Below are 1,107,349 nucleotides of genomic sequence, written 5' to 3' on the forward strand. Positions count from 1 at the left end.
TGTGTCTTGTGTGTACACTCCTTGAGATTTATTTGGCTTTTTGCTGTTAAGTTCAGCCCTTTGAAAATTCATCTCAGTCCAATTTCTTACCGTGTTGCTCCTCTTTGCAGACAGGCTGAGACAGACGCACATTTTTCCTCTTGCTTTCCCCAGCTTATAAGCCACGTGGAGTGACGGGAGATGTCTTGAAGGGAGAGGAATAAATTTGGGCATGTCAGAAGTGTTGCCTGGACTTTGTGCCGCGAGATGAAGGGGTGTCTGGATGAAATAAAGACAGGCAGAAAAAATGTCATTAGGGCGAAGGCAAGAAATCACAGAATACAGGAGTCCTGGGCTTGGAGAGATACAAGTGAAGCTGGCAAAGGGCCTTGTGTCTGCTGAGACGGCTCTTCAAAGTATGGCCCAGGGATCCGAGCGGGCCTTGAAGATTTTCCACGGGTTTCACAGCAAGCAAGGAAACAAGTATTTATTGAGGGTGTCCCAAATGCTGGATGTCTGGCATGTGAAATCTCAGCGACCCTCACCACAACCATAGGAAGTAGCTGTTGTTATCCACACCCTATAGGTGCAGAGACCAAGGTTCAGAAGGGTTGAGTAACAGCTAGAAAGCAGAAGAGACTGAATTTGAACTCGGCCATGTCTGACTCCCAAGCATGAGGGCTGTATGCTCTACCATGCGATCTCCTTCAGTATCAATATTTGTAATATGACAAAAGTAGACGAAAATATTTAGGACGATGCTTTTGTCTTGACGCTGATCAGCTCCAACTGTTTGCCAGAGGCATTTACTTTTAAAATGTTAAATGCTTTCTATTTCTGGCATGAATAGTTGTTTGCTTTTGAGATTGTAAATAAAGGGTTACTTTATGGTGTCATACCAAAGCAGAACCAGTTTCTTATTTACTCCCCTGAGAGATCTTATTTACTCCCCTGAGAGATCTATTTTATTCTGCCTTTTTTTTTTTTTTTTTGTGAGGAAGACGGGCCCTGAGCTAACATCTGCCAATCCTCCTCTTTTTGCTGAGGAAGACTGGCCCTGGGCTAACATCCATGCCCATCTTCCTCCACTTTAGGGGATGCCGCCACAGCATGGCTTGCCAAGCGGTGCGTCGGTATGCGCCCGGGATCCGAACCGGCGAACCCCAGGCCGCCGCAGAGGAGCACGTGCACTTAATTGCTTGCGCCACTGGGCCGGCCCCCTCTGCTTTGGTTTTTTGCACTGGTCAGCAGAAGAGGGGTTGTCCTTGCTTCACTGAAGTGGATAATGGCTAGAACTTTTCAAGAGGCTCTGCTCACCTTCCCTTCATTAAGGGTCTGGGGGGCATGGATAGCAGTTTCAAGACTTGGTTGTTTTATAAACAAATTTTTATAATTTATTTTGGAGTACTTTCAAACTTACAGGAATGTTGTAAGAAGGGTACAGAGAACCCCCATTTCAGCTCTGCCTGATTCCCCATTTGTTAACTCACTACCCCATTTGCTCCATCACCTTCTCTCTCTCTCTCTCTCTCTCTGTCTACCCATTATCGTTATTCTTCTTCTGAACTATTTGAGAACAAGTTGCAGACGTGAGGGCTCATACTCCTAAATACTTCAATACTTCCCCAAATCAAGGACACTCTTCTACGTAATAACCACAAATCCCCCAAATCAGGAAATGGAATTGCTGCCATGAGACCATCCAGTGCACAGACCTCACTCAGAATCTGCCAACTGTCCCAACAGTGTTTCTTTTTCTTTTCTGGTTCAAGACCAATCCAAGATCACGTATTGCTTTTGGTTGTCATGCTCCTTGATTTCCTTTCAGTACAGAACAGTTCCTCAGTCTTTCCCTATCTTTCCTGACCTTGACAGTTTATAAAGAGTGACGGATCTTTTATGATGGATATCTCATTGCATTTGTTTCTTCATGCCTCGACTCAGGCCGTGCATTTTGATAGAAAAACCACAGAAATGAGGCTGGACTCTTCTCAGCGCATCTCATCAGGGGGCTCACGCTGTCGACCCTTTAGACCGCTGTGATGGATCCTCCATCATCTCTCTGGTCCAGGTGGTGTCTGCCAGACTTCTCTGCTGTAAACTCACCGTTTTCCCCCTTGTGGTCGACAAGTATTTTGTGGGGAGATATTTCAAGATTCAGCCAATATTTTGTTCCTCATCAAACCTCTACCCAGCCTTAGTGTCTATTGATGCCTTTATCAACAACCTCTAGGATGGTTGCCAAACGGTGAGAATTGATTTCCATCATTGCTTCTACATTTGTTTGTTGACATTTATGGTAAAGAAGAGCTACCTCTTCTGATTTACTTATCTATGTCTGTCTCTCTACCTACCTACCTACCTACCTATCTAGTTACCCCAGTAGAGACAATGGATTGTGATCCATTAATATCATTATTTGTTTTGGAGCTCAATTTACCCAGATTTGGCTAGTGAGCCCATTCAAGCTGGCTCCTGTGTCCTTTGGACAGGTCTACATCATTCTTTGACACAAAGAATGTCACAGAATTTTCTGACACAGCAAGAAGTTCCTGCCTTGTCTGGTACTTTCCCTGTCCCAGCTATGGATCAGACATTTCTTCACAGAGCTGTGGTTCCTTTTAGCAGAGGACGATATTTAGAACCCACACACTGGGTGCTCTTTCCTCCTGGGCTCTGATCGTTTTCTAAGTCTTCTTGGCAGATACAGCTAGGAATTATACGTTTGTGTATATGTGCACGTACCCACCCACAAACACACACACCCATCTATCTATCTGTCTGTCTGTCTCTCTGTCTATTATCTATCTATCTATCTATCTATCTATCTATCTATCTATCTATCTATCATCTATTTGTCTAACCACAAGATTACATCAACACTTCCAACTACAGTCTATCACCTCAGGGCTCTTTCTATGTTTCTCTGTTCCATATTTGTAAATCCTTTCTCCAACAGTCAAAAACTTGGCTCCAATTAGCCTCAATATGTTTACTTCTTCTCTTACTCTCCCCTGTGTACCCGATCTCCTGACAATGCCTGCAGCCTCTGAGTTTCCGGCCCTGCCGCCACCGTCTCAGCCCACGGCAACTTCCTGGGCTGGGGGCCATGCACCACCTCCTTGGCCCTGCTGCCTCTCAGCCCCTGGCCACACTGCCCCCTCTGAGGGAAGAAAAGAAATAGAAAGAGGGAGATGAGGAGGAAGAGGAATTTGAGGACTGGATCATTTTCCTCAGGGTCTTTCTGTCTTGCTTCCCTCTGTAGTTAACCCAACCTGGGGCTGCCTTCTTTGGGAACCAGCCTCGCTAGAGGCTATGCTAAAGAGAGTACCTATTTTTATACCAAAGGATTCCCATCCCCTCCACTCTTCCAGGTGATTGGATGAGGGCAAGTCAAAGTATTGTTTGGCTGACAACTGGTGAGATCCTTTCTATCCAGGACTTCAGCTGAAGGTGGCAGACACTCTAGGCAACAGAACTGGGGCTTGTGAATGACATGGAGAGTGTGGCCTGAGGCAGCCACTTTAGCCGCTGCACACAGGTGCGTGGGCCAGCAGAGGAGGCCAGTCTGGCGACAGAACTAAGGCACAGAGCAGAGGAAGTGTCCAGTTTTTCTGGGGCCTGAAACTTATACAACTTTAGTAACACATTCTTTGAGAAACATTTAAGAAACATTCTTTAAGAAAAGGAATATGGATATGAGTATATAAACTTGTGGCCTTTAGATGACCCTCACTCTTTCCAAAACTGTTTTATTTAAATTAGCCCAAGTGGCTTTCTGCCTTTTGCACCAAGAAGCCAGCGCTCTGAGTATTAAGGTACTGACACTGAGCGAACACTAGCAATTTTTTCTTCTTTCAATTTTGAAGGCAAACTCAGCTCAACGTTTTTGTCCCTGAAAAATATTCCTCTTAACTAGACCACTGAATTGCCAGATAAGGTTTGGGATTTTGCAGCAGTAAATAAAGAAGAATCACAAGTTATGGTTTTGGCATTGCTATCCAGATTTCTCGTCTGGTTCACGAAGATGCCTTCTAAATCAAGTGTGCAAGTGTCCTTCAGGATTGCTGTTGATTCAAGATTACTGGGGATGCTTTACATCCAGTTCCAAATAACTTCAAAGTTCAAATCAGAAAACGTTTGCAGACTCACTAGCAGAAGATACTTTTGGAAGTGAAAATTAACCCCTTTTGCAGGAGGCAGTGGACCCCAGGTAATCAGAAGTAAACCACTAATTAGGGAAACTACTCAGGGGTAGCCGACCTGCCAACAGGGGGCAGTGTAACAGAGGGGTCCCTCCTGCCCACTTTCCTCTTCCTCCATCCCCCAAGGACAATCCAAGAGTTCTAAGTGATTTGGAGGACCTTGTAGGAAGGATATTGCAGAGTTAACATTGCTGATGTCAAAACGAAGAAAAACCACTGTGAGCTAGAGCGGGAGGGAAATTTTTCATCATCTAGTCAATTCCTTGTTCAAGTTCTAGCTTGCACTCATGAACTAAGCAATTTAGTTAACTTTCATGAACACTGGTTACATGAACATCAAGTAACATGGGCGCGAATTTAGCACCTAAAGCTGTTTGCAAATGGCAAAGTAAACAGTAACCACAGGTAGCAGTTGTGTATTATGTGCCAGGGTCTGTTCTGAGCACTTTACTTACATTATTTTGTTTAATACTTACAATGATCATATAACTAACCATATGATATACAGCAACTATTTTTATTCCCATTTTACAGATGAGGAAAATAAGGCACAGAGAGGTTAGATCATTTGCCCAAGGTCATTTTACTGGTGCAAGAGACTGGTTCAAGGGAGACTGAAGTGACTTGCTCAAGGTCATGACATTGGTCTGAAGCCATATTTAGTTTCAGAGGGGAAATCAGCAACAGGTTCTTTTCCAACTAACTGGGGAAAGCTGAGACTTGGAGACGCTTGGAGACTCATGAAGTGTGGGTTGAACAAGCTGGGGCCCCAGTAAGAGAAAGACAAGCTTCTCACCCCTCCTGGGAGTGAGTGGAGTACCGGGATGTGGAGAAGGGCTGAAGGGCTCTAAGATTCTGGTACTTTCTCCTCTGGTGAGGAGAGGAGCAGCCCTTTCCACTGTGGGGCTCAGAAGGTCAGCATTAGCAGCATTGCCCACGCAGGTAGCCTGTTACCTCGGCTGCCCCAGAGGGGTGGCCACCAGGGATTTTCACTGTGGGGCCCAAGTCACCCAGCCCTCTTTGAAAGTCTAGAGCTAAGCCAAATGTACTCTTACGTTTCAAACAGCAATGACTGTGACCTTCAAATTACTACATTATAATTAAATGGCATTGGCCAGCTTTTTATTTAAGACCAATAGACTTTGACTAATTTTGGGGACAATTTCGTAACCCACCAGAAAAGAGTCTTATTATAAAGAGATAGTGCTTGGTGGGGGTGCTCAGGACCCCAAAAGGATATTTGCTTGGGGACTCTCCCACCTCAGTTGCATGGCTGTTGAGTGGCGGAGCCAGGACTAAATACTTCTTTGGACGTGAGAGCTTGGGCTGTGGAATCGTTCTGACACGGGTCCATCCTGGCGCTACCCTTTACTCACTGAGAGAATCTGAGCAACCCCTCAGCATCTCTACCCCTCCCTTTCCTCCCGGGCCCTGATGAGGATTAAATGAGATAACACATGTAGAGGCTGAGCACAGACCTGGCATCGTGCTGAAGGCGAACAATTATTGAAACCGAGGAAGAAGAGGTTAAAAAATCTTCATTGGGCTAGAAGAAGTTAGCAAAATCTTTAAGCTTTGCTAATTGCAGCTGTGCATATTCAACATAATCAACTGTTGTTTAAAACTAATCAGGTCTTTCTGTCCCTCCTTAGTATATGAGTGAGCTGTCTTTCCCAGGAAATCAAGGTCCAGACATCAAGATTCAGCCTCACAAGGCCAAACGCAGGCTGAAGATGAAAACTAACCAGGAAAGTCCAGACAGTCAAGGGAAAGACATTCAGTCTTCAGGGCCAAATGTGAGCTGGTGGGAAGGTGCCAGCCAGCACGTCCACATGCTCCCCCTCCCTTACCTAAAACCCCAACACATGCTCTCCCTCACAACCTTTAAAACCCCTTGCCTCCCATCTTCGGGGAGACAGGACAAATTTGAGAGCTCTCGTCTCCCGGCTGACGTCATCCGAAATAAAAACTCTTTCCTTGCCATAAGCCTGGCGTTCTAGTTTTATTTGGCCCCTCTTGTGTGGTGGGTAAAGAACCTGGGTATGTATCTGGTAACAGTTCTAATGCTCTTCCTATGGCTCAAGAATAATACTGCCTATCTCATTCTTTTGAAGTAGGCTTTTTTTGTCTTCCACTTTTTTGAAGGATAACTGACATACAATAAACTGCATATTCTTAAAGTGTCCAATTTGATGAGTTTTGACATATGTGTACAAAACCCATGAAACTGTCACCACAGTCAAGATAATGAACATACCCCTCACCGCCCCCTCAAATTTCCTTGTGTCCTTTTATAATCCATCCCTTTCTCTCCCTTCTTGTCCCCCAGCAAACACTGATCTGCTTTCTGTCACTATAGATTGGCTTGTATTCTCTAGAATTTTTATAAATCGAATCCTACCATATGCACTTGTTCTTTGTCTGGCTTCTTTTACTCAGCATAATTATTTTGAGATTCATCCATCCTATCTATTATTGACTTGTTTTTTTTTGGATGTCCTGTTCTCCTGCACGTGGTGGACAAAGTATTTCCAAGGAGAGACACAGGCCGGTGGAGCGCTTCTTCAGGGTCTTGGCTGGGGTTTCCGGGCACAGACTTACAGCTGCCTGGAGTTTCTAACATGTGCATTTTGAGCACTCAGAGACACTTCCTCTGTTCCAATGGCATGCAAATGCAGATGGTCCAAAAGCTGCAGGATGTAAAGTGTTCAAACCAGGCAGCCTTTTCACATTACATGGGCCCAGACTCTATCCCCAGGGATTCGTAGGTCTGAGGTGTGGCATGGCTGAAAACCACTGTTCTGAAGTAATGCCACTAATTTCCGAGAGTTACCTGGGCAGTGAATGCTAAAGCAAAAGGAAGGGACTTCAGGCAGCACCCGGTGATGCGCATTTCACAGGAAAAACGGGATGCTCTGTGGTGTCTGAAATGCATTGTAAGACAGCCACGGGCCATCGTGAATGTGGTACCTACGGGTTTAATGACCACACGTGAAAATAAGTCAGCTTCCTGGGTTTATTTCAGCATTCTAAACATATGTGACCTGAGAGCCACCATGTGTTGTGTGGACCAGGAAATAAACAAGGGTGGTGCCCTCACCTGCCTGTATACGCAATTCCAGAAAACCACACTCAAGAGGGCACGGAAATCAATATCAGAAATGAGACGCTCAAGTTACCGCAAAGAGCTATTTTTGCTTTTTCCAAATTGCTCTGTTTCTCTAAGCAGCTATTTTCATGGCAAATCCGGCCTCTTCCCTGGCTATGTATAGGGACGACTCAGCAATTTAAAAACAAGTGGGAAGAGAAGAAAAATCTGCAAATAGGCTCACACCCCAAGGATAAATCTGGGGCAATTCGAAAGGTGGTACGAGTTGGTTATTTTCCCAAATATCCGGCATCTTCAAATTCCACCCTTGGGTTGGAAACCGACAAGAAATTAATACACATGCACGTTGGGGGTCACTTTCTAGTAAGTGCTCAGTGTTTAAAAATAGGGATTTAAAGAGAAAAGTCTTCACGGCGGCTAGTGGTGGCCGTTCCCTGTGCTGTCCTTTGCTCCACTATCCAGGGACCATGTTTAGATGGCAGGAGAGGGGAAGCTTGCGTCTATTTTTAAAGTTCTCTGGTTTTCTGACTGTTGCCAGGGAGAAGGTGGACAAAAGAGGAGCACAGCAAAGGGAAGGTCACCTCAAATATTGGTTCCGTGAGTCACTCAACAATTATTTACCGGTTCTACTGCCCAAGACTATATTGGATCTGCCCACTTGGCTCCATCTCCTGTGCTGCCATATTTGTCTAGCAGCCATTATTTTTCACCTCGGCTAAGTGGACTTCCTGTTTTCACTCATGTCTCCTCCAGGAGTCCGTTCTCCTCCCTGCCAGGGAGAAGCTTTTTCTTTTCATTTGTGTGTGTGTGTGTGTGTGTGTGTGTGTGTGTGTAAGGAAGACTGGCTCTGAGCTAACATCTGTGCCCATCTGCCTCCATCCTGCATATGGGCCGCCGCCACAGCATGGCTCAATGAGCAGTGTGTATGTCCTCGCCTGGGATCTGAACCCCGCGAACCCTGGGCTGCCTGAGCGGAGCACGGGAACTTAACCACTATGCCACCAGGCCGGCCTCTAGAGAGAAGCTTTTTAAAAATTGAAATCAGACCCAATCACACTCTTGATTAATAGAAATGCGTAATAAAAAGTCTGGAGGCATAGCTATCAAACTGTTACTAGTGGGTTCCCTGGGGAAGGGGGAAGAGAGACCTGAATGTTTTTACTATGTGGTTTGAATTTTATACAGTGAGCTGTATTTCTTTCATCATTTTAAGAGGATCTCAAATGTTTCATTTGGTCCCTACCCTCTAGGAGCTCTTAATCTTGCTTTAGACTCCGAAACACTGAACATTCTAGGAATTGTGCTTGTTCGTTATGGCCTCAAGGGGCAGAAGCTATGGTCACGGAGTGCAAGTAATTGGGAAAAGGCACATAAGAGAGAGCGTGCTAATAAGCAGAGCTGCCCGGGGGTTGGCTGTTCGGCCAGCATAGGCAGTGATGGCCAGTCAGATGTCCCGGCTGAGGCTGGGTGCCCTCCGCTGGAAGTGGTGTCAGAGACTTAAGTGTCACATGTCCTCAGGGTCCCTGCAGTTCTGTGACTCCATGTGACGCCCCAGAAGGCACGTTGTTCAGCCTGACTGCTAAGGGGACATTCTCCAGGGGGCCTGGTCACTGTCTGCTTTCTTTCATTTCTACCTTAATTTCTATCTGACAAATACATTCCGGGAAGCCTTGACTTAATCTCTTAGTTTCATGTGCCAAGAAGGTGTGGACGACGATCCTTCTGCGAGAAAAAAAGAACACACAACAGGCACATGCGGCCAAATTGGGTACTAACAGTAGAAAGGAAAAGGGCTCCTGGAAGGGTGGCCAAGGAGAAGCGAGCGGCCCAAGGCTTCCCAGCTAATGTACGCCTCCAACCCTAGAGGCCGCTTCGCTTGCAACTCCACTCCAGGGGGTGCCCGGGGAGCCGCCCGGAGACTGGCTGTCTGGTGGTCCGGCTCGTTCTCTCTCAGGCTCAGCGCCATTTCTTGATGTAGCTTGTTGTCTGACTTCTGGAACAGAAGTCATACCGCTGCCCAAAGGGAAGACATAGCCTTCGAGATGTCATTACTCTTATTGTGGAATAAATGGAGATGTTAGTCTGATTGGACAAGCACTTTACGGAGCCTATCTTGTTCCCTGTAGTTTCTCAGACGTTTACAAATTGTTTGAACCATGTTTTTATTTTTTCCACCACCTCAAGGCCATACTATTTTTCTTTTTAATATACAGACTGTGCCTTGCACAGAGTAAGTGCTCAATAAATATCTGTTGAATTGATTTTCCTGTTTGGAGATATGGCAGAAAGACCCTCTTGCTCTACGCGCATAGTTCTTTTGTGTGGCTATCGTGGAATTCCTTTCTCAGGGATACTGGTCACATCGTCTCACCCAGGGGACGTCTCAGGGTCTGAGCCGAGTATTGCCTGGATCGACATAACCAATGCAACCCAAGGCTGAGTACAGATTGTGATGGGGAAGCCCAGAGATGGTAAAAGGAGAATAATTCCAGTCCGTGGGGACAGGAGACGAATATGAGCCACAGGTGGAGTCTGAGAGCTTATGAGATAAGGAACAGATGAAAGGACGGAGAACAAAATGGGATGATGTGACGGGTTCAAGAGCCAGAAAATGAACAAGGGCGGCCAAGCCAGACATCCTGGGCTCGTGTTCTGGTTCTGTGAGGCACATCACTTCGGACAGCTCATTACATTCCACCCACCGGGCCACACACATCACCGTCGGTGCAATGAAGCAGCACCCAGTCACTGCGAGGATTTAATGAGGGAGCTAATATATGTGGAAACACTGTAAACTGTGAAATGCGATGCAAAGGGAAGGTGAATTAGCAAGACTTGAAAACATCTAGTGTCTTTGAAGAATTCTTTACAAGCATTGTCATTCTTTCCGCAGTTGTTTTCACAGGACCCCAGTGTCTCCAAACCTGGAGGGGTCTTGGAGTTCATTTGACCCATTCCTGTCATGTTCTAGACTAGGAGATGGGCTCAGAGATTCAGTCACACGCGGCTAATTAAGAAACAAATCAAATGCCATCAAACTGATCAAAGGGTGTTTGAACTGGACTTTTCTAATTTACGTTTTTACTTTGCTCTTTACTCCCCTCGCTTCCATTTTACTTTCATCCCAGATGTCATTTTAAGGACAGCTCCTGCTGCTCACTCAGAAAAGTGGGGCCTAACTATTGAGTGCGGGGCAGAGAAGCTTGCTCAGTGGCCCCCAGGCCCTGCTGTCTTCCTAATAGTAGTAATTACGGTAGCTCGGACCCCTTGAATCTCTGCTGCTACGGCCAGGCTGCTTGGTAAGGATGACCTTCTGCAGGGCCAGGATCTGACTTGTCAAGGCAAGAGAGATAAAGATGAAAAGCCTCTGCTCCCTCGGGTCCTGCAGCATCATTGTACTCTTTCTTGCCCAAGTTAAATTTCCTTCGATTCTCTCTGGTTTCTTGCGTAGAGACTGCCTCCCACCACCCCTCCGTTTTATCTGATGTCTTTGACAGAGCTCTGCACCATCTCAAAGGCAAATCCACCCAAGCGTCCCTATTTGGGCCCTGGTCTAGCTAACTGAACAGTACCTGCAAACACGAGGATTGATATATAGCCATACGCATGTATATCATAGAGAGGTTACATGGCAGAATGATTAAAGAACCAATCAAAGAATGAATAAAACACGTCCTGTGTTGGCTTTTTAAAAAAAAAGACTAATGATGAGAAACCCAAAGAAAGATGGGTGTGTTCTGTGTCAGGTCATTTCTTCTTGAGGGAGCAGAAGGAGGAAGGAAGGGCTGAGAGTCTAGCTGAGGCATTGTGCTCATCAAGGGAGCCAGAAGCATTTTTTGCCACCTCATTTAGCAGACTTCCAAATGCAGCCCCCTCTTCAGCTGCTGGGACACATTTCATTCTGCTCGTCCCCGCAGCCCCACAACCCACCAGCCCCGCAGTTGTTCCCCTGCAGCTGTGCACTGTGACCCGCCTGAGCCGGGCTCCCCGCCTGCCCCTAAGTCCTGGCTATGGAATGAGTGGCCGCTTCACCTCCCCAGATGTCTCACCCTGCACTTCCTGACTCGGAAACCAGCCTCCGGCTCTGCGGTGATGTCTCTTGATCCTAGCAAGCCTCTTCCTGGCTCCCCACATCAACGTCCTCCCTACAAAGGCTGATTATGACAGTGAGATGCAAGATACATTTTCCAAACCACCAAAGGCATAAATATCTGAATGCATACATTTGTCAAAAACTGGCATACAATACTCCTAATGACTGAATTAGAGCTGGCTTGGGAAACAAGAATAAGCCATCAGCAAACCCACTAATTTGTGGCAGCCAGACACTATGACGAGAGCGCTGGTTTCGCAGGGCAGCGAGTTCTCACACACTTCTGGCTGTGTTGCTGCTAAAATAAGTCTCAGTTTCCTTATTTGCAAAATGGGCTTAAATAATCAAAATAATGCCCATCCTATTTACTTTATAAGATTCTTGTGAAAATCAAAGAGCATAAAGCTTTACGAAACCTATAAAAAAACCCTATACTTGCATACAAGATTATTAGTTCCATAACTAGCAAAGTGCCTTGCTGAAAATAAGCTCTCACTAGACTTTAGAATTGTAGTTTGATTGTGAAAGAAAATGTTATCATTTCGTGACATTTCCTACCTGACATTCTTATTCATTTGCCTGCTTATTGCCTGTCTCTCCCATAGGACTATGAGCTCCACGAGAGCAGGAAATCTGACATCTTACTCAGAGCTGGAGTCCTGGTGCCTTGGGTGGTCCTGGCACATAGATAATGCTCATTAAATTTTGAGTAGATGAATGGCAGCTTTCTGACTCAGAAGGAAGCAAGGTAGCGAATAGTTAAGATGGGCTTCATTCCGGTGATTCATGCTTCTTTAACTAGAACTTGCTCCTAGTGTAGAAATAAAGTGTATTTTAGAAAGTGACCAGGTCATCTTTGAGATGGAAATATGGACGGCAACTCAAGCATGAAGAACAAGCAAGGGAGCTGTGAATATCCAGTAGAGAGAGGAGATTCATTCTAAATGGCTGACACCATTTGTGCTGCCCCAGAAATTGGAACCAGAGCCTGCAGAGAGATAGAGTTTGTTTCAGTTAAGATATTTAAAAATTGGCTGGCTCGGGAGGCGGTGAGTTTCTTCTCGGGGGAGGTATTCAAGAAGAGGCTGAGTGACTTTGTGGCACTAAGGTGGAAGAGTTACTATGATACTGGGTGAGATATAAGATGGCTTCCGTGGTCCCATCTAATCCTGCCTGCAGGGCTCTGGAGACAAAGTCCGAAACAAATAAATAATATAAAGTAATAGGGAAAAGGGAAAGAAAGGGAAGAGGGGAGGGAAAGAAGGGGAAGAAAGCTCTGCCATTTTGCTTCCTTAAGAATCCTTTCCATCCCCAGTCCCAGGTCCCCCTTGGGGAACCTCAGATGCCTCCCACACCCACCTCAGAGCAACCTGTGGCTCACATGCTGCTTCTCCAGCCAGACCTCCGCCTCTCACTGGCACACAAGGCCTGGGTCTAGCGTTCAACTCCAGTCACCCCAATCCTCAGTGACCTCTCCCACCAGACCTTCCTAGGTGCAGCTCTCCGCCTGTTCTCCTTTAGTATAAGCGAGACGGCTGTTTATTGCATGGTGAGCTGGATAATACGGGCTTTTCATGCATGACCTCAACATGCTCATGTCAAGTGGGATTTGGTAGCCCTCTGTTGTGGATTGCATGTTTGTGTCCCCCCAAAATTCATATGTTGAAGCCCTAACCCCCAGTGTGGCTGTATTTGGAGATGGGGCCTCTAGGAAGTGATGAAGGTTAAATGAAGTTATAGGGTGGAGACCTGATCTGATAGGATTAGTGTCCTTATAAAAGACATCAGAGCTTGTCCTCTCTCTCTTTTTCTCTGTCTCTGTCTCTGCCATGTGAGGACACAGCAAGAAGGTAGCCATCTGCAAGCCAGGAAGAGGGCCCCACCAGAAACTGAATCGGCCAGCACCTTAATCTTGCACTTCCCACCTTCCAGAACTGTGAGAAAATAAATTTCTGTTGTGTAAGCCACCCAGTCTATGATATTTTGTTATAGCAGACCAAACAGATTAATACACCCTCTGAGAGGTAAAGTAACTTCAGGAAGGAGGCATGATTTGAACCTTGGTTCTGCCACTTACTAGCTGAGGGGCCTTGGGCTTGTTATCTTTTCTCTCTGAGCCTCATTGTAGTCATTGGTCAGATGTGGATCACAAGACCTATCGCGGAGGGCTATTGTGAGGATGAGTGAGAAGTCTCACGCAGGGTATCAGGGACACAGTAACACTTTAACTTAGACAATGTTAGATTTAAAGGAGGATACCTTCATCCTGAGACAAGAACATCTCTTGGTGTGATCACTCGGAAGAAAAAAACAACCACCATAACATAAACCACCTGCCCCTCATCAAGGCTGCCTCCTCTAGACACTGAACTTGAAGTTCCCACTTGTTTTAGTTGCCTTTTGGGTTGGTAGAAGAGTGTTCATCGTCTCCCAACACCAGTCCCTCCAGGTCTCCAGCATTCACACCCAAGAACTCCTCCATGTGCTCTTCTCCATGGAATTTCGGGATCACAGCTAAGTGAATCAATCAATCTGCTGGAACATTTAAGTTCCCCTGGCCTCCCGAGACCTGCAGACATAGGTAACAATTCCACGTGCAAAATTTCTAAGTAATGATCACGGCACTGGGGCCATAATTCATTCCCTGAGGCCACCGCCTGAAGGACGGCTGGAGGTACCCCACTGAGGAGCCAACCTCCCCACTCATCCCACGAGGGTTGGCAGCTTGTTAGATCAAATCAGAGGCAGGGAGAGATTTATAGCTTATCTCAAAACACCCGGAACAGCAATGTCAATTCCAGACAAACAGCAGGAGAGGGTGCTTGGTGCCGAATTACAGGCCTCGCTTCTGAGGAGCAGCTGCCCTGAGTGTTTGCCCTGAACACCTCTCAGCGTGCTGTCTCTTCAGAGTGTGCACATCTGGCCTCACAACTAAGAGCAAGAACTATACATTTTTCTTGCTGTTGAAGTATGGCTCCCCGGGGACCCAGCAGGTCTGGCCAACACAGACACTTCCAACGTCCTGACCTCAAACAAGCCCATATTCTCCAGGATAACAGAGGGAAAGCTTCCAAGTCTGCAAGCTGCTGTCAGCTAAGAATTCAGACATCCTTGCTTCGTGCTGAGAGGAGGCTCTTAAACAGATCCCTGCCTGGGCTGGGCTTAGTGGAGAAGGAAGTAGCAAATGTGATTAACATGTAACTATAAAACATTGCAGCCATAAAAAAAGAAGGGAAAGAAGTTACGTGTAAGTAATGGCCCCGTGAATTGCCCCATTGAGCCACTTCCAAAAAACGCCATCTCACTAAACAGCAGTCATCTTGCTTGCCAAGTGGAAACCACCTTAAGGCATCTCAAAGTTAGTGACATTCTCCCAGCAGCCACACTAACTGATTGCACAGAGCTTCTGACCACAGTCAACTTGCTAGAATCTCAGACATCCTTGCATTTGACTTTAAAAAATATGATGCATCCTGCAGGAAGAATGATGGGGGTTGGTTCTCAACTGCATTGTTTTGGTCAGATGTGATAGGTTACAACTCATTTGTTTCAAAGGTAAAGAAATAATGCTGTGAAGAAAAAAGAAAGATAACCTATTTGAGATTTCTCCATAATGAACATCATCATCTCACTTGTATTTTGAAGTGATTTCCTGAGTGAGAGAGAAAGGAGTTGTTGAAGGAAAAACAAAGACCATACAGTGATCAATTAAATGAGAGAGAATCTGCTTGCTTTGTGAGGGAACTCACACAAGGGAAGAAGTTCACCAAGTGGCTGGAGGATGACACATAGTCTGGGGATTTTGTGTTCTAGAAAAGGGAGTTTTTCTCCACAAAGCAGAGAAGACCTGGAGCCCAGGAACTTTGGACAAAGAAGGGCAGATACCACCCTGTCTTTACAGGAGTAACAAACAAGCGGCCCAAATTCTCCCCTTTCAAGATTGCTGAGCATGTGCAGAAACAGACACATGATGGTGAGGGTGGGCACGGAACAATTTTTTTGGAATTCAGTTGGACAAATCCACACATGTCCACAGCTAGGTCTTCTTGGAGTAAGAGTGTATCTTACATTCCCGGGCTTTTGCTGGTGACAGTTATTGAAGTGAAAGCAGCAAGCATGTCCGAATCGCAGGCACCACAATGCCTCTCTCCCAGAGTGCAACCTTCGATAGTCTCCGATCCTCAGTTTCCCCTGCTGTGAAATAGGCGTGGGGTTGCCTGGAGGCTTACCTGGGGCAGCGAACAGGCTTTGAAAACAGTAACACACCTCTAAATGTTAGTGAATATTGCTACCACAACGTATGAAGAAGCAGAGGTTTTGGAGTCGGGGGGCATTTCCTGGGAGAAGGAAGGGGTAAAGAGGCTAGGAAGGCAGGTCATGCTCCAGACGCCTGGAATTGCTGTATAGGAGTTAAAATTGCAACAGAGGAAAACCCTGTGAAAACACACACAAGACGTGCTTGGGACAGAACGGGCTGAGGACACTCAGGAAGCGCCCACGAAAGGCTTCAAGGAACAAAGAAGAAAAAAATGACAAGTATACACGTCAGGCTCCGGAGATCTGTGATGAGAGAAGAAATGAAAGAATGAACAGTGAGAATTAAAGTTCTGAAGACAGGAAAGGAGGAGGAAAGAGTTCCAGCTCTCCCGCAAGTCCGTCCTTCATCACGCCACGGGAGGAGGGGCGGGGGTGGGCTCGAGCTTTGAAGGACAAACCAGGGCAAGTCAAAACCAAATCGCTAATGAGATAATGAGAGGTTAATGAGAGCAATTTCCAGATCTGTCAGAGAACGTGGGCATGGCTAAAACTGGAATACGATTTGGGGTCCCCTCTAAGATGCTGCTGACAGAAGGGGAAATGGGGGATTTCAGAATCAGAAACCTTGCCCAGGGATGCAGAAGCCCTGGAGGGGAAGGACCACTTCCGGAACAGGGGCGTTTATTAAAGAACTTCCTCCTAGCAATCGTTGCCTCACTGTCTAGAGAGGAACAGAACTGGAGAAAGAGCAAACACCCCCAGGCCTGCAGTGGCAGACGTGACCCCATGCTCACCTCCAAGGTCAGCATCCCTGCCTCCTCCCCTTGCAGCCTGGAAATCCGGGTCCCTGTCTACATCATGTTATTTGCAAGAATTTTAATTTAATACCAGGCTGGTGTTTGAGCGGTGTTACTATAAGTGGTGAGAGCTGATGGAGTGATTCGAGGCCTAAGCTTGTTCCCTGCAGTAGAGTCTCATTGTTGGAAAGGAAACGACGACATGTGGAAAATAATGGTCGTGACAGGCCCTGGCCTTCTAAGCAAGTCAGACCAGCCTTCTGATCCTGGTTTCACTACCTGCTAACCATGTCTCCTTGGAAAGGGACTTAACTACTCAGTTTACTCGAGGAGTCTCAGTTCTCTCAAAAGTAAAATGGAATGACATTCCCTCCCTCAGAGGATGATAATGAAGATCCCCCAGGATAACAGGTGCAGCCCCCGCCCCCGGGGTTATATCTCAATACTGCATTCAAGGAAGCGCCTCGTGTAAGGAAACCAAGGTGCGTGGATGGGCCAATAGAATCTTAGCCTGCAGCTGCCCAGACGGCTCCTAACATTGTCATTTAGACATCGACGTAAGCTCAGAAAAATTGCCTTATTCCCCTTTGTCTCTTTCCTTTCTTTTCAAGCCCAGGGGTGCCTTTTAAAAAACAGGAAAGGCCAAACTCTTTAACAGAAATACCAGGTGCCAGGCCAATGCCATGGTGGGTGGGTGGGGTCTTAGCCCCTGGGATCCACCCTCAGCCTTGTCGTTGACCCCGTCTGTTCCTGACTGAGCCTTGTGTTTGCTCCTCTGGGGCCTGGCGGCTTTGTTCCTAGTTTTAGCAGCTCTGTCTGGCCTGGACGTAATGATCGCCCGGCTCTTCTGGTTTGGGCCTTCCCCTTCTGAACCCTTCTCCAGCATCCTGCTTTTGCAGTCCCAGCAGCCTTGGGTCTCAGTCTGTCTTCTGAATGTGCAAAGACCTCCATCTCACCTCGGCCTTGTAGAGTGCACTAATTTACACTGAGGGGTGAAAGAGGCTTAACTCAGGAATACATTTGCAGCCCAGGAGGACAGAAGGTGTGAGCGATGGAGGATCACGGTGGGGTGCAGTGGTGGATGTGCAGTCATCAAGTTTGCAGCTAGCACACACCTTCAGGAGCAGTGTGATTGCCCCTTGCCCAAGGAGGACCCCCTCTACACCCCACAGACACTTTCACCCCAGGCTGTCAGGAGAGAGAAGGAAGCACAGGATGTGGGACTCAAATGAGTCCCCAGTCCTTGGAGGCCTTCAGCTTTTAGCTGAGATCAACGGCAGAGTCCCTGTGGGCTGAGGCTCTGCCGGCCACTGGACCTGGCTGAGCCCCACACTTCCACCCCTGTCACCCCAGGATTCAGACTCCTTACCGGACAAATGTGACCAAGCCTTGCCAACAGCGAGCTCAGTGTTTTATTCCCCTGCTCTGGCATATAGTATTTGAGCTGCAAGATTCCATTAGCTCTCCCCTGGCCCTGGGGCTTTAAATTTTCCATTGAATTCATTTCAACCAACATTTATTAGCTGTGTGCAAAGCTCTTGGCTCAGCATAGGAAAAAAAAGGGTGAATTGGCCCTGGGGAGCTCGTGGTGCAACAGGAACAGACCTGCAAGCCCAGGCTTCCAGTGCAGGGCAGGACACGGGGCTGGTGAATGAGCAGCCCACTGGAGGGCAGGGGGCAGGAGAATCCATTCCGCGGGGTCAGGGGCCCGGGCAGTGGGTGTGCTGCTGGTTAGGAAAAACTACAGAGAGGAAGGGCCTTCTTAGGAAGGGTCATCGGACAGAGGGGCGGAGGAGCTGGTGTGGGCACAGCCTGCAGCAGGCGGTGGAGAGAAGCTGGAGAGGAAGTTGGGGCCACACCACAATGGCATTTGCTAAAGCTTGAACCTGAAGGCCAGAGGTGTAAGGGACATCAGGGGTCTGTGATCTCCCAAACTGTATGGAAATATCTGAGTGTACATGATTTTTTAAGAGGAGACTGTATATTTCATTGGAGTCTCAATGAGATCCATTACTGTTGATATAGACCATGGGGGACCCATCAGAACAGTTTTTTTGCATTAAAAAAATTATTTATTATAGAGATCTTCCAAACATACCAAAAGTAGGGGGAATAATATAATGGACTCAATGTCCCACCTTCAACAATGACCAAGTCATGGCCAGTCTTGTTTCAGCCGTACCTCTACCTCATCCCACCCTCCTGGATTAATTTGATGCTAATCCCAGACACCATATTGTTTTGATTGTAAATATTCGGTATGTATCTCTAAAAGATAAGGACTCTTTTTAAAAAAAAAACCACAACCACAATACCCTTAAGCCAACTAAAATGTTTAACAATATTTCCTTAACATTATCAAATAGCCAGTCAGATGTTCACATTCCCCTAACTGTTTTTCAACAGTTTGTTTATTTGATTCAGGATCAATACAAAGCTTGTAAAGTGCTTTTTAAAGCCTCTTTTAATTCATAGGCTCCCCTCTCATCTTTCTATTTTTTTTCTTTGCAATTTTTTGTTGAAGAAACCTGGTCATTTGTCCTCTGGAGTTTTCCACCGTCTGGATTTTGTGGGCTACCTGCCCACAGTGTCATTTCTCATGTGCCTCTGTCTGTGTTGCTTGTAAATTGGGAGTTAGAGCTAGAGATGTCATCAGATTCAGATTTGATCCTTTTCCTTTTTCCGAGACTGCTTCGGGAGGTTCATAATGCCTGGTCACCTCCTTTCCTGCTATCAGTGCGATTTTAAGCTGGGTGTTTTGGAAATGTCTCTCTGTGGAGTGGAGCCTGGGCAGAGGTAGAAAGACCTGGAGGCAGGAAGGCCAGTTAGGAAGCTCCTACAGTGGTCGAAGAAGCTGCTGCCTTCCAGCCTCACAGATGATCCTTGTAAACAAGGAGGGCCTGTGTGTTTGCATTTGCCAAAGGCACGCTGGAGCAGCAGGCGTCCCTCTGAAGCTACAGGCTTGTTTTTGTGACCCGGAGAAACTTGAGAGCCACCTGAGGGCCACGAAGCAACTAAATACAGCAGAATAAATGAGCCACTTTTATGGATAGGTGTGCTTTTTCTGTGTTCGCCTGAAGCTTCGCTAGGAGAATTAGATTTCCAATGCGTTGCCTGTCCCTAAAACATAAAATCCCCAGGGGTTAGGAGGTAGGATGGAAATGACTAGAGCACAAGGAGGACTCCGCCCTCTGTGGCTCAGGGTGTGTGTTTAAAGGAGAAAAAAAGCAGCTGTTTTTTAATGGCAAGTCTTAAACAGTGAAAAAGCCCCAGATTGCAATATCTCATCCTCCCAAAAAAGTACAGGGAACTTAATGTTTGGAAATGGTTTTAAATTTCTCTGGGGGCCAAGAATATTCCCGTTGTCTCTATGCCCATCAGTTAGTCTCTGACTCTCCTTGAAATGCAGGAGAGAGAGGAGCATATCATCCCTCCTTTTGGAATGGGTACATGTAAAAGTATCCAGTAATGTAATTTTTGAATGTGTAACTAGGCTTATTTTCTTATCGTCTTGAGTCATAAAATTCGACATTAATTTTAGAAAACAATTTGATTCCAAGATGTAATAAAATCATATTAGATGCTGTGAAACATTTTAAAGTGTGTTTTTAAAGGAAAATAATACACTTTGGATAACTATTAAGGAGCTCAGCTATTCAAAATAAATTATAAAATGCAAATAAAAGTGTACTTGGGTTATATTTTGAATTTTGGCACAATCTCTTAGAGATCTGCTGTAGCAACATGAACGGCAGCTGAACTGAGCAGATCCCCCGGGGCCCATCAACCACCATGACACCCACTCCCCAAATCCTGCAGCTTGATCTAATGCAAACTAACGCTGACAGCTCCTCAGTGTCCATTTCCGAGTGTTTTGAGGAGGCTGATTTTAAGAATAACTAGGTTGACGTGGCATGGTGAGAGCAGAGAAACAGGCGAGGCCCAGCCCCGATGTGCACATCCAGGAGCCTTTTAGACAGCAGTTGGGGAGGAGAAGGGAAGGACTCAGAAGCCCGATAAACCAAGGTTTTAGAACTTGACTACCACGTCCTGGCTGGGTGAGCTTGAACACATCACTTAACCTCTCCTTTGGTTCCTTTATCAATACATGGGTATAAAAATCCCTTGTTTCTAATATCTAATAAGTGGGGATTAGAAATAATGAGTGGCTGAGCCAGCTCTGATGGCCTAGTGGTTAAAGTTTGGTGCTGTCACCACTTTGGTGGCCCCAGGTTCATTTCCTGGTCACAGAACCACCACCTGTCTGTTAGTTGCCATGCTGTGGCGGTGGCTCACATAGAAGAACTAGAAGGACTTACAACCAGGATATACAACTGGACACCAGGGATCTGGAGAGGAAAAAAAAAAAAGAAAGAGGGAGATTGGCAACAGATGTTAGCTCAGGGCGAATCACTCCCTGAAGAAAAAAAAAAGCTAAAAAAAAAAGAGAAATAATGAGTAGGAAAATTGGCTGTGTGCCAGGAACAAAGTAGTTGCTTAAGAAATGGTAGATCTTATTATTACCAGGACACACAAGAAAGTAAATCAATAATAGAGGAATAAATTAGCTATCACTTATTGTAATCTTGTTTTGTTATTCAGTAAAGGTAATATCAAGGAATTTCCCTGATTTACAAATATTGAAAGTCTGTGGTAAGTAACCAGCTTCCAAGATGGTGCCCAGTGATTCTCCTGGTCTTCATGACCAGAAGGAATGTGTAGTCCCTTCCACATTGTAACAGGATTGGCTTGTGCAGCCAATAGAATATGGCAGAAATAACGGTAAATTACATGAGGTTAGGTCATAAAATAGATTGTATCCACATGCAAAAGAATGGGGTTGGATCCCTATCTCACACCATATGCAATAATTAACTCAAAATGGATCAAAGATCTGAATGTAAGATTTAAAACTATAAAACTCTTAGAAGAAAACAGGGAAAATATTTATGACCTTGGATTAGGAAATGGTTTCTTAGATATGACACCAAAAGCACAAAGAAGAGAAGGAAAAAACACGTAAAATGGACATGACCAAAATTAAAAAATTTTTGCTTTAAGACAAAAGTCTCGATTAAAAAAGTGAAAAGAAAACCCATAGAATTGGAGAAACTTTTTGCAAATTATATCTGATAAGGGTCTTGTATCTAGACTATATAAAGAACTCTGACAACTTAAGAGTATAAAGACAAATAACCCAACTAAAAAATGGACAAGGATCTGAATAGACATTTCTCCAAATAAGACATACACAAGGACAATAAACACATGAAAAGATGCTCAACATCAATGGCCATCAGGGGAATGCAAATCAAAACCACAATATAACAAGATGCCACTTCTCACCCACTAGGATGGCTGTAATAGAAAAGATAGAGAATAACAAGTGTTGGCATGGATGTGAAGAAATTGGAACCTTCATACGTTGCTGGTGGGAATGTACAATGGTGTAGCCACTTTGAAAAACAATCTGACAGTTTTTCAAAATATTAAACATTGTGTTACCATACGAACAAGCAATTCCACTCCTAGGTATTTACTCAAGAGAAATAAAAACATATGTCCACACAAAAATTTGTACATGAATGTTTATAGCAGCATTATTCCCAAAAGCTGAAAAGTGGAAACAACCCAAATGCCTATCAATTGATAAAGGTAAACAAAACGTGGTATATCCACACAATGGAATATTATTCAGCAATAAAATGTAATGAAGTACTGCTATATGCTCCCACAAGGATGATCTTTGAAAATATTATGCTAAGTGAAAGAAGCCAATCACAAAAGATTATATGATTGCACTTATATGATATGCCCAGAATAGGAAAATCCATAAAGACAGAAAGAAGATTACTGTTGTCTAGAGCTGAGAGGCTTACGGAGAAATGAGGAGTGACTAGTAATGGCTATGGGGTTTCTTTTTGGGATGATGAAAATGTTCTAAAAATTGATTGTGGTGATGGTTGCACAACTCTGTAACTATATTAAAAATATTCACACAGCATACACCCAAATACTTACCAGCCATCACAAAAAGTAGAATATTACCAGTAACTTAGATACTCTTGTATGCCCTCCCTGTGGAATTCTTCTACCTTCTCCTAAAGGTAATTCTGAATTTTATGTTAATCATTCCCTTACTTTTCTTTCCATCTATTGTTTTCTAAAGTTTCTGGTTGTTTGTTTATTTGCCCACAGTGGCCGGCATGTTTGCAGTCAGGAATAGTATGTGAATTACATCTCAATTAAGTGTTATTAAAAACACAAAAACAAAAACAAAAAAACATTGCAAAGCATAGCAGATCTCTATCGCCTGGTCTGAACTATATAAAATGTTAAACGTTAAATTCTAGTTTGTCAATAGTACTACATATGATTTTTTTAAATGCCAAATAAAAGACAATGAGGAATCTAAAAAAATTTTTAAAGACATTGTGGCTTTTACCTTGCTCTCTCTCGGATTACTTGCTCTGGGGGAAGTAGCTGCCATGTGGAAAGGAGAAGCCCCCATGGTGAGGAACAGAGGCTTCCAGCCAACAGCCAGCAAGGAGCTAAAGCCTTCTGCTAACAGCCATGTGAGTGAGCCTGGAAGCAGATCGTCCAGCCCCAGGCCAGCCTTCCGATGACTGCAGCCTGGCTGACAACGGGACTACAGACTCATGAGAGATCCTGAGCTAGAACCACCAACTAAACCACTTCTGAATTCCTGACTCACAGAAATGGTGAGATAATAAATGTTTGTTGTTTTAAGTCACTAAGTTTTGGAGTAATTTGTAACACAGTAACAGATAATTAATACATGTGGGTTGAGTGGGGCTTTGCATAATATGCCCCAGTGCCTCATGGGAGTAAATTAGGTCAATTGGGACAGCCAGGCACCTCCTAGAGATCCGGGTCCCTAAGGTAACACCGCTATGCACTTTCCTAAGGGGTTGAAAGTATAGAGAGCCTGAGATGAACATCTTCCTGAGCAGTGACCCCAAGTTAAGGGGAGGCTGGCATGGGCTCTGAAGGGAGGGAGTGTGTCACCTAGAAAAGTCACTAATGCTTAGTTTAGTTTTGGGAGGCTCTGGGCCCCAGGTGTGGCCATTCATCTAGGGATAAAGAAAATGGGGGCAATCTCCAGAGAGGGAGGTCCCTTCTCTGATAGCCAGGGTGGCAGAAGACAAAGCTTTTTCTGGGAAAGCAGCAACCTCACTTGATAAGAAGAGGAACACATACTTCTTCTGATGACTGCAATACCAGAGCCTCGAGATGAACTGTGACATTGGGAGGCTTGAAGAAGGCACAAGAGACACAAAAGCACATCACTGGAACCTCGGAGATGGTGGTTCCAGTGGGCATCCATTAATAAAAGAGGGAAATCTCTGGAACATTGACATTCATCATCACCTTTTATCCTCAATACTATCCCCATTTTACAGATGAGAATATAATAACATCAATGTAAATAAGTTGGGATATATCTAATAAGTGACAGGGCGGGTCTTCCAACTCCAAGTCTTGGGTCGTTACCACCACGTAATACTGGAGGTGATAGACTCTTGTAGTAAAGGTCCTTTAACTAGTAACAAGAAGTGGGGAGACTCTGGAGGAAAATGCTAGGTTTAGATACAGCTGATGTCAGATGCTGTGCCCAGCCTATTATTTCTCTTACTTGACCCAATAACTTGAATGTGTGTGTGTGTATAAAATATATCATACATTAAAAAGTGTGTGTATGAAATCCACACAAATCAGAACAAAATGAACACTCAAGCGCTTACCAGCCAGCTTAAAAAACAGAATATTCCCAGGAATTTAGGTACTCTTGTGTGCCCTCCTCAGTGGGATTGCTCTCCCTCCTCCCAAAGCAAATTCTGAATTTTATGTTAATCAGTCCCTTACTTTTCTTTCCATCTGTTGTTTTCCAAGGTTTCTGGTTGTTTGTCTGTTTGCCTATACTGGCCAGCGTGTTTGCAGTGGGGAGGATTCTAGACCAGACTAACCAATTTCTCATGCTTCTGGGTGAAAAATCCAGACAAGGATGATACCCGTCACCCTCCTTCCATCACCACTCTAAAGTAACAGGGACTCTGGGTGCCATGGCTGCATCTTACAACAAATGCCATTAGTCATGGACCATTAGAGATCAAAGGGCCTTTAAATATCATCTAGGCCAAATAGATGGCAGGATGCTGCCATTCCTGAGCTCATGCAGACATCACTAATCAATCATGGCATTCTTTCACACTGACCTGTCTTGATCCCAGGCCAAAAAGCTTCCTTGTTGTTAAATTATAGCCATTCCTCGTGGTCTAACTAAAGCCTTTCTCTTCCAGAAATCCGTACGGAACAATTCAACTCTCACTTATTTCTCCACTTATTACTCTGAACTTACTTTTCTGGATTTGGTTGGCATGGCTTCCAGGAGGTAGCTTGTAAGCCACTTGAGGGCAGAGGTCTCAGCCTGGTCTTATATCTCTCAGAGTGCCTAGCCCAACCTTGGGTATATAGTTGGCACTTCATTTGGACCCACTAATTGACTGATCTGCTGAGATCATGTTCAGCCAAACCTTGAGGGGGTCTCTGGTGATTTGAGAGCCAGAGATCAACTGCTTCAGGACCATGCAGTTGGAGAAGCTGCCAATTCACTCACAGCATCCATAGTTCTTGTCCTAAAACCATTACTATGACCTACTTGGCTCTTTGCTCCCCGAGTGTTCCTGATTTTCCCAGACTGTGACCTTATGGGCCATCTCCTTGCTTCTGGCCTGCCCTTGCCTCCTCAGCCCTGGCGTGGCGACCATGACTGGGATGTGTGCCCCTAACCTCCCTCTGGCCAGGGCTTCCCATCTGCCCTTGGCAACTGCCTCACTCTGCCCACCTCTAACTCTCCTGGGTCGGGCCCCCACTGAGATTGCCTGGTAAACTGGACTTCAGGGCACTTTTCTCTTCATTGTCCATTTATTTGTTCTAGGGAGTGAATTTAGCTTAATTTCCAGAAAGTTGTCCTTCAAAACTTCACTATTTGCCATGATTTTTAGGCATCTGAGAAGCAAATCTGAAGACCTCTTCTTTCTTACAGTGTCCCTTTGTTCTCTGAGGGCTCATTGGTCACCAAAATTCTTTTCCACACTTTCAGACACAGGTTTTTAACAATTTTGAATGTTTTAGGCTAGAGACACAACTCTAGATGGGCCACACACTGGTCTAACTCAGACAGCTTTCATTGGACATAAAGTCCCAGAAAGCCTGTTGACATGTGCAGAACAGCAGTGCTCACCTGGGCACATGCATCTGGACAGGAAGACAAGTCACTTGATGGAAGAGAGATCTGAACTGAATTCTGGCTCAGAACAAAGGAGGAGCAGGCCAGGCCACCCCGCTGGAACTTCTGCCATGCCCGCCCAAGACGCTTCTGCCTCGAAGGCTGTTGGAAGCTGCATGGAGTCAAGTCAATGGTTAATATCATCTAAGACCAAAAATTAAAAAAAAAAAATTGCTACTTTCAAGTTGGGTGGGAAGGAACTCAGATGAAATGAGGCCGAGTGAAGAGCGCAGGGCATGAACTGCCCACAGCAACCGAGACCAGCGGGACCAAATCCAAAGCAGGCTTGGCTTTGCCTCCACATTTCAAAAGCCTGAGTCAGGCCCTGATCTGTTAGCCGCCTGTTGACTTCCTGAAGCCTAATTACAGCCCAGGGACCAACACATCCCTCTGGGTAATGCATGGAGGCCCTGATGACCCCTCTTTCCACACACGGCGTGAAACAGGAGATGGATGCACACAGGAAAGGGTTGTTCAGCCCCAAACACACCAGCTGACTCAGAGCCAGCCTGCCGGCTGCCGCATTTCCAACCTCACCTTAACCCACCCTCAGCGTGTCCACCAACTCAGTGCCCTCATCATCCCCATGTGAAAAGGGACGGTTGTCTCGCTTGGTGCCCAGAGTGCCAGCATGTTTACTTCTCTTTGTAGAGAGTATTTCCGGGACAGGCCCCTTCTCCTCACAAAGTATCTAGGACAAAGCTTCCCTTCAGATGGAGGAAGGATTGTGGGTCCTGCTCTCGTTCCATCTTCCTCCCCCAGAATAAACAGTGGCCTTCAGATTTATGAATTCCTTCCTTATTCTTATTTATCTTAGAATTTCCTTTTAATTGACCTGATATCTCATGACGTATCAATAAAAGCACCATGAAAAGTGTCCCATGTGGTGGCTGACCCTGTGGCCTAGTGGTTAAGTTTGGTACACTCTGCTTCGGTGGCCTGGGTTCAGTTTCCAGGTGTGTACCTACACCACTTGGCGGGGGCCATGCTGTGGTGGCAACTCACATGCAAAATAGATGAGGATTGGCAATAGATGTTAGCTCAGGGCGAATCTTCCTCAGGAAAAAAAAAGCATCCTGTGTGCACATAACTCACAGTTAACTTGCGGTGAAGTCGAGGCCTCGCCCTGAATGTCCCCAGTTTGATGGCTACGTGGTGAGAGTTGGAGGGTGAGGACTGGAGATGGAGGAGTCAGAGTTGAGAGGGACGGTGATGGGTGGAGTGTGGGGAGGTGGACGTGGGCATTGGCAATAGGGAAGAGAGGAAGGAGATGAAAGAAAAGAGGAGAAAGAAGGGTGAGAAGGAGGAGGTGGGAGATGGAAATAAATGAGATGGCGATGGACAGGGAGTGGAACTGAATGGAAGGAAAGAAGGGAAGTACCTCCTACATGACCAATTCTTTACTATGTAGTAGAACCTATTACTACGCTAGGTCCTTTAGATGCTATCTCACGTAATCCTTACAACAAACTGATGAAGTAATTATCATTATCCATATTTTTTTGCTGAGGGAACTGAGTTTTCAAAAGGTTAAACAGCTTGTACAAGATTACTCAGCTGTGAGGTGGCAGAGACTAGATTCAAGCTCAGGTTTCTGACTTCGATTCCAGGGCTCTTTCCTTGGTACTATTCGGCTTCCCCTAAGGGAGATAGAGGAGGAAGAGGACACAGGGAGTAGAAGGGAGATGGAGTTGATCAACTGTTCTCTGGTTGCACGCAACAGAAACTCATTTTAGCTAGCTTAGATGGGAAAGGGTTTTATTGGAGGGGTACCAGGTGGCTTCCAGAACCTAGTGGAATGTAGGAGAACAGGGCTTAGAAAAGGACAAGAACGAGAGTGTTGTAGCATCTGGAAAGGAGACGCTAATTAATAGCTTCCTTGGGGCTCTGCCCCTGGAATAAATTTGCTCCAACGATTTGCCTCTTGCTCTGTGCAATTGTCAAAATTCCAGGAGAGAGCCTGATTGGTTGTCCTGGGACCACATGTCACCCCTAAGCCAGGGGAGAGAAGAGCTCCAGGACGGCACACAATGAGGAGAGACATCTAACTCTCCAAATGCCATTACAAATGAAGGAGAAATGGATGTTGAGCACCCAAAAAAGAAGTGACTACTGTGCCACAACTTTCTAGGCATTGGGGACTAAGAATCTGACCACCCCAAACTGGATTAGGGTTGGGCAGGGGCCTGCGGGTTGAGTTTTACTCATGCCATTGGGTTGGCCAACATCCTTCCCACCCTCTCTTTTTGTCTAGCAGAGATGGACTGGGCCCCCACATCCTCCAAACCTGGCTTCTGGGAGGGAGCGTTTCCTCTTCTTTCAGGAATTAGTCCTGATCCAAAAACATAAGATGCAGCTGTAAGGTTGAAGACCAATCAGCAGCTTACAGTCGACTGTGCAGACACACTGTCTTATAAAGATCGCTCAGAATGCTCCTTAGAGTCAAACGACTTGAGTTGGAAGTCTAGCACCATTTGCCAGCTATGAGACTCGGAGAAAACACCCACCTATTCTCTGAGCCTCCATCTGCTCTGCTGTGAAATGGAGGGATAATAACGTGTACTCTGCCTCTGTCTCCATATTGTTCTATCAAATGAAATCAAATTGTTAAAAGTTTGTAAGCTGTGAGCTACATACAGACACAAGGAGGCATTCTAGAATTTTCATTGCTATCAAATGAGGCCAGGCTGCTCGGGATAAGTGGACGGAGGCAGGAAAAGTAGCTGCAAACCACAGTAACAGAGTGGAGGTCTGAGGAGTGGAGGATGGGAGACTGGAGGAGGCAGTGGTCTGCACTTTCAGACTGTTCTCAACTTCAAGCATTGTGAATAGATGAGGCTCCACTACATTCCGTCACACCTCAAGGCCAAATGGCCTAAGGGTGGAGTTATAAATTCCATCAGTAATTTTAAAAGCTCTTATTTAAGCTCCATCTCCTTTACTGAGAACCCAATGGCTAAACCCTTCCTGGCAGTTAAGCTCCTCGAGGCTGAGCATTAACAAAGCTGGGTTGCCTCCAAGCTTTCTTTCTGTGCCTTTCACAGGTTGGCATCGCACAACGATGGAACCTGATGAAACGTTCCCTCTTCCATCTCCCGCCTGTACCTCGTTGGCCGTCCTTCCAGCAGCTGTGCTCCAAGATGGGCATTTCAACCCTCGCTCCCTAATAGCTCCATCTCCCCTACTCCAGGAGGACATGAATTCCTCTCCTGGCTCACATGTCCCACTTCAAGCCATCTGCGCACACTACAGGGCCATTGCCACCTGACATCTTGCTGTTCAAAACCATCCAAATTCTCCAGAATCTCACTATTTGTACTATTTTTGCTCCCTGGGCAGGAAACAGAAAGACCAGCCCTCTCATCTCTTTATTCTAAATGTTTCCTACAGGTTCTGTGGACTAGTCTGTCACAATATAGTCTTGGTCTTACATCAGTCCTTTTACTAGTTTCTCATTGTCTTCCTCATCCTTGTCCCTTAGTGACTATTCTAGACCTTCTCTTCTTAAAACCCTATTCCCGCTCATATCTTTATTGCTGATTTACCTCCTAGAGGCTTCTTGAGGTTATGGCCTCTGTCTTATTTTCTGCTGTATGCCTAGCCCAGTGCAGTGCCTGCCCCATCAAAGGTACTCAGTCAATGCTTGTGAAAGGAATGCATAGCTGCACGTGTAAGCCCTGTATGCTGCTGGAACACGTAGTATCTCCGGTCAAAACTAAGCTTTACTAAAGCGGGATTCTAGAGAGGGTTCTGTTAACCTGGTCTTCTCGCTTTGGGAATTGGAATGTCATTTGCTACAGTCACTTGGGGGACCCTCCAGTACAGATTTATAATTATAATGATATCCAGTAAGGTTTTTACTCTAAGACTTCTAAAGACAACAAAAGAATTGTTTGAGACTGTCTGAACCTACACTATGGAATGAGAATTATAGACAGTTTACTGTAAAGTAAACTTAAGCATAATTATATATTATGAACTCAGATACACAGCGGGATGCTGATATTAATTTCCAATCACTCCTCACTCAGGATTGGGGAAAATCCTCAGCCAAGTGTGGTTAGGAAGTGTCTCTGTTCTCACCTGGTTTGGATTTATTGTCTGTGTGCCCCTGGTCCTCTCACTGAAGCTTCCAGGCTGTTCCTGCCCCACACCAGTCGGTCCTGGGAAACTCCGTTCCCTGTATCGGGATTCCTCATGTCAGGATTTGTGTAATTGTGGAGACTCCTTATGTGCTCTTTGCAATCTTACACAATTCAGATTTTAAAGTAAAAAGGTGAAAGTGGAAAGATTTGGATAAAGGTTTACAGGATATCAGCGTTAGAAGAGACATTAAATATTATTGAGTCTGAGGATAGCATGGTTTTCTATCTCAGGTGCCATGCTGATCAATGCTGTGTCCAGGCTTTGCTGGAAAGAATGTAGTGACCATTCAGTGATTTGGCCACAGTTAAAGGATGAGGAGTGGCGTGGCCTATGCCACATATTAGCCTCTTTGCAGAAACACAGCAATGTCATGTGGGTGAAGGGACGGCAGGATTCAAGTGGAAAATAGCACTGATATTTTAGGAAAGTGGAGACCTGGTGGCAGAAATAGTGTTATTTTACTCAATATCAATTGATATTCAAAATCACTTTCAACCTAACAAGGCCAGTAGCAAAGTGAAAAATGGCATGAATGCCTAGTCACGACTTGGCTGGTATGGGGCAAAACGGGCCTAAATCCAAAAGTTGGCTAAACAACCAGGGCAAAGTGGCTGATCTCCATCTCATGAGTGTTGGCGGGAGGGAGCACAGGGAGGTGTGGGAGGGAAGACGGGGAGGTCGTAGACAACAAGACCCCTGCTCCCTTGGACCAGGTACAGCCAACTTTATGGGCTACACACATTACGAGAATCTTGGCTCTGAATTGATTTCTGCAAATTCTCTCTCAGCTTCAGCAGAAAGGAGGGTGCCATTCCAATGAGGGCAAATCAAAATGGATCCTGGGATGCAAAACGCTGGAGACATTTAAAAAATTGTAATTTCAAGAAAAGGACATAAGACTGTGATGAGACATGAATAAACACATAGATATATACCATAGAGAGTTACACAGTAAATTATTGCTTGCTAAGAAAAATAAACCAATGGGATTAAAAGAGATAATACAATTTGAAAATTACGTGGCCCTCTGAATTTTGATACTAGAAGTAAAACACAAAATTCTGAATTAAAAAATTCTAAACCTAGAGCCAGCCCTGATGGCCTAGTGGTTAAAGTTCGGTGCACTCTGCTTTGGCAGCCTGGGCTTGGTTCTCCGGCGCAGAATCACACTGCTAGTCTGTCAGTTGCCATGCTGTGGCAGCAGCTCACATAGAAGAACCAGAAGAATTTACAACTATATTCAACTATGTACTGAGGCTTTCGAGGGGAAAAAGGAAGAAAAAAAAAGGGGAAGATTGGCAACAGATGTTAGCTTAGGGTGAATCTTCCCCTGCAAAAAAACAAAAAAAAATTAAAAAAAAAATTCTAAACCTAAAATGAAAATGTCCAACTATAGGGACTAAGCAAATGAAGGTTTATGTACTTAATGGCCTATTGTGCACTTATTAAATATTATGATTATTATGAATGAAGGGTTTAGAACAATGTGGGGAAATGCTTGTTATGAGTTGTTTACAGTTTTGTAAACACAGGGTGATCAAAACTAGAAAAAAAACTGCTTCTTGGGAAAAAGCCCTCAATTCTTTTCTGAAGTAAAGGGTTAATGTTATGTGTTATGTGTAGTTATACCATTGTAGTTCTCTCAGTGTTTTCATCTATCTGTCAAGCAACAAAATATTATCAGTGTTTGTGCTCGAGAGCTGTAATCATGGGTGAATTTTTTCTTTTGTTAACTTTATTACATCATTCCTTCTTGTTTATTGTAGCAATACTAGAAAAGAAATAAACAAAGGTAAAATAAAATAAAACATTCATGATTCTGCCCTGCATAGATAACATTTTGTTGTTTTCTTTCCAGATATTGTAATATGCAGGTAGACACGTAAGTACATTTATTTTATAAAATTGGGACCACACTTTGCATCGGGTGAATATTTGTAACCAGGGACCTGGCACTGGCGGGTGCCATCCTGGCCTGGGGAAGCTCACTCTCTCCTCTGTGTGGAAGGTCACAGGCAATCAGATCACAGAGTAGTTTGTAACCCAACCAACTCTGCGTGTCGCATCTATAAGAAGATGTTAAACACAAGAGCAGAATAATATGCAACCTTCTCAGTTTCTGCAGAGGAAGCCCTTCCCCTGGTAATCTGATGAGCTCTTTGCTTTTGTCTTAGAAAAAACAGTGAAGGACAGGACGGCTCATGGAGTCTCTTGCCCTTGCCAAATGGTGTGTGGACGGGAAAATGTCGAGTAGTCCTGCTGGAAGCACTTGGCCAAGAACAGCTGCCTGGGGGAGAAGAGGGGGGGTGCCCGCCGGGGCTCCCCCACCCTCCTGGTTCCCAGACATCATGCCACCCTCTCCACACCCGAGCTGTGTGCCCACCCAGGGGAGGGAGGCCCCAAAGCCTCTGATCTGCTGTCACAGAGACAGGAAAGACACAGAGGAGAGATTGATGGGGAACTGCCTCTTCTCTTCTGTTCCCAGCCAGATGCAGGGAGAGGTGTGAGAGGGGAGATACGCAGCCCCTGGGGGCTGAGCCACTCAGGGGTCCTGTATTAGTTTCCTGGGGCTGCCTGACAAAGTACCACAAACTGGGTGGTTTGAAATAACAGAAATTTATTTTCTCACAGCGCTGGAGCCTCAAGGTCCAAAATCAAGGTGTCAGTAGGGCCATGCTCGCTTCCTCGCCTCTTCCAGGTTCTGGTAGCCCCACGTGTTCCTTGGCTTGTGGCAGCACAACCCAGATGTTCCCTACATCTTCACATGGCCATCTTCCTTCTGTGTCTGAGTCTTCTCATGGCCTTCTCCTGTGTGTGTGTGTGGGTGTGTGTGTGGGTGGATGCGGGCGTGAATTCCCTCTTATTATGAGGACATCAGTCATATTGGATTAGGGTCCGCCCTAACAACCTCATCTTAACTTGATTACATCGGCAAAGACCCTATATCCCAATAAGGTCACATTCACAGATACCGGGGGTTAGAACTTCAATATATCTTTTTGGAGGCCAACTGAATTAATCTTCTTTCATGACACAGAAAATCTTTTTGGGGTTTCCATGGTGACTATAGCTTTGGAAAAGTCATTTAACTTCTCTGGGCCTCGGTTTCTTCATCTATTAAATGAGCTAAAGCAGTGATTTTCAAGGTGTTGGCCTTGACATCCTGCTGGGAACTAAGTGTCATTCTGATGACTATGAACTGACCCAAGAATGCACATCTTTCCTGTGGTTCCTGCAGGTGACTCACCCACACGGTCCATGGACTTTCCTCCTTACCTACAATTAAAAGCCACTTGCCAGTAACCCACAAAAATTTGGTATTCATGAACTAAAATTAACGTTTGCAGGGTTTTACTAAGGACTCAAACTTGTTATTCCACACTGTACTTCGTTAGCACTGTCCTAGTGACCCCGGGGTACAGCAGAGGGAACCCTGCCTGGTCTTTTTGAGCCATCCGCTCACCTTTGGGATCACTGTCAGACAATGCTCTGCTGCTATTCATACGGTTTTAATGGCCGATTTTTTTGGAAAGTGGGTGACCAAGTCCTTCTTCCTGGTCTGTCTAGTCTGGAAGCTCCACTGAAACCTGTCCATTATGGGTGATCCTGCTGCCAAATGGTCTGCGGACAGGAAAATGTCGAGTGGTCCTGCTGGAAGCACTTGGCTGAGAAGAGCTCCCTCTGGGAGAAGGGGAGGGGTGCCCGCCAGGTCTGTGAAATACCTGTGGCAGAGCTTTCAGCATCACAGCAACATGCAGCCGCCACAGTACGACAACCGAATGACTGGTGGCGTGGTTCCCTGACCAGGAAACGAACCAGGGCCGCAGCGGTGAGAGCACCGAATCTTAACCACTAGACCACCAGGGTTGGCTACACTGTGCTTTGTACATAGGCAGGATTTCTCCAGTTTTTGGAGGTATATTTTTAGTTAGTTCTTCAGCAGTTGTTTTGAGTTGTTGTGGTTTTCTATTGCTGTTATTTGTACTTTTCACTTATAAATTACTATTGATTTTGTGCCCTCGTTATCCATTTTAGTCTGATGAGAAGTTTTTGGCTTGTCCCAGAGTGGGTATTTTGGGCCTATAAAATTGTCCACTGTGAAGACGGTATATGTAAATGAATCGCAGGTCAGGAAGTACTCACTCATATATCCCTATTACTGAAGGAGATATACACATAATCCCTTACGGTTTCCTTGTGTGGTAGAATGGCCAGCCATCCCAGTTTGCCCAGGACTGAGGGTTTTGCCAGGATGCGAAACTTTCAGTGCTAAAACTAAGAAAATCTGGGCAACCTGGCACGACTGGTCACACTACTATGTAGGGACACTTCATTGGTGGCTTGCTGCCTGTGGATTTGTGCTATTCTAATAGCTTTCATTTTACAATCAGGGTTAGTACAATAAAATTAGTAAGGTTATTTTTTATTTATTTATTTTTGTGAGGAAGATCAGCACTGAGCTAACATCTGATGCCAATCCTCCTCTTTTTGCTAAGGAAGATTGGCCTTGAGCTAACATCCGTGCCCATCTTCCTCTACTTTATATAGGACACCGCCACAGCATGGCTCTACAAGCAGTGCGTTGGTGTGTGCCTGGGATCGACCCAGTGAACCTCAGGCCGCCGCAGCGGAGCGCGCGCACTTAACCGCTTGTGCCACCGGGCTGGCCCCCAATAAGGTTATTTTTGAGACACAGGGCATTCATTTATAAGATAAAATCAAGTGTATAATGTCAGGTTCCTCTCTTAACATAAACAGGAAGTGAGTCATATATGTTGCATGTTCTATAAGTTCAGTGCAACAAATTCATTTGTTTCCTCTGCAATTCTCACCTCCATCCCTCTACTTACCAGACTCAGGGGAGACATGGAATAGCTGAGACGTTCATGCTCTTTGGCCACGCTCAAGTGGGTATAGTCAGAAAAGCTTAGGAATCTCTGGATAAAGGACTCATAAGAATGTTTCTCCCCTCCAACCCTGCTGCAGCCTCTGGTTGCAAATCCCTCTTGACTTAGCTGAGATCCTACACAAATGCAGAGTGAGAAGCACAGCCTTATGAAGCCTCCCCGGAGGTCCTTACGGAGAATTACCTAAAGGGTAGGTAATTCTCCCCACCTTAGGGAGATTTTGATATTGATATAGCCTCCTTTGGATCGTGTTCAATATGGATTCTCTTATTTGGCTCCACTGTTTTACAGGAAGTGGGGAGGGGAGGGAAGGAGAGCTGCTATTTATTTACGTGTTCATCTTCAGCATGTCAGGACTCGAATTAGGGGCTTTTTGCTTTTGACTTAATTTAGTCCTCACAACAACTCCGTGAAGTGTGAGTGACCCCACTTTGTAGATCGGGAAGCTGCCTTGGCCTAACTTACCTCAAACCCTGGTCTCCCCACCATGCCCTGCAGCCTCTGACATTCCAAAGAACACAGCACCTGACTCACCTGAACAGAGGTCACTTTCACATTGCAAAAGGGGAAGAAGCCTTAAGAAGCCCAAACAAACAAACAAGAGGTTGGCAATTTAAAAATAAAACCAATTTGTACTCAGCTTGGAATGGAAGCTCCTGATGGGTCCGTCCTTCGAATTCATTGCTCCCAATTTACCCCAAATCCTGAGAACCCCTCCCCTACTCTTCAGGTTGCATTTAGGGCTCTGTGGGCTCAGGGGGCATTGTGGCCACCATAAGAGGTGGCTGACCCATCAATGGGAGGCAGCTTTCCACCCGCATGTCATTTCCTTTTCCCAACTTGGAATGTCTTTTCTAACACAAACATTTTTATTCCTTATATTTCCAGAGGAGTTGTCCTTGAAAGTGGGTAGGTGACCGTGTTGCGACCTGATATTTGCTCAGCCATAAGGGTTTTCTGTCCCCTGGCAGGGAGACTCAGCATTCCAGACAGGGTGAGTGGTGGACTGCTATTTATTTAACTGCTAATCCCACTTATGTGAAATTAATTTGCTCTACTATTATAACTCACCTTGCTTCCTGCTCTGATGGGCTCCTATAATTTACACCTGACTGCTCCATTATGCTCCTGCTTCCTGGCTAAGGGTTGGGAGCTGGGTCTCGGGGTGACTCACATTAGGAGGTTGTTTATACAGAGGAGAGGTTTTCTCATTATAGACTGAAAAGAGTTACTATAAAAGCAGTGGTGGTTTTTAAATGTTTTCCTCTAATAACCAGTTCCCCTTTACACCATCCCTTTCCAAGGAAGTTTGTTTACTATTATTAAACTTCTTCCCAACTCTGAATATGGGCTGCTCGAGTTTACCCAAGGTGCAGAGGAGTCTCTGGCTTCTCAAGTCGAAACCCAGCCCCTGGGTTCCCATCTGCCTCGATCCTTGATGACGTGTAGGTCAGCTGCACGGTCCCAAAGCAAGTGCTCATGGCAGAGGCTTCCAGGCTGCTTCGGAATTAAAGCCTCTTGGGGCCATTAGTTACAAGGTTTTACAAACATCTCTAACAAAAAGCAGGGGCTGCCTACTAAAGCTTCCCAAATCCAGGTCCCATGCCAGGGTGTCTCACCTTTCTTTTGGCGGGGGTTAACAAGGAGCCATTGGCATCGAGGATGCTGGTGGCAGGGCTCTTCTACAGAGGCCAGAAGGAGCCACACTGGCCTCCTGCTGACACGCCCACATTGAGCTCCTGGCCTGGGCAGACAGTTGGGGGGTGATAGTCTGAAGATCTGGTTCTAGCCTCCTGCAGACATTGTCCCAATTCCTAACTCACTTCTATCTCTGAACAGCTCGTTTGGGTACATTGGGAGAGAGCCAAGGGAGGGAATGAAGGCAGTCCAAAAGCTTGCTGTGGATGGTCTCTGCCAAAACAGTGAATGTGGTCACTTAAACAAGTTAAGGGGCTTCACACCCTCTGACATGTGTAAAATCCCCAGTGTCTTCTCAGACAAAGCCAACACTGGCCGTAGAATGAAGCCCGCCTTCTGCCAGGCATTCGGGTTCTCAGTAGCTTGAGCCTTTTATTCCGTCTTGTTTCCCATCATTGCTTTTCACAAAACCCCCTCCCATCCAACTGTGTGCTCCTGGGCTGTCTGTCCGTTCCCACCTCCCTGCCTTTGCCACATGGCACCCGGGAGGAACGAGAAGGCCCTCCTCATCCTTTTCACTTCTTGAGTCTCTTCACCTGGGTCTAGGAATTGAGCGTGATCTGACTCTAGCTCAAGTCTCCTCTTCTGAAGAAATACTTCCTGGCTCCACCTGCTCACAGGCAGCTCATCTCTCCATCAAATTCTGCTAGTGTGCTTTGTACAGATTCCTATGGCACTGGAGATCTTAATAATCCTTATATCATGTTCTTTGTCTCCCCCACTAGACTGTAGATGCTCTGAGACTAGGGACCATTGCTTCACATTTCCAGATAGTCCGACACATAAGTAGGTCAACAATCAGCAGAACTTAATGATGACACAACTAGGTGTTTACTAGTTGGATCCAGAGTGGAGCTTCTTGCTTAGAACATGACTTTTGGTGTCAGAAAGACCTCAGTTCAAATATTGACTGTGTCGACTCCCAGCTCTGTGACCTTAGGCAAGCTATTTAATCTCACTGGGCTTGTTTCCTCATCTGTGAAAATAGACACTCAGTGTAGTTGGCTCCTGGATTTGTTGTGGATTCAAGTGAAATAACGCATGTGACATGCATGGTGGGTGCAGTGCCTGGCACAGAATCAGGGCTCAATAAACAACAGCTGTCATTATTATCTGCTTCTTTTTTGGGCTGGTGCCCAGGTACCTCTGTTACAGCAAGACTCAACAAATAGCAAATTAATGGAGATGTTGGTTTTAGGGGAGGCATCCTAGAGAGAATGTTGAAGTGAGTTTTGGAGATCCAACAAGGAGAGAAATCAGAGGTTAACCCAATCCTATGTCTCCCAACTTTTCAAAAGCCTGCAGACAGACTAGCTTTTAGCTGATTCTCCAGATATTGCAGAGCTTTTCCCAGAGGCAGGTGAAGAGTGACTGTGCATGACTCTAACAACCTGTACTTGTCACCTCACCTTGAACGCAACAAACAGCCCCCAAGGAAGGTAGCTCCAATTACAGTCATGGAGTTGGAAGAGCTCTTTCAAGGCAGATTGATTTATTGGACCAACAGCCCACACACAGATTCTGCCTTTGGCAGACTGCCCTGCCTGCTTCCTTCTCTCTTGCCCTGATATATTGATCTGTGGGTGTGAGTTGGTGTAGTTTATTGTAGAGGTGTGTGTATGTGCTGTGTCTCAAGATGGAAGCTCCTAGCTTGGGAGCCCTCTCTCTGAGGGATCTCCAAACCTGAAACTGAGGGGAATCTTGCTCCGTTTCTTTTTATGGTGGCTTTAATTTCATTCCTCTGCTTCAAGTGGGCCCAGAATGTTCCAGAGTGCCTCTCACCTGTTGGAACCCTCTGTTTCTAAGTGCAGTAACATGTCAGTCTGTAAGGAAGGAAGAAAACTAGTCTTTGTTGTGTGCCTTGTGCCAGGCACAATATCACTATCCCTGTTAGTCAAAAGAAACTGAGACTCAGAAGAGTTAAAGAACTTTCCCAAGATCAAATGGCAGTAGAGCCAGGATCTAAACCCAGATGTGTCTGACTAATGAACCCAGTGATGGCTAACTCCAGGCTTAGCCTTGCTGGGACACAGATGGCTAGCCCAGGAGAGACGTCCAGATCACAGGGTCATTTTTAAATGGAAATACTTTGAAATATAGGGGCACAATTTCAATCCATATCATCAAATATATTTTGTACCCACCATGTGCATGGCTGTTTGGCCTCCCTTGTATCATCTATTGCTGTGTAACAAATTACCACAAACTTAGTGTCTTAAAACAAGACATATTTATTATCTCATAGTTTCCATAGGCCAGGAGTCCAGGCAAGTTTAGCTGAATCCTTTGCTTAAGGTCTTGAAAGGCTGCCATCAAGGTGTTGGCCAGGGCTGCATTCTGGTCTGGAGGCTCGACTGGGGAAGGATCTATTTCCACGCTCACATGGCTGTTGGCAGCATTCAGTTCCTTGAGGTTGTAGGACTAAGACCTTCAGTTTTTTGCTGCCTGTTGGCTGGAGGCTTCTCTCAGATCCTAGAGGCTGCAGAAGTTATTTGCCATGTGGGTATTCCCCATGCGGCCACCTGCTTCCTCACAGCCAGCCAGGCAGAGAGAGATTCCTGCAAGATATCATTTTTGTGACATAATCACATACATCCATCACCTTTGTCATATTCTATTGGTTAGAAGCAAGTCACAGGTCCTGTCCACAGTCAAGGGGTGGGGATCACAGCCAGGCATGAACAACAGGAAGCAGAGATCACGGGTGAGGGGGCCCTTGACGGTCTCTCCACTACATCCTGCTCATCCTTTCCGCTGTCTTCTCCTTTCTTCCCCTCCTCTTTCATTTCCCCATCCTCGTCTGTCTCAGACATAGGGCTTTGTCAGGAAATAAGAGCCATACAGTAATGAGGTTAACAAGTACAGTGGTCCTCCCTTATGCATACAGCATGCACTCCAAGACTCCAAGTGGAGGCTTGAAACTGGGGATGGTACTAAACCTTACAGTAGTCCCTTATTAGCCTCAGTTTCGCTTTCCTCCTTATCTGTGGTTTCGGTTCCCCATGGTCAACTAAGGGAGGACTATTGTAACATCACTTTGTGCCAGGCACCAACCTACTTTTATTTCTAACTTTCTATTGAAGTATAATAAGAAACATTCTAAGTGTAGAGCTCGGTGAATTTTTCGGAGACTGAACATACCCATGTAACCATCACACAGCTCAAACAGAAGGATATTACCAGCACCCCAAAGCCCTTCCCAGGCTCTCTTCAAGTCCCTAACACTCTCAAAGGTGAGTCTCTAACAGCATAGATTACTTTTGCCTGTTTTTGTACCTTTTATAAATGAAATCCTACAGCCTATATTATTTTTTGGCTGGCTTCCCTGACTCAGCATAGTATGGTGGCATCTGGCTCTCGATGGTTCATTCTCATTGCTGAGTAGCATGCCATTGTGTGAATTTGCCACAATTTACTTATCCATTCTACTGTTGACAGGCATCTGGGTCGTTTCCAGTTTGGAGATATTTTATTAGTGCTGCTATGAGCAGTCTAGTATGTGTCTTTTGGTGAACACCCGTAAGCACTTCTGTTGGATACACACCTGGAGTGGAATGCTGGGTCACAGGGTATGCATATTTTGGTGGGCTAGCATCATAGCCCCTTTATGAGCGGCAGCATTTGAGCCAGACCCACACTTCCTCCAGAGGTCCTGAAAGATCAAACTGGCACAGAAGAGAGAGCATAGGTCTGGCTCCAATGCTTTTTCACTATTGACAACCCTCTTTATTACTTTTTCTTAAGAGACCTTTTGTTTTGAAAGATTTCTGCGTAACAAGCTACCAAACAAATGTCGTTTGCTCAATATAATTTAATTCATCTTCCAATTCTCCTATGAGTTGCAGACACATCTAACCAGCTGCAGAGCTGCTGATCCAAGAACCTGCATAACAGAAGTGGCGTAATTTCAGACAAAACCAGAGGAAGTCCGGGTTTGGGTTCACCTCTGTAGCACCCTCACGAGAACCCAGGATTTCTGTTGGGCTGTTGAAACACTGAAAATACGCCACCCCTCCCCTTTGTGATGTTAGGGGAACTTTAGGAGATGAAAAGCCCAACCCCTCCACTCAAGGAAGCTAAGACCCAGACTGTGTCTGAAATCCTTTGATTTATGAGCAATAAATATATATTAATGCATAAGTAATTCACAAATCATTTGGACTAGGCCTAGATCATCATTTTAAACAAAATTTCAAAGCCCCATCCATTTACTTTGAGCTTGTTCTTAAATTAAGATAGGTTATATGAAGGTAGCAACGAACATTTTCCAAACTGCCAAGTGGCCAGAAAGACTTCAGGCCATTGCTAACACTTGGGCGGACTGGGTTCTTCCCCAACTGTCTCTCTCTTTCCGTTCTTCTCCATCGCTGTCTTTCTCTCTCTCTCTCTCTCTCTCTCTCTCTGGTGTCTCGCTCTGTATGTATGATATACATTTATATATATCATACATACATCTCTAACATATATATAAATATATACATACCTATATATTAGAGACAGAAAGATATCTCTTTATAGCTCTATCTATAAAATTGGGATGTTTTTTATTAGCATTTTTCCATGAGATTAAAAAAAGTAATTTCAAAAACTTTTTAAAAAATTGCTGTTTGATACTCCATCACATGCAGTTACCATGGTTAATTTAACTAATTCTCTATTTTGGGATATTTAAGCTGTTTCCAATATTTTGCCATTGCAAATAACACTGCGTGAATATGCTTGTACCTCAATCCTTGGGGACACCTCTGATATTCTCCTGAGGCTCAGTGACAAGATGTTGACTAAGCCCCCCAAATGGGTTGGCTTTTGGAAGTTGGCTTTTCAGTCTCATTATCAAATACAGATTTATGCTGCTGCCGACAGCGTATGGGAATGTCTTTTCTGCTCATGCTGGTAATTTTCTATTACAAATAATTTTTCTCAGTTTTATAGGTAAAACATGATAGTTTGGTTTTATTGCATTTAATTGATTCCTAGTGAGGTTAAATATTTTTTAAGATTTGCTGTCCATTTGCATTTCTCCTTATTTTGTGTTTTGTGCTCCTTTTTATTTCCCACTTCCCCACAGAAAGCCATGCTGTGCTCGGGCCACTCTTTCCCTGCTGCGTCTCTGCCTTTACCACAGAAGTCATATCAGTGTCCACAGAACTCAGCCTTGTCAAATGCTTTGCAAACAGAACATGTGTCAGAAAAATGCACACTGACAAGGCCCGCAGGTGGCTTGGCCAGCCACATCTGTCATTCCTCCGACTGGGACACCCGGATTCCACCCGGAGCTGTAAAACTCACACCTCACCCAGACTCGACACCATCACCCAGGGGCCGTCAGAACAGGAGGGGCTGGCTACATTACCTAACGACTTAACCAGGTGAGTGTCACGTGCCTCAGAGGAAGTGCTCCCTACTGCCTTGGGGAAACGGGCAAGCACAAATCAGGTGACAATACGGCGCTGACTTATTATCCTTGTGAGAGTTTTATGTTCTGAAGTCGGCAAGGGACCCATTGCCCGATCCACGGCCAATTTGCACGGTGGTCGCCTTGGGGATGCTCAGTCCGCCTCGCTCAGCCGGAGGGCAGGCTGGGGGCTTGTAGGAACCAAGGCACCCCACAGGGCGGAGGCCTGATCCATCATGCATCGTGGTCTGGATCAAATGCTATCTTCCAGAGACATGAGACTGAGAGAGGAAGTCACCAAACAGTGGGAAATTCTTCCTCTCCGTGTGAAACTGCTCTTTCGCCTCTTCTGGCCTCCTCTGAGTTCCGCCTCCTTTAGAGGGAATGTTTGTCTGGACGGCAGCTGTGTCCTGGGAGACATGATAGAGTCATTCAAGTCAAATAGGAGTCGTTGTGGAAAAGAGTAGCTTTCCCACCTTTGCTGGTGCTAATTAGCAATCAAGGCCAAGGCTGAACTCAATGTCCCATAATAAATGATGGTATATCCTTACAAGAGAATATTAGGCAGCTATTAAAAATAACGTTTTCAAAGAATTTTTATGACACTAAAAAATGCTCATGATGTGAAGTAAAATGAAAGAAAGAAAGGTGTAAAACCCACATATAAAATATAGAAAATGATCCCAATTATGTGAAAGACTAGCTAGAAATATTGTAAAATGGTAATCGTGATTATCTCTGCAGGTAAGACTATGTTTCAGGTTTATGTTCTTACTTATTATATTTTAAAAATTTCCTACATTAAGCATTTGTGACTTTTGTTTACCAAAAAAACAATCTCTGATATTTTGAAAGACCAGATGTGATCTGCCCCAGCCCCCTGGGGATTTCACAAGTTCCTATTTGTTACTCAATTCTGCTTTCTCTATGCCAGTGTGAGGAACGGGTGTGCTGCGATGGGAACAAGGCAACTGCCTTCCCAGAGGATGAAGACACGGCTTACTAAAGATGCTAGCCAGCACTCGCCCTCAATCCCACATCTTCCTATCCTCCTGTCTTCCTTCCTCCAGCCCTTCCTCCTCCCTTCCTTCCCTTCTTTCCCTTTCTCTCTCTCTCTTCCTTCCTTCCTTTCCTTTCCCTTTCTTTCTCTCTCTCTTTCTCCCCTTCTGCTTCTTTCCTTCCTCCCTCCTTTCTGCTCTCTCTCTTTCTTTCAAACATTTTTTTCCCCTTGAGCCCTAGGAAGTCCTTTGAGAAAAGAAAATCTTAGAACCCAGACCAAAATCAAATTTTCAACAAGCTCAAAAAGCTAGTTGTACCAACGACGACGGCGGGGTGGGAGGTGGGGGGGTGGGGGGGGGTGAGGGGCTGGTTTGTCAGCTCTTCTTTTGGAAAAAGCTTGGTGGATCCAGCGATTGCCCTGCCCTGGTTGCACTGCTTCCAGCGGGCGGGTTTCAACTCTGGGTGCCAGGTTGAAAAAAGAATATTGAAAAGACTGCCTTCTGCAGAATACAAAATGACAATAACATTGTCACCAACAATATTAGCAGCAAGACCACTACCACGTACTGAATGCTTATCATGTGCCAGATACTGGACCAAAACATGACCTGTTGTCTTATTTGATCTTTAAAACAACTCTTCTACAGATGAGAAATCTGAGTTTAGCGAGGTTAAGTAATGAGGTGGGTATATCTTAATCTCTATAAATTTCCCTGGGGAAAGGAGTGAGGAGATGCCCCAGAGCACCTTCCTCCTCCTCTGCCAGTGGGGCCCTCTGGACCACAGCCTTGGCTGCTGGGATTGGAGAGGCTGGCTGAGAGAGTTGCATTACTATGGGGATATTTGTATGAATCTTTCTGACCAAGAGTGACAACCCACCTCACTTTAGAATAACATAGGTTTATGTGGGAAGATTTTAGTGATGTGACAGGTATGGCTTGCTCATGGGAAGTAAGAGATTGAATGCTCTAGAATCAGGATGTGGGCTCTCAGGTGGCCCTCAGCTGCATCCACTCTGCACTCACCCTTGACTGCGGTTTGCCTGACTCTGGTGGTTCTGATGGCTTGAGATGCCAAGCATTGTTCAGACCCGTGGGGCCGGTGGATGACTTTATGGGTCATGGGGAATTGGGTCCTTTCTTATAGTTGGCCAGGACTGTGACAGCAGTAGCCTGGGCCTCACCAGGGCAGCGCCCCCATCAGTGGGTGGGGGGCCCAGCAGGGAGAAGGGGGGATGCTTGTTGGTCGAATGGACTCTTTGGAGGTGGTGTTGTGAGGACACTGAGAATCCTGGACAAGTTTATCCCACATATTATTATACAGTCATACGTGATTACATAATTATGACATATTACCTGTGCTACTAATATATGGAAAAAATGCAAACTATTTATATAAAATATTGTTTTGAATAAAACAAAATCAGTTCATTCCTGAAGTCATGGGCACAAGGTTAACTATTACCGCATGCATCATGTACGTTTCTTCTAAAATAGCGGCTGGAGCTTGAGGACATCTGCCTCCAGCCACAGCCTGGGAAGCTGACCCAATGGGAACTTAAAATTGCAAAGGTGAATTCTTCTTCCTGGGTCAGAGGTGGTTCAGGGTCACATGCTCTTGAGGTCCCTGAAGACCATGTGGGCTGCATTGCGTCCAGCGGCTCCCATGACACCTCCTCCTGGAAGGGAATCTCCCGTGAACCAAAGCTGTACTCAAACCCCCACCCCGGGAGTGGGCAGGGCCAGGGCCCACAGAGGAGCCAGCGACAAAGCAGAGCAGGGATTCTTGAAGGGTGGTGCTAGGGCCCTGGGCGTCGGAACTACCTGGGACGACTATGAAGACAGATACTGGGCTCCCCTCCAGGCCTCCTGCATCAGAGCGCCAAGGAGGGGGCCGGGCGCACGGTCCGAGCAGGTGCCCCCCCTCAGTCTGAGAGCCAGGGTGCTGGCTGGCGAGACTCAGCACGTGAAGCTAAAACACGAGACTAAGGGAGAGGGGCAAGATGTGGAAGTCCAGACCCTTTCTGGGAGGCTGGGGCCCACAGAGCTCAGAGAAAGTGTCAATACGACATGGCAGCCTGGGCGAGGTCAACGAGGCCTGGAATAGGCACAGGGAAGCATTTTAATATTGAGAAACTCAACTTGATAGATCCTCAGTGGTCTAAAATACAGAGGGGGAATTTAGGGACAGGGGTCTCTCACAACACAAAACTGGAATTTGGAGAGATGCCTCTGGGACGTATCCTCAAACCTCAACGGGGAGGTGTGAGCGGCCCCGAGGGCTGTGGCCGGCCTGACAGAGGCCACGACTGTTTGTTTACCCGTGCACATGGGGTGGCCTGTTCTCATGGGAGCTCCACGCTCCTCTCCCTCTCTCCCTGCCTCCCCCATCGTTTATCCTCTTCCCCTGTCTGCCAGCCTCTGATGTCCAGCCAGCTCTCACAGCGCACACCGTGTACTGGGACCGAAGGTCACTCACCAGGATGGGCCCCACTTCCGCAGAGATACAGGCCCCGGAGAGGGCAGCGGTAGCTGGAGTGCAGGGGCACGGGGCGGGCAAAGTAGAGCTGGTCCAGGACCATGGCGCAGTGGAAGATGTTCTGCGGGAGGCAGGGCCACAGTCGTCAATGTAGGAGCGCTCGGGTCTTAACTGCTTTTGCGGGTTTCTCCCCCTCCCCTGTTCTCTGAGGAAGGTTCTTCTCCTTCCAGGATGTTTTCTTGGGTTCTTATGGTGCAGAAAGGGGAGGGGAAGAGAGAATAGGTGCATGTGCTGGGGCTGGGGGTGAAGTTTTCTAGAGGCATTTTTTCAGGCAGAAAGAAGGGTAGGGAGCATCTTCAGAGTGTGAGGAAATGGAATGGAAAGCAAAGGGAGATTTGAAAGGTTTTGCTGTGGACTATGAATCTCCTTCACTCTGTTTGAAAAATAGAGGAATGTGACTTATTTTGCCTGCTGGCACATGTTTCTTTGGCCAAGACATCCATCTGAGCCTGGGCCCTAGGAGTCCAAGCTCCAGCAGAATCCTAGTAAACGGCAGACAAGGGGCACTGGGACCCGAGCTCGGCTCTGCTCCACTGGCCTGGGTCAGACCAGCCGAGGAGGGAGGCGTGTGGGATGGGGGGAGGTCAGAGTGACAAGAAGACCAGCATCTGCTGGCAGTGACCACAGGGATGTCCTTCCTGCTGCCCCTTCAACATGTCCCAAACTGAGCTCATCTTCCTCCTTCAAGTCTGCTCCTCTCCCGTCTTCCCTGCCTCAGTGGATGACACCACCTCCCTCTCCTCGGCCTCCAGGCAGGATCCTTCACATCACCTCCACCCCGACCTCTGCACGCACACTGCTTCCAAGACTTCTCAATTCTGCCCGCCCCACGCCTTCCACATCCCTCCACCCCTTTCCCTGCGCGCTGCCTGGCCTCCTTCACTCTACATCTGGACCAGCACTGTCCAATAAAATGTAACGGGAGCCACACGTGTAATTTTAGATTTTCCAGTCACCACATTAAAAATTAAAAAGGAATTGGTGAAATTATTGTCCATGATATATTTTATTTAACCCAAGAGATCCAAAATATGATCATTTCAACATGTGATCAATATAAAATTAAGGAGACATTTTACTTTTTTTTCGTACTAAGCCTTTGCAGTCTGGTGTGCGTTTCACATCTGCAGTACATCACATGTCGGCCTAGCCACAGGCAAGTGATCAATAGCCACATGAGGCTAGTGGCTGCCATGTTGGGCCTGGCCTCCTAACCCATCCCCCTGCCCCCAGGCTCAGTGAGTGTGTGATATTGAAGGGAAGTCCGAGGACGTGCTGCCGTAAGGAGGGGAGCACCCTCTGAAGGAAGCCAGATGGGAGAGGCTGACCCGGACGTCCAGGCAGAAGGGCCACAGTCCTGGTGACCTTCTCAGCAGCCCGTGTGTGTCTCCTCACTCCTCCCCCACTCCCTAGAGCTGACCATTTTCTGTCCCCTCTCCGCCGTGGTCTCGGCCACTGTCCTCCCTCCCCGATGAAGGCTGGGTGTGGAGGGCACGGCCAGGGAGTGGGGGTGCAGGCAGAAGAATGGGAAGAGGGACCCCCAGGCGTGTACTCACCCCGCCAGGAAGCCCAAAGATTCTCTCCAGGTCAGGCGGAGTGAGGATGTCTCTGCCCACCACGGAGCTCTTGAAGCCGGGGGCGTAGGCCTCGAGGCAATCGAACACTGGGTGCCGAACAGCAGGAAAGGAGACGGTGTTGGGAGGAAGGAGAAGAGGCGTTATGATGGTGCAACTTGGCAAATTTACTAAAATTCATTAAATGTACACTTAAAATGGATTTATTTTATCATATGCAAATTATATCTCAATAAGCAAAAAACAAAAACAGTCCACAGGCAAATAAATAATTCAGTACAAAGGCCTATGGGCCTCAGGCTAGTCCAGCCTCCAACTCTTTCCCATTTCCTTACCCCAACCCTAAACACCAAGTTGCTTATCTCCCCTTGAATATGTAAAGCTTTCTTCACCTTGTTGCTTTGCTCAAGTTGTTTCTTTTGATGGAATGCCCTTTATTCCTGGCCAACTCCTATTCATTCCTTTAAAACCCAGTTCAAATATCCCTTCCTTTGGAAAGCTCTCCCTGTCTCTGGCTCACTGCTTTCTCCTTTGGCTCACACGGTATGTTGTACTGTGAGATTGGCTTCTTTATTAGTCTCCCCCACTGGACTGCGAGCACCTTGAGGGCAGGAACTGTGTCTTTTTGTCTTTCTTAGCCCAGTGCCTGCCAGGATTCAGGTGTTGACTTGGGTTCCCTCGTGTTGACTTCTCTCCCTTTGGGACAGAACTTGCAGGTGTTAATTCTGAACGAGGCAGTCGGGAAGGGAGGGGTCCATTCAGGCTGCACGGCCACTCTGGAGACAGGAGGGTCTGGCCCTCTTTACCTCTGTCTGCATAGGCGTTCCGCTCCTGCTCGTCCCAGACCTTGCCTCCAGCCAGGGTGTAGGGAGTGTACTGAGTGAAGAGGGAGACGACATGGCAGCCGGGGGGAGCCAGGGTGGGGTCCAGCGAGGAAGGGATGCAGAGCTCAATCACAGGCCTGCCACACAGGGAGGAGAGAGGGTCAGGTCTGAAGAGCAGCAGCTGCCCGAGGGAAGGGCCTGGGAGCCGCTCCGAGATGCGGACACCTCAAAAGGAAGGCCTGGGATGAGAGGACGCCAAGGCCGGGCAGATTATCTCTGCAAGGCCACGGTGGCTGTTTGCCTGCATGGGCTCAGTGATCACTAGGACGGTCCAGGCCACCCCTGGGGAGCTCCCCCAGCCCCTCTGAATGCGTGGCCTGTCCCTGCCTTCCCCCACCACACAGGCTGCCCTCTAACCAGGGGCTCAAATGTCTCCAGGGTCCAGACAACACGAATGAGCGAAGGGGCCAGGCCTGAGAGCAGGAGCTCAGGGGCCAGATTTCAACCCCGCTCACCCGGCCTGATTCCCTTTTCCTGGGCAGGCCGAGCACAACAGAGCTGCTGGGGCTGCCTGACACCCAACAGAACTGCAAACTGTTTCCTGCCCCTCCCTCCCACCTTTGCCTGCAACACCTGTTCTACTCGGAGCACATTTTTCCTCCGATCTCCAAATACGCCCATCCTTCGAGGCCAAGTGGAATGCCCCTTCTCCCTGCATCCCCCACTTGCAGTTTCCCCTGAACTTAGACGTCCACTAAGCATTTCAAACGTCACTTGTCCAACCTGAATGCCAGGTGTCCCCTAAACCCTGTTCCTCCTACACACCATCTTCCCTGTTCAATAAAGGGAAGCACCACCTTCCAGTGGCTCCTCCTTTTTGCTCACACCCCACTTCCCATCCAAGTATCTCGCCACTTCTCCTCGCTTCTGCTGCCCCACCCGGGTCCAAGCCACTGTCCTCCCTCCCTTGGATTCTGCAAGAGTAACCAATTACCACAGGTGCCCTTTTTCTCCACACAGTGGCCAGAGTGGCCCTTCTAAAATATAAGTCAGGCTCTCCACAAACTTTCCTGGAGTAAGGGCCAGGAGCCATCGACAAGGCCCGGCAGGATGTAGCAGCTGCGGCTCAGACGCCACTTCCTACCCTTCGCTCCCATGTTCTCTTTCTCCAGCCCCTCTGGCCTCATCCCTGTGCCTCCAACACAGCAGCACACTCCTACCCCAGGGCCTTTGCACCTGACTTTCCCTCTGTCTGGATGTTCTTCCTCAGATACCCACAAGACCTATATTCTTGCTTCCTTTGGGTCTCTGCTCAAACGTCACATTATCAGAGAGGCCTTTCCTGACCTCCTTATAGACTGGCAAACCCTCCCCTCCCCTGACCTATTCTTCTGCATGCCCTCAGTGCACATTTGTTGACTGTCTTATCTCCCAACATAGAAGGGCAGTGACCTGAGGGTAGAGGCCGTGCTGACTTTGCTTGCTGCTCTGTGCCCAGGTCCCTGAGCTAAGCCTGACCCAGACTTGGGCCCCAAAATATTTATGAAAGGATAAGCGGACTTTGCCCTCTACCCTTCTCTCAGGGCACACAGCCTCTTCACCTCACGCTATAAACATTTGTGTGCCTGTCCTATGACAAGCTTTTGTCTGTTTCATGCCCTGCCGACTCCCAATTCTCTCATCTTGTACCTAAGACAGAGCCAGGCACAGAATAGTTTTTCAACATGTCTTGGTGGACAGTTGATAGTATGGAAAGATGCTTGTTCCTGTAACGTCCCTGCCTGTTCCCAGAAGGATGGAGATACAGCTGCAGTGGCAGGTGGGAAATGCTTTTAGGAGTTTTGCATGAAGGCGGCTTATCAGAGATAAGAATAAGAATACGGAATGAGGTGACGGTGTGCCCTCTGATGGGCTGTGGGAGCTGAGAAACTCCTGTTCTCTCCCAGGAAGCATTTTCTCCAGTTCTTCCCAAATCCCAGTGTGTTCTCCCTGCGGTCCTCTGCCCCTTCTGCTAACCTGTGACATGTGGCCCAATGTATCCTGCTCTTCATCCCTTCCCTGCCCTGGCCCACAGAGTCCTTGCTGGGGTGCACTTTCTATCCTTAGAACTTCGGGACAGATTTAGGCAGATCCTAAGTCACTGTGAATGTTTGACCTCAGGAGGCAGAGGCAGTCCCATGTCTGGACAGTCACCCCCACCCCCCGGCCATGTGTAAGAATATCCCAGGGACACCAAGCCCAGGGTCCACTCACCTGCGGGAAGGCAGGCCACCCATGGCATCTTCAAAGGCCTGATGGAGGAGGAGGGTGTTTTCACAGTTCAGGTGGATGGAGCACTGGTGATGGGGCAGCAGCTGGCCGCTGGGAGCGTTGGGGGCTGCCAGGAAGTCAGGCAGCCTGTCGACAGCCACTGAGGGACCAAAGAGGAGGGTCAGGGTCCAAAGGCCTGTGTCCTCAGCCCCCCAGGATCCTCTTTCTCTACCCATTGCCCTGCTCACCCAAATGGTGGACTGGGAATAAAAACTATGAGAAAGTGTTCTACCTTCAAGTCGGGGGGAGGCTGGAGGTCAGGGAATAGATATGATGACGTAGGCCAGGTTTTCCCAGATTTGGAGATTTCTCACTCGGATAATGTCAAAAGAGCTCTGCAGTCCGGGGTGTCTCTTACCATTGATCTTGGTAACAGGGGACTGGGTGTCTAGCTGGGAGATTCTTTCCACGAACTCCTCAGGAAGCCACTCCTGCAAGAAGGTTCCATGAAAGGCCTGGGGATGGCCCAGGGGAGCTGCCTTCTTCCTTTGCTCAGACTGGTCCCTCAACCTCTACCACCAGAAATCCTCTCCATCCTTCAGAGCTCAGCCAAACCACCTCCTCTATGAAGCCCTCCCGGACCCCCGCCTGCTCAGCACTAACCACTTCTTCTTCTGCCCTCTGCCAGCTGTCCTGACTATAAACGGCCCACATCAACTCCTGCTTCGGATATGGCCAGTGGGCTGCAGGCCTTGTTTCTCTCTGGTCTGTAAGCTCTTGGAAGTCTTGATGATCTCAGAATTGCCTTAACAAGATGCTTTTGAATTGATGTTTGTTGAATTTTATTAGCAGAATCACTCAGAAAAAGTGGTGCTTGTCCCCAAGAATAATCCCAAGAGTGGTTGGGAGATCCATGCTCACAAACATATTATCATATCTTCTGCGGACAAGGTAGGTGTGGACAATCGCAACAACTGCCCCAAATCCTCATCCCTCCCTGTATGCACGCCCCCTTGTAACGCCCTCCCACTGTGACTCTGGGCTTGACCATAAGACAAGGCCAATGTAAGGAAATAGGATGCAAACAGAAGCCTGAAAAGCCCTTGCATGATTGAGTTTGCTCACTTCTGCCCTCTGCCAGACCCTGAGAACATGCCTGGACTATGGTGCTAGAAGACGAAAGACACATGGAACAAAGCTGAGTCACCCTGGTCATTCTGGCAGAAACCGTCCTGGACTAGCCACAGACAGTGATCCCCGGGCGTGTGAGCGAGGCCAGCCAAGATCAGCAGGGCCCACTGTTGACCCACAGCTGATGGAAGATGCACGAGTGAGCCCAGATCAGCTGAACTCAGCCAAGATCAACTGAATTCTCCAGCTCTGTGTGCTTCTTGGTATATGCCCAGGGGCTGTGTGATTGGTTGTTACGCAGCATTAACATGGCTACAGATCATTGACACAGACAGTGGAATTAGAGTTGGTCAAAGGGAGAAGTCAGGATAGGAGGAAAGTTGTAGAAATAACTCTGGGTGGAAAGTCAGACTGGGTTCTAGCTCCAGCTCTGCCAATTGCCAGCTTCATGGCCCAGGTTTCCTCACCTCTCTGGACCTTTCTCCTCACCTGTGAGGCCTCTTCCCTGTTGCTACCTGCCCGTTGGGTAAGGGAGAGAAAAACTGGCTTCCTCAAACGTGGAGAGACCTGGTGCTTGCATCTCCCACCCTGACGCAGTCCTGGCTCCCTCGATCCCCCCATGTCCAACCCGTCTAGGCAGACATCTCACCTCACCCCAAAGGCCTCACCTGGGGCGTCAGCTTCAGGAAGGTGATCTGCGGTGACGCGTTGGACAGCACCACTCTGCTCCTCACCTCGGAGCCATCTTGTAGCACGACTCCTTGCACACGCCCTCCACTGCTCACCTGCACCTTGGCCACTGTCTAGAGCCACCGGAATGAGCCCCAGAAACCCCCAGGAAGGGAAATGCAGGCTGGACCTCGGAGGATTTCCAGTGTCTGTGCTGCTCCTAGGCACTCGCAGCTTCCTCATCCCGAATCCACCCTGCCCAGCTCTGCAGCTCCTCGGTGAAGCCTTAGCCTACCCTCTCCAATGCGAAGACCCGGCCCAAATGTGGGTTAGGGGCTGTGAATTCAAAGGGCGCGGGCAGAGAACTGGGACTTGGTTGATAGCTGCTTATCCACTAACAGGCTGCATAACCCAAGCCCCTTGATTTGGAGCCCCCTCTTGTCCATCAGTAAAACGAGGGACCTTCCGAATCTGAGATTTTGTTCATCCTGGGATCCTTGCCAATAATCAGGGTAAGGGGTAGAGGGGCCGTTCACCTTTTCAGTGAAGATACTTGCTCCATGCGCAGTGGCTGAGCTTGCGATGGCATCAGAGAGGGCGCCCATGCCACCCTGGACGTAGCCCCAGGCTCCCTGCATCCCCTCCAGGCCCCCCATCACGTGATGTAGTAGCACGTATCTGAGGACAGACCATCAGAATCGCGGCTGGAGGTTGGCTTTCATCTCCCCAGAGTTCTAGGCCGAAATACTCCTTTCCATCTTGTACCTTCAGCCTCTCCCTGCCCCCATCCAGCCCTGTTTCACTAGCCTTCCAAGGAGCTCTAGGCTGTCGTAAGAGCCCTTTGCTGCCCCCAGTCCACATTCTCTCCCTGTGCAAATGTTGTCTGTGTGCAGACCTTAGTACCAACGATGTAGCCAGCTCTGTCCTGAGCTCCAGCCCATATGTCTCACTACCCACAGCTATCTCCATCTGGATGGGTTTTGGGCAGTCACCTTAAACCCATCCCCTTTTCCCCACTCCCCAACCTGTTTCTCCTCAATCTTCCCCATCCCAGTGATGGCACCTTCAGTTTCCAACAGAAACCTGGGTGTCAGTCTTGACTCCTACTAGTCCCTCACCACCTACATTCAATCAAGCGCTGTCAACTCTGCCCCCTAAAGAGCTTTCCAACGGCCCCGCTCCCTGCTGCCTCTCCCCTGGCCCAGGCCACTCTTCTCTTCCTTAAACGGCTGCAGTAACGCCCTCCTAATTGGACTACCTTCTCCCACTCTTTCTTCCTTGCAGACCTTTCTCCACACAGAACCTGGAGCCCGATCTCAAAACCCGGCTATGCTCCTGTCACTTCTCTCCTTTCAAACCTTCACTGGCTCTCATTGCTCTTAGGGTGATGGCCAGTCTCTGAAAATGGCCTCCAGGGCTCCTGCCTGCTCATCAGCCTCATCCCTCACCAAGATCCCCCTCGCATCCCACACTCCTACCAAACTGGCCCTCTTTCAGTTCCTTGAATGGACCACATGGTCCATTCTCAGCTCCCAGCATTTGCACATACTGTTCCAGCAGCCTAGAACCCCCTTCCTCCCTCATCTTTTGTTTTGCTAATTTCTCCTGCCCTTAGAGTCTCAGATTAAACATCTCTTCCTTGTGGAGGGCTTCTCTGACCCTGGACCCGCTTGCTTCTCTGCTGTATTTCCCCTATCATCACACTCCCAGGCTCCACTATCATTACTTGCTCTGTGTCTGCCTCTCCCATTAGGATTTCAGCTCTGTTCACTGCTGTATCCCCAGCGCCCAGCCCAGGCGGGTGCTCCATCAATACTTATTGAAAGAATTAATGAAGAAACAAATTACTTAAAGGCACATTTCACAAACTGGGCAGTAGCTAAGCCTCCCAGAGACCCATAGGGAAAAGGATGCGAGGACCCAGCTGGAAGATTCAAATCGGCTGGTTGATCACAGAGCTTGGCCAAGGTGTGGCAATTGCTGCCAAGCCCCCTTTTCCATGGCCCTGGGGAAGTGGGGGCTGGCTTAATGTGTGTTGAAAAATCACTTTCAAGGGGTGCTCTTATCCCTTGAGAGAAAAGCCACATCGACAGCCTCTAGGTGCATCTCCTGGTGCACTGGAAATGGCCCAACACTTGGCAGCATCCTCTATCCCAACACACACACATGCACACACACCCCTCCATTCCTGCTCCTACAGGGGCTCATTAAGTCATATCACAACTGCAGACTCCACTGTGTCTGCCTGCCCCCTCTCAGATCAGGCTGTCAGCACACCCCCCCTCACAAAGGGAAAAGCAGCTTCCCACCCATACAAAGGTGTGTGTGAGCGAGTCCTGGAACCTAGGGAAAGACTAGTGGGAGGGGGAGGGGCAATGAGGCTTCCTGGGAGGGAAAGAGATAGAAAGAGAAGTGAGCAAGTGAGAGAAGAGGAGAAAGAAAGTGGGAAGAAGACATTCATGTTGAGGTACCAGCGGGAGGTGGCAGAGAGGCTTTTCTTACTGAAGAGTAGAGAGTAGTGACCAAGAAGGAAGATTTGGGAGAGTCAGGCATCTTGGGCTGGAAATCAGCTCTGCCACTTACTAGCTATGTGACTTTGGGCAAGATGCTTCCCTTCTCTGAACCACAGCTCTCAGATGTTGCTTTGAGGGTTAAATGAACGTGTATGAAGTTCCTGGCTTCACGTTTGGCTCCTGGGGGAGCTCAGTGAATGACAATTGTTGGTATGACTCTCGTCGGGGAATTCGCCCCACTCCTGCTGCCCCACCTCGCCTCCCACACTCACCCACTCCCCGGAGTGTGGGGACTTGCCATGGCGCCAATCACAGCATCTGTTGCCAGAGTGGCTTTTAGAGGCTCCGACTCAAACCACTGATCCAGCACCTGGACAGAAAAACTCGGGAGGAGAGGCCCCTCATTGAGAGGTCCGGCCGGAGGCTGGGGAGGCCCTCACCTTGGTGATTGGAGCTGTGAGGACCTGGTAGTACTGGGGCAGCTGGGCCCCCAGGATGCGGCCTAAGAGAGAAGATCCACACAACATAAATTGAGATGGGGAAGAAGGAAAAACTCCCATCTGTAACACCCCTGCACCTGTTTATCTGTAAAATGGCAGTAATATTTCATATCCTCCAGGGATACTGTGAGGATTAAACGAGATATGTAAAGCATTTGCATGTCCATAGGCACTTAACACATTTTAACTGTTAGCATTATTTTGGAAAAATTTTAACTTGTATCTTATTCTCTTACTTTGAACTCCATAAGGCCTGTACCCTGGGACGTGGCCGGCTTGGCTAAGCCATTCCTCTGATGCTGATTCAGATACTATCTCTGAGAGTAACTAGGCAGGAAGGCCTTGAGGGCAGGGACCATGATCTCTAGCCACTGTAGCCCCAGTGCCTAGTGTAGTGTCTGGCACACAGTGGTTACTCAATAAATGTTCACCGCATGAATGTTTATTGCATGCTTATTGCACGAAGCTCTTTGGACTGGTAATCTGAGAGGCAACGTCTACTTTTGGCATTTGTGACAGAGTCTAGCGGCTCTGATCCTTCCCCCCTCCCTGTATCCACACACTTTACCATGTAACTCTGCAGTGCCCACCCCCCCAGGTGGGTTGACCTGCCCTCTCCTTGATTCTGGACTCATCCACGTGATTGCTCGGCCATCAGAATGTCTGCAGATATGATGCAATCAGAGACCTGAAGGCCTGCGCATCTGGGCTTGCCCTCTGTGCTTCTGCCATTGATGAAGAAGGCCTTGCTTAGACGCTGCTGCTTCCAAGACCAGGATGAGAGGCACCTGGAGCAGAGCTGCCCCAGCTGATCTGCCCCAGTCACAAACACGTGTGAGACCAGACCAGCTCAGCTGAGCCCCTCTGGGATCAGCTGAACCATGCAGATGAAATAAATGTTTATTTTTATGCACCACTGGAGTTTTGTAGTTGTTTATTATGCAGCAATTTTGTGACCATAGCCAACTGATTCAGTATTTTTCTAGAATATAGCAGCTAAACTGGACTTTATACCCTAGAGGAGTGGTAGAAAATAATAGCATGCTTGGTGAAACTTCCCTTCTCAAAACCCATGGCAGACATCACTAATTGACCACAGAATGTTTTCTTGTTGAGCCCAAATCTAGCATCCTTCTTGTATGGGGGCATCTCTTCAGACTCTCTTGGCCCGTGCCTCTTATTCTAGCTATGGCCACGGTGACGAGCCCAGGCAGGCTTCCGTCAGCTTCACACAGTGCAACCTGACGGCATCTCACCTCAGACCTTAAGATGTCCCTCTTCATTTCTTCCCTGGGGCTTCTCTGCACCCTGACAGGACACTCACAGGAACCCACGTGGCACCCATGGATGCACAGCCCAGAAGTTAATGCCTTTGACCAATGGGGGACAGAACCCGATGGATAAATGTTCCCCCTTTCTTCTCTTGGGATTGGTCCTCATGTGCATTTCACAAGGCTTCTCAGAGGGTCCATGCAGGAGCCAGCACCTGTCACCCACGGTGGTGGCCAGCACAGTAACACCCTGGTACTGACTTGCCCTCCTTCCAGTTTTGCTGCTACTTTCTCTGGGATTACCCTTCTCAATGAACTGCTTGCACAGAAGCCTTTGTCTCAGGGCACGCCAGGCTAAGATCTTCTCACTAAAGTCCTCCAGGCAGCCCCTATGAATTGGAGGTTCAGGCTTATGTCTGATCATCAAGGAAATGGGCTCAACTACGTGGAGGCCCTCCCACACCCTGATGCCTGCACTTTGGACTCACCTGCCTGCAACAGGGGTTTGAGGGTGGAGAGCGACCTGAGCCTTTGTAGCAGGGAGCCCCGCAGGAGGGCCTCCATGTCCACGGGGGCTGCGTCCAGCAGAGGATCAATGGCTAATGCCAAGCGATTCATGAACGCCTCATATTTGGGAAAGGCCTGGAACAGAGCTCCGAGTCAAGGCCTCATTGCCTAGAATTCCCTGTGCTCTGCCCTCCATGCCGCCCTCGTGTGGCCTGCTGCATCTCAGCCCACCCTTGATGGCTCCTCAGGCCTCGTGCCCAGACGTGGCTCAGTGAGGCTGTGCTGAGTCACTCCCAGTTCAAGGTCTGTGTACAGATGTCAACATGAGGGGAGGTCAGAGAGCCTGGGCGGTAGGAGAGCCACCGGGCGGTGGCAGGGACAAGTGGTTAATGCTGGCTAAGACAAGTCGTCAGCCACAGAAAGCTGGCAAGTGTCTTAGGATGCGCTCTCTCGGATAAACCAAAAATTGCCTATAAGTTTCTTCCCTCTGTCCTGTCTTTCCATATATTACGGTAAAAGTAAGATCTCTTTCCCTGTATTCCAGCTCGCTGATTGTTCTTCCCAGGTCTGCAAATCTCCCACATCCTCTCGTCTTAAGCAGGAACAGAGAAGCCTGCAGCCCTTCACCCCACAAGCTCCCACAACAGAATCCATTTCGACAGCCGGGTTAGGACACTCCTCCTTCACTGGAGGGCGACAGGAGCAGGATGGATGCCTGAGCCACTGGAGGCTCTAGCTTGAATCTCAGCCCAGAGCTTTGAATTTCTGGTTCATCTAGACTCATGGAGATAGCCATGGAATTTTAATAACAGTTACATAAAGAAAAGTTCCATGTTGAAGTACATTGGAGAGGTCTTGATAAAAATGAAGTTGAGCAGCTTTCTCTGGAGCAGGCCATTAATATGACAACGTGCAAAGACAAAACCAGAACTCGGGCTCCTTACTTTCCACAGTGGGATGTGGCCTCTGCCTCCTGCTCCTGTGGCCACTAGCATGCAAGGTCACAGCCACTGTCCTGTAGGCCCAGGGACCCGGCCTTGTCCTGAATCCTCTCCAGTGCACCTGAGACTATTAGGATTTGGAGAGGAGGGTGTAGGCAGTGGTCTCCAACCTGCTGCACAAAAGACTCATTTGAGAAACACTTTTAAAAATAAAGCAAAGGGCTGACCCCACGGTTTAGCCGTTAAGTGCGCGCGTTCCGCTACTGGCGGCCCGGGTTCGGATCCCCGGTGCGCACCGACGCACTGCTTGTCCGGCCATGCTGAGGCTGCATCCCAGATACAGCAACTAGAAGGATGTGCAACTATGACATACAACTATCTACTGGGGCTTTGGGGAGAAAAAGGGGAAAAAAAAAAAGGAGGAGGATCGGCAATAGATGTTAGCTCAGGGCTGATGTTCCTCACAAAAAAAATAAAATAAAATAAAGCAAAGCTCCCAGGTGATGCTGATCATTAGCCAGGTTTGGAAACCACTGGTTGAGGGGATATGCTGTGCGTCCGTGGCTCTCTTGGTTTTACCCAACACTAGATTAACACAACCACAAGCAACACACACTGATCATATTAACGTAGGTTCTTCCTATCAAAACGTCTCCGCCAAGACAGGAGTTAACGCTACGTCTTCAGCTTGTATCTAGGCTTGGCACAAAAAGCGTCCATTCAAAGAATCTGTTCACATCTGCAAAACCAATCACACCAGGCCCACCACATTCAATGACCCATCTAGAGGAAACTACCCAACTATTTCCTTACAATGCAATCCCAAGAAAAAAATGTGCCTTCTCCATCAGGTGTGTGTACTTCCTTTCACCAGATCTGCATGCCATTATGGACACATTCCTGCCTTGGGCTGCCAGAGGATTGATGCCAAATCGAATGAATGTTTATTACAACTCTCTTGTCCTCAATTCCTGATCCAGTTCATTCTATCCTTAATTATCTCTGATCCTTCCTTCATCCTTGTTTTTGGCCTTCATGTGCTTTAATACTGATAACCACCTAGAGTTCTGTCTGAAAGCAGTAGAGATAGAAAGCATATACAGTGTAAGTACATACCGGTAGACTCCCCTTTGAAATTCAGCAGGCATTGGTCACCTGAACAATGGCCTCAAACTGAACACTCACAGGTTTGAGGGTCTCCCGTGTCCCCTGGTCTTAATCACTGTCTTCCATTCCCTTCTCTTCCCAGCGCCCAAGATCAAAGACTAGCACAGACTGGAGCCCTCTAGGGCAGGTGTGGTGGCCTGTCCAAGCCCCTGTGGCCTTGGACAACGTGCTCCAGGACAACTCCAACCACGCCCATTTCCTCTCAGGAGCTGCTCCCCGGCTGGCGAGGGAGAAAGAGACCAGTTGCCGATCACTTTTCCTACCTGGGCATCCTTCCGTGAGAACTGGGCAATTTGCTTCTGGTTTTCTGCCATGTCTGTGCCCAGCAGAAGAGACCTGGGTGCCTTGCTCCCTGCACCCTCTTCCAGCATCGGGGTGAATGAGTGGGGGTTTCGAAGATGAAGCCTCAGCCCGTGTTTCTGCAGAACACAGATAGCACAGGTAACATTTGAAGGCATCTGCCCTTGACCAGTCTCCGAGTGTGCTTGTGACCATTTAGGCACCTGCATGCTGGTTCCCAAGGCATGTGGTCCTGGTTCCTATTTTTTTAATAGAAGTGTATAAAACATCCTCTTGCTCAGGCACCCTATGGCAGACCATACCATACCACACCATGCCATGTCACACCATACCGTACCATACCACACCACACCACACGACACCACACCACACTACCCTCTGCCAGGGACTGTGACAGGGTTTACAATGGTTACCTCACAACAACTGTATAAGTACGTCATCCTTATCATACAATTGCAACAACAGAGGCTCAGAGAAGTGCAATAACTTGTCCAAGGTCACCTTGGGAGGTGGATCCAGGTTTCAAAACCACATCTCTGGCTCTTGGCACTTGTCTACAACTGCCCACACTTCAGAAATAAATAATTAAAATTTAGAAAGACACAATAAAGCAACGGTTATGTGAAAATCTATACTTACAAGGTAGATAAATTATTCACATCAAAAAATTTTATTTACTTTGCAGACTCATTTACTCCAGGGTCACTTTAAATGGAAGTTCCCTCGATGCATTTAAAATATGATTTGATTTACAAATATTTGACTAGCATGCAGAACTTTCCAAGAGCACATCTACTTCTTCAAAAGAGAGACAGATAAAACAGAAGGGGCCTGTGCTACCCCCACAAATAAAACGCACTGTTCCCGCTGGAGACTTCTTTCTTCTTAAACCACTTTATTGAGGTATGATTGACATATAAAAAGCTGTATGTATTTAATGTATGCAACTTGATGAATTTGGCCTCTAGAGACTTCTTCTCCCAGATACTCGGCCAGCTCCCTCACCTCTCTGAGGTCTCTGTTCACAGGTCACCGGAACAGCAAGGTCTCCCCGCCCCCAGCATCCCTGCCCCTCACCCTGTTCTATTTCTCTCTGAAGCACTTATCGCCACCTGGCTAATGACATAGTTTTCCCCCATCTCTCCCAGGTAGACTGTAAGCTCTGTGAGGTCAGGGGCATTGTCTCTTGCTCAGTGCTGTATCCCCAGCATCTAGACACAGTGCAGTCAATATGTATTCTGTTGACTGAATAAATGAATGCGACATGGCAGACAATCCTAGAGGACAGAAACGAGATCTGTGAGTAGAAGATTTAGGAAAGAAGATTTAAACCTTTCCAATAATTACAGCTGAATTTTCCCCAAACCAGAGACATTCCAGATGGCAGGAACATCACAGGTTGAGCATTCTGTGGAGGCCAGTCCAAACATTGGTAGGGGCTGGGGCTGGAAGACTTGCAGGGCCCTTTCTAACATGAAGATGGAAATTTCTTTGATTCCAAGCTAGGGGAACTTCCAGCCTGGTTCCTCTTGACATAGCGAACTCTTTATCACCCAGGGGGTACCCTTAGTTCCTCTTTTTCTCTCACCCTTGGCATCCCATCCATTGCCAAGTCTCACCAGCTCATCTCCAGAGGTTGTCCACATCTCTCCATCTCCACTGCTCCTCAGCCCAAGCCACTATCTTGTGAACCATGGCAGCAGTCACCTCCCTGAGGCCATGTCTGCTTCTACCACAATCCACACCATCCAGCAGGTGGACTGACCTTTTGTAAAGTCATAAATCCCATCACCCCCCTTCCTGATTAAACAGCTCTACTGGCTTCCCACTGCACTTGGGATAAATGCAGTCCCTTCAGCACAGTCTGCGAGACCCTGCCTCAGTCTGGTATGGACTGAAGAGCAGTGACCCATTCCCAGGGCATGGCTAGATTTCATCCAGTCCTGGCTGGTGATGGGCTCTTTCTTCTCTCTGTCTCTCTCTCTGTCTCTCTCTGTGTCTCTGTCTCTGAGGGGCTCAAGAATAATTTCTATGGTGGGTTTCTATAGTTATCTAGTTCAGAGAACTCCTCTACATGAACCAGTTCGAGCAGTCAAAGAGCTGTGAACAATGGCTGAACGTCTTATTAATTCCTAACTTTCAACTTAGAGCAAAGTTGGTGCTAAAGTGCACGCAGCTTCTTGCACAGACGGCACAAAGGACCCTTTTCTCTGAGTGATGGGTGACAGAGGCACCAAGCGGGTAGAAGCTAAGTGAGCTCCAGGAACGTGATGACTGAGTTTATGAAAGAGTCAGTGAGGGGTGAAAAGAATCTGAAGGGTGGGGGCAGAGTTGAGCAAGCCCGTGGACGGAGGTTAAGCTGACTAAGAGAAGTCAACAAGCACAGACTGAGAGCTCTCAGGATCCCCTGAAAACAGCCCAGACGCCAGAAGAAGTGAAAGTCCCCGGGGTCCGACTTCCTGCTCAAGCCGCCAAGAAGGGAAACAGGATCTAAAGTTTAATGAGGGCTCATGTCCTAAGGCAGCTTTGCAAACTCAGAGGCCCAAGGGTTCAGGCAGGTTCCCTGCGAGGGCCAGACAAGACGCCAGGAAGTGACGGGGCAGGGTGCAGCTGGGGACCCGGTCCCATGTAAGGCACCGGCCAGAGCTGCACATAGGAACACGGGCCTGATGTTGACAAGGCTCGTTCTTCAAAAGAGGTCCGATTTTATGTGAAACTTCCCGATTTTAAGACATGGGGTGGGTTAGACAAGCCCATCTGGGGAAATGCACCAAGAAGACTGTGTTGGGTAGACAAACCCTTGGGTGGAAGAGAGACCTTAGGTGCAGGGAATCACTGTGGGCACGTGGTAGGAGCCTTCATCCCAGGGCAGGGAGATGGAAACCACCCCCACTGTTGGGCCATGGGGGACTCTACCTTCAGCTCCAGGTCGGTGTAAATCTGCGGCCTCAGCAGGCTGAGGAGGTAGGACGCTCGGGAGAACTTAAACCCTGAAACAGAATCAGATGACAACAGTCACCAGTGGTCACCAGCAGTCACCCCCTCTCGCCCCCCCACCTCTCAAGGCTCACCTGGGATGATCTCCTCGGTGACAGCTGCGCCCCCGATCACGTGGCGTCTCTCGAAGACTGCCGTGTTCACCCCCAGTCTCTGCAGGTACGCCGCCTGGGGGCGCACACAGGGCCCTCCCTGTATCCCTGGGGGCCGATCTGCCATCTCAGGGTCCTCACTACAGGGCCAGCATGCGGCCCCTAGGCTCAGGTTGTTCCCGCCTCTGGGAATGCCATCCCCTTGCTTCCCCTGTAGATTCCCACTTTCCCAGATGTCTTCTAAGATCCCACATGACTGCTCTTGCCCCTCCACTTCCCAGCCGAAGGCGGCCTTCCCTCCCGCAGGGCCTGGGTGCCTCTGTGAACTCATACTGCACTTGCCCAGCCCTGCCCAGGGTGCCTATCTCCTCCAGGCGAGGGCGGCCTCACCTCCCTCACAGCCCCGAGAGCAGCACAGGGAGCTTGCCTGTGAGTGCTGAGCCAGACGCCCAGGGTCTACTCCCCTCTCCCCCTGGTGGGGCAGCCTCAGTACCTGATCCATCTGGCCTCAGTTTCCTTGTGTGCAAAAATGGGGCTGATGATGATAATACCCACTTTGCCTGCTTCACAGGTGCTGTGAGGGTTCACTGAGCTGGTCCCTAAAAGGGGCTTACACTGTCCCTGGCACACAGGACGTGCTCAATGAATGAAGCTATGATTACAGCACGGCTTTATTTGGGAGAACAAATGATGGAGGAGTTTTATTAAATTTTCTCTAGCATTTAGTGGGAAATCAATAAACATTTGTTGAATGGAACTAGTCCAGTCCTGAGTCTATGCTGGTCCCACAAGCACCACCAAGGTGACCATAGGGATGGTGTAATTCAGAAGTCAGACTTTTTAGAAAGTTCACTTGGCAACTGCTGTGTGCCAGATACTGCAGTGGACCATCTCATTCCATCCTCCCACCATGCCGGAGGGAGGCACTATGATTCCCCCCACTTCACAGATGAGGAAACTGGGGCTCAGTGAGGCGAACAGCTTGTCTCATGCTCATGCAGCTGATGAGTAGAGATGTGGGGAACTGAACCCAGATGGTCTGACCCAGGATCTATACTCCAGACACATCCTAATGAGAAAAGAAAAAGAGCAGCCCCCAACATTCAGAAAATGGCCTGGCCCTCAAGGGTAAGCCGTGTTATTCTCCTGTGAGAATGACAACCTCGGACAAGGGGAGTCTGAGACCATGATAAAATGAGACAGAGCGAGCCCACTTCACAGTTTTGTCTAAGCACAGACAAAAACAAGGTCTCTGCCCACCCACAAAGTACCAAACATCCTCTCTCTCTTGGCCAAGGTGAGCGACTGCTGCTTCTTTACCAATTACGGCTCTCCTCACACCAGTCCCCCTCCCTGCAGGTAAGATTTATCGAGATGCCCAGTCACAGGGTTGTCCCGCTTCCTGACTGCATCCAATCTAGACTTCCCTAGACTCTCCCCCAAATCCTCCAACCAAAGCCCGATCCCTAGAATAGGCGCCTCCTGACACCCTTGTACCGACACCCCATGGTCCGCACGCTGTGCTCTCCCTGCTGCAGCAAGGCGCCACCCCACTCCACCAACCGCAGGGCTGGGCCTGAGTCTCTGAAGGGCACCGACACTATCCTCCCTTGGGCTGGAAACCTCCAGTAATAAGAGCCACCGTTTGTGTCAGGCTTTGTGTGGCAGGCCCTCGAAGCACATCATCTACTCCCTTCGCAGCAACTTGGTGAGGGTGGGCGTCTTTATTCTCATTTACTGTGGCTCAGAGAGCCTAAGCGACGCGCCTTAACCTTCACAGATGGAAAGCGGAAGAGCTGGGAGGTGAACCCGTGTTTATATTAATATAAAATGGAGGTTTTAAATTACTGGTCAGTTGAGATACATAATGTCCCCTGTAAAATGTTCAAGTAAAACTGATATGTCGGGGAAAGTATGAAGATTTAACACAAGTCTCATAGCGCCCCCACATTGCTAAGTCCCTCTATACTGAGGTTCTAGAGCTGCCACTGCTTCAGGAAGATGTTCTGTGTTTGTCTTGTGACCTGAACAGCCTCTAGCACACGCTGTGGCCTCCTAGGGGTACATGGGCTCAGGTGTGAGAAGCACAGCCTTTGGGTAACCCTGGCTCGGCTCAGCCTGGGACAGAAGCCAGCTGTGTTGGGGGGGGCCCTGCCTCCTCTTCTTCTTCACCGTCTCTAGGGTACACTTGGACTGTGTAGCTGCTGGGTGGCCCAGGTTGGTATGGGGCCTAGACCCAGCTGGGGAGCACAGGGCTCTGTACACAAGGACTGCTCATAATCCAGAGTCAGGGCCCCCCAGCCCCAGTTACCTAATCCCCAGGCTCCAACATGTCTCCCAGCATATGCCAGACATATGCTTTCCCACCTTTCCGTCATCTGGCTTCTTAAAGCTCCTGGACTCTCCCAAGGTCATGGGGGAAATCCACGTGTGTTAAGGGGAGGAGAGGAAAGGGAGTCCCTGCTATCCTCCCTAACTACCGCAGATGTCCATCAACCCAGCCACCGGCTGGCACCAGGGAGAGGGACTAGCCTCCTTCCTTCTCTCCCGTGGCCCTCATCCTGCCCGCTTCCTCACACGCCTGCTGAGAGCCACGCGCCCAGGGCCGGTGAAGCAGGCAGAGGGGGAGGTACTCACAGCCACCAGCCCATTGTGTCCTGCAATGAGACGGGGAGAGGGGAGGAAACCAACACTGGTCAGTGGGCAGACACATTCCTTGACGAGTGTGGTCTTGGAGAGCAGCAGAAACTTGGGGGACTCTCCCACCTGTCCCTGGCTGTTGGAACAGCATCTAGCTCGATGCCATATGGGGAGTCAGAAAACCTGTGTTCTTGCCCTGGCTTGAAAACAGTCCTGTCACCCTGGCTTGGCCAGCGGCCCCACGCTGGAGAGAGGGGCAGGGAGAAATCCATGGTCATCAGACGAAAGCCATCGCACGAAGCCTTGCATCGCTGGGCTTCCCTCGCTGGGGATGAGCCGGTGACTGTCGAGCGCGCGTCACAGTTTCCTTGGCAGAGAAGAGAAGGGAAGTGTGGCTGGTACACTGAGGCTGGATGTCCTCGTCTAGTATGAAATCATTGGCCGTCAGGTGAGTGCTGGTCACGTGGACGGTTGCTGTCAGGCATGGCCTGTTTTGCCCAAGTGTGGTTCACAATGGGCAAAAGCCTTTGCCCCAGAAAGCTTTACTCACATGGGTTTGTCTTTGTTAATCCCCAGTGCTCCCGAAATAAAATAGGAATGGTCCAAAAATAAAGTCAACACATACAGGTTCCGTGCGAGCTGCAGTAACCAGGCGTGCTTCAGGAGTGCCCGCTGACTGGGCAAATTCATCTGTCTTATGTATAAAGTTCCTCCCAAAAGTCCCAGCGTTAGGAGCCCTGAACTTGGCTTGGGATCCCATGTCCCACTGGGAGTGAGTGGCCCTCCAGCTTTGAGAAGTTTCAGGATCACCCGAGAACTCCTGCAAACGTTGATTCTCAGACCCCTCCTGTGTCTACTCAGCAGGCTGGGGGCGGGGACCTGGAACGGATTTCTCACCAGCTCCCAGGTCACTCTGAGGCAGGGCTCAGACCCACAAGCCGAGCTCACAGGCCCTTGGCTTGAGCCGGCTTCCTTTTTCTTTACTCAGGAGAAGGAGCAGCTGCTGCTGGAGAATCTTTTGTTCGGCAGAGAACAGGCCCCGGTCGTTTTCGGGGGAGGTGGGGCAGGCCTCGTCTGGAACACTTGGCTCATGCTTCTCCTTGGTGATAGAAGGTCACTCTGAGTCTCCAAAGATGTCAGCAGATGACTATATTCTCTGGGTACCGACCTGAACCCAGTGTTGACTCAAATAAAACGCTCACCGTTAATTTGACAAACATCCATAAAGAGGAGGAAGCAATGACCCACATGAAGGATTTCTTCATGGCTGAGCTGACTTTATTTTAAATTCTCCACACAGAGACTCCCAGAATTTTAGAGGTCACTGAGCTAACTTCTCTTCCATTAAAGGAGTCTCTAAAATGGAGTTTTTCAAACCTCTTTGACCATGATCCACGGGGAGAAATGCCTTTTACACCGTTTTCTGGCCCACACCCCACATATAAATGTATTTCACAGAAGCAAAAGCTTCATGAACTAATATTAACTCTTAACATGTGATAAGCATGTGATGTATTTGATTATGTTTCATTTTTTAAAATGCTGGTTGACATATTATTTTTACATATTTTTGAAATTTTTCATAAGAGAGTTTAAAAATATGCTGATTGGACTCATACATGGATTGCAGCCTGCAGTTTGAAAAGCCCTGCTCTCAAATCCATACAACAGATGAAAGGCTGGCCGTCCTGGGCTCCCCCTGGCTTCCACTGTTTACCAGGGCGCGGCCCTTGGAGAGTCATTTCAGCCGCCCTGAGCCTCAAGCTTCTTCGAGTGTAAACCAGAGAGGACGCTGGACCTAGCAGTGTCGCAGGGAGAACCACCAACATATATGGAAAGCACCTGAGCCCTAGCAGACCTGCAATAAATAGCTATTTGTCTTTTAATTAGTGCTGATCATAAATCTTGGAAAACTAATAAAGTCTTCCAGGCAACTGGGTCCAGTTCAGTCATCACACGTAAGCCCACAAACGCACAAACAGACTCAAATGACAAAGCCTGAGGATCCAACAGCTCAGGACCCCCCTTCCTCCACCATCCCCCCCATCCCCAGTCTTGAGCCCTCCTGTGGCTTCTGGTGACCTCCCCTTTCCCCTTGGAGGGGTCATAAGCTGCAGGCTCCTCTAATCCCCGGCCCTGACTCCGGGGATCCTTAGGCAGCAGGCACGCGGGGCTCTTGAGAGAAGCTGCTCTGCACTCAGGTTCTGGGACGTGTGGGCTGCAGCTGCCTGCATCTGATCCACTCAAAGTGTCAGTTAGATGTGCTGACTTCTGAGAGTCATCTTCAGTCCTCGGAACCCTCATCACCAGATACAGGGCCCAGGAACTGCCTTTTAATAAGCTCCTGGGTCATGCTTTGGCATATTCAGTCCAATGACTAAAGCAGAGTCACCTTCAAGGTGGCTCCCAGGATGCAGAGATGAGACCCAGGGTCCACCCTCCTTGCCAGGAGACAGCAGGGTGGGCTGTCACCAGGAGCAGAAAGAGGCATGCGGCTTCTCTGAGGCCCAGAGGCCTGGGGCACTTCCATCTACTGAGCCCAGCCAGTGGGGCTGGAGCTGGCTTCCTCCAGCCTGGGAAGCTTGTGAGCTGGTTGTCGGACACAGACATTGTTAAAAATGAAATGATATCAACTTAGAATAAATAATATTAAAACTAAAAGTCATAAATACTCAAAACTTGTCACTGCCTAATTATTTTACTACATTTTACTATTACCTATGCTCTTGTGGCTGTAGTCCCCCATGGATCCGTACGGCAGCCACACTATGTAAGGATGCTCTGCTGCGTCTCGCTCCCAAATTCACATTCAGCAACGTCATGCTGGCAACTTGAAACAGGCCACAGTGAGAGTATTCACGCCATGGAATTCAGCAAACAGCACACATCAGAGCTTGATTTATTACTTTGTTGACTATTCGACTTAAGAAAGTGATGGAGAAAATGCTAATAATGCGGATTAAACCTAACAGCGTGTTGTGTCTGTTGCTGTTACACTGCGAATAGCACATAAGTTGAGAAAATATTCTTCCAGTATTGGAAAAATATTATCTGATCAAGCAGTCATTCCCGTCATTGAAGAAGGAGTGAAGTTTGGACATAAATCTTCGTTGTTTCACTTTTGTTCTGCTCTTCAAAGTAAACGAAAATATCCAACAACATTCCTTTTGGATCTATCCTCATCTGTCAATTGCGACCATAGCTTGGCTACTGAGTTTGGCAAAAACCACAGAAATTCGATGAGAATCCATTGGCTACCTGGAATTTAGAGTATTGTTATTTTATTTGTAAAACTGTGTGCTATACTTCTTTTATTTCAGTATTTAGAATAAACTTACGTATGTGTATGTATATGCACACATTTTTCCCTGGAGAGGTGGCTGTTAACCATGACTGCTCCTAGTTCACACAAAAATGAAGAAATGCCAGAACAGGGATGCGGCTTTCGAGCTGGATGGTGAGCATCTTCTTTCAGTCCTGTCACTGTCTCTCTGACAATGGACCGGTTGGACACAATGTCAACAGTTGAAATTCAGGCCCTCTGGGAGTGTAAATGGAAGGCAACCTGGTCCTGGCCTGCAGCCTCACATAATCACCCGGCAGATGGAGACTCGGCAGGCCGGGGGTCAGCGGCGTGTTCAGGACCACTGTGGCAGATTCCCTCCACGTGCCAGATTGCAAGGCAATGGGGCGCTGTCACCCTCGGCCGACGTGCAGTAGGATCTCTGTGACTTATTTCTCTTTTTTCCCAAATGCCCCTTACGATTTGTGATTCCCATTTCCTTTGGGGATGGGTGACCTTAGTGATGAGGGGATGGTAACCAGAACTCAGGGCACTTGGTGTTTGGATCTCACTGGTCTGTCATTCCAGGGTTCTTTCTTTCCAACTCTTATGTACCCTATGCTTTCCAAGGGTATGGTGGCAACTAGCTAATTTCACAGGAGATACATGGAAACCCCTGAGCTCACCTAGTCCTCCCTATCATTCTAGATGAGAAGACCTAAGCCCAGAGAGGGCAAGAATCTGCTCCAGACCACACAGCAAGTCGATGGCAGAGCCAGTCCCAGAACCCCAGTGCCTGCTTGCAGACTGGTGGGCTTTCCACCACAGCCTCTGCTCTCGCCCCCACTCCTGGCCAGCCTGTACTCAGGGTAGAAAGAAGGGAGGGGCTTTCGAAGGAGCCCTGCAGGCCTCTGAGCGGGGCTGCCCTCCCGCCCCTCAGTTCTGGCTCAGCCTGCTTTACCTGCTCCTATCACCACCGCGTCGTACTCAGGCTTCAGGCGTCCCCTCGCTTCCCAGTGAGCTCGTCTCCACGCTGGGCGGAGAGAGGCGCCCACGGCCCTGCCGAGACCTCCGCCGCTTACAGCCATTTCTGCCCAGTGCTAGGCCAGGAATTTGCTTACAATCAGCTTTTTGTGCTCCCCAGGCAGGGGGAGGAGCAGGAAGAAAGCAGGAAGAGAGGAGGAGCTGCGGTCCAGCGGCTGCACTTGGCTTTGGGCCACGAGTGAGTGATCAGAAGACACTGTGAGTGCACGTGGCCCCGAGTCTACACGGGGTGGAGTCTACACGGGGCGGAGTCTCTGGAGGTCACCTATTAACGGAGCAGAAGCTGTGCTGCCTCCGGAGAGTATTCCCAGAGCTGATAATTGTCTAGGGCTCCCACATGCCAGGCGCTGGGCTGACCACAGCCATGCAGCCTCTCACATAAGCCCCAGAAGCCCCATTTTACAGACGAGGGCACTGAGGCTCAGAGAAGGGGTGAGCGTGCGCAGTGTGTGTTGGTTCTGGTGGAGCCAGACAGGGTTCCAAAGGCCCCCTCCTCCCTGTGCTATCCTGCCTCTCGTTAAGGAATTAAATGTCCAGGATGTGCTGGGATGGGAATCCTGAGAGAGACACTCAGGTCAGACTGCCTCAACTCCCTGTCCTCCCTGCCCATAGCGTGGTGACTGCGCTACACCCACAGGACCAGGGAGCGCGCCGGCCGAAGGTCTCCAGACCAACCCCTAGCATCGCATGCCCGCAGCCTCAGCAAAACTGCAGGATGGCCACATCTGTCACCGGGGCCCCAGAGAGCCTGCATTCTCTCCCCATCGCTTCAACACCATGTGCTCAACAGGCTGCTGAGAAGCTCCAAGGGCTTCTCTCTAATTACTGGGGTCCGCCTTTTTCTTTGGAAGCCTGGGCATTTCTCTTCTGTCGTTTGGCACCTTTCCCATTTTCCCAAGCTCCCATCTGTAAATATCTTCAGCTAGAGTGCTTTCTTGCTGTCCTCTGGCCTGTCTTGATCAGGAGCCCTTTGTTCTCCGCCCATTAGCCTGCAGGCCATCCCCCGGTAGGAAAAGAGCACCCTAGGAGCCAAGTGTCTGTCCTGCTCTGTCATCTGTCAGTGTTCTAGAAACCCGCTTTCAGACACGCATCTCAGGGTCGGAAGAATATGTGAAGGTGCTTCTGAGTAAAGGGCTTCCTGAGGACACTGCTGCTCTCCAATCCGACACCCTCCACATGCCACAGAGGGTTCCTACCACGTGTGACTGTCTGCTAGAACTGACTCAGGATGTTCACCCAGTGCTGTCGCGATATTGAAAAACTAAGGGGACTGGTTAAACTAGACCTGTCACATCACACAGCTGTTAAAAATTAAGGGAAAATATTAGGTGACAAAGTGGGGATGTGGGATCCTAGACAGCAGTGGGCCTCTAGGCTTCATTTTCCCCTTTGAGCTCTTCTCTATTTTCCACAATCAATGTTTTAAATTTCCGTCTGTGAAGCCACATTGAGAAGGAACGCCGTCCTGATCATCTCAGGTGACTCTGTCTCTCACTGCCACCTTCTGAGGACTTTAGCCCGAGGTGTGGTCCTAGGTCCTTCAGTACCTCTATCCCCGCTAAGCTGTTCCCTTAACAGGAAAGAACAGTTTCCTTCGCATGAATTTCAGCTCAGGACACAGAAGGCCTGGCCGCCGGCTGCACGTCTGTGCATGAGGCCCGTGCTGCTCTGCTGCGCTGGGCACTGACTTCTGCCGCAGCACTTCTCTCCACCCCAGAAGTGGCCTCTGGACGCTGCCCACTCCCAGTCTCTGATGGTCCGTTGTCCTTGTGTCCATTCTAGGGTGGGGACTTCTAGGTTAGAGGAGAGGGGCTGTGGCCCCCGGGCAGTAGTTCTCAATCCAGGGCACCCCAGCATCGCCTGGGAAGCTTTTAAAAACCTCAAAGTCTGGGATCCACTGGACCGAGTGACACGAATCTCTGGGGCAGGGCCTAGGCAGGAGCCGAGAACAGAGCAGGGCACAAAGGGCCAGGACTTCACAGGGCTTATCGGCACCAAGAAAGGCCCAGGAGCCCAGACTTGCTGGGCGTGAATAACAATAAACGTAACCAGCATTTATTGAGCACCTGCGCATGTCTGGGGCCCTCACAACCATCCTGAGAGGTGGTGCTGTCACTCTAAACGTGGGGAGACAGGTGAGAGTGTAGGAAACCTGCCCAGAGCTGCAGAGCTGGAATCACGCCCAGCCAGTGGAGCCCCTTTCATCTGGGAGGCAAATGGCTTCCCGAGGGAGGGAGTTCTTTCTCCACTCCGAGAACAGCAGAAAGGAGGGTGTCTCTAGACACCCGCGGGCACTGGGGACTTCCTCCCTGTCTCCTGGGGATAAACGAAGAGGCAGTGTGAAACAGCGGCTGCCCTAGCTCCAACCTCACAGCCACTGCTGTTATAAGGAGACCAATGGAACCCCCTGGCCTCCCTCCTCCTCCAGAGGGAAGGAGTGGGGGTTTGTTCACAACCCCGTGGAGGCCGGTCTAGGTGGAATTTCTTTAAGAAACCCTGGGGCTGCCCTGGAACTCTGTGCCACCCTCGGGTGGCCTCCAGGAACAGGAGGAGGCTCTTGCTGTGAGGATGTTTGCAAGCGGGGTTGGGCCTGGAGAACCAGGACGCACAGGCAGACTGCACTGGGGCAGTCCGGGCTGGCCTAGAGCAGGGGGACGCGCGAGGCCTCCCACAGGCGCCGGGCCAGCTCGCCGGCCTGCTGCACCAGCACGTCTGTGGGGATGACCGACAGGTGGAGGGCTAGCAGCTCGTAACACTTGACAGCCTCAGCCGGGTGGCCCTTGCTGTAGTATCGCAGGAGCTTCCTGGGAGAGGAAAGGGAGGACAGGATTCAGGAGCGAGGCCCTGGCACTGCTCCCAAAGCCGGGGGCCTCTCCCGGCACCGTGCAGGGACTCAGTCACCACACTAGGACCCAGCATCCGGGCCAGCGAGGCCTTCTCTGCCTCTCGCTAACCTCACCTTACGAGGCTCAGCCCCAGGCTGCTATGGTCTATCCCTTTGGGTTCTCCAACCTGCATGGCGTCTATTGATGGCAATGTCCTAGCTAAGGGATGCCACAGAGCCAGCAGGCAAGTTCTTCTGGAGACCCAGGGCAGAGGTTGGCAAATGCCGCTGAGTGTGCCAACCGAAGATGGGCAGAAACTCACATGTGCCCCTACTCTCTTCCTCTCACTGAACACTGAGCCAGACTGTGAGGAGCTTCTAATGAGGTTTCTTGCTTCTTGGGAGGCAATCCTGAAGGAGGAGCTGCTCCCCCATGAGGGAACAGGCACTTATCACTCAGCATCTGTGCACCCGCTGTTCCCGGCAGCATCCCGAGTGGGCCTCACCTGTAGTAGTCTCCCCCCAGCATGCCGACGGGGGCCGAGTCATCGGACAGGACAGGCACCTCCATTATCTGCAGCTTGTACCCCTGAGGAAGAAGGAAAAGGGTCTGAATGGGGAGGTGGTGGAAAGAACGTGGGCTGAGTCAGACACAATAGCTGTCGCCCAGCTCAGCCCTGCTTGGTATGTGCTGGGTCCCTGGGAAAACACATGGGCCTCTTTTTACTGTTTTCTCATCTGCGAAGTGGGAACAACAATAAGCTCCTGATGAACATCAGAAACAACGTATATAAAGCTCTAAGCACCGTGCCTGGTATGTGGCAGCTCTCATTGCCATCCATGAGTGGACCTGGGTATTGAGCGATGGGCATGTGCTCGGGAGGGTGACCAGAAAGGTGTCACAAAGAGCAAGGTGTCACCAAAAGGCCCACGTCTCTCCTTGAAAGCAGTGGGCACTCTGGGGAGGATAAGGAGGGAAGGGGAATCAAGATCCACTGGGCACCCACTGTGTGCCAGGCACAGTCATGTGCCCTCCAAATGCTCGTGTGGGACCCATGGGCCCACCCTGCAGGTAAGGAGGTGGACTCGGCAGTGTCAAGTGGCCGCCTACGACCCCACAGGTGCAGCCAGCCTTGACACCTGCACACCAGTCTCCCTCCCAACAGCTCTCCTTCAGCCTGTTACCCCGTGGGACCATCATGCACACAAAGCCGTCTCTCTCCCTAGAAGCTAAGGGAAGGTCATCCACACAGCCTGGGAACTTCTGAGGAGGGCACAGAGCAAAGACGGGAGCCTGCAGGTCAGGAGAGCTGAGCCTGGGTTCTGGCTTCATTGCTTATGACGTCGGTGGCCCTGGCCACGGTGTTGGATCTGTAGGGCACCAGTGTCTCCATCTGTAAAACGGGGCCAATGACACCTGCCCCAGCCACGGTGCGGGGCTGCACGACGTGAGGCTGTGAGAGACCCCAACAACCACACTGCACTATGGAAAGGGGCGGGCCATCGCTCTCAGGGTGAGGGGAAGGAGGGCTTGTGCCGAGAGCAGAGAGAGGGCAGGGCGTGAACAGGGAGGGGACAGAACAGCGACCAAAGGAATGTGAGGGGTGGAAGGAGTGGCCCTTAGAGACCTGGGACAATGATTAGAGGTGACAAGTGTGGAGAAAACAAAGAGAGAAACAGGAAAGGGAAGAGGAGAGACAGAGCGAGAGAGGGGCGGGGGAAGATGTAGACAAGGCCCCATGACCTGTGCTTACACCATAGTGACTGTAGGTTTGGGGAACAGGGCCAGGAGGCAAGAGACCCTAGCCACACTGTCAGCATCACCTTGGGCAGGACAGGTAATTGCTGTGAGCCTCGGTTTATCCACCTCTACAACGGGACCACAGTGTGCCACACTTCCTAAGTGGAGCTGATGATGGTGAAGCGCCACTGAGGAAGCACGGATCCGAGCAGCCTTTCTCACGTGGGGCAAGCATCCATCTGCTCACATGTTACCTAGACGCTGCTCTGAACGATGGCATGAGCTTTTCAGACAGCTGGGTGGAGGGGTCACAGAGCCTGCGTGCATATGGGACCTCTGAGTTCTGGTCCTGACCAGCTGTGCTTACCTGTCAGCTCCACCAGGGACGAGAAGAGATGAAGAGACAGACAGACTGAACACAATCCAGAGGAGAGGAGTCCAAGAGGCACAGGGAAGGAAAACATTTCAGGACTGTCCTGCCGGGGGCCTGGCCACCCACCATCTCGTTCTCGAACCACAGGAAGTAGGAGCAGTAGAAGTCGCCCTCCTGGAACAACAGCGTGGTGTAGCCCTTCTGCAGGTATCTGCGCGCCAGCCGGATCAGAGACCAGACCTGGGGAAGGAGGAGGAGCACTCAGCACCGGCTGACGGCCACAGCCTGCGGGTGGACCCCCTCCCCACCGCAGGGGCAGAGCGCAGGCTCTCGCCTCGGAGGGACGGACAGCTGCCGGAGTATGAGCTCCTTGAAGGCCAAGGGCCCCTCCTGCGCATCTTCCTCCTTAGTGCCCGCATGGCATCGGCTCAGTGCAGCAGCTCGGGATGGACTAGCCTCCACAGCTGCTGTGATGATCAAATATATGTGAAGATGCTCTATATAACTTCATCACGCACACAAGCCGTAAATTAGTAAACTCAGCATTCAGGCCAGAAAACAGTCAGTGACACTGTTAATTCACACGCTAGGAGAAGAAGGTGTGGCCACCTGGAAACCCTCCTGCAGTCCAGGGCCGGCCACTCAATGGCCCCTCCAGGGCTGGGAATCCGGCATGGGTTCCAGCCTGGGACAGTGCAGGGAGGGTGTGTGAACGAGTGGCGCACCTGATCCAGGGGGTCCTCTGCTCCAGGGCTGAAGTCCAAACTAGGGCTCACCAGGGAGTCTGAGGGAAACACAGTGACTGAGGGACAATGCCTTAGGACCCCTCTGGGACAATCTCTGGCCTAATTCTAGGACTCCCTGATGCTGCCTGTGAACTGCCCGGGGGAAGGCAGCAGGGAAGCTGGGCTCCCCCATCTCCCTGGGAAAAGGTCTGATGAGCGCTCTCGCCAAAAAGCTCAGTGGAAAGCATACACGATTCACTCCAAACCTGACCACAACGCAATGTCTAATTAAATCCACAAACACATACGCGGATTTGCCATCTTCTTCAGGAAAGCAATTTGAAAACATGTATCAATAACCTTAAATACATTCCTCCCATTTGACTTAGTAACTCCATTTCTGGGAATCCTTATTGAGAAAATAATCAGGATGAGGACAAAGATGGATGCACAAAAGTGTGCACTGCAGAATTATTTATAACAGTGAAAGCCTGGAAACAATCTAAATGCTCAACACTGGGGAAACGGCTAAGTAAATTACGTTACCTTCACATGATGGACTACTGTGGAGTTGTTAAAAATCATGTTTATAAAGAATTAATGACATGAGGAAATGCATCAGATATAAAGCAAACTGAAATGTGGTGAACACAACTGCACACACAGAATGATCTCAACTACAACACACTGCACAGAACAACAATGAAGGAAATGTACTAAGAAACCCAACCATCTCCAGGAAGAGGATGAAGATGAAGATGCTGATGCTGATGATGGTACCAGTAAACACTCAACAAATTCTATCCAAATTTTGTGCCACATACGGAGCTAAATGTTTTACATGCATCATCTCATGCATTTGTAATCTTTGTGATAATTCTATGATGTCAATAGTATTACTATCCTCTTTTCAGATAAGGAAAGGGAAACTGAGACTAAGTAACACCCCAGGTCACAGAGCTGGTGAGGGGCAGAGCTGGGACTCCAACACAGGCCTCCTGTCACCCATCTTATATTCACTATTATGATATACTTTATTTGGACACACACAATATATACATATGTCGTGTACTATAGTATATTATACCATGGTACATAGTATTAATATCTATATAGTAGATAAATGTATATATACATATACTAGTTTGCCATGAAGAAGTCAGTTAAGGAGAATAAACGAACCCTCAGGGAATATTTCCTTAGTAGAAACCACCTAGTTTTAAATTCTTCTGATACTCAGATTGATTAACTTGTGTTTCTTCTTTCTGTTTTAGTTAATTCAACAAATACTTACTGGGCATTTATTTATGCCAGGCCTGGTGTCAGTTTCCGGCCATTCCCTCCTCTGACCTTGCTGCCCAGACTGCTCATCCAGGCATGTCAGAACACACCCAGGAAGAACCCCCCGACACTGACTGAGGACCACAAGGCCCGGGTGCTGACTGGACCCCTAGGGTGACGAAGATAAGCCACTATTCCTAGGAGCCTGCAGAGCTGGGCGTGGACGCTGACAGAAGAAGTCAGGAGAGGTTAAAGTAGGCGTGCTCAGAGCCTCATGCGAGCCCCACCCCAAGGGCAGGGGGCTAGCTGTTGCCTGGCAGGGGTCAGGCCAGCACGTCTTGTCTGATGGGCGGTGGAGAGAGCCCGGCCTGGGCAGCAGTTACCTTGGTTCTGATGAAGGCGGCCAGGGGCCCCTTGCCCAGCTCCGATGAAGTCCTCTCACTGCTGCTGAGGGAAGGGGCCACCATCTGCCCGGTCGTGCGGTCCACGTAGATGAAATGCACCAAGCCTGGGAAGTCCTCTAGGTACGTGAAGGTTGGAGTTAAGGTGCTCGGACAGCCAGGAACCCGGGAGGGCGCTACTCTGTCCTGGACCTGGGCTTCCAGCAAGGCTAAGCTGTGGAGTCGGGAGGCCAGGCCGGCCACCCCTGCCCTCCCCACAGGTTTCCATCCCAGCAAACCCTCTAGTATCCCCTCTTCCCCAATCATTCTTTACCTCCACACCCCTAACCCTGAGAAGTTCTAAGATGCGAGTACAATGGATCCTTGACACTAGTACATTTAACACGGGAAGTTCTGGACCCAACAGGAACATGGTATGTTCATATTTTATCATTTTCATGAGGGATGACTTTAAATTATACACACGGTGAGGCTGGTGTGAGAGCAGAGCTACAGAGCTAATGAGGCAGCCTAGCTGACCACCCGGCCCACACAGCTCACCGTGATTTTGTTCAGCTCTACACTTCATCTCGAGAGGTTGGATGGTTCCCATTCAGCAGAGAGGGGAACAGACACCCATGGAAGGGCGGTGGCTGGTGGTTAACCAGGCCCTCTGTCATCCCTTTCACCTGTGTCTGAAGACAGCAGTCTCAGGAGACTGGAGGCCTGACCCTTTACAGATTTTAATATCAGAAAAACTGCTTTATAGAAAGTTCCAGGGAAAAATCAGTATTTGGTAAAACTTATGTTCCATAATAAAAGGACCACATAAGTCTTGGACATGGTTTTTTAAACAGGGATAAATAAAGTTACTGCAGGCCTTCTCAGATCCTTCACAGTCCACTGTGAAGTATAACCTCTGAGGAAGAGGACACAGCCTCTCAAACCTACCTGACCCAGGACACCCCCTCATGGAACACTTGTTATCACGGCTGGACAGCACCGACCTGAACCATCTTCAAGGCCTTAATGAAGTAACTGTGGGACAGCAGGGGTTTCTGAAATTTCAGCCTCGGAGCGTTCCTAAGAGAAGGCACCCTGGACACTATCTCCTATTATTTTTCTTCAGAGAAAAGCAGTTGAGGTGGTGGAACGCACATTCTCCTTCCCCAAAGCCCGCAGTCCTTCAGAGTGAGCAGGTGGAGGAGACAGGCAGACACGAGGGGCTTTTCTGGGCCGGCTCGGGGCGAGGGCACCAGGATATGACACCATGGTGACGTTCCTCCTGCTCTTCACCAACAGAAAGTCCTTCCAGTCCATTAGCTTTTCTCTGCAGGGGAGGCAGGGGAGGCAGGGTGCGGTGAGGCGAGCCCCCTGCGCCCGCTCTGCCTACCAAGGGGCCACAGCTGCACTTACTGCATCAGCGTCTGGACCTGGTCCTGCAGGTGCTGGGGCAGCTGGGGGCCTCCCCGGCCTGGAGCCGTGCTCAGGAAGCTAAGACGGTAGATGGTGCAGAGCTGCCGCTTCACCTTCCCGCACGCCTGCAGCAGCCTGGGCGCCAGGGATGAGAACGTCACAGTGGGAAGGGCCCGGGGAGAATGAGTCGTCCCCTGTGGTCACCCTGCTCCTGACTGATAGCAGACACAGCTGATGAAGCACACTCTCGCCCTCAGTAAGCCGCGGGGCAGCGTCCTAGTTTCCCCCCAACATGATGCTCCATGCACACGGCTGCATGGTTTATTTTGCTGATAAATGAGGGGCAGTGACTTGCTCAGGGTCGCACCCAGTCAGTGGTGAAGCTAGGCCGGACACAGACCTTCTACCCCCCGTGTTGGGTCCCCACAGCTCTGCTCAACCTCTAGCCTCTCTGCTTCCCAGTGCCCCTCTGGCAGCCGCAGGCTGGACCCTGCTCTCCTAGGACCCCCTCTGCCCTCATAAGCACCTTCCTGAGCATTCTCCCCCTCTTGGCCTGGAGGAAACAGCCTCTCTGTCCAAATGACTTCCCCCATCCCCAGAGCCCACCACTCACTCCCAGGACGATGCGGGTTCACTCCTGGAGAAGGCCTTGGTCTTGAACTCCAGCCAGGTGCTCTGTAGGAGGACAGGTGACAGGTCACGATGATAGGTGATGATATTCCCACAGTGAGGTCCAGGGGAGACCCTTCCGAGTCGGGCTCTGAAAGGTCACCACACCTCCTGACAGCTTCAGTATTTAGGCTCAGCACACATCTGCCCTCGCACAGCCACAGGTAGGTCTCTGGCAGGTGCCCCCAGCTCTCTGCACCCCGCTACACGACGTTCTGTTTACAGTACGCATTTATTTGAAAAGTAGCTTCTGTGTGTCATGTCCTGGGGTCACTGTCCAGCTGGCAGACAGGTAAACTAATGCTGTCAGAGTGACAGGGCAGGCTTCCAGGGCGGGGTGGACACGGGGCAGCGGGTGCTGAGGAGGAGCCCTGGGCCTCTCCTGACAGGGGAATCTGCATTCTAACATGGTGCATGTGGCCACGCCCGGAGGCACTGTCAGACACCAAGGAGCCTTCTGACTCCTGGAGCGGAGCACCGGGGTCTGTTCGGGTGCGGGCTTCAGTTGCTTGCTCTGCCTCCTCTAATCCTTCTGCTCATTTTTAGACCAACACACACTCCAGCCACCATGAACCACAGTTTCTCAAGCAGACTCAAGTGCTGCCAGCTGCGTGAGCAGTCCCAGCGGCTTACCCAGGTGATCCGCCCCTCCCAAACTTCCCGCTAGGCTCCCGACCAGACTGTGCCATTTTTTACTTCTTATGCATTGTCCCCCGTCTCCTGGCCTCATCGCCTGACCTGGGCTCTAAGCCCCCGGAGGTGGGAGTGGTCTCTGTGTCCTGCTCTTGTGTGACCTGCCTCACTGTGACGGGCGCCATGGGCAGACCGCTGGCCATCACTGAGTCATCGAGTCAGGCTTTGGCTCCAACGCTCACCAGCCCAGAAATCCTGGCCAAGTCACCATCTATCTAAGCCCAGTTTTCTCATCTAAAAAATGGGAATTATAATTCGTGTTCTACCAAACTCACATAAAAATGTTCTGAAAATGTCAAGTGCCGCTGTAAGTTTTTGTTCTCATTTGCTGACGGGGAAATGAGGATCACAAACCTGTGGCCCTCCCCGGGGTGTGGACAGAACAGGCCCAGCCTCTTCTTCCCGAGGCAGGTGTATCCGGGGTCCGGGTCTCACCTGAATCTCTTGCCCCCCACGATTCTTGACAAACTTGTCCATCCTCTGGCGCAGGTCCCCCATAAGGGGGTGGGACCGTAGGGTGCTCCCGACCTCCTGCCCCTCCTTCAGCCTCTTCTCCAGCAGGGAAAACCCGTCCAGCAGCTGGTACAGGGCCAGGGCCAGGGGCGTGCTGGGGCTCTGAGGGAAGAAACGCAGGGCAGGGCGCATGTACATCTGTGGGGAGGGCGTCCAGGCCGGAGGATCGCCGGGGTAGGTGGGGGCGCTCTACCTTGGTCAGGAGCACCATGTTGATGCCTGGCCACAGGGGCAGGCAGTACATGGTGTGGGGCACCATGGGGCAGTAGCTCTCTTTCACACTGGCATCCAGGAAAATCCTTCTGGGGCTGGAAGGTCCCGGGGAGCCAGGGAGCAGCGTCTGGAGGGTGTCCTCAGCCATCTGTGGAGGAGGATGAGCTGTCGGTGGAGGAGGCGGGGGAGCATCTGGATCCACCCGCGGCTGCCCATGCGCTGTCCTCCCTGTGCACCAGTTGGGGTAAACACCTGCAGCTCCAAGAAAGCCCAGTTCTTCCATCCCCGCACTCGGTGGAAACCGCCCTGGCAGCTCCAGGACTGCTGCCCGCTGTCTCGCACTCAGCTTCTCCCGGGCCCTTCTGCCTGGAGTCAGGACTGGACGCCAAGCAGGGACGGTAGGGGGTAAAGAAGGGACGGAGGAGGCAGGACAAACGTGGGGGGAATGAGGGAAGAGGCTCCCTCCCCACGCCTTCACTGGACGAAGGTGTTTAGATAACATTCTGTCATTTCACCACCCCCAGGACAGCCTGCCAGCCATTCCAATGGGGAAACTGAGGCATAAAATGACAAAATGAGCAAGACTCCAGCCGTATGGAGGGCTCTGAGTAAGCAAGCCTTTAGTAGGCAAAAGTAGAGAATTAAGGAAATCATTCGAGATGCCACAGAAACTTCTCTATAAGGATGTCACTGCAGTCTTACGATAACAGCAAAAAACCAGACACAATGGACTAGTTGTTCTGGGGACCTCCTCAATAAATAATAACATGGATGTGAGGGACTCTCGAACAGTCCTTAAATACCATACTGTTGAAGAGTGCCCAGTACATGGGAAAACAATTAAAGAAAAACATATAATGAATCACCTTAGGATTCAAAGTTGGTAAAATAAAAAAAAAATATGTGTAGTGTCTGTGTGTGTACATATATATAAAATCACAGGAAAGACCAGAAGGAAACACACAAGTCTAATAGTAGTTAACATCTGGAGTGGGAGTGAGTGATTTTTATTCCTTTTCTATACTTTACTTTTGTATTTCCCAATTTTTCTACAATGAACATACTTACTTTCTCATTTAAAAAAACATTAAAAATTAAGTTGGATTTTCACTCCCAAGAACAGTGAGGAGGGTGAGGACTTCTCAGGAGCTGAGATCCCCCTTCACCCACCAACCCCACTGCTGGCCCCTGCCTCTGAGCTGAGCTCTGCCCCCTGCACTGACCAGCCCCGAGGCGGCAGGAGGAAGGCCAGGGCTGGTGCAGTCACCCTGGAGGAAAAACCCTGAGTCCCCAGTGCTCACTGCAGCATCTCAGATCAGCTGGTGCCCCCACGGGACCCCTCCCCCAGGAGAAACTCACCTGGACCTGGGGAGTATCAGTGGGTGGGGTGCCCCCATCCAGCCAGACGGTGCTACCTGCAGGCCACAGGTAATAACATAACATGAATAACGGGAAAATGTAAACAGTGGCCAACAGCATGGCAGAGGGGACGCTCGTGCAGATGTGGCCCCGCCCCATCAGTAGCTCCCAGCCCCTGGCAGGGAGGGGCAGGGGCATGGTGGTGGGGGCTGCAGCAGCACTGCCCTTCCCATCCTATCCCAAGCCGGCAAGCGCAGGGTCAACTCTAGGGTACCCAGGCTAAAGCAGCCTGGGCCCGGGGAAGGGAAGCTCTCCCCAGAGCCAGTGGCTGGGAGCAGGCTCCTGAGGGTGTGCCTGGCAATGGTGGGGGGGCGTGTTCCTCAGCCCCCTTAATCCCCTCCTTGTTTCTGCCCTCTCCATTCCTTCAGGCCCCCTCTCTGGCTATAACAGGGCCTCTTCACTAGGAGGCGGCACACACGCTCTACCATTTCCCCCGTCACGGAGTCAATCAGCAAACTTTCACTGAGCACCTACTCTGTGCTGGGAATTGAGCTAGACTTCCTTTCCTAGGACAGCTCACAAAAACCTACTGAACCACTCCATATTTGACAAATATGATGTTTGTAACAATAGTGTTCTCTCTTATAGTTCACTGCAAATAACTATCATTTATAATCATGTTTCCCTGGGGAAGCCTGTTCCTGCGTTTCAAACACCTGATTTACAAATGGATGACTGCAACTTAAGCTATTTGTAAGCTGTGAGTTCCATGCACTGTGGGATGGCATTACTCACAGCTCTGAGGCATAAAAAACTAACCACTGGGAGAAAGGGGCCAGGAGAAGGATCATGATGAATGAGGGAAGGGAGCAGTAAGAAGAAAAAGGAGCTTCCCAGAGCGGTGCTTCTCTACGTGTGCTGGGCTCACGGAGAGCTCAGCAAACCCGAGGACAGCTATGGACCACGGCCCCAGAGAAACAGGCAAGCGCACGTGAGCTGGGGCATGATCTCAGGGGGCCCAGGCTCCTTGCAGCCCATCTGAGGACCTAAAGTTAAAACATCTAACCCAGTGGTTTTCAGCAACTACTCGTGCAGTGGCTGCAGGAGACCTTTTAAAAATCCTGATGTCCAGGCCACACCCCAGACCAATTAAGTCAGAATCTCCAGCACAGGCCCAGCTTCAGTTTTTAAAGACCACCCCCATCCCCTGTCGAGCCAGCCCTCATGGTTAAAGTTCCATGCACTCCGCTTCAGCGGCCTGGGTTTGGTTCCCCAGCATGGAACCATACCACTTGTCTGTCAGTAGCCATGCTGTGGCGGCAGCTCACATAGAAGAACTAGAAGGACTTCCAACTAGAATATACAACTACGTACTGGGGCTTTGAGGAGGGGGAAAAAAAAAAAAAAGTGGAAGATTGGCAACAGATGTTAGCTCAGTGTGACTCCTTCCCAGCAAAAAAAAAAAAAAAAAGACCCCCAGTGAGCCCACTGTGCAGCCAGGGCTGAGAACCACTGCCCTAACCTAAATCTGTGCAGAGCAGTGGTTCCCATTCTGATGCTCACTGGCTTCACTGGGGAAATTTCTACAAGTATTCACACCTGGGCCCCAGCCCTTGGCCTATGTATAGCTTAATTGGTCTGGCTGAAGCCACCCAGATGATTCTAACACGCAGCCAGGGTCGAGACCACTGGTTTAAGGACGCCACACAGTAAATCCCTTTCAAAACTCAGTCCCTGAGAAGTTTCCCCTCCGGAAACCCTGGCCCTCTTTCTTCTATCAGTGACGTGACCACACCATCCTTTGTTTTCCCCAAGAACTTCAGGAATAAGTGTGATGCTCATTCATAGTGACTACAATAGTCTGGATTTTGGCTTATCTATTTCTCTAAGCAATGCTGTCTTTTTTGTTTTGTTAATAACATTTTGAATATTTCTAGTTTCTTTTTACTGTTTACCCACATACTTTGGAAAAACAGATAAGGTATAAACTACAGAGACTGAATATTTATATTCTGAATCATTGTACTGATCTCAAATGATTACTAATTTTAATTACTCGATTACTTAGGTATAAAAAAAGAGAAGGCAGAGAACACACATAGGAGAGAGGAATTTTTAAATGAAATCAACTTGTCATAAAAAGTTTTAGGAATCATTTGAGTGGCCTTAACGGTCCTTGAATTCAAGCCGGAGCTTGCAGGGTAGACATGGGGGAGCTGCAGACAGCATCCCGTGCTCTAGGAATCTGGGTGTCTGTGCCTGGACACTTACAAGATGTGGAGGTCCACGGAGCCCTAAGACAGAGAGTCCCGGGGCTGCCAACTGGCATCTGCCTCCTCCCCCTCCTGCTCCTCTCCTCCCAGGTCTCACCTGAACTCTGCTCCCCAGGGGAAGGAGCCGGTGTGAAGTACTCCTCAGGGAGGGAGCTGTCTGTCTCCTGGGAGGGAGAGAGGGCACCTTAGGCTGAGGGCTCCGAGAGGCTTGCCCAGCAGGCTCATTTTGGCCCCCACTCTCCCGGGAGAGGCAGACCCTCCCCGCTCCCCTCCACGTGGTGCACAGCACATACAGTCCCTGCAGAACTCCTCCTGGTCCGGCCTGCAGAGCGAGGGCTCCAGGCCTGCTGCACGGGAATGTTCTGGCTGCTCCGGCCCCTCCATGGGGAAGGCTGCGATAGGCACAGGAGAAGCTGGTTAGAGCATGTCTGACCGGCTCTTCCCCACTGGTCCTCCAACCCCCAGCACTTCACAGCACAGCCCTCAGAGCAGAGGGCCACGCAGGGCCCTGTACCCCACTGCACCTTGCTGTGCCCCCCTCCACTGCGCAGCCCTGGGTATGTGTCCCCACTTTCCAGAGATATTTCAATTCTGGCTGGTCTAGTCTTTTTCCAGAACCACCAAAATTTCAGAAAATTCCAACTGGCATCCAAACCAGGACTACCACCACCACCACTGATGAGGATGAGGATCACAACGGTAATGGTGGCGGCTGGCACACAGGGAGCATTCACTACACACCAGGCAGGGCTGGGCTGGGCTCTAGGTGAACTGTCTCCTTCATTCCTCACAACCACCCTGAGAGGAAGATGCCATCACTGTTCCACTGCATAGACGAGGGAACTGAGGCTCAGACGGGGCAAGTACTTGCCCAGCTCACATAGCTAAGTGGTAAAGTTGGGACTGACTCCAAAAATCTGCACTTTTAACCCACTGAACAACATGCATTCTAGAATTCCCCTTACATCCTGAAAGCAGCAGGAAAAAAGTCATGCCCAACCACACTGTGACTTGGAAACCACGGCCTCCCATGCAGCCTGCCCCGCACCCTCCAGACCGGTTTTCTGAGCCGTCTCCCTGATGGCCGCCCGCTGCCCAGAGAGCTGCCCGGGACCTGAGTGTCATCGTCCTCCGCTGTGCTCTCGCTGGGGTAGAGGTCCTGAACCAGGAGAATGAGGGCGAGGAGGTCGGCTGGGCGCAGGGAGCTGGCGCCATGGCTACAGAGCAGAACAGACAGCCGGTCAGCACGTGCCCGGTGTCCCCAGCGCCCCGCAGGTGGCAGTGGATGGGGGCAGGTGGGTGAAGGGAGACTGCAGCACGGTCCCTGCCCTCAAGGAGTTTATGGATGTGTCAACTGACTTCATCCCTTTTGGAGAAAGGCAAGGTATAAATAAAATTAACTCATCAATTTTTAAAATAAAACTTGGTTGTGTTAAAATAAAACAATTACCAATGGGAAACCAGCAGGGACGAGTGTCAGCGTATCAGGAAGTCCTAAATTCAGTCTCTGAGACAGTGTTCCAGGAAGAATAATTCAGAGAAGGGAGTGAGCCGAGAGGGGCTGAAGAACTGAAGAATCGGAGAAGGCCTCTTGGCAGAGATGGGTCTTGAAGGTTTTCTTGGCCAGGGAGGAGGTGCTTCTCAGAGGGAGGGGGTGAGAAGGGGTGAGGGAGAGCCGGGGCCTTGGCTCACCTGGAGTAGAAGGCCAGCAGCTTGGAGTGCACGAGTAGGAGGGCGTGCAGGGCCTCCTCGCCGGCCCGCTCGCGGCTGCAGTTCACGGCCTGGATGACGTCCTGCTCCAGCGCCTCGATGCACAGCTCACAGAGCTGGGGGTGAATCAGCCGCTCCACGGCCTGGCCACAGGCGGGCAGAGAGAGGAAGCCACGTCACCCACCACCATCTCCTGCTCCAGGCCCTGGCCGGTGGATACATTCACTCAGTCCACACTGAGCACGTACTACGTGCCAGACACTCGGGAACAGGGAGACTCAGACCCGTACAGTCCCTGCCTTCCTGGGCCTAACAGTCTGGTCACTAGACTCTAGTGGATGAGACAGATAATATGCAAGGAAGCAGACTAAATAAGTGCCGACTGTAGTAAGTGCTAAGTAGGAAATACATAATACTGAACTAGAGAAAAATAGCAGAGACCTACTTGGGTAGGGTGCTCAAAGAAAATGTCCCTGAGGAGGTGACCTTTAAACTGATATCTAAGGAACAAGAAAGCCTGCCAGAGAAAGAGGGAGGGGAGAAGTCTGCAAACCGCGGAAAGAGCATATGCAAAGGCCCTGAGGCGGGGAGAGAGTTTGGAGCAATGCTGTCCAAGTGAATATAAGGCAAGCCCTATGTGTAATTTAAAATTTCCTACTAACTACATTAAAAAAGAAACAAGTGAAATTAATTTTAATAGTTTACCCAACCTATCTAAAATATTGGCCTTTCCACATGCAATATAAAAGCACTGCTAATGGGATGTCTGACATTCATTTTTGTACTAAGTCATCAAAATCCAGTATATATTTTACAAGCACAGCATAACTCAATTTGGACTAACTACAATTCAAATGTTCAACAGCAACATGTAGCTAATGACTACCATACTGCACAGAACTAAACGCCGGGTCCTCCTGAAATGGAGAGAAGTCCCAGGTGGCCAGTGCATAGTGAGTGAGGACAAGAGAGGCATGAGATGAGGCTGGGCAAGACAGGCAGCAGCAGATCATACAGGGCCCAGCAGGCTAGAGAAGGAGTTTGGATTTTATCTTAACTGCATTAGATCACCTCCTACAAGAAGCCTTTCCTGATGCCTCGGAAAGAGCTGACCACACCGTCCTGTGTGCCTCCGTGGATTTTGATGGGAAACCTAATATGGCAGCATCCAGGATACTTTACTGTATTTTTTAGTACATATGTACGGCTGATTTGCCTCAAGGGCAGAGACTTTGTCTTTACTCATCTCTGTATTCCCAGGGCCTGGCGAACCTCTCAGCATATAGTAGGTACTACAGGCTTATTAGAAGAGTGAGGAGGAGTGTGAAAATGAATTTCTTCAGATCTATTTTCCAGTTCACTAATTCTCTTTCAAGCTATGTCTCATCTACTACTCAACCCATCCCTCGAGGTTTTCATTTTAACGATTATGTTTTCATTCCTAAAATATCTATATGGGTTCTTTTCTAGCTTTCATGTCTTTAAATATTTCATAGTTATTCTATATTCTACACCCAATAATTGCCATATATCAAGCTCCTTGGGAATCTAAATCTGTTGGTGATCGATTCCCCCGACTCTCACTCACGGTAGCTTATTTTCTTGTGTATCTGACCTTTATTTGTGACCTCCTAACTGTTTGCTCTTAATCTGCACTAGCATAACCTGTATCATCAGGGAACTTGTTAGAAATGTGAATTCTAGAGCCACCCGCCCCAACAAAATGAGAAACTGAGGGTGAAGCCCAGCAACTTGTGTTTAACAAGCTTTCCAGATGATTCTGACGCACACTGGAGTGTGAGAATCACTGATCCAGAGAGAATCTGTGTTCGTCTATACAGGGAGCCAAAGAGCACCACTGCCAACAGCCAGCTGAAGTCCTCGGGCTGTGCTTCACGCGGAGGCTAGGAGTTCAGGCTCAGCCCCCATCTCGCTGCCAGCCCACGGCGCGGTCTTCTGGCCGTGGTGTTGGTATCATGATTTGCACTCAGCCAGTCCTGCCTTCAAGGCTGCTTATTTTTCCCTGCTTTACACTCTAGTTTCAGCTCAATATAATTTCCAGGGGGGCAGGGCAGAGTTGAGGGGGCTATCTTCAGAGATTTCCATAATTTCTGGCCAGAAAGAGCAACTCCCTAAATGCATGACTTTCAGGGTCTGCCTCTGCCCTCACTCATCAGGGTCAAAACACAGGCTTAAAGCTGCACGACCCCTCTGATCCGACACCTCCACGGTCCGAGGACCCCCGCACCCAGTAGTCACCTCCACAGCGAAGCACTGCTCCTGCTCCCGTAGGCGGCCGTAGGTCCCCAGCAGGCTCTGGAAGTGCTCCCACACCTGGATGCGCTGCTCCAGTTCTGGGGGCCGCAGCCTGGGGGCAGAGCCAGAGAGAGTGCGAGACATCATGAAAAAGCCAGTTGTCCCCAACTTCAACCAAAGGAGCACAGTCCCAGGTCACTGTCAGAGCCAGGTGAGCCCAGGGGACGTGACCAAACAAGTGGGGGAGCCCACAAGCACAGCAGGGCCGAGCTCAGGCAGCCATGGAGTGGAGCGGGACGGGCACAGAGCCAGGATTCAGGCCCCCGAGCAAACCGCTCCTCTCTCAGTGTCTCTCACACAGAGACGAAGCCAGCGAGAGTCACCCAGGAAGGCGCCTGAGTCTCCTATACTCTCCCTTCTCCCACAGGCTACTGAAAACAGAAAACCTTGGGGATTTTAATCAGGGCCATATGAAGGGTTGTACCATCTCGAATGCTGACGAGACCTGAATTGGTAAACGTGGTCTGTGCAACAGGCACTCACTGCCTGCAGCATTTGTCGCTGACCCTGTGGCCCGCCTGGGCCCAGAGGACTCATGAAATGACGTGTGCTCTTTGATGAGTGCCTTCATAGGGGTACTGCTCACATCTCTACAACTCAAATGAGCCACAGTTTCAAACTCTGTAACTTCCCAATCCATATTTAAGAATCACCAGTGATCCCACCATGAACCTCTCTTCTGGGTCCACATTTCAGCCAGGCTCCTTTTCTGGGGTCCTCCCCACATCACTGTATACTCTGAACCACCATTCTCCTTTGCTGGGGTCTTTACTGGGGGCCCAGAGATGATGGGTTTAGGGTCTGACTCCCCACAAAATGTTCACAAAATTGTATGTGTGTGCACGGGATGCTTTCTTTTGCAGAAGAGTCTAAAGCTTTGAGAAGCCGGAGAGGACCAGCTCAGACCAGGTTTGTGACGACCAATGTTGGGGAGTAGAAAGGGCACTGGGCTGGGAGTCCTGAGCTCTGATTTCTAGGCTGGGTGCTGCCACCAACCAGCTGGATGGCCCTGGGCACGTTAAGTTGTTTGCCCTCGTTCCCTCATCTGTAAAACGAAAGCGTTGGATCAGATGATCTCCAAGCTTCCTTTGAGCTCTGCTTCTCAGACCCTGGGAGCCAGGCAGGGGCAGAGTGTGGACAGGTAGCTTCACAGAGGCTGTGCACACACTGCCTAGCCTCATGATGGTGCTTAGCAAAGGACACAGAGGGGACCAGCCACGAGGACTCACTCCTTTCGGATGAGCTGGCCGTCCACGGTAACCAGCCCGAAGTGCACCTCGAACAGGTACTTGAGCACGCACAGCTTCCGCCGCAGGTCCCCCTCGCCCTCTGTGTGGTCTCCATTGACGGCAACGAACAGGCACTCTCCGAACTGTAGGCACAGTGGGCTGATGTCAGCCAGCCCCGAGGAACTCCCCTCACCTGCCTGGATCCCTGGGGACAGTGAGGGGAGGCTTGGGTCCCCGGGGGTTTTGTTAAGATGCAGTTTCTGCCTTCTAAAGGAGTCTAAAGCTCCAGATAAGGGAGAGGCAAGTGGACGCCCATGGAGCTGAGGGAAGAAGAACTCGGGCCCCAGGCTGCACACTCACCAGGTGAAGGACATACAGGTAGTTGCCGTTCTCCGTCGAGAAGCAGGTGTATGTGTCTGAGAGCTTCTCCAGCATCGTCATGGAGGAGATGATGACCGGGGCTAGGAGGGTGCTGAGCTGGTCCTCCAGGGCGGGAAGCTGAAGGAGGGGAAGAAAACAACACTCTTTAGAGTGCTAGATACCGGGACAAAGGCATGGACACGATCCAGGCCTTGCCATCAAGGGTCTCTATAGTTTTAGACCCACCTGGGAGGGTATCACTGTCCTGACAGGGAAGGGGGCAAAAAGAGACGGCCTCCAACACCTTGGGTGGTTTTAGGAAGGCTGGGAAGAGTCAGCCAGCTGACTGTGCTGTTCAGGCTCTGAATCTAGAAGGAAACGTTAAGGAATGAGGCCGCATCTCCACAGCACAACGTCTGGGGCATTTAATGGAGAACCGGCCAACTCGAAGGAAGTCTGCGACATGAACCAAAGTCCACGCTCTTTGTTGCAGTAAGTCTACTTTGGGGAACATATCCTAAGGAAGATAATCAGAGACAGGGGCCAGGATACACGCACAAACTTGTTCCCTATCGCATAATTTATAGTGGCAAAACAACTGGAAAATATGCAAGTGCCCAGGGTAACAGTTAAATAAATAACAGTACATCTAAATGATGGAACAATATACAGTCACTTAAAATACTGGAGTCTTGCAACGACATGGAAAATTCCTCTGATACAATGTTATGTTAAAAAATTGGTTGTAAATGCTCTGTATTTTAAAATGCATAGAAAAAACAAAGTAATGAAAAAATATTAAAAAAACCAACATTGTTAAATTTATTATTTCTTGATAGAGGGATTATGAGTGATTTTCCCCCTACTTTTTGTATGTTTCTGTAATTTCTCTATTTCCTTAACAAGCATGCATTTACTTTTATAAGCTCTTCCCCCATCCATTCTCTCTGCCCTCCAAAATAAGGAACAAAACAAATGAAACCAAAAAGAAACCAGACAGATTTGTTGCAAATCTGTGAATAAATATGGGATAAAGCCAGGGGACAGCCACAACTCAAATTCTCATATTGGAAGGAAAAGGAAGGAGGCAAACAGCTGACCTTCCCCAGGCTGATGTCAGGAACCTTGACAGAAAAAGGGAGAAAGCAGATCCTGACTCTGAGCTGGTGAAATCTGCAAGGAGCTGAGAAAGACCTTGCCTTGAAAAGAAAAACGGGCAACCGGCCAGTGGCAATGTGCAGCATTTAAAATATGAGTGGGACACAGCATCGTGGAGCATATTTTCTCCCAACATTCAGGAACCAAGGTCTGTGTCCAATTGCTGCAGAGTCTGTCAGTTGAGCTTGAACAATGGTTCCGTCTCATCATTCAGGTCCCAGCTCAGATGGCTCCTTCCCTGACCACCCTCAGGCCACCCCGTCCCAGTCACTCCCCATCCCATAACCTGCTGAACTTCTTCAGACCAGTTATCACTCCCTGAACCCACTGTATTTGCCATCGGGTTCATTGTATGTCATCCCTCTTCAGCCTCTAGGTTCCCCGAGAGCAGGGTCTTGTTGCTAGGTTCACTGCTTTACCCCCAGAGGCCAGCAAACAGTAGGTTATCAATTAACATGTGTTGAATGAATACTCCTCCACATAGGCAAACACTTGTTGAATTATTTGCATACCGCAATTTTCTTGAACTGTCATGAATAAATTATATTAAACATCATTAACAAGCAGTTAAGTGCGCATGCTCTGCTGCAGCGGCCCGGGGTTCGCTGGTTTGGATCCCGGGCGCGCACCAACGCACCACTTGTCAAGCCATGCTGTGGTGGCCTCCCATATAAAGCAGAGGAAGATGGGCACAGATGTTAGCCCAGGGCCAGTCTTCCTCTGTAAAAAAAAAGAGGAGGATTGGCAGATGTTAGCTCAGGGCCGATCTTCCTCACCAAAAAAAAAAAAAAAATCTAGATTGTGTACAGCAACTCACTTTAAAAGTAGTAAGTGTACAGCAATTCACTTTAAAAGCAGTAACTTTTTCCATACATAGAGCAAGATTTTTTGGGGGGGAGATGAAAATATTTGGTGTAGGCAGAGTGCAAAGGGACATTCTCATATAGTACTTGGAGGAATTACAAAGTGGTACAATACCTTTGAATGGCATTTGACTAGATGTTTCTATTTTTAGGAATTTATCCTAAAGAAATAATGTGATGTGGGATAAAATTCAAGCACAAATGTTCCCTACGGCAATAGTTATAGCAAACTAGAAGCAATATACATGTCTAGTATTGGAGAAATGGTTAAACAAATGATGATACATTTATTCATATACTGGAATATAATGTTTCCATTAAGATTTATGCTTTTGAGAATATTTAACAAAATGGAATAATGCTTTTGATATAATTGCAAATGAACAAAAACAGGAAATCAAACTGTGAATGTGGTATGATCCCAACTATATATAAAAGATGAAGACCCAAAGAAAATATATTCAACAGCTAATAGCTCTGGGTAATAGAATTATGGGTCACTTAAAAACTACTTTTCTGTATTTCCAAATTTCCTACAATTAATTCACATTATTTATTGGATCAGGAAAAACATAAGAGTTGTATACTTAGGGAATAAAACTTTAAAGACTTTTTTTCTTTACACTAGTCATTTAGAAACTGAAAAATCAGGAGTTTGTTAGTTTATTCCTTTACCGGGTTTTTAACCAAGAGGAAGAGACACACCATCAAATAGCTGGTTGAAATAATAGCTTAAGAACTGAAATACTTAAAAATTCTTAACTTAAAAATTACATGTATTGACTGCTCAAAAATAAAAGAACCTAACAGATAGGTCTGGTTTTCAGTTGAAGCAAAACCACTTAAATGTCCACAATCTCTGATATCTTGTTTTATTCCTAAAGAATGTAACAAGAGTATCAGTGATGTAGAGATGGATTAACTTGCCAAAGGGGAGCTGGTTCAGCTGATGCTTGAGCCGTTAGAGCAGGAGGGACACTGAGGGGCAGCAGTATACACTGCTGCAGAAATACAGGAGCTCTCTCTACTGTGTCTCCAATAAAGATTTTTTTAAACCCAAAATTAATCTGGAAAAATTTTCAAAATAAATTACTCCTTTAAAATGTAGAGAGGAAACAGTATAAGTGAAAATGACAACTATCTCTGCGTTGTAACATTAGAGTGTTAAACTGGATGTCCATATGCAAAAAACAAAATTAACTTTAATCCATACCTCACACCATACACAAAAATTCAAAATGGATCACTAGACCTAATATAAAACCTAAAACTATAAAACTTGCAGAAGAAAATACAGGAAAACTCTTGGGTTGGACAAAGACTTCTTAGATATGACACCAAAAGCATGATACATAAAAGCAAAAAAATGGATAAAGTGGAGTTATCAAAACTAAAAACTTCTGCTCTTTAAAAGACACTGTTAAGTGGATGCAAAGATATGACACAGACTGGAAGAAAATATCTGCAAAATGTATATCTACTAAAGGACTGATATCAAAAACATGTAACAAACTCTCAAAACTCAGTAAGAATAATAAGAAAAAAATCAACCCAATAAAAAATAGGCAAAGGATTTGAACAGACACTTCATTAGATATAAGGATGGCAAATAAGCACATGAAAAGATGCTCAAAATCATTAATCATTAAGGAAATGAAATTAAAACACAATGGGATTCTAGTAGACACCTATAAGAATGGCTACAATTAAAAAGAGTGACCGTAGCAAGTGTTAGCGAGGATACGGAGGAACCAGAATTCTCATACGCTACTAGTGGAATATAAAATGACACAACCTCTTTGGAAAAGTTTGGCTGTTTCTTAAAAAGTTTGACACACACCTACATGATCCAGCCTTTCTATCCTAGGTATTTCCCCAGGAAAAGTGAAAGCCAATGTCCAGACAAAGACCTCCACATGAATGTTCACAGATGCTTTATTTGTAAGAGTAAAAACTGGAAACAACCCAGCTGTTGCTGCCATCAACAGGTAAACGGATGAACAAACGGTGGCGTATTAATACAACAGACCGTGGCTCAGCAGTGAAAAGGAATGAACTATTGCTCCACGCTACCACATGGATGAATCTCAAAATCGTCACACTGAGTGAGAGAAGCCAGACCAAAACCAAACCCAAACAAACCTGAATATATATTGTATGATTTCATTTATATAAGAGTCTATAAATTCAAACTCAACTATTGTGATGGAAAGCAGATCAGTGGTTGCCCGTGTGAGGGGAGGTGAAGGAGGGATCATAAACTTTTGGGATGGTGGATATGTTCATTTTATTGACTGTGATGGAATCGCAGGTATATATGCATATTAAAGCCTATCAAATTGTACACTTTGAGTATGTTCATTTTATAGCATGTCAATTATACCTCAATATAGCTGTTAAAAAAATTAATGAGTTAAGCTTATGCTAAATTTTTTAGGTAAAGAAACTAATGACACTAAGTTTCTCTGACGTGTGATTAAAATTCTACCTCCTCCCACCCTCATTTAGCCCAGTGAGCCCTGGGGGAGGGGGTCATTGTACTCAAGAGCATCAGGAGGCCGACTTCTGAGGATGCATGGCCGGGTGTGAGGGACGCTGGACCACACACACCACCCTGTTGATTCCTCGGGCTGGGCCAGGAGGGGGTGAACAGGTTCTCCTGCCTCCGGGCCTGCTGGTAGTTCTGTGCTATTCCTTCCCCTCCATCCCTCCTACCCTGCACTCACCTCTTCTCCCTCATTCTCTGACTGCCCAAACTTCAGCCGCAGACTCTCCTCAAACTCTTTGTCCGTCCAGTAGAAGAGGACCTCTGCACCCTCCGTGGCCACCAAGACGCACTTCATCTGCAGGGAGAAGGAAGGTCAAGGTCACCTCCCAGCCCCCACATCCAAAAGCTCAATCTGAGTGACACAGAGGATCATAATCCCAGCAAACATCCACCGAGACCTCACTGTGGGCCACGTGCCACCACAAAGCCTACCTGGTGCTATTTCATCACAACCTCACAACAACTTGGTAAAGCAGGAATCTCCAGTTACTCCCATTTCACAGGAGAGGACACGGGCACAGCGAGAAGTGTCAGAGTTGGAATCCAAACCCAGGCCTGGCTAATGCCAAGCTGGGGCTCTTTCCTCTGTGTTATCCGGCCTCTCTCACCATAGCATCAGACTCACCACAGGGCCTAAAAGAACCAAACTAAGGAAGGGCCCAGCTCTTAATCTGGACACGGAGTAAACTGCACAAGGGAGCCATGCTCACGGCAGACAGTCAGTGCCTGGTGCGCAAGGGAGGCCGGCTAGTGCACCTCCCTCTGGGCAGTCCAGAGATGCGTTTTTCCTCAAGTCAAAAGCAGCTCCAGAAGATGAGCCTCAAAGCCCACGAGGAATGGAGTCAGCATTACAGGAATTTCATTCACAAGTTCGTCCTGCTCTGGGTGGAAACATAGGCTGCCTGACCTTGTCCACGATTCTTTCTCATACCTGCTTAGCTGCTGTGCTCCTCAGACACATCCACCAGGGGCTGGCCCTTCTGAACATCCTGCCCCACCACCCACGCACATACACTCTGTGCCACCCATTTTGATGCTTGATTATGTGAAATGTGTTTTATTACTCACCAACTGGTAGATTCTTAATCCAGAGCTTCCCACACTACGCCCTGGCCCCTGGGGTGTAGCGGGACAGTGATCCTCTCAATGCTTGGGGCAGCCTGACCAAGTCTGGTGAGGCCAGAGCTCTCACGCCAGCTGCTTACAGCTGAGAGAACCCTTGGCAGGGGCTTCAGATTCTCTCGTGTACCTCAGTATGCCACACAGACACGATCACGTTGTGCGTGTGCTAAGACATGACAGTGATTAGGAAGCTCTGCCCTAACTCTTCCATGAGCAGATGTCTGGTCTCCTCAATAGGATCACAGCATCTGGAGGTCCTGGACTCATGACACTCTTCAGGATCCCCGATGAGACCAGCTTAGTGGTACTTACTGAATTCCTCTCAAATCTCCCGTTGGTTTATCAACTCTAACTCAGAGCACCTGGCCTCAAAGTGTTTCCAGTGCAGTGAAAAACAAAGCATGTAGCCTATTCCCACGGAATTGCTAAACACTAAGGGAGAGACTGCGACAGCAACGGATGTGAAGAAAAGGCTGCTGGATGAGGGCAGGTGGGCCTGGAAGAGGCTGCTCTGGGGCTCCCAGGTGAGTATGACAAAGTTGGGGGCTTGAGGGGCCAGCCTGATGGGAAGGGAGTGTGTGGGCTGGGGAACAGTGGACTATGGAATGGAGGCTGTGATCGACAGCAGGGAGCCCCTGTAGGCTGGGAAGGGTGTGGGAAGTGACGTGCTGGTCACAGATGGGTGAGATGAAGGTTATGGAGGCCAGTCGTCCTGGTGTGGGGTAATGAGGATCCACTCTTTGGTGGAGGCCAGGAGAGGAAGGGGCCTATTCAAGGAAGGTAGCTTAGAGACTTAGCAGGCCTCGATGACTGCCTGGATGCAAGGGAGGAAGGAGAGAACAGGCAAGGTGACATCAGGATGCAGAGCTGAGGCAGGGGGCTGGGGATCAGAGAGCACTGCAGAGCCCCGGAGAGCTCAGTCCACTGCCTGCCTCACTCTGTCCACCTCCCAGAGACACAGAGTGGGTCAGGCAGGATCATCTACCTTGGCAAGGAGCACAGCAGAGCTTCTGGACAGCCAGAGGTTCCGAAAGGGCTGTGGTAGACAGACTCAGTGACCAGCTCATGAGAGCAGCATAGCATCTCCAGTCCTGCAAACGCTTAAAACAGAGAGGTCATGAGGGCAAGCAGAGGCTCTCATTCCAACTGCTGTCCATTCCTCCGAGTGGAGAAGCTGGTGAACAACTGAGTGGTCAAAGTGGTCTCTGGCCCTTAGGCAGTCTGCTCAGAACATACTCCCCATGGCCAGGTGTCCCCGTGCCTGGTATCCCACCACCCCCACCCTCCCACATTTGAGAACACGAACCTGGCCAGCACAGTCGTTTGGACATAGCAGGCGCCCACAAACATGAATTCCCACCTACTCTGTTTCCCTCCAAGCCCTCTCATTTCACTCTAGGTCACTCAGAGTCATGGTGTGGTCAGCAAACCTGCCCCGAGCAACCCCAGGGAGCTTGCTATGAGGGACTGCCGACAGACAGCACAGCACAGCACACCCAGGCCGACAGGGAAGCAGTGGCAGGAGGAGAGAGGAGGTATCCTGGAACCACACAACGAAAGTAAACCAACACAAAAGATGTCGGAGACCTGGTTCTAGTTTTGGCTTCGACAAGTCACTTTAACCTCTCTGAGCCTCAGACTCAGGCAGTGAAACGAATCAACCCCTGCTCCACCTCCCTACAGGGTTATGGAGAGAGTCAAGGAGCAACCAGGCGGGACAGCCTTTAGCAAACTCTGCTTTCTTACACACAGGTGGGGGGGTCGTTATTATTTCCCAGCTTCCCTTCAGTCAAATAACAGGATGAACTAAACCTGTTCCAGAATCATTCACATTTTGATGATAAAAGGCAGGAACAATAAAAAGCTTTAGCTTAATTAGGAAACCAAACATCGTAAGCAAATAAGGCAAGAAAGCGCTGTTAAGGACTCAGCATCTTTTGCAACGTATCTGAGACTTGGTACATCACCGGCCTTAAAGCCATATTCCCAGAGAAATGGCAATGCTTTTTAATGTACATTAGGTTCTACGTTTTTTATTCCAAAAGGCTGTTGGAAAGAGAACCTCACCGGTGTCATTTTGTGATTTCCGTCTTCTCCCTATCCTGCTCTAAAGAGGGAACACAGGACTCACTGGAAGTCCAGATTGCGCTGGGCCAACCTGGGGAAACTCGCAGCGCCCATTTTCACCATCTGGACCCGGGCCCTCACCTCCCTCCCCAGCAAACTGCCCCTACTGCCGCCGTTCCTGCGTCCCCGCAGCTCCGTCTTGGGGCCGCTCCCTGGAAGCCTCGGCCTTGCCCCCGCTGGGCTGGAGGACCCGGGGGGTGAGAATCCGCAGGCTCGAGTTAGCAGTTCGCCGCCGCGGGGCTCCCTTCCTGTTTGCTCCGCACTCTACAGTTTACACAGCAGTTTCACCGCCAAATCCCCCGGAACCTCACAGCTACCCTGGGAAGAAGGCCCGGCTTGTGGCACCGGCCCCACGTCGTAGCTGCAGAAACTTTGGCTCCGAGAGGTGAAGCGACCGGCCCAAGGCCGGTGTGAGGCTGGGGCTGGGGCCCGCTCCCCTACTTCCAGGAGGGCCGCGCGGGGTCCCGGAAGAAGCCCACGGAGGGGCAGTCGAGGGTAGCTCTTCGACCGTCCGGGAGGCCCACGTACCGATCACAGCCAACCAGCACCCAGCAAGCGTGCCAAGGGCCCGCGGGCGCGCTTCCGGGTGGGGTCACACGACCGCCCCCGTGACCGCCCCGCCCCGCCCGGGGAGAGGCTGGAAGTCCGGGGCCCGCTCTGCAGGGTGGAGCCCCGCCTGCCTGGCCCCGCCCCCGCCCGCGGTGCCGCCCGCTCCCGCTCGGCAGCCGGGCCTAGGGAGCTCTGACTCTAGCCGTTCCGTGGTGAGGGTCCTCCTGTCGTCCAGGAGGGCGCCGAGACCCAAAGGTTGGGGGCCTCCCCTGTGGCCGTCGGGGGCACCTGCTGCGTCCCGCACTGTCCTCGGCTCTTCCACCAGCCTTAGGTCGAGCGATTCCCCAATGAGGCATAGGAACGGCGGCGTTTTGGCCCCATTTTCCAGAAGAGGAAACTGAGGCCCAGAGAGAGGAAGTAACTTGCTGAGGGGCCGAGTTAGGATCAGAACCCAGGTCTCCTGGCTCCCGGCTGGGCTCTTTCCCACCCGCTGGCTATACTTAATGAACTGCAGTTCCGGAGCGAGAGCTGCCCTTCTGTGACTGTTTTCCTTGGCCTCCTGTGGAGGAGACAGCCTGCAGAAGGGCCCAGTTTACCCCAGAGCGCCAACTCTGGAATTTCTCTGTAAGGGCTCTCAATTCATTTTGGGGTTGGGGGTGCACATTAGAGGCTTTATTTTGAACCTTCGTTTTCAAGTTTTTCTGAAATTGCGTGTGTATTTGGAGTGGCTGATGAATATCATGCAAGGGACTAAACCCCACCCAAGTCCCTCCTCAGTGCCTGAGTGCTGTCTGGGAGCTTTGAGCGCAGCCCAGCAGTGGATGAGTTGTGGAACTGGCTGGGGTACAGCATATTGAACAGCCCCTGGGGAAAGGCAGGGGCCAAGAATTAATGCCTCCACCTCCTGCAGACAAAGCATCACTCCCCTCCCTTCCCCCTTCATTCACTGCGCATCCCTTCCAGCCTACCTTAGGGCCCAAGCCTTCCTACTCCCCATCTACAGCACATCAGGCATGGCTCTCTCCAGCCCACAGCTGAGACCAGTCTAGCTGTGTGCTCCTTATCCTGCTATTTTCACTCACTGTGTTTCTCTCTTGTGTCAAACTCTTCATGAGCATGAATTTCAGTGGTTGAAGAAATTCCATCAAAAGGAGATGCTGCTATTTACTTATTCACTCTCACTGCTGGTAGTTTCCATTTCCCACCAGCAATGTATGAGGATCCCAATTTCTCCACATCTTTGCAAACACTTGTTATTGTCTGTTTTAATTTAGCCGTCCTAGTGGGTGTGAAGTGATATCTCATTGTGATTTTGATTTATATTTCTCTGATGGCTAATGATGTTCAGCATCTTGTCATGTGCTTTTTGGCCATTTGTGTATCTTCTTTGGAGAAATGTCTATTCAAATCCTTTGCCCATTTTAAAATTGTTTGTCATTTTACTATTGAGTTGTAAGTATTCTTTATGTATGCTGGATACAAGCCTCTTATTAGATATATGATTTGCAAAAATTTTCTCCCATTATGTGGTTTTTCCTTTCACTTTTTTAATGATATCACTTGTAGCATAAAAGCTTTCAATTTTGATGTAATCATTTATCTATTTGTAATATGTCCAGATTTTTGTGTCAACATAGGTTTTTATTTCACTTAGGTAAATCCCTAGCAGCGGAATAGCTGGGCTGTATGGTAAGTGTATGTTTAAGTTTATGTTAAACTGCTGAACTGATTTCTAAAGTGCATGCACGATTTTACATTCACCCTAGCAATACTGAGAGTTTTAGTGGCTCTGTAGCCTCCTTAGCACTTGACATTGTCTTTTTCTAACTTTAGCCATTCCATTAGGTATGTAGTAGTATCTCATTGTGGCTTTAATTTCCATTTTCCTAATGACTAATGATGTTGAACTTCTTTTCATGTGCTTATATGCCATCTGTATATCTTCCCTGGTAAAGTGTTCAAATTGTTTGCCCATTTTTAAATTGGATTGTTTTTCTTATTATTATTTATATGCTTTCTTTATATATTTGGATAAAAATCCTTTATCAGCTATCTGTTTTGCATTATTATTTTTTTTTCCAGTCTGTGGCTTTGTCTTTTCATTTTCTTTACAGTGACTTTCGAAGAACAGAAATCTTTGTGGTTGTTATGTACTATCTAAGGAGTCTTTGCCTAAGCCAGGGTCACAAAGATTTTCTCCTGTGTTCTCTTCCAAAAGTTTTATAGTTTTAGGTTTTGCATTTAGGTCTGTGATCCATTTCGAGTTGATTTTTGTAGATGGTGTGAGGGAAGGGTTCAGATTTATATTTTTGCATTTAGATATCCAGTTTTCTAGCACTATTTGTTGAAAAATATCCTTTCTCCATTGAATTACTTTGACATATTTATCTCAAATCAATTGACCATATATGTATGGATCTATTTCTGGACTCTCTATTCTGTTCAATAAATTTAGAAAGATTCAGGTCACACTAAGGATTTTATCGATTTTCTCAAAGAAACAACTTTTGGTTTCATCAGTTTTCATTGGTTTTCTGTTTTTTTTTTTTTTTTTTAATTTATTTTATTTCCCCCAAAGCCCCAGTAGATAGTTGTATCACGTTACCCTTTGCACATCCTTCTAGTTGCTGTACGTGGGACGCGGCCTCAGCATGGCCGGAGAAGCAGTGCGTTGGTGCGTGCCGGGGATCCGAACCCTGGCCGCCAGCATCGGAGCGCGCGCACTTAACTGCTAAGCCACAGGGCCCGCCCCTGGTTTTCTGGTTTTTATTTCACCAATTTCTGTACAGATATTTACTATTTCCTTTCTTATTTTCACTTTGGATTTAATTTGCTCTTCTTTTTTTTATAGTTTCTTAAGGTGGAAACTGACCCATTGATTTGAGACCTTTTGTCTTTTCTAATGAAGGAGTTTACTGCTATAAATTTCCCCCAAGGTACTGCTTCATCAACACCCACAACTTTTGATGTGTTGTATTTTCATTTTCAATTAGTTCAAAATGCTTTCTAATTTTTCTTTTGATTTTTTTTTTGACACTCGCATTATTTAGAAGTGTGTTATTAATTTCCAAATATTTGGAGGTTTTCCAGGTATTTTTCTGTGCTTGGTTTCTATTTCAATTCCATTTGGTCAAAGGATATGCTTGGTGTGACTTAAATCCTTTTAAATTTATTGATGGCCTAGGATATGGTCTATCTTGGTGGATGTTCCATGGATACTTGAAAAGAATATATATTCTTCTTTTGCTGGGTTGAGTGAACTATAAAATGTCAATTAGGTCAAGCTGGTTGATAGCAATATTCAAGTCTTCTATATCCTTAATGATTTTCTGTGTACTTGTTCTATCAAATATTGAGAGAATGATACTGAACTCTGTAACTATAATTGTGGATTTATCTATTTCTCCTTGCAGTTCTATCAGCTTTTGCTTCATATATTTTATAGCTCTGGTATTTGATGCATAAGCATTTATGATTGTTATGTCCTCTTGAGGAATTAACCCCTGTATTATTATGAAATTACTTTTTAGTCTTTGGCAATATTCATTGCACTAAATCTACTTTGTCTGAAAAGAGTGTAGCCACTACAGCTTTCTTTTGATTAGTGTTAACATGGTATTGAAGGAGTTCAGGATATGATACTTTAAAATATGCCACTTTGGTATATTAATTATTTTGAACTAAAGGCACTTGAAAATCAGTGGATGCAAGAAGGGCACTCTGATCTTCCCTTTTCTTTCTGAAAGCAGGAGATGAAACTTCCATGTGAAAGATACCCTCCCTATACCTGGAGAAAAGAAACATTCTTATTACCGGAGACGGTGAGTCCAGATGGAGAGAAATATGTACAAATAGGCTTTGTTAAAATAACTCTTATCTTTCTTTGGTTTCCTCATGTAGTTTAGTTACTTTTCCACAATTGCTACTCATTGTTAAACCTAATATGTAAGCACTTAGGCCTAGCCATTTCTTTGGGTCTTCATTTTTCTTGTTGGGGGCTCCTATGTACATGTAAAAAATTACTAAATAAAATTTGTATGCTTTTCTCCTGTTAGTCTGTTTTATGTCAGTCCCAGCTGGAAACCCTAAGAGGGTAGAAGAGAAATTTTACCTCCCCTACATATGTAATTTTCCACCCTTTTACTTTTAACCTACTTGTGTCTTCATATTTAAAGTGCATTTTTTTCATAGGCAGCATATGGTTGGATCTGATTTTTTATCCAGACTGACAATCTCTGCCAGACTGAATTGTCAGATTCTGTGGTAAGACACCTTACATAGAATACAATTATTAATATGGTTTGGTTTAATTCTATTAGTCTGTTATCTTGCTATTTGTTTTCTATTTGTCCTATCTTTTCTTTGTTCCTTTTTCCCTCTTTTTATGCCTTTTAAAAAATTTCTTGAGTATTTTTATGATTCTGTTTATCTCTTTTATTGGCTTCTACATCAGCACTGGGGTGAGGAGAATGAGATTCTCACTTTGAGTGAAAAATTTAAAGGAATGTCAAAAAAACTTGGTAATCAAGATAAATATTATTTTAATTAGTATTTTTAAAAGTCAAAAATAATGCAGAAGTAATGCTATGATGAACAAATATCAAAATTTTAAATATAAACATAATCACTATTTCTGATTTTTCACTTTGCTTCAGGCTCCAATGTAGCATGGCATAACACTATTACTGACTGTGTGTCACATTTTCCTGCTTCTTTGTGTGTCTATTAATTTTGTATTTTATACTGGACATTGTTAGTGATGCATTGAAAAGACTCTGGGTTCTGTTATCTTCCACTGAAGAGTATTGAGTTTTGTTCTAGGAGGCAGTTGAATTAATGGCAGTTCACTTTGATCCTGTGGAGGCTTGATTTTAGGCTTTATTAGAATGATGTATTTCAGTTTTTCCTTTAAGAAAGTGTGATCCTTACTCCTAAGGTATGGCCTCTCTGGGCTTTCAATGGAAAGTCTGAGGTGTTTACAAAGCCCCTTGAACTTGGTAGGACTTGAGCTCAAATTCTCCCCAGCACTGGGCAATTTATATCTCTCCTGCTCTCTCAGTCTTCTGGCTATTTCTTTCTGCTGGGGTTTTTGGAGTCTCACTCTGTACATACACGGTTCAGAAGTCAACCAAATATTTGAGGGCACTTGATACCAGCCTTTTAGGCTTCTCCCACTATTTTTCCTTTTCCCAGCCCCTTCAATTTTCAGCTGCCCTGGCAGTCCTGAAAACCAGTCTCTTACTCTGCAGTCCAATACACAGCTTCTTTCTGCTTGACCTCAATTCCCATTTTGTTGTGAACCGGAGGAATTCCTTCAGGGAAAAGCCAGATAAATGTGGATCTTACTCATTATGATTCCTGTCATTCAAGGGTCATGTCTCCTGCAGTTTCTGTCTGCCTTTCGCTGTTCTCCATTGCCTTCAAAGAGGGTCTTTTTGTTTGTTTGTTTGTTGGTATTTTGTCCAGAGTTTATAATTGCTGTTGCCAAAAGGGTCAGTCTAATAAAACTTTAACATTACCAGAAGTCGGAAGTTCTTCCTGCACATTTTGATATATAGTATTTTCCATTTAGTTTGAAATATTTTCTACTTTTCATTGTGATTTCTGATTTTTTTTAATTTTTAGTTTTTTTTTTTTTTTTGGTGAGGAAGTTTGTCCCTGAGCTAACATCTGTGCCAGTCTGCCTCTATTTTGTACGTGGGACACTGCCACAGCATGGCTTGATGAGCGGTGTGTAGGTCTGCACCCAGGATCCAAACCCACAAACCCTGAGCCACCAAAGTGGAGTGTACAAACTTAACCACTATGCCACTGGGCTGGCCCCTGATTTTTTTGACTCATGAATTATTTAGAAGTCTGTTTCTTAACTTCCAAACATAGGGAGATATTCTAGTTATCTTTTTTTTTTTTAATTTTCACCTGTATTCCAGTGTTGTCAGAGAATACATTGTATGCTATCATTCTTTGCAGTTTTTTGAAAGTTTCTTTATGTCACAGCATATAGTCGTTTTGTGAATGTCTCCATGTGCCCTTGAAAAAAGGCTATGTAGTTATTTGTTGGCTGTGGTATTCTATATATATATATATATCATTTAGGTGCAATTTGTTAATTGTATTGTCTAAATCTTTTCTATTTCTGATTTTGTCTGCTTTTTTTCTCATTTCCTGAGAGAAGTATGTTAAAAATCTCCTATTATAATTGTGAATTCGTCTTTTATTTCTGTGAGGTTTCACTTTATGTATAGGGTATATCATTAGGTGGTTGCAAATCTAGAATTTTTACTGTTATACCAAAATTTTCTTCTTTATGAAATGTTCCTCTCTGTTAACAATGCTTTTTGTCTCATATCAACATAGCTACATTACCTTTCCGTGCGTGGCGTGTCTTTTTCTTAATCTTTTTACTTTCTTATATTTTAGATGTTTCTTTTGAAACAGCATTGAGGTGAACTTTTTTTTTTTTTTTGTGAGGAAGATCAGCCCTGAGCTAACATCCATGCTAATCCTCCTCTTTTTGCTGAGGAAGACCGGCTCTGGGCTAACATCTATTGCCAATCCTCCTCCTTTTTTTCCCCAAAGCCCCAGTAGATAGTTGTATGTCATAGTTGCACATCCTTCTAGTTGCTGTATGTGGGACGCAGCCTCAGCATGGCCGGAGAAGAGGTGCGTCAGTGCAGCCCGGGATCCGAACCCGGGCCGCCAGTAGCAGAGTGCGCGCACTTAACTGCTGCTAAGCCACGGGGCCGGCCCAGGTGCACTTTCTTTTTAACCTCATCTGACAATCTTTGTTTTTTAATTGGAGCATTTATTCTATTTACATTTGATAACATTACAAGTAAATTTGTGTTCAAATCTATCATATGACTATTTGCTTTCTATTTGTCCTATCTGTTCTTTGTTATCTTTCTCTTCTTTCTTGCTTTCTTTTAGATCAACTTTTTTAAAATTATGATTCCACTCCCTCCCCTGTTCACTTAGAAGTAATACACTCTTTTAATATTCTTTTAGTGGTTATGCAGGAGATGAAAATATGCATCCTTGACTTATCAATGTTTAATATAAATTGGTACTTTTACTTCTTCCTTGAAAATGGAAGGATGTTAGAATACTTTCCATTTGCCTGCTTTCAATATGTATGCTATTCTTGTAATGCATTTTTAATTCTATATATATTTTAAGTTTCATGAGAAATTATTATTATTGTTTTATATTTATTTGGATTTTCCCCATATTTACCCTGTGTTGTTCTTCATTCTTTTCTGCATCTCCCTTAGCATTATTTTGATTATTCATTCTTTTGCTCCCCTCCATGTTTCCTTTCATTGCTCCTCCAATTTCCTCACTCACCCCTCCACCGCCTCCCCCCACCCAGAAATCGTTGAATTTCAGGACATTAGGTACACACATGATAAAATTCTACTGTTACATTTCAGATGCTGCTGTGTAATCCCATGTACGTGACTTAAAGTTCAATTTAACTAATTTCTCAAAAGTGAGGTCAATCTTTTTCTTTTAAAACCTAATAACAAGGTGATGTACCTTCGGGCATGCTTCATCTACATTAAATTTGCACTAAATCACTGCTTTGAAGAAATTGGGATGAGAGGAATCAAGTAATTAACTCAAAGAAAAATCATGACATTATCTCTAGAAAAAAAGAAGCCATCTTCAGAATATGTTGTCTGTGTTGAATTTTTCGTGCACACATCCTGAAAGGGACATTGCATTTATGTAGAAATAGCAACAAAAATTCAAGCTAACTTTAAAATCTCTCGAAAAATATATCTAATATATAAGTTGATTATATATATATACACATATATATACACATATATATATACACACATATATACACATATATATATACACACATATATATACACACATATATATATATACACATATATATATATATGAGGAGGAAAAAGAAAAACACCAGCAGCTGGAACAGGGATCATCTGACATATGGTTGGACAACATGGAGTTTCAGGTGACCCTAGAGTTCACTTAATCCAAAGTCTTCATTTTACAGATGAGTTCAGTGAGGTCCAGAGAGGCTGAGTGACTTGTCTAACATCACACAGTTAGTTAGTGGAGAGCCAGGACTAGAATCAAGGTCTTTGCACAGAGCAGCCTCCTTCAATTGCCTGCAGGTCTCGTTTCCTGCTGTCCTCAGGTGGACTCACTCCGTCAGACAGCATTGTTGTGATCTCTGGGTATGGGTACCCATTTCCTCTATAGCTGAGGCCTCTATGATTCTCCAGTGATCCGTTAACCCACTTTGGTATTTGAGGTCTTAGATTACATTTTTGATGTGTCTAGTAGAGGGCGCAGCATCCAGTACTAGGTGCATCTAGTCTGGATGGCAGTGGAACAACACAGAGACTGTTTTCTGCTAAAATCAGCCAAATATTGGGAAAGGCAAGACTTACAGAATGGGGGAGATGGAGAAGAAGCTCCTTTAGGTCATTATGAAGTATGTGGAAAAAATCCCTTGAATTTAGATATTATCACATACAGTCTGTTTGTAATACTCACTTGATGGCAAATCAACTGGAGGGACCCAATATCATTGACTCATTCTCTGGTCTCCTAGCTGTCCATCAAAGTTTTGTGCTACTTTTTCATGAATGTCTTAGTCTGTTCGGGCTGCTATAACAAAAATACCACAGACTGGGTGGCTTATAAACAACAGAAATTTATTCCTCACAGTTCTGGAGGCTGGGAAGTCTAAGACCAAGGCTCTGGCAGATTCCGTGTCTGATGAGAGCCTGCTTCCTGGTTCATAGGAATCTTTTAGATGTGTCCTCACATGCTGGAAGGGGCAAAGGAGCCCTCTGGGGTCTCTCCTTTTTTTTTTTTTATTGATGTCATAATAGTTTATAACATTGTGAAATTTTTGTTGTACATTATCGTTTGTCAGTCACCATATAAATATATCCCTACACCCCTTGTGCCCACCCCCCAACTCTCTTCCCCCTGTCTGAGGTGTCTTTTATAATCCCGTTTGTGAGGGCTCCACTGTCATGACCTAATCACCTCCCAAAGGCCCCACCTCCAAGTACCATCACATTAGAGATTAGGTTTCAACATATGAATTTTAGGGCAACACAGACATTCAATCGATAGCAATGACTTCATGGAACAGACACTGCTTGCCTTACCCCATTACCACCAACTGAACTTTACATGATCTACTAATAAGAAATAAACTTCGACTGTGTTAAGCCATTGAGATTCTGGGGTTTACCTGTTATTGCAGCTAACAGTTACTTTAACATAGTCAATGACGTCTAACTTCAATAATAAAATTTAATTTCTACAGAGTACTTGAAGCAAAGCTTGTGAGGAAGGGGAGAGGGAGAGGGCAGCAACCGTGAAATCAAAGATCTCCAGCATGTGTTAGTTCATCAGGCAATCAGTCTTAAGGTCAAGGTGTAGTGTGGACAGCAGTGGCCTCTCTCTCCCCACAGAATACCCTGAGAACAGAAAGTTAGAGTATTCACATTTTATTACTTACAAAACATTACCTCAAAATATAAACTACCTCATGGACCCAAACTCTCTGCAATCACCAGGCAAATAGAAACCTTAATATAATCTGTTTTCTGGAAGAAAATATTAACACGTGTTAAAATCGCCTGCGCAGAGAAGAAATTTTCCCTGGGAGGTGTTCCTGCACTCATTTTGCCAACTTCCAGATGAGTAAAACTACGGTTTCTTTTTGCTTCTTCCGAAAATATAGTTTATTAGATAACATTTACAACTTGAAAAAGAATCCTAGAATATTTTCATGAACAATAATTCGAAGAGAAATGTTCATGATGTGCGCTGTAAAGAAAGGCCCCTTTTCTCTGCTGGGTGCATGGGACAGGGGGATTTGTTCAGGAGCCAGTCATCTGGAAGCAGGTCAGGGCTCCCAGGGCTCCCAGGGGCTGCTCTGGTGTTTGGAAGGAAGTGGGTGCCAAAGCAGTTAATTTGCTGTATTTTGGCCTTCTTGTTTTAGAGTGATATTTGCAAATACTATCCATTGGGTGATAGTTAATGGATTTATTATTTAGTCTAGGAAGGCGAAGAGAAACTTCGTGGCGGGAGGAGGAGGAGTGCTCTTAGAGGCAGTACAGGTGTGGTTGCTGACTCCACCTGCCACTTACCTCCAGGACTTAGAAATATCAAGAATCATCACCTATGTTGGGTGGTGGGAGTGGCCCTTGAAATTGTTCTGCAGAAAAACACAGAGGGAGAGGAGCAGATCAGGAAGGCCACTGGTGGGCCAAGGTGAGCCTGGATTCAAAATTCTACAGCCAAGGCTGGTCATGGCCCTACTCACTACTCATCAGAGCTGCTAGTCGGCTTCCTCAAATCCAAGATCAACTGTCCTGGGTGAAGGCACTTTTAGGGTTCTCTGTAGACACACACAGGATGCTAAGAAAGCCAGCTGTGGGCAACACAGAGGTAAGAAAGAGTTGGCCACAGCAAGTCCAATGAGAGAGAGCACAGTGCAATGACAGCAGGCTTTGGAATCCAACAGATCTGGGTTCAAGTCCCAGTTATGCTACACTGCTTATCTGCATCGCCTTGGGACAAATTACTTCTCTGGTCCTCCCCAGAGTCACCACCTAGGACGGGGGTAGGAAGGCAGTTACAGGAGCCTTTGCATCCCTTTTAGTGGAACTCAGAGGGATTCCAATGCTCCAGTTATTTGCGCTGTTTCTCTTTGAGTCCCCCTTACTATTTATTTGCAATTCTGGTACATCCTAAAAAAAGATTGCGAATGATTCTATAATCAAATCTTAATTCTCTCTCTGTACAGCAGATTTCCCTGGGCTCCCGGTTGGGGATAGAGTGGCTGGCAGAGGTGAGGCTATGGAACTGGAGAGAAAGTTAGTGGAAAAGAGCAATTGGCAGTGTCCAGGCTGGGGCAGGGGTGCTGAGGTTGGACAGAGGGGGCAGTGGAGGAAGCCATGCTACATAAATGTTTATGCGCCTTCATCTTTTGCCTTCTCCAAGCCATATCTCTATTATTTTGGTTGCTCTATTGATATTTCAAATTTTTAAAGTCCTTCCCTGTCCCAGTGTTTTTACTGTCAGAGGGATCTACCTGGTTCACCTTTGCTTCTGCAGAGATTAAACATTGCCCTTTTGTTTTCAGAAAGAAAGCCGCTCTCAGTGGGTTTCCAAGGTGAATTCTGCAGCTGCATCCGTCCCAAACACAGGGACCTTGAGTGCCTCTGGCGGGGCACACCTGCAGATGCTGGGCCTGGCCTGGACCATTTGGCAGCTCAGCAGTGTACAGTCCTGCTGGATCCTCCTGGCTGCCCCACCCGGGGAGGCCCCAAAGGCTCCCTGGTGCTGAGAGCCAGTGGCAGCCTCTCAGGCAGAATCCGTCAACAACCTTTGCCCTGTCAAATGTTCAGGGCTTGGCCCCATCTGCCCGGGGACTGCCCAACTGCTCAGGAGGGGCTGGGGCTACAGAGGGCCAGTGGGCCTTTGGAAACTGTGGTTCTGGGAGTCCAGGCCTTAGTCTCACTGTGGCCCAGTTCTGGTATTTTCAAGCTTTTCTCCAGCTGGAGATAATGCTAATATCCCACAATTGCAGCTTTTTCGGGGCACTACAAGAATTGAGACTTTCTCTTCAAATAACAACGAGAATTTGTTCTGAGCCTTTGCGATAAGAAAGGAGAAAGATCATTCCTAGAGGCATGAGGAGCAGAAAATCATCTGAACAAGAGGCACAGACTTCTCATTACACATTATTATGCTTTCAAATGAGCATTTCTGCAAGCCTATTCTCTAGTATAAAATATAGTGACTCTTAAACCTTAGATTATCTCAGCCATGTCTTGTTTTAGGAGGAAGAATCCGATCTGGGGAAGCTGGTGGGTGAGCTCTTTTGTCCCAGGGCCTAGCCTGCAAGCTGCTCCCTTGATGTGCATCATGATGCTGAGTTTTGCCAAAGGCTGTCTTTTGGGGGGAATGTGAGAGGGGAATCGCTTATAAGGAGTGATCCCTACTGATTTAGTAATTACCCCCCACCCCAAAATGAAAAAGCCAGGACAGATGCCCTGTACTAAAATCCCTGCGGAATGTGATGGTATAGTGAGTTTCTCAGTATCCTTTGAACGATGCAAATACTTCTTCCATGAGACAATTGCAAAGTGAGAATTGCAGGACTCCAAAGATAAATTTTAGTGATTCCCTCCTCCCGTTTTATTAACTAAAAACAATAAAACAAAACTTAGACCGCTTAGGAGCAGCATTTAATACACAGAGAAAGACAAAAGAAGCAGGAACTGACTATATCCTGCAAGTTTAGAGGCTTAGTGAGGAATCAACACTTATTTACAGAAAGTATGTTTGAATGGAGCTCTGGAGGACCTGTGGAGAGGTGAAGGGAGTGAGTGTGTGATTGGGCAGCCACTGAGCTTGGTGGTTAAATGAACAGACTCTGGATTATTCCGAGCTCAGCAACCCATTCCGCTGGGTGACCCTGGGCAAGCTACAGACCCTGAGGGGGCTACTGTGTCTGTAAAGCAAATGAGCCCAGGGCTGGGTCCACAGGGACCTCTGGTTACTCTTGTTATTGTGAGGTGGCCCTGTGGCTGTACCTGCACCAGTATATAGAAGAGATTTTGATATCTTCATAAATTTGGAAAAATGTGGGGAAACAATCTCTTTGTCTCTCATTTCTCTTTTCCTTTCTCTTCCTCACTTTCCTCTGCTGCTTCTTTCTCTCCTTTCTACCCCGAGTCTTGGCACTTCTCTCCTCCCCTCTCAGAGCTGAAGCTTCAGCAAGAGGTGCCTGCTTCTAGAGAAGAGGAGGCCTCTCTGGGTCGCCTTGCAGCGGCAGTGTCAGGGTCTCCTCCCCTCTCAGCTGCTTCCAGGTTGAGCCACCCAGTGACCGGGTCCAGCCTGGTTCTCATTCTCACCCTTTCTTGCTCGAGTAGCATACACCTCCTGTGCTGTTCCTCCTATACCTAATAACAAGCATGTCAAAACTGAGTCCACTCTCTTCCTTACACATACAGTGAGCCTGTTGGCTTCTCTCTCCCAAATTCCCGGTTCTCCAAGCTGAGAATCCTTTACCTTCTGTCTCTCACCTTACTGTCCACTTTGCAGACTTGGCCCTAATCCTTGACTCCTTGGGTATCTTAGGCATCTCCTTGGCCTCTGGCCTCAGCAACCCTACCCCTCTCCTCCATTTCTATCCTTTCAAAGCAGCAGAAATTGTATCACTCTCTTAATTGGAATCCTATGACATTGTCAAATATCTCCTCCTTTAAAAAAAAGCGTCATTCATGTCATTTATCCTGTGAAAAAGAATCACATCCACAGAAAGAAAGTAGTGTTCAGTTGCAGCCTGTTTGCAAAGCCCCACACATACTCCTTGAATCACAGAGAATGTCCTCATCATGAACTTTAAATCACTCCACGTCCCACCTGCCCAACTTGAGAGCTTCCCACCTACCATTCCATAGTTTTCCTGTCAGACCTGTCTCCAGATTCCCCGTTCCTCAAAATGGCTGACTGAAAGCTTTGTTCCGTGCTCAGATAAGCTGGTCTGGGCCAGGATGGACCTGGTCCTCTTTAATGCCCAGATTAGATATCTGCCTGGTAAATGCACTGAGAGGCACACAGCTACTTGGGAGGAGGCAGAAAGGCTGGATTCAGTTGCGTCTTAACGGTGATGACCTTTGGTTTACACCTCTTTTTTTTCCTAATGGTTTTGGTCAACCAAACAAGTAAGGGCTTACCCTTCTCAAATTCGAGGAAGGTCTAATTATTTGCTTTGTTCAGTTGGTGAGTGCGTGTGTGTCTGTGTTTGGCGGTTTGACGTGCTTTCTCTTTGTACTAAAACTCTCTCCCTCACAGCCACATGACGGATGATGATGGCTTTTTGTGGTGCCTAATACATTGCTCTCCACTCAATGAATATTGTTACCTGACTCCCATTCCAACCCCAGGGGTATCTGGATTTACAGAGGAATAGAACCTTCTTACAAAATCTGGAGTATGATTGCAATTTTACTTTTGAAGCACCCGCTTCCCAGAGGAATAGCCATTGATTGATGCCACTGTCAGAAACCCAGATGCACACACTCATACATCAGCCTGGAAATTACAGAAACAGCTCGCCCAGCAGGCCGGTGCTGACTCACCCACTTGCGCCCCTATGGGAAGAGAGGTGATGGGAAACCCAGGGCAATAGCAGGGAGCAGACAAAGAAGTGGAGTTAGAAGAAGATTGAGCTCTCGTACGTCCCCCGCGTTTTTTCCTCGCTCATATTCCACTGGGGACAGCAGCCACAGGCTAAGATCTGTAGTTACATTGCTGTGACCAGGATCATGGGGAGTTGTTTCCTTTGTCCTGGGAGTGCACTGTCAGCTTGTCTTCATGGTGCATGTATAAGGATATACACAGCTCTACACACATATCTTCATCCTTACAGGTACAGATCATGTCTACATTTTCCTTTGGGGTGGATGTGACCTACCTAGGCTAACGTTTGACATTTATCTCTTTGGAGAGCAAATCTATGTCGATTCCAGCAGGATGGGGGCAGCAGAGGCTGCTTTGTTGCTAAGAAGATGTCTGAAAAATAAGGTTACAATTAGGGTAGAAGAGTGGACAGCAGTCCAGCAGGCACGCTGGCACCTTGTGAGTGTGAGGGTGGCTTATCGGTAGCGGCAGGCCAAAGCATTGACATTCTTGACCACATAAAAGCCCATGGTGACTGGAGGGATGACCAATGTCCGGCCGGCCCGCAGGGGGCGGGGCTTCAATTCTGGAAGGGTCCCATCATCCACCATCACTAAGGGCTGGCCGTTCAGCTGCACTGACCTGCAGTGAGGAAAAATAGCATGCAACTTGTTATTGCGTTACAAGGGAGCCATCGCAACTAAGCTGGGGCGGCCCCAGATGGCCTGATCTGTGCCCAGCTATCACTTATTGACGCTTGCTGTGCCCAGGCTCTCACCAGGTGCCTTCCTTTAATAACGCATTCAAACATCTCAGCACACTCAGAGGAAGAAACCGTCATTATCCCCATTCTACCTAGAGTGGTTACATGACTCACCCAAGGTCATACAACTTATAGGTCTGGGAGCCAGGATTTGAACACAGGTAGTCTAGGTCAACAGACCCATCATATAGACAAGTGGAAAGTCTCTGTGATGCAGAAGCTTTTCAGCTTTTTCAGACCCTTTTCAGGGTCTCATGTCCACTTTTTAAAAAAATCATAATAGCACTTTAGATTGACTTTCTACCTAAAGAGTTTTTACCTGTGGAATGATGCATAGGCTTAAGATATTTTAGAAATCTCCTATTGAACTCGTATCTTTCATTAATTTATCTGACAGATTAAAGAACTGACATCATGTGACTTGTTGAGGGCTGTTCTGAAGGAGGACAGAGATGTATCTAACGACTTTACTTTTTCTAACCTAAGAATGAATTTCCGTATCTAATAATTAATGGATGTTTCCATTTTAGCAACACAATGAAGTAGGTGATAAAATAAGGCATCTGTGATCACAATTCACCTATCTTGCTTGCTTTTATTCTTCCTGTGTACCAGCCGTCTCCAACCCTGAGAAGGGGCCACATATGGAGCACCCTCAGAGGAAAAGGGAAACAGCTCATTGCTCATCCTTGGCCTGTGGTACAGAATCCAGACAACTTCCCAGCTGCTCCAGACTAGGGAGGGATCGTACAGCCATGTACCCAGCTTGAAGCTCAGCTTTATGGGTCAGCAGAAAAGGCCAGAACCAGGCCACCAGCTGGAAACAAAACTGTGAGTCACCGTCAGAAAATCAACAGTGCGTAGTGATCACTGTTTCTGAGCCTTGCCCAACCTCCATGTGATAACACTGTAGTGATATTATCTGAGCTGTAAAGAGAATAAAATGTTAGAAATTGATATAGAGGTCTTTGTTTGGTGTTCCTTTTGTGCTGTGAATGATAGGTTTAGAGAGAGATAATCAGACCCATGCCCAATAGAGCAGTGAATTCCCAGAGAGAAGTGTGTTGTAAATTGCTCCCAACGGAGAGCTTGGCAGAGAAGCAGCTCCAGGCCTGGGCCCACATGGATAGGTTTGGGCCCAGTCCAGATCTGACAAGCCAGAGGGGCAGCCCCCCTTCTCTTGTTGGTATGACTGAAGAATGAATGAACTGAGCGAGCAGGGGACTCCTGTATGGAGAGCCAAGCCTACTTCTGGAGGGTGTAAGGTGGGAGAATTGAGATCTGAAGATCAGTGTTGACCTCATCAAATATGCAAGGAGCTTTTGCTTTAAATTCAAGTAATCTTCTCCGGTGAAGACAGCCTACTCGTTGGAGTGGGAGGCAGGGTGAGGAGAGGGGGTTCAGTTCCAAAAAAAAACGCCCAGACAGGTCTTCATAATGTATGTTCATTATTTTGTTTCAGGTGGTATGAATATCCAACAACCATATATGCACTGTCAAATACAAGTTCAATAATACAATTAATATTTCCAAGGCATATTCACTTCTCTACTTGAAAACCTTCAATGAGTCCTCTTATATACAGAATTAGGTGCAAGCCGCACCCCGCCCTCCCCCCCAGGAATTAGGTAATGCTCTTTTAGATTCAGATGACCCCAGGGTATGGATATCTTTGGGTTCTGGGAAGTGCAAAACAAAGTTTTTGCTTTGCTTTTAATTTCCATACTAATAACAAATAGTTATTCTGGAACAGGCCCCATTCTGATTTCATTATTGGTTGGTTAAAAAGCTAACTTGGAAACAGGGAGCATGGTCAAGATTCCGGACTGATCTCTAATTTCAGGAGCCCGGCCACTAACTTGCTAGGTGGCTCTGGCCAATCTCTTAACCTCACTGCCTGCAGTTTTTGCGTCTGTAAGAATGCTATATAGGCTCTAGTGTGAATGAAATGAAATAAAAAATATGAAAGTGCTCTGAAAGCATAATGAGCCATATAAGTGGGAGATGGTGTTTTTTTGTTGTTATTCTTTCCATTGTTGTTATGGGTAGATAAACTTTTGGTCTTTGTACTTGACTGCTCTGTGGCACTAAGTTTCACGGCTCCCTTCTTAAAGCCCTCTCTTCCCTTGGCTCCCATGGTGTCTCTCTCTCTCCCTCTCTCTGTCTCAGTTTTCCTCCTTTATTTCAGCATGTTGTTTCCGTTTCAGGGGGACTGTTCCCTTCTACCTGCCTCTCAGATGCTGAGGTCCTGGTGCTTTGTCCTCAGACCTCTTCTCTTCCCACACTGCGTGCTCCCCCTGGGTGCTGTTACCCACACCCAGGACTTTGATTGCTATCCACCTTTCCATGCTTCCCAAACCTGTCTGTCTGTCCCAGATCATTCTTCTGCCTTATGTATCTCCACTTGGCTGTCCCACAGGAACTTCAAAGTCACTATATCCAGAATCAAAATCGTCTACTCAAACTCTGTCCTTCTCTCTGCCTTTTTATCCACTATTTATCCGATTACCTAAGCCAGAAAGCTGGGAGTCATCTGAGACTTCTCTCCCAGTTCCCATGTCTAGGGTCACAAGTCCAATCAATTCTACCTTTTAATATTTTTGAAATCTGCTCCTTTCTCTCCATTCACTGCTATTATTTTATTTCAGACCACCCTCCTCCACCCTACTTTCCATATTGCTGACCGAGCGTCTGTTGCTGTCACTGCTTCAAACTCTCCAACACTCCTCATCCCTTCCTGTATAATACAGACGATGAAGCCTAGCTCAACTACCTCTCTAGTCTCAGATCCTGCCAGTACCCTTACTCCAGTGCTAACTAACTGTGCATCACAGACCTCTGGGGGTGGGGGTGGGATGAATCAGCAGTTATTGTAAGGATTTCATCAATAGATGCATGAACAAAGATTGTTTTACAATGAAAAACTAGCAAGTCTTGCACATAGATGAGGTAAATATTTCTCAAATGAAAATGTAAGTAGATACTGTTGGGATTAAAATACACAAGTTCATTTAAAAGTATAGTAAATATTTTTCAAATGTAAATGCCAGTAGACACTGTTGGGATTAATAAGACATAACCTGATTTAAAACTGTTATAAAATTCCTAATAGATTTTTTGGGAGGATGAGGGCATCATGTGTTTTTTTTTAAGCAAGAGATTTTAAAAGGACAATTAGTATAATGTGGGAGGGCCATGACATTTGTTGACATTACAAAGGAACCCTTGTACTTGAAGAGGCCAGCACCCTTGCCCCAGTGTGACCAAATTAAATGACCTGCAGTTCAGCTTCTGGGTCGCTGCATACGATGCTCACTCCACCTAGAACACAGCCAGCCCTCCTCCTCTGTCAGACTAACTGCCTCGGGTCCTTGCGGAACCTGCTCAGGTGTGGCCCCCTCTGGGGAACCTTCTCTGACCCCTGGGTTAGGGGGAGCCCCACCTCTGTGCTCTCTTGTACCCAAAACGTACCTATAACCACCTCACTGAACTGTAGTGATTTACCTGCTCTGTCCCTCACTGGACTGTGAGCTTGATGCAAAAAGGATTGTGTCTTTTGTCCCTAAATCCAGTGCCTAAGAGATATTTGGCACAGAGTGGGGATGAAATATTTTCTGAACAAGCAAATAGACTTTTGAGGCTCTTTTGCATTATTTCTGGTCTTCCTGAGTTGAGTTTCTCCAGCTCTAAAGAGGATCCCTGGAGACTCACCGAGTGTCTTTACAGATTTCATTAACGTACCAATTACTCTTGCTCCCAGTGGCTCTGGAGATGTTAGATAAGACCTGAATTATCGCTGCTTCTCAGTCACTCACTAGATACCTTATCCCAACCTGACAGGAGGCCATTGATCATTGCCAGTGTTTTTCATCCTTAAAAAAGATCTATATGACCATCTCTTAGCTAAGCCAACATGAGTTACTTCTGTGAGAACCTGAGTCCTCATACGTCCTTATCTACAAAGTCCCTTCATTATAAAGATGGACTGTGTGCTTTACCATCTCCATTCTATTTTTCCTGCTTACATTTTTCTTTTAATATTTATCCTGTTACCCAGTGACATCATATTACGCTAACTATTACAATAATCTTTCATTTTTATGCATTGAACAATTTATAAGTTTGCAAACATAGTCATGTTAATGATAAAAAATCACTGATTATTGAACACTGTCTATGCACAAGGCACCATGCTATTATTTATCTTGACTGTTACATTTAGTCCTTACAGCTACCAACTGAGGCAGGTGTTAGCATCCCAATATTACAGATGAGGAAATCAAAGGTCAGAGGAGTCTAAAACTCACCCAAGCTGCACAGTAAGTGGTAGAGCTGAGATTTACACTGCTGCCCTTCACCATAGTCCTATCTGGCCTTCCTTGTGATTGCTAAAGAGCCCTGTGAGGTACACAGCGCAAGTATTATTACTATTATTGTAACTTTACTATTGAGATGAGGTCAGAGAGGTTAAGTGGTGTGCACAAGGTCATATAGCTAATAGGTGGCTAAGCTAGGTCTCAAATTCAGGCCTCCTGACACCTCTTTCTACAATTTCATATTGTTCTCCAATTCCAGATGGCAATCACCAGGATTGTGTTTCTTTCTTTGAAAACCTTTCTTATCATATTTTTATCATATTCTGGGACCTCCTTACTGGCCCATGACTTTTCAAACCAAACGCTAAATGATCCAGCCTATGTTGAACTATTTCTTTTAATTCCCTAGCTGCTGAGGGCATTTAAATTATCCAAATATTAAGACAACTGCATTTTATCGCCATCTGTTTTTACAAAGTCTGAGTTACTCTGCAATTCCTAAACTTGTTTTCTTTATTTTGCATGCTATTTGAAATGGATTCAATGTCTCAATTTGGAGTCAAACCCTCTGCTCCCCAGGTCTCAGTGGGAGCCCCTTGGCCGGGTCACTCTCCTTCTCCCCCAAGCACCTGTTTACAATCTCTGGTCTTAGTGTCTTATCATACTTCTTCCTAGCCATGGATATTGAAGCAAGCTTTCAAGTGTTCTGAGGTCTCCGGGAAGCAAGTCTAGCGAGCATGCCCTTTGCCAGTCTTGAAGATAATTTGCTGGACTCTGGTGTGGTCCTGGGTGGACTTTTGTGGAGGCAGAGGCAGGGGAAGCCTAGGTATTATTGAGAGCAGCCTTGGGAGCTGGTTTCTGGTTCCGGCTGGCATATTTGGGGCTTTGAGTGGAAGGTGAAGGGACTTAGAGATACTAGTTCCACCGCAGCCACTTTGAGAAAGTGATTTGCCTTCTCTGAGCTTGGGTTTCTCTCTCTGTAAGATAGACTAGATGAACCCTAAGATTCCTTCTGCCTTTGACATTTTTCAGGAAGGTTGCCCACAGCTTAACAGCTAGCCTGAGGCAGAGTTTAGTGCCAAATTCAGAGTGATCCTGCACAAATAGAAGTTTGATCATGACATTCACCTGTCTAAATGTTCAGTAGCTCCCTGCTGATCTTAGAACATTCTCCAAAGTCCTTACAAGACCCCATAAGCAAGGCCTTTTACCTACTTCTCCAGCCCCTTAGAGGCTCACTCTAGCTCCTGCCCATTCCAGCTCCCCACCACCCACCACCTCCTTTCATTCTGTGCTGCAATTTCTCCAGTCACGATCTCTTTCATCTCAGGGTTTTTGTACATGTTGTTCCTCTGCCTGGAACCTTCTCCATACTCCCTCCCCTCTTCCAGCTTCCTTTTCCCAGCTAACTCCCACCTGTCCTTCAGGTGGCCCTCCAAAGTACTCCAATATTATCCAGGACTTCTTGGGCCTCTGTACCCATCACAGGTATTGAGATTGCTGACTGCCTGTCAGTCTGTCCACTGGACAGAAAGACCACGTGTCTGCCCTGTTCATCCTGCATTCTCCTGTCCACCAACTCAGACAGTAGGTGCTCAATAAAAGGAGTGGATATAAATATGTGGGTAGATCTAGAAGGAAAAGACACTGGACTGGAAGGCCAGAGACCTGAGTTTTAATCCAGACTCTGAGCAGGACATGTGCAGGCAGGCCTAGATACGTCACCATTTGGCTCTGGTCTTGGTTTCTGGATTGTTAAATGATCAGAGAGAGGGAGGGAGGGAAAGAAGGAGTGGGGGTCAAGGGAGAGGGAAGGAGAAGGGAGAGGAAGGGGAGTGTATAAGGATCTGAGTGTGCGCGGGAAGGGGCAGTAGGAGGCTCAATCACACGCACACCTCCCAGTTCCGACTCTGCTTCCAGTGTGCTTCCCCAGGTGCCACTGGGGGTCAGTCTTGTTCTACACAACGGTGCCGGAGAGCCCGGCTTAGTCGTGGCTCCCAGGAAGCCGAGCGCGCGCGTCTGCCGCCCAGACCGCACTCCAGTCCCGGGAAGGCTGGGAGATGTGCCTTGCACTTGGCCTCCCCGAGGAACAAACCACAGGATCAATCAAATCCCAAAAAAAACTTCGTTGCGGTCCACTTGGCAGGGGGCCCACCTGAATGTGGCTAATATTAAGGAAATGTGCGAAGCCGGGCTGCGATTCCTGCCGGAGGCTCGAGCTCCCCACCAGTGTGCAGGGAGGGGGGTCCGCGCGACTCGGCGTCTGGCTCTCCCGGCCCCGGTCCCCGGCGCCCCCTCCCTCCCCGCTGGCCGCGCACCTGTGTGCGCTTTATGGGCCCCCGAGGCCCCTCGCTGAGTTAGGAAGCTGGTATGTGCAGCTGCCCTGCCCTTCTCCAGGTCAGGGGCAGGTTAGAGCCAGGAGGGAGCCCGGCCGCGTTTGAGGACAGAAGAACCTTGCCCCTCTCCCCAGCTCTGGGAGAGGCTGTGCATCTGGGGTAGCTTAGAGAGGAAGTTCCTTTGAAATGGCCATGAGTGATCGCCACCCCCGCTGAGGAGGGCTGTTCAGGAGTGGCCACCGCAGGCCAGTGTTGCCTGGTCCTACATGCCCGACTGGAGCAAAGGCTGTAGGATGCTCACGACCCTCTCAGAGTCGCTCCTACCTCAGACGGGTCATGGGAGAATTACTTCTTCTCAAATGTGTCCTGAAGCTTTTCTCCTATGTGCTTTTTTTCTGCCTGGAATCTGGTACAAGCTGTCAAAAAGCCTAACTCTTCTCTCCAGGCCCCATGGAATGTGGCCTCCTCCACTGGGGCCTTATCTGAGAGCCCCAGCTGGAAGAGAGGCACATTCTCAGCAGCTAATTTTCAATAACACAGTGGTTCAGTGCCTTCTTGCCTATGTTAGTAGTTCAAATTAATGCTTGTTGAGTTCCACTCAGTCAACCTCTCTAGGAGTTCTCATGTGCCTAGTTGGACACTCCAATTCCTTCCTCTATTGTTGTTAAAGAGAGGAGATTAAGAGAAAGAAAAAATGGAGATGAAACTTCCTGTTCTCCTTACTCCTCCAAAAGCCCACATCTTATATGAAGTTCCTGGCCACTGAGACACTTGGAGGCCCACAAGTTCATTTGCCCTTTGTCCTCCTCTGTGAAGGCACATTGAAACAATGAGGAGTTTCGATCTAGCTTCGGTATCACTGAACAGAGAAAACACTAGGCCTCCTTTATGCAAGCAGAGCTGGGGGATTTTATAGGCAAGTTGTTAGGGATATTGGCTTTTCCTGTTTGCAGTTAGGTTTGGGTCATGATTTGATCTGTGTTCTATCCAAGTCTGTATAATAATGGTCCAAGCTATAATGGGATCCCACCATGTGCTTCTAATAGTTTAGACTAACTTGGCACACTGGGCAGACAAGGTGAGAGCCCAGCTAAGGAACCTGGATTTATACTGATATTCTTAACTCCCAGCAGATGAGAGAATCATCTTGGGGCAGTGTGGGAAGAACATTTGATTGTGCAACCGTCTCAAAGCTCCATGTCACAGGCATATCACACTTAAACCACAGGACACAATAGGAACCAGCTATAACAACCATGAAGACTTTAATATGTGGTTGTCTGTTCCCTTCCCATTGTCAGAATCAGTGCCATGATCACTGGCATTCACAGATGGTGTGTGAGGGGCATTACTCATATTCCTACTGTTCTTTATAATTGTTATATAATTGTTATATAGTGGTTATAGTCCTACTGTTCTGTTATAATTCAGTTATAACAGACATAGTCCTTACTGGCTAAGATAGAAAACATGGAAACATGCAAATGTGTAGTCAGACACATGATAATTAACACATTACACTAAGAGACAGACAGAAGGAAAATAAAACTTCTCAGCCTGGATTTTGAGGCCTCCTGCATTCTGGCCCTAATATATTTTTGTGGCCCTTCCTCTCACCCCATAAAGCATCCTATATGCCGGTCATGTGAGATAATGTGCCACGTCCCCAAACAAAATGGCCTCGAAATTTTGTACTTCTACACCTTTAGTAAGCTCATCCTATTGCCTGGAATCGCCTTCCCTCCAGCATTTCCTAGACATATGGCTCATCCTTCCAGCTCCTGCTCAATGGCCCTCAGCTCTGAGGATTTCCCCGATTCCCAGGTCAGAATTCTTCTCTCCCTTCCCTACACTCCCACTCTCCTGTATTTACCCTCTTGTGGTCTGTGTTGTCTTAGAGTTAAAGAATCCTCTGTGGGGAGGGACCAGGTTTCCCCAGCCCTGGTTGTGTGGAGCTGGAAGAGACAGTGCCAGGTCAGAAGCATCCCCTTTATAGGCATCTACCGGTGAGATGGATAGAGTCAGGTAAGAGGGCAGGTGTGGGTGTGTGTGTGCACACATGAACAGACAGGTTTTCCATATGTGAGAGTATGAGATAGAGTCCATAAACCACGCCCAAAATTAGTTCCATTACTATAAGATCATGGCTCCCTGGATACCTATTCAAATATGGTAAATCAAAGGGACAAATATCTCAGTTTTATCGGATTTTGACGGTGTTTCCTATAGTATCAGGTGCACTGGTGTACCCTCAAAAGGGAAAAATAAGATGACCCAGGTGGCACAGGCTCTATTCCAGGGTCCACAGATGTCAAAGTACAAAGAGTGTGGTGATCCTGAGTCATTCTTGCGAAGGTGAGCAGGGAAGAGGTTGTCTGCCAAGTGGTTGCTGGTGTGTGGTAGTCGGTCCACAGTTTGTGCTCCAGCCCCTTGTCTGGAATGAACCATATCCCGTGGTGGGCTCCCCATGCTTGGCAGCCAAAGAAATACTGATTCACGGCCCAGGCCCTGCTATAGGGATGAGCTGGATTAGGGCTTTTCAGTTCCCTGGGGCTTATGTTTGTCCATCACCCAAACCACAGCCCTTGAAGGGTGTGGAGAAAGGAGAAGACAAGGGCTGTTTCTTCTCAGTCCACCAGAACTGCCTACATATTCTGCTTCCCTGCCGCTCAGTTTAGAATCAACTGCTCGGAAACATGTTAGCTTTACCCTAAAGTGCTCATTTACCAGTGTTTCATCTGGGTCATCTGGAATAGAATGGACCAGATCTCTGCCTGCAACGAGGGTCCCCAAGTGAGTGGACGTGGGAGGGGAGACCATAGCCTTTATGGACAGCTATGCAGAGAGATTCCAGCTGCTGGGAGTGAGCTGGAAGAAAATGTATTCTGGAGCAGAGAACAAATGAAAAACTCAGAAAATAACAGTGAAAACACTAGATTTCTAAACATCTTGGTTTAAGATGTCAAGTCACTGTAAAATATAAAAGCATTTTATAATCCTCTAATCTGCACAGTGATCTGTACATTACTAATATGGGAGTTAAAACAAAACAAACAATAAAACCTTTGGGAGGCGTACACATCCTCCCCTTAGTCATAGAGAACTCCCAGGGGCTCATGGCATGTTCACACCTTTGGCAAAATGGCTTAGTGCCTGAATGAAGAATATAACCTGGGTGAAATCAAAGTTGCAAATCAACTGGGATCTTGTTCCAGCGTTTTCTAGACGGACAATGGTTCTCAACCATGGCCACATATTTAAATCACTTGGGGAGCTTTAAAAAATACTGGTGCCTGGGTCCCAGCCCAGAAATTTTGGTTTAATTGGTCTGGGGTGCAGCTTGGGCAACAGGGTTTTTAAAGCTCCCCGGATGATTCCAAGTCTAGCCACGGTTGAGCACCAGGGCTGAAGAAAGAGTGGGGATGTGTTTGCAGCTGGGGGTGGAGGGGAATCAAAGAGGTTTCTAACCACTACGTTCTGAATTTATGTTGAATAAAAAGAGCTTTTCTTACTCTTTTGGAGTACCATGTCAGGAGGCCACATTTTTTAACCTAAAAGAAAGATGTGAACTTTTCAAAGGCATGTTTTTTTGTCATATAGTCTGAAGTGAGCATTTCTGCTATTTCAACAGAACTGCTTCATTTAATGTTTTTCGCTGTCGTGTGTATTCTGGTGAGATGAAAATGCTCCTCAATACGTACCAGGGAAGTGTGTGTGTAGCACTTCACATGATGAATTAAGAACTGAATCAGATGAAGCATTTGCACGGATAATGAACTCTGCATTTTTTAACACTGAGAAGAAAAATTCTGTGCTTTTCTTGAAGGGCAAGTTCTATATAGTCATTTAGATTTCTCTTGGGTCCTGGGCTGTGTGACAGAGAGCTCCCTACAGACAGAGTGGTTCAAGCTCTCTTCAGGCAAGAGGAACTAAATATATCATTCAGTACCTTCACTATATTTTCCAGATAAGTATATAATTATTTACTTAGTTAACACTATATACATTGGTTATAGTTACTGCCTCTTTATGAGCCACAAAGCACCCTCAAATGAGCACAAGGGTTAAAAGAATCCAAATTCCTCTAAGTTTCAGTGAGTAAGCTCACATTAAGTACAGATTTGTAAGGCTCACTTCTCTCTATATTTACTTCTCTTTATTTTTTCTACACACTGACTCAGAGCCTTAAGTATAAGTATTTTTATAAATAAATATACTCATATATATTTATATTTCTACTTTTACAGTGTCTATTTCAGACTTTCTGAACTGGAACAGTGACTTGAACCTTGCTGGTTAGAGTAAGTACCACCTTCCTGCTCACTCATGGCCAGCTCATAATTCTTCCCAATCCCACCCAATCCTACCCAATCCCAGGCACCTTTCTTGCCACTCAGTGCTCCTGGCCTCTGTGGCTTATCTTTCCTCCTGAGGGGCTCTGAGTGGCCTTTCAAAAAGGCTGCAGATGATGTGGTTACATCTGTACCAGCAGGGCCTTTTCCTCCAGGTAAAAGAGGTCGAGGTCTCCATCCTAATGCATGCTTTTTAAAAAAGAACCTTCTTTTTTTCTGACATCTTAAACCACCACCTGAAGCCTTGCATGGGTTAACAGGTTTCCTCACACACTCTCAGCCTGAACAGCACTACTGATGTTCTTTATCTCTTATAGTACATCAAAACAAATTCCAAATGCATTAAAGAAATGAGTATAAAAAAATGAATCCGAAAAAGAAACTAGAAGAAAATAAAGACACATATTTATCTGATTTGAGGAACATAAATACATACACATATAAGTGGAATGGAAGAAACCACAAAGCAGGGGCCAGCGTGGTGGTGCAAGTGGTTAAGTGCTCACGCTCCGCTTCGGCGGCCCCGGGGTTCCCAGGTTTGGATCCCGGGTGTGCACTGACGCATTGCTTGTCAAGCCATGCTGTAGTGGCGTCCCATATAAAGTCAAGTAAGATGGGCACAGATGTTAGCCCAGGGCCACTCTTCCTCAGCAAAAAAGAGGAGGATTGGCATCAGATGTTAGCTCAGGGCTAGTCCTCCTCACAAAAAAAAAACCAAAAAAAAACGAAACCACAAAGCAAAAGATAAATAGATTTAACTATACAAAAAGGGAACACTTCCATATGTCAAGATAATACTCTAAAAATGAAATAGTTGGAAAAATAGCAAATAAAATACTGGAGAAAATATTTCAACACATATGATAGCAAAGGGGAAATTGCCTTATATTAGAAAAAACTTATAAACTATTAATAAAACACATAATAGTCCAATAGAAAAATAAGCAAAGGACATAGAAAATTCATAAAAGCAATACAATAAAAATAGATGTGAAAAATTTTTCACCTCACTAATACTCAAAGAATACAAATTAAAATAATAATACAGTTCTTCATTATGAAGTTGACAAAGACTTAAAAATATTGCTGCTCTGTGTTTTCCCCAAAGCTCCTTTTGCCAGATCTGTCCATGTCCCAAAATAAATGTGATCATTAGAGAGTTATCATTAGAGAGAAATTGTGGTGGGTCAAGTGGTGGCCAGTTCAGCCCTCAGGACTTTTCACACAAGGCAAGCTCTGAATCTGGACATGAAGTATCATAATGTGGTCTGTTCCAACAGGGACATTAAGATATTTTTAAGTCTTAGTACCTGGGAGTTACTTAAGTATTCTGTCTTGGGTGGAATTGATTCCCTAGAGGGCAATTTTTATTGATTTGTGATCACATGAGGCATTGGGCAGATTCTCTCCTTTGAGCATGGGAGTGCTCTTCTCCTTTGACCTATCCAGAAGGGGGACTATTATTGTCTTGGGTGTGAATGGTCAGTCTTTCTCCCAGAAAGGTGAGAAACCAGGGAGCATGACATGGAAGGGACCTGCAGCTGGAGATTTTTTGGAGGAAAAAATAGCCCGATAATCCCACCACTTCCTCTTGTAGCACAATCTCTTTGTGTGGCATTTTAGTGGCTTGAACAAGCTACTTTGCTGGTGACCATATAGACAACAGGCTCCAAAAGTGAAGTGGGAGGGAAAAAATGGAAGAGAATAATGAAATTTTAGAGTTTCACAGGAAGCAGTAGTCTTTTACTTCAACCTCCCACTGAGTGAGGAATCTTAGAGCACCTCAGCTTACTCTGATTAATAGGCTACCTCCTGAGAAAGCCTATTCTGTCCTGGTCAGACCAGGCAAATTTTAAATTGCACTCCCTGGTTTTCTGTCATTTTAGAGGATTCTGGGCCAAATCTGTTTTCTTTCACTCATCAGTCCTTTGAATATCTGAAGAAAATCCTTGTGACTTACCCTATTTTTCTTCTCTGAATTAAATCTCCCAGTTTCCTTCAGCCATCCTTGAAGAACAGGTATTCCAGACACAGAATACCTGTTCTCTTGTACACATTGCCATTCTCCTTTCCTATAGTGTACAGGGCACCCACCTTTTGTCTGGTTCTTAGAATTAGAACTATCTCTTATTATATAAAGAGTTGAGACTTGAGTGGTGAGTCTTATGATTGGTTCGCTCACTCAGATGAGAAATAGGAAACTTCCTGTGGACCTGGATGCCTGGACAATGCCTGATTAGTGACCCCAAGGGTGCTTCCTGTGCAGTACCTGATATACCTGAACACTGAGTTCACATGGAAATACCCTTTCAGAGATTTCAAATATGTCCAGCCCTTATGGCAATTCTAAGAGATGAGAATTACCCCATGTTCTGTACCAATCAAAAAAGTTTGCTGGCATCTCCCTAATCCTGAAACTCCAGGCCAAGATGCCCAACTGGTAGATTGAATGGTGCACTGACTTCTTCTATATCCTCTTCCTGGTTCCTCCAGACAGGAGCAATCACAGGTTCCCCTGCTCCCAGAGCTTTCCATCCTCTTCTGAGCTAATATGGCTTCGAGCTGCAGCAAGGAATTAGCAGACACAGAACACAGAATCTGGCCCCAGAGGCTTATAAAAGAAAGAAGGAGACATCAAAGGCTGAAATCACTTCCTAGCATAGCCTTTCATTCTTTCCTGCAGAGTCCGCACTGAAACCACACCCTTCCTGTGAGACCCCCATCCCAGAACCGAGGGCTCTTGCTCTCATTAGTAGTTACTGAACAGAGTGATGGATGTGGCACTGAACACGTACATGACAGTCCCTGCCCAGCAGCTCATAGTCCAAGATGGCATAGCACGGGGTCAGAGCCACTGAGGTCTAGAATGGGAGAGGTGTTAAATTAGCAGTAGTTTATAGGAGAGGAACTAACTTAGAGAAGTAAGTGAAGGGCCCAAAGTTCCGCAGTGAAGTAGTAGCAGGATTAGGGCTGGAATCCAGTTCTTTTGACTTCCAGTCCAAAACTTTCTCTAATACAATATGTGTCAAATCACACGTATGTGTCTGTATTTATACTTATATATGTATGTATATCCCTAGGTGTGTGAAATTTACATTTGTAGAAGGCTTCATTTCACCCATATGCTCTAATCTGCTTCTTACAATACCCCACCTGACAGGTAAGGGAGCTGAGGTTTGTCACACAGACAAATGGCAGCAACTGGATTCATATCCAGGCCTTCTGATTCCGGTACCCTCTTCTTCCAATTGCATGACATTGTTATTTGCTCTCAGCGGGCGTCACCAAATCCCTCTTCAGGACCCCTGTGGAATGAAATTCTTTTTCCTGTCTCTCTCCAACATTCTCAACAAAGCCATAACACAACTCCTCACCAATACGGTGACGACGTGAGGTACAAAACAGCATAACTGGAACATATAACATATTGGTGGCCAGTGAGAGTCACTTCAGTCACTCTTAAGGACAGCTTAGGCAGGACAGGGGCCAAGGTGTGGCCAGGGGAGTAATCCTGGAGGCAGGGACATAGAGTTGGATAAATAGGGGTGAGGCTTTTGCCCTTGGTTGGTGGGGAAACAGCTTATAAAATGGTGCCACCCTCTGACACCATCTCCTCATCTTTCATGGTTTTGCATTTATGCAATTCTTATCATGTCTTTTTACCATAATCTTAACAAACGTCTTATCAACACATTATCTTAAAAATCTGAGGAGACTCCGCTTTTGAAGAACGTTCTTAGAAAGAGCAACCAGCTTCTTCCCCAACCGGCTTGAATTTTGAGCTGAGGAAAAGGAAGGCAGTGGGCCTTTACTGAGCGTTAGTTATATGTCAGGAACTTGACACAGATTACCTCATTTATTCCTCTCCATAAGAGAAGTTTTACAGATGAGGAAACTGAGGCTCATAGAGATTATGTAATTTGCCTAAGGACACAGAGCCAACAGTGGCAGAGCAGGGACTGATCTCTCAACCTGTTAGACTAAGGCATTTGGCCAGTTCCTTCCACGCAATACATGTGGTCTTCCTGACACTGGGCAGGCTCAGCTCCTAATCTCTTTGGCTCCAGAGAACCCTAAGCTGTCACAGTCACTGCTGAGGAGTTAGACCCTCTGCCAGAAATGATTTTGCAGGTCATTATTGAGTGGCAGTGGAAGACTTAAACATACTCTTTGTCCTCAGAAAATCAGACCCAGGATCGGAATTTTAGAGCTGGACGGGACCTTACCAAATATATAGCAACTCCTAAATTTTGCAGATGAGGAAAGTGAGGCCTAGGGATTAGAATTAAAGGATTTTCCTGGGTCATATGATTATTTAGTGAGCCAGAACCTAGTCTCTTGCCTAGGATGAAGACCATGAATTCAGCACACCAGTTATGAACTACTGGGCAGTGAAGAGAGAGGGGATAAAATACTCAAGAGAGTCCTGCTGATATAGGTAGGACTGAGAGGAAAGAAAAGTAGAGCAGAAAAAAGAGCCAGGATGTGAACCAAGACTGAAAATACAGATCTAAGGTGGGAAGGAGATGTAATAAGTGACTTCCCAGATTGCGTTTTGTTCCCATTGCACATACAGTTGGAAGCCAAATGCAAGCCACCAAGGTTGCAGTGAAGCAGTGAACAATTATAGTGCAAATAGTTGTGGGCAGCTGTGGGAGTGTAAGCCACCTGCTCCAAGTTTACAGCTTTGTTAAACTTGGTAAACATTAAAAATGGAATGGGAACACTCCCAGTCTGTACAGCATCCCATACCCTTCCTGGGAGGCCTTGCTCAGGAGCCGAGGTGGACTTGCCCTTGACTAGGCCCTTCTCACTGTGGCCTAGAGCTGCTTTCTGCTGGTAGAGGTCAGTGTTTTCAGCAGTAGAGACTGAGGGAGGTAGGGAGTATCACAGAATCATATATTTATAGAGTTTGAAGGGATCACAGAGCCCCCAGAATATAATTTCTTTCCTAATGTTCAGATAAGGAAACAGATCTAGAAAGGTGCTGTGCCCAAAGTTATAAAGCTAGGGGCAGAAGTGACTCTTGATCTCTGAACTTTTGACTCTTTATCCAGTGCTCCTTCCTCTAAGTCCCACTATGTTTGTAGATGATGGCAGAGAGTTATAGCATTACAGAATGTTACAGCTGGAAGGGACATGGTTCTCAACTACCAGTGTTTTCAGTTGTTACATGACTAGGGGGGAGCTACTGGCATTCAGTGAGCAGGGACCAAGGGTGCTAAATAGCTTGAAATGTGATCATCCTGCATAATGAACTGTCTTGCCCAGATAGTGAGAGTGCCCTGGTTGAGAAATGTTTTGTCCACCATTTGACTTTACAGTTGAGGAATCTAAGCCTAGAGACAGGGAGCAGTCCCCTGACTCCATCCCACTGAGCCCCTGAGTGAATGAGCAGCAACCTTGGTGCCTTCAGTAAATGGGCTCCCTCTCCTTCCAGCTCCTGCTGCATTTGCTCCTAAGCTATTTCCAGGCAGGCACTTACTTGGACTTCAGGCCCTCCTGTCCATAGGGCTGCAGCAGATACTGGTGCACCAGCTTGTCCCTGAGAGTCCCGGCCAGTTTGATTTTCTTTCTTGATCGGTGCAGGTTGATGATAAAAAGTGTAATGGACCCTCGAACATAGTTGTGGCTGAGATCCAGAGCGAGAGAAAAGGGAAAGACGGAAACAAAGTGGTCAGTTAGATGCTTCTAAATAATTTATAGACTACATGAAACAGGATTACCTCAGAAAAGGGCATTTATTTTATGGTTCTTGGCCACTCTAGACCTTCAGTGACAGGAAGGCCTTGTTCTTGTGGTTTCCTGCAAAGATACCCACTTCCCACCACACTCCTTTTGTTTGTGTGTGAATGTATTGCAATGATTTTAGAAAACAAAATATTTTTTTCTGAGTATGGAAGGAAAACATACTGATTGCAAAAAAAAAAAAAAAGGAAAAATATAGAGAAACACAAAGAAGAAAAATAAAAATCTTTATAATCCTAGTATCTACAGATATGATAATATTTTGGTAAACATCCTTCCAGTATTTTTTAGTTTATTAATTTGACAAATATTTATTGAGTATTTTGACACATGTGTGTATATTACTCAGTTTTTACGTAATTGGGATCACACTATTCACATAGTTTTTTCAGTTCATGAACATCTTAGGCATGTTCCCATGTTATTATATATTCTTCTTGTAGAAAAATGCTAAAATCTTCAATCAGAAATGTAACAATTTATTTAACTAAGCCCCTACTTTTGGGGACTTATGTTGTTTTCAATTATTTTGCCATTATAAATTATGTGATGGACTTCATTGTACATAAACTTTTTGCACATCGTGATTATTTCTGATGGATAAAGTCCTGGAAGTTGGAAACATTAGGTCAAGGGGACACACGTTGTATGATTCATCACCAAATCTAGTTCATTCCCAGTGCTGCTCCTCCCTGTGGAAAGATTTTATGTCCCGGGCTCTGTGGAACCCTGGAGTGATCACGTGACTGGCTTTGGCCAATGAGATGTGGGTGGGCATGTTAAAAATCTCTGGGCAGAAGCTTTAAGAGGCAGCTCATGTTTTGTCACGTCTCTTTTCCCTCAGCCAGAAGACAGACAACATTCTCGACAGAGGCTGCTCTATTGATCTGCATCCTGGAATGAAGATGATGTTAAGCACAGCTCCTGCTGAGCCATAACAGACAAGTAGTATGAATGAGAAATAAATTTTCTTATTGAAAGCCATGGAGATTTGGAGGTTCTTTGTTATCACAGCCTATCTTGACTGATACACACATTTTGATAATATTGACATTAACTCTCTAGAATGCTTGTACTAGTCTCACCGACTAGGAACTGAGGAACTCAAGGTGGGTTTGGAAGCATTTAACTGTTTTTCCAAATTGTTTTCTTCCCTTTTTGTTATGTTAAGGAGATGCAACCACCAACCACCCTGAACCAAGCCTCACCACAAGAGTTATGCCCATGACCTTTGCCTTATTTTTGATGCTAAGATCTCTCCAGGAGGAGCTTAGGCCTTATCACTGCAATCTGCAGTGTATGTGAAAGCATGTTTTCTAACTGAGCCTGCCCAACTGAATACCTGCCTCTCCCTTTTGAATATTCATTCCCCATCCGAAATAAAAGGTCCTTGCTTTCCTTTGTTCAGGGACGCCATGACTTTGGAAATGATTCCTCATGGTCTTCTGTTTGCTGCAAATATACTTTGTGAGACAACTTCCACTGGTGTAGAGTTTTATTTAACTTGCCAGGAGGCAAACCCACTTGGTTCGGTAACACTAATTTGCTCTGATCAAAATATCTTTCTCAACCAGAGAGGGGATAATGGGATTTCAATGTTGTATTAATTTGTATTTTGGAAAAATTCATACTGAGGTGCATTTTTTCATTTGCTTATTTGCTATTTCATTTCTTTTTTTGTAAACTGGCTGCTCATGTCTTTGCCCATTTTTCTATTGATTTATAAAAACTATTTATTTATTAAAGATAGTGATCCTTTGTCTGCATGTATGTTGCAAAATTTCCCCCAGTTTTCTTTGACCAATTCAGTTAGTTTACATTGTATTCTGATGTATAAAAGTCAAAAACTTTTATGTGGTCAAATTTATCAATCTTTTTGATTTCTGCTTTGGCTGTTTTACCTACTACAAGCTTATAAAAACTATTTTTGGAATATTACTAAAACTATTTTTGGAATCCTTTTAAACCAGCACAGAATGTTCAGAAGCCTGGAAGAACTATATGCCTACATGCAAGAGCCTTTCAGCATGTATCAACAAAACTATAATGATTTCCTTCTCTCACATAGGAAAAATGACTTTGTTTCTAAGGGGTCCCTTAGGGCCCCACCTGGATGGGTTAACGAGAGGAAACAGAAAAACTGACCCAGTCCTGCCTTCAAAGGAGGAGTTCAGAGAAACTCCAAGTCAACTTTGCCCAGAGGAAAACATCATTCCTTGCAGAAATAGCACCCCTCAGCCTCTGGGTCACTCATCTCTGCTTCTAAAGGCGCTAATTAAGAGTTGAGTGACCAAGGGCAGGTCAATATGATAACTTGAGTTGTTTGTTTGTTTGTTTTTTAAATAATACCATTTCCAGGGCTCATCCCTTGGAGATTTTGATTCAGTCCATTTGGAATTGGGCCCTGGCAATCTGTATTTTTAAAAACATCTTTCTGAGATATTTTGGCAGATGAATTGGGTTTGGGAACCACTTGCCTAGAGCAATCCATTAAGGTTATGAGAAGACTTCCTAAAGTATATCTGCTGGTTGTGTGTCAGATGATTTTTCTTGCATCTGTAGAGGGCACATTATTGTGTTCAAGGCTCTTTGGATGCCTGCATTTATTTATTTATTTTGTTGTGAGGAAGATTAGCCCTGAGCTAACATCCGATGCCAATTCTCCTCTTTTTGCTGAGGAAGATTGGCCTTGGGCTAACATCTGTGCCCATCTTCCTCTACTTTATTTATTTATTTATTTTTGTGAGGAAGATCCGCCCTGAGCTAACATCTGCCAATCCTCCTCTTTTTGCTGAGGAAGACTGGCCCTGGGCTAACATCCATGCCCATCTTCCTCCACTTTATATGGGACGCCGCCACAGCATGGCTTGACAAGCGGTGCGTCGGTGCACGCCTGGGATCCGAACCAGCGAACCACCCCAGTGGAGCATGCGCACTTAACCGCTTGCGCCACGGGGCCAGCCCCCATCTCCCTCTACTTTATATGGGACGCCACCACAGCATGATTTGACAAGCAGTGTGTTGGTCTGCGCCTCGGATCCAAACCAGTGATGGTGCTCAGGGCAAGCTGCCCCAGGAAGCACCACTCTGGTATGCGGATTATTTCGAGCTGAAGACAATAAGGACTCAGAGAGCTCAGGAAAAATATTTGAGTTTCCCCTCCCAAACTGCCTAAAGAATTTAAAACCAAAAAAAAATCTGTTTTAGGAAGGGGTTATTATCATGACTGCTATAAAAGATAATTTAGGATAGAGGTTACAATAGAAAAGGCACCAACAAGCCCATCTTATCGGGAGTCCTGTCTCTCTGGCCACATTCTTTGGATGGCCCTGCGAGGAGTTGCCAGACAATCATTTACATTTATAAGGGAAATCTCCATTTGTAAAGGTATCTCCCTCTCTGTTTGGAGAAGAGAGGGGGGGTGAGCTCATTTCTAGTAACTTATCAATGTGGAAGATGAGGCCTTGGGGCTGTATAATAAACCTTACTCTTGTTTACTGTGCTTTAGTGGTAATCTCCTGTAATTGACTCCCCCACCCCCAAAATCCTCCTTTGTCATTGGCTGAAAATGATATTTAAGACGAGAATTTCTGCTATTGTGTTGAGAAACGCAGTGTCCCTGCTTTCTCCCATGTATACATGTTATTAAACTTGGTATTATTTTCTCCTGCTAACCTGTCTTGTTGATTATTTGGCCAGCCAGAAGAACCTTAAGGGAAAGGGCAGAGGGAGATTCTCCCTCTTCCCCCGATACCAGCAAACCCCGGGACGCCAAAGCAGAGCACGTGATCTTAACTGCTACCCACCAGGCCGGCCCCTGGATGCCTGCATTTATATTCTGATAAATTACTAAATGACTCTTTTATCTGGTCCCTCCTCCTCTGGTCCTTCTTCTCTATCCCCTGAAGCATGTGAACTAGCTTTTGGAGCCAAATAAGTTAGCTCAGAAGAGAATGCCAATTTATTTGAGCAGACTTGTATCACCAGAGCTCTGAAAAAGGATGCTGCTAGCCTGTGTCAGTGTTTACTATCATTAAAGAACACTGACTATACTTCATTGGTGGGCTTTAAGCTTAGCTTAGCTGTGTGCAAAATTGAGGAAGACACCATTATATACAGGTACTCTGGGCTCAGAGTGTGAGCAAAAGTGGGCATGGATAGATACCAATTTTACCAGGCTGCGGTAAACCCTGTGGCTAACTACCATCAAACAGCCTTCACAAAGGCCAGCAGTGGAGGAGGAGAGAGCTGTGTGCTTGCATTTATGAGTTTCTCCTCTGCAGAGCTGGGGCAGAATGAGCCCTCAGAGACTGCAGAGGAGAAAGATGGGATGTGGGGATGTGGTGGGTTGGAGGGAGACCTGAAATCACAGCATTGCTTCAGGGAAAGCTGTCTTTTCAAGCTGCTTGGCAATGGTCTGATTTCCATTTACATAGTTCCCCTTGGGGGAGACAAACCAGTACTGAAACCCAGCCCAGAGACCAGCATGCAGAGGCTCTCACAGAACTCCTGGTGCCTCCTCAGGTAGGAACTGGCATTGAAGACCGCCTCAGCCATCCCTTTCCCTGACTTGCTGATGGGCAAGGACGTTAAACAGAGGCCTTTTGGCTATGAAGACACATTCTTGGCTGGAGCGTAGCACCAACCTGAAAGTACTGTGTTGAGAATCCAGATTCCTGAAGAATGTATTTTCTCTGCCCACAGAAAAATAATCTTGGAGGAGTATCTGAAAATGGGGTCTGAAGGCGTGGCCTGCAAGCAATTGCTGACCTTCTGATGTCATCAAGTCCAGGTGGCCTTTGGTTTTTTTAGTGAACATCTGGTAGAACATCTATCTTGCTCCATGTCTCACTCATGGTGAGACTTTTTCACCAGCAGAGAGTCCATGAATCTGGAGTTCATCTTTCTGGCTGTTCTTTTGCTGCCTGACGTCTTTCTTCTCTTGTGTTGCCATGGGAGGAGGATGAAGTGAGTCAGGGAAGAGAGGCTGGAATTGAAATATCCTGGATGTAAGAGGTGGAGGATGTCACATGGGGACGTGCATTTTGACTTCCAGATAAAAAACAGTCACTGTTCTAGAAATGTCTCCAGTAAAGCTGAGAGACTAGGAAAGGGAAGGGAGGACGATGCTTTGGAATCCATAGTCATTCCCAGTGAAAGTCAATGTGCTTGAAAACTGGGTTGGTCCATTGTCTCCAAATATAATTCAAAGTTTTGGGTTCGGTAAAACTCAGGCCATGTTTTGCCAAACATTTTTTCTCCTAATTTCAAAGCCCATGTGTATTTTAAGGGAAATTTAATCCACATGTTTCTGATTCATTTACACTTAACTCATCAAAATATTGTTTTGTAAGAACGATTTGATGTCCAAGAAGCCTCAGGAACCTTTTTTATGAGTCTTTAAAAAAAACTTCTTCTGAAAAACAGGAAGTCGTGTTTTGCCAATAATAAACGAACTTGAACCCCAAAAGGCTCAGCTTTGCTTCAGTATCCACCAGATTCCAGTTGGTTTTGAACTCGGCTAAGGACCTCAGCTCCTCCCCAGAAACATATATTGTCTTAGCAGAATGGTTTATAAAAAGAAGATTTCCCAGTCAAAACTTATTTGTTCTCTGAACAGGAAGACTTAGGGTGAGAACTGCCATGCTGCCAGTGTCTTAATTTGTTAATTCTAGAACAGAAAGCAGAGAAGCACCTGCTGGTTTTGGTATGAGTATCTAACATTTTTTCCTAAATCAATTATAAAAGACAACACCTACTGGGTCAGAAATGACCCACAATGCAAGAGACTGCCACAGGAGGCAGTAAGGTATTCCAGTAGAGGTTGCATGACTGTCGGGGAGATGGTGAAAGGAATTTCTGTGTTGTATAGGACACTGGGCCAAAAGATCTCTAAGGGTTCTTTCAAATGTAAAATTCTTTGCATTATTAATGTAGTTATTTGTATACAGGGTGATACCATAGAACTTTCAGAATTCAATATGATAATATAATTGCAAATCTCTGGCAAGATGCTTGTCACATAGCAAGTGTTCAGTATACACTGGAGTGCAAAGTTGTTTTAATAGACACTTTCTTTGGGTTGTTCTACTGGTAAGTTTATACTTTCTCACCCCATCCCTGTTTCGACCAAGGATATATGTTTTCAGAGTATTGGTCAGAATAGTGTGAAGCCAACATGCCCACTCTGGGACATTTCTGTGACCTTGGCTTCATTGGCCACAAATAAACTAAGTGAACAGTAGTGCTTCCTCACGACTGTTGTGGAGGATGAGAGGGCACAGACTGGGCACATGGCTTCCCCAAAAGAAGGAGCAGAGACACTTCTCCTATCCTTGTGCCTACCTATCTGGGGCACCTGACACCCACTGACAGGGTGGAGCCAGCTCAGTGCATCCATTTTGGGCTTTCTTTCCTAATAAGAACAAAAAGACCTTCACTCCAATTATTATCGTTAAAGTCATATGTGGAATGAATTAGTAAAGTCTTCTCTTTCCTTTTTTTAATGGGGAGAAGGAAGGATGATACTGATAGAAGCACAGTGGCACCATTTCCCCAGAAAGGTTCTGGAGCAACTTCCAAAAGAAAGGAGAGGAGAGCTGGTGATGTACAGAGAATGTTGAATCCAGATTATTTTAGTAACTTGTTTAAGGTCTCATGCTAGTGAATGGCAGAATTCTTAACCACTCCGCCACACCCCCTCCTTCTGGCTGATGTGGTGATATCAAAGGGGAAGAGGGCTAGAACTGTAAATCATCAGTGACGTCTTGATATCCTATCTCTGCATTCATTTATTTATTCACTCATCAAACATTCACTGAAACCTTCTTCATGCCAGTCACTATATTAGACACCAAGAATACAAAAACAAATGAGACACTGGCCTCGAGTTCATGGTATACTCAAAATATTAGTGACAATTTCCCACAAGAATGTCAAAGAATGTCAGGATGAACACTGGGATGAGACTATATGAGCCCACTGTGAGGACACCCAAATCCCACTAAGCCCATGCCTATTATTTTTTTCCTGGGTCCTCAGACTGATAGTACAAGGGCCACAAACTGATGTCCTTCCCAACAGAGACAAAAGGTGCCAAGAGTAATTTTTCTCTCTTGAAGCTGGGGATCTACCTTTTGGGTGGTTACCTCAAGGACAGGGCAGAGACAAGGAATACAATGTTTCCTTGTGTTGTGATCAGATAGCTCCAGCCAAGGCCATAAAGCAGTCACTCTCTGTCAGGTATTGGATTGAGCTTCCTGTTGAGCAAAAGGGACGTTGAAAGCTTCTGGCTTCTGCCCAAACCAGCCTCCTCTCATCCACAATAGGCACTTGTATCTAAAGACAAGACAACAGGGCCCTTGCCTCCCTATGCTCAGAGTGATTCTTTGAAAAATCTTATCATGATAAATTAGTTGTCTTGGCTCCTCTCTCATCAAGGAAGGGGAATGAGCGTCTGTTGTAACCTGACCACCAGAGCTCTTTGTGCTCCACAGCCCGGTGATCAGCCCCTGATAGGCGGCTGGAATGAAGGCCTGGCTGGAGGTGCTTGCTTCCTTCTCCCCCACCTCATCCCGCCAGGGTTTCTCTGCATTTAAAGAAAGAGTTTTCTCTTCCAGAGCTGCCTACTCTGCTCCTTAAATAGGAAGTGATGTAAGAAACCATATTTGGTCCGATGCATTTTGCTTTACGCTCAGTTTTAAGTATTTACTTTATGATCCTCATGTTTTAAAATATTTTATCTGCCAAACTTTATTTATTTACTGATAATTATTTTTCCTGTTTGTTTAATGATAATTCTAATGACAACCAGTACTTCAGATCAAAAAGAGAAGAATAACCATACATTACCCTGCTGATTATTCTAAGACCAGCCCCCTAAAAAAGTAAGCCTAGATTGTATTTAACCTCTTAAACTCTAAAACAGCTGAAAGATTTTTGGAATACTGAAGATGGCTCTAAAGCTGGCATGACTACTTTTGGGCACTCTCAGCTTGGGACACACTGGTCTATGGCCAGGTTTCTAGTGGTACAGCTCTCTGGCATGCGTGTTAGAAATGTAGACTTACTTCCTCAAGCTCTGCTGGCGGATCATAGGAACAGACTTTATATCTCTAGCCTTGGTTCAGGCGTAGGCACACAAAAAAGTGTGGTGGGCATTATGTCAACTGGCACAGAGAAAATGCTCAATAAAAATTTGTTGAATGAAGAAGTAAATGAACAAATGGCATGTATTTTGATGAACATTTTATGGATAAATCCTCTAAGTGTGAGAAAGAGGGTTTACCTGGAGAACAAGCTATTTATCAGAGATCATTTGAAACCTGCCTAGAGCAGGTATAGTGATTCCAGAAGCAGTTATCAATAAGTCTTGAACGGGTCCCAAATGGTATGGAATTCTAAGAGGGGCTGGAAGCCTGCAGCCCCTCGGGGATGGTTTTCTGTGCCATCTCTGTGAAGACTTACTTGTGGTGGTTTGTGCAGTGAGCATAAATCCTTAGTTTGTCCCGGATCACTCGGCCTGGCCGTGGCTTCCGCTGGAGCCCAGCAACATGCACCGCCAAGACTTTGGGGCCTATCAGGCGCTTGTAAAGGAGAGAGAGCCAGTAGTCCTGAGGAAAACAGAGAGGCAAAATCAGAGAAAGACGCACGTTCAGGTGCAGTGCTCTGAGTAAACACACAAACACATAGGCCAGAAACCACTTCTTACCAGGAGCACAGTGAATCACGACCAACTAGACCCTAACCCTGTAACCACGGTCACCCCAATGAAGCGCTCACCCTGGGTTGACAGTGAAGTGGGCATTGTCTAAAGATGCCTTTTCAATTGGCCAAATGGGAAAATGTAAGTAGGGTGGACCCAGAGCAGTATACAAACAAATGAAGCAAAGTTTTTCACATATGAAATAACAACCAGTTGGGGCCTTAAATTTCCAACTTTCTTTTCCTATGACTTTACTTTCATACTGGTTTATGGTTTCTGTTTAATCGTAGAATGGAAGATTTCCAATCTTGAGGACTGTCATCAATATGAGAATCCAAAATGTCATTCTCTAAATGTTGTCACTAAAGACCATTAGTGCGGTGGGAGGGAGATGAAACTCCTCTGGGCAGGAGAGCAGAGTTCTGGATTCCAGAGTCAGAAATGCAAAAGGAAGAATATTTGCAAACCATGGTACTAATTCTTGGTCATCCTCTAATTCTGAAATAAAAAGAATAATTCTAGGGCCGGCCCCGTGGCTTGGTGGTTAAGTGCGCGCACTCCGATGCTGGTGGCCCGGGTTCGGATCCCGGGTGTGCACCGAGGCACCACTTCTCCGTCCATCCTGAGGCCGAGTCCCACGTACAGCAACTAAAAGGATGTGCAGCTATGACATACAACTATCTACTGGGGCTTTGGGGAGAAAAAAATAAATAAAATCTTTAAAAAAAAAAAAAAAGAATAATTCTAAACTAAAAAGAATGTGATGCTTTTAACCATTCCAAGGTCCATGTGTAACTGATTAATAAATATTCCATCTGTAACCCCCATATGTATTTGAATTTACAAAAGCCTATTCACCACCACCTTAGTTTGTATTGTATTTGCTATTATCATATTTTGTTTTTGCATTTGATACAAATATAAAATTTGCATTTGTATTGTGTAAGCTTTTATCACCTATTATGGGTAATGACTGCGGTGTTTATAACTCACCATGTAAAATAGGGCTTCTTAACTTGTTTAGGGGCTTCCCCAACTCTTCCCCTCCCCAGTTCTGGAATTCAGTGAACATACTCTTCAGTGCATGCTACTAAAGGTCTTAAAGACATCAACTATGTCTTCTCAGCCTTCCAGGCAGAAGCCTCTTAATGATCTTTTTTTTTTTTCTTGTGTGGCCATCTATAACATCAGCTGCTTTAAAATGTCTGCTGAATTGCATAAATCCAAACAAAGTCTCAAAGCCCCTTTGCCACTAGCATAGCTCCAAATCTGTCCTGCACGGGGTGGGTGGGTGGGGCGGGGCTCTAGGCCTTGCCTGAGCATTTACCTCAACTAACTTTAAGTGGCCTTAGTGTCACTGTTAAATATGGTCTCCTGATATTTAAAATGGCAAATATTTCATTATTGTCAATCACATAGATGAAAACATCTCATTGGTTTTATTTGCTCTTATTTGATTACAATGTCTGTTTTCTTGATTACTACTTCATGAAGTGATTATCATGTCACCCATATTTCCAATGTCACATCCACCTTTTTCTTACTGATTTGTAACATATCTTTTAGTGTTAGTAATAAGAATCCTTTGGAATGTATATGGAATAAGTATTCTGTCCAAGTTTGTAGTTTGCCTTTTATCACTTTTTACGATTTTTTTGGTTAAATATGGTCTCCTGATGTTTAAAAGTTTTTTTAATTTTTAAAATTGTTACAAGAAAATAAATCAATCTTTTTCTTTTGGTTTCTTCCTTTTCTTTTATTCTTAGAAAGTTCTTCCTTGCACAAGGATCAGATAAATCTTCACTTATATTTCTTCTAGTTCTTTTTATATTATCATTTTAAAATTTAATCATTTAATTCATTGAAAAATATTTTGGTATATGATACTGTTATTTTCTAAATAATTTACTAGTTGCTATAGTGAACAACCTATCCCCAAGCCCATCATTATCACATACTAAGTTGTATATACATATATGTATGTAAATATATATTTATATAACATATGTATAATATATATTATAATTAATATATAATATATGTATAATATATATTATAAATAATATATATTATAATTAATATATAATATATAAATAACATATATTATATAATTATATTTATATGTAATATATATTCTATATTTATAATATATGTGTATATATGTATGTAAATATATAAATATATAATTATAATATACATTATATGTTATGTAATATATAATATAATATATACACATATATTTATATGTATTATATATAATATATAACATTATATATTTATAATTTATATATGTATAATTATAATACATAATATTATATATTGTATATACTTATATAATTATAATTATACAATTTTATAATTTTATAATTATAATAAATGGAAATGCAAAATTATTCCATGCTCATGGGTTGGAAGAATCAACATAAGTAAATGTCCATACTACCTAAAGCAATCTACAGATTCAACCCAATGCCAATTAGAATCCCAACGACATTCTTCACAGAAATTGAACAAAGAATCCTAAAATTTATGTGGAACAACAAAAGACCCCGAATAGCCAAAGCAATCCTGAGAAAAAAGAACAAAGCTGGAGACATCATAATCCCTGACTTCAAAATATACTACAAAGCTATAGTAATCAAAACAGCATGGTACCGGCACAAAAACACACACACAGATCAATGGAACAGAACTGAAAGTCCAAAAATAAAACCACACATCTATGGACAGTTAATCTTTGACAAAGGAGCCAAGAACATACAGTGGAGAAAAGAAAGTCTCTTCAATAAGCGGTGTTGGGAAAACTGGACAGCCACATGCAAAAGAATGAAAGTAGACCATTATCTTACACCATACACAAAAATTAACTCAAAATGGATTAAAGACTTGAATATAAGACCTGAAACCATAAAACTCCTGGAAGAAAATACAGGCAGTACATTATGTGACATTGACCTTAGCAGCATCTTTTCAAATAACATGTCTGACTGGGCAAGGGAAACAAAAGAAAAAGGTAACAAATGGGACTACATCAGACTAAAAAGCTTCTGCAAAGCAAAGGAAACCATGAACAAAATTAAAAGACAACCTGGGCCGGCCCCGTGGCTTAGCAGTTAAGTGCGCATGCTCCGCTACTGGCGTCCCAGGGTTCAGATCCCGGGCGCGCACCGACGCACCGCTTCTCTGGCCATGCTGAGGCCACGTCCCACATACAGCAACTAGAAGGATGTGCAACTATGACATACAACTATATCCTGGGGCTTTGGGGAAAAAAAAAAGGGGAAAAAAGGAGGAGGGTTGGCGATAGATGTTAGCTCGGAGCCGGTCTTCCTCAGCAAAAAGAGGAGGATTAGCATGGATGTTAGCTCAGGGCTGATCTTCCTCACAAAAAAAAATAAATAAATAAAAATAAATAAATAAATAAAAGACAACCCACCAACTGGGACAAAATATTTGCAAATCACCTATCTGATAAGGGGTTGATCTCCAAAATATATAAAGAACTCATTCAACTCAATGACAAAAAAACAAACAACTTAATCAAAAAATGGCAGAGGATATGAACAGACATTTTTCCAAAGAAGATATACAGATGACCAACAGGCACATGAAAAGATGTTCAACATCACTAATTATTAGGGAAATGCAAATCAAAATAACAATGAGATAGCACCTTACACCTGTCAGAATGGCTATAATTACCAAGACAAAAAACAACAAATGTTGGAGAGGATGTGGAGAAAAGCGAACCCTTATGCACTGCTGGTGAGAATGCAAACTGGTGCAGCCACTATGGAAAACAGTATGGAGATTTCTCAAAAAATTAAAAATAGAAATACCATACTATCCAGCTATCCTACTACTGGGCATTTATCCAAAGAACTTGAAATCAATGATCCAAAGAGATCTATGCACCCCTATGTTCATTGCAGCATTATTCACAATAGCCAAGACATGGAAGCAACCCAAGTGCCCATAAATTGATGAATGGATAAAGAAGATGTGGTATATATATATAATGGAATACTACTCAGCCATAAATAAAGACAAAATAGTCCCATTTGCAACAACATGGATGGACCTTGAGGGTATGATGTTAAGTGAAATAAACCAGACAGAGAAGGACAAATACTGCATGATTTCACTTATATGTGGAGTATAACAAATACATGGATAAAGAGAACAGATTTGTGGTTACTAGAGGGAAAGGGGGGTGGAGGGTGGGTGAAAGGGGTAAAGAGACACTTATGTGTGGTGATAGACAATAATTAGACTACTTGGGATGATCACAATGAAGTCTACTCAGAAAACAGTAAACAATAATGTACACCCGAATTTTCACAATGTTATAAACCATTACTATCTCAGTAAAGTTACTGGGGGAAAAAAAATCCATTTAAATGTGGTGAGGGAAAAAAATTATAAAATTTTATAATAAATATATAAATACTTAAAATTATAAAACACATAATTATAATATATAATATATTATATACAATGCACAGGTAAATATATATGATTTTTTATGATATGTATATCATGACATACTGATAAGAAATGTTATATATAATTCTGTGTGGATTTTCTGTTCTTTTCCACTGAACTCTCCATTTCTTTTATCAGTTTCACTTCATTTTAATTACTATAAGTTATATTTTAATATCTAGAGGTTTAAGTCCATTTTGTTATAATTTTCTTTCTTTGTTCAAACTTTCCTTAATTAGTCACCTCCATTTATTTTTCCAAATAAACTTTGAAATCATTTTTTGTCATGTTTGTTATTGCAGAGAAGTTTGAGGCTAACATGAATTTTACTCTGTTTGGTTAGCCTGTTTATTTTCTCTTTCGTGTTCTGGCAGGATGCTTCTGGAGTCACGTTTTATCCTTGATATTTGAGCTTTTACCAAAAATGTGTCAATGTGGGCTTCTGCATTAATTTGCCAGTATTTGGGGAATACTTTTGATCAGAAAGACTAAAGGCTGTCTTCAACCTGTGAGAATTTTCTTTAAATATAGCTTTGAATTCTTATTTCTTTCTGTTTGTCAATCTCTGTTTCAGGAATCTGCTTGTTAGATCTCCATCCTGAGTTCTGAGCATCTATCATCTCCTTTCTCATTGTTTTTTAATCCTTTTTTCCCTCTGCAAAATGATGTCTCAAGTTTGTCCTCCACGTTGCATATCCGTTTTCTCTAGGATTATTTCTGTCATTTACTAAGTCTAACGAGTATTTCAACTGTTATTACAATTTTAGTTCCCTTGTAATCTTTTCTGGTCTCATTTAATTTACCTGATTGTTTGGCACTTATTAAAAATTTTTTCCCATTTTATGTGTATTATGTATATGTTTTCCATATACAGGAGAATGTATGTAACTTACATGACAGTTCTGAAGTATAGGAGAAACAATCATCCACCTTAAAGCTACCATAATACTCACGCTGTCACATCTAGTTAATGTAATTCTTCCCTTTCCCATTTTTGTGTTTTTCATTCCCTTGTTTCATATTTTAGTTTTATCCATATATTTGTTTCTAAGCAATATATTACTTAATTTGTCAGCTTTATAAAAGTGATATCATGCTGTATATAATTTTCTGTGACCGTCTTTATTCACTTAATATTACGCTTCTAAAATTCATCCAGGTTGTTACATGTACTTATAGTTCATTCGTTTTCAATATTGTATGATACTTCATTGTGTGAACACACTACAATTTATTTATCCATTCTTCTGCTGATGGATATTTGGGTTGTGTCCAGATTTTTGCTATTATGAACAATGTGGCTTTGAACATTCTTGTTCCTATTTCCCAAGACACAGGTGAAGAAATCTAGAGAAGCAATACTCCAACTGTGATTGGAAGCCAGCAGCAGCCTCATCACATGGGTGCTCCTTAGAAATGCAAATTCGTGGACTTTATCCAAGACCTATTGATTCCGAATCTCCAGGAGTGGGGCTCTCAAATTGTGTGGCTTTCCAGGTGATTCTGATGGTCGTTAAAATTAGAGAAGCACTGTTCTAGAGTATAAACCTAAGAGTGGAATTGCTGTCATACACAGGTATACAAATATTCAACTTTACAAGATAATATCAAATTGTTTTCCAAAGTGATTCAAATTATTCCAACATACACTTCCTCCAGAAGTGTCTGTATGACTTCCCTTTGATCCACATCCTTGCCAACACCTGTTATTTTCAGACATTTTAATTTTTGTCAATCTAATGGGCATAAAATGTCTAGTTCTTTTTGTGTGTTAAGAAGTCCTTCCTCATGTCTAGCTCATAAAGATAATTTATATTTTCTTTTAAAACTTTTAACTTTTTTTTTCATAGTTAAATCTTTGATCAATCTAGAATTGATCTGGGGGTATGGTGTGAGGTAGATATCTAATTTCTTATTTTTCCATATGAATAGTCAATTATACCAGCACCATTTATTAAATAGTCTCTCCTTTCTTTAGTGATCTGCAATGCCTTTGGTGTCATATGTCAAACTTCCATGTACTCATGCATTCGTTTCTGGACTGTCTATTCTGTCCTGCACCAATACTACACTGTTTTAATTACCATTGTTTTCATATGTCTTGAAATCTAGTGGAGCAAGTCCTCCTATCTTATTCTTCAAGAATGGCTTTGCTAATATGGGGCCTTTGCTCAATCATAGACATTTTAGAATCACATTATCAAGTATCTAAACAAAATCTGCTAGAATTTTGGAATTTCACTGAATTTATGGCTCAAATGAGGAGATTTTACATTTTTATGATATCAAGTCTTATTATCCATAAATAGGAAAGGAACTGAAAAATAAAATCCTTCCAGTGAGGGAATCTTTCTTCCTTCCCTCCCTCCCTCTCTTCCTTCCTTTCTTTGAAAGTGAAACTTAGCAATCATGTAATTTTTTTCTATTAAGAAATTATCCTAGATCTCTTATAATGAAAACAAATCTTGAAAGGAGAAGAAAATATGGAAACCTTTTCAGTTCAGAAACTAAAATCAGAAAACATTTTATTTGAGACAATTTTCTATTAACCATTTAGTAGTAAGCATAGCAATAAGGAGAATCCAGTGTTAAGACCCAAACTTGCTCTGTCAGCAGATTCACTGATTTTCCATTTCTACAGAAAGCACTTTCAAAGTGCTTCTACATTCCTTTTCTTCCCTGTCTATCCTTTTGGTATTCTGTGGAAACTATTTGTGATGAATCTCTTCACTTCCATTTCCAAAAGTGTACATTGATGGACAAAAACCTTCATTTCCCCACCCGTCACCCCACGCCATCCCCTGGAATTTAAGGATACTGTTCTCAGGTAAAGCGTGTGATCTAGGCAACAGCAATGTGCTTCTCATATGCTGTAGGCAAATGTCTGCTTTTTGGTTTTTTTTTTAAATATCTGTTCACATTTAGCTCATATATTTTGTTTAAGCACACACACATTTGTAATAAAATTGTGTGTATATAGGTGTATAAGCAACAGGTTGATAAACATAAAATTTAGGATAATCTTTACCTTGGGCAGTGCAGGAGGAATCAAGGGAATGGACTAATGAGAGGACTTATAGGTTGATGGGAGTTATTGGTAATGTTTTAGTTTTGGGGTTGGGTGGTGGATTCACAGGTGCTGATTGTATTATTTTGCTTTAAACGTAACATGTAGGCATAGATAATCTTTTGAATGTGTCAAATAATATATTAAAAAGATAATAAAGAAAAATTATGTATGGATTTGTTTATCAGAGCTTCCTTTCTGAAGATTACATCATTTATCCACCCATAGGCTGGCATCTCTTTGTATTGTTTTACCCAAAGAGAGATGAGTGTATGGTGATTTGCTCTTAGTTTGTCATCTCTTCCTTCAGAGGAATGGAGGATTTTTGTTGGTAAGTCAGTTGTTAAAAGCCTAGGAGAATGTGAAATTTTCACCTTAGCTTCATGCACCATTTCCAGACTCCTCTCTCACCCTTGTTCTTCTTTTTTTAAAGTCCGTCTTCCCTCTCTCACTGTCCTTATCTCTCCTTCATGTAAACCAGCTCTCAGCAGAATCAAATTATATTTCCTTCCTTCCTCTCTCCCTCCCTCTCTCCTCTTTCTTTTATTTTACTATGAATATGTGCCATTTATATAATCACAAATAAAATTAAACAAATGAAATGATTCTTGAATACCTCTTACAGAAATGCCATGAAGGGGCAGAAAAAATTATCTTTATGCATAGAATAGATAGGAAAAAAAAAGAATGCACATAATATGTCTAACAAACAACAACAAAAAGACATTGTGTGAAAGACGGAATATAAAGAGAAGTTTTCAGACAATAAGAGTCATCAAGAAGGAAGGCAAATATAATGGCTTTTTATGTCAATAATAAAAAACTCCAAAGCAAGGAATGTATTGCAATTTTCAAGGGACAAAGAGAGACACAGACAGACATCCTTTAAGTGTATCAGACATGAGAAGAGGTTGAAGAAAAATAGTGTCCATTATTAGTTGGAGAGGGAAAACCAATAACAGATGACACTGAAAAGACAGAGGTTTTAAATCTTTTCCTTTTCTTTTGTATTTGTCAAAAAGTCAATTGTTGTCTGAAAGCTAGACAATGCAGTATATAGAGTAAGTTGAACCTAAATAAATGGGGAAAGAGAAAGAAACTGACAGAGGGTTGCAGAGTTTACTGGATTAATCACTGAACCATGTGTTCCTCGAGGTCTAAGACTACTTACCCATGCCTATAGCCCACATATCTAGTAGAGTGCCTGGCCTATAGGATGTGCTAGAATTCAGTTATGGAATGTGTACTGTGTTTAAGGCTCCATGCTAAGCATTAGGGATATAGTGATGAATAAGACAAATACAGACAAATACATTCTTGCCAGAATGAAGTTTATAACCTAGCAAGAAAGATAGTCCTGAAGCCAATGAGTTAAGCAATTAATTAATTTCAATGGTGCTAATGGTAATGGAGGAATCTATGAGACCATAAAACAGAACATGTGACCCAGTCTGGTGGGGAGGTGGTCAGGGAAGGAAGGAGTCTCTCATGGAGAGACATTAAGATTTGAGGAAAAGAGGGGAGGCAATAGAAAGTGTTTGGGGCAAGAGAAAGAGCTTATGCAAAGGAGTTTGGAAAGGAGTTTGGAATATTTGAGAATCTGAAAGCAGACCAATTCAGCTTGGAGCTCAGCAAGTAAATACAAGATGAGGATGGTAGGGCCAGTTCACATAGACCTCAGGATTTTAGAATTCATTTTAAAATAAATGAGAAGCCATTGCAGAATTTTAAAAGAGAAAGTGACATTATTCAATTTACATTTAGCAAGTTGACTTTCACAGCTGTGTAGAAAATGGATTGGATAAAATCATTTAGGAGGTCAGTTTAGAAGAAAAATGATGATAGTTTGATTAAGATGAGGAAGTTAAATTGGAGAGAAAAAGAGAGATTTGGGAGATACTATTTAGGAGATAAAATTGATTGGATGTGGTGATTGATTGGATATAGAGAATGAGCATGAAACAGGATTCATAGCTTTTAAGTGTTCAAATCCTTAATTCCAGAGGACGTGATGGCTTCTGGAAGCATAGCAACAAAAGCAGTATATTCCTTCTGTCTTCAACCCCACCTCCTCCTAACCCAACCCCAGCCCATAAAAGCTTAGTGAGATCAAGTTCTACCAGGGACAAATAAAGAACATACCTAAAAGAAAACAGAATCAAACAGATTAATAGTAATAACCAAAAAATGTGCATTCGTTAAATCTTTCCTAAAGTGTCCCTGAAATTTAGTTCTGAAGTTTCTTTTTTTCATTTTTAGTGCATATAAATCCAATGCATATTTTTGAAATGTTTTGTCTTTATCCACTTACTTTCCTCACTGTTTCTCAAGTTTATTATTTCCACTAATCTAGAGCTGGGCAAGGGGACTCTTGCTTTAGAGAGCCAAGCTCTGGCCCTTGTTCAGCTGCACCCTTCTCCAAGGGCAAGAAGTCCACAGAGCCAAAGGCTCATGCCTCTTTCCAGGCCATGTTCTGAGTCCCCATGACCCTAGAATTATCTGCTCAAATATTCTCTAGCTTGTTGCCAGGACGTGCATGGACCTCAACCTGGAGTCTGGCTTCCTGAGAGTAGACTGTAGTTCTGGAGTATATACCACTAGGCTGGAAAGGGGGCAGGAGGCAGCTACTTATGGAGGTGTGATCAGGGCTTGGGCTTGCAGACTGCGTTGTCTACACCGCATGACCATGAGACCTTGCTTATATACTACAGAACTAGAGGTGGGAAGGGGGTGCTGGCCTGTGGCCCTAGGTTCTGACCACCCAGGTAAGAGCTATGAATACATTATTTCATTCTACAAGCATTTTCTGAGCACATATTAGTGGCATGCAAGGTATTCTCTTCAGCCTGGGTGATACAAAGATGAACAAGACATCTTCCTGTCCTCAAGGATCTTAGGGGCCAAGATACATGTAAACGATTCTCTATAAAATGAGGCTGACTAAAGTAAACACCACATGAGCAGGAAACACTTGTAGTACTTTGGGAATTCAGATGAGGAAACAATTATTTATGACTGGGGGATTCACGGAAGGCTTCACAGAGAAACAAAAGCAGAGGAGTAATTTGCTTAGAGTTGAAAAATACGTATTAAAATCCTGGAAAGTTATTTATTATCTCCAAACTTCCATTTCCTCACAGGGGTTTAATGAGATAACATATCTGGAAACATTATCATAGTGCTGATATATTAAAAGTATCTAATAAATGTTGCTTATTCTTCTCTTTATTCCTTGAAAGATTTTTTTTAGCCTCATGAAAATAGTTATACTCTAGTATGTACACAGTTATGTTCCAAGTTACCCTGAAAATATAAACATACCCGGTGTGTGTGTGTGCATGCATGTGTGCATGTGTTGGGAAGGTTAAGGATGGTTGGAAGGAAGCTCCTTGAGATCAGGGCTTACCTTTGCATCCCCAGTGCCTGTGAACATAGATATTGGTATTCAATAAATGTTTGATTGAATGAACAATCAACTGAAGATTCACCTCCTGAAGCTGATGGGAGGGCTTCCAGGGCTGAATGGGAGCGACATGATAGCTTTGCAAGGTTCAAAGGTCATGGTTTTCCTGAGCACCGATAGGCCTTGCTGCAGGCGCCTAAACTTGTGTAATCTCAATATTTTCTGCTTCTGGGAAGTATACATGCACTGAAATGTGACAGCAAAATGACACACATTTTTCCTTCATGGAGCCTCTTATCTGACTTCCAAAGTCACAAAAACCTAGTAAAGTTTAGTGGGCACAAATGCTACACCAGTAGCCACTCTTCATCTAGATATCTGACCTCAGAGAGCCACGAAGAAATGAAGTGGAACATCCCTGTTGGTTTTGCGCCAGATGTGGCGGTATGCCAGAGCTCACACTAAGGGGAAGAACCCTGCTGCTCCGACTTCCTCCACAGAAAGGGAGCTGCAGAGCAGATCCAGGAAGTTTCCATGTGACTACAGCATCTTTGGAAATACTCAAAGCTACAATTTTCCCTGCTGCCCTCTCTAGAGGGAACGACATCCCCTCCAATTCATTTTTTGATCACCTTACTTAAAACTGTCAAGTGCTTGCTTGCAGGCTAGAGACTGAGACCAGTGGTTTTAACATGAATTGGCCCCTTACCACCTTGCCTTTCTCTACCTGGCTTTTTATGCTCAAGGACATCGATTGTTTTTCCCCCTCCGAACCCGCGAACCCTGGGCTGCCAAAGTGGAGCAGGAAAACTCAACCACTACGCCACTGGGCCAGCCCCACACATGCTTTTTAAACTCTTAACTGAAATGTTAGCTCTAAGGTCACTTTCCCAGGGAAGCCTTCCTGGACCACCCTAATCCCCTGCCCAGGCTAAGTTACATTTCTGTGTTCTATGTTCTCAAGGAACCATTTCTTTCTCTTAGGGCACTTGATTCAGTTTGTATTTATGCATTTATTGGTAGGATTTTCTGACTCATATGTCTGTTCCCTTCTATACTACGAATTCCATGATGATGGGACTGTGTTTTCTCACAGCTGTATCCCCAGAGCCTAACACAGCATCTAGAACATAAGGGTGCTTGATGAACAGTTGGAACTGGAAGAGATACCCATTTTCCCCTTGGTCTGGCCCCCCGCCCCTTGCTTCTCTTACCCAGTCTTATCTACAGTTGTCCAATCTGTAATCTAACCAGTAGGTAATCTACTTTGAAACAAATTACAGAGTTTTTCTGTACTCAGCCCCATCAATCCCAGACCTGAGCAAGGGTGAGAGGAAGCATTGGCCCAGGTGGGGCTCCATAGAGCAGCCAGTGGCAGCAGTGAGGAATTTCTAGCCCAATACAATGGGAAAGATCCCCAAACCAGAGAATTGAGTGGAATTGAGACCCAGGAAGACTCCAACCTAGAAATGCAGCCCAGAAGGTCATCATTCAAGGGCTCTGGGTATGAAATCAGAATTCCAGCCATGCTGCAAGTGAAAGTAATCACAAGCTTGCACAAAGAATTATAAAGACCTGCCTTCATCTGCTGACTGGGAAAAGGTAGATGATGTTATCTGGGTTCAAAATACCAGGGGAAGAACTGATAAGTTTGCTATAAAAAATGCCAAATTATATGCTTTTAATGAGATTTATTTTTGGAAAAAATGCATTTGAACTATTCTTGTTTCAACAACTTGGCTAGCCAGATCACAAAGGTCTAGCATGCCAATGAAACATTTCCTAGTTTTTAGTATCAAGAACGAATTGTCAAATGGTGCAGCCACTGTGGAAAACAGTTTGGCGGATCCTCAAAAAGCTAAACATAGAATTACCATATGACCCAGCAATTCCACTCCTAGGTATATGCCCCAAAGAATTGAAAATAGGGACTCAAATAGATACTTGTATGTGAATGTTCATTACAGCATTATTTGCAGTAGCCAAAAGGTGGAAACAATCCAAGTGTCCATTAACGGATGAATGGATAAACAAAATGTAGTGTATCCATACAATGGAATATTATTTAGCCATAAAAAGAATGAAGTTCTGATACATGGAATATTATTCAGCCATAAAAAGAATGAAGTTCTGATACACGCTACAACATGGATGAATCTTGAAAACACTGTGCTAGGAAACAAGCCAGATACAAAAGGACAAATGTTGTATGATTCCACTTAAATGAAATATCTAGAATAGGTAAATTCATAGAGACAGAAAGTAGAATAGAGGTTACCAGAGGCTGAGGGGAGGCAAGAATGCAGAGTTATTGCTTAATGGTATAGAGTTTCTATCCGAGTGATGAAAAATTTTGGGAATAGTGGAGATGGTTGCACAACGTTATGAATGTATTTAACGCCACTGAATCATATATTTAAAAATGGTTAAATTAGCAAATTTTGTGTTATATCTATTTTTCCACAATAAAAAAGAAAAAAAAAGAATGAATTCCCAGAAATAACCTTTCTTGAGAATAACTTGGTAATGTGCATCAAAAGCCTCAAATTTCTGCATACCCTTTGACCCAACAATTAAACTTCTCATAATTTATTCCAGAGAAATAATTATAGATATGTGCAAAGATTTATCTGTAAGATGGTGGTAGTGGCCACTGTTGGTTTTGTGCCCTGATATCTATTTGTCCTCCTTCTGATTATAGCATCTGGATTTTCTTTTGGGAAATGATTCAGCCATGATTGTATACTGTTTATCAAGGTTCTCTGATCTCTCTTGAGGAGAGTGAGTGACCATCTTAGGCCAGTTGGGCTTTCTCTCCAGGGAATCTGGAAACTGAATAGTATAGCCAAGTACACTGAGAGTGGCTGGAGCGGATTCATTCTGTGGAGTGGCACCTTGTGGAGACTGACCGTTTACTGGTGCTGCCACCTGGATTCCATGGTGCCCTGGATCCTATCCTTCCAAGCTGGGTGCTTTAGCTTTTCAACTACCTCATTTCTTCTCTGCTGAAGTTCCCTAGATTCCTTCCCTCCTTCCTTTTCTTAAAAAAGAATCTTAATTGGTTCAATGGTCATCACAGCATTATTTTTAATGGGGAAAAAACCCCCGAAAACAAAGAAACGTTCAATAAATAAACTACTAGATAAACTAATTATTGTGGAACCAACAATGGATATTTTGCAGTCTAAATTATATTTTAGAAGAATATTTAATGATGTCAAAATATGTTCATTATAATAAGTAGAAAAAGAGCAGGCTCTAAAACAGGGTGATCCTATTTTTGAGTGGAAATGAGTGTCTCTCTGTGCAGTTAAACTCAAAGATTCCAAACCTAATGAAAACAATGGTTATCTCTGAGTAGCACTACTCTCTTTCCAGCTCCTTGAAGGCCCATTCTCCTATTCCTCTGGGCTCTAGAAATGCTGTTCCCTTTGTTTGAAGTACCTCTCACAACCCATGCCCTGCCTGGCTAACTCTTTCTCATTCTTTGGGTTTCTGCTTAAGAGAAACTTCCTCTAGGAAGCCTCCTGAAGCCCCAAGTCTGGGTTAGGGTTTCTCTTGTTTCGATCCTGTGGACACTGCGGTTCCCCGTCCTAGCGGTTTTCACACTGTATGTGAATTGCCTATTTACTTGTATGTATTCTCCACTAGACCCCTCCGTGAGATCAGGGTTCATGTTTGTTCATAACAACGTCAATGAGCATATCTTGAGTGCTTAATATGTGCTCCACATGTATTATCTCATTGAGTTCACCAATCAATCCTAGCTATGAGGAAGCACTATTATTTTTCCTTTTTACAGGTGAGGTTACTGAGCCTTAGAGATAGAAAGCAATGTACCTAAAGTGATGGAGTGGTAGCTCCAGGACCTAGCACAGTGTCTAGGTATATAGTAGGTGCTTAATAAATATTTGTCAAATTAATGAATGAATGTACTAAAATTATGTCAATAAATCTCACTGTTGCAGTTCTCTGAATCTATAGTTAAAAAGTGTTGCTAGAATTAAAAGTGGCAGCATGATCAAATGGGTGAGATGTCAGTATGCCACCAAAAGGGAAAAACATCTTATCTCACTGATTAGTGAATTCACTGTGAAGCTCCTTTAAAAATTCAGAGCCACTGCTGCCTGGAGATAAAAATCAGCCCCATCCTCTCTCCTCCTCTGAGTGCTTCTGAGAGACTTGGTAAAATGAAGGCCACACTTCATTGGCTGAATTAGGTACAGGGAAAGGCAAGAGGTAAACGCATTTCCTCGTCTGAAATGCCCCCAAGATGCCCTGTACCACTCTTTGCTGCACTCTGAAGACCTGAGCAGAGCCCGAGCCCCAAGTGTGAAGGTCATTGTCCAGATTTCACACTGTGAGAAAGGGCCTGGAATATGAAGAACTAACCGGGGACAGATATGATCATCAATTAAGCACTGCAGTGAAGAGAAAAGGAGCAGGCTGCCAAAATCTCAATTTTAAGTTGGGATTCAGCAAACAAAAGCAGGTGATAAGAAATTTCCTGCTCTTCACTAGGATTGTTAAATTTCCTAAATTCACTGGGGTGTCCCTAATTTTCTAAGAGATTCTGTAAAATTATAAGATATACATCTTATTTATATTTATATTTATCTCTTATGTACCTTATATAATATTTATAATATCTTATATATTTTATATATATATATATATATATATATATATTTCTTTTAATCTATATACGTCTCTGCCTTTGGTTCCTGTTAATACTTGGTCTTTGACCACAGTTCCTGACACAGAGCTCCTAAAACTTTTGTAATTTCTTGAGTGATAAGAGAGTTTTTGATCTAATGAGGTGACTCTTGGTGGGCTCCTTAATGGTGGCTGGTCACCAGAAAGAGGAAGCCATGATAAGCTTGGTACTTCCAGCCCCACTCTCCATTTTCTGGAGAGGGGAAAGGGGCTGGAAATTGAGTTTATAATTGATCATGTCTAACTTATGAAGTCTCCATAAAAATCCAAAAGTATGGGGTTCACAGAGTTCTGGGTTGGTCAATATATCCGTGTGCTGGGAGAGTGACACACCCCAACTCCAGAGGGACAGAAGCTCCTATGCTCAGGACTCTTCTGGACCTTGCCCCATGTATCCCTTCATCTGGCTGTTCATCTCTATCTTTTATCATATCCCTTACTATATAATAAATCGGTAAACCTAATTAAGTGTTTCCCTGAGTTCTGTGAGCTTTTCTAGCAAATTATTGAATCGGAGGAGAGAGTCATTGGAATCCTGATTTATAGTTGGTTGTTAGTCAGCAGTACCGGGGGCAACATGGGACTTGAGATTGGCATCTGAGTGGGGGCAGTCTTGCGGGACTGAGCCCTTAACTTGTGGGATCTGGTGCTAACTCCAGGTAGACAGTGTCAGAACTGAATTGAATTGTAGGACACCCATGTGGTGTCAGAGAATTGGTCAGTGTGGGAAAAAACCCACCACACACCTGGTGTTAAAAGTGTTGTGAGTGTAGTAGTAGTGTGAGAGTAAAAGAAAAAACTGAGCTTTTCCTAGACATTTCCAGTTCCAGGCACAGTGACTTTTTATCCAGAATGCAGGGGAATATATTAGAGAAGGAATAATCCCTTCTCTTGGATCCCAGGAACCTGAGAGAAAGTATACCATTTTCCTAATCCTGAAACCTAGAGCAGGGTCTTTCATCCCTGGCACTATTGGTAGCTTGGGCCAAGAATTCTCTGTTGTGGTAGGCTGTCCTGTGCATTGTAGGATTTTAGCAGCATCCCTACTCTGTACCTACTAGATGCCAGTAGCACACATTTCCCCTAGTTGTGACCACCAAAAATGTCTCCAAATTTCCGCTGGAGGTCAAAATCCACCCCTCCTATTTTAGAGATCCACTGACCCAGAGTGTGGCAAGTGGAAAACACTGGTGCGCTCCCCTCCCACACATCATAGTGTACACGTGGACATACTCATGCTTCTTGTTTATTTACAAGAAGAGGTGGAAGTAAATTGTATCCCATTAACCAAACATTTTCTGTTTGATGGTGATATGTAAGAATGTCTAATGTTTTGTTAATGATCATTTAAGAACTTTTCCTTTCATTTACCTCAGTCAACTAACGTTTCCAAGCATGGAAAACTTGTATTACAATCTTTGCCTTTGCAATGGAGCTGGTTCCCTGGACCACTTTGGATTTCTGGACACTTGTGTATGCTCCTAGCAGAGGCAGAAAAGCCTGCACTTTGGAGTCAGGCACCCTGGACTGGAATTCCACTTAAATCTAGTTGGTCTGTACTCACTGCAAGCCACTCAACTGCTCTTAGCTGCAAATTCCTCAATGATAGAAACCTTCCTTGCTTGATCATGGTGAACATTAAATGAGATGAGTCCTGGAAAATGCCTGGCCCAGTCCTGGAGGTGGACCAGTTCCTGGTCATGAATGTTTCCTTCCTTTGGAGTTTGATTATTACCCAGGAAGTAGGAGTAGGGGAAAGCTTCCCTTCCAGTGTCTAGTGCCTCAGAATAGTCCTGCAGCTCTTCTCAAAACAGTGATGGCAGATGGCAAAGTCATGCTGGGATAATCAGGGAAGGTTCTTGAACGTGACGTGCATCTTTCTCCTGGAGTTGGCTGGAAGCGACTCGGGAGGCAGTTAGTGAAGACTGGGCTTGAGTGGGTAGGGCTTTGTCAGGAAGAGTGTCCTTACAGGGTGAGAGGGCTGCTGGTACAGAGGTTTTGTTTCACTCAGCAGACCTCTTTGACGTCATTTTGCAAGCTATAACATGGGTGACAGTAACTGAAGTCAGACTTGGGTTCTAGTACAACTTCAGCACTTCCTGGATGAGACTACCACCTTGGGCAAGTTACTTTCCCTTCAAGCCTCAGGATCATCATCTATAAGATAGGATAATACTTGTGTCTACCTCAAGAGGTTGTTGTGAAGCTTAACAAGATAATATATGTAAAGGAATCAGTGCAGTGCATTGTGGGTAGTAGACGCTGAGAAATACTAGCTGATACTACTCTTAATAATCATCTTCTGTAAATGCCTGTGCTTATATGTATAATATCTCAATATATTCTAGAAAGGATGAATGATGGGGTAAACAAGGCTCAAGGTAGATAAGACAGAACTCAAACAACTAATCAATTGAAAGAGAACAAGCAGAGGATAAAGTACATATGGGAGAAAAATGCAGGAACAAGATAGAAAGAAAAAGTAGGCAAAAAAGACAAAGGTTAAAAGTGAATAGTGGCACTTTTGCGTACAAGCTGGGGGCCAGCTACCTGTGTGTACCAAAGTCTTAGACAATCAGGCCAGGGACAGGGACAAAGAGGGTCTTGCTTCACTGGAAATGAATGGATAGATATAGAAAGGACTTTTTGTCTAGATATCATCATCATCATCATTGTCATCAGGCAATATTTGCTGAGCACCTGTGATGCATTGGACAAACAGAAATAACTAAGACACAGTTTCACACCCTGAAGAACTCATAGTTTAGTTGGCCAAAAGCCAGTGTGGTCTCTAAGTAGAGTTCTGGAGCTAACTCTGAGGTCGCACTTTTCCTTCCTTAACTGACTCATCCTTTGGATGTTGGTAGGCAGAAGAGTGCAAGCCCTTGTATGTTTGAGCAGGTACTTTCTCTCCCCAAACTTGCCCTCTTTTACCACCACAGCTTTTCTGTACTCAAAGTATTTGTACAAGTTGGGAAAGTTAAGTGCACATGAGGTGCTTAGAGAAGAGGCTTTATAAGAATGCACTGCCTTCTGGGTAGGCTACAGAAGCTGAGCCAGTAGAGAGATTTCCGGAAGGGCATTTGGAGAGAAAGTGGTTCGCCCCTTTGTCCAGGGTGGCATAATGCTAGCACCTTTCTGACTACAAAGAGTAGAATCAAGTCTGTAAAGCCAGCCAGAGACTTAACCACAGTTTTAATAGGCCAACAGCAGGGTCAACCAACCCTAGAGGAGACATTTTGTTGACAGCCACTTTGATGACCTCAGGGGATTCGGAACACAAGAGTGAAGGTGGTCTCCACCCAGACAGCTCCAGGAAAGCCTGTGGAACATTGCATTGTCCCCAAGCTATTTTGCAGCTGCTTCAATTAAAAAATTAAACAATATCTGAGTAGCAGCAACATCTTTGAGAGCCAAATTGGATTCCTCCTTGGAAAACAAGCTATAGACCACATCTTTATTGTGCAGACACTCATTAACAAATATGTAAAAAAATACCAGTCTGAGAAAGATGTTTTCCTGCTTTGGAGACTTTTTAAAAAGCATTTAATTCAATCTGGCACACACGGCTGAACCTGAAATGGCTGCAGTGTGTAACTGGTGGGAAAGCATGACCATAGCAGTCTATCAATCCACCCTCTGCAGGACAAATGCACCTAGAACTCAACTGGGGTTAGGAGAAGGGGCTAGCTCCCTTGACTTTTTCTGAACACTGGAGAAGGGTTTTCTATGCTTGAGGTACTTCTAAGTTCAGGATCTTTCCTGAGGAAAAGAAATGCTGCCTTCAGGTAACTAGGTTAGTCTCTCCATCTCTCCCCTTGGTCCTGAGCAGAAGTTAAATTGCTAGGCAGGACAAAACTTATAGACCCTAGGACCATCTACAGAAAGATTTAAAAACCAATTTTCAGGAAACAGTCCAAAATAACCTCACATTTTACTTTTTCAAGTGTAGAATATGCTGTCTGTGCTTTTATGGGGTCCATCAAGTTTGTTTGGATCCCAGACCCTGCTCTACAAGGCCCATACGCAAGTGGATCCAGACCTTCCAGTAACGTGGGCTTTAAGGTGCAAGGTAAGATCCACCCTTTAAGAAGAAACTGCATATCTAATGACTTTTAGGATATTTTCAGTGATATCAGACTTTACGTGATTTTAAAAGAATAGCTAACTTTGCAGTCACCAAAGTGTATTTACTGTACCCGAAAGCCAGGGCATATGTGTAGAAATATGAATAAGATGAAGAATCAAGCTGGGGAGGGCAGAGAATCTTTGTTCCTCTCCATATCCTACACTGGAAGCGGACAGGTACTTTGCTGTTTGCGAACAGCAAAGAAGTATATGAGGTGTGTGAGGCAGTTCCAGGATGTGAAAAAACAGTTCTTGTGGAATAAAGCCCACCTCCATCAGGGAATCTTGTGAGGAGGAGACAGAGGCAGTAGAGAGAGAAGGCAGAAGACCTGCATCTAGCCTGTGCCTTAAGTAGAGTTCTCATTATGGTGGCCATCTTTGTTGATACCAAGTGAAGAGGAGGATTAATAATTAACTGGCAAACCCATGTTGCCAAACTAGATCATTCCAACAGAAAATACACTAGAAACAAAATTAAGCAAAGCGGTTATTCATAGAGCAGGACTTTTCTGGATTATGGCTCAGTATTTCCTATATGAATGCTGCCCTATGACCAGGGACAACAAGCAGTCCTCTTGGTTGGGCACAGCACAGAACCATTGGAAAAAGTTTTTATTTTCAGCCATTACCTCATCCTTACTATTCAGGGAATGATTGAAGGTTAGTGACAGGAACACAGAGTGGGTACTTTGCCAATATATATTCTTATTTTTAATAAGTGCAAATAGGAGGCTACAGGACCAACTCAGTAACTACCTTTGATATTTTCATACACAACTCCCACATATTGCAAATCAATCATTACAAACCTGAATAACTTCATTTATGGGATTTTATAGACTTTGCATAAAGAAATACTAGTTGACGGATAAGCTATAAAGAATAGCAATCTTGGCACAGAAACCCAGTATGAAATGGAATATGAATTCTTTGAAATGTGCAAAATTTTCAAAGTTCAAAGAAAAGTCCAATTCCAGAAAATTGCCAGCTGGAAAACAGCTTATTAAACCCTGAATGAAGACATTATTATAAATCTCATTACATAATTTGATAATTCTGACATTTGCAAAAGCACACTGACATAAGTCTTGAATTGCACAAAGTCAAATTCTCCACACAAAATAAGCTGGATGGAAAAATTTTATCCTAATTTTGCACTGATTGCCATTCCTTAATTTTAAGTGACAGCAGTTGTTTTAAAAGTATAAGTGGAACATTGAAAATGCATTTAAAATTTTCCCTTAGGATTAAGAATTAAAGTCTATGTCGTATAGGTTCACTACCTGGTCTCTCACTTCCACCTCAGTGAAGTTTTCTTGTCAACTAGAATGAAAAAATTGGCAGAGCTCCCTCCTATCTTCTCTACCCCCTTAGCCAAAGATATAAACAAAATTTTCAGATGTTTTTAACAGAAACTGGACCAGAAAGTCCAACAGGTTAGGGGCCTTTTATAATATAACAAGAGATTTCTTTTGGCAGAGCCAAGGTTCTGTTCCACCTGCTTTCTCCCAACTACCCAATCCTATAATGCTTTCTCAGTCCCAGAGTTGGCTTCATGGGCATGCAACCTGTGCAACTGCATAGGACCCCACGCTCAGAAGGGCCCTGTGCCCAAAAGAGCCCTGCACTTGGCTTAACGCTCTACTGATGATGTCTTGAAATTCTTAATAATTTTGTCTTTGAACTTGTGTTTTTTAAGTAAAGTCTAATGAGACAATGGACCATGCACATGAGCAGGGGAGATATGCACAATATGCGTGTCTGTAGTTCTTTGCTGTCCAATTAACATATAGCGTTTGCGATGCACCGTGAGCACAGAATTCTGGTGGATCCATGATGCATGGGAGTTCAATGAGACTCAAAGTGAGTGCAAGGTGAGTGTGGAGGTGGGGAATGGAGGGAGTGATAGCCTCCAGAGGCCACACTTTCTGTTCACACCAAAACTTGTTTCCAACACAGGAAGAAGGCAATAGCATTCTAAGAAACATAAAAGAACCCTATTGTACTCATTCTTACTCATATTACTTTCTTGTATTAGCCAATCACTTTTGCTGAAAATGATAACAGAAGGAAAGGGAAAGTCAGGGAAACCTACAGTTCCTGTTCCTTCATTCCTTCCTTACGTATCAATAATCCCAAGGTAGAGAGTATTGGTAGAATGTGCTCCTATCAAGAAGTGAAATAAAAATAGCTGAGTTTTGCACAGTGTCTCTGTTGTTCTTGTAAGAACAAAATACATATGCATGTACAAGCTATAAAACACAAATTGTATAATTTTGGTAATTTGCATATAATTTAAATGCTCTTATATTAGCATTTATGTCTCACTTGCACAATATAAAGATGAATGGCAAAATTCATGCCAATTATTTAAAATTTAATTTTTCTTTACTTAGAACAACATTAAATAGCAAATAAAAAATACCATAAGTCAAGAGAGAGACTGGCAGAAAGGAAAAAATCTTTATATTTTAGTACTTTTAATGGCACTTTTTTGAAGTTGAGCCCCCATATTTTCATTTTGCATGGGGTCCTGCAAGTTATGTAGGTGTCATGATCAGTCCTCACTTTTCTTAACAACTCTACAGAATCGCAATATCCCCTTATTCTTGTTGATATGTCATGGGCATGTACTATAAAATAGGGTGGAAGTCCAAAAAACACAAGAGAGACTGATGGACTACGTGCTGGGAAGACAGGCCTAAGGGAGAGCCAAAGTGGCTTTTTTTTTTTTTTATTGAGGTCATAATAGTTTATAACATTGTGAAATTCCAGTTGTACATTATCATTTGTCAGTTACCATATAAATGCGCCCCTTCACCCCTTGTGCCCACCTCCCAATCCCCATCCCCCTGGTAATCAGCAAACTGTTCTCTCTGTCCACGTGTTAATTTATCTTCCACATATGAGTGAAATCATATGGTGTTTGTCTTTCTCTGGCTGGCTTATTTCACTTAACATAATACCCTCAAGGTCCATCCATGTTGTTGCAAATGGGACAATTTTGTCTTTTTTTTATGGTTGAGTATATTCCATTGTATATATATACCACATCTTCTTTATCCAATCATCAGTCGAGGGACACTTGAGTTGCTTCCACTTCTTGGCTATAGTGAATAATGCTGAAATGAACATGGGGGTGCATAATTCTTTTTCGATTGTTGATTTCAAGTTCTTTGGATAAATACCCAGTAGTAGGATAGGCTGGGTCATACGTTATTCCTATTTTTAATTTTTTGAGGACTCTCCATACTATTTTCCATAGAAGCTGTACCAGTTTGCCTTCCCACCAGTAGTGTATGAGGGCAAAGTGGCTTTTTGACTAAAAAAGGAAAAGCCCTAGAAGGAGAAGAAAAGATGGCACCTGCTAATTAAGGGAAATAGAAGGATCTTCCTCTGGTGAAAATTGAGTTTGGTGGGTGAGACCCACAAGTCTCAGAGAAAGCAAAGCAGGCCTGTGGGCTGTTGTAGTGACCGACACCTACCTCTGTGGCCTCTGGAGCTCAGAAGGGCAGGAAGTGAAACATGGGGGTGGGGTGTGGTGGGGTGGGAAGCATGTGAACCCAGAAGGGCGAGACTGGTAGAAAGATTCTCCAATATTTTACCTCCATAAAAGAATGCGGGAATTTGGCAGCATGAGGGAAGTAGTGTTTGGCAGCATTTAACACCAACTATGAATAACGTTTCAACTTAAAATTTTTGATATAACTCTCCAGTGAGAGTCCCTGTCCTGTAGGGTAGACGCTCCCATGAATGCAAGGCAAAATTACACAACAAGTTGTCTAAGAATGTACTGTCTAAGATGTAATTTTCCAACATTACACACCTCTTGGTCACCCCACAGAACAGGGATATGATGATTGTCATTATATCTCAGGCAAAAAGTGCACAGCCTCAGGGTTTCTGCTATTTTTAGCTTTCTATTACACTTAGGTGGAGAAAACAGTTGTGTGTGCTACTTAAGGACCTGGGCGTGGGGGGAAGGTGTAGGAAAAGCCTTGGTGCAGTAAAGGAAATCTCAGCCCTGTGAGTACAGTCATTAGAAATAAGGTCTAGATAGAATCTTTGTCTTTTACTGTGGATTGTTGTTCACATGGGTGATAGGGAAAATTATTAACAATTCTTATAAGGAAAACTACAGCTTTAGTGTGACTGTGAAATAGAAGTGTGTATAAGTCAGTGACAGAAACGTCATTTCTCTCATAGCATAACAACAATCACGTTATTAGATGTAGCAGATCAGCTCTGATGTTTTATTTTTGATTACAACACTAACTCCAATATTAAATTAAACTCTATAGTATAAAGTTTAGCACTAGTCATAGAGAACCAGTCTCATTCCAAAATCACATTTCTTTCATTCAAATTTCAGTGCCTGTACTCATGTAGCATGGCTATCTGCTCATGACCAAAAATCAATACGGAGAACACTGTTTTTAAAGGACCTGGAGGCTAAAATAGAGAGGGTGATCATCATTAACTTTATAGATGACACTAATGGGAAGTAGAGCGGGTTAGGAATTCTAAATAGGAATAAATGCAGGGTAGAGGCCTGGAGAGAAAATCGTAACTATAAAAGCAAACGATGTTGAAGGACTGCCTTTGTGTGGTCAGGACTAGATTAGGATCAGAGCTCATTGGGGTTGGGGGAGATGAAGCTGGTATAAATTTCTGGGGCCTAGCACTCTGGACAAGGGCCCAGGGTCCAACTGTGCTAATATCAATTCAAACTCCTTGCAAAGATTTTCAGGCAGTCCACTCTTGCTTGGGGAGGGGTGGAAATGTTTTTCAGGAGAGCTCAAGCCCATTCCGGCATTTGTACAGTGTGATTTAGGATAATACCATCCAGGGGGCTGCATAAAAGGAGTTAGAATGTACAAAGTGATCCCTTGGTTTCCTTCTTACCCTTACTCCTTACTGCCCAATCCACCCACATGTCTTTTCATTTCTACCTCCTAATATATCTCTCATCTGTCCCCTTTTGCCCTCTTCATTGCTGTTATCCTTGTCTGAGCCATCACCGTCTCTCACATGTTCTGCAAGAGCCTCCTATCTAGGCTCTCTGCCGCCACTCTTGACTCTTTATGACCCGTTCTCCACTAAAGTCATAGTCCTAAAACGTAAAGCAGATCACATAAGTTCCTTGTTAAATCCCTTCTCTGGCTGCTCATTGCTCTTAGACTAAAATCCAAGCTCCTCATGGTGATCTTCATGCTCTGCTCCTGAAGATCAGATCTTCATGATCTGGCTCCTGCTTAGCTCTCCAGCCTCATTCCACACCACTCTTCTCCTACCCCACTACACCTAGCTTTCTTCTCTGTTCTCTGAATCCTCCAGACCTTCTCCCTTCTAAGGCCCCTGCACAAAATCTTCCCCTAGCTCTTCTTGAGGCCACCTCATTCTCATCCTTCAGGTCTCTGCTTAAGTGTCCATCCTCAGAGCCCCATCTCTACCACTTTATCTAAAATAGCCCCTTCACCAGATTTCTCCAAACCCTTATTGCATTTCTCACAATCTGTGGTAATTATCTTATTTATCTGGTTACCACTCTGAGCTTCTTGAAAGCAAGAGGCCATGTCTATTTCCTTCACAGCTATATTCCCAGACACTAGCACAGTGTGAGCAGAAGGCTGGCACTCAATAAGTACATAATGAATAACTGAACTCATCTCCTACCATGAGGCCACTGCAGTGCCCAGCATATTTTAAAACTGGACCTCTGAATCCTATGGTCATTCCTGGGGATGGTATCTGTAGCCAAAGAGCTGATGAATGTACCTGGACAGTAAAATTAACCATATCTTCGAGCTCCCAAGTTGCTTTTCTGAGGCCCTTCAGGGGTGGGACAGGTGGGTATGATGCATGCTCATGTGATCTCTGAACCTCTGAACTTTCTATTACAGCAGTGGTAACTTTGGCAAAAACATTTTTTTCTTTTGTATGTTTTCCACCTACATTTTGTATGCCTTAGGAATTCCTCTAAATAGTATCACCTACATTTTCATTAAGGTGGCTTTAACATCTGCCTTCTAGATCACAAATGATGACGAGAGAGACAACAATTAAAGGGTTCCTCATCCCTGACAGCTTCACAGCAGGGCTCCCTCTGTTCAGCCCAGAGTCACTCATCACTCTCCCGTGTTTGTCTTTCCCCAGCCAGCTTTTAGTTCATTTGACTGGCTTTGGTTCAACACACTTAAGTTTTGAAAGCTGAGCTTTATGAGATATAATTCTAGAAGCTTACATTCTCTGAGTCATGTCTTTTTATCAAAAAAGCATATGATCCGAGTTTTAGAGGGCATTTCCAAAAGCAGAGCTGGAATTTTAAAAAAAAAAAGAATCAGAGAGCAAGAGGATGGATGGTACTTTGATCAACACTCATTCCCCAGGCCACATGGTGATTTCATCAGAGGACCTAAGTGTGTGCAGATCAAACAGTGAGAGCCAGTGGAGGACAGACACCCAATTAGTTATAATAACCTTTGACTGGTAAGTGAAAGGAGAGGACTATGGAAATGTGGACACCCAGAAGGAATTTTGGGACCAAACGACTCTGAGTTTCCCACCTGATGCGTCAGCCAGAAGTGCAGTCCCTCTGAGCAATGTGCTGTGCATTTATTTAGAACTCCGGGAGCCAAGTGATTGGGAAGCAACAGCCCCAAATGAGATTTACAGTTACTCTGAATGGGAAAGGCCATATATTTTTAAGAGAAAAAGCCATATAAATCTGACAGTTCCACCCCACTAGGAGCAAATCCCAATGATCTCTAGCAAAACCACTTTATTTTCCTGAGAGACACCTGCATGGTGGGAAGATATTGTGAAAAATCAGTGGTAGTAACCACAAACCACTTATGGTACACTCTGGGCTCAGTCATGATGTCTTTGGGTCCATTCAGGGCAAGGGAGGTCACTTTCCATTTGCAAATACACACACACACCCCAAACCTCTACTCAACCAACACATATACAACAACAACCTCATACACACGATCTCATACACACAACAACGCCACACACACACACATGCAAGTACATTTTGTTTTTCTCCCTAAAATGCATTAAACTTTTCTGTCTGTTTTAAAACTTCTTAGTTATTGGTCTTAATAGCACCATTATCCAGGTAGCACTTTTGTTTTTGTTATGTTGAAAGAGACTAACAGGGATAAAAACAATGTTTTCTAAAAAAATTTTCTAGTTAAACCTGCAAATATATTGGTTGATAGTGATATCTGTCAATATTTAAAATGCACATACCCTTTGACTCAGTAATTTTATTTCTAAGTACTTTTACTACAGACTTACAACAATATACAAAGACATCCTTAACCACCCATCTTCTCCACTTTTGTACCCAAGCAGCTGAATGTAGCTAGAGAAAAGCACACAATCAGGCAGGCAGGTTTCACTTTAAATATGATCCCATACCTCAAATGTGCTCTCAACGCTACCAGTAATCCTATGATGTTTCTCTAGTTTCTTGATCAAGCTCGGTTTTCTATTCTCTGAAACGACTATTTTGTACATTCTCTTTCTGCTCAAATCCTCTTCTCCATTCACTTCCCTTCCTCTCAGCCAATGACCTGTCTTATGCTTCAAGCAATACAACAAACCATAATTTGGGAGGTCCTTTTTTTCCCATCACCCAATCTATGCATGGTTGCCTCTGTACCCTACTCTTGCTTCCTGTACAAGTCAAAAGTGCTGTTTCTCCTAAAGAAAGTTGTTCTCTGTCTATCATCTCTCATCCTGTTTCTCTCCTGCATTTTCTTGTGATTAATCTGCATACTCCATACTCCACTTGATGTCTCCCAAGCATCTCAAACTTAACATATTCAAAGAGGACCCTTGATTCAACCTTCTCCCATAAATTTATTCTTCTCCTAGTCTTCCTCACGCAGTGAAGGGCTCCACTACTCATTAGTTGTCCAGGTCTCTCTTCTTCAGTCCCCACATCCATTCCTGTTATTCACATCAGTTCTACTTTTTAAATATATCTTGAATCTGTCTATCTCTATAGTCCCAAGCCTGGTCCAAACCATCCATCATCATCTTGCCTGTACTACTGAAATATTGTCCTAGCCTCATGCTTATCCCATTACACTCTATTCTCCACAGAGTAGTTACATAGTCTTTTATATATCTATATCTATATCTAATCTGATCTCATTACTCCTCTGAATAAAATTCTCCAGCAGCTTCCCATAACACTGCAGATAAAACTCAAACTTCTTACCACGGCTTACAAGATATTTTATGATTGGTCTCTGCCTACCTCTCCAATGTTACTTCATGCTACCCTCTCTCATCCACCACCTTTTAGCCACATTGGCCTCTTTTTAGTTCCTTGAAAATGCCAAGTTCTTCCCATCTAGGGCTCTGCAAGTGCTGTTCCCTATGCCTGGAATGCTCTACCATCTTTGGGTCCCAATTTAAATGTCAACTTCTCAAAAAGTCCTTCCCTGGCTCTGCTATCCAGGTCAGTGTTCCCAGTTAACTTTACATTAGCACATTTCATTTCCCTCATAGCACTTATAATTTCTAATTATATATTTACTTCCTCACTTATTCTATATATTTCTGCTGCTAGATTGTAAGCTCCACAAGGCAGGGAATATTATTCAGATATGTATACCTAGCCCTTCCCATAGTATGCCACATATAGAAAGAGATCAATAAATATTGATGAACATTTGAGTAAATGAATGAATCCAAGAATGTTAGTTATAGCATTGTTGTAACAGCAAAAAATGTAAACAGCTTGAATGTCTATTAATAAGTGAAAGGTTATATAAATGATGGCATATCCTTAGACTATTAAGAGGTGGAACTATTTGCACAGAGATAGAAAGCCGTCCAAGATATATTAAGCAAAAAAGGTAAACTGCAGAACATGGTTTTAAAAAAGGTTTATGCCACACATCAATATACTATTGCATATGCATGGAAAGTTTCTGAAACTAACATAAGAAACTGTTAACAGCCGATACTTCTGTTTAGAGGGAATCCTTTATGTCCTCCCCTATAGCTTGAATTTCTTACCATAATTTTGTCTTACTTTTATAATTAAAAAACCTTCTTAAAATTAAAATGCAAATATATATTAATTAACAAAAACTTAGCTATGTATTGTGTTCCTTCTCCAAGGGCTACTAGGCCCTACTTGCTAGAAGTTACAGGGTAAAGAACACATGTGTAAGTAACCATTTTCATTAATTAATGGAGACCTGCTCTACCTTGTTCCAAAAAATTAACTCTAGGTGACTACAAATAACCGTGTTTAATGTGACAGTCAGAAAATGTGGATTTATAAACAGATCAGGGAGGACCTTGTATGCAGAGCAAGTAGTCTACATTTAACTGAATGGGAACTAGGGGGTCATAGAAGACTTTGAGCTTTAAAAAGTTTAATCTGGGCTGCTAGCAAGATTGATCTACTGGAATAAATTTAACATCTTCATAACATTTTATGATTTAAAAAGTACGAATCAAGTAACATTCCCATTGCTCCTCTGCTAACAGTAATAAGACGGAGTTACCTTTAGTTTTAAAGTACTTAGATGATTAGAATCATTCCTGACGCCTCCGGCACAGACCTCCTTGATCCTCACCAATTGCCAGGGCTTTGTCTGATTTGAAAAATCTGCAGACCACATTGGTGCCCATTGGCTCCTTTTGGTTTCTTTCTGGCTGCTTCATTTGTATTTATAGACAGACGTATTGGAGGGGTGTATGTACATGGGGATGGGGTATGGTCAAGTATGTGGTCTCTCCTGCTCAAAGGTACTAAGCCTGGCTAGACTTACTTCAGTTCATTTGCATGTTCCATCTCTCACTTGGAGGCCTTTAAAACCTCTAGTGGTTCTCAAACTTTAGCATGCATAAAGAATCACCTGGAGGGCTTGTGAAAACCCAGATTCCTGGGTCCCACCCCCAGAGATTCTGATTTAGTTAGATTGGGGTGGGCCAGAGAATTTGCATTTCTAACAAGTTCCCAGGTGATGCTTGATGGTCTGGGGACTTTGAGAATCACTGCTTTAATGGAGTAACCCTCCTTTCTCCATGCAAAGGGATCCTGAGGCAAGCATCACGAGGTCATACAGGAGAGCGCCCACCTCTTTTTTTAGTGCTCAGTCTAAAGCCTTAATTTCATTGCCTGACAAGCTCCCAGCAATTTCTGCTTTAGAGAGGCAGCACGTAGCTGTTTGGAATAACTCTACTCTGCCTCTGCATGGCTCCATGGTTCCAGCTTGTACCCTGCCCACAACCGCCTCCCCCACCCCATGCTGTGTGTACACAGCATTTCACACATAACCTCTAGCAGGACTTTGGAGTGTCAGCTGTGGAACAGGATACACCTCTGCATTCTCATTCCCCCCAAGCATTGTGCCCCTGTTTGCCCTCCCAGGAAAGTGACCTCCTGGAGAAGAGTAGGGATTAAGCAGAGGGACTGTTTAGTGAGCACGTTACTATAGGAAGGGTCTCGGCCGTGTGGAGAAGGGCCTGATGTATTACTCATTCCTTCTTTCTATTGTTTCCCCCCACCACACGCATTTTCTTCTTTCCTTTCTTCTCCCAACATTAACTGAATATATACTATGTGCCAGACACTGTACTGGGCACCTTAGCAACAACAAATGTGGAAAACTTGTCCCCACCCTCAAACAATTTACACTCCAGTGGAGGAGGCAGACATCTAAGTGATTACCATAGAAGATCAAAAGCAGTAAGTGCTCACATGCAAATCCAGGGAAGTACAGGAAGCACAGAAGTAGGAACAATTACTTCTGACTGGAGAAATTAGAGGAGACTTCAAAAAGTGGGTGCCATTTCAGTTGGCCACAGGAGAAGAATGGAAAGAGCAGGGAGCCTGTGCTTTGGGGAACAGCAAATATCAGAATCTCCCCTTAGTACAGTGCCCTTCTGTGCTATGGGAGTTGGGGAGGGAAGATGGGGAAACGGTACATTTCCAAGCTTTTACTCAGTGCCATCAAGAGCGTCAGATCTTTCCAACTATAGCTCTGCCCTCCAGGGGTGTTTGTCAGATTCCTAAGTTTGCAGCTGCTGTTGTGATCTATTTTACTCTGGGGCTAAAAAGCTTAGTGCACATGCAGGCTAAAAATGGGGGGCAGCCCAGGACTAATAGAGTTTAAAATCCCAAAGAAGGTCTTTTTAGGGAAAGACGTCCAGTTTTTCAAATGTAGGACCACAAGCTCAGTCTCACACATCTCATCTTCACACATGTACCTACACTTCAGACACATGGCTTTACTAGACATGTGGCCTTTCTTTACTTGTTCCCTGTGACCTAGGAAATGGAGCAGTTATTTTTCTGGATATCTAACTAAAAATGCAACACAGAAAGCCTTCTAGTGACTTTGAACTTCTACTGTCTAACTCCTAATTGTGTTAATGCCTAGCGAGTTTCTTTACCTCTCTGTGCCTCAATTTTCTGCATCCATAAATGGGGATTATACTACCCAAACTCATAGGGTTGTTGTGAGAATTAAATGAATTAATACATGCAAGCACACAATAACTATTAGTTTTTTGGGGGTTTTTTTCCTATTGACATTTAAGCCAAGCAAATATATTTTTAGGTGAATTGGCCCTAGAAGGCCCTTGCATTTCCACTTTTTTTTTCATATCTTTAATTCAGAACTCTTTATCTGGATTTTATAAGGGCCCTTCCTAAGACATGCCATGTGCAATGCTGGCCCTTTCAACATGGAAGGCCTCTAATTAAGTTCTATGGCTGAGCAGTTCTTCAGATATTGGAGAGCGTGGGGGAAGAAAAGTCTCCTCCTTCCTATATGTTGGGAGTCTCTAGTATATTTTTAATACTTCCCCCAAATTGTTTATGAGGTACAAAGTCAGAAAAAATAGAGAGGGTACATCAGATGCTAAGGGATAATTTACAACACAAATGACCAGCACAGAAGTCTTTCTTTCTTTCTTTCTTTTTTTTTTTTTTGAGGAAGATTAGCCCTGAGCTAACATCTGTTGCCAATCCTCCTCTTTTTGCTGAGGAAGATTGGCCCTGGGCTAACATCTGTGTCCATCTTCCTCTACTTGATATGGGATGCTGCCACAGCATGGCTTGATAAGCAGTGTGTCGGTCTGCGCCCAGGATCTGAACCCATGAACCCTGGGCCGCCAAAGTGGAGTGCACAAACTTAACTGCTACGCCACAGGGCCAGCCCAGCACAGAAGTCTTGAACCACCTCTTCCCCTAAAGGGAGTGTGGAATGGTAAGTTCACTGACTCTTGAATTAGCGTAGGTCTGGATCCTGCCTCTGCTTTGTGATCTTGAACATGCACCTTAACCACTCTTTGCCTCACTTTACTTATCTGGAAAAATGGAGATGATAAAAGTACCTACCTCAAGAGGTTGTTGAGAGGACTAAATAATATATTTTGGGTAAAGCATTATTAGTATAGTGCTTGGCACATACAAGCATTCAATAATATTAGGTCTTATAGCATAAGGCAAAGAAGATCAGACTGGAAGTTGAAGTAATAGACTTTTGGTCCAGGCATGCCACTGATAATCTATGATATTAGACAACCTCTCGTGGCCTCACTTCCCTTTTTTATAGAATAAAGGATCAGGAGAAGATCTCAAAAGATTCTTCCCAAGTCTAGTCAACTGATTTTACCCCATCATCTTCCCTTTTGGGGGGTGGAACCATAGCCCTCTCTCTCTCTGGGATTTAGAGAATAGACTGCAAACCCTGGAAAAGCTTCCCTTTGTTTGTCTATTTGGACCTTTATTGCATCTGGCCTTACTGACTCTGAGGGACGAGGACTGACTTGGTTCTTTCTCTTTCTTGGGTCTAAGTCCATTTCCATTTCTGCAGATGCTCTGGACTTACTCTGATCCCTTGGTATCTTGATATTCACTGAGGACCTAGGACTAGATACGCCCCTTCTTGGAGCCTCAATATTCTCAGTTGCAGAAACCGGATGATCCCTAAGGTTCCTTCTAATTCCAACATTCTCTGAGTCTGTAGATCTCAATTGGTACCCTTTTCCAGTTGATGTTTGGCTATAACTGCTACAAAGCTGAATGCATTCAAGGGCAGTGTGGGCAATAAAGATTTTAGCCTATGAGCTAGACTGTAAATGAAGCGGCTGTGATGTCAAGAAGCATCACCATAATTTGAGGGGCAAACAGCGTAGAGTGGAATTTTATAGAAGAAGGTAGGTTTCAGGAGGAATTTATGGGAGTCACAATGGGACATTCTGAAGATATAATAAAGCCTTAATACAAAATTTCCTGGCTTTCTTTTGAGTCACTGGAACACAGTGTTTATATTTCATAATGTTAATCACATGCAATTCGTCTAAATCTGGGATCTAATGGATGCAAAAATTGGTCCAAATGTCAATTTTAAACATATGTTTTTTATATTCAATAGACCTGTATGGTTCCAAACACTAGTTAACTCTTTGATGAAATTAGGGTCTGATTTTTCAGAGGTGGTTCTAATTGGTATTCAAGATTGGGGAGAAATCCTTAAATCACTCCAGCAATGGGGCCAGCAGAGGAATTGGAAAGGTATTTCCTGAAGCAAAGCACAAAGGCCTGGAATAGCTCAGTGAATATTGCTCACTCTGAGGAATGGAGGGAGTTAGGAAGCTGTCCGGCAGACTTTGGTAGGATCTGGAAAGTTCAAAATTGGACAGAACAATGAAAGCCAATGTGAGAACCTTTTCATGGGGACTTTAAATGCAGATGGAGAACATACTCATTTTGTTGGTCATTAATAGTCATTCTCCATTTCAAAATGACCATTTTCATTTTTTTCTAATGATGTGAAACAGTTTTGCTCGGTCCTCAGAGAGCAATTAACCAGACTTTTTGTTAGTGTCCAACAACTGTGCTGTTGTTTTGTCTGAAGAAAAGGAGGCTGGGAGATGACTTAGCTTTTCAGGACAAGAAGAAATTCATAGTTTAAAAAGTAACAGAAATAAGGGTTAGACATAAGGCTTTAAATGCCAGGACATCACAATTAGAAGAACTGACAAAAACCATGAAACTGAGGGATCGGTGGCATCTGCTCTGAAGATCTGACAGCTACCACCTGTTTTGTGCTACCAAGAGATTGAAGACAATTTGATTCTTAAAGCTGGACATCAACTTGGTCACTTGTGCTTCAAATAACACAGCTATGACTCACAACCATTTGGATATTTAGATTGGAATTGCCTTCTGAGCCAGTAAAAGTCATGGATTTTTTTTCGCCCCAAGTGAAATTTCTCAGTTAAATTATCCACACTGTTCATTAGTCTTGGCTCCAAATAACATTTAGCTATTTCTTAAAATCCAACTCACCACTAACAGCTAAAGATTAGCCATGCATAAGATACCAAAGAATGTGCCATAAACTCAGGTAGCAGTTCCTAAAGAGATGTTTCACAGCCATTTTGAGAAAAGGCAATATCAGAAAAAGAACTACAGAGCCTTCTTCAGTCCCTGAAGGAACTCTTTTTGATAAGAACTCCTTCCATTTGGGTATATAAGTTCTGGAATGTTTGACAAAAAGTTAGCATGTTCTCTCTTAAGCTTGCTTCATATATAAAGTTGTTCCCTCCCCCACCCCATTAGATGTTAGGAGTACAAGTGTAGTGGTTTATTGAAATGGCTCAACTTGGTGGAGTACCTACAGAAAACAACTTTACACTTTTTTCTTTTTTTTTTTAACCATTGCCTTTCAAACCCACTTTCCTGTCCCTGAATGTCATCTCAAAGATGATTTCTTAGTTTTTGGATATTGATGGACTATTTCATTTTTAGGTATTAACAAGTCCAGCCCAATATTATACCTAAACCTTAGTTTTTCATTCAATTTGATTCATATCTTGGCCAGTTTAGGCTTGACATAAATCAGAAAGCTGTAGTGAAGGAAGAGGATACATATTTTTGTTTGTTTGCTTATTTGTTTGTTTTTTATTTAATTCTCTTCCCCATCAATTCCTGAAGGAGTAGGGGGAAAGAAGAAAGATAAAATGAGGGCAAAAACGTCTTGTTGACTGGTGTTATTATAACTGGCTTTGGTGCACCCTCTGAGGGAGATGCCAAAATCATGGACCTTTCTCTTGTGGGACATTTTTGTGGGTCCTTCCAATGCTTTCTTGCTGGGAACTTCCATGTTATACTGTTTTCTTATGCAGGCAATAGATTTTATGGCTGACCACTTAAAACTCCTCTAAGCTTCTACCCTGGTGATATATCTCTCACAGCCTCTTTCTGTTGGGGTGTGATTCTATTAAGACAACTGAAGCTTGATTACCTTTTGTGGTGTCCACTCTAGTCCAAGGGAAATAGGTACACTTGCTCTGCCCTCAATAGATATGTAACTTGATAACGCAGTAGCTCTCTCACCTCATTCAATCATTAAGGACAGCTCCAGCCAGCCTCTTCATTAGACCTTTCCAGCTGAGGATCAGGCATTGGACTCTGTGCCTGCCAAGCTTCAGGGGACACATGTCAAGTCCTTCCAGCAACTCTCCTTATATTCCTCCTGTAGCACTTCAGGGGCCGAGGAGCCCTCTTATTCAGCTTGGGGTAGACAGGAAGAACCTTCTTCTTGTCCCTACTGCCAGGCTGATACAACTTTCTTCAGACACAAACACAGTCGTCTCTTTCATCAAACTTCCAGCCCCCTTTTATATGTAGGAAATGGGCAATGGATCTCATCTGGTTTGGCTTAGAACTGGCTTAGAAGTTCTGAAAGGATGGGCTAGCTCTAACCTCTCTTTACGATGTGTGGCACTTTATACCCATTGACCTCAGCTTTGGGGCCTCAGCTGAAATAGACAAAGAAAAGTCCCATTTGTTACAAAAGTAGAGGCTCAATGAGAACTGAAACCAAGGCAGAGCTGAAAGGATATTCTCAATTTATCATTAGAAAAATCATTTCATACATAACTATTTCTTTATTGCTTTATTTTGGGTTGGTGGAGAACCCAAACAAAACTGCTACAGAAGCAGGTATGGTGGAAATCATTGAGGTGATACTGGAAAGAGAGAGTGCTTCTGATGTAAACAGCAAATATTGATGTCCTTCCTACCAAACTATTAAGGCAGAGTTAAGTGGAGATGGATCTGGTTATCAGAGAGGGGGAAGAACAGGGAAGGTCAGGGTTGGTGATGAAACATCAGGAAGTGAGGTCAATAACATAAGAGGCCAGAGTCAGGTTTGCTAAGCCAAGGACAAGAAAACCAGAGATCAGAGTCAGGAAGGGCAAGAGAAGCATTATTATTCTGAATCAATAGATTAGTGCTGGTGAATTAGCTCATTATTAGGGAGGAGAACATCTAAGGCTTTAAGTTCCTGAAAACATATTCACTCTCTCATGCATGCATACTCAAATGCCACAAGTGCTCTGTGGATCCTTACTCAGTACTAGGTACTGTGGGAGGCACTGGGATTGCAGCAATGAACACAATAGGGTTTACCCAGAGATGAGAAAGAAATAAACCACATTCAAGGAACTAAAAGAAATTCAATTTGGCTAGAGCACAGGGTGCAAGAAGAAGGGTGGCAGGAGATGGGGCTGGAGATGTAGGCAGAGACCAAATCACGTGGGTCCCTGAATTTTAATGCATCTGAACTTTATTCCAGAGGCAATGAATTAAAGGGTTTTAAGCAGGCAGAAAATCACCTTGGCTGCAGTATAGAAAATAGATTGAAGAGAGGCATGGCAGAAGGGCAGAGACAAATTAAGGAGACTTGGGGAGTGAGGTGAAGGGATAAGTTAAGGTTTCTAGCTCAGGCAATTGGGTGGATGGTGGTGCCATTCATTTCAATAAAGAACAGGAGGAGATTCAAACTTATGGCAAGGGAGGGGAGGGGTAGGAGAATTGAGATGTTGAGTCTACATTTAGACATGCTGGTGAAGCACCCAATCAGATATGTCCAGTAGGAAGCTGAAGGTCAAGAGAGAGAAATGGGCTAGACATGTATTTATGAATGACTGATGAACAGATGATAACTGGAGTATGTGAGTGGATGAGCTTACACAAGATATATGTAGAATAAGAAAATAAGTAAGCCTAGGAAAGAACCCTGAAGGATATTGATATTTATAGGATGGGTAGAGGAAGAAGAGCTTGCAAAATGGAAATGAAAAATGTAGCCAGAGAAGTCGGTGGGAACCCAGGAAAGAATGGTGTCTCAAAGTCAAGCATTATTGGCCTCCTCTTCCATTGGGCTTTCTTCATCTTCTTGTGGTCCTGACAGTCAGGAACCTTCCTGATACTCAGTTTACTTAATATTACCAATAGATTTTGGAATGTATTTATTACTACTTTACATTAGTTTTTTGGGGCAGCTGGAAATGAACAAGGCAGATTATTTATTCTCTAGGTCTCTGTGATGTCCTCCAGTATTATCTCATTAAGAAGGCTCAAGTCAATGGTTCTGAACCTTGACTGTACACCGGAATCATCTGGGGAGCTTTAAAAAATACTGATAAATGGGTCCTATCCCCTAAAACTCTGATTTAATTGGTCTAGAATGTTGCCTGGGAATTGGAATTTTTAAAAGCTCTCTAGGTGATCCTAAATGTGTAGCCAACATGGAGAACAATTGACCTTAATTAAGATGGTTTCTGACCTTGCATCTGTGTTTCCTAATAAAGGACATACGTTCATCTCTAGAGAACTGCCTGGTTTAAATTAATGGAAGAAGTGAAAAGTTTGAACAAGCTCTTGAGGAATGCAAGTGAATGGAGTGAGCATGCCCATTTGTGGGGATAATGAAGACACTGGTGTGGCCACAGCACATGGTTTCTTATGTATTGCCAAGTACTTGGACATATCTTGTTTAAATTGTCCATAGTTGGCCAGCGACACGGGCTGGCTCTCTAGTAGCAGCACCATTCTCCAGAATTGCTGACTCATTATATGGGGAAAGCAATAGGTGACTGCTTAACATTAAGCTCAGGAAAGTGATGAAGAGGCTGAAATTTGGTTTTGGCCCTCTCTTGTTAAACCATTTTATCAACAAATCAGCTCCACAATACTCAACAGCCTGGTAAGCAAGGCATGATACTTACCCTTCCTTAAAAGCCATGTTAAGAAACCTGTTTGTGTGATCCTACTCTTAACATTTTACTCATACTTTTAGAAGAGTGTGGGTGGCATTGTACTACAGCAACTTTTCCACCTACCTCTTTCTTGTCACCTCTGTATCTCCTTCTTTCTTTGTCCCTGGCTCTCTCTGCCTCCATATTTCCCTTCTTCACTCTTTCCCTCCTCTTCCTTCTGTCTCCCACACATCTGCCTCTTTCAGTTTCTTGGCACTTTGCCTTAAGCTCTTTGCCTCTTTTTTTTTCTTTTAACCTCCATATTCATTCCTGTGTTTACCCACTGTTAAGCACACCCTTCTTAGCTCTGTCTTCCACAATTCTCCCTGGACCCTGACAGTATTCCTATATCTTTAGGAGAAGGCATTATGGGAGAAAAGCCCTTGAGTGGAGAAGTATGAAACTGGATTTCAGGTTCTGCCCTGACAGTTGTATTACCTGAAATAAGACAATTAAACACTGATAAGCCTCAGTTTCCTCACCTGAAAATAAAGTTGGTATGGATCAGTAGTTCTCAACCTTGACTGCATAGGGTAGAATTATCTGGAAAGCTTTTTCAAAAATTCCAATGTCAGGGTCCCATTCCTGATCAGTGAAAGCAGAATATGTGCTGATGGAACCAATGCCAGGTCCACTTTCTCTGCCTAAAGAAGCTCTCTCTAGGATAGGAAGGAGATTGCTCTCAGAATCTCCCAAGTTCCATCCCCCTACCTTCATTTGCCTATATGAAGTCTGGCTCTGCGTTGGAGAAACTTTCCGATTTCATAGTTCCAAGATTCTAGGTTTTTAAGGCTGAGTGAAAACAAATGGGAATGAGCAAATAGCACTAGGATGCAGTTAAAAAGGAATCTGAGAGGATTGGCTGGAAGGCACATTTAATTTAACCACATCGATAATGACTTGCATGAGGTAAACAGCACAGTAAGGAGTATAGACCTGTGCATGGAAAATCTCGATGAGAAGGCAAAGCACTAATCTAAGTGCCAAGCAGAAATGTTCACATGAATAAAAAGGTTAAAATGTTGAATTAAAAGCCAAGAATTTCAGTTTTATAAAACTATGGATACAGAGGCTCTGGAAGAACTGTTAGGGATTGTCTAATTCAGCAGATTTCAAAGGATGGTCTGCAAACCCCAGGGGATCCCTGAGACCGTTTCAGGGAGTCTGTGAAGTCAAAACTATTTTCAAAATATTAAGACCTTATTTGCTTCATTTACTATGTTGGCATTTGGATTGATGGTGGAAAAGCCATGGAGGGTGGAACTCCTGGAACCTTGGCACAGGTCAAGGCAGTGGCACCAAACTGTACCAGCAGTCATATTCTTCACTACCACATACTTGCAGCAAACAACAACAACAAAATCAGTTTCATTTAAGGACGTTCTTGACAAAGCAGTACAAAAATTCATTTCTTAAATCTTGACCTTGAATGCACATCTGCTTAATATTCCACGTGGTGAAACAGGCATACAGCAATTCTACTGCATGCGAAGGTACAACGATTATCTCATGGAGAAGCGCTTATGTGATTGAGTTGTGAGCTAAACTAACCGCTTTTGTCATGGAACATAATTTTTGCTTGAATGAATGATTAACAGACAAACTACGATTATTCAGACTTGGATATTTTGGCAGACTTTTTCTCCAAAATGAATGAAATGAGTGTGTCACTTCAAGGAAAATGACTGACAGCATTTGTTTCCACTAATAAAAATTTGAACTTTCAAGTGAAAATTAGAACTTGGGAAAACTTGGATCTACCTCTGTGAGCCTGACAGCTTCCCAATAATGAATGACTTTTCTGATGAGATTGGTAGTCATATCAACGAAGTGATTTTTTTTGATATTATATAATGAAATTATATAACATTTGGAAGATCTATATAGCTCAGTGAACCAATATTTTGCAGATGACCAATGAGTGATGTTACAAAATCATGCATAAGTGAAAGATCCATTCAAACTACAAGACAAACCAACGGATTTTAATGTAACAGAGTATGAAGAGTTCATTGGTAGACTTTCAGTTTCCACATTGCAATTAACCCTTGAAAAATCACTACTAATTGAGTTTTGGTGAAGTATCAAACAGGAATATCTAAATTACCTCGAAAGTCTATTAAATACCCCTCTCTTTTCCAACTACATGTCTGTGTAAGTACAGATTTTCTTCATATAGTTCAACCAAAACAACACATTGCAACAAATTGAATGCAGAAGCAGATGAAAATTCAGCTATCTTCTGTTAAACCAGCCATGAAAGAGATTTGCAAAAATGTAAAATACCACTCTTCTCACTAATTACTTTTTTGTTTTGAAAAATATAGTTATTTTTCATAAGATGTGTTATTTATGTTAACACATAATGGGATTTATTGTTATTTTTGAATGAATTAACACATAAATATTTAAAAAATTCTTTCAGTTTTAATTTCTATGAGGTAAATATTGATAGACATAACCCACATATCTTTGGGTTCTTCAATAATTTTTAAGAGTATACAGGGGATCTGAGACCAAAAACTTTGAGAACTGCTGGTCTAACATGACAGCTATTTGAGAATAGGGAATGTGTCTGCTTCTCTTCACACCACACACTCAGCCTTATGGGCCTAGTACAGTATTATGTATGAGCTTTATGATAAAGTGGGAAAAAAAAAAGACAAGCCAATCAGGCAATTCATTCATTCTTTGATTTGACAAATGTGTACTGTTCTAGGCAATACAAATAGAGTAGTGAAGAAAACAGATGAAAATCCCTTTCCTGTGGAACTTCCATTTTGGAGGTTCTGGGTTCTAGTCCTAATCCTGTCCCTACTCACTGTGTAACTTGGGTAAATAATTTGATCTTTCTAGGGTTTAAAAGAGTGATGTCTAAGGGCCCTGTGAATTCTATGATTCTATAACTTACTTTGACTGGGCTTCCTGAGGTGACCGTACTGATTCACCTGAAATGCTGCCCCTCATTGTCACCTAGCTAACCTCTCATTTATTAGGTCTCATTTTAAATGCCACTTCTTCAAAAATATTTTCCTGACACTCAGGTTGCCACTCCTTATAACTAGCTGCACTCTACTCTCCCCTTTTTAGGACCCTCATCAGATTGGTTTTTGCTTGTTCAATATCTGTCTTACCTACTGACCGTGAGCTCCCTGAGGGCAGGAACTATGTCTGCCTTTTCACCATACACATGGAACAGAGTAGGTGCTCAATAGATATTCACAGAGATGCCACTGTACTTAAAATTTTACCTTTCTCTCAAATACTTCCTAAGCACCTTAGTTGCTTTTTAAAAAAATTCTTGGCATTTATCTCCATGTAACATACTATACATCTTACTTAGTTATCATGTTTATTATCTGTGATGGAGGTCTACAATAATGAAAATTCCATGAGGCTACAATAGTCTCTTTTGTTCCTTGTGTTTCTCCAGTAACAAAAGAGAACATGGAACATAGGAAGAAGTCAATAATTTTTGTTGAATAAATGAATAAGTTTACTGAATAAGTCATCAATGGTAGAGCACATACATTAGACCATTTTTTTAGCAGTGGGGATGGATTTGGATTTATTCATACATATGTTTTCTCCTAGTTTCTCTTGTGCCTAAAAATATACATTTGCGTAAATTTTGAACAAGCTCATGAGTGAAGTCTGTGTTCCGTAAATGGTGCGACACAAACTGGCCCATGTGGTAAAGGGCTTGTGACCTTGACCATCGCTGGACCATGAAGATGTAGTGGGCCAAAAGCAATTATGGTTGGCTTGACCATTTTCTAAAATCATTTACAAGTGTGTCTTAAACACATTTTTGAGGAAATCAAGAGCATATGAAGAAAGCAAAAGAATCATTTTTTAAAAATAGACTATATGAATAGAGAACAGAGTCCAAAGGATCTTGGAGCAATAAACCAAAGATATAAAACATAAACTCCTTCAAAAGCACATAAATAACTTAAATAGATAATGTTTGCTCTCTGAAAATATAGTTTGTAAAATGAAGAGACAGACAGCAAGAAAATTAAGTAAACAAAAGCAACTAAACCATAGCACATGAAGACTTATAACCCAGTTAGCAAACAGCAAGTTTGAAATGCACAGCCATTTCAGTTGCATCCACCATAATGTAACTGGATTCTAGATATAAAAAGGAAATATCAGGATAATTAAATTTAAGGTTGTATAGACTTAAGGACTATAATACAAACTGTATCAAATTATAAAAGAGAAGTAAGAACAATGTGAAGAAGAGGAATACCCTGAAATACGGGTATCACAGTATGATTAATGTGCTTATTTTTCTTGACCCTTCCAAGATGTATCTAGATGCTAAAGTACTTGATTGAAGAATTAAGGGTGCTCCCGTAGAGCCCCCAACCTCACCTTCTTTTGCCCAGTTGCAGAAGATGACCTCAAATTCTATTTTACTACGAGGTTTTAGGCCATCTTACACAAGTATCTGAAACTTCCATTCCAGCAACCTCAAAATCTTTATTACCCTTATAGTATCCTGGTTTAGAGTGGAGATCCTGGAATCTAGGTACTTGGAATTTAATCTTGTATATATCATTTACTTGCTTTGAGATCTCAGACAAGTTGTTTAAAACTCTGAGACTCATTTTTTCATCTGTAAAATGAGGAAAATAATAGTGCTTACCTTACAGAATTTTTGATAAGATTAAACATTTCTGAACTACTTAGGATAGCTCCTGATACTTCGCAAAAGTTAAAATAATAATACTGTTATTATTATTATTATCCCTCCATTCCAGAGGATGAAGTGTCCAACTTGTTAAGGATCCCCCTTTCCTCTGCCCTCCTTCAGAAGTCGACTCCTTTAATTATCTGCATATTATATCTTGACTTATTTCCATTAAGTCTATTCCTTCACTACTTCAAAATTCCATTTTAAAAACCTATTTCCTCATTCCTGCTACAGGACTGTGGCTCTCCCTCGAAGCACGGACAAACTTGTTGAAAAAATATCTGCCTCTTCTGCTTTCTTTTAAAATCACTACCCACTAGTTTCTATCTAATCAATCTGATACAAGTGTTCTTTCTCATCACCTATGAGCTTCTCATTACAACTGTGAGGGCTGTACTCAGTCATTCTTCTCCACCTCTGCATTTTTCACTGGTGATTTAACACTCGCCAACAACCTCCTCCTTCTTGAACTCTGTTCTTTGCTTTTTGTGACCCTCTACAGTTTGAGTTCTCTTCCTACCTCAGACTGAGCCTTCTTTTCTATCTCTTAGATGTGGGCATTTCTCAAGCTGTCCTTAGCTTGCTTCTACCAGATCTCTTCCTCAGCAATATCATCTACTCCCACAGTCAGCTTTGCATCTGATTCCCAAAGCAACATCCCTGGCTGGATATCTGCCAAAATCTACACACTAGTGCTTCCAACTGAGTAGTGGATATTTGCACCTGCATTTCTTGCAGCACTTAAAAACTCAACTTGTCCAAGTTAAAAATTTTCCTTCCAAAGGAAATTTTCTTATTTGACTTCTTTATCCCTGTTGGTGATTGTTATGGACTGAATGTCTGTGTCCCTCTCAAATTAATATGTTGAAGTCCTAATCCCCAATGTGATGGTATTTGGGGACGAGGCCCTTGGGAGGTAATTAGGTTTAGATGAGACCATGAGGGTGGGGCCCCATGATGGGACTAGTGTCCTTACAAGAAGAGGAAGAGAGTCTAGAGCTCTCTTTTCCCCATGTGAAGACACAGTGAGAAGGTGGCCATCTACAAGCCAGGAAGAGGGCTCTCACCAGGAACTGAATCTGCTGGCACCTTGATATTGGACTTCCAGCCTCCAGAACTGTGAGAAATAAATTTCTGTTGTTTATGCCACCCAGTATGTGGCATTTTGTTATAGCAGCCTGAGCTGACCAAGACAGTGATTCTTCCTGTCATAATCTTTTTTCTTTTTTTTTTTTGGTGAGGATGATCGGCCCCGAGCTAACATCCGTTGCCAATCTTCCTCTTTTTGCTGAGGAAGATTAGCCCTGAGCTAACATCAGTGCCCATCTTTCTCCAGTTTGTATATGGGATGCCACCACAGCATGGCTTGATGAGTAGTGTGTAGGTCCGCGCCCAGGATCTGAACCCGTGAACCACGGGACGCCAAAATGGAGTGTACAAACTTAACCACTATGCCACCGGGCCAGCCCCTGTCATGGTCTTTTAAAACCTTCCTGCTCTCTCAGCTTACATCCCCACTCAGCTGAAAAATACTGTAGATTTGAGTTCTGTAGATCTGCAATGTCTCTCATGCCCATCTTTTCTAGTTATGCCACTTACTAGCTGTATGACCTTGGGCAAGTTACTTAACCTCTATGTATAATGGGGATAATAATAATACCTATTAATAGGGTTTTTATGACACTTAATATAAAACACTTAGAATGCTGCCTGGCACATGATAGGTACCATGTAGTGTTAAATAAATAAATGGAATAAAGTTGGATGTAAGGGTCTGCATTTAAGAGGAGAAATTCTGCCAGGAGATGAAGATTTGTGAGTTATGGTCCTAGAGGGAATGATTGAAGTCATGCGAATGACCAAAGGAAGTATGTACTGTCTAAAAAACAGAAAGACTCTTGCTTGGTGGGCTTTTTCTCATATTTCAACTTGTCAAAATTCTTCAATTACCACATTTCATCAATTCTCCGAGGACTTTTTTCACATTTTTAACATCTCTGGAAAAGGGATGCCTCTTATACAATCATTGACACATCAATAGTTTAATTATCAGAGTTCTTTTTTTTCTCAGTGGCACATAAAATAATGGTGTGTCTTTCAATAGTCAGCATCTTAGATTTGATGAGATATGAGAAGTGTGATCTCTCTTCTTTGAACCTCCAAGACACCCTAGATAAGCTTTCCCTATAAAATTTATTTTAGTTTGCCTATATTAGAGATGTCCATCAACTACCAGACTGCAAGGTCCCCAAGGGTCAAGAAAGCCCCTGATTCTCCTTTTTGTTTCTCTAAGGACACACTAAACGGTTCTGTCTGCAGAAGGATATCAATAAAAACTGCTTGAATTAAATTGGATTCCAAAGCAGGATATCAATTATTTTTAGAATTTTTGATATTTTGCAATTAGCCTCATCACTGTTCCCATCCCTTAGTTAATTTGACATGCATAAACACACACTTGTTTTCAGATTACTAACATTACGCCTGATTCAAAGCATCTGTCAGGTGAATTCCATAGGTAGTTGATTATATGAACTATTTCACAAAAGCATATTTCAGGCATTTCTGGGACTATTTAAAAGACAGGATCAGAAATCTTACTACAAAGCCATACTGAGAGCAAAGAAGAATGTTCACATACATACTAATTATTAACTACGAATTGCAGTAGATGCTTATTCTTTTGGAGTGATCTCAATTTGCATTGTCTGCTCTTTCTACCTATTCATGAAGCTTTATTCTTTTCCCTGTTGACATGTGAAACTCTGGGTGGCCCTCACCTGTGTGTTCAGTCTCCCAGGATCCCCAGGGGTCATGCTCAGACATGCATCCTTATTGAAGTAAAGGGCTTACCTCTCCCCTAAGCCCACCCTTTGCACAGAGCATACCTCAAGCATTGGCAATGGCCAGATAAATGCTCTTGGTTGGCCCCAGCTGATCTTTCTCCCATTCGTCTCTCCTGCCACTTCTAGCCCTGCCATCCCATTGCTCAAACCTTGATTTCGCCTCTTACCTTCTGAATCCTTAGATCAATTAAGTCATTAGCCTTCCTACTTTTCCATGGCCATAGGTTGCTGAAGCCTCTCCACTGTCACAATAGGAAAGAGGAACTTAATTGTCCTCACCAATGATTACTAACTATTTTGTTTCTCTCTTTTCTCTCGACTGCTCTTCCTGTGCTGGTTGAGGAGTTGCTTTTCATCCCCATTCGGACTCCTTTTGTCCAGATGGACAGCAACCTGTGTCTCTGTCTTGTCGGTCTTGTAGCCCTTGTTTCTTTTTATAGTACAATCTGGCATCATGATCTTGTTCATCAGTGTTCTCTCCTCCTCAGAACTCACCAAGGATTCAGGGTACTTTGAGTATTCTTAGTGTTAAGTAAATTGGGATAGAGGCATGTAATGATCACTATGGGAATACATGAGTCCTCAGTCCCATTTACCTTTTTCATCATCTAGAGAGTAAAATTCAAATTTCTTAGCACTGCGTCCAATGCCCACCAAGACTTAGACTCATCCCATCCTTCAAGCCTTACCTCTCAGAACATCCTACACACTGCCTCCTCCACCTAGGCCTTCAGGTAGATCAGACTATTCACCATTATCCAAACTCACCATGTACTCAGGCACCTCTCAATCTTTGTTCCTGCTGTTTACCTGAGCCGAGACTTTTCTTTCTCCCTTCTTTTTTTCTGTATTTTTTTTTATTGTGGTAAAATACACATAATATAAAATTTACTATCTTAACCATTTTTAAGTGTACAGTTCAGTGGTACTAAGGACATTCAAATTGCTGTGCAATCATACCACCATCCATCTGCAGAACTCTTTTTATTTTGCAAAATGGAAACTCTATACCCATTAAATAATAACTCCTCATTCACCCTTCTCCCCAGCTCATGGCCACTACCATCTACTTTTTGTTGCTATGAATTTGACTTCTCGAAGTACCTCATATGAGCGGATTCATACAGTATTTGTCTTTTTATGACTGGCTTATTTCACTTAGCATAATGTCTTCAACATCCATGTTGTAGCATGTGTCAGAATGTGCTTCCTTTTTAAGGCTGAATAATAGTCCATAGTGTGCATATACCACATTTTGTCTATCCATTCATTTGTCTATGCATACTTGGGTTGCCTCCACATTTTAGCTATTGCAAATAATGCTGCTATGAACATGCATGTAAAAACCTCTCTTTGACACACTTTCCCTCCTTTTTGCCCACTGAAATCCTTCTCATTCATCCAAGCCAAACTCAACTAGCAGCTACTTCATGAAGTCTCTCAGTCTCTACCTGGAAATAATTGCCTGTTCCTCTATTCTTCTACAATTCTTTTCTTGTACTGCTGTATCTACACTTACTTTATTGTGTCTTGAATAATTATTTGTACTTAAACATTTAATTCCTCATAACTTCTTTGTGGTCAGGGACCCCATCTTCTTATTTCAGTATTTCTTACATCTCTCCCCACAATGCTCTGTAATGTTTTTTAAATGAATGACTACATAAAGGCAGAAAGTTTGTTTACAATTATCCAAGTGTCATAAAAGTAAGTAGTAGCCAGAAAGGTAACCTGAATACCTAGAAACTCTTCCAATTTAGAATTCTCTCAAATTAACTAGGAAATCTTGTTAGTTGCAAAAGAAAGCACGCTGGTCTGGGAATTAACAGACTTGTGTGTTTGTCTTGGTTCTGCCTGGGGTGGGCCATGTCTCTTCTCTGGCATAGTTTCCTCATAGTTGAGATGAAGAGGTTGCTCTAGATCAGTATTTCCCAAACCTTCTCGATTTTTGCAATATCTGCACCATACTTGTGCTTTGTTTGCTTAATAGTTTTCTTCAAATCAACCCAGGCCTAACGCTACTACCAACATTAGCCTCATCTTAAATGAGGATATCTGTGAAATTGTGGTTTCATTCCATTAGCTATAATTTTTTTCTAGCACAAATTAAAATAAATATAACTATTAACTTAAAAATAATCAGTGTACCATTAAAATAACTTCCTATGCCAGTAGTGGCACATGGACCATACTTTGGGAGGTACTGGCCTAGACTCTTCCCGAGGTCCCTTCCAGCAATAACAGCTCTGTCTTCTCTGGGGAAGTCATGCCCCCTCTTGAGCCATTTAGCAAAATGCATTAAATGAATCTTTAACTGGGAATGATTCAGCATTAACCCCGGGGAATGGAATGTAACTTAATAGGCCTTCTAGCACCTCTAAAGCCTGGGATTTCACCCCCGTTATGCCTCCCCTCTGAGTGGTGCTGTTTGCACATTCTGCCTCTTTTGCAGCCTTTGCTTTCCTGCAGGGCCCTGTCTGTGTTTGCCTGCCCAGATCTCCCCTCTGAGGGCTGTTTATGTTTGCACACTCGGCTTGTCCTGTGGACTTGTCTAACTAAACTCCCCTTTGAGGGCTGTATATTTTGGCACAGTCTGGTTCTCTAAGGGATTCTTTTGTCCATTAACACCTCTTGTCTTGCAATTATACCAAAGTCTTTGTTGCTCTTGCCTCAAGCAAATAAGTCCATGCTATTCTATTCTTAATGATTCTTCTGTGTATTTCTATTTATTTTCTATACTTTCTACAAAGAATTTGTATAAAGTTTATAATAAAAAACTATAAATTTTAGTTTTTAAAAATGTGAAGGGGGAAACCAAATGTGAACAGGACATCTGGTTGCAGATGATGTAATAAAGTCACTTTAACTTCACTGCCCTCTTTCAAAACCCATTGACAAAAACAAAAAGAATGAAAAGCAGCATTAAGAAGGCCCATTATCAATGAAAAAAGGAAACAACCATAATACACCATAATTAGCACCATACACCATAATGAGCATCCTCACCAAGTGTTAGGCTTGTTTGCTTGAGGTAGAATAAAGAGTCACAGTCTTAAAAGTATACTTCTGTTAGCACTAAGAAATCTAAGGGCATAGGAGGGCCACCAGAGAAGTGGAGCATGTTCCTATTAGAGACTTAGCTCCCTAGCACGGAAAAGATCGAGTTGAGGAAGAACCATGTTAACTTCCCACTTCTATTGTTTACCACATGCACTTCTAGCCAAAAGAGACTGGTGGTGATAAAGAGGAGGGTGAGCTCACCAGATAGTAACAGAGAGTCTAGATCTAAAGGAATTTACTGTGAGTTACACTGATCCCTGGAATGCAGAGAACAGAGGAAGCAGCACACTTCCAGAGCAAAGGAAATACAAACTTGGTGGAAGGAGTTATGCACAACAAATCTCAATGGAAACAGTAAACATGCTTCTTCAGCAAATAGATGGCCCCAATCAAAGACAACTAATAATCAGAAATAGGAGAAATAAAACTATCATTATTTGCTGACAATATTATTGTGTATGTAGAAAATCCAAAAGAATCTACAAACTATTAGAATTAAGTGAATTTAGCAAGATTACTGGATATAAGGTCCACATACAAAAATCAATTTGATTGCTATATACTAGCAACAACTACATAGAAAATGAAACTTTAAAAAAGATATAATTTCAACAAATATCAAATACCCAGGAATATATCTAATGAAAAGTGAGTAAGACCTCTACCCTGAAAACTATAAAACATTATTGAGAAGAACTGAGTAATCTAAATAAATGAAGAGATATACCATATTCATGGAATGGAAGATTCACTGTTGTAAAGATGTTAACTCTCCCTAAATTAAACTACAGATTTAATGCAATCTCTATCAAAATGTCAGCAGGTTCTTTTGCAGAAATTAATAAGCTGGTTCTAGAATTCATATGGAAATGTAAAAGGCCAAAAATATTCAATGGAATCTTGAAGAAGAAAAACAAAGCTGGAAGAGACTTATACCACCAGATATGACACTTATTATAAAGCTATAGCAATCAAGACACTGAGGTTTTGGTGCAAGAACAGACAAATGAACAAATGAAATGTAATACAGAGTCCGGAAACAGACCTTCATATATATGATAACCAGATTAACGACAAAGGCAACAATTGCAGAACACTGGGGAAAGGATGATCTTTTTCAATAAATGGGTGTTGAGGGCCGGCCCCGTGGCTTAGCGGTTAAGTGCGCGTGCTCCGCTACTGGCGGCCCGGGTTCAGATCCCGGGCGCGCACCAACGCACCGCTTCTCCGGCCATGCTGAGGCCGCATCCCACATACAGCAACTAGAAGGATGTGCAACTATGACATACAACTATCTACTGGGGCTTTGGGGGGAAAAGAAAAAAAAAGAAGAAAAAAAAATGGTGTTGAGACAATTGGATATCCATATGAAAAAATGTTTATGGGGCCGGCCCCATGGCCTGGTGGTTAAGTTTGGCACGCTCTGCTTTGGCGGCCCAGGTTTGGTTCCCGGGTGTGGACCTACACCACTTGGCAGTGGCCATGCTGTGGCGGTGACCCACATACAAAATAGAGGAAGATTGGCACAGATGTTAGCTCAGGGAGAATCTTCCTCAAGCAAAAAGAGGAAGATTGGCAACGGATATTAGCTCAGGGCAAATCTTCCTCAGCAAAAAAAAAGTTTATTGACCCTACCTTATGCCACACAATAAAAAATTCCAGATGGACTGCAGAGCTAAATATGAAAGGTAAAAAAGCTTTTAGAGGAAATATAGGAGAACATCTTTGTGACAGTGGAGTATGCAAATATTTCTTAAGCAAGACACAAAGAATGCTGATCATAAAGAGAAAATTGATAAATTGGATGATGTTAAAGTTAAGAACTTGTGTTTATCCAAAGACACAATTGAAGGAGTGAAAAGGCAGGTGACTGAGTGGCAGCAGACATTCATAATACATGTATCTGTCAAAGGATTCATATCTAGAATATATAAAGAAAAAGATAGACAACTCAATAGAAAAATGAGCAAATAACTTGAACAGTAACCCCATAAAAGAGGCTACTAAATAGCCAATGAACAGTGGAGAAGGTGTTCAACTTCGTTATTCATCAGGGTGATATAAATCAAAACCACAGTGCAATACCACTACACATCCATGAGAATGGCTAAAATGAAAAAAAAAAATTCGTGTTGACAAAGTGTGGAGAAACCAGAACTTTCATATACTGCTGGTGGGAAGGTAAACCTGTACAAACACTTTGGCAGTATCTATTAAACTTGAACATATACATATTTTATGATCCTGCTACTTCATTCCTAGGAATACACTCAGTAGAAATGCGCTCATATGTTCACCAAAAGACATCTAAGACATCTACCGGATGTTACTAGCAGCACTATGTGTAATAGGTAAGCCACTGAAACTAAACGTCCTTCAGTAGTAGAATGGACGTATAAATTGTGGTATATTCACACAGTGGATCCTATACAACAATGAGAATGAGCAATCCACAACTATATCCAACAATATGGATATTCCTCACAAACATAATGAGCGAAAAAACCTAGACACACAAAAAATTAAATAGCATATGATTCCATTTAAAGAGACTATAAAACTGGCAAAATTATTCTATGATATTAGAAGTCAAGATAGTTGTTATTACTGAGACAGTAAGCACTGGAAGGGAGCATCTGGGAGGTGCTTCTGAATTGCTGGTAATATTCTGATACTTGATCAGGGTACTGGTTACATGGATGTGTTCAGTTTGTGTATATTCATTGAAAATTCACTTAGGATATGTGTACATTTCTGTATATACATTATGTTTCAATAAAAAGTTTTAAAAACCCCAATTAGTTTCTAATATTTCACAAATGGGAGATTTCAGCAAAAAACCCACCATATTTTTGGCTTTTCTTAAAAATATTTCAAGATCTGGCCAGGATGGCTCACCTCCAAGAACTCACCAGAGCTGAGCAGAGGCTGTGCCCTTCAGAAAAAGTACTCATTACTCCCTACCCACTTCACTCACGATGCTCCCTGTCTAGTCTCTGTAGGCATCTGAGTTTGGCCCTGGGAATTAAAGCTGTTCTGTCCATTGGTTCTTCAGCTCAAGTCTGAGTCCCTAGGATAGAGCTCACTCTTTGCCCTGTATACTCCCTTCCTCTCTGCCCACTCTTGCTCCTCACCACCAATCTCCACTCCCATCTGATTATACCTCAGCACATCTCTAGTCATCTCACCTTGAAGCCTTCTCCCCCGCCTGCACTGGCACTTATCTGATTACGTCTATCCTTACATCCCCTGAGGCCCTTTCTTTCTCCCCTTATCCACATCTCTATTCCATTAATTCATCCACCCACTGATTCAACGATCATTTATTGAATACCTATTATGTGCTAGACTCTACATTAGGGGCAGGTAGATTAAAGGACAGTCTTTGTCCCTGAGAGGTCTACCCTCTGATGAGAAGTAAAGACAACCTGTGAGAGTCCTTAGACAGGTAAAGCATTATAAGCATCCTGGCAAGTCTAAGATTCTGTCTAGGAATCAGGGTGTGGGGGTTCTGGAGAGTCCATGTGGAGGAGATGCTTTGTGAGCTGGGCTTTGAAGAACTGGCAGTTATTTGGAGACACAGTAAAGGAGGTAATTCCAAACAAAGGCTGGATTCTGGTTTCATCTGGGAGAGAGTAATACTTTAGTGTGGTTGTATATACTGAAGGGGAGAAGTGGGAAGTAAGGTTGGAAAATTAGGCTGGGGTCAGGCCATGGAGGGTCCTGGATGCCTCACTAAGGACTTCATTTTATAGGTAATACAGGTTATTGAAAAGTTTTGAGAAATGAAGTGCAGAGCTGGGGTTATAAAGAATTCGTTTCATCCACACTCACCTCTCCCGCTCTCTCTAAATCCCTTGGCCTCCCCCTTAAGCTCTACCTATCATTACTGCTGATGGCATCCCCAAATCTCCTTGAAAGTTTCCTCCCCCAACCACCACAGCAGTCCTAGGGACTGGAAATGATAGTCACAACCTACTCCTTTCTCTCTATTCCTTTGCTAGTGAGCCTGAAATCTCCCACATGTGCTGGCTTCTTCTCCCAACCAGGTTTTATTGGGATAAAAAGCAGGTGGAGAAAGGGGCAAAGCCACACAGGACTTGTCTTTGCCCTGAGATGCATATCACGGATGGTGCTGGGCCCTGCCCCTCCCTTTGGGGTCTTCTGATAAACCCTGAGCAGCCTAAGATCAAAGCTTAGTCCTTTCCCCATGAAGGCCTCAGCTTCCTCTTTGCCTCTCAGGCCTTTTTTTCTCCACCGAGTGCATTTTCTTGGTCCACCTCAGGAGTACTTTGCCTCCCTGAGATCATGCCTACTACAACTTCTTCACAGTCAAACAGCCATTTACAGTGTATGAAACACTTGATCCCATTGCAGCCTCACAGACACCCTTTAAGAGAGCCTGGACAGGCAGTGATTAGGTCTTCCGACTTCAAATCCACTGGTCCTTTCTTGTATGTAACAGATATTCAAAAAATATTTGTAGTATGAACAGACAAATGATTCAATGTACATATCAATCTCTCTTGAGGATTAGTTTCTTATTTTTTATTCTATTTTTCTCTTTGTTATTTGGATGATTTAATTTTATAAGAACCTTGACATGAAACATCTAATTTTAAGATAATCTTCCCTGCTCCAACTATCATATAAGTGGTTCCTGGGGCCCTGGCTTAAAAAAAATTACTTTTAAAAAGATACATGTGAGGGCTCGGCCCCATGGCTGAGTGGTTCAAGTTCCATGTGCTCCGCTCCGGCGGCCTGGGTTCATGGGTTTGGATCTTGGGTATGGACCTCCTCCACTCACCAGCCATGCTGTGGCTGTGTTCCACATATAAGTAAAGGAGGACTGGCACAGATGTTAGCTCAGGGATAATCTTCCTCAAGCAAAAAAAGAGAAAGATTAGCAAAGGATGTTAGCTCAGGGTAAGTCTTCCTCAGCAAAAAAAAAAGAAGAAAAAAAAGATACGTGTGTTTCTCAAAAGGTTACACATAGAGTTTCCATATGACCCAGCAATTTCACTCCTAGGGATATACCTAAGAGAAATGAAAAACATGTGCACACAAAAACTTGTACATAAATGTTCATAAGAGCCAAACAATGGACACAACTCAAATGTTCATCAACTGATAGGTGGATAAATAAAATGTGGCATATCCATGTAATGGAATATTATTTGGCAATAAAAAAATAAAGTATAAATACATGTTACAACATGGATGAACCTTGAAAATATTATGCTAAGTGAAAGAAGCAATTAATGAAAGATCAAATATTGTATGATTCAGTTTATATGAAATGTCCAGAATAGGTAATTCTGTAGAGACAGAAAGCAGACTAATGGTTACCTAGGGCTACAAGCATTGGGGGCAAATAGGGAGTGACTGCTAATGATTACAGGGTTTCTTTTTTTGGGTGATGAAAATGTCCTAAAAGTGATTGTGGTGATGGTTGCACAACTCTGTGAAGATACTAAAAACCGTTGAATTGTACACTTTAAGTGAGTGAAGTGTATGGCATGTAAGTTATATCTCAATAAAGCTATTATGAAAAAGACACATGTTCATTAAGCAAAATGTAGAAAATAAATACATACAGAAGAAATAAATTACCCATTATTCTACCACCAGAGAAAACCATTGTTGACATTTTTGCTATAGTTCCTTCTCATCCCTTTTCTGTGAACACACACACACACACACACACACACACACAGACACACACACACACACACACACAGCTAGAGTCATTTTCTATATTCAAGTTTATAGACTACATGTTTGGCTTAATAGTGAACATAGGCACTTTCTACAGATGCTAAGAGCAAGAGTTCTGGGGTCAGACAGGATTCCTGAGTCAGAATCTTGTTTCTGCCCCTGAGTTACTTTGAGGCCTGAGCAAACTCTTTAACCTCTCTAAGCCCTCACTTTCCTTAACTGTGAAATGGAAATGATGATACCTACTTTCCACGGATGACACGAGGATTAAATGTAAAGTTCTGTAAATTCTATTTTTCTTCACTTGTTCCTCAGTAAGGACCAGTTTGTTTCCCTCAGTTGCAAGGCAGTCTGCTCTCACTAGTAGCCAGCTCAGATAGACTAGAAACTAACTGACTCGTGCTATTGTCCCCACTTCATTTAAACTAGAGTGTTCTCTCTTTCTAGAGAGCATGCAGCATAGTGGTAGAGAGCATGGGCTCTGGATCCAAACCGCCTGGGACAAATTGTGACTCTGCCATTAACTTTGAGCAAGTTCCTTAACTCTCTGTGACTCAGTTTTCTCATCTGTATACGTATATAATTGTAGTACTAAATTCATAGGGTTTTTTGAGGATGAAATATGTTAATATCTGTACAGTACCTGGCACATTCTTAGCTATTATTACAATATTCTTACCCAAGTAGCAGTCTACATTCTTATTTCAAACTTTTAGTGGTCCAAGAACTTAACTTCCAAACCTAAGTATCTCTTTTCTATAATCTGAGGCAGACTGTTACTGGCTCTAAACTCACAATGGTTGCTCATCCACATCTACTAGCCCACAGCACAAAGCAATTTTTGTTTGGCAAATTGAGTAGTTAGGAATGTTGTTTCCATTAACTTTACTACCTACGTACCTCCTGGAGGCAAGGCAAGGCAGTTTAGTCAACAAAACCAAACAAAGCATTTTAGGGGTTTATAAATGAGCACTTATTTGCAGTTCCTCTAAATCATCCCAGCCAGATGGGCATGTTTTAAATATTTCCAAGGAAGAGATTTCACAAGCTCTCTTAGTAACCTGTCTTAATGCTTCCAATCCACATTGAAAGTCTTCTGAAAATCTAATGTCTGGGGTAACTCGACAACTTATCATCCAAACTGGGACATTTTTAAGGGTATTAATAATTACCACAGGAACAAAGTGGGGCAATTCTGGGCAAACTGCTGGGTGCCATTAGTCACCACACTAATGGCAATCCTTCCTGTTATGAGTGCTGTCCACATCATTTTACTTGGTACTCAGTGGAGAAGAATCACTGGTTCTCATAGTCTATGTAACAATCTTATGTTCTTAAGCTTTTACTTTTTTGTCAATTTGTGGAATGGGAAAAAAAGACACAGAAGCCCAAGTAGGCAAAACCTGAAGAATTTTTTTCTTGCCCTCTTCCCACTCGATGACGATTATACTTAGAGAGCACTTAACATATACCAGGCACTCTCGTGAGTGCTTTATATGTATTATTTTATTTAATATTCACAAAAACTTATAATGTCATTGTCATCATGTTTTGTAGATGAAGAAATGGGTCACAGAGACAGGCAGCATCTTGCCTAAGGGTATACAGTGAGAGTCTGCCCCTAATAGGAGTCCAGGGGCTGGGCCTTTAATCAAGACACTCAACTCCAGGCCTTCTGCAAGACCCTGGCAGGTCAAAATCTCTTGCTTCAGTGCTCCACCCTGACTAGCTCTACCAGTCCAGTGGGTGGATTAAGTTCTCTGCTTCCTGAGGTGGGTCACAGAAGGGTTTGAGCTAGAGGCTCTCCCATGGAAGGGAGGTGACTTAGTCCCTGTGGCTCCAGATGGAAGAGGACACATGGAAAGAAAAGTGGGTGAGAATTATAGAAGGTCAAATTCAGCCCAATAAAAGAGACCTTTCCCCTCCTTACAATCATCTTGCGCTAGACTTAGCTGCCCAAGGGAGCAGTGAGTTCCACACTCAAACAGGGGTAGATGGTTTGCTTCTTGGAGAGGTCACAAGGGAATCTGCCATTCACAAACATGTCTTGGGGAGCTTGTGAAATGCAGATTCCTAGGTCATGTCCCAAAAATGATGATTCCCAGGAATCTGCATTTTTAACAAGTTTCTCACTGACTCTGACACAGGTAGCCTAAGCAACACTGCTGTAAAGGGATTCCTGTTTGGAGTATGAGGCGAGAGGAAGTGGAAGGCAGGGGTGAAGGGATAGAGAGAAGGCGGACACACATCCCCTCTGAGCTGAACCATATGGTTTGGGTGAACTTTACTCTTTTAGTCTCTCTAATATTAATCTTCTTTTTGGATGTTTATTCTTTGGTTTCCTGACAGAGAATGCTTGAGTGACATATGAGGTGAGAGATCTGGGGTGTAATAATACCATGTCATGGAAACACTCATAAAGCCATGACCCTATGGCATATGAATTCTATGTGGGGTTTGCACAGGTATTAAATGTTCCGTGGTTGGCTTTTGGAAGCCTGCTCTATCCTGACACAAGGATTTCTAAGCTGGCCTGGAGGGAAGCAGGCCTGCAGCTTCCTGGTGTTTGGAGCAGATGGGGAAAGAGTCTGAAATATTCCTTGTCATCACCTCCAGCTGACAGACCACAGGCAAAGGAGGCAACAGGGAGAAGTCAGACTAGTTGATCTGGGAGAAGAGAAATCACTGGTGATGCCTTGTGAATGTTTCCTTCTTCATGTTCCTCTCCAAATGGATGGTGTGTGTGTGTGTGTGTGTGTGTGTGTACCAAACTGTGTAGCACTTGTCTCTGGCTGGAGACAGTAATAAATCGGGGGCTACAAAAGTACCACTAGCCACCTCCTGCAGGCCCTGTCAAAGAAACAGGCCTTCTTGAGCACAGCTGAACCGGCAGGATCCCCAGTACCGTGGCCCCACTGCATGGGATGAAAATCACACATCTGGGATCTAGCATGCCAGATGTGCAAAGGGATAACACAGAAAAGACACTGCTGGGAAGACCACATCACTCTCAAAAACATTAGTGAGAGATTCAAAGATTTTTATAACCTTAGTCACCACAGTGCTTTCATCAGGCTTGGGTAGTAGACTTCTTCTTAGCCTTGCTTCTTTGTCCTGGGGTGTCAAGAGGAAAGCAGAGGGATGTTGACCCCACTGAGGCAGTGATAGTAAATCTCTAGCAGCTAAATGAGTCTTGGTTGGAGTCCTGGGTTTGAAATCATCTCTGGCACTTATGAGGTGTATGATCTTGAGCAAGTTACTTTAACTCTATGAGCTTTAGTTTGTTAATCTCTAAAACAAGAGGGACAGCCATATCTACCTCACAGGGCTGTTATGGGGATTAACTATCTCTGTGAGATAACACAGAGAAAGTCCCTAGCTTGGGGTCTGGTACTTAGCAGCACCATGGCAGAAAGGGGGAGATGAGCATGCTCAACTGCTCCAGGGAGGATTGGTAGAAAAAGGGAAATAACTTCCTGCTCAGTCAAGCCCCAGGAGGTCTGTGGGGATAGAGCAGTTGCAGAATTGTCCCGTAATATTCTACATTACTGGGGCTGCTGGGAGAAGGGCTGCCTTGTCATCAGCTCTGCGACACTGACCCTGGCTGGCTTCTCTTTCTCTCGGGACCCAAAGCTCCCTTTCTCTCCCTTGAGGTTCTCTTACATGTTCCTCCTTTCTGGGCTCCAGGACCTTTCCTCTCCACCCCTGCAGTGTAGCCACATCAGGACGTTTTTCCATAGAGCAGCAGTGACATGGGACTCGAGGATTAATGAGAGTCACTCTACCCAGCTAAGAAAGAAAGAAAATCCCTGGCAATCAGAGGCTCCATTCTCATTGTGTTAGGTCAGACTACTGCTAAAGAGTATGGGGTTTCTTTGTGGGGTGATGAAAATTTTCTAAAATTAGAGAGTGGTGATGGTTGCACAACTCTGTGAATATGCTAAAAATCACTGAATTGTACACTTTAAAAGGGTGAACTTTATGGTATGTGAGTTATATCTCAATAAAACCATTATAAATAAAAAGGTCAGACTATCTAGTTAGTTTTCTGTTCTGTCCTTCTCTAGTTTTAATTAAAATACAAATTATAATTTAATTATAAATTTAAATTACAAATTTAAATTATAAACTATAAATTTAATTAAACTATAAAGAGCCATAACATACTATATAACATTTTGAACCAAGCTTAAATACCACTCTACTCCTGCAAATCTATATTCCTTCTCATTGTCTCTCTCTCTTCCTCATCAAGTACTATTGTACCCGTCAAAATTCAATTCATTTTTCTAGATTTATCCTATGGAGTATTATCTGGTCTCCGCTAGCAAGTCTCCTGCCTCTAATCACTTATCAAACCTGTGCTTAGTTACTCCTGTCTGTTCTGCATGGGACCAAGCTCAAGGGTGCAGAAAAGAGGAGGTGAAGGAGAATATTAATAAGACCACTCTTGGGGACACTTCCACCCAGAAGTCTCTCCCATTCACCTCTTCCAGGACAGTTCCCCAGTGTCCGACTCAGACCAGGGCTGATGCCCAGAAGACCCTCCTGTCTCCTGGATCCTCCTACTCTACTGACTCCCAAAGAGCTGCCTCAAAAGAAATTTCCTCATACACTGCTTCCATTTACTCTCCTCTCCTAATTAGGAACCCAACATGATCCCAATTGCTTATTGAGTCCACATAAGTGCTAAAAGGCCTTCTCTGGACCAGCTGTTTTATATCTCATTGACATCTCCTACCACTTCCCAACATGCCCACTTGCTGTCTCTGCAAAGGTTCTTCCTGGCAGGTGGAATCCTTTCTCCAAGCTGCTCCTTCCTTGTTGCTCACCTCTTCTCAAAGCCAGATCTGAATATTCCTTCTCCTTGAAGGAAATCCTCCCCTAAGGAGCCTTATTCCACACTTACCTGATCTTTCTTTGTTCAGCCTATGGTCCATTATTTTGCCATTACTGGTAATATCTACATGGCATATCTTCTCTCGCTTTTATGCCCTCACCGCACCGTACCATACACTGTACTCTGTAGATACTCAAATTAATGTTTGCTGACTTGACTTTTCTTCTTCAAGAAGAACCTCCTGACTGCTTCAGAGCTCTCCCTCTGGACCATGAAGAAGTTAATTTTGTTTCTAACAATAAACTGTTAATTAATTAACTCTTAATTATCCATGTGCTAGGCATTGTGGGACTATTTCTTTCTCTTTTTTTGACCTGGTCATTAGAATAGGAAAACCAGCAATTAGTGGTGACCTGGTAGTTGAATCCATTAGTTTCCAATGGATTCCAACAACGGGCTAAGCATCCATTATTTTGTCTGCTCAGCCCCCATCTACTGATTCCATTAACTTGTGCATGTAAAGCAGAGCCATCATAGTTACCACAGAAGCAGCCCTTTGTACAAAGTGACCCTGTGGCCACAGATGAGGGGTCCAGGGTTGGACAAATAACCAGGATAGGTCAACTGGAGTTCATTCTTTCAAACTGCACTTGTATCTTCTGACTCTAGGTTTGAGGCTTGAAATAATCTATCCTGTCCAATTTTAAAAATACTATTCCTTCCCAGATTCTGTTTTCAGCTGTATAGTGTTAATTATTGTATGTTTAAAGTTCTTAGTACTGTACAGTGTAAAATCTCAAGTGTATAAATCTAATGAAATACGCTTGTTGTGGCCTCACTGAGGGCAGTGGGACTGTATAACTTCCTTTTTAAAATATAATTCAGGCAAATAAGGGCATTAAGTTATACTAGTGCAATGGAAGATTTATTATCTAAACTTGGAAAAGTCAGGAAATTCCAGAGTCAGATTCCAGGAGAGATATTTCTAGAAAAGAAAGTAGAAAAGACCTAATGCATGTCAGTGCTTGGTCCATTTGCTGCCTGGTACAATAATCCTGTGGATTAAGCATGGGGATCATGTTGCACAGACTCTAGCCCTGTACCTTGCACAAAGGAGACCAATATTTAATGAATGATTGTTGAACGGGTTTCAGAGGAGTAAAATAATTTTACATTTTTTAAAAGCATTTATCCTGAGGTAACTGACCAATAAAACCACACTATCTCTGTTACAAAAGGAGAAACTGAGGAAGAGAAAAATGAAGTAACTGACCCGTGTCTCTTAACATGTCCATAGTAGACCTAGGATTGAATTCAAGATTTACTTACTCCAGAGTTTGGACTCCAATTTTGAAGTTACAATGTTCATGAACTGCTGACTTATTTCTTGAGATGAAGAAATTGAGAGCAGAATTGAGCACATTCAAAGACGTCTCTAAAACAAAGCTCCATAAAAATCTCACACAAAATAATTGCTAGGCACGGGAGAGTCTTTAGGCCTAGCCTGATTCATTTCAGGCACTGGCAACTAGGCCAGTCTTATTTTCACAGCTGTCCATCTCACAAGGACTTTTATCCTTCTACTCTGGGCTTCACGTCCTTGAGTTCTAATCCAGAGGAAGAGGATTCCTTTATTTCTCTTCCATTCTTATCTGGCCTTACTTCTAATTAAAAAAAAAAAAAACAAAACCTGCTTTGCAAATATAGCATCCCCCTTCCATTGAGGTGAGATGCTGTAGTTGATGATTTATTTTTTTGTCTGGAGATTGCATCTGCGTGTTCCAGAGGTCAGTTTTATTTGTTTCTATGAACATATAACCATATCTCAACGTGCATCTTTCTGCTTCGGCCACTGCTTTAATTTTCTCTCCTTCCTAAACTGATCCACACATGCTCACGTGCATTAGAGATGACTGGGGTTGAGTTTCTTCCTTCTGAAGGTACTTTGTTGACTCTTGTACCTGTCATTTGCATCCTCCCCATCTCTCCACTTTTCTGCTTTTTCGAGAGTGAACTCACTTTCCATGACTAATGCAATCCGTAAGCAGCCTTCATGCTGACTCCACAGATTTTAATTTCCTAACATTTCCCTTTAGACTCTTCCTAACATCCTCTTTTTGAAAAGAAAATCCCCTTCTTGGAGTTAGTGGGAGGCTCCACATGGCCTCCTATGTGAACTCCTCACGGGGAGCTCAGAAGCCTCAGGTGGTACATGGCCATGCGCAGACAAGGCCTGCACAGACGAAGTAAAGCAGAGAGTTCTAAGAATGCATTTCTACCGCCATGCATTAGGAACCAACTGTGTGCTGAGCACCCTGCTAGTCGTGGTGAATGAGACAGAGATTAATTGAGTGAGGCCTCTGACCTTGAAAAGCTTCAGATCCTTAACATGATATTCAAGGCTAAAATACATAGACGACAGTATGATGTAGTAGAAAGGGCATTGGCTTTGGGGCAACAGATCTGCATGACTTTGGGCCAGTTACTTAACCTTATTTTCCTCAATTGTAAAAGGAGATAATACCTTTCTCATTGGGGTTCTTGTGAAGATTTATTACTGCAAGTGGTATATACTAGGCATTCAACAAATGGTGATTAATTGTTAGTCGTTATTATTTTTTAATATAACAGCAGCATTTACTATTAGGGACCTAGAGTCAGCAATACAAAATCTGAAACTCACCTCTTTGTAGAAAAGCCTTCAGAGATGCCTTTGGTACAGAGGAGAAAGACATTGTTCCAGCCTTGTTGGTGAGCCTGACTATTGAGGCCAGCATATAGAACATCTTTCTACTCCTGAGGAAAGGGTCCATTTTTTATCATGAGGCGATTGAAGAAGGACTCTGGAGAGCCCACTCTGGGAAGTGTTGTTTATTGCTCAGGCTCACAGGATGAAGAGGAGGACACTGGGTTTGCTGCCTTCCATTCTAGAATCACAGTGAAATAAGACCAGAGCAAGTTTCCTGCTTGATTCTTGCTCTTAGGTTAGAGGATGGAAACCACCAGGAACTCTGTACTGCTCAGCCACTGGCTTCCTCTCCCCTTACTTTGCTCACAAAGGTCACAGTTCAAACCTAAAAAATGTTAACTGCTAAGGAGACTAGGCTTCTCACAGAACATGCTACCTGTGTAGATGAGGAGCTGAGGTTAAAAACCACCAGCGCTATTAGGCAGTCCCTGGACATCTCTAATTTAATTAGTCCTGATAAATCATACCTAATGAGATTACTACTATTTCTTTTTCATTCATATAGCTTTATTGTGATATAGCTATCACTACCATACAATTCATTGATTAATGTGTAGAATTCAATGGCTTTTAGTATATTCACAGAGTTGTGCATCCATCACTAAAATTCATTTTGGAATATTTTCATTACCCTAAAAAGAAACCCTGAACCCCCCAACTATGAGCCCCCCATACTGCTCTTCCCCCTGCCCCTGTCCCCAGCCCAGGAAACCACTAATCTATTTTCTATCTCTACATATTTTCCTATTCTGGATATTTCATATAAATGGAATCATCCAATAGGTGGTCCTTCATGACTGGCTTCTTTCATTTAGCACTACTATATTTCTTGAAGACAGAGGTATCTTCAAGGTTTGTCAAAGAGGATTTGCTAAATAAAGCAGAGTGCAGCTATACTGTGGATTATTGCAGCACTTTAAAAAAATGGGTCTCCAATATATGCACATAAATATGAAATCTGGAAGAATATACATCAAAATGACAAAAGTGGAGAGCTTCAGGGAGTGGGGAGAGAGGAATAAGCCTGGGGATGGAATGCAAAGAAGACTTTTCTTATTTGGAATATATTAATTTTTTTCAAGGATAATTTATTCATGCATTACTTTAAAATTAAAAATTAATTAAAAAGAGAACATTAGACTTCTGGTTTCCCATTCTGCACGTAAGGAGCTTGGAAGTAGTCAATCTGTCCTAACAATAAGTAAAAAGCTGAAAAGACTGAAAAATCAACAACTTTTCTTGGATTTATAAGAAAAGGGAGAACACAGTGCAAACTTTATGCCCCCAAGATTGGAGAGTCATACAGGTGAATACAGGTAGGTTATCACCGCTAACAGGAGCAGAGACTTGGGAGCAGAAGCCACTGCAGGAACCAGTGCCCGTGTAGGGAGACCTGAACTTTAATTGACTCTGAGAGTTAAAAACTCCAGGGGGACCCAGTCAGAGGGGCCCCCCACAATATTGTGAGATTTACTTCCAGGAGCTCAATCAGGTTCCCATAGTAAATATCAGAGAAAAATCCCCTCCTGCTTCTGGTGGGGAGGGGAGGAGGGAGGAATCATTTTGAAATAAACCAGAGCACTATTCTTCTTAGCAAGGCCTGCCTTCGGGGAAACTAGTTAACCAGAGCCTAACCTATTAGGATTTTATCATAGCCTAACTGACCAAGGGAAGGGAAATACCCAACTCAGTCCATTCTAGCCATGCTGTCCTGCCTGAAGGGAGGAGGAAAAAAATTGAGAAATGTTTGTGAAGTTCACAGGCTCACTGAAAGACTGAGATTTAATCATAGGACTACAGAATGCATCCCCTCCCTCCACACCTCACCACCACATCACTAAAGGCCTTTTTACAGTAGTTCCTTTTACCCAGTACATCATGTCCAGCTAGCAAGAAAAAACTACAAGTCACACAAAAGCCAAAAAAAACACAATTTGAAGAGACAGAGTAAGCATCAGAACCAGACATAGCAAGGATGCCGGAATTACCAGATGGGGAATTTAAAACATCTATGATTAATATGCTAAGGGCTCAGATGGATAAAGGAGACAGCACGCAAGAACAGATAGACAACGTAAGCAGAAAGATGGAAATCCCAAGAAAGAAATAAAAAGAAATGCAAGAGATAAAAAAACTGTAACAGAAATGAGGAGTGCCTTTGACAGGCTTATTAGTAGACTGGACACGGCTGAGGAAAAAAAATCTCTGAGCTAGAGGATATATCAATAGAATCCTCAAAAAACAAAAAGCAAAGAGAACAAAGACTGAAAAAGTGAAGATCAGAAATGAGAGAGAGAGAAGCAAGAGCTTTCCTTGGAAAGCCCCAGAAGGAAGCTGGACAGGAAGTCCTATGTGCCCTGACACCTCCTGAAGAACCTGGAACCATTCAGACATCACAGACCCATCCAATTGACCCATGCGTAGACAAACTCCTTGAAAAGATCCAGGCCCACAGCAAAGCCCAGGGAGGGATAATCCCCTTTGTGCATGGGAATCAAGAACAAGGTCTACTTCAACCACAGGCCAATCTCAAGTTGTCCTCAGTTTCCTACTAATTTAAGGGGAAGTGGGAGACTGGGAACTGTGAGCACTGAGAAAGACTGGCAAATCCAGGAAATATAAGTGAGGCAGGAACCACATTACCCAGGATGGTTACACAGAGACCAGGATCCAATTTCTAGAACCTTGGGAACTACCTCAACCTCAGTAGTCTCCACAGACATTAGTGTCTCCACAGCGATTAGTGGAGTAGCTCTTAAAACAAAAACAGAAAAAGGGAACTTTTTTTTTCCCACTATTTTCTGGGATAGCAGGGAAGAGAGAAGTGGAGCAGGCTACCTTGGCAGCCAGTCATTGTAGGGGAGGATCCCTAAGGAAATAGGCTGAGCACCCTTGAAAAGGAAAAGACATTAGATAGGATCCTGGGTTTAAGTAGCTAATTATGGATCATGAGTAGAATTTAGGTTCATTTTCAACAGACTCTGATGTTGCTTAAGACCTAAGCATAACTGAATTTGCTTACATAATAACCTTAGAAGACACGTCTGTTATCTACCCCTCTAGGGATAGAATTCAGGTCGCTACACAGATGTGGTGGTCCATGGTGGATCTTAGGTAGAAGAGAGTCAAATTGGAGTGTCACAAAAAACAGAGATAAGATAGAACTCATCTATTCTAACAGATCCCCAAATAGGTCAACTCACGTGCTTGAAGCCCGCTGGTGAATTTGTAGTAGCAATAGTCATAGAAACATTGACAAGAAAACAGTTAATATCTATTAAGTGCTTACTATGTGCCAAGCACTATGCTAAGCATTTCATATTCATTATTTCAATTAATCATCACAACAGCCTTATGATACAGATATTATCATTATTCCCATTTTATGGAGTAAAAATAGAAGCTCAGAGAGATTAAGTAATTTCCTTAAGGTCATACAGCTAGTAAGAGGCTAGAACCACACCTCACGTTTTCTGATTCCAGTCTAATATCACTGCCATGCCATGATGCCAGTTCTTGACTTTCTTGCCCTAGGCCTCCTACAACCACTAAAATATTTAATTCTCTATAGCTTCCAAATTGAAGACAGGCTAATCTATACTGGTCATTTTTAATTGTATATTTGAGCTAAATTCATCTGATAATGACAAATATTATTTTAGTAAATAATTATCCACTAGAATTTTGCTCATCCTGTGTGAACCTCTGGTTAGTATTTTCATATGCTGACACTTATAATTCAGGTGTTTATTGTCATTGTTTAACTAAAAATTAAAATTGACTCCTGAGTTTCTAAGTGGAATGAAACCCCTGCTTCACTTTTTACTGGAAGAAATAAAGGTCAAAGATGAGTTCAGAAATAATTTAAATATTATATTCTAAGCTACAAAATGACCGACTTATGACATCACAGATAAAACCTAGAGTAGGTTAAAATAATCAAAGGCATCATAGAAGAGCACAAATCACCAGGGAAACAATAAAAATTCTGGCATATGAGAAGGCGGATTACATTTACCAAAGGGAATAATGTAGGCTGGGGGGAGGGGGAGGGAAAGTCTTTGAAGACCACTTACCCACAGAACCAAGTCAACTGAAGACCACAGTGAAATAAAAAGCAACTCAATTTGGTTTAGTTTTTTTGTGTATGTGTGAGAAACAGAAAATGTTTAACTCATCTGCTTTTTCAATTATGAGCAGGAAACATAAAACTTTAGTCAATACATACACCAAAAATTGTAATAAAAACTACTCTAGGACCATGTTACAGCGAGTGAAAGAGGAAAGGAGAAGCAGAGAGGGACAGAGTGCAGGGGAGAGAAAAGAAGATGCCCAGCAGGGTCTCAGCCACCTCTGCACCTGTCACTGTCAGACCCCTTTCCTTCTCACAGAGTGCCCTCCTCAGGACTATCCTATTTCTTGGTACCTTGCTGCCGAAACTTCTCAAGCACTCTCCTCGTGCTGCTTTCTCCCTCTCCCCCATGTTCTCCCTAACCATCCCCACTCAGGGCTCTGAGGAAATTTGGAGATTATCAATGACCTCTTCTCTAATAGCAGCCCCTATTCTCTATGGCCTTTCTCTGGAACTTTCAATTGCTAATCAGCCTTTCCTTCTTTATTCTTTTTTTTTTTTTTTAATTACCAAAGTAATATATATTCAGATGGTTAAAAAAAAAAAAAAACCAAAAGACTTACAGTAAAGAGTGCTGCTTCTCCCACCAAATAGACTACTATTTTTTAATTATCAGTTTTAGAAATTATCCTTGATTTTTTGGTATGAAAGATGAGGATTTCGCTCTTTAAAGGCCCCACCCTCTATTCCTTCCTTCCTTCTCCCAATAGCATTAAATTATATTCTCACTTTCTCTACTGTTCACCTCTGTAATTTCAAACAACGTATTAAAACTTATAATTCTTTTGTTAGCAACTACACACAATTATCTATTGATACTCCACTGAGAAAGGAAACCAGCTACTCCTCTTTATTATTTCACTGTCTTCATCAACATGACTTTGGTATTCCAGGAAGCTCTCGCCCAGGAAGATGCAACTTGAAAATAAGTTTATTGTTTGTTTCAGGAACTTTCTGAAAACCCATTTAAATGAACATCCGACTGCAAGTTTTCAATAGATAGTATCAAACGACTGTTTACTCTCCCATAGTCTTTGAAACCCTCACCTAAAAACCCTTGCTTTGCTGTGTCCACCAATCCTAAACCATTATGTCATGATACTTAGCTAATCCTAATCAAGCCTGCACATTGAAAGACCTACTCTAAGCCAGACCTCAAAAAAACCTTCATAAATATCCCAACCTTGTCTTTGCCCTTCTGAGATACTTCTAAGACTGTCACCAGGTATTTTCTTTCTTACCATAGCAAGCAATAAACTCAGTTTTTCCTTATCAACAGGTTAGTTTGGTGGTATTTTGCAGTCAGCATTCAACAATTTTGGCAGTCTCACTGAGATCCAATTGAGACCGCTTCACTATCATGACCCAAGACTCTCAGTTCAGAAACAGTGCTCCTCAGAGTCCCTCTGTCTCCTGCTGGGATCACTCTGACATTGGCACTGAAGTTTGTAAGTCCTGCCTTGGGCCTGATTCTGATTTCTTATTTATTTAATTTCCTTGAGCTCCCCAAATGCTGAATTTATTTTGTGTCCCAGGATTAAGAAATCCATTTTAGGGATCTTTTGATTATCTGATCAGATCGAAAAACTATTATCCTTAGTGGAAATCTGCCTTATTATTAAAAACCCTACTACTTGTTTCTGTCTTTCCCATTTCTTATTGTGCATCTTTAAAGATGAAAGTTCAAAGGGGAGAAATCAAACACTCAGAGTCTGTTCCCCAAGCTAGCCCCAAGGACTAAGAAATTCAGGAAGTTTTGTTGGGGAGGAAAAAGTTTTCCTTGATCCTCTCAGGGTCCCTGGCTGGGTCTGAAAGTTAAATCAACAAAGACAGATTAACAGGAGAAAAGCAAACAAATTTATTAATATAAGTTTTTACGTGACATAGTAGCCTTCATAAAGAAATAAAGACCAAAGAAATGGTTAAGCCTGAGTATTTTTATGCTAGGACTGATGAAAAGTGGACAGTCATGGATAAATATGATAGGTCAAAGAGCATGAGATAGGTGCAGGAAACTGGAAAAAATTATCAAGGCCTGTTTCTTCAGATTCTTCTCGACTTCTCTGCTTCAGGAAAGAAGGGGGCAGGAGTGGGGGGAAGGTCAGAGTGACCTTCCTGCTTCTGCTGTTTTCTCAAACTCCTTCAGCTTAAAATACTCAATATGCCAAGGTGCCATATTTTGGGATAGTGTGTCTTGAACTCCATCAGTTTCTTCTTGACCAGCATCCTTTGGACAAACTATGCATTGGGTCAGTTTTCAAAGCCTTATAAGAGCTTTCCTTCCTCTTGCTGTTCTGTCGTGAGACTTTGATTCTGGGAAAGATGTCCTCTCCAACCTTTCTGTCCCAGGAGAACTGGAAATTCATCAAGTTTGCCAATGGAGATGGCCCAACCATTGGATGGGGACCTAAGTCATGATGTGACACTTTTAACCAACTGTTTCCACAGCCTCTCATGGGTTTGTCTCAGTCTAAATCTAATGATTCAACCTTCCAGGCCACACTTCTTCTTACTATACTTACACAAAATCCAAACTCATGAACTTACTTCCTAAATGACATAATTTCACCAAAGACAACTTAGAATTACAAAATTTTTGATAAAACAAAACATGTTCATTTGAGAAACACCTTAGAATGAAGAGGGAGTAAATATCTAATGGTCTGCATTTTTTGATTGATACAAAGAAGCATCCAAAAGAAATTCAAACTCCAAATTGTTTCCTTCAAAGATTCCTTGGTCAAGGCAAAGGAAAAATGTGAAACACTTAAAACTGTTTGTCTTTTAGATCTCCCACAACTCACACCCTGAAACAAATGGCCCTTACCTTATTCTTCCTCTTGCCCCATCCTATGCCCTTCCACTTCCTTCTGCTTCTCTCTTCTTCACCCACTCCCCTTCTCTCCCGGCAGGCCAGAAACCCTCAAAGCTCAATTACCTCTTAAAGTCAAACCCCTTTCAGAACAGGGAAATCCCCTGGCTTTTATGAATCTGAGCCGAGAGCCATTGAAAAAAGACTTTCCTCAAACAACAAGAAAAATGTCAAATAAACAAGCTCATACTATACCTAAAAGAACTAGAAAAAGAAGAAGAAAAAAAGCCCAAAGTTGGTAGAAGGAAGGAAATAATAAAAATCAGAGCAGAAATAAATGAAATAGAGACTAAGAAAACAATAGAAAGGATCAATGAAACGAAGAGCTGGTTCTTTGAGAAGATAAACAAAATTGACAAACGCTTAGCCAGACTCACTAAGAAAAAAAGACAGAAGACTCAAATAAATAAAATCAGAAACAAAAGAGGAGACATTACAATGGACACCACAGAAATACAAAGGATTATAAGAGAATACTATGAAAAGCTATACACCAACAAACTTGATAACCTAGAAGAAATGGATAAATTCTTAGAACATACAATGTCCCAAAACTGAATCAAGAAGAAACAGAGAATCTGAATAGACCAATCTCAAGCAAAGAGATTGAAACAGTAATCAAAAACCTCCTCATAGGTCATTTCAAAGAGGGCTGCTTGTGGGACCAAAACTAGGAGTTCTTAACTCTGTGACCAAAGATTCAATTTCTCCATAGGATATAACAGTCACTCAATAGTGCTGTTTTCCTAAGGAGATATAAGATTTAGCCACTTATATCTATGATGGGTGGTGTGGGAAAGTAAATAAAATTTCTTTCACATTTAAAAAAAAAAATCAACACCCAAAAACCTCCCCAAAAACAAAAGTCTAGGACCAGACGGCTTCTCTGGTAAATTCTACCAAACATTCAAAGAAGACCAAATTTCCATCCTTTTCAAATTAATCTGAAAAATTGAAGAGGACAGGATGCTTCCTAACTCACTTTATGAGGCCAACGTTACCCTAATATCAAAACCAGACAAGGACAATACAAAAAAGGAAAATTACAGGCCAATATCTCTGATGAGCATAGATGCAAAAATCTTCAACAAAATATTAACAAATCAAATACAACAATACATTGACAAGATCATACACCATGACCAAGTGGGATTTATTCCAGGGATGCAGCGATGGTTCAACATCTGCAGATCAGTCAGTGTGATACACCACATTAACAAAATGAGGAATAAAGATCACATGATCATATATGATCATGTGATCATGATGCAGAGAAAGCATTCGACAAGATCCAACATCCATATATGATAAAAGCTCTCAATAAAATGGGTATAGAAGGCAAGTACCTGAACATAATAAAGGCCGTATATGACAGACCAATAGCCAACATCATACTTAGTGGTGAAAAACTGAAAGATATTCTTCTGAGAACAGGAACAAGACAAGGGTGCCCACTCTCACCACTCCTATTGAACACAGGGCTGGACGTTTTAGCCAGAGAAATTAGGCAAGAAAAAGAAATAAAAGGGATCTAAATTCGAAAGGAAGAAGTAGAACTCTCATTGTTTGCAGATGACATGATTCTATATATAGAAAACCCTAAAGAATCCACCAGAAAACTATTAGAAATAGTCAACAACTACAGAAGGTGCAGGGTACAAAATCAACATACAAAATCAGTAGCATTTCTATACACTAATAATGAACTAGCAGAAAGAGATATCAAGAATACAATCCCATTTATAATCACAAAAAAAGAATAAAACACCTAGGAATAAATTTAACCAAGGAAGTGAAAGACCTATACATAGAAAACTATAAGACATTATTGAAAGAAATCGAAGAAGACATAAAGAAATGGAAAGACATTCCATGCTCAGGGATTGGAAGAATAAACATAGTTAAAATTTCCATATTACCTAAAGCGATCTACAAATTCAATGCAATCTCAATTGGAATTCCAATGACATTCTTCATGGAAATAGAACATAGAATCCTAAAATTTATATGGAACAACAAAAGACCCTGAATAGCCAAAGCAATCCCGAGAAAAAAGAACAAGGTTGGAGGTATCACAATTCCTGACTTCAAAATTTACTACAAAGCTGTGGTAATCAAAACAGCATGGTACTGGGACAAAAACAGACACACAGATCAATGGAACAGAATTGAAAGCCCAGAAATAAAACCAGACATCTATGGACAGCTAATCTTCGTCAAAGGGGCCAAGAACATACAATGAAGAAAGGAAAGTCTCTTCAATAACTGGTGTTGGGAAAACTGGACAGCCACATGCAAAAGAATGAAAGAGGACCATTATCTTACACCATACACTAAAATTAACTTAAAATGGATTAAGGATTTGAATGTAAGACCTGAAACCATAAAACTCCTGGAAGAAAATATAGGCAGTACACTCTCTGATATCGGTCTTAGCAGTGTCTTTCCGAATAGCATGTCTATTCAGGCAGGGGAAACAAAAGAAAAAATAAACAAATGGGACTACATCAGACTAAAAAGCTTCTGCAAGGCAAAGGAAACCATGAACAAAACGAAAAGATAACCCACCAATTGGGAGAAAATATTTGCAAATCATACATCCGACAAGGGGTTAATTTCCAAAATATATAAAGAACTCATACAACTCAACAACAACAAGAAAAACAACCTGATCAAAAAATGGGCAGAGGATATGAACAAACATTTTTCCAAAGAAGATATACAGATGGCCAATAGGCACATGGAAAGAAGTTCAACATCCCTAATTACTAGGGAAATGCAAATCAAAACTACAATGAGATATCACCTTAACACCCATCAGAATGGCTATAATTAACAAGATAAGAAATAACAAATGCAAGAGGATGGAGAGGGTATGGAGAAAACGCAATCCTTATACACTGCTGGTGGGAATGCAAATTGGTGCAGCCACTATAGAAAACAGTATGGAGATTTCTCAAAAAACTAAAAATAGAAATACCATATGATCCAGCTATCCCACTACTGGGTATTTATCCAAGGAACATAAAATCAACAATTCAGAGATTTATGCACCCCTATGTTCCTTGCAGCATTATTCACAATAGCCAAGACATGGAAGCAACTCACGTGCCCATCAATGATAAATGGATAAAGAGGACGTGATATATACATAAAATGGAATACTACTCAGCCATAAAAAAGACAAAATTGTGCCATTTGCGACAACATGGATGGACCTTGAGGGTATTATGCTAAGCTAAATAAGCCACACAGAGAAAGACAAACACCATATGATTTCACTCATATGCAAGATAAACAAACACATGGATAAGGAGAACAGATTAGTGGTTACCAGAGTGGAAGGGGGTGGGGGAGGGCAAAAGGGGTAAAGGGGCACATATGTATGGTGATGGATAAAAGCTAGACTATCAGTGGTGAACACGATGCTGTCTATACAGAAACTGATACATAATAATGTACACCTGAAATTTACACAATGTTATAAGCCAACATGACCTCAAAAAAATAATTTTTTAAAAAAAGGATGAAAAAAAAGAAAAAAGACTTTCCAAATCTAGACAAGAGATAGTGAAATTTGCAGAGGAATTTAGAATAGTTTTAGCTGTGAATGGCCTTAAACTAGAAATAGTGGATTTAATATGCAGGCAAAATCTAAAATGGGAAAGAGTCCTATTGCCAGACCATCAATACCTCACTGTACATTTAAAAAGAGTCTTAGAACAAAAATAGAATAAGATTTGCCACGATAGTGCTCTCTATTACTGCAGTAAGCAATACACTCAGCTTTGCAGTATCAGCAGGTTATTTGGGTGGTATTTTCAGGGCACTCAATTCCACTTCGTAAAAGAAGGTCACTAATTCTCCCATCTTTCCCTCCACCTCTCCTCTCACCTTCCACCTCCCAACTTCTGTCAGCTGTGCCTTTACTTTTACATTTATCCAAGGCTGATAATATTTATGGTCTATTCTATAACCCTGGTTATTTTCCATTATTTGTCTGACGGTGTATTCTAAATACTGAAAACCACCACTGAAAGTCATACCAACTTTCAGTTTGCTCATATTTGAATCTTGACTTTTTTTCTTTAGTTCTCTCCCCTTCTCCTCACTCTTCCCCTTCACCTCAGAGTTTCTAAAAGGCTTGTCTGTTATTCTTGAACTCTATGCCTTTATCATGTTCTCAGTTTTTTCCTAAAATCTCTAACACACCGGCTGTTTCATCCAATTGCCATTTTCGCCCCAGCAACCTTCCTCCTGGAGTCCTCCATCTTCCTGCTCCAATCTGGACTGTCTGCTCTGTAGATGTGCTATCCAGCTGCTGCTTTTTGGACTTTCATGTCTGAAAATTTCTGTATTTTGCCCTCACATCTGATTGCCAGTTACATGAGTTATAGATTTCTGAGTCAAAAACTAACTTTTCTTAGAACTTTGAAAGCATTGCTCCATTGTGTCTTAGCCTCCCATGTTGTTGATGAGAAATTTGATGCCAGTCTAAGCCTTGTTCCCTTTTCTCTCTAGAAGCTTTTAGTATCTTCTACTTATCCTTGGTTTTTTGAAATTGTATAACAATGTGTATAGATACAGGTTATTTTTCTTTCATTCTGCTCAGCATTTGCTAGACCCTTAAATGTCAAGGTTTTTACTCCCTTTCAGCTCTGGGATATATTCAATTCTGGGATATTTTATTGTATTATTTCCTTGATCACTTCTTCTCCTCCATTTGCTTAGTTCTCTCTTTCTGGAATCCTACTAGTGAAATCGGGGTGGGGGGGCCTTCTAGTCCTATTTCAGAAATCTTACCTCCTATTTTCTGTTTCTTTGTTTTTCTTTTTGTTCCATTTTTGGTTATTATTCTCTACTTCATTTTCTATTATTAATATTATTATTATTATTTTTGGAAATCATATTTTTAATTTCCAAGAGGTCTTTGTTTTTTAATTGTTCCCCTTTATACATATTATATATTATATATACTCTGCTGTTCTGATTTTTGAATATAACACACTAGAGGCTCTTTTAGCTGACTTCCATCAACCAGCTTACTGGATTAATGGACACTTTCCAGTCTCTCTGAGAAACACAATGACTGGTGCTCATGACTTACTGCATGCTCATGGCTATTCAGCCACTCACAGGTTTGCCCACATTCTTACTTCCATCAGCTAAGTTGAATACCTATCAAGAAGAGTTGTGTTTTTTTCTCCAAATCTATTTATTTCAATGGTGGTTGATTTTCATATACATATATAATTTATGATGAAAACTAAAGAACTATGAAGAGAGTTGTTATTTCCATGAAAACTAAGTTGAATGTTTTAGAAAGACGATACAGGAGAGCCCTCTGAAAAGAAAATTGCTGTTAACTTAGATGTGGACAAGAACTGGAGAAAATATCATAAAACTATATAAGGATTCTAGTCTAGGATTTTTCTTAAATATGTTTAATATCTGGCTCTAAAGAAAATGAAATTGGAAAAAGTCAAAAGGAGTTATACGCATTTTGGATTAGCAACCTTTGTATTCTCTTTCAGTTGTATAAATACTGAGGCTACAAAATGAGAGGCAAACATACCTTGACCAGCCATTTTGCAGAAGGAAACCCAAAAATATTTTGAGACTTTCAATTTTTTAATCCCTAAAGCTCTAAATATATTTACCATATGGCTTTTTAAAAGATCTTGAGTTCAACCTTAGTACTCAAATACATACTTCATGTTATTTTGGTTCCATAACATTTCTACTCATATAAATAAGGAATTAATTTTACAGAGGTACAAAGCTTATTCCATAAAATGATACACTGTTTAGTAAATTCAGATGGTTAAAAAATCAATTGAATAAACCATGTGAAACTAACCTAATGAAACATTAGTGTAACTAGAACAGAAGCTTTAAGCTTCTGACCCTTAGAACTAAGGTGGTTCTACCAAAACCTGCATGAAAGAGCACTGGAATTGGAGCTAGAAGACCCAGTTCCAGAACTGTCTTAGCCATGTGGCTTTAGGCAAGGCAAAACCTTTCAGAAATTCAGTTTCTTCACTTGTAAAATGGGGATAAATATCAAATGCTCACATGTCTGAAAGGATTTTTAAGTGAGTGAGAAAAATACATTAAAAAAATTTAATTTTGAAATTATTAGAGATTCTTAGAAAGTTGCAAGATAGTACAGAGTGGTCTCGTGTACCCTTCACCCAGTTTCCCCTAATGGTTACATCTTAATGTGACTATAGTACAATATCAAAACAAGGAATGTCACATAGGTATAATGTGTGTAGAGCTTTATGCCATTTTATCCCATGTATACATTTGCGTAACCACCACCACAATCAACATACAGAACTGTTCCACCACAAAGATCTCCTTCGGGCTACCCCTTTGTAGTCATACCCACCCCACAACTCCCCCACCACCTTGAACCCCTGGCAACATGAATCTGTTCTCCATCTCTATAATTCTGTTATTTCAAGAATGTTATATAAATGGAATCATACATTATTTGACCTTTTGATAGTGGCTTTGTTCACCCAGCATACCGCCCTTGAAATCCATCCAATTTGTTGTTGCATGTTTTTATTGCTGAGTAGTGTTCCATGGTACAGATGCACCACATTTTAACCATTCACCTATTGAGAGACATTTTCATTGTTGACAGGTCGTTAATAATTACTAATAAAGCTGCTATGAACAACAGTGTATATGTTTTTATGTAAACCTAAGTTTTCATTTCTCTGGGATAAATGCCTAGGAGTATGACTGCTGGGTGGTATGGCAAGTGTGTATTTAGTTTTTAAGAAACTGCCAACCTTTTTTTCCAGAGTGGCTGTACCATTTCACAGCAATGTGTGAAGATCCAGTCTCTTTGCATCCTCATCAGCAGTACAAAGCATTTGAAACTATAAAGGATAGACACATGAGGTAGGTTGTTATTACTCCCAGAACTACAGAAATGCCAACTTTTCTCTCTCTTCTAAGCTCCTGAAATTTCTAGATATTGGGCCAATTTCCTAGGCTGACCAACAGGAAAAAAAAAAATAGAATGACAAGACTGTGTAGTTATGTTGAAGCCAGGTGGATAATGGGACAACATATCTTGCTGAGTAGAGTCAGGAAGTGGGAGGAGAGAAGAGTGTCCAATTCAAACCCTGGGCTGATAGGGTTGGTTACCTTAAATCATTCATGTTAGATTCCATTTGCAGCTCTCAGACTCCCAGCCATGATGAAAGCACTATAATCTCGAGAGGGGGTGGAATAGCTAGACTAGTTTTTATTTATTTATTTATTTTTCCTTTTCTCAGATGTGAACAGGGAAGGCATAAAGAAAAGAATTTGTGACATTTCCCATTACAGTGTGTCCTACTTAAATTAACCCAACAAAAACCTAGATGTAAAATATTTGTCATGGTAGATCTACATGCTAGTCTAGTTTAGCATACTAGGTCATATGGATTTATAGGTTAATAGTATCAGGTTAATTTAAAAAATAAAATATTAATAAAATAATTACAGGGACTCAAAGGCTGGGGACTAGAATCATCTGGAGGCATTTTACTTATCTGGTGGCTGACGTTGGCTGGGATCTCAGTTGGGCTCTTGCCTGGAACACCTACATGTGGCTTCTCCATGTGGTCTCTCCGTGTAGGCTAGTTTGGGCTTCCTCACAGCATGGAGGCTGGGATATAAGAGTAAGTGTCCTGAGAGAATCTGGCAGAGTGCCCACTATTTTAATGACCTAGTCTGGGAAGTCACATAGTGTATCTTCCAGTGTACTTTGTTAGTGGAGCCAGTCCAGATGGCACAGTGGTGGTCCAGATCCAAGGAGAGGGAACACAGAGCCCTCTACTCAAGGGGAGGAATGTCAAGGTCACAGTGTAGGAAGACTATGTGGGATGGGAGATATTGCTGTGGTAGTTTGGAAAACAATAAGGCACAAGCATACTTCCAGGTTTTTGATTGAGTGAATTTTCATTGATCTAAGTCCATGTGGGAGCAGCTCTATTTCTGAGAAGCAGCTCTCCTTTCTCAACTGTCTGATTTTGCTGTGGTTGGGAACTTCAGGGGCTAGAGAAGGTAGTCCTTGGATGGGCCTGATGGTGCTTCTTCCAATGAGGCTGAGCAGGCTGCTCACCCTGAAACAGCTTTCTCAGGACAGAAAATGCCAGGGGGGCCTATTGACTTTCCTAACCCTGCTCTCAAGGGAATCAATGAGGGGTAAGCAGGTTTTGTATACCAAGTAATGGACTATTAGAATTAATAGGATCCCTTAAACCTGAAAGATGGAGATGGGGAAAAATTATAAAGTACTGCTTGTACAAAACTCACTCTTGTGTAGAGCTAAGCAGAAAGAAAAGGAGATTTTAGGATAAGAACTCAAATTTGTGACGATCTTATTTTAATGAGCTTGATAACCTATTCTACAAAATCAATTCATGATTTGTAAGCTGTCAATAATCCTGGAATTTCCCATTAACTGAATGTTGTACATATGAGGTGCTCAGTAAAACCTTGAGAATGAATGAATTTTTAAATTACCTCAATTTAAAATTGAGGAACAAGAGAAGAAAAAAGTAAACCAAGTCTTGGATTCTGCCTGTAGAATGTCTTCCCTCTGCTCCACCACCACCTCCACCCCACACATATACATCACCACCTGGAGAACTCCTGAAGCCCTTACAACTCAGTTTGATGTCACTTCCTGTATAGAGTTTCTCTGTGCCCATACACAGCTAATTACCCCTTCCTTGATGCTCCTGCAGCTCTCTGTACAATCTTACATTGCAGCACTAACCACACTGAATTATAATAAGCTGTTTATGTGTCTGTCTTTGCCACCAGACAGAGATTTTTGAGGACAGATAACATTCATCTTTGTAATTCAGTACTTACCACAATGCCTGAAATATAAGAGGAAATAAATGAAGAATGAAAAAAATGAGAAGTAAAGAGGGCAGAAAGGCAGGCAAGAAGGAAGGAAAGAGAATGGATGGATAGGTTGATGGCTATTTTAGTTCTCCAAACATACTTTAGATCTCTAATATATGAGTAAATTATATGAGAAGTCTCTAGAATTCTTAATGATTTAGGCTATAGGGTCAATTGGTCTTGTTTTCCTTATATATGTATATTTCTCTTAGATTTCATATCACCTTTCTGTTGAAAAAGAGGTAAACCCAGACAATATACCATTACAAGTTGTAGTTTCAAATGCTTTTACATAGTATTGCTATGATTATTTGCTTATTATTATTCCTCTTTTAATGTTCGATCTATTTTTTATATTAAAAAGATTTTCAACATTTAAACAAAATGTGTGTTGGGTGCCCCCAGAGCTCAACATTTGGCTATAAGTAGTTTGTAAAAGTCGGTCTTTTCTTCTTAATGAACAAAATCAATTTTTACCTGGAGAAATCCATTTTAACTTATTACAACTTAGTGTGGGCTTTTAGAGTGTCCATGAGCTCGGAGGTTTAATAAAAATTAACCTTTTAATTTCAGTGTTAGGATTATATAACAGACTTACAGCAAATCTAGATTGAAATGATACAATTTTTTTACTCTTAGGTTAACATATTTTATTCACATTAACTATAGTTTTTAGAATATATAAGCAATCATTTACTTGGATACAGTTCAATCTACACAGATTTATGCAGCTTAACATCGGTGGTGTTCCATGTGTAGTGGGGTTGGGGCAGTCTGCCCTGGGTACAGGCATCAAGGAAGGTGCATTATGTGTAGAGATTTAAAAAACAACAATAAAACTGACTAAAAGTGAGTCTGGTTTTTATTATCACCATATGCCAACAATTGTAAACATTGCCAGTGATAAAATACTCCTCCCTGAAAAAGTCTTTTGTCGGTCTAACTTCGAAACAACTGCAGTGGTTACTGTTGAGTTTTAATAATATATATGTAAGCTTCAAATTAGTACATTTTAATAATTTATCTGTTAGTAAACATTGTATTCTACAGGAAAGTTAATTCTGAGAACTCCCAGTTATTCAGTGGGTCCCTACACATGCGGAGTTGGCGACACATGTTCCTCTTGAGAATAAGTTTGTTCCAGTGTGAGCTGTTTCGAATTGTGCGAGCTCTCTTCTGGCCAGTGCTTCAAATCTCCAACCCCTGTGGTACTGCATATTCCTGTATTTAAACTGGAGCTTCTAAATAAACAAAGATTGCACAGTAATCTTAAAGATGAAAAAACAGAACTAGAGTTATTTCAATTCTGTCATTTTATGTGACCACTTGGAGGTTTTGTGTTTAAAATTTAAACAGTAAAACAGAGAACAAGCTGTGAGGTGTACTATTCCTGTTTGACAAATGCACATTTTAGTTTCTACTAAAATCTTTTACTGAATTTGAACAATCTCTTTAAATAGAAATATCTTCAAAATGGAAATGTATTCACTCTTTTAAACTGTCATCTGTTTTAATACTAAAAAACGAATTAAGAAAATAATGTTATTACTGATCATCACTACAAATAACTGCCATACTGAGGAATGGGGATATTAAAACTTTGATCCCCCTCTGGGTACCAAATGCACTGGGCATGCCCCTGTGTGACTCAGCCGGCTGCTCAGGCAGCCCAGGCGGTGTTTGAACCAGGTGAGGTTGGTGGTGTCAGTTCATCGGCCCCACAGGCACTTCCTCTTTCAGGTCCTGTTCCTTCCTAGTCTCCACTCCGTTCTTTGCCAATCCAAGACTCCTTTTCTTAAGTTTCACTCTCAGCAGTCAGTTAATGTACTCTTTTATAGCATGACTCTCACTGAAGAGTATTTACATTTTATGGGAACCTTTATTAAAAAACAGCTTTCTTGAGATATAATTCACATACCACACAATTCACGTATTTAAAGTGCACAATCCAATGGTTTTCACTATATTCACACACTTGTGCAACCATCACCACAATCAATTTTAGAATGTTGTCATCACCCCAAAAAAGAAACCACATAACTATTAGTAGTCACTCTTCATTCCCCCACACTCATCCTCTCCCCCCGCTGCTCCCCCCCACACCAGCCCCAGGCAATCAATAATCTACTTTCCGTCTCTATGTATTTGCCTATTCTGGACATTTCATATAAATGCAATCATACGTATGTGGTCTTTTGTGACTGGCTTCTTTCACTTAGCATAATGTTTTCAAGTTTCATCCATGTTCATCCATGTACAATGATTTGTTCCTTTTATTGCCAAATAATATCCCATTGCATGGACAGTTCACATTCTATTCATTCATTCATCAGTTGATGGACATTAAGTTGTTTCCACTTTTTAGCTATTGTGAATAATACTGCTATGAACCTCTGTGTACAAGCTTCTATGTGGACATATGTTTTTAATTCTCTTGGGTATACACCTAGGAGTGGAAACGCTGGGGCATATGGTAACTCTATGTTTAATATCTTGCAAAACTGTTTTCCAAAATGGCTGCACCATTTTACATTTCCATCAGCAATGTATGAGGGTTCCAATTTCTCCACATCTTAACAGAAGCCTTTGAAAGCAGGGAGAGGAAAGGGAGGGTGAAGTGAATAAACACTTGCTGAGCACCAGGCTATACAACATATATTAACTCCAAAATTTGTGCAGTTTTCATTGTACGGCCCTCAAGACCAAAAAGCCTTCATTGGAATGAATCTTAAGCCGTGTAACGGCAGAAATATGGAATTGGGTGGTTGGGTAATAAGAAGTGAAACTATCTAGACCTACACAGCTTACTGTCCACAGTAACCTGACTTTACCATTCCACTGTCTTCATCAATATAACTTTACTACTCCAGGAAATTCTTGTCTAGGTATGATAGAAGTGGGAAATAATTTAATTGTGCATTTCAGGAACTTCCTAGAAGACCCATCAATCCCTCAATAGAAAGCAGCAAAGAACAGTCTATACCCCAAGACAGCTTTGAACTCCTTACCTCAAAATCCTCACCTGGCTGTCCACCAATACTAAACTATTATATCATGATCCTTACCCAATACTAACCAAGCTCCCACACTGAAAGCCCCACCCTAAGCCAGATTTCAAAAATCTCATAAGTATTCTGACTTTGCCCTTCCCACTCTGAGATGCTACCAAGACTCTGTTTAGGTAACGTTGTTTTTTTTTGCTAGTATACCAAGACTCTGTTTAGGTAGTGTTTTCATTACCAGCAAAAACAAACTCAGTTTTGTCTTATCAACATGTTGGTTTGGAGACATTCTGAGAAGCTAGCATTCAACAGTGGACATTTGTAAAAGGAAGCAGCAATCCCAAGTATATATGTCGACAGGTGTCTTGCCTTCCTACCTGAAAGGCCAGACCTGCTTAGGAATGAGTAGTAAGAGGCTCCTGTATTACTAAGGAGAGTGTAAAAAAACATCACAAAATACTGTGGTAGTAAAATGAGAAAAGCAAAGACAGAAAATAAAATTTAAATTTTCTGTAAGAATATAAGTTCTCTTAGAGGTTTCCAATAATTTAATGACTCAATCACTCAAAAAACCCCTGCAGTTTCGTCTGTTGCTACCAGGTGGTGGCAGTGTGACAAAGCCATGACTAGAATGCCTTAAGTCACATGATTGCCCTGAATCTTGGGTTAGTTGCTACATGGAAAGTTACCATCAGTAAGAAAGGTGCCAAATTACACTATAAGTGCTTCTTTGTTTTAAAAGTTGTTCTAAAGTAGTGTCTTTTAAAAGGAACGATTGCCTCATGTTTATTTGATGCTGAATGTTTTATATTAAAAAGGCATATTTTTGGCAAGTGACAATTTGTTAACGATTAAATGAGGAGGGCAGAAGCTGCCATCACCCTGGGATAAAGACATACCTCTGCCTTAAGCTTTACTTCTCCTTTTTTGTCCTCACCCTTAAGGCCGGCTCAGTGACACAGCATATAGGGATATCGTTATTTATGGCTTTTGCTATATTTCTCTATACATCTTGCCTAGGGTGTTTGAACTAAATCATAAGAAGGCCTCAATTCTCTTTGCTACCTCCTCTCTCTCAAACATCTTCCTTCTTTTCTATACTAATCACAGATGAGAGAGAGAAACAAAGTGAAAGAGGGTGGTTTGCTCCAGGTAGCATAACAGTCTCTCAGGCTACACTTATGGCATAAGAAGGTTTAACTGTCACCAAACTCCTTTCTTTGTCTTTCTCAGAAATTATTTAACTTATTTAGTTGAAAATGAGTATAACTTACTTTGCATATACGTTCTCACGTATTTCTCTTGCTATTATTTTACTTGAAATAATTGGAGGTGGAAGATGGGAAAAAGTCAGAAATTTTCCTAAAAATACATTTCTTCAAGAAGATGGGCATACTTCACTATGGGAGCATATTTTTCAGACTAAAAAGAGCCTCATTCTTCCCCCATATTCCCTTCTGAGAAATCTGTGATAGGGCTATTTGCTTAGAAGGCCTATGTATGGGAGAAGAAAACTTTTCCTCTACTCTCTTAGATTCTGCATCTGGGGCCTGTGAATTAGACTGACAACAGACAGATTAACAGGACAAAAGGCACACAAATTTTATAGGATGTTACTATTTTAATTCTTACATGCATGGAGGTCTTCACAGACAAAGAAGTGAAGACCCAAAGAAGCAGTTAGACTCAGAGGTTGTATACCATTTTAACAAAGGGTGACAGATTTGTGGGGAAGTGGCAAGACTAAGGAAAAGGATATTGGGCTTCTAGGAGTAGTAACTGTGGGAAGGGAAATATATAGGGAAACTAGCATATCTAATAGAAGATAAGGGTTATTTTAGTAAAATTTGTTTGTGCAGACCCATCTCAGCGCTGACTTTCTATTTCCAGTGATAATCACTGTTCTTCCTCTTCCTAGTATGGGAGAGGGGAGGAGAAAGACCTTCACAAAAGGAAATTTATGTCCTTCTTTTAGACCAGTCAGGGGAGGCAGATAGTTCTTTCTGTACTTGCTGCTTCTTAATTGCCTTTAGCCCAAAATAATTCATATGCCAAAGTGGCATATTTTGGGGTGGCATACTCTGATTCCCTTCATCTTTGTCTTTTACCTACTTATACTTATACTTATATAAAGCTTTTCTAATTTTTAATCAAGGTTATGGTACCCTTTTACAAAAAAGGAAACGAGAGTTCACAATAGACAACAAAAACCAAGAATGCTATTTAATATCAGTTGTATCTCTATTTTATGAAATTGTGAGGTAAGGATTCATGTGTAATAATAACATTGCCAGTTTCATGCCTCAATATCCACCATGCCTATCTTAGCTCCCCAGCCTGTTCACTGTTTCCAAATACATCATATTTTGATATGCTTCTCATTTTATGAGTCATTTCCTCTCCTTGGAGCGCTCTTTTCCCTTTACCACCAGCAGCTATTTCCCATCATCCCTGTTTATCTAGTGAAATCCTATTCAGTAAGGTACAGTGCCTTAGTGGCCCAAATGTCACTCACACAGGCCACTAGCACATATTCATCATCCATCTCCACTGGTGTTTTCCCAATGTTTCAAAAAATACTTTTAAACTTAAATAAGTATAAATTGGAAACTTCATATCAAATTATGTAAATTTTTAAAAAGCATCATGTTAATAATTAGAAAGTAACCATAAAAATAAGTATCAGGAAAGAATGCAGTATTATCTTTTTTGTGTGTGTGTGTAAGGAAGATCAGCCCTGAGCTAACATCCATGCGAAGCCTCCTCTTTTTGCTGAGGAAGACAGGCCCTGAGCTAACATCTATTGCTAATCCTCCTCTTTTTTCCCCCTTTTTTCTCCCCAAAGCCCCAGTAGATAGTTGTATGTCATAGTTGTACATCCTTCTAGTTGCTGTATGTGGGATGCCACCTCAGCATGGCCGGACAAGTGCTGTGTCGGTGCGCTCCCGGGATCCAAACCCGGGCCACCAGTAGCGGAGCGCACACACTTAACCGCTAAGCCATGGGGCCGGCCCCAAAAATGCAGTATTAAATTCTAGCTAGAAAGCTACCAAATGCTTTGAGCCTGAGACTGTGAAATGAGAGATTGGCAAGATTAAAGAGGTGTAAGGACATTGAAACTTCCTCTTAGACTTTCACAGAACAATGAAATGAGAATAATCCTCCACTATGGGTTCAATGTTACATAATGATATACTATGTTTCTTCTAATCTCATTTACAGCACACCTAGATTCCTTTCCCTGATCATCACTGGTGCCTGTTCACATTTTGGGAAACACTGCTGCAGGAGAACGGTGGTGGACTTTGGAGCCAGATTGTTCTGGGCTCGAATCTAAGTTTTGCCATTTATAAATCTGGCTTTGGAAAGGTCACTTAAACTCTGTGAGCTTCATTTTTTATTTTTTCTTAAGTAAATAAAAGTGGGTGCTTTAACTGAATGTTTGTGTCCCCCCTCAAAATTAATGTGTTGAAATCCTAATCCCCAAAGGTAATGGTATCTGGAGATGGGGCCTTTAGGAGGTGATTCAGTCCTGAGGGTGTCCCCCTCATGAATGGGATCAGTGCCCTTACAAAAGAGACCCCAGAGAGATCCCTCATCCCTTCCTCAATATGAGGACACAGAGAAAAGACAGTCACCTATGAACCAGGAAGCAGGCCCGCACCAGACACTGAATCTGTTGGTACCTTGATCTTGAACTTCCCATCCTCCAGAACTGTCAAAAATTAATTTCTGCTGTTTATAAGCTAACCAATCTATGGTATTTTTGTTATAGCAGCCCAAATGCATGAACACAGGGGGATATTTTGAGGATTTGAGATAACATAGACATAGTGTGGCTAGCACATGATAGGTCTAAATGAACAGTATCTTATATTAATTCTATTAACTTTATCATCATTATCATCACCATCCTTTAAGGTATAAATCAAATGTCATTCCCTCTGCAAAAATACTACTTTCTTCCGTGATATTTCACAACACTCTGAACATATTTTTATTCTGATAGCATAATTTGTTTTTATGTCTGTGCCACTTGTTGTTTGGTGAGTTCTTCAAAGTCAGGGCCTCTTCTCAGCCCAGCAAAGCAGACATTGATTGAAAGCCTACTGTGTTCAAAGCTTTTTGAACCGTATCATTATTTGGAAAAAATTTGCAAATTTAGTTATCAAAAGACAGACTACTCAAGGTGGGTTATAGCCGCATCATTAGAACAGTTGCTCAGAAAACAGCCTTTTACATGCTGAACAGACCAACTGGTATACTTTTCCATGTTGTAAATTAAGAGACACTTAAGGCCAGAGAATTTTCCACTACAGCTCTAGCATGTCCTTGTCTCTCACAGCTGTTCGTCTCTACTCTTAATAAAATTCAAATTGCCCCAACAATGGCAGCGAACTCACAAGTACAATTCCTCTCTCTTCTGAGAACTGTCTTGATCCAACTATTCCTGAAACTAGCTGAACTTCAGCTAACTCTCCTGCTAAAGCCCTATTAAAAACTTCTGCCCTGCTTTCCCAGGTTAGAACACTCCTTCAGAATCTTCTCTTGCCTGGCATTTTTGAATACAGGCTTATGCTATCGTGCTCTGCTTGATTTTCTTTACTACAGAAGGCAGTAAAGTATAATGAGAATGATATTTTACAATCTTAAACCAATGTATTTAAATTTTTTTATTACAAAATATTTCACTGAAACAAAAGAATACATAAAATAACCAATTTCATTTTCATTCTCTGTAACCAATTTTAGCTTTCATTCTCTGTAAATCTTGTTGCCCTTCAGCTTTTTATGTACTGAATCAAGGACATTCAACCTTCTTTAGAAGGTCAGAAACCACTTAGAAAAGATGGGTCAGTGCTTAGCTTTGAGTTTCAAATTAGCCTGAAAAAACTTAGTGAGGCAATGTCTTGGAAAACAGATTTTGTTAAGTACTCTCCTCCCCGCCCCTAAATTCTTACAGCTTTTCTTAACATAGCAAAGCTTAAAGGTCTGAACATACAGTTTCACTGGAGGCCTTACCATAGAAAGCATTGAGGATATGATATAGGGAAAGTTTGGAGGGAATGAGGCGAGGCTTAGGAAGTTGCTTGGATCACATAAAAGAGGCTCAGTGTTCATCCTCCTGTTTTCAGGCCAGGAAGAAGGAGAAACCGAAAGAAGACCATACATGGGTTCCACTTTTCTTATGGAACTCCGCGGGCAGACTTCACATAGGGCAGCTACAGTGGCACAGAAACGCTGGGTTGGTGTGATTCTGCAAAACAAGGGCCTCAGTCAGTGTTTCCCGTCTGCCATGGCCTTCATTTGGCAGGAGATCTGTAAGTTCCCATGTGCTCTGTGAGGCCACAGAGAACTGCTGAGGGGACTGGTGTTCTGGAAGAATCTTGGTGACAGTACAAGGAAGTCCCAGAGTGAGGGGAGCTTAGTATGGAGCAATAGTAATGCCCATGCTCAATAGCAGGTGCCAGCATGAAGCCAAAAAGACCTGGCAGCATCCACTACACCTCAGTGAATACCAGGGTAGAGTGTCAAGTAACCAGGGAGGATGATTGAGTGAGTATCCCACGTGACAGCACATGAACCATGCAGCCCCTCCCCATTACCAGCACATGATGTCAGCATCCCTTTGTACCCAGATGGCATCTAGGAGGAAGAAAAGACGAAGGAGTAAGGGATCAAAACTCTGAAAAGTCTGTGAAATTACCAGGAAGAAAAGATTGATGTGCCTTTAACTGGGAAGTTGATTTTTGTTGTTGTTTTGTTCCTCTCAAGCAGGGTTAGGGGCTCAGGAGTGATCAGTTAGTGAAATAAAGTCTGTTTTCTTAAATATCTGAGTTGTAGAGTATAAATTCAAGCCTTCCCCCTTTAAAATAACATAGTGGTTAAGATGAAGTGCTCTGCGGTCACACTTGGGCTTCAAATCCTGTCGCATCACTTTTAGCAGGAGTTGAAATCCTCCTCGTTTTAGTTTCTACCCAGCAGGGCAGTTCTGTGCCTTACAAGAAATCTATGCCTTATAGAAGAAATATAAACTTTCTTGTACATGACAGCCTCTCGCAAGTCGGAAGACAACCTCCACATCACCTGTGAGTTTGCCCTTCTTTCACCTACATTCCCAGGACTTTCAACCCACACTCATGTCATATGATTCACAGTCCCTTCACCAACTAGACTCCTCTCCCAGACGCATTTGCAAATTGTCTATAGTCTCTTCACACTCATTCCACACTGTTGCACACCACTGCTTGATAAGACCTCATTTTTATCCTTAGCCTTGACTGGAATGGTTCTTTTTATTCCATTTGAATCCTCATCTTTTGACTCAAACCCCTCATGGAATTACTGCAGAATTTAGTCAGCCTGTCAGGAAAGGCCTTCTGGCAGCTGTGACTTAACTATCCAGGTGTTCACAATTTTCCCTGCCTTGTGTCCATTAAGCTAATAGAGTTAAATAAAAAGACGAGCTGAATTAGAAGGTCAGCTGTTGGGTCCAAGTCCCCTGGTCACTACTTCTCAACAAAGCAAGAATAGAAAAATAAGAGAATTAGGCAGAGGTGTCTGCATGTTCCAACACCAGCCGCTAAAGCCTGTTCCCCTTTCTCCTAATCAAAAAAGATAAATTTCCATTCTCTCCATTACCCATTAAGAAGGAAGAAGTAACCATCCTGCAAATGGAAATCTGTGGTTATGCTTCTACGGGTCATATCATTTAAATATTATAGTATTTAAAAACCACTCTTATTCTTTCACTTTGGAGTTCTCCTTTCTGTTCAGGATTGAGCAGTCACAATAGTGGCTGAGAATAGAGTTATATGTCTAAGGTGGAGTCACAATGTGCCATCTGCTGATAGGCACGTCACATCGGCTTTTCCCCAGCACACAAACATGTAATTAATTGAAATCTACACCCCAGGATTAGATACACCCAGAATTATATGCCAACTTCATTCAAAGAGAGTTTCAACAAGCTGTAGTAATCTTCTTCCCTATAGAGTTATACCAATAAGCTATGAAGTTATTTAGATACAGGAAGAATACTAAATTAGGGGTCAGAAGAACCAGACTTGAGTCCCTGACACTGCCACTAGCTAGCAAATTATTTTTCATTTCTTTGCTTCAGTTTCTTCATCTGTAAAAATGAGATAGTAATATTGCCTGGTAGTTACTGAGATTATGGGACAATTTATATGGAACACCGTGTAAATGGCAAAGCATGGTACAAATGTAAAAGATTGTTATTGCCATTGATCATTATTATTTTTCTCACACTTCATTGGGCATCTGGAGATTTTTATAAGATCAAGATATCCTGCTTCCTAGAAAGCAATAGATTGTTTTCTTCAACTCTCTTTTCCAGACTTGGAGAAAACCTCTTTGCATTTCCTTGGCATTAGAACATTTGGTCTTCACTGCAATACACTTGTATAACAGTGCAAAATGTGGCCCAGTTTCCAAGGTCAGAACTTGCCTATAGTGACTGTACTTTAGTTTGGTCTATTTGGATGTCTGATCTTTTCAAAAAGTGTTTTCAAATGACAACGAAGGATAAAACACTTCTAGGAAGGTCTCCTGTGAATGGCCCGTAATGCGTTTATGGCTTCAAACAAAGATTGCATGCTTTCCTAGCAAAGGAAAGGTTTGAAGTTGAGCTTCAGTTTCTCTTGCTTTGCACCTCAGACTCCATCTTGTCTCTGGACTCTATGCTCAAAGACTACAGTCTTGATTTTGGTCATTTATTTCTGTGAGTTATCTAAAAAAGGTAGTCCAATTTTAGCCAAACATTTCTTCTACCAGGTAAATCCTGACATAACCAAAAACAAAAGCTTTGTTTACATTCTGCAGGCAATAAGTCCATTTTATATTCCATAGTCCAGGGCCTTTCCTCTTGCATTCTCAGGAATAAGAATGACCTGCCTTCTATCACATGGGCCATGCCAATTAGAAATCATCCTGAATGTTTAGTAACCCATAACTTTATTGGGTTCTCCCTCAAACAAAATCTCTCTGTTTCTGATTATTTTGCCCCAGATGTACCTGGAGCATACTTTCAGGCTGAATCTCATTTTCTTATTTCCTGTCCACATTTCTAACTTCCCCATACTCCCCGGATAATTTATCTATTACACTAATATTTGTAGTTAAAGAAGTATAGACCTGCTCCTTCTTTATCTTTGGGCTCAGGAAATATCTCCAATCATTTTTCAATTATTTGTGGTCCACAGAGAGCCAAAACATGCCTTTTCTTGGGAAATTTAATCCACATGTTTATGATTACCTTATATGTAAGTCATTAAATTGGTGTTTCTAAGACATTTCATTTGGCAAGCTACCTCTCTCTCACCCTTCAAATTCCCTTTTAAGTCTTATTTGAGTTGGTATGGAACCACTGCATCCAGGTGCTTTTCAGAGCTGGCAAAACACTTAGACAGGCAGTCCTGATATATACGAAATGCCATACATATTCAAAATATATGTATATATATATTCTGCCCATATTGTAGTTGATATACAATTGCCTGAATGGTTGGTGTCTGACAGTATAGAGAATGATTAAAGAATTTATAATCAGTGTCACTTTAGGCAGCAACTGTAACTATTCCTCGAGTGGGGTATGGCTTCTAATGGCTTATTCACCCAAAATTCAAGCTCATTTCAATTTAATCTGAGTCAATTTAATAATCTTTCCTTATGAACCTATTATGTGCTAGGCACAATAAGTCGTGATATTCCTTGCCTTCAATGTGCTCCTTGTCTAAAAGGGGAGACGGACCTGTATATTTGTAACAACGATAGATGGCATGGTATAGTGAGACAGCATGGTATAGTGAGAACCAAGTGTAACATATAATCGAAGTGCCACGAGAGAACCAGAGTGAGAGATTCCTATTGGGGACATTAGAGAAGGTGGCAATGAGGATGGGCTTTGAAGCAAAGTACTGAGTATGTTGGGGATAATAATGAGTAGGTAATTCCAATGGAAGACACAATCTGGGAGTGACTGATTTGAAATAGGACTAGAAAGGCAGGGCAAGTCTAGATTAGGGAAAGCCTTGAATGCCATGCTTAGGAGTTGAGGACATTTTGTAGGCAATAGGGATCCAACAAAGGTTTTGAAGGAGAATGACATGACTATGTCTCTGAGTGATACTGTGGAAGATATATTGGAAGTAGGAGAAACTATAGGCAGGGAGACCATGAGGAGGCCACTGTGATGATCCAGACGAGACCTAAAGAGGTGCCAAATGATGACAGAGAGACTAAAGTAATGACAGGAGATGGTTTGGCCTTGAGACATACTGCTGAGATGGACTCCAAAGAGCTTAGAGATAAGCAAGATATGAAGTTTAAGTAGACTGTGAGTGATCTCTGGGTAAATTACCTAAACTCTCTGGGCCTCCATTTCTTCAACAGTAGATTAAAGATATTTCCACCCGCTTTAAGGATTAAAAAACATATGAAATGACCTAGTTTCTGGCATACAGCAGGCTATTTCATGGTAGCTCAGAAGATGAAGATGATAATGAGGTGTATGAACTAGGATTTCTAGAACAATTCAACACCCATGCTATTGGGTCTCTGAACATTTTGTATACTCTATTCACAGGTCTTTCACATGATTGCTCTCTATAAACATCTAGTTATTGGCTCATTTTAAGGGCAAGTAGTCATTACAGAGATGTGTGGTAGTTAAAGTGATCATTAACAAAAAGGCCATGTTTCCTAAAGGGAATCTGAATTGCTAACTAATAATCAGAAACACCTTTAAAACCAGCCGTGGGTAATTAGCACGTTTGCACCAGTGATTCCCCTACTCTGGTTTGAGACAGCCCAATTCAGCAGACAATTTTTTTTTTTTTTGTGAGGAAGATCAGCCCTGAGCTAACATCCATGCCAATCCTCTTTTTGCTGAGGAAGACCAGCTTTGATCTAACATCTATTGCCAATCCTCCTCTTTTTCCCCTTTTTCTCCCCAAAGCCCCACTAGACAGTTGTATGTCACAGTTGCACATCCTTCCAGTTGCTGTACGTGGGATGCCGAGCAGACAATTTTTGAGTGCCTATTAGGTGCAGACTGTGAACTGAGTGGTAGAGGAGATATAAGGATCAGTATACCAAGTTTCTACTCTCAAGGAACTTATATTCTAGGAAGGCAAATACGACACGTTTGCAAAAGACTATAAATATTTATAGATAATATGATACCTACTAAATGTATAAAGGGATACAGATAAAATGTTAATGGGGATTAGACGCAGGAGAGAAAACACTCACTTAGGAGAATTCAAGAAACACTCTGAGAAAGACTTGATCTGTGAGATGGACCTTGAAAGATAGGCTTTCTCGCTGGATGGAGATGTTAGGGAGGGCAACTTTGGGCGACTGAAGAATTCCAATCATTTGCTCACATACTCAGTCCCTCTTTCATTCAACAAACCTTTATTGAGTGCCTACAATGTTTGAGGAAGACAGAGATTACAAAAATATGGTCTCTGCACCCAAGGTTTCACAGTCTCTTTCAGCTCAAATGTTTCTTCTCCTTATGCGAGAGGAGCAGAAAGAGAGATGAACAGCTGAATTGTAATACAATATGGTCAGTATTTTAAAAAGGTCCTGCTGATAGTAACTTTAATTAAACGCTGTATGTATTAGTTAGTGTTCTTTAGAGAAACAGGACCAATAACCAATAGGATGTGTACATGTGTATATTTCTATATCTATCTATCTATCTATCTATCTATCTATCTATCTATCTATCTATCAAGAGATTGATTTTAAGTAATTGGCTCACATGATTGTGGAAGCTGGCAAGTCCAAAATCTGTATGGTAGGCCTGCAGGCTGAAGACCCAGGGAAGGGTTATGTTGCAATTAGAGTCTTAAGGCAGTCTGTTAGCAGAATTCCTTCTTGCTCAGGGGAGATCAGTTTTGTTTCTATTAAAGCCTTCAACTTATTGGATGAAGCCCATCCACATTATGTTGGATAATCTGCTTTACTCAAAGTCTACTGATTTAAATGTTAACCCCATCTAAAAAATACCTTCACTGAAATATCTAGAATAATGATTGACTAAATATCCGGGTACCATGGCCTAGCCAACTTGACACATAAAATTAAACATTGTACTATATGAGATAAATGGAAGAAATCTGGTGCCAGCCTCTGTCAGTCAGATTAATCAGAATGGCTGACAGAGTGGCACACTCAGGTGTAACTTTGAGTTCAGCCAAGAACACGTAGGGCTGAGGGGTGGATTGTTGGGAGAGGCAGGCAGCCACCAGCCCTGATTATTCCTGCATGTTCTTGGTGAGTGTGCCAGACTACAAGGCTTATCCATCTTCTGATAAAGAGCAGTTTATGTAGTTAACCACACAGGTAGCTAAGTAGGTTAAAGTGACCACAGTGTGACTACCATATAATTGCTTACTCCTTGGGGGAGGAAGACTGGCTTGTTTGCTGCTTGCTATAATATTTGCTGCTTGCTCAAAAAAGTGCCAGGCCCTTAGTCCTGAATTCCTCAGCTGCAGCTCAAACCCAGTGCATGTGTAGCATACATTTGGGCCCAGTGTATTGCTCCTGGGACTTGGCAGCCAGAGAAACCAATGCAAATATGCTAACGCTCATGCCGCTTGCTATGCATGAGTACGTAAAGCCTTTTGTCTCTGACCTAGGAGTCTTGTGTCTTCTGCCTACAGCTATGAAGCAGCAAAGGCTAACATATTAGCTTGCAAGTAGGGTAAAATCTCATGTCCTTCACAGTTCTTGACAGCTATGGTGATGAGGATGGGGTACTGACAGTGACACGACTTTCTGGAAGAGGAAGGACAAGGGCTTTGCAGGCCAGGTTCAGGGATATAAGAAGATTTTCAAGGATCTAGTAGTGAATGCTCTCACCTAAACAGTGAGTGAGGTTGGGGAGTAAGTGTCCCCCAATGCCCTGCCTGTTAATGAACAAAAGTTGAGTTAATATTTAGAGGCTGAGTAGTAAGAGGTAAGATTGAAACAAGCCACCAAAATAGTAATTTGACTGCTGTTCATGCTCCCCGATGGGTAAGAGAAAGGATATTATCATGACAATGGGGCAGCAAGCCCTGTGACCCCAAGCTAAAGTCAATGTGGCTGTGGTTACTGAGCCTAGGGGTTCCTAAAACTGAAACAGATGGTGTCAGTAATGACAACCTTGCCACCTAATAAGGGGCTTTGGGTGGACTTAAAACATTGAAAGTTCATTTGGTTGAGCTATGAGCAGCTGCCACACCACTTAAAACTGAAAGTAGTACATAAAACAATCTTAAAAAAAAAAGGACATTTTCTTTTTGGGACTCAAAATTCCCAATTTCAAAATTTACTACAAAGCTACAGTAATCAAGACAGTATGGTACTGGCATAAAGATAGACATATAGATCAATGGAATAGAATTGAGAGTCCAGAAATAGACCCTTACATTTACAGTCAACTGATTTTCAACAAGAGTGCCAAGACAATTTAATGGGAAAAGAATAGTCTTTCCAACAGATGGTGTTGGAACAACTGTATCCACTTGAAAAAGAATGAAATTGGGTCCCTACCTCACACCATATGCAAAAATTAACTCAAATGGATCAGAGATCTACATGTAAGAGCTAACCATAAAACTCTTAGAGGAAAATATAGGTGTAATCTCTGTAACTTTGTGTTTTTGTAACATCAAAAGCACAAAGGACAAAAGGAAAAATAGATAAATTGGATTTTATCAAAATTAAAAACTTTTGTGCTTAAAAGATACCATCAAGAGAATGAAAAGTCAACACATAGAGTTGGAGAATATGTTTGCAAATCACATATGTGATAAGGGATTTGTATTATAAAGAACTTTTACAACTCAACAATAAAAAGACAAATACCTCCCTTAAAAAATGGCAAAGAATTTGAATAAACATTTCTCCAAAGAAAATTCACAAATAGTCAATACGCACATGAAAAGATACTCAACATCATTAGTCATCCAGGAAATGCAAATTAAAACCATAATGAGATACCACTTCACACCCACTAGGATGACTATAATCGGAAGACAGCCAATAACAAGTGTTGATGAAGATGTGAAGAAATTGGAACTCTCATACATTGCTGGTGGGAATATAAAATAGTGAAGTCACTTTGGACAACAATTTGGCAATTCCTCAAAAACTTAAACACATGACCTAGCAATTGTACTCCAAGGTATATACCCAAGAGAAACGAAAACATACACCATGTAAAAACTTGTCCATGAATGTTTAATAGCAGTATTTTTCGTAATAGACAAAAAGTAGAAACAGCTCTAATATCTATCAACTGATGAATAGATAAATAAAATTTGGTATATCCACATGATAGACTATTATTCAGCAATAGAAGAGAATGAAGTATTGATATATATATTACAATATGGATGAAGCTTGATTATGCTAAGTGAAAGAAACCAGTTACAAAAGGCCACATGTTGCATGATTCCATTTATATGAAATATCTAGAGTAGGCGAATGTACAGAGATGGAAAGTAGATTAGTGGTTGCCAGGGGCTGGGGGAAAAGGAGAACGGGAAGTAACTGCCAATAGGTATGGGGTTTCCTTTTCGGGTGATATTCTAAAATAGATGTCATGATTGTTGCACAACTCGGTGAATCTACTAAAAACAACTGCACTTTTAAAGAGTAAATTTTATCTCAATAAAACTGTTATTTTAAAAAACCTAAATTAATGTAAATGAAAAGCCTTGCTTACTGGCATAGTGCTGCTCTCTCCCTCAGCACTCCCAATTCTTCCCTTCATCCCAACTCTAGCTATTTAAAGGAGAAAGATGACTAGAGGCAGCACTGAGGTCTCCCTGTCTCCATGGGGACAAAGGCCATATGTATCCATTCAAGTATGCTGGGAAACGTTGGGGAGGAAGGAACTCAAATTCTTATGGCTCTGTAGATTCAGGTGCCCAAGACACTATTTTACCCATTTTGTTGGGGAGGAGGGCTCTTGCATTCAGTTAGTAAGGTTTGGGCAAGGTTCCCAGTAGGGAAAATAAATCTGAAGTGACCTTGTGGGTGAGGCCCTTTGGACCAATTCAATGTCCTGTTGTTGTGGCTTCCAATACACATTCCCTACTGGATGTATACTGGTGTTGATGTTTTACATGCTTGTGCTGTGAATGCTCACAAGGTCCTGATCGAGAAGAGTCACATGTAGAGAAGTAGTGGGACATGTAGTGGGATGTTTACATGTAGTGGGAATATTCACATGTAGTAGGACATGTAAATCATTCCCCAACCCACCTCCCTATTTCACCTTGAGTGGTCCCAGGTTGAGAAAGGAAAATCACAGCCTTGATTAAGGTCTAAAAGGCACCAGGGATAGTAAGAGATGTAATATCTCAATACTACAGCCCTGTATGTCCAGAGGAATGGGAACTAGAGACTTATGGTAGATTTTCTCCAACTGAATTCAATTGTTACTCCTACAGCCCCAGCTGTTCCAGACATTGTAACTGCACTGAATCCACTGCAGACTGATGGCACTTTGTATGCTGTCTTGGACATTGCCAACACCTTCTTTCCTATTCCATTTGCCCCCAAGGGGAAGAGTCTGGATCAGTTCACATTCATGGCAAAGCCTCCAATAAGTGTTTGCAGTACTTCCCAGGAGGTAAGATTAATGAAGGGTCATTAATGATCTTTTGTATTTCAGAGCCACCCTGGAACCTTCCTCAAGAAGGAAAATGCCCTGGTGTGGCTCTCCCAAACAATTTAATTGACTTTTGGATCTGGATCTGCCGTCCATCATCAGATGGCTAAACATTAGGGGATGGCCCAGCTCTTGCACTGCTCATGCTTCTAGGAGTGGAAATGTTTTAAAATGGTTTCACTTTCAGGGAGGTAGACATATACATATATTACAATGAGGCGAAATGATAACTGCCATAAGAGAGGTCAACATTCTATATTGCTCTGTTAATATATTCAGCATAAGCAGTGAAACTAACCTACTGCTGCATGAAATTGAAAATTTGTTCCTTTCTTCCTTTTTTCTTTAATTATTCAGTAAAAATGTAAATCTACAAGAGTCAGCCACTGTTAAATTCCACGTTTTATCTCCTGGATCATTTTATTTTACCTTTAAGCCAGCTTTTCTGCTTCTTCATTGCCATTTCCACCTGCCTTGGGTACTAGAGGATATAGTTAACCTGAATTCTTGACTTGACAAAGCTATGGCAGAACAAACCAGAGGGAGAAGATGAAGTAGTAATGAAGAATCACAGAACTCAGAACCCCCGGCTCTACCTTGCTGTGTTCCCTTGAGTAAGTTGTGGGACCTCTCTGGGCCTCAGTTTTCTTCCCTTATGAACAGGATGGGTATATCAATCCTACCTGCCTTATCAGGAAGCTGGAATGGCCAGATGAATTAATGGATGGAAATGAGCTGTGTAAATTTACGGTGGAACATACAGAATAAAGTCAAAGAAGCCAAAGAAGCAAACTATTATTATATGGGTTTTTGGAGTATGAAATGAGATGTGGAGGATTTTAAATATTATAAAACAATCTACATGTGCCAACTAACATTATTGTAACTAAAGTATTTTCTGTTACCAACACTTTTTAAGTAGTACATGCCTGTCAGGATGGCTGTTTCCCAGGTGTTCCCGTATTACCAAAGATGTTAGAATTTCATCCAATTCCAAGGAATAATGTTCATTTATTTAGAATAGACAATAATGGTCACATTATTATGTGCTTACTAAGTGTCAGGCACTGTCTTAAGCACTCGCAAGAACCCTGCGAGGTACAGATTATTAGCATCCCCATTATACAGATGATGGAAGATGAAGGAATTTGCCAAAAGTGACACAGCAAGTAGTGAAGCTGGGATTCACATCCAGATCCGTCTGACTCCAGAATCTAATCTCTTAAGCACTAAGCTATGCTGCCTCTCTGTACACAGTGTGTACACAACACCTGACAAAAGCCTGCCTTCCATATTTCCATTACTGAGCAGTGCACTGCAGCCCCCAGAATCCCAGTCACTGAGCATCTTTAGAATTCAGTAAGGATAGGCTATGAGCAGAGCATTATGGGGGATATAAAGATAGGAGAAATGGCTTCTGTTTTTAAGGAGTTTACAGTCAGAGAGAGGAAATTAGATGTATCCAAACAACTCGAATAACCAAAGAAAGTGACAACGGCTATAACAGGGCTACAAGAGCCTTGAGAAAAGAGAAATTACTCCCTGAATGGTTTAAAAGTGAAATAGTGCTTTTTAGTTTTATTTTAAAAGGTTTTATTAATGTAAGTTCAGCTGGGAGGTCTGTCTGAAGATACTGGTATGAAAATCTTGAAGATGAATCAGAAAACATCAGAGCTGCAGAGGACCTCAGATGGTTGAGTTCAATACCCACATTTGAGATGGACCCAGAGCAGCCAGTGCCCCAGGATGAATGAGATGGTGGCAGAACCTGGAATCAGATCGGAAACTCCCGGTCTTCCTTCTATCCTAAAGCACTCCTTCCTTCCTGCTGTCTCAGCACGGCAGTGCCCTGGGGACAAAGTGCTTTATCAGGATCATGTATTCTTTGGGTAGCTAACACATTACAAGTGTCCACTAATGACATCTTGTTGCACAAGCCATCTCCAGTTCTCTCTTCTAGCTCCTCCCCTCCAGCCAGTAGTAAGATCTTCTACTCAGAGGTTTGGCTCTGGAGAGACTGAGTGAACAAGACAGACATAACATACGTCATTTATTAGCTCTCTCTCCAAAGTTCTATGTTTCGTCACCCCAAACAAATTGTAAACGTGGAGAGAAGGAATCCGACTTTATTTTTTATGTCTCAGATCAACTAAAACAGTGCTTTGCTTTAATATACATCACAACACCCTAGCATGAGGACATTAAAAAAAAATTATTACTGAAATTTTGTTGTTGTTGTTGTTACTGCTATCCAACTGATTCTGACTCAGAGCAGAACTCTGCCCAGTCATTTTGCACCATCTTCTCACCTTCCACGATATGACAACCAACAGACAGGTGGTGTGGTTCCCTGGCTGGGAAGCTAACCTGGGGCGCAGCGGTGAGAGCGGGAATCTTAACCACTAGACCACCAGGGCTGGCTGAAAGCCCCCTTGGTGACTATAGTGTACATAGGCTTGAGAATCACTGCTCTAATGAAGAAAGGCTATAAGAATTTTGACATCAAGATGAGGGCAGTGACTTCCGGAGTAGAAGGCAGGTCTGCTCAAGTCAAGTTTAGAAAGAGTCAAAATGATATGTTCCATTCAATCCTTTCAATGCTTAACACCAATTCAGAGATGAAATAAACAGAGATTGATAATAGGTGAAAGTGAGTAAGGTACCTAATGACTGATAAATTTTAAAAAATTTATAAATAATGTAGTGCATTTAAATAAGAACTAAAAACAGAATTTATGTGTATTTGTTCTATTTCTACTTTAAAAGACCTCTGCTTTTATTTAAACAGACAACAATAAAAACATAACTGAGTTAGAAAAAACAATGTATTATCTTTGGCTCTCACGGTCACTTCTATCAGAGGCCTATTTGTTGGTTCCTACATGTTACAACCGGACATCGTTGTGCCCTTAGTGTTCGCAAATATAATGTTTAAGATGAAATAATCTTAAGTGTATCATATTGTGGCACTTGCAGAAGATATTTCCAACCTACCAAAGGGCATTCTATTTTTTCTCTCCCTTCTTTCTTTTTTCTTCCTCCCTCCCTCCCTCCCTTCCTCTCTTTCTTGTCAGATTATTTTATTTATTTATTTTTTTGTGTGAGGGAGATCAGCCCTGAGCTAACATCCATGCTGATCCTCCTCTTTTTGCTGAGGTAGACCGGCTCTGAGCTAACATCTATTGCCAATCCTCCTCCTTTTTTTCCCCAAAGCCCCAGTAGATAGTTGTATGTCATAGTTGCACATCCTTCTAGTTGCTGTATGTGGGACGTGGCCTCAGCATGGCCCGAGAAGCGGTGCATCGGTGCGCGCCCGGGATCCAAACCCAGGCCACCAGTAGCGGAACGCACGCACTTAACCGCTAAGCCATCGGGCCGGCCTAGATTATTTTTAGATAATTTTCTAGTGTTTTAGGTGAATTGATGAGATTAGGTGAGGTGCACCTTTTCTCATTTTCAGAGTTCGCCTTGCTCCTCCATCATCTGAAGGTTGCTTCGAGGATGGGACACTGTGCTCCTAAGCTCAAATTCAGTGAGGCGGTAATTGCTTCTTCTCCCTAATTTATTTAGGTTCCTGCACAATTTGCTGTAGCTGAAATCCCTCAGTATTGCAATCTGGGAACAATATAAATGGTTGACGGCAAAGTGAGATTTTCAATTGTTGCTTCTCAGTGATTCACATGTGTTGTCATTAGTACTTTGATGTGACATATCATGGTTTCCAGGGCTTATTGGGCCATTTATAAATACCAAATGAAGGTGTTAGAGCTAGTATTGCAGCGTGGTTACTTCCTTAATTGCCTTCTCTGAGAAGGGCTGGCAGCATCTTCTCTGGAGGAAAATAAAATGTAATTTCTAGTTTGTCTTTAACTTTAACCATTTGCAGTCAATTCCTCTCAAGTGCTGGAATCACAAATTTCCTTTTTGTGTTCTTCTAATTTTCTAGTAATTTAATTTTTACAAAAAAAATCTACTTTTCATACTTTAGTTATCGTTACTTAAATTGATTTCCAAATATCCGAGAAATATTCAAATGTATATTATCTCATCACAGTTATGTTCAAGTTATTAATGATAATTATTATTGTGACTTACAAAATTTTACATTTTACAAAGTGACTTTATAAATAATAATAGCAGCTAACATTTACTGAGTACTTACTATGTGGTAAAAGATACATATGCATTGGCTCATTCAACAATGCTCTGAGACAGACACTTATTATTGTCTCCATTTTATGAGGGAAATTGATGTTTGGTAATCTGTCCAGGGATACAGACTAGTAAATTGTAGGAGCTGGGCTTGAAACTCAGGTCAGTCTGATTCCAAAGCCAATACTTTTAAGCACGACGTTCAGATACTCCCCACTCCCAACCCTAGCACAGTTAGCCCGATTTTATAAAGCAGGAAATGAAGACTCAAGCAACCCAAACATTGCAGTGCTGCACTTTGGGGCTACATCTTCTGATTTCAGGTGCAGAGCTCTTTCTACTTCCCCAGACAGCTTCCATCAGAGTGAGCTGTTACAACTGCTAGAGTGTGTCACTGACATCCCATACACACCACTCAGGTTGATAAATAAGCAAAGAATGAAGCCTGGTAGTAAAAAATCAGAGGGGCTTCTATTGAAAGCATAACAAGCAAGAGAGCTGCCTGCCTAGTCAGATGGTGCAGGCGCAGACTCTGATCTGAGACACAGGGTTTAGAGACACAGAGAAGGAAAGAAGCAAGTCATGCCCATCGGGCATGCAGCCCAGGCACTTCGGCCACTGACATGGAGCCAGCCTGAGTCCCAGCGATTGATCCTGCAGCCGATGCCCGTCTCTCAGCAGCTGCAGGTTCCCACAAAGGAAGGCTGTGCATGGAGAAGTCTTTGTCAGGGCCTCTAATGAGAGGATTGGGTTTCACATCACAGCTACCCCTAAACAGGTACACTCTGCTTCTTTGATCTTCCTGATGGCTCCCACGGGAAAGAAAAGAAAGAGAAAGGAAGCTACACCAAGAAACTGGTCACAGGCTGGTTTGGCTAGGTTTTGGACCTCCCTTGCCCCGCCACTTCCAGATCTGCAGCTTTGAAATTCTTTAATTTTCACACACCCGGTGTGGCCACCAGATAGCAATGGGAAAAGCTTGCCTAAGTAATTTTTCATAATCCATCCACCATGACTCTCTGGAAAATTAATGCCTTTGTACCTTTGCACATGCTATTGCCTTGGTTTGGAAGATCCCCCTCAGGCCCCAAACTCTTCTTCCCATGGCTAACTTGCCCTTCTTTTTCAAGATCCAGCTCAGGCAATGTCTCTTCCAGAAAGCCTTCCTTGATGCCCCATGCCCGCCTCCCCCAGGCTGGCATCTGTTCCTCTTCTGTCCTGTTGAGGCACTTGTGCCATAGTCCCTGCTGACTCATCTGTCTCCCATCCACACTGTAACCTCCTTGAGGGCAAGACAGTGTCTCCAGTGTCTAGCACAGTATCTGGTATGTAGCATGAGTGTAATAAGTGTTTATGAATAAATGAATTATGAATGATAAATGAATTAGGCTGGGATAATATTTGCTTAACTATTTAAAGCACTTAGTTCTTTCAAAACACTCTATTTTTTAAAAAATAGCCGTTATTTTTTTTCAGATTATAAAAGCAATAATGCTGATTATAGCAATTTTACATACAAAAAATCCACAAAGAAGAAAATAAAAACTACCTGTAATCCTACCACCCAAACAAAACCACTTTTAACATTTACATGTAATTTTCTATGTGTATGTGTACATACAAAATCAGAATCCTACTGTCATACCTAATTTTCTCAAGGATTGTAATAATAAATTTTGGAGGTAGATAGAGGAGAAATTTATTCCAATTTAAGTGATAAGAAAACTGGAACTCAAAGATACACATCTAATTAATGGCAGAACTAGGACTGGAACCCACAAATCTTGTCCTAGTCCCAGGTTCCTGCTGTTCCCATGAAGCCTCCTAATTAGGTGGTGTTCTTCTTGCAAGAAGAAATTGTACATCAATCCAGCATCAATGTGACATGGGTTTGTAATTAGACGTTCTTCTCAGGAAAGTGACAGATTTAAGCTGATCCTGTGTCTATATCACGGCTGTGCAGTACATAAGGGGCACTGTCTAACATTTCAAAGGGAAACAAGGATGGAGCACCTAGGATCTCAACCCTGTGATTGGCTAACCAATGGAGCTAGGCAGCCACCATAAAGAGTCAGAATTTCTTTCCAAGAGCCAAATGACATTTGAACAGTGGTGGCTTGGCTCAGAGCACGTTGCTATGGGAACCACGTTGCTATGGGAAGTATAGCAACCACATTGCTATAGTTCAATCCCATCATAGACTAGTGAGTTGTACTCCAGCCCATGACCACTGACTGTATTCCAGAATAATGTACACATCAGGTGTTCAATAAGTGTGCATTGGGCTGAACTGAATGTTTATTATTATTCAGCAGGGACAGTCGGCAAAAGAGAATGTGACAGCAAATATAAATATCCCCACCACTATGCCCAACATAGAAAAAGTAATCGAATGTGAACTAGTTTTCTATTTTATTCTAATAGAGGACTAAATTGTAATCATCCAAACACAAACACACACCAGATTGTTAGCTCTTTAGATAAAGAAACTATATCTTATTTATCTGCATGTCCCCAGAATACCTAGCACAGAGACAGACACATTTGAAGTGTCAATGTTTTTTGAATTGAATTATATTTGCTGGCTGGCGTGGGAGTTAAGAAGATGTTGACTAGTAATTCACCATTCCTTTCCCTGAAAGCTCTGTAAATCAAGCTCTTAAAAAAAGCAGCAAGCTAAATTCCAAAACCCTCTCTTAGGAGAAATGCCCACGGCTGGTGGGGTCTGGACTATGTCCACTGAATGTGCAGATCTCTTCTGCACAAACATTGCTTACTCCCAGGGGAGCCCATGACTGGCTGACTGGCTGTGGAGACTCACCCGTTCCCTCTTTCCCAATGGCAGGGGGGTCAGGGGAAACGGGTGGGAGTCGAGTGATGAAGCACTGCTGAACTAAATGTTCTCCTCTTCCCAGGAGAAGGAAAATCTCACAATAGGAGGAGTGTTGGCACTTTTCTAGAGGAACAACAGTAAAGCACATGGGATGTAGCTGAAAATGATCTTTTCTGAAGACAAGTTTCTTTTTTAAAGGGCCACCCTCATATTCTTTCTTACCTTAGATTGGAATGGTGCTATTGGAATGGACTTGTCAGAGCTGGGCCAGAATCCTACAAACTGAAATCAAAGTTGACTGGGTGGGTGGAGAGGTAATATGGGATCTAGGGTGAGGAGCCATTAGGCCAAGATCCTCACTTTTTCTGAATTTATCCTAGAGCAATAACAAAAACAAACAGTATTTGCTAATAAGAACCTTTCGTGAAATGGTACTGAGCTAGGTTTGAAGGAGTTGGAATGGAAAATACTGATTTTTCTGGGAGGCAACCAAAACACAATTCACTAATCCCCTAAGCTCTTAACAAACTCTCTTGAAGATTTAATCACAATGTAAAATCCACAAGTTTTTATTGGCAGTGTTTGGTTATCAGCTGCACAGCTCTCTGAAGTGGCAACCAATACGATTCCCAGATCTGTCTCCATTACACATTCCAGGGGCCTACTGGCAAGGGCTGTCAGATTGGTCCAGCCAATTGGATCAATTGGATTTCCCTGGTCCAGCGTAGTAAATTCTTTCCAGGGGAGATTTAGGACACACTCTCCCAGCTGCCAAGTTCTCTGCTTATAAGGTGAAGAATTTACTAGTGCAAAGAAAGATAAAAAGAAAGCCTGCTACCTTTTTAAGTGCTTTTACATACAGTTTCTTTATTAGAGTTTGGTGTTTTCAGAAATACAGCTGCCCAGCTCATTTGAGCCTTTGTGCAAAATTAATGGGACTTATTTTAGCTTCCTATGAACTTCTGTGAGCTCTGCTGCCACCACGTATCAACCGAGGTCTCTTGTGCCACGCTTTCAAAGGAAGTCACCTGCAACAACTCTTATTTGGGGAGAACATAGCCATGAGGACTTGCATCTTTAACCTACACACTGCCAGCAAAGGTACACAGAGAGTTGTTATGGAATCCAGGTTTGTCCAACTCTGGAAATCAAGCCTGTCTAGTCACCCAAAGACCAGCTTTTTGTAGCCGAGATTTTCTTCTCTCTGGTTCCTTAAGATGCCCGTTTCCATCTCCAGAACTTATTCTAAGGCAAATATTGGCCACAGACATCAAAGAGAGTACTGCAAGAAATAGTGTGGCATAGTGAGGACAAAATAGGATTTAGAGCCGAAAAACTCTTGAGAGTTCCAGCTCTTACTACTTGTCTGACCTTGGATAAGTCACATAATAACTTCATAGGACCTTAGCTTCTCTTCAGCAAAATAAGTGTAAATGGTCATACTTATCTCACCAGACTCTCTTCAGAGCAATTATGACAAAGTACAATTATCTGGTTTATACATCCATTTATTTCCCATTTCTCAAGGTGTGTCACTAGATTATAGGCTCCAAGAGCTCAGGGTCCTTGTCTTTTTGGGTCCTCACAGTGGCCCATCGCCAGGAATAGCCATCAGCACATAGGACATGATGAAAAGGGGTGAATGGGATTGGAATGAGTGAGGGAAGGAATTAAGGAAAGAAGGAAAAAAGGAAAGAAGGGAGGACAGAGGGAAGGGAGGACAAAGTGTCCGGAGCATTATTGAGATACTGTATATGAAAGTGGTCTGTAAATTATTAAGTATTATCCACATTATCAAAACAATTATAACTAACATTTGATGCATTAATTATACCGGGGTGACCTTTTAAAAATGTAAGTTAGATCAGGTCACTTCCCTGCATAAAACCCTCTACTGGCTTTTCATACTACATACAATAAAAGTTAAACTCTTTTAGCTTAAGAAGCGCTATGCGATCTGACCCCTGACAGCCTTGTATCCAGCCCGTCTCCCCTTTCCTGGTCAGGTCCCCATCACTCCGGTGTTCTTGTGTTTTCTCAAACATGCCAGGTCTATTCCTGCTTTGGAGGCTTTGTGCTAGCCCCTTCCCCATGTGAAAGCTCTTCTGCAAAATCCACATGGCTGGCTCCTTCTTGTCATTGCACTCTTGGCTTAAATGTCACCTTCTCAGAAGACTTCCTTGTATGTGAGTTCTAAAGGAGCCCTCACTGACTCCCTGTTACAGCACCCCGTTATTTATTCATTTATCTAGTATTAGTCTCCTCCCTACTGCCTGATGGTCAATGAGTATTTTTGTGTCACATTATATTTATTTAATGCTTACATTTCATAAATACTTTTCTAATTATTATTTTGTTTTATCTCCACAAGTTTATAAGCTCAAAACAAACAATCAACCAAATAAAAACCCCTATGGTTCCAAACTGAAAACTCCCTGTCCACCATATGCCAGCCCCCCACACACTTGAAAGAGGTCTCCTGGCCCTGTGAATAAAAGCAAGTGTGCCAGTCAGTTTTAATATTTGTGATTTAATTAGAGTCATGTATACTTAATCAGTGATGCAATAATTACTTAGTACTCTAAGCTAGAGGGATTCTTTTGAGACATAGAAATGGTGCTGTTGAGCGCCAGGCTATTCTGTTCTGGGCTTGGAGGCCTCCTGGCTCAAGGCTGGGTGACAGGATAGGGGGTGGAAACAGGCAGAGGCAGCAACACTCAGTGGTTCCATTTGGGCTTGTCTACTGTGGACCCTAGGGCAGCAGTAATTCCATAGGAAGAGTGCCGGACCAGGGCACTGGGACAGTTTGAGGGATGCCCCACACGCCCCTTTTCCCCACCCCGGGCTATCAGTCCCTCTGTTACACGAGGTGGAACAGGATCATCTTGAAGGGAATCCCAGCTCTGACAACCTATGAGTTAATGAGAGGAGTCTGATCTTTTATCATGACCGAGAAGTCTGTGAAAAGGATAACCCATGCAATACTTCTGATAAGTACAGCTTTTCTAGGCTAAGTGGGCTTTCTTTGATTGGTTAATAAAGTCACTGGACAAACCCAGATCTCTGCTTTTGCCATTCTTCTTTAGCCTTTGCCTTCCTTTGCTTGCTGAGAGAAGTTGGTGCTCTGGGCAAATCCCCTTGTTGTCACACGGGGATCAACATGTAACTATAAGCATACTTCAGCCACTCCACAAGAGATGGGTTCCTACTATATTTGATCTTGGCCAACATTCTCCCATCTGCTTTCAACATGTTCTATCTGATGTTAACTAATATCTCCTATTAGCATTAAAAGAAAACAATCTGGAAAAATTCACTCTCAAGCAGAGTTCAAACAGGCCACAAATAGATGTGGAATCTTAAATGCACAAGGTTTGTTAAAATAATAGTAGTAAATAAATATATAAATGTATATATATGTATACGCATACATGCATATGTGTATATGTAGGGGTGTGTGTGTGTGTGTGTGTGTGTGTGTGTGTGTGTGTATGTGTAGTGAAGCCGAAAAACTGTGAAATGGGTCAAGAAAACAAAGAAAAGAATGCTTCTGTCCAATTTATGAAATTAACTGGTAATAGAAGAACGAGAAAAATTCTCCCAGTGTAGAACAAGGCACAATCAAAAGAACTGACTGACACGGAAAAGGAGTTGGGAATCTTTTCTTACACTTACTGGTAATGGGTTGAAATTCTGGTCCACGAGGTGATTATATCCATGATCAAAAAATGAGTGCCGTATCACAACATCAATGCCTTGATTGGCCAGCATTCCTAGAGTGTTCAACCATCTAAAAAGCAGGGGGAAAAGCTACATCAATACATTTTTTAAATGGCATAGAACAAGCTCTATAGAGATTGGCTAAGGCATGCACATACACACCAACCCTCCATCACCAAATTTACCTACTACTTTAAAGGAGATTATTTTAAGCATTGAATACACAGCTGGAAGAGATTTTAGAGATGATCAAATCCAACTTCTTCATTTTACAGGAAAAGAAACAGAGGTCCAGGGGAGTCAAGTGAGCTGCCCTTGGTCATAAAATAGCTTGTTGCTGATGACTTATCTCTTATTCCTGTTATACTAACAAATAAAATGAACATTCTAGCCACTTGTAAGCCTAATTATCATCCTTGGCCACAGGACACACAATCACAGGAGCACACACACTATACTTTCCACCATTCAAACTCCCCTGCTTGCACCTATCACTGTACATGTACTTTCCATGTGACTCTAAGCCACATACTCCTTTGACCTATGCAAGAGAGGTCAGTCATTTGCATCTCTCATATATCACTGTCAGCAGTCGATGCAATAATAATTTTCCTTGGCACTATAACTAAATATACCGGGATTCAAGTATGCTACCATCACACATGTCACAATGGAGGACCTGCATTGCTCACACACTTATCACATACTCCACTACGCCCAACACCCAATTTCCGGGGCATGCTATCCTTCAAAAATTACTGCCCTCTTGGTTCTTCCAACACCCACTGCTAACTCTGTCTTCATTATTTACACATTCAATTCATTCATTCATTCATGAATTCATTTACTTTTCTCTCTCTCTTTGTATTCCTACTTCTTAAATTTAGGGAAACTTCTAACTGTAGTAATATATACATAAGAAATGTGATTGAGAGCTTCTGTTTTCTCAGTATAAAAGATAAGGCATTTCACAGTCTTTCCTGAGCATGTGTCTGGCTCCGTCTGTCACCTCTTCTCCTCTCTTCTCTCACCCCAAACTCCAATCCCCAGGCTCTAAAGCACATAAAACTACTTTTGGCTGCCCCAATACACCATGCTTTCACATACTTACCTGAATCTTGACACATGTTTTAATTGCTGCGTAGAATTCCCTTCCTCTCTTTCTCTAACCCACCTCATCTGGCAAATTTCTTCCCACCTGTTAAACTCCAAGTCAAGTGTCATCTCCTTTTAAACTCTGCTGCCTCAGCCAACAGTGGTACCTTCCTCCTCCGTGCTTCCCCAGAACTCGTGTATATGTCCTCTGCCAGCCCACTAAATGAGAATTACTTACTTAATTCTCCAAGGTCTCCTAGTTGGTTATGAGCTCATCAAGAACAGACACAATGTTTTAGCTTTGTACCCAAAACACCCATCACAGTTCACTCAGTACTCTTTGATACGTTGAAACTGATCTGGATAAAATCAGATTCTAGGAACTTTGAGAATTACCATTAAGCATACTATGGACAAATTATGCATAGTTATGATTTGCCAAATCTGAAACCATATGGAGCTCCAAGCCAGTGACTTGTAGAATTAAGTTTTTTCCTTACTGGAATAAAGAGCATTGCTAATTTTTATACTATGAATGAATATGATTAATATTTTCAAATCTTTTTCACACTGGCAATTATATTTTATTCTCATAAAAACTAAGAAATATTTACTGATAATTAGAGTTAGAAAAACAAGACAAACCAAAGCAAAACACAAAAATGAAAGTTTTAAATCAAAAAGAAAATCTGACAATAATAGAGCCTTGTGTGTCGTTGTTGTTCATATTGGGACGTTGTGACCCAGGGAATTGAAATTACTTTTGGAATATCACCTGGCTAAGCTTCTTATGTTTATTATTTTTGTTAATTTAGCAACCCTGTGAAATCAGGATAACAGGGTTAGCTTTTCCTTTAGCCACTGAGACACAGGATAAAATGTCCTGGAGAAGAACCATAACATGAATTCTGGGCTGATGCCTCCTAAATCAGTGCTCTTCCCACTGAAATAGCACAAATACAACAGGGTCTATGTCTAACAAGCATTTATCTATAAAAACAAGTAAGTCTTATTCACCCTTCTATCCCTATGCTTGTTGAACAAATGAAGAAAAAAATGATTACTAAGCACATAATCACATAAATGTGAGTCCCTACATCTAGCAGTATCTGGATATCAACACAAGCCCGTATTTTGGTACTTTTATATGTGAAAAGATCCCATTTGTTCATTCATTCATTATTCATTCAACAATTTTAATTAATCAGCTGTAAATGCCGGGCCTTGTTCTCAGCATTGAGGATAGATACAAAAATGCTTATGAGACCATGTAAGTCATTTGTAAAACACTGAGTATGTAAATACCTGTTTATACACATTTATATGAACAGTATCAAATTCCTACTTTTGACCTCTACAGAGCCTAGCACAGTGACCTGCAAAGAATATATACTCAGCAAATAAATGTTAATTAGTAAATCTCAGGGGTTTTTTTGCTAGTATATGGGGAGTTTTTGAAGGACCTCTAAAGTGAGAGGAAAGAATATGCATCCTCCTCTCCAAACCCGTATCCTATATGCACAACCAGGGTCTGGAGCATTCAAAAATGACTATGGTCAGAACCTCTGCTTCCCTGTGGCTTTTCAGAGTGGAATGGTTAGTCTTGAAGTTATCTTCATCTTCCTCCTATAATAATAAGCCCTCTGAGAGGGGGAAATAAATGGTGTTCCAAGTCTCTCTTTTATGTTCAAGTAGAGAAAACTGGCAAGATGACTGGTATATCCCACCTAAGATGCTACTGCAGCCATTACTTTCCATTCCACAAAAATTTATTGAATGTCTACTACATGGCAACACTACTAGGTACTGGAGACACAGTAGTATGCCAAGGGTGGATCTGTAGTGAATCAAAGAATCTCAAAGCCCTGATTAGGAAAACTACCCTTGAATACCTGGCAGCAGAGAATTCTGATTTGTGTATGTATGTGTCCTAGTAAGGTCATAGTTATGCCATTTGTTGAAAAAAAAGCTGATAAATGGGGGCCAGCCCGGTGGCGCAAGCGGTTAAGTGCACGCGCTCCGCTGCGGCGGCCCGGGGTTCACTGGTTCGGATCCCGGGCGCGCACCGACGCACTGCTTGGCAAGCCATGCTGTGGCGGCGTCCCATATAAAGTGGAGGAAGATGGGCACAGATGTTAGCCCAGGGCCGTCTTCCTCAGCAAAAAAAAAAAAAAAAAAAAAAAGAGGAGGATTGGCGGATGTTAGCACAGGGCTGATCTCCTCACAAAAAAAAAAAAAAAACTGATAAATGCCTTCTTTCCAATTTCTTGCTAATCTTATGGAGCTTCCTAGGATGCTTTACTCTTTTTTTCCAGGAAGTAATTTATGCCCCTTGGACAAATGGACTCAAAGGGCACATTGCTGGGTACTGCCAGTGGAGTTGAGAGCAAATGGGTGATAGGTAAGAGAGAAGACCAGGAGCAGAATGAGCTAGTTTTCATTTGATCTGTGTCAACCAAGAATTGGATATCTGAACTACAACCAAAATCTAAATAACTATGTTAATCTGTGTTCCCAAAGTGACTCCAGAGATCTATGGACATTTGGCTGATGCTCATGAAAAGGCAGGTCTCTCTCCAGCTCCCTCCATGAAAGTCTGTGGTATTTCTCAATTCACATCATTCCCTAAAGGGAAGAATGCTCATGAAAACACTCAGTACAACTGGGCTGCTTGCTGGGCCCTGCAGCAGAGTCCTTCTGTGATGGCTGAGAAAAAGCCATTCCTCTGCTGATTCCAAGGGGCCCCGGCAGTACTGATTGCCACTGGTTTCTCATCCTTGCTCCCAGAGCTCACAGTGAGGAGTCTATTTTTGAAAAAAGGTTCTCAGCAACACTGTATCAAACGCTGATTCACTCCATTTCATTCATTAGACCCATGCTCATTGAACAATTGCTCTATGCCACTGAATGTTAGGAGGACACAGGGATGGAAGACCTAAGGTATCATCATATATTACATTGACTCGTTATCTTCATCTGCATTTGCCAGGATTCCATCTGCAAACACAATCTACTTGACCGGCCTGATTTGTTCTTCACAAATATATTGAAAAAGCTGCCTTAATGAAGGGAAACTACAACTGTATAATTAGGAACAGCTGTTAGACTGAAACACGTAGCTGAGGGCAGAGCTGTAGTTCTTAGGAGGACGTTGCTCAGCCAAAAAGCCAGGGCCATAGGACTAGACTGGACCAGGAACAAGTCACTTGGTTAGTCCAGGGTCCTGAGGGGTTTGTTCCTGCCACCTGACGCTGGCAGGCCACTCAGAGGCCCTTATGTTTCTGGCTTAAGTAGTTCTCCAGAAGACTTCAGTAGCCTCAATCCATTTACCCATGTCTTGCCACTTCAAACCCTTGTGTATACTATTCCCAAAGCCAATGTTTTAAAACACAGGTCAGATAGTGTCTCTCTTCTCCTTCAAAATCTTCAATGGCTTGCTACTGAGGACAGAAAGGCCTCATTTTTTCTGCCTGGTTTTCAAGGCCTTCCATGATTTGGTGGTAAACTAGTCTCAGCCCTCACTACATCCCTGCAGATGCCAAGGCTTTCATCACACCAATCATTTCTCCCACCCTGTGCCTTTGCCCTTAATGTTCCTTCAGCCTAGAACACTCCCCTCTACCATCACCACCATCCTCTCCCTATAGAAATTAGAGGAATCTTTCTATGTCCTACTCAAATGCTACTTCCTCCATGAAGCCCTTCCTGATTCTCTCAGTCAGAGAAATTCTTGATTCCTTTGCATGTCTACCACTTTCCTTTTGTGGACAGACCATGTGAAGCAGAAAGAGACATGGTCTAATGTAGCGGCAAAGAGGCTGGACCCAGGAGCAGATTGCCTGGGCTTGAGTCTGAGCTCTCACATCTATCTCACTGGGTGGTTATAAAATAATGATATCTACCTCACTGGTTGTTAAATTATTAAACATATATGAAGCACTTCAGAAAGTACTTGGCACACGGTAAGCACTATATAGTTAAAATTATTATTATTAAGGCACTTATCTCCTACAGCTTTACTTATGTCCTTTCTCCATTCCTTTAATCACCAGTCTCTGGAGGGCTAAAACCTTGTCTTCCTCTTACCTATCTCCCAGGACTCTGGTGAAAATTAGATGAGAAAATGTATGTTGTCTGTACTGCACTTTGTACTGTAGACATTAAATAAAGGTCTTACCACTATTATGATTACTACTTCTACTACTACTACTACTGCTGTTACTACCATCTTTGCTCTGATGACTGTGCCTGACATCTTAGTATCTAGAGCAGTCGCTAATCACTGTTGGTGGTTAAACACATTCACAAGGAATGGACAAAGAACTTTCAATGGGAAATGAACCATCCTCCCTTCAATGGGCAGAATAAGGAGCAGTGCCACAGTCTGCGATCCTTCCTCCCTCAAATCCCTGAGAGTGAAATTACAAGTCTTACTCACAAGAATCCTGCAGCATAGGAATCTGACAGATTGTTTGTGCCTCCAGCTGAGGTGGTCACCACGCCTTCAAGCCAAATCTTCTTTCCTGGGGTGTATGTATTAACTACCTGTCACACAACAAAAGCAGAAGGGGATAATGAGATTTTTAAAAGTTGCTCCCAAATGGGAAGGAACACACATTTCCTTAAGGAAGTTCCCAATCTCCTGCTCCCAGGTGGTCATGATCTGTGCTTTTTTCATGATGATTCTCCCTATACAGTGAGCTGGCACACTCATACACAAAAGCATTAGCATTGATGTAGCTCATTTGGGAAGTAATAACAAGGAGCAAGAATGAGGAATTGGGGGACTGAATTAGGTAAGAAGGGAAAACCAGTACAAGGATGTATTTTCAAGGCAACCACTGCCGGCAACTTGTACTCAATCCCACAGGGATCTTCATAAGAGCCTTATGAACTGTGTCTCAGAACTGTCCCCCAAGGGGATACAAAGGGAAGCATTTATCCCTTGGCTCCTATCCTCCAAAGGTCAAGAGTAGTATCCTGACTGCTAACCTCCTCCCATTACCCGATTTCATTGTGCAGGCATGAGTGTTGAGCAGGTTCCCTGAGCTCCACATCTCTGCCTTAGAGAAGTCCCAGAGCAGGAAATGAGAGGCGAGCTCCTACTGCCTCATACTAGAACCAATCTGGTTGCAGCCTGTGTACCTGACTAGTTCTGGTGTCTGTAGAGATGGTTAGTATAGGAGGTAGGACTGAGAGGATCCTGGTTATGCAAAAGAGGGGTTGGATAAAGACAATGGTGTATTTAGGTCCTATGGCCCACCAATTGCTCTCCCAGACATACAGACCAAGGGAATTCTTCCTCAGGCCTCTAAGGAGACAAGTATGAGGATGTCACTATGTCACTGTTTGAGATAGGTTTCCATTGATAGAGGATTGGAAAAGAAAAATGTGGTGGATACATATCATAAAACATTATGCAGTAGTTAGAGCAATAGATTCAATGTAAATCTAGCAACATGAATGGGCTTTAAAGACTTAGTGGTGAGTTTAAGCAAAAATAGCAACAGAATGAGATTTATGTCACAATATTATGTATGTAATTACTTATTCACACTCAATAACACTAAATAGTATATAAAGATACATGTCTCTTAAGGATACATATTAAACACATAAGGAAGGCATGTATAAGAGGGAGGTGAATGTGCATGGGGATTAGAGATCTAGGTGAAAATTTAAACAAAAGCAGGGCTTTGCAGGAACTGATGAAAATAGTTTGCTGTAGTTGAGGAGTATGATTTTAATTTAATTCTCTGAACCTCAGGTCCAAAAAAAGAAAAAAAAAATACACATGTAGGATGCAGCATAAATGCCAGAACTCTCCCTTTCCCAAACCCATAGGCAACAAACAATCATAGTTCTCTTTTATCTCTCCCTAGCTATGGCTCCCTGCCCTCTCTCCCCATCTACTAGAGAATTTGTATTATTTGAGACCTTTTTTTGTTGAGGAAGATTCTCCCTGAGCTAACATCTGTTGCCAATCTTTCTCTACTTTGTACGTGGGATGCCTCCACAGCATGGCTGATGAGTGGAGTATGTCAGTGCCTGGGATCAGAACCCGCATACCCAGCCACCGAAGCCGAGCGTGCCGAACTATAACCACTCGGCCACGGCGCCAGCCCCTATTTGAGACCTATTTTAAAATCAGAGTTGACAAAGTGCTTGAGCCTTTCAGGAACAAAGTTATAAAAATATTTCTCAAATTTGAAATGGAAGTAAGGATTGTGATCAAAAATGGAAGAAAGACCCTGAGAATTAATAGTGGAGGTCAAATGGGAATGTTAAAGATTAAATAAGAATTCCCCCCAGCACCCAGGAAGAGAAGAGTCATTGAGGATACCAAAAGATAGTCCTCTCCCACTTCTCAACACTGCCCAGAGTGCCCAACCCAAGGGGAGCTGGAAATAGTAGAGATAAGAAAGCAAGAAACACACCTTAAATGATCAAAAGATAGAGCTGTATAGTGAAATTAAAGGACTAGACTGATGATTCCCCTTAAAATATAGTGCTAGAAAAATATCTGTGCTCTTGATACTATTTGTGCTTCCTTTATGACTAACTAGAGCTGAGTAACATATTTGTGTTTTTCGTTTTTGCCTTTGGCTTCCAGGATATTCAGAATTTAATTTTTGCTCAAAGATAGATATTGAAACGAGGCAGTTAGAGAAAGGGGGTTTGGTTAAACAAAACAAAACAAAACAAAAAGGTAAATATCACAAGGTGATGAACCTTGAAATCATTAAGCTAAGTGAAAGAAGCCAGACACAAAAAGCCACATATTGTATGATTCCATTTATATGAAATGTCCAGAACAGGCAAGTCCATAGAGACAGAAAGTAGATTAGTGGTTTCCTAGGGTTGGAGAAGGGGAGGGATACGGGGAAGGGGGAGGATGCGGATTGATTACAAATAGGTATGGGGTTTCTCTGGGCAGTGATGAACATGTTCTAAAATTAAACACTGGTGATGGTTTCACAATTCCATGAATATCCTAAAAACTATTGAATTGCACACTTTTAAAGGGTGAATTTAGTGGCATGTGAATTTTAAAAGCTCTTTGTGTGTGTGTGTGTACATCATTAGCAAAAGGAGAAGTAGAATCTAAGAGGCAGATAACTAATGTGGAAAGAGGAACATGCCCTGGAAATTTTGGGTTCTACCACACACTAGCTGTGAGGCTTTTGGCTCGTCATCATCTTGGACTTTAATTTCTTCATCCACATGTAAAGCCATGAATTTGGAATAGATAAAATCTAAGTCCCTTCTAAGTACAAAATGTTAAAATGTATTAATATTTTATAATACTAATGTAGGTCCCCTTGGCTCCATCCCTCATGGGTCAAGAGAATCTTTGATTATGTAAGTTAAAATTACATAAATGACAAATATGGGAGACAGAAAAAAAAGTCAAATACAGTTTAGCACTGGTCATCTCAGAAACAATGATCCAGAGGTAAATCGTGAGAGTGGTAGAAAAACCCACAGAGGTTGATGAAATTACCTAAGGAGAATATATAAAAATGAGACTAGAAAAGGGCTAAGGGTTTCCATGCCCAAACATTAAGGCATTATCAAATGCATTCATTCATTCACTCCACAAACATTTATTGAGCACCTGCTACATGCCGAGCAGATTCTAGGGGCAGGAATATAGCAATGAATGAAACAGAACAAGGCTCTGCTCTCATTGGCTTACATTTTAGTCAAGGGGAGGAGACTAATAATAAACAACTAAACAAATAAAAGAAATTTAGAAATAATAAGAGCTAGGAAAGAAATGAAACAGAGGAATCTGACAGAAAGTGACTTGGCAGGAGGGGAAGGTAGATACTTTAGATTGTGGTCAGGTCACCCCTCTAAAAGGTGGTGTCTGAGCTGAGACCTGAGTGAAGTGGGAACTAGCCCCTTAATGGATCTGCAGGAGCAGCACAGAAAAAGGACCTGAGATGGAAACAGGACTGTTGTTTGTAGAACCAAGAGAAGACCATGTGGAGTGTAGTGAGTAAGGGAACAAAAGATTTAAAGTTCAGAGAAGCGAGGAAGGGTGTTTCTTATTCTGAGTGTGATGGAAAGCTACTGGGGAGATTTAAACAAGAGAGTGATATGATCTGACTTATGTAAAGATCACTGTAACTGCTATGAGATCAGATAAATATATATATATATATATATATATAATGAAACTGTAAAGTGATAGACACATTAAAGTTCTGTTACTTCTATGACCTCTCTGAGCTTCAATTTCCTCATCCATGAGATGGAATAATACTTTACAGGGTTGTGCTAAGGATCCCGACTACTAGGCAAAGTATAAATAACATTAGGCCAATCACAGGGAGATCCTGAGAGCCAGTGGGAAGTGGCATAGACGCAGCAGATGAACATTTATGTGGATCCCTCTAAGGTGATGCATGAATTCAGAGGAACTAATGCCAAATATACTTACAGTTTGGTGGTGGGATTCTGAACTATCATTTATGATACAACAAAGAACTCCAGGAGTCTATGGACTACTTCCTAGAAACCCTGAACTATCAGCTCTTTGAGGGTAGAGATCTTGTATTATTTGCTTTTGCGTTTACTTCCTAGCAGAGAGCCTGGCACAGGGTAAGTGCTTAACCAGAGGTTTGGTGCTCCAGTCACACAAAGAAGTCAAAATGATTCCAAACCTGCCCACACACAAGCTCACAGGAAACTGCCACTCTTCAAAGAAGTTATACGACCTAAGAAAGGGCAACTAAACTGGTCAAAGAATTGGAAGCAATACCCTGATTGCAAAACAGTCTTAGAAATCAGGAAAAATAAAGGCATAACCATGAAAACATACAACAGCATGAAAGATCTAGATAAGACCAACACACGTCTATTTGCTAAAGCTCAGGATATCAGGCTTGGGGTTTGCCCCTGGAATTTTGAAAGACAGAAATTTCAGAGAAGGAAAGGGAACTACTGCTTTGTTCACCAGGTAATTTATATATGAAATTCAATAACCCCAGAAGTGGTAAAGGAAAATCACCATCCAATGTGATCTGTATACCAGAAGGATCTTATGAAGTATCAAGCTCATTATGATGTTCTGATACTGAAGATAAAAAGACAATCATGTGTTTCTACCACTTATCCTATAAGGACATTTGTCATAAGTACTTAGTTAGAAGGTGGCATGCCCAGCTTGGAGCAGCAATTTGTATGAGATGGTTATATTTCAAAAGGAATTCAAAGTAGCTCCTTTAATGAGGACTTGATTCCAGAAAATGGTTGGAGTTATAAAATACTGTGTACACAGGACTCTGCAAAGACACAGACACTGTGTAAATAAAAGCTCATGTGAATTCTCTTCTGACTTGCAGAGAGATTTGGAAGAAAACAATCTGAAAATTGTATTATTGGTGAGGTAGCATTAAGTAGTGGTTAGGGGCCTGGACTCTGCACCCAGATTGCCTGTGTTGGAATCCTGATTCTATCGTTTACTCACTGTGTGACCTCTCTGTGCCTTAATTTTCTCGGCTGTAAAATTATAATATCTATCTCAGAGCATTTGATAGTACTTAAATTACCTAATATTTGTAAAGCTTGGAAAAGTGCCTGGTGTCTGGTCAGCTCTTAAAGTGTAAACCAAAATGTTACCTAGACCACTCTCCTTGTCCAAGCACATGGAATTGTGTTTGTATCAATCTAACATTACAGTTAGTTGCTTTTCTTTTGGGCACACCGCTTGTGGCGGTAGGTAATAGCCCCGATGTATGCTAAGCAGCAGGGAAAGGCCCATTTAGGATTTAAAATGCACATGAATAATTCACATTAATGTAATTAGCATTTAGAGTAGTTCATTTATCCATTCTCAGCACAGGAACAATTCCTGTCTTTTTTTAGAGAAGCTGTGTAAACAAAACACACAGTGAGGAAGAACTTTGATACAAAACCTAAACCAGTTATATGAAACGTTCTGTGGAAGACAGATTCCTAGAAAGTATTAATGTTAAAGGTTCTGGGAGTAGTTGGTACGAATCAACAACGATTTTCTGAGCATTTACTGTTAGGGACACAGTGAGAGGCTTGATGAGTTGTGTGTCTACCAGGAGAAGAGAGGACCGTCATAGTGACGTGTTGGGGAGGTAGTACCAAGGCTGGGTGCTGGTTAGGACTGTGGAGGAAATCAGTATGGGCAGAAGAGGAGAGAAAAAATCAGGAAAAGCAGATGGAACCAGCTGCAAAATTTCCTTAAAAAGTGAAACTCTAAGAAACTGAGGGCTATAGTTCAACACTGCGGTTTTCTGAGTAAATATGATTCTCCCTGTGCTGGAAGAGAGAAAATTGGACAACTGGAAAGAACACGGGTACAGTTTCTGTGAGAAATGATGTGCCAGTGAAGGTTATTTTAAGGAACACATTGTCAGGGGAGAAGTACAAATGCTGAGATTACTGAAGTGACGGCAGAGGGAACTGAGCAGTTGGCTCCCTTTCAGCAGTTCTTTTGTCCAAATAGACTTTGGCTTTTGGGCCCATGTGGACAAGGGAGCTTTGAGGTACCCACAGAACAGCTCAGCAAGCGGCCAGTGGCTGCTCAGAATCCTTGGGCCTGCTGGGGGCAGGGCAGTGTAAAGGGAAATCCTTCAAGCTCCCTTCCTTCACATTTTGGGGGTTGAGGACATCAGGACTGTTACATGTGGCTATGTTGAAAGAGAAGGGGTGAGAGAGGAGAGAGGTTAGGAAAAATAGCACTGTTTTTTTTTTTTTTTTTTTAAGTTTTATTTTCCTTACCTCTTTAAATTTTTTTAAAAAAGGAAAAACAGTAAAAATAGGAAAATAACCATTCATGTGGCACATTTTCAAACTTGGGCTTCCTTTTCCTGTTTCTCCAAAACTGTGATCTAAATCTTTTAAAAAGACTCCTGAGAGCCTGGTTTCAGCCACTGGCTGTGTAAGAGATGGTAGCTTTGTAGCAGCAGATATGTTGTTTATGGTTATCCAAACCCAACACCTTCCTTAATGAGAAAGGAAGCAATAAAATAGGAATAGTGGACAGGCCAGCTGGGCTAATCAGTCCTGGCAAGAGGCCCACCCTCCAAAAGAAGCTGGAGTCCATTAATTCCAGCATCTCATCTACTTGGAAATCAACCTTCCCCAGGACCTCAGGAAGAGCAGTAGCTCTTGAATCAGAACTGGTCCCCTGTATTGTTGGTTAGAAGCAGCTGAATAGCTTCAGGAAGCTTCTCTAACCTTACCTATGGACAGAGCTCTTCTTGGGGGTGCCCCTGCCTCTTTGTTCCTATTGTATTTACAAGAGTTCTAGGTGAGAGTTCAGTAATGTTCCAATTTTTCTTTATCCTTCTTGTGTGTTTTTGAGTCTAAGCCACCTACTATATTAGAAGAGGAGGGGATCATTCCATTCTGCTCTCTTCTTTCTCACTGCCCCTTCTTGAGTTCTGGATCTTACCATTTCTTCCTTGTTCTTCCTGCCAAGTGCATCCTCCTCTAGTCCATCTTCTACATTGCTGCCATCTGTTAACTTGAAAAGGCCCTCCCCAGCTTCAGAACCTTCAATGGTTCCCCATTACCAGCAGCAGTACTCAATGGTGTGCTTACAAAGGTCTGTGTGATTAGCTAGCAGATGTGCTACGAGTAACTTATTTCTGATAATACTGAAAGAAGTGATCTGGGGAATGATTTACTTAAAAATAAAAAGTGTGGATTAAAAGTTATCACAATAACTTACTTTTCATTCACCAGAATTATGAACTGTTTCCTTAACCTGGAAAAACAAGCTAAGGAGCCAGTAAACTACACACAACTCATAGTTTATTTTATCTATTTGTCTATGGGAGTATGTTACATATGGTGGAACGGTGGTGAGACCCACTGACCCACAGGATATGATGCCAATTGCTTTATGGAACTTGGTATCTAAGACCCTTCATAACCACCCCTTAGCTACCTCTTCTCCCCTCGCTCCCCACAAGACCTATGGTTCACCACACAGAGTGCACACACCATTTTTCCACTACGTGATCTTCTTTTAGGTTTTTACCGATCACCTTCTCCCCTAGGTCCTCCTCACCCACATTGTCTGATTTTTTTTTTCGGGGCTTATTTCAAACGTTACTTCCTGTGTGAAACTTTCCTCAAACCTTCAGAGAATTAATTCTTCACTCCTCTGGTCCCCAAAGTTCTTTGAACCCCTCTCTGACCTTGACCTTATTATACTGAGTTGTAATTTTCTGTTTGCCTGTTTTCCCTCCTATATTATAGGCAGCTTGAGAAAGCCACATTTTTTTTTCCTTTTTTCATGCCCTATAGAATGCTTGAAAGTTACTTTGCTTATTAAATATTTGTTAAATAATGAGATAATGAAATAGTTTACTTGTTAATAAGTGAGAGAGATAATATTTTACCAATGAAAAGGCCTAGTTTCAGAGAAGGTAACTAATAACCTCAGAACTGTAAGTGCAAACACCAAATCCTCACAGTTCCAGTTCAGGGCTCTGTCCACTTTCTAACTGAATTTTCCTATTTGATGAGACCTAGAAGCTTCTAGTTGACTAAACTGCCTCCATATTTAATATATCCTTCTTAGGTTAGACAAGGCAGGCTATTCTGAGCTCAGCCATTCCAATATCTCGTCACATTCTTCCTGATTTATTTCTTCTGTCTAATGTATTTCCTGTCGGTTTCATTAATTTTTTTCTGTATGATTTCTGTTTATCATCTCCCTGTTCCAGAGTGCCACATTTGCCCATTTTCTTTTGGTATCAGATCAATTTTTACTTTGTGGCTTTTGTTTCTGTGTCATTTTTAGGATTTAAAATTGCATTCTCTGCTCTTGTTATCTCAAACCACAGAAAAGCAATTGAATGTAATTGCAATAAAACATAAAATTAAAATAAGAACATACACAAAAAAGATAAAGTCACTGGGGAGGCAAAGAAATTATGAGCACATGCGAGAAAATAAGGAAGAGAGTTTCACAGAGTCCCAAAGCAATGACTATGTTCAAGGATAAGTCCTGGTGGAGGGAGAGATTGGGCAGCAGCTACTTGCACATAAATCCCTCTTCCCCCCTTCCCCACTCCTTTTCTATGACTAACCAATCCCTCAGGCTTACTGGACGACGATCTACCACTGACAAGTCATAGGTTCCACCAGCCTCAGAGGTAATTTTCTCTTGCTCAGGACAAACCGTATAATCCCCCACTTCCATGTGGAAACGTCGGAAGGTCACTTCAAGTTGCCTCTTCCTCCTGAAGAAGTTTTTGCCCCAAACAGCAACTTGTTCCCAGGGCCATTCCTCCAAGTGTCCGTGGGTAGCACATACCTTCACACTGTCATTGCCTTGCATCATAACAGGACCTCACTACGCATTGACCAAAAGCCCGTGCACATGAAACATATGAATGGAGTCCATTGAATGAATGCAAATCACTCCCTGAAAAGTCTCGTCCTGTTCCACTATCTAATATTGTGGTAAAATTAGATATTACCTAATATTGTGGTACCCAACTTTCACCCAACCCTCACTTCTAGGATACCCACCCGAGATCATATCAATGGATTAGGGGTCAATTTGATGTTCTTTCACTAGGGACATTCAGTATTCTTCTTTAAAAGCCTTCTAAATCCTGGGTGGTTAGGAATATAAATATTACCTGGGTTACAAAATAAATGATTAACAAGTATGGGAGATGCAGAATAGTGTATTGGATAAGAGTGTGGGCTCTGGAGTTAGGTGGCCTTGGGTTTGAATTCTAATTTCACTACTTAGCAAGTGTGGCCTTGAGCAAATTACTGGTTTCTTCAATGGGTTAGTAATATATGATGTACTCAGCAAATTGTATTTGTAACCTAAAAGGTAACATAATTACCATATTTCTGTAAGTAAATGATGCATTTTTCACATTTTAATGGTTTTGAAATCAGAATGTTTTTCATAATCAATATCAAAAGAAACTTACTAGCTGTTTACTCTCTCCCCCCAGCTGTTATTAAATTGATGGTACATTTTATAATTATTTGTGTTTAAGAAACAAGGAAATATGGTTCATGGAATGACAACGACTGAAACTTGGGAGCTCTTTTGTGGTAAACATACCTTTCCAGCTAGATTCCCCTATTTATCATTAGTGTCTTAGATATGAAGGAGAAGGGCCAAAGTTTCCCTTGGGTGATAATCTCCCATTTGCAGATGCACAGCCAAGTGGGGTCACAAGATAATTTACTGGGAACCTCATGAAGCTTAAAATTCTAGCTCCCCACTTTCACAGGTTTCTACTAATGTCCTGAGAAGGGCCCTAGCAACGTGTTCAAAAGGCCAGATATACTTCTAAAATGTACAAATTTGTTTTGTTTTCTTTTTCTTAAAGAGGCCCCTATTGTATAAGCTTCAGGCCCCATAAAACTCAGAATCACCCATGGATGTCACCCAAGGTACGAGTGTAGCACAGTTTGTATTTAGGTTCCTCTGCCTCTCTTGAGTACTTCTTTGGCCTGTGTTTCTCTTCCCCTGCATCAAAACCTGCTCTTGGAAAGGACCTTCTATTTGATATTAACACTTTAGTGTGAATTTAAACCAGTGTAGTTTACCTCTTCTCAGGTTATTTAGATTTTACATCCTCCTCCTAACATAGAAAGAAGTTATTTTTGTCAAATGAAATATCTGGCATTAGCGAACAGACTGAAATGTTATTTTGAGCCACAAAGAGACCTTTCCTTCACCCCTAAACACATACCCAGAGACACTCTCCTACTATACCTACATGTAGGCATAGCCCATTTATGGCTGCCTAACTCAATTTCTGTATACTCAACACTATGCTACAAAGTTAGTAGTAGATTAGGTTCTTCTGCACATGAATAGCAGAGACAGCTGTTCAAATGTGAATGAGACAAAGACATCACTTTTCTTCTTTCATACTTCTCCCACCATCACTCTGCTCATTCACCCTCCCCTCACTGCCTGCCTCCTTCCCCTTGGCAGGTGTTTATTGAGCACCTACCATAGGCATTATGGTAGGTAGGCACTGCACATTGAAATAAGCACTCAACATTACTGAATGAATCAGTTAATCCAACACTGATTTTTGTGGTGAAACTACTGTCCTTACCCTAGTAATATGTTCTTATTTTCCAGTTTTCTTCATTAGAGAAGATTGTTCTCACTGTTCCTTTAGTTGTGCTTATTATTCTATTATCCTCAAGAATAACTTTTATTGAGCCAGGATCCAAACCCAGGTGTTTTTGACTGATGACCTCAGTGATGGCTGACCCAGGATTAGCCCTGCTAGGGGACAGATGGCCAGGCATCATGAAGAGACGTCCAGATCACAGGGTCATTTTAAGTGATAATACCTGAAAATCTAGGGGCACAATTTCAATTCATATCATCAGATATATTTTGTATCCACCACGTGAATAAAAAGAAAGTCGATCTTACAAAAAAAAACAGAATAACTTATTTTTTTTACCCCCTTCTCCTTTGATATTCTAAGAGGCTCAAATAAGTGGGTAAATCAGAAGGTTAGTTGAGAACAAAAGCTTCTTGTTTGATCTATTAATTACTTCAAAAGGATTAAATATCTTTCTGCCTTACCTATTTCCATGGCCCCGCGACTACGATATATTGGAAGAAGTGGCATAATGTTACTGCATTTATTTTGACCTCAAAAGAGTTAATCCTTATTAAATAATTAAAATTATAAGTAATGATGACATTAACAAAAGAATGATCATGGCCATATTGTCAACCATATAAACCATTCCTCCACCATACACACCAAACTACCAGTAGTCTTCTGATCACACTCTAAGAAAAACTGTATAAATTAGAAGGTTTCTATCCTTCAGGTGTTAGCCTAAATGTCACTTCCTCTGGCATGACTTCCCTGATTTCCCTTCCTTTACACACTAAGATAGATACTTCCCACTATGAGCTCCCATAGCACCCGATATGTACGCTATTATAGGAGTCATCGCATCTTATTATCATTGCTTGCTTTGTTAACTATTTTCCAACTAGACCATAAGATCTATGAGGACAACCACCACATCAGACTTGCTCATCATTTTATCGCCAGGGGGCTGGAAAATACTAAGAATGTTATAAACAGCTGATAAATGAAGGAAAGAAGGGAAGAAATAAGGAAGGGAGGAAGGAAGGAACTTTTCAAATATTAGAGAAGCCAATTGTTCAGTTCATTTAGTATTCAAAATGCAATGATATGGACAGCACTTTTGGAAATACTTCTCTTATGACTGGGATTTCACCAACTCCTTCCTGTACTTATTGAATTGCTGAAAATAATATAAAAAAGTGTTATTTCCTCCTCTGATTCCTCTAGGAGATGAAGATGCAAATCATAGAGTCCAAGTGACTTAAGCCAAAGTGGTTCTTCTTGGTTTTTATGTCATTGTTTTGGAGTCAGACCAGCTATCCACACTATACCATCTGCACTGTATCTTAAACATCTCTCATTTTCCCATCTGACTCTTGCCTGCATTGTCAGACTTTCAATCTTTCCCTTGACTCATCTCCCAAAGTATGGATGATTATCCCCATTCTAATGGAAGGGAGAGAGTGTGTGGATCATCCAAAGGAGTGGGTTGTCCAAACATTGCCTCTGTTTGGCTTTCAAATGCATCATGGAGATTTTCACATAACCAGAATTCACCCACTGCTCAGAAAACTAAGAATTCTTCTATAAGTGGCAGTCTAAATTTGGAAACCACAGCTGTTTTTAGCAATTGAATCATTGCCTTTCAGGTGCCAAAAATATCACCTATCATATTCTCCAGGGTTCAAAGGAAGAGGAAAGAGGAAAAAAGCAAAGAATAAGTTGAGTAGAAAGGTAGCATGAAACTTCTTCAGTCACATAAATTATTATTAAAAATAGCTATAATAAATTGAAACAACAAATAATAATAGCAATAAAAACTAGCATTCAATAGCAATTAATAAAATAAGGCCTCACATGACCTTCCTAATCTCCCTAAGAGGGAAGGAGGATAGTATTCTTAGCATCCTCATTTTATAGATGAAGAAACAAAATCAGAGAAATTAAGTCAATGGCCCAAAGTCATACAGCTAAGCCTGAGCTCCAACCCAAGCCATCAGACTTCAAATCCTGTATTCTGTTATTCAAACAGCCTGACCACTGATTTATCTAACCACTCTCACATGAATCACTTTTGGTGGGAAATTTGCCCTTTTCCCATCATTGTGGGCCTAAGGGGGGTCATTAGGGTTTCTCTGAACTTCCCCAAATAGAAAAGAAACAAAGATTCCATTTCTAGCTTTTGTATGAGGATTCCAGGTATATACTTACTAAAATCTTAATTGGCCCATCTTCGAACTGCTTTTGGGGGCTTGCAGGAAAGAAGTTTGGCCACTCTGCCCCAGTTTGTATCTTGGACTCTAATTCCCCAGACACTACTTCCTGCCACAGGGGACTTCAGGAACAGCCAAAGCAACTTTTCAACTGGCAAAGCTTGGTGACCCTTCTCTGGTCTCCCAGCCCTCAACTCCCTAGGGCAGGCCAAGACCTAGCACATCCTGGGCTGTGATGAGAGCCTCTCATCCTGGAGCCCCTAAGAACTGGGCCCAGGCTGTTGCAGCCAATGGAAAATCTATCCTATGAATCAAATCTTAGGGAATCTGTGATCAAGCAACACCTCCAGCAGATACCCATTTAAGGCAATACCTGGCAAGAGCTTTGTAAAAGAGAGTTGGAAAAAGAAAACTAGTCAGGGAAATGACTGAAGGGCTACTAAATGATACAAAGAGGATGGACCTGTGGAAGACAGTATTTTCCAAAAATGACTGCAAAAATATTTTTGGTCCTATACATTCTTCCAGAATCTTGCCACTCCCCCATCAAAAGGAGTTTATTTCCTCTCCTCTCAAATCTCCATTGGTCTTGGTGACTCTCTGGATGAACAGACCTTGGTTAAAGCGATGCCCTGGGACTTCTGAGGGTAGGTTAGAAAAGGTGTACAGCTTCCACCTGACTCCCTCTCTTGGGCTTCTGACTATAGAATCTTAGGGTGAAGCCCAGGCTATATAAAGAACATATGTAGGTATTCCAGTTATCAGTCCCACAGCTGACAGCTGCCATCAACTACCAGACACGCGAGTGAACAAGCCTTCTGATGATTCTAGCTGCCAGTCGTTAAGTCACCCTGGCCTTGGAGTCTTCCAGCTGAAGCTTCAGACATCATGGAGCAAAGACAAACCATTTCCGCAGTGCCCTGCGGGGATTCCTGGCCCACAGACTCCACGGGCATAATAAATGGTTGTTTTATGCCACTAAGTTTTGGGGTAATTTGTTGCACAGTAAGATAGAACCAGAACAGGAACCTAGGCCTGAGAGGACCCCTGGGCATGTTCTATTTGCAATAGCCAAAAGATGACTCCAGGCCTTACTGCTAAGTCTATTCATGCCCCCTCTGCCCCAAGCCCCCTCCCCCGGAGGCTTCTCTATATAGGTCATTTCTCTTAGAGGCCCCACTGTTCCTCCCTGCGATCTCACTTGGCCCCTCCCTGTCCAGGTCCATCAGACATGTTTTTAAAGGTCTGAATCTCAATTGTACACAGGGTTTGAACCCTTTTCCTCAAGTTTCTTGAGCCCTGGACAAATCAGGAGGTAAGCTTAGCTTACTTATTACTTACTTAGCTCACTTGTTTCAGTCTTTGAACATTCTGAGATGGTTAAGGAGCATGCAGTGTGGAGGGTAACAGGTAGTGGAGAGAAAGGGAAGAACCTAACTCCCCAATACCTTTGTCTTAGTTCTGACCTAGAGCTACCTGTTTAAATAAGCTACTTAAATAATTACATGAGCATAGGTAGAGTCTTCACTCTCAGTGCCATGATAGCACTAGTCATTTTACTTCCAATGACAATTCTTTGATTAGGTCATTGGACTCAAAACTGGAAAAGCCAAAAATATAGGGATTTGTCTGTCTTGTATGTTGTTATAATACAAACACTTAGAATAGTTCCTGGAACATAGTAAGCACTCAATAAATATCTATTGAATGAATGAATGAATGAAAACTCCCCCCTCTTTCCAGAGAGCAATACCTAATATTGGATTAGCTAATGCGATTAGAAACCATAGTGCTCAATAGGTTGACATTCTATTGCATTAGGTACTATATATAATTTTTTCTTTATAGCGAAATTTTTGTTGTACATTATTGTTTGTCAGTCACCATATAAGTGCATCCCTTCACCCCTTGTGCCCACCCCCACCCCCCTTGCCCCTGGTAACCATCAAACAGTTCGCTCTGTTAGTGTGTTGGTTTATCTTCTACTTATGAGTGAAATCATGTGGTGTTTGTCTTTCTCTTTCTGGCTTATTTCACTTAACATAATACCCTCCAGGTCCATCCATGTTGTTGCAAATGGGACGATTTTGTCTTTTTTTATGGCTGAGTAGCATTGCATTGCATGTATATATATATATATATATACCACATCTTCTTTACCCACTCATCTGTCGAGGGACACTTGTGTTGCTTCCATGTCTTGGCTATAGTGAATAATGCTGCAGTGAACACAGGGGTGCATAAGTCTCTTTGGATTGTTGATTTCAGGTTCACTGGGTAGATACCCAGCAGTGGGATAGCTGGATCATAAGGTATTTCTATTTGTAATTTTTTGAGGACTCTCCATACTGTTTTACATAGAGGTTGCACCAGTTTGCATTCCCACCAGCAGTGAATTAGGGTTCCTGTTTCTCCACAGCCTCTACAGCATTTGTTATTTTTTGTCTTGGTGATTATAGCCATTCTAATGGGTATAAGATGATATCTTAGTGTAGTTTTGATTTGCATTTCCCTGATGATTAGTGATGTTGAGCATCTTTTCATGTGCCTATTGTCCATCCATATATCTTCTTTGGAAAAGTGTCTGTTCATTTCCTCTGTCCATTTTTTGATTGGGTTGTTTGTTTTTTTGTTGTTCAGTTGTGTGAGTTTTTTAATATATTATAGAGATCAATCCCTTGTCAGATATATGGTTTGCAAATATTTTTAGGCTGGTGGGTTGCCTATTCATTTTGATCTTGGTTTTATTTGCCTTGTAGAAGTTCTTTAATCTGATGAAGTCCCACTTGTTTACTTTTTCTTTTGTTTCCCTTGTCCGAGTAGACACGGAATTTGAAAAGATCCCTCTATGACCGATGTCAAAGAGTGTACTGCCTATATTTTCTTCTAGGAGTTTTATAGTTTCAGGTCTCACCTTCAGGTCTTTGATTGATTTTGAATTATATGGCAAAAAGAAGATGGTCCACTTTCATTCTTTTGCACATGGCTGTCCAGTTTTCCCAGCACCATTTATTGAATAGACTTTCTCCATTGCATGTTCTTAGCTCCTTTGTCAAAGATTAGCTGCCCATAGATGCGAGGTTTTATTTCTGGGCTTTCAATTCTGTTCCATTGATCTGTGTGTCTGTTTTTGTACCAGTACCACGCTGTTTTGATTACTATCGCTTTGTAGTATATTTTGAAGTCAGGGATTGTGATGTCTCCAGTTTTGTTCTTTTTTCTCAGGATTGCTTTAGCTATTCGAGGTCTTTTGTTGCCCCATATGAATTTTAGTATTTTTTGTTCTATTTCTATGAAGAATGTCTGTGGGATTATGATTAGGATTGCATTGAATCTGTAGATTGCTTTAGGTAATATGGACATTTTAACTATGTTTATTCTTCCAATCCATGTGCATGGAATATTCTTCCATTTTTTATGTCATCATTGATTTCACTCAATAATGTCTTATAGTTCTCATTGTATAGGGCTTTCACTTCCCTGGTAAAGTCATTCCCAGATATTTCATTCTTTTTGTTGCAATTGTAAATGAGATTGTCTTCTTGAGTTCTGTTTCTGTTAGTTCATTGTTGGCATATAGAAATGCCACTGATTTCTGTAAGTTGATTTTGTACCCTGCAACTTTGCTGTAGGTGTTGATTATTTCTAATAGTTTTCCAACGGATTCTTTAGGGTTTTCTATATAAAATAGCATGTCATCTGCAAACAGTGAGAGTTTCACTTCTTCATTGCCTATTTGTATTCCTTTGATTCCTTTTTCTTGTCTAATTTCTCTGGCCAGAACCTCCAGTACTATGTTGAATAAGAGTGGTGAGAGTGGGCACCCTTGTCTTGTTCCTGTTTTCAGAGGGATGGCTTGCAGTTTTTCCCCCTTGAGTATGATGTTGGTTGTGGGTTTGTCATATATGGCCTTTATTATGTTAAGGTACTTTCCTTCTATACCCATTTTCTTGAGCGTTTTTATCATAAATGGATTTTGGATCTTGTCAAATGCCTTCTCTGCATCTATTGAGATGATCATATGGTTTTTATTCCTCATTTTGTTAATGTGGTGTATCACATTCATTGATTTGCAGATGTTGAACCATCCCTGTATCCCTGGTATGAATCCCACTTGATCATGGTGTATGATCTTTTTAATGTATTGCTGTATTTGGTCTGCCAATATTTTGTGGAGGATTTTTGCATCCACGTTCATCGGGGATATTGGTCTGTAGTTTTCCTTCTTAATATCGTCTTTGTCTGGCTTTGGTATCAGAGTGATGTTGGCCTCATAGGATGTGTTGTGAAGTGCTCCACCTTCCTCTATTTTTTGGAATAGTTTGAGAGGGATAGGTATTAAATCTTCTTTGAATGTTTTGTAAAATTCTCCAGAGAAGCCATCTGGTCCTGGACTTTTATTTTTTGGGAGGTTCTTGATTACTGTTTCAATCTCTTTACTTGTGATTGGTATATTCAGATTATTTCTTCTTGTTCCAGTTTTGGGAGGTTGTATGAGTCTAAGAATTTATCCCTTTCTTCTAGATTATCCAATTTCTTGGCATATAATTTGTCACAGTATTCTCTTATAATCCTTTGTATTTCTGTGGTATCCATTGTAATTTCTACTTTTTCATTTTTTTTTTTTTTTTGTGAAGAAGATCAGCCCTGAGCTAACATCCATGCCAATCTTCCTCTTTTTGCTGAGGAAGACTGGCCCTGGGCTAACATCTGTGCCCCTCTTCCTCTACTTTATATGGGACGCCGCCACAGCATGGCCTGACAAGCGGTGCATTGGTGCACGCCCAGGATCCAAACCCAGGCCACAAGCAGCAGAGTGTGGGAACTTAACTGCTATGCCACGGGGCCGGCCCTCCTTTTTCATTTCTAATTTTATTTATTTGAGCCTTCTCTCTTTTTTCTTGGTGAGTCTGGCTAAGGGTTTGTCAATTTTGTTTATCTTCTCAAAGAACCAGCCCTTTGTTTCACTGATCTTTTCTACTGTTTTTTTGGTTTCGATTTCATTCATTTCTGCTCTGATTTTCATTATTTCCCTCCTTCTGCTGACTTTGGGCTTTGTTTGTTCTTCTTTTTCTAATTGTTTTAGGTGTAGTTTGAGGTTGCTTATTTGGTTTTTTTCTTGTTCGTTAAGGTAGGCCTGTATTGCTATGAGTTTCCCTTTCAGGACTGCTTTTGCTGCATCCCACATGAGTTGGTACAGTGTATTTTCATTTTCATATGTCTCCAGATATGATCTGATTTCTCCTTTAATTTCATCAATGATCCATTGGTTGTTCAGTAGCATGTTGTTTAGTCTCCACATCTTTGTCACTTTCCCATTTTTTTTCTTGTAGTTGATTTCTAGCTTCATGGCCTTATGGTCAGAAAAGATGCTTCTTATGATTTCAATCTTCTTAAATGTATAGAGGCATGCCTTGTTTCCCAGCATATGGTCTATTCTTGAGAATGTTCCAAGTGTGCTTGAGAAGAATGTATAATCTGCTGTGTTTGGATGGAGTGCTCTATAGATATCTATTTTGTCTATCTCATCAAATTTTTCATTTAAGTCCAATATTTTCTTATTGACTTTCTGTCTGGATGATCTATCCATTGATGTAAGTGGGGTGTTAAGATCCCCTACTATGTAACATCTCTATAAAACTAAGATATTACTTGGCTGATTCTAAGACACCCAGGAATAGTGTAAATATGGCTCAGAATTTCACTAAATAAATCATTCCTCCTGAAACTAACTCAAAATAAACCCCTGCCAAAAGAAAACAAAGTAAACCTATCCTTCCTTTAAGAAACTCACAATTTAGAAGCAAGCTATTGCAAATTATCTGTTATTAAAATATAGAAGTGTTTAAACCTTGATACGGCACATTCAAACCTTTCTCAATTTGAAAAACAATAAACAACAATCATCGACTTTGAGAGGGAGCTCCTGACCGTGTGAATCTGGGCTGTACTGTTTTTCTACCCTGGTTCCCACCGTGCGGATGTCCAGCTGGCACCCAGTGACCTTTTCCTTGCTTACCCCCAAACTCACTCCTCTTCTTCCCGGAAGACTTTTACTCACTTTCTGAATTTTCCTAATCTGGTCAGAGAGTGTGTCTAACAGGCGAGTTTTCAGGAAGTCCATCACCTTGACCACCCGGCCATCAATGTAGCAACTGGAATAAAAATAAAATAAGAATCAGATAAAACCTCAAGCAGGAGACTACAAATACACTTCTCTAGCTGGAGGTGTCTGTTGCCTGAGGAAATAGCCCAGGGTTCACTCGGGATCTTATATCCTAAAAAGTTTTGACCTTGAGTACTGTTAAAACAAATAATATACTTTTTATCTTCTTCATTTCCACCTCCATTTGTGGGCTAATATTGTGATTTTTTTTCAACTTTTGTCACATGAAACTGCATTGCTTGCTCTATAGGAACTGACAGGAATTCATAACACAAATTGGGTAATGGGGAAAAGCTTACTGTTTTCCCCTAGGGAAAGTAATTTAATACCCATCATCTCTGCTGCCACCTTAAATAAAGGTATGTGAGAGGGTTGAAAGAATACTCAAACACGTTGGTAGGTTTCCACACCTTTAAATAAGAAAACAAACACCAACCACAAAAATCTAATTTAGTTCAGTGACTGGATCTCATCTCCAGCTCACTTCCCCGGGCAAAATACCTTGTAGCCAACCTTCTCCTACCACTTCCAGAATAAATTAATCAATACATGAATAAATAAGCAAACAAACAAATAAGTTAGGCAGGTTAAAGTCCAGGAGCCCTCTCCTAAAATAGTAACAAGTTTGGCATACATCGGTGTGGTGGTGTCCAGGTTTCGTTAGGTAGCTTAAGTGAAACATCAAGCTGTGCTGATCCTGTGTTGTGAACATTTGACCAAAACAGGTCCATCCCGCTCGGTGAGGACCTTCTTTGTGAATCCTTACTCTGAAAACTAAGCTGAGACTGGCCCAGGATTAGGTGAGCTTCATTATCTCATACCTCCCCACTTCCATCTTTGCAAAATTCTGAACTAAATCAATTTAATTTAAATCAACACTTACGACTCCTGGATGCCTTTTCCAACACACTTAGGTCTCCTTGGCTGATGGCTAATGATAGATTACTTCATTTTTAACAAGACACCAAGCTATTAGTACATACTACAAAAATATGTGAAATTTTTTTTGAGTGTTAAATTCCCAGACCAATATGTGATGTAGTAGAATGGTTAAAAATTTTTTAAGCAGATGCTCTGGTTGAAGTGAGGGTGGGAGATGAGTTCTACCTACTCAGCCCTTCCCCTTCCCCTTGCCTCCCTCCCCACCTCAGACATATCCACAGAATCCAATGTTTAAATCATTGGTATATTGGAAAGAGTATGGGTTTTGGATCCAGAGATATCTGAATTCAAATTCCAGATTAGGTATTTACCACCTTTACGATCTTGGGCACATGGCCTCTATGGGCCTCCGTTTTCTTATTCTTAGAGAAAACATCTACTTCCTAGGATTAATTGAAGATTAAATAGATAACAAACCTAAAGTGTCTGGCACACAGTAGGCACTCAATACCTCTTTGTTCTGTTCTAATTTCTCTAATTTTCAACTCATAAAGATGGGGTCATAAACAATAGGAGACTGATGAATTAACTTTTGTATGAGTATAGAATCCTAAAAATGGAACTGCTGTGTCAAAGGGTACACGCTTTTGAAAATTTGGAGTGGTTACTTATATTAGGGAATAACACAAAACAATGACATGATCTTTCACCTCATTCCTGGTACAGATGCTAGACTCAGATCCAATAAACATTTATTATGTGCAACACATGGTGCTGGGCATGTCCATGACCTCACAACCTGTTCCTATTAGTACTTCACTACTAGCACCTCTGATTTTATTTAAAGTTGTGATTAGATGGCATACTAAGTGAAAGCTAAGCATATTAGAACAGAGTAGTGTGAAAATGAAAAATAATTTATGTAATGTTAATCTAACACACATTTAACATGAATACTAGTTACTATATTACATGATGACTAGGCATATGATAAAAATGCACTATAATTAGTGTTCTTTTATGCTTTAGTTAAATATATTATAGTTTCCTCTTTTTTCTTTGTTAGCTCCCAGTTACTATTTTAAACATCAGTGTTTATGATTTTTGCTGGCAACATATTTTGTTTAATACTTATTGAGACAAAAATGCCAGATGTATTTTTTCACTATGTAGGATTCCCTGTGGACACCCTCCCTATCCCACACAATCCATGGCCCTGGGTTGAAGGTCTCTTCACTTTTCCCCTCCTTCCTTTTGTTCCTTTTCTCAAGTACACAGAACATGGAGTTAGAAAACCTTGGTTCAGTCCCAGCTTTGCCACTTACTACCTATATGATGGTAGTTGGGTTTCTCCTTCTTTAAAATGGGTTTTAAAAGAAGCACAAACCTATAGTTTTTTCATAGGGTTACAGTACCAATCAAATTAGGAAAAATGCTGGACACAGAACCTGGCGCATAAAAGGTATTCAATAACCAAATCTATCCTTCAGGTTACTTAGGGGCGCAAGGTAGCAGCAACTTAGACTGAAAAGCTGTGGGATGGGGTGAGCAGGGGAGGACCTGTCTGGAGAAGGAAAGTATGTTCATCCACTATAGGATTTGGAATGAGGGAAGTATGGAGCAGCAAGAACAGACTCTGGATTCCCAGTAGGTGGGAGGCAGAGGGAGGGATGGAAAGGGCTGAGATTATGTTACAAAAATATGGGGTTTGAAAAGACCTTAATGGTCATATGGTCTAAAGCATGTAAGCTTGCTACAACATCCCTGAGAAGTGATTTTCCAGGACAGGGAACCCACTCTCATAAATACTAGTACTGTCCCATTGTACTACAGCTTGAATTGATGAAAGGTACTTCTAATATGGGTCTAAAATTTGCTCCCTCTTACTGTCCACTCAATGGCTTTTTTAGACCCAGAAATAGTCCAATTTCTCCTTCACATGACACATTGGAGACAAATTCCAGTAAAAACTTTGGCTTAAACTTTTTAGAGCCTATTTGTGGTCCCACTTTTAACCTAACAAGCTAGATTCAATCATTCTCAGTTGGTCTCAGGATATTCCTATGGGCTGTGAATTAGATTGGAGAAAGGGAGAGCTTCAGGGAGGAAACCAGTGTGATGAGGTTATCTTATCTCAATAGTGCAGGCAAGAAGTGATCTGACTCTAAGTAAGGGAGGTAATGGAAAGAAGTAAAAGTGAGAGGCTATGAAGGAAGAACTAACAAAGCTTCTGTAGAGCATAAGAGGAAGGGAGTCAATGATGACCAGGAGGTTATAAAAGAGAATGTCTTGGAGAACACTGGTGGTAAGGACATGTAGGCAAGTCAGACTAGAGTTTAGGTTTGTTAAAAGAGATGAATGATTCTGTCTAAGATATCAACAACACAGAGAATATCAAAGATGAAATATACAATGGGTAGTTGGAAATATGAGAAAAAGGTGCAGAGAAAAATTGAGACAGGAAATGTCGACCTGGGTGTCTTCTTCAGCTTATAAGTAATGGATAAAGCCATGGCTGTAGATGAGCCCTCTGAGAGAATAAGAGAAATCAACAAGAGATGTCAGAGACCCTTTAAAATGCTTCTCAAATATGGCCCTGGGCATTGCCTCTACTTTTGGCCCAGCTAAGAGTCCTTTCCTTCCTCAGCCTGACCATCACGGTGTAGTTTTAATAACCTCAGTCTAAGTCAAACTCACGTTTGGATGTCAAAGGAATCCTCATATTATACTGAGAAGTTTCAGTAACGTTCATTTGCAGCCTTAAATCCATATTTATATTGTACTATGAAAACATGAACTTTGGTCCCCCAGAATTTAGTATCACCTGTAAGAGAGAGGATAATTTAACCGTGAATATGAGTCTAATAAATATCTAAGCCTTTTTCTTGGGTACTTTTGGGGGATAGCTTGCTGCACTTGTCCTTTGTAAATGTGAAGCTTCTAAGAAAATATTCAACTTCAGCAATCTGTGGTTATTTGAAAAATTCCTGCCCATTACAGAACTTTGGTTCTCTGATAGTGGCTGCCGGTGGTAAAGGGCCCAGTATATCATTTAGATTTGGAAATGAAGGAGGTGGAGTAGCCTGCGGTAACCATTTGGTGAGAATAGATTGCTAAAATGATGAAGATGGTGATTTTTAACTAAGACTGGGTAAAAGGAAGTAAGGCTGGATTCCAACGGATTGTCCAGTGACCTGGGGGCAACTCTCTCTGCTTTTCTCTCTTTCTCACTGGGAAGATAAAGGTGATTCTTAGCTACCAATCAGTCTCTCCACAAGAGTTAATTAGTTTCGTAATGGCTAGAAAGGCATCAGAAGACCAAATAAATTAGAGAGGAAAGGAAGGATTGAGGGACGGAAAGAAAGAAAGGAGAGAGGAAGGAAATTCATCAATTAGAGGTGCTTTGGCATCTTCCACATAAACCCTGGCAGAATGGTTGGCGCTAGAAACACTTAGACTGATACTTTTAGGTAAATCATAGTCTTCCTCCAAGCTCTCTTGAAATTTCAACATCTTAGGATCATACTACCAGTGGCTGAGCACACTGCAAAAGCCGAAGCCAAGAGAGACTATGCAGAAATAACCTTTCTGGGAACTATTACAAATGCAATGAGGTTGAAACCTTTGTGCACGGACAAATAGCCTGTCTGGCACAATACCAGCAACCATCAGCCCTTCCTCTGCTGGCCTCTAGATTGGCAAGTCATATCAAGCATCCATCTGGAGAGGTGGCAAGGATGGCAGAGTATACAAAGTAAATGGAACCACTCACCAATGCATTCACCAACTTTCTTGTCCTTCTTAGTTTTAAATTTTATTTCCAGTTTAATACCTTTCATCTTATTTAAACTTTTGCCTTTTATTTGTTTATTATAAAAGAAATAAGTGCTCACTGTAGACAAATTAGAAAATGCACATTAACAAAATGAAAATATGGAAATGAAAAATCACTGATAGGCCCAACACCTAGAGATACCCCTTATTAACACATTGCTGTATACCCTTCCAGAGTTTTTCATAGTAAATACACATAAAATTTCCCATAACTAGTTATTTTAAAAATTTATTCCAGATTCTATTCTGTTAGCATATTAACCTAAAACTGCCCTAGCTGTGACTCCCAGGCCCATCATACAGAGACACTGATAGAAATGTTAGAGACTCCCAGTCAAATCATCTTACTCTTATTTTAATTCCATTCTCGCTATTTAGGGATCCTTTGCCAAGGGGCAGGTCTCATCTCCTTTCTGCCTCTGCCAGCCTGGTTTTAACCCCATCTCCCCTCCACCCTTCTCCAGGCCCCTAGATTCAGTCTTCAGGATTGTACTACAATTAGCCACTTATGCCCATTAGCCTCTTAAAACATTTAATGAGGAGAGTTTGTTGGCTCCAGAGGCAGCTGGTTTTGTTTACCTGGCCCTTTACTTTAAAAGGAAAAACCTTTGCCCCTTATTATCTGACCTCTTCTTTTATTTCAGGTAATTGCGTTAGAGCTGGCTTCCCATTGCTCAGGAATTTCCGGACCTATTTTGCTGCCTGCTGCTTTCAGAGAGGAGGGGCAGTCTGCTCAGAATTCTAACACCCAGCCTGCTGACTGGGCAGATAACTCTATAAAACTGGGGCCTTCCCCATTGAAGAGGGATAAGTTTGGGTAATCATTAGAACAATCCTGTTGACCTATAAAACCTATGCTGACACCTTGAAGCCAAACACTGGAGAGGCTGACTTGAGTCTCTCTACAGCTTTATAAATTGCCTTGGCCCCTCCTCCAAAGGCCCTCACTCTGGGCTCCTGCTGAGCACATTCTTCTTTACACTTGACTTAAGGTTTTCTTTCTGAGGCTACATTATTCTTAATCTTCTTTGCAATGGGTCAACCTCCCTATCTTGTGTTCAAAACTACTTTGGGCAGGTAAAGCTTGAAGGAAATGAACATTGTTACATAAAAAGATTCTACAGAATACAGATGTTTCTTTGGCTTTCTTAAACCAGTTCCTATAAATCCATACAGCAGTCACCCAGCTGACTAAAGGGTTGTAGTTCAGGAATTTAAGAGTTCGTACCGTGGAAAAATGCTATCATAGAAAAATGGTACAAGTAAAGGTCAGGGCTTTGGGCAATCCCACAGGAACATAATGGGTACTCAAAAAATATATTTAATGAAAGCATGAGTGCCTGTATAATCTAACCCACAATGAGCCAAAGGGTGGCCCTGAGGCTCAAGCGTTGCACTAAGGACCCCATTTTCTTGATCTTTTCTCTCTCCTAACTCCTTGCACAGACCTAATTCCTTGAGCCCAGACTATTCTCTCCCATGAACCCAGTGTACATGGAGAGACAATGTGTCCTGGCAGAGACTCAAACAGCTGGCCCATGATCCTACCAGTACTGAGATGAGCACTATAGAAATTAGAGAAGGAGAGGGGTAGGAAAGCTATCTGCAGCTCCAGCCATCGGAGTGGCCTCTGAGGAGGGCACCTCTGGGAATGTTCAGAGTAGTGGCAGGTGATGGCACCAAAAGTGTGGGCAGGAGTGGATCCATGTGTTTTGGTCTGAAACTTAAACAATTTGTGGGGCCCTCTGTAAGAAAAAGGAATCAAAAGTACAAAACACAAAATTACGTACAAAAGTAAATATTTATTTAGAATGACAAAATAAATCACAACAAAATCCCAGAAACTTAGAGAATCAAGTCCCTTTTTTTCTGAGAGCTCTTTAGGCAACTTACTGGAAATGCCTACATAAAATGCTTCCTGATTATCTAGATTATACCTAGAATATCTTACAATTCTCAACTACTCTCAGCACTCATAGGAAACAATGCAAGTGAGGGACTTGAAGTTTAATTCATTAGCTTCATGGTAAATCTAATCGAGGGGCATCAATAATAGGAATGGCAAGGTCTAAGTTGCGAGAACCTAACCATCTATATGCAGAATTTTTTTAATTCAGTGTTTGTGAATTGGGGACTGCTTATATAGTTACCACATTCTTTCCCTGGCCTCTTTTCATATAATTGTCATTGCTTGTAGCAGAATAGCACAACTAACTTAACTATAATTAAGTTAGTGTAACTAACTAGGAGAACACAGAAAGGAGAAAGAGGAAGAGAGAAGCCTTATATGTATTAAGTTCCTTCTTATTTGCTAGCTTTTTTACATATAAAGTGTTTCATTTAATCTCATGAAAATTTCCTGTTTTGCTGATTAAAAACTGTCTTACAGAGATTTAGTAACTAGGAAACCAGAGATCACATAGGTACTAAGCGACAGATACCAAAAACTCCTCCCTCTCTACTCTGCTCTGCCAAGTGTTCGAGCTATAAAATACTGTGCTTACTTCATTTGTCCTGTATTCAAGTACAAACAAAATTTTTACTTATTGGATCATGATCTAGACAAGGAACTAGGAGTCCTGTGTTCTGCCAGTTATTAGTCTTGTGACCTTCAGCAAGTCACTTAACCTCTTTTATCATCTCATCTATCAAGGTTGTTGCTTAGCCTAAATGAAAGATGGCTAATAGTATTCTGTCAGTTTTTGACTTGTGTATTTTCATGCTCTGTTATTAGGTACATACACGTTTAGGACTGTTACGTCTTGGAGAATTGACCCCTTTATCATCATATAATGACCCTCTTTATCTCTGATAATTTTCCTTGTTTTGAAGTCAGCTTTGTCTGAAATTAATGTAGTTGCTTCAGCTTTGTTTTGATTCATGTTAGCATGGCATATCTTTCTCCATCCCTTTGCTTTTAACCTATCTGAGTCTTTTTATTTAAATTGGGTTTCTTGTAGACAACACATAGTTGGATTTTGTTTTTGTATCCTCTCTGACAATCTCTTTTAATTGGCATATTTAGACCATTCACATGTAAAGTGATGATTGATATAGTTGGGATTAATATCTACTATGTTTGTAAGTATTTTCTATACTATTCTTTGTATTTGTTCTCTTTTTTTTTTGTCCCTTTTTTTTTTGTTTCTCTAGTTCTAATTGAACATTTTATATAATTATATTTTATTTCGTCTCTTAAGATGTAATTCTTTCTAAAAATTTTTAAGTAGTTGCCCTAGAGTTTCCAATACACATTTTTAACTATCTAAATGTACCTTTAAATAACACTATACCACTTCACATGTAGTGTAGGTATCTTATACTATCCTCAATTTCTCCCTCCCATCTCTTGTCATTCATTTCACTTATCCATATGCTATAATCACTCAATACATTGTTGCTATTATTAATTTAAACAGTTATCTTTTAGATCAATTAAAAATAAGAACAATAGGAGATTTTATTTATTTTATTTACTTTATTTTTACTTCATTTACTCCTTCCCTGACACTCTTCCTTTCTTTATGTAGATTTGAATTTGAATATCACGTCTCTTCTCCCTAAATAACTGCTTTCCATCTTTCTTGCAGGGCATGTCTGCTAGTGATAAATTCTCTCAGTTTTTGTTTGCCTGAGATAGTCTTTATTTCTCCTTCACTGTTTAAGGATAATTTCACTGGACATACAACTCTAGGTTGATGACTTTTTTCATTCAATTTTAATTATTTCACTCAGTTCTCTTCATGTTAGTATGGCTTCTTATGAGACTTCATATCCTTGTTCACATTGCTTCATATCACTGTACTTCATATCCTCATCCTCTGTAGGTAAGGTCTTGTTTTGGTCTGGCTTCTTTCAACGTTTTCTCTTTTCCTTTGGTTTTCTACAGTTTGTATATGATATTCCTAGTTGTAGTTTTCTTGGTATTTATCCTGTATGGTGTTCTCTGAACCTCCCGGAGGTGTAGTTTTGTGTCTGTCACTAATTTTGGAAAGTTTTCAGCCATTATTATTTCAATACTTGAAATACTTCAAGCCAATATTACTTCATTATTCTTCTGCTCTGTTCTCTCTCTCTTCTCCTTCCAGAATTCCAATTATGTGTATGTTATATACTTTGAAACTGTCCCACACTTCTTGGATGTTCTGTTCCTGTTTTTTTTTTCATTCTTTTCTCTTTTTGCATTTCAGTTTTGGAAATTTCTATTGACCTAGCCTTAAGCTCACTGATTCCTAAGCTATGTCTAGTCTACTGATGAGCCTATCAAAGGCATTCCTCATTTCTGTTACAGTGTTTTTGATTTCTTGTCTTTCCTTTTAATTCTTTTGTAGCGTTTCCATCTCTCTGCTTACATTACCCATCTATTATTGCATGCTGTGTACTTTTTCCATTAGATCCCTTAATTTATTAATCATTGCTATTTTAAAATCCCTGTCTAATAATTCCAATATCTGTGTCATATCTGATTCTAGTTCTGGTGCTTGCTTTATTTGTTCAGGCTGTGTTTTTTCTTGCCTTTTGGCATACCTTGTAATTTTTTGTTGAAAGCACACATGCTGAATTGGGTAATAGGAACTGAGATAAACAGACCTTTAGTGTGAGGATTTGGGCTAAGAGTTGGGCTATGTTTCGTGTTTTCTGTAGCTGTATTTACCAGAGGCTTCAAATTCCTTTAATGTCCTTTTTTCTGTATCCTCTTGACTTTAGGCTTCCCTAATTACTCCTCCTCAGAGAAAGTCTATGTCTTGCAGCTCTTTCAACTTTAATGCACCATTATTATACAAAGACCCTGTTGGTGTCATGGTTGGGTATAGAAGAAGGAAACTTTTCTATAACTTTATGATTAAATCTCAGTCTTTCAATGGACTTGTTTTTTTTGGCTATAACCTTTATAATTTTTTTCCACTGGTATAGCTTTTTCCTCCCTTAGGTGAGAAAGGAAGGCTAGAGGGGGTTAGAGTGGGAAGAATGTCCTTCCCCAGCTGGGATAAGTCCCTGGTTATGTCTTTTCCCTTGGAAAGTTGGCCTTTATTATTGAGAATTCTCTGGTCATATTTCACAATGATTACTCTTACCCTTCTCCTGCCAGAGCTACTAGGGGATTTTTCTTGGATTCCACAAAAGGGTAGGAGGGGTGCCCTAAGACTGCAGCCTCCAGGAGTTTCTCACTCTCCAGCTAGTCCACACACAGTCTCCAGCAATTCATCAAAATTACCATTTAAGTGTTCCTACAAGTTTATGGCTTCAGTATTTTCTGTTTCAGGTAAGCAAATTTTGGTTGGGATTCTTTGGATTCACCTGTCTTTCCAGATTTCAGGGTGGTGGTTTGCCTTACAATCTCGGTTCAAGAAAAAGGGTTCAAGAAAAGTTGTTATTTTCAATTTGTTCAGCTTTTTCCTGTTGAATGAATGAGACCAGAAGTCTGCTAATAGCATTTTTATTGTGCATTCCAACTTTTGGCAGTACTTGCATTAAGTGTTGTGTTGAAAAATAGCCTTATCTCCACTTTGTATTGTCAATCAGCATATTAATGTGATCAGTTAGTGATGTCCGCCAGAAATGGAGGCATATGTGCTATGTATTTGACATTTTTGACCAAGATGATTTCTAAGGCTTTTTCGAGATCCAAGGCTCAAGGTCTTCTCTTTGACGTAGAGTGGAATGATACCATTGGGTGTCCCCTTTGCACATATGAGGTTCTATATTTCAGCTGGTATTAATTAAACTGCATTTGTATAGGATGTTGTCCAACAGATGCACACAGGAATATATCCAACACTGAGAAAACAAAAGAAAATGACTTGACCAAAGGTCTCATGTAAGTTTCCTATTTGAGTTAGATTTTCCACACCCTCATTTATATATGAGATTGAAAAATTATTGCTATTTTGCATTGTCTCAGTCTCTATGCTACACCATTTCCTTAATATGGGATTTTATATGCATATCTTTGAAAGAATAGGACAAAATGTGTCTATATTACCTGTGTGTGTGTAAAACAGCATACATGTTATCACATAATAGACTTTTTATGAGGACCCCCCAGAAAAACTTATCTCAAGGCTTAGTACCAAGAAAATGATGTTTCTCATGAAAAATTAGTTTCGGTTTTTCCTTACAGACACTAGATTTTCTTTTCCACTTTGCATTGGCCACATGCAGGCATACAATCAAATTTGTAGCCCATCTCTAACAAGAGAATTAAACCAGCTGATATACATTTTAGAGTCCTAATCTTTTCCACTGCTTTATTATTCTTCTAACCCTATTTTCCATTTACTTTCTTCCTCATTTATTTATTTTTATCATTTTGCTATTAAACAGAAAAGTGAGCAGAAGGAAGTTTAAGAGAAGCTGTGCAAAAAAAAAAAAAGCACTCAGTAATTCGCAAACTGTATATTAGCCCTCTGTATACACAAAGCAAAACAAAGCAAAGACCCTTAGTCTTATTTCCTGGTTTATTTTCTTTTCTCTAAAATTCATCTTTTATCTTATCAGATATCTAGGAAAGCTTCAGGAAACCCTATTCTCTTATCAAGTTTAAAAACACTTTTTTCTTCATCAGATCAAATGTTTTATTTGTCACAATATAGTTTGAGGTTGAATCATGAATCCATTAACCTTTAGCTTGTTGGAAATGGATTTCATTTTCTAAGAATTTTTAGAGGTTTTTATGTTTTCCTGGGGCTAGAATTGGCCCTCCTAAGTGGCTCCAAGAGTTGGTAAATTTGAATTAATATAATCAGAGCTACCTGATATTTCCAGAACATATTTCCCCAAAGATCACAGAATACTTCACAGGTAAATTTAAAGGATCTTTCTGAATGAGAACAGGGCAGTTTTGCATTCTTTCACAATGAAGACGACAGTACAGGGCTTCAATGCAGGGCATTCAGTCAGGATTTGTGTGTTTGTGTGTGTGTGTGTGTGTGTGTGTGTGTGTGTTTGTGTGTGTGGTGGGGACAGGGGAGGAGGTAAGAAAAGAAGAGGCAGCCTTGGGGTTATGGGGAGATTGACAGGCTTGCACAGTTCAATAAAAGCCTATAGCCTTGCTCAGGGATCTATAAACTTTTTCTATAAAGAGATAGATAATAAGTAATTTAGGCCTTGGGGTCTATACAGTCTCTGTTGCGACTTCTCAACTCTGCTATTATAATGCAAACGCAGCCATAGACAATTCATAAATTGATAAGCATAGCTGTGTTACGATAAAACTGTTTATGGACACTAAAATTTGAATTTCATAGAATTTTCACGTCACAAAGTATTATTCTTCTTTTGATTTTTTTCAACCATTTACAAATGCAAATAGCATTTTGTAAGGCTCACTGGCCATACAAAAACCCATGATGGGCGGGATTTGGCCTGCAGGCCATAGGTTGTTAGTTCCCCTGCTGCCCTAAACAGTTAAAATTCCCCGCAGCTAGGAAACTACCAGTTATCCTCTTGGATTAAGCATTATCTGCCAGATTTCCCACAGTTGATATACAACAACTACTGGTAGGGTTAATGTACATATCTCTGCTACCTATCTGTAATGATTTTCACACTTGAGTATACGAATCACCATCATAGAAAGTACGTTAAATGTCGATTCCCTGGCCCTGGGTAGAGCCCTTGAATCTACATTTCTAATCAGCATCTCAGGTGATACTATATGTGAGTAGATCCAAACTTTGAGAATCATTTGATCACTGTAACTTATTAGATCCTTTGCTTATACAAAACAAACAAAAACCCACTAGGTCCCTAGTGTCAAAGAGCAAGTGTTCACAATAAGGTCAACCAGAAAAGAAGGTGCTGAAAGTACACTGTGCCTTCCAACATTGGTTTGCAACAGTTGTATAAACCTCCAGATTCCTTTATTTCACTCTTTCTACTCTAAATAGCTTTCTTCTCTGTGAACTCTTCTAACCTACTGTGCCCGCAAGATTTATAGTAATATAAAGTCATGAATCCAGCAACAATCCAGGGCTGTATCACCCATTCTAATCTAAACTGACTTCATAAAAATGGAATTTGGACTTCTAAGTAAACACACAGGACTGAGTGGATGCTAGAAATCCCCCCTCCAATCTTAAACATGTAGAAATGCTGCACAAATAAAACAAAGAATATTAGCTAAACTTAAAATGGAGGAAAATCCCCAAATAGTAGAAATAAACAGGGATTCAAAATCAGAATGGTAACTGAGCAGAATCAAGAAAGCCTCGATCAAGCAGAGGTCTCAAGGGTGGGAAGTGGGCGCTACAACTCACACCAGAAATCTCAGAAGGCTGCTCCATACAGTAAACAGAGCATTTTATGAAGCACCTGTTCATGTCTTTTGCCCTTTTTAAGATCAAACTCTCTGTCTTTTCTTATTGACTAGCAGGAATATTTTATATATTCTGGATGCAAATCTTTTGTTATATATGTATATATATATGGCTAATATCTTCTCTCAGTTTGTAACTTGCATTTCTACTCTTGTATGGTGTCTTTTTTTTTAATTTAATGAACAGACATTCTTGATTGAAATAAAGTCCAATTAATCAATCTTTTTTTAGGATTAGTGATTTTTATGTCCTATTTAAAAAATCTTTGTATACTCTAAGGTCATGGGAATATTCTGTTTTCTTCTGAAGCTTTATTGTTTTACCTTTCACATTTAGGCCTGTGATCTCTCTTGAATTAATATTTTTGTTTATGGTGTGAGGTAGAGATCAAGGAAAAATCTTAAAAGCAGCCAAAGAAAAAAAGACATTACCTTCAAAAGAATGACCATATTACTTATATTTGACTTATCAACATGAACTATAGAAGCTAGAAGATAATGAAATGACATTTTTTCAACTGCTAATTTTGTTTTCCAGCAGTATGACTATGATTTATCTAGGTGTGGTTTTCTTTGTATGTATCCTTATTGTAATTTGCTGAGTTTCTTCTCGAAATATTTTTTAATTGAGGCAAAATTGCAAAACACAAAATTAACCATTTTAAACTGTATAATTCAGTGGCATTTAGTACATTCACAATGTTGAGCAACCATCATCGCTATCTAATTCCAAAACATTTTCATCACTCCAAAAGGAAACCTCATACCCATTAAGCAGTCACTCCTCCATCCCCTAGAAACCACTAATCTTCTTTCTGTCTCTACGGATTTACCTATTCTGGGTATTTCATGTAAATAGAACAAATAATATGTGGTACTTTGTGACTGGCTTCTATCTCTTTGCATAGTGTTTTTGAAGTTCACCTATCTTGTATCACGTATCACTACTTTTCCATTGTATAGATATACCACATTTTGTTTATACTAATTCATGCGTATTTGGACTGCTTCTACCTTTTGGCTATTGTGAATAGTGTTGCTGTGAAAATTCATATACAATTATTTGTTTCTTAGAACATCAGTTTTCAATTATTTGTGGTATATAACTAGGAGTAGAATTGCTAGGTCGTCGTAATTCTACATTAATTTTTTGAGAATGTGAGCTTCTTGAATCTATGGGATTTTCTTGGTCATTCTGTCTTCAAACATTGCTTCTGTTGCATTCTCTCCTCTCCTTCTGGTACTCCAATTCTAAGTATAATAAAAGTTGACTGTAACCCACATGTTCCACACACTCATTTTTCACCATTCTTTTTTTTCCTTGTGCTTAATTTAGGATATTTTCTATTAACCTGACCACAAGTTTATTAATCCCATTTTTTGGTTATATCCTGTCTGTTGTTAAACACATCCAGAGAACTCTTAATTTCAGATATTTTTGTACTTATAGACTGTCCATTTGTTTTGTAAAATAGATTACAATTCTCTGCTAAAATTCTTTTTTCTACCTTTTATTCATATTTTCCTAAACATATTGATCAGAGTTATTTAAAGTTTCTTGTCTCATAACTCCAATGCCAGAATCACCAGAATCACTTTTGGAAAAAAGATTACGTTTTCTTCTGGGAAGAATGTAGAATACCAGCCAGCACATCACCTTGATTCTACTGAAGCTTGGTTTAAGGCTTTGTAGGTTTGGTCTATTTCAGATTTGTCCCCACTCCTGAGCCACTGTCCTTACTTCTAGGGCATGGTCATTACTCCTACAGTGTAAGTTTTGCAGAGTCTCAACTGAAAGCCAGGGACGTTTACTAAAATGCCTACATATTGGCAGGACTTGAGTTCTAATCTCTGTCTCTATCACCATGTGGTTGCTCAAATCTTTGTACAGCACTTTAGCCTCTCAGCTGCTGTTTTCAGCTTGGTTTCTAGGGGTCTCACCACTTGTTCATGCAGCTGAGGAGCCAGTCAGTGACTTGTGGGAAATCTGTATTCATATTTTTGGGCTCTTTCTCTGTGCTTTGCTTTTCTCTGGGATTTTACCCTTTAATAAGCTACTTTGGCAGCCTCAAATTCTGACTGTCTCCCCAGCCCAATAACAATGGTGTTTCTGCTTAAACTCTATTCTCCTAGGCTGTAATCTGGAAAATGTCCTGTCTTGACATGAGTACAGCCATGTTTGGCCTCTCCATTGACCTACAGCCACCAGCACAAAAAGAAATATAAAAGCTGCTTTCTGCGTGGTGGGAACTGGCCCTTCTCCCATGGAGATAGTTGCAATGTGTAAAAATTTCAAGGCCTTTCGGGGGCCGCAGCCTGGGGCAGACTGGCCATCTGTGCGGGGCTGGGATGATAAGCAAGGTAAACAATGCACGTACACAACTACTGGGCTGGGATGAGAGCCAGGGGGGTGCTCAGTGCACATACGCCACTGATAACCATTTGTGCGTGAGAACACTAGATGCTTGCTCTGAAAAAAAGCTCTGTAACTGCTTACTCTGGAAATTACTGATGCTATAAAAAACTGCTGGAGACTGAGACCTGGTGAGAGTTCCACCTGTGGAAGGGACGCCTTGGCCAGGACGTGTGATCCTTGCCCAGCCGTGTCGATTGACAGGACTCTCCTGGCAGTGGGGCGTGGATGTTGTGAGTAATTGATTTATTGTGAAGTAATTGATCTGATGTGTTTTCTTTTCGATCAACCTGGTGTTTCTCTTTCCGGTTGATTTGTGTCATTTCCTTTCAGTCGATCTGGTGTTTCCCTTTCTGATCGATCTGATGTTTTTCCCTCTTATTATAAGATCTATTCGGATCTGCTGCTATCTCAGCCGATGTGGATGTTTTCCCTTTCCAGTAGAGCTGGTGTTTCTTCCCTCTTATTATTTGACCTATTTGGATCTATTTGCAGACTATCGCCTTTACTATCCTCTATATAATAAAATATACCTTCAGTCTATTTGTTTGGAGTGGAAAGTTTCTTTTACGTCTCCGATAGAATCCCCGAACCTCTCATAACATGTCCTTAGGGAAAAAGCTAGGGATGATGGTGGTATAGAGCTCACTTCATAAATTTCCCTTCTTTCAAGGATCCCTGACCCTCAAGTCTCCCTGTGTTGGTTGTACTCCAATGCCTTGGAAAGGTTATTTTTTGTATATGACGAGCTTTTAGGGTTGTTTTTGGTGGAAGGGTCAGTCCAATACAAACTATTCCATCATGGCCAGACCAGAAGCTCTCTACAAACAAGTTTAACAAAATCTTTAAAGAACAAATAATCAGGATATTAAATACATTGTTGCAAAGAATAGACAAAGAAGGAAAACTACCTAATTCATTTTATGATGGCGGTAGAGCCCTGATTCCAAAGGCAGTAAAGAATAGTAGAAGAAAATAAAATCATAAAATCATCTCAACTATGACTATGGAAAAAAACCTTAAAATAAAATATTAGCAAAGAGAATCCAGCAAGTTATTAAAAAATATTCCAGTCTAGATAAGGTTTATCCCATAAATACAAAGATAGTCCAATCAAAAACTCTGTCCATGTAACAGACTATCTTAACATATTAAAGGAGAAAAGATCATATGGTCTTGATAGATATGGAAAAGAAGTTGGATAAAATTTGACACTTTGCATTACTTAAAAAAATATATAATAAAACAACTCTTTAACAGACCAGGAAGATAAGAAGATCTTTTTAGCCTAATAAAGGCTATCTACCAAAAACTCAGAGAAAACATCATACTTTATGGTGAAAATTAACTCATTCCCATTCAAGTCAAGAACACACAAGGATGCCTTCTTCCATCACCCTTCCATTTAACACTGTACTGAAGGTCCTATACCAGTTAAAAAAATCAAAATGAAAAGTAATAAATACATAAGCACATAACTACTAGAAACAAAGAGACAAACATCATTATCTGCAAGCAGTATGATTGTGTATAGAAAAGCTAAGAGAAACTATAGATAAAATTTGAGAACTAGTAAGAAAATTTATCATAGTAGTTATTTAAAAGTTGAACATATAAAATCTGTAGTGTTCCCAAATACTAAAAACAACTAACTAGAAAATGTATTAAAAAAATAACATTCACAATGGTAGCAAACTTGTAAGGTCCTTGGGAATAAATCTATCCAAATGTGCAAGAACTATATAAAGAAAATTATGAAATAAGATTTCTAATTCACATCCATCAATAAAAATATATTCCAGATGGAATTAGACCTAAGTATATCAAAAAAACCCTTTAAAACTCTAAGAAAAAAAATAGGAGAATATCTTTATGATCTTATAATAGGAAATGTTTTTAATTACACTATATAGCGGAAAAAATAAATGAAATAAATTTATATGTAAAAATATGCATAGCTCTTAACATGTTGAACAAAGAAAGCAATTTATAGAATACGTAGTGTTATCTATATTTACATAATTTTACATAATTTACGATTATGTAATTTATGTAAATTTTTAAAGCATGCAAAGCAATACAATTGATGATTTATAGATTCTCATGGCTTTAGTAAAAATATAAAAATAAATATGGGCTGGAAGCAAGCAATTTAAAGTTACATAAGTGGTTATCTCTGGGAAGTAATGGGACTAGATGGGAGGAGCATAGGAAGACTTCAATTTTATATCTATGATTTTTTAAATAAAAATATCATAAGCAAAACTTAAAAATACATTAATAGTTATTAATTATGAGTATGGATACACAAATGTTTTCATATAATTATTTCTGCTGCCATTTCTAACTTCTTATAAAACAAGACAGTAGGAGGGTCCTATGGATGGTTCTCTTGAAATCACCCTCTCACTTCAGGAAAACAGTCAGTCAAGAGTTTCCTCTGAATGAATTTCCACACACAAAATTTTAGAAGATAAAGAAAAACAAACAAAACCCAGGCCAAAGTGAAACAGAGATTTTACAGGGGAGGTGGTCCATTTCTAGAGGTAGAAAGGAGAGCTGAGAATAGATGCCAAGAGTGGTAGCCCTTTCCTCTCTGGGAGACTACGTCTGGCCAACTTCACTGAGTACTTGTGAAGCATTAATGGGCTAAGAAAGTTATGAGTCTTAGTTCAATTAAAATTTGGTTTCAGCATCATTAAAACTAAGCTGTTCCATCTGCTACTAATTTCTTTCTTGGCTACTAGGCTGGTTATTTATTCATCTGAATGAAGAGAAGAAGTGCTGCTGGTGGGGCAGATCAGATCGAAGTAAACATGAGGGAAAAGAATTGTCATGTGTTAAGAAATAAGACAGGGGCCGGCCCGTGGCTTAGCGGTTAAGTGCGTGTGCTCCACTACTGGCGGCCCGGGGTTTGGATCCCGGGTGCACACCGATGCACCACTTCTCCGGCCATGCTGAGGCCGCGTCCCACATACAGCAACTAGAGGCATGTGCAACTATGACATACAACTACCTACTGGGGCTTTGGGGAAAAAATAAAGGAGGAGGATCGGCAATAGATGTTAGCTCAGAGCCAGTCTTCCTCAGCAAAAAAAGAGGAGGATTAGCATGGATGTTAGCTCAGGGCTGATCTTCCTCACAAAAAAGAAATAAGACAGAGCTGATCCTGGAGTGGTTCTCAGCACAATCTTCTCACTGCAAATTTATTTTCTAAATATGATAGTTTGAGTGCAGAATACACAAATGCCTGGGATTTCTGTTTTCCTTTTTCCAGTTGTGCTGGGTAGTTTCCTTACTTTGAATTGGAAGGGGCTACATAGTCCTAGGCCAGCCTTGGTGGTCTAGTGGCTAAGATTCAGTACTCTCACCACTGCAGCCACAGGTTCATTTCACACCACCATCTGTCAAGTGTCATACTATGGCAGCTGCGTGTTGCTGTGATGCTGAAAGCTATGCCACTGGTATTTCAAATACCAGCAGGGTCACCCATGGTGGACAGGTTTCAGCAGAACTTCCAGACTAAGATACTGAGAAGAAGGATCTAGCCACCCACTTCCGAAATAATTGGCCATCAAAACCCTATGAATAGTAGCAGAGCATTGTCTGATACAGCGCCAGAAGGTGACAGGATGGTGCAAAAAGACAGGGCAGGGTTCCTCTCTGCTATACACAGGGTCACTCTGCTGTACACAGGGTCACTAGGAGTTGGAATCAACTTGATGGCACTAACAACAATGTGGTCCTAAGAACCTCCTCATTTACAGACTTGGAAACTGAGACCTAGAGAGGTGAAATTGTTGGTCCAAAGTCATAAAACTCATTCCTAGACCTCCTTCCAATGTCTCTGAAAATTATTCCATGTTCTACAAATAAAATTATTCCACTCCTATTAAAAAGACGGCTTTTAAAAGGCACCCTTGACACAGCATCGCCTCTCTTGACATAGGAAAGACTTGGCAAACGGCTGGCAAGTGAGCCCATTTGAACAGGGAAAATTCCTGGCATCAGCAGTGTCTCTGGACTTCAGCTTCCCCCTAATGTCCCTTATACGCTCAAGGTGAGATTCCAGAGCTTGAAGAAGATATGGCCACTTTCTGCTTCCTTCATGAGACATGATGGTGCAGCCACCAGGAACAATGCTGCTTTATAGTCATGTTAGTGGATGCACCTGGAGCAATTTACTCTCCACAACAAATTCCTCTCTTCCATATATATGGAACTCATTGTGTTTGCCAAACACATTTTCATCTATAATTTCCTTTGAGCCTCAAAACCTCCCTGATACAAGTAAGTCAGACCCCATTACCCCAATTTTCCCAAGGATAAAGTTGAAATGTAAGGAATAAGTAGGGTGAATTGGCACCAGAGGCCAGGGCTCATCTCAGGATGCCTACTTTGAATCTGGGCTGCTAGCCATTCCTTGGCCCCTCCTTGCCCTGGCATAGCCGTCCTCCCAGGTTGTACTAAACCTGTAGATAGAGAATAACTAGCACTGGTGCTCCCCTGGGAATCACAAGCCTGTGTGAGGGTTGAGAAGTAGGGGAGGCAGGAGAAGGGAGGAGGCATGACTATCTCTTTCAAAGGATGCCTAAGGAAAGTCAGTGGAGGTAGCATGATAAAACTCGGACTAATGAAGTCTCAAAGGAGTCTGGTCTGGGAGGACGACATATAGTCTAGTGGTTTCCAAATACCTGCTTCATTAGAACCACCTGAAGTTGCTTTTTATTTATTTAATTTTTGTTTTTGAATAAGTAATAGATTCACAAGGCTCAGAAATCAAAAGGAACAAAAGGATATGGTGAAAAGTCTCCCTCCCACCTCCATGTCCTAGTGACCTTATTCCCCTCCTTAGAGGCCAAAAATGTTATCAATGACTTTAAGCAAGTATAAGCAAAGCATATAACCACCCCCCCCAGCACACATACATTTTTACACAAAGGTAATATTCTATACACATTTTTTTGACTTTTCTATTTTTCACCTAAATAATATATTTTGGAGATTGTATCATATTAGTACACAAAGAGTTTCCTCTTTCTTTTTTAAGCCCCAGAGTATTCTTTTACATGCATATACCACGGTTTTTATTTAACCAATTCCCTATTAATTAACCATTAAGTTGTTTTCAACTTTTTGCTATTACAAACAAAGCAGCAATAAATAACCTCGTGGATTGGATGACTAAGAGAACCGAATTTTAAGCTCTAATACTGTGCAGTCATGTAGCCTCAGGCAAGTCAGTTAGGACTGTGACCTTTTAGAAATGGAAAGAATCTTAATGACCATTTGGTCTAGCATTTTCCTAAAGCATGTGCATGGAACATTAGTCCCAAAGGGTGTTCCCCTGGAAATTGATAGTAAACATTAGACTCTGAGAAGACCACAGTGAACAAACATTATTTAATCAAGGGTTTCACAAATTTATTTAATAATGAGTCATTTTTTTCAGAGACTGAGATGATTAATTTTAGGTGTTTTGGGATGAGATTAACTTTTAAATTGGTGAACTTTGAGTAAGCAGATTGCCCTCCATAATGTGAGTGGGCCTCATTCAATCAGTTGAAGGCTTAAATAGAACAAAAAGACTGAGTGTGAGAGAGAGAGCAAAAGGCAGTACACAGACTCCTTTGGACTTCACTTGCACCATTAGCTCTCCTGAGGCTCGAGCCTGCCACACTGCAGATTTGGACTTGCCAGTCTCCATAATAGTGTGAGCCAATTCCTTATAATGAATCTCTTTCTAAAGCTATACACATCCTATCAGTTCCACTTCTCTGGAGAACTCCGACTAATACAGGGACCAACTATTAACATGCTGTGGAATTAATGTTCTATAAAATAAACTTTGAGAAAAGGGAGTCTAGTCCCATTTCCTCTTATTTTATAGCCATGAAATCAGAGAGGTTCAAGGTTTTGTATGTTCAGCATCTAATCCATGCTTGAACAGTAAGCTCAATAAATATTGTTTGATTTGCTTCAAACAGTCAGTTATTTGTCTAGGAAGATAATACAAACTGGTAAAATAAATTTTAAAAGATTTAAAGAATAGTAAATAAAAGATTGATGAGACCAAGATAGGATATGATGAGTCATCAAATAAATTGCCCCATGCTGACTATAGGAGTTTAGAGATAGATGAAGGTGATTCAACATTTATAGACGAAGAGAGACTTAATATATGGGTCACAAAAGATGAATAGACTCAAGGGCAGAGGTGTGAGGGTTAGATGTTCCAGGAGTCAAGAAAACACAAGGCATGTTCTGGGCATAATGGAAACCAGTTCGATTAGGCCTCCAGTCTTCATCAATATTCCTTTAGTTCTCTCACTCAGCAATTCATTATTGAGCACCTACTATTTACCAGGCATCATTCTAAGTACTGGGCATACAGCCGTGAATAATACAGACAATACCTCTGCTCTCATGGAACTTACATTCTAGAAGAGGGAGAAAATATAAGAAATAAACGAACAAATACGTCAGATTGGGGATACATGCTATGAAAAAAATAAAGCAAGATAAAGGGGTTACAAAGAGTATTGGGCTGGGGAAAATTGCTGTTTTACAAAAGGTGGCCATGGAAGGCCACTTTGGTTAGGTGACATTGGAGCAGAGTCCTGAAAGAAATGAGAGAGTCATGCAGATTTCTGGGGGAAGAATATGCTAGGCAAAGAGAAAGCAAATGCAAAGATCAAAGATGGGAGCATGATTGTCATGTTCAAGGAACAGCCAGTAGGTGGGAGTAGAGTTGGGTGGGGGTAGGCGGGTGAGGCAGGAGATGAATTCAGGGAGCCAGTTAATGCAGGGGCTTACAGGCCATCTTAAGTGCTTTGGTTCTTATTCTAAGTCAGGTGAAGAGACATTGAAAGATTTTGAGCAGAGGAATGATAGGATCACTCTAGTTGCGTGTTGAAAATAGGCTATAGGTGGGAGTAAGGAGATCAGTTAAGAGGCTACTGCAATAGTCTGGGGAAGAAATGAAATTGTTTTGAATTTTGATGTTGTAGTGGGAATGGTTAGAAATGTTTGGAATCTGGATATATTTTGAAGGTAGAACTAACAGGATTTGCTGATGGCTTGCCTGATAATAGTGTAGGACAAAGAGTTCTGCACAAGGAGGGAAAAATCCTGGGTTCTGGTCTTTGAGCAAGCCACATAACCCCTTTGGGCCTTACTTACCCCTTCCATAAAATGGGGTCATTAACTTCTTGCTTAGAGTTAGGGGGCCAAGTCAAATGGTCTCTTTAGGTGCCTCCAGTTGTAAAAGCTATAAATTCGGTTTAGTCTGTGCCTCAAAATCAGTGCTCCATTATTTACTCTTTTGCATTTACCATTATAGTTTCATGTAGAGAACTGTATCTTCTCCACTATATTGTAAATTCTGTGGAGACTGGGACCTTGTCTAATACCCCTATATATGACCCAGAGTTTATCAACTGATTGAGAATAACCAATCCTCTAATAACCCTAGGTGAATTATAGTGCTACATTTGGTTTGCTAATGGATTTTGCAATTCTTCATCTGTCACTACTTCTTTTACTTTTACTTGTGAATCTTTAAATTTAGTGCTTAAGAACAAGCCCCAGTTTCAAAGAACAAGAAAGGGAAGAGAAAGAGGAAGAAAATTCCAACTCGATAGTTGCTAGGTTGAGGTAGGTAAATAAGTTTAAAAAAAGGCGTAGAAAAGAAGTTGAAAGTTTGACATGGGAGCTCAACTTGAAGGAGAGGTAAGATTTCATAACACAGAGAAGAGAAAGAAAGGCATCCCAGGAGAAGAAATAGCACCAGCATGAAAGTGCATGCTGTGGAAAAAGAACCACTGCCTCAGTTGGAGCACAGCATGCCCAGGGGTGAGGGAGGCGGAAGAATGGGGAGAAATAAAACTGGAAAATAAGTGGCCTCCAGATTATCATCAGCCCTACAAGTTGTTCTAAAGTGTTGGTGTTACCAAGGAGAAAATGGGAAGCTATCTTTAGAATGTCATCACCATGGTAGCAAGTCCTTAGGCCTATCCTGTTCTCCACTGTATTCTCAGTGTCTAGTGCATGCCTGGCAAATAGTAGCAGTTCAGTAAATAGTTACTGAATGAATCACTGTTTTTAAACAGAAGAATGATATAATCAGATGTGTGTTTTAGAAATATAACTGGTGGCAGTGATGAGAAGGTACTGGCAAATAAGATAGACAAGAGGCAGGGAGACCAGCTAGTTAGCTGATTATCGACAGTCTGGGTGAGACTAAATAGCCCAGGTATACGATGATTTTTATTATAATCAATTTTGTTAAATAGGATTTAAATAATTTAATGCTAATAACAACTATATTTCCTTTAAAAATATTAGCATGTAGGGGTTTTCAATAAATATTTGTAAAATTAATGTAGAAAAGACATTAATTAATTCTACATTACCTAATCTGCTTTGTTTGCTGATAGGTCAATCAATATGCAATAACAATGATACTAAGTTACTGCAACTGATTAGTTTACTGTGGAGAATAATATTGTCTATGATGTATGCAAAACAGTTTCTGCTTTCCTGCAGTGATGGCTGGTTTACATAATTTTATTTACTAGATGACATCAAAGTCATGAAATTACAAAAGGCAAGAATGCAAGGGGCTATTTGTGAAAAGGTCAAGGATGTGAAGGAATTTCTTCACAAGGAAACAGATTTTTCAACAGGACTAGAGAACAAATGAGAAAGGGAAGTCCAGGCCTAGAAGGAGTAAGAACCAGGAAAAAAAAGCAATGAGAATGTGGGATAAGATAGGAGAGGAGACAAAGGAAATGAAAGAGGTCAGGATTGAGAGATATTTAGAAAGGACTCAGACAGAACTAAATATTTGTCTTATGTAAAAAAGGATCTTCGTGTAACTGAGGAACAGATGCGGGTGATGCCACAAACAAACAAACAAAAATTAGACAGACTGGCTTTAAATCCAGAGGAAATCAGTGAAGCCCTCTGAGCCTTGCCTTCCTTACCAATAAAAAGGATATAGTAACACCAACCTTCCATGATTGTCGTGAGGATTAAATGAGATGATAGACGTAAAGTACAAGGCACATAATAAGGGTGTGACACATATAGCTATTCACTCCATCAGGGAGAAGGCAAAGGGCTAGTTCTGTAGTAAAAAGGACTTGGGAAAGGGTAACCTGAGCTAATAGTCAGAAAGGGGAATTTTAGCATTTGACATTTTGGAAGCAGAGCAGAATCACAATGAATCATACTATTCATTTCTTATTCCTTCATGCCTCTTATGCCCCAGGTTAGACAGATATTTGATGATCTTCCCAACAAAGTCACGCATTTTCATGAAAAATTTAAAACAGAGCAAAAAAAAAGCTTAAAAGAGGTTATAAGGAATCAGGTCTAGCTACACAATTTGTGGGGTCCAGTGCAAAATGAAAATGCAAGACCCCTTGTTAAAAAATCATTAAGAATTTCAAGACAATGACAGCAGAGCATTAAACTGTGGGAGATCAAGATTTGGCCACCCTGAAATATATCTCTTTACCTTGATTGTTTTCTCTGAGGGACATTTGACCTCCCCCACTAACTGCCTAAAGAATTTGACATGGTGGCTCCTTCCTGGAACAGATCTTCTATCATGATGGCTGTAATGATAATGTAAAATAGATGTTACAATGGGAGGGGCACCAAGACACTTTTATCAAAAAAACTCTATCTCTCCCTGACCACATTATCTATAGACGGCCCTGAAAAGAACTGTCTTCTTGCCCTCTGAGGTCCCAGACCACTACCCATCCCCAACACCTTCCTCGTCTTTAGCTACAGTACTTAAGCGGGCAGCTTAGACAGAGGGATGAGTTGCTCATTTCTGAGTTTCTCCCATGTATACATGTTATTAAACTTGGTAATATTTTCTCCTGCTAACCTGTCTTGTTGATTATTTGGCCAGCCATAAGAACCTTAAGGGAAAGGGCAGAGGGGGATTCTCACTCTCTCCCCACAAAACCAAGTACAAGGAAGGCCTTTCTGGGCAAGGAGCCCTGTGTCACACAGCCATTAAGCCAGCCTTGCAAGGAATAAATCACATTGGCATTCAAGCAGTAATGTTCATGTCTCAAGGCTCTAAAAGTACAAGCATGGGGCCCTTAGCAATGTGTGTTCTAGGAGCATGTCAATTAACTGTGAAGGTTCTGGGGTCTTTAGACACATGGCATAGAGGAGCTAGTCACAGTGCCAGCTGGCCCTGAAATGCTAGTTGATGGCCAGTTGACATTAGAAAGGTTGGCACGAACTGCTTTTGAGACCTACATGAAATATAATCATACTTGCCTCCTTGGTTTTTCACATTTTAGTTAATTAAATTACCACTTGAAGACTGCAAGGAAACCACTGATTTAATTTTTTAAAAACCCTTCTAAGACATGTAAAACTTTTATTCTGGACCACCTGAGGTGGGTGCATTTCCAACTAATTTGAGGGAGATGGCAATGTCTCCTCAAATCCGACATCTCCTAATGTGCATACTAAAGGCAGGCCCAGCCTTGGGAAAATTGGTCACATTATAAGGGATAAGTTTGTTTTCAGCACGTCCGGTTTTCATCTCCCTTTAACTGTCCTCCTAGTGAATGTTAACAAGAAAGAAAAGCCCTCTTAGAAAAAGCATCATAAATTGTCATATTTTTCAATGGTTTAAACCTACTAGAGACAAAATGTGTAGATAGCAAGTACTCTTGAATATTATTTCCCTATTGTCTTCATTTTCCTACCTTTTTCCTGTTCCTGTTCCTCTGCTGTTTTATTTTCGTCTGCTTCACCTCCTTCTTTATTTATATCCAATGTAAATACAATACCAGATTACAAAGTGGCTCATTCTGTTACCACCCAATTGATTAGACAGTGAACCAATCTTGTTTTCAATCTATTTACAGATGCTTAATTCACCTCTATGGGTAGAATATTAAAAAGCAGCACCAGCACCATTATTACAGTGACATTTGACAATTACTGTCTTGTTTCTATTGGGAATAGAATTGTAACTAGAACTAAAACGGAACCTGGAGATGACTCAGCTTACACACCTAATTTTACAGATTAGACACAACTTCAGAGAGACAGACTTGCCCAGGCTGAGCTCAGGGACAGGTGGAGAGCAGGACTGGCAGTTCAAACCAATAAACCATACCATGGAACTGAACAGAAGAAGCACAGGGCCTGTCACGTAGTGAGTACTCAATAAGTATGAATTCAACTGAGTAAAGAAATGAAGGAAGACATGAAATTCTAGAAACCTACGTTCAAGTAAAAGCTTCGCTACTAACTAAATATATTAATTATTATATTACAATAAAGATAACAAATTGATTAAATTATTTAACATTTCTCAATCTCTTTTTCATTATCTACAAAACAGAATAATAATGTTGTTTTGACCAAAAGCATAGTTCCAGGAACAATATTCTTAACACGTGCTATAATGTAATTTTTATTAATTAAAAACAATGTAACTTTGGCGACACTGATGGAAAGTTAAAAAGTGTTTTATTTAAGGTTACTCTTTTTCAGAGGGCCTAAAAAACATCTTGTTATCTAACACCTTGGGCTTGAAACTTTTATATTTTATGCTCAGGGGCAAGTTGTGATATAGAATAGACCTGAATTGTCTCCCCACCGCACTGTTAAGGGTGTTCTTCAGGAACAAAGATGTATTTTATGGTGTGATAGGGAAGGTATCTGAAAAGTAACCTTGTAGTTATCGTTGTTCTACTTTTCTGCCAATTGGAACAGATTCAGCTTTAACATTTATTGACTGTCTCCCATTTACAATGATCTATGTTTGATATTAGGTTGAACCACATGAAATTGCCTGTCTTGTGGGTCAAAAACTGTTGAGTACTGGCAATTTCATATGCTTCACCCTAACATATGTTATCTCCCTTTTCTCTTAAAACTATTCTATGAGGTATATGATATTACTCTTATTTTACAGATGAAGAAATCAGGCTCAAAAATTAAATTGACCTGCCTAGAGCCCTACAACTTGTCAATAGCAGATTATAGCGAGAAACCAAAGATCTCTGGATTCCAAGTAGAATGGTATTTCTTCCATACTACATAATAATACATAAATTAAAAAAACAGTGATTCAGTAATGTAATAAAAGTGGGCAGATGTTGGGAAGACTCAGTGGGCTAAGAAGCCCTAAGACTCTCCAAAGAAGTTGAGAAGTAGAGCAGTGAAATAAAATAATTACCTACAAAAATATATCAGTTCCCTTCCTCTTGGAGACACTGGAATTATAGTTTCAACAGTATATGTCGTAAGGCAGAGAGCAAAGGAGGCAAGTAACAGCTACCATGTGACTTCAGGGTACCCACAAGGCAGCAACTAACTTAATCTGAGTAAACAGAGGTAGAGATAGTGGAGAGGAGACAAAGGAAAGAGACTGGGGTAGAGTCAAGAGGATTTTCCTGTCTATCTGCTAAAGTCACACCAGTGTAGCTCTTGGAACACTGAAGTTTAACATGAACACAGAAGCAAGTGAGTAGAAAGCAATTGTTGATTGAATAGATTCTGCAAAATGATGTTGTGCCAGAATAATCAACAGCGTTTTGCAATCTGTCCACTAAATGTCTGATATATGGGTTGTACATTATTTTCTGTTAATTAAAATTCTTAGTAGTATGATTGTAGTAAAAATGCTTGTCTTTACAGATGTTCCCAGAAGTACTGGGAAAGAGAATATGCCATCCAGCAATATTCCATGAATCTATGAGAGGGGAATTCATAAAAACTATATGGATCGTGATATTAGACAAATATTTCACTATCTTTTTTTCGCTCACATTCAAACTCTGGCCAATATCAGTCCAGGCAAAATAAAATAAGATAAAATAAAATAAAATGTCTCCAGACAGTCATATGTGTCCTTTCTGTATATCTTCTCCAGTTGTCTCTACAGTGATTTAATGAGTACTGATCATACACCACACAGAACATCAACTGAAGTTATGGAAGGGAGACTAAGAAAGACTCTTCTTTCTGCTGGTACCCACAATCCCTTTCTGTCTCTTGTTACACAAGAATAAATTAATTTCCATTAAGATTGTTGGGCCTTTATGTGTTCTACTTCAAAGGCATTTAAAAACAGGGCTTGGAGGCACGGGAGTTAGTAGTGTGGTGTGAGGGCAAGAGGAAGTGATGTTCAAACCTAGTTCTTAACATAGGGTCTTTGGATTCCTTATGAGGTCCATGAATGGGCCCCAGGGAATTCATAAAAACCTTGAAATACTATGTAAAATTATGTGTGTGTGTATTTCTGCACATACACATATGCTTTTTTCTAAGAAAATCCATAGTATTCATCAGAATTGAAAAAGGATTTACCTTAAAAAGTGTCTTAAACCCAAAGAAGTAGCACTGGAGATCTGGCTTCTGTGGTAAGTGGACAAGGACCTGGGAAATCTCATTTGACCTGGAGGTCTCTCCTGGGACCTCAAGTCCTACAAGCCCATAGTCTGCCCACTCACTAGGCTGGGTCCACTGGTTTTCTTAAGCTCTGAAAGATTGCTGCTGTGGGCAATGCTATTGATTTGCCCTGTCTGGAACAGAAGCTTTATGCTCTCCTTACAGCAAAACTTGACTCTTCATGAATTAAAGCGTCCCCCATGCCATAGGGAAAGGTGGTCTCTTCACACAAGGCATGCCAAATATCCAAAAAGGAAGGGCATTTTCCAAACCAGCTGGCCAACTCCCTCTTTGTCCCCCTCTCAGCCTGTTAGGCTAACCCCAAATTTACAAAATTATCCACACAGAACAGAAAATGCAAATATTAAAGTGCTCATAATGTTCGGCCATGTTTTTCATGTGATTCACATTAAAATATCTTATGTAAAAGTTGAACAAGCATTGAAAAAACTATACTAGCTATGCACAATGTAAATGAATTTTTAAAAATTATAGAAAATTTTAATTCTTTGACTCCTATAGGCCAAGTCTAGAACTTTAACAGAAGTGTTTGTTGGTGGTGGTTTTTTTGCTACCCTTAACTTTGTTTCCTTTTTTTTATACGAAATGAAGTGAGAAGAGAGAAAAAAAGAGGGAAAAGTGACAGGAAACAGCTCTCCTCCTCTGCACCAAAATACCAGCTGAAAACCACAGTTTTCTAACCCAATATATTCTGTTTGGGAAACTCCCTTATCCCAGAAACAGCCATTAACTCTAGACAATAATGAAATTATATCCTGCACATGCTCAAAACCATCCTCCACAGCTTCTAACGACATTAATTTTTTTTTTTCCTCTTTGCTTTCCTGAACTCTCTCAGGAGAGTTTGTTCCTTAGAAAGGAGCCTAACTATGATTTTCAGAGAAGGTGATGATGGTGGTGATGGTGGGCACAGATGTGGTAACATAAGTTTATCAGGACCCTAGTTTCAGCTACCATAAATTTGGGAGCTGGGATAAGAGTGCTTGACTTTTTATCTAAGAGAGGAGGAAGCGGCCACTTTTCCTAACGAGAACAAATGTCTTTCAGGGTAAATGATTCACACAGAGCACTCAGTCCTTTCTCGTATGACAGTAGTTGGGCTCACTCTCATTTGTCATCAAGAGACTGGTCATTTCTAAGCTTTTTAAGAGGAAAGATTTAAGCTGCTCCTGAAATTACACAAGTGCATTCAATTTTATTTTGCAAACCTTCAACTGGTGTCTCTTAATTTTTCCAAGAAAAAGGTAAATAGTAAATAATAATAATATAATGTTTTTACTGAGATCAAGTTTGAAAGTGTTGCTCACAAAGATCACCTGAGATGATAAAGTGGAATATATTACCAGAAATTGAAAATTGGGGATGACTTTGAATATCTGTATGATTTTCCCAGATGTTATCAGGCATGGTTTATCCCTGGAAATCAGAGTTCTGATGGTGGTAAATATAACGATGGTTCTATGAGACGCTGGGATCCAATCACCTGTGAGATTGCCATGTTCTGTAATCCTAGAATCCAAACTCCCAAATGAATATAATCAACACTGCATGTAATCTGAGGAATACAATCAAACAAACATGTTCAATGCGCAGAGGAAGCCTGAAAGTCAAACATTCACACTGAGGTAATACAGATCTCAAAGGGATTAAATGACACCAGAGACAAATGTATCAAGTTGTTGTGGCAACTGATCCAAAGTGGGGTCCAGCTGTTCCCTGTCTGTTTTCCCAACATCAGAGGCTATTCACTCAAGGCAAACCATAAAAATACCTCCTTGCTCATAAAAAAAGACATTCACTGACTAGTAAGCCAGATTGTTCGTCTCCTCAGGCTATGGGCTGCCTTTCCCCATTCGCTCTTGTCTTCTGCTCATCAGAGTAGGATTTGGAGAGAATCCTGCCAACAATTATACTTGGGTTCCCTAATTCAAAAGACAGGCAGTTCACCTCAGAAGAGGAGGGAAGCATGTGACTCATCCACCCACAACCGCACACAAACTCAATTATCATCTTCTAGAACCACCTCTTTGGACCAGGTGTTTATACTCAGCTTGTCTGGGCAAATGCTTTCAAAGTACATTCAAGTGGAAGCTGACCTATTTTTTCTCTATAAAATAGATTATGAAATACACTCAATCAAAAAGAACTAGTGAAAGAAATAGTGTAGTAGAACAAGTATGGACTCTTCTCTGCGAACCGACCTCAGTTAAATCCTGGACCACCATTTACTAGCTGTGTCTACTTAGACATGTTAAGTGCTCTCTCTGAAGCTTACTTTCCTCATCTGAGGAAGATGGTGTTAATGATATAATGATATTTGTCTTGTCAGGGCACTACTTCTCAGATTTTAATATGCATATGAAACACCCAGGAGAATCTTATTAGCATGCAGATTCCGACTCAGTAACTGGTATGGGGTGGGGCCCAAGAGTCTGCATTTCTAACAACTCTCAGGCAATGCTGATCCTGCTGATCTGGACCCCACTTTGAGTAGCAAGGTAGTTAGGTCTTTCAAGGATTAACATTATAAAAAGCAGCTACAACAATATTTGGCACATGGAAGGCTTTCAGTTAGTGCTCTTCCCTTTTATTTTCATCATCCTCACCCCACACAATATATTACATAAAGCACTAACTATGTATACAGAGCTTCAATTCCTCGGAGGATTTGCAGTTTGAGACAGCCAAAATAGAATTCTAATAACATAAAATCTCTCACTCTTTTCTCCTAAAATTAAAAGAGACATGGAAAGAAAAAATGGTTAGACTGGTTGGGAATATTGGAAAGAAAGTGGCTGTGCTTTGACCGTAGCAGCCTTTCAGATAATAACTACTGAGAGATTAATCAAGCAACTGAAGACATGGGAACAGTGGTCCTATCTCCCATTTAACTTCGTAAAAATTTTAATACAACACAGTTTACACCTTTTTCATGACTCTTGCCAAGGAAGGAAATTGATTCAGAGACAATAAATAAATTTTTTCATCTAAAGGAAGTATGTAAAAAAGTCAAGAATATGTATGGAGGAAAACAGCAATTTCAAAAAGCCACCATAATATTCATGGGCTCTGTGGATCATTTTGAAAGATTCTACAACATATTGAACATTTAGAAATGTGATTTCAATAAAAATGATAATTAATAATCATAACCCAAACTTACTAAACACTCATGATTATATGTACTATGCTAGATGCTTTATCTCATTTTTACCTTGTTTATCCTCACAATGTGGTGGGAGCTAAGACACCTAAGACTCCCTCCTATCTTGGAGCCTTGGATCTAGCTGCTCCCTCTGCTTGGAACACACTTCCTCAGGGTATCTGCTTAGCTAACTCCCTCATCTCTTTCACATCTTTGCTCAAATCTCATGTTCTCAAAGATCACTCTATTTAATACTGCAGTCTGCGCTCCTCCTTCTAGCACTTCCTTTATTTCAACTTTTGACCTTCTAACATATCATATAATTTGCTTATTACATTTATTGTTTATTGTCTTATGCCGTCCCTTCTCCTTCCCACCAACACCCCACCCCCTCCCAGAATGTATGCTCCACAAGAGCAGGGATTTTTGTCTGTTTTGTTCACTAATCTAACCCAAGCACCTCGAACAGTGCTTAGCACAGAGTAGACACTCCTCAAATATTTTTTGAATGAATGAATACCTATTTTACAGATGCAAAAATTGAGACTCAGTGCAGTTAAATGACTTGTACAAGATAAGCATTAGAGCCAGAATTCAAAACCAGACAGTCTGACTTCAGACTAGTGCAACACTTGTTTAATAGAGGAATAAAGAAAGTGAGGGTCAGGAATTTCAAGTCTAAGTTGGCACCTAGACCCTTTGATTTCCCATCAAGTTACAGGATGGATAGGTATAACCAAATGATACCTCTCCAGGGTGGGCTCCAAGGTGATTGAGACAAGGACAATTGGGACCTGGTATAACCATGGGCCCTCTAGGACCCTCTAGGGACCCCCTAGGACCCTCTAGAACGGGTTCAACTGACCCGTTTTATCAACAGAGCAATGAAGAGTGGTTTTTCGGGAACTGAGACCCCTTGTCCAGTTCAGGCCAGTTGAGACCACCAACCCATCAACTGGGCCTGTGCAAATGCCCAATAACTGACCCTTTTGATGTCAAAGTGCTTAAAACTCCACCTCAGATCATGCTGACACCACCATCTTGTGAACACGTGTCCTCTGGAGAGCCACGAAGCTTGACTTTGCTTGCGCAGATCGTCAATTACCTCACTTCTCCTTACCTACAGTCATCTATCTTCTCCTCCTTACAATCATCATCTATCACACTTCAGCCTGCCCTCCCCTTCATCTCATCAATTTTGCCTCAAGCCCTGGATTGGGGAGACAGATCTGAGAGCTGATGCCTCCTTTCTCCTTACAGATTGATCTAGCAATAAAGCTGATTTCTTTTCCCAAAAGCTAATGCCATAATAATTTGCTTTTTTTTATGTGATCGGGTAAGAGAACCCCATTTTTGTGCAGTAACACTGACACAAAGATAGAAGGGGTGATCTTGGGATTTCAAGCCTGGTAAGTCTCTAAAGCAGCCCATTTAATATCGATACATTTAGCAGATGCCCTTGATATAATGCATATAATGTGCACGGGCAGCTTTAAAGAATGGCAGATGTTATTAGCAAGGCCCTGGACCAGTGTTTCTCAAACTTTCCCTCCTTAGGCAGAGGAGACATCTGTGGGAACCTGGAGATAATGCCAGATGCAGCCTTCTTTGGGGTTTTGTGTATGTATATATGCTCTGAAATGGGAAGGAAGTAGCCCACTCTCTCTAGCCCATATCAATAGTAGACACTTGAGACAGCAACCCTGGGAGTGACTGAGGTAAAGGGAGGCACTAATGGAGACTACACAGCCTTCCAGAATTAGACTGAGAAGAAAGCTACAAGTACCCCTTGGGCCAATAGTAAGGAGCCTACCACCTGGATCACAGGTATTGTTATGCCTAATTTACAAAAGAAGACATTGAGGCTCAATGAGGTACTGAGCAACTCGCTCAAGGTCACACAGACCATACATGCTAAGGACTTGAATTCAGTCTGTTACACAGCAAAACTCATGCTCTGGATCACTGACGTAAAGACCTTAGCACAGAGCTTGACTCCAGAAAATATCTAATTAAAATAAAATATGTATATACATATATAGGGGTGTGTGTGTATAGTGTTCTCTTCCTTAAAACAAAGAGCTCTTTGATTCTTCAACTTGCTTTTAGAAAGTTCTCTCTCTCTTCCTTTTTCTCTAATTTTTTGTGCAGCCAAGCTCCATATGTCATTTAGGGCTCTCTCCCTCTTTATCCTATCCTTTTTAAATCCTCTGCAGCAGATATTTGTCTAGGCATAGATCTCTCTGGGGCCCACAAGGATTTTCTTCCTATTATAGTCCTTACTTCCTCCACCAGGACCACCTCTCCCTTTCTACCTTCTCTTCTGGAAGAAGGAGAACAAGCATAGCTTGCCAAAGTGATCATTAGAGGGGTAAACTCCTTGCTAACTAGAAGCCCACAAAGCTCTCCAGGGAGAAGGATCTTGTCTCTTTTTTCTCCCTAATCTATCCATAACATCTAGCACAGTGCCCAAACTTCAAAGGTGCTCAATAAATATCTTTTGAATGAATTAATAAATAAAATATGACAGAGTTACCCTACAGAACCACCCAATTTCCTCCTTTGGCTGAAAAGACCATAAGCAAAAGAACTGAAGCATCTGCAGAGTGCTATAAAAATGCTCAGTAATAGAATCTGTGATAACGTCTATATATTCTACAGTGAGAAACTTTCACAAACACAGAGAGATTGGGAGGGATCATAGAAAGACAGAAGGAGAAGGAAGAGGAGAACTTACATTTTGTGAGGGCTTGATTTATTGTGTGTACTGTGCAGTGCTTTTCATGCATGACTTCATTTAGTCTTCACCATAGTTCTGTGAGATAGGCATTAACTCCATTGTATAGATGAGAAAACTGAGCTCTGAAGGATTTCTTTTCTCCTCAAGGCCACAAATCTAGCAAGGGTCAGAGATATTCTATCCAGGTATATTTGACTTCAAAGCCCTTGTTCTTTCTACAAACCATAATGCACAGCTCTATAGGTTCTTTGCTTCCAAAATAGTTTTAAATAAGTTTTAGCACTCTTGTGAATCATATTGTTAAATCTTTTTTCCATTTTTTTTCTAAATAGGGTCCATGTTTTGTTAGCACTGTTTTCTCTAAAATTGAGTATCGATGTGATGGATTCCCCCAGCTTTTCCTTTTAAGGAGAATCTTCGCTTAACAAGTCATTCTAATGTCCCATTACCCCTGAAAATGTTCATGAATTTCCAATAGATGCTATTCTCAGAGTCATTTTGTTCACATTTAGTTATATTGTGGGCAAATCGCTAGTTGCTCTTGCAATGACTTTTTAAAAATGTTCATTTTTATGCTTTTAACTGTAGCTAAAAATCTAAATTATAAAATTGATTTCTTAAAATTGATCTTTTAAAGCCTACAGCTGTAATATACCTACCATATTTTATTTTTCTGCAACAGCAGAAGTGAGGAATGATGTACGTAAGTGAGGACTAAGACCAAAGAGACAAAAGTGCTGACTTCTATATAAGAGAAACACTTATTGAAAATGAGATGACTTGAAGCTATGACTGTAACTACAAGAGGCAGGAATTTTCTAAAGGCCAATTCCTGGGACAATTTTTTTACGTCTTTTCCCCCATCCACATGTCAGAAAAGAAGCTACTGAAGAAAATTTTATGCCAAAAAGTCCGGTGACAGATATACTCTTTGAAATCAGATCCAGACAGTCATCTTTTATGACAGTGGTTCTCCAACTTTAAAGTGTATCAAAATCACCTGGAGGGTGTGTCAGAACACAGATTGTTGGGTTCTGACTCAGTGAGTTTGGGGTAGGGCTTGAGAATTTGTGTTTCTAACAAGTTTCCAGGTAATGCCGCTCTGCTGCTCTAGAAACCATAAAGGTTAAGTGTGCTCTCTGGAGTTTAAGTGCCCAGGGGCTACTGATGCTCAATCAGAAGGCTCCAGGGCAGTAGTTGTCAATCCTCACTAAACATCAGAATCACCTAATGAACTTAAAAATACTCATGTCTGGGCCACACAGCCATAGATTTTTTTATGCTATTGGTCTCTAGTGGGGCCAGGCATTAGGAACACCTGGGTTTGCCTAATGATAAATATTAAAAATGGATTTCATAATTTTTTAGAAATTAATTTTTAAATTTTGTCTTATTAAAAATAATCCTAGGCGAACAAAAAAGCAGACAGCAGGATTTCAGGTTAAATATGGTAGTTTAAAAATAGGCATTACTAAGCTCCCTCCCCAAGCCCCATCAAAACAACAGTAATAGGACCAAAAAAAAAAAAAAAAAAAAAGGCACTAACCTACAAGATCTAAGAGAATAGGACTGAAAAACACCACAGTAAAATGTTGATATTAGAAAACAGAAGGAAGAGTGGCAACTGACTTAGCTGACCAGAGGAGGCTGAATTCTATATCTCCAAATTCTTTTAGTGAAGCCTAAACGCAGGCTGCTTCTTGCTGTGAAACCCCAGAAAGTCTCAGGAGCTGGAGGCACCAGGTGCCTTTGAGAAAGGGGGGATAGGTGGACTGAAATAGGAGAATTGAGAAGCAACCAGACTCTCAGATCCCTACTCTCACTCTACATCAGTGGTTATTAGACTGTGGTCCAGGGACTCCTGAGGGTCCCCCAAGACCGTTTCAGGGGTCCATGAGATCAAAACTATTTTCATAATAACTGTAAACTATGACAATTATTAGCCATTTTCACTGTCATTCTCCCACAAGTGTACGGTGGGGTTTTCCATAGTCTATATAACATGTGACAACGTCTTGCTCTGACAATTAACGGAATGTATACTTGTATATGCTTGTTTCCTAGACTTTTCTAAGGTATGGTTTTGGGGTATGAATATGTATCTTTTCAAAGATTAACTCAGTTTATTCTCAATACTTCTACTGTGTTCTAATAATTTTCTATTATATGAATACTGCTGTAATCTGTGTAACCCATAACCAATAAGTTATTTTGAAATTCCAACGTTTTTCTTATGCCTATATGGAAATAAGAATATTTTATCTTGTTTTACAATAACATTTAAAAATTATTTTGAAGGGGCCGGCCCGGTGGCGCAAGCGGTTAAGTGCGCGCGCTCCGCTGCGGCGGCCGGGGTTCGCTGGTTCGGATCCCGGGCGCGCACCGACGCACTGCTTGGTAAGCCATGCTGTGGCGGTGTCCCATATAAAGTGGAGGAAGATGGGCACCGATGTTAGTCCAGGGCCGTCTTCCTCAGCAAAAAAAAAAAGAGGAGGATTGGCGGATGTTAGCTCAGGGCTGATCTCCTCACACACACACAAAAAATTATTTTGAAGACTTTTCTAAATTTTAAATTTAGAAAAGCATCTTAAAGAGTAGGTTATCAAAATGCATTGGCTAGAAAGATGTACAAGGCAGCTGAGAGACTGATAGAGCCTGTACAGTCGACACTGCTGAATGCCTGCTGGATGAGAAGTCAGTAAAAGTTAGTAAAAGAATTCATCCCACCGCCACTTCTCAACAATACAGTAACTTGTTAAATTAAAGATTTAGCTGCAAACATGAAGACAAAGTTACATTAGTAAATCTCAGGATATTAACATCTGGATAAACCTACAGATGTAGCTTTCTTATATCCATCCAATATCAACACCAACTAATCATTGATAAAGGTCTTCTTTTATGTGAATGGCACTATAATACACTTGGTGTATTGGCACTAAATACAAATGGTGATGACAAATATAAAGCGTTAAATAATTTATTTGACTCTCATGGTTTGTACCAGAATAACTATGTCGACATCTGGACTGATGATATAAAAGCAACAGTGGGTAAAACTACTGGCAGCTTAGCACAAGCCAAGTCAGGAGCATCAAATTTTACTGGTGGTCATTGTCACAGACTTGCAATAAAGCAAAAATGACAGTTTCACTTAAGAATTCCCTTGATGAGGTAATAAAAATTCTTAATTTTATTAAATTTTAACTCCCAAGTACACATTTTAAAAAATATTCTGTATGACTAAATGAGAAATATACATAAAAGACTTCACCTCCACAGCAAAGGATGATGGTTGTCTTGAGGACAAACACTTGTATGATTGAGTTGCAAACTGAATTGGTCATTTTTTCATGGAACAACATTTTTATTTATTTATTTATTTTATTGATGTTTTAATAGTTTTTAACATTGTGAAATTTTGGGTTGTATATTTTTGTTTGTCTGTCACCATATATATGTCTCCCTTCTCCCCTTGTGCCCACCCTCCACATCCATTGCCCCTGGTAACCACAATACAGTTTTCTCTGTCCATGTGTTGGTTTATATTCCACATATGAGTGAGATCATACAGTGTTTGTCTTTCTCTTTCTGGCTTACTTCACTTAACATAATACCCTCCAGGCCCATCCATGTTGTTGCAAATGGGACAATTTTGTCATTTTTTATGGCTGAGTAGTATTCCATTGGAACAACATTTTTACTTGAAAGAATGACTGACAAATTATGATCATTCAGACTTGGTTATTTGGAAGATATTTTTCTCAAAAATAAACAAAGTAAGCCTGTCACTTCAAGGAAAACAACTGGCAAAACTTGTTGCTGATTATAAATTTTGAACTAAGTGAAAATTAGAATTTTAGAATATTTGTATCTGCCACCATGGGCTTGTAAGCTTCCCAAAACTTAAAGACTTTTTTGATTAGGTCAGTGGTGATAGTAATAAATGTTCTTTTTTTGATGTTTCATAACAAAATGTCAGCACTTGGAAGATTTGCATAACTCACACCTCAATAAAACAACATTTTCCAGTCAATGCATGATGTTACAAAATCATGCATGGGTAAAAGACGCATTCAAAATGCAAGACCAATAGATTTTAATGCATCAGAGCACGAAAAGTTCATTGATATGGCTTCATATTCTACATTGCAACTAACCTTTAAGAAACTATCACTTGTTGAATTTTGCATAGTAACTGAGAAGAATAGCCACAATTATCTGAAAAAAGGCTATTCAAATACTCCTCTCTTCTCTAGCTACATATCTCTGTGAGGGCAAATTTTCTTCATATTCTTAAACTAAAACAACATATTGCCATAGAAACATAGAAGAAGATATGAGAATCCACGTATCTTCAATTAAGCTAGGTATTAAAGACATTTTCAAGACTATAAAATAATGCCACTCTTCTCACAATCTTTTTGTTTTTGGGGGGAAATATAGTTACTTTTTATAAAAATACATTATTTATGGTAAAATTTAATGGGTTTATTATTTTAAAATAAATAAATGTTTTTAAAATTTCTATTTTAATTCTAATACAGTATCTATAAATATGATCCACATAAACAAAAGTTTTGGGGGCACTCAATATTTTTCAAGATTGAAAGGGTCCTGGGCCAGCCCGGTGGCACAGCGGTTAAATGCACGTGCTTCGCTGCGACGGCCCAGGGTTCAGATCCCGGGCGCGCACTGATGCACTGCTTGTCAAGCCATGCTGTGGCGGCATCCCATATAAAGTGGAGGAAGATGGCACGGATGTTAGCCCACGGCCATTCTTCCTCAGCAAAAAGAAGAGGATTGGCGACAGATGTTAGCTCAGGGCTAATCTTCCTCACAAACAAACAAACAAACAAACAAAAAGACTGAAAGGATCCTGGGACAAAAAAGGTGGAGAACCACTGCCCTGTATAGTTGAGAAACTACCCCATTTCCAAGAAAATAGAACACTAGACGTTGGGTAGAGTGTGGGCCACCAAACATAGTTGATGTGGGGGTGAGCATACTGAAAACAAGAGGATTAAGTAAAAGGCTACATACTAAACAGTGAGCTATCCAGCCCCTTTCCTCAGATGTGAGGATGCTAGCAGATTTATACTTCCAAATTGGAAGAAGAAAGATTCTTCTCTGGAAAAACTAAATTGTCCAAGAGAAAAGATCAACAGATAGAGACAGTTAGGAGTCCCCTAATGTAATAACCTAGCCAGATCACCCTACATAGACCCCCACTAGTTGAGAGGAAATGTCCATGAACAAAAAATGTCCAATCAGCTTTTCATGCCTCTCTCTTAAATAGGAATAGAGATCCAAGGATTATTTGAGATTTGAAGAAAATCTTTAATGTGAAAGACAGAAACCAACATTAAAAAAATGGGAGGAGGAGGGAAGTACACAGAGGAAAAAAAAGTTTAATGCAGAAATTATAAGAAAACTATTAGAAAAAGGAAGAAAAGAAGGAAGGATGGAAGGAAGGAAGGAGAGAGGGAAGAGAAAAGAAACAAAATAAAGGAACATAACTAAAATTGATATCCTCAGAGAGAAAATAGAAGATATTGCATCCAGAAACAAGGAAAGAAGCTATAAGAAGCCATAAAAAAGGAAGTTTTGAGGAATAAAAAGAGCTTTTCGAAATTAGAAATATGATAACAGAAATGAAAATTTCAACAGAAAATTTAGGTGATGAAGTAGATTTATCAGAAAACAGAAGAAAAAACAAGGGAGAGAAAAAGATATGAAAATTAGAATACTCTTTGAGGAGTTCTAATATCTGACTAGTAGAAGTTCCAGAAAAAGAGAGTACAAAAAATAAAAAGAAGGAAATTATCAAAGAAAAAATATTCAAGAAAATTTCCCTAAACTGAAGGGCATGAATTTCAGATTGCGAGGATCCACCACATTCCTAGTGAATAGACTAAAAAGAGCCACATAAACGATCATGGAGACAAAGAGAAGACCTTAAAAATACCAAGAGAAAAGACAGGGCAAATAAAAAGATTGGAAATCGAAAAGGCTTTGGATTTCTCAATAGTTACAAGGAAGGCTAGAATAAAATGGAGCCAAAGAGTCAAAATCTGAGGGAAATATATATGCATACAAAATATAAATCAAACTCTAATACAGGTCTCAACATGCTTACCTCTCATTTATCTTTTCTCAGGAAGTTTCTGGAAAAAGTGTTCCACCAAAATGAGAGAGGAAACCTCAGATAAAGGCATGGATCCAACAAATTAGAGAGTCAAAAGGAATCCCCAGGATGATGGTGAAGGGAGCTCCCAGGACAACAGCTGTGCAGGAAGCATGGAGATCAACCAGTCCAGGGGGGACCAGAGGAGACCCTGCTCCAAGAGAGTATCTCTGAGGACAAGATGAAACTGATGGCTACGTGGGGTGTTTGCACAGAAAGAGAAGATTTACCCCTCAGGTACAGAGTTTAGGGATGAATTAGGGATAGATTAATAGGAAACTAGGCAACGAAAAAGAGAGAGTTATTAACTCCAGGGAAAACAAAAAGTAGTGAAAGAAAGAAAATGTAATCATAGCATACCACATTCTCTACCATGAATCATATTTACATAATAATAAAAATGTGAGCACTGAATTCTGATCTAACCAATACTTAAGATATAAAATACTGGAGGATGGGGAAAGGTAAGTATGTTTCAGTGTGTGAGGAGTTAGGGAGGTCTGAAAGCTAAATTCTCATCTTCCATAGCAGGAAATTAATAGATAATATTTGAATTGGAAAAATATCATGAAATAGCAGCATCAGACTGTGATAGAGAAATATGGAAACAAATATCAGAAGAAGTGGCTAAAATTGTGACAAATGCTCCTGGAGAGGGGGAATTGAGGGTGGGAAGGGTGGAGCTGGGCACTGATTATTTCCATTATAAACAAAAATGCATTACATACTTATTACAGAAAAACTGGAAACTACAGAAAAGTAAAAGTGAGAATAAAAAAGTCTCTATACTCCCTACATCTAAAGATTAACACTATTAACCTATTAGTGCCCTTTCATTGAGTTTTTGTGCATTTTTTGTATTATCGAGGTATGATTTGTATATTTTATATTTTACTTTACTCAGAAGCATTTTCCCATTTATGTTTTACATAAATATTTTCAAAGCAATATATTATTTCATAATAGATAACATTATTTAGCTGTAACAATTTAGGCTTTTTCTCAGTATTTTATTATGAAAAATTTCAAACATAGAGACAAATGGAAAGAATTGTATAGTAAAAACCATATATCCAGCACCTAGGTTCTATAATTAACATTTTACTATACTTGCTCTATCATACATTTATCAATCTATCTATCCCTCTATCCATCCACTGATCCATTTTATGTTTTGAGGCATTTCAAAGTAAGTTGCAAGCTTTGGTACACTTCATCCTAAGCACTTCACCAGGCACCCCGTTAACTAGAGTTCAATATCTGTTTATGGTTCTTTTTCTTAAGCAAGTTTTACACATAATGAGCTGCACAAATCTTAAGTGTATCATTTGATGAATTTTGACAAATGCATACTCCTGTGTAACCCAAATGCCTACTGAGATGGAGAACATTACAATCACCCCAGAAAATTCCCTCATGCATCTTTCCCTCTCAATCCATATCTCTACCCACTGTGTCCACAGAGGCAGTCAACACTCTCATTTTTAAAATCTATTCCAGAACTTCATGTAATGATACAAATGTGCTTTTTTATATAAGGCTTTTTTCACTCAGCATAATGATTTTGAGATTCATCCATGTTGTAGAGCGTATCATTAGTTTGTTTTTCTCGCTGAGTAGCATTCTTTTGGATGAATATACAAGAGTTTGTTTAATCTATTCTTTTGCCGATGGACACCTGGGCTGTTTCTAGTTTTTGCCTATTATTAATAAAATTGCTATGAACATTCTTATAAAAGTTTTTGTAGGACGTATGTTTTCTTTTCCTTTGGGTAAATACCTAGCAATGGAATTGCTTTGTCATAGGATAGGTATATATTTAGTTATGTAAGAAATTGCCAATTTTCCAAAATGAGCCAGATATATAGGGATATTAAGAATTTTTAACCTGTGTCATTTTTTGGTAAATTGTATTTTTCAAAGAATTTGTCCATTTCAATTGTCAAATTTGCTGGCATAAAGTTGTTCATAATATTTCCTTATTATACTTTTAATGTCTATGGGATCTTTTCCTGATATACATTCTTTCTAGCAATTATGTTCTTTCTTTCTCATTTTCTATCTAGATAGTTTTTCAAATTTGTTGATCTATTCAAAGAAACACTTTTGGTTCTGTAAATTTTCTCTACGGTTTGTCTATTTTATGTTTTATTGCTTTCTGCTTTTATCTTTATTATTTTCTTCATTTTACTTAGTCTGGGTTTAGTTTGTTCTTTTTCTTGCTTCTTATGATAGAAACTAAGGTCATTGATTTCAAATGTTTCTTCCTTTCTAATATAGGCATATTAGACTATAAATTTCCCTCTAAGCTCTGCTTTTGCTGAATCTCACAAATTTTGATAAAACATGTCTTCATAATCATTTCAAAATATTTCTTACTTTCCCTCATGATTTCTTCTTGGATCCATAGATTATTTTAAAGTGTGTTATTTTATTTCCAAATATTTAGGTGTTTTATAATATTTTTGTTACTAATATCTAAATTTCTTTGTCATAAAAAAATACTCTATATGATTTCAATCCTTTCAAATTTATTGAGACTTGTTTTACAGCTGAGCATATGGTCTATGTTGGTGAATATTCCATGTGCACTTGAAAAGAATGTGTGTTCAATTGTAGTCTATAAATGTTCAATTAGGTCAAGCTAATTGATAGCGTTATTCAAATCGTCTATATTCTTCCTGTTTTTATTTTAACCTATTTGTCCTATTAATTACTGAAAGAGATGCTTTTAAATCTCCAACTATGACAGTGAATTTGTCTATTTTTTCCCCTTTGGTTCTGTTAGTTTTTTCTTTGTATATTTTGAATCTCTGTTATTAGGTATGTATCAGTTTTCTATTGCTGCTCTAAACAAATGATCACAAACAAATCATCACAAGGAATCTAAACAAATGATCATAAGGAATCTAAAATGATCACGAGGAATCCATTTCCTTGACTTTTCCAGCTTCTAGAGGCTGCCCACACTCTTTGGCTCATGACGCCCTTCTTCCATCTTCAAATCCAGCAATGATGGGTCAAGTCCTTCTCACATGACATCACTCTGACCTCCTCTTCTGTAGTTAAATCTTCCTTTGACTCCTCTTTTCACTTGAAAAGAATGTGTGTTCAATTGTAGTCTATGAATGTTCAATTAGGTCAAGCTAATTGATAGTGTTATTCAAATCTTCTATCAATCTTCACATCACTCTGACCTCCTCTTCTGTAGTTAAATCTTCCTTTGACTCCCCTTTACTGCCTCCCTTTTCCACTCTTTCGGTTACATTGGGTCCACCTGGATTATCCAGGATAACCTCTCTACTCTAGGTCAACAACTTTAGTTCCATTTTCAACCTTAATTCTAGGAATACAATTTGTACCCTTACTTATCACAGTCTTTTTAGAGTAAATATTGTATTACTTCACATAAAAGAACCTTGCAACAGTGTAATTCTTTTTACTGCCTCCTGCCTTCATCATCCTTTGTAGTATTATTGCATGTATTTTTACATCTATATATGTTAAAAATCCCATAATATAATGTTATATTTTTGCAACAAAGTCAGTTTTTTTTTAATTTTTTTTTGCTGAGGAAGATTCGCCCTGAGCTAACATGCATGCCAATCTTCCTCTACTTTTTAGTATGTGGGTCGCTACCAGTACAGCATGGCCACTAACAGAGTGGTGTAGGTCCGCGCCCAGGAACCCAACCCGGGCCACTGAAGCGGAGCGTGCTGAACTTAACCACCAGGCCACCAGGGCTGGCCCAGAGTCAATTGTTTTTTAAATAAATTAAGAGAAGAAATAGTCTTTTATATTTATCTATGAATTTACCATTTCTAACGTGTTTTATTATTTTTTGAGACCCAAGTTTCCTTTTGATGTCACCGCCTTTCTGTCTGAAGAACTTCTTTCAATATTTCTTATAGCACAGGTCTACTGGCTTTCATTTATCAAAAAGATCTTTATTTCACTTTCTATTTTTTTTTTTTTTGTGAGGAGGATTAGCCCTGAGCTAACATTTGTTGCCAATCTTCCTCTTTTTACTGAGGAAGACTGGCCCTGGGATAACATCCATGCCCATCTTCCTCTACTTTATATGTAGGATGCCTGCCACGGCATGGTTTGATAAGCAGTACGTAGGTCCATGCCTGGGATCTGAACCCACAAACTCCGGGCCACCAAAGTGCAGCACGTGAACTTAACCACTACACCACTGGGCTGGCCCCTCACTTTCATTTTTAAGGGATATTTTTGCTAGACATAGAATTCTGCCTTGACTCTTTCTCTTTACCTCTTTAAAGATGTTGTTCTATTATCTTCTGTCCTCCATTACTTCTGCTGTCAAGTTAGCCATCATTTGGATGAATAGCTGATGATCTTGTTCTTGTGGCAGCTGCAGTTTACACTTTGTTAGGGGGAGTATGTTTTGGTTATACATTAGACTTAGGGCAAATCCTTAGTCCTGGGACATAGACTCTGCTCTGAGGTATAACTCTTTTAGTTTTCACCGGAAAGCACAAGCTGTTTACCAAGCCCCTCTAAATTTGTGAGATTCAAATTCCAATCTTTGTCCCTCATGTGACAGACAGCAGCTGAAATCTCTGTTCAACTTTTTCAGGCTTCCAGCTGTTGTTTTCTGCCAGGCTCCTTGGAGTCGCCCTTGAATATGCACATTTCAGGGATCAGGCAAAGATTTGAGGAAAGTTTATATATATATTTAGTGTTTTGCCCCACAGCTTCTTTTTTCTGAGATTTCTACATTCTGACTCCTTCTGACACCTCAAACCAATATGTCCATGTATTTCGTTTCAGTTCTAGATGCCTCATACTGCATGGATTCTTAAGGAACCACAGATCTCACCAGTACCATTCTCTTCTTTCAAGGATTAAACAACTTCCTCCAGTTTTTGCTGCCTTTTGGTCACTCATGTGTGTGTGTATGTGTGTATTTTTTTTGTCTAGATTTAGCATTGATATATGATACAAGCTATTTCACCATTCCTGTAATTGGAACTTCATCTCACTAACTCTTGCTGGATTTTCTGCATAGGTTGGTGGGCAGGACCAATCATTAAGTCATTTATCTTGGTCCTCAAAACTCAAGATCATGAACTTCCAAATCAAAATGGTCTAACTATACAGATCTGTTTATTTATGACTTCAGACTCCGAGTTCTGGTCATTTAAGCATGCTCAACATCCCAGTATTGAATTGATTCTTTTGGCTACCTATATCTAGATATATATTGACAAATTTTATGTTAATTCTTTTTTTTCTGACAATAACTCAATTTCTTTTACTTTTTAAGAAATTTTCACCTCAGCATTTCTCAGAGTTAGACAAACATGGCATTTGGCTTTAATTTTCACTGAGTCCTCCTGGCCAAGATTTTCTGGAATTATTCCATGACTATTTCAAGTCTTGACCGAAAACTATGGCTGAAAGGGATAAATGGTAAATTCTAGGTGCTACTTGTTGTCCCCAAATGAGGGCTGATCCTGGAGCCAAAAGAAACACAACCCCTTGCCTGCTTTGGGGGGTATTTTTAGAGTAGTTGCAAATACATGACATTTATCTTGAGAGATGGCCAATATTTTTAAAATAGCTAATAAACAAAATGTATTTATAAAAAAATGTATTTCTACATTATAAAAAAAATACTGTGCTCATTTCATTCCATTTCTGCTATGGAGAGTGCTTGAATAGGGAAGGAAACTTTCTCTGATTCCTCCCTGTCAGCCACGATAACTGAGTAAGCCTTACATTCTTACCAATAATTTTCATACACTGAGCTCATTATTTCTCCCTAAAAACACTACAAATTCTTCAAGCTTCAGCCTTTACGCTACATTATCCAGATAGCCTTTGGTGAGGACACTGAAGAGGATTTTAACTCCCCCACTAGAATGTAATATTTTCAGTAAAGGATCATGTCTTGTTATCACAGCAGTAATTGTTAAGAGAATAGCCTCTGGAGGGAGACAAACCCAACTTCAAGTTCGAAAACTGCCACTTTCTGTATAGTCTTTGGATTTTCTACAACTTCCTCTAAGTTGTAGAAAAATAGAGATAAAAATACTCCTGATCTCCTTTGGTTGTTGTAAGGATCCGACATGGTAAGGTAGACAAAGGTTTGCAACAGTTCCTGCCACACTGATATTATTATTATCATTGTTGTTATTTTCCCCCATAGTAAATGCCCAATAAACAATTGCCTAATAAGCACATGTTGAATTGAGTAAGTACTGTTATGGTGAAAGAGAAAAAGACACCAATTACCAAAACACATTATGAGAAAAAAATAATAATTGTAAGTTACGATAAGTACTATGAAAAAAAAAAAGAGCTAAGAAAGAGAATTAAATAGAGAATCTGTTTTAGATAGGACCATTGGGGAAGGCCTCTTGAAGGAGATGACATGTAAGCTAAGTCTTAAAAGATGAGAAGGAGCCAGGCACACAAAAAATGGGGAGAACAGCATTCCAGGCAGAAGGAATAGTATGTACAAAGATCCCGAGGCAGACACACACGTGAACATTCTAAGAACCGAAAGACCACCAGTATGTTGGGACAGAATGAATAAGGGCAGAGTGGCACCAGATGCAGTTAGAAGGTAGCAAAGCCAAGCACAAAGGGCCTTATAGGCCTGAGGAAGCAGTTTGGCTTTTGTCTAAGTGCAAAGGGAAGGCACTGAGGGGTTTCAAGCGAGGGAATGACAAGATCCTCAGACCTCCTCAATCTATGACTCATAAAAACAAACTGAAGGAGGATAAGAATTTCTGGAAACATTTGGAACTTGCTGTTTAGAGAAACTAAGAGCATAAATGTAGAATAAAATATTTTCAACTATGATTTAAATTATTGATTGCCAACAACCAAAATCTTTTCGGGATGTTTAATAAAGATTTCATCCACTCCTCTTTCTTTCACAACTGTCATGAATCCCAAGGGATTCTGTGACCCACTTAAAATGGAGGATAGACAAGAGAAGCAAATGTGCTAGGCAGGCAGGGTTAGAGCAACTGAAAAAGATGGCCAGAGTTGACAGCTATGAGGGCCCAGAATGGCAGTACATGTCTGAGCTGTGAGGACCACATTAGATGAGAGATGATTTGGAAGATAGTGTGGAATAGATTTCTTACAAAAAGGAAGGGCAGGATTCCAGTATAAAACTGGTGGGACATTGTGAGATCCTGGACATTCCAGTACAAATGCCATAAGGAGACCTGGAAATTTAAATTTATATATCAGATAATTATCTTTATAAGTCAAGCTACCCTTAGGGTAACAGGTCTTTGCCATTGTAAGCTTCTTCCTGGAATGCTGGGGTTTATCCTCTCTCGAAACTGCCTCTTTCTCTTCATAATCTTTTTTTTTTTTTTTTACTTGCTTCATATTAGTGACTCTCTTGGCACTAATTAAGACCACTACTATTAATATAATGAAGTGTTTCTATTTTCACATGATATATTGAGTAATTAAAACTATTTCCTCTCTTAAGCAAATTTATTCCCAAGGAAAAGCTTATAGGGAAATGATGGTATGTTCAGCTTCCTATTACCTGTTCACTGATGACAAATTAATTTAAAAGTATACATAATAGCTGAGCTTTCCAAAATGTGTCACTGTTGTTGTTGTTTTTTGAAACAACAAAACAAAATGATATTACTATGAGACAGCATGCATCATACGTCACAAAAACAGCTTTGGAGTTAGTTTTAACTGTTCTTCTTGGCGGATGAAGAATAGCTTATTAAATGTCAGCTATAAACTTCGTGACAACTAATTATCTTTCATTTCATAGCAGCTGATACTAAGTAAAAGCAAAAATGGTGAATACCTACTGTTGCCAGGTAACTGCATCCACTGTGCTTCCTGCCACCTTCATGAATCTGTAAGGAACAGAAAGAACAAAGATATTGCAACTTAAAGTAAACCATATCCCCAGGGTTAAAATAAAATAAACTGAGTCATAGATCAGCCCAATCCCTGGGAGGCTATGCTTCTTGAAAGGGTCCACAGCCACAATCATGGCTTATCCATAGCTATTGGAAGTTAAACTATACAGAAGGTGAAGGTAATCATACTTTTAGCTCTCCACATATCCTTCACCATCTGGAATCAAGACCACAATATGATATTCTACCTATATGTGTCGTCCCAAGCCCACGTCTGATGGTTCCCACATTGCTTTCTCTATGATCAAAATGTATCTGTCTCATTTTCTGTTCTCTAAGGACTCTGAGATCCACTAGGAAACAAATAAACAATAATATTTCCCAAGGATGACAACACAATAGATGCCTTTGAAAAACAGGCCTCTCCTTCTGAAGAGAGCATGGGAAAAAAATTTATCTAAATATAAAGCACTATCAAATATGCCCTCATGATGGGCTGCCACACCTGTCTAAGTGTAGAAACCTGAGCACCACACAGAGAAAGCTAACCATTTCCGCAGCAGCGAAGTAGAGAACTGTCATCTGACAAGCATGCTCAGCTCAAAAGGGAAACCAGACCTGTTTCCCTGCAAAGCACACAGCAAAGCCTTGCTAGCAATTCCCTATCCTCCTATGCTCCTGGAGATTACAGGAGAACCAAAGGGCCGGGAGGAAGTGTCCGAGGCTTCACAGAAAATTGCAAGTCTGTGAATAATTCAATTTACCTACTTGCCTCCTTCTCCCCATCCACATGTTCTGAGGCCATGTGCTGTCATGGCTAATGTTACTAATTGAGAGAGTTACCACACAGACACAGGAAATCAAAAGGAACGTCTCAGTGAAGTTGATAAAAGCAGATGAAAAGGAAGGATACTGGGGAAGGTTGGGGAGGAAGGAGAAGGAGGAGGAAAAAGAAGACAGGAGAAGGAGGAGGAGGGAAAGAAGAGGAAGAGGAGACAAGGAGGATAGGATAAGGAGCAGATGAGGAGGAGGAGGCAGCTTGGCCCTTGTCTGTATGGTTTTTGCTCTTTTTCTCCAGTATCATTCAGCAGTCCAGGAGCAAGAAGATGGGAAATGGAGCATGGGGGTGATCAAGGAATGGAATTGGTTTGATGGGCAGGACAAAACGTCAACTGGGAATATAATTACTGAGTACGTACTTAGTACCAGCCATTCACATGTGTTATTTCTGATAATTCTCAACATTGCTTTGCTTGGTGAGGTAGATATTATTGATCCTATTATACAGATTACTAACTTCCCTACTGGCTAGAGAAGTAGTATCTCCAGACACCCCAAACAGCCCATTTTTATGGGGTCATTCTACCCCTCCTAGCAGCACTCCTTGGGAAGCAAGACAAAGGTACCCTCTGCTTTTGGAGCCCATGGATTTCTCTCTTCTCCTCATCTCCCTTCTCCAGCCCAGGAAAATCTCCTGAGTCTGGGAGGGTAGCTCCACTCTCCTCACTATTTCTGGCCCTATGCCTAGGTTCCCCCCTTTGGAATTCAAAAGCCAGAAAGGCTTGTCCATTGTCTTTTCCATCCTGCCATGTGCTAGCCCTGAGTCAATAAGCACACAATCAGCTCCCTGCTTGAATGGAGAGGAGGAAAATGGAAAACTACAGGGAGAAAGAAAACAGATTAGTATCCAAAATAGTATCCCTGCCACACATGTACTCTGAGAAGTGGAGACCTGATGATAATCTTAGAAGTAGAGTGACCGAAAAATAAAGAGAGGAAGATAAAATTTTGCACCCCTTCCCCAGGATATTTTAAAAATTAAAAAAACTAGACAAACTTAGATACAAGTGTCATCTTAAAAAAAGAAATAAAATACTTAAAAAAATTTATTTACATGGGCTTTACTCCTCCAAAATAACTTTTAAAAATCTCTGAAATAGAAATATTTTATGTGAAACTGTCTCCATTTACATATAAAAATAACCATAATGAAAAGAACACTGACATTTATAGTGCTTTCTCATTATAAAATGTTTTACAGCTTCTTATGTGTATAATTTCACATAACCTTCAAAACAACTCCGATAGGTAGATACTTCTAATTTATAGTGGAGGAGGCTGAGTCTCGTAGAGGTTATGTGACTTGCTCAAATTCACAGAGCTAATGTGGACTAAACCAGCTTCTCTGATTCCAAATTCTATCGGCTTTCTAGGATCCTAAACTGCCTCCAAGCTGTTTTCACTGAGGCCAAGAAGCACAGTACAACTCCAAGATGCAAAAAATAAGTTGAATTTTTGCTTTGAGAAAATACTACCATATTTATCAGAAAAAGGAAAAAGTCCCAAGCACCTTCTTTGCTTGTTGGCTTCCTCTCACAGACTTGAGCATTTCAGTGCCTACTTGGAAGACAATGCACTGCAGCAGGTATCAAAATGTGATTGACTCACTCAGGGCCTCTGCTATAAGACAACCACAACAAGGCTGAGAAGATAGACACTGAGACAATTAGCTCTCAAGAGTCTCTATGTGCTGCACTACCGGTACAGAATAACTGCTGTGGGATAGCAGACAAGGGTGCAGTTAGCTCTACCTTCCATGGTGTTAGAAGAGGGATAAGCATTGAGAAAAGCTTCACATCGTACATGACATTGAATCTGGCATTGAAAGAAGGATAGGATTTTGCTATGAAGAGCAGGCCAGGCATAGGAACAGCTTGAGCAGAGCAAGGAAGAGTCAAGGTAAGTGTGTCCTTAGGAGTCCAGGATGTCAGGTGACAGGTAAGGGGGTAGCAGGAGGTCAGACTGGGATGCTAACACGTCTGGCCTTTATCCCTAAACAACTAGATACAAGTCCAGGTCCTATTTATCTTTGTATGACTAGTGCCCAACATATTGTAAAATACAGTTAGCTCCTCTTTCACATATATTTGTTGGATTTATCCTGTGTTTATCGTGTGTTTAAATGCATCAGGATCAGATCTGAGTTTTAGGAAGATTAGTCTGGCTAATGTGAAGGTGAAAGGTACTGGTGAAGACAAACAGGCAGGAGGTGACTGTAGAGAGGTGGGATGCTTTGAAATGTGAGAATGAAAAAAAAAGACACAATTGAGAAACACTGTTGGAGCTCTGAAGAGGACTTGGCGGGGAGTTTAAGTGGGGTACGGGGTATAAGTGAGGACCCTGAAGTTTGAATTGCAGTAATGCCATTGCCCAAGATGGGCAACACAGGAATAAACTTTTTTTTTTTTTTTTTTTTTTGTGAGGAGATCAGCCCTGAGCTAACATCCGCCAATCCTCCTCTTTTTCTTTTTTTTTTGCTGAGGAAGACGGCCCTGGGCTAACATCGGTGCCCATCTTCCTCCACTTTATATGGGACGCCGCCACAGCATGGCTTACCAAGCAGTGCGTCGGTGCGCGCCCGGGATCCGAACCAGCGAACCCCGGCCGCTGCAGCGGAGCGCGCGCACTTAACCACTTGTGCCACCGGGCCGGCCCCAGGAATAAACTTTTGATGCTGCTCGTAGATGTATTCCAATCCTCCTGAATATGCCTCAAAGAACTTGAAGTAAATCTTCATTGATGATAACAGCTACACATTCACAAGAAAATTAGGAGGAAAAATACACATCATCAGGGCCCTGCTTGGCTAAAAGGCTCTAAACAGGCAATTAAGAATACACCTAATTTGGTGTCTTAGAAGTTAGAGACTGCTTCTAAATGATACTACAATCTGGAGACCCTCATATGCATTAGATAGTTTGTTCTGCTATAGGTTGATAATTAAGTCCTTAAATAACCTTCCATTATCAAAAGTAGCATTATAAAAAGAATGGGAAAACTAGAGTCAAGAACATTTAAAGTAATGTTAATGTTTTCTCCTCACATACCTATGCCACATCCCTCAAAGAAAATCTATAAAATCTATAATTAAATATGAAATATACTAGACCCATATGTAGAATATTATATAGTTTACAAAAGAATATTTTAAAATTGCATATAGGAAAAGATCTACCATGATCCTAGATAGGAAAATCAATTATTCTTCCTAAACTAATTTATGGGTATAATGAAATTCTAATAAAAAAAAATCCCAGCAGATATTTTTGAAACTTTAAAAAAATTACTCTAATATTCATCTGAAGAAGCCAAGAAAATTCTGAAAAATTGGAATAATGAAGGGACATTTATTTGATCTAACATTTATTAAAACATGTCATAAAAGTTGTAATGATTAAAATATTTCTAGCTCAGAAATTAGTAACGAGATCTATGGAACAGAAAAGATTTTTTAAAAATTTATATATAGAATTTATTACATGAAAAAGAATTTAGTACATGAAAAAACTGAAGTATTTTTTAATATGTGATTTCTGCCTATTTGGGAAAAAAGTTAAAGTCAGATCCTTACCTAATATCTAATTTTGTATAAGAAATCAAAATAGTAAAATATAGTTTAGTTTCATTATATTTTTAAAAATATTTCAATCACAATTTAGTATTTTTAAACAAATGATATTATCTTCTTAACTTTAGTAGTATACTGAAGCAGCAGAAAACTTGTTTTAGCTAACTTTGAGAAAACACCATCATATGATATGTCTTCACGTGAAAATTACTATAAACTACATTCTTCCTTTTACCTCTTAGCAAAATGATGAGACCAACCTCCAGCATATGGAAGCATTTCTATACTTATTCTGAAGAGGAAAAATCTAATTTGCAAATAATGTTAAATAAAATACCCATTTCCAAATATTACCAGGGTGACCAAACACACTCTTGTTTTTTGGGAAGTGTAAAAACTCATCTAAAATGGGGCAAATATTCTGTTTTCAGAAGTCTTTGAATAATATTTTTAAAAAAACCAACCAGAAAAAGAAAAATCAACCACAGAAATAACACATAAAGGAAACTGATTAGACAAAACTCTAAGGAATAGATATTACAGTCAGTGAGTTTGGGGGTATTCTCCCCACCCCCATGTTCCTTCCCTGAAAATTAGGGTGCTCTATCTCTACTCTGTATCTCATTTCTATATTCTGTTTTTATATCTTTATTGGCACTGTGGAGGACAACAAGTTCAAAAAGATCATAATTTTCTTTGTTCAAATCTGACATTGATGGATTCTTCTGCTCTCTAGTTCTGCCTGTTTCTCAGAAACTGGCCCAAACCACATAAATGGATAACTTCAACACAGCTGCAGAGTGCTCAGCAACAGTAATATTAGAGGTGGAATAACATGCACACAGACTAGTGCTGTCAGGAGTGAAATACCACTGGGAAAGTGAAATTCCGTTTAGGGTCTGGTATTATCCAAGGATTTTCAACCATCTACTTCTATTCTAATCCCTAGATTTAGGTCTGTGAATGTACAAGTAAAAGATAACCCAGGATGTGAATAACGACAAGAGGGGAAGATCTTGGTTTTCCAGGGTTGGATGTCTCCATACCTGAATTATGAAGATAGAAACTCTGGATGATTATCTCAGAGAACAGGAGGTGTCTGCCCTCATGCTGACACCCAGTCACGCAAGAAGGATAAGAGAGGGAAGAGGCAGGGACCTATATCAAAGGAAATTGGCCAGTGCCAAGCCAACCTTTCAGTATTGGAAGATCTTTCCCGTTGGAGACAATCTGCTGCTATGGAAAAGAACAAAATATCTCCTTTCATTGTGAGAGTTCCTTTCCTCCCCCAAGGGACCCCAAATCTGGGAGAATTTCTTTCCTTTGTTATCCACCTGCACATATGACGTATCTGAAATATTGTTGAGCCTTTTCTCCCAGGGCATATCACAGCTCTCTCTTATAAGGCACATCTTTACTCATGGTCTTAGGGGTTTGATTTCTACTTCTGAACCACAGAGTACAACCCTAAAAACTACACTCTGATTTTTGCTCCCAGGAAAGAGGATAAATCCTTCATCAAGAACTGAATGTCTAAATGAGTATAAACTTCAGTAAGAGTGCGACAGTCTGATCTTTCTTTCCTTGTCCTTAAAGAGAATCTTTGGTTAGTTAACTAACATGAATACAATGTGACAGCCATTCTACACAAAGGCCTAGGAAAAACTTGTGAGGAAATTATTCATCTTGAATTACAGCAAACTAGGCATCTTCCATTTGGTCCAAAGCCACTTACTTTTCCACGGCTAATTATATATTGAGCTATACTAGGTGCTGCATAGAACAAATAAAATATTGACATCTCTCTCTCTCTATCTCTCTCTTTCTCCCTTGCATCTTCCCTTCCTCTCTCCCTCTCTTCCTTTTCTCTCCCCACCCCTATTTACATATAATATTATATTGACAAAAGGCTAATAAATAGCACAGCTATATTGACTTTATGACTTTATTGACTATATTGACTTCATTGACTTTAATGGTAAGTGCAGCTCTCTATTTAGGCTTCCCTTCTAGCTTACAATTCCCCTAATTTGATAGATTTATAGAACTTTTAATATACAGGGACTTGAGATGGGTGAGAATCTTCAACCAATCTCTCTTGCCCATAAAAGTTATATCCATGAGGTTTAATTTGAGGGATATCTTGAATGAAGAAAGGAAAAAATGAGTTGGCTACCATTTACTGATTGTCAGGCACCTGGTAAGCAGTTTACATACTGAATAAGGTTGATAATATGACTTTCATTTTATAGATGAAGGAACTGTGCTCAAGATCACCCAGGTAATAAGTTACAGAGCTGAGATTCAAACCCAGCTCTAACTTTAAAGCCCTTGTTTTAACCATGTGGAGATGGCAAATTTGTGGTATGTGTGGTGCTGCTCCCTTTTTCTGAGCCCATGGTAGATATTGGTAATAGATTTCAGTACTCTCTCACTAATCTCAGACTTAGCCTAAGAAGCCTTCTCAAGACATGGTGCCAGGTACTGTTACCTGGAACTGGCCCCCAAGATAAAGCCTATTTGCTGCTAATGGGGTTGAGAGGAGGCAGGCTATAGGACAATGTCTGGAACAAAATAGAGGTGGATGTGAGACAATACTACATAAAGGACAAAACAGGTTTGCTTGATTAGAATGAAGACAAACAGCAGGGAGATGACGGATGATGAGAGAAGATGCTGAAACAGATCTGGGAGGCTATGGCTGGAGCTGGGAGGTGCTGGTTAGGGGAATATAAAGTAGATATGTTTTGACAGTCTAAAATGCTGCTGAGGAAGTCATAAAGACTTGGATTCAAGCAAAGAAGGCTATAACTGACCTGATATGATTTGCCATGGCTGTAGAGCCTGCTGGTAAGGAGGAAAAATGCACCAAGATGTCATGAAGTATTTCATATGGAAAAGCAAACTTTCTAAAAGCTCAAGCCCTGGTATGAAGCTGAGTCTATGAGAGTGAACACTGTGGAACTAAGGTGGAGAAGGATTATATTTTTTTCTAGTATGCTAGCCTCTGTGGCTTCTTCAAAGATGAAGATTCAGGAAAACAGCACCACAGAGTAGAAAGAGCATGGGCCCAAAAGTCAGACAGATATCTGATTTAAGACCTGGCTCCACAGCTTATCAGCCGTGTGACCTTGGGTAAGTTGTTTAACCTTCCTGGACCACTTCAAAAAGAGAGAACAGCATCTATTTCCCAAAGGTGTTGTGAAGATTAACAAGGTAACATTCAGGAAGGAACAAGGGTACTTCCCAGCATACAACTGGCATTCAATAGATGTGAGCTTGGTAAATAATTTCACATCTGTGCACCTATTCCTTGATCTGTAAAATAAAGATAATAAAGCCTGCTCTGCCTATATTACAGGGCAATGGTTCTCATACTTTGGTGTGCAAAGAATCCCTTGGGGTCCCCGTTCAAAATGCCAATATCTAGGGCCCATTCCCACACATTCTGATTTGGTAGGTCTGGGCTGGAGCCTAAGAATCAAGCAAAATTTTTTTAAGAAGCTTTCCAGGTGTTTCTAATGCAGGAGGACCATGGGCTACACTTTTGACAGATTCTGATCTGAGCAGCACCTGTTGGAGTAGGCCATTCTTGAAGGAGAAAGTAGGGTTCTAAGGGAAAGTAGAATAGGGAAGGGAGAAAAGAAATGGAAAAAAGAAAGTGAGAAGGAATATTTCCTAAGACCAACTGTGCCAAATCTAAGTCTATGTCCCAGGACTCCAGCCTCCTTCTCTAACGTTCTTTCTAACCCCCATCTAACTTCTCTGACATTAAAGGATGAGAGAAACATCTTTCATCATAATGGCGACAACTGATAACCTTGGGCTCGGGTAACGAATTAGGCTGTTTCTCTAATCAGGAAAAAATAAAACAAAAGAAAGCATGTTTAGAAGTAAGTAGTTGTTAACACAATTTTCAGTTAGGGAACAGACCACTGCAGTAGCCAATTATTCCTTGCTCATGAGCACTGAACAGCTGCGAGGAGGCCTTGCCTCTCTCTAGAGGCAGAGATGGAAACTCGCTTCTTATGAACTAATAGGAATAAACTGTTCTCTTCTCCTGCAGTTTGGTCAAGTCATATAACTCTTTCACAGTTGAAATAAAATAGAACAATTATTAGGAATAACACTGTAATAATTACTCAGTGCACCAAATTGTCCCCAGCTGTGCATCTTCCCACTCCAAATGAGAATGTGGTGTAAGCAGGTTTCTAGGCAGGAGGTAGAGCTATGCTCACCCTCATCATGCTGATATGTTATTGTAGCTAATCTTTCTAGTTCCCATCCTCACACAATTCTACATTGAGTCATATGCAAAAAAGCAGTTAGAAAAAACCTGCCTTTCATCTTTGAAATATACTTCTTCTTCTTAAAAATTGTAGTTGACATTTCTTTAGTTGTCAACTATACCAGGAACTGTGCTAAGCACTTTAAATTCATTATCTCATTTAACTTCACAACAAGCCTAAGAAGTAGGTAATTTCATTAGTCCTATTTTACAGATGAGGAGACTCAGGTTTTAGAGAGATTAAATAGTTCCTCAAGATGACCTGTCTAGTAGCTAACCTGGGTCTCACCTAGTTCCCAAATGCATGCTCTTCACTATCCTGCTATTTTTTCCCCCCGATCCTGCTATATTGACTCACTATAGTAGAAAACAGAAGGCTGTTGTTTTAACCCACGAAGTCAAAAATGCCCAGGGCCCACAAAATTCATAATGGAGGCTGGTGTATAGGAACATGGTGAAGTTTCCATCCTTACTCCCCACACAGACTTCATTGCTATCTATGCTTTGAGTATAAACGAAGTCTATAAACCAGCATTAGGTACTTAGTAGAAGTATTGGTAATTAAGTACAACTAAAGATAGAAATTCTGGATATAAAAAGGCAATTTTTCTGTTTCTGTTTAGTAGACCGTCGAGCATATAGCATATATCATGTGGTCTGCTGTGATGGAAAAGGCTAATTCTCTTCTCCTTTTATCCTCTTTGCCCAAATTAGAATGCTTTCCATAGCTCTCTGGGCCACCATGGGAGCTAAAGGCCCTGTCTAGCTTTCTGTTCTAACGCAGATTCAGGTTAGAATATTCCACTAGCAATTCTGTAGAATGTTAGGATAACTTCCATTCTTCATTCTTTCGTTCAACAAATTTGAGCACCTACTACGTACTAGGCTTTTTGCTAGCACTGCATATACATTGGTAGATATAATAACATACTTCCCACCCTGGTGGAATTTATAATCTATAACCAACAAATAAACAAACAATAAATATGTGGTTATAACTTGTGATAAATGCCATAAAGAGAACTCACCGAGTGTGTTGATAGAGAATTACTTAGCTAAGTTACTCAAGGAAGGTCTCTGATGGATGAGGAGAAACCAGCCATGTGGCAAGCAGAGAGAAGAACTCTCTAGGTAGAGAAGAGTGAAGGCCCCCAAATAAGCAGAAGCTTAGCACATACCAGGCCAGTGAGGCCTGAGTGAAGTAAGAAAAAGGGAAAGCTGGAAAAGATAAGAAGGAAGAGCTGGGCAGCAGCCAGATCATTCATTGTAGAGCCTGTCTGACATGGTAAAGAGATTAAATTTTATTCTAAGGGCAATAAAAAGTCATTAAGGAGTCTTTAGCAAGTGACCGACATCATGTGAATTATGTTTGCAAAAGATTTTCTGGCAACTGAGTGGTGAATAGATTGGAGAGGACAAGAGTGGAAGCAAGTAGACCAGTAACCAGGCATTTGAACTGGTCCAGGTTCTGAGTTCTCCAAATTGTAATTCTTTTGTTATCGTCTGCTCTACTGCCAACTCTCACCTAAAGCAGGGCTCATATTCCAAGTCAATGTGATCCAAACACATTAGCGGAACACAAGTTCCTCAAGATGGTCTCTGAAAATAAGATTCTGGTCAGATAAATTCAAAAAATTCCACATGCTAAATCCCCTTCTTGGAGATTCAGAATGTAAACTAATGTGTTAAAGGTGCTGGGAATGTTTCAGTAAATTTAGGTATCCCAGTATTTCTCAAACTTACTTCACCACATAACCTTTTGGTTTTTTTTCCCCTCCACATAATGTTAATATCCTGCAGAACCGATATTCTCCAGAGCACATTTAAGGAAAGGCTACAAGTCATTTTAACCGAGTTAATTCCATGTACTTGGTTTACTGGGCCTTCTCCTCTCCACCTCTCTATTTATTTTTTCATTGGTTTAGACAATATTTTCTGATTCCACATATATTATATGAGGATACCAGGCTTTGTATGTCTTATTTCTTCTTTCCATTCTACCACCTATTTTCTATCAACTGTCCCTTTACTTTTATATTATAAAGGTTGATAAAGCTTTCATTCTTTTCTGTAACAATAATTTTCTTCCTTTTTTCTGGATTTGGATCTCCTATGAGATAGCTGTTGGGTATCCTGACTTGACCCTCCATATCAGAAATATTTTATCTCAAATTTTCTGTCTCTGTCTAAAGCTCTGTACTTGGGAGATTTCCTTGATTTTATCTTCCAATTCACTTATTGGACTTTTTCTTTTAACAGCTTTTTCGAGATATAATTTAATATCATCTAATCTGCCCACTTAAGTGTACGATTTAATAATTTTTATTATATTTACAGAGTTGTGCAATCATCAATATAATTCTAGAATATTTAATTTCAAAAAGAAATCCCATACCCACAAGCAGTCACTCTCCATTTCCCCACAGTCTCCATCAGCCCTACGCAACCACTAATCTACTTTTTGTCTCTATAGATTTGCCTATTCTAGACATTTCATATAAAGGGAATCATACAAAGTGTGGCCTTTTGTGACTGGCTGAAAGAAGCCAGTTAGTTAGCATAATGGTTTCAGGGTTCATCTATCTTGTAACATGCGTCAGTACTTCATTCGTTTTTATTGTCAAATCATATTCCATTGTACGGATACATCAGATTTTATTTATCCATTCATCAGTTGATGGATATTTGGGTTGTTCTACTTTTTGGCTATTATAAATAATGCCACTATGAATATTGGTGTACAAATTTTTGTGTGGACATGTGTTTTTATTTCTCTTGGGTATATACCTAGGAGTGGAAATGCTGAGTCATATGGTAACCCTATGTTTAACCTTTTGAGTAATTGCCAGACTGTTTTCCAAAGCAGTTGTACCATGTTACGTTCCCCCCAGCAGGGTACGAGAGTTCCGATTTCTCCATATCCTTTCCAATATTTGTTCTTATATGTCTTTTTGATTATAGCCATCCTAGTGGATGTGAAGTGGTATCTCATTGTGATTTTGATTTGCATTTCTCTAATGACTAATGATGTTGAGCATCTATTCATGTGCTCATTGGCCATTTGTATATCTTCTTTGGAGAAATGTCTATTCAAATACCTTTTGCTCATTTTTAAAATAGGCTATTTTTATGGTTGAGTTGTAAGGGTTCTTTATATATATTCTGGATACAAGTTCCTTATCAGTTATACAACTTGCAAATATTTTCTCCCATTCTGTTCACATTCTTGATGGTGTCCTTTGATGTACAGAAGTTCTTAATTTTGATGAGGTCCAATTAATCAATGTTTTCTTTTATCATTTATGCTTTTAGTGTTGTATCTAAGAAATCATTGCCTAACCTTTATTGGGCTTAATGTCAGCAATTATATGTCTAGTTTCAAAAGATACCTTCTTGTTCTGATTGTACCTTTTTTTTCCACAGAAATGTGTTTTTACTCTATAAGTACAATATCTTACTATATCTTTATGAGAATACTAATCACCGGTTCTTATTTTTAAAGTTCTGATCTTAAATTATAATTCTTCTTGGGTCAACTTTTTAATTTATTTATCTTGGTTTTTCTCTTTCACGCTACTGGTTTCCTTCTTATGTCTTGTGATCTTTGGCTATCTATTCATATTTAGAAATTAGGGACTAAGTAGATTCTTCTAGGCAGGTGCAGATTTTCTCAGCTGTTGAATATGTGGGCTTAAAGTCTCTCCTTTCAATGGAATCTCTATTTTGTGGGCAGAGCTTGTTGACCAAGACACTTCACTTTAGAGAGGGAGGAGGGTCAGGGCACAGACAGCCTTTGGGTATCCCATTGTGCTGTACTCAGGGTTTTACTATGCAGAAGCAACTCCTTAGCAATACGAGCTCATGCCCAGGCTATTCCTTCAGTTTCTTTGGTGAAGGATCCTAAGTTTTGGTTTGGCACTTGCTTGGAGATAATACCCTGAGCTGTCCTTCCTCTGTATGGGCAGGGTAGGAGACTTAAAATGATGAAGGGGAGAGTTGAGCTGTGGGTGTAGTCCCTCTGCAGACATTCATATAAATCCCCTGGCTTGGTTCCCCTTTCTCAGCCCACCCCCTCCTGAGTCTGAGCCTGTCTGCTAGGCAGATTGGCTATCTTTTCCCAGAGCCCATGTTCTCTTGGTTGTCACTTCCTCACCCTGCTTAATCTGTCAACAGGCTTCCATCTGTTTACTGTCTTATAGAAATTTGTCAAAAAATTCTCATCTGCTGATGATCTTTCTTTTGTGTGTTATTACAGATTTTTTCTATATCAACTTCTAATAGAAGTTGGGATATGGCTCCAGGAGGAAATGGAGCTTGTGCTCAGATCACTATCCTGAACTTGAAGCACACCCAATACATTTTAAAGCCATCTTTTGTTGCTCCAGAGATAATATTTCCTGAGTATGAACATGTGTTCATTTGGGTATAACTTCCTTTTGAGAAACTCCCTTTTCTGCATGGATGGCACTTGTAAGAGAGATGCTAACTGTTCAAAAGTTGGAAGTCATCCTTTATTTAATTAATTACTCCCATTCTCTCACCCCCACCTCACCGAGATACCCATCAACTTCTCTTTTTCCTCTGCCGTTACCTTAACCCAATCTACCATCATCTTGTAGTGAAACAGCCTCCTTACTGAGCTTTTTGATCCTTTACTTTTGCACCTTGAAATCTATTTGGCACACAGAATAGAGTAGAATAGACTCTAATACATGTCACTGCCTTTATAAAAACCCTGTAATGTCTTTCCATTGCTCATAAAATAAAATACACAACCTCTCTACCATGTAATACATGGTCCAGTAACAATCTGGTCCTTGCCTGTTCATGCATTCTCATCTCCTACACCACTCTCCTTGTGCTCACTATACTGCCTATCTTTCTATTCCTCAAATGCCTTAACCTTGTTTCTGATTCAAGACATTGACAAACATGACCTAGTACCTCTACCTAGAACTTTCTTCCCTCCACTCTTTGAACAGTGGGCTCCTTCTCCTTCTTTTGTTCTTGGCTTAAATAAATTGTTCCTCAGGTAAGTCTTCTCTGATCACCTTGTCCAAACAGATCTCCCAACCCCAGGCATCCTGATCATTTCCTTCACAGAATTACAAACAACTTGTAATAATTTACTTGTTTTCTTATTTACTATGGCTCTCTCTTGCTAAGCTCCAAGAGGTTAAGAATCACTTTGGCTTTATTCATCAATATATACCCAGAACTTAAGCAAGGATCAAACACAAAATAGGTGTTCAATAAATATTTATTGAGAGGGAATTTAGTACTCATCTCACTATGATTTAAAGCCCTCAAAAAGAGCCTCAGTAAACATGCTTTCAATGAATACCTGCTTTTCTTGACACTGCCTCCTCACCAAAAAATAGATTAGGTCCTTATCCTACAGCAGATATAGCAATAGACTTCAAATAAGTTAAAAGAGCCTAACATTGAAGATTAAAACACTAAAAAAGCCTAGATGAAAATGATATAGTAACTTTATCCTAACTGTATAAGGGAACAAACAGAAAAGACTATCAACAAAAAAGTAGACAGAAACAACCATAATAAAAATATACTTCTGAAACAATAGAAACACATTTCAAAGTAATAAGAAAAGCAATAGATTAAGATAAAATTGTGACTACATAGATGATGCATAAAAGTTTACAAAAGAAAAACAGAGGAAACTGACATAACCCTAAAGAACAATTCTTCATGCCTTTAGATAAAAATCAATGACTGGTAATAGCCGGTCCCCGAATGAGGAAATGAAAATAGTAAAACAAGCATTTTATTAAGTACTTCCCATATTCTAGGCAACACGCTAGTCCTTGAAGATACGAACATGAAGATTCTACCTCTGTCCTAATGGAGTTCATATCCCAAGTGGGAAGATAGTTCTGTTTAGTCCTGTAACAACCTAAGTAAAAAATTTAAAAATTAGTTTGGCTCTATAAAAACTAAAACTAAAGCTAGTCATTATGATTTATTTAAATCATCATAATTTATTTAAATCACTATTTATACAATGATTTACAATGCTTCACAATCACTTTTATATATACTGTTTTGGGGTCAGATGAATTTAGAGCCTGTTTTTGAGTAAAACAGTATTCATTCAACAAGCATTTATAAGACACCTACTGTAGTCCTATGTTCTGAGGCTACAGAATGAATAAAACATAGACTAGGTCCTGACCCTAGTCCACAGTCTATTACGGAGGGCAGATATGTAAATAAATAAGTTATCATCAATTTGATAAGTGCTATAGAAGAAAAATAAAGTGCCATACAAGGACAGAGGAGGTGATAAGTAATCCTGTCTGAAGATGTCGAGAAGATCTATTGGAAAGAGGAAAAATAAGGGGAGAGGGTGGTATTCCAAAGAAAATGATACAAAATAAAAAGATACAAGGTAAAAAAGTGTATGGCATTTTCCAAAATTTACACATACTTTGATGTAGCTAAGAGCAGGTTGTACAAGGGGGTATAGTTGTTTACTATCTGCAAAGTGAGGCAGGCCCTGGATCCTGCATGTGAAAGGGTTTGGATTTCAAGCAAGAGCAACTTGACCACATGTTACATTTTTTAAAAACTGCTCAGACAGCAATATGGAGAAATTATTAGAGTCAGAGACTAGATATGGAGAAATTGTTTAGGAGGAAAATGATAAGGTTTAAAATAAAAATGAAAAGAAGACGGGATATGAGTGATACTAAGAAGTCAGAAATAACAGAACTTAACTAATGGAGTATGTGAACAAAAGAGAGGAATTAATCTAAAATGGCCTGCTGGTCTGCACCTCAGGCAAAATGGTTATTGTGTCATTAACCAAACCTGGGATGGAGGAAAAGAGACAACATAAGAGTTTGGAAAATGTTCAGTTCTTTTCATAGTTAATAGAATTCAAATTTAAACAACACGAGGTGAGCTCTTGCATTAATTAACAGAGGAAATCAATAAAAATGACAATACTCATTGCTGTGAGGTATTGCGGAAAAAGATACACTAACACATTGCTGCTTTGCAACCTGATGAAATTATTCCGAAAAGAAATTTGGCAACAAATATAAGAGCCATACAGATTATCATATACTTTGACCCAGAAACCCAACGTTTTTGGAAAATAGCCCAAGGACGTAATTCAAAAGAAATAAAAAACCTATTTGTATAAAGATGTTTATAGCCATGCTATATAGTACAGACAAAAACTGGAAACAGCCCAAATGCCCAACAGTGAGGGAATGCTTAGGCAGACTTTGGTACTTTAATGCAATGGAATATTTTATTGCTATTAAGAATGACAAATACGAGAACTATGTAGAAATAAGGAAAGGACAATATAAAGCAATGACTAAAAAATGCAGAACTCAAAATGATGCATATACAATGATCACAACTATATAAAATTATATCTGGTTATATGAGAGGACTGGAAAAGATTACAGAGCTGGTAATCTAGAGTGCTGACATTTTTGTTATTGTTGGTTGAGTTGCTGGGAATGCTTATGTGTTTCAAGTTATATTTCACTGTATATTTAGCCCATATATATTAAGAAAGATAAACCCTCATTTTTCTTCTGGCATGTAAAAGAAAAAAATGCTCATCAGTACCTTTCCTTGCCCTGAGTGATTTTCTCTAGTCTCTTGAGTCCTATTAGTTTTCGTATGGGGAAGTGCACCCTAACACTTGCCACCACAATACCCAGTCACGTGCTCATTTCTTTCATCTGTCGTTTACTGTTGTGTCCAAGTTTCTTGACATATTCATAACAAACCAGCATCTATGTGCTCACATTTACACCATGTACACAAACTGGGATGCCCTAACTACACCTTATGTGCTGGGTAGAAGTGTCTCCTCAGTTTGACTTTTAAATCTCTGACATAGAGAAATATTTGTTTCTTAGAGAAATATTTGTTTGTTACCTTCTGTTACCCTGATAGAATTGCCCCTCCATTGAATGAAGGCCAATCCCTCTGGATTCCATTTCTGCTAACCTTAAAAGAACTTCTCACTTTGGTTATATCCTCAATCTTTTGTATCACCTAGCTCTTCTCCTTTCTTGGATAAGTCTCATCAACATATAAACCTGTTCTGCTGTCTTCCACACTAAAGAGGGAAAATGCCATCACCTTCCTTGATTCCACATCTCCCTTCATTTTTCTGCTCTCCTTCACAGTAAAAATTCTCCTAAGAGTTGTTGTCTGCATCATTGTTTCCAATTTCTCACCCCCCATTCACTCTTCAAACTATTGTGATCTGACTTCTGCTCCCACCACTCCACTGAACTGTTTTTCTCAAGGCACCAACAACCTGCATGTTACCAAATCCAACGGCACTTTCTGTCCTCCTGTTACTTGACCTCCTGGCTTCCTAGCAGCACTCCTCCTTATTTAAAACTCTCTTTCCCTGGTTCCTGTTACACCTCAATCTCTCCCTTTCCTCTTACCTCTGAGGCTATTCCTCTTCTTTCATATCTCCTAAGCCTCTGTTTCTTCTCTTTCCACGTTCTCTCTAAATGATCTACTCTATCTCCATGGGCTTAAATCTCATTTATGCTAATGACACCCCTAAATTAACATTTCTAGCAGAGACCTTGATCCCTTGTCTCATATTCAATGATACACCTGATATCTACATATAGATTCAAGCGTAATAAACATAAAAGGAAAACTAAAGTTACGATTTTCTTCCCAGAACCAATTATTCCCCCAGTCTTCCCATCTCGGTAAATGACAGTACATTCACCCAGCTACTTACACATCCCTATGTCACATCACTATACACTTATCCAATATGTCAAGTCCTGTGGATTCTACCTCCAACAATATATTCCATTGCCACCATCCTAGTCCAGGTCCCGGTCATTCTACTGCAGCAGCCTTCTCATTGACTTCCCTGCTTCCTCTCCAATCCATTTTCCACAGAGTAGACACAGCATACTTTTTGTATAATAAATCAAATTATTTCCCTCCCCAGGTTAAAAACATTCAATATCTTTCCCACTGCACTTAGAAAAAATTCTAACACCTCCACTATGCCTATAAGCCCCTATATAATACAACTCCTAATTACTTCTCTAGCTATACCTTTCTTTAGCCAACCTGGCCCTTTTTCCATCCCCTGAGCCATTGCACATCCTTTTCTTTCTTCCAAGAACACTGATACTGTTCACTTTTCACCTTGTCTAGATAAGGCCTACTCATCATTTAGATTACACTTTAAATATTTCTCTTTCTCTTATGTGTGACTCCTTCAGGGAACCCTTCCATGCCCTCCTGGGTCAAATCCCAGCCCTTATAGTCATTCATAGCACCACGTACCTCTCTTGGCATTGTCTCAGTTTTAAGATCAGTTGATTAATGTCTGTGTCTCCCTTACCACACTATATACTCCATGAGGGTAGAGAAAGTATCTGTTTTTGCTTATTTTTACAGTCCCAGTTCCTAACAAAGTACCCAGAACATAGCAGTTACTCAAGAAACACTTGCAGGATGAATGAATGATTGATACAGGGTCAGGATACTCAGAAGACATTGTCAGTCCAATGAGAATACATTAATCAAAACATTAAAGAAAAAAAGATAATCCAAAAGAATAACTATGTGGGCTTAAATGATAGAATTATTGGCTTTGCTTGATTATGTATTATGAACTGCGAATAAAGTTCTACACATGTTATTCTTATTCCCTAATTATAACACATAAAATGGAACTAACCTCTCCAACTGCATCCCATACACATGCGCGCGCACACACACACACAGAGTAATTTCAAAGTTCAGTGAAAGTATGCAAAGGGAAGCCCAGAGCTACATTTGTGGGTAGGGGCCAAGGTCATGAAATTGTTCTTCAAGAAAAAGGGAAAGTTGCTCCAGAGGAGAACAAGAGAAAAGAGAAGAACGGGGAAAGGACAGGAGTTGAAGCAAGGGCTTAAGAAGACTTTGTAAAGAGGAAAATGTTTAAAATTAAATTTCAGGTTGTTAATGTTGTTACAATGTAAATCCTTCTGCCTCCCCAAACCTTCAGTAATGTCTGCTATGTTCATTAGCTTAGATCAAGACTAAGCCACCACAAAAGGGAGGAGAAAGAGTCACAGGAGCCATCACGCCACAAGGGCCATCCGAGACGTTGGCCAAAGGTTTCTCTTTCCTCAGATATCTGTACTCATGTGGCATTTATCTAACCTCACTTGGGCTGTGTACTTCACTGGAAAATGTCTCACTTATCTTTGAATTTGCAGGAATAACCATACCTATTCCAGAGTATGACAAGATGCCACATAAAAGGTGTGCCTTGGTGCATACTCTGTGTTCCAGAAGAACTCCTGAGTCTTCCAACTTCATTGTTTCTACCCTTCCTGCTCCAGTTACATTTCCACTTTGGATCTTGGATTCAACATACATCTTCAGCCTTCCTCATGCCATTCCCTCAGACATCTCCTCTCATCCTCCATAAGGGGACCCAACCTGCATGGATGTCCAGTCATTCACTCTGGGCCTGGCCCACCAGTAGGACTGGGGCAGAGAGCATTTAACATAGTACCTCATTCATAACCAATGCATAAAAAAACGATTATTAGATTTAGTCAAATTTTAAAAAATTGCATGATAGCAATTCTCCAGAATACCTGCTAATAAATCTATTGGTTAAGTTGTACTTTAATCTACAAGTATTTGTAGTGTTTCTCAGCTTTTTAACCCAGCTCCACAGGCCAGGATTTTGTCAAGCTTTACTTTATGTAAGGTTACAAGAATAGAATAGATATTATTTTGCTTTTTTAAAAAATAAAATGATGCTATGAAATGCTATAATATTAAATGTGCTTTTTTAAACAATGCATCCTTTCCAATCTGTCCTAGAGATTGTGATATCCCTCCCCAATCCAATCCCACCACTTTCTGCTGCCTGTGGAAGACCTGGAGAAATGACAAGTTCTTCCTATTTGATGGAGAAGCCCTGATTTAGAGTGGGAGAAACCACTGGAAAAAGTCTCTCCATCCTTCTTAAGACCAGAAATAACCAGGAAAAACACAAATACATTAATTCATTACATTTAATGAACAATGTTATAAGAACTGCTAAATAATCTGACCTACCCATCTAGAAGGGCGATGACATTCTTCCTGGGCCGCCCAATGTTAGGGCCATATAAGCTGGCTCTGGAGTAAATCCGGATGGGCTGCAACAGGCTCTTCAGCTGGATGTAATCCTTTCCCAACTGGCTGCCATTTACTGCCCGGCCATGCATGGTCCGATAGTTATTTGGCTCTAGATTAAAAGCAGACGTGCAAGTCAGAGTTGAGAAGGGTGAGGCTCTGCCAACCCTTTCCTGTCCACAGACCTCTCTGCCCTTTTCTCAACAATGTGAATAAAACAAGCAAAAAGAGGATGTGAGCTAGCTTAACTGGAGGAACTACCCCAACAAAAAAGTCAATGCCATCTTACAATTCAACTCATTTTCAAACTAATCTTCACAAAAGATCACCTATTCCACAACAGAGAGACCTTACTGACTTTCAGGTGATGCTTTGTAATGAATGGTGTACTGGGATGAATAGTGTCCCCCCAAATTCATGTCTACCTGGAACTTCAGAATTTGGTCTTATTTGGAAATAGGGTCTTTGAAGATGTAATTTGTTAAGATGAGGTCATATGGGATTAGAGTGTTCCCTAAATCCAAGGACTGGTGTTTTTATAAGAGAAAGGAGAGGGAGATTCAGGTACGCAGACATACAGGGAAGAAGACCATATGACGATGGAGGCAAAGATTGGAGGGATGCTGCTATGCCAAGGATTGCTGGCAGCTACCAGAAGCTAGGAGAGAGGCATGGAATAGATTCTCCCTCAGAGCCTCTAGAAGGAATCAACCCAAGCGATGCTTTGATTTTGGATTTATGGTCTCCTAAACTGTAAGGAAATAAATTTCTGTTGTTTTACAGCACCAAGCTTATGGTAATTTGTTATGACAGGCCTGGGAAACTAATACAAATCGTAAGAAAAGAAAGCTGCATAAAGACATTCATTGTACCAAAAAGTTAGAAAAACTTTAATGTTCAATAATAACAAAGTGGCTGAGTGAAATAATTTAGAGCAAAACTTCCTCCTCCAGTTTATATTAACTTGGTAGTTCTAAAAGGGCAAGGAGAAAGAGCCCAAGTAAAGATGGCGGCATAAGCAGACTCTGAACTCACCTCCTGTCATGGACACAGCCAATTTACAACTACTTGTGGAAAAATTACCCGAGAGAGAACTGAAAACAGGATAAGAGGAAGTCCTGCAACAAAGCACAATCCTAATCGAGGTGGAAGAGGCAGAAATTCCCTTCTGGAGAGAAAACAACATCATCTTCACAAGCCGCCAGCTTCACATCCGCCCGGGAGCAGCCCAAAGGTACACAGGCCTCCCTGGAGGAGTGGGGCCCTGAGCCGAGGAGGGCTCTCGCTGTGGGCATTTTGTGGACCCAGCACAATGGAGACGAGTGGCATAATATCTGACTTTGCCTGCTAATAAAACATTGGGGAGTACCCCCCAGAAAAGCTGGTTCACAAAGAAATTAAAACCGGCTCTTAAAAGGCCCACACACAAAGTCACCCGGTTCAGAAAGCAACCTAAAATAACCATAAAGAAAGGTGCACAGTGTTTTGGGGAAAGGAGACTCACCTGATAGGCTCTGAGTGCATTGCAGTGAGAGGTGAGACCTCTCCAGGGACTGGGACATTGGCAGCAGCCATTGCTGTAGCCTGCTGTGGGCATTCTGACACAGACGCCATTGGAGTTCTCCCTGGGGCCTGCTAGCCCAGGCCTGCCCCACTCACTAGAGCACCGATTTAATCCAGCTCAGTAAGGGCAGGCAGCCCACCCTCGAGACTGGCCCCACCCAACAACAAGCCCTCAGGCAACGTGTGGGCCTGCATAGATTGGTGACTGGATTCTCTGCAGCCTGGCAACTAAGCCCACTTCAGTGGGGCAGGGTGTGCACAAGAGGTGGGTGGAGAGTGTGGGGCAGTGGTGGAGTGTGTAGGGCTCCCACCATGGAGAGACTGAGTCCACTTCAGGAGGTTGGGGCGTACACATGGGGCAAGACTGTGTTGACTATGTGTGTGGACCAGTGGGCAGCAGGGCTTGTTAGCTGCAGAAGACTTGTGCTTCTCAAAGACCCACATAGGGGGTTTGCCCCACCTTCCAAAGCCTGAAACAATTGGGTGCTCCAGTGCCTGAGGCCAGCTGCATCCAGCTGCAATCCTCAGAGAGCTGACAAGAGACCTAAAGGCTGGAGGCTTATAGCAATTGTAAGGCCCTGAGCCTAACAACCTGCCACGCTGGGGGCCTACTCACTTAAAAGAAATACTGCAACACAAATGTGGTATTAGAACTTGTAGCCAACTGTGCTGGGACTCCCCACACCTGATAAAGAGACTGAAGGGCCCACAACAACTACAAGCAGCTGAGCATTACAACAGCTGGCCAGGAGCATAACTCAGCCTCCCTGGGCACCTACAGGGAGAGGAAACAGGCTACAACAGAAGCACACATGTAGCCCACATAGGGGTCACCCCTGAAACACTGAGAACTGAGGGAAGCACACTGCAGGCCTCCTAAGGCATCACTTATATAAGGTCACCTATCCCAGAGCAGGAGACGTAGCTGACCTACCTAAGACATAGACCGAAGCACAGGGAAAGAGGCAAAATGAAGAGGCAAAGGAATACATTCCAAGTAACGGAACAGGACAAAACCCCAGAAAAGGAACTAAGTGAAACAGAAATGAGCAACCTACACAACAGGGAGTTCAAACTAAGAGTGTTAAAGGATGCTCACTGAGCTGGGGAGAAGAATAGATGAACTCAGTGAGAATGTTAACAAAGAAATGCAAGATATAAAAAAGAACCAATCAGAAATGAAGAATACAATGCTTGAAATGAAAATTTCACTAGAGGGACTCAAAAGCAGAGTAGAGGATAAAGGAGAACAGATCTGTGAGCTGGACAAAAGACTAGAAGAGAATCCAAGCTGAACAGGTAAAAGAGAAAAGAATTAAAAAGAGTGAGGACAGTCTAAGGGACATCTGGGACAACATCAAGTGCACTAACATCCATGTTATAGGTGTCCCGGAATGAGAAGAGCGAGACAAGGGGGCAGAGGATCAATTTCAAGAAATAATAGATGAAAACTTCCCTAATCTAAGGAAGGAAACAGACATCCAGGTACAGGGAGCACAGAAAGCCTCAAACAAGATAAACCCAAAGAGGCCCACATCAAGACACATCATAATCAAAATGTCCAGAATTAAAGATAAAGAGAGAATCCTAAAAGCCGCAAGAGAAAGACAAGTTACATACAAAGGAAACACCATAAGGCTATCAGCTGACTTCAGCAGAAACCTTACAGGCTAGAAGAGAGTGGCATGGTATATTTAAAGTGCTAAAAGGAAAAAACTTACAGCCAAGAATACTCTACCCAGCAAGGTTATCATTCAAAATGGAAGGAGAGATCAAAAATTTCCCAGACAAGCAAAAATTAAAGGAGTTTGTCACCAAGAAACCAGTGCTACAAGAAATGTTAAAGGGACTGATTTAAGGGGAAAAGAGAAGCCCACAAGTAGGAAAAATTATCTATTTCCATGATAAGAGGGTAATGGATACAAATGCACAAAAAAGAGGTTAGATATGATATCAAAACAAAATGTGGGAGGAAGGAAGTTAAAGAGTAGAGCTTTCAGATAGAGGTCAAACTAAAGAGACCATCAATTCTGTGTAGAAGAAGAAAGGAACAGAGAAGGACTACTAAAACACTGAGAAAAAAAAAAGTTGAAAATGGCAGTAAGTACATACTTATCAATAGCTACATTAAACATCAATGGACTAAATGCTCCAATTAAAAGGCATAGGGTGGTTGACTGGATAAAAAAACAAGACCCATATATATGCTGCATACAAGAGACACACTTCAGACCTAAACACACTCACAAACTGAAAGTGAGGGGTGGAAAAAGATACTCCACGCAAGTGGCGATGAAAAGAAAGCTGGGGTAGCAATACTCATATGAGATAAAATAGACTTTAAAACAAAAACTGTAAAAAGAGACAAAGAAGGGCATTACATAATGATCAAGGGAACAATCCAACAAGAGGATATAACACTTGTAAATATCTATGCACCCAATGTAGGAGCACCTAAATATATAAAGCAATTATTAACAGACATAAAAACAGAAATAGACAGTAACACAATAATAGTAGGGGACTTTAACACTACACTTACACCAACGGATAGATCATCCAAACAGAAGATCAATAAGGAAACACTGGCCTTAAATGACACACTAGAACAGATGGACCTAGTAGATATATACAGAGCATTCCATCCAAAAACCGAAGAATACACGTTCTTTTCAAATGCACATGGAACATTCTCCAGGATTGATCACATATTAGGCCACAAAACAAGTCTCCATAAATTTAAGAAGATTGAAATAATACCAAGCATCTTTTCTGACCACAATGGTATGCAACTAGAAATCAACTATAGGAAGAAGATCAGAAAAGCCACAAATCCGTGGAGATTAAACAAAATGCTACTGAACAACGATTGGGTCAACGAAGTAATCAAAGGAGAAATCAAAAAATACCTGGAGACTAATGAAAATTACATGCCACATTTTATGGGATACAGCAAAAGCGATTCTAAGAGGGAAGTTTATAGCAATACAGGCCTATCTCAACAAACAAGAAAAATCTCAAATAAACAATCTAACATTGCACCTAAAGGAACTGGAAAAAGAAGAACAAACAAAGCCCAAAATCAGTAGGAGAAGGGAAATAATAAAAATCAGAGCAGAAATAAATGAAATAGCAACTAAAAAAACAATAGAAAAAATCAATAAAACCACGAGCTGGTTCTTTGAAAAGATCAACAAAATTGACAAACTTTTAGCTAGACTCACGAACACAAAAAGAGAGAAGGCACAAATAAGTAAAATCAGAAATGAAAGAAGAGAAATTACAACAGACACCTCAGAAATACAAAAGATTATAAGAGAATACTATGAAAAGCTATATGACAACCAATTCGACAATCTGGAAGAAATGGATAAATTCTTAGAATCATACAACCTTCCAAAACTGAATCAAGAAGAAATAGACAATTTGAAAAGACCAATCACCAGTAAGGAGATGGAAACAGTAATCACAAACCTCCCCAAAAATAAAAGTCCAGGACCAGACAGCTTCCCTGGTGAATTCTACCAAACATTCAAAGAAGAATTAATACCTATCCTTCTCAAACTCTTCCAAAAAATTGAGGAGAGGGGGAAGCTCCCTAACTCATTCTATGAAGCCAACATTACCCTGATACCAAAACCAGACAAGGACAACAGAAAAAAAGAAAATTACAGGCCAATATCACTGATGAACATTGATACAAAAATCCTCAACAAAATACTAGCAAATCACGTACAACAATACATTAAAAAGATTATACACCATGATCAAGTGGGATTTATTCCAGGTATGCAGGGATGGTTCAACATTCGCAAATCAATCATTAATTAATTCATTCATTAATAAAATGAAAAATAAAAACCACATGATCATCTCAATAGATGCAGAGAAAGCATTTGACAAAATACAGCATCCGTTTATGATAAAAACTCTGAATAAAATGGGTATAGAAGGAAAGTACCTCAACATAATAAGACCATATATGAGAAACCCACAGCTAATATCATCCTCAATAGTGAAAAACTGAACGCTATCCCTCCAAGAACAGGAACCAGACAAAGATGCCCACTCTCACCACTCCTATTTAACATAGTACTGGAAGTCCTAGCCAGAGCAATCAGGCAAGAGAAAGAAATAAAAGGGATCCAAATTGGAAAGGAAGAAGTGAAACTCTCACTATTTGCAGATCACATGATTTTATATATAGAAAACCCTAAAGAATCCACCAAAAAACTTTCAGAAGTAATAAACAAATACAGTAAAGTTGCAGGATACAAAATCAACATACAAAAATCAGTTGCATTTCTATACACTAACAACGAAGTAGCAGAAAGAGAAATTAAGAATACAATCCCATTTACAATTGCAACATAAAGAATAAAATACCTAAGAATAAACTTAACCAAAGAGGTGAAAGATCTGTACACCAAAAACTATAAAACATTGCTGAAAGAAATTGAAGATGACACAAAGAAATGGAAAGATATTCCATGCTCTTGGATTGGAAGAATTAACATAGTTAAGATGTCCATACTTCCTAAAGCAATCTCTAGATTCAGTGCAATCCCTATCAAAGTTCCAACAACATTTTTCACAAAAATAGAACAAAGAACCCTAAAATTTATATGGAACAACAAAAGACCTGGAATAGCTAAAGGAATCCTGAGAAAAAAAGAACAAAGCTGGAGGTATCACACTCCCTGATTTCAAAATATACTGCAAAGCTATAGTAACCGAAACAGCATGTTACTGGCACAAAAACAGACACACAGATCAATGGAATAGAATTGAAAGCCCAGAAATAAACCCACACATCTATGGACAGCTAATCTTCGACAAAGGAGCCAAGAACATACAATGGAGAAAAGAAAGTCTCTTCAACAAATGGTGTTGGGAAAACTGGATAGCTACACGCAAAAAAATGAAAGTAGACCCTTACCTTACACCATACACAAAAATTAACTCACAATGGATTTAAGATTTGAATGTAAGACCTGAAATTATGAAACTTCTAGAAGAAAACATAGCCAGCACACTCTTCGACATCGGTCTTAGCAACATATTTTCAAGCACCATGTCAGACCGGGCAAGAGAAATAATAGAAAAAATAAACAAATGGGACTACATCAAACTAAAAAGCTTCTGCACAGCCAAGGATACCATCAACAAAACGAAAAGACAAACTAACAATTGGGAGAAGATATTTGCAAACCATACACCTGATAAGGGGTTAATCTCCAAAATATATAAAGAACTCAGGCATCTCAACAACAAAAAAACTAACAACCAAATTAAAAAGTGGGCAAAAGACCTGAACAGACATTTCTCCAAAGAAGAAATACAGATGGCCAACAGACACATGAAAAGATGTTCAAAATCATTAACTATCAGGGAAATGCAAATCAAAACTACAATGAGGTATCACCTCACACCCATCAGAATGGCTATAATTAACAAGACAGGAAACAACAGGTGTTGGAGAGGATGTGGAGAGAAGGGAACTCTCATACACTGCTGGTGGGAGTGCAAACTGGTGCAGCCACTATGGAAGGCGGTATGGAGATTCCTCAAGAAATTAAGGATAGAACTACCATATGATCCAGGTATTCCACTGCTGGGTATTTATCCAAAGAACTTGAAAACACCAATGCGTAAAGATACACGCACCCCTGTGTTCATTTCAGCGTTATTCACAACAGCCAAGACTTGGAAGCAACCTAAGTGCCCATCAAGGGTCAAATGGATAAAGAAGATGTGGTATATATACACAACGGAATACTACTCAGCCATAAGAAACGATGAAATCCAGCCATTTGTGACAACATGGATGGACATTGAGGGTATTATGCAAAGTAAAATAAGTCAGAGGGAGAAGGTCAAATAACGTATGATTTCCCTCATTAAGTAGTAGATAATAACAACAACAAACAAACACATAGAGACAGAGATTGGATTGGTGGTTACCAGAGTGGAAGGGGGAGGGAGGAGGGCGAAAGGGATAATTTGACAGATGTGTGTGGTGATGGGTTGTAATTAGTATTTGGGTGGTGAACATGATGTAATCTATGCAGAAATAGAAGTATAATGATGTACATCTGAAATTTATACAATGTTATAAACCAATGTTACTGCAATAAACAAAAAATTAAAAAATAAATTGATTAATTAATTAATTAAATAAAAGGGCAAAGAAGTCCTAAAAACTAGCAGCTCCCCTGCTGGAGGGGGCTAACTTGATTTGGAATGAAGCACATGCCACAGGGAAGGCCAACATCTCTGGCTAGCTTGAGGTTTTGATACTGGTAGGGACAAGAAATAGACCAGCAGACTTGCAAGAAATTTAACAAGGGAGATCTAGGGAATGAGACAGCCACCGTGGGCCTTGATAAGCTCACACATACTCCTTGTAGTCTGCAAGGCTGTGCATGCTCAGGTGAGACTGGATAGGGCTTAGTTGTCCAGCCATTCCCAGATGAATGTGAAACCTAGTACACTCGTAAAGGAGACTTGAGAAGGCATGTCAAACAGTAAAAGCCAGTCAGATTTGTAAACTGCCTAAATTTGTTCCTCAACTCATACACAGATCCACTGGCAAAGGGTAGAAGCCTTACAGGCTCAAAGCACAACTTCTTTTTTTTGTGAGGAAGATCAGCCCTGAGCTAACATCCATGCCAATCCTCCTCTTTTTGCTGAGGAAGACCGGCCCTGAGCTAACATCTCTTGCCAATCCTCCTCCTTTTTCTCCCCAAAGCCCTAGTAGATAGTTGTATGTTGTAGTTGCACATCCTACTAGTTGTTGTAGCTGCCTCAGCATGGCCAGACGAGCAGTGCATCGGTGCACGCCTGGGATCCGAACCCAGGCTGCCAGTAGCAGAGCACGTGCACTTAACCGCTAAGCCACAGGGCCAGCTCCCACAAAGCACAAGTTCTGATCAATCATTGTCTCACCATTAAGCTATGTTGACTCAGGGGCAACCCCTAGGAAACTGGACTTAAAAATAAAAAATGACTAAAAAATCAAGAATTTAAGAAATATCAGCAGCTATATGATGCAAAGGAGACAGATTCTACAAAATTAGCCCATGTAAGTCACTAACAAACAAATAAACAAAAAAGAAACAACAGAAACAACCTCTGGGATCAAGGATTCAAAATCCAGAGTTGCTCCAACATATTATCTAAAATGTATAGTTTTCAACAACAACAAAAATTATGACATGCAAAGAAATAGGAAAGTGTGACCCATAAACAAGAAAAAAAGCAGTCAACAGAAATTGTCTCTTAGGGCGCCCAAATGTTAGATTTAGCAGACAAGGACTTCAAAACTGCTATTATAATTATGTACAAAGAACTAAAGGGAACAATAAAAAAGTAAATGAAAGTATGATTTTATTGACTAATCAAATATAAATAAAGAGATAGAAATTATAAAAAATGATCAAATGTAAATTTTGGAACTGAAATGACTCTTCATATACAGGGGAACACAATGAAATCAACAGCTGAATTTTTACTAGAAATAATGGAGGCCAGAAGACAGTGGGATGACATATTCAAAATACTGAAAGAAAAAAAAATGTCAACCAAGAATTCTATATGCATTCTATATATCCTTCAAAATAAAATTTAGACCTTCCCAGAAAAACAAAGGACAGAATTTGTTGTGAGAAAATCTGCCTTATAAGAAGTAAGAAAGGAAGTCTTTTAGGTTGAAAGGAAATGACACCAGATGGTGACTCAAAACTACACAAAGAAATAAACACCAATTAGGGTAATTACATAGGTAAATATAAAAGACAGTTGAAAATATTCATCACTTTTTTCTTAACTAATTTAAATAACAGTTGCATAAAACAAAAACTATAAAACTGTATTGTTAGACTTATACAGATGCAATATTTAGAATAATAATGGCACAAAGCGGGGGGAAATTGAGCTCTGTTGGGTCAAAGTTTCTGTATTTAACGGGAATTCAGTTAGTATTACTCTAAAGTAGATTGTAATGAGTTAAGATGTAGTATAAGAAGAAACCACTAAGAAATAACTAAAAACAAAAACAAAGAAATTAAAATGGTGCCTTAGGCAATATCACTTTTGCATAAAATAGCAGTAAAGGAGAAACAGAGGAAGAAAAAAATGAAATAAATGGAAAATAGCAAGATGGCAGATGTAAATTCAACCATATCAACAATTACTTTAAATGTAAATAGATTAAACACTCCAATTAAAAGCAGAAATTGTCAGGCTGAATAAAAAAATAAGATCCAAACTAAAGAGACATACTTTAAAGTCAAAGAAGTTGCAAGTAAAAGGATGAAAAAAGATATACCATGCAAATAGTAACCATAAGACAACTGGAATGACTACACTGATATCAGACAAAATAGATTTTAAAACAAAAATGTTACTAGAGACAATGTGGGGCATTTTATAATGATAATATGGTCAATTTATCAGGAAGATATAACAGTTACAAATATATACATACCCACAACAGAACAGCAAAATACATGAAGCAAAATTTACAAAATTGAAGAGAAAAATAGAAAATTCAACAGTAATAAAAGAAGACTTCAATACCATATTCTTAATAATGGATAGAACAACTAGACAGAAAATCAGCAAGGATATAGAAAACCTGAGTAACACTATCAGCTAACTTGACCTGATTGATATCTACAAACACTCTACTCAACAACAGCAGGATACACATTCTTTTCTAATGCATATGGAATATCATACAGGGTAGACCATATGCTGGATCATAAAACAAATCTCATATATTTAAAAGGATTAAATCATATAATGTATGTGCCCTGACCACAACAGAATTAAACTAGAATTCAATAACAGAAAGAAATTTGAGAAATCTACAAATATTTGGAAATTAAACAAATAATCCATGAGTCAAAGAAGAAATCACAAGGGGAATCAGAAAATATTTTTAATGGAATGAAAATGAAAATATAATATATAAAAAGGTATGGGATAACACCAAGGGCATATTCCACGAAAGAAATAATTAATAAGCTGGACTGCATTAAAATTAAAAACTTCTGCTCTGCAAAAAAAACTGTCAAGAGAATGAGAAGACAAGCCACAGACTGGGAGAAAATACTTGCAAAAGACACATCCGATAAAGAACTGTTATCCAAAATATACAAAGAACTCTTAAAACTCAACAATAAGAAAACAAACAACCGGATTAAAAAATGGGCCAAAGACCTTAACAGACACCTCACCAAAGAAGATATACAGAAGATATACAGATGGTAAATACATATATGAAAAGATGCTCCATATCATATGTCATCGGGGAAATGCAAATTAAAACAACAATGAAATACCACTACATACCTGTTAGCATGGCCAAAATTTGGAACACTGACAACACCAAATATTAGCTAGGATGTGGAGCAACAGGAACTCTCATTCGCTGCTGGTGGGAATGCAAAATGATATGATCTCTTTGGAAGACTTTGGTGGTTTCTTACAAACCAAAACATACTCTGACCACACAGTCTAGCACTTGTGCTCCTTGCTATTTACCCAAAGGTACCTCTGTGGTACATCTAGACAACGGAATATTATTCAGTACTAAGAAGGAATGAGCTGTCAAGCTATGAAAAGACATAGAGGAAAATTAAATGCATATTACTAAGTGAAAGAAGCCAATCTGAAAAGGCTACATACTATATGATTCCAACTATATGACATTCTGGAAAAGGCAAAACTATGGTGACAGTGAAAAGATCAGTGGTTGCCAGGGGTTGGGGAGAGGAGGGAAAGATAAATAGGTGAAGCACAGAGGATTTTTAGGGCAGTGAAAATACTCCGTATGATACCATAATGATGGATACATGTCATTACACATTTATCCAAACCCTTAGTATGTGCACACCAAAAGTGAACCATAAGGTAAACTATGGACTTTGGGTGATTATGATGTATTAATGTAGGTTCATCAATTATCACAAATGTAACACTCTAGAGGGGGATGTTAATAGCAGGAAAGGTTATGCATGTGTGGAGCCAAGGAATATATGGAAAATATCTGTACTTTCCTCTCAATTTTGCTGTGAATATAAAATTGCTCTAAAAAAAAGTCTTAAAAAAAGGAAATTTGGACACACAAAGAGACCCTAAGGATGCACACTCAGAAGGAAGGCCATGTGAGGACATAGTGAGAAAGTGGCCACCTGCAAGTCAAGAAGAGAGGCCTCAGAAGAAACCAGATCTGCTGATATCTTGATCTTGGACTTACAGCTTCCAGAACAGTGAGAAAATAAACTTTTGTTGTTTAGGGGGGAAAAAAAAAAAAAAGCAATGCTTAAAGGGAAATTTACAGCCTTACACCCCTATATTAAAAAAGCAGAAAGATCTCAGGGCTGGACTGGTGGCATAGTGGTTAAGTTCACATGCTCCACTTCGGCAGCCCGGGGTATGCAGATTCGGATCCTGCTTATCAAGCCATGCTATGGCAGGCATCTCACATATAAAGTAGAGGAAGACAGGCACGGATGTTAGCCCAGGGCCAATCTTCCTCAGCAAAAAGAGGAGGATTGGCAACAGATGTTAGCACAGGGCTAATCTTACTTACCAAAAAAAAAAAACAGAAGAAGAAGAAGAAAGATCTCAAATCAATAATCTAAGCTTCTATCTTAAGACAGTAGAAAAAGAAGAGAAAACTAAACCCAAAGCAAGAAGAAGGAATGAAATAATAAAACTTAGAGTGTAAAATCAGTGATATAAAAAAATAGAGAAAATCAATGAAAGTAAGTTGGTTCTTTGAAAACATCAACAAAATTGACATACTGTTAGCTAGACTGACCAAGAAAAAAAGAGAGAAGTCACAGATTACCAAAATTAGGAATAAAATAGGTAACACCACTAAGGACCTCATAGTAATTAAAAGGATCAGGGACTATTAAGAACAACTTCATGCCAATAATTTAGACAACTCAGATGAAATGAAAAAATTTCAAGAAGACACAAATTACTAAAACCCACTCAAAAAGAAATAGAAAATCTGAATAGGCCTATAACAACAAAACACATTGAATTAAAAATATTAATTTGTGGGGCCAGCCCAGTGGTGTAGTGGTTAAGTTCGCACGCTCCACTTCGGCAACCCGAGGTTAGCCGGTTCCAATCCTGGGCTCAGACATACATACTGCTCATTAAACGATGTGGTGGCACCATCCCACATACAAAATAGAGGAAGATTGGCATAGATGTTAGCTCAGCAACAATCTTCCTCAAGCAAAAAGAGGAAGATTGGCAACAGGTGTTAGCTCAGGGCCAATCTTCTTCACCAAAAAAAAAAAAAACCACATATTAATTCATTAATCATTAAAAATAATTCCACAAAGAAAGCCTAGACCCGGATGGATTAACTGATGAATTCTATCAAATATTTAAGGAATAAATGATACCAATCCTTCACAAACTCTTCCAGAAAATGGAGGAAGAGGGAATAATTCCCAACTCATTTTATGAGGCAAATTTTCCCTGATACCAAAGCCAGACAAAGACATCACAAGAAAAGAAAACCACAGATGGATACCCCTCATAAATATGGATTCAAAAATTCCCAATAAAGGGGCCGGCCTGGTGTCGCAAGCGGTTGAGTGTGCGTGCTCCACTGCGGAAGCCCGGGGTTTGCGGGTTTGGATCCCGGGCGTGCACCAACGCACCGCTTGGCAAACCATGCTGTGGCGGTGGCCCATATAAAGTGGAAGAAGATGGGCATGGATGTTAGCCCAGGGCCAGTCTTCCTCAGCAAAAAAAAGAGGAGGATTGGCAGATGTGAGCATAGGGCTGATCTTTCTCACACACAAAAAAAAATTCCCAATAAAATATTTACAAACTGACTCCAGTAATACATAAAAAGTATTAAAATACCATGACCAAGTGGGATTTACGCCAGGAATGCAAGGTTGATTTAATACCAAAACTCAACTAATGTAAAATATCCCATTAAAAGAATAAGAGACCAAAACAACATTATTATCTCAAAAGACACACACAAAAAAGCATTGACAAAATCCCACACCCATTCCTGATAAATACTCTCAACAAACTATGAATAGAAGGGAAATTTCTCAATCTGATAAACAGTATCTAAGAAAAACCTACATATTTAATGGTGAAATACTGAATGCTTAATGGTAAAACATCATACTTAATGGTGAAATATTGAACGTTCTCCCCCTAGGATTGCAAACAAGGCAAGGAAATGTGCTCTTGCTACTTATGTTTATCATTTGTATTAGAGGTTCTAGTCAGCAATCAGGCAAGGAAAAGAAATAAAAAGCACATAAACTGTCATATAAAAAAGTAGAACTGTCTTTATTCTCAAACAACATATTCTGTATACTGAAAATCCTAAAGAATTCACACACATGGAGGAAAAAATACCAGATCTAAAAATCAAGTTCAGCAAGGCTTAGGATCAAAGATCTATATATAAAATCAATTTTATTTCTAAACACTAGCAATGCACAGTACAAAAATGAAATTAAGGAATTAATTCCATTCACAATTGCATCAAAAAGGATAAAATACTTAAGAATAAACTTAACACAAGAAGTGTAAAACTTGCACACTGAAAACTATAAAACATTGCTGAGAGAAATTAAAAATTAAATAAGTGAGGAGATAATCTATGCTCATGGATAGAAAGACTCAATATTGTTAAGATGACAGTTCTCTTCAAACTGATCTATAGATTCAATGCTATCTCTATTAAAATTTCAGGCTTTACTGAGGAAATCAACAAGGTGATCCTAAAATTTACGTGGAAATACAAACAACTAGGATAGCCAAAACAATTTTGAAAAAGAAGAACAAAGTTAGAGGACTTACACTTTCCAATTTCAAAACTCATTATAAAGCTATTGTAACCAAGACTATGTAGTTCTAGTCTAAGAACAGACATACAGATGAGTGGAACAGAATTAATAGTGCAGAAATAAACCCATTTATGGTCAATTGATTTTTGACAAAAGTGTCAAGAGAATTCAATAGGGAAAGGATAGTCTTTTAAACGAACAGTGCCGAGATAACTTGATATTTACATGTAACAAGATGATTTAGATTTATACTTCCCAGCATACTTAAAAATTAACTCCTTAATAATCTTATGCCCAAATGTAAGAGCAAAAACTGTAAAACTTTTAGAAGAAAATATAGGAGAAAACACATTGTGACATTTGGTTAGGCAAAGATATGACACCAAAAGTACAATCCATAAAATAAAAAAATTGATAAAGTGAACTCTATCAAAATTCAAAACTTCTGCACTTCAAAAGATGCCATAAAGAAAATGAAAAGATGACCTATAGACTGGGAAAAATATTTTCAAATCATATATTTGATAAAGAACTTGTATCCAGAATATATTTAAAACTCTTACAACTCAATAATAAGACAATCCAATTAAAAGGGCATAAAATTTGAGTCAATCAAAGAAGATGTAAGAATGGCTGATAAGGACATGAAAAGATACTCAACATCATTTGACATTAGGGAAGTGCAAATTAAAGCCATATTAAGATACTATATCAAACCCACTAGAAGGGCTATAATAAAAAAGACAGACATTAACAAGTGTTTCCAAAGATAGAGAAAAACTGGAAACCTTATACGTTGCTGGTGAAAATGCAAAATGGTTTGGCAGTTTGTTAAAAAATAAATTTACCACACGAAATAGCAACTCCACTCCCCTCCCTGGTATCTTTCTAACAGAAATAACAGCATATATCCTCACAAAGACTTGCATGTGAATATTTATAGCAGTATTATTTATCATAGCCAAAAAGCAGAAACAATCCAAATGTCCATCATCTGGTGAATGGAAAAGCAAAATGTAACATATATCCATACACTGGAATACTATTTAGCAATAAGAAGGAATAACTACTTTTACATGCTACAACATGGATAAACCTCAAAAACATGCTAAGTGAAAGAAGTCAGGTGCAAAAGACTACATATTGTATGATTTCAGTTATATGAAATGTCCATAAAAGACAAATCTATAAAGACAGAAAGCAGATTAGTGTTTCCTGGGACTGGGAATAGCTGCAGGGATTGACCATAAGCTGGCATGAGGGATCTTTTTGGAGTGATGGAAACGTTCTAAAATTGGATTGTGGAGATGGTTGTACAAGTCTGTAAATTTTCTAAGGATCGCTGAATTATAAAATGAAGAGGAAGGAAGGGAGGGGAGGAGAGTGGTAGAGAGAGAGGGAGGGGTACATTAATTTATTGTTAGAAAAGCAATAGGGTCAAGTTGAATATTTCAATTTGAATTACTAAAAGGCAAAAATGTTGTGTGAGAGAGGATAATGATCAAAATTGTTTTCAAATCCTGTTTATTATCCATCTCCTCTTTTAGGATGTAGGCAAGGATATTTATCCACTGTTTACTGTTGTATCTCTCAAAACTAGGACAGTACCTTTGGCACTTACTAGGATATGTGTTGAATGAAAGTTGAATGAAGTGAAGAAAGCCAAGAAGTTTTAATACCATTAAAAAAAAAAAAAGCCCATAAGGTAGTAGGAAAAGTACCTCCCTTTCTGTTAGAAGTCCCAAGTTCCTGACAGAGATTTAGAATTTAGCAATTTGCTTCACCTTTTTCAATGTTTCCTCACTTGTATAATATTTACTGTATTAGGCACTTTAGTTAGCGTTTTGAGGTCCAAATAGAAGAGTATTTGGAAGTGCTATGTAAACTAAACACTATACAAATATAGGATGACAATACTGTTGATAATTACCCATGTAAACCTCCTAATGAAGTAACTCTAAGTCTTTTGTCATTAACCGTGGCAGAGAATATGCGTTGTATTCTCTTTAAAATAAAAAAGATTAACACGCAATAGTCTTCTTTTTTCATAACAGAAGTATTGAGATATAATTTATATACTGCACAATTCACCAAGTTAATGTATATCATTCAATGGTTTTAAGCATATTCACACAGTTGTGCAACAATCACCACAATAAATTTTAGAACATTTTCATCAACCCAAAAAGAAACCTCATGTCCTTTAGAAGTCACCCCTCAGCCCTACTACCCTTATCCCTAGGCAACCACTAATTTACTTTCTGTCTCTTTAGATTTGCCTATTCTGTACATTTCATATAAAAAGAATCATACAGCGTGGTCTTTTGTGTCTGGGTTCTTTCATTTAGCATAGTCTTTTCAAGGTCCATCCATGTTGTAATGTGTAACAGTACCTCATTCCTTTTTATGGTCAAACAATATTTCATTTATGGCTATATGACAATTTATTTATCCATTCATCAGTTGGTGGACATTTGGGTTGTTTCCACTTTTTGGCTATTATGAATAATGCTACTATGAATATTTGTGTACAAGTTTTTTGTGTGGACATATGTTTTTATTTCACTTAGATATATATCTAGGAGTAGAACTGCTAGGTCACATCTAACTCTACGTTTAACTTTTTGAGGAACTGCTGCAGACTGTTTTCCAAAGTGACTACACCATTTTCCATTCCCACCAGCAGTGTGTGAGGGTTCCAATTTCTCCACATCCTTGCCAATAGTTGTTACTTTCCTTTATTATTATGGCCATCCTAGTGGATGTGAAGTACTATCTCATTGTGGTTTTGATTTGCTTTTCCCCAAGGGCTAATGATGTTGAACATCTTTTAATGTGTTTATTGGCCATTTATATTTCTTCTTTGGAGAAATGTCTACTTAGATCCTTTGCCCAATAGTATTCTTTGAACTGATTCTTGTGTTGTCCCTAATATGAAGTGAAACAACACACTAAGTGATATTCATAGTTCCAAGAAGTAGGTCTACACTGTGGCTCATAGTCTTTTTTTCATAATTAATATACTTTATTTTTATTTTTAGAGCAATTTTAGGTTTACAGAAAATTGCATAGATGGTACAGTTAATTCCTGTATACTCCATCTTCCCCGTCCACACACATAATTTCCCCTATTAGTAACACCTTGCCTTGGTGTGATACATTTCTTATAATTGAATCAATAGTGATATATTATTATAAGCAAAGTCCATAGTTTACATTACAATTTACTATTTGTGTTGTAACGCTGTATGGGTTTTGATAAATGCATAACGTCATGTATCTATCATACAGTATCATACAAAATAATCACCTGTAAAAATTCCTGTGCTTCACCTATTCATCCTTCCTTCCTCCACTCTTAACTCTTGGAAACCACTGGTCTGTTCACTCTCTTTCTATAGCTTTACTTTTTCCAAAATGCCATATAGCTGGAATTGTGGCTCACGGTCTTTCAAACGAGATACGGAGTTAGCCTCACATGCTGTGAATAGTTACTGCTGGTGCACATCCATTACCTGAAGCCAAAAAATGACCAACCTTGTCAACCTCATATGGCCAGAGAAGTCACTGGTGTGTCAATGAGGTAAGTCAGAACAACAGGTTCAAGCTCAGTTTTTACAAGTTACTGACAGGGTTTCAAAATCTTTAAGAATAGCTGGCAAGAGTTCTATCAGACCATGTCAGTTAGACGTGTTCTCTTTCATAGTATCCTGTTCTGAGCAAACAAAGGTGAATTTAAGAAATGAGTAGAAGATGACAATTATTTATTATGTTCCTTCAGGTGTCAACCACATCTCAACGGTGGCTCATATCAGTGAGAACAACAAAACAGATGATCTTGGTCATATCAATTATTCATCAAACCTCCACACACAGCAGCTATCCCACATAAGCTTTCCTCAACTATCTAACTAACCCTAAACAGTTACACCGTAACCTGTAACACTAAACCATTTTCATGAGAGAACATAGTTCTCTACAATAACAATAAATCAAATAAAGAATTGATGCAATTCAAACATCACTAAATTCCCTTAACAATCAAAGGATAATTAACGTCAGTGCTTGCAAATGTAAGCTATGAATTTATCAACACTTTTTGTGCATTAATTTCTATTTTTATGCTATATTATTTGTTAGTTTAACAACTTCTCTGATTTATTCCATACTTCTTTCTAACCATAAGGGGTCCCTCCAGTTCCAATATATGAGGGTTTAGTAATTCAATTGTTTTAAGTTTATCCTGCCTTTACCTTTAGATAATAAACTCCAAGAGACTGGGAATTCTTTATTCTGTACATTTCTTCTCTATCACAGTGTGCTCTACCAAGCAATACAGTGGTGGGCAGAGAAGGATTTTAAGGATATCCTCCAACTCCCACTCCAGCACTTGGCATAATATTTTGCATAGCAGGTGCTCAATACATATATATTAAATGTTAAACATAAATTAAATGATGAAATGGCATGAGAGTATGTATGTGGATAGGAGTATGTGGAGAAAGAATTGAGAAGATGAAGGTGATGAAGGTGAGAAGCAGACAGCGAGAGGAAAAGGAGAGAAGTAAGAAGGTAAAGAAACTATATATGGATTCTCATCTTCCTCTCTCCTCCTCTTTTCTCCTTTTCTCCTTCCCTAACCATCAGAACTCTATCCTATGAAAATATAGTTCTCTAAAGCTCTGAGCTATGATCTAGCCTCATAAACAATTGGCAACATGTTTGAGGACGGTGGCTCAACCCTGTATTTGGCCTTCACAAGGCTATAACTGTTATATATACACAAATATACATGATCAAAATGTATAAATGGCTAGACATAAATACATCATACATTTATCCACACACAAACACAGACTAAATGCTTAATAAATATTGAGTGAATGAATGAATAAATAAAGCTGAGCTGCCAGAATCATCATCCCTAAGGGGCTAAATTTTGTAAAGTCAGAAATTTGATTTTATGAAATCACCTAGTATATATCAGGTTCCAGGGAACTGAGTCATATGACTAAAATCGTAAGAGAATAACTGGTGAATGTATAGGTCAGGTGTAGGTATGAATATATGACACTGATTCAGTAATTAATTACAGTAGCTTTTATTTGTTCACAGAAGTGGGCAGATCTATTTGGGAAGCACACTTAATTTGAGGGGCAATTCATAATGTAAAGTTCAATTAGAGATGCTGCATTATCTTCAGAGGATTTTTGTTAAAGATGGCCCTCTAGAGAACAAACACTGTCTCTCTAGAGCAGAGTTGGACTATTCTATCTTATTAAGACTTTTCTTAATAAGACTATCTCATTCTACCCTTCCAGAGTTTGAGTCCCAGCTTCAAAATTCCCCCACTTCTTCCTTACTTTAGATTCACCAATGATTAATAGAAATGCAAATAATTACAATTATCACCTAGCATTAATCAAATGCAGAGTTTACAATTTATGACACTTAAGGAAACATTTTATATCTACAAAATGTAGTTGTTAAAAATCTTGTATCAAGAAAGTCACTCTTTCATAGACTTTGACATCCTAAACTTTCTTCATCTTTACCTATTGATATTGGGTGTGTCTTGCTTTTGTTGTCTGTAGCCCATACTATTCACTGATTTCACAGGAGAAAAAAAAAGGTTAGTCCCTTGAAGTTTAGCCACTCTAGGAGAAACAACCAAAGAAATGTCCACTTTGGTTCTTCCAATGCTAGATTTGCTTGAGAGATAAAATGCTTGCTAACAGGATGTGAGTATACCAAAGGATGAGTGATAAGAGAACTGACCAGTTCTATTGTCCCTCTCTCTATCTGGATATAATGATTAAACTATTACCTCTGTCCAAGAAGATAAGGTTACAAACAAGAAAATGGATAAAATATTGGAGAGACAAGTTTAGGCCTGGAGGATAACCAGATAATTTTGAGAGAGAAGGGCCTGAATATACAACACACAATGGTTGTGAGCATAACACAATAGAAATCTTAAGTAATATGATTCTAGCACAAGAAAAACTAACAGTAGTTGTAGAATGGATTAGAAGAAGCAGCAAAATAAATCTTCAAACCGTAAAAGGTATGTTGAGTTGGGCAGATTATTTATTAGTCATATCAAAAAATAGAAATGTAGTTTTTAAAGTACAAGTAAGGGAGGAAAAATGAACCAATTCTAGTCTTCTTGACTAGAGACTCAAAAATCATCTGTATCTGCCTTGATAGAAATGCTCACAAAAACATTACCACATACTTTTCACTTGATTGAATTTTTAAATTCATAAATTTGGTTATTTTCCTATCTATTCCTATCTACAGCCCCATCTATTTTCTTATCTATGATCGTGCCTTTTCTCCTCCTCAATGATTCTCTGTTTTTGTTAAGCCCTGAAGAGACACTTAAAAAGATGATGATGGGAATCAAGTGTTGTATGGCTAAGGTGACTAAATAACATTCTTTTAAGGTAATTAGCTCTATCTCCAAACTATTTAGCATAGTTTGGGGGAAGGAGGTAGATGAGGAAGGCCAGGCTCTCAGTTGTCTGGAATAGATGGGTATACACAGAAAGATATATATATTCGCTTTCCCCACCCACCCGCACCACCAAATTACCCCAGTTATACCAATTAAAGATTTATTAAGTTTAACAAGCTCCTACATTCAGAGATGTTAAAAACCCTAGAAGTAACTTTTAATTGCTTTGGACTTATCTATAGCTAGCTGAGATTTTTTACAAACCAATTTTATTTAGGTAGCACAATATTTTAAAAAGAAAACAAACAAATGAAGCCTTTAGGCAGAGCATGTATTCTCTAATTCACCAGAGGCCCTACCACTCCTTACTGTCTTATACTCACACACTTTAAACATTATACCTAATTGGTCCCTCATGACAGGGATGCCCTGTTTGGGGAACGCACTGTTTGAAGAATATTTTGCTGTGTTTGGGGAAGATAGCTAAGCTAGGTGGAGTCTGATACTGGGGTAGGGTAAGGTTAGCTGGCAGGGTGATGAGTAGACAACGTAAAATGCCAAATAATGTTAAAGGGCATGAAATAGAAGATGGGAAGGGTAGGGATCAGTAAAGGACTTTGCCTACTATGCAATAATTTTGCCAAGTTCACAGCTGATCACATCACTCTTGCTTTCATCATAGAATGTATGATACCCAGACTGGTTGGGAAGATGAAAAACCTCAGGCTACCTCAGTTCTAACCCTGACAGCCAAAGCATCTTTCAGTTCAGCTCAGTGGGTCTCCATTTGGTCCCTAATTCTTCCCAAATTTTCCCCACTTCAGGAGAGGAAGAGAGAAAGAAAGAGTAAGAGGAAAGAAATTGAGAGCTACATTCCAGTTAATGGCTACTGATAGGTAAATAGGACACTTATTCTTATATAAGACCCCCATCCCTTGCTATCTTATTATGAAGACTTCAAATTCTAGAGTGCAATAAATACACACATGTGAATGTGTACGTGCACACACATACACAGCACTCCAAACAAATATGGGTTAGCCGTGGATATATGAAGCCATGGACAAAAATGTTGATATCAATTTGTAACAGTAATTTTAAGAGACGTCTTGGTTTGTTACACTCAGTAGTTTTGTTCTAAGGTCTACCAAAATGTCTTTTAATTAGAGAATCAGAATATTTTCAAATTTATACTATCCATAATTTTAACTAACACCCATATTAACTGACTCAATAATATTAGAGAGTCATGCAAATACCATATGATTTCACTCATATATGGAAGATAAACACAGGTATAAAGAGAACAGATTAGTGGTTACCATAAGGGAAGGGGCTGGGGGTGGGTGGGTGAAAAGGGTAAAGGAGCACATAGGTAAGGTGATGGATAAAAACTGGACTATTATTGGTGAGCACAATGTAGTCTATACAGAAACTGATAAACAATAATGTATACCTGAAAGTATACAATGTTATAAACTATCTTGACCTCAATAAAATAATTAAAAAATATATTAGAGAGTCGTGATATACAGAATACCATATATATCCTACATACATATATATCATTAGGAAAAGTAGCGTAATTCAGGCAATATTTCTCCAAAGTATGTTCCATGGAATATTGTTCCATGGGATGATAATAGGTCTCTCTCTCTCTTACATACACACACAGTTCAATGATTAAACAAGGCTGGTTATATAATTTGTAGGGACCATGCAAAATGAAAAAGTGAGTCCCTTTGTTAAAAAACTAAGAATTTCAAGATGGCGACAGCAGAGCATTAAACTAAGCATGGGTCTCTTCTAAGCCTGGGGCCCTATGCGACTGCATAGGCTGCACACCCCTGAAACCAACCCTGGTTAAATGGTTTAAGAAACGCGGGGTTAAAAAGTGTTATACAGATTTTGTTGCAGCAGAACTTCTCAGAGCCTTTTATATGCTAATGCGTATTGTGAACCTTCAAGAGGTACATACACTGTAGAGCAGTCCTCAAATATATTTGACCAAGCTCTTTTGAATTATTATAAGGGTCATCTTGTAGAAGCAGTGTTCCATAGAACACACATTGTAAAACGCAGCTTAGGCTGTGCAGACAGCTCATATCTGGTTTAACATCAATTTGTTAGTTGTAAATCACATATGGAATTTTCCCCTATTTGGAATGAGCTAACTAGAGATAACTATAAGTTCATATGGTGTGGGTTCACTAAATCTACTGTCCTTCACCATCTGGTCTTTTAATATTTGGAAGGTCAACTCAGTGGCCAAACATCGCAAATGTTTTCTGGGCCAGCACCCTAGAGATAGTCTGACTGAGACTATATCCCAAGCCAACTTATTTTTCACCCTTCATCTTGTCAATTGAGAGGAAATAACATCCTTACTTACCATTACCCAGTTCCCAAGAAATGTTGTACTTTTTGCTGGCACTGTACTTCAACAGACTCAAGGCACTAGAACTGTTCCAGGAGTTATTGGGATTACGACGCAGTGCATTTAGAGCAAATATCAGGTGGAGTCCAGAGCAATCAGCGAAGTTATAAAGTTTATCTAGAGACCTGGCTGGGAAGAAACAGAGAAAGGCTTGTAACTTTCAAATCAACATTCCAACAAAAGGAAAATATTAGCTACTACAAAAAGCCTTCCTATGAGCTTCCTGTTAATAGGAATTACAGACAGGCTTCTAAAAGGGACTATTACCTTTTGATTCGGGGTAGATTTCAAGGTGATTTTAGAAAGGAGTATACACAATTCCAGCTAGAGGTTGCAAATTGGCAACCAAGTTTAGTCCACAGTATGTTTTGTTAACAAAAAAATTGAATTGCTAACATTTAAAAATGGGAAGATATACAAAGTAGCTAGATTTCTAGCTTTTCTTGAAAAATCAGAAGATCTGGCCTGGCTGGTTCTGTATTTTTTTAATAAAATCATAGGAATAGTGTTAGGAGACAGGCTAGGAAAGACGATTGGCTGGTGAGTTTTGGAAAATAGCTCAGCCTAGCAGCACTTCCAAAACAATTTCAGTTGATTCCACATTTCTAATATTTCTGAGAAGGGAAATACAATAACCATTCGTAGAAATATGTACATTGTCAGGTTGATCCCAGATACCATCAACTCTATTCACCGTGTGTTCCATACCCATCCCATTCCTTCATTTCTACTGCCACCATTCTGGTTCCGGCTCTCATTTCCACTTGCATGAATTGTCACAACAATGTCTGTACTTGCCTGTCTACTCTTCTAGAGTCTCCCCATCTTGCCAGATTCATCTTCCCCCTATCACTTTCATCAGTTTTCCTCACCCTTCAAAATCTTAGTGGATTTTCAAGAACTTTTTTTTCCTTAGTTCAAGGCCTCTTCAACTCAACCATAATTCCCCTCCCCACCCCTGCTTCAGGCCTCGTTATTATTGTCAGTGAGTTCTTTGTTGGTGTCAGCCAGCTCTATTTATTATAGAATCTCCGGTCCCATTGGCCTTTGCTCTAATTATTCTCCTCATTTGGCATGCCTTTTTTCCTCCTTTAAATATATTCAGATCTTACTTGTCCTTTTAGGAGTGTTTCCCAATGTATGGATGACATGACTTTAAGAGGTATACAGACTGAAAAAAAAATTTTAGGTTATTAATTATGTACAGGAGTTCACATTATCCTACTATTTATTATCCAAGCCCTAGAGCAGGGTTTCTCAAATGGGATTCTAAGGAACACTGGGAAGAGGAGTTCCACAAGATGTCACTAGGGAGTGCCACAAAAGATGACAGAGTGACCAAGGTGCCCCAATAGCAATTGTTATAGGTTTTTCAGTCCTATAACGCAGGACCATGATCATTTGGTTAAGTCCATTATCAGTTTTTGAAATGGGATATAGGGGGGCTGCCATTTTCATCTTCTCATGTATGAGAAAGTATTTTTTAAGAAGCATCAAAGACAAGAACAGAAATTATCTCATTTCAGTTGAAAATAAAATCCATAGGAACTTATCTCACACTCAAACCAGAATCAAGTAACTAGGCAACAACAAAAGGCATAAGTTTCACGTTAAAGAAATAAACAATTATCTACTTTTAGTTCCAAAAGAGCAATTAAAATTAAAATGCATTTATAGGCCTACTATAGTGATCATGAAACCAACACATGTATGTATTAATTTCAGAGTTATCTACATGAGCCTGACCATGCCATTCAGTAATAAAATGGTTTCTTTCAAACTCGTATACAAAATTTTGTCTTAGGCTATAATTTATTCATATTGCTTTGATGTATAGTTTTAGTAACTTTACTATTCAATACTGTTAATTTAGTTTATATTGAAAACAATATTAATTAAATTCATAAACTTTATTTAAATAAACCTAACAAGCCTACCTTTAAGAAAATTATATCTCATTTTGGCTTAAACAAGTTACTTAACAAAACCATACTATGCCTCATAAGGTTTCAAATTCATAAAAAGGAAAGAAAAGGATTAATTTCAAGAAAGTAAGTTAACTACTTTTTTTTATTTTCAAGAAAGGTTGTCTAAAAAGTCATTTTTAGTTTTAAATAGGAGGGAAAAAAACCTATCCTTACACTTACTGTATACCACATACCATACCTCAACAGCATTTGTATGACAGAAATTCGTGATAAGACTTTTAGCCCTACTCGGGTAAGGTACAAAAAAATCAAGTAGGAAATTTTAAAAAGGAAAAACTGAAGTTTCTTCTATCTATACCACTGACCTACATTAGAGTCAGTATCCTTTGTGGGGAGGGGGAACCTACAAAAGAATAGACTAAGAAGTTGGCATACTAAACAGATTCTTAGGGAAATATCACTCTCTATTTAAAAGACCATTGGCAATTACTATTGGATTACATCCACAACTAAATGATCGCACTGACATACTATGAGCTTGAGATATAATTTTTATCCAGGGGTTCCCTGAGACTTGAGAATTATTTCAAGCGTTCCTCTGGCATAAAAAGTTTCAGAAGGCTGTCCTAAAGCTAAGAGATGCATAGGAAAATAAAAGTCATCCTAATACCAAAATATCCACTGTTGAACTGAGAACTGAATTAAACATTCCTTCCACTTGGCAACATCCTCACTAATCAAATCAATGATGTTTTCAATTTCTCCAGTATAATGCAAACCCAGTATAAATCTACCCAAAGTTGTAAATCTGAGCAAAAGAGGCAAGATTTCACGAGATCAATGAAAATAACGTCTGATAACCGCTCAAAACACACGCAATCCACTAACAAATAAAGCTCTTGAAGAATTACATCAATTAACTGAACAAGAGAAAATTCACAAGGATGATAATGAAATAGGCTGCTCAAAAAATAATTGAAATATTAAGATCAAGAGAGGTCTATTTTGAAGTCTTTTAATATTTATGATGGTGCCACAAAAGGTGTTTTATCAGAAAAATACTCAATATTCAACTAAACAACATTTTATGCATTCAAATTGTTCACAGTTGCAATGACAGCTTATAATTTGCTAAGTATATAATGAAATATACTTATTTTCAAAATTTTCATGTGTCATTTATAAACTAAAATCCTAATCAAACTTTTGCATCAAAATTTAATGTGAATGACTGAAAACTTTTTTGGTAGATTGATTCCCTTTAAGTGGCCTTTTTCTAGAACTAATTATCTCCACATAATGAAGATTTCCTGTGTTTGTTTCACATGCATTAGAAAAACAAATATGTATCAAACACAAACATAAATCAAACCTGTGATTTCTTGGATTTGGTGGTTTAAGACAAGGTAAAAGGTATTTACCCCCAAAAAGGTGTCAATGTAAAGAAAAGTGTGGAGAAATAACAATACAGATGGTTTGTTAACATGACAAAAATTGAGAACTAGAGTGCTACAAATTTGGGAAATACTTCATTAATGATAAGTTTAAGTCCTGCCTCCTCCATGAAGCCATTCCTGAACACACCAATCTCCCTACTGTGACCTCAACCTTCTCTAAACTCAGGGTCTATCATTTGCTGGTATCTGAGTGCCTTGTGACATCTCCTGTGACACTGTCTTACCTTGGGTATTTACCTCTTAGTCACTTCTCTAGAGTGAATGTTTACCCAGTTAAACTGTGAAGTTCTTTAAGGCTGGTACTATATCTCATTATATCCTTCACAGCATCTATCAGAGAGCAATTTCCTGCCTTAAAATCATGTTGAAGAGTTCTCCAAGTCCAAATCCTTTTTGTTGCATAAAAGTGGTCTAGTAAGAAACTGAAAGGTCCCAAAGAGAGATCTGTGTAATAATTATTATTTCTAGTTCAAGAGATGTACTCTAGAGTTTATTAGAAAATTACGTATATCTGAAAATATAGAGCATTTAGTAGCTGCTCAACAAATGTAATCTTCCTTGGAACATTTGCTGTCAGGTTCCATTCAAGCAAGCCGATATTTAAAGACGATTTTCTACTCTCTCCACCAGAGGGTGCCAATGCCTCTCTGTCCTCCAGTCAGAATGCCTTGGCATCTCATAGGAATATAAGTCTAAGGAGCCCTGTCTAGCAGGCAGTTGAGGAGGAGGAACTGGGGCTTGAGGGAGATGTAAGAGAGAACAGGCTTGCAAGTTGTCTATATAGTGCTGATAGCTGATGCCGTGAAGGCTCTTGAGACTTCCGAAGAATAAAATGGCTGAGGACAAAACCTTGAGAAATGTCCACACATAAAGGTCAGGAAGAAGGGGAAAAAAAAGGTCAGGGAAGAAAGAGGAGAATCAGAATAGTAGTCTTAAGGAACCCAAAAGAAGACAGTTTCAAGGAGGAGCTGGTCAATGACAGTAGGTGTTGGTGAGAAATTGAGGAGAAAAAGGACTGAGAAAAAAAGAAGCTATTATGGTTAATCAAACAGTGAGGTTAGAAACTAGATTGAAAGTGGGGGTGTGAACTTAAAAAATGAGTGGTAGAGGAAAAGGAATAGACTGTGGTAAACGAACTTACTTCTTGAAATTCTGTGGCAACAAAAGGAAGAAAAGAAACAAAATAGTAACTAGAGAAGCACCAGAGATAGGTTAAAAAAATTAACCAAAATCTAAGACCTCCATCTGTTGAAAAGCCGTTTCTTCAATGAGGCTAATCTCAGCTTTATATTAGAAACAGGTAGGATCAATGAATTTACAATAAGATATGAATGACGGTCATTTACCTTAGTTTCCTCAGGTGTTGGCATTTTAAAAACAAAATAGACAAACAACAATCCAAAATACAAAAAATAGGATTCTTGTTAAATTAAGCAACAGGCTGGCTGGAATTTCTAGTAGGATTCATTCAGTTATTCAACAAATATTTATTGACCACTTACTATATGCCAGGCAAGATTATAGTCCCTAGAGTCACAGCAATGAACAAAACAGAAAACAAGTCCTAGCCTCATGGAGTTTACATTTAATGTGGTTGCAGTGGGGGTCGATGGGGGAGGTAAAGCAACGTAGGGGAGTCTAGAACCAATGTGGGTGGTATGCTATAAGCCTCACTGATAACGTAACATTTGAGTAGAGACCTGATGGAGGTGAGGGAATAAGTCAAGTGGACAACTACGGAAAGAATTCCAGGCAGAGGGTACAGTAAAGGCAAAGGCCCAAGACAAGTAGGAGACTGATGAATGTGACGACCAGCAAAGGGACCAGTGTGGCTGCCCCAGAATGAGGGAAAGGGAGAGCAGTAGGAGATGAGATCAGAGGGGTAGCAAGGCCAGATTGTGTAGGGCCTTACTGGCCATCGTAAGGTCTTTGGCTCTTACCCTGAATGACACAGGATACCACTGGATGGTTTTGAACATGACCTGATTCACATTTTAAAAGCATCACTCTGGCTGCTTAGCTAAAAAGAGACTGCAGGGGGAATAGAGGGCAAAGGTGAGAGCAAGGAAAGTAGTTAGGAGTCTATAGTAATAATTCAGGCAAGGGACCATAGTGGCTTGGACCTCGGTGGTAGCAGCAGAGTGATAGAAGTGGTTGAGATCCTGGGATGTTTTAAAGGTAGGGCTGATAAGATCTGCTGAAGGGTTGGATATGGAGTGTGAGAAAAAAAAAAAGAGTCAAGGAAAACTCTCAAGTTTTTGGCTTGAGCAACAGAAAGTGAACTTGACGTTGAAGAAGGAAGTGTTGAAAATTGATAGAAAGGAAGAGGGGAAGGCCAAGATCAGAATTTTGGTTTTGGACACATTAAGTTTGAGATGCCTATTAGACATATAAGTAAAGAATTTGAGTGGGCAGAATATACAAATTCAGAGTCAAGGGGAGAGGTATCAACTGAAGATATAAATCTGATTAAGTAAAACATTTTGAAAGGTTGGGAGAGGTACAGAGCTGTAGAGGAGGGAGAGTAGAACCGTCATAGGAATTTTCTGACTTACACATACCAATGTGTCCTCAAAGCAGTCTATCCCAGCACTTCCCCTGCTCTCTTTTCTGCTGGGCACTAAAGGTTTCTTGATTCTTACCTTCCTTGACTCCCTCTCCAGGATAGCTTCTCCCTTTTTCATCCTGTTTGTGTTTATTTATTCCCCCCAAAGTAATGGCTACCCTACGTTTCCACCATTATTTGACAGGGACAATTGTCATTTTCTTAATCTTATGTAAAGTACTATACAAACAAAGCTTATAGACATGGCCCTATCCCTCACTTTCAAAACTGATAGCCATCTCTAAATTCCTCTTCTATAGAAATCATGGAGCCACAAATATCACCTATGAATTAAATAGTGATTTGCTGAGTAATTTTGGCTTCCAATTGTGCTTCCCCAGAGTTCTATCAAGATGAAGCATTAAAGTTTCTTCATAACTCAATAGCTAGGAAGTCATTCCAGTATTGACCCTACCCTAAACAGGCCCCTGTCCATTACATGCTTTTTTTCTTCAGGAGAAGGAGGCAGCTGCCTCAGGGGACTGACACTAAAATATTAATAGAGCTCTCCTCAAGTATGTCCGATCTCTATATTTTGTTGTTCATTTTGATAATCTGTTCATATTCTCACGTACTCACAATTAGAATAAGCTGACACCACTCTATTGCACTCAGCACCAATTTCCTCTTTTGGAGACACCAGTACTGTCCTCCAAGAGCTAAGGCTAAGGGTCATGGGTACAAGTCTTTACCCAGAAAAAGCACTCTCCCTTCACATAAAGGTTTTGAAAGATCAAAATAGTCACAAAGGGTGTGTTTTAATCTTTTTTACCAATTTAGAAATGAATAGGATTGGACTGAGTCCTATAACAAATAAACTATGTTTTCTGTATAATACTTGCTTACACTCGGCCAAAGAGTTTCTCAAACACTAGTCTGATGAACTTTGGGCCTCATTAGAAGTCTTCATCATTCCTTGACAAACCACATTATTCCATAGCTCCCTGTTATTCTAAGCTTTTTATCTCTGCCTGGAATATCCTTCCTCCTCTTCTCTTTATTCTTCATAGCCTAGGTCAATGGTCTTCTCTCTGAGGTCTTCCTTGACTCCCTAAGGTGAAGAGACATTGGGGCTCCCTCCTCTGGTCTCTCCCACTTCTTTATCAGCTCCTGTTACAGCAAAAGCCAACCATGCTATCATTGTTCAGCTCTGTCTCCGTCTCTAACGGCAGACTGGAGTATCTGCTAAAGAGAAAGTACCATGTCTGCTTTTTTAGCATCCATTTTAGTGTCTGATACACAATAAGCCTTAATAAACATCTGACTCAAACAGGTGTTATTTAGGCCCATTCAATACCACTTACAATCTGTCTGCACCCTATACACTCAACCTTATTTATCACTATTCATTGTAGAAAATTCCCTCTCGATTACGTCTATTACTCCGTGCTGTTAATGCATTCAAATAATATACTCATTGCTTTAGATGTTCAGTTTGGAATGAATAATATTGGGGAGGCATAGGTGACTATCCAATAGAGGCTGGAAGAATAGAGGAATTTCTAGTGGAATCCAGAAAAGAAATGTGAGAGTGAAAGTAGAGTGAGGTTAACTCTGAATCAACTCTGCCTCTTGTAATTTGGAGAGAAACCATCAGTTAGTGGGGAACCGTTTGAATTAGTGAGTACATCCAATAAGAAGGGGGGCATTTTAATTGTAGCTATTAAGAGAGAACAATTTGAAAATTGCCTAGGAGGAAAACAGCCATTTCAGAAAGAGTGAAAGAGTCCCAGCTGAGAGCTGATTTCAATACGAAGAGAAATATTTCCAGTTTAGTCAGGGCAATGAAACCTTAACTAGGTTATAAAGAAATCAGCGCAAATGTCTGTAATTTGACTGAAACTGTTGAAAGAGAATGAGATTTGGGAAATGTCTGTGAATAAAAATTACAACACTATCAGAAGACTCCAGGCTAGAGACTAATTGTTACATTAATCAATTTAACTAGATTAAAGGGAAAAGTGAATGCCAGTGAGTATAGTGGGACCTCTGGATCCCATCAGAAGTCCATTTAAATGGTGACAGGAAAAGATTAAAAAAGACACCGACATTAGTAAAGAGGCTAGGATTGCTTTTAAGAAACGTGACCTTAAGAAACTAATTTTAAAGTATGCAAATACTATTTCTAGGGGATAGTTTAAAAATATCTACCAAATTTTAAATGCACATTCCCTTAGACAAAGCAAGCCCACTGCTACACATTTTTCCTAATATACACTTGCAGAATCTTTCTAAGATATATGTACAAAGATTATCACTGCAATGCTCTTTTTAATAGCCAATAAGTAAAAACAATCTAAATGCCTATCAAATGGGGACTGGTTAAACAATTACAAAGAATCTGTTACAGAAAGAGATTCCAAATAAGGAAAGGGAGAAGGCTATAATAAACCCCGTGGAGTTGGATTGGAATTAAAGCTATTGGTATAACTCATGGTTTTTAATACATGTACAGATCGATAGATACAGAAATATAGATGTGTATGTGGGTGTGTTTAATATATACATAGATATATTTCCTGTCTCCTGAGCAGGGCTGGAAGCAATGAAATTCCAGTATCAATGAGTACACCTAGCACTCAGACCTTGGTTTCTAAATACCATTATCTAATAAAAGGAACCAGAGTTCCTTGGAGAAATGGCTGATGCCAAAACTAAGTTAGAGAAAATAGAAGATAAGCCCAGGACATTCTTTGATACCAGAAAGTAAGGAAGTGCTCAAAAAATGATGGAGGCATGTCAAAAGGACATAGGAGCCAACCTGTAGGAGCCCCCAATGGCCAACGCTGAGATTATTTGAACAACAAAATCAATAATGATAGCATTGGATTATAACCCACAGAATAAAATAAATACCTGTAAGTCATCTTGTATAAATTAATAATTGACTAAACAAATAAAAGGGGGAGGAGGAACAGATCTTCCTTACAGAATACCAATTAATAGTAAATATATAAGAAAGAATGGAAATAGAAAATTGCCAGCAGGCAACACCTCACTAGTAACTGTTAAAGTCAAGAATCATTGTTGGATGCTAAAATTAGTATGTGAGAGTATGATGACAAAAAAATATTTGGCCACAACGAGATATCAACTGACACCTGTTAGAATGGCTATTATCAAAAAGACAAGAAATAACAAATGTTGGAGAGGATGTGGAGAAAAGGGAGCCCTCATACACTATTGGTGGGAATTGAACTTGGTGCAGCCACCGTGGAAAATAGTAGGGAGATTCCTCAAAAAATTAAGAATAGAATTACCACATGATACAGCTATTTCACTTGAGGGTATTTATCTGAAAAATACAAAAACACTAATTTGAAAAGATATATGCACTCTTATGTTTACTGCAGCATTATTTTTATTTTTTTGTGAGGAGGACTAGCCCTGAGCTAACACCCAATGCCAATCCTCCCCTTTTTTCTTGAAGAAGATTGGCCCTGGGCTAACATCCGTGCCCATCCTCCTCTACTTTATATGGGATGCCACCACAGCATGGCTTAGCAAGAGGTGCGTCGGTGCGCGCCTGGGATCTGAACCTGCGAACCCCGGGCCACCGGAGCAGAGCACAAGCACTTAACCGCTGTGCCACCGGGCCGGTCCCTACTGCGGCATTATTTACAATAGCCAAGATATGGAAACAACCAAAGTGTCCATCGGTGGATGAATGGATAAAGACAATGTGGTGTGTGTGTATATACACACACACACACACACACATATATATATATGTATACAAACAACAGAATACTACTCAGCCATGAAAAAGAATGAAATCCTGCCATTTGCAACAACACAGATGGACCTTGAGGGTATTATGCTATGTGAAATGAGTCACATGGAGAAAGACAAATATTGTATTATTTCACTCATATGTGGAATCTAAAAAAACAAAACAAATGAACAAACAAAACAACATGAAAACAAACTCATAGATACAGAGAACAGATTGGTGGTTACCAGAGGGAAAAAGGGTTGGGGGTTGGGTGAAATGGGTGAAGGGGTCAATTGGATGGTGATGGACGGTAACTAGAGTTTTGGTAGTGATCACTTTGTAGTGGATTTGTTGTTAAGGTTGTCGAGTCAATTTTGACCCCTAGTGACCCTGTGTAGAGCAGAGTTGAACCCTGCCAAGTCTTTTTGCACCATCCTCTTACCTTCCAGCACTATATCAGACAATGCTCTGCTGCTATTCATAGGGTTTTCATGGCCAATTTTTTCAGAAGTGAGTGGCCAGGTCCTTCTCCCTGCTCTGGAAGCTCTGCTGAAACCTGTTCACCAGTGGTGACCCTGCTGGTATTGAAAATACCGGTGGCACAGCTTTCAGCATCACAGCAACACACAGCCAACACAGTATGACAACTGACAGATGGGTGGTGTGTTTCCCTGACTGGGAATCGAAACCAGGCTGTGGCAGTGAGAGCACAGAGTCTTAACCAGTAGACCACCAGGGCTAACTTGTAGTATACACAGATGTTAAATTATAATGTTGTATACCTGAAATTTATATAATGTTATTTACCGATTTTACATTAATAAAAAACAATAGATATCTGAACCAGGCTGAACTCCAGCTGACAACTGTAATAAAAATTCTGATATCCAGAGAGAGCAGGCCACCTAAGAAGAACCCTTACAAAATGCTACCTTTAACAAGGCTTATTCCTTATGGAAAGACAGAAATAAAACACTATATTTTCTCAATTCTAAAACACATTGTTTTTTAATCACATTTTAACATTTCTGTAGCCAAGATGTTTTAGAATCATCATGTACTGATAACGTGGGAAGGTTGGTGACCACCCCCCACTGTCAATGCCCCTCAAAAAATAAAGCGGTATTAAAAACTTAAAAGAAAGATATTTGGATAGCCTTAAAGTATCTCCCCACAAAATATTCATTAATTACAAAGAAAAAAAATAGTAAATTAGTAAGTCAGAGAAAGACAAACACCATATGGTCTCACTTATATGTGGAATCTAATAAAACAAAAACCAAGCTCATAGATACAGAGAACAGATTGGTGGTTGCCAGAGGAGGCAGGGGGTTGGTGAAATGGGTAAAGGGGGTCAAAAGGTACAAACCTCCAGTTATAAAACAAATCAATAATGGGGATGTGATGTACAGCATGGTGACTACAGTTAATAATACTGTTTGCATATTTGAAAGTTGCTAAGACAGTAAACCTTAACAGTTCTCATCACAAGAAAAAAAATGTTTTTTGTAACTATGTAAGGTGACAGATGTTAACTAGACTTACTGTTGTGATCATTTCGGAATGTATACAAACATTAATCATTATGTTATACACCTGAAACTAATATAATGTTATATGTCAATTACACCTCAATTAAAAAACCCAGTAACTTTACAGAAGAGGAAACTGGCAGACAGCATCTTTTCCTTGTGATCAGTTAATCCTAGTAGACATACTGACATATGAAGCCCTCAGAACACTACAACATCATTTTAGTGGTATTTTTGCCAAAAATGTAAAACTTCAGCTTGATCATTAGAAAATATCAGACAAAGGGTCATTCTACAAAATAACTGGCTTAAACTTTTCAAAGGTGTCAAGGTCATGAAAGATAATGAAAGACTAAGGTACAGATTGAAGGAGACATGACGACTAAATGCAATTAAATAACTAAATAACTAATAATTAAATCTTAGACAGGATCCCAAAACAAAAATAGGACAATAGTGGGAAAATTGGCTGAATTTGAAAAGGCCTATAGGTTAGTTAATAGTATTGTATCAATGTTAATTTTCTTATTTCTATAATTGTACTACAGTTATGTCAAATGTTAACATTAGGGGAAGCTGGATGAAGAGTATATAAAAACTCTATGAATCATATATGAATTATGAATGCAAAAAAAAATTTTTTTTTTTTGTGAGGAAGAGCAGCCCTGAGCTAACATCCATGCTAATCCTCCTCTTTTGCTGAGGAAGACCAGCTCTGAGCTAACATCCATTGCCAATCCTCCTCCTTTCCCCACCCCCCCCCAAAGCCCCAGTAGATAGTTGTACGTCATAGTTACATGTCCTTCTAGTTTCTGTATGTGGGACACGGCCTCAGCATAGCCGGAGAAGCGGTGCCTCAGTGCGCGTCCGGGATCCAAACCCGGGCCGCCAGTAGTGGAGCGCGCACACTTAACCGCTAAGCCACGGGGCCGGCCCCTGAATGCAAAAAAATTTGATGAACTTTCCTATAATCCTAAAAATAATTCAATATAAAACTTTTTTTAAAAGAACAAAGTATGTCTGTATATATTTATATGAAAAGACTATCAAGATATATTATTAGGTTTTTAAAAAGTAAAAAAGAAAAACAGCAATGACCAGAATGGTACATATAATATGATCCCTTCTGGGTGATATATCTATGTATACATATATGCACACACATACACAATCATATATGTGTACATATATACATAATACACATATACACATACACATATATGAATAACTCATTTTGCTGTAAGAAAACCAAACTGTTAAGACTGATGATTTGGGAGGAGGGGAAGTGGAGGTGAGAGAGGGGAGTGAAACTTTTACTTTTCAATTTTCATGGAGTCTGCATTTCTATGCATACAAGGATTATCTAGGCAGGAATTTATGGTCCTTTTTTTTTTTTTTTTTGATTCTTTATGGTCCTTTATACCTCTCTCTATTAAAATAAAGGAATAGAAGAAAAATTGAAAAAGGTTAATATGTAATATTTACCATATAATATAATGGGTTTTCTTTTGTGGGGAGATTTTTTTAATTGTCTTCAGTGCTTAACTCTTCTATGTAAACTTGTTCTTTTGTATATAATCCCCAATATATTTTTGTGAGTCTGGTTCACATGAATTCTGAAGTAAGAAGGCTCCCCACTCACTGCTAGCAAACAATACAACCTAGCACTTGGTTGTAGTGAAACAAAGAACATGTGGATTATTCTTATTTAGGTTTATGGAAGTTTATCTAAGAGTCATATCACTTGTAGAAGCTTTAAGATATGGCACTGTCTCAATTTCCAATGAATCCTTCTAACAGTCATACTCAGTCCTCTATGCTTTTACTCGTTCAGTTTCCTCAGCCTGAAATGTTATTTCCCTTGCGGTCCACTGAGCTATAACCTGCCCCTCTTCTATGAAGTCTTCCTTTAGTCTAGAACAGGAGTTGGCAAGCTTTTTCTGTAAAGGGCCATATAGTAAATATTTTAGGTTTTGTGATCCATATTCTATCTCTGTCACATACTCTTCTTCTCCTTCTTTTTTTTTTTGTTTTTTAATAATCACTTAAAAAGGTAAATTCCATTCTTAGTTCATACTGGGTTCTGAACGTGAGGGCCATGGATAAGTTATTGTAGAATTCTAAAAGTTACTCCATCTTTAGACTGAATAAATGACATATGTCATACACATATGTACTGATACTTTCTAAATAGGTATAGATGCTTCTGGGATTAACACAAAACAAATTATTTTTCAAATAATTTTTAAAAGCATTAATGAATTTATAATAACTTCCTGTCCTCATTAATTTTCTGAATAAGTGAATATCAAAATGGCAACTGATATTTATGTGGAATGTCTATTAAATGCCCCAATATTAAAAAGGAGTCCTCACACAAGGACATTGATGATAGGAAAATTCTTCTTTGAGTGGCCCAGGAGTTGTGACATTAGACTATAAAGTAGAAAATATCAATCTACATGGATCTTGTCCCAGCAAATTCAGTAAACGACTTTTCTATGTCATAATTATGTAAATCCTCTTTATTGCTTTTCAATATTTGGATACTTTCAATAGTAAGGCATAGAGGATTCCGTTGATATTGCAACACAAAATATAAATAACACCAATGATAAGGTAAAAGTAAATGTGTTGGAAGGGAGGAAGTCAAGATGGCGGCGTAGGCAGACTCTGAACTCACCTCCTCCCGCGGACACAGCCAATTTACAACTATCGTGGAAAAATTACCCTGAGACAGAACTGAAAACTGGATAAGAGGAACTCCTGCAACAAGGGACAATCCTAACTGAGGTAGAAGAGGCAGAAACTCCCTTCTGGAGAGGAAAATGCCGCCTTCACAAGCCGCAGCGCCTCACAGCCGCCCGGGAGCAGCCCATAGGTACGCAGCCCTCCCTGGAGGTGCGGGGCCCTGAGCCGGGGAGCGCCCCCGCTGTGGGCATTTTGTGGACCAAGCACAATCGAGAAGAGTGGCATAATATCTGACTTTGCTTGCTACTAAAACATTGTGGAATACCCCCAGAAAAGCTGGTTCACAAAGAAATAAAAAGTGGCTCTTAAAGGGCCCAGGCGCAAACTCACCCATTTCAGAAAGCAACCTAAAATCACCAGAAAGAAAGGTGCACAGTGCTTTGGTGAAAAGAGACTCACCTGATAGGCCCTGTGTGCATTGCAGTGAGAGGTGAGACCTCTCCAGGGACTGGGACATTGGCGGCGGCCATTCTTGTGGCCTGGTGTGGGCGTGCTGACACAGACGCCATTGGAGTTCTCCCTGGGGCCTGCTAGCCCAGGGTCTGCCCCACCCCCTAGAGCACGATTTAATCCAGCTTAGCAAAGGCAGGCAGCCCACCCTAGAGACTGGCCCCACCCAACAGCAAGCCCTCAGGCAACTTGTGGGCCTGCATAGATTGGTGACTGGATTCTCTGCAGCCTGGCAACTGAGCCCACTTCAGTGGGGCAGGGCATGCACAAGGAGCGGGTGGGGAGTGTGGGGCGGTGGTGGAGTGTGTGGGGCTCCCACCACGGAGAGACTGGGTCCGCTTGGGGAGGTCGGGGCGCACACGGGGCACGACTGTGTTGACTGTGTGTGGGGACCTGTGGGCGGCAGGGCTTGTCAGCTGCAGAAGACTTGTGCTTCTCAAAGATCACATGGGGGTTTGCCCCACCTTCCAAAGCCTGAAACAATTGGGTGCTCCCATGCCTGAGGCCAGCCCCACGCAGCTGCAGTCCTCAGAGAGCTGACAAGAGACCTAAAGGCTGGAGGCTTATAGCAACTGTAAGGCCCTGAGCCTAACAACCTGCCACGCTGGGGGCCCACTCACTTAAAAGAAATACTGCAACACAAATGTGGTATTAGAACTTGCAGCCAACTGTGTTGGGGCTCCCCACACCTGGTAAAGAGACTGAAGGGCCCACAACAACTACAAGCAGCTGAGCATTACAACAGCTGGCTAGGAGCATAACTCGGCCTCCCTGGGCGCCTACAGGGAGAGCAAAGAGGCCACAACAGAAGGAGACACGTAGCCCACATAGGGGTCACCCCTGGAACATTGAGAACTGAGGGAAGCACACTGCAGACCTCCTAAGCCATCACTTACATAAGGTCACCTATCCAAGAGCAGGAGACGTAGCTGACTGACCTAATATGTAGTCACAAGCACAGGGAAAGAGGCAAAATGAGGAGGCAAAGGAATACATTCCAAGTAAGGGAACAGGACAAAACCCCAGAAAAGGAACTAAGTGAAACAGAAATGAGCAACCTACCTGACAGAGAGTTCAAACTAAGAGTGTTAAGGATGCTCATTGATCTGGGGAGAATGAACTCAGTGAGAATGTCAACAAAGAAATGCAAGATATAAAAAAGAACCAATCAGAAATGAAGAATACAATGCTGGAAATGAAAAATTCACTAGAGGGACTCAAAAGCAGAGTAGAGGATACAGAAGAACGGATCTGTGAGCTGGATGAAAGACTAGAAGAAATTACCCAAGCTGAACAGGTAAAGGAGAAAAGAATTAAAAAGAGTGAGGACAGTCTAAGGGACCTCTGGGACAACATCAAGCGCACTAACATCCATGTTATAGGTGTCCCGGAAGGAGAAGAGCGAGACAAAGGGGCAGAGAATCTATTTCAAGAAATAATAGATGAAAATTTCCCTAAGCTAAGGAAGGAAACAGACAACCAGGTAAAGGAAGCACAGAGAGCCCCAAACAAGATAAACCCAAAGAGGCCCACACCAAGACACATCATAATCAAAATGTCCAGAATAAAAGATAAAGAGAGAATCCTAAAAGCCGCAAGAGAAAGTCAAGTTACATACAAAGGAAACCCCATAAGGCTATCAGCTGACTTCTCAGCAGAAACCTTACAGGCTAGAAGAGAATGGCATGATATATTTAAAATGCTAAAAGGAAAAAAACTTACAGCCAAGAATACTCTATCCAGCAAGGTTATCACCCAAAATGGAAGGAGAGATCAAAAATTTCCCAGACAAGCAAAAATTAAAGGAGTTTGTCACCAAGAAACCAGTGCTACAAGAAATGTTAAAGGGACTGATTTAAGGGGAAAAGAGAAGCCCACAAGTAGGAAAAATTATCTATTTCCATGATAAGAGGGTAATGGATACAAATGCACAAAAAAGAGGTTAGATATGATATCAAAAACATAAAATGTGGGAGGAGGGGAGTTAAAGAGTAGAGCTTTCAGACAGAGGTCAAACTAAAGAGACCATCAATTCTGTGTAGAAGAAGAAAGGAACAGAGAAGGACTACTAAAACACTGAGAAAAAAAAAAGTTAAAAAACGACAGTAAGTACATACTTATCAATAGCTACTTTAAACATCAATGGACTAAATGCTCCAATTAAAAGGCATAGGGTGGTTGACTGGATAAAAAAACAAGACCCATATATATGCTGCATACAAGAGACACACTTCAGACCTAAAGACACTCACAAACTGAAAGTGAAGGGATGGAAAAAGATACTCCATGCAAATGGCAATGAAAAGAAAGCTGGGGTAGCAGTACTCATATCAGACAAAATAGACTTTAAACAAAAACTGTAAAAAGAGACAAAGAAAGGCTTACGTAATGATCAAGGGAACAATCCAACAAGAGGATATAACACTTGTAAATATCTACACACTCAATGTAGGTGCACCTAAATATATAAAGCAATTATTAACAGACATAAAAACAGAAATAGACAGTAACACAATAATAGTAGGGGACTTTAACACTACACTTACACCAACAGATAGATCATCCAAAAAGAAGATTAATAAGGAAACATTGGCCTTAAATGACACTAGAACAGATGGACCTAGTAGATATAATCAGAGCATTCCATCCAAAAACAGAAGAATACACATTCTTTTCAAATGCACCTGGAACATTCTCCAGGATTGATCACATATTAGGCCACAAAACAAGTCTCCATAAATTTAAGAAGAGTGAAATAATACCAAGTATCTTTTCTGACCACAACGGTATGAAACTAGAAATCAACTATAGGAAAAAAAATCAGAAAAGCCACAAATATGTGGAGATTAAACAAAATGCTACTGAACAACAACTGGGTCAATGAACAAATCAAAGAAGAAATCAAAAAATACCTGGAGACAAATGAAAATGAAAATATGACATGCCAGAATTTATGGGATACAGCAAAAGCGGTTCTAAGAGGGAAGTTTATAGCAATACAGGCCTATCTCAACAAACAAGAAAAATCTCAAATAAACAATCTAACAGGGCCGGCCCCGTGGCTTAGCGGTTAAGTGCGCGCGCTCCGCTGCTGGTGGCCCGGGTTCGGATCCCAGGCGCGCACCGACGCACCGCTTCTCTGGCCATGCTGAGGCCGCGTCCCACATACAGCAACTAGAAGGATGTGCAGCTATGATATACAACTATCTACTGGGGCTTTGGGGGGAAAAAAATAAATAAATAAAATCTTTAAAAAAAAAAAACAGAAAAGTGACGTCAGCATCATGGCGGAGTGAGCTTTCCCGTGAATTCTTCCCCCACAAGATACAACAAAAGTAACAGCCACAGACCAACAACGGAATCCCAGACAGTGAAAAGCTGGAGCGGAGGGATCCACACTGCCGCACATCTGAGAGCAGAACGTGCTGGGCCCCCGGAGGAAGTGGGGAGAGGTAAGGAGAACTCCGCTCCCTCCCCATCAGATCAGCGATCCGGTCCACGCGGCTCCCAGAGAGGGGGGAGGGGCGGCCCTCGGCGGGAAACTGTAGCTCTTCGGGCTCTCTCAGCCAGTGGGAAACTCCCGCACAGAGGGCTCAGTGGAGCCACAGGGCTACCATCAACATCTGAGCAACCCAGAGAGCGGATAAAGAGGGGCAAATGAGAAGCCTTCCACGTCAGGGACCCAGAGGGCAAAAGAGAGAGCTCCCCCCTCCCCGCAACCCGGAGTCTGCAGCTTGACCAGATCTAGCGGTCCGAGGCAGACCTGAATAAACTGGACTGGACCTGTGGATCGCAGTGGGGAAAAGAAACAAAACAAAACAAAACAAAACTGCGGATCGCAGCAGAAAAACTGGGGCAGAGCGCAGGGGGCTTAGACTACACAGCCCTTTACCACCAGACAGTGGCGGCAGGTGGAAATTGCAACCAGAGACTTCCAGGATGAGGAAAATCAAAACCAACACAGGAACCACAATGCAAAAATATATGAAATCACCAGACCAGAAACAAAATGACAAGCACCCAGAAATCAACCCCGAAGACACAGAAATCCATAAACTAAATGACAGAGATTTCAAAATAGCTATCATAAAAACACTCAACGAAATACGAGACAACACAGACAAACAATTCAATGACATTAGGAGTTTCTTCACAAAAGAGATTGAAATCATAAAGAAAAACCTATCAGGGCTGATGGAGATGAAGAACACAATGGAGGAGATAAAGGAGAATCTGGAATCTTTAAAGAACAGAGCTGACAATATGGAGGAAAGAATTAGTACTTTAGAGGATAGGAATACAGATATACTCCAGATGGAAGAAGAGAGAGAACTAAGACTAAAAAGAAATGAAGAAAGACTCCGAGAAATATCGGACTCTATTAGAAAATGTAACATAAGAATTATAGGTATCCCTGAGGGAGAGGAGAGGGAAAGAGGAACAGAGAGCCTATTCAAGGAAATAATAGCTGAAAATTTCCCAAATCTGGGGAAGGAGCAGGAAATACTAGTAAGCGAAGCCAACAGGACTCCTATATATATTAACAGACAAAGGCCTTCACCACGACACCTAGTGGTAAGGCTAGCCAGGGTCAACGACAAAGAAACAATATTAAGGGCAGCTAGACAAAAACAAAAAATAACGTACAAAGGATCTCCCATCAGGCTCTCAGCGGATTTCTCAACAGAAACTTTTCAGGCTAGAAGAGACTGGAATGATATATTCAAAATACTAAAAGACAAAAACTTTCAGCCAAGAATACTCTATCCAGCAAAAATATCCTTCAAATATGATGGAGAAATAGTAACTCTCCCAGATAAACAAAAGCTAAGGGAGTTCATGGCCACGAGACCGCCACTACAAGAAATACTCAAGAAGGCCCTCAGGCCTGAAAACAAGAAGAGAAAGGGAACACAAAGCTTGGAGTAAGGAGAAAAGTAGGTAGACAAAATCAGAGAAATAGTAGATCTTTACCGGAATAGGTTAGCAACCACTTAAATACTAAACTCAAAGATCAAAGGAAGAAATTCACCAAAAATAAATTTAACCTCATCACTGTAAACACACAGCCACAACACAAGATAGAATAAGGTATAACAAGAGCAACTTAGAAGGGGAAGAGGAAAGTGACTGAATTGACTTAGTATAAGGAAATAGGAGGCTATCAGATAATGGACTATCTCATACACAAGATTTTTCGCCCAAACCTCAAGGTAACCACTAAACAAATAATCAAATTAAAACCACATATGATAAACAAAGAGAAAACTAGAAGAATCATAAGACAGAACAACCAAACTGAATTGGCAGTCCAAAACAAATGGGACAAGAAACAAAGGAAATGCAAAAGAACCAGAAAATAAGTGACAAAACAGCAACATTCAACCCTCATATTTCAATAATTACCCTAAATGTAAATGGATTGAACTCTCCAATCAAAAGATACAGAGTGGCAGGATGGATTAAAAAGCAAGACCCAACAATATGCTGCCTTCAGGAAACACATCTTAGCACTAAAGACAAGCACAGGCTCAGAGTGAAAGGATGGAAGACAATACTCCAAGCTAATGGCAAACAAAAGAAAGCAGGTGTTGCCATACTCATATCAGACAAAGTAGACTTCAAGATAAAACAGGTTAAGAAAGACAAAGAAGGGAAATATATAATGATAAAAGGGACACTCCATCAAGACGACATATCACTTATAAATATATATGCACCCAACATAGGAGCACCAATGTACATAAAACAACTATTAACAAACCTAAAAGGAGAAATCAACAACAACACAATAATAGTAGGGGATCTTAACACCCCACTTACAGCAATGGATAGATCATCCAGACAAAAAGTTAATAAAGAAATATTAGACTTAAATGAAAAACTGGACGAGATGGACCTAGTAGACATATACAGAGCACTCCACCCAAAAACAGCTGACTACACATTCTTCTCAAGCGCGCATGGAACATTCTCTAGGATAGACCATATGTTGGGAAACAAAGCAAGCCTCAATAAATTTAAGAAGATTGAAATCATAACAAGCATCTTTTCAGACCATAAGGCTATGAAACTGGAAATGAACCAGGAAAAAAAAACTGGGAAAGTGACAAAAATGTGGAGATTAAACAACATGCTACTGAACAACCAATGGATCATTGATGAAATTAAAGGAGAAATCAAAAACTATCTGGAAACAAACGAAAATGATAACATGCCATATCAAACCATATGGGACGCAGCAAAAGCGGTCCTGAGAGGGAAACTCATAGCGATACAAGCCCACCTTAACAAACAAGAAAAAGCCCTAATAGGCAACCTTAAATTACACCTAACAGAACTAGAAAAAGAAGAACAAACAAAGCCCAAAGCCAGCAGAAGGAGAGAAATAATAAAAATCAGAGCAGAAATAAATGATATTGAGACCAAAAAAACAGTAGAAAGGATTAATGAAACAAAGAGTTGGTTCTTCGAGAAGATAAACAAAATAGACAAACCCTTAGCCAGGCTAACTAAGAAAAAAAGAGAAAAGGCTCAAGTAAATAAAATTAGAAATGAAAGAGGAGAAATTACAACGGATACCATGGAAATACAGAGGATTATAAGAGAATACTATGAGAAATTATATGCCAACAAATTGGACAATCTAGAAGAAATGGATAAATTCTTAGACTTATACAACCTCCCAAAATTGAAACAAGAAGAAATGGAGAATCTGAATAGACCAATCACAAGTAAAGAGATTGAAATAGTAATCAAAAACCTCCCAAAAAATAAAAGTCCAGGACCAGATGGCTTCTCCAGTGAATTTTACCAAACATTCAAAGAAGATTTAATACCCATCCTCCTCAAACTATTCCAAAAAATAGAGGAAGATGGAACACTTCCTAAATCATTCTATGAGGCCAACATCACCCTGATACCAAAACCAGACAAAGACAATACAAAGAAAGAAAATTACAGGCCAATATCGCTGATGAACATTGATGCAAAAATCCTCAACAAAATATTGGCAAACTGAATACAACAATATATTAAAAAGATCATACACCATGATCAAGTGGGATTTATACCAGAGACGCAGGGATGGTTCAACATCCGCAAATCAATCAACGTGATACATCACATCAACAAAACAAAGAATAAAAACCACATGATCATCTCAATAGACGCAGAGAAGGCATTTGACAAGATACAACATCCATTTATGATAAAAACTCTCAATAAAATGGGAATAGAAGGAAAGTACCTCAACATAATAAAGGCCATATATGACAAACCCACAGCCAACATCATACTCAACGGGGAAAGACTGAAAGCCATTCCTCTGAGAACAGGAACGAGGCAGGGCTGCCCACTCTCACCACTCCTGTTCAACATAGTACTGGAGGTTTTGGCCAGAGCAATTAGGCAAGAAAAAGGAATAAAAGGAATCCAAATAGGTAACGAAGAAGTGAAACTCTCACTATTTGCAGATGACATGATAGTATATATAGAAAACCCTAAAGAATCTGTTGGAAAACTGTTAGAAACAATCAACAACTACAGCAAAGTTGCAGGGTACAAAATCAATCTACAAAAATCAGTTGCATTTCTATTTGCTAATAATGAACTAACAGAAAGAGAGCTCAAAAAGATAATACCATTTACAATTGCATCAAAAAGAATAAAATACCTAGGAATAAATCTTACCAAGGAGGTGAAGGACCTATACAATGAGAACTACAAGACATTATTGAGGGAAATCTACGATGACATAAAGAAATGGAAAGATATCCCATGCACGTGGATTGGAAGAATAAACATAGTTAAAATGTCTATATTACCTAAAGCAATCTACAGATTCAATGCAATCCCAATCAGAATCCCAATGACATTCTTCACAGAAATAGAAAAAAGACTACTAAAATTTATATGGGGCAACAAAAGACCCCGAATAGCTAAAGAAATCCTAAAGAAAAAGAACAAAGCAGGAGGCATCACAATTCCTGACTTCAAAACATACTACAAAGCAATAGTAATCAAAACAGCATGGTACTGGTACAAAAACAGACACACAGATCAATGGAACAGAATTGAAAGCCCAGAAATAAAACCACACATATACGGACAGCTAATTTTCGACAAAGGTGCTAAGGACATGCAATGGAGAAAGGAACGTCTCTTCAATAAATGGTGTTGGGAAAACTGGACAGCCACATGCAAAAGAATGAAAGTGGACCATGTGCTATCGCCATTCACAAAAATTAACTCAAAATGGATCAAAGACCTGAAGGTGAGACCTGAAACTATAAAACTCATAGAAGAAAATATAGGCAACACACTATTTGACATTGGGTTTAAAGGAATCTTTTCGGATGACATGCCTACCCAGACTAGGGAAACTAAAGAAAAAATAAACAAGTGGGACTTTATCAGACTAAAGAGCTTTTATAAGACAAATGAAACCAGAATCAAGATGAACAAACAACCAACCAGCTGGGAGAGAATATTTGCAAAACATACATCTGACAAGGGGTTGATCTCCATAATATATAAAGAACTGACACAATTGAACAACAAAAAAACAAACAACCCGATCAAAAAATGGGCAGAGGAAATGAACAGACACTTCTCCAAGGAAGACATACAGATGGCCAATAGGCACATGAAAAGATGCTCAACATCACTAATCATCAGGGAAATGCAAATCAAAACAACACTAAGATACCACCTCACGCCCGTTAGAATGGCTATAATCACCAAGACAAAAAACAACAAATGTTGGAGAGGATGTGGAGAAACAGGAACCCTCATACACAGCTGGTGGGAATGCAAATTGGTGCAGCCTCTATGGAAAACGGTATGGAGATTCCTCAAAGAATTAAAAATAGAGGTGCCCTATGATCCAGCCATCCCACTACTGGGAATCTATCCAACGCACCTGAAATCAACAATCCAAAGAGGCTTATGCAACCCTATGTTCATTGCAGCATTATTCACCATAGCCAAGAAGTGGAAGCAACCTAAGTGTCCCTCGACTGACGACTGGATTAAGAAAATGTGGTATATATATACAATGGAATACTACTCAGCCATAAAAAAAGACAAAATCGTCCCATTTGCAACAACATGGATGGGTCTGGAGCGTATTATGTTAAGTGAAATAAGCCAGAAAGAGAAAGACAAACACTGTATGATCTCACTCATATGTGGAATATAAACCAACACATGGACAGAGAAAACTGGACTGTGGTTACCCGGGAAGTGGGGGTGGGGGGTGGGCACAAGGGGTGAAGGGAGTCATATATGGGGTGATGGACAAACAAAAATGTACAACCCAAAATTTCACAATGTTAGAAACCATTAAAATATCAATAAAAAAAAAAAACAATCTAACAATGCACCTAAAGGAACTGGAAAAAGAAGAACAAGCAAAGCCCAAAATCAGTAGAAGAAGGGAAATAATAAAAATCAGAGGAGAAATAAATGAGGTAGAGACCAAAAAAACATTAGAAAAAATTAATAAAACCAACAGCTGGTTCTTTGAAAAGATCAACAAAATTGACAAACCTTTAGCTAGACTCACCAAGAAAAAAAGAGAGAAGGCACAAATAAGTAAAATCAGAAACGAAAGAGGAGAAATTACAACAGACACCTCAGAAATACAAAAGATTATAAGAGAATACTATGAAAAGCTATATGCCAACCAGTTCGACAATCTGGAGGAAATGGATAAATTCTTAGAATTATACAACCTTCCAAAACTGGATGAAGAAGGAGTAGAGAATTTGAAGACCAATCACCAGTAAGGAGATCGAAACAGTAATCAAAAACCTCCCCAAAAATAAAAGTGCAGGACCAGACGGCTTCCCTGGTGAATTCTACCAAACATTCAAAGAAGAATTAATACCTATCCTTCTCAAACTCTTCCAAAAAATTGAGGAGTGGGGGAAGCTCCCTAACTCATTCTATGAAGCCAACATTACCCTGATACCAAAACCAGACAAGGACAACAGAAAAAAAGAAAATTACAGGCCAATATCACTGATGAACATCGATGCGAAAATCCTCAACAAAATACTAGCAAATCGCATACAACAATACGTTAAAAAGATTATACACCATGATCAAGTGGGATTTATTCCAGGTATGCAGGGATGGTTTAACATTCGCAAATCAATCAACGTAATACACCACATTAATAAAATGAAGAATAAAAATCACATGATCATCTCAATAGATGCAGAGAAAGCATTTGACAAGATACAGCATCCATTTATGATAAAAACTCTGAATAAAATGGGTATAGAAGGAAAGTACCTCAACATAATAAAGACTGTGTATGAGAAACCCACAGCTAATATCATTCTCAATGGTGAAAAACTGAAAGCTATCCCTCTAAGAACAGGAACCAGACAAGGATGCCCACTGTCACCACTCCTATTTAACACAGTATTGGAAGTCCTAGCCAGAGCAATCAGGCAAGAGAAAGAAATAAAAGGGATCCAAATTGGAAAGGAAGAAGTGAAACTGTCACTATTTGCAGATGACATGATTTTATATATAGAAAACCCTAAAGAATCGACCAGAAAACTTTTAGAAGTAATAAATGAATATGGTAAAGTTGCAGGATACAAAATCAACATACAAAAATCAGTTGCATTTCTGTACACTAACAACGAAGTAGCAGAAAGAGAAATTAAGAATACCATCCCATTTACAATTGCAACAAAAAGAATAAAATACCTAGGAATAAACTTAACCAAAGAGGTGAAATAGCTGTACACGGAAAACTATAAAACATTTCTGAAAGAAATTGAAGAAGACACAAGGAAATGGAAAGATATTCCGTGCTCTTGGATTGGAAGAATTAACATAGTTAAGATGTCCATACTTCCTAAAGCCATCTATAGATTCAATGCAATCCCTATCAAAGTTCCAACATTTTTCACAGAAATAGAACAAAGAATCCTAAAATTTATGTGGAACAACAAAAGACCCCGAATAGCTAAAGGAATCCTGAGAAAAAAGAACAAAGCTGGAGGTATCACACTCCCTGATTTCAAAACATACTACAAAGCTATAGTAACCAAAACAGCATGGTACTGGCACAAAAACAGACACACAGATCAATGGAATAGAATCGAAAGCCCAGAAATAAACCCACACATCTATGGACAGCTAATCTTTGACTAAGGAGCCAAGAACATACAATGGAGAAAAGAAAGTCTCTTCAACAAATGGTGTTGGGAAAACTGGATAGCCACATGCAAAAAAATGAAAGTAGACCCTTACCTTACACCATACACAAAAATTAACTCCAAATGGATTAAAGACTTGAATGTAAGACCTGAAACTATGAAACTTCTAGAAGAAAACATAGGCAGTACGCTCTTTGACATCGGTCTTAGCAACATATTTTCAAGCACCATGTCAGACAGGGCAAGAGAAACAATACAAAAAATAAACAAATGGGACTACATCAAACTAAAAAGCTTTTGCACAGCAAAGGAAACCATCAACAAAATGAAAAGACAACCTAACAATTGGGAGAAGATATTTGCAAACCATACATCTGATAAGGGCTAATCTCCAAAATATACAAAGAACTCATGCATCTCAACAACAAAAAAACTAACAACCCAATCAAAAAATGGGCAAAAGACCTAAACAGACATTTCCCCAAAGAAGATATACAGATGGCCAACAGACACATGAAAAGGTGTTCAACATCATTAACTATCAGGGAAATGCAAATCAAAACTACAATGAGATATCACCTCATGCCTGTCAGAATGGCTATAATTAACAAGACAGGAAACAATAGGTGTTGGAGAGGATGTGGAGAGAAGGGAACTCTCATACACTGCTGGTGGGAGTGCAAACTGGTGCAGCCGCTATGGAAAACACTATGGAGATTCCTCAAAAAATCAAGGATAGAACTACCATATGATCCAGGTATTCCACTGCTGGGTATTCATCCAAAGAACTTGAAAAAACCAATGCATAAAGATACACGCAACCCTGTGTTCATTGCAGTGTTATTCACAATAGCCAAGACTTGGAAGCAACCTAAGTGCCCATCGAGGGAGGAATGGATAAAGAAGATGTGGAATATATACACAATGGAATACTACTCAGCCATAAGGAACGATGAAATCCAGCCATTTGTGACAACATGGATGGACATTGAGGGTATTATGCAAAGTGAAATAAGTCAGAGGGAAAAGGTTAAATAACGTATGATTTCCCTCATTAAGTAGCAGATAATAACAACAATAAACAAACACATAGAGACAGAGATTTGATTGGTGTTTACCAGAGAGGAAGGAGGGAGGGAGGAGGGCAAAAGGGATAATTCAGCACATGTGTGTGGTGATGGGTTGTAATTAGTATTTGGGTGGTGAACATGATGTAATCTATGCAGAAATAGAAGTATAATGATGTACACCTGAAATTTATACAATGTTATAAACCAGTGTTACTGCAATAAACAAAAAATTAAAAAAATAAAAGTAAATGTGTTACTGAAAATGGCAGAGTCTTGAAAGAAGTAGATAAAAGGATAGCAGTATTAATATCCTCATCTTACAGAGCAGAGCACCAAGAAATATTGTCAAAAATGGAGAAAACAAGTTGAAGTTAAAATGTTAAAGTTACAATGACAATCAATAGATTATTCTAAAATATTTATAAATTTATTAATATATTATAGGTTTATATAATTGATGAATATGAATATCATATATATCCTTTATCATATATTTATATCATAAAGCTATCAAACACTGGGAAGACAAGAAGAGAGATGAGAAGGTAGTTAAGTGAGCTAAATCCCCATTTTTCTCAGCATAGAGTCAATAGAGCTAAAGTTATTAAATAAATAAAAGGAGGTGTGAGCATATTATCTGATCAAAAGGAGATAAATATTGAAAGATTAAAAAATGGTAGAAAATCCCACAATACTGTAAGGTAATTCTTTGAAAGACTAAAAAAAATGGTCAAATCTCTAACAAAACTAATAAGAGAGAAAAGAAAAGAATAAGAAAAAATGGAGAAAAGGTATAGAACAACAATTTAACAAAGAAAAAGGAAATATAACTTTTGTTAAAGTAAGTATTTTTACATTATAGCAATACATATCAATAGCATTATGCCACTTAAGTTGAGATAGACAATCTTACATGCCAGCAATAAACGCAAATCTAAAAACAAACAAAACAAAAACAAAAATCTTACCATTCATAACAGTAACATGTTATGAATATGGTATAATAAATAAATACAAATATCTTTGGGATACCAAGGCATATACCCAACAAAAATGTGCATTACCTTTAGGGAGAAAATTATAAAACCTTATTGATAGATACAAGAGGATTTGAATAAATAAAATTTATGCCTTATTTGGGGGTAAAAGGATTGATATTTTAAAAAATGTCAATTCTCTCTATATTAATATATGAGTATTAACATATGAGTATAAAGTAATCACAATAAAAGATCCACCAGACGTTATCACAGAACTTGACAAAGTGGTCTTAAAATTAATATGGAAGAATAAAGAGCAAAAAATAGAGTGAGGAGCCCCCCTGAGGTTAGCTGATGATTGTCACTCATTTTATTCTGTGGTGACATTTGCCAATTCTAGACTAGCATGAAGAATCAAAAGGTCTAACATATGTGTAATTGAGTTCCATATGAGAAGAGAAAGAGAATAAGGGACAAGCAATATTTGAAGAGATAATAGCCAAGAATTTTCCAAATCTGATGAAAGAAATCAATTCAAAAATTTAAGAAACTCAGCAACCCTGAGTAGGAAAAATACAAAGAAAATCTAGAAATATTATAGCCAAACTGCCAAAAACCAAAGGGAACAACTTAAAAGCAATTATGGGGGAGAAAGGCATATTACCTTCAAAATATCAACAGTAAGACTGACAGCTCACTTTTCAATAGAAACTACTAAGTCAGGTGAAAATGGAATAGCATCTTTAAAGTTCTGAAAGTAAAAACTTTCAACATAGAATCATCTACCCAGAAGAAAATATCCTCCAAAAATGAGGACAAGACTTCCAAGACTCCATCTGTGTGGCCAAAATGGAGTAAGCCAACTCTCACATTGATTACAACTAAAATCTCTGGACAGAATACAAAGACAACTACCTAATGACTCTGAAAGTAAACATTAGCAAGCAGACTGTGGACTGAACTCAAAATCTGGACAATGACTGGTAAAGAGAATGAGTTTCATGGTCTTATTTTCTTCCTTTATCTCCAGGCTTTGATTAAGGGAAGACCCAACTGGCAGAACTGTGCCATGGGTGCTGAAAGCAAAAATTTTCAGAAATAAAACACTACTTCTAGCCATGGAACCAGGAAAAGAGGCTCCTGAATGCCAGACAATGTGTGCAGAAATCCCCATCTCTTTTAGCATTTTTCTTCATTCTCTTTTCTCTCCCAGCCCTGCCCATAGCGCTGGCCAGTTGGGGAGTTTTATGGCTGTGGCAGTGATGTCACAAGCACCCAAAACCCTGAAAAAAGACTCATCTCTCTGGGCAGAGAAATTGAGAAATGGGTCCCCATTGACCAAATAATGTGGAGGAATTCTCTGTTATTTTTTTCATCCTCTTTTCTCTCAATGGTTTGCCCCAAGGTAGTCCCAGTCTCACAGAACTACATAAAAACATGGGGGGATAAAACTCTGAGAAAAACCCACCATTTGGGACAAAAGAATTGAGGAAAAGAGTCTTTTGGATCCTGTGTGTGTGTGTTTCACAGGTGAAGAGATTCCAAGAGAGGAGAGAGTTGGAGAAGGAGATATACCTAGCTCTGGATATTAAACAACATAAGACCCGGGATTACCCCAGAGTTGCACATATGCCTAAGAGATCCAAAGAAGCATAGAAAAGTATTTAAGAATAAAATATTATATAAACCATAGACCAAGTCCAAACTAATCCCTAAGTGGCAGATGAACTTGGCAGTCCCAAACAGCATAAAAACAGCTTTGAAAATGGAACTGACATCGAAGCCACCCCCATGGAAGATGAGACAGAACTTATAGTCTGAATACAACCAGGTTGACCGTATACCAGAAAACAAAACAAAACAAAACAGAAAAACAGGACCCAGGGTCTCACAACATAATATTCAAAATGTCCAGAATATGATTCAAATTAAGCAACATGAAAAAATTCAAAACCAAACAGAATAGATAAAAGGAAAATCTGACCAATTCTCAGGAGAAAAGACAATCCACATATGGAAATCCTGAGATGACCTAGACATCGAAATTATCAGACAAAGACTTGAAAGCAGCTATTATAGCTGTCATCCATAAGGTAATGATGAACATGCTTAAAATCAATAAAAAGACAGAACTTCTAAGTAGAGAAATGGAAACTATAAAACAGAACCAAATGCAAATTTTAGAGCTGGAAAATACAATATCCAAAATTAAAAATTCACTTGATGGGCCCAATAGCAGAAGGGAAATAGAAGAAAGAGTCAATTAACTTGAAGATAGAACAGAAGAGGGGCCAGCCTAGTGGCCTAATGTTTAAGTTCAGCGCACTCTGCTTCAGCAGCCCGGGTTCAGTTTCTGGGCACGGACCTACACCACATGTCTGTCAGTGGCCACGCTGTGGTGGCAGCTCACATACAAAAAGAGGAAGGTTGGCAGCAGATGTTAGCTCAGGGTGAATCTTCCTCAGCAAAAAGAAAAAAAGAAAGAAATGTACAATATAAAGACAGAGAGAAAAAAATTTAAAACATAAACATAGTCTCAGGGAACTGTGAGATAATATCAAAACTTCTAACATTCATGTCATTGACATTCCAGAATCAGAAAGAAAGTGTATAGGGGCCGGCCCCGTGGCTTAGCAGTTAAGTGCGTGCGCTCTGCTTGGCAGCCCAGGTTCGGATCCCGGGTGCGCACTGATGCACCGCTTCTCCAGCCATGCTGAGGCCGCTGCCCACATACAGCAACTAGAAGGATGTGCAGCTATGACATACAACTATCTACTGGGGCTTTGGGGGAAAAAAATAAATAAATAAAATTAAAAAAAAAAAAAGAAAGAAAGTATATAGAAAAAACAGATTTGAAAAAATAGCAGTTGAAAACCTCCTAAATCTGATTTTAAAAATAATAAACTTAACAGATTCAACATACTTAGTGAATACCAAACAAGGTGAACTAAAAAACAAAACAAAACCACCACACACCCAGACACATCATAATCAAACTGCTTAAATCCAAACATGAAGAAAAAATACTAAAAACAACCAGAGAAAAACAACACATTATGTATAAGAGAACAATGATTCAGATGACTATGTATTTCTCATAAGAAACCATGGAGGTGAAAAAACAGTAGGACATCTTTAAGGTGCTGATGAAGAAAAGACAGTCAACTGAAAATTCTATATCTAGATAATATATCTTTCAGGAATAAATGTGTTGTAAAGACATTTTTAGATGAAGAAAAACTAAAAGAATTTGTTGTGAGATCTACTCCACAAGAAATTTCTTTAGGCTAAACAGAAGATATTTTCCAGAGGGAAATAAATGAAGAAAGCGCAATAAAAATAGCAAATTTGACAGTAAATGTAATAGACTATTTTTTCTATCAAATTATTTAAAATATGTATGACAGTTTAAAGCAAAAAATATAACATCAAAAGGATTTTAATGTATGTAGATATAATATATTAAATAACTATAACATAAAGGGAGAGGGTAAAGGATCCTACATGGTTGTTCAGCTTTAATATCTTACTTGAAATGGTAAAATACTAACTCTAAGGAGACTGAGAAGAGTTAGGTATGTGTATTTTAATTCCTGGAGAGACCATCAAAAATAATGTAAAAACATATAGCAAAAAATTCAAATGGAACTTGACAAATTCAAATGGAATACTAAAATTATTCATATAATCCAAAAGAAAGGAGGAACGAGGAAATGGAGGCACAAAAAAATAGAGTGGTACAAATAGAAATCAAATAAATGAAAAAAAATTAAAAAATAAAAATTACTGATAGTATATCAGTAATTAGTTTAAATGTAAACACACCAAAAGAGACAAATGTTGTCAGATTGGATTAAAAAAAATAACAAATCCAACTATATGTTATCCATAAGAAACTTACTTAAACTGTGATATAAACAGGTTAAAAGAATGGAAAAAGACATGCTATCTAACACGAACCAAAAGAAAACTTGAGTGTCTATATTAATAATAGAGAATATAGACTTTAGAAAAAGGAAATTTATTAAGGATAAAAAGTGGCATAATATTATGATACAAGTCAGTTCACAAAGAAGATATAACAATCCTAAGAATATATGCACCTAACAATAAAGTTCCAAAATACTTGAAGCAAAACCTAATATAACTAAAAGGAGAAATAGTTAAATCCACAGTTACACTTGGGGACTCCAATATTTCTTTCTCAGTAATAGAGAGAATAAATAGACACAAAATTAGCAAAGATATAGAGACCTAAGTAATACTATCAACCAACTTGACCTAATTGACACTTATAGAACACTGCAGGCAACAATAGCAGAATATACATTCTTTACAAAGTGAACATAATATAATACATTCACCAAGATAGACCATATTGTGGGCCATAAAACAAACTTAAACAAATTTAAAAGAATTGAAATCATAAAACTGTTCTCTGATCATATTGGAATTAACCTGAAAATTAATAACAGAAAGATATCTGGAAAATTCCCCAAAATATTTGGAAATTAAACCACACTTATAAATAACTTTTAGGTAAAAGAATAAGTCAAAAGGGGAATTAAAAAATACATTGAGCAGAATGAAAATAAATATATAACATATTAAAATTTGGGGGATGTGACCAAAGCAGTGCTTAGATAGAAATTGATAGTATTAAATATATACCTTCACTTAAAATGAAGAAATTTGTCATATCATTAATCTAATCTTTCACCTTAAGAAGCTACAAAAAGAAAAGCAAATAAAATCCAAAGCTAGCAAGAAGAGAAAAACAGTAAGGATAGGAGTAGAAATGAATAAAATTGGGAAAAAAAAATCAATGAAACCAAAAGCTAGTTCTTTGAAAAGGTCAATAAAATTGATAAAACACTAGCAAAGTATCCAAGAAAAAAAAGGGGAAGGACACAAATTACCAACAGAAAAAATGAAAGAGAAGAATTATTACAAATCTTATAGACATTAAAAGGAAAATAAGATATTATGAACAATTTAGTATTCATAAATTTGAGAACTTACGTAAAATGGAACAGTGCCTTGAAAGATATAAACTACCGAAATTTACTCAAGAAAAATTAGATTATAGAAACAGTCATATATCTACTAAAGAAATTGAACTCATAGTTCAAAATTTTTCAAAAAAGAAAACAGGTCCAGTCAATTTCACTGGTGAAACCAATTCTATATCAATATTTAAGGAAGAAATAATACCAACTTAACACAATCTCTTCCAAAAAACAGAAGAGGAGAAAACAGTTTTCAACACATTTTAGGAGGCCAGCCATTACCTTGACGCCAAAATGAAAAAAGACATTCCAAGAAATAAAAGATGGAGGCTAACATCCCTCATGAAAATATTAAAAAAATCCCCAAAAAATGTTAAAAAATTCAATCCAAAAATAAAAAAAAAGGAATAACACAACCAAGTGGAGTTTATCCCAGTAATGAAAGGCTGATTCAATGTTCAAAAGACAATCAATGTAATTCACCATATCAACAGATTAAAGAAGAAAAATTACATTCATTCCAATAGATGCAGAGAAAGCATTTGACAAATTCAACATCCATTCATGATAAAAACTCTAAGGAAACTATGAGTAGAAGAGATCCTTAACTTGATAAAGGGCATCCACAAGAAAATTTCCAGCTCTTAGAGGGAAAGCTTTCAGCTTTTTACTATTGAGTATGACGTTAGTTGTGGGCTTTTTCCTAGCCAGAGCAATTAGGGAAGAAAAAAAATAAAAGGCATCCAAATAAGAAAGGAAGAAGTAAAATTGTCTCTGTTTGCAGATGACATGATCTTATATGTAGAAATCTTAAAAACTCCATAAAAAACCATTAGAACTAGTGGCCAGGCCAGTGGTGTAGCAGTTAAGTTTGCACATTCTGCTTTGGTGGCTCGGGGTTCACTGGATCAGATCCTGGGCATGGACCTACTCACTGCTCATTAAGTCATGCTGAGGTAGCATCCCACATAGAAGACCTAGAAGGACCTACAACTAGGATATACAACTATGTACTGGGGCTTCGGGGAGGAAAAAGAAAACGAGGAAGATTGGCAACAGATGTTAGCTCAGGGCCAATCTTCCTCAAAAAACAACAACAACAACAACAACAACAAACCGTTAGAACTAATAAGAAAATTCAGTAAAGTTGCAGGATACAAAATCAACATACAAAAATCAGTTGTATCTCTATACATTAACAACAACCTATCCGAAAAGGAAATTAAGAAAACAATTCCATATACATTAGCATCAAAAGAATAAAATACTAGGAATAAAGTTAACCAAGGAGGTGAAAGATTTGTGCACTGAAAACTACAAAACGATAACAAAAGAAATTTAAAAGACACAAACAAATGGAAGGACATCTTGTGTTTATAGACTAGAAGAATTAATATTGTTAAAATGTCCATACTTCCCAAAATGATCTATAGGTTCTATGTAATCCCTATCACAATCCCAATGGCATTTTTTACGTAAATATACAAACTATCATAAAATTCATTTGGAACCACAAAAGACCTCGAATAACCAAAGCAATTTTGAGCAAGAACAAAGCTAGAGGTATTATACTCTCTGATTTCAAAACATATTACAGAGCTACAGTAATCAAAACAGTATGGTACTGGCATAAAAGCAGACATATAGACTAATGGAACAGAATAGACAGCCCAGAAATAAACCCATGAAGATATGGTCAACTAATCTTTAACAAGGGTGCCAAGAATACACAATGGGGAAAAGATAGTCTATTAAATAAACTGTTTTGAGAAAATTGGATATCCACATGCAAAAGAATGAAACTGGACCCTTATTTCACACCATACACAAAAATTAACTCAAAATGGATTAAAGACTTATACGTAAAACCTGAAACAATAAAACTCTTAGAAGAAAACATAGGGAAAAAGCTTCTAGATATTGGGCTGGGCAATGATTTCTTGGATATGACATCAAAAGCAGAGGCAACAAAAGCAAAAATAGACAAATGAGATTATATCAAACTGAAAACCTTCTGCATAGCAACGGAAACAACAAAATGAAAAGGCAACCTACAATGGGAAAAAAATATTTGCAGACCATATGTGTTATAAGAGCTTAATATCCAAAATGTAAGGCACTCCTACAACTCAATAGCAAAAAACAAATAACCTGATTAAAAAATGGGCAAAGGACCTGATAGATATTTCTCCAAAGAAGACATACAAATGGCCAACATCATCTCACACCGTTAGGACAACTATTATCAGAAAAAGGACGAGAAGTGTTGGCGAAGATGTAGAGAAAAGGGAATCCTTGTATATTCTTGGTGGGAATGTAAATTGGTGCAGCCAGTATGGAAAGCAGTATGTAGATTCCTCAAAAAATTAAAAATAGAATTACCATTTGATCCAGAAATCTCACTTTTGGATATGTACCCAAAGGAAACAAAATCAGTATCTCAAAGAGAAATCTGCACTCCCACATTCATTGTAGCATCATTCACAATAGCCAAGATATGAAAACAACCTAAACAATGATCAACAGTTAAATGAAAAAGAAAATGTAGCACATATATACAACAGAATATTATTCAGCTTTAAAAAAAGAAGGAAATCCTGCCATTTGTATGGCCCAATGATATTCCATTGCACGTATATACTACATTTATTTTCTTCAGCTATTCAACCGTTGATGGATATTTAGGTTGTTAGAATAGATGAACCTGGAGGACATTATGCTAGGCAAAAAAAGCCAAACACAGAAAGACAAATACTACGTGATCCCACTTATATGTGCAATCTAAAATAGTCAAACACATGGAAACAGAGAGTAGAATGGTGGTTGCCAGGGGCTGGGGGGAGGGACAAATGGGGAAGTGTTGGTCAAAGGGTAGAAAATTTTAGTTATGAAAAATAAGTTCTGGAGATCTACTGTACAACATAGGGCCTCTGATTAACAATACTGTATTGTATACTTAAAATTTTGCCAAGAGGGTAGATCTTATGTTAAGTGCTCTAACCACAAAAGGACAAAAAGCAAAACAAAACAAAGGAGGTGGGAGGAAACTTTTGGATATGATAGATAAGATTATGGCATTGATAGTGACAAGGGTTTCACAGGTGTATACTTATCCCCAAACACATCAAGTTGTATACATTAAATATCTACAGCTTTTTGTATGTTAATCATACCTCAATAGAGTGGATTAAGAAAAATCTCCAGCTAATGTCATACTTAATGGTGAAAGACCGAATGCTTCTCCCTCCAGAGAAGCTTTTTCACAAATGTATAAGGATCAAGAACAAGAATTTTGATTGAAATGCTGTTTGCAGTAACAACAAATTAGAAACAACCTAAACGTCCATCAATGAGAACTGATAATTTAAAGAGAATGAACCAGAGCTACATGTATTAGAACTAAAAGATAAATCTCAAAAACATAATGTGGAATAAAAAAAGTGAGTTGCAGAATGATATATGCAATATGATGCTATTTACATGGATTGTTAAAACATAAAATAATACTATACATTTATTATGAAAATACATTGTTTATAAAATATACTATATATATATACATATATGTATTATGCCTATAGTATAAGTAAGAGAAAAATGAGCAGAAAAGTAAATAAAAAATTCAATGGTTAGTGGTTACCTCTATATCAAGATGGAGGGTAATGGGATTGGAGGGCTTTAACTACATCTGTAATGTTTTCTTTCTTAAAAAAAAAAATTCTGAAGCAGATATGTCCATATGTAAAGATTCATCAATCTTAAGAAAGTTAGTTACTGGTGGGTAGATGGGTATTTATTTCATTATTTTCTATACCTTTTTGTATAGTTTTTTTTTTTTCTAATAAAAATACTAAAAAGCAAAAAGGTTTAACACACTTGTTTTGATGAAAAAGGTTGCCTCTGGAGAGAGGAGCTGGCACAGGTGGTGGTGGGAGAAGGAGCAGGAGACTATTGTTTTCGTGATAAGCACCTCTGTACTACTTCATTTGTTACCTTGTCTGTTTACGACTATAATGATAAGATTATATTTATTTGTTTTAATGAAAGTGATCTTATACAAGAAAACTTTGAGCACCACATCACAGAGTCTAAATTCTTTCATGTGCTGGTCTTGTTTGTCCTTTTGTTCTTGAGTCTAGCTGCAGTGCCCACCACACAGTGCACAGCAAGTACATATTTGCTGTTTGTTTTGTTTTATTTCCTAAAGATTATAGTCCACCCTGATCTCTCTGTTCTCTAATAATTGGCCACAAATTTACTCCTTAGACAAATCATTTAACTCTATGGTACTTCAGATTCCTTATTTTTCAGGTGTCAATAATAATACTGTTTTGCCTACTGCCTAAGGCCATTCTAAGTTTCAAACAGAAAATGGATATCAATGTTTTTGAAAAGTATGGAGCATATATGAATTGAAGAAATGCAGGGGATCACTGAAAGACTGGGAAGAATTCTCAAGAGATCATATCATCACCTTAACATCCACAGTCCATCCTTTTCCAGAACATGTCATTAACCATAAAAAAAACTTCCTTCCATATATGTGCCTTGAAGCCTCTGAATATGGCTTGTTGTTCTGATGGTATGGAGGTGGAGGTGGGAATGGTGATATTTTGGTTAGGGATATTATGGAAATTGGCTTCTTCAGTAATAAAGATATTTTCTTAGGAAGAAGTTTCTCAAGATGCCATGATGACACAGTAACCAATTTTTTGGTGAAGGTCCTATTGAGCCAGTGATAAATCCTACTGTACGGCAGTAACAAGTATAACATTTCTTACTTGACTTAAAACCATTCTGGCTCTAGGACAGACCCAGCTCTCCCATGAGCGACAGGCAGAGGGGTAGTTAATAACGCAGGGAACAGAAATGATTATACAGAGATATGGGGCATCTCTCCAAAGACTGTGATTCTAATGGGGAACTATAAAGAGCTGGTCCATGGAAAGAGGAAGAGGGTTAAGGAAAGAGGTCACCAAATATTTGCTGGCATTGAATTAGTCACTTGGCTATTGAGTGTAATCAAAGATGTGACATGGTCTTTGCTTTCAAGGAATTTATAGGCTAAGATATAGTAACTTGGATACAGCCTGCAGATTATCAACTCAGGATAGAATAATGAAACAAAAACATATGCACTAGTCATGTTGGTCACATACAAAAGCCTCACTTTTATATTACATTGTTTTTCTTTTGGATGTGAAGGTGGAAGGTTGTTGCTAAGCTTGAAGAGTCTCTGTCCCGAAAGGGCATAGATAGAGAAGTTCCTTTGCTCAAGCCACTAAAACAGTGATAGAGCACACACTTGCTGATTTATATCTCAAAGTGCCCAGAAAGAGTCCAGGTGGCCTCTCATGGCTACAGGGAGTTCTCAGTTTATAATTTTGTTGTGTTCTACAGACTCACTTGTCAGTCAGTTGTGGTCAGTCAGCCATGGGAAACTTAGTACTACATATTTTCATACAGAAACAAAGCCACAAATAGGGGTCATTTCTTTAAACTGGCCAAGAAAGGTTATACAAACCCATTTTTTAAACAAAAATTAGAATAATAATGGTATGGTAGAGTCTGATCCCCAGGTGTACTATCTGTGTGTGTGTTGGTGTTTTCTGAATTTGAATTATAGATGCCAGAATCCTCTTTCTCTGGATACAGCCCTTCAGATACTCTCTCATCTGCTAGTATTGAATATGAAGATTTACTCATCTTAAGCAATGACTCTGTGTGCGTGCGTGCACGCACACACGCCACAAAATATACCACTCAGAAATCCTGCTACAGGGAGGATTACTGATTATCAGCTCCAGCTGCTGCCCTTCTGCATTCACCACTGTGTTTGTGCTGAGGCCACACTTCCCATGAGCTGTTCCCAGTCAACGACTGAACATGGTGGCCAGAGGTACTAAAGCATGTTTATTCCAGCAAGTCGCAGGACACCTATGGACAAATATGGCTTGAAGACTCCCCATAAGCCTCATAGAACCTTTTTTGGAACCATGCTGTAGTCTAAGACTCCTCCTACTTTTTCATCTTTCCTTTCTTCTCTCCACAGACATTACATTAGTCTGAAGTCTTTCTTAGCCTTTGCCAACTCCCCAACCCCCAATCAATCTCTGGCACATCTAATCCTATCTTTGTGTCTGCTTCTTGGCATACTCAAACTACTGCAAATGATAGTGAGAATAGTCCAAGAAAGTAGTAAGATGGGGATTTGGGACTGGTTCACACACCACCCAGTAGGCAGAAAGGATGCCATCCTGAGTGGGGTAGGTAGGGATGGATAGTCTGACAAAAGGTGACAGCTCAATTGCTAAAGATTTCACTGGTGGTGACTTGAGAAAACACCCAGGTAGAGGTATGCAGCTGCAATAATATAAAAGATATAGGGAGGGTTGTCTACAAAGACAGCAGAATTGCATGTTACTGCAAAATTGTATTGAGGCTCTAAAGAAAAATAATGAGAAACTGAGAGTGGTTAACAAGTAACAAATGGCTAAAAGTGAGAGTGGGAGGACTTCTCTGGTCATTTATGAAGGTGTCTTTAGATCCTGTGGTGGAAGAGCAGACACAACTAAGCAGAAGGCTGAAGATCTGGTAGAGTTACAGGGCTTCAGAGACATTTGAATGCTTGGTCAAGACAGGTCTGTTACGGTAATATCAGAGCTCTGGTTAGAAAAAACCCAAACCCTGAAATATGGAATAGAGACATCTGGATGGATGCCCCAGATATTGGGGCTGAAGACCCCCCTGAACCTCTAGAGTTTACAAGGTGTCCCACCCTTCCCTAGTAAGAGGTAGCACTTGTCCTATGTTGGAAAATGCTGCAGAAGGCTCTGCCCTGCAAGGCAGCAGATGCCCCCGTCAGGAGCTGTCCCACCTCCTCTCCTGGCTGCCAGGCTGATAACTAGGACTAAAGCCCAGCATTACCCAGTTAAGGAAATGAAGAGATGGAGTCAAGGATCTCTATGCAGTCAAGGAGTTGAGAGAATTAGCTAGAATTTATCAACAAGAGCCAGGGATGTACTCCTGGGATTGGATTTTGAAGATGCCCTATCAAGGGCCAGGATATAAGACTGGATAATCAGGATAATCAGGAATTCATTGACTTTGGAGTGCTTTCTTGGGACATGAGATTTAACACCCTGGCAAGGATCCCAGGGGATGAGGGAAACTCGCTACTAGAATGACTTTTAGAAGACTGGAAAAAGTAATGGCCATGTTGAGCAAAGTAGAAATGCCTAAATTGCCCTGGAAAATGGTAGAGGGAGGAATAAAAGAGACTGAGGGAAGTGGTCATGCTAGAATGGATATATTAATAAAGCCAAAAGACCCACCAGAGGATTATGGTCCAAGGGAGAACTCAAAGGACACCATTCCACCAAGGAATGTACTGGTAAAAGGGGCACAACATCACTAAGAAGTTCAATGGTGGCTCTTATCTGCAGGCGAGGCTCTTATCTGTCAATAACCATGAGGATGATGGGGAACAAAGCAATAGAGCCCAGGTGGTGCTTAACAGTAAGAAGCCAAAAAGTTGTCATTACCACAATGGCCAGCAAGGTTAGAGTGGCTGCCAATAGGGCTTGACCAGCAGGGAGCTGTGGAGATGTTTCACAGAGCATGACATCCCTCGGGGCAAAAAGATGGGCAGCCAATAGGAGCATTATTTAATGTCTACAACCACAAAAAGACAAAAATGCATGAGCAGGAGCCTGAGGATGGTTGCCCCAATGAAAAGTCCTGATCCTTTGCTAGCTCTTGGTCCTGAGCCAATTTTCAGATCTAGAACTCATTGACTAAAGAGATGACCAGGTCTTTAGGAGGAACAATGTAGCATCATATATAATAATGATTCTCTTTCCCCAAAGAGACCTAGAACCATTTACTCAGGTGACTGTACACTGAGGAAAAGAAAAAATGCAGACATTTTCGGAAATATTTAGCACAGGGTCTGAGTGGACAGTGATACCTGGAGACCCAAAGTGTCGACACGGCACCCATATTAGAGTGGAGATTATGGAGGTCAGGTAATAAATGGAGTCCTAGAATTATGCCTAATGCAAATAAGATACCTATTATTGATTGATTGATTTGATTTACTACAAGAATGGATATGGAAAATAAGGGGAAAGTTTCCATCCCTTAGACATAGCTACAGAAAGTAATCTTCTACATATAAATTCTAGAGACAAAAATATCATTAGCAAAATGTGTTGAGTACAAGAATTACTGCTGGGAGATTGGAACTCTGAATAGAAATTTATTAGACACCAGAGGTTTCTAGGAAAGATGAGAATTGCAAGGACAGTTCTTCCATTATGCTGCAGTAAGCTAATGAGGTCAGCAAAGAATTATGATTGATCAGGGAAGATCTATTTCCCCTTCTTGTGGAGGCCCTTCACTTCTGCTTTGCCTGCTCCCTACTTAAAAGCTTACTTTTGGTGGCCTGTTTCCGAGATCCTAGCTAAAGTCATATGAACCTCCACCCAGAGTCAAGGATATTCTGTGTAAAAGAAGTATTTAATTCAGTGGAGACAGCAAGAATCTATTCCTTTACAGTTTAATTATTTTTCTCCTATAATATTATCTCCTTATATTTTCTTGGATTTTTTTTAAAATGAGACTCTAGGCTTTTAGTATTCTGCAACTCAGACCCTGTGGGTTCATTTAGATACTAGCACTACCTATGCATCAATGAGTATACCATCAATAGAGAATCAGAGGCCCAATTCTCAGATTAGCGCTCTTTCTCTGAGCCAGTACAGAGGGGTAGAGAGGACTTACACTTGCATACTCTTCAATAACAACTATCGCAATTATTCTAGTCCTGACACTTTTAAGATATACAGTAATGACCTCCCTTGTAATTTGTAATCCCCTGCTCTAAACCCCAATCTGTTTATGGAAATTTCAGATCAGATAATCCTCCTAAGACTTTTTTTTTTTTTTTGTGAGGAAGATCAGCCCTGAGCTAACATCTACCAATCCTCCTCTTTTTGCTGAGGAAGACTGGCCCTGGGCTAACATCCATGCCCATCTTCCTCCACTTTATATGGGATGCCGCCACAGCATGGCTTGACAAGCGGTGAGTCGGTGTGCACCTGGGAACCGAACCCCGGGCTGCCAAAGCAGAGCGCATCCACTTAGCTGCTACGCCACTGGGCCGGCCCCCCTCATAGGACTTTAAAACCTCCTCTGCAAAGAGACATTTTAGCAATATATATCAAAAGCTTTAAAAATGTAAATATGCTTTGACTCAAAAACTCCACTTCTAAAAATTTTCTCTGAGGAAATATATAAAACTGGATACAAAAAGTTCATAAGAATGTTCATCAGAGCTTTGTTTAATGTCAGAGAGAGAGAGAGAGAGACTGACCGCTAAATTTCCAATAATAAGGGAGTGAATAAATAAATCTGTAGGATGAGTCCAATAAATGCACTAGAGAAAAATATTTTTTGACATGGGAAAATATTAATATATTGCTAAGTGAAAAATAGGCTGCAAAACAATAAATGTAATACTTTTGTTGTTAAAAAAATCACTAAACAAATATTTCTGTGCTTTTATAGTTTTCTGCATTGGCTGCAATTTTGAGCTTTTTGTCTTACTCCAGCCTTAATAGAGATCTTTTAGATTAAAATTAACATTAGGAGGGGCCGGCCCGGTGGTGCAAGTGGTTAAGTGCACGCGCGCTCGGCTGAGGCGGCCCGGGGTTCGCTGGTTCGGATCCCGGGCGTGCACCAACTCACTGCTTGGCAAGCCATGTTGTGGCGGTGACCCATATAAAGTGGAGGAAGATGGGCACGGATGTTAGCCCAGGGCCAGTCTTCCTCAGCAAAGAAAGATGAGGATTGGCAGATGTTAGCACAGGGCTGATCTCCTTACAAAAAAAAAAAAAAAATTAACATCAGGAAATTTGGATCATCTTCTGGGTAAACCTATATATAAATATATACATATTTTCAAATATGTTTTACATCTGTATATACATACATACATACACACACATTCTATTCTGGTCCTTAATGTCTTCTCTGTCTTCACTGTATTTTTTTGTGTACACACATACATATAGTCAAGGTAGAGAAGATATTAAGGACCAGAATAGAAAATAACAAAATAATTGAACATTAGTGTCCTGATCAACTTTTACAGTTCTCCTTGGCAAAGTTAATATAATATTTAAGAGAAAAATCCCTATCTGCTCCACCTATCAAGCACTGTTGGTGATTCAAGAAAGCAGAAGCTAGAGAGCCACAGTTATGAAACCAACACCACCAACAACCAGCAAAACAAAACATAGCACTATGTTTAAATGATTGCATCAGCTCTCTCTCTTGCTTCTTGGCACTTGGCTATATTATTAATGTGTGTTAGTGTGTGGGAGAAACCTTCTAAGTCAGCTGCACAATCAGATCAGAACTCTCAAGAGGTTCCCACTCATACCAACCCCCATTCACCCGCTAATTGCATTCTCCTTTTTCTTAGCAGACCTCATGGCTCTTGCTGGTGAGGCGTGGGCCTGGTCAGGGGAAAGCAGCAGGGCAGATGCTGCAGTTTTAAGTGAAATCAGGTGTTGCCTTCCCTGAAGCGAGATCTGGAAAATGTCAGTCCTTGAGTAACAGGTATTGGCAGCTGAGCACTCAGCCGTCCCCACTGGGCTCAGCCTTCCCTTCCCTGCAAGAAGTATTTAGTCTTTCCCTTTTCCTTTACATCGCCCCAATCTCCTTCATCTCTTCTTTAGAGGTCATTGAATAATAATTTCCATTTTGTAGATATTCACTTAACATGATTCTAAGTGTGTTGGGAATAGGAAGGTTTTCATAATAGAATACCACAAGTGTCAATAAAACACTTGCTAGTGTTGTTAGTGACCTGGGCTTCTACCTATGGAGGAAATATAAAAGATTTCTTGGAGGAGTGGGGAGGAATGATTGGGTCCTGACTCTTTTCTCCATATGCTGAGAGCTACAGGCAGGAACAAAGCACACATTTGATAAAGTCAAAGCATTAAATGGAGCTGTGAGAACATTCTTTGCGTTTCCTTTCTTTTTATTCTACTAGGTCAGTTTGGAACTATTCCATCACAGAATTGCAATCCAGATTGCAGAAACACACATGTGCACATGCACAGCTGATGTATGATCATCTTTCTTGTGTTTGGTTGCTTTGCATAATGTGCCTTAGCACATTCTGGGATTGAACCAAGGAACAATGGGGGAGGTCTGGCAGTCCCATCTTAAACAGGGATGGCCTCTTTGTGGGAGACAGCCCCACACTTAGCCTAGGGTGCCTGGAGGAAACATGGATCACTATGAGTATGGGGTCAGTGCCAGCGATTCTCTAGTCTAGTTGGGGCAAATGCAATCTGTGATGAGGCCCAACAATTCTGAATTTAGTTGGTGACTAAAGACCAAATCAGTGGAACAACCTTAGAACTTAAAATGCTGAAAAACTAAGCAAGAACTCTAGGGAAATAGCACTGGACTAGGAGCTATGGCTAAGCTAAGAACACTTGATCACTCCATCACTCTTCACCTAATATTCTCTCTAGGTAATCTGATCCATCCTTATGGCTTTACCCCTGCCTACATGTTAATATTTTAGGCCCAAATTTAAATCTCCAGTCCAGGGTTTGTCTCCTGAACTCCAGACTGGTAATATCAATCATCTCTATCTGAATGACCCACAGGCATTTCAAATGATACATGTGAAAAATAAACTCATCAGCCACCCCAATAAACATTTCTTTTCTTATATTCCCTGAATTGATGAGTGACATAGTCATTTATCAGTAACTCTGGGAATTATCCTAGGTTCCTCCTCCTCTATCATCTATCACAACCAAACTAGTCATCAAGACCATCTTCTAAACCTTTCCCAGATTTTCCCTTCCTCAATGTCCACAACCTCTATCTTAATTCAGGCCACCATATCATTCACCCAAATAACTGCCACAGCCTTCTTATTTAGCACTCTTCAATCTCATGTCCCTACTACAGCCCAGAGAGCTTTATAAAAAGGATATCTACATATCATCTATGTTGTATTCTTGCCAAACATATTTAAACAAAATCTGACCATAAGGAAACAATCAGACAAATGCAGATTTAGGTGCATTTTGCAAGAACACTAGCCTGGACTCTAAAAATGTCAATGTCCCAAAAGACAAAATATAAGTGAAAGAACTGTTCTAGATTAAAGAAGACTATAGAGACAAGAAAACTAAATGTAAACACAATCCTTGTTTGGATTCAGTATTGATGGGGAGGAGCTGGGAATAGCTACCACATACATTATTGGGATAATTAAGAAAAATTAGGATATGAATTATGTATTAGATGATATTTAATCAATAAATGTCAAGTTTCTTAGGTGTCATAATGATATTGTGGTTATGCAGGAGAAAGCTCAAGTTCCTAGGAGACACATGCTCAGGTATTTAGGGGTGAAATGTCGTGATGTCTACAACTTACTCTCAAATGATTCAGCAAAAAATTACATAAGTAGATACGTGATACAGAGAAAGAAAAAAATGTGACAAGTGTAAACAACTGATGAATCTAGTCTTCCAACTTCCCTTCAGGTTTTAAATTTTTCAAAATAAAAAGTTGTGGAGGAAAAAAAAAAGAGAGAGAGCAGGCAGTCACCACTGCTACATTGTTCTTCCAGTAGACATCTTCTATGTTACAAAAACAACTTGAATTTCTTGGAGATTCAAAATAAGATGGTACGGAGGTTACTATGGTTGAATTACAAAAGGCATTTACCCTCCTCCCCAGCACCTTGGGCAGGCTTAATCTACAGTAAGCACAATAACTCAAATTAACACAAGACTTAAGAGCTATATATAGAAGTGGATAGGTAGTTCAACAGACGAATTGAATTCGTCAGCCATTTTTTTTACACCAAAGAATATGAAAACAATTACAAGCAAACTCTCATTGAATCCTAACAATAACCAAATGAGATACTTACCTTCATTTTAGAGATGAGAAAACCAAGGGCAAACCAAACTGAATTATGTCCTAGAGTTTTTATAACTGTCAAACAAATGAAGTACATTATTATGTGATACTAGAGGTTTTCAAAGAGTAAACACGTTAACCTTTTAAAAATAGGATGCTTGAATTTTTGTTTTTCTTCTAATCTTTGTTTTTCTTCTTCTTTGCTTTTCTTTAACTTGCCATTTGTCCTCTATATATTATAGTTTTATTCTGCCTCACAACAAAATGAAACAAAAGAAAAACCCTCTGTCAAGCCCTGAAAAAATCCTTGTTGCATTTTGCATGGCAACCTGAAGGTTCTTTATGAAAGAGTCCCTGTCTCCCTGTCCTTCCTCTCCCCTGTCACATCCCCTTTTACTCGCTATGCTACAGCCATATTTAAGTACTCATACTTCCTTGAAGCATAGGTTCTCTCATGCCGCCATGATTTCTCAGTAGTGGTTTAAATCAGGGGAAATGTGATGTGGCCCTTCACGCCCCAGGAATGCCTAATGCAAGCATATCGAACACAAGAACACCCAAGACCAAATCTATACATAGAAGGAGTCAGGAGACCAGGATTCTGCTTCCAGGTTGGCGACTAGGGCAAGTCCCTTTTCTTCACTGGCCTCAGTTTGTTCATCTATACAAGCAAGAGGTTAAATCAGATCATCTCTAGTGTCCATCTGCTCTCTTCTCTCAATGTCCATGTATCTATGAAGTTGTTCTAGAGAAATGACAAGGGAATTTGTGTGACAAACTCTGGTATAGAAGAGATTTTCCTCCTCATAAGGGAAATCATCTCCAAGAAGTCGTGAAAGTCAAAAAAAGGATAAAGTTTCAAATCACAATCAAGTTTAATGGACTTCACTGATGATATAACAGAAACCCAAGATGTATCATCTTTGAGATTTATATCAAATTACACATGAAAATCTAAATAATACAGTGAAATAGATGTTAAGTGAGAGATTAATTTTAACCTGCAATATAAGATTTAGCTCCACTTTGGTTGCTCAGGGGGCAGTGAGTCTACGTAAATGCCCTGATATGAATGTAGCCTATGAAGGAGAAAAATTAGTTTCTTCGTGTCTCATTTTCCCTCATCTGTTAGATACAGAGATAAATCATTAAAAGCTCTGGAGAAGATGAGTGCCTGAAATCACTAACACAAGAATACTTTGAAATTATTCAATATCTCCCTCTTTTTCTTCCAAAAGACTCAGAGCTCCTTCCACACATTGAAACTGACACTTTGGTGAAGTGGAATCAATTGTAATAAAGAGGAAGAAACAGTCCCATATTATTCAACTCACTCAACGTGCACAGTGGGAGCACAAATGAGAGAAGAAGGTACTGGTTTCTACAATTCCACTCTTTTATTCTGGAGGGACTTCAGGCAAGTAGTAATACTAGAAAGAGCTGATGTGTTTAACAGAGACCATGGGCTCTGCTCTACCCATCCAAGCCCTAATAGGAAATTATCTTGAGAATAAGAAAATTAATACATATTGCTGTTCAAAAACTTATTTTAAAATGTGTTTTTAGATGTTCGGAAGCAAAACTAGCAAAAATCTTTAAAGAAGACTCTAGCACTCATTAATTCATTCAACACTCAATATTTATTAAATACTTAGTTATGCCATACACTGAGTAAGGTAAAGGGAATACAAAAATGAGTAAGAAACAGTCCCTAATCTCAAAAAGTTCACAAACTAAACACCAGTCCCAATACTGCTGATGTCTTTAAGGATATTCATCTTCAAATCCAAACCATTGGAGTTAACTTAGAAGGTTTTTACCAAAAAGCTGACATTAAAGGGTAGGGAGTTTCTTGATTCGGAAGAGATTTACCAGAAAACCACACATTGGTTGCAAACATGAGGGTCTCCCATAATATGTATGTATCTTTTTCTCCTTCAAGCTGGAATTCTCTGAGCCAATTTTTAAAAATTACATGGAATTAAAGTTGTTTCCTTTATGAGAATAAATGTGGGGAAGGGAAGGAGAGGGAAAGAGGGAGAAACAGTATATGCAGAAAGGCAGAATTAGAAAGGAGGTTCTGAGAGCTATTTACCAAGTGCTCAGAAAACACATGACATCTTTCTGATAAATATAGGCAGATAATTCAAGAGCCGAGGGAAGCTTACAAAGTGCTGATATAAAAAATGAAAGCACTGGGGCCAGCCCAGTGGCACAAGCGGTTAAGTGCGTGCGCTCCGCTTCCACAGCTCGGGGTTCGCAGGTTCGGATCCCGGGCACGCACTGATGCACCGCTTGGTAAGCCATGCTGTGGCAGCGTCCCATATAAAGTAGAGGAAGATGGGCATGGATGTTAGCTCAGGACCACTCTTTCTCAAGAAAAAATGGGAGGATTGGCACCGGATGTTAGCTCAGGGCTAGTCCTCACAAAAAAAAAAAAAAAAAAATGAAAGCACAGTCAAAACAAAACAGAAAATCTCTAATCCTTAGAAAAAATTGTATCTATTAGTGTTGGCAATGATTAGTAAATAGCTAAATTTTTACTAGGAAGGTGTTTCATTTGTCCTTAGGTGTTTATATTTTTTTCAATCTTGCTCTGTTATAACTTTCAAGACACGTGTAAATAATAGTAGTGGGGAAATCACAGATACGTGGTTATAGATAATTGGGTTTCCTATATCAAAAAAAAATTTTTTTTAATGAAACCATATACATCAACAGGATTTTTTTGCTTTAGAACGTCCACCCTGGCTGTGGCATGGAAGGTGGACTGGAGGCCGGAGAACAGGGAAGGGCTAGAGATAGAAATAGAATATAGGAGATTATTGCAATGCTATAGACAAGATTTAGACTTTTGATTGGTTAGATAGAGAAGATGAAAGAACACAAGATGACTGCAAGTTTTCAATAGGAAAAGGGGTTGTGAGTGTTAATATATTTGAAACAAATAGACTTTAAAATAGAGCAAAAATTCCAGGAAAATTCCTTCAGATTTTTATTCAAATGTCACTTTTTCAATGAAGCCTCCTGTGGCAGGAAACAAAAATGGCATGATCACTGCACCATTTCCATTTCCTGGGTAGACAGGAGGACACTTCCTGGCTTCTCTTATAGTTAAGGGTGGGAGCATATGACTTAGTTTTGGCGAATGGAAATGTGAAAGGAGGGACGTGTCACTTCCAGGGCAAGGCACTTATTGGCTACTGATTACCTCCATCTCTCTCTGCCCCTAGAAACTATACATCCATGTGGCAGCATCACAACATGGAGGAAGCGTGGGAGCCTGATTCTCTGGGTGGAGTGATGAGTCACCTATATCAGACTTCCTACGAACAAAAACTAAACTTTTGTTGGGCTAAACCACTGGTATGTAGATTTACTACTATGGCATATCATAGTCTATTTTGATTAAAACACCTTCCCTGGCCACAATATCTAAGATTTCCTCTGCCCCGTTCCCCAGATAAAAACAAACACATACATATATTTACACATACACATTTGCTATCCTTCTTTCTTGCTCTTTTTTCTCTTTAGCACTTGTCACTCTATAACTTACAACGCATTTTATCTACCTTGTTTATTATCTGTCTTACATCTGTAGAATGTAAGCTCCATGAGGGCGGGGATTTGTGTTTGGTTCAATATCACAACCCCAGTGATACAGTGTTTGGAATATGGTAGGCACTCAACAGATATTTGTTGAATGAATGAATAAAAAGATGATAAGTTTAGTTTGGTCTGAAAAACAGATCTTCAAGTGGAGAGGGACTATGGACAGCTATGAATGTAGGTATGAGAGATCCATAGACACATACTTGGGACACATCAACATAGTTGGAGGGGTCATAGTTGAAGTCATTGGAATGAGTTCCTTGAGAGGGTGAGTGTTGCAGGCTGGGTTCTTCAAGAGCAGAAGCTGATGCAAAGTCTGGATGTTTATTAAGGATCAACACCTTTGAAAGAAAGGGAAGGAAGTGAATTAGACAGAGGAAGAAGTCAAACTGCAACGCAGGCTGAAAATGCCTCAGCCAACCTGATGGGGAACTCTGAAGCAAATACTGCTTGTCAAAATTGCCTTGCATCAGACCAAAATGGTTGGGCCTTTATACCCCCATTTCACTCAGTCAATGATATGGGCTGCCCTGAGAAGGGCTAACCTTGGGTGAGGCAGATCCTGAAGGAGCTGTCAGCTGGAGGATGTCTGCTGACCTCACTCCCCACAGCTGGGTGGCTAGTACTTCTTTGAAGGGAAATCTGAGCAATACATCTCCATATCGACCACAATAAGGAAAGAAGAGACAGCTAATGGCTGAGGTTGCCAAATTTAGCAAATACAAATAATGTTATTAGATTAATATAATCATGTTGTCCTGTTAATATTTAGGACATACTTACGCTAAAAAATTATTCACTGTTTATTTGAAATTCAAGTTTAACTAGGTGTCCTGTATTTTATCTGGCAACACTACTAAGGGCTGAGTCTTAGAGCAGAGCCACAGTTGTCAGGAGAGAAGGGAGTGGAATTGTCAAGAAGAGATAAGAGGAAGTCATAGAATGATCCAAGAACCAAGATAAAATAATGGCAACGAGATCTAAGGAAAGAGATGATTTTCAAACTAAGAGTGATATAATATCAAATTTTGAAAAGTAAACAAGATAGATAGAGGAAGATAAAGACTGAGAATTACTGCAGTCACTCAGAGACTAGGGATAAAAAAGCCTCAAAAAGGAATGGAGTCCAATGTCAAATGACACAGACAGGCAGAGCACAGCTAAAATATTTAGTGGGAGAGGATAAGGTATGTCAAATTAGATGTGGTAGGGCATGCCTTGCCACAAGATGGCACTCACAGTTCCTCTTTTTCTGAGTTTCTATCAATAAACATTCTGCAAAGTTTTTATTGTCATAGAACAAAGAGAATATCTTATATTTCACAACTTACGTATAACATTGTGCTTCTTGTTCTATCATTTTTCCACAGCTTATCATTGTTGTTCCCTTTAGAATATGAAGACATAATGAATGCTAGAATTGAGTGGGGCAGGCATTAGAAACTGGAGGAAGGAGCAAGTGTAATGCTATTGTAGATACTCAGTACAAAGCCTTAACAAAAGGCTGTTGGATTTGGCCATCAGATAATGACTGATGAGCTTCAAGAAAACTAATATTGATGGAAATGGAAGCCAGACTGCCTGATGTTGAGGACTGATAATGTGCTGAGAAAGCAGACAGACTATGTGTTTAGCACATCTGCTGTGCAAGATAGGAGGGAAGACAGGTGAACTTCTTCCCTATATAAAATTCCTTCCCAAATAAGGGTTTGTTTGCCTTATTCATAAGTTTCAAATAGTTGACCAAAATACCTGTTAAATGGCAGTTGGCCTCACATAACAATATCTCTACAAGGCAAATGCATTTGTGTTGCAGAGATGGTTCTACTTAACTAAATAACCCTTTTAGTCACTCAATATTATAACACTTCTTTCTTTCTTTCTTTCTTTCTTTTTTTTTGTGAGGAGGACCAGCCCTGAGCTAATATCCAATGCCAATTCTCCTCTTTTTGCTGAGGAAGACTGGCCCTGGGCTAACATCCGTGCCCATCTTCCTCTGCTTTATATGGGACGCCGCCACATCATGGCTTAACAAGCAGTGCATTGGTGCGTGCCCAGGATCCGAAGCGGTGAACCCTGGGCCACCACAGCGGAGCGCGTGCACTTAACCACTTGCACCACCAGGCCGGCCCCATAACACTTATTTTTTTTCAAACTATTTCATACCTATTTCTCATATTGCCCATAAAGTGAATGTTTGAATCAAGGCCTAGAGAGATAACAAGATTTGCCTAACATTGCACAGTTAGACAGAAACAGAGCCATGGGTCAAAGTTTTCTCATGCCTAAGTCCATACTCCTACTGAATTATTTATCCTGTCACTTGATTTCTAGTTCAAGTTTTCCACTTAGTAGCTTCATTTTTCTGGCATGCATAAAATGACAATGGCTCTTTGAAATTACCCTGTTTTGAATATTTTCCATGCTATCTCAGATATGTAATAGTTAAACATTACCTGTATCTAGAATAGCATGGGAAAATACGCTCATTATCATCTCTGCTTTTTGCAAAATTGAGTATGACCTTTATCTGAACTTAAAAAAAGAACTTATAAATTATCATACCATTGCAGAGATAAAATCCTATGCCTGTTGTTTCAGGTGGATAAGTAGAATACCTATGCTAGAATACAGTCCACCATACAATCTAAAACAGTTTTTTTTTCAGTCAATAAATCCAATCATTAGCCATTTTTATCATCAAGATGAAAACAGTATTGGTGTCTGTATTTGTGTAAAAATCTGATCACTTTAGACATAAAGAAGAGTGAAACAAAGACAACTTTAGCTTTGTTCCTCCCATTCACCTCCCCCACCACATAGAAAAAAGGGTGGAGGGACTTCTATAGCTAGTTCATCAATAACTCCATATAAGCCAAACAAAAGAAAACTTCAAACTTGCTTTGTAGCTAGGCCTCCATGGGGAACAGACTTCTTACTGAGTTGGAAAGAATAAAGGATATTTTTGAACTTACAAGTGTCTGAAAACATCATGTCTGCAAAGTGTGGTTGGCATTTTTATGCATTTAAAAGACTCTAATGAAGCCCAGCTCCTTACAAATCCCTATAGAAAGTGAAGAATGGGAAATGGTTCCTGCCACCCTGCGGTCAGAGTAGTAGTTATTGTCCAACCAATTGTACAAAGGAGACCTGTCTCTTATAGATAGCTCTAAAGTCTTGCATTAGCAAGAACACATGAAGACTGGCCCTTACCCAAAGAATTTACCCAGAGAGACATTTAATACGGAGTAAACAGAGTCTCAAAGAGAGCAGCTTTGAAGGAGGGCTTTGAAAAGTTCGGAAGAAGATGAAATGAGGAATTTTGTTACTTAGTGCCTTTATTAAACAAATGCTTGCCTTAGCTCTTCTCCAGCACGTCTCAAAATGTGGCAAAGTAATAATGACGTGCCCATTTCACAGACAAAAAAATGATTTGGAATGTGGAATTTTTCATTAAGATAGGCCCTTGGGCCAGTGGGTTGTTCTCTAAGTGTGTGAATGCCCTATTTCCACCAGCCTGGGAACCCCTCCTCTCTCAGGGACATACCTACTGCTCTAGGTATGTTTGGATTTCAGATGTTTTCCCCTAACTGTCATACCAGTTAAGTCCGGAAACTCTATTCTCCCTAATCCTTATACCATGTCCTATCCCTTTGTCCCTTGCTCTAGGTAGAAAGTAACCCATCACTGCTACTATTACAGCTGACAGCACTTTAGGTGTTAACCCTTTTGGAGTCACAGGCACTTTCTATTATAATATCAACTGGCTAATAGAGTTGAATAAATTTTTTAGTTATCCATAACATCACCCCCTACAACTGATTTTTTTTCTGCTGCTATTCATCTCTAGTCTTTGTACACATAAATGCATTCTTTGTACACATAAATGCATTCATCCATTCAAAAAATTATGACTGAACATAGGCTGTGTGCCAAATATTGTTCTAGACAATGGGTTTATAGCAGTCATCAAGACGGACAAGGTCCCTGCTTTCATGGACCTATATTCTAACTAGGTAGGAAAGGAAGAGTGCGAGTAAAGGAGGTGACAGGCAATAAATAAACAAGATAAATTCAGATAGTGGTTAAGTCCTATGAAGACAAGAAAAGAGGTTAATGTAAACAAGACTGAGTGGAGAGCTACTTTTGTTTGAGAAGTCAGAGACTGATGCCCTGAGATGAGGTGCTGAAGTGTCACATTTGAGCCAGGGCCCAATGATGACAATAAGCCAGCCAGGCACAGATCCGGGAAGAGAATGTTGTAGGCAGAGAAAATAGCAAGTACAAAAGGGTTTGAGGCAGAACAAGCTTGGAATGTTGGAGGAACAAAAGAAGGCCAAGGTTGTTGAATCCTATTGAAAGGGAGTGGGAGGTAGGACAAGAGTTCTTAGAGTTTCAAGAGGGAGGCTGGGGCTGCTAAATCATGAAGACATTACACATGGGGGATCTCAAGAACTGTGAAGGTTTTTTTGAACTCCTAAATATTTTGGTATTTTCCTAAGATCAAGGACAATTATAAAAGTACAATTATAAAAATCAGGAGATTTTCACAAACATAACCAGAGGATAATTATCATAATCAGAAAACAACATTAATACAACATTATTATAATTATATATCAATAAAAAATTATCTAATTTATAGACCTTACTTAAATTTTGCTAATGGTTTCAAAAACATCGTTTATAGTCATTGAATTGTTCCAATCCAGGATCACACATTGCATTTAATTTTCATACCTCTTTAGTCTCCTTTAATCTGGAACTGCTCCTCATCCTTTATCTTTCATGACATTGACATTTTTTTAAAGCATTGGCCCTTTTTTTGCAGTATATTCTTAAATTAGGGTTTGTCTGATGTTTCCTTGAGATCAGACTCAGGCAACAGAAGTTATGAAAAGTTTATCCTTTTCAATGTAAAATATCAGGAGGTACACAATATCGTAACTCCATTACTAATATTCTGGGGGTGGGGGTGGGATGAAAAACATTTATGTTTTGCTAGGGAGAGATCAATGTATGCTTATGCTTTAGATGGTAACAAAAATACAATGTTATACTTCTAAACATAGAAGTATAATGTGGACAAATTTCTATGAATTCAATGCAAATGCAAGAAGGCTTTCCTTACTTGTTCAGAATCCTGAATATAGAGCTTTAGGAAAATCTCAATGGTCACTAAAAAATTAAGGAAGAAAGAAATGGAAAACAGGAAGTGAGTCATTAATAAAGATAAAGATATGTTTATAAACTCCAACAAATAAAAATAACTGTGATTTTGAATATAAATCTAGATAGTTTAAATAAAATAGAATAAATATTTAGGTAGATAAATAAGTTGCTTTTACATACGCAATGTGAAAAGGAATTGTTGAGCATTAATGAAATTGAAATTCGTATAGACACCCAATGGCAATCACAAGTATTTCCACTGTAGTGTAGCTTTCCTTCGACTGTAGTGTAGTATAGTTTATTTTGACACAAATAGTAGCTAAAAGCAAACAAGAAAGATGTGGCTGGAAATTTTGTCACTAGGAATAATAGAGAAGGAAAAGACCAGAAAATCCAAAGTCTATACAGAAAATATAAAGAATGAGAGCGGGTAAGGATTGAGCAAGAAGTTCTGTAACATGAATTTAACTAGACCACTGGATCATAAGGGACTACAGGGCATAGACTATGGTTGTTCTCCAGTTATAGTTTTCTTCATCAATGTCTCTCTTAAGACATGGTATCCAGAAATCAAATTAAAACTCTGTACATGACCTAGCACATACAACAGGACTGCTTCTTCTCTTTTTGTTTCTACAGCTCTGTTAGTGCCTAAGTTACCATCAAATCTAATCTGCAGAATTTGAGAGATGAAGAAGAACCAATACTGTCATTTAGTTCAGTTCCCTCCATTTTCAAATGAGAAAAATGAAGTGACTAAAGTTAACTGACTTGCCCAAAGTTATCCAGCAGTGACACTACCAGGGAGCAGATAGTTCAGGCTTGGAGCCTCAGAATACCGGTAAAGGTGTCATAAAGATGTCACTACCAAATTAACACAACCCAGGGAGCCCAGGGACAGAGCACTGGACAAAGAGTCAGAAAACTTGTATTTGGATCCCAGCTCTGCCTCTTATTTTCTGTGAGACCATGGGCAATCACTGCAACTCTCTATAAAGGGAGAATGATGAGACCTACCTCATGAAAATGTTATGTATACTTGGTGCAAAAGTGCTTTGTAAAAAACATTAAATATTAAAACTATTAGGATGTATTATTATGATGATTATCTCATAATCACAATTTTGTTAAACAGATGTAATGTCTCTCAAGTGGACTGTTATGTGAATGTTGTATAACAGGTAGTTTATATCTCTAATTCTCATGCTCCAGAAAAGATGTTTCATACATATAAATTTTCCCTTAAAGAATCTTAATTTTTTAAAAACTTTTGATTACAGAACATTTCAAACATATACAAAGTAAGTAGAATATAATGAATCCCTATGTACCTATTACTCAGCTTCAATATTTTCAAAATTCTGCCATTCTTTTTCTTATTGTGGTAAAATACACATGACATAAAATTTACCATTTTAATCATTTTTAAGTGTACGGTTCAGTGGCATTAAGTACATTCATACGTTGTGTCTGCCATTCTTATACCATCTAAACCTCCACGCACTCCCCACCTATCGACTCCATGATTATGAGAATCTCACTTTTTAAAATCAGACATCTAACACTTAAAAATTTCCATCCAAATTCACATGCAATTTTTTTGCCCTAATCCTCAATTCCCCCTTCATGAGATCATAACGCCTCTCTCTTCAAAGTAGCTCTGAAGTTTAGAGAATGCACTGTAATATCACATAGCAGGCTCCCAATAACTGTTAGCTCACTCACCCACACCATTTATATGGTGGGACTGTTCCCAGAGAAGCTGTGCTGATAACACAATGGATTTCATTTCACTGATATGATGACTCTCAAGTTTTATGTGGAGTGTTTTTTTGACATTTCTTCATTGTTCCCTTTTACCTTATCTAGGTGGGACATATAAACCTAATTAAATTTCCAATAATAATGTTCTTTGTAGAAAAGTAATAAAGAAGTTCTTTATATGTTGGTGGTAGTATTTAATTATAAAAGCAATAAAATAAACTCCAGTAGCCTAAGCGAGGAGTTTCTCAACTCATTGCAGCTACTTATTCAAGTGTATTGATGGGTAAATCAAACATACCTTTGACTTCTCTTTAATGACTGAGTCACTGTGAAGGACACAGGGAAGCGTTGACTCCTCTCTTCTGGGTCACTGCTCTGACTAGGCTCTCTCGTCTCTGACAGATCCTTCTCAGCCTCACTTTATCCTTCTGCACGGTAAATGGGGAGATATTCTAAGACATATTCCTCAGCCTCAAGTTCTTTTACAAGCTCCAATAGATGACTCGTTTACATGACTTCAGTCTACATCTCTATATGAGCTGCTCTAAAATCAACAACTCCAGCCCACAATTTTCTGACTCCAAGAATATTCTGAATTCATCATCATCCCCCTCAAACTCCTTCTCCCTCCCAGAAATCCTCTGTTTCTGTTGATGGTACCATCACCCTCCTGGTCATCCTGTCTTAAACTAGAGCCTCATCCTTCCATTTTTAAACCCTTTATCTCCTATACCCAATTCAACTCCAAAGAAGAGTGATTCTTCCTTAGAAATATCTTTTATTTGCTCCATTCTTTTCCCAACTCCACTAATTGCAGACATTAAAACTTCACAACCTAATTAATGCAATAGCTCATGTGTTCAATCAAATACAATTTCTAGCACATAAGGCTTAATCAAGAAGCCAGAATTCTGAACTCTTTAGGAATTAAGTGAGAATCATGCCTCAGCAGCCCTTCAACTAACACTTAGGTGAGTTTAAAAAGACATAAGTCCTTTTTCTTAGCCAGAAAAAACAAAGTTCTCTTCATTGGTAAAGCATGTTATTTTATAACTAGGTCTGAATAATGCAAACATCTGATAATCTTCAGAGAAATCACACCAACAAAATCTGAGTGCAATCTAGGCCCTCTCAAATACAGCTCACATTTCCCTAATTTTACAGTCTCTATATAAAAACTTACATTCCCATTATTACATTTACAGAGCCCTTGAAAGGTGCCATAAAGTTTCAGTCTTGATACTCTCCAATTAGTGTCCTAGCTACACAGCTCTGAAGTTCCAGTTTACTAGCTTAACATGCAAGCTACAGCTTGTCTTAACTAAACACTTATCTCTAATGACTGGTTTCCATTCCAAGCCCCCAGCTATACAAAACCGCTAACTACCAGATTTTAGTTTTCTGCTTAGTTTTTCTCTTGCAATCTAGTGTAGTCCAGACATCACCCTTCCCAGGTGACTCTTCCATCAGAGAATACCCCAACTGACAGTCACTCACTCCAGTGCTCTGGGATTCAAAGTTTTGATAATATGCATGCACAGATACATTTACAAATATATCCACTACAGTTGCATTTGTTTAGTAAAATCTTAGACATAACATTTATGTCTATTCATAACTGGGTAGGAGAGTGGGTGAGGATATAGATAAAACAAAATTGCCATGAGTTAATTGTTGAAATTGAGTAATGGGTTCATTATATAATTCTCTCTGCTTTTTGGCATATGTTTAAAATTTTTTTCATAAAAAAATTTTAATTAAGGTACATATCAACTATGGATATAATGTAATACTACAAACAATTAATATTTATTGATCTGTACTCATAGAAATAGGGCTATGATATACTGTTAAGTGAAAAACAGCAAGTTAATAAACAATAAGTACAGTATGGCTCCATTAGGGGGTTTGAAAGCTCTCTGTGTGTTTATGAGTATATATATGTTCGCATATCCACAGATAAAGGTCTGGACAGAGACCCATCAAACTGACAGTTAACCCGGGGAATTAGGAGAGATAAGAGTAGATGATCATGTCTTACTCTACACACTGCAATAAGGTTTGAATTTTTACTAGCATCTGTAGATTTAAAAAATAAAGAAAGTATTAATAATAATTTCAACAGCTAAAATCTTTAGTGCCACAGGCACCTGGAGTCTTGTATTCTTGGGAGTATTAAATACCAAGGAATACTAAAGATATACATCTATACTTCAAAGCATGCTACATATTGAAAATAAAATTCATTTATCTGACCTGCTCTCTCAAGGCATTGACTTTAATTAAGTGCTTTTCCTACCAACCTTATCTGGGACTGCCTTCTGTTACTTCCTGGCAAGGTTTTACTTAATTCTTTGGTTTTTCCTTGTTATAGGCAGAACAGATGGAGGAAAACCATAAAAGATTTTCTTGCCCTTTAGTCTGGTGCAAATTCATAATTTTTTCCAAAGTCACGATTGAAGTTGATTTGTGTTTCCATGCAACCAGTGGCTACTAACTTTCTGGTTGGTCAAAAACACTCCTACTACTCCCCTATTTTTACTAGGGAATCTGAACCCCTCTTTACTTTTGTACCTACTAATTCTCATAATCTTCAGGTACTAGTTTCCCTGCTTTTCACTACCTCCCCATCCATGTTGGGGTCTGGTGCCTTCCTCTATCACAGCACTTGTCATATTATACTGAAATTGTTTACTTATCTGCCTCCCCTGTAAGACTAAGACTGCAACCAGGGGTGAATCCAGGTGTTGTGGGACCTGAAACTAATACAACTTAGGGAGCTTTCTTTTAGAAAAGAATATAAATTATGCATACAAAATTATGTACAAACATATATTTATTTAGAATGAGAAGAGAAATCACAACAGGTTATTGAAGATATAGAGAGATTAAGATCCGTCTCTTCTGAGACTTCTTTAGACAATTTACTAGAAATGCTTGCATAGAAATGCATCCTGATTGCAACCTGACTTTCTTTTCCCATTACTGGCCCTCACAAAGGCCTGTGCAAGTGATGAGTTCTAAAATTTAAGCTTCATTAGCTTCACCATAAAATTTAAGCTTCATTAGCTTCACCATAAATCTATGTCTGGCTTCTTCATTGCTGAGTTCTCAGCAATCAGCTTACTGCCGTACACATATTAGGTCTTCAAAATATAGCTGTGATGCATGAAAGCAGGGATGAATGGATTAATCCTCCTTTTGCCAAATCCCTCTTACAAACACTTCAATGGCTTCCCATTACTGTTAAGATAAAAGACTACCGCATAATCTAGCCCTTGTCTTCCTCTCCTAAAGCCTCTTAAACTCCTCTCTTTCTTACTTTATATACCCAGCTACACTCGCCTTCTCTAACCACCTCGGGACCTGTACGTAGGCAGTTCCCTCTGTCTAGACCCCTCTTTCTATCCCTCTACCTCCGTTCAAATGCTACTTGTCAAGGAAGACTCCAGCCTAGGTTAAATCTCCCAGTCATCTCACTCATGGTATTCTCTACTTCAAAACACTTTCACAATTGTAATTACAGAGTTGTGTAAAAAGGAGTTTAAGATCTATTTTGCTACTGGAATGAAAACTTCATGAAGGCAGGGGTCATAGTGTGTTTGTTTATTCATTGTTTCCCCAGTTTACCACAATGCTGTGTACTGAGTAGGTGCTCAATAAATATTTGTAGAATGAATGAAGAAATTAATGAATGAAGATAAATGCCCAAGAGGATATAATTCTTGGTATATATCGAAGGAAATGTAGTGTCTAATATCAAAGACATACACTGGTCAAAAGGAGCAATGAAAAGACTGCATAATAACAGCTAATATTTATTGCTTGTTGTATGCTAGGCTTTGCAGTAACCTCTTTATATGTAGTTTCTCATTTAATCCTTGGAACAACCTTATAAGCAAGTAGATATTAGAATAAACTTGTTAATTTCTACAAAAAATTCTGCTGAATTTTGATTGGGATTGCATTCACTCTACAGATCACTCTAAAATCAAACTGACATCTTAATAATGAGTATTGCAAACCATGAACACAGCAAATATCTCCATTTATTCAGATATTCTTTGATTTATTTTATCAGTGTTTTGTAGTTTTCAGCACACCGATCTTACATATATTTTGTTAAGGGTTATACCTAATTATTACATGGTTTGGGATGCTACTGTAAATAATACTATTTTTCAAATTTCCATTTCTGATTGTTCATTGGTAGGATATGGCAATATAATTTTTTATATTAACCTTGTATCCTGCAACCTTGCTAAACACACTTACCAGTTCCAGTGGGGTTTTTCTAGATTCTTTTAAATTTTCTATACAATCATATTGTCTGTGAATAGAGACAATTTTACTTATTCCTTTCCAATCTGGATGCCTTTTATTTCTTCTTCTTGCCTATTGTCCTGCTGAATAGGAGTAGTTAAAGTGGACATTCTTGCTTTGTTCTTTATTCAAGGGGAAAACATTTAGTCTTCCAATAAGCAGTACAGTGGTTTTTGTAGATGCTCTTTATCAGGTTGCAGAAATTCCCTTGTATTCCTAGTTTGCTGAGAGTTTTCATCATTAATGGATGTTGAATTTCGTCAAATATTTTTTCTGCATCTATTGAGATGATCACATTGTTTTTCTTATTTAGTCTTAAGAATACTGATTTTTGAATGTAGAACCAGCCTTGCATTCTCAAGATAAATGCAACTTGATCCTTTTTACATATTGTTGGATTTAATTTGCTAAAATTTTGTTAAGGATTTCTGATTGTATGTTCATGAGGCATATTGGTCTGTAGTTTTCTTTTCTTGCAGTGGCTTTGTCTTATTTTGGTATCAGGGTAATACTAGCCTCATAAAATGAGGTGGGAAGTATTTCCTCCTCTTCTATTTTCTTGAAGAGTTGATATATAATCAACCTTCCTTATATGTTTGGTAGAATTTGCCAATGAAGAAATATGGACCTGGAGTTTTCTTTGTTGAAAGGTTTTTAACTATTAATTCATTTTCTTTCTTTAATAAATACAGTACTATTCAGGTTATCTATTTTTTCTTGAGTGAACTTTGATAATTCAAGTCTTTCACGGAATTTGTCTATTTCATCTAAGTTCTTGAATTTTGGAGCATATAATTTGTGTCTTATCTCTTTTTTTCTCAGTCAGTCTGGCTAGAGGTTTGTCAATTTTATTGATATTTTCAAAGAACCAACTTTTGTTTCATTAAATTTATTGTTACTCTGTTTTCAATTTCACTGATATCTGTTCTTATTTCACTATTTCCTTCCTTCTGCTTGCTTTGGGTTTACATTTTTCTTCTTTTTATAGTTCTGTAATGTTGACACTTAGATCATTGATGCTTACATAAGCATTTAATGCTACAAATTTCCCTCAAAGCACTGCTTTTGCTGCATCCTACAGATTTTAATATAGTGTATTTTAATATATTTCTATTTCATATATTTTAAATTTCCTTTGGGATTTCTTCTTTGACCTGTGGGTTATTTAGATATGTGTGGTTTAATTTACAAATATTTGAGGAATTTCAAAATATTTGGGGAATTTTCCTGATAGCTTTCTGTTATTAGTTTCTAGTTTAATTCCATTGTAGTCTGAGAACATACTTTGATTTCAGTGTTTTTAAATTTATTAAGATTTGGCCTGGATTTATGGCCAGAATATGGTCTATCTTGGTGAATGTTGTCTGTCTACTTAAAAAGAGTACATATTTTGCTGCTGTTGGTTGAGTGTTCTATAAATGTTAATCAAGTAAAGTTGGGTGATAGCATTGTCAGGTCTTCCATACCCTTATTTTCACTCATCTTGTCAATTATTGTGAAAGGAGTATTGAAGTCTCAAGGTAGAAATGTGAATTTGTCTATTTCTTCTTTCAATTTTATCTGGTTCTGCTTCACATATTTTGAATCTCTGTTGTTATACACATACATATTTAGGATTGCTATGCCTTTTTGATGAATCAACCCCTTTATCATTATGTAGCATTCCTCTTTACCCCTGGCAATATTTCTTATTCTGATGTCTACTTTGTCTTATTTTAATAAAGCCACTCCAGCTTTCATTTGATTAGTGTGGTTCTTTCTCATAAACCTATTCAGCACTAGCCAAGGAAAATGTTACACTAATATCAGACAGGTTTCAATCGCAGGACAATCTTCTTATGGGTAACCCTCGCTCCATCCTCAATCCACGAGGAATATTACTCAGAGAAGATTATGAATGGATCAAGAGTTACCCATAGGAGATCATCTGGTAGCAATCCTGAAGTGACCTGAATTGTACCAACTCCTATGATTTGGAAATAGGAAAGACAGGAATAAAAGACTTCTCCAGGAATTCTCAAACTTTACAGGAATCACCTGTGAACATCTGTTAAAAATACAGATTTCTGAGGCCCACACTTAGAGATTCCTGTGCTAGTACCCAGGAATCTGCCATTTTAACAAGCCATCCCAGGTGAGTCTGATGCAGGTGGTCCATGAACCATACTTGAGAAATACTAATCTATTCTGTGTTCTCTAAAGCAGCACTGTTCTGAAAAACAAATGTCATATAAGCCACATATGTAATTTCATATTTTTTGGTAGGCCTATTAAAAAAAGTAAAAAAGAAAAAAACAGATGAGATTAATTTTAATAATATATTTTCTTTAGCCTAATATAGCCAAAATATTATCATTTTGACATTTGGTACCAGCCCACTTTTCAAGCACTCAATAGCCACATGGGGCTAGTGGCTACTATATGCAACAGCATAGATTTAAAGCAATGTTTCTCAACTTCAGCAGTGTTTCTGAAACTTCTAATTCAGTAGGTTTGGGTGGGGAACCCTAAGCATTCATGCCAGATCGAGTGATTCTTATTTTCAGAGAAGTTTGGGACTCACAGCAACAGAGCATGGGCCACAGCTCAGGTGGGCTCTCAGGTAAATATTCTCTACTGGCTGGATGGGGCCAAATACATGATAAGAGACCCCAGAACATGAAAGAATTGGTCAGTCCTGGCTTTCTCTAGCTTCCTGATTCTATTTACTTCCCCTTACCTCAAGGATATTTCTGTTACTCCCAATGACCTCATTTTCTTCCTTCCAGAAAAATTGCTTTCTGAGCCATCATTCCTATAAGAAGATAAACAACTAATAACAAATGTCACTCACCTCGAGACTTGAGCCACTTAAACACAAACCTGGATTAAAGACTCATGACCAGAATTTTAAATATTTTCTTCTTAAAAATCATAAAAAGGCCCAGAATTTCCAGCATTTTTGGTCTCTAAACTAAATCCCCTAGATAGAAGCTGAATGTCCCATTTTTAGGCGGTGTCCCAGTCATTAGCTTGAATATCGTCACTTTAACAAGAAGCTTCAATTCATGGGCTCCAAAGCATCGTGAAGTTGAAGAGCAGAAATTGTTGATCTTAGAATCTCTAAAATCACTTCCTTCTCTATGTAGTATAAAAGCGGCCCTGCCCCCAAGAGTCAAATAGAACTAGATCAATTAAAGAAATGTCATACAAGAGTAAAATATAACATTTAAAGATACAGATTCTGGAATCTATCAGCATGGAACTGGGTCCCAACTCCACTGCTGACCAGCTACAGCCTAGACTAATTTGCTTTATTTCTATGTTTCATTTTTATCAACTGGAAAATGCTTTGTAGGATCATTGAGAGGTAAATTTTATATATATTCCTATATATAAATATATAGAAATTATTATTTATTTTATATATTGTATAGATAATAATATATTATTATATATTATACATTTTATATATTATTAATTATATAAATATTACATATAAAATATTTATAAAATATAAAATGAATCATTATATATAGTGATATAAGGATATAAATTATACATATAAATGGTTATTTATTAATTTAATTACTTACGGTAAATTTTAGTGGATTATTTACATTTATATAATATTATATATATAATAATAATTATATATATAAAGCCACACTTATTATATATAATAATAATTATATATATATATATAAATGTATAACTATAGCTACTGTGTATTGAAGTTCTCACATAATCACCAGTCTAGAAGAAGCCACATGATCTATTGATGCAATGACCTACTGCAAACTCCCTTATATCTGGTCTTGTGCTCATGTTGCATTTCACAATCAGCTTTCCTGGAAATCAATTTCTAACTAAAAATAGGTTAGGTACTTTGCGACATAATGCTACAATACTATGCTTTTGCATTGAGCTGATGCTGTATGGGTCTGATAGGGTTAAAGGATATGAAAAAGTGTGATTTCTCCCAAGGAGTGATAGATACCCTAAAGTAATGAAATCAATTTTATTAGATCCTTTACTTTATCCTGTGGGTTCCAAATTATTCTCTCTCTACAAATAAACTTCTTCACTGCTATCAGCATTTATAAGGTAATATTTTCCATATGACAGTTCCTTGGCCTTTGTTTCGTGAATTTGATTAACAAATGGTTATGTTCATTATATTTTTTAATGGTATTCTTTCTTTCAATATGTTTTTGCTTTAATCAACCAACCAGTGTCCGAAAAGTTAAGATAGCCAATTTGGCCACATTTGAAATAAAATATTTTAAATTCAGAGGTAGAGCATGGTCCTACAAGAAAGAAAAAAAATACAGGTCAGGCATCCCCATGAACATGATGTAAAAATCCTAAATGAAATCTTAGCAAACAAAATCTAGCAATGTATAAAAAGGATAATACATCAAAACCAAACTGAATTTATTCCAGGAATGCAAAGTTAGTTCAACATTCAAAAACCAATTAATGTAAGGACCAGCCCCAGTGGCCTAGTGGTTAATTTGGTACGCTCCACTTCAGCGGCCCAGGTTCCATTCCCAGGCTTGGACCTACACCACTCGCCTGTCAGTGGCCATGCTGTGGCAGCAGCTCACAGACAAAAAGAGGAAGATTGGCAACAGATGCTAGCTCAGGGTGAATCTTCTTCAGCAAAAAAACCCACAAAAAAACACAATTAATGTTATTCACCATATAGGAGAAAAATTATATGATCATCTCAATAGATATAGCAAAAGCATTAAATAAAACTCAACACCCATTTATGATAAAAATTCTGAAGAAACAAGGAGTGAAGGAAACATCCTTAATATGATAAAGGATATCTACAAATATCTACAACAACCCTCAAATTAATGAAGAAAAGTGAAATGTTTTTCCCTAACATTGGTAACAACATAAGGATGCCCATTAGCACTACTTCTTTTCAACATTGTACTGGAGGTCCTCATTATCTGATAAGCCAAGAATTGAAAATAAAGGTATAAGAAATGGAAAGGGAGTAATAAAACTATCATTATTCATAGGTGACATGATTCTGTACATAAAAATCCAAAAAAATCTGCAGACAATTTTTTTAGAATGAATAAGTAAATTAAGCAGGGTCACTGGATATAAGTCAATATATAAAAACAATCAATTGTATTTCTATATTCCATCAACAAACAATGAGAAAATGAAATTACAAAAACATGAGACTATTTCCAATAGCATAATGCATATGCAATCAGATTGCTCTGAATAAATCTGAATAAACTTAAAGATGTATAAGACATCTACACAGAAAACTATGAAATATTGCTGAAAATAAGCAATATATAAATGAATGTCTATATCATGTTCCCCAACTGATTTATAAATTGAATGCAATCCCAATCAGATCATGAGCAGGCTTTTCATAGAAACTGATTAGCTAATGCTAAAATTCATATAGTAATATGAAGGCCAAGACTCACTAAGGCAACCATGAAGAGGAAGAACAAAGCTGGAGAATTTATTCTACCAGATATCTAGACTTATAAATCTACAATAATTAAGAGTGTGTGATATTGGTATAAAGATAGGCAAACAGGCCAATGCAACAGAACAGAGAGTCCAGAAGCATACTTACACATATCTGGACACTTGCTTTATGATAAAAGCTACACTGCAGATAAGCAGGGAAAGGATGATCTTTTCAGAAAATGATGCTTGGTCAACAGAACATGCAAATAGAAGAAAATTTTAACCTACCCCCCCATTCCTACCTCATATACAAAATAATCAATTCAATGGGTATTGTAGGTCTAAATGCAAAGGGTAAAACAATACAGATTATCAAAAACAACACAGGAGAATATATGCATTAGTTGAGGTAGGCAATAATTTCCTGAACAAAAAACATTACCAGAAAGGGCAAAGATTGATAAATTGATCTACAATAAAATTAAAAACTTCTTTTCACCAAAAGACACCTCTAAGCCCGTGAATAGGCAATCCATAGAATACGTGAAGATAATGGAATACATATAATCAACAGGGGGATTGTATGCAGAATATATAAAGACAGAATACCTAAAATGGGTAGACTTGAATAGGCACTTCATAAAGGAGGATGGCCAATGGTTAATAGACATTTGAAAATGTGCGTAACCTCCTTAGTCATCAGGAAAATGCAGTGAGATAACGCTATGCACTCACCAGAACAGCTAAAATGAAAGAGATGGTCAATACCAAGTATTGGTGACAATGTAGAAAAACTGGAACAGCTAATAGGTGAATAACCACTTTGGGTTATTCAATTTCAACATATTTTATACAATATGTAATACATGAAGCCCAATATTTATCCTGTGACCTACCAATTTCGCTCCTAAGCATATAGCCAATAAAATATGAACATATGTTCACCAAAACCCAAAAACGTCTCTAGATACTCTTGCACTATTTTTAATAACCAAAAACTGGAAAAACCAAAGTGTTCATCAACAATAGGCATATTAAATAAACTTGGTATACTCAAATAATAGAATACTATATAGCAATGATAATGAAAAAACCACAGCTACCTGGAACACAAATCTCACAAAAACAATGTCGAGTGAAGGAAGCCACACACAAAAGAGTACACATTCTGTTTCCATATATATAAAGTTCAAAACCAGGCAAAACTAATTTATGATGCTTCAAGTCAGAATAGTAGTTATATTCAAAAAGAAGATTAAGTTTCGTGATAGAGAAAGGTCATGGCGAGACCTTCTCAGTGTTAGTAATGGTGTACTTCCTGATCTGGGTGGTGGTTATACAGTTGTGCTCACTGTAAAAATGCATCTAGCTATTTACTGTGTGCACTTTTCTGCATGTATGTTTTAATTCAGTAAAATTTTATTAAAAATAACTCAGAATATATTTCCTCATTTGTACTTCCTGTGGTACTTGAAGATTGTGTGTGCGTGCCAATGTCTCTCATCATCATAGATGGCTAACTAGGTTAACAAAGTGTCACTTCATTTACCTTATTTTTAAAACGAAGGAATTAATCTTTTGATGACTTCAGATGCCCATCTCATTTCTAACTTTTTATGGTTCTATAAACTAGGGAAAAGATTTAATCACATTCTGATTCTCATACTAAAATTATTTTATTCCCTTAAGCTATTCAGTTGGGCCATCTGAGGACAGAATTAAGTGATGAGAACTGCCTAGAATACCAAAACCACTTCATGAGTTGGCTTTGTTTTTAAGAAAGCACGTCAAGCAGAGTTAGTTTTTGCTGTTTTTGATCTTAGCAGGCCACGTTGAAATTGTTTGCTTATTTCTCTATCTTCCTTAGTAGCGTGTATGTTTCTTATGGGTAGGAATTCCCTCCATTCCTTCCTTTTACTCACTTAAACATTATGGAACACCTACTATGTGTCAGGCACTGTGCTAGGCATTAGAGATATAATATTGAGAAAAAAATGGATATGGTGTCGGTGTTCTTGCAGCCAAAGGTATAGCAGGAGTACCACACACTACTCAAGTAATCATACTCAAAAAACTCTGCTATAATAATTACAACAAAAGAGAGATACATGCATCTTACAAAAGATACACAATTCTTGAGAGTTTATCAATCCAAGAAGGTTTGATCTGGTGTTTGGATGTTTGTGAGGTGACAAGAGGCAAAGAAGTAATACTTGAGCTGAGCTTCCCTGAAGGACAAATAGGTACTACTATGATGAAAGAAAGGAGAGAAGAGCGTACAGCCACAGGGAATGTCATAAGCAAAGGCTGAAATGGAAATGTGGATAATTATTTGAGAAGAGGCTCAAGAATTAGGTAAGATGCCATTTATATAGGTCCTTAAATGTTTCCTTTTCCTCAAGCAAGGCTGGATCCTTTCTGTCATTAAGATTTCAGCTTAACTGTTACCTGTCCAAGAAAGTTCTTTCCTAACCTCCCAACTTATAATTAGTCACTGAAGTTAAAGCCAGTTCCCCCTTCTTCTCTGCTAACAAAACTCCAATTTTATTTACGCTTCTCTTGAGAAGACTGGAGCTTGTGGGGAGACAGATTCCATCTCCAGGGGACTAATCCTACGGTCTAAGTCAGTTAGAGTGGTCTCATTACCATTGCTAGGATTGCTTTGAGCATGGGCATGTGACATAATTCTAGACAGTGAGACATGAAAGAAACCCACCTCTGGGAAAATTTCCCTCACTTATGCAAAAGGAAAATAGAGAAGATGTGTTTCTGTTTTACCTCTTTGTCATTGGACACCATCATGAATGCATGACTATCATCGTGTCAGAACAGCTGCAGCCATTTTATGACTATGCAAGGGGAAAGATGGAAAATACCTGGTTATTGATGATGTCTCTGACCACTAAATTAACCAGCCAGAACCACCTCAATTCTAGACTCCTCATTATTTAAATTACTCTTAATTAACTGCAGCTGCTAAGGAACTTGCCACTGAAAACATTCATTTTCATTTTATCACATCACTGTAGTTTAATTCTTTAATAGTATCTATCATCATTTGATTTTCATGTATTTGTTTCCCCACTAAAATGTATGCACCAAAGAATATAAAGATCTTGTCTGTCTTGTTCACCATTGTATGCCGAGTGTTTAGAATAGTGCCAAGTACATAGTAGATGCTCAATAAATATTTGTCAAACGAATACATGAGAAAATGCTGAAGGATTTTAAGTGTCTATATTGTGTAGGAGCAACAAACTGACTCTATTTCTAATGTTTTTTACATTCATCTTACTATACTCCATAAAATTTTAAATTAAAATAGCAACACAAAAAGAGAGGAGAGACAAGACCCAACAATGAGATTTATGGAAGTACCTTTGTGGCAGATTTAAAATATGGCCTCAAATTCTTTGACACTCCTACCATTGAAAGGTGGAGTCTATGTCTCCTGTCCTTGAATCTGGACTCTGTGACTATTTGACCAATAGACTACTCCAGGAATGACAATGTGCCAGTTTTTCCACCTGGCCTCTTAAGAAATTGGCAGCTTCCACTTCCTGTCTCTAGTAATGCTCACTTGGTACTCAGCTACCATGCCAAGAAAAAGACAAACAGCCCATGGAGAGATCCATGTGGAAAGGAACTGAGGCCCCTAGCTCTCCGTCCCAGCAGGCATTGTGCTAGCTCCAACTTACTGGCCATGTGAGTCAGCTGCATTGGAAATGGATCCAGGCCCCGGATCAAGCTGCCCAGCTGGTTGATACCACATGGAGCAAAGATAAGCCTTCTCTGACAAGCACTGGACAAACTGCAAACTTGTAAGCTAAATAATTATTGTTGTAAACCACTAGATTTGGGAGTGGTTTGTTATACAGCAATAAATAACTGCAACAGCCTTCAGCAGAAAAAGACAGAAAGATGTTTCGAGAAGGGCAGCTTGAATTTGGTTACAAAGGAGAAACAATAATGGTAGTTATAAATATGGTAGTTAAAGAACTGGGAAATGAAAGCGTCACTGAATTACATATTTTATCATGTGGTGAAAGTTAATAGTTAAAAGCTGCTTTAAGATTGTTTGGGCAATGGTGCCACTAAGGAATATATCTGCCCTCTATATCACCGAGTGATGGTTAATTTTATGTGTCAACTTTGCTAGGCCACAGTACCCAGATATTTGGTCAAACATTATTCTAGATGTTTCTGTGAAGGTATTTTTTCAGATGAGATTGACATTTAAATCAGTAAACTTTTAGTAAAATAGATTACCCTCTATAATATGAGTGAGCTTCATCCAATCAGTTGAAAGCCTCAAGAGGAAAAATGACTGACCTCCCTAGAGGAAAAGGGACTCTGCCAGCAGACTGCCTTTGGACTTAAACTGTAACTCTTCCCTGGGTCTCCAGCCTGCCAGCCTACCTGCAGATTTTGGACTTACCAGCCTCTACAATTGTGAAAGCCAATTCTTAAAATAAACCAATCTCTCTCTCTCTAGACACACAGACACACACAGACACACAGACACAGACACACACACACACACACACACCATTGGTTCTATTTCTCTGGAGAACCCTAACTAATATACACTGCTTCCTCTTGCATAAAGTTTTGTAGTTTTCAAAGAATGTTCATATATATTTTCTTATTGGAGGCCCACAATCTTGAAAGGCAAGCAGAGTGAAAATTTTAAGAACACTGAAGCTTGGAAAGAATAAAGAATTTTTCCGGAGTTACAAAGCTGCTAAGTGGTAGAGCCTGGGCTAGAACGCATAATCATCTGACTCTTGGTACAGATTACTGGTGCTATAGCATCCTGCCTTCTGTATTAACTTTGACACATTTTCATGAAGACACCTTCATGTATTCCTAAAACTCAACAACAAAAAAACAAACAACCCAATTCAAGAAAGAGCAAAGGACTTGAATAGACATTTCTCCAAAGAAGATATACAAATGGCTAATAAGCACATGAAAAGATGCCCAACATCACTAATCATTAGGGAAATGCAAATCAAAACCACAATGAGATATCATTTCACACCCATTAGGATGGCTATTATCAAAAAACAAGACAACAAGTGTTGGTAAGGATGTGGAGGAATTGGAATCCTTGTGCACTGCTGGTGGGAATGTAAAATGGTAGAGCCATGATAAAAAACAGTATGGAGGTTCCTCAAAAAATTAGAAATAGAATTATCACATGATCCAGAAATTCTACTTCTGGGTATATACCCAAAAGAACTGAAAGCAGGGACATGAACAGATATTTGTTGCACCCATGTTTATAGCAGCATTATTCACAATAGCCAAAAGGTGAAATCAACCCAAGTGTCCATTGACATATTAATGCATAAACAAAATGTGGTATACATATACAATGGAATGTTATTCAGCCTTAAAAAGGAAGGAAATTCTGATGAATACAACAACATGGTTGAACTTTGAGGACATTATGCTAAGTAAAATAAGCCAGTCACAAAGGACAAATACTATAGGATTACACTCACATGAGGTACTTAGAGTAGTCAAATTCATAGAGACAGAAAGTAGAATGGTGGTTGTCAGGGCCTAGGAGGAGGGGGAAATGGGGTATTATTGTTTAATGGGTACAGAGTTTCAGTTTTGCAAGATGAAAAAAGTTCTGGAGATGGATGGTGGTGATGGTTACACAACAATGTGAAGGTACTTAACACAATTTGTAGAACTAAACTAAAACGCAGTTACTTATGTCAGGGACAAAATGAAAACAGTAACGTAGGAGCATAAAGGAAACTTAACCTAACCTTACAGGAATTTACAGTTCATCTCAGAAATCAGCAGAGGACACTAGCCATCCCCAAACGCCAAGTCTGTTCATGCCATCTCTGGAATTCCTTGTTCCCTGACTCAGCTATCCTGATCCAAATAAGAAAGAAGATCACTAGGCAACCAATCAGCTGAAAACATCAACTTCTGCATTTACCCCACAAAAATCCCTTAGTCTGTGAGCAACTCAGAACTCATTGCTCCCATAGCCTTGAGTTTCCTGGCTTGCAGGTCACAAGCCTTGCAATAAACTTAACTCTCTGCTTTATTTTACTCAGTGTGCAGAGTGCTTTTTGTTTGTTTTTTTGACAAATTGAACTGTACACTTAAAAAAGCTTAAAGTGGGCCGGCCCCATGGCTTAGCGGTTAAGTGCACGCGCTCTGCTACTGGCGGCCCGGGTTCAGATCCCGGGCACTCACGGACGCACCGCTTCTCTGGCCATGCTGAGGCCGCGTCCCACATACAGCAACTAGAAGGATGTGCAGCTATGACACACAACTATCTACTGGGGCTTTGGGGGAAAAAATAAAATAAATAAAATTTAAAAAAAAAAAGCTTAAAGCATTAAATTTTATATTATGTATATTTACTATAATTAAAAACAAATTTTTTAAAAAGTAAATACCATAAAAACCCCCAAACAAACAAAATAATGAAAATTTTACCCAACCTTTAATATAAGGGCTTGGATTGTATTTTCAATGTGATTTTTCCAACACCATCTTGACTTATGAAATTTTTACCTCTCACTATTCTCCAATACCAGTGGGATTGTTAAAAGTTACTTGTTTCTTTTCTGGCTGTTCTCATTCACTCTTTTATTTAATCAGGCAGTCCTGCAGTTGTCAATAAATACTATTGTCTCCTGTGTGCCAGGCACTGAGGAAACTGCAGTGAATGAGGCAGATGCATCCCTGACCTCATGGAGATTACCTTCTAGTGGGGAAGACAGAAAACAATAAGTGTCATGGAGAAGTAAGGGGAGGAGGAGGGAAATGAAGAGGAAGAGAGGAAGATGGAGAAAAACAAGAAAGCAGGATAAGGAATAGGACTTAGTGGAGAGGAAGGGATTTTTTGGATCAGCATCATGCCTCCCTCTATTTAACGGGCAAAAGACACCTATGACCTAGAAACAAAAGGCTTCAACCTGAAAATAGTAGGTTCAATGACATAACCCTGAGACTCAGGGGTTACACCCCCCTGGGAAGAAGAAGAATTTACAAGAACTATGCTTGACACTTCCTGAATCTAATCCTATAGAAAAAGCGCTTGTGTAAGACACAAGCAAGCCTTATTAACAAAACTTCTAACATTATGAGAATTTTTGCTTCACTTGAACCAAGAAGTTTAAAAAATAAACAGCCATCTTGAGTGTAGGTAAAAGACTTGATGGCTTAAAATATTCTTTAGGGGCCTGCCCGGTGGCGTAGCGGTTAAGTTCACGTGCTCTGCTTCATCAGCCCGTGGTTCACAGGTTCGGATCCCAGGCACAGACCTACCCACGACTCATCGAGCCATGCTGTGGAGGCATCCCATATACAAAACTGAGAAAGATGGGCACATATGTTAGCTCAGGGCCAATCTTCCTCAGCAAAAAAAGAGGAAGATTGGCAATGGATGCTAGCTCATGGCCAAGCTTCCTCACAAAAAAAGAAAAAAAAGAAAAAGGGAAGGCTTTAAAAAAGAAAAACGAAATAAAATATTCTTTAACTTAACATCCCTTAGTCAAAAGCAAACACACATTTCAGCCCTAGAGAGCATGATTCTCCCCTTAGAATCAATGGGAAAGCAGGGCCGTGCATTTCCAACAGTGGACATGAAATTCAATTTGATTCACAATAGCACATGCAGATTTTTTCCCAAGTTATTTTTGTATTAAGGCATGCTTGAAAAATTTTAACCCAGATTTAGGTTTAAGTTTCCAGACTTAGTAAGTAATTGCTGCAGTAATGAGTTCTTATGTCTTAATTTGGTCTGCTCCAGATGTTAACATCTAGGTTGTTTGTTTTTCATTCCCCATCCTTCTGCATTTCCTTATAAAACAGTACATTTGTAAATGTTCTGATGTTTTTATACTGAGGGGGGGTGCAAGAAAGCAGGAAGAAGTAAGGGAGGCAAGAAGTTTAGGGTCTCACTCACTATGATAATTTGACCAGCTTGTCTGCTGGAAAGAAGCTGGAGGAGGACCAGTTTTTACGTTTATAGAGGCCATACTGGCCTTTCTATATTTGCAGGGTGGTGTGGTCTTAAGGAACATGAATTTAGGGCTGCTGGTGTCCTTCCCCCAAGACAAGGTACTGTATAGGTGGTCCTCTTTGGGTGGGAAATAAAATCCCTGTGGCAGAGTTGGCTGTGCTTTACCACAACTCAACTTACTCCCCTCCCCCCATATTTATTGAACCAGGAGAATGAGGCTTGTCCTATAAACCAGCATAACTGAATAACAGTTAGGAAAAACTTGGCTTATACATCCAAGCTAATAGAGTATATTAAATAAGAACCTGCATTTTAGACCCAGCTGGTGAGCAGCTGGATGGCAGCTGGGAGATCTGGGATTATTCTCCAACAGATAAGGGAGACCTTGCTCAAGGGCAGTGGTTCTCAAATTTTAGTGTGTATGGGAATCAGCTAGATTGCTTGTTAAAAATGCAGATTCCATGGTCACAGGCCTAAGAATTCTGAGCCAGAAGATCTTGGATATAGCCCAGAAATCTGCCTTTTTAATAAGTAGCCTCAGGTGATTCTGATGCAGGTGGTGGGAAACCACATTTTGAGAAGTACTGCTCCTCAGAGCTACTAATATCATCATAAGATCTTTAGCAGCTGAAAAAGATAAATAGGCTTTCAACCAATCTTTCTGCTTGGTTTTTGACAGCTGAGTCCAATCCACAGCTGGTAAAGAGGTTGGATAATGACTACAGATAGGTTTGATCCCTCGAGATAGAATGCTTAAAGTGGATTGGGGACCTCTGTTTCTCCTCCATCAATAAAGGGGGTTGGAAGGCGGCCACAGACTGGGCTCGAAATCCAGCTGGCACAAAACTTGGAAGACAATCCTCAGTGAGGTCTGGGTTCAATATCTAATTGCTAAAGAGCCTGGCTGTCCGCCTTGTGGTGTGCAGTCAATCTCCAATTGATATAATGCTTTGATAACATATGAGCAGCATGGGTTAAATCCAGAAACTATAAAGAACTTAGATAAAAGTCCTAAGACCTAAAGTTTGGTCCTCAAATGGCATGGAGCTTGGACAATATTTGGGAATGAATATAATCCTCAAATGGTAAGAGTTTTGGATGTCAGGAATGAGGTCTGGGTTCAATCTCTTGTCATTAAAAAGCCTGGAAGACCAGCTTGGGGTCTGGTTTCAATCGTCAGATGGTAAAGAGTTCAAATGACAACAATTGTTTCTAGGTTCAAGTGAAAGCTGACAAACAGCTTGAAATAAACTGCAAGATCTGGGTTCAATCTTGAAATGTTAAGGGTTTAGATAATTGTCATGAGGAATGTGTTCAGTTTAGAGGATTCTAAAAGTCTAGGTGAGGTAGCTAAGAATCTGCACCAGATGATTAGAGACAACTTGTGGTCGTGATCCATATGCAAAAGGATTTAGATAGTGGCTACTCTTTTCAGCTTACGAGATAGAGAGGGTGCCCAGATACCACTGATCTAGGTCTCCATATTTAGCTAATGCAGAAGGAAGCTTGAATTCCAGCCACGGGGTAAGAAAATGTGTATACAAGTACTAGGTCATGGGCTAATTTTGCAAGAGAATATTATGGGACTTCTCCATATCCATAACTATGGAGATACAGGCACCAGGCCTGGGAATGTGATTCTTGAAATAATGGAGCTCTTTTGCCAGGACTTTTACTGACAGAACGACGGTTTTATATGGCTAAGAGAGCAGATGTCTGAAAAGCACTGAAATCTATGATGTGTGTTGCTAAGTGGGATGACAGCTGGCACCACTGCATAAAATCTTGTTCCTACTTTTACAGCTTCACTAATACTCTTCTTTCTGATTATTCTGATTTATCAACAAACAGCAGTTTCTGGAACCTTTTAAAAGCATACTCAAATAGTCAAGAGGCAGACAGCTCTCCAAACACCTAACAATCCATGAGGCTCTTAGAGAGACAAAAATGGAACTAGATCCCTTAGGGAAGAAGCAAAAATCAAGCCATGACTACCAACTAGTTTTCTTCCTGGAGATCTTTACTCTTTGACCTGACAATTCAAAAAATATGGCCTCATTAGCAGACTGGTTTAGAGCATGGATATATCTGCCAAAACCTTCTGTGGTTCTTGAATCTGAGCATGTTCTGAAGAATACCTTTTAAGGAATAACCATGCTTCAGACTTCTGGAACATATTAGGCATTTGTTTTAAGACATTGCTATTGAAATAATATTGTTATTAATAGGTAACATTTATTGAGCACTTATTATATGTCAGGTTCTGTATGAAATATTTTCTATGTACTAACTTATTTAATCCTTAACATAATCCTATAAAGTAGGTCTTGTTGGTATTATCCTCATTTTATGGACACAGAAACTAAGATACAGATGTTAAGCAAGTTATTTAATGTTACAGAGGCATTGCTGTGTTCATCATACCACTTTTTCCTAGGCACAATGGAAGACTACATTTCCCAGCATCCCTTGCAATTGAGTTACAATCATGTGATTAAATTCAGCCAATGAGGAATGTTTTGGGCCTAGATTTTTAAAGCATCTGGTACAATCCTCAGATTTTTTATAACCCTGCCCCAGTAATCTTAGAAGCCCGTGCTTCAGATGATATAACAAGACGGACAAGGGCTCCTTAACATGCCTCAATCATACTTTAAGCAAGAAATAAATCTTAATTATGTTAAAATATTTCAATAAATCTAAGATGCTACTGATTATATTATCCACTATTATTTTATATATCACTAGGAAAAAAATAAACAATGACACTCAACTAATTGTAAGGCACACATTTATTGCAGAGATGTTGGTTGTGAAAAAATGACAGGGCTTAGCTTCCTAACTATCAGGAATCAGGAGGCAATTTCAAGAGGCTCCAACTAGTTAAGATGAAGCAATACAAGCTTCATAAAGGATAATAATTGCAATTGATTGGAACACATGAAATAAATTTAGGTCCATTAATCCGCAGTGATATTTTAAAAAATAACCAGTCACCTTTGGAGGATGATAGAGAACCAATTAATTATCTTAGAAAATGGTAAATAAGGGAAAAGAATCATTTACCCTTCCTTTCCTACATTAACTGTACCACTGAGTAACAAGTAGATGTAGGAAGCAGATTTTTATGAAAGTATTTCAACCAATAAGTTAAAAATAAGTGATAGAACATCACCATTTTGCAATCTCCAATGATTTAATGCATTTGGGCAGTGAGCATCAATAGCTGCTATCACCATAAAAAAGAGGGGTAACCAACATCATGTCCCTCTTGATGAAATAACTCAAAACCACCTGTAGACTTACCCAGAGATTCTCAAAATGCATTCTAAAGACCCTGGAACCGTTTCACAGGGAATCTGTGAGGTCCTTACATTTCCAACTACATATCTGCGTGAGGCCAGGTTTTCTTCATACACTTCAAATAAAACAACATAACGCAACAGATCGAATGCAAAAGCAGATATAACAATCCAGCTGTCTTTCATTAAGCCAAACATTAAAAGGATTTGCAAAAAAATGTAAAACAATGTCATTCTTCTCACTAGACATTTTGTCATTTTGTAAAATATAGTTACTTATGATTTAAAATGTTATGTTAACATGTAATGGGTTTATTATTATTATTTTAAATGAATTATTACATAAATATTTTTAAATTTCTCATTTTCAATTTCTAATTTGGCAAATATTGATAAATATGACTGACATAAACAAAAGCTTTTTGGGGGGGTCTTCAAAAAATTTTAAGAAATAAAAGAATCCTGAAATTAAAATGTTTGAGAACCATTGGTTTTGCCAAAGAGATAGAATCTGAGTCTCATCAAGCTTCTGGATCCAGCTGTCAATTTTCTGGAAATACAGAGGACAGTGGAACATGTTGAACTGCAACGTAAGTATGTAAACAGCACAACTCAAACTGTGGAAAACTCTACAGGTCAAATGCCCTGGATTCTTCCACAGGAACAGAAAAGAATGCAGTGAGAACTTATTAAAAGAGACTTCAAAAACATGAAATTTTTTTAAAAAATGGGCAAGACTAAACTATAGTGTTTAGGGATACACTTCTGTGTGATAAAAGTATAAAGAAATACAACAAAGTGATTGCCATAGTGGTTACTTTGGAGGGAGGGAGGGAGTTAGCTGGGGTGGTGCACATTAAAGGGATTTGGGGTGGCTAAAAAAAAGTTTTACTTCTTGACCTTGATGGTGGTTACAAAGGTGTTCACCTCATAATAACTCATCAAGCCCTAAAGACTCCATCTTAGAATCAATAAGCTATGGCAAGTTCCCATGCTGCTCAATCCTTTCAGTGCAGAAATGGGTGCCAAGCCTGTCTGCTTAACCATTATGCTATGCTGCTGAGTGTGTTACAACTTGAAAAGACCATTCGTCAACTACATATTTAAAAGATAGGGGGCCGGCCCTGTGGCTTAGCGGTTAAGTGCGTGTGCTCCACTGCTGGCGGCCCGGGTTCAGATCCCGGGCACACACCGATGCACCGCTTCTCCGGCCATGCTGAGGCCGCATCCCACATACAGCAACTAGAAGGATGTGCAACTATGACGTACAACTATCTACTGGGGCTTTGGGGAGAAAAAAGAGGAGGATTGGCAATAGATGTTAGCTCAGAGCTGGTCTTCCTCAGCAAAAAGAGGAGGATTAGCATGGATGTTAGCTCAGGGCTGATCTTCCTCACACACACACACAAAAAATTTAAATAAATAAATAAATAAAAAGATAGGATACTAGCTATATGCCTCTCAAGTTCTTGCATCTGTAACTCTCTAATCTTGGGTTTTCACACTGTTTCTTTGGAATCTAACCACCTTTGAAAATGAAGTAATGTTGCACATGTGTAGTCCATTACTTGAGTTATAAAGCGATCTCCAGCCTCCTTCAGACCCTTGATGGACCCCATGCAAATCTCTAGCATAGAACCTGGAAGGCTTTGCTGTCTTTATCCACTTATCCGCCTCCTTGCAGTAGACTGGCACAAAGCAAGTTCTCAGGAAACCAATTACATAATGATCTGACAAATTTTAAAATGGCTTCTGAGAAGAATTACAGATTTCTGCGCCAGATGCATGGAAATCCATGCCATTTATTTTGTTCCTCCAACCCTCACTTAGACACTGTCTATTCTCACTTCATGCACTTCTCTTAAATACTTGCTTGTCTGTTTTATAAGCTTATAGTATGTTAGAACTGACATATTAGAAATGGAGAGGGATAGCTATAGGTTATCAGTTCAGAAAATGTGTATTGTGTACCTATTATGTGCAATACACCATTAAATACTGGAAGATAAAAATAGCCTCAAAGTGAGAGGAAATAGTGAAACAACTCAAAATAATAATTTTTGGGTGACTGAATAATAACAACAACATACCTAATACTTAAAAAGGGAGGGAGGGAGAGAGGGAGGAAAGGAGGAGGAAAAGAGTAAAGAAACAAAGAAATAGACACCCTACCAGAATTTTTTCTCAATATCGTATATGTATTAGTCGGAGTTTAACCAGAGAAGTAGAACCAATAGGAGACATACATATTAAAAGGTTTATTACAAGTTTTATGCAATTTTAGGGTCTGGCTAGCAAGTCTGAAATGCATAAGACAGGCCACCAGTAAGGGCAGGCTGAAACTCACAGGGACAGACTGAAGCTGCTGTCCATAGGCAGAATTTCTTCTTTCCCTCAGGAAGTCTTAACCCTGCTTTTTAAGGCCTTTCAACTGATTGAATCAAGTCCACCCGGATTATCTAGGATAATCTCCCTTAAATAAAGTTAACTGATTGTAAACTTGAATCACATCTACAAAATACCTTCACAGCAACATGTAGATTAGTGTTTGATTGAATAGCCGGGTACTTTAACCTTGCCAAGGTGACACACCAAAATACACCACAGTATAGACAGCATTATCATTAACACCATAGTTTGACCCAGCAACATCAAGAAATATATGCATTATTTTCAGTCAGTGGTGACTCAAGAATTTTTGTGTTGGAAAGGCTTAGAGGAAGTAAGCTGGTTAGAATGGGAGCTTAAACAGCATTTTTACTGTACTTCACATAAGGTAGAGAAATGACAATTGTCTATTTCAAAGAATGGGGCAGGTACCAGAAAATTATGGGGTTGCTAAGGCTGCCATTCAATGCCACCCCGTGGCACTACTACTGTTTCTGATTTTCTATGTGTGGGATCAAATTCAGAACAAACAGCAAAATCAGGATAGTCGTTACCTTGTGAGAGAGAAGAAACTGGATCTAAGAGGAGTACAAAGAAAGCTCTAAGTATATGTAAAGTTTTGTTAAAAAAAAAAGATCTGGGCCGGCCCAGTGGCTTAGCGGTTAAGTGCACGCGCTCCGCTGCTGGTGGCCCGGGTTCGGATCCCGGGCGTGCACCGACGCACCGCTTCTCTGGCCATGCTGAGGCCACGTCCCACATACAGCAACTAGAAGGATGTGCAGCTATGACATACAACTATCTGCTGGGGCTTTGGGGGGAAAAATAAATAAATAAAATCTTAAAAAAAAAAAAAAGATCTGCAGCAGATTTGATAAATTGCTAATATATAACAAATCTGGGTAGTAGATACATGAATATTCATTGTCATTTTCTCCACATCATTCTGTATGCTTGAACTATTTCATAATTTTAAAAAAGACATCAGCAAAGTATACTACATATTTCAGACAAATTCCTATCATATATAGTTGCAATTGTCCCTAACACTGCAAGTTGGAAGAATTTTTTTCTCCCATAGTAGTTTGTACCACCCACCTATGGTTCAAATCCTGCTGTAATTGACAGTTAAGTCAGACAGACTTGGGGTTAAATCCTAGCTCCATAGCTTACTAGTTCAGTGACCATAGACAAATTACTTTATCCCTTTGCGCCTCAGTTTTCTAATCTGTAAAGTGGAGATAATAGTGTGCATCTTGTCCTTTTAGTGTAAAGATTAACTACATTAAAATATAACAATAATGTACATAGAGCCTGGCACATAAAAGCTGAATGCATTGTATTATTTCTGTCTACCTTGTAATATAATTATCTTTTTACATTTTCATCTGTTCTTTTAGAGAAAGATCCAGGCCTGCTTCATTTTTATTCCTCACAGCACCTAGCACAGTGCTAGGTGTTCAAATGATTATAAAATTATGCGGGAAGGTATCCATCCCCTATTTTATCCATGCTACTGGCCTTCTAAGCCCTCAGCTGACCTCCTATAAGGCAGAGCTCTCCTAACAACGCACATAGGGGCACATCTGTGGATCCCACATAACAGTCTTCACGCGGCTACAGGAGTTTGGAAATTTATGATCTAGTCTATCTTTAAAACTCACAAACCATCTAAAGAAGTTAATATAAAACTGTAATAGATTAGTTCTAGAAATAGGCCAGTGAAAAATACGTGATTCACGGGGCGGTCCCGTGTCACTGCGGTTAAGTGCACGGGCTCCACTTCGGCGGCCCGGCGTTCGCCGGTTCAGATCCTAGGCGCGCACCGACGCACCACTCATCAAGCCATGCTGTGGCAGCGTCCCATATAAAATAGAGGAAGATGGGCACGGATGTCAGCCCAGGGCCAATCTTCCTCAGCAAAAAAGAGGAGGATCGGCATCCGATGTTAGCTCAGGGCTGATCTTCCTCACACACACAAAAAATGTGATTCATGTTTTACTGCAGTATGTCTTTTCTAGTGTAGGTAATGAGGCATATAGAGAATATTCACTTCATTCATCCAGACATAATTAAAATACAGAAACTTCATAAATTAAAGGCCAAAACCAGGGGCCGGCCCCGTGGCTTAGCGGTTAAGTGCGCTTGCTCCGCTGCTGGCAGCCCGGGTTGGGCTCCCAGGCACGCACCGACGCACCACTTCTCCGGCCATGCTGAGGCTGCTTCCCACATACAGCAACTAGAAGGATGTGCAACTATGACATACAACTATCTACTGGGGCTTTGGGGGAAAAATAAATAAATAAAATTAAAAAAAAAAAGGCCAAAACCAAAGCCATGCAACATTAAGGCTGAAAATTGGAATGCAGAAGTTGGGAGAGGTAATGTCTGGTAACTCAATTCACATAGCATTGCTGTTGCATTTGATATCACTTATGAGGCTCTAACCTCTTATCAAATTCAAACCCTTTCTAAAACCTCACCAGTATTCTGTTCTTGAAAGATAAGATAGAGATTTGAAAAAGAAATGGATTATAAAAAGGTGAATAATACTTTTGTAATCATGAATTCAAATTCATCATTCATCCATTACGTATAATAGAGCATCCACAATGTTCAAGACAACATACTAAGTTCCAGGAGGTGGATACCAAGAAGAAATGATCTGGAACCCAGTCCTCCAGATCCTTACGATTTAGTAGGAGAGATAAGAAATATACATAAATAATTACAATAAAAGGTGTACAGGTTAAGTGACCCAAGTAAAGCATAGTGAAATTGCTACTGGGGTTCAAAAGAGGGAAGACAGCTTTCAGTTGGAGGAAGAGGTAATGATGGTAAAAGAAAATTTCCAAGAGTGGCATTTAAAATCATCTTTGAGAAGCACAAACTAATTACATTTAAAAATATTTTACAAAGCATTTAAAAAATATACATTTGCATTTAAAATTATACATTCTAATTTAAACCTTATGATAATCTTGAGTTGGATTTCATTTTCTGCAGGTAAGGACATTGGGGCTTGGAGAAATTCAGTGATTTGTCCAAGATCCTACAGCTGGTGAACTTAAACTCAAGTTGTCTTATTTCATGTCCATTGTTCATTCCAGTAAACAGATTATCCTTTAATTAAGAAAACATCCTGACTATCAGGATGGGGCAGGAAATCATTTACAAGAAAAAGTGAATTAATCATTCAGCTGGGCTGGATTATATAATGGGTAAAGGAGAAGAGTAAAAAATATGGTGGAAAATAGGTGGGGGCAGATGGCAGGTCTAGAAGAGCAAGCTATTGAGTTTGGACTTTATCCTTAGATGTTAAAAAGTTCTGAGCAGAGGTGTGCCATGAAGTATAAAGTATGAAGGGAGAATAAATCTGACAGCACGGTGAAAATGGGTGGGAGATGTGATAGGCTAGAAGCAGAGACAGCAGTTGGGAGCTATTTCAACATGTAGGAAAGAGGTAATAAAGGCTTGGGCTAGGGTGATGACAGTGGGAATAGAGAAGAGGGGGACAGAGAGAGAATTTACAGGGCTTGAAAACTGATTGGATTTGGGAGGAGACAAAAGAAAAAGCACAGAGATGACTCCAAATTTTCAAGCTTGAGTGGCTCAGAGGAGGATAGTGCCATTAACTGAAACATGAAATGCAGAAGAAAAAATTGTTTGGGAAGAAGAAGAAAAGTTGACTTTTAGTCATACTTAGATATGTGAGAATGGTTAAGAACTTAGCATGTTTAGCCTGGAAGTAAGAAAATGAAAGGAATTCATGATAGCCATGTTTATTTAAAAGTCTGTCACCTTTAAGAGGGAAAATTTTTTTTTAAATCTATTGTACACAATTAATCGTAATTCTTGGTTCATGACACACTGTAATTATTGTTTAGTTAACTAATTAACACTTACGAAATCAACACCCAACACAATAAGTGTAATACTGATAATAACATGCATTGACCTATATGTTCCTTCCCTATCCCTTCCTTCCACCTCTCTGACAGTAGCTACTCTGAGGTAACTACTACCCCAATCTTTTGTTTATGATTCTCTTACCTTTTTTAAAAATATAGGTTGATCATATACATATTCCTAAAAAGTATATTTCTTAGTTTTAATTGTATTTGGCTTTATAAAAATATATCATGACTTTATGCTTATGCTTTAAGTAATCTTCTGGAACTTATTTTTCTCACTCAATAGGATTACTAAGATTCATCCTTACTTCTATGTAGCTATAATGCATCTGTGGAATCATATTCAGTCTTGCCCATAGAATTGTACCTGAGTGAAACAGGGGCAGCAATTACTCCCCCTGAGCATATTTTCTATAAGGATTCCTTTTTCAACAATTCTCATGTAACATGCTAATATGAGAGTTGTTAAGGATGTGACAAAAAGTACATTGTCTTCCTCCAGTAAAATGTAAATTCCATGATTTTTGGCAGGGATTAATCTTCCCTGTTCATACTGCATCTCCTTACCTGGCTCATAATAGATACTCAAAAAATATTTACTCATATACATCTAAGCAATGGGAACAAGTATACAGAAACGTTAGTAGTCTAAAGACAGAGTAAGTCATCAGAAGATACTATCTTTTTATGTGCTTACATAGGAGCAACAACCCATCACAGACTCCAAGTTTATCATGACTCTGTTCTCTGCCTCCACAAGTCTACTCTTACAAAGGACAGTGTCCAGTTGAATGAATTTGTACTGGTTGAGTTTGCCAAACTATTTTGTCTCTTCATTTTACAGTCATGTCAATGATACAAAGTTGGATTCATTGAGATTTAACACCCCTTCTAACTTAAAATTCTATTTTGGGTTACAAAGAAAATACTAGAAAGGAGAATCCAATACAGAACACAAAACATTGTCAGTTATGAAAAAACTGGAGTGAAACAATGATATAGCTAATTCAAAAGTTATTTGTATTTGGCTTTATGATTTGGGCACCTACATTTGAATACAGAGAGGTTTTGGAACTATATAAAATTTCTATAATTAAATTAAACCATAACATAAAGACTGATGGAAAAAGAAATGAAAACTTCCTCAAATTCCCTAATCTACTTTCTGCTAACAGCTATTCTCATCCCCATTCTCACTGTTGAAAGTAAACATAACAACACCTCTCATGAAAAACTAGCATTCTACAACAAAGCTACTAATAAGTAGTCTTCTTTTCTCTCTAAATGTCTATATTTGTACATTACTCCTTCCCCATGTTGAGGAAAGGGTATTCAAATGTTTTGGTCCTAAAGCCTCCAAGTGAGACTTTAGTGCCTGGTGAGCAAAGACAAATAAAATCCTGAGTCTTCCAGTGTAACTTTAGATACATACATATATATATTTTTTTAATTTTTATTGAGGTCATATTGGTTTATAACATTGTGTAATTTCAAGTGTAGATTATTATATCAGTTTCTGTATAGACTGCATCGTGCTGACCACCAGTAGTCTAGTTTTTATCTGTCACCATATATATGTGTCCCTTTACCCCTTTTGCCCACACCCCCATCCCCTTCCCCTCTGGTAACCACTAATCTGTTCTCCTTATCCATTTGTTTGTTTATCTTGCATATGAGTGAAATCCTACAGTGTTTGTCTTTCTCTGTCTGGCTTATTTCACTTAGCATAACACCATCAAGGTCCATCCACGTCCCATAAATGGGACGATTTTGCGTTTTTTTTATGGTTGAGTAGTATTCCATTGCATATATATACCACATCTTCTTTATCCATGTATCAGTTGATGGGCACTTGTGTTGCTGTCACATCTTAGCTATTGTGCATAATGCTACAATGAACATGGGTGTGCATAAATCTCTTTGTATTGTTGATTTCATGTTCTTTGGATAAATACCCAGTAGTGGGATAGCTGGATCATATGGTATTTCTATTTTTAATTTTTTGAGAGATCTCCAAACTGTTTTCCACAGTAGCTGCACCAGTTTGCACTCCCACCAGCAGTGTATGTGGGTTCCCTTTCTCCACATCCTCTCCAACACTTGTTATTTTTTATCTTGTTAGTTATAGTCATTCTGATAGGTGTAAGGTAATATCTCATTGTAGTTTTGATTTGCATTTCCCTAATAATTAGTGGACGTTGAACATCTTTTCATGTGCCTGTTGTCCATCTGCATATATTCTTTGGAAAAATGTCTGTTCATATCATCTGGCCATTTTTTGATCAGGTTGTTTGTTTTTTTGTTGTTGAGTTGTATGAGTTCTTTATATATTTTGGAAATTAACCCCTTGCCGGATATATGATTTGCAAATATTTTCTCCCAGTTGGTAGGTTGTTTTTTCATTTTGTTCATGGTTTCCTTTGCCTTGCAGAAGCTCTTTAGTCTGATGTAGTCCCATTTGTTTATTTTTTCTTTCGTTTCCCTTGCCTGAGCAGACATGGTATTCAAAAAGATCCTGCTAAAACCAATGTCAAAGAGTATACTGCCTATCTTTCCTTCTAGGATTGTTATGGTTTCAGGTCTTACATTCAAGTCTTGAATCCATTTTGAGTTAATTTTTGTGTATGGTATAAGATAATGGTATACTTTCATTTTTTTGTGTGTGGCTGTCCAGTTTTCCCAACACCATTTATTGTGGAGACTTTCCTTTCTCCATTGTATGTCCTTGGCACCTTTGTCAAAGATTAGCTATCCACAGATGTATGGTTTTATTTCCAGGCTTTCAAGTCTGTTCCATTGATCTGTGTGTCTGCTTTTGTACCAGTACCATGCTGTTTTGATTACTATAGCTTTGTAGTAGATTTTGAAGTCAGGGATTGTGATGCCTCCAGCTTTGTTCTTTTTTTCTTTTTTCTCAGGATTGCTCTGGCTATTTGGGGTCTTCTGTTATTCCATATAAATTTTAGGATTGTTTGTTCTATTTCCGTGAAGAATGTCATTGGGATTCTCATTGGGATTGCATTGAATCTGAAAATTGCTTTAGGTAATTTGGACATTTTAACTATGTTTATTCTTCCAATCCATGAGCATGGAATATCTTATGTCTTCTTTGATTTCTCTCAATAATGTCTCATAGTTTTCAGTGTATAGGTCTTTCACCTCCTTGGTTAACTTTATTCCTAGCTATTTTTGTGTGTGTGTTGTGTGTGTGTGTGTGTGAGGAAGGTCAGCCCTGAGCTAACATCCAATGCCAATCCTCCTCTTTTTGCTGAGGAAGATTGGCCCTGGGCTAACATCCGTGTCCATCTTCCTCTACTTTACATGGGACGCTGCCACAGCATGGCTTGATGAGCCATGCATTGGTGCGCACCCGGGATCTGAACCAAGAACCCTGAGCCCCTGAAGTGGAGCGCGTGCACTTAACCGCTACGCCACCAGGCAAGCCCCTATTCCTAGCTATTTTTTCTTTTTGTTGCGATAGTAAATGGGATTGTATTCTTGACTTCTCTTTCTGTTCTTTTGTTAGTAATGTATAGAAATGCAACTGATTTTTGGTTGTTTTTGTTTTTTTTGTGTGAGGAAGATTAGCCCTGAGATAACACCTGTTGCCAATCCTCCTCCTTTTTGCTGAGGAAGATTGGTCCTGGGCTAACATCCATGCCCATCTTCCTCTACTTTATTTAGGATGCCTTCCACAGCATGGCTTGATGAGCAGTGCATGGGTCGCCGCCTGGGATCCAGATCTGTGAACCCTGGGCCACCAGAGGCGGAGTGCATGAACTTAACCGCTATGCCACTGGGCTGGCCCAGAAATGCAACTGATTTTTGTAAGTTGATTTTGTACCCTGCAACTTTGCTGTATTTTTTGATTATTACTAACAGTTTTCTGGTGGAATCGTTAGGGTTTTCTATATACAGAATCATGTCATCTGCAAACAGTGAGAGTTTCACTTCTTTTTTTCCAATTTGGATACCTTTTATTTCTTTTTCTTGCCTAATTTCTCTGGTGAACCTCAAGTACTATGTTGAATAGGAGTGCCAAAAGTGGGCACTCTTGTTCCTATTCTCAGAGGGATGGTTTTCAGTTTTTCACCATTAAGTACAATGTTGGCTGTGGGTTTGTAATATATGGCCTTTATTATGTTGAGATACTTTCCTTCTATACTTATTTTATTGAGAGTTTTTATCATAAATGGATGTTAGATCTTGTCAAATGCTTTCTCTGCATCTATTAAGATGATCAAGTGATTTTTATTCCTCGTTTTGTTAATGTGGTGTATCACATTGACTTATTTGCAGATGTTGAACCATCCCTGTGTCCCTGGTATAAATCCCACTTGATCATGGTATATGATCCTTTTAATGTACTGCTGTATTCGGTTTGCCAATATTTTGTTGAGGATTTTTGCATCTATGTTCTTCAGCAATATTGGCTTGTAATTATCCTTCTTTGCGTTGTCCTTGTCTGGTTTTGGTATCAGGGTAATGCTGGCCTCATAGAATGAGTTAGGAAGCATTCTATCTTTTTCAATTTTTTGGAATATTTTAAGGAGGATAGGTATTAAATCTTCTTTGAATGTTTGGTAGAATTCTGCAAAGAAGCCATGTGGTCCTGGACTTCTGTTTTGGGGGAAGTTTTTGATTACTGCTTCCATCTCTTTACTTGTGATTGGTCTATTCAGATTATTTCTTCTTGTTCCAGTTTTGGGAGGTTGTATGAGTGTAAGAATTTATCCATTTATTCTATGTTGTCCAATTTGTTGGCATTTAGTTTTTCATAGTATTCTCTTATAATCCTTTGTAATTCTGTGTAATTTATCCTCTTTCATTTTTAATTTTATTTATTTGTGCCTTCTCTCTTTTTTTTCTTAGTGAGTCTGGCTAATGGTTTGTAAATTTTGTTCATCTTCTCAAAGAACCAGCTCTTGTTTTCATTGATCCTTTCTATTGTTTTTTTAATATCTATTTTATTTATTTCTGCTCTAATTTTTATTATTTCCCTCCTTCTGCTGACTTTGGGCTTTGTTTGTTCTTCTTTTTCTAGTTCTCTTAGGTGTAGTTTAAGATTACTTATTTGAGATTTTTCTTGTTTGTTGATATAGGCCTGTATTGGTATAAATTTCCCTCTTAGTACCACTTTTGCTGCATCTAATAAGAGTTGGTATGTTGTGTTTTCATTTTCATTTGTCTCCAGTTGTTTTTTAATTTCTCCTTTGATTTTTTTCATTGATCCAATGGTTGTTCAGTAGCATGTTGTTTAGTCTCCACATATTTGTGATGTTCCCAGCTTTTTTCTTGTAGTTGATTTCTAGTTTCATAGCATTGTGGTTGGAAAAGATGCTTGATATGATTTCAATCCTCTTAAATTTATTAAGGCTTGCCTCGTTTCCCAGCAAATGGTCTATCTTTGAGAATGTTCCATGTGCACTTGAGAAGAATGTGTATTCTGCTGTTTTTGGATAGAATGTTCTATATATATCTATTAAGTCCATCTGATCTAGTTTCATTTAAGGCCACTGTTTCCTTGTTGACTTTCTGTCTGGATGATCTATCCATTGACGTTAAGTGGGGTGTTAAGGTCCCCTACTATTATTGTGTTGCTGTTAATTTCCCCCGTTAGGTCTGTTAATAGTTGCTTTATATCCTTTGGTGCTCCTGTGTTAGGTGCACATATATTCAAAAGTGTTATGTCCTCTTGGTGGAATGTCCCTTTTATCATCATATACTGCCCCTCTTTCTCTCTCATTGTCTTTTTTATCTCAAAGTCTGCTTTGTCTGATATAAGTATGGCAACACCTGCTTTCTTTTGCTTGCCATTTGCTTGGAGTATCATCTTCCCTCCCTTCACTCTGAGCCTATGTTTGTCTTTAGAGCTGAGATATATTTTCTGGAGGCAGCATATTGTTGGGTCTTATTTTTTAATCCATCCAGCCACTCTGTTGTCTATTGATTGGAAAATTCAATCCGTTCACATTTAGAGTCATTATTTATATATAAGGGCTTAATACTGCCATTTTATGTCTTGTTTTCTGGTTGTTCTATACTTCCATTATTTCTTTTCCTTTTTATTTCTGACTGCCATTTCAGTTTGGTGGTTTTCTGTGATGGTTTTCTCAGTTTTCTCTTTATTTACAATTTGTGGTTCTGTTCTGATTTTTTGTTTATTGGTTACCATGAGCTTTATATAAAAGATGTCATAGATGAGACAGTCCATTTTCTGATAGCCTCTTATCTCCATTAGTCTAAGCAAGTTCCATCCCTTTCCTCTTCCCGTTCTGAGTTATTATTGTCACAAATTATTCCTTGTTGTGTTGTGAGTTTGTGACTAAGTGTATATAATTATTTTTGATGCTTTCCTTTCCTTTATCTTCTATGTTATAAGTAAGTGTTTACTATCCTATTCTGATATAGACCTGCAATTTTCTGATTTCATCTGTCTGTTTATCTCCTGGCTTAACGATTTGTAAACATTTGCCTTTTAATTTCAGATAGGAGGGCTCCTTTCAACGTTTCTTATAAGGCAGGCCTAGCGGTGGTGAACTCCTTCAGCTTTTGTTTTCTGAGACAACTTTTATTTTTCCATCATATGTGAAGCACAGTTTCAGTGGATAGAGTATTCTTGGCTGAAAGATTTTGTCTTTCAGTATTTTGAATATATCATTCCATTCTCTCCTAGCCTGTAAGGTTTCTGCTGAGAAATCCACTGAAAGTCTAATAGGAGTTCCTTTGTAGGTTATTTTCTTCTGCCTTACTGCCCTGAATATTTCTTCTTTGTTGTCTATTTTTGCCAGTTTTGATTTTATAATCCTTGGAGAAGGTCTTTTTGCACTGACGTAATTAGGAGTTCTATCAGCTTCATGTGTTTGTAAGTCCAATTTCTTCCTAAGGTTTGGGAAGTTCTCAGCTATTATTTCTTTGAATAAGCTCTCTGCTCTTTTCTCCCTCTGGAATACCTATAATCCTTATGTTGCTTTTCCTAAGTGAGTTGGATATTTCTTGAAGAATTTCTTCATTTTATAAAAATCTTAGTTTCTCTCCTCCTCCACTTGAAGCATTTCTAGGTTTCTATCTTCTAGTTCACTTATTGTCTCCTCCATAAGGTCAGCTCTATTTTTTTTTTATGGTTACTAGATTATTTTTTATCTCATTGATTGTGTTCTTCATATCCAGAATTTCTGTATAGTTTTATTTATGGGCTCCAATCTCTTTGGTGAAGTATTCCTTTTGCTCGTTAATTTTATTCCTGAGCTCAATGAATTGTCTTTCTGAGTTTTTTTTGTAACTTGTTGAGTTTCTTTATGACAATTATTTTGAATCATCTGTCATTTAAATTGTAAATTTCTGTGACTTCAGAATTGGCTTCTGGATATTTGTCATTTTCCTTCTGCTCTGAAGTGTTACTGTGGTTCTTCATGATGTTTGATGAATTGAACCTTTGTCAGTGCATTTGTGGTAGTATCAGATCACAGATTCCACCTGCCACAGCTGGAAGGGGGCAGGAGCTGTGTTTTCTGATCCTGCCCTGTCTGCTGGAAGTTGTGCTGGTAGGGCTGCTCTGTGTTTGCATGGGCTGGCTGTAGCTGCTTGTGGGTGCCACTGCACAGCACACACATGCAGGCAGGGCCACTGTGCTCCACTGATGGGTCGCTCTCACACTGGTGGGGCTGCTGTGCTCAGCAGGGGACTGGCTGAGCTGCTGTGCTAGGCGGGAGGGATGCTTTCTTTTGCATGGGCCAGCTCTGTGCTCATGGGCAGTTCACCTGAGATACTACACTTGGTAGGTGGAGCTCCCTTGCAAAGGCTGAGCTGCTGCCAGTCAGTGGGGCTGCCATGGCGTAGTGGGTGCTCCCATGGGCCGGACTACCACTCTGAAAGTATTGGCACACAGGTTGGGCTGCCCCCCCTTAGAGTCACACCAGCTGCTGTGTGAGGACCCAAGACCCAGATCACTGCCACTAGAGAGGGGGAGTGGTCTGCTCACCTAGTTTCACTGCTTCCTGGGGATTCAGTCTACCCACCTTCTCTTGTATGGCTGCATGGATCTCTGAGGAATCCTGTTGTGCTATGTAGGGAATCCTCTGTTGATTAATGAATTTCCATTTAGTTGTAACTTAGAGTGGTGAGACAAAGAGAACAACTCACTCTGCCATGATGCTGACATCACTCCCTCACATATATTTTTTTAAATGTTATTTTTAGAAAATATTATTACCTCAATGCTAATTCTGGCCAAAGACAGATTCTCTTTCATTCCAGGGATGGTAGTTTCATTGGAAGACAGGAATTCCCTGGTACTTCTAAAAAATTATCTGTGACAGGGGCTCATTTAAATTAGGCATTAATTTACCTGGTTCTATTTTTCTAAGTTATGTGATCTTAGGCAAGTCACTTTCCCTCTCTGAGTCTGTTTCCTCATCTTTAAACTGAGGAAGTGAACTAGATGATTTCTGAGGTCTCTTCCAGCTCTGATATTCTCTGGGTTGATAAGTATAAAAGAAGAGGAGAGGAGCTTCCTCAGAAGGCATCTGCAAGGTTAAACCTTCCAGTAAGAAGTAAGTGTGTATGGAGTGGTCAGTCTCTAGACTGCAGGAATCTTCATTTAGAATTGTTTACATTTTGGGGCTGTGGGCTATGCTTGACTTCATATTAAGCTATTCATATTATTATGTGGTTTTTATAATTATTTAAATGATAGCAGTATGTCCAACAATAATTTCCCTAGAACTAGAAATAGATGGAAGAATTTAGATATTTGTCAATTTTTGACCTGCACAAAGGAAAGTTTCAGAGACAAAGACAGAGAAATCTCAATGAAATGAAAAAGCTAGCACCATGGATTAGCAGTAATCACAGATTCAACATACTTGAATCCAAGTCCATACCAGGATATTAGTCACCCATATGACCTTGGGTAAGTCACTTAGCCTCTAAGAACTTCAGCATTTACTTTTAATAATACCTACACATATTAAATATATACTATGTTCTAGAGCATTATGTAGGTTTATATTACATATATATTTCTAATATTTAATCTTTACAACAAATCCTGAAAAGTAGGTATTCCTATTCCCATGGTGCAGACAAGGAATCTAAAACTCAGAGTGGTGACATTACTTGAGAACACCAAGAGATTCTAACCCTGGCCTTCTGACTGAAAACCCCAACTTCCAGTGTACTCCTCCATTAGCAAATTATATCAAATCAAGAATATTTATTTCTATTATGTACAAGGTAAGGCAGTTGTTAAATGCCATTAAGATTTTAATTTCCTGGCTGAAGGCATTGCCAAGTGTGACACAAATGAAATGGAGGTAACTCCTAAAGTTGTAACTGGGAGTGGAAAGGTAGTGAGAGACAGCTAGGAACAAGGCAGCTGTCTCAGAGCTAGGCAGAGATGAGGAAGACTTGGAGAAAGGGAAATAACAAACAATAACAAACAATTGCCAAACTAAGTTAGGAGCATGGGGTCAGGGCAGGAGGGCTCCTTACTTTACTCCTCTCACCCTACTCAAATTAATGCTGCAGAGCTGAAGATTGGGTAAGTAGCCTAAGATGACTTTCAACCTCAGTTTCTCATCTCCTTTTACTGTTTCTAACAGGTGGTTGGTGGCAATGATGGCATCTCTGGTGATGTGTAGCTCCTGTGTAGACCTCTCTTCTGAGCACCAGATCTATATAGCAAATCACAAAGTTTTTGGTTAAAAGACTGACATGTGAGTATAAAGAAATGGACAAATTTTCGTGAGAAGATTATAATCTTTAAAGGCCATTTTCAAGGAGACATTTTAAAAGTGTTATAAGCAATGGCAGCATTTTATGTTTTTCATGATGACCACTTTGAGGAACAATCCTCAGTTGGATGCATAAATCCTGTTCTTGGTCCAGTTGTCTTGTTTTATTTCTGAGTGAGCCTTATTACTTTCCAGTCACACCTGGTGTGTGTCTCTGATGTGGCTGCAAGCAGGCAGGACAAGGGACTTCCCGTCTAGTCTCCAGTGTGTCCTGGCCAGTGCACAGGTGTGTCATGGACTAACATAAGGTTGGGAACTAGGTCATTTGCAGGCTGAAGGCAGCTGGAGTCTTTAGAGCATAAGCTCCTACTGATTGTCTTGGGACTGCTCAGTAAAGGAATCAGATATTTTAATTACCAGTAGTTGTGTTTCCCAACCAACAGGAATTTTTTCTGAGTTTTTCACCCTTGAACAGATGCAGAAAAAGGGCCTGGCATGTGGTGTGGGATTTCTGTTTCCTATCAAGCAAGATAAGTTTACAGATTCTCTTTACAGCTAGAGTTTATTCACCATCAGATGGGTTTTTGTCATGGCTGATTCTGCAGAGAAATATATTATTATAAACTTACTGATAAAAATTTTTTATTTTGCCTTAACAAAGACAAAATAACAAGAAAATAAGCTCAGTTAAAAAGCCTATACTAGCTTTTGAGATTTTTAAAAAAGGAAGCAAGTCAAAGTTGAAATTTTTGATAATTATATAATGCCCTGCTTGCCTGCCTCCTGGGATCACTATACAGATCTATCTAACTCCAACTGCTTTGAAAAGCAAAAAGTTCTATTTAGATTGAACATACAACTACTTGACTATGAACAAAATTAAACCTAATGATTTTATTGACCCTGGTCATATTTGAATCTATTTTAAGTTCTCTTTTTATAGTTATATTAAGAAATAGAGAACAGTGAATTAAAGTTTATTATAGTGAATTAAGACTTTTTACCCATTTCAAGTAGAACATTCTTTAGCATTAGAAATTTAAAAGCATGACTGCTATTTTATTTTCAGATTTCATGTCTTGGATTTTTGAAATAGAAAACATAAAGCGTTATTTTAAGGGATATTCTTAGAAAAACCTTGAAATGGCAGTTGTTATGTTACCTAGAAATGATGACTTAAAATTGGCAAGAAATAATAAAAAAAATTTAAGAGTTCAAGGAGCAGAGACTGGAAAGTAAGGGTAAAGGATATTACTGTCCAATTAACTAGCTCCTAGAGGCCAGAAATTGCGTTATAGTCACATTTGAATGTGCCAGTTCTAACAGATTCTGGCGTCTCTTACATGGCAAATAAATGTAGAACAGGTCTGACATACCTGCAAAGGTTTGTTTCTTAATCTTTTTTAACACATGTCCTATCAACCACGGAGAGTTTTTTGAGTTCTAGTTTCTGTAATTTTATTGATAGGAATGATAAACTTTTTGTTTATCAAGTATAACATTATAATATTGAATATACACTTTCAAGCTACTCATATGACATTCCACTGCATTCTAAAAAGACCCAGAGGCTCCTTTAAGTCACCAAGAACGAGTAATGTGGGCCTATGTTTTCACATAGGAGACAAAGATATTAGGGCCCAGGGTGGTTAAGTGATTTAAACAAGACAGAGACAACTAGTTAGTACCAGATCTGGGACTAGGATCCAAGGCTCCTGGATCTGTTAGTTATGCTATGCTACTTCCTACACTTGGTTATATTTCTTCTTTATCATGACCTGGGTTTTGAAGTTCATGATTAGATGAAAAGGAACCTGAAAATACAGCACAAGGCTATATGTGAGTATGCTGAACATGGAGACACACCTTGCTATGTATCTCCTGCACACATTTTTTCCTTGTTTTCTAGGAAACCAAAGAATGCGGTAGCATCTGTTGAAGATACCTCTGAAATAAGTGATGCACAATTCAAACATCTTCATATTAAGGAAAAAACAGTAAAATCTAAAAAATCAAAAAGTTACTGAAACTCAAGCCAACAAGCAAAGAAACAGATAAAAATAAACAAATTCTTTTTTAAAATGAGCTTCCCTAAGGCAGTTGCCAAACTGCTATAATGGCACATTGTTTTCAATGGCAGAGTTCACACTAATGAGAGGAGGAGATGAATTCCATAATATCCTGTGCAAGTCAGAGAGTATCTGCAGATGCAAAACAACCGACAGAAGTTTCAAGCAAGTAGAAAATACAGAGGAAGAATATCGATGGCTGAAGTTAGCCCAAGCATATCCTTCACAGTCTGGCACAGCTATCTCTTCAATTCACCATCCACCTTCAGATTCAATAACAATGTTTGACAGGAAACACAAAATCCAAATTATTAACAAGTTTCCTAGAGCTACGTGGATACTGAATTAAGAGTGGAATCTATGTCCGCTTGTCTTTCAGCCACCGATGTGTCATATGCCTCCCAAAATGCATTTGCTAACTCTTTTAATTCTAATCATGATAGCAGCTGCCACTTACCGAACACTTGTTATATGTCAGGCATTTGTTGAGTGCTTCATATTATATCATTTAATATTTATAACAACATTAGGAGGCATTTATTTTCATCCCCATTTGATAGCTAAGGGAATTAAGGCTAGGAGAGGTTACACGGCTAATAAATGGTTGGGCTGAGATTGAACCCAAATTTGCCTAAACACTAAAGTCTATGGTTTTAACCACTACTCCAGGCACGGCTATTGGATTCCACTTTATATACCAATTTGCTTGGAATACATTCCTAGGGTTCTTAGGCAAAGTATGACCTCACTGGGAAAAAGAATTATGATCATTTATTGATATCTGCTATGAGTAAGAGGTAAAAAGTGGTAGTTTTGACATACACATCAGATATTTGCCAACTCTGCCCTAGGTAGTGCTTCTTCTATGAATTATTACTCTCTCTATATATGATATGTGATCTACTCTGTAGACCAGCTTCTGTCACATCTATGTGACGATATTTTGCCAGACCAATATGAGAACACTTGGTCTGTCAACTTACCAGAATTTCCTTAATTAGTACTCTATTAGACTATCCAGGCTGTGAGGTCACTGTACCATTTGTGGGAAACAAGTACCAGGCTTGAGTTTTCCATAAGAATTTGGTGGTTCTATTGGGGTAGAAGAACAAGAAGAACCAGCGTATCAATTTAAAGAATGTGAACAAATCTCTATGCACGAGCTAGATATTTTCTGTGCCTATCATTCATAAAATAATTCAGGTAAAAAAATAATCTTAAAAAGATTAAGACTAGGATGAAACAGAATTGTCCACAGCCAAGGGAGTTAATACAAGATTTGAGACTAAAAAAGATAATAGACTTAGGAGGTGAGCAAAGGGATTAAAAACTAAGAAAGGCCAAAGAGCAGCAAGGTTAGAGAAAAGAGAATCAAAGCAAAGCTGGAAACTTACAAAAGCCATGTCTTACTCTAAAGAAGGATTATTTGCTTACTGCTTATATTCCGGCAATTTTTATCACTGCACCAAAACATGGGTCAGAGTTAGTCTTGTGGATACAGGAACACAAATTACATTTCAGAAGCTGTGGAAATGGGTGAGAGTGCCCAGGTCCGGAGACGTCAAGAAGTCGGGCTGCTAGCATTCCTTCAGCTACAACACATTCCTTTGACTGCAACACAGTCTCACCTGCTAAACTCAACCAAGATGAGAAAGTACCAAACGCACTGAAGATTTTTCCTCTACCCTCTCCCTTTCGTCTTAACTCTATTCCCCTCCGTCCTTCCTCTTGCTGTCTTTCCCTCCACTCTTTACTCTCTCCTTTCCATCCTCTCACAAGACATCGTTGAGAGCCTGCTATATTCCAAGTACTTGGAGTTTAAACAAGTGAATCAAATTCACTCTCTGTCATTCCAAGGCCCACAGTCCAGGGGGGAGGAAGAAAAATAATACATTATAATTTCATAGCACTTTACAAAGCACTTTCTCACATAGGTCCGGGAATTACTATCTCCCTTTTACAAATGAAGAAACTGAGGTTAAGTGAATTGTCCAATATCAACCCTGTAGCATAGAATATAGGTAACAGAAAAGAGACAGAGAAGGAAAGAATGAGTGAAAAGAAAGTGAAGGCTACCATCTTTCCCTCCCAGTTAATTAAGTTTCACCATAGGCTGCACAATTAATATACATATACTCTGACATATATATATATACATATATACACACACACACATATATGCATACACATGTGTGTAAAAGATAACACTAGATATAGGTTAAAGTACCCTGCACTTTGCAAAAGGCTAAGCAAGTATAAGTTAGCACCATTATTACACAGAATCAAAGTAAATAAGCAAAAGAGTAAGCTAAGATTTGAAATATCTGACAACCATTCTTCTGCTTGCAAAAGGCAATACATTTCAAGGTTCAGGATGAACCATTCAAGAAACCTAGCTGGGCTGAAGAGGTCTAATCAATCAATCAATCAGTCTACCAAGATAGGAAAGTACTGGATTCATCACTAAGAAGTTAAGGAATAGATTTACCAAAGGCTGTGGAAGTGAAAGTCAAGGCTTTAACACAGCCATAGGATCTCCTAAAGGGAGAGGAAAGATGAGAACTAGAAAAGTAAGAAGACTCATTCTTTCTCAATATATGGATAAATATAAAGTAGCAATAATTAGCTATAAGTTAGCTTTAAAAAATAAAAATAAGAAAATTGAATTAAAAAATATTTGTTCTTATTTGATATATGAAGAAGTGAGTTGAATATAAAAATGACATCACTTTTGTAAGAAGGGCTAGTTTTATACAAGCTAATGATATAGAAGTTTCCTCGTAGAAAAGGCCTCTCTGTACCACACAAATCATCCCACATGGAGCGGACTGCACATTCCATGTCTATTTGACATTGTTCAACAGATGTACCAAGCCCTTATATAAGTGAGAAATACAGCCTTAGAAGTGACAAAGAAAGACTTAATAAAAACAGTTCTAGCAACTTTAGAAGAAGTTACTATCTGAAACAAATTGGTAGACTCCACTGCTTATTGGGATCAAGGTATTATGCTAAATGAGTTAGAATTATTACTTGAATCCTCCCAACAAGCCTGCAAAGTGGATATTATTATCGTCATTTTATAGGTAAGAAATTTCAGAGAGGCCAAATAACCTTCTGAGACAAAACCAGGTAGATAGTGCTTTTCCCTTATCTTGTCTTCCAAGGGAGCTAGGAGAAATAGATGTTTAATTAGCAGGTGAACCAGAAAGGGAGACTAGAAAAGACTCTAAAACTTAGGATTTATTGTTAATCCATGTCAAACCGAGTTGGCAATGTGACTAACACTAAATATTTGAAACTAACAGTCTGTATTTTGAGATTGTTCTACACAGTAATATAATAACATGACTTAAAGAGTGAACCATACATGTTGAGTAGAGGTAAATTTAGAAGGGAAGAGTTACCTCAGAGATATCCATATCTGGACCTTATAAAATCTCTGGAAGTGAAACCCCAAAAGGTCTTGATGACAGAGGCAGGAAGCTACTGAGACTTAGGGAGCCTGGCTCAACAGAGGAAGTCTTGAATTTTAGTGATGCTGTGTTTGCTGCGTTTTCTCTCTGGAATGCCTCAATGTCCCCCCTCTTCCCACTTGTCCTTATGCTGCACAAGTTTTTATCCAATTAAAGTTTTTATATTTTTGTTCAACACAAAGCCAGGAAAGTATTCCTAAGAAAATATGTCCCATAACCAACTCATGCCTCCCTTGTAACCTCTTCCAAGATCCTTCTGCTCTTCTTTCTGAAAAGAGCAAGTGTCTCTCATATGGAACAACACATTCTCTTTAGTTTCTCCCTGGCTTTTCACCACTTGGGTCTTCTTTCCCATGTTCCTTTGTATTTTGTGGGGTTCTTTCTTTAAAAAATTCTCTAATCCTACACTCACCTCCCTTAAAACCTAACTAGCAGGCTGGCTTGAGGTCATTAAGACAGAGTAAACTAGTTTTATTTTAATTGTGCTGCAAATAAGCTCACTTCTACCTCCAAAAAAGTTTATATATTGGATCAGACCAGTTATTTCTGGAGTCCTTTTCTCTACAACCAAATGTCCCAAGTAATCAGAATCACCTAGACAAGCCAGGTTGGTAACGCTTTTCTCTCATCTTGTCTTCTAAGAGAGCTAGGAGAAATAGGTGCTGTAATTAGGAGTTAAATCAGAAAGGGAGACTAGAAATGACTCTAAAAGTTTAGGGTTTACCATGAATCCACCATGTCAGCAAGAATGGTGTCCAGCTATAGTAGCCCCCACTTTCATTTACATTTAAAGAACTAATCTTCTTTAGACGAATATTTCACAAGCATTGTAAGCCTGCATCTTTTCTAACAACCTATAAACTGAAGAAAGAAATTGGAAAATGCAAGATGAACTTCTCTACCCACCTGCCACTAGAGAGCTGCAGACTTCCTTGAACAAGAGCTGAGGAGATTCCTATATGCATATAACATTCATTGGATCACTTATTTATTTGTTTACACAGTTTCAAGGCCCTCTGCTGGCCTATATGTTGTCTGGCTGAGCTCCAAAACAAAAGTTTTAAAATGTAAATTAAATACAAATGGCAAAAGCCACATATCCAAATAGTTACAAATGAAAGTCACATAGACATTTTCATAAATATCCTTGTCATTAATCTCCTTTGAAAAATTCTTGTGGAATAGGCAATTTATGGAAGGCTGAGCCATTTTATTTTCACAGCCAAACGAGGAGGAACAGCAAAACTTCCCCTAAAAGTTCTAAACATTTGTGGAGGGCTTTTAAAGAAAACACAAACAAAGAGGAGATGCTTTCCCTCTTATGTTTACCATAAAGCCAAATAAGGCATTAAGGTAACTCATTCCATTCCTCTCTAGAGAAGCAAGGTGCTTCAGCAAACAGAGCTCCTCAAGATTTGAGTTCTAATCCAAGTTCTCTTGGTCAGTGTTATAGCCTTTGATATTGACAGTAGACAGAAAGAAAAATAGAGCTTCCTATCTTTTTCTTTTTCTCGTACTCTTTTTTTTTTGTCTCATCTCCTTATCACCTCTCCTTTCTTTTCATCTCTCCTTTCCATATATATCATTAGGAAAATGCTCTGGGCATAGTGAGGTGGCATGGTTCACAGTAAAATGGCCAAGAAAAGTAAAAGTGCTATCTCCCCCATGAATGCCACCCACTCACAGTAATCTCTTCCTCGGCACCAACTATTTCATGCATTTGGAACTTGAATATATGTATAAAAGAACCCTAACAAAAACAGAGCAGTTAGAAAGAGGCAATTTATGATGCTAAGCCAGAAGAGATGGTCCAACTCTACTTCTTACTAACTGCATGACTTTGGGCCACTCATATTTCTACTCCAAGCTTCAGTTACTTTATCTGTAAAATGGAACTAAAGGTCCTAACCCTGTCACACATGAAGTATGTGAAATTGTTTTGTAAACTATAAAGTGCTAGACAAGTGAAAGGGAACATTATTTTCTTCTTAATCATCCCTCTAGTCTTTTCTCTAATTCTAAGTACACTGATCAGAAGACCAAGACAATAAAAAAGACTTGTGCATTAATAATTTTAAAACATTATATTTTAGATATAATTTAAATAATTTTAAATATTAAATTTTAAAACATGAATAATTTTAAATAATTTTAAATCTTAAAACAATAATTTTAAATTTTAAAACATTATATTAAGAAAATCAACCTGGAATAATATAACAAGAAAAAGTTGTCCCTTTCCTTTACTCTGGGAATTGAAGACCTTAAAGGCAAGAATGAGAATTTAAAAGTGAAGCTTTCTTGAATGTCCTCTGGTCTTGATTTCCTCTAGGCTGCTTTCCTTATATTGCACATTTCATGCACACTTTGCATCATAATGACTATTTTATGAGTTGATGATTCTTTTATGAGAAATGGTTTACTGTGTAATCAAGCAGAGAGAGAATTATCTCAAGGTTCACTTACAAGAAATTCAATTATGAATTGCTAAATGTACTGCTCACACAGAGAAGACTGAAACCTGTTTTTTGATTTTTGGTTTTTTTTAACGTATCATTAGGCATTAATGTCAGCATTTCTTTGCTTGTCATGACATTTCAACTTTTCATTCAGGGAATGAAATGAATTGAAAGACCCAGTAATCTAGTGATCTACAATTGAGGGCAAATTTCTTTAACTGGAATTTAGCAAACGTGTATGAATCTACTGCTACACATAGGCCGTATGCTAGGGGGAGATGGGGAATGACAAATATGAATAATAGATATAACTTCTGCCCCCAAGGAGCTGAAATTCTAGTAGAGAGAAAAGAGAAGGACATACAACATGCAAGGAGCATACATAGAAACACATGAAAACCAGGATCCATGGGCACTAAAGAGGGAAGGACACTCACTACTAGTGAGGGGCAAGAGAGCCAAGCTTTCTAACCCTGTAGATTTAGTTTTAAAGGAAGTTATTCTAAACCATAGAGTCTCCTTCTATATAATGTTCACCTATAATAATCAATAAAGCTAACGAAAGGAGAGAAATTAATCTATTCAACATCTTTAAGTTCTGGAGTCAACTCACTGGAGTTTTTACGTCTTAGAATAGGAAGCTTTGCTCTCACCCTAACAATAAGAAAAAGCCAGATAATCTACAAAATTATTTCTTGAACAAGACAGTACAAAAACCTCAGGGCAACAAACTAGCCCGAATTCTAAGGAAAGACAGGCACTTTCAAGGAACGATGGAATGCCTGACTTGCTTACCTGGGGCAAAGCATGGAAGTAGTAGACGCCAGACACCTTACAAGCTGGTAAGAAGAACTCAACTAAAAAATTCAATAAACTGCAAAAGGCAGCTGGGGGCTAGCCTAAGAATATAGAACTCCTGGGAGTCTGAGATACAAAGGTAGTTTTGTATCCACTTGCAATCTCTTCTCTCCGGATATCCCCAGGCATGCATTAAAATGTTGGGTGGGGTAGCAGGAATGGCAGGGCAAGAGACCAAGGAGAGCTTTCCTTGGTGGTTCAGGCCTGGAAAGGGTGAGGGGAGGGGAGGAGAATAACAGTCACTCTGGGAAAGTCACAAAGCCGTGTCCAAGTCCTTCTCCCCTATCTTCTCTAAGGTACAAAAGCTCTAAGCTGCTAGGGGTTTGGAAGAACGCCCTATCACTCTCAGGGCACAGTTGAAAACCCACTGCAGTTGAGGGGTGGGAATAAAAAAAACCCACTACCCCTGTGGGTGGAGCAGGAAACAGTCCTGGGCTCAGATCATCAGAGATTCTCTATCACCCAGGATGAGGCAGAATCAATGATGAGAAAGGCCTACTCTGAGCCCCGGGGACACAGTACCTATCTAAGACTAAGGCTGAACCAGGACAATATAGAATGAACCTCCTGCCCCTTGCCTTTCCCAACTAGTCTAGCAAGTACACAGTCATCCCACATGTAGCTATCCATTGTCTCCTATAAAAATCAGAAACATTGTAATAGGTACCACTTTAGTATTATTCCCACAGGAGAACCCTTGATACTCAAGGAAGCCCATGATCAGCTGCAGTCTGGCCAAGACTCAGTGACCCAGTGGGTAGTCTAGCTTTTCCACAATATAGATAATTTCTCCTTTATCTCTCTATCACTGCCTCACATTCAGCTTTTCCTCAGCTGACTCTTACCTCAAGGCCCATGCCCATTAAATCTTGATCACAAAATGTTATAATTAGTAGAGTCACTCAGAGACATCATCTCTCAGGAGATATCCAACCAAATATGTGCAGTCATCTCCCTTTTGGAACTTTGGGCTAATTCATCCTCTTACTCTTAGACCTTGTATTCACCTAATTATGTTGATCAGCCCTTCCTATTTATTCTAGGATCATCTATTGTACTTATAGTCCCCTTTGAATACCTTGAACAGGAATAAGGGCTTCATATCTGTACTTTGTAGCCAGACATATATGTAATAGAAGAAGGAAAACACGTTTACATGTCTGTATAAGCTAGAAAATAGCTCATTGTACTGTGAAGGCAATTCAGCCCTCCACGTGCTAGTTGGAATAGAAATAGCATTATCTTTTCAGAGCAACAAATATTTCTTTATTGGTTGAGAACATTGAATACCATAAATTTTTAAATCCCTAAAGTCTATTAATACAAGTACAATATTTACAACATAAAAATGAGGATTGAAATACAGAATAGTAAACATACACACACACCACCCCAAATCAAGTTCCAAAGACATGAGAAAATAACCTACAGCATGAATCTCAAAGGAGTTTTGTCTTACACTAGAAAGGAAATTACATTAATGACCAGAAGCAAGGATGAGAGTTAAATGTATATGACTTTTTCTAAAGAAGTTTCTTTTTGTGTGTGTAAGAAAGATTGGCCCTGAGCTAACAACTGTGCCAATCTTCCTCTTTTTTTTTTTTTTTTTTTTTGTATGTGGGACACCGCCACAGCATGACTTGACAAGCAGTGTGTAGGTCCGTGCCCGGGATCTGAACCCGCGAACATCAGGCTGCCAAAGCAGAGCATATGAACTTAACCACTATGCCACCACGCCTGCCCCAATAAAGAAGTATTAATAATGGAGTTACCCAGGAATCCGATCTAAGACAGCTTTATGTAGCATTTTTACGCATTATCTGAAACAGGGAATGCTCACATCTGTAGCATACAGAAACTTTTCTAGGTTGTAAGATGTCAAAGAGATGAGAAGAAAACATGATGTGATCTCACAAAACATTGTGAGTCAGAAAAAAATGTGACAGAACTATTTTTTTTTTTTTTTGAGGGAGAGTGGCCCTGTGCTAACATCGGTTGCCAATCTTCCTCTTTTTTTTCTCTTTTCTCTCCAAAGCCCCAGCACATAGCTGTGTATCATAGTTGTAGAGCTGCAGCTCTTCTATATGGGACGCCACCTCAGCACGGCTTGATGAGCAGTGAGAGGTCCGCACCCAGGATCCCAACTGGCGAACCCTGGGCTGCTGGAAGCGGAATCTGAGAACATAACCGCTGTACCACCAGGCTGGCCCCATGACTGAACCATTTGAGAAAGAGTTTTATAAAGGAAAAACACTGGTCTTAGAGGCAAATAATCATCAAATAATAATCATAACTACCAATAGCTATCAGGCATCATACATCATCTCATTCAATCCTTAACAATCCTTCAAAATAGCTATTCCCGTTTTACAGACAAGATGAGGCTCAGAAAGTTTAAGTAGCTTGCCTAACACTATAATAATGGTTGTTGAATGCCTTACATGAATAAATTTGTCTTAATTATTAGCATCCCTAACTGCGGAGGCTGAAATTTAGTTTTTCAGATACAAAGGCTGACTCAGAAACTATATATTTTGCCACTCTTGACCTTGATTGTCTGGAATAGAGTAAGTGCTGGCAATTAGCAGCCTGTAAAAAAGAAAAAAAAAACCCTGAGGCATGATTATTAAGCTTTGATTCTCTGGCAACTTGAAAGGTCTGTGATATTTTTAGGGCAACTAATAGAAAACCAAATTTGACAATAGGAATTTCATTCCTGTACTTAATAGGTTGATTTCCATGGTCATAAAGCTGCAACCTTCATTAATAAATCAGCAGGAAGTTAGAGAAAAGTAAGTTTGAAGAAGGAACAGTGGTTCGTATCAGAGACTGAAAGCTGGAGATGAAAAGTTGCTGAAAAACCTCTTTGTAATTGTGTGGAAGGGTGCCAAACTCAATGTTACCAGTAAATGTGAGTTGGTTTTACAAATTATTTGTAAGGGGAATGAATTGCTGAGAAATCTGTTCATGGTAATGTGTGAATAAAATCAACTAGCAGAGGGGGCTGCTAAAAGAATACAGGGGCTACGTAGCCCCTACGTAACCAACAGGTTGTATTACAAAAGTCTGTTTCAAAGTCAATTGTTTAGAATGCAGAATTCATTTCACCAAGGGAACAATGTTCCAAATCTGGGATCAGCACTATGGCCTGCAGGCCAAATCCAGCCCACCTCCTGTTTTCATATGGCCCGCAAGCTAAGAATGGTTTTTATATTTTAAATGGTTGAAAAAAATCAAAGGATAACTAATATTTCATGACACATGAAAATAACATGAAATTCAAATTTCAGTGTCCATAGATAAAGTTTTATTGGAATACAGCCATGATCATTTCTTTATGTGTTGTCTATGGCTGCTTTCACATATAATAGCAGAGTTGCAACAGAGACCACATGGCTCACAAAGCTAAAACACATGCACTCACACACTATCTGGCCCTTTACAGAAAAAATTTGCTAGTCCTCATTATGAATGAATATTACACTCCCAGGTTGGCTGGCAAAAAGTGATATCATTTTAAAATGTGGTTGTGCTGTGGTGTTAATAGCATCCCTAAGTCTATGCCTTGAGCTCTTTGGAGAACTCTGGTGGCATCCCAGCTGTGGAAGCATTGAATATCAGAGCAAACCTTTTAAAGGCATACTTTCCTACCTTTGCTTATGCTGTTCACTCAACTTGGATTATCCTTCCCACAACAAAAACATAAAATAGCTAACTTTTATAAGTTAACGAAATTGAGCATTTTCTATATGTTTTAAGTATTTTGCACACATTGCTTTATTTAATCCTCGCAACAACTCAATGAAATAGTTACTATTAATATGCCCATTTACAGATGGGGAAATTGACACCAAGAGAAGTTAAATAACTTGCTCCAAGTAACACTATGTGCTAGAGCCCTGGCATTCTAACAAAATCTCAAATATTGTGCTATTATCCACTAACCATGAGGCTATATCCCCTTTTTCAACTTTTGAAAGTCCTTTCAACTTCTAAGACTTAATTCAAATGCCAGCTTCTTCATGAAGCCTTTCTCCCAGATTCCCTATGGCCGTAAGTTCAAAATAATTGCATTAATTGCTTTGTCAGCTCTCCACACGTCTACAAAGCATTCAGTTCATTTTACTCTGAATTCTAATTTATATGCCCCCAAATCCCCCCTCCCACGGCACATACACAAAAAAAGTGTGGATTTTAGGCTCAGTGAGGGCAGGGAAGATACAGTTCACTATAAATGCATTCTGATTGAGTGGATGAATGCAGAAGCAGCTGGCTTCTGATATTAAACAAAATATTCTAATGAAGAAAATTTCTCAGCTGGTAAAGATATTAAAATATTCTCATTATGAAAGGTAGGGACCTTGGCTTCATTTGCTGTTCAAAGTTAGTCATAGGACATTCTTCTCTCGCCCACATAACCGTCTGAAGCAAGCCTTAAGTATAGCCAAATACGGGGCTTGAAGAAGCTCTTTTCTGCATATAAGGTCTAGCCAGAGAAATAGGAGCCCCAACATTCATCTCTCTTTGGGGTTAAGGCAGTGCTCTTCCAATCTTTTTTATTCACTGAATATTTTATTTAATGAAACCTTACATGGAAGTCCAAATTATGAAATAGATGAAACTGAAACTCTTGTGATTGCAGCAGTGGAGGTTGGAGGGGTGGGGGGAGGAATCTAGAATCCTTCCACCTCCAAGGAACCCTGGAGCACCACCACAGAACATCTAGGACAGAGAGCACAATTTGACTTTGGAAACCATACGAAATAAATGTTAACTCATTCATGCATTTTCATCCATTATTAGTTTATCACTTACTAGATCATCAGTTATCCTTAGAACAAGATAGGGCCTTGAAGCAATCAGCCTTCAATATGTGCCTGTTGACATAATGTGAAGATAAATTTTGATGGATATGAGGTTAAGAAGGATCGTGTAAGGGATCTAGAAGAGGATAGACATGAGAAGGAAGCCATATCAGAGAGTCACTGAACAACCAAAAGAGAACGAAGATGACACAATCAGGAAGGGTAGGCAGAAAGAGGTCTCAGAGGGCCACATCTCAACACTGCAACAAGCTGACCATAGTCAGTGGTAAGGAATGTGACCATTGTTACTTATGACTCCAAGATGTCTCATGATTTTTAAATATCACCTGGAGGGGGTGAATGTTTGAAATAAGGCTGTCTAGTGTTCACAGGAATAATGATTTCTCCAGTATGATATCAAGGTGAAAATCCATGCTTAAACTGAAAAAAAAAATTATGTGCTTCTAATTAAATATTGATTAGCAGATATACCAAGAAAAGATTCATTTGAATCCATAATAGGGGTACTGGCTGGGTTACAGCCAAGGCTCATATGGCTCTACCATTGTGTGGAGCTGGGTGACATCTTTAGCACTCTGGAACCAGAGCCCGAAGGGTACTGAAGATCAGGTCCACAGCATGAGAGGCCAAGAAAAGAGGCTGGAAGCAAGCTGGCTTCCAGAGAGAGAAAAATAGAGAAGGAGGGAATTAAAGGGCTTTATTCAGGATCTTCAAACTGGTAAAACCTGAACCGCTCATACAATCCAAATGTCAATTCTTAGAAATTTAGAAAAATCTCTAGTTTTGGATTCAGAAAATCTGCTTTGAAGTCCTGGCACTTCCACTTTCTAGACCTATGACGTTATTTTGTCTCTGATCTGTCCAGTGGAACTAATATCTGTCCTATCTCATAGTGTTGCTAACCTTACATTAAAATGTAGATGATAAATTTCAAAATATTCAGCCCTTTAATGCTGTCATCAGATCATCAGTTTAGAGTCTACGGTTATTCTCTCCTATGCCTATGAGAGCATGATCGTGGAAGGATATAATAGGGTTCAGAAAACAGAGCAGAATCTATAGAGAAATTTTTGAAATAAAACACTGTCATTGTACATGAAGTCCCAAAAGAGTAGAGCAGGCAAGAGACAACTATCAAGGAGGCCTGATCAGGATTCTTGGGACCAGAGGTAGAAACAATACTGTTTATAAGTAGAAAGGAAAATCCTTGATTCCCTAAGGAATGAAACATGGGATAGCAGTTGAAAACACAAGGAAAAGAGGGAATCTTTGCTGACTACTGGTTCCCAGAAAAAGTCACAGGCAAAGAGACCTAAGCCTTGGAAAAAATATGGGAAAGGAAATAACAAAGCAGTTAATAGGATCTAGGAAATTCCAATACCCCAAATCATTGACATTACTTCTGCAAGATCTTGTCAGTAATTCTAACAGCTAGAAAACAGGAATAGATCTGGCAAAAAATAAATATATATATATAACATGTATTTATATATTTGTATTTATGTAAATACATATATATTTCCCGATTCAGGAACATTTGCCCTGTGAACTGCCCATATGTACACAGTTGCTGCTTCTTGGCTCCTCCTACTCACCCTGTCCAGTGCCAATAAAGGGTAGTCAGTAGAGGAAACTTACAGCTAGCCTCCACTTCTTCCACACTCTCCTGCTTCAAGTTTAGAAGTGGCTTGTCTCAGAGGTACTCAGGCCCACAATTAGTAAAACAGCTCAGCTACCCTATGGGTTAAACAGACCTTCAATGCTGGCCTAAAAACCCTAACTCTCATTTATAAGTGTGTTTACCAAACTTATACCGAGTATAAGGAGCTTTTTCAAATACAAAAACATCTTCTGAGCTTTCAAATGATGGTAGCTGGACTTTTTAGAATCTATTAGTTTAGAAAATACATAATGAAGAAAGCTGCTATGAATTCAAAACTTTTAAATGAATTTCAGTTTTTGTTTATCATCATAATAAATATATATTTGAGAAGTTGTAAATATCATAACAATATGTACAGATATAGTTTATATGTATATATAATTGAGAAGTTATATATACTACACAAAACACAAAATTTATTTAGCCTATAGGTAATGATTGGTATATAAATGGATTCAAAGACCTCTTCTAATTCTGAGGTTCCAGAAACCATGTCCATATGTTGGGAATCATTGATTTATAACACTAATCGCACACAGAAAATGCATTCTGGGTTCTAATTGACCAACCAAACTAATAAACTAATGATAATGCCTAAACATTGGATCAAGGCAGTGATTCTCAATTGTTTTTATTATCATCTTCCCCAGGAGCCCTTTTAGACATTTATTTTTCTTAATCACCCTCCCTCCCCCATGAAATTTGTGTGTGTGTGTGTGAGGAAGATTAGCCCTGAGCTAACAACCATTGCCAATCCTCCTCTTTTTTGCTGAGGAAGATTGGCCCTGGGCTAACATCCATGCCCATCTTCCTCTACTTTATATGGGATGCCGCCACAGCATGCCTTGACAAGTGGTGCATCGGTCCGTGCCTGGGATCCGAACCTGTGACCCCTGGGCTGCCAAAGAGAAGTGCTGGAACTTAACCACTACGCCACCAGGCCGGCCCCCCCATGAAATTTTAATACCACACATATACTGTATATCTGTTTTATTACTGAAGCACTTTGGAGAGGCACAAACCATTGTGATATCAAAGTTTTTTTCACACACACTCCCCTAAGAAACAATTTTTCACCAACTTGAGGGTTATACTGCCCCTACTGAGAATGCATGGACTAAGGAATTATTTTATTTAATCCTTATACTAAGATGGGTATTATAATTATTCTCATTTTTATAGATGAAGACAGTGAGGCTGAGAGAGGCGAAACAAACTCACCCAGTTTGTCAGACTCACTAAGCCAACACGGGGACTGTATGGAAACACTATACATGGCACATTTCCCAGGCAAGCCAATAGGATACCCATAAATTCAAGTTGACCTTAAAGAATGACAGTGTCAAGGCCCATGCATTCTGTATGAGGAGAAGCTGCTATATAAATGGCCAGGTTTTCTTTTTCTGACGTTCATTATTTGACTATGACTGGAAAGTCTTTGCTGGCTTGGTACTAGAATAATTTTTGAGCACTACTGATCAAATGTACATTTAAAAACATTTTTAAACGTTTTGAAATTTTCATTTCCTAATAATCCAAGGAATTTAAAGAATTATGGTTCTTGGACCATTTCCTTCTCAACACCTTAGAGGATAAATGAGAGTAGGTTTTACCATTGGGTAATTTTAGCAGGCAGCAATGATATCTAACTAGGTTAAATTAATTTTTTTATTCCATGTTTTTATCTTCACAAACTGTTACCAAAACAGTTTTTAACTATTGTCACAGGAGAACAGATGCATAAAATCTTGGTTTTAAAAAGGTTCATAGGGGGCCGGCCCGGTGGCGCAAGCGGTTAAGTGCGCGCGCTCCGCTGCGGCGGCCCGGGGTTCGCTGGTTCGGATCCCGGGCGCGCACCGACGCACTGCTTGGCAAGCCATGCTGTGGCGGCGTCCCATATAAAGTGGAGGAAGATGGGCACAGATGTTAGCCCAGGGCCGTCTTCCTCAGCAAAAAAAAAAGAGGAGGATTGGGCGGATGTTAGCACAGGGCTGATCTCCTCACACACACACACACAAAAAAAAAAAAAAAGGTTCATAGAAGATAATCTCTACTGAAATCCAACAATCATACCCCTAGTTAGGAGAAGAATTAAGACTTGAATTATAGTTGAAAACTTTCTCTTCTCAAATGAATGAATCAATTTAAGCTAGGTGACCATAAAAAGAAAATAAAATTACAGATTTTAAAAATAGAAGGTATGCTGACTGATTCCTAAGATATTTTGAAATTGGTAAGTCACTAAATGTAGTTTAAAGGAAAACGTGGGATACTTCTTCCAGCCAAGATGGAGTAACAAGGGCCAGATTCAATACATGAAATGATGATTTTCAAGACACTAGACATCAGACAACAAAGGGCAGTGAACTCTGAGAGATGAGAAATAAGGTAGCACTATAATTTCCCATCTTTCTGCCTTGAGAGGGTTTATAGGCCATGGCACAGGGAGGAAGAAGTGAGAGGGAGCTTAGTAGACTCCTTGATTTGAGGAGATGAAGATGAGAAACTATGAAGACCAAGGCACCTAGTTCACAGTACCAGAGAGGAAAGAGATGCACAGAGACATAACCCTGGATATCTGTAGAAAGTCCTCCTCATGTATTTAGCAGAATACAGATCAGCACGTGAGTATGAAGAAACTATCTGAAGCCACGGAAAAAACCATCCAAAAGAATTATAGAGAACAGTGCCTGATGCTCACCAAGACTGAGAATAGTGTTAATTTCCACCAGTCAGACTGGGAATGTAATAATTCACAGTGCATTGGATAGACAATTCAGAAAGATCTGAGTTGCCTCAGTGTAGAGAATATTAGCCGTAGACTGAACACTGCTCCAGACCTGCCTACCAAATCATAAAAGAAAGCCATGAAAGGATCAAACTGTTTCCATGTAACTTAACTCTATCACTAAACAAAACTCAAAACAATGTATGAGAATGCAAAAATATACAGACCCTGGCAAGGTAAAATTCACAATATCTGGCATTCAATCAAAGATTACCTGGTATGCAAAGAAGCAGGAAAACATGACCCATAATAAAGAAAATAATCAGTTAATCAAAACCAAACCCAAACTGATAGGTATGTTAGAACTGATAAAGAATGACTTTAAAACAATTACTGTAACTATATTCTATATGTTCAGAAAGTTAAGTAGAGACATGGAAGACATAAAAAAGACCCAAATCAAATTTCTAGAGATAAAATCTACAATGTATGAGATGAAAAATATACTGGATGGGATTAACAGCTGATTAAACAATGTAGGAAAAAATATTAGTGAACTTGAAGGAGTAGTATTAGAAACTATCCTAAATGAAACACATAGAGAAAATCATTGATTATCAATATAAATTCTCTAACTACCCTGATTAAAAAGCAAAGATTGTCAGACTGGATAAAAACCAAGACCAACCATATGCTGGCTACCAGAATTGCACCTTAAATGTAAAGAAACAAATAGGTTAAAAGCAAAAGTATGGGCAAAGGTTTCACCATGCTAACACTAGTCAAAGAAAGTTAGAGTGGTTATATCTATATCACTCAAAGTAGACTTCAGAGCAAACAGTATTAACAGGGATAAAGAGGGTCATTTCATAATGATAAGGTGGTCAATAAATCAAGAGGAAATAATGATCCTAAACATTTATGTACCTAATAACAAAGCTTCAAAATACATGAAGAAAAACCAACAGACTGGCAAGGAGAAATAGACAAATCTACAATTATAGTCAGAAATTTCAATACCACTCTCTCAATAATTTATAGAAAAGTAGGCAAAAAATTAGCAGGGATAGCGTAGACTTGAATAACACTATCAAATAATTTGACCTTATTGACATTTATAAAACATTATACCCAACAGCAGAATACTCATTCTTCTCAACTACACACAAAACATTTACCAAAATAGACCATATTCTAGGCCATAAAACATAAAATTCAAAAAAATTCAAGTCATATGAAGTATGTTCTCTGATCACAATGGAATTCAATTAGAAATCAATAACAGAAAGACCCTTAGAAAAATCCTAAACATTTGGAAACAAAATTAAACATTTCTTAATAACACACCATCCAGCAATCGCACTCCTTGATATTTACCCAAATAAACTGAAAACTTCATTCCACACAAAAACCTGCACATGAATGTTTATAGCAGCTTTACTCATTAACTGCCCAAATCTGGATATAACCAACATGTTCTTCAATAGGTGAATGGGTAAATAAACCATGGTACATCCAGACAATGGAATATTAATCAGCACTAAAAAGAAATTAACTATCAAGCCACTAGAAGACATAAAGGAACTATAAATACATACTACTAAGTGAAAGAAGACAATCTGAAAAGACTATATACTGTATTATTCCAACTATATGACATTCTGGAAAACTATGGAGATGGTAAAAGGTCAGTGGTTGACAGGGGTTGGGGAGGAGGATGAATAGGTGAAGCACAGCAGATTTTTAAGGCAGTTAAATGATTTGGTATGATACTATAATGGTGGATACATGTTATCATACATTTGTCAAAACCCTTAGAACTACAACACCAACAGTGAACCCTAATGTAAATTATTGACTTTGGTTTGATAATGATGTGTCAATGTTGATTTACCTATTATAACAAATGTACCACTCTGGTGTGGGACTTTGATGGTATGGGAGAGTGTGCCTCTGTGGGGGCAGGGAATACTTGGGAACTCTGTATTTTCCACTCAGTTTTGCTGTGAACCTAAAACTGCTCTAAAAAAATAAAGTCTATATAAAGCCAGAGAGAGAGAGAAATTAGAATGTATTTTGAACTGAATAAAAATAAAACCACAACATACCAGAATTTATGAGATGTCACTAAAGCAGTACTTAGGAGGAAATTTATACCATTAAATGCCTATACTAGATCTCATCTTCTACCTTAAGAAACTAGAAAAAGCAGAACAAATTAAAGACCAAGTACCCAGAAGAAAGGAAATAATAAAGATCAAAACAGAAGTCAACAAAACAGAAAAATAATAGAGAAAAATCAATGAAACTAAAACCTGGTTCTTTGAGAAGATCAATAAAACCTCAAGCCAGACTAACTAGGAAAAAAAGAGAGAAGACCCAAATTGCTAGTAATAAAAATGAGAGAGATGACATCACTACAAATTCTACAGATAACAGAACTAGATAACCTAAATAGTTTTATATCTATTAAAGAAATTTAAATAGTAGTTTAAAAACTTTCCCTCCTAGAAAACTCCAGGTCCAGTTGGCTTCAATGGTAAATTCTACCCACATTTAAGGAAGAAATAGTGCCAAATTATTCAAGAAAATAGAAGAGGAGGAAGTATTTCCTAACTCTTTCTATGAGGCCAGCATTACCCTGATATCAAAACAAAGACATTACAAGAAAAACACAGACCACCATTCCTCATAAACTGATGCAAAAAATGATGCAAAAATTCTAAACAAATTTTTTAGCAAATTGAATTCAACAATATATTAAATAGATGATACACTGTGACCAGTAGGGTTTATTGCAGGAATGCAGAGCTGGTTTAACATCTGAAGATCAATCAATAAAATTTACAATATTAACAAACTAAAAAGAAAAAGATATTATCTCAATAGACAGAGAAAAAATATGTCATTTGACAAAATACAACATCATTTCCAGATAAAAACTCAACAAACTATGAATAGAAAGTAACTTCCTCAATCTGATAAAGGGCATCTATGAAAAATCTAGCTAGCAATATACTTAATAATGAAGGAATGAATGCTTTCCTTCTAAGAACAGAAACAAGACTGGGATATCTGCTCTCACAACTTCTATGCAACATTGTACTGGAGATTCTAGCCAGTTGATTAAGCAAAGAAAAAGAAATAAGAGGCATCTAGATTGGAAATGAGTAAGTAAAACTATCTTTATTCACAGATAACATATCTACATAAAAAAATTCAATGGGATGTACAAAAAAACTGCTAGAACTAATAAGTGACTTTAGCAAATTTGCAGGATACAAGATCAATATAAAAAAGCTATTGCATTTCTATACATACTGGCAGTGAACAATCAGAAATTGAAATTTTAAAAGTAACATTTAAAATATTATCAAAAATATGAAATATTTAGAGATATGTATTAGTCTGATTGGGCTGCCATAACAGAATACCACAGACTGGGTGGGTTAAACAACAGAAATTTATTTTTTCATAGTTCTGGAGGCTGGAAGTCCAAGATCAAGGTGCTAGCAGGGTTGGTTTCTGGTGAGGCCTCTCTTCCTGGCTTGCAGCCAGCCACCTTTTCACCATTTCCTCACATGGCCTTTCCTCTGTGCACACACACTCCTGGTGTCTCTTCGTCTTCTTATAAGGACACAATCCCATTGGATTAGTGCCCCACTCTTATGATTTCATTTAACCTTAATTAGCACCTTAAATTACCTATCTCCAAATATATTGGGAGTTAGAGCTTCAACAGATGATTTTTTTTTGGTGGGGGACACAATTCAGTCCATAACAGGACAAACCTGACAAAAATCTATGAATGATTTGTGCACTGAAGACTACAATATATTGCTGAGAGAAACTAAGGAAGACCTAAACAAATGTAGAGACATTTATTGAGTCAAAAGACTCAATATTGCTGAGCTCTCAATAATCCAAAAATTAGTCTACATACTCAACACAATCCCAATCAAAATCCCAACAAGCTTTTTTTGTAGAAATAGATAAGCTGATTCTAAAATTCGTATGAAAATGCAAGGGATCTAAATTCGCCAAAAGAACTCTGAAGGAGGAGAACAAAGTTGGAGGGCTAACACCATCTGATTTCAAAGATTATTTTAAAGCTACAGTAATCAAGACAGTGTCATACTGGCATAAAAACAAATATATCAATGAAACAGGATAGAGTCCAAAAATAAATGCACACATATATGGAAAACTGATCTTTGACAAAGGTGCAACGGCCAAACAGTGGAGAATGAACAGTCTATTCAACAAACAGAGGTATTACAAAGGGACACATGGAAACTTTTGGGATTGATAGATATGTTAACTATCTTGATTGTGGTGATGCTTTATGGGTGTATGCATATGTGAAAATTGTCAAACCAAACACTTTAGATATGTACAGTTTATTGTATGTCAATTATACCTCAATAAAGCTGTTTTTAAAAAAGAAAAATGTGAATAAACAGAACTTAATCTGGGTAAGAAGAATACATAAACTATTTGAAAAGCAGATAAACTATTTGCTGATGGGAGTGGTATTGTCGTTTAGTATTTCTTACGAAGGCTTGCCCACTTGGAAAATACTAATATATATCTGTTAAGTAGCAACTGTTCGTTTTGTACGTGTTTTTCTACTGAAAGCAATCAAAGGAAATTTGAAAAACAAAACAGAAAACAGTTTAATAAAGTTTAAATGGGAAATTGCCTTATCTTAAGTCTTTGGAACAAAAAGTGTGGCATCCAAGAAATTTCTGTTCTACAAATTTATAGATATTGAAGGCCACTGATCCTTCAGGATGAGATTTGTTTTTTTCTCTAAAAAATTTGATTTCACATAGTGAATTGTCATTGACAGGAAAGTTTTTGCTTGCTTGCTTTTATTTTTCTAATTGGCTTCTATTCCAGAAAAAGGGCCCAAAAAGGAGTGGTTTCTAGGAGGTACTTCAGAAGGCTAAAGGATCTGGCAGACTTTACCCTGTTTTAATTGGAATTCTATATAAATTAAATTTTGTATATTAAAGTTTAACCAACTGGAATTTTAATTTGAAAAGCACAAAAGGAATGAATGTGAAATATATTGTTCATTATATTTGTTATTTGTGCCATATTATAATATTTTGTTAAAAAGCAGAAGGTCAAAATTTTATAAAAATAATTACATAAAGGAGAAGTGTGTTCTTTCTAAGTGGCTAAAGTGACACTGCAGACCATTCTTAGTAAACAGCCACAGGGTCACTGCAAAGGTCCATGGCTTCCAATAAGAAACCAGTGCTATAAGTTGGATACCAACAAATAGAACTATGGGTACCACTGGGTATTGAGGATTAATTACATGATTAATAACAACAGTAGCTCACATGTTTGAGAATTTATTATAAACTGGGCTCCATGATCAATATTTTGCACGTATTATATCATTTAATCTGTCAATAAGGGCATGAGGTAATATTATTATTTTCCTCATTTTACTGATGAGCTATCTGAAGCTTGGACAAGTGAAAGAACTTGGCCAAGGTCATGCAACTAGCAAGTGGCAGTGCTAGGATAGAAACCCAGGCAGCCTTTTAGTTCTGTTGATTGAGAAAATGTATAATAGAAAGCCTCTCAGAATTCAGTATGCTCACAGCAATACATATATTCAAAACTTAATTCTCACATTTATATGAGAAGAATATTATTTATTTAGTGAATAGACAAAACAATGGCCATATGGATTTCAGCATTCCTTGCAATAGGTGACTGAGGTCTCAAATGATTCTATAAACATCTTTAAAAAATTATTTATTTTGCTTACGTTAATATTGATAATTGTATACAAATGCTTTCCATTTACCACCCAAAGTGGGGGAAAGATTACTAGTTTAAGTCAGGAGTTTTTGTGAGGGACTCTATAAATGGGTGTAATAAAATGGAATTGGGGTGAGGTATATCCAGCCAGGTTAGGACTAGTTCTAGCTCTCTAATATCCTGCTTTTCCTTATCAGTTGTATTAGTTTCCTATTGTTGCTGAAACAAATTATCACAAACTTAGTGGCTTAAAACAACACAAATTTATTCTTTTACAGTTCTGAAGGTCAGAAGTCCAAAATCTGTTTCACTGAGCTACTATCAAAGTGTCAGCAGGGCTGGTTCCTTCTGGAGGCTCTGAGGAGAATCTGCTTTCCTACTTTTTCTAGCTTCTGGAGGTCACCTGCCTTCCTTAGTTCATGACCCCTTCCTCAAAACACTGCAACCTCTTGCTTCCATTGTCACATCTCCTACTTCCTCTTCTGTATTAAATTCCCCCTGCCTCTCTCTTATTAAGGACACTTGTGATTACATTTAGGGCCTACCTGGATAATCTAGGAAAATCTCCCCACCTCAAGATGCTTAATTTAATCACATCTGCAAACTCCCTTTTGCCATATAAGGTAACAGTCAGGTTCTGGGTCTAGGACGTGAATATCTTTGGGGGCCGTTATTCAACTATCACATCAGCAGATAGGGCCACATGGTTATTGCACACATTCCTTTGTATCTTAGAATGTTTGCCTTTATTTCTCTTAGTTCACTGTGTCCCAAAATGTATTCCACTGTGTCCCAAAATGTATAGAATGTGAAAGGTATTGTGTTAAAAAAAAAAAGTTCTATGCTCAAAAAGTGTTGAGAGAAACAGAGTAAAGAAAATGTTAGGTTTTTACTACAGGACTTCCTGGAGCCTTTAATACATGAACAAGCATTGAGAATTTCCAAAAGGAGAGTATAATTTGCAGCCAGTCTCAAGTTTAATTGGCCAAAGAACTTCTTTCTGTGGAGAATCTCATAGAGTTACCATTCCACTGTGCACATTTTTGTAGGCTCTGACTTAACTGATATGTAGGATTTATGTAACTTTGCTGTATTTTTTACTTATATATGTGGCATCCTTGATGCCAAGAAAATGCCAAACCTAATGAAATAATTAGGTTCCTACAAGTGGGTACACATATCATAAGATCCTAAGACCTCACAAGAAGATAAGATTAACTAGGTAGACCCTATAAAGTCAATGATTTCCAAACTGATAGCATAGGTCATGAGACTAAGCTTTTTCCTCTCATTTCTCTTAATAATTCTATTACCAGTTATTTGATGTGGGTTTATATGATGGTAGAATAGAGCTGATCTTGGAGGGAGTTATAAATGTTACAAAAGAAATTTTTAAGTTCATATAATTTTTTAATTTATATAAGCCTTTGTCAAAACAATTCCTTTAATCTAGGCTTGAGATGTCATCTTCACTACTCCCAAGATATCAAGTCTAATAATGTTTCTAAGATCCTGTAAACCACACTGGTCTCTGTCTTCAATACATTACCCTAAAATCCCCGAGTCCATAGTTACTAATGGAGAAGATTTAATAGTAGGTATACTGTGTATGCTAGTCTTGATCCTATCACTAATCATTACATACTTTTCGGCAAGTTATCTCTTTGGGCCCAAGTTTACACATCAATAAAATGAAAGGGTAAGTCAGCAAGGTCACTTACAGCTATAATTTTCTGTGATTTCATTATCCAAAACAAGGAGTCTGCCGTGATTCACTCAAATGCCTCTGGTAAACCTGGAGCCATGGGTCACTAGAAGTTGTACCATTTTTCTGGAAAACCAAAAAATCTCTATGGCTCCTCTCTCAGAAGGTGTAGTCTTGAGTAAGTGTTGTCTGCAAAACTCTCATTCCTGCAAAATAAGTTCAGTCCTAACTTAGGGCTTAAAGGCCAGATTCAGAGATGAGAAAGTTTACTGTAAGTTGAAAGTTGTCACTTAAACGGAAATAAAAGGTGTTGGTTTTCTGCATCAGTGAAAACAGGACAATGATACAATATGTTAAAAAAAATCAGGGAAGCTCATTCCTTTTCATAGAATTTAGCTGGAAAATATAGGTAAAAGAACTTCAGATTTGAAGTCAGAAAAGCTGAGTTTGAGGGATAAGTCTATTACTAACTAGCTGTGTGCCTGTGAATCCAGATAAACCTGTTTCCTAATCTGCAAATTGGGAAAAATAACATCTATAATATCCACTGCAAAGGGATGCTGAGAAACTTGAATGAGGCAATGTAAGAGAAGTGGCCTTTGCAAAGTGAAATACTCTATGCAACTGTAAGAACTCACAACTAATAACACCTGAATTGCTTTATTCCCTATAAAAGTCTGCTGTGTCCCTAGGAAACAAGATTAAGAAAGTAAATAAATAAAACCAACAACCAGTAAGAGAAAACAGGTACCTAATGAATGACAAAGGAAATGGATTGAATCTAGGAAGAGGTGTTGAATATTAAGAGTTGATAAGCAATGGTTACAATATATTAGGCTAGTACAATAACACAAGAATGGATATAAAGTAGAGTTTGTGAGAATATTACATACGGCAGGATTGGTTCGCTGTTGTAAAACTTAGTCCTTCTATAAATGTATTCTAGGAAAGAGAAATGTAGAAACATGAGAAAGAAAAATATAACGTAAAAATGTAAAAGAGTTATCAACAAATTGTAGACAAAATGAAAAATACTTGGTAGATAAACTCAGATACATTTATTTTGAAAAAGAGCAGAGAACTGATAGAAGCTCCTATACGTTACATTGTTCTTAGCATACATTATTAAATATGAATTTATTTATTTATTAAGAAAAAGTAGGGTTGAGTCACTTCAAAATCCTGCTATACCCTCTAAGATGAATAAATAAATGGAGTATGTCTGCCTTTCTGGGGTTAAAGAAGGAGGATGACAGAATAAAGTCATACATACAAAACAAGGTTTGCTGCCCTTCCCCCAGTGACTTAAGGCTTCTGTTCCTTAGGGAAAAAGAGTCCAATGGGGAATTTTTGTCTTTCCTGCAGTGGTAGCCACTCCCCTCCTTCAGTTTCCACTTCATCACATTCCCAATCTTTCTTGTGAACACCCAGTAGAGGCCCATGGAGAAGAGCCAGCAAGTGGGTCTGAATTCTCCCTTGTGTGTGAAGCTCCCAGAGGTTGTACACTCTCATGCTAGCCCACATTCAGCACCTAACAATTTGTTAAAATTTTTACCTGAATTCATCTTACCCAGTTGATGATGGCCCCACCTTCCTGTGCTCTGCTACATGTAAGCCAGTGCTGTCTTGGAGGCAACTGTCTTCCCTCAGATTTCAAGGTGGATGGTTTTCTTGCAACCTCAGCTCACTGATGGGTTCAAGAAAAGTTATGAATTCTTACATTATCTGGCTTTTTCTTTTAGAGTAGGAGTGACCCTCTTTCCAGCTTTCTATATCATGGGTGGAAGATGCCCAACTGAGAGTATAAACATATATGCACCACATCTCTTGTCCTTGTACTTCGTTTTCTATAGAAGAAAATGTCTAAAGAACAATACAGAAGCATTTTTCATACATATTTAGATGAAAAGGAAAATTGTGGTTTCTTAAATTGATAAGGATTAAGAATATTTTATTATAAATATATGATTTTTAACCTGTTTTGTTGCCTCATATGCTATCAGGTTAATTTGTTTTCCTTCATGCCAGAGGTGGAGAGGAAGGCACTGCTTGTTTGCTGAATAAATGCCTAGATTCATCCACCTCCATGGTTTGGGGACAGTAAGATCATTGTGGATATTGGTTTTGTGGAGTTGAGGGAACTTAGGATATAAGTTCACTCCCTCTATTTTTCTTTTGATTCAGTTTTTCAAAAATCTTTTTTTCTTCCCTTTCTCACCAATGTGGAAATTACAAATGAAAGACTTTTTTCTTTAAAGTGTATTTATTTTTAAAAAATACAAAATAAACTACAAGTCTGTCAAAAAAAAAAGCTACCTCCAGATCTTCATTTGAAAGTGTTCATTAGCATTTCATTTCATTTCAACAAGAAGGAATGAGTATGTGCATTTGTATGAGTTGTCATTTATATGAGCAAGATGATCAATTGAATCTGCTTGTTGGTTATAAGAACCCAACTTCTGTGCTCTTCCTTTTGCACGTATAAATGTGCTCACCTTTTACCTGAGACTGGAGCCCATCATGTGAAACATAGGGTGGGAAAGCTCTCTGACCCTGAAACTCTTACAGAACACCTCAAATCCCTTTTCTGCTCAAGAGAAGATCTTCCAGCAAAGTATCCCAGCCTGACTACTGGATACATCCATTTGTAAGTAGCATGTAGGTACAGTTCCATTGCATTTTGAATTATTCAAATTTGAAAAAGTTTGACATAAAAATAGAAATAAAGCCTCAGTTTATGTGCAAAATTTGAAAAAAATTATTTGTTAAGAAACACAATTTCAAAGCTGGCAGGCCAAGTGAATTATAAATAGTTTATAATTTGCCTCATAGTGGTGCCATTTAAGGTGGTAAACAAATCAGCCATTGATGTCAGTAAGGTGAGAACTATACTGTTCACGGGTAATAAAACTTGGACAAGATGTCTTGGTAACCATTATGCAGTTATTTTAACAGTGGTCATCTCTGCAATTTAAAATAATTTTTATTTATAATGATGCTGTTACATCACTCAAATCAGTAGTGGAACTGGTGTTTAAAAGTATAGTCAGAAAGCACTTTGGAGAAGTCAAGATGGCAGCATAAGCAGACTCTGAACACACCTCCTCCCACGGACACAGCCAATTTACAACTACTCGTGGAAAAATTACCCCTGAGAGAGAACTGAAAACTGGATAAGAGGAACTTCTGCAACAAACAATAATCCTAATTGAGGTGGAAGAGGCAGAAATTCCCTTCTGGAGAGAAAAAACGCCACCTTCACAAGCTGCCAGCTACACAGCTACCCAGGAGCAGGCCTCTCTGGAGGAATGGGTCCCTGAACCGGGGAGCGCTCCCGCTATAGGCATTTTGTGGACACAGCACAATGGAGATGAGTGACATAATATCTGACTTTGCCTGCTACTAAAACATTGGGGAATACTCCCAGAAAAGCTGGTTCACAAAGAAATTAAAACTGGCTTTTAAAGGGCCCACGCACAAATTCACCCATTTCAGAAAGCAACCTAAAATCACCAGAAAAAAAAGGTGCACAGTGCTTTGGTGAAAAGAGACTCACCTGATAGGCTCTGAGTGCATCTCAGTGAGAGATGAGACCGCTCCAGGGACTGGGACATTGGTGGCGGCCATTGTTGTGGCCTGGTGTGGGCATACTGACACAGAAGCCATTGGAGTTCTTCCTGGGGCCTGTTAGCCCAGGGTCTGCCCCACCCACTAGATCACCGATGTAATCCAGCTCAGCACGGGCAGCAGGCCACCCTAGGGACTGGCCCCACCCAACAACAAGCCCTCAGGCCACTTGTGAGCATGCATAGATTGGTGACTAGTTTCTCTGCAGCCTGGCGACTGGGCCCATTTCAGTGGGGCAGGGTGTGCACAAAGAGAGGGTGGAAAGTGTGGGGCGGTGGTGGAGTGTGTGGGGCTCTCGCCGTGGAGAGACTGGGTCTACTTCAGGAGGTCGGGGTGCACACATGGGGCAGGACTGTGTTGACTGTGTGTGTGGATCTGTGGGTGGTGGAGCCTGTCAGCTGCAGAAGACTTGTGCTTCTCAAAGACCCACATAGGAGGTTTGCCCCACCTTCCAAAGCCTGAAACATTGGGTGCTCCCATGCCTGAGGCCAGCCCCACCCAGCTGTAATCCTCGGAGAGCTGACAAGAGACCTAAAGGCTGGGGGCTTATAGCAATTGTAAGCCACTGAGCCTAACAACCTGACACGCTGGGGGCCTACTCACTTAAAAGAAATACTGCAACACAGATATGCTATTAGAACTTGCAGCCAACTGTGCTGGGATCCCCACACCCGATAAAGAGACTGAAGAGCCCACAACAACTACAATCAGCTGAGTATTACAACAGCTGGCCAGGAGCATAGCTCAGTCTCCCTGGGCACCTACAGGGAGAGCAAACACGTCACAACAGAAGGACACACGTAGCCCACAAAGGGGTAACTTATGGAACATTCAGAACTGAGGGAAGCACACTGCAGGCCTCATAAGGCATCACTTATATGAGGTTACCTATCCAAGAGCAGGAGACATAGCTGACCTACCTAAGACATAGACAAAAGCACAGGGAAAGAGGCAAAATGAGGAGGCAAAGGAATACATTCCAAGTAAGGGAACAGGACAAAACCCCAGAAAAGGAACTAAGTGAAACAGAAATGAGCAACCTACCTGACAGAGACTTCAAACAAAGAGTGTTAAGGATGCTCACTGATCTTGGGAGAAGAATGGATGAACTCAGTGAGAATGTCAACAAAGAAATGCAAGATATAAAAAAGAACCAAACAGAAATGAAGAATACAATACTGGAAATGAAAAATTCACTAGAGGGACTCAAAAGCAGAGTAGAGGAGACAGAAGAATGCATCTGCAAGCTGGACGAAAGACTAGAAGAAATCACCCAAGCTGAACAGGTAAAAGAAAAAAAATTAAAAAAGAGTGAGGACAGTCTAAGGGACCTCTGAGACAACATCAAGCACACTAACATCCATGTTATAGGTGTCCCAGAAGGAGAAGAGTGAGACAAAGGGGCAGAGAATCTATTTCAAGAAATAATAGATGAAAACTTCCCTAACCTAAGGAAGGAAACAGACATCCAGCTACAGGAAGCACAGAGAGCACTAAACAAGATAAAAGCACAGAGGCCCACACCAAGACATCATAATTAAAATGTCCAGAATTAAAGATAAAGAGAGAATCCTAAAAGCTGCAAGAGAAAGACAAGTTACATACAAAGGAAACCTCATAAGGCTATCAGCTGACTTGTCAGCAGAAACCTTACAGGCCAGAAGAGAGTGGCACAATATATTTAAAGTGCTAAAAGGAAAAAACGTACAGCCAAGAACACTCTACCCGGCAAGGTTATCATTCAAAATGGAAGGAGAGAGAAAAGGTTTCCCAGACAAGCAAAAATTAAAGTAGTTTGTCACTAAGAAACCAATACTACAAGAAATGCTAAAGGGCCTTATTTAAGAGGAAAAGAGAAGACTGAAAATAGGAAAAATAATCTATTTCCACGATAAGAGGGTAATGGATACAAATGCATAAAAAAGAGGTTAGATATGATATCAAAAGCATAAAATGTGGGAGGAGGGGAGTTAAAGAGTAGAGTTTTCAGACAGAGGTCAAACTAAAAAGACCATCAATTCTGTATATGGACCCCATGGTAATCACAAACCAGAAACCTATAATAAATAGACAAAAAACTAAGAGAAAGGAACCCAAACATAATACTAAAGAAAGCCATCAAACCACAAGGGAAGAGAGCAAAAGAAAAAGAAGGGAACAGAGAAGAACTACTAAAACACTGAGGAAAAAAAAAAAGTTAAAAAATGGCAGTAAGTACATACTTATCAATAGCTACTTTAAATGTCAATGGACTAAATGCTCCAATTAAAAGGCATAGGGTGGCTGATTGGATAAAAAAACAAGACCCATGTATATGCTGCATACGAGAGACACACTTCAGACCTAAAGACACTCACAAACTGAAAGTGAAGGGATGGAAAAAGATACTCCATGCAAATGGCAACGAAAAGAAAGCTGGGGTAGCAATACTCATATGAGACAAAATAGACTTTAAAACAAAAATTGTAAAAAGAGACAAAGAAGGGCATTACATAATGATCAAGGGAACAATCCAACAAGAGGATATAACACTTGTAAATATCTACGCACCCAACGTAGGAGCACTTAAATATATAAAGCAATTATTAACAGACATAAAAAGAGAAATAGACAGTAACACAATAATAGTACGGGACTTTAACACTTCACTTACACCAACGGATAGATCATCCAAACAGAAGATCAATAAGGAAACATTGGCCTTAAATGACACACTAGAACAGATGGACCTACTAGATATACAGAACATTCCATCCAAAAACCGAAGAATACATGTTCTTTTCAATTGTACATGGAACATTCTCCAGGATTGATCACATATTAGGCCACAAAACAAGTCTCCATAAATATAAGAAGATTGAAATAATACCAAGCATCTTTTCTGACCACAATGGTATAAAACTAGAAATCAACTATAGGAAGAAAATCAGAAAAGCCACAAATATGTGGAGATTAAACAAAATGCTACTGAACAATGATTGGGTCAACGAAGAAATCAAAGGAGAAATCAAAAAATACCTGGAGACAAATGATAAAATATGACATGCCGGAATTTATGGGATATGGCAAAAGCAGTTCTAAGAGGGAAGTTTATAGCAATACAGGCCTATCTTAACAAACAAGAAAAATCTCAAATAAACAATCTAACAATGCACCTAAAGGAACTGGAAAAAGAAGAAAAAACAAAGCCCAAAATCAGTAGAAGAAGAGGAAATAATAAAAATCAGAGCAGAAATAAATAAAATAGAGACTAAAAAAAAATAGAAAAAATTAATGAAACCAACAGCTGGTTCTTTGAAAAGATACACAAAATTGACAAATCTTTAGCTAGACTCACCAAGAAAAAAAGAGAGAAGGCACAAATAAGTAAAATCAGAAATGAAAGAGGAGAAATTGCAATGGACACCTCAGAAATACAAAACCTTATAAGAGAATACTTTGAAATGCTATATGCCAACAAATTTGACAATCTGGAAGAAATAGATAAATTCTTAGAATCATACAACCTTCCAAAACTGGATCAAGAAGAAGTAGAGAATTTGAATAGACCAATCACCAGTAAGGAGATTGAAACAGTAATCAAAAACCTCCCCCAAAATAAAAGTCCAGGACCAGCCAGTTTCCCTGGTGACTTCTACCAAACATTCAAAGAAGATTTAATACCTATCCTTCTCAAACTCTTCCAAAAATTGAGGACAGGGGGAAGCTCCCTAACTCATTCTACGAAGCCAACATTACCCTGATACCAAAACCAGACAAGGACAACAGAAAAAAAGAAAATTACAGGCCAATATCACTGATGAACATCGATGCAAAAATCCTCAACAAAATACTAGCAAATCTCATACAACAATACATTAAAAAGATTATACCCCAAGATCAAGTTGGATTTACTCCAGGGACACAGGGATGGTTCAACATTCGCAAATCAATCAACATAATACAGCACATTAATAAAATGAAGAATAAAAATCACATGATCATCTCAATAGATGCAGAGAAAGCATTTGACAAGATACAGCATCCATTTATGATAAAAACTCTGAATAAAATGGGTATAGAAGGAAAGTACCTCAACATAATAAAGGCCATATATGACAAGCCCACAGCTAATATCATCCTCAGTGGTGAAAAACTGAAAGTTATCCCTCTAAGAACAGGAACCAGACAAGGATGCCCACTCTCACCACTCCTATATAACATAGCACTGGAAGTCCTAGCCAGAAAAATCAGGCAAGAAAAAGAAAAAAAAACGGATCCAAATTGGAAAGGAAGAAGTGAAACTCTCACTATTTGCAGATCACATGATTTTATATATAGAAAACCCTAAAGAATCCACCGAAAAACTTTCAGAAGTAATAAACGAATACAGTAAAGTTGCAGGATACAAAATCAACATACAAAAATCAGTTGCATTTCTATACACTAACAACGAAGTAGCAGAAAGAGAAATTAAGAATACAATCCCATTTACAATTGCAACAAAAAGACTAAAATACCTAGGAATAAACTTAACCAAAGAGGTAAAAGATCTGTACACCGAAAACTATAAAACATTGCTAAAAGAAATTGAAGAAGACACAAAGAAATGGAAAGATATTCCAAGCTCTTGGATTGGAAGAATTAACATAGTTAAGATGTCCATACTTCCTAAAGCAATCTATAGATTCAATGCAATCCCTATCAAAGTTCCAATAGCATTTTTCACAGAAATAGAACAAAGAACCCTAAAATTTATATGGAACAACAAGAGACCCCGAATATATGGAACAACAAGAGACTCCTGAGAAAAAAGAACAAAGCTGGAGGTATCACACTCCCTGATTTCAAAATATACTACAAAGCTATAGTAACCAAAACAGCATGGTACTGGCACAAAAACAGACACACAGATCAATGGAATAGAATCAAAAGCCCAGAAATAAACCCACACATCTATGGACAGCTAATTTTCAACAAAGGAGCCAAGAAGATATAATGGAGAAAAGAAAGTCTCTTCAACAAATGGTGTTGGGAAAATTGGACAGCCACAGGCAAAAAAATGAAAGTAGACCGTTACCTTACACCATACACAAAAATTAACTCAAAATGGATTAAAGATTTGAATGTAAGACCTGAAACTATGAAACTTCTAGAAGAAAACATAGGCAGTACATTGTTCGACATCAGTCTTAGCAACATATTTTCAAGCAACATGTCTGACCGGGCAAGAGAAACAATAGAAAAAATAAACAAATGGGACTACATCAAACTAAAAAGCTTCTGCACAGCAAAGGAAACCATCAACAAAACGAAAAGACAAACTAACAATTGGGAGAAGATATTTGCAAACCATACAGCTGATAAGGGGTCAATCTCCAAAATATATAAAGAACTCATGCATCTCAACAACAAAAAAAACTAACAACCCAGTTAAAAAATGGGCAAAAGACCTGAACAGACATTTCTCCAAAGAAGATATACAGATGGCCAACAGGCACATGAAAAGATGTTCAACATCATTAACCATCAGGGAAATGCAAATCAAAACTACAATGAGATATCACCTCACGCCTGTCAGAATGGCTATAATTAACAAGACAAGAAACAACAAGTGTTGGAGAGGATGTGGGGAGAAGGGAACTCTCATACACTGCTGGTGGGAGTGTAAACTGGTGCAGCCACTGCGGAAAACAGTATGGAGATTCCTCAAAAAATTAAGGTTAGAACTACCCTACAATCCAGCTATTCCACTGCTGGGTATTTATTCAAGGAACTTGAAAACATCAATGCATAAAGATAAATGCACTGCTGTGTTCATTGCAGTGTTATTCACAATAGCCAAGACTTGGAAGCAACCTAAGTGCCCATCAAGGGACGAATGGATAAAGAAGATGTGGTATATATACACAATGGAATACTACTCAGCCATAAGAAACGATGAAATCCAGCCATTTGTGACAACATGGATGGACACTGAGGGTATTGTGCCAAGTGAAATAAGTCAGAGGGAGAAGGTCAAATAACATATGCTCTCACTCATTAAGTAGTAGATAACAACAACAACAAACAAACACATAGAGACAGAGATTGGATTGGTGGTTACCAGAGGGGAAGGGGGGAGGGAGGAGGGCGAAAGGGATAATTAGGCACATGTGTGTGGTGATGGACTGTAATCAGTATTTGGGTGGTGAACATGAGAACATGATGTAATCCACGCAGAAATAGAAGTATAATGATGTACGCCTGAAATTTATACAATGTTATAAACCAATGTTACTTCAAGAAACAAAAAGTTAAAACATAAAAGTATACTTAAGAAAATTAGATCTGATAAAATGTCATGAAGAATGCTAGACAATCACAATCAGTATGTCATGCTGCTAATTAAGGAGACTGCAGTTTATCCTGAGTTACTTTCAGTGTGTTGAGATAAGGTTAGGAGAACAAAAAGCATCATTAAAGCCCAAAACTTTCTACAATGGTTACAAGGCTTTACATTTAGTTCTATGGGAAGTTATATCACTAATTATGTAATTTTAAATACATAAAGACTTCAGGAAGCTATCCCTCTCATAATTTGTTGTAACAAGTAGATTTCTGTAATACACCATGCCACTTAAGCACAGCAAGACACATCTGTTAAAGAAATTGATATTTCTACTCTAACCAACACATTCATCAGAAACAGAAGCTTCAAATATCATACAACTGGTCCCTTGACATCTCTCCTGAAAAATATAAAGTGTAGGGTGGTACTTCTGTTGCCACCAAGCATTTTTTTGTTTTGTGACATCCTCTGACTTTCAGTTGACAGCCTCTGTTATATGCATATGTAAGAGACTGCAACAGTGGAAAGGTCATGTGGCATCAACCCAAGAGGATGTTAGCACATGACCCTATCAATAAATCACAATATATCACATCACAGAACATTCTGCTGAGCAAGAATTCCATGAGAATTTGGAATTTGCTATCAGATACATATTTTAGCATATTTTCCTGTTAAAAAAATATTCTTTAAAACTTGAAGCAGTTAGCAGAAACTTCAAATGCTATCTTTATAATGAATTTTTTATTTTAATTATAAACTTTAAAATTAAAAGTTTGCCACAAAATCCAATAGAGAATAGGAATGAGCATAGGAAGAGAAAAAGAAAAGAGAGAGATTCCCGTGTGTCACCTAAAGAGACACACAATCACACTTTGCTTTGCACACCTGACGTGCTCCTAGATATCTGCATATAGATAGGGTTATTTTTATTTAAAAGAACAAGAGTCTAAATTTTGGATGCCCCAAGTTACTTTTACTCTTTTTAATAAGCAAACAATAAATCTTTAAATTCTTCATATACAGACTATCAGAGACAAGTTGAAAGTCTTTAAAGAGTATCTAACCTAACACCACCCATTTTACATAGGAGGAAACTGGGTTCCAGAGTGGAACAATGAGGTCAGTTAGTGACTTCAATGAATTGAAGTTCAATGAATTGTCCTTATACCTCACTGTCATAAATAACCCACGTCTAAGTTATCTATTGCACACATCTGGAATATTATAAAATGGGGCATAGCTGACTCATAGCATGACATAAGATTCTTAATTATTAGCTAGCTCTAAAAAATGTCTAGCCATTTTAAACACTGGAAAACTCTATTACTACTGGTAAGTTTTTATTAACTGAGAATAAGTATCTATTTTTAAAACAATTTACATTTTCATAGAATTATAGAATTCTTTGGCAGGAAGGATCCTTAAAGTTCCAAGATTCTTCTCTCAAGCAAACCTGATTCTCCATATGATATTGGGATCTTCTCTATAACATCCATACCTAGTGGTCACCTAGGTATCTGCTTGGATACATTCACTCTCAGAATTTTTGACTGTTAAAAAGGTTTTCTTTAATTGTGGCAAAATTTATATCCCTTTGATCTCTCTACCCACTACCCATACTAAGAGTACTACATTTTGATGACGCATAAAATGTATGATAGCCCTTCAGAGCTAGGAAGATGGTGAACACATGGCTTCTCCTCTCCAAGCAAAGCAGCTCTTATTCCTTTAGACATTGCCCATGACATGTTTGGGAGGAGGTAAATCATAGTGGTAAAGAGTACAGTCTTTGGCATTATACTCCAAAGGTTCACATTCTATAACCACAACCTGCTGACTGTGTGATATTTGGATATTTAATATCCATTCTGTATCTCAGTTTCCCCCATCTGTAACAGAGAAATAGTAATGGTATTGATTCCATAGTATTGTTGTAAGATTAAAATAAATTATGTGTCAAGCACTGGGGTAGATTGGATGATCATTGTTCCCAACTTTTCATACCTTCCCTGTGTTAGAAGTACACATTCATGCTCTTTGCCATGTAGGCAGGGCCTACTACTTTGGATGGAGCATACGTCGGTGTTCCAGTGATGTTGGGTTTAGCCAAGTGACTTGTTTTAGCCAATGTAATGTTAGCAGAAGTGACAGAAACTTTAAATATGTTTGCTCTCTTGTGCTGTTATGATTTTCCATAAGAATATGCCCCCATGGAGTCACTAGTCCAAGGAAAATAAGAAATCACACAAAGCAGACCTGAACCCAACCTGCAGTCTGAAGCCAAGCCTAGCCTATCTCAGCCAAGTCCAGCAGAGCCATAACTGATTTGCAGACTTTTGAGAAAAACAGTTTTTTGTTGTAAGTCATTGAGACTTTGAGGTTGTCTGTTACAATATTGATCAACTATTGCCATAATAATGCTGCATAACAAACTATACCAAAACTCAATAGTGTACAACAATAAGCATTTATTTCTAGCTCTCTTGTCTATAGGATGTCTGGAGTTCAGCTGATCTACACTGGTCTTGGCTGTGATTCACTCAGAAAGCTGCAGATTGGGTCTAGGTCTGCTCCAAATATGTCCTATCCTTCTCAGACCAGCAGCTACCCAAGATATGTTCACCTCATAGTGAAAAGCAGGAGTATAAGAGGGCAAACCTAACTAAGAAAAAACACCAAAAAAGCTGGGCTTTTGCCTGTGACATCTACTACCTTACTACTAGTCAAAGAAAGTCGTGTGCCCAAGTCCAAAGTCAAGGGGAGAGGAAGCAAACTCTGCAGGCCATGAGTCCAAAGCGAGTCCCATAGCCATGCTTAGTAACAATGGAGTGGGAAAGTTTACTCTTCTAACGGATTTGGGAAGAGGAAGGAGTGAATATTTACTAAACAATAATCTAATCTACCATAGTTACACAGCAAAAACTAATACAAGCTCTTAACGGAATGTTTGGTACATAGAAACTTGTAAACAAATGCTAGCTATCGTAATTAAACATCATCACAGTGATTCAAGCTCTTCTCTATGTTTGTTACTCTCCTATAAATGCAGTTTGTTACTATCCCCCTCAAAAATAAAATGTTGATACAGAAAGCAATAGTTTATATATGGCCTAACTGGATGAGATTCATTCTAGGTATTTTTCTTACTTTAAAATAGCCTAAGCATTAACATGTTTGGTAGCCCATCACTTTCACCTAAAGTCCCAGTTCTCTTTCATACAGACTGATGTTCAAACATCTCTTCCCATTAAGTGATAGATCATTTGGCTATATGTATATTTATTGATCTTGCTAAATTCAGATATTTTTGGATCCTGATTGTATCACCTTCATGTCACACATATACTCTTTGTCTTCATCCAAGTCATTGAGAGAAATGGTATACTGACAACATAGGAGGAAAGGACCCAAATGGACCGTATCTACCCAGGGAAGCTGTGGAATTCCTACCCATAAAAACAGAGCTGACAGCTTCCTGCAAGAGTAGACCTCCTGAAAACACTGGTAATTCTATGAGTTCATCATTCTTTCTGTGTTCTTCCTGAGCAGCTGCTTGCAGCCTGTGTTGAGGCCATGAGACTGTGAGGAGAGGAGGGTGGAGGCCCAAATCTGGAAGCAAACAAAGCTCTGCTTCTGAGCAGGAACTAGTGGGTCCGACAAGCTGTCTTCAAATAAAGGAGCAACACTATCTATCTCTATAGGGGAGAGAGAGCAGCAAAAGCAGCCAGGTACAAATCCTTTGCTGGCATGGCAGACTTTCCATTGACAGTAAAGAGGATTGACCACTTAGGACTAGGATATCTGAAAAGACAAACTCAAGAATAGGAAATATTTCTCACAATTCACAAAATAGGGGCTTGTATTCATATTGATTTTGCTTTATATTGTTTTTTAAAAAATAATACTTGAACATGGAAAAAAATTCAACTATAGAAAATAATACGTAGTGAAAAATAAGTCTCTCCCTTACCTCTATGCAACAATTGTTACTCAGGTTCTGTAATAGCACTGCAGAGTTATTTCCATGTAATCACAAGCATATTTATATATACACAGATATATTTAATAATCAAAAGGAAGCAGAGCATATAGAGTCATTTAATTTTGAATATTCATTTTATATATAATAAGAGCAGAACATCTGAGTTACACATATGAAGCTCTTGAGCTCTTAACCTTCACAAAGGTTAGCTGACTTCTCAAGGTCATAAGCCTACAAGAGGAAAAACCAGTATCTGATCTGAAAAGCCAGGCCTGAAGTAAGCCCTAAGCCTAACAGGCATGAGTTTACATAAACGAAAAACACCCATCATATTATTTAGGGAAGGTTTCCCAAGTTTGTAAATAGGTTGTAGTCATTTAAAGGGGTAAAAAAGAGTTACTTAGTTGTGACTGTGACCCAAATCCATGCCCTACAACCTTAGCCACACCATGGCAGCTTAAAGGAGTAACTGATGATTTTTTTTTTTTTTTTTTTTTTTTTTGCACTTTGTGAGTTGGGGATCTGGTATTTCTCAAAACCCTAAAATATTCTAACCGAAAACTGTCTTAAGAAAAAGGAAATGTTTCAATTTGAAACCCTTAATGAAAACCACATTCATAATTCTAAGTATTTAAAGAGAAAGTTAAAAAAGAAATTTACTTTTGCACATCACAGAGATTATAATAAACACAGAACCTTGCCAAAAGACATGCCTCCAGCTGCACTGAAGAAACATAGAGCAGAATAGAGCAGCACTGCAGCTCCAACGAGAGAAAGACTGAAGGCAAAGTCATGTATGGAAAGGCAAACAACCATAATGTAAAACTCATGTTCCCTGTTGGAACAGAATTCTGCAGAAATGCATCTTACATACACACACACACAGAGCTACAGTTGTTCCCCAGTATTAACTCAAAAATTGTCGGCTGTAAGTCTAATTTCTTGAGGTCCACCCAAGGCCACAGATGTTTGCTCCATAAAACCGTCGCCAATTTGGGGACAAGCTGAATCAACTTGTGCCTGAAAATGATTCACGTGGGTCTTTACACTGCAGAGCTCATTACTTTAGGGATTTCCTAGAGCTCTACATTCCTGGCTGCCTGATCCAATAAGGGAACGCATATTTATTTTGCCAGGATATACATAATGGTGGAAGAAAAAAATCCTTCAAAATTCCTGTAATTCCTATTGCCTCAAATGTGGAATGATATACCTGTTAGAGAGAAAAGTGGGTGCTGACCAATCAGCAATTGGAACAGGAATAATGCTTCCTGGTTTCTCTATCAAAAATGTTTATGGTGTATGCACTATGTATAGAAGTTTACACCAGAAGCTAGGAAAAAGTAGAAGTCCTCTAAAGGAAATCAAAGATTAAGAGCATCTCTTACAGATCACAGATGTGTGTGGAACACCTTAAAACAACTACTAAGCATACAGACAGATAAAAAACAAAGACAAAAACAAATAACAGAAAAACAAAAGATGCTTAGGCATATCATGGGCGACAGGGCTACTTTCACCAACGTCCACAACTTCTACTACCACCTACATGCTGAGGCCTTCCATATCATGCTGGCACTCTCACCTGAGCTCTAGACTTGTGTATTCACTACCTTGACACACCATGTGGATATTTGATAGGCATCTCAAATGCACTATGTCCAAAGGTAGACTTATCTTGTCCTCCCGCGAATAGTTTCTTCTTCAGAAAAGGACATCATTCTCCCAGTTGCTGAAGACAGAAATAGAGAAGTCATCCTTCACTTCTCTCTCTCCCTTTCCTCCCTCCCCAGACGTTTAATCTATCATGCAATCTGTCTCACTCATCTGCTTCTTTCCATCCCACTGTCATACTGTAATCCTGTCTCTAAACCCACTCTCTGGGGCATCTGCATTAGCCTCCTAACTGATCTCCCTGCCTCTTGCCCATTCCAATTCAGTCTTAATTTAGAGCGAGAGTGATCTTTTAATAATATAAAAATTGATTCAATCTCTTCTTTGCTTAAATAACATCAGTGGTTTCCCATTACTGCTGGGATAAAGCATCGTATTCTTAACGTGGTCTACAACACTCTGCATGCTCTGATCCCTGCATCATTCTCCAGCTTCATCATCACTCCTCAACTGTCAACTCCCTCTATTTCCATTCTAATCAAACTTAATGTTTAATCGCTTGGACATACTAGGATCACTCTCAATCTTGGGTCATTGAACCTTCTGTTTCTTCAGTCTGGAACATTCTATCACCCCTAACCACCTTGTCCTGCTTATCTCTTATCCATCCACCAGTAAGTAAAGTCCATGAGAGCAAGTTACCTACTTTATCTGCATTGTTCATCTCTGCCACCCTAGCACCTAGAACAATGCGTGCACATGATAGTTGTTCAATAAATATTTGTTGAATGAATAAATGAGTCTTTTAGGTCTTGGCATAAATAATACTTCCTCAAGGAGGCCTTCTATGACTTCTAGAAAAAAATTAGATCCCTTTACCATACACTCCGATAGCATCCTGTACATGGGCTGTGACCTAGAAACTACCTCCAGGCAATAAGTTAGAGACATTTGTTTTCCTTTTCTCAGTGATCACAGTCCTGTGCTGCCTGTTGTCCAAGATCTGAAACCTATATTTTGTTCGGCTTTATAGGTGTTTAAGTCAAGAGCATAATTCTGGTTCCTGTGATTCCATCTTGACTGGAAGTGGACGTTCCAGGTCAATTTTAAAGACTAGAACTCACAGACTTTCTCTTGTAATTACTACATACTAGCACTCTCTGTGGTTTAGATTCTATTTCCCCCCTGAAGCTAGCCTTCTTCCTTTGATACCCTCTTAAACCTAGATGCTAATTTCCACTGGGCTAGGACTTCATTTTGTTTATTTCTGAATCCCCAGAGCCCAGAGCAACCACACAGGGAACGTGATAAACACTGAATAAATTAAGAGGTGAATGAAAACTGCCCCAAAATACCCTCACTCATTGCATATCTGCTACCCAGCCTAAAGTAGGACATAGGCCTTGGCAAATCACAATCCTACAAATAATTGGTACATTGGTTTTGGAAGTGAAAAAAATTACACATTTAATTCCTAACTATTTTAATTCCTTATCAGTTTACTCTTCATAATGATTAAATGCTACTTATTATTTAATTTCTCACATTTCTTACTTTTGAAAAACAGCTAGCATTTATTTTCAGTTATGATTTGCTGGGCACTATACTAAGCATTAACTGATTTAATCCTCTCAACAAACTTACGAGGTGGTATCTGTTATTATTTCCATTCAATTGATGAGAAAATGAGGCACAGAAAGATTAAGTGAAATGTCAAGATAACACATCTGGGCCACAATGGAGCCAGGATCTGAACACAGACAGCTTGAGCATGTGCACTTTGTCACTACCTAAATTGCCTCCTAGTACTTCCAAATAGGATTAGAGACAGCTTACAATAAAAGACATCTACAAAATTTTGTTAAAAAATAGAAATTTAAAACAAAAGTCACAGTGATAGGAAGTACATATTTCCTTAAAAATCTAGGCTAATATATATTACTGAAAAAAAACATTAATTTTAGTTCCAAACTTCCCATCACTTAGGAGTAAAAGGGAAACAACGAGTCCACCAAATGAATTTTATTTTATAATAAAAGGAAGGATGCTAATTCATCTTCTACAAGGAATTTATACAGTAAGTTCTTATATAATAGATATTTCACAACAAAATAAACAATATTTCTGAGAATAATTTTATAAAATATTCAATAGCATTCCTTATAATAAAGCCATGTCCAAGTAACTCCAGAGGTATAATATAAAAATCTCAATGAAAGCATATGTGCAGGATAGTAAGTAATGAGATTTGGACAAATATCCATCTGTTGGTTTTATCTGGTCTGAGAATAGAACTTGGAATTCATAGAAAGGATGAGAGAGAACATGCCCTTTAGCCCATCTTCTGCAACTCCTAATGATCTCAGCTAAGACTGTCGCAAAAATTGCGGAAGTGACATTTCAGGACAAAGCTCTCTAGTGAGAGCCTGCAGTGAAGATGTTCTACTGCTGCTGCTTGCAAGAAAATCCATATTTTGAATGGATTTGAATATTAATGTACAGCTGGCAAAGTTGCCACTTGATTATGAAAATAACTAGAAAAATCCACCTTAAGTCTGCTTAGAGATGGACCATAGGGTGGCTGAAAATAGGGCTCAACATTTTCCTCAAAAATTCCAAAAACAAATTCCAAAGTTTAGTCATCCATTTTCACGAGATTTTAGCTAGAGCCTCCTACTACCTATGCTAGCATTTACTTAATATTTTTCTTTACATTGACCACTTTTTTACTTCTCAAATTTTATTTTAACATAAATTTATTTTCCTACTATAATGGAAAACTACTCTCACTTGCCAAAAGTAAATATAATAGCTAACACTTTTTGAGTATTGCTAGTGCTTGGTACTATTTTAAGTGCCTTACATGTATTAGCTCTTTTGATCTTTATATGAACCCCATGAAGTAAGTACCATCATTAGATCCATATACAGTTGAGAGCAAAGAGACACAGAGAAATTAAGTAACCTACCCTAGATCTCACACCCAGTAGGTAGCAGACCTGGTATTTTTAATCCAGGCTGAGAGACTCCAAAGCCTGTTTGCCTAACCAATATAATATACTGCTCTGTAAACATAGATACAAATGGAAAACAAAACAATGTTATTAAAATCTATTTATATACTGTTGCCTGCCTTTTGAAATATTTGAGACATATTCAGCTAGTGCCAAACTAAGAAAGTGTACTTAACATAAACAGAATTAAAGGAAGCTTGAAACTAGAGTAACTTCCTCACTATGTGGTTCAAATGTTATTTAATGCCATGTTCATGAACCATATGAAATCAATTCAGATACCACCTAAAACTGTATGTTCTATATGTTGGGAAGCAAAACTGCAGCATTAAGTGAGGTTAAAAAGGGGCCCCTTTGACCATGAAGGCACCAAGATAACTAAGTGTGGTCAAGCTTAACCTTCTATGGTAAATCTAAATGGAATAAGCTGATGCTGCTTAGTATATCTTCAATGGAAGCCACACTCTGAAATTTTCTGAATAAAAAGAGGAGAAGTAAACAAATCTTTGGGTCTTCAATTATCCAAAAGTTCATTCCTAACAGTTTATTGAAAATCTATCATGTGCCAGAAACTGTTCTAGGTTCTGGGTGACAGGATGAACAAGACAGCTTCATATTCTGACATGGTAAGAAATAATATCTAGAATTCCCTCTAGTTTTCTTGGCACTTTTCAGATATCCTTTTCTTAGATATTCCAGTCAGCAGGATCAAGGGGCAGTGGTGAGCTGAAATTATCACTGCTCAAAATGTTGTATGTGTACCACTGGTGGGTCATGAGATGATTTTGGATGGTAAATAGGCAAACTTTTTAATTTTACTGTGAATTTAAAAATATAACTAGCATATCAAACCTGAGATTTTACAGACATATTTACTGTAGGTGAGCTAAACATAAGTATTTAAGTAAAAAGTTTAAGCTGCTTTAAAGAAAAATATTAAGTCAACAATTGAACAGATGGTGAGTAGATACAGCAAAAATCATGAAGATGGTATAAATGACTGAAGTTTGGGAAACTCTTGCTCAGGCTAATGCTAGGATTATATATCTCATGTTGACTACCAGAACTGAGCCTAGTAATCTCTCCACCATAGGAAGGAAAAGAAGACATTCATTTAATCCACAGTGCTGCAGACAGAGTGGAGCAACATGCCCTTGTTTATAAACTTAATCCAGAGCAAGCCCCTAACTCACTTCAATTCTATGAAGGCTGAGAGGGGTAAGGAAGCTGCAGAAGAAAAGTGTGAAGCTAGCAGAGGTTGGTTCGTGAGGTTTAAGGAAAGAAGCTGTCTCCATAACAAAAGTGCAAGGTGAAGCAGCAAGTGCTGATGTAGAAGCCACAGCAAGTTATCCAGAAGATCTAGCTAAGATAATTAATGAAGGTGGCTACACTAAAAAACAGATTTTCAATGTAGACGAAACAGATTTTCAGTGTAGCCTTATACTGGAAGAAGATGCCATCTAGGACTTTCATAGCTGGAGAGGTGAAGTCAAAGCCTGGCTTCAATGCTTCTAATGACAGGCTGACTCTCTTGTTAGGGCTAATGCAGCCAGCGACTTGAAGTTGAAGCCAATGCTCATTTACCAATCTGAAAATCCCCTAGGAAGTATGCTAAATATACTCTGCCTATGCTCTATAAATGGCACAACAAAGCCTAGATGACAGCACATCTGTTTACAACACAGTTTACTGAATATTTTAAGCCCACTATTGAGATCTACTGCTCAGAAAAAAAAAAGATTCCTTTCAAAATATTACTGCTCACTGACAATGCACCTGGTCACTCAAGGGCTCTGATGGAGATATACAAGATTATTGTTGTTTTCATGCTTGTTAACACAACATCCATTCTGCAGCCCATGGATCAAGGGCTAATTTTGACTTTCAAGTTTTATTATTTAAAAAATACATTTTGTAAGGCTAGAGCTGCCATAAATAGTGATTCCTCTGATGGGTCTGGGCAAAGTAAATTGAAAATCTTCTGAAAAGGATTTACCATTTTAGATGCCAATAAGAACATTTGTGATTCATGGGAAGAGGTCAAAATATCAACATTAACAGAAGTGTGAAAGAAGTCAATTCCAACTCTCACGGATGACTTTGAGGGGTTCAAGACTTCAGTGGAGGAAGTAACTGCAGATGTGGTGGATATAGCAAGAGAACTAGAATTAGAAGTGGAGCCTGAAGATGTGACTGAATTGCTGCAATCACATGATAAAACTTTAATGGATGAGAAGTTGCTTCTTACGGATGAGCAAAGAAAGTGGTTTCTTGAGATGGAATCTACTCCTGGTGAAGATGCTGTGAAGATTGTTGAAATGACAACAAAGGATTTAGAATATTACATAAACTTAGTTGATGAAGCAGTGGCAGGGTTTGAGAGGATTGACTCCAATTTTGAAAGAAGTTCTGCCGTGGGTAAAATGCTATCAAACAGCATTTCATGCTACAGAGAAATTGTTTGTGAAAGGAAGAGTGAACTGATGTGGCAAACTTCACTATGGTCCTGTTTTAAGAAATTGCAACAGACACCTCAACCTTCAGCAACCACCACCCTGATCAGTCATCAACACCGAGGCAAGATTCTCCACCAGCAAAAAGACTACAACTTGCTAAAGGCTCAGACGATGGTTAACATTTCTTAGCAATAAAGTATTTTTTAATTAAGGTATGTATATTTTTTAAGACATAACGCTATTGCACACTTAATAGACTACAGAATAGTGTAAACATCATTTATATGCACTGGGAAACCAAAAAACTCATGTGACTCACTTTATTGTGATAGTCCCTTTATTGCAGTGGTCTGGAACTGAGCCCACAATATCTACAAGGTATGCCTGTACACTTTAGACCTGCCTCTCCTATTAATATGGTAGCTGCAAGAACTATTTTTTCCAAATCTAAAAATTTTAAATTTAAATTATGGCATTAAAAAATAGGCAAGAGAATATAATGAAACCATACTCCTGATAAACATTCATCCTCTTTCTTCTCTTTCTTGAAGCTCCAGGTTGTTGCTTTAACATGCTACTATTTTCTATTGTGATCACTGAATGATAGAGTTTGACAGGAACCCCCTCAATATACTAAAGAATGAAACCTGAGTCCCAGAGGAAAAGAGAAATGGCTTGCCAAAGATCACACAAGTATTTAGGAAACAGTATATTTATTCCAAATTTGCTACCATTGGTTCTCCTTGGACACTGCCTTCTGAGCCTGTGGCACATCATTTTAAACAAACACTCTCACTGATGGTAAATCAAAAGCAATTTGGAGCCAAGTTAGTAAAGAAAGTTTGGGACTAAACTACCTAAGTACCAATTTGGAATAAAAAAAATTTTGTAATTACATTATAGTGAAATACATTTTCTTCTGGTGAGGCCTTAATATAACTGCCTGAAAGCTAATTCCCCTGGACAAAAATTATAAGCATGATAACACTGTTGTAATATGTCTGACCTCTAATAAAAACTACTTTAAAGGGATTAAAACTCATTTGGATATTAGAGTTCTAATATGTTTGTTTTTAAAAGATTCTTGCATATCATTTTAGCTTGGTATCTAACAAAATTTACAATAATAAACAAGAATAATAAATAACAATAAGAATAACCACACACTTCATGTAATACATGTTGTCTTATTTAATCCTCCAAACAGAAATTCCTCCATAACAGCTAGGACTTTGGACAAAATTCTAGTATAGGAAGATTTTTGTGTACATTTCCTTTTCCAATGAATATATTCCAAAATATAGTCATTTTAAGCCACTCCTATTAGAGATATTATACATAACAACAATACAAAGAAGTGTTTATTCTCTTAGCAAATGATAAGACAGTTTCTTTTGAGGAGAGCACAGAACTTAGTTGAAATAAATATTTCATATGCTCAGAGTTTGGAGTAAGATCCTCCAAGTAATAAAAGAAGATCATTCCTTCTAAGCAACACAGATCCTACAACTAAGGTTCCTTCCTTTATTTTTCTGAGCCCTGTGATGGATTTAGATATATAAGTTTACAGGTAGGAGCTAGAATTGATCTCTATAACTTTGCATAATAAACTGATGAGGTACTGAAAATTCTCATGGAAAATCTGGTAGAGAAAGGAGCCAAGAAGGCTGAGTTGTGCATGGAGAAAACATTAGGGAAGACAATCCTTGATGGTAATAAGGCTAAGAAGAGATTTTAAAGAATAGGAATATCTAATAGAGATTTTGAAGGTGTTGGCTGTGGAATGAGTGATGTAAACTCTCTCCTCTGCTCCTCCAGGAAACCTTCAACAAAGTCTATATTGTTTGCTGGTGCTTTAGAGGAAGTAAATTTAGGGGAGGTGGTGAGGAAATTCCAATAGGTACTAAATTCTACATCCATAACTATTCAAAGAGATGCAAATGATGAACAGCTGATTTGAGGGTCCTCCAGAAAAAGAAGGATGGTGCTGGGAATAAAAAAAATGTAAAAATGTTCACAGAACAAGAGTAGAAATATTTGCCCTGCTGGCTTAAAGTACAGAAAGGAAACTATAGAAGGTAAATCCAAGACTTAGAACTGTATACTTAACTTATTAGGAGAAAAGAAGCTAAAATATGTAGAATAGGGGCTGAAAAAATATGCTTTGGCATGGACAGAGCTAAGGACTAGGAGAATTGGGAAATGCCTACTCAGTTCTGCAGAGTATGTTAAATTAAGGTTATTTGTAGTTTTTTATTTTTGTTTTTGTATTTCCATTCAAAGTATCCAAATTATTTTAACCTCTGGAAACATGATGAAACCTGGAGATAGAGCACACAACCTGAAAGGTGTTGAAAGTTTAGATGAAAGACCAGCTATAGAAAAATAAACATCCTCTTAGTATCCATATTATCTACAAAAAAGCATAACAAATTTACGCATATCTTGTTAAAACTTTAGGATGAAAAGTTTCTTTTGAAGTGTCAATAGTAAAATATACAAAATAAAGAATTTTATAAAGATGTTTATAGATGAGTTCTTAGTCCTCCTAAGACCATTTGTGCCGTGAGTTCTTATATTTCTCAATCATAAATCTCCTGCCACATGGTTTTTTAAAAACAAGGCTGGGGAGGAAATATTATAAATATTCATATATTCTCTATATATTCTACATATGAATTATATGCATAGATACATCCAAAACATATAAGGTAAAACCACATTTGTTTGGACTAAATAAAAAGCACGCCAATCTAATCTAGTAGAATACATTTAACAAAGATTTACTACTTCACATATATCCAACTCCACATAAATTTATAGAGCATCTATTATGTATAATGTCTTAACACTGTAGCAACACATAATTTCTAGCCAGAGGAGTTAAAGGCCTGTAGGGGACAGAAGAGATGCATGCTAATGATGCAAATACAAAGTCTACTAAGAGAAGAACACCATAGGGAGGCTCCTGCAGAGTTAGAAAGGTTCAAAGGATAGAGATAAAAGGATTCATTAGGAGGGATATTGAGAGTTATCCATTCAAAAAAGAGTTGAATGAACATGAGTTCCTAACATGTTCTAGGCTTAGTGCTAATACTGAAATGGCCAGATGAGTAAATTTATCGGGAGTAGAACTTAGGGAGGAGAAAGGGGTTAAGAGGATCAGAAAAGCACAAGAAAAGATGGATGTATTTAATGCAGAGCCAGCCAGGTATGGCTCCCGGAGTACTTCCTTAATCCAGCAAGGAATGGGGAGCCAGAATGTTTTTTTCAAGCAGGAGAGTGATAGGATGAATCATGAATTTGGAAGATATAACAGTATAACTAACTGCTTAAAAACAGTTTCCAAATTTCAATGGCTTTCATTTGCAATTAGTCATATTCATAAAAATGGTCAGATCCTCAATCTTCTGCTTTCTGAAGAAGGTAAAGCAGAGACTTCTAGTTTTGGGTCCTCTGTAAATTTAAAGAGATAGCACAAAAGAATGCCTCAGTGCTCACTGTCAAAAAAGTCACAAATTTCAAATTATTAAGATACTAAACAATGAGTTTTCCTGTATCACCAAATGTACATAATCACCTCTGATTAATCCTCTATTGAACACAAACATACAATGTAAATTAATTTTTTTCAGGTCAAAGCTGGGAATCATAATATCAGCTTTAATATTGCATGAATTCCAGAGTTGGATCTCAATTTCTTCAAGTTATTAGCCCCCTCTGTTTCCGCAGTGGGGAAAAAAAAAATTGATATTACCTATTATCTCTGCTGTGTGAAAAAACTAAGTAACATTGGTAAAGAGGTCTAAGACATGGCAAGTGCTAAATTTAATTATTTATTATTAGCATCTCCTGCCCATGCAGATGTTTCTGGTTTAAAAAATGTGAACCATGTGGACAACACAGGATCAATGAGTCTAGTAAATGAGGAGCAAGGTTAGACAAAGAGGCATTATGAAAGCCATGGGGTCAGGAAAGAAAGAGCATCCGAGGTGTGGTGGGAGTTCAAAAGTAAAATAGGATTAATCCAAGAAGCATTCACAGAGATGAACTTTGAAGAAAAACAATTCAGGAGACCAGAAACTAACAGGAAAAGCAAAAAGGGAGGAGGGGCAGAAACGATGCAATCTTGAAGACATAAAGGGAGAACTGATCAGGGAGAAAGTAAGAGAAGCTGCATGGGGGAGAGACAGAAAACAAGCCTTTGCCAAAGTTGGTGCAAATGTATCCTTTGGAAAACAAGAAATGTCAGCCTTGGTGAAAACAACATGACACAGGAAAATACAATTAAAGCAATTTTAAAATGAAAATGCAAACACACAAAAAGAACAGTCACAGAATTTAATGAATAGAGACAGGCCTTTAAACACACATGCACACACACATACACATCAAGATAGGTTCTAAAGAAAGCCCAGCAGTGCATGGTAATCCGCAGTGAAGGAAATTTAGTAAATAGATTCTTCCTTCTGTTATCTCTACATTTATTTTCCATTGAAAACTGTTGGTTGAGTCTGATCACTTACATTCTCATGCTTAAGGAAATTGCTTCAGAATAACTCCTAGTCAGAGTCGTTATTCAGAAATCACCTTTTCTAAAGTCAAAAAAAGACAAATATTTTTGTCTACTTCCTTAAAAAATGATAATTATAATTGACTATCCCAATTTTTGTGCTACAAAATTAAGGAAAACTATCAGTGAGCTTCAATGAGAGAAGCAACCATAGTGAAATCAGATATAATCTCACCTCTTAATTATCTGTTGTAACCTTGAGTCAGTTGGTTAACTTTTCTGAGCTTCAGGTTTCTCATCTGTAAAATGGGAAAACATCCTCTGTTTGAGGATTACGGAAGTGAAGGTATGTTAAACAAATCTGGCACATACTAAGTGCTCAAATACCCTCTCCTTTTCTCCTCCTCAAAATGACTGGCATAAACACACTGAAATACACATAATTCATTTATATATCAAAAGGTGTTTCTCTACAATCCATAAGGCCTTAGTAAATCCCTTGTTAACTATGAACAAGGCATTTCTCCAACAAAAGCAAGGAATTGTGGGAAGCCAATTAAATTTGATACTTCTTTCAATCTGGACTTGCTTAAAAGATATGTGAAAACTAGTCATTTGGAGCCATAGCCTCAGAATTAGTAATCTCACCAGTGATACTAGTGTCATATCAATCACTTTCTCTTCTAAAACAACATATTTTTGTTTTAGATATTTTCTCTTGCCCCTTCCCCAGTAAAAATGAACTGGAAATGAGGTTGATTCAGTCATTTAGACTGGATTTGTTTTAGTTTTTAAACTTTTATTCTTGGGCTTGCTCTGCAACATTTATAGTTAGTATCTGCTGGCAAGGACCAAGTAAAGAAAGAACACAGAAGGAAGATAGGAACAGCTGGATGGCAGCAAAGTAGCCTGCAGGAGTCACTAGCCCAGGGCATCAAGTATCCCAGGTTGGTCTTGGACAAATTATTTCACTCTTCTGAACCTCACTTTATTAATCAATAAGATGATATTCCAGGAGTTCCCTTCCAACTCCAAAATTCTAGATTAACTATGGGGTATCTTTTGCTTTCATTAAATTCACAAAACTGAGTGGAAGGTGGGGCAGGGAAGAGAGGAATGCATAACCTTTTCTAAGGTTCACAGCTTGCGTGGACAGGACAGGGTGGAGAACTACTACAAATTAATGTAACTCTTTAGAAGAGCAATTTGATAAAAGACATCCAGAACATGAGATTCATATAGTGGTTCTAAATTGCAGTCTCTAGTTTTCAGAGTAGCAAGGTTTCAATACCCATTTACTTAAATTGTTTAACATAGTTACCTTATCTGTAAAATAAAGATAATAATGTAGCTATCTGAAGGAGTTATTGTGAAGATCAAATTCAGGTAAATTCCTGCCCCACTCACAACTTGGCACATGGGAAATAGTGAAGACATACAAGCTATTATTTTTTATTACATTTTGATCCAATAACCTCACCCTTGGGGATTTATCCTTAAGAAATAATTGTAAAGGAGAAACAAGTTTTTAGTGAGATAATTTGTGATATTACTGAATGTAGTAGGAAAAAAAAATGAAAAAAATCTAAATATTCAACAAATTAAAAGTGGTAAAAAATCTGATAGAGAATTAGAGGGTAGATTATATTATGGTAAAATATGTACGACATAATGCTAAGTGAAGAAAGCATGACCCAAATTGCCTGAACATTATGATTTCAACTATATAGAAATGTGGAGGAGGCCGAGTCAAGATGGCAGCGTAGGCAGACTCTGAACTCACCTCCTCCCGCGGGCAGAGCCAATTTACAACTACTCGTGGAAAAATTACCCCTGAGACAGAACTGAAAACTGGATAAGAGGAACTCCTGCAACAACGGACAATCCTAACTGAGGTGGAAGAGGCAGAGACCCCCTTCCGGAGAGGAAAAACACCGCCTTCACAAGCTGCCAGCTTCACGGCCGCTGGGAGCAGCTCACAGGTACGCACCCTCCCTGGAGGCGCGGGGTCCTGAGCCGGGGAACGCCCCCGCTGTGGGCATTTTGTGGACCCAGCACAATCGAGACCAGCGGCATAATTATCTGACTTTGCCTGCTACTAAAGCATTGGGGAATACCCCCAGAAAACCCGGTTCACAAAGAAACCAAAACTGGCTCTTAAAGGGCCCGCGCACAAACTCACCCGTTTCAGAAAGCATCCTAAAATCACCAGAAAGAAAGGTGCACAGTGCTTTGGTGACAAGAGACTCACCTAATAGGCCCTGAGTGCATCTCGGTGAGGGGTGAGACCTCTCCAGGGACTGGGACATTGACGGCGGCCATTGTTGTGGCCTGGTGTGAGCGTGCTGACACAGACGCCTTTGGAGTTCTCCCTGAGGCCTGCTAGCCCAGGGTCTGCTCCACCCGCTGGAGCACCGATTTAATCCAGCTCAGCCAGGGCAGGCAGCCCACCCTAGAGACTGGCCCCACCCAACAACAAGCCCTCAGGCAACGTGTGGGCCTGCATAGATTGGTGACTGGATTCTCTGCAGCCTGGCAACTGAGCCGACTTGAGTGGGCAGGGCGTGCACAAGAAGCGGGTGGAGAGTGTGGGGCGGTGGCGGAGTGCGTGGGGCTCCCGCCGTGGTGAGACTGGGTCCGCTTGGGGAGGTCAGGGCGCTCACACGGGGCAGGACTGTGTTGACTGTGTGTGTGGACCTGTGGGCAACAAGGCTTGTCAGCTGCAGAAGACTTGTGCTTCTCAAAGACCCACAGAGGAGGTTTGCCCCACCTTCCAAAGCCTGAAACAATTGGGTGCTCCTGTGCCTGAGGCCAGCCCCACCCAGCTGCAATCCTCAGAGAGCTGACAAGAGACCTAATAGGCTAGAGGCTTACAGCAATTGTAAGGCCCTGAGCCTAACAACCTGCCATGCTGGGGGCCTACTCAGTTAAAAGAAATACTGCAACACAAATGTGGTATTAGAAATTACAGCCAACTGTGCTGGGGCTCCCCACACCTGATAAAGAGACTGAAGGGCCCACAACAACTACAAGCAGCTGAGCATTACAACAGCTGGCCAGGAGCATAACTCAGCCTCCCTGGGCGCCTATAGGGAGAGCTAACAGGCCACAACAGAAGGACACACGTAGCCCACATAGGTGCCACCCCTGGAACATTGAGAACTGAGGGAAGCACACTGGAAGCCTCCTAAGGCATCACTTACATAAGGTCACCTATCCAAGAGCAGGAGACGTAGCTGACCTACCTAATACGTAGACACAAGCACAGGGAAAGAGGCAAAATGAGGAGGCAAAAGAATACATTCCAAGTAAGGGAACAGGACAAAACCCCAGAAAAGGAACTAAGTGAAACAGAAATGAGCAACCTACCTGACAGAGAGTTCAAACTAAGAGTGTTAAAGATGCTCACTGATCTGGGGAGAAGAACAGATGAACTCAGTGAGACTGTCAACAAAGAAATGGAAGATATAAAAAAGAACCAATCAGAAATGACGAATACAATACTGGAAATGAAAAATTCATTAGAGGGACTCAAAAGCAGAGTAGAGGATACAGAAGAACGGATCTGTGAGCTGGAAGAAAGACTAGAAGAAATTAACCAAGGTGAACAAGTAAAAGAGAAAAGAATTAAAAAGAGTGAGGACAGTCTAAGGGACCTCTGGGACAACATCAAGCGCACTAACGTCTGTGTTATAGGTGTCCCGGAAGGAGAAGAGCGAGACAAGGGGGCAGAGAATCTATTTCAAGAAATAATAGATGAAAACTTCCCTAACCTAAGGAAGGAAACAGACATCCAGCTACAGGAAGCACAGAGAGCCCCAAACAAGATAAACCCAAAGAGGCCCACACCAAGACACATCATAATCAAAATGTCCAGAATTAAAGATAAAAAGAGAATCCCAAAAGCCACAAGAGAAAGTCAAGTTACATACAAAGGAAACTCCATAAGGCTATCAGCTGACTTCTCAGCAGAAACCTTACAGGCTAGAAGAGAATGGCACGATATATTTAAAGTGCTAAAAGGAAAAAACTTACAGCCAAGAATACTCTACCAAGCAAGGTTATCATTCAAAATGGAAGGAGAGAGCAAAATTTTCCCAGATAAGCAAAAATTAAAGGAGTTTGTCACCAAGAAACCAGTGCTACAAGAAATGTTAAAGGGACTGATTTAAGGGGAAAAGAGAAGACCACAAATAGGAAAAATTATCTATTTCCATGATTAGAACATAATGGATACAAATGCACAAAAAAGAGGTTAGATATGATATCAAAAACATAAAAGGAGGGAGGAGGGGAGTTAAAGAGTAAGCTTTCAGACAGAGGTCAAACTAAAGAGACCATCAATTCTGTATAGAAGAAGTAAGGAACAGAGAAGGACTACTAAAACACTGAGAAAAAAAAAAACTTAAAAAACGACAGTAAGTACATACTTATCAATAGCTACTTTAAACGTCAATGGACTAAATGCTCCAATTAAAAGGCATAAGGTGGCTGACTGGATAAAAAAACAAGACCCATATATATGCTGCATACAAGAGACACACTTCAGACCTAAAGACACTCACAAACTGAAAGTGAAGGGATGGAAAAAGATACTCCACGCAAATGGCAATGAAAAGAAAGCTGGGGTAGCAGTACTCATATCAGACAAAATAGACTTTAAAACAAGAACTGTAAAAAGAGACAAAGAAGGGCATTACATAATGATCAAGGGAACGATCCAACAAGAGGATATAACACTTGTAAATATCTACGCACCCAATGTAGGTGCACCTAAATATATAAAGCAATTATTAACAGACATAACAAGAGAAATAGACAGTAACACAATAATAGTAGGGGACTTTAACACTCCACTTACACCAACGGATAGATCATCCAAACAGAAGATCAATAAGGAAGCATTGGCCTTAAACGACACACTAGAACAGATGGACCTAGTAGATATATACAGAGCATTCCATCCAAAAACCGAAGAATACACGTTCTTTTCAAATGCACATGGAACATTCTCCAGGACTGATCACATATTAGGCCACAAAACAAGTCTCCATAAATTTAAGAAGATTGAAATAATACCAAGCATCTTTTCTGACCACAACGGTATGAAACTAGAAATCAACTATAGGAAGAAAATCAGAAAAGCCACAAATACATGGAGATTAAACAAAATGCTACTGAACAACGACTGGGTTAACGAAGAAATCAAAGAAGAAATCAAAAAATACCTGGAGACAAATGAAAATGAAAATACGACATGCCAGAATTTATGGGATACAGCAAAAGCGGTTCTAAGAGGGAAGTTTATAGCGATACAGGCCTACCTCAACAAACAAGAAAAATCTCAAATAAACAATCTAACAATGCACCTAAAGGAACTGGAAAAAGAAGAACAAACCAAGCCCAAAATCAGTAGAAGAAGGGAAATAATAAAAATCAGAGCAGAAATAAATGAAATAGAGACCAAAAAAACAATAGAAAAAATTAATAAAACCAAGAGCTGGTTCTTTGAAAAGATCAATAAAATAGACAAACCTTTAGCTAGACTCACCAAGAAAAAAAGAGAGAAGGCACAAATAAGTAAAATCAGAAATGAAAGAGGAGAGGTTACAACAGACACCTCAGAAATACAAAAGACTATAAGAAAATACTATGAAAAGCTATATGCCAACCAATTCGACAATCTGGAAGAAATGGATAAATTCTTAGAATCATACAACCTTCCAAAACTGGATCAAGAAGAAGTAGAGAATTTGAATAGACCAATCACCAGTAAGGAGATTGAAACAGTAATCAAAAACCTCCCCAAAAATAAAAGTCCAGGACCAGACGGCTTCCCTGGTGAATTCTACCAAACATTCAAAGCAGACTTAATACCTATCCTTCTCAAACTCTTCCAAAAAATTGAGGAGTGGGGGAAGCTCCCTAACTCATTCTACGAAGCTGACATTACCCTGATACCAAAACCAGACAAGGACAACACAAAAAAAAGAAAATTACAGGCCAATATCACTGATGAACATCGATGCGAAAATCCTCAACAAAATACTAGCAAATCGCATACAACAATACGTTAAAAAGATTATACAGCATGATCAAGTGGGATTTATTCCAGGTATGCAGGGAGGGTTTAACATTCGCAAATCAATCAATGTAATACACCACATTAATAAAATGAAGAACAAAAATCACATGATTATCTCAATAGATGCAGAGAAAGCATTTGACAAGATACAGCATCCATTTATGATAAAAACTCTGAATAAAATGGGTATAGAAGGAAAGTACCTCAACATAATAAAGACCATATATGAGAAACCCACAGCTAATATCATCCTCAATGGTGAAAAACTGAAAGCTATCCCTCTAAGAACAGGAACCAGACAAGGATGCCCACTGTCACCACTCCTATTTACCATAGTACTGGAAGTCCTAGCCAGAGCAATCAGGCAAGAGAAAGAAATAAAAGGGATCCAAATTGGAAAGGAAGAAGTGAAACTGTCACTATTTGCAGATGACATGATTTTATATATAGAAAACCCTAAAGAATCCACCAGAAAACTTTTAGAAGTAATAAACGAATATGGTAAAGTTGCAGGATACAAAATCAACATACAAAAATCAGTTGCATTTCTGTACACTAACAACGAAGTAGCAGAAAGAGAAATTAAGAATACCATCCCATTTACAATTGCAACAAAAAGAATAAAATACCTAGGAATAAACTTAACCAAAGAAGTGAAAGATCTGTACACCGAAAACTATAAAACATTTCTGAAAGAAATTGAAGAAGACACAAAGAAATGGAAAGATATTCCGTGCTCTTGGATTGGAAGAATTAACATAGTTAAGATGTCCATACTTCCTAAAGCCATCTATAGATTCAATGCAATCCCTATCAAAGTTCCAACAACATTTTTCACAGAAATAGAACAAAGAATCCTAAAATTTATATGGAACAACAAAAGACCCCGAATAGCTAAAGGAATCCTGAGAAAAAAGAACAAAGCTGGAGGTATCACACTCCCTGATTTCAAAATATACTACAAAGCTATAGTAACCAAAACAGCATGGTACTGGCACAAAAACAGACACACAGATCAATGGAATAGAATCGAAAGCCCAGAAATAAACCCACACATCTATGGACAGCTAATCTTTGACAAAGGAGCCAAGAACATACAATGGGGAAAAGAAAGTCTCTTCAACAAATGGTGTTGGGAAAACTGGATAGCCACATGCAAAAAAATGAAAGTAGACCCTTACCTTACACCATACACAAAAATTAACTCCAAATGGATTAAAGACTTGAATGTAAGACCTGAAACTATGAAACTTCTAGAAGAAAACATAGGCAGTACGCTCTTCGACATCGGTCTTAGCAACATCTTTTCAAACACCACATCTGACCGGGCAAGAGAAACAATAGAAAAAATAAACAAATGGAACTACATCAAACTAAAAAGCTTCTGCACAGCAAAGGAAACCATCAACAAAACGAAAAGACAACCTAACAATTGGGAGAAGATATTTGCAAACCATACATCTGGTAAGGGCTTAGTCTCCAAAATAGATAAAGAACTCATGCATCTCAACAACAAAAAAACTAACAACCTAATTTAAAAATGGGCAAAAGATCTGAACAGACATTTCTCCAAAGAAGATATACAGATGGCCAACAGACACATGAAAAGATGCTCAAAATCACTAACTATCAGGGAAATGCAAATTAAAACTACAATGAGATATCACCTCACGCCCGTCAGAATGGCTATAATTAACAAGACAGGAAACAATATGTGTTGGAGAGGATGTGGAGAAAAGGGAACTCTCATACACTGCTGGTGGGAGTGCACACTGGTGCAGCCACTATGGAAAACAATATGGAGATTCCTCAAAAAATCAAGGATAGAACTACCATATGATCCAGCTATTCCACTGTTGGGTATTTATCCAAAGAACTTGAAAACACCAATTTGCAAAGGTACATGCACCCCTGTGTTCATTGCAGCGTTATTCATAATAGCCAAGACTTGGAAGCAACCTAAGTGCCCATCAAGGGACGAATGGATAAAGAAGATGTAGTATATATACACAATGGAATACTACTCAGCCATAAGAAACGATGAAATCCAGGCATTTGTGACAACTTGGATGGACATTGAGGGTATAATGCAAAGTGAAATAAGTCAGAGGGAGAAGGTCAAATACCGTATGATTTCCTTCATTAAGTAGTAGATAATAACAACAATAAACAAACACATAGAGACAGAGATTGGATTGGTGGTTACCAGAGGGGAAGGGGGGAGGGAGGAGGGTGAAAGGGATAATTCGGTACATGTGTGTAGTGATGGGTTGTAATTAGTATTTTGGTGGTGAACATGATGTAGTCCAAGCAGAAATAGAAGTACAATGATGTACACCTGAAATATTTACAATGTTATAAACCAATGTTACTGCAATAAACAAAAAACAACAACAACAACAAAAAAAAGAAATGTGTATGCATGTATATAAGAGCTGGAAAAGAACACAGAAAAATGAAATGAGTTGATATATTTGGATAAATTGAGTTATCCTGTTTTTTTCTTTTTAAAAATGTTTCCAGTATTAGTGTGGTATTGTTATATAATGCATTTAAAAAAATTAAGTCGGGGGCCAGCCCGGTGGTGCAAATGGTTGGGTGCGCACGCTCCGCTGCGGTGGCCTGGGGTTCACTGGTTTGGATCCCGGGCGCACACCGACACACCGCTTGTCAAGCTATGCTGTGGCAGCATCCCATATAAAGTGGAGGAAGATGGGCATGGATGTTAGCCCAGGGCCAGTCTTCCTCAGCAAAAAGAGGAGGATTGGCAGATCTTAGCTCAGGATCGATCTTCCTCACACACACAAAAAAAAACTAAGTCAGTAGATAGAAACTAACAAATGAAACAAAAATAAAAGGAAAAAACTTTCCAGCTAAAGGATAGCATTAATAAATGACAGTTCTGGCTCATCTGGGGTTGTAAAAGGGGCACCAAGCCCAGGGCATTCTAATAGCTACATAGAAACCTATACATCTCTATGCTATGTGCAGAGGGTAATTAGAGAGCATGCTTTTGACATGGCTATTTTATGGACAGAACTAGATTTTAAACTCTTCTGGTCACTCCATCAAAATATTTACTCCAAATTATATATGGAACTCAGAAAGAAACAAAAAAGAGACTATGCAAATTAGCAGCAAGAGCCAATAAAAACCATTTGAATAGCAAGTCATCAGAATTTCAAAATGATCCCATAAGCATGGAAGGGTTAAGAATAAACTGAATAATTAATTCAAACCATATAGAGTCAGTGCAGCTGAAACCCCATAGATGTGGAACATTTATTTCTGACTCATGGAATGTAAGTAGTGGAATTAACGGTTGTTACATTCTTAAACTGAGAGTGTGGGAGAATTACTTATACTTCTGGCATTTGATCACAAATCTTTCAGACATAAAACTAGGGATGGGGAACATAAGAAAAAAGATGAGCAAAAAGTTGAAAAATATTCTTCTCAAAATTAAGTTAAAGGAAAAGAAAAAAGAAAAACTTAAGTAAAATAAATGTTGTCAGAAAATGAGAGAGCTCTCAGGATTAGGTGCACTATATCTCCGTTGCATTATCCAAATCCTCAACTGTCAGAGGTCACAACCTAATATGACAACCAAGGCTGCATCACAATCCCAAAGATCCTAAAGGAGCTTTGGAATAAATTTGGAATAAAAATTCTTCAATATATCCTGACACCACTGAGTCCATCTTCTACTTAATTCAGCAAATATTTATTAAGTGCTTATCATATGTAAGACACGGGAGTAGGTACAGGAAATCTACCAGAAATGAACAAATATGAACCTTTCTCTCCTGATGTCTCAATTTACATACTCTCCAACGTTTCTTGAGCAGAAGAACCTTCTACTATCCTTTACAGATCGATTTAGGAAACAAACAAGATATTCACAACTGGGCCAGTGCCCTTTCTGCTGAGTTGAGTTTCAGTCCCAACTTCCAAAAACCACAAGCTAATTCATCAACAAGTTAACTCTCTGACAATGAAAATTAATTGCCTTATGACAAGTCTCTTGTTTCCCATGAATGGTTTTAATTATCTCTGTACCCAAGAATTGTGACTAACTTCTGTGACAGAAGTGAGAAGTATATTGTTGAAAAAGCCATTAACACTTTTATTTTTGGTGTTAAACCTTTGTAGGAGGGTTTCCTGAAGCAGGGAGGAGACGGGTAGCTGATTTGAGTGCTTACCAAATGCCACACACTGGTCTAAGTGCTTTATGTATATTATCTTATTTAATTCTTACAAACAATACTAGGAAGTAGTATCATTATCATTCTCATTTTTAGAATGAGGCTTAAAAAGGTTAAATAACTGCTACACGGTCACAAAGCTAGTAAAGATATCCCTTTTTCCTGAAGACAAAAGGGTATGCATTCCATGTAAACATCTGTATTTACAGAGTCAAATTACAAGAAAGCCATGAGCTGGGATACCAAATATTGAAAGAAAATGCTTGAACTGCATTTCTAATGAGATAGCAAATTAGATACCCTGAACATTACTTGACCTGCATAGAAAATTAAATTCTGAATAAAATATAAAAATATCTTATAAAATGAATTACTGAGCTGGCAAGAAAATAAGAGAAATCAAAGAGGGTAGAAATTAAGGAATCCAGAGATTTTGAATCATATAGTATGTAGCCTTTTCAGACTTGCTTCTTTCTCTTAGCAATATACATTTAAGATGCATCCCCATGCCTTTTCTGGCTTGATAACATTTCTTTTTTTATCACTGAATAACATTCCACTGTATGGATGTACCACTTTTGTTTATACATTCACCTACGATATCTTGGTTACTTCAAATGTTTGGCAATTATGAATAAAGCTGCTACAAACATTCACATGCAGGTATTTTTGTGGACAGAAAAGTTCATATTAGTTGAGTAAATACCTATGAGTGTGATTGTGGGATTGTATGGTAAGACTAGTTCACTGCCAAACTGCCTTTCAAAGTGGCAGTAGCATTTTGCAGTCCATTTGCAATACCCTAATAACAAATGATGTTGAGTATCTCTTTATATGCTTATTTACACCCGTATATTTTCTTTGATGAGGTGTCTGTTCATATCTTTCGCTTGTTTTTTAAATCTGGTGGGGCTTTTTCCTTTTCTCAATTGTTGAGTTTTAAGAGTTCTTTGTATATTTTGAGTGCCAGTCTTTTATCAGATATATGCTTTGCAAATCTTTTCTTTCATTCTATGGCTTGTCTTTTCATTCTCTTAATGGTATATTTTGCTGAAAAGAAGTTTTTAATTTCAGTAAAGTGTAACATTAATTTTTTGCCTTCATGGATCACACTTTTGGCATTATATCTAAAATTCATCACCAAATCAAAGTCTCATAGATTTTCTCTTATGTTTTCTTCTGAAGTTATAGTGTTGCATTTTACGTTAAAATATATGATCCATATTGAGCAATGAAATAAAGTAGTATTGGATTATAACCCAAAGAAGAAAATATATATCCAACAGTCCATACTGATATAAATAAATGATTGAATAAATAAATAAATGGGGAGAAGAGACAGATCTTTCATTCGTAAGAATTCCAAATAATTTGTATAGCTATTCCACCCTCAAAGAGGCAGAGCATAACTCGTCACTCCTTAAAAGTGGGCTGTGAATAACGACTTCCTTCCAAGGAGCACAATATGAACAGAAGGGGGAAAAAGTAACTTTATAGTGGAGAAACCTGACAAATACCACCTTAGGCAGGTGATCAAGGTCAACAACAGGGATAAGTCATGTTGATACCATATATCCTTGATATTATGTGATGAAAATGGTGCTTTACCTCTGTGGTCTTCCTGCCAAAAACACATAACCCCAATCTAATCACGAGAAAAATATCAAATAGATCCCAAATGAGAGACATTCTACAAAATACCTCACTGCTGTCAAGGTCATCAAAAACAAGAGAAGTCTGAGAAACTTATAGCCAAGAGCCAAAGGAAACGTGACGACTAAACATAATGTGGTATCTTGCATGGGATTCTGGAACAAAAAAAGGACATTAGGTAAAAACTAAAGAAATCTTAAAAAAGTATGGACTTCAGCTAATAATAATGTTATCAGTATTGATTCATTAATTGTCACAAATGTACTATGCTAATGTAAGATAATAATAAGGGAAACTAGGTATGGTGTATATGGGAACTCTCAACACTATCTTTGCATTTTTCTCTAAATCTAAAACAATCTAAAATAGAATTCACCAGAGAAACCATCAGGTCCTGGACTTTTGTTTTGGGGGAGGTTTTTGATTAATATTTCAGTCTCTTTACTTGTGATTGATCTATTCAGATTCTCTATTTCTTCTTGATTCAGTTTTGGGAGGTTGTATGATTCTAAGAATTTATCCGTTTCTTTTAGGTTATCCAATTTGTTGGCGTATAGCTTTTCATAGTATTCTCTTATAATCTTTTGTATTTCTGTGGTGTCTGTTGTAATTTCTCCTTTTTCATGTCTGATTTTATTTATTAGAGCCTTCTCTCTTTTTTTCTTAGTGAGTTTGGCTAAAGGGTTTGTCAATTTTGTTTATCTTCTCAAAGAACCAGCTCTTAGTTTGATTGATCCTTGCTATTGTTTTTTTAGTCTCTATTTCATTTATTTCTGCTTTAATTTTTATTATTTCCTTCATTCTGCTGACTTTGGGCTTTGTTCTTTTTTTCTAGTTCTTTTAGGTATAGTGTAAGATTGTTTATTTGAGATTTTTCTTGTTTGTTGAGGTAGGCCTGTCTTGCTATTAGTACCACTTTTGCTGCATCTTATAAGTTTTGGTATGTTGTGTTTTCATTTTCATTTCTCTCCAGGTATTTTTTGATTTCTCCTTTGATTTCTTCATTGATCCAACGGTTGTTCAGTAGCATGCTGTTTAGTCTCCACATATTTGTGATGTTCCCAGCTTTTTTCCTGTAGTTTATTTCTAGTTTCAGAGCATTGTGGTCAGAAAAGATGCTTGCTATGATTTCAATCTTCTTAAATTTATTGAGGCTTGCTTTGTTTCCCAACATATGATCTATCTTTGAGAATGTTCCACGTGCACTTGAGAAGAATGAGTATTCTGCTATTTTTAGAAGGAATGTACTATATATAGCTGTTAAGTCTATCTGATCTAATGTTTCATTTAAGGCCACTGTTTTCTTATTGACTTTCTGTCTGAATAATCTATCCATTGACATAAGTGGGGTGTTAAGGTCCCCTACTATTATTGTGTTGCTGTCAATTTCTCCCTTTAGGTCTGTTAATAGTTGCTTTACATACTTTGGTGCTCCTGTGTTAGGTGCATATATATTAATAAATATTATGTCTTCTTGGTGGAATGTCCCTTTATCATTATATAATTCCCATCTTTGTCTCTTATTATCTTTTTTGTCTTGAAGACTGTTTTGTCTGATATAAGTATAGCTACATCTATTTTCTTTTGCTTGCCATTTGCTTGGAGTATCATCTTCCATCCCCTCACTCTGAGCCTATGTTTGTCTTTAGACCTGAGATATGTTTCCTTTTATTTATTTATTTTTAATTGAGTTAACATTGGTAACATTTGTAACATTACATAAATTTCAGGTGTACATCGTTATATTTCAATTTCTGTGTAGATTACATTATGTTCAGCGCCCAAAGACTATTACCATGAGATGTGTTTCCTGGAGGCAGCATATTGTTGGGTCTTGTTTTTTAATCCATCTAGCCATTCTATGTCTTTTAATTGGTGAATCCAATCCATTTACATTTAGAGTGATTATTGATACATGAGGGCTTAATACTGCCAGGTTATCTTTTTTGATTTCCCCCCTGGATGCTCTAAATTTCCATTGTTTCTTTCTCCTGTATTTCTGTCTGCCATTTCAGTTTGGTGGTTTTCGTGATGTTTTTCTCAGTTTTATCTTAATTTACGATTTGTCACTCTGCTCTCATTTTTTGTTTTGTGCTTACCATGACGTTTTTATAAAAGATCTCATAGAAGAGATAGTCCTTTTTCTGATAGCCTCTTATCTCCATTAGCCTATGCAGGTTCCATCCTTTTGCTCTTCCCTTTCTATGTTATTGTTGTCACAAATTATTCTTTTTGTGTTGTGAGTCTGTGACCAAATTGAAGTGGTTATAGTTATTTTTGATGCTTTCTTTACCTTTATCCTTTAAGTTATAATTAAGCATCTACTCACCTATTCTGATATAGAGCTGAAATTTTCTAATTCAGTCTGTCTATCTCCTTGCTCAAAGCTTCATAAACTTTTGCCTTTTTGTTTCAGGTCAGAAGGCTCTTTTCAACATTTCTTGTAAGGAGGTCTAGTGGCAATGAACTCCCTCAGCTTTTGTTTTGTCTGGAAAAACTTTTATTTCTCCATCCTATCTGAAGGATAATTTCACTGGATAGAGTATTCTTGGCTAATAGTTTTTGTCTTTCAGTATTTGAATATATCATTCCACTCTCTCCCAGTCTGTAGGGTTTTTGCTGAGAAATCGACTGAAAACCTGATGGGGGTTCCTTTGTAGGTTATTTTCTTCTCTTTTGCTGCCCTTCATATTTTTCTTGCCATTGACTTTCGACAGTTTTAATATTATATGCCTTGGATAAGGTCTTTTTGCATTGAAGTAATTAGGAGTTCTATTAGCTTCGTGTACTTGCATGTCGCATTCCTTTGCCAGGTTTGGGAAGTTCTCCACTATTATTTCTTTAAATAAGCTCTCTTCTCCTTCCTCTCTCTCTTATCCTTCTGAGATACCTATAATCCTTAGATTACTTTCCTACTTAAGTCAGATATTTCTTGAAGAATTTCTTCATTTTTTAAAAATATTAGTTCTCTCTCCTCCTCCACCTGAATCATTTCTATGTTTTTATCTTCGAGCTCACTAATTCTCTCCCCCATATGGTCTGTTCTATTTTTAATGCTTTCTACATTATTTTTTCATCTCATTAATTGGTTTCTTCATCTCCAGAATGTCTGTTTGGTTTTTTTTTTTAGACTTTCAATCTCTTCGGTGATGTACTCCTTCTATTCATTAACTTTATTCCTGAGCTCACTGAACTGTCTGAGTTTTCTTGTAACTCATTGAGTTTCTCTATGACAGCTATTTTGATTTCTTTGTCAGTTAGATTGTAATTTTCTATGACTTCAAGTTTTGTTTCTGGAGAGTTGTCATTCTCTTTCTGTTCTGCCATGTTACTGTAGTTCTTCATGGTGTTTGATGAATTGATCCTCTGCTAGCACCTCTGTGGTAGTAACCACCTTTTCTTATTTGGGTATGGTTTTGGTTACTTTGGTTCTGGGCTGCTTCTCATTGTATTTGAGGGCATGCACTTTCTACCCTCCACTGCCTCTGCTAGAGGTGTTGTCAATGCCTTCCTTGTGCTGCCTTGTGCCTCTGATGTTGCTAGTGCCTTGCTGCTTATGATATCACTGTAGTCTCAGGTGTCACCACTGGGGTCACCAGGCTATGAGCACTTCTGCTCCTTCTGGGATCCCCTCGGTCTCATGTTCCTCCATTCACTCTCCACAAGCTCAGATGCTACTGCCCTGTGCACCACCTGTGCTGCTGTTCCTGGGTTGTCTAGGGGTGCTGGTTGCACCACTGCCAGGGGTGCTGGATTCAAAGGTGTTGCTGTTGCTGCTGGGGGCCCAGGGACCCAGGGACTTGTATGCAGCCCCTGCTGCTGGTGGAGCTGGTGTCAGGGGTGCTGCTACTGGGGTCCAGGTCAGCAGTTCTGCTGTAGTTCCTGAAGCCTCTGGTAGCAGGCACCACCTGCCACCACTGGGGAGGAGAAGAGCTATTTCTTCTGCCCCTGCCACGACTTCTCACAGTCACACAGGCTGTGGTGCCCACCATCTCTGGTCCACTTGCAGACCCATAGGCTGGGGTGCCTGCTGCCTCCACTAACAGTCACACAAGCTGCTACGTGAGGATCCATGCCCTGGATCGCTGCAGCCAGGGGAGCGGGTAGGAGGCTGCTCTCCTAGTTACACTGCCTCCCAGGGATCCAGTCCACCCATCTTCAGATGTATAGATGCATAGATCTCTTATGCATCCTGTTGTGCTGTGTAGGGAATCCTCTGTTGGTCAAAGGATGTGCAACTGGTTGTAACTTACAGAGAAGAGACAAAGGGAACAACTCACTCTGCTGATGTCACTGTAAAATTGTCTATCATGAAAAGTTTATTTTTAAAAAAAGTGTTCAGGCCATGAAAGACAAGGAATAATTGAGACTTTACATAATAGAGGAGACTAAGAAGAATTAATAACTAAATGGTAATGTTGGATCCTGGATAAGATCCTGGAACATAAAAATAACATCAGTGGAAATATTGGTGAAATTTGAATGGTACAAATGTTAATTTCTTGGTTTTGATAATTGTACTATGGTCATGTAAGATGTTAACGTAAGAGGAAGCTGGGTGAGGGGTATTCAAAATTCTCTGTATTATTTTTGCAGCCTTAATTGTAAATCTAAAATTTGTTCAAAATAAAGAGAAAAAAAAAAAAAGAAAGGAAAATCAGTTGGGTATATATATGTGCATCTATTTCTTGATTATCTATTATATCCCATTGATCTATGTGTCTATTCCTCTGTCAATAGCAGACATTCTTGATTACTATAGTGACATAATAAATCTTGAAGTTAGGTAGACTGATTTCCCTCACTTTTGCCTTTCCATACCAATTTTAGAAAAAAAATCTTGTTTATATGTACAAAAACATCTTGCTGAGATTTTGATAGCAATTGTGTTAAACCTGTAAATCAGCCACAACATAATATCTTGGAAATTTCAAAAACATATGGAAATTAAACAACACACTTCTAAACAATCCATGGGTAAAAGAAGAAAAGATAAGGGAATTAGAAAATATTTTGTATTGAATAAAAAAGAAAACAGAACATAATAAAATTTGTGGTATACAGATAAAGTAGTCCTTAAGGGAAATTTATAACCTTAAATGCTTTTTTCAGTAAAAGAAGAAAAGTATAAAATCAATAATATAAGGTTCTTTCTTAAGATGCTAAAAGGAAAAGAGAAAATTAAACCATAAGTAGATAGAAGGATAGAAATCAAAATAAGAGCTGAGATGAATAACATTTTTAAAAAGATAAAAAAACAAAAATATTAATTAAACCAAAATCTAGTTGTTTGAAAATGTAAATAAATAAAATTCTTAAATTAAACTGAGCATAAAAAAGAAAGAAGACACATGCTAGCAATATCAGGAATAAAAAAGTAGTCATCACTGGATATCTTAGATATATCAAAAGAGTAATAAGAGAATATTATGAACAATTTTATGGCAATCAATTTGACGATGTAGAAGAAATGAAAAATTCCTTGAACAACACAAATTGTCAAAAGTGACTCAAGAAGAAATTGAAAATCTGAATAACCCTATATCTACTAAAGAAATTGATTTGTAATCTAAAACTTTCCCACAAGGAAAATTCTTGCAATATATAAAACAATAATACATCATGACCAAGTGATGTGTATCCCAGAAGTACAGATTGTTTCAACATTTGAAAAACCAATCAATGTAATTAATCGTATTAGCAGATCAAAAGGAAAAACCATAAAATCATCTCAAAAAATACAAAAATACTTGACAAAATTCAACATCCATTCATGATAAACACTCTCAGCAAAATAGGAATAGAAGAAAACATTCTTAATTTGATAAAGGGCATCTATAAGTATTCTATAGCTAGCATCATGCTTTATAGTAAAAGTGTGAATGCTTTCCCCCAAGATTCAGAGCAACAAAAAGTTGCCCATTCTTACCACTTCATTCGGCATTGGATTAGAGGTTCTAGCCAGTGAAATATGCCAAGAAAAGAAGGCATTCAGATTGGAAAAGAAGAAAGAAAATTCTTTTTTCTCAGATGACATCATTGTTTACATAGAAAATCCAATGGAATCTTCAAAAAAAGCTACTATGTTGCAATATATAAAATAAATATACAACAATCAATAGTATTTTTATATACTAGCAATGTAAAATCAGAAATCAAATTTTGTGTGTATGTGTGTGAGGAAGATCAGCCCTGAGCTAACACCCATGCCAATCCTCTTCTTTTTTTGCTGAGGAAGACTGGCCCTGAGCTAACATCTATTGCCAATCCTCCTCCTTTTTTTTCCCCTTTTCCTCCTCAAAGCCCCCGTAGATAGTTGTATGTCATAGTTGCACATCCTTCTAGTTGCTGTATGTGGGACACCACCTCAGCATGGCTAGACAAGCAGTGTGTTGGTGTGCACCCGGGATCTGAACCGGGGCCGCTAGTAGCGGAGCGCGTGCACTTAACCGCTAAGCCATGGGGCCAGCCCTCATACAATGGAATATTATTCAGCTATAAAAAGGAATGAACTATTGATACATGCTACAAAATGGATGAAACTTGAATACATTATGCTAAGTGAACGAAGATAGTCACAAAATACCATATATTACATGATCCCATTTATATGAAATGTCCAGAATAAGTAAACCTATAGAGACAGAAAGTAGGTTACTGGTTCCCTAGGGCTAGAAGAGGTGAGAGTTTAGGGAGTGATGGCTAATAAGTGAAGGTTTTCTCTTTGGGGTAGTGAAATGTTCTAAAACTGATTGTGGTGATTAGATGCACACCTTTGTAATTATACTAAAAGTCATTGGGTTGTATAGTTTCGATGGGTGAATTGTACGGTATATTAATTATACCTTAATAAAGCTGTTAAAAACATTAAAAACTCAAGTCAAAAAATTTATCCAGTCTCTCTCTAGTCTCTTCTCCACCCTATGCCTCTTTAGCACTATGATTAAGAAGTGGTCTCATCAACTCTTTCTCTTCTTCCTTGCTTTAGAAGCACTTAAAATTTTCTTATATAGTCCTGGAAAAGTGATCCTCAGATTTTCTTTTGGGGTTTCATTTCGTCTTTGTTCTTGGACTACAATAATTTGTGAGGCTTTCCTGATTTCATTCATTTACTTGATAAATTTATAGAGTGGTTACGTCACGTCAGACACTGTATTAAGCACCTATCATATAAAGTCAAATAAGACCTGGTGCCTGCCTTCAAAAAGTTTATAGTCTAGTAAGGGAGGCAGATATGTAAACACATAATTAAGACATAAATCAACATGTACCATAATTGAAGCATGTAAAAGTGCTAAGGGAGAACAGACTTTGCCATTAGACTTAGAGTCAGAAAACTTGGGTTAAATGAATTAGGCTTAATAGCTTTGTGATTTTAAACAAGTCATTTAAATATCCAGAGTCCCAGTGTTTTAACTGCAAAATGGAGAAAACGCCACCCACTTCACCAGTTTATTGTGACAATTAAATGCAAACATGATATGAAAGTATTTTGTAAACTATATAAACTGAGTATATCAATATTTTAGAAATAATTGTTGCTTTATTTACTTTCTTTGTAAATTAGTGAGGATAAAGTTGGTAATATGCTCTAAGATCCAAGAAAAAATAATAAATACAATATTTTTCTTATAACTGAGAGTAACAGATGGAATTGTAATCGTTTCTGGAAGAAAAGGAAACAGCTTGAAATGTAATGATTTCAAGACTGACTGAGGAGATGGAGAATAACATGGAAGAAGGGTTAGATCATGGTTGGAAGAGACAAAGGCCAACTGAATAGTAAGCTTGAACAGTACATAGCTGTGGTAGAAAACATGGTGTTGAAGGCAGGGCTCTGAAGGTAAGGAGGAATTTTAGTGGGAGCTATGAGCTTGCCATACCCTTATCAATCACATGCATTTTCTTTTAAAAGGTGAAAGTGAAGTTATCTCAGTGAGGACAATATCCTCTCCCAGAATAATTTAAACACAAAGTTCTACTGTAGTTCAAATCTCCCACATGCACAGGCATAAGCACAGTGTTTTCTCTGGTTGATTTAATATTTGCTTATCTGTACCATGATGGCTTCTGGTAAAAACTGTTGATTCTCTACACATTTCCTACCCCTCCCTTATCTTATAAACAACCATCAAGGAAATTATAAGCTAAATAACAAGTTAATCAATAAATTCATATAAAATCAAGAAATAAAAAAAAGGTAAAAGTAAGGTGGTTCTACAGATTGTCTATATTAAAAATGGGCAAAGAATTTAAATTATAATCTCAAATAATACTGGGTGTAATATAGCAGAGTTAATAGTACTATTTGACATTTAATATTTCAATGTCCCGATTCTTGTGTACATATATTTCAATCTTAATAACATACAAATGTAAGATTTTTTTTTTAAGTCTTTAACATTTAATACATTATTTCCAGTTCTCACTTATCTGGGCATAATAAGAGACAGGAGTAAAATAGAGACCATATATGACATCAATCACATATACGGGCTAAATGTCTGCATTATACCTATATAATACTTACCATGGTTACTAACAAGTACGTCACATTGGAGCCCAGCAACTGATAGATATGGGTCGGGGGGATCAAACTTAGGAAAAGGGAGGCATTTTATTTAAATAACTTACAGAAATACAAATGTTCACGCCCCAATGACTCCTATCCAACCAGCCTATAGGTATGGAGGTAGCAACTATTACCCATGGTATTTTGGTGGCCCCCCCTCCCAGATTAGCATTAGAAACAACTAGCTATAAAGATTTTTTCAATGAGTTGCTAAATAGCACCAGCATGGTACTATTCAATAAAGGCTAGAGAGGAATAGGTTGAGAGTTACTGGCTCTGGATTGAAAAGCCCTTTGTTGTGTTCAGATGCACTGTATAATTTCTGAGGCAAGATGAGAAGGACACAAACTGAAGATAGAATTGGAAATTAAAAGAATGATATTCAGTACAGACAACGGAAGACAAAGACCTTCAAGGTTAGGGGAAACAACGGCACAAAACAAGCTACAGTGGATGTTTTGTTGCACCTACCAGATCCCTCTTCAAGAATGAAGGACTCATTTCCTCAGAGACTGGGAATGCTGTCAGCTGACAACCCTCAGCTGACAGCCCTCTCTAGGAATTGTCCATGGCTGAAAAGAGTTGTTTCTTCCAAATTCTTGCAGCTTGCCTCCAACGATTGGTTGATGTGGGGGTCTGAAGGTCTGACCCCTTCACCTAGACTCTGAAAGGCCATCCCAGCTCCAGAGCTTTGATGGAGTTTGTGGAGCCCCTGTTTGGAACGTATCACAGACCAACTTCTCCCTCTGCCCAATTCTGCCTCCTGCCCTTCCCTCAAAAGTATTGATCCTAAGAGCACTCCCCAGAAAACTCCCTCCATGCTAATCTCTACCTCAGAAGCTGCTTTCTAGGAAACTCAAGAAGCAACAAGGAGATAATAAACCACTGCCATGCAGTTTCATTGTGAAGAAACTACGATATTAGGAACATCACAGGTCTCTAGGCAACCCCAGACACTAGGCAGTTGATCAGGTTCTTGCTCAGTTATGATGTTCATCTCACTATTTGACAACTGAATAGGCTACAGAAAACCTGGAGAGGAGTCAGAGGTGCCAAAGGAACATTAGAAGAAAGGTGAAAGGAATGGAATTACTTATTTCAGAGACAAGTGAAAGGGAGAAAACCAATAGTATAAGAATAGAGAGTAAAATTTTAGTATAAAGGATATAGGTTACACATAAGGACATGTGTGAATAATTAGAATATTAGAACAACTTGGTAATAAAGATAATTTATTCACTTAATATCATTTATAATAACAACAATTTGAATTTACTCTATGTTAGGAGCTATGCTAAGCATGTCATATACTGTATTAAGTATTTAATTTTCACAACAATACTGTGAGGAAGAACTATTATTATGCCCATTTTACAGATAAGGAAATTAAGGCTTACAAAGATAAAGTAATTTGTCTAGAATTACACAGCTAGGAAATCATGAAGTAAGGACTCAAACTCAGGTCTTTCTGACTCTAAAACGCATGCTCTAAACTACTGCCTCTTTGTGTGCATATATTGTCTACTGTGTTAGATTCTGAGAAGACGAAAAGACTTGCTTAATTTTCCTTAATCCAGAGGGAAGAATGACAAATTGATGTAGATTTTGACAAATTATAGAATCTCTTGGGGCCTCTGTTGCTGTCTTTGTCAATAGAGATAACGATGCCTTTTTTGCCTAAAGGCATTCAGAAAAACAAATAATTGCCGGAAGCCCCCCTTATCAATAAAATCTAAGATTCTATAATTTTTACAGAATACAATAAAATTTTTCAGAATGTTATATGCCTTTAAGAAACTACACAGTATTATTCACTTATAGGAAGCTCTGATGAATGATTTGGAAAAAATTGGGGGCAGAAATAATGTCCTTATATGCAGTCCCTTTAAAAGGCAAGTCATATACTTCTGGAGAATAGAAATCAAAGAGTAGGAATTCTGAAAACAGTAAATTAGGCTTAAGCAATGGGATGTGAAAGTTCCCAGAAAGAAAGGCACCTTGAGATAAAGATGAATATTGGAAGGCTGGTAGAATCAGGACAGATGTGAGGAAGGCAGGTCATTCACGCAAGACAGAACAACACGAACAAGATCAAGAATAAGCATGGCATGTTTGAGGAGGATAAGTCTTTGAAAAAGAAAGAATAATTCTCATCCATATGGAATGACTTAACACCATCTTTTTATGAAGTCTGGGGAATAGCCCAGAACAGTGGTTCACAAGGTTTTTCTTTCAAAGCACAAGTGCAGATTTCCCATTTGCCATGGCACCCATCTGGAGGGTCAACAGACCACTGTATTGCCATTTTTATAAAGGAAATATTGCATGCAATGACAAGTTAGGATATCCACAATGTATTGTTGACTTGGAAAAAAATTGTAGATATATATTCATATGTATATGTCTATGTGTATGTATAAGTATTGTGTGTAAAACACTTGAAAAGTTTCACCTAGACACTTTTAAAAATATATATATACACACACAGACACATACACACAAGAACATATATACATATATATTCTATATTACTTTAAACTATTCTCATATGCATGAATTACTCATATAATTTTAAAAATAAAAAAAAAACCCACAAATGTCAAAAGAAGAAGAACTTAAGGTCATATCATTTCACTTCCCTTTCTAAATGAGGAAACAGATACAGGAAGCTTAGCCTGGGACGAGAAGCCAAGACTCCACTGCCCAGGGCTAGTGTTCGTCCCATTATGTCATATACTTCATGGTCTCTGTGAGGGGTTTTTCCATAGATTGATCTGCCAGAGGTAATTTAGATCAGGGGTTAGTAAACTCTTTTCTGTAAAACACCAGATAGTAAATATTTTTGGCTGTCAGGATCTGTCACATTTTCTTCTTCTTCTTTTTTTCCCAACCCTTTAAAAATGTAAAAACTATTGTTAGCTCTCAGGACCGTGCTAAAACAGGCCCAGATTTGGTCCACAGACTGATCTAGATGAAGCAGAAGAAAAAGGACCAGAGGCCAGGAGACCTGTTAGAAGATTATGACTGCAGCCCATTTATGAGGTTATAGAGACCCCAACCATGGCAGCAGGAATATAACTGAGAGGAGAACTGATAAGACTGGATGTGGGAAAGAAACTTAAATAATAATTGTGCTGAAACTTCCCCAAGTTTCTGTATCAATCCAGACTGAGTTTTAAATGGCCAGCAAGGTAAGTAATTAATATAAAAAATGTTGAGGGGAAGTGGACTTGTGTTTTGATATACATTCATAGCTGAGGTGTCAGGGCTTTGTGGCCAATACAGGGGTACAATGTTCTACTTTGTTTTTAATGCTAGCACATTGTTTGAATGTTTGTAAGCTAAAGTTAAGAGTTCTTTCTGGTTCTCAATTCAAAAATCTAAAAGAAAGAAAAGAGGATGGAGAGGTGAAGAAGCAGCTATCAACCATAAAGCATTCTCAAATGTGCTTCAGGTTTCTTTTTTGGGTGCTTAACAATAGTCACTGTAATTGCTTGAACACCGCTTGGCCTAAAAACTGCGCATTATTCCATATTAACATACCACAAGTGCAACAAGGAAAACAGTATAAATGGCATCATGGAATAGCAGAGAGACTTTGATGGGAGACAGATCTGGGTTTAAATTCTGATCCTACTACTTACTAGCATTTTGTGATCTTGGATTAATTATCTGAACCTCACTTTCCTTATCTAATCAATCTGGATAATAATACCTGCTTTACAGGGTTGCTAGGAGAATTACATGAGACCTGGTATAAAAGTTCAACAAACTATAATTTCCTTTCCCTCCCTGTATCTCCAAGAAACACTCAGTATTTATTGAAAATCTCTTTCACCACTGTAATTAAGCTTATTTGATAAAGATCACCCTATTTTGTGAATAAAAAATTACTTTAAAAATGCTTAGAGGGCCCAGTCCGGTGGTATAGTGGTTAAGTTTGTGTGCTCCACTTCGGCAGCCCCGGGTTTGCAGGCTCAGATCCCAGGCACAGACCTATGCACTGCACATCAAGCCATGCTGTGGTGGCGCCCCATATACAATATAGAGTAAGATGGGCACAGATGCTAGCTCAGGGCCAATCTTTATCAGCAAAAAGAGGAAGATTGGCAATGGATGTTACCTCATGGTCAATCTTCCTCACCAAAAAAAAAAGCTTAGAACACTCAATATCAAACACAGAGGGATGCAAAACATATCCAAGATACCAACGTAAAAGCAAAAGACTGATAGTTGATGTGGGGAGTTCCAGTCTCTTCGTACAATAATAGTAATAGATAATATTTACTGAGTACTTACTCTATGCTAGGCGCTATTTTAAGCGCCTGCACTAAGTTGTTACATATTCATAACAACCATATAAGGTAGCCAGATGAGGAAACCAAGGCCCAAAGAGGTTAAGCAAGACATGAAACAATAAAGAACCACACAAGTCACCTTTACACAGTGCTGATGCCACATTTTTGAAAAACAATTTGTCTTTATACAACAAGAACTTTAAAAATATTCAAAGCTAGAATATTTAATAACATAAAAATGTTCCTAAGATGTTAGGCAATAAATACTGGATACAAGATATATATGAAAAGTAATTGTTACTTTATTTAATATTCAATATATTTATATAAAAAGATCAAAAGGAAATATATCAGCATACTATCTTAGTCCATTCAGGCTGCTATAACAAAATACCATAAACTGGGTGGCTTATAAACAACAGAAATTTATTTCTCACAGTTCTAAAGGCTGAAAATCCAAGATCAAGGTGTCAGCATAGTTGGGTTCTGGTGAAGGCCCTCTTCCAGGTTACAGACTGCCAACTTCTCTTTGTATCCTCATATGGTGAAAGGGGTGAGGGATCTCTCTGGGGTCTCTTTTATAAAGGCACTAATCTCATTCAGGAGGGTTTTGCCCTCATGACCTAATCACCTCCCAAAGGTCCCACCTCCTAATACCATCACATGGGGCATTAGGTTTTCAACACATGAATTTTGGGGTGATACAATCAGACCATAGTGCACACCAATAGGGGTTACTTCTAGGAGACAGGATTTTGGGTGATATGCTAAAAACAACGCTGTATATTCTCCAAACCATTTCATTTTCCTCCTGGCACAAAAAGACAAATGTTCTGCCCTAAATACCCTCTCCCTTGTAGCCTTGTATCTCCTTTGGCCATGAAACTGAGCTCAGGCAATGGAATGTGGGTGGGAGCCATATATGTCAATTCCAGGCCTAGATCCACATGTGATCTTCCACACTTCACTTTCCTTTTCCCCTGTCAGTCAGCTGTGACACCAAAGTGACTTTGAAGCCACAAAATGGTGAAGCCACAAAGAGAAGTATCCTGGGTCCCTGATGCTTGGAAGAGAGTCACACAGAAGAGGCCTGATCCACATTTCTCTGAGAGAGAAATAAACTACTAATGTGTTAAACCACTGACATCTCAGGGTTTATTTGTTACCTCAGTAACTGATACAGGTAACTTCTATAATCTTTGTTCTTTCCCTGTATTTTCAAAAAGGCTAATAAGGAACATGTAATACTTCAATAATCATTTTTAAAATGTTATATTTTGAAATACATGCTTTTTAACTCAAAAATTTCAGTTTAGGGAATTAAGCCTAAGCCAATAAATGGAAATACAGATAAAAATGTATGCGTAAAGGTGTTTACTGAAAGGTTACTTATAAAATTAAAAAAAAAAAAAAGAAAACATTTAAAATGCCATTCATAAGGAATGGTTTAGTAAACAACATCCATATGATGGAATATTAGGTAACCATTAAGATGATATTAATGAAGAATTTTAATGACATGAGCAAACACCTATAATATCACATTAAATAAAGAAAGCAAAATTAAAAGTCATTCAAATATGAAAAAAAAAGTCAAGAGAAATGTAAGCAATCTCTTATGATTACTTAATACTCTTATCTATACTTTATAGTATTTTCCAAGTTTTCTAAAAAGAGACCATGTTGCTTTTAGAAGAAGAAAAATGTATTCATAAAAACACATCTAACTATGCTGAGAGAGAGAAAAACAACAGCAAGACCATTGATGCAATGTGGCTACAAGGAGAGGCACCTAGGGACCATTTGCTTACCTTCTGAGGGATAGAGAAAAGAAGCTGATGGTTGTGAGCCAGGGGAGTAGTACTCTGGTGCCCAAGGAGGAGCTGGGGCAATGAGATGGAATTGCTTTACTGGATAAAGCTTTCCCTGGTCAGATGCCCTCACTGTCTTCAGTATAGCATCAGGCCCAAGGAGGATTCTAAGTCACCCGGAAAGAAAAGTTTCAACTGAAGAAGATAAAGAGACCAGTGCTAAAAGTGTGAAAAATCAGCAAAAGGACACATTGGGTAGGGTGGGGCTTCAAGGAGTGCCAGCAATGTTCTATTTCTTGACAGTTACATGAGGTTTCATGTACAACTATTTGGTTGGTTGTTTGTTTTTTTTTTGTTGTTGTTGTTTTTTGTGAGGAAGATTAGCCCTGAGCTAACATCCATTGCCAGTCCTCCTCTTTTTGCTGAGGAAGATTGGCCTTAGGCTAACATCCGTGCCCATCTTCCTCTATTTTATATGTGGGACGCTGCCACAGCATGGCTTGATAAGCGGTGTGTAAGTCCGCGCCAGGGATCCAAACCTGCGAACCCTGGGGCCACCAAAGTGGAGCACGTGAACTTAACCACTACACCACCAGGCCAGCCCCTGTTTGTTAAATTGTAAGTATATGTTTTATGCACTTTTTAGTTTGTATGCTATATATAATAACAAAATGTAAAAGAAAAAAAATCCAGCAGCAGTATCTGCTGAGACAGAAGAAGGCTTTAAAGGAAGGAGGGGACAATGCCCACACAGGCCTGAGGACAGGCCCAGAGGAACAGTAATCACTCAATGTCATGTATTTTTTTGTAGCTTGCAAAGTACTTCTACATTGCATACCACATTTAAGACTCAGAAGCACCCAGAACAGAGACCTTGGAACCCAAGTCAGCTGATCATATGCAGTGATCTTTCCACTAGACCAAATTCAATGAAAAATACATTTGTGGATTAAAAATTTTGTTAAAGGTCTTAAGGCATGAGTGTTCACAGTCTTCCTTTAAGACCTTACTGAACTAAAAGGAATTGAGTTTTTGCCTGCTCAGCTTCTCCTGGCCATCCTCCAAGAAGATAAATGCCCTGGTTGATACTAAATTGCCTGAGTTTAAGAAATTCATAGCATTTTTATTTTGTTTTGCCTCTTATTTTTGTTGAAGAATACAACTAGGTCTCTCTCATTTTCACCCACTAAAATTTCATTTCCCTCAATGATCATATGGGAAAGAGGAAAAAAAATATTAGCTGTTTATTCTTCTCAATTATTTGTGGATTTGAGGTTCCACCAGTCATTCTGAAGAAATTTCTATTCCCACAAGAAAATGTTCTTTAAGTCTTTGTGATACAGAGTATGAAGAATCAGAAAAGGAAGACAGAATTAAACCAGAAGAAAAACAAAACAAGCTTAGCCAAGAAAGAGGAGAGGGAAAGAGGAGAAAGTATCAGACAGCTAGCAATGAGAAACAATTCCACCAGGCATAGAAGAAATGGCTTGGAGGAGAAAGAAGACTTTAACAAATGTTGCTCTAGTCTTTGGACTATATTTCCTTGATCAAGACATAATGTGGTTCCCAGTTTTCTAGAGGCAACACATTATTTGGTGCCCATTGCCAGACTGTTTGCTAGGAGCCATAGGAGATAGTACAAAGAATAAGACTTGGCTCCTGCTCTTAAGGAGTTTGCAGGCTTGTTAGGCAGAACAAACACATAAGCAATTAAGGCTCTTTGCATGTGTAATGGAAGTACAGAGGTCAGAGGGACTGCCTGGGAAAGCTGGGAGAAGCCTCACAAAGGAAGTAACACCAGCTGGTCTAGGAAGATGAATAGGAATTCACAGACTAAGAAGGGGCAGGTGGAGTATTTTCTGGGCAATTGAAATAGCACAAAGATGTTAAAGAGTAGGGAACATTCAGATAATGCCAACAAATTTGAAGCATAAGCAGCTGAAGTATAAGGAGCCAGGAGGTAGAGAGACAGGGAATGGGTGGGAGAGTAGTTAGAGATGAGATAGGGATCCAACTAAGATCAGGTTGAAACAAGCCCAGAGGTTTAGATTTCATTGTTTAGGCAATTGGGGGTACACTGATGTTTGCATATTTGAATATTAACATAGTAGTACAGCAAAAAAGGAAAGGAGGGAGCTAGAAATGAGATGGAGGTGGGAGCAGGAAAATTAGGAGGCTTTTGCAAATAGAGCAAGTAATGGATGAATTTGTTTTGAAGCCAGATGGATTTCGGTTTAAAACCTGGTTTTGTCACTTATAAGTTGTTTGACCTTGAAAAATTACATAATCTCCCCAAACCTCTGTTTCTTCTTCTGTAAAATACAGACAATAATACCTACTTTTGCAGAATTGTTAATGTGTCTAAATGCGATAATGTAGCTATTGTAGTATCTGGCTACATATTAGACAATAAATGTTAGCAACAAATACACTGATAGTGCTGCGGCATTGAAGATAAGGAGACAGATTACCATGAGCAGGATTTGGTGACTGATTGGATATGGAATTTAAGGAAGATGCAGAAAGAGGGAAAAGTCCTGTATTTAGCAACCACTTTGTTCTCTGTAATAAACATCTCTAATATCAACCCACTGAATTCTAACATCTGCCTCAGCTAGATACCACGCCTGGTAGAACAGAATTCTCTAGCAATGCCATTAGTGTTAAGTTTAGGTTTTTCTTCTTTCTTATATCTCCCTCTACTTCATTGGCTAAAGTTAAAATTCTCTATTCAAAGATTTCAGATATTCAAAAGAAATGTATTAAAGAATTGTATTAAATAATTTATATCCAAGGTGGAGTTATAATCTAATTAGCAACACCAGTTGCAAAATGCTAAAAGAATCCCATCTCTTTATAGTGAAATCTTGAGTAGCCCACAGAGAGGACCTACAACCAAACTGAGATGACTAAAGTCACTGTCCCTGAAACTTGAGTATTGTACACACTGGAAGTCAATCACCATTTTAAATTATTTATCTGCTTTAATGGGACAATTGTTGAGATGAATTGCAGGACAGAAATCATTTGTAATCTGTCTTCATGTAATGAAGTAAATTGTGTGTAAATCTCTATACCCTCTTATGGTATCTTCAGTTAGTGCACAGTGGAGGCAAAGCAGGGCCCAACAGTACTTGAAAAAAAGAAATGGCCTCAAAGAAGACTGAAATATTCCTGGTTTTTGGTTTCCTTTTGAAATATCAGAAAATACCACCCTAAAGACACTTCATTTGTGAGAAAAACTGGTCTAAAAGTTTCCCAAATGAGCAACCCAAACACCACTGACAGAGCCCAGTGATGTGGACCACTGACTGACCACCCTGGCTTGGAAATGCCTAAATCAGAGCAAATAAAATGAAATTAAAGCTCTCACTGGGGGCATCTGAGATGGATCTTCAAAATTTTTTAAACAGATTTCTTAAAAGGAAAGTATTTAAGAACTTAAAAAGAAAGGGATGATTCCTTAATAAAAGCAAGCAAAGTACCATACTGAAGGACTGATGGAGCCTCAAATCCACAAATAATTTAGGGGAATAAAGTAAACAGCTATTATCTTTTTTCTCTTTCTCATAAGATCAGTGAGGGAAATGAAATTTTAGAAGGTGAAAATGGAGGATTTAAACATTGTGAGACCTAGTGCTATTTCTTCGACAAAAATAAGAGGCAAAACAAAAAACACTATGAATTTCTCAAACCCACACAATTTAGTATCAGTTGGGGCATTTATCTTCCTGGAAGGAACCACAAAATAAAAATTAAGATTGCTCCAATATGTTGCCTAAAGGCCAGATAGCAAACACTTCTTAATCCAGGGCAGACACACTTAGTAACTTGCTGTAACATCAGATGTATGTCTGCTCTAGTATCTTCTTACATCCAGAATGAATATTTAATAAGAAAAGTTACTCAGGTCCTATGAAAAAGCACCCTGGTGGAAGCTGAGAAATCCGAACTGTGGCAGCACTAAGATATCTGCCCTCTAAACTCAAGAGCAAAGGGAGAAGAGCTTAGAAGATGGACATCTGTCTGCTGCCAAACTGAAGCCAATTTTATCATATTCCAGATGTCCTGCTAGCTAAACATTCAGAGAATCATGGAAGCAAAGTATGTGGCAGACTTCAACCCAAGGCCAGGCCCCTACGTCAAAGATCAATTTAAGAAAAAACCATTATAAAACTTTCCAAGGTTAAAGCAACATCCAAAAGTGTATACACAGTATAATCCTAACAATATAGAAAGTAATATGCACATTAAAAAAAAAAAAAATTGGAAAGAAAATGCCAAATCATTCATTGTTTTTGTCTTTGATGGTAAGATTATTTTTTCTTCTATATATGTCTATAAACCTCAATAAACTTTGATACAATTTTTATATTTTTCTATACACTTTTCTGAATTTTCCATATTTTCTACAGTAAGAAAAATAAATGTTAAAATAAAAAAAGAAAAATGAGAGGGAGGAAAAAACTCAATTCGAAGGGGACAATTCTAGAATCTTCTTTAGAATGTCATCATCTACTCTGGAAGTTAGCAACACAAAAGTCTATAACTGTGCTTTAAAAACATAATCAACAGCCTAAAACTTCATATGCCCCAGTCTCTGATGTTTCTGTGTTTGCTTTTCTTCTGTGCAAACTCGATAAAATGCTAACAATAATCTCATTCCACAGAAAGTGTATGAGTGAGAGGAGAGAAAAACAGAGCAATTTGCACTTGAGGAGTGTTTGGTAAGGGTGATGAGAAAAAGAAGTGTCTGAAACTTTCAGAGAAATACACACAGGTGAAAATACATATAAAACTCCAAATGAGATACAATTGAGGCTGTTGAGGCTGGCTTTACCAACAGGGAGGAGAGTATGGAAAGATTACAATGGACAGGAGAGAGCAGAGTACAAAAGAAAGGATAGCAGGAAACATACAAACTCCGTATGTGGTTTTTTTTTCACATAGGATTCACAACATTCCTCAGAAAATTCAATTTAGTTGCCCTGTTCTAGCTTGCTAACCAGAACCAATTTAATTTTAAATCTACACGCAGAGCCAGGGGGGACAAAATATTTTGCAATTACTTTTAGCTCCCTGTTGGAAGGCAGAATAAGATTTAACCAGTTCTGTTCCGGCTGCGATAACTATCCAGGTTTGTCAGAGGCCTAAATGGTGTCCTTTGGTTGAGGATTAAAGAATAGAAAATTCTGTACCGCAATTACTTGCTTTGTTTAACAACTTAATAGAAGTGAATTTTTGAGAATGTGACAAATTGCTTTTGATTTATCTGCACAGGGCATGAAATACTGGTGCGAGAGCAATTTGTTACACAGACAGTGTCTACCCCTTGCTATAAATCTGCCCACTGCCACAATCTATTTGATATCCAGTTAGGTGATTTTTGAAGAACTAGTTTATTACTGCATTTAACAAAGAGCAGAAAACTGATATATGACTCTCTGGTTGCTTCTTAGCTACCAGGAACACATTTCACAGATATCAGTCTATGAAAGCATTTCTTGGTTTTATGCTCTATTGTGACAGATAGGTAAACAAGCTGATAAAATCAAGTGCTTTCAAAAACGAAAAGTTATCATATTCATGTATGCCCCTGGCTTGTCAACTTCAAACAGTTTCTGGTTCTGCTTACTATCTGCACAGATTTATTCCAAATAACATAACAAAGTTTGTTTCTTGATTTCTTTCAACATAAATAGAACCATTAAGTTTCGGGAGTGTTTATATTCTGGGAGATAATCAGATCATCTATTCTGATTAGCCTTAACACATAGGCAGGGCCCTGCCTCTACACAGAGCTCAGCCTAGGCTCCCCTCCCTAGTCAGCCCTTCCCACGTTAGCACTGCTGTATCTCTAGAGCATCTATCCACACCATGCCTCCTGTTGGGAGGAAATGAGGCTGCTATAGGTCTGACTGGAGTTCCCCTTGGGCTATATTGTGGTTTGTCTTTATTAAAAGCAAAATAAAGGCCTCACATGGGGACTTGGCAGCTATTCCAGATTGTGCCAAGTTTTTCGATTCTTGCTCTTTTGGTGGGGGAAGTAGGGAAGGAGGAAGCCATTTATAAATGTTACACAAATGCAGAGCCACACAAGACTATTTTATCATTGTCAATTTAAATGCAGACACCCTCCTCACCATTAGCTGGTTGAAAACTGGAGGAATTTGAGGAAGAATCACTAGCATTTTTAATAGAAACAATTCTTGCAAGCAAAATAAGAACTAAACTACAAACATTCTAACTATATACATTAGCTGTTCAATAAATATGATGGTGATTCAGAATTTAATTTTGTATGCCATCATCAAATTTAGAAGTTGGTATCATCAGATTCCTGATTTGAGTGGAAAAAAACTCGGCAATAAAAATCACTTAAGCAATCTTAAGGTGTATTGGTGGGAATAATTCTGAAATAGATGATTCTGAAATCAATCCTGGAATAGGGCTATTTCAAAGCACTAACTCCTGCCTTCAAATCCTAGCTCTACCACTTAACTTCTCGGAGCATGCAATTCTTCACCTTTAAAATGAAAATAATATTTTCTACCTATAGCGCTGTTCTAAGGATTAAGTCACCTAGTTTTGTGCCTGAATGAGAACTCAATAACTGGCATCTTCTCTTATTATTACTATTATTATTTTTCTCATGGATTGTTTTCACTTATCACTATAAACTGAAAGATAAATGAATGAATGAGTGAAATGAATGAAGGAAGGAAGGAACAAATAAACATCTCGCAACACTTGTAAAGGAGTGACTCTGGTAGGTATCGGGCAAGGAAGTTTCATTTCTTTTTTGTTAGTCTTTCTGATGGCAATGCCTACAAAGAATTTTAATGAAGAGCAGTCACACATCACTAGCGACATTTTTCTGCAGATACAACCCAATATAATTGTTCAGGTACAGATTATATGGAAATGAAAATGATATCATGTCAGGACCATACTTGCCAGATAACTCTAGCCCTCAGTTCTTGCCTACTGTATCACCACATTTATACATACACATGTGACACATATATGAATGGTGTTGACCTCACAGTAAGACAAGCAAGGCAACTGCTCTCAAATAATCAAAATGATAAGATGTAAACATCATCAAGTCCAGTTAATGAATAATTGAAATTGAGGTTTCTTACGGTTCCTTAAATATATTTTCGTTTCATTCATTTACATCCCATTACACAAATATTTGTTCTAGGAGACTCTGTGCTAGACGTTGTGGGCAATACAAAGAATGTAACTCGATTTTGGTTCAGTTTACCAACATTTATTGAGCACCTCTCATGGGCTAAGCATTGTGCTAGGTGGAAAGGCTGTAAAGAAAAATAAGATACAACCAGGGCCCTTGAAGAAAGACTACAAAAAATCATAATATAAAACATGGAGCTTGCAATTACAGACTGGTAGGAGATTCAGTAGAATACAAAAGATGAAGTGATCAATTCTGAAGAGAAATCAAGAAAAGCTTCAAAGAGAATGTGATACGTGACCAGATTTTTAGTCGCAGTGTATCAAGCGGACACAAAAGAGTACAGTCTAGACAAGAAAAGAGTATATACACAGGCAGGCAGTGTGCAGAACTGTAATTGGTTCCATAGCACTGGAATAGAAAGCACATGGGGGAGAAGAGAAGGAGATAAGCCGAGCAAGGTGAGCAGGGATAAGTTAATTACCTCGCTTGCCATGTTAGGGAGCTTGGATTTCTTTTTCCTCTAACTGCTAGTAAGCCACTGCAGTTCTCCAAAAAGGTCAGATTCACGCTTTGTGCCTGTACAGAAGGTGAACCAAACAGCGACAACACAGAGGCAGAGAGAACAAATGGAAAGCTACTAAAATAATCCAAGGAAGTGAGGATGAGGGAACTGAGCTAATCTAAAAGCACAGGAGAGGAAGAACAAATTTTAAGTATATTCAAGAGACAAAATTATCATTTTAGATTAATCAACATTTATGGAAAAGTGAAAGTGACAAGTATGTACAAGAGTGTACTTTCTTTTCACATCAGAACAGCAATTTGAAGCACTTAGAAAAATTATTAGATATCAAAATGGCACATATTGCAGAAAAAAATAAAAGGCCAGATAGTTGGATATGGTGTCTAGAAAGGAAGGGATGAAGGGATTTTTATAGACAATGCACTTTGATGCCAAGGGATTTACTTTGAGGAGAAAATACTGTTGAAATGCAAAGTCTGCTTCTTGGTTCACTTGACATTAGCAGTAAATTTTAGGAAAGTTCCCCAGTTTGGCAATGCAATATGTAACTGTGGCAGACATGGAGATGCCCCACTCAGCTCTCCCTTCAAGAGAACCTGCTGCTAGAAGCATAGCTATCTGACAGCCTCCAGCTGCTGTACCTTTAGATCCACTGCAGCAGCGTTCACTCTGAGGCCATGTTTCCCACCCGCCCCCATCCTTTGACCAACCCCACTCCCACCCCAGCCCTGTGCTGCTCCCAGGCAATGACTAAACACAGAAGGTGCAGCAGAGCTAGGCCATCCCCCCAACACAGATTTCTCTAACGGGGAACGTTTGCCTAAAGACTCCCATCAGCCTGTCCAGGTCTTCCTCAGAACTGCATTGTGGTATAAAGCTCCTCCTGCCCAATTTTCTTTCCCTCATCTGCTCCTTTTACAAATGTCAGACCTGCATCACCATTTGAAGGCTCTCCCTGCCTACTCCTGCTCCTTTCTCCTTTACTCTTCATGGGTGTTTCTCCAGAAAAAAACTTATATGTGTCTAATTTCTCTCTTGGTGTCTGCTTCTCAGAGGACTTGAACTGATACAGTAGTTTAAGTAAGTTTATTAAACTAAGAATAAGAATCACAGGGAAATGTGAGGCCCTCCACAGAGAATCTCACATGTAAACCACCTCTAGGAGACAGAAATGTAGCTGGTCCTCAGGATTTTCCAGAAATTACACAACAGCCCAGTGTTTAACAGCTCTCACAGTCAGACATTTTATTCTTAATGACTTATCCACCTCCTTTGGGTCATATGTTCCATTCTAACTTCCAGAACATCTTTTACTAACATTTCATGTAATTGAATTAAATTAGATTAAACTTCCCATAAAAACCGGATTGAACTAAAAATAGTGAAAACTCTATCCATAAGAATTTTGTTTTGAACCAAGTGAATTCTCAACTTAAATAATCATAGTCTCCTCTTTGAGCCCCAGGGGCACAAGCAATGCAGGCAGACAACATAGCCTTCTCTGGAGTACAGTGTTCATCCACTTCTCAGGAGAATTTGCCTTTCCTGCTACAAACAGCTTCATCCAGCTGCCATGAGAGTATTTAGATGACACTGCCTCAAAGTCAACACACAAGAATTCTAGTCAAGGGAGGCAGTCTGGCATCATAGTTAAGTGCATAGGCTCTATACTCCTAACACACTTGAGTCTAAATCCTGGCTCTGTGAGGTACTCAAACTGGGTGACCCTAGGCAAGGTTTTTTCTCTCTGATCCTCAGTTCCCTCTTCTGTAAACTGATTATAATAATAGTACCTATCTTGTGCGCTTGTTGTGAGGATTAAGTGGGTCAAGGCAGCTTGAGCATTTAGTACAGTTCCTGGCACATACTGAGTACTCAGTAACTGGAAATTACTATTATTTATGTCATTGTTGTCAGTGGGAACATCTGCTTTGGGAGTGGACGGGGTTGCTCTCCACATCAGAGAAGCCAGTGACCATATATAGTGATCTAGCCTCCTTTTAGACTAGAAAGCGGAGAAGCTATGTAAGTGGCCACACATTAAGGCTCAGCCTTCACTCACAGCAGCAAAGGGGAAGCTGGCCTCTCTCTGAATAAGGGGCAGACAGCTGGAGAGGGCCAAGAGAGGGATTACCAGAAGATTACGATGGTCAGGGGAAAGCTGAAATAACTATTTTAACAGACAATTTGTGCTCCAATTACCATCTAAACGTTCATGGTAAATAAGGATCCATAAAAACACATCTGTAAAACCCCAACTTTAGTGACTGGGGCTTTGCATGGTTCATTAGTACATACTCCTTTGCCCAACTGTGACATCACTTATCAGCACAGACCTTCTCTTTTCAAAGTCTATTCTTTAGCAGTTGGAGCCAATGTCCTGTGAGGAAATTTTCTGAAATCAGTGCAGTCACAGACCTTCTCCCATGGGTGCAGGAGAACATAATTAAGGGAATATTTTCCATGATGTTCTGTCACCTACCCTCATGCTCCTCTTTTAAGGTAAGGGTTGGTAACTATAAATTAGTAGGTGACAATTCGTGGGGAAAGATTCATGTGCTAGATGCAAGTGATCAGCTGTAACGAAAAGGCTAAATCTAGGACCCCTTTGGCATTCCCAGAGATTCTGTGAGCTGATTAATATCCTTTAATAAATTCCCTTATGCTTAACCTAGCTAGAGTGGGTTCTGTAGTTTCAACTATGAATCCAAACGGATAAAGAAATCTAGATAATGTCCTATCCAGATTTTGGTATTATAGAGACAAGGGATCAAGTCCCAGCTCTGCCATTTACTGTGCCTGTTACTCTGAACAAGCCACTCAGTCTCTGGATCTCCGTTTCCTCATTAGTATATGCAGAAATAATAATAGCATCTCCTTTGTAGGGTATTTGAAGATTAACAGAGATAATGTATGTCATTATCGTGTTCTTAGCACAGTGCTTGGTACATAGTTTGTGCTCATATAAAGTGCTAACTATTATGATTATCAAGAATGACAAGATAGGGTACTCTATCTACTTCTTTGTAACCCATCCTCACTCCTTAGTGAAAGGTAGGGTGTCTGAGAGCCTGACAAATTGAAGTTAAGCTACAAAAGGCCACCAGGCTAAGCAAAAGAGGTGTGCTTGTCTTTGCCTTAGAGGTGTTCCACTCCGAAACACAGAAAAAATGGACACAAAGAGAAAGGATTCTCACAATCATTGAGCACAAACATGGCAGCAACATGAAATTGACACACGACAAGAAGGGAATGGGCAAGAAAAGAGGGGAAGGAGGAAGAACAAATGAAAGACTTCTGAGCACCTATCTGAATCTTATTCTGTGAAAGGAAAGGAAAACTAAAGTGAACAGAAATCATTTGCCCCCTCCTCAGGGTTCTTAGTGCATCCATCACTGACAAAGAGTAAGATTATCTGTTTCTGGTGATGAAATATACCAGCACAACAACAATGTTACATTGTAATCATACTTGATATATTACAAATAAAATTCTAGGAAGAAGAGTGGGAGAATTAAATCTATATAATGAAAAATAAGGTTGAGTTTAAGAATAGAATTAAGGAATTTACTCTATGTCTATGTGCCCAGGTAGGCACTGGAAATACAGACGCAAATAATACACACATGTAGTCTTCAGTTAACTCAGATTCTAGGGGCAGACAATATATAAGCAGTTAATAACAAGCCCTACAATCAAGCTACTGATTACACTGGCTGCTCCTAGTCGAATGGTTTTCCTCCTAGATAGGCATATGGTTAACTCCTCAACCTATCCAAATCTTTACTCAAATGTCACTGTCTCAATTAAGCATACTCTGACCATTCTAAAATCATACCTCCTCCCTGCAAATCTAGAATTCCCAATAATCCTTACCCTGCTTTATAGCATTAATTAATTAATTTTGTTTAATTATAGAATTAATTAATTTAAATTAAACTTTTTATTGAGATAATTATAGATTCACATGCAGTTGAGAGGAATAATACAGGGAGATCCCATGTACCCTTTACCCAGTTTCCTCCAATGGTAACATTTTTCAAAACTGCAGTACATTATCACAACCAGTATATGGACATTGATAATCAAGATAAGAACATTTCCATCATCACAAGCATCCTTCATATTCTCCTTGTATAGCCACACATACTTCCCTCCTATGCCAACCCCCTACTCTCCCAATTTAACCCCTGGCAACCACTAATCCAATCCGTTCTCCATTTCTACAATTTTGTAACTTCAAGAATGATACATAAATGGAATCATTCAATATGAAACCTTTGGGGATTAGCTTTTTTTCATTCAGCATAATTATCTGGAGATTCATCCCAGTTGTTGTGTGTACCAGTAGTCCGTTCATTTCTGTTGCTGAGTAGTAGTCCATGGTTTGAATGCACTACTGTTTGTTCAACCATTAACCCACTGAAGGACATCTAGGATGTTTCTCATTTGGGGCTATAACAAATAAGTTACTATCAATTACGTGTGAACATGTTTTTATTTCTCTAGGATAATGTCTAGTAGTGCAATTGCTGGGTTAAGTGGTGGTAGCATGTTTAGTACTTTTAAGAAACTGCCAAAGTGTTTTCCAGAGTGACTGTGCCATTTTATATTCTTACCAGCAATGTATGTTTCTTCACGTCCTTACCAGCATTTGTTGTCACTATTTTTAATTTTAGCCAATCTGATGGGTGCATAATGATCTCACTGTGGTTTCAATTTGCGTTTTCCTACTGGCTAACGGTATTGAACATCTTTTCATGTGCTTATTTGCCGTCTGTATGTCCTCTTCAAGTGAAGTATCTGGCATGTCTTTTGTTAGTTTTCTAACTGGATTGTTTAGTTTTTTACTGTTGAGTTTTGAGAGTTCTTTATATATTCTATTTTATGAGATATGTGATTCACAAATTATTTTCGCCCAGTCCGCAGCTTGTCTTTTTATCCTCTTAAGAGGGCCTTTCAGAGAGCAAACTTTTAATTTTGATGAACTCCAATGTACTAATTTTTCTTTTTATGGATTGTGCTTTTGGTGCCAAGTCTAAGAATTGTTGGCCTAGCTCTAGATCCTGAAGATTTTCTCCTATTTTGTTTTCTGGAAAGTTCATAGTTTTATGATTCGTATTTTAAGTCTATAATCCATTTTAAGTATACATATATACTTAATGTATATACATATATATATATTTTGCTCATTGAAGCATTTCTATCATGGTTACTTTAAAATCTTTGTCAGATAATTCTAACATTTCTTTTATCTCAGAGTTGTCATCTACAATGAACTGAATGTTTGTTCAGTTCATTGGACAAAATACTTATGTTGAAATCCTAACCCTATCTACTGTGGGTTACTATTACTATCAATTACGTGTGTATCCAAGATACACACCAACACATACTAACCCTCAATGCCAATATATAGATATACAATACTGGCATTATTTTTAATGCTAAGTTTTTAGTTGTACTTAGCAAGAGGAATAGGGAAAAGTACATCTACTCTATCTTTCTGGAAATGGAAGTAGGCTACATTACATTTTAAAATACTATATTTATTCAGTGATAATGTTTATTATTGATTGTCTGTCTTCCTCTGCTAGAAAGCAAGCCTCAAAGGGCAGGCGTTTTGCCTGGCAATAGTAGTTTGTTCAATGAATTTATGAAGCCATAAAATGACCGCTCTCAGAAAAGAAATAGTAAAAGAACTCTGATTTTTTGTTGTTGTTGTTGAGGAAGATCATCCCTGAGCTAACATCCATGCCAATCCTCCTCTTTTTGCTGAGGAAGACTGGCCCTGGGCTAACATCTGTGCCTATCTTCCTCCACTTTATATGGGACGCCGCCACAGCATGGCCTGACAAGTGGTGCATCGGTGCGCGCCCGGGATCGGAACCCGGGCTGCCAGCAGCAGAGCACATGCACTTAACCGCTACGCCATGGGTCTGCCCAGAACTCTGATTTTTTAATTGGTTCTGAGCCAGTGGGAGGAGGTTTGAAAGTGAATAGGAAGAATGAAGAAAAGGTCTAAATAAGAATTAAAGGTAGAAAACAAAATTAAAATAAAATGTGATCAGAGAGTAGTGAAACATGTAAAGTACACAGAGCCGTACTGAAGGTAGGAGATGTAATACAGCTAGGATTGCCCACTCATGGAGATAGATCCTGATTTAGTGTACCCCATGATCAGCACGCACTGCATGAAGCATGAGAAAAAGGAGGCATGATTCATAGTAGCTTTTTAGGTAATGGAAAAGTCTTCACCAACCTATTTGCCTAAATACCTTCTCTTTGCCTTCCCTGCCAATCAACCAATGTCCCCAGAGTTGACAACGATGGTCGTGACAACAAAACGTCAACATGTCTTCAAGGCACCATTAAATCTGAGACATGCTTTTTCCACCAAGCCCACAGGGAGAAAAAAAAAAGGCAATTATTAAGACACATTAACTGAAAGTTATAATACATTTTCTCCCTTACTCATCCTTATTCTTTCCATGACACTGAAAACCAAGCCCCAAACTCTAAATTAAAAAAAGAAAGCCAATTAGACATACAAGCAACCTTTTATTTACACAGTTACCACCAAATCTCCTATTCCTACCACAAACCCACCCCACCTTTGAGTCCCTGGCCCCTGACACTCTCTAGCAGCCATCAACATCCTGCCACATTCCTATTAATACTCATAGTACATTGAACGTGCCCTTGTAAACACACATAGCAGACATAAAGTTCCAGAAACATACACCACTGTCATCATGCCAGGCAAAGGAACAGAGAAAATGGAAGCTTCAATGACAGTGCACACTGCAGACCCTATAATCTTCCATTTTCCATTTGTTTATAACCTATAGCAAAGTAAGGCTTTCCTTGATGAGGGTTGGAATACTAGCTCTATGCTTGATAAAATAAAATCTAAAAAGCTCTAGACTTCAGATGCCTTGTCTATAAAATGGAAAAAGGAGGAAGGAGGCAAACAAGATGATATCTAAGGTTTCCTGGGCCCTATTGATCCAAGATACTACATACTAAAAGTTTCTTCCTTCTGAACAAAGGGAGGACAAGTCCAGCTTTGTGAAGAAGTATTCAGGTTGAATGGCTGCTGAAGACAGAGGGTAGTTGCCAGAAGAATCTTCAATAATCAAAAATTGAGAGAGTACAGGGGCCGGCCCGGTGGCGCAAGCGGTTAAGTGCGCGCGCTCCGCTGCGGCGGCCCGGGGTTCGCTGGTTCGGATCCCGGGCGCGCACCGACGCACTGCTTGGTGAGCCATGCTGTGGCGGCGTCCCATATAAAGTGGAGGAAGATAGGCACCGATGTTAGCCCAGGGCCGTCTTCCTCAGCAAAAAAAAGAGGAGGATTGGCGGATGTTAGCTCAGGGCTGATCTCCTCACAAAAAAAAAAAAAAAAAAAAAAAAAAAAAAAAAAAAAAAATTGAGAGAGTACAGACAAGAGGATTGTTCTGGGGTGACCCAGAATTGTTTAATGTCCCTAATGGAGAAAAAATAAGACTACATATTTGTATTTGTTTGTATTTGCATAAAGAAAGTCTAGAACAAAGGTTGGCAAACTACTGCCAGCACAAAATCAGCCTGTTTTAATACAACTCACAAGCTAAGGATGTTTTTTTTTCTTTTTTTAATGGCTGAAAAAAATCAAAAGAAGAATATTTCATGACACAGAAAAATTTTCTTTTAATTCAAATTTCAGTGTCCATAAATAAAGTTTTATTGGCACACAGCCATGTTCTCCTGTTTATTATTGTTTATGGGTGCTTTCATGCTACAACAACAAAGCTAAGTAGTTGCAACAGAGATTGTATGGCCCATAAAGCCTAAAATATTTACTATCTGACTCAATAAAAAATATTTTCCAACCTCTGCTCTAAATTAATATACAAGAAACTTTTAACAATGGTTACCTATGAGAAGAGAGAAGGATGAGGGCAAGAACTTGTATTGAATATCGTTTTATTATATTATTTTGATTTTTGGACTACATGAATGTATTCCACATTAAAATAGCTTTTAAAATAAATTTTAATTGTTTCTGCACCTCCTTGCCAAAGAGCACTCCTGTACTCGTGTGGTAGCCAGCCTCCAAGATGGATGCCCACCTCCTGGTATTCACGCCCTTGTATAGTCCCTTCCATCACTGTACCAAGAATGTTTGTGTGACAAATAATTTGTGGCAGATGGTATGTCACTTCCAAGACTGGGTTATAAAAGACAATGGCTTTTCTTTCCCTGTCCCTGTTTCTCTTTCTCTCTCTCTGTCTCCCAGCTCACTAGCTCTGGGTAAAACCAGCTGCTGTGTCATGAGGACATTCAAGCAACCTATGGGAAGTTCCATGTGGTGAGGAACTGAAGCCTCTGACCAACAGCCAGTAAGGAACTGAGGCCTGTCAACACCATGTGAAAGAGTTTATAAATGGATCCTCCCCATGTAGAGCCTTCAGATAAGACTGCAGCCACAGCCAATATCTTGACTGAAACCTCATGAGAGACCTTAAACCAGAACCACCCAGCTAAGCAGCTCCCAGATTCCTTCCCCATAGAAACTGAGATGATAAATGTTTGTAGTTTAAAGCACTTAGTTCTGGGGTAGTCTGTTACACAGTAATAGATAACTAATAAAACCATCATCTTTCGCTTTCTAAGAGAGAAAGAATTGGGATAGTGTTGAGGACCAAAATCTCAGACTGGGAGCAGTGAGGGGTACAGGGAAGGCCTTTCATACTGAGAGGCCAAATAGGTACAAGAACAAGAATCCAGATCAGTTTGGATGGCAAAAGTTGAAAGTAGGGAATGAGCTCAGGAGTGATTGACAGGAGTCCATTTATGTTAAGTGTTCAAGGAGAAAACGTATTAAAGGACTTGTCTAGGAAGCAGCAGAGGCAGAGAGCAGTAGGGCAGGAAGGAGGCAGAGAAAGCTTTGCTGGGCTAGGATCCAAGAGACTAGCACTTCCTAAACCAATAGTGTTTCTATTTAGCTATGAGATCCTGGACAAGCTTCTTGGTCTCCTTGGGGATTCAGTTTTCTTATCTAAAAAGGAGAGTTGAATAGGATGTCTATAAACTCTACCATTGGCGTATTCTCTTTGCACAATGCTAGAGCCAGTAGCACTGCCTTGGGCAACTTATAATTTATACTGTTTCAGTGGTCTTGAGGGACAGAGGTATTGGCAGGGCATCTTCTCAGCTTGGAAGGCAACCCTATTCATGCATTTGCATTTAACATTTATTCAATAGTTGTTTACTGAGTATTTCTTCTGTTCCAGACATAATGTGCTAGGCTTTAGGGGTGAGAATGGATTACACAGGTCAATGAGACACAATACCATTCCTCAGGAAACCCATAACTCACTCATTGTACCTAGTCTAACACTATCACAATACCTGTCTTTTGGCTTAAGCAGAAAGGTTCCTCTTTCCTCATCTGTCCCTGAAATCCTTAGTTAGCTTCAAGTTTCTTCATCCCTGACCTTTTTAAGCTCACACATCGATTCTTTTATCTTCTCCATAGTGCTGACTTTGGAAGGAAAGGGCACCTGGAGAGCTAAGGACCTTCCTGAGCACTATTAATTTTAATAACTAGGGGGACCATTATTTCCCTTTTTATGGACATTACACATCTATTAATGGAGCCTAAGATTGCTTAGATTGTTTTGCTGTCACATCACAATGGTTGCTCAATCAACTGCAAATTCACTTAGGTGCAAATTCGTCATTTTAGCTACAAGATATATGACATGGAAGCCTTTGTAAATTGATTGCTGAAATCAATATATCCTTTGTGTACAGAATTCTCCAATACATCAAGCCACTAACTGCACCCTAAAAGGAAGCAAATTTACTTGGGCAGGGTTTCTTGTTAGTGAACACAAGTTGGCTCTTACTGATCACCACTTTTTATTCTAAATGTTCACAAAGCATAGGCTTTATAATTCTCTACATTGTTTTTACATATATTGGAACATATAAATCACTTTATTGTTTCTAGAATTCACTCCTTTTCCCTTAAGAAAAATGACCTTTTGCTCACATTTGATCTTCTGATAGCTTTCCCTACTTATCACATTTATAGATGACACAGAAATATTCTCTCATTGCTTTCCTGCTTCACCGTCTTAAACATAAAACTGTCAATCAAACAAGAATTCATAAGATGTCCAGCCTTGGGCTGACACTAGCTTCCAGCAGCCATCAAGATAGTTAAGTTGCTCACAATACCTATAATTTGGTGTGTTCAGCTGTGTAATCTATATCAGGAAATCATTATCCATACCCTCTCTCTGGTCAGACTGTCTGTACACAGTTGATATCAGACAATCAAATAATTTTTTATTTGAAAGGAACTTTAGGAATCCTCTAGAAACTGAGGCTCAGGAGAGTAAAGGCATAGTCTGAGGTCACAGAGCTGGGCACATACAGAAGTCAAAGTTCCTGATACAGAAGGCATCTTACATTGCAACACAAGCTCTCCCCCTCCCCACAATTTTCAAGTGCACATAACTTTCCCTCTCCTTTTATGCTCAGCCAAATGCTCTTCCATGTTAAAGTTTGCTTACTTCCATGAAGCCCATTCTTTGACACATTCACTCATACAACAAGTATTTATTGAAGACTTAGCCAGTAGTGTAACTGCCTATTTGTGAACAACTTTATGCTAGTACAATCTATCTTTAATCCAGTGTACTACTAAGAATTTACAATGTGACATTATATATAACAGCCAAAAATAAATTAAATTATATTAAATTAAATTGTAAAATCCAGCCAATAAAGGGGAAGTGCAGCATAAATTATGCTCTATCAACATAACGGAATAATATATAGCCATTACATTATTATTCTGATTGCTACCTAGAAAGATGGAAAATGTTTATTATGTAATATTAAAAGCTGGATAGAAAGTATAGGTAAATACAATTATAACTCTGTAGATGTTTTTGGGATGTGGAAGAGGCCTGGAAAGGAATATGCATTAAGTAAATGAGATTGTAGGTAATTATTTTCCCTCCTCAAAGTTTTTCTTTAATCTTATATTGATTGTTTTCAATGTCAAAATCCTTTTTAGAGAAAATTTAATGGTACCTAAAGAAAGACAATTAGATAATACTAATCTCTTGTTTTACATTTACCACGCACATTGTATTTTATTTTGCCCAATCCTCAAAACTGGTTAGTGATGAAGCTAAAGCACAGACCACAGTCTCTATTTTCACATATACAGATGAGACTGTACCTTTCACACTCATAGAAAAAATAACAACAACAATAATATAAACCAAGTACTTTAGAAGAATTTTTGTTTCTAATTCTCATAATAATCCTTCAAAAAAATGGTGTAATGCTCCCCACATACATTCTAACCAGGTAGTTTTCTTGAGGGTTGCCAAATATAGGCCTCTGCCTTTTCCCACAGTGAATGTAACCCAAGGTGGGCGAATCAGTCTTTGCTTGGCATTTATTAAATTAGAGCTTGGGAAAGAAATTCAGTCCCTCTCAGATGGCAAGACTGTGTCAGAGACGTAAGAAACGGGAGCTGCTGGTAACCAAGTTTCCAGCCATGTGAAAGAAGCCAGTCTAAGGAAATGAAGCCAACCAGAAAGTAGTAGAATTTATAGATGGAAAGGGACAGTTCTTATGACACTGCAGTCCCTGGGTCAGTAATCCCCGAGCCTCAATTGCACCCCTTTCTGGTTACCTCAGTCAGTAATTTCTTCTTTTATTGTTTGCCTAAGTTAGTCTGAGTTGGGTTTCTGATACTTGAAATAAAAAGATCATGCCTAATATAGCAGATATTATTCCCATTTTACACATAGGATACCTAAGGTTCAGAAAAATTAAGTAAAATTACAAAGTCAGTAAGTTTGGGCCTTGAAGCATATATCTTTTCTATAAAGACAAGCTGCAGCCCATGGAAGAAAAAAAAGCAGCTAAAAGAAAAAGGCATAAAAAGGGAAAACACAAAACAAAAAAGCAGACGCATGGTAAATGGGAAAAAAATGCTATAAAAATACCAGTACACACACACACACATATGGTAACAGCATCTATGCCTAGTTGAAACTGAAAAAAGACTGAGTGTTTCCATATTAAGCTAGAAAACAGAACTCTTGAGACTCTTTAGTAACAGTTGATTTTATCTTAGTGTTTCCTTTTTTCTTTTTTATGTCTATGGAATCCAGGAGCAGCTTAACCGGGTCTTCTGCCTCAGGGTTTCTCACTTGGGCCTCTCCAAGAGCATATCACAACATAGCAGCTTGCTTTATCAGAACAGGCAAGCAAGAAGACAAAGGAGAGTGCCAGAAAGAGAGACAGAGTGTTAGAAAGATTAAAGCCACGGTCTTTTTTAACCTAGTCATGAAGTGACATCGCATATGTTTTCTCATATTTTATTCTTCAGAAGCAAGTCACTAGGTCCAGCCCACGCTCAAGGATTACCCAAGGGCACAAATATTAGGAGGTGGGGATCACTGGGAGCCATATCAGAAGCTGCATACCACTCTAGTGGTACCTGAAATGATGATGCATCTCATAATGGATAAAGTCTTAGATTCAATGAAACACAGTATGAGGTACTCAGTAAATATTTGTCAAATGATTAAAATGAATAAAAAAGATAAAATGATACAGTTTTTTTCACAGAATCAATTATAATTTTCCTGCTATGTTATCAATATTTCCAAATGTTTCTGACCATCTCTGTGGCTGTACCAAGATCTCTAAAACTGATTTTCTAAAAGCAGACAATCACAGAGGCAATACAATTAATCTGGCCTTTCAATAGGATGTTATATGATGGCAGAATGTACCAGTGCCTTTTTTTCAATGCAATATTGACATGTGCTCACTCAATAAACAAATAAACATTTCCATCTCAAAGAACTCGCTCAAGAGAATAAGCAATTCAAATGATAAGTCATGAGCTGACAACATGCTCCCTCTTCCAAAAACCACATAGTACCATTGTGATTTTTAGTCCATTGAGAAGTGGTAAGCATTTTTTTCCCCTTTACATCTTCTAACTATTGGCATCACTGTTTACATATGCACTAGCCTCAATCTAGCTTTCTGTGCCGCCTTTTATCAGAGACTACAATGAAGGAAATTTCCTTTGAAAGCTATCTAAGCCGGGCCTCTAAGAACAAGTGTCAAGAAGTGGTGGTTAGCCCTTTCCGCATTCTACTAGCTTAACTAGAGAAGGAAGAGGAGTGCAAGATGAGGGAGAAGGTGAAAGAGCCATTTATAAGCATGAGGAGACAAATACCAGCTCCTTTTCTTTTTCAAACCAAAAGCACACTGCAATAACCGTGTATGGACAACAACAGCATGATTGCAGGGCCGGCCCTGTGGCTTAGCGGTTAAGTACGCGCGCTCCGCTGCTGGCGGCCTGGGTTCAGATCCCAGGCGCGCACCGTCGCACCGCTTCTCCGGCCATGCTGAGGCCGTGTCCCACGTGCAGCAACTAGAAGGATGTGCAACTGACATACAGCTATCTACTGGGGCTTTGAGGGGAAAAATAAATGAATAAATAAAATTATTAAAAAAAAAACAACAACAGTATGATTGCAGAAATATTACAGCTCTGGCTCCAACGGAGAAGAGAAGCAAAGTACTTTTATCCTTATTGGTACCATTAAGATAGGCTGATCATTCTTACAGAGCTGTTCTATTTTGTTTTTGTTTTTTTTCCCCAAGAAAATATGTCTTTGTGAAGAAACGACAAAGTCGGCATATGTGATACGTGGAGCCTTTGGACTAGATGTTCTTCCAAGGAAGTCTCCCTCCTTTGCATGCAAGAAAAGGGTCTGCTTTGGAGAAGCACCAGGGATGTGACAAAAAAAAATAATACATGAGGTATAATATTTGGCCACATTGTGCACAGGGCTAGAAGGAAAGATGCAAAAAAGCCTAATGTAGCTGACTTCAAAAGGCTTAAGAAGACAGATAAACTGAGCGTGCAGGAAAACATGACAGTAGCTTTATTGGAAAACAGGAATTTTGAAGATGTTTTGAAAGACTTGGTGTCTATGAGGGTCTCTTCATCACACAGAAATCCTGCATGTTGTTTTCATACATGTAAGGTTCCTGAGGGCAGGTACAGAGCATTATTTCTCTGTGTATTTCCAAGTATAGTGTCCTTTACAGGAGGTGCTTAGTAAATAATAATAAAGCCAACATATATGGAGTACTTAGATAACCAGATTCTCTGCTATAAGCTTAACATAAATTACCCAACTGAATCCCCACATCCCTTTGAATAGTCATTATAATAAATCCCATCTTACAGATGTGGCAGTGAAGGCTTGGAAAGGTAAAATCACTTGCCCAACTTCATATAGCTATAATCTGTGGAGCCAAGATTCAAGCCCAGGTAGCTGATGCCAAAGCCTTAACCACTCTTAACCCTACACAGAATGATTGCTGACTTGAATTGCCGTTCTTACTTACAGAGGGGAATGATGAGTGTGACCTCTTCCTGACTCCATTTTACAGGATTTTGTTTTTCATATATTATGGACAGAAAAAAACAATCTACTCTCAGAGGTGGGATCCCTTTCACAAGTGAGGTGCTAAGCAGGTCACCTCTTTTTCCTGTGTCCCACGGCCCCCATGTGTGTGAAAAGAGGATGGTCTAGAAAGCCACGGGCTATTGAGGAAGGATTACTTGCTCAAAAGGATTAGTGTGTGTGTGAGTGTGTGTGTGTGTGTGTGTGTGTGTGTGTAGTTGAGCAAAAAACAGGCCAGGATTGGGGGTGGGGTGGGAAAGGAGTGAGAGATGGGCTGTACAAACCTCACTTTAAAATGGCAAATCTCTCCTCGCTCAGGTTAAACTTGTCAGCCGTTCACAACTCACTGTGAATTACTTTGATCAGTTTGCTTTCCTTTTAGGGACTTAAAGAATTCCTGCTGCTCTGGCCAAAGAAAATGGCCAGCCACTGAGGACAAAGGCTCTGATGATAAAGTAGTAGTATTCATCAGCTGGGGCTGCCGTAACAAAATACCATAGACTGGGTGGCTTACACAACAGAATTTATTTTCTCACGGTTCTGGAGGCTAGAAGTCCAATATCAGGGGGCCAGTATGGTTGGGTTCTGGTGAGAGCTCTCTTCCTGGCTTGTAGGTGGCCTCCTTCTCACTGTGTCTTCACAAGGCCTTTCTTTGGTGCATGTACATAGAGAGAGAGAGAGAGAGAGAGAAACATCTCTTCCCTCTTCCTCTTCTTATAAGGCCACCAATTCTATAGGATTAGGACCCCACCCTTATGACCTCATTTAACCTTAATTACCTCTTAAAAGCCCTATCTCCAAATATAGTCACAGTGCAGGGTAAGAGTTTCAACATATAACTTTGGCAGGACACAACTGAGTCCACAGCAGTAGTGATCATAAGCTATCACAAAGAATAATGACTCATGATACCCAACCCACATTTTCTCTTCCCCCTACTTCTGCCAGAGCCCCAAATAAGTCCAGGGGACTATTATATAGTTGGAAAAAAGATGCCAAAGGCTCCTGGTTGGCAAGGGGGATACCTCTTACATAAGAGAACTGGGCTTCCTTCTGGAAGCTGGGTTAACCCAGCAGTTCTGAGACGCCCAATGAGAGAAAGGCTTCAGTTGTAAGACGCCAGCAGGAGCTAGAATTCATTTGGCCCTTGCCTTGGTATAGAGACCTTGGGATAGGAGTCTTCACACATGACTGGAATCTTGCTGACTTGGTCTTATCCCATATGGACATATCAAATTCAGTTCTGCTACTGTTCCCTGCTGTCCAACACAGCAGGGATCTGGACAGACTCAGCCATCTCACTGCACCAAACTGTGCTCACACTGCCTGGGTCTGGTCCCTTCTACCTCCAACCAGATCTGTACACTGTGGGATGCTGTATTATTCACCCAGCCCTCCTTGAACTTGTGGGCCCACTTGGTTCAGAGCAAAAGGACACAGTTCCACATTGAGAGAGTAGAAGGAATGGACTATTTAGGAGCTTGAGGAATTGGGAGAAATGGGTAAGACTTATCTTGATGATACATGGCAACTAGGGAGTGGCACAAGAGGCATTGTGGAGGCAGTATAACATGGCCATGTAACAGTGCAACTGGTTAAGAACACAGGCTTTGGAGCCCAAAAGACCTGAGTCCTCATCTCAGCTCAGCCCAATTGGTGCCTATGCAATGTTGAACACTTTACTTAACTCCTCTAAGCCTCAGCTTCTTCATCTGTAAACTGGGAATAAAATTCCCAAATTCACATGGTTTTGCCCAGGATTAAAAAGGTAACGTAGGGGCCGGCCCCATGGCCGAGTGGTTAAATTTCCACGCACTCCACTTCAGTGGCCCGGGTTCGCGGGTTCAGATCCCAAGCATAGACCTACTCCACTCATCAGCCATGCTGTGGAGGCATCCCATGTACAAAAAAGAGGAAGATTGGCACAGATGTTAGCTCAGGGTGAATCTTCCTCAAGCAAAAAAAAGAAGAAAAAAAAGAGGAAGATTGCCAATGGATGTTAGCTTAGGGTGAATCTTCCTCAACAACAACAAAAAAAAAAGAGTGAAAAAAAGATAATGTAAGCAAAGTGCTGAGTACAGTGTCAAATCTATAATAAGCACGCAACACAGCATAGTCATTATTATTAATAAGGAACACAGAGTAGGAAGAAAAGACCACTAAGAGTTTAGAGAGGTCTACAGGCAGTAAAGCGGGAAAGCCTAAAAAATCTTCATTCCCTTTTCCACTCTGTTGGGAGCTCTAGAGGCACCAAATGTATCACTAAAAATCTTCTTGATTTACTGTTACTCATGATAGCAAGATATCAAGGTTTCCTCAAAAATGACAACACGAACAGCATTAGGGAGAACATAATAAGCTTTAAAAGTCACCAATTTGTTGAAATTACTTGCTGACATTTCTGAACGTTTTTTATTTACTATGCTTTTACTTTTAGAAAAGACATCTGCAGATCGATTTTAGCATAGATATTTTTCTATGGCTTTTGTAACTTTGGTGTAGAAAGCCTATCAATTCATATGAAGAAATATAATGAAAAAGACTGCTTCCTTCATTATGAAACATGAGATAAGGTGTAGCATTGATGGTGCCTACACAGAGGAGACAGCCTACACTTTTTCTACTCAATTCACCGTTTACTGAGCACCCCTAAGTGCCAGCCCTGTGTGAATGCTGAGGACACTGAGATGCAGGAGTCCTTTGTGGGGAGAGCTGTGCTCTCCACCTCTGTACTTGGAGTAATATCCTTTTGCATTCTCTCTACATTTCCTTCTACTCTCATAATCCTCCTTGCCATCTCCTTCTCTCCAACAAAACCCTGAAACCTCTTATCTTTCACAATTTTCCCTTGCCCTTATGGGTCCAGAGGACTCAATCTTGCCACCATGAGCACAATTTTCTATTGACGTTGTTTTAGCTCTGAGGACATCATAGTGAACAAGGAAGATAAGATCTCTCCCCCACAGACCTTACATTCTAGATGGGAGGGACAAACAATAAAGAAAGAAAGAAATGAGAATTTCCAATTGTTAAAAAGTGCCTTGACAAAGACAAACCGGAGAATAATGGTATGATAGAACATGGTGCGTGCAGGCAGGAGAGGGATACTTTAAATAGGTTTGTAGTAGGTTTGGCTGAATATATGAAAGAACCAAAAATAGCAGTGGCTTAAATGGATAAAGTTTATTTCCCTATCATTTAAAAGAAGCCTGGAAATAGACAACCCAGGGCTACTTTAGAGACTCACAAATTCATCAGGGACTCGGGCTTTCCAGATCTCTTCTCCACCATACCTAGTGAATGCCCTTTTCTCCATGATCCAAGATGGCTGCCAGAGCCCAGTCATCACCTTGGTGTTCCAGGGAAGAGGATAGAGCGAGGAGAAAGAAAGGTGCACCTCCTTCCTTTTAGGGGTTGTTTTCAAAGCACTACATTACACTTTGGCTTACATTTCATTGGCCAGAACTTAGCTGCAGAGCAACATCCAGCTGCAAGGGAGCCTGGGTAATATAGTTACTTGAGTGTGCCAATGTGCCTAACAAGGGAAGAAAGAAAGAAGGACTATTGGTCAGCAAATAGCATTCTTGCCAAAGGTGATCAGAGAAGACCTCTCTGAGGAGCTAACATACGGGCTGAAGCCTTGAGGATTAGAAGGAGGCAGCCATAAAAAAATCTGGAGGTAGAGCATTTCAATCAGAGGGAAGGACAAGCGCAAAATGTCCAAAGTAGGAATGAACTCTGTGTATCTTTGGAATCAAAAGAAAGCTAGGGTGCTGGCAAAAACTGAATGAGGGAAAGAGTGCTACAGCTGAAGTCAGGAGACTGGCATTTAGACCTTATCATAGGTCATAGCAGTAAGTCTAGATTGGAGTATTTTCAGTCCTCTCAAAAGGGCCATCCTCACTGTGATAAGGATGGATAAGGTAACCTTAGCCTGAGCCCATCAAACATCTGATTTATCTAAGTCCCCATGTGAACGCATGCCCACACAGCAGTCTTCTAATTCAATGTGCCCAATCAATAAAGTGGCTTGCAATTCTTGAGTCTCACTCCTCCTCCCCCTGCTTCCTTAGCAGCTTTTCCTAGTTGTTGCATTGGACTGCTTGGGCTTTAGGAAGATCATGTAGGCATGTCATGAACAGAGATACAATTCAAGGTAGTTAAATCTTAAATTCCCTCAAAATAAACATATTGGTCAAGTAATATAAGATTTCATTCTTGGCTTTCAATAAAAATATTCAGAAAAGACTCTCTTAACCCTTGTTTGCAACAAAATAAACAGCTCAGGGCCGGCCCCGTGGCTTAGCGGTTAAGTGCACGCGCTCTGCTGCTGGCGGCCCGGGTTCAGACCTCGGGCGCGCACCGAGCGCACCAACGCTACCGCTTCTCTGGCCATGCTGAGGCCGCGTCCCACGTACAGCAACTAGAAGGATGTGCAACTATGACATACAACTATCTGCTGGGGCTTTGGGGGAAAAAATAAATAAATAAAATTCTTTAACAGCTCAACAGTTTCCCTGGTTCTCCCAGATTTCATATAGGAGTTTGTGGGAAGTATTCACATCTGCAGAGAGAAGAAAGAAAGCAGCTAGAGTGGCTTTCTCTTCTTCCAGCATTTGCTCTCTGTAAGCTTTGACAAGCTGAGTCACAATCTTCCAGAAAGTTTAGCTGTTTAAGGATGGATCTGAATCCCCAAGAGGAGATCAGCAGGGTTGTTAACAAAATAATGCCCTATGGGGCCAGTGTCTCAGAGGTCTTTCATTGTCTCTATATATGTCACTCACACACTCAAACACACACACACACACACATTCATATATATTTATATACATGTACAATAGCTAAACCAGGCCAAGTAATTTGCATATGACATATTTTCAACACATTTGTAGAACCTAGCTGGGCATCGTAGAGAACAAATTAAAGTCAAGGATTAGTCAAACAAATAATGGAGTTTTAAAAAACACAAGGAAAAAGAGGTCACACAGAGAACTACGGAACAAAAGAGAAGCTGAAACAATAGGGAAAGTTGAAATTCAATTAAATAAATGAATAATGATTATTATTCAAGCTGTCTATTATTGAGCATTTACTACAAGCTAGGCAATGTGCTAAGTACTTAAATTACCTTATCTCATTTAATAATACTAACCTCAAGCGATAGGCACTGTTATTACACCTGATTTATAGTTTAAAAAAACTGAGTACTAGAGAAATTAAATCTCTTGCCACGTCTGAGAACTAGTAAGTGATGGAGCTGGACTCAAACCAGATCTGTCTGGCTCTAAATCCTGTGCTCTAGCACCTTCTTATGCTTGTGTGATGCTCATGTGCCACAGGGGGTAGGAAGGAGGAGAAAGGAAAATGTAAACTTAAGCTACGTTAATATTAAAAGTTTATAATATTTCTGCTGGATTATATTCCTATCATATCTCACCTGGAATATCATGTCAAAGTTAGGAACTAAATTTAAAGACAGACTTATATAGAGTTAAGAAGTACTGGCTCCCACCACTTCTAACTATGTGAGCTTGGCCAGTTCCATAAGAACCTGAATTTCTTCATCTGAAAGTGGAAAAAATATCAACTTTACAGAGTTCATGTCAAGATTAGAGATAATGTGTGTGAACAGAAAAACACAGTGTCTGGCATATCGTAAGCAGAAAAGGCACTAAAAACATGACAGCCGATACATGTATTATTATTCTGAGAGGAGCGTAACTAAGATATTGATCATGTTTTGTGCACATTTGCATGAGATGTGAATATATACTTTCTAAGGTAGTAGTTTCATTGTAACTTTGCATTCTGCTACAAACTCTAGTTCTCACCAAGCTTAAAGTTGGGCTCTTCTGAAGCAAACAAGATAGATCTTATAAATCCAGTAATTTCACATTCCCCAGAGAACTGAGAGGGATTCTCTCCAGTCTCTTGTCAAAATTATCTCTGAAAAAAATGGCCAGTGGGAAAGGAGTCCCAGGGGCTGCTGACATACTGCCAAGTCCAACACCCGTGTCTTTTCAAAGGTCTAGCCCATAAAGAAATATCACTTTCTATCTTGACTGACAGCATTTATCTTGGATTTCAAAACATCAAAGCACTGTTGGTGCTGAAGATGTTTTGTGAAATGATACTAATGTGTTCAACGATCTACAGTCGAGAGGTTGTATTTCTGGACCCGATAAACTCCAGCAAACCCCAATAGTGAAGTCCATTTTCAGTACACAAATGTCATCTGCATTAGAAAAGGCACCCATTATTCACATCTGCAGAGGCATTTATAGTCTAAAGCAGACTCACAGAGGACTGGGGGTGGAGGCCTTCATCTAGATGGAGACAACTAAGAAGAAGGCATTACAAATATAGGAAAGCAGGCATTCAGCTTCTCCTTCCTTCTAGACCCAAAATGAGCTCTGGGGGCAGAAAAATAAGACTGTAAAATATAAGCAAGTCTTCCTCTTTCTCCTTTTTCTACTGCCACCATAGAAACCAGTATGCTTCTGTGCACAGCTTTTCCAGGGGAATATCCTTACATCAGATTCTGCCAACCAAAAGCCTCAGACACCACTTCTTCCATGAAATCTGCCTCTTTTCTACTGAGATCATATCCATCACACCTAAAATCTGGACTGTTGATTCACTAAAGTACTTCCAAAGAGATGAGACTGGTACAACGAACCATGAGTGTTGAGAGAAGACATTAAATAGCATTGAATCACATAGTTAGAAAGCCATTCCATTTTCAATTCTTTTTCTGATTTTCTTATTTGTTAAGAAGCAAGTCTCAGTGCCATGCTAATATGTCATTAGCATCTCTCCCACACTTGCTAAGCTTTCTTTTTATAAGGACTCAGTCTCAGAGCCAAGGAACAGGCAACACCACCTAGATAGAATTTAATAACACTGTTTTATTTATACTGTCTTTATTTTTAGTTACTGTCTTTTTATGGCAAGTGAAAGGGTTTTCCATTTACAGTACTAAGATAAAGTTTACTTCTTTAATTCATTTATTTGAATTATTAAAGTTAAAAAGATGGATCAACTGTAAAAATGGCACGCAGATAAGAGAGAAATTATGAAGGTGGGTTGAAAATGATTAAATTTGGGGAAAATTAGTTATTATATAATCTGAAAAGAGAACATTTAAAAATGTATCCTTCTACTATCCCAAGTCAGAGCTACTCTCCCCCTCATCTGTAGTCACACAGCCCTGTTTATAACTCTAATGCAGCATGAATTCATTTTCTTGGAATTGTAGTTAGTTATGTATGTTTCTCATTTTCCCTAAAAGGATTGTTAGCTCCTGGAAGTCTTGCTAATCTTTGTAGATCCCCTTTATGTTATTCAGAGTATATTCTCTGTGAATATTTGTTGAATTGGGAACCTAATTCACCTAGATCCCAACTGTAGAATACTGGTAGTCACCTTAAGGATCCTCAGGACCCACACAGCATAAGATTTCTCTACAGCACACAATTTTCATTACTTTCATTAAAGATCAGCCAATAAACAATCAAGATAGACTTATTACACTTCTATCATGTTAAAAGCCCTTTGGGATATGCATAAAAAACTAACAAGACACTTTTATCATTTTTTTGATTGTAGAAATTAAAATATGATAACTGCAGAAAAATTTAGACAATACAAAAAGCAAAGGCAAAAAGATACGAAAATATAAAACAAATAAACCACAATTCCCACAATTGCAGACATTAAAAATTTAGAATGTTCCAGTCTCTTTTCTTTGCTTGTTTGTTTGTTTTCAGCATTGAGAATGCATTTGTGTATTAAATTGTGTTACTGTGTTTCATCTCACTCATCCTCACATTCACTCTTGTTTTGTACTTGGTTTACATATAGCAGCCACGTGAGTGACTAGAAATATAGAAACATCAAGAAATACAGAAGTATGGGTATAATTGCCCCCTTAGAGCCTTTTGCCCAGTAGAGGCATTCTATGACTTAGAAGAAATAATAAGGAGTTTCACATCAAAAAGATGTGTCAAAATGTTTCTTTAGGTGGAGAACATCAATGGTAGCAGTTTCCAGTTAAGGATTAGTCACAGAACCATAGACTGCGTGGGCTGCAAAAGGCTTCAGAAATGCCTTTATACACTAAGAACCAAAAGTCAAGATAAAGTTAATGACTTAGCAAAGAACACTCATTAGGAACAGCAGGGTCTATTATCTAGATTCACTGCCAGATGGAGATAAAATATTTCACATTATAATGTAAGTCAATGGGAAACACAGGTGAATGAATGTTCATACAACTTGAGAAAAACAGGTCTATTACTAAATGAGGAACACCTGCAGGGCTCAATGACTTCACACACAAATTTTTCCCCACCCCAGAGCCCATCCAGCGACTTATGACCATCACTCTTCTGCATTTTGATTTTGCTCTTCCCTCAACTGCCTAGCCTTTTCTAATTTTGTGTTATATTTTACTTTCCAGTTATTTTCTATTTTCCTTCTTGTGAATGTGTAACATAAGCAGTCCCTCCTTAAAGTTTTCTGTACAGAGATCTAAGCTTTAAAAGGAAACAGCTGTTACACATTATAAATAAATGAGTTTATTGAAAGTGTAATTAAATTGAGCTACTTGGTATTCCTTGGCATTACTTTCATTTTGGCCCTTTTCCTAGCTAATAATTTGTTTTAATAATAACTTAGAAACCACATTATCTGCAAGTATCAAGCATCTGACACTGTGACATAGCTCACTACACTTCCTTTCCATAGTGTTCCTCTAGTCTGGCTCTCCTACCTTCCAATCACTCTACTGTCTGTATTTCAGGTACTGCTTACCTCTCCTTCCCTCTAGATGTTAGTATTCCCCAAGGATCTGTTCCCAATCCTCTGCTCTATTAAGATCTCCTACTTCCAGAGATTTCGTCTGCATTCCTGACATTTGCTATCCCATTTATTAGTCAACTATTAATTAAATCTCTCAAGCCTTGACTTCTCTCCCAAGTTCCAGTCATGTCTTCTTAAGATGCCCGCAGAATATCTCCAATTATATGTCTTGTTAGCATCATATAAATAACCCAGTTTCATTATATTTTCCCCTAAATCAATGCCAATCCCTAATTTTCCTTTCTCTCTTAATGGAGGTAAACCATTCTCCTAGATGACTCAAAACCTTGGAATCACCCTTGGCTTCTCTTTCCTGCTCATCATATTTAATCATCACCAAGTATTATTGATTCTTCCTTAATCTTCTTCCTAATACACATAACTTGCTTCCCACGTTTCCAATTTCCAGATAAGGCCACTTATTACCTCATACCTAGACTACTACAATACCTTCCTCACTAGTCACTCTGTCAACAGACTCTCCCATTTCTCACCTATCCTGCATTTGCCTAACAGAATAATCTTCCTAAAATATTACTTTCATCATGTAATTCCCCTGATCAGAATATCTTTAATAGGCACCGTTGCCTAAAAAAGAAAGTTCAAATTTCACATTCAGGTCCTCTACAATCTATTTCCAACCCGATTTTTATTTTGGGACTATTTATAAGAAGTAGCACGTGAAAGTAGAAAGAGTACCAGGCTCCAACTAAGGAGTTAAGGGGTTAAAATATCAGTTTCTGCCACTTGCTAATTTGCAATCTTGGGCAAGTCACTTAACCTCTATGAATTTCAATTTCCTTATCTAGAATATAACTATAAGTAATAGTGTTTTCATATAGTTAGGGTAAATATAAATTAAGTTAAAAAAAATATTAACATGCTTGACATATGGTAGGCATTCAACTGAAGTCATTTGAATCTGAATATAAGGTCTCTTTCACCTCTAAAGGTCAATGATTTCCTTCCCCAATCAGTGTCTCCACTCCAATCCAACTCCCATAGTCACTTCTCCCAAACAAGAAAATTCCATTTTCTTGTGCCCCTCCTCTATACCAACACAAATATTATCATCTTTCAAGTTCTCTTCAAAACCTACCCTACTCTGCGAAGTCTATAATAAAAACCTCAGTTAAAAACGGTTACTGCCTCTTCTAAGCACTCAGGTCTCTTAACTTACTAGCTGTCTTGTATCATGAACTCTTCACGTATTCACAACATATCATCCTAGCAATATTATATGCGCCCTGAGGGCTACTACCCTGCATTGTTCCTCTTTGTATCTCTAATTCATTCAGTCATTCGTGGGAAGTCCTCATTGATGAGGACTGAATTACACCAAGTTCTAAAGGATTAGTAGAATTTAGCCAGGCAAAGAGAGGGAGGAAGAGTTCCTATGCAGAAGGAACAGCTTGTGTGAAGGTCCTGAGGCCAGAAAAAGGTTGGTAAATTAAAGTAACTGAAAAAAGAGATGAGGTAGAGAAATAGAAAGAGACCAGGCTGAAATACAGTAAGATAGGAGAGAAAGGAAACAACTCCTTCCCCTGAGCATATTCTACCAAAGTGTCACATTTTTAAAAGGTACCAGTAATATATTGAATTACAGCTGTTAATACTACAATGAAATGACTTCAGAGGTAGCAATATGAAAGCTGCCAGGATGACAAAAAGAAAAGATAGTTAAATGGTGGTGCTTTTGTAAATTGTAACTTTTCTACCAACCAATGTCTAGGTCCCTTGGTCCACACCCTCCCTAGCCCTGCCCCCTCAACTAAGTTGATATTACAATCCTTCTAGGCTGGGGTTCAGATTATGCAGGGTTTTTCCAGGCTATGGAAAAGGTTACGGTTTGATACAAGGGAATGCATGACTGGTCTTCATTTTAAGAAGATCATCCTCTGCCATGCAAATCACGCTTTAGAGGAGAAAGCAGTTAGGAGAAGGTGGTAGACTCCAAAATGTTTTCTTTTGAGCTTTTAGCTAGCAGTTGCCATGGAAGACTAAGCTTAAAAAGATGATAGAGATACTGGAGCTGGTCTGAGCTAAGAGGCGATAGAATATGCCAGAAACAGCTTAGCTAACATGATAATGTTAGCCCCACCCCAGCCATGTCCCAAATGTGGTTCCACATTAGGGTTTGTGATACTCGAGAGTGTTATAACACAGACATGAAGAAGTCGTATTTTCTTCTCTGCAGCTAAACCAGTGGAAATCTTTCTTCTGCAGGTTTCCCCTCATATAACCCTTCAGCTATTGCAATGTGAACTGTCTCCAAACCACATGAGGCTGCAACTTCCCTGTGCTTGGTGTCGGCACAAATACGGACTCTTTCTGGGAAAGTCTGGAGAAAGCTCCTGAGATATTTCTATGTTTTGTTTAGTTTTTCAAGTGGAAAAAACAATAGACATTTCCCCATTTAAAAAGAAAAAACAAATCTGTTGACTCTTACATACAAATAACTCAAACCAGCTGACCTTTAAAATGTCAAACTTCACATGTGGTCAAGACTCAGACAGACTCTAAGCTAAGTTTGAAAAAAAAAATAATTTAAATAATGAACCAGTAAAGCAAATAAAGAAAAATATTTGGATGATGATTCAGTTGAGTAACGACTAGTGACCCCAAACTGCCACTTGTTACGGATAGATGGCTCATTAAGATTTTAACTTGGGAGAGTTCAGAAACAACTCAATTATGTTGGGTGTCTTTCCAAATTGACCAGGGGGTATAGAAGCATGAGGAGAGGGAGTGTCTGATGTACTCAAGATTGAAATTCTGAGGCCTTAGAGAATACTGGAAACAAGTCTATCAAACACATGACTCATTCACTCCTGGCTTGAATAATGAATTTTTCAGATTAAGGATTAAGACCTTATAGGACTGAAAAATTATGGACTTCCCTCTCCCTACACATCTCTCACTATGTAATTCAAAATAAAAACAATGCTAGCCTGTAAAGGAAACAAAAAGTGTAAGGAAGCCCAACAAATTTCTGATTTTGCCCCTGGTGCCCAATTTTATGCCTTTTTAAAAAAAGCCTAATTAAAAAAAAAATCTGGTGAGCCCACAGAGTGAAGGGATAGAAGTCGATACTCCAAGCTAATGGCAAACAAAAGAAAGCAGGTGTTGCCATACTTATATCAGACAAAGTAGACTTCAAGATAAAAAAGGTAATGAGAGACAAAGAGGGGCAATATATAAAGATAAAAGGGACATGTCACCAAGAAGACATATCACTTATAAACATATAGGCTCCAACACAGGAGCACCAAAGTACATAAAGCAACTATTAACAAACCTAAAAGGAAATATCAACAACAACACAATAATACTAGGGGACCTGAACACCCACTTACATCAATGGATAGATCACCCAGACAGAAAGTCAATAAGGAAATAATGGATTTAAATGAAAAACTAGACCAGATGGACTTAATAGATATATAGAGAGCACTCCATTCAAAAACAGCAGATTACACATTCTTCTCAAGTGCACATGGAACATTCTCAAGGATACACCATATTCTGGGAAACAAGGCAAATCTCTATAAATTTAAGAAGACTGAAATAATAACAAGCATCTTTTCCAACCATAAGGCTATGAAACTAGAAATCAACTATAAGAAAAAAGCTGGGAAAGTGACAAAGATGTGGAGACTAAACAATATGCTACTGAAAGACCAATGGATCATTGGAAAATTAAAGGAGAAATCAAAGACTATCTGGCAACAATTGAAAATGAAAATATACCATACCAACTCATATGAGGTGCAGCAAAAGCAGTGCTGAGAGGGAAATTCATAGCAATACAGGCTCACTTTAACAAACAAGAAAAATTCCAAATAAGCAATCTTAAACTACACATAACAGAATTTGAAGAAGAAGAACAAACAAATCCCAAAGTTATCAGAAGGAGGGAAACAATAAATAAACGAAATGGAAACCCAAAAAACAGGAGAAAGGATCAATGAAACAAAAAGCTGGTTCTTTGAGAAGATAAACAACATTGACAAACCCTTAGCCAGACTCGCCAAGCAAAAAAGAGAGAAGGCTCAAATAAATGAAATTAGAAATGAAAGAGGAGAAATCACAATGGAAACCACAGAAATACAAAGGATTATAAGAGAATACTATGAAAAACTATATTCCAACAAATTGCACAATCTAGAAGAAATGGATAAATTCTTTGACTCATACAACCTCCCAAAACTGAATCAAGAAGAAATAGAGAATCTGAATAGATCAGTCACAAGTAAAGAGATTGAAACAGTAATCAAAAACCTCCCAAAAAATAAAAGTCCAGGACCAGATGGCTTCTCTGGAGAATTTTACAAAACATTCAAAGAAGATTTAATACCTATCCTTCTCAAACTATTACAAAAAATAGAGGAAGATGGAACACTTCTTGCCACATTCTATGAGGCCAACATCACTCTGATACCAAAGCCAGACAAGGACAATACAAAGAAGGAAAATTACAGGCCAATATTGCTGATGAACATGGATGCAAAAATCCTCAACAAAATATTGGCAAACCGAATACAGCAATACATTAGAAAGATCATACACCATGATCAAGTGAGATTTATACCAGTGACACAGGGATAAGTTCAACATCTGCAAATCAATCAATGTGATATACCACATTAACAAAATGAGGAATAAAAACCACATGATCATCTCAATAGATGCAGAGAAAGCATTTGACAAGATCCAACACCCATTTATGATAAAGACTCTCAACAAAATGGGTATAGAAAGAAAGTACCACAACATAATAAAGGCCATAGATGACAAACCCACAGGCAACATCATACTCAATGGGGAAAACTGAAAGCCATCCCTCTGAGAACAGGAACAAGACAAGGGTGCCCACTCTCGCCACTCTTATTCAACATAGTACTGGAGCTTCTCACCAGAGCAATTAGGCAAGAAAAAGGAATAAAAGGAATCCAAATAGACAATGAAGAAGTGAAACTCTCACTGCTTGCAGATGACATGATATTATATATAGAAATCCCTAAAGAATCCATCAGAAAACTATTAGAAGTAATCAACAACTACAGCAAAGTTTCAGGGTACAAAATCAACTTACAAAAATCAGTTGCATTTTTGCATTTTGCACTAACAGAAAGAGAACTCAAGAATACAATACCATTTACAATTGCAACAAAAAGAATAAAATATCTAGGAATAAATTTAACCAAGGAGATGAAAGACCTATACAATGAAAACTATAAGACATTATTGAAAGAAATCGATGATGACATAAAGAAATGGAAAGATACCCCATGCACATGGATTGGAAGAATAAACATAGTTAAAATGTCCACACTACCTAAAGAAATCTACAGATTCAGTGCAATCCCAATCAGAATCCCAATGACATTCTTCATGGAAATAGAACAAAGAATCCTAAAATTCATATGGGGCAACAAAAGACCCCAAATAGCTAAAGCAATCCTGAGAAAAAAGAAGAAAGCTGTAGGCATTACAATCCCGGACTTCAAAACATACTACAAAGCTATAATAATCAAAACAGCATGGTACTGGTACAAAAACAGACATACAATTCAATGGAACAGAACTGAGAGTCCAGAAATAAAACCACACATATATGGACAGCTAATCTTCGACAAAGGAGCTAAGAACATAGAATGGAGAAAGGAAAGTCTCCTCAACAAATGGTGCTGGGAAAACTGGACAGCCACATGCAAAAGAATAAAAGAAGACCATTATCTTTCACTATACACAAAAATTAACTCAAAATGGATCAAAGACTTGAAACTATAAAACTCCTAGAAGAAAAAATAGGCAGAACACTCTTTGACGTTGGTCTTAGAGGGATCTTTTTGAATTCCATGTCTACTTGGATAAGGGAAACAAAAGAAAAAATAAACAAGTGGGTCTTCATCAGACTAAAGAGCATCTGCAAGGCAAAGGAAACCAGGATCAAAATGAAAAGACAACCCACCAGCTGGGAGAATATAATTGCAAATCATATATTTGACAAGGGGTTAATCTCCATAATATATAAAGAACTCACACAACTGAACAACAAAAAAACAAATAATGGGCAGAGGATATGAAAAGACATTTTTCCAAGGAAGATATACAGATGGCCAATAGGCATATGAAAAGATGTTCAACATTACTAATCACCAGGGAAATGCAAATCAAAACTACACTAAGATATCACCTTACACCCGTGAGAATGGCTATAATCACCAAGACGAAAAACAACAAATGTTGGAGAGGTTGTGGAGAAAAGGGAACCCTCATTCACTGCTGGTGGGAATGCAAACTCGTGCAGCCTCTATGGAAAACAGTATGGAGATTCCTCAAAAAATTAAAAATAGAAATACCTTATGATCCAACTATCCTACTTCTGGGTATTTATCCAAAGAACTTGAAATCAACAATCAAAAGAGGCCTATGCACCCCTGTGTTCACTACAGCATTATTCATTATAGCCAAGAAGTGGAGGCAACCCAAGCGTCCATTGACAGATGACTGGATAAAGAAGATGTGGTATATATGTACAATGGAATACTACTCAGTCATAAAAAAAGACAAAATCGTCCCATTTGCAATAACATGGATGGACCTGGAGGGTATTATGTTAAGTGAAATAAGCCAGATAGAGAAAGACAAACACTGTATGACTTCACTCACATGTGGAATATAAACTAACACACGGACAAGAGAACAGTTTGATGGTCACCAGGGGGAAGGGAGTTGGGGGGTGGGCACAAGGAATGAAGGAGTGCATTTATATGGTGACTGACAAATAATAACGTGCAACTGGAATCTCACAATGTTATAAACTATTATGACATCAATAAAAAAAATTTTTTAAAGAATCTGGCAAGTCTATTTTCACTACCATCCTAAGCATATGCCTAGTTTGCTTTTGGGTAATCAGCACCGTCTGGATCTCCATAGCTACATTGCTCTGGTTTCATATCATTAATATTCTCTGACTTCTATAAAGTTACTATCGTGGAAATTCTTATGTAAGTACTTTTTTTCACATGAATCAAAGTCACTTTACATTACTAGATAATTAAATGGTTATCTGTAATAGAAAAAGACAGAGAGAGAAAATACAACTTCCCAATGAGACTCCTGTCAGGTCTTCTCATTCCTCACACAACAAACTACTCAAGGCTGAGCCTGACGTATATGATTATGTACCATGAAAAATTCGTCTTGGCTAAGGAAAAGTATGTAAAGCCAAGTTTTTGTAAGTCAAGTCTTAGTAACCCAAGGACTTCCTATACTAACCTTTCCTTTTTCCACCTGTTCTCCAGTATCAGAAAGGAAATGTCCACTGTTCATTCCCAGTTCAAATAGTTAATAGCTGCATGCATTGGTCTGAAGCTCAATGCCAACTATTTTTGCCCAGACTTCCTTATTCAATAGGAAAGGAAACTTCCACAAGCCTCAGGGTGGCAAATGGACAAGTCGATATTTTAACCTTGTCTTCTTTACTTTTCTGGTTTTGTCTTTCTAGGTAGGTGTTCATGTTGAGTCATTACTTGAGGTTAATTAAGAAGCAGCATGATGTGGTTTCTAGAAAGAACACTTGATTGAAGACAAAATGCATTGTGGTGGTAAGCCAGTCACTTCCCCCTATTGTCTTCAGTCCCTAACCAGTGACCAGAGCGTTTGCCCTACAGTGACCTTAAAGGCCCCTTGCAACTCTGACATTTTATAACTATGGAACCTTCTCTGGCTCAGTGAAGGCAAGAACAAGGTCAGATTAGCGGAAAATTAATAATTTGGTAACCCTGCTCAAGCAAAGTGAGCTGATACTAAAAAATATATTAACTTAAGTAATGTACCCTTTTCTCTTATCATTGATAGCATCCTTTGAATCCAGGTGCTTAACACAAATAACTGGCCTAAAATAGACTTTTTTGATTGTTCCAAGTATCTGAAACCACTTCATAAATTTCTTCAGTGAAAGAGCATTATTCCAGGATCAGAATGTACAGAGGCAAATGGTCATCATACAAAATGTCACATTTGTAATATGAAAGAAGTTCCCTATGGCACAGCACTGAGGGTGCTTAAGGAAAGAGATGAAGCAAAAAGATGCAGTCAGAAGCCAAATCACATGCATGTTAAGTTTTGAAAAGTCATTTTTCCCCTAAAAGCTTAAATGGAGCCAATAAAGCATTTGGTCATGGAAGTAATCAAATTTGTATTTTATAAAGAAGCCTCTAATTTAATTAAAACACTTTGTGATATGGTGCACACCAAAATGGAGAGCCACTAAAATGGAGAGGCTATATTTATTTCCCTGACTCAGAGCAGTTTAAAACTTGGAGATAACAACTACAAAGAGCACAGGATTACTGAAAATAATTATTTGTATTCATTCATCCATTCATTTTACTCATTTATCTAACAAAAATTTACTTGCACTTACTACTACATGCCAGGCACCAGAATTACCAAGAGTAACAACAACAACGAAATTTATTCTTGCAAACAATAAAGAATTTGTAGAGGAATTGTGGCTCTTTTGGTTTTTAATTTCTATTATTGTTATTTAATTTCTGTTATTGTTATAACATTGTTTTTGTTGGTTTTTTTTTGCTTGTGACCTCAAATGCAGAGGGTAGAATTAATTACACTCAGTTCATGGCACATCATTTTCACTGATCTTTGCAAAGCCCCTCTCTTATTACATCTATTTTTTTATTTCTCTTTGTATCCATTCCATTTAAGTCCCACCATTCTGAAGACAACCAACGACTTAAATGTGTTTAATATATTTTTCTTTGCACATACTTTCATAAATGTGTATTATTTTGTATGTATTTTTTTATATATCACATAAATGATATTGTATTTTATATCACTGTTTCATTCACAATGTTTTTACAATCCATCCATGCTATTAGATAAAAGAACAAATTGTTGCATAATACTCCTTGTCCTGCAATCACCACATTTTATCTATGCACTCTCCCGGTAATGAACACCCAGATCGCTCTAACCACCCCCACCACAAATAAGGCTGCAATGAATACTCTTGTACATGTCCCTTTATGTACCCTGATGAGAATTTCCACGGGAGTAAAAACACATAAGTGGAATTTCCAAGTCCGAGAGTAAGGATACTCTTCATTTGCTCTCCAGAGTAGCTGTACCACTCCACAATCCTACCAGCAGTGCATGAGGGCTCCTATATCCCTCATACTTCTGAGCACTTGGCTTTGTCAAACTTTCTAACTGCGTTAGTCTAATGGATAGAAAGTAGTATCTCATTGTTTTTACAATTTTTATCTTCAAAATTACTAATAATTTTGAGCATATGCTTGTTAGTTTTTAGAGTTTTTTCCTAAATAAAATTTCTGTTCCTATCTTTCACCTATTTTTCTCTTGTTGATTCCAGGAGTCCCATATATACCCACGATATTAATCTCTTGTTCATAATTATAGACATTGCCAATATATTCTCTCCTTCTGTCGTCTGTCTTTTATCTTTGTCTCTGGAGGCTTCAATGAAAAAAATTCTTAATTTTAATTTATCAGTATTTCCCTTACAGGTTGTGCTTTTAAAATTTTATTGAGAAGTCATTTCTTGAGCCCTTAGATTACACAGATATTCACTTATACTTTCTTCCATTAACTTTATAGACTTAGCTTTCACATATAGCTCCATTGATTTGTGGTGCCACTTTATCATATATAAGTAACACATACACATGGATCTTTCTTCAAGATCTCTATTCTGCTCCATTGGACTGTTTATCTGACATTGCATCATTACGTTATTTATGCAGTAAATAAAACAACTCTGCTATCATCTGTCCTTCTTCCTGTCTTCTCTTACATAGCTCAAACCACCCCTTCAACCTCTATCCCAAAAAGCTTAAGAGTGCCAATGGAAAGAAGGAAGACACCCATCCTAGTTCTATTTTCTTTATATCCTTGTTCTATTTTCTTTATAGCAAATCCTACCCCTCATTAGCAATGCAGAGAGCATTTCAGTTCCCAGAAATGTAGTCTCATGTTGATGCAGTTACCTCTTAATGTATTTATGAGATAAGTATTTTGGGGACAACTCCATGTGGACATGTTCCTTGTTTACAGATTAAAATGCTTTTGATACAGATGATAATTTTTTTTTTTTAAGATGACAAATTTTATATATTGACTCCTGAGTCATGTAATATAACACCATCATGTTGAATTGTACACATATTCTTCTAGATTTCACCAAGCAACCAAAAAAAAAAAAAATCTGTGAATTTTTTTTACTTACAAAGCTGCAGTGGCTTCTATCGTACAATATGGTTTGTACAAATCAAGTGAGAACGATAATAAACTACACTAAGGAACCATAAATTTAAGGCTTATTGTACCTTTCATCAATCAGAGGCTATAGTAACCCTTGTCAAGAAAACCATCAACAAATAACACAAAATTGAGAACGTTTGCAATTTTCTGCATTTGAACTATATAACCATGATTACAAGTACGCCAAATTACCTGAATGAATAAGCCATCTATTGTCTAGATCAACTGCAAGTCACAACTTTGATGTAAAGAAAGAAACATCTTTCAGAAGAAAGCTGTTACCCAGTAAAAGCGCCAAGCTAATTCACTAATTTCAGAATATCCCTCCAATGTATCAATTTCCAAGAATGCTCGAACAAGTTCCTGCTCACAAATGCCTTTGTCTCTGAAGGTAAATTCTTGTGTACAGTGAAGATTCTGCCTCCAAAGTAAAATACTCAGGCCTACAAAACTTACAAAAGCACCTGCTATGTAAACAGTACTTCTAAACTGGATGGTCTTGATGACCACATCTTAGGAATAACAAAAGGTAAGTTTCAAATTTGCTATAATGTGAACAACTCCTAAGAAAAAGAGTACAGCATTTTTGACAACGGAAAAAAATAAGAGGCTCAGGTTTTTCACTGGAATTTCCCAGAAGTATATTTGAGTAATGTTTTAAATCATCCTTTCTATGTGTCTGTATTTTGCAAATTTCCTATAATAAGCAAAATGGACAAAAATGAAATAATTTCTTTAAAAAAAACTATATTCATCCTCATCATCTTCTATATCCCCACTACCAGTACCACCACACACAGACACAGAGACAAAAGAGAGGTTCAAAATACAGGGGAGCTTTGGGGTCTGCCCGGTGGCACAAGCGGTTAAGGGTGCGCAATCTCCTGCGGTGGCCCGGGGTTCGCCGGTTTGGATCCCGGGCGTGCACCGACGCATCACTTGGCAAGCCACGCTGTGTCGGCCTCCCATATAAAGTGGAGGAAGATGGGCACGGATGTTAGCCCAGGGCCAGTCTTCCTCAGCAAAAAAAGAGGAGGATTGGCAGATGTTAGCAGAGGGCTGATCTTCCTCACCAAAAAAAAAATACAGGGGAGCTTGAGTGAGCAAAGAGAATGATTTTTAATGCCAAATAAAATACCTATAATGCAGGATTTTAAAAGTTGTTCTGATACAGCAACTTTACTGGGGCTGGCCGAGTGGTGTAGTGGTTAAGTTCGTGTGCTCCACTTCGGCGGCCTGGGGTTCACAGGTTCAGATCCTAGGCGCAGACTTATGCACCGCTTATCAAGCCATGCTGTGGCAGGCATCCCACATATAAAGTAGAGGATGATGGGCACAGATGTTAGCCAAGGGCCAATCTTCCTCAGCAAAAAGAGGAGGATTGGCAACGGATGTTAGCTCGGGGCTAATCTTCCTCACAAAAAAAAAAAAAAGAGAGAGAGAGATCCCAGTGATCACAGAAAGAGATTGTGGAAAATTCTGAGTTATATGTCAGTCACGGTAATTCTACTTTAGGCACCAATATATTCATTATAAAGTAACTAAAAATCATATTGCCTTGTTCCCTTTTACTGTTAATAAATATCTCTCCAGCTACAACCACTAACTAGAGATTGACTGCAGATGTACCACTTTGGAAGCAGGGAACTGATACTTGAATAAAGATAACATCAAACATTTATTAGTGGGAAAATTTAATGCTATTAGTTTTGTTATTCTGGTTTCAATGTAGCAGTTTTATTATTCTGGTGTTCAATATAGCAAATGAAATGTTATATTTATCTTCTTTTAATGAATAACAACTATATGAAGGCTGAACTATGAGAATAATATAAGAATGTTCTTCTAATTTGGTTTTAATTTTATCTTCTTCAACTTCATTTCCTAAAAGGATTCCTTTTTCACATTTGTTTGGGTGACTGCTTTTCAAGGAATTTTATTAGATTTAACAGAGAAACTGCAACAGAAACTGAGATTATAATGTTGCTATTTCTGGCTGAATCAGTGTGTACTCTGCTATATACTTACAAAGTAGAAAGAAAAACTACCCTGACATCACACCAACTGTTCAAAGAAAAGAAACAACAGCCACATCTTTTCACAAGACTTTTGCTTTTCTTTCTTCCTGGCTATTTCTCTATATTTCCATCAGAGGAAGGGATTGGAAGGAGATTAAGTATTTACAGAAAAATATAAGCATATATAATTTATTCAGGAAGTCCTTTCTCATATAGAGGTATCTGAAACCCAGCTCACGGGTTTCAAGAGCTATAAGAGCAGGAGTCAGTGGGTTTAAGGGTAGATTATTCAGCAGAGAATAATTCAGACAACAGAGAGGTTGGAACTAGATTGGGCTTCACTCGGACAGATTGTTGGACCTAGGGGATTTCTTCAAAAATCAGAACAGTTCAGATTGAGAAATCTGAAATCTGGAAGGAATCTTACAATTAATCCACCTTAGAGAAAAAGGCTAACCAATACTGGTTTTAGAAATAGAGTGAAACTAAAAAAAGATTGTTTTTCCCACCATAGCAAGGGAGAATAAAGTTGGCAAGTCTTGTTCCATTTTTCCTTTAAAACTCTTCACTTAACCCACCCTTCTCTTCCACTCCCTACCACAGCACCAGTTCAGGCCTACTTATCTCACATGAGATTTACCATAACAACCTCTGAGGTAGACTTGATTTTGCTCTCTCATCCTACAACCAGAACTCAGCTATTTTAGTCCTTATTTTCCACAGGATTTTAGACACCTCAAAGAAAGGGGCCATGTCTTATATTTCTCCTGTATCTCCAACAAAGGCAAGTACAACAATAGCTAATAATAGTTAACATGTATTAACTAATTAAGTGCTTATTAAGTGCCAGGCACTGTTCTAAATGCTTTATGTGTATTAACTCATTTAATCCTTACAACAACTCAAAGAGGTAAGTACTATTATAATTCCCATTTTATAGGCAAGACTTACCCAAGGCCACATGGCTAGAAAAGATGGGGGTAGGATGAGGGATTTATAGCCAAGGAATCTGGTTCCAGAGTCTATATTCCACTATCTTTTCTAGGGGTGGGGATATGGAAGGGGGGGAGGGGGAGGGGGAACTGCATATTACATTTCTCAATAAGAACTTAGCATGTGTAGCTGGGAAGGTATTCAGAACCTAACATATTTTAAAAAGACAACTCTTAAGCATGGCTGAGCTGTGTTTTGTACATACTGCCATCTCCCTCTTTATTTTTGGCAACATAATCATTCCTCATACCCAAAGTACGGAACTGTTTGTACCTTCATAAAAATGGACTTGACAGTGGTTGCTATCTGTGGTCAGCTAAAAAATGCCCCCTCAAAATATCCACATCAAATCCCTGGAACCTGTGAATGTTACCTTATTTGGAAAAAGGGTCTTTGCAGATGTAATTAAGGCAAGAATTTGAGATGAGATCATCTTGGAGTATCCGAGTGGGCCCTAAATCCAATGACAGGTGTCCTTTTAAGAGACACACAGAGAACAGTTAGAAGAGGAGGAGGCAATGTGACCACAGAGGCAGAGATTGGAGTGATGCAGCCACAAGCCACGGAACACTTGGAGTCACCAAAAGCTTGAAGAGTTAGGAACAGAATCTGCCAGAGAGCCTTCAAATGAAGCCAGCCCTGCCAACACCTTCTAGCCTCCAGAACTGTGAAGAGAATAAATTTCTACTGTCTTATGCCACCATGTTTGTGGTAATTTGTTACTGCAGCCACAGGAAACTTATACACTATCCATCTGCTATCTGTAATAGACTGTACACTCCTTGAACAGGAACTGTGTTTTGTGTCTCTTTGTTGTCTTCACTCTTTCAATCTAGTGTAGTGCCTAAGAAGCAGGGGTATAATGGCAATAATACTGGGAATTAAGAGTGGAAATGGAAAACAGCAGGGCTACATAAAAACTACGTGACTCGGGCATTTAATCTTTTCATTCAGTAATGATACACTAGGGACCTCCTATGTGCCAGGCAATGAGCTAGGCAACCATGAAGACAACAAACGTGATCCTTGCCCACATGTCATTTCAAGTGACTTATTACATTATCTTGTAAATTAATACTCTAACAGTGGAAGAACAGGATTCATTGTAAATTCACTGGAGGGACAGCTCACCAGACTTAAAGGTGGTGGAGTCTGGGAAGCAAGTCACTTAACTTCTCTGAGATTTCATTATAAAACAGATAATAAATAACAGAGGTAATACAAACATCCCCTGCCTTAGAGAACTGTTGTATTCTCATTTAAAATAGGTTCTTTGTAATGTTAATACATACTTCCTATAAAATGCTTATATGTACCTACTGTTGTGCTATGCATTTTATACAAATTATCTCATTTAACTCTCACAACAACCTAATAATTATTTATATATATGAATTATATAAAAATCATTTATTGTCTATATGAAATAATATACTATTATTTCACCAGTTTTACAAATGGAGAAACAGATTTAGGGACAATAAATATCATGCCCAAATCCACACAGCTAGTAAACGGTAAAGCCAGCATTTCAGCCAGCCATCACAGCCTGAGGTTTTAACCACTACATCATATTTATTACACAAATATTAAAAATTGCAAACATTGTTAGATAAAGCCTTCAGTAAGTATTTGTTAAATAAACATGTACATTTGAGCAGGCATAAGAGATCAAGGAAAAAAGGCTATAGTCTCAAAGAAATTACCTTCATCAGCAGACCCTCAAAAAAAAAAAAAAAAAAAAGAGGTGTAGGGTAGTATCAACAGATATGGCAAAAATAACCTGGCAATCTGGTGCTGTTTTGTTACAGTTGCATTTTGACTCAACAATGGCTTGTTCTGTGATTTGAAAATAATTCCTTTACTTACTTCAGCTTCTGTCTGTCTAATAGTAACCTGAAAATAAATTCAACATTTTCCTTTACAGGGCTACTCCAAGAAATATATAGTTATACAGCATGTGGTAGCTTTAAGATGTTACTTTGTTCTTCCTAATTCATTCAAGGCATCATAAAAGTCCTGAAAATTGCAATGCATGAAAAAACTGTGGTTTGTAATAAATCCAATTACAGTTGATCCTTATTTCTGCTGATTCTGTATTTGCAAATTTGTCTGCTTGCTAAAATTTACTTGCAATCCCAAAGTCGATACTGTGGTGCTCTCGAGCTCATTCATGGACATGCGCAGAGCAGAGACAATTTGACACCCTTCTCACATGTTCCCATCTGAGGTCAAATGAGGTGATGTATGCCGTCTTGTTTCAGCTCTCAAACTGTAAACAAGTGTGCTTTTCTCGGCCTATTCCTGCCACGTTTTCACATTTTTGTGCTCTTTGCTGGTGATTTCGCTATTTAAAATGGTGCCCAAGCATAGTGCCGAAGTGCTCTCTAGTGTTCCTAAGTGTGCAAGAATGCTGTGATATGCCTTAAAGAGGAAATACGAGTATTAGATAAACTTCCTCAGGCAGCGAGTTCCAGTGTTGTTGGTCTTGAGTTCAATGTTAATGAATTAACCATACAGTACCTCCAGTGAAAGGCCACTCCACTCCAGACAGTGCTAAAATAGCATTTACAGTGTGTGGTAAAGCTAGGGAAAGATGGAAAAGAGGCTAAATTTATGGATTCATGAGATGATGACCAATTAAAAAAAAGCATAGTGGACAGCATTGTTGTGAGGCTAAAAGCCAAAAAAATTTATAGTCACATTACCCAGAGTCAGAAAAATGTTACATTCCTCTCAGCTAGTGTTTTATTATAAAGAAATACTGCATGCAATTAATTATCTGTATGCAGTACATATTAAATAAGGTTTCTTTTAACAGAAACACATATAAAACAAGGCTATGTATTGGTCAGTTGACAAAAATGTGACCAGAAGCTCACAGGAACCTAACCTTGTATTTCCCCCAGGAGCAGCGGCTCAGTATTCCCTAATTCAGTGCTTTTGGCAACGTTTAGAACATAACTACTAGAGTAGCTCATGAAAAAAGAAACAACAAATAGAAAAGAAAGAAATTCTTTCTTATTGATATACTATTTCAGACATTCTCCCTATTTTCCAAAAGGACATGTAAGCAACAAAAGCAGAAATGTCTCGAGAAGGAGTTTTTGCAAGGCAAAGTAAAAGAGGCAAAGCCACATTTGATTGGCCTCAGAATAAAGAAAGTTATTCTAATCTTGAAGCCACATTAGGAAGGCACCTGCAGCTAGAGAGGCAAGATACCAATTTTTGCATGTCTTAATTAAAATGTAAATAACACATTCCATGTGAGATGAATACCACAGACAGATAATTATTACTACAAGTGTCTTCATTTTTATAGTTCTCCATAAGGAATCAAACTAGTATACTGAAAGGCAGGGCATTTATCGTCAGAGAGCCTTGCAAGACATTTGGTCCTGTCCAAAACGTCTGTAAGACATTTGGTCCACGTCAAAAGGTCCTTGATGTTTGTGGGACCATTTCGTCCTGTTCCAAATGTCCATAGGACATTGGGTCTATGCCAAAAGGTCCCTGATATTTTGTCATATTTGGTCCTGTCCAAAACATCCACGGAGACATTGGGTCTCTGCCAAAAAGTCCTCGATATTTGGTCCTGTCCAAAACCATTTGGCATGGACCAAATATGCTCATGGACATTTTGGACAGGACCAAATATCAAGGACCTTTTGGCGTGGACCAAATGTCTTATGGATGTTTTCGACAGGACTAAATAGCTGCTACTCATAAGAGAGACCTCAGTTCAAATTCAAACTCTGCTACCCTCCAACCTATGTGCCCGTGGACAACTCAACATTTCTTACATTTCTTAGCCTCATCTCTAAAAGGAGGAAAATGGTATCTATCACACAGTTTTGCTTGGAGAATTAAATGAAATAATCATGGTAAGCATTTAGCACATTGTAAAGATTTGGTAATGCCAATAAATTATTGTTTTTATTATTTTGCTATTATTGTTGTTAAAAATGGTGGAATATTGGCAGTTTCATATGGCTGAACCTAATATTATTGCACAGCCCAACTTTTAACGTTAAATAAACAGTTAAGGCACATTTATGTCTAGTAGCTATATATTCTGGCTGACAAGTCAAAAAAGTTTTTCCTCTATGGCTCAATCTCTGTTGTGGTTGGCTGCAAAGATGGAGTATGATCGGATATTATAATTAGAACCTTTCCAAATTCTGACAGTCTCAGTAGCTATCCCTTGTAGAATCTTTAGCCAAAGATGGCAATACGTTTATGGTAGGTGGCAACATTCCAATATATTAAGAATATGAAATAGTGAAGGAAAACCTCAACCATATCAGCCACCAGACAATTGAAAAAAGATCTTAAATAGAATCAGCTCTACCTTTACATAACCTGGTTTTGAATAACCTATTACTTACTAGTCAATGAGGTTCTCACACTGCCTAAGCCAATCCCTGTTTTCTTTCTTAGACAACTAACTTAACTCTTTCATGCTCTTCATCTGCCCTCTCAACCCCAATTCACCATCCCCGTGTATTTCTTAATCCCTATTCCCAAAGTTCCTTTCCAGTTGTCCTCTTTCTAGGTGTCAGAATCAGTAAGATATAAATGGGAAGAGCATGGCCTTTGGACACAAAATTTAACCCTGTTTAACCAGTTTAACCCTGGCTTTATCATGTGCTAGCAAGAGACCTTGGGCAAGTCTCTTAACCTCCTCATCTGGAAAGTGAGTCTCATACTCTCACAGGGTGAGTGTAAGAGTCACTGAAATAACATTTATGAAAGGGTAGCATAGTATCCAACTTACTGCTGGGTTCAAGAAATGTTAATTCTTCCTGTTCCCTCTCACTCTGGCTCCACCAGGAGATCCAGACAGTCTTTAGGTAAAAGAACACTAGACTAATGAAAGTTCAAAACTGTTTCCAATATTGACATCTCTTCTATCTTCTTGTCCAATATCATCATCTGCCTAGTGGCTATTTCTACCTCTATGTCCTTTTCTCCCTGTATCCCCAATATACCTAAAACCAGTTTGCCCTCCTGAATGCCTTATGTCTATAGCTATTTTTAATTCTCCCTTATTATTCCTCAAAAAAGTCAATCCTACCCTTGCTTTCATACATTTTTTCCTATTTCCCTAATACCTCCTTAACACTAATACCTGAGCCTGGATTAAAGCAACACCCTCATAATTGGTCTCCTTCTCTTGAACTGTCCACTTGACTAACTCCATACTACTCTTAAATCACTGCTTCCAAATTATCACTGTAAGAAAATAGCTCTTCTATCCTTTTTTTCCCTCAAAAATTAAGTTTTGTTTCATTTTTATCAACATATGTTTTAAAATATTTTTTAAAGAAAAAAGCCTTAACCCCCACCAGAAATTCAAGTGGAGGGGCTGGCCTGGTGGTGCAGCGGTTAAGTGCGCGCGCTCCGCTGCAGTGGCCCAGGGTTCGCAGGTTCAGATCCCGGGCACGCACCAACGCCCAGCTTGTCAAGCCATGCTGTGTCGGCATCCCATATAAAGTAGAGGAAGATGAGCACGGATGTTAGCCCAGGGCCAATCTTCCTCAGCAAAATGAGGAGGATTGGTGACAGACGTTAGCTCAGGGCTGATCTTCCTCACAAAAAAAAAAAAAAAAGAAATTCAAGTGGAGATAAAAGGTCAACCATCATAAAAAAAATAGAAAATGCTTGCTGATCTGAATAATGTCATCTAAAGCTCTCTTTCAACTGCTATGGCATATACCCACAGAGATGCTGTCTTGTGAGGAATCTGGGGCACTGAGAAGAGAGATGGATGCAAAGCTGACAAGTTATAAGATGTTTAAGTTAATAAAAAACATAAACAAAAACAACAACAATAAAAACAGATGAAAGAGCTGGAATGATGCTCTATGGAGAAAGTTTTCTCTATGTACTCAATAGATTCTCTAACACAAGACTCATAGACAAATGAATTATTGGCTCAGTTTTTAGGGTAAAGTCACTGAACATCTGATATCTAAAAGCAAAGAGAATAAATTTTATTTCTTTTTGATAAGAAAGAATAAAAGAAAGTCAAGAATCAGGAGAAAAGAGCTTTTAAGCACCTAAAAACAGATGTGGCTTTCTAATGTCAAAGTAGCCAGCAACTAACCAAGCAGAGGCCAAGATAAAGTTATGGTAAAGAAAATTCACAATGCATTCTAGAAAGATTATAATCCTAACAAGCAATCAACTAGGAATAGGTAACTCGTGCTTACAGTTCTATTCCATTCCATTTTAATGCAAAGTATATCTCATTTAGTTATTTACATCTAATACAACAAATACGGTTGTATTTTAACATTAAGTTAATCATTTAAGGGAGAAAAAATCTAAGTCTAGAGTCTGGATTATGTGGTTAATCTCTTGAATTACTTGCTATAAAGAAACCATGAAGAACAGTTGCCAAAAGACTAAAGTTGGGAACTATTCTGTTGGGTGACCTTAAGGTAAGTCATTCAAATTCTTTGAGACTTGTTTTCACTCAACAAATAGTGTTCATACAACTAATATTTACTGCCTCCTACTAAATGTCAGACAATGTGCTAAACAATGTTTCTTCATGAAAGCACTTAGAGCATCATGGTAGTAGTTTGAACGATATGACGTCAAATGTGTCTTCCAGCTCAAAAATGAAAATTAATTAAAATCTTTTCATCTATATTCCAAAATAAGGCAGGCATCTGGAGCTCTACAATAGGGACATTGGAGAGATTGTTAGCTTCCATGGGATGTGCCTAATGGATTCTGTCCTAGTGGCAGGAAAGACCCATTCCATTCTTCTAAAACCTGCAATCACTTCACATTATCTACACATACAAATAAAAAACCTTAGTTTGTCCTTCAGAACATTTCACAGCATACCCCAACATAACTTTATAAGTTTGTCCCACCATTTCCCAACTCAAATCCGATGCCCTAGTCACACTGGTCTACTATCTCTACAAATGATCATGCATATTTTCACCTCTACTTGTTTTCTCTTATCATTTCCCTACCATGGAATGACTTTCCTTACTTCATCTAGCAAATGTCTACTCGTTTTTCAAATGTCTAGTACATTCACTCATTCATTCACTCAAAATTTAGTGAGTGTCTGCAGCATGTAGGCTCTGAGAATATAACACAGAACAAAACAAAGTCCCTTACATTCAAATGAGAAGTGACAGATATTAAATGGATAAACAAATAAATATAAAATGTGGAGAGAAATAAAGCAGAGTAAGGAGACTGGAGAGTGCTGAGGTCAGAGTGGGGATTGGATTCTGTATGGGTGGCCAGCCAGGAAAAGCCTCTCTGACATTTGAAGAAAGACCCGAAGGAAGTAAGACACAAGCCACATAGGCATCTGAGGGAGGAAATTTCCAAGCAGAAGAATAGCTAATGCAAAAGCCCTCACATAAAAGCATGCTCTGTACTTTAATATGAAAGATATGGGAAGCCAATGGGAGGTTTTGAGCAGAAGAATTGCACGGTCTGACTTAGGTTTAAAAGGATCTATGTTTGTATGCCAATGAAAGTAAAGGAAAAGAGGGAAAAAGAAATGTTGTAGGTTTTGGTGAAAGAAGATAAAGTGAGAATAGGAGAGTGAATGGACAAGAAAAATAGTAAGATTGCTGGGTATCATCAAGACCTATTTCAGGTTAACGATCATGAAATCAAAGTGAGACTAGTTAGCAAGGTGGTGTTTTTTCCTCCAGTCACATAAAACTGCTTGGGAGCAGTTTGAAGTAGGCTGCACTCGGACAACTCCACTCTCTCCAAAACTCTTGCTGACCATTTTTAGGTTTCAACCACCTCTTCCGCTTCATCAGTTCCACAAATATTTCTCTAAAGCCATATAGCCCTGACTCTTTTCTACTCATGTAGAAATAAATCAATTGCATCTTTTAACTTTATCTTGTCTTCCCAACCAGATTTTAATTTCCTAAAGACAGAGACAATATGTTACTGCATATTCCTAAATACAGGATAAACTCATATGTAAGGCAAGGTTACTTTTTAAAAATACATATTAAAAATAACAAAAATATATATTACTATATAAAATAATTTATTGTTCCCTTGGGCCCTAAGGAACTAGAATAGCCCTGTTCCCCTTTAGTTTTCTGCCTTCTTTATGACCAATTCTAAAATTTAAATAGCTGTTTTCTCACAGTAACTGTTTTATTTTTTTTTTATGGAATTTCTTAGTAATAACTCTCTAATAGGGCCAAATAAAACATTTTAAAATAGAAAATGTCAATGTATTCCAGAACACAGGCATGAGATTATGGTGCTGCCAATCATTTAGCAGGGAGATCTATAGGGAAGCTGAGGCAATGAGGGTTTTATTTCCAAGCCACAGCCCAGCCTCCGTGTTGAATCATTGGAGCACAGTAAGATTTAATTCAATTCAACAAATTTTCACTGAGCACCTACTATGTGCAAGGCACTGTGCTAGATCTATGGTGGAAATAATGAAATAAGAAGGAAAAGCCTTGCAGTCAAGAAGCTGATCATACAAGAAAGTATATACAAGGAAGAGGAGAATGATGTCTTTAAAAGAGGCTTAAGAAAAGGAATAACATCCCTTTTCCCTATGGATATTCTTAATGGTAGCCAGGTGTGGAGCAAATTTAAATGTGATACAGGAGCCAAAAAGTCTTCATTTTTGAATGGTTAAAAGCATGGGGTTTAAAGTTAGACAGCATTGGGTTCCAATCCTGGGTATACTTCTTTGCAGCTGTTTGACCTTGAACAAAATATTTAACTTCTCTGAGCCTTACCTCACAATGGGGATAATAGTTGTGATGGGAATCACTACAGTTAACCAATATCAAGTTTTCTAGTTCTGGGCATATAGGAGGATTATATATTCTTGTTTCCTCTTTGATCTCTTTGACCTCAAGATTTGACACACTGAGTTTGAGTCATGGTCCCTCCATCCAATCATTCACCAAACAGTAAAAATTTAGTCTATAAGATTGCCTAAACACTGTGATCGGTGCTAAAATAGAGAAAATTACAAGGAACACAGAGCAGGGAGTAACAGCTGCCTGGAATTGTTATGGAAGGCTTCCCAAAAGAGGTATATTTGAACTGAGACTTAAATAATGAAGAGGGCTAGGGCACCTGAGCCAGAGAGAGCTGCATAAACAATAACATAAAAATACAATGTCATATTCTAGAAAAGACAACTTGTTCAAACATACAGAACATCCTAAAGTTTTACTATGGGATTTGTCAAAATTGAACACAGTTGTCCTCTTGGACATCAAATTCAAAGCTTAGGATTGTCCCTGTCCCCTCCCTGTCACAGCCTAGCTCCCCTAAATAACTCATGGAACTGCCATTCATCAAACCTTTCAACCTTTCATCTGAATATATTTCTATTTTTACCCTTCACTACCTCTTCAGTTAAAAAGGTCCACAAGTTGTGTAAAAGAATTCTTTCTTTTATTTTACATAAGCTTTCATCAATGGTAAAAACTTCAGTGACGGTCCTCATATGCTACAGTTCTGAGATCCAGTGACTAAGACAATGCTCATTTTGTCCATATTCTGAATACTTTTATATATTGGTTATCGTCCCTCTCAGCTTCATACATCACTTCCAATCTGTGTAATTTGTTCCTGAACATCTCCATCACCACCACTCTTCCTCCTCTCTCTATAGTATTTTAGTTGACCTTTCTGATGCCATCATTTTGAAGTATGGTCACCAAAAAAAATTACACATGCTGCTCTAGGTAGAAGGGCACCTGTTTTATCCAAAGATAAAATAGTGTTTCCCAGAAAGGTATCAATATACACCTTTAGCCACAGCGATGACATCAGAACATAGTATTCTATAGCTCTTGATTCCCATGTTCATAGCCAACATACACTGAAGTTCACTGATTTTCTTTCTTTCTATCAGAATGGTGCAGAAATTAATTCTGCAGGCTCTGGAATCAGACTGCCTGGATTCAAACCCCAAATTCACCATTTTCTAGCCATAATTTGAACAAAATATTTAATTTCTTTAAGCCTTGGTTTCCTTACCTTTAAATGCAGATAATAATAATCCTACCTCATAGGATTGTTGTGAGAATAAAATGAAATAATGCCTATAAAGCAATAAGCAAAAGGTCTGCTACAAAGTAAACACCCAACAAGTATTAGTAATTACTGTTGTTGTTGTTATTATTATTATTATTATTAGGCCTATTCCTGATATATGGCCCTTTGGGTTTATATTTCAGAGTCTAGACAAACTTAGTTCAACCTATGTCTTTGAAGAAGTCATAGTATGTTCTTCTCTCCAGATTAATTTTTTTCCCCCCAAAGCTCCAGCAGATAGTTGAGTGTCATAGTTGCACAGCCTTCTAGTTGCTGTATGTGGGACGCGGCCTCAGCATAGCCGGAGAAGCGGTGCGTCGGTGCAGCCCAGGATCGGAACCCGGGCCGCCAGCAGCGGAGCGCATGCACTTAACCACTAAGCCATGGGGCCAGCCCTCCAGATTAATTTTAAAAATACTAAATCTGAGCCATCTTTCTGATCCATGAGAACTCTAATATTACACTTCCTTCTTAAATACTCACTTATATTCATCAAAAAACACCATTAAGAAAATAAATAGATAAGCCACAGACTGGAAAAAAATATTCACAACACATATATCTAACAATAGACCCATATCCAGAACAAAATAAGAAGTTCTTAAAAATCCATGATAAAAAGGCAAATAATCCCCACCACCACCAAAAAAACAGGCAAGACACTTGGACAGACACTTTACAAAAGAAAACATATAAACAGCCAATGAACACACAAAAAAATGATCATCCTTAGTCAGCAGAAAAGTGCAAATTAAAATCACAAGAAGATTAAATGCAATGTCCTATCCTGGATTTGACCCTGGAACAAAACAAAGACATTCGTAGAAAAAATGAGGAAATTCAATTAAAAGCTATAGATTAGTTAATAGTCTTCTAACACTGTTAATCTCTTAGTTTTGATCAATGTACCAGGATGATGTAAGATGTTAATATTAAGGGAAGCTAGGCGAAGGGTCTATAGGAACTTTCAAATCCAAACTTGCAGAAGTTTTAAAACTTCTGTAAAGCCAAAATTTGAAAATAGAAACTTAAAAAAAAAAAAAAAGAGATACCACTGCACATCTACTAGAATCAGTAAAATGAAAAAGAATGAATGTTGAAGAGAATGTGGAACAATCAGAACTCTCATACATTGTTGGTGGGAGTGTAAATGGTATAACCACTTTGTAAAATAGTTTGGCAGTGTCTTAAAACATTAAACATACATCTCTCTATTCTATGACTCAGCAATTTCACTCCTAGATATTTGTATTAGAAAAATGAAAACCTATGTCTAAAAAAGCTTTGCACAATAACATTCATACCAACTTTACTCATACTAGCCAAAGACTGGAAACATCCAAATATCTATCAATAGGATAATGGACAAACTGTGGTATATTCATATAATAGAGTAGTACTCAGCAACAAAAAAGGGACAAATTACTGACACAAACAACGACATGGGTGAATCTCAAAAATGTTATGTGAAAGAAGTCAGATACAAAAACTAGATGCTGCATGATTCTATTTTTATGAAGTTCTACAATAGTCAAACTCAATCTATGGTGACAGAAATCAGACCAGTGGTTGTTTGAGGGTGGGACAGCGTGAGCACTGACTGGGAAGGAGCATGAGGAAACTTTCTGGGGGTGATGGGAATGTACTGGGTGCTGACAGGGATGGGGTTACACAAGGGTGTGCATTTGTGAAAACTGATCAAACTGTTCACTTAAGATCTCTTACTTCACTCTATGTAAATTATACCTTAATAAAACAATTTTTAAAATAACTTAAGTACGCGTTATTTCTTCCTTTTGTTTCTTGTTCCTAAATAAAGTCCCTACTTCAGTCAAAACACACCCTTCCCGCTCCAAAATCAATGCAATAACTGCATTTTAAAAGCCTTTGATTAGAAAACCTGTTATAGATTTTTGAAAGTCTAATTGGATGATATCTACTTGTTCCCCTCAAAATAGCTAGCAACTTATTTTCACAATCAGGAGACTGAGGGACTACACTATTTTCACCCTTTGTATTTTATACTTTGGCCCATTTTTCACACACAGTTTAAGAATATACAAATAGTCCTCTTATCTGAAAGAATCTTAAGTGTTTTACAAACCTTCAAAACAGATTTTTAAACTATCTAATTTTTTATAGAAGGAACATTTCATGCACACTAAAGTGCAGCGACATCTGGCCTGCAACATGGCAGCTGTTTAACAGCCATGACACCTCACAAAAGTTTAGGACAGGAAGTGAAGAATTCTACAGCCAACCGAGGCAAAGACAAGGAAGGCTGCAGAAGCAGAAGGCTGCAATGGCCTGGGCTGGAGCACGGCCAGCATGATGTGGTTAACACCTCTGTTGTAATGAAAAGCACAAGTGTCATTAGTGGTCAGAGCCTCATCTCACAGAAGGCATGTCCCACAGCACAGTGACCTTTTCCTTCCATCAGGAGCACTGGTTTATTTCTAATACAACAGGAAAAGTGTTCCCACTAGTCATGCCCAAACCATTCTTTTCTGAGGTTTCCTTTCCAGGTACTATAGTGCACGTGAGCTTAACTGTGTTGAAATTTGACAAGGTTTTTATCCTGATGTCAGAAGGTCAAGCCAACACTTAGTTGAATATATTTCATCACAAGCAAATAGAACAGGAGAAAACTGTGATTTGGGTTAAGTGATTATAGACAAACACGTTGCCATCCAAAGACTCCTTTCAGGCATTTTTTGAAAACTTTTATTTGTTTAGATTTGCCAAATTAAAGGAGAAAATTTTGAGATTTTTTTTTTTCCCTGTGATAGCCTTCAAGCTTTCCTGAAGGAAAGCTCAGCTAGTTTTTGCTGAATCTAGAGGAGAATTTTAGAAGAAGTAGAAGAGATGAAAGAAGACCACAGATAACTTCACATGATTTTGGCCAGTACTATCTGCCTATAAAAGCTTCTTATAAGAAGGGCATGAACATGCCTGTAATTAATCATCACACCTTGGCCCCAGCTCCCTAGAAACGTGGTTCCTCCTTCATTTAGCTCCAAACTGTTCTGGATGCTAGAACTGAAATCATTTTTTCCATACACAACAATTGAACCAGATCACTCAGCGTTCCAGCAACTCCCCATCACTTCTCAGGAGTATATAAAGATATGTGCCTTGAATTTCAATGCTTTCCCCTTGATAGTCTTGCACACACTATTTGAAAGGCCAGATGAAGATAACTCAGCACTCAGAGTTCTGTACTACTGCAAGTGGTCCACTCGTGCTAACGGTATGTGCTACCCTTTCACAATGCAAATAAGGCTATAGTGACACCTCCTGAATACCAGAGAATACTACAGAGACTCCAATCTTGCAAACTCATCCATCAATATCAAAGGACAAGTCTTATTCCCCTTCCATTCTGCCCGAAGGGAAGGCAGGTCAAAGACAGAATTCCAATAGAGGCTGGAATTAGATTTATCTATTATTGCTTGGATCCAAGTATATGGATATGTGAGCATGGGGGTGGGGGTGGTATTTGGGGATGACTGAGGTTAGGGGAAAAGGAGAGAGATGGTTATAGTTAAACCCTGTGCCATCATGTGAAATAATATATAAATCAATATTCACTAGCCCCATGCTATGCCCAAAGCACTCTGCTAGATGAGAGAGAGAGGAGAGAGAGAGAGAGAGAGTCTGTGTGTGTGTCTATATATAGAGAGAAAGATTACAAAGAGATAACTCGCCATAGTATGCAGTAAATATATAGAGGAAAAAATGAGTTGTGCAAAAAATGCTATTGCAATTTGGCTTTGGAGACTCAGATGCAACAAACATTTGTGGGCAATTATTAGGTGCCTGGAGAGTTTACATAGGGGTATTTATTTAATCCTCCCAACATCCTTGTAAAGGTAACGGCATACTCTTTTATAGATGAGGAAACAAAGGTTGGACAAAGTGATTTGTCCAAAGTTACCCAGATGGTGACTAGCAGAGGTAAATCTTGATTTCAAATCTCTTGTTTCTCCTTCTATCTACCATGCTGCTACCCTATACTGATGTAATTGCACTGAAAGTGAGATGTGACCTGGGACTTGAAAGATGTGCAGATTGTACTGTGAAATGGAATAAAGAAGGCATTTTAGGTAAACAGACTATGATTACCGTGATTTTCAAGAGGAAAAGCCCAAACAAAGGTGAGTTTAGTGAGTTATGGGGAAGCTTGCTTTGGTGGAAAGAGGATTATAGAGAAAAGAGGGAGCTAATACTCCAAAGACAAGCCTGGGCGAAATATCGGAAAGATTCTACTATTAAGCTTAGGAGTTTTACCTTATTCTCTTTATAGTGGGGAGCTACTATAATTATTTGAATGACATTGTGGAATTCACTTTTAAGAAATGTCATCTGGCATGGAGTATGACAGATGGATTCGTCGAGAAAGAATAAAGCAGGAGAAGCCAATCTGAGGTGGTCATTGTAATAGTGTAGATGTGGAGTGGTAAACCAGGATACAATGGAGAGGAAGAGAAAAATTAAAACAATCCCTAGCACACGGTGGACAGTACTCAGTAAATATTTACAGAAAGGTAAAGCAGGGGAAAAAAAGGCAATGCAGGGAGAAAGTCATTAGAACTTGTTAACTCATGAGCTATGGAGAACAAGAGAAAAGGTGCATCCAATGTCACTCTAATGTCAGGCACAGACAACCCTGAGAATGGTGGAATTATTAATAGAAATAAGAAATTCACAAGAAAGGAACCAAATTTAAGAAAGAAAAATGACAGGTTAAGATACACTGAATTTGAGATGACCCAAGACACCACGTGAAAATGTCTAGTGGAGATAATTACCAGGGAGAGAGATCAGGCTGGAGATTTAGCTTTGACCATTATCTGCACAGAGGTGGAGCCAAAGTAGGAAACAAAATTACCAAGGAATATTGCACAGAGTGACAAAAGCTAAGGGCTAAGAACCAGACTTTAAAAAAAACACGCACCCCTGCTCAGAGGTGCAAAACAGTATCAAATGTTGCATGCAAATCAAGGAAACCAAGGTTGGGAAAAGACAATTAGAATTGGCAATTAGGAGGTCATGGTGACCTTCAAGAAATCTGGCTCAGGCAAGTAATCAGAGAAAAGGGCAGATTTCAGAAAACTAATGAGAGCATGAATTGAAAGTGGAGACTATGGGACAGACTACATAATTGAAAAGATTGGCAGTGAAAACAGAAAGAAATAGAACTTTATATTATGTGCTAAGCTTAATATACCTGAGAGAACTTTAACTTTCTCAGTCCATTATTTTAATTTTTATTTTTATAGTAAAATTTTAATATCAAGCACCACTATGCTATAATCTGAATTAGGCCATACTATGGGTCAAATCCTGTCCCCTGCGTGCATGGTGTTATACAGGATATCAGTCCCAACACACCAGAGAAAGCAAATGAGTATTATCCTTGTCCATTCTACTCCTATCTGTGTAATTCCAGGGTTGAAATGAAATTTGAATTTATAACACTAATGTTGCTTCATTGGGACATTAATACACTTATTATTTGAAATAAATCACCCCCATTTCTCTAATCACCCTCTATTGACAACTTTATTCATTTGGTGAGATGATGATGTTGGAGTGTGAAAACCATATTGAAATAAGATTTATGTCTAAATCCAGATGTTTAGACATATTAAACCACCATGGAGCCTGATGATTTATTTTCTCTCACTACAGGTCAGAGCATATGGCTTAGAGAACACTTAAGAGAAGTGGGCTAATGCACTCATATTTCACTACTGAAAACTTTGGTTCTAATTTGAGTAAATTTACCAATGACATAAGCTCGACGGACTTGTACAAAACTAGTCAACATTCTTCACTTCGCATCAAATTCTCCACTTATCTGCTTCCATGAGGCAGACCTAGTGCTATCAACAAGGAATTTCTCAAGTACTCAGCCATTTAAACAATTCAGACCTTAAAAAAAAATATTCAGGCCTTGGTGATATGAATTCTTTTAGTCCAAGTTAGTAAAAGGAATAAAGACACAATAGACCTGATCTTTAAATTTTTCCTTTCAATGAAAAAACTACTGACAGAAAAGGCACATTGCAACTACATAGTCAAGTATCCGGGCAAGGAAGCAGTCATAGCCAAAGGAACATAGCCACCCAAACCCATGAGCGTTTAGCAAAGGCTTGTTGATGGTACCACTGGTGATTATACGTCAGGGTCAAGATAATGTTCTGAAGGAAAAAAATGACATAAAGTTAAATCTGAAAATCCTGTAAATTATACTCCATCAAGTTACAGATACAGTGCATTACTAGAAAACATAGAAAATGGTCTAAATCAGGAGTCAGCAAACTTTTTTCTGTAAAGGATCAAATAGGAAATATTTCAGGCTTTGCAGGCCATATGGTCTCTGTTACATTGACTTAACTCTGCCTTTGTAGTGCAAAAGCAGCCATAGAGAATACATAAAAGAATGAGGGTGGCTGTGTCCCAATAAAACTTTATTTACAAAAACAGGTGGCAAAAGGAAATGCTCAAAAACAACAACAAAAGCCCAATCATGAAGTATGTCAAAGGGACATAATAGCCAACTGAAAGAGCTCCCAACGGCCAAAGCTAGAATAATTTGAGCAATGAAATAGATAAAGAAATATTGGCTTATAACCAAAAAATAAAATAAATATCCACGAATTTATATTGATATTAATAAATGATTGAATAAATAAATAAAAGAGGGAGAAGGGAAAAATTCCTCATGCAGAAGAATACAAATAATTTATGTAGATACTCTGTTCTCAAGGAGGTGGATCATAACTCCCCATTCCTTAAGTGTGGGCTATGCATAAGGACTTCCTTCCAAAAAGTACAGTATGGAAAGGGGAGGGAAAAAAGTAACTTTATAGTAGAGAAATTTCACAAACACTACCTCAGCCAGGTGATCAAGGTCAACATCAACAGTGATAAGTCATGTTGATAGTATGTACTCTTGATATGATGAAAGAATGGTATTTTACCTCTGTGGTTTCCTTCCCAAAACCTGTAGCCCTAGTCTAATCATGAGAAAAACATCAGGCAAATCTCAATACAGAGACATTCTATGAAATACCTGACCAGCACTCCTCAAAACTGTCAAAGTCATGAAAAACAAGGGAAGTCTAAGAAACTGTTACAATCAAAATGTGTCTAAAAAAGGCATGACGATTAAACCGATTAAACATAGTATGGTATCCTGGATGAGACACTAAACAGAAAAAAAAAAAAAAAAACGTAAAAACTAGGGAAATCTGAATAAAGTATAGACTTTTTCAGTTAACTTAAAAAAATAACAACAATAGATGGCAGGACAGATTTGGCCCGGGCCAGCCTGGGTTAATTGCTATATTCACTATAGGTCATGGTGGTCTTCCACAGCACAAAACAAGACATAGGAATAGATGACAGAATGAGAGCAGGGCCTTTAGAAACTAACTAGTCTAGCCCCTTATTTCACAGCTGAGAAAACAAGAGCAGAGAGGTTAAATGTCTTACCTAAGGTCAACTAGCCTGTAAGTGGTAGACCTAAAGCTGGGATTTGAGAGTCTAACTTCCTAGCTAATAAATGGTATGCTACTCTTTACTGCTGCCCTCTTTCCTTTCCCTTTATACATAATTCCAACTCACTCCAGAAACAAAGGAGCACTTTGACAACTCATCTGACTTATACCCTCCAAAAAAGAAAATCCTAGTATGCCTTCCTGTTTTCTTCCCAGATAAGATTTGCTCCCCGCTCAGTTCTTTCAACTGAAAGCTAGAACCCATGAAGCACTAGAGCCCAGCAAGACTGATTTCCTGACTGCTTTCCATCTCCTGATCTTGTTTACATGTGTTTGTCTGCAAAAGTTTTAATGGAACAAAAGAAAATGAGTGCTTTAATTTCCCAATAAAATCTGTGCCGCAGTATGAGTCATTGTTTTCTTTTTTTACACTAGTCAGGGTATAGCCCTCTGGTTTTAATAACTAATACTGCTGAGTTCAGTAAAAAGCACTTAATTTAATTTAATCCAAAACTTGATCAATGCCAGCTTCCCCTGGAATTTTATCTTTGTTTTAATTTGAGTCTCCATGTTCAGAAAAATGAGAGGCCAACAGGAAAGGAACAGAAGTCAATTAGCTTGTAGGCTTGTTTCTACGCAAAGGACATGAAAATACAAGATTGACAGGTAACCTCCAAGACTCTAATATTTCTGCCCTGTTGGACAAACTTGCTGGCAGAATTAATGTTTTCTTTAGTCCTGAATAAAGAAACTGAACAATTCACAGCCCCATTTGGAAAATGTTTTTTAAATAAAACATCCCAAAGCCAGTTAGTATCAGATTTCTAAGCTAGAAGTATATTGCCTTTAATGTGTTAATAATCGAGTGATATGCTACTGTAAAATTAGATACAGAAAGCCTGTTGAGTCAGTGTGCTTGAATACTAAAGCAGCCAGACTCAGTGCTTGGGGGACTGGAATGGATATGGGGACTGAAATGGAAACAGAATGAAGCAATCTTGAGGACAGTTTGATAAGCTTTTCTTAAATGGCCCCTTTTTTATTGTAATAGAATTCAGTCCTATATCTGAAAACATGCAGCATTTTAGAAAAACTGTCATTTACTATTAATGACACCACTTCCTTAACTTATACCTGAAAGTTCCTATTGCCCTGTCAAGCATGAACCAAAAACTTTTCGAGGGTTGGGAGAATTATGAAAATTTCCATTTTGGTTCAATTATGTAGTTTTTCAGTGCAAAAGCTTTTGGAGCTGTTCTGTAGGATCTTAAAAGAAGACTGAGCACCAGGGCCAGCTTTCAATCTCCCCCCAGAGCAAGGTTACTGGCAGCCACATGTCCTTGTAACCATCCTGAAGTACCGATTCAACACTGAACCACAGCGACAAGGCAGCCAGTCTCTTGTAGAATTCCAAACTTCAGTTCCTGTAGCACCTGGGTTCTCCACAGGGATTTCGTGTCCAAGCCTGATCCAACTACAGTTCACAGACTATAGAATGTTAACCCTGGGAGAAGACTTGGAGAGCATCTAAGCAAGTGATTCACATATTTATGGATTTCATAGACCAGTAACATTTCAAAAAATTAAATATTAACTGCACCAAAAAGGGTTGCTCATTTTCTCACACTCATTTGCTTTAGCGAAATACAGGCATTTAAACTAGCAACTACCCTCAATTATTAGCACCGTTGCATAACGTTATAGACATTTTAAAAACAAAAATGTGGGAAGAACATAAACTTAGAACTTAAAAATTAAATGAATTTAGTCTCATTAAAAACTCACCACATTGTTCTTATTTTCTCATTTCATCCTAAGTTGCTGAAAACTTCATCACACACTGGTATTTATCTATAGACCATTGTCTGAAAAACAATCAGCCAGTCCAACACTTTTACTTTACTGATGAGAACACTGACTTCCTGAGAGATGAAGAGACTTGCTCAAAGAAATGAAACTGACTGATGGCAGAGGTTAGACCAGAACCCAGATCTCTAAATTCTGAATATGTTGCTTTTCCATTGATAGCAGATTACTTCATGTGCTCAACAAACATTTCCTGATCCCTGACTACATGTTTATGGGAAAGTTCAAAAAGAGACCTCTCCTTAAGAATTTATGGTCAGAGTGGAATAGGGAGGAGGAGGGAGGTTTGGAGAAAAGATAAGTAACAATTTTAATTTAGAGAAGAATGTAATGTGCAGGGAGATGCAAATTGCTAAAATAGTTTTAGAAATAGGAGAAGCCACTTAGAGTTGGGGACTTTCTGATGTCTTCATAGAAGAGGTCACATTTGAACTGAGCCTTAAGGAAAAAAGGCAGTAAGGACATTCATAGCCAAGTGAATGATGTGAGCGAAAATTAGTAGGAAAGTAAGTAAAGGATCTATGATGGAATATCAAGTATGTGAATTTGGACAAAGCTTAAGAGTTAGATAAGAAGGAAAGAGCAAGAAAGGTTGTTTCGGTATTTCAGTAGATGTTGAATGCTAGTCTAAGAAGTTTACACCAATGCATCTTAAACTTTAGTGTGCTTAAGAATTCCCTGAAAGTTATTAGAACACAGATTTTGGGGACCAAAGATTCTGATCCAATAGGTCTACGTAGGCCCTGGGAATTCATTTCCAATAAGCTCCTAGGTAATGTTGATGCTGCCTGTCTGTAGATCACACTGTGAGTAGTACTGTAACATTCAGTAAGATTTAGACATAAATGGAAGACAGTCATGGCCAACTGAAACTTTTTGAGAAGAGGAGCGATACACTCTATTATTGTCTATTTATTCACTTATTTTGGACTGAAAATGGAATCTCTCAAAGACCAATTATTAATGGCAGACCTCTGTTGTGACCATAGCTGTTCTTCCATGAAGAAATAATCCAAAACTCAGTGAGATTCTTTGGCGAATGAGATTCTTTACTCTGCCTAAAGAGGACATCAAATGAAACTTTTCTATTGAAAGTAACAAACAAAAACGCAAAGCAACTATCATCACGGAAAGCCAACAGACTAGGAAAGCAGACTAAACAAATTAAATGTGTTTATTAGCTTCCACTTTGAAAATCTTTAAGCACAAAATATTATAAAGGTAAATAAAATATACTTGGTAAGAAAAATTACCATGGAATCAGCCTAAGAATCTTCAGGAATAATAAATAATAATAATAAAGGAATTCATTAGGAATAATGTTAATAATATACCCTCCAAGCTTGGGAAAAAATAGACTCATGAATTGCAGTCTTGTGGAAGAGGGATTAGACTTCACTCCTATGATTCCAGAGATCAGAACTACCACCAATGGGTAGAAATTTTAAGGATGCAGGATATGGCTAAAGATAAAAACTTGTTTTTAAAGGTATAACTTTCTAAGTCTGTTCAAAGATGACTGGACCAATTCGTGGTATGGAGAGCTGCCCTACCCAGGAAGTGCTTTAAGCAAAACCTTGTTAACAATTTGGCAGGTTTATTGCAACGGGAAATCAAGCAAGGTTCAGATAGTAGGTTGGCCTAGATGACCTCTAAGTGGCCATCTAACTCTAAGAATCTAGGATTTTCTTCTCATCTCAATCCCTACCAGCCAAGAACCAGCAAAAGATTAGCCAAGTATTCAGAAGTATTCAGAATAGACACAAAAACCTTATGAAGATGAATGTTAATTGCACAATTTCAGAACATTGACAAGTCGGTAATCACCAGTCATGCTTGGCAGAGCTATTATTAGGGGTTGGGAATCTGGACTCTTAAATAAAATGCTCTTCCTTCAACAGAATGTTACTTTTCATTAGACAGGAATCTTTAAAGCTATTTCGATATATGCTTTCAATACACATTTTTAAGCACCTGCTTCATGCCAGGCACTGTACTTAGGTGTAGTCCTGAAATAAACACAGCCAGATATTACATGGAATGAAGTCTCTTTAATTTTAAAGAGTCTTACTCCCTAGCAGAGGAGGAGTTAGTACTAATAAGAAAGAAAAGCAGAAGGAATAGGCACCTACTTGAAGAGCTTCCCAGTCCAGGAATAGCTCCCCACCTGACAGTTCATGAAACTCCATCAACAGGAATCCTTTCCCTTGGTTCTTGAAGATTTTGTGTTAGAAGACTTTTATTAAAAAGCAAATACCTCCTGGGAAGAAAAATAACTTAAGATTCTAGCAACTTAATCACTTCCCCTCTTTGCACTTCAGTTTTCCTACCTGTAAAAATAAGTGGTTTTGACCAGATGATCTCTGTGGTCTCCTCCAGCTATGAAAATCTAGGAATTACTTATTAGTCCTACAGGCCAGAGAATGGGAGCAGCTTATGGCTGGATTTTCAGGGCCGCCTAGAAACGGAGGTTGGAATCATAAGCAGCCCAAAGTACTTACAGCGATCCAACGTTTTCCTAACCCTGAAGTTAGGAAGAAGGGAAAGATTTAAACATGCCTCCAAGCCTCATGGGCAATTCACTCCCTTAGAGCTGTTGGACAACCTTTGGCTAATAAAGATTAAACAAATAAATATAAAAAATGGTTCTATCCAGCATCCTGAGAGGCCAATTTGCTGTTAATGGTGGTGTTTAGGCCCTAAAAGGGTATTAACTTACAGAGTAGTTAAGTCTCCAAACACAGACCAGAGCTTTAAAAGATGTACAGGTGCCAAAATTAAGGGCCAAATTACCAATCTGTTTTAAATGATGGTCTGGGAATGCTTAGTATGACAAGGAAAATGTATGACAAATAATATCTTCAATACAAAGAAAAAGTTGCTTGAATTTATTAGAGGAAATGTGCCACCTCTTGGGACTTCTTTTTTGCCCACGCCCCAAAGAGGTGATTTTTCAAAACTGACTTGAAGACACAGCTAATACGAAATGACCCTTTAAGCACAATATAAACTCATTTTTAACTAAAACAGTTTCCATGTCAGCATTTGCCAAAACCTTTGGGGACTTAGAAATCTCAAGGAAATGCACATTCCATTAGTATCAAAACTAGGTGCTTCCATGATATGCTAAATGCCTGCATTACTCAACATGTGCAAAAGCTTTAGATGAGAGTAAAGCCGGCTGCCTCGCTACTCACCGACAAGTTTAAAGAATTGCATTGGCAGCCCTGCTGGATGACAGCAGAATGACTTCCTGTCAAGTAACCGCCATCCTCCAAGGTGACAGGAAATGGGTTTAAACACTGGTAATATCACTAATCAACTTGAGGAGCACATGTTTCCAGCTTGCAATTGTGAAGTTTGGTTGCAATGTGTTAGCTGCCTGCTGGGCCATGTGATTCAGCATAATAACAGATAAAAGGAAAGGTCAGATTTACTAAGTGTTGAAGAGGTGTCATCAAGAGTTGCATATTACTTCAAGATGTCCTCCACATCAGAGGCATCTCACATATAGGAGTCAATTTCTCCTATAGAATTCTTCAGTGTTCCAATTACTTTCATGGAAGCTCCCAAATGTATTTCAACATGTAGCATTGAACTATCTCTTATTCTTTTTTTTTTTGTGAGGAAGATCAGCCCTGCGCTAACATCCATGCCAATCCTCCTGTTTTTTTTTTTTTTTTTTTGCTGAGGAAGACCGGCCCTGAGCTAACATCTATTGCCAATCTTCCTCCTTTTTTTCCCTTTTTCTCCCCAAGCCCCAGTAGATACTTGTATGTCATAGTTGCACATTCTTCTAGCTGCTGTATGTGGGATGCCACCTCAGCATGGCCGGACAAGCCGTGCGTCGGTGCACGCCCAGGATCCGAACCTGGGCCGCCAGTAGTGGAGCACACGCTTAACTGCTAAGCCACAGGGCCGGCCCCTGAACTTTCTCTTATTCTTGATTGAGACAAATAGTCCAAGATAATAGTCTTACCTTTATATGATCCTATCTTGTTCTTTAAGATAAGAGCATACATGAGTATACTTTCAAGCTTTACCAAATGCACTCTTGTCGAGTTAAAATAACCAGATTTTCCTCAGAAGCTCTTTCTAGTGCCCCCGGTATCTTGATGCTTCAGAGACTGAGATGGCTTCCCCCGTCAAATACAATGGCATTTGTGTTCCTTCTCAAAGAAGCACTATTGGTTTTACACTAAGGAGGGCATAAGGAAATATAAGTTTCCCTTTATTTATAGAACAGTAAGGGACCTTAGGGATCCTCTTCAGAGCCCATTCATATTATAGATTCATTTCTTCAGTCATAATCATTTTTGAGCACTTATTCTATGTCAGGAATTAGGCTAGCAGATACAATAACAAGTAGAACCAGACATGGTCTCTGATCTCGTAGAGGCACTTACTTGAATAATAAAACATTAACTAATTATTCAAATGAACGTATAATTCATACATTAAATATTCATAATTAAATAAATTAAATAATTATTCTGTTTATATATAGTTCTTAATTGGGGATGAGTAAATAGACATTGAAAGGTAAAGTAACTGCCTAAGGTCCAACAGTAAGTCTGTTCTAGAACACCACTCTCCTGGGTCCCGGCCCAGTTCTCTTTCTCTGTACCCCAGCGCATTTCAGTGTGCTTGCCCTGGATTGAAAGATGATCTGACATTCTATTTCCAAGGCAATCTCACAGCAGCTTCTCTAGAGCGGGGCTTCCTAAGCTTTTACCTCCTACCACAACTATAAAATGCTTTGCTCTTTTCTGCCTAGGGGAAGGGCAGGTTGGATGTATGTTTGTGTGTTGGGGGAGGGCAGGGTACCTAGAGGTGACACCATGATGGAGGTCTCCTAAGTTTGTATGAAGAACACACAAGACTACGCTAGTGAAAGAAGACAGCAGTGGCTTTTCTTTCGGGGCAGGGATAACCTGCCTGGTATATGTGGGGATAGGTGAAGGGAAGCATTCTAAGTGGTTTTCTAGACTACCACCAGCTTCTGTCTTAAATACTGGCTGAAAATATTGACTCAGCTCAGCTTAAAGGGCCAGAGAACACAGAGGCCATGGACATGACTTGGCAAACTAGAACAACCAACTATGGCACAGGAGGATGATTCTTGGCTAGGAGAGTGGAGTCAAGGCCCTCTGAAACATATCTCAAAAGTCACAGTAACAGGATGGGGTAGTCTATTTCCTCCTCCCCAGAGGAAGAGGAAAGGACAGGGAAGTAAAGAACTCTCAACTATCTGATCCCTCTATTAAGAGCTTTACAGTTTCTTGTAAATTGTAAAACTTTCTCCCATAAACATAACTCCTGGGCCGGCCCCATGGCTTAGCGGTGCACTAGCTTCGCTACTGGTGGCCCGGGTTCGGATCCGGGCGCGCACCGACGCACCGCTTCTCTGGCCATGCTGAGGCCACGTCTCACATACAGCAACTAGAGGGATGTGCAACTATGACATACAACTATCTACTGGGGCTTTGGGGAGAAAAAAGGAGGAGGATTGGCAATAGATGTTAGCTCAGAGCCGGTCTTCCTCAGCAAAAGGAGGATTAGCATGGATGTTAGCTCAGGGCTGAACTTCCTCACACACACACAAAAAAACTCCTCTCACAACTTAGATTTCTGTCCCCACAGGAGAGAAGCACACTCTCTTCAACACTCAACCTACAAACTATGTGCCTAATCAATATTTGCTGAATGCACAAATGGTATGGACAGTGCCATCAATCTGCATTTGTAAACATTAAAAATAATAAGACTTTATTGAGCACTGTGTGATCCATACTGTGTGAAGGCTGTGAATGCATTATCCTACTTAATCCTAATAACTCTGTAAAATAGCTAATATAATTATTCCCATTTCATAGATGAGAAGACAAAGGAAGCTTAGAGAGGTTAAATAACTTAAAAGTTATTCAGCTAATAAAAGGCAAGGGCCAAGATTTAAATGCAGGTCTGTTACACTTGAAAGCCCACGCTCCTGATCACCGTATTTATTGCCTCCTTGAGGGTCAAGGCAGGGCAAGACGTAGAGCATTTCACTAAAGGTCCTACTTTCAATTAATTAGGGCACTTTCAGCAGCAAACGCCAGGAAAAAAAAAATATTATTAACAATACACAAATGTAATCTCTCACATGAAAAGAGAATTCTTGAAGTAAGGTGTTTTTAGGGTTGATTAATTCAGTAGCTCAATGATATCTTTAATGATGCAAATCCTTTCAATTTCTGTTCTGCTGTCCTTAGATGTTGGCTTTTGTCTTCAGGTATGTCTCTTCATGGTAACAAGATGGCTGCAGCAGCTGCAGGCATTATCTCCTCACATAGTTGTGTCTGGAGGCAGAAAAGGGGCTGTTTTTCTCAGTGCAGTTCTTCTAAAAGTGAAGAAACCTTTCCCAGAAGGCACCCAGCAGATTTCCATTTTTACTTCATTGGCCATTCCCAAACCAATCACTGGTAAAGAGATTAGAATTACCACAATTGACTTAAAGTAATCAAGATCCATCTACCTAAGGTTGGGAAGGAATCAGCTCCCCTGAAGAATTTAGTTGCCTGTTCCTGAACAAAATTGAGGCCCTTCTTAGGAAGGAAGAAGGGCAGGAATGGCTGCTGAGCAGGAAACTAATAGTAACTGCCACATACCCAAATCACAAGTGAAACTAGAAGCTATATCAACTGAGGCATTTTCTAACCACTGCCAAATGCTAGTTGACAAATGCTTTCAAATCTAGTTATGTTCACCTGAAATTTATACAATGTTATAAACCAATGTTACTGTAATAAACAAACAAACAACAACAACAACAACAAAAACAAAGGCAAAGTAGTAATCAGTTCCAATCTTCTAGGCTTTTGGAATAAGAGGAAATTATAAAAGCAGCCAAAATAATGTTTTCTATTCATCTGATGTCAAAGAAAGAAAAACCATGATTTCTTTCTCAGTATAAAGTCCAGATTCTAGACAAAGAGAAAGAAATATATAGAAGACATTCTTCCAATCTCCCTGTCCCAGACAAGAAGAGAAAGGCCTATTTGCTGCATCTAGGTCCCCGAGATGGCTCCTGATTACATAACTATGTTTCGGAATTTCTTCTGTACTAAATCAGGTGGAAACCATTCCTGTCTGTTCATCCCTAGAGATTGTTAACCTAGGATTGCCGTTTCATGTCTGATTCTTAATTTAGGGATGATAATCTCTGCTTATATTAATGAGCAGTTCTGAAATAACACATGTGAAAGTTCTTTGTGAATTTTAATTTGCTATGCAAATAGAAAGCACTGTTCAAAGTTCCAATTTTAGCCAGGGGCATGACTTACATGGTCAGTGTAATGGGCCCCAAACTATTTGGCTTTCTGAAGAGCCTTTTGTCAGTGTTCTCAGAGCTTGTGGTTGGTAGATTAGATAATTGTTCAGAAATTTTCACTCATTTTCCTCCACCTCCATGAGCCAAGTGTACTTCCCTATTTCTTGACCCTACGTTTGGTTGGCCATGTGACTTTCTGTGGCCAACAGAATGAAGCTGAAATGACAGTGACCTATTTCTGAACCTAGGCCTCAAGAGGCCTTGCATGTTTCCACCTGCTCTCTTGCATTCTACCATCACTGTAAGAATATGAATACTGGTCCAAAGAGCAAGAAATGCCTGAGCCAAGCCCAGTATAGATCAACTAACCCCCAGGCAGCTGACTCTCAGACTTACGAACAATGACAAATATTTGTTGTTTAAAGCCACTGAATTTTCAGGTAGTTTGTTACATAACAATAGCAAACCAACACAGTGCTCCAAGTGTAACCATATCTAGCAGAGAAAGCATGTGAATAAACAAATTGGGTACTTTTCATAAACAAGGTCCCCAAGCACTTTGTCCTAAACATTTTCTATTACCAACAACACTCAAGAGTGATTCCAGGTATTTTTCATCTTCAAGACCATGCCACTGGGAGAATATATTCCCATCCCATCAATTCTCTCAGTACCCCTAATCCATAACTGATCATCTGCATTGCATACTCATTTGCTCATATTGAGTAGGCTCCTGAAGAACATGGGCCTTGTCATATACCGAACATATCAAAATTAACAGTTACATAAGACATTGCCTTATAAGTACAAGGTGTTCAATAAATGTCTGTTTAATTAAATTCTGATTCTATTTAATTAAGTGTATGATGATCTAGAATAAATCACTTTCCAGGACAAAATCTCACTGCCTAAATTAGCCTGACAGAAAGAATGCAATGATGAGACTTTTATAGGCTGTCACTTCCCTTCCTAATTCTACCCTTGCTTCTACTGCCACCCCCAAAGTCCAGAGAATACTCTACCTCATTGCTTTCATGATTACTTATGAGTAGAAATCTTTTTCTCTTATTCTTCCAAGACCTATCCTTTAGTTCAGATCAGGCTGCACCGCTGGTGGTCCTAACATCCATTCTTGGAGCCTCTCTTTCCTCCAAGTTCTTTCTCTCTACCTAAAGATGTTCTCTGTGACTTTCCTCCTCCCACTTCCAAGTGTTTTCTAACTGATTTTCTACTACTAGAGTATATAATCTTTGTCTTCACCCATGACAATTTATTAATATTAATAGCTAATATGTATCAATTGCTTATTGTGCATCAGGTCTGATATTAACTGATTTGTATGCATTATCTTTTTTCATCCTTAGAGAAGCCCTTTGAAGCAGCCACTACCATTATCTCTATTTTATAGATGAGAAAACATCAACTTAGAATAGCATATTCAAGGCTTACACAGAGAGTGAAGATTACTATCAAATCATCCATATCAACAAGTTCACATTTCCCAACAGCATTTCTCTCTCTAAATCTCTATATCTGACACAGTACACATGATGATGGACACAAAATGGCTTGTCCATTAACTCTACACATTGTATCTTGAAGGGTTCACTGCCTGAGCCCCAAGCTATCTGGTTGAGTATTGATTTCTCTCTATAATATTAGTAGTCTCCAAACCAACATTTACTTTCCAATTGCTTCTTCATCCCAGAAGCATTTTGGGGGGAGGGACAAGTGTTTGACCTGAACTGCAAAAGCTCTAGAAGACTTGGGAGGAACCCTACCCTTCAAAGAAGAGAGAAAACTCAGGAGTAAACAGATCATCTCTTATTGATGTTGGTAGATTAAGTAATCTTCAACTCAGCAAAAAACTCATTAGGTTAGTACTAAGTGCACTAAAATGTAAGTAGTTTTCTCCTTCATAAAATAAGGATAATGTTACTTACATCACTGAGACATTATAAGAATCAATGAGATTGAATATGGTAACATGCTTTTCAAATTTCAGAATATTCATACAAGTCTTAATTAGTTATTAATATTCTATAACTACACAAGTTACTCTTCCAGTTAATTATAATCTTCTAAAGTGGGGCCTTTTTCTTTTCTAGGACTCTTCTGGAGTCTAACACTTGCCTGGGCCCTCTGTTTTACATTACTCCCAAATTTACGATGCCCTAAAGGCAGCACTTATTCACAAAGCCCTTCTACAATCATTTAATGAACACAAATACAAGCACACATGCCATCAACCCAAACAAACCACAGATCACATCCCAGAGATATCACGTCACACATTCAGACCATAAGCATACAATTTACCAGCATTGTCTGAGGATTCCAATTTCTCCACACCCTTGCCAACACTTGTTATTTTCCATTTTAAAAATTTTTATTATGGCCATCCTAGTGAGTGTGAAGTAGCATTTCACTGGGGTTTTGATTTGCCTTTCCTTAATGACTAATGATATTGAGCATCTTTTCATGTGCTTTTTAGGGAGCTTCCTTCCAGTAGACAAAGCTTAGAAATAACTGGTAGTTTTGTGACTTCAAGACTCAAGATCTTAAAACAATTTTTTTTAACAGTCTGTCCTTCCCATACCCTCTCCCTTTAGATTAGGTTCTCTTTTCTCAGTTGGAATGACAAGGTCAGACATTCTAGCACTTCCCTCAGTCTGCTGGCTTTCCTTGATGTATGGCCAGAAAGGGGCTATCCAAAAGCAAAGAAAGAGCTTCAAGTGGTGAAGACACCAGAGATCCAAAAAAGGTAAACAGCAGATTTGTAGGGAAGAAGAGTACGAATAGTGAGAAATATGGAGTCTATGAACCAAGACAAGTGTGGAAGATTAGATCTGTTCCAGTCTATCTCTTTCAATTTTCTGTATAGCTTTATTGAGGTATAATCAATACACAACAAACAACATATATTTAAAGTATACAATTTGATAAATTTTAAAATATGTACTACACAAGAAAACATCACTACAATCAAGATAATGAACATTTCCATCACCTTTGAGGGTTTCCTTGTTCCTGTTTGTAATCTACCCTCTTGTACCCAGGCAATCATTGATCTGACTTCTGTTGCTGTACATTAGTTTACATTTTGTACAATTTTACATAAATAGAATCATTTTTAATGTAACTTATCTAAATAATTAATTTATCCTAGTAAGTTTTTGCTCCATGTATTTTAAAGCTCTGTTGGGAGGTGCACACAAATTCAGGATTATGTTTTCTTGGTGAATTGATCTTTTTATCATTATTTTTTATCCCTGGTAATTTTCTTTTTTCTGAAGTCTACTTGTCTGATATTATTGTAACCTCTCCAATTTTCTTTATATTAGTGTTTCTATAGTATAACTTTTTCCATCCTTTTACTTTTTTATTGTAGTAAAAGATACATAATATAAAATTTACCATTTCTATTCCTCTTACTTCATTTCTGATCTTCCAAGTTTCCTTCTGGTACCATTTCCCCTATGTCTGAAGAACTTCCTTTAGCAATTCTTCCAAGAGGTTTCCTAGAAATGAATCATTTTCATTGGTCTGAGAACATCTTTATTTCACTTTCTTTCTGAAGGATATTTTCACCTGATACAGAATTTGCAGTTAACAGTTTTCTGTCAGCACTCACAAAACATTGTTCCACTTCTTTCTGGCCAGCATGGTTTCTGATGAGAACTATGGAGTTATTTGGATTTTAGCTCGCCTATAAATAATAGATCATTTTTCTCTGGGTGCTTTCAAGTTTTTGTCTTTGCTTTAAGTTTTTAGCAGACTGATTTTGATGTGTCCAATGTAAATTTCTTTGGGTTTATACTGTTTGGGATTCTCTGAGCTTCCTGAATCTGCAGGATTATATCGCTCATCAAATTTGATAAGTTTTAGACATTATTTATTAAAGTATTTTTTCTGCACTGCACTTCTCCTCCTCTCCCTCTGAGACTCCAATGACATGAATGTTAGACATTTTAGTACTGACCCTCATATCCCCGAGGATCTGTTAAATTATTTTTCAATCTTTTTTCTCTCTTTTGTTCAGATTGGATAGTTTCTCTTGATCTATCTTCACATTCACTGACACTTTCAGTGGTCATCTTCACTCTGCTATTAAGCTTCTGCAATGAGTTTTTGTTTTTTCCTGAGGAAGATTTGCCCTGAGCTAACATCTGTTGCCCATCTTCCTCTTTTTGCTTGAGGTATATCCACCCTGAGCTAACATCTGTGCCTATCTTCCTCTATTTTGTACGTGGGTCCCCACCACAGCATGGCCACTGATGAGTGGTGTAGCTTCGTGCCTGGGAACTGAACCGGGGCTGCTGAAGCAGAGCATGCCAAACTTAACCACTAGGCCAGGGGGCCAGCCCCTGCAGTGAGTTTTTTATTTCAGTTATTATATTTTTCAATTCTAAAATTTCCATTTGCTTCTGCTTTACATTTTCTATTCTTTACTGAGACAGTCTATTTGTTTTAAGAGTGTCCACCTTTACTTGTTAGAGCATTATTATAAGAGCTAACTTAGAGTCTTTGTCAGATAATTCCAACATCTGTGTCATCTTGTCATTTGCATCTGTTGATTATTTTTTCCAATGCAAGTTGAGATTTTCCTGATTATTTGTATGTCATGTAATTTTTCACTATATGCTGGACATTTTGAATAGTATGATATAAGACTCTCAGCCTTGTTCAGTCCTATGGAGAATGTTGATATTTTTGTTTTAGTAGTCAATCAACCCAGATGAGTTCAGGCCACAAGTGCAAACCAGTCCTCCTTGGGTTATGGTTTCAATGACAGTTCTGTTTTCAAAGACTTTACAGTGCTATTTTAATATATTCTGTGTTTGTGCCCCCTCTTCCCCCGCAGCGGCCAGCATGGTACTGGATCAGTGGTCTAACTCTTAGTTCGGTTCTCAAAGTTTTCAATCTGGTGTTTAGGATCAGATTCACACACGCCCAGCTCAGGGATGAGCTATGAAGCACATAAGCAACTCAGTTACTTTCATAGATCTCCTTCCTCTTGGAACCAGTTTGATTCTGTTGATGCCTACTTTTTAGTTTTGTTAAGCAGGACCAAAGCAACCTTGGACCTAATACTGATTTTACCCCACCAATGAGAGAATATCTTTCTGAGTAATTTATCCAATGCCCTATTAATTATGAGATTTTTCACTATGGTTGGTGAGAATATGAACTATTCCCAGACCTGTGTGAACCCCACAGATTATTCCTCTGCTTCTTTTGGGTAGACACTCCCTGGCCCCTGACAGTTTCATTATACACAAGTGCTGGTGAATAGTAAGCTGAAAACTCAATGGGGACCCTCTGAATATCTCTGAAGCTCTCTCCTTGTACAAATGTGCACTTTAGCCACCTTGGCCTCCCTGGACTCCAAGTTTCATCTCCTCATCTCAGGAAAACCACTGGGGTCAGCCTTGGCTTCCTCCTCCTCCAATGAAGTCTGGAAATTCTCTCCAAGCAGTAAGCTGGTACAACTGTAGAGCTTATCTCATCTGTTTCCCTTTCTCAGAGGTCACAGTCCTGAGCTGCCTGATGTGCTGTCTTCAAACTATTATTCATATATTTTGCCTGGTATTGTAGATGTTTCAGGCAGGAAGGCCTAAATCCAATCCCTATTACTCCCTCTTAATCAGACACAGAAGTCCCCAGTCTCTTTTGAGAGTAAGCGCCAGGTTCTGGCCATGAAGAACAGTGATATGAAGATGAAGATCAAGAATGACAGTGAACTGCGGCCAGAGTGTTGAGCATCCAGATAACATGGGTTCTAAAGTGCAACATAACAGCAAAAATAAGGTGAAGTAACAAAGGAAGGTAGAAGTAACTCCAATATGGTAGCGGAGGTCAACAAAGTTTTGAGAAGAATAGAAAGATAAGACAGCATAGCCTTTCAATGAGAAAATGATATATTAATGACTTGGAAAAGGTCCCTACTACAACGATTGCTCTATGAGAGCAGAGACTTTGTCTTAGTCACTGATGTATGGACTAGACACTGTTCTAGGTGCTCAACAAACATGTATGTTGGATGAACATTTGTTGAATGAATACAGTTGAGGCTGACTCCTCTTCCTCTCCCCTTACATAAATGGAAATGGGGAAATGAGAGTTATATGTAGAGGACCTATTTGGTTTCACTTGAAAGCTAATTTTTGGTTCATTTGAGCAGCTGAAGGGAGAAATAAGAATGTATTTAACAAGAAGGAACTTGCACATAATAGAACAAAAAACTTTGGAAGAATCCTCATCCTTTACCCCTCTTAGCTTCCCAAGGCTTAAAAGAGAATAGCAATTTCTGAGGTATTCGTCAATTATAAGATGAGCTCTGAAATAGGATAGTCATATTTTCCCCTTCTTTGTTCTAAAGTAACATTACCAAGGAGGCTAATATACAACTTGCTCTTAAATAATCTAGTTCTTTGAAACTTCAATATCAAATACATGAAACCAGTGTGTTAGGTATAAAAAATACATTAATACAAAATAAAAGGCACACATATGAACACTGAAACCAAGTCACCAAAAGCTGGTTTTCAAATGTGAAGAATTTTCTTTGGGGGTGGGCCCATGACAATTGTCCTAGTTTTCCTACTTCAATAGCTATTTCATATAACCTTATACAATATCTTCTGAGAATCTTAAATTTATATTAGGTCCTAAATAAATGAAAAAAAACATTCAGAAAGCTTCTATCTCAAGGAGTTTATAAATACTCAAATTTCCATAATACACAGCACAGTAAATTAACCTCTCTATAACAAATGCCTTCATATTCAGAGGGAATGAGGACATTTCACATAAGGAGATAGAATTTGAGCTGGGATCTGAAAAATGCGTGCAACCTTTGTAGGCTAAGATGGAGGAAGGACGGGAGAGAATTCTAAGTAGATAAAGGCATGGAAAGGAAAACGTACAACTAGTTGTACGGACCAGAAAACAACAATTTTTTATAATATTTGAATTATTTATAGGACACTCTTGGGAAACAAAGCAGGGAAGCCTGTGAAAGTCCTCAAATACAAGGATAAACAATTTGTAGTTAAGTCAGTAGGTCCATCTCTAAGATAAATGCGACATATTGGCAATGAAAAAGGAATAGGCTCAGCACTTTTTAGGCTTAGGTAGAGAACGCCAGAAGTTCAAATATGGCAAGCTATTAGTCAGTGATTTTTGTTCCTGAGATTTCTACTACCTTATTAAGTATGAGAGCAATCACAACATTCACAAAATATGCACGAATCAACCTACACTTTTAGTCTTAGTTTGAATGTCTGCATCAATCACACCACATATATCTGGCTCAAGTATAAGCACAATAATCTTAATCTCTACTTGCCACATCATAAATAAGACATTTTAAACGTGTTTTTCACAGATACTGCTGAATGTTTGGAGCACATCATAAGAAAGTGAGAAACAGCTGTTGTATCTAGATTCAGCAGACACATATTTGCACACAGGGCAATGTTTAGAAAATGTCTTCAACCTGTTCTATTACTTCTTGAGATCATGAGGCCCCCCTTCTGTTCACCCACTGCTTGAAGAAAGAAGTAGAGAGAGAAAAAAAAAAAACATCAGCACATAAGAAACTATGGGTCTACAAAAGCAGAAAAACACACCACTATTCAACCATTAAAAATGAATAATCTTCGGGGCCCGGCCCCATGGCTGAGTGGTTAAAGTTCTGCATGCTCCCCTTCAGCAGTCAGGTTCACGGGTTCAGATCCCAGGCATGGACCTACTCCACTCACCAGCCATGCTGTGGCAGTGTCCCATGTACAAAATAGAGGAAGACTGGCACAGATGTTAGCTCAGGGCTAATCTTCCTCAAGCCAAAAAAGAGGAGGATTGGCAATGGATGTAAGCTCAGGGAGAATCTTCCTCAGAAAGGAAAAAAAAAAAATCAATAACCTTCAAATGAATACTATGGAACCCTAAAGATTCCATTGAAGTACCTCAGGATTCCCACATATTCCCTCCTCCATCCCTTTCAAATTCACGTTTATTTATCTTAAATTTCATCTATGCCTCTGCTTTTAAAAAGTTTTTAAAAATCCTATAGTTAATGAACACTTATTGATATAGAAGAATTACCTTGATACTTATATTAGTTTTCTGTTGCTGTTATAACAAATTACCACAAATAAAGTAGCTTAAACAATATAAATTTATCATCTTATATTATTGAAAATAAGAAGTATGAAATGGGTCTCACTGGGCTAAAATTAAGGTGTTGGCAAGGCTGCACTTCTTTCTGGAAGCTCTAGGGAAGAATCCATTTCCTTGCCTTTTCCAGCTTCTGGGTGCCACTCACATTCCTTGGCTCATGACCCCCTTTCTTCCTCTTCAAAGCAAACAACAACAGATAGAACACCAACAGGTCAAGTTTTTCTCACATCACATCTAATCACTCTGACTTACTCTTCTGCCTTGGTCTTCTACTTTCAAGGATCCTTGTGATTCTGTTGGATCCACCCAGATAATCCAGAATAATTACTCTATCTTAAGGTCAACTAATTAGCAATTTTAATTCCATCTGCAACCTAAATTCCCTTTTGACACATAAGGTGACATATTCACAGTTCTGAGGGAACTCAACAGGAAAATAAACAAACAATACAATAGAAAACCAACAAAAGACATGAAGAGACCTTTCACCAAAAAGGATATACGGATGGCAAATAAGACCATGAAAAGATGTTCAACATCACTAGCCTATAGAGAAATGCAAATTAAGACCATGATGATATCACTACGTAACTATTAGAACAGCTAAAATAAAAATAGTAACAATACTATATTCTGGCAAGAATGCAAAGAAGCATTGCTGGTAAGATTATAAAATGGCACAGTCACTCTTAAAAATAGTTTGGCAGTTTAAAAAAATTAAATATACTTTCACGGGCCGGCCCCGTGGCTTAGCGGTTGAGTGCATGAGCTCCACTGCTGTCGGCCCGGGTTCGGATCCCGGGCGCGCACCGACGCACCGCTTCTACGGCCATGCTGAGGCCGCGTCCCACGTACAGCAACTGGAAGGATGTGCAGCTGTGACATGCAGCTATCTACTGGGGCTTTGGGGGAAAAATAAATAAATAAAATTTAAAAATAAATAAATAAATAAATAAATAAATAAATATACTTTCACGATACGACCCAGCGATCACACTCCTGGGCATTTATCCCAGAATGAAAATGAAGTCCACACAAAAACCTATACACAATTGTTCATACATTATTTGCAATAGCCAAAAACTGGAAATGACCAAATGTCCTATAATAGGTGAATGATTAAACTGTGGTACATCCATGGGTTGGGGGCAAAGGAGTAGGTGGGACTGTAAAGGGGTAACACAAGAAGATCTTTGTGGTGATGGAATAGTTACGTATCTTGATTGTGGTGGCAGTTACACAAATCTACACGTGATAAAATGAAAACAAACTATACACACACTTCATACCAATGTCTATTTCCTGGTTGATATTGTACTATAGTCATGCAATATGTAGCTAAAGGGAGAAACTAGATGAAGGGTACCCAGGACCTCTCTGTATCATCTTTGCAACTTCCTGTATATCGCGAATTGCTAAAATATTCCCAAATAAAAAGTTTTTAAAAATCAAATCATATTATAAATTCAATACCCTGTACCAACTGCTCTCCTCATTCATTCAATTACTTTTCTATGGTACAATAAGGATAAGAGGATGTTAGACTTGAAAAGAAATCAACTAATCTAGGAGCTACAAACTGGAAGCCCATGGGCTGGACTGGCCAACAGACTTGCTAAAGCTCCAATGTTAACAGCATTAATCAGTGTTAACAACATTAATCAGTGTTAACAGCACTAATCTTTTTCTAAATTTCCCAGGTTTTGGAGGGAGTACATGAGCTCTAGTTCACCAGTTTCCACTCCTTTAAAATGTTATACCCTGTGCTCCACTCATTTAAATCCCTGTCTAATCCTTAAAGGCATTTGAGTTTGCCGCTCTGACTAATCTTTTTAATGTGAAGCAGAGGTCTGAAGTGGTAAAATGAAATGTTCAAAGAAATAGGCTTCTGACTCCCAGCCAGTGCTCTACCTACTCTTTGGAGTTATTTCACTTCCTATCTGTCATGCTCTCATTCTAACTGGGTAATTATCTAGATCTATCTTTCACTCTCATACCTGCCTGTCTCGAGTAAGACACCAACCATGTCAAGCCTCTGTTAAAATAGGAATGATTGCCTTGCCCAATTCACAGAACTAGTGGAATACTCAAACAAGATAGTGCACATAAAATCATTATGTAAAGTTCCATACAAATGAAGGACATTAAATATATATATTTGCCATTTCCCCTCTGAAGCAGCAGGTATTCTGGGCAATGATACTGTGTTTGACCTTTCCAAGTAGAGTATAGCTTCAGCAAGATCCTCAAATTGCAATGTGTTATAGAAAGTCCAAGCTAGGGATGGTAGCACAGAGAAAGGGAGCTAGTTCAGTGGAAACGGGCTCTAGAAGTCTTGGAATCAAGCAATAGAAAGGCAGGGTTAATGCTAAGAGTGGAAGGAAGGAAAGAAAAGGAATGACGTCAGCTCTTCCATCCAACTGTCTTATTTCTGACCTGGCCTAACCAAAATAACTAAAGAGTCAGGGCAGTACTTTTTATACTTTATATCTTGAGCATATTTACTTGCCCTTAATTATTCTTCAAAAATGATTTTCAAGTGTAAATGTCTACCTCCATCCCTTAAAACTCATACACTAGATCTAACCACTATTGACTGTAAAATATGTATTCTTTCACAATTTTTCTATGATTATACAGGTAGATTATGGATTATAGACATGCATATATGTACACACAGATCTTCACATGTATATTTTTCTTTTTGTAAAAACTGGGTCATGCTTAACAGATGTTCTTCAAATTGCATTTTTTTCATTTAAAAACATAGCACAGTCATCTTTCCGTATCAGCACATATAGTTCTACTGCATTCCTTTTAATAGCTGTATGTATTTCAACTGAATAGATGTACCAAATTTATCTAATCAATTCCTCTATTATTGCACATTCAGTTATTTCTAGTATTTTGCTATTTTAAATTATGCTACAAATAAAATATATATTAATATGCTCATGGAATTATTTCTATAAGATAGAGTCTTACTTATAGGATTGCTAAGAACGTGCCTCCTAATTATTATTCCAATTTATATTTCCACCAGCAGTGTCCATTTTCACAGATGCTTACCAACTTTTTGTCTTCTATATTTCTCATCCATTTTCTTCTAATCTGTTGTTTGTCTCAACTTCATATAGTATTTATAAAACAGAAGTGTAGTCTGATATAGTCAAATCTGCTATACATTTTCTTTATTATTACTAAGTTTTATAACGTGTATTTATACCCAAAATCTTAAAAATATTCCTCCACATTTTTATAACATTCATATCATTGGAAAAAGAGTTATGTTTAGATTTTTAATTCATCTGGAATTTTTTTGTATGTGATATGAAGTAGAAAATTAAATCTAAATTTATTTTCTTAAAGTTGCATAGTCATGTATTTAGCACAATTTATTGAATCTATCTTTCCTCATTGATCTGAAATGTCAAAATCTTTTTTATATATTAAATTTCCATATATACTTACTTCTTTTTCTAGACTCATTCTTCTATGCCATTAATCTTTTTACCTATCCCAGTGTTTTAAAAACATTAGATTTATAATATATTCTTTCCAAAATTTTCTTGGATACTCTCACATATTTATTATTATAAATGAACTTTAAAATCAATTTGTCAGATTTTATCCCCCCAAAACCCCTTTGGGATTCAGACTATAATTGTATTACTAAAGGTGAGACAAACATACATTACATGTCACCTGATATGATGAAAGATGATGTAACGCAGCATTTGGGAAGAAATAACATTTAGTTTTCCTCTCCAGGAATATGGTATGTTTCTCTATTTATTCAGATCTGGTTTTATGAACTTCAGTACAACTTTACTGTTTACTTTATTTAGATTTCATGTATTTCTCATTAAATTTATTTCAATTTTAGACCAAATTAATTTTAAAATGCTTATACATAGATATATTCTACTTTCAAATTGAAACAATAAAGAAAAATCTCTAAAATCATTCAAACATGAAAAAAAATCTATATAAAGGTACAAAAGTCATATTTCTTCTCTATAACACCAAATGCAAGACAACCATGTATTACCAAATTTAAGGAGAAATGATTGTGACCACAAATTTTTATACTAAGCCAAGTTGTCACTCACATGTAGAGAAAACAGAAAAATATTCTCAAATATTCATGGACTCATACAATAATTCACTCAATTATCCACCTTTAAAAATATCTTGCATACATATACCTACAGACTGAAAGAAGAAAGAAACAAATTCAGTAACATGAATCAACAGTCTTAAAACATTAAGATAAGCAAGACTTCCAGCTATGGTGGATTAAAGAGATCAGCCAATACTCTCTCCAAAAAGAAGTTCCAGTTGGTACAAGTGATGGATTAGCCAGAAATTGAACGTGGAGAGCCTTGAAATGAAAGAGACATATAAGAGCTAGATGAGCTCATCACATGTCCCGGCTGACAGACATACAAAGAGAAGACCAGAAAGAGCCAGGCAGAAAGTGAAGGCAGACTTGTAAATTGGCTGAACTCTGAATACACTCTTCAAGCCACATACACATTCATCAACAGAAGGTGGAAACCTTATGGGCTTCAGGGAACTTGTGCACAATTTCTTCTCAAACCACTAGCTACCACTAACCTATGTAGGCACAAAGCAACTCCTAGGAAGCAAAACTAAAAAAAATAAAATAAGAACAGAAAACTAACAGAGACATCAATTAGCTGAACACCACAGGGCAGACAGATTCTTCTGTGTAGGTACAGGCAAGTAACTAAAAACAAACTAAGAAAAAGTCAAAAAACAAAACACAGACACAGGCTTTTAATGGGGAAAAAAATCAGAATCCAGAGTTGCTACAATATATTATCTAAAATATCCAGCTTTCAGCAACAACAACAGCAAAAAAAAAATTATAAAGCATGCAAAGAAACACTCAGGGAAAAGAAAGAAGACAAAAGAAACTAACTCTGAGTGAGCCTAGATGTTAGCAGTCAAAGACTTCAAAGTAACTGTTATAAATATGTTCAAAAAACTTTTAAAAATAGTTTGTTCAGGAAGTTCAAGGGAAATATGAGAATGATGACTCAACAAATGGGAAATCTCAAGAGAGAAATATAAACTACAAAAAAACTAAATGGAAATTCTAAAGTTGAAAAGTATAACAACTGGAATGAAAAACTCATTAAATGGGCTCAACAGTAAACTGGAGATGGCAGAAGAAAGAATCAGTGAACTAGAAGAGAGATCAATAGAAACTATCCAACATGAAGGAGAGAGGGAAAAAAAGATGAAAGATAAATTAGCAAAGCTTCAGAGACCTGTAAGACAACATCAATTATATCAATATATTATAATGGGAACCCCAGAAGGAGAGCAAAGATAAAAGGCACAGAAAAAGTATTTGAAGAAACAAGGGCTGAAAATATCCAAAATGATAAAATACATTATTGTAAATATCCAAAAAGCTCAAGAACCCCCAAGTAGGATAAACACACAGAGATCCAAACCTAGACACATCATAGTCAAACTTTGAAACACAAAAGCAAAGAGAAATTTTTGAAAGTATCAAGAGAAAAACTATCCCTCACATACAGAAGAATAACAATATCATTGAAGATTGACTTCTAATCAGAAACAGTGGAGGACAGAGGCAGTGAAACGGCATATTCAAAGAACTGGAGGAAAAAAACCTGTCAACCAAAGATTCTATATCCAGCAAAACTATACTATAAATGTGAAGGCAAAATAAAGATATACTCAGATAATCATAAAAAAAAAATTAAAATGATTTGACAAAAAATTTTTGCTCTTCAAAAAGATACTTTTAAGAAAATAAAACAACAACAACAACAACCTACAGACTAAGAGAAGGTATTTTTGCAAATCACTTATATGATAAAGGACTTGTACCCAGAATACATAAAGAACTCTCACAAAATTCAACAAGGTGAACAACTCAATTAAAAAACGAACTGGAGGGGCCGGCCCAGTGGTGCAAGCGGTTAAGTGCACACGCTCCGCTGCAGCAGCCAGGGGTTTGCTGGTTGGGATCCTGGGTGCGCACTGACTCACTGCTTGTCGAGCCATGCTGTGGCGGTGTCCCATATAAAGTAGAGGAAGATGGGCACGGATGTTAGCTCAGGGCCAGTCTTCCTCAGGAAAAAAAAAAAAAGAGGAGGATTGGCATCAGATGTTAGCTCAGGGCTGATCTTCCTCACAAAAAATAAAAAATGAACTGGAGATCTGAACAGACATTTCACCATATACAAATGGCTAATAAGCACATGTAAAGATGCAAAGTCATTAGGGAAACGCAAATTACCACAAAGAGATACCACTTCGCACCCACTAGAATGTCAATAATTGAAGAGATTGACCATACCAAGTGTTGGCAATGATGTGGGAAAACTGAAACTCTCGTACATTGCTGGTGGGAATGTGAAATGGTAGTCACTTTGGAAAAAATTTGGTAATTTCTTAAAAAGTCAAACATACACTTAATAATCCCTAAGCAATTAGAAATGAAAACATATGTCCACACAAAGATCTGAGAACAAGTGTTTATAGTGACTTTATTCATAATCACAAAAAAACTAGAAACAAATCAAATGTCCATCAATAGATGGATGAATAAACAAATTGTACAATATCTATATAATAGTATACTATTCATTAATTAAAAAGAAAATGCAGATATATGCAACAAGAGGGATACATCTCCAAAAGCATTATGCTAAGAAGCCAGATACATATGACCACTTTATTATTCCATTTATATGACATTCTGGAAAATGTAAAACTTTAGGAATAGATATCAGATCAGAGACAGCTGAAGACTAGGATTAGGTAGAAGAGATTGATTGCAAAGGGGCACAAGAGAACTTTTCAGGGTGATTTAAATCTATTATCTTGATGGTGGTGGTGGTTACATAACTACACAGTAGTCCTCCCCAATGGAAAATTTCAGAAATAAACAATTCATAAGTTTTAAACTGCACACTGTTCTGAGCGGCATGATGAAATCTCCCACCAACCATCCATCCTGCCCGAGGCTTGAATCATCCGTTTGTCCAGCATATCTACACTGTTTACCCTACCCACTTGTTAGTCAGCCGTCTGGGTTATCAGATCGACTGTTGAGGTATCACAGTGCTTGTGTTCAAGTAATCCTTATTTTACTTAATAATGGCCCCAAAGTGCAAGAGTAGTGATGCCAGCAATTTGGATACACCAAAGAGAAGCCATAAAGTGCTTCCTTTAAGTGAATAGGTGAAAGTTCTCGACTTAACAAGGAAAGAAAAAGATCGTACGCTGAGGTTGCTAAAATCTGTGGTAACTTTTATTACAGTATATATTATCTTTTATTACCAGTTGTTGTTAATCTCTTACTGTGTCTGATTTATAAATTAAACTTTATCATAGGTATGTATGTATAGGGAAAAATATAGTATATATAGGGTTCAGTACTATTCACAGATTCAGGCATCCACTAGGGGTCTTGGAATGCATCCCCTGTGGATCAGGGGGGACTACTGTATACTACAATCATTTGTCAAAGTCATTTTTTGCCATATGTAAATTATATCTTAATAAGGTTAACTTTGTGAAATTTTAAAATACATACACCTTTTGAACTAGACATTCCACTTTGATAAATCTACTCTACAGAAATAAATGCAACAGTAAATGAGAATTACAAGCATCTGTATTCTAGCATGGTTCATAGCGGCACATTAAAAAATTACAAATAATAATCATTGATAATTTACATTGAAAAAATATTTTGACAATATTTTCAACAGCAAAAAGCTTAAAAACGAATCTAGCTCACAATTAGCTATTACTTTAAAATCTATATGATTAAATTCCCTTACTGCAAAATTTAACCTCTTCCAAGTCCAAATTTGTTGTATATCTAACATTTTGAGCTAGGTACCAAGGTGTGCATTTTACCTACATTATCCTATCTAATCCTAACAACAACCTTTTGTGGTAGTTACTACTGATATCCTCATTTTACAGATAAGGAAATTGATTCTAAAGAAGTTAAGTAACTTATGCAAAATCACATAACTAAAAAGTGGCAGAGCCAGGATTTGAGCCTAGTCTAATTCTAGAGCTCATGTTCTTAACCACCATGACACTCTCTTCTAAAATGATCCTGTGCCATAATTTGCAAACTTCGAAAAAAACTTTTCCAAAACCAGCACACTGAACAAGTAGACTCATGGGAGATAATCGGATAGCATAGTTAGTCTCACACTATTCCTTTAAAATCTATTTTGGAGGGGAAGCATTTCCTATGCCCCTGGATGGAAACTTGGGCAGTTCCATGGCTTTTAATTCTCACTCTCAGGTAACAAATGTTCTATGATCACTTTAAGACTTAGCCACAGTCTTAAAATTCACAAAATGTCTAAACCCAGGACCCAGGGTATAATCAAACCTTTATACTTTATTCAAAATTACATCTACCTCCTGCTCAAGGCTTTGCACAAGCATAAGGGAAAAGTAAGGGAAGCCAGAAAACTCTTACTTAATTAGTATGGTTATAATCTGGCTTCATGCTCTGAGCCTGGCAGAAGCTTAAAGCTACTCTTTCTCTTGTAGGTGTCTTCACAGATTATTCAAAGCACCATACACACTCCCAAATGCTGGCAGTCTGTCACATTCATTTCCCTTGACTTGGAGGAATGCATTACTTTATATTGTTCTGGCAGTCCTCAGGCTCTAGGGACACAGTAGTACACCTCCGCTGAGGCCTGTTTACCCCTCTAGGAATTTCTACTGAACTGGATCTAAGATGTCCCCATACTGGCCCTTGTTCATATGACCCCACATTTGATTCACTAGAAACACTGTGGGGGATCCACTAGACCCCACATTTGATCCACTAGAAACACATGGATACTTTCCCCAAAAATACTCTGAAAAGTTCAGTCAAATCCCAATGCAATAGCAATTCTCCTTTGCCCCACCACGAAAGCAGCTAGGCCATCTATCTTTTATTTTCTAGATTTCCTGAAGAGAAGTCAGTTCTCCCAATGCACTCTCCCATACCCAATGACAGGAAATCCATATGAAGCGCCTTAGATAGCCCTTCTCTCTTCACCTTAGGTGAAGAGGGAAGCACTCTCATCCCACTCTTGGGAGAGAGGTGTAGAGATTCAGAGTACAACTTTCTCCAAATAAAGCTTCCTTAAAAAATCCTCCTCAAACATCTAACAATCCACTCTTTAAAACCCTCTGTATGGATGAGGAGTTTTTAAGATTATGTGACCAGTTTCCAGGTTTATCCTTCTACATGTTGGACTGGTACTTTGCTTTAGTATGTGACATCTACTGTACATTTATGCTTTAGTAGAAACTTCCAGTTTAACATGCTGCTGTACTTCCTTTTCATTGGAATATAAAAGGTATAGCTTAATTTCCATATAATTGCAAGAGTCCACTGGCCAGGGCCTCTACTCAACCATCAGAATATGAAGCAACTCTAAGTTGAAAGAGTTCTCAGCCACTGGGCTATTCAGCTCTTCCTTTAAATATCTTTACTCACTGCCGGAAGGCTAGTTCCCTGGAGATAACTTGGTAATTAATCTAGTTGGGAATGAGGCAGAATCCTACAGTTGGCATTTGGAGGGTAAGGCGCCCCACACGTTTGCTGGTTCCATTTCTATGTTCTCCTACCAGTTCTAATAAGAGCCTTACAGAATACCAAGATCTTTGAGAACTCTTTGCCCCAGCTCTACTTCTGATTTCACAGAATATATTCCATTGTACTTAATCCCTGATGATGCAAAACAAAAATTTTGAAACTACATATATAATCTTCTATCACTGGTCATCTGGCCAAGATTTAATAGTAGTAAATTTTCTTTAAATTCTTGAAACAACTGGTTTGAAAAAGCTTAGCATTAGTTCATAAAATTTGGAATTTCATGGAAATGATTCTTCTGAAAATGCCAACTACTTATTTTTAAATGGTAATTTTATACATTTCTTATTTGATGACACATTTCTGAGAGGAATTAAGCAAATACATGCAGCAGCATGCTAAGTGAAAACTGGGAAGGGCTGCTTCCAAACAGGTGCAGCCAATTATCTAGTAGACCCGTCATTTAAAACCAAATAAACAAATAAAACTTTCATTTTCTTCACAAATTTTAAGACCTTAAAACTTCCAGATAATAGAAAGTCCCAGAGCTCTCTGGAAAGTGTTTTCTCACTCTGTATCTTATAAGACAGCTGCTCCTTTGCAGCAATAGGGAGTTGTGAGTTTCCATTTGTAAAAATTCAAGTGAAATCTATCATTTTTGAAGAGATGGAGAGAGCAAGTCCTGGGCTTCTCAAATGTCTTTACAGGTTAAATATTTGGAAAGGTCAGGACACCAATCAATGTTTGAGTATGGGGAACTATTTAACTTTCTACCAAACAGTATATAAAAGAAGCTCTTTCTCAGCTTGATGATTATTTCTGTTTTGTCTAACAATGCAATTGTTGCCAAACACTTCTGGAATCACCCAAGGAGTGCATTTTTTAAAACTTGAATTAGTAGCATTTTTTCAAGAATTGTGCTTTGTTCATAAAGAGCACTAGCCAAGCCTGATTTGAGAAATGGATGCCAAATTGACCCTTAACACAATCTGTGAAGTAGGATTTAAAGTAAGATGGAAAACAGAAGGTGATGAGAGCTTTTTATTCCACTGGGAGGCTGGGAAGCCATTTCTAAGAGAGAAGGCTCTGAGTCTTACTCGGGGATAAGAACATTACTGGATTTTGAGTTATATCTTCCTACAGTCACTGAAATTTTGATGGTGAATAGGCTAATTAAGGTACTTATTGTTCTTCTGGTGTTTGTTAAAAGATTGGCTTTACGTGTCTTCTGAGGGAGCAGCTTTCACATCGTTACTCATTTTTTGGCTATGAGATTTCTCTGGGTTAGACTTGATCTTATTCCAAATTAAATGATCCATAAGCAACGTGGACTAAGAATAACTAATCAGGAAAAGGACTATCACAGCCCTGATACTACAAAAAAAAAAAAAAAAAAAAGCAGATATTCTGAAATATTGGTACTTCAAAGTGTTGTGTATTGCTGTTTCCTAAATTAATATTTCTTAATTGTGACTGAAGTCCTTCTGAGAGTAGGATCTGTATCTTCCTCATCTTCTGTACATGTTGTTCTGCCTATAAGAGTGCTGGGCACATTTAGCAGCAATCCACACCATTTTACTTGAAATAAATAATTAATTATAAATACATATGATAAAATTGTATTTTTATAGGAGATATAATGGAAGTTAAAGAAATGAGTACCAAGACTTTAGTCAAATATCAAATGAGCATTTAAATGCTAAAGGTTTTATCATTTTCCCTTTTCTTATTATCAAAGAATAATACAATGTTCATTTTTTAGAAATAGACTTTATTTTTTAGAGCAGTTTTAGGTTCACAGCAAAACTGAGCAAAAGGTACAGAGATTTCCCATATCCCCTCTTCCCCTACACGTGCATACCTTCCCCATTATCAACATCTGCCACCAGAGTGGTACATTCGTTACAACTCATGAACATATATTGACACATCATTATCACTCAAAGTCCATAGGTCGAATTAGAGTTCACTCTGAGTGTTTTAATTCTATGGGTTTGGACAAATTTATAATGAGTTGTATCTATCATTATATCATCATATAGACTAGATTCACTACCCTAAAAATAATCTGTGCTCTGCCTATCCATCCCTCTTTCCTCCCTAACCCCTGGTAACCACTGATCTTTTTACTGTCTCAATAGTTTTATCTTTTCCAGAACATCACATAGTTGGAATCATATAGTATGTAGCCTTTTCAGACTGGCTTCTTTCACTTAGTAATATGCATTTAAGATTCCTCCATGTCTTTTCATGGATTGATAGCTCATTTCTTTTTAGCACTGAATAATATTCCATGTTTGGATGTACCACAGTTTATCCATTCACCTACTGAAGGACATTTTGTCGAGGATTTCTGCATCTATGTTCATGAGAGATATTGTCCTGTAATTTTTTTGTAATGTCTTTGCCTAGTTTTGGTATTAAGGAAATGCTGGCCTCATAGAATGAGTAGGATGTAGTTCCCCTGCTTCTATCTTCTGAAAGACATTGTAGAGAATTAGTAAAATTTCTTCCTTAAATATTTGGTATAATTCTCCTGTGAACCCATCTGGGCCTGGTGCTGTTTTGGAACCTTAATTATTGATTCAATTTCTTTAATAGATGTAGGCCTACTCAGATTGTCTATTTCTTCTTGTTTGAGTTTTGGCAGATTGTATCTTTCGAGGAATTGGTCCATTTCATCTAGGTTATACGAATACTAATATACCCATCAAAGGCATTCTTCATTTCTGTTACAGCATTTTTTATCTCTAATATTTCTTTTTGATTCTTTCTTAGAATTTTGACCTCTATGCTTACATTGCCAATCTGTTCTTGCATGCTGCCCACTTTATCCATTAGATCCCTTAGTATATTAATCATCATTGTTTTAAAATCCTGGTCTGATAATTCTGACATCCCTGTGATATCTGGATCTGGTTTGATGCTTGCTCTGTCTCTTCAAATTATGTTTTTTTTGCCTTTTAGTATGTCTTGTAATTTTTCTTGATAGCTGAACGTGATGTACTAGAATTGCTGTAGGCCTTTAGTGATGTGGTAAGATATGGGGAGGGAAAGCATTTTATAGTACTATGATTAGGTCTCAGTCTTTTAGTGATCCTGTACCTCTTGACTGTAAACTTCACAAGTGCTTCTCAGTAACCGCCCCCGCCCTGGGCCCCCAACTTTAGGTGGAACAGGATGGCTAGAGGAGGCTGGAGTTAGGTATTTTCCATCTCCCAAGTCAGTTAGGCTCTGATAAAACCCCAGCAGATCAGCCTTTGGTTAAATAGTTTCTCCTGAGAGAAGACCTGGTTAAGAAGAACAGAATGCTCTGGCATATTTCAAGATGGTTTCTTTTCCCCTCCCCCTGCCAGAAGCACGAAAAGGATTTTTCTCCAATATTCACTGTGAGAACCAGGTCAAGCTGCTGGAGGCAAAACTCACAAAAGTGTAGGAGTTCCCCCAATGATTGGGTCCCTCCTGGAGTTTTTAACTCTCAGGGTTGTCCACACTGAGTCTCTAGCAATTCATCATTACAGTTCAGGTTTCCTTGTCCCAGCACTGCTTCCCATGGAGGCTTCGGCTCTGGTAAGTTGTGGTTCTTTGCATTCACCTGTCTGTATCTCCAATTTTGGGGGCAGTGGTTTGCCCTGTGACCTCACTTCTCCAACAGGTCTAACAAGGTATGATTTTTGTTTGTTCAGTGTTTTATTTCTTGTTAAGATGGAGTAGAGACATCTAAATTCCTTACATGCCAGACAAGAAACCAGAAGTCACAGTGTTCATTTTGAATTCTAATTGTTTGTCAAATTCCTCTCTATAATATAAGGAAGAATAATATCTCCTCCCTACATGCACACAAGGTTTTTATGATAATTATGCAAGATAACATATGAAAGCCCTAGCTTAGTGCTACTTTATATGGGCACTTAACCATTAGCTGAATCTAAATTTGTTGACAAGGAATCATTCCAACTTAGAAGCAGGCTGTTTTATAAATATGCATATATAGGCTAGATGTTTAGAACTTAATAACAGTTTCACAATGAAACAATGATATGCATGGTAATTAAATTTCCAAATTTTCCAAAAAGCTTATTCTTATTTAGCCTATAGTATAGTAACAATACTTCTCCTAAAATCTCTATAAGGAAAGCTATGACTCTGAGATCAACAGCAACTGAGTACCTCAGAACAGAAGGAGGAAGAACAAAAAAATGGAGATGGTTGCAAAAGTAATACATCTTAACCAGGTGCCATCATTCCCACTTCCTAAATTGTTCTTCCCCTGACCAGTCTGTGACTGCGTCTGGGTCTCCTAATTCACAAATGTTATTTCAATAATACTAATGGTATTTCCCCAAAGTTTGAGATATAGAGCTGATATACTTGAAATAGGCATATCTAGAGAGAGAGCTTCCTGAGTCTCCTTTGATGTCCTGGGGACAGAATGGGGAACAAAGACTTGAAGGAAAGAGCTCTAAGAAAAGGAACAAACCTCCTGGTTCATCTTTCATTTTACACACACATGTACATGTGCGCACATGTCCACGCACATACACACACACACACACACACACACACACACACACACACACACCTGTTTCAAAGATCAAAATTGTACTGCTCTGGGGAAATGAGGGTCTAGCTTCAAATGTGCTCCCTCTGGGATTTTCTTCTCTCTCAGTCATGCCCCCAATGATATATTGGTGAGGTACACTTGATGAATAGCTTTGCCAATTTCTAACTCACATTTCTTAGAAAAATGCTATCAGGTAGGAAAAGAAGCATCCAGTATTGGAAAGCCAAAGTCACCATCACTACATGATTCTGCCAAGGGCCACTCATTCTATTCAACATTCATTCACATTGTTCCAGGCCTGTGCTAGGTGCAGAGGGTGCAATGGTGAGCAAAACATGGTTCTTGCCTTAGGAGCTATGGTCTAAGCTAAACAGAAATATACTGAAGAGCATTCTATTTGGTCTTTTTTTTTTTCCCGTAGAGGGTTTATTTCATTTTATTTTTTTAATTTTTTGTTTATTGCAGTAACATTGGTTTATAACATTGTATAAGTTTCAGGTGTACATCATTATACTTCTATTTCTGCATAGATTACATCATGTTCACCACCCAAATACTAACTACAACCCATCACCACACACATGTGCCAAATTATCCCTTTCACCCTCCTCCCTCCCCCCTTCCCCTCTGGTAAACACCAATCAAATCTCTGTCTCTATGTGTTTGTTTATTGTTGTTATTATCTACTACTTAATGAAGGAAATCATATGGTATTTGACCTTCTCCCTCTGACTTATTTCACTTTGCATAACACCCTCAATGTCTATCCATGTTGTCACAAATGGCTGGATTTCATCGTTTCTTATGACTGAGTAGTATTCCATTGTGTACATATACCACAGTTTCTTTATCCATTCGTCCCTTGATGGGCACTTAGGTTGCTTCCAAGTCTTGGCTGTTGTGAATAACACTGCAATGAACACAGGGGTGCATGTATCTTTATGTATTGGTTTTTTCAAGTTCTTTAGATAAATACCCAGCAGTGGAATAGCTGGATCATATGGTAGTTCTATCCTTGATTTTTTGAGGAATCTCCATACCGCCTTCCATAGTGGCTGCACCAGTTTGCACTCCCACCAGCAGTGCATGAGAGTTCCCTTCTCTCCACATCCTCTCCAACACATGTTGTTTCCTGTCTTGTTAATTATAGCCATTCTGACGGGCGTGAGGTGATATCTCATTGTAGTTTTGATTTGCATTTCCCTGATATTTAATGATTTTGAACATCTTTTCATGTGTCTGTTGGCCATCTGTATACCTTCTTTAGAGAAATGTCTGTTCAGGTCTTTTGCCCATTTTTTAATTGGGTTGTTAGTTTTTTTGTTGTTGAGATGCATGAGTTCTTTATATATTTTGGAGATTAAGCCCTTATCAGATGTATGGTTTGCAAATATCTTCTCCCAATTGTTAGGTTGTCTTTTCGTTTTGTTGATGGTTTCCTTTGCTGTGCAGAAGCTTTTTAGTTTGATGTAGTCCCATTTGTTTACTTTTTCTATTGTTTCTCTTGCCCGGTCAGACATGGTGCTTGAAAATATGTTGCTAAGACCGATGTCGAAGAGCATATTACCTATGTTTTCTTCTAGAATTTTCATAGTTTCAGGTCTTACATTCAAGTTTTTAATCCATTTTGAGTTAATTTTTGTGTATGGTGTAAGGTAAGGGTCTACTTTCATTTTTTTGCATGTGGCTATCCAGTTTTCCCAATACCATTTGTTGAAGAGACTTTCTTTTCTCCATTGTATGTTCTTGGCTCCTTTGTCAAAGATTAGCTGTCCATAGATGTATTTGGTCTTACCTGTATCCTGGCCTATAATTGAACCAATCACTATGGTAATTTGGGGCCATATTTCCACTCCTGAGGAAAGAAAGATAGGGTATAGATCAAGAAGATAGGCAAGGAGCACAAGTATAAAGACTCAGTGTCCCCCATAAACAACATGAAGAGTTCTCCAAAGAAAACGTAGGATGGTAGCGGAAATGTTATAATCAGAAGGAAGAAAATAAAATATGCTGGGCAAACATACCAGAAACACCTTCTCATGAACAGTGCAAATCAGAAAGAAGACATACAAATTCTATTTCACAAGATATGTGAAGTTTCACAAAGCCACTTATCTGGGCACCTCACCTATTCTACTACAACCAAACAAGAAGGAGAAATGCACATACTCTTCAGGGGGATCTTGTTTAAAAAAACATGGTGATATACGTTGCTCAATGATCTGCAGTGACAGAATGTTCCTAATTTGACTCCTGATGAGATATATAGTATGCCAATCTATCATTGCCGATCATTTTCCACGCCAGTCACAGAAGACCCATGTAGGCTTGTCACCATGACAGTGTTTATTGGCGCAACTGTTTTTTAAATAAACATTCTCCCTTTTTTCCATGGAACAGTGATTCAGTCCAAAGACAGATAATGAATGAGCCATATACAATAATTTACTCAATAATCTATTCAGGGCATTCCCCAGTCTGTGCAAAATGGTGCAGAAAACCCCAGGGCACAGAGTTTAGGGCTGGTAAAGAGTCTGGAAATTGAGATAGAAAATCCAAGAGGGGAAAAAGCTACACAGAAGAGGGAGCCCTCAAAACTAAGTATAAATTCTAAGCATACGATTCTAATCCAAGTATAAAATCTAAGTATAAACTGACCATTGAACTGTGAGACTCCAAAAAGTCTGCTGGAAAGCAATAGCTGGAAAGCTGAAAAGGCTAAGGAGAGATTTCAGCTGCTGCCCAATGCATAGAGAGAGTGTTTTGAGTTTGAATTCTGCCAAGGTAGAGAGGCTTGATAAACATCTGGACTCTCCAGTAAAATTGCAGAAGGGAGTAATGCTATAGGAGTCAAGACTATGTCTCACCCTAAGACTAAAAGAAAAACTAAAACAGACCTGCTCTATCAAAGTATAAAACAAAGCCTACACTACTTTAGTTGATCAGCCAATAATTGAGCTGTCTGCTTGAATTTTTTAAAAAAGCACTCTTCAGAAAAAGAGAACAAAATCCAGATTCTCTACAATGAATCAAACAATGTCCAGATACAATTTAAAAATTACCAGACATAGGAATAGAAAAATGTGACCCATAGTTAAAAGAAAAAGCAGTCAATAGAAACCCCAAAATGATGCAGATACTAGGATTCGCAGACAGGGGCTTTAAAGCTGCTATTATAAATACGATCAAGGACTAGAAGAAAAGATGATAATAATGAATGAAAAGATGGAATATCTAAGCAGAAGAATAGAAACCGTGAAAAAGAACCAAATGAAAACTCTAGAAATGAAAAGCACAATATCTGAAATAAAAAATTCAATAGATGGGCTTAACAAAAGATTGGAGCCATTCCAAGAAATGATCACAAACTTGAAAACAGATCAATAGAAAGTATTAACCCTGAAGAACACAGAGAAAAAAAGATGGGACAAAATTAACAGAGTCTCAGGGATTTGTAGAACAATATCAAATAGTTGGACATATGCGTAATAAAAATCTCAGAAGGAAAAGAGCATGAAGTTGTGGGGAAAAAATTGTGAAAATATAATGTATGAAAAACCCCCAAATTTGATGAAAAACTGACTTTTAGATCCAAGAAGTTCACCAAACCAAAATTAGGAAAAACATAAAGAGAACCACATTAGGCACATCTTAGTAAAATGGCAGAAAACCAAAGGTAATAAGAAAATCTTAAGAGCAGCCAGAGTAAAATGACACATTACATAAAAAGGAAGAATAATATAAATGAAAGCTAGCTTCTCAACACAAGGAAGGAAGGCCAGAAGAAAGTGTGACAACATTTTTTAAAACCAAAAAACAAAAACAAAACAAAAATTAAAAACCATCAACTCAGAATTCCATAGCTAGGTAAAATATCCTTGAAAAATGAAGCAGAATTGAAGACATTTTCATACGGACAAAATTTGAGAGGATGTCTTCAAGACACACACTTCATGCTAAAAGAAGTTCTCTGGCTGAAGAGAAATGACATCAGATGGAAATTCATACCTACAAGGAGAATTAAAGGGGACTGGAAATGGTAAATATGTGGATAATTTTAACAGGGGATATTTTCTATCTTCTATCAATCTCTTGTATAGAACAATTATAACAATACACTCTATTTATTTATTTTTTTGTGTGTGAGGAAGATCCGTCCTGAGCTAACATCCATGCTAATCCTCCTCTTTTTGCTGAGGAAGACTGGCTCTGAGCTAACATCTATTGCCAATCCTCCTCCTTTTTTTTTTCCCCCAAAGCCCCAGTAGATAGTTGTGTGTCATAGTTGCACATTCTTCTTGTTGCTGTATGTGGGACGCGGCCTCAGCATGGCCGGAGAAGCAGTGCGTTGGTGCACGTCCGGGATCCGAACCCGGGCCACCAGTAGCAGAGTGCGCGCACTTAACCGCTAAGCCACGGGGCCGGCTCTATCAATTTCTTGAAAAAACAACTGACTACATATACTTAACACTACTGCAGTATATACTTAAAAATGGTTAAGATGATAAATTTTATGATGTGTGTTTTTACCACAATAAAAAAAACTATTTAATGAAAAAATTATAATATTGTATTGTGGGGATTATAATATATGTAGATGTAAAATATATAATAATATCACAAAAGGTGGGGGATTAAATGGAATTATACTATTATAAAACTTTTACTTTTTTTTGGAAATAGTACAATATTAACTCTAAGTAGACTGTGGTAAATTAAAGATCCATATTGTAATCTCCAGTGCAACCACTTAAAAATAATACAAAGATTATAGCCAGAAAGTCATTAGAAGGATTAAAATGAAACATTAAAAATCTGATTAACCCGAAAGAAAACAGGAAAGGAGGAAAACAGGGGGGAAAAAAAGACAGGACAAATAGAAAACAAATAGCAAAATGGTAGATCTAGAATTCCACTTTCAACTATGTTGGAGTAACTGGTACTAGATCAGCCCTCCTGACATGAACAACTATAAAACTGAGCAAGCTATTTGAGGCAAACTTTTTCAGGCAGTGGACAACAGACAGCATATGACTGCAACCCTTGAGAGAAAGGAAACTCATGAGGTCAGCCCTATGAGCACCCAGCTCTCTGACTGGATACAATTTCCCAACTGCAGTGCAGAGTTGGAATCTGAGCAGATCAAGGTGATCCTACTGACCTGAGGAGAAACAAATCAGAGTTCAGGTTGGTTGAACTGCACTCTATGAGGCAAAGCATCAGAGAAAAGGTGGCTGTGCAGAGAAGAAGGCCCTAGGAGTCCACATGGGAAGTCCTGTGTGAATCCCTGACTAAGACTGAGTCTGTACATGTTCAGAGTGAGACCTTGCAAGGTTTACCAGATAGCAGTTACTGTGGAATTGAGAGAGGAATAGAGATATTAGAGGATAAGCAATGCTAGAAGAAAAGCAGAGTTCCTGGCCCTTTCAGAGTAGAGAGATCCTGTTAATACTTTAATAACATCCCTGGCATTCAGTTGAGACACGAGAAGGCCAGACCACAGGAGTAAGAATCAAATGATAGTGTAAGACATACTCTAGATCCACCCTAACAAAGCCTGAAACCAAATCCTAATGAGATCCACAAGGGAGACAGAGTTGGAAAGTTAAGTCCTGCCAAGCTAGAGGGACTTAAGAAACACCCTGAACTTTCCACTGTACTGAACAAGTATAAAGCGGAGCCCACAAAAGTTTAAGGTGACCAGCCAGTGATTGAACTGCACATTAAAATAAGAATCAATACTATCCAGAAAAAGAAAACAGAATCCAGACACTGTATAGTATTTTTATTCACAATGTCAGTATTCAATTTAAAAATCAGATACATAAAATCCTCAACAAAATATTGGCAAACCGAATACAACAATACATTAAAAAGATCATACACCATGATCAATCAAGTGGGATTTATACCAGAGACGCAGGGATGGTTCAACATCCGCAAATCAATCAACGTGATACATCACATCAACAAAACAAAGAATAAAAACCACATGATCATCTCAATAGACGCAGAGAAGGCATTTGACAAGATACAACATCCATTTATGATAAAAACTCTCAATAAAATGGGAATAGAAGGAAAGTACCTCAACATAATAAAGGCCATATATGACAAACTCACAGCCAACATCATACTCAACGGGGAAAGACTGAAAGCCATTCCTCTGAGAACAGGAATGAGGCAGGGCTGCCCACTCTCACCACTCCTGTTCAACATAGTACTGGAGGTTTTGGCCAGAGCAATTAGGCAAGAAAAAGGAATAAAAGGAATCCAAATAGGTAACGAAGAAGTGAAACTCTCACTATTTGCAGATGACATGATTGTATATATAGAAAACCCTAAAGAATCTGTTGGAAAACTGTTAGAAACAATCAACAACTACAGCAAAGTTGCAGGGTACAAAATCAATCTACAAAAATCAGTTGCATTTCTATTTGCTAATAATGAACTAACAGAAAGAGAGCTCAAAAAGATAATACCATTTACAATTGCATCCAAAAGAATAAAATACCTAGGAATAAATCTTACCAAGGAGGTGAAAGACCTATACAATGAGAACTACAAGACATTATTGAAAGAAATCCAAGATGACATAAAGAAATGGAAAGATATCCCATGCACGTAGATTGGAAGAATAAACATAGGTAAAATGTCTACATTACCTAAAGCAATCTACAGATTCAATGCAATCCCAATCAGAATCCCAATGACATTCTTCACAGAAATAGAAAAAAGAATACTAAAATTTATATGGGGCAACAAAAGACCCCGAATAGCTAAAGAAATCCTAAAGAAAAAGAACAAAGCAGGAGGCATCACAATCCCTGACTTCAAAACATACTACAAAGCAATAGTAATCAAAACAGCATGGTACTGGTACAAAAACAGACACACAGATCAATGGAACAGAATTGAAAGGCCAGAAATAAAACCACACATATACGGACAGCTAATTTTCGACAAAGGTGCTAAGAACATGCAATGGAGAAAGGAAAGTCTCTTCAATAAATGGTGTTGGGAAAACTGGACAGCCACATGCAAAAGAATGAAAGTGGACCATGTGCTATCGCCATTCACAAAAATTAACTCAAAATGGATCAAAGACCTGAAGGTGAGACCTGAAACTATAAAACTCATAGAAGAAAATATAGGCAACACACTATTTGACATTGGTTTTAAAGGAATCTTTTCAGATGACATGCCTACCCAGACTAGGGAAACTAAAGAAAAAATAAACAAGTGGGACTTTATCAGATTAAAGAGCTTTTATAAGACAAATGAAACCAGAATCAAGATGAACAGACAACCAACCAGCTGGGAGAGAATATTTGCAAAACATACATCTGACAAGGGGTTGATCTCCATAGTATATAAAGAACTCACACAATTGAACAACAAAAAAACAAACCACTCGATCAAAAAATGGGCAGAGGAAATGAACAGACACTTCTCCAAGGAAGATATACAGATGGCCAATAGGCACATGAAAAGATGCTCAACATCACTAATCATCAGGGAAATGCAAATCAAAACAACACTAAGATACCACCTCACGCCTGTTAGAATGGCTATAATCACCAAGACAAAAAACAACAAATGTTGGAGAGGATGTGGAGAAACAGGAACCCTCATACACAGCTGGTGGGAATGCAAATTGGTGCAGCCTCTATGGAAAACGGTATGGAGATTCCTCAAAGAATTAAAAATAGAGATGCCCTATGATCCAGCCATCCCACTACTGGGAATCTATCCAACGCACCTGAAATCAACAATCCAAAGAGGCTTATGCACCCCTATGTTCATTGCAGCATTATTCACCATAGCCAAGAGGTGGAAGCAACCTAAGTGTCCCTCGACTGACGACTGGATTAAGAAAATGTGGTATATATATACAATGGAATACTACTCAGCCATAAAAAAAGACAAAATCGTCCCATTTGCAACAACATGGATGGGTCTGGAGCGTATTATGTTAAGTGAAATAAGCCAGAAAGAGAAAGACAAACACTGTATGATCTCACTCATATGTGGAATATAAACCAACACATGGACAGAGAAAACTGGACTGTGGTTACCAGGGGCAGTGGGGGTGGGGGGTGGGCACAAGGGGTGAAGGGAGTCATATATATGGTGATGGACAAACAAAAATGTGCAACCCAAAATTTCACAATGTTAGAAACCATTAAAACATCAATAAAAAAAAAACAGAAAAATGTTATCTATAGTCAAATTAAATACACAAAAAAATTAAAATCAGTCAACAGAAACCAGATCAGAAAGGGCCCAAATGTTGGATTTAACAAAGACTTTAAGCACCTATTATAAATATGTAAAAAAAAAAAAAAAAAGAAAGAAAAGAAGAGGAAGAAGAAGAAGAAAAAGAAAATATAGTTTTAATGAGTTAACAGATAAGAAAACTCAGTGGAGAAATGGAAACTATAAATAAATAAGTGAGAACCAAACAGAAATTCTAGAACTGAAATAAAAAATTCACTAGATGGGCTTCAAAACAGATTGTAGAATAAAAAGCAGTGAACTTGAAGACAGATGAATAAAAATAATCCAATTTGAAAAAGAGAAAAAAAATTATTGAAAAAATTTAATAGAGCCTCATAGATATTTGGACAATATGGAATGATCTAACATACATATAATTGGGTCCCGAAGGAGACTAGAGCAAATAAAATATTTGAAGAAATAAAGGCCAAAAGCTTTTGAGGAAAAACACCAACTGTAAATCTAAAAACCAAAAGACTGAAAACTTAGATACTACACAGTGTGTTCTCTGACAATAAAATTAAATTAAATTAGAAATAAATAATAATGAGATATATAGAAAATCTCCAGTATTTGGAAATTAAATAACACACTTCTAAATAACCCATTGGTCAAGGAAGAAATCACAAGAGAAATTAGAAAATACTTCCAACTGAATAATAATAACATATCAAAATTTGTGGAATGCAGCCAAAACAGTCCTTAAAGATGGAATCTATAGTTATAAATTCCTATGTTAGAGAAAAAAAAAAGATTTAAAATCAAGTATCTGTTTCCACCTTAAGAAGCTAGAGAAAGAAGAGCAAATTAAATCCAAAGTAAGTAGTAGGAAAGGAATAATAAAGATCAGAGTATAAATCAGCAAACAATAGAGAAAATTAACAAAGCCAAAAGTTTTTTCTTTTAAAGGATTAATAAAATTAATAAACACCTACCAAGAATAATTAAGAATGAGAAAAAACACAAATTAATAATATCAGGAATAAAAGAGAAGCATCACTACAGATCCAACAGACATGAAAAGGATAATAAGGTAATATTATGAACAACTTTATGCCAAGAAATTCAACAACTTAAAATGGGAAAATTCCTTTAAAAAATTAACAAAAATGACTAAAGAAGACATAGAAAATCTGAATAGCCCTACATATATTACAGAAACTAAATTTATAATAAAAATTTCATACAAAGAAAGCTCCAGGCCCAGGTGGGTTCACTGGTAAATTCTATCAACCTCCAAGGAAGACAATATCAATATTACACAAACTCTTTCAGAAAATAGAAAAGAATGCTTCCACCTTATTTTATAAGCCAGCTTAACCCTGATACCAAAATCTGACAAGGACATTACAAAAAAAGAAAGTTACAGACCTATAGCCCAAATCCTCAACTGTTTAATTAAGTGAGGAAAGAATAGTTTTTTCAACAAATGCCACTGGAATAACTAGATAAATATGGAAAAAATGAAAATTAATCTCTCCCTGACACAATTAATTAATGTGAAATGGGTCATATACTTCAGTGTAAAGTCTAAAGCTATAAAATGTCTAGAAGAAAACATGGAAAAAAATATTTGTGGCCTTGGGAGTAGACAAGGATTTCTTAGATGGCACACAGAAAGCATTAACTACAAAAGAAAATTTTGATAAATTAGACGTCATAATTAAAACTTTCTGCTCTATACAGTCATGTGCCTCATAACGACATGTTGGTCAAGGACAGACCACATATATGACAGTGGTCCCATAAGATTAGTACCATACAGCCTATGTGTGTAGTAAGCTATGCCATCTAGGTTTGTGTAAGTACACTCTATGACGTTCCCACAATGACAAAATTGCCTAATGATGCATTTCTCAGAACATATCCCCGTGGTTAAGTGACAAATGACTGTAAAACTGAAAACAACTTAGAAGTTCATTAACAGGAGAAAGTATGAAGGAATTGTGGGATATTCATACAACGGAAAACAACTCAGTAATTTTTTTAAATGAACTACTGATACACCCAACATGGATAAGTATAGGAAACATTATTTTAAGCTTAAAAAGCCAGACACAAAAGAATACACATGAAGTTCAAGAACAGGCAAAATAATCTATGGTGATAGAAATCAGAACAGTGGGTGCCTTTGGAAGACGAGGATTGACTGGAAAGGGACCACAGAGAACTTTCTGGATGATGGAAATGTTCTAGATCTTGTCTGAGGTGGTGGGTACATAGCTGTTTACTTTTAACAAAACTAATCAAATTGTAAACTTAAGATCCTTGCATTTTATGATATATAATTTTTTTAACATCAAAATATGGGAAACGAAATTTCAGTTCCTGCCAATTTATGTTATTTTCTATCTAGATTTCAAAAGGTACCACGTACCAAGTAAAATAAAACTCAAGTGACCCATGCATCTTTCCTGAACCCAATTATAGACTATAACATACCTAAAATGGAAGGTTCTAAAATTCACCCATTTAATATTCTACAAATTAGGAAAGGTATATTCACTATAGAAAGACACAACAAGGGCAGCAGGTAGCCAACAGCCTGGGGTTTCATCTGCTGTCTGCTTCTTCCTTTTACTTCCCCACAGTGTTCAAGCTCCAAGAAAAGCCCACCTGAACCCTCTGGAGACCAAAAGATGCCTATAAGCTTCAGGCCTTGCATCATAAGCTAAGAATAACTCTAGACAAAGCTTATAATCAAGACAATATCCAGGACCAATTCAGGAGAAATCACGTCTTTGGTAGCCCCATCAGGTTCATTCAAGTCAGTGAGACTGACCTTTCCCAACATTAACCCAGGATTCTAATCAAGCTGACATGGAGATGAACTTATTTTGTCCAGCTGGCTCCAAAGCCACATGCACGAATTCTTTCTTGCTCACCCTCATGCTAGCCTTTCCCTCCCCTCTTCCTGTTTCTTTTCTTTTTCACACATGCACAAAGAGTCACGTCGTCATATGAGACAAGTGAACACTGAATCTTATGGGTAAAAAAACAGATGTTTTCCAATTTTCCTTCACAAAACCATATTTTATATCGGGTTCTTCTATGGATTTATAGCCAATGAAGAGATGTTACTACATTAGCTCATGAAGGGGGATGATAAAAACTGGAAAGCAAGAGTCAGACAAGGCAAAAAGAAGCTATCCAGAAGGCTGCAATTGGAGAAGCATGACAAATGGGCAGCACAGTTTTAGAGGGTCCCGGCAGAAAGGCAGATTGCCTGACTGGGAGAGATTCTCCACAGCTGGAGCATCGCACACACCATCTGGAATTTTTTAAATATGCTTTCCCCAGGTGATCTGATTCTCAAAGTGCCAGTGGAGATGAGAAAAAGAGTAATTGTATAGCTCAGAACAGCTCCAAATGCTCCCCAAATTAGTTAATGAAATCTTGTTTGAATCAGTTTCAGCTTCTCCTCTAATAGAGCCCCTAGTTTTGTGTTGTCGTTTCTCCATGTAGAACTGAATGATAGAATTTTAACTCCTAAAGGTTTTCTGTACAGTGGAACAAAACAGGATTCCCAGCGCGGTGGTCAAAAATGGTGCTCAAACTGTTGGATCTGGTCCAAATTTCCCAAAACAGGCCAACAAAGCTTCATTTTCAGTCTCACTCTTCTTGACTAGTCTTAGCACTACTTTTAGCTGTTGCCAAATGGAGAGCCTACATACTGACATCCCCAGTTTTCTCTCCCAGATGGTCCAAACTCCAGATTTAAAATAATAAAGGAAAAGATAATTTAAAAGATTAAAAGCAACCATAAACCCTCATAATAATGAAAGACTTTGGTTTTTTTTGTTTCACAACATACATGTGTTTGTGAATACAGAAGTGGGGTGCAGTGGGGGAGGGGGTGTGAAAGAGAAAAAGAGAGAGATTCCTGGGGAACAGGAAGGACAAGGGAAGGACCAAAAGGTAGCAGGAAAGGGATTCTGCCTCTGTCTTCTATCCTCTTTTCTGCCCCCAACCCACTTTTTTTTTGGTCTCCTATCGTATCTTACTTTATACCAGAAGTATAAAAGCAAACTTTTTCTGTAAAGGGCCAGATAGCAACTATTTTAGGCTTCGTGGGACATGCGGGTTCTGTCACAACTACTCAACTCTGTCATTGTAGAGTAAAAACAACCATAGACAATAGGTAAACGAATGAGAATGGCTTTGCTCCAATTTATGGATACTGAAGTTTGTTTTTCATATACTTTTCACATGTCACAAAACATTATTATTTTGATTTTTTTCCCCAATCATTTAAAAAATGTAAAAATGTAAAAATCATTCTTAGCTCACAAACTATACAAAGTCAGCAGGCCAGATTTAGCTGATGGGCCATAGTTTGCCAATCCCTGTTTAATACCAATAAAGACCATTGTTCATACCAATAAAGACCATTATTCAAGGTTCAGTTCCAGAACTGCACAGTGGTTACAGCAAGAGTCTCACATGACTCCTTACTCAAAGTAGATTTTTTAAAAATTGAAGTGTTCAATCCTACCATGAGGAACTGTGGTGAACTTTTCATACTCAGGATCAGCAGATGCCAGAGGTCTAAATAAATGTGTATCTAAAATAAATTTCTTTCCCACTTTTAAACTTTCAAGAATTTTCTACTTTGCCTGTTCTTTTTATGTATCTTCTTTCATTCTTGTTAGCATCAAGAAAGGGTAGTCTCTTAACGATCACAAACGTTTTCAAGTCTCTACTAGTGCTTTACTTTGGTGATGATAAAGGCTAATATAGGTATTAGTACACTTCTTTTATCTTCTCTCTTTCTCTTTTTTTTAATGAAAACACTAACATGTTCACCCAAATAAATTATCACCTCTACTGTGGTAGACTTATTTGCTGGGAATAACAAATTCATATGTCATTTTGAAAGAGGAAATAGAGCTAGGTACAAAAAAATTAGGCAAGAAGAGTGGTTTATAATTTATAACCATAAGTCTTGGCACAGCACTTTTCACAGAGTTTTCACAGAAGGGATCATTCCTAGATAAAGGTACCAGGACAGGAGCTGGTACAACAGATATGGTCCTGCCCTCAAAAAACTTAGTCTAGGGGCCAGCCCCGGGGAGTAGCGGTTAAGTGTGCGCGCTCTGCTGCTGGAGGCCAGGGTTCAGATCCTGGGCACACACCAATACACCACTTGCCAGGCCATGCTGTGGCGGCGTCCCATATAAAGTAGAGGAAGATGGGCATGCATGTTAGCCCAGGGCCAGTCTTCCTCGGCAAAAAGAGGAGGATTAGCATGGATGTTAGCTCAGGGCTGATGTTCCTCACAAAAAAAAAAAAAAAAAAAAAAAAAAACTTAGTCTAGTTGTGGAGGCATAAGAGACACATAGAAGAGTAATATAAGAACCACAAACACTTCACATGATTCAATATATATGAAAATCTCACAAATATGTTTAAAAAATATTTCCTAACAAGAACAAAATTAGAAAAATGCCAGAAAAGGCAATAACGAAATGTAACCCCCCAAAAAAAACTTATGTATAAAAATGAAGGAGCATCTCAAAAGAAAAAGAGGACACATTACAAACATAATAAAATATGATAAATAAATCACAAAAGACATAACAATGATAATATGGACTAAATGAATGTCCTTGTGGTATATATGGGGGGACATATTTTTATGTTTAAAGTCAACTGTGAATTTAAAACTTTGAGCTTGTAGTGTTTAAAATTCTACATAAAATGCAAACATGGGCAACAATAAATAATTCAAGGTAACTAAGTATCTGGTGACAGACACAGATGACAAATAACCCAGGAACTCAGAGAAGGCTAAGGTCAGGGGTAGTGGTTTACAGAAGAACGTAGTCCTACACAGAGAGCCCTGTAGAAAAGAAACCTGGATGTTGACAAGAAGGGGTGGTGTACCAGAGACAGGGTGATGATGAGAGGGAACTTGGGCAGGAAGGAAATCTGTCTGCCCATGACAAAGGTAGTCCATCAGCTGGAAAATAATCCAAAAAAGACCTAGACAGCATAATGTCCAACTGAACAGTCATGCAAAACCAAACTCTACAATAGTCTAACATCTCCTCTTTATAATCTATCTGTGGCGATAATCAATGAACATTAGAATCAGAAAGTTCCTTTGAGATGATCCAATCCTATGCACTAATTTTATAAATGAGTCTTCGACCCAGAGAGGTGAACTAACTCACATAACGAGTTGGTGGCAGGTCTAGGACTCCAATCCTAGTACCCTATCTCCCAGATGGTCCAGTATGCTGTCCATTGCACCACACTGCCTCCACAGCAAGTCCTCAAGTTAAGTGTGTCCATTCCTGTTACTCTCTCAAAAATTTCTGAAAGTCGCCTTTCAGTATCTGAACTTAATAGTGGTAGGTTTGTGAGTTCAATACTTGGAAGACTAAATGTAGCTGGGTTTTGTTGTTTGTTCTTTTATCAGTATAGAAGATAGTTAATATCATAGGTCCTGGCATCAGAGACGTATATGCTTAAATTCTAGCATTGCCATTACTGATTGTATGGGCTTCAGCAAGTTCTTTTACCTCCCTACCCTCAAGTTTATAAAAAAGAGATTAAAAATAGTGCCTCCCACAAAGAACTGTCGTGAAGATTAAGCAACATTTTACATGTAAAGTATGTACTACATGTCCTGAAATATAATAAACACTCAATAAATGTTAGCTATAATAAATGTTAGCTATCATTTAAAAAAACATTCACCCTCTCTCATATTTTCACCCATGAGGGGTGGCATTGCTTAGCGATGAAGATGGTAAAGAGTATATATTCTTTTTTTTTTTTTAAGAAATCTTGCAGTGTTTTTAAATTTTATTTATTTATTTTTTCCCCCAAAGCCCCAGTAGATAGTTGTATGTCATAGCTGCACATCCTTCTAGTTGCTGTATGTGGGATGCAGCCTCAGCATGGCCGGAGAAGCCGTGCATCGGTGCGCGCCCAGGATCCGAACCCTGGCCGCCAGCACCGGAGCATGCGCACTTAACCGCTGAGCCACGGGGCAGGCCCCAAGAGCATATATTCTTGAGTCCCTCGCTCTACCACTTACTAGCTGTGTAAGCTTGGGCAAATTACCTAAGCTTTCTTTGTCTCACATTCCCTATCTGTAAATAGGGTTGTTGTACGGATTAAATGAGATATTGTACGTAAACAATATCTAAACAAATGGAAATGCTTTAAAATAGAAATGTTTGTTAATAAACATTAACTTATGAGATAGAAACTTCCATATGCTAAGAAGTATTGGAGAGAAAATTTTGGCTTTTCCCCATGGTTGGGTATGAGACAGTGATTGCATATGTTTATAGTGAGCTCATGGTTGTAGGGAGAGGGAGGGAGAAATGGGCAGAAACTGCGCTAAGACTTCTATCAATTTGCCACCAAAATCCCTATCAGAAGGTTTTCTGCTTCAATTAGCCTGTTGGATTTTACTACTTTTGAGTTAGAATCCCAACCAATATTAATATTCTAGAGTAGGCTTTTATTTTATAATAATAGGATTATACTATGCACAATGTTCTATACTTTGCTTTTTTATTTAACAATAGCTTACTTTACCTTCCAGATTTCAGATTGGCTAGGAGGTGTATGCCAGTTTCTTCTAGTCTCCCTGCTCCTCTCAAACCCCAGGTGAGAGAATGATTAAGGAGAATTTATATGACTTCAATCCATGCTGAGAGAGTAAACTGCCCATAACTAGTTCTTTCCAGTCAGAAAAAAGAATGAAATGTACCACTCCATCCAGTAGCTCAGTTTTCTCATTAAACATTTTGAGGGCATTTTTAAATAAAGTTTTTTCTGTTGCATTTTCCCCAACTCTCCATCTCTCTGTCATCCAGTGATACAAAGGCCTAAGACCTACTCTCAGCACAATGGCCTTCAACCATGGATCTGGAACCAGAGGATCCATTGAGATTACAGCCAGTAATCTGTCCATAGGCCCAGCCAATAGTCAGAGCCAGAAGTCATGAAATAAGCAAAGTTAATATCCAAGATCTGAGCCAAGAGCCATAAAACAAAGTTGGCAGGGAGAGGCGAGGAAGGGAAACGGGTGTCAAATCTAAGCCAAAGGAGTTACAAACACCTCATATCACCAGAACCACCTAGAGGCCATTGCAAAACTATTACTGCTGCTTTAGGCACAGCCTCCTTAAAGACTGTTGACCAATGGCTGGGCTCTGAGGAATAGTCAGTTTAGAAGGGAACTTTGTTCTGTTGCTCCTTCTTAGTTCTGTGGCTCCTTCTTAGTTCTGTGGCTCCTTAGCCTATTCACCTATTCTCTACAGTTTCCCTTGACGTGGTGTGCATTTCTAGCAGTATAGGCTTAGATGTGAGTCCCTTCCTCCTTGGTCCAGTCTCTATGAACCTTTAAGCTCTATGAACCTCAGCTGGCTCATCTGTACAATGATGACAGTACTTATTACCTTCATAGATTTGTTTTAGGGATTGTATGAGAATACATGTGAAAATCTTAAAGATTTGACAAAAAAAAATAATTTTTTGTGAGACACACTATAAACAAAGTTAAAAGATAAATGTTAAACTGAGAGAAAATAGTTATTACAAATATTTAACAAAAATGTTAATATCTCTAATAATTTAAAAACCTCTACAAATCAATATGAAAAATACAAATAACATACCAAATAAAAATATGGAAATGCATACATAGGCAATTTGCAGAAGAAATACAAGATGTTCGACCTCACTAGAGATCAGGAAATTGCAAACTAAACAAGGAGATACCACTTTTCAGCTTAGCAAGAATTAAAAAAATTGATAACACCTATGTTGGCAATGGTGTAGGGAAAAGGATACATACACAGTTGGAGGGAGTATGAACCTTTAGGTAGGCAATTTGCCTGTAACATTTAAAATGTGAACAACCTTTAGTCCGTCAATTCTACTGCTAGTAAACTATCAATCAGAAATACTATCTTAAATTCATAAAAATACATGTCCAGGATATGCATTAAAATAACTAAATTTATTGTGAATAAATGTGTGCCTATATACAGATATTTTACATTTATACCTTTGCTATATATCTTTTATATGCACACATAAATATGTTTATATGTGAATAGAAAAAGGTCTAGAAGTTTACACAACTGTTAATGGTATTAATTCCAGGGAAATGTAATTAGAGAATGTATGGGGGAAATATACTTTATACATACTTATACTTTATATATATTTACATATATACATACATAATATATCTTGTAATTTTCTCCAACCAAATGAACTTCTTTCATAAGTTTTAAAGAAAAAAAAGTGTTTTGCAAATTATAAAGCAAAGTACCAGTGTTACTATTCTTAAGTTACACCTTATCAGCCATAAAGAATTTAAGGTGATATACATATGTGAAGTGTTATTATTTCTCACCAGAATTTCTTACTTAAAACAATTTGAGTTAAAAAAACTAAAAAAAAAAAAAAGTTGTGTCAAGCCTTCCATATGCATAAAAATGTGGTAATTCTAGGTTAAAGTATGGAATTATAGCTGTCTTTAAAAAGAGTATGATCAGAGAAAATTTCCTTGAAATTTTAGCAATTCTTACCTTTTTTTACTATTATTCTCATGATTAAAGCATCTTACAGACATTAATGCTATCCCTAGAACATGACATCATCTCTGACCTACTTGTCTTCTAAAGTAATTACCCCAAATTGAAATTTCCTTTTTTTTTTATCTTCCCTTTTTCTCAGTTTGTCAGATCATTTTAAATTTAAACATACTTCTTTCAGGTACAACAAGATCACCAGCTCAATTTTGTGAAATAAATTAAATATACATGCTTTCCATTTCATCATTGAAGGTAATATCAAAATGTTACAAATTTATCAAAAAACAAGAATTCCAATAAGCCATTTTAAGCATACTAAGGGAACCTTAGTGTACCCTTTGCCCCTTTCAGTTCTCTTTTGATGCACCCCAAGCACCCTCCCAACAAAATCTGCTTTTAGGGAAGGATCTGAAAAACAAATTTACATTGATGAGTAAAAAGCATACAAAGGACTAAAGCTATAACTGCTAAATTTCAGAAATCGATTTTTTAAATTCCACATGAGTACCCAGTATTGCCAGGTACTGTACACAATGTGAACCAAACTGATGGGCCCCGTCCTCAGAAAACATGGAGAACAGATAAATAAACAGTTACACAAAGTGTGGAAATTGCTGATAGAGTTAAGACATAGTGTTATGGGAGGGAGGTCTAAGCAAGTGTAAAGGGTCAGAGAATTCTAGAAGAAGAAATATCTAAGCCAAGGATTGAAGAGTGAGTTGGCATCAACCAGACAAATGTGGGTGGGAAGAAGAAATGAAGGCATGAGGAGTGCCTTCCTGACACCTCTGAAATCACATCACCCCATTCACCCAAAATTTATGTTTGACACTGATGAGTTCCTTTCATCATTTGGAACACTATATCCCTCACTTCCTCTCCTCTCTCAGCTTCAAGTGATCACGGAAAGCAACTGAACTAGTAAAATGAGAAGTCACAGAAAATCACAAATGCAGGGCAGAAAGTGAATAGGTATAGGTAGACAGCTGGGGAAATGGTTTTGTAAGACTTTCTCTGGAGGACAAATGTTTGGGACAAACCAGAATTCCCAGCAACAGTGTATATGCCCCTAAAGATTGTAGCTTTGGCAGGGCAGTAAATATTCAACCCCAATGTCCAAACAGAACAAATATCTGGATAGTCTCTGCCAAAACAAGATTAAAAACTACTACTATATCTTCTGAAGTAAAAAATAGCCAGCAATAAATTTATCCATTTTTAGCAAAGCAATACTTAGAGGGGAATGTATAACTTTAAATGCCTCTGCTAGAAAAAAGATCTCAAACCAACAACCTAAGCTTCCACCTTAAGAACCTAGAAAATGAAAAGTAAACTCAACCCAAAGCAAAGAGAGGAAAGGAAATAATACAGACTGCAAATCAATTAAATAGAAAAGCAATAGAGAAAGTAAATAAAACCAAAAAATAAATAAAACCAAAAAATGCTTCTAAGAAAAGGTAAAGAAAACTGTCAAACTTTTAGCAAGACCCACTAAGAAAAAAAATGAGAAGAAAGATCACCAAAATCAGGAATGAAAAAAGGACACATCACCATTGCTCCCACAGAAATTAAAAGAATTATAAAGCAGTATTATGAACAATTTTATGTCAAAAATTAGACAACTCAGATGAAATAAAAAATTCCTAGAAAGACACAAATGTTGACCAAAAGTGACTCAGGAAGAAACAGAAAATTTGAACAGACCTATAATGATTAAAGACACTAAATTAGTAATTAAAAATTTTTGCTCAAAGAAAAAACCAGATCCAGATGGCTTTACTGGTGAATTCTATTAAACATTTAGAAGAAATAATATCAATCTTCACATCCTCTTCCAGGAAATGGAGGAGGAGGGAATACTTCCCAACTCATTCTATGAGGCCAGTGTTCCCCTGAGAGTACTCTCTAATCCTGGTCTGAACAAAACCCAGAATCATAGAACTCAGTTAGCTCTGATACCTCTGGGTTCCAGAAGGATTCTTAAGACCAGCTAGAAAGCTGGAAATGTTGTCCAAGTATATGTTTAAAAAGCTCTAGAACCAACCTGGATCTCAAAAGTCCTTTAAATATTCAAGGCGATCTCACGGGGAAATTGAGAATAGCTATCTAAAAAGGCCATACGAGAACTTTTTTTTCCTGCTATCGTTGCCCAGAAAAGTTAGTAACTGCAATATTTTGGCTTGCAGGGCAATACTGGGATCAAGTCATGAGACCTAAGCTTCTCAGTTCTCAAATCACTTTACAGATTTTGGACATCCTTCTTGGTTTAGGTGATATCTCATATGTGAGGTTACTACATCTATGGAAAACAAGTGATTTTCCAGTTAAAAAAAAAAATACATTTAAGAGTATGTTCCAAAAAAGAACTTTTTCTTCCCTCTCTCCTTGCTTCTTATATGCTTACATTTATTATATGCACACTGTAGTTATATCTATATAGTACCAATACTCAGCTTCACAGTTGTGAGCAATGCTGAAAAGTGTTTAGCTAAATTCACACAAAATGGAAATGATAATGATAGCCACATCAAGCATTTACTTGGTAATCAGCACTGTCATGTGTCATCTCATCTAATGCTCATGTTGTCCATGTTGGTTCTCATCTAAAGAGGGTTATGTAGACACTGCAGCTACTATAACTGTAGCAGTTTCTTATTTGGTAAACTGAAAAAAAATGCTTACTTGGACAAATAAGATTGGGATATTTTGTCCATAATAAAGACAGGAAAAGTAGGGTAGAGGCAGAAAAACACAAGAGTCTACATATCTAGGTATTGAGGAGATTTAGGGAAAGTATAGAGCAAGGACCAGAGCAGTTTAGAGAGAGATGTCTAAAGACTTTTTTTTAAAGTTTTTCTGTGCATTAAGAATGTAACACCACCAAAAGCATGACTCATAAAACAAAGAAAGAAAAAAAATGATAAACAGGAGATCATCAAAATTAAGAATTTCTGCTCTATGAAAAACACTGTTCAGAGAAGAAAAAGACAAGCCATAGACCAGGAGAAAATATTTGCAAATCACATATCTGATAAAGGAACTTTATCTAGACTATATGAAGAACTCACACAACTCAATAATAAATAAACAATCCAATTTTTTAAAATGGGCAAAATATTTGAACATACTCTTCTCCAAAGACAATATACTGATAGCAAATAACCACATAAAATGATGCTCAATGCCATTTTTCATTAGGGAAATGCAAATTAAAATCACAATGAGATAGCACTACCTATCTATTAGAATGACTAAAATTACAAAGATTGATCATACCAAGTATTGACAAGGATGTGGAGCAACTAGAATTTCCATACAATACTAGTGGAAAGCATAATGATTACAACCACTATAGAAAACAGTTTGGTAATTTCCTAAAAAGTTAAACATACACTTGCCAGAGAAATAAAGGCATATATTCATACAAAGCCTTGTACAAGAATATTCATAGCAGCTTTATTTGTAATAGTCAAAAACTGAGGAGAAAAACCCAGATGTCCATCAACAGGTAAATGGGTAACCAAATTGTGGTCTATTGACACAACAGATTATTATTCAGCAATAAAAAGGAATGAACTATTGATATGTGCAACAACATGGTTGAATCTCAAAGTAATTATGCTATGTGAAAGAAGCCAACAAAAAAACAGTACATAATTTATGATTCCATTTATATAAAATTTTTAAAAATGCAATCTGATGTTTAATGACAGAAAACAGGTCAGGTGCCTAGGGATGGGGGAGTGAGGGTAGGGCAGAAAGAAGGTATTACAAAGGGGCATGAAGAAACTTTTGGGGAACATAGCTGTGTTCATTATCTTCATTGTGGTGATAATTTCATGGGCGTATATAAATGTTAAAATTTATTAAATTTTATGCTTTAAATACATGCAGTTTATTCTATATTAATCATATATCAATAAAGCCACCTAAAATTTTATTTTATAAATTTTTTTTTATATTTTAAAGACTAAATATCTTAACTACTTTCAGTTATATTTTTCTGCTAAATTACTATTTTTTTGAATAAGATGCTACACAGAGACTAGTCATGTGGAATCCAAGTTATATTTGGGGGTCAGTTGTTATCCTCATTTTACAGATAAACAAACTGAAGACCAAAGTGGATAAACAACCTGACCAAACCCATAAAGACTGTAGATGATAGAGCCAAGATTTAAATCCAGGTCTGTCTGGCTCCTAAGCCCATGTTCTTCATACTGTTATAATTCATGGGAAAAGAGGAATACAAAATGGTATGGACATGACACTGTCACAATTTTAAAAGAGCAAAAATGGAAACACCTGTCTTAGGCTGTTGAGATAAAAGATAATTTCTTATTGAAAAAAGATTTCATTTGGGGTTTAAATTGTTAGCCTAATGTTCCTTGTGGGACACTACTTTAACGTACCTAGTTTGAATTATCTTAGCCAAAAAACAAATAATACCAATATAAAATGCTTTTGTTGCTTCTTAATTATCTAGTAAACAATATAAACCAGGTCTATGGCATGTAGGAAATAATGGCTTTGGGGACAAACACCATGACACATTTCCCTCTCAAAGCCATAGATTCTGTCAGGGCGAGGGTATCTTTGGCATTGACTCTGGAGAGCCTGGAACCAAGTACTCTTAGGTATGTGAGAAAATAATGTTTAGAGTTCATCACATTGTTTTATTTGGCATTAGCCTGACACTGCTCAATCATTTTGTAAATCTGAGTGATGCCAAGTCTACACGTTTCTGATTTTGCTTCACTCAGCAAATCAAAGTACTGTTTTATGAGTGCTGTTTGAGATTTAAGGCAATACTCAAGTGGTATCCTTTGAAATAAGGAGACTGAGTCAGAATCCATCATTTAAGTGGCAGATGGGTTAAAGATGCTTTATATAAACCAGCTCTATCAGTTTCCACTGAAGTCCATGCTCTTGCCAAATGCATTCTCTTAAAATATACAATGAGATTTTTTTTCACATTTATAGGCCAAAATTCTTCTTGCAGCCACATCTTGCTTCAGTTTATTTGGAATAAGTTTCTATCTCTTTTATATAATGCTGGTTATAGAATATTTGAAGCCGTGTTGCTTGAATTCTAGAAGAGTCAAGAAATGTAGTAGAGTTATAGAGAAATGAAGTGCAGAGAACATGAGACCAGGGCTAGCAGAAGTGTTCATATTCAAAGGTAAATAAATGTGAAATAAATAGGAAGAAATGGAAATGTGTACACAGATCTTCCTTGAAATGAAGGTGGGGCTGAGATAGAGTGAATGGAGATAACTTAGGTGTCTGAAATTTTAAAATATTGCCATAAATCCACACCTCTCTCTTCCTCTTAGTTTCTCACCCACTTTCATGTTTCTCTCCAACTCTCTAAATGTTTTCTCCTATTCAACAATGAGAAAAGTGTGGTGCAATGAGAGTCAAAATAAAAAAAAAATAAGAAAAAAGAGGAGGAGGAAAGAGGAGGAGGAAGACGGGAGATGAGAGAGAAAGAACTAGATGTGAGGAAATGGCAACAGAGAGAGAAAGAGAAGAGTGTGAAAACACCTGAGCACCTGGTAAGTTTTAAGCACTGAAGCAGTTTTAAAACGTGATCCCAAATTTTTTGACACCTTCCCATTGATAAGTGGGCTCTATGTCCCTTCTCCTTGAATCAGACTAGTCTTCTAATTGCTTCCACCAGTAGAGTATGGCAGAGCTGATATTAGGTGATATCCAATATTAGGTTATTAAAGGCCAAAAAGCTTCCACCTGATTCTTTTGGAATATTTGTCCACTGAAAGGTCCCTCTAAGGACTCTACCACTTGGTACCCAACCACCACTTTGGGAGAAATCCAATCCACATTGAGAGACCGCAGGTAGGTGCTCTAGTCAACCGGCCCAGCTGAGTTCAGCCTTTGAGTCATCCCATCCCAAGCATCAGAAAAGTGAGTGACGAAGCCAGGACCAGTTTCATAGGCATGCAACCTGAAGAGTCACAGGGCCCACACTCAGAAGGGCTTTATGCCTAGTTTAATCTCTATTGTTGCCATATTAAAATTCTTAATAATTTTGTCTTTGAACTTGTGTTTTGTAATCTAAGTCTGATGGGACAATGGAACATGAGTGTGAGCAGGGGCGATGCACACAATATGCATGTCTGCCACAGTTCCTCGCTATCCCATTAGCATATAGCTTTTGTGATGCATCTATAACATGCTTACTTTATACTCAAAGCCCTGTGCTTATAAGGGCTCTGTGCTTAGTTTAATGCTCTGCTATTGCTATCTTAAAATTCTTAATGATATTATCTTTGAACTTGTGTTTTGTAAGTTAAATCCATGGAACAATGCAGCATGCACATCAGTAGAGGCGATATGTGTAATATGCATATTCCTCTCACCCTCCACCCCCTCACCCCCACCCCTTCACCTGCCATCCCTTGTCACTCCTTTCACGTATAGCCTTCATGAAGCTCTATGAGCACAAAATTCTGATGGATCCACAATATGTGGGGTAACAGGGAGACTCAAAGGGAGTCCAGGATAAGCATGTTACGTCTACAATTGAGAAAGCGGAGGCACTAGCAGCCTTGAGAAATCACACTTTTCATTCAAACCAGAACCTGCTTTGACTGCAGAAAGAAGGCAGTGGCATTCTAAGAAACTCGAACAACCAAGGAAGCCTATCATTTGCTTTCTTACTCATGTTCCTTCCCTGTATTAACCAACCACTTACAATGAAAATGATGACGTAGAAAGAAAGGGAAAGAGGACAATCCATAGTTCTTTTTCCTTTTGGTTTTTCCTTATTCATCAGTAAGCTGAAGGTAGAGAATGTTGGGAGAATGTGCGCATTATCAAAGAGTGAAGTAAAAATTGTTGAGGGGCCGGCCCCGTGGCTTAGCAGTTAAGTGCGCGTGCTTCCCTATTGATGGCCTGGTTCGGATACTGGGCATGCACCGACACACCGCTTCTCCGGCCATGCTGAGGCCGCGTCCCACATACAGCAACTAGAAGGATGTGCAACTATGACATACAACTATCTACTGGGGCTTTGGGGGAAAAAAAAGGAGGAGGATTGGCAATAGATGTTAGCTCAGAGCCGGTCTTCCTCAGCAAAAAGAGGAGGATTAGCATGGATGTTAGCCCAGGCTGATCTTCCTCAAAAAACAAAAAAGGCTGTTGAGATGGACTGCACAGCATTTCCACTGTTGTGGTAAGATCAAAATACATATGCAAGTATGAGCTACGAAATACAACTCATGTAATTTCTGTGGTTCCGCATACAAGTAAAAAGCTCTTATACGTGCATTTAAAACTCACATTGCACAATATAAAGACAAATAGTGGTCCACCTCCTCCCATGTACTATTTCAATCTCTTTACAACACCACCATCTGTCATTTAGCCTAGATGCGGAATGGGGAACTCACAAACTCTCTAAGTCTCAGGTTCCTTATCTGTAAAATAGGGATAATGATACTTCACAGGATGATTTGAAAATTAAAAATAATGTCTTTCAAGCCCTTAGAACACTACCTGGACATATTAATCACTCAAAAAGTAACTACTAGAGTACTATTCTACCACAAAAAATAACGATGGTGATGATGATAATGATACAATTTCCTAAAGCTATCCATTCATTTTTAGACAGCTTTATTGCAAAGCTCTTCCATACTGTGAACTAAAACATGTCTCTTTTTAAATTGTACCAGTGGTATTTCATGAGACCCTAGACCCTACAGGCCATGGTAAATCCTTCTTCCACAGCCCTTCAGAGGACTAGAGACAATGACAGGGCCTGTCATCTTGCAAACTTAAGAGTTGCTGTACAGCCTATTTGATGTCTTTGCTAAGGCTGAACACTCCAGTTAAGCTCCTGAATATTAGGCAGTTGGCTGATATTACCTCCTCAGAAATTCACAGTTATTCTGTGTTATAGCTGAACAGGTAATTTGCTATCACTCACCTTACATATCCAGTCTCAGCTACATTCTTAGGCCATACACACTTCAACTGAAAAAGTTGGGGGGTGAGAAATTCTTGACTAGAATGTTGGTTCCAGGAAGACAGAGATTTTATCATCTTTGCTCACTGCTAAGTTTCTAGTGCCTGGCACATACTAGATACACATTATTTGTTGAATGAATGAAAAAAGGAATTCAGAGAGAGCATAAACACTATTAGTTATGCCATTCCACCCTATTTCCTAGGAACCTTGAAGTTCATATTTTGCCAGGTCCTAAATTAAGGCCTTACTATGCAAAACAGAAAAATATGTGAATGTCAAAAAGTACATTATGTCATTTGGTAGCCAAAAAAAAAAAAAAAAAATTGGATTACTATGTATAGAAACACATAAAAAAGAAGAGAACAGTAGAGAGACAAATTCATCTTCCAGCACTGAGCATGCCTTTAATTAGAGATCTCTACTTTGGGGCCCTAAAACTAAAACAAGATTTGGGAAATTGAGACGATGCTTGGAATAACAAAGTTATTGGAAATAGTCACTATATAGAAAGTCTAAAGAAACCAGACATATTCATCCAGAGAAGCTGAGCCTTCAAGACTTCAAAGGAATGTTACATTGATCATGGTGAATGGCTGTCCTGTTTCCATTGTAATGGGACAAAGGTACAGCCTTCAATTAGAGCAGGAGATCCTTAGACTGAAAATCAGAATCCATGGGGCCGGCCCTGTGGTTTAGCGGTTAAGTGCGCGCGCTCCGCCCCCAGCGGCCCAGGTTCGGGTACTGGGCGCGCACCGACACACCGCTTCTCCGGCCATGCTGAGGCTGCGTCCCACATACAGCAACTAGAAGGATGTGCAACTATGACACACAACTATCTACTGGGGCTTTGGGTGGGGGGGGAAAGGGAGGAGGATTGGCAGTGGATGTTAGCTCCGAGCCGGTCTTCCTCAGCAAAAGGAGGAGGATTGGCGTGGGTGTTAGCTCAGGGCTGATCTTCCTCACAAAAAAAAAAAAAAAAAGAAAGAAAGAAAGAAAAAAAGAAAATCAGAATCCACATCTCAAGGGATGTGAAACCCTGGCAAAGCCTGCCAAAAGAGATATGGATTCTTATACTCTACAGTCTTTGATGAAAAGAGTATCTGTCTTTCTAAGATTATTTAAGTGAATTTCTGCCCAAAGGAAAGTGTGAACTAGATAACTTCAAGGTCACTATTCTAAACATTTTTGAATCAAAAGCAACTGTGAAAAATAGGGCATTTCCAAGTACCTAAAGTAAATCACATAAAAGGCCTAGGAGATTTTTTTAAAATCTTGTCAGCCTACAAAAACAGAAACCAACTTAAGAGGCAAAGCGTTTATTTAGGATCAAAGATTTGCAATTCAAGGAGCACAGACTCAGGTAGAAACCCAAATAGCGTCCCACTAGGGAGTAAAAGTCAGGGGCTTTTAAAGGCAAAAGGAGGTTTGTATTACAAAGAATTTTAATTAGAATTGGAGGCAGAAGCTAGTCTTGGCTAAACATTGATTGACTATTGATTCTGTATTCAGAAAGTCCATAATCCTCAGTCTTTGTGATCAGGACTTCTGTTTTCCTGCTGACTTAAACAATTGCTTGTAAAACAGTTGCCATTTCGGTTCAGTCTAAAGGTTTGGCCCAGTCCAAGGTTCAAGACAGCAAGGCAGTTTCTCTGGAAAGGCAGCTCTGACTCCATTTAAAATGATTCCAATAAAGTCAATTTTGACACCCTCCATTTCACTTTAGGTAAGATCTTACATTTAAATAGCATTTCCCCATTTACAATGAGCTTTTATGTATTGCACTTTTTTATTTTTATCATGACATGGTACCTCAGATTTCCTGCCTAAGCTTGAAGGATAAAGGGGACAAAGGGAACAGATCAGATTTTAGTTTTAAATAAACCTAGGCTCAGAAACTCACAAAGGCCTCACACATGATGGACAACGTAGTTTCACAGATTATGAGAAGAACAAAGGGAGAAGACTGCAAAGATACACTAACTAACAGTAAAGGTCTTTGCTTCCTCAATCCAGACACTATAACTGCGTGCACTGTGGGCAGTGCAGAGGGCAGTGAAAAGTCCTCCATCCCTTCTCAACTATCTTGTCATTTATTTTTCTGGGAAAGAGATGTTTGTTGAGAGGGACTCGAGTTTCTTTTCCTGCAACAAATATACTTTTGGGGTCAATAATGGAAAAGAAAATGTCTTGAAGGAAAAAGAACAAATGTCAAAGAACACAATGAGAATTTTGCAAATGTCTGAAAATGTCTATGAGCCAGAAGGCACTGTCCATCTGCAAGTCTGAACTGAAGACCTGCAAAGCTGTATGGGAATGTGCAAAAGGTTTTTTTTTAAGTAACTGCTTAAAGTTTTCTCCCAAGAGTCATTTCAGGCCTGGTTAGCGCATTTTCGATCTGAAATGGAGGTACAGCTATTGGAAAAAGGCTGCCATTCACAGCCAGGTCAGAAGTCTGAGATTTGTTTGGCTTCTGCCCTTTACAGAGAGGACCATAAAACTTGATTCCTCCCCATCCTGAAATAAATGCTAGGCAGACTACTGTTTCCAGAATGTCAACAGAATGCCACAGAGAAGCATTTGCTTTTCTTAGTAACCAGTACATTTGGGGGCACTGAAGTCCATATTTTCAATTCCAGAGAACTAAGGGCAATGACAATGACTTCAGGCTTTCTTCCCCCTCAGGAAAATGCTGGAAGAAATCAAGATGTAAAGTGGCCTTTTTTCTATGCAAATATGTATTGGCCCCTTTCACTAACAAACCATGTGATGCACATTAGTTCCCAGGTAGGTCAAAGGTCCTCACAGAAAACGATCTAAATGTTCTCAGGGCATGGGTTTTCCCTTATACTCAGGGGGTTATTTTTAAAGTTAGATCTTTCTGCAAACAAGCCAACACTGAGCCTCCCTGGGGAACCACTTTTGCTGGGCAGGTTGGCTCCACTGGTTAGAAATTGATTTAAATGAGGCTAACAATTTGAATTGTACCCCTCAAGGGACAAAATTTTAAAAAGCAGCAACAAAAACAAAAACAAAAAAAACTTGGTAAGACCAGAGATAGCACCTCTTATAAATGCATGCCTTTGGCTGCCAGCAAACAGTGATTTTTATCTGAAGAGGTTTACAGAGTAGAACCTGCAAAAACAAGCCAATTGAGCAACGGGCCCCAGTCAATATCACATGACACAGAGAAGGTACATAGGAAAAACAACAAACTCAGCAGTGAGAAAGATCAGCTTTGCCTATTTTGTAGTTCTCCCTCTCCTGGTTTATATCCTTCACACCTCCAGCTCAAAGTACAACTTTCCTCTCTATCTCTAGCACCCCTCATTCCCATCATCTCTTCCACCACCCTTCACTAGGCCGGTAGGTGTGACACAAGGGGAGAGAGCAGAGCAAGCCAGATGCAGGAATCTGTGAGTGCATCCAGAGTGAGATGCTAGTGTGCCTCAGCAATGCCCAGCAGCAACAAAGAAAAATCCAAGAAGGTCTCTCTTGCTAAGTGCAGCCGTGACTGCTCAATATTGAATCACGGAAGGGGAAAGGAACCTGGAGTTTATTTAGACCAACTCCTCATTTTCAAAATAAGGAACATGAGATGCAGAGAAGTGGAGTAATTTATCCAAGTCTGCATATTGGGGCTAACACAGAGGTCCAAAATTACTTCCCAGCACCACAGTTTGCCAGGCTGGGGCTAGGTGCACGCCCGTGCTGGTAACCTACATCATCTCTAAGCAACAGAAAACTATAGTGAGAGAGTAAGAGCTGAAAGCTGTATCTACTTCATGTGTCTCCTTCTCACCCAAAGATTTTCACATCACCCTTTTTCACTTTGAATTCCTTCTATGATATCCATCATACTGGTTCATAAACCTGTTTATTCAATATTAAAACTTTCCTGAACGGAAAGAGAACCGTATTTATTAAAAGTATTGAAATAAAGTGAAAAAATAAAAACTGGATGTGAGTGTAAGAGGCTTAAAGATAATATCCGTGAGACTGTTTTTATTAAGAGAAATGACTGGAATTTTATCCTGACATGTACTGAGGTTGGCCAAATGTGAAGTGCTTTCAGAGCAAAATCCAAATTCCTGAGCTTGGCATACAAGGGCCAAAGGTTGGTCACAACTATTTCATCTCCACTATTACTACTCAGTGCACCCTGTGTTCTAACCACCCCAGATGCCTCACTGATCCCCAATATTCCTATCAAGCACTCATCTAATTCTTTGTTCAGTCTTATCATTCCACCTGGAATACGGTTCTTATTATCCCACCTACACCTCTGTCACCAATCAAAACCACACTTATTTTCAAAGTGCACCACAGATGATCAGGGCTACTTGAAGCCTTTCCAAAACAGGAGGAAAACTTGAACTTTTACTCTCCCACTCTATTCTCTCCCAGAATTTTGTTTATTATGTCTATTACAGAACTTACCACACTCTGTCTTCTGTGCAGAGTGTAGTATGTCTGCCCCCATCAAGAGATGTTAAGTACCAGGATAACTGGGACTGAGTTTTCAGCCCAGAGTGCCATCCCTGAGACTACCCTAAAGGAGTCACACAATAAATGTTTCCGTAGTTGAACTGAAGGTTTGGGAGAAAGGAAGTATTATTAAACAGCTTAAATATGGTAATACACAGGAGTACTTTCATCTGAAGAGTTTAAATGATGACCTCTGTATATATTTGAAATGTATTTCTTATAGAAAACAAATTATCCTAATCTCATCTTTCATTCAAAGAACAGTGTGTTTTCTTTCAGTCAAAGAACAAAAGTGATGGTGTCACAAAATGAAGACTCCCTTCAGCTTACTACTACGCAAAAAAAGGACCACTTCTCTCCTTCAGAGGATGGACAAGACCTCAACCTCCATCCAACCCCCAAATCAGAAGATCATGCAGAGTATCAACTTCCCATTTATTGAGTCCAAAAGATTACTAGCAATTCTCAAACTCTAGTACGTTCATTGTGCAAAATGTATCCACCAATGGAGGAAATGTAGCACTAATTTGGAAAATGTTTATTTTTCTCTGTACTATTCCAATTCTAAAATTATAGAATGGGAGTGATTTTGAAATAGGTTTAGAATTTTAATTTCATTGTATTTAAAAGCATACAACAGGCAAAGGATGAAAACATCACTAGAGCCATCTCTTGCATGTTTGAAAAGTCATGTGTACTCTTGAAAACACATCTGCAGATCATAAATGTTTGTAAACTTAAACAGTAGTGGGCAGGGCCCATATTTGACATCCCTGGGCCATCTTAATCCATCAATGTTGACATTACCACAGAAAAACTTCCCTTTCATGGTTAGTAGCTTGTCCCTCTCAGAAGATCTGTGATACTTTCTGGTGTCCCACACAGGGAATTATTTAATTTAATTTCTAAGGGCCAGATTCTGCCCTTGGATACGTGTGAGCAGTAAGTACTGACGTCAATGGAAATTCTGGGTTTGCATCTGAGGGCAGACTATGGTCCTCTGCATATCCTAATTTGACTGCTGTAATTTTCTTTGTTAAGATGGTTTGATTTTGGCTCCCTTTCTCTTAAATGTGCACACAATACCAGAAGTGATACATGAAGGTTAAAAAACAATTATTAAGAATATTAGAATAAAAGCTGCACTCAATTCCAAAACAACTTGACTCTTTAGCCACTAAATTGTATTTCTTTCTTGTTTTTTATTTGTTGTTTTTCATTGAGTTGAACTGTAAACTCTAATAGTTCCAGGACATTTATGAACTTGCATACAAATAGATACCAACTGGTGAAGTGGCAATCTAGTAATACCCAGAAACTTGAGACTCATCCTACATTCCTCACTCTTCCTCTACTGATCTCCCATCTCTCCTTGCCCACACACACACAGAAACACACATATTCATTCAGTCAACAAGACCTCTCAGTTCTGTCTCCTTAATAACTCTTGAGTCTCTCCCTTCTTCTTCAGCTCTACTCTCTTTAGCCTTGCTCATTTTTTCCCCAGACAATTGCAATAGTATCATTGCTCTGGCCTCCTGTCCCCCTATCTTGAATACTATCCACTCTCCACACAGGTGGAAGAACGATCCTTTTAAACTCCAAATCTAAGAATGACACTCTCATTAATATAATCCAATGGTTTTTCATTGGCTTCAGGGAATATCCAACAGTCCATTATCTGAACTGTCCCCAAATAGCAAATTCAGTAAAGTTATCTAGATCCCTCTACCAACCTATCCATCAAGTTCAATGAGATTTAGAAACTCTAACTTAAGCTCAAACTTCTTTACAATTTTTTAAGTCCCAGACTGAAAAAAAAAAAAAAAACCCTTAGTGATAATAAACATGTTATTTGGTAGAATGAGTGCAATTCCTAATAAAAAACTAAAATATGCACAATGTATTTCAGTTGAAAAAATTACTAAGGGAAAGACATATCTTTTATCCAAAAGAAAAGTTTTTGTGATTGTGTTGGCCTTGAATTAACTCATCTGAGGACCAGGAGTTCACATCAAGAAATGATTACAGAAACTTGACTGAACTTGGGCATTTATTATCAAAATCAACCTGTAAGTAATTTCTTCTAAAAATCCTTAATGTGGAGTTCTCAATCCCAAACCCCATTTCTGACCATTCATTTCAGAAATGCAGCTCAACAAAATACTTATCAAATGCTTACTTTGCAGGCACTGGATTTTCTAAGAGGAATAAGACATTTCCCAGTCCTTGAAAATTATTTTATCATAGCAATGGTCCTGTGTGGCAATTCTTTTTTTTTAATCTTTTTTTTTGTTTCAATTTTGTTTTTGTGTGTGTGAGGAAGATCAGCCCTGAGTTAACATCCACACCAATCCTCCTCTATTGTTTGCTGAGAAAGACTGGCCCTGGGCTAATATCTGTGCCCACCTTCCTCTACTTTATATGGCACGCCACCACAGCAGGGCTTGACAAGCAGTGCATCAGTGCGCGCCCGGGATCTGAACCTGGGCCGCCAGCAGCGGAGCGTGCGCACCTAACCGCTACGCCACAGGGCTGGCCCCGCTGTGTGGCAATTCTTAACAAGATTATTAAAACCAACTCAGAATGCTGTGATGCTTTCTGATTATTTTAGGATCATTATTGTAACTTGAAAAATTCCCAAGACCATAAACCATCTGTCCTCTTCCATCTCTTACTTTCTGAACCTCCCTTCTCATTAACTCGCTGAACACGTCTCCCTACTACACTCACCTTGCTCACACCTCTCCAGCCACACTGGGTTCCCAGATGTCCCTGAAACACAGCAGACGTGCTCATGGCTCAGGGTCTTTGCTCATGGTGCTCCATCAGCCTAGAATGCTCTTCCCCTGTTACCTGTATGACTTGCTCCCCACCTACTTTAGGTCTTCCTCAAATGTCACTTTCACAGTGAGTTCTTCTCTCAACACCCTACTTAAAATGGAATACCTATCCCAGCACTCCTACCTCCTTTTTTTGCTTTTATTTTTCTCCATAGCACTCATCACCATCTAACAGAGTATATATTTTATTCATTTAGTTGATGTTCTCTTCCCTTCTAAAATGGTCATTGTTATATTCTGCAGCAATTAAAACAGTGCCTGGCACATACTGGATCCCCAATAAATATGTTCTGAATGAATGCGGGAACTTGCTCAAGAAGAACCTGGAACATTTGGAAAGTTCTACTGCACAAGACTTCCCCAAAGCAGTAAATCATTATCAGAATACTCTCTTTCACAAGTATAAATTTAAATATCTATAAATGCTAAATAAAATTTAAGTATACATGCTTACATGAGAAATACATGAACCAATCAATAGATGAGTAGGATAAGAAAAAATATTTCAAAAAATTTAACATAGTGATCAAACATGTAAAAATATTAATAAATTTTCTAAAAACAATTATTTCATCTGCACATTATTATTGTATCTTATTCCATTATTGTTATGATAGTTTTATATAGGTTATAGCTCAATTTTTTCAAAATGTGTTCAAAGATCTGCATCAAAAACATCTGAGGTGCTTATTGGCAAAAATGGAATTTACTGCCTCCACACAAGAGCTCTGGGGCTATAGCCTATAAATCTGCATTTCTTAACAAGTTCCCCCAAGGGATTCTTATGCTTACTTAAGTTTGAGAACTATTGCTTTAGTCCATCAGTCCTCAAAACCCACAGCAGCCATCTCTGTCTCAGCCTCCCTCCCACAGGACTCTCTCTGAGGCCAGATAATCTTTTAATTCAAACACTTGGATTGTACCTTAACTAGGTGTAAACAAAACAATACTTTCTTCTTTTGATAGTAATAATCCTTCAAGAGATGCTATTTACAGATTATTTCCATCAGTGACAAAAAGAAGCTTCTTGTAATAGTATCCCATAAATTTAGGAAATAGAAGTTCTGAAATATCCTAACCTTCTTTTATGTACTCAAAGAGGCACAGAGCTACAACTAAACTTATTAAGCTCCTACTATGTAGCACAGAGAATCACATTCACTACCTCATTTAACCTAAACCTTGTGAAATACGGGTAAGTAACACCGTGTTATTTGTCCCGAGCCACTTAGCTGGTACCTGCAGAGCAAAATCTGAACCCAGGTCTCCAGACTCTAAGTCCACGATTATTTCTAGAATACTCACAGCTTCATCGATCTATAAATAACAGAGTTGTTTAAAGTCACAGCCACTACTTACTGTGATTTTGGCCCATTCTCTGTTTCCTTAAAAAGTGGAGTTGCTCTAATTAAAGAAAAAAAATGAAGGGCACAAAGTCTCCTACACATATTGCATTTGATATTCTGTACTCCATTCCCTATTGTGGTGTTTCTTGATAGCTCTGCCAGCATATTCTTCTGCCCCAGCTGCTTTTAATGTATGCTTTTACGGGGGCATGTCATTACTATGTCCCCTAATTCAAATGTTCTTGATGTTGCATTCTGCCGTGTCATTTTTTTTTTCTGGTCCTTTTCTCATATTCTCTTTCAATAAAGGACATGTTACATTATTCATTAGCTTAAAACAAAATTCACTATGGGTTTTTAATCTGTATGAGCTTTCCTTTTTTTTTTTTTGAGGAAGACTGGCCCTGCGCTAATATCTGTTGCCAAACTTCTTTTTCTTTTTTTTTTCCTTTTGTCTCCCCAAAGCCCCAGTACATAGTTGTGTATCATAGTTGTAGAGTTGTAGCTCTTATATATGGGACATCTCCTCATCATGGCTTGATGAGCACTGAGTAGGTCCGAGCCCGGGGTCCGAACCGGTGAACCCCAGGCTGCTGAAGCAGAGTGAGCAAACTCAACCACTACGCTACCGGGCTGCTCTATGAGCTTTCCTTTTAAAGGTTCTTTAATTTAACTCAAAAGTTGCTCTCATCTTTGTTACACGCATGAGCTCAAACGCTGAGACTCCTGAGGTTTCCAAACAAATCCTTTTAGATGGTGTTTTTGAAAGTATATTCTTCAGATCATCCTAGTCTCAAGGCAATGCAAAGGAAGTGGAGAGGAAAAGGGGAAGGAAAAGGTTACTGGTCTGGTCAAATAAGGTTAGGAAAAACCACATTCTGTAGACCCCTCATTGAAATTCACATGTATATCAGCATATTAAAGGCTCTAATAAGTCCTTCAGTGAAAAAATGGTTTTAACTCAGCATTTCCCAAACCTGCTTTACCATGCAATCATTTTCCCCCCTCTCAACACCTAATAACATCCCACAGAATTTACTATATGGTAAACATTAAAAGACCCAATAAATGTATAATGCCTCCTAAATAATAAATTCTCAACAAATGGTAGCTATTACTGTTGTCATCATTAAAAAGCAGGTCATGGGGCCGGCCGGGTGGCGCAAGCGGTTGAGTGCGTGCGCTCCACTGCGGTGGCCCAGAGTTCACCGGTTCGGATCCCGGGCGCGCACTGACGCACCGCTGGTCAAGCCATGCTGTGGTGGCTCCCATATAAAGTGGAGGAAGGTGGGCATGGATGTTAGCCCAGGGCCAGTCTTCCTCAGCAAAAAGAGGGGGATTGGCAATGGATGTTAGCTCAGGGCTGGTCTTCCTCACAAAAAAAAAAAAAAAAAAAAAGCAGGTCAATAAATGTCATGACATGGCTAGTCCATTACTCTAAAGACGGTAAACTGTGGTCCTAATGTGCTCATTTCAAAGCCCCTCCACTGACACTTGGGAATAATGTCAGTTTACTATTTCCAATGGAAAATTCATAGGGGAAAAATATTCAGAAAACCCTCAGGAAGCTAAGCATCAATAGTTCTGAAACGCTACTACTTCAGAATATCTGAAAGCATAATCAGCTTGAGTTTGGAGACAGCACGGTGTGAGGGAAGTAGCCCCACTGAGTTTTGGAGTCAAACATTCAAAGCCAGCCTGGTCCCTCAGCCTTTCTGTGCCACAGTTTCTTAAGATGTAAACTGAGGATATCACCATCAGTTTTTGCAAGGTTGTTGTAAAGACTAGAAATAACACACCTAGTACATAAAAGCCATTAAAAAGAGGAAAAAACTGCTTTTCTGGTTCCAATGAGACTCGTTGACTTCTGAGAACCTTAAAAATATAATATAGACTTGGCCATGCAAACTAACTCACTTCATTCTCCAAAAAGAACATTTCTTGAAAAGCACAGCCCTTCCCACCTCTCAAGAGTTCCTCTCTCAGATCTATTAACTAGCTATCTGAGTTGTCTTGTTTAAGTTTTTGTGTGAGAATATTTTCCTGAAAAAAACTAGTAACTTGTACTTTTAAAATTTCTTCAAATTTCTGAATAATTTATACATTCACATAGTTTAAGAAGCAAAACATCATAAAATGGCATATAAAGTTTCCCTCTCAACCTTTTATTCATCCCATGCCTCTACCTGTGGCAGGCCGTAGATAATCACTTTTGTTTCTAAGGTTTCCCTCTTGAATTTCTTTATGCAAATACATACTATTATCAATATGTATAGATACACTTTTTTATTTTTTTTGAATTTTTTGAGTTAAGTGTTTAGTACATTGATTTTCATTCTTTCATTATTGAGATAATTATTTAGGCCTCCAAATTTTTCTATGAGCACTGCTTTAGCTGTATCCCTTAGTTTCTGACATCTAGTATTTTCATTACCATTGTTTTCTAGAAATTTTATAACTTTAGATTGTTTGTATTTCCTGTTTACTCCAGGAATTGTTTAAGAGAGATTTCTTGGGATTTTTTTTTTTTAATTTTCAGATTGGGGCAGGGTTTCATTGTTGTTCTTGTTATTAATATCTAGTTTTATTATATTATACACTATTTAGTCTTTTTTTTTTTTTTTTTTTGGTGAGGAAGATCAGCCCTGAGCTAACACCCATGCCAATCCTGCTCTTTTCGCTGAGGAAGACTGGCCCTGGGCTAACATCTGTGCCCATCTTCCTCCACTTTATATGGGATGCCGCCACAGCATGGCCTGACAAGCGGTGCCTCGGTGCGCACCCGGGATCCAAACCCAGGCCTCCAGCAACAGAGAGCGCGCACTTAACTGCTATGCCACGGTGCCGGCCCCTACACTATTTATTCTTTAGAGACTATATTGAGATGTTCTTTGTGAACTTTTTACTTATTCAAGTTCAGAGAATGTTCCATGGGGCACTTTTAAAAAGATGGTATATTCTCTCTTTCAAAGTAAAACGTATGTGCATATGTGTATGTTCTTATATACTTCTTTTATTCTTAATTCCATCTTATTATCTGAATCATTAAAGAAGGCAAAAATTATCTCTCATACTGGTACTTAGTTTTGTAGAAAACCTTAGTTCTTAAAAAGATCTTAAATAGCCAATTTATCACATTTAAACAATCTATTCTGAAATCTCTGTAAGAAAAAAAAGCTAGAATCAGCTCTACTTATGGTAATCATGTTATTGATGTAGATTTTAACAGAGTTTTAAGAGGGGGCAATTTAAATACCAGGTTAATGACATTTTATCAATAATATTTCACCAACGATTTTTTTAAACCTGCACCAGCTGACTAAAGTGCTAGGGTTCTCAGGAACTGGTATAAGAAGAGCAATTCTGATTTTAATATAAGAGAAAAACAGAGTAAAAATTTAAAAATAACATTATTATATTTTAAACCCCTACTATTTTTCCAAGCTTAGGTTATATAATATTTATAATGGTTGCCACTTACTTGAGGGCTTACTATAAACTGGGCATTGTGCTAAGCCCAAACATACATATTACTTAATCCTCACATCAACTCTATGAAATAGATACTATTATTATCCCCATATTATAGCTGAGGAAGCTGAGGCTTAAAGAAGGCATTTTCCAAAGCCCACTGTTGATGCTAAAAGTCAAAATTCTAGTCCTGCTGGCCTTTCTGATTCCTAAGTTTTAAGAATTTACTACACTTCACTAATTTTTCTAGAACATGTTCCATGATCTTTTCTCTGACATTAATCTGATAGTAGTCTAGGCATTTTTTGAAATAGAATATTTAAACTTTCCCTTAAACAGATTCCTTGCTTCTGAGAGGTTAACTATACCTTTATCTACTAATCAGTTTCTATTCCAATACTGTCATTTAAAAAAAATTTCTGCCATTGGTTTTTCTAGCCCTTTATCATTTCTAAGCTAATTCAGAAAATGAGTTAGTGCTCTCTTCACAGACTCCTTCCCCAAAGGAGCCATGTCCTGCTCTACCTCAACCAACACTAAACACGAATTGTAACAATTAATTTCACATGTGCCTATTAACTTTGTAATTCTAAATGATATTTTTATATTGGCATTTACTCTTTGATCAACATTTAACACTTTGTGTGTTTTAGTTACTCTGGAAATAAAGAACATATATACAACTTCTTTTTCTCCATGGCTCCTAGCATTGTGCCTTATATACATTTGATTTTCAGTTAATAAATGATTTATGGATAAAAGACTACTCAAATCCCAACAGCATATTATTGGAATTATCATGGAACTTCTGGATGAACATTCGATATGTATCTCCCAGGGACATGTACACTGAGCATATTTGGTTTTCGTGGAATGAAGAAGGGGAACAAAGTGAACATTAAGTATCTCCTGAGTTCATTTTTCTGAGAGGACATCCCACCAGGCTTCTGCAAATATTAATATTCTACTGAGAAGCAAGATAGGACTAACTGTAAGGAGACCTTTTTAGCAGGCTTAAATCTATTTTGCTTTTCAAATAGGACATAAAAATATAGATCTAACTCCTGTAAAATAAAACAGGCAATTTTCCTCTCTAGATGAAGGGAATTATAAATGGTTGAAGCAGACAATGACATTGCATGTCTCCTCTTTAAGAAATAGTTCACAGCTTCTGGAGAGTTAAAAGAAGATACTATTATTTTGAGCTATAAGACAGGAAACAGCTGTGGACAAAGAAATACAGAGACACAAAACTAGGCAGTTAGAAAACAGACGTGCTGGGAGGCTTTGAGAGTCTGTTAAAAGCTTATTGTACTCAGACAGATTAGCAGAAAAGTACTAACTAGGTATTTCATGACTTCAGACTAAAAAGAATAAACTAAAAAGAGAGGGTATACTGAAAGTGATCTGTGGCAAACCTGCAGGTAAGAGAAAGAGGAGACACTGTTTAGAGAAAAAAATTCAGAATTTTTTTAGTAACACAGTATGCCCCTCATATTGAGAAATCTGTTTCTTTCAACTTCTCCCTATATAATATTTCATGGCTAATTTATATTATCACCTAGGTAATTCTATTAATAATAATTCTATTAAAAATACAAGCACATAACAGAGGGATATTGTTTTTTGCCATTATCTATGCCTAAAATCTAATCATTACCCTAAAAAAAAAGACCATATAAATAGCTACCACGCAAACACCAAAAATAAAGATAAAAGACCTAAAAAGAATTAAAAAGTCCCTCTTGGATTTACCTTGTACCTTAATCCTCTTAGCCTGTAATTGTTTCTTAAATTGGATGTTCTTGCAAGTGATGCCTTTACTACAGAGATTTGAAAGTCTCAGTAGGTCATAAAGGGTTAAATGATATATCACATTTTCAATAAAAGTAAACTGTATCCTCTCGTGCATTTTACAATTCATAGTCTTCCTTCAAGACTCAGGTAAAATGTCCACCTCCTTATCCCCCAGGCAGTTTCTCTGGGTCCCCACATCTGAGAGTAGGGCAGTTATCCTCCTTGTGTTGTCATGGATCTGCCTGTTGGTCACACCAACAGACAATAGGATCATACTGGGACTGAAACACTGACATATTTGCCTCCATATTATGAATGGCAACCTCTGCGTTAGGCAGAGCAGCCTTTCAATAAACATTTTGGAGTAGTACATATATGAATTAATTCTTTACTTGTACAATTATTTTTCCGTTGGACATATGTTATTTCATTTCCAGGAGAGAAAGCATTTTGCAACGTAGTGGGAAGAACAATGAACTTAAGAATTCAAAGCCTGGATTTTAGTCCCACCTAGGCAACTGTGTGACCTTGAACAAGTAGCCTTAGTTTATTTACCTATAATGTGGCACGGTTGGACTTGATTCCTAATAATACTCCCAGCTATAAATTTATACTTAATTTGGAAAATCTTTTATCTAGTTAGCTTTTTATGAGTTTCTTGGAATGCTTGCCTAGAGTACTAACTGCTGAAATGATGACTTCAGCCAGGCAAACAAAAGAGTCATTCCCAACTCGCATAGGGGGGAATGGATTATTTCCCAGTTGAAAGTGGGGTGACTCCAAGAATGAATGATAATGCTGAACAGGAAGCTCTTGTGTTATATGAGGCTGGCTCTTTATTGCCTCTTCTTCTCAAGAGAAAAAAAAATGGAACAAAAGTGGCAGCATTCGGGGCCAGCCCAGTGGCATAGCGGTTAGGTTTACATGCTCCGCTTCAGCGGCCTGGGGTTTGCGAGTTCGGGTCCCGGGCGCTGACTGACGCACCACTTGTCAACTCATGCTGTGGCGGCGTCCCATATAAAGTAGAGGAAGATGGGCACGGACGTTCTTGCAAAAAGAGGAGGATTGGCAACAGATGTTAGCTCAGAGCTAAGCTTACACACACACGCACAAAAAATGTGGCAGCATTCAATAACCCCCCAAACACTCCAGAATGGCTTTTGGCTGCATAACAAATGTGAGCCCTGTTCTTCTCTTCCATACTCCTCTTCTACAAAGAGGTTAAAGAAGACATGAAGAAAAATTTTCCATACACTGAGTTGGACACTGCAGGCACACAGAAAAAAAATGGAGTTATCACAGATACAACAATTAACTTGGAAGAAATAAGAGTAGTAAACATCACTGTTGAATATGAGACTAGTTGTATGAGGTCCCATGAAAACCAGGTTCTGTGCATCTCCTCATATGGAGGATCAAGAAATATAGTCCTGGACTCAGTGATGTGAAGAGGGAAAAAGTGTGAATAAAAAATCTTGTTCTCCAGAAATCATATGCTAACAAATAAGTTTGTGTCATAAGCAAACATCTCTTAAACATCATAAACAAAATTATCAGACTCAAACACACAAGGTTGTTAGTTTGGGGATTTCTCTTCCTAGGAGAATATAATCTTGAAGCTATTTTAAAAGAAAAAGGCACACCCATTAGCATTAGTTTCCTGTACTGTTTCCTGCTTAGCACATACACTTCCTTTGACTAGCCCCACTTGAAAAGGAGATTGCATTCTCAGCTCCTGGTCAGCTCTTCAGCCCAAAGTCCTCTCTGAAGACAACGGAGCAGCAGCCACAGCACAAACGTGGAAACTGCTCCTCAGGGTATGTGTACAAGTTCCACCCTTGGCAGGTATACCATGTCCTCCTTGCCTTAGGAGAACAGAATAATAAGCATCCTCCTCCCTTCCAATATAAAGTATGACTTCAATGTATTGGAAAGGGGAATATTTATGAAAAAGTAAGATTCACCTACATGAAGATGTATAGAGTCCCATTTTCACAAAATGAGTTGAGAAAATAGTAATCCTGAGAAAATATGTTCAGAGTAAATGGAAAGTGGCAATTGAAAATAAGGCTTTTACTGGACAAAATAAATATACTCAAATCCTGATGACAAAAGAAAAATATTTTTATTCTATCTCTCCTTTACTAATGGTGAGGAAACCCAAAAATTCTACTGAAATTACCCAAAAGATTCATAAAAGTATCATTCAAATCTTTATTATTAGCCATTTTCCCTTTCATAAAACAGAAATTTCTAAGTTTGTAGAGGATCAGCAACTTCACTTTTGAAATACATACCACAGTGTATGTGGAGAGAAAGGGAAGATAATTTTTTGACAAATCAAACGCAAAATATCATTTTATTTTATTCCAAGTTAAAAATTAAGAATTGAGAGTATTTCTGGACCTAGTTGCTCATTCTCTTAAGAGTGTCTATTGAAGAGCAGAAGCTTTCAATCTTAATGAAGTCCAGCTTAATTTTTTCTTACATGGATCACATTCTTGGCGTTATATCTAAAAACTCATCACCAAACCCAAGATCACCTAGATTTTCTTCTATGCTATCTTCTAGAAGTTTTATAATTTAGTGTTTTACACTTAAGTCTATGATGCATTTTGAGTTAAGTTTTGTGAAAGGTATACGGTCTGCTTCTAGATTCATTTTTTGAATATGTGCACGTCCAGTTATTCCAGCACAGTGTGTTGAAAAGACTAACCATTCTCCACTGAATTACCTTTCCTCCTTTGTCAAAGATCAGTTGACTATATTTGTGAGGGTCTATTTCTGGACTCTCTATTCTGTCCCATTGATCTATTTGTCTATTCTTTCACCAATATCACATTATCTTGATTATGGTAGCTTTATAGCAAGTCTTGAAGTCGGGTAGTATCAGTCCTCAGACTTTGTTCTTCTTTAGTATTGTGTTGGTATTCTGAGTCTTTTGATTTTCCATATAAACTTTTATATGTAGTTCTCAGTTTATAATTTTGTATCCTTTTTCTTAAAGCGGGCAAATAAAGTTCTATAAGCTACAGATCTCACAAAAATCAGGACCTACCTCTGTGTGGCATAAATTTAAGCCATAAGTGTGGATTAAAACCTGGAGGGAAAAAACAGAGAGTGAGGCCCTGACGTATATCCTCACACAAGCAAAAGAGAAAGATGAGGAAAAACAAGAAGAAGAAGGAAGACAGATTGAGATTTTCCAAGTTGCTCAACCCTTCTAATTCTAAACCTCATATGCAGGTACCTACATATAGTACCTCTCATCCTACTGCACAAAAAAAAAAAACAATGTTACTTACCTGTAAACTAATTTTTTTATTTGAAGGCATCAGAGACTACCAACACATTTGAAAAAAACTGCTCCTGTGCCTATCCGTTTTAGTTTGCCAAACAGTCCATAATTTCTGAATCAAGTGCTAAACAGAATTTTAGTGTAAGCGTAGGACACTTAGAGATCATTAGCACCACTTCCTTCATGAAGACCCCTCTGATTCCCCTAGGCCAACTCAGACTGCTATTCCTCTAATATAGCCCTAATCACAACGAGCTATAATTGATTGCAGGTTTATCTCCTTACAGGACTCTAACATCAGTGAGGGCAGGGATCAGATCAAGTCTTCTTACCTAAATATCCCTAGTGGATAGTACAGTGCTAGCACATGATAGCAGCTCATATATGGGTTGAATGAATATTGACAAAAGGCAGATACTATGATTCCAAATTTATGAATGAGAAAGCTAAGGCTTGCCCCAGGACACATGTGAAGCAAATGGCATGACTGAAATCCAGGTCTCTCAACTCTGAAAAATTCTCCCAAATACTTTAACCATCAATCACTGTTAGAATAATATACTTTACAATATAAGCCACAGGAGAATCAAATGGCTATTCCAAACGAATAAAATGTTATTTTTCCCTGCTGCATAGTACAATTTATCACTTCCTACTCCCATCATAGTTCCACACTCACCCAGATTATGTGTGAAGCTTCATCTGCAGATCTGCAAGTTTTTGTCATACCAAGAAAAGAAGCAGGTAACATATAATAGCTGAAGCCATTGTAGTCAAAGGAAATAGGCAAAAGACTAAATAAATTGTAGGATGCTTGCATTTCTCCTCTTCATAACCCTAACAAAGACTAGAGCTGCTCTGGGCAAGAAGTGTGGCAACTGTGTTGATGTGCCTGTGCCCCTATAATCCTATAATAAACTCTCTATTTCCTCCAAAGCCTCGACCCTTTCACAGACACAAAGACATAGACACACACACACACACACACACACACACACACAACAGACGCATGGAAACATTTAGCTCTGACAACAATCATGAAATTTAAGAACTTGTTTCTTTTAAAATCTACTCAGCTGTTTTTCACTTTGTATTGTGATAGTATCTGAGACATGGGTTTATTTATAGAAGATCCCCTAAAAGATAGACAATCTCTCTATTAATAACAATCTCTCTATTAATAATAATATAATTATAACAATAGCTAACATTCATTGAGTGTATGGCTTTGTATTAAGCACTTCATAACATCAGTTAATCTAATCCTTACATCATGTAAGATATTATTTTCCCTAATTTACAAATGGGAATGAGATTAAGTAGGTTTGCCGAAATCTACACAACTAGTACATGGTAAGTACAGGATTAAAACCGAGGTCTATTTAACTCTAAAGTTCCTGTTCATATCTACTCTCCTATGCTGCCTTGAGGAACAAAGGCCTTCATAGGTTTTTGGTCTCCAAATTTTTTTGATTACATATCAGTAAAACATTTTTTATATAAATCATCTATATATAATATATATTACGTATACATTGATATATATTACACATGCACCTACTGCAGTAATATGTTAGATACATTATAAAACACGTCAAATAGAAATTTTAAAATAATCAGCTAAAATTAAATAAGCAATAATTTAAAATTGTGTTTTATTTTGATAATGGTTCAAAAACTTTTTTGCTATTTTTTAAACAGTATTATATAATATTAATGTCTGGGCATTATACAAACTTTCAATAAGACACATTACTAAAAATAACATGTAGCGGGGCCAGCCCTGTGGCCTAGTGGTTTGGTTCCTGGGTGCGGACCTGCACCACTCATCAGCGACCATGTTGTGGTGGCAACCCACATACAAAACAGAGGAAGACTGGCACAAATGTTAGCTCAGGGCGAACCTTCCTCAAGCAAAAAGAGGAAGATTGGCAATCTTCCTCAGCAAAAAAAACAAAAAACAAAAACAAAACAAAAAAACATGTAAATTCAATTTTCAGATAGTCTTCTTGATAATTCAGACAATTTTAGGACAATTTCTTGTTTGATTATTTTTACTTTATTATGTGGCTGACAAATATTTCATACTAAAGGACAAACCGTTGGCTTTGCAATTGTTGTTCCTCTGTGCTGGGATTATTAGCACTATATTTAATCCAGTTTCTTTTCAAAATCCCTTTAAATCCACTTAACTGGGCACATGTGAACTGCAATATGTTCAAATACATTAAAAATTAATGGATGATAGAACATTGTCCATTCCTCTCAATTATGAAAATTCTTACTTTATTCTCAGAACAAATAAAAAATGTACAAAACTAATAATCTTTTGACAAGATGGCTGCATAATTAATTATTAGCAAAACTCCCCCACTCAATGAATTTGATTGCACATCTCATGGAGTGCCCATACCCCCTCTCCCACATCCGCCTGGAACCTTGGAGATGAATCAGTGACCTAAATACTCTAAAATCCACCAATGGGTTCAAACAGACCTGCAGAGGGTTGTCTATATTTAATTCACTGTCCAAAAAATTGTTTTTATTCAATTAGGTTTTGACATGATGCCATCAACCTAAATGAAGAAACCTATGAGAAACTGCTTCCCATAGTGAGAAAATAGGAAAGCTAAAGTCAAAATTAATTCAAAGGATTCCTTCCTACATTATCTTTTACAGAGTACAGGTGAAAAGCAAGAAGTAATCACCATCTCTCCAGGTTTCCTAACACAAAGTCTCCTGCAAACAAGGAAGTTCATTCTGTGATTCATAAAGACAAAGCTTCCGTCAACTTAGGAGAGAAATCAATCAATGTTCCCAAGTCTAATTTTGAGAGAAGCAGAACACAAGCACTTTTTCAAAAATATCTTTTAACGATTCTCTATACTAATTGCCAATACTATGTTTTAAATGTACAAAATGTACAGTTTTTGTAATTATATCCTTTTCTCCTGTTACTTTTTAATCATACCTACTAAAATGTAATTTTATGTCTGTTGAATCTAATAATAAGAAATTTAATTTGTAAAAAAAAAATGCTTCACTTATGTGATGGTTTGTAAGAGGACTTATGAGCAACAGAGTATATCTTCGTACTTAAAACCACAAAGCGGTTGGAGTAAAGGCAAACTTCTAGTCCTGTGTTATTTAACCTCATGATTGTGCATTTGTGTATGGCCACTGACTTTTTTACGCAGACATTTCATTGTGTTAATAACAGCACTAGGCTAATTCTAAATACGTAAAATACCATCTAATTTCTGTTCTGCTCAGCCTCAGCTCTGGTGGTCTAGTGGTTAAGATTCAGTGCTCTCATCACCGCAGCCTGGGTTCATTTTCCGGTCAGGAAACCACACCACCTGTCTGTTGGCTATCATACTGTGACAGCTACGTGTTGCTCTGATGCTAAAAGTTATGTCACCGGTATTTCAAATACTAGCAGGGTCACCCATGGTAGAGGTTTCAGCAGAGGCTCCAGACTAAGACAGACTAAGAAGAAGGACCTGGTCACCCACTTCCAAAAAACTAGCCATGAAAACCCTATGAATAGCAGTAGAGCATTGTCTGATACAGCGCCAGATGATGAGAGGACAGTGTAATAAGGCTGGGCAGGGTTCCTCTCTGCTGTACACAGGGTCACTAGGAGTTTGAATTGACTTGATGGCACTAACAACAAAGACAGCCTCAGAGCTTCATTTTAGGGTAATCAGGAAGAATTCTAATACCAACTAATATTCATCTAGTTAATATCACGCCTTCAAGGAACTCAAAATGCTTGCCCAAAAAATTATGAACAATGCTTCCCACATGACACATTTTCAGACTTTCATTTTCCAGGGGACTGAATGACTCTTTGTGCTTTATTTTACTAATCCTTACACACGTCCTAGATAACTGAGAAATCTAAGGTTCAGAGTGGTAGGGAGATTTATCATGAAGTTACCACAAGTTAACAGGAGAGCTCAAAATTGTCTCTGATTGGTTTTATCTTACCATACTGTATCAACTAAGGTTTTAAAAGCAGAAAGATGTCAGTACCAGAAAAGAAACTGAGCTACCCAAGAGTAATATTTGCATTTGAAAGCACAGTAAGATTAACCACAATAATAAAGCTAACATATGTTGAATACTTACCATGTGCCAGGCACTGTGCTAAAAGCATTGTGTACATAACCTCATTTAATCCTCAAACAATTTAAACCTCAATCTTCAAACAATTCTCTGAGGTAGGTAAGATACAATCACCATTTTACACGTGAGGAAATTAAAGTTGAAGAGAGAATAAAAAATGTGCCCAAGATAAGAGAGCTGGTAAGTTGCTATTCTAGAGTCAAACTCAGACTGTCTGATTCCAAAACTCACATGTTGAACCAATACACTAGGTGGAATTGAAAGCTGCCCAACTACTTGTGTATTTCTGCACCAAGGGACCACTATGATTCCTTCATTTATAAAGAGATGAAGCAGAGCTCTTGCCATTTATGAAGTATTTTCAAACTCATTTTATTATTGAAATATAAGAACAGAACATTATTCCTCTAGTTTTCACACACTCTGAGATGATGATTCCCAAAAACAACTCCAAGAGAAAAGCAATGCACATACTATTATTCACCTATTTATGATGGGAACACTGAGGCTTAGAACATACTAACGATTGATTACACAGCTGGAAAGCCTCAGCTAAGAGAGGTCTTCCTTGACTGCCATATCTAAAGTAGTCCCTGCTCCAAACCTGCTGACCTCTTCACTATCACAGTGGCAGCCAGTAGTTGGAATGCTAAGAGATAATGCAGATAAAAAGTGACCTGGAAGACATGGAAAACCAGAGCCAGACTCACTAAATGGAAAAAGAAAAACCACTGCAGCCTGCTGCCAGAGGGAGCAGTTGATGGCAAGTGGCAGGGAGACGGGATGAGAGGGGCTACAGAACACCTAGAACCCAGGCAGGCCATGTGGCCTAAAGACTGGATGTACAACACCCCAAATATCACCACAGAGTAGAACCAAAGACTACAATAAACCTGGTTCTGGACTAAGCCACACTGAGGGCAGGAATAGAGAATAGGATAGAGAAAATCCCCAAACTGCTAGCCTGGCAGGAGTGAGCAGACAGAGAGAGAAGAGAAACAAAACGGAAAGACTACTAAACTATATGTACACCAAAAACAAATTTAAAAAGCTCAAGAATAGACTTCTCTTTTTGTAATATACATGACAAAAAATTACTATCACTAATATATAAAAGACCTTATAACTCAATAAGAAACTGACCAATAACCCAATAAAAAATTGGGTTACAGAAACAGACAATTCACAGAAGAAATAAAAATGGCAAAAAATGTAGAAAGATCACCAACCTCACTAGTAATCAATGAAATGTAATGAAAAATAATAATGCCATATCAGGCGCCGGCCCTGTGGCTTAGCGGTTAAGTGCACACGCTCTGCTACTGGCGGCCCGGGTTCAGATCCCGGGCAAGCACCGACGCACCATTTGTCCGGCCACGCTAAGGCAGTGTCCCACATACAGCAACTAGCAGGATGTGCAACTACGACATACAACTATCTACTGGGGCTTTGGGGAAAAAAAGGAGGAGGATTGGCAATAGATGTTAGCTCAGGGCTGGTCTTCCTCAGCAAAAAGAGGAGGATTGGCATGGATGTTAGCTCAGGGCTGATCTTCCTCACAAAAAATATAAAATAAAAAAAAATAATGCCATATCAATTATTGTCTATTACACTGACATAGATAAAAATGAAAAAATAATCAGCATTACCAAGATCTGGTGTCAAGATGGCGGCATAGGTGGACTCTGAATTCTCCCTCCTCCCTCCTCCCACAAACAAATTTACCACTACTCTTGGAACAATTACAAAGTTCCTTGAAAGAGAACTGAAAATTGGATAAAAAGAACCCTCACAACAAGGGACAGTGCCGACTGAGGTGAAAGAAGAAGAAATTCCTTTCTGGAGAGAAAAAAGCCACCTTCAAGCCATGGCTCTTCACAGCCAGCTACGAGCAACCCTAAGGTACGAAGCCTTCCCTAGAGGAGTGGGGGATCTGAGTGGGGTAATGTTTCCACAATAAGCAGCTTTTGAACTCAGCACAACCAAGATAAGTCATAATATCTGGCTTTGCTGGTTATTAACTACAATGAGGAATACCCCCCGAAAAGCCATAGACATAAGGGAAAAAAAAAAACTGCTCTTAAAGGGTCCATGCACAAATTCACCTGTTTCAGACGGCAACTTAATATCACCAGAAAGAAAGGTACACAGTCCTTTAGTGAAAAGAGACTCACTTGAGAGGCTCCAGGTGCATCTCAATGAGAGGTGAGACCTCCCAGGCTCAGACTACCTCCCAAGGGACTGAGATATTGGCAGCAGCCATTATTGTGACCTAGATCAGGAGTGCTGACACAGACACTGGCAGATGCCATTGGAGTTCTTCCCCTGGCCTGTTAGCCCAGGGTCTAACTAGAGCACCAATTTAATCCAGCTCAGCTAGGGCAGGCAGCCCACCCTAGGGACTAATCCCACCTGACAGCAAGCCCTTGGGCAATTTGTGGGCCTGCATAAGTGGGGTGCCTGGAACCTCTGCAGCCGGGTGAGTGGGTCCACTTGAGCGGGGCAGGACACGCGCAAGGGGCAGGCCCGCGTTGATGGGGTGTGTGGCCCTGCAGGCGGTGGGGCTTGTCAGCTGCAGCAGACTTGTACTTCTCAAACAGCCACATAGAGAATCGGCCCCACCCTCCAAAGCCTGAAACAATTGGGTGCTCCCATGCCTGGGGCCAGCCCCACTCAGCTGCAATCCTCAGAGAGTTGACAACAGCCTTGCAGCCCAGAGGCCTATAGCAATTGTAAGCCCGTGAGCCTAGCAATCAGCCACGCTGGGGGTCTACTCACTTAACAGAAAAACGGCAACAGGAATGTGCTAGTAGACCTTGCAGCCAACTGTGCTGGGGCTCCCCATGCCTGATAAAGTGACTGAAGGGACCATAGCAGCCACATGCAGCTGACCATTACAACCAGCTGGACAGGGGGACAGCCTAGTCTCTCTGGGCACCTGCAGCAAGAACAACCGTGCCACACCAGAAGAATACATGTAGCCCCCACAGGGGACACTCCTGGAACATTTGGAATGGGTGATGAGAGGGAAAGACACTGCTGGGGCTCATAAAGCATGTCTTACATGAGGCCACCTCTCCAAGATCGGGAGATGTAGCTGACCTATCTAATACATAGATGTAAGCACAGAGAAAGTGGCAAAAAGGGGGAGACAAAGGACTATGTTCCAAGTAAGAGAACAGGACAAAACCACAGAACTAGAACTAAACTAAACAGAGATAAAAAATCTACCTGACAGGGGCCAGCCCAGTGATGTAGCAGTTAAGTTCACGCACTCTGCTTCGGCAGCCCAGGGTTCCCAGGTTCGGATCCGGGGTGCAGACCAATGCACCGCTTGTCAAAGCCGTGCTGTGGTGGCATCCCATATAAAGTAGAGGAAGATGGGCATGGATGTTAGCCCAGCATTCTTCCTCAGCAAAAAATAAGAGGATTGGTAACGGATGTTAGCTCAGAGCTAATCTTCCTCACAGGAAAAAAAAAAATCTACCTGACAAAGAGTCCAAACTAATTGTCATAAGGATGCTCACTGATCTTGGGAGAAGAATGGATGAACTCAGTGAGAACTTCAACAAAGAACTGAAAAATATAAAAAAGAACCAATCAGGGCTGGCCCAGTGGCATAGTGGTCAAGTTCCTGCGCTCCGCTTGGGTGGCCCGGGGTTCACAGGTTCAGATCCCAGGCATGGACCTACACACTGTTCATGAAGCCATACTGTGGCTGGCACCCCACATGTAAAGTAGAGGAAGATAGGCACGGATGTTAGCCCAGGGCCAATCCTCGTCAGCAAAAAAAAGAGGAGGATTGGCAGCAGATGTTAGCTCAGGGCTAGTCTTCCTCACCAAAAAACAAAAAGAGAACTAATCAGAAATAAAGAATATAATACTGGGAATGAAAAATTCACTAAGAGGACTCAATAGCAGAGTAGATCATACAGAAGAACAGATCAGCAAGCTGGATGAAAGACTAGAGGAAATCACCCAAGCTGAACAGATAAAAGAAAAAAGAATTAAAAAGAATGAGGTAGTCAAAGGGACCTCCGGGACAACATCAAGCACACTAACATCCGTATTATAGGTGTCACAGAAGGAAATGAGAAAGACAAAGGGGCAGAGAATCTATCTGAAGAAATAATAGCTGAAAACTTTCCTAACCAAAGGAAGGAAACAGACATCCAGGTACAGGAATCACAGAGAGCACCAAACAAGATAAACCCAAAGAGGCCCACACCAAGACACATTATAATTAAAATGTCAAGAATTAAAGATAAAGAGAGAATCCTAAAAGCTGCAAGAGAAAGACAGCAAATTACACACAAAGGAAACGCTATAAGGCTATCAGCTGATTTCTCAGCAGAAATCTTACGGACTAGAAGGGAATGGCACAATATATTTAAAGTGCTGAAAGGAAAAAACGTACAGCCAAGAATACTCTACCCAGCAAGATAATCATTCAGAATGGAAGGAGAGATAAAGAGTGTCCCAGACAAGCAAAAACTAAAGGAGTTTATCAGCAAGAAACCAGCCTTACAAGAAATGCTAAAGGGACTTATTTAGGTGGAAAAAAGACGACCACAAATAGGAATAAGAAAATTATCAAATAAATAAATAAACCATTAAAAAACTGGTAAAGGCAAATATACAGTACAGGTAGCAGATCAACTACCTATAAAGCTAATATGATGGTCAAAAGACAAAAGTATTAAAATTATCTATTTCCATGATAAGAGTGTAATGGATAAACAAGCACAAAAAAGAGGTTAGATTTGATATCAAAAACATAAAATGTGGGAAGAGGGGAATAAAAGAGTAGAGCTTTTAGCAAGAGGTCAAACTAAAGAGACCATCAACTTAATATAGATTGCTATACATGTAGGTTATTATATACGAACCTCATGGTAACCACAATAAACCAGAAACCTATACTAAATATACAAAAAAACAAGAGAAAGGAAGCCAAACATAATACTAAAGAAAGCCATCAAACCACAAAGGAAGAGAGCAGGAGAAGAAGAAAACAGAGAAGAACTACTAAAACACTCAGGAAAAAAGTAACAAAATGGCAGTAAGTACATTCTTATTAATAGCTACTTTAAATCTCAATGGACTAAATGCTCCAATCAAAAGGTATAGGGCAGAGGAGTGACGTCAGCATCATGGCGGAGTGAGTTTTCCCGTGAACTCTTCCCCCGACAAGATACAACAAAAGCAACAGTCACAGACCAACAACGGAATCCCAGACAGCGAAAACCTAGAGCGGAGGGATCCACACTGCCGCACATCTGAGAGCGGAACGTGCTGGCCCCCGGAGGAAGTGGGGAGAGGTAAGGAGAACTCCGCGCCCTCCCCATCAGATCAGCGATCCCGGTCTGCGCGGCTCCCAGAGAGGCGGGAGGGGCGGCCCTCGGCGGTGAAACCGTGGCTCTTCGGACTCTCTCAGCCAGTGGGAAACTCCCGCGCAGAGGACTCAGAGGAGCCACAGGGCTACCATCAACATCTGAGCACCCCAGAGAGCGGATAAAGAGGGGCAAACGAGAAGCCTCCCACGTCAGGGACCCAGAGGGCAAAAGAGAGAGCTCCCCCCTCCCCACAACCTGGACTCTGCAGCTCAACCGACCAGACCTAGCGATCCGAGGCAGACCTAATCAAACAACTGGACCCGTGGATCGCAAGGGGGGGGACAAAACTGCGGATCGCAGCAGAAAAACTGGGGCAGAGCGCAGGGGGCTTAGACTACACAGCCCTTTACCACCAGACAGTGGCAGCAGGTGGAAATTGCAACCAGAGACTTCCAGGATGAGGAAAAACAAAACCAACACAGGAACCACAATGCAAAAATATATGAAATCACCAGACCAGAAACAAAATGACAAGCACCCAGAAATCAACCCCGAAGACACAGAAATCCATAAACTAAATGACAGAGATTTCAAAATAGCTATCATAAAAACACTCAACGAAATACGAGACAACACAGACAAACAATTCAATGACATTAGGAGTTTCTTCACAAAAGAGATTGAAATCATAAAGAAAAACCAATCAGTGCTGATGGAGATGAAGAACACAATGGAGGAGATAAAGGAGAATCTGGAATCTTTAAAGGACAGAGCTGACAATATGGAGGAAAGAATTAGTACTTTAGAGGATAGGAATACAGATATACTCCAGATGGAAGAGGAGAGAGAACTAAGACTAAAAAGAAATGAAGAAAGACTCCGAGAAATATCTGACTCTATTAGAAAATGTAACATAAGAATTATAGGTATTCCTGAGGGAGAGGAGAGGGAAAGAGGAACAGAGAGCCTATTCAAGGAAATAATAGCTGAGAATTTCCCAAATCTGGGGAAGGAGCAGGAAATACCAGTAAGCGAAGCCTACAGGACACCTATATATATTAACAGACAAAGGACTTCACCACGACACCTAGTGGTAAGGCTAGCCAGGGTCAACGACAAAGAAACAATATTAAGGGCAGCTAGACAGAAACAAAAAATAACGTACAAAGGAACTCCCATCAGGCTCTCAGCGGATTTCTCAACAGAAACTTTTCAGGCTAGAAGAGACTGGAATGATATATTCAAAATACTGAAAGACAAAAACTTTCAGCCAAGAATACTCTACCCAGCAAAAATATCCTTCAAATATGATGGAGAAATAGTAACTCTCCCAGATAAACAAAAGCTAAGGGAGTTCATGGCCACGAGACCCCCACTACAAGAAATACTCAAGAAGGCCCTCAGGCCTGAAAAAAGGAAGAGAAAGGGAACACAAAGCTTGGAGGAAGGAGAAAAGTAGGTAGACAAAATCAGAGAAATAGTAGATCTTTACCAGAATAGGTTAGCAACCACTTAAATACTAAACTCAAAGATCAAAGGAAGAAATTCACCAAAAATAAATTTAACCTCATCACTGTAAACACACAGCCACAACACAAGATAGAATAAGGTATAACAAGAACAACTTAGAAGGGGAAGAGGAAAGTGACTGAATTGACTTAGAATAAGGAAATAGGAGGCTATCAGATAATGGACTATCTCATACACAAGATTTTTTGCCCAAACCTCAAGGTAACCACTAAACAAATAATCAAAGCAAAACCACATATGATAAACAAAGAGAAAACTAGAAGAATCATAAGACAGAACAACCAAACTGAATTGGCAGTCCAAAACAAATGGGACAAGAAACAAAAGGTATAGGGCAGCTGATTGGATTAAAAAACAAGACCCATATATATGCTGCATACAAGAGACGCATTTCAGATCTAAAGACACTCACAAACTAAAAGTAAAGGGATGGAAAAAGATACTCCATGCAGAAGGCAAAGAAAAGAAAGCTGGAGAAGCAATACTTATATCAGACAAAATAGACTTTAAAACAAAAAGAAATGGAAAGATATTCTGTGCTCTTGGATTGGAAGAATTAACATAGTTAAAATGTCCATACTTCCTAAAGCAATCTACAGATTCAACGCAATCCCTATCAAAGTTCCAACAACATTTTTCACAGAAATAGGAAAAAGAATCCTAAAATTTATATGGAACAACCAAAGACCCCGAATAGCCAAAGGAATCCTAAGGAAAAAGCACAACGCTGGAGGTATCACACTCTCTGATTTCAAAATATACTACAAAGTTATAGTAATCAGAACAGCATGGTACTGGCACAAAAACAGACATACATATCAATGGAACAGAACCGAGAGCCCAGAAATAAACCCATACATCTATGGACAGCTAATTTTTGACAAGGGAGCCAAGAACATACAATGGAGAAAGGAAAGTCTCTTCAATAAATGGTGCTGGGAAAACTGAACAGCCACATGCAAAAGAATGAAAGTAGACCATTATCCTACACCATACACAAAAATTAACTCAAAATGGATTATTAAAGACTTGAATGTAAGACCTGAAACCATGAAACTTCTAGAAGAAAACATAGGCAGCATGCTGTTCGACATCAGTCTTAGCAGCATATTTTCAAGTACCATATCTGACTGGGCAAGGGAAATAATAGAAAAAATAAACAAATGGGACTACATCAAACTAAAAACCTTCTGCACAGCAAAGGAAATCAACAAAACAAAAAGACTAACAATTGGGAGAAGATATTTGCAAACCATATATCTGATAAGGGGTTAATATCCAAAACATATAAAGAACTCATACATCTCAACAATAAAACAACTAACAACCCAATTAAAAAAATGGGGGAAAGATCTGAACAGACATTTCTTGAAAGAAGATATACAGATGGCCAACAGGCACATAAAAAGGTGTTCAACATCACTAGTTATCAGGGAAATGCAAATCAAAATTACGGGATATCACCTCACACCTGTCAGAATGGCTATAATTAACAACATAGGAAATAACAAGTGTTGGTGAGGATGTGGAGAAAAGGGAACTCTCATACACTGCTGGTGGGAGCGCAAACCAGTGCAGCCACTGTGGAAAACAGTATGGAGATTCCTTAAAAGATTAAGAATAGAACTACCATATGATCCAGCTATTGCACTGCTGGATATTTATCCAGAGAACATGAAGACACAAATGCATACAGATACATGCACCCCTTTGTTCACTGCAGCATTATTCACAATAGCCAAGACTTGGAAGCAACCTAGGTGCCCATCAAGGGATGAATGGATGAATAAGATGTGGTATATACACAATGGAATACTACTCAGCCATAAAAAAGGGTGAAATCTTGCCACTTGTGACAACATGGATGGACCTTGAGGGTATTATGCTAAGCAAAATAAGTCAGAGGGAGAAAGTCAAATACTGTTATGATCTCACTCATAAATAGAAGATAAAAACAACAATAAACAAACACATAGAGACAGAGATTGGTGGTTACCAAAGAGGAAGTGAGGATGGAGGAGGGTGGTTAGACACATGTGTATGGTGATGGATTGTAATTAGTCTTTGGGTGGTCAACACTACATGGTGAACATGTAATCAACACAGAAATTTAAATATAATGATGTACACTTGAAATTTATATAATGTTATAAACCAGTGTTACCGCAATAAAAAAATAATAATAATCAGCATTAGCAAAACACAAGATAAATGAGTTCTCTCATGCATTGCTGGTCTAAGTATAAGATGGCATGACCTTTCTGGAAGTCCACTTACTAAGTGCATCAAAATTTTAAATGTGTTTTCCTTTCACATAGCACTTATACTTCCAGGAATTGTACAAAGATATATATTCAATGATGTTCATTACAACATTGTGTATAATCATGAAAAATTAGAGACAACTATGATTTCTATCAATAGACAGTTAAATAACATCAGCTAAATAATTACGATATATCCATACAATGAAATTCTAACGTAGCTGTTAAAAAGAATATGAACCTATATTCTTTGATATAGAAAAATGTCCACAAAACACTGTTAAGAAAAAAGATGTTACAAAGTAATAGGCATGTATTACATTACTTGATTTGTATATATATGTGTATGTGTTTACTATATGTTTATGACATGCATATATGTGTGTATAGATAGAGAGGCCTATAAAAATATTAATCAAAATATTTTTATCTCTATTACAATCATAAACAATAATAAAGTCATATTCATTTTGAAAAATACATGTTGATTTTAAAGGTATTGGTTTTAGTAGATAATTATTCAGATGTTTATGCACATAAAATAGTGCAGTCATTTTTATTAAAATCATGTGAAAAGCAGATACCACTATTTTTCAATATTGTTTGGAAGGTTTTTAGAAATTAAAAGAAAAATAATTGGTAAAAATTTAGAAAAGGGATGAATATACCCTTGTCTTTGATCAATAACTTCTCTCTATACTGGAAATAAGTTATAAAGAGAAAGAAAGAAGTTCACTCCCAACATCAGCAAAAGTATAAAATATTAAAGAATAAATTTAACAAGAAAGCTATAGGAAAAAATTATAAAATATTATCAAACATAAAACAAGAGGGGCCGGCCCCGTGGCATAGCGGTTAAACGCGTGCACTCAGCTGCTGGCAACCCGGGTTCAGATCCCAGATGCGCACCAACTCACCACTTGTCAGGCCATGCTGTGGCGGCATCCCATATAAAGTAGAGGAAGATGGGCACAGATGTTATCCCAGGGCCAGTCTTCCTCAGCACAAAAAGAGGAGGATTGGCATGGATGTTAGCTCAGGGCTGATCTTCCTCACAAAAACCAAACAAACAAAACATAAAACAAGAACTGAACAAGTAAAGTGATATACCGTCTTCTTAACTGGAAGACAATATCACAAAAATATCAACCCTTCCCAAACTAGGATATAAATTGAACATAATTCCAATCAGAATCCAGTGATGAATTTTCTTGAACTGGAGAAAATGAGAAGTTCATTCCAAAAAAGCAATTATATGAAAATAGCCACGAAAATCTTGGAAAAGAAAAATGAAGGAATGGTTAATAAGCCTTACCAGATATCAAAACGGTATAGCTTTGGCAGAGAAATAAAGAACAGAAAAATGGCAGAAAATAGAGATCAGACATAGGTAAAAATTGGGGCCAGCCCCACAGCCTAGTGGTTAAGTTTGGCACGCTCTGCTTCAGCAGTCTGGCTTTGGTTCCTGGGTGTAGACCTACACCACTGTCAGCCCCCACACTGTGGTAGCGACCCACATACAAAATAGAGGAAGACTGGCACAGACGTTAGCTCAGGGCAAATCTTCCTCAGCAAAAAAGAAAAAAAGAAGAAATAGGTAAAAATATATGTGGGATTATAATATATAACATATATGATGTTTCAATGCAGTGGCAAAAGAATGTTTTATTTTAAAAAGCAGTGTATGCAAAGCTGGCTAGCTACTTGGAAGAAAATAATGTTATATACTTATATCACACTATATGTAATCACAAATTCCAGTCATAGTAAAAGACTAAAACTCTTAATTGAAAACAGTCGATAAATAAGTGATATCAGAGGAAAATGGTTTGCAATACATATAACAAAGGATTAACATTCCTAATTCACAAAGAGTACTTACAAACTGATAAGAAACAGATCAACACTCAATTTTTTAAAAAGTCAAGGAATATGAATAGGTAATTCACAACAGAAAACGCTAACCACCAACGAATATATGAAAATATACTCACCCTGGCTATAAAGTTGCACCAGTGAGATAACAGTTCTCACTTGGCAGACTGAAAAGACCACTAATACCCAGATGCTAATGAGAATGCTAGGAAATAATTGCTCTCGTACACTGCTAGTGGGAATGGGAATTGCTACAATCTTTTCTGAAAACTGTCTGGCAAGACTCATTAAAATTTTAAATGCAAACCATAAAAGAAAAAATTCATAAATTGGACTTCATCAAAATTGTTTCTGCTCTTTGAAAGAAACTATTAAGAAAATAAAAAGACAAGTCATAGAGGAAAAAATATTTGCAAATCACATGTCTGATAAAGGACTTGTAGCCCAAAATAAACACAGAACTCTCAAAACTCAATAGTAAGAAAACAAAACTCATTACTTTTCAAAAATGGACAAAAGTCTTGAACAGACCCTTCACCAAAGAAAATATATAGATGACAAATAAGCACATGAAGAGATGCTCAATATCATTAGTCATAAGGTAAACTGCAAATTAAAACCACCAGATACTACTACATAATCACTAGAATAGCCAAAACTTAAAAAATAAACAATACTAATTGTTGGCAAGGAAGTGGAGGAACTAGAACTCTCACACACTGTTGGTGCAATGAAAGATAGTACAGCCACTTTGGAAAACACTCTGACAGTTTCTTATAAAGTTAAACAGACACCATAAAAATCAAGCAATTCCACTCCTAGGTATCTACCTAAGAGAAATGAAACCATATGTCTACACAAAAATCTGAGAACAAATGTTTATAGTGGCTTTATTCATAATCACCAAAAACTAGAGACAAACCAAATGTCCATCAACAGATGAATGGATAAACAAATTGTAGGATATTCATAACATGAAATATTACCCACCAATAAAAAGGAGTGAACTGCTGATATATGCAACAAGATGAATGAATCTCAAAAAAATTATGCTAAGTGAAAGAAATCAGACACACACAACCACTTTATTATTCCATTTATATGACATTTAGGGACAATTATCAGATCAGACACAGCTAAGAACTAGAGGAAAGGAAAGGAGATTGACTGCAGAGAGACAAGAGAACTTTTTAGGGTGACAGAAATCTTCTATATCTTGATGGTGGTGGCGGTTATGTAACTTTATAGTAGGTAAATTTGTCAAAATTTATTTTTTCTGCATGTAAATTATACCTCAATAAAGCTGAATTTATAAAATTTAAAAATACATACCTTTTGATCCAGACATCCCACTTTGAGAAATCTACTCTACAGAAACAAATGTGTTGGGCCGGCCCCGTGGCTTAGCAGTTAAGTGCGCACGCTCCGCTACTGGCGGCCCCAGTTCGGATCCCGGGCGCACACCGACACACTGCTTCTGCAGCCATGCTGAGGCAGCGTCCCACATACAGCAACTAGAGGGATGTGCAACTACGACATACACCTGTCTACTGGGACTTTGGGGGGAAAAAAAAAAGGAGGAGGATTGGCAATAGATGTTAGCTCAGAGCTGGTCTTCCTCAGCAAAAAGAGGATTAGCATGGATGTTAGCTCAGGGCTGACCCTCCTCACAGAAGGAAAAAAAAAAAAAAAGAAATGTGTCAACATGTATATAAATTAATGTAAATTAATACAGAAATGGTTAAATAAAGTATGTTATATTCAATATTATAGAATATAATGCAAATAATTAAAAAGACCTGGAAATAGTCCTTTGAGTATTATGGTTTGTGGGAACTAAAAGAACAGTTCTTGTTCCACTGATTTTTGCTCAATTGAATTTAGAAGAATGGGCCACAACAGGGAAGTATGAGCCTCTTTTGCTCAATTCATTTTCCACAGTAACACAGTAAAGCGCACCACAGAAATCCCAGGCCACTTTGGAATCTAATGACTGAAAAAAGAGGTACAAAACAAAAAGTGGCAGCCAATAACATGACAAGAGTTCTCATAAGGGAATACTGGAAAGCATCTTGAGTAATGCCACCCATTTATGATGGCAACGGTTCAGGCTGCCTGGCTACAGAGGGTTGACTAGATGACTTCATAGCACAAATAAATTTTTTAAAATTTGACCTCATTTCAAGATCATTCACTATGTTCTACATACTATGTATAATGCTATAGAAATATGATATTCCTCGCCCTCCAGGAGTTTATATTCTAAACAAAATCCTAGAAAATGTATCCTCCCTAGAAAATGTTATCTCCCCTTAAGGCTGACTGTTAACTTTTGTTTTCTATTTTTCATTTGATTATAGTACAAGGATCTGCCACAGAAGTTCAATTTCCACCTCAAAAAAGGAGGCAGGGTGAGGTGAGGGGAGACAAATAACTGAATCTGAACCTATAAAAGTTATTTAATAGATGTCAAAATTATCCCTTAAAAAGTAGTCTCCAAGGGGGCCGGCCTAGTGGCGTAGGGGTTAAGTTCGCGCACTCTGCTTCAGCGGCCTGGGGTTCAGAGGTTCAAATCCCAGGCACAGACTTACAGACCACTCATCAAGCCATGCTGTGGCAGCATCTCACATACAAAATAGAGGAAGATGGCCACGGATGTTAGCTCAGGGCCAATCTTCCTCAACAAAAAGAGGAAAATTGGCAAAGGATGTTAGCTCAGTCCTGATCTTCCTCACCAAAAATAAAATAAAATAAAATAAAAAATAAAAAAGTAGTCTTCAAGTAAATTCATTTACTATATACACAGTATTATATACACAGTATTATATCCATCATGTATTATATACATTATTATATACATGTAACATTTACAGAGCAGTATTACATTAAGAATCATGAGAGCACAAAGAAATGAAAGACATGATCCCTGTACTTTCTTAAAGGTTCCCTGTCCAACTCACTCTCTCATTTATCACTCCTTGAGTAACATGCACAGTGACATTAGCACACTCAGATTCAAGAAGCTGCAGGACAAGCACACATGCACATGTTGTGAGTCAGTGTGAAAAGCACAGCGTACGACTCATCACCATTTAAAATAGTTCTATCACTGATGTTTTACTGGAATTTCTCCATCACCTTCCCATAACCTTAGAATTTACCTCAAAAACCCTCTAGATTAGGTGAAGCTAACATTATTTCCAATACTCTGTAAATCATCCAAATGAAAACATTAAGATATGTTTAGTTCCATGCAAAAACACAATCCACTTTTCTAAAAATATGATATAATGAGAATACTTCAATAAGATACATGCATTAAAGAATTGTTATTAGTTTCCATTAACTGGGCTGTCTCTAAGGACTGTAGAGTTGTTTCCTTTTATTAAATGTTCCCTCAAAGCTAAAATATCATTTTTCTCATCTGAGGGGTGGCTATTTAAGAGAGATCATGGGCTGGAATGCAGAATATGAAGGCATGCCTCTCACCTCAACGCTGACAGTCACATCAGCTAAAGATGGAACATCTAAGAATGAGGGATTGCTTGTGAGGTGGAGGGCAACAACCAGCATTTTTAACATGCTTTTAACCATCTGATATTTCAATCACTTCATTAATTTCTTTCCTATACTGTGATCTTAGTTGTCCAATTTTAAAATAAAGAATATACCACTAACTGACCAGGAAATATTTACAATACACTGCTACCCATATACATAAAACTCTGCAAATACTGGGGAGAGCAAGTGAGGGAAGGGCAGAAGCATGAAAAATTGATCTCTTTCTGATGTTTCTTTGAAGGCCCAGTTTCCTCATCCTGTTCCCACATAAATACTTTCACTGCAGGTATTTCAAACATTATGCCCGAGTTATATAAAATAAGTGGAACATCACCAAGTAGAAATCCTAGAGTAGGTGTTCTGAACATGTTGGTAGAGAAAGTCACTTCATTTGAGAGGTCTCGGCCCCTTCAACCTCACTCTCCATACTAATACACATTCATCACTGAAAAGGGAAATATTTACAAAAGTTAGTTTAGTTATGTTTAAATATTATGTTTAGCTGTCTGGAGACCATGTTCTCAAAATTTATATAAGAAATCAAGGATTAAACTTCATAACAATTAGAAAACCACACTGTGTAAAATCAAAGACTTAGTTAAAGGACATTAAAATAGTTTTACCATTGGTGCTGAATTGAAATGACTCCATCTCTTCCCAACACCTGGAACCAAAACCTTTTGAACTTTCATGTAAACACACCGGGGCACACCAAATGCTCTGTCTGCAGCAAGGTACCACCTCTGCACAGGCATTTCGGTGAAAAATGTCGAAAATGCCTGAGGACTCTTTGAAGCAGCTTGGGAGAAGTGAGAGCAGGAAAGAGGCTCTTCTCTAGGGTAAGTTTGTTTAGCGGAAAGTAAGCAAGTTGTCAGGGTAAAAGTTGACAATGTTGATTCCAACAGTTTGAACTGCGAATAAACATCCAAAGGGATTATGTTACTGAGAATTAGAAAAGATTCCATTGAACTCAATAGAACACTTGCGTTTTCAAAGATAATACGCTTTCAAGCCACACTCTGGATCCACAGTTTAGGGTTAGAATTACCCTAAGCCCTTTCTATGCCACATTAAAGAACACGGGGTCTGACATCTCCAATATGTGCCTAAAAATATTAGAATAAGGATGAAATAAAAATATTTCATTTCCAATAACTGAATTGGAAAATACTAAATACATGTACATTTGTACATTTGAGGTAGACTGAAGAAATTTGGAGAAAAATCTATGTTCTTCCCAAACATCTAAACTTAAACACAGTTTCACTAACCAATTTAGGGAAATACATGCATACAAAATTGGCCAAAAATCACTTTTAAGTTTTCCCTCCTTAATGACCTATCAGAGAGCAAAAAATAGGGCCTATACTTATGAAATTCATAATCCTCTTCTCTGTTCACCAAAGCCACATTCAAATTTGGCTTTCATCTCATGCTGTTGGGTTTTCCACCAGGTACAAGATAAAAAGTTGGAAGAGTCTTATGCTTTTTAAAAAGCAAAACAGTTGAGTTGCCACTCAGTAATTCCTGATGAAATGCCAGGAAGCCTGTAAAAAAGTTAAAATTTTCCTAACTTGGAGTTTACAAAAATAAGTATGAGATGTTCATAGCCTGTCAAATATTCCATCTTTTTATTTTTTTAAATAATCATAAACAAGGGAAAACAAACACTTTTGATTTGCTAAAGTTTATTTGGGTCAATATATTGCAGGTCTGCCTTGCATACCCTCAAGAAAATGGAGGTAACTTGGACTGCTCTTCTTAGTTCATCTCAAGTCCTTCATTGATTCTCACCTTAGATTCTGCTACTAGAATCTTTTCCAAAGCTTGAGAAAGGCATGAAGCTCGCATGCTCTTTACCAGCACAGTTTGCAAGCAGTCCTGCAAAAAGTTGTTTCTCCTTGGAGCTCTGACACATATTCACTTCCCTCCTAGAACCAAGGATGTAAGGGAGTATGACTCAGTCTCATAGCTTCTTTGCTCTTAAAAAGAAAATCAAATTCCCCAGATATTTTCAAACTCTACCAGGAATAGAACATTCTCAGCTCTGCCTGTGGATCATTATCTCCTTTATATCTCATCTTTAAATTCACTGGGTTCATAGAAAGGGCATATGCAGAAAGAGAAAATAGCTGCTTCTTAGACACCAAATTTAGTAATTCTCTCAAATCTATTGGCACAAATCTAAAAAGTCATATTTTTATAAGGCTTCCTTAGGTTTTCATTGGTTCTGTCTTTTGAGATCACACATGCTGAATCACCCATAACCTCAAGGCAAAAATACATCTGCAAACTACAAAAAATATTTTTATAGGAAGACAAGAGCCATCTCAATTAAAAAAGGGATACAGTGGGTGGAGACAGACAGATGTAGGCTCATCTGGATCCCACTCTAGTGTTTTCCAAGCGTCAAGTTGCTAACTGATGGAGGCCATCAATCGATGGTGCTCTACGATTTCAGCCAGCTCCTATAGCCTTACCTGTTAATATGAGATTACTGTAAGTATTGGAAAATTGCTCCTTTAGAAGAACCAGATGCATCTGAGCTGCCTTCTCCCGCTGGAGCTCCAACATAACATCAGGATGCTGGGCAATCTTGCAGCCCTTCTGTTTATCCAAGGCAACATCACTTCGAACAATGTCTACAGAAAGAAAGAAAGAAGGCAGGCAGCAAAAACAAAACAAAACAAGACGAAAAACCATACACACATCAACATCTTGTTTCACCCAAAATGACAGAATTTATAAACTACCAACATTTTCATCAGAATGAAGAGATTCAGAAGTAATAAACCTGAAGGGTCTCATACTCCACAGTACATCCTTCAAGTTTCTCTGGTCATTTCCAAATTCTTTGGAGATTTCTGTTTCTTAGCTCTCTCTGACCTCATTTAAGATTCTTACTCCTCTATTTCCCTTCTCAGCTCACCTCCAAGACTCATTTACCTCCTGGGGCCTTTTCTTAACATCTTTTACCATTCTCCATGGGGAAAAATAATACAACTTTGTCTGAATACTAGTGACTATAAAGGTCATTTCCTCTACTTCGTGCTGTAGGACCAGGTGATAGCTCCAGCATGTGTATTCAGGATACTTGACCTATTTTCAAAGTTACCACTCAGCCAGCCCATTCAGCTCCAATTAGGGCTGCTATTCTGTGGGTGAGCTGCTCAGAATTTCTCCTGATATTTTTCATGTACCTCCGCATATATTCTAACTCAGTAATCACGCCTTCAATCTGGAAGTATTTTGTTGGTCACAGAAGAAACCAAGAGTAGGGCTAGAATCACTTTGCAGATCTGCCTCTTTCCTAATTATTTTAGTGATGGGCTGCTTTTTATACTTCAGTATGATTTTCACTCAAAGCAGATGTTATTCTCCAGAAAACACTCTTCCTCAAAAACAAACGTTCATCTAGAAAGCTTCCAATTAGCAGGGAGCTTTCCTGCCCTGAAGTTGCCTATTTTTACAAATTAAAATATAATTCAGCTGATTATCATAGAAAAAAATGATGCTATCAGCATCAATCAGGTTGACAACTCTAGAAATTTTCAAATTTTACACAGAAAACTGAAAGATTTTAGGAGAAAATGCTAAAATATAACTGCTCTGCAACTGTTGACACCAACGGCTTTGGAAGGGAAAAACTAATGCCCATACTGATGGTACCAATAGGAAAGTTTAGTTCTTTAAGCAATGCTCAATGACACCTAGGAGAAAATATGGCATGTGGCATGAAGAGTGTAACATCTCTCTGGACAGATAGTCTTCAAATACATCAATGGAGCCCTAAAAAAGAAGCCCAGATATAAATACAAAGCCATAACAATGAGGGTTAGGACATGTAGTACACAAAGATTAGCCAGATATGGAAATGATCCTCACTAATTCTTAGATGAAAACAGGGGAGCTGGATGGAAATAATGCAGTATTTATGCCTAAACATATTTATACCAATTTCTAGAATGTGGGCAATAAAGTGAACTCATTTAACAGAAGTAACTAACTAACCTCATAGATTTTCTCAGGCTTAAATACAAAATTAGAATAAATTAATTCAAGGATACACTCTAGTTTTTAAGACCATCCAATAGATGGCAAGAGGAATAATAAATAGATAGTTTACATTTATTTAAATTACACTCTATAAAACTTTTAAATTACATTGTATCATTGAATTTTTCCAAAAATCCTCTGAAAGTATATAGTAGACAGTGTTGACTAGCTGACCCAAACCCTAAACACAATCCCTTCTCCTTTGCCTTCCTCTACTGACTGAAAAGCTAAAATATTCAACTTTCCAGCTTTTCTTGAAGCAAGCGGTAGCCATGTAACATGTTTTTAGCCAAAGAGCTGCAGGCCATCCCCTAGGGGGATTTCCCTTGCCAAACTAAAAGACAAAGCCTCACTAAGAGAAAGTTTTTTCCTTCAGTCTTTAGTTCTTTCTATTATTCATGCCTAAAACATAGATATGAGGCCTGAAGGTATAGTATCCATTTTGTGACAATGAGTCAAGAAGCAAGACAGCAAAGTACTACTACATACTAAGGATGATGAATAGAAAGACGGAAAGGGCCTAAGTCCCTAATGTCTTTTTTTTTTTTTTTTTGAGGAAGATCAGCCCTGAGCTAACATTCATGCTAATCATCCTCTTTTTGTTGAGGAAGACCGGCTCTGAGCTAACATCTATTGCCAATCCTCCTCCTTCCCCCCCCCCAAAGCCCCAGCAGATAGTTGTATGTCATAGTTGCACATCCTTCTAGCTGCTGTATGTGGGACACGGCCTCAGCATGGCCGGAGAAGCGGTGCGTCGGTGTGCGCCCGGGATCCGAACCCGGGCCACCAGTAGCGGAGCGCACGCACTTAACCGCTAAGCCATGGGGCCGGCCCCCTAATGTCTTTATTGAGCTACCACAGCTACCATACTTGTGCTAGACTGCCCATCTCTTGATTTCTTGTTATGTGAGACAAATGCATTATTTGTACAAGCTATTAATAGTCAGTTACCTAATTTTGAAATCCTAATCTGTTTTTGTAATCCTAAATGATAAAAAATATTATTATTTCTATTGTATATATGAGGAAACTGAGGTCCACAAAGCTTAAGTGACCTGCTCAAGTTCACATAGCCTCTGTAAGCCTTAATTTCTTCATCTAACTTATTGTAAAGATATATAAAAGACTAGCACTATGCATGCCACATAATAACAGCTCCATAAAGTATAGCTATTATTATTTTTGTTATTAGTATCCAACTTGTGGTATTATATTTATCCCCAGCTGTAATAGTCTCAGTTGGATACTAATTGTCTAGAGTGCATCCAAAGAAAAGTATAAAGATGGGAAATAATTTTGATTTTTTTAAAATAGCTGAAAAAAACGAGAGTACTGAACCTGGCAAAGAAAAAACTAAAGAAGACTTGCTTTCATACAGAAGAGATAACTGACTTATTCTGTGTAAATCCAGAAAGCCAAACATTGCAGGAGTAATCAAAAGACATACTATTTAATTCCACATAAGAAAACTGTAACAGAAGCCATCACATAAGGAAAAGAGCTACTTGAGGATGGAGTGAGTTTCCCATCCCTAGAGGTATTCAAGCATAGACTGGGTGACACATGCACAATAAATAATTCCAGTATAGGCATTAAAGCCTTCCAGGTATAGGGTTAGGCACTATCACCTATAATATAACAGGCAGTTAAAGGCACAGGCTTTGAATTCAAACAGTTATAAGTTTGGATCTCAGCTCTATTACTTACTATCTGAGAGTTCTTGGACAAATCACTAAATCTCTCAATGCTTTCCCTAATTTTTAAAAATGAGAATACTAATAACATATTTGTGATGAGCTTACACAGTGATAGGGATATATTAGGCATTTAACAAGTGCTGGTTGTTTTAGTGGTAGCCAATAATGATTATAACAATATCAGAAAGTTATTATTAGAGGATATTATTACTCCTTTAGGTCATTTTTAACTCACAAATTTTATGGCTCTACAAAAACTTATACTCTTCTCGTGTTCTTTGCCAGCCATAATAGAAAGAATAAAGACTCAAAACCAGAAGACTTAATGTACAAATTACAACTAATTTACCAAATAATCATGAAGCTATAGACTAAAAACTTAACATCCTTGTGCCTCAGTTTTTTCCTGGTCTACCAAACCGAGAAGCTGATGGAGTGGATGATTTCTAAATCTCCCTACTAGCTCTCCCCTCCTTGCTGATATTCTTTGTTATTATGTGACCAAAGTAGTTCCAAATATCAAGCTATCCATATGTCATCTCCTCATCTCTCCTATGATCTTTACCCTGATATATAGTTCAAGGATGCCAAAAGACCCAACACATACCCTGAGGGAAGTACCAAGGGAGAGAACACCTCGCACCAAAGTTGATATCTTGGTGTCAAGTTATTGCTCATCATAACTTATGGACACATGAGCATGGTAGTGTTTGTATTTTTGTTCTTTCTTCTTTCTGCTAAATGTCTTTCTCCATGCTTCAATCATTAGTAACCCACAGTTCTGCTAGCCTAAGGTTGCAGTTCTGGTATGGGCAAGCAACAGACTGGCAGACCAGCCAAAAATTTTAACAGGGAGGTCCTAGAACTTTGAAAGACATAAAAATGAGCTATATAAGCTTTCCACACATCTTTGGCTGACTAGGAGGCTGTGTGCACACGCAGGAGAGACTCAAAATAGCATAAGTTCTTCACACAAAACTGGCTAACAGGGAGACTGTACACAAACACAGGAGAGACCCAAGAGGCTGTGAGGAAAGTAAAAGGCAAGGTAGACTTTAAAACTGCCACAAAACTAAATACTTTTACCAATCCACACAGAAATCTACCAGCAGAGAGTAGAAGCCTTAAGGATTCAAAGTGTTTGAAACACAACTTCTGAACAATCATTGGCTGATCACTAAGCTATGAACACTCAAGAGGTAAACCCTAGGAAGCCAAGCTAAAAAAAAAATTTTAAATAATTTAAAAAACCAAGAAGAAATATCAGTGGCAGCACAGGATAGAAAAATTAAGTATAAATAATTTACTTTTTAAAAAGGCAAAACAATAACAATTCTCATGAGAAAAAATAAGATTATAGATTGGCTACAATCTAACTAAAATGTCAGTTTCCAACAAAAATTATAAGTCATGCAAAAAACAGGAAAGCGTGACTCATAATCAAGAAAAAAAAAAGCAGTCAGCAGAACTAAATCTATGTGAGCTCAGCAGCCAAAGAGTTCAAAGAAGAGATTATAAATATGTTTTAAAAAATTAAAAGAAACCATGTTTAAATAATTAAAGAAAAGTCTGACAATGACTCAATAAATAGGAGACTGAAATAAAGAAATAGAAATTTTTATTAAAAAAGAACCAAATGGATATTCTTGAGTTGGAAAATACAGTGATTGAAAGGAAAAATGCACTAGAAAGGCTTAACAGCAGATGTGAGAGGGCAGGAGAAAAAAATCAGAGAATGTGAAGACAGATAAATAGAAGTAAGCTAACTTGAAAAACAGAGAGAAAAAAGATCAAGGAAAAATGAGCAGAGCCTCAGAGACTTATGGGGTAAAACAAAGCAATCCAACAGATGGGTAATGGGCGTCTCAGAAGGAGAAGAGAATGAGAGAAAGGACAGAAAATTATTTGAAAAAAAATGATCAAAAACACCCCAAATTTGATTTAATCATTAAATCATAAAATCATTAATCCATGGATCCAAGAAGTGCAAAAAATTCCAAGTAAGATCGTTACAAAGAGATCTACACCTAAACATATAGTAAAACTATTGAAAGATCAATATAAAAAGAAAATCTTAAAAGCAAGAGGAAAAAACTCATCTGGTAAAGGGTACCAGCAATACAATTAATGGTTGACTTCTAATCCAAAACAATGAAGGCCAGAAAGTAGTGCAATGACATATTCAAAGAGCCAAAAAAAAAAAATTCTGATAACCAAGAATTCTATATACAGCAAAACTATCATTCAAAAGTGAAGGCAAAAATACAGAAATTTCCACATTAAACAAAAGACTAAATTTATTGCTAGCATATCTGCAATATAAGAAATATTAAAGGAAATCCTTCAGGCTGAAAGAAAAAGATACCAGACAGTAATTCAAATACACAGAAAGAAATGAAATACATTAGAAATAGTAAATATGTAGCTAAATATAAAAGACCTTTTATACTCAATTTTTTTAAATACATAAGATTATATAAAGAAGAAAATATACTATAGTTATAACATATAGATGTAATATATAGATCAAAATTAGCACAATAGAAGGAATAGGCAAATGAGCTGTATTGGAGCAAAGCTGCTGTAATTCATCAAAATGAAGTTAGTATTAACCTGAATTTGACTGTGATAAGTTAAGACGCATAGCATAACCCCTGGAACAACCACTAAGGAAATAACTGAAAATAATATAATGTAAAAATCAGAAAAGAAACTAAATAAGTAATCTAAAAAAAAAAATCTAGAAAATTTGTTTAACAGAAAGAAGGCAGTAAACATAAGAAATATAGAAAATATCAAAATGGCAGACATAAATTCAACCATATCAATAGCTGCATTAAATCTGAATGACTAAACACTCTAATCAAAGATACAGATGGTCAGATTGAGTTTAAAAAAGAAACATCCAAATACATGTTGAAAAGAGACACATTTTAGATTTAAAGACACAAATAGGTTGAAAATAAAAGAGTGGGAAAAGATATATCATGCAAAGAATAACCATAAGAGAGCTGAAGTGACTATATTCATAACAGACAAAATTGTTTTTAAGACAAGAAATACTCCTAGAGGCAAACAGGCACAATTCATAGTGATAAAAGGGTGAATACATATGTAACAACTATAAATGTATATGCACCTAACAAATGAGTTCAAAAATACATTAAGCAGAAGCCGGTCGGGTGGTGTAGTAGTTAAGTTTGCGCACTGCATTTCGGGGACCTGCGGTTTGCAGGTTTGGATCCCAGGCGTGGACCTAGGTACCACTTATCAAGTCATGCTGTGGCAGGTGTCCTACATATAAAGTAGAGGAGGATGGGCACAGATGTTATCCCAGGGCCAATCTTCCTCAGCAAAAAGAGGAGGATTGGCAACAGATATTAGCTCAGGGCAATTCTTCCTCACCAAAAAAAAAAAAAAAAAAAAATACATGAAGCAACATCTGACTAAATTGAAAAGGGAATTCAACAATTAAGGTTGGAGATTTCAATACCCTACTCAATATTTGATGAACTAGACAGAAAGTCAGCAAGGGTATTGAAGGTGTGAAAACTACTATCCATGAACTTGACCTACTGACATTTATAGAACAAACCAAACAAAAGCAGAATACACATAGTTTCCAGACACACATGAAACATAACCAGGATAGTCCTAGTCCTATGCTAGGCCATAAAATAAGTCTCACAAATTTAAAAAAATTGAAGTCAAAGTATGTTCTCTGACAACACTAGAATTAAATTAAGAATCCGTAACAGAAAGATCTCTAGAAAATCCCCCCAAATTAGGAAACTAAACAACACACTTCTAAATAACCTATGTGTCAAAGAAATCACAAGGGAAATTAAAAAATATTTCGAACTGAATGAAAATGGAAACACAAGATATCAAAATTTATGGGACAGAGCCTAAATAGTGCTTAGAGAGAAATCTATAGCTTTACACATCTATATTAGAAAAGAAGAAAGGTCTCAAATCAATAATCTAAGTTACCACTTAGACACTAGAAAAATAAGAAAAAATTAAACACAATGCAAGCAGAGGAAGAAAATAAAGATCAGAATAGAAATCAATGAAATAGAAAAAAGAAAATCAATGAAACAAAATATTGCTTCTTTGAAAAGATCAATAAAATTGAAAAACCTGAGCTAGACTGACAAAGGAAGAAGACACAAATTACCAAAAACAAGGGAGGAAAGGCAATCTCAAAAAGTTATATACTATGTGATTCCATTTGTATAACATTTGCAAAATGACAAAACTATAGTGACAGAGAATAAATTAAAAAGGGGTAGCATGAGGTTGGTGCTTTTGTGTGGTGAAACAGTTCTGTATTCTGACCGTTACATCAGTTACACAAATTCATATATGTAATAAAATTTCACAGAATGACACACACACACACACAGAAGAAACAAGTGCATGTAAAAACTGGTAAATACAAATAAGGTCTATAGTTTAGTTAACTTTCTGTACTATTTTTTGTAAGTTTTGATAAGTCCAAAATTATTTCAAAATTAAAATTAAAAAGGACTTAGAGGGCCGGCCAGGTGGCGTAATGGTTGAGTTCGCATGCTCCGCTTCAGCGGCCCAGGGTTTGCCAGTTAAGATCCCAGGCACGGACCTGCACACTGCTCATCGGGCCGTGCTGTGGCTGTGTCCCATATGTGGAGTAGAGGAAGACTGGCACGGATGTTGGCTCAGGGACAATCTTCCTCAAGCAAAAAAAGAACCAGAAAGATTGACAACAGATGTTAGCTCAGGGCCAATCTTCCTCACATACAAAAGAAAGAACTTAGACATTTACCTCACACCATACACAAGAAATTAACTCAAAGTGGATCACAGACTTAAATATAAGAACTCAAGGTCTAAATTTTCTGGAAGAAAATATAGAAAGTCTTTGTTTCCTTAGGTTAGGTAAAGAGTTGTTAGTTATAACACTAAAAATACAATTCATAATGGAAGAAAATAATGATCTGAACTTCATCAAAAGTACAAGTTTTTGCTCTTTAAAAGACGTCATTAAGAAAATGAAAAGGCAAGCCACAGACTGAGAGAAAATATTTGAAAATCATACATAATAAAATATATAAATAAAACTTCTACAACTTAAAAGGACAAACAACCCAATTAAAAATCGGGCAAAATATCTGAATAGACATTTCACCAAGGAAGATATACAAATGGCTAAAAGGCACACGAAAAGATGCACATCATTAGTCATTAGGCAAATGCAAACTAAAACCACAATGAGGTGCTACCCACTAGAATGGCTACAATCCAAAAGATTGACAAAACCAAGTGTTAGCGATGTAGAGAAACAGGAGCCCTCATATGTTGCTAGTGAAAAATGTAAAATGGTACAGCCACTTTGGAAAACACTTTAGCAGTTTCTTAAAAAGATAAACATACACTTACTGTGCGACCCAACAAATCCACTCCTAGGAATCTATGCAAGAGAAATGAAAACATATGTTCACACAAAGACTTGTACATGAATATTCAAAGTGGTATTGTGCATAACAGCCAAAACTGGAAACAACCCAAATGTTCATAAACTGGTAAACAGATAAACAAAATGCGGTAGATCCATACAGGTGAATACCACTCAGCAATAAAAAGAAACAAACTACTGATAAATGAAAGACCTGGATAACCTCAACAACACAGAAGCTAGAATGAAAAGAATGTGTATTGTATGACTCCATTTATGTAAAATTTCTAGAAAGGGCAAATCAAATTGATAGAGACAGAAAGCTATGAATGGTTTCCTGAGGCTGGTATGGGAGCAAGGATTGATTACAAACAGGCAAGAGAATTCTAAAACTGGATTGTGATAACAGTTGCACAACTCTATACATTTCACAGAAATAACTGAACTATATACTTATAATGGGTGAATTTTTATGGTATGGAAATTACAGCTCAAAAAATTGTTAAAAAGTAACAAAAATAATACATCAATGTTCATAGTAGCATTATTCACAATAGCCGTAAAAGCAACCAAAGTGTCCATCGTTGGATAAATAAACAAAATGTGGTACATACATACAGTGGAATATTATTCGACCTTAAAAGGAAGGAAATTCTGACACATGCTACAACATGGATGAACCTGGAGGACATTATGCTAAGTGAAATAATCCAGTCACAATAAGACAAATACTGTATGATTCCATTTTGTATGAGGTACCTATGATGGTCAAATTTATAGAGACAGAAAGTAGAATGGATCTCCTAAGCATTCAGTATATCACTTTTAGAAAAAAAAAAAATCCTTCATTTTTACATTGTCTTCATTATAAAATGTTTCAAATAGAGAAATGTACAAAGAATACCCACCCACACCCATGTACTCTCACCCAGCTCTATCCTTTCATAGCATTTTGCCATATTTGCTTCAGATTTGTTTGAAACAAATCTGATTTGTTTGAAACAAATAAAACAGTTCAGAAACACTTGAAGCCCTCTGCTTACCTCTCTGCAATGACATTCTCCTTCCCCTCTCTATCCTCAGAAAGATAATCACCATTCTAAATCCTGCAAGTAATTTATAGCTGTATGTATGTATGTGTGTGCATATACGCTTTTATTATATACATAAAAATATTTGGTATTAGTATACATTCTTTACAGCCAAGGGACAATTATCAACACTAAGAAATCAACATTGGTACAAATTACTATTACCTAAGCTACAGACTGTATTAGATTTCACAAGTTTCTCTATTAGTACCCTTTTTGTAGTCCAGAACCTGATCCAGGATTTCACATTGCATTAGTTTCTATGTCTCCTTAATCTCCTCTAAACCATGACAGTCCTTCAGTCTTTCCTTGTCTTTCGTGACTGACACTTTTGAACAGTACTGGTTGAATACTCATCAGGTTCAAATAGACTGTGCCTCAATTTGGGCTGGCTGAAGTTTTTTCATAGCTGGAATAAGTTATGCATTTGGGGGAAGGATACCACAGAGGTATTCTAAGTGATGGCTGAAGCTTTTTCATAGCGGAATAAGTTATGGATTTGGGGGAAGGATACCACGGAGGTATTATTAACGATGATGTTAACCTTGATCACTCGGTTAAGGTGGTTTCTGACAGGTTTCTCCACTGTGAAGTTACTATTTTGCCTTTGTAATTAATGAATATTTTGTTGGAGACACTTTGAGGCTATGCAATACTGCATTTTTCTGTAAACTTCTACCCACTAATTTTAGCATTCATCAGTGGATCTTGTCTACAGTAATTATTATTCTGATATTCTAATGGTGATTTTCTATTTTTATCATTCCTTCTACATTTAGTAACTGGAATTCATCCGTAACGAAGAGCTGTCCTTTCTCCATTTATTTATTCAACCACTGTCTATATAAGTACGGACTTATGGATATTTATTTTATTCTTTAAGTCAGCATATTTATTTATTTTGTTGCATAAGTTGTTCCAGCTTTGGCTATTGGGAGTTTTTTCAGGTCAGCTTCTGTGTCCTTTTGACATACTCCCATCATTTTTTTTTAAAGCACTTCCTTACTTTCTAACACCACAAATGTTCCAAGATTATCTTGTATTTTTCCTGCCCCAGTCCTGGAATCACACATTTTTCCAAGGAGCCCTGGTTCCTTTCGTTGGAGAATGGTATTTAAAAAGCAAGATCTGGGCACACCATGCGCTCATTGCTACTGGGGTGTCACTACTTTGTGAAATGAACAAGAAAAACCTCAACTAAACCGGTGTCAGGAAGGACTGTAGGGGGAGCTCTCATGCCCTAGCATACATGGTCAATTACTCCAAACAGGAAGAGACATATGCTTACATCTTCAACAGAAAGAAAAACTACTTTACTACTGAAGGAAGATTTCTCTCTCCACCTGGCAACAGCCCAGCCAATGAGAAACAATGCAGCTCAGCCAATGAGAAGCCATTGCTGCCCCAAACTGTTACTTTCCCCCAATGGACTTTCATTTAGAACAGCCCTTCTCTACTTCTCCTTTTTCTCTATAAAAGCAAGCTCCTCTCCTTTGTTTTCTGGATTTGCCTATGGTTTGCCATAGCATGCACATCCTGAATTGCAATTTTTTTGGCTATTCCCAAATAAACTCATTTTGAAGGTAAAATAATAGGCAAATTTGCCTTTTAAGTTGAAAATTTCTAGGCCCTTTCAGTAAATAGAGCTAGGAAATGTATATGTAATAGTAACTGATGCATACACACATATCTATATTTATTTCTGCATATCTATTAAAAGAAAAAAAAGAACACATTAGTTCATATTGATGCCTCCAACTCCAATCTAATACCAAATGGTTCATTCTAGCATTCCCATTTGCTTATTTTAATTTCTTTCTCTCACAGTGAGAAACCTGCTTGTCATCAACAACAATATATTTACTTATTTGTTCAACAGCAGTATACAAGCAGTTTCAGATTTGTTAATCCTATGAGAAACAAATTTACCAACTACAGTATAGCATTTTTGTTCAGTTCTTTTTTCATTAGCCTTACAATATCCAGTCAAACTAAAGCTACTTAGGTCAGCTCCTTTCTTCTCCAAGCCTTCAGTGTGGTTGTGTCATTCACTATAATGCAGTTAAGATTCATTTGTAAATCTACATTCCATCTTTGGTTTCCCCAACATGCTGGTTGATATTTTTAAATTTGAAGACAGCAAAATTCACTCTTTGTGGTATACAGTTCTATGAGTTTTGACAACTGTATAGAATCAAGTATCCACTAGCACATTATCACTCAAAACATTTTGATCACCTAAGAAACTCCCTCATGCTACTTCTTCATTATCCATCCCTTCCTCCATTCTCACCCGAGGGCAAACACTGATCTATTGTTTTTTGGTTTGGGGATTTTGTCTCTATGACTTTGTCTTTTTCAGAAAGTCATATCAATGAAATCATATAATATGTGGTCTTTGGGATATGGCTTCATTCACTTAGCAAAATGCATTTAAGATTCATCCATGTTGTGGATCAATAGTTCATTCCTCTTTATTACTGAGTAGTATTTCATTGAATGGATGTACCACAGTTTGTTTACCCATTCACCCACTGAAGGAAACCCACTGAAACCTGGGTTGTTTCCAGTTTTTGGCAATGAGTAAAGCTTCTATAAACATTCACATATAGGTTTTCCTGTGAACATAAGTTTTCAACTGACTTGGGTAAATTCCTAGGAGCAAGACTACAGAGTCATATGATAAATGTATGTTTAGCTGTATAGGAAAGTGCCAAACTCTTTCCCAGAGTGGCTGTACTAATTTGCATTCTCATCAGCAATGTATGAGAATTCTATTTGCTCCATACCCTCAACAGCACTTGCTGTTGTTAGTTTTGTTTGTTTGTTAGATAATCTAATAGATTTGTAGTGGTATCTCATTGTGGTTTTAATTTCCATTCCCTAATGACAATGATGTTGAACATATTTTCATATACTTATTTTCCATCCAAATATTTTCTTTGGTAAAGTGTCTGTTCATATCTTTTGCCCATTTTTTATTCAGTTATTTATTTTCTATTGTTTTTTATTTTAAGAGTTCTTTAAAAGTTCTGGATACAAATCTTTTATCAGATTTGTGATTTTAAAAATATTTGTTCCCAGTCTGTGGCTTCACTTTTTCATTTTCTTTACAGGGTCTTTCACAGAGCAGAAGTTTTTAATTTTGATAAAGTCCAATTTATCATTTTTTTTCTTCTATGGACCATACTTTTGATATTGTATCTAAAAATTTTTTGCCAATTCCAAGGCCACAGAGATTTATCCTACCTTTTCTTCTAGAATTATTATAATTTTTGTGTTTTATATTTAGGTATATGAACACTTTTGAGTTAATTTTTATATAAAGTGTGAGGTACATATCAAGGTTCATCTTTTCACATAGAATTTCCAATTGTTCCAGTGCCATTTGTTGAAAAGACTTCCTTTCTCTATTAAATTGCCTTTGCACCTTTGTCAAAAATCAGTTGACAATATTTGTGTGCATCTATTTCTAAGCTCTCTATTCTGTTCTACTGATCTATGTGTTTATCCTTTACCAATACCATACTCCTTCGATTACTGGAGCTTTTTATTAAGTCTTGAAATCAGGTAATGTGAGTCTTACAACTTTGTTGTTCTTTTTCAGAATTGTTTTGCCAATTTTAGTTCCTTTGTGAAAAAAAAAGTTTTCTGTAATTTTGATTGGGATTGACTTGAATCTATAGATCACACATTAGGGAGAAAATTGATGTCTTAACAATACTGAGTCTTCTAAACCATAAACATGCTATATCTTTCTCTTTTCATTTATTTGATTTCTTTCACCACAATTTTGTAGTTTTCAGCATAAATATTCTGCATACATTTTGTTAGATTTATATCTTTTTGTGCTATTGTAAACAGTATTTTTTGCAAATTTCAAATTCCAGTGTTCGTTGTAAGTACATATATAGAAACATGGTTCACTTTTGTATATTAACCTGGTATTGTGCAGCCTTGGTAAACTCATTACTAGTTCTAAGAACTTTCTTATAGATTCTTTTGGATTTTCTAATGTAGATTATTGTCTTAGCTGCAAATAGAGACGGTTTTATGTCTACCTTTCCAATCTGTATGCCTTTTATTTCATTGTTTTGCCTTATTGTACTGGTTAAGACTTCAAGTATGATGTTCAATAGTAGTGGTGAGAGTGAACAACCTTGCCTACTTCTCAATCTTGGATAGTATTCAGTCTTTCATCATTAAGAATGACATTACTGTAGCATTTTTATAGATGATTTTTATCAGGTTAGGAAAGTTCCTTACTCTTCCTAGTTTGCTGAGAGTTTTTATCATGTATGGATGTTAAATTTTATCAAATGCTTTCTCTGTATCTATTGAGATGATCAACCTGTTAAGTAAGACACACTCACATACACACACACACACACAGCTTGTAGGAGTTTGAACTGCACTGAATTTATAAATTAATTTGGAGACAATTTCAAGATATTTAATCTTCCTATCCATGATATTATGCATGGCCATGTAGGTCTAATTTTATGTGTTTTTCAGTAAAGTTTTACAATGTCCTCTATTAAAATTTGGTGCAATATTTCACAGATTTATTCAAAGGTATTATGCTTTTTGCTGATTTTATAAATTGTATCATTTTTATAATATGTTCTAAATTTTTGTCCCTAGTTTATAAAAATGCAACTGGTTTTGCTATATAGAGTTTGAATCCAGCAATCTTGGCAAACTTTCTTATTATTTCTAACCATTTGTGACTAGATGTTCATGAATTCACTATACAAACAATCATACATCTGCTAATAAAAACAAGTTTGTTTCTTCCTTCTTAATTCTCATATATTTTATTGATTTTACTTTTCTTATTTGTTGGAAAACATAGGATTCTTGCATTTCTGCTTATATTACAATCAGAGACACTGGCTGCCTTTGTTCTAGATTATCTTTTCAAAGATGTTTGTATGTCGAACAGTCTTAGAAAATAGAGATAGAACCTCCCTCTGGAGCAAAGGGCAGGCCTGTTTACTTCTCATAAAAGATTCAGGTTCTTTAATCTCAGGATTCCCTCCTATAATACAACCATTGCATGTGCAAGTATCACCTAGCACTCTTCCTGTTGTCCTATGTGAATTGAGACTCAGGAAAACAGTGCAAAAAAATTGCTTATACTCTGGCCGCTGCTATTGCTGTAAAAAATAAACTCCTTTGTGTCTGATACAGGAGTCTTATATCTTCTGCCAGCATACATGAAACTCTGGTAGGCTACCTTGTAGCTTGCAAGTAGGGTAAAATCTCATCCTTCACAGTTCTTGACATTATTGTGCCAGTTAGAACTTCCAGTACAAAGGTCACCTGCAGGCATTGTTGGCTTCTTCCTGATTTTAAAGAGAATGCTTCTGGGGCCAGCCCCGTGGCTTAGCGGTTAGGTACACTCGCTCCGCTACTGATGGCCTGGGTTCGGATCCCGGGCGCGCACCGATGCACCGCTTCTCCGGCCATGCTGAGGCCGCGTCCCACATACAGCAACTAGAAGGATGTGCAACTATGACATACAACTATCTACTGGGGCTTTGGGGAGAAAAAAGGAGGAGGATTGGCAATAGATGTTAGCTCAGAGCCGGTCTTCCTCAGCAAAAAGAGGAGGATTAGCATGGATGTTAGCTCAGGGCTGATCTTCCTCACAAAAAAATAAATAAATAAATAAAAAATAAAGAGAATGCTTCTAGCATTTCACCATTAAGCATAATAATTGATTTAAATTCTTGGTGGATACTCTTTTTCAGTTATGGGGAGTGGTTAAAAAAATTCCTAACCCACTTATCTTGGGAAACTCTGTTGCCTTAGTGGCCTAAGAGAGTTGTTATAGTTTTTAAAAGTGGCTCTCCTTAGAATCAAAAATAAGGAAGGAATCCTTAGGAGGGAGTTATTGGAATTTCAGGTAAGATAGCTCTTCAGTATGTCCTGCTCTACAAGACACTTTACATTCTTGGCCCCCACAAACCAGATACTGGTAGCATCCCTAGTCTCAATGATTTAAAACCTCCCAATATTTTCAAAAGCTCTCTAAAGCAGGAGTTGGCAGACCTTTTTTATAAAGAGCCAGGCAGTACATATTTTTAGTTTTGTGGGCCATACAGCCTTTGTTGCAACTACTCAACTCTGCTGTTGTAATGCAAAAGCAGCCATAGACAATATATGGGCATGGCTCTGTTCCAATAAAATTTTACAAAAACAGGTGGAGCCAGATTTGGCCTGCAGGCTGCACTTTGCTGACTCCTGCTCTAGAGGGACTAGTAGAGATAGAATACCCTAAAATTTCACAGATAAAAATACTAGGGCCAGGGATGAAGTGACTTGCCCAAGATTGCACAGCATTTTGTATCAAGTAATGATAAGAACCCGGGCCTCTACTGCTGATGCTCTTCCCACTAAATCACCCAGCAGAATAAATGACACCATGGCAGAACTGGCCTCAGCAAGCATTTTTATCCATTTCTACTAAATATATGCAAATATATATGGATATTTGGCAGATGTCCATGAATATTCAACTCTCTGCTTCAGCTCCCTCCTCTGTGGTCTGCAGTATTTCTCCAGTATTGCATCATTCCCAATTGAAGACACCATTGTTCCATCTCAAAAATGTTCATGAAAACATGCAATACAATTGGGTTGGAAGCTGAACCAAGCAGCAGAGCCTTCTCACAACAACTCATCATAAATCAATCATCTGCTAAACAGTTTTAAGGCTGTCCTCACAGTATTGACCACAGCCCTGATTTTTCATCTGTATACCAGGACTCATACCCAATCAACTTGAAGTCTATTTTCCAGTGAGCATCCCTGAAGAACTGGATCTAATTCTAACCTATACAAAGTACCAGAATGTACCACATCTACTTCATTTCTTTCATCCGCAATTGCTGAGATTCCATCCACAAAGATATTTTGTTTGACCTAATCAATTCTTCACAAAAGTGCCAAATAAATTGCCTCATGGACAGACTGTGTAATCACAAATAGCTGTTAACAGTGATACAAGCAGCTTGAAGTAAAGCCTTAGTTCTTAGAAGAGTACTGAGCTTAGACACGAACAGCTACACAAGAAGCCTTGCTCAAAACCAAGACATTTGCTGGTTCACTCAATGAACCATTTTAACCCAGACTTGGGATTCACACTTTGAGTGGAAGATTGGACTTCATGAACTACAGTTCTTCCAACTCTATGATTTAGTTATTTTGAACGCAGAAAAAAGAGAGAATGTTACAGCCTAGAGAAATCCTCATAGAAGATGAACTCAACCATGAAGAATAGACAGAATTTAGATATGGAAAGAGAAGACACAGATGCGTGAAGAGATAAGGTAGCTCTTCACCGACGGGTTCCTCTCTTCCTCCTCATATCCAAACAGTAAAAACCACTCAGAAGCTCTAGAGTTATCCCAGAATCAAGAAGCCCCTAAAGAGACAATCTTCTAATAAATGGTTTAGAAATTACTGCACCAACGCAGCAGTCATGAATGCCAACTAGAGCCAATGGCCTGGCATATTTGGTCATTGAGCAGCAATAATCTTAGATGGCAATTTCTGCTGGAATCTGATGTATTCAAATGTTTTAAGGTAAATGAATGATAGGCAAGGACAGGAGCCAACAATTACACTTAATACATGCTTTTCGATGAAGAAGAGAAGAAATATTTTGGCACTGGATTAGAGTCAGTAGTCCTTGCCTTCGTTTTGTACCTGAAAAAACTAACTTAGCTTCTTTGACAATTGATTTCCCCCATGATATGGGTAGATTGGCTGGGACTAGAATGTTTATATCCCTGGCCTATCACCATTTAGGTATATTATAAGTTCTCCAAAGGGCAATGTGTAATCCAAAGCTGCTAAATGTCAAAGTCAACCAGAAAACAAAACAGAATTCTAAACAAATTAAAACAAAGGTTTAGATATCTGAACTTTCAAGAAGGATTTGTCAAGCATCATCACTTCCTTGCCTAACCTGGAAGCAAACCAAATTTCCTCATGTGGATGGCTTTGGAGCCTCCTAGTGGCAGCCCGGGGGGACCCAGAGAACCAGGAGTCCTGGAAAGAACCCGCTTTCACAAGAGCGTATTAGTTATGTGTGCCGGTGATCAATTCAAACAAACATGTCAGGTCCTACAATGTGCTCAATACACTATATTGGACTCTAGGAATGCAAAGAGAATAAACGTTGGTTCCTACCCACATGGAGCTCACAACCTACTCTGGAAAAAAGTAAGAAGAAAAATAACTCTGAAACAATGTGGTAAGCACTTATAATCTGCATAAATAGGGAAAGGGGATAAAGTCAGGAGTATATAATAAAAGGGGCGACATCTTAGCCAAGTCTTTACTACATGATAAGTAGAAGTCTATCTGATGGAGAATCTAAATACATTATATACTTTCATTCCTTTGCAAACTCTGCTTCCTGTTTGGAATATTCCCTTCTCCACATATCATATTTGGAATATCAAGACTAGAGTACAGCAGGGTGGGAAGAAACCTGGAAAAACAGCTGGGAGCAAAATTATGAGTGCCTTTATGGTTTGAGCTTTATCTTCCAGGCTCTGAAGAGATGTGAGAGGCTCTGAATCAGAGAAGTGACCTACTGAAGGCTAGCCACAAGAATAACTCTGATAGCAGTACGAGGAATATATTAGGAGAGCTGGGGAAGAGAGGAACCCATTAATCTGTCATAATAGTCCGGGAGAGAGGTAAGAAGCTGGCAACACTGCAGTAGCAAAAAAGAGGATTTCATACTACTCAGCCATAAAAAAAGACAAAATTGTCCCATTTGCAGCAACATGGACAGACCTGGAGGGTATTATGTTAAGCGAAATAAGCCAGAGAGAAAAAGACAAACACCACATGATTTGACTCATATGTGGCATATAAACCAATACACAGACAGAGAGAACTGTTTCGTGGTTACCAGGGGCAAGGGGGGTAGGGTGGGGGCACAATGGGTGAAGGGAGGCATTTATATGGTGACAGACAAATAATAACGTACAACTAAAATTTCACAATGTTATAAACTATTAAGACATCAATAAAAAAAAAAAAGAGGATTCCAGAGTTAAGGACAACTATACCTGACAGCCAAATGAATATGAGAGATTAGGATCAGAAAAGAATCAAAAATAGTTCAAAGTTTTCCTTAAGAGACAAGGTAGACAGTGATGCCATTGACCAAGGTAGGGAACACAAGAGAAGTCAAAGGGATGAATAATAATATGGAACTTTAGTAAATTTTGTTTGGGGTACAAATTAGATCTGGGATTTGTTTAAGAAATAGTAGGAAGGGTCTGCAAAACTCGTAACTCTGAAAAAATTATATTATAACCATCTCAAAATAACCACAAGAGTTACAACCACTATTAAAATATTAATTGTTGTTAGCTCTTAGTGATATAGGAAAAGGAACAATTACTTCCATTTTCATAAATAACACCCTGAAATTGATCCAGTCTCAGAAGACTACCCTCTCATTAGACAATGAAAATTTTCTAACAAAGGTGAACATCTTATTCCCCTTACTTTTGTCCCCTTTGGCTTATCCACAAATATCTAACCTTCCAGGAAACACCCTGAGTTCCACTGCTACAAAGTCTTATCTTATTCTTTCAGACCTTATATATTAATCTATTTGGTTAACATGTCTGAACTCTCATAGCACTTAGCATAGATTATATTTTCCTACAGTGTCCTTTATGAATTGTTGGAGTTTTAAGGAAATTTAGTTGTGTTTCTCCAACTATATTAAGTTCCTTAAGGAGTAAAGCATGGGCCTACTTCTGCTCTCAGCCAGAGGCCAACTAATCACTTATTCCATCTAATGACCTATTCCACCTTACTTATTTTACAGATGATACAACTGGACGCAGGCAAGTTAAATAACTTGGCCAGGGTTCACACATAGTTTGTGGTAGATCTGAGACTGAAGCCAGGCACCTAGAGTTCTAGTTCTATAACATTTCTATGCTTCCAGATGCCCCATAAATATTTAGTGAGCTGCTTGTACTATTATGCTTCCTTTCCTATGGGGCACTTTTGCATCTTATTAGGATATTCAAATACCAAAAGATCAAAATTAATGATTATTTAATGGTGGAATGATAAGCACCTAAAATGCAGTAAGGAAGATATTTGGGGACAGGAAGACATTTTGGGAAACTTAAAATCATATCACGAATTTCAGCATCCAATCACGATGGTATAACAGGAACCAGATTAACTCTCCTACCTTAAATAACTGAAAAAAGGACCAGAATACATGGGACAAAGGTTTCAGACATAAGAAAATAGAAAGCACAGGACAGTGATCCCCGAGGAAGTAAAAACAAACAAGGTGAGCCCTACGATGCCCTATCTCACTACCTCAAGAGAGCCTCCAGTCTGTAGTACAGGGAGGGGAAACCCAAACAGAACTCAGCAGTCTTTCTGAGTCGAGGAGACAGAGTGCAGAGTTAGGAGAGGCCAAGGCACCTAGAATTTACAGAAAATAGTATAGGGGAGGAGGGAGCTACACAAAGAGCATTAGCTCCAGAGATGTGCAGCACAGTTACCTGACACCTTTGAGTAAGGACCTGCCATATGTGAGAAAACTACCAAGGCAAGGAAAAGATCCCCCAGGAAGGAGAAAGTGGAACAATCACCACAGTTCACACAGAACCAGGAACAGTTCATATTCTGGCCAGCCAGACTGAAAAGACCTCATAACATACAAGGCATCAAGTAAGAAGGGTATGGATGTAGAAGGTACTGCCTCAGAAAGGTATTGCCTCAGTAGAGAAGCCAAATTAGCCAAAGCCTAGAGACTTTTTTTGACCACCCTAACAAAGCTTAACAGAAAGCCTTGAACAAAAATCAAACTGGCTCCAAGGAGCTTAAATTCATCCCTGAAAAAGACAAAAAAATATTTAAAGGAATATCAAAATATCGAGCATCCAACAATGTAAAATTCAAAATGTCAGGCATCCAATTAAAAATTACCAGGCACACAAAGAAGCAAGAAAATATGATGTAGGAGAAAAAGCAATAAACATAAATAGACACAAAAATAACACAGATGATAGAAGTAGTAAACAAAGATATGAAAAAACTATTAAAAATATATTGTATATGTTTGGGAAGATAAAAGAAAGCACAAGAGTGAAAATGAGAAATATAAAAGAAACAAATTGAATTTCTAGAAATAAAAAATATAATAACTGAGGGTCAGCCCTGATGGCCTAGTGGTTAAAGTTCACTGTGGTCTGTTTTGGTGGCCTAGGTTTGGTTTCTGGGCACAGAACCACACCACTCATCTGTCAGTGGCCATGCAGTGGTGGCGGCTCATGTTAAAAAAAAAGAAAAAAGAGGAAGATGGGCAATGGATGTTACCTGAGGGCAAATGTTCCTCAGCAAAAAAGAAAAAAATATATATATATATAATAACTGAAATGAAAAGTATATTGGATTGGATTAACAGTAACTTAGACACTGCAGAGAAAAAGATTAATGGAATTAAAGACATAGCAGTAGAAACTATCCAAAATTAATATAGAGAGAGGAAAAAAGACTGAAAAAATTTTAACATAGCATCACTGAGCTATCAGACAATATTAAGCAGCCTAACATATGAGGAATTAGTACCAAAAATGGATAGGAGAAGACAGGGAAAATATTTGAAAAAATAATAGTCAAAACTTCTAAATTAGATGAAAACTACAAACCCAGAGAACCTCAAGAAAAAGAAACAGGAACAACCAAACACCAAAGTACATCATAATCAAATTACTGAAAACCAAAGATGAAAAGAAACTCTTAAAAGTAGACAGAGCAAAAAGACACAGTAGGTACAAGGGGGAAAAGAAAAAAAATATATATATACACACATACACGTATACATATATGAATGACAGCAGACTGTTGTAAGAAACCATACAAGCAAGAGAGGACAGGTCAAATAGAGATTACTTAAAGTAAATGCACAGAGAAAAAAAAGAAGTAAAAAAAAAAACAGAACAGAGAACCCAAGAGCAAAGGAACAATATCAAATGTTATATTATATGCATAATTGCATTCCTAAAAGGCAAAGAAAGGGAGAACAGGGCTGAAGAAATAATGGCTAAGAATTTTCCAGAGCAGGTGTGGAGAGAAGTCAAGATGGTGGCGTAGGCAGACTCTGAACTCACCTCTTCCCACAGACACAGCCAATTTACAACTACTCTTGGAAAAATTACCCCTGAGAGAGAACTGAAAACTGGATGAGAGGAACGCCTGAAGCAAACAATAGTCCTAACTGAGGTGGTAGACGCAGAAATTCCCTTCTGGAGAGAAAAAACGCCACTTTCACAAGCTGCAGTGCTTCATGGCTGCCTGGGAGCAAGCCAAAGGTATGCAGCCTTCCCTGGAGTAGTGGGGGCCCTGAGCCGGGAAGCATGCTTGCTATAGGCATTTTTTGGACCTAGCACAACTGAGATGAGTGGCATAATATCTGACTTCCCTGGCTACTAACAACATTGGGGAATACCCCCAGAAAAGCTGGTTCACAAAGAAATTAAAGCCAGGTCTTAAAGGGCCCGTGCACAAATTCACCTGTCTCAGAAAGCAACCTAAAATAACCAGACAGAAAGGTGCACAGTCTTTTGGTGAAAAGAGACTCACCTGACAGGCTCTGAGTGCACCTCGGTGAGAGGTCACACCTCTCCAGGGACTGGGACATTGGCAGCAGCCATTGGTGTGGCCTGGCGTGGGTGTGCTGACATAGACGCTGCCAGACGCCCTTGGAGCTCTCGCTGGGCCCTGCTAGCCCAGGGTCTGCCCCACCCACTAGAGCACCAATTTAATCCAGGTAAGCCAGGGCAGGCAGCCTACCCTAGGGACTGGTCCCACCCAACAGCAAGCCCTTGGGCAACTTGTGGGCCTGCACAGATTGGTAACTGGATTTTCACAGCCTGGCAAGTGGCTCCACCTCTGTGGGGCAGGGCGTACACAAGGAACAGGTGGAGAGTGTGGGGTGTTGCTGGAGTGTATGGGGCTGCTGCCTTGGAGAGACTGGGTCCACTTCAGGGGGCCGGGGAGTGCACAAGGGGCAGGACTGTGTTGACTACGTGTGTGGACTTGTGGGTGGCAGGGCATGTCAGCTGCAGAAGACTTGTGCTTCTCAAAGACACACATAGGGGATTGGCCCTACCTTCCAAAGACTGGAACAATTGAGTGCTCCCATGCCTGAGGCCAGTCCCACCCAGCTGCAATACTCAGAGAGCTGACAAGAGCCTTCTAGGCTGGAGGCTTATAGCAATTCTAAGTCTCTGAGCCTAATGACCAGCCACACTGGGGGCCTACTCACTTAATAGAAAAACTGCAACAGGAATGTGCTATTAGACCTTGCAGCCAACTGTAGGGGGCTCCCAACACCCAATAAAGAGACTGAAGGGCCCAAAACAACTATACATAGCTGAGAGGGGGACAGCTCAGCCTCCCTGGGCACCTACAGGAAGAGCAATGCCACCACAACAGAAGGACACATGTAGCCCACAGAGGGGTCACTCCTGGAACATTTGGAACTGGTGACGAGAGGGAAGCACACTGCCGGACCTCATAAGGCATCACTTATATAAGGTCACCTCTCAAAGATCAGGAGACGTAGCTGACCTATCTAATACTTAGACACAAGCACAAGGAAAGAGGCAAAATGAGGAGGCAAAAGAATATATTCCAAATGGGGGACAGGACAAAACCCCAGAAAAGGAACTAAGTGAAACAGAAATGAGCAACCTACCTGACAGAGACTTCAAACAAAGAGTGTTAAGGATGCTCACTGATCTTGGGAGAAGAATGGATGAACTCAGTGAGAATGTCAACAAAGAAACGGAAGATATAGAAAAGAACCAATCAGAAATGAAGATACAATACTGGAAATGAAAAATTCACTAGAGGGACTCAAAAGCAGAGTAGAGGATACAGAAGAATGGATTAGCGAGCTGAATGAAAGACTAGACGAAATCACACAAGCCAAACAGATAAAAGAAAAAAGAATTAAAGAGAGTGAGGACAGTCTAAGAGACCTCTAGGACAACATCAAGTGCACTAACATCCATGTTATAGGTGTCCCAGAAGAACAGTGAGACAAAGGAGCAGAGAATCTATTCAAAGAAATAATAGCTGAAAACTTCCCTAACCTAAGGAAGGAAAAAGACATCCAGGTACACGAAGCACAGGGAACAGCAAACAAGATAAACCCAAAGAGGCCCACACCAAGACACATCATAATTAAAATGTCCAGAATTAAAGATAAAGAAAGAATACTAAAAACCGCAAGAGAAAGACAAGTTACATACAAAGGAAAACCCATAAGGCTATCAGCTGACTTCTCAGCAGAAATCTTACAGGCTAGAAGAGAGTGGTATGATATATTTAAAGTGCTAAAAGGAAAAAACCTATAGCCAAGAATACTCTACCCAGCAAGGTTATCATTCAAAATGGAAGGAGAGATAAAAAGTTTCTCGGACAAGTAAAAATCAAAAGAGTTTGTCACCAAGAAACCAGTGCTACAAGAAATGCTAAAGGGACTTATCTAAGGCGGAAAGAGAAGACCACAAATAGGAAAATTTATCTATTTCCAGGATAAGAGGGTAACAGATAGAAACGCAAAAAAAAAAGTTAGATATGATATCCAAAACATAAAATGTGGGAGGAGGGCAGTTAAAGAGTAGAGCTTTCAGACAGAGGTCAAATGAAAGAGACCATGAACTTAATACAGATTGCTATATATGTAGGTTACTGTATATGAACCCCATGGTAATCACAAATGAGAAACCTATAATAAATACACAAAAAACTAAGAGAAAGGAACCTAAACATAATACTAAAGAAAGCCATCAAACCACAATGGAAGAAAGCAAGTGAAGAAGAAACAAACAGAGAAGAAATACTAAAACACTGAGAAAAAAAAACTTAAAAAATGGCAGTAAGTACATACTTACCAATAGCTACTTTAAACATCAATGGACTAAATGCTCCAATTAAAATGCACAGAGTGGCTGACTGGATAAAAAAACAAGACCCATATATATGCTGCATACAAGAGACACACTTCAGACCTAAAGACACTCACAAACTAAAAGTGAAGAGATGGAAAAAGATACTGCATGCAAATCGCAATGAAAAGAAAGCTGGGGTAGCAATACTCATATCGGACAAAATAGACTTTAAAACAAAAACTAACAAGAGACAAAGAAGGGCACTATATAACAATCAAGGGAACAATCCAACAAGAGGATATAACAGTTGTAAATATCTATGCACCCAACATAGGAGCACCTAAATATATAAATCAATTAACAAACATAAAAAGAGAAATAGACAGTAACACAATAATAGTAAGGGACTTTAACACTCCACTTACACCAATGGATAGATCATCCAAACAGAAGATCAATAAGGAAACATTGGCCTTAAATGACACACTAGAACAGATGGACCTAGTAGATATATACAGAACATTCCAACCAAAGACCGAAGAATACACATTCTTTTCACATGCACATGGAACGTTCTCCAGGACAGATCACATACTAGGCCACAAAACAAGTCTCCATAAATTTAAGAAGATTGAAATAATAGCAACCATCTTTTCTGACCACAAAGATATGAAACTAGAAATCAACTATAGGAAGAAAAACAGAAAAGCCACAAATATGTAGAGACTAAACAAAATGCTACTGAACAAGGATTGGTTCAATGAATAAATGAAAGGAGAAACCAAAAAATACCTGGATACAAATGAAAATTAGATTACAACATGCCAGAATTTATGGGATAAGCAACAGTGGTTCTAAGAGTGAAGTTTATAGCAATGCAGGCCTATCTCAACAAACAAGAAAAATCTCAAATAAACAATCTAACAGTACACCTAAAAGAACTGGAAAAAGAAAAACAAACAAAGCCCAAAATCAGTCAAAGAAGGGAAATAATAAAAATCAGACCAGAAATACATGAAATAGACACTAAAAAAACAATAGAAAAAATTAATAAAACCAACAGCTGGTTCTTTGAAAAGATAAACAAAATTGACAAACCTTCAGCTAGACTCACCAAGACAAAAAGAGAGAAGGCTCAAATAAGTGAAATCAGAAATGAAAGAGGAGAAATTACAGTGGACACTTCAGAAATACAAAAGATTATAAGAGCTATGAAAAGCCATATGCCAACAAATTGGATAATCTAGAAGAAATGGAAAAATTCTTAGAATCATACAACCTTCCAAAACTGAATCAAGAAGAAATAGAGAATTTGAATAGACCAATCACCAGTAAGCAGATCAAAACAGTAATCAAAAGCCTCCCCAAAAATAAAAGGCCAGGACCAGACAGCTTCCCTGGTGAATTCTACCAAACATTCAAAGAAGACTTAATACCTATCCTTCTCAAACTCTTCCAAAAAATTGAAGAGGAGGGGAAGCTACCTAACTCATTCTATGAAGCCAACATTACCCTGATACCCAAACCAGACAAGAACAACACAAAAAAAGAAAATTACAGGCCAGTATCACTGATGAACATCGAAGCAAAAATTCTCAACAAAATACGAGCAAATCTCATACAACAATACATTAAAAAGATTATACACCATGATCAGGTGGGATTTATTCCAGAGATGCAGGGAGGGTTCAACGTCGGCAAATCAATCAACGTGACACACCACATTAATAAAATGAAGAATAAAAATCACGTGATCACCTCAATTGATGCAAAGAAAGCATTTGACAAGATACAGCATCCATTTATGATAAAAACTCTGAATAAAATGGGTATAGAAGGAAAGTACCTCAACACAATAAAGGCCATATATGACAAACCCACAGCTAATATCATCCTCAATGGTGAAAAACTGAAAGCTATCTCTCTAAGAACAGGAACCAGACAAGGATGCCCACTCTCACCACTCCTATGTAACATAGTATTGGAAGTCCTAGCCAGAGCAATCAGGCAAGAGAAAGAAATAAAAGGGATCCAAATTGGAAAGGAAGAAGTGAAACTGTCACTATTTGCAGATGACATGATTTTATATATAGAAAACCCTAAAGAATACACCAAAAAATTTTTAGAAATAATAAATGAATACAGTAAAGTTGCAGGATACAAAACCAACAAACAAAAATCAGTTGTATTTCTATACACTAAAAACGAAGCAGCAGAAAGAGAAATTAACAATACAATCCCTTTTACAATTGCAACAAAAAGAATAAAATACCTAGGAATAAACATAGCCAAAGAGGTGAAAGATCTGTACATTGAAAACGATAAAACATTGCTGAAAGAAATTGAAGAAGACACAAAGAAATAGAAAGATATTCCATGCTCTTAGATTGGAAGATTTAACATAGTTAAGATGTCCATACTTCCTAAAGCAATCTATAGATTCAGTGCAATCCCTATCTAAGTTCCAATAACATTTTTCACAGACATAGAACAAAGAATCCTAAAATTTATATGGAATAACAAGAGACCCCAAACAGCTAAGGGAATCCTGAGAAAAAAGCACAAAGCTGGAGGTATCACACTCCCTGATTTCAAAATACACTACAAAGCTATAGTAATCAAAACAGCATGGTACTGGGACAAAAACAGACACACAGACCAACGGAACAGAATGGAGAGCCCAGAAATAAACACACATATCTATGGACAGCTAATTTTCGACAAAGGAGCCAAGAACATACAATGGAGAAAGGAAAGTCTCTTCAGTGTTGGGAAAACTGAACAGCCACATGCAAAAAAATTAAAGTAGACTATTATCTTACACCATACACAAAAATTAACTCAAAATGGATTAAAGACTTGAATGTAAGACCTGAAACCATGAAACTTCTAGAAGAAAACACAGGAAGTACGCTCTTCAACGTTGGTGTCAGCAATATATTTTCAAGTACCATGTCTGACCAGGCAAGAGAAACAATAGAAAAAATAAGCAAATGGGACTATATCCAACTGAAAAGCTTCTGCACAGTGAAGGAAACTATCAACAAAACGAAAAGACAAACTAACAATTGGGAGAAGATATTTGAAAACCATGTATCTGATAAGGGGTTATTCTCCAAAACATATAAAGAACTTATATATCTCAACAACAAAAAACCTAACAACTCAATTGAAAAATGGGCAAAAGACCTGAACAGACATTTCTCCAAAGAAGATATACAGATGGCCAACAGGCACGTGAAAAGATGCTCCACATAATTAACTATCTGGGAAATGCAAATCCAAACTACAATGAGATACCACCTCATGCCAGTCAGAATGGCTATAATTAACAAGACAGGAAACAAGAAGTGTTGGAGAGGATGTGGAGAGAAGGGAACTCTCATACACTGCTGGTGGGAGTGCAAACTGGTGAAGCCACTATGGAATACAGTATGGAGATTCCTCAAAAAATTAAGGATAGAACTACCATATGATCCAGCTATTCCACTGCTGGGTATTTATCCAAAGAACATGAAAACACCAATGCATGAAGATACATGCACCCCTGTGTTCACTGCAGCATTATTCACAATAGCCAAGTCCTGCAAGCAACCTAAGTGCCCATCAAGGGATGAATGGATGAAGAAGATGTGGTATATATACACAATGGAACACTACTCTGCCATTAGAAACGATGAAATTCAGCCATTTGTGACAACATGGATGGACAATAAGGGTATTATGTTAAGTGAAATAAGTCAGAGGGAGGTCAAATGATCTCACTCATTAAGTAGTACATAATAACAACAACAAACACACTGAGACTGAGATTGGATTGGTGGTTATCAGAGGGGAGGAGAGGAGGGAGGAGGGCGAAAGGGATGATTAGGCATGTGTGTGGTGATGGACTGTAATTAGTATTTGCATTGTGAACATGACATAATCAATACAGAAATAGAAGTACACAAAAAATTTCCAAAATTATTGACAGACAACAAACCATGGCCAGATCCAATAAACTCAGATAACACTAAACAGGATAAATAACCACCAGACACACACTCACACACACACACCTAGGAATATCAACGTTAAAATGCTAAAATCCAAAGATAAGGAGAAAATCTTGAAAACAGAGAAAAAAAAGATACACTGCCTACAGAGAAAGAATAAGAATTACAGCAAACTTCTCTTCAGAAACCATGGAAGAGAATGGACTGACATCTTTATGTACATATATATATATATATAGAAAGAAAAAAAAGGTCAACCCAGAATTCTATACTGCAAAAATATCCTTCAAAAGTAAAGGAGAAATACTTCCTCAGACAAACAAATTCATTATTGGCATACCTACTCTTTAAGAAATATTAAAGAAAGTCTTCAGGCAGAAGGAATATGATATAGGTCAGAAACTTGGATGTAAAAAAACATTGAAGAGTGTCAGAAAAGGAATAAATGAAGGTAAAACAAAATCCTTTTCCCTTATTTTTAATTACTCTAACAGATAGCTGAAAGATTCAAGCAAAAATAGGAACAATGAATTTTGTGCACAGCATATGTTAAAATGAAATTATGATATCAATGGCATGAGGGATGGGAGGGAGTAATATGGTACTTAAACTATGCATGAAACTGTAGAATATTAATTGAAAATAGATTCTGATCATTTAAAAATGTATTTTATAAACCCTAGAATACAAAAAGCACAAATTATTTTTTTAAATGATGAGTTGGACTTCATCAAAATTAAAAACTTTTACTCTTCAAAAGACATGTTTTAGGGGCCGGCCCGGTGGCGCAAGCGGTTGGGTGCGCGCGCTCCGCTGCGGCGGCCCGGGGTTCGCTGGTTCGGATCCCGGGCGCGCACCGACGCACTGCTTGGTAAGCCATGCTGTGGCGGTGTCCCATATAAAGTGGAGGAAGATGGGCACCGATGTTAGCCCAGGGCTGTCTTCCTCAGCAAAAAAAAGAGGAGGATTGGTGGATGTTAGCTCAGGGCTGATCTCCTCACAAAAAAAAAAAAAAAAAAAAAAAAAAAGACATGTTTTAAGAAAATGAAAGGCAAACCAGATACAGGGGAAAAATATTTACAAAACAAATATTTGACAAAGGATTTGTATCCAGAATATATAAAAACTCTTACAACTTAATAAGACAAACAACCCAACTTAAAGATAAAGAAAGGATTTGAACAGAAATTTCACCAAAGAAAATATACATGGCAAATAAGCACATAAAATAATGCTCAATATCATTAGTCATTAGGGAAATGCAAATACAAACACAATGAGATACCAGTGCACACTCACTAGAATAGCTCAAATTAAAAAGACTGACCATAACAAGCTTTGATGAGGATGTGGAGCAATGGAACTCTCATACATTGGTGGTGGGAATGCAAAACAGTCTAATCACTTTGGGAAAAAGTTTGTCAATTTCTTAAAAAGTTAAACAGACACTTACCACACATTCCAGCAATTCCACTCCCAAGTATTTATCCCACAGAAATAAAAACATACATCCATGAAAAGATATGAATTTTCACAGCAGTTTTATTCATAATAGCCAAAAACTGGAAAGAACCCAAATTTCCATCAGGTGGAAAATGGATAAAGCAAATTGTAGTATATCCATTCAATGAAAACTACTTAACAATAAAAAGAAACAAACTACTGATACATGCAACAACATTGATGAATCTCCAAAGTGTTACACTAAGTGAAAGAAGCTCAACCTAAAAGGCTTTCTATTGCATGATTTCATTTAAATAAAAGTCTAGGAAATGTAAAATTATAGTAATAGAAAGCAGATCAGTAGTTCCTAGGGGGGAGTAGGGAGTTAACTATAAAGGGGCAAGAAGAAACTTTTTGAGAAGTGTTCTATATCATGACTACAGTAGTAGTTAACAAATGAATATAATTGTCAAAATGTATCAAATTGTACATTTAAAAACTGGCAAATTTTACCTAAATAATGCTGATCAATAAAAAGGAGATGGGGAGGTGGTGGAAGAAGAGGAAATTTTTTAAAAAATCATTTGCAAAGGCTGTCACTTGTTCTACCACTCACAAGGCAATTCCTCACTCAAATCTAAATGAGAGACCTACTAAATACACTTGCAACACCAGTAAATAATACCATACATTGGAAAAGAGCACAGTTATAATCTCCTGGTGCTTTAGAACTTCAGACAAGAACTTAATAAAAGCCATTGCAATAAGAGAAAGTTTGGGAGTAAAGGTAGGATTCAAATAGGACTTGGAAGGCAGGTTAAATCTGGGATAGAAAATTATTTCACTTTGGACAAGTGAAATAATTTGTTTAAATATTTTTAGAATATCGAAATGGAAATTCATTTGCAGAGATGAGAAGCTGCCCTTGGAAAAAGCCTCTGAATTCCTTATGGATTCATATGAACTAGTCTCTGTGCTCATGGCTTCCCAGTCGTGAGGAGAACTGGAAACTCCACACTCCTTCTCTCTGCAAGAGTCCTGTTCCCCCTCATGACTTCTCCCCCTTTTAACACAAGAGACATCTAATTAACTCCTTTGCCACATGCACCTGGCACCAAAGCAAACCAAGCTGTGGGGTGCCTGACCCAGAATTACTGATGAATGTTCAAAGTAAACATGTTTTCAGCCAATCTGGAATGGTATATTTCTAAGGGGAGAAAGAGCTCTTAAAATTAATTAACTCATCCGGACAAACTGTCCATCCAATGGAAGTTTTTCAGTAATGAATATCAGACCACAGATCTTTCTGCAGCTGAGCTTGTTTATCATTCAAGGAGGCTGCTTCTGCATGTCTCATGGATAGCTTCATGATTTTTATTTTCACTGGCTTCTGGCTTCTTATATTTATATAAACAGGCCAAGAAAGCAAAACACATGAGAGCAAGTTTAAATGGAAGATCCCACATTTCCCCAAAAGGCAGAGACACCTACCTTTCTCTCCTTTTCTATATGTCAGAGTAGACAATTGAGGAGCAAAAGACCTCATGTTTGGGAGCAGAGGAGAGGGCCTCATTAAAAAGCACAAACTTACTTAAGTGGTTTTGTCATTATGTGGAAATCTAATAAAGTGCTCTCTGCTGCAAAGTTTGATTATTGCCTAGTGGGAGCTATACACAAAATGACATCAGACCCACATGAAGACTGGAGCTTAACCCTAAGTTAAGAAGTGCCAAAGTTAGTGTCCTGAAAGAACTCACTTAACTGCATGGTATAGCTAACCAATTCCATGTCAAGGACAATTTTTTCTATTTTGTTTGCCAGTTTGTTTATTTTTGTTTAGGTAGAACATATTCTTCCGAGTGGGCTCTGACCATGGCTCTGAAGGGAGCGGTGCATCTCATGTGGGTCCTTTTTGAGACAGAGGGAAACCCTTGAAATATCCTACAATGTCTTGCCTTCCTCTGAATTAACTGACCACGCTGCCTGATGGGGAGTTCTCGCTGTTCTCTTCATCAAAGGGGGCTCAAGAGATGTTCTGGAAGCAGAGAGAGTGCCTCCAACCCTCTGAGAACTAGCCTACGTAGATGCTTCTGTCACCCCACATTAATCTCCCCCAATGCCTGCCTCCCTATGGAGTTTTTCTAGCTTCACTCAGAGTTCAGATATAGGTCTGTCTGACTCTAAAGCCAATGTCCTTAACTGCTATACCCAATGACTTCAAAAAAGTTCTCAGACCCAGAGATTCTCAAAGCATGTTCTGTGGAACACTGGTCTCACGAAACACATACTTTATCCTTCTCTTGGAGACTTACACTGCATATTAGTATATTAAAAACTCCTTAAAGAAACCTATTTAACTTTGTTTAACCTAACGTTTCACAAATATATTTGATAAACTATATTTCATATATATTCAGGATCATGGGAACATCTTTTACTAAAAAATCCAAGGAGTTAACCCATCACAAATAAAACGTGGATAATGTTGGCAAGAATTATGTTCAAATGTCCTAACTCCTACAATTAGTAACGCACACCAATCATTACCTACAACCCTAAACTAACTGTAATGTAAGAAAGAGCAAAGTTATAATTTGTTCACAGAAAAAGCAGCCTATGAAATTCAAGTTTTAAGAATAAACAGAGGCCTAGAAATAATAAATTACTTGGCCAAGGCAATGGAGACAGGAATACAACCCAGTCTTCTGAATCTTAGTCTAAAACTCTGTCTTCTATACCAGTGGTCTCCAAAATGGGTTATGTATGCACTGAGGATGTGAGGAGAAAATAATGTGACATCTCTTTATACATTTTAATCTATTATAATTTCTATTTTTGTGAATATGCTATATTAGTAGAACATATAATCAATACAATAGTATAAATATATAACTTATAAATAAATAAATACACAAACAAAATTTGTGGGTGTGCTCAAAAGTTTTTACTAACAGAAGTACATGTCAAAAAAGTTGGGAGTCCATCATTTCAGTCTCTAGACCCAGAGAGTGTCATGCTGCTATGACAGAGGACAACAGAAGACAGAGTAGAATATCTATGACGTACCCTGGCAGTGTGCTTCAGATATAGCTCTACTTTTAAAGACAAAGAGAGAAAAAAAGAAATTCTCATGGATTATTCTCAAAATTAAATTATTTTTATCATCATGTTATTTAAGTATTTAAAAACATAAAAACCAGACTTTACCTATAGTTCTTAGGCAATTACAAAAAACAAACAAATTTATAAGTTAAATAGAAACAAACTAAGAAAAAAATCCATAAAATTTAAATTATCATCATCAATTTAATATGATGGATGGCATCATTTTTATTGAAATACCAAGTACCACTCATGATCTGACTATAGCTAGGATTTATGGCACAAGTTATGCTCAGTTTCCTCATACACAAAATAAGGAAATAAAAATACTTAGCTCATAACATTATTATGATAAATTAATGAGCTAATAGCCGCAAAGTGCCAGTACCTGGTACATAGCAAGCACTCAAAAAATGTTAACTGTCACCATAACCAGTATCGTCATCCTTGTCATTGTCATCATCATCATCACCATCATCATCTTGAATCTGGTGTAGGCCCTATGGATCATTCAATTCCCCCATGACTTCCTTCTATTTGAAGTATTTCTAAACTTTTTTTCCTATAGCCCTCTCTGACGTGATTGTGCTTTCATCTGGGCAAATCATATCATTTACGTATTAAGTTTGCCCCTGCTCTTTCCCCACAAATCTGAGACAATTAAAGTAGTAGGTCTTGGCACCAACACAATCCTAAAGACCAATAAATACAGATAATAAAATCCTGTGTGGCAGAAGCGTTCATCCAGATGAATTAGAATATAGCCAGATCCACATAAATATTAGATTATCATTAGGATGAAACATAAAGTTTTTAAATCCTAGTAAAGAATTCCTGGACAGCTGAGAAGATATTGACAGAGGCATACTACCCTCCAGCAGTCTTCAGATTCCAGTTAGAGAAATACTGTCCTACAGGTATATAAGGAGAGACGAAAATTTGTATTCCAGCTAAGGATGACTTAGTTCTTCATGTCTCCTTGCTAACACCAGACTTTGTATGTGTCTCCAGGTTAACATTAACATTCTATTTTACATGCATTATGCACATATCTGTCTTTCCTACAAGAGGAGTTCCTTAAAAGCAAGCATGGTGTTATTCATCTCTGAATCACCAGCATTAGCAAATTGTCTTTCCTCCACCTCCTAGCAGAACACCCTACTAACTTGAATAGGTTACAGGAAAGGACTAAACATGGAGTTAGAAGCACCAAGTGCAAGTTCCAGTTCTGACCAATTTAATCTTTTGAACTGGGCAAGCCACCTAATTTCTGTTTCTTCTTCTTTGAAATAAGAATAAGAACACCCATCTGACAGGGTTGTTTGAAGATTAAATGATGCCCATATGCCAAGCGCTTAGTGAACAATAATATACCATGTAAACGTAACATAGAATTACTAATGTAAAAACCTGAATCTGAGAAAGGTGAAGAAGATAGAGAGGATACAGCCTTTCCATAGACTCAAAACTACCTGGCAGTAACACTACTGAAATGAACACTTAAAAATGGTTAAGGCAGTAAATTTTTGTTCAAAGGTCACAATAATTTATTATTAGCTAAAGAGATAAGTTTCTGAAGTAAGAAAAAACAAACACTCAAAAACAACAAAGACCTGGTTTTAAATCTTACTAACCATAATATCTCACACAACTCACTTATGTTTCTGAATCTCAGATACCTCATCATTAAAAGGTGAGTAGTAATAACTTTCTCTCAGGGTTTTCTAAATATTCAAATGAAACAAACTATACTAAACATTTAGCACAGCGTCTGACAAATAGTAAATGTCCAAAAATATCAGTTTGACTGTCCTTACTTTTCTCATAATTAACCAATCTATCCATTAATCAAAGTATTAATTATCTACTGTTGGTCTTCCACCATTTTAAAAGCACAGGGTATGGAAAAAATAAAAGACATGGACTCCACTTTCATAGAGTTTACATTTGAGTTAGGATGCCAAAAATAGTCACAGAGAACACTTTAATACTCTTATATATTCGTATAATAAACCTTAGGGTTCTATAATATTGTTGTGATAGAAATCTTTTTTTATTGTGGTAAGAACACTTGAGATCAACTCTTAAAATTTTAAGTGTACAATACAGTGTTGTTACAGTAGATATGCTACAATGTCATACAGCATATCTCTAGAACTTAATCATCTTGCATAACTGAAATTCTTTACCTGTTGAATAGGAATTCCCCATGTCCTCTCACCCCAGGCCTTGGAAACCAACATTCTACTCTGCTTCTATGTGTTTGACTATTTTAGATACCTCATACAAGTGGAATCATGCAGTATTTGCCATTCTGTGACCGGCTTATTTCACTTAGCGTAATGTCCTCAAGATTCATCCATATTGTCACATATGACAGGATTTCTTTATTTTTTAAGGCTGAATAATATTCCATTGTATGTATATACCATATTTTCTTTATCTACTCATCCATCAATGGACAATTTAAGTTGTTTCCATACCTTGGCTATTGTGAATAATGCTGTAATAAACATGGGAGTGCAAATATCCTTGCAATCTTGATTTCAATTCTTTTGGGTAAACACTCAGAAGTGGTATTGCTGGATCATATGGTATTTCTATTGTTAATTTTTTGAGGAACCTCTGTACAGTTCCATAGTGGCCGCAGCATTTTACATTCCCACCAATGTATACAAGGGTTTCCATTTCTCCACATCCTCACCAACATTTGTTATCTTTTGTTTCTTTGATAATAGCCATCCTAACAGGTATGAGGTGATATCTCATTGTGTTCTTGATTTGCATTTCCCTGATGATTAGTAATCTTGAGCATCTTTTCATAAACCTGTTGGCTATCTGTATGTCTTCTGTGGAGAAATGCCTATTAAAGTCCTTCGCCCAATTTGTAATCGGGTTATTTGTTTCCTTGCTATTGAGTTAAAGGAGTTCCTTATATATTTTGGCTAGTAACTTCTTATCAGATATATGGTTTGCAAATATTTTCTTCCATTCCATGAGTTGCCTCTCTACCCTGTTGTTTCCTTTGCTGTGCAGACACCTTTTAGTCTGTTATAGTCCCACTTGTCTGTTTTTGCTTTTGTTGCCTGTGCTTTTGTTGTCATATTCAAGAAATCATTGCCAAGACCAATGTCATGAAGATTTTCCCCATATTTTCTTCTAGGAGTTTTACACTTCCAGTTCTTATGTTTAAGTCTCTAATCCATTTTGAGTTGATTTTGTGCATGGTGTAAGATGAGGGTCCAATTTCATTCTTCTGCTTGTGAATAGTGGATATCCACTTTTCCCAACACCACTTGTTGAAGCAACTATCCTTTCCCCATTGTGTATTCTTAGCACCCTTGTTGAAGATCAGTTGACTGAATATGCGTGGATTTATTTCTGGACTCTCTATTCTGTTCCATTGGTCTATATGCCTGTCATTATGCCAGTACCATACTGTTTTAATTACTGTAGCTTTGTAATATATTTTGAAATCAGGAAGTGTGATGCTTCCAGCTTTGTTCTTCTTTCTCAAAATAGTTTTGGCTCTTTGGGGTCCCTTATAATTTCAAATGAATTTTAGGACTGTTTTTTCTATTTCTGTATAGATTGCTTTCAATCTGCAGATTGCTTTGGGTAGTATGGACATTTTAACAATATTAAGTCTTTCAATCCATGAACATGGATGTCTTTCCATTTATTTGAGTCTTCTTTAATTTCTTTCATCAATGTTTTCTAGTTTTCAGTGTACATGTCTTTCATCTCTTTAGTTAAGTTTATTCATAAGTATTTTATTCTCTTTGACGCTATTGTAAGTGGGACTGTTTTCTTAATTTCCTTTTCATATTTGTTGTTAGTGCATAGAAATGAAACTTATTTTTGTATGTTGATTTTGTATCCTGCAACTTTACTGAATTTACATTATAGTTCTAAGATGGTAAATTTTGTTATTTTTTTTTGGTCACAATTAAAAAAAAACCTACCTGGGCAGATAGTGACTCATTACTATTAGTCACTGACTTACGGAAATAAGATCAGGATGTAGCAAAGTGATAGGCACCTAAAATAATGGCATCAGACTTTTTTTTTTTTTTTTTGGTGAGGAAAATTAGCCCTGAGCTAACATCTGTTACCAATCCTCCTCTTTTTGCTGAGGAAGATTGGCCCTGAGCCAACATCTGTGCCTATCTTTCTCTACTTTATATGTGGACGCCTGCCTCAGCATGGCTTGATAAGCAGTGCGCAGGTCCACACCTGAGATCTGAACCCTGGAACCCCAGGCTGCCGAAGCAGAGCACATGAACTTAACGACCACGCCACCAGGTCGGCCCCATCAAACATTTTGTAAATAATTCCTCGCCCCTATAATCAGATTTCTCTTTAGGAGATACAATAATATTATGCTGCTGATTTTTAGTTCTAAAACTGATGCTCCCCATATGTCTGCTGGAGATATACTTGGAAGTGTTCACCAGATATAATAGAGCTTTCACGTCAAAGTGATTTAAGTTCTGTCCTAGCTCTGCCACTTACTAGCTGTATGATCTTGAATAAATTACTTAACATCTCTGAGCCTGAGTTTCCTCATCTGTGCAGTAATAAAAAATGTTACCTGCCTCATGAGATCGTTATTAGAATTAAATAAAATAGTAGGTATAATGTGGGTACCATGTCTGGCTCATATTAAATGTTTAATAAGAGTCATTAATAATAAAAATAGCTATATGATGATAACAACAGTGATGATGATGATGACAATTAACTGGACCATCTACTCAGTCAACTAGTCCCTATTTATAAGCAAGAACATATAACTGTACGACAACACGGCAGCTTTAAGGGTGCAGTATTAGCTACTAGGAAAGGTTTTTTCCCCATATGTTAGCTAGATTCATATGTATCTGTCACACAGATATGTCATATATATCTGGGGAAGTCTTAAATACAAAAGTGTTTTCTGCCCATGTACTAATACTCGGAAAACATTTTTTAACCCCATCCTCCACTATCCAAATGTGTGGCTTTATTTTGCATTCTGAGAGAGGAATTATGCAAAAAAAAAAAAAAAAAAATGTAGAAAAGGGGATTGTTTCCAGTCAAACTGACAGAGCCAAAAACCTGCTCTGCACTGACAAAATTTTTAAAAAATTACGTTTGACTCATGCCAATGCTATTAATCTCTCAGTTTATAAGCATTGCTTGATCCCAGTGAATTCTCTAAAAAAAAAAAAAAAAACTCTCCCTTTCATGTTACAATTGGAGCACAAATTAATTGCAAAAGATACTATCCATATCAAATCAATTACCATGTCTTGTTAAATTTTCCTTTGTAATGACTCCCTAACTATCCCTTTCTTTCCAACTTCTGCTTCACTAATGTAATCTATCCTCATCTCACTCCTGAATATCTTCACTAGCCTCTCCTTGGTCCCTCTGCAGCTAGGAATTTACCACTGTTCTATTTTGTCCTGTGAGGAGCCATGAGATAAATCGTCCTAAAATATCACATATAATTTTCTTAGTCACAGTCCTTCCTTCACTCTCTGTTGTCTAAAGGATAAAGTCCAAACTCCTTAACTTTCAAGTTAACTCTCAGATTGTCTTCCATAATCTGATCCCAAACTTCAATCCAATTTCATCTCCCAAGGAAAGCCTTTTAAAACTGGTTCCCAAATGGCTTTGGTATATTAGAAATGGGATTGGCCCAATGGCACGTGATCATTATCTTTAGCTCATCAATTCCAAACTTTAAACAGTTTGTGGAAAAAAAAGATAAAAGAAGAGCATGCCTTCATTTCCAAATAACTTCCGACCTTGACTAAAAACCTCAGAAAAGGGATCAAAGGTTAATATGCATAAAACAGAAACTCATCCTATATTCCTTCATTCCCAAGAAAATTTTACTTCTCAGCCTAGGATCCCAGTTACTTCCAGAGCCCTTCCAACTTCCAGTAAACCAAGAATCACCATGCCAGAAGGTGAACATGTTACTGGTGTCCATGGTGGTAATCATCAGTCTACCAATGTCATCTAGGTTTCACAATGCTTACTCCATATCCTCACCACAGCCCACTCCTATACTAGTAAAGGAAATGAGACTACCAGGGTAGAAAGCCAGGGGTGGGAAGTAGTGGAATAAATCATCTGCCAGGTTGGGAACAGAATCCAAGAATTCTACTCACTCCTCACATCCCATTACTAAGAGTCGTCCATTTAGCTTTTGTCTGTTTTTAGTTTTTCCCTGTATTTTTTTCCTTCTGAATACACAAGCTAGCTCTAAAACAGTAAGACTCTCAAGATGTGAGCGCTCCCTCTTCACATGCAAGCTGCGGCTCCTCAAGACCCCTATTTTCTGCATGAGAATATTTTATTACATTAGACTTGTAGATTCTCTGCAGACTCTGGGGCTCTTTTGGTTAATGGAGATTGCAAACACAGATCCAGAAACAACCACTGGAAGGACAACTACCCTTAAGTTACGTGAATTAAAGACTTTTGTTTACAATTTTGATGGATTCCAGACCACTACAACCTAACCCATTCATTATTCTTTCAACAAATATTTATCAAGTACCTACTGTACGCCAGGCCCTGAGCTTGGCACAGGATATATAGTGATTTAAAAGACATCACCATACACTCAAGGGTAGAGATACCAGGGATAGAGGTCTACTCTAAGATGAAGTGTGGAATGAGTCCTTAGGCGTCATTATTTTATAGTAAGAGGACCATTAGCCTCTCTCTGGCTTTTAAATGTTGTAAGGGCATGTTAAAACAGGAATTCAGTACAAGTAAGTAATCATTTTGTGGGGGGGATTGTGAGGAAGACTGGCCCTGAGTTAAAATCTATTGCCAACCCTCCTCTTTTTGCCAAGGAAGACTGGCTCTGAGCTAACATCTGTGCCCATCTTCCTCCATTTTGTACATGGGACGCCACCACAGCATGACTTGATGGGCAGCACATCAGTCTGCACCTGGGATTCGAACCTGCGAACCCCAGGTCGCCAAAGCAGAGCGTGCGAACTTAACCACTATGCCACTGGGCTGGCCTCATAAGTAAGTAAGAATTTTTGATCACACACTATGTACTCATCACTGAACTAGATATGATAAGATTCTAAAATGGACTGGAAGCAACCATATATTGTTAAAAAAAATAGATTTTAGAATTATCAGCTCTAACTCTGCGAAATCCTAGTTGTACAGCTGGGACAAGTCACTTAACTTCTCTGAATTTCAGTTTCCTCATCTTTAAATGGTGATATTTCGAGAACCTGCCTACTAAGTGTTGTTGTGAATATTAAATGAGATATAACAAAGTGCCTTGCAAAAGGCAGGTGCTCAAGAACTGTTTATTCTCTTCCTTTCAAAGAAATTATGGATACTGACCTACCATTCTACTAGAAGGCTTGGAATACGACGGTAACAGTAAGACCAAACGAAAAGTGAGCAATACCAAAGGTAGTTAAACAGGCGGGAAGGAGAGTTGGCATTGCATCAAAAAGGTTTCATTATACTCATGAACTAAAAGAAACGTTCTTTGAGAGAAAAGCCTAGGTCTCAAAATAAGGTTGAATTTTTGTCTATCTTAAGAAAAATCAGACTTCTAAGCAAAGCCTAAAAAGCAGAGAAGAGGAAAAGATATCCTGGGGGTAAAATATTTTAGGTCATTACACTTCAGTAAGAAGAAGGAAAACAAAATTCTCTGAAGAGATCAACAGTAATGAATTCCTTCATTAACAATCTTTGATACAGAATCATACAATGATTAAATAGACCACTTCTAGCCGTGGGCTCCATCCCTCTGCTGCCCGAGATCATGATGTCCATGACCAAAAGAACGCATCCTATTCATTGAGTTTTTGGCAAAGAAAAAAAAGACTGTTCCCTTTGAGGCACCGCCTCGCCCTCCCCCCCCAGTACAGAACTTCAGTTTGAGGTAAATACCTGAGACAATGTCACTGTCAATAGCCAGAGCCAATATAAGAGGCCTAGAAGGTTTACATTCTCTCTTGAGCATCTGTGCTCTGGGTTCACTTGTTTAGAAAAAGTAATCTGAAAGAAGTATTAGGAATCAAGTGCTAGAGACAACTGCCTGCGAGGGGTGGGGTGAGGGGCATGAGGTGGGTATAAAATCCTGGCTCTGCTACTTATTAACTGTGTGCCCTTGTCCAAGAGATTTAACATCTCTGAGCCTCAATTTCTTCTTCTATAAAATGAAAATAATAATAGAATCTATCTCCCAGAGACACTGTGAAAATTAAATGAGACATCATCAAAATTTGTGCTTCAAAGGACATAATCAAGAAAGTGAAAAGATAACCACCAAAACAGGAGAAAATTTTGCAAATTATATATCCTGTAGGGGACTTACATCTAATATATTTAAAGAACTCTTAGAACTCAATAATAAAAACACAACTCAATTTAAAAATGGGCAAAGGATCTGAATAGACATTTCTCCAAAGAAGATATACACATGGCCAAAAAGCATAGGAAAAGATGTTCAACATCATTAGCCATCAGGGAAACGCAAGGCAAAACCATAATGAGATACCATCTTGCACCCAGTGGGATAGCTAGAATCAAAAAGAGAGACAGTAACAAGTGTTAGCAAGGATGTGGAGAAATTGGAACCCTCATACCCTGACGATGGGAATGTAAAATGGTACAGGCACTGGGGAAAACAGTTTGGTAGCACCTCAAAAAGTTAAATATAGAATTACCATATGACCTAGCATTTATTTCCACTCTTTGGTACACAGCCAAGAGAAATGAAAATGTATGTCCACACAAAAACCTGCACAGCAATGTTATTCACAAGAGCCAAAAAGTGAAAACCCAAATGCCCATTAAACTGATGAATGGTAAACAAAATGTGGTATAGCCATACAGTGGAATATTATTCAGGAATAAAAAGAAATGAAGTACTGATATATGCTACAACAAAGATGAACCTTGAAAACATTATGCTAAGTTAAAGAAGTCAGTCCCAAAAAACCACATGTTGCATAATTCCATTCATATGAAATATCCAGAATAGGCAAAACCAGAGAGACAGAAGGTATATTAGTGGTTGCCCAGGTAGGCTGGGGTTGGGGGAGTTTGGGTGAGATAACTAAGGGGTACAACTTTTCCTTTTAGAGTGATGAAAATGTTCTAAAATTGATAATGGTGATGGTTGCACAACTCTATGAATATACTAAAAACCACCCAAGTGTATACTTTAAAAGGTACTTGAATTGTATGGAATGTGAATTACAGCTCAATAAAGCTATTTAAAAAAAAGATTAAATGAGACAACGCTTGTAGCACCTTGGAAGTGCTTAATAAATGCAAACTGATGATGTTACTGATATTGCAGTTTCCAGAAGAAAATACATTTAATCTCAATTTTTTTTAGATTGAGATTAATTGATGAGAATCATCTGGACCTTTAATCTCAAAATTATAAAACCATTCTGTAATACAGAGGAAACTTTAAGAAATCTCAGCCATGGTCTAATAACCTAAACGCTTATAAACATTTACAATAATCAAAAATAACAACAGTAAATTTGTCTGGTGACACCTATGAAGTCTTCCTCAACTACTTCAGGTAAAGTTTACCGCATCTTCCTCTGTAATTTATCTACTCATATTGCTACCATATCATTATCTTTGTATACGTCATTTTTTCCCACTAAAGTGTGACTTCTATCAGAGCAAGGACTATGTCCCATTCATTTTTGCATCCTATACGGAAAGCATAATGCAATGCTGGTTCATAGTAGGTGCTTAACAAATGTTTATTGAATGAGCATTTAACTGAAAATTCATGGATTTCTTGTAATTTCTCATCTATCTAAATTCCTGCTTCAGCCTCCTTAAAGAAGAGAAGAAAAGGGTTCTGAAAGCTAACCAATTTAGTAATTACAACCCACATCTCTACCCAACTAATAGATGAAAATGCCTCAACAAGGGAATTTTACTAGTTTTGCCACAGTCTTGAAGTTCCTAGGATTCTCAGGAACAGGGAAATAATCTGAAACAGGTTAATTAGCCCTAGGAAAACACTAAGAAGTTTATATAGTCAGTCTGCGATCCCTGACATCACCACTAAAGTAAAATGGTTGAGAAGCCCCTCCCAACTTCCCATCTTGCTCCTGCCTTTCAGTGAATATTTTCCCCTTCTGGCTACCACAGGTACTAATAGTAGTATCCAGAAGCAGCATGGGCATGACCTCAGAGTTTGTTAGAAACGCAGAATCTCATTTCTAACTAGATCCCCGGGTGATTCACAGGCACATTAAAGTTCAGGCATCACTACAACAGCAGAGGTGGTTATGCCTGGGCTCTAGATTCAGATGAGGTGGGGCACCTTAGGCAAATCACTTCATCCAGGGGTTCTTACCTTGCTGTGCACTTCAGAAACACTGGAGAGATTTTTAAAAATCACAATGTCTCAGCTCCACCCTAGAGATTGATTTAATTGGCCTAGGACTCAATATTTTTTAAAGCTCCCCTAGCTAATTCTAATGTGCAGCCAGAATTGAGAACTACTGACTAACTTCTCTAAGCTTCTATCAAATGGGACAATTAATAGTACCTGCCTCATGGGGTTGTGAGGAAAAAATATGATCACCTTTGAAAACCTCTGGCTCAGTGCTTGGGATGTATGAGTATTCAATAATTGGTAGTTATTATTCTAATACCTGGAAACCTGGAAATGAATTGTCCTACAGCAGGGAGATAAAAGTACAGGCTCAAATTTACTAGGCTGGCCTCATCCTACAGGTAGGTACCCACCAAACTCATGAGGCACAAAAGAAAGGACACAATCAAAGAACACATTATTCCCAGGATGAGTTCTTCATAGCAGCAAAGTGTTGACTGAAGCTTCAAGGAAACTACAGTGTGTCAGGTAAGGGGCAAACCATCTCTGCCCGTTGTCAGGAAAGGCCAGCACCTTCATCTGGAAGGTCTTGATGGAGGGTAGGGATCACTATTTCAGCAGTTCTGTAACACAGGAAATCCCCCTTACCACACCTTCCTGATTTACACAGATTCTTGATATACACCACATGTGTCCTCAACTTTCCTTTCCCCTCCCCCCAAGTTTTCACTCGTGCTGTTCCACAATTAGGTGATGAAAACTTAAAACCTGTGGTTATAACTTCTATGAGAAACTTCATTTTGAAAGCTTGCTAAATTTCAACTTTATTGCCATGAGGAAAACAGAAGAAACAAAAGACCTCAGTCATCCACTAACACAAAAACCCCTAGTGAAGACATTTAATAACTGTAAGTTTTCTGCTGCAAGTTGTTGAAAATCCTGACCTTTGGACTGGGGTGCCATTCATTTGCTTCTACAAATGTTCTATGAAACAATAGCATTTATTTTTCTAAAGGTTTTAGGTTACATGTTCAGTTTCACCTATGGATTTTAACTTGGCTAAGCCTGGCCTGTAGTTCCTTTTGAATCTACATGTCACTGGATTTAACCTGAGTCTACTCTTCCAAGGGAATTCCTAATGGCCAGGCAAACAAGTCCACAATCTGATTTTTCAATAATTTCAAAGAAATAAACACCCAGATGAAAATAGCGTACCTATTAGAACACTGAGAGATACGCAAAGATTTATCTCAATGGTGATTACAAACATTTTTTTTCTAAGTGTGCATGGTTTAGTGACTATGTCACCAAAAAGCTCATATTCTATTGCCAGCTCCTCTGTTTACACACTCTGGGCCTCCTCTGAGGTAAATGAAACAGACTCCTCCTCCCTCTCACTGGGTGCACTGTGATAGCTAATGAATGTCTGCACTTAAAAGGCTTTTAAATTCTTTGTTGGAAGTCTCCTCTGGGATATTAGCATCCCAAGGAATGCTCTCAAAGTCCCCTCTGTCCTATTCTCTGGGCTGCTTCTAACCTCACTCTGGGTCTGGAGCCCAGTCTCAAGGGAATCTGGGATTCAGGTGCTAGATCTCCAAGAATGGCATTCTGCAGCCTGTTCAGTAGTTTGTTAATGAAGAACCGTTCAAAAAGATGTAAGAATCTGGGACTAAACTGGACCCTAGCACACCTACAAGCAAACATGGCCTCTCATAAAAACCATAGACCCTTTCTAGTCTCCCAGAGAACCTCTTTCAGATTGGCCTACCCACCACAGAACACAAGCACCCGCCTGGCTCACTGCAGTGGAGTGAAGGGATTATCATTAGCTATGATACCTCATTTAAGGGTGTCAGGCTTGAAGGTAGAAGTACTGAGTTCTAATCCCAGCTCTATCACTTAAAAGCCATGTTACTTTGAGCAACTTCTTTTAGTCTGTTTTCTCATTTATAAAAGGGAAATGCCAAAATTTAAAATAAGACTTACTATATACAGTTTCTGTGAGAATCAGAGGAGTTTTTATAATCTTTAAAGAATATTACAAATGTAAAGTGTAATTCTTTTTCTTCCGCAAATGACTGATTAGGGAGCTATTCAAAAATGGCTACCTTCTGTCTTCGTTAGACTGTTTCTAATAAAACATTACACCAGGTCTTTATAAATCTCCCTTCTTTGGCTGACTAGTATTCAAATTCACAGAGCAGACTTAATGAGATGAGTAACATACAAAGAGAATCAAGAAATCCTCCGCTAGGATTTCTTTCAAATCACATAGTGATTTGAACAAAAAACTATTTGAAAAAAAAGTCTAAATATTTTTAGTGTTATTTTCCATCTGAATCCAAAACTTTACAAAGCACTTGTTTTACAAAAGGAAACCATATTTTGAGGCACAGGGTTAGTTTTGCCAATGCTGTTTTCTTGACGTTTGCTCAAAGAATGTATTATAGCTAAAAGGATTAAAATGGATAAGGTTGTTTAAAAAGACGTTAGGGGAAAATAAATAATTTAGATCAAGTTCCAATATGGAGAGAGAAATATGATGCTACAGCACTGCTTTGTTAGAAACTATAGAAAAATAGCAAACAGAGAAGTTCTTGCAAAAAAGTACCAATGAAAGAGAAACAATGGTTAAAATTATAGCTCATCCATATTATTCTTTATTATTATTCTTTAGTCACTGAAAAACAGACCATAATTACTGACCAAAAGGTTATCTAGATAAGGAATTTGTACAACAATGTGATCCCACTTACATATTTAAAAATGTATATACATCTGTATGCATAGAGAAAGGTCTGAAAAGATACATGCCAGACTGTTAAAAGTGGTTATATCTATGGAGTGGGATTGGGGATTATTTGATATATGTATTATTGAAGTTATATTAATGAGTATGCAGTACGTTGGTAATTAATAAAATAAATAAAAATCATAAATCTTTAAAAGTAAAAATATCAATAAAGAAGTTAAGCATTAACCAGAAATATCCTACGAATTAAAAAAAGAAAGCAGAAACAATGACTAGAAAAGAAGTTATTCCCTTTGGCATATTAAGTTAACAAATAAATGGTAAATAATCAGTCAACAAGTATTTACTGAAGAGCTGCAATGCAACAGGCACTCTACGAGATGTTGTAGAAATAATCACTACTCTCACAGTGACTTATAATCTAGGGGTAGAGCTAAGTTTACATGAACATACACAAAAAGATACCTAAGAACAAAAGGCAGAATATGAAAATAGCCAAAGGAGTGATTTTTAGACCAAAAGTGCCTTAGAAATTCAGGCTCAATTAACGATTCAGTTAGTTAATGAACTAATTAAATCTTTGAGGTGAAATAGTGAAGAATTCATAGAGCAAGACAGATTTGAGCATGGCTTTGAAAGGTATGAAGAATTCAGAAAAGGGAACAAAGTGGGTGGATGGATGATGAAGTAGGGGATCCAGAGGGTTAGAAATTAAGAGAATGGCAAAGAGAGCAGGAGCTCTGTGACAGGAAGCTACACCATCTCCTTGTGAATAGACTCACGTTCCTGCGAGGAGGAGGAGAGAAGAAACTGGCCAAGCAGGGTGGGCTGACTCTAGAGGGCCTTGGAAAGCTGCAGGAGAGTGAAGGGGACTTGACTTAGCAGACAAGGGATATCCCTGAAGGTTGCTAGCTGGGCAGTGACAGGAGGACAGTGGAGCTTCAGAAAGACTAATCAGGCAGCAGGATGGAAAGAGGCTGGAGACAAGGAACCCAGTTCCCTCAGAGAGAGGTGACAGAATAGATGTGAGGTGATAGGTGCCCAAACCAGATGCAAACAGCCACAAGGGAAACAACAATAGCTTTCATTTAGCCCCATTCTCAAACTTTCAAATCAGACTCAAGCTAATATAAACCCTTAGAGGAAAGGCCTTTGAAGCTGTCTTGGTAGAAGAATGAGGAACATTGTGTTGTTATGCTATAACAGGGGCAGTGAACATCACCAGCTTCAAAGTGAGACTGTCCTGGATCCATCCACAGCTCTGTCACTTAACCAGCACAGTTACTTAAACAACCCCTGAGACTTTGTGTAGAATACACAACCTCTTTGCTCCTTGGTTTCTTCATTTTAAGTGGCTATAAAAGTGTTCTCTACTTGAATTTAACAAAATCTCAGTTCAAAGAGAAAGATAAGGGAAGGAGGTATGAAGGAAGGATTTTCTTGAAACTTCACACTTATCAGTCCCTTTTACCCTTCACAATGTTTCACTGGGCCTAGAACTTGAAGGAAGAATAAGGCAGAGTCTGGGGCCAGTTTATAAATAAAAAGTAAAGTAATTCTAAAATTGTCCAACAATTTGACAGTAACTTTCCGACAACTTTTTCAAACATGCTTTTTTTCCTGCCATTTTCATTACATCAATAACTGTTGATCCATTTCTATTATTTTCTTCAGTGCATCTGCTTCCAAAATATATCTCCTTCCCAGAGAAACTAAGTTCTACCCCATACTGAATCAGTTGTTGTTCTATTCCTTCACTATGTCATCAAGTGTGACAACCATCTCTTTCAATTGTTCGTGTTATCTCTACGTGATTATTCTCTTGTTGTTTTACCTAACAACTATTTTGTGTTCTAACCCATAAGACCTTCGAAGACCCTCATGGGAAGGACTATGGCACACATTTTTTTAATGCTCCACAACGTGAAGCATAGGGCTTTTGAGTCCCAGATAAATGAATGGATGAATAAATGAAATAATGAATGGATCAAAGACTGGATCCCTCTCTTTTCTAAGCATGGTGAAGAAAGGACAGGACTGGGTTCTAATCCTGGTTCTACCAACTACTCATCTGTATGACCTTAAGCAAGTCACATGTCTTTTCTGAGTCTTAGTTTCTTCACACACACACACACACACACACACACAAAGGTTTCTCATCAGATTGATTTAAGAATTAAATGAGGTAACAACGTAAAACACAGTAAGAGCTCAACACACAGCAGCTATTATTAACATTATTATTATTTACCCTTAAGGCCAGGTCAAGACCCCTTGACTACTCCAGTTCTCACTTAACCCTCTTCTCTGAACTCCTATAGCCCTTACAGCTTGTTCTACAGCCTTCAACCTTTGAATATATCCTATCTTGTTCTTGTTGCTATTATTTCCTGCACATCTTGTGTGCCTGAGGAGATCTTTAACTCATAGAATCTTAGAATTAGATGCTACATGTAGTCAATGCAGTCAGTTTTCTTCATTTTATGGATAAGGAAGGATTCAGGAGGGTTAACAAGTTGCCCAACAGCACATAGTTAGTTAGTAGAAGAACTGAGACTAGTAACCAGTCTCCTTGTGAAGTTCACAGCAGAGGTTCCATTTAAGCCTGCAGGTTTAACGACTGATGTCATCAAGTCCCTGCTCCACAACTCATTAGCTGGGTGGTCTTGGGCAAGTTAGTTAACCACTTTGTGCCTTGATTTCTCCATTTGTCAAATGGGGAAAACAGTACTTTCCTCACAGGGTTGAGAAGAGGATTAAATGTGTTAATACACGTAAATTACTTGAAACAGTACTTGGTACATAAGCACGCGATAATGCTAAGTAATATTATTATTATATTATCACTATTATTTTTATTTTTATTTTTTTAAATGGCATTGCTTTTTTTTTTTTTTTTTTTTTTGCTGGCAAAGATTTGCCCTGAGCTAACACCTGTTGCTAATCTTCCTCTTTTTTTTTTTTTAACTCCCAAAGCCCCAGTACATAGTTGTATAATCTAGTTGTAAGTCCTTCTAGTTCTTCTATGTGAGCTGCTGCCACAGCATGGCTACTGACAGATGAGTGGTGTGGTTCTGCACTCAGGAACCGAACCCAGGCCACTGAAGCTGAGCACACCAAACTTTAACCACTAGACCATCAGGGCTGCTCTGTTATCACTATTATTACACCACAGAGAAATATCCTTTCTTCCATAGTATTTCAGAAATAATACCCCAAATCTGGGCAATTTACCTTTTCTCAGCTATCCAATCTCACCTTCCATCCTTTAAGGTGTTTTTGCCTTTCCAGAGCAAGCAAAAATAAGGTACTGGTTTAATCCCCAACTCCCTCAATACAAACATATAGATACAGACACGTGCTCCATCTTTTCTAAATACGCAGCTTATATTTTTCACTCTTAATCCTTTGCCACACAAAAAGCAACACATGCATTAAAGTTTGTAAATAACATAAATACTTTATTTGACTTAATATGTCTGTTCCATGTAGCGTGATGATGGTTATCTCTATATGGATTTTTATGCGTGTGTCGATGCAATGTGTTTTGACTGTAAATTCCTAGAGACAAAAACGATGTTTGCTTAAGTCAATCAAACATAAATTCTGGGGCACTTGGACTAAATTAGATTGAGTATTCAGAGAGGAATTTCAGAAAAATTCAGAGAATGGGGGGGGATTAACGTGAATTGGCTTAGCAGAAGACTTAATGAGAGAGGGGACTTGGGCAGAGCTTTGAAGGACAAGTAAAATGTTGAATTCAAGAGGGAAGATGAGTGTTCAAGGTGGAGGGTATAGTGTGAGTAAAGGAGAGGGACTGGGCGAAGATTAGTCTGACTAAAGTAGAGAGATGATACTGGAGACCACTGTGAAATTCTATTGGATATGTATGACTAGAGCACGTTGAAAGTACAGTTCATGTTTTATTCCTCTTCGTAGCCCCAATACCTAGCACTAAGCTTGGCATATAACTATAACCAAAATATGTTTATTGAATTAAGCAAAATTACACTGTTTTTCACCATACTAAAGTGAAGAAAATTGAACTGAACCCAACTCAATCAGGTCATGAAACCAAAGGACAAAGGAGTTCAACAAGGTATATATACCTTCAACAGCACCAGCCACTAGTCTAGAAATGTGCTACATCACCATCTATGCATGAGTGCAAGAAATAAAACTGACCAAATTCTCCATGCTCAAATATTCATTCATTCTCCTTCTGTCTCTGCCTCTCTCTGTCTCTGTCTCTGTCTCTCTCACACACACATACACACACACACACACACACACACTCTGCTCAGAATTCCAATCCATCGCCTCATAGCCTGAGACAGTGGAAAACTTGATTAATGCACCAAGAAAACCAAAGTTAAGACTCTTAACACCTAATTCATTTTGACAAAGGATTCTCAGAAGAGGATCCTGACTCCAGGAGCCCAGACCATGCGACTGGCAGACTGAACAGACTCAGAGAATCTTGAAGGAAACTTTTTTTCTTCCATGAGATACCCATCCCACCAGGAGGGCTTGGGAGAATGAGAGAATTTAAACAAATTTTTTGGCAAGAGAAATAATGATATTTGGTATTGGCAACAGTAGCACAATTTGTGTTGTACAGGGACACACAACTGTTTGTGGATTACCTTTGGCCCCAGTGACCAGGTGATAAACTATACAAATGTAGTTGCAACTGAAAGGTTTATTTACTGGATTTTCTGATTCACTAAAATTAATTAAACCATCTCTACAAGAAATAGACCAGAGTTTCCTGATCTCTACCACTTCTAGCACTACAGAGGTGGCCACAACGACTAAACTGTGACTAAATGACATGATGACTATGTCTCTGTGAGATACCACATTCAAATTCACAAGAGTACCCAGGTATAGTGAGCTGCAGCTAGCACTCAGGACCTGGGTACCAAATTTCAAACATTACAGAAAATGCATCCATTTTGTTTCCAAAAGGTAGAATAACATATATAAAACTTCAGGTGATTTCTGACAACCTTTAATACAATATTAAAGTGTATCAAATCCTTCTAAAGTTGCTAGCAGACAAATCATGAAATGCCAAATGATGAAGTTAGAATGGAAGCTTTTCTTGGGCCTAAAAATCTCTAGAAACTGCTTTTGGCTGATGCTGTTGAAGTGACAAGAGGTCAGTAGTATGTAATTTGACAATAGTACCTGGCCCTCATTCATCTTCCCAGCCTCACTGTCAAACAGGGGCCTGATATTAGACACCTGCTCAATGAGTAAATTCATGAGTCAATGAGTATTATAAAATACTTGCCTGTTTTTACTCTATAAAAGAAGGAATGATAACATAAAAATTATCAAGCAAATTCTAAAACCTTTATTTTATATACCCTATAAGAATCAAATTAACAGTTCAATTTTAAACTATCTGTCTTTCAAACATGCTTCATAACTCAAACTTCACTAAGCAAGTTATAACACACTTTAGCTCAAGTACATGAATGTGTGCAGTGATTTGGAAAAGGAGAATGAGAGAGGGCAAGGATCATTGTCCATGTCGAAAACATGTCCTTCCCTTCTCCAATGGAGTAAAAGAACTTATAATGGCCTCTATTTTCCTATAGGGCCAATTCCATTTTACTGAGCCTAAAATTCAAGATTTTCATAATCTGATCTGGATTTACCCAACCAACCTTTTCTCTCACGCATGTACTTTCTTCTTTTTTAATTACATATTTTGGAGCTAACAAAAATACATTAGGACTTCTTAAAACCCAATTTAGACATAGTTCTACCAATATGAACTTTCCTAGAATAATTTATAATATGTACTTTATTTTTGATATTTTTTTAGATATAAACATTTCTGAATTAACAAAAAAATGTGCAAATAGGTTTTTATAAAGAAGAATTTGACATGGTTCTAGCAACATAAACTAAGATAATTTCTAACATGTACCTTCTATGCAGCCAGGGTGGTCTCCTTACTGCCCAAACATATACTCAGGCTTTGCCTCATGCTCTTTCCCTTGAGTTAAATGTATTCTCTTCTTCTTCTCCACCTCTCCAAAGTCTACCCATCTTTCACAAGGCCCAACCTAACTCCCATCTAAATTTAGCCAGCATTCAATCTCTACTTTTCCTGTTACACCCTGGCACACCATTATGTTCCATTTAGCACTTCATTCTTTATTGTCTTTGCGTTACTCTTCAGTTTTATCAGTATAAATGTTATCTCACCAACTAAGCTATTAGTTCGTGACAGCAGGGACAGTGTCTTTTGAACAGTACAGGTCAGGTATTTCGTAGAATGTCCTTCAATTTGGGGTTCACCAGTGTTTTCTCAGGTTTATAGAGAGTTATGGATTTGGAAGAAGAATATTACAAAGATGAAGTGCCCTTCTCATCACATCATATCAGGGAATACATGATATCAACGCGATTTATCTGATGACTTTGTTAAAATGATATCTGTCAGTTTCTCCACTATAAAGTTACTATTTTCCCCTTTCTAGACTCTTTTCTTTAGAAGCAAGTCATTAGGGCCAGCTCCGTGGCTTAGCAGTTAAGTGTGTGCGCTCCGCTGCTGGCGGCCCAGGTTCGGATCCCAGGCGCGCACTGAGGCACTGCTTCTCCAGCCATGCTGAGGCCGCGTCCCACATACAGCAACTAGAAGGATGCTCCGTGGCTTAGCGGTTAAGTGTGTGCGCTCCGCTGCTGGCGGCCCAGGTTCGGATCCCAGGCGCGCACTGAGGCACTGCTTCTCCGGCCATGCTGAGGCCGCGTCCCACATACAGCAACTAGAAGGATGTGCAGCTATGATATACAACTATCTACTGGGGCTTTGGGGGGGAAAAATAAATAAATAAAAATCTTAAAAAAAAAAAAGAAGCAAGTCATTAAATCCAGTCCACACTCAAGGAGAGGGGAGTCAAGCTCCACCTCGTAGAGGGAGAAGTATCAAAGAATTTGTGGACATATGCTAAAACCACCACAATAATTAATTAATAAATATTGTGGGGGAACGTCTTTGAAGCTATGCAAATATCCTATTTTACCTTCAAGTTTCTCCTACTAACATTAACTCTGATTAGTGGATCTTGCCTACAGCAAATATTACTCTTGTATTCTAATGGTGATTTGGGATAGTATCTTTTATTTATTTTATATTCTGCCATTCTTTGTCTAGCATCAAACTAAACACAGAGAAGGTAATCAATAAATACTTGTTAAATGTAATTGAATTTCAAGAAACATTTATGTGAAATAAAACGAGATAGTGAAAGGTATTCACTGTCAAGGCAAATCTGTATTTTGGCAGTTGTGCTGTTCTTACATCATATGTCTTGACTGATGAAATGGGAATACAAAGAAAAGAATTAACTACCTCACCTTTACTAAAACTGGGAAAACTTCCTCCAGAAAGGGGAACAATAATAATAGTTGTATAGTGCCTTAGAGCTTACGAAGTGTACTCACATTCATCATTTAGGATTTCAGAAGCTCTCGGAAGAGAAAATCTTCAGGAGATGGAAATAAAAAAAAAATTTGAAACTTGTCAAAAGGCACTATTAAATCAGAAATTGGAAAATTAGGCATAGAAACTACATAAGGCTAACAAGGGAAAGCAAAAGTAAAAGAAAGAAGAAACAGAACGATAAAAAAAATAGTGTGGGTCCACTGCAAGGCTTTAAAGCAGGTGGTAAAGTTGCTTTAATGCATAGCATGAAACCAAGACAACTTAGACTACCAAAGATAAAGAGTCCATGGTTAAAATAATGAAAAATGTCATTACAATAAGCATTAAGAAGGGACTTCAAGGGAATATGCACTGAAGGTGAAAAATAAATAGAATCTTCATGTATGCATTCACTCGTCTCTTCATTGGGCGTCTCCATTTTCCCAGTGCCTTTAAGAGGGTGCTTAACCTACTGTGTACCCACAAATATTTGCTGAAGCTCTACTATGTGTCATACATAATGCTAGACATTGAGGATATACAATAATTAGATATAGTCCCTTCCTATAAAGAATTTGCATTCTAGTTGGAAAGGTAAAACAAACAAATATATATGTGAAAAGTTAAAGAGCAAAACAAGGCCGAAGTGGCCAAAAGAACAGCTTAGAGAGTAAAAGCTAAAACAGTCCAGAGAAAGAAGAGATCGCTATGGAATGACCTGTTCAAGAAAGGCTTTGTGAAAATAAGGGGCATTTACAGTCCTTCAAGAACTGGGTGGAGTTGAGGGTAAGATTTGCACAGAGCCAAGAGAAAGGCATTCAAAGCAGAGATACACTGGCTGAACAAAGGTATGAGGTTGAGATAATGAAGGTGCTTTAAAGAGACAGTGAAAATCAAGTAGGGCTGTAATAAAAGGTATATGGCAACATTGGGTACAAAAGGAAAGCTGAGACTGAGAAGGGAAAGGCTTCGAATGCCATGTTCAGGAGTTTGAACATTTTCTGTATGCAATCCAAAAATCATCAAGGTTTTAGAGCAAAAGAGTGACATGATGAATTATGATATTTTAGAAATATCAAGCTGGCTTTTTATGCACATAATAAACGGTGTACATCTTGATTAAAGATATGGTTATGGCAGTAAAAAGACAGGCAAACAAAAAAAGCACACTGATATATAACAAAGAGGGGTAACTGGAGCAAAATAGACTTAAGAACTAAAGATTAACCTGAGATTTCTTTGTTGGGAGCATGAAAAGCATAACATTAGATAGAACAGAGAGGAAGTTAGGCAAAGGGTAAGATTCCAAGGCATGAAGAACAATCCTATTTTTACTTCCCCCATCATCACCATGTTTCTATGAAATTCAAGTTGCCTAAGCATAGAGTAGAACAGGTAACTGTATTAAAGGAGTAACCAGAGAACCTCCAAAGCGATACATAACAGTGGCTTTAGAAAGTTAGAGAAAACGCAGTTGCACTAAAGTGCTTAAAAAGTATTTGGAAAACAGTCAATTATACCTCAATAAAAAAAAGTATTTGGAAAATAGAAACCACATGACTTCTTAATTGAACTATTAATTCAGGAGAAAGCAACAATAACAGAAAATCACATCAAGATAGCAATATGAATGAATTAACCGGAAAAGCATATTTTATCCAAGCTGGAACTATGAGTTCATTTTAACGTTAGTATATTACAAAACTAAAGATTAGTCTCTTCTCTCATTACCACATACATAAAAGAAAGCCACCCCATGTTCTCCACCTCCATTCCTTAAAGGCAATTCTCCTTACATTCTCTTAATCTTCTCAAACAATTCCCTAAATCTATCTTCTTTTTTCTGTATAAACTCCTGTCTCACTGAATCTTATTCACTCCTTAGTCCCATTTTGAAATATTAAATATATGTTATAAATTTTCTGAAATTGCCTTTAATGAAAGTAAGAATCCTTAGCCTTCATACAGTGCTGTGCAACTGACAAAATATTTTACACACATTATCTCTTAGAACCCTCACAGAAGCAATGCACAGCAGGTATTATCATCATCCATATGTTATACAGAAGCAGCATGCCCAGGGCCACACATTCATAAGTGATAGAGCCAGGCTGCAATGCAGGCTTTCTAAGCTCAAATTCCCTATTCTCTTCACTATATCATTCAGTTTCATAATGTGCCAGTAGGTGTATCTTATTACTCAAAATGTATGTTGTTATTCTGTAGTATGTTTAAACCAACAGATCTTTTTTTTTTTTTTTAATAAGGTGCTTATTACAGGTGCCTATTACAGGTCCATTTACTAAGAAGACCTAATTATTTTAAGATGTTCATGATGATGACAATTATCACTGGATGAAAAGTGACAACTGAAGCATAACTTTGCAAAACTGCTAAGACTATACCAGAAACATTTTTGCCTTGAATTCTGCAATGCAACAACAAAGACAATGTGGGTGATTTAAGGATATGCGAGCATCAAAGGGCAGAAATAGGGCATTCCTACTCTCTTTAACTCTGCTAAGGCCTCAAATACTGATATAGTTCAGAGCATCTTATTACCAGGGAGACATAAATCAAAAGGAGTTCAGCTAGGAGCAATAAAACAGATTAGTGTCTGGAAGGACTGACTTTAAAGAAAGTTTTAAAAGAATTAAATCCAGGTAGTCTAGATAAAAAACAGCTATGAAGAAACATTTTTTTGAAGCTGACACTCACACCAAAGATAGAAATTACTGCATCTAAAAAATGCAAAGAAGAATAATCACAAATATTTGGAGAATATTTATAAAGGGAAAATTCAGGATAAATTTGCTGGCAAAAATCTATGGCACAGAGAACTCTCTCCCACAGGAGTGGTGAAAATTACATTCCTAGAGATATTTAATACCAGGTTGGACAAAATAAGAAAAGGATTCCATATGGAATGATCCTGCACTGACCCCTGAAGTGGTGGAAGGATTGAAGATAGCCTCTTAGATCTTTTCCATTTCTGATTGTTTTTAATTCTATGAAGTTTTACGGGGCACGGCCTTTTGCCAATTTCCTTTCTCCCCATGATGCCCACTTTCTCCTTTTACAAAGGGAAACTAATTGTATCCTTCATTTTAAGTAGCTCTCATGTTCTCAATGAATCAGTAATATAATCCTAGGTATAAGTTTGGAAGAAAAAAGCCAATTCCAAAAAGTTATAATGGTCCTTTTTCCCCCAGTGGTTGCTGGGGCTCTTACAAGTTTTTCCACAAACTACAGAGGAAGCAGTTCAAATGGATTCGAAGAAGAGCTGTTTCATCACGAAAACCATTAATATTCTCCCTTCTTATGTCTGATCACAAAGCTGACAGTGACCCTGGGAGCCATAAGGCCCTGGGTCAAATTACCATCAGAGCTGCTGTTCAGGATTATCTTTTACCTTTCAGCATTTTATGCTGAGTGACAGCAAAATCTACTTGCAATGCACGTTTTTAGGGCAATGGCATTTACCTTTGAAAAGACGTAGCCTTAAACACCTACATACTTTGGCAAATGTTATAAAAGAGTAAGTCCTATTCATGCTTCAAACTCAAGAAGCCTCAGCCTTGCTCTCTTTCTCCATTCCGGCACTTTAAAAACATGTTTCTCAGATACCCTTGAAATAGATCCCAATACCTCTCCAGAATTCCCATTCAGCGAAAGCCCCAGAAAATACAATGGCATTTCCTTGTTTTGCAGATTTATAAGGACAAGATGTAAGAAAACCCAGAGAGCTCTAAGAACCTGTCCCTGAGTCCTTTAAAAATAAAACTGTAGCTCACTTATGAAAAGGGACAGCAAGGCAGAGATAGTCCTCCAAGAATGGACACTAACGCCTCTTCTACCCAATCTAAACAGCCTCAGTGGCTGAGGACCTATCAAGTCCCATTTTGCATATTTGAAACAAAGTATGTCCCTCTACCCACATAGTTCATAGATATTAACATCAAACCCACTAAACAAATATTTTAAAATACCATTTTCATTTTTTTTCTAGTGAAAATGACACTGTTCAAAACTAAAAAGATTGGCCTCTCACACTGGAATGGGATTTGGAGTTTTCAAAGTCCTTCCAACACTTAACTCATCTGATCTTGGCAAGACAGAAGGCTGGCATTTATAATAAGCCTATTTTAAAACAGAAAAAATTTTACTCTGAGATTGGGCAATCTGAAGGAGAACTCACTGCGGAGATTTTCAAACCTTCCCCAACAAGAGACCAATCTAAAAGGGATTATTCCAGAAAACTTGCGAGAGACTTTCAAAAAGCCTGAATCCTTCCACATCCTCAACTCAGGAAAGCAAGAACTAAGAAAAACAAAAAGGCACTTTTTTCTAGAATTTTAGGAATGAATTGTGACCCTGACCCTTTAGTAGCCTATGAACCTGGCTGAATTTTCTCAAGAAACCCACTGCATCTTCTCCCCCACAGGACTAGCCTGCCAGAAGTTTTCGTTACCAGTTCGCGGCCTGGGAGACTCGGCTGCCCAGCGAAAGGCCCGCAGCAGGGACAAGGACAACCCAGCGAGCCCCCTTTGCGTAATCACGTCAGGAGTCCCACTCTCCTGTGTCTCCTTGCCCGAAGCTACCAGCTTTTCCCCAAACTTCCCCCACCCCGCAAGAATGGGAAGCAAGTTTCTCACCATCCTCATAGTTTTTCAGATAGTAATCCGGGCCGGGACCTCCGCGGCTTTTCGCTGGGTTCCTCAGGTTCTGAAACTGCAGAAAATCGGTCCTTTTGCCCCCGAAGCGCAGAAAGGCGGGCGCAAGTCCCCGGGCCAGAGTCACCAGACGCTTGGAGCTGCAGGGGTAGAGAAAGAGAGAGGAAAGGATCCGGGGGGAAGGCGAGAGGGGGCGAGGCACCGAGCAAGGCCCTCTTCCCACTCTCTGCGAGCACCTTGCCGGGGCTAGGGGGCTCTGTGTCCGCCCCAGCCCAACGCCCGCGCGGGCCTCTGGCCGCTCCGCGGCGTCTCGCGTGCGCCCGGCGCCCCAGCCCGCCCTGCCCTCAGCCGCCTGGCTTGCGGGGGCTACGCCTTCTGCGCCCAGCCGGCCGCGGCCCCCTCCCTCAGAAGCCCCGACGCTGCTCGCCAAAGGTACTTCTTTTTAAAGGGTTAGATTGTGTTTATTAACAGAGAGTGCGTATGGGGTGAGGAGGACACTTCTGCTGAGAACACGAGGCTACGGCGCAGTTGTCCGGCTTCTGCCACTGCCGGGAAAGCGCTCCTGGCAGAGACGCGCAGCGCACGGACCTGGGGCCTCAGACTTTTGCCAAACTGCTAGGCTGAAGGCCGGGATCTGCCTCCTCGCCCCAGGGACACCGCAACCTCAGTGGAGAAGGTGAAACCTGCCTTCTTTCTCTCAGACCAGGCACTTGAGCTCAAGTTGATTCTGACTTTTTTTTTAATGCCAAAGTTGATTTTCCTTTTCCACTGCTTTACAACAACCGCATCCATCTCCCAAATCCCTGGGCAAGAGAGACTGCCGGGGTAAATCCTTGCCTCTCTGAGAACACTCCCCACCCCCGCCTTGCACAGTAAAACAATGTCTCTCTGGCCCCTGAAATAATTCAGCCTGATCTCAGGAAAGGTAACATCCTTCTCTCCATACCCCGAGTTGGGCTCCATCTTTTTTCCTTCCCACTTAGGGCCGTTTGGAAGCGCTGGGGAACGTGAAGTTTGCTGAAAAGGGGACCCTACGCGTCGGAGGAGACTCGAGAAGCACCAGAACAATAGCATTTACATCTATTTAGGGTCAGGATTTCCATAAACAGGTTCTTAAAAAGCCGAACGCTCCAACTTCGGGAAGGGATAGAGAAGCAGCATCACAGATCAGCTGAGTTCCGGATCTGAAGGTTATTTTTAACGCTTTACTGGTTCAGCTTCTGAAAATCCAAATCCAAATGAAGAAACTAGAGAGTATCATAAATGAGGCGGATATAGAGAGAAAAAAAACCGGAGACTCCACTTTCGGAGAGTTTCTGACAAGAGTCGTGGCCGCCCCGAGAAGTTGGTGGCCGGAAGGGTTTGGCCAAGGACTCCAGAACTCCGCGTTCCAGGGCAGGCGTAGTCCGGCGTCGCGTGGGCCCGCGGCGGGCAGAGGAGACGTTTGCAAGAGTCCAGCTCCGCGGAAACCGCATTTCCAACAACTGTCCATCCGGAAGCCTGCACAGCCAATGCAAATGCGCCCCGCCACGGCTTCTTCCCCGAAAAGCTCCCTTCCAGAATCTTTTCTGCGGCAAGCATTTAGCGCGAACGGGATAGTTAAAAAAAGGGGGGGGGGACCTGAAGAAGTCCGCATAGCTGGAGAAGGGCAACGCAAGTGGGGCAAAAATTTCGGAAAACTCCTGTCACCCCCCACACTCGGACGAGCTCAGAGACGCGCTCTGCAGAGCTTCCGAGGAGGAAGCTGGGCCGCGCGGAGCTGTTCCCGCCCTCCCAGCGGAGGCATGGGCTCGAACAGAAATGGCCTCGGCAGCAGCAGCAGCAGCAGCAGCAGCCGCCACTCAGTCCTCCGGCAACGCTCGCTCCACGTGGAAGGAGCGCTCCACGTGGAAGGAGCGCTCCACGTGGCGCCTGTCGCTACCTGCCGCGTCCGCTGACCCCGCCGAGCTGAGGAGACCCGGAGACTGAGCGGCCGGCGCACGCGAGAAGCAAAACTCGAATTTCGCAAGGAGTGAAAAATACTCACGAAAGACGCGCAGCGGACTCGGCCTCTGGGCAGAGAAGTGGGACTGAGAGCGCTCAGGGCTCTTCGAGGGAGACCGCCGCTGAGGCTCCAACTTGAAGGGAGTTTTTAAAAATTCAACACTTGGATTCGATATTGCAGAAGATTTATTTATTTCTTTTTTTACACTGCAACTCTGTCCCTAATGGGAAGGGATCGTGGTTGCCTAACTGCTGAACAGTAACAACTCAGGGAGAGTGAGTCCAGTTAGATTCCAAGCCCTAGAGTTGAGAGGGAGTCGGTGATCATAAACCTCCAGGTTTGCTAATCCGCCGGTGCTAGGTTCAGACCTCCGAAACATCCCCGGAGTATTTCTAGGACCCTTTCCGTTCTCCTTATATATGCTGTGACCGGAGCGAGGATTTTTTTTTTTTTTCTTTAAAGAAAAACTAAACTATGCAGTTACCGCAGGAGATTTAAGGAGGAGGGACTGGGGGCCATTTGATCTATAAAAAGCGTCTTACAAAGTCCTGAAGTCTGGAGACAACAGCGGAGGATATAAAATAAAATTTTAAAAATCCGATCCAACTTGCCCACCGTTCAAGCCTCCTGCTTAAATTCGTTTTCCGTCTGGGAGTGGGAGAGAACAGACGAAGCGATCTTTCCGTGGAAAATTCCACTTTCGTGCGATCCCGGCTTAAACACTCACAGACACGCACTCTCTCACACACACACACACACACCCATTCCTCTCGGGTCTTTGTTGCTCAAGATCATCTCTTCGCTTTTGCAACTTCCCTGAACTTCTTGCTTCTTTATCAGGAGACAGGGAGGATAATTGTGGATATATGTAAGCACAACATTTTTTCAGTCATAACTGATAAGTTTCTGAAATGCCTTCTGCATTGCAAACATGTGCATCTTAATAGAAAACATTGCTTTTCTCAATCACCAGTTACAGCCTCACAGCAAATATTCCAGGAGGAGGAAAACCTCCTTTCTTCTCTGAGAGATGCGCTTGGCTTATTTTCTTCTTCTTCCCCCTTTGGAATGGGGGGTTGGAAGGGGTGGGGGTTGTTACTTAAGAAAAAAAAAATGATCCATCGAAGCCCCTGCCTTACCTTAAGAAATCGAGCCAGCCATCATGAATGATGGACGGATCCAGCTGCAGAGAGAGGAAGTTCTCATTGACTGTCCTGACTGGGTTCTTGGTGCTCACATCAAGTAGAATCAGAGTCTTTTCCTTCAAACCTGAAGCTCTGTCTACAGGCAAGGGTCTCCTGTCTCCAGCTTGGGAGGAAAGGGAGAGATGGAGCAACAGAGCCAAGAAGAGAGCCACCGGGGCTAGGCACGCGGGGGGGCGGGAGTTGCTGGAGGGCATGGCTTCAGGGAAGGCACAGAGCACCCTCATTAAATCCCTCTGATTTAAACCTCTTCCTACAGGGTCTCGCTGGTGACTAATTGTCCTTATCTAAAGTGTGTGTCTGTCTGCCTTTTTCCCCCCTTTTTTTTCCCTTCCTTTTTCCCCCCTTCTCTCACTCTTTTTTTTTTTTTTTTTTTTCTTCTTCTTCTTCAGTGTTTTGGTGCTGGTGGAGCGAACTCACGCCCCTAGCCAGCCTTCTCAGCGACTCGTGCCAAGAGTACTCGTTCACCAGGACCGCCCCTTTAAGAGATTTCGACTGCAGACATTTTTTAACTTTTTAAAGGTAAGGGGGTGTGGGGAGAGGCGGGATGTAGGAGGAAGGGGTGGTGTTGTACCCTCCTGATTTAACCCTCTAGGGTCAGAAAGCGGAGGAAGGGATCGAAACAGCATTGTTGTAACGTTTGGGGTACGGCGTTGGGGTCTTGTTTTACTTTCCACGCTGCGAGGCTCCGGGATGGGCGGTTCTAGCTCCGACCCTCACACACTACAGCCCCACGCCCGCCGCGGGCGCGCTGGGGTAAGGAGTCCGCACCGGCCGCGCGCCTGTTTGTCCTGACAGCGTCAGGCATATCGTCCGCTCCGGGCCTTCCTTTTGGGTTGAAGCAGCAAAAGCAAGGGTGATTAAGTTGCAGAAGGGTCCTGCGGCGGCGACTGTGATTCTTGCCACAGCATAGAGCGCAGAGCGAGACTCCATGCACACAAGTCTGGACCTCTGCGATGCGCTGGGCAACCACACAGAAGCATCCTCTGACCTCGACAGGGCAAAAGGTAGCCAGAAGGAATACATGGAGTGACCAGGTCAAAGGGCTTATCTTCCCGTGAGGGCAAAAGATCCCAGACGAGGCGTGGCTCCGTTCTGCTTTGCATCCGAGGTGAAAGTGTTTTGGGGGCTCCAATATTTCTGACTTAGGCCAAACCAAAGCAACCTTGTCTGTATTTGGAGAGTCTGGGCGGCGCTGCACGCCTTTGAGCCACTGCTTGACCACTCTAGGGAACAAGCAGAGCCGCTCCTCCAGCCCCTCCTCGAGGTCAACCCTGGGCTTGCCCCTCCTGCGGGGACGGACGCCCTTATGGTGCCGGAGAGGTACAGACAGACACAGCTACGTTTTCAAACTCGGCCTGGGGTCACAGCCAGAGTTCGCCCGCACATAGCTCCTGGATGCGCGAGAACAGCCGGGAGCCGCGCGGTGCACCACCCGCCCCAGCTCATGGAGCCCTGAACCACAGCATCTCTCAGATCGAGCCCGGGTCCCAAACTAAAGCGCTGGGAAAAGGCCAAGTAGAGTTTGCTGCAGTCACACCGTTGGGCCCCACTTTCAGCTGCTTTGTGGAACAAAACGGGTCTTCCACTTGGCAGATGAGAACTACTTTATGCAGTGAGGGTACACATGAGCGTCCCAGGGCCTCCTGATATCAAACAGGCAAAACTCTAAAACGCAGAGCAAAGGTGTTCCCCAAGGGTGGACGTGCAAAGGGCAGTCTCAGAGCTGCTGGACAAACATTGAAATGGCAACCTGTCTCCCCTAACCTCCTCCCCCAAGATAGGATGAAGGAATCTGGGAAGGGCTGGAGTAGATGACCTTCAACTGAGGTTCCCTGAGGAGCTTTTACCAAACTAAGCAATCAAGAAATCCAGAGGTTAAGTTGGGTTAGACTGGGAAGTGCCATGAAGACCTTCTAGAAGTAGGACTGCATGAAATGAGGCCAAAGGAGAAAGAAAATCCAAGGCATATCATTTAAAGATGATTTTAAAAACCAAGATGTTACATACTGGAGTCTTAGATGTGGGCTCCAGCCCTAAGATCTGCTTCCTTCAGTTCCTGAAAATTTCTAACACTCCTAGATCCTTTAGAACATAGACGTGTTTCTGTGTGTGGGTGTGTGGTATGGTAGAAGTTCTAGTAAAAATTGTAATTTTAAAATGTGCACTGAGCACCTCCTAGAGATGGTGATAGTCTGGTGAGCAAAGATTTTTATTTATCTTTATATCTCTAGACCCAAGCACTTAGTAGGCACAATAAATGTCTGTGAAATAAATTAATGTTAAATCAAATCATGCTCAATGCACTAAAATCATATATTGCTCTCAAGAAGAATGTGAAAAAATACCTTTATTTGTCACAGTAAACTTGGTTTTAGGTTTCTGTTCAGTAATTTGTTTTTCCAGTTATTAGTATTTTCCTGATCATCTCCTTCAGGAAATACTTTCTTGCAAATTCAGAAGCCATTAGTTTATTTCTATATCCAGAATTAAAACCAATTATATGTTTTTAACAAGGAGCCAGATGTTCCAAGGGCCTAAACACCCCCTGGCTTAAAAGTGAATGTACTTTTAGAAGCCACATTAATCGGGACCAGTGGAAGACCACTTAAATATAGAAATCGTCTATCCACTAGATGTCCAAAATTAATGTACCTTTCAAAAGTATCTACTCTTGTAACTAAAGATGAACTTGAGTATAATGTGAATCTGCTTAATTATAAATTTTATCTATTTGCTTACTGACCCAACTATTCTGTAATTGTTTGGTGGCCTAGTTACTTTAACCAATATTTAATGCTTTTATAAAGAGCTGTATGTGGTATAAAAATCAAAACCAACAAAACAAAGTGCATTTTTCTTATGCCCTGATGAAAACCATCTCTCTAGCCATTGAAATTCTATAGTCATGGCCAGCCTCAGGACATGGGGCAAAGAAGGCAATTTAATAACATTTAAGGAGTTCCAGATAGCCCTGGTTGACTCCCCGATGACCTGATTGTCTGGTCCTTTGGCCTAGTTTGGGTATAGATCTTCACAGGGCTACTCTTTCCAAATGGCGCACCCCCCTCTCCCATATCACGGTTTTTGTCTTGCCTCTCATCTAATGGTAAATTATAGGCTGTAAGTAGCTCATTATTAATCTGTATTTTAGACTGATGTTTCTCTCCTGTCTTCTGTGTGCTGGGTAACAACCATCTGCATCTCTGTTCCATCTTAGATTGTAATTTCCTAAGGGACAAGAACTGGGCCTCTGTATAAAATATGAATTATTGGGAACTAGATGCATTGAAGACTCCTTGGAAATGCTCTGCCTGGTGTTACTGAATGGTCCTTATAGATAAATTCCTTTGTTATCTAGGAGTCTAGGTTCCCAGACCTGTAAGAAATCTTGAAGATTATCTGCTTCAGTGATTTCTAGACTTTGGGATTTCAAAATAAATATTACGTAGTGGGGAAGAGCTGACATATATTTGCCAACCTTTTATTTTGTCTAGTAAGGACCTTAAAAAAATCTATCAACTACTTATCACTATTACTTCCCAAAAGAAAAGAACATTTTAACAGCCAAAAAAAGCTGAAAAGATATGTCAAAATAAAGAGCAAATGTTTAAACTGAATAAATTTAGCTTCATGAAAAATCACTATATTATTTTTATCATTTCATCTCAGACCAGTGGAAATATGCCAGTGACCAAAATGGGTATTAGGACTGGTGACTGGGACTACTGATGTATCCTGTGTTTATGGCCAAATTTTACTTTGTAGCATACAGTGTTGCTGCAAGATGTGCATGCTTTTTAATATAGTCATCCTGACTACAGTAATTTCTTTCCACTCTTCCTATGCTTTTTTCTCATCTTTAGCCTGTCACAAACTCATTGACTCTATATGCCACCTCCCTCTCCTTCTATTAAGCATTCAAAGCCATAGTTACTTCTATGCCCATTTTCCCCTTCTAAGAAAACTATACAAAGATATCTAATAGTGAGAAAAAAATTCTTTCCAACATAACTGGGACTGGGAAGCATGAAACTATAGCAGCCAGTCCACTGTCTCATCGCTACCTATATACTTGCCCATGATGACTTCTATCTATCAAGATCTTATGGTCCAGGATGGTTCTCAGGGCTATATCTGTTCTCTTATTAATCTTTTCAAATAACTCTGAGAGGTAGATATAATTCATTATTATATCTAATCTACCTATGAGAAAATTGAGACTCAGAGATGTTAAGCAACTTTCTCATGGTACACAGCTAATAAGTGGCAGCACAGGATTGAAACCCAGGGCCACCTGATTCTAAAGCTATATCTGTGTTCTTAACCACCAGACTCTACTGTAAGCGGCTAAATTACTGCATACCCTCTAACAACTTGTCAATATATAGTGGAAAAAACATTGGACTGGGAGTTGGAAGACCTGAGTTTAAGATCTGATTTTGCCAGATCCTAGCTTTGAAAACTTGGGTAAATTTTTTAACTGTTCTAAGCCTCAGCAGCCTACTCTGTAAAATTAATATAATATCCTAGAGTAGAGTAAGAATCTAATAATGTATAGAGAAATTGCTTTATAAATTATAAAATATTATACAACTGTGCTGTTTGTTTCTTGTTTATTCTTATTCCCTCTCTCCCACATTTGCCACATATACATCCCCTTAATTGATGACTTGGGCAAGAATTAAGTTATACATAAATAACTTAGTGATAAACGTGAAAAAAAGGTCAACTCTACCTAATATGATGTCAATAAATGCAAAAATAAAACAAGTACATACCACATATTTTTACCACGCAGGCTCTTCTGCCTGTGATTAGCATCTGAAAAAGGAAGAAAAGTTAAGTAGGTTTTACATGCCTCCTTCAATTTTCCACTAGGAGAGGGGAGTCAGGAGTGGGCAGAGGACAATGCTGGGGAATAACGAGGTATGTTGTTTTATCATCAAAGACTGTGTCTCTGTCCTGCTTGGAGGAGCAAGAGATGGCAAACTTTCTCCATATGGAAAGTTAAAGAGGAAAGGAATTTATAACTCTATGATTGTTCAATCTCATTACGTAAGAAAACTCTAGCTGGATGGTTTTTGTTCTCATTGTTGCCATGAAGCAACAGATTTATGTTGGGAAGATCATAATCATAATAAATGTAGTTGACTCTAATGAGTTCATTTTGAAATCCCTTAGCATGTTTGGGAGTAGGGATGATAGTTATTTGAGGAACTGCTAAAGGTAGAAAACCAAGTAATCGAAAAAGAGATTAAAATTATTCACGTCTTATTAGTCACACCCACTGAAGAGTGATTTTACCAGCCTGGCCCATTTTGCCTTTTGTACATTCAGGAAAGTCCTGAAAATCATCATTTCATACTGGAAATTGTACGGGCTTTGAAGTGCAATAGACTTTGATTAAAATCCAGTTCACAATTTACTGTCTGCTCATGTGACCCATTGTTGAACAAGTCATTTATTCTTGCTGAGCCCCAACTGCCCCATCTATAAAATAGGCATAAGTATGCTTCCCTCCACATGTGTTGTGAGAATTAATAGTGGTAATGTCTTTAGTTCCTGGCACATAGTTGCTACTCTACTATCATTTTCATTGGTTGGGTTTCATTGTGGAAATAAATGTAACTTGCATATATAAGGTAGGAAGAAATTATACACCTGAAATCTAAGGTCTTGAAATAGTATAATAATAACTACATATATACTATCCCATTTTATGCTCATAGCATAGATAGGACAAACTTTATCCTCATAATTCAGGTAAGGAAATCAAGAGTCAAAAAGTTCAAAATGCTGTTTCTTGAAGAACCTGAGACTAAAGCCAGCTCTACTGACTGATAACTAGACTATGATTTTGGTATGTTTGTTATTGAAAAATACCTGAGAACTTTCAGATATAATGTCCCAGGAGAAAAATTCAGATTGCCTTTCACATGTTCTATAGCTTCATTAACTACATATGTTTGTATAAGTTGTTTATACATACCACTTTCCTAGTCAGACAATTCTAAGCATTAATTAATGCTAAAGATGATTTCTAAGAAAGTGAAATATCTAAATCATATATATTTATCTCAATATATATCCTACTTTAATCTTGACATTTAGAAATTGGACCTGTAAGCAAACATTTGCCTGGAACACAATTGTGTTTGTTGACCCTCAAAAAATAACTAGCTGTGACTGTATTTTCTTTCGTTCCCTAGGCTAACAGCACACTTTGACCTTTTTAAATACCCTAATGTGCTTAGTTCATAATAATGACAGTTAAACAAATATTGACAATAGAAAGCATACCACAGGTTCAAGCCACTCTTCAATAATCAAAATCAGCTGATAGACTCTACTGGTATATATTTACTCAACTGAATATTTTACCTCCACCTGAATTAACATCTAGATCCCTAATTCTTTGGAGTACTTTTGTCCCCACATAAGCAGATCCAATTCCTTCCTTAGTTCAGTGCCAGTTATGCTAAATCTTACCAGCCTTAACTCTTACCAAAATTTTCCAATTCTTCTAGTCTTTTTGGTTACCTAGAGACATTTATGTGCTGTAACTTTAAGGACGTTTGCTTCATTTCCATCAGACACTTAGATTTTAAATTTCTCTTTTGATTTTCTGAAGCCTGTCCATCATAATAAAATAGTATTTCCTGTGTTTAAATACTTAAAAGTGTTTTTACCTTTCAGGAAGACATGAAAATAATTTGGGAGTCTAGGTTAGCGATTCTCAACCCTGGCTGCACGTTAAAATCACCTGAGGAGCTTTTTTTTGGGGGCGGGGGGGGGGGGAGCGAGGAAGACTAGCCCTGAGCTAACATCCTTTGCCAAGCCTCCTCTTTTTTGCTGAGGAAGATTGGCTCTGGGCTAACATCCATCCCCATCTTCCTCTACTTTATATGTGGGATGCCTGCCACAGCATAGCTTGATAAGCAGTGCATAGGGCCGCACCTGGGATCCAAACCTGTGAACCCTGGGCCGCCGAAGTGGAGCGCGCGTATTTAACCATTACACCACGAGGCCGGCCCCCTGAGGAGCTTTTTAAACATGATCATGCCCAGGCCCACCCCCAGATATTCTGATAACTGATTTGGAGTGGGACCTGGACATATTCTGGATCCCTTGCTATACAATTCTCTTTGGTTTCTAGTTTCAGAGAGCAAATTTAGATGACAAGGGATACCATGTTCTGAATCTGTTTGATTCCTAGGTTTCAGGTTATGAGGAGCAAGAGTTCAAATACTAACGGATATCTCAAAAAAAATTATTGTAATCTATTCTGTTCCTAAGTTTAGACAATGGAAGTTCAGATAGTGAGGAACTACCCTCAAAGGGGGAAAATACTATACATCCTATTAGCTTTAATGGATTCTCAACTGATTATTCTTTTATTCAAGAAATGTTTTCACTTTACACCATCTGACTGGCAAAATTTGAATACTGGATAACACTAATTGTGGATGTGGGGAGATGGATACCTTCTTGCATGCTGATGGGAGTGTAAATTGGTTGGGCCATTCTGGAAAGTGATCTGGCAACATTTATTGAAATCATGTATGTGTATTCCCTAAGACCCAGCAATCCCACTATGGACACAAACTCCCAAGAAACTCACAAAAGGCTCGTAAAAGGACTCAAATGAAGATAGTCTATAAAGCATTGATTTTAATACTAAGGAAATGGAGGCACCTAGATGTCCATCACAAGAGAAATGGACAGGTGAAATAAAGAGTGCAGCAGTTAGAAGCAATGAACTAAATGTACATATGACAACTTGGATGGGCTTTAAATACGATATGTGAGAAACAAAAAAAAACCAGAATGAGATCTGTAGCCTAATAACATTAGTGCAAATTAAACATATATGAAACAGTGTATTTTATAAGGATACAAAAATATCAAAGGACATACATCAAACTCATCAGAGTTGATGCCTATAAAGTAATTGTTGAAAGGGGAAAAAATAAAACAAAAGGCTTTACATGGACCAATGTTCAAAAATATTCTCCTGCATACAAGGCAAAACTTAACCAATTTTCTGGGGAATGAAAGGGAGAGATATTTACTAAGTACTGACCATGGGCTAGGTAGTGTGTCTGCTCCCCCACCTTGGGATCCAAAGAATATTCTTGTCCTTGGAAACCTCACAGTCTAGCTGGAAAAATGAACAGGTTAACAAATACAAATACAAACCCATTCGAAGAGTGCTATAGTTTAGAATTTGGTGAAAAGTACTGTGGAGCACTGTAAGGGATTATGACTTAATACTAATTTGTATATATTATTTGATACATATATAATTTTTCATCACAATGATGACTGAAATATTTCATAATTTAATGAGTTGGGTTTTTGTTTTGTTTTTTTCTTTTTCTTTTTTATCTGTCTCCAATTTTGCCTAGTTTCTACTTTGGGGGAATAGCTAAGGGTTGCCTGCTGTAGAAATGTTGGAGTGCCATCTGCTGGTGGAAATGTTTTAAATCCCCCATCTCTCTCACAATCCATTTTCAAAAACAAAAATATCACATATATCATAGGATATTTGGGCTTGAAGGAATCTTAGAGATCATTTATTTCAGGCCTCTGGTTTTAGAGAGGAGGAAATACCTCCTTACAAGATTGCATTTTATTTAAGGAAAGCGCATGTGCACACACACACACAAACACATACACTGTACACATCCCTTCCATCACCACTATAAGTGTCACAGAACTTTGTACAGTAAACACTCACAAAGCTAAACTATCTAAATTTTCCCAGATATATAAACACATAAACTCCCTTAGAAGGTTCCTTAAGACATGTTTAACATTTATATAAAGCCCATTTCCCAGGAAAACAATCTTAGAAAGGCAGCTTATTGCAGTGCCAAGTGAATGAACTTTGAGGTCAGACAAATTCACCCCATCTTTACTATTTACTAAGAAGCCTTAAGGAAAGTTAACTTCCCTGAATCTCAATTTCTTTATATGCAAAATAGGAACAGTAATCTAATTTACAGGGTTGTTGTAATAATTTGTGTGGGTACATGTAAAAATAAAATGCCTAGCAATGTCAGAAAAAAATTTAATGGCTAAACTAAACCTCTAATACTAATTTATATATGCTTCCTAATCCATCCTCAATGAAACTAAAAACTGTAAATAGATCTTCCTCTCATTTATCTTTGATATTTATATTTAATATAAATAATTTGCCAGCTGTAAGATATTTCATATGATTAATTACCATAAAAAGTGTAAATGAAAGGCAAAATGTGTTTTCATAGTTCATTGCATATCTGGTCAGATCATACTTCTGCTCCACAGATCCAACAGCATCAGCATAACCTGGGAGCTGGTTAGAAATGCAGAATTTCAGGCTCCACTCCAGACCTACAAAATTAGAGTCTACATTTTTAACAAGTTCCCCAAGTGATTAAAATTCAGATCTGAAGTCTGAGAAGGATTACTTTAGGGGACAGCAAATAGAACCTGAGATCTATTATTTTAGAAACGGTTTCCAGAACTGGCTCTGCTCTACAACCCTTGGCTAAATTTATCTAAGGTTTAGCAATTAAGTACTGAAACTTCTTCAGTTCTCTAAATTTTTAGTGAAACTCATCTTTGCATTTACATAGCACTTAACATACAGCCCATGGAAAGAAGGGAGATAGGAAAATGTGATACTGCTATCATTAATAAAATGATGCTCCAAAGCCAAAGAAGACAGAAATTGACTAGGTAAACACTACAAGGAATACAGAATTACAGGGGTTTTGTGAATAAGCAATTGTAAAATATGGAATAGGTCAGAAACAACATGAAAATTAATGCCCACAGATGTGTCTATGGGTCTTTGTGAGAGTCATGATAGATAAACCAGCAATCTTAAACCTAGCAACAGCCAGGAGGTCTGTGAGGAATAACTCCCAGTCGCTGGGAAGTCTGAAAGTCCAGATGGTGAAAAAGCATGAACTTCCTGAAGACAAAGTTGGGAATGGCCCGCTTGAGCTTTAACCAGATTACCTAAAAACATGTAATGTGCTACTCGTATTCTGTGAAGACAAAAACAGTTATCAAATATTTATTTTAGTATGCATTGTATGCAAGGCATGATGGAATCAAAACAAAGTCATACTATTACAGAAAAAGAGTAAGCACACAATACTGTGCTGGCAGGCAAGCAGGAAAAAAATGTTGCCAGAGGAAGACTCAATATGAAAATAAAGCTGATGTCACTCTAAGCCCTTCCTTCATCATCTCAGGTATGAAATCCATCTACCTGCCCATACAGACAAAGAATAATACTTAAAATAACCAGCTTTCTTGAGCATTTATTAAGTACCAGATACTATGGAAAGCATTTTAATGCATTACCTCATTTAATCTTTATAATAACTCTAATAGACAGGTTCTTATAGCCTCATTTTAAAGAAGGATAAAACTGAAGCTTGGAGAGATTAAGTAACTTGCTGGAAGTCAATAGCTAGTAAGAAGTAGTTTGGGGATTCAACTCTAGATCTGTCATCCCAGAGGCTAAGCTCTTAATCACTCAGATATTCTGAACCAGTCTATGGAACATATAAGTAGGCCCATATATTTAGAGTTAATAAACATTTAAATCAATGTAACATGTCTTTTAGCATTTTTATCAGCTTTCCCTTCTCAATCTAAATGACACTCCCTTCTAACAGAGGATATATTTTGCACAAAACAAATTTTATCTCCTTTTTCAACAATATTGATAATTTGATTTTCTCTATAGATTTTGAATTTGATATACAACATTTTCTAGTGTATAAAGACAGTCTATACCCATGATTCTGTTCACTTTTACTGAGCATAGTATGGTTAGAGAGCAAGGCATAGAGAATCTGGCTCCTGAAGCTGTCTCAGAAATCCTCTAACTCATATGTGCACATTCTTGTTTATGTTCATTCTCTCTCTCTCTCTCTCTCTCTCTCTCTAACATAGACTCAATGCAAAGAACAGCAGGCATATTTGAAAACAGCACCAGAAGACTGGGAAAATTTTATATAATTCAATTTGTGGGTGGGTTCAAGGATCCATGGGAAGTCTGAAGGGCTTGAAGCACTCTAGGCCCTGTGAACTCACAAAACCAACCAGCCAAAACTCTCTTCCACAAATAAAACCCCATAATGAGGAGAAACATCTGGGAAAAGAATCTGTATTGTACAGTACATAGATACTTGAGGCAAAGAAAAACAAAAAGCTGAGATAAAATTGGAGGAGGGAAACAAAATCAGGATATCTCAGAAAGCAATAGGCCATACTTTTTAATGCTATACACACACACACACACACACACACACACACAGACGGGAGCTCTAGAGCTGTGAAGCTAGAAAATCTCTCATAATCCACCTCTCCTTCCTAAAAGTTCAGGAAAACTAATTTTGCATAAAAATGAGCAATGAAAAAGAATCATAATCAACTTCATGCAAAAATATAATAAGAAAGAGAATAGAAGTTGAATAATCTCTCTACAAATAAACAAAAATCATGCCAGAAAAGACATGCCCATGAAAACTATGAAAATTATAACCAAATATTTTAAAACATGGTAAAAGAAATTAAGAAAATGATAGAAGATATGAAAGAAAAGCATAAATCACAATTAGAAAATCCCTGAAATAGGGTGACAAAACTCCAAAGAGAATTAAAAATAAAAGAAAAATATCATTTCAGAAATGAAGACCAAAACAACTGAAAGAGTGAATAACATAAAAGATACTGCCTTAAAATAAACAGACAAAAAAGAGAAAAAGAGATAAAAAGAAGAAAGGAAAAGAAGAAAAAGATTTAAAAAATTTCAAAGAAAGTGACAAATACAGAAAATAGGTAAAAAAGATCTAGCAAAAGTATAATAGGAGTTCCTGAGGAAGAAAACCAAAGAAGTGGAACAGAATAAATATGAAAACTCAATAAAACTTTCCTGAAAAAAAACCCTGCTTATTTAAAGGACACATTGCATCACAGAATCACCAATGACATACTGGGTAAAATATTGGGTAAAAAAGAAAAGAAAATATCCTTTAGCTCAATAAAGCTGAGGGAAAAAAATCTGACCAACTTATAAGCGATACGAAATCAGATTTATTATCAGTTTTCAACAACAACACTTTATACTGGGAGACAACAAAATAGTATATTAAGATATTCAAGGACAGAAAATATGAACCAAGGATTTTATATCAAGCCAAACTGACTTTCTAGTAAGCCACAGAAAAACTGTTGAGGACACATATGAACTCAAGGAATATAGCTCTCATGAAACCTTCCAGAGAAATCTATTAGAGAATGAACTTTAGACAACCCAAATGACTGGAGAGACATCTACGTGAGAACTGGTGGTGAACATTAACTACATATTTACTTATAGAACCAAGACTAAATGATAGTTATAAGGGAGGGAATATAGTAGGCAGTGGCTATATGCTTTAAATGTAGATCCAGTAAAACTATCAAAAAATGGGAAAGGGTAACAAAAGTAGACTAAGCTTGCAGATTAACTGGGAGTAAAAGGATATGACTTCAAATCAGATGCTGGGGGAGAAGAAATGGGAAGGGAAGAAGTAGTTTTCTAGCTAATTTTAATATTGCTTACACAGGAAGCCAACAGACAAAAATCAAAGTATAAGTGGACTTAGATATTATATAGAGATATTGAACTTTTAAAATATAGCTTGTTTTACTGATTTGACTTAGAGTCATGTAAATATTTTACTTAATTATAAAAGAAAGCTTTTTTTAAAGCAACCCTTAAAAATTGAAAATAAAATGAAACAAAGAAACCTAAATGTATATCCAGTGGAGGTATAACTACACACAGAAGAACTATGTCAAGTGACTTTAGAGCATAATAGTTTATACATTTCTAATAGTCATCATAATTGTTAGTGATAGTATTGATGTTATTCTTAGACTGTTATATGTGTAATGTGGAATAAAGCAAATTAACTTTTATGTTATTTTCTATTTTATTCTATCATATTCAGTATTCAGGAGAACCAGAGTTCTCAGCATAGAAGAAAAGAAAGAGAATTAGAATAACACATAATATTAAAAAACAAATAAACAAAAAAATGAAGTTAAGTAAAAATCCTATAGTACTGAATTTGAATTGGAAGTATTATGGAGAATTCAGGATGTATTTTATCTTTTAAAAAAATCAGGTTTCCTAGTTCCATCCACTGAAATAGCCTAGAAAAAATGACCAACCCAGTAGCACTGAGCATTCTTAATGCACAGATTTCTCTAGCAAGAGGAATCACAGATCTTTGGGAAAATAACACTACAAAAAGAAAGACAATCGTATGGTGTGCCTCCTGGTGGAAGAACACAGCACTATCTATGAAAAAGTTTTGAGCAGAAAAAAAAAAAAGAACGTGATCTCCAAACTCAACTACCAATTTACAGGAAAATACAGAGAGCAGAGGAATACGTTAAACATCAAGGAGATGCAAGCAGGAAAATCCAGACTTAGGAAAATTCTACAGGACAAATTACCTAGTTTCTTCTGCAAAAAACTGCAAGGCAGGGGCACTTCAGATTAAGAGAGACTTTAAAAATATATTAACTGATCACAACATGATTCAAGTAAAATGAAAAAAAGTTCAAAGTATTATGAGGCAACTGGAAATTTGGTTATTTGATATTAAGGATTTACTAGTAATTCTTTTATGTAATATATATATGATATAACTATACAGTTATGGTTTTTTAAAAACCCTTATATTTTAGAGATACATAATGGAATATTCATGAAAATGTCCTCAAGCTCTAGACCTGTGTTGGGAAGCCCTAAAAGAACATCTGCTTACAAGTGAGATTAAATAATAACTGTAACATGGCGCTATCAGAGGTAACCAGTTAGAGTTTGAATCACCTGTAGCTGATTTTAAGAGAGGGATTAAAATTCCCTTGAACAACTCTGACCTTCACTGCTAGACTCCCATGCCCCCATATACACACCCCAACTTCCCCTTCATTACTTCCTTATACTTTTCCCATTATGAAAGTTCCCGTTAAGCAAAAACTAGGACATTGAAGATGGAGCCAAACTCAGGCCGTCATGTAGTTATGTTTAAAAAAAAGAAAAAGTGCTCAGAGTTAATGATGTATCTTGAAATATTTATAAGTGAAATTACATGTTGGGATTTGCTTTAAAATACTCTAGGAAAAAGAAGAGAGAGGGAAGATAGCTGAAAAAATTCTCAAAATGTTGTAGTTATTGAATCTAGGTGATAGATACATGGCAGTTCGTTATATATTTCTACTTCTGGAGTCTTTTGGAAACTCTCCATAATAAAAGAGTTTTTTGACATAAAATGTGTATCTATATATATGGCCTGAGAATTTTCCTTCTCCTTCTGCCTTTGGCCCAAATGCAATCACTGTAAAGCAAGTTAAGGGTAAATGCTTAACAAATTATAGACAAGAAAAATAGATTCTAAGAAAATAGGGTTCTAAATCTAGGCACTAAAATCTGGGAGAATCAAGTCTAACATATAAAGTTCCCCCTGCGAGTAGGGGATTAGTTCCCAAGAGAAACAAAGGATACAAGTCTTCTTTCTTAGAGTCACTTGATACAGATCTTTAGGCAGGGCGCATATAAAATGGACAGATGGATAGATAGATGGATGGATGGAGTGACAGATAAATGATCCGGTAACTGACAGACCTTCTAGAAAAATGAATACTACAGAGGGAAGGAGTGGCCTTTAACCACAGTGGGGACAAAAAAGGAATCCATGATGCTCTGGCCAATGAGGATATATGCACTCTCTCTGATGCCACAGACATGACTTCTAAGATCCAATCTGAAGCAAGCACTTATTATGGAAGATAAAGGCAAACAGATCATTAACCAATCTAGGGTCACAAAACTTCTCTGGTACCATTTGTATACACAGAGAATAGCAAAATGCCTGTAACAGTGTGAGGCAGGAAATCCAAGGAGACAGGAACAGAAACTAAGGACTAAGCTTGGAGCTCCTGAGCTGCAATCTACCAATCAATGGACACAGAAACAGAAAGGGGGCTTTCAGCTCCTGCATCAGAACTGCCTTGGCAAGAGATAACATCTCTGGGGGCAGATGGATGTTTTCAGAGCTTCCCATTCTGTCTGCGATCACATCTTGGGAGGCTAAATGCAGGTAATGAGGGCCAGCCCCGTGGCTTAGTGGTTAGGTGTGCGTGCTCCGCTGCTGGCGGCCCGGGTTCGGATCCCGGGCGCGCACCAACGCACCACTTCTCCAGCCATGCTGAGGCTGTGTCCCACATGCAGCAACTAGAAGGATGTGCAGCTATGACATACAACTATCTACTGGGGCTTTGGGGGGAAAAAATAAATAAATAAAAATTAAAAAAAAAAAAAAAGACTATCATTTATTAAAAAAAATAAAATAAAATAAAATAAATGCAGGTAATGAAATTCTCTAACAAGGATGGCACTACAGCTGCCTGAAAAGCAATTTTTTCTCAATTGCCACAGAGCAAACTGTAGCAAGTCTTCATGTAGTATAAAGTTAAACCACACAACACTCAGCTGGGAAATATAATTCACCAACAGCGGATGCAGTGATCTCACTTACATGGATATAACTTTTTAAACTTGAACAAAATTCTGCAAGTGTGCTCTTTTCCAGTCCACTTCTCATGAAAAAAATAAACATTTAATATCAGAACTGCAAGGGACCTAAGAAATAATTTAATTCAGTCCTTCATTGTACAGATGCGGAAACTGAGGCTCTTGCAAAGGCGAAAGAGGAAAAATCATATTAGCAAGTTAGTGACTGAGTTAGATCTAGAATCTAGTTCCTCCAAAACCCAGTATTACAGCTCCTGGAGAATTGGAGTACATTTGCATTCAGCTTCTACTTTTTCCTATTGAGATGAAAGACAAGCTGAGGTGAAATCTTTAAAGTTTATCTTACTATTTGCAGTTGACTTTTTGTTATCATTTCCCCTCAGTGCATCCCCATTCTCTCTGTAGGTAGTCCTGTAGATGGCATGAGCCAAGGGAAGTTTCTTGACCTGGACACCTTAGTACCCTAAGGGTAAGGTGACCATATAATTTATCATTCAACCTGGGACACTTCTGAGAGCTAAGAGAATACTATTAAGTACATAAGGACCAAGGTATAAACTAGACTTTTCTGGACAATCTGGAACATATTATGGTCACCCTACTTAAGTATTACCTGCTTCAGTTGTCTAGACCAGAAAGGATCCCAGAGATAGCCCTCTCTCTTCCTTCCTTTTTTATTAATCCTGACCCATCTTACTGAATCCCCTCTCTTCTTCCTCCGCCTCCCTCTCACTCCCCACCCCCTGCTCATGGGGTCCATCCCAGGGATATGTAAAGCTTATTCACTTTGAATCCTCCCTTTTTCCAGCTGTAGTATCCTCCCTGGGTCTTCTCCATCCCCTCTCTCCAACAAGATGACTGTAGTGTTGCCCCGAGGGCATACCAGGTACCAGCCCAGACCAGGCTCCCTTAGGCCAGAATATCTAGAACATGGGACTGTAAGAAAATCCTTCTATTGAGAGTTTCTATATTCTTACATATTTCTATATTCTTCTCTTATAGGGAAGAGATTGTTACAGGAGGGTGTGTATGCGTGTGATATGAAATCCTGGTAATGTTAATGACTGATTAAAAGTACATGGTATATGAACATAGATATGGGGGGACAAAAGACAGCAAAATAGAGATAGTAAAAATTTGGTTTTATTAGTAATCTTTAGTAATGATAGCTTATATGCCACAAATAATAGTATCTTATTCATCTTATTACCACACATAGTACTTTGCCTACAGTTAGTGTCTAATAAATATTTGTTGAAAAATGAATAAAACTAATTTTTGAACTATTTTATCACATATATATAACAATATTACTAGTTAGAACAATAATCATAATAGCTCCATCTACTAACACCTGCAATGAGCCAGACACTACGCTTAGTGCTTCATATACATTTTCTTTACTAATGCCTGTTTGCCGTATAGCCTACGAACTATCCTACGTATCATTAAATGTCTTTATTTCATTAGCATATAAAAACCTATAGAAAAGTGTTAAAATTTCATAGTTGGGTACTTGTGTAGCATGATTATCTAGTCATAATTTTTACAAGGAATTTTGCTTCTAGCCCAGGGTGTTTCACTACACACTGATCCCTTTAATTAATATTTTTCCATTTATTTGTTGTTGGTCCAAAAATTAAATCAAGGAAAAGGGTATTTAGCAAATATTGAATACTTAATGTTCAAAATAAATAATGTACAGAATAGACAACATTTGGTACAATTTATAAATTAATTACAGAAAACAATTAGAACACCAAGATCAAAGAAATTAAAAATAAAACAACAATGAATTTCATTTTGTCCACCTAATTAGAAAACAGTAAAATAAAATATTAACGCCCAGTAATATAACTAATTTTTGCCAAGGCTATAATAACTGGATACTCTCATCTATTTCTAGTGGAAGAATAAAGTGATATAATCTTTCTAGGGGACAATTTGGCAATATATATCAAATGCCTTAAAAATATTATTATTTATTAACAGAATAATTACAATTAGGAAGTTATCCTAAGGAAATACTCAAAATGAGCATGAGCACAGAGCCTTATTTATAAGTTGGAAAGAACCTAAATGTCTAGCAATAAAAGGATAGTTAAATAACTCATGGTACAATGAAATATTAGAGTCAGTCCTCACAAAATGTTGTTCTGCCTAAGCAGGCCACATCTGGAGGGACACTGATAAGCTAGAAAGCTCATGAGAAGAAAAACCAGGTGGTAGAATTCTAAAAACAATATCTTATGAGGGTCAGTTGAAGAAAGGCCCCCAAAGACTTCTTAGCTAGAAAAGGGCTATAAAAGAGAGGCTTTAGATATTGGAAGGATATCGGAAGGATAGAAGAGTCGTCTCCAAACTTTTTGACCATATTTTAACATATCAAATATACATTAATGTATGAATTATATACATTTACTACTGTAACAAATAATGTACATTAAAAATACACAAAAATACAAATCAAAAAGGTAGATCATCTCATTCATTCTCCTGGGACTTCGCTTGCGCCCCACTTCGAGAAAAATGTAAAAGAAGCTGAAGTACTTTGTTCTATTTTGCAGTGGAAAGCAGAGCTAGGTCCACAGGTAGTAGCAAAGGAAATTAAGGTTTGGGCTCAGTTTAAGGTAGATCTTAACTAATCTACCAAGTTAAGATGTTCAACAAAAATGAAATGGATGCCTTTTGAAACAGTGATCTCAGTCTTGCTGGATGAAGCCATGAAAAGATAGGATAATGGAAGGGGGTAGTTCTTCACCAGGTGAGATCTCTACAAGCCCTTCTATCTCAAAGGGTACTTCAGATACCACCCCCACCCTCCATGTTAGAAGGCATTTAATAATAGAAATAATTAGCATTTGTGCGTCCTGGTAGTTTTTGAAACAATTAGCTAACTTTTGATAGTATAAATGCCATATGCACAATATAATGAAATATAAATTCTCAAATTCCTAAGAAGAGGATGGAAATATCAAGATGTCTATCATATAATACAATTTAATACATGTGCACCTCACTTTAAGAAAATCTGATATGTAAAACTCCAAACAATAAATTAGGAACAGCAAGACTCTTCACAATACTTTGACGATGAATATGTGTAAAGTAATATGTATGTCAGAAAAAAAAAGTTTGAAAGGTAGACATGGCTATTTCTGAGTTTACAAGTGATTTTTATGTTATTCTTTATATTTTTTTATATTTCCAAAACATTCAGCAGCAGTACTGGACTACTGTCGTAAATGTAGAATGGTTCTTGAAGTCTGTCTTAATTAGGAACTACAATCAGCTGCTTCTTACACAGATCTGCCAGTGAGTTTTTTTCCTCTCTCTCTTTCATTAACATACAGTCTGAAGGTAGGCAGTCCAGGGCTATGGTGGCACCACATTGTCATCAGGGTCTCAGACTCCTGTTTTTCTACTCTGCTATCCTTAGCATTGGCATGCAGCTTCCATTCTCAGGGTTCCCTCATGATCACAAGATAACTGCTGGAATTCCAGCCATCACATCTAATTTCTAGACAGAAACATGGAAGATGAGAAGAGCAAAATACAACTCCCAGCTGAGTACTTCCTAGAAGTCTCATTTAACAATTTTCACCTGTATCTCATGGCCACTCCTAGCTGAAAAGGAGGCTGAGAAATAGAATCTTTTTCCGCCTCAAATAAAATTGGAGTTCTATTGATAAGAAAGAGTAAATGAATATTGAGTAGGCAGCTGGCATTCACCACCACAGAAATCAACACATCTGGGTTTAAATTCCAGCTCTACTACACTAACTGTGTGACCTTAGGCAAATTACTTGGACTTTCTGACCTTCTATTTCTTCATCAGTAACAATTAGTATAAAAATAACCACTTCATAAAGTTGTTGAGGGGATTAAATGAGTTAAAGTATGTAAAAGTAGCTGCCACACAGTAAGTGTTCAACAAATGAAAGGTTCAGATCATTCCTTTACTACAAATACCGAGTGAGTATTCTGCAATGGGAGAAGAGAGTAATAGTGAAATGTTGAAAACAGACTATATTCTAGGCACATATTTCCCTTTTAAAAAAATGCCTTTTTAGTAGACTTCAAAATACCAAAGATAACTGATTGAGTCATCAAAATCACAATCTACAAAAATTATTAGTTTTCTCCTAGTCATTGAGCTCATATAAATTCCCTGGATCTTCCTTTATCATCAGAAAAAAAGAAATCTCATTTCAGAACAACAGAGTTGCAATTGTTATTCTTTTTGAGAGATGACAGAACCAATTAGGAGGGAGGAAGAAATGGCTTCTTTTCATGAAAAGGTTGCATTGTTTTTTACTGATAACATAGAAAGTGATAGCATGTAAATGAGCTATCTCAGAGAAATGCTACAAGCAAATTACATACAGAAAGCATGACACTGGATTTTTGGACCAAGAACATTCATTCTTCATAATTTTTATTTATTTATTTATTTTCCCCCAAAGCCCCAGTAGATAATTGTACATCATAGTTTCACATCCATCTAGTTGCTGTATGTGGGACGCGGCATCAGCATGGCCGGAGAAGCGGTGCGTCAGTGAGCGCCCAGGATCCGAACCCGGGCTGCCAGCAGCAGAGCGCGCGCACTTAACCGCTAAGCCACAGGGCTGGCCCAGAACATTCATTCTGATAAAGAACATGTTGGCATGGGAAAAGCAGAGGTGAAAGAATATATAGTTTTCAATAAGAATCAAGGCTTTTATTCTTTACCTAAGGGAGTACACTTAGCTAAGAGAGATTCCTAAATTGTAAATAAAACCCAGGTTCCAATGTCTTACACTGTAACTAAAAGACTAGCTTTCCTTTGTCCAATACTGTAGTTCATAGAAAACCCAAGAAACCAATTTTTGAGTAGCAGATTTTGGCAAGTTCTAAATTCAATGCATGGAGGAACTTCATAAGTAAATATGAATGGCCAATGTACAAAAGACAGAAGCATTTAATAATCTCCAGCTTTGTCCCATATGGGGCTACCCAGGACTCTTTTCATTATGGGAAACCGAGCTATGACAAACAAAACCCATGGGAAACATAAAATGTGTTCCTCCCCCCTCATAGACTGGCAAGTCACCAGGGAAGGCAGACTAAATAAATTCTATATTTGCATATTGCTGTCAGGGACTACACTGAGTAAATAAAACAGACGTGACTTACTTGAAAAATCCCATACTCTGTATACGAAAATTCACACTGGCACATATTTTAAAGTTGATGTCAGAGGAGACCCAGAGGCCCTCTCAGCATATCCTTTAGAGACTGCTCCTAGCAACTCAAAAGTGAGGCAGAATGGGGCTGTGCACAGAGCCTGTGACTGCAAGTCCTGGAGAACTGGGTTCTTGACTAGCTTTGCCATTAACAGTTGTGTGATCCCAGACAAGTCTCTTCAGCTTTCTGGATCAGAAGTTCTTCAAAGTCCCTTCCAATTCCAAGATAGTTAGTTTGTGAGTATCCCAAATTTATCATGCCATTACATCTCTTAAAACACACCTGTATTTATTTAATATCTGCAATATAGTAGAGCCTCAAATGTCCCCAGTTATAGAGAAAAGGAACAAAATGGACATTTAAGATTTATATGCATTCCCCCAATCTCAACTACCTAATAATTACGTCAACCTCTCTTTTACACCTTTCATAAGAGCAGTTAAACAATGACAAAATTTACCTTTACCCTTTCCCAGACTCTGGGGAACAGTGAAAGAGCCACAATTTGAAGCATAAAAGCAAAGAACTTCTGACCAAATTCTGGAACCATTCTCTATCATCACTACCTAGCCTGCATATGTAACGCAGCCCTCACTCCTTGTCACCCTGTGTTATGGTTACGCCAGTCTCATGTTGCAAGCTAGGCAGTTATTAAAATTCCAACTCTGGGGGCCAGCCCCATGGCCTAGTGGTTAAGTTCAGCACACTCCACTTTGGCAGCCCAGGTTCGGTTCCCAGGTGCAGACCTATACCACTCACTGGCGGCCATGCTGTGGCGGCAACCCACATACAAAATAGAGGAAGACTGGCACAGATGTTAGCTCAGGGCAAATCTTCCTCAAGCAAAAAAGAGGAAGATTGGCAACAGATGTTAGGTCAGGGTGAATTTTCCTCACAAAAAAAAAGAAAAAGAAATGCAGCTCTGGCTTCAAATCCAAACTCCTACACTTAATAGCTCTGTGACCTTAGACAAGACACTTCCTTGAGCCTCAGTTTCTTTATCTGTTAAATGAGATTTCATTCATTCACTCAACAAGTATTCACTGAATACCTATATATGTGAGGTGCAGCTCTAGATGCTGAGGGTAGACTAGTAAAAAATTCAAGGTCCTTGCACTCATGGAGCTTCTATTATAATGGGGAGAAAGGCAATAAAAAGGTAAACAAATAAATAATTCAGTGCTATAAAGAAAACAAAACAAAGTGATATAGAATAAAGGAGGGAGAACAGTAGACGGGATGGTGAGAGATGGCACCTTTTAAGGAAGTGAAATTTGAAGCAAGACTTAAATGTCAAGAAGTCAGCAATTCAAAGAGCCAAGAGAAATGCATCTCAAGCAGAAATCACAGCAAGTACAAAGGCTCTGAGGCAGTTCAACCTTGGTATGTTGGGAAGAAGCAAAAGAAGACCACTGTACCAGGGGCTTAGTAAACCAGAAAGAGAGTTGGAAGAGATTAGGTTGGAGAATATTGATGCAAAACATCCCATGCCTCATATTCCATTTGTTACAATTCTATTCCATCCTTTTCTGTATCAACAGTTTTAAGATTCTCAAGTCTACTCTTTTCTCTCAGTTCCACTGGAATTCCAATGCTTAGCCTTGAAGCTATAGTTCCTCAAAACTACTTGAGACGGAAGTCTCAGAAAGAGAGTAAAGAAAACTGTTCTCTCTTACTATACAACTGCAAGAAAAGAAGGCTCCATAGTACACTGTATTTGAGAAGCAATACAGTATACTATTAAAAGTGTGGACTCTGGAGCCAGATTGCCTGGGTTCAAATCCTATAATCCTACTACCTACTAGAAATGTGACTTAAGGCAGATTACTTAACCTTTCTGTACCTCAATTCCTCATCTGTAAAATGATAATAATAGTACCTACTTCATGAGTTTTGGGAAGGATTAAGAGTTAATAAATATAAATAAATTAGAATAGCACCTAGCACATAGTATAAGTAATATATGTTATTTATTGTTGTTATTTTTGTAATTACTATATTTAACAAGGTGTTATATTGAGAACATTCACAAAAATATCCAACTTTCTCTGCTATCTACTGTGAAAGACATTTGAAAATATATAATATTGTCTGTTTTCTGTTATTATAAAATGTCATTTATAAAAACATAAGTAATCGTTGCTTTGTCCTGTGAAAGTAACCTATAAGTTCTAAAAGTCTCCATTTCTGATTGATTGCTTCATTTAATAATTTATTGTCCTTGTAATAATACTTGAATCTATTTTCTGAAAAGTATAATACTTGAGAAGTTCTTTGTTAAGTGCAAGGAAGAGCTTTGGAATTTCCTTTTTCTTCCCCTTATCATTAAAAGTTGTAATATATCTCATAACTCTGTTGGATTCCCTATTAAAAGGACTTGTCTCATTTAAATTAAGATTGAGGGCCAGCCCCGTGGCTTAGCGGTTAAGTGCGCGCGCTCCGCTGCTGGCAGCCTGGCTTCGCATCCCAGGCGCGCACTGACGCACCGCTTCTCCAGCCACGCTGAGGCCGCGTCCCACATACAGCAACTAGAAGGATGTGCAACTATGGCATGCAACTATCTACTGGGGCTTTGGGGGAAAAAAATATAAATAAATAAAATTAAATTAAGATTGATAAGCAAGGAACAGATTGTGTAAGACTCTGCAGATCATGGTAAAGAGTTTGGACTTTATTCTACATGTGCCAGAAAGTCATTGAAGGGTTTTAAGCAGAAGAATGACATAATCTTATAGACAGTTTTTAGAAGTTCATGATGGCTGCTCTGTGGAAAGAGGATCACAGGGAGACATGAATGCAAGTAGAGAGATCAGCAGGTCACATGAGAAATTATTGGACTTAGACTAGAGTAGTAGCAGTAAAGATGCTCTGAGAAGTGGACTGAAATGAGATATATTTTGGAAGTAGAGCCAAGAAGATTCATTAATGGAGTCAGGGAAAAAGAGAATAACAACACTGCTTAACCTCATAGGGTTGTTGTAAGGATTAAATAAACTCACATTTTAAATGGCTTAACATCGTGCTTGTTTTTGCTCAATAAATGGTGGCTGCCATTGTTATTATTTTATTTTATATCTCCACAGAGCCAAGCACTGTACTTTGTAAATATTAAGCGCTTAATAAATAGTTTTTTAAAAATGTACCCTTAAATAACTTCATTTTTTTCAAGAATGTTCTACTTCCCTTGAAGACTATTTAACATTTGATAACTTATCTTTCTCATCTTGGTACTGGATCATAATGTGTATGCATTCAAAAAGTACTTTTAAGTATTAGGTATTAAAACCATGATTCTTGATTTCCTCCACAATTTGAGGCCTGTGGAGGAACTGAGGAATAAAAAGCATTTATGACACACAGAAAACAAACAGCTAAATGGCAGAAGTAGGCCCTTCCTTATCAGTAATTATTTTAAATGTAAACAGATTAATTCTTCAATTAAAAGGCAGAGATTGGCAGAATGGATTAAAAAAAAAACAAACATGATCCATCTATATATTGTCTATAAGAGATTCACTTTAGATACAAAGTATCCAAAGTATCTTTAGACACAAAAGGTTGCAAGTAAAAGGATGGAAAACTATATTCCAAGCAAATAGTAACCAAAAGAGAGCAGGAGTGGCTATACTAATCTCAGACAAAATAGACTTTAAATCAAAAAAGGTTACGAGAGAAAAAGAAGAACGTTATATATTAATAAAAGGTTCAATACAGCAAGAAGATATAACAGTTGTAAACATTTACGTACTTAATGACAGACTATCAAAATCTAGGAAGCAAAAACTGACAGAATTGAAGGGAGAAATAAACAGTTCCATAGTAATAGTTGGACACTTCAATACCTCACTCACAATAAGGAATAGAACAACCAGACAGAAGATAAGTAAGGAAACAGAGGACTTAACACAATAAACCAACTAAATCTAACAGACATATATAGAACACTCCACTCAACAGTAACACATACACATTCTTCTTAAGTGCACATGGGGCATTTTCTAGGATAGATATATGTTAGGCCACAAATTAAGCCTCAATAGATTTAAAAATATAAATGTCATACAAAGTTTCTTTTCTAACCACAACAGATGAAGTTAGAAATCAGTAACATGAAGAAAACTGGAAAATTTTGGAAATTTGACAACACATTTTTAAACAACCAATAGATCAAAGAAGAAATCACGAGAGAAATTTAAAAATATTAAAAGATGAATGAAAATGAAAACACAACATACCAAAACTTATGGGACACGGCAAAAGTGGTGCTAAGATGGAAATTTATAGCTATAAATGCTTACATTAAAAAACAAGAAAGATCTCAAATCAACAACCTAACTTTACAACTTAAGGAACTAGAAAAAGAAGAACTAAACTCAAAGCTAGTAGAAGAAAGGAAATTATAAAGATTAGAGCAGAGATAAATGGAAGAGAGAACAGAAAAATAATAGACAAAATCAATAAAACAAAAAGTTGATTCTTTGAAAAGATCCAACAAAATTGACAAATCTTTAGCTAGACAGACTAAGAAAAAAAGAGAGAAGACTCCAATTACCAAAATCAGAAATAAAAGTGGGGACATTACTACCAATTCTACAGAAATAAAAAGGATTATAAGAAAGTACTATGAACAACTGTATGCCAAAAAAAATGGATAACCTAGATGAAATGGACAAATTCTTAGAAACACAAAACCTACCAAAACTAAATTATGAAGAAATGGACAATATGAATAGACCTATAACTAGTAAGGAGATTGAATCAGTAATCAAAAATCTCCCAACAAAGAAAAGCCGTGGATCTGATGGCTTCACTGGTGAATTCTACCAAACATTTAAAGAAGAACTAATACCAATCATCCTCAAACTTCTCCAAAAAATTAAAGAGGAGGGAACACTTTCTAGCTCATTCTATGAGGCCAGCATAACCTTGATACCAAAGCCAGACAAAGACACTACAAGAAAAGAAAACTACAAACCAATATCCCATATAAACCTTGATGTAAAAATCCTCCACAAAATACTAGCAAACAGAAGTCAGCAGCATATTAAAAGGATTATACAACATTACCAAGTGGGATTTATTCCTGGAATGCAAAGATGGTTCAACATATGAAAATCAATCAATGCAGGGGCGGCCTGGTGGCACAAGTGGTTAAGTGTGCATGCTCCGCTTCGGTGGCCCAGGGTTCGCGGGTTTGGATCCCAGGCGCACACCGATGCACTTTGTCACACCATGCTGTGGTGGCATCCCATATAAAGTAGAGGAAGATGGGCACAGATGTTAGCTCAGGGCCAATGTTCCTCAGCAAAAAGAGGAAGATCAGCATCGGATGTTAGCTCAGGGCTGGTCTTCCTCACAAAAAAAAAAAAAATCAATGCAATACGTCACATCAAAAAAATGAAGGGAAAAAACCACATGATCATCTCAATTGACGCAGAAAAAGCATTTGACAAAATTCAACATCCTTTCATGATAAAAAACACTCAACAAAATAGGAACAGAAGCAAACTACCTCCACATAATAAAAGCCATATATGAAAAACCCACAGCAAACATAATACTCAATGGTGAAAGACTGAAAGCTTTTCCTCTAAGATCAGGAACAAGGCAAGGATTCCCACTTTCACCACTTCTATTCAACACAGTACTGGAAGTTCTAGCCAAGGTAATTAGGAAAGAAAAGGAAATAAAAGACATCCAAATTGGAAAGAAAGAAGTAAAATTATCTCTGTTTGCAGATAATATGATCTTATATGTAGAAAATCCTAAAGAGTCCACAGAAAAGCTGTTAGAATAAATGAATTCAGTAAAGCAGCAAGATACAAAGTCAACAAACAAAAATCAGTTGCATCTCCATATACAAACAATGAACAATCTGAAAAGGAAATTACAAAAACAATTCCATTTATAATAGCATCAAAAAGAATAAAATACTCAGGAATTAACTTAACCAATGAGGTGAAAGACTTATATAACGAAAACTACAAACCATTGCTGAAAGAAATTAAAGCAGACATAAATAAATGGAAACACATTCCATGTTCATTAATTGGAAGACTTAATATTATTAAAATGTCAATATTACCCAAAGCAATCTACAGATTCAATGCAATCCCTATCAAAATCACAATAACTTTTTTGCAGAAATAGAAAATCTCATCCTAAAATTCATATGGACTCTCAAGGGACCCCAAATAGCCAAAACAATCTTGAAAAAGAACAAAAATCTGGAGGACTTACATTTCCTGATTTCAAAACCTACTACAAAACTACAGTAATCAAAACAATGTGGTATTGGCATAAAGACAGACATATAGACCAATGGAATAGAATATAGAGCTCAGAAAGAAACCCTTGTATATATGGTCAAACGATTTTTGACAAGGGTGCCAAGACCATTCAATGGGGAAAGGACAGTCTCTTCAACAAATGGTGCTGGGAAAGCTGAATATCAACATGTAAAAGAATGATGTTGGACCTTACCTAACATCAGATACAAAAATTAACTCAGAATGGATCAAGGACTTAAATGTAAGACCTAAAACTCTTAGCAGAAAACATAGGATTAAAGGTTCATAACATTGGATATGGCAGTGATTTCTTGGATATGATACCAACGGTATAGGCAACCAAAGAAAAAACAGACAAATTGGACTTCATGAAAATGTAAAAATTTTGTACATCAAGACACACTATCCACAGAGTAAAAAGGCAACGCCACAGAATGAGAGAAAATATTTGCAAATCATATATCTAATAAGGGATTAATATCCAGAATATATAGAGAACTCCTAAAACTCAAATAATGAAAGAAACAACCCAATTTAAAAATGGGCAAAGGACTTGAACAGACATTTCTCCAAAGACATACAAATAGCCAATAAGCACATGAAAAGATGCTCAACATCACTAATCATTAGGGAAATGCAAATCAAAACTACAATGAGATATCATCTCACCCATTAGGATGGCTAATATCAAAAATAAAACAGAAAACAGCAAGTGTTGGTGAGGATGTGGAGAAATTGGAACACTCGTGCACTGTTGGTGGGAATGTAAAATGGTATAGCTGCTATAGAAAACAGTATGAAGTTTCCTCAAAAAAATTAAAATTAGAATTACCATATGACCCAGCCAATTCCACTTCTGGGTATATATATATCCAAAAGAACTGAAAGCAGGGTCTCAAAGAGGTATTTGTATACCCATGTTCGTAGCAGCATTATTCACAATAGCTAAAACATGGAAGCACTCCAAGTGTCCATCGACAGATGAATGGATAAGCAAAATATGGTATATACATACAATGAAATATTATTCAGCCTTAAAAAGGAAGGAAATTCTGCAATATGCTTCAACATGGATGACCCTTGAGGACATTATACCAAGTGAAACAAGCCAGTCACAAAAAGACAACTACTGTGATTCCATTTATATGAGGTACTTACAGTAGTCAGAAAGTATAGAAGGGAGAAGGGGGAGTTATTGTTCAATAAGCACAGAGTTTCAGATTTACTGGATGCAAAGAGTTATGGGGATGGATGGTGGTGACGGCTGCACAACAATGTGAATATATTTAATACCACTGAACTATACACTTAAAAATGGTTAAGATGGTAAATTTTAGACGTGTATTTTAATACCAAAAAAAAAAACCCGAAAAAAAAGCAATTGTTGACCAACCAAAAGTAATTAGAGCTAAAGCAAACCCTGAAGGAGCCCCCTTCTTATGCGTATACTGTTTTCAGAAAGAATACTAGGGAGGAAAGAATAACAAGTAGAATTAAAGAGTAAGAGACTTTACAATGTTGATGTTGGAATAATATAGCACACAAGGTCACAAATGGTGGGTCAACCAATGGAGTTCCTATCCTGAATTCACAATGGTCTGATCTTCATTTGTTTCTCATTTCTGCTCTCTCTTGTTAGTGGTTAGAGAACACTGAGTGTTAGTGCCAGAAGGGACCACAGAAATCATCCTATCTCCTTGGGTTTTTCTAATGAATATCTAAGACTCTGAGAAGAGATTTCCCCAAAATTACACTCCTAGTAAGGACTAGAGCTGGCATCATTCCCCAGATCTTCAGACTGTCTGTGGGTTATGTGGTTTTTCTTCCTTGGCTCACATTCTCTCTTTTTTCCTCTCTTGTTCTCCCTCCCATTTAGTTATTTACTTATAAAAGACACTGGCTTGTAGAGGGTTCCAATCTGCCAAGTAAATCACACTGTAGTGAGCCCCACTGAGAAGGCCTGTGCAGGTGTCTGGGCAGAGAGAAAGGAAAGCTAGATCTTCCTCTCAGCCCTTGGCAAGCTCCATTTCCCTCCAGTGAACTTTAATGGAAATTTGCAAGGATGAACAAAAAGCTCGAAACAGGAGAGGGCTGACTAAATGCCTTTTGAAGGAATAAATAAAAGTTGTCAGGACCTACATACCATGTCAGTTTTAAGATATCTAAGAAAAAGAAGAGTTTAGAAGGACAAAGACAGAGGAAAGGAGAGAAAAGGGGAAAGGGGAGGGGCAAGCAGCCAGACATATCATATTGGAGATGTTTGAAAACCAGCTGGGAACTGGCTAATAACAGAGGAAACAAACATTTGGGAAGTTTCCATCAGAAAGCATTATTTTATTTATTCATCTAATAAATATGTTCTGAATGCCTATGTGTGTAACCCTCTACTATGCATATGGGGAGGTACTCAAACATTATAATGCAGTCCTGAGTCGTCAGAAGCTTATAATCTAGTTGGAGGGGAAGACAAATGATTAAACAAGCATTCAGGGAATGCCTACCACATGCTTGGCACTGTGCTAGGTGCAAGGTATTACAGAGACGAATGAGACAGCCCATGCACTCACAGAACTTGCATTCTAGAGCAGTGCTGCCCAACAGAATATGAGAACCACAAATAGGAGCCACATAGCAGTCATATTAAAAAACGTAAAATTAATTTTAATGTTTTGTTTAGCCCAATATATCTAAAATACTATCACTTCAACATGTAATTAATATAAAAATTATTAATGAGACATTTTACTTTTTTTCATACTAAGTCTGAAATCCAGTGTTTATTTTACACACAGCACATCTCAATTCACTCTAGCCACATGTCAAGTGCTCAAAAGCCATTGGAGTACAGCTCTAGAGCAATACTTCTCAATCTTCTTTTGATAAACCTAAACATCTCACATAGCTCTGAAGTTTCTGATACGTTATCTTCCCTGCTCCCACCTGCCCCAAACTCTTATTCAAGGAGGAATTCCCTCTCCATTTTCACCTCTCCCATTCTATCCCCACCCACTTGGTAATCTCTACTTTGCTTGCTAGAAGTTCTATCTTTTCCAGAATACACGTGACCCTCTTCATGTGCAAGGTCTGATAAGCAGCTACCTGTCCCCCACCACCACCATCACACACACATACAACACCTATCTGAGAATCACCATTAAATCTAAAGGGCACATAAATATTTAAAAAAAAAATACAGTTACTGTTATAGAAGTAAATAGCCAAAAAAAAAAAAGAGCAAACTATATAAGCTACTTCACAAAGCAGTGCATGATTATATAGCAAATGTTGATTTGGGATTGAGAAATATTGGATAAGCAAGAGCAGTCAGGCAAAGCTTTATTAAGGGTGATGGGGTTCAGGGCAGGCCGCCCCAAGATGTGCCACTCTGGTATGCGGATTATTTCAAGTGGAAGACAATAAAGACTCAGAAGAATCATGAAGGACATTTGACCTTCTCCTAAACTGCCTAAAAGAATTTAAGATAAGAGGCCTGGCCCCAGGACAGGCCATCACCATAGATAACTCTGGGTATCGACAGACTGGGAGGGTCCTTGCTAAGCCCGTTCTTATCAAAGTTCTGTTTACTGAACATTTACATTTGTAAGGGAAATCTCCATTTGTAAAAGTATCTCCCTCTCTGTACTGGGAAGAGGAGGGGATGACCTCATCTCTAGAAACTTATCAGTGTGGAAGGTAAGGCTGCATAATAACCTTACTCTTGTTTATTGTACTTTTCTGGTAATCTCCCATAACTGAATCCCTCCACTCCCAACATCCTCCTTTGTCTTTAGCTGAAGAGGGTGTTTAAGAGGAGAACCTCCGCCATTTTGTCAAGTTGCCCAGTTTTTCCAGGTCTCTCCCATGTATACATGCTATAAAGCTTTGTTTGATTTTCTCCTGCTATTCGTTCTCTTATTCAATTTAATTTGTAGCCCAGCCAGAAAGGACCCAGAGTGGGTAGAGGATAGTCTTCCTCCCCTTCAAGGGAATGGGACTTGAACTGTGCCTTGAAAGATGAATAATGCACATTGAAATAAAATTTAAAATACTTTGCCTTTGTCATATAAAAATAGGAATTTGAGAGAGTGACATCAGCATCATGGCGGAGTGAGCTTTCCCGTGAACTCTTCCCCCGACAAGATACAACAAAAGCAACAGTCACAGACCAACAACGGAATCCCAGACAGTGAAAATCTAGAGCGGAGGGATCCACACTGCCGCACATCTGAGAGCAGAACGTGCTGGGCCCCCAGAGGAAGTGGGGAGAGGTAAGGAGAACTCCGCTCCCTCCCCATCAGATCAGCGATCCCGGTCCGCGCGGCTCCCAGAGAGGGGGGAGGGGCGGCCCTCGGCGGGAAACCGTGGCTCTTCGGACTCTCTCAGCCAGTGGGAAACTCCCGCACAGAGGACTCAGAGGAGCCACAGGGCTACCATCAACATCTGAGCACCCCAGAGAGCGGATAAAGAGGGGCAAACGAGAAGCCTCCCACGTCAGGGACCCAGAGGGCAAAAGAGAGAGCTCCCCCCTCCCCGCAATCCGGACTCTGCAGCTCAACTGACCAGATCTAGCGATCCGAGGCAGACCTGAACAACTGGACCCGTGGATCGCAGCGGGGAAAAAAAAAAAAAAAAAACTGCAGATCGCAGCAGAAAAACTGGGGCAGAGCGCAGGGGGCTTAGACTACACAGTCCTTTACCACCAGACAGTGGCAGCAGGTGGAAATTGCAACCAGAGACTTCCAGGATGAGGAAAAACAAAACCAACACAGGAACCACAAAGCAAAAATATATGAAATCACCAGACCAGAAACAAAATGACAAGCACCCAGAAATCAACCCCGAAGACACAGAAATCCATAAACTAAATGACAGAGATTTCAAAATAGCTATCATAAAAACACTCAACGAAATACGAGACAACACAGACAAACAATTCAATGACATTAGGAGTTTCTTCACAAAAGAGATTGAAATCATAAAGAAAAACCAATCAGTGCTGATGGAGATGAAAAACACAATGGAGGAGATAAAGAAGAATCTGGAATCTTTAAAGAACAGAGCTGACAATATGGAGGAAAGAATTAGTACTTTAGAGGATAGGAATACAGATATACTCCAGATGGAAGAGGAGAGAGAACTAAGACTAAAAAGAAATGAAGAAAGACTCCGAGAAATATCTGACTCTATTAGAAAATGTAACATAAGAATTATAGGTATTCCTGAGGGAGAGGAGAGGGAAAGAGGAACAGAGAGCCTATTCAAGGAAATAATAGCTGAGAATTTCCCAAATCTGGGGAAGGAGCAGGAAATACCAGTAAGCGAAGCCAACAGGACACCTATATATATTAACAGACAAAGGACTTCACCACGACACCTAGTGGTAAGGCTAGCCAGGGTCAACGACAAAGAAACAATATTAAGGGCAGCTAGACAGAAACAAAAAATAACGTACAAAGGAACTCCCATCAGGCTCTCAGCGGATTTCTCAACAGAAACTTTTCAGGCTAGAAGAGACTGGAATGATATATTCAAAATACTGAAAGACAAAAACTTTCAGCCAAGAATACTCTACCCAGCAAAAATATCCTTCAAATATGATGGAGAAATAGTAACTCTCCCAGATAAACAAAAGCTAAGGGAGTTCATGGCCACGAGACCCCCACTACAAGAAATACTCAAGAAGGCCCTCAGGCCTGAAAAAAGGAAGAGAAAGGGAACACAAAGCTTGGAGGAAGGAGAAAAGTAGGTAGACAAAATCAGAGAAATAGTAGATCTTTACCAGAATAGGTTAGCAACCACTTAAATACTAAACTCAAAGATCAAAGGAAGAAATTCACCAAAAATAAATTTAACCTCATCACTGTAAACACACAGCCACAACACAAGATAGAATAAGGTATAACAAGAACAACTTAGAAGGGGAAGAGGAAAGTGACTGAATTGACTTAGAATAAGGAAATAGGAGGCTATCAGATAATGGACTATCTCATACACAAGATTTTTTGCCCAAACCTCAAGGTAACCACTAAACAAATAATCAAAGCAAAACCACATATGATAAACAAAGAGAAAACTAGAAGAATCATAAGACAGAACAACCAAACTGAATTGGCAGTCCAAAACAAATGGGACAAGAAACAAAGGAAATGCAAAAGAACCAGAAAATAAGTGACAAAACAGCAACATGAAGCCCTCATATATCAATAATTACCCTAAATGTAAATGGATTGAACTCTCCAATCAAAAGATACAGAGTGGCAGGATGGATTAAAAAGCAAGACCCAACAATATGCTGCCTTCAGGAAACACATCTTAGCACTAAAGACAAGCACAGGCTCAGAGTGAAAGGATGGAAGACAATACTCCAAGCTAATGGCAAACAAAAGAAAGCAGGTGTTGCCATACTCATATCAGACAAAGTAGACTTCAAGATAAAACAGGTTAAGAAAGACAAAGAAGGGAAATATATAATGACAAAAGGGACACTCCATCAAGACGACATATCACTTATAAATATATATGCACCCAACATAGGAGCACCAATGTACATAAAACAACTATTAACAAACCTAAAAGGAGAAATCAACAACAACACAATAATAGTAGGGGATCTTAACACCCCACTTACAGCAATGGATAGATCATCCAGACAAAAAGTTAATAAAGAAATATTAGACTTAAATGAAAAACTGGACGAGATGGACCTAGTAGACATATACAGAGCACTCCACCCAAAAACAGCTGACTACACATTCTTCTCAAGCGCGCATGGAACATTCTCTAGGATAGACCATATGTTGGGAAACAAAGCAAGCCTCAATAAATTTAAGAAGATTGAAATCATAACAAGCATCTTTTCAGACCATAAGGCTATGAAACTGGAAATGAACCAGGAAAAAAAAACTGGGAAAGTGACAAAAATGTGGAGATTAAACAACATGCTACTGAACAACCAATGGATCATTGATGAAATTAAAGGAGAAATCAAAAACTATCTGGAAACAAACGAAAATGATAACATGCCATATCAAACCATATGGGACGCAGCAAAAGCGGTCCTGAGAGGGAAACTCATAGCAATACAAGGCCACCTTAACAAACAAGAAAAAGCCCTAATAGGCAACCTTAAATTACACCTAACAGAACTAGAAAAAGAAGAACAAACAAAGCCCAAAGCCAGCAGAAGGAGAGAAATAATAAAAATCAGAGCAGAAATAAATGAAATTGAGACCAAAAAAACAGTAGAAAGGATTAATGAAACAAAGAGTTGGTTCTTTGAGAAGTTAAACAAAATCGACAAACCCTTAGCCAGGCTTACTAAGAAAAAAAGAGAAAAGGCTCAAGTAAATAAAATTAGAAATGAAAGAGGAGAAATTACAACGGATACCATGGAAATACAGAGGATTATAAGAGAATACTATGAGAAATTATATGCCAATAAATTGGACAATCTAGAAGAAATGGATAAATTCTTAGACTTATACAACCTCCCAAAATTGAACCAAGAAGAAATGGAGAATCTGAATAGACCAATAACAAGTAAAGAGATTGAAATAGTAATGAAAAACCTCCCAAAAAATAAAAGTCCAGGACCAGATGGCTTCTCCAGTGAATTTTACCAAATATTCAAAGAAGATTTAATACCCATCCTTCTCAAACTATTCCAAAAAATAGAGGAAGATGGAACACTTCCTAAATCATTCTATGAGGCCAACATCACCCTGATACCAAAACCAGGTAAAGACAATACAAAGAAAGAAAATTACAGGCCAATATCACTGATGAACATTGATGCAAAAATCCTCAACAAAATATTGGCAAACCGAATACAACAATACATTAAAAAGATCATACACCATGATCAAGTGGGATTTATACCAGAGACGCAGGGATGGTTCAACATCCGCAAATCAATCAACGTGATACATCACATCAACAAAACAAAGAATAAAAACCACATGATCATCTCAATAGACGCAGAGAAGGCATTTGACAAGATACAACATTCATTTATGATAAAAACTCTCAATAAAATGGGAATACAAGGAAAGTACCTCAACATAATAAAGGCCATATATGACAAACCCACAGCCAACATCATACTCAACGGGGAAAGACTGAAAGCCATTCCTCTGAGAACAGGAACGAGGCAGGGCTGCCCACTCTCACCACTCCTGTTCAACATAGTACTGGAGGTTTTGGCCAGAGCAATTAGGCAAGAAAAAGGAATAAAAGGAATCCAAATAGGTAACGAAGAAGTGAAACTCTCACTATTTGCAGATGACATGATTGTATATATAGAAAACCCTAAAGAATCTGTTGGAAAACTATTAGAAACAATCAACAACTACAGCAAAGTTGCAGGGTACAAAATCAATCTACAAAAATCAGTTGCATTTCTGTATGCTAATAATGAACTAACAGAAAGAGAGCTCAAAAAGATAATACCATTTACAATTGCATCCAAAAGAATAAAATACCTAGGAATAAATCTTACCAAGGAGGTGAAGGACCTATACAATGAGAACTACAAGACATTATTGAAAGAAATCCATGATGACATAAAGAAATGGAAAGATATCCCATGCACGTGGATTGGAAGAATAAACATAGTTAAAATGTCTATATTACCTAAAGCAATCTACAGATTCAATGCAATCCCAATCAGAATCCCAATGACATTCTTCACAGAAATAGAAAAAAGAATACTAAAATTTATATGGGGCAACAAAAGACCCCAAATAGCTAAAGAAATCCTAAAGAAAAAGAACAAAGCAGGAGGCATCACAATCTCTGACTTCAAAACATACTACAAAGCAATAGTAATCAAAACAGCATGGTACTGGTACAAAAACAGACACACAGATCAATGGAACAGAATTGAAAGCCCAGAAATAAAACCACACATATATGGACAGCTAATTTTCGACAAAGGTACTAAGAACATGCAATGGAGAAAGGAAAGTCTCTTCAATAAATGGTGCTGGGAAAACTGGACAGCCACATGCAAAAGAATGAAAGTGGACCATGTGCTATCGCCATTCACAAAAATTAACTCAAAATGGATCAAAGACCTGAAGGTGAGACCTGAAACTATAAAACTCATAGAAGAAAATATAGGCAACACACTCTTTGACATTGGTTTTAAAGGAATCTTTTCGGATGACATGCCTACCCAGACTAGGGAAACTAAAGAAAAAATAAACAAGTGGGACTTTATCAGATTAAAGAGCTTTTATAAGACAAATGAAACCAGAATCAAGATGAACAGACAACCAACCAGCTGGGAGAGAATATTTGCAAAACATACATCAGACAAGGGGTTGAGCTCCATAATATATAAAGAACTCACACAATTGAACAACAAAAAAACAAACCACCCGATCAAAAAATGGGCAGAAGAAATGAACAGACACTTCTCCAAGGAAGATATACAGATGGCCAATAGGCACATGAAAAGATGCTCAACATCACTAATCATCAGGGAAATGCAAATCAAAACAACACTAAGATACCACCTCACGCCTGTTAGAATGGCTATAATCACCAAGACAAAAAACAACAAATGTTGGAGAGGATGTGGAGAAACAGGAACCCTCATACACAGCTGGTGGGAATGCAAACTGGTGCAGCCTCTATGGAAAACGGTATGGAGATTCCTCAAAGAATTAAAAATAGAGATGCCCTATGATCCAGCCATCCCACTACTGGGAATCTATCCAACGCACCTGAAATCAACAATCCAAAGAGGCTTATGCACCCCTATGTTCATTGCAGCATTATTCACCATAGCCAAGAGGTGGAAGCAACCTAAGTGTCCCTCGACAGACGATTGGATTAAGAAAATGTGGTATATATATACAATGGAATACTACTCAGCCATAAAAAAAGACAAAATCGTCCCATTTGCAACAACATGGATGGGCCTGGAGCGTATTATGTTAAGTGAAATAAGCCAGAAAGAGAAAGACAAACACTGTATGATCTCACTCATATGTGGAATATAAACAAACACATGGACAGAGAAAACCGGACTGTGGTTACAAGGGGCAGTGGGGGTCGGGGTGGGGGGTGGGGGGTGAGGGGTGGGCACAAGGGGTGAAGGGAGTCATATATATGGTGATGGACAAACAAAAATGTGCAACCCAAAATTTCACAATGTTAGAAACCATTAAAACATCAATAAAAAAAAAATAGGAATTTGAAAGCTTGGGGAAGCCATGACTTAAAATGCATTTAAAAAAATTCTGAGGAGATTGTGTACCCAGTCCTAGAAAAAGTTTTAGGGAAGAAGATATGAACATTTTGTTCTTCCTATAAACACAGGGGCAGGGGTGGGGGGAGTCAATTAAGGATCATGCTCAAGTGAAAAGCAACTTTTGTTTTTTACAGCTGCCAGTTTTAAAAGCAAACACAGACACTAGAAAGGTAATTTTTTTAATCTTTAAACAATTTAAAACAGTGTATAACCACAGAATAATAACTGCAAAACTGATCAAGAAAACAGAATTTTAGATTTTAATCAATAATATAACAATTATGATTTTTTTAAACCTCAGCCCCAGATTATAGCCAATTATACAAGATGGAAAGGAGAGGAAAACATGGGCAGAGAAAGGTAAAAACATCTTACTGTCTCAGTCCAAACCCTGGCCATCCCTGTGATTTTCCAAGTCTGCCAGCCAAGATGCTTGCCAATATGACTGGACAAAGACTTGTCCAGGTCCACTGCTGATGGACAAGGCTAACACTTTAAACTCCAAATGAGGTTCCAGGTTTCCTCCTTAGTCTTCACCTCCTGGCAAACCTATTTAGGGCAAGAATACCCCTTTCTAGGGATATTTCTCTCAGGTAAATGCAATAGTATTGTCTGATCAATGGATTATGTTTTAAAATTATATCCAATAAGAGTATACCTTAACTAACAACTTTCAATACTCAAAATGGGGTAGTGGCAAAGAGTACAGACTTGAGCATTACACTGCCAGGGTTTGAATCCCCACTCTGATGATCTTAGGCAAGTTCCCAGCCTCTCAGAGCTTCAGTTCTCCAAGTGTAAAATAGCAGTAATAGTAATATTACCTGATAAGCTGTTGTAGGCCTTAAATGACACAATAGGTGCAAATTCCTTACTATAGGGCCTGCACCTAGTAAGTGCTCAATGTGATTTTATTATCATTATTTTCCCATTGACATGATGACCTCCATTATAGAGACAGAGATATCAGGCAATCTCAGCCAAGTGACATGAAATATTTGATTTTTTCCACCAACTCCCTTTGTTCTGAGTCTATACTCAGAAAACATGGCTTTCTACTTAAGTCCATCTACAAGAGAATGGGTTTTCATTTATATACATGATAGTTCCCAGAGCAGTACTATTTCTAATTGAAGATAAATCTAATTTAAAAATATATATATGGGGGCCAGCCCAGTGGCATAGTGGTTAAGTTTGCGCACTCCACTTCAGTGGCCCTGGGTTCGCTGGTTTGGATCCCAGGCAAGGACCTACACACTGCTCATCAAGCCATGCTGTGGCAGCATCCCACATACAAAATGGAGGAAGACTGGCACAATGTTAGCTCAGGGACAATCTTCCTCAAACAAAAAGAGGAAGATTAGCAACAGACATTAGCTCAAGGCCAATCTTCCTCACAAAAGAAAATATACATATATATATATAAGCTCCCATGCTTTGCTTCAGCAGTCTGGGCTTCACAGGTTCAGATCCCACGTGCTGACCTACACACTGCTCATCAAGCCGTGCTGTGGTGGCGTCCCACATACAAAATGGAGGAAGACTGGCATGGATGTTAGCTCAGGGCCAATCTTCCTCACCAAAAAATTATATGTGTGTGTGTGTGTGTGTGTCAAGGAAAAGCTGTGCTCTATTTATACAGCATTCATAGGACAGAGCTATAATCATTTTAATATACTGCAGGTGAGAGGGTAAATTGCAAATTAGCAACACACTTGGAAAGCAATTTGGTGAGACCTTTCAAAAGCTTTAAAAAATACACTTTGACTCAGTAATTCCACTTCTGGAAATCTATTTTAAGCAAGTAATGAAAATCCCACAAAATCTATAAGAACAGAGATTTTTCTTATTGATGTCTTAATAGTTTATAACATTGTGAAATTTTAGTTGTACCTTATTGTTTGTCAGTCACAATATAAATGCCTCCTTTCACCCCTTGTGCCCACCTCCCAACCACCTTGCCCCGGTAACCATGAAAAGAACAGAGATGTTTTTAATAGCATTATTTATCAGATGAGAAAATGAAATAACCTACATATTTATCAGTAGAAAAATAACAGTAATAATATCCTTTACTTAAATAGCATTTATTTTGTATTAGGCAATATTTGAAGGGTTTTTCAGGTGTAGACTCATTTAATCCTTTCAACAAGTAGGTACTATATTCTCAATTTAAAAATGAAGAAATTGAGGTACTTAAGTTGTCAAGGTAATACAGACAGCTAAAAGGTGGTAGAATCAGGATTAAAACACAAATAGTCCGTAGTCTGTCTTCTTAACCATTATACCATACTGCCCCTCAACAGAATGGAATTATGGTATATCCACACAAAGGACTATCAAATAGCCATTAAAATTAGGTTTATTTATGAATGGTTTATTAAAACTTTGAAAACACTGACATTGTAATGTTAAATGAAAAAAGCAAGATACAATTATACATAAACATGCTCACATTTATTATTTCAACTATTTTAAAAAGGCAAGAAAAAAGACTGGATTAAAGATGACTTTTTCTCTTCTTTCTTCTTTTCTATATTTTCCAAATTATTTATAATACTGTATTTAAATTTTTATTTGAAAAAAAAGGACAACTGGAAAATACTGCCATACTTCTACTGACAAGAGCCAAAGATACACTTTGTTTTCAAAATCTCACTTATAAATAAAAACACTAAATAAGGCAGCAAGGTAGAGCAGATAAGGATTATGGCTTTGGAATCGAAAGACTTGGGCTGAAAAACCTGAAACATGCCACTTAATCCCTTTAAGGCAGAGTAGCCTCATCTGTAGAATGGTAATATAAACAAATCCTACAATTACTGTAAAGATAAAATAAAATGATTCAGTGAAAATAAATTGGAAAACAATTTGGTATTATTTCCCAGCCTTGATCAAAGTATTCCTTCTTCCCCTACAGGTCAGCTGGGCTACAAATCTCTCTCCTCTTCCCCTAAGTGAGCCTGTTTTTACTTCTCTAGCCCAGTGGCCTCGGGGCCCAGGAGATATATCCATATCCAGATAATCCCCACCATGCCAACCCTGTGAAGTGATCTATATATCAGCCAAACTGAGGCCATTCCTGGGTATTCATCAGTACCACTGCTTCTTCCTTCTCAACCCTAACCACTAGCAACATAGTGCTGAGACTACAGACCAGAACTCCCCTAGCCCTCTCTGCATCCAGGACTTAGATAAAAGGTGTTTTATCCCCATTAGAAATCAAGATATTTATCCCCCTCCCCCCAAAAAAATCCTCAAATATGGTCAGTTTAAAATTTACAAATAAGGGCTGGCCCCGTGGCTTAGCGGTTAAGTGCGCGTGCTCCGCTGCTGGCGGCCAGGGTTCGGATCCCGGGCGCGCACCGACGCACTGCTTCTCTGGCCATGCTGAGGCCACGTCCCACATACATCAACTAGAAGGATGTGCAGCCATGACATACAACTATCTACTGGGGCTTTGGGGGTAAAATAAATAAATAAATAAAAATCTTTAAAATTTACAAATAAGCTGTATTCATTGATTTATTTTAAAGTCAAATACATTTTCCTACAGAAACGCAAATGGACAGTTAACTCCTAGTTGATCCACACTGCTAAAATTTTATATGATTGCAATAAAAACTCCAACAAACATAAAACAGTTTAAATCTATAGAAGGTCTTCTCAACAAGTAGTTTCTGGGAACAGACCTAATAGTCCCAGCTGAGCCAGCCTATTCCAACTCATAAATGACTAATAGCAGATCAAACTCATAAATGACTGATAGCAGACCAAACGTTGGTCTAAAGTAGTGAGAGATACATTAAAAACACTGGGCCGTGGAATGGCAGAATAAGAGAAACTACAATAAAAGTAGCTAGCCCTGGTGGTCTAGTGGTTAAGATTCCGTGCTCTCACCACCACACCTGGGGTTTGTTTCCCCGTCAGGGAACCATACTACCTGTCAATCAGTTGTCATACTGTGGCAGCTATGTATTGCTGTGATGCTAAAAGCTGTGCCATCAGTATTTCAAATACCAGCAGGGTCACTCATGGTGGACAGGTTTCAGCAGAGCTTCCAGACTAAAACAGACTAGGAAAAAGGACCTGGCCACCCACCTCTGAAAAAATTGGCCATGAAAACTCTATGAATAGCTGTGGAGCATCGAAGTGCCAGAACGTGAGAGGATGGCACAAAAAGACTGGGCAGGGTTCAGCCCTGCTGCACACAGGGTCGCTAGGAGTCGAAATCGACCCAATGGCAATAACAACAAACAACGAAAGTAAATCTGATGCCAAATGGGGTCTAAAATATTCTTAAACACTCCACCAGACCACCTTGTGCCTACTAAGGACACAAAGAAAAGCCCATCACTGTCCCTTAAGCAGTCCCTTACTTCCTCTGAGCTGTTTTGCACTGCATTCATGAAAATGCTTTGTAAGTGTTGGTGAGCTACCTGGTTGTAAAGACTCCTGTTGTTCCTTTCTTTGACTTCTCTGGTGAAAGAGTAAAAGTGAGAAGAGAAAGGAATACAGAAGGGAAGTTAATAGCATCCAAGTTCCTAATGACTTCACAGTCATTAGGATTAGGATTACCTATGGCAATCCTAGTTAACTTTTAAGCATGGGAAGATGAACACAGGTATCTGAAGATACAGAAAAAGCCAATTTACAATCAAACCTTCCCAGGTACCATGTTCTACTTCCTAGCCTCAAGGACTGTGAAAACATTTTTCACTATCTCCAGCTTCTGAAAGAAGCTGCATCCTCTCTAACAAAGGCCAGGTCAGGCAAAAGACCTTAGCAAACTTTTCCTCTCCTTTATCCTGGTGTCCTATGAAAGTGAGTACTCCACTGGGAAGTAAAGTTTCTTTGAAATAATGCTACCCTCAACTGGTGGAATTAGAACCCAAAGTTGAATCCAGAAGGCAGATCTGATTTAAAATGCATTGTTTCCAAGAATCTAGCATCTAAATTTATGTGTAATGATAAGAATTTTAGAAAGGTGGGTCAATTGTGAAGGTCAGATAGGAAGTGTGGTTTGGGCACATCCAGACCTCAGGACACCAGAAATCATGGTATTCAGTTCCCAAGTGCTCAGGACTGATTATCTGGAAAGTCTGAGGTACACGCCAGATGCAGCCTGCTAGCTAAAGTGAGAGATTCCAAGAAAAATTCTGAAAAGTCTACCCTCAACTATGCCTGACTAATTCCTGCTTAACCTTTAGGTTATCATCTTAGACAACACTGCCTCCAGAAAGTGGCCCCTGACTCCCCAAATCTGCCTTCTTTAACCTTAGCTCAGGTAGCCCTTAGTCTCCTAAAGTTGTCACAACACTTACCTCACTGCAGTATTGTCTGTTTAATCACTTTCTAGTTTAGAGGTTTTCAAAAGGTTGCTCACTTAGCCCTCCAAAAGACTTTTTAAAAAATATGGACCTTTGACCACTTATGGTCCCATGTGGGATGGAGTAGTCTGAAGCAGGTAAACATTACCACTTAACAATAACTAAAATTTGGATAAATTAGAAAAATCATATATTTAAAGGTATCAAGGAGCTGTGAAGGCAATAAGGAATATCAGGAACAAAATTCCAGAGAGCAGAGAACCATTCAGAGGTGATCTAAAGGTCATTTGCTATTTCTGGGCACTGGTTAATGGCTGAGATCAGGAATTGGGCCAAGCACAGGAATACTGCTATAGGACAGAGAAGTGAACAAAATTTTTGACAGTTGCTTGGGCTGGAGTGACAAAACTGAAGATCTGAGAAGCTTCAGATACAAGGCCAGTTTCTTCCTCAAGGTATTCGCTGAATTCTGAGGATAAGCCAAAACTTCCAAAAGGCAGACAGCAATTTCCTAGAGTCTATGCATACTTAGGAGACAAAGCCTGGCTAAGAAAAAGGACCTTGAATACAACCAATGAGAGGTGAAGCCCTGGAGGGAATGATGGATTAATACTACCAGCTACTACCACTTTTTTCCTCACAGCATTTGCCAATATGGGCACAGCCTGAAACTGAGAATCCAGGCTTGTCAGAAGGCTGCTTCTGGAGAATAGAGAAACCAGCCATCTTGGCAGTTGTGCAGGACCAAAGCACCCAAATTGGAGACTTGAGAAACCTCAAACTCACAGCCAGTCTCCTCCTCAAAAAGATGTGTGATATTTTGAAGCTTCATGGGAGCTTCAAGGCTTCAAGGCTATTTAGCTTCAAGGCTAAATAGCTAATCAAAATACCTCTGTAAAGTAGAGTGAAAATTTCTGCAGAATCTTGGTTCTAAACAAAGGACCCTCTCCCCAACCATTGCTCTCAATGAAAAGCCATGAAGGACCATGTCCTAGGAACAAGGAAAACAAAGGTGTACTAGATCTGACTAAAACTGCAAACCAGTCTTGATCTAAACAAGCCTGTAACTGGATTAAGGTGATCCGACCCCCAGTCTCTCCTAGAATTTTACCTCTCTAGTGAAAGACACCATCATCTGAAGCATCTAAAGTTGGGATGTGTGTGTGTGTTTAATACAAAACATCTGACATTCAAACAAAAATTACTAGGTATAGAAGACAGAACTATTTGACTGATAACCAGTAAAAACAGACCCTAGGTGATCCAGATATTGGAGTTAGCAGACAAGGACTTTAAATGATTCATAAATTAAAGAAAATAAAGGAAAAGATGGACAAAAGAGAAGAAAGGATACAAAATTTCAACAGAGATGTAGAATTTATATAAAGAATCAAATGGATATTCTAAAACTGAAAATAAAATATATAAAATTAAGAACTCAATGGATGTGTCTAAAAATCAATGGACCTAACAGAAGATAGGAAGTGAACTCAAAGAGAAATCAACAGAAAATATCCAAGCACAAAAAGACTGCTGGGGAGTGGTAGAGGAGAGAGAGAGAACATGAAGAGAAAGAGAGAGAACAAACAGAGTGCAGAAACATATGAGACACAGTCAAAAGATCTAACAACATGTAATTAGAGTTCCAGAAGAAGAGGAGAGAGAAAATGGGGCAGAAGCAATATTTGAAGAGATGATGATTGTGGGTTTTCTAAAACTGATCAAAGATCCATTAGAATAAAAAACTTGACTCTGTTTTTGGTAGCTTTCAAGCTCCACCCCTCCCTTTTACCTTCTTGCCCCACATATGGACAAACCAATAAGAGAGCCTGCATATCCCCTCTTTTGGCACTGACAGGAAGTCCAAACCACACAAGCCCTGGCCATGTGTAGCTACTCTCACCCCATCCCCACCCTCTTTCCACAATAAAAGCTAAAGCCACTCTCTTCTCCTTGCTCTCTCAATGCATTCTTGGACCTGCTTGGGAATCTGCCCTGCTCTCCTCCAGAAAGCCTCGTTATGTGAATAATAAATCCTCTTCTCACCTCTTCGTTCAAGTGGGGTAAAATCAGTCTCAACAACTGAATGAACTTTTTGGTGGAGGGGGTTGATCCTGCCCCCCACAGGAATAATCATAACATCCTGTGAGCAGGATGTTGGGATGATGATCACTGCTACTGGGGGTCTTTCTTCTCTCTCATTAGCCTGCTAACTGGCTCTGCTGATTGCTAATGAGGATGCACTTTAAGGAGCTGCCTGCTGGAAAGCAAGCTCTTTGAACTGCACTGCTATCTGCTGGAGAGCTTGCACTTGGAACTGTGCTGTTTTGTGCTGCGTTTTCTGATTCCTACTAAGCTTCTGTTAGAGATTTAACAGACCTAAGTTGGGAGTTTCAATAATTGGCATTTAGAGACAGAGGTATGGGAGTGGGTTCCTCCTTAAAGTAGCCCTGGGTCATGTGTCTTGACCAGGAGCCATCAGTGTGTCTCATACTGAATTGTGTGTCTCAATTCCAGCATAAGCCATGACTAACACTAGACTCAGGGAAATGACTCTTACCATGTGAACAATGGCTGTGTGTCTCAACCAGGTGTTGGTTACTATTCTATAGAACACTCAGAGAAAAGACTGATACACTGTGCAATAAACAGCTCAAGTCATCACTTGTGTGGAGGTAAAGTAATCACCATGTAGCATGCTGAGGTCCACTCTCCTAAGCACATATGGCTCACTAGCACTCTATGCCTTAAATACCTCTGCTTCTCCTGCTGCCAGCTAGGCTTCTGTTTCCAAAAAAAGATCTTGATCCTCAGATATATAGAGAAAAAGACTCATGGCACCCCTCTGGCCCAGCCAAGGAGGTAATTCAAACTTGAGTTAAGCCCAAAGTCCTTAAACCCGATCAAACTACCATCGCCATGGGGTAGGCCCCTAACTCGGATGATATGGATTTGAGAATCTCTGGAAGAAGAAAGTTATAAATACAAGCAGAGTAGAGAGGGTCCCACCCCCAGGAATATATCCAGTAAACACACACATACACGGTTACAGAGGGAAGAAACAAAAATCTAGAACAGAGGTTCACAATTTAATCCAATTAGAAATCTAAAATTTACTAAAATAATTTATACAACAAAAAGAAAAAAGAGTGCCCAATTGGCTTGTGTGCCACTACAACATAGGTTCTGAATTAACATTAACATCTGCTGAAATATACCAATTGGCAAATCTCCATGGCCTTAAATGATACTGAGGCTCTAATTATAGTTATATCTGCCAATCCCACTAAATTTAACTAAGATACCTCCTATACTCCTGCAGGAGTTATGAAAAATAAAATAGAGGATAAAGGGACAAACAGATATGCCTCCATCTCTGACACGAGCAAGAAATAGCTCTTGATCCTCTCAACACCCACAACATTAAAAAAGCCCAACATCTTTTAGGCCTTTTTCGGTTCTGGAAGCAACATATTTCTCATTAAGAAATTTTACTTGGCCCATTCATGCTGTTGATCACAAATTGGCTCACTCTCCCCCACCAAAGCCCCAGTAGATAGTTGTACGTCATAGTTGCACATCCTTCTAGTTGCTGTATGTGGGACGTGGCCTCAGCATGGCCGGAGAAGCGGTGAGTCGGTGTGCACCCGGGATCCAAACCCGGGCCGCCAGTAACAGAGCGCACGCACATAACTGCTAAGCCACGGGGCTGGCCCTGGCTCACTTTAAATATAGCTTCCTACAACAAAAGGTTCTAGAATCTGTCCAAATTCCAAGGCTACTTCAAGTAGTGGTGTATTAGTTTTCTATTACTGCTGTAACAAATTACCACAAACTTGACGGCTAAAAACAACACAAAATTCATTATCTTACAATTCTGTAAGTCAGAAGCCCAACACAGTTCTCACCAGGCTAAAATCAAACTGTCAGTAAAACTTCATTTCTTTCTGGAGGCTCTAGGGAAGTACCCATTTACTTGCCTTTTGCACCTTCTAGAGGCTGCCCACATGCCTTAGCTCATGTCCCCTTCCTCCATCTTCAAAGCCAGCAAAATTATACCTCTTTGACCATTCTTCCATAATTAAATCTCCCTCTGATTACAGCCAGGAAAGGTCCTCTACTTTTAAGAACTCCTGTGATTAGACTGGACCCAGCCAGATAATCCAGGATAATCTCCCCATATCAATTAAGTCTTTAACTTAATTATATCTGCAAAGTCCCTTTTGCCATGTAAGATAACATATTCCAGAGAGCAGGACATGGACATCTTTGGGGCCATTATTCTCCTACCACAAGAGGCTTTAGCAACCTCCTCTCATAGATTCTAGAGCTCTGGATCACCAATGATGGCCATAAATTGCCCGTGGGTTTTTGGTACAAGAATCTGCTCTCCTCAACCCCACCCTGTACATGCTATTAGAGAGGCAATCATTAGTTCATTACTGGGCTCTCCTGGAAACAGAGGCTCTCACAGACCACAACCTGGTGATGCTCCATACCCAGATGCCCATTATGTATTAGGTCATGGAAGCAGCACCCACAAACTCAGCATGGCCATTGAGGCCTCCTTGCTAAATGGAAAGAGTACCTACAAGATAGAACCAAATCTGGGCCCTCTGGTGTATTCCACTTGCAGGAGGGGGTGGCCTCCCCTGTCCTCAGTCCCTTGACAGATGCCATGGTGCTAGAGAAGGTCATTTTTCTCCCAGATGCCTAGGGAGCCCCTTGGGATCAACTGAGTGAACAGCAAAGGGAGTTCACGTACTTTACGGGCAGCAATACCACCATCATACATGATGGAGTTCAATGGAGAACTGTTGCTTTTCATCCCTTAATGGCACGTCTCTGATAAAGGATGGAATCAAAGGATCAGCAAAATTAGCCAAACTTCAAGCAGTCATCTTAGCACTGGATGCTCTAGTCAACAATCTGTCCCATTTACACATTTTTACTGACCTTTGGGTCATTGCAAATGGTAGAAATAATTTCTTATCCAAAGTTACTCCATTCAGGGTAAAGAACTCTCAGAATCTTATGCCTTACTGATATTCAAAATATATACCAAGATTACACATCTCTGCACATAGTAAAGTCACACTACAAACCTCACCAAGACATTTCTTCTCACCTTTGTTGTGCCAAACATTATTTACAGTGACCAAGACACTCAATTCAATTCTCAAAATATACAATACTGGGCTCTTGAACAAGGCATTCAATAGAACTTTAACTCCCTTACCAGCCTCAGGCTGCAGGCCTCAAAAAATGCCATACGGCTTAAACAAGTTCAAATTCAATTAAATGAAACATGGAACATTTCAGCTGTCAAATATCAGAGCTGAATTATAACAAAGAGTCTGACTCCCATTTTTGATGTTTGACTACTGATGGCTTCAAACTCCATATCTGAGAAAGCTGATAACAATGCACATTCACTCCCTCCTTTGGCACAGGTGGGAATTTAAAATATGCAAGCCCCAGCTCACATGAGAACCCTCACTCCAGCCCAACCCCTAACCACAATAAAAGCCAAAGCCTGTCACCTCTCCTTGTTCTCGAAAGTCATTTTTGGACCTACTGGGAGCCGAGCCCTCCTCTCCCTAGAAAGGCTCATTATGTAAGTTAATAATTCTTTTCATATCCTCTTAATGTATGTGTGGCACCATCAGTCTCAACATCTATGCTGAGAGTCCTCAAGACCACTCCCAAGTTCAAAGATCTGCATGAAGGACTCACAGGACTCAACTTACAGTCATATTCATGGCTATAATTTACTATAGTGAAAGGATTCAAAGCAAAATCAACAAAGGGAAATGGTACATGGGGCAAAGTCCAGAGGCCACCAGGTGCAAGCTTCCAAGAGTCCCTTCTCCACGGAGTCACACAGGACACACCTAATTCCTCCAGCAACAAGTTGTGCCAACACACGTGAAATGTTATTTACCAGAGATTCAAGCATTGGAAATATAATAAAAGCAATAATTTTAATTAGATTGTATTAGGTCAATAATGTATGTTACAATTTCTAGAGTAACTGGAATAGTAAAAGAATACATAATGAACTGATTAATACAGGAGAAAAATGAAATAGAAAATATCTCATTACAGATTATTCATGTTTTTCAAGGAATTTGTCAATTTTATCCAGCTTTTCAGATTAACTGAAATCAAGTTGTTCATAATATCTTTCTATTTTCTTTTTAATGTCTATAGGATCTCCAAAAGTTGAACACAGAATTATATGAAGCAGCAACTCTACTCCTTGGTATATAGCCAAGATAAATGAAAACGTATGTCCACAAAGAAACATGTTCATGAGTGTTTTTAGCAGCATTATTCATAATAGCCAAAAACTGAAACAACCCAAATGTCCATCAATGGATGGATGGATAAACAAAATGTGATATACCCATACAACAGAATATTATTCAGCCATAAAAAGGAATGAAGTATTCATGCCTGCTAAAACTTAGATGAACCTCAAAAACACGCTAAGTGAAGGAAGCCAGGCACAAAAGGTCACATATTGTATGATTCCTTTTATATGATATACCCATAATAGGCAAATCCATAGAGATAGAAAGCAGATTAGAAGTCACCAGGAGTTGGGAGGAGAGAATGGAGAGTGATTATTTAATGTGTACAGGGTGTTTTTATGGGGTCACGAAAAGGTTTTGAAACTAGGGAGAGCTGGTGGTTAAACAACATTGTGAATACACCGACTACTGGACTGTGCACTTTAAAATGGTTAATTGTGTGTTATATGAATTTCATCTCAATAAAAAAATTAAAATGGAAGTAAAAAAATTAGTCAGGGTAATTCACCACATTAATAGAAAAAAGAGGAAAGTAAAATCATATGATCATCTTGATAGTTGAAGAAAAAGAATTGACAAAAGTTAATACACATTCATAAATAAAATCTGTTAGTAAAGTAATAATAGAAAGTAACTTCCTTAATCTGATAAAAAGAATACAAAAAAAATCATAGCTAATAATGAAACATAGAAAAAGATTCCCCTGAGATCAGAAATGAATAAGGATGACAGCTAGAAATATTCAACAGTGCCAATGCACTAAAGCTAAATTAATTAATTAACTAGTTTAAAAAGACAAAAAGGATTAAAAAGGAAGAAATAAAGATGGCATATTCAGCAAATGATTATACTGTATAAAATCTAAAGGAATTTACAGGTAAACTATTAGAATTAATAAGTGAATTTAGCAAGGTGGCTGGATACACAGCCAATATAAAAAATAATAATTGTATTTCTATATGCCAGCAACAAATAAATAGAATATGAAATTTTAAGAAAAGATACCATTTATAACAGCATCAAAAATGTCAAATATCTAGGAATAAGTTTTTTTTTAAACATGCAAGATTGTTAAACTAAAATGGAGGGATATACTACATTTATGAATTGGAATTTTTAAATTTAAATTGTTAAAATGTTAAACTGTCAGCTCTACTCCAACCAGATCTATAGATTTAATACTATCTCAATTAAAATCCTAAGCAGGTTTTATTGGGTTTTTTTTTTTTTTTTGGTGAGGAAGATTGGCCCTGAGCTAACATCCACTGCCAATCTTCTTCTTTTGGCTTGAGGAAGATTGTCACTGAGCTAACATCTGTGCCAGTCTTCCTCTATGTTGTATGTGGGACGCCGCCACAGCACAGCTTAACAAGCGGTGTGTAGGTCCGCGCCTGGAATCCAAACCCACAAACCCCAGGCCGCCGAAGCAGAGCACACGAACTTAACCACTACACCACCGGGCCAGCCCCCAGGGTTTTTTGGGTTTTTTTTTTTTTTGTATTATAGGCAAGCTAATTCTAAAATTTATAGGAAAATACAAAACACCAAGAATAGCCAAGGCAATCCTGAAAAAGAATAAAATTAGGGAACTACCAGACAAGAAGGCCTATTATAAAACCCTAGGAATTAAGACATTGGTGCAAGGATAAACAAAAACTAATGTAACAATACATGATACAATGTGGATAAAAGTAGAAAACACTGCGCTAAGTGAAAGAAGCCAGACACAAAAAGTAACACATTCTATAATTCAATTTATATGAAATATCCAGAAGGAATCCATAGAGTGAATCCATGGGTAAATCCATAGGGACAGAAAGCATATTGGCGGTTGTCAGGAGCAGGAAGGAAAGGAAAATGGGGAGTATCTGCTTAATGGGTATGGGGTTTTATTTTGGAGTGATGAAAATGTTTTGGAACTAGACAGAGGTGGTGGTTGCACAACACTGTGCACTAAATGCACTAACGCCACTGGACTGTTCACTTTAAAATGGCTAATTTTATATTATATGAATTTCACCTTAACTTTAAAAATTATGACAAATGGTTTTAAACTAGAAAGAGTAGCCCTGAAATAATACAAAAAGTGAACTGAATGCATAAAGAGTTAAAAAAAAATTTTTTTCAATACTATTGGAACAGAATAGAGAGCTTAGAAACATACCCACATATATGTGGCCAACTAATTCATGAAAAAAGATGACAGTCCAGTAAGGAAAAATGAATTGGATATCCATATAAAAATAAAAGTAACCCTGACCTCTTGCTAACACCTAAAAATCAATTCCAAATGGATTAAAGATCTAAATGTGAAAAGTAAACAGTAAAACTTTCAGAAAAAAAGAAATAAGAAAACATCTTCATAATCTTGGAGTAGACAAAGATTTTTTAAATAAGACACAAAAAGTGTTAACCATAAGAAAAAAATGGTAAACTGGATTATATTAAAATTAATAATTTTTGCTCATTAAAAGACATCATTAAGAGTGCAATGACACCATGAGAAGATATAATGAACTCCTACAAATAAAAACAAAAACCACAGACAAACCCAATTTTTAAGTGAGCAAAAGGCAACATATAAAAAAGATTATCAACATAAGAAAATCAATCAATGTAATAAACCATATATATATAGAATAAAGGGCACACATCTTAGTAGACACAGAGAAAATATCTGACAAATTCTAACACCCTTTCATAACAAAATCACTCAAAAAAACTAGGAATAGAAGGGCATTTTATCCCTAATGATAAAGGGCATCTACATAAAACCCACAGCTAACATAATATTTAATGGTAATAGTCTGAAAGTGTTCTCCCTAAAATCAGAAACAAAACAAAGATGTCTGCTCTTACCACTTCTATTCAACATTTTACTGGAGGTTTTAACCTAACCAGGGCAATTAGGCAAGAAAGAGAATTAAAAAGCATCTAGATTAGGGGCCGGCCCTGTGGCATAGTGGTTAAGTTCATGTGCTCCACTTCAGCAGCCCAGGGTTCACAGGTTCAGATCCTGGGCGTGGACCTATGCACCGTTTATCAAGCCATGCTGTGGCAGGCGTCCCACATAGAAAGTAGAGGAAGATGGGCACGGATGTTAGCCCAGGGCCAATCTTTCTCAGCAAAAAGAGGAGGATTGGCAACAGATGTTAGCTCAGGGCTAACCTTCCTCACACACACACACACACAGAAAAAAGCATCCAGATTGGAAAGGAAGAAGTAAAAGGATCTCTATTCACAGATGACATGATCTTATATATATATAAAATTCCAAGAAATCCACTAAAAAAACAATTAGAACTAATAAACAAATTCAGTAATGTTGTAGGATACAAGATCAACACCTAAAAATAGAACATATTTCTATACACTTGTAGTGAACACCTAAAAATAAAATTAAGAAAACAATTCCATCTACAATAGCACTAACAAGAATAAAATGCTTAGGAACAAATTTAACAAAAGAAGTGCAAGACTTATACACTGAAAACTACAAAACACTGTTGAAGAAAATTACAGAAGCCCTAAATAAATGACAGGACATCCCCTGTTCCAACGTTCACGGATCAAAAAACTTCATATTGTTAAGTTGGCAACAGTCACCAAATTGATCTACAGATTCAAGACAAGCCCTATCAAAATCCCAGCTGTCTTCTTTGCATTGCTTGACAAGCAAAGGACTCAGAGTGGCCAAAACAACCTTGAAAAAGAACAAAGTTGGAGGACTAATGCTTCCAGACATCAAAACTTACTACAAAGCTACAATAATCAAGAGAGTGTGGTACTAGCATAAGGACAGACATATAGAGCAATGGAACAGAATTGAGAGTCCAAAAATAAACCCTTACATGTATGGTCAACTGATTTTCAACAATGGTGCCAAGACCATTCAATGGGGGAAGAATAGCCTTTTCAACAAATCTTGGGACAACTGGATATCCACATGCAAAAAAGTAATATTGGGCCCTTACCTGACACCATATACAAAAATTAACTCAAAATGTATGAAACACCTAAATGTAAAAGCTGAAACTATAAAACTCTTAGAAGACATAGGTGGAAATCTTTATAAACTTGGATTAGGCAATGGTTTCCTAGATATGACACGAAAAGCCCAAGTGACAAAAGAAAAAAAATACACAAATCAGATTTCATCAAAAGAAAAAATGCTTGCACTTCAAAGGACACCATCAAGAAAGTGAAAAGACAACCAACAGAATGGTAGAAAATATTGCAAATCATATATCAGATAAGGGACTTGTATCCAGAACGTAAAAAGAAATCTGACAACTCAACAATAAAAAGATGGGTAACCCAATTAAAAAGTGGTCAGAGAATCTGAATAGACATTTCTTTAAGGAATATATATAATTGGCCAATAAACCATGAAAAGATGCTCAACATCATTAGTCATTAAGGGAATGCAAACCAAAACCCCAGCGAGATACTACTTCACACCCACTAAGATAGCTATAATAAAAAAAGGCAAACAATAACAAGTGATGGTGAGGATGTAAAGATAGTGGAACTCTCAGACATTGCTTGTGGGACTGTAAAATGATTTACCTGTTTTGGAAAATAGTTGGGCAGTTCTTCAAAATGTTAAACATAAAGTAACCATATGAACCAGCAATTCCACTCTGAGGTATACACCCAAGAGAATTAAAAACATATGTCCATAAAAAAACTTGTACACAAATATTCATAGCAACATTATTCATATTAGCCAAAACAGGAAACAACCCTAATGCCCATCAACTGATGAATGGATAAAGAAAATGTGGTGTATTCAATACAATGGAATATTATCTGGCTGTAATAAGGAATGAAGTACTGATACATGTTACAACATGGATGAACTTTGAAAACACTATGCTAAGTCAAAGAAGCCAGACACAAAAGATCATATATATTGTATGATTTCACTTATATGAAATGTCCAGAATAGGCAAATCCATAGAGACAGAAAGGAGACTAATGGTTGCCAGGGGCTAGGAGTAGAAGGAATGGAAAGTAATTGTAAATGGGTATGGGATTTTTTTTGAAGAGGGGGGTGATGAAAATGCTGTGAAATTAGGTACTGATGACAGTTACACAACTTTGAATATATTAATGACCACTGAACTGTATACTTTAAAAGGATGAATTTTATGGTATATGGATTATATCTCAAACTGTTATTCTAAAAATGAGCAAAACACTTGAACAGGCACTTCACAAAAGAGTACATCTAAATGGACAACACCTGAAAAGATGCTCAACCTCATTAGTCATCAGGGATATGTGATTTAAAACCATGAGATATCACAACACATAGACCAGAATAGCTAAAATGAAAAGGACAGAAAATACAAAGCGTTGGTGAGGATACAGAGCAAGGGTCAGCAAACTAGGACCCACCACCTATTTTTGTAAATAAAGTTTTATTGGAACATAGCTATGCTCATTCATTTATGTATTATCTATGGCTTTTTTCATGCTACAACAGAGCTGAATATCTGCCACAAATCCATATGACCTATAAAGCCTAAAATATTTACTCTCTGACTCTTTAATATCTGGCCCCCAATCTTTGATGTAGAACAACCAGAACTTTCATACACTGCTACTGAGTGTAAACTGGTACAACCAGTCTGGAAAACTATTTGGCAGTATCCACTAAAACTGAATGTTTGTATACGCTATATACCCGCTGTATTAGTTTCCTATGGCTGCTGTAACAAATTACCGTAGCCTTGATGGCTTAAAACAACAGAAATTTATTCTCTCACAGTTTTGGAGGCCAGTAGTCCAAAATCAAGGTGTCACTTACTGTGATCATAAGGCTCAGAGTATTAAAAATTTTCTTCTGAACCTACTGTCATTACAATTAGTACTAGTACCCAATTGAGCAAAATAGCATAAACATAATAAAATTCATATAGATATTAAACAAAATTTTTATTGGCATCATACCTCTTGTGAGATCAATGTGGCTTTTATTTTATGTCTATGCATTTACTGATAGTATGAGTGCATGTACAAAATCAATCCCTTGCCTTTTTTCATTTATTTTTTAAGTAAGCTTTGAGAAAGCCTGTTTACATAAATTAGTAGATGGGAATAGTACCCATTTCATTATGGCAACATCACATAATTCTTTGAACTCCTCCAGAGTTATATGCCAAAAATCCCCCAAATAGTGACCTATTATTAAAAATTACTTTTAATTATCTATCAATTAACAACTACATTAGGTCCTCCTTCAATTTTGTTGAAAGAAAGAACTGGAAACCACCTAAATTGGAAAAAAGATTTGTGGCCCAAGGATTTCGATCATTCACTTTCTCAAGATCAGCACCAATTTTCCTTCTATGCACCATAGTAAGATAAGGAATGGATGAGACGTATGCAAACGAAACCAATTATATTGAACTATAGTTATCAAAATATTTTTAAAAATTAATGATATAGGGGCCGGTCCGGTGGCTTAGCGGTTAAGTGCGTGCACTCTGCTGCTGGCGGCCTGGGTTCGGATCCCGGGCGTGCACCGATGCACTGCTTCTCTGGCCACGCTGAGGCCGCGTCCCACATACAGCAAGTAGAAAGGTGTGCAGCTATGACATACAAGTATCTACTGGGGCTTTGGGGGAAAACATAAATAATAAAAAAAAAATTAAAAATTAATGATATAGTATAAATATGTTTCAATGTTAATGCAGTGAATAAAAGATCAGGTGGCAAGTCAAATAACATATAACTTCACAGCAGTGAGCAAAAATATTTCTAAATACCACAATGTAAATGACATCTGTAATTTCTATGGTGACAAAGGTAGCACTACTGTTAATACTACGTCATTTCTATTGATGACATAGTCATAGGTACTGCTACTACTACTGCTGTTTACGATTACTTTCATAATTGATGACGATGCAAAAATTTATTTAGACGTTAAACAAAATAAAGATGTGATTTTCTTTCCTTCCTAGTTCACAGACCCCCAGAATTCTAGGGTTAAGAACTCCGAGGTTAATGGAAGGAAGGCGGGAATGATGAGGAGGAGACGAAGTAAGGAGAGGATCAAAAAGTGAGGAGGAAGAAGGCACGGAGGGCAGGTAGGAGGAATGGAATGAGGAGGGCAAGCAAGAAATAAATATATCTAAATCTCTGGACTCAGGCTAAGCAAATAAGCTTGGAGATTCACTGGCAGGGCTTTAGTTATTTCTACGGTGATTTTATATTAACATTTTATAACTAGTAGGTTCTTCAGCTGAGTCCTACCCACTAATCTCTTCCTCAGTTCCATAAACGGTCACCCAGTTGCAGCAACTGAAAATCCAAATACACTAGTGTTTCCCACAGTCTTCCAGAATGGTGAGTATAAATCTGACCCCTTCAGGGCCATAGCCCCAATCTTGCGCTCTCAGTCCCCATCCCCCTGATGAGCAGGGAGTCCACATTTCTCGGGATATCCCCTCCTCGATTAGTCTCTTTAGGAGTTCTCAAAAGGGGGTGGTGCTCACCTGTCTTCTGAGCCGCCGCCTGCTGCTCTCTGACCTCAGCCAGGGTCAGTCAGCCCGGAGTCGGCTGTCGGGCTCATGGGCCTCCTCTCTCCACCCACCAAGGGTCTCTTCACCATTGACGGCCGAGGAAAAATAATCCCCTCCTGGCTCCCTCTTTTTTGGAAGTAGAGCTTTCCCGGGAAACATATGACTTTATTTTCTACATTTTATCCTCCACTTTTTCCTTTTATCCTCCGTCCCTCGGAGAGCACAGGCCCCAGCCTGGCCGGAGTCCTGCTGCTGACGACTCCCGCAAGCTCAGGCCTCCTCTCCTTCACTCGCGGGGATCTTTCCTCTCAAGGGCTCCAGTCAGGCGACCGCCATTCTTCCGCAGGCTCGGTCGGTTCCAGTCAGGCGTTCTGGGCCCCACGAAAAGACAGGCAGAGGCGGAACACGTGTTGGAGGGCCACTGCACATTCGACGACCTATAAGAAGTTCCTGGACTTTCGATGACCTCTGGGAAGCTCCCGAACGCGAACATTCTGGGCTGTGAGGAGACTCCGAGATGCCCCCATGGGTGACAAAGCCCCGCGATGTTATGAGCTGTGAGGAGGCTCAGAGACGCCCTCAGAGGTGATGAAGCACCGCGATCTTACCGGCTGTGAAGACGCTCAGAGACGCCCTCAGAGGTGATGAAGTACCGCGATGTTACCGGCCGTGTTGAGGCTCCGAGATGCCCTCAGGGGTGATGAAGCACCGCGATGTTTTCCGCTGTGAGGAGGCTCCTGGCTGCGAGGGAGCCGCCTTCCCAGGGCTCACAGACGCCCCCTAGGGACGGTGTGGCCCCCACCGGGCCAACATATTGATAAACCAGCTAAGAAGGGCCGTTGAGAGCAAAACACTAGGAGCAAAGCCGCACCAGCTTCTACCCATCCCAGATGTCTCTTTTTCTGTCTCTCATGAGCATCTCTCCTGCCTTTGAGTTCTTTCTAGGTTGTACTTTGAATTGCCCCCACGAAAGATCCAAACAGGAAAATAACTACAGTATTCCCTTCCCAACCCCCAGTATTAAGTTTCCAAAAACTTTCAGACTAAAATACCCTATCAAGAAATTTTAAGACTTCTGTTCGTTTATACAGCAAATATGTTCCCAGTGCCTACTGTGTGGTAGGCACTGGGGATATAACGATGCATAAGATGATCATAGTCCCTGAAATCACAGAATCCAAATTCTTGTCAAGGAGGTAAATAAATAAACGGTCAATTATAATATAAGGAATAAGTTATATGTTGGGGAAGGAAAAGGATTTATAGAATTATAGGGCAGGGGCTTCTGACTTAGACTTGGAGAATCACGTAAAGCTTCTTAGACAAATTTCAAAGCTGAGATCTGAGGATAAATAGGAAGGGGTTTTCCAAGTCAAGAGAGTGGACAGAGGAAATTCCAGCAGAGGCAACAGCATATAGCAAAGCCTAAAGACAACAAAAAGCATAGTTCATGGGAGACAATGAAAGAAACTCAATATGGCTGACTGCTGGGACAATGCAGGGAAGCAATTAAGAATATTGGCTATGAATGTCAATTATCCTGATTCAAATCCCAGCTCCGCCACTTAACCACCATTGAGAAGCAGAGTAACGAAGCAGAGAGAAGGCTGCTCATGAAGGACTTTGATTAGCCAGGTTAAGGAATTTGTACTTTATCCTAAGAGCAATAGGGAGCCATTGAAAGCAGAGGATTTGGTGTAATCAGATTTCTGTTTTATAAATATCGGTTTTTTCCCAAACAAAACTGAGGGAATTCATCACCACTAGACTTTCCTTACAAGAATTGCTAAAGGGAGTTCTTCAAGCTGAAATGAAAGGACACTAGTTAGTAACCAGAAAACATATGAAAGTTTAAAATTCACTGGTAAAGGTAAATATATAGTCGAATTTATAATACTCTAATACTATAATGAAGGCATATAAATCACGTTGAACTCTAGTGTAAAGGCTAAAAGACAAAAGTGTTAAAAATAAGTATGGCTAAATATTCTTTTAATGGATACCCAATATAAAAAGATATAAACTGTGACATCGACAACATAAAATATGTGTGTGGGGCAAGTAAATATGTAGAGCTTTTTTATATGATTGAAGTTGAGTTGTTATTGGCTTAAAATATACTGTTATACGATGTATTATGAAAGCCTCGTAGTAACCACAAAGCAAAACCTATAGTAGATACACTAAAGATAAAGAGAAAAGAATCAAAGCATACCGCTACAAAAAATCATCAATTCGCAAACAGAAGAAGAAAGGAATAAGAGAACTACAAAACCAACAGAAAACAATTGACAAAACAGCAGTTTTGTCTCTTTAGAATAATTATTCTAAATGTAAGTGGATTAAATTCTCCATTCAAAAGACATAAAGAGGCTGAATGGATTAAAAAACAAGATTCAACTATATGCTGTCTATAAGAGACTCACTTTAGCTTTAAGGACAATCATAGGCTGAAAGTGGAGGGATGGAAAAAGATATTCCACACAAATGAAAACCAAAAGAGAAGAGGGGTAGCTATGCTTATATCAGACAAAAGCTATAATGAGACAAAAGCTGTAACAAGGGACAAAAAAAGTCATTATATGGTGATAAAAGTGTCAATTCATCAAGAGGATATAACAATTATAAACATATATGCACCCAACATTGGAGTAACTAAATATATTATGTGATTATTAACAGATTTGAAGGCGGAAATAGACAGCAATACGATAATAGTAGGGAACTTTAACACTTTCAACAATAGATAGACCATCCAGACAGAAAATCAATAAGGAAAGACTAGACTTGAACCACACTTTAGACCAAAAAGACCTAACAAATAAAAGCACAGAACCAGACAGCTTCACTGGTGAATTTTATCAAAACATTTAAAGAAGAATTATTACTAATCCTTCTAAAACTCTCTCTAAAAATTAAGGAGGAACCAACTCTTCCAAACTCATTTTATGAGGCCAGCATTACCCTGATACCAAAACCAGACAAGGATACTACAAGAAAAGAAAATTACAGGCCAATATCCCTAATGAACATAGATGCAAAAATCCTCAACTAAATACTAGCAAATTAAATCCAACAGCACATTAAAAGGATCATATACCACAAAGTGGGATTTATTACAGGGATACAAGGATGGTTCAACCTATGCAAATCAATAAGTGTGATGCACCACATTCATAGAATGAAAGATAAAATTCATATGATCATCTCAATAGATGCAGAAAAAGCATTTGACAAAATTCAACATCCTTTCCTGACAAAAACTCTCAACAAATTAGGTATAGAAGGAATGTACCTCAACATAATAAAGTTCATATATGACAAGACCACAGCTAACATACTCAATGGAAAAAAGACAATGTCTTCAATAAATGATGCTCGGAAAATTGTATATTCACATGTAAAAGAATGAAACTAGACTGCTATCTTACACCACTCACAAAAATTAACTCAAAATGGATTCAAGATTTAAACATAAGAACTGAAACCATGAAACTCCTAGAAGAAAAAAAGCTCCTTGACATGGGTCTTGGAAATGATTCCTTGGATACAACACTCAAAGCACAAGCAACAAAATCAAAAATAAACAAGTGGGACTACATCAAACTAAAAAGCTTCAAAGTAAAACAATTAATGAAGTGAAAAAACAACCTATGGAACAGGAAAAAACTATTTGCAAACCATGAATCTGATAAGGGGTTAATATCCAAAATATATAAAGAACTCATACAACTCAATACCAAAAAAACAAATAATCCAACTAAAAGATGGGCAAAAGACTTGAATAGAGATTTTTCCACAGAAGATATACAAAAGGGCAACAGGTACATGAAAAGATCCTCAACATCACTAGTCATTAGGGAAATGCAAATCAAAACAACAGTGAGATATCACCTCATACCTGTTAAAACGGCCATCATCAAAAAGATAAGAGATAAATGCTGGTGAGGATGTGGATAAAAGGGAACCCTTGTGCACTGTTGGTGGGATTGTAAATTGGTACAGCCACTATGGAAAACAGTACAGGAGATCTTCAGAAAATTAAAAATAGAACTACATTTGATCCACCAATTCCACTTCTGGGAATATATCCAAAGGAAATGAAAACACTAACTCTAAAAGATATCTGCACCCCCATGTTCATAGCAGCATTATTTACAATAGCAAAGACATGGAAACAACCTAAATGTCCATCAATAGATAAATAGATAGAGAAGTTGTGATATATATATACACACATATATATAGTATATATTTAGTTTTATTTATTTATTTATTTTTCCCCCAAAGCCCCAGTAGATAGTTGTATGTCATAGTTGCACATTCCTCCAGTTGCTGCATGTGGGACGCGGCCCCAGCATGGCCGGAGAAGTAGTGTGTTGGTGCGCGCCCGGGATCCAAACCCGGGGCGCCAGCACCGGAGTGTACATACTTAACTGCTAAGCCACGGGGCTGGCCCATATAATATATATATATACTATTCAATATACTATTGAAGCCAATGAGATCTAGAGAGAATACTGCTATTTATACAAAAATAAAATGTTTCTCAGTTATAATTGTGAGACCCGAAATATATATATATATATATTTTACATTATATATATATTATACATATATATATATATATGTATAGTGGAATATTATTCAGCCATAAAAAAGAGAAATCTTGCCTTTTGCAACGACATGGATGGACCTTGAGGGCATTATGCTAAGTGAAATAAGCCAGACAGAGAAAGACAAATACTGTACAATCTCACTTATATGTGGAATCTTAAAAAAAAAAAAAAAACTCATAGAAAAAAAGACCAGATTTGTGGTTACTGGAGGTTGGGGGGCAGGGGAATTAGAAAAAGGTGGTCTAAAGGTACAAATTGCCAGTTACAAGATAAATAAGTACTGGGGTTGTAATGTACAGCAAGATGACTTTAGTTAACACTGCTGTATAATATATATGAAAGTTAAAAGAGTAAATCCTAAGAGTTCTCATCATAAGGAAAAAAATTCTTTTTATTCTTTTTCTGTTTTATCTTTTTATTGTATCTATATGAGATGATGGATGCTCACTAAACTTATTGTGGTAATCATTTCATGATATATGTGTGTCAAACCATTATGCTGTATATCTTAAACTTATACAGTGATGTATGTCAATTATATCTCAATAAAACTGAGGGGGAAAAGATGAGAAAAATTCCAATGACATTTTTCACAGAAATAGAAAAAACAATCCTAAAAGTTATATGGGACCACAAGAGATCTCAAAGAGCCAAACCAATCTTGAGAAAAAAGAACAAAACTGGAGGCATCACGCACCCTGATTTGAAACTATATTATAAAGATATAGCAATCAAAACAGTACAGTCTTGTGTCTCTTAATGATGAGGATACATTCTGAGAAATGCATTATTAGGCAATTTCATCATTGTGTGAACATGATAGAATGTACTTACACAAACCTAGGTGTATAGCCTACTATACACCTAGGCTATGTGGTATAGCCTATTGCTCCTAAGCTACAAACCTGTACAGCATGTTGCTGTACTGAATATTGCAGGCAACTGTAACACAATGGTAAGTATTTGTGTATTTAAACATATCTAAACATAGAAAAGGTACAGTAAAAATATGGCATAGAAGATAAAAAATGGTACACCTGATAGGGCACTCACCATGAATGGAGCTTGCAGGACTGGAAGTTACTCTGGGTGAGTCAGTGAGTGAGTGGTGAGTGAATTGTGAAGGCCTAGGGCATTACTGTACACTACTGTAGACCTGAAACCATAAATCTTCTAGAAGAAAATGTAGAGGGAAAGCTCTTCGACATTGATATTGGCAATGATTTTTTGGATATGAAGCCAAAAGCACAGGCAGCAAAAGCTAAAATAAACAAGTGAGACTATATCAAACTAAAAAGCTTCTGGACAGAAAAGAAAATAACAAAATGAAAAGGTAACCTATGTATTGGGAGAAAATATTTGCAGAACATATATCTGATAAGGGGTTAATATCCAAAATATATAAGGAACTCATACAACTCAATAGCAGAAAAACAATACAATTAAAAAATGGTTAAAGAACCTAAATAGATATTTTTCCAAAGAAGACATACAAATGGCCAATAGTACATGAAAAGGTTCTCAACATCACTAATCATCAGAAAAATGCTAATTAAAACCACAAGATATCACCTTATACCTGTTAGGATGGCTATTATCAAAAAGATAAGAGAAAACAAATGTTGGCGAGGATATAGAGAAAAGGGAATCCTTATACACTGTTGGTGGGAATGTAAATTGGTATAGCCATTATGGAAAATGGTATGAGGTTCCTCAAAAAATTAAAAATCTATTGTATGATTCAGCAGTCCCACTCTTGGCTATATATTGAAAAGAAACAAAATCAATATCTCAAAGATATATCTGCATTCCCACATTCATTGCAACATTACTCACAATAGCCAAGATATGGAAACAACCTAAGTGTCAATCGACAGATGAATGCATAAAGAAAATATAGTATATATATACAATGGAATATTATTCCACCTTTAAGAAAAGAAAATCTTGCCATTTGCGACAGCATGGATGAACCTGGAGTGCATTATGCTAAGTGAAATAAGCCAGATGGAGAAAGACAAATACTGTATGATCTCACTTACATGTGGAATCTGAAAAAAAGTCGATCTCATAGAAACAGAGAGTAGAACTGTGGTTGCCAGGGACTGAGGGAGGGGGAAATGGAAAGATGTAGGTGAAAGGGTATAAATTTTCAGTTATAAGATGAGTAAGTTCTGAGGATCTAATGTACAGCACAGTTACTATAGTTAATAATATGATATTGTATACTTGAAATTTGCTGAGTAAATCTTAAGTGTTCTCACCACACACACAAAAAGAAGTAACTATGTGAGATGACGGACATGTTAATTAACTTGTTCATGGTGATCATTTCACAATGTATATGAATATCAAATTGTCACGTTGTACAGTTTAAATATACACAATTTTATTTGTCAATTATTCCTCAATGAAGTTGGAAAAAATATACAAAGAACTGTTAAAACTTAACAATAAGAAAACAACCAACCAGATTAAAAAATGTGCCAAAGACCTTAATGGATACCTCACCAGAGAAAATATATAGTTGGCAAGTAAGCATATGAAAAGATGCTCCGCATCATATGTCATCAGGAAAAGGCAAATTAAAACAACAATGAGATACCACTACACATCTATTAGAACAGCCGAGATCCAAAACACTGACAACACTAAGTGCTGGTGAGAGTGTGGAGCAATGGGAAATCTCCATCATTGCTGGTGGGAATGCAAATTGGTACAGCCACTGACAGTTTTGTGGTTTCTTACAAAAGTAATCATACTCTTACCATATGATCCAGCAGTTGCACTCCTTGATATTTATTCAAAGGAGATAAAAACTTATATCTACACAAAAACCTGCACACAGATGTGTATAGTAGCTTTATTTGGAATTGCCAAAACTTCGAAGCAACTAAGATATCCTTCAGTAGGTAAATGGATAAGAACACTGTGGAACATCCAGATAATGGAATATTATTCTGTGCTAAAAAGAAATGAGCTATCAAGCCATGAAAAGACATAGAGAACTTAAATGCATATTACTAAGTGAAAGAAACCAATCTGAAAAGACTACATACTATATGATTCCAACTCTATGACACTTTGGAAAAGGAAAAATTATGGAGACGTTAAAAGATCACTGGTTTTCAGGGGGTGTGGGCAGAGATGAATAGGCAGAGCACAGACAATTTTTAGGGCAGTGAAAATACTCTGTATGATACCGTAATGATGGATACATATCATTATATATTTGTCCAAACCCATAGAATGTACAACACCAAGAGTGAACAGTAATGTAAACTATAGACTTCGGGTGATTGTGATGTGTCAATGTAGATTCATCAACTGGAAGAAATGTACCACTCTGGTGGGGGATGTTGATAATGGAGCAGTCTATGCATATATGGGGCGGGGGTCATATGAGAAATCTCTGAACCTTCCTCTCAATTTTGCTGTGAACCTAAAACTACTCTAAAAAATAAAGTCAATTTAAAAAAGTAAAATTTAAAAAAAATGATCAATCTCTTCATCATGAAGAATGGAGAAACAAAACAAGACTGGAGTTAAAGAAACCAAGGCCAGCATGAGAGAACCAAAGAAATCACTTATAGATATGTTTTCATTCCTACTAATAAAACAGTTAAGGCAGTTAATATTAATATTCACCTATGTAATAGTGATATGTCCAAATAATTTCAATGTTTCATCCCATGCTTGCTAAAAAATTTTCAGTTGTGACAACATGCTTGGAAATTTGTTTTGCTTGGTTGCAGATAATCTGCAAACTAAGAAGATGTCCCTGAAGGAGAAGTCAAGATGGCGGTGTAGGCAGACTCTGAACTCACCTCCTCCTGCGGACACAGCCAATTTACAACTACTCGTGGAAAAATTACCCCTGAGACAGAACTGAAAACTGGATGAGAGGAACTCCTGCAATAACAGACAATCCTAATTGAGGTGGAAGAGTCAGAAACTCCCTTCTGGAGAAGAAAAACACCGCCTTCACAAGCAGCCAGCGTCATGGCCACCCGGGAGCAGCCCAAAGGTACGCAGCCCTCCCTGGAGGAGCGGGGCCCTGAGCCAGGGAGCGTCCCCACTGTGGGCATTTTGTGGACCCAGCACAATCGAGACAAGTGGCATAATATCTGACTTTGCCTGCTACTAAAACATTGGGGAGTACCCCCAGAAAAGCTGGTTTACAAAGAAAGTAAAACCAGCTCTTAAAGGGCCCATGCGCAAACTCACCCATTTCAGAAAGCAACCTAAAATCACCAGAAAGAAAGGTGCACAGTGCTTTGGTGAAAAGAGACTCACCTAATAGGTCCTGAGTGCATCTCAGTGAGACGTGAGACCTCTCCAGGGACTGGGACATTGGCGGCGGCCATTGTTGTGGCCTGGTGTGGGCGTGCTGACACAGACGCCATTGGAGTTCTCCCTGAAGCCTGCTAGCCCAGCGTCTGCCCCACCCACTAGAGCACCGATTTAATCCAGCTCAGTCAGGGCAGGCAGCCCACCCTAGAGACTGGCCTCACCCAACAACAAGCCCTCAGGCAACTTGTGGGGCTGCATAGATTAGTGACTGGATGCTCTGCAGCCTGACAACTGAGCCCACATCAGTGGGGCATGGCGGGCACAAGGAGCAGGTGGAGAGTGTGGGGCTCCCGCCATGGAGAGACTGGGTCCGCTTCGGGAAGTCGGGGCATGCACACAGGGCAGGACTGTGTTGACTGTGTGTGTGGACCTGTGGGTGGCAGGCCTTCTCAGCTGCAGAAGACTTGTGCTTCTCAAAGACCCACATAGGGGGTTTGCCCCACCCTCCAAAGCTTGAAACAATTGGGGGCTCCCATGCCTGAGGCCAGCCCCACCCAGCTGCAATCCTCAGAGAGCTCACAAGAGACCTAAAGGCTGGAGGCTTATAGCAATTGTAAGGCCCTGAGCCTAACAACCTGCCACGCTGGGGGCCTACTCACTTAAAAGAAATACTGAAACACAAATGTGGTATTAGAACTTGCAGCCAACTGTGCTGGGGCTCCCCACACCTGATAAAGAGACTGAAGGGCCCACAACAACTACAAGCAGCTGAGCATTACAACAGCTGGCCAGGAGCATAACTCGGCCTCCCTGGGTGCCGACAGGGAGAGCAAACAGACCACAACAGAAGGACACACGTAGCCCACATAGGGGTCACCCCTGGAACGTTGAGAACTGAGGGAAGCACACTGCAGGTCTCCTAAGGCATCACTTACATAAGGTCACCTATCCAAGAGCAGGAGACGTAGCTGACCTACCTAATACGTAGACACAAGCACAGGGAAAGAGGCAAAATGAGGAGGCAAAGGAATACATTCCAAGTAAGGGAACAGGACAAAACCCCAGAAAAGGAACTAAGTGAAACAGAAATGAGCAACCTACCTGACAGAGAGTTCAAACAAAGAGTGTTAAGGATGCTCATTGATCTGGGGAGAAGAATAGATGAACTCAGTGAGAATGTCAACAAAGAAATGGAAGATATAGAAAAGAACCAATTAGAAATGAAGAATACAATGCTGGAAATGAAAAATTCACTAGAGGGACTCAAAAGAAGAGTAGAGGATACAGAAGAACGGATCTGCGAGCTGGACGAAAGACTAGAAGAAATTACCCAAGCTGAACAGGTAAAAGAGAAAAGAATTAAAAAGAGTGAGGACAGTCTAAGGGACCTCTGGGACAACCTCAAGCGCACTAACATCCATGTTATAGGTGTCCCAGAAGGAGAAGAGCGAGACAAAGGGGCAGAGAATCTATTTCAAGAAATAATAGATGAAAACTTCCCTAACCTAAGAAAGGAAACAGACATCCAGGTACAGGAAGCACAGAGAGCCCCAAACAAGATAAACCCAAAGAGGCCCACACCAAGACACATCATAATCAAAATGTCCAGAATTAAAGATAAAGAGAGAATCCTAAAAGCCGCAAGAGAAAGTCAAGTTACATACAAAGGAAACCCCATAATGCTATCAGCTGACTTCTCAGCAGAAACCTTACAGGCTAGAAGAAAGTGGCACGATATATTTAAAGTGCTAAAAGGAAAAAACTTACAGCCAAGAATACTCTACCCAGCAAGGTTATCATTCAAAATGGAAGGAGAGATCAAAAATTTCCCAGACAAGCAAAAATTAAAGGAGTTTGTCACCAAGAAACCAGTGCTACAAGAAATGTTAAAGGGACAGATTTAAGGGGAAAAGAGAAGACCACAAATAGGAAAAATTATCTATTTCCATGATAAGAGGGTAATGGATATAAATGCACAAAAAAGAGGTTAGATATGATATCAAAAACATAAAAGGAGGGAGGAGGGGAGTTAAAGAGTAGAGCTTTCAGACAGAGGTCAAACTAAAGAGACCATCAATTCTGTATAGAAGAAGATAGGAATAGAGAAGGACTACTAAAACACTGAGAAAAAAAAAAAGTTAAAAAATGGCAGTAAGTACATACTTATCAATAGCTACTTTAAACGTGAATGGACTAAATGCTCCAATTAAAAGACAAGCGTGGCTGATTGGATAAAAAAACAAGACCCATATATATGCTGCATACAAGAGACACACTGCAGACCTAAAGACACTCACAAACTGAAAGTGAAGGGATGGAAAAAGATACTCCATGCAAATGGCAATGAAAAGAAAGCTGGAGTAGCAATACTCATATCAGACAAAATAGATTTTAAAACAAAAACTGTAAAAAGAGACAAAGAAGGGCATTACATAATGATCAAGGGAACAATCCAATAAGAGGATATAACACTTGTAAATATCTATGCACCCAATGTAGGTGCACCTAAATATATAAAGCAATTATTAACAGACATAACAAGAGAAATAGACAGTAACACAATAATAGTAAGGGACTTTAACACTCCACTTACACCAACGGATAGATCATCCAAACAGAAGATCAATAAGGAAACATTGGCCTTAAATGACACACTAGAACAGATGGACCTAGTAGATCTATACAGAGCATTCTATCCAAAAACCAAAGAATACACGTTCTTTTCAAATGCACATGGAACATTCTCCAGGATTGATCACATATTAGGCCACAAAACAAGTCTCCATAAATTTAAGAAGATTGAAATAATACCAAGCATCTTTTCTGACCACAACGCTATCAAACTAAAAATCAACTATAGGAAGAAAATCAGAAAAGCCACGAATACATGGAGATTAAACAAAATGCTACTGAACAATGACTGGGTCAACGAAGAAATCAAAAAATACCTGGAGACAAATGAAAATGAAAATACGACATGTCAGAATTTATGGGATACAGCAAAAGCGGTTCTAAGAGGGAAGTTTATAGCAATACAGGCCTATCTCAACAAACAAGAAAAATCTCAAATAAATAATCTAACAATGCACCTAAAGGAACTGGAAAAAGAAGAACAAACAAAGCCCAAAATCAGTAGAAGGAGGGAAACAATAAAAATCAGAGCAGAAATAAATGAAATAGAGACCAAAAAAACAATAGAAAAAAATCAATAAAACCAAGAGCTGGTTCTTTGAAAAGATAAACAAAATTGACAAACCTTTAGCTAGACTCACCAAGAAAAAACGAGAGAAGGCACAAATAAGTAAAGTTAGAAATGAAAGAGGAGAAATTACAACAGACACCTCAGAAATACAAAACATTATAAGAGAATACTATGAAAAGCTATGTGCCAACAAATTCGACAATCTGGAAGAAATGGATAAATTCTTAGAATCATACAACCTTCCAAAACTGGATCAAGAAGAAGTAGAGAATTTGAATAGACCAATCACCAGTAAGGAGATCGAAACAGTAATCAAAAACCTCCCCAAAAATAAAAGTCCAGGACCAGATGGCTTCCCTGGTGAATTCTACCAAACATTCAAAGCAGACTTAATACCTATCCTTCTCAAACTCTTCCAAAAAATTGAGGAGAAGGGGAAGCTCCCTATCTCATTCTACGAAGCTGACATTACCCTGATACCAAAACCAGACAAGGACAACACAAAAAAGGAAAATTACAGGCCAATATCATTGATGAACATCGATGCAAAAATCCTCAACAAAATAGGAGCAAATCGCATACAACAATACGTTAAAAAGATGATACCCCATGATCAAGTGGGATTTACTCCAGGGACGCAGGGATGGTTCAACATTCGCAAATCAATCAACATAATACAGCACATTAATAAAATGAAGAATAAAAATCACATGATCATCTCAATAGATGCAGAGAAAGCATTTGACAAGATACAGCATCCATTTATGATAAAAACTCTGAATAAAATGGGTATAGAAGGAAAGTACCTCAACATAATAAAGGCCATATATGACAAACCCACAGCTAAGATCATCCTCAGTGGTGAAAAACTGAAAGCTATCCCTCTAAGAACAGGAACCAGACAAGGATGCCCACTCTCACCACTCCTATTTAACATAGTACTGGAAGTCCTAGCCAGAACAATCAGGCAAGAAAAAGAAAAAAAACGGATCCAAATTGGAAAGGAAGAAGTGAAACTCTCACTATTTGCAGATGACATGATTTTATATATAGAAAACCCTAAAGAATCCACCAAAAAACTTTTAGAAGTAATAAACCAATATGGTAAAGTTGCAGGATACAAAATCAATATACAAAAATCAGTTGCATTTCTATACACTAACAACGAAGTAGCAGGAAGAGAAATTAAGAATACAATCCCATTTACAATTGCAACAAAAAGAATAAAATACCTAGGAATAAACTTAACCAAAGAGGTGAGAGAGCTGTACATGGAAAACTATAAAACATTGCTGAAAGAAATTGAAGAAGACACAAAGAAATGCAAAGATATTCCGTGCTCTTGGATTGGAAGAATTAACATAGTTAAGATGTCCATACTTCCTAAAGCAATCTATAGATTCAATGCAATCCCTATCAAAGTTCCAACAATATTTTCCACAGAAATAGAACAAAGAATCCTAAAGTTTATATGAAACAACAAAATACCTCGAATAGGTAAAGGAATCCTGAGAAAAAAGAACAAAGCTGGAGGTATCACACTCCCTGATTTCAAAATATACTACAAAGCTATAGTAACCAAAACAGCATGGTACTGGCACAAAAACAGACACACAGATCAATGGAATAGAATCGAAAGCCCAGAAATAAACCCACACATCTATGGACAGCTAATCTTTGACAAAGGAGCCAAGAACATACAATGGGGAAAAGAAAGTCTCTTCAACAAATGGTGTTGGGAAAACTGGATAGCCACATGCAAAAAAATGAAAGTAGACCCTTACCTTACACCATACACAAAAATTAACTCCAAATGGATTAAAGACTTGAATGTAAGACCTGAAACTATGAAACTTCTAGAAGAAAACATAGGCAGTACGCTCTTCGACATCGGTCTTAGCAACATCTTTTCAAACACCACATCTGACCGGGCAAGAGAAACAATAGAAAAAATAAACAAATGGGACTATATCAAACTAAAAAGCTTCTGCACAGCAAAGGAAACCATCAACAAAACGAAAAGACAACCTAACAATTGGGAGAAGATATTTGCAAACCATACATCTGATAAGGGCTTAATCTCCAAAATATATAAAGAACTCATGCATCTCAACAACAAAAAAACTAACAACCCAATTAAAAAATGGGCAAAAGACCTGAACAGACATTTCTCCAAAGAAGATATACAGATGGCCAACAGACACATGAAAAGGTGTTCAAAATCATTAACTATCAGGGAAATGCAAATCAAAACTACAATGAGGTATCACCTCATGCCCGTCAGAATGCCTATAATTAACAAGACAGGAAACAACAAGTGTTGGAGAGGATGTGGAGAGAAGGGAACTCTCATACACTGCTGGTGGGAGTGCAAACTGGTGCAGCCACTATGGAAAACAGTATGGAGATTCCTCAAAAAATCAAGGATAGAACTAACATATGATCCAGGTATTCCACTGCTGGGTATTTATCCAAAGAACTTGAAAACACCAATGCATAAAGATACATGCACCCCTGTGTTCATTGCAGCGTTATTCGCAATAGCCAAGACTTGGAAGCAACCTAAGTGCCCATCAGGGGACGAATGGATAAAGAAGATGTGGTATATATACACAATGGAATACTACTCAGCCATAAGAAACAATGAAATCCAGCCATTTTTGACAACATGCATGGACATTGAGGGTATTATGCAAAGTGAAATAAGTCAGAGGGATAAGGTCAAATACCGTATGATTTCCTTCATTAAGTAGTTGATAATAACGTCAATAAACAAACACATAGAGACAGAGATTGGATTGGTGGTTGCCAGAGGGGAGGGGGAGAGGGTGGAGGGCGAAAGGGATGATTCGGCACATGTGTGTCGTGATGGGTTGTAATTAGTATTTGGGTGGTGAACATGAGGTAATCTATGCAGAAATAGAAGTATAATGATGTACACCTGAAATTTATACAATGTTATAAACCAATGTTACTGCACTAAACAAAAAATTAAAAAAAAAAAAAGAAGATGTCCCTGTTGGCTCCTCCATCCGAACATGTCTTTCTGATTTTATAACATAGAGGTTTCACTGACTCCCATATCCTTGATCCCACAGGTTCACAGAGACTGAGTCACTGGATGCTCAATACAAAAGGGCCTTAGACACACTTTGTTTAGTCTGTTTGGCCTAGCTAAGCAGGTATTTCTCAACCTTCTCTCCAAAATACGGGGTTATGTAAGCCTTGTTTTGGTTCATGATAAACAAGTTCATGCCATGGCACATGGCCCTCAACTCCTCTTATACCAGCCCAATTCCCTGCCTCATAATGGTCCAGAAAACAAGTCCTTGCTTTACTTCCTCTTAGCTTCCTTTGCCTCTCCCAAGACTGTGTCACAAAAAGCTGAAATCTTGTTCTGCCATATGTCTTACCTTCTGTTTTTGTTCCTGTCCCTCTTCCTAAATTTTCTCTTTTCCTCACTAACCCCAAAAGGAATGACTCAAGATCACACATTCTCAAATATGGAGGCAAATCCTCATTTACTAGAATGTCTCATAGGGGAAAAGATAACGGTACATAACTATCCAAGTAATTAATCCATTGCCTGTTCTCCAGACAGATGAGTACCAGGCAGCCAGAAGCCCTAGATGCTAGCTTTGGCTTTTCCATTAACTTCTCAGACCCTGGGCAAGTTACACTGCCAAGGTTCAAACCCTGGTCCAACCACTTACTTGCTGTTTAACCTTGGGCAAATTAAACTTAGCCTCTTTGTACTTCAATTTCCCCATTTGTAGGGCGGAGAGAATCATAGTCCTATCTTACAGGGCTGCTGGGAGGATTAAATGAGCTGATACATGTAAATCACTGAACAGGGTTGGGAATATGTAAGAACTCAATATGTGTTAGCTATTACTTCATGCAAGGCACTGGAAATATAGGAATGAATGATATAGAAAAGGTCCTTGCTCTCCTGGACTTTACATCCTAATAGGAGAAAAAGATAATAAACAAGTAAGTAAATAAACATATTTACAGATTGTGATAACACTTATAAGCAGGATGATGGTGTGGGGATGGAAACTTTAGATAATATGGTTATGAAAAGAAGAAAGATGAGAAGGAATCAATAATACAAGGAGCTGGGGGAATAAACAGCAATGCAAAGACTATGAGGCTAGAACGATCTTGGAGAGCTCTAGAAAGAGCAAGGAGGCCATTGTGGATGGAGACTGGTGAGTTAAGGGAAGAGTGGTAGAAGCCAAGATTTAGGCAAAGGCCAGATTCAGCAGGACAATGGGAGTCCTGTGAAATGCCTGGATTTATTCTAAATGCCATGGGAATCCATTGTAGGGTTTCAACTAGGTGAATAACATCAGATCTGTATTTTAAGAGGACCCTTTATAGATGTCTGTGGAATGCATACCCCAAGAGCAACCTGCCCAGCTAAGAAAATTTTAGCACTGCACAGGAACTCAAAGGTCATCAAAATCCATCTCCAAAGTCCCTCCCAACTCCAATAATCAGTGGTTCTATGCTGAAATTGAAATGAACAGACCTTGATTTCTTTGATTCCTCAGCAACACAATTTAAATTTGGAGTTTCATTATTCCTCTTTCCCTCCGTGCAGTTGGTTTGGAATGGTTGAGTCGTGTCAAATAAATGCTTTTAATTGTTCTCGGTTTTTGCCTCCAAATTCCCAAATGCTAATCAACAATTTTCCACTAATGAAGTGTCCAAAACTAAAAACAGCATCCCAGGTGCTATCTCACCTGTTTGGCCCCCAGGGCCAAACAGAAAGAGCCATTATCTCCTTGCTTTGTGACAAGAGGCCAGTGTCATATTTTTCTAGCAATATTATACAACAAACATGTATCTAATTTGCCATTTAGCATCACCCTTGGGCCTTTTATAGCCATTACTATTTTCCAGGTGTTGCCCTCCCCAGGAAAAATTTTCTTTCCAATTACTTTTCTCCAGATGCATCTACTTGAAAATTTTCCAAATTGAGTGTCATTCTCTGCCATATTGCTAATGTTTTATATAATTTCTTTGGCTTTCCTGGTGTTTGCAACATATCCTCTTTTTGGGGTCATCTGCAAATTTCATTAAAATGTTTGTGGACAGTATGTACCTGGAAGAGAATTGTTGAGGGATCTATCTTCTGTTCCTTTATTAGTTAGGAACTGATTCTAGAAATGAAGAAGGAACCCTTTCACCAAAAGTAGAAATCACCTCTGCTCTTTTCTTACACACACGTGCACGCACACACATGCATGCACACACACTCACACTTAAAGGTGTTCTCAATTCTCTGAAACTCTCTCTTATAAAAACTCCTTGCCATGATATAGAACAAAATTTCTATATCAGGAGTCCCTAACATAAGAATCACAGACATAATGCCACCGGGGTTCCCATGAACCTCTTGCAGTTGTATTCACAACATATTCACATTGTGTCCTTGAATATATGTGCAGTTTCCTAAGGAAAAGGCCCATAGATTTCATCAGAAATTCACAGGCATGCGTAAATCCAAAAAAAAGGTTAAGAATCACTCTTTTATTTTTTGTGAGGAAGACTAGCCCTGAGCTAACATCCAATGCCAATACTCCTCTTTTTTTTTTTTTTTTGGCTGAGGAAGATTGGCCCTGGGCTAACATCCATGCCCATCTTCCTCTACTTTATATGGGACACCGCCACAGCACAGCTTGACAAGCGGTGTGTCAGTGCGTGCCCGGGATCCAAACCTGCGAACCGCAGGCTGCCGAGGTGGAGCACGCACTTAACTCCTACGCCACCAGGCCAGTCCCAAGAACCGCTCTTTTAATATCATTGTCTCAAAAAGTGAGCCAACAGTCAGCTGTATTGGAGTCACATTAGATGTTTGTTAAAATGCAAGTTCTTGGGTCGTATTCCAGACTCACAGAATCAAAATGGAGACAGGAAGGCACATTTTTTGTGTGTGTGTGAGGAAGATCAGCCTTGTGCTAACATCTGCCAATCCTCCTCTTTTTTTGCTGAGGAAGACTGGCCCTGAGCGATCATCCGTGCCCAACTTCCTCCACTTTATATGGGACATGGCTGCAGCATGGCTTGCCAAGTGGTGCGTCGGGGCGCGCCAGGAATCCGAGCCTGCAAACCCCGGGCCACCGCGGCGGAGCGCGTGCACTTAACCGCTTGCGCCACCAGGCCCGCCCGAGAAAGGCACATTTTTAAATTAAATGTAAATTATTTTGAATAGAAAATATATGTTAATTGTACAAAATTTAAACGATCAAAGGGAAGATCTCTCTCCTATCCCTGTTTCCATCTACTAGTTTCTCTTTAGAGGCAACCACTGTTACCAGTTTCCTGTGTATTCTTCTAGAATCTGTTAAAAAAAAAAAAACTTGCAGGTGATTTTTATGCATAATAAAATTTGAGAATCTTTGCTCTATACAGAAGAAAAAAACGAATGTTTGCCTGCATTAAAGGCTGTCTCAATCAGACTGACTTTCCCTCCCTGCCCACCTGAGAACCAGATTACCCTGAAAAAGAACACTCAAACCAATCACATATGAATGACTTCCCATTTTTCTATCTCCTCCCAGTAAAGAAAGCATCTCCAATATTCGTTTCTGTTTGGCTGGGGGTTATCACTTCTACTTCCAGCTCTTCGTGACCCAGTCTGGTACCCCACACTGGATTACCTGATTCAAGGGTTGAAGAAACTGATTAGCTGGTGGTTAAAGTTGGATTGATCTTCTGACTGCCCAGATGCTGGGGATTAATCATTCTCAAAAAAAAACTTCTTGATCTTTTGGGGAAGAAACAAACAAACAAACCCTCTCTGTCCTAGGCAGGAGCTTCCCTTATTAATGGATAGAAATGTCTGTATCTCAGAAATGCTGTGCACACAATTAACTGTTTATTGTAGACATTAACAAGTTCAGACTGCCTTACCCCTGCTGTACTGGGAAGCTCCATCTCCGTGCTTCTGTCTGAGTAGGGTCCAGGGCTTCAAGCAGAGTAAAGCATGGGTTAGTGTTTTAGTTTCAAATATGAAGCACTGTAGAATGTATGTCCTATAAAAGAGCAGATGTACTTTAAATGCCAGCCCAAAACTTTAGCCCCATTCCACCCAATTTCACACCTAAAAGCCTAACAAATATATGAAGAGATGCTCAAAGTTGCTAGGAATCAGAGACATTCAAATTTTAAAAATGAGATAGCACTTCCTGCCCATCGGCTTGGCCAAATTTGGGAAGTGAATAACGCTAAGTGTAAGCTAAGATATAGGAAAGCAGGCAACTTCAGTCACCATTGGTGGAGAGTAATCTGGCTGTACTGAGTGAAATTAAGTATATGTATACACTGTGACCTGACAGTCCCACAGTGGGTACATCCCAGAGGTATCCCCCACAGGTCCAGTAGGGGATGGTCAAGGATTTCACCGTGGCTTTGTTTTCGGTAGTAGGAAGTTGGTGGTAATCTAAGCGTCCATCTCTAAGGAAATGGATGAAAATAACATTGTGGCTATCCACTTTGGAAGACCACCCAGCATTTAGAAACATCAAACCAGGGGTACATTCAGCAACACAGACAGATTTTACAAACATGGCGTTGAATGAAAATGGAAGAAACAGAACAAGTTCTACAGCACATTTTATGAAAATTAAAAGCACATACACAGGCAGAAGGTATATTAGCGGTTGCTAGAGTCTGCAGCAGGGAATGGGAATGAGTATTAGAAGGTATAGGGTTTCTTTTGGGGGTGATGAAAATATTCTGGAATTAGTGATGATGGTTATACAACTTTATGAATATACTAAAAACCACTGAATCGTATAGTTTAAAAGGGTCAATTTTATGGTATGTGAATCATATTTCAATAAAAGAAAACACAGACACAAACCAATACTACATATTTTACAAGGATACATACATGTTTAAGGACATATCAAAATACGGCAGTGGCTGTCTGAAGGGGTGGGAGATGGGATTGGGATTAGGATGGGGTGGAGGAGGCCTTTTCATAGCCCATGAACTGAAAATGATTAACTCAATCCTCTGTGCCTGTGGTAAAACCAACAAATAAACAACAATAACAATAGAGGGTGAGGGGAAGGAAGGAAAAAGGAAAAACATGTTTATAAATAGTTTTAATGAGGGAAAATACTTATGCCATAATGACGAATGAGAGGAAACAGAATAATACAATAGTAGGAACATTACAAGTGCAACTATGTAAAATAATGTATGTAAATGGACAAAAGTATGGACAAAGCTATAGGCAGTGTAGTGTAAAATCTTGACCACCAAGGTACTTAATCTCTCTGTAGCTTAGCTTCCTCATGTAAAGTGGAAATAATCATAATAATACCCACCTCCAAAAGTTCTTATGAGAATTAAATGTGTTAATTTATGCCTGATATCTAGTAAACGTTATGTAAGTGTTACTTGGTATTATTATTTTCCTAATTTTTTATACTGTAGACTCTGGACTCAGAGTCTGTCCAACCAACTGGGCCCCACTCCCCGTTAATGACGTGGCTTTCACAGTTACCCAATTAGAGCCTCAGTTTTCTCACCTATTGTGAGGATTAGAAAGGATAATGTACTCAGCACATAGTAAGCACTCAATAAATGTTAATGGATTATATTATCAGAATATTATTATTACATTGTCATAGTTTTAAAAGTAGTACAAAAAGGAATAGAAGGCACAAAATACATTTTTCATAGTCTTCCTAGTGTATAAATTCTTCCATTTTCATTAAATTTCATTTTTGGGTATAGTCTTCCCACACCTTCCTCTCTAGATGGGCCCCCAGATTATATACTTGCATGGCACTTTGAACATCTCCTTCATAGGAGTAATTAATTAATTAGGTAGGTAAGCAGTCTCTGGTTCATGTCTGTCATCCTCAGTAGACTCTCAGCTCCATCATGGCAAGGATGGTATCTGTTTATGCACAATGTCTAGCACAGGGCCTGGCACCGTGTTGACTAACAAGAATTTATTGAATGAATGAACAAGTAATGAAATAAGCAAAAGCATTTAACATGTATATTATGAAATAGCATAGTCATGAGATTAAAGGCAAGTATCATTTCCTCCACCTCTCTAGGAAGTGAGGAATTGCCCATCTTGGAAACTAGGAAGTGCTTATATTGTAAACTAGAAAGGTAGTCAACATTTAGATTCTGGGGAGCTATTTTTGGCAGCTCTTCCTTATTAGAATCACACTGCCTGAACCTGTCCCCAGGAATCCTTTCACTTAGAATAGAGCTCTGGAAACTCAGTACTTTTGCAGAATCTCTTATTCAGTAAAGGAAAAGTACTTAGTCTTTCTAGATTATCTTTCCCCAGTGTACATTAGCCCTTACTCACGGACTCATAAAAGGGTTGGGACCTTAAAATTCTCTTTTATTTCACAGATGAGAAAATGGGCCCAGAAAAGTAGATTGACTTTCCTAAGCCTAACACTTGTTAATAATAGAGCTGGTGCAAACAGAAATGAGATCATTCTTACAGTTCTCTCTCTCTCAATATAATATAATATAATGTAATATAATATAATATAGTGTAATATAATATATATATATCCAATAATGTAATAGTATCATTCACTAAAAATTACATTTATGGGGCTGGCCCTGTGGCCTAGTGGTTAAGTTCAGCATGCACTTCAGCGGCCTAGGTTTGGTTCCTGGGTGCTGACTTATACCACTCATCGGTGGCCATGCTATGGCAGCAACCTACATACAAAATAGAAGACTGGCACAGATGTTAGCTCAGGGTGAAACTTCCTCAAGCAAAAAGAGGAAGATTGGCAACAGATGTTAGCTCAGGGCAAATCTTCCTCAGCAAAAAGAAAAAAATTATGTTTATGAAAGTTTTTTTTATTACATTAGGAAAAATGCTCTTCATATGTTAAGTGACAGAAGCAGACCAGAATTGTATGTATAATATGTATTCAATTATAGAATACAGAAATATATGAGGGCATACATATGTGTGTGTATTTCTCAGTAATCTATGTAGAAAATAAAAAAGCGTGTCAAAATATTAACAGTGTTTATCTCTGGTTGGTGGGGATATAGTTTATTTTTATTTATGCTTTTCTGCAATAAATTTTATTTTCAATGAGCATGTAATACTTTATAATCAGAACTTTAGGTTTTTTAATTCCTGATCTAACGTTTTTGAAAAGTTTTATTTTGGTACTGGTCAGCACTGTGGTGTGAGGGAGCATCAACCTAGAATCCAAATCAGTTGCACCAGTCATTTAACCTGATCTATAAAATGAGTATAATTAAATCTACTTCACAGGGCCATTGTGCACGTGAAATAATAAATATGAAATTCCTTTGCAACTCTAAAGCTTGATAAAGGTGTTAGGTGGTATTATGTGGATGATAAAGGCCCGTGATCTAAAAGAGGTGGGAGAGCCCTTAGGATAACAGCTTTGTGCTGAGGAGCTTATGTTGGCAGAGGAGAGAGATCTAAGTGTCAGGAGAAAAGTGAGAGATTTTTTGCCAACACTTACCAGAAACAATCACATGCCTTACCCCACTTCTCCCCTGTATATCCCCTGTACTTCCAATAAACGCCTCAATGTGCCCTCTTCAGATGAAATCTTCTGTCTGTCTCTTAAGCAGCCTAGGCAAGAGGCAGCTTGTAGTGGACAGGATCTAGTGTATTTTAAGGCGATGGCAGGTTTGTTTCCCATTGCCTGCAGAGTGTGAAAGGCAGCCTATGTAGGAATGTGACCAGCAGCCTACTAAGGCCTTTCTAATCCCCAACCAGAAAGAGGCTCTTTCCACTCCGGATGATAAAAGTTTGTTGTGAAAAGAAGGTAACTTTTAGCTGGACCATTTGTATTGAGCTTTATTCTTTGCAGGGCTTTCTTTATCTTTGGGGTCTCACAAATTCTATGGAAAATAAGATTTCACACACAGCAATTATTTTTAAATTAGAAGTGCCAAAGTAGTATGCCAAATTATTGTTACTTTTATATTTTAAAAAGTAATACAGACCTATGGTAAATTTACCCAAGAGAAATGAAAACGTACGTTCACACAAAATCCTGCACATGAATGTTTATAGCTGCTTTATTCATAATTGCCAAAAACTGGAAATAACTCAAATGTTCTTTAACCAGTAAACAGATAATCAAACTGTGATACAGCCCATATAATGGAATATTATCCAGCCATAAAAAGGAATGAACTATTGATAAACACTACGACATGGATGACTCTCAAATGCATTACGCTAACAAGGTAAGGGAAGCCAGATACAAAAGGCTACACATTGTATTATTCCATTTACATGACATTCTGGAAAAGGAAGACTATAGCGGAGAACAAATTAGTAGTTGCCGGAGGATGAGGTGGGGGAGGGGTTGACCACAGAGACAGTAAGAGGGAATATTGGGGGGTAATGGCAGTATTCTTGATTGTGATGGTTACATGAATATGCATTTGTCAAAACTCATAGAACAGCACACCAAAAAGTGAATTTTACTATAAAAATTTTCAATAAATGCATGAAAGTAAAAATAAGGTAATACAGGCCCACGGTAAATTCAAACAATGCAAGGAATTCAATCAAAAGTTTCCCTGCTAGATCTTTGTAATGATAGAATAATTCTGTATTTTGATTGCAGTGATGGTTACATAAATCTACACGTGCGATAAAATGACATAGAACCATACTCACACATCATACCAATTTCAATTTCCTGCAATTTATATTCTACTCTAGTTAAGATGTACCCATTGGGGGAAACTGGGTGGGTGACGGGTACTGGGATCTCTGTATTATCTTTGTAACTTCTTGTTCATCTCTCTCTCCCTATATTTTAAAGTATCTTTCAACCAAACTTCCAGACTCTAGTCCTGCTCAGGAGGGGAACACTATTACAAATTTCTTGTGTATCCTCTGTATGTTAAATCTAATATTTTATATATGTATACATGTACATATAAATTTATACATGAATACTTTTAGCACAAATAGTAGCATATTATATACATCCTTCTGCACCTTGTTATTTTTCAACTATTACTTTGGAGATTTTTCCATATCACAAACACATGGATACACTCATTCTTTTTTTCTGGCTGCATAGTATTCCATTGCACAATGGTATTACATTCGAATCTTAACAAGGAATTGAATTTAAGTAATTTGGAAATTTTTGAAACATGAAAGGTCAGTTGGAGTTGAGACCAAACATAAAGTTTTCACAGATTCAAGACTTGCCTCCAGAATACCCTTTGACCAGAAGGGGGAACGCAAAAGGCAGGACAAGAGGCGAAATGCTGGGAAATTGCCTCGGCCAATGGGGAAGCGGTGGGCCGGCAGGGAATTACCGCCGGGTAGGAGTCTGCGGAGGGGCGCTCTACTGCTGGAGTGGAGGCCATGCTCCAAACCAAGCTTTCCCAGCTGCATCTCAGATACACCGAAGTGTGTTAGGGTTATGCAGTGATGCGTGAAGAGCTCCAGCCTCCAGCGGGGACCACCTGCCCAAGCAGGGTCTGAACCTTCACCGCCTCCAGCCCACGCGCGCAGGGGGCGTACACGTGCTGACCTGCCCCAGGCCAGTTCCCGGCCCCGGCTCCTCCTCCCTCCAGCTCTTGCTCCGCTTTCTGCAGTATCACGTGCAGCCGCGCCGGGTGCAGGATGGCGGCGGCGGCGGCGCCAGCAGCGGTGGGTGTCAGGCTCCGGCACTGCTGCAGCCGAGGCGCTGTGCTCCTGCTCTTCTTCTCCCTGTCTCCTCGGCCCCCAGCCGCCGCCGCTTGGCTGCTGGGCCTTCGGCCCGAGGACACCGCTGGAGGCCGCGTGTCCCTGGAGGGGGGCACCCTGCGCGCGGCCGAAGGCACCAGCTTTCTCCTGCGCGTCTATTTCCAGCCCGGGCCCGCGGCGCCTGCTCCTCTGGTGCCCGCACCCACCCTTTCCCCGGGGGAGAACGGCACCGGCGACTGGGCTCCGCGGCTCGTGTTTATCGAGGAGCCCCCGGGCGGGAGTGGCCTGCTGCCCAGCGCTGTCCCCACGCGCTCCCCGGGGCCGCAGCGCTGCCGCGAGCAGAGCGACTGGGCGTCGGACGTGGAGGTCCTGGGGCCCCTGCGCCCCGGAGGCGTAGCAGGCTCTGCTCTAGTCCAGGTGCGGGTGCGGGAGCTGCGCAAGGGCGAGGCAGAGCGGGGCGGCGCGGACGGTGGCGGGAAGCTCTTCTCGCTGTGCGCCTGGGACGGGCGCACCTGGCACCACCACGGCGCCGCCGGCGGCTTCCTGCTGCGCGTCCGCCCGCGGCTGTATGGCCCGGGCGGGGACCTGCTGCCCCCCGCGTGGCTGCGGGCGCTCGGGGCGCTCCTGCTGCTGGCCCTGTCCGCACTGTTCAGCGGCCTGCGCCTGAGCCTGCTCTCGCTGGACCCGGTGGAGTTACGGGTCCTGCGGAACAGCGGCTCAGCCGCCGAGCAGGAGCAGGCGCGCCGCGTGCAGGCCGTGCGCGGCAGGGGGACCCATCTGCTTTGCACCTTGCTCCTGGGCCAAGCCGGAGCCAACGCGGCCCTGGCCGGCTGGCTGTATGCCTCGTTGCCGCCGGGCGTCGGGGGTCCGGAGGAAGACTACGGTGAGGCGGGGATTCACTTCCCGTGGCTGCCGGCGCTCGTGTGCACCGGCGCCGTGTTCCTGGGCGCCGAGATCTGCCCCTACTCGGTGTGCTCGCGGCACGGGCTGGCCATTGCCTCGCACAGCGTGTGCCTGACCCGGCTCCTGATGGCGGCCGCCTTCCCTGTGTGCTACCCACTGAGCCGCCTGCTGGACTGGGCGCTGCGCCAGGAAATAAGCACCTTCTACACGCGGGAGAAGCTGCTTGAGACGCTGCGGGCTGCGGACCCCTACAGCGACCTGGTGAAGGAAGAGCTCAACATCATCCAAGGCGCCCTGGAGCTTCGCACCAAGGTGGTGGAGGAGGTGCTGACCCCCCTCGGGGACTGCTTCATGCTGCGCTCCGACGCCGTGCTCGACTTCGCCACCGTCTCCGAGATCCTGCGCAGCGGCTACACTCGCATCCCCGTGTACGAGGGCGACCAGCGGCACAACATTGTGGACATTCTGTTTGTCAAGGACTTGGCCTTCGTGGACCCTGACGACTGCACCCCGCTTCTCACCGTCACCCGCTTCTACAACCGGCCCCTGCACTGCGTCTTCAATGATACCAGGCTGGATACGGTGCTGGAGGAGTTTAAGAAGGGTGAGCAGTGGTCTATCTCCTCCCTCAACTCCTACCCCCTTCAAAAGTATTGCCCTTTCATAAACATGTGAGGCTTCAGTACCCAAAGCAACTTCTCTGCTACGGTACCAAAAACTCAAGGAAGGCCCATCTCATGGCTCCCTGGCTCTTTTTATTTCACTTCTCCCTACCTTTTTTGCAGCTGCCTGAGCCCCTGGACTCTTCCTCTTTACTTGGCTCACAAGATGTGCCTCACTCCCGGTTCCTCATTCATTCTATTCCAGTATTTTTTCAGGGCCTAACAGTTGCCGGGTATTGTGCAGGTTGAACTCAGGGGATAGCCCTTGGATGGGATTGCATGGCTCCCTATTACAGGAAGAACCTCTGCAGGTTCCCATAACAAGCAGCCTTTGCTTTAAACTCCTACCTGGGTGGGAAGCTCACCATTTCCAGGGCAAACTGACTCCATTGCTGGACAGCTCCAGCTGCTGACAATGTCTTTCTTACATGAAGCAGAAATTTACCTCTCCAGAATGTCTCTCTTGGTCCTAGTTCTGGCCTTTGGATCACGTAGATTCAGCCCCAGACACTTTAGGCATTCTCCCCTCATACTGAGTTTTCCATCAGCTATTCATTACACCAAGTACCCAGGTTGGAGATTAAAAGTTGAGTAGGACAGTGAGGTCCTTGTACTTCTGGGAACTGTGGTCCCACGAGGTAGGGTAGATCTGGACCTGAGGAAATATTCTGGTATAGGGACCCGTTAGAAAACTTGCATATCCAAATTAATGGGGTTTCCTTCAAAGCAGTCACCATCCCCCCCCTTGATGTCATGCCTATAACACATTTACTACATGTCTAGAGTTTCCCTTTAGAAACTGGCTTCTGGGGTTGAGTACAATTCACTCCAGAAAAATTGGCCTGGATATTTTAGAGTTGATTACAGGTGGCATTACACATGTGACTGATCACCCTAGTTAGCCAGAGCTGACACTGGAAGACCTTTGGTTGTTTTTGAAAATCAGATCTACCTTCAAGAGTCACCATTGAGAGCATTCAGAAGACTAACTCACAGACCCTGAAAGCAATTCCAGAAATGATTTGAGAACAGTAGAACTTTCCAGAATGACTATTTTGAAGGAGGTATTCATCTGTATATATGAGATGGCATGTTTATTAAAAACAAAACAAAACAAACATCAATCCCCCGACTTTAGAATCTGGCTTCAAATGTAGCTTCCCTGTGGCTAGCAAGAATCTCATTTGATTGTGTATTTTTGATACACTTTTTTGTCAAAAATTCAATCTCATTACCTTATCAGAGCAGGTACTCTTTGTATATAAAGACTTTGCATGCAGAGAGAAATCTGGGGTCTTCCTCTGCCACAGTATTTTTAGACAAGTGAAATTGTGTTAAACATCAAAATGTAGCCTGAGAAGGGAAAAAAAGTTGAAAAGCTACTTTCAGTCTCAGATTTGGGGAAAGAACAGCCCTAGATTTTGTGTTGGTATCATAAGGGGAGGGAAATTGTGTATATTGCAGCTGTTTTAGCCCAGTCTGAGCTACTCTCTCACTCTCTTGTGTCTGTCTCCTCCGAGTCCTTGCATGACTCATTCCCAAAGCACTCAGGTTCATCCATCCACTCTTAGAATTATTCTTACATTTTGTGTACCCTGCAGAAGGGAGCCTTGGGTCTGGGCTTAAAAACGGTAAAAATCTATATTAGTTTGCTAGGGTTGCCGTAACAAAATACCACAAACTGGGTGGCTTAAACAACAGAAAGTTATTTTCTCACAGTTCTGGAAGCTGGAAGTCCAAGTTCAAGGTGTCAGCAGGTTTGGTTTCTTCTGAGCCTCTCTCCTTGGCTTGCACATGGCTGCCTTCTCACTGTGTCCTTACACGGTTGCCCCTCTGTCTGTGTGTGCTCATCCTTGGCATCTCTCTATGTGTTCTAATCTCTTCTTATAAGGACTCCAGTCAAATTGGATTAAGGCCCACTCTATCAGCCTTGTTTTACCTTAACCACCTCTTCCATGTGATAGGTAAGATAGAGTGCAGTTAAGATAGAATCTCATTGGGGCCAGCCCAATGGCGTAGGCAGTTAAGTGCAGGCGCCCCGCTTTGGCGGCCCAGGGTTTGCAGGTTCGGATCCCGGGCACATACCGACTCACCGCTTGTCAAGCCATGCTCTGGTGGCGTCCCATATAAAGTGGAGGAAGATGGGCACGGATGTTAGCTCAGGGCCAGTCTTCCTCAGCAAAAAAGAGGAGGATTGGCATCAGATGTTAGCTCAGGGCCGATCTTCCTCACACACACACACACACACACACACACACACACAAAAAGATAGAACCTCATTATCATGTGCTGCCAGAAGACGTTTTCAATGAAACTCCTGTGAACTCATTTATCCATTCATTTAGTGTGTGTTGAGCATCTATATAGTGTTAGGCAACAGGGTGGACAATAAGACTGCCCTCAGAAAGGAACAGTCTACAAGGGCATGCAGTGATAGACTACGGGCAGTCTTCAGAAGCAGGAGTTGTGTCTTACTAACCTTTTTATCCCCACCACCTTGCGTGTAGTAGGCTGCTAAAAAAAGTCTGTATTGATCTGAAATGAGTCCTGTTGCAGAATTTCTAAATCTGGTGTGAAAAAGACTTGTTAGTGTTCTATTTAGTAGTTAGTTTGTAATTAGATAGATCACTAAAGAGAAGAAGGCCATTACAGTGAATACCACACCAAGGAAGAAATTTCTATGTCCCTTCAGAGCCTTGCTCCTTCCTCAAAGTGTAGACCGTAAACCAGCAGCATGGGCCTCACCTGGGTGCTTTTCAGAAATACAGAATTTCATGCCTCACTCTAAATCCACTGAATGAAAATCTGCATTTTAACAAGCCCCCACTTGACTTGTGTGTATATTAAAGTTTGAGAAGCATTGCCTTCAGAGAACCCTTATCAATACTGATTGGTAGATTTACTTAGAATAAATACAAGGAATAATTATCAAGGTAGGTGTTCTCTGGGTCCAAGCCATATAATCCAGTAGTCATTTTCTATAAGAGTTATGTTTGTACTATAGGTTAGGAGAGGAAAACCAAGTTGAATTACTTTTCTTTGCCTTTAAAAATAACTTTTTAAGCAAGTTGTAACAGCCCTTCCATTTGCCTCACTTCCTTGCATCTCAAGTAACTTAACCACCTAAACAAAGCCCTTAGGAGGTAGGAGAGGAAAATAATATTAATAGGAACAACAGTTGCCATTAATTGAGCAATAGCTCTGCCAGGCACCACACCAAGCCCTTTACATTCTCAGAACAACCCTCCTGGGTAGGTATTATCAAATCCATTTTACAGATGAAGATACTGAAGCTCAAATCAATAACATGATTTGCTCAACTTCTCATAGCTGACAGAATTGTGATTTGAACTAGTCCGTAGGAGCCCAAAGCCTGTTCTTTTTCCCAGTTTTGTTCCATCCTCTATCCCAAAACTCCTGCCACCCACAGAATTCAAAGCTGGCCTTTTGCCTCTGACTTGCTGCCCATGGCTGATTCACCTCTTGTTTCTGCAGGTTAGAAATGTAGCTGTTATAGTTACAATAATTGCTAACATACATATTGCATTTTACAAAACATTTCTACCTGCCCTCTCTTATCTGATCCTTAAAGCAACTCTGCAGGTACAGGTGAGGACGCTAAGGCCCAGAAGGATAACTTGGCCTGCCTAAGGTCAGCACTCAGCTAGTATATTCTAAGGTCCAGATTCAAATCCAGATCGTGTAACTCCAAAGCTCTTCTCCATATGGGATTTTCTCTATATATTTCTTATGGGTTCCAGGTCTTTAGAAGTGGGGAAAAGGAAAATGGTCTTTCTTTCCAGCCAGCATGCTAGCTTTATAAAAGGGAACAGTATTTCTCCCCACTGGACTGTGAGTTCCTTGAGAGCGGAGAATGAATCTTATTTACGTTGTATTCTCGGGGCAAGCACAGGGGCCACCATGGCTAGGGGTGAATAAACATTTGTTGAATAAATGGTCTTAAATAGCTAACTTCTACTATATTTCTATGTTTCAGTGAGGTGAACCCTAACTCCATTCCATTGACCATAACCAACTCTCCTCTTACTCTTCCTGGGTTCTCTACCCCAGTTAGTGGCACTACTGCCCCTCCAGTCTCCCAGGCTAGAAACCTCTCCTTCACTCCCCACCCTCATCCTACTAATCACTGTCTTAGGCTGCTCAGGCTGCCATAGCAAAATACCATAGACTGAGTGGTTTAAACAGAAGTTTATTTTCTCACAATTCAGGAGGATAGAAGTCCAAGATCAAGGTTCCAGCCAATTTGGTTTCTGGTGAGAGCTCTCTTCTTGGCTTGTAGACGGCCACCTTCTCACTATGTCCTCACATGGCCTTTCCTCAGGGCACACGCAAAGAGAGAGAGAGAGAGCAGGAGTGCTTGTCTCTCCTCTTCTTCTTATAAAGACACCAATCCTGTTGGATTAGGGCCCCACCCTTTGGATCTCATTTAACCTTAATTACTTTCTTAGAAGCCCCACTGGGGGTTAGGACTTCAACATATGAGTTTGGGGCGGGGAAGGGACACAAACATTCAGTCCATAACAATCACCAAAGTCTACCAAATATTTGGAACAAAGTCTGCAAAAAATTTGCCAATGTTGCATCCAATGTATAGATATTTCTTGTACCTGTACATAATTTATCCCACTATTTCTTCCACTTAGGCTATTCATTGATTTTGTTCAGCAAATAGTTACTATGTACCTGTTGTGTAGGCACAGTGGAGAACACCACCAATAAGGTTCCTGTCTGCATGGAGCTTTCACTCTAATGCAAGATACAGAAATTAAACAAATGGGATAGTGGTTAAGAGCATAAGCTTTGGTGCCAGACTGCCTGGGTTGCATCCTGGCCTTGGGCAAGTACTTAACTGTTTGTTTCATTAGCTATAAAATAAAGATAATAAGAGTATTTACTCGTAGGGTTGCTTGAAATATTAAGACATTATTGCGTAATAATGCTTATTTAGTAACTATCATAATAAATCCTAAATAAATGTTAGCTATGGTTATTAAATATAAACACAAATCTATTACCATTTGTGCAAATGCCTCCTAAGATGTTTCGCTTCTTCCAGTTTTTGGCTCCCTCAAATCCGTCCTCTCCAGTGCTGCTAAAATAATCTCTGGTGATGTCATCCCTGCTTAAAACCCTTCTGCACTCCCCACTGCCAGCAGGACAAAGTCTAAGCTGTGCCCTCACGACCTGCTCCCTGCCCTCCTCTCCAGCCTCGTCACTTACCGCTCCCTGCCACAGCTTTATGCTCCAGCAACACCGAACTCCTTGGCCACACTGTGCTGTTTCTTGCCTTTGTCCCTTTACTCATGCTGTACTCTTTGTCGGGAATATGTGTTGCCTGACTAATCCCTACTCCAGATCCTCCTTTAATGCTCAATACAGGGGCCTCGTCCTCTGGGAACCTTCTCCTGTAAACCCCATTTTTGGCCAACTTAATTGTTCGATATCTCTATTATTGAACTAACAGGCTGCATTATCAGTATCTGTTTATAAGTGCCACCCACCCATATAATGAGCATCTGGAGGGCAAAGACTGTCTTATCTTTTTTTGTAGCTGTAGCACCTAACAATGGATATGACACAAAGTAAGTTTTCAATAAATGTTTGTTGAATGACTGACTGAATGACTGAAGGAGTTAAACTTTAACATAATGGACGGGATCTGCAGAGCTCTAGTAAATGAATGGTTAATTATTTCCAGCCTAATCATTTTGGCCCATGCAGCAGGACAAAGACAAATTTTAAATGTTAGAAGAAAATGTTGTATATTGTTTCTTTGCTTCTTTAGGTACATCTATTTATTGTAACAATTATATAGCCCTTTTCATGTTCAAAGCACTGTGTTAAGAGTTGGGTGTGTGAGATACAATCCCTGCTCCCAAAGAGCCTACAACCTAATGGAAGAATAGTATTGCCTTTTGTAAAGATAGAAGGCAGGCTAGACTCACCTTTCCCCTGACTTCCAACAACATTACAATTCCCAAATCATGGCTCAGCTTATAAGTATGTGGATAAGACAGACCTGTACATAAATCCTTAAAACAAAGTGCTATAATAGAAATATAAAAATGCAATGAGAACATGAAGAAGAGAGTAACTATGGTTAGGTTATTTTGCTTTTATGAAAATTTTACTCAAGTTTATAAATTTCTGTACTGCGTATTTATTATAGAAAATTGAAAAATATAGAACAGTAGATAAAATATGAAAATCACCTGAAGTTAATCATCCCACTATCCTGAAATAATAACTTTTAATATTTTGTCATGTAAAAATATATTACACATAATAAGAACCTTAATCAAATACTTAAAAAGAAAGTAAAGGGAAAAACCCATGGTCTTGCCTTCTTCCACAAATCAAATATCCCGTTCTAATCCCAAGAGTGATTTTTTGATGTGATAGTATTATTTTCACAATAGTCTCCTTGGGGTTGAGTTCTGTAATTTGGGAAAACAAATTTATAAAATGGAGCCTTAGAGATTTATTGAACTTAATTTTTAAAGTTTACTAGTCTACTTATTGGATTGTTTTTAGGAGAAAACCAACCTTGTATAGACAACAGGGAGAAGGAATAAAGCTTTCTTCTGAAGTCAAAGGCCTCTGGGCACTACAGCTCTGATACTTAACTTAGTTAAGCAACTCAGCTCTGCTGGGTTAGTATCACCATCTTCCCAAACAAAAGATGGGGTAATCCACATAATGTTGGGTTACTCCATCTGTAGATTAGCATAGCCATGTAAAATTATGTAAAATGCCCTGTTGCAGTTTTCATACTCAGTCTTTGCTCATTCATTCAGTAAATATTTATTGATCTCCTGCTGTGGGTCAGGCACTGTGCTCCCTAGGAATACAGTCTGAACAAAAAAGCCATTGACCAGCCATATATATGGAGCTGAAAGGCATCCTCTTCAATCTTTGGTCCTACTGCATGTGATCTGTTGCCTAAAGTATATCCAACCAGCCAGTAAGTGCTCCTGGTGCAGACACACAATGTAATATTTTCACCAGGAATAATCTGGTTGAAAAGTCAGTGCTTTGCTTTATCATTCTAAAATTCTGGTGTGAGCTATTTTAGCAGGAAGAATAATCATCCCATTGCTTAATTCTATAAAAAGCTGACAAAGCATTAGTTCTACATTCTTTGTCTTCAATAAAAGAAAATAAAAAGTTATTTTCATGGGTATAATTAGGGATAATATTCTTAAAAATGTGTTAAATGTTGCTAAATAATAATTAATAAAATTTAGAATAAGATGTTTACCTTCTGAACAATAATTAGAGCAAATAATAAACAGAGCCTAGTCCATCATGTGCAGGGAGGAAGAACAAAAGGAAACAAGAAAAAGTGAAAATAATTAAGTATATAAGGTGCTAAAATTGTCGATTTATATTTCTTTCTTTAAAAGTTTTCATTATGATGGTTGTCATATTGTTCTGCAATAATTTTTTTTGTCAACCTGGCAAAAGAAATACCAGGTAACAGTGGAGCCTGAGCTGGAAGGGGCACTGAAAAACCTGAGAAGAACTCTAATTCACACTTTTTCTTTTTAGATTTAGTTATCCTGTGGAGGGCATAACAGGCTTCATTGTCAGACTATCTTTTTATCTAATCTAAATCCCACAGGCTGTAGCTAAATTCTATTTCCTCTTTTTATCATCCTTTGTGAGTCCTTTTTTATTTGAAGAATATCGTAGCTCACTTCAATTCCATTTTTTAACCATCAATACTTTCCTTCCTTTCTTCATCCCCACCTATCTTCCTTCCTTCCTTCTTCCCTCCTTCCTTCCTTCCATAGGACATTATTCTACGTCAGGTCTCCTGCCCTCTTGGTGCTTGCAGTTCAGTAGGGAGATGTGCACTAACTAATAAACAATTACAAATGGGGACAAGTGATTTGAAGAAAAGGTATAGGGAGCTTAGAGAGCATATAATAGGGTGCTCTGACCTGGTCTTGTGGGTCAGGATAGACTCCCCCCTCCCCAAGTGATATTTGAGCTGAATCCTAAAGGGTGGTGAGAAGGAGTTCACCAGAGGAAGAACTTTTTAGAAGGGAGCAGACATGCAAAGGCTCTGACGAAAGAGCGTGGGTGCCATGTGGGGTTCCTGGGCTATCTACAGCCATTAGGGGAAGCGCCGCCTCTGCCAGCCAACCCTCCGTCTCCCCCTAGTGATTGATGATGTCATCTGGGCAATTGAGTTCAGGAACATTCACTGAGCGCTGAGCTACCAGGGCTTAGGGATGGATATGGATATAGGAAAGACCCTGCCCTCCAGGAGCATGAAAGGAGGAAGCGCCCTGATGGAAATGATACAAGGCCACCTGGGGTGCAGGCAAGGGCATCCAGACAACATCTGTGGGTGAAGGCAGAAGGAAGATATAATTCCCTGAAAGGGTCGAGGAAAACTTCTCTGAGGAAGTGAGAGGAGAGGGACTCTGATAAGCAATTCTGAAGGGAAAGGGCATTCCAGCTGAGGCAGGAGCTTCAGCTAGAAAAATAAAGGCAGAAAGGGAGTGGATGCTACATTTGAATGCTGGTAGGGCAATGATCATAATGCTGCTTTCCTTCCAGCAAAATGGGGAACTAGGCAGAAAGAGGTATTTGTCAAACGTCATTTTTGTTTCCTCTAAATGCCAAAACTGTATATTTTAACTATTTTTGGTGGTGATATTTCTAAAATATTTTATACTCATTCCTGCCTTCCCTAACAAAGGATCCTAAATATAACTTAATCTTTTCCTGATGACACAGGATCATGGTCATGAGACTGTCGTTATTTTATGCAGTATTATAAAGCAATTCTCTGTCTACTCTTTTATTTATCTCTGTCCTCTGGCTATCAGCTGCTGGTTCTCTTTGAGCCAGCCTCCAGCAAATCCCTGCCCCCACCTCACTCATCACAAAACCGCTCTTTCTGTGTGTATCTCGGAGCTTCTATTTAACTGAGAAGCCAAGTAAATACACATTTTGGGAATTGTGTGCCTGGCATACAATAAGCTTCAATAAATATTTGTTGAATAAATGATTAATTAGGCTTTAACTGGGAGCCTAGGGTATGGGGTTGCTGTATGAACCTGGGATAATTCCTTCTGGGACCAGATTCAAAGCCATGCAAAGTCAGACCTGCTGATAATGGGTCGTTACTCTGCTATTTTTGCAGTGTTGCTTAGCAAGCCAAACTGCCATCCGGCTTAGATTCTAGTGACTAACAACTATTTTTTCATGCCCTGATGATGCTGGTTACCATGGTTCTCTGGGTGACATGGTTCTCTTTTTTATAATTGCTTTTTAAGGCTCAAGAAATTTTTTGGTGATAAATGCGTTGATTACTCTATTTCCAATGAAGTAGAACAGGACAATTACTACAAAGTGCAGCTTTTTTTTTTTTTAAACTAGAGAAAGGGACATTTTGTTTTTCCAAATCAAGGTGGTTGCTACAGGACTGGTTTTTGTGTTTTTTGTGTTTCTCTTCCTGATTTGATAGAAAGTGATTTGATTTGATTGTCTACATAAAAACTATCTAGCATGGGTCAAGGCAGCCTTTTCTCCTCTCATTCCAATGGAATTCTCCAATATTAAGATATAAACATTAGGAGTTCACAGCCCTTTGTAAAGGCAAGAGGCTATAACTGTTGGCACTGTTAAAATTCTAATATGCCTTTATCATCACAAAGAAGCCTCCTGCAAAGCCAAACTGTTTTTGTAGCCAAGGATTGTTTAGACTCATAAAAGTATAGAATTTTAGAGCCAGAAAAGGAAGCTTGGAGATCACCTGGTCCCATCCGTTAATTTTCAGGTGGAGAAAACCAAGCCCAGCAAGGACAAATAATAAAAACAGCAACGATAATCCCTTATAGTTGCAAAGCCTTTTATGTTTGCAAAGATCTTTCCGGAACAGTAACTCATTTTGTGCTCACTGTGCATGTGAAGTCAGTAGAATTTATCCCCATTTTGCACCTGGGATCTCAAGACTTGAGTATCCTGTTCAATGTTAGTGACTGAGGCAGAAGCAGAAGCCACATCTGTGACTCACCGCCTCAGACTCTAGAGCCACAAACACAGAGAGTCGTAGACACCTGGGCTCAAATGCCAGCTCCTTCATTTACTAACTATGTGACTGGGGCAGGTCACGCTACCACTCTGAATGAGGCTTATCTTCCTTCTTCTTAAAATGGAAATAATGATCCTACGTTGTAAGCTTACTAGGAAGGCTAAATAATGCCTGTACAGTAAGACACTCCACCATTTGCCTCTTACCTCACTGACCTAAGTAAATGAATTGTATCTAGTCAGTCATTTTGTATAACAAGTGCTTCCTCTGATCCAGCCACTGTAAAGGTCACATATATGATAAGAAAACAGAAATGAGAGCTGTATACTTTGCATAGGGCCCAGGAGACCAAAATTGAGTTGTGGCAATTTCCTTACATTTGTCTTATCCTGCCATCAGTTAGCATTAGGTTTCCTCCCCCATCACTCTGCCCTTCCTCAGACACCCCAGGCAAATAAAAAAACATGACCATGTAAATAAACATCACAGTCAGATCAACGAAACCCCTCTAAGCTCCAAACAGTCCACTAAAATGAAATATCAGGCTAGACATGGGAAAAAGGGTTGGACCAGAAGGCAGAAGTATTGTGGAGAGGTGGGACTGTGCCTCCTTTCCCCTTCCCCGTTCAAAGCTCTTCTCCTCTCTTGCTAACTAACTCACTAGTGAGATGCTGGGCTGCATACTTTCCTGCAGGCTCTGGGCACTTACAAAATAAGTTCACATTTCTGTTAACACATTTGAGGCAGGAAACCTGAGATTTGGCTTGAAATGTGGAGTCTGCAAGGCATGTTGGGAAGAGCACAGGCTATGGAGGCAGACAGACCTGAGTGTGTTTCCAGCTCTGTCGCATACTAACTCTTGGCCCTTGGGCAAGTCACTTAATTTTTCTGAGTCTCAGTTTTCTCATCCACAGACTAGTAATAACAATCCTCATTTGCAGAGATACAATGAAGACCAGAGGTTACGTACGTACCTCCTGAACAGTAGGTGTGGCAATCACCACTGTGGCAAAAACTGGAAAATGGAATGAATGTTGACCTGTGCCCTCAGGAGTCAGCTTGGTTTAGATGAGAAACAGTGTGGAGAACATTGGAATAGCTGTAGGCTGTCTTCGCCTGGAATGAGAACCTTCAAAAGGGTGCAGTTTTAAGGTCACCTCAGGTGTCTGGCTTACTTCAAATAGAACCTCTGAGAGCCACACCTCTCTCTTCTCCCAGGGACCAGCCTAGTTTGACCATAGCCCCTGGGCTGGCCCAGAACTAAATGATCTTTGGATGACTAAGGCCAGCCCTATTTGCCTTTCTTCTTTCTTTCTTTCTTTATTTTTTGCTGAGGAAGATTTGCCCTGAGCTAACATCTGTGCCAGTCTTCCTCCACTTTATATGTGAGTCGCCGCCACAGCATGGCTGACAAGTGGTATGAGTCTGTGCCCCGGATCCGAACCCGCAAACCCAGGCCGCTGAAGCAGAGCGCACCAAACTTAGCCACTATGCCTTGGGGCCAGCCCCCCCATTTGCCTTTCAATATATCATCCTCATATCTGAGATTGGTTCATGATCTGAGAATGTCACCATTAGCCAAAGCTTAGCCAGATAACTCTGGGTCAACCTGGTGATTTTTTTTTTTTGCTGAGGAAGATTCGCCCTGAGCTAGCATCCACTGCCAATCTTCCTCTTTTTGTAGGTGAGCCACCGCCACAGCATGGCCACTGACGGATGAGTAATGTAGGTCCTCAACCAGGAACCGAACCTGGGCTACTGAAGCGGAGCGCACCAAACTTAACCACTAGAGCACTGGGGCTGACCCTCAATACAGTGATTTTTAAGCAGGGGATCTTGGTTATGTTTGGCCTGAACCTGGAGAGAGACAAACTGGCCCCATGGGAAGCCTCCAAGACCAGTTCTGAGTCTGAGAGGCCTGAGGTTAAAGTATTCAGTCTTGTTTAGTTGTGTCTTGAAGCTTTCCACAAACCCCAGCTAGGGTGGGTCCTATTCAATTCCCTGAGTTCAAATATTGGCTCTACCATTTATTAGCTGGGTATTCTTGGACCAGTTAATTTCTGAATGGGGAATAAGCACAATGCATTTTGAAAGAGGGGTGGGAAAGAAGGGAAGGTATATACCAAAAACCATGGAGGTCTTTAATGGCTGCAAGAAGACTTCAGAGATGATCCTCCCTGGTAACTGGTACATGTTACTAAGATGGGGAATAACCTCATAAATGCAGTGTTTGGGGGCAGTCAGTCTGGTTTTGGTGGATTAGAGCTTGAAAAACCAAAAGGAGGATTGGTTAGGATATTAGTGCAGTCATCCAGGATACGATGAGGACATGGAAATTAAGGACTATGCACTTGCAACTGGAAGAGGAGGAAATCTCTGAGACTTCATTACCTTCTGGATGCTCCTCCTCAGTCTCCTTTACTGGTTCCTCCCACATCATATTCACTGATGTACCCTCAGCACTTGAGGCAGGGCCTACCCATATCAGACACTCAGATATTTGTTGCATGAGTGTTGGTTGCATTTCTATGACCTCTAAATGTTAGAATGCCCAAGGGCTCAGAAATGGATCTCTTTGTCTACTCTCACTCCCTTGGTCATTTCATTCATTCTCCCAAAGATATATTAACTCCAGACTTACATTTCCAATTGCCACTTGACATCTCCACTTGGACATCTAAAAAGGCATCTCAAACTTAAACCTGTCCAAAACAGAGCTTCTGCTCTCTTTGCCAAACCTACTCCTTGCACAATATTCCCAAACTCTGTAAATTGCAGTTCCATTCTTATAGTTGTTCAGGCCCAAACTTCTCTTTCTCTCTTGCCCCACATCCAGTCCCTCATGTAGACTCTGCTTTCAACATATCTAGAGAATCTGACTACATCTCACCCCCTCGGCTACTACCATCCCAGTCCAAGCCACCAGCCATTTCTCCCTCAGATGAGTGCCAGAGCTTCCTATGAGGTCTCGCTGCTTCCACCTCTGCCCACGTTGTGTCCATTCTTAACACAACAGCTAGAGATCTGTTTAAAACATGAGTCAGATCATATCACTTTTTTTGCCCAAAAAACACACACAACAATACAAAACTCTACAATGGCTTTATCTCACTCAGAGTAGGAATCCTTACAAAGGCCTTCCAGGCTCTGTTGCAGCTGCAGCCACCCCACCCCTTACCTCCCTGACCTTGACTCCTACTACTCTCTTCTCCCACACTCTACAGCCACTGCACCAGCCTCCTTCCCGTTCCTCCAGCACATCAGTTACACTTCCAACTCAAGGCTTTTGCATCTTTTTCTACTGCCAAGATATCCCACAGATACCCATGGGGCTCCCTCACTGCCTTCAGAAATTTATTTGAATACCACCTTCTCAGGGAGTTCATCCCTGGCTTCCCTTTCCTAAAATTGTAACACCTGCTCACTCACTCCTACACACTCCCTCATCAACCTTCCCTCCTTTGCTTTTCTCTATAGCACTGTGCTATGGATTTTATATATTTATTTGGTTTATTATCTCTCATCCCCACTTACTAGAATGTCAGCTACAGAAGGAAAATTATTTGTTCATGTATTCATTGCTGCATTTCTAGTGCCTAGAAGAGTGCTTGGCACATAGGAGGCATTCGGTTAGTACTTGTTGAAAGAATGAAGGAAGAAAACACGAATTGGAGGAATGTGGGGATTTTTATCTAAATAACAGCAAAGGAAAAGGAGGTAAAAATGACTCCTGGATTATGAGTCTGGGTAACTAGAAGGTTGATGGCGCCATTTACTGTAGTGAAGAGGGAGGAAGAGCAGGGATGATGGGTCTTGTAGATCATGTGTTCCTATTTGGATAAGTGATTTTGACAAGACAAGGGGGCAGCTCTGGCAAAATATCTAAAACAGGATGAGAGTTCAAAATGGACACTGAAGTTAGGATATAAATTGAGTTCTCAGGAAAGAGGTGATGGTTATATTTAAAGTGATGGGCTCGCTAGGATCTTTGATCGAGAGGAGAGAGAAGAGCAGAGGATCAAGGACTGGAGCAGAGATTTTTTACCTGCAACTGCCCATTAGAGTCACCTGAAGAAGTTTTAAACATCCAATGCCTGGACCAATCCCAGACCAATTAGATCAGAACTTCTGTGGGTGGGCCACAGGTATCAATAGGTTTTAAAGCTCCCTGGGTGATTCTCACATGCAGCCAGGGTTGAGAATCACTGAGCTGGTCTTTGAGGTATATTTGTCTTTTGGTGAGGATAAAGTAAAGGAATCCACAATGGAAACAGAAAAATATCAGTCTTGAATGGTGGAGAGAAAACCAGTGTAGTCTTTACCAGTTCTTCTCATACTCAAATGTGCATAAGAATCACGTGGAGAGCTTGAGGAAATGCACATTCTGACTTAGACTGCTGGGATGGGGGCCAAACTTCTGCATCTCTCACAAGCTCTCAGGTGATGCCAAATCTTCTGGTACAAGGGCCACACTTTGAGTAGCAAGTGGCAAGAGCTGTGCTTCTCAAACTTGGTGTGCATAAGAATCACCTAGAATATCATTAAAACAGCTGTCTGGGCCCCACCTCACCACCGAAGGTCCTGATTCTGCAGGTCAGGGGTGGGACCTGAGAACCTGCATTTTGAGAAGTGCCCAAGTGATGTTCAATGCTGTTGCTCCAAGGAACACACTTCGAGTGGTAGAGGGTCATCAAGACCGAGGTAAGAAAGAAGAAGCACTCAATACTGTCTACCAAATGAATAAAAGATGCTGCAGGGACACCAGGGAGAATAAGAACATGGCAAAAGCCACTTTATTTTACAAGGTGAAGGTCATGAGTGAGGTAGAAACCATAAAACCATAAAATGGTTTCTACTTTCCTTAGTTTTCTATTTCCAAGCAATATGCTTTCCTCCTAGCTTCTTTATTTTATCTTGGCAACAGTTACCTTACCAAAGTGCTGTAGCTATTTTTGAAAGAGAGAGGAAGCAAATCAATTATTTGCTTTTTTTTCAAGGCATAGGAGGTATGCTAACAGAGTCTTTGGGAGCTCTTCTTTGTGGACGTGCCTAAACCATCTAGAGGTTATAATTATTAAAGACCTTTGGAGGATATTTCGGCTTCTTTGAATACCAAAATACAGTTGTGATGTTGCTCCCACTTCCTAACTTTCTGTCTCTTTAAAGCAGGGTTTCCAGCCTGAGCTCTATTGACATTCCTTGTTGTGGATGTGGGGCTGTCTTGGGCATTGTAGGATGTTTAGCTGCATCCCTGGCCTCTAGCCACTAGCATTCCCTACCCCAAGTTGTGACAACCTATTTTGTCTCCAGACATTGCCAAATGTCACCTAGGGGCAAAATCAGTGCCAGTTGAGAACCGCTGCTCTAAAAGCAATGTCTAAAAACCTAGTCGCTCTTCTAAGAAATCTGACTTGTAGTTTGGGTTTGTTGATGCCAGGTGTTGATGACATAGAGCACTACCAGTCACCAGTACCGAGACCACCCTTTGGATTCTTGGGGCAACAGAAAAGACTGGTTTGACTTTCAGTAGTGGAGAATTTTGTTGACCTCAGACACACCAAGAGCTCAATACATAGTGCAGTACCTCAAGCTCATCTCAGAGGTGATTGGTACAAAAGCTACAAGAAACCTCTTTCCAAGCTCAGCATTTAACAGTCAACAATCACTCTCTGCCCCCTGTCAACAAAATACCATAACCACCACATCATATGAGAGAAGCATTCATCAGCTTGCCATCACAACCACCCTTTGTTCCAGGAGGTCCTTTTCTCTTTCCATGAGTACTTAGCATCTTGTGACTTAAACCAGGTGCACCAAAGGGACCAGGATTCTACTAGACATCTCAGTGCTTGTTTCTCTTCCTCATTAATAGGTCATCAGACAAATAACCAGAGTGCCATAGAGCCTACCCATAAATCTGTGGTTTTCAAACTTTAGCCTGCATCAGAACAGCTGTAAAGCTTATTAAATCACAGATCACTGGACCACACCCCTAGTAGGTCTGGGGTAGGGCCTGAGAATTTGCATTTCTAACTAAGTTCTCAAGTGATGCTGATGCTACTGGTCCAGGGACCGTACTTTGAGACCCATTACTATAAAACAAGTAATAGTTCTCAGCCTTGGCTGAATTTTAGCATCACCTGGAGAACATTTTAAACTGTTGATGCCATGGCCCCACCCCAAACTGATAGAATCAGAATTTCTGGGCAGGGATCCACTCTTTAGAATGTATTTAAAGCTTCTCAGATCATTCTAATGTACAGTCAGCATTGAGAACTATTGAACTAAGTGAAATGCATTCCGAAACATTGGGCATGGAGGGTGGCCCTGTTTAATGGAGAGCTGTAATATGACTTAATCCCAGGAAGGTGTGACTCTGACCCCTTATGCTTCATTAAGGCTTAATTTTCCAGTTCCAACCAAAACCATCCTAACAGTGTAGTCCAAACGAGCTGTAGGTGCGTATTCTCTACTTTGTGTCTCATCAGGGTGTGGACAGCATTGGAGCTAAAGATTGTAAATCAGAGGCCGGGAGGAAGTAATCCAGGCTTGTGGGAAGCAAACCAAGGCTTCAGGAGCCCACAGCTGCTAGAAACCAGGAAAGGTGTGTCGGCAAGCCAAGCCATCAGGACAGGGCTGGGGTTTCTGCTGAGGCTGGACACCAGGAACACAGCAGCGAGCCAAGCCAGAGGCCAGAGAGTCTGTAGTTACCAGTTCCGAAGTAGAACACCAGTGAACCCACAATAAAATATACTCTTTACAACAGAGACAGATGGAGCCTTAGTTTTTAGAAAATGTATTGCCATAAAAATCCACTGTTTATCTTTCAACTTAGCCCAGAGATTTCCCATCTATTGGTGTTAAGTGCCACAACAGTATGGTCAAGGGACATGTAAATAGACCTCATAAAGTAGAAGCATTCACGAATTTTCTACTTAAAGAATAACTTTTTTGCCTCATTGTACCTTAATGAGATCCAATAGGCCATTGGAATTACCAAGCTTAAAGTTTGTCACTTTGACTATTTTTAGCAAATAGAAGGGTAATTTTTCCAGTGCCCCATTGCTTCGGACTTATCTCAAGGCTGAGAATGTGCAAAGCAGAGCATTTAGCAGCTCCTCAACATCTGCTGTTCAACAGGGCTCTGCCCGTCTCCTTGTGTCATCTTGTTTGCAGTAATGATCCTAAAGAAATGGTCTTTTTTTCTTCTTCAAGGAAAATGGGCACCAAATGAAAGAGAATCCTTTAGAGGAAGTTGAAAAAAAGAGGCCAACTTGCTTAAAAATATGCATAAGGCATGTGCATAAGACTGCAGTTCCTATTGTCTCTCAATAGATTCTGGAGAAAGCTGGGGGCCTGTCCAAACATTTTTGATTCACAAAATGAGGGATTCTCACAGTTCTCAAGAACATCTTTTCACAAACTCTAAGACTCTCCTGGACTCTATATGAAGCCTCCTGACAAACTGTGAAGTTCTGTACGAATGTTAATGATCATCATCATCATTAGCCTAAACTATTTCACAGGCATCCCGCTTTTCTAGTAAGTTGGAAGGAAACTGAAATTAATAGGCTAATAATCATGAGAAAGCCCTTGAGAAATTCTGCTGATCTGTAGAGGGACAGCTCCACAGGAAAGGCCACAGTTCTCCTTCACAGAATCTCACAGAAGGGCATAAGAAGAGAGGAATATCCCAAATTTAAGCCACTCCCTCAAGTATGTCATTAGGAAGAAAACACAACACTCATCCTTGGGAAGAGAAATAATGCATGTTAGAAATCAGCATTTGCCCAGAAAAAGATGGAAACATTTGGGAAATTTGAGCCCCCACTGCCCCAGTTTGCCCTAGTTTAAAAGTTTTAAATAACCATAAGTCGTCCCTCAGGTTGATAATATCTCTAATAAAGATGGGAACCTACTATGTCCCAGGCCAACAGCTCTTTATCCTCAGATTCTCTCCTCTCATCTGTGACAAGCACTCATTCTTCATTTCCACCACCACAGAAAGTCATAAGATGGTGCTTTCTTCCCCATTCCTGGTCTCCCAGTTGCCTCACCTGTGTCCACTTGTGGTCTCTGCCACATCCTAGAGCACAAAATGACAACAAGCACTCTAAACCAGCATGCTACCAGCACTACCACCCGTGTCCAAACCAGTATTGCTCTTTCATTTCAACCTATTCTCTTTTTATGAGGTAGTTCCTATTTTTACTCGCCTGTGTGTTGCTTGCAACTTTCAGCCCCACCAACCTACCTGTTCATTCAGGAACTGGTTATTGTTTTTTTCCAATTGGCTTTCTTTTTTTAGTAACAGCTTGATTGAGATAGAATTCACATACCATAACATTCACCCTTTTAAGGTGTACAACTCAGTGGACCATCAGCCATCTAATGCAACCATGACTATCTAATTCTAGAACATTTCATCACCCCAAAAGAAACTCCATAGATTCTCCCCATTCCCATCTTCTCCCAGCTCCTAGCAATCACTAATCTACTTTTTTTCTCTATAGATTAGCCTATTCTGGAATTTGCCTATAAATGGAGTCTTACAATGTGTGGCCTTTTGTGTCTAGCGTCTTTCACTCAGCATAATGTTTTCGAAGTTTGTCCATGTTGTAGCATTTATCAGTACTTCATTCCCTTTTTATGGCCAGATGATATTCCATTGCCTGGATATACCACATTTTGTTTATCTGTTCATCAGTTGATGGACATTTGGATTGTTTCCACTTTTTAGCTGTTAGGATTAATATGATGGTGAACATTTGTGTACATGTTTTTGTGTGGACATATGCTTTTATTTCTCTTGGGTATATACCTAGGAGTGGAATTGCTGGGTCATAAGATGATTTATGTTTAATATTTTGAGAAAGTGCCAAACTGTTTTCCAAGGCAGGTAAATCATTTTACAATCCTACCAGCAATGTCTGAGGATTCCAATGTCTCCACATCCTCATAAACATTTGTTTTTGTCTTGGGCCGGCCCCGTGGCTTAGCGGTTAAGTGCAAGCGCTCCGCTACTGGCAGCCCGGGTTCGGATCCCGGGCGTGCACCGCCACACCGCTCCTCCGGCCATGCTGAGGCCGCGTCCCACATACAGCAACTAGAAGGATGTGCAGCTGTAACATACAACTATCTACTGGGGCTTTGGGGGAAAAACAAATAAATAAATTAAAAACAAAACAACTACATAAAAAATAAAAATTCAAAATGTTTAAACAAACAAACAAACAAACAAAAAACATTTGGTTTTGTCTATCTTTTTGGGTATAGCCGTTCTAGCGGGTATAAAGTGGTATCTCATTGGCATTTTGATTTGCTTTTCTCTGTTGATGAAGATGTTGAGCATCTTTTCATGTGCTTATTGGCCAGTTGTACATCTTGCATGGATAAATGTCTATTCTCATCCTTTGTCCACTTTTTAATTGAGTTGTTTTTATGAGTTGTAAATTTTCTTTATATATTCTGAATACAAGCTCCCTATCAGATATATGATTTGCAAATATTTTCTCCCATTCTGTAAGTTGTCTTTCACTTTTTTGCTGATGTCCTTTTTTAATTTTTTTTTTTCTTTAAGATCAATCAAGAAGGATTTTTTTTGTTTGTTTGTTTGCTAGGAAAGATTCACCCTGAGCTAACATCTGTTGCCAATCTTCCTCTTTTTTTTTTTTTTCCTCCCCAAAGCCCCAGTACATAGTTGTATATTCTAGTTGTAAGTCCTTCTAGTTCTTCTATGTGAACCACCGCCACAGCATGGCTGCTGACAGACGAGTGGTGTGGTTTGGTGCCCAGGAACTGAACCTGGGCTGCCAAAGCAGAGCATCCCGAACTTTAACCACTAGGGCATCAGGGCTGGCTTGTCCTTTTTTAATTCTGATGAAGTCCAATTTATCTACTTATTTTACTGTGCTTGCTTATGCTTTTGATGTCTTATCTAAAAAACTATTTCCTACTCCAAGGTCACAAAGATTTACTCCTATGTTTTTTCCTAAGAGTTTTATAGTTTTCGCTTTTACATTTAGGCATTTGATCCACTTTGAATTAATTTTTGTGTATGGTGTGAGGTAGGTGTCCAACTTCATTCTTTTGCGTGTGGACATCTACTTATCACCCACTAGTTATGGTGTTCTCACTCTGTGCCAGGTACTATTCTGGATTCTGGGGACATAGAGATAAGTAGAACATAGCTATTGCTCCTCAAGGAGCTTACTATCATAGTGGGGCGACCACATATAAATAGAGAACAATAACACAGTGAAATAATGTGTATATGGTGCCCAGCACTGTGCCTGGTCCCTAGAGTGTGTATAGCAACTGGTAGCTGCTATAATAATAATAATAATAATAATAGTAATAGCTGTTATTATTGTAAATGCCAATAGACAGGGATGTACATTGCTGTGGCAGGAGGAAGTAACTCACTTTTCCATGTCTCAAGATTGGCTTTACTTGGGGCCACTCCAACACCTCTGGGGCCCAGGAAGAGGAGGGGTACAAGGAGATAGGTTTCTTAAAGGCCAACCTTTTTGAGAGAGGAAGGACCTAAGGTATGTGTGTCATGGGAACAGCAGTTTTCTTTCCCTGAGTGTCAGCTCAAAACAGGGTTATGTGATTGCTGATTCCTGTTCCTGTCTGTACCCAAGAAAGAATGACTTCCTTCATTTGTTTGTAGATCTCTACAGGCACTTGAGGGAATCTTAAGGGCTGATTGTGAATTATAAAATGTTTCTAAATAGATTACATAAGTGCATTGTCTTGAATATTATGTAATTAGGACTTAAAATCAGTGTTTACTGGTAATCACATAGTGTGTCCTCAAATTGAACTTATGAAGTATAAACCAATGGTAGATTTTCACATGGAAGTTATGGTACTCTTTGTAAAACATCATAAAATATCAATTTATTTAATCCTATCTTATGATCTAACATCTTAGTGGTGGGAAGTACGGCTGTATTATATATATTCTGGGCTCCACACTGCAAAAATTATCCAATTATAGAAAACAATTTTAAGAAATTGCTTTTCCAAGTTTTCCCGTCATACTAGGCATTTGTTATCTGCTAGCACATCTTAGCAGAAAAGTGAGAATGGGTACCATAAGTTTAAGAACAATGTGTTGAAAAAAAAAACTTTAAATTGAGCACATTCTAACAATTAACATAATCTAATTTGAGCTACAAAACACTTTAGTCCAGTTGGGTAGGATGCAGTTGTTTCAAAGAAGGATAATTTTAGACCCACTGACACAGAGTTTAAATTTTAATTTAAACACATTGTATTTTATCAAAAAATAAAGGTTTTAGTATCTCATTTTAATATCATCTATTATATCAACTATGGATTTTTATTCAGCCTTAGTTCAGTTCATCAGGCACTTATTGGCTGCCTGTTACATGGAGGGAACCATATCTACGTGTTTGAGCCTTTGTCCTGAAGGAGCTTATGATCTGAGCAAGAAACATGGTCCAGCAGAGGACACACACATTGCTAGTTACAAGAAGCAGCACACTGTGATAAATTTTCTAATGTAGTTATTAAGGGCTTAGAAACAGAGGCAAGGAGAGGTTGGTTCCGATTCAGAATGGGACAGATCTGGGAGAGCTTTCTTGAGGAGCTGGCACCTGAGCTATAACTTGACGGGCCAGCAGAGGCAGGATGGGAGAAAGAAACAGGGTGAGCCAAGACTTAGAAAGTGGGCGTGGAGGAAGTTGAGGAGTGGAGGTAACCTGCACCTGGACTATAGAATGATTAGGGGATGTAGCAGGGCATGCATTTAGAAAGATAGAGAAGAGCCACATTTTGCAGTCTTGATGATACCAAATTAATGAATCTAGACTTGCTTCTGTGAGCACTAGGAGCCATGGAGGGTTTTTGAGCAAGGCAGTGGCATGATCAGATCTGTGCAAGTAAGTCAAAGGACGGGTTGAAGGTGGAGAAGAAATTAGAGACCATTCTTGAGGGATATACATGCCATCTTTCCAATTTCTTTTCAGGTAAAAATCCCAATGGGTAACTATCTTGTGATTTGAGGTATTTGATGCAGGAGTTCATGTGTTTAAATTTTAATGGTTAATTATGCCTCCGGCAAACTGACTGCTCCTCTTATCTGATATGTTTGTTGATGGCCAAGCAATAGCTTATAAAGAATAACACTGAGAAAGCATGAACTTCCTTTTTTTTTTTGGCAAGAATAACACATCTGAGTCAGTACTCTCGATTTTCTCCTTAAATGTCTCTTAGCCCAAGAAAGAACCACCCAGATTTGCACTTTAGAAACAGGACCAGGAAATGTGTCTATCAGCAGATGAAAAGAAACCAACATGAAGCAGGACTGTTAGGGAAGAGTCAGTCCCTAGGTTAGGACTGAACCCAGTTATCTGGGTTTGCAATCCAGCTCTGCCACTTGTGGGCTGTGTAACTTTAGTCATGTTACTTAGCCAATCTGTGCCTCAATTCTTTCATCTGTAAAATGGCCATAATAATAGTACTCGCCTCAGGGTTGTTATGAAGATTAAATGAATCAATACATATAAAGTGCTCCGAATAGCACCTGGCACATAGTTAGAGCTCAATAAATGTTAATTATTATTATTCAGTTGTTAGGCAATAAAAATTAAATAACTGCCAACGACACATTATAGTTTACAAAGCACCTTCATATATCCTCAAGGTCGTTTGAGCTCCACAGTCACCTATGGGTACTGGTTGTCCTCATTACCATTGCTGCTAATAAACCACTCCAAAACTTAGAGACATAAAACAACAACCATTTTATTATGCTCACAGATTCTGTGAGTCAGGAATTCGGAGGAGGTACAGCGGGAATGACTTCTCTCTGCTTCACAGTATCTGGAGCCACAGCTGGAGATGACTTGAATGGCTGGGGAGGACTCCAGAGGGTGGTGCTGGATCAGCTGAGATTGTGGATCTGCTGCCAAGATGGCTTCTTCGCTAACCTGTCTGGTACTTTAGTAGGATGGCTGGAAGGCTGGGCTCAGCTGGTACTGTTGCCTAAGCATCTAAGTGGTCTCTCCACCATGGTGGCCTCAGGGTAGTCATCAGACTTCTTAGAGTGTTTCTGCAGCAGAAGCCACATGCCTTTTATGACCTAGCCTCAGAAGTCACATAGCAGACACTTCCCCCTTCTTTATTGGTTGAAGCAGTCACAAGCCTGCCCAGACTCAAAGGAAGGGACTGTAGACCACACCTCTCAATGGGAGGCATATCAAAGAACTTGGGGGCCATGTTTTAAAGTCACCACACTGGTATTAGTCCCTAATTCTGGATGAGAAGATTGAGACTCAGTAGAGGTTAAGTGATTTGCCGAGGGTCAGGTGCGTAGATAGTAAGTGGAATAGTTGGGGGCACAGGAGGGAGGAAGCCTGGAGGAGGAGAACAGCTTCAACCCAATCTTCTGACTCCAAATTATTGTTCTTTCAATTAGATTATTCATTATCCTTCAGCTTAGATATATTTGCTATATGTGAAAATTCAAAGAAAACAAATTTAACTGGCTTTGGATGTATTAGGTAACTTTCCTAAAAAGAGACAGAGATGTAAAAGTATAAGGTTTGCATTTGCAAGAGCTTGTACACAAACTTCATATTTTAAGGAGGTCCTGGGATGGCTTCAGTCCCAAGCTTAGTCAGAGAGCAACTTTGTATAATTTTCTCACAAGGAAAGGTCTCTGAAAGTGTCCCAGATGCTTAACTGCGACTTTATTTGTTCTCTAGGAAAATCTCACCTGGCCATTGTCCAGCGGGTGAATAATGAGGGAGAAGGGGACCCCTTCTATGAGGTGATGGGCATTGTCACGCTGGAGGACATCATAGAGGAGATCATCAAATCGGAGATCCTGGACGAAACTGACCTCTACAGTAAGTGCACAGCCTTGGCTATCATCCAAGGTCATCCTGTTTTCCTCTGAGACTCTCAGAGCTGGCTTAGTTTGATATACAGTATGAAAGGGTGTCAGGGCAAGCCCCATGTATGTGTCAACCACCTGATGCCAGGGCTGGCATGGCCAGATACCCTCACTTGAATCACCCCTGAATCACTGAGAACATGCTATCTAAATGTTTATCAGGAGGGAGCCTTCAGGAGCTGAGCCAAGACTATGAAAAGGAGACCTCCTGGCCTTTGGATGGAAAAGGAACTAAAGGAAACAAAGTGTACCTCGGATGGTGGCCAGAGGCCACTCCGCCCTTGTTTCTGTCCCCTGTGTTCCTGCTTTGTCTCTTCGCCCACCTAGACTCGAACCCCAGCATCCCCTGGGGTTCCACTCACACTGGAACATCAGTGTGCAATGGAGACTGTCGTGAGGTTGCCCACTTGCAACCTATGCCGAAACTTTAACTATCCAGTCTTAGACACTGCTTTTCTCTCTTATGCTTTTTCAGCCCTGCCGCCTGGTTTCTTGTTCTCCTCCCTTCCCCACCCCTGGCTCCAGTCTCTGCTCCTGTCCCTGCTCCCTTCTTCCTGGTCTCTTCACCCTCCTGCCCACTCCCCCTCAGGAACAATACGGACTCCTCTATGCAGATAGTAACTGCTTTGGGGTACTGAGCCTTATCAGAGCTTTGCTTGCAAACATTGCAAAGGCGTGCTTTGTCTCCGTCTCCGGGGTTGGGAGTGTTATCTAAATCCATGGGAGTCCCTAGGCCGGGAAATGTTTCCTCCTCTGAATTTCATCTTATGGGACAGCAATCCCTTTTCCTCCCCTCAGATAACCCATTCCAGACCCCTCTCCCGAGTCTGCTAGAAGCAGCTGTTCAGCAGCTAGAAACTAGCTCCCGGTAGAAAACGCTTTGATACTATAAGGCAGTGAGTGGTGCAGAAAGAGTGCCTTCCCCTTGGACTAAGAAGAGATCAAACCTAAAAGGTGGGCCAGACCTTGAGAGAATACAGCAGGAGTGTCACAGTATCTAGTATTGCTGTGGTGCCCTGGCCAGGCTCGTCTTCTTTAAATAGGGATTGACCTCTCCCTCTCCGTTCCCTTCTCCACCTCTGCCCACCACTCTTGATTGAGAATTCCCAAGTGTTTCCATAGTTATATTGTTGAAGACATTCACACTAAAGTGTTAGTGGCTGATAGTAGTGATAGTAGTCTAAATGAATGAAGAAGCTCCTCCTAGGGCATTTGTTCTAACAACCTTAATGCTCCAAATACTCAGTATTAAAATAAAAGGAATGAAGAGGAAATCAGAAGAATTATTCTCCAATGATGAAATGTTAAGTGGCATTCTGATGGAGGAAAGAGGGGATATTTAGGCAAACATGTCATGCAAAGCAGAAGGTTGCTCACCAGTGAGAGCAAAAGAATGGGTCCGATACATATATTTGCTGTGCTCTTGCTGAGGGATCCTCTTTCTAAATGAGAGGGTTAGGGTTTTCCCACCCTTATAAATAAGCTTCTGGCATGATTTCTTAAGAGCTCTGAGAAGGCTGAGGAGCCGAGAATACTGTGTTTCTTCCCACTTGACCCTGACCCACAGGAGACCTGGGTCTGGATCTCGCCACTGTTGCGATCTGAGCAAAAGGTGTTAAGCAGGGGCCCAGAGTCCAAGGCAGGCCCACAGGAGAATGGTGTGATGGAAGGGCACTTTCTCTGCTCTAGAAGGAAACCCAAAGGGTGCAGCTGAAGTGAGCTCCAAAAGGAGAAAGAGAGTCCAAGGGAGCCAGATTCTGGGGCCCTGGTTGCCTGTCCCTGGGGTTCATTCCCTTTAATCTCCACTCCGTCCACTCAGCCTGCGCTGTCGGTTCCCCGCAGCCCTGTTTTTCTCCAGGCCAAGTTTGGAGAAAACCCAGATCCCTTTCCCTGCTCCCCTTCGCACAGGTGAGCTAGGCTGGAAGTTTCAAAGTTTTACTCAAAACTAAGGGAAAGCAAAAGAGATATGACCAAAGAAAACATTTCCTCTACCCCTAAAAAATACTTTTTATAAGACAAGCTTAAAAAAAGAAGAGAGAGGGGCCGGCCTGGTGGTGTAGTGGTTAAGTTTGGTATGTTCTGCTTTGGCTTCTTTGGTCCGGCAACGTTGGCCCGTTGGCTGGCGGGTTCAGATCCCAGGCGAGGACCTACATCACTCATCAAGCCAAGCTGTGGTGGCATCCCACATACAAAATGGAGGAAGAGGGGCACAGATGTTAGCTCAGGGAGATCTTCCTCAGCAAAAAAAAAAAAAAAAAGAGAGAGAAAAAAATTAAATTGGAAAAAGCAAATTTTCTCAATCAATAATCACAGGCTTTCTGGATTCTTCTAGGTCCTGCCTGAGACCACTGCCCAGAGAACCTGTCTCTGTAGGTTACAGAGCTGTTCCCATTTCTTCTCCTTTCTTCCCTTTATTTCCTCCAGTTTTCTCCCTGTGGAGGGGCTAGGGTTGAAGCAGGGGAATTGTGAGTAGGAAGAGGAGGTGACCACATGCTCCCTTGGGTGGCATGCCTCCACTGCTCAGAGTGTGGTTTAAATCAGCAGGAAGAGACCAGGTGAGCCCAGCTCCAGGGACAGGAGAGGGACAGAGGCAGAAACCCCTTGATGCTGAGAATGGAAGTCCCTTGTGTCTGAATGCCTTTTTGTGAGCATTTCACAGATGGGTTCTGGTTGGAGTCTCATAATAACTGCACGAGATGAGTAGAAGAGTTATTAGTAGTGATTAACCTTATTGTATAGAGTGAAACAAACAAACATGCTTAGAGAGGTTGCACAGCTTGTAAGTAGGGGATCCAGCCCTAGAACCCTGGCCTTGGTGGCCCCACACCAGCCTTTTCCCTTTTCACTACCCACCACCTAAGTGTAAGTAATCCTGAGACATTATAGCATCTCCCGCCTTCTACCCCTTATCAACATCCTTCCACTCCCTGGGAAAGAGATGTTGTAACATCACCTACAGTTGACACTTTGCAGAAATTCATGTGGTCCCAAAGGACCTATCTGTCCCATGTGACTCTGGGAAGACCTCCAAACCCAACAGTGATTCTGAGATAGCCACAATCTGTCCCCTGTGATCCTGCAGCTGACAATCGGAAAAAGCAGAGGGTCCCACACCGGGAGAGGAAGCGGCACGACTTCTCCTTGTTTAAGCTTTCCGACTCAGAGATGAGGGTGAAGATCTCTCCACAGCTGCTGCTGGCCACACACCGCTTCATGGCCACAGGTATGACTCTGCCCACCTGCGTCTCCACAGCAGGCAGGTAAAGCAGAATCTGGAGGGTGGGACCCAGGCACCAATCATTTTTAATATCTTGCAAGCTAATTCCAGTGTGCAGCTGAGAACCGCTGTTCCAGGAGAGGAGATTGCCTTAGATAGAACGACAGGATGCCACATACTGTCATTTTCAGCCCCAGGCCTGATCTTCTATGAAGGAACTCTGCCTTTCTCTCTTCTGCTGGAGAAAAGAGCTAAAGAAACCACTGCTGCACTTTTCCTTTCCTCCTCTTGCCTCCTGGCAGGAGACTGAGGCCGACCTCCATCCTGTTGGAGTTGGGGGTGCCCCAGAGGATTTGTGAGGAAGGGAAAGGTGTTGTCTTATCCAGCAACAAGGCCTGGGGGCCCGTACCCTGCAGGGACCATATAGGCCTGTGAGCTACGAGTTCTTAAAATACAGAAGTGGATTGTCAGTCTTGGAATCTGTAGAAAGAAAAAAAGGTGAGAGGATCCAAAGATAAACTACTCTTTCTTATTAAGAAGGTAAAATTTGCCTTTGAACCCCCTAACCTTCTCATCCATGCCTAATTAATGTGCTGACCTCGAATGATCTCACCCATCGTTAAGTTCAATATTTAATTAATCCAACAAATATTTATTGAGTGTATAATGAGTGCTAGTGCTGTTCCAGGTGCTAAAAAGTAGAAAATTTTAAATTGGAGGTTCTTTAAAGTAGAGTTTTCAACTTAGTTATCAACTAGATATCAACTTAGTTATCAACTAGATAACTATGTTATCTAGTTCTGAAAACAGATTTCTTTTAACTACTGGCTGTCAGATTTCCTAGAGCAAAGCAGCTGTGTCTGCTAATATAATGTAATATAGTACAGTATAATATAATATAACAATATAATGTATAATATCTGCTAATATGTAAATATGATGTGATGATACTTCACATGATTGAGAACTTAACACTTAAATAATTGTCTCTATTAACATGGAATTTCATTTCATTCATGTCATACAAATAGGTCAGATTAAATTCTCTGTATATCATTTGATTATAGCATTAAAGCCTTTGTTGTTCACAAGGCTTAGTTATCCATACCTAACTTTTTTTTTTTTTTGTGAGGAAGATTAGCCCTAAGCTAACATCCATGCTAACCCTCCTCTTTTTGCTGAGGAAGACCGGCTCTGAGCTAACATCTATTGCCAATCCTCCTCCTTTTTTTTTCCCCCAAAGCCCCAGTAGATAGTTGTATGTCATAGTTGCACATCTTTCTAGTTGCCGTATGTGGGACGCGGCCTCAGCATGGCCGGAGAAGTGGTGCGTCGGTGCGCGCCCGGGATCCGAACCCAGGCCGCCAGTAGCGGAGCGCGCGCACTTAACCGCTAAGCCGTGGGGCTGGCCCCTAACTTTTTTTTAAAACCACTTTATTGAGGTATTATTGACATACGAAAGGCAATATATGTTTAGTGTATCCAACTTGATGAGTTTGGAGATAAGTATACACCCATGAAACCATCACCACAATCTATGCCATAAATATAACCATCACCTGCAAAAGTTTCCTCCCACCCTCTTTATTTATTATTATTATTTGTGTGATAAGAACACTTAACATATAATATCTAGTCTTTTAGCAAATTTTTAAGTACACAGTACAGTATTGTTAACTATAGGCTCTATGCTGTGCAGTAGCTCTCTAGAACTTATTCATCTTGCATAACTGAAGCTTCGTACCCTTTGACTAATACTTCCCCATTTCCCCCTCCCCCTAGTCCCTGGCAACCTCCATTCTACTCTCTGCTTCTATGAGTTTGACTATTTTAGATTCATCATGTAAGTGGTGTTAGATTCATCATGTAAGTGGTATCATGCAATATTTGTCCTTCTGTGTCTGGCTTATTTCACTTAGCATGATGTCCTCCAGGTTCATCCATGCTGTCACAAATGGCAAGATTGCCTTCTTTTTTAAGTCAATGCCTGACTTTAAATAGAATCAAGGAGAAAATTAATAACAAAACTGACATTTTCAAAATGGTAATTTGTTTCTCCTGAGGTGCCAGTGCAGGGACACACATCCCCAGAGGGCAGGGGGAAGGCCTGAGACCCCCAACCCGAGGGAATCGCAGGAGCCCTGCTAGCCAGGTGCCAGGAGTATGAGTGGAGGTGGCTCTAGACACATGCCCTGGTTGTACCCACCCTGACTCCTCCCAGCTGCCGATTCCTCCTGCCTCTCACTCTCCCCTAGAAGTGGAGCCCTTTAAGTCTCTGTACCTTTCGGAGAAGATCCTGCTCCGGCTCTTGAAACATCCAAATGTGATCCAGGAGTTGAAGTTTGATGAGAAGAACAAGAAGGCTCCAGAACACTACATCTACCAGCGCAACCGCCCTGTGGACTACTTTGTGCTGCTTCTGCAGGTGAGTAGGAAAGCCAGGGACCCTCTAAGGGCAAGATGAGGGCATCTCCATCCTGGAGAGGAATGGCTGTGCCTCCTCAGTGCCAGGTTCCAAGACTCAGCTGGCTGCCTCGGGAGCAAGGCCAGTTGGGGTGGGCGTTTGTCCATGACCCGCAAAAGGGGCCAGGTGTGACTGGCTGATGTCCTGGGAATGGTGGGATGTTGATGGCATTTAGTCTGACATGAGCAGTGTTTGTGGTGGGGCAGTAGGGCGGGTGCTTCTCTAGCAGAGTTTCTGTGACCAAATTTCCACAACTGCTGTCCTACAGAATCCCTAATACCTCCTTGTCTCTGCTTGGACATGCCCAGAAATGGAACAGTCCACTGCCTCCCAAACTTTAGATACTTCTTGTTTAAAGCCCTTCCCTCTGTCAAGCTGAAATCTCGCCATCCCTGGCTTCCACCCACTGGTCCTTGCTCTGCTCTCTGGAGGTACACAGACCACATCCATTCTCTCTGCCACGTTTCAGCCTTTGCAGTCCCTTGAATCTTCTTCCCCTTGAGAGGACCAGGAAGGGAATAAATCACAGAGTGAAAAATGTGCAGCATCTTCTTGGTACTCACTTAAGTACGATCACCTTCTGCCCTGGGTGCCTGGATATGCCTGTTGTAAGTAAGTGTCAGGCATGATTCCAGCTTGTGACACTGCTGGTGCCCTGGCCTGGCTCCACCATTAGCTCTGTCACTATTCCCTGTCTCTTCCCAACAGAATCTTATGAAGCCTAAATACAGCAATTGTCTTAAAATCTTACTTAAGCTTGCATTAACTTAGAAGTGGCCTCTCTTTGTTACAGTCCACCTGCAGCCTGTCTGCTCTGACACTGCTGAGTGCCCACACTCATCCTTCCAAATAGCCTCCATAAAATGACCTCCCTTCTCCAAAAATGGAGTCACATTCTCCACTATTGGAAATCGAGAAGAGTCCTGTTACCTTGTTTATATAACATAATGAACCCATACAATCTGCTGTCTTATGCTTAATGTAAACTTAACTGTTTTCAAATAAAACTTGAAGGAAGTAAAATGTAGTGGCAAGAGTGTAAGTTCAGAAATTAGAAAGATCTGGCTTTAAAATTCCAGTATTGCTGCTTCCTAACCAACCTTGACCAAGTTATTTAACCTCTGTGAGCCTCAAAATTGATTCATCTGTAAACTAGGGATAGAAGCAAATGGGCCTCATAGAGTTGTGGGACCGACTGAATGAGAACCCATGCAGTGCACGTAACACAGTGTCAGGCCCATAGACGTACACTATCTGATACCCATTAGTATCATTATTATTGCTGATGAATTAAACAAGCTTTACACAGAATCAGATTTTATCTCAACCAGACTTAAAGATGGTCTAATCTCAGACTAAACCAGTGGGGCACTTTACGGGGGCCCAGGCTAGCTGGTGCCTGGACCTGCATCATGGAGAGGCCATTATAGTATGCAAGGACATCTTGGTTATTCATGACTGGATGCTGCTTTATGAACTAAGCAATTAATTTACTGCGAAGGTTACTGAAGTGAGAGGTGCTGTTTCTGAAACGTTAAGTCTGGACAGAATTCACATTCTGCTGTGATAGGAACTTAAGTCCATTTGTTATCCAGGCAGAAGTGCTTAGGGTTGTAGTCAATAATAGAGCTGGAAGTGCTTGTACACACTCTTAGTACACTTCCTTCTTTCTCCAGGGTAAAGTGGAGGTGGAGGTTGGTAAGGAAGGCCTTCGCTTTGAGAATGGAGCCTTCACCTACTATGGTGTCCCAGCCATCATGACCACTGCTTGCTCAGGTATTCCAGTTCCCGAGCCATAGCTTATTGGGGAGGCAATGGAATATTGTAGGGAAAAAAAGCATCTGGGTTCAAATCTTGACTCTTGTTAGGGACTCTGGACAAGCCATTTAACTTCCTGGGCTTTAGTTTCCTCCTTTGTAAAACAGGTATAAGAATCATTTTTCATTCAGAGAGATTTTTTGTGGAAGTTCATGGTGAACTGTAACATTATTATGTGTTAGGGATGGATAGTGGTATTTTTCAGTATGAAAAGACAAGTTTATTTTGCTTTTTACACTTCCATTTGATTGCCTGGTTTTTACAGGGTTAATTGGGGCTGAGGGTGGGGTGGAAGAGGGAGAATTCCCATAAGTAGGTGTGTTTTCTGAATTGCCTCTGAAACACATTGCATCCTTCTGTCCTTAGATAACGACGTGCGAAAGGTTGGAAGTCTGGCTGGATCCTCTGTCTTTCGTATGTATCTCTCAAACCCTTCCCTCATCCTCCCCATTGTAGTCCTGCCTCAGCCCATGCTGGGGACCTGGGCTGAGCACTCTGAGCCTGGGCTGGGGCTAACACAAGTGCTGGCAGACTCTTTGTAATGCTCTGCCAGGAACACTGCTTCCTGCCAGGTACCCACAGACCATGGGGGCTTAGTTTCTGTGTGTCTGGAATGTTTTCTGCTGCTTCCCTGCTCACATGCAAGTGATGAATGGCGGGGAGGGAGGCTGTGAGGGGAGGCACTGTTTATTGTCACCTGCCAGGGAATGCAGGCAGGTGATTTGTGCAGTCTGGTGGAAGTTCAGCCTTTCCTTCTCTGCTATGATAATTCACCCACTGGCCTTCTCTCAAAAACCTAATATGCTACTATGTGTGTGTGGGGTTAGTAAGAAGTGACTGCAAGATCTTGGGATATATGTCCCAGGCTGGTGCAGTATGTTGCTTATCTGCTTCTCTTTCCTCGTTTACCACATCTTAGCTGGTGGAGAGGTGTCTGCCAGCTGGCCGTGCATGCTAATGGTGGGGGCTGGCACAGGGCTGCTGGCTGGGTTGCTGTGCCCCTTCCGTGCTCTACCTTCTCACAGTTTCCTGCATAGTTACTGCACTTGCGTTTAGAAGGCATGGCATTTATTGTGACATAAGTGTGATCCAGAAAGAATGATTTTCCTAGATTTCTTTTTGATTCACTGGTCTGAATTTTGCATTGTTTTGAGCTGTTAGTGTTTATGGTGGCCGTTTTAATGCCAAATGGGGTGTTTTCTCTCAGCATAAAAAAGATTTTACATCGTGTTTTATATTGGGATTGATCAGAAGGTCCCAAAGCTTGATATCACAGTCCCTCACACATGAAAGGTAGATATCATTTTAACACAGAGAAACTAAAGAAATGACTTGCTCCAAATCACCCAGCAAGTTGGTGACTTAACTGGATGCATTCCAGTGCCCTGACTAGTTCACACAGCACAAAGAAATGCAGATTTGTGATCCATCATGTTCCAGAATGCAATTGCTATGTGGGAATATTAGAATAATTTACACTGTAATTTCACATTGTAGCCCAGCAGAGGGCTGAAATGAAATTGAAATAGTGCCCACACCCAAGGGGTGGCCCAACATGAATTGAAGGAGATCTGTAAAATAGAAACCCTGGTATGTTAGTATACTTATATAAGCCAACAAATCTCAATTAGGGTTGATGAAGGAAGCATCAGTACTCAGTACAAGAACTCTGGACAGGAGAGGGATGGGCTACAGGACTGGGTCAACCTTGGTTCTTTAAGGAGATTTCCATCCTCACATTAGAGATTGCTCAAGGTGAGTAACTCCTGGGATTCTAAATGTTTCCTAGACATGTTGGCCGTGTTCTAGCCCTTCCAGAAGACCAAAAGGAAGAGGAGGGAACTCTGGGGGAAAGAGCTACATAAGGCTCCCCAGCCCACCTAATTTAGATGACCTTCTTTCTTTTAAAAAAAACACTATTTTTTAAGTAGTAGGAAGTTATCTAGTTTCCTCCTTTTCTTCCCTCCTGTCTCTAATTCTTTCTATCAAAATCCTTTCATTTTATCAGTGAGAGAAGAGTAAACTTGCAACACTGATCTCTCCTTCAAAACTGGTTAACTAAAAGGAAGCACTAAATTCTCTTTCCCTTCCCATTCAGAGGATCTTTATCAATCTTCGGGAGGAAAAAGATCTTGAATTAGCTTGTAGGGGTATGGAGACGTTTTCCATCCTCCCCCAAGCCCTCACCACTTAGTGGGGTGAAGTGTGAAGTAACTGTAAAGGCCACCACACCCTATGGTTGTCCCTGGTGGACTCTCAGCCCAGGTCCAGCCACCCAGCATCTTTCACCCGCCAAGAACCTCAGCCTATAGGTTGAGGGAGGGCATAAGTCTAAACCGCAAGGCAGTAAACTCTCGTAGGATCTTGGTCTAGCAAACTACCCCTGTCCTTGAAGCCAGACTTTAGCTTTATCAACCTTTGAGGGTGATAACTGGGGTGACGAATTTGCTAGAACCCTGGCCCTGTGACCGATGCCTCAAAGTTGAACTTGAGGTTACAAGTAAGTCACTGTGATTTCCTGAGCAGGGCTAAGGGAACACAGCCAGCACTGTCTCCTTTATCTTGGTTCTGATTGCCGGAAAACCCTGGAGGACCCTGGTGCACCTGGCACTCTGGAGGCACTGGGCCTGAGTTCAGGGTAGCCGGAATAGTTGCTCACAGGGCTGTACAGATGGGGAGAGAACAAGTCTTCTGTCACTTGGCAGGATATACATTTAATTTGCAGCCCAGAAGTGCTAGGATTCTTCTTGAGAATGTGGAGTTTCTTATTCCAGTGTGTCTCACAAAATTAGGGACCCATTCAAATATTCTTTGACATCTCTTGTCAAAGTAAATGATTATCAGGTAGGAATAAAGCACCCCCAACTCCCCTCTATGTCTGGGTAGTTTCAGTAAAATCCTCTGGTGCAGCGAATAAGACTGCGGAAGCTGCCTATTTCAGTGTGCTGTCACCTGCACACTGACTTCATTTAGCTCCTTGGAAAGGACTCTGGGAATGATCAGACAAGAGAGATGAAGACAGATTCTCATGCCAAACACCACTTCATCAGAGTCAAGATGGGAGAAGGACTGGAGTATTGCTATGCACTTCACCCTGCCCCAGGCCACAAGTGATTGTCAGCACCATTTCAGATTCTCTGGGGAAGGAGAGAGCAGGAAAATGGGATAGGAAGAGAGGTGCTTGGGAGCACTTGAACTTGCTAAGAAGTGACTTTGGTTTAAATCATCAAGTTGATTCACATTAAGATTGCTAGAAATGCTGCCCTTCCTGTGTCCCGAGCCTCTAGCAATGCACAGTTTCTCCCCAGCACTGTGACCACAGAGGGAATTCCTAGGAGTCTGAGGCGGGATACGGCCTCCTCAAGGATGCCCCTAGCAGGAGCATGCACTCTGCTTTCAGTCCTCCAGCAGGTGAGCAGGATACATGTGGCACCTGGGAGAGCCTGAAGGGAATGCAGTGCTGGGCTCCCAGCGTATCTGCTGGCTCAAAAAGGCTGCCTCAGAGAGAACGTTGCCTACACGCGTTCCCCACGGGGCACTGCCTGTTCTAGTCATTGGCAGGTCTGATTCCCTCTAAGATGATTGCACATCTCTTTGGACGACCTTCAGCAAAGTCTGTTTTATTTTCCTCTTTCTGTAAGAGGATGTGATTTCCATGTTTTCAGAGAAAAGATTCCCTTTTGCAGAGAAATGTGATATTGTGAAGATCCAGGAACAGACTGTCTCACCCACTTTGCTCTTTGTCTCTCTCCTTTTGTGTTTATCTTCCCCTTGCAACTCACAACTCCTTGGCCCTTGACTCTTTAGTGCCTGTCTCTGTGTCTCGTACCTTCGCCTTCAGCAGAGGGGACTCTCTGGCAGGCTCCCCAGGTAAACATGCATGGGTGTCTCGGTCTCCATAGATCCATTGGGGTTCGCAAGAGGCCTTTGGTCTCTGTCACTGTCCCGCATGAGAACTAGTCTCTCCCAGCAGGCACTCCCATGACTAGGGCATAGCACATTGTGCAAATAACACTCATTTGCACACACAACCCAGGCATTGCTGGTCCAGTGCCATCACTGTGAATTTAGCTCCCAGGGATGTACCTGTGTATGTACATAGAGAAATAGTGGGGGTAAGGGATGGTGTGAGTTCTTCCTCATCATTTGTCTGACTGCAGAATGGAGGGATGAGGAGTGCAGCAGGAGAAAAATAGAAAGAAACAATGGAATGTTATGCTTTATTCCTATTTTTCCTCCACTTTTCCTTCTATGTGGTCTCTGCCTTTAGCCAACCACTAACCCACCCTCATCTTTCTAGTTATGTGACTATGTGGTGACCATATTCCCTCTGGCTCTGGTCATACAAAGGATGCTGTACGTAAAAATTTCAAAATAATGTTTCATTAGGTTAACTTCTCTTGTTAGTTAAATAAAAGTTACTGGGTTTCTTTTTAATCAGGTAAAGCAGCTCCTCATAGAGCTATATAGTAATCCAAGGATTGAGTAGAATGCAATAAATCTGAACAATCAATTAACTGTTCGCATTGAATCAGTTAACTGTTCGCATTGTTTTCATCTCTTAGGCTCATGGAGCAAGTAATGCCCTCAAGTTAGAACACAGTCCAATTTCCTATACCGTCTGTGTCTCTCTTCCTTATTCCACTGCTACGGTAATGATTCTGAGCCCCCACCATATCCTCAGTCATAAAGAATCCAGCCATGTTTCACTGTCTGTGCAGTAGACCCTCAACATTCAAAAAGGCTGTGTCCTGAGACCTCAAGCCCCCAAGTTTGCAACTTCAGAAGTATTTATGTTGACTTCTACTTTCTACCAAATCACATTTTTCCATCAAAACCCATCTGATTCCCATGTTTAGAGGTACAAGACAAATTAACCACCTTCTCGAATTTTACCAAAATTTTCTCTCTCACTTGATGGTGATTTTCCACCATGAAATAAAATTTTTCTTGCTTCGTGAGAGCTCGTGCCTTCATGATGACTACAGGACAGAGCGATCAATGTGAGATGCCAAGCTGGTGCACACACACACCCCGCCCCCACAGCTAACTGGTCTACTCCTGCATGCGAGCAAAATTAGAAATGACCATATCATGGACCTTCAGGATCCTTCGCATGGGGGGAATCTTGGTAAACGTACAGTGTGCTATGAAGGTTCAGCAGAAATGAAAAATGCACATTTTAAAAAGATGTTCAAACGAAAGGATCAAAGCAGGAGTATATTTTCCTTTTTAATTAACCCTCAAGTTAACCAGACAACCGAGTTAATTGTAATTTCCCAGCTAAAGGAAGGCTGATTCTAGTTCATTAATATTTATTATGAGAAACTTCATGGCAACCCAGTGTCAGACAAGATTAAAGTGACTCATTCCTGCTGTACCATTCCCCAGAAGGTACTGACACTTCCAATCTAACTCTGGCTGGTGCTGTGTGCTCCTGAGAGCTCTTTTAACCTTCCCCCCCTTTTTCATGACTGTGGGTGTTCAACCCAGCAGGAAACAAGTGAGCAACAAAGAGTGAGATCAAGGCCAGCTTATTCCCACCCTTGGTTTAACTCAGTGGAGTGGAGCAGTGACTGGCACAGCAGGAGAAAACGAGATGGGGGTGCCCTGCTTCTCCCTCGGCTCTTTTCTCTCCACACTTTCTTTGTCTGGTCTCTACACCAACCTCCAAGCCTCCTCAGTGATCAGGTGACATCCCCTGGACATGTATTATGGTATTTCCACTGTCACTCTTGCTTCTCATATCACCCAGAAGAAGCCTCAGTCATAGGACTTTTGTGGAAAGCAGCCCTGGGTATTTTCTGGCCCCATAGTTGATTTATGATCCAGATACATTAATTTATGTATATTATGTCTTACCCCATCTTACACAGGGAAAAAGATAAATCTTGGAAATTAATAGGGTCTTTAAAAAGAACCTTGTCGTTTTATTTGATCCCCACAACCACCTTAGGAGATGGGCGGGAATTATTGTTGGGAAACAACAGGTACGGAAACAGGCTCTGAGAAATTAAGCCATTGGGCAGTGTCATAGGTGTAGTAAGAAGGTAGAGGGATGAGGACTGGAATCGAAGTCTCTTAGGTCCTGCTCCTATTGCCTGGGACCTTGCCGCGCCTCTGAAAGTAGGCATTTTGTGCCCCCTAGAGAGCTATGACACTTGCATTTTGAAAGCAGCCGTGCTAGCGAATATGGTGCTCACACTGGATTGAGGCCAGCAGTCCCTACACCGAATATTGGCACCATTATCCATAGAGAGCTTCCTTCTATGTGAGCCTTAGTGTGAAATAAGGAAAGTAGAGGGTTTGTGGACTACCTCCAGAGTGCAGTGTAATTAGCCAGCTTTGCAGGTGCTTGCATTTAAAAATGAACCTTCTGGTCAACCCACTGAAGCTACATGGCCACATGGCAGTTATCATTCCCCCTCCCCAGACTGATTCCTTCTTTCTTCTCCAGTGGTAGAAATGATTTCGAGTTGCCCATGACAATCCTTCCAAATCCACAAAAGCACAGAGGCAGGAGAGAGGTCGAGAGCAGGGAGAGGCATCGGGAGCAAGGGTTTGCTCGATTGTCCGTCTGTAATGTGCTTTGAAATTGGCAAGGATAGAAGTTTCTCCCAGAATATACAGGAAGTCCCTAAAAATAATCTTTTTACTTTGTGAAATGTGGTAAGTGGAAATTTTCCTTTGGGTTGGCTCTTGCATAGTAAACATTTGGGAACCATTAAAGCTCCATGTAACGTGAGCGAGTTCATCTGGGCTCCTGACTTGGGCTGATTTGCAGAGTTCACATTGTAGCTTTGACAGAGAGCTTTTGGCATTTGGTTGTCTGATGTTGAATATTACCCCAGAATGATGAATTTTAATAACCCTAGTTTGTACTCTAATAAGCCTATGTAATTAAACTCCCCCATCCAGTTTGGAGAATATGGGTGGCCTATGGCACAGTGACCATGACCAAAGTGGGCTGGTCCCCCTTGTTACTCACTGGGGCTCCAAAAGATGCAAACATGCAGCCACTGAACCCTACTTTCCCCTCCACTCCCCAGACTGAAAAAGGGAATGGGGCATTCTTCTGTAACATGGATCCTGCTCCCCAGATACAGGTGTCATGAGCGAAGCCGAGTCCCAGAGCTGTGTATAGGTTTTTGGGGCCCCTGCATATCAGTGCAGAGTGAGAGGAGATTCCATCCAGCCCCTATTACAGTGTAAAATCCTCTTCCACCCCATCTCCCACCCCAACCCCAATTTTACTCCAGTGTCTTCTCCACCCAACCTCAATAACCCCAGCTTGCCATCTAGGACAGATATCTCTTGCAGACTGGCCATGCAAAGGCTGCAGGAAATGAGGTCCACCACATTTCTCCACAGCACTTGGGCATCTAGAGCAGAAAACCCTGCTCCCCACCACCCAGTCTCTCCAGGGCCAGCTTGAGGGTGTGATGTAAGAGCAACAGTGGGCAAGGGGTATGTTGGCTGCTTAGCCTCCCTCCTGTTGAGGGGTCCTGTGGTCAGTATTACGCATCACTGTTTGGTCTATCCCCTCTTAGACCTCTTTGCAGTATACTTAGGATTTTTCTCCTTACTTCACTCCCCCAAGCTGTGCCTCTGTGCTCTTAGGAAATGCCAAGGGGAATTATACAACTTGAACTAGTTTGCCATGCTGCTGGGATACTCGTCTGTTACTGATTTCTTCTCTTTTTTTATTAAAAGCATTTCCATTTCACTTGCTCAGAAACCTCTGAATGTATGTACACAATTACCAAAATGCCGAGTCATCAGCATCCCACCTATTGAGGAATGTCAGGCTCTGGGACATGAAAACATTGATCTTGCACAATAGTCAGATGAGCTGGGACTTTGTCATGAAATGAGGATTCCTTTTCCTTTTAAAATGTTTTTATAGACCCGATTGTAAGACAGTTATGTCTTTTGATGTTGGGAATCCTTTGGGACTGTATGAATAAAGCTTCAATAGCATTGTTTTTACTGTAAAAAAAAAAAAAGCAAGCCATGTTTCTCCTCCCAGTACAGCAGTGCTATCGCTTGTGTTTGACATGCAGGTCCCTGTGAGTGACAGCAGAGTGACGTGCCTGTGCTGAGAGCCAGTGAGGATGAGAGCTTTTTGGGGAACAGGGATGTAGTTGTTGCTTCTTTTCCAATGGAGGGTGGAAGTGATTCAGGCAGAACCTTCTATGGATGGAAGTTGTTTAGTAGATAAGAAAGGGCTGTCTTTCCCTCGCACCCTCCCTGAACTTATCTTGAATTGTGACATAGGCCTGAGGATGTGGTACAGCAGATGTGGGGTTTGTGAAGCACATGTCCAACCATGAGGATTATCAAGGAGCGATGGTTATTTCTAAGAGTAACTGAAGCCACGGGACCTGCTCACACTCTCTCCCCTGTTCCAAACTGAGTTGAGGATAAGACACCCCAGGTCAAGGTCTGGTTTTCCAGACTCCACTTACAGACCAAAGAAGCCACTCTCCTGCAGGACTGCCTGCCCCTCTTTTCCACAACAACTAGCCCTGAGGAAGCACCATTGACTTACTTAGCCAGCCACCACCTTAGAACAGCCACAAAGGGTCTAGCCAAGCCGGAACTCATCCATTTGTTTTCAAGCGACCAGGACCAGAAATGAAATGCATATTTGTCTCCCCAGTAGTACTGCCATTTACAGTCACCTGGTGCTTCACTTTATTCGTGGCACCGTCACTGTCCCTCTCAGTCCTTGGTCACTGTGGGGGAGGGTCTTGTCCTCCATCACCCAGTGGATAAGTGGGACCCTAGAGACTGACTCCAGGACCTCCAAGCTCTTGTTAAACAGACAAACAAACAAACAGAAAGTCCTGATTCTCCCTATGGCCCTTCCACAAGGTACTGGGCCAAGGCCTGCAGCTTCTCAGTGCCCTTTGATTCTCATTGCACACTATTTATCTCTCTCTAGCTGCATTTCTGCAGTTTTCTTCTGCCCACTCCTAGCTTCTTGGAGAAGCCAGCTTCCCCAGAATGACTTTAGGTTGCAGAGGAAAGGCTTCGGATTCCAGGGTGATTTGAGAGCTCTGAAACCTTTTTTTAAACAAAATTTAGAGTCAAAATAAAAACTCCTTAAGGGACTCTTAGGTGCTAATTCATTCGTTCTGTACATTTTTATTGAGCACCTGCTCTGCCAGGCTGTGTGCTAGGTACGAGGTGTACAATGATGTGAAAAGACAAGGTCTCTGCCATCATGGAATTTAGAGTTGAATTGAGTAGACATAACAAATAAGTACAAATGTGTAATTCATTAAAACTTGTAGAAAGTACTTTGAAGGAATGAATAGGGGGAAGTGATAGAGGAAAACAGGGGGAATCTTCTTAGGGTGGCCAAAGTCTTCAGAGAAGGTGGCATTTCAGCTGAGACCTAATGACTGAGAAGCAGGCAGGGGAGGTGGGGATGAGAGGGGAGTAGGGGAAATGGCATCTGCTTTTCCATGGATGCTTGCCTGATTGAGGATCCCAAGGCAGCCAGTGGGCTAGAGCAGAGCAAGCAGGGGAGGGAGAAGGAGCCCCAAGATGACATCAGACGGGAAAGCAGGAGTCAGGTCATGGGGGGCTTTAGGGGACAAAGCAAGGAGTTTAGATTTTATTCAGACTGAATAAAAGGAAGCTTATTTGTGTTTTTTAAATGTGCTTCTGGCAGCTGAGGTGAGAACAAACTATATGATTATAAGTGGGGAGACAGACCGTGGTCCAGGCGAGGGTGATGGTAACTCAGACTTGAGTGGAGACAGAGATAGAGGCAGATGGGCTTATTATGTGGGAAGTGGAGATAAGAGGACTTGATGTGGGGCTGAGGGAATGGCAGGAGTCAAGGGTGACCCCCAGGTTTGTGAATGACATTTACTGAGAAGGGGAAGACTGGAATTGGAATCCTTAATTCTATAATCCTATCAAGGCAGTGATTATGATGGTTCTAATGAGAAAGTGATTCAATCTATTGTTATTTTAATCTTTCCACTAAGTGGTTTGCCAGACAATAACTGCTTGGCAGCTAAACAGATCGTCAGCCCTCCAGGACTCATTCCAAATTGATGCTAATCAAATATTTTGATTGATGGCAGCATTATCTCAAGAGACAGAATTAAATTCCCAAGGTTCTACCCTGAAAGAACAAGGAACAGAATCTCTGAGAAATCCAACTCTTCATTTGAGCCCCTGAACTAAACCTATGTTATGAGAGGCTGACAGCCTCCCCCTTTTTGGGGGAAGAAATGCAGAGCAGCATCAGTTGGGAAGGAGAGGGGTGGATGGGGCTTCACAGTCTCTCATCTGGGGTTATTCTGTCGTTAAGATAATGCTAGGGTCACCTTAAGAACCTCTCTTCTATTGATCCTGGGGAAGGTAGTTCACATAGTCCATTTTGAAACCAAGTGACATGGTCTTAATTGAACATTCCCAAGAAGTGGTTCTTGAAAATGGAAAAAGGACCTGAGTCTGAACATTTAGGAGGCCTTTGACAGAAAGCCTCTAGGTTATTCTAGTCCCCCTACTTAGGCCTAGAGGGAGCCCTGCCCTAGACCCACACTTCAGAGGGCCCCACTTTGGCCCACCTCAGCCCTGGCCCTCTCTGTGGGGTGAGGAGTTTGCAGGGACAAAGAGATGTGCCCACCCAGAGATGTATTCTTGCCTCTAGACCATATTTCAGATACGAGAATCCCGGAATTCCCACCCAGACAGCCCTGGGGAAAGCGACCCAGGAAGCCCGAGGCTGGGGGCTGGTTCTCCCCACACAGCCCTATTTTCTGGCACAAAACTCTAAGGAGTTGGACCTGGCCTTCTAGGTTGTTATAAAGGTATGTTTGTCAAGGACAAAGATAGAACATATTTTAACAGTTTATTAATGTGATTTAAATATGTAGTTTGTGGGCCTCCGCTTGTCCCGGGCCCTGCCGCTGTTTGGGGCAGACCTGAGTTATGCCCACTAAAATGCCTCACCACGGGGAGGATTGGTTATCTGTGCCGGGACAGGTGGTTTTGAGGGCAAACTTAAGGCCTTGGCCCTTCTAAAATAAGTTTGTGAATTAAGTTTATATAAAACCACTCTGGTAGGAGATCTCGGGGTCTCAGGGTCTAGGGTAGCTAACCACACTCACAGCACAGTCCTCATCTCCTGCACTTAACCCAAAGACCAGAAATGAGAAAGGCAGTGGACCACCTCTGCCCCTGCTCCTCCCTGGTAGAGGTCGTGGGGAACAGGAAGAGCCTGAGCAGAGTGGAGCCATGAGTTCCTGTCTTAGGTATTTGCTCCTCACAGGAATAAACATCAGTGGAGCAGCTGGGCTCTGATGGGGGGTGAGGGCCTGGTTCCGCCATTCGGTGTTACCATTGCCTAACAGTCCCGTGGTGCCTCAGTAAACAACACCTCTCTCTCTCTTTTCGTTTCCCTCTCCTTTCTCCCCACCCGCCCTCCTTGCCTTCCTCCCTCTCCCCTCCCGCACCATCTGCAGTAAACCGATCCCCTTCTCGCTGCAGCGGGTTGAACCGCTCCGAGTCTCCCAACCGTGAGCGCAGTGACTTTGGGGGGAGCAACACCCAACTGTGCAGCAGCAGCAACAACCTCTACACGCCCGACTACTCAGTCCACATCCTCAGCGATGTGCAGTTTGTGAAGGTAACACCCCCCGGGAGGGCCATCCCCTCACGCCCAGGGGCAGAGTTGGCGGGGGCAGCGGGACAGGATGTGCATCCCATTCCCCCAGGTAATGCTGGGTGGCAGCTGTTCCCTGGCTTTATAAGGGCCCTGTTTTCAGTTAGCTTGATTACTATTCATTATTTGTCAATCTTTTAAGATCTCCTGATACCCATTTTTTGGGTGGGGAAATTGAGGCATAAAGCAATAGGGAATTAAAAAGCAGAACTGTTTCCTTTGGATCCCCCGCCATAGGCACCAGTTTGATTTTGTTTTTTCAAGATAAATTTGCATGTGATTAATAAACCAAGTATATAGAAGAAACCATGCTATGATTTTACGTATGATAGTTTATTTTCACATCTTAATATTTAAGTCTAAAACACAATTCTGCCTGTATGTTAGCTGAAAATCCTTTGTGTAACTACTACACCCCTTGACATCACTGAGCTATTTGGAGAGAACCACTTGGCAAATGCAGTGGAGGGAGGCAGCAATGTTCGCAGCCTTGTAATTAAAGAGGAGGGAGCTGTTTCTTCATACCCCTGAGACTGGTATTGCACAGAAACCTTCTAAAATGTCCTCCTTTCTCTTGCTTTGATAGATTTTATCTGTTTTGTTTGCTAGCGTTCTACAAACCGTTAGGTGCTTGGGCCTGAGATCAGGAGAGAGCCCCATTTATCTGAGTCCAACAAAAACACCCAATGAGTCCACCTGGTAACTCTCGTGCCGGTTGCAGGCTGCATAACAAGAGGTGTATTAAATCTCAAAGGTGGGAGAAGGTCCTTTCCTTCTGTCCAGAACACATGCCCTGATTATTTGAGAGTCGTGTGTGCTTGTTAGCTTTCTGTGTTCCACAACTCTGCAGAGAGCCTGAGCTGAAACTGACATCAGTTGATAAAAGTAACCATGGAAAGTTACCAGAGGGAGGGGCTGAACGTGGGAGTGGGATGGGATAATAACTGTTTGTGGGGTGCTCTGTGCACCACACTTTACTAGTCCTTTGTTTGAATTATCCATCTAGTCTCACAGCCACCCTATGAGGTAGGTCCTACTGTCATTTCCATTTTATATATGAAGAAGCTGGGGCTTGAGAAGTATGAGGTCATGTGGCTAGTAAGTGGCAGAGCCGAGCTTCAAAGTTGGGTCTCTCTGTCTTCAGAGTCCAAACCCACAAATTCCGGGGCTTTAGGAAGAGTTGTGGGAAACCAGAGTTGAAGGAGCCGTGGAGAAGTGACTTTAGGAACTAACCCAGCAATACTCACAGGTGTGTATGACTGTGGACACTTAATTCTAACGTGACAATGAGGTTAAGCCTCAGAAAACCGCAGCCTGTGATTCTCCTCCCTGTTGCTTCCAGCAGTGAAGCCCTCTCATTGCAGACCTTTCTCAGAAGTAGAGGTAGGAAAAAATGGGAAACTATGCTAACTCTTATTGGTTTGTAGTACTGGTCACATGGTTTGTGGGGAAAGAAATTGAAAGTCACAATGTGAGTAAGTGGTTAAAGAAATACTTATTAAATGCCTGCCCTGTGCTCGGCACTGTCTAGGCATTGGCAAGATGCTGTGGTGAACAAGACAGCAAGCTCCTGCCTTTCTGGAGCTTCCGTGCTCATAGAGGGAGAAAGATGATAAACAAGTAACCACATAATTAACCTAGACAATTTCAGGTAGTGATAAAGGCCATGAAAGAAAGAAACAGGGTCGTGGGGTAAACAGTGATTGGGCAGAGTTGGCAAGGAGGCTGCTTTAGAAATGGTTATCAGAGCAGACTGAGAAAAGGACATTTTTGCTGAGACCTGAAAGGGGAGGTGGGAAGGATGTTCAAGATAGAAACAACAGAAGCAGAGAAGAGTTTGGTGGGTCAAGGATCTGAGTGCTGGTACATGGTGCGCAAAGACAGAGGCTGGTGTGCGGTGAGAATGGAGCATCGGCAGCAGTGTTACCTTTAAGCCAGAGTATCCGGCATCTTTAAGCCAGAGTAAGGCATTTGGATTCTATTTCAAGTGCATTGGGAATTTCAAGTTTGTTTCTGAGGTCTTTCCATTTGTCTTCGTCTGGTCTGGCTGCTATAACAAATTACCGTAGACTGGGTGACTTAAACAACAAATATTTATTTCTCACAGTTCTGGAGACTGGAATTCCAAGTTCAAGGTGCCAGCAGATCCAGTGTCTAGTGAGGGGCCCCCTACCTGGTTTGCAGGTGACCATCTTCTCCTTGTGTCCTCAAATGGTGAGGAGGAGAGAGAGAGGGGGGAAGCAAACCCTCTTCTTATAAGGGCAGTAATCTCATTCATGAGGGCTCCATCCTTATGACCTAATTACCTCCCAAAGGCCTCACCTCCAAACACCATCACCTTGGGGGTGAGGATTTCAGCATATGAATTTTGGGAGAACACAAACATTTAGTCCATAACACCCTTTATATCATAAGTTCAGAAAATCAATATGAGGACTTGGCTTGCTGCTTGGGGAGAAAAGTGAAAAAGATTTTGAGGAGTCATGTTTAATGAGCAACTGTGGTGATCCCAGAGTTTTCTGAACCATCTGTAGGTGTGCCTAGGTTGGAGAGCATTTGCAGGAGATGGATTGGCAACTGCTCCAAGAGGAATGTATTAAGATGAATACCTAGCATTGAGTTTGTAAGAATTTTCTTAAAACTTATAGATGATCTCATTTATCCTCCCTTAGAACATAAGGAAAGGGAACATTCTACAAATAATGAGGAACATAAAAGGGAAGTCTCTTTCCTGACATGAGACAGTGGGGGTGTTGATAACCCCAAATCCGAGGTCAGTTCTCAGGTGCAGGCCAGAGGACCTTGTGGTGACCAGGGCAGCTGAGCAGCACAGAACATGGTCTTTTTTTCCACCTAGACATTTTGAAACTGAGAAGACTAAATATCAAAAGTAGAAGTTGAGGGAAATTGAGAAACCAATTAAAGCCTTATTCAAAAACCTCTTGAAACTTGTAGCTCTAGTCTCTTAGAAACTTCAATTGGAATGGGTAGTTCTGTAGAAGGGAATTTGGGGAGTTCAAACCCTTGTTTTAACACAAGTGTTTGTTCTATTTTGGTGTTGGTTTTCTCTTTTATTTTTTCATATAAGTTAAGATGATGCTTTAGATTAAAGTTAAAAATTCCCTCCTCCTGATTTAATGGACTTATTAGGGCCATTGTTTGGGCTGCTCTTTTATTCACCTCCCCTACCTGCCTCCCCCCCATTCACATGAAGAGAGTTTTGAGGAAGCTAAAGAGAAGACCATGCTAAAGGGGTGTTTTCACTGGCTGAAGCCCCGTGCCTGGCTGGGAAGATTTTGCAAGGGCTTTTCATGTCCAAATAGAATAAAGTTCCAGAACTGTTTATGAAGTCCAGGAGTAATTTGACTTAAAGATGAGTTAGAAAATCAGAGAGGTGTATCTAATGATTATCTGGGAAAGATATTAAAGCCATGATGAATAGTAATTAATAAGTTATGAAGGTAACAAAGAATCCTTATGAATTTTTTTTAAATATGTTCTGTAAATATCATTATTGAACTAAGAATATTTGGCAGATGTCTTATAGTCTGGGTTGTGTAACCCTGCCCAAGGTGCCCCATCACCATCTGGTGGCAGAACCCCTAAATTGCAGGATCGTGTTTTGAGGGATGAACGTCATAAAATGTTGGGAGCTGTCACACTGGCCAAAAGGTTAACTTCTGGATACGTTAGCTGCTATGTCAAATGTCCAAAAGGGCACCCTAACCTTTTGTTAGTTTCAAGATAAACAAATCTCCATTTCCTTTGTAATTTATAATTTTATTTATTTATTTTTTTCCCCCAAAGCCCCAGTAGATGGTTGTATGTCATAGCTGCACATCCTTCTAGTTGCTGTATGTGGGATGCGGCCTCAGCATGGCCGGAGAAGCGGTGCGTCGGTGCGCTCCCGGGATCCAAACCTGGGCCACCAGCAGCGGAGTGCGTGCACTAAACCGCTAAGCCATGGGGCTGACCCTCCTTTGTAATTTAGAGGATGCTTGAGTTCTTAACTGGCCAAAGTATAAGAGAAGACAATTTAAACTCAAGCTATTGGTAAGAAATGGTTGTATCTACAGTAATGAAGACAGAATAAAAATATGTTTCTTTAGAACAGTGGTTTGATTCCCTCAATGAACCAATCAGTGTCTTTGTTGAGCACTAATGATGGTTCTGGGCACCATGAGCTATACTAAAGAAGTATAGGGCTTGCCAGTGGCACAAGTGGTTAAGTGCCGGCGCTCCACTTCGGTGGCCCGGGGTTCGCAGGTTTGGATCCTGGGTGCGGCACCTATGCACCGCATGTCACGCCATGCTGTGGCGGCATCCCATACAAAGTAGAGGAAGATGGGCACGGATGTTAGCTCAGGCCAGTCTTCCTCAGCAAAAAAGAGGAGGATCAGCATCGGATGTTACCTCAAGGCTGATCTTCCTCACCAAAATAAAAGGGTGGGGGTCCAGCCCGGTGGCTTAGTGGTTAAGTGTGCGTGCTTCACTACTGGCGGCCCGGGTTTGGATCCGGGGCGCACACTGACCACCGCTTCTCCGGCCATGCTGAGGCGGCGTCCTGCATACAGCAACTAGAAGGATGTGCAGCTATGACATACAACTATCTACTGGGGCTTTGGGGAGAAAAAGGGAAAAAAAGGAGGAGGATTGGCAATAGATGTTAGCTCAGGGCTGGTCTTCCTCAGCAAAAAGAGGAGGATCAGCATCGGATGTTACCTCAGGGCTGATCTTCCTCACCAAAATAAAAGGGTGGGGGGCCAGCCTGGTGGCTTAGTGGTTAAGTGCGCGTGCTCCGCTATTGGTGGCCCGGGTTCGGATCCAGGGCGCACACTGACCACCGCTTCTCCAGCCATGCTGAGGCAGCGTCCTGCATACAGCAACTAGAAGGATGTGCAACTATGACATACAACTATCTACTGGGGCTTTGGGGAGAAAAAGGGAAAAAAAGGAGGAGGATTGGCAATAGATGTTAGCTCAGGGCTGGTCTTCCTCGGCAAAAAGAGGAGGATTGGCATGGGTGTTAGCTCAGGGCTGATCTTCCTCACAAAAAATTTTTTAAAAAAAGTATAAAACATATCATAAAGAGATTAAAATCTAGTTAGGGAGAAAAAACATAATAACAGTGACCAATGCAGGGTAGTATCTAATTGGTTACAAAATTGTGTGGCACTAATTTTAAGCACTATATTGGCTGGAGAATGTACTGGGCCTTTAAGAATTAGGAAAGAAGAGAGAAGTCAAGGCAATACCATGAGGAGGGACACCAATAAACAGGGTAATGGAAGGCAAGTAAACACAGCGCATTCAAGGAACTGTGAAAGAGGAGCTGTGCTGGACCGGTGGTTCTGCTCTGGCAAGCAGTAGGCACGCTATTGCAAGGCCGGATTATCAAAACCAGGCAGAGTGGTTTAGGTTGATCTGCTAGACCATCACTGTCCAGTACAACAGCCAGTAGCCACATGTGGCTACTGAGCACATGAAATGTGGCTCATCCAAACTGATGTGCAGTAAATGTAAATACACACTGGATTTCAAAGACTTAGTGAAAAAAAGAATGTAAGATTCCTCATTAATAATTTTATATTGGTGACATGTTGAAGTAAACTTATATTGGATATGTTGGGTTAAATGAAATATATTATTAAAATTAATTTCACCTGTTTGTTTTTACTTTTTTTAATGTGACTAGTAGAGAATTTTAAATTACCTCTGTGACTCACATTGTATTTCTATTGGACAGTACTGTGCTAGGTAGAAAGAAGTTCTCATAGGTTGTTGAACAAGGGGAGGGAACTGACAAAAAATGATGCTCAAATCTAGAAATGCAGCTGGGGAGAGCTTGCTTCCCTCAATACATTTTCCAGAGTGGTGCCTGGCCAACAGTTTCTTTTAAGGTGACATATTGACATGGCAGTATTTTATGATTTTTTTTTTTAATTTAAAAAGAGGAAGCGGTGTGAAAGCAAGGCTGTGAGACACATAGAGAAGGTGACCAACGGGTAATGCCTCTCCTTTTATACAACCACCCACCAGTGCAGACCCTCCCCGAACCTCTGCCTCCTATCCCTGTATGTGGGCCCACCACCCCCACCCCCTACACACACACATTACCATGCTTCTTCCCACTGGTAATGTGTTGTAGCTGTCTGAATCTTCTCTTTAAAACAATTGACAAGTGATTGTTTAACGTCTGTGTGAATGCCTCCAATGACAGGGAACTCAGTACCTTATGAGGAAAGAATATATTTACTACTTGGTGTTGTTACCAGAAGTAATCCTTTATTCCCAGCTCATCCTTTCTTCCGTAACAGTGCTTAAAGAGAGGGTTAGGTTCCTGGATCCTTGATTCCAGGTTACTGGAGAGGCATATCATTGTTTCTTAAGAACAAAAAGACAGTGATACAGCTCACTGCATGTACAACCTGGACAGAACCTTTCCAAAAATAAATAAATTAGTTAAATAAAATAGAGCACTTTGCAACACTTCTAAGAGGCTTTTAGCTTGGGGACCACAGCTAATGTACAAATGATAGGAGCCCTAAGCCCACAAATTTATTTCAAAGTCAAACCAGAAGGCACCCCTTCCTTCTCCCTCCTTCCTCTTTCTTTCACTCACTGTCTCTTTTCTTCTCCATCTTCCTTTACCCTTGTCCCTACTTGGAATCTTCTTCCTTCCACTACTTCCTCTTTTGCTTTATGTCTTTGGCTAAGGATTTACTTTCCCAAGACCTAAGCTTGCCTTCACAGCACCTCCCATCACACTTACTCTGGGGGCAGGACACTGCTCCTTCCCACACCCCCACCTCATGGTGTGCAGTGAACAGTTTAGACATAATGAGATGGTGTGTTTGACTCCCTTCTTTGAAATGTACGCCCATTATAAAGTTAAATTGTGAGAGACGGATGTGGACATGTTTTAAACAATCATTCCTAGCAGTTGTATAACACATTTCACTCACATTATCTCATTATCTGTGGACCTCTTTTACAGGCTCAAAGAAGTTAATGATTTGTCAAAGTCACCCAGCTTGAAAGTGGCAAAACTGGGACTTGAACCTTTGTGTTGAGTACGCAATGTGTTTCACACCATATTTTGTAGGTGAAAGGTCATTTGGCCTTCTTTGACTAAACTGGAAGCCAAATCTAAATTAACTAGTTAAGAGAACCCAAACAGTAATATCAAGTGTTTTGTTGAACTTATCAAGTGTCATTTAGGAAATTTTCCTGTCCTTTAAGCCAGGGGAACCTGCAGGACTCCGAAGAAAGCTTCACCTTCAGAAAACCCGTGGGCTCATTAGAAAATTGGGTTTTGATGATGACCTTGGTTCAGGCTATGTCCAGCCCCTAAAACTACAAAGCAGTTCTGGGGCACCTCCCCTAAAGGATTGTGAAAGGCAACCTTAGTAGGCATGTTAAAGGCAGCCTAATGCAGCCTGGTACGTCTGCAGTGTACAGAGCACAGGCTCAGACGATTTTCCCTGGAGAGCAGGAGTAAAGGCCCTTTAAACAAAATTTCCAGATTGAAAGGGGTGCCATTATTAGACTCTAGAGTTTCCTTCTCCCTGAGAACTTGGAGTCCACATTCTCACTTTACCTTCCCTCTCTCTGGCTCCAAAGAGTGAATAGCACTGTTGATGCAAATAATCCATAATCAATATATAAGTCAAAATTGGAGTGGGTTTTTTATGAGCCAAGTCTCAGGAGTATAACCCAGGGCTTTCCTTCTCCAAGGGCACCAAAGAAGTAGGGTGTACAGAGTGGTTATATACTGTCTTGGAACAAAGAGCATACGTCACATGTGATAGGAATGTCCCTTTCACAATAGTCACTGATTTGCTGGCACAGCAGATCAGTGGTCACAAGGTGAGCACAGCAGGTCGGTAATTAATCCTTATTTCTAGAAGGAGATGCTTATCCTTAAGGAAATGCCGATATGGGGGAAGATACATCCCTATCTTTAAGGGCATCATTCTTGTCTTTGGGACATTGTAAATGTTTAAAGCAGGTGTACAATGCACGCTCAACAGGCCACCTCAGGCCCTTTGGGAAAAACAAGGTCAGGCTGAATTAGTTTTAAACCAAATAGCTTCCTCATATACTCCAATATATCCTATCGCTTTTCATTTATTTATCAGAACTTTCCCAGGCAAAACACACACCGTATGAGACAGTGCACTGGCTAGGGCTCTGAAGGCTTGCTAACTGTCAAACCTTAGGCAATCCCTCAACCTTTCTGGACCTCATTTTCTTATTTGTAAAGTGAGGATCACAAGACCTCTCATGCCTGTCCCATACAGTCATTACGAACAGCAAAGGAGATAACACATACCTAAGTGCTCTGTAAGCCATAGTGCACTATACGGATGGAAGGTTCCATCCTCATATACCACCCTCTATCTGCAAAAGCAAGCTCTTCTGGATAACACTAGCACTAGAGCTTTCACCAGTTTCTGAAAATTTAATATCAGTTCCATCTCTTTAGGATATTTGTAGCACTTCCAGTAGTATATATGATTTCCCAAAATAAATAATCCAATGATGTTTTAAATAAAAAATTTAAAAGAAATTGCAAAACAATTTGGTGAAAAAGCTATCAGGAATGAGTTTGCTACTGCAAGTAAATACTAAATTTATCTGTAAGCTTACTGGTCATAAAAACAAAAAGGGGAAATATAGTGGATTTTTGTGTTCTCATCCAGTATAAGGAAGTATATAATTCATCTAGGAAAAGGAGCTTTTTCCTGGCAGTAATTTCTTGATGGATTCCTACATGACTATGGAAGGCATCAGAAAAAAAAAAAAATACATATTGGCTTCATCTGTGGTTTTGCCAGAGTTTATGTTCTTCATATGGAGGATTCTTATTTTAGCCCTCTATACAAGCCGGGGGTCCAATATGAAAGTTTAACATCAGTGAAGGCAATTATTGAGGAGAGTGAAGATAATAATTGATTGCAGGGGGAATTTTCGAGTCCAGAGCCGTGGTTCTCATCCTTGGCTTGCATTGGGATCACCTGGGGAGCTTTAAAAACCACTGATGTCTGGGCCCCCCTTAGAGATTTGGATATAATTGCTCAAGGGTGTTGCCTGAGCATGGGACTTTTTTAAAGCTCCCTGAGTGATTCTAATGTGCTGCCAACGTTGAGAACCACTGTCCCTGGAGGCATGAGTAATTTTTTTAAGATTTTATTTATTTATTTATCTTCCTCCCAAAGCCCCAGTAGATAGTTGTATGTCATAGCTGCACATCCTTCTAGTTGCTGTATGTGGGACATGGCCTCAGCATGGCTGGAGAAGCGGTGTGTCGGTGCGCGCCCGGGATCCGAACCCGGGCCGCCAGCAGCGGAGCACGCGCACTTAACCGCTAAGCCACGGGGCCGACCCAGGCATGAGTAATTGACATGTCACTTTGATCCTTTATCTGAAGCCTTACATGTCCCTAAGCCACCAGCATGGGCTGTATCACAGTCAATGGGTTGATATTGTGTGACTGACCAAAGATAAGGTTTTAGACTAGTTGAGGGCAGGCTACAGAGTTGACATCTGGAGGAAATTTTGAAACCTGATTTCTCTTCTCACTTCCCAACAGACGAGGCTGCAAAAGTCAGGTGTTCTCAACAAGAACATGGAATCTATTGAAGACTGGACAAATGCTAAGTTGAGACCCATCATTCCATGCCATAAATCATAGGACATATCATTTTGACCTGCAAAATATCAAAGCCAGTTGTTAACACTTTGCTGTTTTATCCTTTTAAATCCTTTAAAGGGAGAAAAACAAAAACCTGAGTAGGATGGTGTCTGATTTTTTTTTTTTTTGCTGTGAGGAAGATCAGCCCTGAGCTAACATCCGTGCTAATCCTCCTCTTTTTTGCTGAGGAAGACTGGCTCTGAGCTAACATCTATTGCCAATCCTCCTCGTTGTTTTTCCCCCAAAGCCCCAGTAAATAGTTGTATGTCATAGTTGCACATACCTTTTAGTTGCTGTATGTGGGACGCGGCCTCGACATGGGCGGGGAAGCGGTGTGTCGGTGCGCACCCGGGATCCGAATCCGGGCCGCCAGTACTGGAGCACACACACTTAACCGCTAAGCCACGGGGCAGGCCCAGATGGTGTCTGATTTTAACTAGGTCTTAAGTCTGTGGTTCTCAAAGTGTGGTCTCCAAACCAGCAGCAGCAGCATCACCTGAGAACTTGTTAGAAATGCAAATTCTCAGGGTCCACCCCAGACCTACTATATTAGAAACTTTGAGAGTAGGGTTCAGTAATCTTATTTTAACAAGCCCTCCAGATGATTCTGGTCCTGAGTTTGAGAACCACTGATTTAAACTATCAAGAGAATTGCTTTTGCCCCCTCTAATGGGCAGTAGTATGGTTAGAAGCCTGGGATCTCTACATGTGTGTGTCCTGTAAGTATTGCAAACTACATTCTTAATTGGTGTTTTTGTGATTAATTAGTTGTGCTTAGAATTTGCTTGATCTTCATGCAAGATTTTCTGAAGTTTGTTAGGGAAGAAAGAAAGGATTGATAATGTCCAACAAAGTAATGGGTTCCCAACTTGAGGGAAAATCAAAGATTTCTCTTTATGAAGAGTAAACATTGCCTGAATGGTTGTTGAGGTCAAATATTTTGGGGGAGATTGTGACCTAATATTCAGGATGAGTGCTAAATAATTCTTAAAACAAGAGATTGTGTCAAGAAGCTCTTGTTAGCATTGGTGATTTTAAGACATTTTGGAGGAATCAGAAGACCATAGGATCTAGAAAATGGTAGCAAGAACATCACAGAATAATAAAGCAGAAAAAATTAACTCAGTCAATAAAAATGACTAGAGCAACAGCCTGTACAGAAAGGGAAAGAGGAAAGCCTGGTGGATGGGGAAGGCAGAAGTGGGATGAGCCAGAGATGACAGAGAGTCAACCCAGAAGGTATGAGTAATGAGCAGTCTAGGACTGACTCAAGGCCTTGAGTTTGACCATGACCCACAGCCCCCAGGGAGGCCAGGTGTGGGACACACCCAAGCCAGCAGGGAAAGGAGGGCTTGGAGAGCAGGTGCCGAGGAGTCAGCAGTTGACAAGGGGCCACTGTTGAAAGAGCCCTTGCCAGATACCAAGCTAACTTCAAGCCCCCTGTGTTCCAGTGTGTAAATCTTAACCATCCCCTCTCCGGTTTCCAGCCAGACATTGTTACTGTTCTCACATGTAATACCAATCCTGCCCCCAAAGGAAAGAGGAGGCAAAATGAGCACAGTTTGTAGTTGTGCCAGGTCTCCAGCCAAATGCAATGAAGAAGGGTCCGAACACTTTAGGGGACCCGGGACTGGGAAGGATGCTGTGCTATGAGCATTTTCATTTTCCCCCCAGTACCATTCACTGATTAACAGTATCATATTCCTATAGTGGGAGGTGCAAAAACTGGCCTGTTTTCACTGGAAACAAGCATTCACAGCACCAGTCTATGACATACACCCAGAGAACAGGGATGACAGAGAAACCTTCTTCCTGTTTTCCAGAAAAGACATTTGATCCATATTTTTCCTGCATGGAATTATGGAAGTTCCTTTCTGGTCTGGCTGAGCCTAACTCTCCAGATGCCTTCACTTGCCAGTGAAGTTTGACACATCAGGAAGTCACTAGTAGGACTCCCAGGATCTGAGGAGACATCTGGGAGACACCTCTGCTGTGGACTTTTCTCACATAGGAGCATGATCCCACATCCAGTGATGGGCCAAGTCCAAATTAGAAATGCCCATGCTCTCTCAAGCCGCAGCCTCCAGCTTCCTGACTGTAAGATCTGGGGCAGCAGAGCTTCCCTTACCAGAGTCCCCACTGAGTGACCCTATAGGAGAGGGCCCTTGGCAATAGTATAAGTGTGTCTTTTAAACTTCTCCATGGAAACCACCCTGCTAACAGAAGACGCCCTCCATCCTCTCCAGGGTCTCGGGAGAAGAAGGCTTGGCTCCTCTAGGTGCACTGTAGGAGTCCAGAGCTAATAAAAATGAACAGTGGGAACTCTGGTGGCAAATAAGCAAGGGGTCCCCTCATTGCCTCTCAACCACTGGGCTGGTACAGCTTGGGTAAGGCCCCCACTTCATAGATCCCAGGCCACAGAAGCCAGGGGTTCCTAAGCACCCTAGTGGGGCTGCTTCTGAGCTCAGGAAGGCTGGCCACATCCAGCGAGGGCTCTGCCCAGCTCCTCCTGAGCTTCTGCTCATCTCTGCCTCTTCCTTCTAGATCACACGGCAGCAGTACCAGAACGCGCTCACCGCCTGCCACATGGACAGCTCACCCCAGTCACCTGACGTGGAGGCCTTCACTGATGGAGACTCCACCAAGGCCCCTACAACCCGGGGCACACCCCAGACCCCCAAGGATGACGCTGCTGTCACCCTGCTGAACAACAGGAACAGCCTGCTGTGTAAGTCAGTCAGGTGGTTGGACTCAGCTACCACGGGTGAGGACGGCCCTGCCTTGCTCCTCAGTGAGGCCCAGAGCTGCCATCTTGTGCTTCATGGAGCCCCAAATCTTCTTTAAAGCAGAGGGGTGATGCGCTCGCTGTCCTCCCCAGGCAGCCGCTCAGACGGGCTAAGAAGCCCCGGCGAGGTCGTGTACTTGAGGATGGAGGAGATGGCATTCACCCAGGAGGAAATGATGGACTTCGAGGAGCGCAGTACACAGCAGCTCTCATTGTCTCCTGCAGCTGTTCCCACCAGAGCAGGTCAGGGAGGGAAACTGGGCCCACAGGAGCAGGGGAGGGTCATCACCACCAGGCACTGGGAGGGCCCAGGCTGAGTGGGTGAGGGGAGCCTGGGCCCCCAGCCCGCGTGTAAAACTTCCCACCTCCTTATGCCGCCAGGGAAGGAAACTAACATTTAATGAGCACCTTCCATGCCTCAGGCCCATTAATTCTCTCTCCCAGGAAGGCAGTGTGTACACAGTGTTAGGAGCTGGGTTTCCATCTGGATTCAGACCCCGGCTCCTTCATTTAGGAGCTATGCAATTTTAGGCAAGTTACTTTAACCTAAGACTCAGTTTCCTTGTCTTCCTAGATAAGTTTCCTTATGTTGATAGATATAAATCATGGTGGCCAGCTCATAAAGTAGCTTGGAGTATAGATGAGATAACATAGATAGAGGGCACATCATGTTTCCTACTTTACAGATTAGGAAACTGAAGTCAGCCATCACTCTTACTGGCAGAGCTCTTCCCTTCCTTTGGGCCCCAGAGACCAGCAGTAACTGTAGGACTTGTCCTGAGGTCTGAGAGCATATCACCTCCCTCTGAGACATTGAACGCTTCTGTCTTGACAGTGATTTGCTCCAAGCTCCCAGTGTCCCACCAGTCCTGGGATCCTCCTGTGCTTGCCTCAGTAAGATATACTTCTCCAAGCGCTCAGCAGCCCCCTACCTATCTTCTAGCCCAGCAGTTACCCCACCTGCCCTTCCAGACCTGCCCCACTCCATAGTCTGAGACCCCTCAAATCCAGAGCAATGACCTGACAAGTGCTCATAGATTTTTGAAGTCAGTGAGTCAACATGATTGAACTTGTGGCTAACTCAGAAAATCTGGAACATACTTAATCACCATTACACGACCTGAATTTAGCACTGATGTTCGTTTTCTCCTGCACACACTGAATTTAGCGGCTAAAGCATGTAGCAAGAAATTGTATAAAGGAGTAGGAATGGAGGAAATGGGGCTGTCTTTGGAGATCATCTAGTCCATCCTCCTTGTATGACACATGAGGACCCTAAGGCCTGGAGAAGGGAAATGACTTGCCCAAGTCTATATACTACATAGAAGTGGGCGCAACCTCGTGGCTTTGGGTGCAGTGCAGTTTCCACACACCACTTTGCCTCGCTGGTTAGGTTCTTATTACATTGACTATAAGGGCCTGGGCCCCTTCCCGGCTCTGCGAGTCTGTGGCTCTCTGAATCCGCACTGGGTTTGGTCGGAGAAGATCGAGGCATGTGCTTAATTGTTATTGAACTCTGTGATTTTCCAAGGTCTATGCAAGTAGAGGAAGGAGCCATCCCCACTTGTCTTCAGATGTGCTTTTTGTCTGGCAAAGATACTGAATAGAGAACATCTTGTTCTCTTCTTCTATCTCCTGCCAAACAGTGTTTGGATAGCTGGATTCCCACTCCTGTTCTCTGTCTCTTTGTTCCTTTTGTGGCACTAAAATGCCTCTTGCTAACTAACTAGAGCCAACACCATCCTGGGCATCCCTTCCTTGTTATGGCCACCACTGACTTGGCTCTTGTTTGAACTTCCACCTGCTGAGGAACGTCAACCAGAATCACCCTACTAGATCCCTGGGTGTGTAGGTTGGAAAGACTTGAGTTCTGTCTTCTTTCCTTTCTCACAGCATCAGATAGTGAATGTTGTAATATTAACCTGGACACAGAGACCAGCCCCTGCAGTAGCGACTTTGAGGAAACTATGGGCAAGAAGCTGCTGAGAACCCTGAGTGAGTAGCTTTTCACCCAGACAAGAGCTGCACACCTGCTAGTTAGTAGAAACATCATGTTAGGATATTACTGCTGGAGGAGGAACCACTGACTCCTTTTGGGAACCCTAATGAGGTTCAATTGTGGAAATCCACAATAGGGGTTGGGCCAGGACTGCACCCTTGATGGTTTGGGGATCTGTCCCCTTCAGTTGGTGATCTAGGACAGGAGTCTGCAAACCATGGCATGGGCTAAATCCTGGCCTCCCTTCCCCACCTGTTCTTGTAAATAAACATTTATTGGATTATAGACCCATTTGTTATCTATGGCCCCAATGGCAGAGTTGAGTAGTTGCAACAGGGACCAAGTGGTCTGCAAAACCTTATTTACTATCTGGCCCTTTAAAGAAAGAATTTGTGTCTGGGAGACTCAAAGGAAATAAAATAAATAAAAAGAAAGCAGTATCCTCCAAGGAAGGAAGTCAATGGCAGAGAGAACAAGGTGAAAAATACTTCTTCCTAAAAACAACAGAGCTAGGAACAGAGTGCCCTTCCATCCTTGAGGATAATTATGTAATTACCCCCACCTGCCCCAGTGCAGCAGGGAGGTTGCTTCTGAGTTAGAGAATGTAGGCCCTGGGAGTGGCTCCCAGCTACACCCACCACCACTGGCTCATGGGACATCACAGGCTGTGAGACCAGTCCTCTCTCAGAGAGTGTCTAGCAGTCATTCGGGCCAGGGCCTTCAGGGGATGGGGAAGGCATGATCCTGAGGCGTTACCTGGGCTTTATTCAGTCTTCTCCAGGAAATCTCCATTCCATTGGCACTAGCCTGGGTTTCTGGCTTTTAGGAGATGTCATCTCAGTGGAAGGTGCATCCTAATCTTTCAAGATGTAAATATGCTGATATTAGCACAGGACACAATGCAGATTACTTCCTGCCAAACTATTAAGGGCTTTGTCTCCATTTCTGCTTCATTTTGAAGAGAGCTTGGACCACCAAGAAAGAGTGAATGTCCTCCCAGTCTTACAGATTGATCCTTACAAACTGTGTTTTTCAGGTGGTCGAAAAAGGAAGAGGTCATCAGATGGAGAGCGAGCCTCTGAGGAGAACTCCAACTTAATGCCTCTGATCACATGACAGGGCAGACAGCATTCACTGGGTGCGTGAGATTCCAGAGCTTTGGGGGAGAACCCACCCTCCCATCATCTGCTTCCTCCCACAGGTGACAGAGCGTTCTGCTTTCCTTACCACCTCTTCACCCCTAGCTGTCAGTTTGGCAGATTTTCCCTCATTGCCTCCAGTTTGACGCAGAGCCTTCCTGTGGCCATAATGGGAGGTGCCTGCGATGGAACATGCTAGAAATGGTCTTGTCCACAGCACAGTCTGAGACTGGAGAAGAAATGACCCCAAGCTGACAGTGCCACTCTGGGACCCCTGATGCCCTTTTAGTTCTTTGGGATCCCCTGATGCCATATTTCATGCTTAGCTTAACTCAGAAGGTGCCACTGGCAGACAGGCACATAGGAGGCTGGAGTAGCAGGTATGAAGGTTAATTTCAGGAGATGCACCAAGAATTCCTCCAGAACTTTAGAGCAGTGGGACTCAGCCATGTTGGCATGTGAAGTTACAGTACAGAAAACTGTCAGTGACCAGTTTCCTGTAGATAAGGGTTCCAGCAACCTGGGAAGTGTGCCTCAGCTGGAAGGGAAAGAATGTGAGATGGAACCTCAAGTCACTGTTTTTCCCAGGGACATATCTGTTTTGGCTCCCAATCAGCAGTCATTGATCCATGGATAAATCTGCTCTGGAAGAGGAGGAGCAGGGAGCAGAGAGACCCAATTGGGAGCCAGAGATGGAACTTCAGGTTTTAAGTTCAAATCAAAGCAACAACAAAAAAAATTATGTGGAAAAATTCTAAGCTGTTAAAGCAAGGTTAGCCATGACAGACCAAAGAGTGCCCAGGTCAGCCAAGAAGGATGCAAGCTCTCCTGGGACTTCAGTGTGCACCAAACAGCAACAGTGAAGAATCACTCTTCTTTTTCATCCATTCTTCTCACCCCCACCCTTACTCCACCCCAGCAGGTCAGCTAAGTGTACTTTATTCCAAGAACTTACTAGATCTCTGGGTTTTCACCTGGATGTTGGGGCAGATGCAATTCCAAGCATAACCACCAGATGGCAGAATGACTGCATATACCTACTAAAGAATAAAATTATTCTGGTGAGGAACCACACGGCCAGCCTCTGGGAAAATGTGGAAGTAAGTGAAGCTTGTCATTGGGACATCTGTCTCCCTTTCTGATCTATCTCCCACCCTTTGGGTTCCCTCAGTCAGAGATCCAGTGATCCAGTGCTGCCTGCTGAATCTCCAAACTGTTCCCAAGCTTTTCCATCCAGGCTTACCTCTGCTTCCTCTAAAACCATTACTGCTACATCTCCATACCCATTCAATCAGTAATCACATGGGGAGGTGGGAGACTGATATTTCCTCTGGGTTATTTGCATCTCAAAAGAAAATGCTTACCCACCAGAGCCTTTAACTCAGGGGTTCTTAACTTGGGGTCCATCACCCCAGAGGGTCCACTGTTGGACTTCAGAGGGTCCATGAAACCCCTAGCACTGTCAGAATTTAGTATGTGTTCTCATGCGTGTTTTCCAGAGGGCTAAAGCTTTCCTAAAATTCTCAAAGGTCTCAGACCCACAAGGTTAAAAACCACTGTTTAAGCTAGTGGAACTTTCAGCCCAAAGTTTCTGCAATGCAGAGTTAAGTGAATAGTGGGCAGTTCGAGACAGATTTTTAGTTATAAGTGGTCTTCTCAAGTGTCCATCAAATCGATGGGGAAAGCTGGCACCCATCAAGCAGTGGAAGTCCTCAGAAATTCTTGGCCTACCCTAGAGTATTATACAACCTATACCCCACACAACCCCGTTCCCTCTTCCCTGCCAAACTAGAGCAGGTGTTGCAGACAGGAGGGCCACAGCGTGTGGAAGTAAAGACTTTTCAGCTGGAGATGGCTTTCCCAGCAATGTGTTATTGACTTCATACCGCTTGCCTGGTTCTGTCTGAGGCTCAGCAGTGCATGACTTCTCGTAGACAACTCCACGGCTACCAGCCACCCCCAAACCTACTCTTGCCTGGTAGGAATGGGCAAAGGGTCAGCCCTCGGTGCTGGGTGCCTCTGACCCAAGCGGTGAACGGTGAGTTTCAAGCAAGAACTGCCATCATGCAGTCTTCTTGCCCAGCTGGCCACTGGCCCAAGGGGGCCTGCCTGGCTAGTCTTCATTACCCCTTAGGCCACCGGGCTCAGGCCACTGCTGCTGCATTACATCCCTCCCTTTGCAAAATCCCTGAGGACCCTGTCACCACTCCCCGCCTTATTCCTGGCCCCCGCCCCCAAGATTTTCTTCAGGTTAAAAAAAGTTTAAAAAAAAGAGGATTTTAAAATAAAGGATTTATGAAGGCTCAATAAATTGTAAATAATTTTTAAATAAAATGAAAATGCCTTTCCTGGAATGTGGCTGTTTTCCTTGCCCCTGGTGGTATTTGAGATGCCCGTTGGCTGGTACACACCTGTAATTACCTCGCCCGAGGCCCACCTGCCTGAAGCCGCACCTGCCAGGGCCAGGTGTGAGGCTGCTGTTAAGGTTACAGGAAAACGCCCAGGCTCTGCTTTGGGAGGTCAGATGGGTAAGATTTTGCAGGAGCGAATGCCGGAAATGGAAAGTAAAACCCAAATGAGAAGCCAGAGTGTGGATAAGGACACGGAAGAAGCACTAAGACAATAAGAAGGGCTGGCATTTGTGAACCCCTGTGATATGCGAGGTATGGGCTGGGTGCCTTCCAAGTTCAAGGGCTTGGGGACCAGACCCAGGCAAGCCCCGAGACAATGTGTTAGTCACACCAGCTCGCTTCTGCAGACCATTTGGAGAGGAGCCAAAGTAACACGACTCCAGCAGTTTCCAACCAAAGGCTGGGAAAAGGAACAGGGAGTGGGCCAGGCTTATTGGTGAGTTTTAAACAATGTGGAGGGAGGGAACAGCTAGACAGGTGGGAAGGTGTCTGGGCATCTAACATCTTTGAGGAAGGTTGGAATCGGACTCCTACCACCAATTTCTCAAACCTGCACACAGGCTGATTAGCGGCCTGTGCCAGAACGACTTAAGATTCTTCCCAGGAGCCTCCATAAAAGCTCTTAACTTCATTAACAATAATAATAAATGATAGTAACAACTATTTTGCTGAGGGCTTTATGTGCCAAATCTTGTGCAAAGTATACATTAGCTCATTTCTTTCTTAGTACTACCCTGTGAAGGAGGCATTACAGTCTGTCCCTGTTTCGTAGACTGTGAACCGGGCTCTGAGCAGTTAGGTGACTTGCTCAAGGTTCCACAGCCAGGAGGTGGCAGAGCCGGAGGTGTGAGCACCCTTCTGGGGAGCAGGCAAAACGTGTGAAACCATCCTACCTCCCACAGCCACAGTGCACACCTGCGTGCTAGGGGCCCTGAGAAGTCCTACGGGACAGAAACCATCAGAACTCAGTAAGCCCAGCTTGTCCCAAACTTACACAGAGCCCTTTTTTCATGTGAACACACCTGGGAAACTAGAACACACTGGAGGAAACACTGACCAAAATATATGTAGGAACAAAGTGAAGAGGCCAAAGTCCCACTGAGATTGGTGCTTTTTTAAAATGCTGCAACATTTTAGCACTTTGATTTAAAGAAGTGCTTTTAACCATTTTTTTCACTGGTGCTCTCCCAAAGGGAAAAATTAAATTTAAATCCTCCCTAACAAGAGAAATTAAAATACCAAGAAATAAGATGTTGTCAAGGAGGATTGCACTTTGAAGGGCCACCAACCATTTTCATATCTCAGGCTTTTTTTGCCTCCAAGAACCAACTTTTGCCCCCTTGGAGGTGCTGTCACCCTCTTGAGAATTCATGGTTTAAACTATGCTTGGGGGGAATGATAGACGGACAGAAGGTGAATCATTTGACTCCTCTTTTGCCTGTCTTCCCTGACTCACAAGCATCTTTAAATAGGAAGGAGAGCAAATATCGATAGAAAGGAAGGTAATGAAGAGATGAGTGCAGGATCATCCAATCACTTGAAGTCCGTTCACGTGTGCCAGGCCCAATCACACACTTGCACAGTGTCCTCTGATGGACTGCTGGGCATCCAGCAGGACGTTGAAGGATCTGGAAACCATATGCTGTGCGGAAACACTGAAGAATGGGGGAGGGGAGTTTCATGTGGAAAAGCAAAAACAAGGAATAACAACTGCTACTTTCAAATATTTGAAAGGTCATCAATTAGAAGAGCCAGTTGACTTAGTGTCTGTGGTTTAAAGGAAGGGAGGAGGGGACCGGGGAATAGGACAGATGGAGATCATGTTCTGGATCAAGGTAAAAGATCTTTTTAATGAAGGTGCTCCATCAATAGAATGGGATGCTTCACCATGTATTGATGCATCCATCCCCCGACCCCCACCCCAGTTGAAAATGACAAGTCAGAGACAATACAGAAGAGACTATTGCACCAGGGGATCACTTCTAAGACCCAATCACTTTCAAGACTGTAGGATTTTATAACAACTCAAAAGGGGAGATCCATTAAAATAACAAGAATTATCTTTCAATATTCTAAAACTCCAAGTAGCCCTCTTGGTGTAAGTAAGACTCAACCCCACGAAATTCTACATAACCATCATTTGGAGAGTCCCTTGGACTCTTATGGAAAATGTGATCTATGTTGAAGTGGCTCTAATTGTTTCAATAGGGTAGGCGGTACTCCAACCACAATGGGTGGGGCTGGTGTTCTAGCATCACCGTGAGTCATGTCAACCCTTCTATGAATCCGTGAAGTCCAGTTTCCAGAATGATATAAGAAGAGAGTTGGCCTTCTGATAGACAAGCCCACAAAACTAAAATAGAGTTGTGGTACCGCGAGTTCACTAAAGAGAGGCATATTGCAAGAATACATTGTAGTTTTTTCTTTAGCAACTAGTAAATCCCTTTATAGTATTCATTTTAAACCAGGGGTACACACCCATTAGTGGATCACAAAATCAATTCCATGGGTCTTGATCAGCACTTTTATTTTTTTTGTGAAATAGAACACAATAGAATAGAATGGACTAGAAAATACCAGAATGCACTACACATCACAAGGGCAAATACTGTTTTGTGACACTTTTGTTTCAGTTAAATATTTCAGTTAAATATGTATGTGTGTGTGTGAGATATAAATATATTTCTTACCTCGGTCACCATAAAAACCTAAAGCTTAGGGCTAGGGACACAGCCATGCAGAAAGAGCAGGGAGACAGACACCCTGGGTCAAGATGATGAGTTTTAATGACACAGCCAACACCCACAGTCACACGTGGCTCTTCAGACAACTTGATCTTTGGAAGTAGACTTTGCACAGAGTCAAGCAACACGCAGAAGCACATGAGTGACATGGCAACACTCCCGTTTCTAGTGAGGGGACAAAATATCTATATCTCATGATCAAAGTACCTTTTTCTTCTTCTTAAATAAATACCTAAATTTGCTCTGGCTTCCAAAAGGGTTCTAATCCCAGGCCCCCATTTCTTTGCAAGGGATGTTCTCTTCACACAGAGCCAGTTTAAACAGAGGCAGAGCAGCCTTTTCCGTCCTCTGGGAGTCTGGAATCCACGATATACACAACTAGGTTTGCACAGGCAGGGAACACACGTGACAGAGGTTTGGGTGGTGTTTCTTCACTGGAATTTGGTTACTGCTTCATGGATGGAAGTGGCCACATAATCTAGATTTTTGGTGGTTAAGCCACACATGTTGATCCGACCACTTGGCAACAGATAGATGTGCTTTTCATTGACCAGATATTCAACCTGCTTGGCTGTTGAAAACCAAAAGAGAGATAATCAGAGTAGTAGGAATCCTTTAAGCAATGGAGATTCAGAGATTCCATGACAATTACAATTTTCCTTCTTTCCCCCTCAGGCAGAGAAGCAAAACAAAAGGAGCTATTTTGTCTAGTTGACACATAGGGAAATACGCTCAATAGATTCTGGAAACTACTCTTATTAGCTAACTTTCTAATCTCCAGAAAGTTTAATATGGCTCCTCCTGATGGGAATTTTAACCTGGGACCACCTCCCAACCAAACCTTGCACATTACATTCACCAGGACATCCTACCAACTAAGACAACCCTCAGACTTAAGAACACTCCACTGACGTGAACAACTAGTTATGAAGTGCTTCCTTTATCTCTTCCTTAACCTGTATTTGCTCATCCCTGAGCACCTAGCAGCAACCTCTTTTGACACTTCATTTTCCTAGTACATTGTACAAGGCCCCGCGTGAGAGGTGCTGGATAAAGTCTGTGTGCGTGAACCAACGGGCTGGAAAACTGCAAAGATCTCTCTAACCTGGCCTTTCTCAGCTCTCTCATTCAAATACAGGCAGGAGGGCTTTCTCATGTGTTTGCAGGAATGCTCGTGTATGAAATAGGAGGGGACTTCCTGGACTTCCTTTATGGCACAATCTACAGAGCATTTTTGCTTTATTGCAAAGCCATGATAGGATTTTAGCTGACTTTTGCCTAAGTAATTAGCACCCTTAAGACACCATCAGTTTGAGAGAATGGGATGATGATAACTGTTACACACTGAATGTTTGTGTCCCTCCAAAATTCATATGTTGAAACCCTACCCCTCAATGTGATGGTATTTGGAGATGGGGCCTTTGGTAGGTAATTTGGTTTAGATGAGGTCATGAGGGTGGAACTCCCATGATGGGATTAGTGTCCTTATAAGAGGAGATCAGAAAGCTTTCTCTTTCTGTCCACCTCCCCCCCGCCCCCCATGTGAGGACACAGCAAGGAGACAGCCATCTGCAAGCCAGGCAGAGAGCCCTCACCAGAACCTGACCATGCTGGCACCCTGATCTCAGACTTCCAGCCTCCAGAACTATAAGAATAAATCTCTGTTGTTCAAGCCACCAGTCTGTGGTATTTTGTTATAGCAGCCCGAGCTAAGATGGTAAAATCATAATCATCAGGAGCAAACACTATGTGGCAGGCAGTGTTCTGAGCACTTTATATTAACTCAGTTAATCTTAATAATAATATCATCATCCCCATTTTATAGATGGCACAGAGGGAAGTTAAATGACCTTCCCAAGGTCACACCGTCAGTGGTGAGTCTGGGATTTTAAGGCAGAGACTGTAACTCTAGGGTCCGAGCTCTTGGCCAGGATGCTATGCTGTCTCTATGTAAGTGGAAAACCTGAACCCTGTGCTCAGTGCTATCCCTGGGCCGCTCCAAACAAACCGACCTCGGAAGTAGCCTGGACCACTCTGTGGTCTGTGTGAATTACAGTCATCCAAGGAGATAAAGCCTAACCTCATACACCAACAACAGAGCCACAGGCGCACCACTATTTGTAAAGCCTATGCCCCAGAGGCAGATGTTGTGGTTACAGGGCTCCCACCTGTGTTTTTGAATAAATATGAAACTTCTCTACTTTTGCTGGGGAGGGGAGCATCACAGTTGAGAAGCTAGTAAAAGTTATGGACTCTGCCGAGAAAAAGGCCAATATACACATACATGATTTTTAAAATATAATTTCAGGAGCTTCACACATCTCCAAAAGTACATCCATGGACTACAAGCTGAAAGCCCCCATTCTGATGAATAAAACATAATAAAGGAAGTACTGTGCAACATGAGAATTGTAGAAACTAGCTGGTAGGTATATGGCATTCACTGTACAACTCCTCCAACCTTTCTGTATGTTTAAAACTTTTCTTTCCTATGTTAAAACTTGAAAATGTTGGGAGCAAAAAAAAAAAAAACCCTGTTTTTAAAAAGGGTAAATGGTGCTAAGTGCTAAAAATATAACTTTTGTGTTATAAGCACAGGTCTATTCTCACCATTTTTCAATTCATAAAAAAACTAATTTCCTACTCTGGAGAGTGGGATGATATGGATATTTTATGGGGAGACATCCCCATCTTGTGAGCTTTTAGAATATTACTACTAAACACCATTTCCATTACATTTAATATTTTAAAACTTACATAGGGATGATTTTACTTATTCCAGTGAACTAACTCCCCATTCCAGGGTCGTGAGGACACCTACAGCTAACGGAGCTATCCTTTACTTTCTTGGGTAGCCTTATTTTACCACAAAGTATTCCAAGGGGTCTACAATATACAATCTCTACCACCTTTCTTGTTTATATTTATTTCCCTTGGCTTTTTCTGAGCCCATTTCAAAGAGGCACTCTGGTGGTTTAAAGTACCTCGCAGCACCTGTGATGTTCCACTTACTACCAAGCCAGGCACACATCTGTCCCTAGAGCCACCTGGACACAAGCTCCACACCCAGGTAGGTAGCCACATCTGCACCATGTGACTGGCGGTTTGGCAGGTAGGTGCTCAGGAATTATTTACTAGATGAATGAATCCTCTGTCATCAGAAGGGACAGCCAGTCACTGATGTATCCTACTGACAGCTGACCGAGATCATGCATGGCTGCCCACTAGACTTTCAATCGGCTTTTAATACCAATTACCAATCTAAGTCCTTTAGACATGGAGAGAGAACTTTGCAACCTCTTTTTGAGGGCAATGCCTGGAGACTAGAAAAGATCTGTTAAGAAATTAGGTCCCTGAATAATCATCTATAATATTTATACTTAGGATTGAGGAAAAGCCAAAAAGTACCTGAGCATTATAAGACCTTTCATAAATCAAGGCGCCAAGCTACAAATCCTGTTACTTCCCAGCATGCTCTGAGCTACTTCCCAGCCCACAAAAATGAAAATATCTTACTTATGGGTCACCAGGGCAGACCATAGTAATGCTCTTCTGAGACCCAAGGGGTTCGGAGATGGGTAGGACACAGTGAGAAAACCTAACTTGCTCTGGTCCAAAGTCATGGCTGACCAATCAGGCAAGAGCAAATGGAGCCGAACGCAAGAACACTGACGAGAGGAGAGCTGTGTCCAACAGAGAGCATTCAAGGTGCGGGGCGCCACTTACAGTTCAATCCGGTGAAGCTGAACATTCCAATTTGGTCAGTGATATGGTTCCAGGTTCCAGGGGTCTTGAGGGCTTCTAATCGTGCCCGGAGTTCAGATCTCATGGACAGAATCCGTTCAGCCATTGTCTTCACGTTACCTGTCCTGAGTGGATGGCAATATCAATACCAACCCAGACGGGAGAGATGGTACACAAAAACATGTCCATTTAAAAACCGTAATTTAATCGATAAACTGAAAATGGGATCATGATCTGCCTATTACGGTCTGTGGATGCTGGAGAGGTGGATAAGCAGACCAGAGAGACAGACTTACCTGCAGAAGGAAAGGACGATATTTACTGATGGAGTTTAGTGCTAGTCTTGGGTATGCTGGCTGTAATACCACTTATGTTTTAACTCAGACTTCACCTAGGTGCTGACCTAGGCAGGAGAATATATTTTATCAGGCCTAATTAAGTAGAGACTACAAATTTAGCTGTTATAAAAAATTACTCTTTCAAAATAAGATAAAATCTATGTAAATTAGGTAAGAATGAAAAGCCCCAAAATTGTCACACTAACTTGAAGTTGGATATTCTATTCTATCAGGAATTCCTTCCTCTGTTTCCCGACTTCAGGCAGAGGAAGCCTGGGTGGTGGGAGAGTGGGGGAAACTCGCACTCATAGAGGACCTCCTTGATGTTGTGTTCCCATGTTGTGTTACACACATGTGAGTAGCTGCCAGCCCTACTTTATAGAAATATCTGAGACTCAAAGAGGTTAAAGTAATTTTGTCCTGCCTTTGCCAAAATAAAAGGAACAGACAGTTAAATGTAATGGGACAACTGCTGTTCTGCATTCCCATCCCTTGCCCATCAGGCTTTGAGCCCCTTACCATTCCTTAAAGAGCTCGGGGTCAGAGAGGGTGAAGGCCACGATTCGCGCTCCCTGAGCAGGGGGATTGGACCAAGTAATTCGCACAATCTTCTCCATCTGGGAAAGGACCCGCAGAATGCTATCAGGTTCTTTTGCAACCACGGTCAGATTCCCCACTCTCTCATCTAAAGAGAGGGACAAGAATCAGCCTTAGTAGCCCTGTTGGGGGACAGGGGTTGGGTGGAGCGGTAACTCAGGAGAGCACTCACTGTAGAGCCCAAAGTTCTTGGAGAAGGACTGGGCACAGAAGAGCTCGAATCCTTCAGACACGAAATAGCGAACGGCCCAGGCGTCTCTGTCTAGGTCTCCAGATGCGAAGCCCTGATAGGCCGAGTCAAAGAAGGGGAACAGAAACCGGCGCTGCAAGGAAAGAAAGCAAGTCAGGGCAGGAAATCTTTCTGGAACCAACTTTAGACACCAGCCTTCCATCCCCAACTGGTGCCTGGAAGGAGTTTCTAATACTGTCCATTTCTCCTATTTCTCTTCTTGCTGCATCCAACCACTTTACATCTGCTTCTCTGTTCAGCTAAAAACCAACCAACAAATCTAACAATTTCAGTAAACCTCATGTTTTTTAAGTATATTGTCCTAGATGTCAAAATGCCATTTTGCCAACAAAGCTAATTTTTGAGGCATGGAGGTAGTATCCTATGTTGGTGGATTCTTCCGCATGAATTCCTGGTGTGATAAGTGTAGTCAAGTGTCTGCTTACTCAAGATGAAGGAAGGAAGTGATCTATTCTGATCACTCCGATCTCCTCAAAGAGCTCCCCACACTGAACTTGTTCCTCCTACTGGGCTCACTCTGAGGAGATACTTCCCTGCCCCAAACTGTCCAAGCCAGAGGCCAGGGTGCATCCTCCATTCCTACCTCTGCAGCTCAGCCCTCACAGCCAATCACACTCCAAGTCCCATCACTCCTGTCTCCTGAGAGCTCTAGAATCCTTTCACATCTGCCACTGCCACTACTTCATTCAGGTCACCATCGGCTCCTCCCTGGATTAGGGCAATAGCCTCCTAACTGCTCTCCCAGCCTGTCTAATCTTGCCTCCCTCTGATCCATTCCCTGCTATGTGGCCAGGGTGACCTGAAGACAATCACATCCCACACGTCACTCCATGACGTCAAAGATCTCAGTGGCTCCCCACTGCCCTCAGAATAAAGCTCAGTGCCTCAGCACAGGATCTGGCCCCGTTTACCTCCCGGGTCTCGTCACTCATACTCTCCCAACTCCCTTGGAACTCCAGGCCATGCCACAAATTACTTTCACTTCCTTAAATAGGCCATGACCTCTGCCTTGGACTTTTGACCATGTTCTTCCCTCTGTAGGGAACATTCTTTCCCTGTCAGCCCCCACCTGTCCTCTTCCTTCAAGTCTCAACATGGAAACCACTTCTTCCAGAAAGGCTTCTTCTGCCACTACCACCCCTCCCAACACACACACACTCCCCAAAGTCTGGCTCTGTGCCTCCATATAACCCCATCAACACAGCTGTCTCCCCGGACAGGCTGTATGCTCTTTGAGGGCAGAGACTATCTCTGCTTGGTTCACTACTGTATTCCCATGGTGCCTGGCGCATAATAGTTTCTCAATAAGTATTCTTTAAACACATTAATGAAGACTATATAGCTGGAAATTCCAATCTAGAAAACTATTCCAAAAAGAAATAATAAAAAAAGCAGTTTTATTACATAATTGTTCATAAGAGCAAGAAACCTGAGATCTAAATGTCCATCGATTTAATTAATCCCTAATGTGACATATCCATGCATGGAAAACAATGCTGATGACATGTAAAGGAGTTCAAATGAAAGACAAAGTACGTTACAAAACAGTATAGACAAAATGATCCCATCTATATAAACTATATATATATCACCACACTAAAAAAAAAAAAAAGCCTGACATTCTGTACACCAAAATGCTAACAGTGGCCTTCTTTGGGTAATAGGATTTACAGTTAATATTTATTTTCTTCTTTGGGCTCATCTCCATTTTCCAAATTCTTCACTAAACAGCTACTGCTTTTGAATACATTAAATATTAATATATACCATTTTTTAAGAGATGCTCTGAAAAGGCAGTTACCTTCATGACAGAGGCGATCTGTTTCCACTGCTCTGGAGTTGGGTCAGTCCCAGTTGGGTTGTGTGCACAGGCATGGAGGACAATGATGGAGAACTCAGGAGCATTCTGAGGAGAAGGAAGCTTTTATGTCAGCTCTGACACTAGCAGGAATATGGGGGGACAGAGGCAGTGGCTCACTGGTCAAGGGGCAGCATATTCCCTCCTCATGTGCTATTTCAGAAACCACCATCTGGTCTGGGTAGGATGTCTCAGACTCTCAAACTTATCAACTGATGCAAACACTTTTCCCTGCTCCTCCTGACACCACAGAATTCTGTTTACTTTGTCACCTAATCACCCACCTCCAGATCATTCAGTAAACCCTGGAGGTCAAGTCCTCTCTTCACTGCGTCCCAATAGTGATACGACCGAATGTCTTTAAATCCAGCACCAGAAAACACGGCATTATGATTCTCTGTAAGCAAAGGGGTAAAACGTTAAACACCTTTACAAACACAAGGAGGCATAATTGGAAAGGACACAAGTCAGCTTCCAGGGCCTTCGCAGGCTCAATGTCTACTGGGCGACATGGAGGCAAAGGGTTAAGATTTAGAAGAACGATTGTAACCAAGAACAAATTTAACCAGTCGTAGTCATGGTAAACTTACATCCTACTATAGTGGGACTTCCTTCACCTAGATTTTATGCCTCCTCAGGGAAGTTTCAACATATACTAAAATACAAGTCTACCAAGAGTCCTGGGAAAAAGTATTCCAAATCTGCACTTAAGCATCAGGTTATTCACATCCTGCCATAATCCACTGCTCAAGCCATTCCCAAATGTCAGTTGACCCAGGGCTGGGTTACATTTTCTGTGTAAGCAGTGAGAGCCATGAGGATAATTCTCCCTGCCTTCTCTGTTTCTCCTCTCACTACAGCTAAAGGACTCACCCTACGGACTAGCCTGGTGGCGTAGTGGTTAAGTTGGCGCACTCCACTTCGGAGGCCCGGGGTTTGTGGGTTCGGATCCTGCATGCAGACCTACACACCGCTTATCAAGCCATGCTGTAGCAGGCGTCCCACATATAAAGTAGAGGAAGATGGGCACAGATATTAGCCCAGGGCCACTCTTCCTCAGCAAAAAGGGGGAGGATTAGCAACAGACATTAGCTCAAGGCTAATCTTCCTTGCCAGAAAAAAAAGAAAAAAAAAAAGGACTCACCCCAGGTTGGTGAGGATACATAGACAGGCGTGTCCTTGTTGTTTGTTCCATTGTACCATCGCGCTAAGAACTCAGCTCCGATTCGAAGCGCACCTGTTCCCCCCAAAGATTGCACACCTCCTACCTGAAAGAGAAGAAGCAGGGTCACTGGGTGATAATGGGAAGGTCAGAAAATATTAGGAAAAATATGGTAATGAAGAGCACTTACTTTGTGCCTGCTCTGTGCTAAGCTCTTTAAATGTATGATCTCATCAAAACCTCACAACTACATGAAGAGATACTATTATTTGCTGAAGCTAAGAGAAATGAAGCGCCTTGCTCAAAGTTACCAGCTACTGAGCAGTAGGGCCAGGTCTTCAACCCAGGAAGTCTGGAAGTCTCACTCTCAGGGGAGGTTCCCCTCTGAACACAGAGGTAGAGGACATAGGCCACATTAGAGTGTGCCCTGGAAGGCAAACCCATCCCTTTGGCACCCATCCCAAGATCAAAGTGCCCTCCAGCAGAAGCCTGTAAAATAATTTTTCTACCTTGCCATTGACATCAATCTGCAATACTCCTTCTGTTTGCTATAACACAGGCTTATTAATCCTTAGAAACACGTTCTAATGAAACAAAGGTGATATGTGAATACTCCTTTCCTCTTCTTAAGCTTCCTCTCATCTTAAAATGACCTCACATGGGCAATAATAAAAGTCCTATGTTTTATACCATTTACAAAATACCTTCACACACATTCTTATTTGATCCTCACACAACCCTGTAAAGTAAGTTCTAGATCCCAAATTTACACATGAGGAAACTGATTCAATGAAGTGGTTTGCCAAAGGATACACAGCTGGTGAGTGGCAGAGCTGGGCATGAATGCAGGTCCTCTCACTCTAGATCTCTATGCCCTGCTGATGTTGTTCTGCCTATATATCTTTCACAATTCTAATTTGGTTTTAGCATAACTCCCTCAGTAGAGAAATATCATACATTACATGTGCTTAATATGTCTAAAGGATTAAGGAGAAAGAAAGAAAAAGATCACAGGAGAAAGTCTATCTAAATAAAAAGAAGGGCATACACCAATATAATAACAGTGGCAACATCTGAGGAAGGTCTAAGATATGAGAACAGTGGTCAAAGGACTTTGGCCTAATCTATAAGTTGTTTTTTAAAAATAAGGAGAATGTATTCATGTATTATTTGTAAAATTTTCAAATAATTTTTAAAATATATTTAGATGTCTGAGATTTGCTGTAAAATAATCCAGCTTTGGCAGGGAGATCGGGTATACAAGACTGACCAAATACGGATCGTTGTTGAAGCGAGGTGATACATACATGTGGGTTTGTTCATTACACTGTTTTATCTATTTTTGTATGTATTTGAAATTTTCCACAATAAAAAGGTAAAAAAATCTTCCTGGATAAAAAAGAAAACCTTCCAAAATCTTTTTTAAAAAAAACTAACATAACACTGATGCTAAAAGATGACAAAGGAAAAAACAATAGAAAAAAGGGAGAGACCAAGCTCTTTCATGAATATTCATACTAACCTCCCAAATAAACATTAATGAACTGTATGAATCCAACAGTAGATTAAAAAATACTCCCTTGACCAAGGGAGTCATCCCATGAATGCATGATAATTAACAAATATATTATAAAATTTGTCGTGCTGTTAGATAGAGATAACTCAGATGATCATCATAACAGATGAGAAAAGTGTAGCCATTCCTGATATAAATGCTCAGTAAAACAGCAAACAATGGATACTTGCTGAAAATAACCAGAAAAAAAAAAACTCATTCAGCCATGATGAATAAGTCACCTTCATATGATGAATCATTAGCAGAAATCCTCTTTAAGCTGAGAACAAGGCAATGATATCAATTATCACCATTATTATTCCCCACTGTTCTATCAGTGAAAGAATACCGTCTGAAACATGAAACAGAAGCAAAATTGATGCTCAAGGAAATGAGGAACTGAGCGTGGCCGTAGATTGCAGAGAGAAGCAAAGGCAGTGGGCTAGGGTGAAAACGGCCAGTGCATGTCCAATTTGGCACACCAACATCTCTGTTCTTCACAGTGATCCCCACTGGGAATCAGTTCCTTCCCATTACTGTAAAGGTTTTGCCCCCACATTGTGATCTACCTACATTGTTTATGCAAATAGCTACCAAGGTGATATAACCCAAATGCGCATTTATTTTTCATGGATTTGTCATCAGCTAAATTGAATATCAACTTTATACATTATTTCACATTTCAAATACATACACAATTCTGGAATGTTAATACTTTCTATACAAATGAACAAGGTTTCCCTTGAACACGGTTTTAAGTCATCATGAACGCATGAGAGGTGCACATGGACATCAGTGAAAATATTCCCAGGCATAATTTTTTATTTCCTGCGCTCAACTTTTAACTCCACCCTTTCTCTCCCACTCCAGAAAGCAAATTCATTAATTAAAGGAAGTTAGAAAGTCAGCAGACTAGATTGAAAATGTGTTTGGAAGAGATAAACCCACTTCACTAACATTAACTAATCTTTGACATTCAGGATATATATGACTCTTGAAATATCAAATTCTCAAGAAATTATCACTCCCTAAAAATATACTGAATACTGGATAGCTTCAGTGAAACACAAATTGCTCTAAACTATATGAGCAATTAACAGAAAGAAATTTTTGGCAAATCAATAATGTAACAATTTGGTCCTTCTGTGAATTGATTTTTGGTGAATTGCTCTGGAGCCCAAGAAAGTCCTGTATTCGGGATGAAGGGAAACCATAATACCAAAGGAAATAAGTACAGACTTCTCAAGGAGCCAGGCAACTGGACCTAGGGGGCTGGACAGGGGTATTCAGAATAAGGGAAACCCAGTAAGATGGTGTGAAGTGATGCCAATAGATAATCTGTACTCCCGACTTAGCCACACCACCTGAAGAAATCCCTGCTGGACTCTAGAAGACTTGTCTAAGATCACAATATGCTGAAGTTATGACTTCACTGTGAGGAGCAGGAGAGCTGACTAGAAGCTGCTTGTAGCCAAGACCATGAAGCACTGAAGTTCTGGGTGCCCCTAGCAATTCTCATGGTATCTGGCACATGGCACTAAATAAACATGGGCTGAACTAGATGAAGAAAAGGACAGTGTTGGAAAGATGAGAGCCACAGCAAAATCCCCAAGTCTCCCAGAGGCAATGGCCAAAGTGAGAAACTGGGATGTCACCAGCTCTCCTAGCTGCAGCAGCTCAGTAATTTCAGAAGCTGAAACATGACCATGTAGGAGATGAAAATTAGACATTTGGTCTGAATCCTAAGGTCTGAAAATGGAGAAGCAATAAGATGCAGTGATGATCTAGAAAACAGGTCTCCTCAAAATGAGTGATGGACCTGATAATGTTAAATCTCGGGAAGAAAAATCTAAGGGAAGACATGATTACTGTTTGTTTTCTGGTTCATTCATTCTTCTATTCATGCCTCATCTCCTTCAAGTTTTGGCTCAAATGTCATTTCTCTTTCTACCATGACCACCCTAGTTAAAACTGTATCCACTCTCACTCCCTCCCTCAGCACTCCTAATATGCCTTCCCCTGCTCTGTTTTCATAGCATTTATCATCTTCTGATATACTGTATCATGTTCTTATTTATTATGTGTATAGTCAGTTTCTCTCTACAAAACTGTAAGCCAGGGCAGAGGATCTGGGGTGTTCTGGTCACGGTTGTGCTCAGCATCTAGAGCTGGAGCATCTACCCCTAGTGGTGAGCACGCATCTGTTGACTGACTGAATGAGTGAATTCAAACATCTGAGAATCTCTGAGGTGCCAGGCTAAGAGCTAAATGCTGAAGATTTGTGGATAAATAAGTAAGCCATCATCCCTGCCCTGAGGGAAGTTATGGTCTTGTGAGGAGACAGACCTATAAAATTATATGTTACAGTAAGTACTGTTATTCCCAAGCTGTGAACAAAGTCCTGTGATAACTCAGAGGATTCGAACAACCAGCTCTGCCTGAGAGCTAAGGATTCAGCAGGGAGGTAACCCTTGATTGGGCATTGAAGGACTTGGAGGTGGGGACTGGGGAGTCAGAGAAGTGAAGGGGTGCATTCCAATCAGAGTGAACAGCTGAGGCAAAGGATCTAAGTCACGACAGGGCCTAGTATGTCTAAAAACATCAGAAAACAGGTTCTCAGAATGCCAGGACGCCAGGGAGGACAGGGGATGAGGGTAACGCAAGAACAGGATGAAGGCTGGCTACAAAATATGTTGCATGACCAGTTCAAAGTCTGGATTCTACCCTGTAGATAATGGAGAAGCTACTGTGTGTGTGTGAGGGGGGAGCAGGTGACATGATTAACTTTTTTTGCTAAGGAAGATCATTCTAGCTGCAATGTGCAGAATGTACTAGAATGAGGAAAACCAGAAGCAAGAGACTATTACAAGATTCCAAATGAGATGATGGTGGGCTGAACTAAGACAGTTGCTTGGGGATGGTGAAGATGTCCAGGAAAAGAGGAAAGGCTCAGAGCTCAGAATCAAATGGTACCTTGGGTGATGTAGATGCCAAGAAAAGTCTAAACCAGGCCAAAAAAAGAAGGTCTTCGAATATTTACAGACTGCCATTTAAATTTGTTCTATGATTAAAAACACAAAACAGGATGAACTATAAGAGGGAGGGCTATGTTCCACAAGCAACAGCCCCATGTCTTACAGAATTAAGTGATCAAAAGGGGAACACTGGGCAGAGGAACAAGCATTTGCCTAACACAGTTAATAAGGGTATAAGAAATGTACAGTCAGAGAAAGAAGCTCCCCAACGCAGAACTCTGTTTTTATCTGTCAACAACAGAATTCCAACTAATTTATCAACAGCATCTCAGAAGATAGCCTCTAGTTGCCAAAGTTCCCCACTTTCAAACTTCATCAAAACTCTCTTCTCCCTCTGTAGAAACACTGGATTTCCAGAGCAACTTCCCAATGCCACCTATAATCTCTAAACTACCATTTCTACTTCAGTATTCCTTCAGTTCCTTGAAGCAAGTCATAGTCTCTCATATCAATCCAGGTAAAACCCTAATTAAGTTAGTTACTTGCCTAATCATTGGCCTGAGTTCCAAGACCTTCACCCAGAGCCTCCCTGCTGCCTGATACACACAAGAATGTGCCTGTGTGCAACCTTCATTTTACCATGCCTTTTGCTTATCAGAGCATCTGGGTAACAGCATGTGGGGAATAAATCAAATGATTCTAGGATGGGGTCCATTCCATGCGTGAAGGCTGCACTCTAACACTGACCCGGGGGAGCAAAAACGGCAGCCGGTTTCAATTACACAATCCCTAACTGGACTATTGCAAAAACCTGAGCTCTTCCCTTTCCTACTCATCCAGCCAGGTTTATCTTTTTCAAACAACACTTTTATTGGGCAACTCCTCTGCTCAGAACTTCAGGTGGCTTCTCCTGCCCTGGCTGCCAAAATCAGCCTGCCTGACTGATCCAACATACTCCCAGCTCTAATAAGGAAGGTCTCTTTACAACCTAGACCTGCCTACCTCCTACCTCTGCCCTGGACTCCGACTATTCCAGACAAATACCTTGCCTTTTTCCTTCCTCTGTACTTTGCGGTTCTCCACCCCAGCTGGACTTTAGAATCACCTGGGGAGCTTTTAAAAATATGCCCATGGAGGGAAGGGAATTGAGGGGAAAGGGAGTGAAAGGGCAGGAAATGGTGGTACCCTCCAAGATTCTGATTGAACTGGTCTGGCATGGGGTCCAGCCATCAGCATGTTTTTAAAAACTCCCCAGGTGATATTAATGTACAGCCAAAGTTGAGAACCAGTGTGTGGCCTCATTCCCTAACGTTGAGCTCAAGTCCCATCATCAGCCCTTACCAGCCTCCCTCTCCTCTGAATCCCTACAACACTGAGCATCTCGACCACACCACTTCCCACCACATAGAGCCTCTCTCACCGTGTCTGCTTCCAAATGTGTTCTTCTTTCATGTGTCTCTAGTTAGACACAGAATACGTACCAAGAAGCACTTAAATGAGAGAAGCTGAGATCAAGGCTAGAAGAATTAAAGAATATTAGAACCGGGAGGGGACTGGCCCTGTGGTGTAATGGTTAAGTTCACGTGTTCCGCTGTGGCGGCCCAGCGTTCGCCAGTTCAGATCCTAGGCGCAGACCGACGCACTGCTCATCAAGCCATGCTGAGGTGGCATCCCACATAGAAGAACTAGAAGGACCTACAACTAGGATATACAACTATGTACTGGGGCTTTGGGGAGAAAAAAAAGAAAAAGAGGAAGATTGGCAACAGATGTTAGCTCAGGGCCAATCTTCCTCAAAAAAAAAGGAGGGGGGGCCAGCCCAGTAGTATAGTGGTTAAGTTCGAGCGCTCCGCTTTGGTGGCCCAGGGTTTGCAGGTTCAGATCCCGGGCTTGGACCCACACACCGCTTATCAAGCCATGCTGTGGGCAGGCGTCCCACATATAAAGGAGAGGAAAATGGGCACGGATGTTAGCCCAGAGCCAATCTTCCTCAGCAAAAAGAGGAGAATTGGCAACAGATGTTAGCTCAGGGCTAATCTTCCTTACCAAAAAAAAAAGAACTGGTAGGACCTTCAGAGAGCATCTAGACTAGTGGCTCTTGAACTTAAGGGGGTGACAGACTCCTTTTGAAAATCTGATAAAAGCTATGAGCCTTCTCCCCAGAAAAACACATACACATAGAATTCTGCAAAAAATTTCAGGGGGTTCAGAGGCCCCTTAAATGATCCCCTTATGCAAGTGTTCCTTACGGGACCATGAACCACAGACTAGTCTGTTTCTAACATGTAGGTGAGACGAAGGGGCGAGACGGGTAAATGACTTGCCTATGGTCAAAAGCAGTAGCAGAGCTGAGTCTAGACCCCAATGTCTTGATCATGCCATTAAATTCCCTTGAGGCATTTCTACTGACTGCCTCAAACCCAACAGCTGAAATCTGATGATCTACTGGGAAAAAGTGAACAAGCAAAGGAGCTGTGCTTTGTGTATGGATCATTATTTGCACTACCAGGTTCCTGAGGTCACTCCACTTAAACACTATTCATTGACAGTTCAATAGACATAACGTTTAATACTCTAAAACAAATTGAATTTTCAACCTCTTTTTACCTTCACAGTTTCTAAAGAGAAAATATATCCTCACCCAAAACTCACCCGCTTCTCCTGGAGAGCTCGGCTGTCATCCCCAAGGGCAAGGCGGGAAGCACTGGACCGGAACTCTGCTAGGCCCAGAATCGGCAGGTACTCGTGGTTTAGGCTACTGTCGTTAGCAATCTTCTGCTCCACCTTTCTCACTACAGGCAAAACCCAGGGCTGGCTATCATCTGTGCGATAAGCTGGAACATGGGAAAGAGTTATAGAACGGAGGAGTCAAGATTCATCCAAGTAAGAGTCTGGAACCATGAACAGGGAGAATTCTACCATCTTCCAATCAAAACAGAACAGTGAGAAAAATTAAAATAAAGCTCATTCATTTACTGACTGCCTGCTTTGGGCCAGGCACTGGACTAGGTGCTGGGCAAACAGAAGGACAGGCATGGTTCCTACCATTATGGAACTTATAGTTCTTAAATATATGACCCCCAAAAAGTAGAATGCTAACATAAAACTGGGGCATCACAGAGCCTGATCGAGAGAGAGAGTGCATGCGAAAGCACTCCGCACACTAAAAAGTATCTTACAAATGCCCTGTCAGTACTACTATTGGACTGAGGTCTCTACAGCCACTGGCCCAGTCATCTTCTTCCTCCTGCATCTCCCCAAGAGATTTCCAGAAAAGGGCTAGGAGCTACTTCAGATGAATGCTGCACCTTCAAACATAAACATGGAGAAAGAGGGGTGGAAGGAGGACCACTTCCTCCTCTTGTCCTATAAGAACAGAAATGGGACAAATGGTGAGTAAACTGACTGAAGATTCCAGCAACTGGTTATGCAATCAGCCAATAACCCATTTAAACACATCTTTGTCCTCTCTGTGTGCTGACATCAGCCAGTGTTTACCGTTTTGACTCTTCTACTTCATCTGCTTCACACTTTTATTGACCTACATTTATCTTTTTCATGATATTTAATCTTGCTTACAGCGAATGTCTAAGCATTTCTTCTACAATAAAAGTATTTTTAGTCTACTGAGTTATCCTATCACTGATTTTTTTTTTCTGTACTACTCTATGATTATTTGGGGATTATAGCTTTAGAGGGCAGCTGCTTTGGCGTGCAGCCAACCCAATGATCCCCCTGACTAGGACTCCTGACGGGTCATGAGCCTCTCCCCTGGAATGTTTAAGTCTCTAACAAGCCCATGCTTTTGCAAGGTTTTGAAACTGAAAATTTTAGAATAATTCTGATTAAGTTTTATCTGGTTGATTTCTGCCCAACATTAATCTTTGACTTTTTTTTTTTTAAATCACCTTTTAGGGTGGTGATATTGTCTATTAAACAATACATGTTCACTGTATAAAATTTAGAAAAGCCCAGGAAGTAAATAATAAACATGATTAACATATAATCCCAGCACTCAGAAAGAAGTGTGAAAATTTTGGTGTGCAGCCTTCTAAGCTTTATTTTACATGAGCACATTCCTTTATAAAACACGCAGCACACTGAATATAGAATTCAACATGCTCTTCCACCTATTAAATATACATCATGAATATCTTTCATCGTCATTAACTATTCTTCTAATAGGTGATCTATTCGCATGTCCGCATCCCAGTTTTTTTTTTCCTGAGCAAGATTAGCCCTGAGCTAACATCTGTTGCCAGTCCTCCTCGTGTTTTTTCTTTTTTTTCTTGCGGAAGATTAGCCCTGAGCTAACATCTGTGCCCGTCTTCCTCTACTTTATATGTGGGTTGCCACCACAGCATGGCTGACGAGTGGCGTCCATCCGCGCCTGGGAACTGAACTTGTGAACCCAGGCCGCCAAAGTGGAACGTGCCAAACTTAACCACTATAAACTTAACCACCAAACTTAACCGGCCCCACATCCCATTCATATCCTCCATCCACCTAGTTCCAAATCCTCTCCCTCCATAAATAACAACTGTTCTTAATTTCTTTTTGTATCCTTCCAGAATTTCCCGATGCTAACACAAGCAAATACAGCTTATGTTTTCCCTTTTACACAAAAGGTAACAGATAGCATATTATACCCTGTTTTGTTCCTCGCTTTTTCCACTTGAAGATCTTTTTATATCTGTGCATACAGAGTGTCTTTGCTCTTTTTTACAGCTGCATAATTGATTAACGTACCATAATTTGGACATTTGAGTTGTTTCCCATCTTTGGCTATTACAAAACAATACTTCAGTGAACAACCTTGTACATATGTCATCTTACATGTGTGCAAATATATCTGTAAGAGGCAGGGATGAAAATGGAAGAGCAGGCTGAGAAGTATGTGTATTTGCAGTTTTGACAGATATACCCAAATTGGCCTCCATACGGATTTTATCAGTTTCCATTCCTACCATCAATGTATAAGAGGGTCTGCTTCCTCACAGCCTCACCCACCAAGTGAATTTGCCAAAATGAGGGTGCAAATGGTACCTCAGGGCAATTTTAGTTTGCTTTTCTCTTATTATGAATGCAATTGGGCATTTTTCATATATATGAGCCATTTACAGCATGATTTTAGTGGCTAGACAATATTCCTTTCTATGGATAATTTATTAGCTATTTGTGTTGATTATTTGCTATTATAAACATTGTGATGAATGTTCTTCTATCTTTACACATATTCGTGAGTGTTTCCTTATGAAAAATTTCTAGATGTAACATTACTAGGTCAAAAGTTATAGAACACTAAGATCATTTTGATTGTGCATCTGTCTTCTATTCTATCAACTAACTCTATCCTCCAGGAAGGTGTCATCTGCAAATCTGATAAGCACATCGAGCTAGTAATAAAAATGTGGACAGAGCTCCAGACTAACACAGCCACTAACCACCCAACAGTCTCTGGGCAAGTGGATCTAACTCACACTACTGTCACACCACTCACATTATACCCCCTGGCCCACCAAACTAACTCCCTCTCAGCAAGTTCAAAATGCCTACTTTATCAGGTGGGATTTGGTCTGGTTTTTTAAAGAGATACCAAAACAATTACTTCCAAGTAAGAGTTGTCCCTGAAGCAGATCACCCTATCTATGATCACAATGCTACCATTGTTCAAAGTATTCTTAGAATTCTTCTTTTGGAATTGTTTTTAGAGGCAACATCTCATTACTGTGAATATCCTAAATGGTGCCAAATCTTCATCCTTTAAAAGTAAATTTAATTTTTGGAAATAGTACTTGCATCACGTTCAGCAAAGAAGGTGGGTGAATAAACTGGATGATATTAACGGAGACCAATAATTAAGAGACGGTCTCCTGTGTGGTTCTAACACGCTCTGAAGACCATTCCAAAAGAGGGTTTCCAGAAATCTTTGAAGGATAGCAGTATACATGGACTATGCTACACAGCGAGGATACTATTTAGATGTACAAGAGTGTGGGTGTTCATAAAAAACCAGTTCCATTACACTTCACATCTGTGCTTGGATGTTATATATATTATATATTTATGCTATATATATTTATGAAAATATGTCATTAGTAAATCATGTATTGTAAATAAATAAAATATGAAAGATAAAGAAAAAGCCATAGTACCACTGTTCTTACCAGTAATGGGTACTCTGTGCAACTCTAAAAATTCCTATAATACGACTGGAGGCAGACAGGCATTGTGTCTATATTATGACTAAAGAGAAATTGGCCAATTTGCACCCCTCTTCCTACTTCACTGCCCAGTTTCCCCCAGGTTCAGTTCCAGATTTATTCCCAATGCCTCACCTAACTGAAGCAGAACTGCAGATTACTCTTGGGTGATTAGAGCAACGAGGTCAAGCATTATCAACAACCACTACGCCTGCTCTCCCAGGGGATTTTTATTCTGTTTGTTGGACCCATAAGTTTCTCATTTGCTCTTTCATTCACTCATTCATTTAACAAGGACTTACACAATCTACCATGAACCAGGCACTAGCTAGAAGTAGCTACACAGAAACGGATAAGATAAAATAAAATATTATCGCCCTCCAGGAAACAGCATAGAGCCCTTAATTCTCCTGTGAGGGGTCAGGGAAGATTTTACAAAGAATGAAGTGTGAAAGATGAATAAGAGTTTAAAAGGTAGACAAGGAAAGGAGGGCACTCCAGACAGAGGGGACATCTGTGCAAGTTCCCAGAGGCTTGGAGACATGAGGTTTTTGAGGATCTGCATTTTCATGGCTGGGGGTAGGATCCAAGGAGGAAGAACAGGGAGTGGCTCAAAGAATCTTGGGAGTCTCCTCTAAGGAACTGCGTTTCAATGCAGAACCACTGAGAGCATTTAAGCAAGAGAGTGACATGGCCAGCTATACATTTTAACAGGATCATTTGAGTGACACGATGGAAAATACAGTGGAGAGGAGGACAGAGACAGATAGTGAAGTCAAGAGGCTACTGCAATAATCCAGACGGGAAATAATGAGGTCTTGATGGAAAGCAGTGGCAGCAGGGATAAAGAAAAGAGGAGAGGGGCCGGCCCGGTGGCGCAAGCGGTTAAGTGCGCGCGCTCCGCTGCAGCGGCCCGGGGTTCGCTGGTTCGGATCCCGGGCGCGCACCGACGCACTGCTTGGTAAGCCATGCTGTGGCGGCGTCCCATATAAAGTGGAGGAAGATAGGCACAGATGTTAGCCCAGGGCCATCTTCCTCAGCAAAAAAAAAAAAAAGAGGAGGATTGGCGGATGTTAGCTCAGGGCTGATCTCCTCACAAAAAAAAAAAAAAAAAAAAAGAAAAGAGGAGATACTCAAAATAGACTTATGAGGTAGGAAAGACAGAACCTAATGACCACATAAACAGACGTGGAAACGAGGAAAGGGTCACCGACGACTCCAAGGTCTCTCTCTAGTCTGGATATTGACTGGGGGCGGGGGGGGGGGGGGGGGAACGACCACGATATAGAATATAAGGGGAAGAAAAAGGAAAAGATCGAGGGGAAGGTGGAAATGATGAGTTGTGTTTTAAACATGTTGAAGGTGAGGAGGTTGTAGGATGTGTCCAGCAAACTGTAGCAAGTATGGGTCTGGCATTCAGGACAGAAGTCTAGGATGGAAAGAAAGATTTCATAATTACAGACATTGACTACGGTAGCTGATGCCATAGTAATAACAAGGATTTACTGAATACTTCATACATACAAGACACTGTGCTAAATACTTTACTTTTTTTTTTTTTACTCTTTTAATTCTTTACTCATTTAATTCTTATAACAATTCACAAAATAGATATTGTGATCCCTATTTTATGGATCTGGAAACTGAGGCCAGAAAACTTGAATAAGTTGCCCAAGATCACAAGGACTGTAAGAGCTAGGTCGTCACACTATTAAGTTCATGGATCCATGTGTTTTTTTTTAAGAGCAAGAGATGTCTAAGGAAAGGCCAAAGCAAGCAGGCCCCAGAGGACTGTTTAATTGGCCTTTTTATTAGCATGGTCCCAGCTCCACGCACCACTCCCCTTCTCCCTGGGTACAAGCCCTTTTAGAGGAGTCACACAGGTTCCAGGTAAGTCCAGCAGTCTTGCTTTCCAGAAGAAAAGAAAGGAAGAACATAGAGCATGAAATGATCAAACCATCACCCTCATCCTCCCCCTAAGATCTCCACTTCCCTTCCCATCCCCACCCAAGAGCCCAGGCAGAGATGCCTGTAAGGCCCTCCTCCAACTAGGGTCCTGGGGAGAGGGCCAGGGGGTACTCAGAAACACCTGATACAGCACATCTCTCCAACAATTTTACTTGAAGACGCTAAGAACCCACATTAAAAACAACAACCAACATTAAAGTAAGCGCAGTCTATCTGGAACGAAATAAAGCTAGGTTTACATGATAAATGGACTGGAATCTATGAAGAAATGTCGTGCTTCAGGCTGCATCAGGCTGGACCCATGTCTCCCCTGCCTTTAAAGCCACTTGTCTGAAACTCTGAGAAGCACTAAAACAGTCAACTCAGAGAGCGTCATTCTTAACAGTGGAAAATGTGATGCTCTGCTCTGTTTAACTGTGAGGAAATTACGGAAATAGTCACAGCAAGAAAAAAATCTCTAGGGAAACCATCTGCAAGTAGGAAATAGCTAAGGAGATTACAGTTGCAGTTTATTCTAAACATGTCCAACATCACTAGAACTTGAGCTGGATAACCTCCACTGGGTTTTATCTTAACTCGGAAAAAAAAAGAGTATCTTACCCAAAGTCAGCAATAAATTACATTTCCTTCACAAAGGATATACTTTGTGATGTGAATAAATAGAACTAGGACATACAAAAGCTGGAAAGAGACCTCTTATTTTACTTTAATTACACCCTTACTGAGCACCTGCCATCCACAGAAAAGACGGGTCACAGTGATCAACAAAAATAACATTTATACAACACTTTTCATTTATATGTCACATTTCACACGTAATTATTCATTTAATGCTCAGTCAACTGATGAGGCTACAGTAAGATTAGTGTCCTATACTATAGTCATGTAATGTGCTAGGGAACCTTAGAGTAGAATTTTAGAAAGAGGTCATTCAGTCCTGGCTCCTTATTTAACAGACTGAATCCCGGATGTTAAATAACCCTCCCAAGGTCATACTGCTCGACCGCAGGGCTGGGCCTGTACCCAGATCTCCTGGTTCTTCCCACTCCAGTGTACTGGCTCCCTCTGGAAGACCTGAAGGTACCCAAAATAGAGGAGGGGGCAGGAACCCATGAGCTTGTGAGACCTGGCCTGGAATCCCAGCTCTACATCTATGGCCACATGACCTGGGGCAAACCCTTCATCAATCTGGGCTGCAGCTTCCTTATCTCTAAAACAGTTACAGTAACAAACAACCCTCCAGAGTCAACGGAAAGCATTAAACGAGATAAAATGCATAAATCAGTTGCTCATAGTAAGGAGACAGGAGTTCCTGGACAACAACGACAAAGGCACTGTTACAGTTGAGGTGACCATCTGAGCTGCGGGCTATGCTTCTGAGCCAGTCACCTGTGGCCTGGGCTGGCAGCGAGCTTTTTCTCTGCCTGAGCAGTTTATTTCTGAACCAATGACATTCATTTTGCAGTTCTCGAGCTGAAAATTTCTATTCAACATCTTTTATGCGACCTCCCCAAATAAATGTGAAAACAACAATAATAGTGATAGCTAATACTTACATAACTCCTACTTATGTGCCAGATACTGTCTAAGCACTTTAAATGTATTTAATCCTCAGAAAAAAACCTGTAAGATAGTTCAAAGGTAACTGAGCCAATAAAATCTGAGATTTTAAAAAGATGTATTTAGATCAGCACCAATATTAGTTCTTCATTATATATCTGGCCCTATAGAAATACTTGGAGATATTGGATTGAATTTAAACTAAGAGTTTGAATGGTGCCCATTCCAATTCAATGCAAGACAGTCTTTCAATATTTCTCCCACTTTGCCGCCTGCTTTCTGTCCGTGGGTGAAACTATGTAGTACTGACTTTTTTAAAAAAATGCTTTATTATGTAAAATTTCAAACACATACAGAAGTTGCGAGAATAATATGATGGATGCCCATGTACCCATTACCTAGCTTCAACAAACCACACTTTTTAATGGCTTTTTTCTCACCCCTCCCCCATACTCCTTGGTGAAGACTTTTTTTAACAGGTCCTATGTAAAGACACAGTCACTGTGGGAAGCCTGATTCTGAACCTCTTTCTCACCCACCCTCTGCTACAAAACAGTTCAATTTTCTCTTTCCAAAATTTCTAGTCCATTTACTCTAAGTCTGTTCCTCGCTTAGAACATCATCCTACCCATTTTCTTCTCCCTGGCTGGTCTTTGTACATGGTCAATTGTCTGTGGGGCTTCAAACACCCAAACGACAGTGACAGAAATAAATTTACCAGAGAAGATTAGAGTTAAAGGAATTTCAGGGGCATTCCATTCCAAATCTTTTACTTGACAGAAGGGGAAACTGAGGCCCATGTTCTGAACTGTCCAAAGTCCAAGAAATACAAAAGCAAGAAAGGAAGACAAGATGTGTAGAAAGTGAGCTTCTGTCTACACTCTTTCCACCATCTCTGCTCATTCCTACCATATCTTTGAGGGCTAGAACATTCTCCCCAGATCCCCCCCAGGCAGCATTAACCTATCTCAGAAGCGTTTTAGATCTCTATTATTTCACTTAACACCTGGTGATTTTAAACTCCTTGAGGCCAAAACCAAGCCTCAGTCTTCCCCACAAGGCTTGGTAAAGTACCTGATTGATAGCTGGTAGTCACTCAAATATTTACCCACCCAGACCAGAGGTCTCTAGAGCTAGAATTCTCCTTCATCCATTCCCCCGCCGCCAGGACTCCAAGCCTATCAGGCTTCCTATTTTCCTCCCTTTCCTTATAATCTCTGGCCACCCCATTTCTTAAGAGGCGAAAGGATGTAGTATAAAGAACACAGAACGGGGAAGCGGCATAACTGAGTTTGTGTCCTGGCTGCTACATCTGTTCTGTGTGACCGTGGACACATCTCCCTTTTCCGGGACTCCATATGCCCATCTGTAAAATGGGCAGATTGAACTAAGCCTTGTGGATCTTGACTCCTCTCCGGGGCTCCCTTCTCTGGCCAGCGCCAAGCTGGGCCTCGGCCTCTCCCAAGTCCCCACGGCCCGGGTTAGGTCCGCTCCACTCCCAAGGCAGCTCACCCTCCCAGGCACTGCATCTTTACCTCCTACTCCCAGGTTAACCTTGCGGGGGTCTGGATCCTCCCGGAAGTCAGCAGTGAGCTTAAAGACAAGGACCGGCTGGGCTTGCGGAACCTCGGCAAAGACTGAAGGAGACGTCATGGCGAGAGAGCACGAGTCTGCCGAGAGCTTTCAACAGCCGCCGGGAGCCCTGCAGTCCCCTCTAGTCACGGCGGCTGGAGGAGACGCTCACCTTCACCTAGCCGGCGAGGGCGGGCCCGCGGCCTCCAATGGTCTGGCCGCGTCCAGAGCTTGGCAACGCGCTTAACCAATCGCGAGCTTCTGACGTAGAAAGGACAGGAGAGAGGAGATGCTATTAGCCAATCCAAGAAGAGAATCTTATCGGAGGCCGGTAATGATACAACCAATGCAATGTACGTCGGCTGAGATGGGGCGGGGGCTAGGGTTGATTGGCAGAGGGTGCTCCTATCGCTGAGGCCGTTATTCCTTGGGTCTCCCGGTGCTGGGGGACCGGTCTGAGAGGCCGGTGTGTCCTGGAGGCGGCCTCCGCGACCTTCGAGGGCCACGGGACGAGGGAGAGATGGTCGGCGGGAATTCCGGAGGACCGGTCTTCCGGTAACCGCGGAGCTGGTGCTCTCGCTGCCAGGCCCGGCAGCGCGCACGTTCCTGACCCGGCCTTGCCCGGCCGGGCTGGCAGCCAGACCCCCGGCGTCTGCGCTGGGGACGCCGTCCTCGGCCAGGACGTACAGCTCCGGAGCCCGCGCGCGACCTTGACCGTCTCGGCTGGCTGTTTCCCCCTGAGGGACGTGTGGGTGGGCCGCCCGCCCTGGTCTCTGAGAAGGAACATGCTACTAAAAGTGAGGGAGTGACCGGGAACTCCTTTCCGCCGCTCTTCCAGTTTGAGATTTTTGCTCCCCTTTCCTTACAGAGAGCCTGGTCCTCAAGGACCTTCAGGATCTGGGCGCGGCCTCCCATTCCAGCTTTCCCCCCACACACTCACTCAACCAGATCTCGCTGTCGTCAGCCGCCTGGTACCCGAACTGCCTCTTTTAGTCAGGCTGTTCCTACCCCCAATTTTTCATTCTTTCCTTCTTCCCCAGCCCCCTCTCCATTCGGTGACCTTCAAGACCCAGAGCAAATGCTGCCTCCATAAAGTCCTCCCGTAACCCTCACTCTGGTCAAAATCTGTCTCTCCTACCTGTGCTTCTGTAGCTTGTTGGCAATATTACCATTTTAGAAAATGCCCTAGTTAAGAACCTAGCTCTGGAGCCAGACTACCTAGGTATGGATTCTGGCTGTGCCACTTACTGACTTGGGCAGGTTTAGGCAAGTAGCTAACCTCTCTGTTCCTGCTCTGTAAAGTGGAGATAATAGTATTTTCCTCCGGGTTATTGTGGGGATTATGTGAGTTAATACGTATAAAGTGTTTAGTTGCATGTAGTAAGCACTCCCTACATGTTGGCTATTGTTACCATTGCACATCTGCCACACCCCTTGTGGAGAGCAGGCTTCTTTTGGCTAGAGATCTTACCCTGTATAAGCCTCCCTCAGTTTCTTGCACTTAGTAAGCATTCAATAAATGGTGGAAGGAGGAGTCAGTTCTCTTGGTGTTTCAGAAGAAAACAATACCTCAGCCTTTATTCATTGGATAATACCACGAATCTCAAAATGAATTTTCATTCAAAGTAATAGACATAAGCCAAGAGAACTTTGTGCAACACTTGCCAACCTTTGTAGCATCTGCTTCTTTTCAGAAACTTTGCCTCTGGTTTTAAAGTTAACTGCCCAGTGTTTTCTTAACAACTCTTTCCTCTAAGAATTGCGAGTTCAGTACTGAAGGTGAAATGACCATGAACTTTCAGTGCTTCCAAAAGCAGAGGCAGAGGGGCGTTTCTATAGCTCAGCCTTCCCAGAGCTTGACTTCAAAGTATGATCTTCACAGCGTTGGCCAACAACATCACGGTCACTCCTTACATCATTCCCTGGGGGAAAAACAACCCTAGGTTACCCAAACACTATCAACTTAGCTAAGTCCAAATAAATATTTATTGACAACCTAAGCATCTCCATAACTAATGCTGACAGGGGCAAAGAAAGTGCCATGTGTAGTATTTCTCCATAATATTTGTTCTGAATTTTAGAAGGGGCAAACTGTTACTGGGTGTGGGGAGGAGGAGGACTACGTATTATGTGGGATCCAAGTCTCAAACTTTTGTCCTTGGGAATATAAGGTTCTTGGAGATTAAGTTCAGTCCCCTTCTGTCTTGAGCCTTGCAGACTGCCCCTCTAAGGAAAGTGCCAGTCTTGAAATAAACAAAATGCTTCCCAGGCCATCGCTAATTTTAACACTTTGACTTAGAATTGGCACGACACTGCCTCCCTGCTGAATGGAGAATTCAAGCAAAAGACTCTTGAGAAGCCAACGTTGCCCAGACCAGTAGGCAGCCAGGTAAAGTGAGTGTCCAGGGAAAGGGCAGTAAGAGTCAGAAGAAAAAGAGGCTGGTATTCTCCCTGCCTCCACTTTGCTATGACTGACTGTTCAAGTGTCCTCCCTACCATCTCTCTTCTGCCTTTTTTGCTTCTCTTTTCTTCAAAAGAATTGGAAGAAAGGAACTGGGAACCACAAACCAACAGCTTGATCTGGAATGAATTCCTTTAGAATATACTCTCAAATCTGAAGCCTTCAGGGCTGAACAGCACTGCCCCGTAGCATAAGAGGCATGCCAGGCCGGGCAGCAGTGGGTGCTACATGGACCTCCAAGCAAATCCACACCTGCTTACTGTACTCAGTCTTGCCCCTAAGACCCAGAAGGTCTAAATTTAGGAGCAAGTCAGGGGAGGGAGGAGTTTTTCACACTTTGCACTCAAGGGCAAAGTGCTTCGGAATGGTTATATTTGGGTGTATGCTGTCACGAAGGGTAGAATATTATGAGTTGTGTGCTGAACAAATGTTTCTTTAAAAACCAAAGCTGTAAGAGGAAATCTGTTCAAGCCTCACTGTGTAGTTAAATATTGCGTGATAAGATAAACATACAGCCCCTAAGGTGGGGCTGTTGTCTCACCATATTCAGTTTACTCTTGCTAAGGAAAGTGGTCACTCATCAACCTCTCCCCTCAAATTAACTGGCTTGTTTCCTGCTTTGCCTTGGTGGAGCCATCTCCCCTTGCTTCTCTTCCCTCGATTCTCTCCTCCCTTCCTTACGTATGACTCCTCTCCTTACTCCCACACATGGATTGGACCAAGTGAGGGTCTCTCCCTGCTTTCTATCTCGTGGAAGGGCATATCCAATAAGGCCTGGAGTGGACAGGGTCTTATGTTAGTTCCTGAACTGGGCACCAAAATGAGCAGAATGTTTTTTTTAGCTGCTGAGAACTTTGGGTAACAGAGATATCAACAGGATGACAACTACTGATGGTTTTATCTATTTGTTGAATGTAGTTAAGTTCCAGGGCACCATTCAGAAATTGTTGTGCTGTATAGGTTTTGTACTTTACTTAAGAGGAAATAGAGGGCCAGCCGGTGGCATAGTGGTTAAGTTCACACACTCCACTTTGGCTGCCCAGGGTTCTCGGGTTCAGATCCTGGGCGTGGACCTACACACTGCTCATCAAGCCATGCTGTGACGGCATCCCATATACAAAGTAGAGGAAGATTGGCACAGATGTTAGCTCAGGGACCATCTTCCTCAAGCAAAAAGAGAGCAAGATTGGCAACAAATGTTAGCTCAGGGCCAATCTTCCTCACCGAAAAAAAAAAATGAGGCAGTATAGCATAATGGTTAAATCATGTCCTCTGGAACTAGATTTCCTCTGTGTGCCTCAGTTTCCTCATTTGTAACATGGGATAATAATAGTTCTACCTCATGTGGTTGCTGTGAGGATTAAATGATTTAATGTAAAACATTTTGGATTGTACCACTTAGTGAGTACTCAGTGTATTAGCTGTCATCAACATCACAGATGTTGTTTATAAGCACTTGCCTTTGAGATTTGCTTAGTTTGTCCATTGAATGATGAGCTGCATAGTAGAACACTTCCTATCAAATTCTAGTTTTGCCTCTTACTAGTTTTGAAACTTTGAGTAAATTAGTGTGTCTGAGTTTTAGTATTCTTATCTGTAAATTGGGACAAAAAGATTTTTGCTTAGTGTTGATACACACACACACCTTTAACACAGTTGTAGAAGTTATTATTATTGTCATAGAGATTGCACTGTAGTCCCTAGGTCACTGTAGCATAAGGGTTAGGTTAGCTCTCTTTGAAGTCTGTCTGCTCCAGCCTCTTGAAGGTGTAATACTCTGAAATTTTTTAAAAATGGAAAAGACACATGTACAGGCAGCTAATCTTTGACAAAGGAGCTAAGGACATACAGTAGAGAAAGGAAAGTCTCTTCAATAAATGGTGCTGAAAACTGGACAGCCACTTGCAAAAGAATGAAAGTAGACCATCTTCTTTCACTATACACAAAAATTAACTGAAAATTGATCAAAGACCTGAAGGTGAGACCTGAAACTATAAAACTCCTGGAGGAAAATATAGGTAGTACACTACTCGTCATCAGCCATAAAGGGATCTTTTCGAATTCCATGTCTACTCAGACAAGGGAAACAAAAGAAAAAATAAACAAGTGGGACTTCATCAAATTAAAGAGCTTCTACAAGGCAAATGAAACCAGGATCAAAATGAATAAGGAACCCACCAGCTGGGAAAAAATATTTGTAAACCATATATCCAACAAGGGATTAATCTCCATAATATACGAAGAACTCACACAACTGGACAACCAGACAACAAACAATCTGATAAAAACATGGGCAGAGGAAATGAACAGACACTTCTCCAAAGAAGATATACAGATGGCCAATAGGCACATGGAAAGATGCTCAACATCACTAATCATCAGGGAAATGCAAATCAAAACCACACCAAGATATCATCTTACACTCATTAGAATGGCTATAATCACCAAGACAAAAAACAACAAATGCTGGAGAGGCTATGGAGAAATGGGAACCCTAATCCACTGCTGGTGGGAATGCAAACTGGTGCAGCCTCTGTGGAAAACAGGATGGAGATTCCGCAAAAAATTAAAAATAGAAATACCTTATGATCCAGCTATCCCACTGCTGGGTATCTGCCCAACAAATATGAAATCAACAATCCAAAGAGGCTTATGCACCCCTATGTTCATTGCAGCATTATTCACTATAGCCAAGACATGGAAGCAACCCAAGTGTCCCTCAACTGATGATTGGATAAAGAAGATGTGGTAGATATACACCATGGAATACTACTCAGCCATAAAAAAGACAAAATCGTCCCAGTTGCAACAACATGGATGGACTTGGAGGATATTATGTTAAGCGAAATAAGCCAGAAAGAGAAAGACAAACAGTGCATGATTTCACTCATATGTGGAAGATAAACCAACACACGAACAGATAGAACTGTTTGGTGGTTACCAGGGGCTAGGGGAGTCGGGGGGGGGGCACAAGGGGTGGAAGGATGCACTTATATGGTGACTGACAAGCAATAATGTACAACAAAAATTTCACAGTTAAAAAAAAGGTGAATACAAAAAAAAATGGAAAAGAAAGCAGAGAACACAATTTTTTAAATATTTAGACTCCTCCAAGAGGTCTTTGTAGAGATGGGTAAAATCTCAAAGCAATTTAAAGGTAACAAGACAACAGATTTAATAATTAATTACAATGTAACAGTGTTAATAATAGCCCTTTGTATTTCTTTTTTTTTAATAATTTTTTTATTCATTCATTTTTTCCCCCAAAGCCCCAGTAGGTAGTTGTATGTCATAGCTGCACATCCTTCTAGTTACTGTATGTGGGACGCAGCCTCAGCATGGCCGGAGAAGCAGTGAGTCAGTACGCGCCTGGGATCCGAACCCGGGCCGCCAGCAGCGGAGCGCCCGCACTTAACCGCTAAGCCACGGGGCCAGCCCTGTATTTCTATACTATCTTTTTCTGAAGAGCAGAAAGTGTTTTAGAAACACTATTCCACTACTCTCTCAACGTCTCTGTCTCTCCAGTCAAAGAAACAAAAGGAAGGAAATGGATCGCCTTAGTAAAAAGCAAATGAAGACACTCCAAATGACAGAAGATCAAGAAGGCTACAGACGTTAAAGTCAGAAGAAAATTTCCTCTCATTGACCTGTTTTTCCCTTAATGCATCACAAATACAGCCTCCTACTTCTAGAGCAATGTCCTAAGCTTTTTTTCCCCCAGTTGTGATATCCTTTTGGGTCATGTCCTAAAGTTCTATGCTTTGGTACAAGATGAAGGTAGAAGGAAAAATAATGAAGGAAACAAATTCAATGTGTTTGCCGTGAACACATTTCTTCTAAACAACTCTTTAAAGGGATTGTCTAAAACGACGTAGTAGATTGTCTTAATCTATTCCACACAGCTAGCGGGAATATAGAAGTGTATTGCTAACATCTCAGCATCCAGCAGTAGAGGGCAGGACTGCCCTTCTTTTGCAAAATGTTGCGCATTCATGAGAAGGAAAATAAACGCGAAGCTCTTGACCACTGTGTCTTTGTGTTTACTTTCACCCAATACTTAAAAATATATGTAAGTATTTTTCTTATTGTTTCGGTGATTACGTAGAAACAATGTCAGAGCCTGTACTGCCTTGAAATAATTGGTGAAAAATGCGGAAGGTTTTAGGTCCCCTGCTCAGGATATGGGCTCTGTCTGGCAAAGATAAACAGTAGCTTGACCCTGGGCAATCAGATAGGGTTATTGTATGAACAGACTTAATGCTCCTGCACTTTCTGGGTAGGAGTCAATCTACTGAACTAGCAGGATGTGGTTTAAAAAATGTGTGCAACTCATATGGTCTTAGCCCTGATAACTGCTTTTAAATTCTAATTCACTGACTTTATTCTGCTGTCTGTGTTAGTTTTCCTCTCTGTCACACCTGGGTCAGATGAGACCTATCTCAACTGTACCAGATGTATTATGACTCTAAAGAATGACGTTGGACATGATGGGTAAGCAATGTCTTTCATGGGACTGCAGTTGGCTAAAGGGCTGTGTGTATATAAGAGTGAAATTGAAGCCTTATATGCTAGTCCTCATTCTATTGCAGTGTAATTTGAGTTTCTCTACCCATTAAGTGACAATGTATGTATATTATATATATGTATATAATTTTGTACTAAAAGTTACATGATGCTCTTTGGCAGGATGACAGAGAGGAGAGAATAATCACAATTTTAGCAAATACCTAACTACAGTATCCCTAGCACATTGGATTCTGCTCTAACCCTCAAAACTCTTTTGGCAGCAAATCTTCAGTTCCAATTTAAGTAAATCCCACCAGGAGTATAAACTGGAAGACATTGAGTCTAGTTCCCAGTTCTGCCATGTGAACTTAGAAAAATTACAACCCCTGAGCCTTTGTTTCCTCATCTGTTAAGTGGAGATAATGCCTTCTAGATCAAGTAAAAGGGTCAATTTGGAAAACATATATCAAAGTGCTTTGAAAGCTGTTTACATACCTAACAAATATTTCTATCACTGTAGCCAGATTCCTGCTTTTTCTAAACTCCTATAAGACTTTGTGGCTCTTCTCATTTAATACCATTATATTGCCTGAGGCTGTTCAGTTTCATGTGTACTAATATTTCCCTCCAACTTGACTGTTGGTAGTTCCTTAAGAACTGAAATCACCAATTGTATTTCCTAGTATCTTCCACAGCAACAAGATATTTGGTACATAATAGGTACTCAAATATTTGTTGATTGATTAAAAACATCAACTACAATGAAGAGTTTTTTTACTCTTTTTATTTAATTTTGGTAAAAAACATAGAACATAAAATTTACCATATTAACCATTGTAAAGTATACAGTGCAGTAGTGTTGACTATATGCACATTGTTGAGCAACAGATCTCTAGAACTTTTTCATCCAGAATTAATTCTTAATAACTATCTTCCACATCACTAGTACCTGGTTTCCAAAGTGCTTCTTTATTGATTGGAAAAAGTATAGAACTTTATTTAGAAAATATAGAAAAAAATATAGAACTTTCACTCTGTGGCTATGGATGTGTGGAGCAAGGTAATCACAAGATTTCATCCTCCCCTCATAGAGGTTCTGCCCTAGTCTCTCTAACCTATAGATCGCCATTTTCTGTAAACCTGGGAATATTTGCCAGAAAAAGGAGACACCTCTATAAAGTGCTTTCACGAGTCATTTACATCTAGCATGTAAACATTCATGAGAAGAAAACTATCACATTAAAATATAAACTAACTTGCCAATTATTTTATTTTCAGAATATCTGACTTGTTAATTACTGGGGAAAAGTATTATTTTTAATCATTATTGCTATCACAGTAGCATTTTTATTTAGCTGGTATGTGTAAGGACTGGAGTACAGAAGGAAACTGTCCCAGAAAAAGACCATGCTTTAGCTATAGATGTATGTGCTTCTGGAACCCTCAGGATAGCATGACAGTATTTAATTCGCAATATGTGCTTTTTGAGATAATGCACCGTTTCAAGCACAGATCGTCATATAATGTCATGAATGTCAATTATCATGTCAAATTCATTTGGGATAAAAAATTTGGTTTTCTCCTTTGCACCAAGCACAAAAATAAACTCTAGATGGATTTAAGATCTAAATGTTTTAAACTACAAACAAAATAGTGAAAATACTGGAGATTTTTGAAACAGTATTAGGGTGGAATAGACTTTCCCAATAATGACACAATCTCAGAAGCTGTAAAGAAAAAAAGTGACTTTGTGTGGTGATAGACACCATAAATAAAAATATGATGATGTGGAAAAAATATTTGCAGCATGTTTATCAGTCACATCTATTAGATACTCAGAACTTTATTGTATTGATAGAAAAATGAATTAAGGCTATAAAGAAATCAATCAGGAAAGAGTAAATACAAATGACCAGTAAACATACCAAAAATCATTCTCGTTATTAATTTGAAACCATACCAATTTATCCATTTTTGCTCATCAGACTGACAAAAATTAAAAACAATGTTGAGAGTGCAGGGGAAAGGCACTTCCATGCACTATTGGTGAGAGTGTCAATCGATAAAACCTTTTCTTAGAGCACATTTTGGCAATATCAGTCAAAATTAAAGCACATCCCATTTTACCAAGCAATTTCCCCTCTAGGACTCTATCCTACAGAAATGTATGCAAGTGTGCACAGATGGATAGGTATAGAGGGATACACTTATGCATTGCAGCATTGCTTTCATAGAAAAATAGTAAACAATGACATACTTTCCAACAAATGTGTTTTTTATAACCTAAAAAATCAATTTTTTCTTTAAAAAATAACAGACTTGAAAGAGACTTCACAAAAGTACAAAATTAAGATAGTCTCTAACAATAATAGTTAAGTAGAACATAGGAAAAAAATAGTTCTCCAAAGCACTACTGATGTAGTAATTTAAAACTTCAGAAATTATGAGAAACTTTTGTAATAAAGAATAGCATGGTGTGCTACATTTTAGAGCTGATCTGGAAATCAAGGGAGCTATTGAAAATCACTTGTTAATAATACAGTGATTTTTAAAAATATAAATCACAAGATGCTATATCCCAGGACCTAAAACAGCTCCTAACGTCTAGTAGACACTCAATAAATATTGGCTGAAGGAATTAATGAGGATGACATCTCCATCAGGATTGTCATAAGAATTGATGCAAAACTGCCTAAAGGTTGATGTTTGATACACAGCAAGTGTTCAGTAGATACTAGTTCACTAATTTCCTGGGGGCCTGTTGATGCTTAATACCAGCCTAGCACATTACAACCATGTATATAGTGCTTACTATATGCTATGTACTGTTCTAAGCACTTTACGAACACTAACTCATTCAAATTACAATAACAACTGAAGTAGGTGGTCTTATTATCCCATTTAACAGATGAGGCAATTGAGGCAAAAAGCAATTGAGCAATTTGCACAAGATGGCACAGCTAGACAACGATGAGGATATGGAAGCAGACAGTCTAGCTTCAGGATCCCTGCTGCACTGTGCCATGTTGCCTCTTACATGACAAAAATTTATTGAATGAAATATGAGATGTTACTGTTTTTAGCGCTTGTATTGTGCTTTTATTCCAGGGAACTCAAAATATTTTATGTTAAATCATATCTGAAAATCAATCCCACAACTTCCCTTTGAGGTAGAGCATATTTTTAAAAACACTTTTAATGTATTACTGGTTCATTAACTGTGTTTAAGAAGACCATGGGAGGTCCTTGTTCCTGTGATGAAGTCACTGTATTTGCTTTCTGACATCATGTTAATTTCCATACAACAGTTCCAAGTTCTTAACAGGGAAACATCCTGCTCTAGAGATGGAAGAGGCAGAGGGCATACAGAGAAGAATGACATAACAGTGTCAAAATTATTTAAAGGGGTAAGGTGTTGTGTGTGAGTTTTAATCTTCCACATAACTAAAGCAATGAGTCTCCAACTTTTCCAATCAGGAATCTTTCTTCTGTAGCTAAGCTTTGTAGACTTCTTGAGAGCTTTTTTTTTTTTTTTTGAGAGCTTTTTTTTTTTAATTTGAGTTTTAACCTTAGTTTAACTTCATCTCATAACATAATACCAGTGTTTATTTTTCTTCATGATTTATTCATCCATTTATTCATTCAGTCCGTAAATATTTATTGATCATCTACTATGTGCCAGGCATTGCACCAAATGCTAAGGATAACATGGTGAGTAAAAAAACAAAGTCCCTATCCTCATGGATTCTCTAATCTAATGGAGAAGACAGATAAGAAGAGCATTGCACAAACAAATTACTAAAATTACAGCCATGGTGAGTGCTACGTACCTTCATGGAAAAGGCACATGAAAGCATATAAGAGGGGAAATTAACCTAGTTGAGGCCAGTTCTTTCCCCCTCAGAATGTTCCCTCCAGCATGGATAGCATTCCACTTCTAATTCCTACCCCAGTAGCACCTCTTAGACCCTACACTTGCACACATTAATCTTAAATTTCTGGAATTCATTTTAGCAGCCAATGTTTCCAAGAGAAAATGGCCCATTAAAAATAACACCTTTAATTTGTTATTTTGTTGTTGCTTTTAGCAATTTTGTTGCAAATGATAAAAACACAAAAATATCATTTAAAAAAATCTAATTTCCGTTAGTTCAGGTACAAGTATTTTTATCTTTGCGATTCAGTTGAGAAATGTGAAGCAAGTAAGAAATTTACTCTGAGTAACATAGATCTTTATTAATTTAAAGAAAGAAACAAATATCAAGAGAAAAGAGAATAAGAAACATTTATTTACAGTTTATTATTCTTATCCTACATAGGACAAGAATCTCTAAAGGGTGAGAAGAAAACCGATGGCAGGCACTGTCCAAAGAGGACAGCCCTGTCATAGATGGTGCGTGGATGTGGCCAAGAGACTCGCAGCATCTCCTTCATGTGTGATGGGCATGAGAGCCGGCGCTGGGCTGCAAAGTCTCCTCTGGAAGACTATTATGTCAAGAGAGTAAGTGATGGGAGGAGACAAGTCAAGTCCAGAGTTGGGGCCTCTGGTTCCCCAGAGGAAGATTGGGCTGTCACTGAGGTATGAAAGGCAGTGCAATGAGCACTAAAGGTCTCATGGGCTCCCATCAGGATCCCCCAGGAGGGAAGGTTGTAGTCAGAGACAAGAAACAGTATTGGGCAAGCTCCAGGATTACAGATGGTATGACAGCCAATAGGCTTGCAATGCTTTTAGTGCCATATTCAGGATGTGCCCTTGTTTAGAGCATGAGATTCCAGGATGACGGGCATTCTCAGTTAACTGATGTAGAGGAAGGGCTTCTTTGCCCTCCATCCTTCCCTACCCTGTATTCCCTTCTTCTTCCACTTCGTTCTTTGTTATGCCAAGTGTTTGTCACTTTGATGACAACCAGTTTCTTCTATTAGATTTGGTTCTCCATTGTATTTAGTGATTAGTGCTTAGTGATTAGTGCTCACCAGTCAGAGTGTGACCCTCACACCAGTGACATCAGTGTCACCTAGGTGCTTGTTAGAAAAACAAAATCTCAGGCCCCACCCCAGACCTACTAAGTCAGAATCTGCATTTTAGGAAGATTCTCAGATTTTTCCTAAGCATGTTAAAATTGAAAAGCATCACTTTACCCCCATCAGCTTTCTGGACTGCAAAATGGGCACGGCCATTCCTGGCCCACCTTGCTCACAGTTTTGAACTGAAGACACTCTGAGATAAAAGAAAAGGAAAGGAAAGGATTTTCAAGAGATAAAAATGATATAAACTATTAAATATCAAATTTATTTTCACCCGGACAACTTGATTTACTCAAGCTATTTTCAGAGTAAACGATTAAAGAGTAATCAGTGACTATTTGACTGACTCTGATCGTTTCCATTATAATTAGTTGTACTATCTTAAAGTGCTCTAGATTTTTTATTTTGTTTAATGTATAGATCACTGATTCTCAATCCTCACTGCACATTAGAATTTTCAGACGTTTTTCTGAAAATCCAAAGCCTGAGCCCTACTCCCAAAGAGCCTCCACTCCCAAAGTGGATCTGGGGTGCAGGCTGGGCATACATAATTTTTAAAAGTTCCTCAGGTGCATCTAATACACTGCCATAGTTGAGAACCATTGATAGAGATGAATCAAGAGATGAACAGAGTTAGACATGTTGCATAATAAACAAATGTAGAAATAGTAATGAAACAAAAAAATGGCTTAAGCTGTGCCGTTGACCCTGCAATTCTACTTCCAGGAATCTATCCTACAAATATACGTGTACAAAGATGTATGTGCACAGAGGCTTACTGTAGCATTGTTTGTAATAGCAAACATATTGGAAACAATTTTAATATCCACCAACTGGTGAGTGATTACATAAGTAGGGCACATCCATATAATGCAATACTGTGCTGATGGTAAAATGAATGAGGAAGACTTATATGTACTGCCATGAAAATATCTCCAAGATATACATTATTACGTTTTTTAAAAGTTACGTAACAATATATGATATATGATTTCATTTATGTGAAAATATGTGTGCATATATACATACATGTATATGTAAATGTTTAGAAAGATCACTGAAGGATACTCACCAAACAGTGGTTTGGTGAGTATTTGACAGTCGTTACCTCTGGGAAGAGGAATGGGAGGAAAAGGGACTTTTTGCTGTGTAAACTTCTAAATATTTTACAACAAGAATGTATCCATGCACTGCTTGGGTAACTATTCAAAATACATTCCAGGGCTGTTGGCTGTCATACCATCTGTAATCCTGGATTATGGACTATTTAAACTAATTATTATTTTAATATCAGAATCTTGAACGCATAATTTTATAACAAATAGTATAGTGACTGACAAAGATAAAACAAACGTATGATACCTACACAAAACAAAAACTGCTAGGGCACCCGAGGTTTTTGTTATTAAATCTGTCACTTCTCGACTCTGGGATTATTGGAATCCTATTGCTGACTTCTCTAGATAGTCTCCCATCCAATGTCATACTTGGCCAACAACCTCTTAACAACCTCTCTGGTTCCTCGGATAACTCATTCATGTGAGCAGATCCCACTTCTAGAAGGATCTCTACGTTAGCACTGTGTACATTCTCCCTTGTCCCAGCCCTAAAACTCACTAGGGACAGAAAGTCACCTACCACCCAGCCTTGCTGAAAGCCAGGTCTCCCCCATTTCAGGCAAATGAGGAAAGCACACACTGATTAAGCTGTAGTATGAGGGAGGTGTATCCTGTCTAGGGCAAAATTCTCAAAGTCTGCTGTGATAGCCCTTCATCTTTGAGATGGTGATTAAGCACTGGAAGTGTATAATGAGAGAAATTACTTATGAATCTGTGCCTCTCAGCCCCAGGCCACTTCTCTTTCTCTGAGAGAAACTCAAGGATTTTACCCTAATAGTAGTGGAACAAAGTCAGGGCTGAAGCTGGCTGACAAAGAACGAGGCTTCTAGTCCGTGGTGGGGCCCCGCTGACAGCTCATTAGAAACTGTCTCTCTCCTGCTCCCCCTTTCATTTCTTCAAGTTACAAAGCCTGACAGAGTTTGATGGGAAAACCAAGGTGGTAACATCCCCCGCGGCAACCAGGTCCCTGCTCATCTATCTTTGTTTGACAGATAAGGAGAGTAGATGTCACCTACAAAACGCTTCACTCACCTGAGCCAAGTGTGCCAGGATAGCCCTGTCACCCTCGCAGGATCCTACAGGAGGAATCCAGACAAGGCCCACCTACCACAATCAAAATTTCTCTCAAAAGAAAATCATGTTAACCAGATAGTTCCTAAAAACCAAATGCCCACTCTAGTTGTCCTCAGAAAAGTGCATAACACCTAATAACTCAAAGAAAGCTATGCTTTGATTTACAAAATCTTTTCCAGGGGCCAGCCCGGTGGTGCAAGTGGTTAAGTGTGCGCGCTCCACTGCGGCGGCCCGGGCTTCGCTGGTTCGGATCCCGAGTGTGCACTGACGCACTGCTTGTAGAGCCATGCTGTGGCGGCGTCCCATATAAAGTAGAGGAAGATGGGCATGGATGTTAGCTCAGGGCTGATCTTCCTCAGCAAAAAGAGGAGGATTGGCATCAGATGTTAGCTCAGTGCTGATCTTTCTCACAAAAAAAAAAGTCTTTTCCAGGTTACGTCCTCCACCTGGTCTTTGAGGGTGGATGACCACCTAAGATCTGAGAAGTCCATCTGAGGTTCCAGGCAGAATGCCTGGGCCTCCAACTTTGCCACATTACCAGGAAGGGGAATATGGCAAAACAAAACAAAAACACCTCTGCACTCTAGACTGCTGAGGCCGGACACACTGGAATCCCAACGTCTCTTCAACTCACCCTTCTGTTAGTGGGTTCTAAGACTTTACATGCCTCAGAAAAATCTGTGAACCTCATTTAAAATGCAGATCCTGATTCAGTAGGTCTGGAGTAGGACCAAGGAACCTGCATTTTAACAAACTCTCAGTGATCCTGGGGCCCCACTTTGAGAAGCACAGCGGCTACCTGCTGCTACCTGGCGCAGCGCCTCCAGCAAGGGCTCCTACTGGCACTCCCAGCACACCTCTTGGCCCAAGCTCCTCTCCCCTTTGGCCAACAAGCCCAGAGCCAGTTCTCAGCAGCTGTTGCCCTCAGAGGTGGAGCCAGTTATCTCTGGGATTCTCCTGGAGGTAACAATAGTCCCCAGAGGCCACACTCAGCAGCAGAGGCATCTCCCAGAGACCAATCTCTCAGAGACCCCTGGAGGAGGCAACTCCTGACAAGTCTTGCTGAGACATGGTCAGAGAAGTGGTTGATTTTAACCAACTGCTTTTTGTTAGATCACAAGTTCTTAAACCTCTGTATACATCAGAGATGCCAGGGTAGCTTGGTTAAAGTCCAGGGACCCAGGCCCATCTCAGAATCACCTCTGGGATAGAGGCAGGTGGTCAGTAGCTTGACAAGCTACCAGACGATGTGGCTGCACACCAAAGTTTGAGAACTCCCGTCTAGAACAAAAGCAACAATCATAGAAACAATATTATTTTTAATGTCCAAACACTGTAGAGTAAAAACTGAAATCTAAAATATTATTAACACTGAGCACAATTGGTTCTCCTTTCTTGCTCTCTTAATGTCCCTAATAATTTTCCACCCAAGTATTCAAATACTTTCCTAGAGGGAATAGCTACTAGACTACCTGACTTACTAAGTACAGATATGCTGCAGTTTAAGAAAATCTATACTCAAAAATCTCCACTTTCTAAACTAATTAGAGATTTTTTTTATCATTACAAAAAATCATAGTGATAGTAATAACTAATATTTATTAAGTTCTTATTATGTGCCAGGTAATGCTCTCAGCATTTTTTCTTTTTTTTTTTTTATAATTTTATTTATTTATTTATTTTCCCCCAAAGCCCCAGTAGATAGTTGTACGTCATAGCTGCACATCCTTCTAGTTGCTGTATGTGGGACGTGGCCTCAGAGTGGCCGGAGAAGCAGTCCGTCGGTGCGCACCTGGGATCCGAACCCGGGCCGCCAGCAGCGGAGCGCACGCACTTAACTGCTGAGCCACGGGGCCGGCCCTCTCAGCATTTTTTCAAGTATTAAAATAACTGATATTTATCGAGTCCTTGCTTTGTAATGAAAAAGATTATTTCATTTAGTCTTTCATTTCATCTAACCATTTTAGATGGAGTAACAGATGAGGAAACTGAGGCACAAACGAGTTAATTTACTTGCCAAAGGTTGCACAGCTGTTAAGTAGTAAAGTTAGAATTTGAACCCAGAGACTAATTCTCAACCATTACATCACCTTGCTCATGTAAATAATAATGGTGCTTTATTCAACAAATATCTATTGTAAGACTATTAAACGTCAGTATTGGGGTTATGTCCTAAGTATACTGTGACAAACAAGACAAATGTGGTCCTTGCTTTCCTGGGGTTCATGATCTAGTGAGCAATCCAAATGTGTAAACAAGTCATTCCATGCGGTGCCGGCAGTGCAGTGTCAGGAAACCGCTGCATTAGGTGCTAAGATGCGGCCTAGACCAGGAGGATCAAGAAGAGTTTCTCAAAAAAAGTGAGACGTGAGCAGAGATCTAAGCAATGAGTACAAGTTAGCCAAGAGAAGAAAAGGAGGAAGGAGGCTCGAGGCTAAGGAGACAGTACTTGTAAAGGCGCAGAATTAAGTGAGTACATAACGTGGTTAGCCAAAAAAATGAAAAGTGGTTTGGTATGACTGGAGCAGACAGGGAAGAGGGCAGTGTGTGAGTGATGAGACTGGAAAGGATACACCAAAACCAGATTCTGAAGGACCATGTAAAGCATGTTACTATGTGGGAAATGGGGATCCATTAAAACGGGTTCGGCAGAGCATAAAGCTGAGGAGAGAGATTTGGCCTGATCTGTTGACTTGTATGGCCTGGGCATGTGGCGGTAACGAGCCATGGGAAGATATTACCCAAGGAAGGGAGAAGAGGGCCTCAGACAGCAGCCTTAGGATCATCAGCATTTCAGGGCTGGAAAGTGAAGGAGGAGCCCCCAAAAGAAACTCAGAAGATAGGAGAGATGACATAATTTGGCCAAGATCACAAATCTAGTAAGCGGCAAACCTAGACGTGTCTCTATCATTCCAAAGCCACGTTCCTGACCTCAACATCCCTTAAATATTGTTTTCCCTTAGTGCCTAAAATTATGGTTGATGTAAAAATTTTATTTATGCATATTTTTCCAGAAGTTAATTTATAGAACAAAAAAATTTGTTAAGGAATTTGTTCAGTGCATCCTTTAGTTGCACTAAGGAAGCAAACTTGTGAAACATGATTCTAGCTGCCCCCTCATCTCCCTCCTTCCGTGCCCTGCTGTATCTTTGGTTTGGGTATGCTCTCGTTCTACCTAGGAACGCCTCCTAGGGCATAGCCATGTTCAGTCCATTGGTGAATACTTAAGATTTTTCTTCAGAAGTCCTTCCATGTGGCATGTAGCACAAGGAGACCTATATAAATCCAAGAACCCCTTTGGGTATCCATAATTCTCCAAGGAGCAAACCAAACATTAGGAATGACCTTGTTCCCCACAACATGGGTGTCTTCTCCAAAAGACAGATTAATGAAGACTCTAGCTGCTTTTTTTGACTGTTTATTGTTTCATTAAAGCAATAAACGCTCATTCTCAAAATACATATATAATTAGGTGCAGGATATACAACAGTTCAGAAGTTATAAAGTAAAAATAAAGTATTAAATTCCTCTGCCTATCTGTCTCCCCCACCCCATTGCCTATAACCCCATTCCCAGAAATACCATTGTTAACAATTTGGTATATATCCTTACACACATTTTTCTACACATATATGAATATAGTTTTTAAATGAAAAGGATCATATTGCCTGTATTGTTCTGAGACTTGCTTCTTAAGCTATGCAGTGGCCATCTCTCTCTGTCAGTGTAGCTTTATCTACCTTATTCTTTCTGTATACCAGTCTACCATATCAGGTTGCCATTATTTCTTTAACCAGTCCTCTATTGATGGCCATTCGTATTGTTTCTGGTTTTTCTTAGCCCACTTTTATTCTACAGAGTGTGAGGGGCCCAAAAGAATGTTGTTTGGGCTCAATATGGGGCTGATCATTTTTCTGAATTTGCCGTTGTCTGTCCTTACCTTCCTCCCTTTTTGAGCTTGTTGGATGTTTCCCTCCTGCTGTTCCCTCTAATCTTGCTACTACGCAGTTTAAGTTATGTTTGTTGCTTTAAAGATCTCCTTACAGAGTCTAGGATCCTTTGGAGGAGGTTAAGTTCAGCAAATAAACAAACTATTGTCCTAACTTTACATTCTTTTTCTAGAGGATTTCGAGGCACTGGAAGAAGTTCTCTTGTTATCTGGGAATCAGCTTAAAAACTTCAAGTCATGTTTGAACTGTGCTTTTCATTTCCTTTTAAAGAACATTCTAGGGAGAGATTGACTGAATATATTTAAATTGAAGGCATATCCTATAACTTCAAAGTTTACCATCTCCTATAGTCTGTTGGAAGGCAAAATTAGAATTAGGGAAACAGAGAGTAGTTGAGTGATAAATTATGTGTTACAAGCCCCTGGACACTAGGAGCTCAGGGCAGAGAGAGCTGGAGGAGTTCTTTGCCTCCAAGGGGAAGATGGAACTTGAGCTGGATTAGGAAGCAGGAGGTAATGTTCTGAGAAGTCCAGGCAGAAGGTGGAAGGCTTTTCAAGTACCTGATAACTTTTCATACCTTTTTATTATCTGACTTTTTTTTAGTTTTTGTTTAGGGTCTGCCTACCCCATGATACCATAAGCTTGGTGAAGGCAAGGACCCTATCTTGCTCACCACTGAATCTCCAGTTCCTGGAATAGTGCCTGGCACATAGTGAATGGTCAATGGATCTATGAGGAAGGAATGAATGAACCAAGAACTGTGGGGTGTGTGAGGGACAGTGAGAAGACTGGCCTATTTGGAAAGAAGAGTCTCTCCTTGGGAAGTGGGGGACTCTCCAACAGACCAGTAGAGCGGCAGCCAAGTGGGCTTGTATGAGCTTCAAAATCGTCAGTGGTATTCGTCACTGATGATTGCCAAGGTGGACCCTGTATAGATTGCAATAGGTCACTTGAACCTGAAAATAAATTAAAGCACAAACAAATAAAACAAGATTGTTCTGCACAGCCTACTAGACTCTGTGTGCTTGGTCAGCTGACAATTATACTCAAAAAAAAAAAAGAGATTTGTTCAGTCCTACCCTTCCCTGGTTAAGAACACAGCACAGTGCTAATGTGATCACAATAATTTTATTAATGCCTACTAGGACTGTAGCCATTCTTTAAGCAGATAGGTTCATTGTTGTCTCATTGAACAAGCTGTCAACCAAAAAATGTTTTGTTTTGTTTTTTCATAAACTTTTGTTCTGTAAGTCTCTTCATCCTATACTTGTACAATTGATTATTGGATCATTTAGACAATGCTTCACATTTCTTCCTGGCACATCCTATCGTATTGATTTTAGACCATCTTTCAGCTTATGGGATTCATTTTAAACCTTGATCCCTCTCATCAATCACAGTAGCTATTCCTCTTAGCTTGGTGTCATCCATATATATGATCTGCAAATCCCCCAAGGATTTGGATGCCTAGAGATAATTTGGAGAGTTCTAAAGGGCAAGGAGTGTTTACCAGCTGACACACCGTCAGCCACATGTAAAAAAGAAATGACGTTTGGCACTAGGACATGGGTACATGGGGCAAAGCTTGAGGGTATTGGGAAAGGAGAACTGTTGGAATTCCAGATTGAAGCAAGCCAAGGTCAGAATCTCTCCAGCTTAAATAACCAAGCAGATATCTTCTAGGAAGCAGTATTTTAGAAGTAAAAGGGGGAAAAAGTAGCTTGACAAGTTTTGAGGCAGAGAGGGGAAAGAGGCATGTTATTCAGCTTAGAAGCAAATCTGGGGGTAAGAAGAGGATGACCAACCAACTTAGACTGTGAGCCTCACTCCTTGGCAGGCAGATATTGAATTCACTTAGAATCATGGATGACTTTGGATATCCTTCCCCTCTAGCTCTCAGGAGTAAATCCCACTTTGGTGTTTTAAGATGTCTCTCCTCCTTTAGCCACTCTCCAGGTTTTCCCTGGAATTCTGCATGTTGAGTCTCCTTTGTACCTCTCCTCTCACTCTGCCTCTATTGTAAACTTAATTACAATTGGCTTACATCTCCAGTTATGGGTACATTTTCCATCTGCTCCAAACATGTACGCCCTTCAACTGCACCATTTCCCCCTCCTCCCACCTCCCCCGCCCGTCCCTTCTCCCCATTAACTTTATCTTCTTAAGCAGCTCAGGAACACAGATGTTTTCACCCTGTCGCTCCAGCACAAGGGTATTTTCCCAGTGTCTCTCTGTGTGTATGCTCCAGGCACCATCTCTCTGGGGAGGGAGAGAGTAAATGTTTTCATTCCAAACCCTCAGGGTCAGGTCTTGTTTGTCTAAACTGTGTTTGTTGCCGTAATTATCAGATTAGCTGATCTCTGGCAGCAAGTTGGGGAGCAGGGGAGGGGGGAGGATTAACCCTTTGTAGGTCGGTTGCTGTGCTTTGTCATGGAAATATCTTTGGGAGGAGCTGTCATTTCTCTTCTAACCTGGAAGATTTGGCTAGAATTCTTTTAGTCAACCCTAATAGGCCTCAGTAATAGTCTGCTCTGAGTCAATCCAACCATCCAATGGGCTCCACTTCTGGGATCCAAAAGGCATTTAGCAGAGATGGAGGGTTGAAAGGGCATCTCTCCAGGGATCTGCTGAGAAAAGAAAGAAATGGAGCTTAAAGAGGATCTGGATAAGTAACTCAACAAAGAGTATCGGTGTCTCTCAGGCAGAATAGGGAAACCAGGAGTATGCGCTGGACATCTTCAGCTTGTCCACTCACCCCTCCCCCTGAACATAAACGCAGTGAGACTACCAGGCCCCATTTAGGTTTGTTTTGGGATTTTCTGTTGTTTCAAAGAATATTAAGATCATTTTTCACCGCTGCTGTTTTAACAAAACCAACAGTCTCCCCGTGTTAAGACGTTCCCAAGCCTTTGTCATCAGGCTCAAAAGGCTGGTCGTTTTCTCATCTGCTCTTGCCTCCCATCCACAGCACCACTGAACTTCTGTCTGGTCTCCAAAGATACCATAAATACAGAAATTGCTCTCCTCTCAACTTCAAGAGTAACAACTCCTTTGCATTTTATTTATCTATTTTACAAATGAATAAAGCTGGTCTCCTCAAAAGTATTGTACGTTCTTTGCAGACAAGAACTATCCTTGAGTCCCAGGCATTGGTTACCAAGTAGAGGACTTAAACATATAAGTGGGAGGTGCTGAGTAAACCTTTGTTTTGGATAGCATTTTTCTAAACTTTTTCTGTTTCTCACCTCTGTTCCTTTCTGTTTTGTGTTTGATTTTTTATTAGTTTGATTGTTTACAGATCCTTTATGTCTGGACTGGTCCTCCAATTCATACTCATCAACTCATTTCCTCCTCTTCACTACAAACATACACACACAGAGAAAGAAGGAAACTAACATTTACTGAGTGTCTGTGTACCTAGCACTATGCAAACTTATTCCATGTGCTTTTCAAATATCTTGTTTGAAACCCACATTGGCTTGTGAGATAAGTGCTATCACATGGAAGGAAGCAGAGACTCAGAGAGTTAAGTCACATACACGAGCTCCTACAACTGTTAGAACAATGTTCTACACTGTTAGTTGTAGAACAAAGATTCAGCCCCAGGTGTGTGTGACCCTAAAATCTATACAAATCCCATTTTTATAGTTACAGAAGTGGAGAAAAGTTCAATTAGGGAAAACATGCTTTTGCCCAAAACCTAAGTAAACATCAACCAATTTCTCTTCTGTATTTTTTTCCCAACAAATACAACTATAATAATATCTGTATTAAAAATAAAAGAAGCTTAAACCCAATAAACAAATTCTGAACAATATATTACACAATAAAATATTTTTGGAATTGCCTTAGCATTCATTATAGATTGAATTTGACTCATCTGTCCGTGTCCATACTGTTTATAAAGCTGTGATTGTTTGAAGGCAAATATGATTTTAAAATATTCTAGGTAGCCCACACATGATGCACCAAACTCCTAGTGAAAAGAACGGTTGCTGATATAGAATATTCCCATGTTTTGAGAGGAGGAAAGTCTTTCCTCTCTACTGATGTTGACAGATCTGGTTCCAAATGTGGATAGGGCCCAGACAGAGCTTCTTGGGAAGAAATGTTCACAACCAGAGTTGGGCAGGAGTTTCCATATCATGCTCCAGGACTGTCCCAGGAGCAGAATTCAGGTGAATTTCCACGGAAGCAACTAGCCACGGAGCCAGCTCCCTTCTGTCTTGCCAGCGAGGTATTCTGTTCAACAGCTAAGAGACTGTCCATCTCCTTGTTCTATACAGGGTTCCCTCTCCCTGACACCTGCTTTCCCACTGCTTCTTACATCCTTCACCACAAACCATGCGGGAGAAAGATTTGACAGATCTTGAATAGGTCAACTGAACTGTGTTTGCCAGTTGTTCCGATAAGAGAGTTAATGGCAGAGAAGCTGAAATGATTATTTTCTTCCTGATCCAGAAATCTCACTCTAACTTGGAAAGAAACTCACTTAGCTACATTAAAAACATTTTTAAATATGGGGCCAGCCCTGTGGCATAGTGGTTAAGTGTGCGCGCTCCGCTGCAGCGGCCCGGGGTTCCGATCCGGGGCGCGCACCAACGCACTGCTGGTCAAGCCATGCTGTGGCGGTGTCTCATATAAAGTAGAGGAAGATGGGCACGGATGTTAGCCCAGGGCCGGTCTTCCTCAGCAAAAAGAGGAGGCTTGTCAGATGTTAGCTCAGCTGAGGCTGATCTTCCTCACAAAAAAAAATGTTTTTAAATAGACTGGGAAATGGAAGGAGAGATGATACAAGTGCCTGAAAAGAAATTCAAAGAAGGGCTTATTTTAAAAGATAAAAAGGTAGGAAAAAATAGAAAAGTGATTCTGGCACCTTGTGCAGAATATTAGCCACATAGAGCAAAATGAGGCAGATTCTTATGAAAAAGAATCCCAAGTTCCTATAATACCTTACTTAATCCTGGCTATGAATGGTGAGCTTGTTGTTATTAAGACATTTGAGATCCCACTCTACCACTAATAGTTGTGTGACCTGAGGTAAGGCACATTAGCTCTCTGGGACTTTTCTGGACAGTTGAGAATTGGACTAGATGACACCTAGATTCCTCTTTTGTTGATGTGCCATCATATTCTGGGCCCCTGTAGGGAAGCAAATAGGAAGAGCTGTTTAGGGAAATCATATTTTCTCGATTTAATATATTTAAAATGCTTAGAATAATGCCTGGCACATAGTAATTCTATAGAAGTGTTAGCTATTATTATTATTCATGATGACGAGGCTGATGAGGTTGGATCCATGCACTACAAACACATTTTTACCTCCACATCTGTAAATTTTAAAAAGATAATCCAGTATTCAGATAACTTTAAGCACTTTCTCTTGCAAAGACCTTGATAGAAGAGGAATGACCTATGGCTACTGAAAATTAAGAATAACTATCATTCATGGAAGGATAGTTTGCTAAGCAAACAACCACCATGACCAAACACAGGAATGTTTTCTTTGAAAATTCAACTTTCTTATTTGCCCATGGAATGGACTGGGCTACTTTGGGAAGTAGTTAAGTTTCCCCTTCCCTGGATTTGGGGATGCAGATGGTTAGATGGACTGCATTGACTTTGAAGAACCTTTCTGCCAAAGTCTCTATAATTCCAAAGTGAAGCCTACTGAGAATTACAAAGCGTCCCAATGCCTGTGGGCAGTAGTGTAGCAGAGGCTGGGCTTTAGCCAGAATACCTGGTCCTATAAGAGCATAATATCAATGGCATAATGTCAGCCTGGAACATCTCACACTTTAATTGGTGAAGTTGTGTTTTCTGAGTCTTTAGTCAAAAGGTGATTCACAGAGTGCTTTACTGAGCGGTATCCTAGTTCATTCTCTCGTTTCAATGCTGAGACTAAGACCTGGAAGCTCTAGGGGAATAACAGAGCCACACGCAAGAGAAGGGCCAGAACCCAGAGCTCTGGGTTTTTTCTGGCTTTTCCTCCCTGTGAAGAGATGGAGTTATCTTGGGCTGAAGATGTAGACCTGAATATGACTAGACACGCATATGCAGTGTTAGAGCAAGATGAATGGCAAGTAAGACAGAAAAGGAGATAAATAATCAAAAGAACAGAAGGGCAAAGGGTAGGAGATAGAGAGTTGGAGAGGGAGAGAAAATTAGGAAATGAAGGGACTTTTTAAAAAAAGTTTATACTCTGAATGAAAGAGATATGTAGAGAGACAGCATTTAAAAAGGAAAGGATTGCAAAGAAAAAAAGATGGTAACACGCATCAGTACTAAGAAAGCTCAGCAGAAGACAGTAATCAGGGTCAAAAAACAGAGAGGTCTCATAATTTAACCTAACTTATCTGGTGAGAATATTCACAGGAGATGATAGCTGCATCTTTGCAAAAGAGCTTCTCAGCCAGAGACCTCAGGATCGGGTGAAGAGACCTCCTCTCTGCTCCCCCAGGGATCTCAGCCTATCCCCTGTAACACTGAGCAACTGTTAACGTTGTCATTAGGAGCAAAGCTTCTGTTGAACCACCTTAGAGCCTTTGCCCGTGCCTTTCCTTAGAGGGTTCCCTTCCTTCCTCTCTTTGCTTCTCTCCATTCTCCCTTTATTTCCCCAAAAGACAGCTTTAATTTTAAGATAAATGGTTAAATAATTGGTTTGGTCCCATGATTTTGCAGAAACAATAAAAATTGTAAATCTTAAAGACTTTGCATGAGTCTTTTGTTTTTCTTTTTAAAGAACTGGTGAAGTCTAAGCCAAATTTTCATCAGCATTTCACTTGTAAGGGTGTGTCCCACTGAGGGAGATTTTTCTTTGTCTAAATTGAATACCGTTAATGTGCCGCATAGCATTATTTGGGTTGTGAACAGGTAAGTAGAAATGAGAGTGTTCTTACATATACAGATTTTTAACATGACATTTAAAAAACAAATTTCCAAATAAATTCGTTGGTCTTATCCTCTTAATCTTTGGAGCAATATCTTAGTTTTGCAGAGATCTAATGCCAAACTTAGTGAGTAGGACCAGGTGTATTGTTAGCTTTCTCCTCTTAATATTCTGCTACTAGAACAGGGGCGTCAGAGCTGGGAACATGACAGTGATAGCAATGGGCAGCTGAACATGTGACAGTAGCTCCAGAGGAATCCCTAATCTCCCCTCCTCCACAGGCTAAGAGCAGCTGCAGTGGTATAGAGAAGTGAGGGAAGGCTAAGAGGTAACAAGAAGAAAGCTTTTAAAAAATGCAGGTTTGTTCTGAAGAGATAGATCATTTAAATTTCTTTAGCTTTCTGAAAGGGATTATTATTAGTCCCCATTCCCTTCTTGACATCACTGTTACCACTCTTAATGACTGTGGGGTGGTTGGTCTGGAGAACCTTCAATGCCTTCCTACCCTCGGAGTCGACACTTCTCTACTCTGCTTTCATGTTTCTTGCTTCTTTCTTTCTATGGTGTCTCCTCTATTGTGATCTGAGGTTCAGGGAATGATGTAAGGATATGCAATGGGAGCAGGGATGACTCACATGACAGCCTAACTGTACTGCTATGACTCAGCTATCTCCTTTATCTGGTGGAAAAAATCTGGGAGAGTTGGTTCCAGGTCCATAGAGAGGTTGCTTGGTTTCAGGTATTATTCACTGTTGGAAGCAGAAGCCATGTTTCCAAATAGCTGAATGTTATTTTATTAACAACAATAATGATGCTGAACTAAGTAATTTGATGAGTACTTAAAGATAAAACCATAGAACCTGTTCTTGAGGGGCTCACAAACCCAAAGTGGTAGCCGTAGGTCCCTAGAGTTCAATAGTAATCATCACTGCCTGGTGTTGAGCACCTAGGCGCTGGGTACAGTGCTGAACATGTGGCATTCATCAAGTTATTTAATCCTCATAACATCCCAGTGAGTCAGGGACTGTTGTCATCCCCACTTTACAGATGAGGAAGTGAAAGCCTGAAGATTAAATGATTTACCAAGATGGCTCAACCTGTGACAGACCGAGATTCAAATACGCCTGGAGGCAACTTAGTAGACTGCCTTCGCAAGTCCCCTTTCTGCACCAACCAGAGTCCATTTGAGGACTCAAGATTGACTGCAAGAGGAGTGAGGTCCTCGGATTGATCTCACTCCTGTTACAACACTTGTTTTGAGGATTCGTGGTTGGGAGCTGCTCCCATGAGCCCTATCTCACTGTGTCACCTGAGATCCAACCTGCTTTAACCTGTCTGCTCTCTTACCTGTCTGAACCTGCAGATGCCCACACGGAGGGATCCTTGGCCTTGGGTTCCTCCCTCTTTTCCCCTGTCTCCACAAATCCATCCACAACCCTAACTGCATCAAGCCTTCTCAGCAGTGGTGGTGTTACTCCCAACTAACTGTGCATGCTTCTGACCTTTGGGGCTCCTACCTGTGCTACTTGTCCCCTTCCTAAATCAAATGAATTACTGAGTTAAGGAGCATAAACCTCCTTCAAGACACAGAGTCTTGCTCTCTGGAATCTTGTCCTCCAATCCAAGGCATGATGTCTTCTTTTCAAGCACTTTCCGCCCATAGCAATAGTCCAATAAAAACCTTCACTTGGACTCTATGCTGATTTGAAATTTAAAATCACCAGTTTTGGGAGATTACGCAAAGTATTCATGTAACCAGGATTTGAAGATAGAAGAGGACAGAAATGTTTTCATATAACAACTACTAATATGCTTATTACAATCATCCAATCAGTTTTAACTTTCGCCAAAAATATTTTTTTAGCCAAGTTTGAGGATTATAATTATCTGGAAATAATAAAATAATATTAAAAATTATAATTCAGACTTTTAATTTTTTTAGACCAACTTCCCCATTCCTCCAATTCCCCCATCCTGCCTTCCTCACTTCCTCCAGGCATCCAAAATGGTACAATCTATATGAACAGGGCCAGGTATCCTGTGAGTGCTCAGTAAATACTAACTAACTGTCTGAATGAATTAATCTATTAGCCTCTGGTATAAGTGCCTCTTCTGTCTCTCAAATTTAAATCATTTCCTCTCCTTTTACTAACATGAGCATTCATGCATTCAATTCAAACAGTTGTTTACTTAGGGCTGTTATGGCCTCCAACAATGCACGACCTGGTAACGGTTAAGAGAACAAGTGTTCACATGAGGGCCACAGCAATGGAGAAATGGAAAGAACGTGGGCCTTGACCACGGCAGACCTGGGTTCAAAGGCTGCCTCATCTGTGAAATTGGAGTATTGACACCTAATCATAGGGTCATTGATAACAGCAAACGTTTGGAGTGCTGTGTGCATTTACCTCTTCAATCCCCCTTGATATGCTACATAGGAGAGAAGTGGGACTTGGAGGGGTGGAATGACTTGCCCAGTCTCCCAGCTAGTGGTGGGCACTGCTGGAATTTGAACACACTCTTAACTCTTCCTTACAATACTTTATTTGTGGGAGTGGCCTTGAGGATTAGACTCCTGTCAAGTCCTCTCACACTACATGCTCAATATGTTAGTTTCCTCTACCCCTCAACCGAAGAGAAGGACTCAAGGTTCCAGGTATGGAAATCAGTCATGTTACTTTAATGCTGGAGAGCTGTGAGGGTTCTTTCTCTGGGGACAATTGTCCATTTGTCCTCCAGACCCAGAAAGGATGAAGGAATTGGGATTCTGCTTCCTTCCCCATGAGGGGATTAGGGAGTATAGATGGGAATGGAACTGAAGTCAAGTCAACCCTCAGCCATTCTGGAAGGACTGCAGTTAAATCATGAAGAGGATCCTCCTTCTGTCAGTACATCTACTCTGATGCTTTTGTCTTTCCTGCTTGCAGTTTTGTTTGGTTTCATCTTACATTCATAGTAAACGTTCCTTTACTTTTGAAAAGTGCTCTCCTTGTTTCTGCTTAAAAAGGGAAGAAAGGGATTTGTTCTCACCTGGGCTGGCTCAAGGAGAGGACTGAAGTGTCCTTTGGGTTAGGTGTGGTGATGGCAGCCAGAGAACTGGGGGGACCAGGAAGAACTGGGTGGATGTAGAGGGGAGAAGGTGGGAGGAGAGTCGAAAGCTGTGATGACTAATGTCGTACCACAGAGGACTCAGCACCAGCTCTTCCCAGCAGGGTTTTTCAATCTTCCACAAAAGGCAGTCAGTGCTCCAGGAGATCAGAAATCGAGGTGTCCTAATGACTTGGAATAGAAGGAAAAGACTGGGTGGAGGCAGTGTGGTGTAGAAAGAAAGACATTACAAAACTTTGAAGCCAAGGACACCAACTGCGAGATTTGAACAAGTAACGTAACCCCTCTGAGTGTCCCCGTGTATGCTGGTGATGACATACAGACCACGCAGGGAAGCTGGGACAACTCAATGAAATCGTGTTCCTAAAGGGCCTGGCAGAGAAGGTGACTGTTGAGTGCCTGGGGAAAGTTGCAACACTCAGGCTGTATATATCCCAATAAGTGGTAGAATTTGGCTTTTGCTGAATCCTACCCAAAATGTGGTTAGGCTATTCTCACCCTCCCAAGAAAATGTGTGATGATGATAATTCTAATAGCCACTAAAGTTATTTCATTTGGGAAAGAAAAATGAGCTGCAAAATAACTCCATTATCAGGGAGGGTAAAAATGGAAAGGAACATTTGAGAAGAAAAAAATACATTGTCTATCTAGAAAAAAAATCTAGAGTACCTCAAAGAAGGTCTAAATTTAATCTTAAGAAAAAAAAGTCCTAGTGTCTGAGGTGGGAAAAAATTTTGCTTATTGTTCAAGTAAGATGTTTATAGTAGAAATAGAAAAGAGGCTTTTAAAAAAATAATGGTGAAAGTAAGGTAAAGAAAAGGAAATCCCACATATGACTCCCGACATTTTTTTTTAATTGTGGTCAAACACACATAACATAAAATTTGCCATCTTAACCATTTTTAAGTGTACAGTTCAGTCGTATTAAGTACATTCACACATTGTACAACCATCACCACCATCCATGTCCAGAACTCTTCTTCTTCTTCTTCTTGCAAAACTGAAACTCTGTACCCATTAAACAATAACTCCTCATTCTCCCCTCCTCCAGCCCTTGGCAGCCACCATTCTTTCTGTCTCTACGAATTTGACTACTCCAGGTACCACATATAAATGGAATCATACAGTATTTGCCCTTTTGTGACTGGCTTATTTCACTTAGCATAATGGACTCCCAACTTCTTTTTTTTTTTATTTTTATATTTTGTGAGGAAGATCAGCCCTGAGCTAACATCTGCTAATCCTCCTCTTTTTTTGCTGAGGAAGACTGGCTCTGGGCTAACATCTGTGCCCATCTTCCTCCACTTTATATGGGATGCTGCTACAGCATGGCTTGCCAAGCGGTGAGTCGGTGCACGCCCAGGATCTGAACCAGTGAACCCCGGGCCGCCGTGGCGGAAGGCGTGCGCTTAACCGCTTGCACCACCAGGCTGGCCCTGGACTCCCAACTTCTAAACTACATATATTCCAAACCGTTTTGCAAAGTGATTTAAATGAAACAAAAATTTAAAATAAGAATTCAGATCCTACCAGACTGGTATGATACAATGCCAGTTTCTATACGGAAGAAGAACGAAGATGGCTCTTCCCAGACCTGGAAGAGGGAGTAGATGCTGATGAAACGTGGACCCAATGAAACCCCAAATGCAGTTTTTGGGGCCAGAGACTTCTGTCCTTTTCTTGAATTCCTTTGTGTTGCCACAACATTAGAGTTCCGAGAGATGTTGACCTTAGTATTCACAGCATTTCCTTTATGTTTTCTGTAGGGTTCACACCATTATTACGTCAGCCCAGGATATTCACCAAAGGTCATAATAATCAGGCAGATGATCAGTTAGACAGTTCTTATTTACTTAGAACTTGTCACGTATCATGAACACTCAACAGGTTAAAGTGGATAGTTTTAAAGAGGAAAGTATAGTGGGCCCCAGAGTCATGTCCCATCATCTCTACTCCTCTCTTTCCCAGATTATGAAGCAGCCACGGAATTTGGATGAGTTGAACCTTCCTTGAGCTCTTGGAGTGGTTTAAGTGGATCAGTAAAGCCCATCACACTGGCCACAGTGATTGGTCTGGGAATGGATTCATGGCATAATTCCAACTACTGAGACATGTTCACTGGAGGTGAACTAGGAAGCACAAAGTCTCAGACAACCTACACTGAGAGAATTACAGTCTTAGCATGAAGGCAATGCTTTGGACATCAGAGTCCTTGATAATATGGTTCAGGCTCTGGATCAACTATTTCTGAGGCCCACCCTAATTTGCCTCAAGTCTCTGGGCCAACAAATGCCTTTTATTGTTTAAGCCCCTTGAGTTGGGTCTCATGTTACTTACAACTGAAATCATCCTAACTGATCACTATGGACTGAATTGTGTCCCCTCCAAATTCATTTGTTGAAACTCTAACCCCCAATGTGATGCTATTTGGAGATGGGGCCTTTGGGAGGTAACAAGGTTTAAAAGAGGTCCTGAGGGTTGAGCCCCCGTGATGGGATTAGTAGCCTTATAAGAAGAGAGAACGGAGAGCCTCTCTCTCTCTCTCTGCCATGTGAGGACATAGTGAGAAGGCAGCTGTCCGTAAGCCAGGAAGACAGCCTCACCAGAACCTGACATAGGATCCCCACACCTCTGAAATGATTCACAAGCAAGCTGCCTTTGGGGGCTTCTGAGAGTGGCAACACCGCCTAAATAAATGAAGTTGATAAAGAAGAACGAGGAGGAGAAGAGAAGAGATGAGAGGCAGCACGGTGAAGAGCCAGTACTTCTCATTCATTTCCATCAGAAGAGCGGAGAACAATGAAAGCACACCATCCGAAGGTCTGGGGGCACAGACAGACAGGGTCCACATTAGTGCCAATTTCTTTGAAATCTTTTATTTTATAGTAAAATGTCAAGCAAATTCTGCATTCTACTTCATAATGTACCTTTATACTTTTATATCAAAATGTTTCCCTAAAAATCTTTGAGAAATGCCATTTTATCTCAAATCTTTGAAGTAATCTCCTAGTCTCTGCCTATCCTGGCATGCTTGCACCTCAATGTGAAATAGCACAGGTGCATCAGAGAGAGTGCTAGACTTGGAGTTTTAAAATCCAGGTTCTTTTTCCAATTCCATCCCTTCCTTAGCTATATGACGGTGAGAACTCAGGGGTTTCAGATTTGGATGAACACTCCATTAGTTTATTTCAAAATGCCTATTTCTATTTTAGCATGTGTTACTTGAGACTTTTAAAAAATAAAAAATAGCTTCCATTAAATAATTAAATGTCTTTTTGTTGTGGAATTCTAAAGGGCTTAGCACTGTGTACATGCACTGCATTTAAGCTTTAGGAATTTATTTTGCCACTTTTGTGCTTTCAGTTTGCTTGACATCAGGCCCTCTTGGGTGAAAGGCCCAGTTGGTGTTTAAAAGCTGTCAATTTGTCTTCGTCTGCTCTTTAGGCAACTAGACTTCCTGGCTGACTGGAGTGTGTTTGTTTAGTTTTGGTCATGTCCTATTGTGCCACAAGAAGCTATACACCAACAATAAGACGTAGTGATTAAATATTTTTGGAATTTCTTATTTTATGGTTTTTTTTCTGGGTTTCTTTGGGGCCTACTCTTTATTTCTATGTTCTGAGCTTCCCTTTCAAATGAATTCTTGCATTTAAGTAATAGCCATTGAGGAAGGGGCGGTGAGATGGGTAATATTTCAGAGAAAACCCGGTGTGGAGAGTGACATGGGGGTTGGGGTGGCCTGTAAGGGGAGATGAGCCCGGAGGAGATTACAGGCACCTGGGTCTCCCTAAAAGCAGTGGGGAGGTGGTTCTAGTAATAAGGGGCCTCTCTATTGCTACTTTCCTCATTCTCTTCAATTGTTCCTCCCTCCCTTTGCATCCCTTTTTTCTTCCCTTTCCTCTTTGTGTTTCTCTCCTGCCCCTTTTTTCTAATTCCATTTCTTCTCCTGCTTTTTCTTGTCCTCCTCTTTCTGTCACCCCATCACTCTTTTCTGTCCTATCTCCCACTCTCTGCCCTTTCTGTGAAAAGCATTTTCCATTTATGGCATCAGACTAAAGTGCATTTCCTAGAATGTGTTCCACCAAGGGCTAGATCCATGAGATGCATTGTGGAAAATAAAAAAGATAGGGGTGGGGCTGGATCTGTGGTTAATTAAGCTCAGGAAACATTGCATACCACACATACCCCCCATTAGCATTTTACAGGTTTAAAGAAATCCTGCTAAGAAAAAACTGGTCTAACCTGGCTTTCCCACTGTTCCCACAACCTCCTTGACCTTAGTGTCTTTTCTCTCCAAATAAATTGATCTCACTGAGAATACATTTTGGGAAACCCCATGGTGGGGCCTCCTGTCTTGGCTCTCCTTGGGGCTTCAGAGCACTGACTTCATCCAGCCGCACCTGGTGTCAGGTGCCTTCTCACTTGCCAGAGCCTTTCTCAAGGCCATCACAGCCAAGGGCTCCTTTTCTGTCTGTCCCCTTCACTGCCCAACAGTGCAGCCACCCACCACTCAGATTTGAAAAATTTCTACGTTGCTCGCCTCTCACATTAAATGTTTAAGGTTGGTTGCTCTTTTCTTTTTTTATTAACCAATTGTCAAAGATAGTTTTTGAAAAATAATATGCAGTGTGGCAGAGGTATAAGCAGGGGAACGTTTTGATTCCCTGCTGGTGGCAATATAAGTTGGTATAATCATTCCAGAGGGCAATGTGACAATATACAGCCAAAGTCTTAAAATTCTACTTTTGGGACTTTATCCTAAGAAAATAATGAAGCATATAAGCAGAGATTTAACCACAAGGATGTTTTAGTGGCGTGCTGTTTATAAGAGCAAAAACTTGGAAACAACCTTAATATCCGGCAATGGGAGAATGGTTGAGTGCACTGTGTCATATTCATATGATGGGGTATTAAGTAGTCCTTACATGTAGAGTTTCAGGAAAGTATTTACTAACATAAAATAAATGCCAAAAATTAATTTTATCTAAAAAATATACATATGTACATTGTGAGACCATTTTTGTAAAATCAGCATTCACTTTATGTGATATATACATGTAAATACGTCAAAGCTGGAAAGAGTAGTCACCAAAATTCAGCAGTAATTCTCTTACTGGATAATGGGATTTCAGCAGCTTCTCATTTATCTGTGTTTTCTGATTTTTATGTAAAGACTATGGGCTTTTTGTATATTGAAAGGCAACACTAAGTTAGAAAAATTAACAAAAATGGTTAGTGATCCTATATAAGCTTTGTTACCATTTGAACTCCCAGCTTACTCCAAATAGGGTCCTGTCAAGACCAACTGGGACTTTTCTGTCTCTTGGGGGGTAAGTGCTCCATGAGGAAGGTCAAAAGAATGTCAACCTTCCTTCTGCTCTCCGAGGAAATCTGGATACAGAGCTGGTTTCTATGTTGTGATGCTGCAATTTACTGGGAAAAAAAAAAAAAAGATCAACACACCCTACCATGTATTTATTTAATATTAAAAATAATATTTCACTGAGTTTGGCTGGCGTCAGCTCGAGCAGTTACTCATACAGGAATTCAAACAAAAGCAGCATTGGCCCTGGGCCAGTGGGCTGGTGCCGGGTGGTCCATGTCCATCCTTAGCTCAGAGTAGCTCCTAGGCTGCTTTCAGACCTGCTTTGGGTTGGGAAAATGATGTATTCATTTATTTATTAGAAATGTTTTAACAGGAAATGCTAATAGTTTGCATGTAGGGAGAACTGCCCTGGAGACAGCTGGAGGAACCCAGCAGACGTGGCTGGGGTGGAGATTGCTGTTCTTAGCCTTAGAGTCGGATCAGGGCCTGTTTTAAGAGTCTATACTGGGGCCCAGCACACTGGGGCCCAGCACACAGAGTTAGCCCAAAAGATCCTGGTTGCTTTGCTTCAGGACAGAAGAGGAAGGAGCAGGGCCATTCTTTTTTTTTTTTTTTTTTTTTTAATTTTTTGTTTATTGCAGTAACATTGGTTTATAACATTGTAAAAATTTCAGGTGTACATCATTGTACTTCTATTTCTGCATAGATTACATCATGTTCACCACCAAAATACTAATTACAACCCATCACCACACACATGTACCGAATTATCCCTTTCACCCTCCTCCCTCCCCCCTTCCCCTCTGGTAACCACCAATCCAATCTCTGTCTCTATGTGTTTGTTTATTGTTGTTATTATCTACTACTTAATGAAGGAAATCATACGGTATTTGACCTTCTCCCTCTGACTTATTTCACTTTGCATTATACCCTCAATGTCCATCCACGTTGTCACAAATGGCTGGATTTCATTGTTTCTTATGGCTGAGTAGTATTCCATTGTGTATATATACCACATCTTCTTTATCCATTCGTCCCTTGATGAGCACTTAGGTTGCTTCCAAGTCTTGGCTATTGTGAATAACGCTGCAATGAACACAGGGGTGCATGTACCTTTGCAAATTGGTGTTTTCAAGTTCTTTGGATAAATACCCAACAGTGGAATAGCTGGATCATATGGTAGTTCTATCCTTGCTTTTTTGAGGAATCTCCATACTGTTTTCCATAGTGGCTGCACCAGTTTGCACTCCCACCAGCAGTGTATGAGAGTTCCCTTCTCTCCACATCCTCTCCAACACATGTTGTTTCCTGTCTTGTTAATTATAGCCATTCCGACGGGCGTGAGGTGATATCTCATTGTAGTTTTGATTTGCATTTCCCTGATAGTTAGTGATTTTGAACATCTTTTCATGTGTCTGTTGGCCATCTGTATATCTTCTTTGGAGAAATGTCTGTTCAGGTCTTTTGCCCATTTTTTAATTGGGTTGGTAGTTTTTTTGTTGTTGAGATGCATGAGTTCTTTATATATTTTGGAGATTAAGCCCTTATCAGATGTATGGTTTGCAAATATCTTCTCCCAATTGTTAGGTTGTCTTTTCGTTTTGTTGATGGTTTCCTTTGCTGTGCAGAAGCTTTTTAGTTTGATGTAGTCCCATTTGTTTATTTTTTCTATTGTTTCTCTTGCCTGGTCAGATGTGGTGTTTGAAAAGATGTTGCTAAGACCGATGTCGAAGAGCGTACTGCCTATGTTTTCTTCTAGAAGTTTCATAGTTTCAGGTCTTACATTCAAGTCTTTAATCCATTTGGAGTTAATTTTTGTGTATGACGTAAGGTAAGGGTCTACTTTCATTTTTTTGCATGTAGCTATCCAGTTTTCCCAACACCATTTGTTGAAGAGACTTTCTTTTCCCCATTGTATGTTCTTGACTCCTTTGTCAAAGATTAGCTGTCCATAGATGTGTGGGTTTATTTCTGGGCTTTCGATTCTAGTCCATTGATCTGTGTGTTTGTTTTTGTGCCAGTACCATGCTGTTTTGGTTACTATAGCTTTGTAGTATATTTTGAAATCAGGGAGTGTGATACCTCCAGCTTTGTTCTTTTTTCTCAGAATTCCTTTAGCTATTCGGGGTCTTTTGTTGTTCCATATAAATTTTAGGATTCTTTGTTCTATTTCTGTGAAAAATGTTGTTGGAACTTTGATAGGGATTGCATTGAATCTATAGATGGCTTTAGGAAGTATGGACATCTTAACTATGTTAATTCTTCCAATCCAAGAGCACGGAATATCTTTCCATTTCTTTGTGTCTTCTTCAATTTCTTTCAGAAATGTTTTATAGTTTTCGGTGTACAGATCTTTCACCTCTTTGGTTAAGTTTATTCCTAGGTATTTTATTCTTTTTGTTGCAATTGTAAATGGGATGGTATTCTTAATTTCTCTTTCTTCTACTTCGTTGTTAGTGTACAGAAATGCAACTGATTTTTGTATGTTGATTTTGTATCCGGAGCAGGGCCATTCTTACAGCTGCCCTGTTTCCCTTCTCTGTTGCCATTTGTTTCTTAGGAACCTAAAGGTGTGTTTTTGATGTGGCTATAAATGCAGATGTCGGCTCTGCTAGGAATGAACAGGCATGTGTACACAAACCTCCGGGTGGGAGTGTGTGAGCTGAGGTATAAGCAAGCACATGTGTAACTCGAACCCACTTTTAGTATGACTGTGGGCTGGAGTCATGTGTGAGTTCAGGGGTTATATGTGCGCATCCTCTCTGTGTATGAGCAGGAGTGAAAGACAAGTGTTTGCAGGGGATTTCAGGCGTGTCCTCAAGCTCCACGGAGCATTCCAATGCTGGATCTTATTCACGGGTCATTTTGTGGAGCCTAGAGAGAAAATGAAACACAGAGGGGAGCATAAATCAAGCACAAATGGATGTGTATGAGAGGAACATGAGCAGGTTTGTGTATTTTTAAAAATCCTCTTCCAGCTGTTTTGGAAGACTGCAGAACTTTACTCGTGGGAGAAGGGCGTGATTACAGTGCCGTGGGGAATGGGGTCCGATGTCTGACCCAGTCTGGCACGACAAAAGGGCTGTTCCTGTGTTTCCAGATAACAATGGAGGTGAAGCCTGACCCTGGAAGCCAGTCAAGATTCTCAGAGATAAACCCTTGGACAGCAAGAACACTGTCAATGAAAAGAAACTGACCTTTCGCCTTCTGGAGTCACAGAATTCCCACAAATGCTGTGTCCTCATCAGCTCTGGCAGGCCTCACCACCACAGCCCCAGACTTTGACGCCACTTCATAAACAGCATGGAGGGGGCTGCTAGAGTTTCTGGGGAGCAGGCTGTGCTAAAAGTCAGGGCATCTCCACCTCCAACACCTCAAAATACAGGATGTCTCCCCCGCCGCATTTTCTTCTAGAGGTTAACCTTCCCTCCAGGCTCACAAAGTTATAAGAGAGTGCCTTAAAGGGTTTTCCTCTGACCGTGTGGTCTGGTCTGCACTGCTGAAGGCACCTCAAGTGAGCCTTTAACCAGACAGAAATATGGTGTCCTAAAGTCCAAACCAAGAGCCTTTGGAAGGATTGCACAGTCTTAGAATGAGACAGGAAGTCTTAGGGCAGAAGTAGTAGAGGCCTTGGGCTGGGGTGAGGAGGAGTGGGGTGAGAGCAGATGACCGAGGATTTTGTGTCCAGGACAGCGAGAGGTAAGTAGGAGGCTGAAAATTCATTAAATTTCTCATTTAAGGTCACAAAATTAATTAATCTCTTTGAGCCTTGGGTTCTTCAGCAAAACGAGAATGTTAGAATTTCTGGTTTTTAAATCCAATAAACTAGAACTTTATTCCTTAACAACTGCTTTCCACACAACCCTAAAAGCGATCAGGCATCGTGAGAGCCACTAGAACAATGGTTTTCAGTCTTGACTCCACATGGAATCACTTGGGAAGCTGTCAACAATGTTAATGTATGAATCCCACCTCCAGAGATTTTGATGGAATTGGTCTGGGTGAGGCCTGGACACCAGGATTTCTTTCTCCTTTCCCAAATCCTCTTGTCAATTCCTATCCTGAAATGTAGGTATTTCCTAAAGTTATGCCCTTAACTCTCATCTTTCTCTACGTTTTCTTTATATTTCTCTTCTCATTCATTCTCGCATCTTCAACTATCACTTCTTTGGGATGATGCCCAAATCTGTCGAAATCCCTGATCTATTTAACCAGCTTCCTTTTGTCTACCTACAGCTGGAATGATGCTGTAGCTCCAGTACATGTTCAATTCCAAACTCAACATCTTGCTCCCCCAAGCCCTTCCCTCCTTGGCTTCCCTATTTCTGTAATGATATATCCTCCATTATCCTATCACCAAGGCTCAAAACCTTAGTGTTCTCTTTGATGATTTAAAAAATGTATTAACATGAGAATGTTAAAACATAACCTCTCTGCCACAACATAAATCTCTCTACCACTCACCCATAAAGAGAATATTGTCTTTGATAGCTTTGCTCAGCCTGCCCTCTAAGGAGAGTTCTGCCTCTTTCAGGATGGTCCCTAGGCTTCATGACTCAAAATCAGGAGCATGGATAAACAGAGACAAGACTGAAGAGGCAGAAGGAAAGGAGGAGGGGAACAAAAGACAAGGGCCTCACGGGTTGAGGCTATTGAGAGAGTTTCAGGACAGAAGAAATGGAAAGTGGGGGTTAAGAGATTGAGAAGCTCCAGAGCTGGTGGGATGTAAGAATTACAGAGGAAAGGAAAGGGAAGTTTAGAGATTGTTCCTAAAGTTTATGAATTGCATGCTTTTTAATGTTCTTGGAGAAAGGCAAGCAAAATTTTGAATTAATTTTAATACAGTTTTGGTTGCTAGACTGTTTTTTCATTTCATTTTTGCTTGGAGACTGAGCCATATGAATGTCCAGCTTATATTTGGGTTATACATGACACCCCCTTCTCCCTCATTTTCCACATCTAAACAGTTGCCAAACTTTGTGATTTTTCCCCCTTCCAGTCTTATCACTCTCTACTGCCCAGCAACACCATACACACCAGCTAGACTTTCTTATATCTCAAACTTTTTTTCTTTGTACTTTGGCTCATTCTGTTTCCTACACCCAGAATCTGCCTGTTTCCTACTGCCCATTTCCATTGTTTTAAGTTCTTTCTATGCTTAAAGCCCAGCTCAGATTCTTCCTTCTCAAGGAGACCTTCTCTGTTGATGCTCTACACATTCTATATTCCTTTCTGTCCTTGCACATGCAATTCTCCAAAACAGCAATGATGATGATGATGGTACCAATAACTAACATTGTATTGAGCTCATTATCTCTGGGCACTGTTCTAAGTGCTTTGCCCATATTATTTCATTTAATTCTTGCAACAAAATCCTGTGCAGTAGTACTGTAGGAACTAAGACAGGAAGAGTAAGTCACTTTCCCAAGGTTACATAACTGTAATTGTCACAGATCGGATTTGAATCCAGGCCCCAGAGTCTGCATTGTTTCTGTAGTGCACTTACATTTCAATACTTCAATGCATGCCTGAATATATCTTCGCCTTTCCTCCACGTCTACATGCAGTTTTCATTTGTTACTGCTTCACATTTTGCACCTCCCCCCATTCAACACTATCAAATAAATGCTTGTGCTTCACTATCGTCAGATTTACATAGTCACTTAACGATTCCCCTCAGTATCCAAACAGAAGACATCAGCATGTGCACGACCAGGATTCTACTTACAGAGATCCACTTTAGGTTGAAGTCTTCAGGGACACTTAATCTAAGAGCAGGGAGCCTATGTTTATAAATCTTACCTTTGAGTTTCATCTTCTTCTTTATAATGTCTTTGACGTGTCAGCTGTAAACGAAACCACAGAATGGCCATACTTGAGTGAGGCGAAGATTTAATGCTGCTGCTCTAGTTCAAGTGGCTGTACCTAGAACGACAGTTGTGTTTGCCAGTCATCGTGAAGTACACACACAGTGATTTAATGCAGCTTGGTTTAGATACAGATGCAGCTCTGCTCTAACATCTTGGAGTGAGCAATGGGGTTGCTTTTAAAGCAAAGGGTAATTCACTTGGTCAGGAATCGTTTTCAAGTAAAGAAAACTATGGTTTTAGTTGAGAAATAGATAAATCATTTATTTTTAATTCTATGAAATATATAAAGAACTTTTCAAATAAAAGTATGAATTTAATTTTAAATGCAGACTTCTAGTTCCAGCCAAGATAGAGGACTGGTTTACTCTCCCACCTGAAACAACCAAAAAACTTGACAAAATATCTGAAACAACAGTTTGAAAGGCACTGGATATTATGCAAAGAAGGATAGTGATCCCTGAAGATTTGAAAAAAATGAAGGAAGTACTACAGTTGCCCCAGCTTGCTGCCTTGAGAGAGTTTCCAGGCCACAGTACAGAGATGGGGAGCCCAGGCAGAGCCGGGAAAACTCAACGAGGTGAGAATACAAAGCTGAGAATCTGAGGAGCCCAAGACTGCTAGAACAGAGTTCCTAAGAACTCTATTCTTGGGACAGAGTACAAACAAAGAGACAACTGCACTGAGAGACGAAGTTTTGGAGGTTTGCAGAGGGTTTCCACTTGAGTATTCAGCTGACTACTGATCAGCACATACATATAAGGAAATTATCTGAGGCCAGAGAAAGACCCATCCAAAAAGACTAGAGGTGACTGACTGGCACTCACATGGGAATAGTCTCTGTTCCCACCAGCCAGACTTGAAAACCTCAAGATTCATGGGTGGAGGAGGCAGGGTAGAGTACACAGTTGGTAGTAAGGACTCATCAGTCCTAGAGTGAACACCGCTCCAGTCCTTCCTGACAAATCTTAAGAACAAGACCCAAAAGATCAAACTGTTTCTAAATGATTTAACCAAGTCCTAGAACAAAGCCCCAGAATATTTATAGGAATACAGAAATACCTAGCACCCAACAAAATAAAATTTAAATGTCTGGAATCCAATAAAAAATTACTAGGCATGCAAAAAAAGCAGGAAAGTACAATTCATAGTGAGGAGATAAAACAATCAATTGAAACTGATACAGAACAGATACAGATGTTAGATTTAGCAGAGAAAGGCACTAAAACAGTTATAATTGTATTGCGTATGTTTCAAAAATTAAGTAGAGACATGGAAGATATATTTCTTTAAAAAGTAAACACCATTTGTTTTATTTCTAATTATATGGTTAGAAAGAACATGTTTTTAAAATAGACTTTCTAAAGGGATGAACAATATGTTACCTTTCCCAAAAATATATTCTCAATACATTAATAGAGTTCTTGTTTATTATTTTTTTGTTGTTGTATGATCTATTTTGTGTTTTCTTGTGGATTTTTTTTATTGTGGTAAAAAAATTACCATCTTAACTATTTCTAAGTGTCCAGTTCTGTAGTGTTAAATATATTAACATCGCTGTGTAACCAATCTGCAGAACTTTTTCATATTGCAAAACTAAAACTCTGTACCCATTAAAAATAACTCCCCATTTCTCCCTCCCCCTAGTTCCTGGCAACCACCATTCTATTTATGTTTCTTTGAATTTTACTACTCAAGATAACTCATATAAGTGGAATCATACAGTATTTGTCTTTTGGTAACTGACTTATTTTATTAGCATAATATCCTCAAGGTTCATCATGTTGTAGCATGTGTCAATTTCCTACCTTTTTAAGCCTGAATAATATTCCATTGTATGTATAAACCAAATTTTGTTTATCCATTCATCCATCAATGGACACTTGGGTTTCTTCCACCTCTTGGCTATTGTGAATAGTGCTGCTATGAAGACGGTTGTGCAAATATCTCTTCGAGATTCTGCTTTCAATTCTTTTGGATATATATCCAGAGGTGGAATTGCTGTGTCATATGGTAATTCTATTTTTAATTTTTTGAGGAAAACATCTTACTGTTTTCCATAGTGACTGCACCATTTTACATCGCCACCAACAGTGCCCAGGGTTCCAATTTCTCCACATCTTCACTGAAAGTTGTTATTTTCTGTTGTTGCTTTTTTATACCTATCTTAATAGGTGTAAGGTGATATCTCATTGTGGTTTTGATTTGCATATCTCTGAGGATTAGTGATGTTGAGCATCTTTTTATATGCTTGTTGGCCATCTGTATATCATCTCTGGAGAAATGTTTATTCAAGTCCTTTGCTCATTTTTTGACTGGGTTATTTGGGTTTTTGTTGTTGAGTCATAGGAGGAACACATATTTTGAAAAGAAAAAGATCCAAATCACACTTGCAGACATGAAAACATGTGAGAGAAAAACGTACATTAGATGAGATTAATGGAAGTTTAGACAGGGGAAGAAAAGATTAGTGACCTTGAATATATAGCAACAGAATTACCTAAAATGAAACAGAAATAAAATATAATAATTAAAAAACAACGGAGCATCAGCGATCTCCGGGACAACTTCTAGCAGCCTAAAATACATGTAACTGGAGTCCTCATGAAAAGGAGGGAGGGGAAGGCCAAAAATATATGTAATAAGTAATGGCAAAAATTTTCCAAACGTTATGAAAACCCATAGATCCAAGAAGCTCAATGAACTCCAAGCACAAGGCATATAAAAAACTACATCAAGGCACATCATAAACAAATTGCTCCAAAGCAGTAGTGAAGAAAATATATTAAAAGTAGCCAGGAAAAAAAAAGAAAATAGACACACGACTGTCCAGAGGAACAAAGACAGGTTGACAGCAGATTTCTTTTTAGAGACAATGTAAACAAAGAGACAATGGAGCAACATCATTAAAGAACAGTGATGGGTTGCTTAACAATGTGGATACATTCTGAGAAATGCATTGTTAGGTGATTTTATCATTGTGCAAACATCATAGAGTGTACTGAAGAGGAACAAAATCTGCCACCCCAAAATGTGTCTCGTTAACATGACGATGATTTTAGGCTGATTATTTTTAAGAAACAAAAGACTCAGAAAGTTTTTCTTGTTACTTTCCCCTTAACTGCCTAAAAGAATTCAGATAAAAAACCCTGTCTCAGGAAACAAGCTATCACCTTAGTATAACAGGAACTAGGTGGTAGACAGGGAGGAACCTAGAAAAGCCTGTTTGTTGGGCTCCCCTCTCTGTTCTTCAGTTTCTGTGTGGCCAAACACTCGTTCTCCAAATGTTTGCTCCTTTTCACCTACTTGTGAATTGCCTTCCTTGCCGTTTAAGTCCCTGACTCTCCCCACTCCCAACATCTTCTTTTGTTTTTAGCTGAGGATGGTGCTTAAGATGAGGGCTTTGATTTTCCTGGGTTTCTCCCAAGTGTACATGTTATTAAACTTTTGTTTTTCTCCTGTTAATCTGTCTCATGTCGATTTAATTCTTAGGCCAGCCAAAGAACCTAGAAGAGTAGAGGAAGATTTCTTCCTCCCCTACAGTACTTACACAAACCTATATGGTATAGCTTACTACACACCTAGGCTACATGGTACTAATTCCACGGGACCACCATCATATATGCAGTCTTTTATTGACCTAAATGTCATTATGTGGCACACAATTGTGTTAAAAGCAAAAAAAGTGTCAACCAAGAATTTTACATTTGGTAAAATATCTTTCTAAAGCAAAAGTTGAAAGAACTCTCCACCAGCAGACCCATAATAAGAGAATTATTACAGGAAGTCCTTCAGGCAGAGGAAAAATGATAACAGATGGAAATATGGATCTATACAACATAATAGAGAAAGCTGGAAATAGTAATTACGTGGTTAAGTATATAAATTTTCTTCTTATTATTTAAGTCTCTTTGAGAGCTAATTGACCATCTCAACAAAAATAATAACAATTAGTATGGGGTTTATAACATATGTAAAAGTAAAATGTGCGGCAACAATAGTATAAAAGTCAGGAAGGGAGAAATGAAAGTATACTATTGTAAGGATCTTATACTATTCATGAAGTGATATAATATCACTTGAAGGTAGACTGTGATATATTAGGGATGTATACTATCAACTCTAAAGCAAACACTAAAATAAAACAAAGAGTTATAGGTAACGAGCCAACAAAGGAGATAAAATTAAATCATAAAAAAGTTAATTAATCCAAAAGAAGGCAGAAAAAGAGAAAAGGGGTACAAAGAGCAGACGGAACAAATAGAAAACAAACGGCAAGATGATAGATTTAAATCTAACCATATAAATAACAACATGAAATGTAAATGATCTAAATACTTCAATTAAGAGTCAGAGATCGTCAGATTGGATTTTAAAAAAAAGCAATGCAGACAAAATAGCAATGTAGCAAAATAGACAGACTCTATGCTGTCTATAGGAAATGCACTTCAAATCTAAAAATACAAGTAGGTTAAAAGTAAAAGGATAGGAAAAGATATGCCACACTAACACTTACCAAAAGAAACCTGGAGTGGCTCTGTTAATTTCACACAGGATAGATTTCACAGCAAAGAACACTACCAGGGATAAAGGCATCAAATCATCAAAAGAATAAACATTTATGTACCTCATAACAGAACTTCAAAGGAGATGAAGCAAAAACTGATGGAACTGCGAGAAGAAATGGACAAATCCACAATTACAGTGTGACATTTAAGTACCCTTCTCTCAACAATTCATATAATAAGTAATAAGAAAGTCAGCATATAGAAGAGTTAAACAATCAACCAAATTGACCTAATTGACGTTTATAGAACACTCCACCCAACAGTAGCAGAATCCACGTTCTTGTCATGTGCACATGGCACACTCACCAAGCTAAGTCATACAGTGAGCCGTGAACTGGTCTAAATAAATTTAAAAGAATTCAAGGCATACCAAGTATGTTCTCTGACCACAACGGAATTAAGACACAAATAAAACCCAAAAGATCTCTGGAAAAATCCCCAAGTATTTTTAAATTAAATGACAACTTCTAAAAAAGCCCATGAATCAAAGAAGAAATCAAAAGAGATTATAAATTTTTTATAATTATAAATTATAAAATATTTTTAACTGAAAGAAAATGAAAACACAACATCTCAAAATTTGTAGGGCACTGCTAAAGCAGTACTTAGGGGGAAACTTATAGCACTAAATATCCGTATTTGAATAGAAGAAAGGTCTCAAGTCAACGAGTCAAATGATTGGTGGACCTCAGCTTCCACCGTAAGAAACCAGAAAAAGCAGATCAAGTAGAAGAAACAAAATAATAAAAGTCAGAACATAAAGAGATGAAATAGAAAACAGAAAAATAGAAAAATCAATGAAACCAAAATCTGGTTCTTTGAAAAGAACAACAATATTAATAAAACTCTAGCTAGACTGATCAGGAAAAAGAGAAAAATTACTAACATAAAGAATGTGAGAAGTGACATCACTACAGATTCCACACGTATTAAAAGGATGATGAGGGAATATTATGAAAAATTAATGCCAATAAATTTAACAATTTATATGAAATGAATAAATTCCTTGAAAGACACAAACTACCAAAGTTCACTCAAGAAGAAATAGGTGACCTGAATAGCCCTTTAACTACTAAAGAAATTGGATTCATAGTTAAAAAGCTTTCCACAAGAAAACTCCAGGCCCAGATGGCCTCACTGGTGAATTCTAACAAACATTTAAGGAAGAAATAGTGTTAATTCTATACTAACTCTTCCAGATAATTAAAAAACTGGAAATATTCCCTAACTCAGTCTATGAGGCCAGCATTACTCTGATACCAAAACCAGATACTTACTACAGAAATTACGAACAGAGATGCAAAGATTCTAAACAGAATTTTATCAAAACGGATCCCAATAATACATAAGAAGGATACATCATGACCAAGTGAGGTTTATCCAAGGAATGCAAGCTTGGTTTAACATTCAAAAATCAATGTAATTCATCATATTAATAAACTAAAAAAGAAAAGCCATATAATCATCTCAACAAATGCAGAGAAATCACTTAACAAAATCGAATATCCATTCCTGATTTTTTAAAAAAGTCAACAAACTAGGAATAGTTGAGAACATCCTCAACCTGATTAAAAGAAAAATCTCTGAAAAATCTACAGCTATATCATCATACTTAATTGTGAAAGACTGACTGTTTTCTTCCTATGATCAGGAAGATGATAAGAATATGCCCTCTTACCACTCCTATTCAACTTTGCACTGAGGATCTAGGCACTGTGATAAGAAAGAAAAGGAAAGAAAAGCATCCAGATTGAAAAGAAAGAAGTAAAACTGTCTTTATTCACCGATAACATAATCATATATGTAGAAAATCCTACAGAATCTACCCCAAAAAAAATTAATCGTGTTTCTATATCCTGGCATTAAGAGAAAAATTAAAGGTCTAAATAAATAAAGAGATATACCACATTCATGACTTGGAAGACAGAATATTGTTAAGATGTCAATTCTTCCCAAGTTGATCTGTAGATTAAACGCAATCCCAACAAAAATCCCAGTAGGCCTTTTTTGTAGAATTTAAAAAGTTGCTTCTAAAATTCATATGGAAATGTAAAGGACCTAGCATTGTCAAACCAACTTTGAAAAAGAACAAAAAAGGAGGAGGACTAACACTCTTTGATTACAAGTTTAAAATAATTAAGACAATGTATGAGAGTAAAGACAGACAATTAGATCAATGGAACAGAATAGAGTCCAGAAATAGACCTACACATTTATGAACAGCTGATTTTCAACAAAGGTGGAAGGCAATTCAGTAGATTGTCTTTTCAACATACAATGATGAAAAAATCAAATATCTATATACAAAAAATAGATTATAGATTTAAATGTAAGACCTAAAACTATAAAATTTCCAGAAGAAAACATAGGAGAAAATCTTTGTGACCTTAGGTTAGGTAAAGATTTCTTAGACACAATGCCAAAAGCACAATCCATAAAAAAACAAATTGATAAATTGGACCACATCAAATTTTAAAACTTCTGCTCTTTGAAAGATACTAAGAGAATGAAAAGAAAAGCCACAAATAATTGAAAGGAAATATTTGCAAATCATATATATGATAAAGGACTTATTTCTAGGGAAAAGAAATATCAAAACTTAAGAAAAGAACTCAATAATAACCAATTAACCCATCCAATAAGAAAATGGCAAAAGATTTGAACAGACACTTCACCAAAGAGGATATATAGATGGCAAATAAGCACATGAAAAGATGTTCAATTTTATTAGTCATTAAGGAAATGCAGATTAAAACTACAAAGAAATATCACCACGCATCTATTAGAGTAGGTAAAATCAAAATACAGACCATACTAAGGGTTGGTGAAGATGTGGAGGAACAGAACTCATCCACTGTTGATGGGAATGTAAAATGGTCTAACCACTTTGGACGATAGTTTGGCAGTTTCTTAAAAAATTAAACATACAACTCTCACATCATCCAGCAATCCCACTCCTAGGCATTTACCCAAAAGAAAGGAAAGCATATGTCAGCACAAAGACTTGTACGTGAATGGTCATAACAGCCTTAGTCAGCCAAAAAGTGTAGTCTCTGAACCAGCAGCATCAACATCACCTGGGAGCTTGTAGGGAATGCAAATTCTCACATCCGACCCAGACCTCCTGAATGAAGTGGTTCATGGGTTTACCAGTTTCCCTTTGAACTGGGAATTGTCCCAGCAACCTGAGATTAACAAACCCTCCAGGTAATTCTGACGCAAGCTAAAGTGTGAGAACCATAACTCTCCACCCCCACCCCATTCCTTACCCCAGGTGATGCTGGTGCCCCAGCCATACTTTGAGAATAACTACTTCAGAACAATGCTTCTCCAACTTCAATGTGCACACGAATCACGTGGGGATCTTGTGCAAATGCAGATTCCAACTCAGTAGCTTTGGGAGGGTGAGGGCTTGAGATTCTGCATTTCTAGTAAGCTTCCAGGTGATACTGATTCTGCTGGTCCTGGAGAATTACAGTGAAGACCATTCTTGGAAATGTTCTAATTTCTTAAAATCGGAATGCATTTGGCTACCTCAGTTCTTCTTCTGGAGACAATCTATTGAGTGTTAGGATGCACTCTTCTGCTCCAATACCTACACAGTTTTGGAAGAGAACTAAAGCCTTTCCCTCTCCAGCAGAAAGGGATTCTGTTCTGGAACGTTCTCTTGGCTGCCCTAGATTTCACATTCCTTTAGAGCCTAGCCCTGAGGTTCCCAACATTAGATTCACCTATGGAGCTTTTAAAAAAGACCGATGCCCGGGCCCCACGCCAGAGACTCTGTTTTCACTTTTAAAGCTCCCCTGGTGTTCTTAAAGCCAGAGCTTAGAATCACTGACTAGCCTTACATGTACCCCCAGACTGCTCCCTCCCTGTCTAACATTCATTCAACAAATATTGATAAGCCACCCTCTAATTCCCAGACTCTAAGCTAATGGGCTGGAGCTACCAAGATGAGTAAGCCACAGTCCCTGCCCTCAGGAAGCTCATAGTCTGGTGGGAGAGACAGACAAGTCTACAGACAATATTCGTACCTATGATAACTGCTACAACTGAGTTATTTCATTCAGTAATAGATATTTAATGAGAATCTTCAAGTTTTAGGTGCTAGGAATGTTACAATGAGCAAGACAGACACAATCCCTACCTTCATGGAGCTCATGTCCAATGGGAACCTCAAGTCACATGGGACACAGAAGAGGGGCCCCTAATCCAAATTGAGAATGATCAGAAAAGATCCCCCTAAAGTCCTGAAGCTTCCACTGAATCTTAAAATCTCCTATCATCCAGGCCCAAGAAGAGGGGAGAGTATTCCAGGCAAAAAGAACAGCATTGCCAAAGGCACGGAGGTATGAAAGAACATGGCACATCCAGAGAACTGGCAATACCATAGCTGAGGAGGCTTCCCATAAGCCCAACCCTTGGAATTTGTCTAACAGCGTCTCCCTCCGCCCAACCCATGCCTAAGGCAGCCTTTCCCCCTTCCTCTGAGTAACACGCTTCAGGGCTCAGTCAGACGTGCACAGTTCTCTTCCAGCCCATTCTATCAACCCAGAGCTCCACAATTCTGACGCCGTTCATGAGGGAGTCTCAGGCGAGAACCCTCCTCCTCTCTTCTTCAGACCCCGAGAACACTGCCCAGAGGCACCCGGGTTCCACTTTTCTGCTGCCACCACCAAAAAAGGCCTCCAGGTGGAGCCCTTTCACCCAATTCTTCTGCTATTATCAGACACACCCATTTTCGCTTTCCACCGAATTTCCTCTCCACTCAATTTCCTCACCCATAAACCCCAGAACTGGAACTACAATCATCTTTTATCTGAGGAGAAGGATCACAGGAAGCATGTTCAAAACACAAACCAGTTGAGTTGTTCAGTTTGAGCCTTTCCCTTAATCCGAGGTGCGCTGGATTCATTCTCCTCTCCTTGCTTCACCAGCTTCTGTTGAAGCCCATTGTGCTTCTACCTGAAAGACTTCCCCAACTCCACCCGCCCAGAGTTGGACATTCCCCACTGCTCGGGGAAGATTTCTTTCCACCCAGACAATGCATGCTCAAAGAATTGTTCCCTGGATAATCTGACATCCGGGCACAGAAGAGGGTAAATGTTTTAGAAGAAAAGTCGAGATCCAACACGCCAATCCCCATCTCCTGCTCTCTGCCTGAGAGAGAACAAGAATATTCCCCTCACATAGTGGCTGCTGTCCAGAAGCACGCTGCTGATTCCCTCATGGAATAATCACGTGAACCTGTTTAACCATCACAACAATGTGGCGATTGCTTCCCCTCACCACCCAAGGCCTCTCCATTTTTCCAGTCTTGCTTAACACCCAGGCCAGACCCCAGCAGACAAGTAGGGAGGAATTGTTATCCACATTCCTGAGAGCAGGAGCCATGCATAAGTCATCTTGGTAACCCATGTAGCACCTAGCCCAGTACCTTGTCTAGTCCAGGCAGATTGCTTTGTAACAGACACAAATGTAGCAAAAAATATGTGATGGTTGCCAGCCTATTTGGAGAATGAAAGCTGCAACAGTTCAAGGACAATTCCAGGGTTTACCCTAAAGTCCACAGAGATATTCACTATCTCCCTATTTATTTCCACTTACTGTCTATGGGTTGAGAAGGTGACTCAATTGCTCTGTCAGACAACAGCAATTGAGCATGTGCTGCCCACTGGTGCTGTGACACTGTGACTGTATGAAAATTCTCATAGAGTCAATCAGACAAAAGGGCTTCTACTAGTGACATAAACAATGCTATTCCTTGTCATGTTTGTCCCCTCACTTGGGGACCAGAAAACTGCAGGGCGGTTGTGGAGGAATAAAGATAGCTGTCAAAACTGGAAGGATGTGCAACTATGACATACAACTATCTACTGGGGCTTTGGGGAGAAAAAAGGAGGAGGATTGGCAATAGATGTTAGCTCAGAGCCGGTCTTCCTCAGCAAAAAGAGGAAGATTAGCATGGATATTAGCTCAGGGCTGATCTTCCTCACACACACACAAAAAAAGATAGCTGTCAATTTTTTGCTACTTCTCCTGTTGTGATGTGGAGTCTAATTCTTCTTTCCTTGAATCTGGCTGGCCTGAGTGACTTGCTTGACCAATAGAATGTGATGGAAGTGATGTTCTGGGACTTTCAAGACTAGATCATAAGAAGCCTTGCAGCTTCCACCCAGCCCTCTTGGAACAATTGCTCTGTCAGCTACCATATAAAAAACCTGATTACCCTGAGACTGCCCTGCTGTTAAGGAAGCCAGAGCTACCCTCTGGGAGATGCCACGTGGAGACGGAGATCCCTTACCAGCCCAGCTTCACGAGTGAAGAAACCTTCAGATGGCTCTAGCCTAGCTGCCATCTGATAGCAACCGAATGAAGGACACCACATGGGAACCACCCAAATGAGCTCATCAACCCCCAGAACCATAAGAGATAATAATAAAGTATTTATTCTTAGATACTACATTAAAAACAAACACCTATGGTTAGATAAGATATTATCATTGGGGGAAGCTGGGTGAAAGGTACACAAGAACTCTCTATACTATTTTGCAACTAATCATGAGTCCTAAATAATTTTAAGTTATTAAAAAATAAAGCACTAGCCCCCCTGATCTGGAGAAGATCCATTTTGAAAGAACTGAAGGCAGCTGGAGATTTTCCCTGAGCCATGTCCCAGATGCTGACAATACCAGCACTGGCTGCAGCCAACAGGTGTGTGTAACTATGGCCCTAAGCACATTTGCTGGCTTTGACAGCTCAGGGGAAGGTTCTGACCCCCACCCTCCCAATGCCAGTGACTCAGCCCCAATCCTAATGCTTCACTCGTCACGTGCAGGTCTCCTACCAGGGAAACACCCAGCTCTTCCTTTTGTCTAGTGAGGAAAGAGGCTGCTTATAGCTCTTCATTTTTCAAAGACTGACACAACGATATGAACAGGCATGAAATGTCACTCAGCCAAAGGAGAGAGATTTTCTCTGCTAGTGTTTTTTTAAATACCCCTTTTCTCTGGTTAAAAAAAAAAAATCTCATAACAAACAAGTGAAATCATGTCCTCATTCTGCCGTGCTTTAGCGATATCTCCCCTCCCTAGCTCTTCAGGGAGAACGTGCCCCTCACAGACAGCCTTGCCAGAGAACAGACCTCAGCCCCACTCCCCAGATACAGCTTCCATCAGAGATGGTGTCTGGGAAAAACAGATCTTCGACCTCTGGTGCTTTGTAGACACATGGTTCATGACAAGTAGAAGTAGCCACTTTGAATTGGGAGCAGATGGGATATAAGAAGAAAGATGAAGATCTGACAAGGTCAGTAGAGCAATCTACAAAGAGTTACTGGAGAATCTAATTTTTCTCAACTCTGAACTAGGCTCTATTGGGGTATAGAGGTGTGAGATAGAGAAAAAAAAACTGTAATGGAAAAGCTTTGGACTTCAAAGACCTGGGCTGATGTCCCAGTTTTGCCATTTGCAATGCAGCCTTGAGATGGTTTTTCATTCTGTCTGAGGGGACAAGAAAATTCTCCTTACCAACCTCAGGGGTTTGTGAAAATCACAAGTGAGTGAGTGCTTTGTCAAGCACTGGGCCAATGAAGGCTATTATTATCACAGACCATTGTGTAGTAGGAGGTCAGAGAAGGAAGAGGGAACTGGGCAGGAGCTGTCAGGGAGGACTTGATGGAGGACATTGGTCTAAAGTGGACCTTGGAGGAAGGAAAGGTTTGGGGAAAGGCAGAAAATGCATTCCTCCCAAGGGGAACTGAGGAAGGGATTTGTATCCTGTGGGGGAGGGATGGAAGTAAGGAAACTTGGCCTAAACTGTGAGAGGGGTTTTGATTGAGGAACCATAGGGAAAATAAGTTTAGGGAGATAAGGGAGCCTCTGATTATGAAGATCTAGAAAAACAAAGATAGAGGAAAGAGTAAAGATACTAGATGAAGGATGCTCACCAACTTCTTACCTGCACTGTACCACAGAATATACCCAATGCTCCATTCTTCTGAAATATTTCTTGCTCTGGTCTATACTGCAAAACCATCATAGTGAACTATATTGGTCAGTGGAAATTATGACAATAATAATAATATAATCAACAGTGACGGATGCTATATGTAGGGAGGGAACACTTTGAAATTTATTCTTTATGCTCTCAGAAACAAAATCATTTTTATCTAGTTAGATGTCTTCTAAAAGATGCAACAAAGCATCTTCCTAATTAGAATGTTCTAGGAAAAGGTACCCTGTACCCTTCTTTTCTTTCACATACTGATCTACCCCAGTACTAAATCAGCACACTGACGAGAAAGGGCAGCATGCATCCCTACACGGTCCTTCACCAAGATCCAATGTGGCTGGAATCCCACAACTCCAGTCTGTCATATTCCCTGACTATGGGCATCTAACAACTATTTGTAGATGGCAGTATTATTCCATGGTAGTAAATAAATCCCCTTACAGGGTGAAGACCATGAATCATGAAAGGATCTCCTTTTTTTGGTACAGTTGTTCCTAATGTTTCTTTGGCATCTCACTACTTTCGGGGTGCCCCTTTTATTTAACCTAAGCTTCCGCCTCATGAAAAGGAAATAGCCAGAGGAGTCTGGTTCAATGCTAGAGAAATGCAGGGCTTGCCAAATCTAAGAGTAAATTCAGCCATATTGTGGCTAAACAGCATTTGAAAAGAATCAGTCAAGACCTCAAAAGCTGCTGTCTCTCCTGGTGCTTACAAAAATAATCCAACAATTATTCACAAAATTATGGTTATTCTTTCTGATCAAATTACTGCTTGCAAAACAACTACAAAGCCAAAATAAATAAAATGCTTTCAAAATGAGAAAAATGTAGTTGATGCCTCAAGACTTGAAATCTGAGATTGTCTTGTTCTTTTTGTATACCTGCTACCTAGCACAATAAATGTTTGTGGAATGAATAAATGAATACATTGAGTAAAATCTAATGGTAATAGTAAATAATGTATCATGAAAATAAAAAAATGCAGTGAACTTCTGGATCCAACACAAAAAGCAAACGAAAATGATCAGTGAAGAAATCCTGTGTACCCAGTGTGAGTGTAAACATGTCATCACCAGAAACAAACCTATATTAACTCCCCACAATCCAAAAATAACTATGCCAGCTTAGTCTAAAGAGCAAAGTATAGCCATAATTCCTATCCTGAGGGAGCTTACAAATAATGGAGAAGACAATACACAAACTTATTCAACAGAAATATTTGAAAACAATTATCTACAGACTGGCGTGAGAAAGACGGTGTGTCAGAAATTGTGCTGGCAAGTTGGAGACTAGGTGGGGTTGCTCAGGAAATGTGAAATTCCTTATCATCAACTACTATTTATTGAAACTGATTCTCCCTGATCATGGCGAGAAGATTAAGTTAAAACTGAGAGTGAGGTTGAGATCGAAAATACAGTTGAAGATGAAGTGAAAACAAAGATTGATAATGAGGGTGAAGCCCAAGGAGAAGGAAGTAGAGACTGAATCTGAGGTTAAGGAATGACTAGGGCTTGGGTCATCGATACACTCTGGGATATTCTTATAAAAGGATGGTGAATGGATTTCCTTCCAGTACTTTGAGCAAACTCATCCTTTTGGACTCCTAATTTCTTCTTCTGTAAAATGGGATAATAGCAAGTCATTCCCCCACGTAATCACAACTCCCTATTTTCTATGACCTTGCATTTGTAATATACATAAAGCACCTCTCACAGTGCCTGACACAGAGTAGGTACTCAATAAATTGTGACTGCCTTCCTCATATATTTGCCTGTTGAATCCTTTTATGATGACTCTCCAGGTTTTCTATTCTGTCCTTGTCTCATTAATTGTCCATGGCTATTGGTCCTTGTTCCAACTCTGCTGCTGATTTACCATATGACCTTGGGCAAATCTCATGTCCTCTCTGAGCCTGGGCTTTTCGTCAATGAAATGAGGATAATAATATCTGTCCAATACACCTCCCAGGCTGGTTATGGGGATAGTACATATGAAAGTACCACAAAATGCACCAAGTGCCCAGCAAATCTAAGGTATTATTAGAATTAGGCCCTATATGTATCACTTCCCAAAATTACATATCCATCACCCAGAGGCTGGGGTGAGGCTAGAGAAAGACTGAGTAACTTCAGTGAAATAATTATTGCACAGACCCCCTAAAATGGTTTCATTGGCTCTGTGATACTTCTGTGGGGAGATTTGCCCACCAAGGGTGTTTGAGCCCTGTATTAAATTGCAATTACAATTTGAGGTTAGAAAAGCAGAAGGAATCAAATGGTCCACATACATTTACCAGGTAACCACAGAAACCGTTGTACATACTTATATTATTGTAAAAATTGGGGCCAGCCCCGTGGCATAGTGGTTAAGTTCGGCGTGCTCCACTTCGGTGGCCCGGTTCGCAGGTTCTGATCCGGGGTGCGGACATACACCACTCGTCAGCCATGCTGTGGCAGTGACCCACATATAAAGTGGAGGAAGATTGGCACAGGCATTAGCTCAGGGCTAATCTTCCTCAGCAGAAAAAGAAAAAAATGAACATAACTTCTCACTTCTAGGAGTTTGGAAGTGATTCCAAGTTGATAGAAAAGACAAGGCCACCGACTATAAGCATACACTCACACATCCACACACACACATCCATATTCAGAGACACATAAAGGGCTAGGCTTATTTGCAGGTTGATAAACTGATTCAAGACCCCAGGAAAATATTCTATCAAATACCCTAGAAGGGAGAGGGATTAGACTGTGATGGACCTAGAACTCAGTTTCTGTCCTCTACCTCCAAACAAACTGAGAACAAATAATGGAGTTGATTTTTCCATGGGATAGTTAAAGTTTTGTTTTTCTTTTTGTTTTTCATAGTCCAGAGGTCTTTTATTTATTTGTTTAATTTTACACCTATTATGCCATGAATCATAGAGAATGGGTTCCAGCAGCTCAGGATCCTTTCTCTTGGTTCTCACAAAAGTGTGCTTCTCTGAGTGGCGCAGGCTGGTGCTTCAGTTGAACCCAGGTACCTTTCTCTTTGGCTTCCTTCTTTTTCGGATCATTTTCCTTCACACATTTCAGGAAGCTATCTAGGCTCTTAAGGTGTTTAATATATTTACATGTACATTAATTCTTTTGGCAAGAATCGAGCTCTTGTTTGTTTACAATAATGCCAACAGCACGCTTAGTAACACAGTAGACTCTTTCAGTTTTGCCGTAGTAACATTGGTGGGGCATTCCTTTGTGAATAGTGCCCATTCCCTTGATGTCAACAACATCATCTTTCTTGTAGATTTGCATGTATGTGGCCAAAAGACCAACGCCATGCCTGCTAAAAGGCCTTGAGATCATATAATAGGCACCTCTCCTCTTTCCCTTTGTGTTGGTCATTTTGGCAATTACTGGAAGATGGCAATTCCAACAGAAAAAAAAGTGGATAGTTAAGTTTTTAACACAGCTGATATGGTAAAAATTATGTATGATAAAAACTATGTTTGAAAAGTCTTTAAATCAGCTATAAAGTAGAATAGAAGTGCCCACACTTACATGCCTCTCTAAAGACATCTCCATAAGTAAGCCTAGCCAGTTAAGGCATCTTTAAACACCGATATCACACCCACTACAGTAAAATGCTTACCTTACGACAGGCACATAGCAAATAAGACCAAGTGAGCGAAGAGCAGATTCATCTCTCTAGTCTCACTTCCTCTCTGGGTAGAATCACCCATACTAGTTCAGTCGTTGCATTTTAAGTCTCAACTCTCTACTCTGGGCAGATCCTATGTGCCTCTTTGCAGAGAAGCAAACCTGTTTCAAAAAGTCTCTTTTTCAAAAAATTGACTTTATTGATGTATAATCTACAAACGATAAAACACATCCATCTTAAGTATACAATTTGAAGAGTTTGACAAATGTATATACCAGGTGACCACCCCACATTAAAGAGTGAGAACATTTCCATCACCCCAAAAGTTCTGTTGTGCCTCTTTGCAATAAATTCCCACCCCTGACACTAGGTAACTATTCATACACTTCTCTTTTCCACAGTCTTCTAGAATTTCACATAAATAGAATTTCTCTTTTTTAGAATTTCATAAAAATGGAATGATACAGTATGTACTCTTCTGTGAAAATGACCCATTTAACCCATTTATAGAAATATAATAATTGCAGTAGGCAGTGATGCCTTTGAATGTAACATACTGGGAAGAAGGAATGGCAATAAAGGAGGGAAGTTGCTCTATAAATATGGGACAAATTGCTCAATTCTTTAAGGTAAAAGAGTCGGTTGATAATCGAGCTCAGAGGACCTCAATAAAGTCAACTTCAATACAAGAATGGTTTGGGATGGATCAATGTGGAAGATTAAGGCAGATAAAAACCATTAAAAAGGACAAGGAGGTAGGAAGAAGAAAAAGCCTGGGAATGAGTGTCAAACCTTATTTTCAGTCATGGTTTCATCACTAACAAGCTGAATGACCTTAGGCAATTCATGTGCCTGCTCTGATCCTGGTTTCATTGTCTATCTAATAAAGGCATTGGACTACACACATGATTATGAATAGCTGCACTATTAGACACAAGTTTCATGAGGGCAGGGACTTTGTCTTTTACTGCTGTGACCCCAGCACCTAGTAAAACATCAGCCCTCAATCAGTATTTGTTGAATGAATGAATAATCTAAGCTGTCTTCTAGCTCTGCCATCCTATCACTTTTAGCAGAATCACCTGATATAATGTTGGTTCCTCAGCTCCTACCAGCTCCCAATGAGTCTTAGCCCAAACTACCCTCTTTGCCACGCAACCCCTGTACATGTGGAGGCTGAAGGTTAATGTTGCCCACCCGTTAAAGGCCATTGAGACAAACACTTCCCATTTACTCAAAAGGAGAAATAGCCTCCAGCCTCCCAGGAGAGCCAAATGAGGATGACAAAATGGGACAGGATCTGATCCTATAATTTGTAGCAGTAAAATTCATGACATATGGATCTTCTAATGGCTTATGATGAATGGACAAATGAGGCTGAAAGGTGAGGTGTGTGACCTTCTAGAGTTAAGATGGTTGTAATCATAGTTTTCCTTGGCTTAACAGCTTTCATTCTGAAAGTTTGGCAGCCTCTATCACACGGCAAAAGGCCTTATCCCAAGGGTTGTAAATTCAAAAGCCTTCAGGAGCTGGATAAGTACTGCATGAAGTGGGTTAGGAACATGCCAGTATAGAATGTGAGAAGTGTGGGCATGCTCAAACTAAAAAAAAAAAATCTAATTCCATTTTTAAATGCTTTGCTGGCAAAAATATTGCTTCCAGAAATAGGCTCCGGGGTTGCCAGTTGGCAATCCAGCATTACTTCATGACTGTACTCATGACAGCAGAAGCCTCTCCAATGGCAGCTCTTTGAAAAGCCTTGAGGGCACAGTAGGAGTTTAATGAATACTTCTTGAATTAATATATTGTAGTGATGAACTGGGGTTTTATCGGTCTGAAAAGTCTGATGGAGTGAGTCCCCTTTATCATCTCTTCTCTCCACCTTGCTTCCCAGTAAAGCGCCTGCTCCAGTGCCCGGCTGTTCATTCATTTCCACACTTTCAGCTTGGCCATCTTGAAGCAAACTTGACTTCCATGGGTTCAAAACACTCCAGTTCTCATTTGTCATGTCTCTCTCTCTCTCTGTCTCTCTGTCTCTCACCCCTCCTCCACCCCTTTCTCTATCCCTCCCTCCTAAGCATGACAGGTTCTCAAGGCTGGGTCATTTTATGCCCCATTCCTCCATCCACTTCATGATTTTTCACCCTGCCATGATCCCAGCTTTCTCTTTCTTAACCCTCAAGTTCATGCTTCTCTTTCTATTATAAAAACTACCCAGAAACCTATTCACACAAGAGTATTAATGACTTAATATGTTACTCCTCTAAGAATGTTTAGTTTCAAAGGGGTGTAAAGCCAACACTGAATGCAAAGGAATATACCCAGGCAATGAAAAAACTGGTATTTGGCCAGTTGACGTTATAGGTGACCCTCAGATCACAGTACAACTTTCACCTTGTCAGTGGAATAAAGACTATAAAGAGACAGGTAAACCTTCTGCTATGAAGTAGGAAGAACAAAAATGAATTGGCAGAAAGTTTAGTAGCTATTTGCTTAGGTTCAAATTCCAGTTTTGCTTCTTACTAGAAGATCTTGGGCAAATTACTTAACCTATCTATGCCTCAGTTTCCCCATCTCTAAGATGCAGGTAATAATAGTACCTATCTCATAGGCTGCTGTAAGACTTAAAAGAGTTAATACATCTAAAGTCCAAGAAGAGACCTTGGCACATGCTAAGAATTCAGTGAGTGCTAGCTATTATTGTCTGCAAATCGGAGGCAGTACTACTTCATAGAGGGGGAGAATTAGAAGGGTACCTGCATTAAGGCACCTAGCACAGTACTTAGCACACAGTAAATGCTCAATAAATTCCTATGGTTATTAAAGGGCGGGATAGGCTGAATTTGGCCCTCACCATGCAGGTCCTAATCTCTGAAACCTGTGAATGTTACCTTAAATGGGACAAGAGACTTTTCAAGATCTTCAGATGGGGAGATTATTCTGGATTATCCAAGTAGGCCCTAAATGTAATCACAAGTGTCCTGTAAGAGGGAGGCAGAAACTCAGCAACAAACAAACAACCCAATTCAAAAATGAACAAAGGACTTGAATAGACATTTCTCTGAAGAAGATATACAAATGGCCAATAAGCACAGGAAAAGATGTTGAAAAGCATTGATCATTAAGGAAACACAAATCAAAACAATGAGACCACCTCACTCACACCCATTAGGATGGTTACTATCAACAGAACAGAAAGTAACAAGTGGTGACAAGGATGTGGAGAAATTGGAACTCTTGTGCACTGTTGGTGGGAATGTAAAATGGTACAGCTGTGGTGGGAAACATTGTGGCAGTTCTTCAAAAAACTAAATATAGAATTACCATATGATTCAGCAACTCCATTTCTGGGTATATACTCAAAAGAATTAAAAGCAAAGTCTCAAAGAGATATTTATATACCCATGTTCACAGCATTATTCGCAATAGCTAAAATGTGAAAGGAACCCAAGTGTCCATTGACAGATGAATGGATAACCAAAATGTGGTATATACATACAATGGAATATTATCCAGCCTTAAAAAGGAAGGAAGTTCTGACATATGCTGCAACATGGACAAACCTTGAGGACATTATGCCACTGAAATAAGCTAGTTGCAAAAAGACAAACAAATACTGTATGATTCCACCTACATGAGATACTTAGAGTGGCCAAAATCATAGAGACAGAAAGTAGACTGGTGGTTGTCAGGGGCTGGAGGAGGGAATGGGAGGTTGTTGTTTAATGAGTATAGAGTTTCAGTTTTACAAGACGAAAAGAGCTACGGAGATGGATGGGGGTGATGGTTGCACAACATTATGAATGTATTTAATACCACTGAATCGTACACTTAAAAATGGTCAAGATGGTAAACTATGTTAAGTATATTTTACCACGATAAAAAAATTAAAAAAACAAAAAAGAAGAAGGAGGCAGAGGGAGATTAGAAGACAGAAGCAGAGGGAAGCAGATGCAAAGAGAAGATGCTATGCTGCTGGCTTTGAAGATGCAGAAAGGAGCCACAAAGCCAAGAAATGCCTGCAACCACCAGAACTGGAAGAGGCAAGGAAAGATTCTTCCCTGGAGCCTCCAGAAGGAAGCAGCCCTACCAGGATCTTGAGTTTAGCCCTGTAAGACTCAGTTCGGACATCTGGTTTCCAGAAATGTAAGAGAATATGTTTCTGTTGTTTAAAGCCACTAAGTGTGTAGTTTGTTGCAGCAGCCGTAGGAAGTTCACACAGAGAGCTGCTTCTACCCTGAATCTCCTTTATCACCCAGCAGGCCCTTCAGGGAAGTCAGAGGAACAAGAATACTTACAGATAAACAGAGATATTAACACTCTTTGGGGAAAACACATTTTCGGACCTCTCTTGACCATTGGGGGAATCCAGTTAGACTTTCTTTTGCCCTGAGTTTGGAAGGAGGCAAAGAGCTGACACTCCCATTCTGTTTGCATCAGTGCAAGAGTCAACAGCCAAAACTGTCATTTTTGCAGTTTTTTAAAACAATAGAGTTTCTTATTTCTTTTCTAAATGCATCAGCAGGGCCAGTGGAGAAAGTCTGGAAAGCGACAGCTAAGATTAGCTTCCAAGCACCCCACTGAGACCTTGAGTGGCTGTCAGCTCTGCAGGGAACAGCAGCAAACCCTCACGCAAATGGCCTATAAAAAAGGCCTTGTCAGAGGCACCTTGACCTGCCAGGGCTTCTCTGGTACTCGGATTCCCAGCAGTCCTCCCAGGGTTACGCTCCCTCGCATGATGTATTTCCTCTGCCTTTTTTAGAGCTGCATTATGCTTGCTCCAGGAAACAGCCTCTTCCTTCTCATAAACACAGCCTTGGGTTCCTGACCAAGAGCGCTGCCACTCCACAGCTCCTTGTCCATCCATCACACCTTGCTGTCACTCTGGCTGTGATTGTGGAGAACTGGTCCAATTCCAGAGGTGAACCCTGGGTGGGGAGAAGGAAGGGGAAAGCCCTGGGAGCAGCTGAGGGTCACCACCACACCCAGATCCAACTCGCTGATGAATTCCCTGGAAGCTGGCTGGCCTGCACAGTGAGCAAGCCTTTCCGATGACCCAGCAAGTGTGATGGAAAAACCTTAATAAAGTCACCACCAGAGCTAGGTTTGGCGTCTCCACTTCCTCAGCTGAGTGTGCAGTGCCCAGGTAGAACAGAGATCCCATGGAGAGATTGGGGAGAGGTAGTGAAAAGCCCCAGTTCTTTTAAGCATGGTGGTAATGACTAAGGATGGGATTTGAAGGATCAACGTGACCCACCCCCAAATATATGCTCCATTGGCTCCAGCAGTGCCCCCGGAATTCCCAACAATGGCTTAAAAAGAGCTTACATTTATTGAGTACCTACCATGTGCCAGGCACTCTTCTCAGTGCCTCGTTTAATTTTCTCCACCATCCTATCAAGTAAGTATCATTATTGCCCCATTTTACAGAAATTGAGGTACAGAAATGTTAAGTAAGTTGCCAAAGGTCACAGAGCTGGTAAGCAGTGGAACCGAAATTTAAACCCAGGTAGTAGTCCGGTGTCCACACACACTTTTCACCATCGTTCATCCTACTTCTCAGAGGCAGCTAAATGTTGACGTCAGGACTTCTCCCCACCATGGGTTCACCTCTGGAGTTGGACCAGGTCTCCATAATCACAGCCAAAGGCATTGCGAGTACCTTCTAGAGAGCTGGAAATGTTCTATATCAGGATCTGGATAGTAGCTACACAGGCATGTGCTACATAAAAATTCATTAAGCTGTACACTTAAGATTTGTGCACCTTCCTGTATGTATGTTATACCTTAATTAAACACACACACAAACTCTCTCTCACACACACATTATTACTAGGACATTCCCTATGAATATTTTTTTTAATTTTTTTTTTTTTTGTAAGGAAGATCAGCCCTGAGCTAACATCCATGCCAATCCTCCTCTTTTTGCTGAGGAAGACCGGCCCTGAGCTAACATCTATTGCCAATCCTCCTCCTTTTTTTCCCTTTTTCTCCCCAAAGCCCCAGTAGATAGTTGTATGTCATCCTTCTAGTTGCCGTATGCGGGATGCAGCCTCAGCATGGCCAGACAAGCAGTGCGTCGGTGCGCGCCCGGGATCCGAACCCAGGCCGCCACTAGCAGAGCGTGTGCACCTAACCGCTAAGCCCTGGCCCCCCGCTATGAATATTTTGAAGCACAGAGCTATGTAGGACATAGGGCGGTGGAGGGCAAAGAGCCTCGTATTATAATTTCTTGCCAATATTTTTATTTAGGAAGAAGGTAGTTTAAGTGGAAAACAATAGATTTGAATGCAATATGTACTTGCAAGAGAGTGAAAGCTGGGACATGAAGCAGCAGGAAGAGAGGAGGAAGCGTCCCACTACTTTGCCCTCGTCATGGGCCAGCGACCCCTGCAGAGGAGCATAAGGTGATGGAGTGATATATGCTTATTTTTTCCATATTTCACCCCATTCATAATCCTCCAACCTGATTTTTCCCCTAACTATTCAGTTCAGTAACACACTCTCAGCTCTCATCACATCCAATGGCCTTTTCTCAGTTCTCATCCTCCTTGACTGTCCAGGAACCTTTGGTCTGTTGATAGGCCCTGCCTTCTTTGATGGGACTCTTCGTCAGACTTTGGTGACACCACACCATCCTCCTCCTATTTTCTCTCTCTGATGCTTCTTCTCTGTCTCCTTCATTTGTTCTTGGTTTTCTCTTTCCTTCTCCTGATGATCCTGCATATGACCTCATCCTTGGCCCTCTCCACTCTCTCTGCCTCTATCCATCTCCTGCCATGGCCTCTATATACCATCACCTCTGCTTCAATGATTCCTAACTCTATAGTCTTATAGATTCCTTTTCTGAGCTTCAATCCTGAATCTCCAAATGACCACTTGGCATCTCTCTCTAGATGTTTTCCAAAGGCGATATGCCAAAGTTGGTGGGTACTGTCATCTTTTCCCCAAAAACAACTCCAAGCCGAAATTCTTCATTTCATCTGAGCTCAAGACTTGGCATCTTCCCTAATACCTCTTCCCCTTTCCCAGTGTCCAGCAAATTCCCAAATCCTTTTAGCTCTCCCTTTGCAAAATCTCTCCAACTGCTTCCTCCCCAAAGGAAGACCCTTATGTGCTTACCTCCAACTTCAGGTGGAGCAGGTAGACACTGGTCTTTGGAAAGGAAGTGCTTTCCCAAAATTTCTTCCTCCAAAGCCCAGAATCCCACACCACCAATTCATCACTGTGTGTAAAGCATCACCCTCCCCTGCAGCCCTCTTTTAGGATGCAAAATTCCTGGGAGGAAGAACATTTTGTTTTGAAGTAAAAAGATGAGTTAGAATCCCATCTCTGTTCATTAGCGTGTGGTCTATAGCAAGTCCTTAACTTCACAGAACCTTGGTTTTCCAGTCTGTAAAATAAGGATACGAATGTTTTCCCTAGCTACCTCACAGTTGCTTTAAAGAGAAATTTTTAAAGACTTATCTGCTATTCAATATTTATTATATTTTTTGAGTTCCCAGCAACTTTGTGCAAATGGCTTTGTTGGGTCCCTAGACAAAGGACAAGGGTGCCGTGTACCTCAGGAAGAGGAGCTTGCCTGGTTCTACCATTTTGCCTCAGGGAAGCCCTGTAATTTTATCATGTAGTTTTATATATATGTAAAATATAGATATATATAATACATATAACATCATATAGTCATATATATATGCATGTACGTGTATGTATGCACATATACAAATATATATATAAAATCACTTTTTATATGTATTCTAAGGAGATAACTGAGGAAGAGTGGTTTTACTAAAATCTAAAAAAATATATGTAGGGTAAAATATCATGATGGCCGGGAAGTATATTAAAATACTCAGAAAAAAAAAAGAAATAGATTAAGTGAAATGGGAAAATGTTAATTTTTATTTTTTTATTGTGAAATTTTTGTTGTACGTTATTGTTTATCAGTCACCATGTAAATGCATCCCTCCTGAAAATGTTAATTTTTAAATCTAGGTGGTGTGTATATGAATGTTTATTATGATATTCTTATATTCTATCCACTTTTACATGTTTTAAAGTTTTTATAAAATAAATTTTAATGTGTTATAGACAGGGAAGTAATTAATAGTATAGAAAATGTTCATCAAATGTTATTAACTTTGAGAACTGAGTTAAGAAACAATATATGGGGGATAGCCTGGTGGCGCAAGCGGTTAAGTGCTTGCGCTCCGCTGCGGCGGCCTGGGGTTCGCCGGTTCGGATCCTGGGCGCACACCGACACACTGCTTGGCAAGCCATGCTGTGGCGGCATCCCATATAAAGTGGGGGAAGATGGGCATGGATGTTAGCCCAGGGCCAGTCTTCCTCAGCAAAAAAAAAGAGAGAGAGGAGGATTGGCAGATGTTACCACAGGGCTGATCTCCTCAAAAAAAAAAAAAGAAACAATATATGTAGTATGTTACCATATTTATACCAAAAAAAAGGAAGAAAAAGAATATAATAATTGTAACCTGGTTATTACAGTTATTTTTTAATCATTTTGCTTCTCTGCATTTTGTAAATTTTATCTAGCAATATTTTTTTTGTACAGATTGTGGAAAATGTTATTTAGAAATAAACAAATAAAGCCTATTAGATGGTGACTATTTCAGAGATTGAGAATAAGTTATACTGGTGAAGCTCTGAAAAAAAGGCACTTTCTCTTTTCTAAAAAACAGCTTTATTGAGGTATTATTGATATACCAAAAACTGCACATATTTAATGTATACAATTTGATGAGTTTGGACATATGCATACACCCATGAAACCATCACCACAATCAAAGTAATAAACATGTTCATCACTTCCAAAAGTTTCCTTGTGTCCCTTTGTGTGTGTGTGCATGTGTGTGTGTGTGTTAAGAGCACTTACTATGAGACCTACTCTCTTAACAAATTTTTAAATGCACAAACAGTATTATTAACTATAGGTGCTATATTGTACAACAAATCTCTAGAACTTATTCATCTTGCATAACTTAAACTTTATACCAGTTAAACAACTCCCCATCTTCCCCTCCTCCAGCCTCTGCTTCTGTGTTTGACTATTTTAGTTACCTCAAATAAGTGGAATCATGCAGTATTTGTCCTTCTATGATTGGCTTATGTCACTTAACATAATGTCCTCCAGGTTCATCCACGTTATCACAAATGGCAGGATTTCCTTATTTTTTAAGGCTGGATAATATTCCATTGTATGTATATACCACATTGTCTTTATCTATTCATCTGTTGATGGAAATTTGGGTTGTTTCCATATTTTGGCTATTGTGAATAATGCAAAACAGGGACTCTCCTATATTTGGTGGGACTGTAAATTGCTGTAATCTTTTTGGCATGTAATTTCTCAATGTCTATTAAAATTCTGAATTTTTATCCTTTTTTAAAAAATAAAAATCTAAAAGAAGAGTGGAGGAAAAATACTAAAAAATAAAGCCTTCAAAATAAAAAGTAGAGATGAAATAACATAAGGGTTCATCAACAGTGGATTGGTTGAATACACTACAGTTTATCCATACAATGGAATACTATCTAGAGGTATATTAAACAACAGCAATGAAAAGTGCTATTTGGTGGGGAGATAGGTGCAGAAAACTATGTACAGAATGCTACCATCTGTGCAAAAGGCAAAAAGGAAGAAAAAAGAATATGTACTTATTTGCTTGTATGTGCACAAAATGCTTCTGAAAGATACATTTAAAAAACTTATAACATTGGTTGCCTCAAGGGAAAGAAACTAGGGGCTGGGGCACATGAGAAAATAGGAGACTCGTACGTTTTGAAATCTGAAAAACATGAATTTAATACCTATTCAAATAAATAAATAAAATTAAAGTTTAATACAAAACATAATGAAACAAAAAAGGGAGGATGTGGAGCCAAGTCAGCACAATACCAGGTGAGGGAAATTATAAGAGAAAGAACAACCAGAATGACAGCTCAGATCACTTTAAAAGCCTCTGATTCCTATTTTTAGCTATGATTCTACCAATTGAGGCTGCTAGGAATAACAATACTTTGTATTGACTTGCCCCGTAGCACAGGTTCTAATGATGGGTTTGGAAATTGGGGTTCCATCTTTGGACTGCCGCTGGTAGGGAACGGGAGGTGAAATATTCTTCCATCATCCTTCCTTATGATCACTCTATGATCCACTCCTCCAGGACCAAGCCCTTCCCAAATGTTCCTAACTTTATTAAAAGAGGCAAAACCTGATAAGGCAACAGTTTGCTTTGGTGCCTCAGTGAGTACCAATCCACTGAGCAGATCACCTCTGAAAGTTTCTTTTCCCTCAAGATCCAGACTTCTGGGCTCCCTCTCTTCCCTTGGGAGATGTGTGCACAAGGATCTTGAGCTAGCTGTGTATTAGGCCAGGCAAACACAGAGCTCAGAGAATGCCTTCTGGAGCAAATACAGGGTGACTGGTTTCGGGGCTCTTTTTCTGCACATGTCAGGCTTGAATTGGTTCCAAAGTGCCTTCCAGTTCTGACCTTTAGCTGTTCTGGGGATCCAAGATTCCCTCCACTACCCCACATGATTAAAGAGTTAGCTGAACATCTAGGACATATATAATTTAATTGATTTTTGCATCTTCTTACACAGGTCTGACTCCTTTCTGAAACAGAAATTGGATGTTAGGATCCAGAATTGAACCTGACTCCATAGTCCTACCTTTGATTGTTTGTTCCTTAGTTTTTTCACTTCTCAATTGTAAGATTAGGGACAGGTGGCAGAATCAAGAGAGCTGAATCTCAAATTAGCAGTGGAGAAAGCTGAGAACCAATCCAATTTATACCATAGAACCCTCAAAATCTCAGAATGGGCAGCACCAGGCAGGAAACTGGAATAATCTTGCCTGAGAATTTGACAAGCCCGAGAGGAAACATCTAAAGATCCTGACATCGGGGATGTCAGATCTGCAAAAAACAGCTCACCCAAATCACCAAACAGTGAGTTCAGAGTCCAAAGCCACACTCCTGCTCTCAGAAGGTCCGACCAGCATTTTAGGTGCCCATTCTTAATCACAATCAGACATTCAAGTATGACCAGATATCTGAGGAAAGCCATTATTGTGAAATGCAAAGATAAAACAAAACAACAACAAAAACAGAAAAAATGTAACTTGGAAGAAACAGCAACTATGCAAAGGAGAAAACAAAACAAAATTATCAATATTAACTTCAAAGAAATAAGAGAAGATATTGCAATCATGACACAGGAACAGGATGTGTGTTTCAACAAACTAACACTCAAAGGACAAAATTAAAAGGAGCTCTTGAGAATTAAAAACATTAAAGCAACAATGAAAAGCTCCTCTTGAGTAGGAGGATACCATTGAGGAAATCTCCCAGTTGAGCAAAAAGTCAAAGAGGTGAAAATAAGGAATGAAAAGAAAAGAAAAGAAAAATAGAAGATCAGTCCAAAATATCCAATATCCATATAATAGAAGAGAGAGAGAAGAAAACAGAAGGGATAAAAATTAATGAAATAATCCAAGAAAATTTCCTAAACTGAAGGACGTGAATTGATAGACTGAAAGGGTCCACCAAGTGCTTAACACAAGGGATGAAAATAGATCTACAATAAGGCACATTATTGTGGAATTTCACAACATTGAGGAAAAAGAAAATCTTCTACAAGTTTTGAGAGAGAGAACAGATGATTTAGAGAGGATTGGGACTTCTCAATACTAACAAGGAAGCTAGAATGCAATGGAGCAATGTTTTCCAAATTCTGAAGAAAAATTATTTTCCAAACAAGAATTCTAGATCCGGACAAACAATCAACAAATAGGAAGGTAGAATAAAAGTCATTTTAAGATATTTGAGTTCTCAAGCTATTGATCTCCCATGCACCCTTTCTTTTTCAAAAAGCTTTTGCAAGTAGTGTTCCTACAAAATAAAGCACTAACCAGGAAGAGCAAGTGGGAACAGGAAACCAATAAGCCAGCCTAGGAGAGAGCTGAAGGGAATCCCTAAGAGATTGATGGAGATCCCAAGAGAACAGTTTGCCCCCACTGAAGAGGACAGCCAGTTCAGACTGGACCAGTAAGATCTAAGGACCAGACATTCTTAGCATTGTCATCACCAAGATTTCCTCTGCCATTATACCTTCTTCTTTTTTTTTTTTTTAATTTTATTTATTTATTTATTTTTTCCCCAAAGCCCCAGTAGATAGTTGTATGTCATAGTTGCACATCCTTCTAGTTGCTGTATGTGGGACGTGGCCTCAGCATGGCCGGAGAAGCAGTGCGTCGGTGCGCGCCCGGGATCCGAACCCAGGCCACCAGCATCGGAGTGCATGCACTTAACCACTAAGCCACGGGGCTGGCCCCTATACCATCTTCTTAACTTGAGGACAGAGTGCCCAGGTGAGCCTGGCCCTGATTCTTATTTATACTTGCTTGCCCTGACCATGTGCAGATCGAATTCTAGCTCTCCTGTCCATGCCAGCTAAATGGATCAGCTGAAGATGTTCAGTTCACTCCAGAGAAGTCTTCTTGGATCTACTCTTGAGTGTTAGAGGGAGTCTATAGGTGCTTAGAAGCAAAACATACAGAGCAGCCCACTCCCTTTGCCCATATATCCATTGGATATCCAGTCTCTGTCCCACACTACAGCCCTTCTAGATTCCCTGGTTCCAGAGCTCTAGACTTCAAAACTTATTTATGGTCTTGTCCATTGACTTCTCCCAGAGGGTTCAGGCAAAATCTCAGGAATGCTATGGTAGGCCTATGACCCACAGACTCTGTTCACCTCTCCTCCTTCTTGGAGGCTTCATATATAATAGTGGCAATATAGTTCTTTTCTCACAGAGCTAGATTCATGTTTCACACTCATTTTTTCCCCCCAAGTTAAGCAATATGGTGTTTAAGGATACACACATAGGCTGAAAAACTCTAAGGAAATAGTTAGCAATAATGTCTGTGGGAAAGGAAGGCATACAATTTGGGAGGGGTGCACAAGGGACTTCTAAGTACCAGCAAAGTTTTATTTCTTTACCTGGGCGGTGAGTTCATAAGTGTTTATACTATTGTTGTTGTTGATATTGAAACTGAACATATGTGTTTTATATATTCCTTTCTTAGTATTTAGTACACACACACACACACACACACACACACACAATAACCATATAGAAGGAAAATTCCATAATCCCAACACCTAAACGCAGTTAAGTGTTAACATTTTTAAGTATTTCCTGCATTCTTTTTTCTGTGTATTTTACATAATTGACAACAAACTGTGCATACATTTTTGACATATGCCTTTTTTGAGAGCCTGTTTAACATAAGCATCTTATATTATTAAATTCTTTGCATATTTATCATTTTAGAACTATTGTAATATTGCATCTAAACTCTTCCGTGTTTCAAAGAACATAACTCTTGGGAATAACATGGATTGAATCTTTGTGCTAGTGGAAGATTTTCTCTGAAAATACTTGCAGGGCGATCTAGAATGTCCTCCCACCATGGCATTACCCTGTCAAAACCCCATCCTCCTTCGAGGCCCAGCTCAAATCCCACCTCCTCATGAATTCTTCCCTGACCATCCTCCAGGAAAATTTCCTTCTTTAATCTTCCAAGGTTCTTGTTGTCTATTCTGCCTCTTTGTATAGCTATTTGTGTTCATTTCTTTTTTCCCCTGGTACACTGTAAATTCTTGGGGACAGAGACCCATCTCTAGAGGACCAGGAAAATACTAAGTGCTCCATAAGTAATAAGTAAATAAATTCGAAGACCGCTTTTTTATTCTTTGCCTTAATATCTTGCATTACCAATAGTGTTTGTCTATATAATTAAGTCACTTATAGGCTTTCACCTAAATTGAAGGTTCTCAAATGAAAACACATTCTGTTTGTCCATAATTGCCACATTCAGAAATTGGGAACATGACCATCCTTGCTGTCCCTGATAACAGATTTGATATTTGCTCTGAGGGCTGGATTAAGGAATGTTTGAGCTCTAAAAATAACAATTTGTATTTATTGAGGGCCTATTACGTGCCAGACACCAGCCTAAGCATGTTGTGTGCATCTGTGATTTAATCTCACAGAAACACTATGAGATAAAAGCTATTTAGTGTCCTCATTTTACACCTGAAGAAACTGAGTCACTTGCCCAGGGTCAAGCAGGTTGTATATGGAGGAATTAAGACTGCAACTCAGATCTACCTGAGTCTTCCGTTCCTCTCTTCTGGGCAAGGCTGCCTCCTCAGAAATAAAAGGATAAAATCTAAATCTTGATCTCCAATTCTCAGTTCCATATTGCAAAACTAGCACGTGGCTAACACTTGTGAATAGACATTTTTATTGATAAATACAAAAGAACAGTGGGTATTGTTTAAAAAAGAAATGAGGACGAAATCCATAATTTTACCACCTAATAAATACTATCATTTTGCAGTACTCTCACCCAGTCTTTTGCCATATGTATACCTTAAAAAAATAGAAAAAAATTCCTCAGACAATTGTGCATGTGCTTTTAAGCAGAGGAGTCTGTTTAGTGGTAAAGACAAGAGCGGCGCGAAAGACAAATAGCAGCTCTCCCGCAGCATTGCCTGGGGCTCATCTTGCATCAGATGGAAACCTGGAAATATGACAAAGATAAAGCGTAATTAACAAGGAGTTAATTGCCTGCACCCTCAAATATAGCTTGCATGTAGCAGGGACTCCTAGATGGGAAGAGGAGGCAGAAGTTAATAACGCTGGCTTGTGCTCTGAGTGTCATATGTTATGTCTACAGCTGCTGAATGTGCAGCAAAAAGTAAAATATAATTTACTAGAAAACGTTGAACATTAGCTGCATTCTTTTTTGTGTGTGTGTGAGGAAGATCAGCCCTGAGCTAACATCCATGCTAATCCCCCGTGGTTTTTTTTGTTGAGGAAGACTGGCTCTGAGCTAACATCTATTGCCAATCCTCCTCCTTTTTTTCCCCAAAGCCCCAGTAGTTAGTTGTATGTCATAGCTGCACATCCTTCTAGCTGCTGTATGTGGGACACAGCCTCAGCATGGCCGGAGAAGCGGTGTGTTGATGCGCGCCCGGGATCCGAACCCGGGCCGCCAGCAGCAGAGCGCACGCACTTAACCGCTAAGCCACAGGGCCGGCCCCTTTAGCTGCATTCTTAATTCTTAATTGTTCAGTTATTGGAAGTCCATTTTTCCAGGAAAGATATCAGGCATATGTTTCTCTCTCCCTTCTCTTCTATCTCTCCCCTCCCCATTCCCTCTCCCCCTTCTCCCCCTTCTCCTCTCTCTCATCTCTCTTCTCTCTCTCTCTCTCTTTCTTTCCCTCTGGTAGGCAGAATAATGGTCTCCAAAGATGTCCACACCCTAATCCCTGGAACCTGTGAATATGTTACATTACATGGCAAATTTGCACTGTGATTAAGGGTATAGACCTTGATGTGGGGAGATTATCCTGGATTATCCAGGTGAACCCAACCTAATTACATGAATCCTTAATAGCAGAGAACCTTTCTCAACTGTGATCAGAGAGAGACTTGACTACAGAAGAAGGGTCAGAGAGAGAACCAGTGAGATGGCAGCTGAGAAGGGCTTAGTCTGTCATTGCTGGCTTTGAAGATTGAGGAAGGGTGCCATTAACCAAAGAAGTGGGCAGCCTCTAGAAGCTGGAAAAGGCAAGGAAATGGATTCTCCTCTAGAGCTTCCAAAAAGGCTAACACTCTGATTTTAGTCCAGTGAGACCCATGTCAGATTTCTGACCTACAGAACTGTTAAGACAATAAATTTGTGTTGTTTTAAATCACTAAGCTTGTGGTAATTTGTTGTGGCAGCAATAGAAAACTAATTCTATGTCTCCCCCGCAACCTCCTGCCCTCTCTCTGTCATCCTCTTGCTCCCTCTGTCAATTGTGTCTTTATTGACTAGTGTATGTTACTATGCTGTGCTTGATTCTCCAGTCCTTTGTACATCCTTGAATTCCTCAAACAGAGACCACTTTCCCAGGCTCAGCCACCACAGCAACTTCCCTGGGCTTCAACCTCCAGATTTTCAAATCCACTCATCTCGAAAAGAAACAGAAACTCTAGGTGTCACTTTTCGCACTGGCTCATGGGACTGATGACAGAAATCTTGTCTGTCTTGTTTATTACTGAATTCCCAACACCTAGAACAGTGCTTGGTACACAGTAGTAGCTCAATAAACATTTGTTGATTGATTGCTTGATTGATGAATGGTAATTTAGGAACTTATATTTTTTTTCCCAAGCCATGTACTGGAGTAGTTTGTTGCTACTGACTCTCCGAGTCTCATCATGACCCCATCTTCCTCCAGGGAGGGGGGTGAATGCAACGGGCCCATGGGGGTAAAATTGAGGTTGCAATTGATCCAGGAGTAGCTATGCTTGGCCAATGAGGACGTATAGCTTATGCTGTGCCTGGTGACACATATACGAAGCTTCTTTCATCATTCCTTCAACCAAAATTAAGTCTACTATGCGCAGCACTCTCTGCTGTGTTCTAAGGACACAAGGACAAATAGTACACAGTCACTACCATTCCAACATCAACAACCTACGAATGACTGTGGGCTGCCTTACAAAGTGGTGGACACTCTTTTATATACATGATTTTATTTAAATCTTAGAACAATGATCCAGAGAAATAGGTATTATTAGTCCGATTTTATGGATAATGAAACTGAAGCTCGGAAAGTTAAATAACTTATACAAATGGCAAGTATGTTATGTTATGTTAAATGACTTATACAAACAGCAAGTATTCCATGCCAGGCTTGGAATCCAGGTCCATCTGGCTCCAAAAACATATAATAACTACTGACATTGTATAGTGATTTAGAGTTTACAAATCACCTTTATCGTACTTATCTCACTCCTTTCAACAAGTTTATGAAACAGGCATTGCTATACTCATTTTTACCAAAGAGAAAACTCAACTCAACTTATTTGCCCAAGTCACAAAGTTCTTAAGTGACAGAAACAGAACTGGAACTCAAATCTTCTGACTCGAGACCCTATTCCCTTTCCACTCTTCTGTGTTTTTATTAAACTCTGAATTCTGCACACAGACCGATCTGCTATCTATGAGAGTCATCTAAGACCCTCATGAAGACACGTATGAGAATACAAAGTGAGGCAAACAGTATTGAAGCTCACGCCAAGCGAAAACTTATTAGCTAGAGCTGTATTTACTCTGTGATGTCAATTATAATCACTTGCTTGATCTGGGGCCAGCAATTTCACAACTATCCTCAAGTGTCATGTTGGGTGTGTCTTGTACATTTCTTACATTTGGAACAAGCTCCACTTTGTTCGACACTTGAACATTGTAAGGATGCTCATCAAAGCTCATGGTCTAACTAGTTTCCTTTTATAATAGAAAAGACAGGTCCCAACTAATCAATACGCTACAAGCTCTTCCTCCCTTCTGACAAGACTTCTTTGGCCTTTGGTGATTGCACGAACATCAAATCAGGCCTGGGTCAAAAGAGGTTTAATGCATATCAGGGTTACTTAAGATTGGTAGTGGTAAGAGAGAGTATCTGTGAAAATTCCTTAAGGGTAGTGATCACTTTTTTACTCACTTCTATATCTTTCATAGGATCTAGGACAAGGCCTGGTCATGGCATCCACTGAGTGAAGAATGAGTGAGTGAATGAATGAATGAATACTCCAAAGGCGCCAACGTGGGAAGACTCTATAAAGGAGCTCAAAACTCAGGAGCACCTGAAAGAAAAAAGGAAGCCAGTGCAGAGGGCTGATAGAGAAGTTTATATAGGGCCATAGGGATGCGGCTTGCCACTGACCACGTGTTATGCCCTGAACTCACCATCAGCAAGTGTGGGGATTAAACATGGCATTTCAGTATAGTGGACTATAGACCCACCTCTGCCACTAGCAATGTGCCCTTTGGCAAATTTCTCTTCTCATGCGTAAGACTCAGGATCAAGGTGGGGATGGAGACCAGTTAATTTCCAAAGTTTTTCCAGGGCCTCTGCCAGCGTGTTAGGACCCTTCACCAAAATGTCCCATTCCAGCTTCCTTCCCTGGTGTTCTCCTGTGCCCCAGCTTGCTGTGCCCACCAAGTTCATGTTCACTACCTCAAAGCAGTCTCCACAGAAGAGCTTCTGCCCAGCATCCCTGCTTTCCCACCCCACTCCCCAGCTCTCCAGGGGGATCTTCCTTTCATTATCCAAGCAGCCAGCCAAAGTGCTGATGCTAATCAGTGAGGTCCAGATACAGCCATTCTCACACTTTGTGTGAAAACAATCCTCTGAGAATTAAGTTTAAAATGCAGTTTCCAGGATCCAGCTACAGAGTAGATCTCAGAGGGGGCCCTAGAATTTTCTAACAAACACCTCTAGAAGATTCTGATGCAGGTGATCTGAAGACCACTGTTTGAGATGAAGTAGTCTAGATTTTGACCCTGGACCAGCGGTTCTTAACCTGGTGGTTTATAGATTTCCAAGGAATCTGAGGATAGAATTCAGGGGGGGTCCATGAACTTGAAGGGGAAGAATACATCTTTATTTTTATTAGTTATAACTGTAAGTTAGCATTTACTTCATTATTAAATGTAAGCAACAAACTCAGTAGTATTGGTAGTACCCATGGCTTTGTCACCCAGAGGAATCACTGATACTGTCATAGCACATTACTGATGCTGCAGATACATGGAAATCCCATTTACACTCATCACTACTTTGAAATTATGGTTGTTGTTAGGCTTGCCACTAGATTTTGTTATTTAATCAATTAATAAAGAAGCATATAAATTATTATAGCACTATTTTTAAAAAGGATTTTGAGAACCGTATTTCAATATTATTATACGTATTTCATTTTATGCATTTAAAAATATTCTGGGAGAGGGTCTATAGGCTTTGACAGACTGTCAAAGTTGTCTAAGGGGTCTTTGGTACAAAATAAAAGGTTACAAGTCCCTGCTCTAGATAAAGCCAGTTATGCCAAAGGACCAAAACAATTTTTGGCACCCTTCTGCTCCTGGTTTTTTCTCTATTGCCCCTCCCCCAAAGCCAACCCTTCAGCGGGATGGAGGCTCCCACAAGAATTACTGAATGCTCAGGGCTGAAAAACAAGTGGCTCCAGCGGGCATGGACTGTGTCCTGAAAGTGACCTCGGCGAGAGGTAGGAGAGGCTGGGTCCTCCTGAAGCTTCCCTTGGCCTAGAGAACTTGTCCTTTTGTTTTCTCAATCAAACTGAGCCACCTTTCCTAGATCAAAATCCACTGTTTGATATAAATATTGACTTGAGGGGATAAGAAAACCACACTCCAGTTGGACAGAAAGTTCCTGGAACAGGTCACTAGATACTCGTCAGAAATAGAAATGCAGAGAGATGGAGAGCTAGGACTGTCTACTCTACTGTGTGCCAGCACCATCGTCCTCACTTGACTGCATATCTAGGCTGGCCCAAGAGTAAATAAGGTGGGCATACCCTTTTGGAAAGAGAAGCAAAAGCAAGGCCATACAAACTGGCCGAACGACTGCCCTAGGAGACGGTGTTTGGGCAGTACCCACCCATTACAAGTCTCCTGTGCTTTATAGATTCCTAAGTAGCTGCTGAAAGCACTATCCAGTTTACAAATGAGGAAGAAGCCTGGAACACAAGCATCCTGGCCCCTGGCACCATCTACGCTGGTTGCTCCCTGCTAAGAGCTCCTGGGGAGCTGCAGGGTTTATCTACGCATCCACAGCCGGAAAAGAATCAGCATTCCTGGGCTTGTGACTTAAAGAAAATTAATGACTAGGCTAGTCGCGGCTGGGGACTCCCTTCCCTTGCAGTCTTAACACCCGGGGCGGGATTTCTAGGCTGGGGGGAATGCCCTACCTTCTGGCTTTGGTCAAGACCGAGATTTTTTAGAAGGTTGGGGGGCCAATCAGCGGCCATAAATCTTGGAGAACCTTCACCGTTTTACAAGGGAGTTCGCGGGGGCTGCTCTTTTCCCTCTCGCAGTCTATTTACAACGCCAAAATCTCCGTGTTAATGGACCTGGGATAATGGTGTTTACTTTACCGCGATAAAGCGCTCAGCTTCCTGGGGGAGCGGCTGTAAAATGTCCTGGAGGTAGGGGTGGAGGGGGGCACCGTAAAAGCGGGCGCTGGAAGGGCCAGGGCACCAGGTTCTCTTCCAGGCCGGCCCCCTTCCTCCAGCCCCTAGGCCCGGCTGAGCAGCCCAGGCCTCACGGGTGAGGACGGTTCCCACATAAATCACCAGCGCCAGAGTCTCGGGAAAAGGCGCATTTTTCATTGCTGGCTACAGGGCAACTCCCGACAGCGAACGAGAAACAGAAGTTGTCTTTAGATAAACCGTTTACCGGAGCGCGCGTCCTGGCAGCGCGGCCCACAGAGCACAGGGCAACGGGGTCCTGGCGCTGCGCCCCCGCCAGCCGAGCACCTCGCAGAGGCCCCCAAGAAAAACCCAGATCCTCCAAAGGGCTGGACCCACGTACTCGCCGCCGGAGGAGAGAAAGCAAGAGCTAAGAGGGAAGGAAAAGGAAAACTTCAGGGTCTTGGGAGACTGGAGAAGTGGTTCGCAGGAAGACTCTAGAATCCAAAGATCTGAGAGCCCAACTCCACGTTTACTAGCTGTGTGATCTCCAGCAAGTGACTTTACCTCTCTGAGCTTCAGGAATCTTCAGTTACGAAACAGATATAAAAAGTACTACCCTCCTAGTCTACGTTCAAAATTAACAAATTAAATCAAATGCTATTTGTATAACCTGTAAAGCCAAAGCTTTACAGAGGTACTTGGCCAGGGACTAGGGGGCTCCGTGAAGACTCTGAAATTGTTGACAAAGGGTTGCATGTGCCCATGAGCATTCTTCCAGGGAGAGGGTCCATAGCTTACATCTGGGTCAGAAACGGGTGCTCGAACCCCAAAACGTTGAGGACCACCGCGCTAGTTCTGTAGCCAGACCTCATGGTTTGAGGTCTGGCTCTGACACCAGCTGTCAGAGACCTTGCCCAAGCTCCTGAAGCCGCCTGTTTCCTCTTCTGTAAAATGAGATAACAGTCCCTAGGATTGTTGGGGAGAGTAAAAATGCTTGCCATGGTGTCTGGCACATAGTAAATGCTAACTAAATGTTAGATATTTTTATGCATCAGCCCTAGCCCTGTAGCAAAGACGCTTGGCTCCAAAGCCAGGAATTCCAGGCCTAGGTCTTTTGAAGCTGGAGGCTGCCAAAAATCCCAGAAATCCTGGTCGGCCCTGGGTGCCAGCGGGCGGGCCACCTGCCCGCTGTCAGATGGCGGCCCTTCCACTGCGTGGGGTGGGTGCGCAGGCTGAATTTGCTCCCAAGTGCTCACTGGGCGTGGGGTGCGCACCTAGGGCTGGGTGCTGGGGGGCCTCCGCGATTTGGGGAGCTCTGCGCTCGCTGGGAGGCCACCCTTTGAAGGCAGCTCTAACCCCGTCGGCCGCCAGGCGCCCAGGGCTCAGCCATAATCCGGATTTAGAGGCCGAAGCACTGAGCTGGCGTCCACCCACAGAGGGAATCAAAGCGGCCGCCATCCTGGTAGCTCCAGGTCTTGTTTACTTGTTGACGTGTGTGCGCCCAAGCGGGACGACCTCGAGTTCGGAATGGCCTTGAGAGAAGAGAGGTAGGGGCCTCCCCGGGAGCAGGCACCTCCAGCCTCCACCCCACCCGAGGCCGAAGCTTCCTATCGCGGGCAGACACGTTTCCTTCCCTCCTAAGGTCAGAGGTCGAGCCCAGAAGAGGCCCGCTCCCTCTTCCCTCGAGGCCCACCCCGCGTGGCAGCCCGGAGCCCAGTTTCCAGCCGCGCCTCCTTCCCTCCTCCCAGCTCGCCATCCATTAGTGTAATCCCCTGTCCAAACACTGCGGCCTGGACGGCCAGACGTTGGTGTAAACAGACCCGGGGGGGACAATTCTAACGATATAAATAAAATAACCGTTAATAGCGCAAATTGTTCGATGATCCAGAGGCCGAGCACCCGGGACTCTAGCCTCGCTCCGGTTTGTGTACACATCGTGGACACCACGCATCCGTCAGGTAAACCAGAGGTTCTTGGCCTGACCGAAATCTAAATCCAGAGCAGGTGAGGTCCCCGCAGGCGCGTCAACGGGGACCGGCTCCTGACACGCACAGGCCTCGTCACGCACGCGGCTCGGGACACACACGCCGAGGACGTCGTGCCGCCGCCGCTGCTCGTTAACGTAACCGCCTAAGCCCGGCCCCAAACACAGCCCAACCGGGTTAACCCCGCTCTTCTCCAAAAACTCGCGCGCCTAACTGTCCAGCCACAGCCCGCGGGTGCTACCCGGCCCCATCCGCAGCCTCGCGGCGCACAGGGACACAGAGCTCACACCCAGAAACGGAAAAGCCAGCCTCCACCAGTCCCGGGGTTAATGATAAACTAACATTTATTGAGCGTTTATTGTGCCAGGCACCGCGCTAATTGCTTCACAGAGGTAATCTCCTTTAGTCCTCAGAGCCACCTAGGAGGTGGGTACTTTCAGTATTCCCGGTTCTACAAATCAGAAAAACGGGGCTCCGAATTAAGGAATTCGCCCGGAGACAGGATTTGAACCCACCACTCTGCTCCAGGAAGCGCACCGTGCACACCGAAGTACAGGCACTTGCTCAGATTCCGACGGGCCGGGTTTCCAGGGTCTGGAGCCTGGCTCCAGCGCGTCCCCGGCCCCGCCGGGCTGCTGTGGTTTGGCTTCCAGTGGGAAGTTCCGTCTTCTGCGGAGGGCGTGGGCAGAGTGGCCTGAGAGGTCAGGACAGAGAGGGAGGGGAGCCACCTCCCCTGCAGCCTGTTCCCAGGGACCCGGAGTGGGGTTCCCGGCACTCCCAGAGGCATCGGTGGCCCTGCTCTAGCGCAGGGGCTGCTGACACCGCTCCCAGAGCGAGAACGCCAGGGCTCAGGAGGAGCTGCTCCCAGAACGAGGCCTGTGGGCTAGGGGGTCAGCTCAGGGGCCTCACACAGGAAGGTCTCCCTGAGGGCAGGTGGCCTTGGGGTCCCTGTTCCTGGAGTCCGGCTGGACCAGGACGGTCTCTCCAGCCCACCAGGCGGTGGAGCAGCAGCATCTAGCGCACGGGCCTGGAAGTCCTGCATCCACCCCTTACCTGCTCTGTGACCTTAGACAAGTCATTTCACTTCTGCGGGCCTCAATTTCCATAGCTCTAAATTGAGAAGGGAGGAGCAATAATGTCTGTCTCTTGGGGATGTTGTAATGATCATGCATGTGGAATGCTTTGTTATCACATGGGAAGTTTATTATCACGATTAATATTAACTCCATGGCAGGCGCCTCAGAAGACAGAGCGCAGGACTGGCAGCCCCTCTTCTTTTTGAGAAGAAAGCTAAGAAGGACAGAGATGGGGAGAAAGGGAGCAGCTCTGAGGGGCTGCTGGTAGGGAGAGGAGGGGAGGAGGATCCACGCGGCTCCCCGCCACCGCCCAGCCTGTTTATCTTCAAGGCAGCTTCCAGTCAATCCCGTCACCCGGGCACATTCTTCTCGGGGGCTGCGCTGCGCTGCGGACTACCGCCTGGGCCCTCCAGGAAGATTTGGGGTGGGGGAGGGCTGTCGAGTACCGAGCAGGAATTCACAGAAGCAGAGAGAACAGTGCCTGGGCAGGCAGTCCCTGCGTGGTGCTCAGCCTGGTAACTGGGGCTGCCCAGGGGAGAGAGAGGAGGAAAGAGAGGGAGAGGAATGTGGAAGGCAAGCAATTTAACCTTGGGCAAGTTACCTCACCTCTCTGAGCCTTCGTTTCCTCCTCTGTCAAATGGTTACATGAATAGGGCCATAGACAAGAGCTGCTGCAAGAAGCAGAAACAGTCACAACGGTGGACACTTAGCGGGGGTTTACACACAGGTGCTGTTCTCCCATCTCCATACCCATGAGTCTCCCAGCCCTACAGAGGTCGCTTGCCCACCCTCTGACAGTTTATGTGGGAGTCTGGGAGTGGGGAGGCTCTTAGTCACTGAGCCATACCATGCTTGTAGGAAAGCCATGAATGGTAGCTAATGTTATCTATATGAGCATTGCTGGTGGGAGTATTATTGTCATTATCAGCTGTATTATTTCTGTTATTACTGCTGCTCACTCTCAACCCTGAGAGGTAGTCATCATTAACTCCGCTTTATGGAAAAGGAAACAGGCTCAGAGAGGTTAAGTGACTTGCCTGAAGTCACACAGCAGATCTGGGACAGACATTAGAAACCTTGCGAATCCCAAGGCCAGAGGTTCTCACCCACACCAGAGGGAAAAGGAGAGAAGGAGCAGTGCTGGGCCTTGCATCGGGGCGCAAGGCCTGGGTGGGAGATGGACGCCCACCACCAGGGTAGGTCCAGGGCAGCTGATTTATTTACATTCCAGCTGGGACACTAATTGGTCAGATCTTTATCTAAACACGATAACAATGACATGGGCTTAGCAGATTTGTTTACTGCCGCTAAAAATGATGCATTTGTGGGAGCGGAAAGCTCGGTCTGGGTGCGGAATTTGTTTACTTCTGCTACAGAGGGTGGGGAGTGGGAAGCGGGGGGGCCAAGCAGAGAGGAGGCTGTTAATGGTTCTGAGAGTATATCCTAAAACTCTAACGATTAAGACAACTAGTCTCCTTGTTTGGGGACCGGAAAAAAAAGAAAAAAGTGCAAAATTTGATTGATAGTTAAATAATACTTTTTTCTCCAAGTGAGAAAAAGAAGCACCTGGGAATCCTGCTCCCTGATCTCTGCTCAGTGGAGGAGAGGTTCAGGGCCTCCCTCCTTGTGCTTAAAAACCACCCCTTGTGCCCACGCTCAGCCACCATCACAAGAACATTTACTGCAGGCTTCTCTGTAAGCGCTTTCCTTCCATCGTTTCTTTAATCCTTACTGCAGGCCTGTAAAGTCCGCACCATTATTATCTCCTTTTATAGGTGAGAGAACTGCTGCTCAGCGAGGTTAAAGGACTGGCTCAAGGTTACAAGACTAGAAAAGCCGCAGGACCAGGCTCCACATCCCTCTGGCGGACTCCAGGGTTGATGCTTTGGCCCAAGGCAGAGGTGTGATTATGATTTAGAGAAAGCCACATCTTCCCCAGGCCCCACCCCAAACCCAGCCTCCTCACTCTGTGGGCTCTCCCTGCGGAGGAGGGTGTCATAGGTGCCAACTCTTATACATGCATGCTCAGGAGGTCTGTGCACATCCATTCACATACACGCTTACTGGCTTACTGGTTGTGGGAGTTGTAAATCGTTCACATGTGCCCACATCTGTGTTCACTCAGTGTGGGGGGCACGGTACATAAACACACATACACACAGGCCACCCTCTCTACCATACTAATGGGGGGGATGTGGAGTTTTTAAAAGTCTAAATTGCAGAATAATTTCAATGTGGTTTTATTACTTTCAAGAACACACACAGTCGTTACAACTCTGGTAATAAAATCTATTCCCTCTTCTCTGACTGCAGCTTAGACAGGTCCTTATGGGACCACTTTCTTCAAGACTAATTGTAATGATCCCATAAATTGCCTGTATGGAAATAGAGCATCTAATAGTTATGGAAGCAAGTTTTCATCTTAGATCATGTAAACATTTCTCTCCAAATCTCATGTCACTACCAGTAATTCACGTTATTATGGGAAAAAAGGAGGAGGGGGATTCAGAATGAGTATTGGCCCAGCCCTTCTGTGATGACCACACTCTCTGAAAGAGCAGAGCCCTAATGTAGAGTCTACATTTATGGGGAGTCCTGAGTGCCTTCTTCCCTGTGCCTATCCATATATGCACACACTGATGGGTTCACACAGGAAAGCACCTTCCTTTTCATTCAAGGAGAAAGATAAGTCATAAGAAACATATGTCAGGTCCATGTCCATCTGGTGGAAACCCATATTTATCAGAGTTATGCAACTGCCCTCAACCTCAGAAACATGGTTGCAGATGGGAGGTGAAAGGGTAGAGGGCAGTCAGCTGCCTACCATGCAGCTGGGGAGCCTGACTCACAGGCGAGAAGGTCGAAAGCCCTGTCTCCTCTCTGGAAGCCAGTGACTCAGTGGCTCCACTGGCCCCATGCCCAGCAGCTAGGAAGAGGTAGGAGATCATAGGTGGGCCCGGAACAGCTACAGAGTGCTCAGTCCTTGCCCCTTCCAGCTGATATGTGAGCCGGGGACCCCACTCTTCTCTCCCACATTTGGCTCCTACATTTTAAGGCAGTCTCGGAAACACTTTCCAGCTGGGGTGATCTTAAGGCTAAACAGCCCCCTAATCTAAAGTGGAGCCGGCAGGAAAGAAAGAAAAGGGAAGGTCAGTTCAGTCTGCTCTCATCCTGGCCCTGGTCTGGGAGGGCGTAGACTCTGGTCTACGAGCCCCCATCTGCTCTCAAGGGATGCCTGGGGCCCAGGCCTTATGGTCACCTTCAGCTCCGCTGTGGTTCGCCACAATAGAAGGAAATGGAGGCTCTGCAGGATCTGCCTTAGTGGGGATTTCCATGGGGAGGGTGGCCAAGCCTGCCTCCTGGAGTCCCACAGACGGGTCAGGGCCCACAGCCCAGGCTGCTGGGAACTGGGGGCTGGAAGGTGGCAGAGATCCTACAGGCTGGAGCAGGGTGCAGAAGAGTGTCCCTATCGCACACCCAAGGGTGCCTGGGCATTTTTATGAGCAGCTCTTGGGACAGCGTAAGCACAGAGGTGGAAATGGGGGAGAGGGGTCTGGGGCTCAGGAGTGGAGCCCTGCTCAGTGTCCAGGGACAAAATGCATGAGAGCATCGGGAGTGAAGGAGCGAGAAAAAAGGGGGGGAAAGGGAATGAAATAAGATGGGGGGAAGGGAAGAGGGAATGAAAAAATAAGGAACAGTGAAACAGGTGGGGAGGAGTGGAGAAGGAGGGAGAAAGGAGGCCAGGGAGAGGGAGAGGAGGTGAGGGCGTAGGGAGGTGGGGGAAGGGTAGTGAGAAAAAGAGGGAGTGAGGAAGGGACCGGGTGGGGGAGTAAGAGATGGGCCCAGCGAAAGAGGAAGGGGCCGAAAGGGGAGAGAGGCTGGCTGGAGGGGGGAGAGGAGGATGCCCACACAAGTTCTGGGGTCCCGGACTCAGAGATTCTGCCGGGTCTTTGGGTGCCACGAAACTCGAGAGGTAAGATTCTTCTGCCCGGTTGGCGGGAGTGCGGAGGAGTCGAGCAGAGTTTGAAAAGATATAGGTAGGTTCAAGGACAGAAGCGCAGCCCAGGTCTCCCTGGGGCTCCTCGCTAGGGCCCGGTGCTTTTGACTGGCAGCTGGAGAGAGACGCGCCAGGAGAGAAAGCCCCGCACCCCCGTCCTCAACCAGCGCGGACAAAGTGCAAGTGCGCGGGCTTGGAGACGCGGCGCCCGTGTTTGGCAGGGCAGAGTGAGGCCTGCCAACCTTACAGCGCCCGCAGCCTCGAGGCCGCCGAACTCTTGACCTCCGACCAGACACACCAGCAAAGTCCAGAGGCCCCGAATTGCGGGCCTGGACCTGGCTCCTCCGGCGCGTCACGCCTTCTGTCCCTGTGGTTGTGCGCCCTGGTGCGCCGCGGCCGCCTAGGGCCTCGATCCTTTCCAGGTCGGGTCCCTAGCTCGTTCCAAGCAAAGCCGGCAGTCACTCCTCGCCCCCGTCTGCCAACATCTCCCTAGGGTCAGGCAAGCTGGGACTGTCGCCAGGGCAGTGGTAATTGTTGGGTGCCCCCAGAGCTTCAGGGAACCAAGGGCAAGTGGGCGGCTAGGCCCGCAGACTGGTCGCCCATTGACGGAGCAATGGTTCCGCCGCACTTTGGGAATCGCTCTCCCGGTGTCGACCAAATACTAGGACCTTCAGCCTGGACGCAGCGACGGCGGGATAAGGCGTTACTTAAGCGACAAGACTGCGGCAAACGTTTGTTTCCAAGAGAGAAAGGTGTTTTCGTTCTCAAACGGTTTGAAGTAATTCGCCGCAACGTGACCCCCATGGAGATTTGGGAAAAGATTTCCACGTCTGAGGAGGCAGAGGTCCCAGGACTTGCGGTTGAGAGCAGACAGGGTTGAGAAGATCGCGCTAGGAAGACTCACGAAGAATCTCTGCTTCTTGGAAAGGGATAACCACATTCCTCCACCCCCACCCTTACTGCTCAGAGATCGGCACAGAGCAGGCTGGCTTTCTGGTTTAAGTGAATTAATTCGCTAAAGACTGCAGCTGCTCTTCTGAAGTCAGATTATATTTTAAAAGGTCTATAGACATTGAAATTTCTCTACAGGAAGTTAAACTCACGCTAAAAAAAAAAAAAAGAGTTAAGGAATGCATCCAGAATTCCAATTTAATCCCCAAGTTAAAACCGCTCACTGCACTCCCAAATAGCACACGCAAATAGTACAAATAAATGTCTGCGTATAGGCGTCCTCTAGGCGTTTTTGTTTGAAAAAATATCGAGTTGATTTTAATTCGACAAAATAGCCTTTCTGAATTGTGTGTTCTAATGGCAGAACAGCACTGGTTTTCGTGATGAAAGCTATATTTACACTGTTATCTTAAAATTTTCTGGAGGGGGCAGATACACATAGATAGATGTGGAAGGTCCTCTCCCTGAGAAATCGAAACTCCTTTCTTCAGCGAGGGCCTGTAATTTACAAAGAACTACACGGATTACTGAACTTGGACTGATTTTCTCCGAGGGAAGGGAAGTGGTGGGTTATTTAGAAAACTCAATTCCAAATACAATCTAGGAAAATCTGGCATTTATACAAACACATACAAAACAAGCTAAACTGCTCAAAATGCCATTTTAAAATCTTTTTACAATATTACCAAAACAAGGGAAAAAATCCTCTCAAGAAACTAGATCAGTTTAATGCTTTCTGGGACTGACCTACCTAGTTGACATTTCTTTAAAAGTCGAAAATTTATTAACTCTTCTCACAAAACACTATTGTCTCTAGCTTGCTCAAAAATTTTGGATAACTCTCTAACATCCCTCAACTAAAGACCAAACCAAAACACACACACATACACACCACGACCAGCAGTAACAACAAAATAAAAACTATTTAGTGCTGCCGATAAAGAGGAAACGTTTTTCTTTCTTCTTTTTTTGTAAAACGTCATTGAAAATGAAATTTCTGGGAGAGCAGTGAAAAATGAAAATATTTGATGAAAAAAATTCACCTGAAATGTTATCGTATAGTTTTGGCTAGCTGAGTTCATCACAGGATGGTTTTTCATGCTTTAAAGAAAATCACTTCTGACTGTGGTGCTATATTTAGATTAGAAAGCCACGATAAATTTCAACATTTTTGTGGCATAGGTTACATAATTAAATGGCTATTTGAATACTTGGAAGGTAACAACATTAGCAGTGGCGTATACAACTAAAATGATCGATTATCTGCCTATATTTATATGTATATTAAGCAATTTTTGTGCAGAGAATAATAACTTATGGGAACACTTTACAGTTTTCAAAGAATCATCACACTTTGATCTTTATTGTAATGATTAGCACATGGCTTTTCTCCAAAAAAAGTGGTATATTTTTATTTATCACTTATGCATCTATATAGCACTTCCCCCTCATAGAATCTGCCATCATTTTACTATGCTCTTTAATGATAGATGGGAGGAAGGGGACTTGCATAAATGTATAACGTGACAAAATCGTACGGGGGCAGATACACTCAATTAATATAAAATCAAACGCTTCCATGGATGCAACGATATTTACTTTATCTGACAGTAATTGGCTAAACTGTCTAAGAAACGAAAACCTATTATTAGTCGAGCACAGCTCCAGAATTTCAAAGATCCTCATTTCAGACCAGAGAATGCAAATGCCCCAGAACGGGACCGTAACCGGATACGCGATGGACCCAGATTCCACGTTCACCAAAGCGACACCCAAGAACCGACCGCTGCTGTAGTGTAACTACCGCTCTGGCGTTTTCCTCCCGGACAGCGGCGCGCAGCTGGTGGCGCACACCCTCCCGGGTCGTCGGGGCTGCGGGCTGCGGGCGAGGGGAAAACAGGCCGCCTAGATGGGATTGGCCTGGCAGGGATCCCTGCTGGGAAGCTCCGCTTCGGGAGAACCAGACTGACCAAAGAGAGCCTTGAACAACAGGGAGAGGGCAGCCAGAGACGACGACCTAAACGCCTGCTCAGGGCATAAGACCAAGATGAGCTCTAGGTAGCGGGGAGAAGTCTCTCGGCCGCCAAATCAGCCCTGCGCAGGGCTGCGGATGAGAAGAGAAAAGGGGGATGCGGCACAGACAACGCCCGCTAGGCCCCTTCGCCTGGGCTCCTCACGCTCCGGATCCTCAGGGGCCTCCAGCCTGGCGGGCCTGAACTGCGTCCCAGGACGGCCTGCCGAGGAGCAACCTGGTCAGGGGCCGCAGGAGAGAACCACTCGGGCCTGGCCCCAGAGTACCTAGCGGGGTAGTGGTGGCAGCGGATTTGGGCGAGAGCGGACCGCGTAGGCCTACGAGTGGGGAGGAGACAGCCTTCTGCGTGCTCAGGGAGGACGCAACTCGGTGGACTCCTGGTTGCAGCAGCGGGTGTGTGGGCGTGTCTGGGTGTTCCCGGCACCCCGGGGCTACCGGTTCTAAGATGGGGGTTCTTGGGGATGGGCTTTGGGAAGGTCTAGGAGCAGAGCGCCGCGGAGAAGCAAGGGAACGGCAAAGCTCCGCGGAGAAGCAAGGGAAAGTAGCAAGGCGACAAGGAGATGCAGGCTTCGGTTGGAAACTGGGGAGAGTTTCGGTAGCTTTTGTCTTTTTCTTTTCTTTTCTTTTCTTTTTGGAATCTTGAAATTACTCAAGAAAATCACCCAAAGAGGTGAAATAAATTGGAGACCAGAGAGGAGCAGAAACATTCCCCACGCCGGTCTAGCCCTGGGGATGGGGGTGGAGGAGTGGGACTGGAGGCTTCCTTCTTTTATGCTCGCCTGGTACCGCGACGCACACACTCAAGGACTCCCGCCCCGCAGTGCCGCGCACTCACCCCCACCTCTCTCTGGATCTTCGCGCCCGAGCGCTCGCGATCCGCGGCAAAAGCAGGAGCGTTCTTCTCTCTGCAGCCCCGTGGCCTGGTTTGGAGACGCCGGCCCCGCCTGGGGCGTCAATAGTCACTGAATTCAAAGCTGAAAGTCACCGGGCACACCTGCGGCTGAGGGATGGTCGTCCCAGCGCAAGGCTCTGCCCACAGAGGGTCTCCACCACCGCCGCGGGCCGCCTGCCACCCTAAGTACTCCCTGGCGCACGTGGCCCGCGCCGCATCCCAGCTCCCCGGGCGGCCCCAGAGGCTGACTCCCCGCACCATTTCCGCTCGCTCCGGAACAGCCCCGCCTCTCCCCCCTCCCGACTGGCTGTTCTTTCTCTCCTCGGCCTTGGGCACCCACTCCTCCCGCCGGTGCGGGGCCCCGCATGGTAGCTCTCCATTCTCACCCCCACTCCCATCTCAAGTCTGCGCCTCCCCGGGGCGTTGTCCACAGTCCCTGCGCCTTCCACCCGCCCCTTCCAGCTGAGGCCGGTCCCCCCCACCCCCAGCTCCACCATCGTGGCTGCCAAAAAATGCTTGGGGGCGGCTAGGGCCGGACGAGGGGCGCCACATTTGGGCCGGAACCGGTTCCTATTATTTCAAAGCCAGCGCCGCGTGGAGGTCTTTCTGTGGGCCTCACAGTAGGGCCCGCTTCTCCTCACTGGGCTAGGCGTGGTGGCAGGCGAATATCTATTGGGCGGGAAGATGATCCCCACCAGCGCGGAGTTTCCAGAATCTCAGGGGACCCTGTAGATTCGCCCAGAAAACAACCAGAGCCGCACGAGGGCGCCAGAAGGTATGTGGGCTGGAGAAATTAGAAAGAAAGCCTCCGGGGATCAAGGCCTAGATCCAGGCGCCCAATTTCAACAGACGGAAAAGACGGCCGCCACGGCAGGGTCACCTCCCTTGTGAGGACAGATCCTGCTCTCAAGACCTTATGAAGCTACCCAGCGTGTGCGGCACTCCAGCCATGTCATCACCAATGCAGTCAAACACTGTTTGGCCTCTGATTCAGAATAGCGGTAGCTGACATGTATTGAGCACTAACATGAGCGGGGCCCTGCACTAAGCTCCTGGCATGATTTGCCTCATTTATTCCTGGCAACAACCTTGAAAAAGGTATTACTGTCTCCTTTTTGTATACAAAGAAACCGAGGCTTAGAAACGCCCAAGGCCACACACTGACTAGGCCAGGATTCGAACCAAGAACTGTCAGACAACAAAGTTCAGTAATAACTCCTTTGTCCTGTCTCTCACATACCTGCTTACCGCGGCCGCTGCAAGGGCTACAAGGACAAACGCAACCAGGACCTTGCCCCCGGGGGCTCATAGTCTACCCGGGGAGACCAGGCAGGCAACACAGCTATAGTACTAGGTGGAAAGTGATAAGTGACACGACTGTCCTTTACTAACACGTGGTGCAAATTCAGACGCGGGAGAGATGACTTCCGGCTAGGCGATCAGGGAGCGCTTCCTTGGAGAAGGTAGTATTGGAGCAGTCTTCGAGAACAGCTTTCGACCCATGGAGACAAGGGCGGGGAAGACGTTCCAAGTTGATGGAACTGCTTGAGCAAAGTCAACGAGGTGGGATCAGGCACGTCGCCCATCCATAGATATATAGAACATTCCGTCTCTTTAGGGATCCAGTGCCGGGTATTTACAGGCCAGGAAGTTTTCCTGCCCCCGCAGCTGCTGGAGAAACCATGCTCCTGGGTCATCCTTCCCAGCAGTTGGTTCGCGGACAGGAAGCCTCCCACCACTGGCCCTGGCCGGGAAGGTGCGGCCAGGCGAGGCGGGAATCGGTCGTTCGGGCACCCGGGGCAGTGCAGCCTCGTCCGCAGCATCTTGGACTTCGCGACTCTATACTAGTCCTTGTCTATTTCTGGTAGCGCCACAGCACCCCACTCAGTGGATGCGGGGGGCGTGGCCCACATGAACCGGAACCAATGGGGAGGGATGCCGAGGCGAGAGCCCCGCCCCCGACGTGACGCACGACCCCCGGACACAGGCTTCGCAGCCCCGGCCCCAGTCCCTCCAGTGGCTGTAACAAAACCCAGACCCCCAGGTCCGGGCCAATGGAGGCGATTTAGACTGGAGCGGGACCGCGTCTGTCAAAAGCCCGACTCGGCAGCAGCGGCGGAGTCCAGAAGCAGAGCTGGAGCTGCCGAGCTGCCTCCCCGCCCCCGCCGGGATTTATTGAGTATTTGGACTGGACAATTAAGTGGCCCTGATGATGTTACCAAGCCCGGTCACCTCCACCCCTTTCTCAGTCAAAGATATTTTGAATCTGGAGCAGCAGCAGCAACAGCACTTCCACGGTGCGCACTTGCAGGCGGACTTGGAGCACCACTTCCACTCGGCGCCCTGCATGCTGGCCGCCGCGGAAGGGACGCAGTTTTCTGACGGAGGGGAGGAGGACGAGGAAGAAGAGGGTGAGAAACTGTCCTATTTGAACTCACTAGCCACAGCCGATGGCCACGGGGATTCGGGGCTCTGTCCCCAGAGCTATGTCCACACGGTTCTGCGAGACTCGTGCAGCGGGCCTAAGGAACATGAAGAGGAGCCCGAGGTCGTGAGGGACCGGAGCCAAAGTGAGTAGAGGGGGAAAGGAAACGCACCCGCACATCTGGAGCGGAGGGCCCGCAAACAGCCCACAAAGCTTGCTAGCACGGCTGCCCACCCTTTAACCTTTGGCTGGGGTCATGCCTCGCCCTGGTCAATGAGAGCTCCGCAAAGCGCAGGTGCCTGAGAGGGAGCCGGGGCGGAGGGAGAAGGACGAGGTGACCCCGACAACTACTCCCCCCAGAGGGGGGAGGCGGTGCAGCCCCCGAGGGAGGAGAAGGTAGTTATTGCTGCCCTGATGCTGCAACACGGGCTTAGCTGCTGGGTCCTGACAACTCACAGTATTTTTGCTCTTCCCAAGATCCAAAGGGGCAAGAGCCTGAACCTTTTCCACTTTCCCTCTGGCGTGAGACGAGTTCTCTGAGGCCAGGGCAGCTGCTCTCTCTTCTCAGAAAAGTCTGTCCAAGCAGGTTATGTCCCTAGCGTCCGGAGGACGCAGGAACTTTGGTAGAGACTTAGCTGGATGGTTTCCTCACTTCTCCGCTTGGAGCTCAGCGTCCTGGCATGCACCGCACCCGCAGGGAGGGAGGGATGGTCGCAGAGTGCGTGAGAACACTCCATTCCGCGCGAGCATAGCATTCACACCCCTGAGGCGCCGGCCTTTTTTGAAAATTCGTAACGTTTTGCTTTGTGTCCCAGGCTGTGGGCTGCCGGCCCAATGAAAAACGCGCGGAACTTAGTCCGAGATCCCGGCCGCTCACATCAGACGGGAGGTGAACTGGGTAGGAAAATCGGATAACTGAATAAAGTCTCCAAGGAAGTGTTTGTTTCTGAGGGGACAGGGCCAGAGAACCTCCTTCCCCAAGAGGAGGTTTGATGTGGCGGAAGCCAAGGCCTGTGCTCTGACAGCTCCCCTGGGCCTAAAATCGACATGAAACTCTAAATCAGTCAGTCAATCAAATTTCTTTTTCTTTCTAAGGTCACACAGACTTTTAGTTGTGGGTATGTGGTCTTTTAAAAGCAATAAATAAATAAATAAATAAATAAAATAGTCCCTGGGCAATGCACGAGCGTTACACTCAGATATTTCCCAACAGAAAGATTTTCGCGCAACTCACGCACACCGGCCCCCAAATACCAACACTCTTCACACCTTTAGCTCTCCGCGACGGAGTGGAAGGCAAACGAGTTTGCAAATACTGTCGTTATTATGTAGTTGCAAACTTTCATCCTGAAAATAGTCATTAGTGCTCAGAGCCGCACATTTAATACAGGGTAATCTCTTCTCTTGCAGATGCACAAGTTCTAAATAAACGTGCACTAACTACCCCTCCCCACGGAACGTGCCTCCGCCCGCCGAGGGCATTCTGAGGGTACTTGGGCTGCCACAGGGTCCCACGGCTCCAGGAGCCACAAACTTTCCAAAAAGTCCGAGCATTTACTACCGCACGCTCCGCGCTGCCACCAAAAGGGGCCACAGTGTTCCGGGACCGGAGCCGCGGTGAGGTCGCGAACAGCTAAGGGACGCTGTTGTTTTGCTTCTTCCGCAGGAAGCTGCCCGCTGAAGAAGCCTCTGGAGGCGGCCGGCGACTGTAAGGCGGCGGAGGAGAGCGAGAGGCCGAAGCCACGCAGCCGGCGGAAGCCCCGGGTCCTCTTCTCACAAGCTCAGGTCTTCGAGCTGGAACGCAGGTTCAAGCAGCAGCGGTACCTGTCGGCGCCCGAGCGCGAGCACCTCGCCAGCAGCCTGAAGCTCACGTCCACGCAGGTGAAGATCTGGTTCCAGAATCGCAGGTACAAGTGCAAGAGACAACGGCAGGACAAGTCTCTGGAGCTCGGCGCGCACGCGCCCCCGCCACCCCCGCGCCGCGTGGCCGTGCCGGTGCTGGTGCGGGACGGCAAGCCGTGTGTCACGCCAGGCGCGCAACCCTACGGCGCGCCCTACAGCGTGGGCGCGGGCGCCTACTCTTACAACAGCTTCCCCGCCTACGGCTATGGGAACTCAGCCGCCGCTGCCGCCGCCGCCGCTGCCGCCGCCGCCGCCGCCGCGGCCTATAGCGGCAGCTACGGCTGTGCGTACCCGGCAGGCGGCGGCGGCGGCGGCGGCGGCGGCGGGGGTGGCAGCGCCTCTGCGGCGGCCGCGGCCATGCAGCCCCCCTGTAGCGCGGCGGGAGGCGGCCCCTTTGTGAACGTGAGCAACCTGGGCGGCTTCGGCAGCGGTGGCGGCGCCCAGCCGTTGCACCAGGGTGCCGCGGCTGGGGCCGCGTGCGCGCAGGGCACCTTGCAGGGCATCCGGGCCTGGTAGGAACCGGGCGGGTCACGCGGCGGGCGCCCCACCGCAGCCTGGCGCCGCGGGACTGAAGCGCGAGAAAGGCTGGATCCAAGGGCCAGGTCCCCTCGTTAAAAAATATATACACGTCTCGCTCCTCAGGGCCGCGGAGCGCCACTCACACGAGGCCTGGGGAAGGGGGCTCAGGGGCGAGGAGGATGCCCGGGACCGCTCTCGGAGACTGTCTTTGAGGCAGAAACGCTGGCTGGGTTCCGGGGTGGACGATGGCCCCGACCCTGGCCCCGAAGGGAGTGCGAGAGGCTGGGACTCTGGCTGCCGCTTGGTTCTCCCAGAGCGAGAAGGGCTTCTCTCCCTCCGCTTTCCCGCGGCCTCCAAGAACCCAAGGACAAAAAAGGCATGAAGGAGAGAAAAATGGGCGTCGTGGCTTGAGAAATCCCCAGACCCCACCGACTCTCTGCCTCCTTTGCGGGCCCGGAGCGCCACACCACAGTCGATTTTCCTTTTTCCAACCGCCTGCCGTCCGCAGCAGATACCTCGGCCTGGATCTCCGCGTTGTCAGGGGGAGCAGAACTCTGCGAGAAAAGCCAGTGGAGCGAGATCAGAAGTTGGGGGGCTGAACAAATCCGAGACCTGGTGGCCTACCGGAGGTGTTACCGGGTTTCCTTTCTGTTTCATATTCTGTATTCAGCACATATAATATATATATAACTATATCCGCACGCCGTGTACACACCCGCTGACATACACTACAGGAGTCAATAAACAAGGTGCAATATTTCCAAACCGTTGGCCGGCTGCAGACTGTCTAGCCCCGAAAAGTGGGGAGGGATCCTTTAAACAGGGCGGGCAGGGCAGGAAAAGGTGCCTGAGGAAAAGCAGTCCTCTCTGGACGGTAGCAGGCCTGGTCTTCCCTGCGTCAGGCCCCAGGCTGCAAATCTGATCTCCTCATGGCTTTGTTCGTTAATTTCTCTTTACTCTTGTGAGGAGGACAGGTCGGAGACTCAGGGCCTTTTGAGGTCCCGGGCTTTCTAATCCACTTAAGTTTTACCCAGTTCTTGGGTAGTGCCTGGGCTTGCGTTAGATCAAGGTTTTGACTCTGCCCCACCTCGAGGGTCGCCAGGGAAAAGGAAACCTCGTCCCCAGGCCCAGCCGTAGGCGGCGCGAAGGCGGCTCCTTCTTCGGCCGCCTCCCGGGCTTCCAGCGCGCTGGCGGGCGCTGCGCTGCGCCCCGCCGCGGCTGAGTTCGCCCCCTTGGCCGCCCTCCCTTCTCCCCCGGCGGCCGCGGCTTTATGCGGCTCCTTGTCACTTGCGGAGAATGCCTGTGCGAGGCCTGTGCTGCCACACGGCCGATTGTGAGCGTGCCAAGGCGGGTGAATGGGGAGGCCTCAGAGCGCCGTGCCATTGTGGGGCCGGGCCTCGCTGAAAGGCAGCTCCGGGCCGGGAAGGTGCGGAAAGAATGGCTTTTTATTGGAGTCTCGAACAAAAGGTGTGGTAGGAAGGCGAAGTCCCCTGCGCGAACAAAAACCCCAGCGCGTCGGGATTGACATCCCCCCCGAGCTCCCCATTGCTTCTCAGAGCGGGGGCTTTGTGCAGCAGTCTGCTCAACAGAGGGACGGAGAAATGCGCGGGGGTTTTGTTCCCCACTTTTTGTGCGCTGGGGGAGGGGGCGGCAAGCGGGATGGGGGCTAGGCAGGCAGCAGGGAGGGGAGCTCTGATCAGGCCGGGCCCGGCCAGGGCGCGGAGACGTTCAGCGGGAGTCGGCGGCCTGAATGCAGGGTCATTATTGCTACAAGTTTAGCAATTTCGCCCTTACAGGAGGGGGCGGGGGCTGCTAGGCTGCTGCGGGGCCGCGAGGCTAGAGAGCTGCAGAGACCCAGAAGAGGAGGACGAAAAAAGAGGAGGGGAGGAAGGGAGAGAAGCAGGCAAGGAAATCCTGCAAAACCCGCTGACCGCCCAGGATGAGGCTTGGACGCATCCAAAAGGGCCTAGCAGGAGGCTGGAGAGGCGGCGCCCGGGGGGCGAAGACCCTCCTTCCCGTCGCCTCTCTGGAGGCAGAAAGACCCTGGAGCCGAGCGTGAGTTACTGCACCAGACTGCTGGTCCCTCAGCTCCTGGCCGCCAGTTCCCTCCTCCCTCAAGCCGCCCTGGAGCTGGGACACCGCCTCCCACCACCGCTTTCACCACCACGACGCCCCAAGCCCCCTTCCTAGCGAGCCCTCTCTTCTGGAGCTATCATCTTCCCTTGAGTTGCTTAGGCTAAGGGCTGGGGAGGGAATTCTCGCCTCCTAACTCGTTTCTCACTGCTGGCAGCCGCGAACCACTCATTCATTCCTTCATCCATTCAACAGTATTTATTGAGCAACTACTAATGTATGTTCACTTGCACTGTTACACATACTGAGGACGGTGATAAAACCACTGTCCACAGGCTTATGGAGTTTATTTTCAGGGGTGGTGTGGCGGAGAGGTAAATAACAAAACAAATGCATGTAAAAAAATAGATAAATTCTAGAAAGGAAATAGAACCAAATGCTGGCGGGAGGGTTCTTTTGGAGTAGGTGGTCAGAGAAAGCCACGTTGAAGAGATTACATTTAAACTGATGCCCAAATGACAAGAAGGAAGCCAACCCAAACAGCGCTTTGCTGTTGCAGCCTCCATTCCATGCTTCTGTCCATGCCCTTGCCTCCTTCTGGAATGCCCTTCCACCCCCATCTTTCTGGTGAACTCTTCCTCCTCATTTAAGGCCAGACCTCTTTCCTGAGCCACCCAAGTGGAGGTAATCACTCCCTCATATGTGCCGCCAGAGTCTTAGGTACTTTCCAATATCACAACATAGTGTCGTGCAAAGATTTGTCTCTTTCCCTCCCCGCGAGGTCCCAGTGAGGTCGTGGGGGGCCAGGTTGGCATCTTTTTCTTCTGGGACAGATAACACAGTAGGAGACCATGGGGGGGCCGGGTTCCTTCAGCGCCGCCTTCCTGGGCGCTCCAGGGCCCCGCAGGAGGCTCCAGTGGTGTGGAGCTTCGGCGTTCGGTGCTGGATGCAAGGGAGATGCGGAGCCGGTCTCTTGGCCCACCTGGGCGGAGCCAGGACACCTGAAATCGCCAGTGGAAGACGTGCAACCCATCCCGATCCCACAGGAAGGTTCCATCTTCGGTACTCCGAGATGCCGCCTGGGGCTTCCTTAAGAGGTTGTTGCCCCTCCCTCGCTCTGCAGCTCAAAACCTAGAAAAGGAGGCTGAGAACTTGGTGATGACCTTGACACTATGACTCAATGTTTAGGGGTTGGGGAGGACGCGGGGATAGGGAAGAGAGCGAGGACTCGGGCGGGGTGAGGATGGGAAGCTCGGACGTATACGATAAATCCGGGACCTGTCTGTGAGACCCAGTTCGACTTCCCCTACATTCACCAGGTGAGAGTTATGGTAGGTGATGGGGATGCTGCCGCGCACTCCCGAAGTGCTCACTTCCAAGGCGGGATTTCAGCGCCTGCGCACTAGGAACCCAAGGCTCTGGGAGCAGACGCCCTCCCTCCTCTGGGGGTTTCCTAAGTAAGCAACTCCTTCTTCTCCAACCTAGCCTGTATCCTGCCGGGCCGTGGCCTCTCAGTGCTCCCAGTGGCAGATCCCCATCTTCCTTGCTCAGCTTCCTCCTGGCCCGCGTTAGTCTTCCTTCACTCTGCATCCCCTCCTGTTCTGGAAAAGAGGCGTGTGACCCTTGTAGAGGAAACAGAGGTGGTTCTATGGATTGGCTCCCGCGCAGTTTGCGTGTCTTGAAATACTTAAAGCCAGCCTGGACTAGACCCCTCCCCGCTCCCTACCCTTCCCTGGAGCCTGGAATCTCCGGGTATAAATAGCTCCCATCTCTTCCATGAAGGATTTCCGTACTGCTCCTTGCTGGGTTTCCAGGGCCTCGGCCATCGAAAGGTGAAAGACCCCCTCCCAGGCCCAAACTGCTGCTTCACTGGACTGTCTTGTGAGCCAGGAGGAATCCTAAAATCCAGGCAGGTTTTCTAATGACCCGTGAGACTTGAGCAGGTGAAGTCAGTCACCCCTTTGGACTCTGGTGTCTGAGCTCTAAGGCAGAGAGAAGGATGGACTAGATGATTTCAGAGGTCACTTCTGGCTCAAACCCTCCTTGCTTCCCTGAATGAGTGGATAATCCCTCCCTTCCCAGTGACTGGTGCCACACTGGGCTCAAGAAGTGGGTAGGCACCACTGTTGGCAGAGGTGAAATAGGTTCTAGAAGGCCGGCATTTTTTTTTCTGCAAAGCCTAATCTTGAGGGGTTAAGAGTCTGGACTCTGGAGACAGGCTGCCTCTATTCTAATCTCAGCACCACCACAACCAGCGGTAGAGACCTTGAGTAAGTTGGGAGCACTCTGAACCTCAGTTTCCTTCTCTATAAAATGGGTATGCTTATAGCACTTCTCTCATAGTTTTTTTTAACCTACAGTAAAACGCCAAAAATATTAAGTGTACAACTCAATGAATGTTTATATATGTAAACACTCATGTACTAATCACTTTGGCTTTGAAAATTACATGAGATTATCCGTGTAAAAGCAGCTTAGCTCAGTGTCTGGTACGCATTAGGCATTGATTGCATCAATGTTACGGGCCAGCCCGGTGCTAGTCGCCTTGTACGCTGAGAAGCCCAGGACTCTATTCTGCGCTTGAGGCACTTCGAGGTCCGCGGGGAGAGCAGGGCAGGCCCGAGGATTCCGAACCCCAACGCTGCGGGCGCGCGTCATCACAGAGGCAGGTCGGAGCTATTACTGGCAAGCCAGGGGCAGGCGGCGCCTGGCGGGGCCTGCAGACCTGGGACAGCTTCGCAGAGGCTTGGACCTTGGCTGGGTCTCGGGAATTCGACTGAAGGGAGAGGTGAAACGAGGTTCCAGATGGAGCCGCGAGTCCCCTCTAGCCCATCACTGCTGGGAGGAAAGGGTCAGAAGGGGAAACCCAGCCCCTCTCCGCAGGGTTTCTCCCGGGTCCTGCGCGCCACTGTTCCCGGACGCTACCAGAGTGACCTGGGGCTGCGCATCTCCGCAAGGGTGGGGCCGGGTGGGCGGGCGCTCCCCTGCAGAAAGGCGCGTGCTGGAGGCGGGTTGGTTCAAGGCCTCAATCGCAGCCTCCTCCTCCTCCTTCGCTTTTTGGTTCGGAGCTCCAGAGGGGACTTCCTGGGCGCCTTCTCCCAGCTCGAGGGGCCGAGCTCTGGAAGGCCGGCAGATTCGCCGTGACCAGACGGTTCAGAGCTCGGCCGCAGCCTGGCTCCGCGCGAAGGGGAAGGATCCTCGGAACCGCCGCGGGTAGCGCAGGTGCCGCGGGGCGGGCGCCGCCTCCCAGACAGGCCTGGGGCGGTCAGAGCCCGCTGGGCAGGGAGCTCACCGACGATCCCCGGGAGAGCCTGGCCAACCCTCGGGATGAGAACCCAAACTTGAAGAGCCAGCAGTCCTGAGAATCGCAACCTGGGCGCGGAGCCAGGCCCAGCGTGCAGCACGGAGGTAGGACGCTCCGGGGAGGGTTTGGTGAGTCCATAAGGCCTCTGTAGGAAGTCCAGGGGAGGCGTCTGGGGAAGAGGCACTGATCTCAAAAGCACGTTTGCCTTAGTGAAATGACGCAGGGTTTTTTTCAACCTAGATTGTAGGTAACATTAATAACAGCAAAGCTTTCTAAAGGGGCGTTTAGAAAATTTATTGAAGTTTGAAACACAGAAAACATGTGTACAGCTCGCTAAATCTTCATAAACTGAACACTCCCATGAGACCAACTCCCAGAAGAAACAGAACATTACCAGTCCCCCAAAACTCCCCACACACTCCCTTCTCCTCACTACTACCATTGCCAAGGGTCACCACTGTCCTGGCTTCTAACAGTGTAGGTTAGTTTTGTCTGGTTTGGAACATTTATAAATGGAATCGTGTAGTGTGTCCTCGAATGTGCCTGGCTTCTTTCGTTTGTGAGGTTTATCCATATTGCTGCGCGTAGCTGTAGATCGCTCGCTTTCATTACTCTAGAGTATTCCCTTGTGTGCATACACCACAATTAATTTATCCATTCTGCTGTTGATGGGCATTTGGGTAGTTTCTAGTTTTTGACTGTTGCAAATAGTGCTGCTACAAACATTCTAGAACAGTGTCCAATAGAACTTTCTGCAGTGTTGGAAATGTTCTATGTCTGTGCTGTCCAATAGGGTAGTCACTAGTCACATGTGGCTACTGAGCACTTGAAACATGGCTGGTGTAACTGAGGAATTGGATTTTTAATTTTCTAAAATTATAGTTAGTTTCAATATAAAGAGCCACGTGTATTGGACAACACAGTTCTAGTATGTCTTTTGGCGACTGTAATAGATATTTCTATGTGGTATATACCTAGGAGTGCATTCACTGTGTCATAGGGTATGAACACTAGCTTTAGTAGATTCTGACAAGCAGTGTTCTAAAGTTGGCCATAGCAATTTATACTCCCGCCAGCAGTAGCACCACACGCTCCCCAATGCTTAGTATTTTTGTTTCATTTCTTTTTCGTTTTGGTCATTCTGCTGAGCATGTAGTTAAAAGAGGCTTTGGTTCACTTTTAAGTAAGATAATGAAAATTGCCACCGTAGTAAATATGATGATGATGGTTGGAGGGATTCTTGGGGACTGAGAGACATCAATGGTGTCTAAAGTTCACTCTTTATACTATCCCACTCCTGCAGTCAGGCCTCCCACCCAATCAGCCTTCTCCCCTAGGAACTGGACCAGGGTTAGCAGTGCATTAGGAAGGGACCATGAGTTTGGAGGTGGCCCATCTCCCCCAGCTCTTGTTACTTTATGCCTTCTTAAAATCAGAGCTCCTCTTCCTTTACTGTTTCTTACTGGAATATCCCACCAGAGGAGATGGTGAGATTGCCTGGAGGGCTGCAGCCATGCCAGAGAAGCCAAGTTTTGTGCTGGCTCAGTTTTAGTTTGCAACTTGGCTGTGCCGTATATAAAATGGTATTAATAATCCTTGGGTGTGCTACCTCACTGGCTTGCTGAGAAGCAAAGGATGCCCTGGGGAGCCAGCAGAGGGACTGCCTACTATGTGTCAGGGCATGTGTGTGTGTGTGTGTGTGTGTGTGTGTGTGTGTGTGTGTGTGTGTGTGTTGCTTTGTAGACATTCTCTCTAATCCTCAGAATAACCATGTGAGTTAGATATTCCTTGTTTACATATGTAGAAACTGAGGCTGGGAGAGATTAAGTCACTCCCATCAAGGCCACACAGCTAGTAAACATAGCAGTAACCTCAATAGGACTTTCCACCCAGTGCCACTGAGAATATTTCTAATGTTTTCTAACTCCCTTCCCTGGGTAAAGGGAGCCCTGGCTGGTGCAGATCTTGAAATTCTGGATCAGATTAGATGTCCTTTGCTAAGCCTCCCTTTGGACAGATCCAAACGGATCATTGACCACTTGTGTGTGGCCAGTTAAGCAGAGGAAGTGTTTGTCATGTTGTAATACCAGTGGAATTCACTTTTTGTGACACACGAGTTCTCAGGAAGTTGTGTGTAAAGAGCTTTTTGCTTGTGAGGAAGGAGAAAAACAGTACATTTTAAGTTCATCTCTGGAATTTGTTGCTTAAAAGTATCCCAAAGTGAATTGTTTTATAAAATGAAGAATCCTTTTGAAATACGAATAATAACCCAGCATTTGCTTTGTAAGTTTGGGTTTTCAGGTAGTAAACAAGGGTGAAGAGCAACTCAAAATTATACACAAGATTAATCAATATTTCACATATATTTCCTCTTTCATTGAGAAGGGTTCTCATGAAAGTTTCACATGGACCATCTTGACAGTGAGTTCTCTGCACGATCCACAGATTAGTTCTCTATCCAGATGATAAGTGACCAGAAACTCAGTGCCCCCAGCGGCTACTGGTGGATTCAGGCTTAGCTTGGGTATGTTGTAAAGTCCCCAATCACTTGGCCGGCCTCTCATGGAGGGGGCTCAAGAGTCAAATGGATTATTAGATTAGATGAACTTTAAGGTTCCTTCTAGCCTTGAGATTCTTGAAATTAGATTTGTTACATGCCTATAGATTCAGCTATAGATTTCAGCTGTGCTGGTGGGAAGGGCTTTAGAAATCACCAAAGTCCAACTCATTTCTGATGTTGAATCTTGTCTGCAGCATCCTGGGCAAGTAACTGTCCGGTATGTCCTGGACACCACCCGTGGAAGAAACACTCACCTCTCCACTCCATAAGTGTGAGAAAGTTCTGCCTTATGTTCATGTGGAATCTGCCTCCTGCGACTTCCATCAGCTTCTCCACCTATTCTCACAGATGTCTACTCCTTTCACATGTCAGTTCTTCAAATATTTGCAGCCAGCCATTGAATCCCATGTAGACCTTCCCTTCTCCAGGTGAAATGGCCTCAGTTTCTTTGACTGTCCTCAGCCTCTTGGTCATTCTTCAGTAGGTGTTCTCTGGATCACCCATTTCTTCTGTGCCTGGACTGTCTGGCATATTCCCCACAGGAGGTCCCCTCATCCTAAGCCTTTAAAACACTTCCATCTTCCTTTGCTCTTCTGAGAAGGCTGAGGCCCACTGGGAGGCTCTCCCTCTTGGTTCCCACTCTCCTCAGTGTATGTTTTTATTCCTCAGTCTTCAGAGGAATAAGTATCCATTCTCTCTAAAAGTAACACTTCCCCTTAAAGTCCAGACATAATTTCTTTCCTACTTCTAGAAACAATGCTTCTTATTTTGAGTTCTGAGGTCCCCCCACCCTACAATTTAATATTCTATACCTTTCTTCCTTTCACCCTCAAACATGTAGCAATCTCTCCATATTATCTTAACACTGGTGCCCCTTCCTCAAATATCTTTCCTGTCTCTTTTCGGGTCAGATTTCTGAATATTTGTCTTCACGAGCTACTTACCTTTCCTTCAGCCAAAATGATGCTTGCCTCCCAAGTGGTGAATATGGATGCCCAGTTGGAAGTTACCTTTGTGGTTCTGGTAACTGGTTCAACTCTTTCCCTGACACCTGATCCCCTTCTCCAGCACTCTTGAGGGGTTCAAGTCACCCCACTCCCCCCAATTATCCGAGACTCAGTCTTTGAGATCAAATGGCTTCTCCTCAGCTTGTGCTTTATTACCGCTCTTCAACGCTTGTCATAATCACTTTTTTCCTGCAAGATCTGATCGTGGTTTTGACGCTCTGTACTATCCTGATCATTTTTTTTCTCAAAGAGCAGTTTCTCCTCTTGTGTCTGCAGCCCCACACAATGGAACCCTCCAAGTCTCAGTGGCTTTTCTACACTCCTGCTGTCCTAAAGCTTGTCTTTGCACATACAGGGTCAAGGATTACTTTTATACTAAGGGCCCCTGAATCTCCCTCTAATGTCATATTTTCAAATGCCTAGGGGATAATTCTGCTTGTGCCTCTACCATTGTCATCTCAAGTTCATCACCACTCCCCCAAAGTACTCACATCTCCTTCTGCCAAGGGCATCACCTTTCCTTGTTCTCTTCCCTTTGGTTGGAACCAATCAGTCAACAAATGATTTCCCTGCAAGTCTCTCTTCACTTAGAGCAGAAGGAATGGGAGAACTAACACTGACTGAGCACCTAATACATTTCAGGCACTGGGTTCTGCATGTCCTGACCTGTTTAATACTGGAAGCATCCTGAAAGCTAAGTGATACGATCTCCATTTTATGGGTTAAGAAATGAAAGTTTGAGAATATAAACACCTTACTCAAGGACACCCTGTTCTTAAGTGACAAAAGCCAGGGTTCAAATCAAGGTGTGTCTGATTCTAAAGCCTGAGCACTTTACTATAATGGCCTCCTAACTTGGCACCTTGGCTTGGGCGTATCGCTGAGAAACCCCTTCCTTATACTGGCTCCAGACTCATTTTCCCCACATGCCTCTTAATGGAAGGTTCCTGCATTTTCTCAACCAAACGATGGCTCCTCACTGTGTGTAGCATCAGACATGCTCTCAAAACTAGTGAACCCTCATTACCGTGCCTAATCAGCCAAATTTCTCATTAATTTTTAATGATCTACACAATCTCCTTACTGTCCCTCTCCCCCAACCCCTTATCTGCCATGTTCATTGCTGGAGGAACCTCTCAGCTCTTCCCAGTGAAACCCCTCCTATCTCTAAGTCGAGTGCCTTCCTGTTATGAAGGCTTTTCCAGCTACCACAGCTGACAGTGATTGCACATTACATTCTCTTAACATAGATGAAATGGCCTCACCTGGCAAAATTTAGCTCTTGACCTAAGTAATTTTGTTTATTGTCTCATTATTTCCACCCTCAGTTAGAAAATAAGCTCCTTGAGGGTAAGGATCATGTTTTGTGTTTCTTTCGTATTGCCTACAGAGATAGGCATAAAGGAAATAATTTAGGAGAAAATGCTTAGAAAAGTATAAAGTGCAATACAAACAAATATATTATTTTAAAAATTACTAATGTTGTAAACATTGGCAAAATTGATTGCCTGGTTGATATTGGGCACAGGCTCGGCAAACAGTCAGCAGGAATTTGAGGAATTCGATAAATAAAGCAGACCCAGAGTTCCTCCTCCTCCTATTTAGTCCCTAACAACGCCTTCCTGCCCTCTCAGACTGAACGTGTAAGAGGAGAGACACCTACACTGCCCACTCGATGACTGGCTTCTTAAGGACAAGGAACACATGGCTTGTCTGTCCAGTTTTTTCAGCACCTTAGTACAGTGCCCAGCACATGCTGGATGTTTGATACGTGTTTGACAAAAGAATGAACAACTGGAGGTATGACCTGGAGCAGATATTGGCATTGTCCTATATTTCCACTTCCTTTGGGATTCTCTTCCTGCTTCCCCATGTGGAATGAGAGAATGTCAGAGCTAGCAGGGATCAGCTCAACCTCCCCATTTGGAAGATGAAGAAATGACCCCAGAGAGGAGAATGTCTGCCCCCAGGTCACCCCTCCTCTTAGTAGCCTTCTGACGTCCCACCCAATCCAGTGTTTTCCCCACTATATTCCACTAACTCCCTCTTTTCAACGTCCTGTCCCTGCACCTATCCCCAGCCCTTCTTCCTCTCTGGCAAGTTTCCTTTCCCACATCCCCTCTCCCAGCTCCGCGTGTCCCCAACTTGTGTTTAACATTGTACACAGTGCTCTTTGTGACTGTAAACAAAAAATACCTCCGAGGTTGTGGGCATACGCACTTGAATAACGTTTGACTATTTGGGAGGAACACAGCCTCCACCAGGAGGCTACAATTCAGAATCTCTTCAGGGACTCTCTCCACGGCTCAAATATCCTTTCAGAATTTCCCTGAGAACAGAAACATAGTAGGATTTTTATAATAATAAACCATAGTCCAGCTGCCGAAAGTGCCAGGCAGCGTACTAGACATTCTGGAAGGCTCATGACAACTCTGCGACCCCAAGTCATAGTAGCTCCATTTTACAGATGAGTAAACTGAGGCTCAGACTTGTTTAAGGTCACTCAGCTAGTATCAGAGCAGGCGATTGAGCTGATCTATTTGCTTTCTCAGAAAACTCCTTGAGACACACTGACCAGCTGTTGGCTCTTCGCTTGGATGCCCACTTCGTCCTCAATGGCTGCTCTTGGTGAGGTCTCTCATCTAAGAACTGCTCCCTCTCCTACCTTGGCTCTATCACTGATCTCATCTGTTTAGCATCTTTGGAGTACGAAGCAGCAGTGCCCTGCCTGCGCCCTCTAGTGGTCACAGGAAGATGCACAGCTCTCTCTGGCACTGCCTCTGAGGACCTCTGTCAGTACCCTCTGGTGTTGGCCAGGGACCCAAGGCCATATAGACTCAGGCTTCAGAGGTGCATACATCTCCCAGGCTTCCCTGGGCTGAGGAAGGACCTGAATTCTCCAGGTCCCCCACTCCTGCTAGTCCTTTAAGGAAGACCCACTCATGCTTGACAGTGACCAAAATCAGATAAGAGGGGAACTTGGCAATAGCCCAATTCCTCTTCAGAGAGTCAGCAAGAGCATCTGACTTGGAGTCTGCATAACTGATGTCTATTCTTAGCTCCCACAGTCCTTTGTTCATTGACACACCTATGCCTGGTATTGTGCTAAGTTCCCACGTTTACTTCTCTTGCATGCCCTTGACCAGGTCTCTTAATCTCTCTAAGCAACAGCAGCCTCATCTGAAAACAGGGAACACCTGCCTCACCCACACTGTAGGGATGTGATGACGATCAAGCCAGAGAGCAAATGTAAAGTGGGGGGGAGGTCTGCGCTAGTTTCCCTTCCTCTCCCACTGCCATCTCCAGGGCCCTGGAGCCCAGGTGCAGATTGAGCCTCCAGAGCTGCTCACAGTCTCTCAGTATTTTTCCTTCAGATAAATGAGCAAACCTGCTCTGAATGGACTCTGGGTCACCTTTGGGCAAATTAGAAAAAGGTATCACTTCCTACAAGTGGACATGGCTTTGCCATGTGCTTGGCTTGGTGGGTAGAAATGGGTGACTCTTAGGGTGGACACCCTTGTTCAGTGAACAACTCACACAACCAAACATGGAAGCTTTGCTGCCACGTGCATCTATTAACTCCTCTCTCTATACCCTGAATAACATGACACTAAGCGGATGTGCTGACTACCTTTCCAGGACACCAAAACAATCACTGTCTTGGGCAAAATTCAGCAATAAATAGGTGGCTTGGCCTCTATCCGGGGGAGGGAGTGTCCAGCCCTGTGACTGGGTTTGCTCGATTTCCTCAGGCACTGGGACAAATATTGCTCTTGTCACAGTCCCTACAGGCTAAAGAATTATTCTTCCCCCAGCTGACTGTAGTTCCTACAGTGGATTTAATCCTCAAGGCACTAAAAGCTACAGGTGAGGACTTGGGTTGTGGACAGTGATGACTCAGAGACTAACATCCTGGGGGCAAGTGCGAACAAAAAACCCTTCGATGAAAGACAGCAGCCCTGATGAGGGCAGGGCCCACGGGCGCTCTTTAGACTCGGCTTTCTTGTTTCTCCTGATGCTCTTCTCACTTTCCTCTCCTCACCTTTCTCCTCTCCTCGCCTCTCTCCTGTCCTCTTCTTTCCTCTCCTCACCTCTCCTCTCTCTTCTCTTGTCCTCTCCTCACCTCGCTCCTCTCCTCTGCTCACCTCTCCTCCCTTCACCTCTTCTCTCCCCACCTTCCTCCTCTCCGCCTCTCTCTCTCCCCATCTCTTCCTCTTTAAACCTCTGTTTGTCATTCTTCCTCTCTTTCTCCTTTTCCCTTTCTTCATTCTTCCCTCACTTCTCCTTTTATCTGCTAACTGACATAATATGGAATTAAAGAATATTGGATAGCTTTATGCATTCTGTTATTTATATGCAAAAATAAGACAACTTGAAGCCATCATAATTATCTCATGAAAATGGCAACTATATTACATTACTTTTTTATTTGTATATAAACTGTAGTACTTTTTTATGTGCATCAGTGGTCTTTGACAGAGAAAAGTCCCCCACGCACAGAGTGTATTCAGTACAAGGGAGGGGAGGGGAGCCAGCAAGGCGGCACTCATCTGATTAGCAGCAAAGGGAAATCCCCAGGATACCAGCAGCAAAGAAGGTGTAGGATGGCAGAATGTTGAAGGTGGATCCTCTACTCCAAGCTCCTTGCTTTGTTTCCAGGCTCTTCCTCATCTCCCCAGAGCTTTCTGGAAAAGACAAATAGATCATTTCAATGCCCCCAGACAGAAAATGGAGGGCCAGAGAAGTTACATGATTTCTCCAAAGTCACACAGCCAGTTCATGGCAAAACCTTGAGTAGAACCTATTTGTTGAACACAACAAATACATAACACGGGGTATATAATATGAGGCCATCTTGGGAGCTACAAGAATTCAAGCAGCTTAATAAGCCCCAATTACCACTGAAATGGAATTAGGACCTCCAGGGAGAAGATAGATCATTTAACCAACACTCATTTATCAGGCGGACAAAATCGGATTCAACCCCAAAGTCTATAGATTCCGTGTCAAATTCACATTCACACACAATGGGCCACTCTAATGGAGGGGCAGGGCAATGGGCCACGCACACAGAAGATGACCTGCTTTCCTGTCAGTGTCAGCCCACGCCCAGCCTCCTCGCTGACGTGTCAGACCACAGCTCACCGCAAGCAGCTGCTCCCTTTACTGTCCTCCCTTCTGCATCCTCTAAGTACCTTCCGCAGTAAGCCATGCGATTCCTCTTCCCCGGGAGCCTCTGATCTGCAATTAGCAGGCAGTCTTGCTGACTGGCTTTGAGTTTATTAAGTCCTGAACTCCCAGAGCACTTTGTTCTTTTTTTTTTTTTTTTTTTAGTGGCACCAATCACTTTCTGTTCAGTCGAAAAAATATTTATGGAGTATTTACTATAGCCAAGCACTGTGCTGGTCAGTAGGAATACAGATACAAGAAGCCAGGGGCCCTGCCCTCCAGTTGGTTATAGTATCATGGGAGAGGCACATTCATAAAGAACATTTCCCTCCATCTGAGATGCGAAGGGATAACCTGTGGGTTGCGCAGGGTGCTATTGTCCCAACCAGGGGAGGATCAGGACAGCCTTCTGGGAGGGGGTGACCCCTGAAGCAAGTTTTGAGGCATGAATAGGAGTTAGCCAGGCTAAGTGAAGAAAAGTTAAACTAGGGCCGCAAGCAGTTAAGTGTGCGCACTCCAGTGTGGCGGCCTGGGGTTCGCCGGTTCGGATCCCGGGCGCGCACTGATGCATCGCTTGTTAAGCCATGCTGTGGCGGCGTCCCATATAAAGTAGAGGAAGATGGGCATGGATGTTAGCCCAGGGCCAGCCTTCCTTGGCAAAAAAAAAGGAGGATTGGCATTGGATGTTAGGTCAGGGCTGGTCTTCCTCACACACACAAAAAAGTTAAACTAGTTCTGTAAAAAGAAAGGTGGGAGGTTGGTGGAGAGAGGGTTAAAAGAGAGCCGGGGGCAGGTTGTGCTCCCCTGTGTCACTGTGAAGTTTTCCCACGCTGAAACCATATCTCTGTGTTGGGGGAGCAACAGGTAGACATGCATGGGTTTGGTTTTGACTCTCAGAGCAATTTCCTTTGCCTTTAAAACTTATGTTGGAATAATCGGGGAAACTGTGTGCAGAGGAGAGGGGTATATGGGAACTCTCTGTACTATCTACTCAATTTTTCTGTATCTAAAAATATTCTGAAAAATAAAGTCTATTAATTTTTAAAAACCTTATGGTGGGTTATTTAACTTAATTTTTGGAGGAGGGCAGCCAATGTTATCTTCGTTGTCATTGAGAACCTGGAACTCCATGGAGGTCATGACGAGGGGCTTTGCTTCTCTTCCCTCCTCTCCTTCTCTCTAGTCCTGTCCCATCTCAGTGAAGGGCACCACTGTCACCCTGCTCAGGCCCAGCTGATTTGGTCATCCTTGATCCCTCCACCTCCCTCACCCCACATCTAGACCATCAGCTAGTTCTATATCATACTTCAAGCTCTTTTTGGAATCACTCCTTCGCTTCATCTCCTTTTCCTCGGCTCTGGAACAAGCCGCCATCATCTTTCTCCTGGTTTCTTCAATGGCCTCTTAAGTGGACATCCCACTCGTATTAGGCTGCTCAAGCTGCCATAACAAAGTACCACAGACCGGGTGCCTTAAACAACAGAAACCTATTTTCTCACAATTCTGGAAGCTGGAAGTCTGAGATCATGGTATCAGCATGGTCATTTTCTTCTACGGCCTCTCCCCTTGGCTTGTAGATGGCCGTCTTCTCCCTGTGTCTTCACAGGATCTTCCCTCTGTATCTGTGTCCAGATTTCCTCTTCTCATAAAGAGACCACTAATATTAGATTAAGGCCCACCCTAACGACCTCACTTTAACTTAATTACCTCTTTAAGAACTCTGTCTCCAAATGCAGTCACAATCTGAGGTACTGGGGATTAGGACTTCAACAGATGAATTCAGTGCATAATACCACTTCTACTCTTGTGGCCCTCTGAGCCATTCTTTTTATTTTTATTTTTATTTTTTTGCTGAGGAAGATTAGCCCTGAGCTAACATCTGTTGCCAATCTTCCTCTATTTTGTATGTGAGCCGCCTCCCCAGCACAGCCACTGACAGACGAGTGGTGTAGGTCTGCGCCCAGGAACCGAACCTGGGCCGCCGAAGCAGAGTGTGCCGAACTTAAGCACTAGGCCACTGGGGACGGCCCCTGAGCCATTCTTCAGGTAGCCACCAAAGTGATTTTCTGAAAATGTAAGTCAGACCGAGTTATTCACCTGCTTAAAAGCCTTCAGTGTCTTCCCAGTGTACTTAGAATGAAATCTAAACTCTTCCCCATGGTCCACAAGGCATGATCTGACCCCTGTGACCTCCCCAAACTCACCTTGCTCATCACTGTGCAGCCACGCAGCCTTCCTTCCGTTTGTAAAATATATGAAGTTCTTTTATGCCCTGCCCACTCTTCACGTGGCTGCCTCCTGCTCATCCTTCAGTCTCAGAGACGCCTTTCCTGAATGCCTGGCCTCAAGTAGGCACCCACTATGATTCTCTATTCTAGCCCCTGGTTCCTTCATTTGGCAGCTCTTATCACAATTTGATGTCATATTATGTTGGTCTGTTTGTTTTGTTTGTTTCCTCCACTCATCTGCAAACCTCCTGAGGACAAAGACCATTTCTGTTCTGTTCACACCTGTATACTCACTCCTGGCACAGTGCCTAGTACAGAGAAAGCGCTCATCAAATATTTAGTGAAAGAGTAACAGAATGAATCAGAGCTTGGGCTTTATTCTGCGGTCGTGGGAAGCTGCTGAGGGATTTCTAGCAGGGAAATGACAAGGTCAGATGCACATTTTAGAGAGATCACTCTGGCTGTAGTGGGGAGGAGTGGGGTAAGGGGCCAATCCTAGAGTCAGGGAAACTAGTGGGGAGACTATTGCAATAGTCCAAGCGAGGAATGGTGAAATATTCAACTAGGATCATGAAAATGGGAAAGAAAAGGAGATAGCATCTGTAGGACATGCCAGTTTATTGGATGTAAGAGGTGAAGGAGAGGGGAGACTCCAGGATGACTCTGAGATTCCTGGACTAGGTGAGAAGGTGACTGGGAGTATCTTTCATGGAGACTGGAAAAGGAGAGGAGGAACAGGTTGATTGAGAGTGTTGGGGGGTGAACTAGGAGGACACCTATCTTGTCTTCCCTTAAAGACAGGGACTGTGTTGAAATCCCCATTAAAAAAATGCCTTGCACATAGAAGGCCCTCAGTAATCCCAGTTGGGGACAGTGCATGCAGGCCATTAGTCACATACACTATGTCAGTTGTGGAGACCCTCACACCTGTCCACCAGCCCTAACCCCCGAGGGATGTTGGTTCTCCAAATTCCCATGTCACTTATATCCTCCAGCCCTGCTCAGCCTGTTCCATTCCTGCTGGCCCTTCCCCCTTTGCATGTTTTCAGCCCTGGCAGAAACAGAGCAAGCCCAGAATACACCATCCAACTGGCAGGTGGTGAGTGATGAGCTGCCTGGCTCTAAAAGGCTGGAATGAGGCGGCCTTTCAGTGCTAAGTGCAGTAACCCTAGCCCTTGGCTTGTGTAATTCTAGATGGAGGTGGTCTGGGGCTGGGTGTGGACAAGGTGGTATGAACAGTGGGAAGAGAGTGCATCTCTCTGCAGTCAATTGAAAGTATGACATTAATGCTCAAATGGAGGTAAATGAGATGTGCTGGATTACATGAGAGGATAGGTGATTCTTTTTGCTGAGGGAAGGCTCTCTGCAGGAGATAGCTGGCAGACTTGGTGGCCACACAATCTCTTTTTTGCTCGTCACCTAAGATGAGATACCACATTTACAAGGAGATTCTCATTTCTGTTTTCTTCACTTTATGTCTGCCAAATGTCCTATAGCTCTGTGGCTTTGGGCAAGTAACTTAGCCTCTCTGAACTTCAGTTTCCTTGTCGACAAAATGGGAGTCATAGCCCACACCTCAAAGGGTTGTTGTGAGAATGTAAATGAGCTCAAGGATGTAAGGGAATGACTGGCTTATAGGAGGCTTCCATAACCTAGGTGGTTAGCTGCTACGAAAAACAAGTCTCTATTTCAGAAGTACCAGGGCACTGGAGACAAGCAGCCAGCTCTCCGATGTCTGTGGTTACAATGTGGTAGTAAATGTGTGTGCATTTAAACTGTGCGCTGGGAAAGGCCGGTGTCTTGATCCAGAATATACGGCACAGGAGTGATCAGCTAGCATTAGTCAGACATTCACCGCTGCTCTGAGGGCTGCAGCCATCATCTCCCACTAGCACCAGAGCATTGTAGTCAGCGTAATAAGTGGATTAGATTGGTTTCACTGGGGGAAAAATGGCTTGTTGATAAACCAGTTAGAAATGAGTTCTCATCATTGAAATCAGTGGTATGGAAGACACGCATAATGGCTAAGACAACTTACAGTCCCTCCTCACCCCTGCATGACAGGAAGAAAAAAGTTTACTGAGCCCCATACATTTCGCCTTTCTGGATGGTACCTGTAGCTAGATTCTAACGGGGTCCTGTGTCCAGCCATCATGTCAAAGGATTTGATTTGCCCGGAGCCTAGGGGTTAACCTAATTCTGCTTCTAGATTGGAAAGTCCCTCTCAAGCAAACCTTTCATGCAAGACCTGCTGAGAGCACCTGAAAGGACAGAGCTATCTCCAGCTTTCAGAACAGATTTTGCGTCTAGTTGCTGATAAAAGTGTGTCTAATAAATGTCTAAAACGTGGCAGAATTTGGTCTGAAACTCGCGTGAAGTGAAGTTGTGGGAGGAGCAGCTAGCCCTCAACAACCCATAATGTTGTCACCTCCCTACATCTACCAAAAGCAACCTGATAGTTTGTGCGTAATGAAATCTGTTTAGGTCAGCTTGCAACAGCTACTGTGAATATATGTTAGGGCTAAGCACTTTATTTACCTTATTTCTTTTAATCCTCAGAACAAATCGATGAGGTAGGACCTATTATTACGCCAATGGTTTTTTCGTTTGTTTTTTTCTTTTTTGGTGAGGAAGACTAGCCCTGAACTAACATCTGTGCCAATCTTCCTCTGTTTTATATGTGGTTTGCCGCCACAGCATGGCTGATGAATGGTGTAGGTCCGCTCCTGGGATCTGGGCCCGCACACCCTGGGCCACCAGAGCAGAGCGCACTGAACTTAACCACTACACCGTGGGGCCAGCCACCTATTCTAATGTCTTTAACCAGGGAAAAGGAGGCCCAGAGATCTTAATGCATTGCCCGAGGTCACACAGCTACCAAGTAATGGATCAGTATTTGAACCCAGGACCAGCTGAACCCAGAGCCCTTGCACTTAATCACCGCATGAGACTTCCCAATAGCATTTGAGGGTTTGAGTTTGAGTAACTTTTCCCCTCAAAAGGGTCAGTCTGTAGTCTGGCTCTGCTAACAGCTATGTCTTCCTCATCTCAGTGCCCACCTGCTAAGAAACGGCCACCTTCAAACTGCATGTGATGCCTCTGTCACACATCCTGGCAATAGCCCCTCTTGACCCTCCCTTCTCAGTTTCTTTTTTCATGTTTTCCTCCCTCATCCTTCATATAGACTGTTAGGACCTCAGAGTTGGAACATCCGGTCCTGGCTAGGAAAATATATAAATACACGAGGTCCCAGAGGTGGACCTCCGGCCTTCCTTGATTGCAGCCCAGATTGGGCACTCACACCATCTCCAGATGGCTCTAATCCCTCGGGAGTCTTTCTTCTTATGGACCAGACCGTGCCTTCTTGTCACTTCATCCACTGGTCCTGATTCTGCCCACTGGAGTCACTCGGAAGCCCAATCCCCGTGTCACGTGACAGCCCTTCAGCTGTGTTGGGATGGATTCCTGTGTCACTAAGTGTGCTCCCTTAGGAAGGTCTGGGGATGTCAGATGCCTTGAGATGTAACGTGGGATCTCTCCAGTCCCTGCAGGTCTCCCCGCTGGAAGCTTGGGAAGCGGAGAGGCTCTGGCTTCGTAGGAATTTCCCCTGTCCTCTGGGCAAAGGGGTGCTTCCGGACCAGCTTTCCAGAGTTGAGGAGGAAGCTGCTAAAGCCCTCTCCCCTTTTATTATCAATTTTATTGAGGTATAATTTATACAATTATTTACATACCCCTTTTTTGTTTTTTTATAAATTTTTATTGAGATACAATTTATATGCCATAAAAGTCACCATTTTAAAGTGTACAGCTCAGTGATTTTTAGTATATTCAAAGAGTTATGCAACCATTACTACTCCCTAATTCCAGAACATTTTTATCACCCAAAAAAGAAACCCCATACCCATTAGCAGTCCCATTCTCCCTTCCCCCAGTCCCAGCAACCACTAATCTACTTTCCTTCTCTATGGATTTGCCTATTGTGGAGACTTCATATAAAGGGAATCACACAATATGTGGCATTTTGTGATTGACTTCTTTTCACTTCTTTCACTTCACTTTCACTTCAAGTTCATCCATCTTGTAGTATATATCAGAATGCCCTTCCTTTTTATGACCAAATAATATTCCATTGTATGGATATACCACATTTTGTTTATCTGTTAATCAGTTGATGGACATTTGGGTTGTCTCCACTTTTTGGCTGTTATGAAAAATGCTGCTGTGAACATTTGTGAACAAGCTTTTGTGGGAACATATGTTTTCAATTTTCCTGAGTATATACCTAAGAGTAGGATTGCTGTTGCACACAAAGTTTACGTTTTGATGCATTTCATGTCAAGCCCTTTTCACACATAAAGGTTTCAGCCTGGGCTTGGGACTTCAATGAGCAGTCACCAACCAACAACAAGGTGGTGGGATGCAAGTCAGCTGGACAACCCAGCCAGAATCCCACCAGCAACTCTTTTTTCCTCTCTCCCATGCCCTGAGGGGCTCCGTGGTTTCTTCAATTCAAAGATGTCGTCCATTTGATAACAATGCAGAGGGCCAGGGCAGGGGAAGTGGTGGCAGGTGAGTTCCTTTGGACATTGATTGTAAGATACCTCCTGATTTAAACAAGTTAAATTGTTTGGTGGAGAGAGGTTATTGCATTTTAGACTTGGGGAGACTACAGCCTTAAATTTAAAGCCTTGCCCTCAGAGTCCAACCCAGCATTTTTATAGAGGAGGAAAAGGAGGGGTTGCTCCATAGCTTAGACAACAGCCATAGGCAAACCTTTACTGCTGAGGACTGCAGAGAGAAGTGTTGTAGACACAGAAGTGGTAGACAGGGCTGGGCTGTGGTCCATCTGTTGAGCATCTCTGATGTGGTCTCCAGGGACACCCAGTGAAGAGAGAGGTTACTCTGTGCTACATCAGTTGCTAAAGATTAGGGGTCTGCTCCTCAATTCTCCATACCATGGTGTCACAGGAAAGGCTTAGGAGCTACAGGTGGCAGAGCCCAGAGAACTCTGGCCTGCGAGCCCACACCCTGTTCCTTCCATAACACCACAGATCACTTCATTTCCCTGGGCCTTGGTTTCCTATCTGTGCAGTCAGGAGAGTGAGCCCTTCCCTGCCTGACTTGCTTGGTTGTTATCAGGACCAAACCAAATGAGATAATAGGGAGGTGAGCACTCTTTAAAATGAAAAATATATGGTGGGTGATGACTTATTATGGGCCTGGATTCATTTAAACTCATTCTTCTATTCATGCCACAGATATTGATGCGTACCTAGTTATAGTTTAACTTCAAATACCTCTTAAGGTAACTACCAGTGTATTTTTATTACCCATTGGATACTTTTGCTTGTCCTAAATCACTCTATGTAACTTCAAAAGATGTTCCTTAGGGCTCTCTCCTAGGACTCATGCCTACTACTTCCTGCCTAATACTCATGCCTTCCTGAAACTTTGGTCTTTCCAGAAGTTTCCTTCTCAGGACTATTTCAACTCATCTCTGTTTTGGTTGAGGTCTCAAGGTCAGAACCACGTGCAACAGGCACCATAGTCCGCTACAGATCAACAAAATACTCTCTAGTTTACTTCTAATGCTTTTTCCAACATGCCCAGCAGGCACCTTCTAAGATAGGGTGAATTCTTTTGGCCTTCAGTAAAGATTTAAGAACTTGAGGTAACTTCTTCAAACCATTCACTTAAGTTGTCTTTCCCATATGCTGGGTTCACAAATCAGGACCATATCACCCCTTTATGTTCTAATGGCTTTGTAATTATAGAAGTGGCAAGAAAACAAACTTGAAAAGTTAAAGGCCCAACCCAAATGTCCGTTGATGGATGAATGGATATACAAAATATGGTATGTCCATACAATGGAATATGATTCAGCCTTAAAACAGAAGGAAATTCTGATACATGCTACAATATAGATGAACCTTGAAGACATTACACTAAGTGAAATAAGCCAGTCACAAAAAGACAAATACTGTATGATCTCACTTACATGATGTACCTAGAATAGTCAAATTCATAGAGAAAGAAAATAGAATAGGAGTTACCAAGGGCTGAGGGGAGGGGAGAATGGGGAGTTATTGTTTAATGGGTAGAGAGTTACAGTGTGGGATGATGAAAAAGTAGAGATGGATGGTGGTAATGGTTGCACAGCATTGTGAATGTACTTAATGCCACTGAGTTGTATGCTCAAAATGGTTAGAATGGTAAATTTTATGTTATGTATATTGTATATCAGATGAAATATATATATATCATATGAGATATGTAAATATATATATATATAACAAATGTTTTATTCATTCAACTGGTCGATGGATATTTGGCTATTTGGCTTCTTTCAGTGTTTAGCTATTATGAATAAAGCCACTAAAAAAAAAGTTAAAGGCAGCCTTTAGAATGTTGTGATATGGTAAGAGGAAAACTAGGTTATAAAAGACGATCTGCTCTTTCTACCATCTTTCTGTGCCACCATAGTGGTGCACATGAACGTCCTGGCCAATGTTCTCAAGAGCCTCAACACTGCCGAGAAGAGAGGCAAACACCAGGTTCTTATTAGGCTGTGCTCCAAAGGCATCATCCTGTTTCTAACTGATGATGAAGCATGCTTACACTGGTGAATGTGAAACCACTAATGATCACAGAGCTGGGGAAATTGTTGTGAACCTCACAGGCAGGTTAAACAAGCGTGCAGTGATCAGCCCCAGACTTGGTGTGCAATTCATTGATCTAGAAAAGTGACAAAACAATCTGCTTTCATCCCATCAGTTTGGTTTCATTGTACTAATGTCTTCAGCTGGCATCAGGGACCAAGAGGAAGCAAGATCAAAACACACAGGAGGGAAAAATCCTAGAATTTTTTTCTAGGGGTGTAATACATACATACAAATACAATGCCTCAATGAACAACAACAACAAAAGACTATTATTTCTTTCTTAATAATATATACTGTTATATATAGGCATGGTAAAAAGTCTTGTATAATATTTTCCAAAATGCAAATAGTGAATAGCTCTGTGTGATGGGATGATAAATAATTCTGTTTCCCTTTTTTTTTTTTTTGCCTATTTGTATCTTCTAATTTCTCTACAAATAATTTTATTATTTGTATGGTACAAACATACATAAAATTATTTTCCAGTGTCTGTCTCTGCTTGACCCTTGCCATGGTGGGAAACTTAAGTAAAAAGGCATGGATTTTCCTTCCAATGATCTTACTGTTCTTTTCCATTATGTTCTTATGTGCTTACATGTTGAGAGGAGCTGTGGTTCAAGAGTGGAGCTCGTGGGCTTGAAAAAGTCACTTAACCTCTCCGAGCCTCCGTTCCTTCACCCATTGCATGAGAACAGTAATAATAATAACAATAATAAAACCTACCTGTCAGTGTTGGGCAGAGGAGCGTGGTATGAGATGGAAGCATTCAAGAAATGCAACTGATATCACTCTTCGTTACAGAAAGTACTGTCAGCGTCCAGATTACCACAGGAAATAGAGTTGTTTTCAAAATTCTCCCCGTTCCAGCCAACTATAGTGAGTTAAGTTAAAGCTGTTACTTACCTCCACCGCCAGTTCATTCCTCGCCCTCGCCTGCGAATCTTTAATGACTTGAGTGTCTTAGAGCACAACCACGAGGGGGCACAATTTCATCACCTGAAAGCCTGGGTCCTACTTCCCCAACTTTTTAACCAGTGCTTTTCTCCATCCAAAAGTTGTGTGAATAGCAACCTAAGTATTAAGAAAGATTTCAGGTGGAGGGAAACCCAAGGTCACAGGCTCACATTCCACCCTTGTAAGGGTCTCCTCTCCCTTGCCTCCTTTCATCCTTTCTGTCATCACTGGCGTCAGTTCTCCTCGCCTGTGGTGGCAGGGCCTCGCCACGTGTGCTCAGCCAGACATTGCCAGAGAAGACCTTTTCTCCCTTTGTGGACTGTGCCGCTAAACATTATTAGTTATTTCAAAGCCCTGCTCAAGGCTGCTGGGGGCACTGTGGTTTGAAGGACTTTTTTCTTTGCTTTGACTCAGCTCAGGGTGGCTACGAAGCTCAGAAACAGTCTCCCTATTTCTCTTCAACCTACCAACTTCTTAGTAGGTGGTTTAAGACCATTCCTTTGAAAAAGTTTTTCATTTGGGAGTGGTCAAGATTTCCCCATCAACCTGCTGTTGATGATGACACTCGTAGCCAAATCCCTGCTTCACTTCTCAGGCTTAGAAGGGTTGCTGCCCCTTTTGTTCCTGCTGCTAAGATTTCTGAATATGAGCGGTTCTCAAACTTTGGTGTGAATGAGAATCATGTGGAGGATCATGTTAAAAGTGCAGATTCCACCACTTCACACTTATTAGGACAGCTATTATTGAAAACAAAAACAAATTTTAAAAACCCAGAAAATAACAAGTGTTGGAGAGAATGTGGAGAAATTGGAACCCTTGTACATTGCTGGTGGAAATGTAAAATGGTGCAGCTGCTGAGGAAAACAGTATGGTGGTTCCTCAAAAAATTAAACGTAGAATTACCATTTGCTCCAGCAATTCCTCTTCTAGGTATATACCCAAAAGAACTGACAGCAGGGACTTCAACAGATATTTATACATCTATGTTCATAACAGCAATATTCACAATACTGAGAAGGTGGAAACAACCCAAATGTCCACCAATGGATGAATGGGTAAACAAACTGTGGTATGTCTGTACAATGGAATATTATTCAGCCTTAAAAAGGAACGAAATTCTGGTAGACGCTACAATATGGATGAACCTTGAAGACATTATGCTGAGTGAAATAAGCCAGACACAAAAGGACAAATATTGTATGTTTCCACTTATGAGTTACCTAAAATAGTCAAATACAGAGAGACAGAAAGTAGAATGGCAGTTGCCAGGGGCTGAGGGAGGAGCAATGGGGAGCTGTTGTTGAACGGGTGCAGAGTTTCAGTTTGGGATGATGAAAAAGTTCTGGAGGTGGATGATGGTGATGGTTGTGCTACATTGTGAATATGTTTAATGCCACTGAATTGTATACTTGCAAATGATTAAAATGGTAAATTTTGTTATGTATATTTTAGCACAATAAAAAAAGTAAATAAAAAAATTTTAGGTGCAGTTTCCGGGGTCTCACACTACTGATTCCATAGCTCTGGAAGGAAACCCAGGAGTCTGCCTTTTTTAAGCCCCTGGAGGTTTTGCTGCAGGTGGTCTTGGAGAAACATTGGAATTCTGTGATGATGGCTGTGTTCATACTTTCCAAAAGCCCTGCATAAGATCATCCACCACCAGAGTTTTAACGTACTGACTGTCACTTACCAGTGTGTGGCAAAACCACTGGACCCTTGTGCTTTAGATTCTTCATCTCTAAAATGGGACTCATAATCCCGCCTACCTAATACAGTCTTTGTAAAAATTGAAGAGCTGATACATGCAAAGTACTTTTTAAAATTATTATTACTTTAACAAGTGACTCGAAATTACTATTTCCTGTAATGATTAGAGTCACCCACTGGTCTTCCCCCCAAGATCTAACGCCCTGAGGATAAATCTGGTAATCAGTCCACGGATTATTCTAACACCTAATGGCAGGATCTACTTTTCAAAAAACTTCTTGTGAATATTCTTAACGTCCTGGAAGCAGTTGTATTGGGCAACTAATTTAATGAAGCAAGGTTAGGAGTTAGAGGCATCTCTGCTTTTGCAAAGGGTTTAGGGGTGAGATCTTATCCCATGAGAAGCAATGACATTCCCTAAAGAGGGGGAGGGGGTTGGGATGCATCTCATAGAGTTCTAGTGGTTTTATTTTAAATTATTCAGATACATTAAAAAAAAAAAAAACTCCTAGGAGGCCAGCCTGGTGGCATAGTGGTTGAGTTTGCACATTCTACCTTGGCAGCCAGGGATTCGAGATTCGGATCCCCGATGCGGATCTACACGATGCTCATCAAACCATGCTGTGGCAGCATCCCACATACAAAATGGAGGAAGGTGGGCACAGATTTTAGCTCAGGGCCAGTCTTCCTCACCAAAAAAAAAAAAAAGCTTCCCAGAAGAATTCATACTATGCTAACGGAGGAGTAGAATTTGTGGCAGAAGGTGAAGGGGAACTTTCACTTTTCACCCTAATTACTTCTTGGTTGTTAGTTTATTTTACATTGTGAGGTCCTGTATTACTTTTGTACTTAGAAAAAAAGGTTTCTTTAGTTAGTGTTGGAGGTATTAAATGTGGCTGCCCCCTCCCATTCAAAACAGCACCGGCAGTAAAAACACAAATACCCACTCAAAATAATACCCTTACGTAATAATATGGATGATGATACCTCCGTAATTAGCAATTTATAAAGCATGTTCACATCCATTATCTCATTTAATCTGTGGCATGGTTTTGTGAAGAAGGTAATATTTTACAGCTGAGAAACTAAATACATAATAAATGCACATCACGCTTGTCTAAGCTACATCTTTCTCCTTCCTTAGCCTTTGAATGTTGTCTTTCGTTCATTTTGCTGTAGTGTTTCTGGCTCTTATTCTAGTCCTACAAGAAAATATGTTTATAATCCATTCACTTGCGGATAATCATCGTTCTATGAAACCACCCAGATGGAACAGACCATTACACTTGCGATGGGCAGACCAGTGCAACCCTGGCCAGGTAGGAGCTAGTGCTGCTGTGTTTGTTTGCCCCCCGAGGTTATCATAACAAAATTCCTAAAAGCAAACTATCTCATGCAGATGTGTTTTAACAGAACCATCATTTTGTTTAGTCTGCTTGGCAGGCAGAAACCACGTGAGATTTTTCTTGTGCAGACCCTCCTTTCACAGAAAGCTGAAATGTCAGGCAGGTTTTGAAGAGTTGTAAATGGCTTTTCCAGTTTGGGCAGAGTGAATTTCATCATTTGAGGGTAGGTATTTTAGCTGGCAAATGTGTGGCTTTTAGAGATCAGGCAAATAGTTATGATTTTGATTGTTTGCCCTACAATTGCAAAGATTTATTTGGATATTTATTGTTCAATGGTGGTCATTAGTGGCCACAAGAAAATGAAAAAGTCTTTGAATTCCATGAGGATCTCCTTTTAAATCAGGACTCAGTCCCAGATAGCACTTGTAAATTAAGGGTCTCCACGGGACTGGCTAAATAACTTAGCCCAGTCATTAAGAATTTCAAGATGACAACGTCAGAACATTAAACCAAGGGAGGGCCCTTTGCAAGTGCACAGGTTGTACATCCATGAAACCATCCCTGGCTGTCCCTTACATTTAAAACAACTTATTTATTTACTAATTTACTTGTTTACTTACTTATTGGTAGGACATTGACATATTGCAAATTCTAAAAGATATAAAAGTAAGTCTCTAGGGAAGGGAGAGTTCCTTATTGGAACCACTGTTATCAGTTTTTTGTGTATCTTTCCAGAGATTTTCATTCATTTAGAAAGGTACATATGCACAACATATTATCTACCCTCCTTCAGGGCACACATGTACAAATAGTACCATACTTTACACATTGTCCTGCATTTTGTTTTCTTAACAACATATCATGGAGATCATTCCTTATCACTATAGGTAGGCTCCTCCTTCTTTTCCATGGCTGCGTAATATTCTGCTGTATAGATATAATACAATTATTTATCCATTTCCCTTTGATGGATGTATTGGTTGCTTTCAATGACCAAAAATACTGCAACAAAAATCCTTGCAGATTGTTTTCCTACATATGGAAGTGTTTCTGTGGAATTGTCAAGTCAAAGGTTATGGTTTGTCTTAAATTGTGATAGACCTTGCCAATAGCCCTCTAAAGAGATTGTACCAGTTTACACTCTCACCAAAACAGAGTTATCAGATTTTTGGATCTTTGCCAATCCAATGGATGGGTCACAATGCTTCATTGTAGTCTTGATTTTCATTTCTCTTATTATCAGTGAAGCTGAATGTCTTTTCAAATGGTTAGGAGTCAGTCTCTTCTGTAAACGGTCTGTCTATTCTCATCATTGCTGTATTGTGTTGCATTGTGTTATTGTGTTGTGTTGTTGTGTTGTTTGTTAATCTTTTTCTTATGATTTGTACAAATGCTTTATCCATTAAGGAAATTCGTTCTGGGTTTGTGATGCATTGAAAATATTTCTCCCAGTTGGTTTTATCTTTTAACTTTGTTTTTCCATGCAGAGAATTTTTTAAATGTAGTTGAATTTATCAGTTTTTCTTCTATGGCTTCTGAATTTTGTATCATACTCAGAAAGATCTTCTCCACTCCCGTACTCCCTTCTAGTATTTCTTTGATTTCATTCCCTCAAATAAACTTTTGCTCCATTTGGAATTTATGTTAGATAAAGTGTGAAATAAGAGATCCAGCTTTACTTTTTTTCCAGATGGCTGCCTAATTGTTCCAGCAACAATTATTGAATAATTAACACTTTCCCACACTAATTTGAAGTCCTATCTTTATCAAATAGTAAATTCTTATATGTATTTGTGTCTATTTCTGAACATTCTATTTCACCTGTAAGAATGGTTGAACATGATGTGTCAAAAAAAAGAATTTTCTAAACGTCTTTCCAATTTAAGGTGTGGTAATAGAGAGATGTGGCTTATCCAGAGCCACCCAATTCAATATGGTAATCTCTGAAAGGCTAATCCCAATTTATGTTTACTAAACTTCATAGATAGTTGAAAGAAAAAAATTATCATGATGGTTAAGAATCGTCACAGATTGGATGGATTTGGGAGTCAGACTGACCTGGGTTTTAATCCCAGTCTACATTTACTTAACTGTGTGACCTTGAGTGAGTTACTTGCCTTATCTGATCCTCAATTTCCTCATTTGTGAAACAGAAATAAATATAGTACCTCTCTCACTGAGTCGGTTGAGAAGTAAATGAATGTAAAGTGCTTAGGACAGTGCCTGACGCATAGTAAATTATTATTATTCTTTATCCCTAGGGTGACCAACTTGTCTCCATTTGCCTGGGATTTTCCTGGTTTTATCACTGAAAGTCCCAAGTCCTGGGAAATCCTTCAGTCCTGAGAAAACTGGGACATTTGGTCACCCTTCACCCTATTGTCGTGTGCAATGTATGTTTTTTTCCTCTACCAAAATCATAGTACTCAGTACCTGCATTGATTAGCTCAACTTTTACAGAAATATCACAAAATGCAATTTTTTTCATAAACATAAAGTCCATGCTCTTATCTTATTCCAGTTGAGTGCCCCTCCCTGGGGCTGCTAGACATTCTTGGCCATCAGAGCCTAATCTAGGATTTCCTCTGGTTTCCACCTGAGCCAACATCAAAGAGCCCCCCTCCCACTGCCAAGAAGAGGAAGGTGTTGGGAGAGGAGAAGTGGGGGTGGGGGTCAAAATAGGGCTAGAGAACAACACAAGGCAGAAAGACTCCAGGACAATGGAAGGTGGGAATACTTTGCTTCTAGAATAAAGAAGCAGAGCAGTCTCCCAGGACTGACTTGCTAGAATATAAAAGAGCAGTAGTCTTCCTCACTCACTAATCATTCTAACCTTAGCCGTGTGATAGACTAGTAGGATATATATCACTGGGGAAGAAGTGCATTACATATTCTCAAATCTACCACCAATGCCGTGCCTACTCTGCGCAAGTGTGTAGCAGGCTCTGAATCCACAAGGACAAAAGTGCCAGGTCCTGGCGATTGCAGGAGAGAGGATTATGTGTGTTGGAGAAATCAAGGCTTGGGCTGAATTAAACTTAATATAATGGTGCAACAAAGAGGCTTGGACCAAAAGTCAGAAAACTAAGTTCTCATTGCATCCCTTTCATGAACTAACTAACTTCAAGCTGCCCACTTCTCCCTGTGCAACTCCAGGGGGGCGCATGTCATTCACAGAGACATGTGAATAAGCCCCCTTGTAACTGGCAATACAGGGACCCCCATAAACTTTCTGGTCCTCCAATTCTTCCTCTAAAAAATGAAGGACTAAATTTGATGATAGTCTTTATCTTTCAGTTGACATTCTTTAGGGTTCAATTCTAATCACCAATCTGGGAGAAATGTGATTTTTGTCACACAATGCTCACTTAGTGTCAGTTGAATAAACACTGTAATCTGATGCTAGAACCATGTGGATTGCTTTGACTCCTTCCCTAGAGAGTAAAGTGGTAGAGGGAAACTAACAAGATGATGGAGAAAGTCAGAAGATGAGGTGGTGAACATCTGTTGTTCACCTGTATCCATTCCTCCTTCTTTTCTTGACTGTCCTTAATTTTGCTTTGGGGAATCATCCCTCCTAATTGGATAAAGTCTGGCCACTCAAGCCATCCCACTTTCCCCTGGCCAAAGAATGAGCCAGGGACCCAAGTTCTGCCAATCATATGCTCTCACCCTTAAATTTGAGTCTTGAGCCAAGGGATGTGTAGATTGAAAAGAGTTATTATAGCAGATCCATGCCAAAGGATACACCCTAAAGCAGAGTCAACAAACTATGGCCATGGACCAAATCCGGCCCTCTGGCAAGTTTTGTAAATAAAGTTGTATTGGGACACAGACACAATCATTTGTTTATGCATTGTCTATGGCTGCTTTCATGCCACAAAGACAAAACTGAGTAGTTATAGTAGAGACTGCCCCACAAAGCCTAAAATATTTGCTCTCTGGACCTTTACAGAAAAAGTTTGCTAATCTCTGCCCTAAAGAGATTGCCCATTGATTCCTGCTACCTAGATCCCAGGAGCTATCCTGGTTGCTGTCTATTCCAAAGCCTGGTTCTTCAGGGTTTCTTTGGATTCTGTGAGCTACTCCGTATTTTTCTGAGAAATCCTTTTTTCGCTTAAGTTAAAGTGAGTTGGTTTCTGTTGCTTACAACCAATGAAGCCTAACTTTTTGGCATTTAAATACGTTTTTAATTTTAAAAATCATTGAGAGAAACAAGTATTTGATTTGATTTTTCTGTCTGGCTAAATGTGACCATTTAGTGTAGACAATTGATGGGGGAGGATCCACATCTCTGTGGAGCAACACAGGTGTGGCAAGGAAAATGACCCCTGTTGTGCTCTGTCTTTGACCCAATGCAGGATTAAAAAAAATGGTGTCCAATAATCAAAGTCAAAGCTCATGGTGATATCTGCTATGACCAACTATTCTGGTTTACCCAGGGCAGAGGGTTTGTCTGAGACTGAGAGGTTTGTGGGCTGTAGGATTTTCAGTTTTAAAACTGGGACAGTCCCAGGCAAACTGGGACAGTTTGATCACCCTAGGATATTTTATGATTAAAGTTAAATATATGTTGTTTTTAAAAATCAAAATAAGAGTAGTATTTTAAAAAATAAAATAGGGTATTTTTTTAAATTCCCATTGTTTTAATTTGTTTTTAGCCACAATATTTTAATTATTTTAAATTTTCAAAAAATATTAAAGGAGAGCATGAGATTTTCATGTTTATCGAAAAGGGACACGAGTTTACTATGTTTAAGGAATTCTGTGTTATAACAGAAATAGTAATAATTGAATCATGGCATCATGGAATGAACATTGGGTTAGGAATCTGGAGTTCTGAGTCCATATCCTGTCCCTTGGAACACTACTTCTGAGAAGCATAAGATGCCACACAAATGCAATATGTTATAATTATTGGTGGAAGGAAAAGAGAGTACAATCGCAGATAATTTCTGAAATCTGGGCCAAGAACCAGAGCCTGGTTGGTGCCGGAGATTTCAGAAATGAATCCAGTGCCAATGCTTGTGTGAAGGAAGGAGACTGATCCTCTGGATTTGCAGAGGCCTGGAAAATACCTTCGGTGATGAAAAACATCTATTTGGACTAGGCAGCCTCCAATAAGTAGGCGGATTATCCAGCTTCCTTCGTTCAGAACTGACTGGACTTGTTGGGCGACTTCATAACTCTCAGGAAGGAAGAAGAAGGGATGTGCATGTTCAATCTAGTGCACATATAAAACATGGTGAGATGGAAGACAGCAAGACGAGCTTCTTTCTATGTATGTGCAGAGATGACCAGAAAGCAGAAGTGTTTTGGGGCTGGAAAGATGGTTAGAAATGGGAGAAACCCCAAAGTTAATTTTGAATGATCTCATAGTCATGGGAGCTGGAGAGGCAGGTGGCTTGGGTAGAAGGGATAGAAAAAAATGAAAAGGGAAAGAGATTTGGAAATAATTTTCTCCCTTCACCTTTCCTAGGCTAATAAGTCTAGAAATTCCGTGGTACAGGCATCTGTTGACCTAGAACCCTCTACCCTTATAGAATTCAGGAGGTCTGTGAACTTGAGTGGGGAGAAATATGACACCTCTATTTTCGCTAACATAAAATGAAATGTAACTTTTCCTTCAATTACAAATGTACACAACTGACCACAGCTGTACTTGAGATTTGTCACCAATAGAAATCACAGATGTTTTCAAATCACATTATTGTGTTGTAGATATCATGAAATATTTGTGTTTATCACCACTTTGAAGTTATGATAGAAATTAGACTCACTGCTAGACTTGGCTCCTTCATGTACAAGAAGTACGTATATTATTACCACAGTACATATTTTCATTGTAATAATTGTATTTCAGTGTTATTGGTTGCTTCTGAAATCCTATATATTTTATTTTATACATTTGAAAGTATTATTCTGAGAAGGGGTCCAGAGGTTTCACCATACTGCTAACGGCTCCATCCCTGGACTAGACAGTGCCCTGTGGAACAGCCCAACACCTTCCACCCCCCCCCCCACGCCCTCTGCACCTTTATACGAGCCTTTCAGGGAGCGCTGCAGGCACATGGACAAATGTTTCAGATAGTGTGATAAAGGAGTATTTCAGCATGGGTTATAATTAAGTAAAAATATTTGTTTTAGTTCTTGTATGTGGACAAAAACAGGAAAACAATTAACAAAGATGAAACTGTGTTCATTTTGTGAACATTTGTGTTTCATTTGTAGCTGTGTGTACTTTCCTAGGGTCATTACATTACCTTTTCAATACTATTTTTTAAAAAGCATGTATGATCTCTTTTTTACGTAAGTGATGTATCTTCATTGTTGAAAAATTACAAAACGCAGATGAGTAAAAAGGAAAAATGTTCAATATTCCTTAACCAGTTTTAAAAAAAAAAGCATGCTTCATTCTATATAGCATTTTAAAAAATGATACAGAGCTATATATTCAGACACGGAAAAATTTCTATCATACATTAGGTGAAAAAGCAAGAGTAGCACATAAAATAGAATCCCATTTTTGTTTTTTAAAAAAGGATGTATATATACACACATGTGAAAATGCCTAGGAAGCCACACATCAAACAAGCATTGGTGTTAACAGTTTGTGATTATGTGTTAATATTAGTCAATACCAATTTTGTTAAAGGAAAGGAAATCCTTCAAGGAAAAGCACAGTGTTGATGCTAGGATTAGCAGCTTCAGGGTGTCCCGGGTATATCCTGTGGCAGCCTATAGAGACAGCTCCATGCTGGTGCCTGGGGGGTTCCTGCTGGGCACCCCCACGGAGCCCTCCGGGGGCCTGAGCCTTAGCTCTGCAGGCTGGAAGGTGCTGTTTGGTTTCTACATCCAGAAGACATTTGTCTCTTGGGAAACGATTAAATTCACAAGAGGCAAATGGCTAAACCAGAATTCAAATGTTTTGAATTAGAATAACACCTGCCACGCAGGGTGTGTGAAAATGAAACAAGATGGAGATGTACTCAAAGCTCTTAGCAGAGTGCGTGGCATGAGGGAAGCCCTCAGTAAAAGGGAGCCATGGTTATTATGAGGTTTCCCAGGAAGATTTGCCTGTCGGCGAGGTCACGCTGCAGTAACCATGAGTAACTGTGGAGAGCTTCCCCCATGCCACCAACGCTGCTAAGGGCTTTGAGTATATTCTCTCATTTCATCTTCACACACCCTCAGATGTTGTTATTCCCATTTTACAGATGAGGCACTGGGGCATAAAGTGGTTAAGAAACTGAATTGTGACAGAGCCAAGATTTGAACCCCACTCTGCTGACTCTTAGCCAGCATTGCCTTTGAGGATGGCTTGGTGAGCATGGGCTTGGAGCATGGGTGTTACCTTGATGGTCTCAATGGCAGTATCATGCAGCTGTGAGTACCAGATATCTCCAGGTCCACTATCCGGATGTGGCTTTGGGTGGGTCACTTAACCTCTCTGTGCCTCAGTTTCCTCATCTGTAGAATGGGGATAATATTAGTGCCTACCTCCTAGGGTTGTTGAAAGGATTAAATGCTTTTAAAATGGTGACTGGCACATAGTAAGTACTCAATTAATGTTAGCTATTGATGTGATCGTGGTGTGGTTGTTAGCTGCTTCCAAACCCGATGGATTTCCAAGTTGTCCCTTACATCGTACTGAGGATATAAGTCCCAACTGCTTCTCTGAGTGCACCTTCGTGGGTGCCTTATACAGACTATGCCAGTTCTGGGCACAGTCTTTCTTTAGCTAGAGCCCCATAAAATATAAACACTTTAAGCTTCCTCAGTTACACTCACAATCTAGTCAGGTCTCCCTGAAGTTGCCACCCTGCCCCAAGTTACTTTGATTGGATTTTGCATGTTCATAAATTCTCTTGGGACTTTTTTTTAAGACTTTATTTTTTTAGAGCAGTTTTAGGTTCACAGCAATATTAAGAGGAAAGTACAGAGGTTTCTTGTATACCCCCTGCCCCTACACATGCATAGCCTCCCCCGCTATCAACATCCCCCACCAGAGTGGCACTTCTGTTACTATTGATGCACCCACAGTGACATATCATCACCCAGAGTCCCTAGTTTACATCAGGGTTCACTCTTGCTATTGTATATTCTATGGGTTTGGACAAATGTATAATGACATGTGTCCACCATTACCATATCATACAGAGTATTTTCACCTCCCTAAAATCCTCAGGGCTCTGCCTATTCATGCCTCCTCCCGTCTTGGGATATTTTAAAGATGGCAACTCTCATTCTTAAAAACTGGATCCAATCCCTTTTCATTCTCAGAATGTGACTGTCAGCCCCTTAAACTGAACACACATCCTTTCCCATCCCAGGGTCCCGGAGCATCCATTCCCCAGGGAGCTCTGAGTCCCATTGACAAGTAAAGGTGTGAATGAGTGTATGTGGGGTTGGCCCCATGGATCCGGGTGTGTCCTTTTAGACAGTAACCACTCTGAGCTTAGTCCACCCAGGCTCCAGGCAGGGGCTGGTGAGACTGAGGAAATCCTATCCCTGGACAGCTGGGACCAGGCTCTTTGGTCTCCACTATGACCTGTCCTCTGACACGGGGCTTGGACGCACGCAGTTCTCTCCTCATGTCTGCAGCAGGACTGAGGTGTTGGGCTGAGTGTGGTCTCTCAAAGGCTTGTTGGGACTTGAAAGGGCTGGAGAAGCTGCTAGTCTCTTCCCGCAGCTGGACCTCACTGCAGGCCCAGGAGGGCTTGAGGCTGTGCTATTTTCATTCCTGGCCATTATTCCAAGACAATGAATTTCTTGTCAACAACAGTAATTCTTTATTATTGAAAGATGTGCTGCTGACGTCTTTCCATGAAATGTTTCCACGAAAGCCTTCCTTTCCACCTCTGACCTTCCGTACAAAGGACATTGTCCACCCCCTCCCACTGCACCCTTTGGGGACACCCAGGCATCGTCACCATGTTGGCCATATCCAAGTCCCACTGGTACTATTATTTCCTTAACATTTTGCTTTAAATGTGCTCCCTTTTTTCTTAATTAAATTAATGTTGCTGGGAACTTTGTATCAGAAATATCTGCGAAATTACAGACTTAGTGAGCTGCATTTTTCCCAATATATATTAAGATAAATACATAACTATTAAACATTTTGTAAGTTTTCCCATGGATCACCCAAAACCACCCTCCCCACGTGGCCCCCACCAGTGGTATCCCTACCCAGCCATGAGAAACCCTGGCAAAGTCTGTAAATTCTTTGGGAGACCCTCCCGGGTCACCAGTATTGTCTCTGTTGACTTCTCTCTCTAAAACCCGTCAGTCTTGTGGGCAGGCCCGGCAGGAAGGAGCGGGTCTGTCCCACTTGGAGGCCCCACCCTGGGAGTGGTGAGTTCCATGGCAAGGTGCCCTCTTCCACTCAAACTTGGATTTCCTTCCTGTCTTGTAGAGAGAGACCTCTTTTATTGGTCAATGATGAAACAGGGTGAGGATTCTAATCGACTCACCTCCCTGGGGAGGGATGTGGCCAGACAAGGCCCTGGGAAAGGGGGCATCAAAAGCAGATGGAAGTTGGTGGCAGCTATGGAGAAAGGATGGACTTGCCTGACTGTCTGATTGAAGGACAGACATTTGCCTCTTTTCACAAGGGTAATTTGATGGATAAATGTTTGCCCCTTTTTCACAAAGAATTTGAGGCAGCGGATGGGTGGGGATACACAAGGGCTAGGTGGGTCCTAGCTCCATCAAATATCAGCTATATAACCTTGGGCAAATCCCTTCACCTTCCTGAACTTCAGTTACTCCCAGCAAAATGGGATTGATGATACTTAGTCACACTTGTCTCATCTGCTGTCCAGTCTGTGGTAGGATTGAATGAGCCGAGGAAGGCATGACTGCTCTGAAAACTCGAGGGCAGGCTCCTCAACTCTGGATGCACTTTGGAATAACCTGAGGGAGCTTGAAAAAACAACCACAAAACCCAGCGCTCTAAGACCCAAACCCAGAGATTCTGATTTGATTGGTCTGGAGTGAGTCCTGGGCATTTGTATTTTTAAATTTGCGTCTGGTGATTCCAACGTGCAGCCAAGATTGAGAACCACTTCCCTAGAGCTGTGCGATCCATTAGAGTAGCCACTAGCCGCATGTCACTATTTAAACTTAAATTAATTAGAATTAAATAGAATTTAAAATGCAATCCTCAGTCACACTAGCCACATTTCAAGTACGCAAGAGCCACATGTGACTTGTGGCTGCCATATTGGACAATGCAGATATAGAACATTTCCATCATTACAGAGAATTCTATTGCCTCTTACAGTGTGGTCCATGGACCAGCATCCACAGCATCACTAGGAGCTTGTTAGAAATGCACAATCTCGGGCCCATGCCCAGCCTACCAAATCAGAATTTAGATTTTAACAAAATTGAACAAAATCTCCAGGGTTTTCAATAAATTTGTGAAGCACTGCTCTAAAGCATACATTCCATTCATTCATTCTTTAAACCAATATTATTAAGTGCCTGGTATGGGCCAGGTACATTCAGGTGATGGAAAGTGTTCAGGGAAGAACACAGCAATGTCTATCATTCTAGTTGGCGGAAACAGACATTAAGCAAGAAAGCCAATAAGCAAACTCATTTCAGAGTGAAAAAAGTAATACAGGGGAATGTGCTAGAGAGGCACTATGGGGGCAGAGTGGCTGCTTTAAATTGGGGGGAAGGGTCAGAGAGCGTCTCTCTAAGGAGGGGACACTTGAGTGGAGCCTGAATGACAAAGAGCTGGCCAAGGGAAGATGTGGGAGTGGTGTGTTCTGGACAGAGACAACAGCGAGTAAAAATGCCTTGAAAGTAGGTTGCCAGATTTAGCAAATAAAAGTACAGAAGGCTCACTTAAATTTAAACTTAGCTAAACCATGAATAATTTTTGGTATAAATATATCCCAAACATTGCATGGGACATACTTATACTAGAAAAAGTATTTGTAGTTTACCTGAAATTCAAATTTAACTGGACATCCTGTGTTTTATGGAGACTCTTCCTGAAAGAGGGCCAAGACGGGCAGGGGAGCTGGAGTGACACGAGGAGGAGCAGTGGGACTGGGCTAGGCAGGGCGCAGGGTGCCATGAGGAGGGGTAGGAGAGAGAGCAGAGCCCAAATCTTGGGCTACAGAGAGGCAAGTTTTAAAAAACCACATGGTCACCAGAGGACTGTACTGACCACTGCTGTTTCTTCCGCTCGATGAAGTCATTGGCTTTACCTTCCTGCAACCCTATGGTTTCTGGGAAGGGATTCTTGGAAGATGAACAATTGTCTGAGCTGTTCCGCCTGGGTGGTGCCTGGGGAGCCCTCGGACCACTGGTTGACCTGCCTGACCATAGCGTGCGGTATATATTGTTTGGTCTGAACTTTTAAGAGCTCTTTCCCTGTTTGTTTGTTTAATTCCTGTGCTTTTGTATGTGATCCCCTATAAATCTCCCTCTCCTTAAGGACTATGTTTGACAACTTCATTTCCCCCCAACTGGAGACATTTCCCCTGCTAAGGGTCAAAAAGACTAATTACCCTAACCCGAGTATTGGAGACACCCTCAGGCTCACACACGACCCAGAAGTGCATGATCCTGGCGTTATTAATAGAAGAATGCGAGGAGAGCAGATCTGAGCACAGAAGCAGGGACGTCCTCGAGGCCCAACTGTGTTTTTGTCAGAAAATAAACTCCTGACCCCTTCAGTGACAAATGTGTGGAACCTCATGGTAGAAGAGGCCATAAAAGATATTCTGTTCAGACACTTCAGTTTACATGTGAGGAAACTGAGGCGCTGGGAGGATCGTGATTTGCCGAAGGACCCAAAATTGGTGATGGGGCTGGGACCCGAGCTCAGAGCTCCTAACTCCCTGTTCAGTGCTCCTTCTACCCAAATTGGGCTTGCTGTGGGAGGATGGAGGGCGGGGCACCCTACGGCAGCTAACTCTCATAAAGTGCTTTAACACTTGCAAAGCTCTTCCCTACATTATCTTGTTCCAGGCAGGTACAATTTCCATTTTGCAAGTGAGAAGCTTGAGGTCAGAGAGGTTAAGTGGTTTGTCCACGATCACATAGCTGTTAAGTGATAGAACCAGGAGTCAAACCCAGATTCAAGCTCCTTGGTCTGTTTCCACCATAACCTGGAAAGAATGGAGAAGGAGAGAGCCACACGCTGGCCACTAGTGTTATCAGAGATGCAGGGCAGGCAGCTATGAGGGAAAGTGGGCTGAGAAGTCAGAAAGAAGACTGCTTGCCTGGAGCCATGTAGGGCACTTGACATGGCTAATCTCCTTCAATCATCATGTCAAATTTGTGAATGAGGTGTCAGCACTTCCACTTTACAGTTGAGAAATTGAGGCTCAGAGAGGTTAAGCAGCCACCCAGCCTGTAGTAGCAAGTCGGGACTTGAATCCAGATCTGTGTGACTTGAGAGCCTCAGCAGGTCCCCACTGGGGTTTTGTGGGTCAAAGTCTGCAGGGTGAAACTGGGCATGAGGGAGGCACAGAGAACATGCAAGGAAAAAGAACCAGGAAGGTTTGCGGGTACAGGGAAAGATCCTGGGGTGGGGCAGGGCTTCTTCCTCGCTCTGCACGGATCTCCCCTCTACTCTGTCTGCAAATATGTCCCAGAAGCATTAGCCAAATCCCCTCTTCTTTTTTACGGTCTGTAGATTTGCTTGCGGGCTGAACTGGGGCTCCGCCTGCGTTCGTTGCAGGTAGGTTCCACCCTTAGAACTGCAGTGTTCTGGCCCCCTGGCCTCTCTGGCCTCCTTCCTCCTGGGCTGCCCCTCCTTCCGAAGACCACCAGCATGAGGCAGGAAACAGAGCTGGGTTGCCTTGTTTTCATGCAAGAACTTGTCCCATCTTCTCCTGCCTCCCTCCCCCCATCTCCCAGCCTCCTAATTTTGTTTCCAAAATAATTGTGAGGTTTTCCCCCAACCAAGGATCCCTAATCAACTACTTGTGGGGAAATTCCTACCAAGGCTCCCTTATCTTTTCTAGTCAACCATCTCGATTTTTCTGCTGATAGAGGCAGCATCATTGACAATCTTATCATTTGCCCCAGTACTTAATTCAGTCCCGACACACAGTAGGTTCACAATAAGTCCTTCTGCCCTAAATTGACAGTGCGAAGGAGTAAGAGATGGGATTATTCCGAGGGGCTGTCATTGCTAATATTTCCCTTGTTTAGACATCTTTTGTAGCTAATGAATCTCTTAAGCCTGGTGTCTGGGACATTCCTCAGAAGCCTCCCCATTAGGCGAGTCACTGGATGACCCTCTTGTCCTCTGGGGGAATGCTGGGAGTCGGCACATCTGTTCCAGGGGCTCAGGTTCCCACGTGGTCAGTGGAGCCTGCTGCCTACCGGCCAGCTGCCATGTCACTTCTTCTCCTCGCCTTCTGCAAGCGTCTGCAATCCCCGAAAACCAAATGAAAATTTAAGTCCAAGGGAATATAAAAATGTAGTCAGAGAATGTAACCAATATTTACTCCCAGCAGTAAAAGGCCAACATTTGGGGCAGGTGGATGGAGTAAAATGGGGATTCTTCATACTGTTTTTGCAAAATTTCTGTTCATCTGAAAATATCTCAAAATAAAATGTTAGTTAGATAAACAAAATATGTTTTGCGACCAGGTTGAGTAAGTGAGCAAGAGGATGAGGGACAGCCTGGAGCTGAGAGAGGCAGGGAGCGGAGTGGTTAAGGTGAGGGCTTTGGGCTCAGAGAGAGTTGGGCTGGCTTCTTGCTTTCTCATTTAAGAGTGGTCATACCTTGAACAGGTTACTTAACCTCTTTGAGTTCCAGTTTCTTCATCTGGAAAATGGGGGTGTTAATGTCAACTTCCTTGGAATATCAAAGGATTAAATGAGATAATGCATGTACAGCTTTTAGGACGATGCCTGAGACTTAGTAAGGGGTCAATAAATGTAGGAAGAGGGCAAAAGAGACACAGAAAGGACAAAGTCCTCCCCTTACCCAATCTCAGTGATTTCTCAGACTCTGCCATGTAAGGCCCTAGACGCTACACCAGTGACCCACCACATTGTTGTGACCAGCCCCTGTCTTCAATCTGCAGTTGCCCCTGTGATGACATAGGCCAGGGCTGCCTCCCGTACAATGTTTCCTGATGTTCCCAACTGGCCATCTTAAAGGGCCAGTAGGAAGGTGCTTATGGATCCTTCTCAGCTTGTGACCTTGGGCCACAGTCTTTCATTCATTCATTCATTCAACAAAACTTCATTGGCTGAGAGTGTAGGGGACCATGGACCAGGCACTGTACTTGGCACGGTGACATAGGCGTGGAACAAAACTGACCTGTTCCTTGCCCTCTAGCTGCTTACATTCCAGGAACTAGCCTTTCCCTGTGGCTTCCTCTAGCTCCCTTCCCCTGGCAACACCCAGCCTTGGTCATTCCTCCAGAATGCAAACCCCCCTCTACTGCAGCATGCAGACAGCCCAGGTTCACACAGCCACAGAAGGCACAGTGACAAGACATTGGCAGTTACTGGGCCTGATGGTTCTTTAGCTGTAGTCGCTGGGTAGAATTCAGCCTCGGGAGCTTGGGAGGAACTAAGGGTAGCCAGTGGTACACGGCTGAAACTGCCTTATCTGCCAATACTTAAGCTCCAATCGGCTGCCCGCCCCCACATTCCCTGCCCGCTGTATTTTTTTAACCTAGACTCTGCCCTAGACTCTCTCTTCCTTCTCTGTCTGCAATCTCTATCAGTCTGAAGCCCTTTTTCCAAACAGCTTTCCTTTTGTAATCAAATATGCCCTCCAGCCCCACCATCCTGCCTCACCCCCTCCCTGCCTCTCCAACTGGGGCCATGATACTCGTCCAACTCCAACAAGAGTTCATGCTTCCCAGCATCTCAGATACCAATTCATCAGAAAATTAGCATCAGCAAACCTGCCCCACCTCTCTATGTGGCAGTTTTCCATTCATTTGTTTTGCAGGAAAACTGGAGTAATATTCCAAAACACAATACAAATTGAAGGAGGAAGAATTTCATCTTTCTTACCCTCTTTCACGTTCACAGTTATTTTAGTAAACCTCTCATTTGTGAAAATTGCTTACCTTGAATGTTCTCAAAAATAAATTGCTATTTTTCCCTTTAGAACATCATTTCAATATTATTTATTGAGAACTGCTTATTTTACAACCTATAAAGTCTTACATATTCTTCATAAATAAGACCTACAATATAACTAAAATATATATAACACACATATAATAATAATAATAATAATAAAATATACAAACAATATACCAAAAAATATAACTAAACACATGCTAAGGAGGGAGTCCAGTGAGTTCTGTACTGTGAGACGAGATTTCAGAGACTCTAAGATTCCGTCTCTGAAAGGTGAACTCTGTGTGTGGATGTTTGGTCAAGCAAAAAAAAAAAAAGATATTTACCAATTATTTTCTGATTTTTATGTCATGAACAATAAGTTTCCATGAAGCCTAAATGGAAAAAAAAAAAAAAGAGCCCAGGCTCTGAACTCAGACACAGTCCAGGTCTTCCTCTCCTTTGCACTATGTACTTGCTCATAGAATTGGTATGCAAATTAAAAGAGATAATAGATATAAATTGATTACCACAGTGCCTCAATAGATGGTAGCATAGTGCTACCTGTGCTACATAGCTACGTACTACTAGCTGTGTGCCCCAAAATCTATTCTCTTCTTTCTTTTAGTAACATAACACTGATTTTTATCTGGGCACATAGACTTCTTTGCAGCTAGGTGCAGTTGTGTGACTAGGCCCATGAGTTCTGAGCAGAAGCATTGCATGGAACTTCCAGGAAGACTCCCTAAATAGAGGAGACTCTCTTCATCATCCTTCTGCCTGTCATTGATCTGGACTCTAGATGTGATGGCTGGTGCCCCAACTGCTATTTTAGAGCATGAGGAGGAAGGCCACACCCTGGGGATGGCATTGCAGAGAGTTAAAGAGCTCGTGTCCTTGATGAGCAGGGAGCTGCCATTCCAGCTCTGGACTTCCTGAGGATTTCTTTTCAAAAAATATGTTAATTTTTCTCATATTTAAACCATTACTTTTCAGGTCTCAGTTTCTCAAGGGGAAACTAATCCTAACTAATATATTATAAATATTATTGTCATCATTATTTTATTAGCCCTACCCCACAACTTGCTTTCTCACAGATCCCCTCTTTAGGCCATGAGAAACAGCCTAAATTTCATCGATGGTACAAAGAATTTTGCCTTGGTTCTGATCTCTGTTGCCAACTATTCCTGCCTTTAATGTGAGGGCACCCATGTCCTCCTGGCCCCTAATGGTATCTCTACTGCTTTCCTTCTTTTGTTTCCCCCTCTTTCTTCATTCTTGATTCTAGGTCTTTCCCCACTTTCCACGGCTCTTCTTGCAGAATTCTCAACTGACTGGGTAGGGCTGAACCGCCCTGAAAGCAGAGAAGGATTTGGACTAGGTGGAAAGGAGGGGGAAGCATTCCAGGTGGGAGAAAACATAAGCAAAGGCGGAAAGCAGATGGAGCATAATTTAGAGACGAGAAGGGAAGCAGCTGAAGGTGTCTGCAGAGGCTGGTAGGAGATCAGAATGACCGGGAAGGGGATGGGACCCTATTATGGAGGGTCTTCAAGACCCGGTAGAGGAGTTTGGACTTGATCCCGGAGGAAATAGAGTCACTGCAAGTAATTCCAAAAGAATTAATCTGGCTGAAGTGTGGAAAACAGATTGAAGGCAGGAAAAGCCTGGAGACAGCGAGACCAGTATAAATCTTCCACCCAGTAATCAGATGGTCAAACATTGTCAACAGACTTTGAAAGGGGCCGTATGAAACAGCAGGATTAAAGTGTAGTGATTTCAGTTAAGCAGAATAAGAAGCCTTAAACAAAGTCCTTCCTCCGAACTTCTCACACAGAGAAAGTAGCAAGCTTCCAAATAGCGAAAATTGGTTCAATTCTTTTGGAAAACAGTTTGGCACTATGGATCAAGAGCTTTAAGAATGTTCACACCCTTTGACCCAGTAATTCTACTTCTGGGAATGCTAGGGAAATAATCCAAACTAGAGAAAGAAAAAAAATATGCATGGAGATCTTAATCACAGCACACTTGATAACAGCAAATAATTAGAAACGGTCTAAATGTTTGGCAATAGTGGGATGGTTAAGCAAACTGTGGCTGTCAATTAAATGTCACCCAGCTGGTAACTCCGAGGGGTAAGAAGACCAGGCAGATGGCATGGAAAATGCCCATGCCATAATCAGAGGAAAGCAGGATGCAAACCACATCAAGTAGATATCACACAACAAACACCCCAAGTGTAGGAAAAAGCAGACTGAAAAGTAATATTCTAAATTACTCCCAGTTGTTTCATTAAAGTGGAGGGACTATAGATTTTGTTTCTTTTAGAAAATTTTTCTCCAATGTGCATTTGTTACATCTACACTTTTAATTCTAGGGAATGTCAAGGAGAAGTCTTACTTTTGATTCTATTCACTCTGAATTGTTTGGCTTTTATAAGAATGTACTGTGTTAAATATGTATGACATTTTTTTTTAAATGAATGATTTTTCAAAGACAAAATATATTCATAAATATGGGAAAATCATGAGAAATGCTCATGTTATCACAGGCACAGATCCTTATATTCATCTTCTCTGTGATGTGGTTTTAAAAAAAATGGTGCAGGCTTTGGCATGTGGGGGGCCTGAGTTTAAGTCCTACCTTAGCTGGATGACCATGGCTAAGTCATCTGTGAGGTAAGGGATAATGCCTTCCTTGCATAATTTTTGGGGAAATCAAGTGAGAGAATGTACGGAAATCTCTTAGCACAGTGCTCTCCATTTAGGAGACACATAATAATGTGTCTGTAAATATCAATAGCTATTATTTTCTCCGTTCTGTTTTCTGCCTCCTGGAGGTGGGGTAGCTGTGAGTTTACGGTGTGACTGTCTGAGGAGGGAGGCAGAAACCCTGAGTGGTTTCCTCAGCCTCAGCCACCCTATGTCCCTGTGCTGTAGCTACCTGACTCTTCCCCACTCTGAACCCACTGGGCAATTTATGCTCCTTTATCTGCCTTTGCAAAGCTTTTTTCTCTGCCCGGACCACACTTTGGCGATGGTATATAATGAACTGATTGTAGAAGACAAAGTTTATTTTCAAAAGGAAGTTTTATTCTCCCTAAACTCAGCCAGCATGTATTTAAGAATGGTTTTATGTTTTCAGCATTTAGGTTGGAACATAAAGTGGTCTTTGTTTGCTTAAATCATTCCGTTATACCTCCCTTGACCCCAGTTTTTATTCAAGTCCCAGTTTACAACTCTGCTCAAAGCCTCACGATCCCTTTGAAGGACGTTATATGATTTTAAAGGGTCACAGAGATTAGGAGAGAGACGGGGGAAGAAGACTAGGGTGGCTAGGAGACCACCTAGGCAAAGCAAATTAATGACAAAAATGATTTTGGGGGGTGCTAAATGGCACCACTAATTTCCCCAACATACTGCCTAATAAAACTTTCATATTCTGCCGTATTTTCCAAGTTTCTCAAGGACTACTTAAGTGGGAACCCATTCAAAACCTTATTAAAGTCCAGGGAGATGATGTTTATTGGCTCTGCGTGGTCTGCTAAGCCTGCTGGTCTGTCAAGGGATGCCCCTCATTGACTCTCTGGTGTTCCCAACATGTGGGGCACTGATGCTCTGGGAGGGAGGAAGAGTCACCCTCCTTCCCCATCCTGGATTCTGTTCTTGAGCCAAGGGTATGGCCAGTCTGGGAATAGAAACACTGCATGTGACTCTTGGACCACAGATTCTGCATCTCCAAGAAGAGGGAAGCGGAGGGTGACAGTCACATGAGAGAACAAAGCTGGGGTGGGACCGTATTCTCTTTTCCGCCAGGCTACCGCTGGCCCCTTTTGCCTTAGAGCTTGCTCACTAGGTCATCTGGTTTCATTTCTTAGTGAGTGATGCTGTGACGTGAGCTGACTTAGAGCAAAAGCAGGCACCCTGTCTTAGGTGCTGTTGTGTTCCCAGCACCAGTCACCTCCTAGATGTTTAGTGATGGCTTGATGAATAAATGAATGTATGCATGCATGAACAAATGAATAAAACCACTTTCCATTTGCCTGCACTCCACCCTGTCTTCCCACGTCTTAGCTTCCACGGGCAGATGAAAACTTGTGGACACTCATTACTATGTTTCAAACCATCTTTCCTTGTTACTGATTTTTAAAAGAATTATGACTTTAAAAGAAAAAAAGAACTAGAACATTATTTAAATACAAACAAGAAATTTGAATTCTGTAACCATGTAGAGCAGAACTGCCCAGTGAACTGGAACCCCTGTGCTGAACTGCATGTGGTGAGAGAAAAGAAGTCTATGTTCTCAAAACAAAGAGACAAAAGAAGGAAGGGAGGGAGGGAGGAAGGGGAGAAAGAAGAGAAAGAAGCAGAGAGAGATCGATAAAGAAATCTGAGTTCTGGTCCTATGGCCCTGACTCAGCAGGTCACTCATGGCTTTGTAATCTTGAGCCTCAGTTTTCCTGCCTGTAAAATGAGAGGTCGGACTGGATCGGTTCTCAGGCTTGATGAGTACATCAGAATCATGTAGTGGGGGGCTCTTAAACATGCAGATTCCTGAGCCCCACCTCCAAAGACTTTGACTCTGGAAACTTTCATGTTTAATAAGCCTAGTTGCAGTTATTGCAAGAATTCACTTTCAGAAAACAGCACCCAATGGCCTCAGAGAAGATGTGGCTCTAAGCCCTCAAGGATGAGACTCTGGAGCTGGGAAGTGTACCAGTACTCCTCATATCTTGGGGTAACAGTCAACCACTTTGGGGCATGCTTTAGCTCTGGGTTAGATGGGAGTGACTCATTAGTAAGTGCTGGAGGCAAAGGGAATGGCACTTTAGCATCTTAGAAACCAGCAGACTCTCTCAAGCCTTTGCCCTCAGTTGTCAGGACTTGTTAAATGAGATCGGGACTCATGCAGGTGCGCTGTTTCCCTGGTTGTACATGCGTGTGTGGGGATGGATACAAACAGAACCTCTCACCTGGGAGTGCTCTGTGATTTTTCTAAACACCTTCCCATAGATGCTCTCATCTGACCCTCAAGGCATAGACCATCACCTTCATTTCACAGGTGGGGAAACTGAGACACAGAGGCTCTTTCTTGGCAGACACAGGGAAAGAGCTCAGATCTCCTGATTCCTAGTGTAATGGTTTTTCCAGTGTACCATGTTGCAGATAACTGCATATTTATTAAACTAAAGGACTGAAGAACTATTAACAATAAGTTTCTAAAACTTCTTACTTAGCCAGAACAATGATAAAGTTCCAGTGTAGGTTAAGATTACTACTCAAGTGAAATTCATGAGAAAAATTCTGAGAAGCCCTAGGGATACAGTCCGTGCAAGCCAGTCTTGTGGTGGGTGGGCATATGCATATATAATATATATTTGCATATGTGTGCTTTGGATAAAAGATTGGAAGGGATATACAAAATGGTTATGGTGATTATCGGAGTGGTAGAATTATAGGTGATTTTTATTTTCTTCTTTATACTTTTCACATATTGATTATATTCATTATATTTTCCATAATGAGTCATTTTTCCTTTTTTTAATCAGAATGAATATATATGTAACATATCTCTGTGTTTGTGGATACTTTAGAGTTTCTACATTGCTTTTACATATTTGTTACTGGATTTTATTCTTACGCTGAAAGAAGTACTCTGAGCAGGTATTATTTTATTATCCCCATCTGACAAAGGAAGTATCTTCCCTATGTCATACCACACAGCTTCTAAGAAGTGGACTGGGCCACACACTCAGATCTCTCAGCTGCTTTTAACATTTCTTCCCACTCTCAGACCCTGTGCTTGTTTGAGTGAGCTCTGGAGCACTGCCACTCCCTCACACACACACTTGGGGTCCTGCCCTCACTTCCCCTCCCTCTGGGCGGCCTCTGCCTGGTACCAGGAACCCAAAGGTGGGTCATTACCCGGGTCTCCACCCTCAGAGTGCTGGGAGCAGCCTGCTGCCCATGACGGGGCGGACATCCGCACATTGGTAGGACGGATTCTTTCATGCAACATGGGACTTATTGAGACGGAAGTGTGGGTGCCCTGTGTCAGGGCTCCCCATGAATGGCCAGGAGGGGAAGGGGCACGTGTCCTTGCAGTGCAGCAAGGTTGAGCCGCTCTTGCTGGCCCACTGCGCGGCGGCTGGACCAAGGTGGCAACTGGAAGGGTGGTGGTGACACTGACACTGCGTTGTGCTCCTCAGAGGACGCCACTCTGCCCTGCCCAGGGATTGTACATGGCTCTCCTCGGTGTTGTTGGGTTTCTTTCCTTTCTATCATCAGCTAACAGTGCCGGACCACAGAACTGTGTTGAGTCAAGAGAGGAGAGGAGGGCAATGTTGGCCAAGGGGGTGGTGTGGGAGTGAGAGGGGCCCGGGCATATATCCAGACTGGCGGGTATGCCCTGCTTGACTTTGACTTGCCGTATAACCTCTCAACACTCGTTCCCTTATTTTTAAAATGGTGATGAGGTTCATGATTTTTTTTTCGTGAGGAAGATTAGCCCTGAGCTAACATCCAATGCCAATCCTCCTCTTTTTGCCGAGGAAGATTGGTCCTGGGCTAACATCTGTGCCCATCTTCCTCTACTTCATATGGGACGCTGCCACAGCGTGACTTGACAAGCGGTGCGTTGGTGTGTGCCCGGGATCCGAACCTGCAAACCCCGGGCAGCTGCACTGGAGTGCGCGCACACTTAACCGCTGTGCCACTGGGCCGGCCCCAAGGTTCATGATGTTAATGATACTTTCCTTGCGGGGTTGTTGTAAGGTTTAAATTGATTTGCTTGCTCAATAAATTATTATCTATTGTGCTCCAGATCCTGTTCTAGGTACTGGGGGTAGAGCAGTGACCGAGACAGAATAAGGCCCAGTCTTCATCTGGGGAGACAGACAACAAGCAGATATGTATATAGTAAAACTGCAGACAATTGTGAGTGCAGTCAGAGAAATAAAGCAGAGTGAAAGGCTGAAAAGGGTGGAGGAGGCTATTTTAGATAAGGAATTCAAGGAAGACATCTCTGGGGAGGTGATACCGGAGCAGAGACCGGGAAAAAGTGAGATAGTGAGCCAGGTGGCATCCGGGGAAGCGCATTCCATGCAGAGGGACCAGCAAGAGCAGCCGGATGAGTTTAAGCGAGACAACGGATGTCACAGTCTCAGCCTATCAGAGCTGGACATCACATGTGAGCAGAAGGACCCTCCAAGGTGGCCATTCCTTACTGGCCTCTCGACTCTCTGACAACTAGCAAAGAAGTGAGCAGCCACAGAAAGACAAGTACTAAACTTGACATTTCTTTTGTGTGTGTGTGTGTGAGGAAGATTGGCCCTGTGCTAACATCTGCCAATCCTCCTCTTTTTTTTGCTGAGGAAGACTGGCCCTGGGCTAATATCCATGCCCATTTTCCTCTACTTTATATGGGACACCGCCACAGCATGGCTTGCCAAGTGGTTCGTCGGTGCTCGCCCGGGATCCGACCCAGCGAACCCCGGGCCGCCACAGCGGAACGCGTGCACTTAACCGCTTGCGCCACCAGGCCAGCCCCTAAACTTGACATTTCGAACGTGCTGGGGTCCCACTTACAAGCACCACCACAGGAAAAGGCAGAAAGTGAAAGAAAATCCTTTCTTCCTGCCTCTGTTCGAGCCAGGAGCACCCTACATTTCATGATCTGTTTATGCGTGAGTCTCTCCCTGGGACGTGGCTTCTGTGGGCAGGACTGCCTCTCACTTCTCAGGGGCCCTGTGGGGCAGTGGTGAGCCACACAGGCTTTGGAATCCTGGGTTGGAATCCTGGTTCTGTCATGTACTTGCTGTGTGAGTTTAGGCACATTTCTTACCTTTCTAAGCCTCAGTTTCCTCTTCTGTAAAATGGGGGCATTTTTATAGCAACCCACAGGGCTGTTGTGAGAATGAACAGGGCCCAGCATACAGTAAGTGCAGAGTTATATATTTTCCACTGTCAATGCCCACATTCCAGATGCCTGGCATACAATAAGCGCTTGATACGTTTTGTGGAACGAAAGCTCTAGAGTAAGAAAATGCTACATGAAGAATTTCATACTTAGAGCTGCTGCTATTTCCAGGGGATGTACAGTGCCCCCAGGAGAGACACAGCCATCCGTCTTGGAACACCTGTGAGACAGGCAAGCAAGCTAAATCCCAAATCTGACTTCTTGCTCTCGAGCCTGTTCTAAGGTCTTGTTCTCAGTTGGAAAACATGTCAAGCCATTAACTTGATAAGAACAGATACTTGGTCTTTGCCTGAAGCTAAGCCGCCCATTTGCTTGATGCCTAGGCGTTGGCTGTCTTCCAGCTCCTGCACAGAGAGGGCTCCTCTCTGGAGCCATGTGTGGGCCTTGTACTCACTGCACCCCCAGCCCCAGTGCTATGTTGCAGCCCTCTCTGCAATCTAGGGAAACCGGTCTTAGAATCGGGTGAGCCAAGCAGAAGAGAAAGCAGAGATCTCAGGATTTAGCCAGATGTAAAACGTACCTGAAGTTCACATGTTCCAAAGGTGAAATCAGCAAGCACTATCTTGGTTCACAATTACCCATGTAATTGAGTAGGTTAGAAAAATTGCAACAAGCTGCTGATGGTCCTGGAAAAGAGAGGATTTGAGGGGAAAAGGGGAGAACACCTCAAACGAAAGAACTTGGTGCTTACTTGGCCACAATTGGCTGGTGGCTGGCTGTGGCTGGGGAATGGGAGTGCATTCCGAGTGGCTGGCAGGAGCATCTGCTAGATGAGGCCTAGGAAGTGCCTCCTCAGGGATCCCCTCCTTGCTTGCTCTAATTCCAAGCAAGCTTCAGCATTCTCTTTGCTTTCCTGAGACCCAACCCTGGCATGAAGAAATAGTGGTGACCTTGAGACCTTGCCCTAGCTCTGTCTGTCTGTATCTTGTTGTGCAACCTGATGTAATGCGAATCTATGTATCTTCCACCTTCTGGCAACCTAGGCCCTCTCTGAGTTGGGAGTGGGGGAAATGGAGAGTGTTTGTCTTGTGAAGATGGGGAGGTGACTGGGAGGGCTGGTCCCCTGGCCCTCACCTCTGCTTCCACTCCTTGGGCACTTTGTCTAGGCAGATTAGACTCTGCTGAGTGACCCTGAACAAGCTGGTAAATCAATGCCAGGAATTTGGTGTGTTTAGCTGAAGTGGGCAGTAGATCTAGCCAAAGTAGTATTTTACACTGGAGGTCTCTGTTAACACTGCGTACATGAAATCAGAGTGAAAGTGAGGTGTAAGGATCCCCGAACTAAGGGTCCAAAGAGCTGGCTCACAGTCCTCGGCTGTGTTGCTGTGAGCAACTGCCTTATGCTTCCTCAGTGTCTGTTTTCTTGTCTGGAAAATGAGGATAATAATTCCTGCCACACCTAACGCACAGAGTTCTTATGAGACTCGCATTGAGCAGACTTACAACACATGCTATCAAGTGGTAGAAAGTACATCGCTTCCCATATATTTTCCTCAGAGAGTGGTTGTGAGGTTCAGTGGGCAGTTAACTCAATGACCAGCACACAATAGACACTCAATAAATAATTATAAACAATTCTCATTGTTGCTTGTAAGGATTCTATATATGCAAATGTGACTTTAAACCACAGAGTCATACAAGATGCAAATTCTTATTTTCATCTTTGTGTGTGTGTACAGATATAGAAATCAACTAAGATATAAATATCTGCTTATATTTGTTGATCTGCTAACAGGTAGGGTTAACACGCGGTCCCACTGCCACCTGTCCCAGCCCAGGCATATCTCCCATCCAGAGGACTTTAGTAATCCCCCTGCTGTCCTCCTTGCATTTGGCTCCCAAAATTCAGCCCTACACACAGTCTCTTCCTCAAACATCATTTTCATCGCATTGACCCTGTTGAAGAGCAGCGTCTTTTATGGGCGTACAGCTTCAGCACCCTCTGGATTGGTCTCGGAAGCAACCTCCCTTCTGTGCCATCAGGATCAGCCGTCTCTTCTCCATACCTCTGCTGATTCCTTGAGCCATCACTCCCAGATGGAACGCCCTTGTCTTTTCTCTCTTCTCTCTCCTTTCTTCAAAGTCAGTATCATCTCTTTCCTTTAGGAAACTTCCTCTGACTTACCACATCCCCGGATCACTTAGCTTGTATGGGCTCAGTGTGTGGCCCGTGGTCCATAGCCATAGAACCTATGACTTTCTAAACATTCTTTGAGCCACCTGGCAGGGACGGGGTCTTCTGTTTCTTTTGGATTCCTGGCCAGCACTTGGTGGGATGTGCTGGGATGAGGCCCTCCAGGGAGACTGTCCTTGACCACGAGGCACCCCTTATCCACAGGGGATACGTTCTAGGACCCCCAGGGGATGTCTGAAACCGAGGATGGTACCAAATCCTATATATACTATGTTTTTTCCTAGACCTACATACCTATGATAAAATTTAATTCATAAATTAAGCACAGTAAGAGATTAACAACAGTTCTAATAAAATAGAACAATTATAACAATATACTGTTCTAAAAGTTACTGTAGATCTTAGCAACCTCAGCAAACTATTTTTTTTCTTTCCTTATTAAGTCGAGAACTTTCCCTTTTTCACCTAAAGGAAGCACTTTACGGCTTCTCTTTGGCGTATCTGAATTGCCAGCGTCATTGCTCTTGTGCTTTGGGGCCATTAGTAAGTAAAATAAGAGTTACTGGAACACAAGCACTATAATACCTGGACAGTCGATCTGATAACCCGGACAGCTACTAAGTGACTAATGGGCAGGTAGTGTTACAGCCTGGATGCACTGGACAAAGGGATGATTCATGTCTTGGGTGGGACAGAGCAGGATGGCACGAAATTTCATCAGGCTACTCAGAATGGCACACGATTTAAAACTTATAATTTGTTTATTTCTGGAATTTTCCATTAAATAATTTTGGACTACTGTGTCTACATTCCTAGGCCTCTCTTTAGCAGCAGAAGCTCCCTGAGGAGCGGTGCCGCCCTTCAGTGAAATGCCCTGTGTCAGATGCCAGGGTGGGTCCCTACCTCCCACCACACCCAGGGAAAGCTTTTAGCTGGTGCCTGCAGGTGGCAAACGCTGTGTGACTCACAGCTTCCCCACTCATGTATAATCACTCTTGTTCTCCAGTTTGGCAGGGACCTTGCAGCCAAAAGATACCTATGCAGGGAGTACGTCAGAGCCGTGGGTCAGTGTATCTGCAGCAAACTCAGATTTTTCTTCTAGTTTATTTTTCTGTGTACACCTGTGAACAAATGCCTAGACTGTGTTTTCCCCACTCTGGTTTGGTTCTAGACCTGCCCTGGGAGGCTCAGAATCTAAGACATCTGACCAGATGCCATGCTGCCACTGGTGGGGAGACAGATTCTCAGGAAGAAAGCAACCCTGAACTTGCTTCAAGGTGCAGATTTGCTCCCAAGTTTCCCTTCTCTTTGGTTTCTGTTCACTTGGCATTTGTATGTGTGCTCAGCACTGAAGCTATAAGGTGGATAAGATCTTGTCTGCCCTGGAAAGTTTCACAGTCTGGTGGAACTTCCCACCCCACTAGTGGGAGGCATCTAAGAGGGCCTGGGTTACTGCTCTTCCTTAACCTTTTGGGGCTAAAGACCTCTTTGAGAATCATATGAAAGCTATGGATTCTCTACCCCCCAAAAATGCACATATATCCAATATTTTGCATAAAATTCCAGGGGTTTTGCAGTCCCCATGAAACTCATCCACAAACCCCACAGGGCCTCCATGAGGAATACTTTTACTCTTAAAAAAAAAAGGAGCAACAAGGTTGAAAAAACAACCTAAAATGGAATACAAATAGAAATAATGGGGGCCGGCCCAGTGGCATAGCAGTTAAATTCACGCGCTCCCTCTTCGGTGTCCCAGGGTTTGCAGGTTCGGATCCCAGGCGTGGACCCATGCACTGCTCATCAAGCCATGTGTCGTGGCATCCCATATACAAAATAGAGGAAGATGGGCACAGATGTTAGCTCAGAGCCAGTCTTCCTCAGACACACACAAAAACAAACAAAAAAATAGAAACAGATGAACCTAATTCTTTTTTAAATAAATAACATTACCACACTGAAGGGAGAGTAAACAAACAAACAAAACTAACAAATAGTGAATTCTAGTTAAAAGGAGTTTTTCATATAATGGTGTGGATCAGAAATTCTGAAATAGTTTTTGTGTGCCATAGAATTGAGCAAATGAGTAAATATACTGGTGATAATGGGAGCCAGTTCTCTCTGTTGGAGAAGAGAGTTACAAATATGGAGAAAGAGAAGACTAAAATAAACCTTGTGGTATTGAATTGGAACTGGAGATATCTGTATGAATTCATGGTTGTATGTGTGTGTGTATGTACAGATATAGAAATAAATTAAGATATAAATATCTATGTCTATTTCTTAGTTCTGTCTGCTGAAGGGCTTAGAAGCAGACACCCAGTAGCACTGTGCATACTTGACACTCAGATCTTGGTTTCTAAATACCATTCTCCACTAAAAAGAACCAGGGCTCCTTGGAGAAACAGCTGCTTCCAGGGCTGAGATAGAGAAAGTACAAGATGAGCCTAGAATATTATGTTGTGCCAGCAAGCAAGGAAGTTCTAAAAAGATGATGACAATATGCCAAAAGAACAGAGGAATCAGAGAGGTTCCCATTGGCTAAGTCTGAGACAATCTGAACATCAAAATAAATACAATGGTAATATTACCACAGAATATTCATAGACTAAAAGAAGAATCTATGAGCTCATACTAAGGTAAATAAATAAATAAACAGGGAAGAAGGGATAGCTCTCCCTTTTAGCAGAACATCAACTAATAAATGTAGAAGTTAGAATATCATCATTATGCAACCATTAGAGTAATAATTGATTTAGACAAGAATTATCAGTCTATGCTAAAACTAGTGGATGGAAGTTTGATGAAGAACAGGATATTAACATAAACTCAAAAGCACTTCCCTACAAGTTACTTATTAACTACAGAGGAAAAATTAGTAATTCAAAGTGGGTTAACCTGGTGAAAACAACCATAAACATTTCATCAAAGTTGACAATACCAATAAAGAGACAAACTGACCTCGTGTGCCTCCTGATATGATGCCCTGAGAAGGACTCAATCATTTCTATGGTACACCTGCCAAAACTGCATAACCTGAATCTAGTTGTGAGGAACCATCAAGCAAACCATATTGAAGGGCATTCTACAAAATAACTGGCCTGTAATCTTAAAAAAAAAAAAAAATCCAGTTCGTGAAAGATAAAGGAAGGCTGAGGACCTGATCTAGTTTAAAGAAGACTAAAGAGATATGAATAGTAAGTGCGATGTGTGATCCTGGATTGGATGCTTGATCAGAAAAAAAAAAAAGCTATAAAATAGGGCATTGTTGGAGCAATTGGTGAAATTTGAATATGAACTGTGGATCAGATAATAATTTTGTATCAATGTTACATTGCCTGATTTTGATAAATGTCTTGTGGTTATGTAAGAGAAAGTTCTTGTTCTTAGGAAATACATACTGAAGTACTTATGGATAAAGGGGGCATAAATAGTTCATAAAAATATGTATGTGTGTGGATAGATTAGATACACAGATAGATAAAATGATAAATCACATGGGGCAAAATGTTAGCAATTAGAGAATCTGGGTAAAAAATATATGGGAGTTCTTCATACTTTTTTTTGGTAACTTTTCCAGAATTGTGAAATTATATACAAATTAAAAGTTAACAAGTAGAAAAAATATTTGCGCTAAACCGGAACTCTCATATGTTGCTGGGCTGGCGGGAGCATAAATTGATATAATCACTTTGGAACTGTTTGGTAATATCTACTAAAGCTAAACATATAAATCCCTACAACCCAGCGAGTCCACTCTTATGTTTTTAACCAACAGAAAAGAGTGCTTATGTCCACTAAAGGACAAGCAAAAGAATGTTTATATGAGTAAAAACTGGAAATAACCCAAAACTGGATGCAACCCAAACATCCATCAACAAGAGAATGGATAAATACATTGTGGTGTATCCAAACTACACAGCAATGGAAGAACAAACAGCCATATGCAACAACATGGATGAATCTTAAAGACACAATGTCAAGCCAAAGAAACCAGCCACAAAAGAGTATATACCATATGAATCCATTTTTATGAAGTTCAGACACGGGCAAAACTAATCCACAATAGCAGAAGTCAGCATAGTGGTTACCTTTGGGGGATGGTATTAGCTGTAAGAGAACACAAAAGAGCCTTCTGGAGTTTTGCAAACATTCTGTGTAGTAGTTACACAGGTGCACACATATGTAAAACTTCATCAAGCTGTGCACTTTATGTATGCTATTTAAGCATTTTATGTACGCTATTTTTGTTGTTGTTGTTGAGGAAGCTCGCCCTGAGCTGGCATCTGTTTCCAATCTTCCTCTTTTTTCGCTTGAGGAAGATTAGCCCCGAGCTAACATCTGTGGCAGTCTTCCTGTATTTTGTATGTGGGTCGCCCCCACAGCATGGCTGATGAGTGATGTAGGTCCGTGCCTAGGGTCCGAACCCATGAACCCAGGCTGCTGAAGCGGAGCGTATGAACTTAACCACTAGGCCACAGGGCTGGCCCCTTATGTGTGCTATTTTTAAAGAGTTTAAAAAAAAAAAAAAAGAGTACCTATTCTAACTCATGCCTTTTCCATTCTCTCTATGGCTTTAGCTATAATCTCTGTACAGTTAACTCCTAAATCCATATTGCAGATCACAAAAATCTAGTCAGGCCTCAAATACATGTTCATAACTATATTTATTATTCCTCCCCAGAAAACTTGCTTTCCATTCCAGAAATTTGCAAGCCATCCAAGATGACTCCTCACTGTAACCCTAAGTACAGCTAATTGCCAGGTTCGGTTGATTCAATATCCTATATGTCCCTCCAGTTTGTGTCTTCCTCTCCCTACCTTCAGTGCCTTTGTTCAGGCTCCCATAATTTCTGCTTAGGCCCCAGCATCAGCCTCCTCACTGGTCTCCCTGCCTCCATTCCTTGCACTGTCTATATCAGTTTCCCAAGGCTGCTGTAACAAAGTACCACTAACTGGGTGGCTTCAAACAACAGAAATTTATTCTCTCACAGTTCTGGAGGTTAGAAGTTCAAAAACCAAGGAGTCTGCGAGGCCATGCTCCCTCTGAAAGCTCTAGGGAAGACTCTTTCCGTGCCTCTTCCAGCATATCCTGGTTTATGGCCATCCTTGTCATTCCTTGGCTTATAGCTGCACCACTCCACTCTCTTCCTCTGTCTCACATGCCTTCTTCTGTCTGTGACTGTTTCCTTTCCTCTTCTTATAAGGACAGGAGTCATCGAATTTAGGGCCCCCTCTAATCCAGCGTGATCTCATCTCAATCCTAATTCCATCTACAAAAACTCTATTCCAAATAAGGTCACGTTCTGAGGTTCTGGGTGGACATGAATTTTAGGGAGGACACCATTCAACCCACTACACTCCCCCTTCACAAAACCATCCCCTGGCTGCCAGAAGAATCTTTTCAAAAACCCAAATCTGACCACCACCCTCCCTGCATTAAATTCCTTGGTGACTCATCATCAAACCAGATGCCAAAATAAAACCCAAATTCCTTGGAATTAGGGAATGAGCTCAAAAAGAGTTGGGCTTCTGTCCTCGAGGAGTTTACAATCTAATTGGGACAGTTGATCACAATACAATGACGTGAATAGCGAGTCTAACGTCTAGTTGTCTGGCACACTAGTAATAGCAAATTCTTCGACAGTGCCTACCACGTGCCAGGCCTGGTTTTAAACACACTCACTATGTATTAGCCCTGTTAATCCTCACAAACAACCTTATAAGATAACTGCTGTTGTTACTTCCAGTTCACAGAAGAGGAAACAGAGGCAACAGGGGCCAGGAACTTGTCCAAGGTCACACACTCGTGAGTAAAGGGTAGTGCTGGGATTAGAACCCTGTAAGGCCAGCACCAGAGAATGTGCTCTTAACCACAGTGCTATGCAGCCCTGAGGACTACACGCCTGATTCAAAGGGAACATTCTGACTTCCATGAGCATTGAGAGGTATCAGATCTGAATTTCCCCCCTCACGATGACCGTGCCGGCTATTTATTTATCTCTGTTGTCCGTTAGACTTTGAGTTCTTTGGCAGCAGGAGCTGGGTTCAGTTAATTAATGAAATCACTCATTTAACAGTTTTTGAGTGCCTTCCTACTAAGTGCCCAGCATTGTTCTAGGCCCTGGTGAAATCATGATGAATAAGATAGGCAACAAAAGCACTGCTCTTGTGGAATTGACGTTCTGGTTGTAAGGGAGATCGGTGCTAAAACAAGGAGTGCTTAGAATAAACATCATAATATCAAATAGTGATAAAGTCTATGAAAAAATAAAATAAAACAGGGGGAGACGAAAGTGACTGAGGGTACTCCTTTTAGACTGCGTGGTCAAGGAAGACTGTCTGAGAAGGTGACCTCTGAGCCCAGACTTGAACAATAAGAAGAAACCCACCATCCAAAGATCCGGGCCAAAATGTTGTAAACAGGGGAAACAGTATGTAGAAAGAACACAAGACTGGGCAAATTACTTAACTCCTCTAAGTCTCAGTTTTCTCTTCTGAAAAATGGGAATAATAGTGCTCACCTCTCGGTATTGTTGGGAGGATTGTGAAAGGACTGAGTAAGACTGAGGAATTGAGGGGTGTGGCCAGTAGTGGGGTTCAGTAAGTGATGGTTTCCTTTTGCTACGTGTATACACACTTATCCACTGCATCAGCGAGGGTTCCACCAGAGAACCAGAACCAGTAGGAGATGTGCGCGTGCACACACACACACACACGTATATACATATACATACACATATATACATATTTATACACACACACACAGTCTTGGGCACAAGCTGAAGCTGTGTCCACAGGTGGAATTTCTTTTTCGTGTGTGAGGAAGATCAGCCCTGAGCTAACATCCTTGCCAATCCTCCTCTTTTTGCTGAGGAAGACCGGCTGTGAGCTAACATCTGTGCCCATCTTCCTCCACTTTATATGGGACGCCGCCACAGCATGGCCTGACAAGTGGTGCATTGGTGCGCGCCCGGGATCCGAACCCGGGCCTCCAGCAGCAAAGCACGCGCACTTAACCGCTATGCCACGGGGCCGGCCCCCACAGGTGGAATTTCTTCATCAGGGAAACTTCAGTTCTGCTTTTAAAGCCTTTCAACTGATTGAATCAGGCCCATCCAGATTATCTAGGATGACCTTCCTTACTTAAAGTAAACTGGTTATAGACTTGAGTCATGTCCACAAAATACCTTTACAGCAACGTCTAGGCTAGTGTTTGAAAATCTGGGGGCTATAGCCCTGCCACATTGACACAAAAACTGACCATCACATAGGCCCAGCATCTACCCCAGTGCCCCCACCTGCTCAGTGCATGTTTGTGAAGTGGCTCGTTACTAACCCCAGCACCATCATTTTCCCAGACAAACCTCAGGGTCTGACCACCACCATTCCATTGTCAGCAAGTAGTTATCAAGCACCTGTTACGAGTACTGAGGTGCAGGGGGTGATACCGAAAAGGTGCAATTCTGGGCCCCAGTCTAACTAAAGAGATGACACAGCCAGATGAATGCAAGACAACCTACAGGTAAGTTCCCTGAGGAATGCATCAGCCATCATCAAGTCCCTTTCACCTTCTTGTAACCATCTTTCTCAGATTCCTCTTTTTCTGCATGGTGACAACAGCGCCTCAGCTGGAGGTCCTATCTCCAGCTTTCTCCTCTCTTCCAGGTTGTATATGTCTGGGCTGCTCGTTGAATCATCCTCAGACATTACTTTAGTCGTGTCCCTCTCTGCTTAAGAACCATGAGAGCTCCTCATTAGCTGCCAAGTCAAGTCTAAACTCCTCTGCCTGGCTTTCAGGTTTTCCATAATCTGACCCTCCCTGGGTGACATGACAGCTGTCTTAATATTTTTGAAGGGCTGTCAGAGAGAAGGATTAGTCTGATTCCATGCTGCTCCAGCTGGCAGAAGGAGATCATAAGTGGAAATTACAGGGAGACCTAAGTGCCTTGATAGAAAGAATTGTTCTCTTTTCTTTTTAGTATGTGAATGTAGGGGGCGGGAGTGGTGGTGGTGTAAAGGTTGTATTTATGGAGCTCTGACAATGCATGGAATACTGGGTACAGCACCCACAAAACTTGTTCTCTACTCACCAGTCTAAGGTGGCAGGAAGTAACAAAATCCTGCACATCCAGTCTGAACATCAATGGTGTGAAGTTTCTGATAGTTTAGACAAAATATTGTTTATCAAGCCTCCTAAATCAATGAATGAAGACAACAGAGGGAATATTTTAGATTTTCAAAAAAATACATGTTTGTTTTGAATGCCTCATGTTCATGTGGAAGGTTTGGGTTGGAGAGAGAGGCAGGGGCTAAATTATGTCAAGCCATGGTGAGAAATTTGACAACAGACTCAAGGGAGTGACATGATCCTAGAATGGAAGCAGGAGACCACGGAGAATGAACTTTCTAACAGCAATGAACTTTGCAGCAATGACATGGATGGCCTCGAGCAGCAGGGAGCTCCCAGACACAGGAGTGGAGATGGTGAACGCGGCGGGATGCTGTAGAGTGAAGTTGTGGGCTCCAGGAGGGATGAGAAGCAAGATGACTTCTAAGAACCCTCCTCCCTCTGCCGTTCCTGCTGGTCAGCCGCATCCCCTCCATCCCCTGACACGCACCCTGGTCTCCAGTCAGGATCCCCTCAGCACCTGCCGGGAGGTGGCGCCAAACTGTCTCCCCACTCTGAACCTTCTCTCCACACCTACCCTACTCTCCTCTTCGTTGTTCAGATTCTAGCTACCCACAACAATGCTCTTTTTGTTTGTTTGTTTTTTTTAGATTTTATTTATTTATTTTTTTCCCCCCAAAGCCCCAGTAGATAGTTGTATATCATAGCTGCACATCCTTCTAGCTGCTGTATGTGGGACGCGGCCCCAGCATGGCCGGAGAAGCAGTGCGTCGGTGCGTGCCCGGGATCCGAACCCGGGCCGCCAGCAGTGGAGCGCGCGCACTTAACCACTAAGCCACGGGGCGGGCCCCACACAACAATGCTCTTGATAATAAGTTATTATACAGGTGCAACAAGGGGCTGATTGAATAAGCTATTGTACATTCATATAAATGGAATGTTGCATGGCCGTTTACATTGAAGTGATGGAAGAAAATTTAATAATGTGGAAAGATGGGCACCATATACTATCATGTGAAAGAAGCTGGTTAAAGTGTGACCTGAACTTTGAATATTAACAAAAAAATGCATAGAAAAAATATTGGGTGATGTGTATATCAAAATGTCATATTCTCTGAGTAATGGGATTGGAGGTATTTTCTTTTTTTCTATGTTTTCTAAATTTTACAAGATTAGCATGATTCCACTTTTAATGGCTTTTATATATTTTTTATTCTACTATTCATCAAAGCCACCTCTTTCCCATAAAGTCTGACCTACACTTATCTTTTCTGTCTCTAAACCTCATTGTTTGTTCTGTATAATCCAGTAACTGGCTATATTCTGTCTTGTGTTATTACAAGGTTGTTTCATTCACGTTGGTCTCGTTTCAACAATTAGGAAAAATTTTCTCTGACCAAATTGTGACTTATTTCCTTACTTTCCCCATCACATAGCACTGTGCAGGAGTTGGCCACTTGATGGTGGCTTGGTCCTCAATCCTCAAGGTGCCACATAACCTACCTGGCTTTCCAGAGAGGCCCTGGACCTGGGAATGCCCGAATGCCCAGAGCTCTCACGGCGATGGTGAGCCCCATGGAAGTGAGGTTTGGTTCCTGACCCAAGTATCCAGTCCCTGGTATTTCAGACTGCTCAACCCTATCACGCTATTCTGTCTCTATCCTCTCTAGTGACAGGGCCAAGAGACCTGCGGAACCTAATGCCCTGTCCAAAATCCAAACAAACTGTTCTCCAGTAGCTAGGGCACAATTGGAGATTGGAAGGTCACTTTTGCATTCTTTTCTCGTTATCTGTGAGCAGCATTAGAGCTGAAGGGTTTTTAGTGGCTACCATTCTTTCAGAAACTACTCCATATCCTATTCTTGAAACATGGGCCTTTATTGCCACAATGCCTACTGTGGTCCGGACACCATGCCAGGCAGTAGCTTTATAAGGCTGACTGCAGGGGCAAGGGCTGGCGAGGCATCCCTTTGTTCTCATGCTCTTACATTTTTACTTGCAAACCCTCTGAAATGACCTCTGCAATGATTTTGTCATCATGCTCTTTTTACTCCACAGGCGATTCAAACTCGGGTGACCACCGTTTAGCGCTATTAACATCTCTCTTTTCCATCTCTAAATCAGAGGGGCAGCACAGCTTACTTAAATAAGACTTAGGACAGGAGACCCTGCTGTTTTCTTGACAGTTTTTTTCCCAGTGCATTCAGACATGATTCTCCATAGATACTTGAAGGGCTGTCAGGTGGAAGGAGGACAAGATTTATTCTGTAACGGAGCCGTATTGCTTGAACAACCCTAACATCACTCCAGTCTGGCACTTTTCTCAGTCTCCCTTGCCACAGTCCTGGTCCAGACCACTGTGCAGCCTTGCCTCAAGGACTGTGACAGCCTCCTAACAGGTCTGCCTACCTGTCCAGTCTTGCTCTGCTCTTCTAATCCTTTCTCAGAGAGCCGAAGCGATCTGTTTAAATTGTAAGTCTGATCACGCTACACCTCTGCTTAAAACCCTGTAATGCCTCTGCATTGCCTTCAGGATAAACTCTCAACTTCTTAGCGGTGGTTTTAAGACGCAGGCCCTGCTCACCTCTCCAGCTGCACGCTTTGCTCAGATTGTGTCAGACCTACCAAGCCACTTGCACACCAAACCCCAAACACTTCTGACCCTCTCTTACCTCCAGGTCTTTGCCTAGAACATTTCTCCTCCTCTCTTCACCGAGTTAGCTTTTTTACCCTCCAGGTGTCACCTCAGATGTCATTTCCTCCTAAAGCCAGTCACCCAAGGCCAGGCTGGGAATTCTTATATCCTCCAAATGAGTATTCTAGGTTTACCTATCATATTTCTTGTTATTTTATCTTGTAATTGCCTGTTTACATCTATCTTCCTCTCCAGACAATAAGCTCCTTGAGAGCTGGGGTGGTTTTATCATTGTATCCCCAACACCAGTGCCTGACACAGAGACACTCAATAGTTATTGAATGAGTGACAGACGACATAACAAGGATGATAGATGGAAGTTTCATGGCGGTAGATTTCCACTCTATGTACTGAAGAACCTGCTAATAACTGGTGATACCAAAAAAAAAAAAAAAGGAACAGACTGACCCACAAAGCCCAGTGAAAGCCCCATCCCTGGAAGTCTCCAAACAGCCTAAGCGGTCATTGGGCAGAGCTTCTTCAGGAGGTGGCGAGTTGGAGTATGTGCCCTCTGCTCATTTCCTGTCTGCAGAAAGGCACAATTAGATTCACTTCTGGGGGCAAAAGATGTGGGTTGGGGTCTCAGCTCTGCACTTACTGTGAGACCTTGAGCAAGTCACAGCCTTGCTGAACTTTGCTTAGCTGTAAAATAGAGATGATACCTGCACTGCCTACTTCACAGATTTTGTGAGAACCAAATGAAATCACGCATGTTCAAGTACTTTGTAAAAGCCTTAAAATCAAATGAAAGGAATTATTATTATTTACCATGTAATCTTCAGGGCTTGCAGTTCAATGACTAATTTTAGTTTTGCAACATTAGAAAACAAAGCACCACATGGAAAGTGTTACTGCGGCAGGCAAAGCTGAAAATCAGAGCAGAGGTCTACCTCTTCTGTGCCACACCACCGCCCTAGGGAAAAGGCAATAGTGGGGATCAAGGGCACCCATTGTTCTGCCATCAGGGAGATTCCCTGGAGCCTATTACTTAAACAAGGGTAGTAGGGCCCCAAAGTCTTAAATCACCAGGAAAGTCAGCAGAAACAAAAACTACAGACATACGCAATAAACCTTTCCCTTGGGCCCCTTGATTTACACTTAAAGTCAAAAATAGTTGACAGCATTCCACTTCCCCTTTGGCAAGACAAACCCCATGAAACCATTTAATTTAAGGGCTTTTTATTAGGAACCAGGGGAATGAGCTGCTTATCCCTCTATAACAGTCGAGAGCAGGTCATCAGGCCCAGGATGGAGAGGTTGTCAAAGGTGCTGTAGTGTGCTCTGCTGCACATGTTTAGGGCCTGGAAGGAAAGGTGGTAGGAACTGGTGTTTGCCAAAACACCAATAGCCTGGGGAGAGCCCTCTCCCTTCCTTCCAACTCCAATCAGGGCTGGAGCGTGCCAGGAGACAGAGAATGTGGCTGGAGCGGCAGACACAGCAGTGTTGTCTGAACCCCCGGCTTCTTTCAGTGCTACTTCACTTGCTTGCCCTCCGCTCTTCTTGCCGTTTAGTGATTAGGTATTTGAAGAACTCGTACACAGACCATGCGATGGCTGTGGAGGGGATCTGGTAGATTACTCTAGCCTGCACCCCTCGGAAGTAGGCAGTCACCCCACCTACTTGATACACCGTCCTGAAGGCACTAGCCATGCCTGTGATATGTCCTGTAATGTTTGAGTTCAAAGCCAGAGACTCCTGGGTGTTGAGCAGTGTTTTGCAAACGTCCAGTGGGGTTGTGGCAGCGGCAGCTACAGCTCCTGCACAGGCTCCGGAGAGGACGTGGGAGCTGGGGTTGTACCGTCTCTGGGGGTTAAAGTGCTCCTGCAGGAATTCATAGGTCATGAAGTGAATGGCTTGGAAGGGAACGTTCATGGTTAGCTGGGTGGTGTAGCTGCGGTAAAAGGCCCCGGCCCCTTCATTTTGCCACACTGCCCGAACACAGTCTGTCACCCGGTGGTACGGTGAGTTGTACATCTGCATCCTCTGCTTGACCACTGGTGATGCCATCAACGAGGAGGATGGAAATGGGGACAGCAACCAACCGGTGAGCCAGAGTGTCCAGATTCAGAGTCCCGAGTCAGTGGATCAGCCAATGGGATGGAGAAAGAAAAAAGTATGGGTGAGCTGTCGGTTAGCCTGATGAGTTAAGGTTTCCCTTTTTTGAGGAGGGGATAGAAGAAGGTTGGTAAAGAGCTAAAAAATAAGGGACCCACTTCCAGTAGGATTTCTTTAAAGCCAGCCAATTAACACACAGGATGTATTTTTAGTTTAGAGAATCCAGAGGGTTTCCTTGAAATAAGTACCTGTTATAATTATCTTACCCTTTCATAACTCCTGAGACAAGAAATGACTCAGTGGCAGTGAACATAATGAACCTATAACCCTAACAATCCCAATTCTCGGGTATGCAGAACACCTAACTCTTATGACATGAGGACAGTTATTCTACCACAGGAGAGAAAAAAGTGCTTCCAAAAAGAAAACAAAATTCTTAGCCAAGAGGAGTGTGGCTTTAGTTTCCAAACATGTCCTTCTCCCACAAGTAGATAACAGGGTGTGAGCTCTGGATCTTTAGCTCATCTTTGGCCCTTTCCATGCCATGGCCATGCCCAGACAGGCAAAGAAGTGGGACTTAAGGAACATGACGACTAAGCCATCTCTTCATTTACTTGGGTACCTCATTCTCTAACTGAAAAGCCAAGATCCAAGTAGCAGTACAGGGACTGAACTCTACAATTTACCCTTTCATTCTTATCTCAACTATCTTCATTCAACAAGAAAGGCAGTATTTGTGTGTGTGTGTGTGTGTGTGTGTGTGTGTGTGTGAGGAGGACCAGCCCTGAGCTAACGTCCAATGCCAATCCTCCTCTTGTTTTTTTGCTGAGGAAGACTGGCCCTGGGCTAACATCCGTGCCCATCTTCCTCTACTTTATATGGGACTCCGCCACAGCATGGCTTAACAAGCGGTGCTCGTCAGTGCACGCCTGGGATCAGAACTGGCGAACCCCCGGGGCCACCGCAGCAGAGCGAGTGCACTTAACCCCTTGCGCCATGGGGCCGGCCCCAGAAAGGCACTATTTTTAAATGTCAAAATCTATCTTCACCTCTTTGAAAAAAGGTGAAATAATCTGCTAAATTTTCAGATGAGATCAAATCCATTACAAAGGGGATTTCCAAGAAGGCTCAGGAACAAGCCAAGTAGAGCCATAACTTTTTCCAGGGAAGCCCCAAAGATGAATGAAATCTCAATAAATATGCTTCCCGTCCAAGGGGTCCTACGTACCGACAACAGGGAAGGAGCGCCCTCTAGTGGTAAGACAAGGTAACACGGCGGAATTTCCCACCAAAACTGAGGGGGTGCGCCCCGGCTTTCTTCTACAAACCGGAAATAAAAGAAAAGCCCAGAGATGCAGATATGGCTGCGAACCCCCACGGAGGGAAAAGCTGAGGAATCATTACCTTCCACGGGATTCATGGCTGCATCATGAAGTAATGTTGCCACACACCCCGCCGCACCTGCAAAGGAGAAAACAACTGCCACATGTAAGGCCAAGGGAGGGGAGTGATTCACTGAGGCCACAGAATGGAGAGGGACGGTGCTAAACCCCGGGGGGGGGGGGGCGGGGGGGGGGGAGGCGAGAGCCAGTTCAAAAGATGGGAACCCACTGCTCCTAAACTCCCGTTCCTGCCAACCGAGTAAGGTCACCAATGTACATTCCGCATCTATATTAAGGCCAGGAAAAGTCAAAGAAAACAGCCCAGATTTTATCAACAAAGATGGTTCTGAGCATAAATGCAGTTCATGCCCCAGACAGGAAGCAGATTCACTGGTGCCAAAGGATGCAGCAAATCAAGGATGCTGCATCAAAGGATGCCTCCAATGGAGGGAGAAAACTAGGGGTGGGTGGTCAGATCTTCAGGACAGAATCTCACCTTCTATCCTGCCTCCCCTATGCTGCCCAACCCCAGTCTCCAAATCTAGACCTTTCCTCAGGTCCTGAACTACTGGATCCCTCACCCTCTCCTCCCCACACTCAACTTGGCTTTCAGACAATCCCAAATCTCCGGGCTGTTATGCCTTCCATTACCACACAACTTCCAACCCACTGGTTTCTCTGTACGGAAGTCCCTTGGCCCCACCCCATTCACTTGTCGAGGCCTTGTCATGTCCTCAACGACACAAACTGCCTCGGGTCTGTAGGGATCCTGAAAAGGTGAGGTGAAGAGCTGGGGCTTCATTATTGTCTTCCTTGGGTAACTGGGTCACCTCCAATCCTGCCCTGAGCAGGATACCACCCGACTATCAAGAAATATACAACCAATGGGGTAGTTCAATGTGTGTCTCCACATTACCAGGGCATTAGAAGTTGATGCCAGGGAGATGAGAGGAGAGTCAAGCTGGTAGGTAAGGGAGGAGACTGTAACCCTTTGTTGAGGTGCCCCAAAGGAGGCGTGGGGTTGAAGCAGCCTGCAGTCTGAGAACATCAGGTTTGGAAGTCCCTCCCCTATAATCTGGCCTACCCCAGCCCAAAGCTTCAGCTCCAAACCATGCTGAGACTGGAAAGCATTGACAGCAGCAAAGCCCAAAGAGTTGGGAAAGTGGGGGAACCAGCACAGGAAGGCTCAATACCATTGGCAATATGGCTATTGCCCCCAGGGTGGATTACATCACTCAATGTCTTTTTTAACTTTTCATAGCAGGCAAAATAGAGGGCGTGGGCAGGCCCTGCGCCTGTTGCTGTGACGTTCAGCCCCCGCATGGGCCTCCACAGGCCCTCCGTTCTTATAATCCTCCAAAGGGCCTCCAACACATTTCGATATCGGGCAGCTGGGTCAGGCTGTAGGCTTTGCATCCGGGTCTGAAATTACAGAAAGGAGAAGTGTAATGTCAGCGATGCCAACTTCTCGCCCAACCTCAACACTCAGCCTTTGGGCACTGGGCAGACGTTCTACATGGAACGGTGCCCATGTGCAGGAGTGACACCTGGCATCCAGTTTTACTTCCTTCCAAATCTATATCCAACCTTTCCAAGCCTTGGACCTTTCTTTTCTAGTCATCTATGACCCTAAGAGTGGTATACTGTTATTTTCCATGAGAATATCACTCCTTGGTAAATGTCCTTGGAACTCCAAAATGATTCATAGCTCCAGCAACAAATATCAAACCTGTATTTCAGAAGTTGCTTCTGTGCCTCAATAAATTCAGACTAAGAGTTCTTTACAAATGGATTCTAAAGTTAAGTATTTACTGTCTACAACATACTTTATGCATTATTTCTGAAGACTGATCCTGGGCCTGCTTCCTGACCACACACTACACTAACGAGATGAGGCTCATCCTCTCATGTATCCTTGATGATAATCTGACTTTTTCAGACTATTTGCATTGGCAGCTGGGCCTGTAAGCTAAAAGTCTTGACAGAAGTAGCATTCCTAATAGATGTTCCTCTCATTTCCTGGGAAAGAAAGTTTACCCTGAAACTATGAAGGTGGAAACCAACCTAATCTCTAAAACTAAACAGACTTCCAGATTTCTAATCTAAACTGACTGAATCCCCAAACCGTCATCAGTGAATAAAATCAGTCTCAGTGAAACATAAGCCTTGGAATCTCTAGAAGAATCAATGACTGGAACGAAAGTATATGGTAGATACTTTGTATGATGTTCCTGGACAAAGTTTTATTGAAATTTGGGAAATGAATCTTATTAGAAACACTTTCCCAAATCACACACCTTCTCTGAAGTGGTGTGTGTCTCCCAATGAAGGTCTCTTGTCTGTTGATCCATTTCAAGGCTAAGGTAGCATGGAGACTAACAGTTAAAAGTCAATGTCCAGTACCTGGAACACAGTAGGCACTCAAGATTTGTTTGCTGAATGAATGAAAGAATGAATGAATCTTAGCTGTGTCTGTACCAGTTCAGAAAGTAACAAGTAGGCCATTAGTGAGCCAATAGGGGCAACTGATGCCCAAGGACAGTTTAAATTCCTACTTCTTTCCAATCACTGAATCAATGTGGATTTAAAAGCTTGAACCTTCCTGGGGTGGGGGCAGGGCGAAAGGGGTAAAGAGGCACATAAGTATGCTGATGAATAAAAACTAGACTATTGGTTGTGAACATGATGCAGTCTATACAGAAAGAGAAATATAGTGATGTACACCTGAAATTTACACAATGTTGTAAGCCAATATGACCTCAATTAAACAAATAAATAAATAAATAAAAGCTTGAACCTTCTGTTGGCCACCTGGAATCCAAGAATAATGCTTTTCTCAAGAGCATGGGAGAAAAGAAATTAACCAGATTAACAGGTCCTAGTTAACCACAAGCAATCCACATCCCTCTAGTTATTTTCTCCTGTCTGCCAACAAAGAACTGGAAGCTTAAAAGGTTAATTACTGGAAGTTCAATCAGAAATACATAGTATCACTTATCACAATTTGATACATTCTCTTCCACTTGTTAAAAAAAAAAAAAAGCCCATAAATTTCCAATAAAGGACGTGCTTACTGATCTTTCATATCACCCGGTGGGTATAAAATCCATCAGAGAAGTTATTCAGAGAGACTACAGGTCTTTGCTGGCTATGGCTACTAATAAAGATAAACTGGGCCTGGTAGCTGAACAATTATGTGTTTCCACAGGTTTGCTCAAAAGTGATCTTGTATAGGGAGAATGTTCAGAAATTGCATTGCTCTGCTGGAGTCAATGGCTTATTTGAGCAACTAGTTTTGAAGGGTCTGGCCTCAGAGGCCTGGAACCCTTCACCACCAAGAGAAACCTGGACTGTGAGTAAGTCACTTGGAATATTTTACACCCCCGTCTAAATCTAACTCACAATTCTAACTCAGTGAAAATACACCCTCATGGAGAGGACCCAGGCATAAGCTACACCAAATATAAAAATGAATTTGGCTCCCCAAATTTGTGGGCCCATAAATCTTTCTTCTGGAGAAAGATGAAATTGCTAAATAAGAATTTATGAATAGTCTTCAATATAAAAAACTACTGCCTGGCTTTGAAGAAAAGCCAAATGAACTAGTGGGGAAGTAAGTGGTTTGGTAAACGAGAGGCCTCATTTGAGTCAGCAAGACTGAGTTTGCTAGCTGTGTTGTCTTGGGTATGTCACTTAACCTCTCTGAGCTTCAATGTTGTTATCTATCATGAGAGAGAATGGCTGGTTCATAGGGTTGTTGTGGGGATTCCAAGAGTTAAGGCATGTAAAAGCCCTTGGTAATTTATGAGGTGCTAGAGGTAGAAGGCTTTTTATTGTATTCAAATATGATTCTCAGAAATACTAGTTCATATCTCAGAATTTGCAGATCTCTTTTATGTCATTTCACAAATATGAATGGCCAACTGGTCCTCAACCACTAATAAATCAGGTTTAATTTTGTATTTTTTACTTTTATTTTAAAGTTTCTCTGTGGCTATAATGATTTATAAGTCCAGCTAATAATCTGAAGGTCATGTTTAGGAATAAGCACTACTGTAAAATTCTGTGCCTTGCTTGGTTCTGGAAATCTGCTTTTCAGAGACTGTATGAAAGGCTTGGGAGTAAGACTGGGTTCAAATCATGACTCTGCCACTTAATCTATGTGACCTTGGGCAAATCACTTAAATTGCCTCCTTAATCTATAAAATAATGAAAATGGTGTCTACTTCATGTAGTGGTTTCAAGGATTAAACGAATAAATGTATGTAAGGCACATCAGATAGTGCTTGGCAAACAATAATTGCCATTTATTGAAGAATAATTATTATTACATGCAAGAAAATCAAATAAGCCAATGTTTCCATTTCCTAACCTTTCATTGGTGAATGTGTTAGATAACCATTTACATCTGGAGTTTGGAAAAGATTGATTTCCCTTTGCTCTCTCCCTCTTAAACTTATTACGTAAGTAGATTATTTGCTTCATCACTAAAGAGCCAAAAGGCAGTGGGTACTTAGCCAGATGATTTTGAGAAGAGTTCTGATTGGTTCGGGTTCCAGAGCCTATCCCTTTAGATAAAGTCTGGGGCTTGCCTCTGAGGCTCAGAAAAGGAAAATTAGGATTTGGGCTCCCAAACCCCACTATGATGACCATGAAAATAGCTGGCTGAAGAACTATGGCCTATCAAGGCTATGCTGACTTCCCATGGTCCCTCTCAAGGATATTTTAAGTCAACTTGACCCTGGTAAGTGGCTGGGGTGCACAGGCTTGCATGCCAGGAGGCAATGTCAGCTTTCATTTGCAAACACTGGTTGCCTTCTAGGCTTCAACAGGGATACCTGCCTCTTGTCTTAGGGTATGGTTGGGCTATCTTCCTCTCCACCACCTATTTAGGGTAAAGAGGAAGAACAGCTGCCCAGGACAAGTGAACTGAGAAGCCCTTTCTGAAGAAAGAGATTTAAATTTTACTTTTGTGTCTGCACAACCATGTTTAACATATTTACTCACACTAAACCCTACTGGTCTCACCTAGTTCTTTCCTCTGGTCATTTAGATCCCAGCGTTAATGGCAAATGAAAATGATTCTTCTAAAATAAGCTTTTGTGTTTTTGAAGACTCCTGAGCATTTTTGCCTCCAGATCAAATAATTATTTCTTTAATGTAGAGCTTTGAGGCATGACTGTAATGTTGTATGACTAATTTTTAAAAAACAAAAATTCCAAAGCACATTTATGTAAATGAATAAGAACTGTTCTTCAAAATAGTTACCTTGGAAGGCTAGAAGTGACTTATTCCAGCAATGCTGTGGTTATGCAAAACATTTCTGGAACTCCTCTTTTAGAAGTGTTCCCTCGGTGAGTTTATTGCCCTCAGGAGTAAATCAGTCTCCTTGCTTTCCAGTCCCACCTTATCTTTGCCCAAACTGGTATTACCCATTTTGATTTCCGACCTTGTCTGCATATTTGATTCTGAATGCTTTCTCTGAATTCAAGATGGAATTGAAAAACTCAATCCCATCTTGTCACAGGACAAAGATCTGCCCCCATTAAGGATATGCACCCAAATATTCTAGAGGCATTTCTAACAGAGGAATTTATAAAATATTTACAGCAATAGTAACATTATGTAGCAACATGGAATAAGGAGATAGCCTCTCAAGGTAATGGGACGACACTTAAATTGATAAGTTGTAATATTTCTAAATCAGTTACATTATTGTATTGTATTTTTCAAGTCATTAAATAATTTTCATTGCTTTCCTTGATCTAGTTTTCATTTGATACCCATCCTGAAACATAGCTCCCTAGACCCTGCTCTCTACTCACAGACTTAGTGAGGTTACTTCGCAGTTAGATCATGTTAACTTTCGGATATATAGCATTAACGATTCAGTCATTCAACCTAGACCCTTTTACATGAATGCCTGAATCTTTTTTATTTTATCCATTTTACATTTCAATATTGTTAGAGCATTAACCATCCTCTTCTCTCTCATGGATTTTACTGTTTATTTCTATTCCTCTCAATTGACAGGGTATTTAAAATTCTAATAACCATTTAGGCCAAGTGTGTTTACCACAGTTCCAATGCGTATGGCCCTTGGTAGCCGTTACCTTGCAATGCGCTAGAATACTCCTACCAACTCAATGTCATTCACAAAGCTTAATGAGCACTTTCCCCATTTTCTCATTCACATTACTAATGAAGTGGTACGGGAAGCAGGGAGAAGCAGAAGAGAGAGACTTTGCACTTCCGAACTTGATACTCTCCTACTTTTGAATATGTAACATTTTCCTAATTCGAGGAGAAAACATACATCAAAGAGCTGTGAGGACACTGACAGCCTTGATATGTAAAGGCAGCACCAGTCTCTGTCTTATATTTATTTCAACATTCCCTTTGAGTTTACTTCTCAGTCAGTTTAGTCCTCACTTTTAGTCGTTGGTACCTTTGCTAATGCACAGGAAAAAGAACTGTAAAGAATAATCTGCTCCCCTCTTCACCCAGCTTCCTTCAGAAGCACTTGATTTCTGTACTCACAAATCAGCCTGGTTGGTTAGGGATGCGATTAGTTTGCCCCTGTGCTGATCCAATTTCCTTTTCTTCACACTTACATGTACTTTCCAATACTGTCATGCTTCCCTTCGAGACAACTTTTCCCTTTTTGTCAACTTCAGGTGGCTAAAGAAATACACGACAGTTCCATCTCTTGTTTGAGGGCTGATGTGCTCCCTGCACATACACAATCCTAATCCTAGCTCAATTTTCATGTTCAGGAAATAGGTGGGGTATCATGCTTGCTGCACAGAGAAACCGAAACCTTTTCCTGAACATGGTCTTTCCCATATTATTTCCAGTCTCGAACTCTGAATTCTGACTGCACAATGATTTCCAGCCACTCATGGGTGAAGATTTAATAAGTAAATCCTTTATCTGGCTGAGAGATTCCAGATTCTGGTTCCTGCCCAGTCACTTTTAAGGGGAGACACAGCAAGGAGCTTGTAAAAACACTGGCCCAGAGAACATCTCAAGCCATTAAGGTCCTATTCAGGGTCTGATTCATGCCAGTTGGCTTCACCTTAATCAAGTTAGTAGCACTTACCTGTTCCCATCCCATCCCACCCCACCCTATTCCTGTTTAGTCCCAGCTGGGATCCAGGGCTTGGGCTGACAGATTTTCCGTCCAGAGTCCCAATTCAGATTTCACTGGTGGTTAGAAATGGGTCCTGGTTCCTGACTGGGACCAGCTCCCAGCCGGGACCTTGCTTGCATGGAGTATCGGTCGAATCGTGTGGTGGTGGCAGGAGCCAGGAAGAACTCATGTCAGCTCCAGCTCTCAGCGGGGATCCTGGCTCCGGACAGGACCCAGGGGTCGGGTCAGCCCCAGGTCGGGTTCGGAGCCGGTCCAGGTCTCACCTTGACGCAGTCGACGGGGTACATCACACAGTGCTCCAGGATGCCTGCCACGGCGCCCGCCACCATGTGCGTGGTGACAGTGGCTCCAGCCGGCAGCGCCTCGTAGTCCGGGCCGGAGTCCGGGTCCTGACGTACCGGGGGCCTGCAGGCCCCGGCCTCCCCGCCGCCGGCCCCCCGGCCCACGCCCCGCTGCAGCCACCCGTCCAGCAGCGCCGATTCCCCGGGGCTCCGCCCCGGCCCGGCCGCCGGCCCCCCCGCCACACCGCCAGCACCCCTCCCCTCCAACTCCATCCACCCGGGCCAGCTGCGGCGCCCACCCCCGCCGCCGCCGCTGCCGCCGCCGCCGCCACCGCCCCCCAGCCCCGTCGCGTCCGCCTCAGGCGCGCCCCAGAGAGCCCGGGGCCTCCGGCTCCCGCTTGGCCCCGTGGACACGCCCCTCCGCCAGCCATTGGTGCAGCCGCCAAGTTATCCCCGCCCCTTTGCTTACGTAGGAAAAATTTGTCTGTGGCATTAGTGAAGTTGCCTGTCATTCCTCCGCACCGCGGCGCTGCTGCCGCTTAGATCCCACCCCTTCCCCTTTGATCTTGGAAGCTTCTTGTTTATTGGCTACTGATTGGCCGACATGGCCAATTAACCCGCCCTCCGACTTTTCTGGAGGGCGGGAGAAACTTAAGGCTGAGCTTTGATAGGCTCAACCGCTCTTGATACTCTGACCGCGGCCATTGGGCCGCGCCACGTCGGGACCCGATTGGCTGCAGGAAGAAAGCGAAGCGCCCAGGGGTTATTGAGGCCGGATTTGGGGTCCTGACTGGCGCCTGTGTAGCTGCGGGCGGGATCGCGGGGTGGAGGGGTGCCAGGCCTTCAAGGTCAAGCTACTGACGGATGCCGTTAGAACCCGCGCTCAGGCGCCGGCCCCACATCCCGAGACGCGCGGATCGCGGGCGGGCGGCCCTGGCCCGAGAGCTCTGTTCCCGCGGGATCTCGGGCTGGCGTGAGGCCGAGCCGGCCTGGGCCGGGCATCCCCTGGCACAGCCTGCGGGCCTGTCCGGGAAACTGTTGCGACATGCGGGCGGTGGCCCGTTAGACTCTAGTTGGGTCTGGAGTGTTGGCTTCCCAGGCCGTGGGCGAGCTGACTCCGGAGGACCCGGTCCTCCTCAGGCCCCAGCGCCCCGCACTGGGCTTGCACCCCAAGTCGCCCGGCACACCCCGCAGTTGTTGAATGAATGAGTTCTTCGGGGGCCCGCTGTCGCCGGGCCCTGCGCCAGGCTGAGAGCTGGAGACTGGGAAGGGAGATGTCGAAATGGGGCGGGATGATTCATAGATGACGACAGGTGGAGAGGCCAGACTGGAAGCAGTTGCCCAAACACAGCAGGGAAAGTACGGCAGCTATAGGGAAGTTCGGACGTACAGCTTGTCCCCGAGCTGACGCGCTGATGAACCCTACCGCCTGGCAATAATTGCCTTTTGTGATAAGACCCCTCTCCCTCCGGGGCAGGTCGGCTGGAGTCTGAGAGGGGCGCGCGCTGGTTAAAGAACAATGCCAGCAGTTCCCAGCCTTGAGCACCACCTCCTGGGCCGTGACGTTGCACAGGAGCTACACTAGGGCTGCAGGCTGGGTTGAGGAATACAGGCGCTTTCCCCACTCCGTCTGTCCGGCTTCTGCAGTCTCCCTTCACTGGAACGTGTTTGCACAAGCCTCCACACTGTTTTCAGCTCTGTCTTGACTACTTATTTTACTGAGATGATGATGCAAATGTGACCTTCTCAATGTGTCTATAGCTTTTCCTTAAATAAGAAATGGTTTTCCTTTTTTTTCTCTAAAGCTTAGCTCTTCTCTGGGCCTCTGTTTTTGGGGGGTCTTGTTTTTTTAACTTTTTTTTTTTAACTCATCTATTCCTATTCAGCAGTGGTTACTAACTTTTGGGTCTCGACCTTTTGGGAAATAATGAAGCTACAAATCACCCCCCCCCCACACACACACACACACAATTTTGAATATAATTTCTGAGTTTGCTGAGTCCCTCAAGGTGACTCGTGGCCCCCCTAGGGGTCCATTAACTTCAGGGTAAGAACCTGAGCTCTCACAGGTCTCACAAAAAGGAACTCCATCCTGCTGGAGTACTAATTCACTTTACTGCCAGACTACTCCAGTAATGACCTATACCTGCTATGTCCTTTCCCTCCTTAAGCCCTACATATTCAGTGGTCACAGATGACCTTTCCAAGTTCAAAGGTCTTTTTCTTATTCTGGTTTTTCTTGGCTGAGAGATAACACTTACCCCCTACCATTGACCCATCCCTCACTGAGACTTTTTCCTAGCTTCAAGACCCTTTCTATCTATTCCACATTTTAGACTTCTGAATCTCCTACACTTCTCTACCCACTGAGGGGGAGCATTCCTAAAGGTTTAATGCTTCTTGTTCATCTTTAATACCTTAGAGAACTTTACCATTCCAAATCATTTCCTCATTGGAGCCCTATTTCTGTTTCCCTTATTGCATACTTTTTAACTGAAATTTCCATGTGAACCTTCCATAAATATTTATTGAGTACCAACTCTATGCCTGACACTGTACTTGAAGCTGGTGATACAGGACAGTGGGAGTCCATGCTCTCATGGAGCTTACTTTTTTTTTTTTTTTTTTTGTGAGGAGATCAGCCCTGAGCTAACATCCGCCAATCCTCCTCTTTTTTTTGCTGAGGAAGACGGCCCTGGGCTAACATCTGTGCCTATCTTCCTCCACTTTATATGGGACGCCGCCACAGCATGGCTTACCAAGCAGTGCGTCGGTGCGCGCCCGGGATCCGAACCAGCGAACCCCGGGCCGCCGCAGCGGAGCGCGCGCACTTAACCGCTTGCGCCACCGGGCCGGCCCCTCATGGAGCTTACTTTTTAATGGGGGGAGAGGGATAGACAAATAAGAAAAATATCAGATAGCTCTAGGTACTGTGCTGATAACTGAAATAGGGAGGTGTGATAGTGTGACTGGGTGGCTACATTTGTATGACCAGGAAAGGTCTTTCTGAGGAGATGACACTATGGTAAGTTCTGAATAATAGGCAGGAGCTCATGATGGACCCAGAGAGGAGCATTCCAGAGGAAACAGGAGGTACAACAAGGCTAAGGTGAGAACAAGATTGGTGTATGAAGGAACAGAAAGAAGGTCAATGTGGCTGGAGAATGGTGAGTGAGGGGGGAAGTGATACAAGATGAGTTTGGGAAGATAGGCAGAGAGTGAATATCCACCTTAATTTCTGACTCAGGATGTCTATTCCAAACTCAGCCTTTCCACTCCCCACTCCAACCAATTCCTCCTAAATTTTCCTTTTCTACCCAATCAATGAGACTCCAAAGCTGGGAATCTTCCCTGACTACCCCTTCAGAATAATTATTCTGAAATGTTTCTTTTGTTTATGCTCTCCTTTTCTTTCCTATTGATATTATTCTTTCCCAGTATCTGATCACTTTACATCTATACTGTAATAACCTTTGAAAGGCCTCCCTACTTCTGGGATCCCCTGGCTTCGCCAGTATTTTGATTCCCCTCCTTCCAGGTAGGATTATTCTTCCCACCTCCTTGAAGATAGGCATGGCCATGAGATTTGCTTTGAACAATGAAATGTGAGAGAAGCATGGGAGCCACGCATTAACTTCCCCTGCCACATGACTGGGGCCTTGATGTAGCAGAGTTGCCTACTTGCCTCCCCTGTCCTCCCAGATGGAGTTTCAGCATGAGTAAGAAATAAATCTTGGTTGTTTTAAGACACAGACTTTAGGATTATTCCATCTCATAGCATAATCTACCCCAGTGCTTCTCAGATTTTAATATAATATTAAACTCCTGAAGAATTTGTTAAAATGCAGACTATAATTCTGTAGGTCTAAGTGGGGACTGAGATTCTGCATTTTTGACAAGCTCCCAGGTGATGCTGATGCTGCAAGACCTTGGACCACACTTTGAATAGCAAGGACCTAACCCGTCCTATCTGATATACCCCTCAACACATCTATACACACTCTATCCTACATCTCACCAGCACTTAAACCTTTCTAAAAAACAAATTAGCAAGCAAAGAAACAACTTTCTTGGTGATATTCTTTATTAACTCTCAATAGCTTCCCACATCTGCAACTCCTCAGTCAGGCACTGTAGAATCTTATTTTGTGATATTCCTAGGACACTTGTTTTCTGCATTCTCCCTTCTATCTCCTGTCATTTTCTTTTCTACATATATCTATGAGACCACTAGTTGTTTCAATATCAGTTCATTTATTTTCTTTAATAATGGAAACCCCAAGTTTTAGCTTGGGCACATGGCTTCCCAGCTGAAGTCCATATTTTCCCCAGCTTCCCTTGCAGCTAGCATTGGCTGGCTGTGTGACTAAGTTCTAGCTAGTGGCAGGTGAGTGTAAGTGATGTGAAACATCTGGGTTCTGCCTTTAAAAGAAAGATTATGTCCTCTTTGAGTATTTTCCTCATTTTCTCCCTTTTTGTCATCTAGAATACAGACCCAGACGATGTCAACCATTTTGGCCTTGAGGACAAGGCCTATACCTTAGCAGGTGTCAGAGCAAAAGGTAGAAGAAACTTGCTGCCTTGTGGATAACAGTAGTACCTCTGGACTACTCATGTTCTAGTACATGAGAGAACTTGTTCAACAAATTGCTGTTAGTCTGAATCTTTGTTACAGCAGCTGATTTATACCCTAACCGACACATGTTCTTCCCTAGAATGCATTTCTCCCTTTGTTTTTATCAAAATTCTCATTCTTGAAGGTCCGAAACAGGTCCCACTACATTACCCGCTTTCCCTAAAGTGCCATCATGCATGACTGGGCATGAGTTATGAGTATAATACAAAATGAGACTGATTCCAGCAGCCACACATGAAAATAAGACTGATTTCTTTATAGTCACTTAAAGAGAAATTGATTCCTAAATTATGAAGAACAGACCATAAGAGTTGTAGGAATTCAGAGATGGCGCTGTCAGTGAGGGCTGAAGGGATGAGAAGATATCATTATATATTTTAGCAGTTTCAGACTGAAGAATGTGTACAGGAAGACTTTCCCCAAGGGGTCTGTGGGGAACAAAGATTCAAGGGAATTTGCTATTCCTCATCTTCTGCTTCTTTCCTAAAACTCACCTTCCTGAGAAAGCAGTTCTCCTTTCCGTCCTCCTGTTTCTCAGTCTGTCCTCCCACCTTACAAAAGAAAAGTGAGCCTTCACCCATCCTTCATCTTACTATAGTTCACTGCCCTGGTGCGTAAAAACCTCCTGGTAGCCAAACAATCCTGGTGTTAGCGAGGCCCCCTTTAATCAAGGTACAACTGGAGACTTCATGTCTTTCTCTGACTTACGTATATTTCTGTTAAGGGTAAAACATGGCTTTAGGAATGGATATTTAGGTCCTAGTGAGATGTTCTATGTACTATATATCGTGGTTTTTTAATTTAACTATTCACCTATTCCAACCCCTGACTATTATCTAAGAATACATTGTTTCTGAGGGAGTCTCCTGAGAACAAAACAAAAAGAGCATAATTAAATATTAAAGGTAGTGCCTTATTTCATTCAGGTGACACATTTATGGCAAGGTCTGTGTGTTAGCTATTCATCTTAGGACTAGGATATTCAAGATTTATAAAAATGCATGCTGGGAAGTAATAATGTGCTGCAAAGGGCAATACTCCCTCTTTGGTCAGAAATAAGAAAGAGCTGAGTGATACTCTTCATTTACTCATGTCTCAACTTGGGTCTCAATTTTATATTTTGCAGTATTTCTAGAAGTACATGTTTACTTTTCACAGATCAACATCCTGCTTTCAAGTAAAAGGAAAATATGTCAAAAGTAAATTTGTATTTTATATTTTGTTGAATATTTCTTCAGGCTTGTAGTAAAAACATTTTCATTTTCCTTTGTCAAAAGATTATTGGACCTGAGCATAGATTTAGCATTGTTCCACACAAAACAATTGAAGGGCCCAAATTTGTAGCAAATTCCATGGCAGTTTTAAAGTTGAGCTGCTATAGTAAATAACTGGGCATTCTTGGTACTTGAATATGGAATATATGCACAGGGAAAGGAAAAAAACATTGCACTTTATAAGCACTGTATTGTAAGTGGAAAATGCAATGTCTTAAATAAAACTGTATTTAAAATTGGCACACACAAAAAAAGATTATTGGCTATACCACTTTATACACACTAGGATGGCTATAATCAAAAACTCAGAAAATAAGTGTTGGCGAGAATGTGAGGAAACTGGAATTTTCATACATTGCTGGTGAGAGTATAAAATTGTCAGTGCCATGGAAAACAGTTTGGCAGTTCCTCAAAAAGTTAAACTTCGAGGGGCTGGCCCGGTGGCATAGTGGTTAAGTCCATGCACTCCACTTCAGCAGCCCTGGTTTCGCAGCTTCGGATCCCGGGCGTGGACCTATGTGCTGCTTATCAAGCTATGCTGTGGCAGGCGTCCCACATGTAAAATAGAGGGAGATGGGCACAGCTGTTAGCTCAGGGCCTATCTTCCTCAGGGCTAATCATCCTCACCAAAAAAAAAAAAAAAAAAAATTAAACATCGAATTACCATATGATCCAGAAATTCCACTCCTAGGTATATCCAAAACAATTGAAAACAGGTACTCAAACAAGTATGTGTACATGCTTGTTCATAGCAGCATTATTCACCATAGGCAAAAGGTGAAAACAGCCCAACTGTCCATCAACAGAAGAATGGATAAATTGTGTATATACATACAATGAATATAATTCAGCCATGAAAAGGAACAAAGTACTGATATATAATACAATGTGAATGAACCTTGAAAACATGTTAAGTGAAAGAAGTCACATGCAAAAGGTCACATATGATTCCACATATATGAAATATCCAGAATAGATAGCACTATAGAGACAGAACACCCAGCTGTGGCAGGGGTGGGGCGTGGGAGCAACTGCTTAATGGGTACTGGGTTTCCTTTTGGGGTGATAAAATATCTTGGAAGTAGGTAGAGGTGGTGGTTGCACAACATTGTGAATGCACTAAATGTCACTGAATTATTCACTTTAAGATGGTTAATTTTACGTTATGTGAGATTCATCTCAATTTGAAAAAGGAAAGATTGGCTAGCATCCAACAGATGAGCTGAACAAGCTAGTATCTTATTATCCTCTCAAATGTCTATGCCTCTGTAACTCCAAACAGCAGCTCTAAACTAGTCATTTTACAACTCCTAGTATGCCTCACATCAACCTGAAGAAAATTTACTTTGGACAAAAGTGAAAGATCCGGGAAGTGACAGCTCATGGATATAAAGTTTCTTTTTGGTTGATGAAAATGTTTTAGGGGGCCAGCCCAGTGGCTTAGCGGTTAAGTGCGCCCGCTCCGCTACTGGCGGCCTGGGTTCAGATCCCAGGCACGCACCGACGCACCGCCTGTCCGGCCATGCTGAGGCCGCGTCCCACATACAGCAACTAGAAGGATGTGCAACTATGACATACAACTATCTACCGGGGCTTTGGGGAGAAAGGGGGGGAAAAAAAAGGAGGAGGATTGGCAATAGATGTTAGCTCAGGGCCGGTCTTCCTCAGCAAAAAGAGGAGGATTGGCGTGGATGTTAGCTCAGGGCTGATCTTCCTCACAAAAAATAAATTAATTAATTAAAAAGTTCCAAATATTAAAAAAAAAAAATTTTTTTTTAATTATATGGTGGGAATGGTTGCACAACCCTGTGAATATACTAAAAGCCATTGAATTGGGTGAATTTTATGGTATATGAATTATATCTCAATAAAGCTGTTTTTAAAAAAGTAAAAGATCTAATTGGGATATGTTGAAGAGTATCTTCTTTTGGAAATTGAGTTTCATCATGCTTTAAGCAATAAACTGTTTCTCTTTGCACATTTTTTGGGGGGGTAGTTACTGCGATCACATTATCCTTTTTTTTTTTCAAGTTTCTCCTAAAAGATCTTATTTCTGAAAGCAAAAAAGGCAAAACCAGGAAAATTACTCATTTTGATCTAAGAAACAAACATGTCATCTCTAGCTCACAGGCAAGAATCCAGAAAAATTACTTTAGCTTCATTGATTCTTGTCTAGTAGGAAGTTTCAGCTCATTTCATACACAAATTCAGTTGAAACAGATGCAGTTAGGAAAAAAATATTATTTGAAATGGTAAATCCATATTTATTCTCATTTGGGCACAAATCTTCTCACTGCCACTCATTTTCCCCCTCATATATGCATTTCTATGATATCCTTATACCTTGAAAGAAACATGTTGTAAATTCTGTAAATAATGCCCCCAAACAATTATTTTTACACCTTTTTGTAAGCCCTGCACCTACTAATCATATAACACCTTCTCTTCTTTTTGCTGTTTATTTCCACAAAATAGATAGAATTGCACTCCTTTTTTTTTTTTTTTAGTGTGTTTGTGCATGTGAGAGAAAGATCAGCCCTGAGCTAACATCCATGCCAATCCTCCTCTTTTTGCTGAGGAGGACTTGCCCTGAGCTAACATCCGTGCCCATCTTATTCCACTTTAGATGGGACACTGCCACAGCATGGCCTGACAAGCAGTGTGTTGGTGTGTGCCCGGGGTCCGAACCCAGGCTGCCAGCAGCGGAGTGCGCACACTTAACCACTACACCACAGGGCCGGCCCCTAAAATTGCACTCTTAGAAGCATCTACTTATGTACCTGGTAAAACAAAGTGTTCCCAGAATGTAATCTAGGATATAATACCCTGAACTTTAGGAAACTGTTTATTTAGTTACAATTAATTTCTCTTTCTCAGATGTTGACATGTTATTTTTAAATTTTGTCAGAAGTATAACTTTAAACTTATTGTTTAAATCTAGAAATGAAATTGCAAACCTGTGTATAATATTTTACGATACCAATTTCTGCCCATCTGTAATGAACTCTCTAGGCACTTTAACATGACCTAAATAATTGAAATTGGTCTTTGTTCACAATCAACAAAAAAATCATGAAACACACCCAACTTTATGGATTTTTTAGCTCCAAAACTGAAATGCCTCTAAGTGAAAGAGAAACAAGAATAATTAATAGTCACTTGATAAGCCTTTTTGATGTTAATTCCTGTGACTGAGAAAGTGATTATTCAAATGAGTAATATATCCTTTTGCAAATGAGATGGTTTCTAATCTTTTAACAAAATTTAAGGAGATTGAAAAATTGTGACAAAGATGGCAAACCTCCACTCATTCACTTATATGTATAAAAAGGTTCCTTGGTACCTACCTATAATAACAAACAATAGGAATAGAATTGGTGAAGACCTCTGATTCTACCAAAAAATAATAGTCATCTAATGATCCATGATATAATTAAAAATGTTTAAAAGCCCAGTCTATCAATTAAGAGGTGCAGTCCAATAAAATTTTACTTTTTATGGAAGTAATTATTCATCAAAATCTGACTTATAGTTATATTGTTTTCATATCCCTAATCAATCATTATTTCCTTGATCTCCCTGACTTGATCAGTTCTCCCAGCATGTGCCTCAGGTCTTCTCCTTTGCAGAGCTTAGACAGTTGTAATTTTGCATATTTTATAAAATTATTTCATTAATGTCTATATCACCAATAGATGGTAAGCCCCTTCAAGGCGAGGAGCATCTTTTTTACTTACTTTTTCCCCCTGTACCATTATATTTTCAGAATAGCATAGTACTTGAAACACTATAAGTGTCTGGTAAAATTTATTTGAATATGTAAATAATGAATGAGACATTCATAGATCTTGGGCCTGAGCTACTATTTCTCCCCTTAGGTGGTGGCAGTGACTCACCCAGTGAGTTCCACCCTCCCCAGCCAAGGCCTAACCCTCCTAGGTGTCCTGCAGTTGTAACCAGAGACATTACCCAATAAGGAGCTAGCAAGACTCATCCTTTTCCTAATCTTGGCCTTAATTCTGGGAAGCTCTCTTGGAAGCAACACGACCTACAGTGACTTCAGGAGCCAGGACTAGAAATAGAGCTCCTGCCACTACTTTGTGAGAGTTTATTAAAAGGTAGTGGAGTACAAATTAGTTTCTTCCTCGCCTTTCCTTTCCTTCCTCCCTTTTTTTACCATTGGTTCTTAAATCACCCAGGGGAGCTTGTTAGATATGCAAATTTCTAGATCCTATCCTAGAACTATCAAATCATACCTCTGGGAGTGAGGCATGGGAACCTGCACTTTACAAGCAGGTTATTCTGACGAAGGTGGTCCATGGACCACACTTTGAGAAATACTGCTTTGTTGTCGCCATACTAGTTCCAAACACCCAGATGCTTGTTCCATAGGCTAAGATTATAGTCTCAGCAGGGCCAGTAAAGCCTAATAGTGCTAGCCAATTCATGTATTTTTTCAAACAATATGTGCCAGGCCCTGAACTAGGTGCGGGGGATACAATGATGAGCAAAACTAGACATGGTCTCTTCTCTGGTGGAGGTTAGAGTCTACTGGGGAACACAGGCATTAACCAGAGACTCATAAATGTAAAATTATGACTGGGATGTGTGCTATGAAGGGAAAACACCTGATACACTAAAAGCATATGTTAAAGGGACTCAGTCTAGGGAGTTATGTCACACAGGGAAAGTGACATTTGAAATAAGATCTTAAAGATAAGAAGAGTTAATTAAGCTAAGTCAGATGGGGGTGTGGTAGAAGGGGTAAGGGAGGCAGGACTTTCTGGACACACAGAATATCATATTGCAAAAGTCTTGTAATGAGGGGCCGGCCTGGTGGCATAGCGTTAAATTCGCCAGTTCCGTTTCTGCAGCCCGGGGTTCGCAGGTTAGGATCCCAGGTGTGGACCTACACACTGCTCATCAAGCCATGCTGTGGCGGCGTCCCACAATAAAAAAGAGAGGAAGATTGGAAGAGATGTTAGCTCAGGGACAATCTTCCTCAAGCAAAAAGAGGAGGATTGGCAACAGATGTTAGCCCAGGGCCAATCTTCCTCACACACACACACAAAGTTTTGTAATGAGAAGATAAGGCCAATGTTTTGGGGGCAAAGGGAAGCATAGTTTGAGATGAAGCCTGGGAGGAGTGGAGGGGCCAGACCATGACAGGCTTTGAAAGTCACGTTAAGGGGATCAGTTTATATCTTAAGAACAATGGGATCTCACTGTGGAATTTTAAGTTGAAGTTAGATAACACGGTCAATTTTGCATTTTGAAAAGGTCACTTTGGCTGCTGTGGAGAAAGATTTAGGGCAGCAACCCTAGAACTTGGGTCATTATTCTTATTTTATGGATAAGAAAATGAGCTTTAATGAACATAACTTCCTTTCACAGTTAGTAAGCAGTGAAACCAGGTTTCAAACGTGGTCTGTCTGACTCCAGAGTGTAAACTTAACCACACCGTCTGCTGCCTCTCTATATAAAGGTAATAAACTGTTAAAATAGAGTTAGTTAAAATGATTAAAAAGGAAGAAACAGAGAGGCTTATCTCTGACTCATGCTGCCTTTGTCTTGGTCATGACTCCGTCAGAAAACGAGCAAGAGGTGGGTATCATAGGGTAGCTGAAGGTCCATGACTTGATCTAAGCTGCAGTTATCTCATCTACAAGATGGTAATAATAACACATACTTCATTGGATTGTTTGAGGATGCAGTCAGAAAAAGAATGTTAAGTTCTTACTACACTATCAGGCGTATAGCTAGAACTCAACAAATGTTGATTATTATTACTACTCTCATCATTATTCTTTACATAACCTACTTTTCCTTGACTGTCCATCCACCTATTGCAGAAACTGATGACATGTTACCTGACTGCCAAGCAAGAAACCAAAACGACCATGACTAGTCACTGTCCTTTGCTTGTTTGCACAATCAACTTGTTGCTAGACTAGAGCACCAAGTGTGGGACAGCTCACAATAAGCCTTCTTTTCTCCTAACAATAATATCCTTCCTTCAGGCCCACGTCATGTGTGACCTCAATTATCGTATGAACTTTGTACCATAAAGAGTAGATTTAAATATTTTTAATTCCTTAAGTAAAACAGCTAGAATTACAAAACTTTCCTCGAATATTATCAAAAAATGTAAGGGTCTGTTGTCCTTGACATACAAAGAAGAAAAGCTATCAGCAAGGGATGAGGTTTGGCTTATTTATCTAAGTAGATGTGATGTATTTTTAATGTTCTAGTATTGAATCCTTTATAAATATGAGATGTATTCTCAAAGCAACTAGCCAGGGTTATGGAGGCAGCCAACATTATCAACAACAATAACAACATCATCATTAACAAAAAACTAAGTATGGCAGCAGATGTGAGCCTCAAACCCACGAACCTTGAAGCCCTGAGTTATCTGTGTGATTTTTCTGGCTGTTCTCCAGGTCCTATTCCCATTTTTTGCTACTTTTACTACAAGCGCATCCTTGACTCTCTTACCTGGTCTTCTGTCTTATCCAGTGCTCATTTCTTAGTTGTCTCCTTTTAATCAACCAAGTCTTTTCTCTTCACTCCTTGGTCTTTCTTGCCTTTACTGCTTACTCGTTACAAACTAGCATATAAAAGCTCAGGCATTTACACTGACTGCACCAAAAGAGATAATCGAATATTTTAGAAAGTAGAAAGCTATCCTCAAAGTGACAAAGGTAAACTGTTTCACTTTTAGATTTAATTCCCTCCCTTCGAGCATTACTTATTGGGCTTCTGTTATACGCGTGCCCAGCAGTGTGCTAAGGGGCTGAGTAGGATGAGGAGAGGCAGAGAGTGCAAAAAAAGGGAATGAGCTGCAGTCTTCCTTTTTAAGAAACTTGCAATTGCTGGTGAAAAGCAACATGCATCCATTACACAACAATAATAATAATAACAGCTAACTTTTATGAAGGGCTTACTATGTGCCAGCCAATGTATATATTATTTCTTTTAAGCCTATGTGGTTGTATATTAGTTATCTACTGCTCTATGACAAATTACTACAAAACATAAGTGGCTTAAAATAACAATAAAAATTTATTATCAGTTTCTCTGGGTGAGGAATTTGATAGTGGCTGAGATGAGTGGTTATGGTTTAGGGTATCTCATGAAGTTGCAGTCAAGATGTTGGTAGGGGCTTCTGCTACCTGAAGGCTTGACTGGGGCTGGAGAATCCACTTCCACAATGACTCAGTCACATGACTGTCAAGTGGGTGCTGGCTGTTGGCAAGAGGCCTCAGTTTCTCTCCATCTGGGCCTCCCCGGGGAGCTGCTTCAGGGTCCTCATGACATACTAGCACATGGTACCATGTTCTTGGCAAATTATTGTCTTTTTTTTTTTTTGTGAGGAAGATCAGCCCTGTGCTAACATCTGCTATTCCTCTTTTTTTTTTTTTTTGCTGAGGAAGACTGGCCCTGGGCTAACATCCATGCCCATCTTCCCCCACTTTATATGGGACGCCGCCACAGCATGGCTTGGCGAGCAGTGCATCGGTGCACGCCGGGGATCCGAACCGGCGAACCCCAGGCCGCCGCAGCGGAGTGCGCGCACTTAACCGCTTGCGCCACTTGGCGGGCCCCTTGTCTGTCTTTCTGATTGTAGCCATTCTAGTGGGTATGTAGTAGTATGTCATTGTAGTTTTAATTTGCATTTCCCTAACGACTAATGATGTTGAACACATCATGTGCTTATTTGCCATCTGTATATCTTTTTTGGTAAAGTATCTAAGTCTTTTGTCTATTTATAATTGGGTTGTTTGTTTTCCTGTTTAGTTTTGAAGATTCTTTTTATATTTTAGATACAAGCTTTTTATCAGATATGTGATTTGCAAACACTTTCTCTCCCAGGGTGTGGCTCATCTTTTCAGTTTCTTACCAGTGTCTCTTGAAGAGGAGATCTTAGTCTTAATGAAGACCAATTTATTAAGTTTTTCTTTTATGGATCTTGCTTCTGCTTTGAATCTAAGAAATCTTTGCTAAACCCAAGGTCACTAAGATTTTCTCCTATTTTTTCTTTTACAAGTTTTATAGTTTTAGTCTTTACAGTAAGGACTATGGTCTATTTCAAGTTAATTTTTATATGTGATATGAGGTTTTTCGTTAGCTATCAGTTTTTTATTTAACAACATTTCTTTGAGATCTTCTCATATCCATGCATAAAGAGCTACTTTATTCATTTTTAGAGCCAAGTTCCTGCTCCGATGCAGCTTATATTCTAGTTGCAGGGAGACAGACAATAAACCAATAAGCAAAACATATTATATGTAAAATGGTGAAATAGCAAGGAAAAGGGTGATACAGGAAGTGTGGGTGGGAAGGACAGTTGTAATTTAAACAGGCTGGTTAGGGTGGGTCTCACTGAGAAGTTGATATTTTAATAAAGACTGAAGGAGGTAAGGGAGCAAGGCACTAGGTAGGGAGAAGAGATGTATCAAAGCTCTGGAGAAGGGAACACTGCTTACAAAAAACTTAAAGCAAGAGAGCACCTGTCATGTTCTAGAGACAGTTAAGGAGCCCTGTGTGGCTGGAGTAAAGTGAGCGAAGGGGATAACAGTGAGCAATGAGGTTAGAGAGCTAAGAGGTGTGTGTGTTGTAGCTTGTTATGAGGACTAGGGCTTTTACTCTGAGATGAGAAGCTACTGGAGAGTTAGGAGGAGTGATGATTTGGCCTACACTTGAAAGGATCACACTGATTACAGTGTTCAGAAAAGACTGTACAGGGCAAGGGTAGAAGCAGAAAGCCCAGGTAGGAGGCTACTGCAATGATTCAGTAAGAAATGATAGTAGTTTGGACCAGAGTAGAAGCAATGAGGTTAGTGAGAAATGGCTGGATTCTGGACACAATTTTAAGGTAGTGCCAAGAGGCTTTGCTCATGGACTGGATGTGGGGTATGGGTACAAGAGAGGGATTAAGATTTTGGGCTGGAGCATCTGGAAGTATGGAGTTTTTTTTACCCCTTAACTAACATAGCATATTATCAAACATTTTAATCTTTGCCAACCTGGTAGTTGAAAAATGGTATCTAATGTAGTTTTTTCCCTACATTTTAATTGTGAAAATCCTTAAACATATTAAAAATTGAAAGAAGAGTACCTATTTCATATTGACTTAAACAATAAAAGATATTATTTATTAGCTCATATAATTGGATGTTCAGAGATAGAATGAAATTCAGGTTTGGTTTGATTCAGTGGCTTAACCATGTCATCAAGAATCTAGGGAGTAGGGTAGAAACAAAGAGAAGGAATTATTCCCTCATGCACTCTCTAAGAAAAGCAAATAAATTTTTTTCCCCTCAGGAAACATGTCTTTTTATCTGAAAGTAGGCTATATGCCCACTCCTGAAAAAATAGCTTTGGCTAAGGGATTGGATTTTGCCCAATACCTTAGGCCTGGCTTGCATGTCCCACTCCTAGAGCCAGGGGTGGGGTCAATCCTCAAATGCACATGGGCTATGCATGGGGAAGGTGCCCATACCCAAATAAAATTGGAATAGATACCAAGAGAAGGGGATCAATATCCTTCTCTCCATGCCTCCATCCCAAGTACTATGGGCATTTTTAAGTTTGCCATACTGCACCCCGCCTCTCCTGCTGGTATCTCTGAGGAGGGGCCCTTCACTTCTCTGAATGACCTGTGGCATTGATTTCCTGCATTTGTCAATTTTTCAATCATCCTACTTGTTAATTCACTTCCTACAGTTGCTGTCATCTTTTTGCACTGCTGTGCCTTCATTCTTCAAAGTACTCAAACACATGGCTGTAGGGTTATTAGTCTTTTACTGAAGCTTTGGTGTCACGGAGAGGATTATAACATAGCACAGAACTCAGAATTGAACCCTAGATGTCAACGCTATTATCTGAAATTTCCCTGACCAGCTTGCCTTGGGTACTGTGGTGATTTTAAAATACGTCTGCAAATTGTTTGATACTTCTCCCTTCAAAAGGTGGAGCCTAACTGCCCTCCCCTTGAATGTGGGCTGGGAGTTAGTGACTCACTTTTAACAAATAGTATGTGGCAGAAGTGAAGATACGTGACTTCTGAGATTAGGTCTTAGAAAGGACAGAGCTTCCACCTGGCACTCTCTCACTCTCTCTCTCAGATCACTCTGGGAGAAGCCAGCTGCCATGTGATGAAGACACTCAAGCATCCCTGGGAAAGTCACGTGTGAAAAGGAACTAAGGCCTCCCACCAACAGCCAGCATCAACTTGCCAGCTCTGCAAGTGTGCCATCTTAGAAGTATATCCTTTAATTTAATTTATTTATTTCTTTTTCCCTAAAGCCCCAGTAGATAGTTGTATGTCATAGTTGCACATCCTTCTAGTTGCTGTATGTGGGACGTGGCCTCAGCATGGCCGGAGAAGCGGTGCGTCGGTGCACTCCCAGGATCCGAACCGGGCCATCAGCAGTGGAGCGCGCGCACTTAACCGCCAAGCCACGGGGCCGGCCCGAAGTATATCCTTTAGTTCCAGTTAAGACTTCAGATGACTATAGCCCTAGCTGATATCTTGATTGCAACCTCATGAGAGACCTGAGCCAAGCTTCTCCCAAATTCCTGACCCATGAAAACCGTGAGAGATAATAACGCTTATTATTGTTTTAGGTTACCAAGTTTTGGGGTAATTTGTCATGCAACTATAGACAAATAATACAGGGACTCTCTCCTAGGATCTTCTCTTCAGTCCGACCTGCTACCACCTTGCACAGGTCCCTCTTCTTTTGTTTCATCTCTGTTTCTTTTTTGCTTACCAGAGCTCCCCAAACCCAGCCTCTGGAGGGAATGCTCAAAATTCCTGTATTTTAGTATGCAGAGTAATTTAAGCCTTCTTGGTCTAAACCTCTCTCATCTAGGCTAAGCCCAAGGATCCCACTTTCCCTGACCAAATACACCCATTAAGGTCCAAAACCTAGATATTCTGTCTTCCTACCAAGCCAACTGGACCAGGTCCACTCAAATAGCTGCCAGCTTTTAAAACAATTGTTCTTGCCATAATAGAAATATACGTGAGCAAAGTGCTACAAGAGCAGAGAAGAAGAAGTTCCTAAGCTGACTGGGGGAGCTCATAGAGGAGGTGACATTTGAGCTGAGTTTTGAAGGATAAGCAGGAGTTCATTTGGCAGGGAAGTGAAAGAAAGTCATTTACGCAGAAGTAACAGCAAGTACAAAGGCTCAGAGGTGAGAAAAGGTGTAATTCTGAGAACTTTAAATATGTCAGGATTGTGGGTGAGAATACCTATTGGGGAGCTTGGAAGATGTTGGGGGCTAGATCATAGCAGGCATTGCAAGCCACATAGACCAGCTAGGAAGCTACAGGTAACAGAATTCCCTGATTCAAGCTACTTAAAAATAAGAACAATAATGAATTTAGTATCTCAAATAATAAGTCCATTGGTAGGGCTGCTCTCATGTTAATTAACTTAGCAGCTAAATGATGTTATTAAGGATTGAGTTACAGAAGGTTAAAGATGGCTATAGCAACTCCAGGTATCATATCCTTAAGATTACTTCTGGAGGTAGAAAAGGGGCCTTCTTTTCTCTCTTATTATGTAAACTTTTTATTGACTTATACTCTTTTTAAGATGGAGAAAATCTTTCCCAGAAACATCTTTCCTCCTGCTCTCATTCCTCCCAACAGCTGACTCCCTTCAGCATCATTGGCTAGAATTGCATCATATGCCCAGGCTCAATATTTGGTGAGGGAATGGGCCACCATGATTGGCTTAGACCAATCACAGTTTACTCCCTGGGGCTGGGGTTGGAGCCTAGCACTCTTTAGCACTGGCCAAGCACAGGAGTATGCTTACTCAAATAAAATGGGGATTCTGTTAACAAGGTGGAAGAGAGATTGTTGACTTTTTGAGTAGGCAGTCAGCAGAATCTGCCACATCATGCCGAGGAATTTGGACTATATCCCACTGGGATGGAGAACCACGGAAGGATTTTAAAACAGGAAGCAGCATATTTCACTATATCAGAATGGAGGGGTCCTCAGGAGGGCCATGGGTCTGGAGGCAGGGCCACCAGTTAGAAGCCTTCATAAGAAGATAATGGAGATAATTTTAGGCACTTGAATTAAGAAATCTAGTGACTAATTGGATGGAATGGGAAGAGGAAGTAGAAGGAAGAAATTCCAGAATGACTTGCAGATTTCTGCTTGGGTGAATCATAGGGTACCTCATCAAAGCTGGGATTAGGAACAGAGGAGGTTTGGGTGGATATGGTGAGAGTGAAGAGACAATGAGTTTGGTCTTGGATAAGGAGGTGCCTAAAAGACACATAAAGAGAGATGAGTAAACTTGAAAGGGAGGGTGAAGACCACATTACTTAAACTCCTTTAGAGGTTAGGGCAGGATGGAATGTTGAATGAAGGAGAACTGATGAGGAGAAATAAAGTGATGCAGACAACTGACACCTAGTGTGGGACTGGTTTGGCTAATTATGCTTAGGGCTGGGTAGCATCAAGGACTTCTTGAGAAAATTGCAAATTTTGTGTAATTGTGGACAAGCCTTTAAAAAGCAGTTAAAAACCTGTTTTGAAATATGGATCTCTGTAATTTGTTTCAACATGTTGAGTTACAGCAAATGAGATGGAGAAATGATCTCAACCCATTTTTTTGGCCTCCTAACTGGAAACCTCAGAACTCAGCCCTGTGAGCTATTAGTCAGATAAGCATTGCAGACTTTTGTAAAGAATCATGCTTTACAAATATGTGAGGGAAAATGGACTTATTGAAGAAAGTATTGTCCAAACCAGACAGACAAAGAAAGTATAACGAGAAGGTGTTGGGATTAAAATCCAGGGTTTTTTTTTGTTTTATAACAGTAGTTGTGAAATGCAAACTAGAAAATGTTTCAATGCACCTTCAAGTTCTAAGTTAATAGAGTTTATAAGCCATATGAATTAAGTGCTATTTAAAACATACATAGGAATTCTATTTCCACTTAAAAACACCCATTTAGTGGAACACTGGAGTTTGAAATATACATAGGCTTAGAACTGACTGATACATAGAACTGCACAGTTGGCAGGCAACTTCAAGAATTAAAAAAAAAAAATTATTCCAAAACATTTGTTGAGTCTACCTTGTTTCAGGCACTGAACTGGACACTGGAATAATAAAACTACCTGATATTTGTATAATTTTGTGGTTAATCCTAACTTTATGCAACTATTCTACTCAATGTGGTTTCTGAGGGCCCAGATGAAATATAACACTTGAAGCAGAGTAGGGATTGGAGGACAGAGAAGAAAACTGAGAACTGAGAATTGAAGGAGAAAGGCAAGTTAGGAAGCCCAAGCAGGTTGGGAGGGTAAAGGAGAGAAAAAACAATAGTCCGGAGAGACTGAATATACAAACTGGACGATGGCCATACCATATATAATTAGAGCTCTGACCCACAACCTCTGCAGCAATCAGCCCAGAACTCTCATGACCAGTCAATGACTGTCAGCTTCCTTATTTTTTGCCCCTGCCCTTCCAACTCAGGACCAACCAGAGAAAGCCAAACATGCTCCTCCAAACCAATCACATAAGACGCCCTGCTTCTAGTTAGCCAGTCTCCAGCTTCCCCATGCTAATACTCTTAAGTCAGAGCACACATGAAACCTTCCTCCCTCCTTTTTTTTTTTTTCATTTTAAGCTTTTCCACTCCCCTGACAGCCTCTGAGTCTCTGCCAGACTCATGTGATGGTGGTTGATGTGTTAAAGCAGGTATAAATAGCCTCTTTTTGTCCTCATTTGGGTGGTCTTCATTTATTTCCACAGTCATTCATTCATTTATTTATCATATATTAGTTGTATATCATGTGCCAGGCAGTGCCCAGCATTGATGTGGAAACAGATAGTCCCTGCCCTCAATGATATTCTATCTGTTGGGACAGACAGACACATAAATATAACTGTAATTCAATGTGATAAGTGAAATAATAGGCATATAGAAAGAGGGCATATATCAAGTAAGGTTTTAGGGGAGGTGACCCTTAAGCCTGGTGGTAAGAAATGAGTACGAGTTGGCCCAGCTAAGAGGGGGGAGAGGATATTCAAGGCAGGTGGAGGAGTGGGGGAGGCCGAATGAGCAAAGCCTAAGTGGGCAGAAACCA

General features: G+C 40.5%; 7 protein-coding genes, 1 non-coding gene and 2 pseudogenes across 28 annotated transcripts; 4 read left to right on the forward strand and 6 right to left on the reverse strand.

Annotated features, from left to right (window-relative positions):
• Window positions 1-41,390: 41,390 nt before the first annotated feature.
• On the reverse strand, window positions 41,391-71,109 carry PYROXD2 (pyridine nucleotide-disulphide oxidoreductase domain 2). Of its 5 annotated transcripts, XM_058543724.1 has the most exons (16): window positions 69,054-71,109; window positions 64,807-64,826; window positions 62,152-62,245; window positions 61,997-62,070; window positions 59,044-59,199; window positions 56,654-56,807; window positions 54,835-54,896; window positions 54,667-54,764; window positions 52,418-52,559; window positions 51,881-52,015; window positions 50,500-50,572; window positions 50,085-50,241; window positions 47,814-47,968; window positions 46,990-47,096; window positions 45,374-45,494; window positions 43,297-44,573 (listed from the first exon to the last, which is right to left on the reverse strand). In XM_058543724.1, exons 1-16 carry the CDS (start codon window positions 69,178-69,180, stop codon window positions 44,503-44,505), a joined length of 1,746 nt encoding a protein of 581 aa, XP_058399707.1. In that variant the 5' UTR covers window positions 69,181-71,109; the 3' UTR covers window positions 43,297-44,502. The 5 variants fall into 5 exon arrangements, 4 of the variants coding, with proteins under 4 accessions (XP_058399707.1, XP_058399706.1, XP_058399705.1 ...); XM_058543723.1 differs by lacking the exons at window positions 54,667-54,764; window positions 56,654-56,807; XR_009220479.1 differs by lacking the exons at window positions 54,667-54,764; window positions 56,654-56,807; window positions 69,054-71,109 and adding an exon at window positions 41,391-42,306 and having other exon boundaries at window positions 44,360-44,573; window positions 62,152-64,966.
• Window positions 71,110-71,169: 60 nt separating this feature from the next.
• HPS1 (HPS1 biogenesis of lysosomal organelles complex 3 subunit 1) lies at window positions 71,170-97,616 on the reverse strand. 13 transcript variants are annotated; one of them, XM_058543714.1, is made up of 20 exons: window positions 97,558-97,616; window positions 95,888-96,002; window positions 93,959-94,075; window positions 89,212-89,349; window positions 88,852-88,994; window positions 87,566-87,674; window positions 85,289-85,449; window positions 84,711-84,813; window positions 83,890-83,988; window positions 83,694-83,760; window positions 81,324-81,379; window positions 79,945-80,112; window positions 79,674-79,853; window positions 78,490-78,551; window positions 77,877-78,011; window positions 77,725-77,790; window positions 76,464-76,608; window positions 74,201-74,314; window positions 72,467-72,549; window positions 71,170-71,940 (listed from the first exon to the last, which is right to left on the reverse strand). In XM_058543714.1, the coding sequence occupies exons 3-20, from the start codon at window positions 94,073-94,075 to the stop codon at window positions 71,778-71,780; spliced, it is 2,109 nt and encodes a 702-aa protein (XP_058399697.1). In that variant the 5' UTR covers window positions 95,888-96,002; window positions 97,558-97,616; the 3' UTR covers window positions 71,170-71,777. The 13 variants fall into 13 exon arrangements, with proteins under 13 accessions (XP_058399697.1, XP_058399694.1, XP_058399693.1 ...); XM_058543711.1 differs by lacking the exon at window positions 97,558-97,616 and adding an exon at window positions 97,347-97,549; XM_058543710.1 differs by lacking the exon at window positions 97,558-97,616 and adding an exon at window positions 97,137-97,549.
• Window positions 97,617-109,721: 12,105 nt separating this feature from the next.
• Window positions 109,722-808,435, reverse strand: HPSE2 (heparanase 2 (inactive)). 2 transcript variants are annotated; one of them, XM_058543725.1, is made up of 13 exons: window positions 807,862-808,435; window positions 756,110-756,152; window positions 748,125-748,282; window positions 689,607-689,768; window positions 360,712-360,885; window positions 337,383-337,554; window positions 317,533-317,580; window positions 268,617-268,710; window positions 249,674-249,780; window positions 244,096-244,210; window positions 137,759-137,904; window positions 129,030-129,176; window positions 109,722-112,419 (listed from the first exon to the last, which is right to left on the reverse strand). In XM_058543725.1, exons 2-13 carry the CDS (start codon window positions 756,112-756,114, stop codon window positions 112,254-112,256), a joined length of 1,494 nt encoding a protein of 497 aa, XP_058399708.1. In that variant the 5' UTR covers window positions 756,115-756,152; window positions 807,862-808,435; the 3' UTR covers window positions 109,722-112,253. The 2 variants fall into 2 exon arrangements, with proteins under 2 accessions (XP_058399708.1, XP_058399709.1); XM_058543726.1 differs by lacking the exons at window positions 756,110-756,152; window positions 807,862-808,435 and adding an exon at window positions 751,266-751,632.
• LOC131407764 (small nucleolar RNA SNORA25) lies at window positions 207,448-207,575 on the forward strand. Its single transcript, XR_009220630.1, has one exon. It is a non-coding gene; the product is annotated as a small nucleolar RNA SNORA25 (small nucleolar RNA).
• A 23,987-nt stretch (window positions 808,436-832,422) lies between the features above and the next one.
• Window positions 832,423-895,449, forward strand: CNNM1 (cyclin and CBS domain divalent metal cation transport mediator 1). Of its 2 annotated transcripts, XM_058543728.1 has the most exons (11): window positions 832,423-834,227; window positions 858,097-858,240; window positions 861,370-861,510; window positions 863,760-863,929; window positions 865,645-865,744; window positions 866,153-866,200; window positions 877,276-877,439; window positions 889,717-889,900; window positions 890,051-890,200; window positions 891,851-891,952; window positions 892,993-895,449. In XM_058543728.1, exons 1-11 carry the CDS (start codon window positions 832,658-832,660, stop codon window positions 893,070-893,072), a joined length of 2,853 nt encoding a protein of 950 aa, XP_058399711.1. In that variant the 5' UTR covers window positions 832,423-832,657; the 3' UTR covers window positions 893,073-895,449. The 2 variants fall into 2 exon arrangements, with proteins under 2 accessions (XP_058399711.1, XP_058399712.1); XM_058543729.1 differs by lacking the exon at window positions 891,851-891,952.
• A 2,567-nt stretch (window positions 895,450-898,016) lies between these two features.
• GOT1 (glutamic-oxaloacetic transaminase 1) lies at window positions 898,017-922,180 on the reverse strand. The gene is made up of 9 exons (XM_058543730.1): window positions 921,996-922,180; window positions 913,382-913,563; window positions 906,182-906,305; window positions 905,322-905,434; window positions 904,981-905,085; window positions 903,102-903,252; window positions 902,852-903,017; window positions 901,977-902,119; window positions 898,017-898,821 (listed from the first exon to the last, which is right to left on the reverse strand). The coding sequence occupies exons 1-9, from the start codon at window positions 922,111-922,113 to the stop codon at window positions 898,682-898,684; spliced, it is 1,242 nt and encodes a 413-aa protein (XP_058399713.1). The 5' UTR covers window positions 922,114-922,180; the 3' UTR covers window positions 898,017-898,681.
• A 49,525-nt stretch (window positions 922,181-971,705) lies between these two features.
• Window positions 971,706-977,319, reverse strand: LOC131407615 (large ribosomal subunit protein eL21-like; annotated as a pseudogene).
• Window positions 977,320-1,010,740: 33,421 nt separating this feature from the next.
• Window positions 1,010,741-1,013,427, forward strand: NKX2-3 (NK2 homeobox 3). The gene is made up of 2 exons (XM_058542692.1): window positions 1,010,741-1,011,154; window positions 1,012,676-1,013,427. The coding sequence occupies exons 1-2, from the start codon at window positions 1,010,794-1,010,796 to the stop codon at window positions 1,013,425-1,013,427; spliced, it is 1,113 nt and encodes a 370-aa protein (XP_058398675.1). The 5' UTR covers window positions 1,010,741-1,010,793.
• Window positions 1,013,428-1,036,259: 22,832 nt separating this feature from the next.
• Window positions 1,036,260-1,036,644, forward strand: LOC131406807 (small ribosomal subunit protein uS8-like; annotated as a pseudogene).
• Window positions 1,036,645-1,077,605: 40,961 nt separating this feature from the next.
• On the reverse strand, window positions 1,077,606-1,087,581 carry SLC25A28 (solute carrier family 25 member 28). 3 transcript variants are annotated; one of them, XM_058543731.1, is made up of 4 exons: window positions 1,087,291-1,087,581; window positions 1,081,068-1,081,296; window positions 1,079,897-1,079,953; window positions 1,077,606-1,078,431 (listed from the first exon to the last, which is right to left on the reverse strand). In XM_058543731.1, the coding sequence occupies exons 1-4, from the start codon at window positions 1,087,579-1,087,581 to the stop codon at window positions 1,077,914-1,077,916; spliced, it is 1,095 nt and encodes a 364-aa protein (XP_058399714.1). In that variant the 3' UTR covers window positions 1,077,606-1,077,913. The 3 variants fall into 3 exon arrangements, with proteins under 3 accessions (XP_058399714.1, XP_058399715.1, XP_058399716.1); XM_058543732.1 differs by having other exon boundaries at window positions 1,079,897-1,079,971; window positions 1,087,291-1,087,438; XM_058543733.1 differs by lacking the exon at window positions 1,087,291-1,087,581 and adding an exon at window positions 1,082,172-1,082,864 and having other exon boundaries at window positions 1,079,897-1,079,971.
• Window positions 1,087,582-1,107,349: the final 19,768 nt, after the last annotated feature.

This window comes from Diceros bicornis, chromosome 6 (genome assembly GCF_020826845.1).
Source record: "Diceros bicornis minor isolate mBicDic1 chromosome 6, mDicBic1.mat.cur, whole genome shotgun sequence".
Lineage (NCBI taxonomy): Eukaryota > Metazoa > Chordata > Mammalia > Perissodactyla > Rhinocerotidae > Diceros > Diceros bicornis.

Bases quoted from the DNA above. Each gene is read 5' to 3' on its own strand.
- PYROXD2 (XM_058543724.1), bottom strand. From the start codon at position 69,180: ATGGCTGTAAGCGGCGGAGGTCTCGGCAGGGCCGTGGGCGCCTCTCTC. The intron at 62,071-62,151 runs GTGAGCCTTGAG...ATTCTGTTTCAG, and splicing joins CACCGAGGAGATCATCCCAG to GGTTTAAGTTCTCCCGAGCG. The intron at 52,016-52,417 runs GTGAACGGCCCC...CGGTGGCTCTAG, and splicing joins CAAGTATCTTCACTGAAAAG to ACAGTGGCCAAGGTGCAGGT.
- HPS1 (XM_058543714.1), bottom strand. From the start codon at position 94,075: ATGAAGTGCGTCTTGGTGGCCACGGAGGGTGCAGAGGTCCTCTTCTAC. The intron at 89,350-93,958 runs GTGAGTGCAGGG...CCCCTCCTTCAG, and splicing joins CAGAGAATGAGGGAGAAGAG to CTTCCCGCCCTGGAGGACCA. The intron at 88,995-89,211 runs GTGAGTGTGCAG...CTGTGCCTACAG, and splicing joins ACCTGTATGTCCTTCACCTG to TTCGGAGAGTGCCTGTTCGT.
- HPSE2 (XM_058543726.1), bottom strand. From the start codon at position 751,555: ATGAGGGTGCTCTGTGCCTTCCCTGAAGCCATGCCCTCCAGCAACTCC. The intron at 337,555-360,711 runs GTAAGTAAGGAT...CTTTTAATCTAG, and splicing joins TTCTTGGGAACTGGGTAATG to AGCCAAATAACTATCGGACC. The intron at 317,581-337,382 runs GTAGGTCAGATT...TGTTCCTTACAG, and splicing joins GTCATCGCCCTTCTAGATGG to ATTCATGAAGGTGGCAGGAA.
- CNNM1 (XM_058543728.1), top strand. From the start codon at position 832,658: ATGGCGGCGGCGGCGGCGCCAGCAGCGGTGGGTGTCAGGCTCCGGCAC. The intron at 861,511-863,759 runs GTATGACTCTGC...ACTCTCCCCTAG, and splicing joins ACACCGCTTCATGGCCACAG to AAGTGGAGCCCTTTAAGTCT. The intron at 890,201-891,850 runs GTCAGGGAGGGA...CCTTTCTCACAG, and splicing joins AGCTGTTCCCACCAGAGCAG to CATCAGATAGTGAATGTTGT.
- GOT1 (XM_058543730.1), bottom strand. From the start codon at position 922,113: ATGACGTCTCCTTCAGTCTTTGCCGAGGTTCCGCAAGCCCAGCCGGTC. The intron at 906,306-913,381 runs GTGAGTTTTGGG...CTTCTCTTTCAG, and splicing joins GAGCTCTCCAGGAGAAGCGG to GTAGGAGGTGTGCAATCTTT. The intron at 903,018-903,101 runs GTGAGTGCTCTC...CCCTCTCTTTAG, and splicing joins CAAGAACTTTGGGCTCTACA to ATGAGAGAGTGGGGAATCTG.
- NKX2-3 (XM_058542692.1), top strand. From the start codon at position 1,010,794: ATGATGTTACCAAGCCCGGTCACCTCCACCCCTTTCTCAGTCAAAGAT. The intron at 1,011,155-1,012,675 runs GTGAGTAGAGGG...CTTCTTCCGCAG, and splicing joins CGTGAGGGACCGGAGCCAAA to GAAGCTGCCCGCTGAAGAAG.
- SLC25A28 (XM_058543731.1), bottom strand. From the start codon at position 1,087,581: ATGGAGTTGGAGGGGAGGGGTGCTGGCGGTGTGGCGGGGGGGCCGGCG. The intron at 1,081,297-1,087,290 runs GTGAGACCTGGA...CTGTAATTTCAG, and splicing joins ACCCCGTCGACTGCGTCAAG to ACCCGGATGCAAAGCCTACA. The intron at 1,079,954-1,081,067 runs GTATTGAGCCTT...TCTCCTTTGCAG, and splicing joins CAATAGCCATATTGCCAATG to GTGCGGCGGGGTGTGTGGCA.